Below are 1,153,433 nucleotides of genomic sequence, written 5' to 3'. Positions count from 1 at the left end.
CATACCCCGTTCAAAGGCACTTACATCTTTTGTCTTGCCCATTCACCCTCTGAATGGCACACATACACAATTCATGTCTCAAGGCTTAAAAATCTGTCTTTAACCTGTCTCCTCTCCTTCATCTACACTGATTGAAGTGGATTTAACAGATTACATTAATAAGGGTTTCACCTGGATTCAGCTGGTCAGTCTGTCATGGAAGGAGCAGTTGTTCATAATGTGTTGTACAGTCAGTGTATATAAGGTCTTCAGAAATAATTCACACCCTTGACGTTTTCCAGAATTGGAAATTGATTAATTTGAGAAGTTTTGTCACTGGCCTACACACAATACCCCATAATGTCAAAGTGGAATTGTTTTTTAAAACATTTTAAAAACAAATTAATTAACCCTTCGACACGTACGGACACATGGGTGTGATGGTCCCTGCAGTGTATGCTCAAAATTGTGTTATTATAACACTTAATTCGAACGTCTAGTTAACATTGATGCAACAGTCAGCGTTTGAGCTGGCCACACTGTTTTTTTCACAGAAACATTTTACACCACCAGTCTTTACAACATTATGTCCTCAAGGTAAGCAGTTTATTTTTGGATGCAATGTTCAGACATTCATAGAAGTAGCAACAGAATAACACATTTCTCATCCATATGAGAAAATGTAGGCTACATTATTCCTAACACTAACGAAATAAAACGTGACCAAACACAAGCGGTCATATTTAGCCAACTCTCAGCTGATAGAAACCATAATATGAATTAGATGATAGCAATGACTATTTACAATTAATCACATCACGGGTCATCGGATAACAAAATAATTGAGTACAACAATTTTCAAAAAGTCAAAGCTAATCCCACGGTCGGTAGAGTAGAGTTTTTGTACATCAACCAAAGAAAAGAAAAGGTGACAAGATGGGTTGGGTTTGTTTGTATTTTGAAGGTGAAGGGTGTGTGTCATCTACCATCATTCACTTCCGGAAGTTTACTCAAAATATACACTACCGTTCAAAGGTTTGGGGTCACTTAGAAATTTCATTGGATAAAAGTAGAGACTCAGAGCTACAAAATGGTATATTATACACTGCATTTGAGGAAACAATGGGAAAGTAATTCTGATTTGATAGTTGATCAACTTGTAAAATCACTTTTGAGAAAACGGTCTTTCAATGTTTTGTGGTACAACTATTGGAGAGCTTTTCTTTTTCTACGCCCATTCAGCATTGTTGACACCCTCTTAAGCCTTAGCCCAACCCATCTCTTTAACTTCTTATGGCTTGGGGGCAGTATTGAGTAGCTTGGATGAAAAAGGTGCCCAGAGTAAACTGCCTGCTACTCAGGGCCAGAAGCTAAGACATATATGCATATTATTAGTAGATCTGGATTGAAAACTCTGAAGTTTCTAAAACTGTTTGAATGATGTCTGTGGGTATAACATAACTCATATGGTAGGCAAAAACCTGAGAAAAAATCCAACCAGGAAGTGGGAAATCTGAGGTTTGTAGTTTTTCAACTCTTTGCCTATCCAATATAGTGTAAATTTGGTCCGACTGCACTTCCTACGGCTTCCACTAGATGTCAACAGTCTTTAGAACCTTGTTTGAGGCTTCTACTGTGAAGGAGGAAAGAATTAGAGCTGATTGAGTAAGAGGTCTGCCAGAGGGCCATGAGCTCATTCAGGCGTGTTGCCGTGAGAGGTAGTTGCGTTCCATTGCATTTCTAAAGACAAAGGAATTCTCCGGTTGAAACATTATTCAAGATTTATGTTACAAACATCCTAAAGATTGATTCTATACATCGTTTGACATGTTTCTACGAACTGTAATGGAATTTCTTAACTTTTCGTCTGGCCTGAGCGTTGTGAATTTGGATTTGTGAAATAAAGGTGCGAACAAAAAGGAGGTATTTGGACATAAATGATGGACTTTATCGAACAAAACAAACATTTATTGTTGAACTGGGATTCCTGGGAGTGCATTCTGATGAAGATCATCAAAGGTAAGTGAATATTTATAATGCTATTTCTGACTTCTGTTGACTCCACAACATGGAGGATATCTGTATGGCTTGTTCTGGTCTCTGAGCGCCGTACTCAGATTATAGCATGGTGTGCTTTTTCGGTAAAGCTTTTTTGAAATCTGACACAGCGGTTGCATTAAGGAGAAGTTTATCTAAAGTTCCTTGTATAACTCTTGTATCTTTTATCAATGTTTATTATGAGTATTTCTGTAAATTGATGTGGCTCTCTGCAAAATCACCGGATGTTTTGGAAGCAAAACATTACTGAACATAATGCGCCAATGTAAACTGAGATTTTTGGATATAAATATGAACTTTATTGAACAAAACATACATGTATTGTGTAACATGAAGTCCTATGAGTGTCATCTGATGAAGATCATCAAAGGTTAGTGATTCATTTGATCTATATTTCTGCCTTTTGTGACTCCTCTCTTTGGCTGGAAAAATGGCTGTTTTTCTGTGACTAGGTACTGACCAAACATAATCAGATGGTGTGCTTTCATCGTAAAGCCTTTTTGAAATCGAACACTGTGGTGGGATTAACAACAAGTTCATCTTTAAATGGTGTGAAATACTTGTATGTTTGAGGAATTTTAATTATGAGATTTCTGTTGTTTGAATTTGGCGCCCTGCATTTTCACAGGCTGTTGTCATATCGATCCCGTTAACGGGATCTCAGCCGTAAGAAGTTTAATGGTTGATCCAACCATTCCGTACCAACTTGCCAGTTACTTCCAGACATCTAAGAGAGAGAGAACAGCTCACTGAATATTACTCTGTGGTTATCTGTGGTTTCGCGTTCAGAGCGCACACTGCACGCTCTGGCCAATAAGTAGGGTTGTTCTGAAAACACTGACCTCACAACTACAGTCAAGCACCAAAGCTAACTGGCTAACATTGGCTAGCTACTTCCAGACCATTTTACTTGCCCTTTTCATGTTATCCAAAGCGTTGGTGACTAACTGTGCCGCTGGCAACAACTGAATTACGCTCTGTTGCAGACGTTTACTGACACAGGACATATTCAAAGGGTGTTGAGCATTCAAAAATGCTTCAATTATTCTGCGCTCTGGCACACTAAGGTGAGAGTCTTTTGTTAAGAAATGTAGCTAGATAGCTAGCTAGGTAAACAATGAATCCCAACGCATTACGTAATGTTAGTTAAGGAGCCTGCCAGCTAACGTTAGCTAGCTAGCTCACAGTACACTTTAACTTCAAATTAAAATACTTTGTCAAAATTAAAGTGGAGTCTTGTTAAGACAATGGACCATAATCACAACTCATGATGTACCTAACCAACCAGGTTATCTGGCTATAACTAGTCAAGCAAATGTGTCTGAGATACGAAGAATAAGATCATGCACATAACGTTAGCTAGCGACCCAGTCAGCTAACGTTAGCTAGCTAACAGTACACTTCAAATGAAACCACTTTCTGTCGTGGTTGGACGCGTCTCCTGTCTGATGCCATGTATGGTTGATTTAGGTTGACGATGTAATCCAGACTGGTATTTTCTCCATCTCCTTAGCGATCATAAATGAATTCCACTGTTTTCAAAACTCGGTCCTCCAGAAAGTGGAGAGCATACACATAGCGTTAGCCAGCAAGCCAGCCTGCTAACATTAGCCAGCAAGCCGGCCAGCTAACATTAGCTAGCGAACAGTACAATTTAACTTGACATTAGGAATATACAGATTTACAACACAGTATATATATATTTTTTAAAGCTGCGTTAGACAGGATTACCTAAACATACTGACCAGCTCCAATAGATAGACGCGTGCTATATGGTAGACCAATCCAAACTCATCTCTCAGAATTTCTAGCCCACTCACTATCTCAGCCCTTCATTTACGTTCAGTCAGCTCTCCTGTGAAGTTGTGACATGCGACTAGTTTCCTGAATTGGGTCACAAATGTCCTTGTTTTGAAAGAAAAGCTTATTGTTTGTAGATTAAAATAACATCAAATTTATCAGAAATACAGTGTAAACATTGTTAATATTGTATATGACGATTGTAGGTGAAAATTGCAGATTTTTTTATGGAATATCTATAGTTGAAGTCGGAAGTTTACATACATCTTAGCCAAATACATCCAAGTAAAAATTCCCTGTTTTAGGTCAGTTAGGATCACCACTTTATTTTAAGAATGTGTAATGTCAGAATAAAGGTAGAGAGATGATTTATTTCAGCTTTTATTTCCTTCATCACATTCCCAGTGGGTCAGAATATTACATACACTCAATTAGTTTTGGTAGCATTGCCTTTAAATTGTTTAACTTGAGTCAAACATGTTGGGTAGCCTTCCCCAAGCTTCCCACAATAAGTTGGGTGAATTTTGGCCCATTCCTCCTGAAAGAGTTGGTGTAACTGAGTCTGGTTTGAAGGCCTCCTTGCTCGCATACACTTTTGCAGTTCTGCCCACAAAGTTTCTATAGGATTGAGGTCAGGGCTTTGTGATGGCCACTCCAATACTTTTACTTTGTTTTCCTTAAGCCATTTTCCCACAACTTTGGAAGTATGCTTGGGGTCATTGTCAATTTGGAAGACCCATTTGCGACCAAGCTTTAACTTTCTGACTGGTGTCTTCAGATATGGCTTCAATATATCCACATAATTTTCCTACCTCATGATGCCATCTATTTTGTGAAGTGCACCAGTCCCCCCTGCAGCAAAGCACCCCCACAACATGATGTTGCCACCCCCGTTCTTCACGGTTGGGATTGTGTTCTTTGGCTTGCAAACCTCCCCCTTTTCCTCCAAACATAACGATGGTCATTATGGCCAAAAAGTTATATTTTCGTTTCATCAGACCAGGGGACATTTCTCCAAAAATTATGATATTTGTCCCCATGTGCAGTTGCAAACCATTGTCTCGCTTTTTTATTGTGGTTTTGGTGCAGTGGCTTCTTCCTTCTGATCTGCCTTTCAGGTTATGTTGATATAGGACTCGTTTTACTGTGGATATAGATACTTTTGTACCTGTTTCCTCCAGCATCTTCACAAGGTCCTATGCTGTTGTTCTGGGATTGATTTGCCCTTTCGCACCAAAGTACGTTCATCTTTAGGAGACAGAACGCGTCTCCTTCCTGAGCAGTACAACAGTTGTGTGGTCCCATGGTGTTTATACTTGTGAACTGTTGTTTGTACAGATGAATGTGGTACCTTCAGGTGTTTGGAAATTTTCTGAGGCTGATTGGCTGATTTAAAAAAAATAATAATGATGTCAAGCAAAGAGGCACTGAGTTTGAAGGTAGGCCTTGAAGAACATCCACAGTTACACCTTCAATTGACACAAATTATGTCAATTAGCCTTATCATAATCTTCTAAAGCCAAGACAATTTTCTGGAATTTTCCAAGCTGTTTAAAGGCACAGTCAACTTAGTGTTCTGTAAACTTCTGACCCACTGGAATTGTGATACAGTGAATTATAAGTGGAATAATCTGTCTGTAAACAATTGTTGCAAAAATTACTTGTGTCATGCACAAAGTAGATGTCCTAGCCGACTTGCCAAAACTATAGATTATTAACAAGAAATGTGTTTAGTGGTTGAAAAACAAGTTTTATTGACTCCAACCTAAGTGAATGTAAACTTACGATTTCAACTGTACATAGGCGTACAGTTATCAACAACCATCACTCCTGTGTTCCAATGGCATGTTGTGTTAGCTATTCCAAGAATATCGGAATGCATGATTTGTCGCCAGAACTTGAAAACTTGAAGAATATTAAATAAAGAAAAATATTTTCTGATATTGATTTATTGATACAAGTGGCCCTTGCCGGTGTTATGATACTGATGATTTGTCTCCAGATTTGGTTTGTTTACGTTTCTATCATTGAGGTTAAGTGTAGTAGCTAGGCCTACAACAGCTATTTCTAGTGGTTGCGTCAGGGACGACAGTTGCTGACAACTGTAGCATTGTAGCAAAGCCTAAACATATAAATTTTCCTTACCTTTACATTATCTTAATTTCCTACGTTAATTCACCTAACCTGCTGCGTAAATTCTCTTAACCTGCCACATTAATTATCCTAACCTGCTATGTAAACAAACCAACTCTGGAGACAAATCATCAGTATCATAACACCGGCAGCCAATCACGTCACCACTGACACTCAGTGTTGTTGTTTATGTATGTAGCTAGTGGGCTAAGCTGTAGCGTTAGCAATGTCTTTCAAAAGAAGACAACTCACAAATGGGATTTTTGTCAATTTCAAAAATTATTGAGGTTTGAGACATTGAGGAATCAGATTCTGACAGTGAAGAGCTGCCCCCCAACCTTGTGGCCAATGAGAACACTGAATCAGAGGACCCCTTGCCCACCAACAAAGTCCCAGGTCCCTCTGAAGACGCTGGTGGCGATGGAGGCAGACCAACAGTGGATGAAGTACTGTACAGTAGGTTTGCCGTAGCTGGAAGGCCTCCAGCCTTTTCACCCCTCCTGGCCCTGCGGTTGGCTTTGATGAGTCCCAGTCTGGAGTGCAAAGCCCCTTGCCATCTCCCTTTGAGGCAGAGTGCTTCAAGCTGTTTCTGACATAGGAGCTGGTGGGAGACATAGTGGAGGAGACCAATTGCTATGCCTTGGAGCTACAGGAGAAGACCGAACCCCAGGGTAGGTGGACCACCTCACGGGAGAGAGAAAGATCAAATCAGACTGTGTAGTTGACTATAATAGCAAAATGGGGGCAGTGGATAAACAGCTTTGTGGCCTGCGCTCAGAAAACCACCAAGTGGTATAAGAATATATATTTTTTCCATCTGATCGACAAGGCTCTCCTCAATGGCTACATAGTTCACCACCAGTTCATCAAGTGAAATGATTACTGAATGTTTTTTGTAATCGGACATACAGTTCACATACAAATCAAACACAGTTCCGTTATGCAATTATATTGAAAATATCTCACCAAACTTCCCGACTCCAGGGGGAAAAAGTTTGGGCAGGTTCTGTTCTGACTGGAGATGTGCTAATGTCTACACACTTCACCAGACGAAACACTGGTGGAGTTAATCGAAAGAGAGAAGTTTGTCTGGCCCATTTACCTAATCCTCACGTTAGCATAGCATGCCTCAAACGTACACTACATTACCAAAAGTGTAGTGTACATTGAACATCTCATTCCAGAATCATTGGCATTAATATAGAGTGTCGCTGCACAACTATTTTCAGGTCTCTCCAGAGATGTTCAATCGAGTTCAAGTACAGCTCTGGCTGGGCCACACAAGGACATTAAGAGACTTGTCCCGAAGCCATTCCTTTTTGGTTACAGTGACCATTCTCTGGCTCAGGAACACATTTGAAACCAATACAAGTTCAAAGTTAATCAAACTACAAACAAACCAAAAAGACAAGAACCAAAAAGGGCACACAGGAAGTGATGCAGCCCAGGAGGCCGACACGCCCATTTTCTTTAAAGAGTTCATATCACAATCTCCAGCAGCCACTTGCTCTCTACAAACAGTCCTCCAACATTCATCTGGACTGCATCCCTTCCTGTGGGCGGCCAACTAGAGCAAAAAAAGATGGGAGTTTAAATTAAAGTAGGGAATATACAACTTATCCAATGAGATCACTTCCTGTATTAACAAAGAAATGCTCAATAACATAGATTTAACCAAAGTTGTGCACAACATTTGAGAGGAATTAGCTTTTTGTGCATATGGAACATTTCTGAGATCTTTTATTTCAACGTCTGAAACATGGGACGAAAAATTTAACTGTTGCGTTTATATTTTTCTTCAGTATATTTAGCTACTTACATCACAGTATCATAGCTAGCTAGCTACTCACCACACACCAGCCTTATTCTAAAATTGATTAAATTATATATTTTTTCCTTCATCGATCTATACCCCATAATGACAAATAAAAAACAGGTTTTTAGAAATGTTTGCAAATTTATAAAAAATAAACAACTGAAACATGACATTTACATAAGTATTCAGACCCTTTACTCAGTACTTTGTTGAAGCACCTTTGGCAGTGATTACAGACTCGAGTCTTTTTGGGTATGACGCTACAATCTTGGCACACCTGTATTTGGCGAGTTTCTCCCATTCTTCTCTGCAGATCCTCTCAACTTCTGTCAGGTTGGATGGGGAGCGTTGCTGCACAGCCATCTTTCCCTCGATCCTGACTAGTCTCCCAGTCCCTGCCGCTGAAAAACATTCCCACAGCATTATGCTGACACCCCCATGCTTCACCGTAGGGATAGTGCCAGGTTTCCTCCAGACGTGAAGCTTGGCATTCAGGCTAAAGGATTCAATCTTGGTTTCATCAGACTAGAGAATCTTGGTGCCCCCTTTGCTGTTATAACAGCATCCACTTGTTGGAAAGGTGACAGTCACAGACGTTGAAAGTCACTGAGCTCTTCAGTACAGCCCATTCTACTGCCAATGTTTGTCTATGGAGATTACATGGCTGTGTGATCGATTTTATACATCAGTCAGCAACGGGTGTGACTGAAATAGCCAAATCCACTAATTTGAAGGGGTGTCCACATACCTTTGTGTATATATAGTGTAAGTTGTCCACCACAGTGAAACGGGCTACTTCTATGTGAGTTAATGAGGAGGCAGAAAGCCCCTCATTTTAAACTGTTGTTAGAAAATCAAGTAAAATTGACAAGTTGAAACATAGCCAATAGATTAGCAGGTAGTGTACCTTGGTTTGAGGGCAGCACGGGTTAACTGTCCTGTGGCGTAACGATTACATTTTGGAATAGTGAGTGAATTCTGACATCATGCGCATAAGAAAACTCACGATGGGAGGACCCCAAAAAGATATTTGGTGTGACAAGGTTTAAAACGAAAAGATGAAATGTCTCTCAGTATTCAACCCCTTTGTTATGATAAGCCTGCATAAGTTCAGGAGTAAAAATGTGCTTATTAACAAGTCATAGTAATTTGCTTGGACTCTATGTGCAATAATAGTGTTTAACATGATTTTTGAATGGCGACCTCATCTCTGTATCCCACACATACTGTACAATTATCTGTAAGGTCCCTCAGTGGAGCAGTGCATTTCACCCACAAAGACCAGGGAGGTTTTCCAATGCCTTGCAAAGAAGGACACCTATTGGTAGATGGGTAAACATAATAAAAAGCAGACAATGAATATCCCTTTGAGCATGTTGTAATTAAAGTGGAACTGAAAGCGTTTTAGCAACATGAAATATTTTTAAAAATCTGTTCATATATACCCCAGGAAGAATACCACACTTTTCTTTTTACATTTTCTGAGAAGTACGCACTATTCACATTTTCATAAATTCATAAAACGTTTGGGAATTTGACATTTGTGACCGACCGGCTCGATTTGGTCCTACGTAGCAAAATTAGATAAAGGTAGAGACTAGAAAATGGTAAATCATACATTGCAGTTGAGGAACAATGGAAGAATTATTCTGAGATGAAAGTTGATAAACTTGTAACCCCACTTTTGAGGAAATGGCCCTTGAGAGTCCCTTTTTGTATACACAAATTCAATATCGTTCACACCCTCTTAAGCCTTAGCCCCACCCCTCTCTTTAAGGATTCATATGTGAGGTCATGTGCTGAACAGGGTGAGGAAAGGTAGTGTATTAACAACCAAATATTTCAAGACTAAAGTGGTGAAAGTAGTAGCAAAAATACACTTCATCTAGTCCTTGGCCCATATCCTAATCTAACTTTGGTGCAGGTCATGTTGTTATTAATGTTACCGTCTCTGGTAAACACACACCATAGCAATTACAGCCTCGAGTCTTCTTGGGTATGATGCTACAAGCTTGGCACACCTGTATTTGGGGATTTTCTCCCATTCTTCTCTGCAGATGCTTTCAAGCTCTGTCAGGTTGGAAAGGGAGTGTCGCTGCACAACTATTTTCAGGTCTCTCCAGAGATGTTCAATCGAGTTCAAGTACAGCTCTGGCTGGGCCACACAAGGACATTAAGAGACTTGTCCCGAAGCCATTCCTTTTTGGTTACAGTGACCATTCTCTGGCTCAGGAACACATTTGAAACCAATACAAGTTCAAAGTTAATCAAACTACAAACAAACCAAAAATACAAGAACCAAAAAGGGCACACAGGAAGTGATGCAGCCCAGGAGGCCGACACGCCCATTTTCTTTAAAGAGTTCATATCACAATCTCCAGCAGCCACTTGTTCTCTACAAACAGTCCTCCAACACTCATCTGGACTGCATCCCTTCCTGTGGGCGGCCAACTAGAGCAAAAAAAGATGGGAGTTTAAATTAAAGTAGGGAATATACAATTTATCCAATGAGATCACTTCGTGTATTAACAAAGAGATGCTCAATAACATAGATTTAAACAAAGTTGTGCACAACATTTGAGAGGAATTAGCTTTTTGTGCATATGGAACATTTCTGAGATCTTTTATTTCAACATCTGAAACATGGGACGAAAAATTGAACTGTTGCGTTTATATTTTTCTTCAGTATATTTAGCTACTTACATCACAGTATCATAGCTAGCTAGCTACTCACCACACACCAGCCTTATTCTAAAATGGATTAAATTATATATTTTTTCCTTCATCGATCTATAAACTATACCCCATAATGACAAATAAAAAACAGGTTTTTAGAAATGTTTGCAGATTTATAAAAAATAAACAACTGAAACATGACATTTACATAAGTATTCAGACCCTTTACTCAGTACTTTGTTGAAGCACCTTTGGCAGTGATTGCAGATTGTCTTTTTGGGTATGACGCTACAACCTTGGCACACCTGTATTTGGCGAGTTTCTCCCATTCTTCTCTGCAGATCCTCTCAACTTCTGTCAGGTTGGATGGGGAACGTTGCTGCACAGCCATCTTTCCCTCGATCCTGACTAGTCTCCCAGTCCCTGCCGCTGAAAAACATTCCCACAGCATCATGCTGACACCCCCATGCTTCACTGTAGGGATGGTGCCAGGTTTCCTCCAGACGTGAAGCTTGGCATTCAGGCCAAAGGATTCAATCTTGGTTTCATCAGACTAGAGAATCTTGTTTCTCATACTCTGAGAGTCCTTTAGGTTCCTTTTGGCAAACTTCAAGCGGGCTGTCATGTGCCTGGAGCTCTGTCAAAGTGACCATCGGACTCTTGGTCACCTCCATGACCAAAGCCCTTCTCCCCCGATTGCTGAGTTTAACCAGACAGCCAGCTATAGGAAGAGTCTTGGTGGTTAAAACTTCTTCCATATAATAATGATGAAGGCCACTGTGTTATTGGGAACCTTCAATGTTGCAGACATTTTCTGGTACCCTTCCCAAGATCTGTGCCTTAACACAATCCTGTCTCGGAGCTCTACAAACAATTCCTTTGACCTGATGGTTTGTTTTTCGCTCTGACATGCACTGTCAACTGTGGGACCTTATATAGACCGGTGTGTGCCTTTCCAAATCATGTTCAATTAATTGAATTTACCACAGGTGGACTCCAATCAAGTTGTAGAAATATCTCAAGGATGATCAATGGAAGCTCAATTTCGAGTCTCATAGCAAAAGGTCTGAATACTTATGTAATTAAGTTTAAAAATATATATTATATATAAATTTGCAAACATTCCTACAAACCTGTTTTTGCTTTGTCATTATGGGGTATTGTGTATAGATTAATGAGGAAAAAAATGTATTTAATCCGTTTTAGAATAAGGCTGTAATGGAACAAAATGTGGAAAAAGTCAAGGGGTCTGAATACTTTCTGAATGCACTGTATGCACTGTGTGCTGGGATATATGCTGATGTTTGGTTAAAGTTAAACACTTGAATTGATTTATTTTCCTTTCAGGAAGTGACTAATGCCGGCAATAAGTACAGAATCACAAAAGCCTTTGCAACTCTTAGAGAATTAATTTCGCAGTCAATTCGCATTCCAAGGACCTGCTCCTGAAGACTTGCTCCTGAAGACTTGCTCCTGAAGACTTGCTCCTGAAGACTTGCTCCTGAAGACCCTGAAGACTGGCTCCTGAAGACTTGCTCCTGAAGACTTGCTCCTGAAAATGAGAAGCGTCAGGAAAACTTCTTCATGGCTCTTGGTATTTTGTGGGAATTGTTTTTGGGAGCTTACAGCTAAAAGATAAATTTGCTTACTGAGATCAAGAATCTTCTAAAATAAAGTACTTAAAATACAAAATGTACAATCTTTTAAGATCCTCTTGTAACGCTCGTCAAAATGGGTTAGACCAAGGCGCAGCGTGATTTGAGTCCATCATAATTTATTTAAATGTGAACCAGCAACAAAACAATAAAGAGAAACAAACAAACAAACGTACAGCCTTGAAGAGCTCAAAAGCAACAATACAAAAACAAGATCCCACAAACAACAGGTGGGAAAAGGCTGCCTAAATATGATCCTCAATCAGAGACAACGATAAACCGCTGCCTCTGATTGGGAACCATACCAGGCCAACACAGAAATACAAAAACTAGACTACACATAGAAATAATAAACTAGAACACCCCCCCCCCCCCCCAGTCACACCCTGACCTACTCCACCATTGAAAAGAAAGGCTTTCTATGGTCAGGACGTGACATCTCATGACAGCTTTATGACTGTATAAAAATGTTTTGTGTTATGAGTTGTCTAAAAAAAACACACTGTCAGTGAACTCATGAACTGCTCCTTCAAAACAATAGATTGCCCAAAATAATGTGCATAGTCACATACGTTATTACATTTGTCAAGATATAACAACAGCATACTGCCGCAGGATCAGAGCCTATGGTGAGCTTCCCCTCCTAACTGGTTGTAATGTGGCGTCACAGGCGCGGACTCATTAGGCGATGGGGCGGCACATTTGCTAACACAGCAGTAGACGTTGGCAGATGGGTAACATTCACCAGTCATCATGATCTCACAGGAGGGCACCTGCCTCTATCAGAAAGCAACGCTAATTAGATCAGTGTATTCTCCAGGAGGCCTCAAACAGAAACAAATGAAGGTTAAAATCAGCACACATTCAGCAATTAAAACCAAACACTGTTCAAATGAATTCCCTTAAGCAAAGATTGTGGTACTGTATTATACTCTGGGGTAAGGCAAAACATTAAAGCCACAGTATCATAATGGGCTTGCAAAGTAGGGTAATCTGCCCTTTTAATGTTTCTGTTCACATTGTGCGTACTGCCTTTTGTATGATTACAGTACATGGGAACAATTCACTTACAGGTACTGTATGAATCAGTACCCACAGGCAGACACTGGTTGAATCAATGTTGTTTCAATGTAATTTGTCAACGAATTGTGTCGTAGAATCAATGTGAAAAATACATTGGAATTGAAACCAGTACTGTTTGCATCTCATTTCAACATGCATTGTAAACATTGACATTTAGGTAAAACTTAAACTTAAACACATTGACTTAACCTTAACCAGAACTATGTATACGTTGAAATTGCACATAAACACATTTAAAAAAAGTTTTTGGGTGGTTGATATGTTGAATTTCAGATTTTAATAGACAACTTTTCTTGCACAAGCTGTATGTGAAAGTAAATTCAGAGTGACGTTGTGTTTATGTAGGCTAAATGGACATATGATATGCCCAACAAAGAACACCATAATTTCAATGTGTAGCTAGGTATTACTATCATTCATCCATGGTTGACTGGATACACAGACAATTTGAAAGTGTTAATTTAACACCAGGCATGTTAATCTTAACACATGTCCAGTGTTTATATAGGTTCACTCTCATCAGTGTTAATTTAACACTTTTTGTAGTGTTAAAATTGAAACACTCAGAGTGTTAAGATATAACACTTCAAATGACCCATGTTTTTTTTTCTCAACACTCATCCAGTGTTTATATAGGGTCACTCAGTGTTAATGTAACACTTTGAAATATGACACTTTAGATGTTGTTCAAATGACAGATGGGAGTGTTTTTTCAACACCCTCAGTATTAAGCAGCAACACCTTTCAGTGTTGATGATCAACTCCAGAGAATGTATCCTGTACCTGAATTGACACCAGGAAGTGCAAAATATTCACGCTATGAAAATCATATTTTGTCTGGTTCTCTCCCACTCATAAATCAAGCCTGCAAGTTGTAGGTGAGTTAAACAGGAGCAATAAAGGATTTGTTACAAGAGTAGTGACTGATTTGTTTAATTTATTTAGGCCACAAAGAGCGGGTGCATCAGAATGAAATCAGTGCATCACAGACACATTCAAATGAAATCAGTGCATCCAAGACACATTCAAATTAAATCAGTGCATCACAGACACATTCAAATTAAATCAGTGCATCACAGACACATTCAAATTAAATCAGTGCATCACAGACGCATCAGAATGAAATCAGTGCATCACAGACGCATCAGAATGAAATCAGTGCATCACAGACGCATCAGAATGAAATCAGTGCATCACAGGAGCATCAGAATGAAATCTGTGCATCACAGGCGCATCAAAATGAAATCAGTGCATCATAGGCACCTCAGTACATGTACTATATGAGAACAAGAGTATTTGCGGAGTTGCTATGGAAGACTAGGTATGCAGTTTTCTTGACAAAGTTGCCAATAATCTATTACTCAATCATGTCAAACAAAGGAACAACGTAAAGGCTCTCATCTGCACCATAAGCACTTTGAAGGACAAAAGGCTTATAAAATGTCAGATCATCAACTCACACAACAACTTTGTCATAAACACCATCAACCACAGCAAATGCATGGTAATGTCCACTGAAATGATCAGTATGCAACTTGTCAAGCAATAGGTATACAATATTGTCAACCATAATGATCTTAGTTATTTTACAAAAGACTGGCATTTCATGCTCCATATTACTGCAAACTAACAGTCACTCTCTGTACTCCATGTCATCTATCTTAACCAAGCTGGTAAAGATATGGCTTTCTGCATTGCGACCTGAAGTGAGGCTGCCAACTCCTCACCACGAGTATAATGACTCAGGGAAAATGCTTTCATCGTTACATACTCAGTTTGTGACAATGGTGATGTCTCCCTAGAAAATCAGTGTTTTTTGGCAAGGGACTTAGTAATGTTCTTGAAGGTTTTTAGAGTGTTCTAAAAGAGCTAGTGCTTTGCCTCTAACCTCATGCTCCACATACAGTTGAAGTCAAAAGTTTACATAGACTTAGGTTGGAGTCATTAAAACCCATTTTTCAACCACTCCACATATTTCTTGTTAACAAACTATAGTTTTGGCAAGTCGGTTAGGACATCTACTTTGTGCATGACACAAGTAATTTTTCCAAAAATTGTTTACAGACAGATTATTTCACCTATAATTCACTGTATCACAATTCCAGTGGGTCAGAAGTTTACAGAACACTAAGTTGACTGTGCCTTTAAACAGCTTGGAAAATTCCAGAAAATGGTGTCATGGCTTTAGAAACTTCTGATAGGCTAACTGACATCATTTGAGTCATTTGGAGGTGTACCTGTGGATGAATTTCAAGGCCTACCTTCAAACACAGTGCCTCTTTGCTTGACATCATGGGAAAATCAAAAGATATCAGCCAAGACTTCAGAAAAAAAATTGTAGACCTCTACACATCTGGTTCATCCTTGGGAGCAATTTCCAAGTGTCTGAAGGTACCACGTTCATCTGTACAAACAATTGCATGCAAGTATAAACACCATGGGACCACGTAGCCATCATACCGCTCAGGAAGGAGACGCGTTCTGTCTTCTAGAGACGAACGTACTTTGGTGCGAAAAGTGCAAATCAATCACAGAACAACAGCAAAGGACCTCGTGGAGATGCTGGAGGAAACAGGTACAAAAGTATCTATATCCACAGTAAAACGAGTCCTATATCGACATAACTTGAAAGGCTTCTAAGCAAGGAAAAAGCCACTGCTCCAACATCGCCATAAATGAGCCAGACTACGGTTTGCAACTGCACATGGGGACAAAGATCATACTTTTTGGAGAATTGTCCTCTTGTCTGATGAAACAAAAATAGAACTGTTTGGCCATAATGACCATCGTTATGTTTGGAGGGGGAGGTTTGCAAGCCGAAGAACACCATCCCAACCGTGAAGCACGGGGGTGGCAACATCATGTTGTGGGGGTGCTTTGCTGCAGGAGGGAAAACAGCACTTCACAAAATAGATGGCATCATGAGGAAGGAAAATGATGTGGCTATATTGAAGCAACATCTCAAGACATCAGTCAGAAAGTTAAAGCTTGGTCGCAAATGGGTCTTGACCCCAATGACCCCAAGCATACTTCCAAAGTTGTTTCAAAATGGCTTAAGGACAACAAAGTCAAAGTATTGGAGTGGCCATCACAAAGCCCTGACCTCAACCCTATAGAAACGTTGTGGGCAGAACTGAAAAAGCTTGTGCGAGCAAGGAGGCCGACAAACCTGACTCGGTTACACCAGCTCTGTCAGGAGGAATGGGCCAAAATTCACCCAACTTATTGTGGGAAGCTCGGAGAAGGCTTCCCAAAATGTTTGATCCAAGTTAAACATTTTAAAGGCAATGCTACCAAAAACTAATTGAGTATGTAATCTTCTGACCCACTAGGAATGTGATGAAAGAAATAAAAGCTGAAATAAATCTCTCTACTATTATTCTGACATGACACATTCTTAAAATAAAGTGGTGATCCTAACTGACCTAAGACAGGGAATTTTTACTTGGAATAAATGTCAGGAATAGTTCAAAACTGAGTTTAAATGTATTTGGCTAAGGTGTATGTACATTTCTGACTTCAACTGTATTTAATAAAGGACCTACAGTATTTGTCTTATGCGTGCTGGGTAACGCATCATACAGAGATGTTTGGGTATTACGTTTTTATGTGGGTAAAAATGTTTGAAAAGTGTGTTCAATTATCAAATGCTTCAGACACACAGTCATGCCCTGGCTAAGAAAAGGGGAAAAAACAATATTGATTATTTGCAGTAAGATGAGCAGCAAATTCCAGTTCTCATTTCCTGGTTGAACAACATCACCCAAGGGAATATTTCTAAAAAGACACAGAGTTTGAATAGAATTAAGTGCTATGCTGTTTCTACTGTTCTCTAGGTTGACTTTTGTTGGACTGTCATGCATTATGCCCACATAAAAATTACTACAAACATGAAAGTGCTGCGAACTGTTTAGTTTAGAATTTGTCTTTACACCATACACAGATGGGAGCTGTGGGTCTGATTGCAACTGATTCAAATGCATTTCAAATTGATCTTTACCATGCAAGACAATCCTCACTGTAAACCGTCTGAGCATTAGACTTTTCTATCAAACAGAACTGGCAACAGTAATGACCACTGAAGGACTCTGTGAACCCAAGGAATGCCTGAATCCCCAAATCGTCTCCAGTTATTTTTTAGATAATGCCATAAATACTATCAGTTGAAAAAGGCAAATCTACACCATCACTCTCCAGTTTTTTAAATCATTAACTAAGGGCTCTAGAATGGCATCAAAGCCATATTTCTTAAGATCTTGATAATAAAATAACATACATCACAACAGAGTTAAACTTGGGTGGCAGATTCCTGAGGACAAAATAAATGGCACTACACTTGGATCCAAACAGGTTGGCAGTTTCAAAGTCATCATAGTACAATTGGATCTGTAAAGCATTTATATGTTTTGGAACAAATGATGAGTCTAAAAGTAACTTCCATCACAAAGTCTTCATAAGTGTCTTCCAAAGATGTATCCCTAGGTGCATTTTCCAATAACTTACAGATTTAATATGAACGTCCATGTTTCCAGTATATGAATATATAGAACAGTGCCTTTCACTGGGATTTGATCATACACGTCTGTCTGTTTATTTCAACTCCTATCATATCTAACTCCCAAACCTACTTCTACAGGCTCCACAACAACACCCCGTTTTTGGTTGAAGTACTTTGTTCCCTTGGTTTCTGTGCTAATGGGTTTTCAAAGTTCTCAAAACTATACTTTGCAGCAGATGTAGAGCGGTTATCCATAGGCATAACTGACAGAACAGCTTGTTTAATTTGAGAGTGCATTCCAGTAGTAAGCTATTCTAAATCACACACTATTGTTAAACACAACACTATTTGCAATCCCACTAGCTTGCAACTTGGCAATGATGGAGGCACACATATCTTTAGCATGACTATGTATATTCTTCTTTATGTGGGAAACCGATGTCGCCACCCATTTGTGGAGCTTCTGGCTGGACTGGAGAACCAGCAACATGAGAGGGCCCTTCTAAGCTTAACCAATATCCTTATGAATACTATTGTCACGGTCGTCATAAACAGGAGACCAAGGCACAGCAAGCGTACATTCTACTTTAATAACCACCCGTGACGCTAATATGGCTAGTGCAGACAGGCAACTAAACACAGAATAACAACCCACAAAATAACCAAGGAATATGGCTACCTAAATAGGGTTCCCAATCAGAGACAACGATAAACAGCTGCCTCTGATTGAGAACCAATCTAGGCAACCATAGACATATAAACACCTAGACTTGCAAAAAACACCTAGACTAGCAAAAAACACTAGACATACAAAAAAACCTAGACAATACAAAACTAAACAAACCACCACTGTCAGACCCTAACCTAACTAAATAATAAAGAAAACAAAGATAACTAAGGTCAGGGCGTGAAAACTATTCAAATGTTTTCTAAATGTTTTCTGAAACCTTAGTATGTTTGAAAACCATCTACAACCATCTTGAGCACACCCCAATCTAAACTTGGTGGAGGGATAGAAGCTATGCTCAAATCTCAAATGAGATATCAATGACTGGCTGTTTCTGTGCAACGCTTGATAACCAAAGCACCGTAACATACATTTATCTAGTTAAGAAATGTTGTCCTCAACTCTGTCACGCTAGGGGCCTCTTTGTTTTGCCTACATCAATGTTGTAGATGGTTGTCGGCACATATGTGTAGAATTTGACAAGAGCATCATCATACGTCAGGTTAAAGAAAAAGTGGGTTTTGAACAGTTCATCAAACACACAGGCCTCTAGTTGCCTGGCAGGGAACAAGCCTCGTGTCCACCACGATGTAGTAGTTGTCAATCTTGCTCTGTCTTTTTCCGATGGCAAGGAGGTATGGCTGTCGACCATGGCTCCCATTAAGATGGTCTTCAGTGCTGCATCATAACTGCAACACACAAAGGACATTTTTAAGTCACTCTCCACATGTTAAGACAATGAGACAACCCAAAAAAAGAAATTACATAACAATTACTGTATCATCTTACCTTAGGAAAGTGTACTTGTTTGCCCACAGCATTATTTGCGCTCATCTTCAAATCAAGTCAAAGTTTACATGCGCCGAATACAACAGGTGTAGACCTTACAGTGAAATGCTTACTTACAGGCTCTAACCAATGGTGCAAAAAATGTATTAGGTGAACAATAGGTAGTTAAAGAAATAAAACAACAGGAAAAAGACAGGCTATATACAGTAGCTAGGCTATAAAAGTAGTGAGGCTACATACAGACACCGGTTAGTCAGGCTGATTGAGGTAGTATGTACATGTAGATATGGTTAAAGTGATTATGCATATATGATGAACAGAGAGTAGCAGTAGCGCAAAAGGGGGGTTGGCGGGTGGTGGGTGGGACACAATGCAGATAGCCCGGTTAGCCAATGTGTGGTAGCACTGGTTGGTCGGCCCAATTGAGGTAGTATGTACATGAATGTATAGCTAAAGTGACTATACATACAGTGGGGAGAACAAGTATTTGATACACATGTATTTGATACACTAAAATGAAAATTAATTACTTAAAAATCATACAATGTGATTTTCTGGATTTTTGTTTTAGATTCCGTCTCTCACATTTGAAGTGTACCTATGATATAAATTACAGACCTCTACATGCTTTGTAAGTAGGGAAACCTGCAAAATCGGCAGTATATCAAATACTTGTTCTCCCCACTGTATATAATAGACAGAGAGTAGCAGCAGCATAAAAAGAGGGGTTGGGGGTGGCACACAATGCAAATAGTCCGGGTAGCCATTTGATTACCTGTTCAGGAGTCTTATGGCTTGGGGGTAAAAACTGTTGAGAAGCCTTTTTGTCCTGGACTCTCATAGAACAGTCTATGACTGGGGTGGCTGGGGTCTTTGACATTTTTTAGGGCCTTCCTCTGACACCGCCTGGTGTAGCGGTCCTGGATGGCAGGCAGTTTAGCACCAATGATGTACTGGGCTATACGCACTACCCTCTGTAGTGCCTTGTGGTCAGAGGCCAAGCAATTGCCGTACCAGGCAGTGATGCAACCAGGTTCTCCTCCCTCCTGTTGCTGGTGGGAGGAGATGTAGCAGTAGCAGCAGGGAGGACATATCATTGTCCCAGTCTGAGGGCAAGGAAAGGCAAACACCCCAAATCACATAAAACAATATCGCTGAGTTTGAAACATTGCACCACCCACGAGATAATCCACTTGTTTTCGCTGTCATTTTCTGGCAGTTTTTCTGCAGACTTCTGGAGGTGATGCAAATTGGTGGTCGTAGTCAGGGATTTTGACAGTTTGATGACTTTAGGCTTCAATATAGTGTCCCACTTTTCAAGGAGCTTAGAGGATGTTTCATCTTCGAACCTCCTGATTCACCTAAAACAAAGTGGATCAACTCAACTTCATGACCAAACAAAATCATGCTCTCAATCAGACAAATAGCCTGTAGTTCTGATTGCAAGATATATTTCATCACTCACCAATCCTTTGATGCCCAGAAACCTGGGAAAGACTGTGAGGACATCTGTGCTTCTGTCTGGACTATAAACTAGCTCCTGGCGATACTGGAACACTTCCTTAATCTTCTGATAGATTTGTTTTCATCGACAAAGTGGACACGAAATTATATGGCCTCCTTGCAAGCATCACCAACAAGCTGGTGATCCAGGTCAATCTTCCTCCTATGGGTTGGGCCTCCTGACTGAGTGAAATACTCTTCTTGATGGGTCGAAGTGAGGTCTTCATTGATTTCGTCTTCAAGCGATAATTCAGAAATCCTTTGCCTGTGTAAGTATCATAGAAGTGTTCCTTAGATGTGGGAAAAGATTACCAACATTACATTTACATTTACATTTAAGTCATTTAGCAGACGCTCTTATCCAGAGCGACTTACAAATTGGTGCATTCACCTTATGACCTCCAGTGGAACAGTAGTGCATCTAAATCTTTTCAGGGGAGGGGGTGAGAGGGATTACTTTATCCTATCCTAGGTATTCCTTAAAGAGGTGGGGTTTCAGGTGTCTCCGGAAGGTGGTGATTGACTCCGCTGTCCTGGCGTCGTGAGGGAGTTTGTTCCACCATTGGGGGGCCAGAGCAGCGAACAGTTTTGACTGGGCTGAGCGGGAACTGTACTTCCTCAGTGGTAGGGAGGCGAGCAGGCCAGAGGTGGATGAACGCAGTGCCCTTGTTTGGGTGTAGGGCCTGATCAGAGCCTGGAGGTACTGAGGTGCCGTTCCCCTCACAGCTCCGTAGGCAAGCACCATGGTCTTGTAGCGGATGCGAGCTTCAACTGGAAGCCAGTGGAGGGAGCGGAGGAGCGGGGTGACGTGAGAGAACTTGGGAAGGTTGAACACCAGACGGGCTGCGGCGTTCTGGATGAGTTGTAGGGGTTTAATGGCACAGGCAGGGAGCCCAGCCAACAGCGAGTTGCAGTAATCCAGATGGGAGATGACAAGTGCCTGGATTAGGACCTGCGCCGCTTCCTGTGTGAGGCAGGGTCGTACTCTGCGGATGTTGTAGAGCATGAACCTACAGGAACGGGCCACCGCCTTGATGTTAGTTGAGAACGACAGGGTGTTGTCCAGGATCACGCCAAGGTTCTTAGCGCTCTGGGAGGAGGACACAATGGAGTTGTCAACCGTGATGGCGAGATCATGGAACGGGCAGTCCTTCCCGGGAGGAAGAGCAGCTCCGTCTTGCCGAGGTTCAGCTTGAGGTGGTGATCCGTCATCCACACGGATATGTCTGCCAGACATGCAGAGATGCGATTCGCCACCTGGTCATCAGAAGGGGAAAGGAGAAGATTAATTGTGTGTCGTCTGCATAGCAATGATAGGAGAGACCATGTGAGGTTATGACAGAGCCAAGTGACTTGGTGTATAGCGAGAATAGGAGAGGCCTAGAACAGAGCCCTGGGGGACACCAGTGGTGAGAGCACGTGGTGTGGAGACGGATTCTCGCCACGCCACCTGGTAGGAGCGACCTGTCAGGTAGGACGCAATCCAAGCGTGGGCCGCGCCGAGATGCCCAACTCGGAGAGGGTGGAGAGGAGGATCTGATGGTTCACAGTATCGAAGGCAGCCGATAGGTCTAGAAGGATGAGAGCAGAGGAGAGAGAGTTAGCTTTAGCAGTGCGGAGCGCCTCCGTGATACAGAGAAGAGCAGTCTCAGTTGAATGACTAGTCTTGAAACCTGACTGATTTGGATCAAGAAGGTCATTCTGAGAGAGATAGCGGGAGAGCTGGCCAAGGACGGCACGTTCAAGAGTTTTGGAGAGAAAAGAAAGAAGGGATACTGGTCTGTAGTTGTTGACATCGGAGGGATCGAGTGTAGGTTTTTTCAGAAGGGGTGCAACTCTCGCTCTCTTGAAGACGGAAGGGACGTAGCCAGCGGTCAGGGATGAGTTGATGAGCGAGGTGAGGTAAGGGAGGAGGTCTCCGGAAATGGTCTGGAGAAGAGAGGAGGGGATAGGGTCAAGCGGGCAGGTTGTAGGGCGGCCGGCCGTCACAAAGACGAGATTTCATCTGGAGAGAGAGGGAGAAAGAGGTCAGAGCACAGGGTAGGGCAGTGTGAGCAGAACCAGCGGTGTCGTTTGACTTAGCAAACGAGGATCGGATGTCGTCGACCTTCTTTCAAAATGGTTGACGAAGTCATCTGCAGAGAGGGAGGAGGGGGAGGGGAGGAGGATTCAGGAGGGAGGAGAAGGTTGCAAAGAGCTTCCTAGGGTTAGAGGCAGATGCTTGGAATTTAGAGTGGTAGAAAGTGGCTTTAGCAGCAGAGAGAGAAGAGGAAAATGTAGAGAGGAGGGAGTGAAAGGATGTCAGGTCCGCAGGGAGGCGAGTTTTCCTCCATTTCCGCTCGGCTGCCCGGAGCCCTGATGGTAGTCAAATGATTATTATTTGTAGACTTGATTCTATAACTGTTTGATGCCCCTTTCAGTCCACAGAACAAGTGTCAAAATATTAAAGCAAGCGTGCTCTATCAGCACTTACATAGTCTTTGGTGGAAAAAGGATATCTTAATGAAGGAAAGATGGTCACAATTCCAAGAACATAACGTTCTCTATGTTCACGAGTGAGAAGCCGTCTGCTCAAAAACAGTAAAGCATACACACGCCAAATATGTTTAACCAAAGTTTTGCTGATGAAGGTACTGTATCATTCTACAGTCTCATAATGATGGCAAATAACGTGTCAAGCACGTTAGCTCAATGCAATAGGAACACCGATCCAGGATCAGACCTTTTTTTTTTTCACAAAAAATACCCAAATCGAACTGCCTGTAGCTCAGGCCCTGAAGCAAGGATATGCATATTATTGGTACCATTTGAAAGGAAACACTTTGAAGTTTGTGTAAATGTGAAAGGAATGTAGGAGAATATAAAACATTAGATCTGGAAAAAGATAATAGAAATAAATAAAATAAAACGTTTTTTGTACCATCATCTTTGAAATGCAAGAGAAAGGCCAAAATGTATTATTCCAGCCCAGCTGCAATTTAGATTTTGGCCACTAGATGGAAGGAGTGTATGTACAAAGTTTTAGATTGATCCAATGAATCATTGCATTTCTGTTCAAAATATTGTATCAAGGCTGCCCAAATGTGCCTCATTGGTTTATTAATAACTTTTCATCTTCAAAACTGTGCACTCTCCTCAAACAATAGCATGGTATTATTTCACTGTAATAGTGACTGTAAATTGGACAGTGCAGTTAGATTAACAAAATATCAGATATGTCTATGTCCTGGGAAATGTTATTGTTACTTACAACCTCATACTAATGCCACCAAGGTGAGTCTAAAAAGGACTTGTATGCTGCTGCATAAATGATGTAATATGCCAGGGAGATATGTATGCTGTAGCTAAGATAGTAGCTAAGAAAGTCTGCTTCTATACCCTGCTTTATTTCTCCTACAGTTATGACTTGGTGTACAGGGAGAATACTGTAAGAACGGCCCATGTTCTGAATTCTGTCGCTGTACATTCCAAAAGTGCTGAATAAATAACTATATTGACTACTTTCACCCCAGCTCGCTCATTAATGTTCTTGTGGAAGTTCTTACAAAGGGACACCCGAAGTCAATCTTAAATGAATCAGTGTTTATTATCAGTTAATTGGAGAGCTTCCAACAAACTTGATGCATCATAGCGAACGTCTGTCAGGAGCTTTCTCGGAGCAGTTCCGTTAGATCTCTTATATACTTACACAGAAAGTAATAGTTGCATGATTTAGCTTATTCATTATTCATAATTAATTTATGATTAATGTTTGCTGTCATTCATGTGACCGACCAATACTTGTTCATGCATGTGTAAGTAAGACCAATATCTCATGAGGCTTCTTCTCTCCAAGCTGAGACCATGAAACTGAGATATCGTTCTCAAAACAAGGGTCTGGGCATACTGCCAAATTGCAGATACTAGAGTGAGGATTTCTTTCAGGTGTTCAATCAGTCACTTGCATAACACAGAAATTGGTTATTAGAAAAGCACAAACATACCCATTCCATCCTCTTCTCTTTTAATCTTTTCACATGAGCTCCAAATATCTCTAATGGTCGCCCCAGTGTTTTTTACGCATGTGATGTCAGAACGAGCTTACTGTTACAAAATTTGATTGTTACGCAACAGGACAGTTAATTCGCGCTGCCCTCAAACTAAGGCACCCTACCTGCATTTATTTATAGGCTGATTCAACTTGTCAATTTCAAATGTTTTTCAAACAAGTTTTATTTTCTAACAACAGTTTGAATTGAGGTGTAGGACATTTCACTTTTGCGGACAATACATTTATTTAGGCATTACTAAGCCGGACAAACTTCCCAAGCGATTATTGTTCCCCAGATCAAGTATGCAGAAATGTGCGCATCTCCAGTCAGAACACGACCTGCACAAACTTTTCACATTATCTAGCTGGTGCCCGCTTCGTCTTCACTGTTGTTTTCATTACTATATGATAATAACTTTTGACATGTGTGCGTTTCTATCAAAGTAAGTGCCTTGTTACGTTATAATTGTTTTTGTATGTCGTGTTATGACGTTTCTACTGTAGCTCCTTGTATGTATGGAGCATAATACATTTGTTTATATTCCTCATAACCGCGGACACGCGAGGTAAAGTTACTAATTTCATAACCTTCACGGTGTTATACTCAATCGTGCTTATGTAGCTAGCTACGATCTTCTATTAGCTCTGTAAAACAATGTAAATTGCGTCAGATAATTAGTCGCTTGTGTTGTCTTTTGAAGCTACCCTGGCCTTATGACCATGGTTTGTTTTCATTTCGACTGTTTAGCATAATTCTGCCCTGCTCTGCCCCATTGTGGAGCTCAACATTTACTGTTTCTTAACTATTATAAAACTCATATTTGCGATTTTGTTTTTTTAATACAATATATTATATTTATAGCAGTGTTATTATATTACTTCTTTGTAATATTGTTGTATTGCTATATCCTGATATTGTATTCTAATGACTAATAATTCCTCTTTAATTATCTACTTTCAGAAACCACATACACAAACAATATTGAACATTATTCGCCGATATCCCAAGTGGAACTGGATGTCTTTGGAGCTGAAGATTGAGGCCAGCTTTTGTATGAAAACACAGCGAGAAAACACATAGGCCAATATGTAATAGTCGTCTATCTTATTTGAAGTATTGGTGGTGGTTAAACAAAAACAACAACAAAAACTTGTTTTACTACAGGAAAAAAAACTGCAAGAAATGACTGACAATTTAGGGATATGCATAACCCATATTTCATATTCATGCAGGGATTGAACAACAACTGCATTTCCACCCAACACCTCTAAAGGCATAATATCATGGCAGATCACCGGTCATGTCACCTGTCACGTCAGTCAGTCAGTCAGTAATTGATGCAGATGTGCTCAGTAGTGCATGAGCATATGGTACCCCCCAAAGCGTGATGAAACACAGAGGTGTGTCACAAGCTAAACACTTGTACTTTGTCAACTTCCTCTGCTTCCTTGTCCTGGTGCCAGACAGGCAGACTTTGCAGTGCCTCCATGTGTGACTACCTTGAGCAGCAGTTTGAGGGACTTGCCGTGCAGTGAGGCGTAGGGGATTGTCTGCAGCAGGGCGCCCCCCAGTGGATGGGCGTCGAGGGGTGTGTTGTGCACCTCCTGCAGCTCTCGCATTAGGTTCTCTCTGTACTTTTGGTAGGTAATTACTTTACCTATGGGGGAGAGGGAGTGGGGGGGATGAGGGAAGAGAGAGGATGATGAGGCAGTGGGTAGGTGGGTGAGATATTTTCACTATAATTGCATAATGAAACTGCATGTGATTTGTATGTGATCTGTCCAATTACAAAACATACCTTGTTCGGAAATCATCTCACCTGTTAGTTGGAGGTGAACTATGTGGCCATTGAGGCAGCAGTGTCAATCAGATGGGAAAATATCTTCTTGTACCAATTGGCAGTTTTCCAAGCACATTACACATAGCTATTTATCATGTCGGCCTTATCCGCTGCCCCCATTTGAAGTTATAGTCAAGCACACAGTCTGGTTTGATCTTTCTCTCTCCTGTCTGGTGGTCCACCTTCCCTGTGGCCGGCATGGTTGCTGTATAGACAGTGGGCAAGACGTGGACGTCTCCTTTGTCATGCCACTTTACTGCCAGCTGTTGACCGTTCTCCTTGAACTCCACCTCCCCTCTCTGCATCTTCCTGCATCCGAATGCCGGCATCCCCTTCCTGTTCGACCTGACTGTGCTACAGGCCCCTGTGCTGCTAGAGAGCAGATGCTGGAAGAGTGTGGGACTGCTGTACCAATTGTCCTCATATAAAGTGTGTCCCTTGCCGAGATGAGGAGCCAGCCTGGTCATCACCACGGACCCAGACACACCAAGCCCCTCATAATGTTGGATGTCAGTGGTGGACCCCGTGCAGGCTATAATGTTCTGGACAAATCCTGTCTTCACGTTGCACATGACAAAGAACTTGACCCCAAACCTGTGCCTTTTGGAGGGAATATATTGATGGAACGCCAGCCTACCCTTCCATAACATCAGGGACTAATCAATGCATAGGTCCTTGAATGGCACAAAGACCCAATCAAATGATGTCAGGCTGGTAAGAACATTTCTTATTTTGTGTAAAGGGTCATTTAGGTTGGCAGTGTCCTTGCTGACAAATTACAGGCATCGCAGCAGAACTAGGAAGCGGTCTTGGGAAAAGAGGGTGGCAAAGAAGGGAGTTGCAAACATAGGATCTGTGCTCCAGTATTCTCTTAGGCAGTTCTTCTTTACTATTCCCATGACATGGACTGTCACCAGGAAGGTATACATTTCACTAATTGTGGTTGTCACCCATTTAGCGAGTTTCCCCACACTCCTGACTCTCTCTTCTCCTGTCGCTCCAAGGCATAGTGATTGGTCTCCTCTACTTTGTCTCCCACCAGGTCCTCTGTCAGAAACAGCTTGAAGCAATCTGCCTCAGAGGGAAATGATAAGGGGCTTTGCACTCCAGACTGGGACTCATCAAAGCAAACAGCAGGGTCAGGAGGGGTAAAATGGCTGGCGGCCGTCCTGCTACCACAAACCTCCCGTACTTGATCCACTGTCCGTCTGTCTGCCTCAATCACCAGCAGCATCTTCAAAGGGACCTGGGACTTCGTCAGTGGACAAGAGGTCCTCTGATTCAGGGTTCTCAATGGCTAAAAAATTGGGGGGCAGCTCTTCACTGTCACTGTCAAAATCTGATTCCTGACTTTCATACTCAGACTCATTGTCAGAATTTATAAAAATCTCCAGAATTTCTGCATTTGTGAGTCGTTTCCTTTTGAAAGACATTACTAATACAGCTTAGCCCACTAGCTACATACATAAACAACAACACTGAATGGCTAAGATTGGGAGTTAGAGGTTACGTGATTGACTGTCAATAAATCACTATCAGAAAATGTTTTGTGCGGTAATTGTTTATTTATTTACTGTTTTATTCACATTTTCAAGTACTGGTGAAAAATCATGCATTCTGATTTTGCATAGATTGTAATGGACACATATTATATGTGACATACTTTTTTGAAGGTTGTACTGATAATGATGAGCTAAGCTAATTCCAGCTATGTGTGGAGCCATGTTTGTTGATATACAATGTTTTCTGGGTTTCATATCAACGTCTGTCGGACCAAAAATGTAATATCGAAATGAGGTAAGTAAACTTCCGGAAGTGAATGATGGGATGTGAACGATGGTAGACAACACACCCCCTTCAACATGCATACTGCAAACAGACCAAACTCAACTTGTCGCGAAAAAACAACCATGGCGGTGTGCACAAACTACTCGTCGTTGGATTACCTTTGATTTCAAGAAAGTGTTTTACTCAATTATTTCGAACAATAGTGAGCTCACCCATGATGTGATGAATTATAAATTGTAATTTCCATTAGCTAATTCATATTGTAGTTTCTGTCAGGCGAGATCTAAATATGACCACTTGTGTTATGTACATTTTTCCTCAGTTACATTGTAGAATAATAGTGAAGACATCCAAACTATGAACTAACACATTTGGAATCATGTAGTAACTTAAAAGGTGTTAAACAAATCATAATAGATTTTAGATTCTTCAAAGTAGACACCCTTTGCCTTGATGACAGATTTTAACACTCTCTCAACCAGCTTCACCTGGAATGCTTTTCCAACAGTCTTGAAGGGGTTCCTACATATTCTGAGCACTTGTTTGCTGCTTTTCCTTCACTCTGCGGTACAACTCATCCCAAACCATCTCAATTGGATTGAGTTCAGGGGATTGTGGAGGCCAGGTCATCTGATGCAGCACTCCTTCACTCTCCTTCTGAGTCAAATAGCCCTTACACAGCCTAGAGGTGTGTTGGGTCATTGTCCTGTAGAAAAACAAATGATAGTTCCACTACGTGCAAAACAGATGGAATGGCGTATCGCTGCGGAATGATGTGGTAGCCATGCTGGTTAAGTGTGCCTTGAAATCTAAATAAATTACAGACAGTGTCACCAGCAAAGCACACCCAAACCATCACACATCCTCCTCCGTGCTTCATGGTGGGAATCACACATGTGGAGATCATCCATTCACCAACTCTATGTCTTACAAAGACACGGCGGTTGGAAACAAAAATCAAACATTTGGACTCATCAGACCAAATGACAGATTTCCACTGGTCTTCTGTCCATTGCTCGTGTTTCTTGGTCCATGCAAGTCTCTTCTTATTATTGGTGTGCTTTAGTAGTGGTTTCTTTTCAGCAATTTGACCATGAATGCCTGATTCACACAGTTTCCTCTGAACAGTTGATTTTGAGATGTGTCTATTACTTGAACTCCGTGAAACATTTATTTGTTCTGCAATTTCTGAGGCTGGTAACTCTAATGAACTTATCGTCTGCAGCAGAGGTAACCTCTTGGTCTTCTTTTCCTGTGGCGGCCCTCATGAGAACCAGTTTCATCATAGCGCTTGATGGTTTTTGTGACAGCACTTGAAGACACTTTCAAAGTTCTTGAAATGTTCTGTATTGACTGACCTTCATGTCCTAAAATAATTATGGCACACCTGTTAATTGAAATGCATTCCAGGTAACTACCTTGTTCCAGGTAACTACCTCAGGCAACTACCTCATGCCAAGAGTGTGCAAAGCTGTCATCAAGGCAAACTATGGCTACTTTGAACAATCTCAATATGAAATATATTTAGATTTGTATAACACTTTTTTAGTTACTACATTATTCTGTATGTGTTATTTCATAGTTTGGATGTCTTCACTATAATTCTGCAATGTAGAAAATAGTAAAAATAAAGAAAAACCCTGGAATGAGTAGGTGTGTCCAAACTTTTGACTGGTACTGTATATGCTAATAACCGTAGATAACGTTATAGATTGAAAAACTCAGCTCACTGAACTGGTTGGGGTATTCTTCTTTCACTCACTCAGTAATCACACAACTTTCACATCCATTTACTATCATTCCCAAACACACTTCCCTTATTACCCCATGTGCATCTTCAACAATTCTCTCATCATTGCTTGTAATGGCCATATGTATTTCCTGTACATGTTTAATAAGACCATGTGCTATTGTTAGTGGCAGCAGACCATGTAGACATTTCTTATAAATGCCTACAGACAGCTGTCAGCGAGGCTTTCCATGGTACCGTTACGCCCTAGTGAATAATCTCATATCTAGAAGACTATGGTTACCTTTTTTATGTGTTACTCGCCTTGATTTAATTTTTGTATCATTTATTTTTATTTTTATACATTCATTTAAATTGACTTACTGAAATCAGTTGCCGTTTCAAATTATTTTTCTCCTCCTGGGCAACTCACTGTAAGGGTCTGGTCTGAGTGGGTCTTGTCATCTTTTGGTCGGACAGATATTCCCCTCATGCTTCATAAAATGCACCACCGGTTTTCCTAGCAGACCCCCACTGGAAATCTCCACAGACAGAATCAATCATCCTGTTTGTTGATACCAAATTGTTGTGTAAATTCTTACACAGCGACACTCAAAGTCAATTTTAAATTAATCATTGTTTATTATCAGCTCACTGGAGAGGTCCCAACAAACTTGATGCAACATAGTGAATGTCTGTCAGGAGCTCTCTTGGGGCAGTCCCGTCAGTTATCTTATATGGTTACACAGAAATAAATATTTGCATGATTTAGCTTATTCATTATTCACAATTAATTTATCATTAATGATTGTTATCATTCATGTGAACGACCAATACTGGTTCGTACATGTGGCAGATCAATACCTCATGAGACTTCTTTTCTCCAAGCTGAGACCTTGAAACTGAGATATAGTTGTCAAAACAAGGGCCTGGGTGTACTGCTAAATTGCAAATACTACAGTGAGGATTTCTCCCAGGCGTTCAATCAGTCACTTGTATGAACACAGAAATTGGTTATTAGAAAAGCACAAACAGAACTCAGAAATTGGTTATTAGAAAAGCACAAACACAATTTTCCATCACAAAGTTTAAATCGAAATTCAGGAATTGCCTCTTATCTGCTCATCGTCCCCTTATGCCATAGTTTGTACATCTCAATTGTCAGTAGAAACCACATTTGTTTATGCAAGTCAGCCATATCAGCTATGTTTTTTCAAAAGGCAATAAATGAGGACGAATGAACAGTTTCACTGCCAGACAAGGTTCTGCTGATAGTCAGGTGTAGCAGTGGTAAGTTGATGGGACAGCTTTATGTAGGCTCTAACAGTTCCTGGGCACTGTTTGTCACCATTATAGTGCAATTAATGTATAGTTTAGTGTTGTGTTGTCGTGTGTAGTCGCTTTGCTGACATGCACCCCCCCCCCCCCCCCAAAAATGGTTTGCCCCACCTAGATTTACATGCTAAAATCGCTACTGGTTAGAAACAAGATGGAATCTGCATGTACATTACGGATTACAAAGGAAGAGCCAGCCGTGATCGGACCAACAATGCCTCTCTACCGGACAAATTCAATGCCTTTTATGCACTCTTCAACAAAAACAACACCAAACCTTGCATGAGAGCCCCAGCAGACCCAGACGACTAGGTGATCTCGCTCACCGATATTTTAATCAATTCAACACTCTCAAGGCCGTGGATGGTATTCCAGGGCACATTCTCAGATCATGCGCAGAACAGCTGGCAGGCATATTCATGGTCATTTTCAACTTCTCCCTGTCCCAGTCTGTAAACCCCACATCTCAACCTGACCACCATCATTCATGTTCCCAAAATCTCTAAAGGCCAAATAACTACCACCCTGCAGCACTCACATCTGTAATCATGAAGTGCTTTGAAAGGCTGGTTAAGGCACACATAAACTCCATCATCCCAGACACCCTAGACCCACTCCAATTTGCAGATCCATAGACGATGCAATCTTAATTGCACTCCACACTGCCCTCACCTACCTAGATAAGAGGAATACTGTACCTATGTGAGAATGCTGTTCATTGACTACAGCTCAGCCTTCAACACCATAGTCCACTCCAAGCTTGTCACCAATCTTCGGACCCTGGAACTGAACACCTCCCTCAGAAACTGGATCCTGGACTTCCTGTTCTTAATGTTTTGTATACTCAGTGTATATCTCAATGATACTATTTTGGCATATATGGCATTTGCAATGTCATCAACAGCTATTGTTTCAATTCAACCCAGGGTTCAACTAAACATGACAATACATATAGGCCTAGTGTTTCACGGCTCCCTCTCAACCAAAAATCTAAGTTAAAGAATAAACCTAAATCAAATCAAACTTTATTTACAGTGTATTTAAAGTTTGTTTAGATTAGATTTAATCCTATTATTCATGTATTTTGTTGGTTGAGATGGAGACGTGAATCCAACATATCAATTATTAATTTGTAGATAATTTGACAACCAAACACATTTCAATGTCACTTTTGTAATACAGCACATTTCACAGATGATATGTTGGATTTGCGTCTCCAACTAAACCGAAAATAGTTAAAGAATATGATTAAGCCAATGGCTCAGATGAAACTATCCTGAGTTGTCAACCAAACACAATTTATTAATATTTTTGTGACTACCAAATAGTCTTTCTTTAAAATAACTTCAATCAAATCAAATTTTATTAGTCGCATACACATATTTAGCAGATGTTATTGCAGGTGTAGCGAAACTAATGTAACAGTATTTACTCAACATTAAAATGAGTAACACATCCATGGCCACATTTTGAGGTTACTGTAACTATAAATGTCTTCTTATGTAATCATAGAAAGCATGCACGTTCAAGATAGCATGCAAAGGTCGGAGGTCTGTGGAGATCTTCACAATTGCCGTAATAGTCTGTGCAGAATGCTGAACAGCATTCATCACTTTCACTATATACTTCTAATGTTATCGCAACTTCAATCTAGGTAATTTGGTTGTGCTTTTAGATGAAGCACAGTGATAACACATTAAGTTGTTGTATAATCACAAAATATGTGACATTGTATTCCAATTTGAACTTTGTTGTGGTTTCAAATGGTTGAAAGCGCAGATAACACATTTAGACGACAAATAAAGCAAAAATCTGACATTGAATTTGGTTGTTCTTTTAGATGGTTGAAAGCATAATGAAAACACATTGGGAATTCAACAAACTTCTGGCTGTCATTTTGAGTGGGTGAATAAAGATTGAAATCTCATTGATCTACTGTCTCAACCAAACATTACCCAAAAGTCCAGGTTGAAATGATCTGGTGTGCCCAGTGGGTTGTTTGTCCAATGAATGTAGACTCCATCAGATAAGAGCTTGAGAAGGGGAACCCATCCCTCCTTGTGTCGACCCTGCTGTGCTGTTGAATGTGGCAGGTTTGATAATACAGCATTGGTTTCCTCTTTGAGTCAGATGTCTGCTACCACTGCACACGTCTCGTTTTCATTTACATTTGGTTGAGCTGTCAATTAATGTGAAATTATCATGAAATCAACAACAAATGTTGAATTTAGGTTAAAAGCTGGGTGAAAAAAAGATTAAATTCGTTGATAACATTTTGCAAATCCAATCAGTTTTCCACATCGATTCAAGGTCATCACATAGATTTTATGGGGTTGAAATGATGTGGAAACAGCATTGATTCAACCAGTTATTGCCCAGTGGGATGTACCAACCTGTTAGTCAGGTTTTTAAGTTGAAGTGTATTTAAGTTGAAGTTTTACCCTCATTTCAGTGTTTACAAAGCTGGTTGAAATTAGAAGAAAAAAGTGCTGGTTGATCACTTTTTTCAAATCCAATATATTTTCCGTGTTGATTCCGCTTCACAATATATTGACAAATTGTGTTGAAAGAACATTGATTCAACCAGTGGGTGCACAGTGTGTATACACTCAGTTGAATAGTTGTGGAGAAGCCTGTCTTCTGCTTTGGTTGTCTCATGTTGACTCTCTAACACTGCTTAGGCTTTATGTTCACTGGAGAAAAGCCAAAGAAAGAGTTTTCGCTTAACCCTTCAAATCAGCTGGGATGTCTGTTCAAGACATGCCTACTGGGAGAAACTTACTTCATATGTTCAGGTCTTAACTTATTCATGAAGTCAACTAACATGGGATCCTCTGTAACATAGCTAAGAGAGACAATAGGTGAGGGCATTTGTTGTTTTAAAATGTCTTATGTTATGTTATCGATTACTTTCTTTTGGCACCATACTGTATGTAGGGCTAGTGCGAAGGAGTACTACATGTAGTTTTGCTTTCTTGCTGTTGCCTTTCTGTGTGTTTCTGTGTGTGTGTGTGTGTGTGTGTGTGTGTGTGTGTGTGTGTGTGTGTGTGTGTGTGTGTGTGTGTGTGTGTGTGTGTGTGTGTGCGTGCGTGCGTGCGTGTGTGCGTGTGTGCGTGTATGTGTGTGTGTGTGTAGGCTTTTCCCTTAAGCTGTGAAGGATGCCTCCACTGTATAGTGTTTGACTTGAGTTTCTGTCTGATTAAGGTTTGGTTGCACAGAGCACAGCAGTTGGACATCCAGGCGGATTGGGAGGTTATGAGGTTATGAAGCACAAACAAACTCCCAATATCTGAGCCATCTTTGACAGTATCCATAGAACAGGTGATTAGCTCACTAAAGAACTCTAAAGCCAAAGATGTGTTTGGGATGGACTCTACCTTTCTTAAAAACTACAAAGAGTCACTCATTGGCCCCATTACTAAGGTCACCAACACATCTATTGGTGTCGGTGTGTTTCCAAGGGTATGGAAGTCGGCCATAATAACGGCCATCTTTAAATCAGGCGACCCTGCTGACGTGAGTAACTACAGGCCCATTAGTATACTACCTGTGGTGTCAAAGGTTGTTGAAAAGTGTGTAGCAGAACAACTGATTGCCCACCTCAACAACAGCCCCTTCACATTACACTCCATGCAGTTTGGCTTCAGAGCGAAACACTCCACAGAAACGGCCAACTGCTTTCTTCTGGAAAATGTGAAGTCCAAGATGGACAAAGGGGGTGCTGTTGGGGCTGTGTTTCTGGACCTAAGGAAGGCTTTTGATACTGTTAACCATGAGATTCTCATCACAAAATTGTCCAAGTTCAACTTTTCCCCTGATGCCTTGAGATGGATGAAATCATACCTTGAAGGCAGAACTCAGTGTGTCAGAGTGAGCAATGAGCTGTCGCCCACTTGTAGCTATGATGTGGGCGTGCCCCAAGGGTCAATACTGGGGCCCCTCCTGTTCAGCCTGTACATTAATGATCTGCCTTCTGTCTGTACTGGGTCTGAAGTTCAAATGTATGCAGATGATACAGTGATATATGTGCATGCAAAGAGCAAACAACAAGCTGCACAAGAACTCACTACTGTAATGGTCCAGGTTACAAAGTGGCTCAGTGACTCGTGTTTGCATCTCAATGTGAAAAAAACTGATTGCATGTTCTTCACAAAGAGGGCAACAGATGCTACTGAGCCAGATGTCTATGTGTCAGGGGAGAAGCTCCAGGTGGTATCCGATTTTAAGTACCTTGGCATCATACTTGATTCCAACCTCTCTTTTAAAAAGCATGTGAAAAAGGTAATTCAAATAACTAAATTCAATCTAGCTAATTTCCGATTTATACGAAATTGTTTGACTACAGAGGTAGCAAAACTGTACTTCAAATCTATGATACTCCCCACTTAACATACTGCTTGACTAGTTGGGCCCAAGCTTGCTGTACAACATTAAAACCTATTCAGTCTGTCTACAAACAGGCTCTCAAAGTGCTTGATAGGAAGCCCAATAGCCATCATCATTGTCACATCCTTAGAAAGCATGAGCTTTTGAGTTGGGAAAATCTTGTGCAATACACCGACGCATGTCTTGTATTCAAGATCCTTAATGGCCTGGCTCCCCCTCCACTCAATATTTTTGTTAAACAGAAAACCCAGACATATGGCAGCAGATCCACAAGGTCTGCCATGAGAGGTGACTGTATAGTTCCCTAAGGAAAAGCACCTTTAGTAAATCTGCATTCTCTGTGAGAGCTTCCCATGTCTGGAATACACTGCCATCAGACACACATAACTGCACCACATATCACACTTTCACAAAATGCTTGAAGACCTGGCTAAAGGTCAATCAGATTTGTGAACATGGTCCCTAGCTGTGTGTTGCCGCTTTCCATGTTGTCTGTTGTCTGTAGCTTGTGAGGTGTGGAAACACTTTGTTGCTTTTATGAATTTTGTCTTGCTGCTTTTTGTTCTATGTTGCTCTGTCTGTATGCTATGTCTTGCTTGTCCTATGTTGCTATGTCTTGCTTGTTCTATGGTGCTATTGTCTATATTGTAATTGTTTTTAATAACCTGCCCAGGGACTGCGGTTGAAAATTAGCCGGCTGGCTAAAACCGGCACTTTTACTGAAACGTTGATTAATGTGCACTGTCCCTGTAAAAATAAAATAAACTAAACTAAACTAAACTAAACTAAACATAATGGCATTATTGATACTTTTGTGCCAGCCCAAGGAAAACATTGCCCGATTGTTAGCCTACAAACAATAAACACTTCCCACTTTAATATTGAGGAAATATTGTGTGAGTAGATATGTGGGAGGATATGAACAGTGTGAGCTGAAATGACTCACATTAACACCTTGATACAGTATGTAGCTATCACATATGGAACCATATCAAATTTGATATAGTTTTGACTGAAAATGAAATCAACGTTAATTCTCATTGTGAACAATAAGCTTTTTTTGGCACAAGCATATTGATACTTTGTTGCATGCTTTCTGGAAATATTACTTAATAGAAAAAGTTATCTCTGGTAAAATTGTATTCATACTGTATATGATTATATATCTTTAGCATATCCCATTTTAAACTTCAACAGTTCTTACTTTACAAGAATGACAGTATTGTTTGCCCTTTGTTGATAAATTCTTTTGAATGGGTGACGTCAACAACAAGTTTTCATCAGCTTCCTGACTGCTTCATGTTTACTTTTGGAAGTGTGGAGATGTAAGGAGGGTGTAAAGGAGTACAATTTGTATTTAGCACCAGGCAGATTGGCAGACACCTAGCCAATTGTCATTCTTGACGGACCACTTGCTGTCATACACCGTCTCCATGGCAACTGATTACTCACCCTGTCTGGGCAGTGTGTACTCGGCAGTTCTAGGAAGAGAGCTGTGAAATAAAGTGTTGAATCCCTCTGACAGCTTTTCCAAACAAACACACACAGACGGAAAGGGGAGAGAAAACAGGATGAAGCAATATTCTGAGGTCTGCGAGTTGTTTCCTCCATGTCTTCTGCTGAGAATCTAGACCCTGAAACATGAGGCAATAAGATTAAGAAATGAGAAGACAATCATACATTTTTCAGAGTGATTGATATGCAGTTAGTATTGTTATTGTTTTCTTTTGAATACATTTTATGTATTAGCGCCAATTGAATGAGTTGGTAATGAATTTATGAAGCTTTACTTGACAACTTATTTAGCCTTCAGATTGATGATGTCGGCCATGGCCTTTTTCTTGAAATGCTTAACTTTTGACAAGCTAATTTCACATGGTACAGCAACTGTGATATAGGGGGCATTTTAGACATGATCACTTAATGTAGGTTATACTACTTTTTTATAATTACTCAACAGGGCTTACTTAAATTGTAGACCTCCACTGGCTCTCACATCAAAGCTTATTTCCTAAATCAATACAAATGAAATACATGCCTCCCATTTGCTGATGTGATGATACCCACCATTTTCCCCTTCGCTCCTCCCTAAAACATTCACAACCACAACACAGAGCCTTTTCAGTTGGTGCTGTCAACAACATAAAGCAGCAAATGACGAAGAATCCCAATTTGGCTGCCAAAAAAACATTTGAATACATATTTAGCTTCCAGTCAATGTGTCCATATCATGATGCCAGCTGTTTCTTTCAGATGCAATTGGAATTGAGTTTATAGCTCATTGTTTTCTGAAGTTAAAGCTAAAATGGCACCACCATCCATATTCCCATTTCAGACACCATTTTAGGTCCTACCGGTATGTACAATCCCCAATTGTTCAGCCTCTGAGTATCACAGAAACACAACACTTTGAATGAAAAACATAAACAAAATGCATGAGAAAGCTTCTATGTAAAACAATTGAAATAACTGTTCAAAACATGAAAATCATACAAAACGTACATCTTTAAACATCAAATTTGACTATACATTTGTGAATTTTTTAAATATGCCTATTAAGGGGAATTAAAACTGTTTACTTGTGTTTAAAAGGTCTCTTTGCAATCATTACCCAGCTTGTGCTTTCAGGGTTATAAATATGTTGTCCCTTTTAGGGTTAACAGTGTTTCTAGCGTTCACTCTCACCAAAAGACTGGATTAGCATTCACAATTACCTAAGCCTCTTCTGACTTCAGTAGCAAAAAGATTAACCTATCTGAGCAGCAGTTACCTTAAATGGGTTTTGCAGTCAATGTCTGAATATGAATGTATTGGTTATATACATGGTAGTATTTCAATGTGTTTCTCTGCGTGCCTTTATTATGCAAGAATGTATAACACAGACAAACTGGAGCAAAATGGGCAGCCTACCTCCCCTGGTGGGTGGTTGTGAGAGTCTTGACACGGTTCAATTTGAATGATTAGGCATGCTGCAATACATTTCAAATCAAATCAAATGTCTTGGTCACAGACACATATTTAGCAGATGTTATTACTGGTGTAGCAAAATGATTGTGTTCCTGGCTCCAACAGTGCAGTAGTATCTAACAATTCACAACAATACACAAATCTAAAAGTAAAGAATGGAACTAAGAAATATATACAGTACCAGTCAAACGTTTGGAGACATCTACTCATTCAAGGGTTTTTCTTTATTTGTACTATCTTAATTAAACATTGTAGAAAAATAGTGAAGACATCAAAACTATGAAATAACACATATGGAATCATGTAATAACCAAAAAAGTGTTAAATAAATCCAAATATATTTTATATTTGAGATTCCTTAAAGTAGACACCCTTTGCCTTGATGACAGCTTTGTACACTCTTGGCATGATCTCAACCAGCTTCACCTGCAATGCTTTTCCAACAGTTTTGAAAGAGTTCCCACATATGCTTAGCACTTATTGATTGCTTTTCCTGCACTCTGTGGTCCAACTCATCTCAAGCCATCTCCATTGGGTTGAGGTCTGGTGATTTTTGAGGCCAGATCATCTGATACAGCACTCCATCACTCTCATTCTACTTCAAATAGCTCTTACACTGCTTGTAGGTGTGTTGGGCCATTGTCCTGTTAAAACAAATGGTAGTCCCACTAAGCGCAAACCAGATGGGATGGCATATCGCTGCAGAATTCTGTGGTAGCCATGCTGGTTAAGTGTGCCTTATCACCCACAAAGCACCCCCAAGCCATCACACCTCCTCCTCCATGCATAATGGTGGGAACCACACATGCGGAGATCATCCGTTCACCTACTCTGCGTCTCACAAAGCCACGGTGGTTGGAACCAAAAATCAAACATTTGGACTCATCAGACCAAAGGCCAGATTTCTACTGGTCTAATGTTCATTGCTCGTGGACCAAGCAAATATTTTCTTCATATTGGTGTCCTTTAGTAGTGGTTTCTTTGCAGAAGTTTGACTATGAAGGATTCACACAGATTCCTCTGAAAAGTTGAAGTTGAGTTGTGTCTGTTACTTGAACTCTGTGAAGCATTTATTTGGGCTGCAATGTGAACTGCAGTTAATTCTAATGAACTTATCCTCTGCAGCAAAGGTAATTATGGGTCTTACTTTCCTGTGGCGGTCCTCATGAAGCCAGTTTCATCATAGCGCATAATGGTTTTTGTGACTGCACTTGAAGAAACTTTCCAAGTTCTTGAAATGTTCTGTATTGACTGACCTTCATGTCTTAAAGTAATGATGGACTGTTGTTTCTATTTGCTTATTTGAGCTGTTCTTGCCATAATATGGATTTGGTCTTTTACCAAATAGTGTTGTCTTCTTTATACCACCCCTACCTTGTCACAACACAACTGATTGGTTCAAATGCATTGAGAAAGAAAGAAATTTCACAAATGAACTTTTAAGAAGGTACACCTGTTAATTTAAATGCATTCCAGGTGACTACCTCATGAAGCTGGTTGAGAGAATGCCAAGAGTGTGCAAAGCGTTCATCAAGGGAAATTATGGCTACTTTGAAATATATTAAGTATATTTTTATTTGTATAACAATTCAGCCTCTAACATGCAACGTTGAGTAGCCGGGTGGTAGCCGGCTAGTGATGGCTATTGAACAGTCTGATGGAATTGATATTGAAGCTGTTTTTCAATCTCTTGGTCCCACTTTTGATGCACCTGTACTGACCTCGCCTACTGGATGGTAGCGGAGTGAACAGGTCGTGGCTCGGGTGGTTGATGTCCTTAATGATCTTTTTGGCCTTCCTCTGACATCGGGTGCTGTAAGGTGTCCTGGAGGGCTAGTCGTTTTCCCCTGGTGAATGCGTTGGGCAGACCGTAACACCCTCTGCAGAGCCCTGCAGTTGTAAAGTTCCTCAGCTTCCTGAGGTTGAAGAGGCGCTGTTGCGCCTTCTTCACCACTGTCTGTGTGGGTGGGGCAAATCAGATTTTCAGTGATGTGTACACCGAGGAATTTGAAGCTTTCCACCTTCTCCACTGCAGTCCAGTCGGTGTATAGAGTCGTGCTCCCTCTGCTGTTTCCTGAAGTGCACGATCAGCTCATTCGTTTTGTTGACGTTGAGGGAGAGGTTATTTTCCTAGGCCCTTACCTCCCTAAGATTTGAATAAAACAAGATCCTTTCCCCTTAACCCGATCTTGCAAATAGAATGGAAGGATTTTCTAAAATGCTATCTCCTAAAAAGTGATCACTTAAGCAGTTGTTACGAGGGACAATTCCCAGTCTCAACAGAAAAATAAAAGACTGAAGTGTCAAAGTTTGTTCTCCACGTGAACAGGATACAATAGAGATCTCTTTCCCAACAATGCAGTGTTAATAATAATAACATAGATAATAATAATAGAAAATATTGTTTTTTTTTAAATAAAAAATAAATACAATATAGGTTGAGGTATATAGTGGTTAGGTAGGTTTATACATAAAAAGTGACTGGTAGTAGGATATACATATAAACAGGACTGAAAAGTGACTGGTAGCAGGAATATATAAATACTTGGTAATATACTAATGGTAATATATTCATGTAAACAAGAGTAATAGTGACAAGTAGCAGGATAAATAGATAGATACTGTGCTAATGGTTATGGCAATCAATAATCAATCATTATCAGTAGCGTAGGTGTGAAGGGATGTGTGCGTGAGTGGGTAGAGACCTATGGATGGGCATAGGGTCAGTATGGATTGTCTGTGAAAATCGTCTGATGAAACCACAACGGCTGTAGGTGCTAGACGGTCACCGTTCAAATACTATCTTCCAGGCTGTGCTCACTCGCTCAGAGGAAGATAAAATGTATTATTTGTCTGGATAGGCCAGAAAATGTGACACATCACTCCCTATGCAAATGAGGGGTCTGAAACCTGACACTTCCAAGTCAGCTCCGCTAAGAGAGTGGAAACAGAAAGTAGACAGATGTAGCTTTTTGGCACTATATAGCACAATATCATATTTTTGTACAAAACATTTCAGTCTGAACCGGTCCAGAACCGCTCAAGGTCCCGTATATGGGGGACTTAACAACTAAATCTGACACTGGAACCTCTTGCCGGACTGGAGCATGGAGAATAGTCCAAGTCTCAGGTGGCAGGAGTGTTTGGCAATTTTTCAGGCCCCCAGTGATGGGCTGGGCCGTCAGCACCACCCTCTGTAGGGACTTCAAGTTGAAGGCGGTGCAGTTTCCATACCAGACAGTGATGCAACCAGTCAGGATGCCGTTGATGGTGCAGCTGTAAAAGTTCCTGGGGATCTGAGGGGACATGTCAAATCGTTTCAACCTCCTGAGTGAAAAGAGGGTAATGGGAAAGGGCAGTGAGACAACTGATGCAGCCACAACTGCATCTGGTGAAATGCTCAATCTCTCTGCCAACATGGTTGCTAGCTCTTCCTCAACCCAGAGACACTGTTGCTAGCTCCACTGTCATACCCTGATCTGTTTCACCTGGCTTTGTACTTGTCTCCACCTGTCTGTTGCCTGCCACCTGTTTGGGTCAATAAACATCATCTGGGTCTTATCCTGAGTTCTGATACCACTGTTAATGGTTTGGTAGCTATAACTGAAACATTTCACCAGTTTGCATATTCTTACATTTTGTTAATGAGGGGCAATACACCTAACTTCAATATCAGTTCATTTGAAAAGTCTGAAGTAATGTCAACATTGCCATTTTACAGAACGTTTTAAAATGGATTCAGCACAGCTGAAACTATTTCATATTCTATGCACTTTAGAACATTGCCCCTCAGCCTTAGTTGTTTCTTTAAGCTAAGTGCTTTGATATGATTTTGTGTACTGAGATAAATGGAACGCTTTTGTTGTTTGTTGTTTTTCACTGGCTCAAATACTCAGTGATATAATATGTACAATTACACATGCAGTATTTTATAATGTAAATATAATTTTAAAAACACATAATGGAAAACTTTCCAGCTTTGCCAAACTTTGAAAAACCATTGTGTTGTTTTGAAGTTGACATCTGTCCTTTTTCCAGAAGATTACTTTAGAAACTGGTTTATTTAACCTTTACAACCCAGAGTCGCTTCAACAATTCAAAAAACATCTTTATTCTTCAGTATCAATCTGTTGTCAGGAATACAACAGTGCACATTGACAGAATCTACAGCGAAGTGACTCAGGCAACAGGGCTAGAACATAACATCACAGACCCAAAAATCCAGACTCATGGGATACTGGGTGGCATCCAGACATGACATGTGAAATGCTCTCTTTGCCAGCTGGGGAACACTGGCAGAGGAAGAGTGGACAAGAGTTTTCCAGTCAGCTGCTTCTCTGACCAATCATCTCTTGCCTCTTTCCTCTTCCCTCTCTCCTATCAAAGTTTTATCATCAGTTGACAAGCACATCCAGAGATATAGTAAGCAGTGGTGTGCAAAGCAAACCAGGACTCCTGGGCATCTGGGTTTTCATTTTCGCACCAGCAATGATGGCAAGGGGAAGTGAGGTAGAGAGAGAGAGAGAGAGAGAGAGACAGTAACAAATCAAAGATAACCGTGGAGTGGAAATATACAGAAGTAGAGCGGGAAATTAAGATGAAAAACATGAAAAAGACAGACACTGACCTCGATAGCTTATTTATGTGATGTTTACATGGAAATACTGTATGTGCTTATTGCCCATAAAACCTTGGAAAAGAGTGAAGGAAAGCAAATTTATGTTTTATAAGGTAAACATTGAGAAAGAGCATTTGTATGACTCAAAATATATATTTTTTTACTCTTTCTTAGGAAGGGAATTTTAAAGTGGACCAGAGCCAGGGGAGCACTGGTTCAAAATAAGATTATCAAAAAATGCAAGTACTTATAAAGGAGTCACTAGAGAAAAAGAGAAAAAGAATGAATCAAAAACCATTAAAGACCTTGTGTATCACAGGATATGGAGATAGGTTGATAAAGAAAGGCTGTCAAACAAATGCCATGAAATCAAATTAATCTCCTGCTCAGGCAGTGGCGGTCGGTGACGTTTAAGATGATGGAGGAAGATAATTTTTTCCTATGCATGGCCGTATTTCTATTACAGCATATTTGATGACTGTCATTCATATTCCATTCATCCAGCTCAATTTAACATCGATAGGTTTAGACTACTACATGATACTCAAATTTTAGAGTAAAAATGTGAGAAATCAAGGTTGGGAAGTCGACATTCTCGTTATCAGATTCAGATGGAATTGTTGTGCAATTTAAATGTTTAAATATGGAACTATTTGTGAAAAGATTAAATGTAATTTTAGCTTTTTAAATGAGAGAACGGTTTGTCATAGAGAAACTCTGCTCACTCAGAGGCCCCGCCCAAGTGAACAGACTTTGGTTGTAAACTATGAAACAAGCCCTTCTTTCACCACTATATAAACCCGGTGATGAAAATTCAACTTTCTGTTCCGAGGACGTGAGTACGACGGTCCTACGTTAAAAGGGCTCAGATAATAACCTAACCAAATTAGCATCGTGTTCAATGTGACGATCGACACGCCGAAAGGATGAATATCGACTATACAAGCCAGAATATAGCACGAGCTTAAAAGCATGGCAACTTGGTATGAACTTTGAACTCTTATTCACTAAAGAAGTGATACCTCCTAGCCGTTGCGTTAGCAACAGCAGCTGTAAACGTGGGCTAGGAGAGGACGGACAGAGTATCCATTCTACCACGCTCCGGTTCACCACTAGACATTCTTCAGAGGACAAGAGATCCATGCTGGACAACCCGGCTGTCTATCTACCACCAATCTACCGAAGCGCAGCTCAGAGTAAATATTTATTGCATTTTCCTTTTTCAAATGAGCGGTTATTTAGAATGCATAAGATACTGTATTTACAATAGCATAGCTGCCTACGGCCCGATAGAGACACAAAATCTCTTTGTTCCCCAGTCTTCCCGCTCTTTCAATCAAAACCCAACCCCCTTTCTTTTGTGTAACCAGCCGTCTTATCTGTTCCGTCCGCTATGGACGTTTTCCTTTCTGACAAAATTTGTAATCAATGTATAATCCATTCTGTGTAGATGTAATTCTGTGTGATCATTTAGGTATTTAGTAAATAAATAATTAAACCAAATTTTGTATTGCTGATTCAACTTGTTAGCCAGGGTTCGTGAAGATAACCAAGAATTTACAACTTTCAGATGAGACTGAAAAAAGTGACGATTAAATATTGACTGCTACTAATGTAAAAGATTACTAGGTCTTTAAGAGTTTATTCGGAAGATAACAGCTCTATAAACAGTCTTTTGTGGTGCCCCGACTTTCTAATTAATTACATTTACCTGAAGACATGACACATACATTCCTTCTTGCATCAACTCGCTGTCCTCCTCTCACCTTTTGCCTTCGCTTGTTGACTTCAGTGCACAACACATCAGCTATCTGTGACCAGCTCAAAAAAACTTTCCAAGCCAAACCTTCATATCATACACACAGCTTACATTGTTGTCACCATATTAGCTAATGTCATGGTCAACAAAGCTACTAGAACTAACATATTAGTAAAACTGCTACAATCATGCAGCACAGTGTCGAGTCAGCAAGCAATTTAGCACTTACAGCGGCGGGCTCCGGTGGCAAGAAATGTATAAAACCAAAAGCTTACCTTGACCTGGAAGAGTTCCAGTGTTGGATACCATAGCCATACATAATGACACTTTAAAGAAATAAATTAATTTGTTTAAAACTGTTAAACTATTGTCTTTCTCTCTCTTTTAGTGAACTACTCACCACATTTTATGCACAGTGCTAGATAGCTTTAGCTTATGCTTTCAGTACTAGGATAGCATGCCAGTTCATGCTGCAAGAGCTCTGATAGGTAGGAGGATGTCCTCCGGACATTTTCATAATTACTGTGTGAGTCTACGGAAGGGGGTGGGAACCATGAGCCTCCTAGGTTTTGCATTGAAGTCAGTGTTCCCAGAGGAGGATGGAAACTAGCTGTGCTACCCTACAGAGTACTGTTGAGGCTACTGTAAACCTTCATTGCAAAACAGTGTTTTAATCAATTATTTGGTGACGTGAATATATTTACAATTGTTTTATCTTAAAAGGATAACTTTTTAAATTATTCCCTTTTTATTTGTATGAAATTCACTGATGAGGATGGTCCTCCCCTTCCTCCTCTGAGGAGCATCCACTGTGCTCAGCGGTATACTTGAAATCCTCTATCACAACATCAAATCAAATCAGAGCTGGAAGAGTAGCCAGAAAAAAAGCCATTGCTTAAAGAAAAAAGTAGCGAACATGTATGGTGTTCACCAAAAGGCATGTGGGAGACTCCCCAAACATATGGAAGAAGGTATTCTGGTCAGATGAGACTAAAATTGAGCTTTTTGGCCATCAAGGAAAACGCTATGTCTGGCGCAAACCCAACACCTCATCACCACGAGAACACCAAGCCACTGTATGTATGAGTGTATGGATAGAGTCCAGTGTGTGTGCATAGTTAGTGCAAAAAAAGGTCAGTTCTGGTAGTCTGGGTAAACATTTGGCTAGCTGTTTGGCAGTCTTATCATCTGCATTCTATTCAAATCAAAGTTCAATTGTCGTGTGCACATATTTGCAGATGTTATTGCAGGTCCAGTGAAATGCTTGTGTTTCTATCTTCAACAGTGCAGTAATTCCTAGCATTATTCACCTAAACTCTTGAAGCATTCAGTCCTTGTATAGCAGTGAAACCTCTACCATTGCGCAATATATTTCAAAATACACCAGCTAAACCATTTCGGACACACAGGTTGTGAGCATAGTGTTTCTGATCGGGTTGACAATTATCTTCCAATGTATTTGTCTGCTTGGTTTCCAGAGAAATTAACGGAAAGAGAGAATAGATCTAACTTCTAATGTTTTATTTTTTTCATTCATGATGCATGGATTTGATCAATGTATTTTTGGTGTATTCAAAATAAGAGATTGTATGTGCCAGTGGCATATCCAGGGTGAGAATCAGGGTGGCCACGTTTTTGGGTAAGCCTGGCTTCCCATGGCATCCATGAATATACATCACTTTGTAGGCTGAATGTCATTACAAGTACAGTATGTAGATTGTGTGTATTTTGATTTGTTTTGGAATTTGTTAGATATTAGGTTTTGTTGTGAAATTGTTAGATATTAGATACTGCTGCATCTGTCAGATGTAGAAGCCTAAGTATTTCGCTACACTCACAATAACATCTGCTAACCATGTGTATGTGACCAATTACATTTGATTTAATTTGAGGTTCACCTTCCAACCGGACATTTCAACTCTAAGCACACAGCCAAGACAACGCAGGAGTGGCTTCGTGACAAGTCTCTGAATGTCCTTGAGTGGCCCAGCCAGAGCATCTCTGGAGAGACCTTAAAATAGCTGTGCAGCGACACTCCCCATCCAACCTGACAGAACTTACATTTACATTTACATTTAAGTCATTTAGCAGACGCTCTTATCCAGAGCGACTTACAAATTGGTGCGTTCACCTTAAGACATCCAGTGGAACAGCCACTTTACAATAGTGCATCTAAATCTTTTAAGGGGGGTGAGAAGGATTACTTTATCCTATCCTAGGTATTCCTGAAAGAGGTGGGGTTTCAGGTGTCTCCGGAAGGTGGTGATTGACTCCGCTGTCCTGGCGTCGTGAGGGAGTTTGTTCCACCATTGGGGGGCCAGAGCAGCGAACAGTTTTGACTGGGCTGCGCGGGAACTGTACTTCCTCAGTGGTAGGGAGGCGAGCAGGCCAGAGGTGGATGAACGCAGTGCCCTTGTTTGGGTGTAGGGCCTGATCAGAGCCTGGAGGTACTGAGGTGCCGTTCCCCTCACAGCTCCGTAGGCAAGCACCATGGTCTTGTAGCGGATGCGAGCTTCAACTGGAAGCCAGTGGAGAGAGCGGAGGAGCGGGGTGACGTGAGAGAACTTGGGAAGGTTGAACACCAGATGGGCTGCGGCGTTCTGGATGAGTTGTAGGGGTTTAATGGCACAGGCAGGGAGCCCAGCCAACAGCGAGTTGCAGTAATCCAGACGGGAGATGACAAGTGCCTGGATTAGGACCTGCGCTGCTTCCTGTGTGAGGCAGGGTCGTACTCTGCGGATGTTGTAGAGCATGAACCTACAAGAACGGGCCACCGCCTTGATGTTAGTTGAGAACGACAGGGTGTTGTCCAGGATCACGCCAAGGTTCTTAGCGCTCTGGGAGGAGGACACAATGGAGTTGTCAACCGTGATGGCGAGATCATGGAACGGGCAGTCCTTCCCCGGGAGGAAGAGCAGCTCCGTCTTGCCGAGAACTTGTGAGGATCTGCAGAGAATAATGGGAGAACCTCCCCAAATACAGGTGTGCCAAGCTTGTAGCGTCATACCCAAGAAGACCCGAAGCTGTAATCGCTGCCAAAGGTGCTTCATCCAAGCACGGAGTAAAGGGTCTGAATCTTTGTCATATTTAATGTTTTTTTAACTTTAATACATTTGATATTAGTGATGCATGGATTTGATCAAATGCATTTTTGGTGTATTCAAAATAACTAATGGTAAGGGCCAGTGGCGTGTTCAGGGTGGACACATTTTGGGGTAAGCCTGGCATCCCTTGGCATCCATGAATAGACATCACTTTGTAGGCTGAATGTCATTACACTTCCAGTACAGTATGGTGTTTGTAATAGATGTCCCTTTTTATTCAAATGGTAGGTGCACAGTACCCTGTTCGGATGCCAGACTTATTTCAGAATAGACGAACATGCCCAGGTACCCTGCTTAACCTAGTTTTTGAAGGAATTTGTTAGATTATTAGGTGAAAACATCACAAATGGTTGTGTTCATGACACATTAAAAGGTATTACATTTTTTTCAGTTAAAATACATCTCAACTAAGAGGGCACAGTCAAATGAATTTACTGCTGAATGCTAATACTCTTATATACAATCCTGACCTTGAATGCAAACACTGTAAGAATACTTTTGGAATTGATTAATGACTTATTTGAACAGGGAAATGTACCAAACCTAAGCTGAAGCATATAATGTGTTGAACCATCATAATTATATTGACAAAATCCACCTTGCATTCATTAAGGTTCAACATGTTCTGCACACACCACTGGTAAGAGCATGCAGCCAGGCAATCCCTGGCATGTACTGTACACTACATGACAGGAACTAACACATAGATCTCGTGGACTAAAAGATGCCAGGTTAGAATGTAAGGATTCTGTGCCTTTCTCTTCGAGGGATGGCAGATGTTTAATTATTCATGTATGAGCCATACATTGACACGTCAAGTCCAAAAATAACAAGGTTGTTTTCAATCCTCCTTAGTTTCCCTTTAACAAGGTAGTACATTTACACTGAACAAAAAATATGAACACAACATGCAACCATTTAAAAGATTTTACTGAGTTACAGTTCATATATGGAAATCTGTCAATTTAAATAAATAAATTAGGTCCTAATCTATGAATTCAGATATGCATCTGGTGATCACAGATACCTTAAAGGTAGGGGTGTGGATCAGAAAACCAGTCAGTATCTGGTGTGACCACCATTTGCCACATGCAGCACGACACATCTCATTTGCGTAGAGTTGATCAGGCTGTTGATTGTGGCCTGTGGAATGTTATCCCATTCCTCTTCAATGGCTGTGCGAAGTTGCTGGATATTGGCGGGAACTGGAACACGCTGTCATACACGTCAATCCAGAGCATTCCAAACAGGCTCACATGTCAGGTGGATGGATTATTTTAGCAAAGAAAAAATGCTCACTAACAGGGATGTAAACAAATTTGTGAATTTGAGAGAAATAGGCTTTTGTGCATATTGAACATTTCTGAGATCTTTTATTTAAGCTCATGAAACTTGGGACCAACACTTTACATTTTGTGTTTATATTTTTGTTCAGTGTAATATTAATGAATATTTACTTCTTGTTAGATGATGGTAGAGATATACTGTATTACATGTGATATTAAGTTACATTTATATTGGAACTATTTCGTACGTGGTAAAACAGTGTTACTGTCAACATAGAAGTTCACTTGTACTAATGTATTTCTTATTGACAATAAAAGGAACAGTTGACCAGACACTCCATACATGTCCCTGATAATGATTCACCAGCTGATCTCTAGCAGTAGTCCAATTAAGCAGTGATAATTACTGCGACAGGTATTTCCCGATTGACCAGGGCCTCCCCCCGGTTGAGTAAATTGAGCTTTTAAAGTGTATGACAATGTGGTTTACAACGGAAAAGTTGATGATCTAATCCCACTCTTACTGGCCACAATTGAAGCAGAAGCCCAATATACACATTTAATTGAATCAGAGGCTGAGGCTAAGGGCCTCCAATGAAGGAAAACAGACAGTTAATGAAGAGTAATGGGGGGGATATCCACTTTCAGGGCAGGTAGTCCAAGGACAGATTACATGTGGTCCAATCAGGATGGTCGACTATGCCTAGATTGGAATGAGAGTAGGCTAAGCCACATCAGGGAAAATTAAGGAAGCAAGCTCAATGGTTGGAGAACATTGTGTAAGTTTGGGAATTTTCACAAATTTATATTTATTCCATACCCAGCCTAACCTGTGTGCCAAGTTGATGTTAGTATAAAGGGGCTTGTATGTGTAAGTGCACTTATTTGATATGACAAGGTGCAATAGACATTTAGATAGAGGTTTTCATCTGGCATTGCTACTGACAGAGAATTCATGTCACTCAAATTGTTTTTTTAAATTGTCAGGTGGAAGTTCATTAACAAGATTAGAGACATCATATAATCTATAGGTAACTGTCAAAATAAAGGAAACACCAACATAAACTGTCTTTATAGGGCATTGGGCCACCACGAGCCGCCAGAACAGCTTCAGTGCGCCTTGGCATAGATTCTTCAAGTGTCAGGAACTCTATTGGAGGGATGCAACACCATTCTTCCACGAGAAATGCCAGAATTTTGTGTTTTGTTGATGGTTGAGATCTGGTGACTGACACACACACACACACACACACACACACACACACACACACACACACACACACACGCGCACACACACACACACACACACACACACACACACACACACACACACACACACACACACACACACACACACACACACACACACACACACACACAGTTTAACCCCCCCTTTCCTTTGAGAACCCTCTTTCAAAGTCAATGAGATCTATTCTTCTAGCCATGGTAGCCTAATATTTATACATGACCCTAAGTATGATTGAATGCTAATTGCTTAATGAACTCCGGAACCACACCTGCGTGGAAGCACCTGCTTTCAATACCATATACTTTGTATCGCTCTTTTATTCAAATGTTTTCTTTATTTTGGCAATTACATGTACAGTGGGGCAAAAAAGTATTTAGTCAGCCACCAATTCTGCAAGTTCTCCCACTTAAAATGATGAGAGAGGCCTGTAATTTTCATCATAGGTACACTTCAACTATGACAGACAAATGAGGAAAAAAATCCAGATAATCACATTGGAGGATTTTTAATGAATTGATTTGCAAATTATGGTGGAAAATAAGTATTTGGTCACCTACAAACAAGCAAGATTTCTGGCTCTCACAGACCTGTAACTTCTTCTTTAAGAGGCTCCTCTGTCCTCCACTCGTTACCTGTATTAATGGCACCTGTTTGAACTTGTTATCAGTATAAAAGACACCTGTCCACAACCTCAAACAGTCACACTCCAAACTCCACTATGGCTAAGACCAAAGAGCTGTCAAAGGACACCCGAAACATAATTGTAGACTTGCACCAGGCTGGGAAGACTGAATCTGCAATAGGTAAGCAGCTTGGTTTGAAGAAATCAACTGTGGGAGCAATTATTAGGAAATGGAAGACATACAAGACCACTGATAATCTCCCTCGATCTGGGGCTCCACGCAAGATCTCACCCCGTGGGGTCAAAATGATCACAAGAACGGTGAGCAAAAATCTCAGAACAACACGGGGGGACCTAGTGAATGACCTGCAGAGAGCTGGGACCAAAGTAACAAAGCCTACCATCAGTAACACACTACGCCGCCAGGGACTCAAATCCTGCAGTGCCAGACGTGTCCCCCTGCTTAAGCCAGTACATGTACAGGTCTGTCTGAAGTTTGCTAGAGAGCATTTGGATGATCCAGAAGAAGATTGGGAGAATGTCATATGGTCAGATGAAACCAAAATATAACTTTTTGGTAAAAACTCAACTCATCGTGTTTGGAGGACAAAGAATGCTGAGTTGCATCCAAAGAACACCATACCTACTGTGAAGCATGGGGGTGGAAACATCATGCTTTGGGGCTGTTTTTTTGCAAAGGAACCAGGACGACTGATCAGTGTAAAGGAAAGAATGAATGGGGCCATGTATCGTGAGATTTTGAGTGAAAACCTCCTTCCATCAGCAAGGGCATTGAAGATGAAACGTGGCTGGGTCTTTCAGCATGACAATGATCCCAAACACACCGCCCGGGCAACGAAGGAGTGGCTTCATAAGAAGCATTTCAAGGTCCTGGAGTGGCCTAGCCAGTCTCCAGATCTCAACCCCATAGAAAATCTTTGGAGGGAGTTGAAAGTCCATGTTGCCCAGTAACAGCCCCAAAACATCACTGCTCTAGAGGAGATCTGCATGGAGGAATGGGCCAAAATACCAGCAACAGTGTGTGAAAACCTTGTGAAGACTTACAGAAAACGTTTGACCTCTGTCATTGCCAACAAAGGGTATATAATAAACTATTGAGATAAACTTTTGTTATTGACCAAATTCTTAATTTTCAACCATCATTTGCAAATAGATTCATTAAGAATCCTACAATGTGATTTTCTGGATTTTTTTTTCTCATAGTTGAAGTGTACCTATGATGAAAATTACAGGCCTCTCTCATCTTTTTAAGTGGGAGAACATGCACAATTGGTGGCTGACTAAATACTTTTTTTGCCCCACTGTATATAGCTAAATTGATCATTACAAAATGAGAAATGCATTTTATTCCTGCAAGAGTGGAAGATTTGTTATTTTGCCATCTCTGGTCAAATCAGATTTAAGCGGATGTTACCCCTTGTCAATGATTGTATGTCATATTAATATAACATCCATCTTGAACTATCAACAAGAGCTGAGTACCACTTAAAAATCTTTCAACCTTTAACCCCCTAATAGACCATTATATTGACCAAGCAAAACATACAGAATGAAGGAAAACATCAAGTCTGAGTTACAAATAAACTGTCTGTAGAGTACATGCTCCTTATATATGTACACCTATGGAAGAAAATGGCTTGAAGCAATGAGACTGACTCCAACACAACATCCACAACAATAACAAAAAGCCAGATGGCTTATTAGATTGCTCATCAAGTGTACAGCATCAGGTTACGTGTCGGATGTGAGTTTAGCTAAACAGAAATAAGTAAAAGGTGGGATGAGGCATGATGCAACTCCTGGGAGGATATAACTTCATTTGTTGGTGATTTAGGTTTAGGGAACGTTTCCTTGTGTCTTTTAGTGTATCATTGTCCTTGCTTGTATCTGCTCTACAGCTATTTAATATGTATGACTTTTTAACTGACCCAGGCAAAGCTTTGCATGCATCGACCCATGTCTGCCAAGTCAAATCAAAGTGTAATAGACAAGTGGTGTGTCATAGCCTCGGAAGATATATTCCCCTTTCGGCCATATTAATGCAGATGTAATCCAGAATTAGTGAACCAAAGTGGGTTCCTGACCGAAATGCAATTACACATCCAAACCCTCTGGTGGACTCCAAAACACCATGCAGCTCACTGTTGAATTTCGGACTAAATCCAGAAATATTAGCACCTTGATAGCACAACTTAGCTATTAAAATAACCAGTCTGCTCAGGGATATTTATTTTCCCCCTCTGTCACCAGATCTAATTACTTTTTTAAAATCCTCATTGATGTTTAGTTATTGCAACTCTGCCTTTAGAGGTTATGGGTTCAATAATGTAAAAGGTCTCAGCATCCAACGTTTTTTCTGGTTGGTAATTGGACTTACAGGATTGATTACTTATTTCTATTCACATATACGCAACACATATTAAGATAATCTCACCATTAGTTAATTTCTCTGTTGTGTTTTTTGCTTATAAGTTGGACATTTGAAAGGCTAGTCTACAAACTCCCAAATATACTGTTGTCAGCAGTCTAAAAATGAAATATTGGTGCAAAGCAAGCCTGAAATAGGGTTCAAATATGGATGTCATCTAAACAGAGAGGAACTTCTAACCAGGATTGACATACGTTATATCATGCCATTGATGTTTGTTATTTAAACCAAACAAAATAGCAACAACAACATTTGGGCCTGTGTTAGCGAGTCATTTCTGGCATGCACACTGTCCAGTACATAAACTACATAGAGCACATTCTTCAATGATGAAACGTGTGTCTGTGGCAATGGAAACAATGGCTCATTGGTCAGGGTTGGGTAATTAGTGACAGCTGAGATAGGAGCAGCTGCCCAGTTGAAAAGGCATTAGTCAGTCTGGCCTGTGTGTGTGTGTGTGTGTGTGTGTGTGTGTGTGTGTGGGGGGGGGGGGGTTCATGCTGATGACAGGGCTACAGTGTCAACGCATCCTAACCCAAATCAAAGCCAGCCTTGACGCACCTCAAACTCTCTAACACACAACTCAGAAACACACAGACTATCCACCCATCTCACGCACGCACTCACTCACACCCTGCAGCTGGGATTCGTTTAATCAGTGCCAAACACTGCGGTTAATGTGGCTCGGTGGCAGAAAGGTGGACCCATGTGAGGCTTCCCTATTGTTAGAACTAAACCTCTTTGTACAGTAATTTTTGAGTATCACCACTGAATGCAAAATACATGCAGTTAACATACAAGGACTTCTGAAAATAGTCCAAGCATAAACAACATGATAAAGTGGATGTTACCATCAAAGTATTATACTAAATTGGAACAGGGCTACTGTGTGGTATATATCCTGCAGTGAAACTGAATGCTGAATCCCATAACTGAAAACAGTCAATAATGCTATTATTCCCTGCACTAGTGTACTGATACTGCATTCTGATATATTTGCTCATCATATTTAGCCCCTGGGGTTCTAATATCATGGTGCTTGTGCATTCTAATTCTGGGTTTTTGCTGCCCCAACTTCTACAGACTTTCCATGTATGAATGATTATCAGGCACATTCCAGTGAAGGTCAGTGCAGGGAATACACCTGATGTTTTTCCTGCATGTACACTATTGCTCTATGATCTATGCAGAGAGCTACATTGACCATGTTGCCCCACTCATACAGGACCTGGCTCCAACTGAACTCAATGTAAAAATCTGCATATTTCACAGATGATGACAGAGTATATTCAATACTGACCCCTGCTCCATGAGGCCAAGGGTAAGTAGGTTCAACAGTGTTGTGGGGGTAGAATGAATGAAGGGTAATGAAGTCCTGAGTAACAAGATAGTATATTTAAACAATAAGGTCCAAGGGTTTTGGTGTATTGGCCAATATACCACGGCTAAAGGCAGTTCTTAGGCACAAAGCAAAGTGGAGTGCCTGGATATGCTGTTTCAGCCAATCAACATCCAGGACCCAAACTACAAAGTTTATAATCAGGGTTATCTTGCTAACAACACTGTTACTAAGGTTTGTAAAGACAAGTGTGGTTTTGTAAGGACAAGTGCTGTTATTTGACCTTTTAGCCACTTGATTCAGCATCTGGCCATGTAAGCCAAGTAGAACAACTGGTCTATTAATGTCTCCAATCTGATCACTGGAACAATTTCGGACAGTAGTTTGACAGTGGCACTAGCCAGTGCTAAAAGTCTCCATGAATACAGTATGGAGGGATGAGACAAGGATGTGCTCATGGACTCGGAGGTTGCAATATCGGCACGCCATCTGTAGTCAATCCACGGGAACTCAAGCAGCACCATTTATTGCACATATGATTATGGAGTGGCATGCTGTCTATTTTACAAGCCATCTGCTCAGGAGAAGCTAGATGCAATCTTGTATAAAAAAAAACAGCCACAGGGATGCTTGACACAACATTACAACACTAAAATTGTATATTTAACTGCCTTTAACACATACATTATATCCTGATAGTGTTTTGGGATCTATTTGCAAAACTGCACAGGTGATGGTTATGGTTTCATTAGATTTAAAACCTGGGAAAGTGTTTTTGATTACAGGATTATTTAATTATGAAATACTCTTTTTTAGAATTTAAAATAATTTAAAATGCTGTTTGTGGTTGCGTAATAATAACAGATTTGGTATTTTACATTTTATTAGGATCCCCATTAGCTGTTGCAAAAGCAGCATCTACTCTTCCTGGGGTTCAACACATAACATGAAACATAATACAGAACATCAATAGACAGGAACAGCTTAAGAACAGAACTACCGGTACATACATTTTTTTAAAGGCACATGTATCCTACATATCAATGCATACACACAAACTATCTAGGTCAAATAGGGGAGAGGTGTTGTGCCACAAGGCGTTGCTTTATCTGTTTTGTGAAACCAGATTTGCTGTTTATTTGAGCAATAAGAGATGGAAGGAAGTTCCATGCAATTAGGGCTCTATGTAATTCTGTACACTTTCTTGAATTTGTTCTGATTTGGGGACTTTGAAGACACCCCTGGTGGCATGTCTGGTGTGATAAGTGTGTGTGTCAGAGCTGTGTGTAAATTGACTATGGAAACAATTTGGGATTTTCAACACATTGGTGTTTCTTTTTTTTTTTTTTAAATTGATGCAGTCAGTCTCTCCTCAACTCTTAGCCAAGAGAGACTGGCATGCATAGTATTCATATCAGCCCTCTGATCACAATTAAGAGCAAAACGTGCCACTCTGTTCTGGGCCAGCTGCAGCTTAACTAGGTATTTCCTTGCAGCACTGGACCACAGGACTGGACAATAATTAAGATAATACAAAACTAGAGCCTGAGGGACTTGCTTTTTGGAGGGTGGTGTCAAAAAAGCAGAGCATCTCTTTATTACGGACAGACCTGTCCCCATCTTTTCAACCATTGAATCTATATGTTTTGACCATGACAATTTGCAATCTAAAGTAACGTCAAGTAAGTATGATTTACAAGTATGACCTAGCCATAGTCATATTTACTGTACCAAAATGAGCACTAGCACAAAGAGCACTAGCTTTTAAAAGCTAGCTCTAACAAGGCATGCGTCACACTATATCTAATGCTGAGAGATAGACAAATATTCTGCAAGAAGCCCACTTCCTGCCCAGATCTGGGGCTAATACTTTTAGAATTGACTGACAGACTTAGATAAAAAAAAATTGTCAAGTGCTAAAGAGGGAGATATCTGCTCATGTTGACATATCTTTCAATCTGCCCCATCTGCTGCACAGAGTGATGGGTTAATGAGGGCCACATATGTCTTGTCCTATTTCCAGCAATCCGCTCACTCAGACATTTTGACAGGAGGCAATTATAGAAAATAAGGAGGAGGGGAGGCTAGATCCGTGAGACATGCATACACCCAGATACACCCAGATGTCTCTATTTGGATGGTCAAGGCTATATATAGGAGAGAAAGTTCAGCACACCTGATTGGCACAGGGTTGAAAACAAAGCTGTGGAAACACTAAAGAAATTCACCAGATGCATTATGGATAGGCTACTGTGATTGACTGTGGATAGTGAACATATGGCTACAAGTGAGTTAGTTGGTTTTGTAGAATAAATACATCTGGTACTTCTCTTTGAAAGAGAGATGGAAACATATTTTGTTGATGAAACGATCAAAGCAACCAACAACATTACATGACATTGTAAGCATATAGCATCTTTTGGAGAGAATAGAGAATTGTGCCAACAATGGGAAAGCATTACTCTTGTTTAAGGTCTCCTGAGAACTATCCACTCAATCATCTAGGGTCACCAGGGCCAAGCACAGTACTGTTTCATTCCAACAATAAGCATTATGTTGTGTGGTGTCTTTGTTTATAAAATGAAACCAAAGTGAGTTTACAGGCTGATACCATTTCAATAGAGCTAGGATAGAACTGTTGGAAAGAGAGAGAGATTAAGGTTTAGCTATCATGCTGCTGACTGGGGAAGAGGTTGGGGTCATGAAGACAGTTAGCCGGTGATTCTCCATCTCTTTGACTGATCGAATGACAAGGCAGAGTCACAAATGATGCTGGCTGGTCATATATCAACTCAACACTATGCAATATTGTTTTCTCCCTTGGTGGAATTGAATTGAGTATGATGTAGAAAGGCAAGCCAAAATACCAAGACTCAGCATCTCACTATCCTAAATTCAACACAGATGACGCAACATTGGAGAAGCATCTATAGTGGGTTTTGTGGGTCAGATTATTCGATTTGGTGATGGCTGTGTACTTGTGCCAAATGGACAGGTCCTGTAATAGAAAGGCTACTTCAAGACATTACATGCTTATGCATATACCTTTTGTCTTACATGAGTAGTGCAATAGTCACTAATTAACTCTCAACTCATTTGCTACTGTCTACAGGCAGGTGCTTGCATCTGACTCTTAACACGAACATAATGTCATTATGTATTTAATATGTATTTAATATGTATTTAATATGATTGTCACTTTCTGGAAAGTGTGCCTATGTACATTTCCAATTGGTTGAGGAAAGAGGCATGAGAAAAAAAGGAAATTGTGAAAGAACAATGTGAAACTGTCTGCCGTCTGACAAGAAACAGATAAAACCCTTTAAGAGTTTTCTAATCTGCCCTCCACCCAGGACAATCAATCATGATTGACAGCATGTGTGTTCCAGTGCAACAACACCAACATCCAATCTGACTGCCGAGGCCCCCAAAGGCATTTAATTTCCACCAATAAGCCGGCTCGGGAGACAACTCTGTGATTACAGGTGCGGCAGAGTTAAAGTTCAGCGCAGCAGGACTCTCTGGTGATTTTCCCCCATTAACATCCAAGACGCTCAGATGATTTGTGTGCACTGTCAGCACTTCACACACAGGCGCCGGCACAGGCGTTCTGCACTGGGGCCAGGGGGCTCACAACCCTAACACCTCTCTGTCTGATTTGCGTTGCTAATAGTGATGGGGTCTGTGAACCCCATAATGGGATGTTGTGGTGGAGATTAAATTGTTTGTCTTGAATAAGATAGAAAAGTATTTGTGTTATTGTTATGATCATTTTAAGACTATAAGATCATCTTAACCCTTTACACTCGTGGGAATTGGCCTACATGGATAGGGCTAAATTGAAATATTTTCTCACAGAAGAAATATGAAAATCATACGCATAAGCATGGTAGCAATTGAATGAGAACAGTTTGGACGTTATGGGGAAAATATTTGACCAAAGGTGAGGACACAGCAATTCACCTGACACAAGACTGAATAACCACATTACACTGTTGATGTTATGTGCATTTTAGATTTGATGTGCATTTTCCCACATTTGTTGATAACAAAATCTGAAAACTATGTAACGTGAAAATAATATTCCGGGAAAATGTGGTGTCGGTGCAACATGAGACAAAAAAAATGACAAGTGTTTGAGTGAGAGAACTAACTGATGTCTCCACGTGGCCACACACCTCTCCAAAGTGTGCACAGTACCTAAGTCATTTCAATGGACTTTTATGACTGAAAAAAAGTCTTCAACTATAAAGTGCTTTTTTGAGCTCTCCTGGCTGTGCCATTGAGAAACTAGAGCATGCACACGTGTAGTTGTTTTGTTTGGAACACAGCCCTGCATCCCTGCCATCACACATTACTGTTGTTGTTTATGTCATCCAAAAACAGCCCATTATAAATCGCAATCTGGGTCAGATGGGCGTCGTTTGAAAGCCTGTTTTATTGCCAACATGACTAGCTAAGTTATAAAATACAATCTTACAGTGTGTTAGGCTTTTACAGGGCAATTCAGAGAAACAGATCGTAAATTTGGTGTCCGTAGAAAGGAGTCTTGCGTGCATTCCGGTGTGTTCCATAGTGAATTTTATTCACAATAGACAAATAGGCTCATTCTGTTCAGAGCAACCCAGGGTATGACACCATGCCATCATATAACTGTACATCAAACTTAGTGATCATAAACTTTGACACTGTTTATGACATGACTTTTGGACTCAGTGGTGTTTGGCTTGCTTGTATGACATCAAAGCAGTATTTATTATAATCCTCAATATCTCCTCTTTCAAAATACATAGTCATAGTCTTTTACAGCATTTCCCTCACTCAGACAACAAGAAATGTTCAAAAGTAGCTCAATAAACAGAAGGAATGGGGACAACTTAACTTAAGTTCAGAAAGGCTGCCAGTCTCAAAATAGTGCCTATTAAGTGTTTGAGTTTGAGTTTGAGTTTATTTTATTTTTACAGGGACAGTGCAAATTAATCAACGTTTCTGTAAAAGTGCCGGTTTTAGCCAGCTGGCTAATTTTCAACCGCAGTCCCTGGGCAAGTGCCAAATACAGTAACGGAGTTGACCATAACAGGGTTGACAATTTCATCTTAAATCAGCCATAAATCCCCTTGTGACAGGGGGAATGGAAGCTTGTTGTACGCAACAGGAAGTGGTATTTAAATGCAAGCTTCACCAAACAATTGAAATAATTAAAACATTTCTAACCTGTCTATCTAAGGGCAGCCTTAGTGGAGTTGCCAACAACCGGATGTATCCGGTTTTCAGCTTCCTTTTCCGCTGAAAACCAGATGTGGGAACTCCACTCAGGCGTTTTCTTTTATGCCTGCTACATTAGGTTAATGTATGTGTAACAGGTGTGACGTATTATTCTCAACCCACTCAGTTATCCACCACAGAACACCAGAAAGGGCAAAAATGAGTAGAACCAGCTAGCTAACCTGCTTTTACGCTAACATTAATTATGTTCAATGTTTGAAAAAAATATTTAAAAAGGAATACTTTTACCATATTAAAATGAGCATTAAATTGTTGTTTTTAAAACCTTTATTTTGACAGGGAAGTCAGTTCACATAAAAGTGTTGACCTTGAAATACAGGACAGACATAAATGAATAACTAATCACATTAAATCAATTATAATCTTCAGAAATGACTTTGTCAAAGCAACAAAACAACTAGGGCTTTACAATGATGGTGAACATTTGAGGAAATTTTGTGGTTGAGTTCAAATCTTCCTAGAGGTGACACAGGATGACACAGGATGAATTTTGTCACCTTAGCAAGTCTTTAGTCATATAAAACATCAGATTTATTGAATTCTCCATGTTGTCTACATTAAAGGGCAATTCATTTAATATAACAGGTTTTTGAAATGCAATATTGGAGCACAACGTATGTTTAAAATATCAAAGGGTCACAAAAGGCACTCTTCATGGAATGACCCAATTATCATAATTGCTTCATCCGTGTTCAACATGTCTGTGTCTCTCTTCAGCAAAGACATTTATTCCGTGACAGGAGGGAGGTGAACTGAGTTTACAGTGAATAACAAAATGTATCCGTTAACTTGATCATTTAAGTGCTAGAGCACACCGGCCGATCTCAGTGCGTCATTCGCTATTTCAGCAGTAGAGAAAGTAGTGCTGACACATCCCCAAGCTTTAATACAACACTGAATCAAATGAGGGCAATTAGGAGGATTTAAGAACACGCTGTCCTTCCTGTCTCCTTCGCTGACTCACCTTTTTAGAATTTGGAGTGCTGCTGTGTCCCTAGACCTGTTGTGATAAACGAGCTCAGCATTTGTTACACATTTGGATGGATGGCTGACTGGAGGGACAATGTTTATGCTAATTTAGCCATAACCTTTTGTTTCACTGATAAGGCCTACAGCTTTACTTACTCTTATTTTCTCCTCTATTCTCTTCTTTCATCTTCATGCTTGTGTTATCCTCCCACAGTCCAAAGAGAGAAGCATTGGTTTTGTCTCCTGATCTCACCACATTAACATACTAGACTAATAATGCACCATTAATGCTCATGTTGATGTTGTTTATACTCGGGTTGTTGTTGTTTATACTGGAACCTTTATACGCAGGTTGTTGTTGTTTATACTCAGGTTCTTGTTGTTATACTAAGGTTTGTGTTGTTGTTGTTTATACGCAGGTTGTTGTTGTTTATACTGGAACCTTTATACGCAGGTTGTTGTTGTTTATACTCAGGTTCTTGTTGTTATACTAAGGTTTGTGTTGTTTTTGTTTATACTCAGGTTGTTGTTGTTCATATTGGAACCTTTATACACAGGTTGTTGTTGTATATACTCAGGTGCTTGTTGTTATACTAAGGTTTGTGTTGTTGTTTATACTCAGGTTGTTGTTGTTTATACTCAGGTTCTTGTTGTTATACTAAGGTTTGTGTTGTTTTTGTTTATACTCAGGTTGTTGTTGTTCATATTGGAACCTTTATACACAGGTTGTTGTTGTATATACTCAGGTGCTTGTTGTTATACTAAGGTTTGTGTTGTTGTTTATACACAGGTTGTTGTTGTTTATACTCAGGTGCTTGTTGTTATACTAAGGTTTGTGCTGTTGTTTATACTCAGGTTGTTGTTGTTTTCGCATCATTCGACTGCCACAGTAAACTGCAGACAACAGCTGAAGACCTGTCATAGTTCACACCAATATTTACAGTTTACACCATATTACTCATACATGTACTACTCACCCAGGAGTGTAATGCTATCCACAGATGTGCCTGTCAGCCTGTTTCTCTGAAATTGCACTATTTTGATCCTTAAAGTACTCTGACACTATTCTATATGTCTTTCATATTTTGTGAGTGTGTATGAGATGTCTGCTCCATCAAGTACTCTGGCCAGCTGTGTCCACTTAACCCTCCTGCTGTGTTCCGGTCGAATTGGACCAATTTACAAGTTTTCTCTCTGAAAAATGTAGTTAATTTAGTCTGATTGTCATGAGGTTCCATGACTTTATCCACACAGGGCAACTGAACACACAAAATATATGTTGATGATTTTCATAACGTTGTGGGTGTTTTATTTCACTTTTGTACACGGTCAAAAATGACCGGTCATTAGAAATGAATGGGTGAGAATACAATTAGTGTATAAAATTGAGTTCAGGCACATGCCCATTTAATCAGATGGACACACTTCCTCTCCCAGACCCCCACATACATGTGTGTGTTTGAGCACACACACACAACTCACTCCCCTTCTTGGCTTCCATGGCAACCCCCACTGGAACCTTTCCCCAAAATAATCTTTCCCCCACAGGAACCACACCTGTTGGCATTCTCACAAACAATCGGAACATTGTTTCAATAATATATAGAACTTTTCTCACAGCTCTGGTATAAAAAGCTTTTTTTGAGTCCTTGCTCACAATTAATTCTGTGGCAACACAATGACCATATGATTTACTGTGCGTGAGGCTCTTGATCATATCTTTGATTATGACACTGGTAAGGAGGAGAGAGTCCTTGCTAAACTTTGACACAAAGTAGTCTGAGCACAATATGTTTCTTCTTAGTATTTGTAATATAGTCAAAATAGTCCATACATTATGCTTTTTTTTAACTAAAAAAACGAGTTGTATGAGCTCAGGTCAATGAGGCCTACAGGCCATAAATAGCAAACAGAAGTTCAAAACTTATAGTGTTCACAATAACTGAAGTTGATAAAAAGATCTAACACAACATTAGGTCATAATATACATATTATTATGGATTTTATAATCAGCCATAATGGGGGGGCGGTCATTTTGGACCGGGAACACATAATGAATGAACATGAAATGAACACAACAGGAGTGTTAAACTAGATTGGAGTGAAACCCTATTCTGATTAGACTTGCACGTATCAGATCATTCTCCAACCGTTTTAAGTGCTGTGTAAAATCCCAACTGATATCAAATGGATTTGAATACATTTTATATCCCTATTACATTAGTATTTGTGCAGGTGTCGAAAAATGGACCAAAACTTTTTATCTTTCTCCTACATAAAATAAACTGTATAGTTTATACTGAAGTTATACCATGTAAGGATATTCACATTTCAGCAGAGGAAAATGGAGCACAGTCATGTTCATAACAAATAGTGTTGGTGTCTTCAAAATGGTGTATTCAATTTTGGACACCGACCATAGCCGCGGGAAGTAGGGGTACTTGCTGCAGCACCCTCTGATAAATCACAATTTAAAAAAAATAATTTATGTTAATTTAAAAAATAAATAAATCACCAAATAAGTGAATTAGGCATTTATTACTCCTGTATGTGCAGAGACATTTTCTCGTCAGCAGAGTGGGAAGAAAAAGAACCCCTTGACAGAACCCCCACCCCAAAACATCTTCCCGTGGCCATGACACCGACGACAGACAGTTTTGTACATAATCTTGTATTTGTTCCCTCACCCTATATGGGCCCGTGCTATGTACATACATTTACAGTACCTTATCATAATGTGGTCCTTATCTTGAACAGCCGTGCTGCTACATGTTAGATGCACAGCTGTATGTAAGATAGCATTGTATCATTATTTGACTGTCAGTGTGACTGTCAGTGTGGTCATGGTATCTGTGGTATCATGTAGTACAAAGAGAGCTAATTTAAATCAAAAGCATTTGTGTGTCAAACGCTTACGACATGGGGCAACGACGATCTTAGAATGTGAATTCATCAGACACCACGGCAACGTAACAACACATCAAAGAGAACATACATTCCCATATCTGTGGTAAAACTTGACCTTGATACAACAACCCTAATTCCAACAATAACATAAACACACTCCTACACTCCAGATGTTAATATAGAGACACCAGCCTCAATAGTGGCCCATAATCCATAATTGTTGTCAAGTACATGTGAAGGAAGGCTTAATTACACTGGGAATCCTCTTCCATCCCAAGATGAAAGCCAGCCAGCAATTTACTCCCATATGTGATTCATCAACAACTGTTAATGTTAAAGACCTGGTGAACTGTGCAGGGCTTTCACTCACAAACACTTGAAAGTTCCACTGCCTTGTGTTTAAAAAAAGCAAGTGTAGATAGTTCATTTTTGGTACTACTACTACTATTCTAAGATTTTATATTTATACAAATCATCGCTGCTTACAATTATAATCCATGTAGACCCCATACCATGGTGAAGCCAACAACCATGGTATGGGGTCCAAATCTTCTGGCCATAGCGTAAATGTCCATGTTGATGAAAGGGAGACCCTGGTTTGATTTAATGGTGACTTAACGTCTAATCCAAAACTCCCCCTGTCAACATATTGTCTACCAGTTAGCCTACTGACGTTTTAAGACAGGGATGTTTAGAGAGAGAGTCTTGTCCCTTTTCATAAGAGGATTTACTGAGAATTGGGCAGGCCATGTCACACCAGGGGAACCAAAGTTACATTCAGATGCATATTCAAAAGCTCAGCAAGATCTCACTCGTCCTGCCAACTTCCATGCTGTGTGTCTGTCCATCTCAGCAGAGGTACAAGACAGCAAGATGGCTTCCTCTTATCATTGACGATACCACGTAGAGCAGAGAAAAAAGTACTTTTCTTATTTCAGTATGACAGTTGATTCAATTCATTTTGAAACACAAATGCAAAGAAGCTGGCCTTGACTCAGAGTTATCTAAAAGTGTCTACATTCAAAATGAGTCATATTAAATGCCCTGCCTGATATTGTAGTTTAATCAATGATGACCACACAATCTGAGTTTTTAGAAAAATACAGCTAACAAATAAGTCAAGCGCTTTTTAAGTAAATTGTACTTTGACATGTTATAGTATGCCATCAGATCCGGAGTTACTTTTTGTCTGAGGCTTATGAAGTATTTATTCCTGACCCATTGTGACCTAAAAAATCCACAGCGTTTTGCATTTTAAATCAAATTACAGACTGAAATAGGCCATGCCATGTCTATCGAAAGAAAAAACAAACATCTGCAGCACAATATCTCAATATGAATCATCACCTTAAGATGGAGCCGGAGCAGAAGGCAGACGTTTCACGTGCCCCAACCGATTGTGTTTTTTTGTTCGCTTATCTGCGTTGTTTTTAACTTATTTTTTTACTATTTTTATACATAATGTTGCCACTACAGTCTCTTATGAATGAAAATAACTTCTAGACATCAGGACTGCGATTACTCACCACAGACTAGCAGAATCCTTTTTCTTCTTTCACGACTCTGACGAGCCCGAGGCGGAGGATATACTGTACAGCTCCCCCGTGAACAGGCCCCGACCCCAGTGATCTGCGTGAAGAGGAGGAGGAGAAAGAGAGGCCGGAGGGTGGACTGCCTTATGAGGAGTAGGAGGCAATCGAATTAACCCCCACTCCCCTCAACTCGGCTAGCAAGCATGCAATGTTTGGACAATAAAATGGACAAGTTATTGGGAAGAATAAACTACCAATGGGACATTAAAAACTGAAAAATCTTATGCTTCACGGAGTCGTGTCAGAACGATGACAATATCAACATACAGCTGGCTGACTATATGATGTACCGGCAGGATAGAACAGCGGCGTCTGGTAAGAAAAGGGGCGGCAGTCAATGTATTTTTGTAAACAACAGCTGGTGCATGATATCTAAGGAAGTCTCAAGCTGTTGCTCGCCAGAGGTAGAGGTTCTCATGATAAGCTGCAGACCACATTACCTACTGAGAGAGTTTTCGTCTATATTCTTTGTAGCTGTTTACATACCACCACAGTCAGAGGTTGGCACTAAGGTAACATTGAATGAGCTGTATTCTGCCATAAGCAAACAAGAAAGCGCTCACCCAGAGGCGGTGCTCCTAGTAGCCGGGGACTTTATTGCAGGGAAACGTAAATTAGTTTTAACAAATTTATATAAGCATGTTAAAAAACTTCTTAGGGCTGTAATCCCGTTAACGGGATTGATATGACAACAGCCAGTGAAAGTGCAGAGTCCCAAATTCAAACAACAGAAATCTCATAATTAAAATTCCTCAAACATACATGAATCTTGTACCATTTTAAAGGTAATCTTGTTGTTAATCCCACCAAAGTGTCCGATTTCAAATAGGCCTTACAGCGAAAGCACCACAAACGATTATGTTAGGTCAGAGCCAAGCCACAGAAAAACACAGCCATTTTTCCAGCCAAAGAGAGGAGTCACAAAAAGCACAACTAGAGATAAAATTAATCACTAACCTTTAATGATCTTCATCAGATGACACTCATAGGACTTCATGTTACACAATACATGAATGTTTTGTTCGATAAAGTGCATATTTATATAAAAAAATCTCAGTATACAGAGCCGTCTCTCCAAGATGGCGTAGCAGTCGAACGCCTTGTCGTGTCGTGTCCCTTGTATATATCGTTTTTAAAATATTTTTTAACATATTTTTCTTCGCATATCTTTTAAAACATTTTGTTAAACCTCAACTTCTAAATACTCTCCTGCAACCCGCCTCACCCAATGTAGCTATTTTCTTCTAAAAGTATTTATATCTACTTTGGATCCGGAACCCCTCAACTGAAGCTAGCCAGCTAGCTACCAGCTAGCTACCAGCTATCAGTCAGCAAACCATTGCTAGCGGTCTTCAGCTAACCGGTCATCAGCTAACCTTTAGCTCGGAAAGCTCTCGCCAGTACGAACAACGCGACTCTAACCAGAGCATAACGGACCTATTATTTTTTTATCCCCGATTCCCACCGGATTCCCACCGCAAACGGAACATTTTCAGCTGGATTCTTCACAACTAGCTATCTAGCTAACCGCAACCCCGGATGATTACTCCTGGCTAGCGTTTCCACCCACTTAGCTTAAAGCTAGCTCGGCCAGAGCTCCTGTGCTACCACCGAAGCATACTCCTGGGCTACAATATCCGGAACCACGACCGGTCTATCGATGTCACCGCATGAAGAGGAATAAACAGACTCACCCCATCGCGACAACCCCCAAAGGCTAACTCTCTAGCCCTTGCTATCTCCTTGCTTGCTAATTCGGCCTGCTAACTGCTAGCTTGTTTAGCCCCGGTCCGCTAACTGCTACCTTGTTTAGCCCTGGCCTACTAACTGTTAGCTTGTTAGCACAGGCCTGCTAAGCGTCTGAATCGCCGCATCCCAAACACTCACTGGACCCATATTTACTTTCTATCTCTTTTCGATTTTTTATTTGTTTATACCTTCCGGTAACCTGCCTCACCCAATGTGATACGGAATCGCCATTATTTAAAAATTTTAGAACACACTCAAGAACCTCCAGAAGCTAACCAGCTAACTAGCTACAAGCTATTTATTCATTGTTAGCCACTGCTAACTGTTTTTTAACCTGGATAACACTCGCCAGTCCAGCTTCCCTGCCCCATCCACCGCTGCCCCCCTGGACACTGATCACTTGGCTACATAGCTGATGCATGCTAGACTGTCCATTAATCACGGTACTCCATTCTGCTTGTTTATGTTTTATCTGTCGGCCCCAGCCGCACTCAGGCTCTGTGTGTAGTTAATCCGACCCTCCCTGCCTAGCCAACGCCATTTTACCTGCAGTTGTTGTGCTAGCTGATTAGCTGTTGTTGTCTCACCTACTGTTTTAGCTACTGTTTTAGCTAGCTCTCCCAATTCAACACCTGTGATTACTGTATGTCTCTCTAAAATGTCAATATGCCTTCTATACTGTTGTTCAGGTTAGTTATCATTGTTTTAGTTTACAATGGAGCCCCTAGTTCCACTCTTCATACCCCTGATACCTCCTTTGTCCCACCTCCCACACATGCGGTGACCTCACCCATTACAACCAGCATGTCCAGAGATACAACCTCTCTCATCATCACCCAGTGCCTGGGCTTACCTTCGCTGTACCCGCACTCCACCATACCCCTGTCTGCGCATTATGCCCTTAATATATTCTACCATGCCCAGAAATCTACTCCTTTCATTCTCTGTCCCCAACGCTCTAGGCGACCAGTTTTGATAGCCTTTAGCCGCACCCTCATACTACTCCTCCTCTGTTCCGCGGGTGATGTGGAGGTAAACCCAGGCCCTGCATGTCCCCAGGCACCCTCATTTGTTGACTTCTGTGATTGAAAAAGCCTTGGTTTCATGCATGTCAACATCAGAAGCCTCCTCCCTAAGTTTGTTTTACTCACTGCTTTAGCACACTCTGCTAACCCTGATGTCCTTGCTGTGTCTGAATCCTGGCTCAGGAAGGCCACCAAAATTTCAGAGATTTCCATACCCAACTATAACATCTTCCGTCAAGATAAAACTGCCAAAGGGGGAGGAGTTGCAGTCTACTGCAGAGATAGCCTGCAAAGTAATGTCATACTTTCCAGGTCCATACCCAAACAGTTCGAACTACTAATTTTGAAAATTACTCTCTCCAGAAATAAGTCTCTCACTGTTGCCGTCTGCTACCGACCCCCCTCAGCTCCCAGCTGTGCCCTGGACACCATTTGTGAATTGATCGCCCCCCATCTAGCTTCAGAATTTGTTCTGTTAGGTGACCTAAACTGGGATATGCTTAACACCCCGGCAGTCCTACAATCTAAGCTAGATGCCCTCAATCTCACACAAATCATCAAGGAACCCACCAGGTACAACCCTAAATCTGTAAACAAGGGCACCCTCATAGATGTCATCCTGACCAACTGGCCCTCCAAATACACCTCCGTTGTCTTCAACCAGGATCTCATTGATCACTGACTCATTGCCTGCTATTGCAGTCCTGTGGCGGACTGCAATAGCATCGAACAGTCCCAGCGATATGCAACTGTTCAGGGAAGTCAGGAACCAATACACGCAGTCAGTCAGGAAAGCTAAGGCCAACTTCTTCAGGCAGAAGTTTGCATCCTGTAGCTCCAACTCCAAAAAGTTCTGGGACACTGTGAAGTCCATGGAGAACAAGAGCACCTCCTCCCAGCTGCCCACTGCACTGAGGCTAGGTAACACGGTCATCACCGATAAATCCATGATTATCGAAAACTTCAACAGGCATTTCTCAACGGCTGGCCATGCCTTCCGCCTGGTTCTCCTTTACCCAAATCCAACCTGTTCTGGCTGCAACAGCTGGACCGCCCCTGGGCTTGTCAGCTGGACCCTCTATTTCTGAAACTATCCGCCTCTCCAGGTTCTCCTTTCACCCAAGATCCCCAGATAGCAGATGTTCTGAAAGAGCTGCAAAACCTGGATAAGGTCTTCGATAGTCAACAAACAGGTCACTGACCATCGATCAAAGACAGTACTGTGCAGCCACGTCTTCAATATCGACCTTCGATAAAAGACAGTACTGTGCAGCCGTCTTCATCGACCTTGCGGTCAATCAATCCATATTCTTATCGGCAGACTCAGTAGCCTCGGATTTTCGGATGACTGCCTTGCCTGGTTCACCAATTACTTTGCAGACAGAGTTCAGTGTGTCAAATCGGAGGGCACGCTGTCCGGTCCTCTGGAAGTCTCTATGGGGGTGCCACAGGGTTCAATCCTCGGGCCGACTCTTTTTCTGTATATATCAATGATGTTGCTCTTGCTGCGGGCGATTCCCTGATCCACCTCTACGCAGACGACACCATTCTATATACTTCCGGCCCGTCCTTGGACACTGTGCTATCTAACCTCCAAACGAGCTTCAATGCCATACAACACTCCTTCCGTGGCCTCCAACTGCTCTTAAACGCTAGTAAAACCAAATGCATGCTTTTCAACCGTTCGCTGCCTGCACCCGCACGCCTGACCAGCATCACCACCCTGGATGGTTCCAACCTTGAATATGTGGACATCTATAAGTACCTAGGTGTCTGGCTAGACTGTAAACTCTCCTTCCAGACTCATATCAAACATCTCCAATCGAAAATCAAATCAAGAGTCGGCTTTCTATTCCGTAACAAAGCCTCCTTCACTCACGCCGCCAAACTTACCCTAGTAAAACTGACTATCCTACCGATCCTCGACTTCGGCGATGTCATCTACAAAATTGCTTCCAACACTCTACTCAGCAAACTGGATGCAGTTTATCACAGTGCCATCCGTTTTGTCACTAAAGCACCATATACCACCCACCACTGCGACTTGTACGCTCTAGTCGGCTGGCCCTCGCTACATATTCGTCGCCAGACCCACTGGCTCCAGGTCATCTACAAGTCCATGCTAGGTAAAGCTCCGCCTTATCTCAGTTCACTGGTCACGATGGCAACACCCATCCGTAGCACGCGCTCCAGCAGGTGTATCTCACTGATCATCCCTAAAGCCAACACCTCATTTGGCCGCCTTTCGTTCCAGTTCTCTGCTGCCTGTGACTGGAACGAATTGCAAAAATTGCTGAAATTGGAGACTTTTATCTCCCTCACTAACTTCAAACATCTGCTATCTGAGCAGCTAACCGATCGCTGCAGCTGTACATAGTCTATCGGCAAATAGCCCACCCATTTTTACCTACCTCATCCCCATACTGTTTTTATTTATTTATTTACTTTTCTGCTCTTTTGCACACCAATATCTCTACCTGTACATGACCATCTGATCATTTATCACTCCAGTGTTAATCTACAAAATTGTAATTATTCGCCTACCTCATGCCTTTTGCACACAATGTATATAGACTCCCCTTTTTTTTCCTACTGTGTTATTGACTTGTTAATTGTTTACTCCATGTGTAAGTGTGTGTTGTCTGCTCACACTGCTGTGCTTTATCTTGGCCAGGTCGCAGTTGCAAATGAGAACTTGTTCTCAACTAGCCTACCTGGTTAAATAAAGGTGAAATAAAAAAAATAAAAAAAAAAAAAAGTTGTTCACTAGTTCCAAAAACATCCGGTGATATTGCAGAGAGCCACATCCTTTTACAGAAATACTCATTATAAATGTTGATGAAAATACAATTGTTAGAGATGGAAATATAGATACACTTCTCCTTAATGCAACCGCTGTGTCAGATTTAAAAAAAGCTTTTTGGAAAAAGCAAACCATGCAATAATCTGAGAACGGCGCTCAGAAAACAAATAGAGATATCTGCCATGTTGGAGTCAACATAAATCAGAAATAACATGATAAATATTCACTTACCTTTGATGATCTTCATCATAATGCACTCCCAGGAATCCAAGTTCCATGTTAAATGTTTGATTTGTTTGATAATGTCCATAATTTATGTCCAAAGAGCTACTTTTGTTTGCACGTCTGGTAAACAACTCCAAAGTCATGAAGCGCGTTCCCTAGTTGCAGACTAAATGTCAAAACGTTCCATTATTATCTGTAGAAACATGTCAAACGATGTATGGAATCAATATTTAGGATGTTTTTAAAATAAAACTTCAATAATATTCCAACCGGAGAATTCCTTTGTCTTCAGAAAAGCACAGGAAAGGCGCGTGACCAGCGCATAACTGCTGGCAGACCTCTGACTCATTCCTCTCTCATTCGGTCGCACTTCACAGTAGAATGCTCAAACAAGTTTCTAAAGATGGTTGACATCTAGTGGAAGCCTTAGGAAGTGCAACATAACCAATATCCCACTGTGTATTCAATAGGGGCAGGGTTGAAAATCGACCAACCTCAGATTTCACACTTCCTATTTAGATTTCTTCTCAGGTTTTTACATGCCATATGAGTTCTGTTATACTCACAGACATCATTCAAACAGTTTTAATAAACTTCAGAGTGTTTTCTATCCAATACTAATAATAATATGCATATATTAGCCACTGGGACTGAGGAGCAGGCAGTTTACTCTGGAAACCTCTGGGCATCCAAGCTACTCAATACTGCCCCTGCAGCCGTAAGAAGTTAAATGTGCAACCAGAGGGAAAATAACTCTGGACAACCTATACTCCACACACAGAGATGCATACAAAGCTCTCCCTCGCCCTCCATTTTGAATCTGACCCTAATTCTATCCTCCTGATTCCTGTTTACAAGCAGAAATTAAAGCAGGAAGCACCAGTGTGACCATATGTACATACCCCAAACAGAACCCAAGAATTACAGAAAGCATTCGCACGGAGCTAAAGGCTAGAGCTGCCACTTTCAAGGAGCAGGATCCGGAAGCTTATAAGAAATCTCGCTATGCGCTCAGATGAACCATCAAACAGGCAAAGCATCAATACAGGACTAAGATTGAGTCGTACTACACCGGCTCTGACACTCGTTCGATGTGGCGGGGCCTGCAAACCCTTACAGACGACAAAGGGAAGCACAGCTGAGAGCTGCCCAGTGACACGAGTCTACCGGATGAGGTAAACTACTTCTATGCTTGCTTCGAGGCAAATAACACTGACACAGGTATGGGAGCACCAGCTGTACCGGAGGACTGTGTGATCACTCTCTCCGCAGCCGATGTGAGTAAGACCCTTAGACAGGTCAACATTCACAAGGCCACAGGGCCATACGGATTACCAGGACGTGTACTGCAAGCATGCGCTGACCAACTGGCAAGTGTCTTCACTGACATTTTCAACCTCTCCCTGTCCGAGTCTGTAATACCAACATGTTTTAAGCAGACCACCATAGTGCCTGTGCCCAAGAACACTAAGGTAACCTGCCTAAATGACTACCGACACATAGCACTCACATCTGTAGCTATAAAGTGCTTTGAAAGGCTGGTCATAGCACATCAACACCATCATCCCAGAAACCCTAGACCCACTCCAATTTGCATACCGCCCCAACAGATCCACAGATGATGCCGTCTCTATTGCACTCCACACTGCCCTTTCCCACCTGGAACACCTATGTGAGAATGCCATTCATTGACTACAGCTCAGCATTCAACACCATAGTGTCCTCAAGGCTCATCAATAAGCTAATGACTCTGGGACCTAACACCTCCCTCTGCAACTGGATCTTGGACTTCCTGACGGGCCACCCCCAGGTGGTAACGGTAGGTAACAACTCATCCGCCACAATGATCCTCAACACAGTAGCCCCTCAGAGGTGCGTGCTCAGCCCCCTCCTGTTCTCCCTGTTCACTCATGACTGCACGACCAGGCACGACTCCAACACCATCATTAAATTTGCAGATGACACAACACCGACAACAACGAGGCAGCCTATAGGGAGGAGGTCAGAGACCTGGCCGTGTGGTGCCAGGACAACAACCTCTTTCTCAACGTGATCAAGACAAAGGAGATGATTGTCGACAATAGGAAAAAGAGGACCGAGCACGCCCCCATTCTCATCAACGGGGCTGCAGTGGAGCAGGTTGAGAGCTTCAAGTTCCTTGGCGTCCACATCACCAACAAACTAACATGGTCCAAGCATACCATGACAGTCGTGAAGAGGGCACGACAAAACCTATTCCACCTCAGTAGACTGAAAAGATTTGACATGGGTCCTCAGATCCTCAAAAGGTTCTACAGCTGCACCATCGAGAGCAGCTTGACTGGTTGCATCTCTGCCTGTTATGGCAACTGCTCGGCCTCTGACCACAAGGTACTACAGAGGGTAGTGCCAACGGCCCAGAACATCACTGGGGCCAAGCTTCGTGCCATCCAGGACCTCTATGCCAGGCGGTGTCAGTGGAAGGCCCTAAAAATTGTCAGACTCCAGCCACCCTAGTCAGACTGTTCTCACTGCTACCACACGGCAAGCTGTACCGGAGACTTCTAAACAACTTCTAACCCCAAGCCATAAGACTCCTGAACATCTAGTCAAATGGCTACCCAGACTATTTGCATTGCCCCCCATCACTGCCACTCTGCATAGTCACTTAAATTAACTCTACCTACATGTACATACTACCTCAACTAACATGTGCCCCCGCACATTGACTCTGTACCGGCACCCTGTATATATATATATAGTTTTTTTTACTGCTGCTCTTTAATAATAACTTCTTGCTTTTATCTCTTATTCCTACTTTTTGAAACTGCACTGTCAGTTAGGGGCTCCTAAGCAAGCATTTCACTGTATGGACCTGTTGTATTCGGCGCATGTGACTAATACAATTTGATTTGATTTTGTAATGACATGACATCTTTTATCATTATGCAAAGTAATGAGACATAATTGAGCTATTGTCAGAGAGGCAGTGAAGTGTGTGACTAATCTTAAACAACTGAAGTCAAACATGACTTTTAAAAATACTTACAATTGTTTTGGCTTGCTTTAATTCTGCAAGACACATTTTATAGACCGCTCTTTTCCCTTCATAGCACAATATTAATATTGGGCAAAATAGTGGACCAAGGTATCCACTTCACTTAGTTATTATCAAAATATGTGTAACGCTTGTCATCTGGGGAAGGAGAGGAGGACCAAGGTGCAGCGTGGTAAGTGTTCATATTTTAAATATTTTAATGAACACTGAAAATAAAACAATAAACAACCAACGAACAGTCCTGTAAGGTGCAACACAACACTATACAGAAAATAACCACCCCCAAAACACAATGGAAAACAGGCTACCAAAATATGGTTCTCAATCAGGGACAACGATTGACAGCTGCCTCTGATTGAGAACCATACCAGGCCAAACACAGAAATAGAAAATCATAGACAAACTAACATAGACAACCCACCCAACTCACGCCCTGACCATACTAAAACAAAAGACAAAACAAAGGAACTAAGGTCAGAATGTGACAATATGTTATTCATATTATTAACATTCCAAGAGCACTGACCAACCCACACATGGGAAAGCGGAGGAAAATACCATTCTGCAATACTAGAAAAAAAGTGTTGTGATCTGTGACTTGCCTGCTTGTATTTATGTACTGTATAAATGCAATATGCATTAAGTGGATTCATGTTACATGTTTTTGAATGAGGCTGTTATGTTAATCCAGTCAATTTCCATTCATGACATGGTTCCTGGAACATACTCCACAGTGTATGTAAGGAATAATAAGCACAGGTCTAATTAATTCATATGGGGAGGGTTAACCTGCTTACAAGAAATAATACAGCCTCTTCTGCTGGAAACAATACCTGTTGCTGTTTATCTTTAAACATTAAAGCCTACTTGACACATTTAAGTGACCATTTGTAAATGTGTCAATTATTGAACATTTATAGTGGAAATTATGGTACATTGCCCTGTCATGTTACTTCTCAGTTGCATCTATTATGTCCTGCCCTTTGAGTAAAGCACTTATATTGGCGGTACATGAGTCTATACATCGTATTAATGAGTTACACCAGAGTCTAATGTCTAACACACCTGGTATGATATAACTTGGCAACTAATTACCTTCAAACAATTATGTGTACTTTTTCCTCACTTTATTAACTAAGTGTGCAGTTGCGCCTTACAAATCCGCTGGACTTGAGCTAAGTAGAGCATTTTGTGATATTAAAAGGTACCCGAAGGCTTGGGTGAGGAGTCCATTGTTTCTACATACAGTATATCTTATACTTTTCCAGTTATGTAACACAGGGATAATCTATCATAGCTAAATAAGGGAAAGGATACATTTTCATAAATGACATAATGTCTGTGATTAAATTGAACAATGAGTCTCTGCTCTCACTCCACTGAAAGGACTCTGCTGGGTGAGAGATGTGCCCTTTTCCCTCCACGTTGGACACATTTCTAGGAGCACTTTAGCACCCCTAGAGCAGAACCTGCCTCAACATGCCCTTCCACAGTGTCCTAGGGTGGACACCAGAGGGCAAACAGAAATTATAACCACACTGCTGACTGAGACACTTCTGCTGAGTACCAGCAGAGGCTAATTTATCCCCTCAGTAACAGGTCCAGGGCCAGTTTTGGGCTCTCAGTTTATCATGGTTACAATTTGAACCGAGTTAGAAAAAGCTGTTCCTAGTCAGATGTTACGAAAAGGGATTGATCCAAACAGCCGGGTCTAACTATGCCCTGAGAGAGAGATGGCAGTGGGCAGAGAAACAGCTGAGTGTGAGTGGCATGACATGGTTCTTTGAGGCCTCTGACATTGCCACTCAACAACTCAGCCCCGAGGCACACTGCCAGACAGCTGCATTAAGACAGACCCACTTAGGATGAAAATGGCCAGTAGAAAAATGGGAATGTTTATTTTAGGTACATGATGCACTAATCAAGATCATTATCAAGTTGAGTATTGTCAGTGTATTGAATTTTAGGCAAAAAGCAACATAATATATCTGTAACTTCATTAAGTGTACTCTATTGTACTTTATTATTAAGTCTCTCTCGTTGATGTAAATTACATGTAGCTCATGACATTGTGGGCTATCACAAATCCATTCGTCATACAGTAGTTCTCCTTTTCGTTGTATTTAGGTCAGCGAGATGAAATGTCACAAAGAAACAGTAAAGGAGAGCGAGTAAGGGAGAAATAACTGAAAGTGCTCATTCCAATTATGTGTGTTAATTTTCTCACCAAAAATGTGCTTATTGGGAAACTAGGATAATTTCGATGTTTCATCAAAGCTCACCTCCAGACAATATTTGGCTGGGTTGGCTTTTATTTGGTGAAATTAAAATGACAGATAGCTCGGCCAACAAACACATTACACGTGAGTCAAACACTCAAAGCTGCTTATACCAAAGCAGTTTTAAAATTCAATGGGTGTTTTGACACCCAGTTGTCAAGGCAAACAATAGCCTTGTGATTGCCAGTTCTGAAGCCACTATGATTCCTGACTATAATCGTAAGCCGATCCGGTAAAGACAGGAACATTTTGAAGAATCTTCTCTATTGAACTTCAAAGAACTTATTTGACATTAACGTCCACCAACACAAGTTGCAGTACATCCCACTTGCAATTTCTTCATCATGAGACTTCAGAATAAATTATGGAAATATTAATCCAACATATCAAGCACCAATACATGTTTCATCTGGAACAGATGCATTATGGGTATGAATAAATTTTTCATCTGGAACAGCTGCATTATGAGTATGAATTAAACTAATGACCGCTGTCTTTACTAGATACTAACAATGGAAGATCTGGCAGGCAGAACTAAGGACATTTAGTGGGGTCTGAAATGATTGACACCCTTGATAAAAGGATATAAAGAAGAGCACAAATTATTCAAATATTTAGCTATATTGTATGTAAAAACAAATATGGGGAAATTCTATAATACAATTGCTCAGAGAAAGAGATTTTGTTTAACAAGTAATATTTTTAAGGTCAAAATTATTATCATCACTGTACTTCACTTTGCGAGGATAATTGTGCAGATCTTTTTTCTAAAGTTATAAGAGTTGGAGAACACATTGGGAGGGATCTTAGACCATTCCAAACAGACTCTTTCCAGATCCTTAATACCCTTTATCTGTGCTTATGGATTGCCCTCTTCAATTCAAACCAAAGGTTTTCAAAGGGTTTCAAGTCCGGAGACTGAGATGGCCATTGCACATGTTGATGTTGTGGCAAATGAACAATTTCATTGTGTGCACAGTTACATTTACATTTACATTTAAGTCATTTAGCAGACGCTCTTATCCAGAGCGACTTACAAATTGGTGCGTTCACCTTAAGACATCCAGTGGAACAGCCACTTTACAATAGTGCATCTAAATCTTTTAAGGGGGGGGGGGGGGTGAGAAGGATTACTTTATCCTATCCTAGGTATTCCTGAAAGAGGTGGGGTTTCAGGTGTCTCCGGAAGGTGGTGATTGACTCCGCTGTCCTGGCGTCGTGAGGGAGTTTGTTCCACCATTGGGGGGCCAGAGCAGCGAACAGTTTTGACTGGGCTGCGCGGGAACTGTACTTCCTCAGTGGTAGGGAGGCGAGCAGGCCAGAGGTGGATGAACGCAGTGCCCTTGTTTGGGTGTTAGTCACTCACCCTTCTAGATAGCTTTAAATAGTCTAACCAAGACTTTTGTCTAGAAGTGGCCCATGCTAGCTAGTGCTAGCCAACTCAGTCAGCTTCAGCCAGCTGGTGTGCGGCCATGTCAAAATTGGTTTGACATTGGATAGCCTATTTCTGGGGCTAGTGAGGGACTGCCAATACATTAGACAAATGGGACAATCCCTTCATGTTGCACATCTTTTAGTTGCCTCATTAAATGCTTTTAATATTTGTATATGAAGCATAGACATTTTAAAATATTGTAGGGGAGAATGGGGTGAGTTGAACAACCCCTTGTTTCTAGGAAACCATAAACAAAATGAATTATTTGCCCAAATATTTAGGAAGAGTTCATCATTTCATGGAGTCTGTGAAGGAAGACACCATATGGAAAAAAGTGGTTCCAAACTTAGTTCCAAAAAACTGCTTTCACCAAGTCAAATTAAGTTATTGTGTGAAAGGTTTCATGATGCTACTAAAGTAGATCATTTTAAGATTGTTCTATATATCAGTTGGGGTTCTAGAAACTTCAATTAGGTCCTAAACCTAGTATGAAAGTGCATCCTTGTAGCTGTATGGGCAAATATTTGCCTTGGGTAAGTTGAGCCAATGGCTATGGGGTAAGTTAAAGCCAATGGTTGAGCCAATGGCAAGTTGAGCAAATTGAAGTGTATTCTTCCAAGGCGTAATGCAAGGCATTATCGCTGTGATATGAGGTAACACCACCAGGGCCTGGCCGATGTTACTTTTTTTTTTTTTTAAAGCACAAAATATTAGTTAGGATTTAAGCCTGAGTTAAAAGATGCTTAAAAGGTCCCTAAAGTGTAATTCTGGGTTCAACCATGAGTTTGTATCTGGCACTGTATCTGGAATGTTAAAATTATAAAAATTCCAATAGAAAAGTGCAGACATTAAATTATTAAATAATGAGAATACCCTTCTTTCTAATCACATCATCAAATATTTTAAGTAATGTTTATTACACATTTGTTAAAGTGATAGTTCCCTAAAATGACAAATAGGAACATTCCTAAAGCTTAGCTCGAGATGAGTAAACTGAAATAAACTGTACAAAAATACTTAGCTTCCAGGAATTGTGTACAGATCCTTGCCACATGGGGCCATGTATTATCATGCTGAAACATGAGGTGATGGTGGCAGATGAATGGCACAACAATGGGCCTAAGGATCTCATCAGGGTATCTCTCTGCATTCAAATGACCTTAGATGAAATGCAGTTGTGTTCATTGTCCATAGCTTATGCCTCCCCATACCATAACTCCACCGCCACCATGGGGCACTGTGTTAACAACGTTGACATCAGCAAACCACTCGCCCACATGACTCCATTCGTGCTGTCTGCTACCTGCCCGGTACAGTTGAAACCGAGATTAATCCGTGAAGAGCACACTTCTCCAGCGTGCCAGTGGCCATTGAAGGTGAGCATTTGCCCACTGAAGTCGGTTATGACGCCAAACTGCAGTCAAATCAAGAACCTGGTGAGGATAACGAGCAAACAGTGTGAGACAGTTTCTGACAGATTGTACAGAAATTCTTCTGTTGTGCAAACACACAGATTCGTCAGCTGTCTGGGTGGCTGGTCTCAGACGATCCTGCTGGTGAAGAAGCCAGATATAGAGGTCCTGGGCTAGCGTGGTTACACATCGTCTGCAGTTGTGAGGCAAAGTTGGACGTTCTGCCAAATTCTGTAAAACAACATTGGAGGTGGATAATGGTAGATAAATTAACATTCAATTATCTGGCAACAGCTGTGGCATTGTGTTGTGTGACAAAACTGCATATTTTAGAGTGGCCTTTTATTGTCCCCAGCACAAGGTGCACCTGTGTAATGATGATGCTGTTTAATCAGTTTCTTGATATGCCACACATGTCATTTGGATGGATTATCTTGGCAAAGGAGAAATGCTCGCTAACAGGGATGTAAACAAATTTGTGCATAATATTTTCATTAAATAAGCTTTTTCTGCCTTTAAAAATGTCTGGGATCTTTTTTTTCAGCTCATGAAACATGGGACCAAGACTTGTTGGGTTTTATATTTTTATTCTGTGTATTTTTCTGGTCTCTGACACCCAAAGTCAGTAACATACTTGCTATTTATCAATAAAATGTGGTAAGTTAGTCATTTTTGTGAAATACCCTTTCAATGGAGGTATTCGTATTGATATAGAACAAGACAAAAACAGCAATGCTGCCCCTAAGGGCATTCAACATGCTCTAAGCAACCAGTATTTTGTTTGTTTTTACCATAAAGCCCTTACTAAGGCAATTCTGGAATAGTGGTGTCAGGGGTGCGTAACTGGTGGCATGGAAGTCAAACGCAGGAGAGCAGAACTTGGTAAATAGCCGGAGCCGTTTAATGTACACAACTACCGGCATACAAAAATAACTAAACACATGGGCAAACAACCCGTATCGCACCAGTCACATAAAGTACACGTACTTACAATAAACAATTCCTGACAAGGACATGGGGGAAACAGAGGGAACATATACAACATGTAATTAGGGGATTGAAACCAGGTGAGTGCGACAACCGGACAAAACAAATGGGACATGAAAAATAGATCGACATCGGCAGAAGTCATGACAGTACCTCCGCCTTGACGCCCGACTCCAGCAGCGCGCCGACACCGGCCTCAGTGACGACCCGGAGGACGAGGCGCAGGGCGATCCGGGCAGAGACGGTGGAAATCCCGCAGCATAGAAGGGTCCAACACGTCCTCGACCGGAACCCAGCATCTCTCCTCCGGACCGTACCCCTCCCAGTCCACGAGGTATTGAAGGCCCCTCGCCCGACGTCTCGAATCAAGGATGGATCGAACGGAGTACGCCGGGGCCCCCTCGATGACCAGAGGGGGCGGAGGAACCTCCCGCACCTCAGCTTCCTGGAGCGGACCAGCCACCATCGGCCTGAGGAGAGACCCCCCTGTAACGAGGGGTTAATGTGGTAATCAGGAGGAAGCTGTAACCTATAACATACCTCGTTCACTCTCCTCAGGACTTTAAATGGCCCCACAAACCGCAGACCCAGCTTCCGACAGGGAAGGCGGAGGGGCAGGTTCCGGGTCGAGAGCCAGACCTGGTCCGCACCGGGGCCTCACTGCGATGCCGGTCTGCGCCCACTTTCTGGTGCAGCACGGCGCGCTGTAGATGAACGGCGTCCCATGTCTCCTCCGCACGTCGGAACCAGTCATCCACCACAGGAGCTTCGGTCTGACTCTGATGCCAAGGAGCCAGAACCGGCTGATACCCTAACACACACTGAAAGAAGTTAGTGGAGTGAGTTCTGGGCCATCTCTGCCCAAGGCAGGAATGCTGCCCACTCCCCCCGGCCAGTCCTGGCAATAAGACCTCAGAAACCTACCCATATCCTGGTTAACTCTTTCATCTTGCCCGTTACTCTCGCGGTGAAAACCTGAGGTAAGGCTGACCGAGACCCCCAGACATTCCATGAACGCCCTCTAGACCCTCGAAGTGAACTGGGGACCCCGATCAGACACTATATCCTCAGGCATCCCATAGTGCCGGAAGACGTGAGTAAACAAGGCCTCCGCAGTCTGTAGGGCCGTAGGGAGACTGGGCAAAGGGAGGAGATGACAGGATATAGATAAACAATCCACAACGACCAGGATCGTGGTGTTTCCCTATGAAGGTGGAAGATCGGTTATGAAATCTACCGACAGGTGCGACCATGGCCGTTGTGGAACGGGTAAGGGTTGTAACTTACCTCTGGGCAGGTGCCTAGGAGCCTTACACTGCGCGCACACCGAACAGGAGGAAACATAAACCCTCACATCCTTAGCCAAGGTGGGCCACCAGTACTTCCCACTAAGACAGCGCACTGTCCGACCAATCACAGGATGACCAGAGCAGGGTGACGTGTGGGCCCAATAGATCAACCGGTCACGGACAGCAAACGGAATGTACAGACGCCAGCTGGACACTGAGGGGGAGAGGGCTCTGTATGTAACGCACCCTCAATGTCCGCGTCCAGCTCCGGCGCCACCAAACAAGAGGCGGGGCGTATGGGAGTGCGATCCATGGACCTCTCCTCTGTGTCATACCACCGGGACAGTGCGTCTACCTAAACGTTCTGGGAACCTGGTCTGTACAAAAGGGTGAAAGCAAAACGGGTGAAAAACATGGCACACCTTGCCTGGCGAGGGTTCAGTCTCCTTGCTGACCGGATGTACTCCAGATTGCGGTGATCATTCCAGATGAGAAAAGGGTGTTTAGCCCCCTCAAGCCAATGTCTCCACGCCTTCAAGGCCTTGACTACAGCCAACAGCTCCCGGTCCCCCACATCATAGTCTTACTCCGCTGAGATTCTTCGAGAAGAAGGCACAGGGGCGGAGTCGAGTGCTGAGAGAGCACCGCTGCTATCCCAGCCTCGGACACGTCCACCTCCACTATGAACGCCAAAGAGGGATCCAGATGGGCCAGCACGGGCACAGAGGTAAACAGAGCCCTTAGTTGCCCAAAAGCCCTGTCCGCCTCAACTGACCACTGCAGACGTACAGGACCCCCCTTCAGCAGTGAGATAATGGAAGCAGCCACCTGACCAAAACCCCAGATAAATCTCTGGTAGTAATAGGAAAACCCTAAAAATCGCTGCACCTCCTTTACTGTGGTAAAGCCGGCCAATTATGCACTGCTGAAATGCGGTCACTCTCCATCTCCAACCCTGAGGTGGAAATGCGATACCCTAGGAAGGAGACGGCTTGCTGAAATACCAGGCATTTATCAGCATTGACGTACAGGTCATGCTCCAACAGTCGTCCAAGTACCTTGCGCACCAAAGACACATGCTCGGCGGGTGTAGCGGAGTATACCAGAATGTCATCGATATACACCACTACACCCTGCCTGTGCAGGTGTCCTGAAAATCTCGTTGACAAAGGATTGGAAGACTGATGGAGAATTCATCAACCCGTAGGGCATGACGAGGTACTCATAATGCCCTGAGATGGTACTAAACGCCATCTTCCACTTGTCTCCCTCCCGGATACGCACCAGGTGCTGAATCGACTAGCACCATATGCTGGGAATGTGGGGGAAAATCAGGAAAACAAACAGGTACAAACAGTTGGACAACAGAGGACTCTGGATGAGAGTGGTGCAGACTCACCTGGGGTGACGACAGAGTGCCCTGCCTGCTGCCTCGACTCCCAGAGGGACCAACCCGGCACCGACAGGCAGTGTGTCCTCTGTGGCCACAGATAGTGCACGAACTGGAACGCCCTCCGGTCTTCCTATGCACCACCCCTCCCAGCTCCATAGGTTTAGGAGAGGGGGTGCGAGCAGGTTGTCCAGCCGGATGCACAGGTCCACCAGCTGATCCAACGTGAGCGATGGACATCCTAGCGCAGACTGCACCAGTAGTGGATGATCAGGGCCCTTTCGTTCCATCCCGCGCCGGCAGCCAGGGTCCTAAACTCTAGGGCAAACTCCTGGGTGCTCCTCGTCTCCTGCCTCAGCTGGAAGAGGCGCTCACCTGCCGCTCTACCCTCGAGCGGGTGGCTGAAGACTGCCCGGGTGAACTCAGTGAAGTCCTCCAACGCCGCTTCTCCTTCTCCCCACATGGTGTTGGCCCACTCCAGAGCTCTCCCTGTGAGGCACGAGATGAGGGCGGACACCCTCTCCCTTCCCGAGGGAGCTGGGTAAACGGTGCCTAGGTATAGGTCCAGCTGTAATAGGAAACACTGGCACCGTGCCGCCATGCCATCATACTCCCTGGGAAGGGCGAGACGCATCCCACTTCGACCAGTTGCAGAAGGAGTGAGTAGTGGAGGTTCGGGTTGCTTTCTTGAACGCGCTGGTGGACCTCCCTGTCTCTCCCAACGGTCCAGGGTCTGGATAACTTAATCCATGATGGCGCTGAGATGGTGGATTATGTTCTCTTGCTCCTGGATATGCTCCTCGACCCCTATACCAGGGGCACCTGCTCCTGCTGACTCCATAGCTGGTCGGGAATTCTGTCAGGGGTGCGTAACTGGTGGCATGGAAGTCAAACGCAGGAGAGCAGAACTTAATAAATAGCCAGAGCCGTTTAATGTACATAACTACCGGCATACAAAAATAACAAAACATATGGGCAAAAAAAAACAACGTTTTGCACCTGTCACATAAAGCACACATACTTACAATAAACAATTCCCAACAAGGACATGGGGGAAACACATAACATGTAATTAGGGAATTGAAACCAAGCGAGTGCGACAGCCAGACAAAACAAATGGTACATGAAAAATAGATTGACGATGGATGGAAGACCGGTGAAGTCAACCGCCGAACACCGCCCGAAACAAGGAGAGGAACCGACATCGGCAGAAGTCTTGACAAGTGTTGGAAAAATATCTAAGTAATTGAAAAAGAGGACCAGAACCTATGATATGAATAATCAAGGACTTGGGATGATAAGGTTCTATCTGCAAAATATAGTTTTGTTTTGATAATTAGTAATTTTCAAGTCCCAGAGCTCAACTGTTTTGTGATGTCTTCCTCTTTCATGACTCAACAAGTATATCACCTTAAATACAATTATTTTGATTGACAACCCAGAATTGTTTGATTGGATTTCAGATAGAACCTTGTAGCACCAAGTTGAAAGGTGTTTGTGCAGATAGTACATTCAGATATTAAAAAAATATTGAACATAGTGTATCTCACATTTAAAGACCACCTAAAGAGAGTAACTCTATCTGAATGACAAATGTTTTTCCAAATGTCAGAACCAGATAGGTCACCGAATGTAAAATAAATTGTGTCAACTCACCCCACTCTCCCCTATGCACATTGTGTAATACTGATGGTCCCTAACCTAGCCCCATAGGGATGTCGAATGTCAAACCAAATTGACCATGGGCATTACGATTGGGTAGCGTGCAGCTACGCTCCGAATTGATGATTACCTGGGTCGGCCAGCTCTGGGCATGGGGCATAATTGAAATAAACTCATCCCAGGGGTTCCACTCATACAGTGGCATACCATTCTTTCCTAACAGCTCGCAAATCTCTGTTTTGGATGACACTGACTTTAAATTCAAAATTTGACACGAGAATAAATGTTTCTGACTCATATCAATGACATATAGACTGTTTTCTGAATGAGAATTTGCTTTAAAGGGGCAGTCGCTCTTCAACAACGGCCCCTGGTCCAGTGGGAGCAAAATAGCCCAATAACATCAAAGATCCACCACCATATTTTACAGTAGGTATGGGGATATTTTCAGCTTATACATTCTCATTTTGACAACAAACCCATCACTGATGTGGCTAAATAGCTCTATTTTCATGTCATCTGACCAAAACATTGGTTCCAATCCAAGTGCCAATGCCGTTCAACAAACTCCAAGCGTTTGCATTAGTTGGGCGAGATGAAAATACAGCTCTTTGGCCATGTACACCAGCGGTGGGTTTGACATCAAAATGACAATGGGCAGAAAATAACCCCATACCTACTGGAAAATATTTTGCTTCCACTGTCCCTTGGGCCCTTGTTAAGGTCAATGGTGTCATAAACTGTACCCAGTAGTACATTTTAGCCAAAAACATGATTGCCTGTTCAAGGAGGCTGAAACTTGGCCTCAAGTGGATCTTCCAGCATGAAATGGTTAATTGGCCACAAAAATCAACATTTTGCAATGGCCATCTCAGTCTCAGACTTGAAACCCATTGAGAACCTGTGGTTTGAATTGAAGAGGGCAGTCCTTAAGTGCAAACAAAGGATATAAAGGATCTGGAAGGATTCTGTCTGGAGGAACGGTCTAGGATCCGTGCCGTTATCCTTGCAAGAAGATTTTTTCTCTGAGCAATTATATTAGTATAAAATAATATAATTTCCCCTTTTTTGTAGCATACCATGTAGCTCATCTTTATCATGGTTGTCAATAGTTTCGGACCCCACTGTATGTGCCAAGAAAGACATGAGTGCCTGAATCAAGACTTATGATATGATTTAAAGACTGAAAATGAAGGACAAGGTAAAATAACCCTTAAAATACTAAATATGAAAGGAAAGTCATTATACTGTAGTCATTGGTCTTGAGACTGTAACGACGTGCGCTGAGAGTCGGGAAATAATATAAATAAATAATACATACAAAACAACACCTCGGGAAGGAACCAAAGGGAGTGACATATAGGGAAGGTAATCAGGGAAGTGCAGGAGTCCAGGTGAATCTGACGACACGCAGGTGCGCGTAACGATGGTGACAGGTGTGCGCTATAATGACCTAGAGTTCGGAGAGGGAGCACATGTGACAGTACCCCCCTCCACGAAGCGCTGCTCCGGCCGCAGGACGCCGACCAAAATGACGATCCCGGGTATCAGGAGCGGAGCGGTTACCTCTGCTGAGGTGCGGGAAACCCGTCAGTCCGGCTGAAACGCGGGAGCATGGCGACCTAGACGCAGGAGAGTGCTTACATGACGGAGGAAAGATCTAAAAATGCTCCTACATGAAAACCCAATGGGCACAGACGTCAATTTAACATCTATTCCACATTGGTTCAATGTCATTTTATTGAAATGATGTGGAAACAACATTGATTCAACCAGTGTGTGCCCAGTGGGAAGGGACTATTTTAGACACCCTATAATTTTGGACTAACGATTTTCTCTCTGAAGAACATACTCTTATAGAATTGCTTAATGAACAACTATATAATACATTTCCTGACAGAGTAACTAAGGATTAATGATGAAGTAGTACTAACGCAAATAAATGTGCATATTGTTTCTAGACAATAGATAATTTGAAAAACTAACACAGCTTGCTTTGTAGACCACTTTTGAGTTATTCTAACATCTGACAAACGAATCCCTTTCATTTCTAAGGTGTTCATCTAAAAAAAGTGAGTCAAACATCAATTAAAACAACAAAAAACAAAACACACTGACAGACAAATATGTTTACAGGATGCTTTCGAATTCCAATCACACAGAAGAGCGATTTTGGGAATGTGATACCCAATGATACAAGCACTACTGATTGGCTCATACTGGCTCAGTTATCAGACAAGTGTCTTCTTTAAATTAGATTGGAAACATTTGGTTTGTTTGGGAACACAGCTCTCTCCATGTGGCATGGTCCATGGCTGTCTCTAGGGAGGATGATGCAGACCAGGGTAATGGCTGCCAGAGGGTGAATGACCTTGAGAAACAGCAATCCCCCATAGACCTACTACTGCCTCAGCTGTGTTCAAAGCAGAAGCCAGAGGTAAACATATGGAGGAATAAATATGGATGGTCAGTGTACTCAATGAAAATAAATCTTGAGAGATTTGTGTGATGGGATCCCAAAATCCTAGATGATGTAAACCTCACGACAATAATAAGGCTTTTTGTTGTTATTACAACCAACCAAAACCTTTACTGACAATCAGAGTAGAGTAGGCAAAAAGAAAGATAATTGAAGGACAAACAGTGAAAATGTAGATTTAGAAGTTGAGCACATTGTCAAGTTGTTAGTAAAAGTGAATTATATTTATATTCAAAGAGCTCCAGAAAAAACCCAGTATGTATGAATAATACGTATTTTATTACGTGGCAACAAACGACAGGGTAGACCGACATTATTTTGAGTTAAATAGTTAAATAGTTTGTCAGACACAGGCACACAGACACATGAGCAGAACAACCCCAGTCTGTAATCAAACAAGAAGACATGAAAACAGTCAAAGTTCAACACACTTCCCAATAAACTCCAGTATTTCCTGTCAAAGACAGTAGTTCTGTAAATGAAACAGAGATTTTTGCAGGCATCTCTCACATATTCATTAAGTTCATGAAGTAGCCCCACTGTGTCAACCTATCAGAATAACAAATAGAATAAACCCACATACACCCCTACACATGCATACACCTACACAGACACAAACGACACACACCGAATGACACACAAACACGCACACACACTGTCCTCGGGGTCAAGGCTGCTAATACAAATACAGATCGTCCCACTGCATTACCTCTTGACTGACAGCAATTTAAACATGCAAGGGCAATAAACACAGACTATATACTGTACAGCACAATTAATCTCCTTACATTGATAGGGAATGATAAAGAAAAGGTTGGCTATTGGAGAGGAGCTTGTTCTGTGCCCACGGCATGCACAATTAGATAATGAGATCACCTGACGAAGGATGACAGTGGGGGGAGAACATCATCGGAAGACGTCATATGCCAACAGTGCAGATATATTCTGCTCCGTTGTGTAAGAATCATTGGATTTACCCAAAAAGCATTCACAGTGTAATCATAATAATAGCATATCAAATCCTGGGCTCCGATGAGGGGGGTGTGTCGGTTTCACGACACTTCAGAGTCACATAAAGATCCCAAAGAGTGAGCCCACCTTCCGTAGAGCTCTGACCTGTGTAGAGGGAAGATGTGTGTGTGTACATGCGTACTTACATGTGCTTGCATGCGTGGGTGCACGTGTGTGTATGAGAGAGAGAAACACAGTGATAAGCACTCCAGGCTGAGAGCAGCAAGGCAGGTGCACATCGTCTTGTGAGCTGTGAAATTCAAGGAGCACTTTCCATCGAATCTTTCCTGCCCTCCTAAAATATAGAGTACGCCTTGATTAGACGTTTGTACAAATTGATTGTTGATTGATTGTTGAGAGAATATATGACTAAATAAATGGATAAGTGAACATAAAGAATCAAGGAATGGCTGAGCAGTCGGTTGTTATTGTCAAGCCAGGCATCCCTCTGCCCAAGAGCAACCAGTGCTGTCTTGTAATAGCTGCAGTATGGCCTGGTTGAATATACACTGTCCAGGGGGAGTTCCTTCAATGTTAGCCTTGAAGTCAGGCGTATCGTTTTGGGGTGAGTGCACTACTCCATGGAATGATCAATCCCCACCAACTCACACTGGACAGAGTAGGGCCTCCTCCCACCTCTTTCTGTTTTTCTCTCTGCTTCTCACTATCCCAACACCTCTCACTGTCCATATATGTTTCTGTCCCATCCACTCACTCTGCCTCTTTCTCCCTGCCCCCCTCCTCTCACTTTCTCTCTCTCTCACACATACCATATGCACGCACGCACTCCCACATGCACTCACTCAGGCATGTTTCAGGAGGATTTATATATATTTCATACAGCGGGCTAGGTTTTTTATTTAGGTTAACCTTTATTTAACTACTTAAGGTTGGGTGGTATTATAGTAATGTATGCCGGATTAGGCTGACTACAGATTGCTGACATTTACATTTGAGTCATTTTAGTGCTCTTATCCGGAGCATTCATTTAGCAGACGCTCTTATCCAGAGGGACTTACAGTTAGTGCATTCCTCTTAAAGGAAACATCTACTCAAAAACAATCTTTTAATTTGTCCACTGTTGATACTGTCCAAAAATGTTTTGCATGTCAGCAGTCTTTGAAGAGTCGGTGTCACCAGCCACAACATCAGCATTTTGAATCATCATGATGATGTCGCCGCTGATAGTCTAAGATAGTTAGGTGAGACAACCACATACCGTATAATAGTTATAGTGAGTACATTTTTTCATAAGGAAGTAATTGGCAAAGTCAGTACTAGTAGGAAAAGACGGGGGGGGGGGGGGGGTAAGACTGAGATGTCTTATTTAAGATACTTAATAATTTTTCAGTAGATGGGCAGAGACTCTGCTGTCCTAGCGTCAGGGGGAAGCTGGTTCCACCATTGGGGTGCCAGGACAGAGAAGAGCTTTGACTGGGCTGAGCGGGAACTAACCTCCCATAGTGGTGGGATGGCCAAGAGACCAGTGGTGGCAGAATCGAAGGCTCGGGTTGGTATGTAGGGTTTGAGCATAGCCTGAAGTTAGAGAAGGGCAGTTCCACTTGCGACTCCATAGGCAAGCACCATGGTCTTGCAGTGGATGCAAGCTTCGGCTGGAAGCCAGTGGAGTGTGTGGAGGAGTACATGACATGGGAGAACTTGGGAAGGATGAACACCAGATGGGCTGCGGCATTATAGATAAGTTGTAGGTGTTTGATGGCACAAGCAGGGAGCCCAGCCAACAGAGAGTTGCAATAGTCCAGACGGGATATGACGAGTGCCTGGATTAGGACCTGAGCCGCTTCCTGGGTGAGGAAAGGTCGTACTCTACAGATGTTGTAGAGCATGAACCTGCAGGAGCAAGTCACTGAGAACAACAGGGTGTTGTCCAGGGTCACCCCAATATTCTTTATACTCTGGGAGTTGGGCACTGTGGAGTTGTAGACTGTGATGGAGAGGTCTTGGAGCGGGCAAGACTTCCCCGGAGGAAGAGCAGTTCTATCTTGTGGAAGTTGAGCTTCAGATGGTGGACGAACGTCCAAGCTGAGATATCTTCCAGGCATGCAGAGATGCACGTCGCCATCTGGGTGTCAGAAGGAGAGAATGAGAGAAGTAGTTGAGTGTCATCTGCATAGCAAGGAGAGACCATGAGAGGTTATGACAGAGCCAAGTTACTTGGTGTATAGAGAAAAGAGGAGAGGGTCTGGACCCAAGCCCTGGGGACACCAGTAGTGAGAACACGTGGTGCAGACACAGATCCTCTCCACACCACATGGTAGGAGTGACCTGCCAAGTAGGATGCAATCCAGGAGTCTAGATCATTTTCAGTGCTTTTAAAGTATTGGTGTATTTCAGACACAGATACAGACAGTCTATATGAAATAAAATTATTTTTTTATAAAAAAAATGTAACATGCTAACCACATGTATAAACAGTACCAGTCAAAAGTTTGGACACACCTATTCATTCAAGGGTTTTTCTTTATTTTTTTTACTATTTTCTACATTGTAGAATAATAGTGAAGAGTTAAAAACTATGAAATAACACGTGGAATTATAGTAACCAAAAAAAAATTAAGCAAATCAAAATGTATTTTATATTTGAGATTCTTAAAAGTAGCCACCCTTTGCCTTGATGACAGCTTTGCACACTCTTGGCATTCTCTAAACCAGCTTCATGAGGTAGTCACCTGGAATGCATTTCAATTAACAGGTGCGCCTTGTTAAAAGTTAATTTGTGAAATCTCTTTCCTACTTAATGCGTTTGAGCCAGTCAGTTGTGTTGTGACGAGGTAGGGGGGTATACAGAAAATAGCCCTATCTGGTAAAAGACCAAGTCCATATTATGGCAAGAACAGCTCAAAAAAGCAAAGAGAAACAACAGTCCATCATTACTTTAAGACATGAAGGTCAGTCAATACGGAACATTTCGAGAACTTTGAAAGTTTCTTCAAATGCAGTCGCAAAAACTATCAAGAGTTATGATGAAACTTGCTCTCATGAGGACCGCCACAGGAAAGGAAGATCGAGAGATACCTCTGCCGTAGAGGATAAGTTCCTTAGACTTAACTGCACCTCTGATTGCAGCCAAATAAATGCTTCACAGAGTTCAAGTAACAGACACATCTCAACATCAACTGTTCAGATGAGACTGTGTGAATCAGGCCTTCACGGTCGAATTACTGCAAAGAAAACACTAATAAAGAACACCATTATGAAGAAGAGACTTGCTTGGGCTAAGAAACACGAGCAACGGACATGTGAGATTTTTGGTTCCAACCCAAAAAGCAGATTAGGTGAACGAATGATCTCCTCGTGTGTGGTTCCCACTGTGAAGCATGGAGGAGGAGGTGTGATGGTGTGGGGATTCTTTACTGGTGACACTGTCAGTGATTTATTTACATTTCAAGGCACACTTAACCAGCATGGCTACCACAGAATTCTGCAGCGATACGCCATCAAATTGTATTTGTCACATGTGTTTTATACAAGCGGTGTAGACCTTATCATGAAATGCTTACTTACAAGCCCTTAACCAACAATGCAGTTTTAAGAAAAATAAGTGTTTATTAGAAAATAGATAAGTAAAATAACAGTAACAAGGCAATATACATGGGGTAACGGTAACAGAGTCAATATGCGGGGGCACAGGTTAGTTGAGGTAATTGTTGTAATATGTACATGTAGGTAGAGGTAAAGTGACTATGCATAGATAATAAACAGAGAGTAGCAGCAGCGTAAAAGAAGGGGTGTGGGGGGGGGCAATGCAAATATTCTGCACATCCATTTGTTTAGCTGTTCAGGAGTCTTATGGCTTGGGGGAAGAAGCTGTTAGGAAGCCTTTTGGACCTAGACTTGGCCCTCCGGTACCGCTTGCCGTGCGGTAGCAGAGAGAATAGTCTATGACTAGGGTGGCTGGAGTCTTTGACAATTTTTATGACCTTCCTCTGACACCGCCTGGTATAAGTGCATCGAATGACAGGGATTTGGGCCTTGTCGGGTGTCTGAAGTAAATCCTTCACGTTCGACTAGTTAAAGAAAACATCTTTGTCCAGTACGAGGTGTGTAAATGCTGCCCGGATATCCAGGAGCTCTTTTCAGTCATAAGCAATGGTGGCAGAAACATTATGTAAAACGGCAGCCATCTCTTCCGGCGCCACTTTCATACATCATTCCATCTGGTTTGCCCTTAGTGTGACTATCATTTGTTTTTCAACAGGACAATGACCCAAAACACACCTCCAGGCTGTGTAAGGGCTACTTGTCCAAGGAGATTGGTGGAGTGCTGCATCAGATGACTTGGCCTCCACAATCACCAGACCTCAACCCAACTGAGATGGTTTAAGATGAGTTGGACAACAGAGTGAAGGAAAAGAGGCCAACACGTGCTCAGCATTTGTTGGAAAAGCATTCCAGGTGAATCTGGTTGAGAGAATGCCAAGAGTGTGCAAAGCTGTCCAAATAAAGAAAACCCCTTAAATGAGTAGGTGTGTCCATGTTTTTGACTGGTATTCTATATCTAAGAGAGAACAATGCTTTTGGGAACTGGTTACTGAATGAACACATTACATTCCAACACCAGTAGCCACATGAAACAACATAACACAACAATATACAATAAAGAATGTGTGTGTGTGTGTGTTCACCAGCCTTCACTTTCTCTGCTTCACCCTCCCTCTTCAGTCAGTGAAGAATGGTCGCCTTGACCTTTTTAAGTAACACCACCTGCTAACGGCCAGTGCCTAAAATGTATTTGTTGTTACACCAGCCACTGTGCCAGGTAGATTTCAAAATCTACCAGCCATTCAGATTTTTTACCAGATCAAATATTTTTTTCTGCTAAAATTACACCAACAAAACACTACAAAACTGATGAGCATGCTTTTTAATGTTTCTCAAAAATAAATAAAAGTATTACTAGTAAACAGTAACGTGTTATATTGTTTAATTACATTTTTTGACCTGAGTCTTTTAACTGAAATGTGACCCGATTCAGGAAACTAGGTGTATGTCGCAAGTCACGACTTCACAGCATATTTTGGCAGAAATGCCTTCTTGAACATGAACTTTCATGTGCCTTAATATAAACTTGTATGCCATCTGTAAATATGAATACAATTGTTAATTACGAGCCTTGTTGATTAAGCCACATAAAAAGCCAGCAACCTTCCCACTAGCCATGATAGGCTGAGATAATGAGTGGGCTGGACATGCCAAACGATGAGTTCGGATTGGTCTGCCATACAGAAGGCTTTGTTGTATTAGAGCTGGTCAGTCTGTGTTGGTAATCCTGTCGAACGCATTTAAAAATAAACCATATTCTCTAGAATGCCATAGTAGATAGACATAGCCTACAGACAATGCAAATGCCACAGCAACTCCAGGCACATTAAACCTCAGCTCCAAGCCAGCGGGCCCGCAGACAGGCTGAGAGAGAGTAAAATGTGCATTCTAATAGACCTATTTGCCCATCATTGGAATGATATTCTAATATTATACATTTCCATTGTAACGTCTGCTTCCAACTCACACCCTCAAACACCTATCCCCTGAATGCAGCTCACACTCCAGATCCCAATCACCTGTATGTCATTACCACACACTATTAGTTCAGTTCTTTGCACCCCATCACTGTGAGGTATTGTTTGTTTTGTTACACAACTCTTTCAGAGCTCTGTTTTTCCCGTGATTACTCCTCCCGTGTATGATAGTTTTTGCCTGCCTCACTAATGACGCCTTTTGTCTATTCACTGCCTGATTTCCTGTTATCTACCTATTGCCTGATCCCCCGGACTACATTACTAGCCTTTTCCCTGCCTGTACTGTTGCCCTTTTGGACACCATGCGTATGACCTGCCTGCCCCTAGACCCTTCTACCTGCCTGCCCCTGGACCCTTCTACCTGCCTGCCCCTGGACCCTTCTACCTGCCTGCCCCTGGACCCCTCTACCTGCCTGCCCCTGGACCCTTCTACCTGCCTGCCCCTGGACCCTTCTACCTGCCTGCCCCTGGACCCTTCTACCTGCCTGCCCCTGGACCCTTCTACCTGCCTGCCCCTGGACCCTTCTACCTGCCTGCCCCTGGACCCTTCTACCTGCCTGCCCCTGGACCCTTCTACCTGCCTTCCCCTGGACCCTTCTAGCTGCCTGCCCCTGGACCCTTCTACCTGCCTGCCCCTGGACCCTTCTACCTGCCTGCCCCTGGACCCTTCTACCTGCCTGCCCCTGGACCCTTCTACTTGACTGCCCCTGGACCCTTCTAGCTGCCTGCCCCTGGACCCTTCTACCTGCCTGCCCCTGGACCCTTCTACCTGCCTGCCCCTGGACCCTTCTACCTGCCTTCCCCTGGACTCCCTCCTCCTGCGGTCCTTTGCAATAAACACCTGCTGCGCCCTGTGCTTGACACCAGCTCCCCTTGTGTTCATTACATCCATAACTAAAATAATTACATATGCGATGCCTAGTCAGCCAAATCATTGTTTGAAACCATTTTACGTAGCCCATCTTACTTTTAATAACATGCAGACAAAAAAGGCAAACATTTCCTGACATGACATTGAAACCAGCATTTCCTCTTCTACTGTCCAAAGTCAGAATCATATTGTTGCATCTTCAGATATTCCCTCTTCCAAAGTTTCTACCATTAGGCTGTATATCCATCACTGTCGCATAATAAAAAACGCTCGCATCAAGTGAGTGTTTGAGAGTGGTGTTCTCCTGTAATAGCATTTTGGAACAGTCATATGGCCAAGATGAGTGAACACATTGCTGCTCTTGTAATGTGAATTATTCATAGTTTCATCAGCCTCATCTTTGTGTTTAAACATTTTAGTGTGGAACCACTGTTGTATGCATTTCATATTTTTCTGGCCTATTGTCCCGCAACTGTCACACATCTGTTTTGAACTGTCCCAGACATATTTTTATCGTAGCAAGACGACGGGACAGCCTTCATTTCAAGCCCTTCCTGAGAGGGTGGAGAAGAGGATCTGATGGTTCACAAATGCAGCGGATAGCTCTAGGAGGAGGAGAACAGAGGAGAGAGAGACAGTCAGCTTTGGCAGAGTGGAGTGCCTCCATGACACAGAGAGCAGTCTAGGTTGAGTGACCTTGAAGCCTGACTGGTTAGGGTCATGAAGGTCGTTCTGAGGGAAATGAGAAGAGAGTTGGTCAGAGACAGCACACAAGTGTTTAGCGAAGAAAAGAAAGATCTGTAGTTTTTGACATCAGAGGCATAAGTGTTGGTTCCTTGAGGATGGGATTAACTCTGGGATGCAGCCAGTGGTCAGGGATGAGTAGATGATGGAAATGAGGAATGGGAGAAAGTCTCCAGAGATAGTCTGGAGAAGGAAAGAGGGGATGGGGTCAAGGGGGCAGGTTGTCAGGCAACTGGACGTCGCTAGTCGCAGGATTTCATTTGGAAAGAGAGAGAGAGGGGAGAAAAAGGTCAAGGCGTAGGGTAGTTCTGTGTGAGTGGGACCAGTGGATTAAATGAATGAGGAGCGGATGTTGTCCAGTTTTTCAAAGTGGTTGACGAAGTCGTCAACAGAGAGGGAGGGGTTGGAGGATTAAGGCGGAAAGGGTTTTCCCAAGGGTTTGGAATTTAGAGTGAAGAGGGCACGACAAAACCTATTCCTCTTCAAGAGAATGAAAAGATTTGGCATGGTTCGAAAGATCCTAAAAAGGTTATTCAGCTGCACCATCGAGAGCATCCTGCCTGACTGGTTGAATCACTGCCTGGTATGGCAACTGCTCGGCCTCCGACCACAAGGCACTACAGAGGGTAGTGCGAACGGCCCAATACATCACCGGGGCCAAGCTTCCTGCCATCCAGGACCTCTATACCAGGTGGTGTCAGAGGAAGGCCCTAAAAATTGTCAGAAACTCTAGCCACCCTGTTCTCGCTGCTACCACACGGCAAGCAGTACCGGGCTCTAGGTCCAAGAGGCTTCTGAACAGCTTCTACCCTCAAGCCATAAGACACCTGAACATCTAGTCAAATGGCTACCCAGACTATTTACATTTACATTTACATTTAAGTCATTTAGCAGACGCTCTTATCCAGAGCGACTTACAAATTGGTGCTTTCACCTTATGACATTTACATCCATCCATATTTGAGGACATCGAAAGATTATGTGGAAATCGCCCCTAGGGGCAATTGTGAGCGCTGTTACCTTCAAGTCGGTTTCAGTTTTTCTACAGCATTGTGGATAGGGATGGCAGCTGGATGTAAGCATCTGCCTACAATACTAAAGGTTGCAAGTTTTACTCCAGTCGTAGAAGTTGTTTGAGATTTTAGTTTCAATCCCCAACCATCTTAAGTTAATGCATAACCTTAAGATTTCACAGTTAATGCCTACATTTAACCCTAATCTTATAATTGCTGAGTTAATGCGTAATATTCAACACTTAAAAAGTTGACGCTTGCAACAACTTCGAAATTTGATGCTTGAGAAACACGGATGAACGTCTAATTCTGATGTGAGACTGTGAGAGCTAATTGGTTTTCTGTCAATATACCTGATAAAATAATGATTAATAAACAACTCTAAGGGGTCCCTTTAAAATATATATTTTTTTACTCTGAAAATTCCAATTGTTCATAGAGAAACAACAAAATTGTATATTCTGAGTCCAGCCCAATGCTCAAATCACATCTGAAGACACTTGTTTTTGGTCTGGAAGAAAACTAACAGATAAAAAAATTGTGCATCTGGCCCTCTTATTGTGCATCTAGTGAGTGAGGAATATCTAATGTGCCTGTCTAGCAATGGTTCTGTACTAACATTTAATTGAGAAGGTTTTGGGGAAAGTACACTGCATGACCAAAAGTATTTGGACACCTGCTCATTGAACATCTCATTCCAAAATCATGGGCAGTAATATGGAGTTGGTCCCCTTTTTGCTGCCACTATTCTGGGAATGCTTTCCACTAGATGTTAGAACATTGATGTGGGACTTGCTTCCATTCAGCCACAACAGCATTAATGAGGTCAAGCACTGATGTTGGGCGATTAGGCCTGGCTTGCAGTCACCGTTCCAATTCATCCCAAAGGTATTTGATGGGGTTGAGGTCAGGGTTCTGTGCAGACCAGTCAAGTTCCTCCTCACCAATTTTGACAAACAATTTCTGTATGGACTGTGCTTGATCACGGGGGCATTGCCATGCTGAAACAGGAGAGGGCTTTCCCCAAACTGTTGCCACAAACTCGGAAGCACAGAATAGTCTAGAATGTCATTGTATGCTGTAGCATTAAGATTTTCCTTCGCTGGAACTAAGGGGCCTAGCCCAAACCATGAAAAACAGCTCCAGACAATTTTTCCTCCTCCACTAAACCTTACAGTTGGTAGTATGCATAGGGGCAGGTAGCGTTATCCTGGCATCCGCCAAACCCAGATTTGCCTGTCGGACTGTCAGATGGTGAAGCATGATTTATCATTCCAGAGAACATTTCCACTGCTCCAGAGTCCAATGCGGCAAGCTTTACACCACTCCAGCTGATGCTTGGCATTACACATGGTGATCTTAGGCTTGTGTGTGGCTGCCATGGAAACCCATTTTCATTAAGCTCCCGTAGAACAGATCTTGTGCTGACGTTTCTTCCAGAGGCAGTTTGGAACTCGGTAGTGAGTATTTGGTATTTCATTAGGATCCCCATTAGCTGTTGCAAAAGCAGCAGCTACTCTTCCTGGGGTCCACACAAAACATCAAACATGCCATAACACAGAACACTAATAGACAAGAACAGCTCAAGGACAGAACAACATCAATTTAAAAAAAGGTACATGTAGCCTACATATCAATACATACACACAAACTCTTTAGGTCAAATAGGGGAGAGGCATTGTGCCGTGAGGTGTTGCTTTATCTGTTTTTTTTAAACCAGGTTTGCTGTTAATTTGAACAATATGAGATGGAATGGAGTTCCATGCAATAATGGCTCTATATAATACAGGATGCTTTCTTGAATTTGTTCTGGATTTGGGTGCTGTGAAAAGACCCCTGGTGGCATGTCTGATGGGGTAAGTGTATGTATCAGAGCTGTGTGCAAGTTGACTATGCAAACAATTTGGCATTTTCAACACATTCATGTTTCTTATAAAAAGAAGATGTGATGCAGTCAGTGTCTCCTCAACTCTTACCCTAGAGAGACTGGCATGCATAGCATTTATATTAGCCCTTTGATTACAACGACGAGCAAAACGTGCCACTCTGTTATGGGCCACTTAGTAATTTAGTCTCCTCAACCTGTTCAACAGCCACACCATTCATTTCCAGATTCTGACGAGGTCTTGAACCTAGGGAATGATTTGTACCAAATACAATGCTCTTAGTTTTAGAGATGTTCAGGACCAGTTTATTACTGGCCACCCATTCCAAAACTCTTTTAACTCTTTGTTAAGGCTTTCAGTGACTTCATTAGCTGTGGTTGCTGATGGGTATATGGCTGAATCATCAGCAGACACGAACACACATGCTTTGTTTAATGCCCGTGGCAGGTCATTGGTAAAAATAGAACAGATTAGATGGCTAAGAGAGCTGCCTTGCGGTACACAACACTTTACATGTTTGACATTAGAGAAGCTTCCATTAAAGAAAAATGTCTGAGTTGTGTTAGATGGATAGCTCTGAATCCGCTATATGGCAGAGGTTGAAAAGCCATAACACATATGTTTTCTCAACAACGTTATGTTCAATAATATCAAAGGCTGCACTGAAATCTAACAGTACAGATCCCACAATCTTCTTGTTATCAATTTATTTCAACCAATCATCAGTCATTTGTGTCAGCACAATACATGTTGAGTGCCCCTCTCTATAAGCATGCTGAAAGTCTGTTGTTCATTTGTTTACAGAGAAATAGCATTGTATTTGGTTTAGCACATTTTTGCAACAGTTTGCTAAGAGCTGGCAGCAAGCTTATACGTCTGCTGTTAGAACCAGTAAAGGCCACTTTACCACTCTTGGGTAGCGAAATGACTTTGGCTTCCCTCCAGGCCTGAGGACAAAGACTTTCCTCTAGGCTTAGATTAAATATATGACAGATAGGAGTGGCCATAGAGTCAGCTACCATTCTCAGTAGCTTTCCATCTAAGTTGCCAGGTGATTTGTCATTATTGATCGAAAACAATACTTTTTTCCACCTCTTCCACACTAACTTTACAAAATTCAAACGTGCAATGCTTTTCTTTCATTATTTGTTTTTTCATGCATGAGTAGGATGGCTCACTACTCGTTGTTGGCATTTCCTGCCTAAGTTTGCCCACTTTGCCAATTAAGTAATCATTAAAATAATTGGCAACATCAAATGGTTTTGTGATGAATAAGCCATCTGATTGGATGAAAGATTGAGTTGAATTTGTCTTTTTGCCAATCATTTAATTTAATGTACTCAATATTGTTTTCCATCATTCTTTATATCAGTGCTCTTGGCTTCATAATACAGTTTATTATTTTTGTTGAGTTTAGTCACATAATTTCAGCCAGTCAATGTCACGACCCGCACCTGCTCCCCCTCTCTGGCGCTCGAGGGCGCCAGGCTGCCCATCATTACGCACACCTGTCACCATTGTTACGTGCATCAGTGCTTCATTTGACTCACCTGAACTCCATCACTTTATCGACTGCCTCCTCTATACCTGTCTATTCCTTAGTTTGATTCCCGTGTCAGCATTAATGTCATTATGTTTCCCTTGTCCAGACAATGTCCATGTTTTGTTTTATGTCTGTTATTTATTAAATATTCACTTCCTGCACTTGCTTCTCGTCTCCCAGCACCTGTCCTCACAGCCAGACTTATTAGCCACTTCTTTGCCCCCATCTCTTTCAACCATACAGTTTTTCAATTCGTCCTCAATCCATAAAGCCTTAACATGTGGATGATCTTGTTCCTGTAGTGGTTGTAAACACCCTTATACTGTAGGTTGATTAATAACTTGAACCAGATTACTGGCACTGGTTACAGTGGGAATCTTTCTCTTGAGCAGACAGCTTGATAGAAACTGGTCAATATTCAGGTCCCCAAGAAAGTAGACCTCTCTGTTTACATTACATATACTATCAATCATTTCACACTAATTATTTAGATACTGTATGTTAGCACTTGGTGGCCTATAGCAACACCCCAAAAGAAAAGGCTTTAGATGTACCAAGTGAACCTGCAACCACAACACTTCAATAACACTTGACATAAGATCTTCTCTAAGCATTACAGGGATACGGCTCTGAATATATACAGCAACACCTCCCCCATAATCAGTCCTGTCTCTTCTATAGATGTTATATCCTTGTATTTCTACTGGTGTATCATCAAAGCAATTATCTGAGTGATTCTCAGAAATAGCCAATATATGAATGGTATCTGATAGCAAGTTATTGATTTCATTAACCTTATTTCTAAGGAAACATATATAAATACTGGCTATTTTCCCGCCGTTTCCTGGGTAGCTTATCAGAGATAGACATAATATGGAAAAGAGCAAAAAAAGCTAGAGAAAGAAATATACTTTCACCTGTCAATTAATCAGTTGGTGTGTGTGTGCTGCAGGGTTGAAGCTATGAACCCATAGACTTGGCTCTCTCATCCCTTCCAGGCTTTTGGGAGGGAGGGAGGGTGGACAATGAGCCTGTCATAGCGGATGTAAGCAATGTCCCCACGCACTCTGGCAGCTTTCATGGCTGTGACACGTTCTTTCCTCTTCTGGCGCACAGCTTCAGGAGGAAGGTATACATTCCTCTCAAGTCCATGGCTCTTTCCAGAACAACTACCTTGTCCTTGACCACTATTGGCCTGGGCCTGTCACCTGGGCCGGTGGTGAGTTTTCTAGTTCTGCGGGCGTGCTCCACCTCAATCGTCTTGTGGTCAATCCTCAGTTTCAGATCTCGTGGAGATTCTGCTATTCCGTCCACAACCATGTTGTTCCACCTTGAATGTCCCTAAATATAATCTGATTTCTCTGTCATTGTTGTCATGGATTCATATACAGAACTGATGTCCTCTCTCAATGACTTACACATTGCTGTGAACTTCGTTCTCCTGTTTAAACTCATCGAGCTGACCCTGGGAGAACTGCAAACTGTTCTTCAGGCCCTGGACCTCTCTGGTCAGGTCGTCCATTATTTTATTAGTTGACTACACCAGTATTTGGACAACACTTGAATATATTTTCTCGTTGTTGTAACAACTGCTTGTAGAACTATTTGTGTTAATTTAAAGATACTTCACCTGTGATAGAGAGACACCACTGTCCTCTATGGTACATCCTCTGGTTTTGGTCTTTGTCATGGTAGCAACGTAGGTCCCGCTGTTACTCATCGCAGTTCCAGACAGGGTAGGTCACAGAGAAGATTGAAAACAACAACATACAGCAGGGATCTAGACTGCCACAAGCTCAGGACAATCTGGGGTCCTAGCTACAATGGCTAACAACGTCACAGGCTGCATTCAAGCCCTCGAGAAAACCCTGCTAGCTTGATAGGCAACTAGCTAGCAGCTAGGCAAACTGCTATGCCAAACAGCTCCTCAGACCTGGCCGTGGTCAGCAGGATCACTGGACAGATAGTAGTTCCAGCCACGGGATCCAAATTCAAAAGACAGCTAACCACTAAGAAACTTTTCAATACACTTTCACAAACTGAGCTCTCCCTCATTACGCGTTCAACAGAAAGTGATGTGATATCAGCTTTTTACACGCTACGTGTTTCAGCACTCGATGGTCCCGTTCTGTGAGCTTGTGAGCATACTGTAACACTTTGCAGCCGAGCCAAATGTTGCGCCTAGACGTTTCCACTTCACAATAACACCACTTACAGTTGACTAGCAGGGCAGAAATTTGACTAACTGACTTGTTGGAAAAGTGGCATCCTATGACAGTGCCACGTTGAAAGTCACTGAGCTCTTCAGTAATGCCATTCTACTGACAATGTTTGTCTATGGAGATGGCCGTGTGCTCGATTCAAATGTTCTAATTTGAAGTGGTGTCCATATACTTTCTTGTATATAGTCTATTTCTGTCAACCCACAAGACAGTTATCACATCAACTGGCTACACGCGGATTGATAGACAAAAGTGCACACTACACAGACAGACAGGGGCAATATTGTGTTACGTTAGGCTTTTGAAACCAATAGTGGCTAACCAGGACTGGGATAATGTCAATGTTGTGTTGATTAGATAGTAGCTGGGAGCTTGCTTTGTCTTGTCAAATTTGTTCATGACAGTTTTACGAGGAAACGTGAAATTGCATGTGCTTTCAGAATTGTTTGGCGAGCTACTCATAGGTGGGCTGCCAGCTACTAGTAGCTCACGATTGACCTGTTGGAGACCCTTGCTGTGGGCTATATGTAAGAACAAACAAAAAACAAAAAATCCCAAACATTCTTATGTTTTAAATACATTTTATTACAATTATGTAATAATTACAATTATGAAATATAAAGCGTATGTGTTGGAACAGGGTAACAGCTTATTTAATATTGACAAAATAAAGAAAATACCCCAACCACCAAGCTACATGGTCAGTAAGACACACGGTCAAATGATGACAACGTCAGTAGCCTAAACACCTTTAACTCAGAAAGTGTCTCCTTGCTTCATGTGCGCCTTAGCCACATATTACAGCATATTACAATGTTGCAATATGTCCATGTCACATAAACAACTAATGCTATTGCTGATGTTCTTTTTTGCTTGAGATGTAGTGCCTGCTCTCTCAGTGATGACATGTTGTGCTGATAATCAGCCCGTAGCATTGTCATCGGCTTGTTCTATGTAAGTGGTGCCTTCCCTTCCTCTCCCTTGTCTCACTGTTTGATTTGGTAATGGTGCTAACACCTGCTCAGTGCACACCGTTCTGCCTTTTTTACACTTCGGTCTAGGAGGTGTAGGTTATTCAGGCTGAGGCTTGGAATCAAAATAATAATCATCAGAGGTGATTCATTTCTTCCCCACCATCTGAGTTGTTTTCTTCCAGATTTCATCCTTTCGTCTTGGTCTTCTTGCCATTGTAAATTATGCAGACACTCATAGTCTACTCCAAGTAGGCCAGAGTGGACTGATTATACTCCTTGAATTTGGTGAACTGATATACTGAAGGGTACATACCATTTTCAGATTATAATTACAATATACCAATACAATAGAATGCCCCCCCCCCCTGTTTTTTATTCACAATTGATGATTACATAATTATGCATTGTTCGCTTCCCCTCGCTTATCAACTTACCCATTCTCCCCCTTTCTCCCCATCATGCTTTATTTCATATATTGTTATATGTGTGAAATTAGTTTCGGTATAGTTAAGGTTCAGTTTCTAAGCAATTATTCGGGTGATTATCAACTGGGTACAGCACCTTCCACAGCCGTAAGAAGGAGCGGAGCAGGCTCTGCTGTCATGAAAAAGAGGGACAATGGGGAAAGCTTTTTAAAAATTGACATGCCCTCATAAAACTGGTTATATCGCCAGTTCTGTTTGTGATATTAAGATTCTAACAATGGCAGTGTGTTATATAGACTTAATTGGGAATGTCAAGGACGGAGGGGGAAATTACTTGAAAAATGACAAAGTAATAAAAACGAATGCAATTCATGAGCAGTCAAAATGACTGCTTTAGCGGTTCTAGTTTTAAAGAAATACCACCCATATGGTTTTTGGAGATAATCTAATTCCGACAGAACCTCTTTCGCTCACTCCTCCCTTCCCACACTCTAATTCATGATAAGAGGCGGAGCTCCCGTGGTCATCGAACCCCTGCTTTAAAGCTCAGCTCCAGTGGGGAGGAAACTAATATCCTGCTGGGCACTCTATCCCTCATCATCATTTCTATCTTTATTTATGCACTCGTTTGGCACTGATACATTGATCCCAGCTGTTGCCCGTGCATGCCGTTTAGTCCAATAAAAATCTCCCGCTTAATAAAGGAAGAGAAAAAAGCCATTGATCTAGCCCCAGCAGCTGGCGTAACCGGCGGGTCCCGTCAGCTCCACGGAGTGCTTGCTTTATCTTCTCCATGTAGAAACACGTTCCCTACGCGTGTTTGACATGTGAGGTCACAGCGCATCCCTGGGGTTGTTTGTATGTAATGGGGATGTTCACCAATAAATTGATTAGAAGGAAGACATTTTTTTTTAAGCAGTCATGCACTCGTACCCAGAGCCAGACAAGGCCTGATTAGATGGATGGATGGTTTGATGGATGAATGGGTAAAATTCTCGTTGGACATAGGGTTGCAAGGGTGATTAACTGAATAAATTGAATGTGGATGATGCCAGCTGTTGGATTCTAATCTTTGATCATTGAGATATTAAAGACATGATAGATCAGATGCATGGTATATGAAGGAGTGAGATCTGTAGAAAGACAGAGTGGCTGTGGAATGTGCTGGGTGGACGGGAGGAGATCGCAGGATTGCTGTAGGGGAAGCAGATGGACATCTGTGGATTAGGCAAAAGAGGGGTTGAGGTCAGGAGGTCAGGTCAGATTCCCTGAAGGGAGTAATAAGGGCTTATTACCCTATTACCCTCTTCCTGTGGAACCATGGAACCATGCTTTTACACCTGCATTGCTTGCTGTTTGGGGTTTTAGGCTGGGTTTCTGTACAGCACTTTGAGATATCAGCTGATGTACGAAGGGCTATATAAATACATTTGATTTGATTTGATTTGATTTGATGAGATGTAAGGATGGGAGAGAAGGAGGAGTGTCTAAAGTGGGATATATATACTTGTGATGGTAAAACATGTTTTGTTGTCTGAATACAGCTATGTTGACCCTTTGGGAAGAATTCAACTTGGTTAAGCTTCTCTAGTGTCCGTGAGTTATTTACTCTGAAAAGTAAGAACCTAACACAGCCAAGGGTCAGGATTAAGAAAACAGGGGCTACACTCTGTTTCTAATGCTACAGATAAGCCACAACTTTTTGGCCCAAGAATACGTTTTGAGACAGCAATTGAATCTACAAGTATTTTTGGTGTAATTTAATCTCTTTCACCTCTTGGGGGGGGGTGAAACGAAAGTATGACTAAAATGACATGATCAATGGGTTAAAAGTGGACAACAATACACAAACAATGTAGATATAGCAACGCTTGAAGCCAAGTTCAATATTTGAAATATCCACCGCTCATGTAACACATTCAAAGTTAGATACACTACATAACCAAAGGTTTGTGGACACCTGCTCGTCGAACATCTCATTCCAAAATCATGGGCATTAATATAGAGTTGGTCCCCCCTTTGCTGCTATAACAGCCTCCACTCTTCTGGGAAGGCTTTCCACCAGATGTTGGAACATTGCTGCGGGGGACTGGCTTCCATTCAGCCACAAGAGCATTAGTCAGGTCGGGCACTGATGTTGGGCGAATAGGCCTGACTCGCAGTCGGCGTTCCAATTCATCCCAAAGGTCTTCAATGGGGTTGAGGTCAGGGCTAGTTATTTCACATTCGATCTCAACAAACCATTTCTGTATGGACCTCGCTTTGTGTACAGGTACACTGTCATGCTGAAACAGGAAAGGGCCTTCCCCAAAATGTTGACACAAAGTTGGAAACACAGAATCGTCGTGAATGTCATTGTATGCTGTCGCGTTGAGATTTCCCTTCACCTCAACAAGGGGCCAAGCCCGAACCATGAAAAACAGCCCCAGACCATTATTCCTCCACCAACAAAATTTACAGTTGGCACTATGCATTGGGGCAGGTAGCGTTCTCCTGGCATTCGCCAAACCCAGATTAGTCCGTCTGACTGCCAGATGGTGAAGCGTGATTTTTCACTCAATAGAGCGCGTTTCCACTACTTCAGAGTCCAATGGAGAGGAGCTTTACACCACTCCAGCCGACGCTTGGCATTGCGCATTAGGCTTGTGTGAGACTGCTCTGTCATGGAAACCCATTTCAAGTTCTTGTGCTGATATTGCTTCCAGAGGCACTACTCTGTAGTGAGTGTTGTAACCGAGGACAGACCATTTTTAAGCCATCTACAGGGATGGGACAGATCCGATCCAGCCAAAATCACTAGGGTTCTATTTCACTCACATAGCCCCCGTGTTTGAGAGGGACTTAGTCTATTCGATAAGTTGGATACTTTGATCAAAGGAATTAAGCAATACTGAGCCATAATGAGATTTGATTTGGCCCACAGTCTGATCCGTTTCAACCAGCGGCAGAATGTGCCAGGCATCAAATGCATACGGATTTGAATATTAGGGGATCTGGAAGGGCTAACCCAATAAATACAGACACAGGTAAAGTCAAAATACTGCAGCGTAAACACAGCTGCCGAGTAAACACAACACAACTTTGTAGGGTAAGACGCTCCGAATGTCAAAAATGTCTAGAATCTTGGTGAATAAATTATGAGAGGTTGCTGAGCAACTTCCTGTTGTCTTCCTGGAAAAATATGGACGGGCGTTTGTTAGCCTCTAGGGTCGCATCGTACTTCTGACACCAACTGTACGACGTGACAACTTTAAGGTCAAAGAAGGCCGTGGAATATACACATTGAGAACACTGTGAAGAAATGTTTGGTCCACGGCTGCCAGGATTAGAGGGCTGAGGTAAACACATACATGATCCAGTGGGGAAAAGCGCCTTGGTAAGCTTTGAGAAACCCCTCATAAGCCTGGTTCCCGGTCGGATAAACAGGTACAAGCGATTCACAGACACGCTCAGAGAACTGCAGCAGCCTGCATCCAAAATAGACCAGCATAGCAGAACAGGGGGACTACTGCCATAGAGCCATGACCTTTGTTTTGGGAGCCAGGGATGGAGAGAGGCTTGAATAACATGGAAACTTCCCTAATCTCCCGTTTGGAATTCCGAGCCGTGCCTGGGGGACATGGGCATAGTTCTTATTCTTAGCTGCGGAGGACAGGTTGGGGGAGAGGGGAAGTGACCTCTGCCATTTCCACTGTCATCACCCTGCCATTGTTTAAAGTAGACAGAGGGTGGTGGACCATCAAACTAAATATCTACAGATGTAGGATCTTAATTTGATCACCCTGTTGCAAGAGAACTTTCCTGCAATGTAGGAAATTGAAAACGTGTAGTGTATTTCAGGTTGGGAAATGCTTCTGAAGTTTTCCTTTACGGAAAATGTAACAACCACTACAAAAATGTCCATTAGTTATAAATCACATAATAATTCACATTCCCTGTTGCTGCAGGATTATTTTCCTGCTGTAGCAAACTGGCATTAATTAAGATCCTACATCTGTACCACACTACTGCTGCAATAATACCTGTAGGCCTAATCTATTTTATAGAGGAGAAAAAATGTGTTTGCTGTCTTTAAAATATGTGTTCATCAAGGCCACTTTTGGCTACCTTGTCTCTTGTTATTTTGTTTTGTTTCAGGAAACTTCCTCTCTCTCGTCCAATGATGAACCCCTCGGTAGATAGGTGTCCAACTCATATTCCGGCTGACAGTTTTATGTGCTCCAATTTACCCAATATAACTAGGACACCTCTAATTGGACTTCCTCTCTTTGATATGGAAAGTGTGTTAGTGTACCTGTCAGGATTCTCAAAAAAAGAAGAATCAACACATAGGCCTGCTATTATGGATGTCCTATTAGATGCTCTGACAAGTGACATGTCTTGTGTACGGATCCACATTAGGGTTCAGTCCTGTATGTAACACTATTGACAATGACAGTTGCAGCTTGGGTGAGATGATGTTCAGCCGTTTTTTGTTTTTTTTAAACACGGGTTCAGAGGGTTGAATCAATTTCTGTATATAAACATGGAAGTGGAAAGAACCAACATTTGCTCCCATGGGGGTTTTCGAGAGGAAAGACGGCAACAGTCACCATTGTTTGACGAACAGTACAGTTATACCCCCAAAGGAGTCATGGCAAAACCAACTCAAACTCTTCGTTCAATGTATAATAACTTTTTACATGTAAAGCATTTTTAAATGTAGGAGCAATATGCAGGATAATGCAAATGGGATTTGTGGCCTTCCGTTACAAATGGGGTCATCTCACAAGATGGCGCTGACAGACACTGTCGACCTGTTTATAGCTCCTAGCCAACTTTGTAGTTTAATATTTTTTGCTCAGAACGTTTCTTGCATTATTACTGGCAACAACTTTAGGATATTATACCGCCGGTCACCAGAAATACGACTTCCCTGACCTGGAACCTTTGTTTGAACTTCCTGAGGCAGCTCTCTTCATCCCGGGGCTGCACAAAAATGCAGATCCAGGAGTAGAGATAGAAGATTTGGGGCCCTAGTCAGGTTCAGGCGGTGTGCATACCATCCACCGCTTCCCAGTATATTACTCACTAACTTTTAGTTTCTGGACAGTAAAGTAGATGAGCTCAGAGCCAAGATCTCTCTCCTGAGAGCCATTAGGGACTGTAAGGTACTCTATTTTACAGAATCATGGCTTATATAGTTATTTTTAATGGAATAGCTATATAAGCGTACAGAGGCCCATTATCAACAACCATCACTCCTGTGTTAGCTAATCCAAGTTTATCATTTTAAAAGGCTAATTAATCATTAGAAAACCCTTTTGCAATTATGTTAGCACAGCTGAAAACTGTTGTTCTGATTAAAGAAGCAATACAACTGGCCTTCTTTAGACTACTTGAGTATCTGGAGCATCAGCATTTGTGTGTTCGATTAGAGGCTCAAAATGGCCAGAAACAATTAATTTTCTCCTGAAACTCGTCAGTCTATTCTTGTTATAAGATTATTTATTTTTTAAATGTAAAACCACTTTACTTAGTACTTTGTTGAAGCACCTTTGGCAGCAATTACAGCGGTGGATGGTGTGCACGCATCTGAGTCAGACTAGAACTCCACTCCGAGTACCTGTTCTCCGCCGCCAGTGTTTTGGAGAAGTCTCTGGAATATGTTAAATTACCCTGGGGGGTGTGAACAAAGGATTCAATTCGGGGAAAAGTCGTATTGCTGGTCGTAATGCTGGTGAGTTACCACCACTCTGACATCCAAAAGTTATTTCCGGCTGTATGTAATAACACAAAAAACTGGGCTTATAATTTAAGAAATAACACTGCAAAGTTGCTTAGGAGCTAGAAGCAGAGCTGTCATATCTGTCGGCGCCATACTGCAGGATGGTGGCAGCATAATGCTGTGGGGATGTTTTTGAGCGTCAGGGACTGGGAGAGTAGTCAGGATCAAGGGAAAGACGAATGGAGCAAAGTGCAGAGAGATCCTTGATGAAAAGCTGCTCCCGAGCGCTCAGGACCTCAGACTGGGACGAAGGTCCACCTTCCCACAGGACAATGACCCTGAGCACATAGCCAAGACAACGCAGGAGTGGCTTTGGGACATGTCTCTGAATGTCCTTGAGTGGTCCAGCCAGAGCCCGGACTTGAACCCAATCGAACTTCTCTGGGGAGATCTGAAAATAGCTGTGCAGCGACTCTCCCCATCCAACCTGACAGAGCTTGAGAGGATCTGCAGAGAACAATGGGACAAACTCCCCAAATACAGGTGTGCCAAGCTTGTAGCGTCATACCCAAGAAGACTCGAGGCTGTAATCGCTGCCAAAGGTGGTTCAACAAAGGACTGAGTAACTGGTCTGAATACTTATGTAAATGTGATATTTACCAACAAACCAACATGGTCCAAGCACACCATGACAGTCGTGAAGCGGCACGACAAAACCTATTCCCCCTCAAGAGAATGAAAAGATTTGGCATGGGTCCTCAGATCCTCAAAAGGTTCTACAGCTGCACCAGAGAGCATCCTGGCTGTAACAAGTAATTAAAGAGCAGCAGCGAAAAATAAGAATATGTACAGGGGAATGCTGGTACAGAGTCAATGTGCGGGGGCACCGGTTAGTTGATGTAGTATGTACATGTATGCAGAATTACCAAACATATACCAGGCGGTGTCAGAGGAAAGCCCTAAAAATGATCAAAGACTTCAGCCACCCTGGTTATAGACTGTTCTCTCTGCTACCGCACAGCAAGCGGTACAGGAGCGCCAAGTCTAGCTCCAAGAGGCTTCTAAACAGTTTCTATCTCCAAGCCATAAGACTCCTGGACATCTAGTCAAATGGCTACCAAGACAATTTGCATTGCCCCTCCCCTCTCCACACCACTGCCACTCTCTGTTGTCATCTATGCATAGTCACTTTAATTAACTCTGCCTACATGTACATACTACTTCAACTAACCGGTGCCCCCTCACATTGACTCTGTACCGGCATCCCCCTGTATATACCATTGTTTTTTTGTTGCTGCTCTTTAATTACTTGTTACTTTTATCTCTCATTCTTATCCGTATTTTTTGAAACTGCACTTTTGGTTAGGGGCTCGTAAGTAATCATTTCAATGTTAGGTCTGTACCTGTTGTATTCGGCGCAACTAATACAATTTGATTTGATTTATAATGTTGTATACTGCGTTATGTTTTGATTAATTTCAAATTGTTTGCCTTGCTTCACTAGACTGTGAAATGCACTTTCCTTTTTGCAGTTTTTCAATTTCTATTACTGTAAGTAGTAGGAAATTGAGCAAGAGGGGGGGATATGAACAAACTGACATCCATTGTATAATTAAGAGAGTGAAGTATTAATACAGGCAGTAACTTCACCGGGTATAATTCATCATACACATTCTTAATGACATTGTTTACACAGATGTCTGTAAAAATGGTTAGGGCAACAGTCACTCTTTCATTATAATGACATATGACAGCACAGCGTCATCATTGGATATCTAAATAATGAAAACAGTGTAATGTATAATGTTGTTGTTTGCCTTTACTGCATTCCGGGACGACAGAATATTGTATGGAGACGATGGAATGATGGATCCATGTCAGTACAGGTTTCGCCTTCCCCCACAAAAATTGGAATGACATGGGAAAATGTGCTGTATATAATGTTGATTTCTCTCCCACATCACTAATCAGATCATTAGCTCTCCTTAGAGAGGTTCATAGAGTTTGTACTCAATTGTTATTTTGCTTCTTGCTTCGCTTTTTGGATGGGGCCCCAAGATGCTTGGAGGACCAATGGGGACTATTTTTGGTGTCAAACACCTCCTCGTCAACACATAATCAACACTTGATGTACGACTACTGGCTGAGTGCAATGCTTTACAATCTGTTGATGCTTTTAATGCAGGATACACTTGTGTTGAGTCTTGGGTCATGGTACAGCCTACAGGACATATTGTAATAAATATATATATTTTATTGTCACATACACCAGATAGGAGTAGTGAAATGTGTTGGTGTACAGGGTCAGCCATAGTAGTACAGCGTCCCTGGAGAAAGTTAGGCTTAAGTGTCTTGCTCAAGGCCACATCAACAGATCTTTCACCTTGTCAGCTCGTGTATTCAAACCAGCAACCTTTCAGTTACTGGCCTAACGCTTTAACCACTAGGCTACCAAACACACACACAATTCAATACCAGTTGTTGAACAACATAAACAACAGAAATGACAGTTTCAGACATGACTGACAGATACACCTTGACTTGTAAAAGCCCTACTATCCAGAGGCACCTATGTGAGGCCTTCAGATCTTAGCAGAAAACACACCCTTGTAAGTAGATCTTGACTGGGTCTGCCTTTGATGGTAAGCATGAACAATGCTCAAGAACTCCAGAGCATCTGAGTCACTCCAAGGGTTGTGGTCAGGAATGTGGCCACAGCCCTGCTATCCGCTCACTTTTATTAGATCAGGGTTCTTTTGTCCCTCCTGTGAAATGTCAGTCGCGTCACCAGCTATGTTAACCTCCAACCTCACTGACCCCCTCTGCGAGCCCTCAGCTGCTTCCTGCCACTAGTGGCCACTGGGCAGACTATCAGACAACCAGCCAGCCAAGACAGCCTGCCTGCCCCCATTCCTGGCTTTATCTCTGGGCTTAAGAGCTCTCTGTTCCTCTCCGCCCTTCCTGCTCGTATTGGCCTGTTCAAACACATAATGGACAGATAGAGAAAAAATCACCACCGCTTGGCGTTGAGAGGAGAATGACTGTGGGGAGACAGGGCTTTTGGGATATGTGGGACTTCTGTGGGACTTCTGATTGTAGCAACTAGGAATAGCTAAGAATAACCATTGTCTAAGTGCTTACAATATTGCCACATGACTGCTGAGAAACAGTTAACTCTGTCAGCAACAGATATGTCTGTAAGTTTGCAAGAGTGGTGTCTCCCTCACACAGAACTGAGCTACATTTGTACCATATTCTCTCAGAATTTTTTTTCCAGTGTTATTGTTGATCACAGCAGCCTTCATACCATATTTAAGACAATATGAATATGGTTACCATCTAAAAGACAACCACTGCCACAGGTTTGTGAATATGGATGGCACATTGCACTTCTGCACATACTGTAAAACTCCAAACAGGCAAGTAGACGGAGATACATTTTGCATTCTTATATTTTATCTAGAACTGGAGTACACTGTGTTTATGTCAACATTCATCTCCTCAAGGCCAAACTTGCACTGACTGAACATTTTAAAGAAGCGAATAGTGGACATACATTGTAGGTAGACTCTTCTAAAAGTAGTGCTTGAATACCCCAGCGGGAGATCATGATAGGCCGAAGGGTGAACTATCAAATTGCAAATTACCAAACCTACTGCGTAGTTGTGTTACTATCATCTGCCAGGTCCCCAAAACTGAACACAGTTTCTACTAGTAAAACGGAGAAAAAAAGACGAATAAAGCTCAATAACATATCTTTGTCCCCAAATGAATGACAATCTAAAGCAACATTTAAGAGTGCTCTCGATACTTAGTTTCAGTCAGAAGGTGAGAATTATAATGTCTCTGTCTGACTAAAAAATGGAGACAGTTGCTATGAAGATAAAGACAAGGGGGTTGATAGAAGTCACTATTCATGAAACCTCCAATATTAACAAATGTGGAAATTGTAAAGAGGGCATAATTGACTGATGCAATCCCTGCAATAGCCCTGTCTATTGATTAACCTTGGGGTTACCTTGACTTTGAGGAGCACAAATGACTCTTGGCAGAGGACACTTTTCAGAAGCCCTCCGTGATTCTCATATTTGGATTAATCTTAATTCTGAATTATTGTTGGGCGAAATGGAAGTGATTATCACCGGCAAATCTATCCACATCTTAGTGAAAAGGTTAGTAATGAGGTTTGACACACTGTACTACAATTTTCTACGTTTATCCCCAATTCAAATCACTTCATGAATGATGTATGTTCAGATGTAGGATCTTAATTTGAGCCAGTTTGCTACAGCAGGAAATTAATCCTGTAGCTAAAGGAAATGTGGCTCCTTATGTGGATTATAATTAATGGAATTTTGAATAGGGTTGGAGGGAAAATCAAGTCTGAAAATTCAGAGTGGGAATAACAAACTTCAGAAGACTTTTAACCTGAAATACACATCTTTTGTTTTTTTATTAAATTCTCCTGCAACAAAGTGATCAAATTAAGATCCTACAGCACATACACTGAGTGTACAAAACATTAGGAACACCTGCTCTTTCTATGACTGACCAGGGGAAAGCTATGATCCCTTATTGATGCACTTGTTAAAACTTCTTTGGGATCTGTGACCCTTCCACGGGACGGTTGAGCTAACATAGGCTAATGCGATTAGCATGAGATTGTAACAAGAACATTTCCCAGGACATAGACATATCTGATATTGGCAGAAAGTTAAATCCACTTCCATCAGAGGAGATGAAGGGGAAGAGACATGTTAAAGAATGATTTTTAAGCCTTGAGACAATTGAGAAATGGATTGTGTATGTATGCCATTCAAAGAGTGAATGGGCAAGACAGCCAATGTAAGTGCCTTTGAAGGGAGTATGGTAGCAGGTGGCAGGCGCAATGGATTGAGTGTCTCAAGAACTGCAACGCTGAGTTTAAAATGGCGCCGGAATAAATGGCAGCAGTCCTACGGGCGCCCAACCAATTGTGCTATTATGTTGTTTTTTTCACGTTATTTGTTACTTATTTTGTACATAATGTTTCTTCAACCGTATCTTACGGCTAAAAAAAAGCTTCTGGATATCAGGACAGCTGTAACGTCTGTCGTGGGAAGAAGGTGAGGACCAAAGCGCAGTGAAAACTGAACACTGAATAACAAAACAACAAAGAAACAACCGGAACAGTTCTGTCTGATGTAGACACACAGAGACTGAAAACAACCACCCACAAAACACAACAGGCTACAGGCTACCAAAATATGGTTCTCAATCAGGGGCAACGATTGACAGCTGCCTCTGATTGAGAACCATACCAGGCCAAACACAGAAATAGAAAATCATAGAAAAACTAACATAGACAACCCACCCAACTCACGCCCTGACCATACTAAAACAAAAGACAAAACAAAGGAACTAAGGTCGGAACGTGCCAACAGCGATCACTCACCTCAGATTAGACAAAGTTTCTTTCTTCAACAAGCAGGATGCACAGGACATTCTCCGAACACCCGACAGGGCCAACTTCCCAGTTATTTGCATGAGGAAGAGACGCAGGTACAGAGGACACAGAGTGGGGTGCCTCGTATGGATCCACAGAAGGCAAGTGGGAAAGCTGCCGTTACGTCAATATTACTCGCCAACGTGCAATCATTGGACAATAAACTAGACAAGGTACGACCACGAATATCCTACGGGACATCAAAAACTGTAATATCTTATGTTTCACAGAATCGTGGCTGAATGATGACGTGGATATTCAGCTAGTGGGATATATGCTGCACTGGCAAGATAGAACAGCACACACCGGTAAGACGAGGGGGGGGGGGGTCTGTGCATATCTGTAAACAACAGCTTGAAATCTAAGGAAGTCTTGAGATTTTGCTCGCCTGAAGAAGAGTATCTTGTGATAAAACTAACTATTTGCCTAGAGAGTTTTCAGCAATACTTTTCGTGGCTGTTTATTTACCACCACAGACTGATCCTGGCACTAAGACCGCACTCAGTCAGCTGTATAAGGAAATAAGCAAACAGGTAACCGCTCACCCAGAGGCGGTGCTCCTAGTGGCCAGAGACTTTAATGAGGGAAACTTAAATCAGTTCTACCCAATTTCTATCAACATGTTAAATGTGCAACCAGAGGGAACACAATTCTAGATCACCTGTACTCCACATACAGAGACGCGTACAAAGCTCTCCCTCGCCCTCATTTGGTAAATCCGACCACAATTCTATCCTCCTGATTCCTGCTTACAAGCAAATATTAAAGCAGTAAGCACCAGTGACTCGGTCTATAAATATTGGTCAGGTGAAGCAGATGCTGAACTACAGGACGGTTTTGCTATCACAGACTGGAACATGTTCAGGGTATTCTTCCAATGGCATTGAGGAGTACAACACATCAGTCACTGGCTTTATCAATAAGTGCATCGAGGACGTCATCCCCACAGTGACAGTATGTACATACCCCAACCAGAAGCCATGAATTACAGGCAACATCCGCACTGAGGTAAAGGATAGAGCTGCCGCTTTCAAGATGAGCGACTCTAACCCGGAAGCTTATAAGAAATCCTGCTATGCCCTCCGACGAACCATCAAACAGGCAAAGCGTCAATGCAAGGCTAAGATTGAATTGTACTACACCAGGTCCGACACTCATTTTATGTGGCAGGGCTTGGAAACTATTAGAGACCACAAAGGGAAGCACAGCCGCGAGCTGCCCAGTGACACGAGCCTACCAGACGAGCTAAATCACTTCTATGCTCGCTTCGAGGCTAGCAACACTGAGGCATGAATGAGAGCATCAGCTGTTCCTGACGACTGTGTGATCACGCTCCCCGTAGCCGCCGAGAGTAAGACCTTTAAACAGGTCAACATTCACAAGGCTGCAGAGCAGGGCCTTACCACAACGTGTGCTCTGGGCATGTGCTGACCAACTGGCAGGTGTCTTCACTGACATTTTCACTGACATTTCATGTCCGTAGCCATGAAGTGCTTTGAAAGGCTGGTAATGGCTCACATAACCACCATTATCCCAGAAACACCTACGTGAGAATGCTATTCATTGGCTACAGCTCAGCGTTCAACACCATAGTACCCTCAAAGCTCATTACTATGCTAAGGATCCTGGGACTAAACACCTCCCTCTGCAACTGGATCCTGGACTTCCTGATGGGCCGCCCACAGGTGGTGAGGGTAGGTAGCAACACATCTGCCACGCTGATCCTCAGCACTGGAGCCCCTCAGGGGTGCGTGCTCACCCACGACTGCATGGTCAGGCACGTCTCCAACACCATCATTAAGTTTGCCTGATCTCCGAAAACGACAAGACAGCCTTTAGGGAGGAGGGCAGAGACCTGGCCGGGTGGTGCCAGAATAACAACCTATCCCTCAACGTAACAAAGACTAAGGAGATGATTGTGGACTACAGGAAATGGAGGACCGAGCACGCCCCCATTCTCATCAACGGTGCTGTATTGGAGCAGGTTGAGAGCTTCAAGTTCCTTGGTGTCCACATCAACAACAAACTAGAATGGTCTAAACACACCAAGACAGTCGTGAAGAGGGCACGACAAAGCCCATTCCCCCTCAGGAATCTAAAAAGACTTGGCATGGGTCCTCAGATCCTCAAAAGGTTCTACAGCTGCAACATCAAGAGCATCACTGTCTGGTACGGCAATTGCTCGGCCTCTGACCGCAAGGCACTACAGAGCGTAGTGTGTACTGCCCAGTAAATCACTGAGGCTAAGCTGCCTGCTATCCAGGACCTCTACACCAGGCGGTGTCAGAGGAAGGCCCTAAAAATGGTCAAAGACCCCAGCCACCCCAGTCAAAGACTGTTCTCTCTACTACGGTACCGGAGTGCCAAGCGGTACCGGAGTGCCAAGTCTAGGACAAAAAGGCTTCTCAACAGTTTTTACCCACAAGCCATAAGTCCTGCTGTATTCAGCACACATGACAAATAAACTTTGATTTGATTTGGTGGGTTTTTCACGCTCAACAGTTTGTGTATCAAGAATGGTCCACCACCCAGTTTATGTATCAAGAATGGTCCACCACCCAAAGGATATCCAGTCAACTAGACATAACGGAGGGAAGCATTGGAGTCTACATGGGCCAGCATCCCTGTAGAACACTTTTGACACCTTGTAGAGTCCATGCCCCAATGAATTGAGGCTGTTCTGAGGGCAAAAGGGGGTCCTAATGTTTTGTATACTCAGTGTATGTAGCTGGAAGTTATGTGAATAATTGTTCATGTAATTTATGTTCTGCATTACCTACAGTGGGGCAAAAAAGTATTTAGTCAGCCACCAATTGTGGAAGTTCTTCCACTTAAAAAGATGAGAGAGGCCTGTAATTTTCATCATAGGTACACTTCAACTATGACAGACAAAATTAGAAAAAAAATCCAGAAAATCACATTGTAGGATTTTTAATGAATTTATTTGCAAATTATGGTGGAAAATAAGTACTTGGTCACCTACAAACAAGCACGGTTTCTGGCTCTCACAGACCTTCTTTAAGAGGCTCCTCTGTCCACTTGTTACCTATATTAATGGCACCTGTTTGAACTTGTTATCAGTATAAAAGACACCTGTCCACAACCTCAAACAGTCACACTCCAAACTCCACTATGGCCAAGACCAAAGAGCTGTCAAAGGACACCAGAAACAAAATTGTAGACCTGCACCAGGCTGGTAAGACTGAATCTGCAATAGGTAAGCAGCTTGGTTTGAAGAAATCAACTGTGGGAGCAATTATTAGGAAATGGAAGACATACAAGACCACTGTTAATCTCCCTCGATCTGGGGCCCCACGCAAGATCTCACCTCGTGGGGTCAAAAAGATAACAAGAACGGTCAGCAAAAATCCAAGAACCACACAGGGGGACCTAGTGAATGACCTGCAGAGAGCTGGGACCAAAGTTTTAAAAAAGCCTACCATCAGTAACACACTACGCCGCCAGGGACTCAAATCCTACAGTGCCAGACGTGTCCCCCTGCTTAAGCCAGTACATGTCCAGGCCCGTCTGAAGTTTTCTAGAGAGCTTTTGGATGATCCAGAAGAAGATTGGGAGAATGTCATATGATCAGATGAAACCAAAATATAACTTTTTGGTAAAAACTGAACTCGTCGTGTTTGGAGGACAAAGAATGTTGAGTTGCATCCAAAGAACACCATACCTACTGTGAAGCATGGGGGTGGAAACATCATGCTTTGGGGCTGTTTTTCTGCAAAGGGACCAGGACGTTTGATCTGTGTAAAGGAAAGAATGAATGGGACCATGTATCGTGAGATTTTGAGTGAAAACCTCCTTCCATCAGCAAGGGCCTTGAAGATGAAACGTGGCTGGGTCTTTCAGCATGACAATGATCCCAAACACACCGCCAAGGCAATGAAGGAGTGGCTTCGTAAGAAGCATTTCAAGGTCCTGGAGTGGCCTAGCCAGTCTCCAGATCTCAACCCCATAGAAAATCTTTGGAGGGAGTTGAAAGTCCGTGTTGCCCAGCAACAGCCCCAAAACATCACTGCTCTAGAGGAGATTTGCATGGAGGAATGGGCCAAAATACCAGCAACAGTGTGTGAAAACCTTGTGAAGACTTACAGAAAACGTTTGACCACTGTCATTGCCAACAAAGGGTGTAACAAAGTATTGAGATAAACTTTTGTTATTAACCAAATACTTATTTTCCACCATAATTTGCAAATAAATTCATTAAAAATCCTACAATGTGATTTTCTGGGAAAAAATGCTAATTTTACAGGCCTCTCTCATTTTTTTAAGTGGGAGAACTTGCACAATTGGTGGCTGACTAAATACTTTTTTGCCCCACTGTAAATACACAACGCTTTCTCTCTTTCTCGTTCTCAGAAACACACAAACACTAAAAGAGGACAAACAAGCCTTCAAGGCTGCTGGCCAAGTGACCTCTAAGGGAGATAATGATCTTAGGCATACCCAAACACACACACTCACTCACACTGACAGTGTCCCTACTTCACAGTGAAGGATTGAGGAGGACTTGCATGGTCAATAGACTAAGGTAAATGGATAATGTGATCATACCATGCCATGCTTGGGCTGCCACTAGACTGAGATGATAAATGGCAAAATAAAAAATGAAAGTAGCCGTAATAGATTAAAATTCTGGTGCAGTATGGTCCATCCTAAACGTGCCCTCACTCCCATCAATTAAATGGATTTTGGTTGATTAATTTATCATCTTTGAATTCAGGGAAATTGTAGAGGAGCCACTCATGCTGTGCTGAGGGTCACATTATATATTTATGGGGCATACACACTACAACTGCACTGGTTACTTGACCTTGAAACCCCGCTTCCACAGAATATGATCCAGAGAACATATATAGGCACAGAGCACTACAAGTGTCTTTCTGTATGACCGCATGTAGACTTCTGCGTAGTTGTGTTTCCTTTTTTCAGTGTTTTCAAACGTATTACTCTTATCTCAAGCCATTGGCTCCTTGGCTAGTGGGACTGAGGTTTATACAACTTTTTTTTATTTTCTTACAACCAGTACTTTGTCTATTATATTGGATGCTACAGTAGATGTGCTTGACTGAGCATTGATTAACCTCTGCATTGAAAGGGAGATTCATAAGGAGGCTGAATGCCTTTTAATGCATTTTCATCGAGCCTTATCTCATTCTCTCGGCACATTGAGTCATTTGAATAAGAACAAAGATGCAGGCTTTTCACCATTAGGAAATAAATATGTATGAAGGGAGCAAGTAGAAGACCGCTCCAAAATCTGTTCAATTACATAACACTTGATTTGACTGCATCTACAGTTTGCTTTCCCTAGGCATTGGGAAAGTATTTTACATACTATTTTGAGGAGAAGAAACCCAGTTTCTTCCTTTTTTAATGATTAATTATTTAAAGCAGATATGTGGAGGTCAGTTGTTTATACATGTTTAATACACACGCAATGTATTAGCGTGCCAATAAACATGCAATCATTTTTATATCCATGTAATATCTCTACCAGTATGTCTAACAACTTTTACAGTCAAACTTTTAAAGAGAGACATTTACATTTTGTTTTTGCATAGAATTGTTTAAATAAGTCAATTATTTGATACATTTTAAATGGCCATCAAAGCAGAGAGCCAAACATGTGGACTAAAGACACTTGAATTGATTTCGGGAAACTTTATGGCAGAAAATTGGGATAGCCCGTGGTAAAGTAATGTGGCTGATTGTGATTATTATTTTTGACTGCTTTGTCTAGCTATGTAGTCAAGCTGTCAATTCTCTAAGCCAAACATTTAGCACAGCATTTACCCATGAATTCCTGATGAATTGTATTCCTTTCAGCAGCATTTTAAATACTATGAACTTCAGGATCTAGTGATTGTGATGCATGGCAGATGTTTCTGGGAATTAGTGTATCCTCTGTGGGCCAAAGCTAGAACAAAAGTGAACTTGTCTACTTTTTTATTTTACTAGGCAAGTCAGTTAAGAACAAATTCTTATTTTCAATGATGGCCTATGAACAGTGGGGTAACTGCCTGTTTCTGGGGCAGAATGACAGGTTTGTACCTTGTCAGCTCGGGGATATGAACTTGCAACCTTTCATTTGCTAGTCCAATGCCCTTACCACAAAGCTACCCTGCCGCCTCAACTTTTCTTCAGGAAAGATGATTTAAAACTGACCATTGCTGTGTCATAGAAACATTTCATAAGATATTTTTTTCGTTTTAATGAACTGCCAAAAAAGTGAATGGCCACTAAAGCTATTTTGGTCAATGTTCACATGCAAGAATACATTGTATGTGTGTCCTGATCCCTGCCTGCACCCATCAGTGAGACAGAACATTTTGGGCTAATGTATCTGGACCCTGGCCAATGACAGTGGAGAGCCCTGTCGGCTTGATGATAGCAGCTGAGAACAATACCTCATTGTGACGCCACGGACAGGCAGATCTATTTCAGGTTTCTTCCTTTTATAGTGTGCCATACGACCTTGTTAATCGGCCCCATCTCCCCTCCCCAGGCTAAGTAGATATAAAAGCTTCAGGAGAGGCTCTGACCATCTGTGCTTAGGAATTGCCTCCTCCCTACCTCTGAACTCTCACTCTTTAACGCTGAGCACGTAGACGCACGCATCCCAGCTCAACGCATTCAGCACCATGGCCCCCAAAAAGGTAGAGGCTAAGAAGCCAGAGTCCAAAAAGGCAGAGCTTGCCAAAAAGGAAGCAGCACCCGCTGCCAAGCCCAAGCCCACGCCGACCCCCGAACCTGTGGTCGAGGCCCCCAAGGAGCCTGACTTTGACCCCAAGAGCATCACCCTCGAGTACAGCGCCGACCAGATCGAGGAGTTCAAGGAGGCCTTCACCCTGTTCGACCGCACACCCAAAGGGGAGATGAAGATCACGTTCGCCCAGTGCGGCGATGTGATGCGGGCGCTGGGCCAGAACCCCACCAACTCTGACGTCCTGAAGGTGTTGGGCAAGCCTCGGCCCGAGGACATGAGCAGCAAGCTGGTGGACTTTGAGACCTTCCTGCCAATGCTGCAGCACATTTCCCGCGCCAAGGACAAGGGCAACTTTGAGGACTTTGTTGAGGGCCTGCGGGTCTTTGACAAGGAGGGCAACGGCACCATCATGGGCGCTGAGCTGCGTCACGTACTGGCCACCCTGGGGGAGAGGATGACGGAGGATGAGGTAGACAGGCTGATGGCGGGCCAAGAGGACGCCAACGGATGCATCAACTACGCCTCCTTCGTAAAGCACATTCTGTCTGGGTGAGCTGGATTTTTAGCAGAAGGACTTCAATGATTCTGTATTTTTTTTCTCCTCTGGACCCCGTACCTGTCTCATTAATACCACTGCCACTTTAGTGGTGAGCATGTCCCTAAATGTACTGTTATGTTTGTTGCTAAAAGCAGCTGGCAACAATCATGCCACAAAATGTTGATTATGAGACCTAATTTTTCATTTTCCTTGAATAAAAAATGTACAGTGACAAAAAAAGTTATTTATAGAGAAATGTTAATGAGATACTGAAGCCATGAACATTTTACATTTAATAAATCATGAATATTTTAAATGTAATAAATAAAGCACATCTGATTATAAAGTATCTAATAATTGTCTTACTCAACATCTAATATCTATCTGCAAAAGCTGGATTTTAATGGTAAATTTCCATTACACTCTGGACATAGAGTACATTGATGTTGCTTCGATTTCAGAGCATGATATTTTTGAGTTCAGAAAAAGACAAATGTTGTCATATTTCCAAGTATTTCAGAGCTCAGTAAAAGCCAGGTATTATCAAATTACTCCTCAAATTGCCTCCAAATTGAGTATAATACCTGAACTTTATTGTGTGAGATGGAGGAACAGAACTGCTCAGCCATGGATGAATCAAGGAGATTTGGCTCCATTTGACAATGGAACATATTCTATTTTTACCTGCAGAGTCAGACTAGATACACATCTCTACAATCTCTACAATCTCTCCGAGAGGGGCGTCTCAGGGTATTCTATGTCTGGGTGAGCTCAAGAGACCCACCCCCCCACCCACCTACACACAGTGACAGTGATGTCTGGCTGAGTGCTGGTCTCAGTTGGGGGGCAGCTACAGTGAAACTAGAAAAACACCCAGATATGAACAGGTATGCACACACACACACATACAGTATATACTAAACACATGTACACACTCACCCAAACACACACATACCCACCCCCTTAGCCACCACTACATCCCTCCTGTCATCCGTCAGACAGGTGGCCCGAGGCTTGCCTCTCTGATCCCCAGTGCTGAGCAGACAGTGGGCTTAATGCTGGCTTACCAGGCTGTAAACACAAATTTCACACTCACTAATACAACCACTACATGGGGAGGAAGACCCTGCCCTGGGTGGCTTAGCAGGTGGCCAAAGTAAATCTGATTTCAGGGAAAATCATAGCAAAAAAAGTAAAATGTCTTGACAGTCTTGGCAGGTTTCTCTAAAATATCTTCGCTTGAGAGAAGCTGAACGGTATTATGGCTGTTTCGTCAGTAATTTTTATGGTGAGTTACAGTGGTTAAAGATAGGAAAGGTATGTGTTTTAAAGTCCATTATATTTGTGAATTAATTTAGCCACAAATTATTTAAAATTATTTAAAGGCAATGTATAGTGAAATTTTAATTGAATCACTTTAGAATGTGATATACGCCATTTAGCAGACAATTTTATCGAAAGCGACTTACAGTCATGTGTGCAAAGATTTTACGTATGGGTGACACTACCAACTGAGCCACACAGGACCACATAATCAGAAAGTCAAGACCAAGCATATATGTTTCAGAAAAATTCTTATTTTCTTTTTTTTTGCTTCTTCAATTTTTGTCTTACTTGCAGTGCAATTGTATGTCCAAAACGAATATTTGGTTTTCAGGAGCGAACATCTGAACTAACCAAAGTGCGATAAAAGTCCACTCAACCATGCACATAACATATTGGTTCAGAAGGAGCTTTAGTGATTTTGTGATGGATAATGCAGTACCATTATTCACCTGCTCCCTTGCCTTCAGAAATTGTAGATGTGTTTGTTTCCATGGAAACTATGAAAAGGTAAGTACTATGTGACTTCTTCAGTATCTGAGAGAAAGCCGTCTGGCAGTCAGACAGAATATCTCAAAACCTATGCAAATCATAGTCTTTGTACAGCAGCTTTATCTCCCTCCATACATCAAAGGATCCACATGAAATTACCACAACCCTGAAACAACTATGTATTTTTATGGCAACAAAAGGTGTATAGTTTATTGCATAATGTCATTATGTAGTATGATGAAAGCTCCTTCTGCTATGATTTCCGCTCAACTATTCTCCGACAATAGATTGTAGACGTACTCCTTCATAACATGTTATTCAAAGCAACAGGCTTTGTTCAATAGATATTTGTGAAATGGGGTGTAAGTATCAGCATAACTTCCATTTAAAAAGTAGATGGCCAAGTGGGAGAAGGGAAAATGACCCATAGCACACGAACATCCACAGTTATTACAGTCCCAAATACACTATTGCCATTGGATAGCCACAGAGGAGAGAGACGCCTTTGGCCAAATGCACAAATGTACTAGTTACCCCGCTAATACACTGTAGATCCCACAGATCCCTGTATAACAGAGATACTCCCTTCAATTTAGGTCTAATTCCTTCCCTTGAGCTGTGTGGATGTGCAGATATGGTCTGGTAGCAGCACTCTGTCACTGTTCCATCCCCACGCTCTGGTCATCATAGCCCCGAGCTGAAAAGCTGCATGAGGAGATATGGATGGTGTTTTGGTGGTGTGAATGTGGACTCCTTTTCCTGGGAATTGGGTTACAACATGTACCGTTGTGCTGCGTGTGGTGTACCTTACCCTTACCCTGACATCATTAAAATCCTAAACTCTTGCAGCGTGCACACAGCGTGACTGTGATTTAACAAGCTTGGGGTAGCTATGGACAATCGGTGGTCTGCTGGTGATGAGCAGAGTAATGCAAGTGTTATCTTGTAATGGGGTCGTTCCACGAATTGAATGTCTTTTGCGTATCTTAGCCCTTTGATATTTTAGGAAGAAATTGGTGTACCAATATTTCATTTTGAAAGCCTGTTATATAATTGACGTGCCCTTTGATGGAGAATTCAATATATATGATTTTATATATGAATAAAGACTTGCTAATGTTCCAAAACAATACATTTTGACATGTCCTTCCGTTCATCCTCTGTGACTTCTAGGTGATTTTAACCCACTTAATCCCCAAATGTCTCCAAGTTTTCACCATAATTGTAACGCCCTGGTTATTTTGTTGCTTTGACAAAATCATTTTAAGTCATCTGAAGATCTGTCTTTATTTCATGTTATTAGTGATTGATAGTGATCGTATTAGTGATTATTAGTGGTCAACGCTGTTACCTAAACTGAACTCTCATTTTAATGTGGTCGATTGATGATTCCTTAATAATTAATCATTGACACACAAATTACATTGAACATGTAATAGTCAAATCATAGTGTAAAAATGGGGTGAGCTGGTTCTACTCTTTTTGTCCATGTTCTGGTGTTTTGTGGCGGAAAAGTGAGTGAGTCAAATATACTGTAGCATGTTAAATCTTGATTTAAGACATACACTGTGTAACCGTTGGTGGTTATTTATCTGACATATTGCTGTCGGTACAAAGCCAGTATTTGCCTGATGATTTGAACTGAATCTTTCCGCTGCTTTATGATTCGCAACATACTTCAGCCTGAGACTACCATCGCTGAAGTTGTTTGTCGTGATGTCAAATTGAGGGATGTTGTACAAAACAAAGCCATTGGATCCTCACTAACCAATCAGAGTATCAAAGCCGCTTTACCGACGTTTGTTCTTGCCCAACCCATCCGCTTCTGCGACCAATCAGAGCAGTTAGAATGTGTTTGCATTTTACAAATCATTGGGAAGGTACTCAGATCTAGACTCATTGCAGAGAAGTAACTAACATCTGTGGGTGTGGTGTAGTGTTTGGTCAGAGCTCGGAGTTCAGGTAGCCAGGCAAAGTATTACTCTGATGCCACGATGTACAGAGCAGCAGATTCGTCCCAGATTCGTCCCAGTCACAATCTCACTTCAGAATTTGACATTCATCCATGTTTCTCGAATGTCTAATTTCGAAAGGTGTTTGGTTACTTCTCTATATCATTCCAAGGTCAATTTTCACCTAAATGACATACCCAAATCTAACTGCCTGTAGCTCAAGCCCTGAAGCAAGGATATGTATATTCTTGGTACCATTTGAAAGGAAACACTTTGAAGTTTGTGGGAATGTGAATTGAATGTAGGAGAATATAACACAATAGATATGGTAGAAGAAAATACAACAACAAAAAAACAACCAGTGTTTTTTTAAACCAGCATCTTTGAAATGCAAGAGAAAGGTTTATAGCCATTACCCTGGTTGCATTTCTGATAGTGTCCACAAGATGGCAGCAGTGTATGTGCAAAGTTTCAGATGGATAGCTTGGAGTATGACTGATCCTCAAGACTTTTAGTGTGAAGTCCCCATGTGCATTTGTGCAAATTGTGAAGGAGACATTCACATTCATATTCCATTTTTTCTGCAAGACTATCATCAAATCTGTATACTTGGACTTTGATTTAGCTTTTCAATTATTAGTAGCCATTATTATTATTCTTATATTAATTTCAATATTAATTTTTGTCCAAAATGAAAAGGCATGCTGTCGTAAAAGGTTAGAAGTTACATTTTACGACATATACATGGTTTCCAAATACTCACTTTGTTTGACCCCGATTGGTGCTTATTTGACAAAGATACAGTCGTTCAAGTGATGGCCGCCCGCATCATCGGCATGCCATGAAGGCGTCGCTCTCTGACCAAATATGGTGTCCTATAGGATATACTACACCCCTAATGAAATAGAGAAGTCTTGTTACCTTCTAGGATCTCTGAGGAATAGATACGAACATGATTTGACTCATTGAAACAATGTTTAGGGTGAGATTTTCACAGATTACTTTCTTTGCAAATTGAACGAGTGGAAATACAAAATTGATCATGCATGCTATATGAGCTTTTTTAGGATATGAAAAAGGATTTTATCTAACAAAGCAACACTTCATGTTATCTCTGGGACCCTTTGGATGATAAATCAGAGCAATATTTCAGAATGTAAGTACACATTTCACCTTCAGAGCTGACTTTATCAAACCTACCGGGGTGAATTTTTTGTTTTGTTTTTAGGAGCTCTCCTCAAACAATGGCATGGCATTTTTTCACAGTAATAGCTACTGTAAATTAGTCAGTACAGCTATATTAACAACATTTAAGCTTTCAGTTGATATCAGACACTTCTATGTGTCGATATTTATTGGTACTCTAAAATCTGAGATCTTGACATAATGCGCTGATTTACAACTGTCCCGTTGACGGGCTGCCGATCCTTAATTAATTGCTAAGGGTTAAGGTTTGGGACAGGCTTAAAACAAATATTTTTATTTATTTTTTTATCTCGCTGGATTCGAACATGCAACCTTTCAAACCAGAAGCATATGCTTACCTGAAGGTAACACAGTTCACTGTTGCCCCTAGTGACTGGTTTCCATCCTCAGACATGGATGGACGTTGGAAACTGACTTGTACCACGGGTGACATGCCTTAAGGTCTACAGTTGACAAATTGTCTCTCAAAGGAATGGTGATTTGATAAGGATCATTAAGGCGTTTGAGCTTACAATTGAAGTTATGATATAAAAGAGATGATAATGGCTGAAGCCAAAACTATTAGGTTACTTCCCCTCAAATGTCTTCTCCACAAAACATCCTTCTGCGTTCACACAGACACATCATTTAACTGGATGGCTTCACATTAACATTTCAAATTTCCAGCCAAGATGATACAGCAATCAGTTGGCAGTTTGTGAAAAATGTAGTCGTTTCTTAATCTCCAACCTCCACAGGTCGACGTGATATGAAGTTCAGACTGGATGCAGGAAGTCGAGATAATGCCAAATTAGGTTGAAAATGCGTGTATATTTTCCTGGGCTCAGAGCAGTGGTTGAAAAAGTAGCCCATTTTCGTACTTGAGTAAAAGTAAAGATACCTTAATAGAAATGTATTCAGGTAAAAGTGAAAGTCACCCAGTAAAATACTACTTGGGTGAAAGTCTAAAAGTATTTGTTTTTAAATATAATTGTAAAAAAAGTTAATGCAATTGCTCAAATATACTTAAGTATCAAAAGTAAAAATAAAAGTATAAATCATTAAAAAAATCTGTATATTACGCAAACCAGGTATTAAGCAAACAGATAGCCAGGGGCACTCCCCAACACTCAGATATCAAAAACCAACCAAACATTTGTGTTTAGTGAGTCCGCCAGATCAGAGGCAGGGGATGACTGAGGAAGTTCTCTTTATAAGTGTGGGAATTGAACCATTTTCCTGTTCTGCTAAGCATTCCAAATTTAAGTACTTTTGGGTGTCGGTTAAAATGTATGGAGTAAAAGGTACATTCTTTTATTTAGGAATGTAGTGAAGTAAAAGCAAAAGTAGTAAAGTACAGATACCCCCCAAAACTACTTAAGTAGTACTTTAAAGTATTTTTACTGAAGTACTTTACACCACTAGCTCAGTGACCCCGACAGATAATGGTAGAATGCAATTTATTGAGATGCTTAATTAGCCTGAGCCACAGCATGCCATTGGCTGAGAATAGTGTCTGTGATCAATATGTACAATCTTGATTGCACTAGTAGGTCTCTCTGTATGCTTGTTATTTGAGTTTATATTATTTGAAGTAAAGGAAGAGTGATACGTTGTCTTTGACACTGTTTTTGTTGTGTTTTGGTAATGTATTTGTGAAGATTATGTATAAAACCTGCTCACAGGAAGACAGTTGTATGTATTAAGGGGTAGATATTTGTAAAAAATAAATAAAAAAAAGTGATTTTTTTTACTAGTGAACAGAAAATTAAATGTCATGCTTTAGCAGGGGGAGAACCAGGTAAATGGTGACAAATATACAACGGTGGAGATGTTCATCTGTAAAGTCTATGAAAAGATGTCAGAAATTCACAAGATCACACCGTTTTCTATAACAGAGGCTAGAGCCTGTGGTTTCTGAGGAAACGTAATAACAACATGATATCATTACACACTTGCTCTAAATGGCTTATAATATCATTTCGCAAATATGGCTACACTATTAGGGTTGTGTACTATCATACCCTGCAGTAGCCATTTAAAGATAACAATGTGCATTGAAAAAGGAGAACACAGCACATTGAAATACTCCATAACAATTGATTGTATTTATCCAAGGGCAAAGTGAATTGTATTCTGCAGAAATTCAATTATCACCATTCAATTGTTTGCTGGGTAAAAATGGTAGTCCACAAACGAGTAATCCCTCCCCGTGTTGTAAAGCATGAATATATCTTCTACGGTTCTTCTTTGGATGAATATGTGAATGAATGATACAGTATCTCTATTTAATGAAACTGCTTCAGATCTTTCAGAGATTAAATGTCAGAGTGAGCACTGATATGATTCAAATGTTCAATTACACTTTTATTTCTCAATGCAATTGCCACACAGTTACATCATGAAGTTATATAAGTGGATTTAATTAGTTCAATTACATGTAATGTTCCGCTAATAGATCTAACCAGAGGGAGAGATAGGAGTCCCATGCCACCCAAAATTGAGACTCTTGTTTCCCTTAGGATTACACCAGCTGTGACACAGGAAGGCAAGGAAACCCCAGGGTACCATGGAAACCTCAAGGGAGAGTAAACGAGAGAGTCCCTATAAAGTAGGCCAGCAGTGGGTCAAACTTTCAGCCTATAACAATATTGATGATGATTGTGGTGATTATAGTCATTTATAGAAGAAGTGAATAATGTCACAGGTAATCTAAGAATCTAAGAGCAGCTGTAGAGATAAACAGAATTCATGAATCATGATCGAGTGATAACAATTTGACTTGGACTAATCTCTTTCTAATGGAATTTTTCAAAGCTATATCCTCCCTTCCCCCAATAGTTGACAATTCCTGTTAATTATGAACTTTCTCTCTCCTCACTTGGGTAGCCATTCTGAATAATTACTTGAGTCAATGACCTTAACAAAAGTGAAAAGATGGATAAATGTGGTTTTGATTCAGGCCACTGCTCCTTTCCGGCGCACAGATTGATGACGTTGCGGAAAGCTCTTTTAATTGACTGCCACGTGCAGTCAGTCAACTGCTACAATCTTGGCTAGCTGCTTTCTAAAGGGAAAATGGCACATATTATAACTATTTCAAATGTCTGTTTAAATAAATGACCATGTACACCATAAATAATCACAAAATGTTGCAAAAAATGTCCATAGAATACTTATGAATATTATTGAACATATAGTCTAGCCTCTGTTAAGGCTCAGTTTAGGCTCAGCAACACGTCTTAGTAGAAGTGTTGGTGTGAAACCAACAAACTGGATTTGTCTTACTAAGATAATATTGTGGCTCTTCCTTATTTCCTGACAAAAATACATGGACAGACCCAAGTTGGCAAGACACAGTATGATTTAATTTCCCAACTGGTACAAACAAATCCTTGTGTACCTCAACTATGAAATCGTAATGCTTCCTCCTGACCCAGAAGGCTGAGCTGAAGTTGAAACTTAATTTAATTGGCATCCTCGCAGGAACCTCGGTGAATAGCATTTTATTCATCTATTGGTCATGCTTTGAAAGTATGACTTATCCAGAGGCTAACACCGTGTGAAGGGAAGAGACCGATTGAAATAGGACTCCAGAAACGTAATGAAGCTGGGCCAAAACACAGGGTAATAAGTTAAGTGAATATGCAGATTTCAGGACAAACAACGGCCTGCTGCTTAATTCCTCGGTATCACAGTTAAATCCACATCAGACTAAACAGACAGCCCTGTTGCCCTTAGCAACAAAGACCCCAGCTTGATACTTGTTTTGTTGTGCATTGAAACAATTTCGGAACCTCTGTAGTTTCACTTGGCAACAGTATCTCTTGTATTGCATAGGAGGTTGTTGGTGATCCAGAGACACATGGCTGGTGAGTTAATTCTTCAGAAATCATCAGGCAGATAAGGTAAGGCATCCCTCACTCCCAGCACAGTTGCTATTGTACTTCCTATTTCCCCGAAGTCGGCAACCATCGACGGCAATAATTGTTTAGCTGAGATTTGCTCAATATCAAAGAGACATCAGTATTTTATACATTTCCACCAACACACATAGAATGAATCTGCTGGGATTCTGTGAAAATGTCAGATTACAAGATTGATAATCACATTACGGAATGAGGCATCCTGACAGGCTTTACCCACAATCCTTCACACCTATTAATGCCTAAAGGGATGCCGAGCCAATGAAGAAACATCTGCCTCTATAATACTAACGTGTGCTGCGACACAATTCAGTGGAGATCCTCCACTGTATTATTTCCTGTCTCATCTATCTGATCATCCCGAACGTTGGCAACCTTGGTGCCATCATCGCCGGTAGCAGTGGTTAATGAGTGAGAGATGCCCACACATCTGCCAGGTCTCTAGATGCCTACTCCTCCAACCATTTGATCAGGACATATTTATAACCCACTGTGTCAGACCACTGACAGGCATAGGAAAACAGATGCTGCATCATCAAATGATTGGCAAGCCACCACATCACTCCCTAAGAACCCCCTATCCATCTATACATACCACTTCCCCCAAATCTCTGGGGAAGACATTCACCATCTTGCAGACATGAGATGTCAATTCTGCTTTGATGTCATGTGTTGTAATATCTCAAATATTTTAGACCTGGGAAACAATTGCGTTAGAGCTAAATAAATGAGCATCTGACTAGATGGTTTGTTATGTTTGATCAAAAGATTGCGTAAAATGACAACCTATTACTAAACGACTAGGTATGATGCCAATGCCATCTTATACGGTTGTCAACACAAGCAGTATCAGAGCTGCATATGTTGAAAAGGTAGCTAGCGATACTTGATGTGATGTTGATGTGATGCTCCAAATCCCAGAAGTCTCTCTGGTTAGCTCATTGACAAATGTTTCCCTTTAATTTAGGCAGTATGCCACATTTACATTTACAGTAGGCAGTCACACTGCACTAGTTTGCTTGAATTTATAACTAAGGAAATATGACATCACTCACAAAATATTAATAACAATGTCCCCTGTTGCTGCATTTCCTGTTGCTACTGTCTAATTAAATAAGTCCCTATGTCCATCTTAGAGTGGATTAGGTTTATTTCCTTAATTTCCTATTTGTTCCTGCCTTATGAATAACAGCTAAAGGCCGTTGTTGTCCTTCCTTGTGGCAAATTATAAATTGGACACAAGCCACCCGTGGAGAGTCACACTGTTGGAGGTTAAAGGTCCAATGCAGCCATTTTCATCTCAATATCAAATCATGTCTGGGTAACAATTACGTACCCTACTGTGATTGTTTTTATTTAAAATGGGCATAAAGATGTAAAAATAGCTTCTTAGCAAAGAGCAATTTCTCAAGCAATAATTTTGCTAGGACTGTCTGGGAGTGGTCTGAGTGGGGAGGGGGAAACTGAAAACTGGCTGTTATTGGCAGAGAGGTTTGGAGCTCTCTTTCTTATTGGTCAATTAACTATTTTACAGCCTGGTGATGTCACCAGACAGGACCAAACTCCATCCCACCAAAGCAGGCTGAAATTTCAGGCGGTCTTTTCAAACGTCTCTTACACTAAAAGGGCATTGTCATAATCATCACAATTTCACAGGATTATTCCAACCTCATAGTGTGGAAATATTTATAAAACAAAGGGAAATCACATTTTTGACTACACTGGGCCTTTAAAGACACTGCTGTAAGGAAATGATGGCGCTTTTTATTCCTGCTCGTGGCCTGGACCAGGACCCTGACAGCCAGGGTCAGCCTTGGACATGTAATTAAGAGACGGGAGATCCCAAAGGTTGGTCCCTAATGGGCAGAGAGTGACTGCAGACTGCGAATAGGCCACTGGGATTAAACCCAGGGTAATGGATCACCTGTCAGTCTGCATTTATACAGGGGCATTTTTTTGTATGTAAAAGAATGGGTCATGTCAGTCTTCAAACTGAAATTACATTGGTATTCCTCATACCTATCTGGTAAAACTGGGTCATACAAGAGTTATGACACATTGTGCTGACTGGGGTAAATGATGTCCTTGATACAGTTACGGTCATCAAAGTGAGAGGATTCTAGTATCTGCAGTGTACAGTATATGTCTTCCCTTCTCAGAACTGATTCCACAAATGTGCATGTATTTTGTTTATTTTGGAGATCACAAGAGTTTTACAAAAAAAATGGTCTTCATAGGTAAATATAAATACACCACTATAGTGACATGGGCTCTAGGACCATAAACTAGGATAAACCTCCCTTATTTTTGACTGTTGCCGGGTGTTAAATCAACATCAGTGGTGTGAAGGGAAAATTGATATTTTATCAAATAACCAGCAGTTCATCACCTATCTCTACTCCAGCACTGTTGTTTAGTGGGGAATGGAGGAGCGGAGCGGGGACAGGCGGGGAACAAGACGCAATGTTCTCCAGGGAGAGGGGAGGGTCAGCAGGTCTCCGTTCCACTTATGTTGGCGTGTGACGCTGAATAAATTGTAGAGGCAAAACAAGGGATGGATTCCTCCCATGTGATTCCAATGCGACCACCATCTCCTGTTCTCCTGTTTGGCGGGTGCTTTTTCTTTAGTCCCCCCACCTTGTCTGACCCCATGTTTTTTTATTTTATTTTATTTCTTTTTCTTTTTCCAACTGCAGTTATCTATAGCCTGAAATCAGAGCAAGCAATCAAATGTAGGTACAGGGAGCTTTTGTTGCTTCTTTGAGAGCTCCGGGACCAATTTCTAGTTCCTCATAGTGGACTTTTATCAATTCAACACCTGCACCATAACATCAGAAAGATGGCACAGGGAAAGTATGCAAAGCTCACGCTCGATGTTCTTGCTGTTAGAACAGGTGGCACAACAGCATTGGAAGCTGATGAATATCAAATGCTACATTTGCATAAACAGGGACTAAAATCTATTTGTAATTGATTATTCATAACATATTGTCCTACTGTTTAGCTCCAACTGATTCATGCATGATTTATAATACATGTAATCTGCTATTCACGATTCAAATGGTTTTCCTTGTGCTTTGTGGCAGATTTACAAGGATGTCAAAGCCTGTAGTGACTCACCTAACACACATGCGTTGAATATGCCAAGAGTTGAACAATAAAAGCAACCCCAAAAAATCATTATTAATTCATGATGAAAATAACCATTTTGCAACACAGTTTTGACCTGTTCATTTTTTTATACCCCCAAAAGTAAGATACAGTCCACCAAAATGATGATGTTGCATGTTGCAATTACGAGGCATAGCACTGTATGTAATGAGTCCAATAGGTTCAGTTTACACTCTGCTAGACACATCAATTACTAATTATTCTGTTAAATGAGAAAAAGGCAAAAGTGTTTATTTATTCATAAGCAATTAAATACGTATCAACCCCTGAGTCATTTCCCCCCATTCTCTGACAGTGGTCTAGACATCATCACTCTGCTTTGCTACCCTTGGAAAGATGGATTTTGTTGAAGTACTGATATAGTCTGAATCAAATAAGCTACCGTACAAATGTTGAAAAGGCCAAATGTTCGTAATTGGTATTTGGCTACCCAATTCCAATCCATCCTTAAATAGACTAACTCTTGCAAAACAAGCAGTCAAGGCTACAGGGGAAGTATTGAATAAACAGCAGGCCTGCATAAAGAACTCTCCATCAACGGTCTGCCTCACAATGAGGCCATTTTTCTAAACTTTCCTTCAGAAGTCGCAATTACTGTAACTTCCAAGATATTGACATTGTCCAGAAAGAAAAATTAAATATGCTCTGTTTTGTGTTTATATTGATGAAATTGAGCTACAAAGACATTGTAACATAAATAGTTCTAATCAAATATGTCTATCGGTATATTACACTGCATTCCTTTAAACGACACTGTATATCATATATTGTATTTGTGTGTAGTAACACTAATTACTGTACTAAAAACATTGTACACACATGGTGTTTCATAGCTCTGAAAGCACTGATGCTCTTTCTCTATTAGAACATGGAAATATCATAATAGTTTTTATACGTTACCACATATATCATTTTTTGTGAAAAAGAGCAAAGAACAATGCACAGTCTGAGGAATGATTTATGCTTGCATCCTCAGTAGAGGCCAACGGAACAAGGCTTCAAAACCCCAAAACACCTTTATTATGCCATACATATTTAATTTGATGGACATAAAGATTAAGAAAAGCCTTTTTCATGCAAATATAGGCCATTACTCATGGAGACACCCTAGGCTATTTGCTGTTGTTGTCCATGGAGCACTTTGCAGTCTACTCTCACCAGGTTTTCTGCCCCTGTATATTCCCAGCTTCAAATATCAACCAAACAAAACAAAGTTTTCAATTAGGGTAGTGCAAATATTTTTGCAATATTCCCTGTAAATATTCATCATAATCAACATTTGATAGAATATTACTTTTAGTATTAGATTTATTGGATATGGTATAGGCAAATCTATTGTGCTGCATTGACTAATCCACAACCCCATTCCCCTACAGAAAGCCAGCATTGCATGAGTGTTTGTGCATTAAAATATCCCATGCATATTTCAGTGACAATCATTTTTAATTAGGTGTGTTGGTGAATTTATATACTACAACAAGCAACTCCATTTACGTTAAGTCCTTGTGACGCTTGTTGTTGATAAATGTGTATGCGCACACGTCATACATATCTGAATCCAACCAGAGATATTTATAAAAAAAACTAATTTACATTTATTTATCCACACATAACTTCTGAGGCATACTGCACACATTCATCTCAAGGTCTACAGTTCCATTTTAGAGCCTTCCATAAATTACACCTTGTTTTCTTGGAATGGCTTAACGATTGATTGAATCAAACCGAGCAATCAGCTGCATATTGTTAATTTTCTCTGTGCCATAATATTTTTCTTGATTCATCTCTAAAGGTCTCAGCAGTATCCTTTCAATAGCACAGCTCTGGGTATAAGTCGCTGCAATCAAGTTCAAAGCGCTGCTAGGCTTTTGGCAAAAACACGATAAAAAAATATTACTTTTGGAAATTCCTGGACAACTGGAAAAAACAGTAAACAACTTACATGAGAATCACTGTAACATCACCTAAAAGCCCGCAAAAACTGTACAATATTAGCTTTCTTATGCCACAATTTTGCTGTCCCAGATACATTTCCACATTGTGGGCAAATTCTTTGGTCATAAAAGATTGTTGGTCTTGGCTCGTTCAGTGTAACAGGGTCTAGGTCTACCAATTCAGTACCGCTACTGTACATGCGGTAGTAGGCTCCAACAAAGGTTTGCCAGTGTCCGAATTTCTTTGCCTTTATCATGTAGTGTGGCTGGTGTTACACACTGATCACGGTGCCTGACCAGTAGGAACACAGCCGGCAATGACAACAGTTATTATTTTTTATTGAAAATTTTACTATAGGATTCGCACATCGTATAATGAAAAAGTTGTTTAAGTAATGGGCTGTGTCTAGTTACAAATAACATAAACACACCTCGAATGTCAAAATTGGAATGCTTGTATTGAGTAATGCCAATGGAGGAAGAGGCGCATATCACATTCAAGCTATGGGTCTTATATTCATTCAGCGTTTTCATATTGTGATATACCTCTTAAATTTGAGAGTTGAGCTTTCATCACAGAGATAGGAGGAGCAATGTCTGTCAATAAACAACATAGCAACAGCTTGTTTTGGTTCTTTTTTTGCTTGATTTTAATTTATTTGATTGAACTAGGCAAGTCAGTTAAGAACAAATGCTTCTTTACAATGACGGCCTACCTTGCTCAAGGCCAGAATGACAGATTTTTACCTTGTCCGCTGGGGGATTTGATCTAGCAACCTTTCAGTTACTGGCCCAACAACCAATAGGCTATCGGCCGCCCCGATACGCATGATATGCATGTCACTGTTGATGTAACCTACGTAGGCTGACGTAGCTTCACAAGCCAATGAAGGAATGTTACGACAAAACTGAAGCAAATAGTACAATCTGGCGAGGTTGATATCAAGTTGTAAATTTGGTCACACTGCACAGTGCACAGAAAAGAAAAGACTGAATCCAACGTACAATGAGGGAAGGCCTTAACCAGAGTGAACCATGGTCATAATTCCAGACTGCAATCACAAAGTATCCAAAAAAGTTGAGAGAAATGGAAGAAATTGTAAAAATAAAGAAAGAAAGAAAATGACAGGTTTTGTAATCATAGGTTATTCAGTAAAGATAATGCCAATTAATGGTAAAGAAAACAAGATAACTTATGTTGCTTAATCGGACGAGCATCACCATATTTGGGGTCTCAATTGGGATCTATTGCTATGAAGCCCTTTCTTTTTTGACTCCCTGTTGCACCATGTGACCCACATCGGCTGACCCATTATTGAAACCAGAGCTGAACCTCAATCATTGGTCTTTATTTTTTTTATTTTTTTTATTTTATTTATTTCACCTTTATTTAACCAGGTAGGCTAGTTGAGAACAAGTTCTCATTTGCAACTGCGACCTGGCCAAGATAAAGCATAGCAGTGTGAACAGACAACACAGTTACACATGGAGTAAACAATTAACAAGTCAATAACACAGTAGGAAAAAAAGGGGGAGTCTATATACAATGTGTGCAAAAGGCATGAGGTAGGCGAATAATTACAATTTTGCAGATTAACACTGGAGTGATAAATGATCAGGTGGTCATGTACAGGTAGAGATATTGGTGTGCAAAAGAGCAGAAAAGTAAATAAATAAAAACAGTATGGGGATGAGGTAGGTGAAAATGGGTGGGCTATTTACCAATAGACTATGTACAGCTGCAGCGATCGGTTAGCTGCTTAGATAGCTGATGTTTGAAGTTGGTGAGGGAGATAAAAGTCTCCAACTTCAGCGATTTTTGCAATTCGTTCCAGTCACAGGCAGCAGAGTACTGGAACGAAAGGCGGCCGAATGAGGGGAGTGGGTGGGAATACAGTGCATTCGAAAGTATTCAGACCCATTGACTTTTTTCACATTTTGTTACGTTACAGCCATATTCTAAAATATAATCGTCATCAAACTACACACAGTCCACCATAATGACAACAAACAAAAAAATTGGGAGAAATCTTTGAAAATGTGTTAAAAATAAAAGCTGAAATATCACATTTACATTAGTATTTAGAACTTTACTCAGTAATTTGTTGAAGCACCTTTGCCAGCGATAACAGCATAGAGTCTTATTCGGTGTGGTGCTACAAGCTTGGCAGATATGTTTTGGGGTGTTTCTCACATTCTTCTGTTTTGCTATAACAGACTGGAAATTGTTCCGGGATTCTTCCGATGGTATTGAGGAGTACACCACATCAGTCACTGGCTTTATCAATAAGTGCATTGAGGACGTCGTCCCCACAGTGACTGTATGTTCATACCCCAACCAGAAGCCATGGATAACAGGCAACATCCACACTGAGCTAAAGGGTAGAGCTGCTGCTTTCAAGGTGCGGGACTCTAACCGGGAAGCTAACAAGAAATCCTGCTATGCCCTGTGATGAACCATCAAACAGGCAAAGCGTCAATACAGGGCTAAGATTGAATCATACTATACTGGCTCTGATGCCTGTCTTACTGTATGTGGCAGTGCTTGCAAACTATTACAAACTACAAAGGGAAGCACAGCCCAGTGACACGAGCCAACGAGACGAGCTAAATCAATTCTATGCTCACTTCGAGGCAAGCAACGCTGAGCTATGCATGAGAGCATCAGCTGTTCCGGACGACTGAGTGATCACGCTCTTCGTAGCCGACGTGAGTAAGACCTTTAAACAGGTCAACATACACAAAGCTGAGGGGAAGGATTACCAGGACGTATGCTCCGGGCATGTTCTGACCAACTGGCAGGTGTCTTCACTGACATTTTCAACATGTAACTGATTGAGTCTGTAACACCAACATGATTCAAGCAGACCACAATAGTCCCTGAGCCCAAGAACACAAAGGCAACCTGCCTAAATGACTACAGACCCGTAGCACTCACGTCAGTAGCCATGACGTGCTTTGAAAGGTTGGTAATGGCTCACATCAATACCATTTTCCCAGAAACCCTAGACCCATTCCAATTTGCATCCCGCCCAAACAGATCCACAGATGATGCAATCTCTATTGCACTCCACACTGCCCTTTCCCACCTGGACAAAATTAACACTTATGTGAGAATGCTGTTCATTGACTACAGCTCAGCATTCAACACCATAGTGCCCTCAGAGCTCATCACTAAGCTAAGGATCCTGGGACTAAACACCTCCCTGTATCCTGGATTTACTGACTTGCCGCCCTCAGGTGGTGAGGGTAGGTAGCAACACATCTGCCATGGTGATCCTCAACACTGGAGCTCCCCAGGGGTGAGTGCTCAGCCCCCTCGTGTACTCCATGTTCACCCACGACTGCATGGCCAGGCACGATTCCAACACCATCATTAAGTTTGAAAACAACACAACACTGATAGGCCTGATCTCCGACAACGACGAGACAGCCTGTAGGGAGGAGGTCAGAGACCTGGCTGGGTGGTGCCAGAATAACAACCTATCCAACAACGTAACCAAGACTAAGGAGATGATTGTGGACTACAAGAAAAAGGAGGACCGAGCACGCCCCCATTCTCATCGACGGGGCTGTAGTGGAGCAAGTTGAGAGCTTCAAGTTCCTTGGTGTCCACATCAACAATAAACTGGAATGGTCCAAACACACCAAGACAATCGTAAAGAGGGCATGACAAAGTCTATTCAACCTCAGGAAACTAGAAAGATTTGGCATGAGTCCTCAGATCCTCAAAAGGTTCTACAGCTGCAACAACGAGAGCATCCTGACTGGTTGCATCACTGCCTGGTACGGCAATTGCTTGGCCTCTGACCACAAGGCACTACAGAGGGTAGTGCGTATGGCCCATTACATCACTGGGGCTATGCTGCCTGCCATCCAGGACCTCTACACCAGACGGTGTCATAGGAAGGCCCTAAAAATGTTCAAAGACCCCAGCCACCCCAGTCATAGACTGTTCTCTCTACTACTGCATGGCAAGCGATACTGGAGTGCCAAGTCTAGAACAAAAAGGCTTCTCAACAGTTTTTACCCCTAAGCCATAAGACTCCTAAACAGGTAATCAAATGGCTACCCAGACTGTTTGCATTACATTTGCATCAAACACAGTGCCTCTTTGCTTGACATCATGGGAAAATCAAAAGAAATCAGAAAAAAATTGTAGACTTCCACAAGTCTGGTTCATCCTTGGGAGAAATTTCCAAACACCTGAAGGTACCACATTCATCTGTCCAAACAATAGTATGCAAGTATAAACACCATGGGACCACACAGCCGTCATACGGCTCAGGAAGGAGATGCATTCTGTCTCCTAGAGATGAACGTACTTTGGTGCGAAAAGTCAATCAATCCCAGAACAAGAGCAAAGGACCGTGTGAAGATGCTGGAGGAAACAGGTACAAAAGTATCTATAGCCACAGTAAAACAAGTCCTTTGTCGACATAACCTGAAAGGCAGCTCAGCGAGGAAGAATCCACTGCTTCAAACCCACCATAAAAAAGCCAGACTACGGTTTGCAACTGCACATGGGGACAATGATCATACTTTTTGGAGAAATGGTCCTCTGGTCTGATGAAACACAAATAGAATATTTTGACCATAATGACCATCGTTATGTTGGGAGGAAAACGGGGGAGGCATGCAAGCCGAAGAAAACCATCCCAACCGTGAAGTTCGAGGGTGGCAGTTCACAAAACTGAATATTGAAATTATGAGGATATATTGAAGCAACGTCTCAAGACATCAGTCAGGAAGTTAAAGCTTGGTCGCAAATGGGTCTTCCAAATGGACAATGACCCCAAGTATACTTCCAAAGTTGTGGCAAAATTGCTTAAGGAAAACAAAGTCAAGGTATTGGAGTGGCCATCGCAAAGCCCTGACCTCAATCTTATAGAACATTTTGTGGGCAGAACTGAAAAAGCATGTGCTAGCAAGGAGGCCTACACACCTGACTCAGTTACAACAGCTCTGCCAGAAGGAATGGGCCTATATTCACCCAACTTATTGTGGGAATCTTATGGATGGCTACCCGAAACGTTTGACCCAAGTTAAACAATTTAAAAACAATGCTACCAAATGATAACTGAGTGTATGTAAACTTCTGACCCACTGGGAATGTGCTGAAAGAAATAAAAGCTGAAATGAATCATTCTCTCTACTATTATTCTGACATTTCACAATCTTAAAATAAAGTGGTGATCCTAACTGACCTAAGACAGGGAAATCTTACGAGGATTAAATGTCAGGAATTGTGAAAAACTGAGTTTAAATGTATTTGGCTAAGGTGTCTGTAAATTTCCGACTTCAACTGTAAATGTACATTACTGTATTGCACATAGGCTGATCTTCTACATTGACTTCAATGCAAAACTTTGGAGGCTCATGGTTCTCACCCCCTTCCATAGACTAACATAGTAATTATGACAACTTCTGGAGGATGTCCTCCAACCTATCAGATCTCTTGCAGCATGAACTGACATGCTGTCCACGCAATCAAAGGATCAAAGCATTAATCTAGTGAAAGTATAAGCTACTGCTAGCTAGCACTGCAGTGCATAAAATGTGGTGAGTAGTTGACTCAAAGAGAGAGAAAGACAATAGTTGAAGAGTTTTTAACAAATTAAATCATAAAACAATTAAGGAGAAGCAGCTGAGAGAGCTATATTTTCCACTTTCAGTTCCACTGCTAGCAAACTCAGCTAGCTAGTGCAGCCTACTCAAACACCCTGCTCAAACAGAGGGATGCTATGTTAGCTAGCTGGCTATGACTATCCAACACAACACGGGAACTCTTCCAAGTCAAGGTAAGGTTTTGTTTTTTCTAATTTAATGCCTCCGAGGCCCGCCGGTGTACTTGCTAAACTGCTTTCTGACTGTACACTGTAACTTTACTGCATGATTGTAGCGGGTTTACTAATGCATTAGTTTTATTAGCTACGGTGACTATGATGTTACTTTAGCTAATATGGTGACAATGATGTAGGCTGTGTGTAGTGGCTATGATATGGTATGGCTTGGAAAGTTGTTTTTCGCATGGTCACATTCAGCTGATGTGCTGTGCATTGAAGTCCACAAGCGACCGATTTTGTTGAAAAACGTTTCTTAAAACGTCTTATGGCCTGGGGGTAGTATTTCGACTTCTGGATGAGAAGCGTGCCCAAAGTAAACGGCTTGTTACTCGGGCCCAGAAGCTGGATATGCATATAATTGGTAGATTTGGATGGAAAACACTCTAAAGCTTCCCGAAACGGTTAAAATGATGTCTGTGAGTATAACAGAACTGATATGGCAGGCAAAAACCTGAGGAAAATCCATCCAGGAAGTGGGATTTTTTTGAAGTGGGTATTTTCAACTGAATGCCTACACAGTATCTTTTATTTGTATTTTTTATTTCACCTTTATTTAACCAGATAGGCAAGTTGAGAACAAGTTCTCATTTAAAATTGTGACCTGGCCAAGATAAAGAAAAGCAGTTTGACACATACAACAACACAGAGTTACACATGGAGTAAAACCAACATACAGTCAATAATACAGTAGAAACAAGTCTATATACGATCTGAGCAAATGAGGTGAGCTAAGGGAGGTAAAGGCAAAAAGAGGCCATGGTGGCAAATTAAATACATCATTGTGGAAGAATGTGCAAAGTAGAAATAAAAATAATGGGGTGCAAAGGAGCAAAATAAATAAATAAATAAAATAAATACAGTAGGGAAAGAGGTAGTTGTTTGGGCTCAATTATAGATGGGCTAGGTACAGGTGCAGTGAGCTGCTCTGACAGCTGGTGCTTAAAGCTGGTGAGGGAGATAAGTGTTTCCAGTTTCAGAGATTTTTTGTAGTCTAATAGTTGTTGTATCTAATGGGTTAGGACCCAGGTTGCAGTTCCTATGGCTTCCACTAGGTGTCAACAGTCTTTAGACATTGTTTCAGGCTTATTTTCTGAAAAATGAAGAATGGGACCTTGTTGGCAGTGACTGAGGAAAAATGCAGAGCTGGTTTGCGCATGAGACCGATTACGCGCCCTACACTGTTTTTCCTTTCTGTTGAATACACTATTGTCCGGTTGAAATTGACAACCTGAGGATTAATTATGAACATCATTTGACATGTTTTGACTAACTTTACTGGTACTATTAGGATGTATTCGTCTGCATGTTTTGACCACCTTGGAGCCAGTGGATTACTGAACAAAACGCGCCAAGATAGTTTTTGGGATATAAAGAGGGACTTTATCGAACAAAACAAACATTTATTGTGTAGCTGGGACTCTTGTGACTGCAACCATATGAAGATCTTCAAAGGTAAGTGATTAATTTTATCGCTATTTCAGACTTTTGTAATTCCTTTACTTGGTTGAAAATGTTTGTATGCTTTTGTACGCAGGGCACTGTCCTCAGATAATCGCACGGTATGCTTTCGCCGTGAAGCCTTTTTGAAATCTGACAAAGCGGCTGGATTAACAAGAAGTTCATCTTTAAGCCGATGTACAACACTTGTATTTTTTATGAATGTTTATTATGACTATTTCTGTATTTTGAATTTGGTGCTCTGCAATTTCAACGGATGTTGTCGAGGTGGGTCGCTAGTGGAACGCCTGCACCAGAAAGGGTAAAGGGAAGCAAATGTAATGAAACAGGGATAAAAATACCTGAGTAATGATCACACCCTAGACAAGCTAGATGCAGGCAAGAGTGTGCAAGGCGGTATTGAATGTGTCACTGTCTGTACACGTGTCACTGTTTGTCGCCTCAAAATGATATCTGTACATGTGTGCACTTACGTTGTAAACTTTCATTCATAGGCTAGGTTGTAGCAACCTCATGATGGGTGTAGGGACAATTCAAGTATCATGTAGTAGCCTACATCTATCGCTGTTACATTTAACTGGTTGAATGGAATATGAATGACAATCATCCAATATGCTGTAATAGAAATAAGGCCATGCTCATGAAAAGTCAAAATCGTCCTGCTTCATCTTAAATGGCACCGACCGCCACTGAATTGATTACATTGAGACATCAAGTGGTTTGCGATGACGTGATGTGATGATGTGGCTCAGTTGATAGAGAATGGTGCTTCCAATGCTTGGGTTGTGGGTTTGATTCCCCCATCGGCAAAGTACCCCCGAAACAACTTCCCGTGGCTATGCTGGACAGTATGTCCAAAGAGAGCAGGACATGCCGGGCTTTTTAAAGTGAAGCTGATTTATCAAATCAGACCATATGTCTTTAAAGCTCCAGACATTAAGCATTGGTCATCATGACTAAGGCCCAGAGCCTTTCCTGTCAATGGGACTTGACCAGGAAAAACACTTGGCTCGACTGCTTACTTCCTTTAGCGAGAGTAACAATAGCACTGTATGATGTTGTATTTCACATTGTAAAAAAGCTAACCAGACGTATTTAATTTTGCAGACACACTTATCCAGAACAAATTACAGGTGCAATTAGGGTTAAGTGCCTTGCTCAAGGACACAGACATATTTTCCACTTAGTCCGCTTGGGGATTCAAACCAACAACCTTTCAGTTACAGGACCAATGCTCTTAACCACTCGGGTACCTGCCACCTGATGGATTCCTAATGTGGGTCTCAGACTCATTGTGAAACTACCAGAGCATTATGTTACAAACAGAATCAAAGATGGTGTTTTATATATTTATGCACTTTATGGTTTTTAATTGGTTCCTTGGGATTCTTATCCTCATTTTCCTTTCAAACAATTTATCAGCAGAACGAACTGTCTTCAGGAAGTGGCAAATGTTCTGCCTTAAATCCAAGTGCTCACCGCCTGCTCCACTCACCTCAAGCATCAATCAACACTAACTCACCTCCCGAGGGAAGACAGGCCGAGACTATTCACACTTTCTCCTTCTGTTCTATTACAAAGAGAGTCTTTTCCGAGTCACATGCCTTTCACCTCGACAATGACGAGTTCATCCCAGTCTCTGTATGACAAAAACACATGACATTTGATGTGATGTCTGCTGATATGTACTTTCAATATAAGTGCTTCTCAATATATTTTTGTGGTCATTTCCTCATGGTTGCTTCCAAGGTTGTTAGCCGTGAAAGGTTAAGGCTGCAATTGAACCATTTGGGGGACATGTTTTTCACATCTGTGTGAAACCCAACATAATAACCAAAAATGGAAGTGCAAATAAAATAAAATCAAATGTATTTATATAGCATGTTTCAGTCAGGCCAATCACATCAATATTATGATCAGTGATTAGTTCATTGACTATAACTGCCTTTGAAGTAAGGGATCTAACATTAAGTAGCACTATTTTGAGATGCGAGGTATCACGATCTCTTTCAATAATGGCAAGAATGGAGGAGGTCTTTATCCTAGTGAGATTGCTAAGGCGAAAACCGCCATGTTTAGTTTTGCCCAACCTAGGTCGAGGCACAGACACGGTCTCAATGGGGATAGCTGAGCTGACTACACTGACTGTTCTAGTGGCAGACTCCACTAAGCTGGCAGGCTGCCTGGCCTGCACCCTATTTCATTGTGGAGCTAGAGGAGTTAGAGCCCTGTCTGCGTATTCCTTCAAAGCTCAGTAGTCCTGAGTCTGCACAACTCTGCCAGGACCTAGGATCAAGAGAGACACTCAAGTGTTTTAGTACTATATCTCTTGACACAATGATGAAAATAATTATGGCCTCTAAACTTTCAAGCTGCATACTGGACCCTATTCCAACTAAACTACTGAAAGTTAAAGATATACATGCATTTCTGAGTAAAGAGCACCTCATTCATACTGTCCACTAACATAATTGTATAGGAAGAAAATGGTATACATGTCATATACTGTGGGGGAGAAAAGGCCTATTAATGAGATTGAAAAAGGGAGAAAATCCACCTTTCATTTCCCATTTCAATCATGTGCAGTCATTACCTCACACCATTTACTCCCTCATTATGTTGACAAAATGGCACCATTATGGACATGACATTACAGAAAAGCAACAGGACTTTTTTTCCAAATTAATTCCAGGTTTCAACCAGAGCCAGAGTTATGAGTGAAAATGTTGCACTGTAGGGCTCATTTACTTTGAGCATTACATGGGGCATAAAAATGACTTGGTGCTAGATATATTTATTACATTTTGAACCCAAACACGCTGATTTACTATACTGTCTGAGCTCTAGAAAGAGGAGAAGGAGAGTGTTTCAAAGATGCTGAAACACTACATTTCAAAACCAAAAAGGACGGGATTGCTACAGCTTTTATTCTATTTACGTAGAAAGAAAGTCATTCCTATTGACGAGGTATGGAGTATTACAGTAATATATCTAAAACTTACATAAAATGTGTTATATCAATAGAAACAGATTACATTAAATGAAAGGCCACAGGATAGGTCAGGGGATATAGCAATGTATCACACAGACAATGTCTAGTTAGGCAAGTGTAGCATTGAGGCGCTGCCTTGGGTTCCTTGGAAGTCACCTTCTTTTTGAAGCTGTCAAGACCACTTTGACTACTGTAGATGTTGCTCTAACCTTGGCAGAAGTCACAGAGGGGAGTTAGGAGTTTGCCCTTAGGAGTTTGCTCTGTCAACCTGGTTTGATGTACAGAATGTACATCCTTAACACTGTATATATAAGGAAATATTTACAGATATGTTGTGTTAAGTTATTTAATTGGCACACACTCGTTGGTTGGAGCATGAAACACTGTTCAATTCCCATGAGGGCCAGTTTCAGTTTTCATTGTCTGTGACTTCATCGTTGAAAAGGGGGTTGGGTGAAAGACCAGAAGAGGATCATTTTTAAGTACTGGACAGCTTTGTGACATCAAATGGACGTTGGTGGTCAAGATGTGTTGGTGTCTGTACTGATGGCGCAAAAGCCATGACAGGGAGACATAGTGGAGTGGTAATGTGCGTGCGTGCAAGCAGTTTTCCCAACGCCACTTGGGTACACTGCAGCATCCACCGAGAGGCTCTTGCTGCCAAAGGAATGCCTGACAGCTTGAAAGATGTTTTGGACACCACAGAGAAAATGGTTAACTTTGTTATAGCAAGGCCACTGAACCTTCATGTATTTTCTGCACATTGCAATGATATGGGCAGCAATCATGTAACACTTTTACAACATACAGAAGTGCATTGGTTATCAAGGGACAAGGTATTGACAATTTTTCAAAACTTAAAGTTTTTTTTACTGACCATTTTCACTTGTCTGACCGCTTCTCACATGACAGGTTTCTCACATGACAGGCCTATCTGGGTGAGGTTTTTTCTCGCCTGAATGATCTGAATCTAGGATTACAGGGACTCTCCGCAACTATATGCAATGTGCAGTCCAAAACCGAGGCTATGATTAAAAAGTTGGAGCTCTTCTCTGTCTGCATTAACACACAGGTCTTTCCATCATTGTATGATTTTTTTTATGTGTAAATGAACTCAAGCTTACGGACAATGTCAAATGTGATATAGCAAAGCACCTGAGTGAATTGGGTGTGCAGTTACGCAGGTACTTTTCCGAAACAGATGACACAAACAACTGGATTCGTTATCCCTTTCATGCCCTGTCTCCAGTCCACTTACCGATATCTGAACAAGAGAGTCTCATTGAAATTGCAACAAGCGGTTCTGTGAAAATTTAATTTAATCAGAAGCCCCTGACAGATTTCTGGTTTGGCCTGCGCTCAGAGTATCCTGCCTTGGCAAATTGCGTTGTTAAGACACTGATGCCCTTTGCAACCACTTACCTATGTGAGAGAGGATTCTTGGCCCTCACTAGCATGAAAACTAAATACAGGCAAAGACTGTGCATGGAAAATGATTTAAGACAGACTCTCTCCTATACAACCCAACATTTTAGAGTTATGTGCATCCTTTCAAGCAAACCCTTCTCATTAACCAGTGGTGAGTTATTCACAATTTTCAATTGTCCTATACCTCCCACAAGCCGAGTTGTGACAAAGACTCACACTCATTCTTATGGTTCATAAATGTATTGTATAATGTGTGTGTGGCAGGCTTACAATGATGGCAAAAAACAACATTTGAGAGTGCGCTGACCCTGGTGCTAGAGGGGGTACGCAGCTGGAGGTTAGGGGGGGTTGAAGAGTTTCATTCCAAAATGCAATATATATATTTTCTGAAATGTTGGTAAATTCATAGTTATTAAAAAAACATATTGTAAAAGACATACAGCTATAATTTTGTAATCTTAACATGACATGGGCTAGTGAAAAGACAGACATGATTTCGTTAGAAATATGTTGCAACAATTTTGTTTTGTGGCAAAACGCTATATATCCACCTCAAAGAAAATAATTGTCTTGGCTGTGTACTTAGGGTTGTTGTCCTGCTGGAAGGTGAACCTTCGCCTCAGTCTGAGGTCCTGAGCAATCTGGAGCAGATTTTCATCAAGGTTCTCTCTGTATTTTGCTCAATTCATCTTTGCCTCGATTCTGACTAGTCTCCCAGCCTACCGGTGAAAAACATCCCCACAGCATGATGCTGCCACCACTATGCTTCAAGGCAGGGATGGTGCCAGGTTTCCTCCAGATGTGCCGCTTGGCGTTCAGGACAAAGGGTTCAGTCTTCGTTTCTTCAGACCAGAGAATCTTGTTTCTCGTGGTCTAAGAGTCTTTAGGTGCCTTTTGGGAAACTCCAAGCAGGCTGTCACGTGCCTTTTACAAAAGAGTGGCCTCAGTCTTTCCACTCTACCATAAAGGCCTGATTAGTGGTGTTCTGCAGAGATGGATGTCCTTCTGGAAGGTTCTCCAATCTCCACAGAGGAACTCTAGAGCTCTGTCAGAGTGACCATCGGGTTCTTGGTCACCTTCTTGACCAAGGCCCTTCTCCCCCGATTGCTCAGTTTGGCCAGCTCCAGGAAGAGTCTTGGTGGTTCCAAACTTCATCCATTTAAGAATAATGGAGTCCTCTGTGTTCTTGGGGACCTTCAGTGCTGCAGAAATTATTGGGTACCCTTCCACAGATTTGTGCATCGACACAATCCTGTCTCGGAGCTCTACGGACAATTCCTTTGACCTCATTGCTTGGTATTTGCTCTGACATGCACTGTCAACTGTGGGACCTTATATAGATAAGTGTGTGCCTTTCCAAATCATGTCCAATCAATTGAATCTACCACAGTTGGACTCCAATTAAGTTGTAGAAACATCTCAGGGATGATCAATGGAAACAAGATGCATGTGAGCTCAATTTCAAAAGGATCTGAATACTTAAGTAAATAAGGTATTTGCAACCATTTCTAAAAACCTATTTTCACTTTGTCATTATGGGGTATTTTTTATAGATTACTGAGTTTTTTTATGAGGCTGTAACGTAATAAAATGTGGAAAAAGTCAAGGGGTCTGAATACTTTCGGAAGGCATTGTATAATAACAGTATTAATATTTTGAAATGTTTTTCCATAACATTTTGCTCCCGCAAATATTATTCTTGTCACATGATCACATGATGACAAACGGACCCTCTTTTGTTCCTCCAGAGGCAATGACAGTTGACCTTCTCACAGCGAGGAGGGGTGATGGCGAGGACAAGTGTTCAGGGCATTGATTGAATGCACTGGTTCTGCCCTTACTAGGACCACCTATCCTCTCACAGTACACGCAAGCGCACGTGCACGCACACGCACAAATGCATGATGCAACATTGCTGACAACTAGCCTGACATCTAATTAGACAGGGGAAAACAGGCTCAGATTGTGCAGAGAGAATGCTGAACAGAGAGATTGCCTCAAGATTCCCACTGGCTTTACCTTTCCAGCATCTCCAGATCAATATTGTCTCAGCTAATGAGGACCTTTGATAAATGGGAAGTCAACACAGTTTGCTTTTCCCCCACTTCTGGGGTTCCACCTCCTTCATCAAAACAAAAGTTGAACACTGTGTGTTAATACAACCAATTTATTAAATGAAATCAAAACAGACTTTCAATTTTGCTAATTGTGAATGCAGGAAGAAGAAAAATGCATTGCAGCTCATTCTGAGGTATAAATGTTATGGTAACTATCTGTAGGTTCTTTGATCAAAATAAAAGGATGAAACAGATAGATTAATTCATAAATAAATTGGGATGACCTTAAATCTGTCATAGATTCATGACATTATGAAGGAATCCAAAGGCCAATTGTTATTTAAACAAACCAGAGAGAGAAAAGCAGTAAAAACCACCAACAGAAAATTACACGAATAGAAACATACAGCTAATCTCCAGGGGACAACATTTTAAATCAGTATTTAATGCATTTGTAAATTAAGATTGGTCGGACGTAATGCTCAAATTTGATGGGATATGGGGCTCCTGAGTGGCGCAGAGGTCTAAAGCACAGCATCTCAGTGCAAGAGGGGTTGCAGCAATCTCTGGTTCAAATCCAGGCTGCATCACATCCGGCTGTGAGTCCCATAAAGTGGTGCACACTTGGCCCAATTCTGCCGGTTTGGCCGGGGTAGGCCGTCATTGTAAATAAGAATTTGTTTTTAGCTGACTTGCCTAGATAAATAAAGGTTAAATAAAAAAAAAGATATTTCTCTATGAAAATCAATGTAGGCGCCTTCACCTAGTCTCACTTTTCCTTGATCCTCCTTTTCGGTCAACTTTGAGTCTAGCCACGTTGTACTACAAAAAAACGAACAAGCAAAAAGCTGCTAACAACATGTTTGTCTGGGTGTCCTGCTGGTGTGATGATCAGAGAGAGAACGCTGTGAGGGGAGGCTGACTGTGTGGCTAGGACCTTCTGCTCCAAGCCTAGCATAAAAGATGACAGGGAAAGACTAGCCAAGGCATTAAAAACAAATAAACAGCAGCAAATAAATAGAATACACAGGCTATTAAAGCCCCATGCATGTAGTGTATAGACAGACACAACCAAATTCATACCGAGAGAGAGGGGGAGAGCAAGAAGACACCATGGGAATACAGTGCTTCTCTTCGATGTCTTTAACACTAGAACAGCCTGGCCTTTCAGCCTATCAGTACCCGCTATTGAACATTGCCGGCTGTCTTTTTAGCATATGCATCAGATGCTTATCAATCTGCAAGGTGCGCAAACATGCTTGATAAGTAAATGCCTGATAAATAGTGCATAAACTATTGTAAATTATTAACTGCATGAAGAAATATTCATGGAAATAAATCCATTTAAAAAAAAATAACAACCATAATTATTTGTTTAGAAAGAGTCAAGGATATGTTTTTTTTAATAATTTCCCAACGTTCTAGCAGAAACGTAGGCCTATAGCCAATTTTAATTTCCCTTACAATTAAAACAGTACAGTGCAATGCATTTGATCAACTATATTTGTAGATTAGATTAGTAATAGAGTTATAGTAATTAATAAAGTACAGTTACAGCTTCTGTTGACAAAGTAGAAACGAAAAATATGTTAAAAATAATAATAATATAACCAGCCAGGTGCACAGGTGAAATTATTTGCGCTATTCCTAAACAACAGCGCCAGTGCATGAACAATTGTACAGGATTAATTGCTTGATGAAATATTTGTGGAAATATATTCATGACAAGATATAAAAACAGTAATTTGGTGATTGTATCAGACACTGTATTGTGCCCTTATACCCTTGCCTTCACTCATGAATCTATTCCGTCTTCTCTTTATGCTTCGGGTCCACAGTCAGCACACAGCTTTGGGGCTATGTGTGAACAAGCTGTGGAGCTGTGGTGCTTGGGGAAGAGGGAGAGCAGGACCTGCAGCCTCTTTGGTGGCTGTAGCTTCTTTCTTGGCGTTCATGTGGTTCTCACAAAGCTCACATGTCAGATCCAGTGGGATGCGTGGTGGTGAGGATGCAAACATATTATTTCTTTTCCATCTGTACACTGTGAGTGTTGCTTTACCACTCTCCATCACTGATGTGGAGTACAGCTCCGCTGGTATGTTGTTTGGCGCAGAGGGGGCAGCGCCCGCCTTTGTTTGTTCACTGTTCCAAGCAGGCTAGTCTTCTTTGCAATCAGCTTGTCTGCCAAGGAAATTGATGTGACGAAGTTGCCCATGGCCACATTTCTGCCTTTGCCAATGTAAGGCTCCACAAGTCTCAAAACCACAGACTCACACACTTGCTCACCCGCTGGCCTGGTTTCATCTTTCCCTGAAGATGGAAGCCATTGAGCAAGTACTTGGTTTCGACATCGGTGGCTAACCAAAACTTAACCAAACTCACATGCACCATTATCAGTTTCTATCTGGTTTCCAGCACCCATTCATCCATTAACGACAGAATAGCAAATGTACATTTATTATGTTATGATGTTATTCGTTTTTGCTTGTAGTAGCCAAAGCAATGCTGCCACGTGAGTGGTCATGTGCTGAATGCATGGACAGCACGGATGTTCTTGGAAAAGTGCAATTTGGAAAAAGAGCTGAACCTCTTTTCTTAATTTCTTGAGTTAAGGTAAGTGTATTAGAAACTGCAGAATATGCTATTTCAGATACTATATATAAATCACAATATTTTACTTGCATGTGACTCTGTAGGAGGATTTGATAAAGCTCCTTTCCTTGCATCTGTCAATTACAACGGATAGGCCTGATATTGTTACTCATCAGATTATTGTAAATCGAATCTTGTCTTTAGGCTAACTCTTATTATGTGTAAAATTAGTTTTGTACGGTGTAGGTGTAGTTTTGATGGGCTGGCTGTGCAGGTTGACTGGCATCGCTTGTTTCTTGCTCATCTACTTGGAAAGAGTCAAGGATATGTTTTGCATTATTCTATAGATCTACTGCAACACATAGCTTGAGTTTGTTTCCCTTGTAATAGAGTTATAGTAAATAAAACAGTCCCCTAACATCTTATTTTTACAAAGTCAAACGTAAAAGAGAATGGTATCAACCTGCAAGGCTCGCGCTCAAATGATTTGATGCTGATAAATAGGCATAACACAACCTCATCATTACACTATTGTCTTTCTAAATTAAATGAACCTCTTCACCCTTCTTATCATTAGGCGCATTTGTAATTCATTCAGTGAGGAGACAGAGACGCATTAGTGCAGGTAGCCTAGTGGTTAGAGCATTGGGCCAGTAACTGAAAAGGTTGCTAGATCGAATCCTCGAGCTGACAAGGTAAAAATATGTTGTTCTGCCCCTGAACAAGGCAGTTAACCCACTGTTCCTAGGCTGTCATTGTCAATAAGAATTTGTTCTTAACTGACTTGCCTAGTTTAAAAAAAAACAAAGATGGCCAACCAACATTCTAGAAGACAATACAGTGAAGACAATGAAAATTGTTGCTCGTAATAAAGCGCAGTGCATTATGATAAAATGCATCTAACAGTTTTAGTGAAGAGGCAGCTGCATTCAAATAGACTATGTCTCCAAAGTCTAGGACCGACAGGTACATCAACCGAATAATCTGCTTTCTACTATTTAATGAGAGGCCGGAGCTATTTCTATTGAAGAACACCATTTTTATTCTCAGCTTCTTAACTAACTCATCAATTTCCTTTTTAAAAGAGAGTTTTTCATCTATCCAGATTAGAGGTTGACCGATTATGTTTTTTCAACGCCGATACCGATTATTGGAGGACCAAAAAAGCTGATACCGATTAATCTGCCAATTTTTTTTATGACAATTACAACAATACTGAATGAACACTTATTTTAACTTAATATAATACATCAATAAAATCAATTTAGCCTCAAGTAAATAATGAAACATGTTCAATTTGTTTATATAATGCAAAAACAAAGTGTTGGAAAGAAAGTAAAAGTGCAATATGTGCTAACGTTTCAGTTCCTTGCTCAGAACATGAGAACATACGAAAGCTGGTGGTTCCTTTTAACATGAGTCTTCAATATTCCCAGGTAAGAAGTTTTAGGCTGTAGTTATTATGGGACTATTTCCCTCTATACCATTTGTATTTCATTAACCTTTGACTTTTGGATGTTCATATAGGCACTTTAGTATTGCCAGTGTAACAGTATAGCTTCCGTCCCTCTCCTCGCTCCTCCCTTGGCTCGCACCAGCAACACAACGACAACAGCCACCATCGAAGCAGCGTTACCCATGCAGAGCAAGGGGAACAACTACTAGAAGGCTCAGAGCGAGTGACATTTGAAACGCTATTAGCGCGCGCTAACTAGCTAGCCATTTCACTTCGGTTACACCAGCCTCATCTCAGGAGTTGATAGGCTTGAAGTCATAAACAGCGCAATGCTTGACGCACAACGAAGAGCTGCTGGCAAAACGGATGAAAGTTGCTTTTGAATGAATGTTTACACACCTGCTTCTGCCTAGCACCGCTCAGTCAGATACTTAGATACTTGTATGCTTGTATGCTCAGTGAGATTATATGCAACGCAGGACATGCTAGATAATATCTAGTAATATCATCAACCATGTGTAGTTAACTAGTGATTATGATTGATTGTTTTTTATAAGATAAGTTTAATGCCAGCTAGCAACTTACCTTAACTGTAAGGTTGCAAGATTGGGTCCCCCGAGCTGACAAGGTGAAAGTCTGTCGTTCTGCCCCGGAACGAGGCAGTTAACCCACCGTTCCTAGGCCGTCATTGAAAAGAAGAATGTGTTCTTAACTGACTTGCCTAGTTAAATAAAGGTATAAAAGTAAAAAATAAATATTTTTAAATCGGCACATCGGCGCCAAAAAATACACATTTCCGATTGTTATGAAAACTTGAAATCGGCCCTAATTAATCGGCCATTCCGATTAATCGGTCGACCTCTAATCCAGATGCCCAGATATTTGTAAGCAGGGACACGATCAATATGGTCACCATCCAAAATACAAGAGTACAACATATACTTAATTTGACCTGCATTCACTACTAATTTCAGGTTAATAAAGTTTTTATATAATACAATAAAGGCAGATTGTAGGTCAGATAGAGCCTGGTCAACTGTGGGGCCAATAGCATACACAACAGTATCATCAGCATACAAGTGCAGGTTTAAATTTTTTACAGAGAAGTCGATTTTGTTAATGTAAACAGTAAAAAGTACAGGACCCAGAATCAAACCCTGCGGGGTTTGTGATATCCAGGGAACCTGATTTAACATCATCAGTAGATATACATTTACATTTACATTTAAGTCATTTAGCAGACGCTCTTATCCAGAGCGACTTACAAATTGGTGCATTCACCTTAAGACATCCAGTGGAACAGCCACTTTACAATAGTGCATCTAAATCTTTTAAGGGGGGGTGAGAAGGATTACTTTATCCTATCCTAGGTATTCCTGAAAGAGGTGGGGTTTCAGGTGTCTCCGGAAGGTGGTGATTGACTCCGCTGTCCTGGCGTCGTGAGGGAGTTTGTTCCACCATTGGGGGGCCAGAGCAGCGAACAGTTTTGACTGGGCTGCGCGGGAACTGTACTTCCTCAGTGGTAGGGAGGCGAGCAGGCTAGAGGTGGATGAACGCAGTGCCCTTGTTTGGGTGTAGGGCCTGATCAGAGCCTGGAGGTACTGAGGTGCCGTTCCTCTCACAGCTCCGTAGGCAAGCACCATGGTCTTGTAGCGGATGCGAGCTTCAACTGGAAGCCAGTGGAGAGAGCGGAGGAGCGGGGTGACGTGAGAGAACTTGGGAAGGTTGAACACCAGACGGGCTGCGGCGTTCTGGATGAGTTGTAGGGGTTTAATGGCACAGGCAGGGAGCCCAGCCAACAGCGAGTTGCAGTAATCCAGACGGGAGATGACAAGTGCCTGGATTAGGACCTGCGCCGCTTCCTGTGTGAGGCAGGGTCTTACTCTGCGGATGTTGTAGAGCATGAACCTACAAGAACGGGCCACCGCCTTGATGTTAGTTGAGAACGACAGGGTGTTGTCCAGGATCACGCCAAGGTTCTTAGCGCTCTGGGAGGAGGACACAATGGAGTTGTCAACCGTGATGGCGAGATCATGGAACGGGCAGTCCTTCCCGGGAGGAAGAGCAGCTCCGTCTTGCCGAGGTTCAGCTTGAGGTGGTGATCCGTCATCCACACTGATATGTCTGCCAGACATGCAGAGATGCGATTCGCCACCTGGTCATCAGAAGGGGAAAGGAGAAGATTAATTGTGTGTCGTCTGCATAGCAATGATAGGAGAGACCATGTGAGGTTATGACAGAGCCAAGTGACTTGGTGTATAGCGAGAATAGGAGAGGGCCTAGAACAGAGCCCTGGGGGACGCCAGTGGTGAGAGCGCGTGGTGAGGAGACAGATTCTCGCCACGCCACCTGGTAGGAGCGACCTGTCAGGTAGGACGCAATCCAAGCGTGGGCCGCGCCGGAGATGCCCAACTCGGAGAGGGTGGAGAGGAGGATCTGATGGTTCACAGTATCGAAGGCAGCCGATAGGTCTAGAAGGATGAGAGCAGAGGAGAGAGAGTTAGCTTTAGCAGTGCGGAGGGCCTCCGTGATACAGAGAAGAGCAGTCTCAGTTGAATGACTAGTCTTGAAACCTGACTATAATATATATAATATATATATAATATATAATATAGATTGAGTTATATCTGCCAAGTCATTTTTAAGGTCAATTGAGGAAAGCCTCTGAATTAGTAGTGAGTGATCAACAGTATCGAAAGCCTTTGGCAGGTCAATAAAGAGGTCAGCACAATGTTGCCTTTTATATTCTTACAATTAACGACATCATTTATGAGTAGGGATGCAGCTGAGATAGTGCTATAACCTGGTTTAAGACTCTACTGATGTACATTTAGAATACATTTCAAAGATAACAAATATCTTAGCTGAGAATGAATCAAGGACTAATATTTTTAGCTAGGAAAGAAAGTTTAGAAATAAGTAGATAATTATTTAGGTCATAAGGGTCACCACCTCCCAAACCTTGGGGATAGTACCAGAGATAATCGTCAGGTTAAAAATATAGGTTAATGATTCAGAAGTCAGGGTGACAGAGAGCTGCAGCAAAAATTGATCAAGCATATCGGCTCCAGTGGATTTTTTTTACATACATTTTAAGCAAGTCATCTAGCACATCACAGATTGTAAATTGTTGGAATAAAAACAAAGATTCACTAGCAGTTGACCAGTTAACCGTCAAGTCAGCTAGAGGCTGGCAGAGGGAAGAGCTGTCAATAGACTGACCAGGGTCAAATACACCACCATTTCTCTCAAATTGTTTTTAAAACTTTTATTTAACTAGGCAAGTCAGTTAAGATTTATTTTTATTTTTAATGACAGCCTAGGAACAGTGGGTTAACTGCCTGTTCAGGGGCAGAACAACAGATTTTTACCTTGTCAGCTCGGGGATTTAAACTTGCAACCTTTAAAACCATTCAAGAAATTTAGAACCAGGAACAAATATAGCCCTTGGTTCTCCCCAGACCTTACTGCCCTTAACCAACACAAAAACATCCTATGGCGTTCTGCATTAGCATCGAACAGCCCCCGTGATATGCAGCTGTTCAGGGAAGCTAGAAACCGTTATACACAGGCAGTTAGAAAAGCCAAGGCTAGCTTTTTCAAGCAGAAATTTGCTTCCTGCAACACTAACTCAAAAAAGTTCTGGGACACTGTAAAGTCCATGGAGAATAAGAACACCTCCTCCCAGCTGCCCACTGCACTGAAGTTAGGAAACACTGTCACCACTGATAAATCCACCATAATTGAGAATTTCAATAAGCATTTTTCTACGGCTGGCCATGCTTTCCACCTGGCTCCTCCTACCCCGGTCAACAGCACTGCACCCCCAACAGCAACTCGCCCAAGCCTTCCCCATTTCTCCTTCTCCCAAATCCATTCAGCTGAAGTTCTGAAAGAGCTGAAAAATCTGGACCCCTACAAATCAGCCGGGCTAGACAATCTGGACCCTTTCTTTCTAAAATGATCTGCCGAAATTGTTGCCACCCCTATTACTAGCCTGTTCAACCTCTCTTTCGTGTCCTCTGAGATTCCCAAAGATTGGAAAGCAGCTGCGGTCATCCCCCTCTTCAAAGGGGGGGACACTCTTGACCCAAACTGCTACAGACCTATATCTATCCTACCATGCCTTTCTAAGGTCTTCGAAAGCCAAGTCAACAAACAGATTACCGACCATTTCGAATCTCACCATACCTTCTCTGCTATGCAATCTGGTTTCAGAGCTGGTCATGGGTGCACCTCAGCCACGCTCAAGGTCCTAAACGATATCTTAACCGCAATCGATAAGAAACATTACTGTGCAGCCGTATTCATTGATCTGGCCAAGGCTTTCGACTCTGTCAACCACCACATCCTCATCGGCAGACTCGACAGCCTTGGTTTCTCAAATGATTGCCTCGCCTGGTTCACCAACTACTTCTCTGATAGAGTTCAGTGTGTCAAATCGGAGGGTCTGCTGTCCGGACCTCTGGCAGTCTCTATGGGGGTGCCACAGGGTTCAATTCTTGGACCGACTCTCTTCTCTGTATACATCAATGAGGTCGCTCTTGCTGCTGGTGAGTCTCTGATCCACCTCTACGCAGACGACACCATTCTGTATACTTCCGGCCCTTCTTTGGACACTGTGTTAACAACCCTCCAGACAAGCTTCAATGCCATACAACTCTCCTTCTGTGGCCTCCAATTGCTCTTAAATACAAGTAAAACTAAATGCATGCTCTTCAACCGATCGCTACCTGCACCTACCCGCCTGTCCAACATCACTACTCTGGACGGCTCTGACTTAGAATACGTGGACAACTACAAATACTTAGGTGTCTGGTTAGACTGTAAACTCTCCTTCCAGACCCATATCAAACATCTCCAATCCAAAGTTAAATCTAGAATTGGCTTCCTATTTCGCAACAAAGCATCCTTCACTCATGCTGCCAAACATACCCTTGTAAAACTGACCATCCTACCAATCCTCGACTTTGGCGATGTCATTTACAAAATGGCCTCCAATACCCTACTCAACAAATTGGATGCAGTCTATCACAGTGCAATCCGTTTTGTCACCAAAGCCCCATATACTACCCACCATTGCGACCTGTACGCTCTCGTTGGCTGGCCCTCGCTTCATACTCGTCGCCAAACCCACTGGCTCCATGTCATCTACAAGACCCTGCTAGGTAAAGTCCCCCCTTATCTCAGCTCGCTGGTCACCATAGCATCTCCCACCTGTAGCACACGCTCCAGCAGGTATAGCTCTCTCGTCACCCCCAAAACCAATTCTTTCTTTGGCCGCGTCTCCTTCCAGTTCTCTGCTGCCAATGACTGGAACGAACTACAAAAATCTCTGAAACTGGAAACACTTATCTCCCTCACTAGCTTTAAGCACCAACTGTCAGAGCATCTTACAGATTACTGCACCTGTACATAGCCCACCTATAATTTAGCCCAAACAACGACCTCTTTCCCAACTGTATTTAATTTATTTATTTATTTTGCTCCTTTGCACCCCATTATTTTTATTTCTACTTTGCACATTCTTCCATTGCAAAACTACCATTCCAGTGTTTTACTTGCTATATTGTATTTACTTTGCCACCATGGCCTTTTTTGCCTTTACCTCCCTTCTCACCTAATTTGCTCACATTGTATATAGACTTGTTTATACTGTATTATTGACTGTATGTTTGTTTTACTCCATGTGTAACTCTGTGTCGTTGTATGTGTCGAACTGCTTTGCTTTATCTTGGCCAGGTCGCAATTGTAAATGAGAACTTGTTCTCAACTTGCCTACCTGGTTAAATAAAGGTGAAATAAAAAAGTTACTAGTCCAACGCTCTAACCACTAGGCAACCCTGCAGACATAAAATTATGATTAAAATAGTCACTTATCCCATTATTCTCAGTTATGATGCCAGAGTCAGACAGAGCTTGATTAGGCAGGAAATTATATGAATTTATACACTTCAGTGCATTTACTGTTTTCAATTTTTTTTAAAGATCACCAGCAGAGTCAAAGATAGAGCTTAAAAAGTAGCTTGATTTAGCTTTCTTTAATCAAGATAGTACAGCTGTTTCTCAATTGTCTGAAAGATTGACAGTCCACTGCAAAGTTAGTTTTCATTGCTTTGACCCAGGCCTGATTTCTCCTCTGAATGAGCTCCCATAATTCCGAAGAAAACCAAGGGTTCAATCTACTGTATCTTTGACTCTGACTTGTTTAGAAGGGGATTGTTTTATCTGCCAGAGGAATAGATATGGATGAGACGATTTCTGAGAGCCAACTCAAGGTCAGGAATACAGGAAAAAGTGGCTAAATCAGAGTGAACCTGTAAAAGCCCTTGAGCAGAAAACGTTTAAAAATGTATCTTCTTAATTAAACTAGGATTATTATTTTGTGGGATTATTATTTTGTGGTTTCATACCTCTAATACAGTATATACTATAGGACAATGATCAATGAGGTCATTTCCAAATACTCCACTAGACAGATATTTATTGGGGTTATTAGTAAGAATTAAATCAATCAATGAAGAGTTTTTCACATTTATTCATGTGGGTTTTGAGTTCAATTGAGTCAGATTAAAATCAATGCATTTACTCTTAAATTGATCTGAGGTAGGGGATAGCCAATCCAGATTCAAATCCCCTAAAATGACCAACTCTGATGTTACTTTTATGTTTTTATCTGAGACAGAACCATTTAACCATGTTTCCGAGAGAACCAGAATGTTAATTGTGTCCATTGTTTTTATCATACTTAGCACATTTAGGTTCATTAGCCCAAGCTCACAATGAGATTTAAAGTCAGAGGGGGTGTTAAGCTAATTCCCATAAGGGTTAACTATTTGTTGAGTGAGCTGAGACTATGACAAGGTCCCTGGCCTTGATGATCATGATGATGTGGCAAGTGACACTTTGCTTTTTGGAAGTTCAATATATTGAAAAGTTGACTGCTGACATGCAAAATATGTTAGGACAGTGTACTAATGAAAAAAGGAGGTCATCGTCAAGCAATTTCTAGGAACCAAGAAAGACACTCAGCAGACAATTGTTTGAAATACTGTTCCAAAACATTTTTGTATGACGAATTGTAGGATTTAGTTGTTATACGATCAAGATGTTAGAATTATGTCTTTGAAGTTATTGTGATATCTGAACGAGGCTACTGTTTTCTTCTGGATCCATTTTGTCTTCATGGATTTCTCTAGAAAACTATATTGTTCACTTGATAGCTAAGCAAACATAGCAAGTAATATATGAGCCATGGTGACATATGACTTTCCTCTGATGAAGGCACAACTGCCAAAATGCATTTACTTGCCTAGTCAAAAATGTTTAAAAAAAGGTGGAATGAGGTGACGTCCTTTCGTTACTTTTTGTTTTTTACATTTTGGAGTGCTGCCATTTCCCAATGTTCTTGAACTTGTGATTTCATTTGAGGACTTTTTTTGGTGTTTTCTATTTCACTTTTGTGAAAAACGTTTCCATCATTCAATGTTTGAAAATAGCAAATTCTCTTTCTGATAAAAGCTCCTACAGAGATGAAAATGTCCTGACTCTAGCTTACAAAAGTGTGGAGCATTCCTCTTTCATGCGTCTTTGTAGCATTTCACAGCTATTTTATCTGGGAACTGCCACTCAAGTATTTCAGGTATCCGTCAGTTTTTTTTCTGAGGCTATGCTTTTCCAAATGATGTCATTGATTCATCGTCTGTCTATCACAAACAAGTGTTAGACCGTAGGTGTAAAGTTGAACTTTCACAATCACCATTGTTTGTGAGACCTTCTTAGTTAGCAGTACTTTCAACATGCAGTAGAAACTGGGTCACCAATTAATTATAATCAGTGTCCTTGCAAACATGGACACTGTATTGATGTCAGTGTCAGTTGACCATTAACTGACACTGATTCAATACACACTTAAAACCTGCAAGAACCCATGGGCCTCCCGAGTGGGGCAGTGGACTAAGGCACTGCATCCCAGTGCTAGCTGTGCCACTAGAGATTCTGGGTTTGAGTCCAGGCTCCGTCCGGGCCGGCCATGACCGGGAGACCCATGGTGCGGCATACAATTGGCCCAGCATCGTCTGGGTTAGGGAGAGATTGGCCGGAAGGGATGTCCTTGTCCCGTCACATACTAGCGACTCCTGTGGCGGGCCAGGCACAGTGCACGCTGACATGGTCACCAGGTGCATGGTGATTCCTCTGTCACATTGGTGTGGCTGGTTTCTGGGTTATGTGGGCATTGTGTCAAGAAGCAGTGTGGCTTGGTTGGGTTGTGTTTCGGAAGATTCAAGGCTCTTGACCTTTGCCTCTCCCGAGTCCATATGGGAGTTGCAGCGATGAGACTGTAACTACCAATTGGATACCACAAAATTGGAGAGAAAAACACTGTAAAACAAAACAAATATCCCTCACAACTAATGTGGCTGACATTTTTCACAGAATTTTGGAAGATGATCGGAATATTAATTTGGCAATTGAGCAATATCACTGGAGCATGAATCATTCAAATGAATTATCTGGGCCAATTCAAATGACAAGGAAATTGTATTAGAGTGTGGAAAATCATCGCAATAATGCCATTCCCCTTCTACAAATGTCAATTTTAGCGTTACTGTGAGAAGACACATGTTAAGGATATACTGTCATTGTGTGTGACATATTAGTCACTGATTGTACATACAGCAATTATTGAATAAGGCTTGTGACACACTGTGCAGACAAATACATTAACATGATAGAGAGATGATAAGATCATGCAATGATGGAGCCACACAAAGGGAGAGCTTGTCTCTCACTGCAACATTTCTGTGATGTCACTGATATTGGTTACACTATAGTAGTTATTTACTTATTGTTTCTCAAAATAGTTTGATTATGATTACATAGGGTTTTGGAACACTATGGCATGAGAGCATTTATAGTATATTTAAATTCACTGGATAAGTGAACAGTGTAAAAATGTGTTATAATTCCAACAGTACATAGTTTGTTTCTTGATCCTGTACTGTACGTTTCCACTGCTAAATTAATGGAGAAAAGTACTCACCTCAGACCCTCCCCATGTCTACCTATCCCTGGAGTCAATTTAAAATCCCGTGATCGATCTCTCCCTGTAGCTGTCACTCACTTTCTCTCTCTCTCTATTTCTCTCTATCTTCCCACCCCCCTCATTTTATCTCCGCCTCAGCACTGACTGCCCTCTCTCTGTCTTTTGTCCTTAGTTTGTCATTAAAGACTTGAGGAGTGGAGGGTTGCACCTGTGCAAGGCGTCTCACCCCAGCAACACTGCACTGAGCACTGCTTACACAGAAGCCCTCTTTGTTCGAGGGCTTCTGTATAAGCAGTAGATCCCCGGCCTCTTTTCTCCTTCATATCTTGTCCTAGTGTGTCCTCTCCTTTTTAATCTCATTCTCTCTCTGCCCAAGCCAATTCTGGATGCATCCGACCATGCACCGGCCCTTCAATGAAGGCATCAGGGGTTTGATGTTCTTAAGGAGGGCCTGGGAAGCGTCGGTCCGCAGAAAACCAAGACGCAGCCGCGTCATCAAAACAACAATTAGGTGTGCATGGATCCACACAGCCGATACCCAACCAGAAATGGCTTCTGATCGAGGGATAAAGGGGAATAAAGAGAGAGAGAGAAAGTAGAGTTTGAAATGAGGTGAATAGAAAAGAAGGCAGGTGTGAGGTGTCCTGGCTCTCCGTGCCAGCATTATCTTTCAGCTGGTGCCTGCTTAAGTGCGACACTCCATGTGGGACTCACTAAGTAGTCCTGCATGATGACAGCTCTATTTTCAGCAAGGCGCTGTCACTATCTGATACAGTTCCCCATCCTCAGGCACATTCCTGTGATCATGTGATCTCATATGTAAAATATGAGAGATATGAGAGTGAAATCTTTATGATTTCACTCTCGGCACTTTTAGTAATAGATAGTGGAACTTTAACCTTCAGTTATTCATTGTCTGACACTGAAGTGGACATCCGATTCACTCAGTTACACATGGAAAACAATTGAGGTAGTAAACACTGTCCATAAAATCGAATGTAATAAAAGTATTCGAATACTATTTGTATCCAAGTGATTTAATGTCACCCGGCCATAACACATTGACTATACAGACTGACAGCTGTTTTTTCATTTTTAATCTTTATTTAACTAGGCAAGTCAGTTAAGAACAAATTATTATTTACAATGACAGCCTACCCTGGCCAAGACTTCCCGTAACCCAGATGACGCTGAGCCAATTGTGCACCGACCTATGGGACTCCGGATTACGGCAGGTTGTGATACAGCCCGGGATCGAACCAGGGTTTATAGTGGCGCCTCTAGCACAGCAATGCAGTGCCTTAGACCGCTCCGCCACTCTGGGGATTGAAAATGAGATACACAGTTCAATTAATAAAAGTGCTCTACGTAGTCTTCTTCTCTTCTAGCCCATGCTGTTCCAATCACACACAATTGTCTCTGGAGGACGAATCCTGTACCTTCAGAAATACATTCCGTTATTTTTTTAAGTTGTAATGTGTTAATTAGCAGGCATATGCACCTATGGTGCCGGGTGGATTTCTGGGGATATGTCACTTTAATATGCTGGGTTTCTGTCAGGGGCGGACTGGCCATCTGCCATTTCGTGCAAATGCCAGATGGGCTGGCCCATTTCTAGCCTAGTGGATCTGTCTAACTTTTTTTTGTGTGTGCAAAATTAACATTATCTGACTAATAATGGGGAACTGGTGGAAAAAAATGGGCCAGTGTGAGGGTCTCAAAGAAGAAGATGGGCCTGTATGTTACAAATGCCAGGGCAAATTTCAGTTCCCAGTCCGCCCTTGGTTTCTATGAACATGAAGGGGCCTCTGAAACCATGCCACATTGCTGTGATTAATACCTTAAATATCACACCTTAGGCTGAGAGCTGACATTTGGTCTGGAGACGAGCATATTACTCTTTCACTCCCTCGCAGATCTCAATGAAATTTTTAGCCTGATGCACTTCTGTTCCAGACAGAGATAATTAAGGAGAAAAGTGGATTTCATCTTCGACTAACTTTATTTTAACAGTATCTCATTTTGAAGTAACTTTGTTTCAAGTCACCCTGCAATCATTGATTGAGGCTTTTGCTATTAGTCACCCTTGTGTAGTGCCTATCACTGCAAAAATGTCTCACATTGTACACACACATTAACAGCCTTAAAGATGTTTTAACAAAGTTTTGTCAAGAAGTTGGTCTGATGATGCCTTCTGATGATAACACTAAGGAGCAAACATTCCAAGGTAAGCTAGCACATTAAACAATTCATTTTAATTACCCTGTAAGTCCAAAATCAGTGAGTGTGAATCTAATTTACCACATTTTCTCGAATTAAAGAAACACATTATTACAAACAATGGCCATATCTAGCAACTCCACAAAGTTAAGAGTACATATTGCATACTTAGAAATCCTAGCTTAAGTCCAGGGGTAACAATTAATCTTTTATGTTTCAAGAAAGGTTACTCATCACAGCAGAATACATTTTGTTGAACCACAATCATAACACATGTATAACTTTGTCAGTACTCTTGTCATGACAATCTTCCTTCAAACATGACACAGTACTTTAGATAGCAGATATCCAATGCTTCACTTGTAGCACATACAATATCTGTGTAAAGCAGATGTTCCACCACAAACCAAAAACATAATTTAACCATGACTAAGACAAGAATGGCAGTGACTTTAGTTGGTGCAAAGGTTTATCTATCTGTCAAGACTACAGTAAATCTTCTGAAGTGGGAAAAATATATTTATTGGAGGATTAGTTCAACCATGAAGGTAAAGGAAGATTGCTTCCATCTCCAGGGGTGAGTAAGATATAAGTACATGTTCTAAGTCAACATAATTACATTTGAATGGGAAAGGATGCAGGCACTAGCAATTAGAGAAGCCAAATCAAATAAAAATGTATTTGTCACATGCTTTGTAAACAATAGGTGTAGACTAACAGTGAAATGCTTACTTACAGGCCTTTCCCAACAATGCAGAGAGAAAGATAATTGAGAAATAATAGAAAAGTGATAACATGTTAAAAAACACACACACACAATCGGTAAGGTCAAAATAAGAGTAGTCAGCGATTCTTCAATCTTGCTAACATTTAATGTCTATAAATAATTGATCACCGTGGGCAATGTGAGAGTGACAGTTGTGAAATTACAAAATCAATCATTTCAGTATTTTAGATTACCTTTACAGTGCCTTCAGACAGTATTCACACCCCCTGACTTTTTACACATTTTGTTGCGTTACAGCCTGAATTGAAAACAGATTACATTTAGATTTTTTGGTCACTGGCCTAAACACAATACCCCATAATGTCAAGGTGGAATTATGTTTTTAGAAATGTTTACAAATTAATTAAAAGTAAAAGGTCAAATGTTATGAGTCAATAAGTTTTCATCCCCTTTGTTATGGCAAGCCTAACTGGGGACCCTCGTCGCAGGCCCCGGACTGGGGACCCTCTCTGCAGGCCCCGGACTGGGGACCCTCACTGCAGGCTCCGGACTGGGGACCGTAGCTGGAGGCTCCGGACTGGGGACACTCGTTGCAGGCCCCGGACTGGGGACCCTCGCTGCAGGCCCCGGACTGGGGACCGTCGCTGGAGGCTCCGGACTGGAGACCCTCGTTGCAGGCCCCGGACTGGAGACCCTCGTTGCAGGCCCCGGACTGGAGACCCTCGTTGCAGGCCCTGGACTGGAGACCCTCGTTGCAGGCCCTGGACTGGAGACCCTCGTTGCAGGCCCCGGACTGGAGACCCTCGTTGCAGGCTCCGGACTGGAGACCCTCGTTGCAGGCCCCGGACTGGAGACCCTCGTTGCAGGCCCTGGACTGGGGACCCTCGCTGCAGGCCCCGGACTGGAGACCCTCGTTGCAGGACCTGGATTGGAGACCCTCGTTGCAGGCCCTGGACTGGAGACCCTCGTTGCAGGCTCCGGACTGGAGACCCTCGTTGCAGGCCCCGGACTGGGGACCCTCGTTGCAGGCCCTGGACTGGAGACCCTCGTTGCAGGCCCTGGACTGGAGACCCTCGTTGCAGGCCCCGGACTGTGGACCCTCGCTGCAGGCTCCGGACTGTGGACCATAGCTGGAGGCTCCGGACTGGGGACCCTCTCCGCAGGCCCTGGACTGGGGACCCTCGCCGCAGGCCCCGGACTGGGGACCGCCATTGCTGGAGGCTCCGGACTGGGGACCGTTGCTGGAGGCTCTGGACTGGAGACCGTCGCTGCAGGATCCAGACTGCGGATCAACGCTGGAGGCTTCGTGCCATGGATCATCACTGGAGGCTCCGTGACATGGATCATCACTGGAGGCTTCGTGCCATGGATCATCACTGGAGGCTTCGTGCCATGGATTGTCACTGGCTTCGGGCCATGGATCATCACTGGAGGCTTCGAACGTGGAGCCGGAACTGGTCTCACCGGACTGAGGAGACGTATGGGAAGCCAGGTGCGTGGACTAGACACCGGATACACTGGGCCGTGGAGGCGCACTGGAGGTCTCAAGCGTAGAGCCGGCACAACCGCTCCTGGCTGGATGGTTACTTTCGCCCGGCAAATGCGGGGGACTGGCACAGGACACACCGGGCTGTGCAGACGCACCGGAGACACAGTGCGCAGATCCGGCGCAGGATATCCTGGGCCGAAGAGACGCACTGGAGGCCAATGGACACCCTTGCTGGATGCCCACTCTAGCCCGTCCAATGCGGGGAGCTGGAATGTAGCGCACCGGGCTGTGTACGCGCACTGGAGACACCGTGCGCTTTACCACATAACACGGTGCCTGTTTCCCACCCGAGTCACACCCTGACCAACCAAACATAGAGAATAAAAAGATCTCTACGGTCAGGATGTGACAAAACCGCTCAGGGATTTCACCATGAAGCAAATGGTGACTTTAAAACAGTAACAGAGTTTAATTGCTTTGATTGGATAATAATGAGGATGGCTCTACAACATTCTAGTTACTCCATAATAGTAACCTAATTAAAATGAAAAGGAAGCCTGTAAAGAATCAGAAATATGTCAAAACATGTATCCTGTTTGCAACAAGGTACTAAAGTAATATTGCAAAAAATGTGGCAAAGCAATTAACTATTTGTCCTGAAAACGAAGTGTTATGTTTGGGGAAAATCAATTTCTGAGTACCACCCTCCATATTTTCAAGCATAGTGGTGGCTGCATCATATTATGTGTGTGCTTGTAATCGTTAAAGACTGGGGAGTTTTCAGTATGATAAAGAAACGCAATGCACAGGGAAAAACCTAGAGAAAAACCTGGTTCAGTCTGCTTTCCACCAGACACTGGGAGATTAATTCACCTTTCAACAAGACAATAATCTAAAACACAAGGCCAATTCTACACAGAGTTGCTTACCAAGAATACAGTGAATGTTCCTGAGTAGCTGAGTTACAGTTTTGACTTAAGTCTATGGCAATACCTAAAAATGGTTGTCTAGTAATGATCAATCTAGTAACCAATTTGGCAAAGTTTGAAGAATTAAAAAAATAATAATGGGCAAATGTTGCACAATCCAGGTGTGGATAAAGAAATCAAGCTCTTAGAGATTTACCCAGAAATACTCACAGCTGTAATCGCTGCCAAAGTGCTTCCACAAAGTATTGACTCCGGGGTGTGAATACATATGTAATGAGATATTTCTGTATTTAATCTTCAATACATTTGCAAACATTTCAAAAAAAAAATTTTTTTCACTTTGTCGTTATAGGGTATGGGGTGAGAGAGAAAAAAACATTTCATCCATTTTGACTTCAGGCTGTAACACAACAAATGCGGAATAAGTCAAGGGGTATGAATACTTCCTGAAGGCACTGGATATACATACAGTATGTGGCTATGTGAGTATAAGGTCTTGTGAATTAAGACCTAAAAGTTTATGAAATAATTCTTATCCAAGAAGGTTAATTGAGTGTCAGCGTTCACTTGGGTCTGTGGACTGCATCCTCTTCAGAGGGACACCAGTGTTTGACAGGGAAATCGTGGCGGTGCAGACAGATGGTCTGGTTCAGGGAAGATAACACTTGGAGAATGAAAGTCATATATTACATTTGAACTTGAATTGGCTGAGGGACTGAGCTAGATGGTCAATGAGCAACGTTGGTTTGTGAGCAAGAAATATTTCTCAGTGACAGCTTGCGGTTTGCAGCAGCAGAGTGTTTCTTGCTCAAAGCTGGACTGTCATTAAGTACATCCTGCACTCTCTGCATGATCTTACATATACATATTTTCATCTTATAGGATATTAATAATGGTAGCCATATACGTATAAAAATGAACTTGAGATATGCATCAATGAGCACTATGCATCAATGAACACTTCTGAAAGCGTGACATAGAAACAGTGCAAGCACACTAAACAGCAAGTCAGTTTGAACGACACATACGACACAAAAGGGATCTTTTGCTTTTGTCTCGGCTTGAGAATTGACAATAATCCAACTCACAATCTGGTTTACTCCACAGTACATTATCACACATTGTCATGAAGAAGGTGCGTATTTGTTGATTGCTTAAGTTGACTTATGCCAATCGACAGCAGGAAAACAAAATAATAATAATTAGGCTTGGGCTTTTCCACAATGGCACCAGATCCAAATCAAATTGTATTGGTCGCTTACACATATTTCGCAGGTGCAGCACAATGCTTATGTTTTCTAGATTCAACAGTGTAGTAATACCAAACAATACAAAACAATACACACAAATCCAAAACATTTTAGGAAAGGAATGAAGAAATACCAGAACAGAGCAATGTCAGAGTCCAGAATATAAATATATATATACAGTATGTACATGATGGTGTGTATAGGCAGTATAGTCAGTATGGAGTGCCGCAGCGGTCTAAGGCTCTGCATCTCAGTGCAAGAGGTGTCACTACAGTCCATGGTTTCAATCCAGGCTGTATTGGGAGTCCAATAGGACGGCGCACAATTGGCCCAGCGTCGACCGGGTTTTTCTGGGGTAGGCCATCAATGTAACTAAGAACTTGTTCTTAATTGATTTACCTAGTTAAATTAAGGTTACATACAGCAGTAGTTACACTGAGTGAACAAAAGGGATGCTGGCCCATGTTGACTCCAATTCTTCCCACAGTTGTGTCAAGTTGGCTGAATGTCCTTTGGGCAGTGGACCATTCTTGCAGTTCTTGACACCAACCTGGTACCTACTACCATACCCTGCTCAAAGGCTCTTAAATTTTTGTCTTACACATACACAATCCATGTCTCAGACATTTTTAACCTGTCTCCTCCCTTTCATCTACACTGATTGAAGTTGATTTAATAAGTGACATCAATACAGGATCATTGCATTCACCTGGTCAATATATGTCATGGAAAGAGCAGGTATTCGTTATGTTTTGTACTCTCAGTACAAGGGTTTTTCTTTATATTTACTATTTTGTACATTGTAGAATAATAGTGAAGACATCAAAACTATGAAATAACACATATGGAATCATGTAGTAACCAAAAAAAACTGTTAACCTGTCTGGGAATGGGGTACCCCTCGCCAACAACAGAAATTGCAGGGCGCCAAATACAAATCAACAGAAATACCATAAATCAAATTTCTTAAACATACAAGTATTAGGCACCATTTTAAAGATGCAATTCTCGTTAATCCAGCCACAGTGTCTGATTTCAAAAATGCTTTACAGCGAAAGCTCCACAAACGATTATGTTAGGTCACCACCAAGTCACAGAAAAACCCAGCCATTTTCCAGCCAAAGAGAGGAGTCACAAAAAGCACAAATATAGATAAAATGAATCACTAACCTTTAATGATCTTCATCAGATGACACACATAGGACTTCATGTTACAGAATACATGTATTCTTTGTTCGATAAAGTGGATATTTATATCGAAAAATCTCATTTTACATTGGCGTGTTATGTTCAGTAATGTTTTGCTTCCAAAATATGCGGTGATTGTGCAGAGAGCCACATCAATTCAATACTCATAATAAATGTTGCTGAAAATACAGCTGTTATGCATGGAACTTTAGATGCAACCGCTGTGTCAGATTTAAAAAAAACTTTACGGAAAAAGCATACCATGCAATAATCTGAGTACGGAGCTCAGAACCCAAACCAGCCAAAAGAAATATCCGCCATGTTGCGCAGTCAACATTAGTCAGAAATAGCATTATAAATATTCACTTACCTGTGATGATCTTCATCAGAATGCACTCCCAGGAATCCCAGTTCCACAATAAGTGTTTGATTTGTTCGATAAAGTTTGTCATTTATGTCCATATACCTCCTTTTGTTAGGGCGTTTGGTAAACAAATTGAAATGCGCATGCAACTTCCAGCGGAAAGTTCAGACGGAAATTCCAAAAAGTTATATTACTGGTCGTAGAAACATATCCAACGATGTATAGAATCAATCTTTAGGATGTTTTAATCATAAATGTTCAATAATGTTCCAACCGGAGAATTCCATTGTCTGTCGAAAAGCAATGGAACGGGAGCTACCTCTCATGTGAATGCACATGACTTAGCTTGTGACTGCTGGCAGACCTCTGACTCATTCCCCTCTTATTCAGACCCCTTCATAGTAGAAGCATCAAACAACGTTCTAAAGACGGTTGACATCTAGTGGAAGCCTTAGGAAGTGCAACATAACCAATATCCCACTGTCTCTTCAATAGGGGCTGAGTTGAAAAACTACAAACCTCAGATTTCCCATTTCCTGTCAGGTTTTTGCCTGCCATATGAGTTATGTTATACTCACAGACATCATTCAAACAGTTTTAGAAACGTCAGAGTGTTTTCTATCCAATACTATTAATAATACGCATATATTAGCATCTGGGACTGAGTAGGAGGCAGTTTACTCTGGGCACGCTGTTCCTCCAAAAGTGAAAATCCTGCCCCCTAGCCCAAACAGGTTAAACAAATCCAAATATATTTTATATTTGAGATTCTTCAAAGTAGCTACCTTGATGACAGCTTTGCACACTCTTCGCATTTTCTCAACCAGCTCATGAGGTAATCACCTGGCATGCATTTTAATTAACAGGTGTGCCTGTTAAAAGTGTCTTTGTGGAATTTCTTTCCTTCTTAATGCATTGGAGCAAATCACATGTGTTGTGACAAGATAGGGGTGGTATACAGAAGATAGCCCAGGTCCATTTTATAGCAAGACATTCTCAAATTAGCAAAGAGAAACGACAGTCCATCATTACTTTAAGGAACATTTCAAGAACTTTGAAAGTTTCTTCAAATGCAGTCTCAAAAAACATCAAGTGCTTTGATGAAGCTGGCTCTCATGAGGACCGCCACAGGAAAGGAAGACCCAAGAGTTAACTCTGCTGCAGAGGATACATTCATTAGAGGTCTCAGATTGCATCTCAGATTGCAGCCTAAATAAATGCTTCACAGAGTTCAAGTAGCAGACACATCTCAACATCAACTGTTCAGAGGAGACTGCGTGAATCAGGCCTTCATGGTCAAATTGCTGCAAAGAAACCTCTACTAAAGGACACCAATAAGAAGAGACCTGCTTGGGCTAAGAAACACAAGCAATGGGTATTAGACCGGTGGAAATCTGCCCTTTGGTTCCAACTGCCGTGTCTTCGTGAGATGGAGAGTAAGTGAACTGATGTTCTCCGCATGTGTGGTTCCCACCATGAAGCATGGAGGACCAGGTGTGATGGTGTGGGGGTTCTTTACTGATTTTTTAGAATTCAGGGCACACTTAACCAGCATGGCTACCACAGCATTCTGCAGCGATACGCCATCCCATCTGGTTTGCGCTTAGTGGGACTATCGTTTTTTTTCAACAGGACAATGACCCCACACACATCCAGGCTGTGTAAAGGGCTATTTGTCCAAGCAGGAGAGTGCTGCATCAGATGACCTGGCCTCCACAATAACCCGACCTCAAACCAATTGAGATGGCTTGGGATGAGTTGGACCGCAGACGGAAGGAAAAGCAGCCAACAAGTGCTCAGCATATGTGGGAACTCCTTCAAGACTGTTGAAAAAGCATTCCAGGTAAAGCTGATTGAAATAATGCCAAGAGTGTGCAAAGCTGTCATCAAGGCAAAGGGTGGATACTTTGAAGAATCTCAAATATAGCATTTGTGTCACGGATCCCTCCATAACTTTCATTACGCACACCTGGCCCCTATTCCCAGTAATTAGTAATTGTACAAGTGTGTCCTTTGTTTACATTTGTGCTGTCGATTATTGTTACAATGTCCGTTGGTGCGTGTGACTACCTGTGCTGTGTGTTTTGGGCTTTCAGACACAGGTCTCATCCCGTGTGTTAGTCATTGTGCACGTGTGTTATTTATTCAAGGTGCTCCTCACTCTTTTGTTTGGGTTTCAAGCCTGTATTTTTGTATCGTGTTTGTTTGGTCTTTGTCCCCATAGACTTTACAGGGCACACCGGAATTTGGGTACAATAAAAAAAACTATTACGCATTCCTGCACCTGTCTCCCGAATCATTCATACCAGCGTGACAATTTGATTCAGACTTTTTTGGTTACTACATTGTGTTATTTCATAGGTTTGATGTATTCACTATATCAATTGAGTAGGTGTCCAAACTTTTGACTGGTACTGTACATATGAAGTGTGTGAAACAGTAAACATGTTTAAATGTAAACATTATTAAAGTGACCAGTGTTCAATTACTATTTGACAGTCTGATGGCCTGGAGGTAGAAGCTGTCTTTCAGTCTCTCGGTTCCAGCTTTGATTCACCTATACTGTCACCTATTTACCTATACAAAAATCTGTCATTCTTTCCCTGAACAAGGCAGTTAACCTACTGTTCCTAGGCCGTCATGGAAAAGAAGAATTTGTTCTTAACTGACTTGCCTAGTTAAATAAAGATAAAATAAAATAAAAATATATTAAAAAAGACTGTCTCTGCCTTCTAAATGGTAGCGGAGTGAGCAGGCCGTGGCTCGGGTGTGCTGAGTTCCTTGATGATCTTCTTGTGCTTCCTGTGAAACCGGGTACTGTAGATGTCCTGGAGGGCAGGCAGTGTGCCCTCAGTGATGCATTGGGCAGACCGCACCACCCTCTGGAGAGCTCTGAGGTTGCAGATGGTGCAGTTGCCTTACCAGGCGATAATACAGCCCGGCAGGATGCTCTCAATTGTGCATCTGTAAAAGTTTGTAAGGGTCTTAGGGCCCAAGCAAAATTTCTTTAGCGTGCTGAGGTTGAATAGGCGCTGTTGCGCTTTCTTCCCCAGTGATGTGCACGCCAAGGAACTTGAAGCTTTTCACCCTCTCCACTGCCTTCTCGTCGATGTGGATAAAGGCATGCTCTCTCTGCTGTCTCCTGAAGTCCACGATCGGCTAATTAGTTTTGTTTGACGTAAAGGGAGAGGTTATTTACTTGCACCACTCCTCTAGGGCTCTCACCTCCTCCCTGTAGGCTGTCTCGTCATTGTTGGTAATCAGGCCTACGACTCTTGTGTCGTCTGCAAACTTGATGATTGATTTGAGTGAACAGGGAGTACTGGATGGGGCTGAGCACGCACTCTTGTAGGGCCCCATGTTCAGGATCAGTGTAGCGGATGTGTTATTGCCTACCTTCACCACCTGGGGTGAGCCCATCAGGAAGTCCAGGATCCAGTTTCACAGGGCAGGGTTCAGACACAGGGCCCTGAGCTTAGTGATGAGCTTGGTGAACAACATTCTTGTCCACATGGGACAGTGTGCGATGGCGATTGCGTCATCCGTGGATCTGTTGAGGCGATATCAAATTGAAGTGGATCTAGGGTGTCGGGTAAGGCGGGCATTAAATGATGCATAAATATCCTCTCAAAGCATTTCATGATGACATGACTAATAAACTTCAAACTTCAAAATCCCTTCCTCGACACAGTCATTGCTAAATTGCTTTTATTTAGACTTTTCAAAATGTCTCCAATATGAAATGTTATCTATTCATGAAATAATAAGACAGGAGTATTTTATTATATTGATCATTAGGCATTAGTTATACACAACATGGCAGTTGTAGTTTCTACATCATAATCCATCATTCAAAACTCCCTGAATCTCAGATCATAAGGGGAAAATGCAATTCTATTTCCACTTCAGTGCTAAAAAGATGTGCTACTGGTCTTCCCTGAACTTCACTGACAGACAGAGAGAATGTCATTCTTGGTAATCTGCAAATAACACACTGTCACACCACCAAAGCATTAAAGAGAATGCAGTAATACCATTATGGCAGGCCTGTGCATTAAAAAATCCCTGTTTGCTGAATGTGGGGGCATGAAATAGCCATTTCTCTTGGTGTTCGCTTAGCCCTGCAAGAAGATATGATCATAATAACCATGTCAGCCTCAGTTCTCCTCCAGTTATTTTCTTATTAAAATAAACTGAACCTTTGCTTCTTTCGGGAGTTCTGAGTCTGAGCTGCTCCCTAATCTTTTCTACACCTCTCCCTTTCCCTCAGCTCTGCCGAGTGGTCATAAGCTAGCACAGCCACAAAGTCATAAAATCTCATTTGAACCCTAACCCTAACTTGAACTACACTGCTAACCCTAACCCTAACCTTAAATTAAGAAGAATATAACCAATTTTGACTTTGCAGCTGGCCCATTAAAAGGAGATCATTCAGTTCTGCCTCCAGGGCAAGGTTCATGCCAATAAACGTCAACCTGCCTCTCTTGCACTCTTTGTCCTTCACCGAGCAGCATCAGAGATGAAACCAAGAATAAAAAATAGAGACAGCCACTAATCAAATTGGGCCAGAGCTACAGAATAACAGCGGATATACTAAATACAGTATAACCACATTATTTTGCCTCATCACTATACATGTGTATCAAGTCACCTTGTAAGCATGTGGTTGATTACAAAAGATCAGCTTGTACATAGTTATTGCACAGTCCTGCACACTGTATCTTGATACACATAAATCAGTAAGCATTGTAATGGTAAATATCAACAAGAATTCCAAATGGCAAAAGTACCTTTTCCTTTACATGCAAACCCCAAAACTACCCAATGTTGACTCTCTCATCAGGAAATGTGGACCATTTGGACCGTTCTTTAATATCTCCAATTATTTATTTATTTATGATAGCTCAAGAGTTGAAGATACTGTACAACTTTTGGAAGAGCACAGTACAGGCAGCAAAGTTTATCAATCTCTCTCTAGCACACAAATCCCCCTTCCTCCACAAATCTTGCAGTGGAGAGCATCTCAAGCACTGTTTCATTGGCTTTATCTTTATTCCCTGAGTGTGGTGAAACTTGTTCAAGTAGATTGAATGATTGAGGTTAGGATTTTCAGTCCTTTTCTAATTTGTGTCTTCTCTGTGCTTCACTTGCTTTCTGTCGACCACATTGATACCACCAAAATATACTGCAAAAGGAATCTCCATTCTACTAGGGGTTCTTCAACATTGGCAGATTCCCCATTTGAAAGAGCTTACCAAGAGTGAAGTACTTAATCAAATCTCATCCATAAACAAATGCACATTTGGATGCTGTGTAATGTTTTTCTACGTAGCCTTGCCTGGCTGCCTCCAATACTGTTGTTTAACCTGTTAAAGGTCAAATAAAAGCACTGAAGGATAAATCAGACTTTTACCCAGCTTCAGGTTAAATATTAGGCCATATGTTGAACCTTGTATCCCACATCCACCCCTTAAAGAGCTGCCAGAGAAAGCACATGCTGCAATTTACATGATTTATCCATAGTGATTTACACTAATGAGTGCTTATATGTTTGTACTTTTTCATAGTGGTCCCCCAGTGGGATCAAACCCACAACTCTGGTGCAGCAAGTGCCATGCTCTACCAACTGAGCCTCACAGGACCATTCCACTTTGTTGTTCATCATGGAGATAGTGAGTATATCGGTGAGGGATGACTTGCACTTCTGTAAAAGCCCATTAACACTTTTTGACCTTTGGAGGAGTGTTAAATGAAAGCAGTGACACAGACAATCTACCGGCCTCCTTAGAGAGACCAGTTAAGGAGAAAAGGAATGGAATCCTGACCTCATGGCCCCCAAGTCCACATCAGAGATTGTTTTTTGTTTTTAAATGACACTTTTATCTGTTTTCAAAGCACAAACACTGGAAAACTGGTAACATAGTAACAATACAGATGGTAGATTTTTAGAATGAACTAGATTTTTTTTTTTAAGACATATGTGAAATGATGTGCATTAAACTACAATTAAAGACATTGTTCAATATGGAGTCAATGAGCCAATTATACCAACAAGGGCATCTTGAATGCTGAAAACAAATGGCTCCAACATTTAGTCACATGCTGCAATTAAAACAAAATTAGTGAACAGCATGGATTTAAGCTTGTTTTAATGGCTGTTAAAGCTAGCAAATGACTGTGCCATAGCAGGATAGAGTAATTACATTTTTTTCCCTCGTAATAAATCTCACACCGAGTTCAGGGAAATCCTACATGATGCAAGAGCTTTTAACCCCATAGAGTCAATGTCCACGCCCCTGCAGAAATCTACTTAGCATAATCAAAAAATCCCCATTAAAAATCTGTCAGTTTCAGCTAGAGATCTGTTTTTTTTTTGCATTGGATGTGTCTCAATCCACCACATCCGCCGATGTCGCACTTCCGCATCTGTGGTGAATGGGGATTTTTAGAAACACTTATGGGCTGTGTTTCATGTAGGCTTAACCTGGCATGACGTTTTGATAACCGTGTAAATCTCTCTAGGACAAGGTGCCCTTGATCAATATATTCACCTGTATTTACCCCCCCCCCCCCAAAAAAAACTAACTGAAATGCTAATTATCTGCTAATGTGGTTATCATAAAGAACTACAAATCAAGGCAAAGGTCAGAATCTCTGGAATAACTATCTAATGTTAGCAAAAATGTAGTAATTAATACATTTGCAACATTTCTTTCAATTGGCCATTCTGTGAACTGTCTTGTGGAAGTTTTAAATGGGCAAAATACATGTTAGCAAAGGTGTCAGCTAGAGATGACGTGCTGGAGCTTGCAGGGACTTGTGGTCTTGCATGATGTCTACTTTGATGCTAATTAGAATTTTCGATCTGAAAGTAAATAGAGCCGAATATATTGATTTACATGGATTTACATGGTTATCAGATTTACATGGTTATCAGAATGTCAAGCCAGGGTAAGCCTACACGAAACTCAGTCCTTATGTTTAAGTTTTTCTAAAATTCCTCATGGGAAAAATGAACGGTGTAAAAATTTGACCGATGGGTTTTCAAATCAAATTTCAAATCAAATTTTATTTGTCACATGCGGGAAATGCTTACTTACCAACAATGCAGTTCAACAAATAGAGTTAAGAAAATATTTACTAAATAAATGAAAGAAAAATTTTATAAAAAAGTAACACGATATAATAATAATAATGAGGCTATATACAGGGGTTACCGGTACCGAATCAGTGTGCTGGGGTACAGGTTAGTCGAGGTCATTTGTACATGTAGGTAGGGGTAAAGTGACTATGGATAGATATAAAACAGCGAGTAGCAGCAATGTTAAAAAAGGGGGATATATAGTCCGGGTGGACATTTGATTAATTATTCAGCTGTCTTATAGCTTGGGGGTAGAAGCTGTTAAGGAACCTTTTGTACATAGACTGGCGTTCCGGTACCGCTTGCCATGTGGTAGCAGAGAGAACAGTCCATGACTTGGGTGACGGGAGTCTTTGACACCGCCTAGTATATAAGTCCTGGATGGCAGGACGCTTGGCTAAACGCACTACCTTCTATAGCGCCTTAAAGTCGGATGCCGAGCAGTTGCCATACCAGGTGGTGATGTAACCGGTCAGGATGCTCTCGATGGTGCCTCTGTAGAACTTTTTGAGGATCTGTGGACCCATGACAAATCTTTTCACTCCTGAGGGGGAAAAGGTGTTGCCATGTCCTCTTCACGATTGTCTTGGTGTGTTTTGAACATGATAGTTTGTTGGTGATGTGGACACCAAGGAACTTGAAACTCTCGACCCGCTCCACTATAGCCCCGTCGATGTTAAGGGGGCCTGTTCAGCCCTCCTTTTCCTGTAGTCCACGATAAAGCTCATTTATCTTTCTCACATAGAGGTTATTTACTGGGATCACTCCTCTAGGGCTCTTACCTCGTACATGTAGGTTGTCTCATCATTGTCGGTTATCAGGCATACCACCGTTGTGTCGTCAGCAGACTTAATTATGGGTATTATGACACCTCCATCTCCACTGTGGGGATCTACAGTATATCTCTCGGATATAGATGTCACGTTCTGACCTTTATTTCCTTTGTTTCAGGGCGTGAGTTGGGGTGGGCAGTCTATGTTTGTTTTTCTATGTTTGGTTTCTGTTTCGGCCTAGTATGGTTCTCAATCAGAGGCAGGTGTCATTAGTTGTCTCTGATTGAGAATCATACTTAGGTAGCCTGGATTTCACTGTTGGTTTGTGGGTGTGTGTTTGTCGCCACACTGTACTGTTTCGTTTTTTGTAGATTTCACGTTATCGTTTATTGTTTTTGTTCGAGTGTTCATTCGTCTTGAATAAACCATCATGAACACTTACCACACTGCATCTTGATCCAATCCTTACTCCTCTTCAGATGAAGAGGAGATCTGCCGTTACAATAGAACAGACTTCAGAACAAACTTCCTTTAAGTTTTTTTGGGGGGGACTCTCTGTTGTTCCATGTAGTGAATCTGTCATTCAATGTGTTTGTATGGGCTAATAGTCCCCCCCCCCCCCCCCCGGGCTTAAATAGGGCTAAGACTCTTACAGGTTAAGGACAAAACACTTCCTCTTCAACCTTTGCTTACTTAATGCTGTTATAGTCTTTCTATAATGTGCATAGAGTAAGGTCAGAGTGCCTGATGCAATATGAATTTATAACAGATCATTTATAAAATCTACACTTAAAGTACCCGTCAAAGGTTTGGACACATCTACTCATTCAAGGGATTTTCTTTATTTTTACTATTTTCTACATTGTAGAATAATAGTGAAGACATCAAAACTATGAAATAACGTGACTCACCACCTGGATTCGGTCTATTGTACAGTTGAAGTCAGAAGTTTACATACACCTTAGCCAACTACATTTTAACTCAGTTTTTCACAATTCCTGACATTTAATGCTAGTAGAAATTCCCTGTCTTAGGTCAGTTAGGATCACCACTTTATTTTAAGAATGTGAAATGTCAGAATAATAGTAGAGAGAATGATTTATTTCAGCTTTTATTTCTTTCTTCATTCCTAGTGGGTCAGACTTTTACATACACTCAATTAGTATATGGTAGCATTGCCTTTAAATTATTTAACTTCGGTAAAACGTTTCGGGTAGCCTTTCAATAGCTTCCCACAATAAGTTGGGTGAATTTTGGCCCATTCCTCCTGACAGAGCGGGTGTAACTGAATCAGGTTTGTAGGCCTCCTTGCTCCACACGCTTTTTGATGAAACACATTGGCCTGATAACAGCAGAGTACAAAAACTGTCACAAAAAGGTAAACATTGGGGCCTAAAACAGTGTTTTCCAGATAAGTGTTTTGAGTGTTGAAATATGTTCTCCAAAAAGTACAATCTTTGTCCCCATGTGGCGGTTTTGGAGCAGTGGCTTCTTCCTTGCTGAGTGGTTTTTCAGGGTATGTTGATATTGGACTTGTTTTACTGTGGATACAGATACTTTTGTACCCTTTTCCTCCAGCATCTGCACAAGGTCCTTTGCTGTTGTTCTCGGATTGATTTGCACTTTTAGCACAAAAGTAAGTTCATCTCTAGGAGACAGAACGCGTCTCCTTCCTGAGCGATATGACGGCTGCGTGATGTTTATACTTGTGTACTATTGTTTGTACAGATGAACGTGGTACATTCAGACATTTGGAAATTGCTCCCAAGGATGAACCAGACTTGTGGAGGTCTACAATTTTTTTTCTGAGGTCATGTCTGATTTCTTTGGATTTTCCCATGATGTCAAGAAAAGAGGCAGTGAGTTTGAAGTTAGGCCTTGAAATACATCCACAGGAACACCTCCAATTGACTCAAATGATGTCAATTAGCCTATCAGAAGCTTCTAAAGCCATGAAATCATTTTCTGGGATTTTTCAAGCTGTTTAAAGGCACAGTCAACTTAGTGTATGTTAACTTCTGACCACCTGGAATTGTGATACAATGCATTAAGTGAAATAATCTGTCTGTTAACAATTGTTAAAAAAATGACTTGTGTCATTGTCACAAACGTCGTCAGGGAAATGACCGGACCAAGGTGCAGGGTGGTGAGCGTACATTTTCTATTTATTTAAAATGTTGCCAACAAAACAAGAAACAACAAAACGAACGTGAAGCTTACTAGGGCTACACAGGCCACTAACAAAGACAACTACCCACAACTAAGGTGGTAAAACAGGCTTCCCCCCCCAAAAGGTGCGGACTCGCAAAACCTGACTCTATAGGGGAGGGTCCGGGTGGGCATCTACTTCGGTGGCGGCTCCGGTGTGGAACCCTCGCTGCAGGCCCCGGACTGGAGGCCGTCGTTGAAGGCTCTGTACTGGAGACCGTCGCTGGAGGCTCCGGACTGGGGATCGTCGCTGGAGGCTGCGGACTGGAGACCGTCGCTTCTGTAGGCTTCGTGCCGCAGATCGATACTGGAGGCTTCATGCCATGGATCCTCATTACAGGCTCCGGGCCATGTGCAGACTCACCAGAGACACAGTGTGCAGAGCCGGCGCAGGAGAGCCTGGGCCAAAAAGATGCACTGTAGGCCAGGCGCGCTGAGCCGGCACCTTCCATCCTGGCTGGATGCTTACTTTAGCCCGTCCAATGGGGGGAGCTGGAATGTAGTGCACCGGGCTGTGAACGCGCACTGGAAACACCGTGCGCTCCACCGCATAACACGGTGCCTGACCAGTACCACACTCCCTACGGTAAGCACGAGGAGTTGGCTCAGGTCTCCAACCTGACTCAGCCAATCTCCTCGTGTACCCCCCCCCCAAAAAAAAATGTTTTGGGGCTGCCTCTCGTGCCTGCTCCGCTGTGCCAACTCCTCATATTGTCACCACTCTGCTTTCACCACCTCTATCTCCTCCCTTGGACGCCGATACTCTCCAGCCTTTGCCCAGGTTCCCTTGCATTCCAAGATCTCCTCCCATGTCCATTTCTCCAGAAAACGCTGCTCCTCTTGGCCACGCCGCTTGGTCCGTTTGTGGTGTGTAGTTCTGTCACGACCGTCGTCAGGGAAATGACCGGACCAAGGTGCAGCCTGGTGAGTGTACATTTTCTCTTTATTTAAAATGTCAACAACAAAACAAGAAACAACAAAACGAATGTGAAGCTTACTAGGGCTATACAGGCATCTAACAAAGACATCTACCCACAACTAAGGTGGCAAAACAGGCTGCCTAAGTATGATTCCCAATCAGAGACAACGATAGACAGCTGTCCCTGATTGAGAACCATACCTGGCCAAAACATAGAAACAGAAAACATAGAAATAAAGAAACTAAAATGCCCACCCTAGTCACAATGCCCCTGTGACAGTCATGCACAAAGTAGATGTCCTAACCGACTTACCAAAACTATAGTTTGTTAACAAGAAATGTGTAGAGTGGTTGAAAAATGAGTTTTAACTTCTTAATCCTACTCCAACCTAAATGTATTTAAACTTCCGACTTCAACTGTAGCAAAATGTGAAATGGTGTTTTTTTACATTGGATATAAGTAGAGACTCAGAGCTACAAAATAATATATCTTACATTACTTTTGAGGAACAATGGGAAAGTAATTCTGTTTGAAACTTGTAAACTCACTTTTGAGAAAATCGCCTTTGAATGTTTTGGTATCTAGTGAAGAGCTCTGCTTTGTCTACACCCATTCAGCATCGTTCACACCCTCTTAAACTTTAGCCCCACCCATCTCGTTTCGCTCTCGGAGCGCACACTTGACTCTCTGTCCGATGAATTGTTTACCTCTGGATAGCTTGAAAACAGCCTAACCAGCCCTGCTGGCAACAATTTAATTTAACTTTTTTTGCAGGCGTTTACTGACACCGGCCGTATTTAACGGTTGTTGTACACACATTAGGTAACCTTGGCTAATGAGCCAGCCAGCTAACGTTAGCTAGTTACAGTGGGGTAAAAAAGTATTTAGTCAGCCACCAATTGTGCAAGTTCTCCCACTTAAAAAGATGAAAGAGGCCTGTAATTTTCATCATAGGTACACTTCAATTATGACAGACAAAATGAGAAAAAAAATCCAGAAAAAAAATCCTGTAACTTCTTCTTTAAGAGGCTCCTCTGTCCTCCACTCGTTACCTGTATTAATGGCACCTGTTTGAACTTGTTATCAGTATAAAAGACACCTTTCCACAACCTCAAACCGTCACACTCCGAACCCCGCTATGGCCAAGACCAAAGAGCTGTCAAAGGACACCAGAAAGAAAATTGTAGACCTGCACCAGGCTGGGAAGACTGAATCTGCAATAGGTAAGCAGCTTGGTTTGAAGAAATCAACTGTGGGAGCAATTATTAGGAAATGGAAGACATACAAGACCACTGATAATCTCCCTCGATCTGGGGCTCAACGCAAGATCTCACCCCGTGTGGTCAAAATTATCACAAGAACGGTCAGCAAAAATCCCAGAACCACACGGTGAATGACCTGCAGAGAGCTGGGACCAAAGTAACAAAGCCTACCATCAGTAACACACTATGCCAGACGTGTCCCCCTGCTTAAGCCAGTACATGTCCAGGCCCGTCTGAAGTTTGCTAGAGAGCATTTGGATGATTGGGAGAATGTCATATGGTCAGATGAAACCAAAATATAACTTTTTGGTAAAAACTCAACACGTCGTGTTTGGAGGACAAAGAATGCTGAGTTGCATCCAAAGAACACCATACCTACTGTGAAGAATGGGGGTGGAAACATCATGCTTTGGGGCAGTTTTTCTGCAAAGGGACCAGGACGACTGATCAGTGTAAAGGAAAGAATGAATGGGGCCATGTATCGTGACATTTTGAGTGAAAACCTCCTTCCATCAGCAAGGGCATTGAAGATGAAACGTGGCTGGGTCTTTCAGCATGTAAATGATCCCAAACACACCGCCCGGGCAACAAAGGAGTGGCTTCGTAAGAAGCATTTCAAGGTCCTGGAGTGGCCTAGTCATTCTCCAGATCTCAACCCCATAGAAAATCTTTGGAGGGAGTTGAAAGTCCGTGTTGCCCAGCAACAGCCCCAAAACATCACTGCTCTAGAGGAGATCTGCATGGAGGAATGGGCCAAAATACCAGCAACAGTGTGTGAAAACCTTGTGAAGACTTACAGAAAACGTTTGACCTCTGTCATTGCCAACAAAGGGTATATAACAAAGCATTGAGATAAACTTTTGTTATTGACCAAATACTTATTTTCCACCATCATTTGCAAATAAATTCATAAAAAATCCTAAAATGGTCTTTTCTCATTTTGTCTGTCATAGTTGAAGTGTACCAATGATGAAAATTACAGGCCTCTCTCATCTTTTTAAGTTGGAGAACTTGCACAATTGTTGGCTGACTAAATACTGTTTTGCCCCACTGTAAGCAACAATGAGCAAAGTGCCAACAATGCCTAATATTAGGCTCTAACTAGAAAAGCAAACAGCTCTGGGAATTGAATAATAACGTCCGTTAGGTAGCCAGCCAGCTAACGTTAGCTAGATAGCTAGCAGTACACTTTAGCTTAAGACATATAGCTAGCTGGTTAAATAATGAACTTAGCTATGTAAAGAACGTTTATGATCACACACATCACGTAACGTTAGCCAACGAGCCAGCCAGCTAACATTAGCTAGTTTATCAACAATGAACAAAGTTTCAATAATGCCACAGTCCTGGGAGCTAACCAGCCAGGTCCAAAGTTAGCTAGCTGATTCGGGTAACACATGGAATCATATAGTCACCAAAAACGTTATATATTTGAGATTTGAGATTCTTCAAAGTAGCCACCCTTTGACTTGATGAAAGCTTTGCACACTCCTGGCATTCTCTCAACCAGCTTCATAAGGTAGTCACCTGGAATGCATTTCAATTAACAGGTGTGCCTTGTTAAAAGTTCATTTGTGAAGTTTCTTTCCTTCTGAATGCGTTTGAGCCAATCAGTTGTGTTGTGGCAAGGTAGGGTTGGTATACAGAAGATTGCCCTATTTGGTAAAATACCAACTTCATATTATGGCAAGAACAGCTCAAATAAGCAAAGAGAAACTACAGTCCATCTTTTCTTTAAAACAGGAAGGTCATTCAACCTGAAACATGTCAAGTACTTTGAACGTTTCTTCAAGTGCAGTTGCAAAAGGGGGTAAAAGTACAAATAAAAATAAAAATTCAAAGGTGCACTTAAACAGCATGGCTACCACAGCATTCTGCAGTGATACGCCAACCCATCTGGTTTGCACTTAGTGGGACTAGCATTTGTTTTACAACAGGACAATAACCCAACACACCTCCGGGTTGTGTAAGGGCTACTTGACGAAAAAGGAGAGTGATGGAGTGATGCATCAGATGATCTGGCCTCCACAATCATCTGACCCCAACCCAGTTGAGATGGTTTGGGATGAGTTGGACCGCAGAGTGAAGGAAAAGCAGCTAACATATGCTCAGCATATGTGGGAACTCCTTCAAGATTGTTGGAAAGCATTCCAGGTGAAGCAGGTTAAGAGAATGCAAAGACTGTGCAAAGCTGTCAAGGGTGGCTACTTTGAATAATCTCAAATTTAAAATATATTTAGATTTGTTTTACACTTTTTGGGTACTACATGATTCCTTATGTGTTATTTCATAGTTTTGATGTCTTCACTATTATTCTACAATGTCGAAAATAGAAAAATTAAGAAAAACCCTTGAATGAGTAGGTGTGACCAAACGTTTGACTGGTACTGTATGTGTTAGCTAGTTAGCGTGATGATAATTATAATTTCAATATAGATAAAAATGTTGGCTTAACAATCAACAGCAAACTCACTGTTTTCGCAAACATACCACAGGCACAGTACTGCTGCAGTTTAACACCTTGTATTGTGAGCACAGTAGTCTCTCTTTAGAGATAAACTAAAGAAAATGGAATGCAACCTTATGAAGGTATGCCAACCATTATTCGCAAGGGTCGGAGATACACCCCCAAGCTGTATTGTATCTCCCTGGTGGCTGCCTCTATGTCATCTGTCCTACCTGTCACTGTACTAGAGTCATTTACTTCCCTCATCGTTACCTGATCTGCTCCCCAACACCAGTTATGTATGGAGGCTATTTCTCAACCAGTGGGTCCCATCTAAGATGCCACAGTTGGGAAGAAAAAAATAAATAACTGAAGAAAAGCCTTAAGAAATCTGGGAGCATGCTGTGTATACATTTACAGTACTTAGGATCCCTTGTGGCTATGACAGATGCTTGGAGGATGTGAGAAAGCTCAGTGCACAAAATAAATGGATCCCTAATGGATAATGTAGAAAAATCCACATACAGTTTCGCTGTAATGATGCAGCAGTTAATCTCCTGATTATAGTCATCTTAGCTCTCTCTATCTTTAAGCACCTGTGTGCTTCTCCGGATGGATTACACTGCTTTACTTAGCCTTAAAAATATGTCGCTAAATGGTCTGGGTTGGGTATTGGTGGTGGTTGTTTGCACATTTTAAGTCCATTTTCAGATTCATACTCACCTCCGTCCTCCAATACAAATATTTCAGTGTTTGAGTAAATCAATTGACATTGCCATACAATTCAAAGCAGGATCAAACCAAGTGGATTTTAAAGTAATGGAGAAAGAGACTTATAAACAACACTATTCTCCTATAGTTACTCAGATGTTTTTTGCCAAGGGCTGCGTCTACATGTAATCCTCAAAACAGCTTCCAGGTTCGGGCAAGAAAATAAGAAAAGCACAGTCTATAACACTCCTTTAGGATTAGACCCAAGGACATGCAACGATTAGGAGAGTGTGTTTTTGTAGAACTGGAATAGAGCAAAGCAAAATAAACGTAATTACTTAATTCCCTGTGATTGACATTGAAGAGTGCAGCAACTGATAACTTTTGTCTTGTGAGATTTCTTCACATTTTCTGGGTATTTGCAGTGGCAGGTGTCACTTTGGAAGCCACTGTGTTGCTTTAAATTAGTAGAAACCTTTGTTGATGCAGCATCAGGAACACGTTCATTTTATTTTCACTGTTTTCGTTATTTTTCTCCACCACTTTATTTTACCTAATTCATTATGGGTTGTGGGAGTAAGTCCCCTGCAGTTCTGCCTGCCAACGTCCCTGTGTAGAACTGAGGAATAATAGGCCTACAGAGCTGGGGATGGACAGAGATAACTAGGGAGACACCTCTGGAGGTTTATGCTTGGGACTCACCTTCCCTGTAGGCAGGCTTGATACTAGCAGCAAACATTGTCCTCCCTTACAGCCACTCTTTATTTATAGGCCACCCTTATAATGAATGTCAAACAAAGGACCTTGTGTTAAGTTAGACAGAACTTCCCTCTATTATTGCAGTATAAATGTTGTGGGGGAATATTGAATAACCCTCAAGAGACCATGTGTCATACAGTCTTTTCTAAACCAGATTGTAAATAGCATACTGTAGAAGTCAACGGTAGACTAAAAAGTGAAATATGTGCCAGAGATAAACCTTCAGTGTACAAACATTTATCCCATTCTATTTAATCCTACCCTCTAAAGGATCCATTTAAAACCCTTTGCAGCGAATGTCATGTTCTTAATCATGTTCTCCACTGCTTCAGTTCTAAGCCACAAAGAGCCTAGAATAAAAAATAAATGGGTTGGTGGTGGACCACTGCCTACAAGACGAGGAGTGGCGTCATTAAGCACTCTGATAGATTTCCAGGGGGAGGACTTACAGATGACTGCGCAAATGAGCATCCAGGACATGCATTTTAATTTAACCTTTATTTAACTAGGCAAGTCAGTTAAGAACAAATTCTTATTTACAATGGCGGCCTACACCGGAAGACGCTGGGCCAATTGTGCGCTGCCCTATGGGACTCCCAATCACAGCCGATTGTGATATATCCTGGACATTACAGAGAGAGAACCAGTTAGGGCTTAAGTTATGTCTGCCTCTGTGGTTCTCTCCCCCTCAAACTCCAAAAGTTAAGGCACAATTAAAAAAGCCCAGAAGCCTTTGTGCCTGTGTGCACCACCGTCCGCTACCCTCAGCATCCATAATGCACCGAGGCATCAGGGCCCTCTTGGTAAACATAAACAAAATGTTATTAGTGCCAAATCATCTGTCCTTGCTTTCTCCCAACAGGTCTGTCAGTAGATCATGAAGTGTTCCGGTGCAGAGAGCAGCAGAGAGTAGAAACACCTCATTATTGGCCTCTCTGCAGCTCCTAATCGGGTTCATTTGCAGCACAAGGCTGTGGGTATTGATCACCAAACACTGAATGTGCTGAGAACACTAACGAAACCGGGCATTGGAGACAGATCTTGTTATTTATGTCAATGAAAGTACCCTCCCATGTGTGATTTGTAGTAAAGGATCAGCTTTTCTACTTTTTGCCAATGGTGAAAGGGAAATATTACGGCTCTGTGATGCAAACTGTATTTGAATAGCATATTATGTTCAAGTTGGTTTGGTTTTAATGTAATGTAAGTGCGTTTGTTTCCTGTGAATTTAATGTGCAGCAAATTAAATTGCAAATTGCAACCGCAGGAATAGCTATACTTGCTGCTTTGGAGTTCGTGGAAGCACATTTTGGAGCATACAATGTTTAGCCCCATTGGATTACATTACTGAAAGCTAAATGGCACCCAGAGACTGCTGAAAGTTGTAACATCTACAGACTTCTGATTACTATGCAAACAACATCCAGACGGCAACTGGCTCTATTCACCTGTGACATGCTGATTGACCTCTATCTGTTTGAAATTAATTCAAGTTGTAAACTTCCGTTGGCGTACTTGGAATATGAATATGTATAGCATGTTATTGCCCCCGTAGAGTACCAGGAATTTTAGTAATCCACCTAATTGTTAGGGTTCAAGAGCTCAAAAAGCTACACAAGAGGATGGCACTATTAATATTTATGGCATTTATAAAGCCCATCTGAAGGAATCGTGGGGTTACACACGTATCCTAATTGTAATTCATTTTAAGCACAAACAGCATCTGTGTGATTACTTAACAGTCATCAGTCAACAGGACACAACCAGACTAATTTCATTAGCGCTAACAAGCTTGGTTTTATGAATTCTAATGATAATATTAGCAACTCGTGAATATGTTGATAGTGCTCTGCTTTAAATTTTGTTTCTCCTCTGCTTGGAATTGAGAGCCACAATGACCCAGTGTTCTCTATAAAGCCATCGTGGAGGAAACAAATAAATATGCAATTGTGGTCAAACTCTCCCATGATGCTCTCTGCCTGTGGAGGTGACTGCTTGGGTAAATAGCATTGATCAATACATTCTCACTGACAAATCTCCCTTGCACCACAAACCTGTCCCCCATGTTGCCTATGATTACAAACTCAATTTGCAATGAAAACACCACCTACCATCTAGTTCTGCTGTTATGAAGAAATGTAAACATTGTCCGATTCGGAACAGCCTGAGAAACATAAACATTCTAGGAATCATAATAATGTTAGTGGTTAAGGATATTGTAAGGTTAGGTTTTAGGCATGTTAGGGAGTGTGATAAAATCACATACCATTTTGTTCAATGAGGTCAAATTTATGGAGGGAAGGAGCACTAGAATCAGATCAACACATGTTATTACTATAGCTAGAAGAAGTTAACTTTCTTTCCAGTCTTCAGAAAAATGTCTCCTCTAAATCCACACCGCTGTGGATTGTGTGTGAAAAATATATATCACATATCTGATAAGAGCTCTAAAATTAAGAATTACATCGTACATAATAAAGTACATGAGAAAGCAATAGGTCAAGGAAAAATGTACATATATTGCCAAGCATAAAAAACATTGATCAATAAAATCTGTTATGACGAGGATGTTACCATGGGTGTTGTTGTAAACCATGTCAATATATCCTCCAAACACCGTCTTTGAGGGCATTGTCACTTTTATACAACGGGTTACCAACATATTCAAATAGCGATTGACATATTTTCAAGAAAAACATTATTTTTATGGATTTATTCATATCATTTCATCCTTACACAAGATATAGTCCCGACACAAATCTAGGGTTGCTACCCAAGCTGGCTGGTCCTTCGCTCTATCGGTTCGGTTGCCATAGACAAGACCCAGTCGTTCAGTCTTTTGTTCTGTATCTATGGACGCGACCCAGTCATTCTTCTAAATGTTCCTTTGCCATACTGGCTAGCAACGTTATTATACCTTGCTTGCTAGCTAGCCAACTATGGCTAACTTACAGTCACGTCACACAGTGCAGCCAGAATAACAGCGAAGTAGCTGCATTTGTGTTTGTTTAAGCTGTTTTCCAGTGTTTATTTGGATACATCGATAACAATGAGCTAATGATGCGCGATATCGACTGGCATAGAAAATGTGCTCTCTCGTCAGGACACTGTTGTTCAGAGGATCTAGCCAACAACACAGCTATCACTTCAAAGTGAAGCTGGAAAGACTGCAAATTAGCTGCACTTCGTTTTGTTTTACCTGTTTTCTATTGATAGTTCTTTGCATATATCCATAAAAATGATGCTGATTCATGATTTCGAATGGCTCATCCCGACTCCCGACATGATCAACATTACTATGGGACAGCAGAAGATTGAATTTGAATAATGAAACAATGTTGCAAATGTCAGAGAGACAGTCAGCAAGGTTTATACAAATCTCCGCTGTTGAAAGCTAAATGTTAGTCTAAAAAAAAATTGAGATAATGTTTCGATGTTTTTTATAGTGGAGATCAAGTTTATAAATTGCCTGGCTGGGCTGATGAGACAGTGGATTGCGCTGTCAGATGGAACAGAGTAAATAGGCATTTTAACGTCATAGATTTAGCCAGTGGTAACTTGCATATTAGACACCGGCTGGAATGTGGTTTTAACCAATCAGCATTCAGGATTAGACCCACCCATTGTATAAATAACAAATATTACAACATCGCCATCCAATCTCCATTATTATTCTGGCAATAACCCCAACACATCAAAACAAAACTGCAATACATTAACACATGCTGTAGGTGGGACAACCACAATCTGTTAGCCCCATTGGATTACATTACTGAAAGCTAATGGCACCCATCTTTGTGCCACACGACAGGTGTATGGGAGGTGTTTAGTCTCAAATGTTTATGGAATAAATGGTTTACTGCCTAGACTTACATTTTTGATTGGTAAGACTCTGTGGACAGATCAAGTCTAAGAGTTTGATGGGGTTTGTGGCCAGTGGGGCTATGATCACTCTTTTTCAATCATTTCTCCTGACAAGATATATTCATTTGTTGTTCCTATTACACTCAAGCCTCCTCCAGCATGAATCAGACCTGCACTTTTAATTCATGTCCATTCAGACTTCTTAATAAATTAAATGAGTTAATCCATTCTTAATAGAGAGCTCTGAATTGGCCATTGCACACGATAGAGAATTGATAAGCCAGCATCAAATAATGCAGGCCTCTCTTGACCTTAGAAGACACGCTGGCTTTGTTTCTCTGTGTTTCTGTATTACTGATTAATAACCAATCTCATAATGCAATTCAGTCAATACCTTCACTCTGGAATACAACTTATGTACTGGTCTAAGTGTATTGCTGTGTGTACAATGCTAAACAACCAAGTGCTCATCTAGGAGAGAGGTCATTCTAAAAATGGATGTGCTCAACATGAAGGTTGTCTCGTTTGTATTATCCTGTCTACTTGAATTTTTGTTTTTTCTCTGCTTGGAATTGAGAGCCACAATGACCCAGTGTTCTTTATAGAGCCATTGGAGAGGAAACAAATAAATAAATATGCAATTGTGGTCAAACTCTCCCATGATGCTCTCTACCTGTGGAGATGACTGCTCGGGTAAATAGCATTGATCAATACGTTCTCACTGACAAATCTCCTTTGCACGACAAACCTCTCACTCAGGTTGCATATCATTACAAACTCAATTTGCAATGAAAACGCCACCTACCATCTAGCTCTGCTGTTCCAATTGTTCCAACAATAATTGTTGGAACAATAAATGTTCCAACAATAAATGTAAACATTGTCCGATTTGCAACAGCCCGAGAAACATAAATATTGTCAGAAATATAATAATGTTTCTCTTGCTATGAAAAAAGGTAAGAAGAAATAGGATTTTTGGAAATAATGCTTTAGGATTTCTTCTAGGAAATGTACTTAACTTTAGGACAGCTAAAATCTTGTCTTGTGCAGACTGGGCCCATGAGGTGAGCATTTAAAAAATACATTATAACTAAAAACATCAATGTAAACCTTTTAATGACACATTTGACTAAATAATGAATATTCACATTTTTGAAATGGTCATATCAAATCAAATGATTTGAAATTACTAAATGTATTGATTAGAAAAGCTATTAAAATAATAATAGTCAAAACCAGAATAATCAAACAGGAATATTTAGTGATTCAAAGCGTACTATGATACTGAACATTAAAGGTTGGAAGTTCTTTGGGTAGTTGCTAGAGAGCTTGAGAGAGAGAGGGAGAACCCACAGAGGCCCCTGAGAGATAGGATGGATCATCTACATGTCCCTGAACATGTTCTACTGAGGCAATATTGACTACCACAACACTGTCATATACTTGGCTGACCTTCTTAAAAAGAAAGACCATATGATCATGCCCTCTTCCAACCATCCTACAAATCATGTTAGGTCTGAGATTCCTAGCATCGTGATCCTTTCAAGCCTTGCTCGCAGGGACAGTGGGAGTTAGTCAGTCCTCTGTGAGTCGGGTGGTTTGTACAGTGTGTGATGCACTGTGTCGTCATGTGCAAAGATTCATCAAGTTCCCATCAACTGCAGCTGAACAAATAAGCACCAAACCATTTTTGAGGTGGCCAACTTCCCCAATGTCCTTGGTGCTGGGGATGGGACCCATGTGGCAATAAAGGTCAGTGACGATGACAAGCTTCTGTCAAAACATGTCTAGATAAGTAGAGTTTGCACCCCACCAAATATATTATTTCAGTAGGCCTTATAAGTATCTGATGTAGTCTTATCATTTCTCCTGATAGGGTCCACGTGATGAGGAGCAAATTTAAGTTAATCGAAAGAACTTTCAATCTATCGATATGCAAGTAGTCTGACATGCCACACTAGCCTTCACAACTATTGTTGACAAAAGGCCCGGGAGCAGACATGACTCCTTCATTGTATCAAATTCAGCCCTGGGAATCAAGTTTGACTTTGTATGTTTTGGATTTTAGGTGATAGTGGCTATGGACAGAAAAACATGGCTCATGACACCAATCCTACACACTAACAAGAATTACAACCATGCTCAGATGAAAATGAGAAGTTTATTAGAGAGATCTATCGGAGTCCTAAAACACAGATTCAGATTAATTGACCGCTCTGGGGGAGTTATTTTATACAGCCCAGAAAAAACATGCAATATCATAACCTCAGCATGTATCTTGCATAACATCTGGATACAAAACAGGATGCCACATCCTAAAATACCTGACATTCCACCAGCTGTACCTGACCAGGATGTTGCCGTTGACCAGAATGCCGCTGGTAGGTGCAATGCTGGCCTACAAGCAAGAAATTCTCATAAGAAGGAGATTCACATGACAAAAAATAAGGTTTGTATGATATCGAAACAGGTTTATTTTAGAAAATTAATCTTCAAGACTTCTTCACTTCTCCATGGCAAACTTCTCCTCCTCCAGGGCTAATCTCTCACCTTCCACCATGGCGGTGACCATCTCCTCCACACTTGCAAGCATCAATGCCCAGGGTGGCACAATGGATAAGGATCTGAGACAGGTGCATCTCCTCTGTGTCAGTGATGATCTATTGAGAAAATACAATGACTCTGTTATTGGAATGATATGTGTTTAGCGCCTATTATAGAATAATAATCAACGTATTAAATGGGAAATCAAACAAACACCAACCTCTGCTTGTTCTTCTGTCATATGATCATGATGATCCATTACTCCCACATCCAGGCACAGGGGCATATTGATGAGGTCCAGTGTTCTCTGGAGGCTCAAACACATCGCGTCAGCATGGCAACAATGTTTCAGGAGCTGTAGGCTCGATATGATGAGAGAAGTCAACCAGTTTAATGTTAGCTGTACGACTGGATACTTTAAGAACCATAAACGTTTTCTTGCGCCACTGCCACCGGACATTTAAATATAGCAAGAAAACGAATTAAAACTACATTATCTAGCTAGCTAGTAATTAACAATATTAACTTATTTTGGAATGCCATGTTGAAATATGATCCCAAGGAAAATTCCACCCCAAAACTATCTTTTGGTATTTGTGTCATTGTAAGGGTTTTCCTCCTCTTCGTCTGAAGAGGAGGTGTAGCAAGGATCGGACCAAGATGTGGCGTGGTAAGTGTCCATGGTTGTTTATTTAAAAACATGAACTGAACACTCAATGAATACAAAACAATAAACGTGAACAAAACCGAAACAGTACCGTGTGGCGAACAAACACAGACACGGAAACAATCACCCACCAACACACAGTGAAACCCAGGCTACCTAAGTATGATTCTCAATCAGAGACAACTAATGACACCTGCCTCTGATTGAGAACCATACTAGGCCGAAACATAGAAATTCCCAAAACCTAGAAAAACAAACATAGACAACCCACCCAACTCACGCCCTGACCATACTAAATAAATACAAAACAAAGGAAATTAAGGTCAGAACGTGACAGTCATTAGTCCATTGTTGACATAGTCCCAAAGTGTTTTGCTTGCCAGCAATCAAGTTTTGAATATATGTAACTTTCAAAATATAGAAATATATTATATAGCATTTTGAAAGTGACGTACCTTGAAAACTTGATTGCTGACAAACAAAACATTTTGGGACTATGTCAACAATGGACTAATGAAACAAATACCAAAGATCATTTTTGGGTGGAGTTTTCCTTTAATTTATGAAGCTCATCACACATTTTACAAGTGAGTGCTAAACAATTAGCCAGAGGCTGCATGAAGTCAGAATGGGGAAGTACGCTAAATTGAATGCTGTATGATAGAGATGTTGCATGTTGCACTGAAGTACACTTGCACACTCATAATAACTTAGTCACATACAGTACAAACATTCAGAAACAGAAAGACACAGTAACAAGCAGATACACACACACACAGCAGACCTCAAGCTTTGAAAGCTTTGGATGTTCTCTTGAACATTCTCGTCTCATCTCTCTCTTGCCAGTACCCAAAAGGATGGAAAGCACAAGAAAGGGAAAGGGTGCTGTGATCACTGCGCCTGCTTCAGATAGTACCCTACTGGTGGGCCAGGCACTGCAGGGGTGGAGGGTTCTGCCTCCTACATCAAAGGGGCCAGAGCCATTGGCTGCCTTCACACACCAGCACCACAGACCATTAGATATTCACAAGAGCTAGTGCTGTGGCCGGTGCTGATGTTTAACTGAGCTGATTGGCAGATTAGCTTGTCAATCAAATGCCATATTAGGGCTTAACCTCTGAAAGTAAAATTCTTTGGGAAATGTTTTAAGATAGTCATTCCATGGATCATTTAGCTGTTTGATTTAGAATTTTAGGACCCCTGCAGGTATCAACAAAAAAGGAAATAAATAATAATAATAATTTGATCAAATATTGAATTTGGCATTTACTGCTATAGATAATAGAAATGCATTGATGTGCAAGAGTCTCATCTTTGCATAGAGTGATCATATCATTTTGTAGGCCAAACTGTTCGGACGCTACAGACATTTGTGAGAAGACATATGTCTCCTGTTCTGACAAACATCGCTGTAGTGCTCCGTTCACATTAACCATAAGAACACCTTTCCATTGCGCCGGATGTCATTCATTTGAATGGGTACCATCCACAACCGAGTGGAATCGCAATGCCCCGTTGCAGTTTGAAGGCTCTGTTTGAGAGATAGACACCCGTCAAACTCTGCGTCTTCTTCAGTCTGGCCAGAGTCAGTCGAAGAACAGGAAGTTACCAAACCACTGAAGAATATTTATGCTTTATGACTGTTGCCTCCCATTTTAGTTTATTGTGATGGTAATGACGTTTGTTTTTGATTATAATTATTAGGTGGAGGTCACTAGCCACACTATAGCCTATCTTTTAGCCAGCTGTTCTGAAAGCTAGCTTGACTTGCTAGAAAGTTGTAGAAACAAGTTGAGGAAAAGTCACTGAATGAAACATGTTTTTATTATCAACTGAAACTATTTGTTTCTCCTGTCTTGAATGAAAAGGTCACATTTAAAATAAATGTGATGCCTGACGAGAGATGAGGCTCTCCTCTAATCTTGTATGTGTTTCAAACCTTCTCTATGCTCTACGTCCAGTAGCCGAACGAGATTGCATTAAGATGACGTACAGCGTAATGGAACACGTCACAATGTAAACTGAGCAGGACTCTAACAGTTTTCACCACAAATGCGGAAGGCCGACATAGGCGGATGCTGTGGATTGAGATCTCCAGCTTAAACAGACATATTTTGATGGATTTGTTCATTATGTTCATTCGATTGACACAAAAGCATGAACTGAGTAACATCTGCCAATAGAAACGGATTCCCCACAGATCGATGATAAGTCCCCTCCTGGCACTTGTCAATAAACACATTCTCTATCCAGTGGCTGTGTCCAACAAGGTTACTTCAATAATGTAACAGAATATTACTATGTTATGCAATGGTAGTCCACAGTACAGCAGGTATTCGTCAGCATGGTTCATGCTAATCATGTTTTCTTATTAGCGATGTGTCAATCACACTGTTGACATCAGGCATCCAATCTATTTGATATACTGCAAACAAATGCTACGTGATTCAGTGACTGAAATGTTACGTGATTCAGTGACTCACATGCTGAGGAGAATACAGATACAAACAAACATCGGAGGCTCCAAGATGCTCTTTGTTGAAACTTCCATAGGTATCAATGTAAAGTAAGACCCAATAGTGAACACACAACTTTCCCTAGTGGATTATTATGTTCAAATTCCTTGCATCAAGATGGATTAAGCCAGATAAAAGAATAAAGACAGCTCATCAACAAGCAAAGAAGGTGAATTGCGTTTATATCTGATATTACAGTGGGGTCCAAAATTATTGACACCGTTGATAAAGATGAGCAAAGATGACTATATAGAATAAATTATTGAAATACTGAGCTATATTGCATGCTCACAAAAATGAGGAAATTATATTATTCTAATACAATTGCTCAGAAAGAGATTTAATTTTAACAAGTAATACAACAATAAGTGAAAATGTAGCAGTCAAAATGATTGATACCCCTATTTTCGTATTATTATTTTTGCATTTGACCCCCCATTTGTGAAATATCCAATTGCAATGCAATTACGATCTTGTCTCATTGCTGCAACTCCTCAATGGGCTTGAAACAAAGAAATGGTCAATTGGCCACAACATTTTTCTTTTGCAATAGCCATCTCACTACAGTATGAAACAAAGATAAATTATATAAAGAATGATAGTAAAAAGCTTTGGGGCACCTTAAATTACATTTTGGGGGAAAAAGCCAACTCTGCTCCTTCATTTATTGAATCAGATGGCTCATTCATGACAAAGCCCACTGATATTGCGAACTACTTTAACTACTTTTTCATTGGCATGATAAGCAAATTTAGGGATGACATGCCAGCAACAAATGCTGGCACTACACATCCAAATATATCGGACCAAATTATGAAAGACAAAAATTGAATTCAATAAAGTCAGTGTGGAAGAGTTGAAAAAATTATTGTTGTCTATCAACAATGACAAGCCACCAGGGTCTGACAATCTAGATGGAAAATAACTGAGGATAATAGATGATGATATTGCCACGTCTTCAATTTAAGCCTGCTAGAGAGCGTGTGCCCTCAAGCCTGGAGGGAAGCTAAAGTCATTCCGCTACCCAATAATATTTAAGCCCCCTTTACTGGCTCAAACAGCCGACCAATCAGCCTGTTACCAACTCTTAGTCAACATCTGAAAAAATACAATGCTATTTTACAGTAAACAAATTGACAATAGAAATTTGGCATGCTTATAGGGAAGGACACTCAACAAGCACAGCACAGCACATACACAAATGGCTGATGATTGGCTGAGAGAAATTGATGATAAAATGATTGTGGGGGCTGTCTTGTTAGACTTCATTGCAGCTTTTGACAAGATCTATCATAGTCTGCTGCTGGAAAAACTTGTGTTACGGCTTTACACCCCCTGCTATAATGTGGATAAAGAGTTACTTTGTCTAACAGAACACAGAGGGTGTTCTTTAATGGTAGCCTATCAAATATAATCCAGTTAAAATTAGGAATTTCCCAGGGTAGCTGTTTAGGCCCCTTGCTTTTTTCAAATTTACTAACAACACGTCACTGACTTTGAGTAAAGCCAGAAATTCTATGTATGCGGATGACTCAACACTATGCCCGTCAGCTACTACAGCGACTGAAATGACTGTGACACTCAAAGAGCTGCAGTTAGTTTCAGAGTGTGTGGCAAGGAATAAGTTAGCCCTAAATATTTACAAAACTAAAATAATTGTGTTTGGAACAAAACACTCACTAAACCCTAAACCTTGTCATAAATAATGTGGAAATTAAGAAAGTTGAGATGACTAAATTACTTGGAGTAACACTAGAATGTAAACTGTCATGGTCAAAACGTATTGATGCAGAAGTAGCTAAGATGCGGAGAAATCTGTCTATAATAAAGTGATGCTCTGCCTTCTTAACAACACTATCAACAAGGCAGGTCCTACAGGCCCCAGTTTTGTCACACCTTGACTACTGTTCAGTCGTAGGTCAAGGTGCCACAAAAAAGGACTTAGGAAAATTGCAAATGGCTCAGAACAGGGCAGCATGGCTGGCCCTTGGATGTACACAGAGCTAACATTAATAATATGCATGTCAATCTCTCCTGGCTCAAAGTGGAGGAGAGACTGACTTCATCACTACTTTTATTTATGAGAGGTATTGACATGTTGAATGCACCAAGATGTCTGTCTAAACTACTGGCGCACAGCTCGGACACCCATGCATACCCCACAAGACATGCCACAAGAGGTCTCTTCACAGTCGCCAAGTCCAGAACAGACTATGGGAGGCACACAGTACTACATAGAGCCATGACTACATGGAACTCTATTCCACAACAAGTAACTGACACAAGCAGTAAAATTAGATTTAAAAAACAGATTAAAAACATCTTATGGAACAGTGGGGACTGTGAAGCAACACAGACATTGGCACAGACACATGCACACACACACACGATAACATACATACACATGGATTTTAGTACTGTAGATATGTGGTGGAGTAGGGGCCTGAGGCACACAGTGTGTTGTGAAATCTGTGAATGTATTGTAATGTTTTAAAATTATATAAACTGCCTTAATTTTGCTTTGGCAGCAGTTAATAGGGATCCATAATAAATACAAATACTTTCTGGACTTGAAGCCCATTGTAAATCTATGACTTAAATTGAAGACACGCCATAAGCGCAGATGATGGATGTCAAGGATCTGGCAGTATTCTGTATGGAGGAATGGTTTTAGATCAACTTTTTAGATAAAGGCTCCATGCAGGTAACCTATAAGGGCACAGGGCGAGACCCAAATGCAGACACTGGAGGCAGATGGTTGAGCTCCGATATTTATTATAACAAAAGGGGTAGGCATAAGGCAGGTAGGGGACAGGTGAGAGTTCATAAACCAGATCAGAGTTCAAATGATACCAGGTGATAGGCAGGCTCGAGGTCAGGACAGGCAGGGGTTCAGAGATCAGGTCCGAGTCCAAACAGTACAAGGGGATAGGCAGGCTCGAGGTCAGAACAGGCAGAGTGGTCAGGCAGGCGGATTTGGCATCAGGACAGGCAAGGGTCAAAACCTTGTTTTTATTATCAACTGAAACAATATGTTTCGCCTGTCTTGAATGAAAAGGTCATATTTTACATTCTCCCAAAATAAATGTGATGCCTGACGAGAGATGAGGCTCTCCTCTAATCTTGTCTTGTGTTTCAAACCTTCTCTATGCTCTACGTCCAGTAGCGTAATGAAACACGTGACAATGTAAACTGAGCAGGGCTCTAACAGTTTTCACCACAAGTGCAGAAGGCCGACATAGGCGGGTGCTGTGGATTGAGACGCAGCCCATGCACAAAATATCTCTAGCTTAAACAGACATTTTGATGAGGATTTATTCATTATGTTAATTTGATTGACACAAAAAGTGTGAACTAAGTGACATCTGCCAATTTAAACGGAATGCCCTCCTGGCACTTGTCATAAACACATTCTCTATCCAGTGGCTGTGTCCAACAACGTTAGGAGGGTTAGGAAAAAACAGACTGGGAAAAATAGGAGCTATGGATCTGGAAGATGTGCTGCACCATAAACTGGACCGTCTCCTTGGCAGAGGGTAGTTAGGGGAGAGGGATGAAATGGGCAGCCTTGGAGAACCGGTCCATTACCGTCAGAATGACAGTGTTGCCATCAGACAGAGAGAGCCCCGTGACAAAGTCCAGAGAGATATGGGACCAGGGACGATGGGGGACGGGTAGTGGCTGAAGGAGGCCAGAAGGAGCTTGCCATGGAGTCTTGTTCCTGAGCACACACTGTGCACATGGCGACGAAGGCAGAGACTTCAGGAACCATTGTGGGCCACCAGAAACGTTGTCGGAGGAAGGCTAGGGAACCATTGTGGGCCACCAGAAACATTGTCAGAGAAAGACTAGGGTACGAAGGGAAACCTGGATGACAGGTCAGCCTGGAGGAATGGGCCCATTCCAGGACCCGGGACCGGACTGAGTTAGGGACAATCAACCGGTTTGCCTGGCCCCCTTCAGGTTCAGGCTGGGAATGTTTTCAATACCCCAATCCACTGAAGCTGCAAGGCATGAGTTAGTGAGAATGGTTTCGGAGACCAAGGGTGTGGCAGAGGAAATGTATAGGCGTGAGAGGGCATCAGTCTTCACATTTTTGAAACCCTGGGCGGTAGGACATGGTGAAGTAGTATCTTGTAAACAATAAAGCCCACAAGGTCTGCCTGGAGTTAAGGTGCTTGGCTGTATGGAGATATTCAATTTTTATGGTCGGTCCAAACCAAGAATGGCTGTTCTGCTTCTTCCAGCCAGTGCCTCCACTCTTCCAGCACCATCTTGACTGTCAGGAGTTCTCAGTTGCCTACGTCATAGTTTCTCTCTGCAGGATTCAGATTATGGGACAGGAAGGCACATGGATGGAGATTTTGGTACTGGGCAGATTGCTGAGACAGGAAGAAGCACCAACCTCAGAAGCACCAACCTCTACCACAAATTGACGGGACAGATCCGGATGGGTGCTGTGGTGAACCGATGCTTCAGGTCCACGACGGCTCTGTCGACCTCTGGAGACCTCATGAACGGTACTTTGGGAGAGGTGAGTGCAGAGAGGGGGGCCGCCAGGGTGCTATAGCCCCGAATGAAACAGTGGTAGAAATTAGCCCACCCCAGGAAACATTGTAACTGCACCCTGGACGTAGGTTGAGGCCACTCTATCACTGCTTTCACTTTTTCAGTATCCATTTGGACATTTCCATCAGCAATGACATATCCCAGAAAGGAGATTATAGAGCGGTGGAACTCACACTTCTCAGCTTTCACAAACAATTGGTTCTCCAGGAGGCGCTGAAGACCTTGTCTGACACGAGGAATGTGTTCTTGGGCAGACCAGGAAAAAAACAGGATGTCATCCAGGTAGACGAACACAAAAAAGTTTAGCATGTCCTGGAGCACATCGTTTATCAGAGCCTGGAAGACAGCGGGGGCATTGGTGAGTCCAAACGGCATGACCTGGTACTCATAATGTCCACTGGCTGTGTTGAAGGCTGTCTTCCACTCATCTCCTTTGCGTATCCGAACCAGGTGGTAGGCATTCCGAAGGTCCAGTTTTGAAAAAATGGTGGCCCCCTGGAGAGGTTCGAAAGCCGAGAAGAGGAGTGGTAGGGGGTAACGATTCTTGATCATTGTATCATTTAGAAACCGGTAGTCAATGCACAGGCGCAGGGTCTTGTCCTTCTTCTCCACGAAGTAAAAGTCTGAGCCAGCAGGAGATGCAGATGGATGGATGCCTCCAGTTGCCCGAGAATCCTCAATGTACTCCTCCATGTCCTTGGCCTCTGGGCCGGATAGAGAATATAGCCAATCAACGACAGATCAAAGATAAGTCCCCTCCTGGCACTTGTCAATAAACACATTCTCTATCCAGTGGCTGTGTTAGCAGGGCTAGGAAAATGCTAGTTGATCTGGTAAAACAAGTTGAACTGGCACAGAGAGACAGGAAACACAGGGATAAATACACTGGGGACTAATGGGGGAACAAGTGACACCTGAAGGTGGGTGGAAACAATAACAAGGACAGGTGAAACAGATCAAGGCGTGACATAACCTCGCAAGGTGAGGTATTGAAAGGTATTGAAAACAGGGGTGTCAATTATTTTGATCCTTGGCTTTTTGAGAAAATAGCATTACTTGTTTAACAAAATCTATTTCTCTGAGCAATTGTGTCAGTAGAATATAATTTCCCATTTTTTTTGCAATTAATATTGCTCAGTATTGAAATTATCTGTTTTATACAGTTACATTTGCTCTTCTTTATCAAGGGTGTCAATAATTTCGGAACCGACTATATATAATGGGAGAAAATATGACAAACTATGGTATAATTTTTTTGTGTGTTATTTTCAGACCGGATAAAGATATCTGCACACAGGAGCAGCGACAGAACATTATGGAAGCCAAGCACGCGCACCATTCCTTAGAATAAAGAAAGCGCCAGAACTTTGCAGATGTAAACTTGTCTGTTCTTTTTACTATTTCAGGTACAGTGGGGAGAACAAGTATTTGATACACTGCCGATTTTGCAGGTTTTCCTACTTACAAAGCATGTAGAGGTCTATCATAGGTACACTTCAACTGTGAGAGACGGAATCTAAAACAAAAATCCAGAAAATCACATTGTATGATTTTTAAGTAATCATTTTAATTTTATTGTATAGCATAAGTATTTGATACATCAGAAAGGCAGAACTTAATATTTGGTACAGAAACCTTTGTTTGCAATTACAGAGATCATACGTTTCCTGTAGTTCTTCACCAGGTTTGCACACACTGCAGCAGGGATTTTTGCCCACTCCTCCATACAGACCTTCTCCAGATCCTTCAGGTTTCGGGGCTGTCGCTGGGCAATACAGACATTCAGCAAAAGATTTTCTTTTGGGTTCAGGTCTGGAGACTGGCTAGGCCACTCCAGGACCTTGAGATGCTTCTTACGGAGCCACTCCTTAGTTGCCCTGGCTGTGTGTTTTGGGTCGTTGTCATGCTGGAAAACCCAGCCACGACCCATCTTCAATGCTCTTACTGAGGGATGGAGGTTGTTGGCCAAGATCTCACGATACATGGCCCCATCCATCCTCCCCTCAATACGGTGCAGTCGTCCTGTCCCCTTTGCAGAAAAGCATCCCCAAAGAATGACATTTCCACCTCCATGCTTCACGGTTGGGATGGTGTTCTTGGGGTTGTACTCATCCTTCTTCTTCCTCCAAACACGGCGAGTGGAGTTTAGACCAAAAAGCTCTAGTTTTGTCTCATCAGACCACATGACCTTCTCCCATTCCTCCTCTGGATCATCCAGATGGTCATTGGCAAACTTCAGACGGGCCTGGACATGCGCTGGCTTGAGCAGGGGGACCTTGCGTACGCTGCAGGATTTTAATCCATGACGGCGTAGTGTGTTACTATGGTTTTCTTTGAGACTGTGTTCCCAGCTCTCTTCAGGTCATTGACCAGGTCCTGCCGTGTAGTTCTGGGCTGATCCCTCACCTTCCTCATGATCATTGATGCCCCACGAGGTGAGATCTTGCATGGAGCCCCAGACCGAGGGTGATTGACCGTCATCTTGAACTTCTTCCATTTTCTAATAATTGCGCCAAAAGCTGTTGCCTTCTCACCAAGCTGCTTGCCTATTGCCCTGTAGCCCATCCCAGCCTTGTGCAGGTCTACAATTTTATCCCTGATGTCCTTACACAGCTCTCTGGTCTTGGCCATTGTGGAGAGGTTGGAGTCTGTTTGATTGAGTGTGTGGACAGGTGTCTTTTATATAGCTAACGAGTTCAAACAGGTGCAGTTAATACAGGTAATGAGTGGAGAACAGGAGGGCTTCTTAAGAAAAACTAACTAACTAAGGTCTGTGAGAGCCGGAATTCTTATTGGTTGGTAGGTGATCAAATACTTATATCATGCAATAAAATGAAAATTAATTACTTAAAAATCATACAATGTGATTTTCTGGATTTTTGTTTTAGATTCCGTCTCTCACAGTTGAAGTGTACCTATGATAAAAATGACAGACCTCTACATGCTTTGTAAGTTGGAAAACCTGCAAAATCGTTGTTCTCCCCACTGTATGTAACAGAACTTCCAAACTTTCTAACATCTAAAGAACATGTAATAACATGCTATTTAACAACTTAGTCAAGGTATCATCACGTTAGGAAAGGTTTTGTGTTGTTTTTGTGTCGAACTGAGTGAGAGAAGAACGCGATTTACAGTAAGTGAGAGTATATGTTAGCTTGATGCTAGCTGAGGTAAAAACGATTTGCAAGTCACAGTGACTGTTTACCGAGTAGCTTACTTGTACTGGATTTTGTCTAGGAGATTTTATTTTTTTAAATTGAATTTGTTTTACATGTTATTGATTTTGTGTAAAATTGTGCTCGCGAGCTGGTAAACTGGCCGCGCATGCTCAGTCTGTAGCATGGTCTGAGAGAGAGACGATTTTACAGAAATGCTACTATCTTAAAGCTGAATGTATTGTTGTCAGTTTTCTGTATTGGTGGTGGTATATAGAAAACATGCAGTTATTTTTGTCTTCATATATAAGTTTTTCTATTCCATGAATATGAAATAGATTTTGGTTTTCATGTGAAATCATAGAGTAAGACAGGGTATTTGTGGATTAAAAAAAAATCTGCTTTCAGTGGTTCCTCCTTTTAAAAGTTGTGTCATACTGCGGCACACCTTGCGTGCTGCCACAGAATTCTGTGTCATTGTCAGCCATTTTTTCTGCTACTGCAAGTTATTGCTAGTTTGACCAGCTGAGGGCATCTTTGAGAAGCATTTTATAGTTCCATGATCTCGCCATCACGGTTGACAACTCCATTGTGTCCTCCTCCCAGAGCGCTAAGAACCTTGGCGTGATCCTGGACAACACCCTGTCGTTCTCAACTAACATCAAGGCGGTGGCCCGTTCTTGTAGGTTCATGCTCTACAACATCCGCAGAGTACGACCCTGCCTCACACAGGAAGCAGCGCAGGTCCTAATCCAGGCACTTGTCATCTCCCGTCTGGATTACTGCAACTCGCTGTTGGCTGGGCTCCCTGCCTGTGCCATTAAACCCCCACAACTCATCCAGAACGCCGCAGCCCGTCTGGTGTTCAACCTTCCCAAGTTCTCTCACGTCACCCCGCTCCTCCGCTCTCTCCACTGGCTTCCAGTTGAAGCTCGCATCCGCTACAAGACCATGGTGCTTGTCTACGGAGCTGTGAGGGGAACGGCACCTCAGTACCTCCAGGCTCTGATCAGGCCCTACACCCAAACAAGGGCACTGCGTTCATCCACCTCTGGCCTGCTCGCCTCCCTACCACTGAGGAAGTACAGTTCCCGCGCAGCCCAGTCAAAACTGTTCGCTGCTCTGGCCCCCCAATGGTGGAACAAACTCCCTCACGACACGCCAGGACAGCGGAGTCAATCACCACCTTCCGGAGACACCTGAAACCCCACCTCTTTCAGGAATACCTAGGATAGGATAAAGTAATCCTTCTCACCCCCCCCCTTAAAAGATTTAGATGCACTATTGTAAAGTGGCTGTTCCACTGGATGTCTTAAGGTGAACGCACCAATTTGTAAGTCGCTCTGGATAAGAGCGTCTGCTAAATGACTTAAATGTAAATGTAAATAGTATTCTGTATTGGCATTACCAGAGAATTTAAAACCTTTTTTTGTAACAACGTAGTATATGGGATTGATTTTAAGAAACAGGAACTAGGCTTAATTAATTTGATTAATAGTATGGTGTTTCTATTCAGAGAAAAAATGAAAAACAAAACCCTCAGAGTTTCCTTTAGGATGGATTGGAAAATATGGCGCTGTACAATGTGACGGTAGGGAGAAGGCTACAGGATTGGAGGATTCTAAATAGTTTGCCTTCATTAGACTACTTTGATCCAATATTTCTGTAAATCACTGATATTTATTCCCATAGTAATTCATTATGGATCCATAACTAAATCAATCAATCTGCAATTTGAATGAGTATTTTTTTATAATTATTTTATTAATGAAATGTGTTTATTTGTTTATTAGGCTACTGTGCAGTTTACAATACATACTGTAATAAACATGGGAAAGTGCATAATTCCTTACATAAGGGAGAGCAGAGCATGTCTGTACTACAGAATGCGGGGCACGCAGGAGACTGGTGTAATTTGTGATCCTGGAATGAGTAGGTGTGTCCAAACTTTTGACTGGTTCTGCTTAATTCATTTGATTAATATTATGGTGTTTCTATTCCATGAAAAATGAAAAACCCTCTGGGTTTCCATTAGGCTGGAACAGAAAATATGGTGCTGTACAATGTGACGCTCATATATTCAGAGCATTGTCAGATTGTCAGTTTGTAAATTCAGACCCTTTCACGCTCGGAGCGCACACTGGACATTTGGGCCGAGGAGTAGGGTTGATTTGAGCGTTCTGGCCTTACAACAGCAGTCAAGCACCCAAGATAACGTTGGCTAGCTTGATAGCTACTTCCAGACACAAATGACACCACTCTGACCATTTTACGCGCTCAGGCAGAGATGGTTAGGCAGTTTTCATGTTAACCAGAGCGTTGGTGACTGTGCTGCTGGAAACAACTTAATTACGCTTTTTTGCCGACGTTTACTGACACCGGCCACATTCAACCGGTGTTGAGCGCTCTTAAATTCATTATTCTGGCTCTGGTAAACTCAGACTAGAGTGCTCTGAAATCGGTGTAGATAGCCAGAGCGAATTTACGAAAGCACCCGAATGTCCATTAAGAACACACAACGACTATACCATTTAGCTAAGCTAAGAATGACGGGAATAATCAAGTCAATAAACGTTGGGTAGTGAGATAGCCTATAGTTAATATACTGGCAAGTTTGATGTAAAACTACTAACGTTAGGTAGCTAGCTAACATACCTGTACATATTGCTGTAATGATATGCTATGTGGTTCGTAAAGACAGCGTAGCTAACAAATTGAAATACTCATTATAAAAATTCAGAAAACATACAAGTATTTTACATAGGTTTAAAGATGAACTTCTTGTGAATCCAACAGTGTCAGATTTTTTTTAAATGCTTTACGGCGAAAGCATACCTGACGATTATTTGAGAACATCGCCCAGCAGACAAGTCATTACAAACAGTAACCAGCCAAGTAGAAGAGTTACACAAGTCGGAAATAGCGATAAAATGAATCACTTACCTTTTACGATCTTCATATGGTTGCACTCAGAAGACATTCATTTACTCAATAAATATTTGTTTTGTTCGATAAAGTCTCTCTTTATATCCGAAAACCTCCGTTTTGTTTGCGCGTTTTCTTCAGTAATCCACAGGCTCAAACGCAGTCACAACAGGCAGACAAAAAAATCCAAATTGTATCTGTAAAGTTGTCAAACAATGTTTATATTCAAACCTAAGGTTGTTTTTAGTCTAAATAATCAATAATATTTCAACCGGACAAAAACGTTGTCAATATAAAAGGTAAACAAGAAAGGTACTCTCTTGGTCGCTCGCATGAAAAAGCTTTGTGACACTGCAGGGTCCACTCATTCAGACTGCTCTTACTCCCTCGTATTTCAGAATACGAGCCTGAAACAATTTCTAAAGACTGTTGACATCTAGTGGAAGGCATAGGAACTGCAATTTGAGTCCTAAGTCAATGGATACTGTAATGGCATTGAACAGAAAATGAAAAGAAAAACAAAATCCTACTTCCTGAATGGATTTTTCTCAGGTTTTCGCCTGCCAAATCAGTTCTGCTATACTCACAGACACTATTTTAACAGTTTTGGAACCTTTAGAGTGTTTTCTATCCAGATCTACCAATTATATGCATATCCTATCTTTTGGGCCTGAGTAGAAGGCAGTTTAATTTGGGCACGCTTTTCATCCAAAATTCCGAATGCTGCCCCCTACCCTAGAGAAGTTTTAAACAAAATCTCTTTCTCTGAGCAATTGTATAAGTATAATATAATTTCCCCATTTTCTTGCAAGCAATCTAGCTCAGTATTGGAATGATTTGTTTTATACAGTTATATTTGCTCTGCTTTATCAAGGGAGTCAATAATTTCAGACCCCAATGGGAGAAAATATGACAAACTATGTTCGAATTTTTTTAAATTATTATTTTCAGACGGGATGAAAATATCTGCACACAAGAGCAGTGACAGAACATTAAGAAAGCCTATTAAGTACTGGTTTCCAGTCTTCTTGCAGGGCCGGAAATTCTGTATTCCTCCAGCGTCAGGGGATGTGGTTTGGCTCTTTGTTGTTACATGGGCCAGAGTAAGAGGGGGCTGTGTTCTGTGTATTTGCCCTTGGTCCTGGTGTTTATAACAGGGGTCTTACTTTAACGTTTTTTTTAGTTTGGAGAGAAATGTATTCCATGACTTGTTCATTGCAACCACAATGGAAGATAGAACAAATGCACTGAATAAAGACTAAGTTCTACTTCATCCCTTTCAGACTGTCAGTACAGTTGGAAGAATGGATTATATCCCTGGCTCAGCGTGGTTTGAGTAATTGTAATAACAAAGTCATGTTAGTGATGGGACAGCGTGGGAGTTCATGCCCCCATGGTTCAATGAAAACCAGATTTCATTCCACATATATGTCAACTATGATAATTTCACAGACATTAACTCTAGAACTGAATGCTCTGAAGTTGGACCTACATTGAAATCTTATTCCAGGCAGTAGATCTGAAAGCATCCCCAACCTGAATAAAACCTAGAATTGTCAGTGCTGCAGGCATAGACAGACACTATCATTATCCTCCTACGCGGATGCTCACTTGAAGCCTTGATTGGGCCCCTCTCTTTGAGGTTTCGACAGTACAATATGGTACACTCCAATCATCCTTCCAGTAGCTATCCCTGATGACTGTGTCCTCCAGCCTCCTTTCTCTCCTCCCCTTCTGTACGCCACCACAGAGTGCAGAAAGGATAAAGAGGTGTGATGCTCGCCGGCCAGAAGCCTGCTTATCTTCCTTTCATCAATTACCTCAAATTAAAAAAGCCAGACCGAGGCCTGACACGTGCCCCGAATTATAATGGCTGGTTTGATGTTTATTTATCTATTTAGTTTGACACAGTGTCTTCCCTCCTGAGGACTATGAGGCTATGAGTCATAGTCTATGAGCCTGTAACTTTAATGTATCTATTCTAAGGCATCCCCCCAGACAGACAGCCCGGTGTCCCTTCCTAGCAACTCCAGTGAGAAAAGTTTTGCATCATTCATTTGAGAAGGATATTAACAGTGAGATAAATAAACGTCTGTCTTCCTGACCGTGTGTCATTTGTTAGAGTTCTGTCAACTTCTCTGAATATGTCTGTCTATAAAATTAACTTAATACGTGAAGTATGGCCATATTATGCAATTGTCCCCAAAAAGTGAATAAATAAATGGAAACTTATAGTGTAACACATACGAATGCTCACTTCTCACTGGAGTTTCTTTAGTGCAAGTGGGTAACACGCCTCTACCATTAGTTATATTGGCCAATGTGCAATCACTGGACAATAAACTGGATGAGCTCCGTTCAAGACTATCCTACTAACAAACTGTAATATTTTATGTTTCACTGAGTCGTGGCTGAACGACGACACGGATAATATACATTTAGCTGGCCTTTTTGTGCATCAGAACTGCTACGTCCGGAAAGACGAGGGGTGGTGGTGTGTGTCTATTTATCAATAACAGCTGTTGCGTGATGTCTAATTTTAAGGAAGTCTTGAGTTTTTGCTCGCCTGAGGTAGAGTACCATATGATAAGCTGTAGATCAAACTATCTACAAGAGAGTTTTCATCTATTTTTTTCATAGCCGTCTATTTACCACCACAAACCGATGCTGGCACTAAGACCACACTCAACGAGCTGAATAAGGCCATTAGCAAACAAGAAAATGCTCACCCAGAGGTTGCGTTCCTAGTGGCCGGGGACTTTAATGCAGGAAAACTTAAATCCGTTTGAATTCATTTCTACCAGCATGTCACATGTGCAACAAGAGTAAAACAACTCTAGACCACCTTTACTCCACACACAGAGACACATACAAAGCTCTCCCTCAATCTCCATTTGGCAAATCTGACCATCCTACTGATTCCCGCTTACAAGCAAAAATTAAAGCAGGAAGTACCAGTGACTTGCTCAATACAGATGACGCGGATGCTACGCTACATGTTTTGCTAGCACAGACTGGAATATGTTCTGGGATACATGTTTATTATCTATGTACCGTCACATACTTTACCCCTACCTACATGTACAAATGACCTCGACTAACCTGTATGCCCGCACATTGACTCGGTACCGGTACCCCCTGTATATAGCCTCATTATTGTTATTTTATTGTGTTACTTTTTATTTCATTTTTTACATTCGTTTATTTAGTAAATATTTTCATAACTGCATTTCTTGAACTCCATTGTTGGTTAAGGGCTTGTATAAGTAAGCATTTCACAGTACGGTCTGCACGTGGTATTCGGCGCCAGTGACATATACATTTTGATTCGAGTTGATTTGATCAGTGAAGCAGAATTAATGAAAAATGTTCCTTTAAAACTTGAGTAATATTTTATCCAATATACGTGAGTGACAAATAGGAGCAGGCAACAGAACAGTCCAAATAACTTAAATGAATGGAAGGAAGGAGATGGTGATGATGAAAACAAACATATTTTATTGATAAGGATATTAACCATAGTGATACCGATAGATATATTCGTTTTGGGTAGTGTGTAACTATGTTTAGGCAACTTACACTACACATAGACCATCCCTACCAATGTAACTTATTTTTGTTAAAGTTGGGCCAGTGAAATGTATGTGTACTTATTATTTCTGTTGTTGTTATGCTGTTTTCAGTGAGCCTAGAAAGCACAGTAGCAGATAGCAGCCATGTTGTGTCTTCTCCTCACGGCATCCATTTGCAATCTCATTCAAGTGAGCCAGGAGCAAGAGGGAGGCTTCATCCATTTCAGATTCTAATTCCTCTCATAATGAAAATATGCTCCTGCCTTTGCTCTTATGATTTTGTTCAGAGCCCTGTGGGGACTTCTCTAAAATAAAGGCATAAACAATTCCACCAAACATAATGATATGAAAAGAGAGAATCTCAGGGTCATTATTAAGGCTGCACGATGCCTTGCACTATGCCTTGTTGCAGGCTATACATCTCTCAAGCTGCCTTTTGAGATGCATTTAACAAATGAGTCAACGTTTAACAAATGACATTTCGACCTCATCCCAGCAATAACCCATGTAAGCAATCATTTTAGATGTATGTGGGGTAGTAATGGTTGCCAGCGCTGCTCTCTGCTGTTTTAATGAGACTGTCCACTTTTCCCTTTCATCTGAAACCATTCTCGCCTTTCCCTGAGGAACACTTGGAGAATAATTGCTTTGTGTCTCTGTGAGTATAACACCCCTGGATTCCTCAAATATTGTTGGTCATTCATCTAAACAGCGTAAAATGTTTTTCATATTATTTTATCAAATATAAATGTTTTGAATATTTTCAGGAGCTGTTTTCTGAGTAGGTGTACAGTCAGAAATGTGAGTCTTGGCCTCTTCAAAACTACTGGACTGATTGGTAGGCACACTTTATATTGAGTCTTCTATGTCAGTGCATACATACAGTAATTTGAGTACATGTACAGTATAGTTCTGTGAAAGTAAAGTATGGCAAGGCTTTATGTATATACTACAATATGTTAGAGTACCTATTATATTACATGTTTGTATTACAGACTCTTAAGTTCATGGATTAAATTAGTACACATACAGTACTATCACACATTGTGTTATTGACACCAGAAGCATTTTGAGTACAATGTTCTGCATAGTGTCTGTTACCTTCATCAGATCAATCTGAGCTTGGCGGTATTGACTATATGCACTTCAGTGGTTGTTTGACCTCATATTTAATAGTGGTCATCCAGCCATGAACACATATACAATGTGAGAGTGAGGTGTCATTTTTACTTCCTTATTCCTTGTTTTTTTAAGGATAAGAATGAAAACACGACCATTTAAGATAGTATATATTGTAAACGTGTTTCTGAGTGAATTAACTTAACATATACCGGTTGTTAACGTTTTTGACAGCCAAGAAGAAGCACGAAGCCGTAAAGTTAATCCGTTTCATTAAAACTACACAAATGAACTACACATCTATCAACAGCTCGCCGGTCTACAAACAAGCTGTTCATTCTTTTCATTAAAAAAAAGTACTGGCTGGCAAAAAAAACGAAAACGAATCTAATATCAAACACAACAAATGGCCTGTAACTAACGGTTCTCACCGTCCTGTAAATCCTCAGCACAAGCAGGCACACTCTGGCATGCTATCAAAGCAGCAGGAGATGTTATCCTTATGAGACCTTTCTACATTTCGGCGATGTGTCTTATTTCTTGAACATCAAATATTTTAATAGAAGGCATCGTGTATGACTAACTCAATACATGAAAATGAAAATGTATATATATATAAATAAATGTATGTTTTCATGAATTTATTATGTAATCTTGAAGTCATATATCAACATTACCCAGAAGTATGACTTGGGATGACATCACTTGCAAAGGGTATTGTGAACTCTAAAGCTGATCAGCAAAAGGAATATAGGTTTCAGTAACATGACTTCTAGATGTGTTCTCTTCAGTGTTTGTTTCTATGTATTTTTGATGTCCCTTACTTATACCAGAGATAACAGAAAAAGGGAGGCATTTGCCATGAGCAATGTGTCGCCTTGAGTGGAATTAAAATACAAATTTAATCCAACCTGTTGCCAGACCTGTCTTTTCGGTAACACTCAAATCACATTTTAAGAATCTGAGTACTTTTCAGTTTATATCTTCTTTGATTGATTGATTTAATCATGTATGCTTTCAGAAGGTTTTCACACCTCTTGGCTTTTTCCACATTTTGTTGAGTTACAGCCTGAATGGATTAAATTGAGATGTTTTGTCACTTGCCACATAATGTTAAATTTTTACAAATGAATAAAAAGTGTAAAGTTGAAATATCTTGTCAATAAGTATTCAACCCCTTATTATGACAAGCCTAAATCATCTCAGGAGTAAAGATTTGCTTAACAAGTTGTCACGTTCTTTCAAAATCGAACCCAGAAGCAGACCAGGACAAGGAGAGTAGGAAGAAGGTGAGTATTTATTTACAAGTGAATGTGAATGGGTAGATATATCCAGGTGGCGTAGCGGGCAGCGGTGGTGAGTTGATGGGAGTAAATAGGTGGATCCAATGGGGTAGCGGAATCCTCCGACGACCAGGCGGGAATGGGGTAAATGATCCGGGTGAGTAACTGAAGACAGAACAAAGGCAAGCAATACGTAAAAAACAAAACAAAATCTATCCAACATACTGTTCATGGCTAACGATCCGGCAGGGAATGGATGTCAGGTCAGAGGTTTTGAAGGGGAGAGGTGATGATCAGGACAGGTGTGCAGATTACTGATGGGATACAGGTGCGGGTGAACATCGATCTCCCAACAAGCTAATTCGCCCGGCAACCAGACAGTGCGTTCCAGGACACCGGAAACACACTCCAGGACAGAAACACAGGCAAACACAGACTCAGGAAGCGGGATTCGTGACACAAGTCACATAATTAGTTGCATGGACTGTGTGCAATTATAGTGGTTAATATGATTTTTGAATGGCTACCTCATCTTTGTACCCCACACATACAATTATCTGTAAGGTCCGTCAGTCGAGCAGCGAATTTCAAACAGAATAAACCACAAAGACCAGGGAGGTTTTATAATGCCTCGCAAAGAAGGGCACCTATTGGTAGATGGGTATTAATTACACTTTGGATGGTGTATCAATACACCCAGTCACTACAAAGATACAGGCGTCCTTCCTAAATCAGTTGCCGATGAAGAAGGAAATCACTCAGGGATTTCACCATGAGGCCAGTTACAGAGTTCAATGTCTGTGATAGGAGAATATTGAGGATGGATCAACAACATTGTAGTTACTCCACAATACTAACATAATTGACAGATTGAAAAGAAGGAAGCCTCTACAGAATAAAACGATTCCAATACATGGATCCTGTTTGCAACAAGGCACTAAAATAATACTGCAAAAAATGTGCCAAAGCAATTCACTTTTTGTCCTGAATACAAAGTGTTATGTTTGGTGCAAATCCAATACAACACATTACTAAGTACCACTGTCCATATTTTCAAGCAAAGTGGTGGCTGCATCATGTTATGGGTATGCTTGTAATCGTTAAGGACTGGGGAGCATTTCAGGATAGAAATAAAAACGAAATGGAGCTAAGCGCAGGCTAAATCCTAGAGGAAAATCTGGTTCACTCAGCTTTTAACCAGACACGGGGAGATTAATTCACCTTTCAGCAGGACAATAACCTAAAACACAAGGCCAAGTGTACACTGGAGTTGCTTACTAAGAAGACAGTGAATATTCCTGAGTGTCTGAGTTACAATTTTGACTTAAATCTACTTCTATGGCAAGACCTGAAAATGGTTTCTAGCAATGAAGCTGTTTTGGGCTTGTGTTGACCCAATACCCTGTTGACACCCTTTATGTAGGTGTTTCCAGGTAACTGCCAAAATAATGGAAACACTTGAGTAAATGAGGGATACAAAGTATATTGAAAGCAGGTGCTTCCACACAGGTGTGGTTCCTGAAATTATTAAAGTAATTAACATCCCATCATGCTTAGGTTCATGTGTAAAATTGCTGGGCAGGCCATTATTTTGGTTAGCATGGTTATGCCCCCATAGGATGACAATGCCACCATCCATTGGGCATGAGTGGTCACTGGATGGTTTGATAAGCATGAAAACGATGTAAACCATATGCCATAACCGTCTCAGTCTCCAGATTTCAATTCAATAGAACACTTATGGGAGATTCTGGAGCGGCAATTGCCTTTTATGTATGCTCTTTCCATGACATAGACTGACCAGGTTTGTGTCAATAACTGCAACGCTGCTGGGTTTTTCATGCTTCCCGTGTGTATCAAGAATGGTCCACCACACAAAGGACATCCAGCCAACATGACTTAACTGTGGGAAGCATTGGGGTCAACATGGGTCAGCAGCCCTGTGGAACGCTTTCGACAACTTGAACAGTCCATGCCCTGACACATTGAGGTTGTTCTTAGGGCAAAATGGGGGTTGCAACTTAATGTTAGGAAGGCATTCTTTATGTTTTGTACACTCAGTGTATGTACAGTATATATGTATATTCATAAGTCTACAGGTACGTTAACATATGCTAGCGTACTTGTAGACTTTCAGACGTTAGTTATCATTGGATCGCAAAACTACATCTAACTTCCTTCATACTGCACCCAGGAACATAAAGATGGTATCCACCAATTCATTACATTAATTGCCATACTTTCATGATATCATTTAATAAATTAAATTCAGCTGGAAAAATCGTTTTTGGACTTCTCCTTGGCCCTTTGCATAGTACTGTGGCAAGCTGAAAAGTGAGCATGAGGTACTGAAAAATACGAGGCACAAACCCATGTGGGAAATTCACTGCCAGCTCATAGCAGAGCATGTCCCACTCTGAGCATTCTTAAAGCTCAGAGGATTATGTTATTGAAGGGACAGTACAATATGTCATTACATATGCATTCTGGGTTTGAATCGCTCACAACATGGGAATTACTGTATGTATGATCCTATTGAATATCAGTAACCAACACTCTCACACTCCTAACCACTAGAGAAAATTGACATTTCTCAGATTCCCATTTCGTGTAGATGTGGTCAGTGCTCTACTTAAGTCTTCCCCTCAACTCCAGCCAGCATGACCACTGGGAACCTAACTCTCTCAGAGCTGCACATCAAATGGCCAGGGATGGAGAACTCCTGCTGATCGGGGGGGAAGTGTTGAAATAAGTTGACCTAATATGAAATATGAAAACTAGTCTCCAGTCAAAACAGCAAGGACTAATTGGGGACTTATTAGCATAGGGAACATTTCCGATGTAGGATAACTTCAGCTGTGCATAGGGAAATAAGCAGCAGAGCGATCCAAGCGTGTCGGAGAGGCAACAAAATAGACACACACGCGCACCAACGCACACACACACAAACCAACACACAGACAAAGATTCATAGAGCTAATTAAAAATAGTAATTGGGTTTGTATGAGGCAGACTTTATGCCTCACTCTGTGCAATAAAAACATCTACTTTGTGTCTGAATATACTCAAGGCCTGTTTACTGTGCTGCTCTGACGTTTTAAAACAACTGTTTCAGTGAGGTGATTATGATGGAAAAGAGTGCTAACAAAACAACATAACAAAATAAATATATCTTCATTGCCTGAATCACAGCCTGAAACTTTTAAAAGGTGTTCAACAAAGAAAAGAAACTCATAAAATGGAATGACTGTAAATCCATGAGGGCAAGGAAATCATTTGACACTACACCCGTCAAAGATCAAGGTTTCAGCCCTAAATCCTTACCCAACATCAATGCCAACCCTCAGTGCCATTGTCTCACAATTATTGTTTCATTCTCTGTGTTTCATTTCTTTCTGTAGGAAAGTTATAGTAGCAGTATTCAGTCTGTATCTCTTCCTGTGAGATGTCTTTGTCTCAGAGCAAATGAAAAAAAGTACACTGAAGAACAGTGGGGGGATCCACGCTGAATTTGTATCGTGTTATGTGTGATTGCCTTGAAATGGGCTTGCAACCGAGTTGCTTCCCCTTCTACAGTAAATCAGAAGGGGAGGAATTTCAGAGTCATTTTCTCCACCAGAGAGATATGTTAGGGCCGCTAACTTCTAACACGATTTCTAACTCATATTATACCCATTTTTTTAATAGGAAATCTTCTTTGGACTTTCACCCTGCGATGGGGAAAAGACAACCGTCAGTTTGAGAAAATGTCCTTGATAAACACTGTTCTGATGTTGTGCATGAGTCCACCACCATTATATTCGTTTAGGTGGTTAACCAATGATCAGCTTCCAAGGTAAATGATACAGAGCACTAGAACGGTCTTATACAGGGCGTAGGCTAGTAGGGCTAGCTATCTTGGCCACAGAAAGAGGAGATCCAGCATCCATGCAGTGAGATATCAATCAACTAACAATGGGCAACCGTGGGAACACAACACTATAGTGAACAGCCCTGCACTCTAGCCAATAAGAAGCGTGTATAGCTACTGTATGCAAATGACTACACTTGAGCATACATTACTGGGTGGACAGCACTACAATACACTTATCTTCTCATTTGCAAATTAAATGGTGTCTGCCCTTCGCTTGGTAATTTGAATTTCCTTCACAGCACTGCATTATTTTCTGAAGCAGACAGACAATTTCATTACTCCACACAGTTGCCACCAGTAGTAAATTATAGCTAGTATTGCAAAGAGCAGCCAGCCAGCCACTCAGAGAAAGCCTGGGGCAGCAGCAATCCTCCCATATGTTATCTATAATCCATGTTGTCTCACTTCAACGTGTCTCTTGTCTTGTGGAGGAGAAGAGAACGAGGGTAGAGAAGAGAGAAGAGGAAAGACAGGCTTATCCGTACTTTGGAAATGATCGCACTGGATGATGGCACCCTGATAACGTTGTGTCCTAATTCAGATCGGAGCTCACTTACTGTGACAGTTTTTCAACTGTAGAGTGGGACACCAATGCAACGTGCTTGGGGGCTGAGCCATTATGTAGCCACATACAATAAGTACTGGTGGGAGACAAAAGTGTATCTTACTGATTGGCTTAGGGTTCAAATATTTGTTTGCTCATTTATCCTGGTGTATGGATTTCTTTTTGACGTTTTCTGTTAAAGAAATGATATGTCCAGATATGTTGCCAAAATGTGTTTGTCTCCTAATGCCTTGTCCCTAATGTGGTAGGTAGTCACATTTATTAATTTCATTGACATTTATTCTGGTACAGTAGGTGAAAATCCATCACTCCTTGTCCCCTAACTGTGCTCCCATTTATCTGTGCTCTCTTGCTACCTTCCCCTTGCCAAATCAGCCTGACTCGATGCTGCATAACCACTGATTATGCTGAAGCGAATGCTTTTCTCCTTGCTCTTATTTGTTAAATAGGCCACAGAGGCTGGGCCTGACTCTGCGGACTGCTCGGTGACAAAGTGCCTATTAACTTTATTTTGCTTGACTCACACTTTGTTACGGCTCGTCCTCCGAGCCTCTGAAAATATATCAGATAACAAACAACTCATTAACCCTCCCTCCTTCACCAGATTACAGTAATCTCTTTCTGCTGTTGCTGTCCATGTGTTGTTTCTGTCTACATGATTTGCTTTTCTGTGTAGACATGTTGTTTTCCTCTATGCATGTAAGGGACTGTGCAAGAGTGTGTGTGTGTGTGTGTGTGTGTGTGTGTGTGTGTGTGTGTGTGTGTGTGTGTGTGTGTGTGTGTGTGTGTGTGTGTGTGTGTGTGTGTGAGAGAGAGAGACTGAGTGTTTGTGTGTTTTCTTGTATTCAAATCACCACTCTGTGGCACCCAGCTCTGAAGCTTTTCATGGCTGTTAGAGAGCAGACAAGGGGAGGAGGGACCTGCCTATGGCGGAGCTGCCGCATTATTTTTGGCTGTTGCAAGAAAAACAACATAAATCACTGCCTGAGCAGCCGCAATAAATATGAATTTCCAGTCAAGGGCAGGTTAACGCCTTAGGAGTGTAGAAGCACTCCTATTGAAAGGAATACCCAGTCAATGATAGTTAAATACAATTTATGAGCCACCTCTCAGACCTCTCAATGCTTTCTTTTCCTTTCTTGAAAGAAACTGCTAGCTTGAGGATGTTTCAGGAAGTAAATTGCCCGAGAACTGACTGTGATACAAAGAACAAGATTTTCCTCTTGGCCCAATTGAATGCCAATGCTAAAGCTAGTTTATACTTCTGCCTCTGTGGGGCATCCCTGTGGATTAACTGTCATGCACTGTGGGAGGGGCCAAGAGAGAGAGATGACAGGTGAGACATCGCAGGCTGACCAGGCTTTGAACCTACAGACAAAGAAGAGGCATATCTTACAAGTGAGAGGGTATTTATCTATTCACTCTTTGGATCTGTGAATCCGGGCCCAGCGGGAGAATAGGACGACTGACAGGCTTGAAACACAGTTATTCCCCTGACAGTAATCTCATGAATCAAGGGGTTTCAAACTCCAATTCACAGGTCTTTGACAAATTGGAGGCTGTCGCCGGGCGTATTCCATGCATTCCAAGTAAATCCGCCATCTGTTCTGTAAATAGCACATGATCTACAATACAGCTTCACTCGCTGGTTGGGGATGAAAAGGTAAATCCAAAACTCGAAATCTCCTTGATATCTGTATGTACTGTACCTACACACTATCCGTATTAGGACAGTCACATGTCCATGCTTTTCTTTATGTCCCTTAAATGTTCAATACGTACCAGGATGTGTAACTATGGTTTAAGTTATTCAAGGTCAGTAAGACGATGCATCAATCCTGTGTCTCACAGCAGGGATCTGTTTTGGTGGTCATTGTGACTTACAGAAGTTTCCAATTCAAATCATGCCCTCACCTCCTGTTCTCCGGGCTGAGCAACTGCATTTGTCTGACACTAGCTGGTGCCAACCGCAGCTATACTTTATTCCCTTATACGTTTGTGATTTATATCCAAAAGCCAACCCCCCCCCTAAAAAAAAATAAGAATCCAATAAGATTCCAATGTTGTCTGGTGTGTTTCATTTTTAGGGCAATCTTCAAACCCCCCAAGATTCTGCGAAGTTAAAAGAAAAGTGAAGTATGATAGTACTAAGTTATGTATGGATGTTTGTCCATATTCCATGTGATATCTACTGTAATAAGCACTGTTGAGCTGTATGGAGTCAGTGTACATGTCCATGAAACATTCCTTATGATTTGGCATATATGAGTTTTGTTTTACACTGATCCAAGATATTCTGAGGGCATCCATACCAAGATATGTATGATGCCCTTTTACTACAAAGCTGCATCATGCATCAAACAAAAGTACAGACGATTCCTATATATTTCCAGAATCCTTTCATCTGCTTCTATCCCAAAATAAGCTAAAGATGGACCAGAGTTTCAGCAAACTTATCAATGAAATTAATTAACAAATCGTAGGACAATGAAAAGCTAGTTATTAGATAAAACATTCTACTGAACTTTGATATCATAATTTTTCATCTATCATCTACGTGAGTCATCATTGTTCCTCTCAGTGAGAGTGCTAGCAAGTGTGTTATCAGCTTTCAACGTTGTACATTTGATTTCCACGCCATTGAATAATACAAATTACATTTGAATACATGTTTTTTTATTTTGCCGTGATTCTCCATTAAACAACAATTAACCCAGAATGCACCTTCCTCATGGTTGGCAAATTGGAAGATAATGAATTGTAAATTGGTCCTGTGAAATTAAGTAAATCCAATTAAAACGAGCGGTGAGAAAACTCATTTTTATTACCTCAAGAAATGTTTCACCCTGGGAAAATGGTAAGTAAATAAACATTCACACAACCTGAGAGGGACGTGACATTTTAAGCTCAACAATTTTTGCAGAGAAAGTCAACTGAGTCCAACAGAAAAGTTTCCAATCAATTTCACACAAAAACCCAGGATGGTTGCTCACCCAATTACAAAATACTGTAAACTTCTAGATAAAACATTGCTGTGACTGTGGTGTAATGTTATTCTAGTAAAATTCAGCCATGCCATGAATCAGACTATTCAAAGGACAGTTTGTTTCTGGGAGTTGTTAACATCAGAGTCTAAATATGGAAATAATTCTACTCACGAAAGATCATATCTAGTCCAAAAAATGTATCAGAGGTTATTCATCAAAGTTTGTTTGCACTGTCCTAAAGACACCTGATTTAAGTATTGGTGACTGCGAAGGATAACACAATACAATATCTGGATTATGAGACCAAATGATAAATCTTGTTCACAACTTTTCAATTATCCTGACACTATCCATTTGAAGAAGTGTTCTACTTTAAGCCAGACAGTTCTTGATTTCTTTGGAACAAGATGTTATTAACAGATTATGGCCATTTTGTTTTATCATCTACATCAGACTTATATTAAATAATTGGAAGATGAAATGCATGAACTGCCTGTGTCTTTCCATTCTTGTAATGGAATTCAAATAGGCAATTAATAATAAACTATGCTCATTACCGGATTAAACCAAAAGGGGAATTATATAATGTAACCATAACTTTTAAAGCAAGATGTCTAATTTAAAGACACCATAGCATGATTGGATGGCGTCTTAGACAGTTGTGAATATGATATGGTTACTGCACTACAAACAGTACGTTTTGTTCTTCGCGTGGAAAGCAGACAGGTGTGCAAGTCCTCTACTACAGAGTAAAGTCCTACTGAAACATAGGCCTTTTTATTGTCTGAAAGACTTTCGGTATCCGGATATTATTTAATACAAATAATAAGATTATCAGTGTGCATAAACATCTTTGAGTGAAAACAACAACAGACGATGGAATAAATAATTTGATCTATCATTCATCTGATATAGTGCGAGCATAATTCAATCACACACTCATTTATCCTTCAAGGCATCTCTCATCCATGGGATAGTGTGCTAATTGAATTCAATTTCAGCAACACGCAATCAGACACAGTCATAAACTCACTCCCCAGGTCTCTGCAATGGTAGCAACAAGAAAGTAGTCCTGAATCTATAACCTTATTCTGCCTCTGTTTTTGGCTGTCTACCCATATGTCACTCACGCTGTCTCAACATTATTACTCTGTTGTGAACAGTGCCATCTTCTGGATGCTGCAGATACACATGGGGTTATGGTATGCTACTCTAGACATCATACTTATCTTAAATGGCACATAATCCTTGTTCTGGATTCAGAAATATTAGAGCCAGATTATACGCATATTGAGTTCCTTTAATAGAACCGCTGTTACTGGCATTTTGAACTTTCAGTATAAATCCAATGAGAGCACAGTTGTCCATCATTGAAAATATATATTGACATATCATGTCGACTCAGTTTATCTAATTTGTTTTGGAAATCTTGAGAGGTGATTCAATCCATTAAGAGAAGCATGGAAATTGTGCTCTCTATTCTCAGCCAATTATAGCCACCATGCAGATACAGCTCGGAGCTCTCTAACCCCTACTGTTGTTTATCTGAGACTGCAGTTTTATCACGAGGCACCTTAAAAATCATTAGCTGGAATAAACATGCCCTTTTTACATGAAGGTGTCAGGAGGAAGTATAACATTGCAACAGGGTTTAGGTCTTAAGGCCAAGGAAAAAACATTGATCATTTTATCAAGCTGCAGATGCAAATAGGCTACATTTGCAATGAGACATTGCATTCCTGTAACTTGTTTGTTTGTTTAATAACCCACCACAACCTCTTGTTCGAAGAACAACTTTTAAATGAGTAATTTCATTAAGTTAAAACTTAACCGAAAAAAAGTATGATATGTGTCTAGTATAGGTATGTTTCACGAGTTTCACGAGTTCCACGGGAACTGGTGGGCTGAGTTCCAAACTGTCCAGTGGGCATGGAGCGCCAAACAAGCTGTTCTCCAGAGTGGGTATGTAATAAATTGCAGTGATTCCCCTTGGATTTGCTGTTGAACAGGTGGTGCCTTAGCAAGTGCAACACACCGCAATGAATTTACCTCTTCCAAACCCTCCATCTGACCATAAATCTCCAGTCTGAGAAACGGCACATTTTAATGACCATGTGACTGAATCAATTCAGATGAGAATATCCTGGGAGACAACATATTTTGTGGATTTTTTTTAACAGAAAGTTGCTGTTCCAAAGTGTTTAATAATAAATTCAAGAGATTATACGGTGAGATTATGACAGCAGTAATTTATATCTTGTTTGTGGTTGATGCTGCAAAAAGACAAGTTATTCCCTAGCCATATTCACAGCAATTTGAATGCCTGCTTATTCAAATTATGAGCACTGTGCAGGTAAACATGCCAAGGGTGGGTGGTTGGATTTGAGAAGTGGTTAACATTATTCCATTGTGATTCACACTAGACATGTACAACCTCTGCTGCAATTAAAATGATTGAACAAAGATAGAAAGATCAGACAGACAATTAGTATATTACTGTAACTTGTATGTATTGTATGCAAAGCATTGTGTGGGTGCGTGAGTGATTGTCTGTCTGTGTGCTTGTGCAAGCTACAAACAATCATGGCCAAAAAAGTCAGGATAAAAAGCTTTTAAAAGGACACATCATAGGGGTCGGAATGATCATTCCCTCACCCTAACTCTCGCCCCTTCTGGCCCCCCATGGCGCACACCACCTGTCCATAAGCCGCTCTGTTCCTGTTCCTGTTTAGTCACTTCCTTACAGGTGGCCAATCCCTGCGGGGCTGAGGCAGTCACCCATAATGGCCATCCCCGCTCCTTCAGGCTCTGACAGACAGTGAGCTATGAAAGCCATTAGCTGGAAGAGGAGGAGGTGAGGCTTGCTAAGGTAAAGCACACTGGGTGCCTGCACTGCTGCGTAAGGAAGGGCCTTTTTAATCCTTTAGTCATTCACAGGCGGCTATAGAAACCTCTCCACTCAAAAGGGGGACTCATTGGAAATAGCTTTACTGTGAGCAGGCTTCTTTGGGCTGCATTACTGTTGGTCTTCAGATAGATATTACATTTGTAGCCTAGCCAGCCCTATTTTTCTGATTGGAGGATGGATAAAGAAATTGGTTAAAGCATTGCAAGAATGTTGAACCTTTTCTACTATTGGTTCAAATCACCATTGGTTTCTTGTTTTAGTGGTATACTGTATATGCTTCCAAGGGCCACATTTATACCATTTACATTGAACATTTATCAAATGTTTTGAATACTTCACATTTTTCTTGAGATGAAATCATGTTCCAAAATGTTCCCCACATTTCTCTGTAGATTTTCACTGAACCGCACTTCTGCTCTCTATTTCTAGCTGGATAGATTCCCATGTAATTAAAGCTGCCTCGTCAAAGTATCCAGCCTTAATGAGGACAATCAATGCCAACACAATCAGAGTATTTCTTTGAAATACTTTTGCTGTTGTACAGTCACTATCTGTTAGATTCTATTATTGACTCGCCACATTGTTTGCCTTTGGTCTTTCTGGATGTCCTGGATATGCAAAGTAAATCACACACACACACTCGCTCACACAAATTGGCTGAAAAAAATATATAATTAAAAAATAAATAAATCACAAACCCCTAAAAATAAAAAAAATCCACACACACACACACACACACACACACACACACACACACACACACACACACACACACACACACACACACACACACACACACACACAAGGTAGCAATAGCTGCAGTATATTGGAATCACTGATAACTTGTCAATGTGGGAGTTGATATGCCCAGACTCTCTCTCCACTGCAAGCTGCTGTTGAGGGTTCATAGCCATAATTGTGTTTATTGTAGCACATCTTCACTGAATTATTCCACCTACACATACTTTGAAAGCTCATTTATTTTCCATGGCCATATGCAAGTCCTCCACAATGAACCTGGTGAACTAAACAATCCTGAGATCTGACACACAATACAGAACCTTGAAACTTTGTGTTATTCTTTTCTTCTAAATTTAGATGTAGTTGAGTATATTCAAATAAACTCAGCAAAAAAAAGTCATCTTACTGTCAACTACGTTTATTTTCAGCAAACTTAACATGTGTAAATATTTGTATGAACATAACAAGATTCAACAACTGAGACATAAACTGAACAAGCTCCACAGACCTGTGACTAACAGAAATGGAATTGTGTCCCTGAACAAAGGGGGAGTCAAAATCAAAACTAACAGACAGTATCTGGTGTGGCCACCAGCTGCATTAAATACTGCAGTGCATCTCCTCCTCATGGACTGCACCAGATTTGCCAGTTATTGCTGTGAGATTACCCCACTCTTCCACCAAGGCACCTGCAAGTTTCCAGACACTTCTGGGGGGAACTGGCCCTAGCCCTCACCCTCCGATCCAACAGGTCCCAGACGTGCTCAATGGGATTGAGATCTGGTTTCTTCTCCGACCATGGCAGAACACTGACATTCCTGTCTTGCAGGAAATCATGCACAGAACGAGCAGTATGGCTGGTGGCATTGTCATGCTGGAGGGTCATGTCAGGATGAGCCTGCAGGAAGGGTACCACATGAGGGAGGAGGATGTCTTCTCTGTAACGCACAGCTTTAGATTGCCTGCAATGACAACAAGCTCAGTCCGATGATGCTGTGACACACCACCCCAGACCATGACGGACCCTCCTCCTCCAAATCGATCCTGCTCCAGAGTACAGGCCTCGGTTAAACGCTCATTCCTTTGACGATAAACGCAAATCCGACCATCACCCCTGGTGAGACAAACCCGCAATCCGTCAGTGAAGAGCATTTTTTGCCAGTCCTGTCTGGTCCAGCGACGGTGGGTTTGAGCACTGAGCACAGTCTGAGCACTGATGGAGGGATTGTGTGTTCCTTATGTAACTCGGGCAGTTGTTATTGCCGTCCTGTACTTGTCCCGCAGGTGTGATGTTCGGATGTACCGATCCTGTGCAGATGTTTTTACACGTGGTCTGCCACTGGGAGGACGATCAGCTGTCCGTCCTGTCTTCCTGTAGTGCTGTCTTAGGCGTCTCACAGTATGGACATTGCAATTTATTGCCCAGGCCACATCTGCAGTCCTCATGCCTCCTTCCAGAATGCCTAAGACATGTTCACGCAGATGAGCAGGGACCCTGGGCATCTTTCTTTTGGTGTTTTTCAGAGTCAGTAGAAAGGCCTCTTTAGTGTCCTAAGTTTTCATAACTGTGTCCTTAACTGCCTACCGTCTGTAAGCTGTTAGTGTCTTAACAACTGTTCCACAGGTGCATGTTCATTAATTGTGTATTGTTCATTGAACAAGCATGGGAAACAGTGTTTAAACCCTTTACAATGACGATCTGTGAATTTATTTGGATTTTTAAGAATTCTCTTTGAAAGACAGGGTCCTGAAAAAGGGACGTTTCTTTTTTTTGCTGAATTGATATGTTAAACTGGTCTCTGAATCCTTAGGCAGTTTGTAGAGCAAATAAAGAAGATTAGTCTTGACAAGCGAACAGCTGCATAGGAACAATGGAATAACAAACCAACCACTGTTAGTTACTTTAATATCTCAAGCTTCTACTTATATGTTCAGGTGGATACATGTCAAACAGTTTCCCAAATGTGTCCTGAGAGATTACACAACATTTCTGAGTACAATGCTTTTCTTATTTGTTTAATGTGCAGAAAAGTAGGACAGGTTGCTCTAACAAATGCATTTTAGTGAGTATTATCTGAAAGGAGAGAGGAACACAAGAGATCAATGTTGTTTGATTAATGGTCATGTTCCCAGTATACCCTTAGTCACCTTTAGCAAGTTATAGATAAGAATCAGAATCTATTGGCATTTTCTAATAAAAATGCTAATTCCCACTGTATCAATATTGCACCTCTTGCTCTCGTGGCTTCTTGGACGATAACCTTGGGTGTTTCTCAGTATGAATACTACCGTGCTCCGAGTCTAAATCAAAGTATGCTAAACTGAGCACAGAGGGCACTTCTCGGATGCATACTCCGCTTGTACACATTTTGAAGCATGAATCGATGCAAGCTTCAATGGAAAGTATGTACAAAAATGGAACCATGTAAAAAAAACAATGCAAAAATGATTTAAATCAATGGCAGACATTATTTGGGCTGAAGCAAGAGAAATAAACTCTGACTTGGAATGAAATGTTGCCCATTCACATCTCAAATGTTGCCTGAGTACAATATTTTATCTTGATACATTAATAAATTCATACTGTGTTAGTTTTGTCATGTGTACCTACCTAAAACACCCACTCTAGTATGCGTAGATCTCAACCCCATGTTAAGTAAATAGGGATAACCAGCTAGCTAGCTAGACAAAAATGATTGGTAGCTATATAGCCATGAAGAATTGACAGCTAGTCATCTCCCTTGCATAACATTAGTTGTAGGTTGTTTTTACTGCATATCACTCAATCTGCTGCCTGCCTGCCAGCCAGCCAGCCAGGCGAATGGCAATACACAAGATAACTAAATAAACAAACTTTTAACTTCATAATTCTAGTGCATTCGGGAAGTATTCAGAGGCCTTGAATTTTTCCACATTTTGTTACATTACAGCCTTATTTTTCCATCATCCATCTACACACAATAACCCATAATGACACAGCAAAAACAGGTTTTTAGATTTTTGGGGGGCAAATGTATCGAAATTAAAATCAAGAAATATCACATTTAAATAAGGATTCAGACGTTTTACTCAGTATTTTGTTGAAGCACCTTTGGCAGCGATTACAGCCTTGAATCTTCTTGGGTATGACATTACAAGCTTGGCACACCTGTATTTGGGGAGTTTCTCCCATTCTTCTCTGCAGATCCTCTCAAGCTCTGCCAGGTTGGATGGGAAGCGTTGCTGCAAAGCTATTTTCAGGTCTCTCCAGAGATGTTAGATCAGGTTCAAGTCCTGGCTCTGGCTGGGCCACTTGTCCCAAAGCCACTCTTGTGTTGTCATGACTGTGGGCTTAGGGCCATGGTCCTGTTGGAAGGTGAACTTTTGCCACAGTCTGAGGTCTTGAGTGCTCTGGAACAGGTTTTCATCAAGGATCTCTCTGTACTTTGCTCTGTTCATCTTTCGCTCGATCCTGACTAGTCTCTCAGTCCCTGCCACTGAAAAATCTTAATGCTACAGCATACAATGCCATTCTAAACTCTTCTGTGTTTATAACATTGTGGCAACAGTTTGGGGAAGTTCCTTTTTCAGTATGACAATGCCCCTGTGCACAAAGCGAGGTACATACAGAACTGATCACCCAACATCAGTGCCTGACCTCACTAATGCTCGTGTGGCTGAATGGAAGCAAGTCCCTGCAGCAATGTTCCAACATCTTGGGGAAAGCCTTCCCAGAAGAGTGCAGGCTGTTATAGCAGCAAAGGGGGACCAACTCCATATTAATGCCCATGATTTTGGAATATTCAACACACACTATATACACACTATATATACACCCTTTCAAATTAGTGGATTTAGCTATTTCAGTCACACCCGTTCCTGACAGTGTGTATAAAATCGAGCACACAGCCATGCAATCTCCATACAAAACATTGACAGTAGAATGGACTGAATAGACTGAAGAGCTCAGTGACTTTCAACGTGGCACCGTCATCTTTCCAACAAGGCAGTTTGTCAAATTGCTAGAGCTGCCCCGGTCAACTATAAGTGCTGTTATTGTGAAGTGGAAATGTCTAGGAGAAACAACGGCTCAGCCGTGAAGTGGTCGGCCACACAAGCTCACAGAACAGGACCGGCGATTGCTGAAGTGTATGAAAATCGTCTGTCATCGCTTGCAACACTCACTACCAAGTTCCAAACTGCCTCTGGAAGCACCATGCCCATGATTTTGGAATGAAATGTTCGACGAGCAGAAGTCCACATACTTTTAGTCATGTAGTGTAAGTGGGTTATGTCCCATTTGACATGCATGATTATTTCACGTAGTTATACCACATTTATAAACCCTTATAACAGCATGACATATTGTTATAGATGCCTTGTAACACATTTATGTTGTGCTTATTTATGCAGGCATTATGAATCCTTTCATTATGAAGCTAAATAATACAAAACACAAATGTATTAACAATCTCAATTGCTTCACTGACAATAATGCAATATTAAACTAAATCAGATGTTTAGATCTACAAATGATTGACATAACAGTTACAGATGGTAGGTGTGATCCAGAAAAGTCCAGCATGGACAGATGAGCAGCCGACATGCCTATGGGCTATGTTGATGGGTGTTATCCGGAATCCTTGGGACGCCCCTACCCTATTACCCAACCCTAATCTTAACCCCTACCCTTACCCTAACCTAAACCATAACCCTTACCTAATCCTAACCTTAAACTTGACTTGTTTAAATTTTCAGCTTCAATGGGGGTGACTTTAGAGTTGGGACGTCAAAAAGATCCCGTTTAGACTTTTCCCATGTGGATGACACAATTGACAACAAAAAAAACAAAGGTAATGCAATAGCACAGGAGTGTGCAGTGCTTCTCATGCGTTCTCCACACTCTCGTCCTAATTAGAACATACTCAAAGAGAACGCCCTCGAAGAACTCACTCCGAGCATGGGAGGAGTGTTGATCATGGTAGTATGCATATTGGGAAACACCCCTTGTGTCCAGCCATCTTCCCTATCTCATCTGGTGTCTAATAAAAGTGAATGCTCTATGTACTTGGCAAAGTAAATTATTTTCTGAATAAGGTGTGAAAAAGGTCTAATTGACCTACAGTCATGCATACGTAGATTTTATGTATGGGAGGTGACAGGAATCAAACCCACAATCCTGGCTTTTCAAACACCATGCTCTACCAACTGAGCAGTACAGGACCACTTGAAATTGATTCAATTTAAAACAAAGATGGAGGTTTTTTTCACCCATTCGTCAATACGCTACTCTACCATCTGAAATTGTCCCTGTGTTTAATGGCTGTATTTTCATTTGTAAAGGCAATTTTAGGAAATGATTAATGAAATTAAATCCATTATTCTCAATGTTATCAGTGGTCCTTCTCGATGGTTGTCCACCCTGTTAACTTCTATGATAGAGCTCAAAATACTCTGTAAATGTTTCTTGGGGCCGTGGAGCATTTCGGAGTTGATCATTCAGAACCTTTGGCGAAGCAACATACATTCTGTGGGAGAGACTGTCTCTACAATGACAGCCGTGACCTTTCGCTAATTGTATGATACCACAACAGCTTAGTGCTAATGAGCTGGAGTATAGGGCGGCCCAGAGTGGGCTATGGTTCAATGCTGCAACTAGCCAGAAGAAGAAAGCTAAATATACTGCAAGTTATAGACAAAAGTTGAATTCCCCATGGAAGACCGCTACATGCACTTTGAAGCCAGAGTGTATGTTTGAACTGACCTAAAGTTCAAATAACGCAGTGCTAATGATGTAGCTAGGTTCTTGTAAGTCATGTTGATATGTTTAACTAAATATTACAGCGTTTAAGATATGTATAAGTACGAATCATATCAAGACCAATTATGGAAACACTGTAGGCCTGATGTTTGGTCACAAGCATTTCATTAACACCACAGCTCAATGAACTACAACCTACACTTGAGCACAGGGCCATTCAGGAGCACAGTGTCACATTCATTACAATTCATTTCAGTTGCACATTGTTTGCCCTCAAACTAACATAAATTAACAAGGCAACAGTAAACAATTGCGGAAAATGTAACTGGCCGAGCGTATAGGTCCTTTTGGGAACATGTTGCACACCTGTTGCAAAGTCTTCACATTACATCTAAAAACGGAATACAAATTAATGAGCTTGAGCAATTCTGACAAAAACAACAGATATACTGTACAGTGGGGCAAAAAAGTATTTAGTCAGCCACCAATTGTGCAAGTTCTCCCACTTAAAAAGATGAGAGAGGCCTGTAATTTTCATCATAGGTACACTTCAACTATGACAGACAAAATGAGGAAAAAAAATCCAGAAAATCACATTGTAGGATTTTTTATGAATTTATTTGAAAATTATGGTGGAAAATAAGTATTTGGTAACCTACAAACAAGCAAGATTTCTGGCTCTCGCAGACCTGTAACTTCTTCTTTAAGAGGCTCCTCTGTCCTCCACTCGTTACCTGTATTAATGGCACCTGTTTGAACTTGTTATCAGTATAAAAGACACCTGTCCACAACCTCAAACAGTCACACTCCAAACTCCACTATGGCCAAGACCAAAGAGCTGTCAAAGGACACAAGAAACAAAATTGTAGACCTGCACCAGGCTGAGAAGACTGAATCTGCAAAAGGTAAGCAGCTTGGTTAGAAGAAATCAACTGTGGGAGCAATTATTAGGAAATTGAAGACATAAAAGACCACTGATAATCTCCCTCAATCTAGGGCTCCACGCAAGAACTCACCCCGTGGGGTCAAAATGATCACAAGAACGGTGAGCAAAAATCGCAGAACCACACGGGGGGACCTAGTGAATGACCTGCAGAGAGCTGGGACCAAAGTAACAAAGCATACCATCAGTAACACATTACGCCGCCAGGGACTCAAATCCTGCAGTGCCAGACGTGTCCCCCTGCTTAAGCCAGTACATGTCCAGGCCCGTCTGAAGTTTGCTAGAGAGTATTTGGATGATCCAGAAGAAGATTGGGCGAATGTCATATGGTCAGATGAAACCAAAATATAACTTTTTGGTAAAAACTCAACTCGTCGTGTTTGGAGGACAAAGAATGCTGAGTTGCATCCAAAGAACACCATACCTACTGTGAAGCATGGGGGTGGAAACATCATGCTTTGGAGCTGTTTTTCTGCAAAGGGACCAGGACGACTGATCCGTCTAAATGAAAGAATGTATGGGGCCATTTATCGTGAGATTTTGAGTGAAAACCTCCTTCCATCAGCAAGGGCATTGAAGATGAAACATGGCTTGGTCTTTCAGCAAGACAATGATCCCAAACACACCACCCGGACAACAAAGGAGTGGCTTCGTAAGAAGCATTTCAAGGTCCTGGAGTGGCCTAGCCAGTCTCCAGATCTCAACCCCATAGAAAATCTTTGGAGGGAGTTGAAAGTCCGTGTTGCCCAGCAACAGCCCCAAAACATCACTGCTCTAGAAGAGATCTGCATGGAGGAATGGGCCAAAATACAAGCAACAGTGTGTGAAAACCGTGTGAAGATTTACAGAAAACGTTTGACCTCTGTCATTGCCAACAAAGGGTATATAACAAAGTATTGAGATAAACTTTTGTTATTGACCAAATACTTATTTTCAACCATAATTTGCAAATAAATTCCTAAAAAAATTCTTATTTTTTTTTCTTCTCATTTTGTCTGTCATAGTTGAAGTGTACCTATAATGAAAATGACAGGCCTCTCTCATCTTTTTAAGTGGGAGAACTTGCACAATTGGTGGCTGACTAAATACTTTTTTTGCCCCACTGTATGTTGCCCTAAAAGTTGTGCAAAGTTGGTAGAATTCTATTCAAAATGATTCAGAACTGTAATAACTGCAAATGGTGCTTACATTAAGTATTAACTATGGGGTGTGAAGAAATATGCAATCAAGACATCTTCGTTTTTATTTTATTTTTGGGGGGTAAAATGTTCTAGAATGTTTATTTCACTTAGATAATGTGGAGTAGGTTGTATAGATCGGTAAGAAAATCAAATGTAAAGACATTTCTGATGTCATTTTAATACAGCAAAATGTGAACACTGTGCAAGGGGTGTATAGACTTTCACTAGGCACTGTAGGTACAGAATATACCTCAAACTTGACAGGAGATATGCATGTTCAAAGTTTTTCAAATTTCCGTTGATTACTATAGAGCCCCCCTTGGGTCAATCAGTGTAATTCTGGAAATGCCGGCTCTCTATGGCAAGACGGATTATTCACCCAAGATTTGTATAAATCGGGCCAGTGGTGTCTGAGGTATCACATGGGGGATAGTCACCCACAGTGTGATTCTGGTTATGAAACCCAGTCTGACCTGATTCATGCAGTGATTAACAGAGGAAGTGAACCTTTAACTGACACTAATGATGATACTGTACCCAGTATATTGCACCATAGTGCCTTTATTTGTCAGTGGCACACTGATTCTCTCTTTGTAAGATCTTCATAAATAATTAGTTACGGTAAATGGCACTTGAAATAAACGTACACTGTGCCTCAATATTTTCAAAGGCAATTTTCATAATATGACAGCAAGAAACTATAGGTTTCTGAGTGATGGGGAAATGTACATGTGGGGCAAATGTCCTCCAGCTTTGAGAGACACTTCCATTTAGCTCATAATGACAGAATACCATCCCTTACTGTGTAACACAATCACTAATTAATTAAAGACAATTAGATCAGCTGATTGGTATCTTCAGTCAACAACTGTAGGTATCTTAGTTTCATGAGATTATCCTTAAGACCACACTGACAACTCAAGCTGATCAGTGCAAGCACACCCTCAAATGACAACATTGAACATAATTACACACGATGTCTTTTCCCTAATGCAGCTCCTGGAGAGGTGTGTAAAGATATTAAAAGAATGAGCGGTCAACACTGGATGCACACCACAGTCACGGGGTCCCGAAAATCATGGAAGCAGAACAGCTACCATACCAGTCACTACTCAGTGTGCCAGGTAATTACAATGCACTAGAGGAAAATTTCAGAACCATTCCCCACTGCCTATCAATTGACTTGTTCCCTCTGACAAAACAGAGATGCCAGCTCCGTCTAAATTGTCAGAGGTGGTGGGGTCCATTTACAAGTTCTCCTCAGGTAATGTCGATGCAAATGAGGTCCTCTAAAGACAAATTAGCTTCCCTGAATGCAACAGGCACTGGCGGGGCTGGTCGGGCTCGAGTGGTCCGGAGGAGGGGTGTTACTGTATAAATTGCCTCAGCTATGATTAATAAAACAGGATTTTGTCTGGCTGATCTGTATGATAGACACCTTTGATCTCCATCCCTGGGGGTGTCAAGCTGAGAGTAAAGTAATGATGGACTGTTGTTTCTCTTTGCTTATTTGAGCTGTTCTTTCCATAATATGGACTTGGTCTTTTACCAAATAAGGCTATCTTCTATATACCAACCCTACCTTGTCACAACACAAGTTATTGTCTCAAATGCATTAATAAGGAAAGAAAATCCACAAATGTATGTTTAACAAGGCACACCTGTTAATTGAAATGCATTCCAGGTAACTACCTCATGCAGCTGGTGGAGAGAATGCCAAGAGTGTGCAAAGCTGTCATCAAGGCAAAGGGTGGTGACTTTGAAGAATCTCAAATATAAAATATATATTTTGATTTGTTAAACACTTTTTTGGTAACTACATGATTCCATCTGTGTTATTTCATAATGTTGATGTCTTCACAATTATTCTACAATGTAGAACATAGAACAAATAAAGAAAAACCTTGCAATGAGTAGGTGTCCAAACTTTTGACTGGTACTGTATATACAGTATATTATAATGTTTTGCCTGTTTTGCTTGTTATTTTGGCATTAATATGTGTCACATATCAGTTTGCAAACAATGTAAAAAATAAATAAAAAATCATTGAGTTAATAATGCCGCATATTTTTTTTGCTTTCTTGAGTAAAATGCAGGTGTTTCAATCTAGCTCAGTGCTTCCTGTGGTGGTGGGGCAGCCAGCGGAAAATACGGAGCTTAGGGGTTGGTGATGTTCTCTAGTTGACCCGTGATTGACTCATTATTCTGTCACTCATGGGGACACTACATCACCGCAAAATCTATGTGGAGAGCTCGAAAATTCAAGCCCCTTGTGTGCTGCCATAGAGTTACATTAGAAGTGCCCATCCAAGAAGGCTCAAGTTCATTGGCCACAGGTAAAATAACATCAAATCACGTTATATCTACAGTAGCTTCGATTGGACTCATCATGCCAACATCAGACTTTCAACATCTTAGCTAGCAAGTCAGCAGTCATCATCATGAATGAAGTCGACAATCTACTCGCAAATACTTTTCAATTCTTGTCATATGAAGATAAATTATGAAGAGAAATTATAGATAAAATGTATCGGTGTTCATCGGCCATTGGAGATAAACATTACACAACAAGTTGGAAATTACAAATCCAACAATGAGTAGTTTGGAAGGAATCATTGGCTAACTGCAAGCATTGTAAAGCAATCACTAGTGGAGTCCAAGTCTGGGTTTAAGGGTCTCTTTTCCATGTTTAAAAGGATATACATTCAACATTGGCCATGCTGTCAATGAAGTCATCCAGCTCGTAATTCGGAAACTCAGGCCTCGTTCTAGAGCTCCGACCTGAAGATCATTAACATCATTAACATCCTCATTAACAGAAAAAGGGCTACCTAAGTATGGTTCCCAATCAGAGACAATGATAGACAGCTGTCCCTGATTGAGAACCATATCCGGGCAAAACATAGAAACACAAAATCATAGAAAACAAAACATAGAATGCCCACCCCAAATCACACCCTTACCAAACCAAATAGAGACATAAAAAGGCTCTCTAAGGTCAGGAAATGACAATCAGGGGATAGATACACTATATATATACAGTGGGGAGAACAAGTATTTGATACACTGCTGATTTTGCAGGTTTTCCCTACTTACTTGGTATTGATACTACTTCCGGGTTGGAGCGAGCGGTCGCATCCGCACTCGGTCCGCAGGTAGTATTACATTTCATTACATTTCATTATAGTACAACGGTTTGAATTGTCTAATCTTAGCAATTTCTTCTTAGCTAGCTATATAGCCGTCTTTGTATCATAGATAATTGCGTAATTATCGTATTTCGTCGTCCTAACGCAGTCTACACTGCTATCTGCCCTGCAGCTAGCCAGCTAGCTAACGTCCACCGTCTACCGATTAGCAGCACAACTATTACACTCAACTGAACGACTTGATTAGTGTAGTGTTAGCTAGCTACATAGTTGTCTTTGCTGTCTTCGTATCCAAGATAATTGTGTAGTTTAGAGTGTGTAGTTTTAGAGTGATTATCTTAATTTACCAAGGTTAGCTAGCTATTTGTCGCCCTTAACGTAGGAGACACTGCTAGCTAGCCAACAGCTAGCCAACGTCTACCGAACAGAACTTCCGCACTCAACAACCCGGTCGCATTTCGCTTAGCTCCACAGGTAGTATCACATTTTTCATTTCATTTCATTACAGTACAACGGCTTGATTTGTTTGATCGTAGCTAGCTACATAGCTAGCTACATAGCCGTCTTTGTATCAAAGATAATTGTGTAGTCTAGAGCGATTTCCTAGGTTAGCTAGCCAGCTATTGTCGTTCTTTTAACGCAACGTAACGTAATCAACACTGCTAGCTAGCCAGCTAGCCCCGAATAGCAGCACAGTAGAAACTGTTACACTCAACGGAATGACTTGATTAGTGTAGTGTCAACAACGCAGCCACTGCCAGCTAGCCTACATAGTCAACAACGCAGCCTCTGCCAGCTAGCCTACTTCAGCAGTACTGTATCATTTTAATCATTTTAGTCAATAAGATTCTTGCTACGTAAGTACGACCCTGCCTCACACAGGAAGCGGCGCAGGTCCTAATCCAGGCACTTGTCATCTCCCGTCTGGATTACTGCAACTCGCTGTTGGCTGGGCTCCCTGCCTGTGCCATTCAACCCCTACAACTCATCCAGAACGCCGCAGCCCGTCTGGTGTTCAACCTTCCCAAGTTCTCTCACGTCACCCCGCTCCTCCGCTCTCTCCACTGGCTTCCAGTTGAAGCTCGCATCCGCTACAAGACCATGGTGCTTGCCTACGGAGCTGTGAGGGGAACGGCACATCAGTACCTCCAGGCTCTGATCAGGCCCTACACCCAAACAAGGGCACTGCGTTCATCCACCTCTGGCCTGCTCGCCTCCCTACCACTGAGGAAGTACAGTTCCCGCTCAGCCCAGTCAAAACTGTTCGCTGCTCTGGCCCCCCAATGGTGGAACAAACTCCCTCACGACGCCAGGACAGCGGAGTCAATCACCACCTTCCGGAGACACCTGAAACCCCACCTCTTTAAGGAATACCTAGGATAGGATAAAGTAATCCCTCTCACCCCCCCTTAAAAGATTTAGATGCACTACTTTTCCACTGGATGTCATAAGGTGAATGCACCAATTTGTAAGTGGATAAGAGCGTCTGCTAAATGACTTAAATGTAAATGTAAATGTACAAAGCATGTAGAGGTCTGTAATTTTTATCATAGGTACACTTCAACTGTGAGAGAAAAAATCCAGAAAATCCAGAAAATTACATTGTATGATTTTTTAGTAATTCATTTTCTTTTTATTGCATGACATAAGTAGTCCAGACCCAACGTAGTGGTAGTGTTGGTAGTGTTGATCCACTCCAAAGAGTCAATGCATAAATCATGAATCAAAAATGTGTCAATATTGCAAGAAAACATTGTCATTTCCCATAACCATACCAGAAGTTACCTACTCTATCTGCTTCATGATGAGAAAACTAACTGAAACAACCTAGCTTAAGTTATTTAGCTAGATAGCTAAGTTAGTTAACTACTGTTAGATAGCTTATATGAAGTGGTAATACAACATTTGCCTTAACATTTTAAAATGTTAGTTGTCACCTTGAAGCTTGATGGGGGTAAAATAAAATCCCTGAAGCAAAGACAATTTTGTTATTTGTTAGCTAGCTAGGCTACCAGTTAGCTTTAAACATTACCCTCCAATCAAGCCTACCTAGCTAGCCCCACTGTCTGCAGGCCAAATTAACTAATATTATTAAAAACTTGTCGTGAAAAGTTATCTCCTGATATGACAAATAAACTCAGCAAAAAAAGAAACCTCCTCTCACTGTCAACTGCATTTATTTTCAGCAAACATAACAATATTCAACAACTGAGACATAAACTGAACAAGTTCCACAGACATGTGACTAACAGAAATGGAATTATGTGTCCCTGAATAAAGGGGGGGTCAAAATCAAAGTAACAGTCAGTGTCTGGTGTGGCCACCAGCTGCATTAAGTACTGCAGTGCATCTCCTCCTCATGGACTGCACCAGATTTGCCAGTTCTCGCTGTAAGATGTTACCCCACTCTTCCACCAAGGCACCTGCAAGATCCCAGACACTAGGCCTCACCATCCGATCCAACAGGTCCCAGACATGTTCAATGGGATTGAGATCCGGTCTCTTCGCTGGCCATGGCAGAACACTGACATTCCTGTCTTGCAGGAAATCACACACAGAATGACCAGTATGGCTGGTGGCATTGTCATGCTGGAGGGTCATGTCAGGATGAGCCTGCAGGAAGGGTACCACATGAGGGAGGAGGATGTCTTACCTGTAACACACAGCTTTAGATTGCCTGCAATGACAACAAGCTCAGTCCGATGATGCTATGACACACCGCCCCAGACAATGATGGACCCTCCACCTCCAAATCGATCCCGCAACAGAGTACAGGCCTTGGTGTAACGCTCATTCCTTCGAATATAAATGCAAATCCAACCATCACCCCTGGTGAGACAAAACCTCAACTGTCTGGTCCAGTGACGGTGGATTTGTGCCCATAGGCGACGTTGTTGCCGGTGATGTCTTGTGAGGAACTGCCTTACAACAGGCCACCAAGCCGTCAGTCCAGCCTCTCTCAGCCTAGTGCGGACAGTCTGAGCACTGATGGAAGGATTGTGCATTCCTGGTGTAACTCGGGCAGTTGTTGTTGCCATCCTGTACCTGTCCCGCAGGTGTGATGTTCTGATGTACCGAGCCTGTGCTGGTGTTGGTACACGTGGTCTACCACTGCGAGGACGATCAGCTGTCCGTTCTGTCTCCCTGTAGCGCTGTCTTAGGTGTCTCAAAGTACGGACATTGCAATTTATTGCCCTGGGCACATCTGCAGTCCACATGCCTCCTTGCAGCATGCCTAAGGCATATTCATGCAGATGAGCAGGGACCCTGGAATCTTTCTTTAGGTGTTCTTTAGAGTCAGTAGAAATGCCTCTTTAGTGTCCTAAGTTTTCATAACTGTGACCTTAATTGCCTACCGTCCTTAAGCTGTTAGTGTCTTAACGACCGTTCAGGTGCATGTTCATTAATTATTTATGGTTCATTGAACAAGCATGGGAAACAGTGTTTAAACCCTTTACAATGAAGATCTGTGAAGATATTTAGATTTTTAGAAATTATCTTTGAAAGACAGGGTGCTGAAAAAGGGCCATTTTCTTTTTTTTGCTGAGTTTAGCTTCCAAAGTTTCATGTCAGCATTAGATGTTCATCCATGTTTCTCAAACATCACATTTCGAAGTTGATGCAAACATCAAATTTCAAAGTGTTGAAGGTTAAGTTTAGGCAATAACTCAGAATTGTTTTATGTTAGGATTAAGATTCGGCATGAACTCCAAAATGTTAAGGTTAGACAGTAACGTCAAATGGATGGACGTCTGATAGTGACTATCATGGGTGACCTGGTTGGATATGGACCCTATTTCGCCCAGTGGGTTTTCAAGCTTTTTTCTTCTAATGGTGTTTTCAATCTTCTGAATCTGGCGGCTAAATGCTGCCAGTCGACGCTGATGTTTCAGATAGTGATAGTGATGCACAAGCTAAGCCTATCTATCACTAGCTAACAGGGAAGAAATCAGAGGGCGAACACGCAGGGGGGAAAATGTAGAACAGCTTGTGAAGTTTCTAGGGCCATTCACAATCCACACTGACCAACTTGCTGACCAGTGACTGGGCCAAGCTTGAGCAGCTTGTGAAGTTGTTGGAGGCATTCGCAATCCACACCGACACTGTCTGACATGGTGCATTCTCAACCTTGAGGCACACATGCAATCATCTACTGTTACAAAACAGTTGGCTCAGGTCCTACTGAAGTCACTGCATGAGTGCTTCGAATGCATACTGAATCATCTGGCAGCCAACTCTGATCCAACCCCTGCAACAGCTTACCTAAAGTCTTTTGTACATCAGCAAATCAGAGAGTACAGACATGGAGCAGCAAGATTGCAGAAAGATGCCTGCACAATGAATCCAGCAAGCATCTTGACCACAGTGCTTCCGAAATATAGCTTCCTCGCATCGAAGATTATGTCTGAGCTCATTGTCCAGCCAAAGGGTGAACCTGGTGTAACCGATGTGAAATGGCTAGCTAGTTAGCGGGGTGCACGCTAATAGTATTTCAATCGGTGACATCACTCGCTCTGAGACCTTGAAGTAGTTGTTCCCCTTGCTCTGCAAGGGCCGTGGCTTTTGTTGAGCGATGGGTAACGATGCTTTGAGGGTGGCTGTTGTCAATGTGTGCAGAAGGTCCCTGGTTCGAGCCCAGGTAGGGGCGAGTAGAGGGACGGAAGCTATCCTGTTACATTGATGCTGTTGACCCGGATCACTGGTTGTTGTGGAAAAGGAGGAGGTCAAAAGGAAGGTGAGTGTAACTGATGTGAAATGGCTAGCTAGTTAGCGGGGTGCGCGCTAATAGCGTTTCAATCGGTGACGTCACTCACTCTGAGACCATGAAGTAGTTGTTCCCCTTGCTCTGCAAGGACCTCGGCTTTTGTGGAGCGATGGGTAACAGACAGCAAGCAATGCAGGTGTAGAAGCACAGTGGCTCGGAAAAACTCCCTAGAAAGGCCAGAACTAGGAAGAAACCTAGAGAGGAACCAGGCTATGAGGCTAAGCCAGTCCTCTTCTGGCTGTACCGGGTGGAGATTATAACAGAACATGGCCAAGATGTACAAATGTTCATAGATAACCAGCAGGGTCAAATAATAATAATCACAGTGGTTGTCGAGGGTGCAACAGGTCAGCACCTCAGGAGTAAATGTCAGTTGGCTTTTCATAGCTGATAATTGAGTATCTCTACCGCTCCTGCTGTCTCTAGAGAGTTGAAAACAGCAGGTCTGGGACAGGTAGCATGTCCGGTGAACAGGTCACGGTTCCATAGCCGCAGGCAGAACAGTTGAAACTGGAGCAGCAGCAAGACCAGGTGGACTGAGGAAAGCAAGGAGTCATCAGGCCTGGTAGTCCTGAGGCATGGTTCTAGGGCTCAGGTCTTCCGAGAGAGAGAAAGAAAGAAAGAAAGAAAGAAAGAAAGAAAGAAAGAAAGAAAGAAAGAAAGAAAGAAAGAAAGAAAGAAAAAGAGAGAGAGAGAATTAGAGAGAGCATACTTAAATTCACACAGGACACCGGATAAGACAGGAGAAATACTCCAGATATAACAGACTGACTCTAGCCCCCCGACACATAAACTATTGCAGCATAAATACTGGAGGCTGAGACAGGAGGGGTTGGGAGACACTGAGGCCCTGTCCGACGATACCCATAGACAGGGCCAAACAGGCAGGATAGTCAGTGATTCATGTTTAATACTACGTAAACATAACATATCAAATGTGCCAAGACTATTTGTTGTTTTTCCTCTCTTTCTGTCAGATGAAGGTAAAGGTACTTGATTATTCTTACATCTACTAATAAAGTTAAAAAAGCATGGGCTTGGTGGAAAGATGGGCAAAAGAGCTTCCTTCCACTATATTTGTTGTCCCAGTCTAGGTGCTTACCCTTTAAATCCATTAGGGCTGATTTAAGTCATACCAATGATCATTTAGCTATTTGATTTATAATTTTAAGACCCCTTAAAGTATAAAAAACATATACACAAAAATGTGATGATTTTATTTTGTTGCCTTACTGCTATTAGCCCATAAGGCATTGAATAATTAATGGTCCCCCCAAAAAAATCTAAAGGAAGTTATGAAGTGTCTGTCCTATATCTGAGAGACAAAAGGAATATTAGGATTTTTTTGGTATCTTTGTATTTAACCCCTTATTTTTGTCACTAAATATATACTTCCATTCATTTTTTCAACTGGTACCGGGGACCTTCAGACGAGTCTTGTGAGGCCAGTGGGCGTCCTAGAGCAAAATGTACATGTTTGTTAGAGTCATCTTCCATATTATTTTTTTTGGGCCAAACTGTTCGGACGCTGCAGATGATTTTCTGAGAAGACCTATTTTGTGGGACGGCTCATAGTCTACCAAACACAGCTCTAGCTCTGTCATCTTTGACCGCAGATGCGGAAGTGCGACATCAGCGGTTGCTATCGATTGAGACGTATCCAATGCAAAAACAGATATTTCTAGATTAAACTGATAGATTTTTATGGGGATGTTTATAATATGCTAATTAGATTTCCACTGGGGCAGACATCGATTCTAGTCAAATGGCCACCGGACTATTTACATTGAGCCCCCCTCATTTGTTTTGTACACTGCTGCTACTCGTTGTTTATTATCTATGCATAGTCACTTCATCCCCTACCTGCATGTACAAATTACCTCGACTAAACAGTACCCTCGTATTTTGACTCGGTACCGGTGGTCACACTAGATCCTGACAGGTTATCTGATCCACGCCCCTACCTTTTTTTTTGTTGGTATTGTGAAATGCTTACTTACAAGCCCTTAACAACAGGATGTGCCTTGTTACAATTGTTGTTACCAGGCGCCTCATTTATAAGCTTTGGTTACATTTAACAGGAAATACCTGCTTGTGGCATTTCTGAAAAGACTGCACATGTACACAAATATTGAGATTTTAAAACTTGGCGCACACTATACATATATGCATGTTCCCCGTTATAAATCAGATCCGTCCTGAAACCATAGGCTTGTGAATGAGCATTAAAACCTGAAAAATGCCCCTCATTCATGGTGACAATAACGCCCTTATTCGCTGTAAACCCTGGAAGTATTGGAATTAGTCGAAGTCGGTCTCTAAAGGAAATAGCAATGGCGAAGTCGATCAAATGTCTGTGGAGGTGATGGCAGAATGCTAAACTTTTGCAGTGACATTTGCTGTAAGATAAAACGTTTCTGTAAGACGAAAACTATGACCTGTAAACAGATCGTTTTAATTGAATAGGGCTTATTGTTTTGCATTTATTTTTCTCAAACCTACAGGCAACACTGCCAGCGAATCCTGAAACATTGTCTGCTTCCAGTGGCCATACATGTTTCAATGCAAAATATCAACTGTCTGTTCAACTGTTCAATTCCACTGTAGTTATAAACCACACTTCCTTTCTACTGCATAGAGCAAAATACTTGAAATAATAACCTATCGAATAAGCCCAATTAAATGAGAGATGCATATGGTCATTTGTTGTAAGCTATGTCTACTTCGGGAATATGAATCCATCATGGTCAGAAAAGGTAAGCTATTTATTCCGCAATGGTTATGAAAATATGTAGGCTATTATGTTTCTAAATAAATTATTTTGTCTACTTTAGACATTTGAAATTACAGTATTCAGACGTAAGCCACAGAAGTAGCCTGCATCTGTCTGTTCCGCCATTAATAAACTGAAACAATGTTAATTTATCTACCATGAGCCTTCTTGAACGTTGTTTTAGAGAATTTGGCAGTACGTCCAATCTGCCTCACAACCGCAGACGTTTAACCATGCCAGCCCAGGGCCTCCACATCCGGCTTCTTCACCTGCGGGATCGTATGAGATAGTTGATGGGTTTGCACAACCGAAGAATTTCTGCACCAGCTGTAAGAAACGGTCTCAGTGAACTTCATCTGCGTGCTCGTTGACCAGGGTCAGTGAGCAAATGCTCACCTTCGATGGCCGATGGTACGCTGGAGAAGTGTGCTATTCCCTGTTTCAACTGTTCCGGGCAGATGGCCGACAGCATGTATGGCCCACTGAGGGGTTTGCTGATGTCAACGTTGTGAACAGAGTGCCCCATGGTGGCGGTGGATTTATGGTATAGGCAGGCATAAGCTACTGACAACAAAGACAATTGCATTTTATCGATGGCAATTTGAATGTACAGAGATACCGTGAAGAAATCCTGAGGCCCATTGTTGTGCCAATCATCCGCTGCCATCACCTCATGTTTCAGCATGATAATGCACAACCCATGTCGCACGGATCTGTACACAATTCCTGGAAGCTGGAAGTTCTTCGATGGTCTTGTAATGGGAATTTTAATGTTTGTGTTTTTCTTATAACTAATTTCTGTGTTCTATTCATGTTCTGTTCTATAAACCAATTTCTGTGTTCATGCAAGTGGCTGACTGAACGAATCCTCACTATCAGTAGCTGTAACTTGGCAGTACGCCCAGACCTTGTTTTTAAGACTGAAAGATATCTCAGCTTAGAGAGAAGAAGCATCGTGAGGTATTGGTCTGTCACATGTTATGAACCAGTATTGGTCGGTCACATGGATGAAACAAAATGGTAATGATTCATTCATCATGCTAAATCATGCAAATATAACTTGTCTGTGTATAGCCGTATATAAGACAACTGCTTGGAGTGCACAGGTAGAGCTCCCGATTGACATGTGTACTCTGGTGTATTTAGTTGGTTGGAACCTCTCCACCACACTGACAAATAAACAATGATTCATTTCAGATTGACTTCGAGTGTCCCTGTGTAAGAATTTCAACAACAGTCTGTATACTCACTAGACATATCACCAATTGAGCATGTTTAGAATGCTCTGGATAGACGTGTACGTCTGTGTGTTCTGGTTACTGCCCATATCCAGTAACTTCGCACTGCCATTGAAGAGGAGTGGGACAACATTCCACAGGCCACAATCAACAGCCTGATCAACTCTATGCGAAGGAGATGTGTCGCACTGCATGAGGCAAATGGTGGTCATACTTGATCCTGCCAGGTTTTCTGATCCCCGCCCCTACCTTTTTTATGTACAGTATCTGTGACCAACAGATACATATCTTTATTCCCAATCATGTGAAATCCATAGATTAGGGCCTAATGAAGTTATTTCAATTGATTGATTTCCTTATATGAACTCAGTCAAATATTTGAAATTGTTCAATGTTGTGTTTATATTTTTGTTCTGTGTAGTTAACATTTCACTTAGGCCAATTGCCAAAGAAATTAGACTTGGTAACAACCACTCCAAAGCTCATTAGTGAAGTTCATCAGTGCATGTGTCAGGTTGCAGGTTCCTAAGATCCCAGGCCACCACACAGACAAGGTTATACAGGTTTAAATGGATTTTAATGTAACAGAAGCTCTGTGTTCACACCATTCACATACACTCACACCTGTCCAAACGCTCAGTCCTAGAGATATAGTTTATGTTGCTGGAGGTCCTCAAAATGGCCGCCGCTTCCACCCATCGGTCACTCATCTGCCGTTGGTTTGTTTGTTCATCGGTAGTCATTTGGCAGTGATTCCTGTTGTCATCATGCGTCTGTGGCACACGGCCAACTGCCGTCTCCAAGGAGACTAGCCAAGGGGTCTTTTTAATAAATCTATTAAAATTGCACAAAAGGGAGAAAGAGAGGCACTGCAAAATCATTGAAATTCATGCAGATTAGAACTAGGCATGCACGATATGTTAAATAAATGATCAATGCAAACTAAAAAAAAGTAATTAATACACACAAAAAGGCTGGCCTCCTATTATTGGAAAAACAGGGAGGGCAACATGTGACACACGCGCACACACACACCACATAGCCTACACTCATCGTCTTTGTTGAGATTGCCATCTTTGGATGTTCCCACTTCTGCTGAACTAATTTATTGAAGTGGTTCTCTAAGCTGGTGAGGGGAGTGTGTATCAGTGATAACACTACAACTCAGTATGCTTAAATAATAAAAAGTAACACAATAATTATTTTATTGTGTTACTTTTTATAATTTTTTACTTTAGTTTATTTGGTAAACATTTTCTTATTAACTCTTCTTGAACTGCACTGTTGGTTAATCAGTTGATCACGTAATACTAATTACTGTAATGAATTTCCTCCTCCTCCGAAGAGGAGAGGCGAAACGGATCTGAGGACCAATATGCGTCGTGGTAAGTGTCCATGGTTCTTTTTAATGCGTTAAGGTACACATGAACAACTGACTACAAAAAACAAGAAATGTGAAAACTCAAAACAGTCCTATCTGGTGCAAACACAGAGACAGGAACAATCACCCACAAACACACAGTGAAACCCAGGCTACCTAAGTATGATTCTCAATCAGAGACAACTAATGACACCTGCCTCTGATTGAGAACCATACTAGGCCGAAACATAGAAATACTCAAATCATAGAAAAACAAATAGACTGCCCACCCAACTCACGCCCTGACCATACTAACTAATTACAAAACACAGGAAATAAAGGTCAGAACGTGACAGTACCCCCAAAGGTGCGGACTCCGGCCGCAAAACCTTGACCTATAGGGGAGGGTCTGGGTGGGCGTCTGTCCGCGGTGGCGGTTCTGGTGCGGGACGCGGACGCCACTTCACCATTGTCTTAGTCCGCCTTATTGTCCGCCTCCGTGGCTTTCTCACCATGGCAACCCCTCTCAATGACCCCACTGGACAGAGGGGCAGCTCGGGACAGAGGGGCAGGGGCTCGGGACAGAGGGGCAGGGGCTCGGGACAGAGGGGCAGGGGCTCGGGACAGAGGGGCAGGGGCTCGGGACAGAGGGGCAGGGGCTCTGGCGCCTCTGGGCTGAAGGGCTGAGGGGCTCCTGAAGGGCTGAGGGGCTCCGGACAGGCGGGACGCTCCGGCAGCGGCGCCGGACAGGCGGGAGCAGCGGCGCCGGACAGGCGGGACCACCTGCAGGGAGGAGACAGAGAGACAGCCTGGTGCGTGGGGCTGCCACAGGAACCACCAGGCTGGGGAGACCTTCAGGAGACTTGGTGTTAGGAGGAGGCTGAAGGACCGGGCTGTGGGGGAGCACTGGAGCTCAACCTTGGCACCACTTCCCCAGGCTGGACAACTACTCTAGCCCGGACCCTCCAGAGTGCAGGCACAGGTTGAACCGGGCTGTGGGTAAGCACGGGAGATCTAGTGCTTACTACACGCACCTCTCCCTTTGGCTCCACTCCCACATTTGCCCGGCACGAGCGGAGCGCAGGTAGAGGACGCACTTCACCCTCCCAGCACCCCGGAGACACAGCACTTAGAGCCGGCGCAGGATAACCTGGACCAAAACTGCGTACCGGCGACCAGACCCGCTGAGCAGGCACCATACGCCCTGGCTCAATGCCCACACTCGCATGGCACTCTCGGGGGGCTGCCCTATAGCGCACCGGGCTATGGGCACGCACTGGCGACACCGTGCGCTTAACCGCATAACACGGTGCCTGACCAGTAATGCGCTGCTTATCATAAGCACGAGGAGTGAGCTCAGGTCTGCTACCTGGCTTAGTACCACACCTCGTGTGCCCCCCCAAAAAATGTTTTTTGGGGCTGCCTCTCGTACCTGTCGCACTGCCGTGCTGGCTCCTCATATTGCCACCGCTCAGCTTTCGCTGCCTCCAGCTCTGCTTTGGGGCGGCGATTTTCCCCAGCCTGTGCCCAGGGTCCCTCTCTGTTCAGCATCTGCTCCCATGTCCAGGAGTCCTGTGATGCTGGCCGCTGTTGTTGCTGCTGTCGTCGCTGCTGTTTACCACGCCGCTTGGTCCGAGTTGGTTGGTGGGTGATTCTGTAATGAATTTCTTCCTCTTCTTCCGAAGAGGAGAGGCGAAACGGATCTGAGGACCAATATGCGTCGTGGTAAGTGTCCATGGTTCTTTTTAATGCGTTAAGGTACACATGAACAACTGACTACAAAAAACAAGAAATGTGAAAACTCAAAACAGTCCTATCTGGTGCAAACACAGAGACAGGAACAATCACCCACAAACACACAGTGAAACCCAGGCTACCTAAGTATGATTCTCAATCAGAGACAACTAATGACACCTGCCTCTGATTGAGAACCATACTAGGCCGAAACATAGAAATACTCAAATCATAGAAAAACAAATAGACTGCCCACCCAACTCACGCCCTGACCATACTAACTAATTACAAACACAGGAAATAAAGGTCAGAACGTGACAATTACAGAGAATCTTTGATAAAAAACTATGTCTTCAATTTAATGATTGTAAAGACACGACACTGGGCTGTCACCAGGAAGTGACATCACACTGACCTCTCACCTCTTACACTCTACTCTGATTTGGTATAGCCTTTGAGCAAGATCATCACATAGATATAAACCTACTGAAAATAACCGGTAGTTAATGACAGGGTGTGCCTTGTCAAAATCGTTGTTACCAGGTCCTAGCCTATTTATCAACCCTGGTGATACATTTGGATTCAAGTGGCACCTTGTAGTTGCATGTGACAATGTCAGATTTTGGTTTGAGTTATTAACATAGAAATTCACAGGTGACGTTCAAACATGTAATTACAAAACATTAGCTACATAGAGGAAAATAAAATCATGTATTAGCATCAGTCCTTGTTCTAATTGTGTAATAACTGATAGCACTACAACCTTATTACCTTATAATTACATAGTAACACCTATGTAACTACTATGTTATTACTAAAATTATTATTGTGCAGTTATAGTAATAGGGACAAATTATTTAAGGTAAAGTGTTACGAAGTTTTAAAAGTGTGTTATATTAGATGAAGTGCCCTTTAATATAGACCACATGGAGAATTCAACAAATAATATTTTGACATAACCCTCCGTGACATTAGCCCTCTGACTCATAGGAAGATTTTAACTCACTCAACCCCAACATTTCTCTAAGTTTTCACCATCATTGTAAAACCCTAGGTTATTTGTTGCTTTGAGAAAGTCATTTCTGAAGATTTTAATATTTCATGTGATTAGTTATTAATTTATGTCTGTCCCTCATTTTAAGGTCAACCGTGTTACATGAACTGAACTCTGGTTTAAATATGGTATTAATATTCCTTTATACATATATTTTTTGGAAACGTTGAACATCTAATATTCAAATCATAGTGTAAAAGCGGTGAGCTGGTTCTACTCTTTTCAGCAATTTTCTGGTGTTTTCTGGTGATCTGTATGGCACACCATTGAAGAAGTGCAGGGAAAGGCATGCACACAATTATAGGGACTGTACCTAATCACACTGTTGGCTTTCCAAACACTTAAATATTGCTCTTAAGACGGGTCCATAAGTGCTTTATATTGATTATAAATTGAGTCTGTTTACTTGCCTATTCTATAAGCGTAGATGTGTATTCCTCTGGTCTGCTTGTGCTTATATACTAGCAAACGTGACCACTTTCCCGAAGCGTCTTACCAGTTTCGCCACCGCATGTGCTATATTCACTCCTCAAACTTACTCAACAGTGACCCCAGCGTTGAGCTGAGTGCAACTGCAGATCTGGGTCACGGTACCATTATAACAGACGTCACACTGCTTGCATAGCTAGTATCACTATGTCCTGATTCAGCTCACACCGATGCTCGAACCCAGGACTTCTGCTTTGCTAGCACACCTGACCGCCCTCCCGAAGTGTCTTACCCGTCGCGTCACACGAAAAGCTAACAATTCAGTGGCGCAAGTGGGGACACTTTAGGCTGTTCAGGCAATTGATACAAAGTGGAGCACTGTCTACCTCTTTCATTCCTGAGTGTCATTAATCAATCCACTTTCCAGACTTGCTATTCACAATCATCAAATGATTTCCTTTTCAGTTTGATATTACAGCCTGTTTGATGTTAAACCTCTGTATTACAGGGAAAGGGGGATACCTAGTCAACTGAATGCCTCCAACTGAAATGTGTCTTCCGCATTTAACCCACCCCTCTGAATCAGAGAGGTGCGCCTTCAGTGCCCGGGGAACTGCCCTGCCTTGCTCAGGGACAGAACGACAGATTTTTACCTTGACAACTCAGGGATTTGATCCAACAACCTTTCGGTTATTGGCCCAACGCTCTAACCACTAGGCAACCTGCCACTCCAATGAGATGAGCAGTGTCAGAGATGAGCAGAGTGTCTATTTACGTCATGTCAGCCATATCAGAGTGCAGTTAAAGCAGTCATAACCCCTCCCATACAGGCAGAAGCATGTCTGACCTGGTTCGATTTAATAACAGAGAGAGCGAGAGAGAGAGAGAGAGAGAGAGAGAGAGAGAGAGAGAGTTGTTCTAAGAATCACTGTTTTGGCGCTTTCCTGGAGCTCAAGACAATTTCAAAGGCTTTCAGCACAGCTCATAATAGTCGGTGAGTAACCATCCTTTACCAAAGAAAGGAGTTTCAGAGGCTGTTGGACCGTTTCAGAGGCTCTTGCCAGGTCGCAGTTGTAAATGAGAACTTGTTCTCAACTAGCCTAAATTGAGGTGAAATAATAAAATAATAAAAAATGTACGACTGGTACTCTGAAGGATTCATTGTAAAAACCTACAACGCTGATCTCTGGTGGACAAATCAGAGGCTTTCTGTCGACTAGCCAGCAGACGGACTGGCAAACATAGAGAGGGACAACAAAGGCATGTACTCATAAATATGTAAATTGCTATTTCTTTTCGAATGTGTGGTTGTTCATGTTCAATGTATTGGCATTTCTATGAGTTTAGTCTAGTCAACTGCATGTACTTGAATCCACTCTGAGTTTCCCGCTCTTGAGGGGTCGCCATCCCCTTTCTTTGTCTACCAAGCTGTCATATCGGTTTCATCCGCTAGGGACTTTTTCTTTGTATCATGTAGTAACCATTGTTTGACCGTTTATGTAATTCTGTGATTGATTAACTTAGTTAGTAAATCATTAATTAATAAGTGACTAATCGATAAGATATGAAAATATTGGAAGAGTCAATTCAGGAAATAAAGACTCATGTACCACTCGTACATTTTTCTGTGGTGCCCCGACTTCCTAGTTAATTAAAGTTACACGATTAGTTTAATTACGTAATTAAATTACACATAGAGAATTGATTAAATATAACAGTCTCCACATTTAATGATTGTCCAACGCTAAGACACTACACATACTGACCAGCTCACATAGACAGAAGCGTGTTACATGGCAGACCAATCCAAACTCATCTCTCGGCATGTCCAGCCCACTCATTATCTCAGCCAATCATGGCTAGCGGGAAGGTTGCTGTCTTTTTATGTGGCTAAACCAACTAGGCTCGTCATTTATCAATTGTATTCATATTTACAGATTGCATACACATGTGTTATTAAGGCACATGAAAGTTCACATGCTCGAGAAGGCAATTTTGCCAAAAAACACATTTTGATTTAAAAATGTTCAAATGGCTCTCCTTTGAAGTAGTGACGTGTGACATACACCAAGTTTCCTGAAACAAGTCACATATTTGACCGCAGGACAATAAATACGAATAGCTGGCACTTAACTGTACAAGGTTGTAAACAAGCAGGAAACCATGCACCCGGAGGCTGCTTTTCTCGTCACTAGTGATTTTAATTCTGTCATTAATTTCCATCAACTCATCTCTTTCGCCACTAAAGGCGATAAAGTTCTAGACCACAGTTACTCTACCCACAAGCAAGCATACAAGGCCCTCCCTTATCCCGCCTTCGTCAAATCAGAACATGACTCTATACTCCTGCTTCCTGTCCACAGAAGCAGAAGCTCAAACAGGAAGTACCCATGACACGCTCCGTAGAGAAATTATGCTTTGAATCGGAGGCTATGCTACATAACTTCTTTGCTGCTTTGCCAAGAATACTGTTTATAGACTGCAGCTCAAAATTCAACACCATAGTCCCATCCAAACTCATCACCAAGCTGGGGACCCTTGGAATGAACACCTCCCTCTGCAACTGGAATGTGGACTTCCTGACGAGACAGCCCCAGGTGGTGAGGGTTGGCCACGCTGACCCTCAACACTTTGCCCTACAGATGTTTGTGCTTAGTCCCCTTCTGTACTCCCTGTTCACCCACGACAGCGTGGCCATGCATGTCTCCAACACCATCATCAAGTTTGCTGACGACATGGCGGTGGTAGGCCTAATCCCCGGCAAAGATGAGACAGCCTAGAGAGAGGAGGTCAGTGACCCGGCGGTGTGGTGCCAGGACAATAACCTCTCCCTTAATATCAGTAAGGACAAGGAGCTGATCGTAGACTACAGGAAATCATGGGGCTATAGTGGAGCGTGTTGAGAGCTTAAGTTCCTCTGTGTCCAAATCACTAAGAACTTAAAATGGTCCACACACATACAGTTGTGAAGTTGAAAAGATTTGTCATGGGCCCTCAAGTCCTCAAAGAGTTCTACAGCTGCACCATTGAGAGCATATTGGCTGCATCACTGCTTGGTATAGCAACTGCACTGCCCTCGATCACATGGTGCTACACACGGTGATGCGGACTGTGGACAACTCAGTACATCCCTAGGGCTGAGATCGCCGCCATCCATACCAGCTCCCTGCCAACATGCAGTGTGTAAGGAAGGCCCGAAAAATGGTTTAAGACTTCAGCCAAGCCATAGACTGTTCTCACTGCTTCTGCATGGTAAGCAGTACCCAAGCAACAAGTCTGACACAAACAGGCTCCTGAACAGCTTCTATCCCGAAGCCATAAGCCTACTAAATAGCGAACAAATTGGCATGGACCCTTTTATTTTTACTCTGACCCTATGCACACTCATAGGACTCTACACACACTCACACTAACACTACAACACACACACACACATACTGTAACACGCACACACATTCATACTGACTCTACACACACTCACATATAATCATCATATATGCAGCTGCTACTCTGTTTATCATATATCCTGATGCCTAGTCACCTTAACCCTACTGTACAGACTACCGGTCAAACGTTTCAGAACACCTAATCATTCAAGGGTTTTTCTTTATTTGTACTATCTTCTACATGGTAGAAAATAGGGGGGGGGGGTGTACTGTCACGTTCTGACCTTAGTTCCTTTTTTATGTCTCTATCTTGATTTGGTCAAGGCGTGTGTTGGGGTGGGCATTCTATGTTTTTCATTCAATGTTTTGTTATGTGTGTTGTATTTCTATGCGTCTGGCCTGGTATGGTTCCCAATCAGAGGCAGCTGTCAATCGTTGTCTCTGATTGAGAACAATACTTAGGTAGCCTGTTCCCACCTGTGTTTGTGGGTAGTTGCTTTCTGTTTTTGTGTCTGCACCAGACAGAACTGTTTCGGTTGTTCTCTTTGTTGTTTTTTGAATTCAGTGTTCAGTTCCAAATAAAAAGATGAACACGTACCACACTGCACCTTGGTACTCACCTTGCACATAGCTTACTTACTTTCTTGTGTTCTTCTTATTTCTATTTCTTGTCATTTTTTGTTCTACTTCTCTTCATTTTATAGTACTTTATAGTACACCCTAACCAAATAGAGAAATGAAACGGCTCTCTAAGGTCAGGGCGTGACACTTTACTACTATAGCCCATAGAAACGCATTGAATAACACATTCATGGTTAAAAAGAGAGTAAAAAAATAAGTTTCTCCCTTATCTTTGCTGTCACAAAACTACCTCCATACTTCCATTAATTTCTATGGGTTACCTTCAGACGAATCCCATGACACTTGTGGGGGTTGTAGAAGACGTTTTTATGAGAAGACCGATTTTCGGGATGTCTCATGGTCTGACAAACACTGCTGTAGCTCGACCACCTTCAATCACAGATGTGGAAGGCCGGCAGTTGCAGTCGATTGAGACGCAGATATCTCTAGCTTAAATTTAAGAATTTAAATGGGGATTTTTTTGTTATGTTACTTAGATTGACACACAGGATTTTAATGAATCCACAGATGGTCAGGACATACACTTATTGGTGCTGATAGAAAATGATTGTGACACCGATACAAAGTAATCAATTTCAGGATTACCACAAATCAGAGTTGTTTTGATTACCCAACCAGTTGACTAAGAAAATAGTATTTTGTTCTGTATTACAGACCAGGTCTTCAATAAATGTCTTATTTTACACCTTTAGAAATCCTACTCATTGGACTGTTACAGTATTAGCAGTAAAAAAGGTAATTACAATTCACATATATAATTTATATCACTTAAACAAACACAAATAAAGCCTCAACTTCTTTTCCCCTCGGTGTCCTCGCTGCTTTACAGTGGCAAAATTAATGGGTGTACTCTTTTCGAGCATTGTTTATCAACTCTTAAGAAGTTTAATTATTTAAAGCAGTGAAAAAGTCAATATTTTCCTGGCGCCGCCATCTCTTTGCCCAGTGTAACTGGGCCTCTTGGGCCATCCAGTGTTCCTGTCCTAACAACTTCAGGCAATGGGCATCCATCCTTTGGCAGGGCTCCTGTGCCAGCTGCCTTTGCCAACCACCGGAATGTCCTGTCCTCCTCCTCCTTTTCTGGCTGACTGGGTAGACTTCCCTCTTCTACCCCCGGTTGAGGAGTAGAGCAGGAGTAAAAATGCACTTTTAATTGGCAAATGTGGGTCTGTTTGGCTCATTTCCTTGTAATGTGAACTTCCTATGTCTCTTGGCAATGAGCTGGCAAGGCACAATCCACAATCAGGCCTGGTCCTCTCACTCTTGACATTTCTCTTTAATAAGAGATGAACAACACTGGTCATGTTCGATAAAGGTAGTTAGAGACGCAAAAAAATGGCCAGACGCAGTGTTTGTTGACCTTTGATTGGCTAGCTTTCAATTAGTGTACGCTGTTTAGAGAGTGTATAGTTTTGTTGCATTCCTTAAAAGGGTAGAGCACATTATTCACTCATTCCTTGGATATTCCAGAGGCATCTAAATGTATACAGATATGAGTCACTGTCATATCAATGTATGACAGGACGGGCCTATAAAGAAACAGAAGGATATCACTCCTTGTACAGAGATGTCATACGGGATAGAAATACCTCCCGTCCACCAGAACCATACAGAATTAGAAGGAGACAAATTATGTACAAGTTAAATGAAGGCTGCTCTGACTTGAGTCCCACCGGCTAGGCGATATGTATTATTCCATAAATCTGAGCATTCCCACAGAGCCTCCGACAGAGCCTATTGTATAAAAGCATTTTACGGTCACCGCTGAATAATGAAAAAGGCCCAAACACCTGGAAGGATGTCAGGCTCGGTGGCCAACATTTTGAGCTCACCCCTGTTCCCAGGGGATTGAGCTCATACTCTGAGGAGTGTCACCGTCGCCCCTCTCCAACATCACCACAACTGCTGTCCTGCCGTACATCCTCCTCAGTTGCACATTAGTCCCTTGTCAAGCAGTGCCTAAAAGCCTCAGCGCTAATTTGGCAAACATCCGACAACACCTGCACTCACCGCATAGAGCGCCCAGGTTCTGAGGCGAGGAATGATTCACTGTGTTCTTCCATTTGTAATGGAAGCAGTGGGTTTGGAGTGTTGCGAGATGGTCTTTCCTTTCTGCAGAGCATGTGCATTAGGGTTAATATAATTCCTGAAGACAGCTGGGTTGCCTTCCAGTTCCCTTGAGCATTAACTTAATGCTGCATTAGCTGGGAAATGTAAAAACATCACATACTGATGTAATAATTGGAATCAGTGTATACCTGGCATTACTGATGTAATAATTGGAATCAGTGTATAACCTGCATTCGCCTGACCTGCTGCAAACTACTAGCATGTTATTAGCAGCTCCTGCTAAGCATTGCATCATGCATGGTGAAAATAAGCTGCAGAGCAATATTCATGTGTGAAATTCAATATGAGAGGGGAGGAGGGGGGAAAGGTGAAAGGAGGAACGACTAGCTTATCCAAGACGACAAGAGAGAAGCAAAGGAGACGGAAAGGGGCACAAATAATCAAGCTCACTGAACCATCATAGTGCGAAGGACACAGTCTTATTGCACTTATGCAAAGATGCGGCTAATAATAAAATGATACGGGTGCTTAAGGATGCACCGCAATCCCCCGAGGATCCAACACACAGCTGCCTCCACCTGCTGAGCAGCGTCTCCCTCAGCTCTGCTTTGTCTTCTTCACTGCGTAACCATACCTGTGAACACTAGAACATCCTGCAGGCTATAATTAGCTCCGTCACCATGCAGGGAAAATACTGTGAAAAAAATAATAAATGCCTCTCTCATCCCCCGTTTTTTTGTGATTTTTCTGAATTTGCGGCCTCTTTCTCCTTCTTTCCCTCTCTTTGTCTTTCCCTTCGTTTCTGTCTGCCACTGAGGATAAATGACGTCAAATAAACCTTGTAAACACTAATGACAGCAATCGTGAAAACACAGGCCTGTTCCATATCGAGAGGGTCGCTCAACTTGCACCCTGACAGATGGGCTGCAGTGGGAAGAGCTTTGCGTTGTTAATGCAAAGGCAAGGTGGGGGTAGAGCCAGAGAGATAGAAGCCACATTTGAAATAGAAAAAAATAACAATAGCAACAGTACATGTGGTAGAACCAAATCCCAAAAGGAGACATCGAAACATATGTCTGATTTCAGTTTAAAGAAACAACAATTTACAAAACACAACAGTATTTTTCTTTACTGGCTACTTCAGGCTGCTAACTGACACATTATGACAGCCTCTGCCATGTACGTACAGGAAAACTGGAAGCAGTATGTCATGTTGAACACATCTTAACCCTTGTGTGGTGTTCGGATCTATGGGACCCATTTTATACATTTACAAAAAAAATATGAGACAATTCATTATTTTTTTTAAACCTAAGACTCATTGGCCTTGGCTCATTTTCTGTGAATAACATGTAAAATAACGCATTGTCATTGAGTGCACACTGTGCACCCCCCTACACATTTATATTACATGTGTGGCGTTTGGGTCCACTGGACCCGAGGGTAGTAAAAGTGTGGAAAATGTGTGTGTGTAGGTGAAAATAAGTAAAAATGAAGCAAAAAGGTTTCCTGTGTGCCTTCACTCTGTCTTCCTCCTCCCTGGGCCTGCTGTTCCAACATAGCACCAAGAAGCCGTCTGTCTCCCTGCCTGCCTGCCCGCTTTTCTTACACTTTTTACACTTTGTAGTGGATGAAACTACACAATGGCTTGCGAGAACCTGCACAATGTTATTACAATACATTACTTCGATAAATTATTTCGATACATTGTAAAACATTAATTGTATTTACCCACACTACCCCAGCCAGGTGCAAATTGGGGGAGGGAAATAATAAATAAATAGCTTTGCATGTGTGGCTCCTTACCACAAAGAATCAGTATGGCAAAAATAATCTCTGCTCAGAGGGCCTTAAAAATAATTTTTGCAGAGAGAGAAGCTAGTGCGGAAGGAGCTTCTTCCACTTTGGACGATGAAGAATTTTTCAGAACATGAGGATCATGTCTCTGTCAATATGGAGTCTGACAGTGAGTTGGAAAAAGAGGATGAGATTGACCCTCAGCCAACCCCAGGACCAGCCCGTCAGCAGCCAGCCCCAGGACCAGCCCGTCAACAACCCACTCATCAGCAGCCTGCAGGAGGTGAAATATGGATGTCAAAAATGTGTGAAATTGAATGGTCTTCTTGCCCAAGGAATGAGCCACCCGCATGGCTGCCAATGTGATATGGATGCAATCAGGGCCGACGCGGACAGTGGTTACTCATGGGCAGGACATAATGTCTTCTTTTGAACTGTTCATCCCAGACACCATACAGAAAATCATTCTGGACTGCACTCATTTGGAGGGAAGGCGTGTTTTTAGAGAGAGATGCAAGGAGATGGACCAAATTCATTTACATGCATACTTTGGGGTTCTTATCCTTGCTGCTGTTTTCAGATCCACTGAAGAATCCACAGAATCCCTGTGGGATGCAGAAACTAGCAACAAACTTTTCCGTGCAACAATGTCTCTGGAAAACCTCCACATTGTTTCCAGGATTATCCGCTTCGATAACCGAAACACTAGACCAGCTCGGCGGCAAAGAGACAAGCTAGCTGCAATCAGGTCAGTGTGGGACAAGTGTGAGGATCGCCTTCCCCTGTTTTACAACCCTGGGCCCAACGTTACTGTTAATGAGCAGCTTATGCTATTTAGGGGCTGCTGCCCCTTCAGGCAGTACATACCGTCTCAACCCGTAAAATAAGGAATCAAGATCTGGGCTGCCTGTGATGCTGCTTCATCATATGCGTGGATACAGGGAAGCCAGATGGAGGAGCCCATGAGAAGATGTGGGTTGTCCTGGATGTGACACAGGGACACCGTGGCCACAAATCACATGCAATAACTTTTTTACTTCGCACAAGCTGGGACAGGAGCTCCTCAAGAGGAAGCTGACGATGGTAGGAACAGTGCAAAAAAACAAGCCAGAGCTCCCTCAGCTGTTGAATACACAGAACTATTCCTCTAAGTTAGTGTGCACGGCCAACATGTCCTTAGTGTCGTACATGCCAAAGAAAGGCAAAAATGTGGTACTCATGAGTACGCTGTGTAGGGATGGGAGAGTCTGTGGCCAGGAACATCAAAAAACAGAAATCATAATAGATTACAATGCCAGAAAAGGAGGGGTGGACAATTTAGACAAGCTGGTGACTGGCTACAGCTGCAAAAGAAGAAGCCTACTCTGGCCACTTGTGATATTCCTACATCTTGGACATCTCGGCGTACAACACGTTTGTCATCTGGTTGGCTTTGAACCCAGATTGGAACAGAGGGAAACGCTGTTCTTTCTCGAGGAGCTGGGAAAGGCATTGGTAAGACCTCAAATCCATAGGCAACATATCCCAAGGACCCCAGCTTCTGCAGCCATCGTGAGGAGGATTCAGGAGGCAACAAGAAGAGGCACTGTGATGTGTGTGGACCCAAGAAGGACAGGAAGACACAGTACACATGTATCAAGTGCAAGAAATACATTTGCAGCACACAAACACTGTCCCTCATGTGGTGGTGTTTTGTTCAAATGGGGCTCATTTATCATTTCCATAAAATACTGTATGTAAAATCTGTCCTTCCAATTTGTTCAGTTCAAAGCAATAAACATCAATAGAGATGATAACCTTGTTTCATTTTTATTTGTTCAAGATTAACATGATTGATTCAAAAAGTTACATTTAATTTAAAAACAACTTAATAGCACTTTCATTGATAAATATGATAGTAGAGGTAAATGGCAAATATTAACCATGTATGGTGTCTATATTGCTTGTAATTGATATAAGTCAAATTTAAGTATGAAGTATTTTTACGTAAATTGTTATGGCTGTATTGTTTTAAAAACCCAATAAAGTTGTGGGTCCATCAGACCCGCGAACATTGGGTGAATAACAAAAACATGAACACCACACAAGGGTTAAAGGAGATCTCTGTAGTCGGTCATACTAACAGAGGAACCGTTGTCCTTTGCATCAATGTAGCTCATGGATGTAGCCTATTTCACAACTAAATATAATAAACATGGGTTCGGATTAGAAAGGTGGAAGAAATGTGTTTGATGTCAGCCGCCATGCTGATTGCCACAGTTCTCATCTCGAATCTCTAATGGCCATAGCAGCTAAATACAAGGTGCCACAGGGGCGTCCTCTTGTCGACCAAGTACAAGAGCATAAGAAATCAGCTGCTGAAATATGGATGTGCCTGTGTGGCCTTGAAGATACTGGCACCCGCTCTCAGTGCAGAGAAAAACAGGTTCTCTCTATTAATAACAAAGGAACACAGTATGGGGAGATGTTTTTGTACAGTAGGCCTACAGTATGGAAGGCCATCCATAGATGAGTGAGTGACTTACTGACAGGCAAAATGCCGTCAGTAAGTACGATAGATTGCGACTCGTCAATTTCTTATATTCACCAGCAAAATCAATGTTGTTTCAATTCAATATAACTTTTCCAAAGACTTGCGTTTCCTTTTGTTTCTTCTCTCTTTTCAAACTCGTTTTTTTTTGTCTAAAAAGGACAATGGTTTCTGTCAGAGAGAAACATTGCTTCCTTTCTTGTGTTCCCCAACCTCATAATCCTTGGTTCAATGTGAGCAATAACAGGCAAAGTATCATCGAGCAGATGTTGGAAGTTCTCATTTTGTTTGCTTCACAGGAGTGCAGAGGGAATTGGGAAGACAGTCACACTGCTGCAACAGATGAAACAGCTGGCCCTGGTCTCGCACTAAGAAATATTAGTCAGTAATATATTGCAAGTTTCTCAATAGGAGTCAGCCATCAACTCTATTGTCTTCAGATTTACTCATAGATTCAACTCATTTTTGACCTTTGACTCAGCTCTGACTCATATTCATTGGAAGCCCATCTACTGTAAAGGTAAAGCTCTAACAAACATTATCCCTCATGTGGAATCAGATACATTAAAAAATGGAAAAGAACAGGTTAATCTAAAGATTATTTTCATGTTTATTGCAGTAGTTTGATGCTGGTCAATATAAAGCCACTGTTGAAAATATGAAACTGCTCGTCAATGGAAGGAGAGCTGCTTTGAAGTCTGGTCTTATCAGCCAAATCATTGTCGATTGTATGTGTGTGATCGTTCTGTATGGCCAGACTTATTGAACTACCATTGTGCAGAATCAATCCCCCACCTGGTACTGAACAGCTGCAAGGATTCTCACTTTTAAACCCAATTGGCTGCTTGAGCTTTTGTGACAATTAATTGGCTATTCAATAATAATAATAGTAATAATAATAATAATTATTATTATTATACCTTTATTTTAACAGGGAGTCATGCTGAGACTAAGGTCTCTTTCACAGATGAGTCCTGTATAGCATTGAACATGCAAAAGAAGGGGCACGTTACAGCAATCAGTTGTTTCCTTATCTGCGTTTTAATTGAATGGAAAACATTCTGCTGCATCCCGAGTCTCCATGGTTACATGGAGGAAATGAAGTAGTGCTGGATTCAGTGGTGCTGTGAGAGTTGAGCTTCTGTAAGTACTCCTGAAATGTCAAATAGAACATGAGGTTGCAATCTGAATTTGAATAGGAAATTACATGGAGAAAATCTCATACGAAAATGCTATTCTCTTTTCTTTGTGATCTTCCATTTTGACATTGTTCATTTTGGGACAGCATAACGTCAAAACACACATCACTTTTCATGTGGTGCTGGGCTGAAACGAACGTTATGGCATTCAGATAATAGAAGTATGGTCTCCTGTTATACATTATGTTGTAGGCCTATTCTCAAAGAGCTGTTTTGCGTTTGACTGTTCGAAGACCTTGTATAACAAAAGGAGACCTTTTCACGGGAGAGAGCACAGTTCAAATGGCCTTGAGCATTTAAAGGAAGGGGACTTGGCTATTGACTAGGCATAACCTTTATCTTATTTTATACAAGGCAAAAATATATATTTGGTTGTTTTCCGCACTCTCTATTTACAGTGCCTTGCGAAGTATTCACCCCCCTTGGCATTTTTCCTATTTTAAAACCTGGAATTAAAATGTTTTTGGGGGGTGTTTGTATCATTTGATGTACACAACATCCCTACCACTTTGAAGATGCAAAATATTTTTTTCTCGTGAAACACACAAAACAGAACTTGAGTGTGCATAACTATTCACCCCTTCAAATTCAATACTTTGTAGAGCCACCTTTGCAGCAATTACAGCTTCAAATCTCTTGGGATATGTCTCTAAAAGCTTGACACATCTAGCCACTGGGATTTTTGCCCATTCTTCAAGGAAAAACTGCTCCAGCTCCTTCAAGTTGGATGGCTTCTGATGGCGTACAGCAATCTTTAAGTCATACCACAGATTCTCAATTGGATTGAGCTCTGGTCTTTGACTAGGCCATTCCAAGACATTTAAATGTGTTCCCTTAAACCACTCGAGTGTAGCTTTAGCAGTATGCTTAGGGTCATAATCCTGCTGGAAGGTGAACCTCAGATCATGTGACACTTAGATTGCACACAGGTGGACTTTATTTTACTAATTATGTGACTTCTGAAGGTAATTGGTTGCACCAGATCTTATTTAGGGGCTTCACAGCAAAGGGGGTGAATACATATGTATTTACATATGTATGTATATACATATTTTCAGTTTTTCACTTCACCAATTTCAACTATGTTTTGTATGTCCATTATATGACATCCAAATAAAAATCTATTTAAATGACAGGTTGTAATGCAACAAAATAGGAAAAACAAGTGTATATCGCCCTGATCTGTTTCACCTGTCTTTGTGCTTGTCTCCAACCCCTCCAGGTGTCACCCATCTTCCCTATCATCCCCTCATCTTTGTACCTGTGTTCTGTCTGTTTGTTGCCAGTTCATCTTGTTCATTCAAGCTTACCTGCAGTTTTCCTGTCAGCTCCTATCGTTACCCAGCCTCTCTTTGCTAGTCCTGCCGGTTTTGAACTTTGCCTGACCTGACCCTGTACCCGCCTGCCTGATTTCCCTGCCTAACCCTGAGCCTGTCTGCCATTCTGTACCTTTGCTTCACCTCTGGATTACTGAACCCTGCCTGTCCCCGAGTCCGAGTCCGCCTGCCGTCCTGAACCTTTGCCTTACCCTGGATGTTTGACCCCTGCCTGCTCTGACCTGTCTTTGCCTGCCCCTGTTGCTACAATATCGTGTTACTTTGACAGTCTGCATCTGGGTCTTATCTTGATTCCTGATAAAGGCGGGTGAATACTTTTGCAATGCACTGTATCAATCTTCCATTTCAATTATGACATTGGTTTTGCTTACTGTACCTTAACAAGACACAGAACACAGAATCCTTTATTTGCAAACACAAATTGAAAAGTTAGAAGCAGTGTGCACTTCAAACACCTGAATAAAAAACAATTTCAAGCAAAAGGAACGTATCTCACCACCATTTCAGGGACTCTATTAAAGCTAGAATCCTCAGTTGCTACAAAGTTTTTTTAAACTTATAAATTAATGACATATACCCTTTTGATTCTTGAAGAATATAACTTATAAATGCCTCATGAGATGTGTGCTCGTTCTGTGTTGCCAGACTTATTGAACTACCACTGTGCAGAATCAGTACCCCACTAGCAACTGAACAGCTGCAAGGATTCTCACTTGTAAACACAATTGGCAGCTTGAGGTCTTTGTAACACGAAAGTCAATTGGCTCCTCAATTAGCATCGAACATGCAAAAGAGGAGGCATGTTACAGTGATCAGGTGTTTTTCTTTCTGCATTTTAATTGAATGGAAAACATTCTGCAGAAAAAATGTTAAAGTTCCCAGCCACCCAAGCCATAGACTGTTGTCTCTGCTTCTGCATGGCAAGTGGAACCGGAGCAACATGTCTGACAGCAACAGGCTCCTGAACAGCTTCTATCCCAGAGTCATAAGACTGGTAAATAGACAACAAAATGGCTACATGGACTATCTGCACTGAGCCTTCTATTTAATTTACATCCTGATGCCTAGTCACCTTACCGTTATGCATATCAAACCCTACCTCTCCAGTATACCTGCACATTGTAAATATGGTAATGGCACGGACCCTGTATGTAGCGTACTTACGTCCTCTGTTCTTCTTATTTCTATTTCTAATGTGTTTTGGTTCTACCTGATATGTTTATTTATTTGATTGTACTATTAATATTGATTACTGCATTGTTGGGAAAGAGCAAGCAAGAAAGGCATGTCATTGTACTTGTGCACATGACTTGAAACTTGCATCTCAAGTCTCCATGGTAACATGGAGGAAAGGAAATCATTCTTGAATCAGTGGTGCTGTGAGACTTTGTAAGTACTCCCTAAATGTCAAATAGAACATGAGGTGGCAGGAGTCGTCCACTTAACCATATTAAACGGCAATCTGAATTTGAACAGGAAATACGCGTATGCTTTTTTATTTTCTTTGTAATCTACCATTTTGACCATTTGACATTGTCCATTTTGACTGGCACATATTGGTACAGCATGAAGTCAAACGCACATCACTTTCCATGGGGGGCTGAAACTTACTACATGGCATTCAGAAAATATAAGTATGGTCTGCTGTAATATAGGCCTATTCTTAAGAGTTTTGTGTATGATTGTTCGAAGACCTTGTATAACAATAGGAGACCTTTTCCACAGCTCATGGCCTTGAGCATTCATAAAGAAGAGGATTTGAACCACAAAACACCATGGATAGGCGTAACCTTTTTCTTATGTTATATAAGGCAAAAAAAACTATTTTATTGTTTTCTGCACGCTCCATTTAACAATATCCCATTTAAATTATGACAATGGTTTTGCTATCCTTAACAAAATGCTGAACACAGAATACCCTACTGGCAAAAAAAATTATGAAGTTAAAAAGCAGTGATTACCTCCATCTCAGTGACTATTAATAGTAATTATTGCTTTTTGATAAATCTAGGCTATTGTAATGAGTGCGTACTGGCAGCAGAGAAGTCAGGTGCAGGAGAGCAAAGACTGTGTTACAACGGTGCAGTGTAATGAGTGCGTACTGGCAGCAGAGAAGTCAGGTGCAGGAGAGCAAAGACTGTGTTACAACGGCGCAGTTTAATAATAAAATCACTGTGAACAAAAACAATAAATATATACAATGGGACAAAAACCTTTCGCACGCCAGACAAAATTTGTACAAACTCTTACAATCAACAATTCCGGACAAGGACATGGGGGAAACAGAGGGTTAAATACACAACATGCAATTATGGAATTGGAACCAGGTGTGTGGGAAGATAAGACAAAACAAATGGAAAATGAAAGGTGGATCGGCGATGGCTAGAAGGCCGGCCACGCCGACCACCGAATGCCGCCCAAACAAGGAGAGGGACCAACTGCGGCGGAAATCGTGACACCTATCCAGCTGATAGGATAACAACAGCTATATTCTCTGTTTATAATCAAGTCACCATCTGCTTTTTCAATAACTGTGAATATGAGACTTCGAAATGTACAGCTAGTAGAAAACATAGTATTCCTGTACATGTAAACATGTACTACATCAAAACATGATCTGTGACTGGATCTATCAGTTACTACATGCATTTGCTATTCTGTTCTTGTACCAAAGTTATGGCTGGTAATACATTGAAGTAGAAAAATTGGGGGAGAGAGTGGAGATATTTTCTGAGATGATTTGCAGTGATTTTTATAGCCATACTAATCATAGCATCCTGTAGATTGAATTTGCGTCCCACTTTAGTCCATTTTCACTTGATCTAATGATTGGCATGTATCACAACTTCTTTTGTAATCACAATTTACCAACAAAGCTAGTTCCAATTCTACGGACATTAAGTAATATCTGTTTTTCTCCTTATTCTTTCAATGACTATCTTATCTCCCAGACAATACCGGGAAGCCGCTGACTGATGTGACAGAGCCGGCCATGGATTATATTAACAGCCGACTCTAGATGCCACTGAGCTGTCACTTCACATCTCGTCCTACCAGCTGACAGAGCCACTGTCCCCGGAGCCTTTTGCCAATATTCCCCTGTCTGCTATTAATCAACAGCCCCTGTCATCCCTCTCCTCTCCACTTCCTCATGTGGAAAGATGGGGGTGGTTTTGGATGTCCATTGAAAGACAATGTCCAGAGTGCACTTCTTTACCACCCTCAAAGACAAGCAGGACAACTTATCTTAACGTTTCTGTGGAGATGCCTTACAGTAATGACATTCTGTGGGTAAGGGCCCACCTCACAACTCTAGCAGCTCGCAAGCCATATGAGGGGTTGTGGTCCGAGGAAGACTACTCTTGTACCCGATTGGCAATACCTTAACTTCCTGTATGCCAGAACAAAACACTATGGGTAAAGGCATTGATGGAAGAGAGGATTAAAGATCAAACCTTTAGTGATAGCTTCAAGGATAAGGGAACAGGCCTTTTCAACTGATTGATTTACAACATGTCTCCTCGTCTGATTATAACTAATAGCCCACTGCCACAATCACGGGGCATACTGAAGCGCATTCTCTTTCATCCCTACCCCCCAGGACAGAGCTGGTTATTGTGTTGGACACAGGGCTACAGTAGATGACAGTTGTAAGAAGCACTTCCAGGGGAGTATTTAGTCATTTCTTTAAGAGGTCTTGTCCCATCTGGACAAATCAATGGGTCTTTCCCAGACTGTGTTTTGTGTGTATGAGGACCCATACCTCATACTGTAGAATAAAATGACCTGCCTAAAATATAAGCTTTAAGAAAGAAGGAAAAAGTGTGAAGTTAATGTATAAACATCCCGCAGGTTGAGTCCAAAGAATGAGGGTTGTCATCCTACACAACTTTCTTTTTTTTATCAAGATTCCCTCTTCTCTTTTGATGTGTTTCATGCTGCCTGTAATTGATTCCACTCACTTCCGTTATGCTTTTGCCCACAATTTGGGGTTGCATTATGACGGAATGAACTTTTTTGAACCCGCAGCATAATGGAAGAGTTGTAGGGTATGTGAAGTCCGCATTATCACCTTTGTCTTGCACATAATTCCGCTGGCACAGGAACAGGAAAGCATTCCGCTCAGCAGTAAGAATAGACGTGGAGTGGGTATGAGAGAGAGAGAGGGCACCGGTGCTTCCCTTCTGTAAGTCAGACCAGATATGAGTTGCAACTCATTAGTTTTCTCTTTTCACTGAACTGGTACCTAGCTTGGATTCCTTTTTTATTTCCTGACCCAGCCTCCTCCATCCATTCTATAAAGGAATCAATTTTCTATATCCTAGCCATTGATTGCTCTGCTACAGGAACAGAGGCGGTGTCTCCAGCAACCCTGGTTCATTCCCAAACTCTCAGCAGAAAGCGCAGGCAGAAATACGAATGCCGCTACCGCCTAGTCATGCATAAGGACTCTGGTATAGGTGCTGATATGATACTTAATAATATTTTTTTGCACTGAGCTTGGGAAATGTCAAAGGGCAAAATGTCTGAGGTATGTTCATAATTGTTAGTTTACATTACCCCCTTAATGTTACAGCTGCAAATGAGAGGAGATAGGTTGTAGGTTTTGTATCATTGTAAATAAGAATTTGTTCTTAACTGACTTGCCTAGTTAAATAAAGGATACATTTTTTTTTAATTACAAGATAAAAGCGGTAAACTTGTGCTTTGGTTCAGTGTTAAAAAAGACTAGTGTTATTCGCCAACACTAAAAGCATCCATGGTCTGTTTGTGCTAATGTTGCCTGCCGTTAATTCTGAACTTTAATGACAGCATAAAATGTCTACTGCCACGGTAATGTCTTTGAAAAGCATAAATAAGTAAGTACTGTTGTGTTTACATGGCAATTTCACTAATTGCTTGGATACAGTGATATTGGAAATTTGGAAGATTTGGAACACAATAATATGTTTTGGAAAATGTGTTGATTATTCTCCTTTTTTCTTCTTTGCATAAGCAAGAGCTGCCTTGCAAACATTTGTGTGATTAATAAAGGAAAAGTGACGGACATTCAAAACATTTCAGTGATTCCAAGTTAACGATCAGTGAACATACTTTAGATGTATGAAGTGAGTAAGTAAAGCTGGTTAAAATATCATAATGTGTGACCCTCCTGAAGAATGTGGGATTTAGCAAGCCAGGATGTTGGCATAGGTATTGTTCATTTTACCTGGATTGTTTACATTGATTCCCCACATGAATTTTTCCCACAAAGCCATTGCTCATTGTTTTGGCATTAATCAAAAAAACGGCTATCATATTGTCAACACTTTCTCTATTTTGATTTCCATTGTTTCCTCCCTAAAGTCCCGGTAAATTATAATTACATCTAATTATCAGCTACGATTTCAAACAGAAATATTACCATTTCTAAACCAAAAAAGTGATAATTGTACAGCAATATGATAATAGGTCCTGGTAATGTGACCTAGGGTGTGTAAAGCATGTGTAGTTTCATTATACGCACACACTGTGCAATGAGTTCTCTCTCAGTTTGTTTAGTGACAATATCTTCACCCTTCACTTTGCAGCAAAACCAACACCAATGGTAACCCAGAAACAACACATCACAGTCCAGAGGGGAGTGAAAAGATTCAACAAAGTGACTACAATGCCTCCAGAAAGTATTCCGACCGCTTGACTTTTTCCACATTTTGTTACTTTACAGCCTTATTCTAAACTGGATTCAATTTAAAAAATCAATTGATTGGACATGATTTGGAAAGGCACACAACTGTCTATATAAGGTCCCACAGTTGACAGTATATGTCAGAGCAAAAACCATGCCATGAGGTTGAAGGAATTGTCCGTAGAGCTCCGAGACAGGATTGTGTCGAGGCACAGATATGGGTAAGAGTACAAAACAAATTCTGCAGCATTGAAGGTCCCCAAGAACACAGTGACCTCCATCATTCTTAAATGGAAGACGTTTGGAAACACCAAGACTCTTCCTAGAGCTGGCCAAACTGAGCAATCGGGGGAGAAGGGTCTTGGTCAGGGACAAAGCTCTAGAGTTCCTCTGTGGACATAGGAGAATCTTCCAGGACAACCATCTCCGCAGCACTCCACCAATCAGGCCTTTATGTTAGAGTGACTAGACGGAAGCCACACCACAGTAAAAGGCACATGACAGCCCGCTTGGACTCTTTGGCCTGAATGCCAAGTATCATGTCTGGAGGGAACCTGGCACCATCCCGATCAAACATCTCTGGAGAAACCTGAAAATAGCTGTGCAGAAATGCTCCCCATTCATCTCAGATAATCTCCCGAGCTTGAGATGATCTGATGAGAAGAATGGGGGAAACTCCCCAAATACAGGTGTGCCAAGCTTGTTGTGTCAAACCCAAGATGACTCGAGTCTGTAATCGCTGCCAAAGGTGCTTCAACAAAGTACAGACTTGTTAGGGCTAGGGTCCCTTTTCTCAATTTCCGCCTTAACTGACGTAACCAAAGAAATCTGCCAGTTGCTTAGGCCCTGAAGCCAGGATATGCATATAATTGGTACCATTGGAAAGAAAACACTTTGAAGTTTGTATAAATGTTAAAATAATGTAGGAGACTATAACACAATAGATAGGGTAGGAGAGAATCCTAAGAAAAAACAACCAGAATTGTATTTTTGAGAGTTCATGCTCTTACAAAGGAAACTATATGGAAATAATGAATTCCAGCTCCCAGGATGCAATTCCTATGACTTCCACAGGGTGTCAGCAGTCTGTGTTCAAGGTTTCAGGCTTGTAACTTCCAAAACATGTAAAAAATATGAGTTTTAGTTCAGGGACACACTCTTAGAAATTCGTGTTCGGGTGCGCGATGAAGCCAAAACGCACCTGCTAATACTTATTTCCGTATGAAATATTATAGTTTGATTACATTTTAGGGTATCTGAGGAGTCAATAGAAATGTATTTTGACTTGTTTTAACAAAGTTTAGCGGTAGATTTTCAGATTCCTTTTATACATTTAAGTGGATTACTCAAATCGATGGCGCCAACTATTAGGACTTATTGGGATATAAAGAAGGATTTTATCTAACAAACGACACTACATGTTATAGCGGAAAGACTTTCAAGACTTTTACAGAGGAAGATTTTCAAAAAGTAAGTGAATATTTCATCACTATTTGTGAATTTATAAAACCTGTGCCGTTGGAAAAATATTTTGATGTGGGGAGCCGTCCTCAAACAATTGCATGGCATGCTTTCGCTGTAATGGCTACTGTAAATCGGAAAGTGCAGTTAGATTAACAAGAATGTAAGCTTTCAACCGATATTAGACACTTGTATGTACCTACATGTTTATTATCCATAATTTGTCTGATTATTTATTTGAATTGCGCGCCCTCCAGTTTCACCGGAAGTTGTCCCGCTAGCCGGACGCCTAGCCCTAAGATAATGTGATATCAGTTTTTTATGTTTAATAAATTAGCAAAAAAAATGAAAAACCTGTTTTTGTTTTGTCATTACAGGGTAGCGGGTTTAACTCGATGATGAAAAAAAGAAACTTTTATACATTTAAGAACAAGGCTGTAACAAATGTGGAAAAAGTCAAGGGGTCTGAGCACTTTCTGGCGGCACTGTATGTTCTTAGTGCTAATGGTATAGACACTATTGTCCGTAGTGTCCCTCAAAGTCAGCTCTGGAGTGAAGAGCCATTTATTTAATGATTTCTGCCCAGCTGGAAGTGGACTATTTTTAAAGGGACACTATTGAGATGATACACCTTTCACTACACCCTGCATAATTTAGCATATCCTCAAACAGCCACCCAAAAAAGTAAAGCCACTAAATTTGAATATCATATCTACCAATTCAATGAGGACATTTCAGAGGAGCTACTTTCTGAACAACTTAATTTCATGGTGATTAGGAGGGGTGTGAAAGAGAGAGAGAGACCCTTCATTGTACACACAGCTGAGTCTGTGTTTGACTGCATCAAAGTCCCTCTCCTCCCACAGCTCGTTCCCCCAGTGTGTTGGTGCTGTATGTGGTCTTGGAACGTTTCTCACTGACCTCAGTGTGGTGCAGTACAGCTGCTATTGGCTGTCTGGGAGTTATCTTTCTCCATCTGCATAGACCTCTGCTACCCCCTAGAGGTCACTGTGTTCCCTCATCAGTCTGGAGGATATAAATTAATGAATTAATATTAATATACTGAAAAGTTGCTGTAGTAGACAGAGGCTGATAAGAAGGATATTGGTTATTGCAGAATGATACCTGCTTGTCACAGATAGTGTACTTTCAAAAATGGTTAATATTAAAACATTGTTCCTAACTGCAGAGTTAATACGGTAAACAAATTGTTTTCAGAAGTCTGGCACCTTTGTTCTAGCAGAACATTCTCTATTTCCTGCCAGAATATCCTTGAGCATTTTCTTCCTGCAATATGCCCTGTCCAGCTGGTGAGTCTACATTACAGGGATACAGACCATTGCTCAGAATGGAGGCATTTCATGCAGCATCAACTCCCTTCTAATGGAAGTTGTGGACTGAAGCCATGTCAGATAAATGTGGCCCAAACACTTATGGAGACGCCACAGCCTCTTAGCACTACAACCAGGAAATCCGGAGTGACCATTTGGACCAGAGGTCTTTAGTTCACTGAGTTGCTTGCACACACAAACACGAGTGTGCACATACACAAGAATGTATAAACTCACACACACACACACACACACACACACACACACACACACACACACACACACACACACACACACACACACACCTTATTCACACAAACTCTCCATAATCACACCTTATTGTGTGATGGGCAACAGCTCCTGGGGCTCAGCCACATAAAGTATACTGCATAGGTAGCTATTTTCTCCTCTCATGTATTACAGGTAAGGATAGGGAACCATGCAAACAGTGGGAAGTTTTATCAGCAGTCTGGTTGGCCAGTGTTCCCGAATAAAGCCAATGCATGGCTCTCTGGAACGGCTGCGTGTGGAGATAAAACCTCTGAAGTTAGGTAGCTAAGGTAGTTGGGTAATAGGATTGCCTAAAGCTGGACATATCGACATGAGTAGCAGGGATGATAATCTCACTCCAGAGTTCCCTGTATCGCTCCTGGCCCCCTCTTCAAACTGGCAGACATGATTGGTAAGTGTCCCTCTGGGCATCATAACACACGTTGGAGAACTCAATGAGAACTCAATACAAAAGTCACTTGGTGGCTAAATGGTTGATGAAAGTGGAAAAGCATTGTCTCTGAATGGGTGGCAATGAGGCTCCTTTTAGCAAAATGAAGTGGCTCCCTTGGGGACAAGGGTTATAGTAGGAGGAACACCTGGTTTAACAGTCAGCACACTCCTCGCATTAAAGTGTAAATTGGTTTGAGAGTGTAACCAAAATATTAGAATGTATAGATAGCTTTGTCAGACGTTGCAAAATAGTTGGATTTCGAGAGAGATATGAAATGAGTTACAGTGCATAACTAAAACATCTTACAGATTACTGCACCTGTACATAGCCCACCTATAATTTAGCCCAAACAACTACCTCTTTCCTAACTGTATTTAATTTATTTATTTATTTTGCTCCTTTGCACCCCATTATTTTTATTTCTACTTTGCACATTCTTCCATTGCAATACTACCATTCCAGTGTTTTACTTGCTATATTGTATTTACTTTGCCACCATGGCCTTTTTTGCCTTTACCTCCCTTCTCACCTAATTTGCTCAAATATAGACTTGTTTTTTTTTACTGTATTATTGAATGTTTGTTTTACTCCATGTGTAACTCTGTGTCGTTGTATGTGTCGAACTGCTTTGCTTTATCTTGGCCAGGTCGCAATTGTAAATGAGAACTTGTTCTCAACTAGCCTACCTGGTTAAATAAAGGTGAAATAAAAAAAATAAAAAAATAAATAAAAAAAACTAAATAAATAAGCAATCGATGTGGAAGTCGACTGTTTTGGTCAACAACCTCATTCCATGTGCTCCAAAAACAAAATGGGACAGGAGTCAGTCAACGGAAATGTTAAATGAGGGGCATCGGTTCAAATCCTAACAACAATCTCCTCACAAATGATTCTCTCTGCATCTCAGGTCTTTCTCATCGACAGCATCTTGCCGGAAACTGAAGAGTGTCGAGTGGTTTCATTTGATATAATCTCCTAAGGAAGAAATAGAAAGCAGGACCAGATCAGAAAACAGAGCTGTGCGGAAAATGGAAACCATGCAGAAACAGATCAAAAGAGAACAGAAGCAAACAACAAAAACACAATTTCTTCTTCCTGAGAGGCTCTGACCTCACCATAACCAGAACATGTCTTACCGTTACACTGACTCTGTCTACCAGGGCAAGAGGTGAGGTGTGACACAGTCCCCACGGTGCAAGTGAAAGATCATAAGAAACACGGTCTTTCTTTATTTTATTCTACCATCATTCTGACCCTCCAGACAAATTGGCACAGTACATAAACTACAGTTGCATTATTTTGTTGTAATGTAATTTAAACACAAACGGAGTCCATGTAACTTATTATGCAAATTGTTAATCACATTTTTACTCTTGAACTTATTTAGGTTTGCCATAACAAAGGAGTTGAATACTTTATTATTTTGTTCAAACGTTTACAAACATAATTCCATTTGGGCATTTTGTGTGTAGGCCAGATACAAAATACATCTAAATTTTAAATTCAGGCTGTAACACAACAAAATGTGTAAAAAGTTCATAGGTATGAATACTGTTTAAAGGCACTGTACATAGCATGAAATCTTTTACCAGCATTTGTTTTTTTGCTTTCGCTTGTGTTTGGATACATTTTTCCACCTTGACCTCTCGAGATAAAATTACTTCATAGTCTAAACTATACCTCCTCACTGGACCAGAGTCCATGACCAGGATGAGGTGAAATCCATGCTTCATTCAACTGTCAATAATAACGCAGAGTCAAACCTATATGGATCTTAAACAGATGGAAGCCCTCTAGGGCACTGTCAAAATGCTCGGGAAAAAATGATTGGGCCCAGTCTTTGCCAAGATCAAACAGTGACCCACCAGTTCATCAAATACACGAAACCCAGCATTCATAAAACATGCTTCCCCGGGCTAGCTCTTGGCATACATTCAGATGTAATAATTCACATACTGTATATTTTATGACCTGACTGGTTAGGGGTTGTATTAAAGGGATGTCAGCACTCTGAAATATTGGAGAATAGTTGTCAATGGATCACTGAGGATATATGAGGAGTGTAGTAATGGTTTTATAAGGCATTACTGACCACCAACAGCATGGAACACAACATGTCTCATCCAAGCAGATGTGATCATAGACATGGTGGATGGGTTTCATGTGGGGTTTGGGAGGCACTGACAGCTGTGCTGGAAATGACTTCCTAGAAGTTGCCCAAGATTTTGTTCAAATGTTGAACTTTGACAAACAATACATTGATTTGAACAATTTCATACACTCTCTCACACACACACACACACACACACACACACACACACACACACACCCCTCACACACACACACAAACACACACACACACACACACACACACACACACACACACACACACACACACACACACACACACACACACTCTTGCACAGTCCCTTACATGCATAGAGGAAAACAACATGTCTACACAGAAAAGCAAATCATGTAGACAGAAACAACACATGGACAGCAACAGCAGAAAGAGATTACTGTAATCTGGTGAAGGAGGGAGGGTTAATGACACACACACACACACAGTACTGTGAATTAGATTGTAAAATGTTGCAGTTATCTGAGCTGGCCCAGTGAGGTAGTTGCAATGTATTTCCAATTACTGTATGTGGGGGAGAGGGAGGAGGGCGGGCAGGATGTGGAGATGGAGAGAGGAGGGGTGGGGTTGAGTGAGAGCAGAGGTACTTTGTATGGGACGCAGGGCCAGGTTATAAGGAAGACAAATAGCGTGACAAGTTAATGGATCTCTACAGTTATCCGCTATGAATAAAGTAAGATTGCTTCATAAAAGTAGCAGGGCCAGCTCCAGGCATAAGCAACATAAGTGGTCGCATAGGGCCCCCAGCCGCTAAGGGGCCCCCACCCCAATTTTGATATACTTCTGTCTTATAGGGAAAATTCTCATTTTGATTCCAACTCCGAAAAATAACGCAGACTGCTGATACATATTCACGAAGTGTGGGTTGGAACGTTGTGGTGATTTCCACGTACAGTGGAGAAATAACAACAAAGAGGGAAATTTAAAAAATATATATATTATTTCACCTTTATTTAACCAGGTAGGCTAGTTGAGAACAAGTTCTCATTTGCAACTGCGACCTGGCCAAGATAAAGCATAGCAATTCGACACATACAACAACACAGAGTTACACATGGAATAAACAAAACATAGTCAATAATACAGTAAAACAAAAGAAAACTAAAAATGAGGACAAATGAGGTAATATAAGGGAAGGCAATAAATAGGCCATTACATTACATTAGGTAATTACAATATAGCAATTAAACACTGGAAAGATGTGCAGAAGATGAATGTGCAAGTAGAGATACTGGGGTGCAATGGAGCAAGATAAATAAATAAATACAGTATGAGAATGAGGTAGGTAGATAGCCCATCTGTAAACAGCCCATCTATGTACAGGTGCAGTGATCTGTGAGCTGCTCTGACAGCTGGTGCTTAAAGCTAGTGAGGGAGATATGAGTCTCCAACTTCAGAGATTTTAGCAGTTCAGTCATTGGCAGCAAAGAACTGGAAGGAAAGATGACCAAAGGAGGAATTGGCTTTGGGGGTGACCAGTGAGATATACCTGCTGGAGTGCGTGCTACGAGTGGGTGCTGCTATGGTGACCAGTGAGCTGTGATAAGGCGGGGTTTTACCTAGCAGAGACTTGTAGATAACCTGTAGCCAGTGGGTTTGGCGACGAGTATGAAGCGAAGGCCAACCAACGAGAGCGTACAGGTCGCAATGGAGGGTAGTGTATGGGGCTTTGGTGACAAAACGGATGGCACTGTGATAGACTGCATCCAGTTTGTTGAGTAGACTGTTGGAGGCTATTTTATAGATGACACTCCCGAAGTCGAGGATCGGTAGAATGGTCAGTTTTACGAGGGTATGTTTGGCAGCATGAGTGAAGGATGCTTTGTTGCGATATAGGAAGCTGATTCTAAGATTCAATTTTGGATTGGAGATGCTTTACAGTCTAGAGTTTACAGAGTTTACAGTCTAACCAGACACCTAGGTATTTGTACGCGGATAGTTGTCCACATATTCTAAGTCAGAGCCGTCCAGAGTAGTGATGCTGGACGGGCGAGCAGGTGCGGGCGGTGATCGGTTGAATAGCATGCATTTAGTTTTATTAGCATTTAAGAGCAGTTTGAGGCCACAGAAGGAGAGTTGTATGGCATTGAAGCTCGTTTGTCATTGTCTCTGATTGGGAACCATATTTAGGTAGCCTGGATTTCACTGTGTGTTTGTGGGTGATTGTTCCTGTCTTTGTGTTTGCACCAGATGGGACTGTATAGGTTTTCTCATGTTTCTTGTTTTTGTTAGTTATCTCATGTGTAGTGTCTTTATAAATTAAAGAACATGAATAACCACCACGCTGCATTTTGGTCCGCCTATACTTCACCTAAAGAAAGCCGTTACAGAATCAACCACCACAACAGGACCAAGCGGCGTGGTAACGGGCAACAGCAGGAGAGGCAGCAATGTCTGGACTATACTACTTGGGAGGAAATAGACAGGTGGGCGGTCGACCCAGGAGGAGTGCCGGAGCCCGCCTGGGATTCGCTGGAGCAGTGCGAGGAGGGGTATAGAAGAATGGAGTTGGAGAAGCAAGCACGGCGGCGCGGTTGGAAGCCCGAGAGTCAGCCCCAAAAATGTATTGGTGGGGGGCACACAGGAAGTGTGGCGAAGCCAGGTAGGAGACCTGCGCCAACTTCCTGTGCTTACCGGGGGGCTAGAGAGACCGGACAGGCACCGTGTTATGCTGTGAAGCGCACGGTGTCCCCAGTGCGGGTGCATAGCCCCGTGCGGTACATTCCAGCTCCGCGTTATCGGCCGGGCTAGAGTGGGCATCGAGCCAAGTGCCATGAAGCCGGCTCTACGCAGCTGGTCTCCAGTGCGTCTCCTTGGGCCGGCATACATGGCACCAGCCTTGCGCATGGTGTCCCCGGTTCGCCTGCATAGCCCAGTGCGGGCTATTCCACCTCGCCGCACTGGCAGGGCGACCGGGACCATTCAACCGGGTAAGGTTGGGCAGGCTCGGTGCTCAAGAGCTCCAGTGCGCCTGCATGGTCCGGTCTATCCGTCACCACCTCCCCGCACCAGCCCTCCGGTGGCAGCCCCCCGCACCAGGCTGTCTCTCCGGCTCATCCTTACTGGTGCTCCCGCCTGTCCAGCGCTGCCAGAGCCCCTCTGCCCAGAGCTGCCGGAGCCCCTCTGCCCAGAGCTGCCGGAGCCCCTCTGCCCAGAGCTGCCGGAGCCCTTCAGCCCAGAGGCGCCGGAACCCTTCAGCCCAGAGGCGCCAGAGACCCTCTGCCCAGAGGCGCCAGAGCCCCTCTGTCCCGAGCAGCTGCCCCTCTGTCCCGAGCTGCCCCTCTGTCCCGAGCTGCCCCCCGAGCTGCCCCTCTGTCCCGAGCTGCCAGTGTCATTAAGTAGGGTCGCCGTGGCTAGGAGGCCACGGAAGCGGACAAGGTGGGGTACTAAGACTACGGTGAAGTGGGGGCCAAGTCCAGCACCAGAGCCGCCACCGCGGACAGAGGCCCACCCAGACCCTCCCCAATAGGTTCAGGTTTTGCGGCCGGAGTCCGCACCTTGGGGGGAGGAGGGGGGGGGGGTACTGTCACACCATCACCATAGTTTGCTTTGTATGTTTCTATGTTTTGGTTGGTCAGGGTGTGATCTGAGTGGGCATTCTATGTTGGATGTCTTGTTTGTCTATTTATATGTCTGGCCTGATATGGTTCTCAATCAGAGGCAGGTGTTAGTCATTGTCTCTGATTGGGAACCATATTTAGGTAGCCTGGGTTTCACTGTGTTTGTGGGTGATTGTTCCTGTCTTTGTGTTTGCACCAGATGGGACTGTTTAGGTTTTCTCATGTTTCTTGTTTTTGTTAGTTATCTCATGTGTAGTGTCTTTATAAATTAAAGAACATGAATAACCACCACGCCGCATTTTGATCCGCCTCTACTTCACCTAAAGAAAGCCGTTACAACGGGAAAGATATTATTAATTTTGTGCTGTTACATTTGTATTGGTGTTTCATTTCGTGTCCGATGCAGTCAGGGTGTTGTAACATATCATTTGCGTCGTGAATCATGAGCAAAAGTCATTGCAGCCTATCATTTCACTTCCCCTACCTGTTAGAACCATTGTGGAATTTTCTTTCTGAGGTATCATTTCATTATAGGATAGACACTTTTGATTTCAAGCAGCAACAATCAAGAGGTGGAGCGTGGTCAAAACCATTCATCTTGGGACAACGGGGGGGAACTGGGTTCCAAAATGCAATCATTTGCTGGTAAAAAAGAGGAGGTGCAAAACATGTTTGCAACCCCTATTTTAATTTGCTCCATGGCCCAGGCGGCCAAGTGTAGGCTACGGTGAAAAGCCATTTGGCTCAGCTCATTCACGTCTCGTGAAGAGGAGGAACTTTGCAGGCGTTTCTGATTGGTGGTAACATTCAAATAAAACCCAGTCCTGAAAAGAAACACTGAAAACTATTAGGAGAGGTGGAAAAAGTACCCAACTGTCATACTTGAGTAAAAGTAAAATATACCTTAATAGAAAATGACCTAGTAAAAGTCACCTAGTAAAATTCTACTTGACCTAGTAAAAGTCACCTAGTAAAATTCTATTTGAGTAAAAGTCTAAAAGTATTTGGTTTAAAATATACTTAAGTATCAAAAGTAAAAGTATAAATCATTTCAAATTCCTTATATTAAGCAAACCAGACGGCACAATTTTCTTACACTCAGACATAATTTACAAACAAAGCATTTGTGTTTAGTGAGTCTGCCAGATCAGAGTCAGTTGGGATGACCAGGGATGTTTGGTTGATAAGTGTGTGAATTTGACTATTTTCCTGTCCTGCTAAGCATTCAAAATGTAACATGTACTTTTGGGTGTCAAGGAAAATGTATAGAGTAAAAAGTACAATACTTTCTTAAGGAATGTAGTGAAGTCAAATATAGTCAAATATAAATAGTAAAGTAAAGTACAGATTCCCCCAAAAACGACTTAAGTACTACTTTAAAGTATTTTGTTAAGTATGTTACAGCACTGATTATTAGCATGTCACATCATAGGAAAAACACACGGCAGTGGCACTGAAAATATCTGACCCCCCATGTCTCAATTGTCTCAAGGCTTAAAATTCCTTATTTAAACGGTCTCCTCCCGTTCGTCTACACCAATTGAAGTCGATTTAACAAGTGACATCAATAAGGGATCACCTGGATTCACCTGGTCAGTCTATGTCATGGAAAGAGCAGGTGTTCTTAATGTTTTGTATACTCAGTGTATATCATACTTTGACTTTTAAACAATGACTTATTGACTTAAATCGTTGGGCAACATCACGGCTAAGCTATGGGCATTGGCTTTTTTGTAAAATAAAAGTGCATTTTCTTCTCTTGTGGGAGTTTAAAACAGCAAAAATGTCTCTCTATCCCATTGCAAAATGAGTAGAAGTGGAGGGACTTAGCTATAAAACTGCCCTTTTTTGCACTCTGCCCAACGGAAAATGATTAGAATTGCATTCAATTTGTAATAAAATTTCAGAATTTTCTCTCCGCCCCATGGCAAAATGTGTAGAATGGCAGAAAATAAATTCTTTAAACGTAATGTTTCTCTCTACAAACAAGAAAAAGGCCTCTAAAATGTTTTGCCGAGAGGTGGGGGCCCTCCAACCAAATCTCGCTTCGGGCCCGAAAAAGGCTTGAGCTGGCCCTGAAAAGTATCTTCAATTTATGATAGCTCTGAAGCATTCGCATAGCTCCTGGAGACAAAGGACACACTAGTATTTACTACATTTAATCTTATACTAAATGGCATTGTAAAACCTGACCACAAGTTCAATAAAGAGACATTCTAAAGGGAATTAGAAAAAGGCCTCTGGTGGAGAAGTCTATTACTGTATTAATCTAGCCTACTTTCTAGGTGGATGGGAGGGGATTGTAATATAATCGATTTCTGCCCACAGTAATTTGTGATGTCTCCATAAATAGACACACCTGTCTATGGGATGGACAACGGTTGTGTGAGATAGTATGACGACATCTAACTGAGATGCTATAGAGATTGTAATGACTCATCCAGCCAAAGCTGAGTGTTGTTGCAGAGAGTGGTTGGATACAACACAACCTCCTCTTCCCTTCCCAATATAATTGGCTATCATGGTCGAAAGTCTTCTGTATCTCCATTTAGCTACTATGCTCAGATGATCTCCTTTCTCCCATCATGGGGTTGACAGCAAAGTTAGTTGGCAGTGATAGGATGATAGCTGGCTGCAGTACGAGCCTTTATCCTATCCATCATAACTATCCTATCCATAGATGTGCCTAATAAAGTGATGCTGGGCCCAGGACCCTGTCACTGGCAACTATTGTGGCGATGATCAATGGGTGGAGACCCGGGACAGATCAATGGTCTCCGGATGCCCTGATGAACCCTCGATCGATAGCCACAGGTCGACTAGGAACTCGCTCTATGATCCCAGCCTGCCTCGCCTTGCTTCACGGTTACTGGTTCACATCCTGGCAGTAGTCCCAACTCAGCATGGTTAAGTCCTGAAGCGTTTTGACAGAGATTGAAGGGGTTATTATAGAATGCTGTTGTGGTGGACAGTTGCTGGGAAAGAAAGGTGTTCTGGGATCGATATACATACAGAGATAAGTGGTGGGCTGTTGGGGTCAACACAGCCAGGAAAGAGCACATCATGCTTTCTAATGTCGTTGTGTCAGTAGGAGGGCAGGAGGGAAGAAGAGTGGTTATTGTACGTAACGTGGGGTAACATGGGGATACTGAGATGTATTTAAACGCTATAGTAAATAAGTCAGGTTTTATTCATACTCAAACGGAAGACTCAGTTTTCTTCTTCTGATCACTCTATAGCAAAATTACACTTTTGTGTACTGAATCAACTTTTATTTGTCACTTGCGCCCAATACAACAGGTGAAATGCTTACTTACAAGCCCTTTTTTTATTTTTTTATTTCACCTTTATTTAACCAGGTAGGCAAGTTGAGAACAAGTTATCATTTACAATTGTGAACTGGCCAAGATAAAGCAAAGCAGTTCGACAGATACAACGACACAGAGTTACACGTGGAGTAAAACAAACATACAGTCAATAATACAGTATAAACAAGTCTATATACAATGTGAGAAAATGAGGTGAGAAGGGAGGTAAAGGCAAAAAAGGCCATGGTGGCAAAGTAAATACAATATAGCAAGTAAAACACTGGAATGGTAGTTTTGCAATGGAAGAATGTGCAAAGTAGAAATAAAAATAATGGGGTGCAAAGGAGCAAAATAAATAAATAAATTAAATACAGTTGGGAAAGAGGTAGTTGTTTGGGCTAAATTATAGGTGGGCTATGTACAGGTGCAGTAATCTGCTCAGACATTTGGTGCTTAAAGCTAGTGAGGGAGATAAGTGTTTCCAGTTTCAGAGATTTTTGTAGTTCGTTCCAGTCATTGGCAGCAGAGAACTGGAAGGAGAGGCGGCCAAAGAAAGAATTGGTTTTGGGGGTGACTAGAGAGATATACCTATTGGAGCGTGTGCTACAGGTGGGAGATGCTATGGTGACCAGTGAGCTGAGATAAGGGGGGACTTTACCTAGCAGGGTCTTGTAGATGACATGGAGCCAGTGGGTTTGCGACGAGTATGAAGCGAGGGCCAGCCAACGAGAGCGTACAGGTCGCAATGGTGGGTAGTATATGGGGCTTTGGTGACAAAACGGATTGCACTGTGATAGACTGCATCCAATTTGTTGAGTAGGGTATTGGAGGCTATTTTGTAAATGACATCGCCAAAGTCGAGGATTGGTAGGATGGTCAGTTTTACAAGGGTATGTTTGGCAGCATGAGTGAAGTAAAAAATAGACAAGTAAAAAATATATAAAAAATAAACTTACACATAATTAAAGAGCAGCAGTAAAATAACAATAGCGAGGCTATATACAGAGGGTACCAGTACAGAGTCATGGGGGCAACAATTATTCGAGGTAATTGAAGTAATATGTAGGTTACAGAGGTGTCATGCCCCCTCAGATTTGTCCTATTAAAAAAAGTATCAAAACAATAATAATTATCTGTAATAGTACTAGCTACCTAGCAATTTTATGAAGTTGGCTTTTGCTATTCCAGATAAGTTCCCAATCTCTCAACCTCATAACTTTCTACCAAGAAACAATTTCAGGCTGTCAATAAAAGTTAGAGTAACTACCTTGTCTATCTACAGGCAACTTCCAAAATAAAAGAAACGCTAACATAAAGTGTCTTAATATGCTGTAGGGCCACCGCGAGCCAGAACAGCTTCAATGCACCTCGGCATAGATTCTACAAGTGTCTGGATCTCTATTGGAGAGACGCGACACCATTCTTCCACAGTAAATTCTATAATTTGGTGTTTTGTTGATGGTGTTGGAAAACACAGTCTCAGGTGCCGCTCCAGAGTCTCCCACTACTGTTCACTTGGGTTGAGATTTGGTGACTGAGACTGTCATGGCATATGACTTACATCGTTTTGCTCATCAAACCATTCAGTGACCACTTGTGCCCTGTGAATGGGGGCATCGTCATCCTATGGGGGCACAGCCATGGTAGCCAAAATAATGTCCTGCCAATAATTTTTATGCATGACCCTAAGCATGATGGGATGTTAATTAATAAATCAACTCAGGAACCACATCTGCGTGGAAGCACCTTCTTTAAATAAACGTTGTATCCCCTTTTTACTCAAGTTTTTCCATTATTTTGGCAGTTACCTGTATTTTAGCTGCCATGCCTGCTGGCAAACATTTGCAGACTTTAAAAAAGCAAGCTATAATGAAATGTACTGAATACTCACATTCCTTTCAATCCTTTACCCAGATTTTAGCAGGGATGCAAAGAAGCTTTTAAAGTTAATTTTAATAGAAGAACCACCGGTCAGGAGGATACAGACAGCTCAAGAGGTATTCTTAAATATGCAGAATAATTAACTTTTTTTGCATACTGATTATGGCTACAGATTACAGGAAAAGGCTGTTTCAGGTGTTTGACAAATGCAAAATTCTCCAATTTATGGACGGGGGGGGGATTAGACCCCCTGCGGACCACCACCCAGCCATCCTCACGTACTTTGTGCCCCTCAGATGTTTGGGGTGCATGATGCCCCTGACTGGTTATAATGTGTAAATTACAAGGTCCATAGATGGAAAAACATTACCATTCCTCTCCACTTTTCAAACCATTCCAGTAAAAGAAAAAGTTGCATCGGCTGAAGGAGTTGCCATAGAGAAGGGAATAGGACATAATTGCATTTGAATTGCAGATCTAGTGGCTAATCCAGAGCTCCTAGGCTTTGGAACCAACATGTTCAGCCAAGGAAAAAAGCATGGTCAGCTGGATGGCTGCATGACACTTGACACTAAACAGCTGACACGATATGTTGCCATCCACGGACCCTCCCACGGCTTGCCTATAAATTACACTTTAAATTGATCAATAAAGATTGAGGGTGACATTGTACTAAAAAAATGTGGTAATAGCCGCAAAAACGTCCAGTGTGATGACTCAAATATATTTATGCAGAAAATGCATAAATATGCAGTGAACAGGCAGTGTTAGAGACGATGCAATGACGAGCTGCAATATTCCAAACTCAATTCCAGCGTAATGTTATGCTGAATTTGAGCACAGCCTGTGTGTTTAGAAGAGTAAAATGTCTCCCAAAGCATGTGTCCTTACTCTAAATATGAACCTAACACCATTTCCCGGAACCTTGTTATTTCTGAGATCACAAAGGACAGAAGAGTGCACCTAAGAGTGGTGTGAGTAGGTTTTTGCAATCATCTCAGGCAAGAGATTTCAATCACTACACTCCACAAATACCCTCTACTACAACAATCTTCTCCACTGAGTGCCATTGTGAGTGTCTCTGTCTGCATGCTTTGTATGTTTTCTGTCCCTCTCTACACTTACAGTAGGCCCAGGATATAGTTGGAACGTGCTAGGCACAAATATTATGGTCTGGCGAATTCACATAGAAAAGGAAATGGAGAAAGACTCGCTCACCATTAAAAATGAAAAAAGCAAAGTTAAAAGATTAACATTTCAGCCTTCATCTGAATTCACATTCTCCATGAAAACGGTTGCTTAGCACAGAAGCAGTCATCTTCAGTTTCTAATTCTAGTTTATCGATCCTCCACACCTTTCTGCCGTTTTGATAGTGTATACACATATCATTGGAAGACTGTTCACCTTTCTGTTAACCATTGTTGTTCTGGTTCTATTCAATGCACTTCTCTCTCAGTTGGGATCCTGGCTCTGTTTCACACTATTTGTGAGCGCAGGAATTTCTATCACCTGTGGTGTAAGCTGTGATCCTATTGAAAGCTCAATCACAGTCTGATGCATTCAGGATCCTGAGGTGTGTCAAAGTTCCCCCCATGAAATATACCCCATTGTAAATCAGTGGTAACCTGGCCCCCTAAACCCCCCTACCTGTGTGCCTAAACCTGACTCCATGACATTACCTAATATCAAAACACCTTTACTGTGTCCCTATCATCTTTAACTGCTTCCTAAGACGTTCCTTCCTAAGACAATTTCCACCGTTACATATTCACCTGTCTTTGCAAATCCATCTGTCGTTCCTTAAGATCTATTATCGTGGAGGAAAAAAAGGTGAGGAAAGGCAATTTCACTCTTCTGGGACACATCATATGTCTGTTAAAACCCAGTCAAATATGAAATGAAATCCAAGTTTATTGGTCATTTACACAGTTTAGCAGATGTTACAGTAGGTGTCAAAGTACACAGATAATAATCAAAAACAACAAACAAATCACAAAATGTCAGAACGAATCCAGTTGACAACCCAAATGCAATATATATATATATATATATATCTATATACACCAAAATGATATACTTTTTCTCCACCACGGTGTCGTTGTGGCGGGACCATTTCAGGTCCTCAGTGATGTGCACGCCAAATATCTTGAAGCTTTTGACCCTCTCCACGTCGATGTGGATGGGGGTGTGCTCCCTCCTCTGCAGTTTCCTCTCGTCCACGATCAGCTCCTTTGCTTTTTGACGTTCAGGGAGAGGGCATTTCCCTGGCACCACTCTGCCAGGGTTCTAACCTCCTCCCTTTACGCTGTCTCGTTGTTGTTAATCAGGCCTACCACTGTTGTGTCATCAGCAAGCTTGATGAGTGAGTTGGAGTCGTGCAGAGCCACACAGTCATGGGTGAACAGGGAGTACAGGATGGGGGCTGAGCACACACCCTTGTGGGGCCCCAGTGTTGAGGATCAGTGAGGTGGAGGTGTTGTTGCCTACCTTCACGTACTGGGGTCAGCTCATCAGGAAGTCAAGTACCCAGCTGCACAGGGAGTGGTTCAGACCCAGGACCCTGAGCTTAGTGACAAGCTTGGAGGGCGCTATGGTGTTGAAAGAGCTCTAGTCCCCCTCTTGGGGGACAGGGCGGTGTGCAGTGCAATGGCGATTGCATCGTACGTGGATCTGTTGGGGCAGTAGGCAAACTGTAGTGGGTCTATGGTGTCAGGCAAGGTGGAGGTGACATGGTCCTTGACTAGCCTCTCAAAGCACTTCATGATGACAGAAGTGAGTGCTACAGCCCAGTAGTCATTTAGTTCAATTACCTGAGCTTGCTTGGATACAGGAACAATGATGGACAAAAGACTGAGATAGGGAGCAGTTGAATATGTCAGTAAATACTCCAGCCAGCTGGTCTGTGCGCGCAGTGAGGACGTGTCTTGGTATGCCGTCCGGGGTTAACACGCTTGAAAGTCCTACACATGCAGGCTAAAGAGATCGGAAGCCCGCAGTCCTTGTGAGCAGCGGGGGCCCAAGACAGCAGATCTGTGTTGTTTTCCTCGAAGCGGGAGTAGAATGTGTTAAGTTTGTCTGGTAGTGAGGCATCGGTGACCGCGACGTGGCTGGTTTTACTTTTGCCTCTTTGATTGAATTACTGGTCTGTTTGTGCTCGTCCATGTTCCCAGTCACCTTACCATGGTTAAATGGGTGCAGCAGGTAGCCTAGTGGTTAGAGTGTTGGACCCGGTTGCTGGATCGAATCCCTGAGCTGACAAGGTAAAAATCTGTCGTTGTAAATAAGAATTTGTTCTTAACAAACTTGCCTAGTTAAATGAAATGTGGTGGTTCACGCTTTCAGTTTTGCGAGAATGTGGCCATTAAGCCACAGATTTAGATTTGGATAGGTTGTAATCGTTACTGTAGGAACAACATCCTCTATGTATCAGTCCTTGTCATTGCATCTGTGGAAGAAGGCTGTTTGGAAACAAAAGTACATTCAATAATGTGCCTCAACAGAATTTCATAGAGGAAGGAGAGTGTTGTTTCATAGCCACTCAACGTGAGCATTGATGTGCAAATCATGCCTTCCAACTTGCCTTTGGGAGTCTGATTTATATTAAAGGCCCAGTGGGGTCAAAATTTAATTTAGCTGTATTTTATGTCTTTCCACACTATGAGGTTGGAATGATACTGTGAAATTGTCAAATGTACGATAATGCCCTTTTAGTGTAAGAGCTGTTTGAAAAGACCACCTGACATTTCAGCCTGTTTTTGTGGGATGGATGGAATTTTTGCCTGCCTGGTGACATCAACAGTAGATTATTTAACATACCAATAAGAAAGAGTGATCCAAACCTCTCTGCCAGTAACACATTTCTGCCACTCAGACCCCTCCCAGACAGTCCTAGCAAAATTCTTGCTTGAGAAATTACTCTTTGCTATGAAGCTATTTTTGTTATTGACTATTTCAGTAAGGTACTTCATTGTTACCCAGAGAGGATTTGATACCGAGATGAAAATGGCTGCATTGTACCTTTAAATAAATAGCTAAATAAATATATAAGCAGATGAATTTGGAGAGAGCTTCCACTGAGGATCTAAGATGTTATGGTCCAATATTTCCCTTATTCCTTTCAAAGTGTTTTACAATGGGCCACGGAGACATGTCTTCAAAAGAGCAGTCACTCTCCACTGAACTGCTCTCCTGACTCTTGGATCTCAGTTACTGTATTCCAGCCAGGTCCTGAGAGGTAGCTACAAAGCCACTAAAGTAAAAACCAAAGCAAAGAATTGCTGTTAACATCGCTCAATGTTTTATTCATACTCACCACTTACTTTCATAGATAAGAGGTGTCATTGTTATTGTGCCCGGCAAAGTTGCTGTAAGTGTTTTATAAATAAGGAAAAGTAGCTTTCACCTTCAGTGTTCACTAAAAGCCATATACTTTGAACTTAGAATTTGAATGCATTTGCCTTTGTTTGAGAGCCACCAACATACCACTTAAAGGAGATGTTTTTTTTTGAGTGATTCTTTTACCAAATCTCTATTTTTGATGTTAATGGCATGCTGTAGAAGTTTCCAAACATGGAACCTGTACATTATGTGTACAAGGTTGTATTACAGTCAAAGGGACTGATGCTGTTGTGTAGGGTAATAAAGTCTCAGCCTTTGACTGGCTTTTTCTTACAAAGGTACATTTTGATGTTTTCAATAGCAAAGCACATAGAACACTGGAACCCTGTAGAGAGATTTGCTTGGTTAGAGCTTCTATATTCGCAGGGTCAAACCGAACACATTAAAGGGCAGATCGGAATGAGAATAGCTGGCCCTGTAATTTGTCATGCTACAGTATACCTGCGTCTAATGCCCTGTGCTGATATACAGTATGTACTGTACTCTGACATTTGTGCTAACCTTACCATATTCCCCAATTATTGAACAGTTTCAGCATTTAACCCAATTCAAAATTTCCAAGGAAATTGACAAAAAGCATATGGTTGGTTTCAGCTGGAAAACAGAGATTTCTCTCTTATGTAGTTCCATTTTTTTAGTTGTACTACTTTACCCTGTTTTTAACCATCTCATTGTATGGGCAGTAACCGTGGGGCCAGGGTCCTGGTCTAAAAACACTGTTTCGACAGCTCCTTCAGTTTTGCATCAGTACTGCAGTTTAGCTGCCCAGAAAGATCATTTCCATACACAGCCACATAGCGAAGTCAGATTTGAAAATTCTTAATAACACACTTTAGTTATCACCGTTGTGCACAAAACATCCATTGAAATATTAAAATAATTGTCGCCAAGACTGATTTTATAATCATACAATGTCTGCCATGTTTTTGGATGACGTGATGACATCATCGCTGCTCGCGCTGCTCCCTGTGCGCACTGAGTGCTAGTGTGCATGTGACTTTGATCTGTATAAACCGGATGCAACCCAAATATAAATGGTCCATTATCCAGTGTATGCGAATGTGAGGTTACCTTAAAAACAACAGTCGGACATCTTGGAGGCAGTCTCCAGTTCTTAGTATACCTCAGTGGCAGTAACACTGCGCTACAGGGGAAGCAGCACAGTGCATGGTGCTGAGATGTTTAATCATGGGACCACACTGCCCTCTGTTGTTTACAACAGAGACTTCCTCTCAGGTCACACTACGAACAGTACAGTACAGTATGAGTAAAAGCTGATCTATTTGAAAGGACATTTATATTTTTGACAAACAGCTGAAGGCCGGCATACAGACCGCACAGCTATACAACTGATTATGTTGACTGGCAAAGTGAAACATTGGCTTGTTCCACAAGAGGAAAGATGGCTGATAGCATTTCAGAAAGATCTTCTTTCAGATCACTAATTTCATCATTCATTAGTTTGACTTTTAGGTAACCACAGATCTGGTCTTTGAAGTGAAAGTATCTGAGGAACCCTCACAGGCAACCTGTTGTCACGACCATGACTTTACTCTTAATTTGTCACAGTAATTGATTTATGAGCAATATCATCATTTTAGAAAAAAAGACTATAATGAAAACAGCAGATTAAGGACTCCTCACAAAATCAGATTAGCCATCCAATCAATATTCTGACTGACTATATGAATGGGGCTAAATCATACACAGTATGACAAAAGTATAACCACCTAATATTAGGTTACTCCTTCACTGTCAATACAGTCACCCATTGCTACAGATCTAATTTGATGACTTATTTATTCAGATACATAAGAGGCATCAGCCGTCACAAATCTCAGTCGGACATATTTCAAATTGATACCTTCTCAATTGGCACAATAAATAGCCGGTGACCCATTGGGAGTTTTCACTTCACTTTGAGTCACGTCTGTTTACTTTATTTAAACCCTAAAGTGTGGGACAGATTAGCTTCACATTTTACATCTGCCATCCCCCAGACTGTTTGGTTCTATTGGTTTACTCTCTCCCTCCTTGCTGGCTATTTTAACCTTTTAAGGATCGGCCCCCTTTTTTTCAGTTTTCGCCTAATATGACATACCCAAATCTAACTGCCTGTAGCTCAGGTCCTGAAGCAAGGATATGCAAATTCTTGGTACCATTTGAAAGGAAACACTTCGAAGTTTGTGGAAATGTGAAAGGAATGTAGGAGAATGTAACACATTAGATCTGGTAAAAGATAAAACAAAGAAAATAACAACAGTTGTTGAACCATTACATTTCTGTTCAAAATGTATCAAGACTGCCCAAATGTGCCTAATTAGTTCATTAATAACATTTCATTTTCAAAACTGTGCAATCTCCTCAAGCATGGTATTATTTCACTGTAATAGCTACTGTAAATTGGAGAGTGCAGTTAGATTAACAAGAATTTAAGCGTTCTGCAAATATCAGATATGTCCATGTCCTGGGGAATTTTCTTGTTTACTTACAACCTCATGCTAATTGCATTAGCCTACGTTAGCTCAACCGTCCCACAGGGGACCCACCAATCCTGATTAAGAAATATATACTGAACATTTTTGTAATTTACCAGACGCTCTTATCTAGATAGACTTACAGTAGTGAGTGCATACATTTTCAGACTTTTTGTTCTGTACTGTTCGCCCGTCGGAATTGAACCCACAAACCTGGCATTACATGTCCTTGTTGTAGTATTAGAGAACGTTCTTGAGACCACATATTGAGTGTCTTGGTCTTCTCTTGCTGTTGGAAAAAAAGTGTACTTGGTCTTGACTTGAAGAGACCAGCCGAGACCAGCAGAGCGGAAAAACTCAATTATCAGTTTCCATTCAGTCAGCGCATTAAACCGCGTCACCAGGACAAATATATACACTACATTCTTAAAACATTATCATTAATAGCCTTTATATCTATTATAGACATGTTTGCGCAATGGCAAAAGTATAGGCCTTCGGTGTGGTTCGTGATTCCGAAAGGACAGAAACTGTAATACCAGCTGACTCATGTGCCAGTGGTGTTGTGGAGGCTATACCCAAGTATAACCCCAATACCCACTTTTTTTTTCAGTGGACATCGCTTGTACTCGCTTGTATCTTAATCGCTACCGATGCATATCAAAGTAGTGTAGTAGAGGTATATGATTGATCAATTATGTAGTACAACAGACAAATCATGCACAAAGTAGCCTACACAATCGCAAAGCACATGAAATATATTCATCTAGACTCATGAGTGCCACATACATAGCCTAGTTTAAACGTAATATCATCTGCATGCAGCGAAAGTGTGCAGCAAGCTCTCAAATTGTTTTGGCATGGAGCAGCTTACAGAAGAATGACATCAGTAGCTGGTAGAGTAGGAAAGACATTTCAAAGATATCTACCAGTACATGATAAATAACGTAACAATGGGTATGCAAACCAGGTATAGAAAAAGTTTAGTATAAAGTGTTGGTTAGTAGGCTATTTGTGATGCACAATTGTCATCAGGGGCTGTTTGCATCAGGGATGGCCCTGGATGGACAGAGGCCCACCCACTGGGGAGCCAGGCCAAGGCAGGCCAAACAGATTGATGTGGTTTAAACATTGTTGTGAACTTAGACCATACATTTTTTGGTCTTTTTTTTCTATAAAAATGTGATTGAGAGTGAACATCTGAAAAATCTATAGGAAAACTTTTAATGAAAACATAGGATTATTCACAGAGGGTGCCTTTCCTTCACTGGGCGGGCCGTTTAGGAGAGTATACTTCTCCAGGCACCATTACACCACTGCAGAGGGCTGATGGAAAGAAAGCAGTCACACACAGCATGGTGTTAACGACTTTGATATGCTAGTTAAGGATCATATCACCTCTACCTTACACCACAAACCCACTTTAATTTGCTTACATCCCCAATAGATCAACAGACGATGCAATTGCCATCGCACTGCACACTTTCCTATTCTATCTGGACATGTGGAATACCTAAGTAAGAATGCTGTTCATTGACTATAGCTCAGCATTCAACACCATACTGTAGTACCCTCCAAGCTCGTCATTAAGCTCGGGGCACTGGGTCTGAACCCCGCCCTGTGCAACTGGGTCCTGGACTTCCTTGCAGGCTGCCCCAAAGTGGTGAAGGTAGGAAACAACACCTCCACTTCGCTGATCCTCAACACAGGGGCCCCACAAGGGTGTGTGCTAAGCCCCCTCCTGTACTCCCTGTTCACCCATGACTGTGTGGCCACGCACGCTTCCAACTCAATCATCAAGTTTGCAAGGCGACACAACAGTAGTAGGCCTGATTAACAACAATGACGAGACAGCCTACAGGGGGAGGTGAGGGCCCTGGGAGTGTGGTGCCAGGAAAATAACCTCTCACTCAATGTCAACAAAACAAAGGAGCTGATTGTAGACTTCAGGAAACAGTAGAGGGAGTACACCCCAATCCACATCGATGGGACCACAGTGGAGCAGGTGGAAAGCTTCAAGTTCCTCGACGTACACATCTCTGATGATCTGAAATGGTCCACCCACACAGACAGTGTGGTGAAGAAGACGCAACATGCACAATTAAGAACATCCTGTCAGGCTGCATTATCGCCTGGTACAGTAAACCTATTCCCTCTCAGGAAACTAAAAAGATTTGGCATGTGCAATACCTAAATAAGAATCCAGATCCTCAAAAGATTCTACAGCTGCAACATTACTGCCTGGTACGGCAACTGCTCGGCCTCTGACCGCAAAACACTACAGAGGGTAGTGCGTACAGCCCAGTACATCACTGGGGCTAAGCTGCCTGCCATCCATGACCTCTACACCAGGCGGTGCCAGAGGAAGGCCCTAAAAATAGTCAAAGACCCCAGCCACCCCAGTCACAAGACTCCTGAACAGGTAATCAAATGGCTACCCGGACTATTTGCATTGTGTGTGTGTGTGTGTCCCCACCCCTCTTTTAAGCTGCTGCTACTCTCTGTTTATCATATATGCAAAGTCACTTTAACCATACATTCATGTACATACTACCTAAATTAGCCCGACTAACCAGGGCCCTGCACATTTGCTACCCGGACTATCTGCATTATGTTACACAACCCAGCACCCGTCATCCCCTCTTTTATGCTACTGCTACTCTCTGTTTACCATATATGCATAGTCACTTTAACCATACCTACATGTACATACTACCTCAATTAGCCCAACTAACTGGGGACTGTATATAGCCTCGCCACTGTTATAGCCTCGCCACTGTATATAGCCTCGCTACTGTTAATTTTCACTGTCCTTTTTACTGTTGTTTTTATTTCTTTACTTATCTATTGTTCACCTAATACCTATTTTTTTTACTTAAAATTTTCACTGTTGGTTAGAGCCTGTAAGTAAGCATTTCACTGTAAGGTGAAATACATACATGTTGTATTCGGCGCACATGACAAATAAACTTTGATTTGAAGTGCACTGCCCACAACCGCACGGCTCTCCAGAGGGTGGTGCAGTCTGCCCAAAGGGGGCAAACTACATGCCCTCCAGGACACCTACAGCACCCAATGTACAAGAAGGCCAAAAAAATCATCAAGAACAACAACCACCCGAGCCACTGCCTGTTCTCCCCGCTATCATCTAGAAGGCGAGGTCAGTCCGTGGTGGCGGCTCTGGCGCGGGACGTGGACCGCCGACCTCGGACTGGGGACCCTAGCCACGGGTCCCGAATGGACGGGAGACTCCGGCAGCACCGGAGGCGAGATTCCGGCAGCTCCGGATTGAAGGGCGATTCCGGCAGCTCCTGACTGACCGGTGGCTCCGGCAGCTCCTGACTGACCGGCGGCTCTGGCAGCTCAGGACAGACGGGAGACTCGGGCAGCTCAGGACAGACGGGAGACTCGGGCAGCTCAGGACAGGCGGGAGCACCTGTAGGAAGGAGACGGAGAGACAGCCTGGTGCGGGGGGCTGCCACCGGAGGGCTGGTGCGTGGAGGTGGCACCGGATAGACCGGACCGTGAAGGTGCACTGGAGCTCTTGAGCACTGAGCCTGCCCAACCTTACCTGGTTGACTGCTCCCCGTAGCCAGGCCAGTGCGGAGAGGTGGAATAGCCCGCACTGGGCTGTGCTGGCGAACCGGGGACACCATGCGTAAGGCTGGTGCCATGTACCCCGACCCGAGGAGACGAACTGGAGACCAGATGCGCTGAGCCGGCTTCATGGCACCTGGCTCGATGCCCACTCTAGCCCGATACGAGGCGCTGCTATGTATCACACCGGGCTATGCCTGCACACCGGGGACCCCGTGCGCCTCACGGCATAACACGGTGCCTGCCCTGTCCCTCTCTCTCCACGGTAAGCACGGGGAGTTGGCTCAGGTCTCCTACCTGACTTAGCCACACTCCCCGTGTGCCTCTCGGGCTTCCTTGTCAGCAGTGTTCCCTCAAAGCGCTGGCTCCCTTTACCTGCTGCCTCTACTCTCCTGGCTGCCTCCACCTGTTCCCATGTGAGGCGATCCCTTCCAGGTAGGATCTCCTCCCATGTGTAGCAACCCTTGCTGTCCAGAATGTCCTCCCATGTCCATTCCTCCTTATAGCGCTGCTCCTGCTGCTGCTGCCTGTTACCACGCTGCTTGGTCCTTTGGTGGTGGGTGATTCTGTAACGGCCGTTGTTGGTGGAAGAAGGTGAGGACCAAGGTGCAGCGTGGTATGTGTCCATATTTATTAGAATGAACACGGAAATAACCAAAATAACAAAGAGAAACGACCGAAAACCGTTTTGTCTGGTGCAGACACACAACAGACAACAGAAAATAATCACCCACGAAAACACAATAGAAAACAGGCTACCTAAATATGGTTCTCAATCGGGGACAACGATTGACAGCTGCCTCTGATTGAGACCCATACCAGGCCAAACACAGAAATAGCAAATCATAGAAAAACTAACATAGACAACCCACCCAACTCACACCCTGACCATACTAAAACAAAGACATAACAAAAGAACTGAGGTCAGAACGTGACAAAACACAGTTCCATTCACCAGATGATCAATTGAAACTTACTCTTGTTGAAAGTTATTCTTGAAAAGGGAGAAGCTAACTGTTACGGATACAAGTATCCTGTGTGTGTGTTTTCTTTTCTCTCCTTCTTCCCTCACAGGTGAAAATCATCACTCCCCAATCAGTCACCAATCATCAATCAGAAGACACACCTCCTCCTGTTTCCTACCCAATCACCGTTCCTTTCCCTTTGTTTAAAACCCTGTCAGTTGTTTGCTGTGGAGCTCAATCTCTCTGTAAATGCCATGTCTGTAGGGCTCTCTGTTTCACGCTCTCTTTATGTATTGACCTCTCTTTTGTTTGAGCACCTCCATATCACTTTGTCCTCACCTGTGAGTATTGTTTTTGGTTATGGTGTTTGTTTGCTGGTGGGAAAAGGGGGAACCAAGACAAGTCGCCCATGGGCATACACTACCCGTAGCTAAACTTTGTTAAATACACTAGTTAGAACTGGGCGGACCACCCACTGTATTTTTGGTTAGTTAGTTAGCTGTTGTTAAAGTAGGCTAGTCTAGCTTAGGGGTGTTTTTGAATACTTATTTTTTCTTTCCTTGGGTCCAGCTCAGCCCCTTTTCCTGCTCCCCCCATTACCGTGTGTTTTCCAATAAACCCTGAGTTTGACGGTAGATTTCAGTTGTCGTGGTTATTTCGTTCTCACTTTTACTTTGTCACTATTAGAATTTGTATGAGTTATGTTACGGGTCTCATTACCATCCCCCCTAGACTGTCGGGCCAAAAGGGATTCGTAACACTAACAAATTAGCAACAACACCCTCTTTGATAACACCTGCTGCAGCCGCTGAAAACTAGCCGACAACAAAAGATAGCTAGCTCGACCATGGGAAAACGACTGTTCGCAATTGCGCAGTGACCTGTTGACCTTCAGGAAAGCCAGAAGTTCCCAGTTTTTGTAAAAACGGTCCAACCCATTCAGTCAAAATGTGATTGTTTTTTTCCACTGTCACTCCAAAATATTACCCAAATACCGTTGAACGGCAGATGCCTTAATCTAGCTTCGGATGGTTTAGCCAATGGCTGATTAAGATAGCTAGATTTACTGTATCTCCCCAGAGACCAGCAAAGAAAAAAAATCCTGATTGGATCTTTTTTTTTTTTTTTTATCTTCTGTGTTAACCCTTTCCTTTCCAACAAAAACTGAAAAGATTCAAATCATTGAAAATAATAATTTAGTATAATCATTATTATTATTATTATTATTATATATATTATAATCATTATTTTATAAATCCTTAGCCCTTGTCTGGAGGCATAGAACGCCTATTGTTCCCCATTGTGTTTGGATTAGTAATAATTTGTAGAGTGGCTCTATTTTCCTTCAGCATGCATTCCTTCACAATTCTGTATGTCTAAAGAGTCCATATGATGTTCTGAAATGAACACAGAAATACTGAACATTTTGAACTCTTTATATGCTGGTGATTTGACAAAATTACAATCACAGCTGGACACCAATCAAGTCGTAGAAACATATCAAGGATGATGAATGAAAACAGTATGCACCTGAGCTAAATTTCAAATCTCATAGCAAAGGGTCTGAATACTTATGCAAATGTGATATTTACAGGATTTTTATACATTGCAAATATTTCTAAAAACCTGTTTTTGCTTTGTCATGGTGTATTTTGTGTAGATTGAGGGGAAAAAAGTTAACTGCCTTGATCAGGGGTAGAACGACAGATTTTTACCTTGCCAGCTGCGGATCTTGCAACCTTTAGGTTACTAGTCTAACGCTCTAACCACTAGGCTACCCGTCACCCCCCCCTCCCTTTGTTATGCTGTAACATAACAAAATGTGGAAAAAGTCAAGGGTTCTGAATACTTTCTGAATGCACTGTATACGATCAGAGGTATGTCAATCTTCTTTTTGGTCTCTACTTTCAGTCACTATACAATGCTGGTAAGGTGAAACAATGCAAAGGCCCACACTATATAGTGAAAGATTCTAAAGGACTATCGTTACCTCTTTCTGCATTTCAGACATTTGTAAAGAAAATATTTATGAATTATTTCCATTATCCAGTAGATGGAGGTAATACGCTCCTCAAATCTAACAAGAGTCTTATCTATGGCATCCAGTATGACATGTATATAAATATGACGGATCTTCACTCGTCACACATCCATCAAATGGGGATATTTCCATTAGAAACAAACTGAAACAAAGCACTATATCCTTGCCAGCGCTACAATTGTATTGAACACACTTGTTTTGCTCTATGGCCTTTCTTATACTGTGGCATGCCATCCAACTGAAACGGACAATGTGCATACAAAAGCTGTCACACAGTATCTACGGCCCTTTTGAGGGGCATAACAAACAATTTAGCAGTTACAAACAACATGAACACATGACAGCAGCCATACTACTGTACTACTGCAAGAAACATTGCACTATTACTTAGACAACATGTGGAGATTCTCTTTTTCCTCGCTTGGGTACCCTTACCAATTGCTGCGTTCCCAACACAAGTCAGTTCTGGACGTGCCTGACATCAAGGAACATGGACCTCTGATGTAAAGATAGAGTGACAGTACAGAAGAGAGCATTGCAGTGGCCAGCCACCAGACCCTAATTAAAGGATATAAACCAGACTGTACTGCCTTGTATGAAGTGACTTCACAATGCACAAGCATTTTCCCTCCCAAACAGAATACTGCATTGATCAGAGCAGTCAGGGGCTTGTTCATCATGGGTTGGTGTGGACAGAGTACATATTAGGTCATCAGCAACACGACTCATTAAGTGGGAGGACCTTCAGGCACTGTGGACGTGACGATCTAATCAAACAAACTGACAGACAGGCTCGTTCAGATTGCACTATAGACATGCAACATGCTACTGTTATGCCGCTACTGGGGATGACAAGGCGTATTGGCACTACCTTACAGACTTACATAGAAATTGTGTTACACCTGGACAAACAAATCTATGTTATACTGTATGTTCTATTGTATTTGCCCACCACAATTGACAAAGAAAACAATATGAAAGCACACATTTACCGGAATAAATACTTTAGCCAGAACTTGGTTCTATTTGAGACGCTCCAACCGCTGCAAGCATGTCCCCTCCTTATTGGATATCAGAAAGATACAAACTCACATGATGCTTAAAATACAAATTATGAGAGATTAATTAAACATAAGTAAAAACTAACTAGGTTTACCTTTTATCTGTGGATTAATCGTTGGAGTAGAGAAACACAGGATTTTGTATGACTCTGGGTCAACATTCAACAAAGAACCAGATAAAAAAGAGGACCATTTGTGACTCATCACTTGGATTCCGTCTTATGTAGCAAAATTTGAATTTTTGTTTTTTACATTGGATAAAAGAAGACTCATTGGATAAAAAAGTAGACTCATTGGATAAAAGTAGAGAGCTTCAAAATGGGATATCGTACATAGCATTTTTGAGGAACAATGGGAAAGTAATCCACTTGAAAAAGTTGATACACTTGTAAACTCACTTTTGAGAAAATTGCCTTTGCATGTTTCTGTACCTACTAGCAGGCTCTTCTTTGTCTACACCCATTCAGCATTGTTCACGCCCTCTTAAGCAAGCCCCACCCATCTCTTTAAGGATTCACATGAGGACATGTGCTAAAGACTAAAAAGGGTAGTAGCCTACAATAAGGAAAAATTCCAGGTAAACAGAAAGTGTCCAGATAAAAATATTTTAAATTAGATGACACTTACACTTGTCTAAATTGATGGGTCATGTGAAATAAATGCCATAACCCCCAGTGGTGGAAAAGTACTAAATTGTCATACTTGAGTAAATGTACTTGAGTATCAAAAGTAAAAATATAAACCATTTCAACTTCCTCATATTAAGCAAACCAGACGGTGCAATATTATTTTTATTTATGGATAGCCAGGGGCACACTCCAACACTCAGACAATTTCCAAATTAAGCATGTATCTTTAGTGAGTCTGCCAAATCAGAGGCAGTATGGATGACCAGTGATGTTCTTTTGATAAGTGTTTGAATTGGACAACTTTCCTGTCAAAATGTAACAAGTATTTTTGGGTGTCAAGGAAAATGTATGGAGTAAAAAGTACATTATTTTCTTTACAAATATAGTGAAGTAAAAGTTGCCAAAAATATAAAAAGTAAAGTAATGTACAGATACATTAATGTTTTACCTGAAGTGCTAGTACTGCTTCATCTGTGGCAGCGGCCTGAAGTACGGAGTCAGGTGTTGTTGTCAGCCATAGCTTTCCACCAGCACCGTACCATCCTCCAGTCCAACCAGCTGTAGGATGTTGACCCCTGTCCAGTGCTGTCCTTCACAACACCAGCAATCTCAGACAAAGTGTTCACTCTGGTCTTTCTGAAGCGCTGCTTGATGAGGCCGAAGAACCAGTGAGGGGCAAATTTGGTGTGGCCTGTGATCAGGAAGTGAAGGTCCAGATTCTGGTGGAGCGTGTGCATGGTCCACCAGGCACAATACCAGAGCACAAACTTGTTCTTGTTTTGGCCACTGCAATTATCACAATTTAGGTCCACACGTGTTTTCCCATCTCCGTAGCTGGTGAAGAAATGGTGCATGTAGTTCATGACTGTGCTGCTGCCTTTGCTTGCTTGTGCTAGCTCTCTTTTTGATGACTGTATGACTGGTGGATTAGAGTCGGGCGTGTTCTACTGATTAATGCTGAAAGACAAATTCCAGATACAAATATTCTAGAATTAGTATTCAATACATGATAAATGGCATTCTGAGATATCACTACACACAGTTCATACAGGTAATGTTAGCTACTGTAGATCGCCAGCCATGTAACATCAGCTGGCTAGCTAACAGCAAGCATTAACTAGCAATAGAAACCGATTGTCATAGCTAGCTAATGTTAACCAATAAGTTCACTGTTAGCTAGCTAACATTGGGCTATAACTAGCAATGTGAAATGGCATTCTGAGAACATTGTTAACGGTACACATGCTTCATACACAAGTTAATGTTAGCTAGCAAGTCAGCCATCTAACCTCAGCTAAATCTTTAACATGGGATATTTTGCTTAGACATGTCACGTTAACATTAGCTAGCTAGCTAAAAAATTAACTATAATCCCAATCCATAGACTAACGTTACGAGCAATACAAACCGTTTGTCATAGCAAGCTAAAGTTTTTGCTGAGACATGTCACGTTAACATTAGCTAGCTAAAAAATGAACTATAACCCCAATCCATAGACTAACGTTACTAGCAATACAAACCGATTGTCATAGCAAGCTAAACCAAATAACAGTAGGTTAATTGTTAGTTAGCAAGCCAGCCATTGAACTCCAGCTGGCTCGCTAACAGCAAGCTTTAGCTTGCAATTAACACAAATTTCTGACAAAATTAGAAACATATAATATTTTAATCTTTAGCTAGATTCTTACCTGTATACATGGATGAAAGCTTCACATGAAGTTCATTGTTAATTGTTAGTTAGCCTAGTGGTTAATGCATTGGAGTTGTTAACGAAAGGTTGCTGGATCAAATCCCCAAGCTGACAAGATAAGTCTGTCATTTTGCCCCTGAACAAGGCAGTTAACCCACTGTTCTCTGGTAGGCCGTCATTGTAAAGAATTTAACTGACTTGCCTATTTAAATAAAGGTTACATTTAAAAAAGCAAGCCAGCCATCGAACTCCAGCAAGCTTTAGCTTGTGATGAAAACAACTTTCTGACAAAATTAGAAACTTATAATATTTGAATCTGTAGCTAGATTCTTACCTGTATACATGGATGAAATCTTCACGGCAGACTGCAACTCCTTTTATAAGACATCCTGTGCTGTTTCCATTTAGTCTGCATAGCTTGTTTGGCCCGTTGTGTTCCACTGATTTCAAAACGTGTTATGAAATGAGTGTCAGCATTGCATGGCACGATCGTAGACCAGAAAGTAGTCCATCACAACTTTTTCTTACTGACCTTTGTAGATAGCGCCTGATAAATTCAGGGCCGCAATGTTATTGAGCGCAGTAGCAACATATTTGCAGTTCTCCATGGCTAACATAATATATTTAGAAAAACTGCAGTAGAAATGATTATTTACTCATTACGAGCAGCTCATTTTATAGACGCAACACCGCAGACCAATCAAAACTCATCTCTCGGCATGTCCAGCCCACTCATTATCTCAGCCAATCATGGCTAGCGGGAAGGTTGCTTACTTTTTCTGTGGCTAAACCAACTAGTCATTTAACAATTTTATTCGTATTTACAGATGTCATACAAGTTTGATATTGAGGCACATGAAAGTTCACATGTTCGAGAAGGCATTTCTGCCCAAAAAAATGCATTTTGATAAAAATACAAATAAATTACTTTCAAAAGGCTCTGCTGTGAAGTTGGGACTTGTGCCATATGCCTAGTTTCCTGAATCGGGTCACATATGCATGTCAGGTAAAATAACAACCCATTGTTCATCTCCCAGGACAAACTAGCTAGCAACAGCTAGCTAGCCAAATGTCCATGAATGTTTGTGTGTTAGTTCGCGATTGCATCTTTAACCGCACCATTGTAATTTCTCATCAGACCCTTCATTATCTCATAGAATACTTGAAGTTTGCAGGCATTCCTTCCATTTTTAGCATTTGTGAAACAAATCCCATCCAAGTCCTGGTAACGATATTAGCATTTTTCGCACACATCATGTTCAAATAACCCGAAAGAATCTAAAATGTATTGTGAGGCTCAACAAAGTCACTTACAGATGAAAAAATGCACGGAAAACGTTAATATCGGTACCATGACTTTTGGCTTTTGTGACACAAATCTCTTTAAAAGAGACTTAATGATGGTAATAAGTGATGAGTGAAGTTCATAATTGTTTTGGGAGGGGGAACTCTGTTGATGAGACACACCTGTTCCTTATGTAATAGTAACGGCAGGTCAAACTCCTCTAGGACAGGGTTCTTATTAACACCATGACCATGGATCATACAACGGTAAATTAGGGCCTGTCGAGAGGTTACACCACTAATATCCCTTTGGACCAGTACCAAAGCAGCTCACAAATTCAAATATTTTTTTCTCAACTTCACATTTTGGAGAGGTTTTCGTAAACTGCTTTAGACATTAGATTGAAATGCACTGTCAACAAAAGAATGGATTGTTAGTCATCGATTGGATGTTTTCCATTGACCCACAGGTCAGGGAACTGGATGATAGGATAATAAAGAAATTGAAGGGTTAGCGGGAAGCTATTGAGGAGTCGTTTTGAAGTAATTCCAGGATAATATATTAAATAGTGATTGTGAAGGTCTTGAGTGTTACAGGAAAGACAAAATAAAGAAAAGAATGAACATGTTTGAAGCAGTAGACCTAGGATATTTACATTATTTATTCCAATTCTGCTTTGACATATTTTAGACATATTTTTTAAGGCATTTATACAATACAGTACAATACAAATATAAATAATCAAAATAAGGTATTTGACATCATTCTCAAAACATTTTACACAACCATCTGGGTCAGACCATTGTAATATATGCAATAGCTACTGTATATAGTGCCGGTAGTGCCCCAGTCCTCCCTGTCATAATTAGCAACAGACGACATGGAAAGTTTATTATGTCCCATAGTGCGGTTAATGTAAGTAACCTAATTTATGTTCCTCTAAAGGCGTCAGGCTAGTGCCTAGCCAAACTCCATTAAAAGACATTAGCTTGAAAAACCAAAAAAACGGCAACACTACTTTGTCCATTTTGAGAAGCAATAGCCAGTATGCACTTCCTCAAAATAGTCTGATTCTACACTGAACAAAAATATAACCGCAACATTAAATGTATAAACGTAAATTGTTGGTCCTGTCATGACGTTGGCCTGGGGGTAGGTTTATGACAGTCATAAATACCTCTTCCCCCCTTTTTCCTCTCTCTACCCTACTGATGTGACATTTGAAAACCCCTTGGTTAACATAGAGATTCTGGGAACATCAGAAGGTGGGATGAAATTAACTATATTCTGGTAATCCGACCAATTGAACATACGCGGTGTCAGTTCGGTTGTCATCTGAGACATTCTCATCAATGACAGGATGACATAAACTCTACAGTGGAAAGTCTGCACATTGTAGTTATCGGAGTCACATGGAATTGTTGTTCAATTTAAATGTTTGAATGTAAAATTATTGGTGAAGAGATTAAATGTAATTTTAGCTTCCAAATGAGAGATTTGGGTTTTCATAAGGTTAGGGCTTTGCCCAATCAGTGGCCCGCCCCTGTGAAGAGACATGGGTTATAAAACTTTTCAGACACACCCTTCTCAATCCACTATATAAAGCCTTGACGAAAATGTAACCTCCTGTTCCGAGGTCTGCAGCCTCGTCGTTAAAAGGACTAACATGTCAACTACAGAACTAAGCCAACCTCAGCATGAGCTTTGGTTGCGAATGGTATGAACTTTGAACTCTTATTCACTACAGAAGTGATACCTCCTAGCTGTTGAGTTAGCAACAACAGCTGTAAATGCGGGCTAGGAAAGAAAATACAGAGTATCCCATCTAGCACACAACGACGTTACTAGAACGTATCCAATTACCATCTGAGACATTCTTCAAAGGACTTGATTAGGCAACACGGCCTTCCATCTATCACCAACCTACCAAAGCGCAGCTCAGAGTAAATATTTATTGCATTTTCCTTTTCCAAATGGGCGGTAATTTAGATGCATAAGAAACTGTATTTACGATAGCACAGCTTCTCCCTTTTCACGCAAACCCAGCCCCTTTTATTTTGTGTAACCATCTGTCATATCTGTTCCGCCCGCTAGGGACGTTTTCCTTTATGACGTAATTTGTAATCAAGGTGTAATTAATTCTGTGTATATGTAATTCAGTGTGATTAGTTAGGTATTTAGTAAATACACAATTAAACCCAATTGTGTATTGCTGATTCAACTTCGTGAAGATAACCAAGAATTTACAACTTTCAGATGGGACTGAATTAAGGTGACGGTTAATATTGACTGCTATTGATGCAAAATATTACTAGGTCTTTAAGAGTTTATTCGGAAGATAACAGCTCTATAAATATTATTTCATGGTGCCCCGACTCTCAAGTTAATTACATTTACATGATTAGCTCAATTAGGTAATATTAATTACGGAGAAAGGATTTTATATAATAGCATGTCATATCACTTAATCCGGCATAGACAAAGACACAACAGTCCCATGTTTCATAAAATGAAATGCACTGTCTCTCGGCACAGAACAGTTATATGGGGGTGGCAGGGTAGCCTAGTGGTTAGAGCGTTGGACTAGTAACCAAAAGGTTGCAAGTTCGAATCCCCGAGCTGACAAGGTACAAATCTGTCGTTCTGCCCCTGAACAGGCAGTTAACCCACTGTTCCTATCCGTCATTGAAAATAAGAATTTGTTCTTAACTGACTTGCCTAGTAAAATAAAAATATACACACAAAAAGCTTATTTCTCTCAAATGTTGTGCACAAATTTGTTTACACCCCTATTAGTGAGCATTCCTCATTTGCAAGAACCTGATTAAACAGCATGGTCATTACATAGGTGCACCTTGTGCTGGGGACCATAAAAGGTCACTTTAAAATGTGTAATTTTGTCAAACAACACAATGCCACAGATCTCTCAAATTTTCAGGGAGCATGCAATTGGCATGCTGACTGCAGGAATGTCCACCAGGGCTGTTGCCACAACTGTAAATCAGTTTGACGTTTATGCCAAGGAGATCTTTACATATTTCTAAGATGTTTGGAGCAGTATTTCTCAATAAACATGTCATCTCTCTCTGAATGACAACAAAGACTTTACTGAAGAATCCCTATTGTTGACCAATCACAAATGAAGGGGCGTAGACTTCAGCTATCAACCTCGGCTTGAAATTGTATTATTTACAATAGCTATGTGTCCATCCAATTGGTGACAGATTTTCATCTGAATATTCTAAATTCCACAAGAAAATATGTGAATTTTCCCATCAGTGGTGTGTTTCCACCAAGCAGGCTTGTTGCGGATAAAAATCAGTGCGTGATGACATAGTACACGCTTAATATACTTTTTCTCGTAAGTTATCATGTACCGAATCTAAAGTTCAACGTGTTTCCATTGCATTTTCAACTCTACCAATAGATTCTGTCACAAAACTGTTGCGTTTAATTGCAAATGTGCCTACTCTGGTCTTGGCACGGGCACTCGAGCCAACAGTGGATAGGCTAGTCTACATGATGAGATTATTATGGTTAAGAATATTTGTATTTGTCAAATGGCAGTCAAGCATCGATCATCATGTCACTAGAATAAGACCCTCGATATTTATTCGAAAGAAGCATCAAGATCACCGTGAACTTTCACCACCTTGTGAAGTTCATCGTAACTTATTTCATTTGTAGCCTGATAAACTGCATGGTTTCTCCGAGTCAATGCGGGAGAACCATACACCATATCTTCGCGAGACTCCAACTTTACTCCGATTTGATGGTTATTATTGTCACGACTCCAACCGAGGGTGGCTCCCCTTCCCGATCGGGTGGCGCTCGGTGGTCGTCACCTCCGGCCTACTAGCTGCCACTGATTATATTCTCACCCTCCTTATGTGTTTACTGATTACACCTGTTTTGAGTTGGTTGTAATAGTTGGGCTTTATTAGTCAGCCGGCCCGCCCGTTTCTTTGTGCGAGATTGATCATTGTAACCCTGGTGTTTGCTACAGACGAACGTGTTCGTGTATTTAGTGCTGGACTGTTTTCGTTCCCTGTGTCTGGGACATTTTGTTTGAGCACCCAAAAGTGGGGTGGCCGTGGTTCACCGTGAGTTCAATATAGTGCTCCTTTAATGCACAATCTGCTTTCCTGCGCCTGACTTCACCCTCACAACACCCAGTACCTTACAATTATATCTATATTTGCACATGAAGACGTTTTCACCACCATTTCTTGCATAATACATTTTACAGATACAAAAAGATCCCACCATGTCGAACGAACAAATTATCTGTCAGATTTATAAAATTGTACTGAAATGCCCTGTTTCCATCATAGCTGTCATTATTTGTTTTACTCGCATACTCGCATAAAAACTGTGGATGGAAACGTGGTTAGAGACATTGATATTTTCATGCTTACTGAAACCTGGCTTAAGGCTGAGGATTTTAGTTCTCTAAATGAAACTACCCCTCCAGGCTTTTCTTATCTCCATAAATCCAGTATAAATGTAGCCCTGTGTCACGGGGTGAAATTTCCTCATTTGAGAGCCTTATCTTTTGCTTGAACAAGAAACAGCCCACCTTGTATAGTGTAGTGTACTGCTCTCCCAAAGCAAATAATTTCTTCATTGCAGAATTCTCTGACCTGCTATCTTTGGTTAAGCCTAAATATGAACGGGTTATCATTCTTGGAGATCTAAACATTCACATACAGTATGTTACCCAAATAATGGAGTTTTTTAACCTTTTAGAATCTTTTAACTTTGTGCTACATGCCACAGGGCCTACACACAACAAAGGCCATTCTCTTAATCTCATGCTGTCCTATGGTATGAATATTGATAACTTGGAATCTATTGATGTGCGTGTCTCTGACCATCTCACTATTGTTTTTAAAATGCTTTCTCCTCCTTCTCCTAAACATTTGTCTGTCCCCACTCATTTTCGCATCGTTAACTAACTTCACAACTGCTAGTAAATTTACACATGCTTTTTATCCTACTGAATCTGTTTGTCATTACACCGATGATTTGCTGAACAGTTTCAATGACATATGTCAGGCTACTTTAGACTTGAAACCAATAATAAAGTGTCTGCCAGAGTCTCACCTTGGTTAAATAACCACACCCGTGCTAAAAGTGCTAAAAGTGAACTTAGAAAGGCTGAACGTAATTGGAAGGAATGCCTGCAAACTTCAAGTATTCTATCAGATAATGAAGTTAAACAGGGATTGCATTTGGAAACAGTGCCAGGGAAATAAAACCAAATCATGGATTGCTTTCATACCTTGCCCATAGATTGCTTACAGGGAAAGGAAACCAATGTGTCATCTTGTAATTTGGGTGAACTATTCCTAAAAGCAGATATCTTCTCAGAATTATTATTGTTATCTGCTATGGGCACAGACAATTTTCTCCTCACATTGTTGCCAGTCCAAATGTGTTTGGTGCTTTTCATTGTGGATGTAAAAAAATAAAAAATAAAAAAAGCAATGAATGGGCTTGCATACTTCAAGAACGACAGATGGTTAACAAAACTATCTAGAGAAGATGAGCATTGGCTATTCCAATAAAGCAATAAGGACTGGGGCATTCTACAAAGTGAGTTGTTATTCCTCAGTCATCAGTCCAGTTCTATCGCTGTAACACTGAGCACAGGGGGGAGGGGTTATCCTGACACATTTAAAAGCTGCATTTGAACACATGATATCTAATTGGCAGGAAATTTGACCATGACCTACAGTCTGTGTAATTAAGGTCACACAATTTGTTTTCCTTAGCAACTGCATCCCTTTCCACAGCCACAGATACTTCCATACACACACAGTCTATCCTCCCCAGCTTATGTTAAATGCAGTTGCCTCATATTTTTTATGTTGTAGGTGGTAATCCTTTACAAACTGTACCAATTAAGTAGCTAATTATGAAGAAACGCAGCCCCGCTTACAACCTGTCAAAACATGAGGAATCTTCTAGACTCTAGAGTATTTTCATCAAGGTCCTTTTTGTATTGCCTAATTTATTTTAAAATTCTGAGGAAGGCAAGTGTAGCTGTCCATCCACACTGGTAGTGCAGAAGAGAGGGCAATGCCAGGGACGGCTTATGTCTACCTTTTTACTGTGCCTCTCCCTCCTGCCTCCTGCATCCTGCATAATGTGATTGTTACCATGGTGGCGGGGTAATCCTTTCCTGGGGCCTTAGCTATTTCATGGTAAAAGTTAATCTCAAATGCCAACCCAGTGCTTTCAATCAACTATGAAGCACAATTTCAGGGTGCAGCAAAAATGCCACTTCTGGGAGAAAAAAAAAATATATATTTTTAATAAAAAATAAATAATTAAAAACTGATTCATTTTCTGATTGGTGCTCCTTCATCAGCACCTGTGTAATAAGCAAGATAATAATTTAAAGTGACTCGGCCTGAATATTGATTTTGCTAGGCGGTTTGAACTTTGAGGAAAAACCTTAGACCAGGGCTTATCTATCAAAAAGCATAACTACTAATTATAATAAATCAGTATCACAACCTATTGTGAATGCAAATGTCAGTTACAATACATAGTATGTGCTATATATCAAAACGGCTGTGTACTGTGTGTACATGTCTTAATTTTGCCTTCTGATTGACAACGATTCTGATTGACAACAAATCATTTCACAAGTCCCTTGATCATAAGATTAAAATGTGTATTGATTTACAATATGTGCAGATGAAGGAAATAGCAATGGATGAATGTTGGATGTTTCTACATCCTATTATCTACATTATCATTGCTTTGAGGATATCACAACTCTGGGGTGTTATACAATTGAGAAGTGTTTGCACTATGATACAAGTTTAAAGTAATTATTTTTCTTTACTGTGCATACTTTCCTAGCCAATGTAATGATGGAACGAGCTGTGACAGATGTGACAGTTGACACTTCTATTTTAGAAGGGAACAATGTAAACAATCTAAGTTATAATGGAACAATATTATTTGAAGTCTCTACAGTTAATTATGAACAACCTTTCAGAAAGGAAACACCACATGTACAGTACATGTACACACCTACTCATTCCAGGCTTTTACTTTCTTTTTTACTATTTTCTACATTGTAGAAGAATAGTGAAGACATCCAAACTATGACATAACACATACTGAATCATGTAGTAAGAAAAAAAGTGTTATACAAATCAAAATATATTTTATATTTGGGATTCTTCAAAGTAGCCACCCTTTGGCTTGATGACAGCTTTGCACACTCTTGGCATTCTCTCAAGAGAATAGTCACCTGGAATGCATTTCAATTAACAGGTGTGCCTTCATTATCAAATTGCTGCAAAGAAACCTCTACTAAAGGACACCAATAATAAGAAGAGACTTGCTTTGGCCAAGAAACATAAACAATGGACATTAGACCGGTGAAAATCTGTCCTTTGGTTTGATAAACCCACATTTTAGATTTTTGGTTCAGGCTTTGTAAGGGCTATTTGACCAAGAAGGACAGTGATGGAGTGCTGCATCAGATGACATGGCCGCCACAATCACCCGACCTCAACCCAATTGAGATGGGTTAGACTGCAAAGTGAAGGAAAAGCAGCCAACATGTGCTCAGCATAAATGGGAACTCATTCAAGACTGTTGGAAAAGCATGCCAGGTGAAGCTGGTTGAGAGAATGCCGAGAGTTTATTTAACTAGGCAAGTCAGTTAAGAACAAATTCTTATTTTCAATGACGGCCTAGGAACAGTGGGTTAACTGTTTGTTCAGGGGCAGAACAACAGATTTGTACCTTGTCAGCTCAGGGATTCAAACTTGCAACCTTTCAGTTACTAGTCCAAAGCTCTAACCACTAGGCTACATTGCCGCCCCGCAAGAATGTGCAAAGCTGTCGTCAAGGCAAAGGATGGCTACTTTGAAGAATGTCAAATCTAAAATATATTTTGATTTGTTTAACACTTTTTTGTTCACTACATGATTCCATCTGTGTTATGTCATAATGTTGATGTCTTCACTAGTATTCTACAATGTAGAAAATAGAAAAGATAAAGAAAAACACTTGAATGAGTAGGTGTGTCCAAACGTTTGACTGGTATTGCAGGTTTAACCATTTATTAGAGAGAAGATTACTATGCATAGTCTTGGCATTAGGCTCTGCTTCTTCAGGGTAGCTCACTGCCAGAGCGTAGCATTATAAGATCATACAATTACTGCAGGCATTGAGCACAATATTCAATTCCAAATCCCCTGAAGGAAGATAGACAGAAGCCAGGCAGGTGGAGGCATGGCGAGGAACAGCTACTGTAGTAACAGCAGCAATGGCAATGGCAGTAAGAGACACTAGCGCAAGTATGCATGTGACATTTGGCATCGAGGAAACATGTAGAACTGGTCAACTTAAATAGACCGCATGTACTGTAAGTTGAGTGCGAGTCCAATTGGTGTTATATCCACTGATGCGATAAGCTGATGCCACCATACTCAGGTTTCCCCTTCTGAACTGGCTTCGCATCAGGAATACAACGTTTTAAAAGGAATGTTGCATTGTAAAGGTTTTGCAACTGATACTGACAACTCCCATTTGAATGTAGACACACAAGTGAAGCAATGCCCTGTCATAGGAGGAGTGACAGCGACTATTCCATAAAAAATGATGAAACATGGAACTACTAGTCCCTCAACCAAGATATGTATTTAGTAGGCCACAAGGACGGACGCATCCGTGCCGATCGAGCTCACATACGTCTTAATCATTTGTTGCTAGTGTAAGCTAATTCCTACACTGATTTTAGAACTGATTGACAAAGTTATTATATCAAATCAATGTCCCATGGAGGTTAAGCCTGTATATGACCTGTCCACCTGAAAAGTTATGCTGTTATAACCCTTCAGACTCAACAAGTTTATAGATGATGCAGGTAAAGCGGCAAAGGCAGATAGAGCAGGGATACTGACCCTGTATATAGTATGCATACTTATTTCATTGTTTTCTTCTTATTTGTATATATTGTGTGTTTTTGTTCTACCTTGTTATTTTTAGTATTACATTGTTTCTGATTACTGCATTGCTGAGTTAGAGCTTCCAAGAAATGCATTTCACTGTACTTGAAACTATTAGAAAAGTTTCCATGCACTGGGCAGTAAACTTAACACTGGGCATGGTATATATATAATTTCAACAAAAACATTCAATGTGTTGGTGTTAAATCAATGTGAAAAACTGATTTGATTTACCCTAAAGTTATCAATGTAAATGAATATCGGGGTAGAAAAATTCCCACTCGACATAACCTAAATCCAATTATGTGGCTCATATGTTTGGGGATTTCACGTTGAATTCATGTTAATTGACAACTTAATCAAATGTTAATCAAAACTAGACATTGAAATGAAGTCTGTGCCCAGTGGATTGTGCAATGCTTCAACAGTCCATGATAGCTTTGTGTCTCTCTCCCTCGTGATTACTGATCAGATTTAACCTGATCGGAGAGAGACAAGAAGAAGAGGCAATTGAAGTGTTTTGAGACACAGCTCTGATCCAGTGATACATTCATCTGCGTTGTTGAACCATAACCTTGTTGAGCAAACTAAAGAAAACCAACAAACACAGAAGCTGTATAATTGTGTTTGCTAAACCATGCAGCAAGGCCATCATGCTGTTTCTTGTTGTGAAAGAAGTTGCCCTTGTGACAGCAGTGAAAGGCAAAACATCCTAGAAATTCTTATTTACAATGACAGCCTAGGAACAGTGGGTTTACTGCCTCGTTCAGGGGCAGAACAACAGATTTTTACCTTGTCAGCTTGGGGAGTCGATTTAGCAACCTTTCAGTTACTGGCCCAACACTCGAACCACTAGGCTACCTGTCGTCCCACTATTGCAATTGAATAACTATGAAACAAAATACCTTTTATCCGTTTTAACATCAGAAACTTACAAAGTCGAGGGAATAATGAATGCAACCTCTGAGCCAGTGTTGTGTTGGTTGGTGTCGGAGCCAGATATAGGCCAAATTATATATTTTTTAAAGGCATCTGAATGGTCCTCTAATTGGGATCCTTGACCATGAGCCCAATGCAGTATTGTTTCTGGGTTAGGCAATAGGGCCAGGGCTCATGTTTATTTTCCACTTCATATGAGGTTCTCCCCTTATTACCTCATTTAAGTTGGGAGTACTATTTGTATTTATTATGGATCCCCATACTATACTATAAAAGACAGAGTGCATTAAGAGGCAGAGTGCAAATTACACCATGACATGCGGGTGAGTCTCTGTATTGAGTGCACTCGCTTGCAAACATTTTTTATGGGCCTAATAATAAAGACATCCTTTAAACAGTAAACATTTATTAGCATTGAATGTGGCATGAACATAACCAGTCATAATATTTTCCTCTGATTGTCAAATCACTTAAAGTAGGCTATCTGTGCATGTTAGGCCACTCCAAAATAATTCCAGCCTCCAAACTGTTTGTATAGCCTACTCAAGCCATTTGATGAATGGAAATAGACATCTGTTACAAGACACCAAGTAGCGTTCCCTATGACATTCAGCTAGGCCTATTAATTGATGCTTCTTGCTGACAAATATACCTTTTTTGTAGCTTGAAAAGGTAGGACACCTGAAATGGTTCTGAAACTGGGATGGTCACCCTAACACACGGTCAACTTACTAGACTAGGCTACAATGTGTAAACAATAGGTGGGTAAACTCCGATTGCTGGTTGTGGTGAAAAAGCTAAGTTCCTTATACTTTCAATGCATTTTTTCAGAAAAAGGTGGGTAAACAGCGTTTACTTGCGTTTACCCTCAACTAGGCCTACCCGCTCAGCCAAAGAAATGTTAAACACATGAACACATGCAGAATAGGTGGCCCACATTCAATATAATACATGAGTTGAATCGGAGCATGTTTTACACCCTATTTCATGAGTTGTCCATAATTCATGAGTGAATTGCTTGGAATCTTCACATATCATGTGACATAAAACACTACCTTTCTTTCCTTACATAATGGCATTTATGACAGTGTTATTTGTCAATCTTTTAAGCATTTCACAATTGAATTAGAACATTGAATTTAAACCCTGTACGAATCATGGATCTTGGAAATCTCTGAAAATGCATTGTAATTGTAACTATGCCTACGTAACAGTTCTCATGGGCATACAAACACCAATCAATGTAGGCCTATGCCGTTGCAAAATCAAATGCAGGCCTACTGTCATTAACGTCTACTTGTCGGAGACATTAGATGCACATTGGTGTCTAGCTGTAGGCTAGTTGTCTAGCAACTACAGACAACTAAACCCTACTTCCTTCCATTCTGCTAGCAAACGTGCAATGTTGGAAAAATAAAATCGATGATGTACGAAGAAGATTAAATTACCAACGGGACATTCAAACTGTAATATCTTATGATTCACGGAGTCGTGGCTGAACGACGACATTATCAACATACAGCTGGCTGGTTATTTGCTGTATTGGCAGGACAGAACAGCGGCGTCTGGTAAGATAAGAGGCTTCTGACTATGCATTTTTGTAAATAACAGCTGGTGGACAATATCTAAGGAAGTCTCAAGGTTTTGCTCGCCTGAAGTAGAATATCTCATGATAAGCTGCAGACGATACTATCTACGGAGAGAGTTTTCATCTGTACATACCACCACAGACTGATGCTGGCACTAACACCACACTGAATGAGCTGTATTCCACCATAAGCAAACAGCAAAAAGCTCAACCAGAGGCGGCACTCCTAGTAGCCGGGGACTTCAATGCAGGGAAACCTAAATCCGTCTTACCAAATTTATATCAGCATGTTAAATGTGCAACCAGAGGGGAAAAAACTCTGGACCACCTTTACTCCACACACAGAGACGGATACAAAGTACTCCATCACACTCCATTTGACAAATATGACCATAATTCTATCCTCCTGATTACTGCTTACAAGCAAAAATTAAAGCAGGAAGCACCAGTGACTCGATCAATAAAAAAGTGGTGAAATGAAGGAGATGCTAAGCTACAGGACTGTTTTGCTAGCACAGACTGGAATATGTTCCGGGATTCCTTCGATGGCATTCAGGAGAACAGCACATCAGTCATTGGCTTCATCAATAAGTGCATCGATGACGTCGTCCCCACAATGACTGTACGTACATACCCCAACCAGAAGCCATGGATTACAGGCAACATCCGCACTGAGCTAAAAGCTAGAGTTGCTGCTTTCAAGGAGCGAGATTCTAACCCGGAAGCTTATAAGAAATCCTGCTACGTTCAGCTCAGCGTTCAACACCATAGTGCCCTTAAAGCTCACCAATAAGCTAAGAACCCTGGGACTAAACAACTCCCTCTGCAACTGTATCCTGGACTTCCTGACGGGCTGCCCCCAGGTGGTAAGGGTAGATAACAACACATCCGCCATGCTAATCCTCAACACAGTGTCCCCTCAGGGGTGCACGCTCAGTCCCTTCCTGTACTCCCTGTTCACTCATTACTGCACGGCCAGGCACGACTCCAACACCATCATTAAGTTTGCTGATGACACAACAGTGGTAGGCCTGATCACCGACAATGACAAGACAGCCTATAGGGAGGAGGTCAGAGACCTGACCGTGTGATGCCAGGACAACAACCTCTCCCTCAACGTGATCAAGACAAAAGAGAAGATTGTGGACTACAGGAAATAGAGGACCGAGCACGCCTCCATTCTCATCGATGGGGCTGTAGTGGAGCAGGTTGAGAGCTTCAAGTCCCATGTTGTCCATATTACCAACAAACTAACATGGTCCAAGCACACCAAGACTGTCATGAAGAGGGCACGACAAAACCTTCTCCCCCTCAGGAGACTGAAAAGATTTGTTATGTATCCTCAAAAGGTTCTACTGCTGCACCATCGAGAGCATCCTGACTGGTTGCATCACTGCCTTGTATGGCAAATGCTCGGCCTCCGACCGCAAGGTATTACAGAGGGTAGTGCGTACTGCCCAGTACATCACTGGGGCTGAACTTTCTGCCATCCAGGACCTCTACACCAGGCGGTGTCAGATGAAGGCCCTATAAATGTTAAAAGACTCCAGCCACCCTAGTCATAGACTGTTCTCTCTGCTACCGCACGGCAAACGCTACCGGAGCACCAAGTCAAGGTCCAAGAGGCTTTGAAACAGCTTCTACCCCCACACCATAAGACTCCTGAACATCTAATCAAATGGCTATCCATTACATTGCCCCCGCCTCACTCTTTTACACCGCGGCTACTCTCTATTGTCATCTATGCATAGTCACTTTAATAACTCTACCTACATGTACATATTTCCTCATCTAACTGGTGCCACCGCACATTGAATCTGTATTGGTACCCCATTGTGAATAGTCTCGCTACTGTTATTTTACTGCTGCTCTTTAATTACTTGTTACTTTTATTTCTTATTGTTACTCATATTTTTTTTTAACTGCATTGTTTGTTAGGGGCTCATAAGTAAGCATTTCACTGTAAGGTCTACGCCTGTTACATTCGGCGCATGTGACTAATAAAATTTGATTTGATTTTAGAGTGATATTGTCAACGATCATCAACTGATCCATGAAAGAAAACAAGTATTTATAGATAATAATAAAGCTACATAAATGGTATATTACTTCTGTCTGCTGCATTTTAAACAAATGGGAGAATTGGTTCAATTAACATCATTCAGGGGAGCAGAGCTTCCCCCCTGGCTCCCCCTTAATTCGCACCATGGTAACATGCTTTAAACAAGAAACTTGTTCATTTACATGTGTAAACCACATAATACTCTCTGTACATGACACAGAAATGTCTCATTGATCAAAGTTCCATACCAAATTCTTACCCCCTCGACGCATCTGAACTCCACTGATAGAGAGTATAATATAAAGCAAGGAAATAGGTCAATGTCTGTGAAATTCATACGGCTTCCTTTGTGCGTGCTTGTGAGCTAAAAAATTGTGATGGATGTTATGTTGAGCTGTGTGATTTTTGACAACCCCTATAATTTATTTTGTTTCTAGACTTCCAATCTTCAAATATATCCTCACTAGATAGGAAAACAACTGAGCGAACACTCATTGTAACTTTTATGGAACATACCAAATACATATTCATTCCCAAAATGATATTTTGTTTGGACACTGGTATACACAAATATTACAATCACCCTACTGCAAATTAGGTCAACTATATTCGGGACACATTTCTTTCTTCAACATAATTGGCTCTTGGGTGTTTATGTCAAGCCTGGCTCACTCAGTGAGCTGGCACCGAGAGGTTCAGGATGTGGAGATGTTTTTTATGAGATAATAGATATTTAGAATGACAAAAATAGTTGCCATTTGCGTCTAAATCATAAATGATTGTAAAGTATATGCTCAGTAATAAACTAAATTCATCCATCCCTCATTCTCTCCATTCTCAGTAACTATCCAGATAGTAGCATCACAGTTATCCCAAGATATGGTTTCCCAAATTACTTCAACTGCTTTCCAGTCCTCATAAACTCAGTACAACGTGTGTATCCTCTTCATGAGAGTCGTGCGTCAGGTAAGGTCCTAGGGGCAATCAGAGTGCTGCTGGCAGATTGTGCTCCAGAAAAATTCTATTGGATCGGCTTTCATCCAGGGGCGGACTGGGACAAGAATTCGACCCTTGCATTGTATTCACACGAACCCACATCACCATGTGCCGTGCCACCCCCACCCCACCCCCCCAGCCATACACACATACCCCATCTCCACACATACACCCTGACATTACACACCCTACTTAGACACAGAAAGTAGTGCAGACAAATAACATTGGCAGTACAGTACAGCCCGTTTCTCAACCATTTCTGTACTGTACTGTTCTGACTGGCAAGACATGATCCTCCTCTTTTTAAACCAGCTCATGTTTAAAACAAATACAATTATGTAAAACACCACTGGAGAAACAACTCACCACTATAACTCAAATCATGTCAAATGTTATTAGTCAAATGCGCCGAATACAATTTAACAGTGATATGATTACTTATGAGCCCTAACGAACAATACAGTTTTAAAAAATACAGATAAGGATAAGAAATAAAAGTAACAAGTAATTAGAGAGCAGCAGTAAAATAACAATAGCGAGACTATATACAGGGGGATTCCGGTACAGAGTCAATGTGCGGTTAGTTGAGGTAATATGGTAATATGTACATGTAGATAGAGTTAGAGTTGTTAAAGTGACTATGATGATAACATGATGATAAACTGACATAGATGATAACATCAGAGAGTAGCAGCGGTGTAAAAGAGGGGGGGTGGCGGCAATGCAAATAGTCTGGGTAGCCATTTGATTAGGTGTTCAGGACTCTTATGACTTGGGGGTAGAAGCTGTTTAGAAGGCTCTTGGACCTAGACTTGGCGCTCCAGTACCGCATGCCGTTGGGTAGCAGAGAGAACAGTCTATGACTAGGGTGGCTGGAGTCTTTGACCATTTTTAGGGCCTTCCTCTGACACCGCCTGGTATAGAGGTCCTGGATGGCAGGAAGATTGGCCCCAGTAATGTACTGGACCATACGCACTACCCTCTGTAGTACAAGGCAGTGATGCAACCAGTCATGCTCTCGATGGTGCAGCTGTAGAACCTTTTGAGGATCTGAGGATGCATAACAAATCTTTTCAGTCTCCTGAGGGTGAATAGGATTTTTCGTGCCCTGTTCACGACTGTCTTGGTGTGCTTGGACCATGTTAGTTTGTTGGTGATGTGGACACCAAGGAACTTGAAGCTCTCAACCTGCTCCACTACAGCCTCATCGATGAGAATGGGGGTGTGCTCGGTCGTCTATTTTCCTGTAGTCTATAATCATCTCCTTTGTCTTGATCACGTTGAGAAAGAGGTTGTTGTCTTGGCACCACACAGCCAGGTCTCTGACTGATAGAGGAATTCTAAATTCCTTTATGCTTTAATTGCCAAAACCAATTAGCACTCATTTCTAATTCATTAATGAATTGTAAGTTAATTAATTATGCATGAAGTAGATCGAGACCAGTCTTAAAAGCCAGGTAAAGAGCGTTTAATTCCAGAGAGTACTGAAGCATACACATTTTTCCACAGGTTATAAACTGAACATGACATCATCAGTTTATCCCCCCTCTCTCCGATTCTCACAAGGGCCCATTGTTCATCAGGCCTGGAACGTCTCCCAGACAATCCTTATCTGTAGGACAAGCCATAGCCTCGCTCCTCCCGTTAACTTTCCAAGAGGCCCAGACAATTAATTCATTCTGCTTACATTTTCAGTAACAGCTTAACCAATAACTTTTACTTTTCATACCATAACATAATAGTATTAGAATAAATGGTTCTAATCAATAATGTATACATAATTGATCATCTAAACTATAATTTCCTCTAACAATCCTCCCTTTGATCAAATATTATACATTCAATTCTGCATCTAGTTTTATTTAAACATAAAGAATGAAAGTATAAACGACATAATCAACAAATCAATTATAAATGTTTATCCAAGTCTTCACATTTCATCAATCAAATCCAACCTTAACTCCAACTGTTTTTAAACCTACCTCAGAATCATAACTCCTCTTTCAGGATTTTTTTTCTTTTTCTTTTTACAATCTTTATTAAAAAACAGTTTAATCATTGAAACAAGTTACAATCTAATTCCCCTTCATCTCAACACTATTCTCATCGAACCAAAATTCCCCACAAATGACAGATCCAGGTTCGTCCACTTCCTCTGTAGACATGCCTTCAGTCCTCCATGGGTCAGAACCTGGAATCGGCCCATAACGCACCATCTGTAGTGTCATTGATCTCTCCAGAGTCCTGGAAACAATAACTTTCATACATACACACAATCAACCACGTACGTACAAGACTAACACAGTCACACCGGTTAAGGTGGCCCATAACACCACATTTTTCCATAAATACTGTCTACCCAATTTAGTTCAGAGAAGTATCCACCCCAGAGTTTCTGCCAACCCGTGAGCCAGGGTGGTCAAACCAGCTGAGGCTTCGGGCACTGATTCGTCCGGAGCTGTGCTACCTGGGATGTAAGACATGGTCCTGATTACCATGCCCACTTCCTCCTTTTATCTAATGCAATTCTATTCTGTCAGGTCTTCCAGCTGATTGCTTCAGTCTGTTCTACAAACCCTTTAATAACCCTTCTGGTAACTATAATTAATCCAGTCTACATTCTTATTGAGAGTAGACCACTCTAATCCTGCTAGTATCTGATTTCTTGCCTTGAACTCATCCGGCACACCTCGTGGAACCCCAATGTTATCAATATATACTCTTTCGCCAAAAGACCTAGATGGAGCATCTCTTCTCTCTCGTTTTGGCTAACTTCATGTCTTGGTGTTGTATGAGTGTAAAAGGCATTCCTAACCAGTCCAATCAGTCGGCAATACTGCACAAACTCATTCCCCCGCACAACCACCAGATGTCGACACTGGCCCATTTTATTTTATTGAAGTCCCCAGAGTTCAACCAGCCTGTCAATTCAGACATGGTCTCGTCAGTGGTCATATTCTCTGTACCAACTTGGTTCCTGGGGATATAAATAGTGCAAATCAATACAACTGTCATTATTTGGCATTCCTGCTTTCATGAACAGCTTTACCATACATGCCATTCCCTTAGGGAATTAATTCCGTTCAGTGGAAAAGGGATAGTTGTTAACTGGGGTTTAGCGTTCACACAGGCATAACATTCTTCTTTAGCCACTGATCTGGCCGTATATTGAATCCATTCCAACCATAAGTTGGACTCCCCAAACCCAGTCTCCACCTCTATAACTTAACTGGTTGAAGCCCACATACCATAACCCGAGGTCCTGAGTATTGACCGCCTTAATGTTAATTCGCACCTTTATACAATACTTCCTTTGCTAACGGGAACACAGTCCAAAAACGCCAACCCTTACTATACTCCACCTGATCCCAAATTGAGTGTATGGGTTTCTTTTCCACGTAGCCATCCCTTTCAGTGTGAGCTATGACCTGTGTCCACGATCAATATGGGAACCTGCACTGATATCTCTTCTATTTTGGAACAAAATCCTCACCGTCTAAACCATGGGTCAAATTACCACTCTCCGCATATCTAGTAGGACGTGCTGTATCGGAATACGTCACCCACGATAAGACAGCTCAGACGAACAGCTTCCATGTGAAACCCCACCCTTTCCCCGAGAACACATCACTTAGCAAGAGCCAGATACATCTTCACTTCTATGAACAAAAACAGGGGTGACAGGACAGGAGGGTTACTTCATTCGAGAGATGGCCCCGAATTCTGTTAATTCCAGTTCTCCTCCCGAACACTGTTTATTTGTTCGACAGTGGTATATGTATCTTACCCCCCCGCAGTGCGATATGAATCCGGGTGGCCCACGGGACTGGATTGAGTGTCTTCACCTGTAGTTCACCTGTAGTGCATAAACTCTTGGACATACAGGTTTGGTTAATAAAACAGTTTCTTATTCGTCAAACCAATTAACAAAAAAATCTTTATTAGTTAATTATCCCGTAGGTCACATCCTATTCTAGAACACTATTTACCCATCCCCCTTTTGTTACCTGGCTCTGCCCAGGTAACAACCTTGCCTTATTCTTATACAATGACTTAGATAAGATTTAGTGAATTATCCTTATGTCTGAAATTCCATTTAGGAGTGTCCCTTTCATTTTCCACATGTCCAATTCTCACTTTTGTCTCCACTCAGTAACTTATCTACCCACTATGTTATCTTTGCTCGTCCTGGCCCCCTTCTAAAACTTCTCTGCACTCCAACCTTCAAGGTCTCTGCAGTGCGGGGAGGGCTCCTCTGTCTGCCTAAAGCTATGTTTCTCATGTTTTCCAAATTTGAACTACATGTCTCACTGTTTGGCTCCATCCAAACCCATGGACCCTCTTTTAGAAAAAAAAACATGTCTATGAGCGGCTTTTCTCCAAATTCCTTAATCAATCTATCTTAATCCTAACAATAATCCTAACTCCTCATAGATGTCCTATATTCCTGTTAAATATAATACTATTTAAAAACTTATAATCTAATAAATGCTAACCATATTAAAAATCCTTCCTACACTAACAAGCCCTCTCCTTGGGGACCCTCAGTATTCTATGTGACAATAACATGGATTTAATGTGTTGCAAAGTGTGGAATAAAACTTTGGTCCTGTAAAACAGAGTAAAGCAGAACAAAGCATTCTTATAACCCATCTGGTCCTCTCAGCTATTCTTATCCAGCACCAGGTGGGCACCATGCCACCCTTCACGACAGGGAGAACAAACATACATGGGTCATCCTCAGTCAGTCTTATCCTCCCCTCAAAGCATGCTTCACCTCACCCTCTCCAACTGGAGCATCAAGCAAAGGCATCATGCCTGAAGCCTTCACCACATCTGTAACAGACTTCTTAAAACACGGTATGATGCAAGCAGCACATCACATCAATAACAAATAATACAAGAATTAGGGTCAGAAATCCAGTAACCACCATACCAGTATACTTACCAAACCAGGCTCCCCACCAAGAGGACAGTCAGACTCCTCTACCCTCGCCATGGTCCTCATCTCAGCAGATCATCAAGCCCATTAAGGCCCTTAGATATACTACCATCTGGACTGGTGTTATTAGGGATATACGTACAACATTGTTCACCTCAACATCTTGCAGACTCCCCTGACTAGCAAGAAGCATCCCCTAAGCAAGTCTATTCTGTATAAGACAGCCACAATTTGTCCCTACCATCAAAACCAGTCTCCGTGCCTAATTGATCAATAGCTGAATAGTCTAACATTAATTACCTGAATGGGATTTTTAACACAGTGGTGGCAGGTTCGGTCTGGGGTGGTAGAGGATATGTGTCTGTTCACCGCCCCCTGGCTGACTAGCAAGAAGCATCCCTGAGACCTCTGTTTTTAAGACAGTACCTTTGTCCCTACCATCAAAACCAGTTGCTTGATCAATACTGGGATAGTCGTCCCAACTAGAGCTCTGGAAATGCAAATGCGCTACGCTAAATGCTAATAGTATTAGTTAAAACTCAAAAGTTCATTAAAATACACATGCAGGGTATCGAATTAAAGCTACACTCGTTGTGAATCCAGGCAACAAGTCAGATTTTTAAAATGCTTTTCGGCGAAAGCATGAGAAGCTATTATCTGATAGCATGCAACACCCCAAAAGACCCACAGGGGACGTAAACAAAATAATTAGCATTTCGGCGTTACACAAACTGCACAATAAAATAGAAAACATTCATTACCTTTCACCATCTTCTTTGTTGGCACTCCAAGATGTCCCATAAACACTATTTGGGTCTTTATTTCGATTAAATCGGTCCATATAAAGCCTAGATATCGTTATATGTAGACTGTGTGATAAACGAAAAAAACATTGTTTCAAAACGTAACGTCATTTTTTAAAATTCAAAAAGTCGACGATAAACTTTCACAAAACACTTCGAAATACGTTTGTAATGCAACTTTAGGTATTAGTAAACGTTAATAAGCGATAAAATTCATCAGGAGGCGATGTAAAGATCATTAGCTGTCCGTCTGGAAAAATGTCCGGCTAGAAACTCAACGAAAATATCCGGTCCTAGACCGGATTAGATACGGTGTCCTGCATGTGTTTGACCAAGAAAAAACTCGAAGGGAAATGACAAGACTCTAGACACCGTGTGGAAGCTGTAGATACTGCAACCTCAGTCAATTAATTGTGGTTCACCTTTATCAATGGGATCAAGTAGCGCATGGATATATTTTCCCATTTTCAGTGATCAGTTTTTCCTGTGCTTTTCGATGTAAATGCCGTTCTGGTAAAGCCACAGCAGTGATTTAACCAGTTTTTTAAACGTCTGAGTGTTTTCTATCCACACAGACTAAGCAAATGCATATACTATATTCCTGGCATGAGTAGCAGGGCGCTGAAATGTTGCGCGATTTTTAACAGAATGTTCAAAAAAGTAGAGGGTCGACTTAAGAGGTTAATAGAAAACACACCCACCGTGTCTGTCCCGGTCCTTTGTAGTCCGGGGGTGTAAGTGCCTGCATCAGAGAGCTTAATAGTTTTGATGGTTAGTAGGATTTCATCACCTTTACAAAGTTCAACAGTACTCCCAGGTTTCCTCCATATCATGGGAAACCTATCCACCTTTGTGGGATTCCCTATGCCATAAGGATATCCTCTTCTCCAGTCCCAGAACTGTCCCAAGTTGGTTATCATGTAATCCCCATACGGACAACCTCCCCCATTACACAGGTAATGTCCCCCGTCTTTTGACACTCCTGTACACGGGTGTTAAAATCAAACAAAAATACCTCAATTCCTTCCCTGCCCTGTTGGCTCAAAATATGTTATCTTCCCCTATTTATTCTCAATGATGAATATGACTTTCTCTCTGTTACAATACCAACTCCCTAATAGCCCATTCAAAAAAAAAACTTCACAGCTAATGTTATAAGACAGAATCCTGAACCACTTTCTCATTTGCGGTTCAAACTGTAATTCTAAACTCTCAACCAAAACTGCCTCATTTCTAATGGATTTACCTCAAAACTAGTAACTCAATATGACGCCATTCATTATACAAATGACTCTCCCCTGAGGCTGATCAGACCTCAGAAGCCAGTCATGATAAGGTCAAAAGGCCATACCATATTAGACATAAAGATCCCTTTATCCTTACAATAGAAATAGTCACCTGTATGATTCAAACCCATAAAAAAAACATCTCATAAGGTTCCATATGTGAGCGTGCCTCTTTAAAATCTCCTTGCACTAAAACAAATAGTTCTAACAGTTGTTTTATATATATATAATTTGCAGACCTTTTTCAATTTGGTCGTTTAAAGCTGCACTCTCCCCCAAAATTATAATCCCAGGAGGCCTCTAAAAGTGAGCCACCACATCCCTAACTATCATTCACTAATGCTACCTCGAATCAGAAACTCAATAAGTGAACTATAACTAAAACCTAATGATAATTCCCCTTTGACTCAAATCATTAATCATAAGTTTTAAACATCGTCTACGGATATGTTTACTTAAATGACCATGCTACCTTTAGATACAATTAACCCGATAACATTATTATCCAATGCATTACTTTTTCTCTCTGCCGCAAATGTCGTACATTTCACAGTGTAAGGAATCCGTAATTTAATCCCCGATATTTAATAAATATGCATTCGCATTTCTCTCATGGCTCCTTTAATTTACTTATTTTGGTTAACTCTCATCCGTTCCGGAACAAAGAGTTCTACCTAAACCCGCCAGAACACACTGTTCAACTAAGTTAAATCAAACCCTAAAATTGACTATAACCAATAAACAAATAAACAAAACACTTTTATCTCAACTTCTGAAAGGTTACTCGAAGCCTCGATACACACACTAACAGCCATACAGTTTGCTCCGTTATTCCCAGTCTCTGGTGACAAAAGCGTCTCGCTAGTGGCGTCATCATCAAGCGCTCAACCTGCCAATTCGTAGCGACTTCAAATGAATTGTAAATAATTCTTGTTCGATTAACCAAACCTAATTTATCACATCTGTTCAAATCCTGAATTATAATTTACCACCCCAACCAACATCTCTAAATTCGCCAATTTTATAGAAGCTTTTCGATGGGCATAAATCATAATTGTCTCTTTGTTATCATTTAGAATCCATTTTGCTCTAAATACCTGTCTCGTCTTTGACTTAGTATTTTAATTACAACTCTATTCCCAATACGTTATTCACTTGTCTAATTACAACTCAGACCAGCATTAGTGAGTGCTCGCCTTAAAAATGCCTTGTCTCTGGGAACAGGGAAATCCCCTTAACCCAAACATTTACTCCTACAACGACACCCAATAATTCTTATGATCCCTTCACGTCGTTCGTTTTAAATCTCTTGATGTATCATGTAACTTATTTTTCTCTCTTCGAATTGTCGTCCCACAATATTTTTTCCACTGTCATACACTCAAACCACTGTGATTACCGTGCACTGTCCCTTTAAGATAAGACATTTTATTTGTTCCCCGCAATGAGGACGGAATTCAGATCATTTTTAGAATACGTTACTTTTTGTTCAAATTCACTGGTGTTACCTTAACCAAAAATCAATAATCAGAAAAACAATCACAACTTCTTACGATTAAACTATTCTTACCTAATTTATAGTCCAAAGCGTTGCACTATATAGCCCCATTGAGTGTCTAGCAATTCCGTTGCTTGCCTATAGACACAAATCTGCCCGCCTTTGTAAAATATATATTCCCTATTCAGATTGAGTTCAGTTTTAAATTCTAATCATCAGAGTAAACCCAACCGAACTTCTCAATTTACTATACCCTAACATTAAACGTACCATGTTTTTGTGTTAAACTTCTCATGTCAATTGATTCATAATTAGCCGTAACGTCCAGGCAGGCTGGAATTGTATTGTATCTCTCCGTTATCCCCTCCATTTAACTTTAGGTAACTCTCTTCTATGATACATCTATTTAAATACGACTCCCATCGCAATACATTATTCCACCAGATCATTTTGGGCGAAATAGCGTTTTACATCGAAATTGTTTCGCCGTTATTTTTAATGACTTCTTTTATCAATTTTATCTAGAACACATAATATCCGTTCAGTTATATCTTTTGCAAACACTGGCGACCGTATTTTTCAGGCAAAACATGCAAGTAGGTCGATTACGATCTAAAATCAATTTTAGTTAAACGGGAACCGAACCGTGGATTACCGTTGGTGAAACTGCCGCGCTCACCACTCCCCTACCAGCACAATAGAATTTGACTGAGACTCTCCGCAAATATACCCATTTTCACAGTTAATTGTATTTGTTACTCCGACATCTAGACAACAGAAAATAGCCCAAATTTAACGCCCAAAAGTTTTCCCTCAGTTTAGGATTCTCATTAATCTCGCTCCCTTTGTATCTGTTTTAGAAGGGATTCTAACTTTTCGACATCTAGGCGTCCGTCAAAACCATTCCTTTTTTCCCATTTAGGACAGAAATCTACATTCCTTCTATCTTTTTGTTTCATATAACGGTAATCTTCCGTCTTTGCAGAAAGCAGTTTAGAAGGGTTACTACCCATTATAATAAATTCCTGCCCCCCCCTAATAATTCCAATCTTCAACCCTTTATGTTAATTTCTCTTTATTGGAATCCTTATCTACTAAGTCTGACATTTAACTCACCCGTATACAGTAATCACCTGTTCCGTTTCTTCCCACGGAACCTCAACCACACGATCACTTTTCACTATCAAGAACACTGACTACTAAAAACCGGGAAATACCCCCCATACATACATCGCTCGATCTCCCGTCAGTTCTGGGGCCTCTTTCGAGGCATTTCTCCCCATTCTTAATCCTTACCGTTACTAGTAGCTATGGTCTTTAAACACTTATCTATGCCTTTCTATATAATTTTAAATTCTATGTGTGTGCAGTTCTATAAATTTGTAATTTACCGTTACTTAGTTACTTCTAGTTACTATTCTGCTTGCCTATGTGTGTGTCCCTTTAAAAATAATCAGTATGTATTTTCCATCTCGGTCGGGTGCGTTTCTCATGATTTAAGTTTAGCTCTTTTATGGAAATCTTACCAATAGCTTTGACTTTTGAAACAAACATTAGGTCTAACCTTACAACCATAAGCCCAGGGTTTGTAAAGCCCTAGTATTTTCCGGTTGTGTCAGAGGGCTTTTAAAGAACGCTAATAATCGTTATCTCACGCCACTAATTGTTATACTCTCGCCTGGAACTGTCATGTCTAAACAATATGGCTTTTATCTCATTTCTTTAGATTTAAGTTTCCCTCTCCTCCTTATTTGGATATTTCCCGTAGTATTAGTTGAATCGGGACGGTGATCAATACTGCCACTATTCACATGACCAATCCAGTTATCTTGCGCTTGCCGTCTCTCTACGCCCAGTATTTGTACAAAATCACCGTCCTATCTCCCAGTACCTATTTAATATCCCTTCTTAATCTCGGGCTGGTGTGCCACTCATGACTAAGTTTTAGTTTATTTTCGGTAGTGCACATTACTACAGGTTATTTTCAAACCTGCTTCAGTGTATATCGGTTATACAAAACCCAGTGTATGATGGTCATACATACCCTGTGGGAATAGCAAGGCCCCCATTATTGATGATTTCTGAAAATTTCAGAACATCAATTAAAGAGCTCAAATCCCCCCAGAATCGAGAATAAAGGCTACTTTACCTGCTGCCGGCTGGGAAAACATTGTTCGTTTGAATCTAGTCACCCTCCCTGTCTTCTGTGATAATACGCAGGCCTGTTTCAATTTTAACCTAAATTCAGAGGTCAGGTCTTTAGTAAAACGAGTCAAAAACTCGTCCGTGCACGATTTTCAGCGTATTATCTTCAGGCACAGTGAGAGTTATTTAGATCCGGCTCGAAGGACCAAATTGATAGAGGAATTCTAAATTCCTTTATGCTTTAATTGCCAAAACCAATTAGCACTCATTTCTAATTCATTAATGAATTGTAAGTTCATTAATTATGCATGAAGTAGATCGAGACCAGTCTTAAAAGCCAGGTAAAGAGCGTTTAATTCCAGAGAGTACTGAAGCATACACATTTTTCCACAGGTTATAAACTGAACATGACATCATCAGTTTATCCCCCCTCTCTCCGATTCTCACAAGGGCCCATTGTTCATCAGGCCTGGAACGTCTCCCAGACAATCCTTATCTGTAGGACAAGCCATAGCCTCGCTCCTCCCGTTAACTTTCCAAGAGGCCCAGACAATTAATTCATTCTGCTTACATTTTCAGTAACAGCTTAACCAATAACTTTTACTTTTCATACCATAACATAATAGTATTAGAATAAATGGTTCTAATCAATAATGTATACATAATTGATCATCTAAACTATAATTTCCTCTAACACTGACCTCCTCCCTATAGGCTGTCTCGTTGTTGTCGGTGATCAGGCCTACCACTGTTGTGTCATCAGCAAACTTAATGATGGTGTTGGAGTCGTGCCTGGCCGTGCAGTAATGAGTGAACAGGGAGTACAGGAGGGGACTTTGCATGCACTGCTGAGGGGCCCCTTTGTTGAGGATCAGCATGGCATATGTGTTGTTACCTACCCTTACCACCTGGGGGCGACCCGTCAGGAAGTCCAGGATCCAGTTGCAGAGGGAGGTGTTTAGTCCCAGGGTTCTTAGCTTATTGATGAGCTTTGAGGGCATTATGGTGTTGAACGCTGAGCTGTAGTCAATGAATAGCATTCTGACATAGGTGTTCCTTTTGTCCAGGTGGTAAAGGGCAGTGGGGAATGCAATAGAGATTGCATCATCTGTGGATCTGTTAGGGCGGTATACAAATTAGAGTCGGTCTAGGGTTTCTGGGATAATGGTGTTGATGTGAGTCATGATCAGCCTTTCAAAGCACTTCATGGCAACAGACATGAGTGCTACAGGTCGGTAGTCTTTTAGGCAGGTTACCTTAGTGTTCTTGGGCACAGGCACTATGGTGGTCTGCTTAAAACATGTTGGTATTACAGACGCGAACAGGGAGAGTTAAAAGATGTCAGTGAAGACACTTGCTAGTTGGTCAGCTCATGCTCACAGTAAAAGTCCTGGTAATCCGTTTGGCCCTGCGGCCTTTTGTATGTTGACCTGTTTAAAGGTCTTACTCACATCGGCTGTGGAGAGCGTGACCACACAGTCTCCCGGAACAGCTGGTGCTCTCATGCATGTTTCAGTGTTAATTGCCTCGAAGCAAGCATAGACGTAGTTTAGCTCATCTGGTAGGCTCATGTCACTGTGCTTCCCTTCAGCTGTGCTTGCCTTTGTAGTCTGTAATGGGTTGCAAGCCCTGCCACATCCGAGGAGCGTCAGAGCCGGTGTGGTACGATTCAATCTTAATCCTGTATTGATGCTTTGCCTGTTTGAATGTACGTCGGAGGGCATAGCGGGATTTCTTATAAACTTCCTGGGATAGAGTCCCACACATTGAAAGCAGCAGCTCTAGCCTTTAGCTCAGTTGCGGATGTTGCCTGTAATCCATGGCTTCTGGTTGGGGTATGAACATACAGTCACTGTGGGGACGACGTCCTCGATGCACTTATTGATGAAGCCAATGACTGATGTGGAGGAATCTCGGAACATATTCCAGTCTGTGCTAGCAAAACAGTCCTGTAGCTTAGCATTTTCTTCATCTGACCACTATTTTATTGATCTAGTCACTGGTGCTTCCTGCTTTAATTTTTGCTTGCAAGCAGTAATCAGGAGTTTTTTCTCCGTCTGCTGGCACATTTAACTTGCTGATAGAAATTTGGTAAAACGGATTTAAGTTTCCATGCATTAAAGTCCCCGGATCGCCGACTCTGGGTGAGCGTTTCCTAAAACGAGTCACAATTAGACTATAGTTGCTATTTTAATGTCAAAATAGGACTCACATTTTTTTTTTCAATGGAGATGATTTACATGTGCACTAACTAATATAATGCGCTAATTAATTTGGGGTTCTATACCTGAGGAAGTGGAAACTCAAAACACATCAACTAGATCGCTAACTCAAAATATATTACCCACTAATTGTAGCCATGTACAGTATTTATCCAACAGTAAATGTAATGTCCTAAAAAACGTATATGCCTATGCACTTGCAATGGCCGGTGAGGAATACTGAATATCTTAGTTTTAAAAAATAGTTGTTATTGAGCTGAATATTGACATATGGACATTTTAAATCATACCTACAGAACGCTGAGACACTCCTCTCTTCGACAGGGACAAGGGCACAAAGCTTCCAAAGTTGTGGCTTTCCCGCAATTGCATTTTGAAATGTTACACAATCGGAATGCATTTTTCTCTCAAGCACATGGAGACAGAGGAGAGTGGCTCGCTCATCACAGCAGAAGCACGATCCATGATCTTGGCTGTCTAACTGATGACTGAGTCGGAGCAGGTATCTTTGCTGATGCCGCATTTGACTTTGAATGTTAACTTGCTCGACCTCATCTCAGCCTATCAGAAAACCATATTGGTAGGGGGGCTGGCTGTTGCCCACTGATCACCCAAAGGCTCATTATAGATTAGTTTAACTTCTTATGGCTGCCTGCAGGGGCAGTATTGAGTAGCTTGGATGAAAGGTGCCCAGAGTAAACGGCCTGCTCCTCAGTCCCAGTTGCTAATATATGCATATTAGTATTAGTATTGGATAGAAAACATTCTGAAGTTTCTAAAACTGTTTGAAGGATGTCTGTGAGTATAATATAACTCATATGGCAGACAAAAACATGAGAAGAAATCCAAACAGGAAGTGGGAAATCTGAGGTTGGTCGATTTTCAACCCAGCCCCTATTGAATACACGCTGGGATATTGGTTATGTTGGCTTCCACTAGATGTCAACCGTCTTTAGAAACTTGAATGAGGCTTCTACTGTATTGTGGGGCCGCATGAGAGCTCTTTGAGTCAGTGGTCTGGCAGAGAGCCAGGTCCTGGTCATGGGCATTTCACATGATAGCGACCTGCGTTCCATTGCTTCTTTACAGACAATGGAATTCTCTGGTTGGAACGTTAATGAAGATTTATGATAACAACATCCTAAAGATTGATCCTATACTTAGTTTGGCAGGTTTCTTCGACCTGTAATATAACTTTTTAAAGTTTTCGTCCGACGTTCGGATGGACTTGCACGAGCATTTGGATTTTTGTACTAAACGCGCTAAAAAAAGTAGCTACTTGGAAATAAATAATGGACATTATCGAACAAAACAAACATTTATTGTGGAACTAGGATTCCTGGGAGTGCATTCTGATGAAGATCATCAAAGGTAAGGGAATATTTATAATGTTATTTCTGATTTCTGTTGACTCCAACATGGCGGATAATGTTTTTTTTTTTGAGCGCCGTCTCAGATTATTGCATGGTTTGCTTTTTCCGTAAAGATTTTTAAATATCTGACACAGCGGTTGCATTATGGAGAGGTATATCTATATTCCCATATCTAACAATTGTATTTATCGACATTTATAATGAGTATTTCTGTAAAATGATGTTGCTCTCTGCAATATCACTGGATGTTTTTGGAACTAGTGAACGTAACGCGCCAATGTATACTGAGATTTTTTTATAGAAATATGAACTTTATCAAATAAAACATGTATTATGTATACATGAAGTCCTATGAATGTCATCTGATGAAGATCATCAAAGGTTAGTGATTAATTTTATCTCTATTTGTGCTTTTTGTGACTGCTCTCGTTGGCTGGAAAAATGGCTGAATTTTTCTGTGAGTTGGTGGTGACCTAACAATTGTTTGTGGTGCTTTCGCTGTAAAGCCTATTTGAAATCGGACATTGTGGTGTGATTAACAACAAGATACATGTATGTTTGAGGAATTTTAATTATGAGATTTCTGTTGATTTGAATTTGGCGCCCTGCACTTTCACTGGCTATTGTCATATGGATCCCGTTAACGGGATTACAGCCCTCAGAATATAACAGAGAAATTGCGTAAACTCTTAACAGTCCCTTAGGCCCCAGACCATGTCACCCTTTTCAATGTTTTATTTTTATATTAAAAAAATGTGTGTGTGTCTCAATTCGACCAGCTCACCCAACTAAAAAATGGTCCAGCCCATCTGGCATTTGCCAGAATTGCCAGGTGGCCAATCCGCCCCTGCCTTTATCACACAGCCCTTGGGAGAACACAATGTGAAAATAGTCGAGAGTGGAGGTTGTTTTAGAAGCAATGTAAATCCGGATATAAACAGAGAGCCTCTTTTCATGATAATTGATACCATTGCTCATGTACTAAATATTCAGTATAGTGAGAAGGGACTGAACCTCCATTTACCCTGAGAGAGCTAGATTGTGTGTACACAGAACACAACACTATCTGCTGTGAACAGAAGCTTTTCCTATTATGAATCTCAGTAACTACAACAAAATTACCTTTTCACACCACCGTATAGTATGTGATATAAAAGATTACAATAGATGTTGAAAAAGTCCTCATTATTTATCCTCTGGAGCTGTGTGAGGTGCTGTTCAATGACAAATTCGCTGCTAAATGAGACACAAAAGAGGGGTTTTGGATCCGACAGATGCTTATTAACATATCCAGTAGTTCTCCAGTGAAACAAATGCTCCTTGTCAGACTAGCAGAGATAGCAGTACACCAGGGGTGGATCAGGGGCCCTCCAACTAAAGAGAAACACAGCTATCTCCAATGTATTTCATCTTTATCATGTCTCCAGCCTCAGAACAAGTCGGTTTGTCAGTCTGCCCCCTTTTTCTGTTTTCCCAAAATTTTAAGCAATGTATTGATGTATTGTGGCTCCTCAAAGAGGTCCCATAAGTCAATCTGACAGCGGATCATAGACAGACATGGACAGCTTTACATTAAATCCATCATAGTTAAAGGCTCAGAGACTGCCAGGGCCTGCCTGTTATGCATTCTCCTTTTTTTCCTCATCAGTGTGTTTTTGGGCCATTTTTGGGATATGTGGACACCGGCCTGGCTATGGGCTCATCACAACACTCACTGAGGTCTTGTCAGGCTAATAGTGGCCGGGAGAAGAGCCAAGATTCAGGTTCTATCAGAGCTTAGCCCTTAAATAACCTGGCAGTTAGCCCACCTAACATTTGCCCTGGACCAAGATCCAGCCCCTTGCCTTAGTGGTAAGAGAACACTTTAAATCGCCCAGCAACATGTTACACTGCCACCCAACACCAAAGATGACCAGTGATGAGTCAATCTGATTACCGATACGATTCATTTGCTTGAGCTAAATTTGATCCAATAGCAATGTCGAGAGTGAGAGACACAGAGAGGGAAGACAGATAAATAGAGAGATAAATACAGATAGAGAGAGACACAGATCAAAAGGGAAATAGAGAAAAAAAGAAAAGTGAAAAACAGAGGGAGGGAGAGGTATACTGAGACAGGCACAGAGACATAGAGGGTGATATGCAGGAGGTATGGATTGCAATTACCCATTGCACATTGCCCAAATGCGAACTTGAACATATTGAGATATCTTGTGTGCTTTCTGCTGATTCTACAGATTAAACTGACTGCAGGATCAAAGACAAACACGGACACACAGATCAGGAAATGAGTAGTAGACAATCCATCCATCTCTAGGCTTATCTCCCTGAGTAGATGATTGTTATCCCCCAGCACAGTGTGTCCTGCTCCAATCCTTGATAGGTCCACATGGCAAAGTGACATTTTCAACTAAATTCACGCAAACAGGGATGAGAGGGGTATGGAAGAAATCTTTCCCCATAGAAAGCAGTGCAGGCAAGCCAGATTTCAAGCAATAACAACACATAAAGTAATAACAATTATATTATAACTGGATTATAGATTCCTTCCAAATGTCGTGAATGATATAAATTCATGTTATAGCCACCCGTCAATTCCATTACACTCAAAAATGACTTCATCTTCAACCAGTGAATGCTAGTCGTATAAAGTGTTAGCGCGTCAATAGTACAGCTTGCACATGAAAAAATTTTTTTTAGGGGTATACAAAATACTTGTTGATGTTGTTATCAACATACTATTCAACAAGTATTTTGTATCAGAAATGTCAAACACTCCCAGTTGATGAGAAAACAGTCATGATATTTTGGGCTAATTTGAATGGGAGCCAATGGTAGATTTTTAGTGATTTTTACATCTGAACCCCAGTACGACCCTCAGTGACAAAAATAGAATAAAATATTAGGTGTCCCATTATAAACCTTTCATAAACCACACACTCTCTATTCAAACATTAGCTCAACAGACAACAACAACCACTATACCTATAACAAAGACCATATGATAATAGAAGGCCCCATGTTTAGTGAAACCATTGATTTGGCTATACCATGCAACATGATGGTAAATTGAACGTTCTGTATATTTGATGGGCCGGCTCTTGAACATTATGGCAAAATATAGATTTCCTCCTAAATAGACATATCTAAAAGTAATTATTTTTCATTGGATAAACAATAACCAGTAATGCTGCACAGTTCTAGAAAGGTCTGGAACTCACCTTTCTGGTAAAAAGTGTTATACAGTGCTGAGGTGGACTCACTTTTGAGTAAATAGTCAATCAATAGTACAAATATTTGTTAAATATTTAATATAAAACAAATACTATAGTAACAATCAAATTGAAAATGACTTTTCACCTTTCAAGATTTTACCTTTCAAATAAATGTTGTCACACCCTGATCTGTTTCACCCGTCTTTGTAATTGTCTCCACGCCCCACCAGGTGTCTCCCATCTTCCATCATTATCCCCTGTGTATTTATACCTGCGTTTTCTGATTCTTTTGCCAGATTGTCTTGTCCCGTCAAGTCCTACCAGCGTGTTCCCTTGTTTCCTGTGCTCTAGTTTTTTATCTTTTTAGTCTTCCCAGTTCTGGCCTTTCTGCCTGTCCTGACTCTGATCCTGCCCACCGTCCTGTACCTGCCTGACTCTTTGCCTGTCCTGACCTATCGATTAACTTCCTGCCTACCTGCCTGACTCTTTGCCTGTCCTGACCTATCGATTAACTTCCTGCCTACCTGCCTTACTCTGATTTACAACCCTTTGCCTGTCCTGACCTATCGATTAACTTCCTGCCTACCTGCCTGACTCTTTGCCTGTCCTGACCTATCGATTAACTTCCTGCCTACCTGCCTGACTCTTTGCCTGTCCTGACCTATCGATTAACTTCCTGCCTACCTGCCTTACTCTGATTTACAACCCTTTGCCTGTCCTGACCTATCGATTAACTTCCTGCCTACCTGCCTGACTCTTTGCCTGTCCTGACCTATCGATTAACTTCCTGCCTACCTGCCTGACTCTTTGCCTGTCCTGACCTATCGATTAACTTCCTGCCTACCTGCCTGACTCTTTGCCTGTCCTGACCTATCGATTAACTTCCTGCCTACCTGCCTGACTCTTTGCCTGTCCTGACCTATCGATTAACTTCCTGCCTACCTGCCTGACTCTTTGCCTGTCCTGACCTATCGATTAACTTCCTGCCTACCTGCCTGACTCTTTGCCTGTCCTGACCTATCGATTAAATTCCTGCCTACCTGCCTTACTCTGATTTACAACTCTTTGCCTGCCTTGACTTACATTTTGCCTACCCCTTGAATTATAATGATCTCTGAGACTCGTACTATCTGCCTCCTGTGTCTGCATCTGGGTCTTAGCCTGAGCCGTGGTAGTACAAACTGGCCATGACTGATCCAACAGACTCAGACCAGCTCTCCCAGCAAGGAGACACCATTGGAAGACACAAGGAGTTACTGCTATAGCTTATGGAGGGACTCCAAACCCTTGCAGAACGCCATGACCATGTGTCCGATACATTGCTGGAGCAATTCCCTACTTAGCAGCAAACCACACCAGTAATCCCCCAGACTCTCAGTAACCCAGCCACCAGCTTCTTCCCAGCCTACCCAGGTGTCCCGAGAGCCTCGCTTACCTCCTCCGGAGCGCTACGCCTGAGATTCTGGAACCTGTCGGGGCTTTCTCTCCAAGTGCTCCCTCATCTTCGAGCTGCAGCCTTCTTTGTTACCCTTGGACCACTGACCACACTGATGTCTGGGAGTGCACTCACCTGGGCTATGGCAGTGTGAGAGAAACAGTCCGCCGTTTGCCTCCGTCTGGAGGAGTTTGTGGCGGAGGTACGTAAGGTGTTCGATTCTCAGTTGTCCGGCTGAGAGTACCTTGAGCCCAGAAGCCTTGTACAACATGTTCCTTCGCGGATTATCGGAGATGATTAAGGATGAGCTTGCAGCCTGGGAGATGTCCATGGACCTCGACTCCTTCATAGCCTTGACCATCCGGATCGATGGTCAAGGCTATGTCGCCCTCGCTCGTCCTCAAATCCCACCTCGCCTCAAAGGAATCTCGGAAGTCCCTGAAGTGAATCCGATGTCACCCAAGTTCTCTCGGGAATAACAGAGGGCTGCCAACTCGCCTCCTTCAGAGCACATGCAACTGTGTAGGGCTAGATGTCTCCTGCTGAGCGCTTACACAGACTAAACACCAAGAGCTGTCTGTATTGTGTAGCTATGGGACATTTCCTATCTACCTGTCCATTAAAAGACCAGGCTCACCAGTAGGTCCGAGTACATTGGTGAGCCATACGGAGAGTTTCCAATCCCTTACTACTCGTAACCTCCTTTATGCTACCCTGTTGTGGGGAGGCAAGTCGAAATCCATCTGGGTGCTCATTGACTCTGGGGCATAAAAGAGTTTTATGGACACTACCCTGCTGTCGGAGCTGGGCATCTCCACTCAACCCCTTTCCATTCCGATGGACGTCAGAGCACTGGATGGGCGCTCTATTGGCAGAGTCAACCACAGTATGGTTTCTATCCACCTGCGAGTGTCAGGCAACCAGTGAATCCATGCACTTTCTGCTCCTAGAGTTTCCTCATGTACCCATGGTTGTGGGGTTTTCATGGCTCCAGAGGCCCAATCCCGTTATCGACTGGGCTCCGGGGTCCATCAGGGGTTGGAGCCTTTTTTGCCATGCTCATTGTCTGAAGTCAGAGCAGCCTACACTCAGATCGTCTCCTTGCTGGCTTGGGAAAAACCTTGGATCTCTCCTCCATTCCCACAGAGTACTAGGACTTACAGGAGTTTTTTTTTGCTGCCTCGTCTCCACCAATCCCACCACCTGGAGCAAGCAACTCGTGTGGATGGAATATGCCCGCAACACCCTTCCCTGTTCTGCTACAGGTCTCTCGCCTTTTGAGTGTTCCTCGAGATATCAGCCCCCGCTCTTACCGTAGCAAGAGGAAGAGGTCAGCATACCTTCTGCCTAGATGTTTGTCTGACCTTTCTGCCTGTCCTGACCCTGATCCTGCCCACCGTCATGTACCTGCCTGACTCTGATTTGGATTACGATCCTTTGCCTGCCATGACTTACCAGCCCCCTGAATTATAATAAACTCTGAGACTCGTAATATCTTGCTCCTGTGTCTGCATCTTAGCCTGAGCCGTGATAAATGTATAAATTCAAACAACACTGAAGAGGTGACTCCGGGATGCTGGCAGAGTTCCTCTGTCCAGTGTCTGTGTTCTTTTGCCCATCTTGATATTTTATTGGCCACTCTTTTTCTTTGTAAATCTGCTTAGAAGGCCAGCATCCCAAAGTCGCCTCTTCACTGTTGATGTTGAAACGTGTTAACACTCGCAAGGCTGCCGGCCCAGACGGCGTCCCTAGCCGTGTCCTCAGAGCATGCACAGACCAGCTGGCTGGTGTGTTTACGGACGTATTCAATCAATCCCTATCCCAGTCTGCTGTTCCCACATGCCCAAAAGGGTTATACCTGGAACTTAAAGGGTTCTTCAAAGGGTTCTCCTATGGGGACAGCCGAGGAACCCTTTAAGGTACTAGATAGCACCTTTTTTCTCAGGCAAGGTAACATAGACACCTTAGGTAACAGAGACAATTAATGCCAAAGTTTTTTTGTTCAGCTTTGTGATTGGTTCACTCCCAAAGACGGATCATGTTTTACGGCTCGGTTTTCACAGAGCCGTAGGCAGAATTCTTTAAGAAAATACCGCAACGATGACTAGGTCTCAAGGCTGATTTTAATGTATTGCATTTTTAACCCCCTACCACTTTCAGATATAAAGAAAAGGCTGTATAGATGGTATTGTAAAGAAGGGTGTTTTTGTCTAGATATAAAAGGGATAAATAGAGTGACCCCTAACACTGAATGCAAGAGAGGTGGCTGATGTTTCTTTATATTTGCAGTGGTAACTTAGAGATGAACTCTGGCTGAGCAGAAATTTGACTACCTGGGCAATTCTGCTATCGTCAATCTTACTTGAAAGCTGCACTACCCTCGGAATTTGCCAGTCAAAAAAGAGGTTATTCAGTACACATAATATACTAAACTGCAATAGGTTACAGTGCCTTCGGAAAGCACTCACACCCCTTGACTCTTTCCACATTTTGTTACTGTATAGCCATTTTCTAAAATTGATTTAATTGTTTTTTCCCCTCATCAATCTACATACAATACCTCAAAATGACAAAGCAAAAAACGCATAATTTCTTTGCTAATTTATTACAAATGTAAAAACGGAAATATTACATTGACTTAAGTATTCAGACCCTTTAATCAGTACTTTGTTGACGCACCTTTGGCAGCGATTACAGCTTTGAGTCTTCTTGGGTATGACGCTACAAGCAGGCACACCTGTATTTGGGGAGTTTCTTCCATTCATCTCTGTAGAGCCTCTCCAGCTTTCTCAGATTAGATGGGGAGCTTTGCTCCACAGCTATTTTCTCTCCAGAGATGTTCTATCGGGTTCAAGTCCGGGCTCTGCCTGGGCCAATCAAGGACATTCAGAGACGTGTCCTGAAGCCACGCTTTTATGAATTTTGTCTTGCTGCTTTTTGGTCTATGTTGCTCTGTCTGTATGCTACGTCTTGCTTGTCCTATGTTGCTCCGTCTGTATGTTATGTCTTGCTTGTCCTATGTTGCTCTGCGTGTGCTCACTGCTCAATGATTGTCTACATTGTAATTGTTTTTAATAACCTGCCCAGGGACTGCGGTTGAAAATTAGCCGGCTGGCTAAAACCGGCACTTTTACTGAAACGTTGATTAATGTGCACTGTCTCTGTAAAAATAAAATAAACTCAAACTCAACTCAACACTCTTGTGTTGTCTTGGCTGTATGCTTAGTGTTGTTGTCCTGTTGGAAGCTGAACCTTTGCCCCAGTCTGAGGTCCAGAGTGCTCTGGAACTGGTTTTCATCAAGGATCTCTCTGTTCTTAGCTCCGTTCATCTTTGCCTCAGTCCTGACATGTCTCCCAGTCCCTGCCTCTGAAAAACATCCTCACAGCATGATTGTGCCACCACCATGCTTCACCGTAGGGATGGTGTCAGGTTTCCTCCAGACGCTTGCCATTCAGGTCAAAGAGTTCAATCTTGGTTTCATCAGACAAGAGCATCTTGTTTCTCATGGTCTGAGAATATTTAGGTGCCTTTTGGCAAACTCCAAGCGGGCTGTCATGTGCCTTTTGCTGAGGAGAGGCTTCTGTCTGTCCGCTCTACCATAAAGGCCTGACTGGTGGAGTGCGGCAGAGATGGTTGTCCTTCTGGAAGGTTCGCCCATCTCCACAGAAGAACTCTAGAGCTCTGTCAGAGTGACCACCGGGTTCTTGGTCACCTCCCTGACCAAGGTCCTTCTCCCCAGATTGCTCAGATTGGCCGGGCGGCCAGCTCCAGGAAGAGTCTTGGTGGTTCCAAACCTTTTCCATTTAGAATGATGGAGGCCACTGTGTTCTTGGGCACCTTCAATGCTGCAGAAATGTTTTGGTACCCTTCCCTAGATCTGTGCATCAATACAATCCTGTCTTAAAGCTCTACAGACAATTCCTTCGACCTCATGGTTCGGTTGTTCTCCGATATGCACTGTCAACTGTGGGACCTTGTATAGACAGGTGTGTGCCTTGCCAAATCATTTCCAGTCAATTTAATTTACCACAGGTGGATTCCAATCAAGTTGTCGAAACATCTCAAGGATGATCAATGGAAACAGGATGCACCTGAGCTCAATTTCGAATCTCATAGCAAAGGGTCTGAATAGTTATGTAAATAAAATATTTCTGTTTTTTATAATTAATAAATGTGCAAACATTTTTAAAACCCTTTTTTCACTTTGTCATTTTGGGGTATTGTATGTAGATTGCTGATCATTTTTAAAATCATTTCTGAAGGCGCTGTATATGCAATGTGATGAGAAGAAGAGATATATTTAGATAATAAGGCCCGATGAGGTGTGGTATATGGCCAATATACCATGGCTAAGGGCTGTTCTTAGCCGTGGTATATTGTCCATATTTCACAAACCCCAGAGGTGCTTTATTGCTATTATAAACTGGTTACCAACTTAATTATAGCAGTAAAAATGTATGTTTTGTCATACCAATGGTATACGGTCTGATATACCATGGCTGTCAGCCAGTCAGCATTCAGTGCTCGAACCACCCATTTTATAATATATAGTAACACCAAAGGTGCGTGGCTAAGGGCAGACAGGCAGGCCAGTGAAAGGATGCACATGTTTTATGTATTTTCAGTCCACTTAAGTCTTTATATACTCCCTTTTATTCCAGAGAAATAGTTTCCTGTTTGGCACCTTCTGTACCTTATCCCTTTGTTCCAAGAAGAAAAAGTGTGAATAAAGAGAAAACACAGCTACATTCATGCATAACACATGACTGTTTTCCTTTTCATAGACAGACCAGACACAGTGGTCAAAACAATGGCAAGCCTTTCAAGTGGATGAGAGTTTGTTCTGTATGTGTTTCTTCTAGTTGAATATTGTATCATCAAATATGATCAATACACATTGTTTAATCAAAGCACAGAACATGTTTGGAGATGAAAGTTGCCCTAACTGTCTTACTTATGAACAAATGGTAGGCCTTCTGAAGAGTTGGGAAGCTAATTGGTCAGTCTTCACAGGCCTTATTCATAAGTATCCGTATGATCCTATAGCTCATGCACAGTATTTACTAACGTTTCTTGCATATCATCTGTGGTTTGGTTAGACTGCTCACCATTTTATGCCGCAAGGGAGTTAAGACATCGTTAATAGTGCCACTGTTTTCAAAGATGTGCGCCAAGTATTCAAAGATGATACATTATTGGTTCCTATGTTATCAATGCATTATGCTGCTGATAAAGACGTGGATTTATTTGATTCAGGTGGATATTGTTTCACTAATGGTTCAGTGAGCTGCAGTAAAAGATGAGTCAGGCATGATTCCATTAAGCAGGAAATAGTCATGCAAAAAAAGCCTGCTGTTACGGTTATGTTTCTAACCTGTGTGATTTCTATTCTTGTGTTTTAGCCTACTCTCTCACAAGTTACACTAGCCTATCTTATTAATAGTCTATATTACAAAGCAAAATCAGTAAATACAGTATGATATCTAACAACAATGGTTTGGAAGCCCGCAACACTGTGCACTTATTTATAACATAGGTATGGCCTTTGCAACAAACTGAGGCCTTAATTGTTGCAGCTCCAGAATAAAGCCATCAGAAGCATGTGTGGCTTACCTTCCCTGTACACCTGTAGACCTCTCGGGATTCAAGGTGGATTATCTACATCGCTGCAGTCTCTGAGGCGCTCTCATTCTGAATGGGCAACCTAAATGCCGTCGTGGATTCAGCCATAATTTCAATGGCAGGGAATTGAAAAGTGACAAAAGCAGAACTCATTCACTGATTAGCCTGCGACAATACAGGGAGGAATGTATACCTGTTCCACTGTGGCATTCCGGCTCAGTGCTCAACCCCATGTGAATGCACTCATTTCCCCTCACTCCCCTCCTGTTTTGTCCAGCCAGGTGCTGGTGGGGAGGTTATTTGTGCATTTAGTGTTGTTTAGGGGGTAGCTGCGGCACTGACCATGAACGTCGCTGGTAGAGGCTGCCAGGCTGCCATTGTTTATCAAGTGATGGGGAGATGGGCACATGGCTATGCAGATGCAACACACCACGCTTCGCATGCTCGAGGACATGTTCAAATACAGCCATCTGTGCTTCAATTAAAGGCATTCAGTGAGGGTGGCAAACCCATGAGAACATCCAACCAAGACTAATCCACTGTAATCAGGTTAGAGCACTCTAAACTAGAAGGAATGTGAACTTCATTCTTGCTCTGGTGTGATTTCACACCAGGAGTGGTCTTTTGTAAGTTCCCATTTGCAATAAATAAATAAATCAATTAAAGTTTTTAAATGTGACATTTTTTACCTTTTTGTTTTGTTGTCACTCAAACTGTCTACCATTTAGTTGTGGGTGGTTATGAGGAAATGTTTCTAACATTTTAGACTGTACAACATTCATTGCTGAGACATTATATTGATTCAACAATCTTGTTCCACAATCTGCTTTGCACTTTCAGTTATTAACCTGGTATTGACCTTGAATTTTCCTGTGGTCGGGTGTCCCAGTTTTTCTGACATGGTATGTTATGAATGCTATGCTTCGGTAGCCTTGAAATAGCTCTTATTCGTAAATTGAATATATTTGTTCCACAATATGGAAGCAGTGTAATAGGAATAATAAAACCATGTTTTTTCTCTTAAGTGTTCAACTCAACAAAACATTCAAATTGTTTGTCCTTGCAATAATCTAAGTGGTTATATAATCTAAAGAAAAGCTTTTTAGCCATGGTTTAATTGAAAACGGGCTGGAAAAAGTATGCATTTGCTGGAGCTCGGAATGGCCAAAAGTTTATATAATGGAAATCGATTAGGCTTGGGTGATTATCACTGAGTCAAGGTTGAGGTTTCTTATTATTTGTCGAGATTATATATTATATAATAATTATATAATTATATATTATATTGCTCAAATGTCCATGCTTTCGTATCCCTATTAGGACAGAAGCAATGTGTTTTGGAGCAATGAAAGACGATTTAATGGAGGAAGAATTGTCAGGTATTTAGAGAACATTCAAGGTCACTCACATGCACTTTAAATGAAGAAGTATTTAAGCGGGAATGTGCAATTAGACATGATTAGAAACATGTCATTTATATGGGTTTATTAATTGCATGACAGAAAATATATAATTGAAAGTTGATTCTGAAAGAACCCAGTAGAAAATATATGTTGCATTTCCTTCCCAGGGAAATGTGAGAAACTGTTCATCCTTATCGTGCTCTGAATTGGACTTAATTGCTGCAGCGCTTTTTAAAAGTGGAGCCCTGTTGAAAGAAACACAGAGTAAGTATTAAATCAAATATAAAGAGCTGTATTACCTCAAACTGTCTAAATAAATTGGCTTCTGGAGCCCAGCATTGGAAAATAACAAGAGAGAGAACTGTTTCTTCTAATGCAATGAACTTAGCATCTTGCTATTTGAGATTATTGTTTTGGCTCTCCATGCACATTATGATTCCTAGCATGAAGAGAAAAGGGAAATTACTCGATAAAACAATGCACTCAAAAACAGGCAGATATACTCCTTGTTCAATTTGTAGCAGATTTTTTCAAGTGCCATGAACACTCTTATTATGTTTTCTTTTTTTTTTTGCTGCTTAGACACTTCAATATGAATTTCCATTGTCAATTGGCACATACGTTTTGGTTAAACGGTTAAGTGTCTCAAACTGTTAGTGTCATTTCCTAAAACCGTATAAACAAATGAAGATACTTATACAGTACCTTCACTACATTCCTTACTGAGACTTTTTCCACCTAGCTTAAATGTGTTAACACAGTGGTACTTCTATGTGAGTCATATTCTCAATCGGATGTAAGCCCTTTCTTTACTTGGATAAAGACACACAATGGTTCCTTGTCTTTTCTGAATGATAATGACATTGGGGTTAGGGAGAGAGCTAATAAAAGAAAAAGAACATCTGAAGATGGTGAGCGGGATGCTCTAGTGAAAACATAGTAGAACATACAGTAGCCTAACAAGCCCAGATAGGCCTGTTGCCTGTAGAACATTTATGAGGGAGATATCATTCAACAAAAACCGGGAAAATAAAATAATTATCAGGGCACTAAAATGACCAAAAGTCACATTTGTTTTATAAATTACAACCATTCAAGGTTTCACAGTCGTGTGTAATGCTTCAGGTTTTTGGGCTCTATACTGCAATAAAAGTTAATTTGTTATTTCAAGACTAGGCTCAGAGGGATGGAGCGTGTGGTCTGAATAGTTGGAGTGCAAGGCAAGGTAGGAGCCTTGTTTTTTTTACAGTTTGACTTTCAAGGCCTTTGAATTACACAGTGAGGTATAGGAATCAAGGTTAAGAACTCTTAGTATTCCTGGCTCCACTCTACTTGTAACGTTGGTCATTTTTGCAAACCTTGGAAGTACTTTTACAGCAGGAAACATTGTCGTATACATGCTTTTTTGCTACAACTGTAGTTTTGATTTAGAATTATTGGTCTATGTTATCAAAAAAGTATAGACAACGCAATTCTTTAGGCTATGAGTCACTTAGGCCAGTTTAGGCTACTCAACAGGCCTTATACAAAGTAAAACGAGTCATTGATTAAAAAACAACAATTATGACAGTGTGTTTTAAGTAATTGTTTATTGTAGTGATGCCCTCATGTGATGTTCACATATAAAAGAAAGAAAAGACGAGTTTGGTCAGAAAGCAGAAAATAGTTTGACGGCAAAAACTGATGTTGTGTTTCTCGCAATAATCCCTGTTAGCAATGAGCACTCGGGAGTGGTTGAGCGCAGTGTGACAGCTTTTTTGCCCATCGGCCTCATTCACGGGGCACCTGAGATAGGCAGGAGCCATACTCCTGCCGATCACGTACTGTTTCCTCACACAGCCCACCCGCCCTTCATCCGCACTTATCCATGACGCCAGCGGCATGCTTGCTCCGTCATCACAAATATTTATAGATTTTTATTAATTAAGATACATATCAGTAGTTGTTTGTCTTATCTCGATCGCCCACTGGAGTTTGTAGTTTACCCATTACCCACCTTTTTTTTACCACTACATCATTGATAGTAATATAGAATCAATATGTAACAATTCATGTAAATGTGATAACACGATCATCGCTCCATTGATGTCTGGTTGTGCGGTGCTTGATTAGTAATGCCTAGGTATGCCTAGAAACCCTGGATATGGCCCTGTCCACTTGTGACAACAAAACAAATACAAATACAGTCAAATCTAATTGTATTGTCATGTACCTTGCAAACAAAATTGACATAGTGGTGATGAAATAAGTAACATCTAATGTTAGCACGCTAGCTAGCTAAGTAACTTGGCTAGCAAAGACAAATTCGGATAGCAAACTAGCCAACCTAACATCATTTACCATCATTTAGCTAGCTAGCAACGGCCAAGTTCCTGTTTCTAGCTAGCTAACATTAGCAAGACATCTAACATTAGCATGCTCACCAAGTAACATTAACTAGCTGGCTAGATTGCGTTATTGTCCTCATTGACATCAATCAAATCAAATCAAAGTTTTTGTCACGTGCGCCGAATACAAAACAGGTGTAGACCTTACAGTGAAATGCTTACTTACAGGCTCTAACCAATGACATGAAAAAGGGAAAAAAGGTAATCATGTGATGTGTGTGTGTGAATGTGTAGGTAAGTAAAGAATGCATAAAACAACAGTAAAAAGACATTTGAAAAAGAGGGGTTGGCGGGTGGTGGGACACACAGATAGCAAGGCAATATACAGACACCTGTTAGTCAGGCTTATTGAGGTAGTATGTACATGTAGGTATGGTTAAAGTGACTATGCATATATGATGAACAGAGAGTAGCAGAAGCGTAAAAAGAGGGGTTGGCGGGTGGTGGGACACAATACAGATAGCCCGCTAGCCAATGTGCAGGAGCACTGGTTGGTCGGGCCAATTTAGGTAATATGTACATGAATGTATAGTTAAAGTGACTATGCATATAAGATAAACAGAGTAGTAGCAGCGTAAAATAGGGGTTGAGGGGGCAGACAATGCATATAGTCCGGGTAACCATTTGGTTACCTGTCCAGGAGTCTTATGGCTTGGGGGTAAAAACTGTTGAGAAGCCTTTTTGTCCTTGACTTGGCACTCCGGTACCGCTTGCCATGCGGTAGTAGAGAGAACAGTCTATGACTGTGGTAGCTGGGGTCTTTGAATATTTTTAGGGCCTTCCTCTGACACCGCCTGGTGTAGAGGTCCTGGATGGCAGGCAGTTTTGCCCCAGTGATGTACTGGGCCGTACGCACTACCCTCTGAAGTGCCTTGCGGTCGGAGGCCAAGCAATTGCCATACCAGGCAGTGATGCAACCGGTCAGGATGCTCTCGATGTTGCAGCTGTAGAACCTTTTGAGGATCTGAGAGTCAAACTCTGCTGATGTCATATGGCCCGAGTCTGGGCCGCCTTTGGCAGTATTACTTATGGCTAGGATGCGGGATTGAGGTCGGGCCGAGTTATCTGGCCCAAATGTATTACTTGGGGCTCGGGCCAATTCCAGTGAGAGTTATCTGGCCCAAATTTACACATTAATTGGGGCTTGGGCCGATTCTGGTGTGATTTATCTGGCCCAAATGTATTACTTGGGGCTTGGGCCGATTCCATGGAGAGCAATCTGGCCCAAATGTATTACTTGGGGCTCGGGCCGATTGTGGCTACTCTCTGCCAGATGTTTACACGGGCTGCTTTATATAATTAACATTTCATTATTTATTTTTCCATATTTTCTCATTGTTTCTGTGATCAAAAAAAATGTTTTTGTGGATGGGTATAATTTGTATATATAGTAATAATTAAAATGACTAAATCGGGTCATTTTGTATATATTTATTTCAATTTGCATTGGGTCGCTTCTGAGGGGATTCTTGTACAATGCCGGCAAATTACCTAAATGTAGATTGTTTAAGACTGGAGGGTGAGGACAGAGACCACAGCAGGATAAGTCTATCTATTTTTACTTCACTAATCACCTCGGATGGCACGGGTTTAGTTAAATACACAAACAATTGGGCTTGACGGCAAAGTTGTTACAGCCTGTATAAACTAGCACGTGATAAATTGCTTCGGCCGCCCAGAGTGGCTCGCTTGTGGGCGTGCTGGCAGCATATGGCAGCATATACTGCAGCAGCAGTACAGTTGTGCGTCACGAATTCAGCATAGCAAGTTTGTATGAAGGCCTGGTTATTAAATGGGTAAATAGTTTAATCCATTCTCCATTTCATGAATTTACTCAGGTAAATAGTAATACACTCTAAACCACTCTGGTGACAAACACATTTCTCTGCACTGTCTCCAATCATCCACGTGGCTGGGAGAACTTATTAAAGTAAGTAAGTACATTTTTAAAATGTAGAAAACATTATTAGCATTATTAGCCTTGCTACAGTGCAGGCCAACTCAAATGAGCTGCTAACATAGCTAGATATCTATTTAACTTTACTTACTGTATACCTAGCTATCTTGATGTATTCATAATTGTAAATTAAAAACCAACTCCAAATTCATTTGTAGGTAGCTAGCTAACAGCCATGGAAGAGGGTGAAAGGATAGCAGCTCCAACTGTCAAATAAGAGAGAGAGTAGGCTATTCTGGATAGAGCAGGTACATTTGTGTAGTTCCAGTCGCTAGAAAGAAAACTGAGGACAGAGACAATAGTAACATCATATTCAGGCTGTCTAATTTGAGCTCAATGAAGCCAGTTTCTTGTGATGTTTTTCTGTCCTCAGATACAGAGAGCTGTGAAAGCCTGTCTGGAGATGAAGAGGTCCCAATGAAGCTCAGTGGTTGTCAGTCCTGGTCCTCAAAGGGGTGCACATTTTCGTTTTAGCATTCGCACTACACAGCTGATTCAAATGATCAGCTCATCATCAAGCTTCAAGTGGTATTTACAGTGCATTCGGAAAGTATTCAGGCCCCTTGACATTTTGTTACGTTACAGCCTTATTCTAAAATGGTGCTGGAAATTGATATCAGGTGCTTCCTGTTTCCATTGATAATCTTGAGATGTTTCTACCACTTGATTGGAGTCCACCTGTGGTAACTTCAATTGATTGGACATGATTTGGAAAGGCACACACACTGTCTATATAAGGTCCCACAGTTGACAGTGCATGTCAGACCAAAAATTACGCCATGAGGTTGAAGAAATTGTCCTTAGTGCTCTGAGACAGGATCTGGTCGAGGCACAGATCTGGGGAAGGGTATCAAAACATTTCTGCAGCATTAAAGGTCCCCAAGAACACAGTGGCCTCCATGATTCTTAAATGGAAGAAGTTTGGAACCACCAAGAATCGTCCTAGAGCTGGCTTTCTGGCCAAACTGAGAAATTCGGGGAGAAGAGCCTTGGTCAGGGAGGTGACCAAGAACCCGATGGTCACTCTGACAGAGCTCTAGAGTTCCTCTGTGGAGATGGGAGAACCTTCCAGAAGGACAACCATCTCTGCTGCATTCCACCAATCAGGCCTTAATGGTAGAATGGCCAGATGGAAGCCACTCCTCAGTAAAAGGCACATGACAGCCCGCTTGGAGATTGCCAAAAGGCAGCAAAGGACTCTGACCATGAGAAACAAGATTCTCTGGTCTGATGAAACCAAGATTGAACTCTTTGGCCTGAATGCCAAGCGTCACGCCTGGAGGAAACCTGGCAGATTGAGGGAAAAATGAAAGGAGCAAAGTACAGAGAGATCCTTGATGAAAAGCCGTTCCAGACCGCTCAGGACCTCAGCCTGGGAAGAAGGTTCACTTTCCAACAGGACAACGACCCTAAGAACACATCCAAGCCATCGCAGGAGTGGCTTCAGGATAAGTCTCTGAATGTCCGGACTTGAACCCGATCGAACATGTCTGGAAAGACCTGGAAATAGCTATGCAGCAACGCTCCCCATCCAACCTGACTGAGCTTGAGAGGATCTGCAGAGAGAATGGGAGAAACTTCCCAAAAACAGGTGTGCCAAGCTTGTAGCGTCATACCCAAGAAGACTCAAGGTGTAATCCCTGCCAAAGGTGCTTCAACAAAGTACTGAGTAAAGGGACGGAATATTTATGTAAATGTGATATTTTATTTTTAATGCATTTGCAAAAAATACAAAAAAACGTGTTTTTGCTTTGTCATTATGGGGTATTGTGTGTAGATTGATGGGAAATAAACAATTGAACCCATTTTAGAGTAAGGCTGTAACGTGACAAAATGTGGAAAAAGTCCAAGGGTCTAAATACTTTTGGAACGCACTGTATGTGTTCATTTGTGATGCTATCCTTGATATGATCCTGTTGTCACATGCTACGCATGCATATGTGTGTGCACCACTGGCGGTTTGAGGGAGGAGCTATAGGAGGATGGGCTCATTGTAAGGGCTGGAATGGAATAAACAGAACGTTATCAAACACATCAGACATTTAGAAACCACATTTGACTCCATTCCAATAATGAACAATGGTTTAATAATCCAACAGGGGCAGGCAATAGACAGGTCAAGGCAGGCAGGGGTCAGTAAACCAGAGGTAGGGCAACAGTACCGGACGTCAGGCAGGCTCAGGTTAGGCAGAGGTCAATAATCCAGAGGTGGGCAAAGGTATAGGTCGCCAGGCGGGCTCAGAGTCAGGACAGGCAAGGGTCAAAACCAGGATGGCGAGAAAAAGAGAGACTGGGAAAAGCAGGAGCTGAGAACAAAAACACTGGTTGACTTGACAAACAAGACAAACTGGCAACAGACAAACAGAGAACAAAGGTATAAATGCACAGGGGATAATGGGGAAGATGGGCGACACCTGGAGGAGGGTGGAGACAATCACAAAGACCGGTGAAATAGATCAGGTTGTGACAGAAATATCACTTGGTCGGGTCAACAGGAATTGTTATTAAAGAGATGCTTACGTTGAAATATAGATAGAGATGTAGTAGTCCCAGAGTTAATGATCCAAAGTCAGTTATGCATTTCACCTCCTGATAACTGACAGTGTAAAAAAAGTTTTTATTTTATTTTTAAAAACACAAGGCTTAATCATGCTATCTCTCCCCATCTGTAGGTATGTTTTGATGTGAGAGAGGATGCCAACCCCCAGTCCCTGCCACCTCACCTGCTCGAAGATAAACCTTGGGCCAACTGAAGCCCGAGACTGGTTAGGAGACAATGCTATAGACACTATTATGTAATTGTGATGAGTAGCACTGTAATTCATTAATCATATGCTGTCTTCCCTGCTCCTCTGTTCTTATCTCTTTCCCTTTCTGTCTTTTATACATTCTCTCACACCTCTCTCCCCACCTCCTCTTCTTCCTTTCTGTTTTTATAATGCACACCAGATGTGCATTGAAGTACAAATTGAACTTCAATTACAATTATAATATTTATAATGTATGTATTTATAGCACTTGCATAATGATCTTCTTTCAATTAAGCTTTCCACATTCTCTACTGGAATTGGTTCACACTCTACTGGTCGAAATTAAGTCTCTCGTTTGATGAAATTCCACACCTATTGTCACGACCTCCGCCGAAGTTGGTCCCGCTTCATGTTCGGGCGGCATTCGGTGGTTGACGTCACCGGCCTTCTAGCCATCGCCGATCCACTTTTCATTTTCCATTTGTTTTGTCTTTGTTTTACACACCTGGTTTCAATTCCCCAATTACATGTTCATTATTTAACCCTCTGTTTTCCCCATGGTTTTTGTGTGTGATTGTTTTATTGTAAGTTTGTTCCGATATTTGTGGGCTTGGTATTACTTCATGTATTTGGACATTTTGAGTAAAGTTCCTTGTGTTACTCATCTCTGCTGATCTGCGCCTGACTCCTCTGCACCAGCTACACCCAGATCCTTACACCTATCCTGTGTCCTCAGATTAGAACAGATAAAAGAAATGGGATGGTGAGATCAACCTGTTTTAGAGTATTTACATGATGCATAGGAAGTGTAGTGTACTGTTTTATAAATTCTGGATCTGTATATATGAATTACAAATCAGCCTTTAACTAATTAAATCATGTGTTCTAGTCTATTTCAGATTTACAATGTGTAACCATTGATGTCCCAGGACCAGGATTGTTAAACACGGTTGAAGTGTATAATTGTAATACATACACGCAGACACAGCATCATTCAAAGACTGGAGTTTGATACTCCTGGTATTGGATAGGACTGAAAAAGAACGTCTCACACACGTTCATACCTGAACAGCACCAGTATATGCCAAGGTAGAGTACATGATCAGAGAATATATTCAATGTACAGGCTACAATGTGGGGAACTCATGCTTGGTAATAACTACATGTATATAGACTTGCATCCTTGGCACAATATAGGTACATTATAGTGTACTCAATCCATAGGCTTCATTGATGCCATTCAGACTGTCTGGAAGTCGATACAACCGGCTATGATAGCTGAGGTTCAAAGTTAGCTAGCTAATATTTATATTTACCGCCATACCAGGCGGTAATGCAATTGTGCAGGATGCTCTTGATGGTGCAGCTGTAGAACTTTTTGAGGATCTGGGGACCGATGCCAAATCTTTTCAGTCTCCTGATAGGGAAAGGGTGTTGTCGTGTCCTCTTCACGACTGTCTTGGTGAGTTTGGACCACAATAGTTTATTGGTGATGTGGACACCAAGGAACTTTAAACTCTCGACCCGCTCCAATACAGCACCGCCGATGAGAATGGGGGCCTGTTTAGCATTCCTTTTCCTGTAGTCCACGATCAGCTGCTTTGTTGTGCTCACATTGAGGGAGAGCTTGGTGTCCTGGCACCACACTGCCAGGTCTCTGCCCTCCTTCCTATAGGGTGTCTCATCGTTGTCGGTAATCACGCCTACTACTGTTGTGTCGTCAGCAAACTTAATTATGGTGCTGGAGTTGTGTTTGGCCGTGCAGTCGTGGGTTAACACGGAGTACAGAAGGGGACTAAGCCCCAGTGTTGAGGATCAGTGTGGCAGATGTGTTGTTGCCTAAACTTACCACCTGAGGGAGGCCCATCAGGAAGTCTAGGATCCAGTTGCAGAGGGAGGTGTTTAGTTCCAGGGTCCTTAGCTTAGTGGGCACTTTGGTGTTGAATGCTGAGCTGTAGTCAATGAACAACATTCTCGCATAGGTGTTCCTTTTGTCCAGGTGGGAAAGGGCTGTGTGGAGTACAATTGAGATTGTGTCATCTGTGGATCTGTTGGGGCAGTATGCGAATTGGAGTGGGTCTAGGGTATCCGGGATGATGCTGTTGATGTGAGCTATGACCAGCCATTCAAAGCACTTCATGATTACCGACGTGAGTGCTACAGTGCATGGCGGTAATAATTTAAGCAGGTTACCTTCGCTTCCTTGGGCACAGGGATTATGGGGGTCTGCTTAAAACATGTAGGTAGTACAGACACAGTCAGGGAGAAGTTGAAAATGTCAGTGAAGACACTTTCCAGTAATCCGTCTGGCCCTGCGGCTTTGTGAAAGTTGACCTGTTCAGCTACCAAGAGCTTCATCACACAATCGTCCGGAACAGCTGGTGCTCTCATGCACGCTTCAGCGTTGCCTACCTCGAAGCAAGCATCAATGGAATTTAGCTCATCTGGTAGGCTCGCGTCACTGGGCAGCTCGTGGCTGGTTTCCCCTTTGTAGTCCGTAATCATTTTCAAGGCCTACCACATCCAACGAATGTCAGAGCCGGTGTAGTAGGATTCAATCTTAATCCTGTATTGATGCTTTGCCTGTTTGATGGTTCGTCTGAGAGCGCAGCGGGATTTTTTTATAAGCGTCCGGATTAGTGTCCCGCTCCTTGAATGCGGTAGCTCTACTCTTTAGCTCGATGCGGATGTTGCCTGTAATCAATGGCTTCTGGGGGGGAATATGTACGTACGGTCACTGTGGGTGACGATGTAAATGCACTTATTGATGAAGCCGATGACTGAGGTGGTATACTCCTCAACGCCATTGGATGAATCCCGGAACATATTCCGGTCTGTGCTAGCAAAACAGTCCTGTATTGTAGCATCTGCGTCATCTGACCACCTCCATATTGAGCAAGTCACTGGTACTTCCTGCTTTAGTTTTGCTTGTAAGCAGGAATCAGGAGGTTGAGGGAGAGCTTTGTCTGTGTCTCTGTGTGTGGAGGAAAGGTGATCTAGAGTATTTTTTCCTCTGGTTGCACAAGGGACATGCTGGTAGAATTAGGTAAAATGGATTTAAGTTTTCCTGCATTGAAGTCCCTGGCCACTAGGAGCACCATTTCTGGATGAACATTTTCTTGTTTGCTTATGGCTGGTAGAGTGCAGTCTTAGTGCCAGCATCGGTTTGCGGTAGTAAATAGATGGCTACGAATAATATAGATGAGAACTCTCTTGGTAGACAGTGTGATCTTGTCACACCCTGACCTTAGAGATCCTTTTAATTGTCTATTTGGGTAGGTCAGGGTGTGACTAGGGTGGGCAATCTATGTCTTCTATTTCTTTGTTGGCCTGGTATGGTTCCCAATCAGAGGCAGCTGTCTATCATATTTAGGCAGCCTTTTCCCACCTGTTGTTTGTGGGATCTTGTTTTTGTGTAGCTGCCTGTGAGCAGCCCAGAACGTAACATTTAGTTTGCTTCTATATTGTTTTTGGTGAGTTTCATATTTATTGAACATGTGGAACTCTAAGTACGCTGCACCTTGGTCCATTCATTCAGACGATCGTGATAGATCTACAGCTTATCATAAGGTACTCTACCTCAGGTGAGCAATATCCTGAGACTTCTTTAATATTAGGCATTACGCACCAGCTATTGCCTGGAGTGGTTCTCAATCAGAGGCAGGTGTTTATCGTTGTCTCTGATTGGGAACCATATTTAGGCAGCCATATTCTTTGGGTATTTTGTGGGTGGTTGTTTCCTGTCTCTGTGTTCTCTGCACCAGTTAGGACTGTCTCGGTTTTGCCACGTTTTCTTATTTTGTATTTCTATAGTGTTTACGTTTTCGTCTTTATTAAAGATGCTTAACAATAACCATGCTGCATTTTGGTCCTCCTCTCCTTCCCAGGAAGAAAACCGTGACGACCCCCTTCTTCTCAGTCTTTTCTTCACCCAAATGACGGGGGTTTTGGGCACACTTTCCTGAGAAAGAAGTATATCCTTTGCATCGGACTCGTTAAATAAAAAGTTGTCCAGTCTGAGGTGAGTAATCACTGTTCTGATGTCCAGAAGTTATTTTTGGTCATAAGAGACAGTAGCAGCAACATATACAAAATAAGTTACAAACAATACAAAAAAAATAGCACAGTTGGTTAAGAGCCCGTAAAACAGCCATCCCCTCTGGCGCCATTTTCTATTGTACACTAAATTTGCAGTAAATGCTTTAGCTAGCTAGATTCTTTACATCCACTGTTTTACAAGACACCAGCCTGGTTTTCTGGTACTCAGGAGTCCATAAAACATTTAAACATCACAAATTACAATTTCATACTAGCTAGCTAGTTGGTTAATGTTAGCTAGTAAGCTAGCATGCTAAATAGTGATTTTCCTAATTTAACTTTATATGATAAAAAATATGCATAATCGTTGGCCTCTCTTTAAAGAGCATATTCCTGTCAACTACATTTTTGCATGAATCGTTAGGATGTTATAATTATATACGCCTGCTTACATCGTAGTATTTTTGTCAGCAATATTTGGCAAAAGTCTCCAGCGTTAGGTCACCAAGCATGAAATTCATCATGGGAAGCACTCGATATGATTGGTAATCTCCCAGCATTCGCCGCTTGTGATTTGCATAAATTTAGGAAATGCTGACCATGCCACGTTCACGCCGCCCAATGGTCCCCCACAAACTCCGCTTCTCACTGCTTTTCTTCCATTGAAAATGTATGGGAAACGATGTTTCCCTAGTGTACATGGACCATCACCTCTTTCCTTACAATGACATTTAATGGAAGTGGTGTTTCTCAGCATAGTGCTGGCCAGTGGGCGGCTTGTAGCCTATTTGATTAAACTGCAGTAAGCCATGGTTCCTGCTTTGTCAAAGACAACTCCATCAAATTTAGCTAAAACATCCCTCTTTCCATTTCTCTAATGTTGCAGCCACTAACATTAACAAGATGTTGCAATTCCTCTATTGAAGGCTTCCTCATTTAGTCTACTGACATAAGTTAGCATCTGAGGTAGCTTAGTGACTGGCTACAACTGGAACCGAGGTGTGAGAGTGAGACGATTTACGGGAGGGTGTCACGTACCTGAGGAGAGATGGAAAAAGGCGCAGCAGATGTTGAATTCCACATATTTATTATAAAGTAACTTAGCAAAACAAAACAATAAATCAAAGAAACTAACAACGAAACATCACTACGTGGTACACAAAAATAATATCCCACAAACACAGGTGGGAAAAATGCTACCTAAATATGATCCCCAATTAGAGACAACGATTACCAGCTGCCTCTAATTGGGAATCATACAAATCACCAACATAGAAAAATAAACTAGAACGCCACATAGAAATAATAAACTAGAATACCCCCAGTCACGCCCTGACCTGCTACACCATAGAGAAACAAGGGCTCTCTATGGTCAGGGCGTGACAGAGGGGGAAATTAACATTAATTTATTTATTTTTATTAAGTAAACTATATTACCAGTCAAAAGTTTGGACACATACTCATTCAAAGATTTGAATGTATTTTTACTACTTTCTATATTGTAGAATAATAGTGAAGACATAAAAACTATAAAGTAACATATATGGAATCATGTAGTAACCAAAAAGGTGTTAAACAAATCAAAATATATTTTAGATTCAAAGTATCCACCCTTTGCCTTTATGACAACTTTGCACACTCTTGGCATTCTCTCAACCAGCTTCATGAGGTAGTCACCAGGAAGGCATTTGAATTAATAGGTGTGCCTTCTTAAAGTGAATTTGTGGAATTTCTTTCCTTTTTAATGTGTCAGTTGTTTTGTGACAAGGTAGGGTTGGTATACAGAAGATAGCCCTATTTGGTAAAAGACCAAGTCCATATTATGGCAAGAACAGCTTAAATAAGCTAAGATAAATGACAGTCCATCATTACTTTAACCCTCCTTAAAAAAGTTTTCTCTCTAAAAAATGTACTTAATTGAATCTGATTGGCATAAGGTTCCATGACTTTATCCACACAGGGCATCTGAACACATACAATTTGGGGGGGGGTTAACTTTTGTACACCTGTGGTGTTCCCTGTCAACAATGTATAAAATTGAGTTCAGGCACATGCCCACTCATCAGATGGACACACTTCCTCTCCCAGACCCCCACATGCATGTGTGTTTGAGCACACACACACCTCACTCCCCTTCTTGGCTTCCATGGCAACCCCCACAGGAACCTTTCCCCAATAGAATCTTTCCCCCATGGGAACCACACCTGTTGGCATTCTCACAAACTATCGCAAAATTGTTTCAGTAAGATATAGAACTTTTCTCATAGCTCTGGTATATAGAGCTTTTTTGAGGCCTTGCTCACAATTCATTCTGTGGCAGCACAACAACCAAACAATATACTGTATGTGAGGCTCTTGATCATATTCTTGATCATGACACTGGTGAGGAGGAGATATTTCTTGCTAAACTTTGGCACAAAGTAGTCTGATAAATAGCACAATATGTTTAATCTGAGTATTTGTTATAGTGAAAAAAATCCATACATTATAATTATTTTTACTCAAACGAGGTGTATGAGGCCTACAGGCCATAAATAGCAAATAGAAGTTCAAAACTTGTAATGTTCACAAGAATTTAAGTTGATAAAAAGATCTAACACAACATTAGGTGATAATATATGTATTATTATGGATTTATAATACAGCTATAATGGGGTGGTCATTTTGGACTGGGAACACAGAATTAATTAACATGAAACGAATAGAACAGGAGAGGTAAGACATGAAGGTCAGTCAATTCGAAAAATGTCAAGACCTTTCAAAGTTTCTTGAAATGCCGTCACAAAAACCATCAAGCACTAGGATGAAAGTGGCTCTCATGAGGACCGCCACAGGAAAGGAAGACCCAGAGTTACCTCTGCTGCAGAGGATAATTTCATTAGAGTTACCAGCCTCAGAAATTGCAGCCCAAATTAATACTTCACAGAGTTCAAGTAACAGACACATCTCAACATCAACTGTTCAGAGGAGACTGTGTGAATCAGGCCTTCATGGTTTAATTGCTGCAAAGAAACCACTACTAAAGGACACCAGTAAGAATAAGAGACTTGCTTGGGCCAAGAAACATTAACAATGGACATTAGACCTGTGGAAATCTGTCCTTTGGTCTGATGAGTCCAAATTTCAGATTGTTGGTTCTAAGAGCCGTGTCTTTGTGAGACGCAGAGTAAATGAACGGCTGATCTCCGCATGTGTGGTTCGCACCGTGAAGCATGGAGGAGTGATGGTGTGGGGGTGTGGGGGTGCTTTGCTGGTGAAACTGTGATTTATTTAGAATTGAATGCACACTTAACCACCACAGCATTCTGCAGCAATACGCCATCGCATCTGGTTTGCGCTTAGTGGGACTATCATTTGTTTTTTAACAGGACAATGATCCAACACGCCTCCAGGCTGTGTAAGGGCTATTTGACCAAGAATGAGAGTGATGGAGTGGTGCATGAGATGACCTGGCCTTCACAATCACCCAACCTCAACCCAATTGAGATGGTTTGGGATGAATTGGACCGCAGAGTGACGGGGAAGCAGCCAACAAGTACTCATATGTGGGAACTCCTTCAAGACTGTTGGAAAAGCAATCCAGGTGAAGCTGGTTGAGAGAATGCAGAGAGCTAGCAAAGCTGTCATCAAGACAAAGGGTGGCTACTTTGAAGAATCTAAAATATATTTTGATTTGTTTAACACTTTTTTGGTTACTGTGTTATTTCATAGTTTTGGTGTCTTCACTATTATTCTACAACATAGAAAATTATAAAAATACACCCTTCGACACCTTGCAGAGTCCATACCCTGACGAAAGGGGGTGCAACTCAACATTGGGAAGGTGGTCCTAATGTTTTGTACTGAGTGTATACTGTACACACAACTAAATTAATAAATAAACAACTAATTAAAATACAGAATACAAGGTACTTGTGTATATGTTGACTATTGTTGACGATTGTTTTATGTTGATTCAATGTTTTATGATAAATTCATCTCTTTGTGGCACTGCTATGGTCTTGAACGTTTTCTGTACAGTTATATATGATCGGTTTCACGAGACATTGTAGGCCTACTGTACAAAGTGCTCCCCTATACTATGTATTGGTCAGTCTGTTAAAACAAACCAGGGACTTGCATCATTTGTCACACTGTAAATGGAAAAGCCTTTGACATAACGAGGGGTACAGAGTAGGCCTACCTCTTCATCAATTGCTACTGTACAAAATGCATGACATTGATGTGGAACTATATATCGTTTCACCATGACAGCTATGGTCAACTGATGAATATGCTCTTTGTCACAAGCAATGATGTTTCACCTCAAACTGAGGGACACTGTGAATCGCAAGAGCCTGACAGAGCAAGTCAACTGAAACAGAGCTTGATGAAGGTCAGGGCATGTAAATGTCATTTTCTCTGCACTGCTGGAGATTTTTTTTTAACATTTTGATCTCCAAGTGTTTCAAAACAAAAACAATCAAAAATACATTGTTTAATGCCATGTTTTGAAATATGATATCCAATATGTGTTTCAGCAGTTCCAGGGTACCAAATAATGCTGTAAATGCATACTCCTACTTCATGCAGGAATTCTCATAGATTGTGTTGGTATGTCAGTGTCACCCTGACTTAAAGACATCTCTATTGTCCCTTTTCCATCAACAATGGACAATATGAAAAAGCCTTTGAGGACTTGATAATTAGTTAGTTATTTGCTTTTGACAGGCATTGACTGTGGGAATAAGTCTCCTTTAAGATCAGTAGTTTTGAATAAAAGTATACATCTTATACTATGTGGAAGCCGATTGCCTTTCAACAGCCTGTACAAGCACTCACAAGTGCACCTTTTTTAAATCAGTGGTTAGTTTTTAAAATCATCTCACAAGAAGATATAATGATAGTCCATGGTAGTTTTATGACAGTAGGGGAGAGTGGGGTAAATTGAGCCATTTTTGTTACATTCAGCATCACTCCATCAAGGGAAATACACTGTGTATACAAAACATGCTCTTTCTATAACATAGACTTACCAGGTGAATCTAGGGATCCCTTATTGATGTCACTTGTTAAATCCACTTCAATCCGTGTAAATGTATTTATTTTACCTTTATTTAACTAGGCAAGTCAGTTAAGAACAAATTCTTATTTTCAATGACGGCCTAGGTACAGTGGGTTAACTGCCTGTTCAGGGGCAGAACAACAGATTTGTACCTTGTCAGCTCGGGGATTTGAACTTGCAACCTTCCGGTTACTAGTCCAACGCTCTAATCACTAGGCTGTGTGTGTACCATTCAAAGGATGAATGGGCAAGATTTAAATGTATTTTCTTCAGTTGGATAAACACCCCAAACTGTTGTACTGCAAGGCTGCTGGGATTTCACACTCAACAGTTTCCCAAGTGTATCAAGAATGGTCCACCACCCAAACAAAGGACATCCAGCCAATTTGACTCAACTATGGAAAGCATTGGAGTCAACATAGGCCAGCATCCCTGAGAAATGCTTTCGAAGTCCATGCCCGACGAATAGAGGCTGTTCTGAGGACGAAAGGGTGGGTGTAAAATATGAAGGTGTTCTTAATGTTTTGTATACTCAGCGTATAGTATTCTTTCTAACAAAGATATATACATATTGTTAACATTACAGTTTTGAAAACAGAGCTTGCTCAAAATAAGTGGTCTCTTGGCACAACTTGTCTGTACAGAATGAAATATGTGACTCGTTTCAGGAAACTAGGCTTATGTCGCGCATCACGACTTCACACCCGGGTTAAGCCATCTAAAAATGTCTATACTGAATGAAATATGCACATTACTACTTCACAGGTGAGGCATTTGAACGTAAACATTTTTTGTTATCATCAAAATGTGTTTCTTCTCAGAAATGCCTTCTGGAACATGTGAACTTTCATGTGCCTTAAAAACAAACTTGTTTGCCATCTGTAAATACAAATGCAATTGTTAATTTACGAGCCTAGTTGGTTTAGCCATGAAAAAGGCAGGAACTTTCCCACTATCCATGATAGGCTGAGATAATGGATTGGCTGGACATGCCGAGAGATGAGTTCGTGTCACATGGGATGACGCTGGAAAGACGAAGCAGGTATGTGGAGTAAAACATTTAATAAATAACAGACATGGAACGAGACAGGAACAGCGTCAGCAAACAGGTAACGAACAAAAGAGAATTAATGCAACAGAGCAAGGAACTGACAAATATAGGGGAGGAAATAAACAAATGAGTGAGTGAGTCCAATATCGCTGATGCGCATGACGAGGGAAGGCAGGTGTGAGTAATTTATGACAGGAGTGTGTGTTGCCTGGTGCCCTCAAGCGCCAGGGGAGGGGAGAGCGGGCGCAGACGTGACAGTACCCCCCCCCCTACCTTGGGGCGCCACCTGGAGTCCCACTTTGGCGAACCGGCGAAACATGGACGCTGGGCAAGCCGGTTGGGAGGCATGGGAGCCCAACGAACCGGCAGGAGCATGAGAACCTGGAGAGCCGGCTGAGGCATGGGAGTCTAACATCCGGCTGAGGCAAGATGCCTGTCGATCCCGCTGCAGAGAGGGAGGCCGATGATCCGGTGGAGAGTGACGTGGAATGGGAAGCCGCTGAGCCAACCCGAGGCAAGGAAACCTCTCGAGTCAGCCAGGGCGTGAAGGCTTAGGCACCCCCGGTTACATCGGCGGCAGAATCCACCCTGACGTCATCAACAAAACAAAAAACAAACAAAAAGGTTTGAACTGACGATCCGGCTGAGGCCCGATGTGGGATGGGCGCCATCCGAGCAAACCGGGGCAAGGAAACATCTCGAGACAGCTAGGGTGTGGAAACATTTAATAAATAACGGACATGGAACGAGATAGGTACAGCGTCAGCAAACAGGTAACAAAAACAAAAGACAATTAATGCATCAGCAGGAAACAGAGCAGGGAAATCACAAATGTAGGGGAGGAAATAAACAGATGAGTGAGTTAGTCCAGGTGAGTCCAAAATCGCTGATGCGCGTGACCAGGGAAGGCAGGTGTGCGTAATTGATGACAGGAGTGCGTGATATAGGGCAGCCTGGCGCCCTCAAGCGCCAGGGGAGGGAAGAGCGGGAGCAGACGGGACAGTTCGGATTGGTCTGCCATGTAACATGAGGTGCTTAGTATGTGTAGGTAATCCTTTCTAACATGTATTTTTTGAAAGATATCATGAAGAGCTGCACAAGCGTTGCTACAATGACTTGCAAAAGTATTCACCCCCCTTGGCATTTTTCCTATATTGTTGCTGCCTTACAACCATGGAATTAAACTTGATTTTGGGGGGGTTTGTATCGTTTGATTTACTCAACACGCCTACCACTTGGAAGATGCAAAATATTTTTGGGGGTGAAACAAACAATAAATCATTTTAAAAAACAGAACTTGAGCGTGCATTACTATTCACCACCCCAAACCCAATACTTTGTAGAGCCACCTTTTGCAGCAATTACAACTGCAAGTCTCTTGGGTTATGTCTCTATAAGCTTGGCACATCTAGCCACTGGGATTTTTGCCCATTATTCAAGGAAATAATGCTTCCGCTTCTTCAAGTTGGATGGGTTCCACTGGTGTACAGCAATCTTCAATTCATACCACAGATTCTCAATTGGATTGAGGTCTGAGCTTTGACTAGGCCATTCCAATACATTTAAATGTTTCCCTTAAAACACTCTATTGTTCCTTTTGCAGTACAAATGAAACCCTCGGGGTTTCCATGGCGCTGTACAACATGATGTCAGGAGTAGGTTACAGGATTCTAAATTGTTAAATTGTTTGCCTTCATTAGACAACTTTGTTCCAATATTTCTGTAATCAGTGATATTTCTTCCTATAGTAATTCGTTATGGATCCATAACTAAATTAACATCTGCATTTTGAAAGAGTAGTTTTTATCATTATTTTATTAACTTCTTGACGCACCCATCCCGTTAGTGGGATCATTTTCGTCAACCACCGCTGAATTGCAGAGCGCCTAATTCAAATTAAATTACTAAAAAATTAAATTCATGAAATCACAAGTGCAATATAGCAAAACATAGCTTAGCTTGTTGTTAATCCACCTGGCGTGTCAGATTTCAATAAAGCTTTTCGGCGAAAACATACCAAGCGTTTATGTAAGCACACCTCTCTCAGTAGACAAAATATTACAAACAGCTAGCAGCCAAGTAGATTGGTCACGAAAGTCAGAAAAGCAATAAATTAAATCGCTTACCTTTGATGATCTTCTGATATTTGCACTCACGAGACTCCCAGTTACACAATAAATGTTCCATTTGTTCCAAAAATATGGTTGGTTGGCGCGTTCTGTTCAGAAATCCTCAGGCTCAAGCGGTCACGACATCGCAGATGAAAATTCCAAATAGTATCCATAATGTTTCTTAGAAACATTTCAAATGTTTTTTATAATCAATCATCAGGTTGTTTTTACAATATATAATCAATAATATATCAACCGGGAATGTAGCTTCTTCAATAGTAGAGAGAGAGAAAATGGCTGCACCAAGCTGTTGCGTATACAAACCGCTGCTGGCACCCACCCTTACAATGACGCGATGTGATCTATCTCGCTAATTTTTCACAATAAAAGCCTGAAACTATGTCTAAAGACTCCATGGGGAAACCATAGGAAAAGTAATCTGGTTGATATCCCTTTAAATGGAGCAAAGGCCTTATAGCCTTATGGGACATGGAGCTTTCAAAATTAGGCACTTTCTGGTTTGATTTTCCTCAGGTTTTCGCCTGCAATATTTTGACAGTTTTGGAAACTTTAGAGTGTTTTCTATTCTAATCTGACAATTATATGCATATTCTAGATTCTGGGGCTGAGAAATAGGCATTTTAATATGGGTACGTTTTTCATCCAAACATCAAAATACTGCCCTTTACACTCAAGAGGTTTTAACAAAATGTGTTTATTTGTTTATTAGGCTACTGTCCAGTCTACAATAAATACTGTAGTAAACATGGGAAGTGCCTAATTCCTTACATAAGAGGGAGCAGGCCATGTCTGTACTACAGAATGCAGGGCACGTGGGAGACCGGTGTTATTTCATAGTTGTGATGTCTTCACTATTATTCTGTAATGTAGAAAATAGTAAAAATAAAGAAAAATCCTGGAATGAGTAGGTGTGTCCAAACTTTTGACTGCTACTTCCTTAATTAATTTGATTAATATTATGGTGTTTCTATTCCATGAAAAATGAAAAACACTCTGGGTTTCCATTAGGATGGAACAGAAAATATGGCACTGTACAACGTGACGCTCATAAGTTCAGAGCATTGTCAGATTGTCAGTTTGTAAATTCAGACCGTTTCACTCTCGGAGCGCATACTGGACGTTCGGGGCGGGGAGTAGGGTTGATTTGAGCGTTCTGGCCTTACAACAGCAGTCAAGCACCCAAGCTAATGTTGGCTAGCTTGCTAGCTACTTCCAGACACAATTGAGACCACTCTTACCATTTTACTCGCCCTAGCATAGCTGGTTAGGCAGTTTTTGTGTTAACCAGAGCATTGGTGACTGTAACTATACTGCTGGGAACAATTCAATTAGGCTTTTTTGCAGACATTTACTGACACCGGCCATATTCAACCGGTGTTGAGCTCTCGTAAATTCATTATTCTGTGCTCTGGTACACTCAGACAAGTGTGCTCTGAAATCGGTGTAGATAGCCAGAGCGAATTTACCAAAGCACCCGAATGTCCATTGAGAGCGAACAACAACTATACAATTTAGCTAAGCTAAGAATGACGGGAATAATCAAGTCAATAAACATTGGGTAGTTAGATAGCCTATAGTTAATATACTGGCAAGTTTGATGTATAACTACTAACGTTAGGTAGCTAGCTAACATACCTGTACATACTGCTGTAATGATATGCTATGTGGTTTGTAAGAACAGCGTAGCTAACAAATTGTCAGCCAGCATAACATGTAAGGTAACTTATTTGAAAAGTCATTACTTTATTACATTGAGTAGCTAGCCACTCCTTGGTCGTGAGGGCAAAACTGGTCTGTGATGGGGGGGTTCACACTTAGCTCAGCTATTAAATTCTTTAGTAAAGGTTGAATAGTCGATTGTTCAGCTATTAGCCCCCATCCCCTACTTGAAACAAATTGTTGTTGTTCCAATCTCGTTCCTTTCCCTCTTCCACACGTCATCATTCTGTGCCTGATTGGCTCGCTTGTGGGCGTGCTGGCAGGATATGGCAGCATCTTCAATATGGCATCAAGCATTCTGCATACAGTAGCACGTTTGAATGAAGGTGTGGTTATTCACAGGCAAATTGTTATATGCCATGCAGGTCCATTTGTGTCGTTTTGTCGAGAGGAAAACTTTTTTTATTTCCAATCAAAAGAATTGTTCTGAAAGCAACTTTTTTCCGACACAAAGGAAGTCATAGTGGACACCGACGATGAAGGACTTTGTGATGATGGCATCTCAGGTAAGCAGCACTGGGTGTTCTTCCGTCCAACTTTTACAGTACATAGCTAGTAGTTAGCTCCTACGATTCAGTGTCGGTTCATAACATTCTACTATATTACATACATACATACTATAGAATGAAAAATCATGCAATTATTATTCTCAAGCTAACCAAAAGCATTTAGCTACGAACACCTGTTCTCGACATTTTACATTTACATTTACATTTAAGTCATTTAGCAGACGCTCTTATCCAGAGCGACTTACAAATTGGTGCGTTCACCTTAAGACATCCAGTGGAACAGCCACTTTACAATAGTGCATCTAAATCTTTTAAGGGGGGGGGGTGAGAAGGATTACTTTATCCTATCCTAGGTATTCCTTAAAGAGGTGGGGTTTCAGGTGTCTCCGGAAGGTGGTGATTGACTCCGCTGTCCTGGCGTCGTGAGGGAGTTTGTTCCACCATTGGGGGGCCAGAGCAGCGAACAGTTTTGACTGGGCTGAGCGGGAACTGTACTTCTTCAGTGGTAGGGAGGCGAGCAGGCCAGAGGTGGATGAACGCAGTGCCCTTGTTTGGGTGTAGAGCCTGATCAGAGCCTGGAGGTGCTGAGGTGCCGTTCCCCTCACAGCTCCGTAGGCAAGCACCATGGTCTTGTAGCGGATGCGAGCTTCAACTGGAAGCCAGTGGAGAGAGCGGAGGAGCGGGGTGACGTGAGAGAACTTGGGAAGGTTGAACACCAGACGGGCTGCGGCGTTCTGGATGAGTTGTAGGGGTTTAATGGCACAGGCAGGGAGCCCAGCCAACAGCGAGTTGCAGTAATCCAGACGGGAGATGACAAGTGCCTGGATTAGGACCTGCGCCGCTTCCTGTGTGAGGCAGGGTCGTACTCTGCGGATGTTGTAGAGCATGAACCTACAGGAACGGGCCACCGCCTTGATGTTAGTTGAGAACGACAGGGTGTTGTCCAGGATCACGCCAAGGTTCTTAGCGCTCTGGGAGGAGGACACAATGGAGTTGTCAACCGTGATGGCGAGATCATGGAACGGGCAGTCCTTCCCGGGAGGAAGAGCAGCTCCGTCTTGCCGAGGTTCAGCTTGAGGTGGTGATCCGTCATCCACACTGATATGTCTGCCAGACATGCAGAGATGCGATTCGCCACCTGGTCATCAGAAGGGGGAAAGGAGAAGATTAATTGTGTGTCGTCTGCATAGCAATGATAGGAGAGACCATGTGAGGTTATGACAGAGCCAAGTGACTTGGTGTATAGCGAGAATAGGAGAGGGCCTAGAACAGAGCCCTGGGGGACGCCAGTGGTGAGAGCGCGTGGTGAGGAGACAGATTCTCGCCACGCCACCTGGTAGGAGCGACCTGTCAGGTAGGACGCAATCCAAGAGTGGGCCGCGCCGGAGATGCCCAACTCGGAGAGGGTGGAGAGGAGGATCTGATGGTTCACAGTATCGAAGGCAGCCGATAGGTCTAGAAGGATGAGAGCAGAGGAGAGAGAGTTAGCTTTAGCAGTGCGGAGCGCCTCCGTGATACAGAGAAGAGCAGTCTCAGTTGAATGACTAGTCTTGAAACCTGACTGATTTGGATCAAGAAGGTCATTCTGAGAGAGATAGCGGGAGAGCTGGCCAAGGACGGCACGTTCAAGAGTTTTGGAGAGAAAAGAAAGAAGGGATACTGGTCTGTAGTTGTTGACATCGGAGGGATCGAGTGTAGGTTTTTTCAGAAGGGGTGCAACTCTCGCTCTCTTGAAGACGGAAGGGACGTAGCCAGCGGTCAGGGATGAGTTGATGAGCGAGGTGAGGTAAGGGAGAAGGTCTCCGGAAATGGTCTGGAGAAGAGAGGAGGGGATAGGGTCAAGCGGGCAGGTTGTTGGGCGGCCGGCCGTCACAAGACGCGAGATTTCATCTGGAGAGAGAGGGGAGAAAGAGGTCAGAGCACAGGTAGGGCAGTGTGAGCAGAACCAGCGGTGTCGTTTGACTTAGCAAACGAGGATCGGATGTCGTCGACCTTCTTTTCAAAATGGTTGACGAAGTCATCTGCAGAGAGGGAGGAGGGGGAGGGGGAGGAGGATTCAGGAGGGAGGAGAAGGTGGCAAAGAGCTTCCTAGGGTTAGAGGCAGATGCTTGGACTTTAGAGTGGTAGAAAGTGGCTTTAGCAGCAGAGACAGAAGAGGAAAATGTAGAGAGGAGGGAGTGAAAGGATGCCAGGTCCGCAGGGAGGCGAGTTTTCCTCCATTTCCGCTCGGCTGCCCGGAGCCCTGTTCTGTGAGCTCGCAATGAGTCGTCGAGCCACGGAGCGGGAGGGGAGGACCGAGCCGGCCTGGAGGATAGGGGACATAGAGAGTCAAAGGATGCAGAAAGGGAGGAGAGGAGGGTTGAGGAGGCAGAATCAGGAGATAGGTTGGAGAAGGTTTGAGCAGAGGGAAGAGATGATAGGATGGAAGAGGAGAGAGTAGCGGGGAGAGAGAGCGAAGGTTGGGACGGCGCGATACCATCCGAGTAGGGGCAGTGTGGGAAGTGTTGGATGAGAGCGAGAGGGAAAGGATACAAGGTAGTGGTCGGAGACTTGGAGGGAGTTGCAATGAGGTTAGTGGAAGAACAGCATCTAGTAAAGATGAGGTTGAGCGTATTGCCTGCCTTGTGAGTAGGGGGAAGGTGAGAGGGTGAGGTCAAAAGAGGAGAGGAGGGAAAGAAGGAGGCAGAGAGGAATGAGTCAAAGGTAGACGTGGGGAGGTTAAAGTCGCCCAGAACTGTGAGAGGTGAGCCGTCCTCAGGAAAGGAGCTTATCAAGGCATCAAGCTCATTGATGAACTCTCCGAGGGAACCTGGAGGGCGATAAATGATAAGGATGTTAAGCTTGAAAGGGCTGGTAACTGTGACAGCATGGAATTCAAAGGAGGCGATAGACAGATGGGTAAGGGGAGAAAGAGAGAATGACCACTTGGGAGAGATGAGGATCCCGGTGCCACCACCCCGCTGACATTTACATTACATTTACATTTAAGTCATTTAGCAGACGCTCTTATCCAGAGCGACTTACAAATTGGTGCGTTCACCTTAAGACATCCAGTGGAACAGCCACTTTACAATAGTGCATCTAAATCTTTTAAGGGGGGTGAGAAGGATTACTTTATCCTATCCTAGGTATTCCTGAAAGAGGTGGGGTTTCAGGTGTCTCCGGAAGGTGGTGATTGACTCCGCTGTCCTGGCGTCGTGAGGGAGTTTGTTCCACCATTGGGGGGCCAGAGCAGCGAACAGTTTTGACTGGGCTGCGCGGGAACTGTACTTCCTCAGTGGTAGGGAGGCGAGCAGGCCAGAGGTGGATGAACGCAGTGCCCTTGTTTGGGTGTAGGGCCTGATCAGAGCCTGGAGGTACTGAGGTGCCGTTCCCCTCACAGCTCCGTAGGCAAGCACCATGGTCTTGTAGCGGATGCGAGCTTCAACTGGAAGCCAGTGGAGAGAGCGGAGGAGCGGGGTGACGTGAGAGAACTTGGGAAGGTTGAACACCAGACGGGCTGCGGCGTTCTGGATGAGTTGTAGGGGTTTAATGGCACAGGCAGGGAGCCCAGCCAACAGCGAGTTGCAGTAATCCAGACGGGAGATGACAAGTGCCTGGATTAGGACCTGCGCTGCTTCCTGTGTGAGGCAGGGTCAGTACTCTGCGGATGTTGTAGAGCATGAACCTACAAGAACGGGCCACCGCCTTGATGTTAGTTGAGAACGACAGGGTGTTGTCCAGGATCACGCCAAGGTTCTTAGCGCTCTGGGAGGAGGACACAATGGAGTTGTCAACCGTGATGGCGAGATCATGGAATGGGCAGTCCTTCCCGGGAGGAAGAGCAGCTCCGTCTTGCCGAGGTTCAGCTTGAGGTGGTGATCCGTCATCCACACTGATATGTCTGCCAGACATGCAGAGATGCGATTCGCCACCTGGTCATCAGAAGGGGGAAAGGAGAAGATTAATTGTGTGTCGTCTGCATAGCAATGATAGGAGAGACCATGTGAGGTTATGACAGAGCCAAGTGACTTGGTGTATAGCGAGAATAGGAGAGGGCCTAGAACAGAGCCCTGGGGGACGCCAGTGGTGAGAGCGCGTGGTGAGGAGACAGATTCTCGCCAGGCCACCTGGTAGGAGCGACCTGTCAGGTAGGACGCAATCCAAGCGTGGGCCGCGCCGGAGATGCCCAACTCGGAGAGGGTGGAGAGGAGGATCTGATGGTTCACAGTATCGAAGGCAGCCGATAGGTCTAGAAGGATGAGAGCAGAGCTGACCAGAAGCTCTCGGGGTGTGCGAGAACACGTGGGCGGACGAAGAGAGAGCAGTAGGAGTAGCAGTGTTATCTGTGGTGATCCATGTTTCCGTCAGTGCCAAGAAGTCGAGGGACTGGAGGGAGGCATAGGCTGAGATGAACTCTGCCTTGTTGGCCGCAGATCGGCAGTTCCAGAGGCTACCGGAGACCTGGAACTCCATGTGGGTCGTGCGCGCTGGGACCACCAGATTAGAGTGGCCACGGCCACGCGGTGTGGAGCGTTTGTATGGTCTGTGCAGAGAGGAGAGAACAGGGATAGACAGACACATAGTTGACAGGCTACAGAAGAGGCTACGCTAATGCAAAGGAGATTGGAATGACAAGTGGACTACACGTCTCGAATGTTCAGAAAGTTAAGCTTACGTAGCAAGAATCTTATTGACTAAAATGATTAAAATGATACAGTACTGCTGAAGTAGGCTAGCTGGCAGTGGCTGCGTTGTTGACTTTGTAGGCTAGCTGGCAGTGGCTGCGTTGTTGGCACTACACTAATCAAGTCGTTCCGTTGAGTGTGATAGTTTCTACAGTGCTGCTATTCGGGGGCTAGCTGGCTAGCTAGCAGTGTTGATTACGTTACGTTGCGTTAAAAGAACGACAATAGCTGGCTAGCTAACCTAGAAAATCGCTCTAGACTACACAATTATCTTTGATACAAAGACGGCTATGTAGCTAGCTATGTAGCTAGCTACGATCAAACAAATCAAACCGTTGTACTGTAATGAAATGAAATGAAAATGTGATACTACCTGTGGAGCGGCGGAATGCGACCGGTTGTTGAGTGAGGAAGTTCTATTCGGTAGACGTTGGCTAGCTGTTGGCTAGCTAGCAGTGTCTCCGACGTTAAGGACGACAAATAGCTGGCTAGCTAACCTCGGTAAATTAAGATAATCACTCTAAGACTACACACTCTAAACTACACAATTATCTTGGATACGAAGACAGCAAAGACAACTATGTAGCTAGCTAACACTACACTAATCAAGTCGTTCAGTTGAGTGTAATAGTTTTTACAGTGCTGCTATTCGGTAGACGGTGGACGTTTGCTAGCTGGCTAGCTGGCTAGCTGCTGGGCAGATAGCAGTGTAGACTACGTTAGGACGACGAAATACGATAATTACGCAATTATCTTTGATACAAAGACGGCTATGTAGCTAGCTAAGAAGAAATTGCTAAGATTAGACAAATCAAACCGTTGTACTATAATGAAATGTAATGAAAAGTTATACTACCTGCGGACCGAAGTGCGGATGCGACCGCTCGCTCCAACCCGGAAGCAACTCATAAGCAGGCCATGTCATATTTGTTTCGTAGTTGATATATAATCATATTTCATGACAGTGTAACGGTTAGCTTTTTCTACAGGTGGATGAAAGAACACAATATGTCTGTGACGAAGAGTTAGGGAGGCTTTGCAGCGTGTAGATGGTGCAGGTATCATTGCATGTTTCCCATCACCTAATGAATAACCACAATACCAGTCTGGTGTTAAGCTTTCTGTGCTGTCTTGACGTATCCTGAAAAGGACATCTCCTGCTTTAGATTGGGGCGGCAGGTAGCCTAGTGGTTAGGGCATTGGACCAGTAAACAAAAGGTTGCTAAATCAAATTCCTGAGCTGACAAGGTCAAATCTGTCGTTCTGCCCCTGGACAAGGCAGTTATCCCACTGTTCCTAGGCCGTAATTTTAAATAAGAATTTGTTCTTAACTGACTTGCCTAGACAAATAACGTTTTTTTTTTAAAGATTGAACGGTCATATCTCAGTTATTGTTTGCCTACCTACAAAAAATAAGTTAGGGTTGAAAATGTAGATATTGCCAGATGTTCACTGTCAGAGGAACAGGACATGGAAACATTATTTCTGGCAAAAGTGTCCATAACCATAACCATATTAAACTGTTCTGTGTTATTTTTCTCTCTTCATCTCTGCCTGTCTTGTTGTACATGGAACCTGTCTCCAATGCATTAATTAAAAAACCCTTAAGATGTCAGCTGCTAATTTTCAGATTTACACCACATAAAAACAGCCATTTTCACTGGACTATCTGTTGCTGCCAAGTCATGATTTCAACGGGGGTTAGACTTGCAATAACAAAGTGCTGAGAGACACAGCCATCTATATTTAAATGTTTCAGGTACAGTCTGATAGGTGTCTGCATCACATACAGTATCTTCTATTGACATTATCTTCTATTGTTTGTCCTCAGGTGTCTGTTTTTCAGCATAAAGTACTCTGTAGACACTTGTGTGGACCCCAGGTGAGACCACACACACACAATAACACTCTCTTCTTCACTTCATCACTCTCCACCTTCTCCCTAAATCCTCTAGGTTATATCAGCTATTTTGGTGAACCCCTCCCGCATCAGAACTGGCTGACATAGACGGCACAAGTTGATCATAGGTGAGAGGTCACCTGGTCGGGTAAACAGGAAGTATTATTAAAGAGATGCTTCACATTGAAATACAGACAGAGATGTAGTAGTCCCAGAGTTAATGATTCAAGGTCAGTTTTGCATTTCACCTCCTGATAATTATGATGACTGATCGTGTTAGAATAAAAAAACAAGGCTTAATCATGCTCTCGCTCTATCCATCTGTCTCTCGTCTGCAGGTTTGTTTTGATGTGAGAGAAGAAGCCAGTCCAGTCATCGCCAACTCACCTGCTCTTAAGATAACCTTCTGGCCAACTGGGGGCTCAAGGCTGGTTAGGAGACATACCGCAATTGTGATGGACTGAGAGAATATTAGGGTAGCACTGTAATTCATTAATCATATCCTGTCTGCCGCTGTTCTTACCTCTTTCCCTTTCTGTCTTCGACACCTCTCTCCCCACCTCACCTTTCTTCCTCGTTTTATAATGCACACCACATGTGCATTGAAGTACAGATTGAACTTGTATTCATAATATAATATTACAATTATCATAATTATAATGCATCTATTATGTATTCATAACACCTGGATAATGAACTTCTTTCAATAAAGTGTTTCATATTCTCCACTGGTTGAAATTAAGTATCTCATTGAACTCTCATACTATCCTGTGTCCTCAGATTAATGCAGATGAAGGGAGTTAGATATGCATAGTTTTTTTTCTGTATATATGAATTACAAATCAGCCTCTACTTAAATCATGTTTCTAGTCTATTGCATAGTTACAATGTGTGATCATTGATGTCCCAGGAGCAGAAGTGTATAATAGTAATACATACATGCAGACACAGCATCATTAAAATAATGGAGTTTGATATGACTGAAAAAGAACGTCTCGGAGATTCATACCTGAACCGCCTCTTTATTTTCCAAGGAAGACTACATGTTCAGTGAATATATTCAATGTTCAGGCTCCAATGTGGGTATCTCATGCGTGGTAATAACTACAGTATATGTATATAGGACTTGCATCCTTGGCACAATAAAGTTATTATATTCTACTCTATCCATACGCTTCATTAATGCCATTCAGACTTGAAGTTGATATAAACATTTGATAGCTGAGGTTCATAGATTGGTATGAATATTAGTTCAGAACCTAAGGTTTTAGGGTCCCATACACAGATTGGCTAAATACTGTAGCTAGCTACACATCCATAGGCATGCAGTTATTTTTATCCTCCACTACACAATAAGCAAGTAGCTATATTACTATATATTACTTATTATTACTATATTACTTCAGCTGCATTGTGAGGCAAGCTTACAAAATTGTACATTCAATTTGCAGTAAATGCTTCAGCTAGCGAGATTTTTTACATCCACTGTTTCACAAGACGATAGCCTGGTTTACTGGTTTTCTCAGGAGTCCCTAAAACATTAACAACATGAATTATACATTCATTCTCCTGTCATAACACTAGCTTGCTAGCTGACTAATGTTAGCTAGTAAGCTAACTTGCTAAATAGCGATTTTCGTAAAATAATTTTGTGACAAACAAATACATACAAACGTTTGTCTCTACATTAACTAACATATTCCTCTCAATTCTACATGACTCGTTATGACGTTATAACTACTTACATTTGGTTCCACCGTAATGTTTTGTCAGCTATCTTCACCCAGGGACGGGTGGCTCGGGTCAAATTTGTAATTGGAACCACTCGATATAATTGGTCATATAAAAACATTGGTACCCAAATGCATAATGAGTGCTCTAACTCCCCCATGTGGTGGTCTGGAGCAATGAAACTGTGATGCTGGGTACCTCTAAGTCCTGCGGTGCAATCTCGCAATTTTAAAGAAGGAACCACTGTATACTGAGATCATGTGACAGATCATGTGACACTTAGATTGAACATAAGTGGACTTTATTTAATTAATTATGTGACTTCTGAAGGTAATTTGTTGCTCCAGATCTTATTTAGGGGCTTCATAGCAAAGGGGGTGAATACATACGCATGCACCACTTTTCCATTATATTTGATTTCACTTCACCAATTTGGACAATTTTGTGTATGTCCATTACATGACATCTAAATAAGAATCCTTTCAAATGACTGGTTGTAATGCAACAAAATAGGAACAATGCAAAGGGGGATGAATACTTTTGCAAGGCACTGTAAAGGCTCTCCACTTTCTGGAGGACCTAGTTTTGAAATCAGTGGAATCCCCGGGGGAAGAGTACGATAGCTCAGGAGATGGGGAAAATTCAGGCATGTGATTGCAAACGTGAGGGAGTCGAAAAGAGAACACAGGAGGTTGTTGTATCAAACACCTGTCTGGATTACATTACTAAGGGAAACCATGAAGAAAGGGATAAGCATTCATCCATTTATATGGGTAAAAGAGTCTAGCTAGCTACATTTTCAAATATTATACATTTCAAATTTTGTCAGCATATTGTTAGCTTGCTAGCTAACGTTACGTGTATGATCTGTGTAGTAATGTTATTTGTATCTAAGAACCATTTGCATTGTTAGTTATTGAATTTCTAGTTAGCTAGCTTAGAAAGTTGATTTTAGTTGCCTGGTTTGCTAGATTGGCATTGCTGGTTTGCTGTTTTGGACCTCCAGGCTGCTAATGCGACAACTGTATACAGATGTCGGTAGAAGTAGCATAAACCAGCCTTCAGTCTTCAAATCTTTGGTTGTACACTACTGTACTCACTGTTTAGCACATGGGTGGGGCTAAGGCGTATTGATCATTAGAAAACCCTTTTGCAATTATGATAGCACAGCTGAAAACTGTTGCTCTGATTAAAGAAGCAATAAAACTGTCCTTCTTTAGACTAGTTGAGTATGTGAAGCATCAGCATTTGTGGGTTCGATTACAGGCTCAAAATGGCCAGAAACAAATAACTTTTTTCTGAAACTCGTCAGTCTATTCTTGTTCTGAGAAATGCGAGAAATTACCAAGAAACTGAAGAGCTCATACAATGCTGTGTACTACTACACCCTTCACAGAACAGCGCAAACTGGCCCTAAACAGAATAAAAAGAAGAGTGGGAGGCCCCGGTGCGCAAGAGGACAAGTACATTAGAGTGTCTAGTTTGAGAAACAGACACCTCACAAGTCCTCAACTGGCGGCTTTAGTTACCAAACCCAATGATTGGGGATGTTTGAATGAGGCCATAACATTACATAAAGGAGGTTATCCCAGCTAACTCAAATAATTCTTATAGAAATCAAGAAATCAAGCTTGAAATCAATTACTGATAACATGATTACAGAATTTAACCTTCAGATGGAGCATGTTTGACTATTCCATCAATTGAAAACAACATCAGAGTTAGTAGGGCTATCGCACAAAGACTACACAAAAACATTATTATAAAAAATGCTGCTATTAAGAGATGCAGCACACATGCATGGTTCTCTGCCTCAGCCATAAAATACCATATACAGACACAACGCGAGAAAATACTATTTGTTATTGCCTGCTCCCTGCTTGATTGAATCCATAAAAAAGTCACTTGACAAAAAGCTGATTATTTATTGTTTTTCCACTTCGCCATAAGTGAAGTGGCTATCTGCCGGGGCGGGGCAGCAGGTAGCCTAGTGGCTAGAGTGTTGGGCCAGTAAACAAAAGGTAGCTGGATCGAATCCCTGAACTGACAAGGTAAAAATCTGTTATTCTGCTCCTGAACAAGGCAGTTAACCCACTGTTCCCAGGTAGGCTGTCATTGTAAAGAAGAATTTGTTCTTAACTGACTTGCCTAGTTTAATAAGGGATCAATTAATTTTAAAAAGCATGCGGGTCAAGTCACCCTTAGGCTATAACAGAAAATCTGTGTCAATAACAGAGAGAGTAAAACACAAAACGCAGAGCTATTTCCACTAAATACATATCACAATGTCAAGGCAACTATGAAAATCATAATAAAGTTTTTCAGAGAAAGTTTTGATGCAATTTCCATTTTACTTCATTGAGTAGCTATCCTAGGTCCCCTATTTTCCTTGGAATGCACTTCATTGATTTGCTATCCTCTTGATTATATAATTTCCTATGATTGCCTCTCTCCCCATGTCTCCACTGTGGCCTGCTTGCTGATAAGCCTTCTCCAATTGGAAATGATTTGCTATAACACATGAGAAGGAAGCAAGGACACTAGTCTCAATAATATATCCTATGCACTGTACTGACCTCAGCAATGTTGCTCATCCACTTTCTACCCTGTCTGCAATAACCATAATGTGTCAGCATATGAACACTTCAGTCAATGCTGGTTGCCTTCAGTGTCTTCAGAATGTACACATTTTGTTGTGTTACACATTTTGTTGTGTTACAACCTGAATTCAAAATGTATTAATTTGAGATCGTTTTGTCACTGGCACACAATAACCCATAATGTCAAGTGGAATTATGTTTAAAAAAATAATAATAATTAAAAAGCTGAAATGTCTTCAATGAATTAGTATTCAACCCTGTTGTTATGGCAAGCCTAAATAAGTTCAGGTACAAGTACAAATGTGCTTAACAAGTCCCATAATACATTGCATGTACTCACTCTGTGTGTAATAATAGGGTTTAATATGATTTATTTATGACTACCTCCTCTCTATACCCCACAATTATCTAAAAATAAAGGTAAAAATACAGGTTAAAAAAAAAGAAATAAGGTCCCTCAGTCGAGCAGTGCATTTCAAATACAGATTCAACCACAAAGACCAGGGAGATTTTTCCAATGCCTCACAAAGAAGGGCTCCTATTGGTAGATGGGTAAAAAAAAAGCAGACATTTACTACCCCTTTGAGCATGGTGAAGTTATTAATTACACTTTCGATGGTGTATCAATACAATCAGTCACTGGTGTCCTTCCTAACTCAGTTGCCGGAAAGGAAGGAAACTGCTTGGGATTTCACTGTGATTTCACTGTGGTTGTGATAGGAAAACACTAAGGATGGATCAACAACACCATAGTTGTTCCACAATACTAACCTAAATGACAGAGTGAAAAGAAGGAAGCCTGTACAGAAAAAAACATGTATCCTGTTTGCAACAAGGCACTAAATTAATACTGCCAAAAAAATGGCAAAGCAGTTCACTTTTGGTCCTGAATACACAGTGTTATGTTTGTGGCAAATCCAATACAACTCATTACTGAGTATCACTTTACATATTTTTAAGCATAGTAGTGGCTGCATCATGTTATGGGTATGCTTGTAATTGTTAAGGACTGGGGAGTTTTGCACGGTAAAAAGGGAACGTAACGGAGCTAAGCACAGGCAAAATCCTAGAGGAAAAAAACTGGTTCAGTCTACTTTCCACCAGACACTGGGAGATTAATTCCCCTTTCAACAGGACAATAACCTAAAACACAAGGCCAAATACACACTAGAGTTGCTTACCAAGAAGACAGTGAATGTTCCTGAGTGGCCATTTTGAATTACAGTAAATCTACATATAACAATCTATGGCAAGACCTGATCATGGTTGTCTAACAACAATCAACAACCAATTTTGGTATTTTGGGGGGTATTTTATTAGGATCCCCATTAGCTGTTGCGAAGGCAGCAGATACTCTTCCTGGTATCCACGCAAAACATAAAAAATGACAAGATACAGAACATTATTAGACCAAAACAGTTCAAGGACAGAACTACATCAATTTGACAGTACTTAAAGAATTCAAAAAAGAATAATGGGCAAATGTTACACAATCCAGATGTGGAAAGCTCTTAATGATTTACCCAGAGAGATTTACAGCTGTCATTGCTGACAAAGGTCCTTCTACAAAGTATTTACTCAAGGCTGTGAATACTTATGTAAATTAGATATTCAGAATTTAATTTCCAATAATTGTTCTAACATTACTAAAAACATATTTTCACTTTGTCATTATGGGGTATTATGGGGTATTGTGTGTAGACATTTGAATCCATTTTGAATTCCGGCTGTAACACAACAAAGTGTGAAATAAGTTGAGGTGTATGAATACTTTCTGAAGGCACTGTATCTATTTGAGCTTCTGAGCCACTGGTTATATGTCATTTATTTGAGTAATAAATATATACTGTATTTTGAGGACCCAATAATGGCACTTGAATTACTAATGAACTAATTAATTAACAGATTAGAGCTGCAATTTAAAATTGAACAATGTTTGAATTACATGACATCCCATGGACATCAAAGCTGGACTTGAGGTTCAATACAGTCAATATACAGTATAAAATAAGTGCTGTTGCCTATAACTAATAAAGAAGAGATTTTAAGTGGATAGGTACTAGGGGACTGTGGGGTAAGTTGAACTAAATGAGTAAGTTGAGCTGCCCCGCAAAATTAATAATTTGAACAAATATTTAGGAAGAAGATCATAATTTCATGGAGTCTGTGAAAAATTGATTTTCACCACATCAAATGAATTTATTGTGTTAGATGTTTCATGATGCTTGAATATAAACCAAAATAGAACATTTTAAAATGGTTCTATACCTCAGTTGGGGTCTCTAACAAATTCAATAGGTGGTCCTAAACCTAGCATGAAAGTATATTATTCTAGCTCTTTGGTCTAATATACACTACCGTTCAAAAGTGTGTGGTCACTTAGAAATGTCCTTGTTTTTTAAAGAAAACCATAGTAAAATAAGGCCAGCCTCTTAGCTGTTGACATTGAGACTGGTGTTTAGCTGGTACTAATAAATGCATATTTGGAGTTCATCTTTGTAGTGAACTCTTGTAAACATTGTGGAAATAGATGGTCTATGACACATTGATGGAGGGTTTTCCCTGCAGCAGTGAGGTTTGAGGGGGCCAATCTCCGTGGTAGGACGACTTTAGGATGCACTCATGTTTGCATAACGAAGCACTAACTACCCACTGGGCAGAAACTGGTGAATCAATGTTGTTGTCATTTCAGCCAAAAAAATGCAATGTGATGACGTTGAATCAACTTGGAAAACTAATTGGATTTGCAAAAAGTCATCAATGTAAGGGAATTTGTTATTTTTTTCACCCAACTTTTAACCTAAATCTAATGACGGAGTGACATTTTTTTTGTTCACGTTAGTTGTCAACTCAACCAAATGTAAATCAAAACTAGCCATTGAACTGACATCTGTGCCAAGTGGGTAAAGTAATTTATTAGCGGGAGCCACCTGTGTGTGTGTCCTCCAGGTGTAACCCAGTTTCTGGTAGAGGAGCTTTCTGATAAGCCCTTTATTTACACCTACAAACTGGGTCAGAGCCTCCTTTCCAGCTAATAACATTGACTAATCAATTACGTGAGAATACAGCAGCTGCCTCCAGGACAAGTATTCTCTTGCATGATATTCTGGAGAGTATTACACAACATAAGTAGCTATTAGTAGTATTCTCTGTAGCTTTATTGAGAAAATATGAAATAGCACTTGATTATAAAGGTTTATCATGACCTTGACACAATCATGTTAAATAAATCTACCACCACTTATCGATACCACTGAGGTACAATAGTTCACGCGAAGAACATATTCTAAAGAAAAGTGAAAAAAGTAGAAAAGTAATTTCAAGGCTGCATCATTGAAAATGCATTTACTTTGCTTTTAGTGAAGAAACTATAGACATCATGGAAACTGAAGACATGCTAAAAGGTACTTCAATAATAGGTTTCTTCATTTTTACCTTGATCAAAGTTCCAAGAATGAAGAAAGCAGACAAAGAAGCCATTATCAACTATTCTATGGGAGGAAATTGTATGAACTAAAATCAAACTATTTCCTCTGCAGTAGCCTAGACAACCTCCAACCAAAGATTCCATTTCGGGTGTGATGTGGTCCACACACTGGAGAAGGTTTCCCTTTTTCTCCCCTGTGCAATCGCAGGTTGACGTTTATTGGGATGAGTCTTGGCTATATATCGTACAATTTATTTTTGCTTTTGCTTTCTGGTCTTAATTTAAGGTTAGGGTTAGGCCTAAGGTTATCAGTGAGGTTAGGGTTAAGGTTAGGTTTAGATTTTAAATGCGATATTATGACTTTGTTCCAGCTAGTGACAACACTGCAGAGTTGCCTCCAGTATATGAGCCATCCCAATAAATGCCAACATGCTGTGCAGTCTCACTCCTCTCTCTCTGCCCCCTCCTCCCTCCCTCTCTCCATAGGTTCATCTGAGAGCCTGGCTTTACATAGTGCATTTAAAATCCTGACCTGTCTATTAGGCCTACGAAAAAAATGACATCTTACTCAAATATTAAGTAGTTTAACAGATGCTGGAATCCAGGCGTAGCTACCTTACAGTGTGTACGTCTTTCACATCTTCTATTGATATAAAGGATGGCAATGGAATAAACGTTGGGTAAGTGCCAGGCTGCATAAAGGGGACAACAATTTGATTTGAAGAAGCAACAGCCTGGCTTTCTGCTGTGTTCATGACCAAGTGGAATGTGGTATTTACCAGCCACGACCTGGAAAAATCGACATGAACGCCTCTCCAAATCATACTTACTAGTGAGAAACACGTCTACTGTCCCTGAGCTCCGACTTCTCCCAAGTGCTGACCTCTGATGTCACCTACTAATTAAATTACCTTCAAAGCAAAATTATTTACAAAGAGCTATTTAGTAGTATGTTTTTTTAACACTATAATTTGTTTATCAAATCAAATCAAAGTTTATTTGTCACGTGCGCCGAATACAAATTACTTACAGGCTCTAACCAATAGTGCAAAAAAGGTATTAGGTGAACAATAGGTAAGTAAAGAAGTAAAAAGACGGTGAAAAATAACAGTAGCGAGGCTACATACTGACACTGGTTAGTCGGGCTGATTGAGGTAGTATGTACATGTAGATATGGTTAAAGTGACTATGCATATATGATGAACAGAGATTAGCAGTAGCGTAAAAGAGGGGTTGGCGGGTGGTGGGTGGCGGGACACAATGAAGCATGATAGCTGTACATTTTAGTTTATGGCTGACACAGCTTCTTATCCATTAGCCAATCGGCTTTTCTAAACTAGTTCAAAGCACGTGAATGCATCCAACTGGTATTTCCAACATCACAACTGGTAATTACCACCTTCCCTCTTGGTTATGAACACAGCGTGAATCCCACAGAGCTTTGCATATCAATTGTCCACTGCCTGCTGGAAAATTATATTAGGAAGTCCCCGCACTTTGGAATCATGCTCTGCCTCTTGCCGACACAGCTGTCGGAAATAGTATTTAATTGTTAATGGATTTAATAAAAAATTATATTTTCATCATGCATATTTAAATACATGGTATTTATTCCATGAAACACTTTGTGTCAGGAAATACAATTTCAGAACCTATGTTTGTGCTATATGATGTTGGTGACATGGGGCACTCTCGGCCATTACATGGTGGTTGTTGACTGCACAACTCCCGGAATCCTGAAAAGGGGAGACAAATTGTTCATTTATTTGTAGTAAATCAGCACACAGCCATAGCTATCCTGTTGAAAGAGAAAGGGTAGAGAGGGAAGAGAGGAGGCCTGGACTCATTACGCTGTGGAAACCTGTTTAGCGTCTCCGTCTAGTCCAGCGGCCGTTACCTTGTTGTCTGTCAAATTCAATTTTGGGGAATCAGAAGACTCCTTGGCATAGAGGTCGAGGCAATTTTGCTGGAAATAAATCTCATATAACCAACAAGGGACTGTGTTTAACACACACACACACTTAGATATCTCCCCTCAATGGCTTTGACCACTTACCCACAAAAGGCCTACAGTGTTCGGTACAATCCAGCTGCTAAAGTCATGTCTGCAAAATATATGCGCTCTGTTGGCACACTGTGTGGCGTCGCTGTAGAGTCATTTCTGCATTGTGTCAGCACTTTGACCACGAGAAGATGAAAACATGTCAGATTGGCCCTTTAGGCTATTCTTTGTAGTCAACGATGCAATGGAGAGATACTGTGACACTTGAATACACCAACGTATTTTAAGCAATATTGGGATGAATAAAGGAAGCCATTAAAATAGGACTGTAATAGTGAAGAATAGTGAATATAATCCAAAATCAATTCAATATGGATGAAATATAAGGCTAAACCTTTGGACATAGGTTATCAAAAAGACACATGGACATGCCATTATAGTTTCTCCAAATGACCAAGGAAATCTTCCCAGAATGTTGACGCAAAGTAAGCCCAGAAAAACGGGATACCCATATGGAGACGTTAAAAATAACCCTAGCAGACCACTGCTGGACTAGAATCAGATGGGTTATGATGAAGTGAAATGGGTAAATAGAGGTTGATCTGATTCAGGGTCACACAGGGCCGGCTACTGTGGGAGAAAACATGAAGACTGACATATCTGATAACTCTCTGTTAGGGTTGCAAAGCTATCGGCAATTTACTAAATTTACCGGAATCTTCAGTAATTTTGGTACAGAAAATCTATCTATTGTAACTTTGTTAATATACTGTATAATTGAATAACTTAAAAAAAATGTATTCATATATACTATTCATGTGTTATATATGTCCATATTGCCCATGAGGTTCTAGTAGATAGACCATATGGTTAAAGAGAAAATAGCCTAATTAATGAAGAAAGCAACAAATCAACAATGGCATTATTTTCAGTAAACTCTGCAACTCTTACAACTACTGACTTTTTTCTCAACTGCCACCAGTTTGACACCAAAATATAGACAACAAATAAAAATGTATACAATTTTTAAAAAAAACTCATATTTAACACCAATAGTATTTATTAAATTGATGGTTTATATTTAAGATAATGTTTTACAGATCTGTCATTCAATAAAAAATAAAATATTAATAATAATCTTATTTAAGGCGAGGCACCACACGCTGAAAGGGTAACTTTTTCCCCCCTTAATCATATCACAATTTACCAGCTGAATATAGACACAAATATAAAACTTTTTTGTATTAGAAATCTTCTGAAATATTGTATTAAAATATGCAAATGAGGCGATTTCTCATTGCATGAGATATCACTTACCGCAACCAGAAGGCCCTAAGGTGGTGTGGACGGCCCAGTCATCCAGAACGTACACGTCAGGCAGTGTCTGAGAAATAACCTAAAAATTGACAAAGACTCCAGCCACCTGAGACATGGACTGTTCTCTAAACTCCCCTCCGGCAGGTGGTACCGGTGCATCAAGCCTCAAACAAACTCCTAAACAGCTTCTATCCTGTGGCCATAAGACTTAAATGGCTAACAACTACTGCTCTCTTTCTCCAACACACTATCTACACTGACTCTATGCCCATCCACAGGGCTCCACCCACTCAGACACAACCTATGCTGCTGATTAGATTTACGACTTACTTCTGCACATTGAATAAGGTACGGGCACTGACCTGTATATAATTGCATTCTCATGTTTCTTAAACTCTGATCATAATTCTTGTGTGTTTTTTTATTCTATTTTCTTTTATGTGTAGGCTATTATTATCACTGTATTGTTGGAAAAGAGCTCTCAAGGTAAGGTTTTACACCTGTTGTATTCTGTGCACATGACAAATAAACCTTGAAACTTGAAATATGCACATATTTGCATATACCACAAATCCATTTTTCTGGACACTGGATGAAGTCAGCCTTAATATTTTGGTTTCATTGTGTTAAGACACTCCAGGAACAAAACTTGAGCAAATACTGGATATATACTTTATCATTGTTCTATCCATAAAATACAAAAGACCTACAAGTAAACTAAATTTTTAGCGCATATTTCCAAAGCAAATGTTATCTAGAATTAATATTTGACAATGTATCAACAATTCCGTTTATACAAGTCTGAAGAATTAGGATAGCCACACAATATTTGAAGTTGAGAAAAAGTTGTTGCATGTGGGAAGAGTGAAATGGGAAATGGCAGTTAAAGACAATTCACTGAATTTTGACTACAATCGCCGAATGCCTATTTAGACCAAATCACAATCTCTTCAAAGAACGTTACTATATACACTACCGGTCAAAAGCTTTAGAACACCTACTCATTCAAGTGTTTTTCTTTATTTTTACTATTTTCTACATTGTAGGTTAATAGTGAAGACATCAAAACTTTGAAATAACACATATGGAATAATGTAGTAACCAAAAAAAAGTGAGGTTTTTCAAATAGCCACCCTTTGCCTTGATGACAGCTTTGCACACTCTTGGCATTCTCTCAACCAGCTTTTTGAGGTAGTCACCTGGAAGTCATTTCAATTAATAGGTGTGCCTTGTTAAAAGTTAATTTGTGGAATTTCTTTCCTTCTTAATGCATTTGAGCCAATCAGTTGTGATGTGACAAGGTGTGTGTGTGTGTGTGTGTGTGTGTGTGTGTGTGTGTGTGTGTGTGTGTGTGTGAGAGCGAGAGAGAGAGAGAGAGTACGGCAAACGAGTACAGTGTTGACTTGGTTGTTGCGTTTTCATTACGCAAGGGGGGGTATACAGAAGCTAGCCCTATTTGTAAAAGACCAAGTCCATATTATGGCAAGAGCCAATCAGTTGTGATGTGACAAGGTGTGTGTGTGTGTGTGTGTGTGTGTGTGTGTGTGTGTGTGTGTGTGTGTGTGTGTGTGTGTGTGTGTGAGAGCGAGAGAGAGAGAGAGTACGGCAAACGAGTACAGTGTTGACTTGGTTGTTGCGTTTTCATTACGCGAGGGGGGGGGGGGGGGTATACAGAAGCTAGCCCTATTTGTAAAAGACCAAGTCCATATTATGGCAAGAACAGCTTAAATAAGCAAGGAGAAATGACAGTCCATCATTACTTTAAGACATGAAGGTCAGTCAATATGAAAATTCCAAGAACTTTGAAAGTTTCTTGAAGTGCTGTCACAAAAACCATCAAGCGCAAAGATGAAACTGGGTCTCATGAGGACCGCCACAGGAATGGAAAAGCCAGAGTTACCTCTGCTGCAGAGGATACATTCATTAGAGTTACCAGCCTCAGAAATGTCACCCCAAATAAATGCTTCACAGAGTTCAAGAAACAGACTTATCTCAACATCAACTGTTTAGAAGAGACTGTGTGAATCAGGTCTTCATGGTTGAATTGCTGCAAAGAACCCACAACTAAAGGACACCAATAAAAAGAAGAGACTTGCTTGGGCCAAGAAAAACGAGCAATGGACATTAGACCAGTGCAGCAATACACCATCCCATCTGGGTTGAGCTTAGTGCGACTATCATTTGTTTTTCAAACGGACAATGGCCAAACACACCTCCAGGCTGTGCAATTGCTATTTTTACCAAGAAGGAGAGTGATGTAGTGCTGCATCAGATGACCTGGCCTCCACAATCCTCTGACCTCAACCATTTTGAGATGGTTTGGGATGAGTCAGACCGCAGAGTGATGAGCTCAGCATAAACTCCCTCAAGACTGTTGGAAAAGCACTCCAGGTGAAGCTGGATGAGAGAATGCCAAGAGTGTGCAAAGCTGTCATCAAAGCAATATGTGGCTATTTGAAGAATCTCAAATATAACATTTATTTTGATTTGTTTAACACTTTTTTTTTGGTTACTACATGATTCCATATGTGTTATTTTATAGTTTTGATGACTTCACTATTGTTCTACAATGTAAAAAAATAGGAAAAATAAAGAAAAACCCTTGAATGAGTAGTTGTTCTAAAACTTTTGACAGTACTGTTATAGTCCAGTTTGTAACATTTTCTATAAAATTGGCTTTTAAATGACGTATGATTGCATGTAGTGAGCCTTGCATATATGGATTTATGACCATTTGAATGTGGTTAAAATTCATATTATTACAGATCTGACTACACATGTACTGCCGCCTCCTGGACAGACATGACTACCGTGCGCGTGCAGTGGCTGTAGTATAAACGAACAAGCAGTTTATGAGCCACACTCAAAGCTAGAGTACCGCGCAAAGGGATCGGGATGGCAAGGAGACTATCGCACCACGTCGTCCTCCTCCTGGGGCTCTTGCTGACAGGGACCGCTACAGTCCGGGCAAACAGAGGGGGAGCGATGCTTGAAGAGAAGCGGGAGAAGGAAAACGACGAGAGCCATTGTGAAGTTAAAACCGTTACCGTTTCTACCCTTCCCGTACTCCGAGAGAATGAGTTCAGTTTCACCGGCGTTGGCTCGGGGAGCGTGGCGGGAGGAGGAGGGGAGTCCCGGCTCCTTTTATTCGTTAGAACAGACCTACCTGGAAGAATTTCCGTTATGGATGATCTCGACAACACCGCTCTCCCATACTTCACACTGGGTAAGAACATTGTAATGTTACCGTATGATCACTGTCCCCCATTACGCAATGATATCCGTTACCAGCTTTGAATTGGCTGGCATGTGCCTGGCCGGTGGTAGGTTATATTACCGAATTACATTATTTGTTTCCGTACATTCTCTTTAAATATTTATTCTACACTATGAAGCGTAATCTAAGGTTGAAAATAATGGCATTTTAACATGCAAACCCAAGCAGAGGCGTGTGGGCTAATCAAGGGGAAGAGCAAGTTAAACAGTGTTGCGAACTTATACTGTACCTGGACACCACTCGCGTAATGAAAACGCAACAACCAAGTCAACACTGTACTCGTTTGCTGTACTCTCTCTCTCTCTCTCTCTCTCTCTCTCTCTCTCTCTCTCTCTCTCACACACACACACACACACACACACACACACACACACACACACACACACACACACACACACACACACACACACACACACACACACATACACACACACACACACACACACTAATTAGGTCTCTCTTGTGTCCTATGACAAATTATGACTGTGCCATATGCATAGCCTTAAGTGTCCGGCAGTAAGGGAATGCATGGATTGCAATTTAGCCATGCAAATCCTCATGAAATTTGTATTTTGTCTTTTATCAACACATTATTCATAGCAAAGACTAGGACAAATGCAGTGTTGAAGGAGGTGTGATTAAGAAATGCATAATAATGTAAGATTGCTACAATGTCATCATTTTGTCATTGCAGTTTGTAAGAGTATGGGCGATGGCCCACATATGAGGTTGACTCTGCCTTGCATTGAATGAGTAGTGTTCCATTTCTGTCACTCTCTTTGGCTGCGTTTACACAGGCAGCCCAATTCAGATCCTTTTTTTCACTAATTAGTCTTTTGATTAATCAGATCAGCTCTGAAAAATATCTGCTGTGAATTGGTCTGATGTGATTGGTCAAAATACCAAATAGTGGAAAAATGATCAGCATTCGGCTGCCTGTGTAAACGTAGCCTTTTTAAGATAGCAGCCATAGTTGTCAATCTTCAGGTCACATACACATAGTGAATCCTATAAGCCAAACATTAACACCTCCCACCCAATGAAATAATATTCACTGAGTGTACAAAATATTAGGAACACCTTTCTAATACTGAGTTGCACCCCCTTTTGCCCTCAGAACGGCCTCAATTTTTGGGGGCTTGGACTCTACAATGTGTCGAAAGCATTCCACAGGGTTGCTGGCCCATGTTGACTCCAATCCTTCCCACAGTTGTGTCAATTTGGCTGGATGTCCTTTGGGTTGTTGACCGTTCCTGATACACATGGGAATCTGTTGAGCGTGAAAAACCCAGCAGGGTTGCAGTTCTTGACATACTCAAACCAGTGCACCTGGCACCTACTATAATACCCTGTTCAAAGGCACTTAAATATTTTGTCTTGCCCTTTCACCCTCTGAAGGACACACATTCTCAATTGTCTCAATGCTTAAAAATCCTTCTTTAACCTGTCTCCTTCCATTCATCTACACTGATTGAAGTGGATTTAACAAGCGACATCAATAAAGGGTCATAGCTTTCACCCGGATTCACCTGGTCCGTCTATGACTGTCGACTGTAGGCTGTGTTATTGCAATGTGAAAGCAAACAGCAAGGTTGTTTTATATTCACATTCAGAGGTAGTAGTAATTTATTGCATGTGTGTAGGGCAACAAACTGTGACAAACTGGTTGATATGTACAACAGTGCCCTGCCAGAGAATCTCAAGCTGCATCCTGGCTCATAGGGAGATAAAAGATCAGCGATATAGGTTGGGGCTAAACCAAGCCTAGACTTAAATGTGATTAATAAAACATTTAAACACACACAGATTGAAACACACACACATTTAAATGTTTAATTATTCACATTTACGTCTAGTCTTGGTTTAGTCCCACCCTATATCTCTGATCTTTTACCTCCCTCCCTACGAGCCAGGACACAGCATGAGATCCCGACAGGCCACTGTTGACCATTCCAAAGACTAGGTTAAAAACAAAAGGAGATCAGGCATTTTCCATTCGGGCCCCTAGAATTTGGAATCGTCTGCAAGAGGAGATCAGGTTTGCAGATTCAGTGCCTCTTTTTAAATCCCTACTGAAGACACACTTTCATAAAGATGATTTTAATGTATGATAATTAGCTATATTTTTTCCTGTCTTTGTTTCTGTGTTAGTACTTTTATTTTAGGATTTGAAGCACTTTGTTACTTGTATTGAAAAGCACTATACAAATAAAGTTATTATTATTATTATTATTATTCCCTGTTTAGGAATCATCTGGGAGCTCATTTACCTGAAACAGAACTGTTCTGGTTCACACAATCGCAAAGATTCATACCATTTTTTACTTGAACCGTGCACAAAAATTGGATAGTATAGTAACCCGGACGTGTTGTGGAACATCTCTCTCTCTCTCTCCCTCTCTCTCTCTCTCAACAACCATGTCAACATTAGTCACCATTAGTCACCATTTGCCCTCTCTCTGTCTCTTTCTGTTTCTCAGCAGCATTGAGACTGCAGACTAAACAGACTGCAGGGTCTGGAGCATAAGCTTGTAAATCGCTTTCTTTTCCCATTACGGACATGCATCGACTCGAGTTGGGACTCTGTGTCCTCCCATTCAGCCCACCAGCAAATTTGCTGCGCTCTCGCCATGACTGCTCTTTGTATAGGGGGAGGAGATGGATTTCGTCAGGTCTTTGATTTAAGTTAGTACAGAAGCTCGATCACTGGGCTGCCTTGCTGCCTGGCTGGGACAGCCAAAGGGGACTCCAAGGTTATTTTTAGGAAATGTATAGTAACTGTATCCAAACTGACAGTTGATATCCACTTTCACAATAGTATGTCCAGGTTTTCATGTTGAACTAAAGGGCCCTTCTCAGTATGACAGTGTGACAAGTCAACATGAAGATAGCCATACAGTACAGTGATATTTTGTGTCAACACTGTCTTTTTTCCCATGTGGTGGTATTCCTTACAGTTTGTACTTTCTAAAATAACAACAATTTGTTGACGCCACAGGATGATACCAAGCCTTAGGCCTTACTGCACACAGATGAACACAATACACAATATGAAACCCAGACAGTGACACAGATAGAGACATGGAGACACACACACACACACACACACACACACACACACAACATATTAGTGAGACTCCACTCGGCCCCCTCAGTTTCCTTCTCTGTATTTGAATTTATCAGTGGAATATGGCGGTAGCAGGCAGCCCTAGAGACTGGAGGGGGAGTGTTTAACTGACCGGTCTGTCAGATACTCACCCCCCTGGCCACAGGGCCCAGTCGTGATTTATTACCACAAGTGTCACTGAAAATGGATGAGCATAGAGGGCAGAGAGGAAAAAGGACAAAGTGGAATCCTTCCCTTTATTTTGTCTCCGAACATGATGTATTCGAGCATGATTTGAAAGCAGGTCGACTCACCAGACGTATTTCATATGCAGCGACCACTGCTCAGCTCTGTGTTGGCCTCTGCAAGATGGTGCATATTGTTATGCTTGAGTGTTTTTGGTTAGATCTGTGTGTGGGTGTGTTTGTGTATGCAGTTTTAAGTTTCCTACTCCGAATGAAAGGTTATGTTTAATTCACCTTATGTACTTCTTACTTGCAAATCCAGATGATGATTTCTACTCAATTTTAGAGATACTTGGATTCAAAGGAAATAAATGTGTTCAGTACTGTACTTGTCTGATTTCTTAAACACGTCATTACCAGCTAACCTTATAAAACATTGAGGCACCTAGTGGAAGAGCAAAAGCTCAAATCAAATTCTCCTTTATCTTCTCTGTCCATCGCCCATCCCAGACGACTGAGCAGTAGACAACTACACTGTTTCCTTTCCAGCACTCATCATGTTTCTGTATGCCATCTTATCACACTATTGGCTTGTCCTCACCAGGCCTTTCCACTTTCCCATCCTCATCTCTCTCTCTCTCTCTCGCTCTCTTTCTTTTCTCTCTCTCTTTCATTCTTTCTCTCTCTCTTTATCTCTCTCTCTCTCTCTCTCTCCAGGCCTTTCCACTTTCCCCCAGATCATCTCATCCTCATCTCTCTCTCTCTCGGATCTCCATCTTTTGTTCCATTTTGGGTTTTCTCTCTCTCTTTGAAGATAATTCTTTCTCTCTCTCTTTATCTCTCTCTCTCTCTCTCTCTCTCTCTCTCTCCAGACAGCGTTACAGCTGTTTGGCAGATAGGAGATTGAAAGCAACAGTGGAGGGTAAGAGGAGGGAAAAAATAAATAGCAAAAACAAGTTGGCCCCAGAGGAGAGGTATATACCCTATGGCCCAGAGTGCTGTACATCTCAATCACACATCAAGGTTTGAGCTGTGTACTGATGTGGGAGCAGTGAGGGGAGTTGAGAGGGTTGTTGGGGAAAGGGCACATCGTGGAGCTAAGATCGGATCTGCCATGAGTCCCTGGATTTGTTCCATTTTGGGTTTGTGATCAGAATGTTCTCCACCTGTAGCTTGGTGTTACTCATTGTCTTTGAAGATAAGAAAACATGTCAAATACAGTAGGCCATTTTGAGCCTGTAATCCGAACAAAGTGCTCGCTTAAGAACAAATTATTACACGACGGCCTTCTGCTAGGGGCAGAACAACAGATGTTTGTCAGCTCTCACAAATTATGATGCTCCAGATACTCAACTAGTCTAAAGAAGGACAGTTTTATTGCTTCTTTAATCAGAGCAACAGTTTTCAGCTGTGCTATCATAATTGCAAAAGGGTTTTCTATTGATCAATTAGCCTTTTAAAATGATAAACTTGGATTAGCTAACACAACGTGCCATTCGAACACAGGAGTGATGGTTGCTGATAATGGGCCTCTGTACGCCTATGTAGATATTCCATAAAAAAATCAGCCGTTGCCAGCTACAATAGACACGTTCAACATATACATTATCTAGACTGTATTTCTGATCAATTTGATTTTATTTTAATGGACAAAAAGTGTTATTTTCTTTCAAAAACAAGGACTTTCTAAGTGACCCCAAACGTTTTGAATGGTAGTTTACACTGAAAATGATACTGTTGATTCTTCTTGTTGTCTTTGTGATTCATGGCCGAGTGTCAAAACACCGGTTTTATAATTCATAATAAATATGCTGAAATAAGTCATGATAGACCATTACATAAAAGTTACGCCCTATACACATGTCGCACTTGTGTTCAGATAACTTGTAATTTTGATAAATTAGTACCTTATAAACTGCACATGCACCAGACTGGAATTGGTAAGCTTGTTCTACTGTAATCAGTAGCGCGTGCAAATTAATCACTCACATCGATATTGTATTGAAATCAATGTAACTGGGACAATAATTTACCTCTGTGAGAAAATAATTTTTTGTACAACGCCAACACGGGAATGGAAACGCTTTTTTGACTGGATATTTTCCCATGAATCACCACCTCACATTGGTTTCTAAATAGCGACAGGTGTTGGCTTTCATTTGAACGCTATCTTAACCCTCAAATCCATCAATTCATGTGAGGCCAGAGACGTTTATGGGAGGACCATCCGATTTTTCTCTTGCCACCGTGGTCTAAAAATGACAGCTGCGTTTAAAGTCCCACTACGGACTGCCGCGTATGATAAAAAACACTGGATGTGTTTTAAGCAATCAATGTTGTGAGATTGTGATGACAATTATCTTTAATAATAACATCACTAATCTGAGGTAAAAAAATGATGTGTATTTCATGTAACTCTTGTGGGGTGAAAACAGGAGTCTGTGTAGTGTAGTAACACTTTCTGTCCACCATAGGTAAATTAGCGTAATATAACATAATTAAATATGTCAAAGTAATTCAGTATTTGAATATATTATGATAGTAAATGTATCACACTCACACATTGTTACATCAGTGACATATATTTATTCCTACTTTAACCATGGAGAGAGTTTAACACCATTTTACCAGGTGCTCTAGACTAGCGCGTCCATTGGGTCTGTGCAGCAGGCTAAATGTGACAGCTTTTTTCCCCCCTTACAACCGGTCAAAACTGATGTCAATTTTGACATTTTTGCACATAAAATCTTTCCTGTTTTCTTTTTTGCAGTATTATTTTTTCTCCCCAGTTTCTAAATGTCTTTGCTCTGCGATAGATGACAGAGAAAACGTTACCGATGTCAACTAGATTGAACCATTCATTCCATTGATCTATTACATTATTCTGTTGAGCAAGGGTTTCTTTCGTTTTTTAGGGCAACATATAATGACAAAAGAGAAACTGCATGTATCTAATTAAGTTGACCAACAAATAGCCTACCAAAATGTCGGCCATTTTCTGCTGAAACATATCTAAATCACCATATAAAAATCCTGCCCCAAGCTGTCCAAAAATCGTTCTGCCGTCTTTGACTGTAGCCTTTCGCACATTTTCTATATTTGCTGGCTAGGGCTGGGTGCGGGCCTCAGATTTTCATTTCATCACATATAGTCAGGTGGTTGCGGCTGGGTTATTAGCAATTGCGGGCGGGTACGGGTGAAGAAACAGCTGACCCGCGCACCCCTAGTACCTATAATTAGTGTCAAGGCTCAAGCTTGTAGTTAATGTGACAATTTAGCCAGGCTGTGACGTTTGGATGCATGTTGAGTAGAGCTACAATCATCACGGGTTGCAGACCACAATTCCTTCTTGATGCCTTGGCTGAAGCCATCACTTAGCCGATGACATTAGCGATGGCTTCAGCCAAGTCATCATGAAGGAATAGTGGTCAGCTTGTGTTGGTAATGGAGTGTGTTACATGTGGTGTCACTGGCCAGTTGTGGTTGGCGTTCAAATCTGGAATCAGCTGGTTCTTTAGGCTATGTTGCAGTGTTTGTTGTTGGCACCATTGTACCATCTCATCACATGTTGGTAGCAGTCTTAGTTTTCTAATCTTGTATTGTACCTCAAACTGTTGTTCATTCCTTTCTCTGTCCATCTATCAAAAAAATTATCTGCATTGATCTGACATTTATCTTGAAATCAGCTATTTGTCAGATGTCTATAATAGCTTAATATAACTATAGCTTAACAGTAGGGAAAGCTTACATTTTCTCTATGTGTACAGAGACGCCAAGCAAACCATATCTGAATGTCATCTAAAACATTGTGCTCATCTCTGAGTTGTTTCAATTGCACTTGTCCAATGAGTACTGAGTGTGCTATGTCAATGTACAGATTGAGTTCCTTTGTTCCAGTGTCCCTGCTTTCAACTGTTTTACATTTGTGTTGCATTGCTCATGTGTTTGCTGCTGACAAGATGTCTATTTGCTGTTGGGTAATCTGACTGGAGAAAAACAAATGAGTCAATGTGCAAATGGGATAAAATTGCTAGCTATTTCTGCATTTAGATTAGCATAAAATTAGTTTGAAATACTGCTTTGTGTGACTGCGGCCAGAATTCAGTCGTAACATATTGAGATATGGTGTAGGAGTAGACTTTGTAGGAGTAGAGAATACTTTTTCCCCCTTTCATCACCAGTCAGAACTAAAACTTAGTTCCACATCCAATCATAGGGTTATATGTCTGTCAGAAAATATGTAACGGACACTCAATCACATTAGACATACAGTATAAACTCACACTAATGATAGGCTATAGACTGAGAAGTACTGTATAGGCTAGAACTAATGATAGGTTGCCTGTGTACTAATCAGGTACCATTGTGCCCATCTGTATTTCACAAAGAGAGGCTCTTCTCAGTCCTTGCTCTGAATGCTTCCAGAGGTTCAGTGACAGCCCCAGGGATGGAGCAGTATAGATCCTCTTCCTGTCTCCTCCTATCTTGTTTTTGTTTGGTGTCAATTGAAACCAGGAGTCCATGTTATTATCTTGACATCAACAGAGAAATAAAAGGCGAACCAATCTTTCTTCTCCTCCCTCGCTGGATGAGTCCAATACTGACAGTCAGTCCTTTGATAGATTTCTGTTGGGCTTTTGTTGCCGCTGTAATCGTCTCCCTCCAAGACCCGATCGGTTCCACGCTTCTGTTTTTATGGCCAACTTTCAGATTCACAGTAAGTAACTCATCTTTTTCACTTCTTACTCTGGATTATTTCAGAAACAGGCAGAGTGGTGCATCTACTCTATCGGAGTGTATTCTATGAACCAATTCCCCAAAGACGTATAAACGTTCTATATACATTTTATAGAGCTGTGCAGTCTGTGGTAAGTAAATGCATATTAACATGACACTGATTTATACAAGTCATTCAATTGAGTTACTCAGCTTCCTCTTTGGTCTGTTCTGATGGACCCTGTCACCCAATGTGGTGACTTCCTAATGGAAGCCCTCTTAAGACAAACACATTTTGGTCGTAGAAGCCAAGGGATAAGGACATGGTGTGGAGTAGATGGGGGAAGGCGATGTGCCGGGCTGAATTCTGTCACTCTGTAGAGTGTCCGTCCTCAAACAAGATGTTGAATAATTTAATAGTTTAAATGGTGCTTGTACTATGTTTTGGATTTCCTCTAAAGTACTATCACTGCTGCAATGACAATTTGATTTGGGATATGACAAAATACTGCTTTTGAGATAACAAAAGACAAACCTGAGTGGGAGACAGAGAGCAGAGTACGGAGAGGGGTTGGTGCTTTTGGGGGTGGGGTTTAGAACCTAAAAGGTAAAAGGATAAAAAATTATGAAAACGCAATTAACAGTAAAACCGAGGATTAACACGTCCTCATTTCATTACTTGGGAGGTTTATAAATGAATGGCAATATGTGGCTTCGGCGCAAAATCATCCAAGAATTTGATTGACCATGGCACAGATTGAAGCCTGCACTAGAAATGTACAGTACTATTAAACACACTGACTTGTCCTCCATCGATGCCATTTGATTAGGATTATTGCTTTCTTATTCCTATAATGCTTTGTATATTTATTTCACCCAAAAACAGTCCTTGGCAGGCAGATTGAATTGAGAGTTGTCTGCAGCTTGGAAAAATGTGATACGCATGACTGTGTCAGGTGATTGAGTTTTAACGAAGTCAACTTCATTTCTGTCTGCTCTCCTCACCTCCTTTGCCCTAGACCTGATGCTCTGGCATGTTGATAAAGCCAAACTGGAATGCTGGGGGTAAAATGCCCCCTAGTCTCCTAGTAGCCCTTCTATACCTGAAATATATAAGGCCTGTCGGACATGATAAACTGGCAATAAAAGACCAGAGCTGGAGACAGAGAAAGAGACAGCCCCTGCTATAACACATCCATCCGGCTTTGGCAGGGGAAGCGGACACCTCTGCCAGTCTGCAGCCGTCCCTCCGTCCCCCTGCTGATGCCCGGCCTGCAGTGTTTCCTGTGCCCCTCTGCCTGGGAGTCGAATGTCCTCACAGACTGCTGTGTCAGTGGCACCTCGCCACATGCCGTCATCACAAGCTGCTTCTTCTAAACAGCAGAGCGTGCCACTCTTTCTTTTATATGGTCAGTTTTTCAAATGTTAATGGCAACGTTCCTCTGTAATCACAGTGCCTTCAGAAAATATTCATACAACTTGACTTATTCCGCATTTTGATGTGTTGCAGCTTGAATTCAAAATGGATTTAATAGATTTTTTTTCTGTCACCCATCTAAACACAATACCCCATATTGACAAAGTGAAAACTTATTTGATTTTTTTTGCGAGTGTATTGAAAATGAAATACACAAGTATTCATACAGCTGAGTCAATAGTTTGTAGATGCACCTTTGGCGGCAATTACAGCTGTGAGTCTTTCTGGGTAAGTCTCTAAGAGCTTTGCACACCTGGATTTTACAATATTTTCACGTTATTATTTTTTTAATTGTTCAAGCTGTGTGAAGTTGATTACTGATCATTGCTAGACAACCATTTTCAAGTCTTGCCATACATTTTCAAGCTGATTTAAGTCAAAACTGTAGCTAGGCCACTCAAGAACATTCAATGTAATCTTGGTAAGCAACTCTTGGCAAGCGGCCGCAGTCATACCCCTTTGAAGAGGGGTATGACTACGGCCGCTTTCCAATCTTTAGGGATCTGGGACGATACGAAAGAGAGGTTGAACAGGTTTGTAATAGGGTTGCGACAATGGCGGCGGATCATTTTAGGAAGAGAGCATCCAGATTGTCTTGCCCAGCTGATTTGTAGAGATCCAGATTTTGCAGCTCTTTCAGGAAGTCAGCTGTCTGGATTTGAGTGTTGGAGAAGCGGGGGGGGGGGGGGGGGGGCTTGGGCCAGTTGCTGCAGGGGGTGCAGAGCTGTTGGCCGAGGTTGGGGTAGCCAGGTGGAAAGCGTGGCCAGCCGTAGGGAAATGCTTATTGAAATTCTCGATTATTGTAGATTTATCGGTGGTGACAATGTTTCAGTGCCTCAGCCTCAGTGCAGTGGGCAGCTGAGAGGAGGTGCTCTTATTCTCAATGGACTTTACAGTGTCCCAGAACGTTTTGGAATTAGTGCTGAAGGGTGCGAATTTCTGTTTTATATTGGTTCCCGACTTCCTTGAAAAGTTGCATATCGCAGGGACTAATCGAAGCGAGTGCAGTGCGCCAAAAGACGTTTTTGTGCTGGTCAAGGGCAGTCAAGTCTGGAGTGAACCCAGGGTTATATATGTTCTTACTTCTACATTTTTTGAAAAGGACATGCTTATTTAAGATGGTGAGGAAGGCACTTTTGAAGAACAACCAGGCATCCTCTACTGACGGGATGAGGTCAATATCCCTCCAGGATACCCGGGCCAGGTCGATTAGAAAGGCCTGCTCGCTGAAGTGTTTTAGGGAGCTTTTGACAGTGATGAGCGGTGGTCGACCCATAACGGATGCTGGAAATGAAGCAGTGATCGCTGAGATCCTGGTTGAAAACAGCAGATGTGTATTTAGAGGGCAAGTTGGTCAGGACAATATCATTGATGGTGCCCATGTTTACAGATTTGGGGTTGTACCTGGTGGGGGATACTGTCACGGATCCCTCTGGAAATTTCATCATGCACACCTGTCCCCTATTCCCACTGATTAGTACTTGTATAAGTGTGCCCTTTGGTTTCTTTTGTCTGTCAATTATTGTTATCATGTCCGTTGGTGCATGTGAGTACCTGTGCTGTGTGTTTTGGCTTTCGTGCCATTGTGAATTGCGCAGATGATTATGGGTCTCGTCCCATGTGTTAATCATTGTGCGAGTGTGTTATTTATTCAAGGTATTCCTCGCTCTTTTATTTGGGTTTCAACCCTGTGTTTTTGTAAAGTGTTTGTTTGGTCTTCGTCACTGTGCCTTTACACGGCACGCCGTAATTTGGGCTTAATAAAAAAAAATATTACACATTCCTGTGTCTGTCTCCCGAATCTCTTCATACCAACATGACAGAATAATCAACCATTAAGGGAGACAGCGGGAATGGCCCGTTAGACGACGCTGCGACTGGTCCGTCTGGCGGTGCCGCAACTTTGGTAACTGCAACTGGCCCGTCCGACGCTGCCACAACCGGTCTGTCCGACGCCGCCGCAACTTCGGCAGCCAGCGGCAACTTCGGCACCCAGAGGCAACTTCGGCAGCCAGCGGCGACTGCCCGTCCGATGACGACGCAACTTCGGCAGCGGCATCGGGTTCTGATCGACCCGCACTGCGTTCCTGTGATCGTCCTCGAGGCCGATGTCGTTGCGTGCAGTACGTCAGGGGGGGGGGGGGGTTACTGTCACGGATCCCTCTGGAACTCTCATTATGCACACCTGTCCCCTATTCCCACTGAATGGTACTTGTATAAGTGTGCCCCTTTGGTTTCCATTGGGCTGTCGAATATTGTTACATTGTCCATTGGTGCGTGTAAGTGCTGTGTGTTTTGGCTTTCGTGCCATTGTGGATTGCGCAGATGATTACGGGTCTCGTCTGGTGTGTTAATTATTGTGCGCGTGTGTTATTTATTCGAGGTACTCCTCGCTCTTTTGTGTTGGGTTTCTACCCTATGTTTTGTTACGTGTTTGTTTGGTCTTCGTTCCCGTGCCTTTACACCGCATGCCGTAATTTGGGCTTAATAAAAAAAACTGTTACGCATTCCTGCGCCTGTCTCCCGAATAATTTATGCCAGCGTGACAATAACAAATGGGTTGAATACTTCTTGACTCAAGACATTTTAGCTTTACATTTTCTACAAACAAAATTCCAGTGACACAATCTCAATTTATTAAATGTTTAATTTATGCTGTAATACAACAACATTTGGAAAAAGAAAAGGGGTATGAATACTTTCTGAAGGCATTGTATATACTTACTATTTTGTTTCCTATAGTATTTTTTTGAAGTATGCTACTCTCCTCTAAGGACATTCATTTTCAGCCTATGAAAAAAACCTGGTATTTTATTCTGTTTGAGTCTTTTTTGGTTGTTAGAGTAGCTTTCATTTCTCTGAAAAGCCAATGGCACCAGGGAAAAAAGGCCAATCCAACTTTACAGGATTAGGAGTAAATGAGAAATGAAAGTGGAATAGCGCTTTGCCAAAAGCAATAATCTTACATAACACCATTTCAGATGATTACTTTTACAATTACATATAGATTCACAGATTTTTCTTTGTCCCGTTTGCAATTACATATAGCCTGCTATTCGGCTTCAATACTGAACATATTCTGTAATTTTTTTAAAATAAAGCCCATTAGATAAGCATAAGATCCAATATGTTTCCAGCATCCAGTATTTTCCTAGTTTATTGTTGTCATAGACGATAATAATCCTAATCCTTTGGAAGTTAGATTTAGTCCAGACAACAAAGTAACCACGAATAAACACATACATTTCGGATAGAGCATACACTGTATTAGTACACCATCAGCTTCACCACACCATAAGTATGGACAGTTAGCTAGAAAATGTCTCATGTTGAATAAAGTATGGGCTTTCCACCAGAATCAAAGGCACAGTGGAATCAATGGTCTCTCAGTGGCTGACTCACTCAGTTAGATCATCACCTCCATCTCTGGCATCAAAGTTACCAAACGGCCAGCAAACTTCTTCCACCGGGCTGCCAGGCCCCGGTCGCTACAGCACGGCCAGGATGAAAGACTGTGCATCATTCTGTTTTTAGGCTCCAGTTGCTTTTTCGCTTTTCTGATGTGCACTCCGTTTGAAGGTGACCTCTATCTGTAGCCTAGCTCTATTTTAGCTTCACGTCCTCCTCCTTTAATTTTATACTGCCTCGATGTGTGCTGTATACCAGAGTAAAAGTATGATTCAGAGGGACAAAGTGTATTTTTTTTAAACAAAATTTCCCCTTGACTCTTCATTTTTGCATGTAACGCAATTGCAAAATTAAATGGTTACACTTTATACATGTTTTATCTAACAGAGCTTAATTAATTAAACTTGGTAAGAATATACATTGGCTTTTAGACAAGCACTGAGTCAAGAATCTCAAATGTGATTCATAATTTAATTTGTTCAGTGTCTTGGCTTAGATACATTTTGGTTTATTTATGAAAAATTACGATCGAAAAATGTGTTCTGAAAAATGGAAAAAGGAGGCATTGTCTAAATAAGCCCTTGACAAAAAGATGTTTAAGAACCTTAAAATTTGATTCCCTACAGAATTCCCATCACACCTTGGAGCGCAGCCACCACAACACATTCTCCCTATGATCACGGATCCCACCGACACACCTAAACCTTTTATCTATGCTTGTGTATTTCACAAAGACTTCCATTCTCCATTTTCTCATGCATCATTCTCTACCTACCTCCAGATCTTTGTACCCTGGCCTGCCTCATAACTTTCTATTTCAATTACCCAAAAACAACTAAGATGTTGTTTGTATTATTGTCACATACACCAGAAAGATGCAATGAAATGTTTTTTTTTTTACAGGGTCAGCCATCGTAGTACGGCACTCCTGGAGCAAATTAGGGTTAAGTTCCTTGCTCAAGGGCACATCGACAGATTTATCACCTTGTCAGCTCTAACCACCAGGCAACCTGCCGCCCTAAGATTCAAACATTGAACTACCTAAAACCTCACTAATTTGAAATGAAACAGAGAACAAAAGGATAGCTAAGAGGCATGAAATTAGATTCACATCAGCATTCCTTTCACACCTTGGAGCAAAGACAGCGCCATGCGGTGAGGTACCGAGGTGTTTAAGAAAGTTCACAACCTTCGAAGCGTTTCAACAGCGCTATTTTACAGACTCCCCATTTCTATTTCCCCACTCACAATATGTTTCTGTCAGATTCCATCTTTACTGTAATTCAACACAGCCAACACTACTGTAAAGAGTCCCAGCAAACATGCAGTTCTGATAAGCCTTGAGGGAAATTGGCAGTTCGACCCCAAACACGAGTTATACGTTATCTCTGATTCAGTCTCATTAGTATGCTATAAACTCACTCAATCTCACTGTCTGTCTGTCTGTCTGTCTGTCTGTCTGTCTGTCTGTCTGTCTGTCTGTCTGTCTGTCTGTCTTTCTCTCTCGCTCTCTTTCTTTCTCCCATTCTGAAGCTCAGTGCACACACACACACACACACACACACACACACGCACGACACTCTCCCGTTTGGCAGGTATTGTGTCTGCCTCTGGATAAGCTGGGATCCTGCACTAATTATCCCGTAGAAGAAGTGTTTTAGTGCAAAGCCATGTAATACCCAAGTCCTTTAGGTCACACGTGATTAGAGTGGGCTAAGAGCCGTGTCAAGGTGAGTGACGGTATCATGCATAGCATGGATTTACAGCTCTCTGTCTGTGTGTGTGTGTGTATGCGTGCGTGCGTGTGTGTGTGTGTTGCTGAGGTTAAGAATATAGATCGGTGATAGAAACGGCTGTGTTTCTTTTTAGGTTCATGCATATTTATCACGCTTATCCTTCATCAAGCACTCTATTGTGTCGAGGGGTGTCATGTTTGTGAGTAATATGTATACAGGGCATGGTGGAAGCTGTACACAAACACACAAAACAATAGGCAACCATATGTAGGACATGAGTTTAGAGTAAATTATGATTTTGTGTAATATCTAAAACATACTGCGTTGATGCAAGCGCATGCATGCAGACATGCAGACAATCATACGTCGTCATATTCTCTCATATTTCTCATCTCTCACACACCTGGGAGGCAAAAACAACATTGTTTTTCTCCATCTGGCTTGTCGTTTTGCCCAATGATTTATATATACACTATATATACACTAGATGACTAGAAGCCACCATGCCACCATTTTGGCACTCTCCGACCATTGTGGCACTCTCCGACCATGCCTACATTTGTTTATGCCACATTTATTCTGTTACATAAATGTTAATGCATACTTCTAAATTATATTTTGTGAGCTAAACATACAATTTAAAAAAAAACATTTTCCTTAAAGTATACTTTTTTAGAAAATACTAATGGTACTGTCCCCACCACAACAACAAAAATACTTAAATACATGTAATTTTGTCCATGAAACATTTGAATGAAATACTGTCAAATTCCATTCATTTCTATGGAGGACTGCTTTTCTGATAAGTGCCGATATGGCCGACCGGTGGCTTCAAAGCATCTCCATGGCCAAAACATAGTATCAGCAATACAGGGTTTATACTTTATACATCATTGGTTTTACCCAATAAAGATAATGGAGAAATAAATATTATCTGCAGTATTCAGTGTGCTTTGCAAGGGCAGAAAAATACATTCCAACAGGAACAGTAAGCCAACTGGGCTCAATTAAACAGTTATTTCCTGCTTCTCTCGCCCCGAATTGCCCAGTTTGTAAAGTGTTTTGGCCCAGTTGCGGCGTTGTTGTGACCACTGGCTATTTTGGCTCTGTCGTCCTAACAGGTGTCTTTGTGTACTAAAATCCCCATGGCGAGAACATCTGTGACTTTGATAGTGAGGAGAACAGTGTTCTTCTCCCAGTCCTACTGCTAGAGGGTCTTTAATTGCAGTCCTACTGCTAGAGGGTCTTTAGCTGCAGTCCTACTGCTAGAGGGTCTTTAGCTGCAGTCCTCCTGCTAGAGGGTCTTTAGCTGCAGTCCTACTGCTAGAGGGTCTTTAGCTGCAGTCCTACTGCTAGAGGGTCTTTAGCTGCAGTCCTACTGCTAGAGGGTCTTTAGCTGCAGTCCTCCTGCTAGAGGGTCTTTAGCTGCAGTCCTACTGCTAGAGGGTCTTTAGCTGCAGTCCTCCTGCTAGAGGGTCTTTAGCTGCAGTCCTCCTGCTAGAGGGTCTTTAGCTGCAGTCCTCCTGCTAGAGGGTCTTTAGCTGCAGTCCTACTGCTAGAGGGTCTTTAGCTGCAGTCCTACTGCTAGAGGGTCTTTAGCTGCAGTCCTCCTGCTAGAGGGTCTTTAGCTGCAGTCCTCCTGCTAGAGGGTCTTTAGCTGCAGTCCTCCTGCTAGAGGGTCTTTAGCTGCAGTCCTACTGCTAGAGAGTCTTTAGCTGCAGTCCTACTGCTAGAGGGTCTTTAGCTGCAGTCCTCCTGCTAGAGGGTCTTTAGCTGCAGTCCTACTGCTAGAGGGTCTTTAGCTGCAGTCCTACTGCTAGAGGGTCTTTAGCTGCAGTCCTCCTGCTAGAGGGTCTTTAACTGCAGTCCTACTGCTAGAGGGTCTTTAGCTGCAGTCCTACTGCTAGAGGGTCTTTAGCTGCAGTCCTCCTGCTAGAGGGTCTTTAGCTGCAGTCCTACTGCTAGAGGGTCTTTAGCTGCAGTCCTACTGCTAGAGGGTCTTTAGCTGCAGTCCTACTGCTAGAGGGTCTTTAACTGCAGTCCTCCTGCTAGAGGGTCTTTAGCTGCAGTCCTACTGCTAGAGGGTCTTTAGCTGCAGTCCTACTGCTAGAGGGTCTTTAACTGCAGTCCTACTGCTAGAGGGTCTTTAGCTGCAGTCCTACTGCTAGAGGGCCTTTAGCTGCAGTCCTACTGCTAGAGGGTCTTTAACTGCAGTCCTACTGCTAGAGGGTCTTTAGCTGCAGTCCTCCTGATAGAGGGTCTTTAGCTGCAGTCCTACTGCTAGAGGGTATTTAACTGCAGTCCTCCTGCTAGAGGGTATTTAGCTGCAGTCCTCCTGATAGAGGGTCTTTAGCTGCAGTCCTACTGCTAGAGGGTCTTTAGCTGCAGTCCTATTGCTAGAGGGTCTTTAGCTGCAGTCCTACTGCTAGAGGGTCTTTAGCTGCAGTCCTCCTGCTAGAGGGTATTTAACTGCAGTCCTCCTGCTAGAGGGTCTTTAACTGCAGTCCTCCTGCTAGAGGGTCTTTAGCTGCAGTCCTACTGCTAGAGGGTCTTTAGCTGCAGTCCTACTGCTAGAGGGTCTTTAGCTGCAGTCCTACTGCTAGAGGGTCTTTAGCTGCAGTCCTATTGCTAGAGGGTCTTTAACTGCAGTCCTACTGCTAGAGGGTCTTTAGCTGCAGTCCTACTGCTAGAGGGTCTTTAGCTGCAGTCCTATTGCTAGAGGGTCTTTAACTGCAGTCCTACTGCTAGAGGGTCTTTAGCTGCAGTCCTACTGCTAGAGGGTCTTTAATTGCAGTCCTACTGCTAGAGGGTCTTTAGCTGCAGTCCTACTGCTAGAGGGTCTTTAGCTGCAGTCCTACTGCTAGAGGGTCTTTAATTGCAGTCCTACTGCTAGAGGGTCTTTAGCTGCCTTCCTACTGCTAGAGGGTCTTTACATTTACATTTACATTTAAGTCATTTAGCAGACGCTCTTATCCAGAGCGACTTACAAATTGGTGCGTTCACCTTAAGACATCCAGTGGAACAGCCACTTTACAATAGTGCATCTAAATCTTTCAAGGGGGGTGAGAAGGATTACTTTATCCTATCCTAGGTATTCCTGAAAGAGGTGGGGTTTCAGGTGTCTCCGGAAGGTGGTGATTGACTCCGCTGTCCTGGCGTCGTGAGGGAGTTTGTTCCACCATTGGGGGGCCAGAGCAGCGAACAGTTTTGACTGGGCTGCGCGGGAACTGTACTTCCTCAGTGGTAGGGAGGCGAGCAGGCCAGAGGTGGATGAACGCAGTGCCCTTGTTTGGGTGTAGGGCCTGATCAGAGCCTGGAGGTACTGAGGTGCCGTTCCCCTCACAGCTCCGTAGGCAAGCACCATGGTCTTGTAGCGGATGCGAGCTTCAACTGGAAGCCAGTGGAGAGAGCGGAGGAGCGGGGTGACGGAGAGAACTTGGGAAGGTTGAACACCAGACGGGCTGCGGCGTTCTGGATGAGTTGTAGGGGTTTAATGGCACAGGCAGGGAGCCCAGCCAACAGCGAGTTGCAGTAATCCAGACGGGAGATGACAAGTGCCTGGATTAGGACCTGCGCTGCTTCCTGTGTGAGGCAGGGTCGTACTCTGCGGATGTTGTAGAGCATGAACCTACAAGAACGGGCCACCGCCTTGATGTTAGTTGAGAACGACAGGGTGTTGTCCAGGATCACGCCAAGGTTCTTAGCGCTCTGGGAGGAGGACACAATGGAGTTGTCAACCGTGATGGCGAGATCATGGAACGGGCAGTCCTTCCCGGGAGGAAGAGCAGCTCCGTCTTGCCGAGGTTCAGCTTGAGGTGGTGATCCGTCATCCACACTGATATGTCTGCCAGACATGCAGAGATGCGATTCGCCACCTGGTCATCAGAAGGGGGAAAGGAGAAGATGAATTGTGTGTCGTCTGCATAGCAATGATAGGAGAGACCATGTGAGGTTATGACAGAGCCAAGTGACTTGGTGTATAGCGAGAATAGGAGAGGGCCTAGAACAGAGCCCTGGGGGACGCCAGTGGTGAGAGCGCGTGGTGAGGAGACAGATTCTCGCCACGCCACCTGGTAGGAGCGACCTGTCAGGTAGGACGCAATCCAAGCGTGGGCCGCGCCGGAGATGCCCAACTCGGAGAGGGTGGAGAGGAGGATCTGATGGTTCACAGTATCGAAGGCAGCCGATAGGTCTAGAAGGATGAGAGCAGAGGAGAGAGAGTTAGCTTTAGCAGTGCGGAGGGCCTCTGTGATACAGAGAAGAGCAGTCTCAGTTGAATGACTAGTCTTGAAACCTGACTGATTTGGATCAAGAAGGTCATTCTGAGAGAGATAGCGGGAGAGCTGGCCAAGGACGGCACGTTCAAGAGTTTTGGAGAGAAAAGAAAGAAGGGATACTGGTCTGTAGTTGTTGACATCGGAGGGATCGAGTGTAGGTTTTTTCAGAAGGGGTGCAACTCTCGCTCTCTTGAAGACAGAAGGGACGTAGCCAGCGGTCAGGGATGAGTTGATGAGCGAGGTGAGGTAAGGGAGAATGTCTCCGGAAATGGTCTGGAGAAGAGAGGAGGGAATAGGGTCAAGCGGGCAGGTTGTTGGGCGGCCGGCCGTCACAAGACGCGAGATTTCATCTGGAGAGAGAGGGAGAAAGAGGTCAGAGCACAGGGTAGGGCAGTGTGAGCAGAACCAGCGGTGTCGTTTGACTTAGCAAACGAGGATCGGATGTCGTCGACCTTCTTTTCAAAATGGTTGACGAAGTCATCTGCAGAGAGGGAGGAGGGGGAGGGGGAGGAGGATTCAGGAGGGAGGAGAAGGTGGCAAAGAGCTTCCTAGGGTTAGAGGCAGATGCTTGGACTTTAGAGTGGTAGAAAGTGGCTTTAGCAGCAGAGACAGAAGAGGAAAATGTAGAGAGGAGGGAGTGAAAGGATGCCAGGTCCGCAGGGAGGCGAGTTTTCCTCCATTTCCGCTCGGCTGCCCGGAGCCCTGTTCTGTGAGCTCGCAATGAGTCGTCGAGCCACGGAGCAGGAGGGGAGGACCGAGCCGGCCTGGAGGATAGGGGACATAGAGAATCAAGGGATGCAGAAAGAGAGGAGAGGAGGGTTGAGGAGGCAGAATCAGGAGATAGGTTGGAGAAGGTTTGAGCAGAGGGAAGAGATGATAGGATGGAAGAGGAGAGAGTAGCGGGGGAGAGAGAGCGAAGATTGGGACGGCGCGATACCATCCGAGTAGGGGCAGTGTGGGAAGTGTTGGATGAGAGCAAGAGGGAAAAGGATACAAGGTAGTGGTCGGAGACTTGGAGGGGAGTTGCAGTGAGGTTAGTGGAAGAACAGCATCTAGTAAAGATGAGGTCGAGCGTATTGCCTGCCTTGTGAGTAGAGGGGGAAGGTGAGAGGGTGAGGTCAAAAGAGGAGAGGAGTGGAAAGAAGGAGGCAGAGAGGAATGAGTCAAAGGTAGACGTGGGGAGGTTTAACTGCAGTCCTACTGCTAGAGGGTCTTTAGCTGCATATTTGTTTGCGAAGACAGGCAAATAAATATTTGATGTCAAGATGGAGATGAATCATCATGTAATGTAAGTGATAATGAATTGATGTGAGTTAGTCAAACATTAGGTTCACAGAACAACATGGCATCCAAGGCAACTTGGCAGGTTCTCATTCAAAAACAAAAAGACCCCACCTCCCACGCATATCAAATCCTACCTGTGGCGAGACGAACTGAGGCTGAAGCAGAACCATGTGGTAATCGCGTCATAGGCATGCAATCACACGGTGACCCAGAGCTATGAACCAGAGCAGGAACTGTTATGATCAGAAAGTAGCAGAATTCACCACCCTTCAATTACTATTCAGTTGAAAAGAAGGAGTGAAGACCGGAGGAATATTAGACTTGCTGCTCTAATTCCAAGCTACTAGGTAACAAAATGCTAGTGGCATCAGCACACAGCAGAGAGTAATTTGGTCTGATTGTTGTTAACCATGAGGGCTAGCTAGCAGTACATTTTGTTTTATTTTTTGCATCTTGGCTTAATGAGGGAGTGGTAGAAATGTGGAGGCTGTTAACAGGTTGCAATGACTGGCAGACATGTTCATGTGGATTGTCCTCCCTGACCATAATTACTTTTGTATTCTAATTTTTCTGACAGCCTTGACGTTAAACTGACATTATTATACTGACCCAAACAATGGCAATACCGTGATAATGGCTACGCACTCATATGCAGGAATGCAAATATTTGATGTAAATACTTAGTTAATGACATTCACTACAGCATGTCTTATTAATGGAAATTATTTTGAAAGATAGGTATTGTCAATAATACTGACATTGAGGAAAATATGTTATCTCTAGCCCATTCCTAGTGTAGCATGCTGTGAATATACTACACTGTTGCCCATATAAGCTTCTGTTAACATTGAACGTGCAGCAGGGTCACAGTCAGCATATTTCCCCAGGATGAATAACCTATTTGCTAATGAGCTCCTTTCATACATAACGTGATTGTAAGCCGATCCAGAGCTTCCTCAATGTCCTTTTAGCCCACATCATTTTTTCTCCCATTCATCATTTCCTGTAACATTCTTTATGTGCTTTGAATTAAAATGGCTGAATGTACTGTAGTAAGCGTGATATGTTGAATTAGGTACAGTAAGACTGATAACGCTGGACTGGACTTCAAGGACACAGAAATTCCATGGAAAATAACAGCTGAAAGAGATGTCAGATATAGAATAAAATATGTTTCTTTCAGACTTTGATAAAAACCAATTATAAAATAATTTACTTTTACCTCACATATCCTTGTATCCTTTTATTGAGCCATTAGCCAGCAGTAATATACACACACATGAGAAGAACCCAAGACAAACAGAAACAAGCTCTATAGTTATTTTCACAGGTGGTTGTACGACATGTACAGTGTCTCCTGCACATTAGCACCCAGCAAACGTGTGAGCACTCTTCCGTAGCATGAGCACAATCAGTGCTGTTAACTGTGTAATGATCATGGGTTAATACACAGAATGAATGAGACAATTCGTAATGGCAGTCTCGAGTGATCATCACTTAGTTAGGCTGTTAAGCAGATGACAGAGTCAGAAACAAAAAGATGGAGAGAAAAGAGATAAGCAAAAGAGGAAGCCTAACTACCTTATGACTGACTGGCGCTGGCACGGTTTGTGCTGGCGTTGCACTGCGGACAGGGTTTTGTGTAAACTGTGAAAGCAGTTAAAGAAGAACTGTTAAACCTGTAGAGAAGAGCATAGTCTTTGATAGAGCACAGAAGGTTGGCAGTGTTCAGTTGCTAGGCTAATCATGCTGAGAAACACAATGCCGAGGCAGACCTGAACACAAGCTGATCCAGCACATTTCACTTCCTGTCCTTCTCTTTTCTATTTTCCACTTTTTTAAATTTTATCTGGGAGCCATGTCAATGCGTACCCTCCCGCCTAACATATAGGAATTACTAATGAAGGTGGAAGTTACACCTGTCTCCACAGATCTGCATTCTTGTTTCATAAAAGGATATTTATTCAACCTTCGTAGCAAGGCTATTAAGTCTTTGCTTCTTTACCAAAAAGATGTAACCCTATGTATGCTAACTGTGTAAGGAAAGTATTCCCTTTTGCTGACCTATAAAGTAGGTCTTGTGAAGAACACAATCAGTCTTATTCCGACAACTTTTGCATTGATTCCGATGAGAGAACACCTTTTGGCTTATCCAGCACACAGACAATAGCCTGCATCGTTCTGCTCTGTGTCCTTTCCTGTTTCCTCAGTGCTGTACTGGAACTGTGGGATCTGTGTCCCCTAATTGTCACTCTCCCTTAAGCTTCCACTCTCTTCCAATTGGTTTCAATACATATTTTACACCTGAGCTGTGAGATCTTGTGCTCTCGACCAATATACTGTAGAGCCCTCAACTCTGGACCTCGAAGCCAGTTCCTCTACGTTTTTTCATTGTTCTACTCTAATCAGGGACTGATTTAGACCTGGGACATCAGGTGGGTTAAATTACCGTAATGATCAGGTAGAACAGAAAACCAGCAGGCTCCGGACCTTGTAGGGTAAGAGTAGAAAACCCCTGCTGTAGAGTAACAGAGACACAGGGGTACTGCAACATGGGCTGTAATGAAGGAGACTAGCATGCTGTGTAGATGCTGTATTATTCAGCCTATCTGCATCTAGATCATTTGTCATAGACCTCTGCAGGATTGTTAGTGTACAGTACTAATGTCATGTTTCTCATTATTATGTTTTATCAGGGACTGGCACACTATGGCCTTAGGCACTGATATATAAGCACCTGATACAGTGACTTCAGAAAGTATTCATACCCCTTGGCTTATTCCACGTTTTGTTGTGTTACAGCCTGATTTCAAAATGGATAAAATATATATTTTTCTCTCACCCATCTACTACACACAATACCCCATAATGACAAAGTGAAATCATGTTTTTTGAGATTTTTGCACATTTATTGAAAATGAATTACACAAATATCTAATTTTACATGAGTAATCACACCCCTAAGGAACCTTTGGTGGTGATTAAAGCTTTGTGTCGTCTTGGGTATGTCTGTATCAGCTTTGCACATCTATATTTGGGACTTTTCTCCCATTGTTCCTTGCAGATTTTCTCAAGCTCTGTTAAGTAAGATGGGGAGCTGCGGTGAGCAGCAATCTTCAAGTCTTTCGACTAGAGGTCTGACCGATTATGATTTTTCAACACCCATACCGATTATTGGGGGGCCAAAAAGGCGATACCGATTGATCGGCCGATTCTTTTTAATATATTTGTAATAAATGACAATTACAACAATACTGAATGAACAATGACCACTTTTATGTTAATTTAATATAATACATGAATAAAAGTAATTTGGTCTCAAATAAATAATGAAACATGTTCAAATTGGTTTAAATAATGCAAAAACACAGTGTTGGAGAAGAAAGTACAAGTGCAATATGTGCCATGCAAAAATAGCTAACGTTTAAGTTCCTTGCTCAGAACATGAGAACATATGAAAGCTGGTGGTTCCTTTTAACATGAGTCTTCAATATTCCCAGTTAAGAAGTTTTAGGTTGTAGTTATTATAGGAATTATAGGACTATTTCTCTCTATACATTTGTATTTCATATACCTTTGACTATTGGATGTTCTTATAGGCACTTTAGTTTTGCCAGGCTAATCTTGGGAGTTGATAGGCTTGAAGCCATAAATAGCGCTGTGCATCCCACCATTGCTAAGAGCTGCTGTTTGAATGAATGCTTACGAGTCTGCTGCTGCCTACCACCGCTCAGACTGCTCTATCAAATATCAAATCATAGACTTAATTATAATAAACACACAGAAAAATGAGCCTTTGGTCATTAATATGGTCAAATCCGGAAACTATCAATCCGAAAACAAAACGTTTATTCTTTCAGTGAAATACGGAACCATTCCGTATTTTATCGAACAGGTGGCAACCCTAAGTCTAAATATTACTGTTACTTTGCGCAACCTTCAATGTTATGTCATAATTATGTAAAATTCTGGCAAATTAATTACAATCTTTGTTAGGAATAAATGGCCTTTCAACAGTTCGCAACGAGCCAGGCGGCCCAAACTGCTGCATATACCCTGGCTCTGCTTGCACTGAACTCAAGAGAAGTGATAAAATTTCCCCAGTTAATATTGCCTGCTAACATTAATTTATTTTAACTACATATGCAGGTATAAAAAAATTACCTGTGTATTGATTTTAAGAAAGGCTTTGATGTTTATTGTTAGGTACATTATTGCAAAACATTTTTTTTTTTTTTTTTTTTTGCGAAAGAGCTTTTGTTAAATCATCAAGTTGAATTAGGCTGTGATTCGATGATAAAGGTAAAGGCAAAAAAAGGCCATGGTGGCAAAGTAAATACAATATAGCAAGTAAAACACTGGAATGGTAGATTTGCAGTGGAAGAATGTGCAAAGTAGAAATAAAAATAATGGGGTGCAAAGGAGCAAAATAAATAAATAAAATAAATAAATGCAGCAGGGAAAGAGGTAGTTGTTTGGGCTAAATTATAGGTGGGCTATGTACAGGTGCAGTAATCTGTGAGCTGCTCTGACAGTTGGTGCTTAAAGCTAGTGAGGGAGATAAGTGTTTCCAGTTTCAGAGATTTTTGTAGTTCGTTCCAGTCATTGGCAGCAGAGAACTGGAAGGAGAGGCGGCCAAAGAAAGAATTGGTTTTGGGGGTGACCAGAGAGATATACCTGCTGGAGCGCGTGCTACAATATCATCAACCATGTGTAGTTAATTAACTAGTGATTATGTGACGATTTATTGTTTTTTATAAGCTAAGTGTAATGCTTGCTAGTAACTTACCTTGGCTCCTTGCAGCCATGAGGTCCTTTTGATGCTGCACTCGCGTTACAGGTGGTCAGCCTGCCACGCAGTCTCCTCATGGATTGTACTGTAATCGGCCATAATCGGCGTCCAAAAAGGCTGATTACCGATTTTTATGAAAACTTGAAATTGGCCATGCCGATTAAACGGTTGACCTCTACTTTCCACACATTTTCAATGGGATTCAGCTTGGCCACTCAAGGACTTTCACATTCTTGTTCTGAAGCCATTCCAGCTTTGCTTTGGGTCATTGTCCTGTTGGAATGTAAATCTAAGGTCATTTGCACTCTGAAGCAGGTTCTCATCAAGGATTTGCCTGTACTTTTATTAATTTTTAATATTTACTTAACCTTTGTATAACTAGGAAAGTCAGTTAAGAACAAATTCTTATTTACAATGATGGCCTAGGAACAGTGGGTGAACTGCCTTGTTCAGGGGCAGAACAACATATTTTTACTTTGTCAGCTCAGTGATTTGATCTAGCAACCTTTTGATTACTGGCCCAAAGCTCTAACCACTAGGCTACCTGCCACCACTGCTGCCCCAATGTACTTGGCTACATTCATTGCTCCCTCTATACTTACCAGTCTCCCATTCGCTGTCGCAAAGAAGCATCCCCCTATCATGATGCTGCCACCACCATGCTTTCCAGTAGGGATGGTGTTAGAATCGCGATGAGCTGTGCACGATTTTCTCCAGACATAACGCTTTGCGTTCAGCCCAAAGAGTTACATTTTTGTCTCATCAGACCACAGAATCTTTTCCTTTATGCTCTCAGTCTTTTACATGCTTTTTTGCAAACTCCAGGCGTGCTGTCATGTGCCTTTTTCTCGAGAGTGGCTTCCATCTGGCTAATTTGTTGCAATTCAAGAATCATGCACCACTCAAAAAACATATTTAGAGCTTTAATTATTCAGAAACATGAAATACCGTCAACAATGTGACAAATATTGTGATATGATATTTTGACGATATCGCTGAGCCCTAGTGGAGCAGCTTTTCTGTTAGTGACTTGGGTAGGGTGAGCTATCAGGGGAGCCCCCTCCGATGACATCAACACACCCCACCAGCTGGAGAAGGACAATTAGCATAAAGCATGCTTTGCTCTGCAGCCAGGGTAGGGACATTTCCAACGCAGCTGACTGCTACTAGGTGCTAGCTTGTCTTTGTTCATGTCAAATCAATATGGAACTGAGACTGGGGGTGGTGGTGGGGGGGGGGGGGGTCGTCATGGGTTTGCTAAGGGTGGTAAGATTTGAAGGAAAAGTTCGATTAATGTTCATCTTTCATCTAAAATTGTATTGTCACAAGCACAAGTACGGTGAAATGCTTAACTTACAAGCTCTACCCAACAGTGCAGTAATCAATATCAAAATAGTATAACTAATACATACAAACATATTATAAAGAAACCGGGAGAACTAAGACAAGAAGCTATATACAGGGTCAGTGTCAATACCAAATGTACAATGTGCAGGGATACTGGAGTAGTTTCAGGTAGATATGTACAGCACATGTAGGCAGGGGATTTGGAGAAAGTAACTGGTTGCAGGATAAATAATAATAATAAACAGTATGGCAGCAGCATAAGTGGTGAGTGGGTGTGTGTGTAAGTGTGAGGGTGTTTGAGTGAAGGTGTGAGTGTGTGTAAGTGTGAGGGTGTGTGTGTGTGTGCAAAAGTGTCAGTGTAGGCGTGATAGGCGGATATACATATGTAAACAGGGCTGAAAAGTGACTGTTAGCAGGAATATATCAAATTTTATTCATCACATGTGCCGTATACACCAGGTAGACCTTACCATGAAATGCTTACTTATAAGCCCTTAACCAACAACGCAGTTTTAAGAAAATATATACTAAATAAACGAAAGTAAAAAAATATATAAAATGTAACACAATAAAATAACAATAATGAAGCTATATACAGGGGGTACTGGTAACGAGTCAATGTGCAGGGTGAGTCCAGGTGGCCATATACTGTACATCATTATGCTTATATACTACTGATAACATATACATGTAAACAGGAATAATAATGACCAGTAGCAGGATAAGATAGATAGATACTAATGGTAATAGAAATCAATAATCAAGTATGGCTATTGAAGCTAATCATTTTTGTTCCTTGACTGTTTCTGGTGCAGTAGGTTAGGGATAATGTCTGTATGTCTAAATTAGCTGATTTTGGGTTGAACTATCAGTTTAGAAGATGTTCACTCTAAAATGAGGTTTGTGTCAATTCTACACAGATTCCCAAACATGAGAAGTGAATGGAGCATGGCGGATCTTTCTACTATTTCAGTGCCTTTTTGGAAGTGGAATATGTTTGTTTTTTTAAATGTAAATGGAATGGAAGCTTGTTGTGTGCAACCATGAGTGACAATTGAATGCAAGCTTCACCCCAAAAATTGCATTCTTAACACATTTCTAGCATGTTTATTTAGGGGTGACAGGGTTGACGTGTTCGGCTCAACCCACTCAGTTTTCCACCACAGAACATCAGAAAATGGCCCAAAAAAAGAGTATAACCAACTCATCTGCTTTTACACTATAATTTGACTATAAATAATGATCTTTAGAAATGACTTTGTCAAAGCAACGAAATAACCAGCGCTTTACAACGCGGGTGAAAATGATGGGGTTAAGTGAATTCTGGGACTTTAGAAAATCTTCTCATTTTAGCTATTCAGATTTATTGAATTCTCCATGTGGACTATATTAAAGGGCACTTAGTTTTATATAACAGGCGTTTTCAAATTCTATATTGGTGCACAATTTCTACTTAAAAAGGACACAAAAGGCACTCTTTTTGTGGAACGACCCCTCTACATTCATTCATATCCTTTTCTATTCTTACCACTCATTCTGTATAATTCCTCTGTCACAAGGGATAATTGTCCAAGATCCCTGATTCAACAAAAAATAAACTCTGTGACACAAGCATGCTGGATACATTCCTGTGAAATTCCATTATTACATCTACTGATCTAATGGGACTAAACTGACTATGATGATGGAGTCAAATAATCATCAGGATGTTGTTGCCCATCTGTCATATTAATTGCATTCATACATCGTTATCTCTGCTCTGTAATGGAAGTTACTGGCGGTGTCTTTTGGTCTCCACAGCTGATGTACAGTAATTTAGTTAGAAACAAAGTTTCTGTCTCTAGCAAACAGCAAAAGGAGTGCTATGTTTTCTTATCTCTTGTCAAACATTCACTTCCCATACCACTAAATCTCATTTGTCAGTGTATTTATTAATCATTCGTCTTTCGTTTCCAGCCTATCGATTCGGTGACAGCGAAAGGTTACGTGGCTTAAAGAAGTCTAATGGACTGAGATGATCAAAACATTTTTAAGAACAAACATTTTGAGGTTATTGATTTTTGAACTGATATGTCTGCAGGACGGGAGAAGAGACATGCTGCTTGTTTTTCTTTTTACTTCAGTTGAAAGTCATTTTCAGTAATAGCGAACTGCCAACTTTTGGCGGAAATAGAGATGTAATGAACCCTCAACAGTGTTTCAGTCAGTGCAGCACTGCACTGCAACTATCCACCTGAGGGAATTCAAGACTTGTTTTTAGTTGAGCTGAATGGACTGAAGGTCATCTGCAGAATCCTCTAGTTTTCAGCGTGCCCGAAAACTTCTATACTGTTCAGAATAACTATCTTGCTGAACAGCATTCCAGCTATGGCTTCGTTCTGCCTGTTGATTGGCAGAAGCCATTTGATTTGTGATGGCCATATTCACGCTAATATCATATACAGTAAATCCAAAATGAGGTGTCACATGATTTTATAGACCAACTCCTCCCCTGGGCAGTGATACACAGCAGTAATGAGGCTGACACTGATGCTGGTCCCCCATTAGACACAGTAGATATTCATATTCATTTAGAGAAGAGAAAAGTTGTAAACAAGTCGCAACCTTGGAAGCTCATTTGATTTGCTCATAAACAATTAACCCCTTTTTTGTGCAAAGCAATTGAACTCATCCACATAAATGGAAATGCTTGAAAACGAACATGGGTGCATGTACGCAGCACAGGAGGTTGGTGGCACCTTAATTGGGGAGGACGGGCTCGTGGTAACGGCTGGAGTGGAATGAGTGGAATGGTTTCTGTGTGTTTGATGTCATTCCGTTTGCTCCGTTCCAGCCATTATTGCGTTCCGTCCTCCCCTCAGCAGCATCCACTGATACGCAGCCAAGGTCACATAGGTTCATGGATCACATTTGAATATGTCTTTCCTAATTTGTCCTATATAGATTTGATCTCTACAATTAACAATTACTGTCATGTAACTGAAACCATGAAACTCTTGTCAAGTGTCGGTAGTATTATGTATTGTCTTAGGATGGACCTTGGATGCACATACAGAAACAATGGACCACATATGTTCAGGGATCACATGATTGTTGTAGTACCGATTTGACCTCTCTTGTGTTCTGCTGATAGAGAATCGGTGTCATGTCAATGAACTCGCTGTCATCATGTGAAGATGGATGGGAGAGATGTTGTATTGTTATCTATATTCTTAGCATGTCGAAGCTGCCAGAACAGTGCGTATGTAGGAAAGGTTCCATCCTTCCTTCACCACAGGTTTATTTATGACCGGCGCTTCAGCTTTGATTTGCTCAGCTAATCCCTCTCTGTGGTGACTGTGAAAGCTCCTGTCATTTAAAAATAGACAATCAATGTGGCCATAACACACCACAAATGAATTGGCAAGCCCTACACCTTCTCCCTTTTCCTTATCCGCTTAGTTAATGACTATTCTTCCAGATTGCTAGCTTCCATTTACTCTGGGAAATATACAGTATACCAGCCACCAGCTGGAGATGAGAAATGAGATGCCAGTTTATATAAGGGACGATCGCTCCGGGTACCCGGTTTCAGACACAATGATGGACACCGACTCAAGTTGAACCTGTTATTGCCACAGATACATGGCCTTATAGATATTTGATTTGATTTCTTGTTTATTTATTCAGAGAAAACCAGATGAGACCAGGGTCTCATTCACAAGGGTGCCCTGATCACAGCAATACAATATAAAACAACACAACCGTTTTTAAGAATGTAACTGTTTAAGAAAAACTAGGACCTCAATCAACACCCTAAGCTGCCCGAGCATCATCAGAACATCCAATTGTAACGAGTTCTGTATATTCCAGCAGTGAGGTGCATTAAAAATACACGTGTATTTACCTCATTTTGGTGGAGACCTGAGGAACCTCTAGAGTTAACCAGCCCTGTAAACGGGTTTGGTAACTCATGTTTTTATACTTCAACAATGAAGTTAGGTAAGGCAGAAGCGTGTGTGGTAGACTTTGTAAACAAAAAGAGAATCATGAAGTGATCTACAGGACTTTAATTAGAACCAGCCATCCTTTTGATAGGGGATGCAGTGATTAGTATTAAAACTGTCACCTGTGATAAAGCGAAGAGCGCTATCGTAGAGGGCATCAAATCGTTTTGAGCAGTGGCTGCTGCACTGTGGTAAATTGTGTCACCATAGTCAAGAACTGGCAGGAAAGTTGACTGTACAATCTGCTTTCCTGCTGTTTAGGGAAAGGCAAGATCTATTTCTATTTCTAGCTTTTTAACTACTGTAGCTCATCAGTATATATGTTTTATGTTAAATTCTTGTCAATCCAGACATTGATACACGGGAACCCGATTGATGGGAGAACCATTCAATTAATAAATATGTAGTTGACAATGTTCCGCAACTCTGAGGATTGGTTGTTCCAGTAGGACAATGCTCCATGCCACACAGCCAGGCCAATCAAGGTGTGGCTGGAGGACCACCAGATCAAGACCCTGTCATGTCCAGTCCAATCTCCAGACCTGAACCCCATTGAAATCCTTTGGAATGTGATCAAGAGGAAGATGGATGGTCACAAGCCATCAATCAAAGCCGAGCTGCTTGAATTTTTGCGCCAGTAGTGGCATAAAGTCATAAACATCAATATGAAAGACTGGTGGAGAGCATGCCAAGACGCATGAAAGCTGTGATTGAAAATCAGGGTGATTCCACCAAATATTGATTTCTGAGCTCTTCCTAAATTACTATTGTGTTGTTTATAAAATAACATGTACTTATTTTCTTTGCCTTATTCGAGGTCTGACAACACTGCATTTTTTTTTGACCAGTTGTCATTTTCTGCAAATAAATGCTCTAAATGACAATATTTTTATTTGTAATTTGGGAGAGATTTTGTCAGTAGTTTATAGAATAAAATGAACATTTTAATTTGACCAAAACACATACCTATAAATATTAATTCCAGACAAACGGATAATTTTGCAGTAGTCTCTTAATGTTTTCCAGAGCTGTATATACACTACTGACTACACTGTATTTCTGATCAATTTCATGTCATTTTAATGGACAAAAAGTTGCTAAGTGACCCCAAACTGTTGAATGGTAGTGTATATATACAGTTGAAATCAGAGGTTTACATACAACTTAGCCAAATACATTTAAACTCCATTTTTCACAATTCCTGCCATTTAATCCTGGTAAAAATTCCTTGTCTTAGGTCAGTTAGGATCACCACTTTATTTTAAGAATGTGAAATGTCAGAATAATAGTAGAGAGAATTATTTATTTCCGCTTTTACTTATTTAATCACATTCCCAGTGGGTCAGAATTTTACATACACTCAATTAGTACTTGGTAGCATTGCCTTTAAGTTGTTTAACTTGGGTCAAACGTTTCAGGTAGCCTTCCACAAGCTTCCCACAATAAATTGGGTGACTTTTGGCCCATTTCTCCTTACAGAGCTGGTGTAACTGAGTCAGGTTTGTAGGCCTCCTTGCTCGCACTAGCTTTTTCAGTTCTGCCCACAACATCTTCTATAGGATTGAGGTCAGGGCTTTGTGATGGCCACTCCAATACCTTGACTGTGTTGTCCTTAAGCCATTTTGCCACAATTTTGGAAGTATGCTTGGGGTCATTGTCCATTTGACACAAAGCTTTAACTTCCTGACTGATGTCTTGAGATGTTGCTTCAATATATCCACATTTTCTGTCCTCATGAAGCCATCTATTTTGTGAAGTGCACCAGTCCCTCCTGCAGCAAAGCACCCCCACAACATGATGCTGCCAACCCAGTGCTTCACGGTTAGGATGGTGTTCTTCGGCTTGCAAACCTCCCCCTTTTCCCTCCAAACATAATGATGGTCATCATGGCAAAACAGTTCTATATTTGTTTCATCAGACCAAAGGACAATTCTCCAAAAAGTACGATCTTTGTCCCCATGTGTAGTTGCAAACCGTAGTCTGGCTTTTTTATGGCGGCTTTGAGCAGTGGCTTCTTCCTTGCTTCTTCCTAACCCTAACCCTTTCAGGTTATGTCGACATTGGACTCGTTTTACTGTGGATATAGATACTTTTGAACCTGTTTCCTCCATCATCTTCACAAGGTCCTTTGCTGTTGTTCTGGGATTGATTTGAACTTTTCGCACCAAAGTATGTTCATCTCTAGGAGACATTTTGCATCTCCCTCCAGAGCGGTATGACGGCTGCGTGGTCCCAGGGCCCATGGTGTTTACACTTGCGTACTATTGCTTGTACAGATGAACGTGGTACCTTCAGGCATTTGGAAATTGCTCCCAAGGATGAACCAGAGTTGTGGAGGTCTATAATATTTTTTCTGAGGTCTTGGCTGATTTCTTTTGACTTTCCCATGATGTCAAGTTCAGAGGCACTGAGTTTGAAGGTAGTCCTTGAAATACATCCACAGGTACACCTCCAATTGATTCAAATTATGTCAATTAGCCTATCAGAAGCTTCTAAAGCCATGACATTATTTTCTAGAATTTTCCGAGCTGTTTAAAGGAACAGTCAACAGTGAATTATAAGTGAAATAATCTGTCTGTAAACAATTGTTGGAGAATGTACTTGTGTCATGCACAAAGTAGATGTCCTAACTGACATGCCAAAACTATAGTTTTTTAACAAGAAATTTGTGGAGTGTTTGAAAAACGAGTTTCAATGACTATGTTAACATTCCCGACTTCAACTGTATATAGTGCCTTTGGCTTTTAAAAAATGTTGGCAGGTTACAGTCTTGTTCTAAAATTGATTCAATCGTTTTTTTCCTCATCTATCTACACACAATACAGATTTTTTAACTTTTTTGCTAATTTATTAACAATTTGAACATTTACATAAGTATTCAGACCCTTTACTCAGTATTTTGTTGAAGCATCTTTGGCAGCGATTACAGCCTCAAGTCTATTTTGCTATGACGCTACAGGCTTGGCACGCCTGTATTTGGGGAGCTTCTCCCATTCTTCTCTGCAGATCCTCTCATGCTCTGTCAGGTTGGATGGGGAGCGTTGCTGCATAGCTATTTTCAGGTCTCTCCAGAGATGTTCGATCGTGTTCAAGTCCGGGCTCTGCTTGGGCCACTCATGAACTTTCAGAGACTTGTCCCAATGCCACTCTTGCATTGTCTTGGCTATGTGCTTTGGGTCGCTGTCCTGTTGAAAGGTGAACCTAAGCCCCAGTCTGAGATCATGAGCACTCTGGAGCAGATTTTCGTCAAGGATCTCTCTTTACTTTGCTCTGTTCATCTTTGCCTCGATCCTGACCCATCTCCCAGTTCCTGCCGCTGAAAAACATCCCCACAGCATGATCCTGCCACCTCCATGTAGGCATGGTGCCAGGTTTCCTCCAGATATGACGCTTGGCATTCAGGCCAAGGAGTTCAAGCTTGGTTTTATCAAATCAAATCAAATGTTATTTGTGACATGTGCTGAATACAGTGAAATGCTTACTTACAAGCCCTTAACCAACAATGCAACAATTCCCCCAAAAAATAAGAATAAGAAATGAAAGTATCAAATAATTAAAGAGCAGCAGTAAAGTAGCAATTGCGAAACTATATACAGGGGGTACCGGTACAGAGTCAATGTGCAGAGGCACCGGTTAGTCAAGGTAATTGAGGTAATATGTACATGTAGGTAGAGCTTTTAAAGTGACTATGCATAGATAATAACAGAGAGTAGCAGCAGCTTAAAAAGAGGGGCTTGGGGGGGGTGCAGTGCAAATAGTCTGGGTAGCCATTTGATTAGATGTTCAGGAGTCTTATGGCTTGGGGGTAGAAGCTATTTTGAAGCCTCTTGGATCTAGCCTTGGCGCTCCGGTATCGCTGGCCAAGCGGTAGCAGAGAGAACAGTCTATGACTAGGGTGGCTGAAGTCTTTGAACATTTTTAGGGCCTTCCTCTGACACCACCTGGTATAGAGGTCCTGGATGACAGGAAGCTTGGCCCCAGTGATGTACTGGGCCGTACACACTACCCTCTGTAATATCTTGCTGTTGGAGGCAAAGCAGTTGCTATAGCAGGCTCTCGATGGTACAGCCTTTTGAGGATCTGATGACCTATGCCAAATATTTTCAGTCTCCTGAGGGGGAATAGGTTATGTAGTCCCCTCTTCACGACTGTCTTGGCGTGCATGGACCAAGTTCGTTTGTTGGGAATGTGGACACCAAGGAACTTGAAGCTCTCAACCTGCTCCACTACAGCCCTGTCGATGAGAATGGGGGTGTGCTCGGTCCCCCTTTTCCTGTAGTCCACAATCATCTCATTTGTTTTGATCACATTTAGCGAAAGGTTGTTGTCCTGGCACCACACGGCCAGGTCTCTGACCTTCTCCCTATAGTCTGTCTCTTCATTGTCGGTGATCAGGCATAGCACTGGTGTGTCATCAGTAAACTAAATGTTGGTGTTGGAGTCATGAGTAAACAGGGAGTACAGGATGGGACTGAGCACGCACTCCTGAGGGGCCCCTATGTTGAGGATCAGCGTGGCAGATGTGTTGTTACCACCTGGGGGCAGCCCGTCAGGAAGTCCAGGATCCAGTTGCAGAGGGAGGTGTTTAGTCCCACGAGCCCTATACAGCTCGTAGAGTGTGTTCTTAGAGCCAGCATCGGTTTGTGGTGGTGAATAGATAGCAGAAAATGTACAGGGAATTTTTATTATATACAATTTACTTTTTGTTGTGTTACAGCCTGAATTTAAAATGGATTACATTGATATTGTGTGTCACTGGCCTACACACAATACCCCATAATGTCAAAGTGGAATTAAGTTTTAGATTTTGTTTTTGATTAATTAAAAAGGAAAAGCTGAAATGTCTTGAGTCTATAAGTATTCAACCTCTTTGTTAAGCAAGCCTAAATAAGTTCCGGAGTAAAAATGTGCTTAGCAAGTCACAAAGTAGGTTGCATGGACTCTGTGTGCAATAATAGTGTTTAACATGATTTTTGAATGACTACCTCATCTCTGTACCCCCACACACACAGTTATCTGTAAGGTCTCTCATTTGAGCAGTGAATTTCAAACACAGATTCAACCAACAAGACGAGTGATATTTTCTAATGCCTCGCAGAGAAGCACACAAATTAGTAGATTGATAAAAGCATACATTAAATATCCATTTGAAAATGGTGTATTAATTAGTATTAATTACACTTTGGATGGTGTATCAATAGACCCAGTCACTGCAAAGATACAAGCGTCCTTCCTAACTCAGTTGCCAGAGAGGAAGGAAATTGCTCAGGGATTTCACCATGAGGCCAATGGTGACTTTAATAAAGTTTAATGGCTGTGATAGGAGACAACTGAGTATGGATCAACAACATTGTAGTTACTCCACAATACTAAGATAAATGACAGAGTGAAAAGAAGGAAGCCTGTACAGAATAAAGATTTTCTAAAATAAGGCACTAAATTAAAACTGCAAAAAATGTGGCACAGAAATGTACTTTATGTCCTGAAAAAGTGTTATCTGTGGACAAATCCAACACATCTCTGAGTACCCCTCTTCATATTTTCAAGTATGGTGGTGCCTTCATCATGTTATGGGTATACTTGTGATTTGGAAGGACTACAGAGTTTTTTAGGATAAAAAGAAACGGAATGGAGCTAAGCACAGGCAAAATCCTAGAGAAAATATACAATATACAAGATGACATTGAATATTCCTGAGTGGCCCAGTTACAGTTTTAACTTAAATCAGCTTGAAAATGTATGGCAAGAATTGAAAATGGCTGTCTAGCAATGATTAACAACCAACTTGACAGAGCTTGAAGAATTTTTGAAATAATAATTTGCAAATATTGTACAATCGAGGTGTGCAAAGCTCTTGGAGACGTACCCAGACAGACTCACAGCTGTAATTGCTGCCAAAGGTGAATCTAACATGTATTGACTCAGGGGTGTGACTACTTATGTAAATTAGATATTTCTGTATTTCATTTTCAATAAATGGGCAAACATTTCTAAAAACATGTTTTGACTTTTTCATTATGGGGTATTGTGTGTAGATGGTTGAGATTATTTTGCAGATTTAAACCATTTTGAATTCAGGCTGTAACACGGGAGTCAAACTCATTCCACGTAGGGCCGAGTGCCTGCAGGTTTATTGTTTTTCCTTTCAATTAAGACCTACTCAAACAGTTGAGGGAGGTTCCTTACTTATTATTGACCTTCAATCAAGTACAAGGCTGGAGCGAAAACCAACAGACACTCGGCCCTCCGTGGAATGAGTTTGACACATGCTGTAACAAAATAAAATATGGAATAAGTCAAGGTGTATGAATACTTTCTGAAGGCCCTGTATATATACGCATATAGTTTTGCTATTTGAACGGTTATGACGGTACCCACGGTCATTTGACTGGCTGATTATTGTCATCCAAAATTCCATCTCTACAACCTTAATCCCAACACCTGTACACAAGTACATGACGAAGGGAATGCAAACATTTCCGCTCTCTTCTTCTTGTTCTTACTTTAGAATGATCACATTACATCTGTGGTCGTTGCTGGGTGTGTCATTTCATCTCTATTTTGTATGCTAACTGACTTAGCAGCAGCCTTATTAACGGGGAGTAGTTCAAAGTGATGTTCAGTAAAAGCCTCATGAAAAGTCAACCATGTGTTATTTGGCTTCGATGGAATCAGCCTTACTTTTTAACATACTGTATTTGCAGCATCAGAGAAAGAGTATGGACATTATTCTATGTTAATCTCCATACAAGAGTTTATCTTTACTCCTCCTGAGTGATCGTGACTTGGGAAAGGTTCATCCGCTCATGTCTTCTTGTGGACTGTTTGTGACAGAGACTGGGAAAGAAAAGGGGGTTAGGGAAAGCACTTTATTAAATATTGATAATGAAGCTGCCATCGCTCTCCGGTGGCTGACAAGCAGGTCTTGTCACCCTGAGTGTTGACAGGGTGATAAGACCCCGGTCTTCCTCTCGTGTAGAATCTCAGCCAGTTCTATTAGATTAGGAAGATTGTGGTACAGTTCAATGCATACTGTCCTACCTATTCAACGCCTGAGTTTGTTAAGTGAGGCTAGCTAAGTTCCTTCTATTGGAGTAGATTGGTTGACATACTTCTCCAGTCTCTGTTACAGAGCTGATGCATGAGATGTTCATTTCTCTTGGTTTTGAACAAATGTTTGGTCTGGTGACTTTTACTGACTTTGCATTGTTTTTGAGATTTTCTCTTGTGTATAATTTTTGTGAATCCATTGTAGCTAGATAACATTTATCGTCAAAGTATGAAAATACACACTGTATACTGTACATCTATACTATTGCCTTACAATAGGTCACTGCTACTCCAACTGTCTGTATCCTCAGAAAACCTAGACCTTTTAGGATGTTGATATAAAGACTAAACATCACCATGCTCCACTGTGCATCATTATGTATGAGGGTAAGGTTTTCCCTCGACTGACACGCATCCTTTACCGTCTCATGGTCCTTTAGCCCTTTAACTGTTCAACTCTCTCTCCCGTATGTGGCAGCATCTCACACTATCAGCTCCAAACACATTGCCTTGCGTGCCAGTTATGGCACTACAAAGCTACCAGGTGGCCAAGAGCCATGTGACTTCCTGAAGGCTAGCTATTAGCGTTTAGCGCTTCTTTCACAGCTTAATCTGCGATGCACTGTGAAGGTCTGGCTGCAAGTCCCTCTTTTTTCAAAATCTAACCCAAACACTTCCCTGTCCATTTTCACAAATACAGTATATTTACCTTTTTGGTCATTTTAGCAGACACTCTTATCCAGAGTGACAGTGCGTTCAACTAAGGTAGATAAACAACAACATATCACAGTCACAGCAAATAAGACTTTTCTGTAACTGTTACTGAGAATGTTGTTGCTGTTCGGCCGGCTACTTGCAAATGTATTTTAGTATTTTAATTAAATACAATACTTAACAAAATTATTTTATATTTTATTTTGATTAATTGGTCTTTAGGGTATTTTGAAGTTGTATTTTGTAATTATAATTTGTAATTTATACCCATCCCTGCCTGCAGCGATACTAATAAGACAATGGCAGACTGGCATTATCTTTACTATGGCAGCATCAGAATTACCAAATTCAGAAGGTGGGACCTGTTTTGTCTGGCTGTGTGTCTGTGCTCCGAAAGGGAGATGAGGTTGTTTGTATTTATTGAAATGTTCAATAAATGTTTTGTTCATAACATAATAACAAATGTATGTTGCTGTGTGTAGAATCATGCAATTACTCGGAAACTAAATAAGCTCATATTTAAATCAAATCAAATCAATCAAATCAATCATCAAATCAAATTTGATTTGTCACCTGCACCGAATACAACAGGTTCAACCTGCTGTACAACCTTACCGTGCCCACTTACAAGCCCTTAACCAACAATGCCGTTTTAAGAAAATAGAGTTAACAAAATATTGACTAAATAAACTAAAGTAAAAAAAATGTAAATTAAAAGTAACACAATAAAATAACAATAATGAGGCTACATACAGGAGGTACCGGTACCGAGTCAGTGTGCAGGGGGTACAGGTTAGTCAAGGTAATTTGTACATGTAGTGACTATGCATAGATAATAAACAGCGAGTTGCAGCTATGTAAAAACAAAGGGGGAGTGCCTCCCGAGTGGAGCAGCGCTCTAAGCCACTGCAGTGCTTGAGGCGTCACTACAGATCAGTGGTACAATCCCGGGTTGTGTCATAGCGAGCCGCAACTGGGAGACCAATGAGGCAACGCACATTTGGCCCAGCGTTGTCTGGGTTAGGGGAGAGTTTGCCCGGCTGGGATGTCCTTGTCCCATCACACTCTAGTGACTTCTGTGGCGGGCTGGGCGCATGCACGCTGAACGGTCACCAGTTTTACTGTGTTTCCTCTGTTAAGAGAGTAGTGTGTCAAGAAGCAGTGCTGCTTGGCAGGGCCGTGTTTCAGGGGACGTATGGCACTCAACCTTCGCCTCTACCAAATCCATATGGGAGTTGCAGCGATGAGACAAGACTGTAACTACCAATTGGATATCATGGAATTGGGGAGAAAAAAGGTTAAAAAATAATTTTAAAAAACAAAGAGGGGGGTTCAATGCAATAGTCTGGGTGGCCATTTGATTAATTATTCAGCAGGCTTATGGCTTGGGGGTATAAACTGTTAAGGAGCCTTTTGGACCTAGACTTGGCGCTCCGGTACCACTTGCCATGCAGTAGCAGAGAGAACAGTTTATGACTTGGGTGACTGGAGTCTTGGACAATTTTTTGAGCCTTCCTCTGACACTGCCTACTATATAGGTTCTGGATGGCAGAAAGCTTGGCCCCAGTGAAGTACTGGGCTGCACGTACTACGCTCTGTAGGATGCCAAATCTTTTCAGTCTCCAGAGGATGAAAAGGTGTTGTCGTGCCCTCTTCACAACTTTCTTGTTGTGTTTGGACCATGATAGTTTGTTGGTGATGTGGACACCAAGGAACTTGAAACTCTTGACCCACTGCACCACAGCCCTCAGCATTCCTTTTTCTGTAGTCCACAATCATCTCCTTTGTCTTGCTCACGTTGAGGGAGAGGTTGTTGTCCTGGCACAACACTGCCAGGTCACTGACCTCCTCCCTATAGGCTGTCTTATCGCTGTCGGTGATCAGGCCTACCACCTTTGTGTCATCAGCAAACTTAATTATGGTGTTGGAGTCGTGCTTGGCCACGCAGTCGTGGGTGAACAGGGAGTACAGGAGGGGACTAAGCATGCATCCCTGAGGGGCCCCCGTGTTGAGGATCAGAGTGGAAGATGTTGCATACCCTTACCAACTGGGGGCGGCCCGTCAGGAATTCCAGGATCCAGGGAGGTATTTAGTCCCAGGGTCCTTAGCTTAGTGATGAGCTTTGTGGGCACAATAGTGTTGAACGCTGAGTTGTAGTCAATGAACAGCATTCTCACATAGGTGTTCCTTTTGTCCAGGTGGGAAAGGGCAGTGTGGAGTGAAATTGAGAGAGTGAAATCTGTGGATCTGTTGGGATGGTATGGGAATTGGTGTGGGTCTAGGGTTTCCAGGATGATGGTGTTAATGTGAGCCATGACCAGCCTTTCAAAGCACTTCATGGCTACAGATGTGAGTGCTACGGGCGGTAGTCATTTGGGCAGGTTACCTTCGCTTTCTTGGGCACAGAGACTATGGTGGTCTGCTTGAAACATATAGGTATTATAGACTCAGTCAAGGAGAAGTTGAAAATGTCAGTGAAGACACTTGCCAGTTGGTCAGTGCATACTCTGAGTACACATCTTGCTAAACCGTCTGGCCTCGCGGCATTGTGAATGTTGACCTGTTTAAAGGTCTTGCTCACATTGGCTACGGAGAGCGTGATCACACAGTCGTCCGGAACAGCTGGTGCTCTCATGCATGCTTCGGTGTTGCTTGCCTCGAAGTGAGCATAAATGGTATTTAGCCCGTTTGGTGGGCTCTCGTCACTGGGCATCTCATGGCTGGTATTCCCTTTGTAGTCCATAATAGTTTGCAAGCCCTGCCAAATCCCTGCCACATCCGACGAGTGTCAGAGCCGGTGTAGTAGGATTCAATCTTAGTCCTGTTTTGCCTGTTTGATGGTTTGTCTGAGGGCATTGCGGGATTTCTTCTAAGCATATACTGTAAGCCATTAGTGCCATTATTTGAACAAAATAGTTCTCTACTGTACAGCTGGGGTAGATCACTGCAGGACTCTTTCTGGTATGTTGTGATCAATACTTTTTTGGACAGGATGAAGGCAAATTTTTTCATGAATTAAACATTAAAGGTACACTTTATTTTCTAAGTTAATAGGTTGTGTGCTTTATGCTTGATGTTAAATTTACATTCCACTTAGGAGGCCGGGTTAATTTTAAAATCTGTCTCACATTGACTTGTAATGAAGCTGGGTTCTGAAGTCACTGCTTCAATGACATGTTCAACACACTACAGATGGAGTTGTGATCATAAAGGAAGTCTTGTGATACATCGTTTTTTTTCCACATTTAAGGATAAGAGATAAATACTGTCTTACACTGAAGTATCAGTTTGGCACTGTACACGTTATTTCAATCCTGCTTTGTAAGAGGCACTACACTTCCCCTGGATGTTTTGGGAAAAAGATTGGCAAAATATCAGAATTGGCTGCCTGTGTCACGTCCTGACCTTAGTTCTTTTTTATGTCTCTGTTTTAAGTGTGGTCAGGGCGTGAGTTGGGGTGGGCATTCTATGTTTTTGTTCTAGGTTTTGTATTTCTATGTTTGGCCTGGTATGGTTCCCAATCAGAGGCAGCTGTCGATCGTTGTCTCTGATTGAGAACCATACTTAGGTGGCCTGTTTTCCCACTATGTTTTGTGGGTAGTTATTTTCTGTGTCTGTGTTTACCATACAGTACTCTTTCGGGTTGTTCACTCTCTTTGTTGTTTTTGGTCATTTAGTGTTCTGTTTATTTTATTAAACATCATGAACACTTACCACGCTGCACCTTGGTCCTCACCTTCTTCCACCAACTGTGTAAACACAGCCTCTTTTATTCAGAAGTTACATTTCAGGTCTTGATTACTTCCAACCCAAGTACAGACTCTTGGTGCAGTATAATACTCCCCCCACTTACAAATGGTTATCTATATTTTATATCCTACCATAGTTTTGATCACTTAAATAAATAGAGTCAATCAGATCGTTCCCTCTAAGTTAATTCATGAGCATCAATTATGTCCAATTAAGACACACCCATACTATCATGCTTGTGTTAACTTGAATTAAGCAGAGGTATTGGGAGATACAATCCAGTAATTATGTTTATCGTTATCAAACAAATCATGTATGAACATTTTGGGGATTTATTGTATCCAGTCTGTTGACACAACAATCCTAATTACAGTGCTCGCAGTAACAAAATACGTAATCTGCCTTATGGATAATTACAGTATTATGTTTGAGTGATTCCTTATTATCATTTCATTGTAAATCCCTTTAACTGTTGATAAGATATGATGCTGCTGCGTTTCCCTGTATCACCTCTGAGTTCAATGTGACATGTTAAGGTTACTGGATGTGTTTGCTATGATTGCGCCCATGGATTGATGTTTGCCTGGGGACATAGGAGGAATTCATAGCCTTCAGCTCTCTGGTCTGCAGTGACAACAATGAGCCGTAAGCACTACCGCTGATCCCTATCAATACAACTCTTCGGGATCGCCCTAATACATCCTACATCTGTAGGTGTGTGTGCGTGTGTAACAGATTTCCTTTCACCCTCTAATTGGCTCCAGGGATACTGTTATAATGTAGGTGGGTAGAGTGGGTGACCTCCTCCTAGTTAGTAGGTAGCACTGTAAATCCAGCTTTGTCTCTGCCCTTACTACTGTAACATTCCAGTATGCTCTCACTGGTTGGGGTTAGCTGCTTTACTGGTTAATGCATCATATGAAAGAGGATCGATGTTGTGGCAATTGTACTCTAAACAACATGTTGATGGCATTGATGTGAAAGAGGATGTAACGTTGATTAAGGATACGCACTTGCATATCAGGTGACGTGCCTATCAGGTGAAATGGAGGAGATGGGGAGCAAAGTAAAAATGATATCACTTGGGAACACCTCTCAGAACCTGGGGCTGAAAGGGGAAGACTGGGCGAAAGCATGAGGAAGCTTTTTTAGGGCTTCCATTTTTGTGGAATCCAGCAGAAAAGTATCCTAGAGGCATAGAGTCAGGTGACGGGAGAGTGGGAATTGTCATGGTCTCAGACTTTGGTTTTCATGCAAAAATAATTATGCATCGCTCATCACATTGTTAACCTCTCTGGGATGTGTGGGACGCTAGCACCCCACCCCACCTGGCCAAAAGCCAGAGAAAATGCAGAGCACCAAATTCAAAAATATTACTATAAAAATCGAACTTTCATGAAATCGCACATGTAAGATACCAAATTAAAGCTACACGTGTTATGAATCCAGCCAACATAAATCATGCCTTAACTTTGACGCACTTCTTCTGTTGGCACTCCAATATGTCCCATAAACATCACAAATTGTCCTTTTGTTCGATTAATTCTGTTGATATATATCCAAAATGTCCATTTATTTGGCGCGTTTGATCCAGAAAAACACCGGTTCAAACTTGCGCAACGTGACTACAAAATATCTCAAAGGTTACCTGTAAACTTTGCCAAAACATTTCAAACTACTTTTGTAATGCAACTTTAGGTATTTTTTTAAAGTAAATAATCAATCAAATTGAAGATGGGATGATCTGTGTTCAATACAGGAAGAAAACAAACTGACTCTACCTCTCTGGTCACGCGCATCTAGCAAACAGTACACTTGAAGTGACCCTCGTTTTGAACAGGGCTACTTCTTCATTACACAAAGGAATAACCTCAACCAATTTCTAAAGACTGGTGACGTCCAGTGGAAGCGGTAGGAACTGCAAACAAGTCCCTTAGAAATCTGGATTTCCCAATGAAAACACATTGAAAAGAGAGTGACCTCAAAAAAAATCGGAATGGTTTTTCCTCTGGGTTTCGCCTGCTACATAAGTTCTGTTATACTCACAGACATGATTCAAACAGTTTTAGAAACGTCAGAGTGTTTTCTATCCAAATATACTAATACTATGCATATCTTGTCTTCTGGGGATGAGTAGCAGGCAGTTGAATTTGGGCATGCATTTCATCCGAACGTGAAAATACTGCCCCCTGTCACCGAGAAGTTAATACTGTTATGTTTTGTGTGTCTTTTTGTTGCTTTCCAAGTCTTATGCTATCACTCTCTCAGGAACCAGAAGGAGAAAGTGGAGAAACAACAAGTGATTCAGCTGGAATGGCATTATGTCGTGTGATGAGAGATGGAAATACAATTGTGTATGGTGTGATCATAGAACAGAGGCCATACGAGACGTGAGGTTGTAAACCTCACAGGGAATGTCTGTTATCATTGTTTGTTAATTTATAATCATTTATTCATTCATGTTTTGTTATCATTGTTTGTTCATTTATAATCATTTGTTAGTTTTCTAAATTAATGTTTTATTATCATTGTTTGTCCATTTAGAAGTAATTTCCAAGTTTATATAAATGAAACATTAGGACAATATTGTTGGACTGTTGGATTTTGGGTAAACTTTGAACATTGAGATATTAAAGACATGATAGATCAGACGCATAGTATATGAAGGAGTGAGATCTGTAGAAAGTCATAGTGGCTGTGGAATGTGCTGGGTGGACGGGAGAGAGTCACAGGAGTGCGATAGGTGATACGAGAGGACATCTGTGGATTCGGCGAAGGAGGGGTTGAGGTCAGGAGGTCAGGTCAGATCCCCAGAAGGGAGAAATAATGGTTTATTATCCTGTTACTCTCTTCCTGTCGAACCATAATATGTAAGGGTTGAAGAGAGGGAGTAGTGTCTAAAGTGGAGTATATATACTTGTGATGGTGAGAACATGTTTTTTGTCTGAATTACAGCTGTAACGACCCTTTGGGAATAATTAAACTTGGTTAAGCTTCTCTAGTCTCCGTGGGTTATTTACTCTGAAAAATATGAACCTAACACACCCTTATGTAGACCTAGCCACACCCACATCCGTTCCAAGCATCAAAAGGGGTTGGAGGCATTAGGAAAAACAAATAAGTGCTACCAAATATAACAATATGCATATCATAAATATTCAAATAAAGTGTGTACATAAAACATATTAAACACGTCTGTAAAACCACAATGAGGACATCAACCTACCAAGCAAGTTTTCATAAATCATTGGGTCCAGTGTAAGAAAAACATCAGAGTAACCTGAAATAGGGGCATAATTCATGTTCAAATTTACAACATAACATACATAGGCATTTCATCATTAAGACCTTTAGGAAATAATGTCTGGAGGGTGAAAATCCAAAAACATTCTGGCTGATTTTATTTTGTGGCTGGCAGTTGGCATGGACAAATTAATCGCGTAAATAAAACATGCCAGTGTTTCTTAACCGCATCTCCCACTTTTCGCGAGTTCAAAGTATATGTAGTTGTGAACATTACAGAGTGTTCTTTAGCTTTAGGGTGTCTTTTTTTTGTAGCAATTCAACTCGAGTTTTCCCCAATGCCAAATGAAGAGCATCATCCACACATTGTGGAGAACAGCCTCTTAGAAAACTATGGCGCATCTCCGCTACTTTTTCTAGATAGTCCTGAAAATGATTTGTTGCTAGTTGGGGAGGTGGGGGGTTTCACACCTAGCTCAAGTTGTGGAGGGGAGAGGGGGTTCACACTTAGCTCTGCTATTAGACAATTCTTTAGTAAAGGTTGAATAGTCTATTGTTCAGCTAATAGGCCATCCTGCTATGCATGTGAACAACTAATAATAATAATTTTTCCCCTTTCCATGTTAAAGATTCCAATTGATGAAGTGTTTTGAGCCACAATCGGCTCCAACCCCAATTAATACATTTGGGCACAGTCAATAGTGTACTGGACTTCGGGCTAGAATGTTGAGGGTTCTAAACCTGCTCCCTGCTTGCTATAATGAATGAGTTTGATACACCTGATATTGGATATGGCTGAAAAAGAACTTGCTAAATAGCCATTTTCGTAACTTAACTTTAGGACAAAAAAATATGCACAATCGTTTGTCTCTACATTAACTAACATTTTCCTCTCAATTGTAATTTTTTTGCTTGACTCGTTATGACTTTATAATTACTTAAATTTGCTTCCCCGTAATGTTTTGTCAGCCATCGTTGCTGAAGTCACCAGGGACGGGTGGCCCACGTGAAATTCATCATTGGAACCACTCGATATGATTGGTCATATAAAAAGCTCGGGACCCAAATGCATAATGAGTGCTCCAACTCCCCCTTGTGGTGGTCTGGAGCAATAAATCCGTGACGCTGGGTCCCGCGGTGTAAGCTTGCAACTGAATAAGCCATGAATCCACTGCTTTTTCAGTGTAGTTATATTCTACCACACTACATTTTCTGCATCGTAAATTGGCTGGTTGTTCAGTTAGAGATTGGGCTTATTTCCATGCGCTCAGCGTCATATGATGTGCATCTCCCGCCTTCTCTATATTGCCCATCAGGAGTAGTGGCGAGTGTCATATTTGCTCGTTAAACAGCTGTTGCTTGCGAGAGATTGGCTTGAATTAAATGGGACTTTTTGTACATTCAGCGGTGTGAGACAGACTCTGTAACATCTGTGCATGGACAACAGCTCCCATCACCACATCCTTAATTGACACACACACACACACACACACATACACACAGAGAGAGAGAGAGAGAGAGAAACACACACACTTCTCAATTAGATGCTATTCTATCCCAAGTAACTGCACCTATATGCTATATGCTATACAGCTCACTGCACATGGTTTTCCTCTAGATTATGTTAAAGGAATGGTCTTAAAGCAATATCCAGCTTCCGATCCTATAGGTTTAAAGAAAACCAATTCCTTTTGATCATTATGTTTGAAGTCGACTGGCATTTTAGACCTCCCCTCTATAATGATATCTGTAATTTTCCAACCTGCTGTATGTGAGGACATGGTTTTCCCCACAGCCTGCAGCATGTGCATTCCTTGCAAATAGCATGTAGTTGACTTCTGTCTATTTGAATAGTATCCAAGTGTTTTGCAGTGGACAACTCCCTTCCCAGCCATTACAACTGCTGGTTTGCATTTCGGCACCGGACAGCTCCTGTGTCCACATGAAAGCTGGAGTGAATTTCAGCACTGGACAGTTCCTGCTGTATCTGTGACATGTGAGTGGATGAACAGCTTCTGTCTCACCTCTCTCCTGCAGAAATACATGAGAAAGATGATGAAAATGATAAATGATAGAATGGAAATTAAATATTACATAACACACTCCATCATCAAATTACATTTATACTGAGTGAATTACATAACAGTTGACAGGAATAATCATTTTTGTTCTGGAGATATGATGCAGCATCACATTATACCCCTGTCCATGTGCAGTGAAAGACAATACATTCAAATTTGACAACTCCTTTGTCTGGTGGTCCCCTTTCCTAGCCAGTAGGATGTTTCAAGTCTCCTTGAAGTTACTTCCAACAGGTGAAAGAAGCAAGTCTAATTTATCTCTTCTGTTCACTAAAGTGGCCAGACAATCCATTTATTATGAAGGTGGAAAACAACTGTATATTGAGGGATGTGTCAGGACAGCAAGCAAGTGTGTGTGTGTGTGCGTGTGTGTGTGTGTGTGTGTGTGTGTGTGTGTGTGTGTGTGTGTGTGTGTGTGTGTGTGTGCGTGTGTGTGTCTGTCTGTCTCTGTGAGTGTGTGACTCAATTCTAATGTCTAAAGGAATTAGAGTGGCTGGCTAATGACGGTTGACAGAAGCCATATATTGTGGTCATGTGATACAGAGGCTCAGAGTTGCTGAGGCCTGCTCAATATGCCGGGTGAAACCACACAAACTTCCACGTCGGAAAGCAGAACACCAATCCTGATACACCCATAGGAGGACTGATGGAATACATTGCACAACATGATGTTGCATACTAAAAGAGACTGTTTGAATACCCTCATTGTTGTCATGTCCAGGGCCATTCAGGGTTATTTTTTATGCTCATGTCATGTAAACTCCTGGCCTTAGTCATTCCATTTGATGTGTGGGACTAAAAATCAGTTGATAATGTAGTCATTTAATGTGTTTTTTCTTTATCTGTTCATAACTGTTCATATCACCAAGACTGACTAGATTTAATCAAGAGCACAGTAAATGCACACACATACCTCGTCTCACAGGAGCGTTCTATCTGTAGATATGAATCAATGGCCATTGCAGTGTATCCAGGTAAGACGACAGTCAGAGATATCAATCTATGTATCGACTCGGTGTATATAGCCACGTTATCGTTACTTATTATGACTTTTATTATGTTTTACTTTTCTATGATTTCTCTATTTTCTTTCTCTCTGCATTGTTGGGAAGGGCCCGTAAGTAAGCATGTCCCTGTTAGTCTACAAAGTGTTGTTTCGAAAGCAAGTGACAAATACAATTTGATTTGATGAATCAGCTAATGATCCTCAGATCTCAGTCAGTGTAGTGGAAGACTCCTGGCACCAGTTTCAACTTCAATTCAAACCCAAAGCCCCCGCAGACCCAACTGTGTCACGCTGGGGGACCACAGTGAGAGAGCCATGGATTACATCTCTGAAGGTTTGCACTCTGCCAGGGGGCTCTGACTGTGGGGCTGGGTGCTGTGTAGAACCCATGGGGTGGTTGGATTAAAGGGTTTTGGCTAAACTTGGGTGGTATCGAGATTGTCATACCTTCATACTGACTTTGTGCCATTCTGGGATATTCTGTAATACCCGCACTGAACACAAGAGGCGGTGTTTTCAAACCCCACTGACATTCTGTAATCCGAAGTTTAGCAATGCTAACAAGTACATGTAAAATCCCATAGAGAATGCTAACGAGTACATTGTGAACATTTTGCACAGTTTCTGACCTAAACTATACAAATTATACAAATATATGAGTAACTTAAAAATGCTACTCACAGTTTGCTGCACAGGCAAAACAAATATTAGCCCGCAAGGCTCTCGATTCAGGTACCTAACTAGCTACTAAATTAGCAAACCAAATGCACAACTGCAGAGCACTTTGCACATTTTAGACAGTTAGCTTAATAGTTATAAGACACTTTATCTAGCTGGCAAACATTTAGCTGTGAATTCCATACTGTAATTAGATGACCTGGTGCATACTGCACAAAAGTGAGTGACTAACACGGCTTCGGTCTCTCATCGTTGTGTGCTTGTAAACAAACACCACATGACACGTGAATGGGGACTACCGTAAGCGTCATAATAATGTCACAGTTGAAATTAAGAACACAATGTTCTTTATCTCTTAAAGTATTGGTATAGTATTGGCACTTTAGATTGATAGCAGACGTGGTCTTTAGGCAAGTATGGTGCATTGATCTTTGTAAGAGCACAGAGGGATAGGATACAGCCAGGTGGTGTTGGTGGTGCAACACATGGATTGCTATTCAGGTATTTGCAGTTGCACGCTGGTTTTATAAAGGAACGCATGGGGTTGTAGCTATATGATGCTGTGTGCTGTGGCCCCATGTGGCTCAGTTGGTAAAGCATGGCGCTTGCAACTCCAGGGTTGTGGGTTCAATTTTCATGGGGGACCAGAATGAAAAAATTAGGAAATGTATGCACTCACTACTGTAAGTTTCTTTGGATAAGAATGTCAGCGAAATGACTAAAAAGTGTTCCACTGACAATATGGAGCTTGATTGTGGCGAAACATTGTGTGCAAAGGGGGAAGTCTACAGCTTCAGACAGGTATGGTGCTTCACTGTGATGTGTTGGAACACAGGAGTCCAGATGGTAATGTGTGATGTTGTGAGAACATGGTGTGTTGCTTTGTTTGGGCTGTGTTTGGACATAAGCCTAAAGTTCATGGGGCATGGATGATCAGGTGTAGTGCCGGGCCCTCTTTGGGAACACCTGGGGGTTCTGACAGGTGTGATGCTGTGTGGTATAAAATTCTAGCACAATAATTCAGTTATGATGAATCGTTTCAACAAAGAACCCTAGGATACTCGATGATGAGAGTCTCTCTCAAACATTGAGGCTTGATTCAAGTGTGGTGGTCTGTGCCACTGCCTTATAAAACCACACTAGCATGTGTATAAAGGACATGGGTTCTGGTATGGAACTGTGTGCACGGGGACTAAACCCAGTCTTGGTGCTCTGTACTCTGCAGCAGTCCTCCATGACGTGCTAGGGTTCCATACTGGGTCCCCACTCCCCACGCTGCTCTGCTGTGTTGTGTTGGGAGGCCTGCTGTAATCTAAGAGAGGATGTAACAGCCAGGGTTCCCCAACAGCCTGCAGGGGCCCAGCTCAGTATTAATGGCCTCCCGCCTGCCTGCCTGCCGGAGAAAAAAGGAGAAGAGGGAAGGGGAGAGAGGAGAGGATGGGGTGGGGGTGGGCAGTGTGCATTGAAGCCTGTGGCCGACTGGAGCTAGGTGACTGACTCACCTGGATATCTAACCCCCTGCCACTCTACCCTTCGTGAAAGCCAGGAGTTTTTCTTTACAGTGACCAGGAAAATATCTTGCCCACCACGTAAAAATGGACTTTGTCAGGAACTCCTGGCCCTATACTCTTAAGAGAGTAGTGCATGGTGAGGTACACTAAATGAGCTCTATACATGTTATTGCATTTTACACCTACACATATGGTCTGGGAGATATGGCTTGGGGCACTGTTGCCACTTAGCAATGAAATGGGTACACAGTCCCCTGCTTCAGAAAACATATATCAGAAGTCAAAATGCATCACATTCAGCATAGCCACTAATGGAAAATGAAACTCACACTTTGCCTGGTATCTAGAATCTGCAACCTAATGCAATGTAAGAAGGCCTTGATAAACAAACACACTGTGCAAATATGTGTGTTTGTAAGGTGGGGTGTTTAATATAAGACGTGTACCACTGTTTGGTAGGGGTAGCACGCTATCTTTAGTTGCCAGGCAGGCCGTCACATAAAGAAACGGACAACTTTCTGAGAAATAGAGCATGCTGGGAAAGTTTCTGGCCCACAGGCCGGCACAGTGCGACCAACATTAATAATGTGTATCGTGCATATTGGAAGATACTGCACTGGGAAGGGATTTGTGGATTTCTGCTAAAAGTAGTCCCTGTGTGTACTTAAAACGAGATGGATGAAATGGGGTTGTGCAGAGGTTTGAAACACAGCAGTCTGTTCATTGATTTAGCAGATAAACATTGGCTGACCCATTTTGCCACCACTACTAGTACTAAAGCTATGAAGAGTGCAGTGAGCCTGTGGGAGAGAGAGTGAAGGTGATGCAGGGTTGTACTGTAACTCTCACATCAATAACCTAACATTTACATTTTGCCCCTGATTTATTTGTGCCTAAATCCAAATCAATGTACCGGTCGCTCGGTACTACTCCTCAAGCACAGCAATCCAATGGGCCTGTCAGTCAATACTAGACCGCCGTTAACGATCGGTTACCATGGTAGCCATTGTGCTAATGAATGATATCATTTACATACCATTCACATAGTACAATGTGGAAAATAATGTTTTTAATTAATGGGAAAATGATACTAAATTACATGAGGAATTGAAAATGATGTTCCTTATAGAAAGGATAGTGTTTATTAACGGCATTTATACAGAAACTGGTTTTGGCAACCTTAATGGTAAGGTAAATGGTGTATCCATTAGTTTGCCTGGCTACCCAGACTCCTTGCACAAACCAAATGCTACAGCGCCCACAGACATTAGTTTCTTCTCTGCATTGAGTCTGGATCTGAGTACCCCCCCGACCCTTCACCGAATGCGAACACATTGGTCCAGAAACCGATGGGTTGGGCCAGAGCCAGAACCCACGTGGGTAAAGGGGTGAAAATTCATTATTGGCTTTGATACTCTGATTGGTTAGAGACGATCCAATTGCTGATTACTTTTTGTACAACGCCCCGCCACCACAAACAACTTCAATGATGGCAGTCTCAGACTAAAGTATGTAGTGAACGACAGAACAGCGGAAGAATTTAGTGAGAGTCCTTAGTTATCCGTTAGTATAATCAGGAGTAAATGTGTTGATCCACTGGTTAATCTTGGATTAATGAATTAATGGTTAAATTCAAAATGATGACAGGGATATTCATAGTAGCGCAGGTTGATGTTTGATGAATGAGTATACTGTACTTTGTGTCATTCATAGCTCTGGTCCTGCTGGGTATCAACACCTTTACAGGTTGAATCACAGTAACACTGGTTGAGTAGCATACAGACCGAAGCTTACAAGGAGAGGGGAGGGCCTTACGTTGAATATTATGCAAATGTTACAGGAGCTCTTGTTCAATGACAGGAAGTTGGTTTACTACTTTATATAGGTGTGGTATTGGTACCACCTACCTACAAGTCTACATGTGACATTGATTGCAAAGTGGAGCTTCCTTCTGAAGTGCCAGTACGTACAGTCAACATGGTTTGGGGAATGGCAAAACTAGGGAAATCCATTGCTGAATCATGTAAATTCATGACATTAATAAGTGATCCATATAACAATTTTTCCAAATTCGTTGAAATGGAACATATAGCTCATGAGACTTGCAGTTCATTAGCTGTTTCTAACGATACATTATGATTGGTTGTTTGCTGAGTGTGTCTTTTCTGTCTAATGAGGCTACCACATGCTGGTTTCCATAGCTCCCTGAGTCCATATCAGTCACATTGCATCTTTTTTTTTTTTAAGTTACATTGCATTTCATTCCATTGTTGTTATTGTCACTGATGTTCTGAGCTGGGTGAAAGCTTATGGCGGTCTGAGTGATATTGAAGCTGGGCTTGGATACCGACGATAAGCTTCTTAGCCTAATAAAGTCAGAGTGAGTAGTAACAAGCCAAGTCGACTCCTCTTATTTATTTAGCTAGACAGGCAATACAAAAACAATTGAAAAGCATTAGGTTTTAATCCAGTTAGTGTTTTTTATTCATTCGTTTCTCAGGGAGGTGGATGGAGAGGTAGTGACAGAGGGTGCAGTTCCTTGACAACGGAAAAATCTTCAGAGCTGCTTTTGCCTTTCATCTTTTTTTCATCCATTTTTGTAAGCTCTTTTTTGAACATCTTAAACGTTCTGTTTTGAGGGAGTGCGTCACTACATGGTCAATTACCTCTTCACTGTGGTCATGTTAGATAATATCACATCCATGTACCGGGGAACCATACTCGTTTAATGTTTCACAAGCCAGGTTTCAGAATTCAACATAAGAAACTGCATTAACTTAATTTCATGTGAGGTTCAGTAACTAGTAGTGAGTGACTGTCCTAATATGGACATCGTAGTAGAGTGTGTTCCCTGACCATGTAAGGTTGTGGTTGGCCCCTTCACAGCCTGGGTCACGAATCCAGACAGAGTGTGCTTGTTGGACATGGTCAGGGTGTGACGGCGTACAGGTACTGTTGATTTATCTCCTCGGACAGAGGGGGCTTGGCGATGCATGGAAATTGCATCTCTGTCATTAATCATGGGAGACCTCGCCCGGTGCCACAGAAATTAATGAACTCCTAACAAACAGCATAGGGTTGATGATTCACACTGTATAGCTTTGACAAGGAAATAGCATTCCTGGACTTTGCAAAGGTGTTAGGCATGAAGACACAAACAGGTGGTCATTCAAAAAGAAGGATAGAGAGATAAACACTACTTGACCAAAAGTATGTGGACACCATCTCAATTCCAAAATCATGGGCATTAATATAGAGTTTGTTCCCCCTTTGCCTCTATAACAGCCTCCACTCTTCTGGGAAGGCTTTCCACTAGATGTTGGAACATTGCTGAGGGGACTTGCTTCCATTCAGCCGCAAGAGCATTAGTGAGGTCAGAAACTGATGTTGGGCGATTAGGCCTGGCTCGCAGTTGGCATTCCAATTCATCCCAAAGGTGTTGTATGGGATTGAGGTCAGGGCTCTGTGCAGGCCAGTCAAGTTGTTCCACACCGATCTCGACAAACTATTTCTGTATGGACTTCTATTTGTGCACCTGGGCATTGTCATGCTGAAACAGAAAAGGGCCTTCCCCAAACTGTTGTCACAAAGTTGGAACCACAGAATCGTCTAGAAAGTCATTGTATGCTATAGAGTTAAAATTTCCCGTCACTGAGGAGCCTAGCCCAAACCATGAAAAACAGCCCAAGACCATTATTCCTCCTCCACCAAACTTTACAGTTGGCACTATGCATAGGGGCAGGTTGTGTTCCCCTGGCATCTGCCAACCCAGATTCGGCCGTCGGACTACCAGATGGTGAAGCGTGATTCATCACTCCAGAGAATGCATTTCCACTGCTCCAGAGTCCAATGGCGGCGAGCTTTCCACCACTCCAGCCGACGCTTGGCATTGCTGATGGTGATTTAGGTTTGTGTGTGGCTGCATGGCCATGGGAACTCATTTCATGAGGCTCCCGATGAACAGTTCTTGTGCGGACGTTGCTTCCAGAGGCAGTTTGGAACTCGGTAGTAAGTGTTGCATTTTTACGCACTACGCACTTCAGCACTCTGTGAGCTTGTGTCTCCTACCACTTCGCAGCTGAGCCATTGTGGCTCCTAGACGTTTCCACTTCACAATAACAGCACTTACAGTTGACCGGGGCAGCTCTAGCAGGGCAGAAATTTGATGAACTGACTCGTTGGAAAGGTGGCATCCTATGAAGATGCCACGTTGAATGTCACTGAGCTCTTCAGTAAGGCCATTCAACTGCCAATATTTGCTATGACGATTGAATGGCTGAGTGCTCGATTTAATACACCTATCAGCAACGGGTGTGGCTGAAATAGCCAAATCCAGTCAATTTGAAGGGGTGTACTTTTTTTCTCTTTTTTTTCTTCTTTTTTCTAAGGGGTGGATCAGCTTAATATTGCGGAAAGAATGTTGCTTCCAATGTAATTGTCTGCATCATTTCCAATCCCCCATATTTTTGGGGTAAATATATATATCCATACACGCATGCATACATATACACATATATACATACACATACCTATATAGACACACATACCTTTTTTAAAGAATATACCCCAATTGGAGTAAACTAATAAACACTTCTGCTTCTACCTTCAATTTATACATCTTATATACATTTTATAGACACAGTCTACTTTACAATTGTCACGTTCTGACCTTAGTTCCTTTGTTTTGTCTTTGTTTTAGTATGGTCAGGGCGTGAGTTGTGGTTTGCAGTCTATGTTCCTTTTTCTATAATTTGGGATTTCTGTGTTTGGCCTGGTATGGTTCTCAATCAGAGGCAGCTGTCAATTGTTGTCCCTGATTGAGAACCATACTTAGGTAGCCTGGTTTCACTTTTGAGTTGTGGGTGTTTGTTTTCCGTGTTTGTGTTTGTTCCACACGGGACTGTTTTGTTTTGTTATTTTCTGTTCTGTATTTTGCTTCACCGTTCAGGACTGTTCGTTTTTGTCTTTTATTGTTTTTGTTCAAGTGTTCCGTATTCGTATTAAATACAATATGGACACCTACCACGCTGCGCATTGGTCTGACATTTCTTACTCCTCATCTGAGGAGGACGAAGACAAGCGTTTACAACAATAGTTCTCTCTTGATTGTTCTTAGTCCTTCCTCTATTTCTGATGTCCATCCAGTTTGATTTCTATTTGTAACTGTGCTATTTCACAAAAGATCCGAACCTATATACATTTTACAGATACCGTATGTTTTACATTGTTCAGCTCCATTCAATCCCTCCCATCTGTCTCTCACCATCATCCATTTCAGATTTCTATTTGCCATATATTTTTCAACTGTGCTGTGATGCTTCACAAAAGAATAGAACCGTCCTGTTCTCATACCTTCTACATTTACATTTACATTTAAGTCATTTAGCAGACGCTCTTATCCAGAGCGACTTACAAATTGGTGCGTTCACCTTAAGACATCCAGTGGAACAGCCACTTTACAATAGTGCATCTAAATCTTTTAAGGGGGGTGAGAAGGATTACTTTATCCTATCCTAGGTATTCCTGAAAGAGGTGGGGTTTCAGGTGTCTCCGGAAGGTGGTGATTGACTCCGCTGTCCTGGCGTCGTGAGGGAGTTTGTTCCACCATTGGGGGGCCAGAGCAGCGAACAGTTTTGACTGGGCTGCGCGGAACTGTACTTCCTCAGTGGTAGGGAGGCGAGCAGGCCAGAGGTGGATGAACGCAGTGCCCTTGTTTGGGTGTAGGGCCTGATCAGAGCCTGGAGGTACTGAGGTGCCGTTCCCCTCACAGCTCCGTAGGCAAGCACCATGGTCTTGTAGCGGATGCGAGCTTCAACTGGAAGCCAGTGGAGAGAGCGGAGGAGCGGGGTGACGTGAGAGAACTTGGGAAGGTTGAACACCAGACGGGCTGCGGCGTTCTGGATGAGTTGTAGGGTTTAATGGCACAGGCAGGGAGCCCAGCCAACAGCGAGTTGCAGTAATCCAGACGGGAGATGACAAGTGCCTGGATTAGGACCTGCGCTGCTTCCTGTGTGAGGCAGGGTCGTACTCTGCGGATGTTGTAGAGCATGAACCTACAAGAACGGGCCACCGCCTTGATGTTAGTTGAGAACGACAGGGTGTTGTCCAGGATCACGCCAAGGTTCTTAGCGCTCTGGGAGGAGGACACAATGGAGTTGTCAACCGTGATGGCGAGATCATGGAACGGGCAGTCCTTCCCCGGGAGGAAGAGCAGCTCCGTCTTGCCGAGGTTCAGCTTGAGGTGGTGATCCGTCATCCACACTGATATGTCTGCCAGACATGCAGAGATGCGATTCGCCACCTGGTCATCAGAAGGGGGAAAGGAGAAGATTAATTGTGTGTCGTCTGCATAGCAATGATAGGAGAGACCATGTGAGGTTATGACAGAGCCAAGTGACTTGGTGTATAGCGAGAATAGGAGAGGGCCTAGAACAGAGCCCTGGGGGACCCCAGTGGTGAGAGCGCGTGGTGAGGAGACGGATTCTCGCCACGCCACCTGGTAGGAGCGACCTGTCAGGTAGGACGCAATCCAAGCGTGGGCCGCGCCGGAGATGCCCAACTCGGAGAGGGTGGAGAGGAGGATCTGATGGTTCACAGTATCGAAGGCAGCCGATAGGTCTAGAACACACAATTCTACAGATTGTAAATGAAAAATAAACAGTTTTGCTAAAATAATTATTATATTATTGATTGATTGACTATGGCTTTTCATATCACCCATTATTGCTATCTGTAGCGTTAGTTCTAGGCAAATGTTGCAATTCTTCAGCCATTCCTGGACCTGTGACCAAAAACGAGCTACATATGGACAATACCAAAATAAATGATCAAATGACTCTGCCTCCTCACAGCAGAATCTGCAGAGCTGGGAAGATTGTATCCCACATATATTTAACATTCTATTACTTGCAAGAATTTTGTATAGTAATTTATATTGAAAAATTCAAAGTTTTGAATCCGGTGTTTTGCGTATCAATTCATAAACCATGTGCCATGGAATGGGTACATCGAAAATCTCTTCCCAACTATTTTGCAATTTAGATGGGACAGCTGTCAGTCTTTTGGTCCTTAAATGAAATTGGTATATTTTTTATTTATCACCCTTTCTTTAACCATTTATGTTCTTTAATACAGGGCCGACATAGTTCCTTACTTTTTTCCCCTTTTACTTGCCTCTTCCATTTTTGTGGTAATGCTGCAATTGGTTGTAATCTTGGGTAGAGCAGACATTTCCATATGTCTGTGTTAGCTGCATGTGTGATATAACTCCACCAGTCCTATTTATGATATCATTCACTAAAATTATACATTTTTTAAACATTTCTTCGATAAATACAGTTTTTTTTGTTGCAATTAGTATATCTGAATTTAAACACAATATTTGTTGTACTATTTGTTCCATCCTTTCAGGTGAATAAACTGAAATTGCAACCAACTTTCTAAGGCTTGTTTAAAAAATAAAGATATTTTGGAGATTATTTCCTTTTCAAACAACCGAAAGTGAGCAGGTGTAATCTGAATAAAGGGGAAAAGGCCCTTCCTGAATATAGGATGAGACATTCTTACCAATTGACTAGAGAACCAGTTTAGATTTAAGTTTAACTTTTGTATGACTGATGCCTTTAGTGAGAGGTCTAATGCTTTAATATTTAATCATTTCTGCCCACCGAATTCATATTCGTTATATAAATAGGCCCTTTTAATTTTATCTGGCTTGCCGTTCCAAATTAAATTGAATATTTTTTGTTCATATAATTTAAAAAGCAGGTCACTAGGTGTAGGCAAAACCATAAGCAAATAGGTAAACTGTGATATAACTAAAGAGTTCATCTGGGTGATTTTTCCACAAATAGACAGGTATTTTCCTTTCCATGGTAGCAAGATCTTATCTATTTTTGCTAACAATGACACCTTAGTTTTTAAGCCACTGATTTCTAATCCCTTAATATTATGGTTTGATCTAATCTTAGCAGCTAACATTTCGATGGCAATAATAAATAGATATGCCGATAGTGGATAACCTTGGTTTACTCCTCTAGATAGTTTAAAACTTTCTGAGATGTAGCTATTATTTACTATTTTACACCTAGGGTTACTATACATAACCTTAACCCATTTTATAAGAGATTCCCCAAAATTAAAATGTTCTAGGCATTTATATATAAACTCCAGTCGTACTTTATCAAAAGCCTTTTCAAAATCAGCTATGAAAACCAGGCCTGGTTTCCCAGATATTTCATAGTGTTCTATTGTTTCCAGTACTTGTCTTATATTATCTCCAATGTGTCGTCCATGTAAAAAAAACTGTCTGATTAGGATGAATAATATCTGACAATACTTTTTTAATTCTATGTGCCAAGCATTTTGCTAGGATTTTTGCATCACAACACTGAAGTGTAAGAGGTCTCCAATTTTTTAAATGGACTGGATCTTTATATATACCACTTGGGTCCTGTTTCATTAATAATGATATCAGACCTTCTTGTTGCGTGTCTGATAATCTACCATTTATATAGGAGTGGTTAAAACATGCTAATAATGGTCCTTTGAGTATACCCAAAAAAACGTTTGTTTACTTCCACTGTTATGCCATCCAGCCCTGGAGTTTTCCCATCCTTAAAGGCCCCAATTGCCTCAAGCAGTTCCTCCTCAGTAATTTGGCCTTCACATGAGTCTTTCTGTACAGATATTAATTTTACATTATTATTAGGGAAAAAATCCGTACAATTAGTTTCAGTTAGTGGAGATGGAGGAGTCTGAAATGAAAACATATTCTTAAAGTACTTTACTTCCTCTTTCAAAATATCATTAGGTGAATCATGCGTGACTCCATCATTTGTAACAAGTTTTAATACATTTTTCTTGGTAGCATTTCTATATTGAAGATTGAAAAATAATTTGGTGCATTTTTCCCCATATTCCATCCAGTTCGCTTTATTATTATAATATATTACACTGGATCTTTCTTGAATTTTTGAAGTTCCTCCATTTCTTTTTGTTTTTCCTCTAACTTATTCTGTGCCTCTATAGTACCTTTTTTTATGGCTATCTAACTGTACTGTTGGTCCATCAATTTCCTTTGTTAATATGGACTCTTTTGATCTAAATTGCTTTTGTTTTATAGATGAGTACTGAAATGCATTGCCTCTAAAGGCACATTTAAAATGGTCCCATACAGTAAGGGGATCTGCTGTACCTATATTGTCTGAAAAAGTCAGTTATAAATTCTTCTGTCCAGTTCTAAACAATTTATCATCTAGTAGGCTTTGATTAAATTTCCAATATCCTCGCCCACGTGGAAATTCTGTAAGAGTAATATATATATATATGCCAATTATGTGATGATCCGACCGCATTCTGTCCCCTATCAACACTTTTTAAACTTTTGGTGCCAGAGAGAATTGTATCACCGCCTGGTACGGCAACTGCTCCGCCCTCAACCGTAAGGCTCTCCAGAGGGTAGTGAGGTCTGCACAACGCATCACCGGGGGCAAACTACCTGCCCTCCAGGACACCTACACCACCCGATGTTACAGGAAGGCCATAAAGATCATCAAGGACATCAACCACCCGAACCACTGCCTGTTCACCCCGCTATCATCCAGAAGGCGAGGTCAGTACAGGTGCATCAAAGCTGGGACCGAGAGACTGAAAAACAGCTTCTATCTCAAGGCCATCAGACTGTTAAACAGCCACCACTAACATTGAGTGGCTGCTGCCAACACACTGTCATTGACACTGACCCAACTCCAGCCACTTTAATAATGGGAATTGATGGGAAATGATGTAAATATATCACTAGCCACTTTAAACAATGCTACCTTATATAATGTTACTTACCCTACATTATTCATCTCATATGCATACGTATATACTGTACTCTAGATCATCGACTGCATCCTTATGTCACTAGCCACTTTAACTATGCCACTTTGTTTACTTTGTCTACATACTCATCTCATATGTATATACTGTACTCGATATCATCTACTGTATGCTGCTCTGTACCATCACTCATTCATATATCCTTATGTACATATTCCTTATCCCCTTACACTGTGTATAAGACAGTAGTTTTGGAATTGTTAGTTAGATTACTTGTTGGTTATCACTGCATTGTCGGAACTAGAAGCACAAGCATTTCGCTACACTCGCATTAACATCTGCTAACCATGTGTATGTGACAAATAAAATTTGATTTGATTTGAAGAAAGTAGTCAAGGCGACTAGCTTGATTAAGCCTCCGCCATGTATATCTCACTAGGTCAGGGTATTTAAGTCTCCATATATCCACTAATTCCAATATATCCATGACATTCATGATTTCCTTAATAGCCTGAGGGTGATAGTTTGTAGTGTGATTTCCTTTCCGGTCCATAGAGGTATTTAAGACCGTCTTAAAATCTCCCACCATAATAATAGAGTCTAGTGTTGCTTGTAGAGTTGATAAATTATTCTATATATTTTCAAAGAAGCTTGGATCATCATTATTCAGACCGTATAGGTTAATAAGCCATATCTGTTTATTGTCCAATAACATATTTAAAATAATCCATCTCCCTTGAGGATCTGTTTGGACAATTTGAACATTTGGATCAAAATGATTGTTAATTAAAACCAGCACCCCCTTATTATCTGCTAGGCCATTACAATTGTAACTGGCTATACTTATTTCACCACCTATCATAATGAGACACAACTTTCAATTATTTTTATCAAAATATATGTTTGTAAACGTACCATTAAAAAGTAACATGATGATTGAGTGTCTATATAGCTGTACCTTGATCTTTGCATTTCTACTAAGTAAACCTACAATTGGTCCCTACTAATCCACCCGCTAAAAGCCCTCCTCATCCCGAGTTGGGTTGTCATGCCAATGACCGGCAGACCACTCTCGACCCCCTGTATCCCATAACCCATAACCGACTGGGATCCATCCTTTGAAAAGAGCACACAGTGCCATTTACCGAATTGAAGTAGATTAACTGCCAAATGCATTTCCATCGCCCTCACCTTGATTTGTATTATATATAGCTGTGGATCATCCTCTATTGTCCCTAACATCTTTTACTCCTTCGCAACAGTTGTGGGATACACACATACACCCACCCACATACACTCAACCCATACCCCCACACAACCATAAGCTCACTTACTCAATAGTTGCACCACCCCAGAGCCCAACTCAAGATAGGTCTTGATTTACAAATACACTTGCAGTTGCAGCTGCATGAGAAGGCCTGCAAGACCGCACAAAATAGGCAAAAATTGAGAGATTTTATTTACCATTGTCACATCCTAGATGATGGAGGTCAAATGTACACCTTTTCCCTGAAACACCCACAATACGGTCACCCGTATTGACCATATACCCAAGCATCTCCATGCAGTCCGACTTTGATTCTGTGCCACTAGGGTCACAATAATATACCCCCTCTCTGAATGTCGTGAGTGTGACCCCCTCCCCATGGGTTACTGCAGCTAGTGTTGCCAGCACTGCCACTGCCTGGGTGGGGGCACCCCACCGGCATCCCCACCGGCTTGGTACAAGGTCATCAAGGTTCTCATTAGCAGCTTTGAGAATTTCCTTGTGTAGTATGCTCTCCCTTTAGGGGCCTTTGACTTTGCAGGACCAACCCTGCCAAGCAGGCTCAGAATCTTGAGGGGGCAGTGCTGCTCTTGGTCTCTGACCATCATTTTGGCTGCTTACAGCATGCACATAAAACAGTTAGGGACTTCTCGTTAGTATCTGGGTCATTCAGGTGGGTGTCTAGGGTATAGGGTCATGGACCGTACCATTAAAATAGGATCATAAATAAATAATTAGATATAATTTATTTTAAAAATGTAGTTCCCCATGATAGGACAATAACAAATCAAATGTATCATCTATTTTCAAACTGTTCCACCATGATAGGACAATAAATAAATAAGAAGGGGAAGAGGTGTACTTTGTTCATGGTGCCGGCTAATGCCAGTGAAGTGAAGAAATTGTCCATGGTGACGTTTCTCCCCTTGCAAAAGTAAGGTTACACAAGCCTCATCACCACATTCTCTGACACTCGCTCACCTGCTGCCCGGTGTGGATCTTTTCCCAGATATTGAAAGCCGTTTAGCATGTAAAATGATGCTCTCACTGTGTAGCCTACACCAGATAGGCCAGAGGAGACTGATGAGACTGTTAGGATTCGCAGGACTGATATAGGATACACACCATTTTAAGATTATAATTCAAATAGATCAATATACTGTATATAATGGCCCACCCTGTTCTTCTTTCACAATTGGTGATTACATAATTATGCATTGTTCGCTTCCCCTCGCTTATCAACTCACTGATTCTCCCCCTTTCTCCCCATCATACTTTACTTCATTTTTTTCATTTGTTGTTATGTGTTTGAAATTAGTTTTGGCATAGTTTTAGGTTCAGTTTTGAGGCCGTTATCAGGATGATTATCAGTTAGGCTGTTACGGGATTCTTCTGTTGAAGGAGAGGCGGACCAAAACGCAGCGTGGTTATTGTGATACATCTTTAATAAAGATGATAAATTAACAATATACAAAACAAGAAATGTGAAGAAAAAAAACGAAAACAGCCCTATCTGGTGTAACAAACACAAAGACAGGAACAATCACTCACAAAACCTAACACCAAACAGGCTACCTAAATATGGCTCCCAATCAGAGACAATGACTAACACCTGCCTCTGATTGAGAACCATATCAGGCCCAAACTCAGAAACAGACAAACAAGACATCCAACATAGAATGCCCACTCAGATCACACCCTGACCAAACAAAACATAGAACATACAAAGCAAACTATGGTCAGGGTGTGACATAGGCACTGCATTTTTAACTGTCGAGAGAAGGAGGGGCAAGGGGGAAAATCATTCAAAAATGACATGCCCTCCTTAAACTGGTTATAACTCCCGTTCTGTTTGTGATATTAAGATTCTAACACTTACATTATGTTATATAGACTTATTTAGGAAAAATCTAGATCGGAGGGGAGCATGACTTAAAAATGTGTATGAGCAGTCAAAATGACTGCTTTAGCGGTTCTAGTGTTAAACCTCCCGTTCTGGACTCGTTGTGTCATTGTATGGCTCATACATGCATAATAAACAACCTACAGTCCTCTCCCAGCAGAAAAGGGCACAGAATCCTTACATTCTAACATGTCATCATTTAGTGAATGAGATCTACGTGCTTGTTCCTGTCATGTAGTGAACACGCGCTCTGAAGCAACTGGGATTAGTGGCTGCATGCGTAGCCACACAAATACATAGATAATTGTCAACCCGATCAGAAACACTATGCCCACAACCTGTATCTCCTAAATGGTTTAGCTGGTGTATTTTGTTAGAATTTTGGAATATATTGTGCAATAAGCTATAAGATTTTTTACCACAGGCGCGCGTCCATCCATTTATCACCAACATAGTCATGAAGATGGCACGACAACACCTCTTCCCCTCAGGATGCTGAAAAGATTCTGCGTGGGCCCTCAGATCCTCAAAAGGTTATGCAGCTGCACCATTGAGAGCATCTTGACTGGCTGCATCACTGCTTGGTATGGGAACTGCTTGGCATCCGACCGCAAGGCGCTATAGAGGGTAGTGCGTATGGCCCAGTACATCACTGGGGCCGAGCTCCCCACCATCCTGAACCTCTATCCCAGGTGGTGTCAGAGGAAGGCCCTAAAAATTGACTCGTAATCACCCAAGTCATAGACTGTTCTCTCTGCTAACGCACGACAAGCGGTACTGATGCACCAAATCTGGAACCAATCGGACCCTGAACAGCTTATACACCCAAGCCACAAGACTGCTAAATAGTTAGATAAGTAGTTCACCAATACATACCCGGACTATCTGTATTGACCCTTTTTGCACTAACTCTTTTGACTCATCAAATGCATTGCTGTTACTGTTTATTATCTATCCTGACCAAGAACCCGAATGAGCTCACTCTGGAGCTCACTCTGAATGAGCTCCAGAGTTCCTCTGTGGAGATGGGAGAACCTTCCAGAAGGACAACCATCTCTGCCGCACTCCACCAATCAGGCCTTTATGGTAGAGTGGCCAGACAGAAGCCAATCCTCAGTAAAAGGTACATGAGAGCCCACGTGGAGTACGCCAAAAGGCACTTAAAGGACTGAGACCATGAGAAAACGAACATTTGCAAAAATATCTAAAAACTTGTGATTGTGTGTAGAGTTGTGGCCAAAAGTTTTGAGAATGACACAAATATTAATTTCCACAAAGTTTGCTGCTTCAGTGTCTTTAGATATTTTTGTCAGATGTTACTGTGGAATACTGAAGTATAATTACAAGCATTTCATAAGTGGCAAAGGCTTTTATTGACAATTACATGAAGTTGATGCAAAGAGTCAATATTTGCAGTGTTGACCCTTCTGTTTCAAGACCTCTGCAATCCACCCAGGCATAGTGTCAATCAACATCCTGACTGATGGCAGCCCATTCTTGCATAATCTATGCTTGGAGTTTGTCAGAATTTGTGTTGTTTTTTTTGTCCATCCGCTTCTTGAGGATTGACCACAAGTTTTCAATGGGATTAAGGTCTGGGGAGTTTCCTGGTCATGGACCCAAAATATCTATGTTTTGTTCCCCCGATCCACTTAGTTATCACTTTTGCCTTATGGCAAGGTGCTCCATCATGCTGGAAAAGGCATTGTTGGTCACAACTGTTCCTGGATGGTTGGGAGAAGTTGCTCTCGGAGGATGTGTTGGTACCATTCTTTATTCAAGGCTGTGTTCTTAGGCAAAATTGTGAGTGAGCCCACTCCCTTGGCTGAGAAGCAACCCCACACATGAATGGTCTCAGGATGCTTTACTGTTGGCATGACACAGGACTGATGGTAGCTCTCACCTTGTCTTTTCCTGACAAGCTTTTTTCCTTTTTCCGGATGCCCCAAACAATCAGAAAGGGGATTCATCAGAGAAAATGACTTTGCCCCAGTCTTCAGCAGTCCAATCGCTGTACCTTTTGCAGAATATCAGTCTGTCCCTGATGTTTTTCCTGGAGAGAAGTAGCTTCTTTGCTGCCCTACTTGACACCTTGCCAAAAGTCTTCGCCTCACTGTGCGTGCAGATGCACTCACACCTGCCTGCTGCCATTCCTGAGCAAGCTCTGTACTGGTGGTGCCCCAATCCCGCAGTTGAATCAACTTTAGGAGACGGTCCTGGCTCTTGCTGGACTTTCTTGGGCGCCCTGAAGCCTTCTTCACAACAATTGAACCGCTCTCCTTGAAGTTCTTGATGATCCGATAAATGGTTGATTTAGGTGTAATCTTACTGGCAGCAATATCCTTGCCTGTGAAGCCCTTTTTGTGCAAAGCAATGATGACGGCATGTGTTTCCTTGCAGGTAACCATGGTTGACAGAGGAGGAACAATGATTCCAATCACCACCCTCCTTTTGAAGCTTCCAGTCTGTTATTCAAACTCAATCAGCATGACAGAGTGATCTCTAGCCTTGTCCTCGTCAACACTCACACCTTTGTTAACAAGAGAATCACTGACATGTTGTCATCTGATCCTTTTGTGGCTGTGCTGAAATGCAGTGGAAATGTTTTTTGGGTATTCAGTTCATTTGCATGGCAAAGAGGGACTTTGCAATTAATTGCAATTCATCTGATCACTCTTCATAACATTCTGGAGTACAGTATATGCAAATTGCCATCATACAACCTGAGGAAGGAGACTTTGTGAACATTTCTATTTGCGTCATTCTCAAACATTTTGGCCACAACTGTAGATTGTTGTTTTTCCTCATCAATCTAATCAATTTTAGAATAATAACAAAATGTGGAAAAAGTCAATGGGTCTGAATACTTTCCGAATGCATTGTGTTTGTACATATCTTCCTCAAGTACCTCGTACCCCTGCACATAGATTCGGTACTGGTACCCTGTGTATATAGCCAAGTTATTGTTAGTCACTGTGTATTTATTCCTTGTGTTATTATTTATCCAAATCTCTGCATTGATGGGAAGGGCCCATGAGTAAACATTTCACTGTTAGTCCTCACCTGTTTACGAAGCATGTGACAAATAAAACAACATTTGATCAAATTTGATTTGACGCACTCCAGAAATGTATACTGCAAACTTTCACCCACATTTTAGATAAGAAAATATTGGCCTACCTTTATGTTGTGTCAACTATCCATCCAAATCAAATAATTCCATGTTTCCACTTCTTGTATTTATAAACTTTTCACACAGGTATTCTGTTGATTGCCAGCGAATAATCATTCATTACTAGGCATATGATATAATTAATACGTTACTTTTAAGTAGGACATTTTATTTATTTATTCATTTATTTAAATGTTCTTTTAACCTTTATTTAACTAGGCAAGTCATTTAATGGAAACAAATAAGTATACATTTTCCGTTGTATATAATGACATTATTACACTTGCTTGTTTGCCATACTAGTCTGAGGAGACAATGCATGCTACAACAGGACCTAGCCTACAACAACCAAACGAATGGACAATGTTGATTGGCGGGTGGAATGATTTGTAATGCAAGTGGGAGGCAGGATCAGGTCAGCACAGCACAGAGGATCAAGAACAATGACGTACAGAACTGTCCACAATTTTAGGGGACCAGTTTTTAGCTCGAGTGCTACTTTCAAAACTACTAGCTGAAATGATACAAAACCATTATAACGCATCTTTAATTGCTTACATTATACTTCTCGATATACCTTTCAATTTCCCGACCCATTACAAGGTTGAGCACAAATGATGCGCTACGTGAACTATGTCGACTGGAGCTCTCTCGCGGAAGACTCAATAAACAGCAAACAGAATTTACTCGCCAGATGAAAGTATTAAATTGAATTGATTAGTTTCGTCTTTTATGTCTAGAGACATCCTTTATGTGAACTGAAACTCTATTAAAGTCCTTGAGAAAGTAATGTTCAAAATTACTGTCAGGCTCAGCCTGTAAGATTTCAGCCCTTTAATTTAAATGGACTATCATATTAAGGTTTCAACATTCTGTTTTTAATTCTTCCTCTGATCTCATTACCGAGCTAAGTGGATAGACCACCGTTTTCCAGCTCGTAGTCTGTTACTAATGGAAAAGTATAATATCTGAACTGGCTGACCCTCGAGGACAGGTACTATCTGATAATCTCACCGCTCATACTGTCTGAAAGAAGTAATTCTGTATTCTCTACCTTATTTCCCAGGTACTTATGTCCAGAGAATGGTCAACGACTAAGCGAAAGTGTAGTATATATTCAGATAGAATTTTATTGACTAGAGAAAATGACATGAGGTCTTAAAGTGAATTTATTGGTACTTAGTCCCTTTTAAGAGGGCTTTCCCGAGCTGAATTGGAATCGGACAAGGACAATGTTTTAGTGACTACAGCTAGAGAGGACACTTTGACCATTGTAGTGTGGTGTCTGATAAATGGCTTTCACTCATTTCTTTAGTCTGTGGAACTAGTTGAGAGTGCTTAGTATGTTAATCACGTCTTTCTGAATTCAGGTGCCTCCTGTGGATAAGGTTAACATGAACAGCGGGGGGATAATTCCTTTAGCTACGAATACATGACAAGTGACTCATCAAATGTTCTGACTAAGACAGGAAATTGTTTTATTAACATCACAACTAGGGTGCAAGATTGTTAACTACTTTTTTCTCCATACGCACCCCTGACGTTTTTACTTAACTTTGTTCTTATCAAAACGTATAATACCATGCAGTGTTTGTTTACTTATTAATACCATCATTGCTGTCACAAATACAATACTATTTCTAGTTGTAATATTGTTTTAAATATACTATATCAATGAAATCCTGACAAATATACAGACCTTTGGTGCAATTATTTAATACAAATTTAAACTTTGGAGGAACAAGTTTAAAAGTAACAACATGAAAACAGCATCTAAGTATTTAGAATGGCGGTCTTTATTTTCATTAATCTGCTACTGTAGATCCATGAGCAAGCAGTCGGAACAGCTTTGAAAATGTTAAAGAGCTTTGATTCCTTTGTTGTCATGTTCTAATATTTATAACTAATTGCTATGGAAGGACAACACTCAAGTCATTGAAGATCCCATGCATTCAGTTTCCTAAAAACATACCCTCAAATGGAAGTTGGAAATTGCATTTACAGGAAGTGTGTCCTTTGGAAGTTTCAGCACTAAACGCAATCAAATTCAGCTTCTGGGGGTTTCCAAAAAGTTACGGACTTATGCGGAAATGGAATGAAAAGTGTGGTGTAAAATAGATTCAGCCAGTTTCAATGTACCAATGACTTTTGATAATTACTATCTCCCCTCCAATAATGCTTCAATTGTACCTTTGATTACTACCACATTGTGTGTGTTTTTTGCGTTATTTGTAACTTATTTTGTACATAATGTTTCTGAAACCGTCTCTAATGACCGAAAACAGCTTCTGGATATCAGGACGGCGATTACCCCCCTTGTACTGGACGAAGATTTTTTCTTTAACGAGTCGGATGCGAAGGATTTACTTCAGACACCTAACAAGACCCAAATCCCCGCCATTCACATGAAGATGAGACGGAGATATCAGGAAATTTGGTTGGGGTGCCTTGTAAGTATCTGATGTCCTATTAGCCTTCGTGCAATCATTGGATAACAAAAGGGATAAGCTCCGATCAAGACTATCCTACCAACAGGACATTAAAAACTGTAATATCTTATGTTTCACCGAGTCGTGGCTGAACGACGACATGGATAACATATATCTGGCAGGGTTTTCGGTCCATCGGCAAGATAGAAAAGTTGCCTCCGGTAAGACAAGGGGTGACAGTCTGTAACTAGTTGTAAATAACAACTGGTGCACGCAATCTAATAATTAAGGAAGTCTCTAGGTTTTGCTCACCTGAAGTAGAGTATCTCATGATAAGCTGTTATTTACCAAAATAGTTTTCATCTATATTTTTCGTATTTACCACCACAAACCGATGCTGGCACTCAGACTGCACTCAATGAGCTGTATAAGTCCATAAGCAAACAAGAAAATGCTCATCGATAGGCGGCGCTCCTAGTGGCTGGTGACTTTAATGCAGGGAAACTTACATCCGTGTTACCTCATTTCTACCAGCATGTTAAATGTGCAACCAGAGGAAAAAAAACTCTAGACAACCTTTACTCCACACACAGAGACGCGTACAAAGCCCTCCATTTGGCAAATCTGACCATAACTCTATCCTCCTGATTCCTGCTTACAAACAACAACTAATGCAGGAAGTACCAGTGACTCGCTCAATAAGGAAATGGTCAAATGCTAAGCTACAGGACTGTTTTGCTAGCACAGACTGGAATATGTTCCGGGATTCTTCCAATGGCACATCAGTCACTGGCTTCCTCAAGTGCATCGATGACATTGTCCCCATAGTGACCGTACTTACATACCCCAGCCAGAAGCCATAGATTACAGGCAACATCCGCACTGAGATTCCGCTTTCAAGGAGCGGGACTCTAACCTGTACGCTTATAAGAAATCCCGCTATGCCCTCCAACGAACCATAAAACAGGCAAAGCGTCAATACAAGACTAAGATTGAATTGTACTACTCCGATGCTCGTGAAACGTGGCACGGCTTGCAAACTACAGACTACAAATGGAAGCACAGTCGTTAGCTGCTCAGTGACACGAGCCTACCAGATGAGGTAAAACACTTATATGCTCACTTTAAGGCAAGTATCACTGAAGCATGCATGAGAGCATCAGATGTTCCGGACGACTGTGTGATCACACTCTCCGTAGTCGTTGTGAGTAAGACCTTTAAAGAGGTCAACGTTCACAAGGCCGCTGGGCAGACGGATTACCAGGACGTGTACTCCGAGCATACGCTGACCAACTGGCAAGTGGCTTCACTGACAATTTCAACCTGCCCCTGACTGAGTCTGTAATACCAACATGTTTCAAGCAGACCATCATAGTCCCTGTGCCCAAGAACACCAAGGTAACCTGCATCAATGACTACAGACCCATAGCACTCAAGTCTGTAGCTATGAAGGGCTTAGAAAGGCTGGTCATGGCTCACATCAACACCATTGTCCCAGAAACCTAGACCCACTCCAATTTGCATATCGACCCAACAGATCCACTGATGATGCAATCTCTATTGCACTCGATGCTGCCCTTTCCCACCTGGACAAAAGGAACACCTATGTGAGTATGCTATTCATTGACTACAGCTCAGCGTTCAACACCATTGTGCCCACAAAGCTCATCACTAAGCTAAGGACCCTGAGACTACACACCTCCCTCTGCAACTGGATCCTGGACTATCTGACGGGCCGCCCCAAGGTGGTGAGGGTAGGTAACAACACATCTGCCACTTATGATCATCAACACAGTGGCCCCTCAGTGGTGCATGCTCAGTCCCCTCCTGTAGTCCCTGTTCACCCATGACTGCACGGCCAAGCACGACTCCAACACCATCATTAAGTTTGCTGATGACAACGATGAGACAGCCTATAAGGAGGTCAGAGACAGTGTGGCAGTGTGGTGCCAGGATAACAACCTCTCCCTCAACGTGATCAAGACAAAGGAGATGATTGTGGACTACAGGAAAAGGAGGACCGAGCACGCCCCCATTCTCATCGACAGGGCTGTAGTGGAGCAGGTTGAGAGCTTCAAGCTGCTGCTACTCTCTGACATAATGTAAACGTTATACATGACCCTCTCTCCCTCACAGTGACATGAATAAGTATATTTCACATTCTCAGAACCCAACATTTTGAAAAAGTACTTTGTGAAACATGATCATCTGTAAATCTGAAATGTCATAGACTATAAATTGCAAGAACAGGTCAATCTGGGGTCATATGTTAACAGAATGTGTCATTTAGCCTATTAAACACATAAATGATGTATTAAGTGAGAATTAGGCAGGTCTGATGCTGAAAAAGAAAGGAAATGATTGCCTACTGTTGGGTTCTAGCTTGAAATATACTCATTCATGTACCATACTAAAACATATCGATTACTTTACATATGTAAGGAATGTATATGGTGGGGTCAATAATGGAGGATGGATAAGAACTAGGTGTATGGAAAGTTATTGAGTGAGGAAGGGGGAGTGCAGAAGGTTTACATTCTGTCAACATGTTATTGTTAATTCTCATGGCTCCTAAGGAGGGAGGCAAAGGGAAACAGTCTGGTTTCAGTCACTGATAAAGAAGGACAGTCTTGGGTTTGGGAGGAGCAAGGAATTTGTCCCGAGTTCAGGTCAGATGAAGTGAGAAGGAACAGTCCTATCCCACAAACATATACTTCCACATGGTTATCATGGTCCAAACACACCAAGACAGTCGTGAAGAGGGCACGACAACGTCTATTCCCCCTCAGGATTTGGCATGGGTCCTCAGATCCTCAAAAAGTTATACAGCTGTACCATTGAGAGCTGTACCACTGGTTGCATCACTGCCTGGTATGGAAACTGCTCGGCCTCCGACCGCAGGGCACTACAGAGGGTAGCGCGTACGGCCCAGTATATCACTGGGGCCAAGTTTCCTTCCATCCAGGCCCTTTATAACAGGCGGTGTCTGAGGAAGGCCCAGAAAATTGCTAAAGACTCCAGCCACCCTTGCAATAGACTGTTCTCTCTGCTACCGCACAGCAAGCGGTACCGGATTGCCAAGTCTAGGTCCAAAAGGCATCTTACAGCTTCTACCCTCAAGCCATAAGACTCCTGAACACCTAATCAAATGACTACCCGGACTATTTGCATTGTCCCCAGCCACACTCCCCATTTTACGCTGCTGCTACTCTCTGTTTATTATCTATGCATAGTCACTTTACCTCTACCTACATGCACATATTACCTCAATTACCTCAACTAACCGGGTTGATTTGAACATTGAAATTCCTTATGACAGGTTTTTCATAGTGACTTGGCAAAAAGCAATAAAAAGCTCCTTTACCTAACTACTAGTTTACTCCTGCTCAAAACACAGATGGAAAATAGTAACTTGGTCCCAATTGATTGGTGATAGGATTATGACGTGCCTTTAGCATTTGCTATATAGTGAGCAGAGGTCAGCTTTTTGTACTGTAGTGCTGCTACCTGATTACATTTAATGTTAGGCCATAAATGTTAGTAGTAGTATATTTAAAGGAGGACATTTTTTGAAAGGCTATAGTTTTATATACCTTAAATAGTGTAATTAGACCTTGCCAACTCTTTTATCAGGGTTGTTACTATATTCATAGGGGTGGAACTGACCCCTATTGCCAAGGTGTTATATCCATTAATATTAACCATAATACTTGTAAACCATACTATGGTATGGTGAGTATCTCCAATAGTGTACTCAAGGTTAAGCTTTTCTTTCCGTCATCTACAGAACTATATATCCATTATGTTACACAGAAGATAATGAATAAGGACCCTACAATAAATGTTTAACGCATGCTAAAATACCTAATAGATGTATCTATATGTGGTCTTTAACAATTCTGATACAGGTAAATAATCCATTGGTGAAGAACTGTACATTTTGAGTTTCTTATTCATCATACTATATCCTGTGTGATATCACTTTCCTTTGTGCTGATATATATCCTTGAGTTCTTTCTTTCAAAACTGATTACATCACATAATTGAAAAGACAACAGTAAAGTTCTGAATTAACATACAGTAATGTAATTAGAAGAGAAATGAGAAATCCAACAAGTTTATGAATCCATCTGGGAGAGAAGATGACAGGTGCATTACGAAAGGCTGATTTCTGTTTCTGAGATCTCTAAATGAGGTGGGAAGCATATGCTCCCATGTTGGTGAATCATCTTACACATAACTATCAGTATCACCACTTACAGTATATGAGTCTGGCTTGTACAATACACAACACATTCTGGCCAGATAGCAGTATAGGCATTAACTGCAGGGTCCTCCTGCTCACTAGGGCTTTGTGAGTACACTACACCATCCCTGCCAATAGATTTCATCCGTCCACCTCTACAAGATCAGAACAGGAAGAGACATTTGACCGAGGTCTCATTGGGGAGAATCCAGAACAATGGATAAGTTCATCTTAATGTGTGTATGATTACCTCCGGCTTCACTCTTTGGCAGGAGGGCCGACGGCCGGAACGTGAGAGCAGAAGATGGTGCAATCATTTGGAGAATGGTCCCTTTAATGGGATTGGAGTATTTAAAAAAAAAGAGTCTATGTACTTTGCAGATAAGGGGACTGTTTATCCTGTTAATGTGTCACTTTAAATACATTAGGCCCTTTTTGGCTGGCTGCCTCCCTAATCCCAAATAGCATGAGACACACCATTTATAGATCCTCACATAAATTAGAGTGGCATTGTTTTGGGTAATGAAACTCAATTTCCTTGTAAGAATAGGGTTTTTGGTTGAAACCAAATGATATCACTACTCAATTGTGTATTAAATCCCTTAATTTGGGGGCACTTTGGGTTTTACAGCGTTGTTAAGGTGCTGGGGCTTATTATTGGATGTAAAACAGAGGTGACCTTGGGCTGCTGGGCTAGAGACAGAGAGATGGCTTAGGAGGAGTTTGTGTGCTCTATAGAGGAGAGAGATACATAGGGCTCAATGCAGCACGTCAGCAGCGGTAGACAGCAGGCCACTATTAGTTGACTTATACTGTATGTGCTCCTAAAGGTCAGTCAGTTCTACCATAGAAATAACACCCCCCCTGTTCTATAATTCCTGGGTCTCTATGCACTTGTCTACTTCTATGTTTTAGTGTGTATTATATGAATGGGAAAAGAACCAGGATCTGTTGTAACATGGTTGTAAACTATCAAAAAACATCTACGGTAGGTTTTATTTGTATGAATATATTATCATATAATTTGTATGATCTCGTCCAGTTTTATACAGCAAGGCCATAAACCTGAGTTAAGAGACCTGAGTCCCTATCGCTGACGTCCTCTGTAAAGCTCTGTTACCTAGGTTACGTCATAAAGCACCTATTTTATACCATAAATCAGATGGTGCCTTATGCAGTGAACCTTTTTATAAGTAGAGTCTGAGATGTGTTTGGTTCCTGCTAGAGGCGGTGGGCACTGCCCAGCAATGCTTGCTGCTGGCTCTGTGATTGAGCACAGTTTGAGTTGGCGTGGGTGTTGGGGTAAAGATGGACCTTTGGTTCCACTGGCTCAACTGATTGTTAATAACTTATTCTCACCGGACCCTAGCCCCAGGGGAAGTTCTAGACACTGGTAGAATCCAATTATCCCACGGGACCTCCTGTTTTCTATTTGAAGTGATTGCTGTCATTTGTACCTCATCAGCAATAGCAGCAGAGCCCGAAAAACATTCTGTGGCATAGGGCAGACATATTTCAGCATAATTATATCTTGGAGAAATCCCACTGTCGGTGTTGCAACAGTAATGCAGCAGTACATTACTAAGATGATTAGGGTCAAGCAGCTTTAAAAAATTCATCTGTGGAGATGGCAGATGGCAATGGTGTGCGGGTGGTACAGAGGTCACGACCAGGTCATCCACTAGGAAGTGATGAGTCGTCAAAATTGGAGACCGCTGTGCTGACTGTGTTGAGCAGTGCAGCAGGCAGTGCAGAGACAGCTGTCACAGCAGAAGGAGCCCTCAAAGACCCCACTGACAGGGAGAGACACCTGGTGACAGATCTTTATGTCTGGGAGACAGAGGGTAACTTTGACTGCCTTTGTGCAATGCCCATGTCATATGTTCATGTCATATAGGGGAATATTACTTTTTCATATAATATCATTTTATGGTATATTTGTATTCATCCTGATTCTATTTGCCTGTGCTGTAGATGTAGCTTGCACATATCAAATGATTGCTCTTTCAACTAGCTTACTTGACCACAATACAATAACATCAAGCCCATTGTTATTTTACCTCCATGAATCTTTGTATTTGCTGCTTGTCTCCTGACCCTTAATTAATGATGACTGGCCAGGACCTGAATATGACATTGATGGCCTCTCTCATGCCCATGATCTCTCTCTCTCTTGCTCTCTCTCTCACTCTCTCCCCCCTGGTTGACATTATTAGCTGTTCAGTCCTGACTGGGAGAATAGGATCTCTCTCTTCACATAGATTGCATGGCAGGACGTTAGGATCCAACTGTGCCGCCGGAATTTAGCACATTTCAATGCCTTGAAACATGCTCCTTCTCCTCACTATACATTTGAATTGTATGCATGTTTAATGGCCTTTACGTCCATGAATGCCAACTATTTCATTAGGGAGTGTTATAAAGACATTGGGGTGGCTTTAAGTTGTTAAGTGTTTAATTTCAATGGGAAGTGCACAGTGTTGGGGAAGCTACTCTGAAAAGACCAAGCTACCAATGACTTCACACTGAAATAAGTTAAGCTGCACTAAAGCTAACCCTATGAAAAAATAAAAAATAGTTTACTCAACTAATGTTTATTTTGTTAGGTTCTAATTCTCAGAGTAAAAAACTCAACAGACACTATGAAAGCTTAACAAAGTTTAATTCTTCTCAGAGGATCAATACAGCTGCATTTGACAAAACATGTTTCCATCAAAAAAAAGTATATATTCTCCAATTTAGATGCACTCCTCCTTCTCTCCAATCCTTACATCTTTTATGCTTCGACAGGAAGACGAAGTGATGGGGTAATAGACCGTTCCTTCTTCCGTAAGGTGACCTGACCTCAACCCCCTTGTTGCCTAATCCATGGCTCTCTCCCCTTATCAATGCCGGCCACATGTGATCGCTTCCCTGCCCAACTCACGGCTGTCAAGGTGCCTGGTACCAGACTGTGTCTCTTCTCCTCCCAGAGGATCCCTCCCATAGGATCCCTGATGGCTAACAATATCATTATCCTGACATAATGTAAACGTTATACATGACCCTCTCTCCCTCAGTGACATGAATAAGTATATTTCACATTCTCAGAACCCAACATTTTGAAAAAGTACTTTGTGAAACATGATCATCTGTAAATCTGAAATGTCATAGACTATAAATTGCAAGAACAGGTCAATCTGGGGTCATATGTTAACAGAATGTGTCATTTAGCCTATTAAACACATAAACGATGTATTAAGTGAGAATTAGGCAGGTCTGATGCTGAAAAAGAAAGGAAATGATTGCCTACTGTTGGGTTCTAGCTTGAAATATACTCATTCATGTACCATACTAAAACGTATTGATTACTTTACATATGTAAGGAATGTATATGGTGGGGTCAATAATGGAGGATGGATAAGAACTAGGTGTATGGAAAGTTATTGAGTGAGGAAGGGGGAGTGCAGAAGGTTTACATTCTGTCAACATGTTATTGTTAATTCTCATGGCTCCTAAGGAGGGAGGCAAAGGGAAACAGTCTGGTTTCAGTCACTGATAAAGAAGGACAGTCTTGGGTTTGGGAGGAGCAAGGAATTTGTCCCGAGTTCAGGTCAGATGAAGTGAGAAGGAACAGTCCTATCCCACAAACATATACTTCCACACCCACGAAGGTTCTAGCATGAGGCAGGGCCATCACTACACCAGTGAGAGGAAACAATTAAGTTCCTGACTAGCAACAGAGATGTACTGGCTGTCTAGATGTGCAAGGAGTTGACTCCACCTGGTACGAGGGTATAGTTATAGGTACTTGTGTAAATGTTTTTGTCTTTGCAGCTGTATGACCCAGTGGGTGAATAAACTTGGTTTGAGCTTTTTCTAGTCATCCGTGAGGTTTTACTCTGTTTGGTCAGAACCTACAGTAACACTATTTAACCCAAACCACACTCATAGTGTGTAATGCCAGTAGTTAGCTACACCACTACATGGCAGAAAAAGTAATTAAGTAAACTACTGAAAACACTACCTAGATTTGAATTCAGTTCAACTACCGCCAAGCTACTGCAAAATGTAATTAAATTACTAGTTGAACTACATGTAGTTCACTACTCCTCAACACTGGAAGTGTGGCACAGCAGCCTTTCGGCAATGCCGTATTTGCCTAAATATCCGATATCTCACGTCAACTCATTTGGAAATGGTAATTGGTCAATTCTTAACAGGTATTAGCATTTTCTGAATGGGAGTCATGACAACCCCCCATTTGGTGACAAATCAAATATGTATTTCTACGAGAGTATTCATAATTTTTCCTGATACAGTATGTGGGGAAGGTTTTTGTGTGTTGAAAGTAGACTTTACTCTCAATACTCAGTTTCAAAAGTGAGGCCGTTCAGAGTGGACATTAGAAATGTCTTAAACCTGAACACAGTGAGATGTGTTTGATATGTGTAATGAATCAGGTAACAGGCTCTGACAGTACTGATGAGGCGCTGACTGACACCGTCTTCTATCCTCTCTGCATATTGAGCTGATATATTTAGATGAATCTAAAAGGTTATGGAAGTCTATCATTATTGTCACTTATGAATTATTAAACGTGCAGCTGCCCATAATATTATGACGGGCATGGCAGGCTGAGGCGCTAGGCTAGGCAGCAGCGTTATCGGAGGACTCGCTGGCTGGCTTGCCATGCCACATGGTTAATGACAAGCAGCATAGTGCCTTAAGGGTGCCAGCTTTCATCAGAGTAAGCAGACGACACAGCCTTGTTACTGAGCTGACAAACTGTCACAGCACTGTCAGCCCACGCAGTTACTGACTCCATGCAGCTATGATCACCTTTAAACTGATGAGAACGACCTTTGGGGAGGACGTGTGTGTGCGTATATATATATGTGTGTGTGTGTGTATAGGTCACAAAAATCTCCTTGTTTAGTGCATCTCACTCCATTTGTATCTGTGTGCATCTGTCTTGTCTATGTGTATCTATAACCGTGACCTCAGCTTTACAACGATAATTCAAAACATTGTTTTACAGCATGTGTGCTACCGGTATAAATTTTTCTAAAGCGAGAGATGAATAATCATTATAACCTTCACAAGCATTCTTCAAAATCCACCTCAGCTACAACACCGAGTGCTTCCTCAGTTGCTGCCACACTGTTTTTTATTCTAGTATGAAATAACATTTCAATTGCCGTTAAGAACACTGATCAAGGTAAAGGTCACATGTATGAATGATAACCAACACATTTCATCATTCTAACAAAACAAAGGTCAGCCTGCTGACATTAACTCAACGCTGTGTTCAAGGATTTCTAATGGTAGTGTGGACAAAGAGGACTTTAGCCATGTCGGTCACAGTAGCTTTGGTGTTATTCTGCATCCCAGTATTTCACACCCTCGGGAGAAGTGGGTTATTCACAGCTCACTAGACAACACTCTTTGTATCTATTATCATAAACTCATTTTTAGAGGGAACAGATTGTTCACTGGCGTCTAAAGTAAAACTCATATTGGTGGAGATTAAATCAGTTCTCATCAGAAATACTTAGTTATTTCACAGTGTGAATTTCATTCTAACAATGGTAACAAACTTGTACAACTGGGTGCTACATTTGAAAAGGCCGTTAAGAATAATACATGTATTTTGTCCATTCTTCCTTCATATTAAAATCTTGCATGTTGATTTTAGAGAAACGTCAACTCTTCAAAACACCCAACATGGTGGACTAAAATGAGCGAAAATGAAAATCAATGGCTGAAATACAATATTACATATACTATACGTACAGTTCATAGCAACTGTGATTGGGTACTGTGCGTTGAGCCACTTTGAGTACAGCCCTGGTAATAAGTGGTATACTGAGTGTTCAGTAGATTTCACTCAGGGTCATCTGGGCTACCTTCAGATGCATCAGTCTAGAATAACTGGGCTTTATCAAAGATTTGGGCAAGCTCCAAACAATCCCGTCTGCTCTGTTCTGCAAGCTTAATGCGATCACGAGTGGGTAAACTGGAAAAGGATGTTACTCTAAAAATAGTTTGCATTTTTTTTAAATGTTTTGCTTTAGGTTTTACTGTAACCTTGGTAACTATTGGTACCTTGGTCGGTATTGATGCGATACGGCATTCGCCTCACTCTAGAGAAGAGAGCTCTAATGGTTCAACCGTTTCTTTTTCTCATTCTCTTTGTGTAAAGTTAGCCATGCTTCTCCCCTGCTCTCAGGGGCTTGTGTAATGGCTGCAATGACGCACCTCAGGGTTGTCCTTTCTCTCCGCTGTGTAGACATTCCATCCCTGACGCCCTTGCTGGGAGCTTACATGCTTCAACCTCGTCTTCCCACACACAGGCATGCAAAATAACCAACACACACATACGCACACACACACACACACACACACACACACACACACACACACACACACACACACACACACGCACACGCACACACACACACACACACGCAGACACACACACGCAGACACACACACGCACACACACACACACACACACACACACACACACACACACACACACACACACAACAGCCTCTGTATCCTGCTAACGTCTCAATGTTTGCCCAATAACAACACTCATGGCATGCTTTTTGTCTTTGTACAGTGTCCACCCAAGTGATTACCAGCCAAAACGGCTCTGTTATATCTGTCCCCCTCTATTCCTTTAAATGGCTGCCTCTGCCACCTCTTTGTTAGACCTGAGAACATCCTCTTTCAAGCTCAATAGCCAAATCTCCAAATATGAGAAGCTGCAGATTAAACACAGCAATGTGCTTGAAATTTCACAGCCTACTAACTTTAATCCCACTATTGCACAGTCAGCAACCATTTATGAGAGGGAAAGATGCTGAAAGCGGACTTTCTGGAGGCTTTTGAAAACTTTCCCACCTGATTGTCCCATGAGGAGCCAAAAATGTAGATCCCTGTACAATAATACAGTGGTTGGCATGTCCTCCAGCTCATCCTCTATATGGCTGTTTTAGTGTTCATGGTAGATGATCATACTGCCCATGTTAATGAAGTTCTGATACAGCGATGGCACACAGGAATAGAAAATGAAGGACTTGTCCACAAATCTGTCAAAGAATCTGGACTCTTTAGTGTGGTATCAGAGAGCATCCCATACTGTGCCATATCAAGTCACTCTACTTCTACCCCTGTCCTTCAAGCCCTAGCGATCCTGATGTATGTGTGTGCCCTGTACTGGAAGGGCAGTGGTAGTGATGAGGGCAGCTCACAGAGTACTCCTCTCCTGCCGTGTCCACTGACCCAGAGTCAGTAAGTTAATGACCAGCGCCACTGAAAGCCATCCCTCATTCTGTACCTGCCACTGGTCTGGGAGCAGCTCCCATCCCCCTGTCACTGCCCTTGTCACCCACCCCTGACAAATACTGTATCAAGCACATAGCTCCCAGAGGCTGTCTCAGTACCCAGCGACCACATAGCCCCAGTAGTCGATAGCATCACAGTCCTGTGCTTTGATCCCTATCTGGCCAACTTGGCTTTTTTTCCTCCCTGCTTTTATTTCTCCCACCAACCTGCCCACTAAATCTAATCTCGCTTGGCTTTGTTAAAATCTTTCAAGGTTGCGGCTGGTCTTTTTGGATTCCTTTCTCGCTGCCTTCTTTCCCTTTTCAATTGTTTTGGTGTCGTAGCTCTTTACGCTAATGCCAATGGCATGTTCATGCTAATGTATTCATTAGGTTTACAGGACTTTTGATGATTTGCGGAGAGCGCAGTGAGGCAACGTTTTCTCCAGTGCTATTGACAATAAAATGGAATCCTAGGTGACGGTTAACGGACGGAATGACACCCGTTGTCTTATCCCCATGTGTTAGTACACTACTAATTTTGAATTATTTATACAAATAAGCAGCATGCAAGCAAAGTCTAAGCTATCTACTGTCTGTTGATACATCTACCTCTAGGGGGGCAGCCGAGTCTTGACCTTAAGAGAGAGCAAGCACTTCACTGGAATGTTCATGAAAACTTATCACAGACTTCTGGGTCACCCCTGAACTTTCACTTCACTTTCGCCACAGATGCATGTTCCTCTCACAGACACAGATAAACACACACATAAGTGCACACACTTGTTTACAAAAACACACACACACACACACACACACACACACACACACACACACACACACACACACACACACACACACACACACCAATTGTTTATTTCACAAAATCTCTCTTTCTCTCTCTCTCTTTCTATCTGTAGAGATGTCAGGTACTGGGGCAGACATATCTCAGGTGCATTGGAAGCAGCAGTGGTTGGAGAACGGGACACTGTATTTCCACGTGTCCATGAGCACCTCTGAGCAGCTGATCCAGACCACCGTACCCACGGCCCGGGAACCTGCTCATGTCCTGCACGAACACATGCACCTGCTGCACATCTCTGTTATGGTAAGAAACACATACAGTCCTGGCCAAAAGTTTTGAGAATGACACAAATATAAATTTTTCACAAAAATCTGCTGCTTCAGTGTCTTTAGATATTTTTGTCAGATGTTACTATGGAATACTGAAGTATAATTACAAGCATTTCATAAGTGGCAAAGGCTTTTATTGACAATTACATGAAGTTGATGCAAAGAGTCAATATTTGCAGTGTTGACCCTTCTTTTTCAAGACCTCTGCAATCCACCCTGGCATGCTGTCAATTAACTTCTGGGCTGATGGCAGCCCATTCTTGCATAGTCAATGCTTGGAGTTTGTCAGAATTTGTTTGTTTTTTTGTCCACCTGCCTCTTGAGGATTGACCACAATTTCTCAATGGGATTAAGGTCTGGGGACTTTCTTGGCCATGGACCCAAAATATTGATGTTTTGTTCCCCGAGCCACTTAGTTATCACTTTTGCCTTATGGCAAGGTGCTCCATCATGCTGGAAAAGGCATTGTTCGGCACCAAACTGTTTCTGGATGGTTGGGAGAAGTTGCTCTCAGAGGATGTGTTGGTACCATTCTTTATTCATGGCTGTGTACTTAGGCAAAATTGCGAGTGAGCCCACTCCCTTGGCTGAGAAGCAACCCCACACACATGAATGGTCTCAGGATGCTTTACTGTTGGCGTGACACAGGACTGATGGTAGCGCTCACCTTGTCTTCTCCGGACAAGTTTTTTTCCGGATGCACCAAACAATCGGGGATTCATCAGAGAAAATGACTTTACTCCAGTCCTCAGCAGTCCAATCCCTGTACCTTTTGTAGAATATCAGTCTGTCCCTGATGTTTTTCCTGGAGAGAAGTGGCTTCTTTGTTGCCCTTCTTGACACCAGGCCATCCTCCAAAAGTCTTCGCCTCACTGTGTGTGCAGATGCACTCACACCTGCCTGCTGCCATTCCTGAGCAAGCTCTGTACTGGTGGTTCCCCGATCCCGCAGATGAATCAACTTTAGGAGACGGTCCTGGCTCTTGCTGGACTTACTTGTGCGCCCTGAAGCCTTCTTCACAATAATTGAACCGCTCTCCTTGATGTTCTTGATGATCCGATTAACGGTTGATTTAGGTGCAATCTTACTGGCAGCAATATCCTTGCATGTGAAGCCCTTTTTGTGCAAAGCAATGATGACGGCACGTGTTTCCTTGCAGGTAACCATGATTGACAGAGGAAGAACAATGATTCCAAGCACCACCCTCCTTTTGAAGCTTCCAGTCTGTTATTCAAACTCAATCAGCATGACAGTGATCTCCAGCCGTGTCCTCGTCAACACTCACACCTGTGTTAATGAGAGAATCACTGACATGATGTCAGGTTGTCCTTTTGTGGCAGGGCTGAAATGCAGTGGAAATGTTTTGGGGGGGATTCAGTTCATTTGCATGACACAGAGGGACTCTGCAATGAATTGCAATTTATCTGATCAACTCTTCATAACATTTTGGAGTATATGCAAATTGCCATCATACAAACTGAGGCAGCAGACTTTGTGAAAATTGATATTTGTGTCATTCTCAAAACGTTTGACCACGACTGTACACACACATGCATGTTAACACGCCCCCCCCCACACACACACACACACACACACACACACACACACACACACACACACACACACACACACACACACACACACACACACACATATCCTGTAACAACAGCTTTGTGATAGAAGCACCCTCAGATGGGCACGCATTTCACACATCTCCTTTGTTCTTCTGGAAACATGGACATACCAACAAACCTTCTCAAACATTACACCTCTACTACCATATCCATCTGTTCACCTGCCTCTGCATGCTCCACAAGTCTCTATTGCTCTCCTATAGGTCGTTATCAATAAAACGTCACAATATGGTGCAAAGCGTTCAATTTGGATGCTGGGGGGAAAGGAGACCCCCAGCTCTGCTAAAACCATTGACTACTTGGGGGCGTTTTCAAAGGATTGTTAAATAAATGTAACTATTTGGTTGTAATATCATCACCTCATGAAGAGCCTAGTCAGAACTACACATTTCAGAGTTTCCATGAAAACTAATTGTGCAAATTTACCTCTATCATCAGAACTATACAGAAATGAACTGTATGCTTTTCATGATCAGTGAACATGAATTGATCATGTATTTTCAGACATGTGAGGGTAACCTCTCCATTTGGCATGTAGCTAGCTAAGCAAACAACGTGTGTCATTTAGCTTCCAAAGAGATTCGGTTTTTGGAAAGAGCTTGACATCGACAAGTCCTCGTCCTGGTAACGTTGTCAGTCGGACTACTGTTATCACCACTATAGATAGCAAGCAAATATAGCCATCTAGTTTACCCACCGAAAGTTAGTCGATTTGACATGGCATGGTTCGTCAACAAGCAAACTTGATTAAACACTCTTAAAAACCATGTTGAAAAGGGGAAAATGGAGAAAAAAAGTACATTCGGTCTACTTCTTCCACTGCAAATCTACCATTCCAGTGTTTTACTTGCTATTTTGTATTTACTTTGCAACCATGGCCTTTTTTTTGCCTTTACCTCCCTTATCTCACCTCATTTGCTCACATCGTATATAGACTTGTTTATACTGTATTATTGACTGTACGTTTGTTTTACTCCATGTGTAACTGTGTCGTTGTTTGTGTCGAACTGCTTTGCTTTATCTTGGCCAGGTCGCAATTGTAAATGAGAACTTGTTCTCAACTTGCCTACCTGGTTAAATAAAGGTGAAATAAAATAAAAAATAAATAAATACTTACCACTATGTTTAGACAACTGTACAAAGTCTCTACTGGGGGCTTGTAAAGTAAATGCACCCTTCTGCTGCTTGACAGGCAAAATGGATGGGAAATTAACCTAAACCACATACTGGTCGGGTATAGTTCACTTTTATTGTATATCACTCAAATAGTCAATATTTAGAGAGGCTATCCTCATGTATCTGAAATTACATGATCAATTCATGTTTACTGATCATGAAAAGCATACAGTTCATTTCTGTATAGTTCTGATGATAGTGCTAAATTTGCACAATTGTTTTGCATGGAATAATCTGAAATGTGTAGTTCTGACTAGGCTCTTCATGAGGTGATGATATTACAACCAAATAGTTACATGTATTTAACAATCCTTTGAAAACGGCACACAGTTGTCAACGGTTGTATCTCCTTGTCCCCCAGCAAACAAATCGAACACTCTGCACCTTATTGTGATGTTTTATTGATAACAACCTATACACCTAGACACATCTCTCTTCTTCAATCCATTACACCTCTCCACTGGTATGTCCTTACAAGTATTCTCTCCATTCAACTATCTCCTCTCACACCTCTCCAGTCCCCTCTCTTCACTTCTCCACACCCTTTTTGCTCTCCTCTTTCTCACGTCTCACTCCTCTCTTTCTTTCTTATATTATCTCTATTCCTTGCTCCAGACGTCACTTCTCATCTCTCCAACTTAATCACCTCTCAATACACTCCTCTTTTCTCTGCCCCTTTTGACCCCTCTCTCTTACCTCCACCCCATCCTCACATCTCTTCACATCCCCTTCTCTCTGCCTCTTTCTCTCTCTTTCCCCCTCTATCTTTCCTTTTCTCTTTGCCTATTGACTCGCTGTCCTCAGGGGAATTAGTGCTGGGCGATATGGCCAAAATATCATATCACGGTATTGTAAAAAAAAAAAATGACTGAATGAGATTATTTGACAGTATTTTATGTTTTTAAATTATACAATTTCTAAATTTGCTTTATAAGTAGTGCATGACCTCAGGGTGGCAACACATACATTCTAAGTGATTTAAATGGGTCTTTCTCCATTCTGATTTTTTTATATGGTTCGATTCAACTTCAACCACGATTTTTATTTTTTTTATCATTTTCATACATTTCTGTATTTCCTGCACTCATTTGAGAAAATTTCCACACTGCCATGTAGGACTGCACGGTATCGGCAAACAATCTGAACCTTATTTCGAACCAAATGTTGCAATAGCGATTTTACTTATGATTTGGAGCAGAACACTTGGGTGAAATGTTGGAATCATGGAAATGGAATGATTATTCTAATTCGAAGGAAAATGCCAGGGAGGAGTTATTATGATAGGGTAAGAACCAAAGTGTTTTTTTTAGGAACCAAAGTGTTGATAATTGTTTCCTAAGGGACCCTATAATCTTTGGCTACATTGACTGTTTAATCTTAGCTACTTCATGTAGCTAACATATTGATGCTTCTTGTATTCCTCTTTGATTTAGAAGGTGTTGTTGCAAAAACAACATGCTGAGTTAGATCTACACCATCACTGGTATTATCAGGCTGTATAACTAATTATGTTTGCTCTGACTCAGTACATGTATTAGCTAGCTACTTAGTGTTTAGCAGGAGCAGCAACAAGATTTAGGCCCAACTTGCAAAGAAAAGACAAACTAGCTGTTTTCAGATGTTAGCAACACAAACTAATAGTGTAATTTTAGAACACTACTGGATTTTTAAAATATTTTTATAACTAGGCAAGTCAGTTAAGAACAAATTCTTATTTTCAATGACGGCCTGTTCAGGGGCAGAATGACAGATTTGTACCTTGTCAGCTCGGGGGTTTGACCTTGCAACCTTCCGGTTTCTAGTCCAACGCTCCAACCACTAGGCTACCCTGCCGCCCCGATGAAGCAAAGTGAAAAAAAGTGAAAAAAGCATTGTTGCCATCAACATTGTTGCATGTGCTGCATTGACCATGCAGACTGAACACAAGTGTCTCGTGGTCGAGGAACAACAAATAGAGAGAGCAGAGAGAGATGACATAGCGAAGTAAACTATAAACACGGTGTACCACATTTAACAAACCAAACATTCAAATACTGTTATAGAAGGTAAAGTAAAAACCCAAACCGGTCATTGCATCAATACCAGTATATCTTAAAATATGCTATACTGCCCAGCCCTAAGGGGAATTGCTGTATCATGTGCATCATCCATCCATGCTGTCCGATGCAAATCTCTCACCCACCCTCAATGTGTCCCTCTGCTGACTAGCACTGTTTCAGGGCATAAACATTAGCAGGCTCTGTTTTTAAATATCACTTCACTGAGTGATGAGCCAGAGGTCATTCCGGGCAAGCTGGTTGAGCGATATAAAGTGGGTTCAAGCTCAGAGCAGACCCTACTTCGTGCTTTCAGTCACCCCTCTTGGTTTTCTTTTGATACTTCCACTTGGACTTGATGTGAATGGTAGCATGTGTGTTTATCCGTGCGGAATCTCATCATCTGTGAAATTGGGAAAGGATATTGAATAGGAAGGAAGAGGATCAGGAAACACGGTGTGTGCTTCTGGCCTCGGGGCCCAGGATGTCTCCTGGCTCTTTGCATCATTAAGTGTAATTCTGTCAGTTCTGTGACAGGTTCAAGTCTGAGTGCTCTATTCTTTTGACATTGAGCTGTCGGTTTCTCTCTCCCGATTCCTCCTATGTTCATTCTCTCCATCACGTACGTGGAAAGGACATCTTTTTGACATGGAACTCAGATAACCTTTTGAATTGTGCAGTTTATTCTGATTTGTTTAGATCATAATGTGTCCATATTATTGGAATTTCAATTGCTCTATTAATATTTACATGACCGGTTTTAGAACACCTACTCATTCAAAGGTTTTTATGTATTTTTACCATTTTCTACATTGTAGAATAGTAGTGAAGACATCAAAACTATGAAATAACATATGGAATAATGTAGGAACCAAGAGAGTGTTAAACAAATCAAAATATATTTTATATTTGAGATTCTTCAAATAGCCACCCTTTACCTTGATGACAGCTTTACACACTCTTGGAATTCTCTCAACCAGCTTCATGAGATAGTCACCTGGAATGCATTTCAATCAACAGGTGTGCCTTGTTAAAAGTACATTTTTGGAATTTCTTTCCTTCTTAATGCGTTTGAGCCAATCAGTTGTGTGGTAAACAGAAGACAGCCCTATTCGGTTAAATACCAAGCCCATATTATGGCAAGAACAGCTCAAATAAACAAATAGAAATGACAGCATCATTACTTTAAGACATGAAGGTCAGTCCATATGGAACATTTCAAGAACTTTTAAAGTTTATTCAAGTGCAGTCACAAAAACCATCAAGCGCTATGATGAAACTGGCTCTCATGAGGACCGCCACAGGAATGGAAGACACAGAGTTAAGAAAATGCAGCCCAAAGGACACCAATAATAAGAAGAGACTTGCTTGGGCCAAGAAACACAAGCAATGGACATTAGACTGGTGGAAATTTGTCCTTTGGTCTGGAGTCCAAATTGGAGATTTTTGGTTCCAACTGTTGCATCTTTGTCAGATGTGGCGCGAGTGAACGAATGATCTCTGCATGTGTATTTCCAACCTTAATGGAGGATGAGTTGTTATGGTGTGGGGGTGCTTTGCTGATGACACTGTCTGTGATTTATTTTGAATTCAAGGCACCCTTAACCAGCATGGTTACCACTTTATTCTGCAGTGATAGGCCATCCCATTGGGCTTAGTGGGACTATCATTTGTTTTTCAACAGGACAATGACCCAACAATTTGGCTCCCGAGTGGCACAGCGGTCTAAGGCACTGCATCTCAGTGCTAGAGGCGTCACTACAGACCCTGGTTTGATTCCAGGCTGTATCACAACCGGCCGACATTTAAAAAAACAGATTAAAAAAACATGCATACACGCTAACATACGCACTATATATACACATGGATTTAGTGCTGTAGAGATGTGGTAGTGGTGGAGTAGGGGCCTGAGGGCACACAGTGTGTTGTGAAATCTGTGAATGTATTGTAATTTTGCTGGACCCCAGGAAGAGTAGCTGCTGCTTTGTAAATAAGAATTTGTTCTTAACTTACTTGCCTAGTTAAATAAAGGTTCAATCAAATATACAAAAATACAAAAAACACACCTCCAGGCTGTGTAAGGGCTATTTTCCCAAGGAGGAGAGTGCTACATCAACCCATACAAAAATGACAATTAATTATAATACACACAATAATTCACATTTCTTGTTACTGCAGGGTTATTTTCCTACTGTGAGAAACGGATCAAATTAAGATCCTGCATCTGTTTAGAATGCTAGCATTCAAATTAAGAAGCATTTTACCTTAAATAATGTGCAATATGGAGCTCACAAAGGCACATTTACTGCCCCAATGTAAGCATTACTTTCAGCAGACAAGATAAATGATCTTATGTGCTAAATAAAATGCTCTTATGTTTTCAAAGTACACTTAGCTTTTCACCAAACATGACCCTACAGTGATCATAACTAAAATGTGTATATCACCATTACCATATCATTAAAAACATAGTCATTCACTGTATGATCTTAACATTAAAATCAAATGACTATTTAAACACAAAGACATATTTCTCCTTTTTTGAACTGCCTTGCCAAAAATAACACTAAACGCACAACTTAAAGTTCCTTTCAAAAAGCTTCGGGCATGCCATTAAACTCACTTAAGTAAGGAACAAGGACAAGCTTTCATTCTTCCACTCTAATGGGCTGACTTGTCAATCATGTCGAACAAGCGACAGCACGCCAGGATAATGATGATTTTATAGGTTACACTTAGACCTCTGTGTCTCAGATGATAGGCTGCTGCCAGCTGTACCAGCCTCGAGATTCAGATAATGAGCTTCCTCTTACTCATGATGAAGAACAAATAAGGGAATTAAATACAGGTTGTGAAAATCGGAGACATGAGGGCCAAAAGGTAAATGTTTTGTTATTCAATGAAGAAACAGTAGAGTTGGATCAGGGGTCTGTGGCCATTAGCTGTGCTTCCCCACAGCTTCTCTCATTAGCCTCTCTTAACTTTTCCAGTTATTTGGAAAGATTTGATTTAGGGGAAAGTGTGCATGACACATGCATAAATGACGTCTTTAGGGAAATGGTCAAATGGATGTGTACCTTTTGAATTGGTATTCAGTATCGAAATGTGGTCGGGAGGGCTGTGTTTTCCATTGCTCTGTTTTAAGTGCTCATTGGCATATTTAAACCCATTGCCTATCAATTCCAGGAAACCTCTTCCAGCATTACGAAGAACTTCCCTTCTGCTGTTATGCTGGTCAACCAGGACCAGTCACACTAAGAGCCCCTAGCTTGATCAGTCCTGACTCAGACCCCCGTCATGACCTTCTATGCCCCTGACTCCCCCCCTGTCTGGCCTTGCTACATTAGCGTGTCTGGTCCGAGACCGCCTGGTCGTAGGGGGGTACATTAGCATGCGCCGGGCACTCGTCGGCTCCCCTTACATAAGCGTTTACAGCAGCTCCGCTCCCTGCATGGCTAATGTTGTGTCTGTTCCAGCAGCCTTGCCTGGAGGGCTTTATGTGACACCACTGATTCGAGCTCTCATCCTCAACGTCGAGTGATCAAACACTTGCGTTGAAGGTACCACACATAAAGTATAATGGTGGTCCGCGAAGCTTTGGTTTTTCGTTGCTTTTTGGGTGGTTATCCTAGAGCGTTTGCTGACAGGTTTTAGGATAACTCACACTGGCCTATAGTTATAAAGCCAGAATGAGCCCATTGGAAATCAACCCACTACTGTGTTATTAACATGTAATAATAGCTTCGGAAGCGCCTTGGTTGTCTTAGCATAGGGACTGAGAAGAGGATGGCTTGCTTTGCACTCTCTTGTCATTACCATTGATCCATGCCGTTTACCAATAATTGGGCATTATGCTAACCCAGTTGCTCTGGTGGCCTGCGTACTTATTGTGCAAAGGCTGTGGGAGATAATTGCCAAACCTTGCAGAGCAGCTAGTGCCAAGCTTACAATTTGGGCTCTCAAACAGAGAAGGAAATGGAAAAGAGAGGAAACAAAGGCATACTGTAGAATGTTATCCTCCTGCATCCTATCTGCCAGAGCCATTCATGCACAAGTCGGAATGAAATGGAATCGATAGTGATGAAGCAGTCTCTGACAGATCCTTTTACATTCCCCCTCAGAGCCAGAGAAGGAAGTGTGGCGCGTGGAATTATTAACACCTAGTGCTAACCACTTTGCCGCCACAAAAGAGTCACAGTGGCTGTTTGATCAGGCTTGCGAGATGTACTTCGCCACGCATTAAACAAAACCACCCGGCAACCGAGAGAGAGAGAGGCAATTTCCCTGCCTCACTGGAACCCCCATTCCCCCCAGAACAGAATCCATCCATGTTTTAGGAATCTCAAGCTAAGACATATGAGGATAGGAGGACTAGGCACAGAGTGTGTGCGTCTGTTTCTGGCACAGTAAGGATGGGAATGAAATACAATACTCTGCAATACTATTGTCAAGTTTCAAAGAGAAAAAAAATACAGATTTATTGTCAGCCATAGTAGTGGTAAGGTGGATATTTCTTACATAAATGACGAAACGTTTGGGTTCACTTGGAGGACAAGTAGTATTTTAACTCAATGGGACACAATAACGGCTGGCAGCTACCGGGCCTTTCATATGCCATGTAACGGAACATAATCTTCCCATTCTCTCAGATCTTGGCGTGAGTGGTGGGTGTACATGTCTTGCAAAGCAGAAAGCAGAAATAGAAAATTCAGCCAATCGTAAACCATAAATATAGATATGTGTGGAATGCTACATAAATCATAAAGATAGATATGTGTGGAATGCTACATAAATCATAAAGATAGATATGTGTGGAATGCTACATAAATCATAAAGATAGATATGTGTGGAATGCTACATAAATCATAAAGATAGATATGTGTGGAATGCTACATAAATCATAAAGATAGATATGTGTGGAATGCTACATAAACCATAAAGATAGATATGTGTGGAATGCTACATAAATCATAAAGATAGATATGTGTGGAATGCTACATAAATCATAAAGATAGATATGTGTGGAATGCTACATAAATCATAAAGATAGATATGTGTGGAATGCTACATAAATCATAAAGATAGATATGTGTGGAATGCTACATAAACCATAAAGATAGATATGTGTGGAATGCTACATAAACCATAAAGATAGATATGTGTGGAATGCTACATAAACCATAAAGATAGATATGTGTGGAATGCTACATAAACCATAAAGATAGATATGTGTGGAATGCTACATAAACCATAAAGATAGATATGTGTGGAATGCTACATAAATCATAAAGATAGATATGTGTGGAATGCTACATAAACCATAAAGATAGATACAGTATGTGTGAAATGCTACCTTTTAGACAAGCACTAAAGACAATGAATAATCTATCGTTTAGAACCATGAAACCTATTCATTTTCACACCACTGCATCCATTACTAGGCTCATTCATTCCCATTCCGTTTGCGGTGTAAAGGTATAGGAATAGTATCCTTATCATCACTCTCCTGCCAGATATGCATAGAGGGGCAGTGCACACTACACGCTAGGAGCCACCACTTTATAATTCACTAGTCAGTGGTTATGGATGGTCAGAGAGTGGAGGGTCACTGAGGCACAAAGAGCACACAGGTCCCTACACGCACAGTGTCCGCCCGTAATTGCGGCTCTACCGGAATCAAATTAATTTCCTAGGCTGGTACAAGCTGACATAATGTAGCTACTCTGGGCACAGACACATTTAATTATAGCATTTAACTCAGAGTGAGTTACATTTTAATTGTTCCCTGTTTAATTGTTCTGGCCACCTTTCGGTTCCTTTCATTTGACAAATGTGCATGTTATAGAGCCATGAATAGAGTATCAATTCTAATTAAAACACACACAGTACCCAGCAGCTGAAGGAGACCGGGGTGGGAAGTTCTAGAAGGAAAAGTTATTAGGAAAGTGATTAACTCAGAGGAGATAATTGTACTTCAGACCTATGCCTAAAGTTTATCTTCATCATCTCACTGAATGAATATGCATACAGTATCTCTTGTTCACAGTCTCTGACTTCCGGTATGACTATAACTGGGCGAATCAATAAAATGAGATGGTTCTCTGATTCAACTTTTGTAATTTAATGACTTGTTAGCAACCAAATTTGTATTGTAGATGAATGGGATTAAGATGGCCATTTTAGGGTTTGTCTTTTAATCAGGAGCATGAAGGCAACAGTATCAGTCATTGAAGTTGGAATGGTATCAATACTGCAGCCAATGCCAAGTTGTTGTGTGCCATTGGTCAGAGTGAGAGCCAATGGTGAGAGCCAATGGTGGCAAGTTCAAGCTCTGCAGTCAATAAAGGCATCGTTCGCTTCCACACTTTTGTTTACACTCTGATAGTGTTTGATTACAAGCTTAGCTTGGACCTTGACAGGAACAGATGACAGGACAGTGAGAACGAAATGACTTGTTGTGGAATAGGGAGAGAGGAGAGCTAGCACATGGAGTCAGCCACTGAAGGAGACATTTAAATTACACTATGCCAAATAAACACATTAATGTAGTTCACTTTGGCAGTGCCTTCCGTTCCCACAGCACAATATTGACAGTGCTCGCTCGCAGCCAAAGCAGGATTTTTTTGGGGGTCACAGTCAGAATAGCAATGTCTATTCCTATTCTCTCTAACGTCTCTCTTGGACAGATTCAAATGACACTGCTTGGTAAGAAACTACTCTCTCTCTCTCTCTCTCTCTCTCTCTCTCTCGCTCTCTCGCTCTCTCTCTCTCTCTCTCTGTGTGTGTGTCTCTCTCTCTCTCTCTGTGTGTCTCTCTCTCTCTCTCTGTGTGTGTCTCTCTCTCTCGCTTTCCTCACTTGAAATAATGTTGTATATTGAGAACAAAGGGAAAGGAATAAATATCTCCCTGACATCATTACAGGGAAAGACAGCAGTGGTATTTCAGCGGACACCGTGATAGGCTAATGTTAGTGAATTTATCAAATGTCAAGCCTGTATAAGCCTATGAGACGATTAGATTCGGTTGGTGATTTACTCAGTGCTGGGAGGGAAGGAAGGGTTGATCACAATTCCAAAGACAAATGGGCGTTCCTAACAACAAGACACACATCACGCCATGTCAGCAGCATTGCCTCTACAGCCGTTTAAACAAGCATTTCTCTACACCCGCAATAACATCTGCTAAATATGTGTATGTGACCAATACAATTTGATTTGATTTGATCAATATATTTTTGCTCTCCCGGGGATACTTATAAGCATATACCACTCTCATTCTGTGATAAATAGCAAAATATAAACATGAAATGCCATGCTCACATATACTGTACAACATAAATGCCAATAGTATTCTCAAAAAGGGGCAATGGAAACTTGCTATTTACAGTATATTTCCCCTTGGATATTTACAACTTCTGTAGAGTGACTTATTCAGTGCTTCATAGATCATTGGGTACAATACCATACCGAAGAGGCTAGATTTCACAAGCTTTGAAGATTTCTATAGGTAGTTTGTTTTCTTGAACAGGGCATTTTAGTGTATGTGGTTTTACAGAGTACAATTCACATGCTTAAAAGCTGCCAAACTTTAACTGAAACACAAGTAAGATTTTTGCACGACAGCCAAAATCTGAATGTGTATATATCTCCCTTTTTAATGTTCAAAGTAAAAAATAAAGCAGTAGACATTCTGCTGAAATGTAAAGAGCAGTGTCACTTTTCTAACTAAACCACATAAATGTATCATCATTCCCCATGCTGCCTTTCGGTGATGATCAATGTTGAAAACTTTTCCAGCGTATTTTTTATACTAGCGCTGCGACACGGCAAAGTGTGTTCCTCTGTCTTTCCACTGTGCTGAGCAGCTAGGTTATCTCCGTGTCTCCGATTCCAATGGCTGGAGCCATTTTGACAGTGTCACTATACCATGAGAGAGAAAGCGAGAGATTCTTTCAGAAAGCACTTTCATTAATTACCTGGTTAAAGCATACTGCCCCAGACGAAGTAAGGAAATAAGAAATAAGCCATCTGGTATTACCTCCTTTGTAAGATAAGCCGTTTTCCATTGCTCATGCTCAAAGCTCACATTTGTCATTGGTCTGATGTCTTAGTTCAAATAGAGCGCAAACAGAATATTATATTTGAAACCAATATTATGAAATCTGGTCATTTAGGTCATGGGAGGTAGCAGTTACTTTGAACAACCTTCCATGAGAAGTGCTCTGTTTTGTGGGTTATCTTTTTCTGAAGCAGGAAGCATAATCAAAGCAGTGTCAAACAGTATCATCAGAGCTGTATCCTTTTCATATGCATATATGAGGCCACACATACCAGTGGGACAGGTGTAACTGCCTAATTACCCGTAATTAGCCTGCAATGAGGACACGAGGAGCTGCCTGCCTCCAGTCAGTGCTCTCTCTCTCTACCCAGCAAGCAGCACCATATGTGGGGAGGACAGGAGGTCCTGCAGGGCCTAGTTCTCTGGGTACCAGGTAATAATGGTAACAGTACCAGGGGCCCTCTGTTAGAAGGAGGGCCTGGCAGGGTTCCCATGCACTGTGCCTCCACTGCATTCCCTGTCCAAGCTCAAAGCAGGACCTCCAACACATGTACAAGTGCTGTGGAGCCAATTCAAGGGCTGTTGCTGTGGTGATGTTAGTTCAACTACCGCTCCAGGGCTGTACTCTGTGTTCTCACAAGTACAGGGGATACAGAGAGAAGAAGGCAATGGCATTGAAACCAGTGTAAAGCTAGCTGCTCACTGTTAACCGTAAATAGTCGCTAAAAGTAATTGTAGCACTGTACATTCAAAGCTAGGACTACCTGGTAGCATCTACTTGATTAACCTCATCAGATGTAATGTACGCAGGGGATGTAAAATGGTGTATTCTGTCTCGCTTTAACGAGGCATTTCAACATGAAGTTACGCGTCTAGGTTTTTAAAAAGCACAAAATCCCATTTTTGGGGCTGCAAACTTTGTTGAAGCCTTTCACTTTGTATTCTCAATTGAAATCCAGAGAATGGTGTATTCTGTCTCGCTTTAACGAGGCATTTCAACGTGAAGTTACGCGTCTAGGTTTTTAAAAAGCACAAAATCCCATTTTTGGGGCTGCAAACTTTGTTGAAGCCTTTCACTTTGTATTCTCAATTGAAATCCAGAGTTTTTCTCACCCTGAGTTATTAACTTTGCACAAGGCTTAAGGTGCTTTTAGAAAACAGCCCCCTGTGGCCCACGGTGTTATTTTTAATTGACCTCCTTTAATGCACAACACATGATTTTCCTCCCTCTCTGCATGCCTCTTCCTGTACTCCCCAAGGAGGGCGTGTGTGGATATCTAAAGTAAAGAGCTTATATATTAGACATATCTATGGGGCAAATTAATATTTTACTGGATCATTGTGAGGGATGAAATATTCATGTATGACTTAAGCAGGAGGGAATTTGATGCACCACTTTAATATCCACTATTATCAGATGCACATGAAAATGACGTTTTTCCTTTATAATACATCTGTTGTAGACCGTCGGATCCCAAGCTGCCTAGAATTGAAACCTTTGGTGTTTCATTACTAGTCATTCCCTCACACAGATATTGTAAGTGTACTGAGCATACGCCTATATAACAGCACTGTGTTGTTTTAAGAGACACTTATAGAAGGACTACATGGGAGATGTACCATGTTTATTATAGGAGTGGATTTACAATGGGAAGGCTGTGGTTATGGAGGAGGTAGCTTTACGTGTCCCGTAGGAGCAGACTGCTTTAAGTCTCAGTGAACATGCAAGCATTGGACCCCCACAGGCTTATGGCTGCCGCCTGCATAAATGAACCAAGGGAATCAATAGAGAGAGAGAGAGAGAGAGAGAGAGAGAGAGAGAGAGAGAGAGAGAGAGAGAGAGAGAGAGAGAAACACAGCGGGGTGCTCCAGTGAAGCGTAGGCTGTAGGATATATGGATGGAGGGAAGAAATTGAAGAGAGCCCACATGTCTCCTCCCATTAGGGCACAAGTAGTGTCATTTGACAGCCCCAGACCAGCCCACTCAGACCAAATGTCATGGCACTTGCTCTGCAAAGAATTACCCTTCCTTCCATCATAGTTCATGAAAACAAAGATAGAAAAACAAGTTAATTCCAATGCTAACTAATTAATGGTTTACAATCAAGGCTATACTCATGGCTGTATGGCCAATATACCACGGTTAAAGGCTGTTCAATGCACGACACAACGCGGAGTGCCTGGATACTGTAACGGATGTCGTCTGGAGATAGAGAGGAGGATCAAGGTGCAGCGTGGTAATTGTTCATGTCTTTTTAATAAACAAACTGAACACTGGAACAAAACAATAAACGATGTGAACAAAATGAAACAGTACCGTGTGGCCCAAACACTCACACGGAAACAAACACCCACACACCAAAAGTGAAACCCAGGCTACCTAAGTATGATTCTCAATCAGGGACAACAATTGACAGCTGCCTCTGATTGAGAACCAAACTAGGCAGAATTCAAAACCTCGGCAAGACGGAGCTGCTCTTCCTCCCGGGGAAGGACTGCCCCGTTCCATGATCTCGCCATCACGGTTGACAACTCCATTGTGTCCTCCTCCCAGAGCGCTAAGAACCTTGGCGTGATCCTGGACAACACCCTGTCGTTCTCAACTAACATCAAGGCGGTGGCCCGTTCTTTTAGGTTCATGCTCTACAACATCCGCAGAGTATGACCCTGCCTCACACAGGAAGCAGCGCAGGTCCTAATCCAGGCACTTGTCATCTCCCGTCTGGATTACTGCAACTCGCTGTTGGCTGGGCTCCCTGCCTGTGCCATTAAACCCCTACAACTCATCCAGAACGCCGCAGCCCTTCTGGTGTTCAACCTTCCCAAGTTCTCTCACGTCACCCCGCTCCTCCGCTCTCTCCACTGGCTTCCAGTTGAAGCTCGCATCCGCTACAAGACCATGGTGCTTGCCTACGGAGCTGTGAGGGGAACGGCACCTCAGTACCTCCAGGCTCTGATCAGGCCCTACACCCAAACAAGGGCACTGCGTTCATCCACCTCTGGCCTGCTCGCCTCCCTACCACTGAGGAAGTACAGTTCCCGCGCAGCCCAGTCAAAACTGTTCGCTGCTCTGGCCCCCCAATGGTGGACACAAACTCCCTCACGACGCCAGGACAGCGGAGTCAATCACCACCTTCCGGAGACACCTGAAACCCCACCTCTTTCAGGAATACCTAGGATAGGATAAAGTAATCCTTCTCACCCCCCCTTAAAAGATTTAGATGCACTATTGTAAAGTGGCTGTTCCACTGGATGTCTTAAGGTGAACGCACCAATTTGTAAGTCGCTCTGGATAAGAGCGTCTGCTAAATGACATAAATGTAAATGTCAAAAACCAACATAGAAAAACAAACATAGACTGCCCATCCCAACTCACGCCCTGACCATACTAAAACACAGACAAAAACAGAACTAAGGTCAGAACGTGACAGATACAACCCTTATCCATGGTATATTGGCCATATACCACAACCCCTGAGGTGCCTTATTTCTATTATAAACTGGTTACCAACGTAATTAAAACAATTTAAATAAATGTTTTGTCATACCCGTGGTACAGTATATCAGTGTTCTGGGCTCTAACCACCCGGTTTATAATGTGCATTTGGGTATTGCATCACATTTTAGAACAACTTCAAATTATATCTGCCTTTCCTGTTATTGGCTCCTACTGTGTGCATGATGAACACAGAGGGGTCAGCAAAATGCTCATTGTTTTGTCTAGAAAGCCCATTGTTTTGGTGCAATATGCTGAGACAGGTGCGCCTGCTTTGGTAATGCCTCAGAGCACTTTGATTGATTCTCTCTCTTTCTCACTCTTTCTTTCTTTCTTTCTTTCTTTCTTTCTTTCTTTCTTTCTTTCTTTCTTTCTTCTCTCTCTCTCTCTCTCTCTCTCTCTCTCTCTTTCTCTCTCTCTCTCTCCCCTTTATCTCACATAGTTCTCATTTCCAATTCAGAACCTTATTCATTGCCGAGGCTTGACAGTTTTAGATATGAAGCCTTCCTGCACTGCAGCTCACATCAACAGTATATGAAGGGGGTGTGTGTGTGTGTGTGTGTGTGTTTTTGTAAACAAGTGTGTGTCACAGCATGTTTTGGGACTCATTCAGCAGTTTTTACCTGATTAAGTACAATAATTAATAATGATATTGATTAAGTACAATACCATTGGCAATTGATGTTGAATGTTCAATTTATATTCCTAAAACTTCGCCCAAAATGATGCTGTCTCTGCTTACTGTTGACAAGACATTGATAAATAGCCCAATGTCAATGTCAAAACAGGGTTTATAAAATGTACTATCTTCATGTGCAAATAGTAATCATATTACTTGTTCAACGACTCTGTTGAAACTACCACAACTAAACACAGGTAAACTTCACAGATCTTCATTGTAAAGGGTTTAAACTGTTTCAATGCTTGTTCAACGACACATAAACAAGGAATGAACTTACAGACACTAACAGGTAGGCAATTAAGGTCAATGTTATGAAAATGTAGGATAGCCCACTGTGCAGAGACGCCTAAGACAGCGCTACAGGGAGACAGGACGGACAGCTGACCGTCCTCGCAGTGGCAGACCACGTGTAACGACGCCTTCACAGGATCAGTACCTCCGAACATTACACCTGCAGGACAGGTACAGCATGGCAACAACAACTGCCCGAGTTACACCAGGAACGCACAATCCCTCCATCAGTGCTCAGACTGTCCACAATAGACTGAGAAAGGCTGGACTGAGGGCTTGGTGGCCTGTTGTAAGGAAGGTCCTCACCATACATCACTGGCAACAATGTCGCCTATGGGCACAAACCCACCATCGCTGGACCAGACAGGACTGGCAAAAAGTGCTCTTCACTGACAAGTCATGTTTTTGTCTCACCAGGGGTGATGGTTGGATTCGCATGTATCGTCTAAGGAATGAACGTTACACCGAGGTCTGTACTCTGGAGCAGGATCGATTTTGAGGTGGAGGGTCCGTCATGGTCTGGGGCGGTGTGTCACAGCATCATCGGACTGAGCTTGTTGTCATTGCAGGCAATCTCAACGCTGTGTGTTACAGGGAAGACATTCTCCTCCCTCATGTGGTACCCTTCCTGCAGGCTCATCCTGACATGACCCTCCAGCATGACAATGCCACCAGCCATACTGCTCGTTCTGTGCGTGATTTCCTGCAAGACAGGAATATCAGTGTTCTGCCATGGCCAGCGAAGAGCCCGGATCTCAATCCCATTGAGCATGTCTGGAACCTGTTGGATTGGAGGGTGAGGGCTAGGGCCATTCCCCACAGAAATGTCCGGGAACTTGCAGGTGCCTCGGTGGAAGAGTGGGGTAACACTTCACAGCAAGAACTGGCAAATCTGGTGCAGTCCATGAGGAGGAGACGCACTGCAGTACTTAATGCAGCTGGTGGCCACACCAGATACCGACTGTTACTTTTGATTTAGACCCCCCTTTGTTCAGGGACACATTATTCCATTTCTGTTAGTCACATGTCTGTGGAACTTGTTCAGTTTATGTCTCAGTTGTTGAATCTTGTTATGTTCATACCAGTATTTACACATGTTAAGTTTGCTTAAAATAAACGCAGTTGACAGTGATAGGACGTTCCTTTTTTTGCCGAGTTCATATCACTGGTTAGAGGACAACCTGCAAAACACAGTCAGCTAGATTTTGGAATGTTGCAATTTGATTTGGGGGTCACCAAAGAGAAAAGAGAAACGTTTTGTCACTGCTATCGATATCACGTTGAAATAAATTGTGCGAGATTGAGGAGATTTTTTTTGTAGAAGACAGCTAGCTACATTTTGAAGTGTTGCATTTTGATTCAATTGGGTTGCCACTGCGGTAAGTGTAACGCAACAGGAGGCAAACTTCTGGGGTGTAGGGATGTTTAAACTAACACGAGTCAAATGCCACATGGAAACTTGGAATAACCTATACATGCATATGATAGTTTGACTGGCAAGTGTGTGTATTGGTGTGTGGCCAGTAACTTTTATAGAGAAACCACCCCGAATTATCTGTGCCATTTGAGAAGCAAAATGCTAGCTGCTTTCTAAATCCTGCAATCCCCAGTGCGTGTGAAAAAATCCACAGTACAACACCAAAGATGTTTATCTGTTTTAAGCAATTTATCTCGTGTCATCGTGTTTACTATAAACTTTTATATTAACAATTTGATGTACAAACGATGTATAATTCCCTCCAGTTTGATGTGGTCAAAACGTCAGCTTGTCTAATGTACTATATAGAATGATAAACATTAATTAGATATGGCAAAATAATTCAATATCTTAATGTAGGATGACAGTTAATGAAGCAATAATCACATATATTATTTGCGCTAGTTAAACCATTAGAGAAGCACAATTGAACCTAAGTCCTCTAGACTAGAGCATCCGTAGGGTCTGTGCACCAGGCTGAATGTTTGATGTCCCCACTTTTGCAACGAGGAAGGCTACATGCAGTAGGCCGATGTAGTGGCTGGAGACTGTAGGGATTGATACTGTAGGGATATTTTGTGGCTCAGCTTCTTTCTTCTGAACCTAGGCTTGTGAGCACAGTGTTGGTTCCAAGTTCCACTCAGCCCAGTCTGGCATTGAATGAGTAGCTCCTTGTGTGATCGTCTGGCTGGCAAGTCTTAAAGGCTCTATGGAAGATCTAAGATGCATGGATTTCTTCTTCCACTCACTCCTGCAAACGCATGCACGCACGCACGCACACACACACACACACACACACACACACACACACACACACACACACACACACACACACACACACACACACACACACACACACACACACACCACTGCTGTTGCTGCTACAACCACCACTGAGAAGAGTGCCATTGTGGTGCAGCTGGATTTATGGTCAAAACTAAATTAGTTTCCACAATGCCATTCATCTCACATAAAGTAGTATTCATTGCCATACCATTGTGCCATTGTACCATTGCTGCTTTGTCTTGGGAAAACCTTGGTCCTGGTCTGACTGTTTTTCTCTCTCCACCCTTCTCTCTCTCTCTCTCCATACAATCCTTCTGCCTCACCGCTCACCTTTACTCTGTCTGTTCCGTTGCCTGGGTAACGGTTACCGATGGAGACCAGGAGTTCAGGAATATATAGACAGGGACTGGTGCTCGAGGGAGAGGAGAGCTTACTATAACGCTGCATGGGAATCACACACTGACAGGGTGAAATTAGCTGTGATTTGATTTGTAGAGTGGCCCAGCTATGCTGGTAACAGTGTGTGTGCACACATTCGTGAGTGTGTTTGGAGCACAGCACTGTCCTAAAGTTAATCTAAGGAAGCTGCAGCTTTCAGTGATGCTGACAAATTACTTTATAGCATATCACTTCCAACTGATACAGAAATTAATCTGATCGAATCAGAGATCGAAACATACTGCTATTCATGACTTGGTGACTATTTTCTGTATTTGGTATATAAATATCCAACATTGCTGATGTTAAATCATGGGCATTAATATGGAGTTGGTCCCCGCTTTGCTGCTATAACAGCATCCACTCTTCTGAGAAGTTATTCCACTAGATGTTGGAACATTGCTGCGGGCACTTGCTTCCATTCAGCCACAAGAGCATTAGTGAGGTCTGAAGGAACTGATGTTGGATTATAAGCCTGGCTCGTAGTTGATGTTCCAATTCCTGCCAAATGTGTTTGATGGGGTTGAGGTCAGGGCTCTGTGCAGACCAGTCAAGGTCTTCCACACCGATCTTGAAAAAACATTTCTGTATGGACCTTGCTTTGTGCACGGGGGCATTGTCATGCTGAAACAGGAAAGGGCCTTCCCCAAACTGTTGAAAGCACAGAATCTTCTAGAATGTCATTGTATGCTGTAGTGTTAAGATTTCCCTTCACTGGAACTAAGGGGCCTAGCCTAAACTATGAAAAATAGCCCCAGACCATTTTTCTTCCTCCACCAAACTTTACATTTGGCATTATGCATTGGGGCAGGTAGCGTTCTCCTGGCATCCGCCAAATCCAGATTTGTCCAAACCCAGATTTGTTCGTCAGACTGCCAGATGGTGATGCATGATTCATCACTCCAGAGAACACATTTCCACTGCTCCAGAGTCCACTGGTGGCGAGCTTTACACCACTCCAGCCGGCTCTTGGCATTGTGCATGGTGAGCTTAGGCCATGGAAACCCATTTCATGAAGCTCCCGGTAGTGAGTGTCGCAACTGAGGGCAGACCATTTTTACGCGCTTCACGCTTCAGCACTCGGCGGCCCTGTTCTGTGAGCTTGTGTTACCTACCACTCCATGGCGTTGTTGCTCCTAGACGTTTCCACTTCACAATAACAGCACTTACAGTTGACCCGGGCAGCTCTAGCAGGGCAGAAATTTGACGAACTTTTGACAAACTGAATTGTTGGAAAGGTGGCATCCTATGATGGTGCCACATTGATAGTCACTGATCTCTTCAGCAAGGCCATTCTACTGCCAATGTTACCTATGGAGACTGCATGGCTGAGTGCTCTATTTTATACACCTATCAGCAACGGATGTGGCTGAAATAGCCGAATCCAGTTATTTGAAGGGGTGTGCACATACTTTTGTATAAATAGTGCATCTAGATAGTTCCCTGGGGGTTAATGTGTGCTCTCTGGTTTTAATTAACCCAGTTTGGCGAAACATATGGAGTAATAAAATACTATAGTCTGTTAAATGCCTCCATATGTTTCCTTTTAAATCCATTTCCATTTATTTTATACAAAAAAACAGAAATCATTGTAACACTATAATTCTCCATTGTAATATAAACTATTTTGGTCCTTCGACCACATTTTAATCTCCTACACGGTTGCACAAGCCCCTTATCGCTTCCCCTCCCCTTCACCAGCAGATAATTCACAGTCTTGCTCTGTCCTTAGACACAGGCAATCCCATCCTGACCATCCCAACCTCTCCACAGATTAAAATGTGACAAATATGACCAATTGACACATTGATCACAGGGAGAGAAGATATGTGGAGGGCAGTATACGCTCTCACAGTCCACCGGTGCACCTGAGGAAGAGTAATGAAGTAGCTTTTGAATGTCACTCAAGCATAACCCCCAGCACAGCACAAAGAACAGCACAGAGAATTCTACTTGGCAGTGTGTTTATAATAAGGGGCAATATGACTAGATAACTACAGGAATAACCTCAGCTATTTCTATGTGGTGCTAATCCGGTCAGGACATGAAACAGAGTGTTAACAACAAAGCTCTATGTCCTATATGACACTGCAATCAACATGAACACAATATAATATCAAACAGATGCCAGAGTGACTGCACTGGGTTGAGATGAAAAATACTGGCAGCTCAATTATCTTTAAACAATTGTTGAGTTAAAAGCCATGAAAGTGAGCTAATTTTGTGGTTGGTACCTCATTTTACACCTGCCTGAACCAAATGAAATGTTCTGTCAGTGAAAGTCTGTGACTGACACCCAAAGTGCAGTCACCCGATGACCATGGTGAGTGACAGTCATTTCATTACAAAACCTTTGATTTCTCCAGGCTTCCAATGTTGAGTAATCCCTCTGCAATGTATTTAGGATTCATCTTGTGTACTGTTCCATATCACAATGTCTAAAGAGAGATGAGATAAAGGGAAGCGCAAGAGACAGGGCATTGAATTAGTTAGTGTGTTGTGTGTGTGTTTGAGCTCGTGTGTGTGTGTATGCACTTGTACATGCACATGCATGTATGAGTATTGTACGTGCTTGTCTCCAGCTCCCCTATGTCCGTGGTGTGTGTATGCACGTTGTTATCAGTGTACTGTAAATATAATTAGTTCTGCACCAAAGTCTTCTATGCATAAATACAGCAGCCTACTTTGCATTTTCAGCCTGGGTTTTCATCATGACTCAAAGGCCAGAGACGAAGCAGCACAAGGCTACTGGATACATCCCTAACAACACCTATCACCCTCAGAGACACCAACAATTTCTTTAATTAACAATAACCTTGAAAAGTCAGTCTAGCTGCCCCTTACAGTGCAACAATTATCTGCCTCACTCTACATCTCCCACTTAATGCATAAACGGTTATAGCTTGAGAAAGCTCTGAGGTGATTTCTAGTCCATTCTGATAACTCTCAACTGGGTTATTTGGAGTATGTGACTTTTGGAATGATTCTGTGAAGGATACCCAAAACCTGAACAAGGTTGCTGTCTAATTGTTCATCTGGCTATTCATCTTACCATCTGCAGTATGTTACCCTTATCACGCTACACTGCCAACCCAAACTGTATTGTATTGTACTTGCTCAGATATTTTCAGTTATGATTCTTTCCAGCTCAGTTCCATTAAGGGGGATGCAGTACCAGGCCACTATAGTACAGCTCAGCTTGGTTCAGTATTATTAAAAGGTCTTAAGTGATAGGTAAAGTGACTGCTCTATTATACACAGACATGGCTTAAAATGCCATAACTGCCTACTTGAAATCATGATTGTTTTGTTTCCTCACTTATTTAAGCGTGGTTCTTTTCTGAAGGAACAGTGACTTACCAATGTTATTTACCTGCTGCCGGTGTAGTACCAACAGGCGATACCGTATATCTCCTTATTTAGTCTGGCCTATTAATGCATACAAAGTGTTCGGCCTCGTGTGCTACAAACAGTCCTGGCACCATGTTTGCGATACAATCCAGTGATATTGAGGTAGATATTAATTGTTGGCAAGTGTGCTGGAGATGGGACTGATTTATTTGTTACAAATTAGTATGCATTTCTCTGCTCTGTTGGGATGTTGTTAATTCAATGCATCCTTTTCTGGACATTTAGAGCTAGGATATCAGTCCAAGCCTGGCTCCATATCTCATGAACCTCTCAAAACCCTACCATAACACTGCAGTGCTATAATACCATCCCGCCGTCTACGCAGACTTGGTGCCGTCTTGTCTCTCCTTCGGGAAGACTTTTATATCTATTGATTCATTCCGATTCACATGGTTTTTAATGGCTTTGTTCAGCTGCATCGATTAAAGCTTTTTCGGAATCTCCCGTTAATGTTTCCCAGACACTTGTTTTTCTCCCTAAACACTTAAAATACCATATGTGGATGCTACCGCACATGAATGACTCCAATAACTGCCACTTTTCGACATCTATACTCTTGAAAGTCAATTGAGAGGTTTCTACTAGGTACCATTCCATCATGTTTACATTATATGATCCCACAAGCATCTTTGTCACCTAGTTGTTTACCCTTAGTCATAAATCTGAATATTATTCACCAAGTGTGATATGTAATGTAATACATCAGCAAAGTGTTTCAGTTGACCTATTCAAGCAGCAACTCTAGCTGACTCTCTTTCCATCTGTATTATTGTAACCTTGGGCCAGGAAAAGTGTTAATTGAAACAGTGTATATACACACTACATACAAAAGTATGTGGACACCCCTTCAAATTAGTGGATTCGACTATGTCAGCATCACCCGTTGCTGACAGGTGTATAAAATCTAGCACACAACCATGCAATCTCCATAGACAGACATTGGCAGTAGAATGACCTTACTCAAGAGCTCACTGACGTTCAACGTGGCACCTTAATAGGATGCCATCTTTCCAACAAGTCAGTTTGTCAAATTTCTACCATGCTAAAGCTGCCCCGGTCAACTGTAAATGCTGTTATTGTGGAAACATTTAGGAGCAACAACGGCTCAGCTGCGAAGTGGTAGCCAACACAAGCTTACAGAACGGGAAAAAAATAGTCTGTCCTCGGTTGCAACACTCACTACCGAGTTCCAAACTGCCTCTAAAAGCAACGTCAGCATAAGAACTGTTCGTCGGGAGCCTCATGAAATGGGTCTCCATGGCCGAGCAGCTGCACACAAGCCTAAGATCACCTATGCAATGCCAAGCGTCAGCTGGAGTGGTGTAAAGATAGCCGCCATTGGGCAAGGCCCTTTCCTGTTTCAGCATGACAATGCCCCCGTACACAAAGCAAGGTCCATACAGAAATGGTTTGTCGAGATAGGTGTAGAAGAACTTGACTGGCCTGCACAGAGCCCATAACTCAACCCCATCGAACACCTTTGGGATGAATTGGAATGCCGACTGCGAGCCAGGCCTAATCACTCATCATCAGTGCCCGACCCCACCAATGCTCTTATGGCTGAATGGAAGCAAGTCTCCGTAGCAATGTTCCAACATCTAGTGGAAAGCCTTCCCAAAAGAGTGGATAGTAAAGGGGGGACCAACTCCATATTAATGTCCATCATTTTTTGAATTAGATGTTCGACGAGCAGATGTCCACATACTTTTGGTCATGTAGGTTGTGTATATCTATATAACATGAAATAGGAATAAGTTTAGCGGTGTAGTGCCGAGCTGCCTGCCAGGGAATTGAGTGGAGATTGCAGTGAGGTGAGGAGCAGGGTGGAGAGAGAGAGAGAGAGAGAAATTCATTTTTGCTGTGAATGGACAAAGATCCCCCTTCAGGTGCCAGCATTCCCTGACAGGTCTACTCTGGCAAGCTGTTCCAGCAACACTTGGCCGACAGCTGCAAAAACAAATAAAGGCCTCTCTTCAACCAAAGCGACAGGGAATATAACCAGGGCTGGGGTCCCAGCTGCCTCTAATTTAAACACACAGACACATACACACACACGTGGACAAACACACACACACACAAATTCCCAAGAAAATGCATAAGGGGTTTAAACCCTTACCATTTTTGGGGTTATACTCAAGGACACGGACACTGAGCTCACATTTTTGTAGCAGAGATACTTGAACAAACACCCAGTAGTCTTCTCAACAGCAATGACACTTTGGAATGTTATGTGCTGCGGTGGCCTTTACAAGAATTCCGACACCTTTAATGTCACAGCATTCTATGCCGTTTGACCTCTGATTATCTGGTCGGAGCATGTACCAAAATGTTGTCAGAAAATAAAACTGTCAGAGATAGTTGTAATCTTTTTTTGAGTGAAACACAATCGAAATCTCCAACCCTAGTCCCAAATCTCCTTCATTAGTCCCAAATCTCCTTCATTAGTCCTAAATCTCCAACCCTAGACCCAAATCTCCATCCCTAGTCCACATCTCCAACCCTAGTCCCAAATCTCCTTCATTAGTCCCAAATCTCCTTCATTAGTCCCAAATCTCCTTCATTAGTCCTAAATCTCCTTCATTAGTCCCAAATCTCCTTCATTAGTCCCAAATCTCCTTCATTAGTCCCAAATCTCCTTCATTAGTCCTAAATCTCCAACCCTAGACCCAAATCTCCATCCCTAGTCCCACATCTCCAACCCTAGTCCCAAATCTCCTTCATTAGTCCTAAATGTCCTTCCCTAGAGCCAAATCTAAGGCCTCTCTTCAACAAAAGTAAGAGGGACTATAACAAGACTGCACTGAGGCAGCTGTATAAGGAAATAAGCAAACAGAAAACCGCTCACCCAGAGGCGGCGTTCCTAGTGGCCGGGGACTTTAATGCAGGTAAACTTAAATCAGTTTTACCTCTTTTCTATCAGCATGTTAAATGCGCAACCAGAGGTGAAAGAATTCTAGATCACATTTACTCCACACACATAGACATGTACAAAGCTCTCCCTCGCCCTCCATTTGTCAAATCTGACCATAATTATATCCTCCTGCTTTCTGCTTACAAGCAAAAATACAAGCAGTGACTCGGTCTGTAAGAAAGTGGTCAGATGAAACAGATGCTAAACTACAGGACTGGTTTGCTAGCACAGACTGGAATATGTTCCGGGATTATTCCGATGGCATTGCGGAGTACACCACATCAGTCACTGGCTTTATCAATAAGTGTATCGAGGACGTTGTCCCCACAGTGACTGTACGTACATACCCTAACCAGAAGACATGGATTACATTCGCACTGAGCTAAAGAGTAGAGCTGCCGCTTTCAAGGTGCAGGACTCTAACCCGGAAGCTTATAATAGGTCAGGTCTCTGTTTTGGAGAGGCACATTTTTGAAAGAGAACAATCTTATTGTTGTGCCTCCTTTGGTTTTACTTTTGTAAAACCACTGTTATGCCCTCAGACGAACCATCAAACAGGCAAAGCGCCAATACAGTACTAAGATTGAATCGTACTACACCGGCTCGCTTCGAGGCAAGCAACACCGAGGCATGCATGAGAGCATCAACTGTTCCGGAAGAGTGTGTGATCACGCTCTCCGTAGCCGTCGTGAGTAAGATCTTTAAACAGGTCAACATTCACAAGGCCTCTGGGCCAGACGGATTACCAGGACGTGTGCTCCGGGCATCTGGCAGATGTCTTCACTGACATTTTCAACATGTCCCTGATTGAGTCTGTAATACCAACATGCTTCAAGCAGACCACCATTATCACTGTGCCCAAGAGCACTAAGGTAACCTGCCTAAATGACAACAGACCCGTAGCACTCAAGTCCGTAGCCATGAAGTGCTTTGAAAGGCTGGTCATGGCCCATATCAACAACATTATCCCAGAAACCCTAGACCCACTCCAATTTGCATACCGCTCAAACAGATCCACAGTGCCCTTTCCCACCTGGACTAAAGGAACACCTACGTGAGAATGATATTCATTAACTGCAGCTCAGCGTTCAACACCATTGTGCCCTCAAAGCTCATCACTAAGCTAAGGACCCTGGGACTAAACATGTCCCTCTGCAACTGCATCCTGGACTTCCTGAAGGGCCGCCCCCAGGTGGTGAGGGTAGGTAGCAACACATCTGCCACGCTGATCCTCAACACTGGAGCCCATCAGGGTGCGTGCTCAGTCCCCTCCTGTACTCCCTGTTCAGCCACAACTGCATTGCCAGGCACGACTATTAATCATCATTAAGTTTGCAGACGACACAACAGTGGTAGGCCTGATCACCGACAACGACGAGACAGCCTTTCGGGAGGAGGTCAGAGTCCTGGCCTTGTGGTGCCAGAATAACCTATCCCTCAACATAATCAAGACAATGGAGATGATTGTGGATTACTGGAAAAGGAGGACTGAGCACGCCCCCATTCTCATCGACAGGGCTGTAGTGGAGCAGATTGAGAGCTTCAGGTTCCTTGGTGTCCACATCACCAACAAACTAGAATTGTCCAGGCACGACAACACCTATTCCCCCTCAGGAGACTGAAAAGATTTGGCATGGGTCCTCAGATCCTCAAAAGGTACTACAGCTGCAACATCGAGAGCATCCTGACTGGTTGCATCACTGCATGGTACGGCAACTGCTCGTCCTCCGACCGCAAGGCACTACAGAGGGTAGTGCTTACGGCCCAGTACATCACTAAGCTGCCTGCAATCCAGGACCTCTACACCAGGCGGTGTCAGAGGAAGGCCCTAAAAATGTTCAAAGTCCCCAGCCACCCCAGTCATAGACTGTTCTCTCTGCTTACCTCATGGCAAGCGGTACCGGAGCACCAAGTCTAGGACCAAAAGGCTTCTCAACAGCTTTTACCCATAGGCCATAAGACTGAACAGGTAATCACATGGCTACCCGAACTATTTGCATAGTGTCCCGCCACCCCCGACCCGCCAACCCCCTCTTTTACACTGCTGCTATTCTCTATTTATCATCTGTGCATATTCACTTTAACTATACCTACATGTACATATTACGTCAATTAGCCCAACTAACCGGTGCCCCTACACATTGACTCTGTACCGGTACATCCTGTATATAGCCTTGCTACTGTTATTTTCACTGTCATATTACTTTTTATTTTTTATTTCTATACTTACAGTATCTATTGTTTACCTAATACCTATTTTTGACTTAAAAAATGCATTGTTGGACTTGTAAGTAAGCATTTCACTGTACGTCTACACCTGTTGTATTCGGGGCATGTGACAAATAGACTTTGATTTGATTTGAAATCTCCTTCACTAGTCTTTCCTAATAAGAGGCACCCCTAGGGCACCATTGTCTTGTCAATTTTATTGCCTTGTTATGAACAGCTGTTTCAGTCCGTATTGGCCCCTTGTGCCACGTCTTCAAATATTAGCATTAGCTTCCTAATCACATTTTTTTCCTCCGAATGTCACCGAGAAGGGCACGTCTGTTTGCAGCTGGCTCGCACTGCTTCAACTCTAAGATATCATTTATCTTTGAAAAGAAAAAAAGAAGAGAAGGGGAACGGCATAAGGTTGTGGAAGACGCACAGTCACTGAGTCGCTGTACCAGCACTAATTTGCCGCCGTAATGAGCAAGCAGCTATGCATGATCATCGGGCAATTATATTTGGTTACCATGCAAACAGGGAGGATCATGGGAAGTTATTAAAGGGAAAATAGCACCCTAGCTCGGTTACAATAGGAGAGAGAGATTATCTGAACAGTCTCTTTCTTTTAGTTTTCTATGAATACTAAATCCATAATGTTCCTTCACCAGTCTGGCCCAGGGATAACAAATGGAGAGTCAATTGGTTTTTCAGTCACATGTGAATTATGATTACCTTCAAATGAAGCTATTGGACGGATAGGACTGGGCCAGCTCTGGATGTTGTAATTGTTTGTAAACATACACAAATGGGTCAATGTCTTCGATTATGTATCATGATAAAAGTAATCAACAGTAGTCAACAGTAGTTGTACAGTAGTTGTGTAAACCTACTAACTCGTATGACTCTTAACTGTCGTGAATGGTGATAGTACTTTGCTTCAAGCCTCATACTGTATCGCGGACATTTTTGCCAAGACAACTATAAGCTGAATCGATACTGTTTAACATACAACCACACCCCTTGAAATTCCTACACTCTTAGAAAAAAGGGTTCCAAAAGGGTTCTTCAGCTCAGCCCAATAGGAACACCATTTTCAGTTCCAGGTAGAACTCTTTTTGTTCCAGGCAGAACCCATTAGGGTTTTACCTTGAACCAAAAATGGTTCTTCAGTCTGTTCTCCTATGGGGACATTGTTTTAGGTTCTAGATAGCACCTTTTTTTCGAAGAGTGTACATACAGTACTGTAATGCGTGTATATGGGAGGCGAAGTCAAGCGCAGGAGAGCGGAGTATAATAAACAGGCTCACTTTAATACCGGTTACCTAATGACAGCACATAACACATACAAGTGCCAAAAACACGGTCTAAAACAAAAGTGCAACACCTGACAAATATCCACGTAACAAATGACAATCACTCACAAATACAACATGGGGAACAGAGGGTTAAATAATAAACAAGTCATTTGTGAGTGAAGCCAGGTGTGATAAGACAAAGACAGAATAAATGGAAAATGAAAAGTGGATCGGCGGTGGCTAGAAAGCCGGTGACGTCGACCGCCAAACTCCGCCCGAACAAGGAGAGGGACCGATCTCGTCGGAAGTCGTGACAGTACCCCACCCCCCTTGACGCGCAGCTCAAGCAGCGCACCGACACCGACCTCAGGGACGACCCAGAGGACGAGGCACAGGGTGATCCGGATGGAGACGGTGGAAATCCCGCAGCAACGAAGGGTCCAGGACTCTCCTCCGGACCGTACCACTCCCACCCCACGAGGTACCTAGCATACGCCGGGGCCCCCCCGATGTCCAGAGGGGGCGGAGGAACCTCCCGCACCTCAGATTCCTGGAGTGGACCAGCCACCACCGGCCTGAGGAGAGACACATGGAACGAGGGATTAATGCGATAATCTGGGGGAAACTGTCATCTATATATAGCATACCTCGTTCAGTCTCATCAGGACTTTAAGTGGCCCCATAAACCGCGGACCCAGCTTCCGGCAGGGCAGGCAGAGGGGCAGGTTTTGGGTCAAGAGCCAGACCCTGTACACTGGTGCGAACACCGGGGACTCGCTGTGGTGACGGTCGGCACTCGCTTTTTGCCGCCTTGCGGCCCGTTGTAGGTGCACATGGGCGGCGTCCCAGGTCTCCTCCGAGCACTTGAACCATTCGCACAGGGGTGGAGCTTTGGTGGCGTGCGTGAGCGCCGAGAGAGCACGGCTCCTATCCCAGCCTCGGACGCGTCACCTCCACTATGAACGCCAAAGCGGGATCCAGATGAGCCAGCACGGGAGCCGAGGTAAACAGATCCTTCAGGTCACCAAAAAGCCCTGTCCTCCTCAGCCGACCACTGCAGCCGCACCGGTCCCCCCTTCTGCAGTGAGGTAATGGGAGCTGCTACCAGACCAAAACCCAGGATAAACCTCCGGTAGTAGTTGGCATACCATAGAAACTGCTGCACCTTCTTTACCGTGGTGGGAGTCGGCCAATTACGCACGCCTGAAATGCGGACACTCTCCATCTCCACCCCTGACATGGAAATGCGGTACCCTAAGAAGGAGACGGACTGTTGGAAGAACAGACATTTCTCAGCCTTGACGTACAGGTCATGATCCAACAGTCGACCAAGCACCAGGGACAGATGCTCGGCACGTGTAGCGGAGTATATCAGAATGTCGTCGATATACACCACTACACCCTGCCCGTGCAGGTCCCGGAGAATTTCGGCAACAAAGACCTGGAAGACTGATGGAGCATTTATCAACCCGTACGGCATGACGAGGTACTCATAGTACCCTGAGGTGGTACTAAATGCAGTCTTCCACTCATCCCCCTCTATGCACTAGGTTGTAAGCTCTCCTGAGATCCAATTTTGTGAAGAAACGTGCCCCGTGCATTGACTCGATCGCACTGGTGATGAGAGGCAGCGGGTAGCTGTACCGCACAGTGATCTGATTGATCCCTCGATAGTCAATACACGGGCGCAGACCCCGATCCTTCTTCTTCACAAAAAATAATCTTGTGGAGGCAGGTGAAGTGGAGAGCCGAATGTATCCCTGACCCAGGGATTCGGAGACATATGTTTCCATAGCCACCGTCTCCTCCTGTGACAGAGGATACACGTGACTCCTGGGAAGTGCTGCGTCTACCAGGAGATTTATCGCACAATCCCCCCGTCGATGAGGTGGTAATTTAGTCACCCTCTTTTTACAGAATGTGAGAGCCAAATCGGGCATAATCTGAGGGGATGCACACGGTGGAGACCTGATCTGGACTTTCCACCGTAGTCGCACCGATGGAAACCACCCCTTGAGAGCCATCTGTTGCCACGAAATAGCGGGGTCATTACAGGCCAAACAGGGTAAGCCCAGCACTACGGGAAACGCAGGAGAATCAATAAGGAACAGACTGATTCTCTCCTTATGACCCTCCTGCGTAACCATATTAAGTGGAGCGGTGGCCTCCCTAATCAGCCCTGACCCTAATGGTCGACTATCTAGGGCATGTACAGGGAAGGGCATATCCACAGGAACAAGGGGAATCCCTAAACTATGAGCAAATGAACGGTCAATAAAATTCCCAGCTGCGCCTGAATCTACTAGCACCTTATGCTAGGAATGCGGGGAAAACTCAGGAAATGAAATAAACACCTACATGTGAGCAACAGGGGGCTCTGGGTGAGCCTGGTGCCGACTCACCTGGGGTGACACGATAGTGCACTGCCTGCTGCCTCGGCTCCTTGAGGAACCCCCCCAGCACCGACCAGCAGTGTGCCCTCTGCGGCCACAGATGGTGCAGGGAATGGCTCCTCCTCCGGTCGCCCTAAGTGCAGCACCTCCCAGCTCCATGGGCGTCAGAGCTGAGGTGCTGGGGGATGGAACTGACAGGTCCAGATCCGGACGTCCGCGGGCAGTCAGCAGGTTGTCCAGCCGGATGGACAGGTCCACCAGCTGGTCCAATGTGAGGGTGGTGTCTCGGCAGGCCAACTCCCGGCGGACTTCCTCGCGCAGACTGCACCTGTAGTGATCAACCAGGGCCCTGTCGTTCCATCCCGCGCTGGCGGCCAGGGTTCCGAGGCAAAATCCTGCGCGCTCCTCGTCCCCTACCTCAGGTGGAACAGACGTTCACCCGCCGCTCGACCCTCAGGCAGGTGGTCGAACACTGCCCGAAAGCGCCGGGTGAAGTCTGCATAATGGTCCAATGCCGCATCTCCCTCACTCCATATGGCGTTGGCCCACTCCAAGGTGTTGCCTGAGAGGCAGGAGACGAGGGCGGACACACTCTCACGTCCCGAAGGAGCCGCGTGGACGGTCGCCAGGTAGAGCTCCAGCTGTAGTAGAAACCCCTGGCATCCGGCAGCTGTCCCATCATACTCCCTCGGGAGCGCAAGTCGAATCCCGCTGGGACCAGGTGAAAGAGGGGTGGACAGTGGGACCTGTTGTAGTGGGGCAGGTGGAGGCGCTGAAAAACCTCCTCCTCTCTCTCAACGATCCATAGTCTGCAGCACGCGATCCATGGCTGTGTCCAGACGTTGCAACATGGTCGCGTGCAGCTGAACGCGTTCCTCCACTGCAACTGGGAGGGCGTCTGCTCCTGGGGACTCCATTCTGTAATGCGTGTATAAGGGAGGCAAAGTCAAGTGCAGGAGAGCGGAGTATAATGAACAGGCGCACTTTAATACCGGTACCAAATGACAGCACATAACACATGTAAGTGTGAAAGCCGGTGACGTCGACCGCCGAACGCCGCCCGAACAAAGAGAGGAACCGACTTCGGCGGAAGTCGTGACAAGTACACTGTACAGTGTATTCGGAAAGTATTCAGACCCCTTGACTTTTCTCACATTTTGTTACGTTACAGTCTTATTCTTAAAGGGATAAAATAGTTTTTTTGTCTCATCAATCTACACACAATACCCCATAATGACAAAGCAAAATCAGGTTTTTAGAATCTTTTGCAAATGTATTTAAAAAAATAAAGCCTTAAATATCACATTTACATAAGTATTCAGACCCTTGACTCAGTACTTTGTTGAAGCACCTTATGCAGCGATTACAGCGATTACAGAGTCTTCTTGGGTATGACACAACAAGCTTGGCACACCTGTATTCTCTGCAGATTAAGCTCTGTCAGGATGGATGGGGAGTGTTGCTGCACAGATATTTTTAGGTCTCTCCAGAGATGTTCGATCTGGTTCAAGTCCGGACTCTGGCTGTGGCACCCAAGGACATTCAGAGATTTGTCCCGAAGCCACTCCTGCGTTGTCTTGTCTGTGTGCTTAGGGTCCTTGTCCTGTTGGAAGGTGAACCTTCACCCCAGTCTGAGGTCCTGAGTGCTCTGGAGCAGGTTTTCATCAAGGATCTCTGTACTTTACTCTGTTCATTTTTCCCTCAATCCTGACTAGTCTCCCAATCCCTTCCGCAGTAAAAGATCCGCACAGCATGATGCTGCCACCACCATGCTTCACCGTAGGGATGTTGCTAGGTTTCCTCCAGAAGTGACGCTTCACATTCAGGCCAAAGAGTTCAATCTTGGTTTCATCAGACCAGATAATCTTGTTTCTCATGGTCTGATAGTCCTTTAGGGACTCCAAGCGGGCTGTCATGTGCCTTTTACTGACTAGTGGCTTCTGTCTGTCCACTCTACCATGAAAGTCTGATTGGAGTGCTGCAGAGATGGTTGTCCTTCTGGAAGCTTATCCCATCTCCATAGAGGAACTCTGGAGCTCTGTCACAGTGACCATCGGGTTCTTTGTCACCTCCCTGACTAAGGCCCTTCTCCCCCGATTGCTCTGTTTGACCGGGCGGCCAGCACTAGGAAGAGTCTTGGTGGTTCCAAATGTCATCCATGTAAAAAATTTGGAGGCCACTGTGTTCTTGAGGATCTTCAATGCTGCAGACATTTGTTGGTCCCCTTCTTCAGATCTGTGCCTCGACACAATCCTGTCTCGGAGCTCTACGGACAATTCCTTTGACCTCATGGCTTGGTTTTTGCTCTGACATGCACTGTCAACCGTGGGACCTTATAATAGACAGGTGTGTGCCTTGCCAAATCATGCCCAATCATTTGAATTTACCACAGGTGGACTCCAATCAAGTTGTGGAAACATCTCAAGGATGATCAATGGAAACAGGATGCACATGAGCTCAATTTTGAGTCACATAGCCAACAGTCTGAATACATATGTAAAGTAAGTATTGATTTTTTTTTTTATACATTTGCTAAAATTTCTAAAAACCTGTTTTCACTTTGTCATTATTGGGTATTGTTTAAATTGTTTGATGAGAATAAAACACAAACGTAATACATTTTAGAATAGGGCTGTAACATAACAAAATATCGAAAAAGGCAAGGGGTCTGAATACTTTCCAAATGCACCATATAATATCAACAAATCAACCAATTTCAGTTTATCACAAGTAATACAATACAACCATGTCATACTAGTGGTTCTGTATCATAGACATCATTCCTCTCCATCTGTGACTCAATCAGTGAAAGCTGTGTCAGATGCCCTGACAGCTGAGCAGTCAGCTGGTGTATTAGACTGCTAAATAGCTAACTAAATAGCTAACAAAATGGTTACACAGACTATTTTTGTATTTTATTCTTATTTTTGCACTGTCTCTATGCACACTCACAGGGCCCTACACACTGCTCACCCTGATACTCTAACACACATACACTAACACACAAACACTCCATCATTTCCTCACTCAACCATATGCACATACATTTAAACTGACTCTACACACCCACTCAAATACAATAATTATATACGCTGCTGCTGCTCTGTTTATCATATATCCTGATGCCTTGTCACCTTACCTCTATACATATCTACCTCTATCGATCCAGTATGACTGCACATTGTAAATATGGTGCTGGAACTGACCCTGTATATAGTATGCTTACCTACTTTATCGTGTTCTTCTTATTTTTTTTGTTCGACCTTGTCATTTTTAATATTACATTGTTATTGCTGCATTGTTGGGGTAAGAGCTAGCAAGAAAGGCATTTCACTGTACTTGTGCATGTGACATTAAAACTTGAAACTCTAATGCCCTGACACACCCTACCCTGTTCAACTCACAACACGGACCACATTTACACATCACTGGCATCATGGACCAAGTAGGCAATACAACACCCAACACAAGGCTCAAACAGAATACAACTCCCAACATGAGGCTCAAACAGAATGCAACACCCAACACAAGGCTCAAACAGAATACAACACCAAACACGAGGCTCAAACAAAATGCAACACCTAATACGAGACTCAAACAGAATACAACACCCAACACGAGGCTCAGACAGAATACAGTCTTCATTTATACTTTACCTTAATACTGTATCCCTTCTCACAAGCACTGTTTATTGATACATTCAATGTTGAATTTACTCTGGGGAACCAAACATGATTCATGCTTTTGCAGTGTTGCAAACGCTTAGTAAATCAGTTATATAATAACTGGCTATTTTCCTCTGATGCATGCGGTCTTACAGCCTGTTATGTAGCTGTGGTGTCTGTTTCAAGTCTGCTGAGTTATGACCAGCTCTGTGACAGCTTGGAAGTTGACAGCATGTCCTCATTTTTGTTCTGTTCGTTTCCCGTTGCTCTCTCGATCTGCTTTTCATTCCTTTTCATTCCTTCTCCCTGCACATAGATTCCCCTGAATATAAATAAAACATTATCTATCTCAATGATCTATGTATGCAGGGCATCCCTCTGCATATGATGACACCCAGAGATCCAGAGAGCCAGGGCTGGCTAGAACTGCTTGGCTGAGGAGGAGGAGGAGGAGGGGAGGCATTGTGAGATGCAGGGTGGGCGTGCGGCAAAGCAGTAACTCAGGCCTAATTCCCTGATGTAATTCAGGAGGGCCAGCAACAGGCACATCTACCCACAAATCTCTCACCTTTCCCAGGGACCAGATTCAGGGCCAAGGGGGCGGCATGGAGAGGTATGGGGAGGCGATGGGGGCTCAGGGGTGGGTGGTGATGGGACTGATAGCCAATCAGACAGAGCCAACCAACACGCCTGCCTTTCTGTAGCCATACTACAAAGAGAAACAGAATGTGGAGGTCAACCTGCTATTTTCAGTTAAGCTTGTGGAGATTTTCCATTCAGTTTTCAACCAGAGTTTAATTAGATTTCATGATTAAGTAGGGCCACCGAGGGTCAATGTCATTTCCCTGATGATTTCATGGCTCAGGTTGTGGGCTTTCTATATTTCATTTTTCAATTATCTTGGAACTATTTTTATGTTGGCTGTGAATATTTTTTATTTATTTAGCAATTCGCTTTCTCTGTTTTGGTTGTTCTTACAATTAACTCACCACATGCAGTGTACTTCATGGTTCATTTCATTTTAAATTTTTCTGAATCACAATTACAATTGTTAACTATATTCTTCTCAGTCACCTAGCTTCATTGAAAACATCATAGGGGACAACTCTAGGCTCACAGCACATGTAGCTCTTTTCCCCTCCATCTCCTCATCTTGTCACACTACCTGTTTGAGACCACACTCCTGGTGACATCACTTCCTGACCCTGGTGGGTGATGGGAAAGGTTCCCCTGTAGGCGTAGAATAAAGTGGCCACAGTAACCAGTGAGCCGAGTCTTCCGTCCCTTGGCTCTGGGAGTTGCAGTTGGATGGGCAGAGTAGATAGCAGCTGCCTGGACACATGGCATTTTAACTTCATGTGGGGAAGAGGGGGATGAGGGAGAGCGAGAAAGAGAATGAGAGAGAAAGAAAGAAAGGAGATGCAGGGCCTCAGGTCCACTCCACTGAGGATTCATCTGATATAGGCTACAACAGTTTGCTCACCCAGAAACAGGCCTATGAGAGCATCCATTTGTTGTGGTACAGCACTGTTAACACCCTCACTGATGTGAGAGGTACACACAGTCACCACTCTGTATCAAATACATCTCGGAATTGGTATTGCATTGCCTCAAGGCACGTAAATTGAGCAGATGTTGGAGTGTATGTGTGTGGGGGGTATGGATTACTTTTTATTTATTGCACAGTACATGGGTGTGTGTGTGTGTGGTAAAATACTGTGTGTGTGTGTGTGTGCGAACAGATGTACCCATATCAAGGCACAGAAATTGAGCAGATGTTTGAGTATATGTGTGTGGGGGTCATGGATTACTTTTTTCTTTCATGTACAGTACATGAGTATATTCATCTGCGTCTGTGCATGTGATAAATTAATCTGTTACTATGTACACAGATGTACGCATATGTATATGTATGTGTGGATACATTGTTTGTTCAATGAGTTTCCTGAAGATGAATGTACTACAGCTATCTCATTTCTCAGTGTGCCTGCCAGGAAGAGAGCTGCTTCCCTTGTGCCAAGATGGTGGCAACAGAACTGAACAGGTGCATGATGGGTTAGCTTAGTGTTTTGTTGTTTTTATTCCACAGTTTATCCCCGGGGCAAAGCTTATTATGATGAAAATCACTGACAAGAGCTTGTCTTTATTTCAGAGCCTCTTCAGCAGAGCATGATGATATTCAGGTTGATGTTTATTGTAATGAGTCTTGTTCTGGAGGCAGAAATGTGCAATTTTTTGTTAGTTAAGCCAGCTGCAAAGTCGAAATTGGCTATATTGTAAAAATGTATGAAAACAAAAATGTGTTAACTTAATGTCATGTAAAGGTTAGGTATTAGGGTTAGCAGTGTGGTTAAAGTTAGGGTTAGGCAAAAAATATTATTACATTGTGGCTGTGCTAGCTAGTGACCACTCTGCAGAGCTGCCTCCAGAACAAGATTCATGACAAAAAAAATGCTAACCTGCTGATGAGAGGGGTTATACATGTGTCAGCTGTACAACACATTGATGCTTCATTTTGATCCACTCATCCCTATTCGTTATTGAATACATGGATATTGGCTTTCAGTATGACGATGAGAAGTAGGATGCATTCAATTGTGGCTCAGTGTTGATGTAGCAGCTAGGTTGCATATTCAACTCTGCCAGATGGTTTTAGCTCTCAGTCATTTGTTAATCTATTCATTTATTCTTAATTGGTTCTAAAGGATGTTGAAAAAACGTCAGTGCTGTAAGCCGTGAGTTTGTGGCCAGACCATGCGCCATATGAGTAGGTGGTAATCTGTGAGGGAGGGAGAGAGGGAGGGAGAGAGCAGAGGAAAAGAAAGCTGAAAGGGGAGCAAAAGGGACTGATGAAGGGAGGAAGAGAAAGAGAGGGATTAAAAAACGCAAGCGATGGAGAGGGAGAGAGTTGAATCCTCCATCTCTTACCTGTGGAGTGACTCCAGAGCAGCAGGGATATGTAGGGTCTTAAGATGAAGGAGAACCACATATCCCCCATGGATACATCCACCACTATGAATTAACATTCTTGTTGGAATGGAAGAGAGTGCAAAAGTAGAACCACCTAATGTTACATTTTAATAGTCAGTAATGATTATTGGCGCAGATCTTTACTTTTACAGCTATGATCACTGACCATTGTTTTTGAAATGCCCAGGTCTTACCTCTTTTTTTATTATTTATTCTGTTTCTAATTTCACATTGCCAGTCTCAATTCCATTTCTACACCATCCTTTTAGCCATGGGAATTTCTGAAAAGTTCTGAACAGTTTCCCTGGAGTTCTGTAAGTTTTGTGTGAAACAGGAGCTCTCTCTTCTGTTGTTGCCGGGTGACTTTGTTTCAGAGGGGGAGTGTATTTCTCAGACGCCGCTCTCCTATTGGAGATTAATGAACACATTTGTCCAGAGGACGTTCCTCTCCTTGGAGTTGCCCATCTCTTCCTAGTGTGATTTATGGCCACCCAGCAGTGCATGAGTTATAATTTGAGAGAGGTTTGTTTTTCCTCATGAAGATGGAATTTTAAATGTTGTGATGAATAACCCTATCTGCTCTTGTTATGCATCATACAGTAAGCACAGGGAATTGTGGGAAGGGTGTCGCGTCAAAATGCGGCGACTGTGCTTTTTCGGTGTCTGGCTGCAGTAGAGGCTGGATGGCATTAGGGTGGTCGCGATTTGTCTGATTCTCACTGTGGTCTATCCATTGACCACTAGTGTAAATAATTGTTGGTTACTCTTGGAATATGTCCGCTCTATCATTCTATACACAGGACTGTATGTGTATGGATTAAATGTGCTATTCACTCTCAGATTGGCTGCTAGAAGGTTTTTGATGTGTCTGTTATGGCATGAAATGGGACATGTAGCAATGGATGTGCCTTGGTGATGGATGTGCCTTTACATGAGCAGGTTTTGAGGGGTAGGCTATGGCTTGGAGACGAAGATTGGGTTTAGTTAGGCTAGTAACACCCGTAACACATTGGCATGTGTAATTCCTAGGGCTGTGGGACTAACTGGCTTTGTGTGTGTGTGTGTGTGTGTGTGTGTGTGTGTGTGTGTGTGTGTGTGTGTGTGTGTCTTTGACAAGGAAAGAGAAAGAAAATAAGAGATAGAGGAGAGAGGAGAGAGATCTTCTCTCCATTTCAGCGCCAAGGACAGCGCTCCATTTGTTGACTCACTGAACCAAACAGGACATTTCAACAGACCGCCTGCTCCGGAGAAACTTGACCAACTTGTTCTCACTCAGACTAGATTCACTCATAATCTCTAATAGTGTCTCTCTTTTTGTGCAAATGCATGCTTGTTTATGTCTGTCTCACTCTCACGTCTCTCTCCCTCTTTCTTCCAGGGAGGCCTGATCGCTCTCCTCCTCCTCATCCTCCTCTTCACGCTGGTGCTGTACACACGTCACCGCTGGTGCAAGCGCCGACGTGTCCCCCAGAAAAGCGCCAGCACCGAGGCCACCCATGAGATCCACTACATCCCCTCTGTGCTGCTGGGGCCCCAGGGTAGGGACAGCTTCCGGGGCTCCCGGCAGCTCCAGCACAGTTCTGTCATTGGCATGCCCATCCGGGAGACCCCCATCCTCGATGACTATGACTGTGATGAGGACGATCAGATGGGACACACACACACCTCCACACCCAACCAGGTCCACAACCAGCTGAGCGATGGGAATGTCCTGGGCTTGGAGGAGTATGGCCCCAGCCAGGGGACACTGAACCACAGCCAGCACACTGACAGCCTGAGGAAGGGGGAGGACAGCGTCCAACACAGTCTGGATAAAAGAGGTGGGTACTACTGGAGTATGTTACAGTCCACTGTAGTCTACAGATTAGACTATAACACAGTCACTATATTGTTGAAACAGATTGAGAATATAATATATTTCTGTTCAACATTTTTATTGAAAAGCAACCACTTTTGGTGACAAATCATCTACCTATGAAATTCTTATGTATTCCTCGTCCTGTGCTCTACATCCAAAGGAATGTATGTTACTGTCACGTTCGTCATAACGAGGAGACCAAGGAACAGCGTGATAAGAATACATACTTCTTTTAATGAAGACTTAACACTGACCGAACAAACTCTACACCGCACCACGAGTACTTACAGGCAACTACACATAGACAATAACCCACAAACCAAAATGGAAAATGGCAACCTAAATAGGATCCCCAATCAGAAACAGCGATAAACAGCTGTCTCTGATTGGGAACTAATTCAGGCCACCATAGACCTACATTTACCTAGACAATCCCAAAACCCCATAGATATACAAAAAACCCTAGACAAGACGAAAACACACATTCCACCCTCGTCACACCCTGACCTAACCAAAAGAAAAAAGAAAACAAAGATAACTAAGGTCAGGGCGTGACAGTTACACTTCAAATATTCTACGCACAACTGGTTTCGCTTAGTCGCTGTTCATATTTTATGACTCAGATAGGATTAGCTCAAAAAGTAGAAATGTGTTTTCCTCTGAAACACTGTCTCCGTCCTCTTGCTTAATCCCATGTTAGAAAATGGCCATTGGCCCCGTGTTTCTGTCAACCACAAATAATGAGTACAAGTCAAGATGGAGAAGGTCGTTGACATTGGTCTGGCCTCTTACTAATGGGGGTGATTCGATGAGTCAAACTCATTGACCCTCGCTAATCGCAATCCAGTGTGTAGTCCTGGAACTGTGTCCTATACTATGGACACAAAGCAACAACAATTTATTTTTTATATAATGTGTTGAAAATAGATGTGAAAAAAGGAATGTGTTATCTGAAAAAGCCTAATAGTAGAATTTAATGAGTTGTTCTCCACAGTTAATTCTGGTTGTGGATTAAATGTGACTGCAGGTCACTGTAATAGCTGTAGATTACATCATATCCACGTTGAACCACACTGTACCCCAGGGAAGTTCAGCTTTAATAATTGAGGGGTGGCGGATTGCAGGGGTGGTTTTTCAATGTGAGCGCTATTCGTGTCATGTTAAATTATACATGGCAAAGTTTAACATCTCGTTTCCCGGGGCTACCTCCTCTCTCTACTAGTATTTATCATTCAGCAAAAAGCAATTTAGCCAAACTCAACTTCCTGAACCCACAACACCGCTCCCGGTGAGGAGAGAGGGACCAGGACACAGCCATCCTTTAATTTCATGTGATACATTTTCTTTTGGGAAAGGAACTTTGCATTATTCATCTGTAGCTGAAAGGGTAATACTTTGGTGCTCCCAGTTTTTTGCGTCGGTGGAGGGAGGCTTTCTCTGTAAAGCTAACAGCAGTAGGGCCAGATTGCTGTGCAAAAGAGAGTCAAGTGTAATGCCACTGAAAATGTAATGTAATGGAAAATGTACCTGGATATTTTTTTTTCTTCAAAACAGCAGCAGCATGTTTTCAAATGGCTTCAATGTTGATTTAATCATTTACGGACTGATATGAAGAATCATAGAGAAATAGTAGTGGCCTGAAGAAATCATTCCATATGCTAACATTTAAATTAAAAAGCAGCAGGTTTTCTTTCATGAAGCAGTATTTTGAACGCACTTTATTAGCCCTTGGAATGTCCTTGGTCTAGTTTAACATTTTTATATAATATCACCTCCCAGATTTTGTTTAACGATGCTCAGTATATATCTCAAATGATAAACTTTGTATTTTGAGCCCTGAATGCTGTTTGGCTGACAGCTGTGGTATATCAGACCGTATACCACGGGTATGACAACACATTTATTTTTACTCCACTAATTACGTTGGTAAACAGTTTATAATAGCAATAACTCACCTTGGGGGTTTGTAGAATATGGCCAATATACCACGGCTAAGGGCTGTATCCAGGCACTCCGCGTTGCGTCGTGCGTAAGAACAGCCCTTAGCCGTGGTATATTGGCCATATACCACACCACCTTATCCCTTAAGTAATAAAGACAATTCAAAAGGGGCCTTTGCTTTGAATAAATCATGAAGTGTATCCTCTTGGCACGGGTTCAGCTCCCGCTTGAACACATCCACCATACGGCCGGCTAGCCTGCATAAGTAATCGCATCAATTAATTCAAAACTGGGGATATCTGCATCCTGATCTTGTGTGTTATTTATATTGTAATCTGTGGAAATCATCAGATTGTTAAAATCACAAAATCTTTTTTTCTGCATTCTCTTTTTTGCTGCTTCCTTTTTCCAGGCTGATTTATCTCTCTTCCTATAAATAAGACACAGATGAACAAAGATGGACACTCGCTGCGTTGCCTAGTGCCATCTTGTTCCAAAAACAAACAAACTTCAGACACTCGAAACCTGCTCTCTGGGAGATTAGCCTTGTCACTCCCCCTTTTTCTGTTCATTCTCCATTCTCTCCTCCATATGCAGCCAGTAAAAAAAAACAAGCTCTTCAAGTTGGCCTGTTTACATCGTATCGTCTGCTTTTAAAAACCTGTCCTTGTGCTAATCACTGGCTGTAAGGTATTGTCACCGCACAGGGAAGCAGCTGCAGGACCCACAGTCCGTCTAACAGCAGGTTTGGGACACTGGTTTTAGTTGACATCAAAGGCTCTCCATCGGGAAAAAAAACATACTTGTCATCTCCTCCTGGTCATTCTGTGCACTTTAAATTAGAAGACATGCTCATTTATATATTACACCCTTGGGCTGTATACAACAGACAGTCAGTCTTAAGTCTCATATTAATGTTGGGACTTGAGTGTATCATTTATATCCAGGTCCATGAGTTTTTCCTGACTAACGTGACCTGAGCAGGAAAACCACCAAGCCCTAGAAATAGCCCATAACTGGGGCCTGGGGTTTTCCAAGGTCAGTAAAGAGTCCTGGCTCTAAATACTGAAGCATCCTTTCCCAACAACACAAACCTCCAGGCATTTCCAACAATCATGTATCCACCAAGTCACACCTACAAAGCCATATAATTTGAATACAGAGCCGATTAACTCGCTTTACCTTTTATATGTCATCGTGCCTCCCAAAGGTCTCCAAATACCAGGCGCTCCTTTATCTGTCTGTCTCAGCTAACAGATGACCCCATTCTCAGTCTGCTGAATGGGCCTATCTGGAGGCATTATTGAGCTTGCCTCAGAGGTTCCTGTGTGTGCCTGAGTCTTTACACCGGGCTTCCAAAGGCCTGTCATTTGGTTATTCAGTGGGGACCTGGTGCTCTGTGCATGCGTTGGGCAGCCGCATTCCATAAATCAGGTACCACATAATTCCCGGACGCCAGGACAGCAATTACCATCAGCCCGTAGTGAGGACCACCGTTCCTAATGTCCTCGTGATGTGTCTGCTACTTACGTTACGTCGCCTGCAATTAAACCAGCACGCTTGGCTACACTGAATTAGTTGATTCATTTATTTACAGAATTAAGAAACGGAAGATCACAGTTTATTGGGTCTATCGTGGCATTTGTCAAAACACTTCCCAATAAATGTTTATTTTTACTTGTATATTTACATTCCCACTTGTATTGAAGTTGTAGGCCCTAGGCAATAACCAAGAAAAAGTGCTGTGTGCATCCTATAATTCATCATTGAATTGTGTGTACTGAATAGGGTATCTGTCAGGTTCCTGTTTTCCTGTCCTCTATTTCCCACCCGATGTACAATCTCTCTTCTCCACAGAGTGGAATAGATTGCAAGCAGTTGTTTTCAATATAAAACGGTTTGGCAGTATGTGTTTTGTGAAATATTAGAGAGTACCGAGGGATAGCTGTGTTTCCCTGTGTCCTTTGCAGAGCAGCATTGGCCACTTGGACAGGGACTCCCTGACGAGTCAGTCACCCAGGCTCATTGGGACTGCATAAACACTGCTAATGGCAGCTTGGGTGGGTCCCTGTCTGATGTGTTCCCTGCCTATCAAGTCAAATAACTTATCTGGCTTGTATTATCGCTACAGGTAGTCCCTTTTGAAATTATGGCTGAAACTGTAAGGAGCGTTACACATAGTTACACAAACGCTCACAATGGTACACACACAAACTTGCACACACACACATTTACACAAGTAAACAAGTTCACATGAGAGAGAGAGATAGAGAGAGAGAGAGAGAGAATAGAAAATAAAGCAGGCCAATTACCCTGTTGCATCTCTGAATTTATAATCAAATCTCAGAGGAGTGTCATGGGGTGGCCTTGGCCTCAGATCTTATGGAAGAGCAAGGAAACAGAGGAAAAACAAAACATCTCCCAGTCTGCAGGTTTATATTCTCATCATGATATCTTGCATGATCTTTAAATGTAGGAAAATAGGCCATGAACCAGAAATTGATGTCAACAGGACAGTTGCACTCACATTTGACATCAATGGGGGTAGAAGGTCACACACCTCAGCACGGCTTCCTGCTATACTAAGCATCCCACACTAAAGACTCCCAAGTGAATATGTTAAGGCACCTGCCTCTTTTGCAGCTTAAAGAGAAAAAAGACAATGATGATCTTGAATGCTAGTATCTCCGTTAGCATATCCGACTTCAATTAATTCCTTGACTGTGTTAAAAATGCACCATTTCATGGTTGCTAAAATTCGAATAGAGAAATTTCAGTTTATGCGACTTAACAAGCAAGTATAGTGTAGAGAATCATTGTACCATCTAAACTGTTGTGAAACATATTTTCCATAAGCAAAAAGTATTGTATTTTCATCTGTTTGAAGGTGGTGTACAAAACCCAAATTAAAAGACAAACAATTTACTTAAGAACGGGAAGCATAGAAATATTGCACATAGACTAGATCTACCGATTCTTAGACTTGCTTTCAATGACAATGATAGATTTATAACTTACATTTCTGAACTTGGTCGGGTCGCCTCAAAAGGAACAAGAATTCCCTTTAGCATTAATACCAACCTGTGTTGTCTCTGTTATTTGTATCTTTGGTGAAAGAGAGGAGCATCCATCCATCCATCCACCAACTTCTATCAATCACCAGTGTCTGTCTCAGTGCTGCCTCCAGTGTCACACACTGAGCTTTCCAATTCATCCTGTCACCATGGCGATGCCAGTCATCCACCATAAGTGACAATGGCTGGCTGATTTGTGGCGTCCCCGCTGGCAGGGTTTATGCCTTTATCACCTGGCGTTCGTTTGTCATCAGTTATCAACCAGCACTTGCGTGGTGTTTACAACGATGAGTGAAATAAAAGGAGAGAAGTGAAGAGCGAACAGGGGGAACACAGCCGTAAATGCACATCCACTGCTCCCTCGGATTGGCCCGGAGTGAAATGAGGCCTCATCGCCTTTATTTACGGTGAATTAATCGTTCCGTTGTCCCATTTACGGTATCGTTTAGCTGTCCCTACAATAACAACGATTGATGTTTAATGATGTCTCTCAAACATAAAAACGGAATGCTGTCGAATCAGATGGTGTTGGAACATTTCACCTCTGGTAAGATCTAACACAATTACCCCAGATGCCATGAAGGAGATCTGGCCACGGCCAATTAATATGAAGAATGTGCTCAGTGGTCCTATACGCCACAGTGATTCATCCCCTGTGTGTGGATATGGCCAGCGAGGTGGTGACATTTGAAAGCATGCCTGCTTTAAGGCCCATTGACAGGGAAGATGAAAGGCCATCCGATTCACACTGACTCAACGGTCCTCCCTCCCCAATGCCTAAGATGACAGGGATGGAAAGGGTAGGCTCGCATTATCTCTTAATTGGCTTTCTGCTAATTGAAAGAATTTAGCGATGAATTAAGGCTTCAGTTGGCAACAATGTCAGTGGTGGAAATTGTCACGGCTGCTTCGTATGCCCCTGGACTTTTTTTAGGTTACCACTGAGTTAAATGGGATGATGATGATTATTTATTTAAATGTACACAAAGCATCAAAAAGTGTCCTTTTGATCACTGCGGTTGTTCTTTTATATCGCCATAGCTTTAAGGAAATAGTGTCATCCGCATTGAGTGGCTAACTAAAACAGGCAGAAAACCATTAATTAAGCTCATCTGAGTTTTTCTGTATGGACTTCAAGGATAGCGATGTCTTAGTTTCCTTCTCTTTTTCTTGAAAGTGCATGTTTAAAAATGTCACATTGAGGACATAAATTGACCCTAGTCCTTGAGCTTTCCTCCTAAAAATAAGATATACTGTACGTGAGCTGTCCCCTCCATCTACCTCTTTCCAACCTTTTACACTCAAATTGTATTTGACTATTAACAACCCTTTTTTCCAGACTTCCTGTCTCAGCGTCAGAACTCAGTACACTCTACCTGGCTGTCTTTGCACTGTCTGGAACCTCTTCAAACAAGCCATCCACCCCTTTAACATTGAATGATGTGACCCATCCTATCTTCCACTGTTATGTATTGTTCATCATGTGGTACATGATGAATAACTTGATAGCCTGTTTTTGTCATTAAAGAATGTGAATTCTGTGTGCCCTTCTCTGGAAATTGGGCATTGTCTCACACCTACAGGATACACTCTATTACTGGTTGGCCCTGACCTTAGTAGAGGCCAACACATAGAAACAGGATGAATAGAACAAATAGTATTCTCTCTGTCCAAGAGAAGGACTTGTCTACACGGACATTCCATGGGAATTAGCACTACCATTATTGTTGATTGATGTAAATGCCTGATGCAGCACGTGTTGTAAAACTATGGGGCTGGGATTTTGTTAGTGCAGTCATCATGAAACATTCCACACACATTCATGCAATCTATCCATGCTATTGATTCCAAATGTCCTTCCTTTCCTTTCCAATTCAGTTTATATGGATTGGGCCTGGGCTCTGTGGCCTTGACAGGGCTGATACTGTCAGAATAATCCACTAGGCTCCACACTAACAATACATAATATGAACCAGTAGTCTGTCTTCGGTTCCTCACAGCACTAAAGACTTCAGCTCTCGTTCTGGTCTAAACGATGTCATAAGTTTCTGTACCAGGCCCAGTTCATTTGATGCTCATTGAGGCTTTATAAAAGGGATGTTACACTGGAGATTGCTGCTGTTGTTACCGATCAACATTGATGCTGTTAAGAAAGCCTCAGTGCAGTGGAACCCTGGCCCGTCATATTGCAGTTGACGCAGATAGAGAAATGTATAGTATGTTTATGGGATATGTGGATTTGAATTGCAAAGAGGAAAGCATTAAAGTGAACCTTTTTGTCATTTATCATCCTGGTTTTCACACAAACATAATGTACTTACACCTTTTTGTCAGTATTGGTGTGTTTTTAGGTTGCAGTCATTTTGAAGAGTAGTTTGCATACTACTGCTCAGAGCCATGCTTTGTGTGTGTATGCACGTATACTCCCATAAGTAAATTAACAAAATAAAAGCCCACCACAGTTAATTGTCCTTGAGTGAGTTCAGTAGAGTTAGAGAGATGCCCCGGAGAAGCAACAGTAAAGTAGGGAAAGTCTATATTGTACTGAGCTCCCAGCCATTTGTCAAAGTGAAGGTTGACAACCCTGATTAGATATGAATCAAAGCGTTGCCCTGAGCTGCCGGAGAGTTGCCAAGTTTGGCAGCCATTTTTCTCTACTGATGTCACATAGGGGTGGTACTGTTGGCTCACTTGCACTCATAGAAGTTAATAGGAGGACCCTCATGCACGATAATGCCAAACAATTAGGACTTACTGTTATTGAGATGACGATGATGGTGGTGGTGATGATGATGGTTATGGTGTGTGGGAGAACACCTCTTCTGCCGTAAATGAAAGGAAAATGAGGACATTAGAAGAAGAACAGTGGGGGCTGGTTAATTGAAAAACTGAGGAGGATGAGAGACCCACGGCAAAGGTATGGACTACACGGAGACGACAAAGCGTTTCAAAAATCGTCTAAGACTCCTTTTATTTCAACTTAAAGCATTTAATAAAGACATTTATAGTACAATATTATGGGGAATGGGAATGAGAGGGCTACTTACAGTGTTGGGAAGGGATCACAGCAGTGATTCAATGAGGGTATGATGCGTGAGTTGAGGTGTTCAGAGGCTTCAGTGCAAGACTGTCTTGTCATGGATGGATGGTGTTGGAGAAAAGTTCAACTCTTCCACTGAGGGCAGGACAGGATTTGACTGGGAAGACAAAAAACAATAACACAACACACTACACAGTTAGACAAAAGAGCTAAGCGTGAGTTAATCCAACCATGGAGTAAAATCATTGATGTGTACTAATGTTACAATATAGTAGTAGTAGTTTGTGATTGACTCTACATACAGTATTGAGAGAAAATTGATAGTGCTTGAAGAGGAAAATGTTCAATGTGCCAGTGGATGAGTGGGAACATGAGACATCATTTTAGGAGAAAGTTGACAATGGTAGTGGAGTGGAGTGGTCATCACCTCTTAATCAGGGAACAGCAGGGGACTAAGCTTTAAATTTACATTTACATTTAAGTCATTTAGCAGACGCTCTTATCCAGAGCGACTTACAAATTGGTGCGTTCACCTTAAGACATCCAGTGGAACAGCCACTTTACAATAGTGCATCTAAATCTTTTAAGGGGGGGGGGGGTGAGAAGGATTACTTTATCCTATCCTAGGTATTCCTGAAAGAGGTGGGGTTTCAGGTGTCTCCGGAAGGTGGTGATTGACTCCGCTGTCCTGGCGTCGTGAGGGAGTTTGTTCCACCATTGGGGGGCCAAATTAAAATTAAATTAAAATATCAGATACATTCCTTTACAGCAATGCTATCATAGGTTTGGGTTTGGGATGAATAAGTTGTAAGAAGGTTTTATATGGGCTGTGATGGGACCAGTTTTTCCTAATCAGGTCACATGGTCTTAAACTCCAGGAAAATACTCCTGGCCCTGGGGAGTATGAAAACCCTGTCACTCTGCAGCAACCTTATACTTGTTCGTATGAATTATATTTAGACTAAACTAACAGGGGGGTTTCCTCACAGAGACAACAACTGATAGACAATATAACTCACACGACTGAGCTTGCTTCATTTTGATTTTGTTTGTATCATGAAGGCCTATGCAACTGTAGGCCACCATTTTGCATGCCCAATTTTTAAGTTTTTGATTTGTTAAAAAAGTTTGAAATATCCAATAAATGTCTTTCCACTTCATGATTGTGTCCCACTTGTTGTTGATTCTTCACAAAAAAATACAGTTTTATATCTTTATGTTTGAAGCCTGAAATGTGGCAAAAGGTCGCAAAGTTCAAGGGGGCCGAATACTTTCGCAAGGCACTGTACCTCCTCCGTCTCCTGTGGTTTGAAGAAGCTTTGCAGCAGCTACTCTTCCTGGGGTCCAGCAAAATTAAGGCAGTTTATACCATTTTAAAAACATTACAATACATTCACACTGTGTGCCCTCAGGTCCCTACTCCACCACTACCACATATCTACAGTAATAAATCCATGTGTGTGTATAGTGCATATCTTTTTGCGTGTGTGTGTATACATGTGTCTGTGCCTATGTTTGTGTTGCTTCACAGTCCCCGCTGTTCCATAAGGTGTTTTTAATCTGTTTTTTATTTTCATAATTTGTTCTTTAATTTTACTGCTTGCATCAGTTACTTGATGTGGAATAGAGTTCCATGTAGCCATGGCTCTATGTAGTACTGTGCGCCTCTCATAGTCTGTTCTAGACTTAGGGACTGTGAAGAAGCCTCTTGTGGCATGTCTTGTGGGGTATGCACTGGTGTCTGAGCTGTGTGCCAGCAGTTCAGACAGACAGCTCGGTGCATTCAACATGTCAATACCTCTCATAAATACAAGTAGTGATGAAGTCAAACTCTCCTCCACTTTGAGCTTTACATGCATATTATTCATATTAGCTCTCAGTGTACATCCGAGGGTCTGCCATGCTGCCCTGTTCTGAGCCAACTGCAATTTCCTAAATCCCTTGTCATGGCACCTGACCACACAGCTGAACAGTAGTCAAGGTGCTACAAAACTAGGGCCTGTAGGACCTGCCTTGTTGATAGTGCTGATAAGAAGGCAGAGCAGCGCTTTATTATGGACATACTTCTCCCTATCTTAGCTAATTTTGTGTCAGTATGTTTTGACCATGACAGTTTACAGTCCAGGGTTACTCCAAGCAGTTTAGTCTTCTCAATTTCCACATTATTAATTAGAAGATTTAGTTGAGGTTTAAGGTTTAGTGAAGGATTTGTCCCAAATACAATGCTTTTAGTTGTATAAATATGTAGGGCTAACTTATTCCTTGCCACCCACTCTGAAACTAACTGCAAGTATTTAAGTGTCGCAGTCATTTCAGTCACTGTAGTAGCTGACGTGTATAGTGTTGAGTCATCCAAATACATAGACACTGGCTTTACTCAAAGTCAATGGCATGTCGTTAGTAAAGATTGAAAAAAGCAGGGGCCTTAACATATACCCTGGGGAATTCCTGATTCTACCTGGATTATGTTTGAGAGGCGTCCATTAAAGAACACCATCTGTGTTCTGTTAGACAATAAACTCTTTTACACATTATAACAGGGGGTGTAAAGCCATAACAAATATGTTTTTCCAGGAGCAGACTATGATCAATAATGTCAAAAGCTGCACTGAAGTCTAACAAGACAGCCCCCACAATCATTGCATCATCACTTTCTCTCAGCCAATCATCAGTCTTTTGTGTAAGTTATGTGCTTGTTGAGTGTCCTTCCCGATAAGCGTGCTGAAAGTACGTGGTGAATTTGTTTACTGTGAAATAGCATTGTATCTGGTCAAACACAATTTTTTCCAAAAGTTTACTAAGAGTTGGTGACAGGTTGATTGGTCGGCTATTTGAGCCAGTAATGTCACGTTCTGACCTTTATTTCATTTGTTTTTGTATTTATTTAGTATGGTCAGGGCGTGAGTTGGGGTGAGCAGTCTATGTTTGTTTTTCTATGATTTGGGGATTTGTATGTTTCAGCCTAGTATGGTTCTCAATCAGAGGCAGGTGTCATTAGTTGTCTCTGATTGAGAATCATGCCTGAGTTTCACTGTTTGTTTGTGGGTGATTGTCTATGTTAGTTGCTTGTCAGCACAGGTCTCATTTATAGCTTCACGGTCGTTATTTGTTTATTGTTTTTGTATAGTTTGTATTCAGTGTTCAGTGCTTTCTTTTATTAAATATTCATCATGAACACATACCACGCCGCATTTTGGTCCTCCGATCCTTCTCGCCTCTCCTCTTCAGATAAAGAGGAGGACGACCGTGACAAGTAAAGGGGGCTTTACTATTCTTGGGTAGCGGAATGACTTTAGCTTCCCTCCAGGCCTGAGGGCACACTATCACGTAGCTAGCAGTGGTGGGTGCGGAGTCAGGCGCAGAGAACAGAGGGTTCTTTGGGTTTGCCGTATTTATTCCGGTAAGAATAAGGTCACGCCAACAACAACAGGCGAAAATAATGACCTCCCCAAAACAGGACACCAAACAGTCCAAAAACATAACCAAACACAACCATCCACAAACAGAACAGAAAACAAGCCCGCACAAAAGCAGGTGGGCATTGAAGGCTTAAATAGCCCTGAACCAAATACCAAACGAAGAAACAGGTGAAACCAATACAGACATAACCAACAGAAAAGGAAAAGGGAATCGGTGGCAGCTAGTAGACCGGTGACGACGACCGCTGAGCGCCGCCCAAACAGGAAGAGGAGCCACCTTCGGTGGAAGTCGTGACACACACACTTCCTAGTCGGTTTAAATTGAAGATGTGGCAAATAGGTTTGGCAATATTATCTGCTATTATTCTCAGTAATTTTCATAAATATGTCAAGTGCAGCATCTGTTTGTTCCTCATCACACCACAGACCATAAATATTCTTTACATGATTAACATTAACACTACAAAACTTATTGTATGACCTCTTAGGCCCAGCCTTAGGAATGTTGGTTTTCCTAGATATGGCTATTATATTGTGATCACTACATCCTATGGATTTGGATACTGGTTAGTAAAGATCCGTCAAGATAGAACTGCCAAAGGGGGAGGAGTTGCAGTCTACTGCAGAGATAGCCTGCAAAGTAATGTCATACTTTCCAAGTCCATACCCAAACAGTTCGAACTACTAATTCTGAAAATTACTCTCTCCAGAAATAAGTCTCTCACTGTTGCCGCCTGCTACCGACCCCCCTCAGCTCCCAGCTGTGCCCTGGACACCATTTGCGAACTGATTGCCCCCCATCTAGCTTCAGAGTTTGTTCTGTTAGGTGACCTAAACTGGGATATGCTTAACACCCCGGCAGTCCTACAATCTAAGCTAGATGCCCTCAATCTCACACAAATCATCAAGGAACCCACCAGGTACAACCCTAACTCTGTAAGCAAGGGCACCCTCATAGACGTCATCCTGACCAACTGGCCCTCCAAATACACCTCCGCTGTCTTCAACCAGGATCTCAGCGACCACTGCCTCATTGCCTGTATCTGCTACAGTGCCGCAGTCAAACATCATCACTGTCAAACGCTCCCTAAAACACTTCTGTGAGCAGGCCTTTCTAATCGACCTGGCCCGGGTATCCTGGAAGGACATTGACCTCATCCCGTCAGTTGAGGATGCCTGGTCATTCTTTAAGAGTAACTTCCTCACCATTTTAGATAAGCATGCTCCGTTCAAAAAATGCAGAACTAAGAACAGATACAGCCCTTGGTTCACTCCAGACCTGACTGCCCTCGACCAGCACAAAAACATCCTGTGGCGGACTGCAATAGCATCGAACAGTCCCCGCGATATGCAACTGTTCAGGGAAGTCAGGAACCAATACACGCAGTCAGTCAGGAAAGCTAAGGCCAGCTTCTTCAGGCAGAAGTTTGCATCCTGTAGCTCCAACTCCAAAAAGTTCTGGGACACTGTGAAGTCCATGGAGAACAAGAGCACCTCCTCCCAGCTGCCCACTGCACTGAGGCTAGGGAACACGGTCACCACCGACAAATCCATGATTATCGAAAACTTCAACAAGCATTTCTCAACGGCTGGCCATGCCTTCCACCTGGCTACTCCTACCTCGGCCAACAGCTCCGGCCCCCCCGCAGCTCCTCGCCCAAGCGTCTCCAGGTTCTCCTTTACCCAAATCCAGATAGCAGATGTTCTGAAAGAGCTGCAAAACCTGGACCCGTATAAATCAGCTGGGCTTGACAATCTGGACCCTCTATTTCTGAAACTATCCGCCGCCATTGTCGCAACCCCTATTACCAGCCTGTTCAACCTCTCTTTCATATTGTCTGAGATCCCCAAGGATTGGAAAGCTGCCGCAGTCATCCCCCTCTTCAAAGGGGGAGACACCCTGGACCCAAACTGTTACAGACCTATATCCATTCTGCCCTGCCTATCTAAGGGCTTCGAATGCCAAGTCAACAAACAGGTCACTGACCATCTCGAATCCCACCGTACCTTCTCCGCTGTGCAATCTGGTTTCCGAGCCGGTCACGGGTGCACCTCAGCCACACTCAAGGTACTAAACAACATCATAACCGCCAACGATAAAAGACAGTACTGTGCAGCCGTCTTCATCGACCTTGCCAAGGCTTTCGACTCTGTCAATCACCATATTCTTATCGGCAGACTCAGTAGCCTCGGTTTTTCGGATGACTGCCTTGCCTGGTTCACCAATTACTTTGCAGACAGAGTTCAGTATGTCAAATCGGAGGGCATGCTGTCCGGTCCTCTGGCAGTCTCTATGGGGGTGGCACAGGGTTCAATTCTCGGGCCGACTCTTTTCTCTGTATATATCAATGATGTTGCTGCGGGCGATTCCCTGATCCACCTCTACGCAGACGACACCATTCTATATACTTTCGGCCCGTCATTGGACACTGTGCTATCTAACCTCCAAACGAGCTTCAATGCCATACAACACTCCTTCCGTGGCCTCCAACTGCTCTTAAACGCTAGTCAAATCAAATGCATGCTTTTCAACCGATCGCTGCCTGCACCCGCATGCCCGACTAGCATCACCACACTGGATGGTTCCAACCTTGAATATGTGGACACCTATAAGTACCTAGGTGTCTGGCTAGACTGCAAACTCTCCTTCCAGACCCATATCAAACATCTCCAATCGAAAATCAAATCAAGAGTCGGCTTTCTATTCCGCAACAAAGCCTCCTTTGTATCACGCTGCCAAGCTTACCCTAGTAAAACTGACTATCCTACCGATCCTCGACTTCGGCGATGTCATCTACAAAATTGCTTCCAACACTCTACTCAGCAAACTGGATGCAGTTTATCACAGTGCCATCCGTTTTGTCACTAAAGTACCTTATACTACCCACCACTGCGACTTGTATGCTCTAGTCGGCTGGCCCTCGCTACATATTCGTCGCCAGACCCACTGGCTCCAGGTCATCTACAAGGCCATGCTAGGTAAAGCTCCGCCTTATCTCAGTTCACTGGTCACGATGGCAACACCCATCCGTAGCACGCGCTCCAGCAGGTGTATCTCACTGATCATCCCTAAAGCCAACACCTCATTCGGCCGCCTTTCGTTCCAGTACTCTGCTGCCTTTGACTGGAACGAATTGCAAAAATCGCTGAAGTTGGAGACTTTTATCTCCCTCACCAACTTCAAACATCTGCTATCTGAGCAGCTAACCGATCGCTGCAGCTGTACATAATCTATTGGTAAACAGCCCACCCATTTTCACCTACCTCATCCCCACAGTTTTTATTTATTTACTTTTCTGCTCTTTTGCACACCAATATCTGTACATGATCATCTGATCATTTATCACTCCAGTGTTAATCTGCAATATTGTAATTATTCGCCTACCTTTTGCACACATTGTACATAGACTCCCCTTTTCTTCTACTGTGTTATTGACTTGTTAATTGTTTACTCCATGTGTAACTCTGTGTTGTCTGTTCACACTGCTATGCTTTATCTTGGCCAGGTCGCAGTTGCAAATGAGAACTTGTTCTCAACTAGCCTACCTGGTTAAATAAAGGTGAAAAAAAAAAAAAAAAAAAAGATGTGATCAATACATGTTGATGATTTAATTCCTGTGCTGTTTGCAGGCACTGGTTACAGTTTGACGTTTTTTCTTGAGTGGGCAACTTGATGAGAGCCAGTCAATGTTTAAATCACCCAGAAAATATACTTCTCTGTTGATATTTCACACATATTATCCAGATACTGACTGTTAGCACTTGGTGGTCTATAGCAGCTTCCCACAAGAACAGGCTTTAGGCGAGGCAGATGAACCTGTAGCCATATTACTTCAACAGCATTTAACATTAGATTGTCTCTAAATTTTACAGGAACGTGGTTCTGAATATAGACCGCAACATCGCCCCTGTTGTCATTTCTGTATTTTCGGTAGGTGCTATAGCCATGTGTTGCTACCACTGTATCATCAAATGTATTATCTAAGTGAGTTTCAGAGATAGTCAGAATATGAATGTCATCTGTTCCAAGCAAGTTATTGACTTCATGGACCTTGTTTTCTCAGGCAGCATATGTCAATATGAGCTATTTTTAACACTTTTCTGGGTTGCTTGATTCTTTTTAGTGCTTTACTGGGAAGCTTATCAGAAGTAGACTTGCTCATGTTATTTATATTGGAGCTGATAGTGCAAGGTGAGCTGCACAAAGTGGTCTTCCTACTAGGACACACCGCCTCAGTGCTAACAGTGTAACTCTGGTTCATAGGCTCATGATTACAGCATACAATAGCTTTAGGATAAACAGAGATATTCGGTGCAATTAGGGACACAAATTAAGTTGTGTCAAAGTTACTTACATTGTGTTTGCCAATGCCCCTAGGATCATGTACATTTGATGCAACATTATGACAACTCATTGTCACAATGGTAAGGATTAACTAAGCTGCTCTTGGACCATTGAAAAGTCAAGATGAGGAGCCAAGATGGTTTGGATGGACCGTCATTCCTGTAGCGTATCTTCTGTTTCCAGAAGGTGTCAAAGTTATCTTTAAAAGTGACTCCAGCAAAGCTACAGTAATCTTTCAGCCAGATATGTAATGCCAGCAGTCTGCTGAATCTTTCACACCTGCGGCCCAACAATGGTACTGGACCTGAAATTATTGGCAGTTTTTGGAATGACAAAATCAGTTCATTAAAATAAATGTTCCGAGCTAGCCCTTCTGATGTCGTTTGACCCCACATGGACTACGACAGTGTCAGCTCCCGGCATCTGTCGTAGAACAGTCGGAAGCAGCCTTGTGATGTCCTGTACTCGTGTTCCTGGGTAGCACAGGGTTTTTGCCTTGGTTGGTTGAGGATATCCTCCGGAAGTGGTAATACTTACCCTGTAGGTCTGTGGAAGAGGGCAAGGGCTACGAGCCTCCTAAATGTTGTATTAAAGTCAATGTAGCCAGGGGAGGATGGTGAACAGCTGTCCTCTGGCTACCGCTACACCATGGTCCTAGCCTATAGTGTGTTGTTGAGACTACTGTACTGTATCTTCATTGCAAATGTATCTTCATTTCAAATCAGTGTGTTTTAATCTGGTATTTGATGAAGTGAATATATTTAGTATAGTTTTATCTAAATGAATATTTACTGAGCAGGATGGTCCTCCCCTTCCTCCTCTGAGGAGCCTTCACTGAAGCAGAAGTATAGGTTGTGTCCTAGTAGCAGCTACATTTTGATGTAGTGGTATAGGATCTACTGAATATAATCAACATAATGTAGCGTGAAGCAAAAGCTCACACTTACCAACCCACACATTTAACATTAACGGGCACCTCACGGATCGTGATATACAGTATGATATCTGTGTTGTTCTAAAGGCATGTTGATATTTCTCTCTCAACTGTTGAGTGTCTAACTGCAGTTCAAGAGCACAGACAGGTCCTAGTATGAAACATCACACCTCAGCATCCTCAGAGGACTCAACTACAGCACAGCACAGTGAGCAACTGCAACACAGGGGGGGTGGGGGGCACAAAATGGACGTTTCACTGACTCCACATGCCCTAATCTGGTCTACTCCATTTAGCAATATTATTCATGATGAGCTTTTCCCTAAAGGTATTAATCCAATGACAGCAGATCGATCATGTCCTCTCTCGTTGTATCTTAAAGACAGAGAATATTGGTTTTACAGCTATGCAAATTCACAGTGGCTGATGTATCCATGAGAGATGTGCTTTTTATTCATCTTAAGGCCCTACATATCCCTGCTTCTTTAGTCTGGAGTCACTCCACAGGGAGGAGAAAGACTGGGAGCCTGAGGATTCAACTCAGAATGAGACTTGTTGTAGATAAGCTATTGCATTTCTGTCTAGCGTTAGTTCCGTTCAAAAACTCCTATACAGCTGCATTTCAACAACAAACAATCCAGAGGAAGCAATTGAGAATCTTTGTAATCAAATTGTAGAACTCCCTCAATTGTAGCACTTCAAATACCTGTAAACACAAACACAACACTAAAATAATCCTCCAATCTTATAGAATCAAGGAGGTTAACAAACACATCTTTTTTTTTGCTGGCTTCAGCTATTGATTTTGTTTCAGGTAGTGATGGTTGTTTTGGTGGAAGATACAGTGACAACATGCCAATAGCCTAGTGATTTTCTGTTGTTGTGTAGAGTGGTCGAGGAGAGCGCCTCTGAAGCTGCTGCCTTTACTCCGCCAACCCATTCACTCAATATGCAATTGACGAAAAAGCATTATATTTTATGGCACATTCCATTAACTGAATTATCTCAGAGTGTGATGAATTGGCACACTGTAATAATTACATTTACATAATGTCTTTCCTGGTTCATTTCCGCCCTTACATGTGCTGGTAATTACTGAGTATCACTGTTGCAGGACCCGGTGATATTTCTCCACAGTTGCCTTCTACAGTAAGTTATTGTTTTTGAAGCTGGGGGAACTCGGGATGCTTCACAACTCACAGTGACTCAGTGTAAATTTGTGATTAATTTGAGTTATGGTTCCTGCCATGCGATTCAGTTGCCAGTATGGCATCCATATTAGGAACACCCTAAATTATGTCTGGCTGTAGGAGTTTCTAAAATGGATACCATATCTCAGGCTTCAGTCAGGCACTCCAATTTCAAATGAAATCCTGAGCTCCCAGGAAAGCGGTGAGTTACAATATCTTTTTTTTTTTTTAATGTTTCTGGGGTGGGCACTGAAACTCCATTACATCTGTCCCACGAGGAGGCAGTCAGCCTGTTCGATATATTTTAGCTGTCTGTGACAATATGGTCTGACTTTGACCCGCATCTTCCGAGCAAGACCAGGGAAGAATGTAGCAGGTTAGGATAATTACTATGGCAAGTTAGGAGATCTAAAATCAAAACACATTTTATTTGGCACATACACATATTTAGCATATGTTATTGCGGATGTAGTGGCATGCTTATGTTCCTTGCTCCAACAGTGCAGAAGTATCTAACAATTCACAACAATACACAAATCTAAAAGTAAAATAATGTAATTAACCTTTCTAGCGCAGGGGTTCCGCAAGCGGAACACCTCGACAACATTCCGCTGAAAAGGCAGCACGCAAAATTCAAAAATATTTTTTTGAAATATGTAACTTTCACACATTAACAAGTCCAATACAGCAAATGAAAGATAAACATCTTGTTAATCTACTCATCGTGACCGATTTCAAAAATGCTTTACAGCTAAAGCACAACATATGATTATGTTAGATCACCGCCAAGTCGAAAAAACACACAGCCATTTTTCCAGCCAAAGATAGAAGTCATAAAAAGCAGAAATATAAATAAAATTAATCACTAACCTTTGATGATCTTCATCAGATGACACTCATAGGACATCATGTTACACAACACATGTATGTTTTGTTCGATAATGTGCATGTTTATATCCAAAAATCTCAGTTTACATTGGCGCCTTAAGTGCAGTAATGTTTTGATTCCAAAACATCCAGTGATTTTGCAGAAATACTAATAATAAACATTGATAAAATAATTTCTTCCCTGATCTTGGCCAGGACGCGGGTCGCAGACAGACCCTTCTCGGCTGTTGTGGTTGATGTGATTTTTCATAGACTTCATTACCTTCTAAAACTAGCCAGCAAGAATGGAGCTACTGTAGCTAGACATGGGCATACACTTGAAGCCGTTTCAATCTGAACAATTGACTAAGTAGATACAATTTTAAGTAATGGATCCTGACTTCATGACATTTGTATGGACCTGAATTTCATCCACAGAGCCAAATGTAATCAATCTGGTGTATCCAAGGTTACAGATGAAGTGAGGTCATTGATGAATGCTGGGAATTGAAGTCTCAGTGGATGTAAATGTCTCACAGGCTGTGAGATCACATCAATTGGGCAGTTCGTGAGAGCTTGAGAGGCACCAACGCATGAGCAATCACACGTGTTTTTCTTCCTTTATTTGATTTTGATAAGAGGGGGCGCACTTCAATGCGTTCCTTTCAGGCGATGAGTTCCTTCGATGGGCTGTTTGTATCTCATTTTGCTGCTCTACACTTGAAGTGAAGGGCATTATTTATATTCATGGTGCTTCAAAACATATGCACTGATAAGAAGCCATTCGAGTTCCATGAAGGGTGGAGATTGTATGAGTTCAAATAGAAATGAACAACAGGAGGGCGAAACAATTGGATAATGTAATATCAACCTGTTATGTAAATATTCCAGTCATGGTAAGATTTCATTTTCAATATGTGTGTTTTTTTGGTGGGGCTGGGTCATTTAGCAGACACGCTTATCCAAAGCATATCTTTTCAAATATATATATTTTTTTGTACTGGTGGAAACACAACCTTTGCGTTTCAAGCGCCATGCTCTACCAAGTTAGCCAGACAAGTACATTGTCTGACAGAATGCTGGTTGTTTTTAACTGAAACTGCATCTTGAGGACAGATGCTAGGGAATCAAATGTGCAGGTCTGTTCTTTAGCTGGAAAGTGTCTAAAGCCTTCAATATTGGGGCCAGGTTCCTCTTGCCAAGGGTGACACATAAATCCTTGTTGCCAGGTTACCTCTCGCAGGCACATGCACAAAGTAGCCGTAATGTGTCCATAAATATTCCCAGCAATTCTCCAGTAGATCACAGTAGATAAGTGAATGTAAATATATTTCTATATTTTGGGCTACACGGGTGCATATCTTAGCCAATTTGTGGCAGTAGAGTCCTGGCATGGCTTCTCTTGGAGCAGCGTGAGATCAGACTGTGACCCGCAATGCCTCAGCTGGCACACAGGCAGGGGAAGAAACACATTTATATTTCATACAGGCCCGTGGCAAGAGACTATGCAGAAAAAAACAGCAGAGGCTGGAAATACAAAGGAAGGCAGTGGTAGTCAAAAATAAATCGTTTGACTCTGAACATTACAAGCTCTTGAGAGGCAGGAAATGACAGAAATTAGACAATAAGTACAAGCCCCGGAGAGAAAGTCTTTAGGAGAAGAGAGAGTGTCTGTCTGTGTGTGCGTGTGTGCGTGCGTGCGTGCATGTGTGTGTGTGTGTGTGTGTGTCTGTGGCTCGGTATTTCTCGAACAGCAGTCCTTTCCCTGGATGTCTGAGACAGTCTGACTATGTGTTTTAAAGCTCCAAGCTTTTCCTGCCCACATCTCGCTTGCTTTCCTCTTCTGCCGATCATTACAGGGGACAAAACCCAGCAGATAAGTGCATGACACAGGAGGTGGATGGGTAAGTGGGGCAGAGCAGGCCAAACATTCACACCCACCACACCACCTCTCTCTTTCTCTCTCTCTCTCTCTCTGGGCATCATTTGGAAGGAGTGAAAGGCTCCAGAAAAGTTCCAATTGGACCCATTTGGAGCTCTCTATTCAGTCAATTTTTCTTGTCATCCCGTTTTCAAAGGCAAAGATTGAAGATAGGTACCTCTTTTCCCTGCAACGCAGTGTGTAGCACGGCCAGTGCTTTTCTACTCAAGCACTTGGGCAAGGGGAGACTTCTATACTGTAGATATATGTGTGAAAAACACACATACAACATACTCTCTAGGGTTTTCTGTTTATCTACAGGGGGTAGAGGGTTAAGTAGGTGGGCAGAGTTGTGTATGTTGTCGGTCAGAACCCAGTGGGCTCTTGGAGAGTGTGTATCTACGCACCCAACAGCCTGCAGTACACAAGGCAGGACTAATAGAAACAGCTTGATGCACTTTGAGGTAGCTACTAGTTAATTCATTTGCTTGTTTTCCATAAGCTTAACTAGCGATTAGTTGGTCCTTCTTACCATTCCTTAACAGGGACCATCCTACGTAGCAGATGTCAGATCAACATCCAAATATGATTGTTATTTGATTGAATCGTCTGATCCTCAACACTGGGGCCCCACAAGGGTGCGTTCTCAGCCCTCTCCTGTTCTCCCTGTTCACCCATGACTGCGTGGCCATGCATACCTCCAACTCAATCATCATGTTTGCAGACGACAATACAGTGGTAGGCTTGATTACCAACAACGACGAGATGGCCTAAAGGGATGGTGAAGAAGGCGCAACAGAGACCCTTCAAACTCAGGAGGCTGAAGAAATTTGGCTTGTAACCAACACACTCACAAACTTTTACAGTTGCACAATCGAGAGCATCTTGTCGGGCTGTATCACATGTAATAAATGTATCACTAGTCATTTTAAACAATGCCACTTTATGTTATATACCCTACATTACTCATATGTACAGTGGGGCAAAAAAGTCTTGTCAGCCACCAATTGTGCAAGTTCTCCCACTTAAAAAGATGAGAGAGGACTGTAATTTTCATCATAGGTATACTTCACCTATGACAGACGAAACTAGAAAGAAAATGCAGAAAATCACATTGTAGGATTTTTTATGAATTTATTTGCAAATTATGGTGGAAAATAAGTATTTGGTCAATAAAAAAAGTTTATCTCAATACTTTGTTATATACCCTTTGTTGGCAATGACAGAGGTCAAACGTTTTCTGTAAGTCTGCAAAAGGTTTTCACACACTGTTGCTGGTATTTTGGCCCATTCCTCCATGCAGATCTCCTCTAGAGCAGTGATGTTTTGGGGCTGTTGCTGGGCAACACGGGCTTTCAACTCCCTCCAAAGATTTTCTATGGGGTTGAGATCTGGAGACGTGCTAGGCCACTCCAGGACCTTGAAATGCTTCTTATGAAGCCACTCCTTCGTTGCCCGGGCGGTGTGTTTGGGATCATTGTCATGCTGAAAGACCCAGCCACGTTTCATCTTCAATGCCCTTGCTGATGGAAGGAGGTTTTCACTCAAAATCTCACGATACAGAGGTTGGAGTCTGTTTGATTGAGTGTGTGGACAGGTGTCTTTTATACAGGTAACGAGTTCAAACAGGTGCAGTTAATACAGGTAATGGGTGGAGAACAGGGGGGCTTCTTAAAGAAAAACTAAGAGGTCTGTGAGAGCCGGAATTCTTACTGGTTGGTAGGTGATCAAATACTTATGTCATGCAATAAAATGCAAACTAATTACTTAAACATCATACAATGTGATTTTAGATTTTTTTTTTGATTCCGTCTCTCACTGTGGAAGTGTACCTATGATAAAAATTACAGACCTCTACATGCTTTGTAAGTAGGAAAACCTGCAAAATCGGCAGTGTTCTCCCCACTCTATGTGCATATTCTTATACATTCCTTTACACTTGTGTATAAGGTAGTTCTTGTGAAATTGTAATTACTTGTTAGATATTACTACACGGTAGGAACTACAAGCACAAGCATTTTGCTACACTTGCATTAACATCTGCTAACCATGTGTATCTGACCAATAAAATTAGATTTGTTTAGATTTGACAAATGTGAACCATAATGGAAACCCTGTATAATTGAGACAAAAACTATCTACAGTTGAAGTCAGAAGTTTACATACACCTCAGCCAAATACATTTAAACTCAGTTTTTCACAATTCCTGACATTTAATCCTAGTAAAAAATCCCTGTTTTAGGTCAGTTAGGATCACCACTTTATTTTAAGACTGTGAAATGTCAGAATAATATCAGAGAAAAGTATTTATTTCAGCTTTTATTTCTTTCATCACATTCCCAGTGGTTCAGATGTTTACATACACTCAATTAGTATTTGGTAGCATTGCCTTTAAATTGATTAACTTGGGTCAAACGTTTTGGGTAGCCTTCCACAAGCTTCCCACAATAAGTTGGGTGAATTTCGGCCCATTCCTGCTGATAGAGCTGGTGTAACTAAGTCAGGTTTGTCGGCCTCCTTGCTCGCACACACTTTTTTAGTTCTGCTCACAAATGTTCTGTGGGATTGAGATCAGGGCTTTGTGATGGCCACTCCAATACCTTGACTTTGTTGTCCTTAAGCCATTTTGCCACAACTTTGGAAGTAGGCTTGTGGTCATTGTCCATTTGGAAGACCCATTTGCAACCAAGTTTTAACTTCCTGACCGATGTCTTGAGATGTTGCTTCAATATATCCACATCATTTTCAATTAGCCTATCAGAAGCTTCTAAAGCCATGACGTAATTTTCTGGAATTTTCCGAGCCGTTTAAAGGCACAGTCATCTTAGTGTATGTAAACCTCTGACCCGCCGGAATTGTGATACATTGAATTATAAGTTAAATAATCTGCCTGTAAACAATTGGTGGAAAGATTACTTGTGTCATGCACGAAGTAGATGTCCTAACCGACTTGCCAAAACTATAGTTTGTTAACAAGAAATTTGTGGAGTGGTTGAAAAACGAGTTTTAATGAGTGTATGTAAACTTCCGACTTTAACTGTATATACAAATTCAATCAAAAATGACGTTAATAAAATATGGTGAAAAAGTATTGTTTCAATTCATGTTTGCCTGGTGGGTGTTTACTGTCATATCCAGTGGAACTAGAACACTTTTCTGCAGGAGGTAGGACAGCCACCGTGGGTGTCATATTTACCTATTAATAGTCCAATTAGAATGTACAAAATATTCATCTTTATGGAGAGATTAAATTTGGCCTTTTACATCAAGTTCCAGATGGCTTTTAGAAACACTGCTTTCATCATAGTGATGGGATGTGCAATGTTTCGTTCCCTAAAATATTTCCATGTTGATGATTTCTCTGGGTCTCATCCCTGTTCCACTGTGCACACCTTCAGGGTTTTTGGTTTTCTTTTATTCTTCCTGAGATGTTCCGGTTCTTGATCTCTTCTATCACCCTCCTTTGCCCTGCCCTCTTGATCTGTTCTCCCTTTGGTCTTGCCTTTCTTCTCCTCTCTCTCTCTCTCTCTCTCTGTGTGGTTTTCTTGCCCCCCAAGTCCATTCTCCATCTCCTCTTTCTCTCTCATGTTGCTGTCTTCTATCCCCCATCTTCCCCTTCATTCAGGCCTCATCTATGTCCGTCTCCCTCTCCCCTGTTTCCTGCCTCCCTCGCCCCCACCTCTCCAATTCTCAGCCCACCCCAATTCTCTTTTTTAGTCTTCTCTCTCTTCTCACCATTCTTTCTCTTCTCTCCATTCTCTCTCGTCACGCTCCCAGAGGCAGCACTGTCATGGCTGTGCCATTCCTGGGTGCAGGCTCAGACTGCCCCTCCAGACTCGCCTTGAAACAACAGTAAATTGAATAAATCACAAAGGGAATCAGAGCTGGGGAGTATTCCCATTTCCCTTCCATTTATCTCCGTCTCGTTCAATCCCTCAGCCTGACATGGACAGTGAGAGAGAAAGAGAGTGGAGAGAGAGACAGAGAGTGGAGAGAGAGAAAGAGAGTGGAGAGAGAGAGATATTTGGGCTCCCATCCTTTCTCTTCCCCGTGGACTGACTAGAGACTAAAGCAGCAGGGATTTGTAGGCTCTTAAGATTAATGAGAACCACATTTCCCTCATGGATACATCCGCCACCATGAATTTGCATGGCTCTTGTAGATTTGTTTTGTTCCTCTGAAGTCCAAACTTGCAGTGCCTTCGTAAGCTGGCCTCATAACTGTTGCCACTCTAGCATTGCCTGGTTTCCTAGCAGCAAAATCCACCTGAGTGAATGAGAAAAAGTGTGCCTGGTCTGTTGTACATCTCATTGTGAATATATATATTGTGACTCTGTATCAGCATAACAGTCTGATATGGGGATAATTGGCATAGCCCTGACAGATAAATTGCCTGACAGTCGGATGTCTTGTTAGCCGTGTTACTGTACTTCGCCCTAGCTACCCAGTGTTTTTATGTAGTCGTGGTGGACATTGAATAAGGACAGTTACCGCCATGTCCCCACTGGAGAGTAGAGAGCACTGATCCCCCTGCCATCTTCCTCCTCACTCTCTTTCTGTATCAACGGGTTTCTCACTGATGAGATCTCGAGGGAGGGCTGAGGAAGAGTGGAAATGAGGCAAAGAGGGAGAGAGACAAGGAGGAAGGAAAAGAAAGGGAGGAGAGCTGGCTGTTTGAGACGTGGAGCGGCCACTTGAAGTAAATCCCCTTCACCTTTCCAGTCTTCTGCACTCCTAGCAGACATATTGAATGTGAGATCCCATTGAGGGCCAGTGTTATGCCAACAAACACTAAATAGAATGCTAACTCCCATGACTGGTTTCTGTTGCCCAACTTTTATCAGGCGGATGCACATATACAGACAAACACGTGTGCAGACAATAGGCTTGGGCGTTATACCGTATACAGTATACCGTATCCCGGTGTATTTGGAAAAAGCCACAGTATGTTTTTTCAATACCGTCAAAACTGTTTCTTTGAAGTTTTTTAATAAATGTTGATATTTGTAGCTACTTTTAAGTAAATACCTGCAGTCAACTTGTGCAATACTTAAGAATATATTTTTTTTAAAGATAGCATTCTTAATTTCACCTGTCACATAATTATTCATAATGAAGCTTGACGGTGTCTCCAGTCATGTGGTGTTTGTTTAAAAGCTATGTGCTACATGCTCTGTAGTTGTACATATGGTTCGCTAGTAGCTAGTTAGCTATCTATTTAAGTGATTAGCTTCTTCCAAAATCAAGCGTTCGCTTGGTAACAGGAGATAATGCCCTCCTGGACAAAGAGCCTTGCTGGATAATATTTGTTTTGTGCGTGCAGAAAACTGGGAGTAGCATTTTGGACATACTTGTATAGTTTAGGTCACAGACTCTATAAAATGTTTGCAATGCGCTAGTTAGCATTTGGTTAGCATTCTCTATGAAATTCTACATGTGCTTGTTCGTATTGCTAACCTTCGGATAACAGAGTATCAGTGGGGTTTACCAAACAGCTGCTGTGTGGCCGTAAGTTTGTCTTCTGGTGTTGGGAGGTGTGAGACAAACAAAAAGGTTTAATGGGTTCGCACACAAAAATATGTCGCTTACTTCATTATTCGATGTGTGAGCCCATGAGATCTACTCATGGACTGGGGCACTGCGCAAGTGGCTGTCCAATGCTTCTAAGACACTGTTAACCCACTGTCACTGCAGATAAGGGACTAGGGGAGATAAGGAAGATGCTGAAGGGGAAAATAAGGACACAGAGGCTTTGGCTCATTGAGCTGCAAGTGAGAAGCTAGCTTGGGCGTTCAGTGGAGAGAAAGACCCTCGGTCCCAGAAGTGCCTCGAACATTGTCCTAAAGAAAGGAAAGTGTAATATGTAAAGTGTCAAGTAAAGGAAATAAGTAAAGGAAACAAATTTATTATTTACTTCAGGTACTGTAATCTTTTAAATCCTCCATATTCAGCTATCTGCAATAAGCTACACTATATACATATACAAAGGTATGTGGACACCCCTTCAAATTTGTGTATAAAATCGAGCTCACAGCCATGCAATCTCCATAGACAAACATTGGCAGTAACATCGGCCTTACTGAAGAGCTCAGTGACCTTCAGAGGATGCCACCTTTCCAAGAGTTAATTAGTCAAATATCTGCCCTCTTAGAGCTTCCCCGGGCAACTCTAAGTGCTGTTACTGTGAAGTGGATACGTCTAGGAGCAACAACGTCTAAGCCGCGAAGTAGTAGGCCACACAAGCTCACAGATTGGGGCCGCCGAGTCCTGAAGCAGGTAGAGCACAAAAATAATCTGTCATTAGTTGCAACACTCACTACCGAGTTCCAAACTGCCTCTGAAAGCAATGCCAGCACAATAGCTGTTCGTCGGGAGCATCATGAAATGGGTTTCCATGGCTTAGCAGTCGCTCACAAGCCTAACATCACCAAGCACAATGCCAAGCGGCGGTTGGAGTTGTGTAAAGCTCGCTGTCATTGGACTCTGGAGCAGTGAAAACGTATTCTCTGGAGTGATGAATCACACTTCACCATCTGGCAGTCCGACGGGCGTATCTGGGTTTGGCGGATGCCAGGAAACGCTACCTGCCCCAATGCATAGTGCCAACTGTAAAGTTTGGTGGAGGAGGAATAATGGTCTGGGGCAATTTTTCATGGTTCGGCCTAGTCCCCTGAGTTCCAGTGAAAGTAAATCTGAACCTAGGTATCGGCGTCCCGTCAACGGGACAGTTCTAAATCATGCAGCACCTTGTGTCACGATCGTAGATTTTAGAGAAACAACAAATGTTGGTACAAATAAGTGTCTTATATCAGCTGAAAGCTTACATTATTGTTAATATAACTGCACTGTCCAATTTACAGTAGCTATTACTGCGACAAAATGCCATGCTATTGTTTGAGGAGAGTTCCTAACAACAAAACACTTTTTACTCCGCGATAAATTCACCTCTGAAGGTGAAATGTGTACTTACATTCTGAAATATTGCTCTGATCCAAAGGGTCCCTGAGATAACATGGGGTGTCGTTTTGTTAGATAAAATCCTTTTTCACATCCTAAAAAGGTCCATATCGATTTTGTATTTACACTCGTTCAATTTGCAAAGAAAGGAATCTGTGAAAATCTAACCCTGAATGTTGTTTCAACCGGTCAAATCACATTTGTATGTATTCTTCAGAGATCCTAGAACGCAACCAGACTTCACTATATCAATAGGGGTGTAGTATATGCTATAGGACACCATATTTGGTCAGAGAGCGATGCCTTCATGGCACGCCGATAACGCGGGCGGTCTTCACTTGAACGATTCTAACTTCGTCAAATAATTCACATTTCCACAAACTTCAAAGTGTTTGCTTTCAAATGTTACCAATAATATGCATATCCTTGCTTCAGAGCCTGGGCTAAAGGCAGTTAGATTTGGTATGTCATTTTAGGCGAAAATTGCAAAAAAGTGGGATATCCCTAAGAAGTTTTAACGCACGCTACAGCATATTTTAGACGATTCTGTGCTTCCAACTTTGTGGCAGCAGTTTGGGTAAGGCCCATTCCTGTTTCAGCATGACAATGCCCCCGTGCACAAAGCGAGGCCCAAAGAGAAATTATTTTTTGAGATCAATGTGGGATATTTTTTTTATTAGGTCATTTTTTAAAATTACTTTTTTGTTGTACTTTTTACCCCTTTTTTCTCCCGAATTTCAAGATATCCAATTGATAGTTACAGTCTTGTCCCATTGCTTTATCTCCCGTACGGACTCAGGAGAGGTGAAGGTCGAGAGCCATGCATCCTCTGAAACAATCCTGCCAAGCCTTACTGCTTCTTGACACACTGCTTGCTTATCCTGAAAGCCAGCCGCACCAATGTGTCGGAGGAAACACCGTACAGCTGACGACAGAAGTCAGCATGCATGCGCCCAGGCAGCCACAAGAAGTCGCTAGAGCGCGATGGGACAAGGACATCCTGGCCAGCCAAACCCTCCCCTAACGACGATTGGCCAATTGTGCGCCACGGTCTCCCGCTCGAGGTCGGCTGTGACACAGCCTGGGATCGAACCCGGGTCTGTGGTGACAGTGCCTTAGACCTCTGCTCCACTCAGGAGGCCCAGCGTGGAAGAACATGACTGACCTGCACAGAGTCCTGACGTCAACTCCATCGAACACCTTTGGGATGAATTGGAACACCGACTGCGAGTCTAATTGCCCAACATCAGTGCCCGACCTCACTAATGCTCTTATGGCTGAATGAAGCAAGTCCCCGCAGCAATGCTCCAACATCTAGTGTAAAGCCTTCCCAGAAGAGTGGAGGCTGTTATAGCAGCAAAGGGGGGACCAACTCCATGTTAATGCCCATGATTTTGGAATTAGATGTTGGACAAGCAGGTGTCCACATACCTTTGGTCCTGTAGTATGTCTCATACCTGCATCTCCAACCATTTTCTGCTATGAAGGAAATTGACTTCCAGTTTGATAGTTCAACTTTTGAAATTACATAATTTTTTCTTGCTGACAACCATTCCTAGCTTTGTGTTTTGTAATTATTAGAAACCTGTTTTGACCACACCTATAAAAGGACAACATGCATGTCCCCTAAGTGATATCAATTAGAGTGTATTTGGATGATATCTTCATACAGAGACAAGAGAGACACACAGAGGCTCAGCACACAGGCATGATTTAAAGCCAATCTCAACAAACATATTGGATTTAGAAGACAATATCAATAGCCAATAGCCAGTGTGTGTGTGTGTGTGTGTGTGTGTGTGTGTGTGTGTGTGTGTGTGTGTGAGAGAGAGAGAGAAAGGCAGTTACACAGATAGGGGGAGAGAGAGAGAGCATGATAAAGTATATGGATAGCAGTTGCCGAACACACTAAAGAGACAAACGATTTGTTTGAAGAGGTGCGCCACGGGGCCTCACAGGGCTTATTTGGGATAGCATCTCCGCCTCCCCGATAGAACAAAGTGAGTGCCAAGGGGCCATGCAATATGTATGGGCCCAGTTAACCTCCTTCCTTCACACATTCAGGCAGGCAGCCACTCCTCAGTCATGGCAGGTCAGGGCTTAAGTGGCTGCTGCCCACATGGCCCACCCAGTCTGTTTGTTTTCTGAGCTTAGGCCTGTGGATTAGCCAAGTGAACCGTCGTAGCCCCAATGGGGAATTCTCAGTGCATTTACTGTCTTAGCGTAGCACTCTTGCTAGCTGGCTAGTGCTTCATATGCAGCGTCTCACTGTCATTAGATGAGCCGTCTCATTGAGTCTTCCCAGGCTCATGGAACCCTCCGCTGGGGTTTCTGCATGCCACACTCATACATTATGTGTTCAAGTGGACGTGAAGGAGCCAAGAGTGAGCTGTTCGTTATATGGTTATATCATTCCTTGTTCAAGATGTGGGCATTAGTAAAGGACATGGTGCATAGTATAGTGTGGTTCACCACTGCTAAGTGGATTTTAAAGGGCAGAGGGCATACTCGAGTGTACTGTTTGTATGGCCACTGTTTAAGATGTGGAGGTTACATAATGTAAAGCATTGGGTAGTAAAAAGCGTAAATGCATTCTCTGTTTATGTTTGCCCATTGTTAAAGAAGCACAAATACACTCATCTAGTGTTAAGAATGTGATAGACAGTAGCATTAGTTTTGAGCTTTTAAATTCCAACTTTAATGCTGTCTGACTATTATTATGCAACTTCTTATTTCAGCACTTTAGTTATTTCTCTCATTGGCATTCCATGAGTGTTCCCGGCAAATATACGTTTGATAATAATTCATGATGTGAGCACACCTGAAAGACATACTGACAGACAGAAAGACAGAGCTGGGGAGGTTGAGAAATGACCCTGTCTGTGGAGTGCGCTATACCGCTGTGAGCCGGGCCACATCTATCTCCGAACCCCCCTCTCTGTCACTCACTTTATGCCGCTCCGCTCCTGCACACACTGCACTGCGAGTAAATAGCCCATGTCCAGATGTATCATCGCTCCTCCGAGAGACTCCCAGGTCTACATATCTCACTTTAATTGAACTTTTGATGCATTGCGGGCCATGGGGGGGAACAGCACTCCGCTTGGTAATGGAGGCTCTAGATAAATGGTCGCTTCCCTCTGTGTTTTTTTAGGGATAGTTTTAGTTTTTTTTGTTGTGCTGAGGAAACAATGGGAAGAATATTCTCTCTCATGTCTTGTCTCGGTGGCGCAAATGGGGCAGAACATGTTTAGATGGGTCATATGAGTCCCCCGAGGGTTTGGAGATTTTCTGCAGAGTAGAAGGAAATGTGCCTGGGCCGCACTGCAACTCCTCACTACATCTCATATTGGTTTTCAAAGGGGGCTATGCAAACAATGCCCATTAACTATTGTAAACTGGAGCTCTCTATTTTGGAAGATTAACTGGAAAGAAATGGGCCCATTTTTTCTTCTCATCTGTAGTCCTTTGTGCTTTGAGTCTATTAAAGCAGACCGATTCAGCAGTGATACCCACTTTGAAATAGTGCAAAGCTTCTGGGGTATTTTCTTGTTCAGATGTGAATTGCACAACTGCTTCTTCATGCCAAACTTGACAACATTTCAAAAAGGTTATTTCTTCAGGGGTTGAAATGTAATTTAACTTCATCCAGTAAGCATAACACAATTCACTTTGTTTCTTATTCTAGGGGCATAGTGGGCATGAATGCAAATGTATCATCATCAGCATAACTTCCTGTTTCTTCTCCTCTTTCCTATTAGACATGGGCGGAATGTCATTAACCTATTTACCTTATAGCCTATGAGCATGGCACAATAATGTACATTCCTCAAGCTTCATGTTTAACCTATGGAATCACTTTTGCAATTATCACCTTCCTCTCTATCAACCAATGGGTGTAAATCTTGGGATGTATTATATGTCAATTTTCCCATGTTCTCTTATTTGCTGTTTTTTCAGCAACAGTTTTCAACAACCATCCACCTCCTCACCAGCTATATATAATAACCTTAAGGCCTGTCATGGGGGTGGTGGGTGGGTGGGGGGAGGGGGGGGGGGTTATGCCAGCAGTCCCGCATAGGGCTACCTGCCATCACATCACATGGCGCCGAGGATCTTCCTCCGGAGACAAGGCCATTCCGCAAACTATTTTATAAAACGTCATATTGCATTCTGTCTTTGTTGTTCCTTCAGTTCAGCGTGTATTCGATTGAACTAGGAATGAAGTGTTCAACAGTGCGGCAAGGGGCAGCCCGTTGAAGGTGGATTCCTGTAGAGATGAAAGGTTGTTGAACTGAGGCAGTCAGAAAGGCAGAGCCCATCTTCTTTTCAACAACCTATGTACTTATAGGAGGCGGAAATGTACTGAAAACAGTGCACCAAATAAGTACCAATGTATCTACTGTGACTAGGCTTTGTAATTTACAGAGCTTGACACAAAATGCATTTTGATTTCGACTGAGTCTAGCGTGAGTCAGCTGTTCAGTCTAAAATACTCTAAATGAATCAAACTTTGCAAACTTGTTTTGTCACCTTCTCTGTTCCAATCAATTGGGGTCCAAAAGTCAAATGGCCTTCCTGATATCAAACTGCCCAGATGTATAGCCCTCAAAGTCACAGTCACTAATCAAAGTAGATTCAAGGCATTTCATCATATTTATTATATATGCATTCTAAATGCAGCTTTGATGCAAAGCAGTTGTTTTTTAATATACAATATACATGCTGAACAAAGTATTTTCACAACCCGGCTATCATTCAATGTGTTTGTTTGCTTTACTCTTCCCTGTTTGCATTTACAACATACCAGTGCCTGTTTCTCATGCTTTGTAACCAACCCTCTCTAAGTGTGAAACCTTTTAACAGATCTCACATCTCGTTGTTTTATCCCTCCCACAGCCCTTGACCCCAAGCAGGAGACAGTGGATGCATTGATGCGGCGGTTTAAGGAGAGTTTCCGTACTAACACCACCCCGGAGATCTCCCACTTTCAACACAACGTCACACACAACTCTTCTACAGGACGCAACAGAGGCCCAAGCCACACCAGAGGTAAGACTAAGGCTCATTAGTCACTGTTCTGACTTGCCTAGTTAAATAAAGGTTAAATAAATAAATAAAATAGTCAGTATGAAAGCCTTTTATCAATGTACAGAGAGCACATGTCTTTCAAGGTTGACACCCACCATGTACACTATCGTTCAAAAGTTTGGGGTCACTTAGAAATGTCCTTGTTTTTGAAAGAAAATAACGTTTTTTGTCCATTAAAATAACATTAAATTGATCAGAAATACAGTGTAGACATTGTGAATGTAAATTAGCTGGAAATGGAATATTTGTTATGGAATATCTGTAACGATCGTCTTCGGGAGAAAGAGAGGAGGACCAAAGCGCAGCGTGATAAGTGTTCATGATGTAATATTTAATGAAACGAACTGAACACTGAAATATAAAACAATAAAGTGAACGAACGAAAACCGAAACAGTACCGTGTGGACCAAACACTCACATGGAAAACAAACACCCATAAACCAAAAGTGAAACCCAGGCTACCTAAGTATGATTCTCAATCGGGGACAACAATTGACAGCTGCCTCTGATCGAGAACCATACTAGGTCGAACTCAAAACCTAACATAGAAAAACAAACATAGACTGCTCACCCCAACTCACGTCCTGACCATACTAAATCAAAGACAATAACAAAGGAACTAATATCTACAGAGGCGTACAGAGGCCCACTATCAGCAACCATCACTCCTGTGTTCCAATGGCACGTTGTGTTAGCTAATCCAAGTTGATCATTATAAAAGGCTAATTGATCATTAGAAACCCTTTTGCAATTATGTTAGCACAGCTGAAAACTGTTTCCTGATTAAAAAAGCAATAAAACTGGCCTTTAGACAATTGCATTAGCAATTGTGGGTTAAATTACAGGCTCAAAATGGCCAGAAACACAAAGACCTTTCTTCTGAAACCTCGTCAGTCTATTCTTGTTCTGGTAAATGAAGGCTATTCCATGCGGGAAATTGTCAAGAAACTGAATATCTCGTGCAACTCCCTTCACAGAACAGCGCAAACTGTCTCTAACCAGAATAGTAAGAGGAGTGTGAGACCCCGGTGCACAATTGAGCAAGAGGACAGGTACATTAGAGTGTCCAGTTTGAGAAACAAACACCTCACAAGTCTTCAAGTGGCAGCTTCATTAATAGTACCCACAAAACACCAGTCTCAACGTCAACAGTGAAGAGGTGACTCCGGGATGCTGGCCTTCTAGGCAGAGATCAAATATTTTTATACTTTAGAACCGGAACCCCCATCAGAAGCTAGCCAGCTAACTAGCTACAAGCTAGTTGGCAGTTAGCCACTGCTAGCGGTCCTCACCGTTATCTCAGACATCAGCCAGCCTCAACCCGGTCAATTCCTGCCAGTCTGCACAGCGCGATATCAACCCAGAGCATATCGAACTGCTTTTTCTCCATCACATCTCTGATTCATACCGCAAGCTCTGAACCATTATACCGGATCATCACAGCTAGCTAGCTGCTATCCGGGTGGCAACTCCTGGCTATGTCTCTGTCCCGAAGCAAGCACCAGTTACCCTGGAGTTAGCCTCGAGCTAGGCCCATCTCCCAGCTAGCCAAAGAGGTCCACCAGCCAATCCTTGGGCTACAATACCTCTTTTGCCAATTGGCCTGGCCTGGACCCTTTACTAGCGACACGGAGCCCCGCCGATCCATCATGACTAGTCTGCCGACGTAACTGTCCGAGGTGGTATATAATATATATATCATGTACAAGTACATGCTGATGATAATTTGGCTTGTTATTCTAGTATGCTGTATCCCTTTACTTTCTGGAGGCTTGTGTGTGTGTGATGCAGCGTCTCACTACAATGTCTAGATTGTTGTCACATCCATGACCTCAGTCCTCAGGACCATAAATTCAGACCTTGGCCATTTCCATGCACTCAAATCATGTATGACAGTAAAATACCCATCAATTTGACATTACCCACTACTGGAAGAGACTGAGTGGCCACTGTGGAAATGAGACACTGACCTTGGACAGCTTACCCCATGCCCTTGACTACACACTTAATCACCCCCTCACGCCACCTGCTCTATATGCTAAGTAATGTAGCGTATTACACAGAGCCTAGCTGTGAGATCCTGTAGAGCAGGCCCTAACAATTGGGGGGGTGGGGGGGGGGGATTGCTAGATGTCCAACCAATGTAACTAACAGGAAGGCTATGTCTTTGTGTTTGAAAAAAGTGTTTTTATATTTTCTGTTAACCCACAAGTTAGAAGTTTTTGTCATTGAAAGACCCTGAGCGAATAGCCCGGGAATTAGCTTTGTCAGTGAATGTCGGCTCTGTGAAATCAAATCCTTTCAGTGGTCCAACTTTCAAATTCTAAAGAGTCTCAGTGCATGTCGCTGGCAGGAGATTTCCTCTCTGTGACTCGGAGAGAAAATAAACTATTTTCGAGACCTACAGTTGAAATAGTTTTTCTCAGCACAAAGAGGGACCCAATCCAGGATAACAAACATGCTAATTGGACTAGCGCTTTTACGTAAGGGAAACTCGAGAGAGGGAAAGGGAGTTCGACGGCTAGGCTCTGAGATTAGGCCACGTAAGGAAATGAATGCGCAGTCAAATTATACACAAGATGGAGAAGGCAGGAACTGGGAATGTACGAGACTAGAGGGAGGCTATGACAGACTTTTCGATTTCATTTGGGCTGGCTTGAAACAGCGTTTTATGCCATAAATGAGCTCCCTTTTCTGCCGTCTCTCCACATTTCCACGAGCCCCACTGAACATGTGTTTTACATGGATGCCAGTTTTTAAACAGATTAAGTGTGAGTGCAGCTGTGAAGTTCTCTTTATTTCCCCCGTTGTTGTTTTTGCTGATTACTTTTGCATTGTAATGAGAGGCCATGGCGGAGACAGGCCCTTTGGCACGGTGGCACAGTGGCACGAGGCCCCATGCTGCGCAAGGGCGTCTCAGTGACACAAGACAGGCAAGGGGGAGAGAACACCATCTGTGTAGTTTATTAAGAGTCTTGCTGATGAGTGAAACTAATGATAGGGGGCATACATTTCTTAGATTTAGATTGTGGGGAGAACTGAGGGGGAACGGTTCTAGTTGTGGGATCCATGTGTTCAAGTAGTTATGTTTCCATTCTTCTTTGTGAGTACGCTTGTGTTTGAGAAAGAGAACGACAGTGTAGAGAGCGACTGAGTAGAGAGTGAGAGAGCGACAGAGTAGAGAAAGCGATAGACTGCTGTACCCCACTTCAGCACCAAAGACAGTGTCTCTGCTATTGTAGAATAGTCTGAAAATAGAGACACTATTAGAGATTATGAGGGAATCAAGTCTGAGTGAGAACAAGTTGGTCAAGTTTCTCCGGAGCAGGCGGTCTGTTGAAGTGTCCTGTTTGATTCAGTGAGTCAACAAATAGAGCGCTGTCCTTGGTGCTGAAATGGAGAGAAGTGCTCTCTCTACTCTCCCACTACTCTCTCTCTCTTCTTCTTTATTCTATTATCTTTCTACATGTCAAACACACACAAACACACACACAAACTACATCAGCACGCAAGACACAAATCTCTCCCCTTCAAGTTCAGATTTTCATATTTCATTGTTGTCTCTATTTCACCATGCAGTTTTTGAGGGCTCCAAGATTGGGCTAGTTAACATTCTGCCCAAGCCACCATTCAAAGACACTTTGAAGTATTTTCACAATTAAGTTTAGCTTCAAATTGAGTTCCTAGTTTATGTATTCTGACACCACTGTATGTGCGTACACCTTTGTGCACTGCGTTTCCTACTGTAATAATGTTTGATGTGCTACTTAGGAGCTATGGAACTGTTTTGATGTGTCAGAACTCATATTTGGCCCACTATGACAGCCTAACCTTGTTTCTATTATCCCACTTATCTGATATAAATTGATGCTTTGAAGTTACAGATGAAAGTTTTCAGTATTGGGTCTGTCTCTACTCAGTAGATTCCCTAAATGAAGAAACAGGATGGGGACAGAAAATGTGTTGGCTGAATTAGCAAGGCCTGTTACTTACCCCGACCTGTGTGTGTGTGTGTGTGTGTGTGTGTGTGTGTGTGTGTGTGTGTGTGTGTGTGTGTGTGTGTGTGTGTGTGTGTTTCAACACCCTTCAATCTTCCCTCTAGATAGTACACCATGATTGCAGCCCTGACCCTAATCCTTAGGTTATCTATAACAGGCCAGGTGATCTACAGCCAGAAAACAATGTGTGTGTCTGTGGGTGTGTTTGTGCGTGCGTGTGTGTGTGTGTATGCTTGTTTGCATGCATGTGTGCATCAGTGGCTCTCAGTGCCATTTATGATGAGGAAGGACAATATGATTTTTAATGAGCATGGTCTTATTTCTATTACAGCATGTTGGATGACTGTCATTCATATTCCATTCACCAACTTTCCCTATACCCATCATGAGGTTGCTACAACCTAGCCTATGACTGAAAGTACAGTACAGGACCAGTGAATAGTTTGGACACACCTACTCATTCAAGGGTTTATCTTTATTTTTACTATTTTCTACATTGTAGAATAATAGTGAAGACATCAAAACTATGAAATAACACAAAGTGTAATTCTAGATTATTCATTTGCCTTGATGACAGCTTTGCACACTCTTTTGGCATTCACTCAACCAGCTTGAGGTAGTCACTTGGAATGAATTTAAATTAACGGGTGTCTTGTTAAAAGTTCATTTGTGGAATTGATTTCCTTCGCAATGCCTTTGAGCCAATCAGTTGTGTTGTGACAAGGTAGGGTGGAACACAGAAGATAGCCATATCTGGTAAAAGACCAAGTCCATATTATGGCAAGACCAGCTCAAATAAGATGCAGAGTTTGGTTTGCTCTTAGTGGGACTATCATTTGTTTTTCAAGTGGACAATGACCCAACACGCCTCCAGGCTGTGTAAGGGCTATTTGACCAAGAAGGAGATTGATGGAGTGCTGCATCAGTTGAGCTGGCCTCCACAATCACCCGACCTCAACCCAATTGAGATGGTTTAGGATTAGTTGGACCGCAGAGTGAAGGAAATGCAAACAACAAGTGCTCAGCATATGTGGGAACTCCTTCAAGACTGTTGGAAAAGCATTCCAGGTGAAGCTGATTGAGATCATTTCAAGAGTGTGCAAAGCTGTCAAGGCAAAGGGTGGACTCTTTGAAGAATCTCAAGTATAAAATATATTTTGATTTGTTTAAAACTTTTTTGGTTACTACATGATTTTATATGCATTTTTTCATAGTTTTTATGTCTTCACTATTATTCTACAATGTAGAAAATAGTACAAATAAAGAAAATCCCAGGCCTCCCGGGTGGTGCAGTGGTCTAGGGCACTGCATCGCAGTGCTAGCTGTGCCACCAGAGACTCTTAGGGTAGGGAGGGTTTGGCCGGTAGGGATATCCTTGTCTCATTGCGCACTAGCGACCCCTGTGGCGGGCCGGGCGCAGTGCGCGCTAACCAGGTTGCCAGGTGCATGGTTTTCCTCCAACACATTGGTGCGGCTGGCTTGAATGAGTATATGTGTCCGAAATTTTGACTGGTATTGTAGGTGCACACAGGTCGAGTAAAACATTTGAGATGACAGACAGTGACACATGGACAGACAGTGACACATTCAATACCGCCTTGCACACTCTTGCCTGCATCTAGCTTATCTAGGGGGTAATCGTTAGTCCAACAGTTGCGAACGAGAGTTTCTATTGGACAAATTCAGTTTTTTTTATCCCTGGTTCATTTGCTTACGTTAAAAAACCTTTTTCAACAGAATTACCACCCCGAATGAATCCCAGAATTACAACCCTGATCATGCTCAAACACAGTTCACTTTCATAGCAACCATGTTGTGTTCTTTCTCACATCTATACACTCTCCTCCTTTCACATTTTTCCTTTGTTTGTGGACTTCAATGAACAACACATCAGCTGTATGTGACCAGGCAACAAAAAAAATCTAAGCCAAACCATGTCATAACCGCTACACACAGCCTACATCGTTGTCCCCGTATTAGCTAAAGTAATGTCTTAGTCAAAATAGCTAATAGAACTACTGTGTTAGTAAACCCACTACAATCATGCAGTAACATTACAGTGTATCGACAGTAAGCAGTTACTCCGGCGGGCCCAGGTGGCAATAAATTAATAAAACCTAAAGCTTACCTTGAATTGAAAGAGTTCCAGTGTTGGATAGTTATAGCCAGCTAGCTAACATAGCATCCCTCTGTTTGAGCCTGGTGTTTGAGTAACTAAACTAGCCAGCTGCATTTGCTAGCTAAGTAAGAGAAACTGAAAGTGAAAAAAATCTCTCTCTCTTGCTTCTCCTTAATTTTTGAAGAAATGAATTTGTTGAGAGCTGTTCAACTATTGTCTTTCTCTCTTTTTGAATCAACTACTCACCACATGTTATGCACAGCAGTGCTAGCTAGCTGTAGCTTATGCTTTCAGTACTATATTCAGTCTCTGATCCTTTGATTGGGTAAACAACATGTCAGTTCATGCTGCAAGAACTGGCATGTTGTTTAACTCTGGAAGTTGTCATAATTACTGTGTAAGTCTATGGAAGGGGGTGAGAACCAAGAGCATCCTAGGTTTTGTATTGAAGTCAATGTACCAAGAGAAGGACGGAAGCTAGCTTTCCTCCGGCTACACCATTGTGCTACCCTACAGAGTGCTGTTGAGGCGACTAAAGACTTTCATTGCAAAACAGTGTGTTTTAGTTAATTATTTGGCGACAAGTGAATACATTTAGTAGTTTAACATACAAAGTGTAACTTTTTCAATGTTTTACCGTTTACATTTTTATGAAGTTCACTGAGGAGGATGGTCCTCCCCTTCCTCCTCTCAGGAGTCTCCACTGGTGTGCATACTCCTTCCAGGATATTACATCAATGGACTCATGCTTAACTGAAAGTCGAGCAACGTGTTTCTAACCATCAATGTAATTACTGCACAATCTGACACTGACCGTTTCTCCAGACCAGATGAACATGATTGCTACTCATCATATGTCATGCATCTCATATGTCAGCCTGACTGCGTAGTCCTACAACAGTTATTAATGTGCCATATATTCTGTCTCACTGGTTGATAATCTTACAGGAATAGGATTCAATTTACACCTCCTGGTCTTAGGCGTGAAACATCCATTTTAGATGGCCCTAACAACCCATGGTGTCCCCAGCCTCACTGTCAATCGTACAGGGTGGATGGAGGCAATCATAGGGGAGGTGCAACAATTACCCAAGATGGGGGAATGAAACCCTGTGTGGCTGGTGTTAATAACCCAAAGGAGCCATGGTGCTAAGGGTTCTGAATTTGAGCCCCCTTTTCAGCCAGTCATCAGTCATACCTTATGGGATCGCATTTACCAAAGTACTCTTTCCCTGTCCCAGCCATTTGCCGATTACACCCGGAGTGCTGTGTGTGCCATTTATATGCTCATTAGTCTAAATGATCCATTAATCAAAATGGAATATGTGAATAAACATCCAGGGGAGATAGAGGTAGACAGTAAGGCCACTTGGGTGGGAGTGGTGACCATTAAAACTCCCACCTGTTCCAATATTTTACCCTGACCTGTGTCATAGATATATGAGGACATGAATTTGGGCTGTGGGTGCTTATATTGTGATGCTGTCAGCAATTTCTTCATGGCACTGCAATTTTAGAAGAGTCTTGTTTTGAAAGCCTTCAGGTTCCATAAACTCAGAGATGATTGGAATCTGTTCGATTGTTGTACTGTAAAATGCAACTGTGCTGCCACCTGTTTGCCAGTTTCAAAACCCTATATCAAGTGGTTGGATATTTAATTGTATGCAGATAGGGGAGAGAGAGAGAGAGAGAGAGAGAGAGAGAGAGAGAGAGAGAGAGAGAGAGAGAGAGGAGAGAGAGAGAAGCCACAGGCAGCCATAAACAGAAAGAGGGCAGAGACAGAAACAAAGAAGTGATTCACACAGATACACATCGACGTACCTTGGACCAGTATTGGACCGAATGTAGATTTGTCTTCCCTGAGCTCAATTCTGCATGAGTGAGGAGAGAGGGGCACCCGCCTGGGGGATCTAGAGCTGGTCAGGGATCAGTGGAGCCACTGAAGAGGTGCTTCTTCCTGATGTGCACTTGGCTAGAAGTGGGCTGCCTGGGGCACTATGGCATGGGCGTCTGGCACTCCCACTACTCTCTCACCCCGCTTGGACTTCATTCCAACTGATCAGCCCGCCATGATTTCCTGCCAAGGCCAGACTGCAAACAAAAGCCAGTTAGAATGAAGCATGATGGAATATAATATAGCGCTGCTGCCCACACACATTTATTTAGCTAGAATACTGTATATATTAAAAACATTCTATTCATTCAATTTTCTAGACTAGGCCTATATTAACTTTTATCGCACGTCCAAATTAACATCATGACGTTTTCAATTCAACAAGCTTTGAGAATGTGTTATCGCAGGTAAATCACCTGGTTCACTGTTATCACAATGAAATATCAAGATCAAGCATAAGACTTCTTAGTAATCAACAATTCAGTCTTATTCACATCAGTCCTACCACACTAGAAAGCATGTTTATCAGCTAACTTCACTCTGGAATCACCATTGTAGACTAGTAGAAATTCCCTTGGAGACTATAACAAGCAGCGTGTTGTGTTTTTAATCTGGCCCCCGTTATAGCTTCTGAAAGGACATGTACTGTATATCTGTCTCCATAGTATTACCATCACTGTCTTGGATTGCAGGCTTTACTATTAGATAACACTATTGACTATGCCTAATATCGAGAGCTAGTGCTCCTCCAAAAACATTAGAAATCTCAATCTCAGAGGTCATTTCTGCTAGGATTTCTGTCAAACAGGCAGTTTGAAGCATCACACTTTAGCAACTTGCTCCATCACCATCTGTGCTCAGGGATGTAGTGGAGGGGAAACATACATAAAAGGTGTTTATGCACCTTTTTGTGAAATAGTGTTTACTCACCTTTTTATTTAGTTCATTATCGTTTACCCACTTATTGCGTTCCCAGCGTTGATCAATGCTCAGAATGCTAATATTCTTGATCTGAGCTCTAATCGTACCTGCCTCTGAGAACGAGTGGAATCATGATTCAGATACACTCATTATGTTCTCCTACTCACCCCAGATTTGCCTTGTTAGTTCTCATTCATTCATCACTCTGTCCAACAGCGAACTTCTCCCACGGCTACGGCCGAGACACCCCCCCACACACACAAAAAAAGGATCTGATAGAATTAGTCTACAACTGGTAAATAGTCGCTGATATTTCAGTCAGGTGGCTAGCTAGCTTTACAGAGATTAGTGAGCCAGACAGTGATGAGCAGACAGTGTTGAGGCTGAGGCAGGCTGCGATGCAGGAGGCAGAGAAGACCGAGAGAGGGACAAAGCAAGCAGATGGAGAGGCCATCCAAGGACAGTAAAGCAAAACCAACACTTAAAAAAGACAATTAGTGCAATTAAACAATACAGTTCTTAAAGTTCGAATATCATATGGTTTATATCGCTGGTTGTTCATCTTATCTCGATCGCCCACTGGAGTTTATAGTTTACCCCTCTTTTTTCACCCCTACATCACTGTCTGTCATATTTATTGACATGAGGATAGAGACAAGTACACAAACAGGTTTTAAAGAGGATTCTTTTTTTACTTTTTTTATTTCACCTTTTTTAACCAGGTAGGCCAGTTGAGAACAAGTTCTCATTTACAACTGCGACCTGGCCAAGATAAAGCAAAGCAGTGCGACACAAACAGCAACACAGAGTTACACATGGAATAAACAAGCGTACAGTCAATAACACAATAGAAAAAAAGAAAGTCTATATACACCGTGTGCAAATGGCGTGAGGAGATAGGCCATAGTAGCAAGTAATGGGTGTTGTTATCGTGACCAGTGAGCTGAGATAAGGCGGAGCTTTACCTAGCATAGACTTATAGATGACCTGGAGCCAGTGGGTCTGGCGACGAATATGTAGTGAGGGCCAGCCGATTAGAGTATACAGGTCGCAGTGGTGGGTGGTATATGGGGCTTTGGTGACCAAACGGATGGCACTGTGATAAACTGCATCCGGTTTGCTGAGTAGAGTGTTGAAGGCTATTTTGAAAATGACATCGCCGAAGTCGAGGATCGGTAGGATAGTCAGTTTTACTAGGGTAAGCTTGGAGGCATGAGTGAAGGAGGCTTTGTTGTGAAAAGGAAAGCTGATTCTGGATTTAATTTTGGATTGGAGATGTTTAATATGAGTCTGGAAGGAGAGTTTTCAGTCTAGCCAGACACCTAGGTACAGTATTTGTAGTTGTCCACATATTCTAAGTAAGAACCGTCCTGAGTAGTGATGCTAGTCGAGTGTCCAAAGAAGGGCCAGATGTATACAGAATGGTGTTTTCTGCATAGAGGTGGATCAGGGAATCACCTGCAGCAAGAGCGACATCATTGATATATACAGAGAAAAGAGTCGGCCCGAGAATTGAACCTTGTGGCACCCCCATAGAGAATGCCAGAGGTCCGGACAACAGGCCCTCCGATTTGACACACTAAACTCTCTGAGAAGTAGTTGGTGAACCAGGCGAGGCAGTCATTTAGAGACAACAAGGCTGTTGAGTCTGCTGATAAGAATACTGTGATTGACAGAGTCGAAAGCCTTGGCCAGGTCGATGAAGACGGCTGCACAGTACAATCTTTTATCGATGACGGTTATGATATAATTTAGTACCTTGAGTGTGGTGCACCCGTGACCAGCTCGGAAACCGGATTGCACAGCCGGAGAAGATACGGTGGGATTCGAAATGGTTAGTGATCTCTTTATTTTCTTGGCTTTCGAAGACTTTAGAAAGGCAGAGCAGGATGGATATAGGTCTATAACAGTTTGGGTCTAGAGTGTCACCCCCATTGAAGAGGGGTATGACTGCGGCAGCTTTCCAATCTTCAGGGATCTGGGACAATACGAAAGAGAGGTTGAACAGACTGGTAATAGGGGTTGCAACATTGCGGCGGATAATTTTAGAAAGAGAGGGTCCAGATTGACTTGCCCAGCTGATTGTTACGGGTCTAGGTTTTGCAGCTCCTTCAGAACATCTGCTATCTGGATTTGAGTGAAGGAGAAGCTGGGGAGGCTTGGGAAAGTAGCTGCGGGGGGAGCTGTTGGCCGGGGTTGGGGTAGCCAGGGGAAAAGCATGGCCAGCCGTAGAGAAATGGTTATTCAAATTCTCAATTATCGTGGATTTATCGGTGGTGACAGTGTTACCAAGCCTCAGTGCAGTGGGCTACTGGGAGGAGGTGCTCTTGTTCTCCATGGACTTTACAATGTCCCAAAAATGTTTGGATTTAAAGCTACAGGATGCACATTTTTGTTTGAAAATGCTAGTCTTTGCTTTCCTGACTTCCCTGAACAGTTGCATATCGCAGGGACTATTCGATGCTATTGCAGTCTGCCACAGGATGTTTTTGTGCTGGTCGAGGGCAGTCAGGTCTGGAGTGAACCAAGGGCTATATCTGTTCGTAGTTTTAAATTTTTTGAATGGGGCATGCTTATTTATGATGGCGAGGAAATTACTTTCCTGACGGGATGAGGTCAATATCCTTCCAGGATACCCGGGCCAGGTCGATTAGAATGGCCTGCTCGCAGAAGTGTTTTAGGGAGCATTTGACAGTGATGAGGGGTGGTCGTTTGACCGCGTACCCATAGCGGATGCAGGCAATGAGGCGGTGATCTCTGAGATCCGGATTGAAAACAGCAGAGGTGTATTTGGAGGGCAAGTTCGTCAGGATAATCTCTATGAGGGTGCCCATGTTTACGGATTTTGGGTTGTCCCTGGTGGGATCCTTGATAATTTGTGTGAGGGCGTCTAGCTTAAATTGTAGGACTGCCGGGGTGTTAAGCATATCCCAGTTTAGGTCACCTAACAGAACGAACTCTGAAGATAGATGGGGGGAAATCAATTCACATATGGTGTCCAGGGCACAGCTGGGAGCTGAGGCGGGTCTATAACAGGTGGAAACAGTGAGAGATTTATTTCTGGAGAGACTAATTTTTAATATTAGAAGCTCAAACTGTTTGGCAAAAGACTTGGAAAGTATGACAGAACTTTGCAAGCTATCTCTGCAGTAGATTGCAACTCCTCCCCCTTTGGCAGTTCTATCTTGACGGAAAATGTTGTGGTTGGGGATGGAAACCTCAGGATTTTTGGTGGTCTTCCTAAGCCAGGATTCAGACACGGCAAGGACATCAGGGTTGGCGTAGTGTGCTAAAGCAGTGAGCAAAACAATCCTTTCTCTTAGTCTTCATTTTTTTACATCCATTCAGAATAATAGTTCCTCAATATATTTTTTTAATCTTTCCAGCTCTCTCCCTTTCGACCACTTAGCGTGAAAGGGAAAAATGGCATGCTCTGATCCAGTGGAAACATAAAATTGGCCTACCTGATTACTTTTTATCAGTGCTTGACTTGAAATAGGTTCCGGTACTCATTTTGGATGCTGGTATTGTATATAGTTAGGTGCAGGAGCTCCACAATACTTCTGAACTAATATTCTATAAGAGGAACAGGAGCTCAAGCAGTAGAAAATTGGAGGTGCCGGTACTCAGCTCCAGGGAGCTCCTACCCAAGTCGAACATTGCTTCTTATCCCTTGCACAAATAGCCTACAACTGTGTCTGTCCCGAGCTCACTGGCAGATGAAGCTCTGAGGGCCCAGAATATTTTGTACAATGTTGCAAATTGCTAGTTGGACCCAAGTTAATAGTTGATGCAATGTTTCAAGTTTGTTGCAGACAGGCCATATGTAGCCAATGTGATTTACAGGATATTTATTTTTATCAGGGTATTATCTGCCTGCTGGCTGCAATGTTGGCTTTATGTAGGCAATATTTTACATTGTTGGCAATGGAATTAACATTTTAGGTTTGTATCATTTTAATTTATATTTTGATATCGTTTTGATTAACCACATGACAATTATTTTGAGATATGCAGAATGAAACAGTTTTAAATGAAACTGTTGCACGAAAATGTGCATATGAAAACCATAACTGGCACGCAGAAAATTGGCATTCCACATGAGGAAGGTTGCCGACTCCTCATGTAGCTTATTATTGGCAACTTCAGCGGAGTAAAGCCAGAATCTGCGAAAGCCAGTAGGAACAGGAGAAGGATGGTCGGGGCAGGTTACGATTTTTTCTTCTTCTGGCTATCAAGATCTCTGGCTCCTTGACAGTCTGTGGTGCAGCGTGGCGTTGGTGGATGGAGCGAGACATGGTGTCACAGATGTACTCAATTGGATTCAGGTCTGGGGAACGGGTGGGCCAGTCCATAGCATCAATGCCTTCCTCTTGCAGGAACTGCTGACACACTCCAGCCACATGAGGTCTAGCATTGTCTTGCATTAGGAGGAACCCAGGGTCAACTGCACCAGCATATGGTCTCACAAGGGGTCTGATGATCTCATCTCGGTACCTAATGGCAGTCAGGCTACCTCTGGCGAGCACATGGAGGGCTGTGCGGCCCCCCAAAGAAATGCCACCCCACACCATGACTGACCCACCGCCAAACCGTGCTGGAGGATGTTGCCTGCAGCAGAACTTTCTCCACGGCGTCTCCAGACTCTGTCACGTCTGTCACATGTGCTCAGTGTGAGCCTGTTTTCATCTGTGAAGAGCACAGGGCGCCAGTGGCGAATTTGCCAATCTTGGTGTTCTCTGGCAAATGCCAAACGTCCTGCACGGTGTTGGGCTGTAACCACAACCCACACCTGTGGACCTCATACCACCCTCATGGAGTCTGTTTCTGACCGTTTGAGCAGACACATGCACATTTGTGGCCTGCTGGAGGTCATTTTGCAGGGCTCTGGCAGTGCACCTCCTGCTCCTCCTTGCACAAAGGCGGAGGTAGCGGTCCTGCTGCTGGGTTGTTGCCCTCCTAGCCTCCTCCACGTCTCCTGATGTACTGGCCTGTCTCATGGTAGCACCTCCATGCTCTGGACACTACGCTGACAGACACAGCAAACCTTCTTGCCACAGCTCGCATTGATGTACAACCCACTTGTGTGAAAGCACCGCCATCATTCAAAAGTGACCAAAACATCAGCCAGGAAGCATAGGAACTGAGAAGTGGTCTGTGGTCACCACCTGCAGAACCAGTCCTTTATTGGGGGTGTCTTGCTAATTGCCTATAATTTCCACCTGTTGTCTATTCCATTTGCACAACAGCATGTGAAATTTATTGTCAATCAGTGTTGCTTCCTAAGTGGACAGATTGATTTCACAGAAGTGTGATTGACTTGGAGTTACATTGTGTTGTTTAAGTGTTGCCTTTATTTTTTTGAGCAGTGTATTTAAGATAGTAATTGGTTGACCATACAGTGACCCAGTTATCAAAATAAATCTCCCCTCCTGATCAGATATGTTTTTGTCAATTATGAATGGAACATTCTTATGGATAAGTATGGCTGTACTGTTTGATTTGAAAGATGTGAAATACACCTGTCCCACCCAAGCTCTGCGGAGTTTGGCATGTTCGGCATCAGAGGTGTGTCTCTTGTAATAGCGCGATGTCTGCTTTTTCCTTTTTTAGAGCACATAGAATCTTTTTACATTTTATTGCATGACCTAGACCATGGCAGTTCCATGTCAATAGATTTAAGGTACTAGTCATCGAACAGTAATCGAACTTTAGTGCAAGTCAGCTCTGGGTAAAGGTGGATAATAGTTACAGCTGCGTTCACATAAAAGGAAACTAAATCGTGTACATAAAATAACAATCTCTGAACACCCCAGCCGAGTTCCCAAACATCTCGACACATCCCGTTGGATCTATTACCCCCCCGCTCAGTCTCAATTCTGTGTACCGAAAAAAAAAAAACAACAACGGGAACAGTTAGCAACGCACAACGTCTCCCCCTCCCCACCAAAGACATGCCTCATCCTCTCCGCCCGCATTGAGTAAATGACAACGTAGCCCCCGTCCAGACCACATTAAAAGAGAGGGAGAAAATAAAATCAATAGCCCAGCCTACATATACCTCCCCCAAGGGACATAGGGACCCACAAGTAATAATAGCAACAAAGAAAAGAGAGAAAAAGAAAAGGGGGAAATGTTAGTAGGCCTAGGTTAGGCTATAGAGCCTATCCCTCTCTGCTAAAGGGAAATAAATATAGATTGGACGGCTATAATAACATTTAACGGGGAGGGTGGGTCTTTGGATATCGGCTATATGTTGTCTTACCTCCTTTAGTAATAGCATTAGTCAGTTTCTCATTGACCAGGATTGTCTTTCAAAAAACGTTTTGCCTCTTCGGGAGTTTTGAAGTGTCGCAGGGCTCCTTGGTGAAGAATCCTGAGCTCGTTTGGGTATTTGAATCCCCTGAAGATGCCTCGGTCAATGGAGTATTTCTTCACCTCGTCAAACTCTCTGCGCTTTCGGCATATTCCAACTGACAGGTCCTGGTGTAAAGTGAGTTTGGCGTTTCCCACTGTGATGGTGTTGATTTTCGCCACCGTAGGACTCGTTCCTTGTCGGTGAATCCCAGGAAACCTATGGTGATTGGGCGCGGTGGTTGTCTGGCTGCTGGTGGGGGCCTCAGTGCTCGGTGAGCTCTCTCGAGTTCTATGGGCCTGTCGGTGGAAAGGTGGAGCCACTCGTGAAGTTTGTCTTGCAGGTAGCGGATCAGTGGCATGTTTCCCTCCTCTTTTTCGCCCAGATTTAATAGAAAACATTTATTCCTTCGCCCCCTGTTTTCCCGGTCCTCTGTTTTCTCTTCCAGATGCTCAATTTTCTTTTTAGCATATGCTATTGTTTCCATGGCATCTGTCAATAAGTTTTCCATGGATAGGATTCGCCCGTCTGCCTCGTCCAGGCGCCCCGCGTTTATGGTTATCTTGTTGTTGATGTCAGGCAAAGCGTTTTCCAGGATTGTCACCTTGCCCCCTATCGCACTGAGCTGAGAGTTAATGGCATCTAACTTAATGTTGAGTTCTGTACGTTGGGATCTCAACTCAGAAAGGATGTCTTCGACAGAGTGCGAGGTTGGCATTCGTTGGGCCTCGGGGGGAACGGGTCTTCTTGCTCCTGGCTAATGGCGCTAGCTTTTTCTGAAGCTAGCTTCTAATTGGAGGCTTTTTCCGTCGCTAATGCTCGAGTCCGGGTAAAAATGTCACCTGTAGTTTCGCCTTTTGTAGCCGCCATGACTTTTTTTTACTAAAGCTAAAGGAGTTTAAACTTGAAGTGGAGGTAAGATTAGGAATTGGAAACTACTTGTGCAGAGCTCTTAGTTCACGCGGCCATCTCGTTCAATCCCCCCACATGGGACATTTTCAAAACAAGAAGTAGCTTTTTAGCGGCAGTCGCTCAGCCACAGCTTGAATGCAGCCTGAATTTGATTACCATTGGCAGAGCAGGATAAGACCAGCAATCATGCACTTACTGTACACACACACACAGGCATATGCGCATACACACACACACACACGTTGAGTGTGTTAGCCGTACTCATCCGCTTGTCATGCCATGTTGTATTTACTGCATCTCCCTGGTGCTTTCACTGCTGAAGTACGGAGAAGGCGTTTGTTTACCCACATCTCTGTATAATTACAGCCTGTATTATTTTGGGTAAACCACACTTAACCTTTCAGGTTTAAACAGATGCAGATGCGGTCACGGGTAGGGGCAGCAATAGATCATTTATGCTGTCCCTCACAGACACGCACACACAGTCATATAGATACAAACTACCACACGTCTTTGCACATACTGATTCATTCATTCACATGTTCACTCTATCTCATCCCTACAAACAAAGGCAACAAAATTGGCCTTGGCAAATAGTCACGGTCTTGTTAGTTGTGTTCTCAGTAATTCCCTTCCCTGCTTTCATACTAACATATGAAGAGCACACATACATACAGGTGCATGAATACCTCTCTCTCTCTCTCTCTCTCTCTCTCTCATACACACCATCACTCACACTAGCCCACCTGAGCTGAAGTCCATTAGGTGTGGTACTGTGTTGATGTGATGGCGTGCGTGGCAGAAGCAGAGGGTGATCTGTGCTCCCCGACAGAAAAATGATTAGCTTTTATAGTGCAGAATGAACTCATCGCTGCCTCGCCTCCCAGTGTCTGCACCACCTTAATCACTCCCATCACAGGGCAGATTGAAAAGCAGCTCCCGCTTTCTTTCCCCATGTAACCTTTCCCCCCACCCTATCCTCCCTATCCTCTCTCGCTATAGCTCTTCTCTCTCTCTCTCTCTCTCTCTCTCTCTCTCTCTCTCTCTCTCTCTACCACTGTATCATCCCTCTCTCTCTTCCTCACCTCCCTTTCTTTTTAACCTCTGTCCCTCACTTTCTCCCTCTCCACCCACCGTCACTCTTGGTCTCCCTCTCTCTTCCTCACTCCCTCTCATTACATCCTCAATTCCTCTCACTATGTCCTCCAACGCTTCTCTCTCTCTCTCTCTCTCTCTCTCTCTCTGTTTCATACCTCATATTCCTCCATCATGCCTTGTCACTTGCTGCAGACGCGATCCATCTGGGACTTTGTCAATGCAGTATGAATGACTCTTCTGCTGTGAGTAACAATGCATTATTGGAACTACTACATCCACGTTGAGCTCAGTGTTGGTGCAAGTCAATGTGACGTGCAAAGACAGAAGCTTTCACTATAGTAATTGACATTAAACTTAAAGAGAATACTAAGTTTAATTATTTGGTAAAGGTGTTGATTGAACCATTTCAAAATTCAGGGAGAATTTGAATTGGTACATGTTTTATTTTGAACAGCATATTTTAGTTAGGAAGGGTGTGAATCTACTGCACACACACACACACACACAGTGTTTAGGAGAGAGAGGCAGATGGAGAGATGGAGAGGGGTTGAAGGTGTGACACAACTCAGATAGGCAGGCAGCCGGACTAATGGAAAACTTTACCGTCTTCGCTCTATAGTTTAGCTTCAGCCTCCAGAGTCAATGCTTTTTATGGAAGTGTGTTAGACACCAGTAGTGCCCTTGACATGGAAGAGAGAGCAGGCATAATGACGACAGGATAGGGAGGTGATGCATTTCACAGGGAGGGAGGGAGTGTGGGTATGTGTGTGTGAGAGAGAGAGCGAGAGAGAGGGGGAGAGAGAGACATGGGGAGTGAGGGGGAGGAGAGACAGAGTTGACACATTTCAATAAGAGGTCCGAAAAACCTCTGTTCTTTGTCACAACCATGTCCTGTCTGTCTGGTACAACACCTACAATATAAATAAATGCACTGAGCGTGTATGTTTTTGTGTGTGAGCTTTGTGTGTGTGTGTGTGTGTGTGTGTGTGTGTGTGTGTGTGTGTGTGTGTGTGTGTGTGGAAGTGCAGTGTTTTTCCTGACAGGCTTGTTAGGCGCTAGTGGCCTCTGTTTTACCACCTCATTTGTAACACGGGACTGCAGCCTTTAAACTTTTGATGCACATGTTCGCCTACTGACGTGTTTTACTCGCTCTTGGAAGTCGCTCCACTTGCCCGTATATCTGCATGAATATCTCAGCATGTTAATGGAGTGATATTTCTCCCTCCTTCCATCTATTTTTCTTTCTTGTCTCCTCTCTCCACTTTCACCGTTTGATCAAGCGTCCGTGCTGTTTCGGCGGTCGTCTCTTGAGCTCAATTTGCAAATCAAACTTGAACACGACCCCAGTGTGTGTGTGTGTGTGTGTGTGTGTGTGTGAGGGAGATGGTATGTGTGTGCGTGTGTGTGTGGTCTGTACATGCGTTCCTGGGTGCGTGTGTATGTGTGTGCGTGCGCGACTGAACACCTCTCCTCAGTACTGCCGTGCCACCATGACATTAAAGACCTGATGAATGCGTGGAGATTGAAAAACAAAATGCATAATGAAGGGATTTATAGCCGCTACAGGATAAAGCCGCCTAGAAATAGTGCCATTTAAACTAAGTCAACTAAACCACCCTCGAGAGCAAAAACTGTGACGAGATGAGAATCCTCCAACACCTGTTTTAAAGGCACATTCTAAACGTGTGATTTGCCAGAAGTCTAACGTGATCTCGGTTCAGTTATAAACCTACCCCAGAGATAATTCACCGTCATTACATCCCACACCTCAGAGAGTTACATCAGATAACGGTGGGCTACTTCTTTTATTTAATAGTCACACTATTGCTTTTTTCCAGTACTGAAGGCTTATACATCCTCGTCGTCTTCAAATACCGAAAGGACATGGCTTGTATGTGTCTGTGTTCTTTCAGCAGCAGGGGCAGAGTTAGCTTACATCTATACATCTACAATATTATTATTATTTATGTTTTTATTGCAGTGTCAGACACGATTTAGCGGCGGTGGTGCACCACTGCTAAATGCATAGGGGAAACACTGGTCTCCATCTTAGTTTCCTCTTGAGCTTTATGGATGTTTGGCTTGTTTGATCCTAGGGATCATGGTGATTCAGTCTCTTAATCGTTCTATTTTGTAAAAAATAAAATTCAAATAAATTTCACTTCTCCTCCAATGGAGGGACTCCCCCCATTGGGCACAGACGCCAATTCAACATCTATTCCACATTGGTTCAATGTCATGGAAACAACATTGTTTCAACCATTTTGTGCCCAGTGGGTCCCAACAGAAGCCAGTCAATGGCCCTTCGAGAGCTTTCCAAATAATTTGGCCTCTGATTGTGTTTTGTCTGCTGTGAACTAAACCTCAGAAATACTTTAGATTGTCCTGGAGGACTATTGGAGTACCTAGAGTAGGGATGAGCAACTTTGATGGGGGTAGGGGCACAATTGTATTAGTCATTTCATGCAATTCTACACATTTGCCATAGAGTGGAGAGAAATGTTTACAATTTTAACATGATATCTGAGTGATACTGACTAGCAAAATCGAAATTGCTTGCAACAGTAAGTGGAGAGATAGACTGAGGTGTATCCGAGGGCCTTCAAAAGGGGCCTCCACACATAAAGACAAGAGAAACAGGTGAATGAGCTAGCATTTCAGGATGCCTTGACAGTACTAGGACATGCATAAGGCCCCTGAGACATGTGATATATAGGATAATGGATAATGGCTCTATGACATTTCCCATTCCATCAGAGGTAACAACTTATAGGTCTGGCCTCAGCTATCCTTTCCATTCCCTGGATACTCACAATGAAACAATTAAAGCCCTCATCAATCCTCTCCCTAATTGTACGTGACAGAAATCGAAATGCAGGCGGCAGACGGTGCTTAAGGAAAAAGAAGGTATTGGTCTCTAACTGAATTAAGCAGCTCAGGGTGATGAATTTCCACTCACATTATGTAACTAAGGCCAGAAAAAAAGCATGGCATTTGAGTTCTTCAGGAACACCCCTGTTAAATGTTCCACCAGCATTTCCTGTTTGAATATTCTATTATCATCTCTTTCGCCCACTGCTGTAGGCTATTTGTTTTTCTCAACTATTTTGAGAAAGGGAGCACAATTCTGTATTGGTGCAATAACGGAAAAGATAAAACATCACACTGACATAAGTTACCTATTTCTGTTGTCAGATGTCACAGTTGGACAGACACGTAGGAAATTGTGTTTCTCCTGATCTGAAATACGCCCTACTGTTCCTCGAAAGCGTGGCTGGTTTTATTGCCAATGATGGAGAGGTATTTTATCACTAAGTCTCACCCAAACCTTTTTTTCTTAGCAAACGTCAAGCAAAGGTAGATTAAATACCTTATTTTATTGACTGCATGAATATTACAAGCCATAACTCGTGAAGGACTGTCTGCCTCATAAAGATTTGACTTGTAGTTAAAAGTTTTTTCGGGAAAAGTTTGAGTCATTATTTTGCTTTGTTGCCTACAAACTGGTTTATTTGGGAAAGGACTCTTTGTGCTGTAAAATTGGGTATAAATGTATGCATCATGTTAGAATACGGTGTGTTAAACATGAACACTGTGGGATGGAGAGAACGAGAAACAAATGTTCAGAGAATGAGAGAACATGCCTATGGTTTAGGCAGACTCAAATGTCTACTTAAAGGTTTCATTCCTATCCTGTAGTGGAGCAGATATAGTGTTGAGGAGCTCAAAAACATTCACCAATAGCCTACTGACACGGTCGATGTTTTCTGTATTTCATTTAATCCCTTTTCATTTTCATATAGTTCTTTTCTTTTGTTTACGTTGCCGTGCTTCACTGGTCTGTCCTGTCTCCTGCTAATTAGTGAATATGTTGTTGATACAAGTACTCCACTGTATGATCGGTATATATACTGTATGATTGGTATATGTACTGTATGGTCGGTATATACACTGTATGATTGGTATATGTACTGTATGGTCGGTATATACACTATGATTGGTATATGTACTGTATGATCGGTATATATACTGTATGATCGGTATATGTACTGTATGATCGGTATATGTACTGTATGGTCGGTATATGTACTGTATGGTCGGTATATGTACTGTATGGTCGGTATATATACTGTATGATCGGTATATATACTGTATGGTCGGTATATGTACTGTATGGTCGGTATATATACTGTATGGTTGGTATATATACTGTATGGTCGGTATATACACTGTATGATCGGTATATATACTGTATGGTCGGTATATGTACTGTCTCATCTGTATATATACTGTATGGTCGCTATATATACTGTATGATCGGTATATGTACTGTATGGTCGGTATATATTGTCTGATCGGTATATATACTGTATGATCGGTATATGTACTGTATGGTCGGTATATATACTGTATGATCGGTATATATACTGTATGGTCGGTATATATACTGTATGGTCGGTATATGTACTGTATGGTCGGTATATATACTGTCTGATCGGTATATATACTGTATGATCGGTATATATACTGTATGGTCGGTATATATACTGTATGGTCGGTATATATACTGTATGGTCGGTATATATACTGTATGGTCGGTATATGTACTGTATGATCGGTATATGTACTGTATGGTCGGTATATGTACTGTCTCATCGGTATATATACTGTATGGTCGGTATATGTACTGTATGGTCGGTATATATACTGTCTGATCGGTATATATACTGTATGATCGGTATATATACTGTATGGTCGGTATATATACTGTATGGTCGGTATATGTACTGTATGGTCGGTATATATACTGTATGGTCGGTATATATACTGTATGGTCGGTATATGTACTGTATGATCGGTATATATACTGTATGGTCGGTATATATACTGTATGGTCGGTATATATACTGTATGATCGGTATATATACTGTATGGTCGGTATATATACTGTATGGTCGGTATATATACTGTATGGTCGGTATATATACTGTATGATCGGTATATATACTGTATGGTCGGTATATATACTGTATGGTCGGTATATGTGTTTACCCAGTGTTATGTCTGTCTTAGGCATGGTTATGATTCACAAAGGTGTTTTGCCTATCTTTTAACTGTAAATAATTCAATCCCGCTAGATTGTGGGCCATTTTGGAATGCTCCAAGGTGTTTACAAGGCCATGGGGGAGGTGAATATATACCTGTGTGAAGACAATTGGTCGATTTTGCCAAATACAGAATTGGTCATGGAATGCCTACTTACTGTAAGTCTAATCCTTTAGATTTTGGACCCTTTGGTTTTTTGTTGTCTTGAATTGTTTTCTAACTTTGTATCACAATCATTTAACTTGGCTTCCTGCTAATGTTGAACAGTGGGATATAGCCTACTGTATTATACTGTAATGAATTCAGGGGGTTGCCCTAACCTGGACTTGAACTATTTACAGATGGGCTATGTACAGGTGCGGTGATCTGTTAAGTGTGCCTTGAATTCTAAATGAATCACTGACAGTGTCCAGCAAAGCACCCCCACACCATCACACCTCCTCCTCCATGCTTCACGGTTGGAAACACACATGCAGAGATCATCCGTTCACCTACTCTGCATCTCACAAAGACACGGCGTTTGGAACCAAAAATCTCAAATTTGGACTTATCAGACCAAAGGACAGATTTCCACCGGTCTAATGTCCATTACTCAGTTTCTTCTTCATATTGGTGTCCTTTAGTAGTTGTTCCTTTGCAGCAATTTGACCATGAAGGCCTGATTCACACAGTCTCCTCTGAACAGTTGATGTTGACATGTGTCTGTTACTGGAACTCTGTGAAACATTTATTTGGGCTGCAATCTGAGGTGCAGTCAACGCCAATGAAGTTATCGTCCGCAGCAGAGGTAACTCTTGGTCTTCCTTTCCTGTGGCGGTCCTCGTGAGAGCCAGTTTCATCATAGCGCGTGGTGGTTTTTGTAACTGCATTTGAAGAAACTTTCTTGACAAGTTCTTGAAATGTTCCGGATTGACTGACCTTCATGTATTAAAGTAATGATGGACTGCCATTTCTCTTTGCTTATTTGAGCTGTTCTTGCCATAATATGGACTTGGTCTTTTACCAAATAGAGCTATCTTCTGTATACCCCCCCCCCCCCCTACCTTGTCACAACACAACTGATTGGCTCAAAGGCATTACGAAGGAAATCAATTCCACATATGAACTTTTAACAAGGCACGCCTGTTAATTGAAATGCATTCCAGGTGACTACCTCATGAAGCTGGTTGAGTGAATTCCAAAAGGGTGTGCAAAGCTGTCATCAAGGCAAAGGGTGGCTATTTTGAATAATCTAAAATTACACTTGTTTATGTTATTTCATAGTTTTGATGTCTTCACTATTATTCTACAAGGTAGAAAATAGTAAAAATAAAGATAAACCCTTGAATGACTAGGTGTGTCCAAACTATTCACTGGTCCTGTACTGTACTTTCATTCATAGGCTAGGTTGTAGCAACCTCATGATGGGTATAGGGAAAGTTTGAGTATCATGTAGTAGCCTAGACCTCATGAAGCTGGTTGAGAGAATGCCAAGAGTGTGCAAAGCTGTCATCAAGGCAAAGGGTGGCTACTTTGAAGAATCTAAAATATAACATATATTTTGATTTGTTTAACATTTTTTTGGTTACTACATGATTCCATATGTGTTATTTCATAGTTTTGATGTCTTCACTACTTTTCTACAATGTAGAAAATAGTAAAAAATAAAGATAAAGACCCTAGCCACCTCAACCTGCCTCTCTGACCCTGGCCACCTCAACCTGCCTCTCTGACCCTGGCCACCTCAACCTGCCTCTCTGACCCTGGCCACCTCAACCTGCCTCTCTGACCCTGGCCACCGCAACCTGCCTTTCTCGCACCGGACACCTCCGATCCCCAGCAACATGGGCACCCTACAGTTGACACCTCCCATCCCCAGCAACATGGGCACCCTATTTTTTTCCTTTAGTTGACACACACAACTTTTCCCATCAAAAATACACTGAACAAAAATACCACAAAGTGTTGGTTCCATGAGTGAGGAGTATAATACCCATATTTGCTGGCTGCCTACCTAGCCCTGGGCCCACAAATGAAATCCATAGACCTAATTCATTTATTTAAATTGACTGATTACCTTATATGAAAAATCAGGTTCCAATCGTTTTTGTACCATATTTTTTCATGCAACTCAATATTAGGAAGATGTTCTTAATGTTTGGTATACTTTGTGTATATTGTTTCTCTTTGTTATGGTGAAGGTTTGGTCTCTTATTGTCCTAAGGCTTCCTGCTGCATTCTGATTCTGCAGTTCATCCTGCATTTTTTGTGTGCTGCACTAGCTTTATTCAGTGGTTAAAGGTGAGCATGCCTTTCAAGTGCTCCGCTCCATAACACACCTTGAAGTGTGCACCTACCGAGCCCATGCAATCAGGCAAACAGTTTGTCTATTCCAAAGCGTTCAATTGTCCTGCCAGCCTGAACATTTCACAAAGTGAGACATCTAAGAAAACCTTGCCATCAAATTCCTAAATGATGGAAAGGCTAATTTTGTTTTTCCTAAACATAATTAATTCCAAGGACCCGCTTGTGAAAGCTCGATGCGCTCCTGTCTCCTTGGTGCGCTTTTCTGCGAGGCGGCATATTGGCACATTTAATCCGGTGTTTCAAGTAGATTTACTAATTCACAACACAACATGAAACGGCTTGCCCCAAAGACAGGTAAGCCTAGGCATTTTGTGGTAATTGTGCTTTTAGTTTCTCACAGCCTTTCTTCTTTACGGTGAGATTGTGTTTGTAGTCCTTGAGAGATTAGATTTAAGCAAAATGCTTTTAGGATGAGTTGAGAAACTTTGAATAGGCCTTCGAGTAAACACTTAGTGGAGTTTTAATGCAGTTTACTTTCAGTGGCCTGCAGGTAGCTTAGCGGTGGAGTGAGTTGGGCCAGTTAACGAAGGGCCGCTGGTTCAAATCCCTGAGCCTACTAGTTGATGTGCCCTTGAGCAAGACACTTAACCCTACTTGGTCCTGTATAAGAGCATCTGCTAAATAACTTAAATGTTGTGAGTGGGAAATTCAGGGTCAATGAAAACTAAAGAATTATGTTTGCTTTATTGTAGTCTACCATTTGTTTTGGATAAGTGGATCTTGATGGGGTCAGGGAGTATTGTATGGGCTTAGTTGGTGGCTGAGGGAAGAAGGAAGAGGGAACATTGAAAGAAAATTGGTTTAATGTGGTGTGTTATTGATTGAAACTAGCTGTCAAACAAAAATACATTGTGTGAGTCCATTCCAGACAGACACTGTAATGGCAGTTTCAGTCGTGGCACAGCCAATGGTTTTGAACAGGTGTCTGGGTATTCAAATTTCAGTCTGTTCACCTCTGTCCTTAGTTCACCTCATTCTCCCCGGGATGGATAACTAACCCACATATCAAAACATGATATTACTTCTCAACCATTCTCCATTACCACGTCACTGCTCTTTTCAATGGTGAAAATAACTGAATTCACTGTCTTTCATAAATTCTCAAGTTGTCATTGAAATAATGTCAAGAGGCTCATATTCTTTCCCAGTGATGGAAAGAATGTGTTTCCCAATGATGTCCTGCTTTTAGATTATATTGAAGCCTCTTGTCAGTGTTGGCACACAATACATTTTTGACACAATATAGTCCTCCACACTGTTCATCCTCCTCTTTTTCTCCCTCTTCCTCTCCTCTTCCAGTGGCTGGTAGTGTGTTTGGTCGCCAAGGAGACTCTGGGTCAGAGGGTGATGATGAGACCCAGCTGAAGTTCTACACAGAGCAGCACAGGGGACGCCGACGCAGCAGAGGTGAGACTGGAGAAGGCCTGGGTGTGTCTGTATGTGTGTGCGTGCGTTAACGTGTGTGTTTGTGAACACGCATGTGTGTGTCATTGTTCATAGATGTGTGTGGAAAGAGATGACTACGGCTATAATTCAATCAAAGTGGATTTCAAGAATAATTTCCCATTTTCTGCTATGTGCTTTCTTAAAACACCCACAAGAGTGTAAATGCACTTTTTTTTCAACTGAAAGACAATGCCCATAGCTTACCCACGATGTTGCACAACGATTTAAGTCAAGTCACTGTATGATATATTTGAGGTTGAAGTGGGAACTCAGAAATGGTAACTTCATATCATTTCTGTGCCAATGCAGTGTTTTCCCTGTGATATGACATGCTAATAGTTTTCAGTGTGTTTTTTTTCAGGGCTGGGTTTTATTTGAACGTTACCACCCACCAACATGACATTGTTTATTAATCAGAAACGCCTGCAAAGTTCTTTCTATTCTCAAGTGGCGACTGAGCTGAGCAATATAATAGATAATCATTAGATCATTTGTCTAGTTTCACTTATTTTTTTCGCTAGATTGTATTTAAAAAAAACTTTATAAATGGTAAAATTGCTTGTGATATGATTACATTTTGGAACCCCGCCCCCGTCGGCCCAAGATGAATGGTTTTGACCACGCTCCACTGCCTTTATCGCTGCCTTGACTGGTGCAGCTAGAAATCACAAGTGTCTATGCTATAATGAAAAGGCACCCGTGAAAGAAAATTCCACTAACTTGTTCATTTCTTTTGTGCTGTTGTTACATTTGTATTGGTGTTTCATATCGTGTCTGATGCACTCAGGGTGTTGTTACATATCATATCAAGTTTTCCCTAAATGCTTATGACAAATCCAGCTCCAGCACCAGCCATAGCCCAGCCAGCTGGCTAATCTTTTGAATACAGTGGAGCAAACAACAGATAACATTAGCTATCTGGATAAGGTTAGCATGCTAGCTAGCTACACTGACAGCTTTCAGTGCCCTATTTCTTGTTATTTGTTGTGATGTGGAAATCACCACAATGTTCCCACCCCAAATTCGTGAATATTTATTAGCAGCCTGGATCATTCTTCGGAGGTGGAAGCTAAATTAACATTTCCACTATAGGACAGGAATTACTTTGAAATAGGGGCAGCATTGGCTTCTGATGGGGGCCTTTTGTCACAAGTCAGGTTCGCCCTTGAGTGTACTATCTGAGGTTGCCACTGGTTACTTCTAGTTTCCAGGTGAACCTGATTGGCCTTATTGGGATCACCAGGTTCCTCTGTAGACTGGGCCAGTTGCTCAGGTCTCATGTTTTGTTCAGTGTTCTCGTGTGCCCTTGCTTTGTTGTTTTGCTATGAAGACCTTGAGTAAATATTCTGGATTTACCCTTACAGCTGCTGCTGCACCTGTGGCGGTTTCTAACCCTCCCCTTCCTACCAGCTCATCGTCTTTCTCCCCCCGGGAGCCTCATCTCCCGGCACTGGAGCGCTATGAGGGGCATGCTGCGAGGTGTCGTGGGTTCCTGCTCCAATGTTCACTGGTCTTCGAACTGCAGGCATCAATGTTTCCCTGCAGTAGCGGGTTTTTTCTTTGTTGGGAAGAAGGATGTGGGATTACGTCCCTGTATCGATTACCAGTGTTTAAATAACATTACCATCAAGAACCGTTACCCCCTTCCTCTTATGTCATCAGCTTTTGAGAGACTCCAGGGAGCTACGGTTTCCTCTAAATTGGATTTACGGAATGCTTACAATCTGGTGCGCATCAGACGAATGAATGGAAGAGAGCGATCAACACTCCTAATGGACATTATGAGTACCTGGTCATGCCGTTTGTACTTACTAATGCTCCAGACGTTTTCTTGGTTAATGATGTGCTGCGTGACTTCCTTTTCAGTTAGTGTTTGTATACCTAGATGACATCCTCATCTTCTCCATGTCCATGGTTGAACATGTCCTCCAGGTTCTTCAAACACTCCTTGCTCATCACTTGTTCCTGAAGGCCGAAAACTGTGAGTTTCACGTTCCTCAGATCTCCTTCCTCGGGTACATCGTGTCACAGGGCTATGTACTGATGGACTCCCAAAAGGTAGGAGCCTTGGCAACTGGCCGTGACCCAGCACGGTCAAGCAAGTTCAGCTTTTTTGGGGTTTTGCTCATTTCTACAAGAGATTTGTGAGAAACTTTAGTGCTGTGACGGCGCCATTGACAATGCTCACCAAGGGCTCGGCTGGGCATGTATGCTGAGAAGGCATTCCAGGACGTGAAATGTCGGTTTTCTCCTGCACCCATTCTCGTTCATGCAGATCATTCTCTTCTCTTCGTGGTAAAGGTGGATGCGGAGAGAAACTATGGTGTCGGCAATCGGGAGCTTCTTGCGGTCAAACTGGCTTTGGAGGAGTGGCGGCACTGGTTGGAGGGCTCGGAACATCCCTTTACGGTTTGGACTGACCACAAGAACCTGGCCTACATCCAGGAGGCTAAATGCCTCAAACGCCGACAGGCTCGTAGGGCTCTCTTCTTCACTCGGTTCAGATTCATGTTATCTTACCGTCCGGGGTCAAAGAACGTGAAGCCGAATGCCCTTTCTCTCCAGTTCCACAGCTCCAGTGAGGATCGGCCGCTTGAATCCATCATCCCCAGGTCGCTCATCCTCGCGCCTGTTTCCTGGGGTATAGAGACTGTAGTGAGGGATGCGCAAGGTAGGGAGGCAGTTCCAGATGGCTGTCCACCTAACAGACTTTTTGTTCCTCTTGGGGCACGGTCCACTCACTCGTCGCGTCCCACCTCTCATTCGGGAGGGCAGCGAACATTAGAGTTTGAGGAGGAGGTTTTGGTGTGCCTCGGCGGAGGTGGACACTCAAACCTTTGTGGCTGCCTGTCCGACATGCGCCCGGAACAAGACTCCATGTCAGCAACCACTGGGGATTCATCAGACAACAACTTCTCGAACCTGGTCCCATCTCTCTATGGATTTCATAGAGAGATGGGGCCATCCTGGTCATTGCGGACCTCTTTTCCAAGATGGCATATTTCATTCCCCTGCCTAATCTTCCATCTGCACATGAGACTGCTCAGCTAGTCATTCAGCATGTTTTCCGCCTTCATGGACTTCCTCTGGACATAGTCATTGACCGAGGCCCCCAGTTTGCCTCCAGATTTTGGAGGGCATTCTGTACTCTTCTGGGGTCATCAACCAGTCTGTCCTCGGGTTATCACCCTCAGGCCAACGGTTAAACTGAGCAGGTGAACCAGGATCTGGAAACTGCCTTACGGTGCTGTGTGTACACCAACCCCGCCACTTGGAGTCAGCACCTCCCTTGGGTAGGGTATGCACACAACACTCTCGAATGTTCGTCCACTGTCCTGTCACCATTCCAGGTGTTGTACGGTTATCAGCCCACCCTCTTTCCAGATCAGGAGATTGAAGTGACGGTTCCTTCCGCTCAACGCCTCATCTCTCGTTGCCGCTGGACCTGGAAGAGGGCTCGGTCAGCACACTTGAGGTCCTCAGCTCGGGTTCAATGACAGGCCAACCATCATCGCCACCCGGGGCCCCTCCTGCATCCAGGCCAGATGGTCTGGTTGTCTACTAGGGATCTGTCTCTACATGTGGAATCTAGGAAGTTGGCTCCCTGGTACATTGGGCCATTCAAGGTTCAAGGTGGCCTGTCGTCTTCATCTTCCCCGGTCCATGAGGGTTCATCCCACCTTCCACATCTCCAGACTCAAGCCTGTGATGTTCAGTCCTCTGGTTCCGGCTACTCGGCCTCCACCTCGCATGATAGCGGGACAACCAGCCTACATGGTGTGATGCATCCTCTCCAGTCGTCAGTTCCGGTGAGGGACTCAGTATCCCGTGGACTGGGAGGGTTACGGGCCTGAGGAATGTTCCGGGGTTCCAGCCCGGGACATTTTGGACCCCAGAATCATTTTTATTTATTTATTTTATTTAACCTTTATTTAACCAGGTCGGCTAGTTGAGAACAAGTTCTCATTTGCAACTGCGACCTGGCCAAGATAAAGCGTAGCAATTTGACACATACAACAACAAAACATAGTCAATAGAACAAAAGAAAACAAAAAGTGTATATACAGTAAGTGCAACTGAGGTAAGTTAAGGAAATAAATAGGCCATGGTGGCGAAGAAATTACAATATAGCAATTAAACACTGGAATGGTAGATCGGAAGAAGATGAATGTGCAGGTAGAGATACTGGGGTGCAAAGGAGCAAAAGAAATAAAGAAATAAATACCAGTATGGGGATGAGGTAGGTAGATAGATGGACTGTTTACAGATGGGCTATGTACAGGTGCAGTGATCTGTAAGCTGATCTGACAGCTGGTGCTTAAAGCTAGTGAGGGAGATGTGAGTCTCCAGCTTCAGAGATTTTTGCAATTCGTTCCAGTCATGGGCAGCAGAAAACTGGAAGGAAAGACGCCCAAATGAGGAATTGGCTTTGGGGGTGACCAGTGAGATATAACTGCTGGAGTTCGTGCTACGAGTGGGTGCTGCTATGGTGACCAGTGAGCTGAGATAAGGCGGGGCTTTACCTAGCAGAGACTTGTAGATAACCTGTTGCCAGTGGGTTTGGTGACGAGTATGAAGCGTGGGCCAACCAACGAGAGTGTACAGGTCGCAATGGTGGGTAGTGTATGGGACTGCATCCAGTTTGTTGAGTAGAGTGTTGGAGAGATGACATCACCGAATACGAGAATCGGTAGGATGGTCAGTTTTACAAGGGTATGTTTGGCAGCATGAGTGAAGGATGCTTTGTTGCGATATAGATTTCATTTTGGATTGGAGATGCTTAATGTGAGTCTGGAAGGAGAGTTTGCAGTCTAACCAGACACCCAGGTATTTGTAGTTGTCCACTTATTCTAAGTCAGAGCCGTCCAGAGTAATGATGCTGGACGGGCGAGCAGGTGCGGGCAGTGATCGATTGAATAGCATGCATTTAGTTTTACTTGCGTTTAAGAGCAGTTGGAGGCCACAGAAGGAGAGTTGTATGGCATTGAGCAGAAAAGAGAGTCGACCCGAGAATTTAACCCTGTCAACAGGCCCTCCGATTTGACACACTGAACTCTATCAGAGAAGTAGTTGGTAAACCAGGCAAGGCAATCATTTGAGAATCCAAGGCTGCTGAGTCTGCCAATAAGAATGTTGTGATTGACAGAGACGAAAGCCTTGGCCAGGTCGATGAATATGGCTGCACAAGTAATGTCTCTTATCGATGGCGGTTATGAGGTCGTTTAGAATGTTGAGCATGGCTGAGGTGCACCCATGACCAGCTCTGAAACCAGATTGCATAGCGGAGAAGGTATGGTGCGATTCAAAATGGTCAGTTATCTGTTTGTTAACTTGGCTTTCGAAGACATTAGAAAGACAGGGTAGGATAGATATAGGTCTGTAGCAGGTTGGGTCGAGAGTGTCACCCCCTTTGAAGAGGGGGATGACCGCGGCAGCTTTCGAATCTTTGGGAATCTCAGACGATACGAAAGTGAGGTTGAACAGGCTAGTAATAGGGGTTGCAACAATTTCGGCAGATCATTTTAGAAAGAGGGGGTCCAGATTGTCTAGCCCGGCTGATTTGTAGGGGTCCAGATTTTGCAGCTCTTTCAGAACATCAGCTATCTGGATTTGGGTGAAGACGAAATGGTGGGGGCTTTGGCGGGGTGCTGTGGAGGGTGCCGGGCAGTTGAGCGGGGTACTGGTAGCCATGTGGAAAGCATGGCCAGCCGTAGAGCAATGCTTATTGAAATTCTCAATTATAGTGGATTTATGGATGGTGACAGTGTTTCCTAGCCTCAGAGCAGTGGGCAGCTGGGAGGAGGTACTCTTATTCTCCATGGACTTTACAGTGTCCCAGAACTTTTTTGAGTTAGTACTACAGGATGCAAATTTCTGTTTGAAAAAGCTTGCCTTAGCTTTTCTAACTGCCTGTGTATATTTGTTCCTAACTTCCCTGAAAAGTTGCATATCACGGGGGCTATTCGATGCTAATGCAGAATGCCACAGGATGTTTTTGTGCTGGTCAAGGGCAGACAGGTCTGGAGTGAACCAACCATATCTATTCCTAGTTCAAATTTTTTTGAGAGGGGCATGCTTGTTTAAGATGGTGAGGAATGCATTTTAAAGAATAGCCAGGCATCATCTACTGACGGGATGAGGTCAATGTCATTCCAGGATACCCCGGCCAGATCGATTAGAAAGGCCTGCTCGCAGAAGTGTTTCAGGGAGCGTTTGACAGTGATGAGGGGTGGTCGTTTGGTCGCAGACCCATTACGGATGCAGGCAATGAGGCAGTGATCGCTGAGATCTTGATTGAAAACAGCAGAGGTGTAGTATTTGGAGGGCGAGTTAGTTAGGTTGACATCTATGAGGGTGCCCGTGTTTACTGATTTGCGGTTGTACCTGGTAGGTACATTCGGGACTTCTGTCAGCGTTCAGCTACCCCACTGAAGCAGCCGTAGCCATTGAACAAGCAAAATCCTACCACCAGAGAATCTTTCACCATTGGGTGAACTCCAAATCTACTTTAAAAACAGGACAATTTAGTAACAGCAAAAATAACAGTGCAACTGCAAATAGGCTGACAGATCAATTGATTGTTTCTGACAGCGAAGGAGATGTTAAAATGCAATGCGACTGTTGGGGAGCGTGGCAGGGACTAAGTCGACTGAAGTAGAAATATATATATTTGGATTTGTTTGTGTAGCTGGAAGCAGTGAAGACGTTGTTATCCCCAGAGTGGTGTTAAGATGGATCTCTAGCACCATCATGACACTCAGCAAATGCATGAGCTGAAGAAAATAGAGTCTGAATGATAAGCAAGCTGAATAAGATGCCTTAATGGATGCCATGATTTAGTCTGCATAACCAAACTGCCATTTGATAGTATTGTGTGTCTGCCTTTGTGCCTGTGTGTGTGTTTGTGTTTTCGAATGTCCTTGTGAATGTGCACGCCTTTCTTTTTTGTATGTTTGTGAGTGTGTGCCTTTGCATTATAAGGAATGGACCATTTTCGTAGGGGTTGGTCCATTTTTCATTAGGTCAAATCAAACCTCAAAATCACTACAAGTTTGCATTTCTCACTGTGCAGGGAAATTCTCAGCAACAAAAGAGTGATCAAATTAAGATTGTTAATTATTATCCTTATAATTAGCAACGGTCATTGAAATTGTTAAAAGGTTTTAAAAACAATTATAATAAATACAACAGTTGGACAATGGATGCAGATACTCCAAACTTTTTGAATTTATAATTGATATTGATTTAATTATAGCACACAAAACATTTTACTGGCACAGACAAATAATTAATGGAGTTCAGGGATTTTGGTGGTATTTCAGGTATTCAATTTATTGTAAAATGTAATCTTTTTTATGCCATCATATATACATTTGTTTATTGTACCAGGTATTTGGTTTATATTTGTATGCAACATTTGATTAATACACCGTGCTATATTTGCATATATGAATGAACACATTTACATAAATGGGTGGAATAGGGCTGCAACCACCAAACACTTGCTGTCTACCTGCACACCTCATTAAATACTATTCTCTTGCGTAATTCAGCAAGTGTGTCAATAGCAGATTACACCTATCTATACATACATTGTTACATTGTTTGTGAGATCATTCATAATATAAGTGTTCATTTTTGGAGGTTGCTCTCATTTCAGAGCATCCAATTTGCAAATATTTCAACTGTAGTAAATGATTCCTTTTGAAATGAATACCCATCAAAATAAAGTTATCTTTCTTCTCTTTCTTGTGTTGTAAGTGACAAGATGATATGTTAAATACACGACAAAGCTTTAGCGTTCTTATAGATTCAATGGTAAGACAATGTATTCCATTGAGCCCATTTCAGCCATTACTGGAGTGTGTTTGACAGGTCATTAAAAACATTTCCGTGGTTGTTACGTTAATGGGGAAAAAGCGTCAGGCACAACCAAGAGTATGAAAGAGTCGCAGGCGTAACATGAAAGCAATCAATACAGCCACATTTAAGTGACAAGTGGATTCTGCACCACTCAAACACAGGAAATAGATGGCTGAAAAGTACCTCAGGTGGGTGGACCATGTGCGTTGCTAGTATTATGCCTGTAAGCTTATCTTAGCTGTTGGCTGCACTACAGACTTCTCTATAAAAGGACACTTGTTCAAATGCATTAGCTGGAGGCACACAAGTGTGAAGGGCAGACAGAGGGAGGGATTCGAGTCAGAGTGAAAGAGAGAGAGAGAGAGAGAGAGGGAGTTGATTGAGTGTGGTAGAAATTCAGATTGTTTGTGTGTGTGTGTGTACCTACTGTGCATGTGTGCATTTAGCATTGTGTAGTTATGTTTGCAGTTGGCTAGTGTGTATGTGTGTTTGCTTCCCTTTATGCCGTTTTGTGTGTGAATGAGTGTGTGTATGAGTGTGTGAGCGTCCATATATATGTTCCCAACTTATCATCCCTAGTGTGGATGTGTGGGCGTGTGGCCGTGTGTGTGCATCTGTTAGTGTACTTTGTGGGCTTTTACAGTAATTGAGGGCCTCCTCACAGACCTAATCATTCCTGAGTGTTCGCACAGATGAGATTAGTTGCCAGGGAGCTGTTGTCATAGACACCTACTGCTCCAGTCCGGCTGAGATGGCAGGGTCATTAGATACATCCAGATCTCTCAATTTCTGTCCCTCTCTCTCTCTCTCTCTCTCTCTCTTTCCCTCTTGTCCTGTTTCTCTGGCTCTCTTCGCACACACACACACACACACACGAGTCCTGTGAATTTAGGCAGTGGGGATCATTACTGTCCATCCACCCAAGTGATTGAAGTGGTTTTTTATCAGGCTCAGTCTAAGAGCCTCACAGCATCAGATCCATAGATCCCCCTTGTCTAACTTCTCCACTCCCCCACTGTACTGAGATTCTCATTAGTGGGTGTTCTGAATCATGTTTCACCTTACTTTCCCATATTTTCCTATGAAATTAAGGTGAAAATCTCCAGCACTTCCATAGCAACCATTCCCCCATTTGCTGGAAATAGCAGCTACTGTAATGTAACACAAGCACTGTATGAGCCATATGTGTAAGGATGTTTTCAGAAATGTGATTTCAGGAGTTGAAATTAGGTATATTTCAAGGTAACAAGCTATTCTTAAAGTGGTGTCATTACAAGTCATTGAGAAGCAAAGAGCATGCAGTCTCTGCCCTCACCTTGGTGACTGGTAAGATAGCACTTAGTATGACACCTACCTGCTAGGATAAATGTCACTCTATGGGAGATAGGAGCTCATTTCAGCTCCCTTTCTCCCCAATGTGGAGAGAAGTTTACAGAAACAAGCCATCTCTAACACTGTCAGAGGTGATGGTGTCATTTATCAGCGACACTAGATGTCGTACGGGTGGAAAGAGGCTGGGCCTTCTTAACTCATCTTTTATCATGGCAATGAATTGCCTCTGCTGGACTCCAGCCATTGTACTGTTCATAAATCAGTTTAGAAAGAACCCAGGATGGTTCAGAGCTCATGGCCAAAACTCCAATCAAAACACAACAACTCAACCTAACGTTGTACATCTACAGGAACCGGAAGCTAACGGGATTATCTGCTGTGCTTTTAGCTGCGGACCTGACATCCTTTCACTCCCTCCTCTCTACATTTTCCTCTTCTCTCTCTGCTGCTAAAGCCACTTTCTACCACTCTAAATTCCAAGCATCTGCCTCTAACCCTAGGAAGCTCTTTGCAACCTTCTCCTCCCTCCTGAATCCTCCTCCCCCTCCCCCCTCCTCCTCTCTGCAGATGACTTCGTCAACCATTTTGAAAAGAAGGTCGACGACATCCGATCCTCGTTTGCTAAGTCAAACGACACCGCTGGTTCTGCTCACACTGCCCTACCCTGTGCTCTGACCTCTTTCTCCCCTCTCTCTCAGATGAAATCTCGCGTCTTGTGACGGCCGGCCGCCCCTAAACCTGCCCGCTTGACCCTATCCCCTCCTCTCTTCTCCAGACCATTTCCGGAGACCTCCTCCCTTACCTCACCTCGCTCATCAACTCATCCCTGACCGCTGGCTCGTCCCTTCCGTCTTCAAGAGAGCGAGAGTTGCACCCCTTCTGAAAAACCTACACTCGATCCCTCCGATGTCAACAACTACAGACCAGTATCCCTTCTTTCTTTTCTCTCCAAAACTCTTGAACGTGCCGTCCTTGGCCAGCTCTCCCGCTATCTTTCTCAGAATGACCTTCTTGATCCAAATCAGTCAGGTTTCAAGACTAGTCATTCAACTGAGACTGCTCTTCTCTGTATCACGGAGGCGCTCCGCACTGCTAAAGCTAACTCTCTCTCCTCTGCTCTCATCCTTCTAGACCTATAAAACCTTCGATACTGTGAACCATCAGATCCTCCTCTCCACCCTCTCCGAGTTGGGCATCTCCGGCGCGGCCCACGCTGGATTGCGTCCTACCTGACAGGTACCAGGTGGCGTGGCGAGAATCCGTCTCCACACCACGTGCTCTCACCACTGGTGTCCCCCAGGGCTCTGTTCTAGGCCCTCTCCTATTCTCGCTATACACCAAGTCACTTGGCTCTGTCATAACCTCACATGGTCTCTCCTATCATTGCTATGCAGACGACACACAATTAATCTTCTCCTTTCCCCCTTCTGATGACCAGGTGGCGAATCGCATCTCTGCATGTCTGGCAGACATATCCGTGTGGATGACGGATCACCACCTCAAGCTGAACCTCGGCAAGACGGAGCTGCTCTTCCTCCCGGGGAAGGACTGCCCGTTCCATGATCTCGCCATCACGGTTGACAACTCCATTGTGTCCTCCTCCCAGAGCGCTAAGAACCTTGGCGTGATCCTGGACAACACCCTGTCGTTCTCAACTAACATCAAGGCGGTGGCCCGTTCCTGTAGGTTCATGCTCTACAACATCCGCAGAGTCGACCCTGCCTCACACAGGAAGCGGCGCAGGTCCTAATCCAGGCACTTGTCATCTCCCGTCTGGATTACTGCAACTCGCTGTTGGCTGGGCTCCCTGCCTGTGCCATTAAACCCTACAACTCATCCAGAACGCCGCAGCCCGTCTGGTGTTCAACCTTCCCAAGTTCTCTCACGTCACCCCGCTCCTCCGCTCCCTCCACTGGCTTCCAGTTGAAGCTCGCATCCGCTACAAGACCATGGTGCTTGCCTACGGAGCTGTGAGGGGAACGGCACCTCAGTACCTCAGGCTCTGATCAGGCCCTACACCCAAACAAGGGCACTGCGTTCATCCACCTCTGGCCTGCTCGCCTCCCTACCACTGAGGAAGTACAGTTCCCCGCTCAGCCCAGTCAAAACTGTTCGCTGCTCTGGCCCCCAATGGTGGAACAAACTCCCTCACGACGCCAGGACAGCGGAGTCAATCACCACCTTCCGGAGACACCTGAAACCCCACCTCTTTAAGGGAATACCTAGGATAGGATAAAGTAATCCCTCTCACCCCCTCCCCCTGAAAAGATTTAGATGCACTACTGTTCCACTGGAGGTCATAAGGTGAATGCACCAATTTGTAAGTCGCTCTGGATAAGAGCGTCTGCTAAATGACTTAAATGTAAATGTAAATGTAAACAAAGCTAGAATGAATCAAATCAAACTTTATTTGTCACATCACCGAACACAACAGGTGTAGACTTTACCGTGAAATGCTTACTTACATGCCCTTAAACAACAGTGTAGTTCATGAAGAGTTAAGAAAATATTTACCAAGTAGAATAAAATAAAAAGTTATAATAAAAAGTAATACAATAAGAATAACAATAACGAGGCTATATACATGGGGCACCGGTACCGAGTCAGTGTGCAGGGCTTCAGGTTAATTGAGGTAATTTGTACATGTAGGTGGGGGTGAAGTGACTATGCATAGATAATAAACAGCGAGTAGCAGCAGTGTACAAAAGGGATGGGGGAGGGGTCAATGTAAATTATCCGGTGGCGATTTTATTAATTGTTCTGCTGTCTTATGGCTTGGGGGTAGAAGCTGTTGAGGAGCCTTTTGGTCCTAGACTTGGCGCCCCGGTACCACTTGTCGTGCGGGTGACCGGAGTCTCTGACAATTTTATGTTCTTTTCTCTGACACCGCCTATTATATAGGTCAAATCAAATCAAATTTTATTTGTCACATACACATGGTTAGCAGATGTTAATGCGAGTGTTGCGAAATGCTTGTGCTTCTAGTTCCGACAATGCAGTAATAACCAACAAGTAATCTAGCTAACAATTCAAAAACTACTACCTTATAGACACAAGTGTAAGGGGATAAAGAATATGTACATAAAGATATATGAATGAGTGATGGTACAGAGCGGCATGGGCAAGATACAGTAGATGGTATTGAGTGCAGTATATACATATGAGATGAGTATGTAGACAAGTGGCACAGTTAAAAGTGGCTAGTGATACATGTATTACATAAAGATGCAGTAGATGATATAGAGTACAGTATATACATATACATATGAGATGAATAATGTAGGGTATGTAAACATTATATTAGGTAGCATTGTTTAAAGTGGCTAGTGATATATTTTACATCATTTCCTATCAATTCCCTGGATGGCAGGAAGCTTGGCCCCAGTGATGTACTGGGGGCCGTACGCACTACCCTCTGCAGCGTCCAGCGTTTGTGTAACAAAGTACATTTTTGGTGTTAAGAAGATTGTGTGTGAAAGTAAACTGTTTGATAGTTTTAGTCCAACTACAGCGGTTTTGACATGTTGGTGATCCTTTTAAACCACGGTGCAGATTAAAGAGGCATTTTCAGAAAAGAGAAGCCTTCATGTTCCAATTTTTTGTGTGCGTTTGAGTACATTTCTTGTTGTGTCTTAACAGCTGAAGTCGTATTTTGCATGTTTTCTCTGCATTTTCCCTGAGTTTTTTCCCCCTGCCCTCAGGTTGTCCACACAGTCCGATGAACAAAGCCACTCTGACGTTGATCACCATCACTACGTGTGTCCTGGCTGTGGTTTATGGCACACAGCTCTCCTGCTCTCTCACTGTCAAGGTCACTCTCCACGTGCCTGAACACTTTGTCGCCGACGGTCAGTATCCCCCATCAACTCTCTCTCTCGCTCTCTCATAAACATGCCCACTGTGTCAAAACTACATCAGGGAATACATGCTGACAGACTAAGCAAATATACTAGATAGTCTACAGTGGAAGTAGCATCAATACCTTCATTAAGGATGCTAATTGTGCTGTAGATACATTTCAATGAAAATGTTATCTTCAAAAGACGAGACTTATAATATTGATATTTTTTTAAGGCTCATTATTTTCAAATTGTAACTAATGCATAATTGAATATCCAGTTCTATGGTATATCCAGCTACTGTAGTAAGAAGAGAACAGCCAGGTTGTTAGCAGTATAAAAATCTTCACTCTAATAAACCTGGATATGTTACACTGAGCAGTGAATGATGGATGATCCTGTAGTACTTCACACTACATGATCTGCTGAGATAAATGCGATGAGTAAACGTGTGTTCTGTTCTCTTTTGGTTCCAGGAAGCAGTTTTGTGGTGAGCATGGGCAGCTTCCTGGATGTGTCTAACTGGCTGAACCCTGCCAAACTGACCCTTTACTACCAGACGAACTCCTCCACCCAGTGGGTCAGAGACTACTGTGGCCAGAGGACCACTGAGCCCTGCGAACAGCTGTGTGACCAAGAGACAGGTTAGTGACACACACACACAGAGAGAGAGAGCCACGTATATGTCCCTGCTGCAATCCCCAGACAGTTCCCTTGGAACAGAACATTGTCTCAAGATTCGGTGGTATATAACAGGGCTGGACTGAGGGTTACCCATTGATGGGATCTCTTCGGCAAATACATTTATTTGCTCTTGACCTTCAGTGCTAATCTCAGGCTCTGGGTCTCATTCAACCCCTGCCAGCCCCTGTTAAGAATCAAACAGATAAGGGGTGGCCAATGTCACAGAGTACTGTGTGGAGAATATTACCCTCCTCTTCACATCATCTCAATGTGCTTTTAGCACAGCTTCGGGCTTGACATTTAGACTTGCTGTCTGGTAGCTTTGATACTCCCTATCGCCGACCCCTTTCTTTTCACACCAATACTGAAGTCTATAGACTTTTAAACAACTTTCCTTCAACCTTAAATGTCTCAAAGGAGCCACCTGAGACCCTAAAAGGTGTTGTCAGACGTGAGTTATTATGAAGGATGATGAATTAGCGCTGCGGCTAAGCTAAGTAAACAGTAAAGGTTAATAAAAGTGAAGGTGAGGCAAGGAAATGGGGTGTCACACTCCACTGGTTTATGCTGCGTTCGCGGAAACCCTGGAACTCTGCTGAAATCTATAGAATAGGGCTATTGAATGCTGCATCAGGGATATCAGAGGAATATCTGGGGGGTCTAGGAGGGCAAGTGGTCTCTTTGCGAGATGGCAGGGGTTCAAGAATGTTTGCAATAATGGTTTGAGACTAGACGGGAATGGTGATGTCATTTTTATGGCGGTTTGACTTGAAGTTCCTGTTTGATTATAATTAGGGCCTAGAGTTTTTCCTGGCATCTTGACAGGATCGGGAAAAACAGGGCCCTAGTAATAACTATAACTTAACTATAAACTCACCTTGCACGGTTGCATGAACTATATTTCTGGTGCCGTAGGAACAAGTTAGCATCGAGAGCCGTTCAACATTACTATCCATTGTGTGTTTAAACTACTTGACACCTCCACCGTCGAAACAATCATTTGCCGTTTTTCAATGGATAAATGTCTGTGAAGAAAAACACACATATTTAGCATAACCACTCCATCACTCACTCACACAGCCAACCGCACATGGGGCAGATGCCTGGCCAACTGTAGTAGGATTCTAATTTGAACAATTGCTCTCCCTTATTAAATCATTCAACATGGGCCACTGTGGTCCAACCTAATGGCTCATGCTCCTGTATTTATGGGCTTTAATCGCCATCAGCCAACAAAAAGGTAGAAGACCCCGTAATGAATATTAGAGTCAATAGGTTGGAACGCTATCAAAGCCCTATCCCTCACTAGTTAGAGTCATGGTGCAGAATCACAGATCTGCCAGATGTGTTTTGTTGATTCGTTCCTCTATTTTTCTTCATCAATTACCCCCACTTAGTGACTAGTGTGTGTTGATGGGCCAGTGTCATGTAAATGTGAAGTGTTACTTTAGTTTTTAAATCTAGTTCTCACAGAGTGAGCAGAGAGAGGCTTTGCATTGTCCAAGCCCCTGTAGTATAGAAACTCAGCCAGGTAGACAAATCTTCTCACCGGGGTGGAAAACCATCACTTCAGAACCATCACTTTGTGTTATAATCATCAATCTGGATGCTGTGTCTCGGAAAGGAAGTTGTCTGATATCAGATTAAGGAGGACATATTCCACCACAGGCCTGTGGAGTCCTGGGTGGGGGGCCTAACCAACATGTAGGTGGGTTATAAGAGGATGTTTGTAACAGTCTGTCAGCACCTGGTCCATGGGGGGCCGGTCTGTAGGATATTGTTGTCTGGAGCATCAGTAAACCAGATGATTGAAGTCTGATGTCTGGTTGAAGTTGTAAAGACCTTCAGTCAAAACAGGCTTAAAGTGATCTTTCTCTTTATATTAAAGAACGACATCTGAGGAAATGAAGTTGAACATCTTGTTCTGTTCCACAGTGTATTTGAAACCACGTGAAACACACAACACAAAAGCAGTTTAGTACTAAGTTTTCATTAAGCTATTCCTCAAATGAACTTTTTTATGCTGACCCAGTCCACAATTATTATATGTATATATGTTTTATTTTAAATAAGACCGTAAAAGTCCAGATGGTGGAACATGTTCTGTCCCCTGGGTGGGATACTTCCCCCTGTCATAATGTAGTAGAGCCAGTCTAAGCTTATTAAAATGAATTACATGCCATATTGTATGTGCAATTTATATCACCCCAGACAAGGGCATGTTGAGGGCTGATGCATAATGGAATATAGTAGGAGGCCACTCAACATGCCAGACATGAACTGATGAACTTAACACTGGCAGCACCCTCTATCTGTGTCAGTTGGTAAGAAGGCCAACTGTTTTATTCAGATCTGGACCGGCAAATCACTATACTATGTCCTGCACATACAGTGCCATCAGAAAGTATTCATACTTTTGTTGTGTTACAGCCTGAATTAAAAAATGGATGAAATATTTTAAAATATCTAACACACAATACCCCATAATGACAAAGTGAAAACATGTTTTTAGAAATGTTAGCAGACTTATAGAAAATGAAATACAGAAATATGTCTACTTGACATAACTAACCACACAAGTCTCTAAGAGCTTTGCAGACATGGATTGTACAATATTTCTTTATCATTAAAAACAATTCTTCAAGCTCTGTCAATTTGGTTGTTGATCATTCCTAGACAACCATTTTCAAGTCTCAAATCTTACCATAGATTTTCAAGTCAATTTAAGCTCAACTAAGCCACTCAGGAACATTCAATGTCCTCTTGGTAAGCAACTCCAGTGTATATTTGGCCTTGTTTTTTAGGTTATTGTCCTGTTGAAAGGTGAATTCATCTCCCAGTATCTGGTGGAAAGCAGACTGAACCAGGTTTTTCTCTAGGATTTTGCCTGTGATTAGGTCCATTGCAGTTATATCAGTCCTTCACGATTACAAGCACTCACATAACATGCTGCAGCCACCACTATGATTGGAAATATGGAGAGTGGTACTCAGTAATTTGTTGTATTGGATTTTCCCCAAACATAACAAAAAGTGAATTGCGTTGCCACATTTTTTGCAATATTACTTTAGTGCCATGTTACAAACACAATGTATATTTTGGAATATTTGCTATTTTGTACAGGCTTCTTTCTTTTCAATCAATTAGGTTAGTATTGTGGAGTAACTACAATGTTGTTGATCCATCCTCAGTTTTCTTCTATCACAGCCATTAAACTCTGTAACTGTTTAAAGACCATGCATCTTATGTGACTTGTTAAGCAAATATTTACTCCTGAACTTATTTAGCCTTGCCATAACTAATGGGTTGAATGCTTATTGACTCAAGACATTTCAGCTTTTCATTTTCTATTCATTAGTAAAAATGTCTGAAAACATAGTTTCACTTTGAGATTATGGGATATTGTGTGTAGGCCAGTGACACAAAAACTTTTTGCCATTTTAAATGCAGGCTGTAACACAACAAAATGTGGAAAAAGTGAAGGGGTGTGAATACTTATTGAAGGCACTGTACAGTACCTAAATTACTATTCTGCTAAATTGGGAAACATACTGTAGACATATTTTAAAGGTTAGTATTTTAGACAATTACTTTTTGAGATAATCTGAACTATAATCTGAACTGTATGTGATGTTCTTGGCATGCTGTTTTCTTGTGCTGTTATTGATAATATGGTTATGAAATGTTAGCTTTCCATTTCCCGTATGATGTTCTATTACCCAGACATTCAGCCTACCGAAATAGCATGCTTCAATTTATCTGCTGTTTTTCCTCTGCAATTTACAAGCCAATGTTTTTACTATGGTTAGGTACACTGCACAGAGCATTTTCTCTTGCTCGCTCTCACTCTCTTTCTCTCGCTCTCTCCCTCAAAAGGAAAAGGACTGTTCGAGTCAGTAATTGGCAACAAATGCACTGTCTCTTTGGAGGCTTCTCATCTCTTCCTAGAGGGAATTTAAAGTCGTTCCTCAAAAGAGCACATTCTCATGTTTTCATCTGCGTCATCCAGCGCACAAGTAGACCCAGCAGAGAGGAAATGGAGACACACTTTCTTTATGCTGTTTTGCTCTCAAAGTGTGTCTTTGTTCCGCTCGTCTGGGCCTAGAACCTGGATGACGTTCTGTGTGTGTGTGTCTGTGAGAGTGTGTCCACAAAAGCGTAATTGTGGCACAGAGAAGGAAGGGGAGAAAATGGAGATGGGAGAAAGAGAAGGAGATGTGTTGACAATTGAAATGATAGCTTTCAGCCAGCTAGCCCCCTTTTTGATACACAAGCAGCCGAGCATGTGTGAGAGAGAACTCTGAGGATATATACAGTACCAGTAAAAAGTTTGGACACACCTACTCATTCCAGCATTTTCCTTTATTTGTACTATTTTCTACATTGTAGATTAGTAGTGAAGACATCAAAACAATGAAATAACACATATGGAATCATGTAGTAACCAAAAAAGTGTTAAACAAATTTAAATATATTTTATATTTGGGATTCTTCAAAGTAGCCAGCCTTTGCCTTGATGACAGCTATGCACACTCTTGGCATTCTCTCACCCATCTTTATGAGGTAGTCACCTGGAATGCATTTAAATGAACAGGGGTGCCATGATAAAAGTACAGTTGAGGAATTGCTTTCCTTCTTAATGCGTTTGAGCCAATCAGTTGTGTTGTGACAAGGTAGGCATGGTATACAGGTGTGCCATAAAATACCAAATCCATATTATAGCAAGAACAGCTCAAGTAAGCAAAGACAAACGGCAGTCCATCATTACTTTAAGACATGAAGGTCAGTCAGTGCGGAATATTTCAAGAACCATCAAGTGCTATGATGAAATTGGCTCTCATGAGGACCGCCACGGGAAAGGAAGGCCAAGAGTTACCTCTGCTGCAGAGGATAACTTCATTAGAGTAAACTGTACCTCAGATTGCAGCCCAAATAAATGCTTCACAGAGTTCAAGTAACAGACAAATCTCAACATCAACTGTTCAAAGGAGACTGCGAGAATCGTCTATGCAATTATCTTGTGCCTCCTAAATCACAGTCTTATCTTAACAAAACATACTTTCATAATTTGTCATATGCAATGTAGAGGATGGAGACGTTGTACATGTAGTGTATATACTTTCCAAGTTACAGTATTTATTTTATAACACTTTTAATGACATCACAAAATAAAAACCAATATGACATTCGTTTTCTATAGCTCACCACTGACCATTCCCCACGTTCTTATGTTAACAATATTGTTCCAGTATTCGCTTTAGAACGTGTTAGAGTTTCGGCGGGAAACCTCTGTTGTAGACAAAGCACATTTCTTTGTGAAATTTGGAGTGGGATGTTCTCCCTCCTTCAATTTACAACAGGGTGTGAACTGTCAACCCCCCAGCAGCTCCCTCCTCCCCTCTGTGGGTGAGAGAGGGTCTGGTTACTGTCATCCATTGTGTCACAAATCCCCCCGAAGATGGTGCCTCTCCCTGTTCGGGCGGCGCTCGGCGGTCGTCGTCGCCGGCCTACTAGCTAAAGTGAAATTTTGTTTTACAAATTAGTCAAAAATGAAAAGCTGAAATGTCTGTCAATAAGTATTCAACCCCTTTGTTATGGCAGGCCTAAATAGGTTCAGGAGTAAACATTTACTTAGCAAGTAACATAAGAAGTTGCATGGGCTCACTTTGTGTGCAATAATTTTTTCAGGACTGCCTCATCTCTGTACCCCAGACATACTGTACAATAATCTGTAAACTCCCTCAGTTAAGGAGTGAATTTCAAACACAGATTCAACCACAAAGACCAGGGAGGTTTTCTAATGCCTCGCGAAGAAGGGCACTTATTGGTACATGGGTAAAAATACAAAAAGCAGACATTGAAAATTCTTTTGAGCATGGTGAAGTTCTTAATAACCCTTTGGATGGTGTATCAATACACCCAGCCACTAGAAAGATACAGGGGTCTTTCCTAAATCAGTTGCCGGCGAGTGGAAACTGCTCAGGGACTTGCCATGAGGTCAGTGGTGACAATGAAACACTTATTGAGACAGGAGAAAACTGATGATGGATCCAATAATGTTGTAGTTACTCCACAATACTAACCTAATTGACAGAGTGAAAAGAAGGGAGCCTGTACACAATAAAAATATTCCAAAACATGCATCCTGTTTGTAACAAGTTGATAAAGTAATAGTGCAAAAAAAAAATTGCCCCGAGTACAAAGTGTTATGTTTGGGGCAAATCCAATACAACACATTACTGAGTACAACTCTCCTTATTTTCAAGCATAATGGTGGCTTCACCATGTTATGGGTATGCTTGCAAGTTTTTCAGGATATAAATAAATGATTGTGAGCTAAGCACAAGCAAAATCCTAGAGGAAAACCTGGTTCAGTGTGCTTTCCACCGGACACTGGGAGATTAATTCACCTTTCACCAGGACAATAACCTAAAACACGAGGCCAAATCTACAATGGAGTTTCTTACCAAGAAGACAGTGAATGTTCCTGAGTGGCCGAGTTACAGATGACTTAAATATACTTGAAAATCTGTCAAGACCTGAAAATTGTTGTCTAGCAATGATCAACAACCAATTTGATAGAGCTTGAATAATTTTGAAAATAATAATGGGCAAATGTTGAATAATCCAGGTGTGCAAAGCTCTTAGAGGCTTACCCAGAAAGACTCACAGCTGTAGTTGCTGCCAAAGGTGCTGCTACAAAGTTTTGACTCTGGTGTGAATATTTCATTTTCTATAAATTTGCAAAAATGTCGAAACATGTTATAAACTTCATCATTGTGGGGTATTGTGTGTAGATGTGTGAGCAAAACATATATTTAATCCATTTGGAATTCAGGCTGCAACATAACAAAATGTGAAATAATCAAGGGGTATGAATACATTCTGAAGGCACCGTGGGTTATAAACGGACTAACATTCAAATGGAGTTGATGACAACGCAATACGTAAAAGACCTTAAATGTACAACTTGAAGCAACCACATATTTAGCCATGGAGTACCTTCTGATTGGTCAGTGAGGGGACAAGCCTCGACACTCCCACAACGTATTTATCCAGCCCTTTCGCAAAACACCTCCAGCTACGGTGCCCATAATTCCGTTTGTGAAAATAGGAAAAATATTTCTGACAACCCCGAACCTATAATGCTAAGGTTTACCATTGCTTCAGGTTTGTCAAAATAGAGCCCCCTTGGTCTTTGTACAAAGTCTTACTTCAATGTTCACTTGCTAAACACCTGCCTTCATCCACCTACAGTACCACTCCTTCCATAACGTAAAAATGCACACTACACTAAACCAAAAAAAGTACCCCCAACCCTATCCTCAACATCATTTGTGCTCACTCATTTTCTTGCCAACTTGTCTTTACTGGCTCACGGTAAGGTCTGGGAAAAAATCGGTGCAATGTGCAGTGTTGTAAACTAACCACTGCTGGAGAAAGAGGAGCGCCAGATAAGCAAGCTGTCATGGAAAAAAAAGAAAGCGAGCAAGCGGATCTAAATTAATTTCCTGCCCCTGTGAACTTGCCTCTGCACCGAATGAAAGTCAAATGCCTGAGAGGGAGATAAAGCTCAGAGACTTTGAAGGAAGCAAACAAACGCCACGTGATAACACATCTATTATGAAAACACTACGCAGCGGCATTATCTGCGGCGGTGGTTCCAAACGCATGCCTCAAAGCAAAAGTCAATATTTGTGGTGATGAGGCTTCAATGAAAACCTGATAAGAGAGGGCCAGTGTTTGGACTTCTCAAATGCAGTTAGAAATTACTGTTTTAATGATGCATTACATTGTAGTTTCCCTCCTTTTAACATGGTGATGTGCAAGTCTAATTTTGTCAATCAGAATTGAGTGGAATAACTTGTCACGTCAATCAACAAACAACTAAAGTCCTTTCAAAATGCTTTATTTACCCAACACGGGGTGCAAGTGGCAATTAGAAGGATACTCCTATGCACCTGGTTAAATAAAGATGAAATAAAAAAAAATATAAAAATAAACCTACAAGAACACACATTTCACTTTACATCCCCTCTCAGTGTTATCACCAGCAAGGCCAGCTGCAGTCGTTTTACTCAGGTACCTCGAACACTGTCTCTGTCTCACTCCACCACCCCCTACTGCCATCCAGCTTACCATCACGGTCATTAACACGACATTGTGTCACCCTGGCTTGTTAAACAATCTCCTGGCCTGCTCCTCTTCCTTAATTCTCCTCCTCCTCCGTGCCTTAACTATCATCCTCCTCTCATGTGAGGTATCACAGTGGAAGTCAATGGATGAAGGACCTCCACTGGCCCCGTGTATACTGATCTCTCCTTGAGCCCCAGTGGTGTGTGAATGGGTTTGGGCCGGAGCCAGCTCAATCACACACAGGCACCTGTACACACACACAAAGGCATACGCACGCGTACCCACCTACCCACCCACCCACCCACACAGTCAAACACACACGCTCCCACCGGCTTATCAGCAAGGCCACAACACCTCCTCTTCCAGCCATCGGCCATGTTAGCACATCTGAGCACGGGGAGGATACATGGGAAATAACACGATCACTCTCGCTCACGACTTCATATAAAGCCAAGCCCAACCTCCTTTCCGCCCTTCGTTTTCTCCCCGCCAATAATGAATTCTCCCAGGTTCCTACCGCAACTAATAGGTGCTGAAATGTCTGGGTTGTTCCGGCTTTATCAGCCCTATTTATCCAACCCACCACCCCACCTGCCCTCCCAGGACATGGTGTCGATGATGAATCTCCTCAAGGTCCCGAAACAGAATTGCTTCCCCCTGGAATGGTGTAACAGTAGAAATATGCATCAAGACAACAATATCTCTTTCCCCTGCCCATGCTGTGAACCTTGAAATGTGAAAATTGCCCACATGGCCTGTGCAAGATAGGAATAGCATTCTAATGAAACGTGTCATTAATCACTTCAGGTCGGCTGCAGGGAAAGAGGAGGAGGGAGATGATTAGTTACTGGTTTCAAGTGAACGCTCTCACTTCCTTTTTTTTCTCATTTTGGCTTTAATTTAGAAAACAAGAAAAGAGGAAACAAGAAATGTGCTGATGATGAGGGATTTTTGTTGCCAATAGCGTTTGTAAAATGGTTTGTTGTGAAGATTTTTGTTTAGAGGTTTGGTGTGGGAGATTAAATGAGCGAGTGAGAAATGGGTGTGCGTGTGTGCATGTGTGAGAGATAGCAAGAGATCCAGTGAGAGAGCGATGCAGGAGCGATGTTTGTTTAACAGCAAGGGGTGGCTGAATTGGCGAGAAAGTGGAATGTGTGAAGATGAAGGCCTATTCTGGCTGAGAGGGCTGATTTGACTATCTGCTGTTTGGTTAACAGGAGCTGGGAGCTGTAAGTAGCAAGGAGTTTCTGAGCTGTTAGCTGTAGGAAGGATAGCATCATCTCTTTCCTCTCCATGGTGCACCATCTTACAATAAAATCAACTGGTATTGTTACTAAAAAAGCAGTGTTTCTATTAGTTTGACTTTTATGACTCGATGCCAACATCGATAAAAAAGGGCATTCGTCATAAATACAAACTTTGAAGTGGTATTTCATTTAGCTCATTTAGAGAAATAATTGTGAAATGCGAGAGATAATTGCTTTCAATTTCCCTTTCATCAGGTAGCACATTCACACATTGTTAAGGCAGTAGCTGTTCCCTGCTAGCCGGTGTGCTATGTCCCCGGCTCATAAACTCACTTAATTAATTATTAAGGACTTGGTGATAAAATGTGAATTGCATTTCATGACTCCGGTTAATATGTTTCTTCCAATGTTATGCCCCTCTGAGGGACCATAGGGACCAGTCAACAGGAGGGTTACTCTGTGCAATGCTAATGTTATGGCCGACTCTAACCCACAATGACTATGCATTTTATAAGCTTTTCACACTAGTGGCGCTAATGGGGCAATGCATTTGAACCCTGCACAAAGCTCCATAAATGCAGTTTGACCATGTAAAATCAATGGTGACCATGAATTCATTGATCTGTGAATTTAGTTGTGAAGGGAATAGCTGGTCTGTAAAGGGCTTTGAACAGCAAACGTGAATGCTCAGGTCAATACATTGTTTTATGCTGATAGGACTAATAGGATCAAAACTCTTTTGATTATGGAGAGAAAGTTTGAGTTCACATTCTTGTTATGCTTCTGTAGATACCGGCAGTGCCATAAATACATATCATATTCCCAGTTGATGTGTGACTAATCATTTTTCACTTGTCTTGTTGCATACAGTTGACTAATGTGTGGCAATAATGGCTAAAGACTCAATCTTCCATAGTTCCGATTGTTTCAAACAACCAAGTTGAGTATTTTAGCCCTCAGTTGGCTCACTGTCCCTTATGAAAGTAACGTAAGAAATGCTTCATTTAGACAAACTAGCTGGAAATGAAACGTCAAGCTATATGAGTTGTTGGCATGAATTCCAATGTTTGTCCCAAGTGGGAATGCAGACGGCTGAATAATTACTGTCATATTCCAGATGGACTGGGCAATCCAATGCTGTTTGGGCATGAACCCATGCTGTTTACAATTTACTTCTGAAATGTTTTAGTTTCATAACCTGATATCACTTTTGATCGAATTCCTTGCAGGTGTATTTCCAATGTTGTTGCACCAATGCAATATGGCACACACCAAGTCACTGCTATCCTGAAAAACAACCATTAATAAGCTACTGAGTAAGAACTGTTGTTTAGTCTTCTGTTTTAGTCGGACTACCATTTGAACATTGCCATACAACTTAGATGAGGTTAATGAAGAAAAAAGTATTGAATAAGGGAAATTGTCGTGAATATCCCGTATTAATTTCAACAAGTAAGAGGTGAAGCAGCGATAATGCCTGCATTTTTTCCTCTCTCCGCTGCTCAAAATGTTCCATAGGCACATAGAAAACAATTTATATCTGTAAGGACGGAGGAGCGTTCACAAACACAATGTTCTGCAGTCAACTCACGGCTGGGTCGGGGTGAGAGGTAAACCACAGAGCAGCGATAATGCCTTCATGGCAGGAGACACAGAGGGAGCTTTCCCCTCATTCAATGTTTGCTTTTTCTATTTGTTTTTTGTGTTTTATGAATCTGCCGCCTCATATCTTCTGACAGATCATAAATCAGCACCCTGAGGCATGGGCGGAAAACCCCTGGCGCTTTGACACTGCTTTGATTCTGTATGGATTAAAAACATGGAGGGTGGGAAATGAAAAGGGGGGGGGGGAAGAGAATACAATGAATATAATTAGCCTGTTACTTCTTTGTTTTCTGTTGTTGAGTTTTGTAGATACAGTGTTTGCGGATTTATACTTTATGCTTCACACCTTTGCTTTCTTTGTGTCATAACTTATCGTTGCACTGTTTATGTTATTTAAATATACCACCCCCTTATCCTTGGCATATACACTGAGTGTACAAAACATTAGGAACACCTTTCTAATGTTGAGTTGCACCCCTTTTGGCCCTCAGAACGGCCTCAATTCATTGGGGCTTGGACTCTATAAGATGTTGAAAACATTCCACGGGGCTGTTGGCCCATTTTTGACTCCAATGCTCCCACAGTTGTGTCAAGTTGGCTGGATGTCCTTTGGGTTGTGGACCAATCTTGATACACACAGGTGAACTGTTGAGTGTGAAAAACCTGTGCGTCTGGCACCTACTACCATACCTCGTTCAAAGGCATTTAAATATTGTGTCTTGCCCAATCACCCTCTGAAGGACACACATTCATAATCCATGTCTCAATTGTCTCAAGGCTTAAACATCCTTCTTTAACCTGACTCCTCCCCTTCATCTACACTGATTGAAGTGGATTTAACAAGTGACATCAATAAGGGATCATAGTTTTCACCTGGATTCACCTGGTCAGTCTATGTCATTGAATCTATGTTGACAAAGGCTCTGTTGTCACCATATCAATGCTTTTGTCATAACATACAAGCTACACATTGAATGGTTTCTTTCTGCCTTTGAAAATGTCGGGTCAAAAGTTAAATTGTAATGGGTGTTTATAGTAGAGGGATGCATCAGAAAAGGGTAGTCCGGCCATTTCAAGTGTACATCAAATCAATAAATCCCAGATGTACCACAATAAAAGGTTACATAGTTCTTTATAATGGTACCACAATCCTTAACTTCCTACAGATCAGTGCCGGTCGGTGCCGTTTAAGATGAAGGAGGACAATTATTATTTTTATGAGCATGGCCTTATTTCTATTACAGCAGATTAGATGACTGTCATTCATATTCTATTCACCCAACTCAATGTAACATTGAGAGGTTTAGGCTACTACATACTCACATTTTCCCTATTCCCATCATGAAGTTGCTACAACCTAGCCTATGAATTAAAGTTTACAACGTAGGTGCACAGGTCGAGAGAAATGTTAGTAATCAAGGTGACAGACATTGACACATTCAATAACACTCTGCACAATCTTGTCTGCATCTAGCTGATCTAGGGTGTAATCATTAGTCCAAAAGTTACAAACAAGAGTATCTATTGGATAAATTATGTTATGTGTCATGACTTTGCCCTGTTGGGTGAGGGTCATAACCCCCCCCCCCCCCCCGGTTTATGGCCGAATACCGAAACTCTCTCCACTCTTGGAAAGCCCTTTTGTTACCACAGAGAAAGCCTCTACAGGATGGTAACTTCAGAAAGTTGAACAATGAGACCATTTTTCTGTAATGGAAGGGTCCGTTGATACTTTTATTGAACCTTTATTTGACTAGGCAAGTCAGTTAATTAAGAACAAATTCTTATTTACAATGACTGCCTAGGAACTGTTCAGGGGCAAAACGACAGGGATTCGATCTAGCAACCGTTCGGTTACTGGCCCAACACTAACACTAGGCTACCTGCCGGTACTTAAAGAATATGATGTCAGATGAGTCATTGTTTTGGTAGATTGTTACTGATGATAGGACAACAGAATTGTATCTTTGAAAGTCTACACATTCTAGTTGTCAGATTTACATCAAAATGTGATTAAACATGAAACTATTTGTGAGAAGATAAAATTTGATTTTAGCTTCTAAATGAGTGATTTCATAAGTAAACTTATGTTCAATCAGTAGCCCCACCCACAGGAGCACAGACATTGGTTAGAAGGATGAAACACACCCCTTCTCCTCCCCAGTACAAAAGCCCCCGTAACGATCATTAACGTTTAGTTCCATAAATGTGAGGACTGCTGTTCTAACGTTTAGAAGGGCGAATTTCAACGTGGAGATGACGATCACCACGCTGGAATGATGCATTTCGACTAGACCAGCCAGAATACACCACGAGTTGATTACGGCAACTTGGTATGAACTGTTAACTAATATGCACTAAAGAAGAAGTGATACATCCAAGACCTTCGAGTTATCAGCTGCAGCTGTAAATGTACGTGGCCTAGTAAAGGATAGACAATCTCCTAAGAATGGCAGGATACTTGCCTTGCAAAAGTATTCACACCCTTGATGTTTTTTTTTATTTTGTTGCATTACAACCTGTAATTTAAAACATTTATTTGGATTTCATGTAATGGACATACACAAAATAGTCCAAATTGGTGAAGTGAAATGAAAAAAAATAACTTGTTTAAAATTAAAATAAACTGAAAAGTGGTGTATTCACCCACTTTGCTAATAAAGTCCACCTGTGTGCAATCTTAAGTGTCACATGATCTGTCACATGATCTCAGTATAATAAGTTGAAGTCGGAAGTTTACATACTCCTTAGCCAAATACATTTAAACTCAGTTTTTCACAATTCTTGACATTTAATCGTGGTAAAAATTCCCTGTTTTAGGTCAGTTAGGATCACCACTTTATTTAAGAATGTGAAATGTCAGAATAATAGCAGAGAGAATTATTTATTTCAGCTTTTCTTTCTTTCATCACATTCCCAGTGGGTCAGAAGTTTACATGCACTCAATTAGTATTTGATAGCTTTGCCTTTAAATGTTTTAACTTGGGTCAAACGTTTTGGGTAACCTTCCGCAATCTTCCCACAATAAGATGGGGGAATTTTGGCCCATTTTGGCCCATGACAGAGCTGGTGTAACTGAGTCAGGTTGTAGGCCTCCTTGCTCACACACGCTTTTGCAGTTCTGCCCACAAATTGTCTATAGGATTGAGGTCAGGGCTTTGTGATGGTCACTCCAATACCTTGACTTACTTTGTTGTCCTTCAGCCATTTTGCCACAACTTGGAAGTATGCTTGGGGTCATGGTCCATTTGGATGACCCATTTGCGACCAAGCTTTAACTTCCTGACTGATGTCTTGAGATGTTGCTTCAATATATCCACCTAATTTTCCTTCCACATGATGTCATCTATTTTGTGAAGTGCACCAGTCTCTCCTGCAGCAAAGCACCCCCACAACATGATGCTGCCACCCCCGTGCTTCACGGTTGGGATGGTGTTCCTCGGCTTGCAAGCCTCCCCCTTTTTCCTCCAAACAAAACGATGGTCATTATGACCAAACAGTTCTATTTTTGTTTCATCAGACCAGAGGACATTTCTCCAAAAAGTATGATCTTTGTCCCCATGTGCAGTTGCAAACCGTAATCTGGCTTTTTTATGGCGGTTTGGGAGCAGTGGATTCTTCCTTGCTGAGCGCCGTTTCAGGTTATGCCGATACAGGATTTGTTTTGCTGTGTATATAGATAATTTTGTACCTGTTTCCTCCAGCATCTTCACAAGGTCCTTTGCTGTTGTTCTGGGATTTATTTGCACTTTTCACACCAAAGTACATTCATCTCTAGTAGACAGAACGCGTCTCCTTCCTTAGCGGTATGACGGCTGGAAGTGGGACAATACTGTAACTACTAATTGGATACCACGAAATTGGGGAGAAAATAGGGCAACAAAAAAAATCTCTCAGGCCGGATACAGTCCATGGGCCTTACTTTCTCCCCTTTGGTCTAGACCTTCGTTTTCAATTCGATATACATATTCTGATAGCAGAAGTCACATGTAAGTGTCAAGTGTAGTCACGGCCTCTGAGTGGATTTTTTAATGTTTTAAACTGTTGTTTTGTAATAAAAAATACAAAAAAGTCAAACTGTCTCTAGAATGGTAAGACTGTGACTTTTTTTTAGTTAATCAGAACATGGCAGGGTGGAGAAGGGAGTCTTAAGGTTTTAGGTGGGCGTATTGACTTCAGTTTAGAGTTCCAGCATGTCTGAGGTGGAGATTGAGGTGAGGCTAGCTATAATTAGAGAAGGGGCGGGAGGTTGAGCAGTAGCTGCCAAACTATGTCCGGTGCCAACTGATTATTGGACAGGGCCTGCCTGCTGATGGATGAGCAGGGAGGCCCTGGAAGACACGTGGATAAATTAAAATATTTGTCACTTTGTTCCCTCCCTTCCTGCAGGAGAATGCAGCTGTCACGAGGGCTATTCTCCCGACCCAGTGCATAAACACCTCTGTGTTCGCAGCGACTGGGGCCGCAACGAAGGGTAAGTCCAGCCGGCTCTGCCCTGCACACGGACTGTCACCTCACTGATGCGACAAAAGGAGAAGAGGACAGGAGAGGAAGAGTGAGAGAGCGAGGGCAGGAAACATAGGGTGAGAGGGGAAGGGAAGGAGATGGAGCGAGGGAGAGGGTATGATAGTGAGTATAAGGAGAGAAAGAGAGCGGGAGAGAGAGAGAGATGAGCCTCCATCACCTCGCCATGTGCCCAGTCAAGTGCAAGCCCTCTTCCTGTCTCAGACTGCATGCAAATTAACTCAACTAGCTCAACAGCTGGGCAAATAAAATACCAGCCCCTATTAGCTATGTAAATCCCCCATCATCAGTTGGACTCAGTCCTTACCTGCCAATCATAGATCCAATCCCTCTTCACCAATTCAGGAGCAATGGAGGATAATCTTTGGTATTAAGCCAGACAAAATTGTAAAGCATGACCTTGCAACTGGTTTGTACTGTGCAGGTATATCAACTCACTTATGTAGTAACATGTTTTGCATGGTGTATTAGCATTTTCCTGCCTCTGACTTTTAGAAATGTAGAGAATTGCATTAACTTAACTTTTTGCATGTTTTGTTCTTGCATGAATGTATTAGGAGTGTGTTAATAAATGTGCATTGTTCAGTGTATACTGTATACATGTGCTTCCCTGCTCCCTCCCCAGTCCCTGGCCCTACACCAACCTGGAGAAGGGTTATGACCTCGTCACAGGGGAGCAAGCTCCAGAAAAGATCTTCAGGTGAGGACACATGTGAATCCAAGCACCCTCGCCTGCGTGCTTAGCTGGTGGTCTGCCAAAATAATGTATTTCCAGTCAACTACACTGAAGTCAGGGAACCAGGGATGTATACACTACCAGCCATCAACTCACACTATGGGAACTGGGACCATGCAATTGTCTTCTCCATACACCTGCCTCTGTGCCTGTTCTGAGCACAATAGTTCACACACACACAAATACACAGATGCACGTGTACAAATGCACACAAACACACACGCACGCACATACGCACGCATACACACAGCAGCCCCAGAGGCAGCTGTATGTACAGTGTGATGTCCTGTTAAGAAATAGCCAGAGGGAAAGTTATGGACAGTGCTTTCAAGTGCTTTTAGTGCCCGTCTTTGTGCCAGGGCTTCTCCTGATAGGGACATTCTCTCTGACATTTTCCCGAGTAGTGTTAACACAAAAGCACCACACAGGTAGATGCAGCTGTGCCAGTCACTAGAGCCTTTCAAGGGCTACAGAACCCTGCTTTCTACTTTCCACTTCTTCTTTGTCCCTTCTGGGTGTGTTCTTATTGGGAAGGTCATGATCACTTCAGAAAGAGGTGCCAGAGTAGGTGTTTTACAACAACAAAAAACACTAGACTAACTGTGGTAAGGGTGAAAGAGTAAATACTTTGAAATGAGACTGTGGGTTATTATGGCACTGCAGAATAATCCTAAATCCTATGATGAATTTGTCGCTCGGAGCCACTGCCTTGCAGATGAGATGCATCATTATATTTCACATCTCGCCTTTCAGTCACACTGTTGTCAGAATCCCTACAGATCTATACGCAACTTTTCATGTAGAAGCTGTTTTCCCTGATGTCATCAAATGCCTGGTGTGGATGTTTAGGGGGGGGGGGGACCTTGAGAATAATTCATATTCATTTTACTTACCTGAGATGTTATCATTTTCTGCTTCTCTTCTGCATGCACACACTAGCACCACCAACACAGACACACACACTCAGCACACATACAAACATACACACATCTTTGGTAAAGCCTACCGGTGTGTGTGATGGATGGGGAGAGGAGCAGGGGCCGATCAATAGGCTCCAGAGTGAGAGGTCGGAGGGAGCGGGGGACTGGCCGTCAGTGTCTTATTTATGAGTGGATATGACTATTGATCAGGCCTGAATCATTGTGTTCCTGTCTATATCCCAGGTCAAGGCCGGTGGCACGCTGCCCACTCCTCTGATCACCTCTCTAAAGGACTACTGACAAAGAGCTTATAAAATTAGATATTGGCTGAAGTCCCCATATCATAATTCTGGGATGGCAAGGGTTTAACGTCAGTCATAAGGCCCATGACAGCCACCCTAAGCGACGCAGAGTAAACCATTAGCAGATGTTATGATTCATAGTAGATATATTTCAGTCTTTGATAATGATACACAATATACATTAGATTTTAATACAATTCTCTGAAATGTAGTTATTACCGTTGTATTCAAGACTTACGTTTTTTCCTTATGTATGGTTGTGGTTCTTATTCACCGATAATGAATGGAAATGCAGTTTTGATTGAGCCCACAATTTAGTACATTTTCACTTCATATTCCCAGGTCCATTAGTAGAAAGAATAATTTGCAGCTCTAGCTAATGACCCACGTTTTTCAGAGAACATTTTGTGCTTGATCAGCAATCAAACTGCACACTTAGAGTTTACACACAGAGATTAACAGTCATAAACTGGATGTAAAATGTTTAATGACAATTGTGTAATATGGTATAACGTTCATTTCCGTGGTAGTACTGCTGACTAGCACTACTGCTGTAGCACTTTTGAGTGACGGATGATACTGATGGAACTCGCATAGCATTGGTCAGGTGGTCAGAATTTTATTTAAAATTGTGCACAGTAGCATGGATCAACATCTTATCTCAATTTTCCTCACGTAAGCACTAGCTTTTTAGTTTAATTCTAAACATTATTTAATTATATGAATTTTGGTGCCACCTTCACATTGACAACAAAGAAAAACTGTAAGATATGACACTGGCTCTACGTCAAAAGGACAAGCTCTTACCAGCTGTCACAATGCTGACTGATTTATTTTTAGCTTACTGTTTAGTATGGAGGCTGAGCACGTTGTCGTCTTTTTTGACACTTAAGCATCTCGTTGTCTCTGTGCCAACGCAGGTCATCCTACAGCCTGGGTCAGGGTCTGTGGCTGCCAGTGAGTAAGAGCTTTGTGGTGCCACCGATGGAGCTGTCAATCAACCCCATCGCCAGCTGCAAGACTGACGTGCTGGTGACAGAGGACCCTGGGGACGTCAGGTCAGTTTACCTTTAAAGATACCTATGTGTGGGCGGATATTTCTTTCCTGAGACCTGATCTAAGGTCAGTTTACTTCTAAAAGCACCTCTGTATTTGTTTGTTGAAATGTCAGATCTCTGGTTTACGGCAAATTCTTCCGTTAGCAAACACCTCAAACGCAATTTGTCTATCATTCTTTCCCAATTTCCATAAGGAGTCTTACCATTTACTTTTCATTCATGATTGATAGACACACACGTTATTTCACATTCAAAACGTTCATGTCCAGCTGTCACTTGGGTCATGTTAGTGTGCATAGCATTGTCGATGTAACCTGTCATCTCACAACAGAGAACTGCTAGCCACAGCACAAACGCCGTCACTGACCTCAGCAAATTAGGTCAATAACTAAGTGGTTGTTGAAGGATAGATATGGTTATGCATTCAATCTAACACGGTCTGACACACTGTATATTTAAGTGATAATGCTCGAGAAGCCAGTGTTTGGAGAATATATTGGCACGGGTGTTGTAAGGCCCGAGCTGAAGTCAAGGGCCGGTATACCGTGCCAATATATCTTCCAAACACCGGATTCGAGGGCATTATCACTTTATACAACGGGTTACCAACATATTCAAATAGTGATTGACATATTTTCATTAAAAACGTTATTTTGATGAATTTATTCATACTATTTCATCCTTCCACAAGATATAGTCCCCACACAAATCTAGTGTAGCTACCCAAGTCGGCTGGTCATTTGTTCTATTGGTTCGGTTGCCAGAGACGTGACACAGTCGTTCAGTCTATGAACTCGACCTAGTCTTTCATTCTAAATGTTCCATTGCCATACTGGTTGGCAACGTTCGTATCCCATCTACGGCTAACTTAGTCACGTCAGGCAGAATAACAGCAAAGTAGCTGCATTTGCATAAGCTGTTTTCTAGATACATTTATTTGGATACATCCATAACAATGAGCTAATGAGTCGTGATTTCGCCTGGCATTGAAAATGTGCTCTCTCGTCAGAATTGTTGTTCAGAGGAGTTAGCCAACAACACAGCTAACACAATCACTTCAAACTGAAGCTGGAAAGATGGCTGTACCTTTTTTCAATTGACATTTCTTTGTATATATCCATAAGAATTATGCCAGCCTATAAATGATTTAGACTGGCTATGAAACGCTGCAAGTCTGTCTCGTCCCGACACGTTCATTATGTAATAAAACAGGCAGGGAGCAGGCCTCGAACCCTCCACCTTCTAGCCCGAAGTCCAGCGCGCTATCGATTGTGCCACCAAAAGCCTGTTCGAGTGGCAGAGTCGATATCCGCACTTATAAACCCAGGGTCATTACAATTACTATGGGACAGCTAGAGATTGAATTTGAATATTGAAACAATGTTGCAAATGACGGAGAGACAGACAGCAAGGATCAGACCCACCCGTTGTATATTCCATAATAGTGCATAGTCGGGCAACATTGATAAAAGCCACTTTCCAACCATTTCTTGTTTTATAATTGTTTGAAAACTGCTTTAGTGTGTGGTCCATAAGTGATACAGTACATGTACTAATTGTCACAACATTAACATATGGATATAACATGGCGACAGGTAGAAATGAATTTGTTATTCTGGCGGAGATGCCTAATTGAGAGTCGATCACTCCCTTGGCAATAGTGTACATCTGTGCTTACTACTGCAAAGTTCCTATCCCAGAAATAAGATTACTATAACAATGTGTCAGGACCCGGTTACGAACCCGGGTCTCCGGAGTGAGAAACAGTCACTTAACCAACTGAGCCACGAATAGTTGGCAGAACCCAGAAGATGAGGCAGACACAGCAGTACTTGAGACGATGTATTTAATGAAGTAAAAAATGAAGTTCTTCAGGAAAACATGTAACTCCACAACTTCAAAAGGAATTCCACAAGAACAAAGGTAATCCTCCAAGACAAAAAGGTAAATCCACAAGGTGGAAGGTATAGCACAAAAAGCCTCAAAAAATACTCAAAAACAAACAAACAAGAACAAAAAACAGAATTCCACAAGAGAGTCCACCGGGATGAACAAGAGTACACAGAGTACTAGGGCTGGGTGCTAACATACAAACACAGAGCAAAGGACTGAGGAAAACAAAGGGTTTAAATACAATCAGGGGAAACGAGGCACAGGTGCAAATAATAATGGGGATCAAGGGAAAACAAAAGGTCAAAAGGCACAATGGGGGCATCTAGTGACCAAAAACCGGAACAACCCTGGCCAAATCCTGACACAATGGCAATTATTTAGGACATGCGTTTGAATCAGCTTGAACTGAGGAGAATGTGGAGAATAATGTTGAGTTCTATAGCACTGTCACTTACCGTGCCTTACAGTTAATATTGAATAATGTTCTTTCAGAACCTTTCTCAGGAAGCTACATTCACCAAACACTTGATCATACCTTATTTAACCGGGCAAGTCCATTAAGAACATATTCTATTTACAAAGACGGCCTAGCAAGAGGCCTTAAGAGGCATTATCGAATCTATGAACAAACAGGTAGAGGGATGATTTGTATTGGCCGTTTTAGAAAGCTGGTGCTGCTAGGCGATATTTTTCTCTATTTTTAACTGGGGGAAAAAAGGTAATTAATCCATAGTGCGGTTTCTATATCTTGATGGCCTATCACTCAGTAGTGGTCTGGTGATGAATAGATTTAATTACAAGTTGAATTCTGGTTCCGAAGTAGAACACCAAATTGACCAGATAAAATGGAGTGGGTATCAAGGCACAAGGTGAGACCCAAATTCAGACACAGGAGGAAGATGGTTGGAGTCTTACAATGTTTATTCATCCAAAGGGGTGGGCAAGAGAAGGGTCGTGGACAGGAAAGAAGGTCAAAACCTGATCAGAGTCCAGGAGGTACAGAGTGGCAGACAGGCTCGTGGTCAAGGCAGGCAGAATAGTCAGGCAGGCAGAATGGTCAGGCAGGCAGAATGGTCAGGCAGGCAGGTACAAAATCCAGAAACGGGCAAAGGTCAAAACCGTGAGGACAAGATAAAGGAGAATGCAAAAAGCAGGAGAATGGGAAGACCGCTGGTTGACTTAGAAACATACATGACGAACTGGCACAGAGAGACAGGAAACACAGGGATAAATACATTGGGGAAAGTAAGCGACACCTGGAGGGGGTGGAGACAATCACAGGGACATGTGAAACAGATCAGGGCGTGACAGTGGGAACTTGCCATTGTGGCTGCACAGTAGAGAGGCTACAGCCATTTGGGTTACAGCAATTAATCTCGGAGCCAACATGCCTTTATGAAAGGACAGTACATGTTCCCTGCTCAATTCCGGTGGCATCATTTCAGAAGACTGACTCTCAGAGGGACTGTGTGCGGGCTGTGTGGGCTCTGTGTGTGTGTGCATGTGGCATGCATGTACAATCAACCTCTAAAATGACTGGCACCATTAATAAAGATAAGCAAAAAATACTGTAAACAATACTGAGATAAATTGAATGCAAAAAAATCCATTCATTCCCTTTTTATCCACTTTTCTCTCTGTGCGTATTCTGACCTTGAATAGCATGCTATTCACCCGCTATTCGTTCGGGTGCAGATCTAAGAAATTAAAGTGTCGCGGAGGTATGTTTACCGATACGCCCAATTCTGACCTTGACTTAATTCCACCACTTTTACGCATGAGGAAACCATGAATAAGGTCGTGCGAACCTTCCGGTCCCTGTAATTTATAAGTTGATAAGAGCTATTGATAAGAGCCAGGTAAATTAGTAATCTGTTTGGAGGAGGGAATTGTAAATAGATGTTGCAATTTAGATCATTGTCCCTTATGAGACCAATGTGAAACCAGATTGTCGACTTGATTCATGATGACTGCTAGCTAAGATTTTGAAAGTATGATTTTGACATGATCGGCCCAATCAAAGCTACTGTAGATATAATGTGATTTTACATATTTTATCTGTGGCCAATGACCTTGAGCCTTCTTGGATACGCACTTCTAATGTAACTCTACGGCAGCACCCAAGGGCCTTGAATTTTTTAGCTCTGCCCTTAGATTTGGCAGTGACATCGTGTCTCCATGATTGACAGAACATTGAGCCAATCACAGCGCCACTAGAGAACATTACCAACCCCTACGCTCCATATTTCCCGCTGGCTGCCCCACCACCACAGAAAGCACTGAGCTAGGCTGAAACACCTGCATTTTGGAGCTGCCTTACTCAAGAAAGGAAAAAAGAGACCATGTTTGTATGGAGGCTTTATTAACCAAAAAAATATTTAAACTTAGTTTGACATTGTTTGGGAACTGATATGTGACACGCCAAAATATGCCAAAATAACAGGCAACCACCCCCACAATCACCCCATTTTTGTTATTTCATTATTTTTGTTATAAAAAATGTGGAGCTCAAAACAGGTGGGGGCTCTGCATCATTCCATTCCGTTTACTTTTCTTTCCTCTGTCACATCAGTGTAGTAGTTCCTAAGGGTCACTGGCATTAGTGGATCATATTAGGCCAACGTTGTGCAATCATTTGGGACATGTAGACTATTTGAATCAGTACAGAACTCAGACCACACCTATGAAGTTAAACCTGGAGCCTGGCGCACGGTTCACAATGACTGGACCTTTGTCATACAGTTCCATAACTAGTGAGGAATAGAGTAGATTTGTATGATTGTTCAACCCTTATTTAAAATTGTTCCAATATGTCATGGATTGCACCTGAATATGACAACTTTCAGGATGAATCAAACAACTGTATTTTGTATTCATCAATATATTGTATGTGTAAAAGCTCTTACAAACAATTTTTTTTGTGATTCATACATACTTTCCTAACTCCAAAATTGCAATTAAAGGAATGCCATATTTAAAGGGAAGGCTTAAGATAAATGTACTGAAACCCTTATTGAATGAAAACTCCACACAAAATTCTGTAGGCCAGCAAGTGGGATGGTTTTCAGCGGTTTAATTACATGTATTCAGCGTGTGCAAGAGAACCACGCCTGCAAAGCCTGTTTACGAACCTGCATAAGGTAAAACCAACTACTGAGAAGGGCGTAGGAAAGGTGTGCTTAGGAAAGGCTTACATTTCCTAAGACGAAATCGGGCCCTTGCTGAGAGAAAGAGATTTTGTTTAACAAAAAGATGAGCTACTTTGTGCACCCTCACCTTGCGAGAATAATGACACTGAGCCTTTTTCTTTAACGTTTTGAGAATGGAGAACACATTAGGAGGGATCTTAGACCATTCCTCCATAAATAATCTTTCCAGATCCTTAATATCCTTCAGAGTGCTCTTATGGACTGTGCTCTTCAATTCAAACTACATTTTCAATGGGATTCAAGTCCGGAGACTGAGATGGCTATGTCAAATTTTTATTTTGTTGTCAATTTACCATTTCTTTGTGTGTCTTTCGCATTTCTTTGTGGATTTGATGTGTGCTTGGGGTCATTGTCTTGCTGGAAGATTCAGTTCTGAACACGTTTCAGCCTTCTGGCCAGGGCCTTGGCTACATATGAGAACACCGAGGTCCGGACCTCGATAATTATCATGATCATTGTTTTTTCGAAACTTCGGGGTCTCAACTGACTGATGAGTTAGAATAGTAGAATACACAAGGTGCAATTTCAAAACATGGTTGTTCATCAGCAGTTTTCCTCATATACAGGTAACTGACAAAATAATGGAAGTACTTGAGTAAATGAGGGAATCAAATTACACTACCGTTCAAAAGTTTGGGGTCACTTAGAAATGTCCTGGTATTTGAAAGAACATTTAAAAGAATTGGCCATTAAAATAACATCAAATTGATCAGAAATACAGTATAGATATTGTTAATGTTGTAAATGACTATTGTAGCTGGATTAGGCAGATTTTTAATGGAATATCAAATCAAATCACATTTTATTTGTCACATACACATGGTTAGCAGATGTTAATGCGAGTGTAGCGAAATGCTTGTGCTTCTAGTTCCGACAGTGCAGTAATAACCAACAAGTAATCTAGCTAACAATTCAAAAACTACTACCTTATAGACACAAGTGTAAGGGGATAAAGAATATGTACATAAAGATATATGAATGAGTGATGGTACAGAGCGGCATAGGCAAGATACAGTGGATGGTATTGAGTACAGTATATACATATGAGATGAGTATGTAAACAAAGTGGCATAGTTAAAGTGGCTAGTGATACATGTATTACATAAAGATGCAGTAGATGATAGAGTACAGTATATACGTATACATATGAGATGAATAATGTAGGGTATGTAAACATTATATTAGGTAGCATTGTTTAAAGTGGCTAGTGATATATTTTACATCATTTCCCATCAATTCCCATTATTAAAGTGGCTGGAGTTGAGTCAGTGTGTTGGCAGCAGCCACTCAATGTTAGTGGTGGCTGTTTACCAGTCTGATGGCCTTGAGATAGAAGCTGTTTTTCAGTCTCTCGGTCCCAGCTTTGATGCACCTGTACTGACCTCGCCTTCTGGATGATAGAGGGGTGAACAGGCAGTGGCTCGGGTGGTTGTTGTCCTTGATGATCTTTATGGCCTTCCTGTGACATCGGGTGGTGTAGGTGTCCTGGAGGGCAGGTAGTTTGCCCCCGGTGATGCGTTGTGCAGACCTCACTACCCTCTGGAGAGTCTTACGGTTATGGGCGGAGCAGTTGCCGTACCAGGCGGTGATACAGATGCTGTTTCCTGAAGTCCACAATCATCTCCTTAGTTTTGTTGACGTTGAGTGTGAGGTTATTTTCCTGACACCACACTCCGAGGGCCCTCACCTCCTCCCTGTAGGCCGTCTCGTCGTTGTTGGTAATCAAGCCTACCACTGTTGTGTCGTCCGCAAACTTGATGATTGGGTTGGAGGCATGCGTGGCCACGCAGTCGTGGGTGAACAGGGAGTACAGGAGAGGGCTCAGAACGCACCCATGTGGATCAGCGGGGTGGAGATGTTGTTGCCTACCCTCACCACCTGGGGGCGACCCGTCAGGAAGTCCAGTACCCAGTTGCACAGGGCGGGGTCGAGACCCAGGGTCTCGAGCTTGATGACGAGCTTGGAGGACACTATGGTGTTGAATGCCGAGCTGTAGTTGATGAACAGCATTCTCACATAGGTATTCCTCTTGTCCAGGTGGGTTAGGGCAGTGCGCAGTGTGGTTGAGATTGCATCGTCTGTGGACCTATTTGGGCGGTAAGCAAATTGGAGTGGGTCTAGGGTGTCAGGTAGGGTGGAGGTGATATGGTCCTTGACTAGTCTCTCAAAGCACTTCATGATGACGGAAGTGAGTGCTACGGGGCGTTAGTCGTTTAGCTCAGTTTCCTTAGCTTTCTTGGGAACAGGAACAATGGTGGCCCTCTTGAAGCATGTGGGAACAACAGACTGGGATAGGGATTGATTGAATATGTCTGTAAACACACCAGCCAGCTGGTCTGCGCATGCTTTGAGGGTGCGGCTGAGGATGCCGTCTGGGCCTGCAGCCTTGCGAGGGTTGACATGTTTAAATGTTTTCCTCACGTCGGCTGCAGTGAAGGAGAGTCCGCATGTTTTGGTTGCGGGCCGTGTCCGTGGCACTGTATTGTCCTCAAAGCGGGCAAAAAAGTTATTTAGACTGCCTGGGAGCAAGACATCCTGGTCCGTGACGGGGCTGGTTTTCAACCCTACTAAAGGGCCCCACTGGACTTAGGGGCAGCTCCGGACTGAGGGGCAGCTCCGGACTGAGGGGCATCTCCGGACTGAGGGGCAGCTCCGGACTGAGGGGCAGCTCCGGACTGAGGGGCAGCTCCGGACTGAGGGGCAGCTCCGGACTGAGGGGCAGCTCCGGACTGAAGGGCAGCTCCGGACTGAGGGGCAGCTCCTGACTGAGGGGCAGCTCAGGACTGAGGGGCAGCTCCGGACTGAGGGGCAGCTCCGGACTGAGGGGCAGCTCAGGACTGAAGGGCAGCTCCTGGCTGGCTGGTGGCTCTGGCGGCTCCTCCTGGCTGGCAGTCACCAGATCTCAACCCAATTTAACACTTGAGGCAGCGTTTTCACCACCATCAACAAAATAACAAATAATGGAATTTCTCGTGGAAGAATGGTGTCACGATAGAGTTCCAGAAGCAGTTCTAGCTCATGTTGGTCCAACACCTTATTAAGACACTTTATGTTGATGGTTCCTTTATTTTGGCAGTTACCTGTATATCACTCACTGACAGTCACTCAGTTAGCCCATGCAAGTAAAACATTTTTAGATTATTAAATTAGTCTAGTTAGTCTAGCCAGCTATCTACAGTAAACTTGTTGTAATCATGGCCAAATTACAGACCGGGCACGCACCTCCAGGGGTCCCTCATGTATTTTGTTAGTCACTCTCACTCAGATATCATATTAACATGGCAAAATGTGTAGAATTGCAGTAAATTTGCTTTAAACTGCGTTCTCTTCAAAAATGTGTTCTCTAAAGCGAACTTATTTCTTTACCTTTTGTCAATTATTTACGTTAAAAAATACCTAAAGTTGGATTAGGAAAGTTGTTTGAAATGTTTGGAGAAAGTTTACAGGTAACTTATTAGATCATGTGTAGTCATGTCGGGCGAGTTGGAACCAGTGTTTTTCTGAATCAAACGCGCCAAATAAATTGACATTTTGGAGATATAACGACAGAATTTATCGAACAAAAGGACCATTTGTGATGCTTATGGGACATATTGGAGTGCCCACAGAAGAAGCTCTTCAAAGGTAAGGCATGAATTATATCGTTATTTCTGAGTTTTGTGTCGCGCCTGGCGGGTTGAAATATGATTGTCATGTGTTTGTTTGGTGGGGTGCTGTCCTCAGATAATAGCATGGTTTGCTTTTGCCGTAAAGCCTTTTTGAACTCTGACACGGTGGCTGGATTAGCAAGAAGTAAAGCTTTAATTTGGAGTATTGCCCTTGTGGTTGTATGAAAATTAAATATTTCAAATAATTTATTTTGAATTTGGCCAGTTCACTGGATGTTGTCAAATCGATCCCGTTAACGGGAGTTGATCTCTAAGAAGGGTGTTGGGCCACCACGAACCAGGACAACTTCAATGCACCTCGGCATAGATTCTACAAGTGTCTGGAACTCTATTGGAGGGACCATTCTTCATAATTTGGTGTTTTGTAGATGGTGGTGGATGACCTTGTCTTCGGTACCGCTCCAGAATCTCCCATAAGTGTTCAGTTGGGTTAAGATGACTGTTAAGTCCATGTCATATGGTTTACATTGTTTTCCTGCTCATCTAACCATTCAGTGACCACTCAACGCCTATGGTTGGGGGCATAGTCATCCTTTGGGGGCATAGCGAGGGTAGCCAAAATTATTTTGGAGGTGACTGTATGCGTCTTGTGAAGGTCTTTGTGTGTGTGTGTGTGTGTGAGTGTGAAAAACAAGCATGTCTAATCTCTCCTCACTAATATAGCTGTCAGCTGCGTGAATGGACATCTGGGCCCAGCAAATTAACTCCTGTTGCAGGCACATGAAAATGCCCTTCATGCTCTAGTTACCTACTCTTGAAAACTTTGACTTGAGACCACAGTCTGCGCATAGTGAACAATGAACACTGTATGACCAGGAAGGAATAATGACCCACTATAGATCTTTTCTCTGTTTTTAAACAGATACTTATTGTAGACATTGCTGCAGTACTGTATCTCCTTCGTATATTATGATAAAGCAACTCTGCTGTGGAAGGATGTCTATGAATGTTATTCAGTGAAAAATAGATCATTCTGCTGTAGCCCTTTCCACTCACAGCCTCTGTCATTCCATATACGGGTTGAAAATGGCAGATTTTGTCATTGATAAGCGGCAAAATTGGAACGCAGTGGCTGTATAGTAACATGCTTTTCATGACGTCAAAGCTCAGGTTCTCCGCTTCACAGCTCTGTATGGGTTTTTGAATGACAGTTGTTATAATCTTGAGCACCGCACGGGAAAAGATGCCCCTATGCCTCCCGCTAATTGCATATTTGTTGTTGTCTGAGTGAGGGAAATGCTGCACATCGAGAGGAGTTGATGTGTTCTGAAGGATGAGACTGAGGATTATAATAAATACCTCTTTGACGTCAACAAGGAAACTACACACCTGTGTTGTCCAAATGTGTGCTTCACTTCACTAAAACTCATTTAATTTACAGTATCAACGTTTATGATCCACAGTTACAAGAATGACATGCGTTATACCCTGGGTTGTCCTGAACAGAATGAGCTTATGTTTGTCATATTGTGAAGAAACTTTGCAGCTGCATACTTGAGTGCACTCATGAGTCCATTCAATCCACACCAAAATGACCATTTGTTTGAAGTGCCTTTTGAAAGCCTAACCCTGTAAGATCATATTTTATGACATGGCTAGCTATCAAATTATGCCCACCTGACCCAGATTGAGATTTATAATGGAACATTTTTGGATTGTGTAATGGTGATGGAGGCTGTGTTCCAAACGAAAGTGTCCTTGCTTCAGTTCCTCAATCACAAAACTATGAAAGCTAAAAAAAACAAAATCACATAGTTGAAGGCTCTGTCTTTGAGTCATAAAAGTGCCTTGAAATTACTTTGTCACTCTGCACAGTTTGGAGAGGTGTGTTGCCACTTGGAGACACCAGTTAGACCTCTCACTCAAACCCATGTAACCCTAACCCTGTAATAATTTTTCATTATCGTGTACCTACTCTAAAATTTCAATGAATATTCATAAATATATTATGTTATATTACTGAATGTATCCAGAATATTTTCAGATTTCGTTATTGACAAATGTTGCGAAAAGTACAGTAAATGTAAAATGCACATACAATCAACAGTGCAAAGTTTGGATTCAGTCTTGTGTCAGGTGAACTGTTGTGTCCTCACCTTAGGTCTGATAATTTCCCCATAATCTCCAAAGTGTTCTCTTTCAATTGCTACCATGGTCATGCATATGCTTTTTATAGTTCTTCTGTTAAAAACATTTCAATTTGGCCATATCCGTGTAGGCCCATTTTCACTCAGGAGTGTAAGGGGTAAAACAAATCCAACCAACTGAGCTGTAGCAGTGATTGTTTTCTTCCGCTGGGAGTGCAGGCATACTGAATGATTAATCAGTCTTAATTACTATTTAACATCACACCAGGAACTACATAATAACTTTTGAGAACATTAACGAAGGGAATGTATCATTGTATGAGTGATTAGATTGAGTTTCTGCAGAATAAATCTAATGAGTTATTGTATCGGGCTAATGATGAGTTCCTGCAACACGGGGAAGTGTCTGTCAGACCTCATGAATAATGGAGTCTGATAATTATGCAAAGTGTTTTGGTTGGGGCAAATTCCTGTAGTGCCGAGCTACCCACTGATGCTCTCTGAGAGTCAGTCCGCCGTGAAAGTCAGGATGGATGTATTGATGTGGAGCATTGAGACATTGTTCCAAGACTCCAAGGCTGAATGGAATTCAGTCGAACTCGTGTCTTTGTTTATTCTTTGGTTTTATTTGACCATGTGAAAAAGATACTGTGGAAATATCACAATCCAGGTAGAAATTACTTGAGGCCTAAGTACTAAATTACTACAATATTAATGCAGTACAAACTATGGATAAGACTACAATGCAAACAGATGACTAGTCATAATGGAAAGAACACCCAGCTACTTTTCATTAATCCTGTTCTTTCTTGTAGCAATTTTAAAGAGCAGAGGAGCCTTGCTATAATGAATGATTAGCTAATGAGCTAATTCTATTTCTTCCCAATGTTTCGGAGCGGCTATGAGAAATGTTATGAGTTAAAAAGTGGATAAATATGAATTTGACGGGCGGTCTCTGAAGCGTTTTAAATTGCTGGTCTGTTTTGTAATATTTTTTCCCCCTTTTCTCCCCAATTTCGTGGTATTCAATTGATAGTTACAGTCTTGTCCCATCACTGTAACTCCCGTACAGACTTGGGAGAGACGACGGTCGAGAGCTGTGCGTCCTCCGAAACGCAACCCAGCCAAGCCGCACTGCTTCTTGACCCAATGCCGCTTAACAATGAAAACAGCAGCACCAATGTGTTGGAGGAAACACGGTACACCTGTCGACCGTGTCAGTGTGCATTGCACCCAGCCCACCACAGGAGTCGCTAGTGCGAGATGGGACAAAAACATCCCTGCCGGCCAAACCCAGACGATGCTGGGCCAACTGTGCACCGCCCCATGGGTCTCCCAGTCGCGGTCAGCTGTGACAGAGCCTGGACTCGAACCAGGATTTCTAGTGGCACAGCTAGCACTTGTGATGCAATGTGTTAGACCACTGCGCCACTCGGGAGGCACACATTTCTGGTGTGGATTAATTAAGTCCCAGAAGCCACTTATATCCTGGGGAGAAGGACCTGGCATTTAAAACCAGATGGTAATCAATTGTGGGGGAGAATCCTTCTCTGAATGAAATACACCACACCCCATTTCTTTATTTCATTGGCTCCCAAAACAGCTCAGGTGTAGACACGGGAGACATGCCGGCATCCGGGGTGAAATTTTAACAAAGAGAATATCGACCAGCACTCCCCTCCTTTCTATTGGCAAATGTCCAGTCACTTGAGAATAAGATGAATGAGCTTTTTTCGAGATTCTCCTATCAGACTTGAAAATGTTTAATAGTATATGCCTTGCAGATCACAAAATAGTCCAAGTTGGTGAAGTGAAATGTAAAAAATAACGAGTTTACATTTTTTTCAAGAAATTTAAAACTGAAAAGTGGTGGGTGCATATGTATTCACCCCCTTTGTTATGAAGCCCCTAAATAAGATCTGGTGCAACCAATTACCTTCAGAAGTCACATAGATTGCACACAGGTGGACTTTATTTAACAAATTAAGTGTCACATGATCTGTCACATGATCTCAGTATATATACACCTGTTCTGAAAGGCCCCAGAGTCTGCAACACCACTAAGCATGGGGCACCACCAAGCAAGCGGCACTATGAAGACCAAACAGGTCAGGGACAAAGTTGTGGAGAACAGATCAGGGTTGGGTTAAAAACAAATATCCGAAACTTTGAACATCCCACGAAGCACCATTAAATCCATTATTAAATCATGAAAAGAGTAAGGCACCACAACAAACCTGCCAAGAGGCAACAAAGAGACCAAAGATAACCCTGATGGAGCTGCAAAGCATCACAGCGGAGATTGGAGTATCTGTCCATAGGACCACTTTAAGCCATACACTCCACAGAGCCGGGCTTTATGGAAGAGTGGCCAGAAAAAAAGCCACTGCTTAAAGAAAAAATAAGCAAACACGTTTGGTGTTCGCCAAAAGGCATGTGGGAGACACCCCAAACATATGGAAGAAGGTACTCTGGTCAGATGAGACTAAAATGTAGCTTTTTGGCCATCAAGGCAAACACTATGTCTGGCGCAAACCCAACACCTCTTATCACCCTGAGTACACCCTCCCCACAGGGAAGCATGGTGGTGGCAGCGTCATGCTGTGCGGATGCTTTTCATCATTACTGACTGGGAAACTGGTCAGAATTGAAGGAATGATGGATGGTGATAAATACAGGGAAATTCTTGAGGAAAACCTGTTTCTGTCTTCCAGAGATTTGAGACTTGGACCGAGGTTCACCTTCCAGCAGGACAATGACCCTAAGCATACTGCTAAAGCAACACTTGAGTGGTTTAAGGGGAAACATTTAAATGTCTTGGAGTGACCTTGTCAAAGCCCAGACCTCAATCCAATTGAGAATCTGTGGTATGACTTAAAGATTGCTGTACACCAGCGGAACCCATCCAGCTTGAAGGAGCTGGAGCAGTTTTGCCTTGAAGAATGGGCAAAAAATCCCAGTGGCTAGATGTGCCAAGCTTATAGACACATACCCCAAGAGACTTGTAGCTGAAATTGCTGCAAAAGGTGGCTCTACAAAGTATTGACTTTGGGGGGTAGAATAGTTATGCACGCTCAATTTTTCTGTTTTTTTTTGTCTTATTTCCCAATAAAACATATTTTGCATCTTCAAAGTGGTAGGCATGTTGTGTAAATCAAAAGATACAACCCCCCCCCCCCCCCCCAAAATCCATTTTAATTCCATGTTATAAGGCAACAAAATAGGAAAAATGCCAAGTGGGGTGAATACTTTCGCAAGCCATTGTACAGGGTGTACCGGTGTAGGAGTACATGTTAATCGAGGTCATTTGTACACGTAGGTAGGGGTAAAGTGAATTTTCATAGATAATAAACAGCGAGTAGCAGCCTTGGCATTTGATTAATTGGGTGACATTTGATTAATTGTTTATCAGTCTTATGGCTTGGGGGTAGAAGCTGTTTGGACCTAGATTTGGCGCTCCGTTACCACTTGCCGTGTGGTAGCAGAGAAACAGTCTATGACTTTGGTGACTGGAGTCTTTGACTATTTATTTGGACCTTCCAATGACACCACAATATACAATACCCGTCTTTGGACACACCAACTATTCAAAGGGTTTTTCTTTATTTTTTACTATTTTCTACATTGTAGAATAATAGTGAAAACACCTACTATAAAATAACACATATGGAATCATGTAGTAACCCAAAAAATGTTAAACTAACCAAAATACATTTTATATTTGACATTCTTCAAAGTAGCCACCGTTTGCCTTGATGACATTCTCACAACCAGCTTAATCTGGAATGCTTTTCCAACAGTCTTGAAGGAGTTCTCACATATGCTAAGCACTTGTTGGCTGCTTTTCCTTCAGTCAGCGGTCCAACTCATCCCAAACCATCTCGATTGGGTTGAGTTTGGGTCATCTGATGCAGCACTCTCACTCTCCTTCTTGGTCAAATAGCCCTTACACAGCCTGGAGGTGTGTTGGGCCATTGTCCTGTTAAAACAAATTCTAGTTTTTTTAATGTATTTTTTATTTAACCTTTTATTTAACTAGGCAAGTATGTAAAGAACAAATTCGTATTAACAATGACTGCCTACCCTGGCCAAACCCAGACGATGCTGGGCCAATTGTGCGCCACCCTATGGAACTCCCAATCACAGCAAGATGTGAATTCTAAATAAATCACAGAGTGTCACCAGCAAAGTACCCCATCACACCTCATCCTCCATGCTTCACAGTGGGAACCACACATGCAGAGATAATCCATTCACCTACTCTGCGTCTCACAAAGACACGGCAGTTGGAACCAAAAAAGTCAAATTTGGACTCTTCAGACCAAAGGACAGATTTCCACCAGTCTAATGTTCATTGTTCGTGTTTCTTTGCCCAAGCAAGTCTCTTCTTATTTTTGGTGTGCTTTAGTGTAGTGGTTTCTTTGCAACAACATGCAGACTCCTTTGAACAGTTGATGTTGTGATGTGTCTGTTACTTGAACTTTGTGAAGCATTTATTTGGGCTGCAATTTCTGAGGCTGGTAACTCTAATGAACTTATCCTCTGCAGCAGAGGTTACTCTGGGCCTTCCTTTCCTGTGGTAGTCCTTATGAGAGCCAGTTTCATCATAGCGCTTGATGGTTTTTGTGACTGCACTTGAAGAAACTTTCTATGTTCTTGAAATGTTCCGGATTGACTGACCTTCATATGATGGACTGTCATTTCACTTTGCTTATTTGAGCTGTTCTTGACAAAATATGGACTTGGTCTTTTACCAAATAGGGCTATTTTCTGTATACCACCCCTACCTTGTCACAACACAACTGAAGCTAGTTGAGAGAAGGCCAAGAGTGTGCAAAGCTGTCATCAAGGCAAATGGTGGCTACTTCTCAAATAGGGTTAGGGTTAACACTTTTTTGGGTACTACATGATTCCATATGTGTTGTTTCATAGGTTATATGTCTTCACTATTATTATACAATGTTGAAAATAGTAAAAAGAAAGAAAGAAACTTGAATGAGTAGGTGTAATAACTTTTGACCAGTAGTGTGTTTTTTTCCCTTTAGTTTAGGCAAGTCAGTTAAGAACAAATTCTCATTTACAATGAAGGCCAAACCCGGACGATGCTGGGTTAATTGTTCACCACCCTATGGGACGCTGGTTGTGATTCAGCCTGGAATTGAACCAGGGTGTGTGGCGACACCTCTAGCACTGAGATACAGTGGTACTCCTGACCGCTGCGCCACTCGGGAGCCCCATATATATGTGGGCAATACAATCATCCCAGCTCTGCAGAATTTACTGCGAAAAGATAGAATCATGAGATCATTTGTTTTGGTACTGTCCACATGTAGCTTGTTTTTGATCACATGTGCCTTATGGTCAGAGGCCGAGCAGTTGCCATACCAGGCAGTGATGCAACCCGTCAGGATCCTCTCGATGGTGCAGCTGTAACACCTTTGACGCATCTGAGAACCCATGCCAAATCTTTTCAGTCTCCTGAGAGGGAATAGGTTTTGTCATGCCTTCTTCACGACTGTCTTGGTGTGCTTGGACCATGTTAGTTTGTTGGTGATGTGGACGACAAGGAACTTGAAGCTCTCAACCTGCTCCACTACAGCCTCATCAATGAGAATGGGGGCGTGCTCGGTCCTCCTTTTCCTGTTGTCCACAATCGTCTCCTTTGTCTTGATAACGTTGAGGGAGAGGTTGGTGTCCTTGCACCACATGGTCAGGTCTCTGACCTCCTCCATATAAGCTGTCTCATTGTTGTCGGTGATCAGGCCTACCACTGTTGTGTCATCATCAAACTTAATGATGGTGTTGGAGTCGTGCCTGGCCATGAGTCATGAGTGAACAGGGAGTACAGGAGGGGACTGAGCATGCACCCCTGAGGGGCCCCCATGTTGAGTATCAGCGTGGCAGATGTGTTGTTACCTACCTTCACCACCTGGGGGTGGCCTGTCAGAAAGTCCAGGGTCCAGTTTCAGAGGGAGGTGTTTAGTCCCAGGTTCCTTAGGTTAGTGATGAGCGCTGAGCTGTAGTCAATGAATAGCACTCTCACATAGGTGTTCCTTATGTCCAGGTGTGAAAGGGCTGTGTGGAGTGTAATAGAGATTGCATCATCTGTGGATCTTTTGGGGCAGTATGCAAATTGGAGTGGGTCTAGGGTTCTTAGAATAATGATGTTGATGTGAGTCATGACCAGCCTTTCAAATCATTTCATGGCTACAGACGTGAATGTTATGGGTCGGTAGTCATTTAGGCAGGTTACATTAGTGTTCTTGGGCACAGGGACTATGGTGGTCTTCTTGAAACATGTTGGTATTACAGACTCAGACAGGTAGAGGTTGAAAATATCAGTGAAGACACTTGCCAGAATGGTAAGCGTATGCTCGAAGTACACGTCCTGGTAATCCTTCTGGCCCTGCTGCCTTGTGAATGTTGACCTGTTTAAAAGTCTTACTCACATCGAGAGAGCGTGATCACACTATCATCTGGAACAGCTGATGCTCTCATGCATGTTTCAGTGTTACGTGCCTCGAAGTAAGCATAGAAGTTATTTAGCTCGTCTGGTAGGCTTGTGTCACTGGGCAGCTCTCGGCTCTGCTTCCCTTTGTAGTCTGTTATAGTTTGCAAGTCCTGCCACATCCGACGAGCATTGGAGCCAGTGTAGTAAGATTCGATCTTTGTCCTGTATTGACGCCTTGGCTGTTTGATGGTTCGTCGGAGGGCATAGCAGGATATCTTATAAACTTCCGTGTTAGAGTCCCACTACTGGAAAGCGGCAGCTCTACCCTTTAGCTCAGTATGAATGTTGCCTGTAATCCATGGCTTCTGGTTGTAGTATGTACGTACAGTAACTGTGGGGATGACATCGTTAATGCACTTATTGATGAAGCCAGTGACTGATGTGGTGTACTCCTCAATGCCTTTAGAAGAATCCCAGGACATAATCCAGTCTGTGCTAGCAAAACAGTCCTGTAGTTTAGCATCTGCTTCATCTGACCACTTTTTTTATAGACCGAGTCACTGGAGTCACTGCTTCCTGCTTTAATTTTTGCTTGTAAGCAGGAATCAGGAGGATATAATTATGGTCAGGCGAGGGAGAGCTCTGTAAGCGTCTCTGTGTGTGGAGTAAAGGGGGTCTAGAGTTGTTTTCCCTCTGGTTTCACATTTAAAACATGCTGATAGAAATGAGGTAAAACTGATTTAAGTGTCTCTGATTTAAAGTCCTCGGCCACTAGGAGTGACGCCTCTCTGGATGAGCGTTTTCCTGTTTGCTTATGGCGGTATACAGCTCATTGAGTGCGATTTTAGTGCCAGCATCGGTCTTTGGTGGTATGTAGACAGCTTCGAAAGATACAGATGAAAACTCTCTAGGTAGATACTGTAGTGTGGTCTATAACTTATCATGAGATAAGCCGTAGACTTCCTTAGATATCGTGCACCAGCTGTTGTTTACAAATATGCATAGGCCCCCGCCCCGTGTCTTACCAGAGGCTGCCGTTCTATCCTGCTGATAGTGTATAACCCGCCAGCTGTATGTTATTAATGTCATCGTTCAGCGAAACATAAGATATTACAGTTTTTAATGTCCCGTTGGTAGGATATGCGTGCTTTCTGTTCATCCCATTTATTTTCCATTGATTGAACATTAGCTAACAGTATAGATGGCAAAGGCAGATTAGCCACTCGTCGCCTGATCCTCACAAGGCACCCCGATCTCTTTCTTTGACCAGCAAATGATGGGGATCAGGGCCTGTTCGGGTGTTTGGAGTATTTCTTTCCTGTCCGACTCATTAAAGAAAAATTCTTTGTCCAATTCGAGGTGTGTAATCGCTGTTCTGATGTCCAGAAGCTATTTTCGGTCACAAGAGACAGTAGCAGCAACATTATTTACAAAATAAGTTATAAACAATTAAGAAAAAAAATAGCACTGTTGGTTAAGAGCCAATAAAACGGAAGCCATGCCCTCCGTCACCATCTCTTCCTAATGTTTGGTATACTAATCTATATTAAATATATCTTAAAGATTTATTTTTGGTAATTGTGGTCATACTACACCTGTGATGGACACATTGTGATGCAACTATAACAATTTATTTGACTACCCAAGGTAATCATCTCTACATCTCCACAACAATACATTTGACTGCATAACATTAACATGGAATAGGAAGGAGATACTGTACACGGTTTTCACCCACTCTCCGTTGAGCTCCTTTACCAATTATATACCCACTTGTACTGTATGTAGGAGAGGACAGAGGCTTTCCCTGACAATCTCCTCTTATTAGCCATCTCTAGCCACTGTGATGTACGATTAGATCAGCTGATCGATACCCTCACAAACACTACGCTATACATGCTAGCCTGAGTGACCTTCAGTCAGCTATGCCATTGGAAGCTGAATACCAAGCGGGTTGCCTTTAAAGAATACCGGAGGTACTCTGTGTACTGTATTCAAGGGGTTATAGAGTTCGCCAGCTTGTAGGCATACAAACAGGTAACGAGTTACCTCTGGTGTGTGCAGCCATTCCTATGGAGAATATTAATGGGGAAATAATAGGGTTTTGGGATAAATTACGAAAATAACGTCTGGATAATGCAGGCTTTTGAGATCTTATACATTTTGTTATGAGATATCAGTCAGTTAACATGACCTTTATTAATCCATTATGTGCTTTGTGCTTTTTTTATGTACTTTCACAGAAAGTTGTATGTTAACCAATTAAGATTATATTGTAGAACAAAATGTATACGATCTCCTAAGCCTGTGTTTACCACAGACCTTATTTTCTGCGATTATCCAAAAACCCTACAAAAACGTCATTAATTTCCCTATAGACTTTGGCCAACGAGCCATGGTAAGTGCCTACAAAAACACGCCATTACTCTTGCTCACTATTGTTGGGTTTGCAATTGAATCAGCCAACAAACCGTAATTCCATAAAACATTTTGGGGTGAGAGAAATTCCATTGCAGTTTTTTCGTGATCAGATTACACGGGAAAATGTTAAAATACCGTATTCTAGACTTCTCTGGGCTAGATTTTGATTGGGTTGCATTGGGTCAATCTGGGCTGTGTTGGGTGTGGCTCACCTAGTCTACAATCTGATTGGCTCATCACAAACCTCAATGAATCATCACCCCAAAAAAACAGAGATTGGTTTTATTTTAAATGTTTTTTCCAGCTGAGCCAAATAAGGCTGTTGAAAAACCACTTCGTGAATCTTCCAATCAATGGCACTTCAAGCTTTTGAATTGTGCTCATAGACCCGTGCTCTGTCAATACCAGGTTGCAGATAACGTGGAGAGGTCTATGGCAGCCCGGACTGGTGAGGGATAGCCCAGTCCACCTCAAACACTCCATCTCCCACAATCCCTTGCAAGGTCATAGGCTACCTCAGGAAATCGGCACCTGGGACCAAAACAAATGAATAAAACAACTTTTGATTTTAAACCTCTGTCGAAAAATATGCTTTATGGGCCACCCACAATCAAACTAAAGGACCTTTGATCAATCTTTGTTTTATCACTTCGGTTTGCCAAATGTTTTATTCATCCCAGATCTTTCTATTAAGATTAAAGAAAGAATGGGGTTGGGTTATGCACTCCCGATCTGACAAAAGTATCTGATGAGACGCAGGCCGAGCAGGAACAAATGCATTAATCAAGTGTGTGGCACACCAATTAACGGAGTCACTGCACGGGCACTGCTCTAACGTTAGTCCCAGGCTTAGTCATGTGATTCATCACCCAGTAGGGGGAAGGCCAGATCACAGATTAATAACAAGTAGATTAGAGTAACTGTTAAGATGCTACTGCAGCCAGCATCTGCGCTATGTGCCAGAAAGGATATTCCTGACATAATAATGGCTTTAGAAGTAGACTACCTGTATTTAATTGATCAGTATTCTCTGACACATGACACAAGCTCAAGGGTAGGACAGCCTCATTGATCATATACAGCCAGTTACATTTGACGTATTATGTGACGTAGAACAATGACTAATTTCAAATGCAAGCTCTTCCCAACATTCTGTAGTACAACATAGGGCAGTACATGTATTTCGATGACTTCTATTTGTGTTATGTTTTTATTTTAGAATATTTTGTATTAGCTGTCTTTGCATCAAGTTGATTTTTTTTTCTTCACTATAGAAGCTCAGCCATGTGTGAGGAGAAGTGTTAGCATTCTCCACACGGCCACACAACCCATTATTTCTTTCTGTAGCAGCTCACCTTCCTCCCTCAGTATTTTCTTCGGAATTTAGGAGTCATTTGTCAATGCTTTGTGTGTAAGTCAAGCTCAGATGACGCACAGAAAACCATGTGTTACTGTTGCAGGATGCAAGCTAGCCTAGAAAAACAGAGCTGCCAAAAAATAAAGAGAAAGAGAGAATGGGGTGTGTGCATGTGGGAGAGAGAGAATCTGAGGGCGAGAAAGAGAGGGGGGTTGAGGGAGAGAGAGAGACCCAGGCTAAGGGCAGATTTGTTGGCTTTCAGCAAGGTGCTACTGTGAAGCATTTCAGTGTGATTGTGCCGTAGGTACGTAAAGCATGACAGGGCTATGCGAGGGAACACATGGCTAATGATTCTTTACTAACTTTAAACCGGTGCTAGTAAGGGCAGATAAGAGTGGCAGCGCCCCCAAGGGAGTGCTGACGAGAGGTCCCACATACCGTGTGTGTGTGCAGGTGCGTGTGTATGTGGGTTTGTGTGTGTCAGAGCAGAGAAATTTGACTTGGCCAGGTACAGAATGAGAAGGGGCTATATATAGCAGGGTGGTTTTATATGCTGCATTTGGGTTTTTCTAGGACTGCACAGATTGGGTAGAGGGCGGGGAGTATGAAAGGTTACTTGCTGGAGGTACATTTCTCAAGTGCTTTCAAGATATATATTTGTTTATTTTTTAGAATCTTCCTTATCAATTGTATCTTCTTTAAGGACATCTTTCCATTTTCCACCTGTCATATTTACAGTAGTGCAGACATTGTTATACACTTGCTATTTTAATATTACATGTCTTTTTATCACATTATTTGCCTTCAAGGGGAAGCTAAAATCCTCATACTGTCACGCCTGCTCCCACTCCCCCTCTCTGGCGCCAGAGCGCCCTTCATTAAGCACACCTGTCACCATCATTACGCGCAGCTGCGCAGTACTGGACTCACCTGGACTTCATTACTTTGTTGATTACCCCCTAAATATCTGTCTGCTCCTCAGTTTATTCCCTGTGTCAGCATTAATATCATTATTTTTTCCCTGTCTAGACGCTGTTCCTGCCTGTACTTGCTTCTCGGTCTCCAGCGTCTGTCCTTAAACATATCTTGTCTGATTCCTTTTGCTGAGGGCATTTCTCTGCCATATATTACTGCCTGCAGTGGACCAGCCTCAAATAGAAATGAAACAGTCATTGACTATAGAAACGTCCCTTTTTCAGGACCCTGTCTTTCAAAGATAATTAATAAAAATCCAAATAACTAGGCATACTGCAAGGAGGCATGAGGACTGCAAATTGCAATGTACTGTGAGACGCCTATGACAGCGCTACAGGGAGACAGGATGGACAGCTGATCGTCCTCGCAGTTGCAGACCATGTGTAACAACACTGCACAGGATCGGTACATCTGAACATCACACCTGTGGGACAGGTACAGGATCGCGGCAACAACTGCCCAAGTTTGCTATTCCAGGAGCCTTTTACAAGGCAGGCAATGATAAAATCGAATAAGAAATTGAGACGCTAATTTTATGACGTCATCTGCCTACCCTGCAAACGCAAACACTACACGGCATAAATAGACAACATGGCTTATTATTTTCCTTTCTCATGAGAACTGTGAAATAGTTTTTATCTTCTTACCAAAATACTAGTCACAGACCAGTATATTGAAGTTGTAACGGCTTTCATGTGGTGAAGGAGAGTCGGACCAAACTGCAGCGTGTAGATTTCGATCCATGTTTAATAAAACAACTTAACACGAATCAACACACAAACTCAACAAAACAATAAACGAAACGAAAACCGAAAACAGCCTATACATGTGTCTACAAACCTCTTAACAAGGACATCAAGACACACAGGACAATCACCCACAATACAACCAAAGAATATGGCTGCCTAAATATGGTTCCCAATCAGAGACAACGGTAAACACCTGCCTCTGATTGAGAACCACTTCAGACAGCCATAGACTCTCCCAGAACACCCCACTAAGCTACAATCCCACTAAGCTACACACCACATACAAAAACTCATGTCACACCCTGGCCTGACCAAAACATAAAGTAAAACACAAAATACTTCGACCAGGGCGTGACAGAACCCCCCCCCCCCCAAGGTGCGGACTCCCGAACGCACCTCAAAACAACAGGGAGGGTCCGGGTGGGCGTCTGTCCATGGTGGCGGCTCCGGTGCGGGACGCGGACCCCACTCAAACACTGTCTTAGTCCCTCTTCCTCGCGTCCCTGGATAGTCCACCCTCGCCGCCGACCATGGCCTAGTAGTCCTCACCCAGAACCCCACTGGACTGAGGAGCAGATCGGGACTGAAGGACAGCTCGGGACTGAGGGGAAGCTCGGGAGTGAGAGAAAGCTCGAGAGTGAGAGAAAGCTCAGGAGTGAGAGAAAGCTCAGGAGTGAGAGAAAGCTCAGGAGTGAGAGAAAGGAGTGAGAGAAAGCTCAGGAGTGAGAGGAAGCTCAGGCAGGTTGATGGATCTACCAGATCCTGGCTGGCTGGTGGTTCCGGCAGATCCTGGCTGACTGGCAGATCCTGGCTGACTGGCGGATCCTGGCTGACTAGCGGTTCTGGCAGATCCTGGTTGACTGGCGGATCCTGGCTGACTGACGTATCCTGGCTGACAAGCGGATCTGGCAGATCCTGGCTGACTGGCGGATCTGGCAGATCCTGGCTGACTGGCGGATCTGGCAGATCCTGGCTGACTGGCGGATCCTGGCTGACTGACGGATCCTGGCTGACTGGCGGATCTGGCAGATCCTGGCTGACTGGCAGATCCTGGCTGACTGGCGGATCTGGCAGATCCTGGCTGACTGGCGGATCCTGGCTGACTGGCGGATCCTGGCTGACTGGCGGATCTGGCAGATCCTGGCTGACTGGCGGATCCTGGCTGACTGGCGGATCTGGCAGATCCTGGCTGACTGGCAGATCCTGGCTGACTGGCGGATCTGGCAGATCCTGGCTGACTGGCAGATCCTGGCTGACTGGCGGATCTGGCGGATCCTGGCTGACTGGCGGATCCTGGCTGACTGGCGGATCCTGGCTGACTAGCGGTTCTGGCAGATCCTGGCTGACTGGCGGATCCTGGCTGACTAGCGGTTCTGGCAGATCCTGGTTGACTGGCGGATCCTGGCTGACTGACGTATCCTGGCTGACAAGCGGATCTGGCAGATCCTGGCTGACTGGCGGATCTGGCAGATCCTGGCTGACTGGCGGATCTGGCAGATCCTGGCTGACTGGCGGATCCTGGCTGACTGACGGATCCTGGCTGACTGGCGGATCTGGCAGATCCTGGCTGACTGGCAGATCCTGGCTGACTGGCGGATCTGGCAGATCCTGGCTGACTGGCGGATCCTGGCTGACTGGCGGATCCTGGCTGACTGGCGGATCTGGCAGATCCTGGCTGACTGGCGGATCCTGGCTGACTGGCGGATCTGGCAGATCCTGGCTGACTGGCAGATCCTGGCTGACTGGCGGATCTGGCAGATCCTGGCTGACTGGCAGATCCTGGCTGACTGGCGGATCTGGCGGATCCTGGCTGACTGGCGGATCCTGGCTGACTGGCGGATCCTGGCTGACTGGCGGTTCTGGCAGATCCTGGCTGACTGGCGGATCCTGGCTGACTAGCGGTTCTGGCAGATCCTGGCTGACTGGCGGATCTGGCAGATCCTGGCTGACTGGCGGATCCTGGCTGACTGGCACTGGGATCCTGGCCGACTGGCACTCCTGACAGGCACTGGCGGATCCTGGCTGACTGATGGATCTAACTGATCCTGACAGACTGGCGGCGCTGGGCAGACTGGCGGCGCTGGGCAGACTGGCGGCGCTGGGCAGACTGGCGGCTCCTTGCAGACTGGCGGCTCCTTGCAGACTGACAGCTCCTTGCAGACTGGCAGCTCCTTGCAGACTGACAGCTCTGGCTGCTCCTTGCAGACTGGCAGCTCCTTGCAGACTGACAGCTCCTTGCAGACTGGCAGCTCCTTGCAGACTGGCAGCTCCTTGCAGACTGGCAGCTCCTTGCAGACTGACAGCTCCTTGCAGACTGACAGCTCTGGCTGCTTCATGTTGACTGACAGCTCTGGCTGCTCCTTGCAGACTGGCTGCTCCATGCAGACTGGCAGCTCCTTGCAGACTGGCAGCTCCTTGCAGACTGGCAGCTCCTTGCAGACTGGCAGCTCCTTGCAGACTGACAGCTCTGGCTGCTTCATGTTGACTGACAGCTCTGGCTGCTCCTTGCCGACTGGCAGCTCTGGCTGCTCCATGTAGACTGACAGCTCTGGCTGCGCTGAACAGGCGGGAGACTCCGGCAGCGCTGTAGAGGAGAAAGGCTCTGGCTGCGCTAAACAGGCGAGGCGCACTGAAGGCCCGGTGCGTGGTGCTGGAACTGGTGGCACTGGATCGAGGACACGCACAGGAAGCCTGGTGCGGGGAGCTGCTACCGGAGGACTGGAGTGTGGAGGTGGCACAGGGCAGACTGGCGGCGGTGGGCAGACTGGCGGTACTGGCGGCGCTGGGCAGACGGGTAGCTCAGGCGGCGCTGGGCAGACTGGAGAAAAAGGCTCTGGCAGCGCTGGACTGAGGAGTACTGGTGCCTCTGGCATGAGGGGCGGTAGCTCTGACAGCGCCGGACAGGCGGGAAGCTCCGGCAGCGGCGCCGGACAGGCGGGAAGCTCCGGCAGCGGCGCCGGACAGGCGGGAGGCTCCGGCAGCGGCGCCGGACAGGCGGGACGCTCCGGACAGCGCGGACAGGCGGGAGCTCCGGCAGCGGCGCCGGACAGGCGGGAGGCTCCGGCAGCGGCGCCGGACAGGCGGGAGCGCTCCGGCAGCGGCGCCGGACAGGCGGGACGCCCGGCAGCTCGCCGGACAGGCGGGAGGCTCCGGCAGCGCTGGACAGGCGGGACGCACTGTAGGCCTGACGTGGTGCTGGGGTATGCCGTGCTCCACGCCAACAGCTTTCTTTCTACTCTGTCCACTACATCCTCCACACTCTCAGGCTCTGCCCAGGTCCTCTCAAGGATCTCCTCCCAAGTCCATTTATCCAAAGAGACAGGCGGGAGGCTCCGGCAGCGGCCCTTTTCCCTCAAGGATCTCCTCCCAGGCGGGAGCTGCTGCCGCTGCTCCTGCTGCACCTGTCGCTTCTCCTGTGGCTCCTGCCTGTTGACACGCGGGTCCTGTGGTGGGTGATTCTGTAACGGCTTTCTACTGGTGAAGGAGAGTCGAGCAGCGTGTAGATTTCTCCCATGTTTAATAAAACAACTTAACACGAATCAACACACAAACTCAACAAAACAATAAACGAAACGAAAACCGAAAACAGCCTATACATGTGTCTACTAACCTCTAACCAGGACAGGACACACAGGACAATCACCCACAATACAACCAAAGAATATGGCTGCCTAAATATGGTTCCCAATCAGAGACAGGCACCTGCCTCTGATTGAGAACCACTTCAGCTCTCTCCCCAGAACACCGCTGGACAGGCGGGCCGGACAGGCGGGAGGCTCCGGTGGACAGGCCTGATGCCTGATGGGTGCTGGCACTGGTATGCCGTGCATACTATGCCACGCCAACAGCTTTCTTTCTACTCTGTCCACTACATCCTCCACACTCTCAGACTCAGCACTCTGCTTCGACAGCTCCAATTCCATCCATGGCTCTGCCCAGGGTCCTTTTCCCTCAAGGATCTCCTCCCAAGTCCATTTATCCAAAGAGTGCAGCCTCTCCCACTGCTGCTGCTGCTTCTGTTGCTTCTCCTGCTGCTGCCTTTGCTGCTGCTGCTGTTGCTCCTGCTGCACCTGTCGCTTCTCCTGTGGCTCCTGCCTGTTGACACGCTGCTTGGTCCTGTGGTGGGTGATTCTGTAACGGCTTTCTACTGGTGAAGGAGAGTCGGACCAAACTGCAGCGTGTAGATTTCGATCCATGTTTAATAAAACAACTTAACACGAATCAACACACAAACTCAACAAAACAATAAACGAAACGAAAACCGAAAACAGCCTATACATGTGTCTACTAACCTCTAACCAGGACATCAAGACACACAGGACAATCACCCACAATACAACCAAAGAATATGGCTGCCTAAATATGGTTCCCAATCAGAGACAACGGTAAACACCTGCCTCTGATTGAGAACCACTTCAGACAGCCATAGACTCTCCCAGAACACCTGGGCAGAGCCATGGCAGCGGCGCCGGACAGGCGGGAGGCTCCGGCAGCGCTGGACAGGCGGGACGCACTGTAGGCCTGATGCGTGGTGCTGGCACTGGTATGCCGTGCATACTATGCCACGCCAACAGCTTTCTTTCTACTCTGTCCACTACATCCTCCACACTCTCAGACTCAGCACTCTGCTTCGCCGACAGCTCCAATTCCATCCATGGCTCTGCCCAGGGTCCTTTTCCCTCAAGGATCTCCTCCCAAGTCCATTTATCCAAAGAGTGCAGCCTCTCCCACTGCTGCTGCTGCTTCTGTTGCTTCTCCTGCTGCTGCCTTTGCTGCTGTTGCTCCTGCTGCACCTGTCGCTTCTCCTGTGGCTCCTGCCTGTTGACACGCTGCTTGGTCCTGTGGTGGGTGATTCTGTAACGGCTTTCTACTGGTGAAGGAGAGTCGGACCAAACTGCAGCGTGTAGATTTCGATCCATGTTTAATAAAACAACTTAACACGAATCAACACACAAACTCAACAAAACAATAAACGAAACGAAAACCGAAAACAGCCTATACATGTGTCTACTAACCTCTAACCAGGACATCAAGACACACAGGACAATCACCCACAATACAACCAAAGAATATGGCTGCCTAAATATGGTTCCCAATCAGAGACAACGGTAAACACCTGCCTCTGATTGAGAACCACTTCAGACAGCCATAGACTCTCCCAGAACACCCCACTAAGCTACAATCCCACTAAGCTACACACCACATACAAAAACTCATGTCACACCCTGGCCTGACCAAAACATAAAGTAAAACACAAAATACTTCGACCAGGGCGTGACAGAACCCCCCCCCCCCCAAGGTGCGGACTCCCGAACGCACCTCAAAACAACAGGGAGGGTCCGGGTGGGCGTCTGTCCATGGTGGCGGCTCCGGTGCGGGACGCGGACCCCACTCAAACACTGTCTTAGTCCCTCTTCCTCGCGTCCCTGGATAGTCCACCCTCGCCGCCGACCATGGCCTAGTAGTCCTCACCCAGAACCCCACTGGACTGAGGAGCAGATCGGGACTGAAGGACAGCTCGGGACTGAGGGGAAGCTCGGGAGTGAGAGAAAGCTCGAGAGTGAGAGAAAGCTCAGGAGTGAGAGAAAGGAGTGAGAGAAAGCTCAGGAGTGAGAGGAAGCTCAGGCAGGTTGATGGATCTACCAGATCCTGGCTGGCTGGTGGTTCCGGCAGATCCTGGCTGACTGGCAGATCCTGGCTGACTGGCGGATCCTGGCTGACTGGCGGATCCTGGCTGACTGGCGGATCTGGCAGATCCTGGTTGACTGGCGGATCCTGGCTGACTGACGTATCCTGGCTGACAAGCGGATCTGGCAGATCCTGGCTGACTGGCGGATCTGGCAGATCCTGGCTGACTGGCGGATCCTGGCTGACTGACGGATCCTGGCAGATCCTGGCTGACTGGCAGATCCTGGCTGACTGGCGGATCTGGCAGATCCTGGCTGACTGACGTATCCTGGCTGACAAGCGGATCTGGCAGATCCTGGCTGACTGGCAGATCTGGCAGATCCTGGCTGACTGGCGGATCCTGGCTGACTGGCGGATCTGGCAGATCCTGGCTGACTGGCAGATCCTGGCTGACTGGCGGATCTGGCAGATCCTGGCTGACTGGCAGATCCTGGCTGACTGGCGGATCTGGCGGATCCTGGCTGACTGGCGGATCCTGGCTGACTGGCGGATCCTGGCTGACTAGCTGGTCCTGGCTGACTGGCGGATCCTGGCTGACTCTGGCTGACTGGCGGATCCTGGCTGACTAGCGGTTCTGGCAGATCCTGGCTGACTGGCGGATCCTGGCTGACTAGCGGTTCTGGCAGATCCTGGCTGACTGGCGGATCTGGCAGATCCTGGCTGACTGGCGGATCCTGGCTGACTGGCGGATCCTGGCCGACTGGCACTTCTGGCGGATCCTGGCCGACTGGCACTTCTGGCGGATCCTGGCCGACTGGCACTTCTGGCGGATCCTGGCTGACTGATGGATCTAACTGATCCTGACAGACTGGCGGCGCTGGGCAGACTGGCGGCGCTGGGCAGACTGGCGGCGCTGGGCAGACTGGCGGATCCTTGCAGACTGGCGGCTCCTTGCAGACTGACAGCTCCTTGCAGACTGGCAGCTCCTTGCAGACTGGCAGCTCCTTGCAGACTGGCAGCTCTGGCTGCTCCTTGCAGACTGGCAGCTCCTTGCAGACTGACAGCTCCTTGCAGACTGGCAGCTCCTTGCAGACTGGCAGCTCCTTGCAGACTGGCAGCTCCTTGCAGACTGGCAGCTCCTTGCAGACTGACAGCTCCTTGCAGACTGACAGCTCTGGCTGCTTCATGTTGACTGACAGCTCTGGCTGCTCCTTGCAGACTGGCTGCTCCATGCAGACTGGCAGCTCCTTGCAGACTGGCAGCTCCTTGCAGACTGGCAGCTCCTTGCAGACTGGCAGCTCTGGACTGGCAGCTCTGGCTGCTTCATGTTGACTGACAGCTCTGGCTGCTCCTTGCCGACTGGCAGCTCTGGCTGCTCCATGTAGACTGACAGCTCTGGCTGCGCTGAACAGGCGGGAGACTCCGGCAGCGCTGTAGAGGAGAAAGGCTCTGGCTGCGCTAAACAGGCGAGGCGCACTGAAGGCCCGGTGCGTGGTGCTGGAACTGGTGGCACTGGATCGAGGACACGCACAGGAAGCCTGGTGCGGGGAGCTGCTACCGGAGGACTGGAGTGTGGAGGTGGCACAGGGCAGACTGGCGGCGGTGGGCAGACTGGCGGTACTGGCGGCGCTGGGCAGACGGGTAGCTCAGGCGGCGCTGGGCAGACTGGAGAAAAAGGCTCTGGCAGCGCTGGACTGAGGAGTACTGGTGCCTCTGGCATGAGGGGCGGTAGCTCTGACAGCGCCGGACAGGCGGGAAGCTCCGGCAGCGGCGCCGGACAGGCGGGACGCTCCGGCAGCGGCGCCGGACAGGCGGGAGGCTCCGGCAGCGGCGCCGGACAGGCGGGAGGCTCCGGCAGCGGCGCCGGACAGGCGGGACGCTCCGGCAGCGGCGCCGGACAGGCGGGAGGCTCCGGCAGCGGCGCCGGACAGGCGGGAGGCTCCGGCAGCGGCGCCGGACAGGCGGGAGGCTCCGGCAGCGGAGCCGGACAGGAGGGAGGCTCCGGCAGCGGCGCCGGACAGGCGGGACGCTCCGGCAGCGGCGCCGGACAGGCGGGAGGCTCCGGCAGCGCTGGACAGGCGGGACGCACTGTAGGCCTGATGCGTGGTGCTGGCACTGGTATGCCGTGCATACTATGCCACGCCAACAGCTTTCTTTCTACTCTGTCCACTACATCCTCCACACTGTCAGACTCAGCACTCTGCTTCGCCGACAGCTCCAATTCCATCCATGGCTCTGCCCAGGGTCCTTTTCCCTCAAGGATCTCCTCCCAAGTCCATTTATCCAAAGAGTGCAGCCTCTCCCACTGCTGCTGCTGCTTCTGTTGCTTCTCCTGCTGCTGCCTTTGCTGCTGCTGCTGTTGCTCCTGCTGCACCTGTCGCTTCTCCTGTGGCTCCTGCCTGTTGACACGCTGCTTGGTCCTGTGGTGGGTGATTCTGTAACGGCTTTCTACTGGTGAAGGAGAGTCGGACCAAACTGCAGCGTGTAGATTTCGATCCATGTTTAATAAAACAACTTAACACGAATCAACACACAAACTCAACAAAACAATAAACAAAACGAAAACCGAAAACAGCCTATACATGTGTCTACAAACCTCTAACAAGGACATCAAGACACACAGGACAATCACCCACAATACAAGCAAAGAATATGGCTGCCTAAATATGGTTCCCAATCAGAGACAACGGTAAACACCTGCCTCTGATTGAGAACCACTTCAGACAGCCATAGACTCTCCCAGAACACCCCACTAAGCTACAATCCCACTAAGTTACACACCACATACAAAAACCCATGTCACACCCTGGCCTGACCAAAACATAAAGAAAAACACAAAATACTTCGACCAGGGCGTGACAGAAGTAGATATTTGAAAATACTTTAGAGTAGTTCTTGCAATAGAAGTTGTTTAACGTGATGTTAAAATGAGGGGTGTTGTAAAAAGCAAAGTAATGAGCGATTGGATCATCTCTAACAAATCAGAGATTCAAAGTCAATTAAACATGTTCTTGCTCTAACCCAACCTTTTGGTTTATGGGATGAATCAGACAGTCTAGAATGGATTTCCATTCTAGAAATCATCAGGGAGGTACTCAGATCCAGACTCATTGCGGAGAAGAAACTAAGGTATGTGGGTGTGGAATAGTGTTTGGCCGGAGCAAGTCTGCAGGACCGTGTAACCTGTCTCTACTCTACTCTTCAATGCCCGTTGAGGCAGGAAAAACCTCATAAAAATGTTTCCCCCACTGTGGCCTTGCTTTTTTATGTTTGGAATTGAGGTGATACCTGGAGGACTTTACATTGAAATCTGAATCTGTACAGTTAACAATGAAGACTGAATGATGCTGCATTAAGGGACAAGGCCTGTCCTCTTTCTTCCTCCTCTTTTTCCTCCATCCTTTGAGTTGTCATTATAAAGCCTATTTAATCTTACCATATGTGAGGTGTGAAATGCATATATTCTGTACTCTTCAGTATGATTTCAGACACCAAATGGTATATACTGTATAAGCAACAAAAGAAATGCAGTGCTGTCAGTTCAAATAGGTAAGTTATTCACTTGCGCATTGACTGCATCCTCACAAACAAATTGGCGAAACACCACCTACACTCAAACATAGCTGCTGAGCCATTCCAAGCACTTTACCATGGCCTTCAAAATGCATTGGAGTTAAACAAAACCATTTTCTATGTAATAAATGTGGAGAGCTACAGTGCCTTCAGAAAGTATTCACACCTCTAGACTTTTCCCACATTTTGTTGTGTTACAGCCTGAATTTAACATTTATTAAATGTACATTTGTTTGTCACTGCCCTACACACAATACCCCATAATGTCAAAGTGGAAATATGTTTTTCAACATTTTTACAAATGAATGAAAAATGTCAAGCTGAAATGTCTTGAGACATTAAGTATTCACCCCATTGTTATGGGAAGCCTGAATAAGTTCAGGAGTAAAAATGTGCTTGACAAGCCACATAATCCTTTGAATGGACTGTGTGCTACATGATTGTATTATGCATTGAATTTCAAACACAAATTCATCCACAAAGACCAAGGAGGATTTTCAATGCATTGATTGCAAAGGACACCTATTGGTAGATAGGTCAAAATTAAACAAGCAGATATTGAATATCCCTTTGAGCTTGGCGAAGTTATTAAATATACAACCGATACAGGCGTCCTTCCTAACGAGAAGGAAACCTCTCAGGGATTTCACCATGAGGCATGCAGGACAATAATCTAAAACACACGGCCAAATCTACACTGGAGTTGCTAACCAAGAAGGCAGTGAATGTTCCCGAGTGGCCGAGTTTCAAATAAATATACTTGATAATATATGGTAAGACATGAAAATTGTTGCTAGCAATGATCAACCAATTTGACAGAGCTTGAATATTTTTTACAAGAATAATGGATACATGTTGCACAGCTCTTCGAGACACCCAGAAAGACACAGCTGTAATCATTGCCTAAGGTGCTTCTACAAAATATTGACTCAGGAGTGTGAATAATTACAGTACCAGTTTTTACCGCATGGTTTTTCTATTTTCTATGTAGAGTACAAGTGAAATCAAATTGTATTGGTCACATGCACATTGTTAGCCGATGTTTTTGCGAGTGTAGCGAAATGCTTGTGCTTCTAGTTCCAACAGTGCAGCAATATCTAACAAGTAATCTAACAATTCCACAACTACCTAATATACACACAAGTAAAGTAATGGAATAAGAATATATACATGGATAAGCAATGACCGAGCAGCATAGGCAAGATGCAATAGATGGTATAAAATACGTTACATACATATAAGATGAGTAATGCAAGATACAGTTGAAGTTAGATTACATATACTTAGGTTGAAGTCTTTAACTCGTTTTTCAGCCACTCCACAAATTTCTTGTTAACAAACTATAGTTTTGGCAAGTTAGTTAGGACATCTACTTGGTGCATGACACAAGTCATTTTTCCAACAATTGTTTAGACAGATTATTTCACCTATAATTCACTGTATCACAATTCCAGTGGGTCAGACGTTTACATATAGAAGTTGACTGTGCCTTGAAACCGCTTGGAAAATTCCAGAAAATTATGTCATGGCTTTAGAAGCTTCTGATAGGCTAATTGACATAATTTGAGTCAATTGGAGGTGTACCTGTGGATGTATTTCAAGACCTACCTTCAAACTCAGTGCCTCTTTGCTTGACATCATGGGAAAATCTAAAGAAAGCAGCAAAGACCTCAGAAAAATAATTGTAGACCTCCACAAGTCTATTTCCAAACACCTGAAGGTACCACGTTCATCTGTACAAACAATAGTACGCAATTATAAACACCATGGGACCAAGCAGCCGTCATACGGCTCAGGAAGGAGACGCATGTCTCCTAGAGATGAAAGTACTTTGGTGTGAAAAGTGCAAATCAATACCTGAACAAGATGGTGGAGGAAACAGGTACAAAATAATTGTGAGCGGACCAAGTAATTGGGCATCACTCTAAAGCGGGAAGGTGGAATAAACGAGTCAGGAGTAGGTTTTCTTGATTGAACACAGTTCTCTATTGAGGGCATTTGGTCAACACAAACACTCCAACATAATCAATGAAACTCTTCCAAGGAAAAACATCTTCTTCTCCAGATGAAACAGGAACACAATAGGATTATCTTTAAACTATAACAAAAAGTCACGGAATTGTCACCGTCTTAGTGGTTCTTCCTGGATAGCTCCTCTCTCTCGGTGGCCATCTTCCAGAGATAGTTTTCCCCCCCTCTCTGCTGGTTCCATTCTCTCTCTTATAGGGGAAGGAGAGTATGTCATTAGTACCGTCAGCTGTGCTTACTTGCCTCTGGTTACCTTGTCTCCCATGCCTTGTTGGGCTACTATCCATGAGCCCAGCCTGCCCTCTGGTGGTCCTTCCACATAATCTATATCCACAGTAAAACAAGTCCTATATTGACAAAACCTGAAAGGCTGCTCAGCAAGGAGGAAACCATTGCTCCAAAACGTCCATAAAAAGCCAGACTACGGTTTGCAACTGCACTTGGGAACAAAGAGCATACTTTGAGACGTGTCCTCTGGTCTGATGAAACAAAAATATAACTGTTCGGCCATAATGACCATAGTTATGTTTGGAGAAAAAAGGGGGAGGCTTGCAAGCTGAAGAACACCATCCCAACCGTGAAGCACGGGGGTGGCAGCATCATTTTGTGGTGTTGCTTTGCTGCAGGAAGGACTGGTGCAATTCACAAAGTAGAATGCATCATGAGGCAGGACAATTATGTGGATATATTGAAGCAACATCTCAAGACATGAGTCAGGAAGTTAAAACGTGGTCGCAAATGGGTCTTCCAAATGGACAATGACCCCAAGCATACTTCCAAAGATGTGGCAAAATGGCCAACAAAGCCAAGGTATTGGAGTGGCCATCACAAAGCCTGAAATAAATATCTGAAATAAATCATTCTCTCTACTATTATTCTGATATTTCACATTCTTAAAATAAAGTGGTGATCCTAACTGACCTAAAACAGGGAATTTTTACTGGGATTAAATGTATTTGGCTAAGGTGTATGTAAACTTCCGACTTCAGCTGTATGTAAACATTATTCAAGTGACGAGTGATCCATTTATCGGATGGCGTGTTGTCCGGACTTCTGGCAGTCTCTATGGGGGTACCACAGGGTTCAATTCTCTGCCGACTTTTCTCTGTATATATCAACAATGTTGCTCTTGCTGCGGGCGATTACACTGGTCACGATAACAACACCCACCCGTAGCACGAACTCCAGCAGGTATATCTCACTGGTCATCCCAATAGCCTTTGGCCACCTTTCCTTCCAGTTCTCTGCTGCCAATGACTGGAACGAATTGCAATAATCGCTGAAGTTGGAGACTTATATCTCCTGCACTAACTTTAAACATCAGCTATCTGAGCAGCCTACCGATCGCTGCAGCTGTACACAGCCCATCTGTAAATAGCCCATCCAATCTCCCTACCTCATCCCCATATTGTTTTTATTTACTTGTTTTGCTCTTTTGCACAGCAGTATTTGTACTTGCACATCTATCACTCCAGTGTTAATTTTTTAAATTGTAATTACTTCGCTACTATTGGCTTATTTACTGCTTTACCTCCTCACGCCATTTGCACACACTGTATATAGACATCTTTCTATTGTGGCATTGACTGTACGTTTGTTTATTCCATGTGTAACTCTGTGTTGTTGTTTGTGTCGCACTGCTTTGCTTTATCTTGGCCAGGTCGCAGTAAATGAGAACTTGTTCTCAACTGGCCTACCTGGTTAAAAAAGGTGAAATAAATACAATTTAACCATGTTTAATTAAAGTGGCCAATAATTTCAAGTCTGTATGTAGGCTACAGCCTCACTGTTTTAGTGATGGCTGTTTAATAGTCTGATGGCCTTGACATAGAAGCTGTCTCTCGGTCCCAGCTTTGATGCACCTGTACTGACCTCACCTTCTGCATGGTAAGCAGGGTGAACAGGTAGTGGCTCGGGTGGTTGTTGTCCTTGATCATCTTTTTGGCCTTCCTGTGACATCGGGTGCGGTAGGTGTCCAGGAGAGCAGGTAGTTTGCCCCTGGTAATGCGATGTGCAGACTGCACCACCCTCTGGAGAGCCCTGCAGTTATGGGTGGTGCAGTTGCCATGCCGGGCGGTGCAGTTGCCATGCCAGGCGGTGATACAGCCCAACAGGATGCCCTCAATTGTGCATCTGTAAAAGTTTGAGGGTTTTAGGTGACACGTCAAATTTCTTCAGCCTCCTAAGGTTGAAGAGGCGCTGTTGCACCTTCTTTACCAGACTGTCTGTGTGGGTGGACCATTTCAGTTTGTCCATGATGTTTACACCGAGGAACTTAAAACTTTCCACCTTCTCCACTGCTGTCCCGTCGATGTGGATAGGGAGGTGCTCCCTCTGCTGTTTCCTGAAGTCCACAGTCATCTCCTTTGTTTTGTTGATGTTGGAGTGTGGTGTCTGGAAAACTAGTGCCCTCACCTTCTCCCTGTAGGCTGTCTCGTCGTTGTTAGTAATCAAGCCTACTACTGTTGTGTCGTCTGTAAACTTGATGATTGAGTTGGAGGCGTGCATGGCCACGCAGTCATGGGTGTACAGGGAGTACAGGAGGGGGCTGAGCAGGCACCCTTGTGGGGCCCCAGTGTTGAGGATCAGCGAAGTGGAGATGTATTTTCCTACCTTCACCACTTCGGGTGGCACGTCAGGAAGTCCAGGACCCAATTTTACATGGCAGGGTAGAGACCCAGGGCCTCAAGCTTAATGATGAGCTTGGAAGGTACTATGGTGTTGAATACTGAGCTGTAGTCAATGAACAGCATTCTTACATAGGTATCTCTTGTCCAGGTGGGATAGGTATTCCTCTTGTCCACTGTGATGGCGATTGCATCGTCTGTGGACCTATTGGGGCGATACGCAAATTGAAGTGAGTCTAGGGTGACAAGTAAGGTGGGGGTGATATGATCCTTGACTAGCCTCCTCAAAGCACTTCGGGGTGGTAGTAATTTAGTTCAGGAACAATGGTTGCCATCTTGAAGCATGTGGGGACAACAGCATACTGGTCAGCCTCTGGATTCAGTTACAATGCCCTGGGTGGTTTCGGTCAAAGGATCTGCTTTTGGAAAATCGTATTGCTGGTCGTTGATGTCGCTCTGATATCCAATAGTTCTTCCCGGCTGTATATAATAACACATACTGTTTTCTGGGCTAACAATGTAAGAAATAATACATTAAAAATTAAATACTGCTAAGTTTCCTAAGGACTAGAAGCAAGGTGACCCATCCCTTTCGGCGCCATCTGGAGACATCACAACTAACACATATGGGATCATATAGTAATAAAAAAATATTTTATATTTCAGGTTCATTAAAGTAGCCACCCTTTGCCTTGATGACAGCTTTGTACACTCTTGGCATTCTCTCAATCAGCTTCATGAGGTAGTCATCTGGAAAGCATTTTCAATTAACATGTGTGCCTTGTTAAAAGTTCATTTGTGAAATGTAATTCCTTAATGCGTTGGAGCCAATCAGTTGTGTTGTGACAAGGTAGGGGTGGTATACAGAGTAGCCCTATTTGGTAACATACCAAGTCTATATTATGGCTTGTACAGCTCAAATAAGCAAAGAGAAAGGACAGTCAGTCAATGCGGAACATTTTCAGTGCAGTCACAAAAACCATCAAGCACTATGATGAAACTGGCTCTCATGAGTGCCGGCACAGGAAAGGAAGACCCAGACTAACCTCCGTTGCAGAAGATAAGTTCATTAGAGTTAACTGCACCTCAGATTGCAAACCAAATAAATGCTTCACAGAGTTCAAGTAATACACACATCTCAACATCAACTGTTCAGAGGTGATTGCGTGAATCAGGCCTTCATTGTCAAATTGGTGTAAAGAAACCACTACTAAAGGACACCAATAAGAAGAAGAGACATGTTTGGGCCAAGAAACATGAGCAATGGACATTAGACTGTCAAAATCTGTCCTTTGGTCTGATGAGTCCAAATGGTAGGTTTTTGGTTCCAAACACTGTGTCTTTGTGAGATGCAGAGTAACTTCCACTGTGAAGCATGGAAGAGGTGTGATGGTGTGGGGGTGCTTTGCTGGTGACACTGTCAGTGATTTATTTAGAATTCAAGGCACACTTAACCAGCATGGCTACCACAGCATTCTGCAGCAATACGCCATCTCATCTGGTTTGCGCTTAGTGGGACTATCATTTGTTTTTCAAGGAAACTGACTCCAAACACACCTCCAGGCTATAAGGGCTATTTGACCAAGCAGGAGAGTGATGGAGTGCTGCATCAGATGACCTGGCCTCCAAAATCACCCGACCTCAACCCAATTAAGAGGGTTTGGGATGAGTTGGACCGTGGAGTGAAGGAAAAACAGCCAACAAGTGCTCAGCATATGTGGGAACTCCTTCAAGACTGTTGGAAAAAGAGCTCCTCATGAAGCTGGTTGAGAGAATGCCAAGAGTGTGCAAAGCTGTCATCAAGGCAAAGGGTGGCCACTTTGAAGAATCTCAAATATATTTTGATTTGTTTAAACTTTTTGGGTTACTACACGGTTCCGTGTGTGTTATTTAATAGTTTTGATGTCTTCACTATTATTCTACAATGTATAAATAAAGAAAAATCATGAAATGAGTTGGTGTGTTCAAACTTTTGACTGGTACTGTATGTAATTTAGATATTAATTAAGCATTTCTAAAAACATGTTTTCACATTGTCAGTATGGGGTATTGAGCATAGATGGGTGAAAAAATATATATATTTTGAATTTAGGGTGTAACAACAATGTGCAATAAATCAAGCATTTTGAATACTTTCTGAAGGCACTGTATGTAATATGAATAGTCTGTTATGAATAGTGAATCTTCGAAGTTGGAAGTGGTGCACTTGGAAGTTCCACTCCGTTCACCTACCAACAAATCTTAAGAGAGTTTTCAAAAACACAGTATTTTCAGCGTCCTCTAACAACAGGTAACATTGTCTATTGCTTGCACTGCATCACTTGGCTCCCACGTTTCAGAGCCCTGGTTCTGGTGCATTTTAATTGGATTTGTTCAGTATTGCTGGTATGAGAGGAGGTCCTCTCAAGCATCATTGATGAATTTCATCTAATCCACCCAGATTAGTAGATTGGATCTAATAATGGATGTCAACATGTAAACTCTGTATTTTATTTTGACCATTGCTTCAGGGCTCCCTCTCCATGGGTGCTAATATGGTTATATTTTCTCAAGGCCAAAAATGTATTTCTGACTCATACTGGCATTTCGTTAGAGTTTTTCCCAAATAGTGAAGTAAATAGTTTCTACTGTTATGTGTTCAGCTTTGTGGTGAGAGCATATTACATACAGATTGTTTCCTCACAATGTTGGAACCTGTTTCCTTGGAAACTAATATACCTCATTTATTTATTTAATGCAGTTCGAAAGATGGGACTTTAAATGGAGTTAAGTACATTACCTGTTTTGAAACAAGAAGGGAATAGCAGAAATAGATGTTTTTGAGGCATCTTTAAATACAGCACTGCTACACGATCCAAAGTGTTTTCCGTTAAAAAAACAATTCTGATCCATTTTTCCCTATAACTAGCAATGGATTTTTTGTCATTAATGGCTTTATTCACAACATAACATATGGGACTTCTACTGGTACATTGAAATGCCATCTGCTCTCTGTCCTCAGTACCCAAACAACACATCACCGTTTAAACAACAGACATCGTATATATCAGTGCCACTTTGGGCTAGAATTATCTGCAGGGCTGAAGCTCTGCTGGTTTTGTAATTGAACTCAAGTTCCTTCAAGCATAGTAATACCACGAGAGCGAAAGAGAAAAAGGAAAGTGAGATATAGAGGAGAGAGAAAGTACAAGACAACAAGAGAGATCTTTGAAGAGAAAGGACCTTGAAGTGATTACCATGTTTACCAATGCCAGCCATAATTATTAATGATTAGAACCTGTTGATATACAACATAAGTGCTGTTGAGCCAAACCTTGTTTTGCACCAGGGCTTATTAAAAGCCGTAGGGACATGTACACTCAGATACAAGTCCAGGGAAACATCAACACCGGTGCAGTGCACACCGTGCTAGTGGCACGACAGGGAAGTGAGTAGCAGCTCCTGATAGTGGGACAGGGAAATGATTGGAAGAGGCCACTTTAATAGGTCATCCCCACTGCTGCTAGAAACAAATTTTACAAAACATCAAGAAGCAACCGCACGGACGGCCCTGGGAGTCTGCTTATGTGTGACTGTTCCTGGCTTGGTCATTCTCTCTCATATTGATTTATTTTATATAAGTGAGGAGATGTGCTTTGAATAGAGAGTGACCAACTCACTGTATTACTCAGTATTAGCTTGAGATAAAGATTAAATTCCTTTTGTACTAACTGCAGTCCAGTCAACCTTTATTTGAAACAATTTTTTTAACAAAGTCTGGAGAAGGGCTGGGGAGTAAAACCATATTTTACTACATGCACAGACCAGCTTGGATTTGTACTTTACCTTACATAACAATATTTCAGTGTTTGGTTTGTTAAATGTAATAATGATGAAAATCATCCGTTCTTACCCGCCAGTAAGGGACTGCTAACAGTTGAGAGCTGCTAATTTGCTAGCAAGAACTTCAGGTGCGCACATGTAAATGTTTTTGTCATGAATAGTGCCTGTGAGGCTGTGCTGCCGATGGTGCGCACATGTAAATGTTTTTGTCATGAATAGTGCCTGTGAGGCTGTGCTGCCGATGGTGAGCACATGTAAATGTTTTTGTCATGAATAGTGCCTGTGAGGCTGTGCTGCCGATGGTGAGCACATGTAAATGTTTTTGTCATGAATAGTGCCTGTGAGGCTGTGCTGCCGATGGTGCGCACATGTAAATGTTTTTGTCATGAATAGTGCCTGTGAGGCTGTGCTGCCGATGGTGCGCACATGTACTTTTTTGCCATGCATCTTGTCTGTGCTGCAGTGAAGGTACCTTGTGGTGAAAGTAAGAACTGCCATTGAATCCATTGAAAATACTTTAAAATAATAATTATTCTTATAAATGAAAAGTGACTTTCACGAAATACAAAGACAAAACAAATGGGGTACAGTGTGGAAATGATAACAAATGAGTGAAGGAAATGCAGAAATTGATTTTTGGTTGAAGTTTGATTTAACAGTATTACACAGATGAGAGAGTCCCATTAAAACATAAAATAATGTTATACTGTCAAAAATGTGAAATTATATTTGGGGCATATCGCCCAGCTCTAAGAAGAAGAATGTTTCATGCACATAACGATTCATGCACATTGCAGAAGCAGAAGGCTGTGTGTTCTGATTTTGGACGGTCAGATAGCTAGGAACAGTTGCGCTCCACTTGTTATACAGGATGTGACATGAGAGGACGGAATGATTGCATTATTCAAATACTATGTTTATAGATTGAGATTCCATTTTGCAGTGCATCTGTAAATGATTGTAGTAGTTGTGCCTCTGTGTTCTATAGCATTATGCACCATATGGTGCTTCAAAGTAATGTGCTATCCTGCTAGAAAGTGAATAAGGAGGTAAGCAGTGGAAGACTGTGAGTGACTGAAGTCAAGTAGGGATATTTGCTCTCCTGCTGTGACTACATTACATTTACATTACATTTAAGTCATTTAGCAGACGCTCTTATCCAGAGCGACTTACAAATTGGTGCATTCACCTTATGACCTCCAGTGGAACAGTAGTGCATCTAAATCTTTTCAGGGGGAGGGGGGGTGAGAGGGATTACTTTATCCTATCCTAGGTATTCCTTAAAGAGGTGGGGTTTCAGGTGTCTCCGGAAGGTGGTGATTGACTCCGCTGTCCTGGCGTCGTGAGGGAGTTTGTTCCACCATTGGGGGGCCAGAGCAGCGAACAGTTTTGACTGGGCTGAGCGGGAACTGTACTTCCTCAGTGGTAGGGAGGCGAGCAGGCCAGAGGTGGATGAACGCAGTGCCCTTGTTTGGGTGTAGGGCCTGATCAGAGCCTGGAGGTACTGAGGTGCCGTTCCCCTCACAGCTCCGTAGGCAAGCACCATGGTCTTGTAGCGGATGCGAGCTTCAACTGGAAGCCAGTGGAGGGAGCGGAGGAGCGGGGTGACGTGAGAGAACTTGGGAAGGTTGAACACCAGACGGGCTGCGTTTCTGGATGAGTTGTAGGGGTTTAATGGCACAGGCAGGGAGCCCAGCCAACAGCGAGTTGCAGTAATCCAGACGGGAGATGACAAGTGCCTGGATTAGGACCTGCGCCGCTTCCTGTGTGAGGCAGGGTCGTACTCTGCGGATGTTGTAGAGCATGAACCTACAGGAACGGGCCACCGCCTTGATGTTAGTTGAGAACGACAGGGTGTTGTCCAGGATCACGCCAAGGTTCTTAGCGCTCTGGGAGGAGGACACAATGGAGTTGTCAACCGTGATGGCGAGATCATGGAACGGGCAGTCCTTCCCGGGAGGAAGAGCAGCTCCGTCTTGCCGAGGTTCAGCTTGAGGTGGTGATCCGTCATCCACACGGATATGTCTGCCAGACATGCAGAGATGCGATTCGCCACCTGGTCATCAGAAGGGGGAAAGGAGAAGATTAATTGTGTGTCGTCTGCATAGCAATGATAGGAGAGACCATGTGAGGTTATGACAGAGCCAAGTGACTTGGTGTATAGCGAGAATAGGAGAGGGCCTAGAACAGAGCCCTGGGGGACACCAGTGGTGAGAGCACGTGGTGTGGAGACGGATTCTCGCCACGCCACCTGGTAGGAGCGACCTGTCAGGTAGGACGCAATCCAGCGTGGGCCGCGCCGGAGATGCCCAACTCGGAGAGGGTGGAGAGGAGGATCTGATGGTTCACAGTATCGAAGGCAGCCGATAGGTCTAGAAGGATGAGAGCAGAGGAGAGAGAGTTAGCTTTAGCAGTGCGGAGCGCCTCCGTGATACAGAGAAGAGCAGTCTCAGTTGAATGACTAGTCTTGAAACCTGACTGATTTGGATCAAGAAGGTCATTCTGAGAGAGATAGCGGGAGAGCTGGCCAAGGACGGCACGTTCAAGAGTTTTGGAGAGAAAAGAAAGAAGGGATACTGGTCTGTAGTTGTTGACATCGGAGGGATCGAGTGTAGGTTTTTTCAGAAGGGGTGCAACTCTCGCTCTCTTGAAGACGGAAGGGACGTAGCCAGCGGTCAGGGATGAGTTGATGAGCGAGGTGAGGTAAGGGAGGAGGTCTCCGGAAATGGTCTGGAGAAGAGAGGAGGGGATAGGGTCAAGCGGGCAGGTTGTAGGGCGGCCGGCCGTCACAAGACGCGAGATTTCATCTGGAGAGAGAGGGAGAAAGAGGTCAGAGCACAGGGTAGGGCAGTGTGAGCAGAACCAGCGGTGTCGTTTGACTTAGCAAACGAGGATCGGATGTCGTCGACCTTCTTTTCAAAATGGTTGACGAAGTCATCTGCAGAGAGGGAGGGGGGGAGGGGAGGAGGATTCAGGAGGGAGGAGAAGGTTGCAAAGAGCTTCCTAGGGTTAGAGGCAGATGCTTGGAATTTAGAGTGGTAGAAAGTGGCTTTAGCAGCAGAGAGAGAAGAGGAAAATGTAGAGAGGAGGGAGTGAAAGGATGTCAGGTCCGCAGGGAGGCGAGTTTTCCTCCATTTCCGCTCGGCTGCCCGGAGCCCTGTTCTGTGAGCTCGCAATGAGTCGTCGAGCCACGGAGCGGGAGGGGAGGACCGAGCCGGCCTGGAGGATAGGGGACATAGAGAGTCAAAGGATGCAGAAAGGGAGGAGAGGAGGGTTGAGGAGGCAGAATCAGGAGATAGGTTGGAGAAGGTTTGAGCAGAGGGAAGAGATGATAGGATGGAAGAGGAGAGAGTAGCGGGGGAGAGAGAGCGAAGGTTGGGACGGCGCGATACCATCCGAGTAGGGGCAGTGTGGGAAGTGTTGGATGAGAGCGAGAGGGAAAAGGATACAAGGTAGTGGTCGGAGACTTGGAGGGGAGTTGCAACGAGGTTAGTGGAAGAACAGCATCTAGTAAAGATGAGGTCGAGCGTATTTCCTGCCTTGTGAGTAGGGGGAAGGTGAGAGGGTGAGGTCAAAAGAGGAGAGGAGTGGAAAGAAGGAGGCAGAGAGGAATGAGTCAAAGGTAGGCGTGGGGAGGTTAAAGTCGCCCAGAACTGTGAGAGGTGAGCCGTCCTCAGGAAAGGAGCTTATCAAGGCATCAAGCTCATTGATGAACTCTCCGAGGGAACCTGGAGGGCGATAGATGATAAGGATGTTAAGCTTGAAAGGGCTGGTAACTGTGACAGCATGGAATTCAAAGGAGGCGATAGACAGATGGGTAAGGGGAGAAAGAGAGAATGACCACTTGGGAGAGATGAGGATCCCGGTGCCACCACCCCGCTGACCAGAAGCTCTCGGGGTGTGCGAGAACACGTGGGCAGACGAAGAGAGAGCAGTAGGAGTAGCAGTGTTGTCTGTGGTGATCCATGTTTCCGTCAGTGCCAAGAAGTCGAGGGACTGGAGGGAGACATAGGCGGAGATGAACTCTGCCTTGTTGGCCGCAGATCGGCAGTTCCAGAGGCTACCGGAGACCTGGAACTCCACGTGGGTCGTGCGCGCTGGGACCACCAGATTAGGGTGGCCGCGGCCACGCGGTGTGGGAGAGCGTTTGTATGGTCTGTGCAGAGAGGAGAGAACAGGGATAGACAGACACATAGTTGACAGGCTACACAAGAGGCTACGCTAATGCAAAGGAGATTGGAATGACAAGTGGACTACACGTCACGAGTGTTCAGAGAGTTAAGCTTACGTAGCAAGAATCTTATTGACTAAAATGATTAAAATGATACAGTACTGCTGAAGTAGGCTAGCTGGCAGAGGCTGCGTTGTTGACTAAGTAGGCTAGTTGGCATTGGCTGCGTTGTTGACACTACACTAATCAAGTCGTTCCGTTGAGTGTAATAGTTTCTACTGTGCTGCTATTCGGGGCTAGCTGGCTAGCTAGCAGTGTTGATTACGTTACGTTGCGTTAAAAGAACGACAATAGCTGGCTAACTAACCTAGGAAATCGCTCTAGACTACACATTATCTTTGATACAAAGACGGCTACGATCAAACAAATCAAGCCGTTGTACTGTAATGAAATGAAATGAAAAATGTGATACTACCTGTGGAGCGAAGCGAAATGCGACCGGATTGTTGAGTGCAGAAGTTCTGTTCGGTAGACGTTGGCTAGCTGTTGGCTAGCTAGCAGAGTCTCCTATGTTAAGGACGACATAAAACTACACACTCTAAACTACACAATTATCTTGGGTACGAAGACAGCAAAGACAACTATGTAGCTAGCTAACACTACACTAATCAAGTCGTTCAGTTGAGTGTAATAGTTGTGCTGCTAATCGGTAGACGGTGGACTAGCTAACGGTGGACGTTAGCTAGCTGGCTAGCTGCAGGGCAGTGTAGACTGCGTTAGGACGACGAAATACGATAATTACGCAATTATCTATGATACAAAGACGGCTGTGTAGCTAGCTAAGAAGAAATTGCTAAGATTAGACAAATCAAACCGTTGTACTATAATGAAATGTAATGAAATGTAATGAAATGTAATACTACCTGCGGACCGAGTGCAGATGCGACCGCTCGCTCCAACCCGGACACAGGGTTGACTAGATACGGTCAAAAATAATTCATTTTCAAGTTTGTGTTGTCACGTGCACAAGTATACTGAAATGCCTTCCTTGCTTGCTTATTCCCATCAATGCAGTAATCAATATCAGTAGTACCATCAAAAATACATCAACAAATAAAGTAGAACAAAAACACAATAAATATAATTAATAATTATAAAGTATGTCAGTTTGATTTATAATGACTTGATGTTGTTCCAGTTCTATCAACCACCAGTAAGGTACTACTATCAATCAAATTCAATCAAATGTATTTATAAAGCCCATCTTACACCAGCCGATGTCACAAAGTGCTGTACAGAAACCCAGCCTAAAATCCCAAACAGCAAGCAATGCAGGTGTAGAAGCACGGTGGCTAGGAAAAACTCCCTAGAAAGGCCAGAACCTAGGAAGGAACCTAGAGAGGAACCAGGTTATGAGGCGTGGCCAGTCCTCTTCTGGCTGTGCCGGGTGGAGATTATAACAGAACATGGCCAAGATGTTCAAATGTTCATAGATGACCAGCAGGGCTAAATAATAATAATAATCACAGTGGTTGTCGAGAGTGCAACAGGTCAGCACCTCAGGAGTAAATGTCAGTTGGCTTTTCATAGCCAATAATTCAGAGTATCTCTACCGCTCCTGCTGTCTCTAGAGAGTTGAAAACAGGAAAACTCTCACATAGATTTTTGTTTGTTTGTCTTTATTTAACCAAGCAAGTCAGTTAAGAACAAATTCTAATTTTCAATGACAGTCGGAAAGATAGGTAGGAGCAAGCCCATGTAATGCTTTGTAAGTTAGTAGTAAATTCTTGAAATCAGTCCTTGCCTTAACAGGAAGCCAGTGTAGAGAGGCTGGCAGTGGAGTAATATGATACATTTTTGGGGTTCTAGTCAAGATTCTAGTAGCCGTGTTTAGCATTAACTGAAGTTTATTTTAGTGCTTTATTTAGTGCTTTACTACTACTACTACTACTACTACTGTTGGAGCTAGAAACATAAGCATTTTGTTGCACCCGCAATAGCATCTGTTGCACCCGCAATAGCATCTGTTGCATCCGCAATAGCATCTGCTAAACGTGTGTATTTGATTAGATTTTATTTACTACTGCTACTAGTAGTACTACTGCTACTAATAGTACTACAATTACTACAACAACTATTCTTATGAAATTACTCTGTATGAATAAATCAGCTATTTACATTTTTACTAGCTATATTATTTGATTGTACTTTTGGGTGCAAACACCTCTTGGCTCAGCCTCGAGTCATATCAGTAGCATTGGGCCTATAAGTGTCACGTTCTGACCTTTTATTTCCTTTGTTTTGTATTTATTTAGTATGGTCAGGGCGTGAGTTGGGGTGGGCAGTCTTTGTTTTTCTATGATTTGGGGATTTGTATGTTTCGGCCTAGTATGATTCTCAATCAGAGGCAGGTGTCATTAGTTGTCTCTGATTGAGAATCATACTTAGGTAGCCTGGGTTGCACTGTTTGTTTGTGGGTGATTGTCTATGTTGATTGCTTGTGTCAGCACAGTTCTCATTAGCTTCACGGTCGTTATTTCATTTATTGTTTTTGTATAGTGCGTTTCAGTGTTCAGTGTTTTCTTTATTAAAATTCATGATGAACACATACCACGCCGTATTTTGGTCCTCCGATCCTTCTCGCCTCTCCTCTTCAGATGAAGAGGAGGACGTCCGTGACAGTCTCTCTCGCTCTCCCTCGCATTAAAATGCTCAAGCCATTTCTATGATATTACTAAGATCACTCAAAGGCAACCAAAATTAAACTTCTCAAACTCAGAGTCATACAGCTTTTAGCGTGAAACAAGCTATTTGAATTATGAAGTGTAATATTACAAAAAAAATATTCCTTTATTGTATAATTGCCTGAATTCACACAAAATCCATATATTTGGATTATGTGTGAACTGGCCTCTGAATTTCATACATAATAATTTTCTTTCTGACGCCCTTCTGTTTGTTTGTGTTTGAAGCCATTATGTTTAATATGTATCTGTCCTTCCCAGAGGGACCCCTTCTGTTCAACAAAGGTCTGCTTTGACTCAACATGGTGGTGTGATCATAGGAAGCCTAGGGAAACAGTTGCTGTGTGAAGGGAGAATAAATCTAGATGAGGAAAATGGGACACCCTCTGGATATTGTTCATAGAGAAGAAGATGTACAGCCAACTGTTGAAAGATTGTAACTGAGATGGAGATATTGGTCTTAATGTTTTAGATCATGGCATAGTCCTCAATGCCTTTTACACGGATGCTCATAACATACCCTTTGAAATAAAAACTTTGTACAAATATTTCTAATTTGACCAATTTCCTGAACAATGGCAATATTGTATTATTGTGCCAATTGTATTTCACAGCACAATGGGGAAGTTATGAAACACTAAAATAAGAATTTAACACTTAAAGAAAATGTGCTTTTATATTAAATTTGTAGTATTAATGCTGTCTTGAACTTGTTACAGTGCAGCTCACGCTAATTATGCTCAGTCAGTTTAGCATGCTTTCATTTCCTCAACAACATCAAGGCTGTTTTGAATAAAATGTCTTGTGATTTTGAAGAGCGTGTGCTTGATGCTATCTCAGAACAGGCTGTCAGAGTCCCTAGACTGCAATTTGGGGAATCAGGCCTTCTCCCGACTGCTAAGCTGTGTGCACAGCTGCACATGAAAGCCCATACAGAGCCACAGTCTTCCCTCAGTGAAGACTCAGTGAGACTGGGAGAGATAGAACAATAGAAGAAAAAAGATGTTTAATTTCACAGGAACCAGATCACATATCCTCTGGCTATCTGACTGAACACCAGAGTATGTTTTAATCGCACTATGATGTGTTTGATAGCACTTCCCATGCTGCCGTTCTTTCTCCCTCTTTCTCTTCATCCACTTTTAGTTCCCCCGTCTTGTTATCCCTTGCACTCTATTTCTCCTCTCCCTCTCTTCCTCTCCACACACCCATTCTCCTTTTATTTGCCTTCTCCCAAAGAACTGGGCTCTCTGTTCTTATGTACTCTGGAAGCAGTTCCACTCTGTGTATGTGTAGGCTGTTAAAAATAAAGTATTAATCTCCAGACTGGGTTTCAAACCGAGTTGCTAAGCCCCTTGATGTCTGTCTTGATGTGCAGCTGTTTCACTCTAATCATTCATTAAGGCAGAGAGTGGCTAGCTCCGCCTAGATTTTTTAACAAACAAATATTCCACTAAAACACAAGCTAGCTTGAGGATAGCTGTGGTGGGGCATTTTAAGTATGGATGAAGTCTGTGTCAGAAGAAACGCTGACAGCTTAGTTGAATCATATGAGCACATTCCCTTCCATCACACCTCAGCACATTGTATAATAATAACTTTTCACAAAACTTTTGGCTCCTTATAAGAGCTCTTATAAAGGCTTACATAACTACATTCATAATTATTGGTGGAAAGTGCTGTTGAAGAGATATATTATCAGTGTCTTGGAAAAACCTTGTACAGTATCTCCAAGAAGTCAACTTTTCATAAATTGAACATAAATTGAACATAAAAGACAAAAATTGACATACAAGGTTATTCCAGGACGCTGAATATGTTACATAAGGCAGGACGCCTTATTGTTTTGTTTTCCAAATGAGTTTATTTTAATCTAGTTTCATCCCTTGAAATAATTGGATTTGCAATATGCATCCCATTGTTCTCATTCAGTGGCATGTGTGTGTACTTTGGAGGCTTCTTGGTATGTTAACTGGCACATGCCCAAGGTGTTTTTCACTTGTTTATTTGTTTGTGTCTCTTAATTGCCACTGCGATATGAGTGCCACACACAAAGCGCTAGAAAGTGTGGTTTGTTAGCACAGCGTGGCACCTATCTTCCTGTCACACAGTCTGTTCTCCTGTACACGTTTTTCCTCCCTGGGTGCTCAATTCCCCACGGCCCTGTTCCAAAGAAGACACTTTTGTTCCTATTCTATGAAAAACACATGTCCCACAGGGGTTCCTTATCCTCACGCTCACCCCACAGTGGGCATGTGGAGTTCAATACCCATGCTTGGTTAAGCAGCCAGAGGTGGTCCCAGCATCCAAACATGTAGCTACTGCCGGTCAAGCTAACATGTTTTCCCAGTGGAAAATATCAATGTATTTTTTCACACATTCTGTTTTTCATTATATTTTTTTCATACGGAGAAGCTGAGGTGGTTTGAGTGTTGGCTGACAAGGGACTCGTAATACGGCACCAGATTTGTCTCAGAGCCAAAGTGAAAGAAAAGAGTTCAAACTTCCAACAACGTTCATAGATAAATGGTGGATCGACCCTTTCTTCATCTCTCGTTTTATTATCTAGCCTAATTTTTCTTATTTATTTCTCACTAAAGCTTGATTGGCAGTTTAGTAGTTAGCGCTACAGCACAAAGATTCAGATGACAAAAACATTGTTGAAAGCATCGGCTTTCAGTTTTAACGATGGTTAGGTTTTGCCTCAGCCAATCTCGAACCCATGAAAGTATAAAGGAATTGAAATAGGTAGAGATTGGATGCTGATGATATAAGGTTGCCACAGAAACAACAACAATACCAACTTCTCAATTCAAATGTTGTTAGTTATTGTGACAAGACTGCACAAGGTTATGTCTACTGAATAACTTAACGTCTCCAGCCTTTAAAAAGCACGCTGCGTATTCAGGCAGCGACCAGCGAAATGCGACCATCAATCCTCAGCTTTTTTCCTCACAGGGACATGTTGCAACGTTGTCCGTATTATTTCTCTCCACTCCTAACACATTGTCAGGCAAGGAGAGGTGTTGAAGCCAAAGCGACCTCCCGGCTTGCGGTGCCGCGGTGAGCAAACACACCGTTCTTCTTTCTTCTGCTATAACATTGAGGAGTCAGCTCCTTAATGCACCACTTAATAGTACACAAAGTGGGGCCCTCAACCCCACTTGTAGTCTGTGTGTATGCACACGGACAGACTGAACAGCTGAATCCAGGTGAAAGCTATGATCCCTTTATTGATGTCACGTGCGAAATCCACTTCAATCAGTGTAGACGAAGCATGAGACATTTGAAACATGGAAGGTGTATGTGTGCCATTCAGAGGGTAAATGGGCAACACAAAATATTTAAGTGCCTTTGAACGGGTTATGGTAGTAGGTAGTAGGCTTGAGTGTGCCAGGTTTGAGTGTGTCAAGAACTGCAATGCTGCTGGGGTTTTCACACTCAACAGTGACCTGTGAGTATCAAGAATGGTCCACCACCCAAAGGACATCCAGCCAACTTGACCCAACTGTGAGAAGCATTGGAGTCAACATGGGCCAGCATCCCTGTGGAACGCCTTCACACCTTTTAGATGCCATGCTCCAACGAATTGAGGCTGTTCTGAGGGCAAAATGGGGTGCAAGTCAATATGAAGGTCTTCCTAATGTTTTGGACACTCATTTTATGTGTGTATGTTTTTTTCCCCTCTTTCTCGAGCGGCTGTATGTGACAATGCCAGCGGGCGGTGCCTGTTGGCTTTATTAGCAACTTAATGGATGGAGCATTCCGGCGCTTCAATTAGCCCCGGTGCGCGACATGCCATCAGCCCCTCCCCCCGATGCCTCACAAATGACAGCTTCATACATAGTAAATTGCCATCGCATCAACTTCATGAACATTTTAATTGCAGTGATTGTGCTCGATCGCACTTCCTCGTGAACTGACCCTGCTAAATTGTGTACTCACTCACTTTCCATAGAAGAATGTAAGGCCGGAATGATAGTTTGTCATAACGGTGATTAAGGGGGGAAAAGAATTATGAATAAAGGGCTATTTTCAGAGATCGGTCCTGCCATTGTTTAAAACCACACAGAGAGAAGCCATATTGGTTTCATTAAAATGTAGGACTGTTTTTGTCTCTATATACATTCCACCTCATGGAGAGGTAAAGTGCATTAGGGGATGCAGCATAATTTAAGCCTCTGTTTTGACCTTTGGCCTTATCTCCCCACAAATCCTTCCTGGGGAGTCAGGACGCGGCAGGGGGGCAGGCCAGGCCAAATACATCGAGAATACACCCTTCACATGAATTATGATATCCACTATATGAACTATTGCTCCCTCCCCCCTGCATGCCACATTCACCACTAACTCATCCTCCCCTCTCTCTCTCAACACTCTTCTCACAAAATGACTTTCTCACACGTGATCCAACTGGAAATTGCTGTGTGTGGGTGGATGTGTGTGCGTTTGGCGCAAGTGTGTGGGTGGATGTGTGTGCGTTTGGCGCAAGTGTATGTGTTGTCTGTGTGTGTTTCCTATTGCAAGCAGAGCAGAGGTAGAGAGATGAAAATAGAATAATAACTACATGTTTTAATAGCTGTAGGGTATTTGAGCGTCAGTGAAATCACCAGAAAGCCTAGTGTTAATTTAATAGGAAACCGTAGCAGTAAGACCATCTATAATGTCACTAATGAATACAAAAGTGGAAACATTCCACAGGGGGACCATCTTTATATAGAGATGTGTAGGGCTTCAGTGAACTTTAGAGAATGAAGCTATTTCCTTACGCACATACCATACCATTTCCATACTGATTGGAATTAGAACTCTAGGTGAACCAAGTCTGTCACAGTGATACTGTGCAGCTACAGTAAATAAGACACTGCAATATTGTCACGCTGTCCTATTTTTCAGGTTTTTCTAAACCATCTTTTACTGTTGGTCGTGATTGCTTTTTGTTTTCTAGCGAAAGAATGCAATAAAGAAGGAGCTCAAAACAATATCCCCGTAAGATGTATCTTATTGTGGTGTGTGTTTCTCTGCAGATTGTCGTTGTGGTTGGCTACTCATTGTTTTGCACGGGCAAAGATGGATGCCCTTATTGTCTCTTTTGAAAACTTTGTATCACCTTTGTAGAAATGTTCAAGTTCCCTGACATCACAGAGTCACCTCTTCACTGTTGACGTTGAGACTGGTGTTTTGCGGGTACTATTTAATGTAGCTGCCAGTTAAGGACTTGTGAGGCATCTGTTTCTCAAACTAGACACACTAATGTACTTGTCCACTTGCTCAGTTGTGCACCCGGGGCCTCCCACTTTCCATTCTGGTTAGGACCTTCACATCCGGCTTCTTCACCTGCGGGAACGTCTGAAGAGGAGGGGGGATGCTGAGGAGTATTTCTGTTGTTAATAATGCCCTAAACGTATTGGGTGGACCTGGCTCCTAAATTGGTGGGCATATGCCCTCCCAGGCCCACCCATGGCTGCGCCCCTGCCCAGTCATGTGAAGTCCATAGATTAGGGCCGAATGAATTCATTTCAATTGACTGATTTCCTTCTATGAACAGTAACTCAGTAAAATCTTTGAAATTGTTGAATGTTTCATTTATGTTCAGTATAGATTTAAGAAAGGACAGCCAGCTAGCACTACCATGTTGAAGCCTGCATGGCACTGTGTCTTAGCTCAGTTTAAACACAGAGAGTGCTGATGGCTTCATTATTTGCCGTTACACCTCTAATGACTTTTGAATTTCCCTGTGGGCTGGGCAGCGCGGGCACAGACACCTGTGTGAAGCAGAGTGCTATCAGACAATCAGGCAGCCCCCTGTACCTAAGCTGGCAGGCCCTGGCAGGCCCCCGTGCTCTGCCAGATCTCTGGCCATGGGAAATCATATCCAAACACATTAGGAGACTTTGGATGCGGCTGGACCAAAAAGCCACTATTCGTAATCCCCCTTGTCACTTTCACGCCTGCAGACTCCCACCTGCTCCCCAACACCACAGGCCAGAGGAAAGGCACTAGCATGGCAGCTTTGATGGCTCTGAACAAACTGGTGCTCGTTACACGGTGACACAATCTCACCCAACTACCCAGGCATGCTTTTGTTGTTTGCCTCTAGTATTGCACAAGGGAACCAGTGTCCTTGGGCATTTTCATTTTATATTTACATTTAGCAGATGCTCTTATCCAGAGAGACTTACAGTTAGTGCATTCATCTTAAGATAGCTAGATGGGACATATCTGTCATAGTAAGTACATTTTTCCTCAAAGTAGCTATCAGCAATGTCAGCGCTGATTTAAAAAAAAAAGTCAAGTGGGAGTGTTGATTCAAGAAAGGCATGTTTTTAATCCATTCTTCTATCTATCTCTGTGTGTTTGTGTGCCTCTATTTCAAGTTCCAAGTTTTAAGTCACATGCCCAAGTATAATGAAATGCCTTTCTTGCAAGCTCCAAACCCAACAATTCAGCAATCAATATCAATGTAGCACAAAAATTAAATAAGGTAGAACAAAAACACACAAGAAATAAGAATAAGAAATAGGAACACGAGAAAGTAAGAACCTCACTAAATATACATACAAGAAGCTATTCACAGGTTCAGTTCCAATACCATATTTAGATACTTTTGGTCATGTAGTGTATGTGGACACCTGCTCGTCAAAGATCTCATTCCAAAATCATGGGCAATAATATTGGTCATCCCTTTCCTGCTATAAAAGCCTCCACTCTTCTGGGAAGGCTTTCCACTAGATGTTGGAACATTGCTGCAGGGACTTGCTTCCATTCAGTCAGAAGAGCATTAGTGAGGTTGGGCACTGAAGTTGGCCGATTAGGCCTGACGTTCCAATTCATCCCAAAGGTGTTCGAAAGGGGTTGAGGTCAGCACTCTGTGCAGGCCAGTCAATTTCTTCCACACCGATCTCGACAAACAATTTCTTTATGTACCTCGCTTTGTGCATGGGGGCATTGTCATGCTGAAACAGGAAAGGGCCTTCCCTAAACTGTTGCCACAATGTTGGAAGTCTAGAATCATCTGGAATATCACTGTATGCTGTAGCGTAAATATTTCCCTTCACTGGAAGTAAGGGGCCTAGCCCGAACCATGAAAAACAGCCCCAGACCATTATTTATTCTCCAACAAACTTTACAGTATGCACTATGCATTCGGATTAGAGTTATCCTGGCATCCGCCTAACCCAGATTCGTCCGTCGAACTGCCAGATAGTGAAGCTCTCAACTAACAGTTCTTGTGCTGACGTTACTTCCAGAGGCAGTTTAGAACTCGGTAGTGAGTGTTACAACCAACAACAGACACATTTTACGGGCTAAGCGCTTCAGAACTCGGCGGTCCTATTCTGTGAGCTTGTGTGGCCAACCACCTTGCGGCTTAGCCGTTGTTGGTCCTAGACATTTCTATTTCACAATAACAGCACTTACAGTTGGCCAGGGCAGCTCTAGTAGGGCAGAAATTTGACATCCTATTTAGGTGCCACGTTGAAAGTCACTGAGCTCTTCAGTACGGGCCATTCTACTGCCAATGTTTGTCTATGGAGATCGCATGGCTGTGTGCTCGATTTTATACACCTGTCAGCAATGGGCGTGGCTGAATTAGCTGAATCCACACATTTCAAGAGGTGTCCACATACCTTTGTATATACAGTGCCTTCGGAAAGTATTCAGACCCCTTGACTTTTTCCACATTTTGTTACATTACAGCCTTATTCTAAAATGAATTAAATAGTTTTTCCCCCTCATTACTCTACACACAGTACCCCATAATGACAAAGCTAAAACAGGTTTTTAGAATCTTTTGCACATTTATTAAAACTAAACTGAAATATTTCCTTTACATAAGTATTCAGACCCTTTACTCAGTACTTTGTTGAAGCACCTACAGCATCTATTCTTCTTGGGTATGACTCTACAAGCTTGGCACACCTGTATTTGGGGAGTTTTTCTGCAGATCCTCTCAAACTGTCAGGTTGGATGGGGAGTGTTGCTGCACAGCTATTTTCAGGTCTCTCCAGAGATGTTCATTCGGGTTCTTACTGGGCTCTTACTGGGCCACTCAGAGACTTGTCCTGAAGCCACTCCTGCGTTATTTTGGCTGTGTGCTTAGGGTCATTGTCCTGTTGGAAGGTGAACCTTTCGTCCCAGTCTGAGGTCCTGAGTGCTCTGGAACAGCTTTTCATCAAGGATCTCTTTGCCTCAATTCTGACTAGTCTCAGTCCCTGCCGCTGAAGAATATTGCCACTGCATTATGCTTCCGCCACCATGCTTCACCGTAGGGATGGTGCCAGGTTTCCTCCAGACGTGACGCTTGGCATTCAAGCCAAAGAGTTCAATCTTGGTTTCATCAGACCAGAGTATCTTGTTTCTCATGGTCTGAGAGTCTTAAATGGCCTTTTGGCAAACTCCATGCGGGCTGTCATGTGCCTTTTACTGAGGAGTGGCTTCCATCTGGCCAATCTACCGTAAAGGCCTGATTGGTGGAGTGCTGCAGAGATGGTTGTCCTTTTGGATGGTTCTCCCATCTCCACAGAGGACCTCAAGAGCTCTGTCAGAGTGACCATCGGGTTCTTGGTCATCTCCCTGACCAAGGCCCTTCTACCCCGATCAGTTTGGCCAGGCGGCCAGTATTGGTGGTTCCAAACTTCATCCATTTAGAAATTATGGAGGCCACTGTGTTTTTGAGGATCTTCAATGCTGCAGACATTTATTGGTACCCTTTCCCCAGAGCTGTGCCTTGACACAATCCTGTCTCAGAGCTTTACGGACAATTCCTTCAACCTCATGGCTTGGTTTTTGCTCTGACATGCACTGTCAACTGTGGGACATTATATAGACAGGTGTGTGCCTTTCCAAATTGTGTCCAATCATTTGAATTCACCACAGGTGGACTACATTGAAGTTGTAGAAACATCTCATGATGATCAATGGAAACAGGATGCTCAATTTCGAATCTCATAGCAGAGTGTCTGAATACTAATGTATATTCATATTTATTTTTATACATTTGCAAAAATGTTGTCTGTTTTCGCTTTGTCATTATAGGATATTGTGTGTAGATTGCAGATGATTTAAAAAATATATATTTTAGAATAAGGCTGTAATGTAACAAGGGGTCTTAATACTTTCCAAAGGCATTGTATAGTGTATGTACTGTATAGGGGGTAAGGTGACTAGGCATCAGGATATATTATTGTTATTGTTCAATGTATCGAACCTTGATTATTGTTGTTAATGTTGTAACGTTGACAATATTATGTTAATATTGTAAATCTCCAATGTATGCTTTGGTAATATGTACATTGTTATGTCATGCCAATAAAGCAAATAGAATTGAATTGATAAACAGAGTAGCAGCAGCGCATGATGTAAATGTAAATACATACAAGGGTCAACTATTTATCCCTCTCTCTCTGAACAATGGCCCAAACATCCCAGTATATCTTTTGGAGATGGATTCCACAATGGGATTGAGTTAAGATACACCTTGAATAGATGAATTCCATCTGTACCAGTTGCCCTCAGACCACAGCACAGCAGCAACATATCCAAACAGAAGTCATGTGACTGCACACCAAGGACAGAAGGGACAATATGACTCCTTTTCAATCTCTCTCTTATACTAGTATTATTTCTCTTGCAACAATATGATAGTGCTAGTATAACCTTTGCAGAAGTACAAGGGTCACCACAATAGGAAATTCAGCTAATACAGATTGGGCTATTGTGATAATAACATTATACAGAGCAGACCTTTGCTTTATGATAGATATGTGGACCTTGAAGCATCCCCCCCTCAAAATAACTTCAACACACCTGTATTTGATCACCTTTTCTTTATGTACAACTAACCAAACCTCATATACATCCGAAGTACCGCCAGTGTGTTGTCCATATTAGGACATCCTCAGACACATGTTCAGGCTTTATTCTGATTAGTCTATTGATGACAGTCTTCCTCTTCTCTGTCCATCATAGGGAGGAGGCCATCATGTCCACTTACTTTGAGGCAGTAGATGATCTCCTGGCGTCTTTCGGCCCGGTCCGAGACTGTTCCCAGGACAACGGGGGCTGCAGGAAGAACTTCAAGTGTGTGTCGGACCGCAGAGTCGACTCAACAGGCTGTATGGTGAGTTACTGTCACCTCTTTAAAACCTCTAGATAGAAATGTAGTAAGACATAAACTCAGCAAAAAATGAAATGGCCCTTTTTCAGGACCCTGTCTTTCAAAGATAATTTGTAAAAACCGGTCGTTAAGACACTAACAGCTTACAGACGGTAGGCAATTGAGGTCACAGTTATGAAAACTTAGAACACTAAAGAGGCCTTTCTGCTGACTCTGGGAGAAAAAAAAGAAAGATGTGCAGGGTCCCTGCTAATCTGCGTGAACGTGGCTAGGGCAATAAATTGCAATGTCCGTACTGTGAGACGCCTAAGACAGCACTACAGGGAGACAGAACGGACAGCTGATCGTCCTTGCAGTGGCAGACCACGTGTAACAACACCTGCACAGGATCAGTACCTCCGAACATCACTCCTGTGGGACAGGTACAGGATGGCGGCAACAACAACTGCCCGAGTTACACCAGGAACGCACAATTCCTCCATCATTGCTCAGACTGTCTGCAATAGGCTGAGAGAGGCTGGACTGAGGGGTTGTAGGCCTGTTGTAAGGCAGGTCCTCACCAGACATCACTGGCAACAACGTCGCCTATGGGCAGAAACCCACCGTCGCTAGACCAGACAGGACTGGCAAAAGGTGCTCTTCACTGATGAGTTGCGGTTTTGTCTCAACAGGGGTGATGGTCGGATTCGCGTTTATCGTCGAAGAATGAGCGTTACAAAGAAGTCTATACTCTGGAACGGGATCGATTTGGAGGTGGAGGGTCCATCATGGTCTGGGGCGGTGTGTCACAGCATCATCGGACTGAGCTTGTTGTCATTGCAGGAATCTCAACGCTGTGCGTTACATGGAAGACATCCTTCTCCCTCATGTGGTAGCCTTCCTGTAGGCTCATCCTGAAATGACCCTCCAGCATGACAATGCCACCAGCCATACTGCTCGTTATGTGCGTGATTTCCTGCAAGACAGGAATGTCAGTGTTCTGCCATGGTCATTGAAGAGCCCTGATCTCAATCCCATTGAGCACGTCTGGGACCTGTTGGATCGGAGGGTGAGGGCTAGGGCCAATCTCTCCAGAAATGTCCGGGAACTTGCAGGTGCCTTGGTGGAAGCGTGGGGTAACATCTCACAGCAAGAACTGGCAAATCTGGTGCAGTCCATGAGGAGGAGCTGCACTTCAGTACTTGGCCACACCAGATACTGACTGTTACTTTTGATTTTGACCCCCCTTTGTTCAGGGACACATTATTCCATTTCTGTTAGTCACATGTCTGTGGAACTTGTTCAGTTTATGTCTCAGTTATTGAATCTTGTTATGTTCATACAAATATTTACACATGTTAAGTTTGCTGAAAATAACAGTTGACAGTGAGGACATTTCTTGTTTTGCTGAGTTTCTAATAATAATTTTTGGATAATGAAGTGCAAAATCTAAATGTAATTTCTCACCTTGAGGATTGCAGATTCATAAGCTCCCTTAACATTGAATATTTATGTGATTCAGTTTGACTTTATAGTGAACATGCTTTTAGCAATTGAATGTCTGCTAATTAGCACGTACACATTGATACAGAGCAAAGGTGATAGACGACAGTCGTTTACCACTACTTTCTCAATGTTGTTATTTTCTCCATGATGATTTTGATCTTGGGATATATTTTTTTACATTTGTGATTGGCAAACGTGTGGAGGTTCACAGCACCTGCTTGTTTATGGAAAGGAAGTCAAACACGTGTAAAACCACTTCATCATGATTCTTGAAACACAGCCTCAAATAAAGTGTTTCCCATGAAAGGAAATAAAATGAATGCTCAGTAGTAGATTAATTGCCACACCTATTAAAAGTAACATGCTGACATACTGTAGCCTTCTGTAGGTAACTTATTTGATGTACAGTACGTGTGAAGGAGGTTGGTTGTTGGCGTATTTACAATGGGAGGAGAGATGGGAGAGACAGGAAGGTCCAATGCCAGAGTTTTGATGGGAGTTTGGGCGGGCTCAAGTTTGTGTCCAATTAAATTAATGAGCCAGTTGGGTAGCTATGTGATGTATGGCTTGATCATTAGGGGGTAGGGTTGTAATTTGACTGGCCTGTGGGCTGTTTGTCACAAAAAATGAGAGCCGAACACTGTTACTGCAATTTCCCCATGCATTTTGACTGGGACTGTTAAAATAATTGCTGAATCGAGGGAGATTTTCCCAATAGCCCAACTGTTGCTGTGGTACTCTGAGAGACAGTCTAAACGGGATTGTGCCTGTGATGGATACAGTCCTGAATGAAGAACTCACACAACTATCAGAGATAAAATTGTTTTACCCACATTTCATTTATTGTTTAATATTGCCTTATACCACTCGGAGGTCTTTCTCATGGTGATTCACCAACAATGTGGGCAATTGTGTCCTTATAGTGCAACTTTGTGTTAACCCGTTTCAGCTTACATCACTTTACATGCCTCTGATTAGTAAAGAGAGGGAAAATTACATATTTCTTTAACACCCATATACAATGGGGGCAGCAGGGGGGCAGCGGTAGCCCCAGAGGGTTGCTGGCATCAATATCTCAGGTGCCACCTATTGCCGATGTTCCCTTGAGCAAGGAACTTAACCCACTAAACTGCTCATTGAGCGCTCCACTGCAGCTGCCCTCTGCTCCAGTCTCTCCAACCTAATGTGTGTATGTGTTAGTGCTGAGCAATTCATATTTGTTTTATTAAACAACTAATTGACCGCCATCGGTTCAATAACATTAATTCCATTTCGTTTTTAGTTTTTTTTGTGAGCTCAACACGCCGTTCCTCTAGAGAGAAATAAAATCATTCACAATAGAAATTGGCCATGTTCGAGAGCACCAAATCCATGATGCATTGTGGGTGAATGGTGATTGACTGACTGATCTACAAATAATAATGAGTAGTTATTTATGATCCAAAGTGATTTGTGGATCAGTCAGTTGTTAGTCGTCTGCAATGTCAAATAAGCTCATTAAGTCAAGAACTATGTGAGAAGGTGTGTCACGCCCTGGTCTAAGTATTTTGTGTTTTCTTCATGTATTGGGTCAGGCCAGGGTGTGGCATAGAGTTTTTGTATTGTGGTGTGTTTTGTCTTGGGATTTTGGAATGTGTGTATAGTGGGATTGTAGCTTAGTGGGGTGTTCTAGGAGAGTCTATGGCTGTCTGAAGTGGTTCTCAATCAGAGGCAGGTGTTTACCGTTGTCTCTGATTGGGAACCATATTTAGGCAGCCATATTCTTTGGTTGTATTGTGGGTGATTGTCCTGTGTGTCTTGATGTCCTGGTTAGAGGTTAGTAGACACTTGTATAGGCTGTTTTCGGTTTTCGTTTTGTAGTGTTAGTGTTTTGTTGTGTGTTACGTTTGTTTATTAAAGATGAATCACAATAGACACGCTGCAGTTTGGTCCGACTCTCCTTCACCATTAGAAAGCCGTTACAGAATCACCCACCACAGGACCAAGCAGCGTGTCAACAGGCAGGAGCCACAGGAGAAGCAACCGAGGCAGCAGCAGCAGGAGCAGCAGCAGCTACAGTGGGAGAGATTGCACTACCTGGAGAAATGGACATGGGAGGAGGTACTGGACGGTAAAGGACCCTGGGATCAGCCTGGAGATTATTGTCGCCCCAAAGCCGAGCTGGAGGCAGCAAAAGCAGAGAGGCGGCATTATGGGGAGCTAGCACGGCAGAGCGGATGGAAGCCTGAGAGTCAGCCCCAAAAATTTCTTGGGGGGGGGCTCACAGGGAGTATGGCTACGCTAGGTAGGAGACCTACGCTAACTTCCTGTGGTTACCGGGGGGCTAGAGAGACCGGGCAGGCACCTTGTTATGCAGTGGTGCGCACGGTGTCCCCAGTGCGGGTGCATAGCCCGGTGCGGTATATTCCAGCTCCTCGTATCGGCCGGGCTAGAGTGGGCATCGAGCCAGGTAAGGTTGGGCAGGCTCGGTGCTCAAGAGCTCCAGTGCGCCTGCACGGTCCGGTCTATCCAGTACCACCTCCACACCCCAGCCCTCCGGTAGCAGCTCCCCGCACCAGGCTTCCTGTGTGTGTCCTCGGTTCATTACCACCAGTGCCAGCACCACGCATCAGGCCTACAGTGTGTCCCGCCTGTCCAGCGCTGCCGGAGTGTCCCGCCTGTCCGGCGCCGCTGCCGGCGCTTCTCGCCTGTCCGGAGCCTCCCGCCTGCCCGGCGCCGCTGCCGGAGCCTCCCGCCTGCCCGGCGCCGCTGCCGGAGCCTCCCGCCTGCCCGGCGCCGCTGCCGGAGCCTCCCGCCTGCCCGGCGCCGCTGCCGGAGCCTCCCGCCTGCCCGGCGCCGCTGCCGGAGCCTCCCGCCTGCCCGGCGCCGCTGCCGCCCCTCATGCCAGAGGCACCAGTACTCCTCTGTTCAGCGCAGCCAGAGCTGTCAGCCTGCATGAAGCATCCAGAGCTGTCAGTCTGCCCAGCGCCGCCTGAGCTACCAGTCTGCCCAGCGCCGCCAGTCTGCCCAGCGCCACCAGTGCCGCCAGTCTGCCAGGATCAGTTAGATCCGCCATTCAGCCAGGATCCGCCAGTGTGCCAGGATCCGCCAGTGTGCCAGGATCCGCCATAAGTGCCAGTCAGCCAGGATCTGCCAGATCCGCTAGTCAGCCAGGATCCGCCAGTCAGCCAGGATCTGCCAGATCCGCTAGTCAGCCAGGATCGGCCAGGATCTGCCAGAACCGCTAGTCAGCCAGGATCCGCCAGTCAGCCAGGATCTGCCAGATCCACTTGTCAGCCAGGATACGTCAGTCAACCAGGATCTGCCAGTCAGCCAGGATCTGCCAGATCCGCCAGTCAGCCAGGATCCGCCAGTCAGCCAGGATCTGCCAGATCCGCCAGTCAGCCAGGATCTGCCAGATCCGCTAGTCAGCCAGGATCCGCCAGTCAGCCAGGATCCGCCAGTCAGCCAGGATCCGCCAGTCTGCCAGAACCGCTAGTCAGCCAGGATCCGCCAGTCAGCCAGGATCTGCCAGTCAGCCAGGATCTGTCGGAACCACCAGCCAGCCAGGATCTGGTAGATCCATCAACCTGCCTGAGCTTCCTCTCACTCCTGAGCTTCCTCTCACTCCCGAGCTTCCTCTCACTCCCGAGCTTCCTCTCACTCCCGAGCTTTCTCTCACTCCCGAGCTTTCTCTCACTCCCGAGCTTTCTCTCACTCCCGAGCTTCCTCTCACTCCCGAGCTTCCTCTCACTCCCGAGCTTCCTCTCACTCCCAGCTTCCTCTCACTCCCGAGCTTCCTCTCACTCCCCAGCTTCCTCTCACTCCCCAGCTTCCTCTCACTCCCGAGCTTTCTCTCACTCCCGAGCTTTCTCTCACTCCCGAGCTTTCTCTCACTCCCGAGCTTCCTCTCACTCCCGAGCTTCCTCTCACTCCCGAGCTTCCTCTCACTCCTGAGCTTCCTCTCACTCCCGAGCTTCCTCTCACTCCTGAGCTTCCCCTCAGTCCCGAGCTGCCTCAGTCCCGAGCTGCCCCTCAGTCCCGATCTGCTCCTCAATCCAGTGGGTTTCTGGGTGAGGACTACTAGGACATGGTCGGCGGCGAGGGTGGACTATCCAGGGACGCGAGGAGAGGGGACTAAGACATTAATTGAGTGGGGTCCACGTCCCGCGCCGGAACCGCCACCATGGACAGACGTCGCTGCCGGAGCGTCCCCCTGTCCGGCGCCGCTGCCGGAGCGTCCCGCCTGTCCGGCGCCGCTGCCGGAGCGTCCCGCCTGTCCGGCGCCGCTGCCGGAGCTTCCCGCCTGTCCGGCGCAGCTGCCGGAGCTTCCCGCCTGTCCGGCGCAGCTGCCGGAGCCTCCCGCCTGTCCGGCGCCGCTGCCGGAGCCTCTCGCCTGTCCGGCGTCGCTGCCGGAGCGTCCCGCCTGTCCGGCGCCGCTGCCGGAGCGTCCCGCCTGTCCGGCGCCGCTGCCGGAGCGTCCCGCCTGTCCGGCGCTGTCAGAGCTACCGCCCCTCATGCCAGAGGCGCCAGAGCCCCTCATTCCAGAGGCACCAGTACTCCTCTGTTCAGCGCAGCCAGAGCTGTCAGCCTGCATGAAGCATCCAGAGCTGTCAGTCTGCCCAGCGCCGCCTGAGCTACCAGTCTGCCCAGCGCCGCCAGTCTGCCCAGCGCCACCAGTGCCGCCAGTCTGCCAGGATCAGTTAGATCCGCCATTCAGCCAGGATCCGCCAGTGTGCCAGGATCCGCCAGTCAGCAAGGATCCGCCAGTCTGCCAGGATCCGCCAGAAGTGCCAGTCAGCCAGGATCTGCCAGGATCTGCCAGATCTGCCAGTCAGCCAGGATCCGCCAGTCAGCCAGGATCTGCCAGATCCGCTAGTCAGCCAGGATCCGCCAGTCGGCCAGGATCTGCCAGAACCGCTAGTCAGCCAGGATCCGCCAGTCAGCCAGGATCTGCCAGATCCGCTTGTCAGCCAGGATACGTCAGTCAGCCAGGATCTGCCAGTCAGCCAGGATCTGCCAGATCCGCTAGTCAGCCAGGATCCGCCAGTCAGCCAGGATCTGCCAGATCCGCTAGTCAGCCAGGATCCGCCAGTCAGCCAGGATCCGCCAGTCAGCCAGGATCCGCCAGTCAGCCAGGATCTGCCAGAACCGCTAGTCAGCCAGAATCTGCCAGTCAGCCAGGATCTGTCGGAACCACCAGCCAGCCAGGATCTGGTAGATCCATCAACCTGCCTGAGCTTCCTCTCACTCCCGAGCTTCCTCTCACTCCCGAGCTTCCTCTCACTCCCGAGCTTCCCCTCAGTCCCGAGCTGCCCCTCAGTCCCGAGCTGCCCCTCAGTCCCGATCTGCTCCTCAATCCAGTGGGTTTCTGGGTGAGGACTACTAGGACATGGTCGGCGGCGAGGGTGGACTATCCAGCAACGCGAGGAGAGGGGACTAAGACATTAATTGAGTGGGGTCCACGTCCCGCGCCGGAACCGCCACCATGGACAGACGCCCACCCGGACCCTCCCTATTTGTTTTGAGGTGCGTTCGGGAGTCCGCACCTTAGGGGGGGGGTTCTGTCACGCCCTGGTCTAAGTATTTTGTGTTTTCTTCATGTATTGGGTCAGGCCAGGGTGTGGCATAGAGTTTTTGTATTGTGGTGTGTTTTGTCTTGGGATTTTGGAATGTGTGTATAGTGGGATTGTAGCTTAGTGGTGTGTTCTAGGAGAGTCTATGGCTGTCTGAAGTGGTTCTCAATCAGAGGCAGGTGTTTACCGTTGTCTCTGATTGGGAACCATATTTAGGCAGCCATATTCTTTGGTTGTATTGTGGGTGATTGTCCTGTGTGTCTTGATGTCCTGGTTAGAGGTTAGTAGACACTTGTATAGGCTGTTTTCGGTTTTCGTTTTGTAGTGTTAGTGTTTTGTTGTGTGTTACGTTTGTTTATTAAAGATGAATCACAATAGACACGCTGCAGTTTGGTCCGACTCTCCTTCACCATTAGAAAGCCGTTACAAGGTGGGTTGATTTTAAGTTGTAGTTTTCATTAGGCAAATATTCAAACCAGTTCAGAACAGATACGTGGTAATTAAAAGTAACATGCTGACATACTGTAGCCGACTGTAGGAAACGTATTTGATATGCAATACACTACGTCTTTGTGTGAAGGAGGTTGGTTGTTGGCATATTTACAATGGGAGGAGAGATGGCAAAGGTCCAATGCCAGAGGTTTGATGGTAGTTTGGGCGGGCTTGAGTTGTCAACCAATTAAATTAATGAGCCAGTTGGGTAGCTATGTGATGTATGGCTTGATCATTAGGGGGTAGGGTTGTAATTTGACTGGCCTGTGGGCTGTTTGTCACAACGAATGAGAGCCAAACACTGATACTGCAATTTCCCCATGCATTTTGACTGGGACTGTTAAAATAATTGCTGAATCGAGGGAGATTTTCCCAATAGCCCAACTGTTGCTGTGGTACTCTGAGAGACAGTCTAAACGGGATTGTGCCTGTGATGGACACAGTCCTGAATGAAGAACTCACACAACTATCAGAGATAAAAATGTTTTACCCACATTTAATTTATTGTTTAATATTGCCTTATAACACTCGGAGGTCTTTCTCATTGTGATTCACCAACAATGTGGGCAATTGTGTCCTTATAGTGCAACTTTGTGTTAACCCGTTTCAGCTTACATCACTTTACATGCCTCTGATTAGTAAAGAGATGGACAATTACATATATCTTTAACACCCATATACAATGGGGGCAGCAGGGGGGCAGCGGTAGCCCCAGAGGGTTGCTGGCATCAATATCTCAAGTGCCACCTACTGCCGATGTTCCCTTGAGCAAGGAACTTAACCCACTAAACTGCTCATTGAGCGCTCCACTGCAGCTGCCCTCTGCTCCAGTCTCTCCAACCTAATGTGTGTATGTGTTAGTGCTGAGCAATTCATATGTTTTATTAAACAGCTGATTGACCAACGTCGGTACAATAACATTAATTCCATTTAGTTCTGTTTTTTTGTGTACTCAACACACCGTTTCTCTAGAGAATTCAAATCCATGATGCATTGTGGGTGAATGGTTATTGACTGACTGATCTACAAATAATAATGAGTAGTTTATGATGCAAAGTGATTTGTAGATCAGTCAGTTGTTAGTCGTTTGCAATGTCAAATAAGCCCATTAAGTCAAGAACTAAATGGAAAGCTGGGCTGATTGTACGTTGTAGTTTTCATTAGGCAAATATTCAACCAAGTTCAGCACAGAAACATGGTAATTAACTTCAATGACCACAATCAGTTGTGGCACATTACGCACAGACCATATGAGAGGAATGGCGTAACAAAACAACGGCTATAGGAATTGAGACATTTTGTGAGGTAGCTTTACCCAATTGATTGTTGTGTTATTGGTAATAAGCAGTCGTGAAAGTATGCCTTATCTACTTCGAAGAACCAACTTGAAAAATTATTCAGTCAGCCAGCTAGCTACTGCAGTACTAGCCTAGCTAGATATGACTCGTTCAATGGGGAGCACAGAGATAACGTTCGATGGTTGTCTGGCTGGCTCCTACTACCTGAGCAGAGATGAGATGGCGACTTTAAATTAGGAAAAATAATAAACTAATATACACAACTGAAATATTGTACAGTATTAAAGTAAAGTAAGTCATCTGAAAAAATGATGGTTAATAAGTGATAAGCAGCAAATGGGCATGCACTACCATCATGGGGCTTTTATTAATTGTTTTATTCTGTTACAACATTCAACCAACTGTCAGTGTCAGCAAAAAGCCAGGTGATGGCTGAGGGAAACTCACAAATCATTTTAATGTCATTATTCCATAACATATGTTTTTTAAACGATTTAAATTTTAAAAATCTGAATTTCTTTCTCATGTAACCGAACCAACCTCAAAAAGCACTAATCACACAGCATTGGTATGTATGTGTGTGCGTGTATATCGGAGGGGTTAGACAAAACGCAGAGACATTTGCATCTCTTATCTTACATCATCTAAAGCATTGAGCACAGCTGTATTTCAGGTAATAGATAGGTTGGGGTTGTACCCCATATCTTTTTATTTCCATTATGTTTTAAATGTTTATCTCTTTGGAGGGCTAGGTAGTGTCACTGCATTCGGGAGTTGCAGCGATGGGACAAGACTTTAACTAACAATTGGATATCACAAAATGTAGGAGAAAATGTTTAAAAAGTACAAAAAAATATAAGTAAAAGAGTCACTGCATACATGGTTAGCATAACAACCTGAACCAGTACATTCAGAAAGTATTCAGACCCCTTGACTTTTCCCACACATACAGTAAAGCCTTATTCTAAAATTGATCAAATTGTATTTTGTACTCATCAATCTACACACAATAACCCATAATGACAAAGTGAAAAACAAGTTGAGAAATCTTAGCAAATGTATTAAAAATAAAAACAGAAATACCTTATTTACATAAGCATTCAGACCCTTTGCTATGAGACTCGAAATTGAGCTCAACTGCATCTTGTTTCTATTGATCATCCTTGAGATGTTTCTACAACTTGATTGGAGTCCACCTGTGTCGAGGCACAGATCTGGGGAAGGGTACCAAAACATTTTTGCAGTGTTGAAGGTCCCCAAGAACACAGTGGCCTCCATCATTCTTAAATGGAAGAAGTTTGGAACCACCAAGACTCTTCCTAGAGCAGGCCACCCGGCCAAACTGAGCAATCGGGGGAGGAGGGCCTTGTTCAGGGGGTGACCAAGAACCCGATGGTCACTCTGACAGAGCTTTAGAGTTTCTCTGTGGAGATGGGAAAACCTTCCAGAAGGACAACCATCTCTGCAGCACTCCACCAATCAGGCCTTTATGGTAGAGTGGCCAGGCGGAAGCCACTCTTCAGCAAAAGGCACGAAAACCCGCTTGGAGTTTGCCAGAAGTCACCTAAATGACTCTCAGACCATGAGAAACAAGATTCTCTGGTCTGATGAAACCAATATATAACTTTTTGTCCTGAATGCCAAGCATCACATCTGGATGAAACCTTGCACCATCCTTACGGTGAACCATGGTGGTGGCAGCATCATGCTGTGGGGATGTTTTTCAGTGGCAGGGACTGGGAGACTAGTTAGGATCGAGGAAAAGATGAACGGCTCAAAGTACAGAAAGATCCTTGATAAATACAAGCACCAGAGCGCTCAGGACCTCAGACTGGACCTCAGACTGTGTGCTTAGGGACAACGACCCTAAGCACACAGCCAAGACAACTCAGGAGTGTCTTTGGGACAAGTCTCTGAATGTCTTTGAGTGACCAAGCACGAGCCCGGACTTGAAACCAATGTAACATATCTGGAGAGACCTGAAAACAGAGCTTGAGAGGATCTGCAGAGAATAATCTGTGCCTCGACACAATCCTGTCTCGGAGCTCTACAGACAATATTGGTGTCCCAAGCTTGTAACGTCATACCCAAGAAGACTCGATGCTGTAATCGCTGCCAAATGTGTTTCAACAAAGTACTGAGTAAAGGGTCTGAATACTTATGTAAATTTGTTTTTTCAATTCATTATTTTTATATTTTTGCAAAAAATTCTCAAACCTGTTTTTGCTTTGTCATTATGGGGTATTTTGTGTAGATTTATGAGGGAAACAATTATTTAATTCATTTTAGAGTAAGGCTGGAATGTAACAAAATGTGGAAAAAGTCAAAGGGTCTGAATACTTTCAGAATGCACTGTATCATAATTATTATGCCATGCTGGAGAAAAAGGCATCTTTAGTGGCTCAGGAACTTTAGATATATAGATGGTGATATCGTGCTTGCTCTTTTTTTTTTTTTATCGTGGAAGGTGAGATTTGTCATGAGTGCATTAGAGAAAACCACTTGAATTAAGCTCCTGTGGTTGAAACATCAAATTAATAGATATAGCATAACACATCATTGCATGTGCGATAAAACAGCAGAGTATGTACTACGATTATTTTTTTTACCACAATGTTGGATGCTAATTTTCTCAAACCAAAAGAAAATGAAAATGCGTCTGGGGCGGTCAGTGGTGTTGGATCCCAGCTTTAACATGAATCTTTAGATAACCATATCGCTCGAATACTTAATGTTGATTATTAAGGAACAGATCATGAATCTCATACAGATACATCAATTGAGTTATGATGGTACAGTAAATTATTCTCATGAAGACAACATTTGTATCGTGATACTGCTATGGTATTTCATTTATACTATGATACTTAAATGTATACCATGGTACTACTATGATACTTTCATTTAAACCATGTTGCTATGATGGTACTTCTTTTGATTTGATTTATACCATGGTACTACTTTGATACTTTTATTTAAACCATGTTGCTATGATGGTACTTCATTTGATTTGATTTATACCATGGTACTACTTTGATACTTTCATTTATATCATGTTACTACAATGGTACTTTCACTTATAACATGGTGTAGTCTAAATCATGGTAATGTACCATGGTTTTAGCCTTGAAGTATGATGGTACTACTATGGTATCGCATCATTTATACCGTGGTATAGATGTGGATCATGGAAATACCATTCTTTTAACCTGCATTATACATTCTACCATGGTAATGCACAAGTATGATAAATGGTATCCAAATGTATCATATGGTACCATCTTAATGAATTGTACATTATCGTGGTGCAATGGCAGTATAATGCCTTAAATAAATACCTTAGCTTCACAGAGAGCGAGTTTAAAAACATAGGATATGGAACACAAAGTTTAGCGGAGTGTAATGATATTATTGTTATTTTTTGTTGACGTTTTGCTAGTTTAAATAATTTATAAAAGTCTGTTAGCATAGAGCTAGCTTCGGCTAGCATTAGCTCCAGTCAAGCTAGGCTGTTGTAGTCATGGCGACAGAGGACTCCAAGGAATGTTCAGACAGAGTGTAAACAAAGGGAGACATTGTAACTTGCTGTTGTTAGGGATTGGTTGAGAATGACAGGATGAAAATGTATTTATGAGATAAGATGATTATTAATACCTTTTCAGAAATAGTTTTTTAGTGTGTTGGCTATATAGAAATGTATAAGAGTAGCCTAGTCAGTTGAATGAGAGAGACAACTGAAAAATGTATTGAAGGGAGAAGCACCAGATAAACAAATTATTTTAAATCTTATCAAGGTGTTAGACTCCCTTCATTCTTCTCACCATACCCTATCCAGGTCCCAAGATTTAAGAGGGTTCACTATTTTTACGAAAAAAAGAAAAAAAATGCAGTCAGATTGCAGTATAACTGCAGTTCAATCTCAGTACATGATACTACATGATACTCAAATTATCCTTAAACTCATCATGAGGTTGTGACAATCTATGAATGTAGATGCACACAGGGTGAGAGACAGATTTGAGGTGACAGACAGTGACACATGGACAGTGACATTCAATACCACCTTGCACACTCTTGCCTGTATCTATCTGATATAGGGTGTAATCATTAGTCCAACATTTGGAAACGAGAGTTTCTATTGGACAAATTCAAGTATTTTTTATCCCGGTTTTACAATCATGCAATAACGTTAGTGTACAGTCAGTAAGCAGTTACACCGGCAGATCCCGGTGGCAATAAATGAGTCATACCAAAACCTTACCTTGACTTGGAAGGGTTCCAGTGTTGTGTTGGGAAGTCATAGCCAGCTAGCTAGCATAGCATCCTTCTGTTTGAGCTGGGGTTTTATTTTTTATTATTATCATTATTTATTTATTCTCTTTTTTTATTATTATGAACAAAACAAATACAAAAAACGAAACCATACAAACAAGAGTACATAAAGCTAACAGACAAGGAAATGGCCTATCGAGATACATTTTCAAGTTGTCAAAAGGTTTTATGGTACGTAGTGCTTTTTTGTTTTTTACACTTACTGATCATTTCAAAATAATATTTAAATGATCTTTAACAAGGTGTAGAGGGGTTTGTTCTCTGTCCACTTCATTTTATGGATAAAGAATCTGCCATGAAAAATAAACAAATTAACAATGAAAGTTAAATCAGGGTCCATATCATTTGGATCAAAATAAAACATATCAGTTCTCTCAAATTAACATGAACAGTTAATTCTAACTCACTCAAAAATCTTCTGACATAAGAACAGTACCAAAATAAATGCTCAATAGTTTCTGGGTCACAACCACAAAATACACATTTGTTATCAATAGTTATTTTGAATCTGTGTATAATATTTATTTTTTTTAAACATTTTTATTTAACCTTTATAAAGACCTTTACAGGGTGGATTCTATGAATGAGTTTGTATGATACTTCTTTCACCTTATTAGATATACAATATCTGCCAGACAACAACAAGATTTTGTTCCAGTTCACTTGTCCTAGGGCTGCATTCCAGTATATTCTAGCAGAGGGAATAGTAACATCTTGTATACATGTTATTACATTTATTGTTTAAAATGTCAATTCCGTCTAGCTGTGTTGAGGCTACAAAATCCTCAACAGTTGCACTTGGAGTATTGTTATATTCTCCTAAAAGAAGAATAGCACCTTTAGGGACAGCTCTAACAACTATTAGAAACTCCTCAGGAGTGAATGTAACATTGTGTGTTCTCATGAATTCTGGATAATCATATCTACATGTATATACATATATAATGTCTATCATTATTCAATAATTGTTTAACCCATATAATGCTGTTGTCAAACCAGTTCTGGAAAAACAAAGCCTTGTTTTTGTATTTTATGTCTTTATTATTCCAGATTGTATATCTAGGTGGGGAAAAGTATGTTTGTACATGAGGTTCCATGTTAGAAGTACTTGTTTATGAAAGTTAGCAAGCTAAAAAGTTAGGAATCTTACCCACTTCAAAGTTGCATTTGAGTGAGAATTCTAGACCACCAATCTGTTGGAATATTAAATTAGGGATTATATTCCAAATGCAATCCATATTTCTTCAGTAGTTTTGTATCCATTTGATCTTAAATGTTTTAAAATCCAGAGCATTCAACCCTCCCTCACTTTGGGTGCTATATATTACCACTTTTCTTAAATAATGAGTTTTATTCCTCCATAGGAAGTTAAATAATTTAGTATCAACCATTTTAGTTACTGACAAAGGAACATCCAAGGCAAGGGAGGTATAAACTAATCTGGACCTTCAGATTTTGACAAAAGTACATGTCCAGATAAAGAAAGATCTCTTAATAACCAGGAGTTAAACCCCTTCTAATTTTCTCTACAATGGGATATACATTTAAATTGGCCCTTTCTTTATGATCTTTGCTAACTTTAATACCAAGATATTCTTGGTATATCTTTTCAACGCAAATAATTCAAGTTTCCTAATATTCAGAGATAAACCACATATGTGAGAAGGCATTAATACACTCAATAGCTTTCCTGACTTCATTATGATCTTTCAAAAAAAATGGTGGCGTCTTCAGCCAATTGTGAACCTTTGACCTCTTTATCTTCTATCTGAATACCCCTAAAAATATCCTTATTGATATGAAGTGCCATAACTTGAGTGACCAATAAAAATAAGAATGGAGAAATTGGGCATCCTTGTTTCATTCAGCGTCAAATGTAGAATCTCTGTGAAGTTCCATGGGATAATTGAAAGTGTCTTAATTACACTTTGAAAATATTGACAAAAACCCAAAGAATTAAAGTCTCAAAAATTAAATAAAGTTCAGCTGTATCAAAAGCCTTATAAAAGTCTACAAATAAAATAAAGCTATCTTCCATAATGTGCTCATTGTAGTCTATCAAGTCCAATACTAGTCAAATATTATTACACATATGTCTGCCCTTCATAAAACCAGACTGGGTATCATCAATGATTTGCTCAAGAGTTTTTTTAAGTCTTTCTGCAAATATAGATTAATGTAGCTTTCCAACATTGTTCATTAACGTGCTTGGTCTCCAATTCTCTAACATCGTAGGATCTTTGTTTGGTTTGGGGATGACAGAAATGAGACCTTGTTTCAAAGAAACAGGCAGGACCTCCCCTATATTTAAAAAAAAAATTCATTGAAATACATTCCTCACAAGACTTGGAAGTATTCAACTCTGAATTTTGCATAGTCTTTGACAGGGTCTAGAAAGGCAGGTATGCCACTAGTAGGACAGGCATTTCTGGTGTAAAGATCACCATAGAATTCTGAAACATATTTTGAAATATGTTTTCGGGTTTTCATTTTCTTTGCCATCTATATTAAGCTTATGAATTTTCACCTTCCTCAAGCCATCTCCTTCTTGATCTTACAAAAGCCCTTTTTGTTCTCTCTCCATATATTCGCCCCATTTCTAGTTCTTAAAGAAAATAACTGACCCTTTTCTTCTTCATCAAGGTCCTCCATAGAGATTAGAGAAAGTATTTCCTTAACATGTTTATCTTCCCTCAATCTTTTAAGTTCAGCAATTTATTTATCTCTCTTTATGGCTGTTTGTCTTATTTCATACTTAATTCATTCCCAATATTTCCCATAAGACTTAAATAGTTGGGCTTTCCTCCAATTTTATTGTATAATATATTTGGCATCCATCTTGAAATCATCATCTTCTACTATTGAGTTTCCAATAACTTTGATTCGGTTTATTAACTTCAGAGCCATTCATATTTAAAGATAAGAATATAAATATGATCAGTAAGAATTGATGGTTCAATTGATACCTTGACTACAGTGTTATCTGATGAATAAATAATCAACCAGAAGTCAATTCATGACTGTGATATGTTCTTGTTACTCCAAGTGAAGTCCTTTTTATCAGGATATTTAGATGTCCAAATATTGAATAATCCAAGACCAATTCACTGTTCAAATTAACCAACATCCAGAGTGGTAATACTTACTACATATTTTTTATTGAACCTTTATTTAACTAGGCAAGTCAGTTAAGAACAAACTCTTACGGCCTATGAAACCATGGGAAAGAGGTCTAGAAATATGGCCGAATATAAACAGTGTAGTTATTCCCTCGGCAAGGCAATCAGACAAGCAAAATGTCAGCACAGGGACAAGGTGGAGTCGCAATTCAACAGCTCAGACACGAGACGTATGTGGCAGGGTCTACGAGAAATCACAGACTACAAAAAGAAAACCAGCCACGTCACGGACACCGACGTCACGCTTCCAGACAAACTAAACACCTTTGCCTGCTAAGGGAATAAACCGGGCCACCGTCACGGCTCGCTAACAAGGACTGCGCCCCCCTTCTCAGTGGCTGACGTGAGTGAAACATTTAAACCTGTTAACCCTTGCAAGGCTGCTGGCCCAGACGGCATTCCTAGCCGCGTCCTCAGAGTATGCGCAGACCAGTTGGCTGGTGTGTTTACGGACATATTCAATCGCTCCCTATCCCAGTCTGTTGTCCCCACATGCTTCAAGATGGCTACCATTGTTCCTGTACCCAAGAAGGCAAAGATAACTGAACTAAATGACTACCGCCTCGTAGCACTCACTTCTGTCATCATGAAGTGCTTTGAGGGGCTAGTCAAGGATCATATCACCTCCACCTTACCGGCCACCCAAGACCCACTTCAGTTTGCATACCGCCCCAACAGGTCCACAGATGATGCAATCGCCATCACACTGCCCTGTCCCATCTGGACAAAAATAATATCTATGTAAGAATGCTGTTCATTGACTACAGTTCAGCATTCAACACCATAGTACCCTCCAAGCTCATCATCAAGCTGGAGGCCCTGGGTCTCAACCCCGCCCTGTGCAGTTAGGTCCTGGACTTTCTGACGGACCACCCCCAGAAGTGGTGATGGTAGGAAACAACATCTCCACTTCGCTGACCCTCAACACTGGGGCCCAACAAGGGTGTGTGCTCAGCCCCCTCCTGTACTCCCTGTTCAGCCACGACTGCGTGGCCATGCATGCCTCCAACTCAACCATCAAGTTTGCAGACCACACAACAGTAGTGGGCTTGATTACCAACAACGACGATACAGCCTACAGGGAGGAGGTGAGGGCACTCGGAGTGTGATGTCAGGAAAACAACCTCTCACTAAACGTCAACAAAACAAAGGAGATGAGGGAGCACCCCCTATCCACATTGAACGGACAGTAGTGGAGAAGGTGGAAAGTTAAGTTCCTCGGCGTATCCATCACAGACAAAGTAAAATGGTCCACCCACACAGCCAGTGTGGTGAAGAAGGCGCAACAGCGCATCTTCAACCTCAGGAGCCTGAAGAAATGTGGCTTGTCACACAAAACCCTGAAAAACTTTTACAGATGCATAATCGAGAGCGTCCTGTCCGACTGCGTCACAGCCTGGTACGGCAACTGCTCCACCTTCAACCCACTCACATTAACATCTGCTAACGATGTGTATGTGACCAATAAAATTTGATTTGATTTGAGAAATACTGGTCATAAATTAACCAAATTATTCTTACTCCCAGAAGGGGGAGACATTGTGTTGACCTTACAATAAGCAGTTATTCACCCATAGTTCATTTTTAATTTACCAGTTTTCAGGTCAGCCTTTTCTCATTAAAGTGTTTGTGTAAATTCTTCACAATAAAAGGCTGCTTTTCACCTGGAAATTAGGCAGTATTTAGGCCTACCAGTTCTGTCTTAGTTAGAACATTTGAGAGAGAGTCAGAGTCTGATTTAGCTGCATTTCTTTCCCATCGATGATCACTCTTGCACCGACAAAAAAAAAGTTTTCCCTGCCTTTCGAGCTGCAGCCACCATCGGCCACAGTTTCTCTCGTGTCACTTTGTCTGCTGAGGTCAGATCCTCTGTGAACCTCAATTTTTGCTTGATGAGGAACTCACAGTTCTTTGCTTGCCTCCATAGAAGATTCAGTGTAGATCTGTTGGTGAACTGGATGATGGTTGTCCTCGGTCTCGTCTTGATCCTTGAGTCTTCCCAAACAATAAACGGTGTCCACATTTTCCTGAAGTTTGGCTTTTGATTTGGGAATGACAGCTCCACAACTCTGCATTTGATGTTCTTACCCACCTGCTCTGGAATTCCATGGAGCCTCAGGTTCCATTTGCGCTTGTATCTCTCTGCCTGCCTCATTCACCTTTTGCTCGAGTTCAGCCACCTTCTCATTTTCCTGTCAGATAACTTCCACTTTCTTCATGTCACTTTTGAGGGTTTTCACTTCTCCATATATAAAACAGATTTTTTTATGGCATCAATTTTAATCGTATTCTCCCTAACCATGTCCTCCAAGCAATTTGCCCTTTTATCTATTTTTGCTGTCAAAAGCATCACAGTATTGTTTTGCATGTCAAGAAGTGACATGCCCTCTCATCTTTTCCCCATGGGGCTTGACTGGAGTGCCGGGGTCGTAAGGTAGTGTCCCACCTGGCCAACATCCGGTGAAATTGCAGTGTGCCAAATTCAAAATACAGAAAAAGTTAAGCATTCATAAAAATACAAGTGTTATACATCGGCTTAAAGATGAACTTCTTGTTATTTCAGCCGCTGTGTCAGATTTCAAAATGGCTTTATGGCAAAAGCATACCATGAAATTGTCTGAGGACAGCGCCCCGCTTACAAAAGCATACACACATTTTACAATCAAGTAAAGGAATTACAAAAGTCAGAAATAGCGATAAAATTAATCACTTACCTTTGATGATCTTCATATGTTTGCAGTCACAAGAGTCCATGTTACACAATAAATGTTTGTTTTGTTCGATAAAGTCCCTCTTTATGTCCCAAAAACTACATTTTGTTGGCGCGTTTTGTTCAGTAATCCACTGGCTTAAAGGCGGTCACGACATGCAGACAAAAACATCCTAAAAGTACCGGTAAAGTTCGTCAAAACATGTCAAACGATGTTTATAATTAATCCTCAGGTTGTCTATTGTCTAAATAACTGATAATATTTCAACCGGACAATAGCGTCTTCAATAGAAAGGAAAAACAACAAACGGCGCAATCGGTCACGAGCGCAAACGAGCTCTGCTTCTTTCTACAGTCCACTGAAAGAAAGGTCTCATTCTTCCTCATCTTTCAGAATACAAGCCTGAAACAATGTCTAAAGACTTGACATCTAGTGGAAGCCATAGGAACTGCAATCTAGATCCTAACCCAACAGATACTGTATAGGCATTCAATAGAAAAGTACCCACATCAAAAATATCCCACTTCCTGGATGGATTTTCCTCAGGTTGTCCCCTGCCATATCAGTTCTGTTATACTCAGACATTATTTGAACAGTTTTGGAAACATTAGTGTTTTCTATCCAATACTACCATGCATATGCACATCTTAGCTTCTGTGCCTGAGTAACAGGCCATTTACATTGGGCACCTCATTCATCCAAAATTCAAAATACTGCCCCCTACCCAAGAGAGGTTATTAAACAAACTAAACCATATTTATACATGGTTTTATGACCAAAGTGTCATATTTTGGTGAGTAAATCCAATAATTCCTTCAGATACCAAAAAAATGCATCTGCACGGACTGCCATCTTGCTGGTGCCCTCGTTTGAGCAGGGTGTTTCAGCAGGCTAAACTATCTAGCTGCATTTGCTAGCTAAGTAAGTGAAACTCAAAGTAAAAAAATAAAAAGAATCTCAGAGTGATGTTGAGGTTACAGTAGACATTCGTTGCAAAATAATGTGTTTTTGCGGGAGAATAATGCCATGGTAGTGGCATGATAGTAACATGGCATTTTTTGTCATTGTACTACCATGGTACATTTGTTATACTTTTGATACTCCCATGTGGTTTTTTTCAATTGTATCACTCTTTTCCCAATTTCCCAATTTTCATCCAAACATTCAAAGTGGGATGTGTGCTACAATTCAACTCCACTAAGAAAGACATTGTCCTCAATGTCTGATTATCCACTCAAAAGTGGGGCTAGCTTTTCATTTAATATTTTCCGTTGACATTGAATTATGGCTTTATATTTTATGGGATTAAACTATGGTATTTTCTTCAAAGAGCAAAGGCACTAGTTCATCCATCATAGGTAACAGAAGGGGGTATTATTTTGACATAACCATATGGCATAAGACAAGTTTTCATGAATATGAAGACAGATTTAACATTTACTTCAGAGATGACATCACAATCAGAGAAGAGTTGGAATAAAATTGGAATAAAAGTCAAGGAAAATAGTTTTGATTGACAACAAATAAAGCACATTGTGTGGGTGACTAAGCAAAGTGAGATGCAATAGGTATCTCTGCCTAGAATCAAGTTATGTACTTGTTGTTTAAATACAGTAGGCATTTATTAACTTTTTATATTTATTTAACTTTTATCTGTCCAGGTTAGTCTCATTGAGATAAAATACATTTTTTTCAAGAGAGACCTGATCTTATTTTACTATGTTATGTTATTGTAGTAATAGGTCATTTTAACAACCCATAATACAACATTCTAAGAATTCAGTGGGAGTCCTTGTCATCTCCAAATTACTTAGGTGATTGCTAAAACAATCATATTTGGGCTGTTTTTGTGAAAACTAATCCTTTTAAGTGTATACTCCCCCTCTTTGTCTAAGCTGTTATCACTGAAAGAGTGGATGAGAGGCAGATGGGTAAACCTCTTAAAAGGGCGAATTTGAAGGGGTCAGGGTGGGGAAAGCTATAGTAGGTGGCTTTGAAAGACACACACACACACACACAAATAATAACAAAAACAGGGGAGATGACGGAAGGGCAGGACAAAAGGAGGTTGAGACCTGATGAGCCCGCTTCATTTAACAGAATTAATCAAGCTAGAACTCTGCCATTGTCTAAATATGATTGATCTTTCCCTGGTCCCTTTAGTTTCATGTTTCAAGTTTTAATGTCACGTGCACAAGAATGCCTTTCTTGAAAGCTCTAAACATAGCAATGCAGTGATCAATATCAATGTAGTACTAAACATTTGTATAAGGTAGAACAAATAAATAAAAATAAGAAATAAGAAAAACACGAGAAAGTAAGAAGCTACACTATATATACAAAGGTATGTGGACAACCCTTCAAATGAGTGGATTCAGCTATTTTAGCCACTCCCGTTGCTAACAGATGTGTAAAATTGAGCTCACAGCCATGCAATCTCCATATACAGACATTTGTAGTAGAATGGCCTTACTGAAGAGCTCAGTGACTTTCAACGTGGCACCGTCATAGGATGCGACCTTTTCAATAAGTCAGTTCATCAAATTTCTGCCCTGCTAGAGCTGCCCTGGTAAACTGTAAGTCCTGTAATATCGAAGTGGAAATGTCTAGGAGCAACAGCGCCTCTGCCGCAAAGCGGTAAGCTGCATAAGCTCACAGAATGGGACAGTCGAGTGCTGAAAGAGTGTAGATTGTAAAAATTGTCTATCTGTTGCAACATCAGCACAAGAACTGTTCATCGGGAGCTTCATGAAATGGGTTTCCGTGGCCGAGCAGCCGCACACAAGCCTAAGATCACCACGCGCAATGCCAAGCGTTGGCTGGAGTGGTGTTAAGCTCACCGTCATTGGAGTCTGGAGCAGTGGAAACGCGTTCTCCGGAGAGATGAATCACCATCTGGCAGTCTGACGGATGAATCTGGGTTTGACGGATGCCAGGAGAATGCTACCTGCCACAATGCATAGTACCAACTGTAAAGTTTGGTGGATGAGGAATAATGGTCTGGGTCTGTCCTTCATGGTTTGGGATGGACACCTTAATTCCAGTGAAGGTAAATATTAACGCTACAGCATACAACAACATTCTAGACGAGCACAAAGCAAGGTCCATACAGAAATGGTTTGTCGAGCTCGGCCTAATCACCCACCATTAGTGCCCGGCCTCACTAATGCTCTTGTGGCTGAATGGAAGCAAGTCCCCACAGCAATGTTCCAACACCTAGTGGAAAGCCTTCCCAGGAGAGTGGATGCTGTTATAGCAGCAAAGGGGTACCAACTCCATATTAATGCCCATGATTTTGGAATGAGATGTTCGACGAGCAGGTGTCCACATACTTTTGGTCATGTAATGTAAATGCAGGATCAGCTCCAGTACCACATTTACAATGTGCAGGGATACAGGAGTGATAGAGTATAGGGGTAAGGTGCCTAGGCATCAGGATATATGATAAACGGAGTAGCAGCAGTGTAAATGAAGATTTAATTTGAGTGTGTGTAGAGTAAGTATACATGTGTGTGAATGTTATGTGTGTGTTGTAGTGTCAGTGTGCATGAGTGTGTAGAGTCCTGTGAATGTTTATAAAGACTGTGCAAATATTAAAGGTTCAACTCAGATAGTCAGTGTAAGCATTTTGTTAGCTATTTAGCAGTATTATGGCTTGGGGGATAGAAGCTGTTCAGGAGCCTGTTGGTGTCAGACTTGATGCACCTGTACCACTTGCTGTGTGGAAGCAGAGAACAGTCTAACGATTTTCTGGACTTCCTTTCACACCGCCTCATATAGAGGTACTGGATGGCAGAGAGCTTGGCTCCAGTGATATACTGGGCTGTCCACACCACCTTCTGTAGCACCCACGATCGAGGGCAGTACTATTGCAATACCAAGCAGTGATGCAGCCAATCAAAATGCTATCAATGGTGAAGCTGTATAACTTTTTGAGGATTTGAGGGCCAATGCCAAACTTGTTCAACCTCCTGAGGGGGAAGATGCGTGCCGTGTGTACAATTTTAAGTCCTTAGTGATTTAGCTCCACTGCAGCCCCATCGATGTAGTCCATAATCAACTCCTTGGTCTTACTGACATCGAGGGTGAGGTTGTATATATATATTTGCAATTAACATGCATGCCAAGCAGACGTTTATTTACTTCCAAGAAATTGTTTAAAAAACACTCTGTTTCTTGGCATCCGGCTTTGGTTCCTTTAGTAGCCTTTGAGTGATTGGAGTGCTTTGTCTACAAAACATCATGTTGTTTTTCAATAGTGCTCGGTAACATAACATTGTCTGATGACTGTCTGAAAAAAATATGACGATGTTCTTTTCTCCAGTGGTCATGATAATTCAGTGTAACTAACGAAAACCAGAGCAGCTATGCATCATTAGCACCGTAATGTAGCGAGGCCTCAGGTCAACCAACCAACGTGCTCTTTATTTATTGACATGCTTTCATTTCCCAAAGCACCAGCATGACATTGCAATAGCACTGTTTCAGTTTTGACACTACTGACTACCCCACCAAGGCCCATGCGGTGTGATATAGGACAGTAACAAACTGGTGTCAACCTGTCACTGCAGAGAGAGGTAATATAATTACCAATAACTAGCATGTTTAATTGCATCATACTTTTTGTGTGATGACAAAACCCAATGGTTTGTCATGGTTTCAGTTTACTGTCAGAAGTGTGACTTTTGTGAAAAGTGTATTATTAGTGTAGCCTATATTCTTCAGACATGAGGGAATCTAAACTATCACCTTGCCAATTAAAATCAATTTGCCTGACTTTCAAGGAATGAACACAATAAAAGCTTATATCTGGTGTACAATATTTCCCTCCACTAAAAGGATAATTATCAAGTAGTCATACAGTAATCTGAAATAGATGATTCCAGATGGTCTTGGGAATTTGATTATGAAGTTAAAGAGAAAAACAACTGTCACGTTCGTCGAAATGACAGGACCAAGGTGCAGCGTGGTGAGCGTGCATTTTCCTTTATTTTGCAATGTCGCCAACAAAACAAACGTGAAGCTCCACATGCATTTAACGAAGACAACTACCGACAACTAGCAAAAGGAAAAAAGGCTGCCTAAGTATGATTCCCAATCAGAGACAACTATAGACAGCTGTCCCTGATTGAGAAGCATACCCGGCCAAAACATAGAAACAAACGACACAGAATGCCCACCCCAAATCACACCCTGACCTAACCAAATAGAGAAATAAAATGGACTAAGGTCAGGGCGTGACAACAACACAATATTCAGGTGCAATAAACTGAGATGTAGCTTTGGCTTGATGAGGATCAATCTGGTTCCTATGGGAAATTCTAATTAATTTACTTTGCATTCGAAATGTTGCTGAATGGCTGTTGTTCCACCTCGCTAATTTGTTGCTAGCTAGTTCAAATCAATTATTCAAGCAAGTTTGCTATGTGATCCCATTGCCTCACTGCACTTATAGTGTCTGGCACCTACTACCATACCCTGTTCAAAGGCACTAACATATTTTTGTCTTGCCCATTCACCCTCTGAATGGCACACGTCCACAATCCATGTTTCAATTGTCCCAAGGCTTAAAATTCCTTCTTTAACCGGTCTCCTCCTCTTCATCTACACTGATTTAAGTGGATTTAGCAACTTGTTTGCTCTAAATTAAAAGGTAGCATGTTGTTGTCAAGATGTTCCAGACTTTTAATCTGTCGTGTGTAGGAGTGTGATGATTTTGAGAACTGCAGCTTATTCTTCCAAAGTGAGTCGTAACCTTACCAATTCACACAAAACCTTGAGCATTGCCTTCTGTATTTCGCCTCATCCTGCTATATCGATTTAGATTAAACTGCTCTATAACAGAGACATCTTGGTCTTACTCAATATTCCTGTCTTCATTTGCACATCAATGAGTTTGATAGAGATTAATGTTGAGTTTAAAAGGATTTGATGTTCATGTCTTTCTTAGATTAGAAAGAACATAAATCCTTGTTTATTACCAACAGAATAAAAATAAAATGTCAAGCTGATTGGTCCCCTTAAAGGATATCTAACCGTTTGAGGTGCTGTAAAGGTGGCAGTCTTATTGATGAGAATAAATAACAAGGTTCAAAGGTTACGCTGGTCGTTTCAACTGCTGCTCACGCTGGAAGCTAATTATCCTCCCACTTTCTAGGAAATAGGCTGCTATTTGATTTCTGCTTTGTGTTGCCACAAAGACAAGGAGCCCGCAATCAATAGTGGAAAAAAATGAATAGTTATAAAATCCAGCAATAACTATATGTTTTACTGTAGCAAAGAAAAGCTACCAATCACTCTCAAGGCCATTTGATTTCCTTGTAAGTACTTGCACATATTTATTGAATAAATTCATCATGCTCCATACCCCAGTAGGACACAACCATGTCAGATAGCTTCTTCCATAAAGTACACAGTCTCAGTAGCCTGGTTGTGAAGCTCTGATTGCATACAGCGATTATGTTTAAAATTCAGATAGCCCAAAATAAAATATAAATTTTTGCTGATATGTCAGTGAAGACTGAGTCCAGCTGTGAATGAAGTATAAATGAAGCAGGACTAATAAGATTGTGTTGTCCCAGACTAGCCCATATGGAGCCCCAGGGTATATGTGTGGACCAGCGGACAATCTTATTAAAAGTTTCCACTGACTGCTGCCTCTCTCTCTCCCCTCCACTGTCAGCATTCAAACTGACTTCTAACAAACTCCATAGCAAAGGGTTGATTTGCAAAGATGATAGACACCAGCATTGATGTGACTAATGCTGCCCAACACAGCTCATTGAGATGCAAACACAACTTTATCAAAGGCCCGGAGAGCTGTGTTCAACCTCTGAAGTAAAAACTAAAAAAGAGAAGGAAGAAAGAAAAAATAAAGAAACAGTAACACGGCCGTCTTTTTCAATTTCCTCTCATCCTGAGTCTGGACTTCAGGCCGTGAGTCTCCAGCTAGGAGGGTGTTAGTTACCCCACCACTTGTTTGTACTTCCAGGAAATGGAAATGCTCTATTAATTGGTATTCTGAATAAACACTGTTGGAGAAAGCTCCCTGCCTGTGCCTACGTGATTAATGCACATGTGCGACGGATAAAAACCTCCCCCTGCACCGCATGTCTCAGAGGGTCAGAGATGTGGCAGTATTATTTTCTCTTTGATTCTTTTAGTTCTGCTTTGCGACACCCCATGTCAGAATGGAGCTAGACACACAATGGTGTTGTCCGCCACGCTGGTGCTTAAATTCCATTAAGTGACTCATTTCTTTACCCTGTCTGGAACTCCGGAGACCTATTTAAGGCATTATGGAAATAAATCCATGCAGAGGTTTTGAAGTCATCGTTCATGTTTTTCTTTCCCTTTATTGTTCCCTGTAAACGAGGGAAATGCGGGTTCTCATTTATATAGGACATTTACTGGAAGCATCTGCATGTAAGAGGAGTCAACTAGGTCTCTCTACATTAGGCCAAAACAAAACCACTTTACAAATATGTATGCAGCATCAATGTCCTCCCCCCACTCAATGCACAGATCATCCGAGACACGCATCGCTGTAACTGCATTGCCTTTAGTGCGTGTTTAGCTGATGTCACACATAAACACACAATAGAACATAATAAAAATCACAGAGGCACGTAACTTAAGTGCTGTTCTGTCACAGTTTAAGACTGAGTTAAGGCAGACATCTCCCCTTCTGACAGACAGGTGTGAGTGCCTGCCTGGGGGTGGGAGTCAGTAGAGTGCCAGCCCTGACACAGTCAAAAGGCCAAGCTAACCTTTAAATCTGTGAAGCTCGCTTCAAGCAAGCACACATTGATCTGTGCTGAAGTGCACACACACACACACCTCCACCTACACACTCCTGATGTGCTCAATAGTCTCGCTGGGGAAGCCAGGAGAAGTTCATGTGGCTCTGTCAACTCTGTGGTTGTGTTGGCAGAAGTTCACCTGAGATAGTTCTACTCCATTCATTGTAGCTACAGATAAAGTATCCATCTTCTTATTAATGGGTGTAGTCAAGGAAAGAGCAGATGGCATCATTTTATCGGCATATCCCTCATCATTTCCCTTTTCCTTTTGGGATGTCTTCTGGAATATTCTTTGGGATGCAGTATGGTACTGATGCGTCATTGATTTCAGACTCCATCTTAGACCGTAGATCTTTATTTGGCTGTCAAATTCTAATTATTTTTGGAAATGATACACAAGTCTTGGTTTGCTCTTTATGTATTGCTAAGCACTTTTTCCATTTATATATCACACCATTACAATGTGGAGCACACTTTGGAAGTCAAGATTTAAATCATTAGTTCTGAGCACAAGTAGCAAATCTGTGCTCTGTTGCCCTACTTAGTATTATATTGAAGAGATGTCTGGGGGAAAACATTGCACCTCCCCCTCACCATGAGCTGTGTATTTTTTCTCATCCCCCTATCACCGCTTGTCCCTGTGGTCCAGCGTTCTGGAAATATGCACATCACCACTTTTCCTGTCCCACTGAACAGCTCAACTCACTACCATACATTTCAATAGTTAGAATTTCCTTCAAAGGCCTTTTCATAATTCGCTCCTCATTTCACTGTGGTTATGGTGGTTAAACGGGGGGATCGACCGTGTTGTTTATAGTACCAGGGGGAACGCTTTTTAGGGGAGACAGTCTGCGTGAAGCGTTTACATTAGTCCTTTCTGCAATCTCACTGAGGCTGGAATTAAATCAAACCCCCACTGTCTGAAAATAGCATTGCTCCTGCTTTAAGAAAATGCACTGGTGTTTGAAACGGAACGTTAAAGCCACAGTTTTTGGTAACCTCCATACATTGATTGAATTCCAAACAAAGTCATGCTCCATGACAAACAGACTTTGATTCTGGGTGATGTCCTTAATATTAACTTAGGTCATGTTCTCTCCTGTCTGGAAGACGTAGATATTGGTGTTCGCTGGGCTCGAAGGGCAGAGATAAGCCTTTAGGCCGACTTTTATTAAAGTTTTTCAAGTTGAAGTGTATTGTCTGAAAGTCGATCATTGTGATGGATAGTGGCCATAACTCCATAATAGGCCAAAAGGCCTATTATTTTTGCTTGGATTAGTAGCGGAGCCGTTCAAAACAAAATATTTTCAACTATTTTGAATCCAATAAGGTACTGCATTGTCACAATTGAACTTTCTATTATCGTAAATATCAGGCTTTTGAAAAAAGAAGTCCACACACATAATACACCCTCCCTGTTCCTTGAAATAAGAGCAATACCACCTCCGTCTATGTAAAAGCATTGACTATTCAGGCGTTGCATGCAGTAAGAGGGACAATTGAATCAGGGCTTTTGTTTGATGTCATAATCACAGTATAATCTAGGAGTCAAGGCAGATCTGCCATCCACTGTTGGGCTGTGTTTTATGTCTTCACTGATAAGATCGTGTCAGGGTTAAAAAAGAGGAGCAATTCAATTTGGCTCAGTCACAGCCCGTCTGCACATTAAACCGGTGGGAAAAGTATTAAATCCAGAGACTATTCCTGACTGGCAGAGCTTTGCTGAGTTAGATATTAGGGCTGGGAATTGCCAGGGACTTCACGAAATGTTATTATCACATACTGTGGTGCTGATACGATATGTATTGCAATTCTCACAAATATATGTATTGCAATTGGATACTGTGATTTTGTGATTTGACATTAAACATATTGCTCTGTACAGTACACATTATGAGCACCTGCTCTTTCCTGTTCTTTGTTGGTTCACTATTGAAAATAAGATGTAGAACAAGTTAAAATTTGGGGACTAGTTTAGATGGAGGGAGAATAACAATGTGTCTTATTGAATTGAGCTCTAGCCACACTTTATCTCTTTCCTGTCCTTTTGCTCTCTGTTCTGTGAGTTGTGTGTGAGGCATTGGTACTTGACCATTTGTTCTTTAAAATTTGAAGAGAAGTCATGGACAAATCCAATTAATATTTAATTTCAGAAAAAGGCTCAGCAGTTTTTTTAATTAAGAAACTTTACAGGTTGTTCCAAGGCTCTGGAACTTCCTCCCTCTATATTTCAGTCCCTCCTAAAGCCTCACCTTGGCCTACCACCAAGCCCCCCCCCCCCCCCTCCACCCCCACCTCACCTCACACACACATCATCTGCTCACTCACTCATAATGTACAGTGACAGATCACACTCTTTTCCCTTCTTTAAGCCCATCCCCTTCTCTTTGTTTCATGTTTAGATTTCTTCCTGCTGTTATTCTGGCATGGACTTGTTTCAATCTCTGTTTTTTGTTTAGTTTCTTCATTAAAGCGACTTTGGGGTCATTGAAAATATATGAATGTATTCTTAATATCAAACACAGCGGTGTCATTTCACTTTGAAGATTAAGCATAGGAGGAATTTAAAATGGACAACGTAACAGCTGCAGGAGACTTCATATTTCTCTGAGGGGATCGTCAGTCCTCAGTGTTTTGGCACTCGTGGAATAAAGCTGTTCCATCACTCTAATTTCCGATCCATAGGAGAAATAACAAAGCTATGGGCATACATCTCTGTCAGCTCCAAATCGAATCAAGCTGTCAGATAGATACACATTTGGACATCTATCACCAGACAATATGATTTACCATGTATCGTTCTCAAAGTGTATTCTACCTGGTGTATGTGTTACTTAAAAACCCTACTACATATGAATTACTTATCAACCCACTAGTTCTCTTCTGTATTTCCTCTTTATCCCCCATCATTGCTAATTCCCTGTTTTTCCATCCAGCCCATTTCTCACCATATGGCGGTCTCTGGTGTATGATGACACATGGGGGTCAACGACTGCAATCGCCTCCTTGACTATTCCCTCATCCACTGAATAGATATGCCAGGCGCTAAGATTAATGACAAAAATTTAACATTTGAATGTGTATGTCAGCCGAGCCCCCAGTCATTAAGGAAAAGGATCTCAGTAAATTGCACAGAAACTGATTAAAACTTGGGTTGTTGAAAGGTGATTAGAACAAACTTATAGCTTCCAGTCACATGAGGTGGTGAATTTAGCCTCTGAGGTGTGTGTATGTGTTTGTGTTCTCTAAGTCCCCATATTAGGCTATTGATAGATAAGAATATAACACCGTGCCTTCATTTATGGACCGGCCATTGGGCGTTTACTGTTGCCCTTTTGGAGTTCTGGGTAATTGTTTCACTGTGTTTTATTTGTTTTCTTAATCTGCCTCCCCGACACCATCTCCAACGCTGATCAATATCGCAGCCTAACAGGCTTGTAAAACAGCACTTCCAAGGCTCTACAGTGTAAGTGAGGGAGCTCTCCCCATTCCCCATCTCTCCTTCGCTCCCCCTCCATATCTTTCTACTCCGTCTGAGTACTTCATTTATTCTCCCCTGGTCATTATAAATTCTGATCAGACCCATGTGGCCAATGATAACATCAAGAAGCCTGTATGATCTTTTGTGGAATCTATTATTGTACAGACGCCATTATGACAAGTTCTAAATGGTAAAGATCCAGATTGACACTGTAGATGACAGACACCCATAGGAGCAGTGCAGTATTGATTGGTTTAGCTGCAGTGGATTGTGTGTGTGTGTGTGTGATGTCATTCTACAGTATAGTCTCGTTATCACAGGAACACACCACAGCTACAGGGCTATTTTATCTACATTACAAGTCTATCACTACATACAATTTATCATGGCCGGTATGTATGAGTAATAACCACAATACTTACACCGAAAAGGGTTCAACAGAAAGATCAAGTCCACTTCCTTGGAAAATTAGTGGTTAAAAGATGTCTCACTCTCTGAAATTGAGTGACATATCAATGCTCTATATTGAACGCCGTATATACACTACTCTATACTAAAATCAAATGTAAAATGCCCATTTTTACCAGAGCTGGTCAACCTATGCATCTATGGTACTTCCTCACATGTTTAGACCGTCGCCCACTTAGCAGCCTTGAGATGTCGGTGAAAGGGCAATGTCACACTCTGTATGCTACCCCACAATCCCCTGGGGTGACGTGCCACTATGGCCTCTGGGACATCTGGCCATCCATCAGGATAGAAATGTTTGTCAGCTGGTATTATGTCTGACATCAACATCACTCTCCTGTTATGGCTGGTCGTCATCCACATTAAGATAAACCCCAGATACGTCCCTAACAACAACAGCAGCCACTACGATCACAGAGCAGAGATGTCACTGGGTTGTTTAGATTTTCATCAAATAAGAGGGATTTGCATGTGGTAATACATACATTCAGTGTGTTGTTGAAGATTTGAAAAACGATTTGTATTTGTGATTGTGTGCAGTAGGTGTTGGATCAGATTGGGTTTTGGATTACATGAAAGGATGGTGGTCCTGCCAACTTCACATAAGATAGCAGGCAAAACCTATTGTTGCATTGGTTTTTGTTATGTAATGGCCACATCATGATTATAGTGTAGGCCTACACTATAAAGAGGTGCAATTGGCAGTGAATTAAAACTTGTCTGAAACGACTACTACATTTAGGATTAATTTACTTCTGAAAGCTTTTGAGCAGTTGGATTGTGCATTCATTTTATCACTAAAACATCAGGGACTGTCTGGTACTACCACTGTGTGATAGCAACACTGTCAGGTTATCACCACACTAACTCCCTAAACTGTACTCTGCTCCAGCAGAGCTTTCAGATCAGTCTACTAATCTAAAGTAAACACACACCATAGGCCTCAAGTCATTATAAATAAGTCTCTTTTTATCAGGCCAGAAAATAAAAAAAGATGTCTAAATACAACCGTTTGCTCATTTGAAAGGTTTTTGGAGGAGCTGTATGGATTTATACTGCGTACTTACGCTGTAAATAATATGCCTTTTCCGAGTGAATCTCGGGTGAAATGTATGCATGTGGTTGAGACTAATTTGGAATTTGGAGAGCTCTGCTCTGACTGCTTTCCCTGATTTGCCAAACAACACTTCATCAGGGATGCAAACCAGTCGGCTTTCGGCGAAATTCGTCGTTTTGAATCAAAAATAGGTGATCTTCGTGATACGTGTAGATCCGATGAGAAAAGTTTGGTGGTGGGTGTTGGATCACTACTAGCTGTAAGCGATCGAGTGATGCGCATTTGGCGCAATACTGGTTGTATCCAAGGCTCAGCCAATCGTTAACATTACAACAGAATGCAGAGCAGCAAGCGACCGAAGAAAGAAGAGACAACCAGTTACTAGTTCTCCGGAAAGGCAGCTTGGCAGTTACAGCAGCGCGTCCCCTGAACGATAACGAAAAGGACTTCATGAGCTGTAACCAAAAAACAACTGGCATTTGGAAAGTTTGAGATGAGGGAGACAGTGTGGTGGAACAAGTATTAGCATTGTTAAGTATCTTGCTAGATGTATCTTATTCTCCTTTAGCTAGCCAGAGAAATGTTGAGCAACATTAGCCAACTCATGTGATCAAATAATTGAGTTTATGGTGTGAAAATTAGCTGGCTAATAAAGTCAGACAGCTAATGTTACAACATCAGATGAGCTAACGTTAGTAACCTAATCAATTCACTATAGTATTAACTGGTATATGACTCCTTGCTGTTACCTCAAGTTATAACGTGTTAGTTGCTTACTGGACCCTGGCAATCTGTGTGAAATGTTAACTAGCTAAAAAGCTAACCACTATCTGTTAACTAATGTTTTCCCTCTACAGTGACGCTATGTGGTTAATTTTCAGAATGAGAGAATTAGGTGAAAACGAGGCTTTGCTTGTTTAACAAGTGGATTTAGGGATGAAGTGTAGTTGGAACTGGGCCTGGCTGGATGCCACTATAGAGGTGAAAGGAACACCACACACACACACACACACACACTTTTCATCTTTCTCACTGTTGCTGGCACATTGTAGAACAGATGTCCACAGGCAGAAAGTGTACAATGTAATAATGTGCAGTGCACTTGATCGATGTCTATAGTGGCCACTATAATAGAGCAAAAATAGAATGTCTGTTTGTTTCATTCTATTTCTACTTAAGATATTTATTCCCCAAGTGCAATATTTATATGTGTGTGGTCACAAGCGTTCTATTATAAAGGCTGTCGTGGCTAACTGCAATATTAGTGTATTGTTTTTTTCTCAAGACTTGAGTGCCATTTGTAGTAAAGTCAAGGCAACAGATAACATTGGATTGCTTTCTTTACATTTTTTAGCTGTGAGTTAGGTTCACATTAGCCACTTTTTATTTTACACACAAAGACTGATCGTGTAGATGTTTTAATTAGTTTAAACCAGCACTTCCCCTAGTAGTTTTTGTTGTTGTTGCATGTTTCAGTGGGGGGGGGTCACCTGTTTGCATATCTCCTTCATCAGATCCCCACTGACTCTAGAGGAGAACTCTGGGAGATGGAGTTCTTTGTTGTTAATTGGAGCAGACCATTGCTCTGTCTGTCTCCTGGGTCCTGATCTGCATACATATGGTGACCCCTACTTATTCTCTCTGTCTGTCTGTTTCTCTCCCACTACTGTGTCTCTCTCTTGCCCCTCCAGTGTCCCGACGGGCTGCGGCCAATGAAGGACGGCATGGGTTGCTATGACTACTCAAAGGGCACGGACTGCACGGATGGCTTCAACGGTGGCTGTGAGCAGCTGTGTCTCCAACAGCTGGTGCCCCTACCAGACGACCCCACCTCCAGCAACGTTCTCATGTTCTGTGGGTGAGTCAGTCATCGGAATTGAACAGTAAAAGGGTAAAACAGAGCTAGAGCCTTTTACCTTCACAGATGGCCAAAACAACTGTTAGAAACAACTGTTGCACATCCACAGATTTCAACTGTGGGATTGATCCTCATTTTCACCTCTGCGTTGGCAGAGTACAGTATAGAACGCGGATATGGTATTCTACTATAGGCTAATTCATGAGACTGCCTGTGTGTGTCTGTGCGTTTCATTAGCATTAGGTTTGTGCATCTCAGCCATTTCTGAAGTAGAAAATGCTGAATGTGCAACTCCAACGACAGTTTGTCTTTAATGCAGACAAGTCCGGGTTTAAATGTTTGCGCTGCTTACACAAGGGCTTTCATTTGATATGTTAGACCGCTAAATCATACATTCTTCTGCAATCTATTATTTCTATGAGTTGGGTACACTTTCTCTAGTGTTTGTGTGTGTGTGTGTGTGTGTGTGTGTATGCGGGCATGTATTACCGTGTGTACAGTGCCTAAATGTATACACTATGTTTTTATGCATGTCTATTGCCACCTGAATTCCCCTCCCCACTCAGGTGTGTGCAGGAGTACAAGCTGGGGTCAGACGGACGCTCATGTGTTCTCCAGAAAGAGAACTGTGAGGGGCCAAAGTGCCAGAGACAGGATGTCCGCTTCAATGACACCCTGTTTGGGGAGATGCTGCATGGATACAACAACAAGAGTCAGCAAGTAAACCTGGGACAGGTCTTCCAGATGACCTTCCGGTAAGTTCTCCCCCAGAGGAATATATGTCCTCCATATCACTGCTGTGTACCACGGGGGATGTAATCCAAGTCATATCACTGCTGTGCTGTACTTTATGGCATGTGGCTCTGGCTATTGGGATGTACAGTAGTTAGGTAGCAGGAGCTTTCCCAAGAGGGTTATGCCAACTGTGCAGCCACTTGGTGAATGTGTTGGGACTATTTTTACCTGTATTTCTACCACTTGGTTTTTAGTTTGGGTTGCATGACAAAGACAAGGCGCAAACAGAAACAGACTGGTTTGTGTGGTAAAGTAACTCTACGGACCCTTTTTGTTTGTTTTTTATTCTCTTGTATGGTTAAAGTCAGAAGACACATTTACAAAACCAATGCATCCAAGTTGGATTCTGGGACTTTTGTTCTCATCAGTCCCTGCTCACAAAAATAGTCTTAATGAGAACTTGGCGGTTTGAATTCTCGGGACTATTCCAGAGAGAAATCTCAGAGGACGTGTCAACATCATGAAAAAGCAGTGTTTCCTTTTATCAGTGCTGGTGAGTGAGATATCTACACAGTGGAACGTCTTATGTGTATCAGCAGCTCTCACAGTGCAGCTGGCTGGGGAGGAATCCCCCAGTGCTGTGACAGACAACACTGTCAGCCCTCTCAAAGCTCCAGTGTCTGGCTGATAACAAAGACAAATGTTAGGCTGCAGGGGGACGCTGCCATAATCAAAGACAACGAGGCAGGAATTCATACACACACATTAGAGGTCGACCGATTATGATTTTCCAACGCCGATACTGATACCGATTATTGGAGGACCAAAAAAAGCCGATACCTATTAATCGGCCTATTTAAAAATGTTTTTATTTATTTGTAATAATGACAATTATAACAATACTGAATGAACACTTTTAGTTTAACAAAAAATATAATACATCAATAAAATCAATTTAGCCTCAAATAAATAATGAAACATGTTCAATTTGGTTTAAATAATGCAAAAACAAATTGTTGGAGAAGAAAGTAAAAGTGCAATATGTGCCATGTAAAAAAGCTAACGTTTAAGTTCCTTGCTCAGAACATGAGAACATATGAAAGCTGGTGATTCCTTTTAACATGAGTCTTCAATATTCCCAGGTAAGAAGTTTTAGGTTGTAGTTATTATAGGAACTATAGGACTATTTCTCTCTATATGATTTGTATTTCATATACCTTTGACTATTGGATGTTCTTATAGGCACTTTAGTATTGCCAGTGTAACAGTATAGCTTCCGTCCCTCTCCTCGCCCCTACCTGGGCTCGAGCCAGGAACACATCGACAACAGCTACTCTCGAAGCATCGTTACCCATCGCTCCACAAAAGCCGCGAGGGGAACAACTACTTCAAGGTCTCAGAGCGAGTGACGGCACCGATTGAAACGCTATTATCGCGCCCCCTGCTAACTAGCTCGGGAGTTGATAGGCTTGAAGTTACAAACAGCTCAATGCTTGAAGCACAGTAAAACGTTTAGTATTTGGTCCCATATTCCTAGCAGTCAATGACCACATCAAGTTTGTGACTATACAAACTTGTTGGATGCATTTGCAGTTTGTTTTGGATAATGCTGTGCCCAATAGAAATGAATGGTAAATCATGTAGTGTGTCCTTTTAGAGTCACTTTTATTGTAAATAAGAATGGAATATGTTTCTGAACACTTCTACATTAATGCTAACTTTCCCTGTTATTGGTAATGGTAAAAGGTTAGCATGTTTTGGGGCCTGATCTTTGTGCATCTGTAGCGGGGAGCCGTGAGAGTATTTTGAGATAATCTTCAGAGGTAGGGTTTCAGACGTTTTCGGAAGATGGGCAGGGACTCCGCTTTCCTGACTTTAGGGGGAAGTTTGTTCCACCATTGGTGGCAGGACCGAGAAGAGCTTTGACTGGGCTGAGCGGGAGCTGCTCTTACGTGGAGGTAGAACCAGAATTGACTTTGGTAGATTCATTTTCATCCAGTTAGAATGGGTGTACCAGCGAGCCACTGGGCGATGACAGGAGGCAAGTTATCTCCTTTAAGATGGCCGCCGGTGAGGATTGCTGTCGGTCATGCTTTGCTCTGTATATGCCATTTGATTACAAAAGCATGATCTGTTTGATGTGACAGAGTACAACAGCAGCACCAACCAGTGTGTCTTCATTTGGAAGGAAACATGTATTGCCCTACTGGTGATATTCACTTAGAGTGCAGTGTTACTTCGCTGTTTGTCTAGACAATGTAATCATTAAGAAAAGGACCACCAGCTATCCAATTAAATACATTAAAGGTGTGATGTTTTATTCAAATGCTATATTATGTCAAGTGTCGATGTCATTTTGTGACAGTTTGAACTGCAGGTGAGGGAAAGTTGATATCGGACGGCAAGTTGAGAAAAGTACGATTTTCAATTGACATGTTGCCTTTAGGGTATTATTGTTGTGTATTTATGGATTGAAAGACAGACACCAAGGAAACTATAAATGTATTATCTCAAATCTGTCATTTCTTCAAAGTGGCTTTAGTCTTCGAGGCCGTTCCATCTTTTGAATCTAAAAACAAATACAAACCGCCTTAACATTCTAATTTTCTTTCTGGGGTTTGAAGTATTCACTCGTTTAACAGACATTTCTCTCAGAATGATGGTAATGCACTCATGTCCTTCAAATTCCCTTTATAAAATATTTTCTATATCGATTCAGACCCCACTGCCACCCCACCCATCCCCCTTAGCTTCCTCCTCCTCACTCCCTTGCATCAGTAGTGCAGAGGGAAATGTGGGAGATAGAAGTGAATGTAATTATCTAGCCCTGGGCGATCACAGGTAGCGTGTTATATTAAATATTGCCTCTGATATATCAGGGTGGTTGGCAGGGTGGTTGAATTGCTTTCACTTTACCACACTCCTGAGTGCATGCATTTGCAATTGGGTTTGGATTTGTAAATCTGCTTCCTGCAGATATGCCGTAATACTTGTTCAAAGCATATGCCCCGGCAATCAGTGTATACAGAATGTAACAGGAATGGTATGACTCAAAATTGTTAGATTATAAAATGACTCTTAAAACAATTCCCTGACCTGCAAATAAACACTGATCTGAGCACATAAAACAGTTAGCTGTCATATTTAATCGTAGTCACTGGACATAGAGATGAATTTGAGCTAGATAGCAGTCGCTGATATGCCCTAATATATGGAGCATGATTTGAAGAATGTGCCTGGTGCCCTGAACCGCAGACAACCTCCTCCTGTAGTTTACCAATGGACTTAGGGGAGCTTACTTCCACCTGTTTGTTGACACCTATCCACTTCCTTCAGATATGAAAATGCTAAAGAGTCTAGGGAAAACACTGCTATGCAGCTAGTGGATGTGACTAGGAGATAGGAGACTAAGGGTTGTTTTCCAGACCAGGTAATTTTCTCCGTCAGGGAAAAGTCCCAACAGAAGCCCAAGGCTGTAGGGTTCTTCCTAACATATGCTGCTTCATGAAATGTGTTTCCATAGCCGAGCAGCCGCACACAAACCTAGGGTCACCAAGTGCAATGCCAAGCGTCTGCTAGAATGGTGTAAAGCTCAACGCCATTGGACTCTAGAGCAGTGGAAACGCGTTCTCTAGCATGATGAATAACGCTTCACCAACTGGCAGTCCGACGGACAAATCTTGGTTAGGCGGATGCCAGGAGAACGCTCCCTGCCCCGATACATAGTGCCAACTGTAAAGTTTGGTGGAGGAGGAAATAATGGTCGGGGGCTGTTTTTCATGGTTCGTGCTAGGCCCCTCAGTTCCAGTGAAGCGAAATCTTAACGCTACAGCATACAATGGCATTCTAGATGATTTTGTGCTTCCAACTTTGTGGCAACAGTTGGGGAATGTCCTTTCCTGTTTCATAATGACAATGCCCCCATGAAGAAAGCAAAGTTCATACAGAAACGGTTTGTCTGTCGAGATCGTGTGGAAGTACTTGACTGGCCTGCACAGAGCCCTGACCTCAGCCCCATCGAACACCTTCGTGATGAATTGGAACACCGAATGAGAGCCAAGCCTAATCGCCCAACATCAGTGCTCAACCTCACTATTGCCATTGTGGCTGAATGGAAGCAAGACCCTGCAGCAATGTTCCAACATCTAGTGGAAATCCTCCCCAGAAAAGTGGAGGCTGTTATTGCAGCAGAGAGGGGGACCAACTCCATTTCAAAACCTAGGATTTTGGAATGAGATGTTCAATGTTACGACTTGGCTCATAGTTCCCAACAAAGAGATTCCACCACAAACCTGAAACAAAAACAAAACAGAAACAACCCCACCTCAGCAACCTCAGAGACAGGAGATCGCAAGCAAGCTATCCAAAACAATAACAAAACTACGGCATGGAGGCGCGTGACAAGTCGTCGGCAAGGACATTTTCTTTGCCCTTAATTGGGCAAATTTCCAAATCGCACAGCTGCAAAAACAGCGCCCACCGCATAAGCCTCTGATTTGGGTTCTGCAAGGACCTCAGAAACGTCAGGGGATTAGTGTCTGTGTACACCACGAGAGGTGCCACCAGAACCAACATACACATCAAAATGTTGGAGCCCAAATAAGCGCAAGCACTTCCTTCTCTACCACAGAATAATTGAGCTGGTATGAATTAAACTTCTTAGAGAAGTAACTCATCGGCCTGCAACAGAACCCCACCAAGGCCTACATTACTAGCATCTACATGGAGTATGAACAGGTCATTCAAACGAGGGGCAACGAGCACTGAGCAGAACACATGTCTTTGCATTCTCAAATGCTGCTTGACATCTGTCTGACCAAATATACTTCATCTGAGCCTTAAGCAAGTCGGTCAGGGGTGCTACCGCTGTTCTTATACCAGCGTCGATAATAACCAACCATACCGAGAAAGTGCATAAGCTCCTTAGTCATCGGTGGCGGACTCTGCTCAACAACTTCAACTTTGGCATGCACTGGGCGAACCATATCTGGGAAAAGTGTTCAGCTAAGTGACCGTTGCTTTATCAAACTCACATTTGGCCAGATTAACTGTCAAATGCATCCAAGCCAACCTATCAAACAGTGCTTGTATACATTGGACATGCTGAGACAAGGTGTCACTATGAATGACCATGTCATCCATGTACACCACACATCCGTCCAAACCACAGACAGTTCATGAGGCGCTGAAATGTTGCAGGTGCAATACGAAAACCAAAAGGCATAACTGTATAAGAAGTTGTGATGAAAGCAAACATTTCCCTTGCTCTAGGAGACAAGGGGACCTGCCAGTACCCTTTTAGAAGATCGACCTTGAAGAACGCACTTGATCAACACAATCTTTCATACAAGGAAGAGGAAAGGAATCAGGCTTTGTAATGTTGTTAACATTACGATAGTTTGTGTATGGCCTAAAAGATGCATCAGGCTTCTTGACTAACAGACAAGGTGAAGCCCAACTGGAAAAAGAATGTTCAGCAATATCGTTATCCAACATGTACTTGACTTCTGCATCTAAGTGCTTGCGCTTGTCAGGAGATACACGGTAGAAGCGCTGCCTTATTGGCTGAGCATCTCCAACATCAACATAATGAGATGAGTACAAGAGGGTGTATCAGAAAACAGTGCAGGATAACTTTCAATAAATGTAATCAACTCAGTATGTTTACAGTCATCCAAATGCCCCAATAGAGCATGCGCATTTCAATATAATGCAACGTATTATATAAAAGTAGTCTAGGGTAATTGAGAATGCAGAAACAACTCTAAGTGAACTATCTTCTGACTTAACAGGAGTCGATGCTGTCCTGGAACACAGCCAGAGAGCCACGCACTGCATGGCCAAAAACTAGATCATTTGGACTAAATCCTATACTCTCCTGGACAACTTATCTAGCTGCTAACAGTAACCATTGCAAACCTTCCCAATCACAATCTAGCTCTGTACAGTATGCATGCAGGAGAGACTTCGGGGTTTGATAAAGCACTAACGCACCCCAAGAGGACTGGTTATGCTAGACAAAGCTGCTGTAGCACTTGTGGAAACATGTGGGAGGTCAAATGAGAGCCGTGGTCACTCTGAATGACCTTACAAATGTCAAATACAGAGATGAACTGCGATTAAAGCCTTCACAACAGAGTTAGTAGTTATGCATAGTGGATAAGCAGGATACCAGGTTGCTTGGCACATCACTGTAAGCAAAAAGCTACTGACCGACTTAGAGCGGGCAAAGGACCAACACAGTCAATGACCAAATGTTCAAAAGGCTGATCAACGGCAGGAATAGGATACAGAGGAGCAGGTTTAATTGACTGATTTGGCTTACCAGTCAACTAGCATGTGTGACATGATTTAATGTAAGCAAAAATGTCACGTTTCAACCTTGACCAGAAAATGTAACGCAAAATACGGTCATACGTTTTTTTAACTTCAAAATGTCCAGCAACATTAACATGGGAGGTTTAAAGCACTGTCTGGCGAAACTTAGAGGGCACTACAATCTGCATGATAGGATCACCTACAAAGTTTTCCCCTTGAGGCACCCACCTGTGAACTAGCATACTGCTTTGAAGCGAGTAACCTTGTGCAGAGCCTTCTATCCCATCAGCTGGCAACACTGTCAAACTGCTCCTTCAAAGACGGGTCATCCTGCTGTTCTTTCACCAAGTCATCATGAGAAACAGTCGAGATGCTTAGGCAAAGGCAAGTCAAACGGTTCTGTAACAGACCATTTTGTTCAGTTATACTGACACCTCATGGCACATGTGAGAGTTCTGACTCCTCAGGAGCAGGGAGAACAGGGGTTTGCTGTGTAACCACAAGGTGGTGGTTACCCCAGCCCAGACCTGTAGACCAGCTAACTGGTTACCCAGAATGAGATCAATACCCTTAACTGGTAGATGAGGATGCACACCAACACAAACCTTTTACAAGATCTGAGTCAAGTTGCAATGTATGCACAGGAAAAATGAACAAATGATTATAGAATCACCTGTATCTGACTCAGAAGACAATACGGATTCACAAACAAATGATTCCACAGAGCCTATGTCTCACAAGATTTTGACTGGCACTTTTTCATCACGTCATACCAGGGAGATGTAACACTCAAATGTATGCAGCATAGTCAGAAGCAGTGGCTTTGCCAAAAGGTCTTGCATGCTTCTCATGCTGTTATACAGTACTTGGACTAAGTGACATAGCTAGACCAGAAAATACCTTTTGAGTTGCCACCAGAATTGTTTGCTTTAAGGACAGGACATTCATTTTTGCAGTGTTCCTTACCTTGACAGTAGTTACACACTCTGTTTAGATCATTTCTACCTCATAAGCCACGATCAACCTTAGGAAAACATTGATCTGCTCCCAACCTTAAACTTTTGGCGAGGGGAGAAGTACTCTTTACTGGCATGTTCATTCAGTATGACTACCAGGATCCATAAAAAAAAGCTTTTATGGATCAAGACACTCATCTGCTAGAACTGCTGCCTCACTAGGAGATTTCACCTTGTGCTCACTAATATAAGTTGCAACACGCTCCGGTACTGAATTCTTAAACTGCTCAAGTACCACCAGATCAGACAATTCCTCAAAGGTATCTACCTCTGAGGCAGAGCACCAACAATTAAACTGAGACACTAAATGACATGCAAATACAAAATAGGTTTCCTTGTCACCTTGACATTGCCAATAAGTCTCTGGGACCAATTTGTAGACTTGTACACTTCCGTTTTCACCGTTTCACAGACCTGACTCTCAGCTAAACTTAACGCTGAATAGGCTTCAAACTTGACTAGTTCACACGCTGTAGCGGTAAAGTACGATCTGCATCAGACCAATCTCTAGATTCTGCTACTCGCTCAAACAAAGAAGAAAAGGTTCCTTACAATGGCCTCAGTTGGATAGTTTATTACTGGTGAAACTGATGACCCTTGCCTAAGCTTACCCTCTGATTAGGTCTAGCTTATACTGCTCCATGTCATTTTGCCAACTCTGTTTAATCTGATCTTTTTCTAGTTGTAGAATTAACAAATCTTGCTGCTCAAAACTTAAACCATCGATCTCGAACAGTTCGGATTCCTTCAAATAGTTTGGCTTTTAGACTGGCCTTCATAATATCTTTCAATTGTTTACAATACAATATTGTTGTGCTCAGCAATTTGTGCCCTGCTCTAAAAGTGTTTCAGACGGTCACTCAAACTTGTCTACATTACTAGCCATGATACACTCAACTAAATTACCAATTTAGACTGAGACAAAAGCCTGCACGACTAGTATGGTACATAGTGTGAAGGACAACCAAGACAAAATGGAACCTCCCCGGCCCAATTCTAGTACACCTATCTAACCTCAACTCTAGTATTCGTGCAGATACGGGCAGGGGGTATTTATTAGAGGTTGACCGATTATGATTTTTCAATACCGATACCGATTATTGGAGGACCAAAAAAGTCGATAGCGATTAATCGTCCGATTAAAAAAAATGTATTTGTAATAATGACAATTAAAACAATACTGAATGAATACTTATTTTAACTTAATATAATACATCAATAAAATCAATTTAGCCTCAAGTAAATAATGTTGGAGAAGAAAGTAAAAGTGCAATATGTGCTATGTAAGAAAGCTAACGTTTCAGTTCCTTGCTCAGAACATGAGAACATATGAAAGCGGGTGGTTCCTTTTAACATGAGTCTTCAATATTCCCAGGTAAGAAGTTTTAGGTTGTAGTTATTATATGACTATTTCCCTCTATACCATTTGTATTTCATTAACCTTTGACTATTGGATGTTCTTATAGGCACTTTAGTATTGCCAGTGTAACAGTATAGCTTCTGTCCCTCTCCTCGCTCCTTCCTGGCCTCGAACCAGCAACACAACGATAACAGCCACCATCGAAGCAGCGTTACCCATGCAGAGCAAGGGGAACAACTACTAGAAGGCTCAGAGCGAGTTTGTCACGCTATTAGTGTGCGCTAACTAGCTAGCCACTTCACGTCGGTTACACCAGCCTCATCTCGGGAGTTGATAGGCTTGAAGTCATAAACAGCGCAATGCTTGACACACAACGAAGAGCTGCTTGCAAAACGCACTAAAGTGCTGTTTGAATGAATATTTACGCGCCTGCTTCTGCCTACCACCGCTCAGTCAGATACTTGTATGCTCAGTCAGATTATATGCAACGCTGGACACGCTAGATAATATCTAGTAATATCATCAACCATGTGTAGTCAACAAGTGATTATGTTTGATTGTTTTTTATAAGATAAGTTTAATGCTAGCTAGCAACTTACCTTGGCTTACTGCATTCGCGTAACAGGCAGTCTCCTTGTGGAGTGCGACGAGAGAGAGGCAGGTCGCTAATTGCGTTGGACTAGTTAACTGTAAGGTTGCAAGATTGGATCCCCCGAGCTTATAAAGTGAAAATCTGTCGTTCTGCCCCTGAACAAGACAGTTAACCCACCGTTCCTAGGCCATCATTGAAAATAAGAATGTGTTCTTAACTGACTTTCCTAGTTAAATAAAGGTATATTATATTTAATTTTTTTAATTTTTTAAACGGCAAAGTGGCGCCAAAAATACCGATTTCCGATTGTTATGAAAACGTCAAATCGCCCGATTTAATCGGTCGACCTCTAGTATTTATGCACTGGTTCCATCAGAAACAGAATTTCAACCAGAAATCCAGTGACTGATCTGTATCCAAGGAAGTGCTCCCGAGCCAATTTATCACAAATTGGCGCTACCCACGGTCTCCAACACACTAGAGAGAGAACTAAATGACTCATCTCCTTTTGAAGTCACTGAAACCTACAAGGGGATGTGTGGTTCTTACCACCTCAAGTTGCTACCCTTACCAAATCAATGTAACACATATACCAGCACCCCAAACCCCAATGATTTGGAAATAGTCAAATAGATTTGTAGACACAGGGGACAAAGCTACTTCCCTTCCAGCATCCACCAAAACAAAACCGCTAAATCTTCCAAGGAAAATCCCTGAAAAAAAAAATCATGCATGATACTCCCAAACTTAGGCTTTAACAAAGGCTCCCAAACAAATAGTACTTCATTGCACTCTAAGAATTGCAGCAACACAGATGAATTTGGCACCAATTACTACCCCTTGTGCACCAAGCTTATGCACAGGGAGTCCAAACCAAATTCTCCAAATTTACAAACATACTACCAAAACTACACCATATATCCAAAATCTCCAATTGGAACCCCCAGTGTGTTACGACCTGGCTCACAGTTCATAAAAACAAAGGGAGACCACAGATGTCAACTGGAATACCTTTATTAAACAAAATAGTAAATACAAAAATATAACAATAACATCTGTAGGATCAGTAGTGTATGAACCAAAAACCCAAAAGGTGGTGGAGGCCAGTCTGCAAGTCAGTGAAGAAAGTGTTGACTGATGTGGCCACCCTTTATAGCCTGCAGGCCAATCATGCCCAGGTGCGCCACATCAGCTGACGATCCTCCCGGCTCTGCCCTCTAGCCTTCTGCAACAAGCAGACTACCAAACAAGATCCCAGAAGACAGAGTGGGAGGGGCGTCACATCAATGAGCAGATGTCCACATACTTTTAGTCATGTAGTGAATTATTCACCAACAGGTTTATATGCCAATGCACCACAAACAATAAACAGAACATACCGACTTCGAGCACTTCAATATCATGGTTTGCGGTTTCAACACCACAATAAATAGACTATATCAATCTTGACAATCAGACTCCAGTCATCAAAGTCAGACTGTTCTCTCTGCTACCACACGGCAAGCGGTACCGGAGCGTCACGTCTAGGTCCAAAAGGCTCCTTAACAGCTTCTAACCCCAAGCCATAATACTGCCGAACAATTAATCAAATGGCCACCCGGACCCCCCACCCACTTTGTTTTTACTCTGCTGCTCCTCGCTGTTTATTATCCATGCATAGTCACTTTACCCCTACTTACGTGTACAAATTACCCCCAACTAACCTGTGCCCCTGCACATTGGCTTGGTACCGGTACCCCCTGTAGATAGCCTTGTTGTTATTTTATTGTGCTATTTCTTATTTTATTTTTTACTTTAGTTTATTTAGTAAATATATTTTCCTAACTCTATTTCTTGAGCTGCATTGTTGGTTAATGTCTCATAAGTAAGCATTTCACAGTAAGGTTGTATTCGGCGCATGTGACAAATAAAACAGCTTTGAAAATTCCATAAAATGATGTCATGGCTTTAGAAGATTCTGATTTCATAATTTGAGTCAATTGGAGGTGTATCTGTGGATGTATTTCAAGGCCAACCTTCAAACTCAGTACCTCTTTCCTTGACGTCATGGGAAAATCAGAAGAAATCAGCTAAGACCTCAGAAAAACATTGTAAACCTCCACAAGTTTGGTTAATCCTTGGGAGCAATTTCCAAACGCCTGAAGGTACCACATTCATCTGTACAAAAAATAGTACGCAAGTATAAACACCATTGGACCACGCAGCCGTCATACCGTTCAGGAAGGAGATGCATTTTTTCTCCTAGAGATGAACATACTTTGGTGCGAAAAGTGCAAATCAATCCCAGAACAACAGCAAAGGACCTTGTGAAGATGCTGGAGGAAACAGGTACAAAAGTATCTATATCCACAGTAAAATGAGTCCTATATAGACATAACCTGAAAGTTCGCTCGCAGAGGAAGAAGCCACTGCTCCAAAACTGCCATAAAAAAGCCAGACTATGGTTTGCAACTGCACATGGGGACAAAGATCGTACTTTTTGGAGAAATGTCCTCTGGTCTGATGAAACAAAAATATAACTGTTTGGCCATAATGACCATCGTTTTGTTTGGAGGAAAAAGGGGGAGGCTTGCAAGCCGAAGAACACCATCCCAACAGTGAAGCATGGGGGGGGTGGCAGCATCATGTTGTAGGGGTGCTTTGCTGCAGGAGGGACTGGTGCACTTCACAAAATAGATGGCAACATGAGGTAGGAAAATTATGTGGATATATTGAAGTCATCTCAAGTCATGTCAGGAAGTTAAAGCTTGGGTTTTCCAAATAAACAATGACCCCAAGCATACTTCCAAAGATGTGGCAAAATGGCTTAAGGACAACAAAGTCAAGGTATTGGAGTGGCCATCACCAAGCCCTGACCTCAATCCTATAGAAAATGTGTGGGCAGAACTGAAAAGTTTGTGCGAGCATGGAGGCCGACAACCTGACTCAGTTACACCAGCTCTGTCAGGAGGAATGGGCCAAAATTCACCCAACTTATTGTGCGAAGCTTGTGGAAGGCTACCTGAAACGTTTGACCCACGTTAAACAATTTAAAGGCAATGCTACCAAATACTCATTGAGTGTATGTAAACTTCTGACCCACTGGGAATGTGATGAAAGAAATCAAAGCTGAAATAAATAATTTTCTCTACTATTATTCTGACATTTCACATTCTTAAAATAAAATAAATATTCAGCCCTCCTCTGTAGCTTATTCTTTAGATCAGTGGGCACCAACCTATCGATGGCAAGGCCTTCCTTGTCGATCACCTGACATTTCTGTAGAAAAGCCAATGGTAAAGACTTGCACTCCTTTTTTATGTTCAAGTTGTGCTGTTGGTGGTAGGTGCAGTTGATTCAGAAGCCATATGCACCGGGTAGGCAAAGTGTTCCCATTTTTAACAATTTTGTTTGGCTGAAAAGACCAACTCCGTCTACCCGGCGGATCAGTGGCTAAATTGAGTGCGCCTACTGCACTGGCCAATCGGATAGCTCAAATCACCTTGCCTACAGCTTCCACGACCCCGGCCACAGCAACGTTTGATAGTAGCCTACGTGAGATTTCATAACTTTTCAACTCATGACTAGAGATACTGTCCAAGAATACATAAAACATATGCTGTTTTTATGAGCGAGTTCCTGTCTAAGTTTTTATTCAACACTATTACAAAACATAAAATGTGCTTCTCCTAACTTCCACTAGCGCTGCAGCTGCTGTCACACCCTGACCTTAGTATTCTTTGTTTTCCTTGTTATTTTGGTTAGGTCAGGGTGTGACACGGGTGATATGTGTTTTTGTCTTGTCTAGGGGTTTTGTATGTTTATGGGGCTGTTTCCTTTCTAGGTATATTGTATGTCTATGATTGCCTAGATTGGTTCTCAATTAGAGGCAGCTGTCTATTGTTGTCTCTGATTGGGAGGAAATCAGCCCTGACAGAATCACCCACCAACCAAGGACCAAGCGGCGTGGTAAACAACAGCAGGAGAGGTAGCAGCAGCAGCAGGAGAGGCAGCAATATTTAGAGAAGTGGACTTGGGAGGAAATCCTGGACGGAAAAGGACCCTGGGCACAGCCAGGGGAATATCGCCGGCCCAAAGCGGAGCTGGAGGCAGCGAAGGCGGAGAGGCGCTTGTATGAGGAGGCAGTACGGCGGCGCAGATGGAAGCCCGAGAGTCAGCCCCAAAAATGTCTTGGGGGGGAGGCACACAGGGAGTATGGCGAAGCCAGGTAGGAGACCTGCGCCAACTTCCTGTGCTTACCGGAGAGCGGGAGGGACCGGGCAGGCACCGTGTTATGCTGTGGAGCTGCATAGCCCGGTGCTGTACATACCAACTCCTCGTATCGGCCGGGCTAGAGTGGGCATCGAGCCAGGTGCCATGAAGCCGGCTTTACGCATCTGGTCTCCAGTGCGTCTCCTTGGTCCAGCATACATGGCACCAGCCTTACGCATGGTGTCCCCGGTTCGCCAGCACAGCCCAGTGCGGGCTATTCCACCTCGCCGCACTGGCAGGGCGACCGGGAGCATTCAACCAGGTAAGGTTGGGCAGGCTCGGTGCTCAAGAGCTCCAGTGCGCCTGCACGGTCCGGTCTATCCAGTGCCACCTACACGCACCAGCCCTCCGGTGGCAGCCCCCCGCACCATTTACATTTACATTTAAGTCATTTAGCAGACGCTCTTATCCAGAGCGACTTACAAATTGGTGCATTCACCTTATGACATCCAGTGGAGCAGCCACTTTACAATAGTGCATCTAAATCTTTTAAGGGGGGGTGAGAAGGATTACTTTATCCTATCCTAGGTATTCCTTAAAGAGGTGGGGTTTCAGGTGTCTCCGGAAGGTGGTGATTGACTCCGCTGTCCTGGCGTCGTGAGGGAGTTTGTTCCACCATTGGGGGGCCAGAGCAGCGAACAGTTTTGACTGGGCTGAGCGGGAACTGTACTTCCTCAGTGGTAGGGAGGCGAGCAGGCCAGAGGTGGATGAACGCAGTGCCCTTGTTTGGGTGTAGGGCCTGATCAGAGCCTGGAGGTACTGAGGTGCCGTTCCCCTCACAGCTCCGTAGGCAAGCACCATGGTCTTGTAGCGGATGCGAGCTTCAACTGGAAGCCAGTGGAGAGAGCGGAGGAGCGGGGTGACGTGAGAGAACTTGGGAAGGTTGAACACCAGACGGGCTGCGGCGTTCTGGATGAGTTGTAGGGGTTTAATGGCACAGGCAGGGAGCCCAGCCAACAGCGAGTTGCAGTAATCCAGACGGGAGATGACAAGTGCCTGGATTAGGACCTGCGCCGCTTCCTGTGTGAGGCAGGGTCGTACTCTGCGGATGTTGTAGAGCATGAACCTACAGGAACGGGCCACCGCCTTGATGTTATTTGAGAACGACAGGGTGTTGTCCAGGATCACGCCAAGGTTCTTAGCGCTCTGGGACGAGGACACAATGGAGTTGTCAACCGTGATGGCGAGATCATGGAACGGGCAGTCCTTCCCCGGGAGGAAGAGCAGCTCCGTCTTGCCGAGGTTCAGCTTGAGGTGATGATCCGTCATCCACACTGATATGTCTGCCAGACATGCAGAGATGCGATTCGCCACCTGGTCGTCAGAAGGGGGAAATGAGAAGATTAATTGTGTGTCGTCTGCATAGCAATGATAGGAGAGACCATGTGAGGTTATGACAGAGCCAAGTGACTTGGTGTATAGCGAGAATAGGAGAGGGCCTAGAACAGAGCCCTGGGGACACCAGTGGTGAGAGCACGTGGTGAGGAGACGGATTCTCGCCACGCCACCTGGTAGGAGCGACCTGTCAGGTAGGACGCAATCCAAGCGTGGGCCGCGCCGGAGATGCCCAACTCGGAGAGGGTGGAGAGGAGGATCTGATGGTTCACAGTATCGAAGGCAGCCGATAGGTCTAGAAGGATGAGAGCAGAGGAGAGAGAGTTAGCTTTAGCAGTGCGGAGCGCCTCCGTGATACAGAGAAGAGCAGTCTCAGTTGAATGACTAGTCTTGAAACCTGACTGATTTGGATCAAGAAGGTCATTCTGAGAGAGATAGCGGGAGAGCTGGCCAAGGACGGCACGTTCAAGGGTTTTGGAGAGAAAAGAAAGAAGGGATACTGGTCTGTAGTTGTTGACATCGGAGGGATCGAGTGTAGGTTTTTTCAGAAGGGGTGCAACTCTCGCTCTCTTGAAGACGGAAGGGACGTAGCCAGCGGTCAGGGATGAGTTGATGAGCGAGGTGAGGTAAGGGAGAAGGTCTCCGGAAATGGTCTGGAGAAGAGAGGAGGGGATAGGGTCAAGCGGGCAGGTTGTTGGGCGGCCGGCCGTCACAAGACGCGAGATTTCATCTGGAGAGAGAGGGGAGAAAGAGGTCAGAGCACAGGGTAGGGCAGTGTGAGCAGAACCAGCGGTGTCGTTTGACTTAGCAAACGAGGATCGGATGTCGTCGACCAGGCTTCCTGTGCGTGTCCAGAGCACAGTACTCCCTGTTCCTCCTCCCCGCACTCGCCCTGAGGTGCGTGTCCTCGGCCCAGTACCACCAGCGCTGGCACCACGCACCAGGCCTACAGTGCCCCTCGCCTGTCCTGTCTCTGCAAAACATGACTTAGTACTTGGTGGCAAAACTAATCACAGAGGTCAGACGTTTCTTGAAGTTGGCCACCAGGTTTGCACACATCTCAGGAGGGATTTTGTCCCACTCCTCTTTGCAGATCTTCTCCAAGTCATTAAGGTTTCACGGCTGACGTTTGGCAACTCGAACATTCAGCTCCCTCCACAGATTTTCTATGGGATTACGGTCTGGAGACTGGCTAGGCCCTTCCAGGACCTTAATGTGCTTCTTCTTGAGCCACTCCTTTGTTGCCTTGGCCATGTGTTTTGGGTCATTGTCATGCTGGAATACCCATCCACGACCAATTTTCAATGCCCTGGCTGAGGGAAGGAGGTTCTCACCCAAGATTTGACGGTACATGGCCCAGTCCTTCGTCCCTTTGATGCGGTGAAGTTGTCCTGTCCCCTTAGCAGAAAAACACCCCCAAAGCATAATGTTTCCACCTCCATGTTTGACGGTGGGGATGGTGTTCTTGGGGTCATAGGCAGCATTCCTCCTCCTCCAAACACGGCGAGTTGAGTTGATGCCAAAGAGCTCCATTTTGATCTCATCTGACCACAGCACTTTCACCCAGTTGTCCTCTGAATCATTCAGATGTTCATTGGCAAACTTCAGACGGGCATGTATATGTGCTTTCTTGAGCAGGGGGACCTTGCGAGCGTGCCGGATTTCAGTCCTTCACGGCGTAGTGTGTTACCAATTGTTTTCTTGGTGACTATGGTCCCAGCTGCCTTGAGATCATTGACAAGATCTTCCCGTGTAGTTCTGGGCTGATTCCTCCACTGATCATTGCAAATCCACGAGGTGAGATCTTGCATGGAGCCCCAGGCTGAGGGAGATTATTGACAGTTATTTTGTGTTTCTTCCATTTGCGAATAATCGTACCAACTGTTGTCTCCTTCTCACCAAGCTGCTTGGCGATGGTCTTGAAGTCCATTCCAGCCTTGTGTAGGTCTACAATCTTGTCCCTGACATCCTTGGAGAGCTCTTTGGTCATGGCCATGGTGGAGAGTTTGGAATCTGTGATTGATTGCTTCTGTGGACAGGTGTCTTTTATACAGTTAACAAACTGAGATTAGGAGCACTCCCTTTGAGAGTGTGCTCCTAATCTCAGCTCGTTACCTGTATAAAAGACACCTGGGAACCAGAAATCTTTCTGATTGATAGGTGGTCAAATACTTATTTCCGTCATTAAAATGCAAATAAATTTATAACATTTTTGACATGCGTTTTTCTGGATTTGTTGTTGTTCTGTATCTCACTGTTCAAATAAACCTACCATTAAAATTATAGACTGATCATTTCTTTGTCAGTGGGCAAACTTACAAAATCAGCAGGGGATCAAATACTTTTTCCCCTCACTGTAGGTTTCCATCCAATTGGCGACAGATTTTCATGCAAATATTCTAAAATCTGCAATAAACAACATGCACATGTTGGTGCCGGACAATGTGACCGGAAAGATTAAAATATACCTTTAACAAATGACAAAAACACTATTCCTTGTGTTTTGATGTGTAGCATATTGCAAAACTTTATAGCTTTAAAAAAAAATGAGGCTACTGTCCTAAAACAGTAATTGTCCACCTCACAGTTCAGCTGTTGGAAATTTGAGCACTGAATGCATCAGGGCATTGCATGCGTAGGCCTATAGGTTTAGGTGTCCACTGTATGATATTAATAATAATACAAATATACAGTGGGGCAAAAAAGTATTTAGTCAGCCACCAATTGTTGCAGTTCTCCCACTGAAAAAGATGAGAGAGGCCTGTAATTTTCATCACAGGTACACTTCAACTATGACAGACAACATGAGAAAAGAAAATCCAGAAATTCACATTGTAGGATTTTTAAATGATTTTTTTTTGCAAATTATGGTGGAAAATAAGTATTTGGTCACCTACAAACAAGCAAGATGTCTGGCTCTCACAGACCTGTAACTTCTTCTTTAAGAGGCTCCTCTGTCCTCCACTCGTTACCTGTATTAATGGCACCTGTTTGAACTTGTTATCAGTATAAAAGACACCTGTCCACAACATCAAACAGTCACACTCCAAACTCCACTATGGCCAAGACCAAAGAGCTGTCAAAGGACACCAGAAATTGTAGACCTGCACCAGGCTGGGAAGACTGAATCTGCAATAGGTAAGCAGCTTGGTTTGAAGAAATCAACTGTGGGAGCAATTATTAGGAAATGGAAGACATACAAGACCACTGATAATCTCCCTCGATCTGGGGCTCCACGCAAGATCTCACCCCGTGGGGTCAAAATGATCACAAGAACGGTGAGCAAAAATCCCAGAACCACACGGGGGGACCTAGTGAATGACCTGCAGAGAGCTGGGACCAAAGTAACAAAGCCTACCATCAGTAACACACTACGCCGCCAGGGAATCAAATCTTGCAGTGCCAGACGTGTCCCCCTGCTTAAGCCAGTACATGTCCAGGCCCGTCTGAAGTTTGCTAGAGAGTATTTGGATGATCCAGAAGAATATTGGGAGAATGTCATATGGTCAGATGAAACCAAAATATAACTTTTTGGTAAAAACTCAACTCGTCGTGTTTGGAGGACAAAGAATGCTGAGTTGCATCCAAAGAACACCATACCTACTGTGAAGCATGGGGGTGGAAACATCATGCTTTGGGGCTGTTTTTCTGCAAAGGGACCAGGACGACTGATCCGTGTAAAGGAAAGAATGAATGGGGCTATGTATCGTGAGATTTTGAGTGAAAACCTCCTTCCATCAGCAAGGGCATTGAAGATGAAACGTGGCTGGGTCTTTCAGCATGACAATGATCCCAAACACACCGCCCGGGCAACGAAGGAGTGGCTTCGTAAGAAGCATTTCAAGGTCCTGGAGTGGCCTAGCCAGTCTCCAGATCTCAACCCCATAGAAAATCTTTGGAGGGAGTTGAAAGTCCGTGTTGCCCAGCAACAGCCCCAAAACATCACTGCTCTAGAGGAGATCTGCATGGAGGAATGGTCCAAAATACCAGCAACAGTGTGTGAAAACCTTGTGACTTTCGCCGCCTCAGAGATGGCCGCCTCGCTTCGCGTTCCTAGGAAACTATGCAGTTTTTTGTTTTTTTACGTGTTATTTCTTACATTGGTACCCCAGGTCATCTTAGGTTTCATTACATACAGTCGAGAAGAACTACTGAACATAAGAGCAGCGTCAACTCACCATCAGTACGACCAAGAATATGACTTTCGCGAAGCGGATCCTGTATTCTGCCTTTCACCCAGGACAACGGAATGGATCCCAGCCGGCGACCCCAAAAAACGACTTTGTAAAAGGGGAAAACGAAGCGGTCTTCTGGTCAGACTCCTGAGACGGGCACATCGTGCACCACTCCCTAGCATTCTCCTCGCCAATGTCCAGTCTCCTGACAACAAGGTTGATGAAATCCGAGCAAGGGTAGCATTCCAGAGGGACATCAGAGACTGTAACGTTCTTTGCTTCACGGAAACATGGCTCACTGGAGAGACGCTATCGGAGTCGGTGCAGCCAGCTGGTTTCTCCACGCATCGCGCCGACAGAAACAAACATCTTTCTGGTAAGAAGAGGGGCGGGGGCGTATGCTTCATGGTTACCGTGACGTGGTGTTGCCACAACAACATACAGGAACTCAAGTCCTTCTGTTCACCTGATTTAGAATTCCTCACAATCAAATGTCGACCGCATTATCTACCAAGGGAATTCTCTTCGATTATAATCACAGCCGTATATATTCCCCCCCAAGCAGACACATCGATGGCTCTGAACGAATTTTATTTGACTCTTTGCAAACTGGAATCCATATATCCGGAGGCTGCATTCATTGTAGCTGGGGATTTTACCAAGGCTAATCTGAAAACAAGACTCCCTAAATTTGATCAGCATATCGATTGCGCAACCAGGGCTGGAAAAACCTTGGATCATTGCTATTCCAACTTCCGCGACGCATATAAGGCCCTGCCCCGCTCTCCTTTCGGAAAAGCTGACCACGACTCCATTTTGTTGATCCCTGCCTACAGACAGAAACTAAAACAAGAAGCTCCCGCGCTGAGGTCTGTTCAACGCTGGTCCGACCAATCTGATTCCACACTCCAAGACTGCTTCCATCACGTGGACTGGGATATGTTCCGTATTGCGTCAGACAACAACATTGACAAATACGCTGATTCGGTGAGCGAGTTCATTAGAACGTGCGTTGAAGATGTCGTTCCCATAGCAACGATTAAAACATTCCCAAACCAGAAACCGTGGATTGATGGCAGCATTCGCGTGAAACTGAAAGCGCGAACCACTGCATTTAATCAGGGCAAGGTGACTGGAAACATGACCGAATACAAACAGTGTAACTATTCCCTCCGCAAGGCAATCAAACAAGCTAAGCGTCAGTATAGAGACAAAGTAGAATCTCAATTCAACGGCTCAGACACAAGAGGTATGTGGCAGGGTCTACAGTCAATCACGGATTACAAAAAGAAAACCAGCACCGCCACGGACCAGGATGTCTTGCTCCCAGGCAGACTAAATAACTTTTTTGCCCACTTTGAGGACAATACAGTGCCACTGACACGGCCCGCAACTTAAACATGCGGACTCTCCTTCACTGCAGCCGACGTGAGGAAAACATTTAAACGTGTCAACCCTCGCAAGGCTGCAGGCCCAGACGGCATCCCCAGCCGCGCCCTCAGAGCATGCGCAGACCAGCTGGCTGGTGTGTTTATGGACATATTCAATCAATCCCTATCCCAGTCTGTTGTTCCCACATGCTTCAAGAGGGCCACCATTGTTCCTGTTCCCAAGAAAGCTAAGGTAACTGAGCTAAACGACTAACGCCCCGTAGCACTCACTTCTGTCATCATGAAGTGCTTTGAGAGACTAGTCAAGGACCATATCATCTCCACCCTACCTGACACCCTAGACCCACTCCAATTTGCTTACCGCCCAAATAGGTCCACAGACGATGCAATCTCAACCACACTGCACACTGCCCTAACCCATCTGGACAAGAGGAATACCTATGTGAGAATGCTGTTCATCGACTACATCTCAGCATTTAACACCATAGTGCCCTCCAAGCTCGTCATCAAGCTCGAGACCCTGGGTCTTGACCCCGCCCTGTGCAACTGGGTACTGGACTTCCTGAGGGTAGGCAACAACATCTCCACCCCGCTGATCCTCAACACTGGGGCCCCACAAGGGTGCGTTCTGAGCCCTCTCCTGTACTCCCTGTTCACCCACGACTGCGTGGCCACGCACGCCTCCAACGCAATCATCAAGTTTGCGGACGACACAACAGTGGTAGGCTTGATTACCAACAACGACGAGACGGCCTACAGGGAGGAGATGAGGGCCCTCGGAGTGTGGTGTCAGGAAAATAACCTCACACTCGACGTCAACAAAACTAAGGAGATGATTGTGGACTTCAGGAAACAGCAGAGGGAACACCCCCCTATCCACATCGATGGAACAGTAGTGGAGAGGGTAGTAAGTTTTAAGTTCCTCGGCGTACATATCACAGACAAACTAAATTGGTCCACCCAACACAGACAGCATCGTGAAGAAGGCGCAGCAGCGCCTCTTCAACCTCAGGAGGCTGAAGAAATTCGGCTTGTCACCAAAAGCACTCACAAACTTCTACAGATGCACAATCGAGAGCATCCTGTCGGGCTGTATCACCGCCTGGTACGGCAACTGCTCCGCCCACAACCGTAAGGCTCTCCAGAGGATAGTGAGGTCTGCACAACGCATCACCGGGGACAAACTACCTGCCCTCCAGGACACCTACACCACCCGATGTCACAGGAAGGCCATAAAGATCATCAAGGACAACAACCACCCGAGCCACTGCCTGTTCACCCCGCTATCATCCAGAAGGCGAGGTCAGTACAGGTGCATCAAAGCTGGGACCGAGAGACTGAAAAACAGCTTCTATCTCAAGGCCATCAGACTGTTAAACAGCCACCACTAACATTGAGTGGCTGCTGCCAACACACTGACTCAACTCCAGCCACTTTAATAATGGGAATTGATGGGAAATGATGTAAAATATATCACTAGCCACTTTAAACAATGCTACCTAATATATTGTTTACATACCCTACATTATTCATCTCATATGTATACGTATATACTGTACTCTATATCATCTACTGCATCCTTATGTAATACATGTATCACTAGCCACTTTAACTATGCCACTTTGTTTACATACTCATCTCATATGTATATACTGCACTCAATACCATCTACTGTATCTTGCCTATGCCGCTGTGTACCATCACTCATTCATATATCTTTATGTACATATTCTTTATCCCCTTACACTTGTGTCTATAAGGTAGTAGTTTTGGAATTGTTAGCTAGATTACTTGTTGGTTATTGCTGCATTGTCGGAACTAGAAGCACAAGCATTTCGCTACACTCGCATTAACATCTGCTAACCATGTGTATGTGACAAATAAAATTTGATTTGATTTGATTTGTGAAGACTTACAGAAAATGTTTGACCTCTGTCATTGCCAACAAAGGGTATGTAACAAAGTATTGAGATAAACTTTTGTTATTGACCAAATACTTATTTCCACCGTAATTTGCAAATTAATTCATTAAAAATCCTACAATGTGATTTTCTCGATTTTATTTCTTCTCATTTTGTCTGTCATAGTTGAAGTGTACCTATGATGAAAATTACAGGCTTCTCATCTTTTTAAGTTGGAGAACACAATTGGTGGCTGACTAAATACTTTTTTGCCCCACTGTATAGAGCCTATATAAAGGAAGAGAAGCTTAGGCCTAGCCCCAGAGAGTTAAAGAAATGCACGCCGCTGGTATATCTCTCTCTCTAAATCAGATGGCTACTGCGTCTGCTGTGCAAAATACAGTTGAAGTCAGAAGTTTAGATACACCTTAGCTAACTACATTTAAACTCAGTTTTTCACAATTCCTGACCTTTAATCCTAGTACAATTTCCCTGTCTTAGGTCAGTTAGGAACACCACTTTATTTTAAGAATGTGAAATGTCAGAATAATAGTAGATATAATGATTTATTTCAGCTTTTAATTTCTTTGGGTCAGAAGTTAACATACACTCAATTAGTATTTGGCAGCATTGCCTTTAAATTGTTTAACTTGGGTCAAACGTTTCAGGTAGCCTTCCACAATCTTCCCACAATAAGTTGGGTGAATTTTGGCCCATTTCGCTGACAGAGCTGGTGTAACAGAGTCAGGTTGTAGGCCTCCTTCCTCGCACAAGCCTTTTCAGTTCTGCCCACAAACTGTCTATAGGAATGAGGTCAGGGCTTTGTGATGGCCAATCCAATACCTTGACTTTGTTTTCCTTAAGCCAATTTGCCACATCTTTGAAAGTATGCTTGGGGTCATTGTCCATTTGGAAGACCCATTTGCGACCAAGCTTTAACTCTCTGGCTGATTTCTTGAGATGTTGCTTCAATATATCCACAGCATTTTCCTTCCCCATGACGCCATCTAGTTTGTGAAGTGCACCAGTCCCTCCTGCAGCAAAGCACCCCCACAACATGATGCTGCCACCCCTGTGCATCACGGTTGGGATGGTGTTCTTCGGCTTGCAAGCATCCCCCTTTTCCTCCAAACAAAACAATGGTCATTATGGCCAAACAGTTTGACCAAAGGGGGCGTTGTTGTGGCTGTGTTTCTGGACCTAAGGAAGGAAGGCTTTTGATACTGTTAACCATGAGATTCTCATCACACAAGTTCAACTTTTCCCCTGATGCCTTGAGATGGATGAAACCATACCTTGAATGCAGAACTCAGTGTGTCAGAGTGAGCAATGAGCTGTCGCCCACTCTTAGCTATGATGTGGGCGTGCCCCATGGGTCAATACTGGGGCCCCTCCTGTTCAGCCTGTACATTAATGATCTGCCCCTTGTCTGTACTGGGTCTGAAGTTCAAATGTATGCAGATGATACAGTGATATATGTGCATGAAAGAGCAAACAATAAGCTGCACAAGAACTCACTACTGTAATGGTCCAGGTTACAAAGTGGCTCAGTGACTCGTGTTTGCATCTCAATGTGAAAAAAACTGTTTGCATGTTCTTCACAAAAATGCCAACAGATGCTACTGAGCCAGATGTCTATGTTTCAGGGGAGAAGCTCCAGGTGGTATCTGATTTTAAGTACCTTGGCATCATACTTGATTCCAACCTCTCTTTTAAAAAGCATGTGAAAAAGGTCATTCAAATAACCAAATTCAACCTAGCTAATTTCCGATTTATACGAAATTGTTTGACTACAGAGTTAGCAAAACTGTACTTCAAATCTATGATACTCCCCCACTTTACATACTGCTTGACTAGTTGGGCCCAAGCTTGCTGTACAACATTAAGACCTATTCAGTCTGTCTACAAACAGGCTCTCAAAGTGCTTGATAGGAAGCCCAATAGCCATCATCACTGTTACATCCTCCGAAAGCATGAGCTCCTGAGTTGGGAAAATCTTTGGTGCAATACACCGATGCATGTCTTGTATTCAAGATCCTAAATGGCCTGGCTCCCCCTCCACTCAGAATTTTTGTTAAACAGAAAACCCAAACATATGGCAGCAGATCCACAAGGTCTGCCATGAGAGGTGACTGTATAGTTCCCTTAAGGAAAAGCACCTTTAGTAAATCCGTTTTCTCTGTGAGAGCTTCCCATGTCTGGAATACACTGCCATCAGACACACATAACTGCACCACATATCACACTTTCACAAAATGCTTGAAGACATGGCTAAAGGTCAATCAGATTTGTGAACATGGTCCCTAGCTGTGTGTTGCCGCTTTCCATGTCTGTTGTCTGTAACTTGTGAGGTGTGGAAACACTTTGTTGCTTTTATGAATTTTGTCTTGCTGCTTTTTGCTCTATGCTGCTCTGTCTGTATGCTACATCTTCCTTGTCCTATGTTGCTCTGTCTGTATGCTATGTCTTGCTTGTCCTATGTTGCTATTGTCTATATTGTAATTGTTTTTAATAACCTGCCCAGGGACTGCGGTTGAAAATGAGCCGGCTGGCTAAAACCGGCACTTTTACTGAAACGTTGATTAATGTGCACTTTCCCTGTAAAAAATCAAATAAACTCAAGACCCACTGCTTCTTGACATAATGCCCGTTTAACCCGGAAGCCAGCCACACCAAAGTGTTGGAGGAAGAGAGAGTCGCTATAGCGCAATGCCACAAGGACATCCCTGCCAGCCAAACCCTCCCTTAACCCTGACAACGCTGGGATAATTGTGCACCACCCCATGGGTCTCCCGGTTGTGGCCGGCTGCGACAGAGCCTGAACTTGAAACAGGATCTCTAGTGCCACAGCTAGCACTGTAATGCAGTGCCTTTGACCACTGCCACTTGGGAGGCCATAATTCATCAGTTTGTGACCTACAGTTTGTCGGGATCAAAAAGTAATGATTTAATCTGGAAAAAACAGAATAGCCTAATTTCTTCATTCCCACTTTCTCTTTTAGTAGGCTATAGAGTAAATATGATTTATTTTTACGTTGTTTTATGGCAATTAGATATAGGCTACCCACGTGTAGGTTACTGAAAATATTAGCCAAAAATGGTTAAACTTGTGGTCTCCCATGTTTGTTTGACAGATGAAGAGTCTGATCTGAGTGTGCCAGCATAAAGATGCTGATACTCAGTGGGAGGTTCTAGCACTGACTAATCACAGCTACGTTTCAAGAGAACCAGTCAACAAGCCCACCTGCAACGAACAAACCCAATGTGGTGGTGCAGAGCCATTGACCCACACCATCCTGAAGAATCATACTAGCTCAGGGTTTTATACTGGCCTTCCTCATAGTGTTTTCTTTGACCATGTAGCATTTCCGCAGAAATTCTACATGGCTAACTTGAAAATGCATATCACTGTTAAAGGAATTAAATTACTCTGTTTTAATACCCAATTAAAATTAAACACTCTGTCAATTCATAAGGATTTGTAAGACCCTTATTCTATAATAATAGACAGAGCCCAGTCTTAAAGTCAAACAGCAGAGTTTATTCACGAGAGTACTGAATACAATACAGTTTACCACAGGTTATAAACTGAAAATGACGCCATTAGTTCCAACACCAACCCGAGCCATCTCCGTTTCCAGTACAAAGGCTGTATCTCAAGCCTTCCCACATCCGTCTCCCTACCAATTTAATATAATTTACGAGTCAAGGTTTTCTTGTGTAGATAAGCATTCTAGCCTGTCTGAAGATATCGTTCATTCATTTGTACCAAGGAACAGACAGTCATTGTTCTAACTCTTGACCACATTCACACACATTATATTCAGTACTGGGATCAAGAAAGAAAATTCATACATACACAGTAACATAATAGTATTCTGATTAGTACATATACAGTAACATAATAGTATTCTGATTAGTACATCCTGATTGAAATGTATACATAATTAGTCATTATAGATAAAAAATTCCCTTAACAATCACTGATCAAGTACGGATAACCTTGATGAAGCTGAATCTACTCCAGGGTGATCTTGCTGAACTCTTTGCTGTGTCCCAGGGTGTAGTGAGCAGAATACTTCCCTACTGGATTGGCACAAGAGCACAGGAGGATGTACATTCCATGGCTGCCAAGGGAGACAATCCAGAACACATTGCCTCAGTGCTTCAAAGAGAAGTTCCCCAACACCTCTTGCTTCATCGACTGCTCTGAAACTACTCTTCAGAAAGCACACAATATTGATTCCAGAGGGGAGTCATTCAGCCACTATTATTCCAGCAATACTCTTAAGTATTTGGTTGCCATTGCTCCATGTGGACTCATTATGTTAATTTCTCCTGCATATGGAGGCAGATGCAGTGACAAGTTCATCACCCAAAACTCTGGCTTCCTGGAATACCTTAGGCCTGGCGATGATGCTATGGAAGACAGGGGCTTCCTTGCCATACCAGCCTTCACTCAGAAAGGAGGCCAGCTGTCTGACAAGGATGTCACAATCACGAGAAGGATAGCTAATGTGTATACATGTTGAGAGTGTTATCAGACAACTCGAGGTGTTCAAAATCCTCTCCTAGACTGTTCCCATCAACCTGACACACAAAATGGACAAAGTCCTTAGAATCTGTGCAGAACTTGTTAACATCCTGCATGTCTGAGATCCGCCATGAGGATGCCGAGTAAGCAGTGAGAATGTTCATACATCTGAAATGTTACTTTATCCACTATCATTTCATCCACATGAGATACTCTGTGTATATTAGTTTCCCGTTTAATTGTAATGTTTCAACATTTGAAATGTAATGTAACTTTGCCTGTTCCTGATAATTACAGGCATACGCTAGATGAAGCGATCATCATGCCTTCTTAAATTAATTTAAAATAAATGTTCCTTCAACACTAAAATGTCTCTTAACAGACCAAGAGGGAAGGCAACTGTTTATCAAGTGCCACACTGTTTTCTTAATTGGTGCCCTTGAAAACCAAACCCAGAATCAATCTGAAAACACATTTGAAACCCTTAGACATGCCCCTTCGTCTTATCAAAGAAAATGTCAACAAAGTTGAATTTCATAGTGTTTTCATAGTGTTTTTATTAACACTAACATTGGCCAAGTGCAATATGAGTTAAGGTATGCTTACATAAATTCACGAAGTGCCATATGAAAAAAATAGCTATATAAGGTAAAGTAAAAATATGAATAAATCATAAGGAGGTATCCGTAGGCATTAGATAAACATGTATGAAGAGAGCTGTACAAGGCAAGTGATAAAAAAACACCAAGAAGAATTATGCAAATATAATCAGGTAATTGTGCATATGAAGAGAACTGCGAGACAAAAAAAACACCAATCAAGAGTTATGCTTAGATAATAAGGTAGAGCTGACAGAGAGAGCTTTACAAGGCACAACATATAAGAACTATTTAAAAACACAAAGTAGGGCCCCGAGTCTAGATAAATCAAATCAAATGTTATTGGTCACATACACTCATATTTAGTAGATGTTATTGCGAGTGTAGCAAAATGCTTGTGTTACTAGCTCCAAAAGTGCAGTAATGTCTAACAATTCACAACAATACACACACATCTAAAGTAAAAGAATGGATTTAATAAATATATAAATATTAGGATGAGCAATGTCGGAGTGGCAATTGACTAAAATACAGTAGAATAGAATACAGTATGTAAACAAAAGTTTTAGAACACCTACTCATTCAAGGGTTCTTTATTTTTACTATTTTCTACATTGTAGAATAATAGTGAAGACATCAAAACTATGAAATAACACATGGAATCATGTATTAACCAAAAAAGTTAAACAAACCAAATAATACTTTATATTTGAGATTCTTCAAGTAGCCACCCTTTACCTTGTTGACAGCTTTGTACACTCTTGGCATTCTCTCAACCAGCTTCACCTGAAATGCTTTTCCAACAGTCTTCAAGGAGTTCTCACATATGCTGAGCACTTGTTGGCTGCTTTTCCTTCACTCTGCAGTCTGACTTGTCCCAAACCATCTCTGTCATGATTCCACCTGTCACCAGAGGGTGGCAGAGACCATCCTAGAGACAATTATGACACACAGGTGTGTTCATAAAAATTGAAGTGGGTCTAGGGTGTCAGGTAAGGTAGAGGTGATATGATCCTTAACCAGCCTCTCAAAGCACTTCATGATGTGAGTGAGTGCTACGGGTTGATAGTAATTTAGTGCAGTTACCTTTGCTTTCTTGGGTACTGGAACAATGGTGGACATCTTCAAGCAAGTGGGGACAGCAGACTGGGATAGGGAGAGATTGAATATGTCTGTGAACACTCCAGCCAGCTGGTCTGCGCATGCTCTGAGGACGCAGCTAGGGATGTCGTGAGGGTTAACACGTTTAAATGTCTTACTCATGTCTACCACGGAGGATGAATTCTGCCATCTATCCATAGTTTCTAATTTAAAAAATATTTGTATAGTCACAGTGGGAACAACATCCGCTATACACTTCCTGATGAACTCAGTTACCCTGTCAGTGTATATGTCAATGTTATTCTCAGAGGCTACGGGTAACATATCCCAGTCCGCGTGATCTAAACAATCTTGAAGCATGGATTCCGATTGGTCAGACCAACGTTGAATAGACCTTGGCATGTGTACTTCCTGTTTGAGTTTCTGCTTATAGGAAAGTCCAGTGTAGTTCCTAGAGGGCCATTGTGGTATTGGTTTGAGGGGGAATATACATGGTTGGGAGGTAATACGGTCAGCATTTTATTGTGAAATATTCGGGTGTACAAAAGGACTTGAGTTTCTGTACGTTTCACATTCACACCATGAGTTGTTAATCATGAAACCTACACCCCCACCTTTCTTCTTCCCAGAGAGTTCTTTATTCCTGTCTGTGCAATGTACTGAGCACCCAGCTGGCTGTATGGATGGAGACAGTATATCCGGAGAGTGCCATGATTCCAGGATTCAGAGTATTTTACAGTTCCTGTCTCTCTGGAAGGAGATCCTTGCCCTGAGTTTGTCTACTTTATTATCCAGAGACTAAACTTTAGTGAGTAATATACTCAGAAGCAGTGGATGGTGTGCACGCTCCTTAGTCGGATTAGAAGTCCACTCTGAATACCTCTTCTCCGCCTCTGGGATAAGTTCAGTTGCCCTGGGGAGTACAAACAAAGGATCCAATTTGGGAAAGTTATTGCCGCTCTGATATCCAAAAGTTATTTCTGGCTGTATGTAATAACACAAAAAACTTTCTGGGCTAATAATGTAAGAAATAACTACAGAAAAAAAAAAATACTGCAAAGTTGCAGAGCTGCCATGTCTGCCGGTTCCATCTTCTCCACATGGATTAACATGTTTGGAGCACAGAGTCAGTCTGCCTGACTGGAACTCATATACTATCCTTGGCAGCATATGTGTGAAATAGAATTCCTTCAGTTTAGGGATAACATCAGCACAGATCTTCACATCAAAAGGAACATCAATAACAACCTGCTCGGAGGAGCCCAGACAGCAGTTTGCATCTCTCCAGTCCTGTGCAGAACATGCCCATTTGCACCTGCATGTAGTACCCAAGGGCTCCAATAGGTTGCAGCTGAGGAACCCCATCCACCAGCTTCCCATTGGTGAGTTTTCCAGAGAACAGTTCAATCAGAGACTCACACTTCTTACTCAAGTCCTTGAGAGTTTAACTCTCAATCTGGGTTTGCAGAAAGCCATGTCTCCTTGACACTCACTAATGTTCCTCTACTCTCCAGACTAAACCCACAGCTCTCCAACCATGTGTAGGCCACCTGCTCATTCCCTTTGCCATAATGTGGTTGCTGAGTTCCCATGGAACCAGGGGAAGAGATTATCCCGCGCAAAGTTGTTGGGATTTGTTGAGGTGCGCACAGGAACCTTCTTTGCTGAGCTAACAGTGATCCGAAGTTTACGTGCCTCATACTGCACATGGGAGGCATCCTTTGCTTTAGTGACCTCCTCCAAGCTGGTACATTTACACTCCTTCAGCTTAACAAGCATTTCTGACACTATATCTTAATGCTGTGTTTACCATAAGGCTGCTGTAGCTGTGTGGCTGCTGCTGGAACTTGATGACTGGTTTAGCTTGGATGCACTTGTGAAGAAGGCTCCCCACTGGAACACTGGCCCCGTCCAAACGCTTAAGTGGGTTTTGGGAGTAGTACGCAGGAGTTGGAGATAGAGATGGAGAAGCGGCTGGGGTGCTGGCAGAGAACTCGTCACTTGGTTTGTGACATTTGAAACAGATCTCGCTGAACCTTTTTTGAGCTAAATTCTGCTGCGTCCCTGAGTTCCACTGACATTGCTTATCTGTACAAGACACCCGGTCAACCCTCCATACACAGCATTCTGCACCTTCAACAAAAAACGACTGTTAGAATACTCAATTAGAGTACAGAACACTAGTTTACTGATATTCCCTGATGGGTTCCCCTGTGAGTTCTATAAAACGTTTAGTAAAGAACTAATACTGCCGATCAGAGGGGTTCGTCATGAGGTTATAGAGCGCAATAAATACCCAGATACTTGGTATGAAGCAACCATTATCCTGTCAAAGAAGCCAGGGACTCCTGGTCTATGGGAACCACTAGACTGGTTCCCATAGACCAGTAAGTTGACTCAATTGTGACTAAAAATATTTTAATCAAATGAATTGAGGAGGTAGTAACAAAATGAATCAATCCAGATCAGCCGGGGTTCATTAAAGGACGTCACTTCTGAATACTATCAAGTACTCAAAGACCCAACTCAAACAAACAGTTATACTATCAATGCTTAAAATGTATTTGACCACAGCGACTGGGTCTTTCTTTTAACGTTAAAGAAGTTTGGATTTGGGGAAATGGATAGAGTTGATATATTCAAGTCTAAAATCATATATTAGAATAAATCAAATCAAATGTTTTTGGTCACATACACATTATTAGCAGATGTTATTGCGGGTGTAGCAAAATGCTTGTGTTCCTATCTCCAACAGTGCTGTAATGTCTAACAATACACACAAATCTAAAAATGGAATTAAATAAGTATAGAAATATTAGGATGACCATGGAACCGTATTTAACATATATATTATATATATATATATATGTATGTATACATTTTTATTCAAAAGCACATAAAGGACATGTACCATACATACATATATTTGCTGTATTTACAACATTCTCATGTTAAGGGTACATTTAGGCTGTATAGAGCAAATATTTCAAGAGTCTGAATAGGAATACAATTTGGATAAAGCCACAGAAAGACAACAGAATGTTTTCTTTTTTTTTACAGAACTGACCAGATACGATATGATGTTTGTTGCAAGATTGATGTAATTCTCTCCATGTCAGCAAGTTCCCCGCATAGACCTGTCGTGTCTTTGGCATCATTAAATTGAAGACTGTTATTTTATCAAATCAATTCCCTGTAAGTATTATTACGTGATTAAACTAAATGTAATTAACTAGGAAGTTGGGGCACCAAGGAAAATCTTCAGATTACAACATTATAATTTCCCTAATATAATTCTTCAGATATTTTAATATCTGATCAATTAGTCTTCTAATTAATGAATCTTAGATTTTTTACCCCTTTTTCTCCCCAATTTCGTGGTATCCAATTGTTAGTAGCTACTATCTTGTCTCATCGCTACAACTCCCGTGCGGGCTCGAGAGAGATGAAGGTTGAAAGTCATGCGTCCTCCGATACACAACCCAACCAAGCCGCACTGCTTCTTAACACAGCGCACATCCAACCCGGAAGCCAGCCGCACCAATGTGTCAGAGGAAACACCGTGCACCTGGCAACCTTGGTTAGCGTGCACTGTGCCCGGCCCGCCACAGGAGTTGCTGGTGTGCGATGAGACAAGGATATCCCTGCCGGCCAAACCCTCCCTAACCCGGACGACGCGGCCGGTTACGACAGAGCCTGGGCGCGAACCCAGAGTCTCTGGTGGCACAGCTGGCGCTGCAGTACAGCACCCTTAACCACTGTGCCACCCGGGAGTCCCCTACACCAATTGTCTTAATAATTGATTTACTAACTAACTAAATAATCCCAGAAATGCATAAAACAAAAAAACTGTGGAAATGTTTACAAGGAAATGATAGGGAAGGTTCCCTAGTGAGCTAAGCCGATATGACAGGTTGGTGGACAAAGGGAAGTGGGTGTGGACTGAGAAGGGCGCGAAAGACAAAAGAGTCACTACACAGTTGATAATTATATTGAAATGCTAATCCTTTGCACATGAAAGCTCACTCATTCGGGAATAATTGCAATCAATATATATTTATGCTCAGTGTGTCGTCGTGATCTCTGTTAGAATCATCCGTCTTTCTGTTGGAAAGTTCATCCAAGCGTCTCTCTCCTTCCCTGGAGTCTTTCGTGGTTAGAATGGATACTTCAGAGTACCATTCAGAAATGTTCTTATAGAATAGATGTTGTTTCGGCGGTTGTCGGTCTTCGCATTCCAGGTCAACATAATTTCTAGCTGCAGACTAGTAATTAGTATCGAAGATTTGCTCTTATTCTGTAGGGATCGATAGTCTCAGTGTTTAACCATTTCCACCCGTGTAGCCAATGCTCGACATGGTATGGTTCGGAATTCAACAACCATCACAACCTTAGCTTATACTGAGGTTTTTGTGGTCTCTGCTCCAACCTTTGCCCCCTCGGTGATCGAGGTACGCATGGTCTCCAGATGATTTCTTCAGTTGGGTTTTTTATTCCTAACAGTAGAAAAGGGCTGTCTCATGAGCCAGATCATGTCGGTGCTCATGGAGGCGGGCCAATGACTTAGTTCAACTTTAAAGGGAATATAATTCTCTCATATTTGACATGTTCCTGCACGGAGTATTGGAGGAAGTAAAGGACGAACTTGCAGCCCGGGAACTACCGACGGATCTCGACTCGCTCATCGCCTTGACCATTCGGATCGATGGGCGTCTACGGGAACGAAGGAAGGAGACGAGATTTGATTTCACTCGCCCACCCAAGGATTCCACCTCGCCTCCGAGGCGTCCCGGAAGTCTCCAACGGCTCCGTTGCCGAGAGAATCCGAAGCGACCCAAGTTCCCCCAAGAATCTCCAAAGGCTGCCGATTCACCTCTTCCCGAGCCAGTGCAACTAGGCAGAGCTAGGCTGTCTCCGGCCGAACGGCTATACATGATTCATACTAAGTTGCCTGTATTGCAGGACTACTGGTAATTTCGTCTCCACCTGTCCACTAAAAGACCAGGCTCAGAGGTAAGAGTGAGTACTCTGGTGGGCCATACGGAGAACTATTCCTCTCCCCTTACTCACACCCCTTTCCATGCCATTTTTCTGGTGGGAAACCAGTTGAAATCTCTCCGGGTACTCATCAACTCTGGGACCGATGAGAGCTTTATGGTTGCTACCCTGGCGTCCGAGTTAGGCATCCTCACTCAGCCCCTCTACATTCCCATCAACCTACGGGTATCAGGGAGCCACAGACGATCCAATTCCTGCTCATTAAGTCTCCTCAGGTTCCCGTGGGATTGGGATTCTCTTGGCTCCAGCGACACAATCCCCTTATTGACTGCTCTTCTGGTGCCATCATAGGTTGGAGCCTGTTCTGCCACGCTCAGTGCCTGAAGTCAGCATAGCCTGTCTCGGGATGTCTTCCTGTGGGCTCGGAAGTTGCCCCGGACCTCTCCACCATTCCCGTGGAGTACCAGGACCTCCGGGAGGTATTCAGTAAGGCCTAGGTCACTTCGTATCTGCCGCATCCACCCTATGGCTGCGGGATTGACCTTCTCCCAGGCACCACTCTGCCCCGGGGATGACTGTACTCTCTGTCAGGTCCGGAGACCAAGGCTATGGAGACCTACATTGAGGACTCCCTAGCTGCAGGGTTCATCTGTCCTTCTGCTTCCGGCGCAGGGTTCTTCTTTGTGGAGGACAAAACCCCGAGCTAGTGCATCGACTACTGGGGTCTCAACGACATCACAGTGAAGAACCGCTACCCGCAACCTCTCATCTCCTAGGCCTTCGAGATGCTTCAAGGGGCCACCATGTTCTCCAAGCTGGACCTACGGAACGCCTACCACTTGTGCGGATACGGGAAGGGGATGAGTGGAAGACTGCCTTCCACACGGCCAGCGGTCACTACAAGTATCTGGTTATGACATTTGGCCTTACCAACACCCCTGCTGTGTACCAAGCTCTGGTTAATGATGTTTTCTATGACATGTTGAACCGGTTCTTCTTCGCCTACCTCGGTGACATTCTCGTCTTCTCCCACTACGCCCAAGAACACATGTTCCACGTTCGACAGGTTCTCCAACGCCTCCTAGAGAACCAGCTTTTTGTGAGAGCTAAGAAGTGTGAATCCTATCGCTCCACCATCCACTTCCTGGGTTACATCATCACTACAGAGGGTGTACAAAGGGATCCCGGGAAGGTGAGGGCGGTGGTGGATTGGCCCCAGCCTACGTCCAGAGTGAAGCAGTAACGTTTCCTGAGATTCGCCAACTTTTATCACTACTTTATCCGGGGTTACAGCAACCTGGCTTCCCCTCTGTCTGAACTCACCTCTCCCAAGGTTCCGTTCACGTGGTCCCCAGCTGCTGACCGGGCATTCTGAGACCTCAAACGCCGTTTCACCACAGCTCCCATCTTGGTTCATCCTGACCCGTCCAACCAGTTCATGGTGGAGGCCGATGCTTCGGATGTCGGAGTGGGGGCTGTCCTGTCCCAGCATTCTGCCCTGGGCCTCAAGTTATATCCCTGCGCCTTCTCCCATTGCTTCAACGCCACGGAGAGGAACTACGAAGTGGGGAATCATGAGCTTCTCGTGGTGAAGATGGCGTTGGAGGAGTGGAACATCTGTGGACCGACCACAATTCAACCCTTCTCCCCTGATTTTTTCACTGTATCTGGGTGGCCAGCTCTAGGAAGAGTCTTTGTTTTCCAAACTTCTTCCATTTAATAATGATGAAGGCCACTGTGTTCTTGGGGACCTTCAAAGCTGCAGGCATGTTTTGGTACCCTTCCTGGGATCTGTGCCTCGGCACAATCCTGTCTCGGAGCTCTACGGACAATTCTTTCGACCTCATGGCTTGGTTTTTGATCGGAAATGCATTGTCAACTGTGGGACCATATATAGACAGTGTGTGCCTTTCCAAATCATGTCCAATCTATTCGATTTACCACAGGAGGACTCCAGTTAAGTTGTAGAAACATCTCAAGGATGATCAATGGAAACAGGATGCACCTGAGCTCAATTTCAAGTCTCATAGCAAAGGGTCTGAATACTTATGTAAATATGGTATATTATTTTATTCAATTAATTTTAGCATATGGCTGTAACGTAACAAAATGTGGAAAAAGTCTGTGGGTCTGAATACCTTCCGAATGCACTGTATGTTGCCACATTATTATAAGGATGATTTGGGAGAATGATGATCTGCAAAAGTGAAAATACAGCCAGACTGGCCTGCTGCTGTGCCTTTGTAGACCTCATGAACTGTCAAGAGTAGACCCACAACTGATCCAAATGGAATGAAACATTCAAATCACAGTACTTTTGCAATGTTATTCATATGACATTTTCACTGCAGCTAGAGTTGAATGTTGCACTCACTTGAAAACAATAATGCAGTTATTCATTGCATTGTGGTGTTGTAGAATAGTCTAGGTAGGATAATTGTATTGTCCATGAACAAGATCAATGGGGGATATTTTTGAGCTGTGTGGCCCAGGTCTTCACTGTTTTTTCATGCACAATGATGCACCAGGACTCTTTGCTGCCTGTCAGCTTTTACTATTTTTTCTGGTCTATTCATCCCCCCCAAAATATTGTTGTATTATTGTCAGTAGGAATGGTGGATAGAGGGCAGGATAGATCGTTAGACTATACTGACCGGTATAGTACAAGTTAGCACATGGAAAAGCGTCCTGCATTAGAGAAGTACCAAAACACCTTGATATAGGGGAGGAGCTTGCATGCAGATGAGGAAATTTGGCTAGGATGGAAGAAATTATATTGCAAAACCTCCGAAAGAGCGAATGTTAACCAGGGAAAAAATGCTCTACCCTCCCCCGTGCCCCCCCCCCAAAAAACACAACCCCAAAGCAAAAAATAAGTTTGACAACTCCCCTATTTTGGACCAACCCTCCCCCATTAAATTGCGATATGTCCCTTACTTACTGAAGTCTGCATAAATGAATAAAGCAAAAGACCAACTGTGAACATAGATTGCGTCTAAGCTCTGTAGCCCAATCTCCTTGTGTGTGATTCTGTAGCTTCACTATTCTGCTGCTTTTATAGTTTCACTCTCTGTGTGTGATTCCGTTACTGTCCTAAACTGTCCCGATACCCACCCACCCATCCAGCTATCCTATCCTGTTCCATCACCACAAGTGGCCGGTGTGGGTCTCATAATGCCAGGTGTTTCAGCCTTGTCACTGCCAACCCCCTCTCCTTTACTGCCGCCATTCTTGGGGACATAGGCGATAAGAAAAAGTCAGAGCTCATCTATAATAGCAGACACTCAATCACCTAGCACTCACTCAGGGGGTGGGGAGACAAATACACACACACACACACCGATACAAACGCATGCATGTATGAGCTCACACACATACACACACGCATACATACACATACATCAACGTTCTAGAGGCTGGCAAACCACTCCCAGGAAGTAGTATTATGCCTGCCATGTTCCCAACTAATTTCCTGCATTCATCTCCTTAGTGTACAGTCTCATCCTGGGGAGTTTAGTCAACATCCATTACCAGCAGCTATCGTACTCTCTCTCCAAAGTAATAAGGCGGTCGTAGACTGTTATGCCGACGTTTCAGGGATGAACTTGAGCATAGAAGGTATACTGCACCACATTGCCCCTTGCACTGGCCGGACTCTACTTGGATAAATATCCATTCTGTTTGTGTTTTTTTCTGTGTTTGTATTTCTCTTTTTTCTTATCACTGTTGTCCCCATGCATATGTCCTGGTAGTCTCAGAGCACACAAAGAAACCCATTGATTCTGGGGTTCTTGCTGTGAAAGTTGCAGAATGCAGATACTGCAACAAAAAAAAGTACAAAAGTCTAGCTTCTTCCCTTAAGCCCTGACATTGCAACCTCTCTAACAGGCTGTCTGTTTGTGCCAGCACATCTCATCAGTATCGTCCTACACTATTAAACAGTTCAGGATGAGCTGTCCTTTTCCTGCATTGGCTTTTTTTCCCTGCTCCTAATCTTGATAAAATGGGGTATGTCTTGAATGGGACCTCAGACAGATGTGCTCAGTGCGGTGCTGTGAGGATGCAGTTTTGGAGCTTTGGAAGATAGCAGCAGAAGCAATGGTAGGCAGTTAAGACAGCCTCATATACCATGAGGCTAAATCACACTCCAAGGCTAACCTAATAGACCTAATGTCAAATGAGCTTAGCTGACTGCCTGCTGTCACCCAGAGAGAGAGGGAAGGTGGGAGAGAGTGAGAGAGGGAGAGGGATACGATGGGGGGAGGGTAGAGAAAGAAAAGTGACATGAACGAGCAATACAGAAAGGATAGAAAGCGAAAAGGGGAAGGGAAGGAGAAATGAGAGAAAGAGAGAGAGAGGAGAGAGTGGTGTGAGTGTACTTGTCCGGCAGTAGTACTTGTCCGGCAGTAGCCAAGCGTGCATATCTGTTAAGGAGTAGCTGTGCCTTAGCGGCCCAGGCCTGGCCAAGTGCTTTAACCTCTAGACGGGGGCTTCGCTGCGGTAATCCTGTTTTTCTAAATGGAAAAGTGGCTGGGCAATTACTCTTCACCCACCGCAGGACCCAATGGCAATATAAGCGGATTCAGAATTACACTGAGAAAACGCCCATGGTGTTCTCAAAGGGTGCAGTTTACCATAGGCCAGGCCCTTTAATATGTTAATGTTAAAATTGGGTACTACTCAAACCCTACAGGAACCCGTAAACTAACCAGATGATTCTGTTATAAAATAAACAATATACTGTATTTCCAGTGCTGTTAGAATGTACAGTTGAAGTCGAAGTTTACATACACTTAGGTTGGAGTCATTAAAACTTGTTTTTCAACCACTCCACAAATTTAACAAACTATAGTTTTGGCAAGTCGGTTAGGACATATACTTTGTGCATGACACAAGTTATTTTTCCAACAAATGTTTACAGATTATTTCACTGTATCACAATTCCAGTGGGTCAGAAGTTTACATACACTAAGTAGACTGTGCCTTTAAACAGCTTGGAAAATTCCAGAAAATGATGTCATGGCTTTAGAAGCTTCTGATAGGCTAATTGACATCATTTGAGTCAATTGGAGGTGTGCCTGTGGATGTATTACCTACCTTCAAACTCTCGTCTTGTTTGACATTGTGGGGAAAAAAAGAAAACAGCCAAGACCTCAGAAAAAAATTGTAAACCCCCACAAATCTGGTTGGTCCTTGGGAGCAATTTCCAAATGCCTGAAGGTACCACGTTCATTTGTACAAAAATTAGTATGCAAGTATAAACAACATGGGACCAGGCAGCCATCATACCGCTCAGGAAGGAGACGAGTTCTGTCTCCTAGAGATGAATGTACTTTGGTGCGAAAAGTGCAAATCAATCCCAGAACAACAGCAAAGGACCTTGTGAAGATGCTGGAGGAAACAGGTACAAAAGTATCTATATCCACAGTAAAACGAGTCCTATATCAACATAACCGGAAATGCTGCTCAGCAAGGAAGAAGCCACTGCTCCAAAACCACCATAAAAAAGCCAGACTATGGTTTGCAACTGAACATGGGGACAAATATACTTTTTTGAGAAATGTCCTCTGGTCTGATGAAACAGAAATAGAACTGTTTGGCCATAATGAACATTGTTATGTTTGGAGAAAAAGGGGGAGGTTTGCAAGCTGATGAACACCATCCCAATCGTGAAGCACGAGGGTGGCAGCACCATGTTGTGGGGGTGCTTTGCTGCAGGAGGGACTGGTGCACTTCACAAAATAGATGGCAACATGAGGTAGGAAAATTATGTGGATATATTGAAGCAACATCTCAAGACATCAGCCAGGAAGTTAAAGCTTGGTCTCAAATGGGTCTTCCAAATGGACAATGACCCCAAGCATACTTCCAAAGATGTGGCATAATGGCTTAAGGACAACAAAGTCAAGGTATTGGGGTGGCCATCACAAAGCCCTGACCTCAATCCGAAAGAAAATTTGTGGGCAGAACTGAAAAGGAGGCCTACAAACCTGACTCCGTTACGCCAGCTCTGTCAGGAGGAATGGGCCAAAATTCACCCAACTTATTGTGAGAAGCTTGTGGAAGGCTATCCGAAACGTTTGACCCAAGTTAAACAATTTAAAGGCAATGCTACCAAATGCTAATTGAGTGTATGTAAACTTCTGACCCACTGGGAATGTGATGAAAGAAATAAAAGCTGAAATAAATCATTTTCTCTACTATTATTCTGACATTTCACATTCTTAAAATAAAGTGGTGATCCTAACTGACCTAAAACAGGGATTTTTTACTAGGATTAAATGTCAGGAAAAACGGAGTTTAAATGTATTTGGCTAAGGTGTATGTAAACCTCCGACTTCAACTGTATGTTGGTTTATTTAATCATCAAAGTACAGTTTGTTGCCAGACAATGCAGTTGGACTGAAACACAGACTTTGTACTGTGGCTTAAAAGCCAATAGCAGGTACCAGTCAAACCCGTCTTTTAACAAAGGGTTTATAGTAGATTGAACACCAATAATGAAACCACCATTTTACCAAGTTTGTTATTGCTTGTCTTTTTTCGCTGGTCTCTAAAAGTGTGTGATCCCTAAGAGATGGATTCATCTTTCCCCATAAGGAGGTATAGACTGTAGAGAATTAATTGAGATTGATTGTTTTAAAGGCTGCTATCAGCCCTCAGGGCCCGTCCCATTTTTAACACACCGCAAAACCTGACCATGTCTTTTGAATGGATTGAACAACATGTTCATTTCCAACTTACACCCTTTTCAATGATGTCCCGTAAAATTGAGAGATTTTACATGCTGTTTGATTTGACCTTCTGACACGTTCGCTCACCCTCTTGGGCAACATCCTTTACACCTGGATATATACCAGTCTCTAGCCATGTCAGTTTCTTGTTTTTGTTTATCACGGAGCTCCTGCTCTATATTCTCTGTATGGTACCCACTCATATAGAAAGAATTTGTTTATTTTCAGTAATTAACCCAGTTAGTCAGAAGCAATGGCCTGCACACTAATCTGATAGAACAACCGAGCCTGCAGGAATCACTAAATCATTACGAGGCTTGAGACAGAAGGAGAATTGTGTAGAAATGAACTGTCATGCCTGTTAGCATTATGCTAGCCATCCAAAACAGACGTAACCCTTTGAAGGTGCTAAATGCTGAGGGTTGTGGGTAACTCTCAGGGCTACTACGGCTCTCTCCAGAAGGGAAAGGGAAAGGGGGATACCTAGTTAGTTAATGGTGCCTTAGATTCTTGATTAAGAAGATTAACCAGAGAAGATTAACAACGCCTACGCTCCGTGCTTTCGCTGGCTGACCCTCCACCACAGAAAGCACTGAGCTAGGAAACACTTGCATTTAGGAGCTGTTTTACTCAAAGAAAGATACCATGTCTATATGCTCCTTTATTAGCCAAATAATACAAATGTTTTACATTGTTTGCTAAACTCACGTGACACTAATTTATGCCAGAATTACATGCAAAACAGGCCACATTTGTATTGTTATTATTATTTTTTGTTTAATTAATTTGTATTCAAGAGCACGTAAAGAACATGTACCAACCATACACAACATATATTTGATGTCTTTACAAAGGAGCGCAATTACATTCTCATGTTAAGGGTACATTTAGTCTGTATAGAGCAAATATTTCAAGAGTCTGAATAGGAATACAATTTGGTTAAAGCCACAGAAAGACAACAGAAACAAAAATAACCAACAGAAATAACAGAATCAGACTCGTACGATGTGTCAGAAAGTCTGACCAGATACCTTCATACATATGCTGTCTGTTGCAAGATAGATGTAAATCTCTCCATGACAGCAAGTTCCCTGCATAGCCCTAACCACATATATTTTGAGGATGCATGTTCATTTTTCCAGCATTCTGTTACACATGTTGTTGCTGCTGCTAAAAGATAATCTATCAATTTAAGTGGAGAGGATTGTAGTGTCTCCACGGGAACAATGCCTAGGAGGAGATGAAATGGGTCTGGTTGAATAATAATACCTGTGATGTCCCGTATAACATGGAGAATTTCAGACCAAAAAGGTTGGATTTTCGGGCATTTGCCAAAATATATGTGATAAAGTACCTATTTGTCCACACTGCCTCCAACATGTGGCGGATATTCCTTTTTTCATTTTCTAAAATCGATCAGGGGCTCATGAAAAAAACGATGTGTTACTTTGAATTGAAACTCCCTTGTTTGGTTACATGTCGTGGCTTTATAAAGCGCTTTCATTATATTTAGTTATTTAACTCTCCTCTGATATCTGCACCTGTAATTCAACCTGCCATTATTTCCTAAGATTATCTAAAGATGATATTTTAATGTTAAGGATATTGTGATAAAAAATGTGTAATGGTTCCAATGTTTTCCCATTGATAAAGTAATTCAATCATCTCGTCGATAGGATTAATCGGCTCAGACATTTTTTTGTAAAAATAAATATATTGCCTTACTTGAAGGTACCTATAAACATTTATTTTGGATGTTATGAATTCCTCCTGGATTTCTTGAAATTATTTCAAAATGTTGCCTTTGAATAGTTGAGAGACTGTACAAATCCCTCTCTTTTCCTATTCCCTAAATCCTTGGGACGTAGTAGCAGGAAGAAAGGCTGGGTTGTGGAATATAGGCCAGTGTCTAGAAATGTCATTACTCAGCTTATATTGGCGCTGAACCTCCCTCCATGTTTCAATGGAAGAGCAATAATTGGGTTTTGTTTAATCCTGTCAATATAAATAGGGTCGACTATAAAGAGTAGACAAATAAAGGCGTATCACAAATGATTGACCCTCAATTTCAAGCCATGACAAATTCTTCGGTTGTTGAATCCATGATGCTATGTGATTAAGTTGTGCCGCCCAGTAATATGATTTAAGGTTAGGAAGGCCAAGCCCACCCAATTCTTTGAACAGCTTTCGTTTTTCATGACTCATATGAGCCTTTTTATTTTGCCATAAAAATGTGCCTATGGCTGCATTTACGCCAGTAAAGGTTTAAGTAGGGACTTTAAGAGGAGGCATTGAAAACAGATAAAGCAGTTGGTAAGACATTCATTTTCACTGAAGGAACCCGACCTGCTAGAGATATAGGAAGGGGCATCCAACGGTCTAGATATTCAGTGATTTTACTAATCACAGGATGGGATAGTTCAAAGCATATAATTTCCCATAGTCTGACATAATATTAACACCCAAGTAATGCATGCTTGTATCAGTCCACTTAAATGCGTAGTTGTCTTTGATTACTTGAGGATGCATCATCAAATGTCATCATTGCAATCATTTTTCCAACATTCATTTTATAGCCTGATGTAGCACCATATTCATCTATTACTTTGAATATATTTGGAATTGTTGTCTCAGCCTCTGTTATGTACCGGATGACATCGTCTGCGTAGAATTATATTTTGTTAATTGGCCCCACCTACAGACCATGAATGTTTATGGCACTTTGAATAGCTTCCGTCAGAGGTTCTATACTAAGGGCAAATAAAAGTGGTGAGAGACAATCACCTTGATGATTTCCTCATTGTAGCGAAAAGGAATGTGACAGTCCCATTTGTTCTAATAGATGATTTTGGACTTGAATATATCAACTATCCATTTCAAAAAGTGCTCCCCAAAACCAAACTTTGTTAACGTTGCTAAAAGAAAAACCCAGTTTTGTAGAACTCACAGGGGAACCCATTGGGACCCAGACACTTCCCATTTGATTTGATTTGATTCTATCTTTGAGTCAGTATCATTTCCTTATCTTTGTGCGATACCTCTGGAAGCTTCAAATGTGTGAAAAAGTCCTCCGGAGAGGAAACGTTTTATAACATTTCAGGTAAGACCCAAATGCAGATTGTGTTGAAGTAACAATGTTTATTACGGCAACAGGGGCAGGCAAACGACAGGTTAAGGTAGGCATGGGTCGATAATCCAGAGTAGTGGGGCAAAGGTACAGGGCGGCAGGCAGGCTCAGAGTCAGGTCAGGCAGAGTGGTCAGGCAGGCAAGCTCAGAGTCAGGTCAGGCAGAGTGGTCAGGCAGGCAAGCTCAGAGTCCGGTCAGGCAGAGTGGTCAGGCAGGCAAGCTCAGAGTCAGGTCAGGCAGCTGCATCCTTTTTAAGTTGCAGTGCAAGAAGTGTATAGTATTTATTTTGGGCAAATCGTATAGAGCCCTCAACTTTAAAAGTAAGAAGCGTATTAAGCTCCACTTTCATTGCAGTCAACTGAATTAGTGTCCCCACCCCTTGTTTCTTATGTCTTTCTTCTAATTGGGAGATTTCTCTCTCAATATTCTCTTGTTTTTGTATACATACTTTTTTGAGCAGAGATGAATGATCTATGATTTGACCACTAAAATAAGCATTGACACTCTCCAATTAAAAGGTTGGGCTGATACCTTCAGTTGAATTAAATTCCAAAAAATGTTGTAAGTTCAGCTTGAATAACCTTTTGAAAACAAGTTTCTCCAAGAAGAGAAGCGTTTAGCCTCCACCTGTATGTATCAGGTTGTCGATCTTTTAACTTCAGTTTTAGGGATACCGATCTGAGATGGTAATGTTATCAATAATAATACAGTTTTCTACCTGATGAGCTGAGGTCTGAGTGATAAGAAAAATATCCTAGAGTAAGTGCCATGAGGATTTGAAAAGAAAGTATAATATTTTGTTGTTGGGTTTAACTTTCTCCCCAAATATCAATGAACCCCTGTTCTTCACAGTGAAATTGAACTGCTCTAGACATGTTCTGTATGTGACCACCTGGTCGTGACTTGTCCAAATATGGAGATAATGTCCAATTAAAGTCACCTCCAACTACACAATTTGTATTTGAATGCTTAGCAATCTCTAAGAAACATCTATTAATAAATTGTGGGGAATCATGATTTGGTGCATACAAATGAGCAAAAGTAACATTTATGCCAAATAATAGGCACTGAACAATTATGAAACCAATCCTCTGAAATCAGTTACCTTATTTTTCAATGTCAAAGACAACCTCTTGCAAACACCATTTATTGTTGAGGAGTGAGAGGAGAAAAAAGTCTGACCTAGCCATTCCCTTTAAGCTTTTTGTGCTCGTCTGATAAGTGGGTCTCCTGGAGGAGGGCAATGTCACAATTCATTTGTTTTAGCTGTGTCAATATTTATTTCCACTTAAATCACTTGGCTTAAGCCCTTCACGTTACAAATCAAAATGTTAAGTGATTTCATTGTCAGTATAACGTGTGAATATAAAACACTACAGACCTCGATTTAAATGGACCTTTTCCTTGTACCCATAACTGCAGACAGAAACTATCCTTTGTTTTTCATTTCAATGCAAAACACACAGAAACAACAAGAACATCAACACAAAAATAAGTGTTACCACTAGAACGAAGGGAGCCCGAACAGTGAAATGAAAAGTAGAACACAGAAGACTGCCACATTCCTGGGTGGCAGATCTTGGTGGTGTTGTGTTCTTTAAACAAGGACGGGGTCCTCACAAGACCAAGTAGCGGGGCAATTGTGGAAAAAAGGAGATAGTTCGGCCTATATTATCATATATCTGACCGATTATTTATCACTAGACAATTTTTCTTCAGCGACCAATCATTTATAGAGTAGCCTGGATGCAAAAATGAATGAATAAATATGAAACAAAAAGGGAGGAACCAATCAACAAACCCGCATGCATGAGACATTCCCTGCACTCTGTTATAAACGAGACAACATAACCCATAGCCTATTAAATGTTTTCCCAACTCAAATAATATTAGAAAACAAAATGCAAAAAATAAATACAAGTATATGCGGGCAGGCATAGTAACTGTCTCCCTTTCCAATCAGGCTGTCCTAAACAGAAAGGCTTAAATGCTGGAAATGAAATGTCATCCAAAATCATTGTCTAAATCAATAAAGGATCTGCACATTTTGGGCTAATATTTTCAGTAACCTACACTTGGGTAGCCTATATGTAATTGCCATAAAACAACAATACTATTTACTATATAGCCTACTAAGAGAGAAAGTGGGAATGAAGAAAGTAGGCTATTCTGTTTTTTCCAGATGAAATCATTACCTTATCATCCCAACAAACTACAGGAGGTCAAAGACTGATGAATTAGTCCAACAATAAGATCCCAGTTATGAGCATAAATCCAGGTAGTTTCAAGTCCTTAAGAAGAAGGGCTCGCTTTAGTAGTTAATGTGGACTAGACAATATTCCGCAGTAGATTTAGGCTACTTCTTGGGCCTTGAGTCCTTCTGTCTCTCACTCCTTCTGGGCCCAACAATTTGGCATATAGTCTGCATATTTTTTCGGACCCTGTCCTTGGGTCTAGAATGTCGTGTAATCCCAATGGAGTGCAGGAAGGACGCGGCGACAGGTACGGAATGAAAGATGTGGGTCTTGCTCTCATGGGTGACGGGCAGCTTCGCAGGGAACATCAGAGAGTATGTGATGTTTTTGGCTGCTAATTCTCTCTTGATCCCGTCGTAATCTTTTCTTTTCCGCAACAGCTCTGCAGCATAGTCATTGAAGATAGATATGCGCTTGTCCTTGTGGAATAGTTCTCCCTCGGCTCTCGACAGCTGCGTTATCTCCTGTTTCGCTTCGACCCGGGCCTCTTCTGGGCTGCAGGTGCGGTTCTGCGGGCCCTCTCCATGATCCAAGACCTCCTTCAGCATCTTGTCCACAAATGTAGACCTTTTCTGCCCACTTTCTGCATTGGTTTCGACCCCAATTTCTTTTATATTATTACGACGCGAAAAGTTTTCCAACAAGTCTGGAAAACGTTTCAATTCCTCTACATGGCACATCAGGTAGTTAATAGCCTGGTTTTGTTGTAATAACTTTCCATCATGTTTTCTTTTCAATGTGGGTCGTCCCTTTATTAGTTTTCTTCAGTTGCAACCTTCATGCCGTTGATAAGAGTTTTGCATTTTGCCAATTGAGGTGGCTGTTTCTCGTCGAAATAACTTCAGTTCTGGCATTAGAGATGAACATCTGCCATCTCTGTCTCGGTTTCGGCTGTAATGGCGGCCTCTACCATCCTGTGTAGATCGGCTCGGTGAGCGACTTAAACACGTTAAACATAGCGGAATATCTTCTCTTTGATGCCGTCCTTCACTTGAATACGTATCCTTACTTATTGCCAGTCTGATTTAGAAGGTCAAACAGGTACTTTTAACTTGTGAAGTTCAATTTAGGAACAAAATTGTCAGAGCTTGATTAGCACACAGCCTTTCCCCAGAATGACATGCAGGGTCCTCTATTATAATTGTTTTTAAACAGGTGAGGGTCGAAACAGGTGGACCTTTTCATGGATCGCCACTGACTGAAGGAGTCGAAGTCTGAGAGGGTTTTCAACAAACTTGTTTCATGTAGCCGAGAGTCGTAACTAACCTCTCACTCTAAAGAGAACAAGTGTAAAATTTATCCTGTTAAATTCGTTTTTTCTTATGCTACTCTGCCATTGGGTATAATGATACACATAATCCCACTTCAATTAGTACCATCACACTGAGAGGCAGTATATTATGTGACATAATCACATTAAACCACACCGTAAGATGTCACTCTGCTCCTTCTGTAATGAGACGGCCACCCCAACCAGCTCTTAGCTGTCTTGGCCCATTACTATGATCAAACGCATGGCAGTTTGTGTGTGACTTGGTAGAGTTGTGCAGTGACTTACAAATACCGCATGTATTAGGATGCATAACATGAAAATATGAACTCCCTTGATCTTTTTCTTCTAGGACATTCAACTCGAGTCCTTTCATACAACTCACCAATTAGAAGTACTTTAATGAAACGCCTACGGATCCCTACCGCATATGTCCCAGTCCTTACTTGTCTGAAAAGATACACCGCGTGTGAGTCTATTCCTCTTGTCTCCATTGAACCTACAACACGGACAAGCAGCACTCTAAAATGTGAATTAGCAGTGACCTCTATTGATCAAAAGAAGTACTACTTTCAATTTGCTTTTTTTGCCCACTGCAATGCTGCTCTCCTTGCCTGTTAACCGACCTCTCTGTTTAGAAGCAGCAATTTACTACAGTATATAGGCTACAACGAGAAAGCACTGGTGTTAGCTAGGTTACCACTCATTTGATTTCATTCCCTCTCCCCTCTTCCTTTTTTCCTCGGAGAGAATGAATGCTCTGAAGCACTCCTCATTGCTTTGAGTGTAATGAAGAGGCAGTGTGTCAGGACGGAGGACACTAACCACCGGTCATGGATCCCCAGCCCCCTCATGGCTGATTGCACTGCCATCTGTGAGAGAAAGAGAGAGAAGGAGAGCAAGAGAGAAGGAGAGGGTAGAACAGGGAGGTTATAGGCAGGCTAAGCCCATTTAGCCAGTTAGCCCACCCCATCACCTGCTCTACTCTGCTCCTCATCTCTATGGACGTATGTGGTCTGCCAGAGTTCATCCAGCAGCCTCAAACTCAGGCGGAAGGATATGATGATGTAAAGGCAGACTTGGAGAAGTGAGACATGGAGAGGAGAGCGAATGGGTGGAATAGGAGAATATAGGCCCATGTTGACCGAAGCAGGAGAGGAGGGTACGGTAGAACTTGAATTATACATGATGGCAGCTGAGGTTCTTATTAGCATTTTTCACCTAGATGGAGCTCGCAGAGTGTATTCCGCAAGTGAGTAGTTTGCGTGCACCATGACAGCTAACGTTAGCGTTACAAGTTTACAACCACTGACTGTAGCTAAAATTAGCCTAGCTATCTGCATGCGCATTATCTGTCCGCCTCTTGTCTTGTTTCCGAGGGGATTATTTTTCACGAGCACAATTCCCACATGCATTTTAAGCTCCACCTACCCAAACGTTTGATTTGTTGGGAGAGTTGTCTGTCTGAAGAGCACCCTCCCGGAATTTTTTTTCTCCCCTTTTCGAAGTGGCCAATAACATCCAATATGATCCCCAGACCTAGTGCTGTTGCCCTAGACTTCAGATTTCCAAGACGACCTGTTCCGTATAGACTAGTGTTGTCATTTCAATGTTATGTCTACCCACCATAGAAAAAAAAACAACCTCCACATAATACTCGTCCATCAACAACTCACCTCACCCGCAGCACACACTTAGTCAATGGCACCAACTGTCGAGCTTAATCAACATTGACAAGTTTCAGAGATACGCTTACATGAAACAACTCTTTACGGGTGGGGAGAGTTAAATGGACTTTAATTAGTCTTACACAAGGTAAATGGCCCTGATTGTTTCATTACGGCTCGACTTAGTCAGTATTCCTGCCGCATTCTCCTAATAACTCTTTTAATTCTTCATTTTGGGCATTTTTTTCTCTCTTTTATGAGGGTGATAAAGTGGAGAGTGCCAAAGCTCATTGTGGAAGGGTACTCTGGGGTGACATTGCTGCTTTATCATTGTTATGGTATGGCTGCCGGCCCTGTCTCATTGCCCAACAATTCAAACAACAAGATATTAAAGCTATTAAGCATATTAAACAGCATTTGGATCCAGCTCTCCACCGCAAGACTCATAAATCTCATACGGTAGAAATCATGCCGGTGTATTGGAGGATTGTTCACAAGGGCAAAGTTAGGAAAGTGGGAAAACTCGAATCAATAGGATGGAAAAAGAGGATGGACTTTGGAGCTAGTTCTTACTGTATGCTCATTGTTTACAATATTAGCGGAGCAGCCATGGGGACCCATTATATGATCATTTCTGAGCTTGAGAACTGTTCTTGTTCTGAGAAGTGATATTACACTGAACTTGTCATAATCAAAGCCAATTACACTGTCGTGTAGGCAAGAGGTAAAACAATATACATTTAAATGTTTATGAAAATCGCTAGCAATAACAGAATAAAAACATTTTAAATGACATACCTACAGTAAAAATAGGGGAATATATTGTAATGATGTGAACTTTGTTTTTCAACTCCTAGTGAGTTAATTACACTCATTGGAGCTCATTATACTGACTGGTGTTCAATCGAGTTATGGCTTAACTGAATGAACTAAAGACAGAATGATAATAATACATTTTATTAATAGTCTTGGGAATGGTCTCTTCTCCGAGGGAAAATCCTCAGAGCCAGATGATGTGATGGCAGGTATTTCAAAAATATCACATTTACATAATTATTCACACCCCTGACTCAATACATGTTATAATGACCTTTGGCAGTGACTACAGGTGGCAGTCTTTCTGAGCTTTGCACACCTGAATTGTACCATATTGTACATTTATTCTTCATGCTCTGTTGGTTGTTGATCGTAGCTAGACAGCCATTTTCACTTCTTGCCATAGATTTTCAAGCTGATTTAAATCAAACTGTAGCTAGGCCACTCAGGAACATTCAATGTTGTCTTGGTAAGCAACTCCAGTGTATATTTGCGCTTGTGTTTTAGTTTATTGTCCTGCTGAAAGGTGAATGTGTCTCCCAGTGTCAGTTGGAAAGCAGACTGAACCAGGTTTTCTTCAAGGAGTCTTTAGGTGCCTTTTGGCAAACTCCAAGCGGGCTGTCATGTGCCTTAAACTGAGGAGTTGCTTCCGTCTGGCCATTCTACAATAAAGGCCTGATTGGTGGAGTGCTGCAGAGATGTTGTCCTTCTGGAAGTTTCTCCCATCTCCACAGAGGAACTCTAGAGCTCTGTCAGAGTGACTATCGGATTCTTGGTCAACTCCCTGAACAAGGCCCTTCTCCCCGATTGCTAGGTTGGTTGGGCGGCCAGCACTAGGAAAAGCCTTGGTGGTTCCAAACTTCTTCCGTTTAAGAATGATGGAGGCCACTGTGTTCTTGGGGACCTTCAATGCTGCAGACGTTTATTGGTACCCTTCCCCAGATCTGTCCCTTGAAACAATATTGTCTCAGAGCTCTAACGACAATTCCTTCTACCTCATGGCTTGTTTTTTGCTCTAACATGCACTGTCAACTGTGGGACCTTATAAAGACAGGCGTGTGCCTTTCCAAATCATGTCCAATCAATTGAATTTACCACAGGTGGACTCCAATCAAGTTGTAGAAACATCTCAAGGGTGACCTTATATAATGTTACTTACCCTACATTATTCATCTCATATGCATATGTATATACTGTACTCTAGATCATCGACTGCATTCTTATGTCACTAGCCACTTTAACTATGCCACTTTGTTTACTTTGTCTACATACTCATCTCATATGTATATACTGTACTCGATACCATCTACTGTATGCTGCTCTGTACCATCACTCATTCATATATCCTTATGTACATATTCCTTATCCCCTTACACTGTGTATAAGACAGTAGTTTTGGAATTGTTAGTTAGATTACTTGTTGGTTATCACTGCATTGTCGGAACTAGAAGCACAAGCATTTCGCTACACTCGCATTAACATCTGCTAACCATGTGTATGTGACAAATAAAAATTTGATTTGTTTGATTTGATTTGATTTGAAGATGCTGGAGGAAACAGGTACAAAAGTATCTATATCAATAGTAAAATGAGTCCTATATCGACATAACCTGAAATGCTGCTCAGCAAGGAAGAAACCACTGCTCCAAAACCGCCACAAAAAAGCACGACTAGGGTTTGCAACTGTACATGGGGACAAATATCATACTTTTTGGATAAATGTCCTCTGGTCTGATGAAACAAAATTATAACTGTTTGGCCATAATGACCATTGTTTTGTTTGGAGGAAAAAGGGAGAGTCTTGCAAGCCGAAGAACACCATCCCAACCATGAAGCACAGGGGTGGCAGCATCCTGTTGTGGGGGTGCTTTGCTCTAGGAGGGACTGGTGCACTTCACCAAATAGATGGCATCAAAATTATGTGGATATATTGAAGCAATTTCTCAAGACATCAGCCATGAAGTTAAAGCTTGGTCACAAATGGGTCTTCCAAATGGATAATGACCCCAAGCATACTTCCAAAATAGTGGCATAATGGCTTAAGGACAACAAAGTCAAGGTATTGGAGTGGCCATCACAAAGCCCTGACCTCAATCCCATAGGAAATTTGTGGGCAGAACTGAAAACGCGTGGCCTACAAACCTGACTTAGTTACACCAGCTCTGTCAGGAGGAATGGGCCAAAATTCACCCAACTTATTGTGGGAAGCTTGTGGAAGGCTACCTGAAACATTTGACCCTGTCACGGCCGTTAAAAGGAGAGGACCAAGGCTCAACGTGGTGAGCGTACATTTTCTTTATTTAATAAAATTGACGCCGAACAAAATAAACACTATAAAAACAAACCTTGAAGCTCAAAGGCTATGTGCCCTAAACAAAGTCAACTTCCCACAAAGACAGGTGGAAAAAAGGACTACCTAAGTATGGTTCTCAATCAGAGACAACGATAGACAGCTGCCTCTGATTGAGAACCACACCCGGCCAAACACAAAAATAAATAGAAATAAAGAAACTAGAATGCCCACCCTAGTCACACCCTGGCCTAACCAAAATAGAGAATAAAAACCTCTCTATGGCCAGGGCGTGACAGACCCAAGTTAAACAATTTAAAGGCAATGCTACCAAATACTAATTGAGTGTATGTAAACTTCTGACCCACTGGGAATGTGATGAAAGAAACAAAAGCTGAAATAAATAATTCTCTCTACTATTATTCTGACATTTCACATTCTTAAAATAAAGTGGTGATGCTAACTGACCTAAGACAGGATTTTTTTACTCTGATTAAATGTCAGGAACTATGAAAAACTGAGTTTAAATGTATTTGTCTCAGGTGTATGTAAACTTCTGACTTCAACTGTATAATCAACCCATCAGTAAAAAGAAGAAATAGAAACTGCTAGGAAATAGCTGATTTTATTTATTTATTTGTCATTTCTGCAAGCTATTTCATAGTGCTAAAATGTTTCTGTATGGCTGGCAGTGCGGAATCTGGCCAACAATCTGGCAACCCAGAGCTTATGTTATCTTCCTTACAAAAGCCTGTCTGGCTGGGCTGGCTGGCTTGTGTTGTCTGGATGCCCATTTGGGTGCCCTGCTGCCTGAATGAAAGGACCAGACAGCACATCTTCTTCCCACTGTTCATTCAGTGTTCAGTCTGTGGCAGCTTTTAACAAGCCCTCTCCACACTGCCTTTTGTGCTTCTCTTCCTCTATGAAGGATACTAATTATTCAGTTTTGGCCTACATCAAAACACCATTGCAACCCAGGATTTTCAAAGGATGTGTACTGCACAATATGTCTGCACAATATATATATGTACTGCACAATATATTTCTGTGTGCGGGACTCCGGACTGTCTCCATGGGTTCAGTGGGATGTGTGGTGTCTGGAATGGGCTTATTTTGTCTGATTAACACAATCTCTACATAGTATAGCTGCTAGTTCTAATTTCAGCCATAATTCTTCCGGCAAATTAAAGCTGGGTTTTTACAGAGCTTCTATATTTCAGTGGAATGTTTTTTGTTTGTCTGTTTTTTTCCCCCCGTAATGCAATGTAGTGCACTTTTGTTATTATCTTCACAATAGGAACTAGTCTGGACCAATTATGGTCTTTCCAATAGGTCCAGACTATTGATACCTTGGATTCAGGAAAGAATCTATTTCCAAGACAAAGCAACAGTGGCGGAGTTATTGTCTCCCTGTCTGAGAGGCTTGTACAGGGCCATGCTTTATACAGGAAATATCTGGTGAACAAATCTCTCTGGTGAGAATTTGGTTTCAGCTTGTCTGTGGTAATACGGGCTTGTCAAGTGGTTCTGCCCACCGCAATTGGCAACCGTCAAGCTCACGACCGGAGCCTTAGATCTTTAACACCAATCAGGAAAAGTATCCTAAAGGAGTGTGTTACATCATATCTGGCTATTTAAAATTTGAGTGACAGCTGCATTAAGTGAGCAGAGTGCGATAGACGGAGGGAGAGAGAAATAAAGAGAGAGAGAGAGAAAATTAGAGAACCATACTGAACAAATATCAAAACGCAATATGTAAAGTGTTGGTCCCATGTTTCTTTACCTGTGGGATCGTCTGAGATCAGCCACCTGGACAGCTCATGAAACTGAGGAGTATTTCTGTCTGTAATAAAGCGCTTTTGTGGGGAAAAACTCCCCAGTGGGTTTGTCTAATGTGTGTCGGCCTATTCGGGCCTAATGAATTCATTTCAGTCGACTGATTTCCTTATATGAACTGTAACTCAGTAAAATCATTAAAATTGTTACATGTTGCGTTTACATATTTGTTCAGTATTTAACCAAAACGAGACTCACTCCTCAAATTGTAATTAAAATCAACAGTGATTATATACAGTATACACTATCTGCTGCCTTACTCCACCGTCTGATGGAGTTGATCCAGACCGTAATAGCCCCCTCTCTGTTCACAGTGAAAACACACAAACTGAAGAGGTGTTATTCTGAGGGGTTTGGAGCAACCATCCCCCTTACTGTGAGACTGAGAGAGCACCCACATCGTAAGTGCTTTATTTAAGCTAGGATCACTTTAGAACAGCATGACGTGGGTCTGGTCTCTGCTCCTTGCTTGTAACATAGTTTCCCTTTTTGTTCCTTGAACTTCAGTAGGGCATCAGAATGGTCTGTACTCAAGTTAATTATGATCCTTATCGATCTAATGGTCCAATTCGCCAGGTGGAGAAAGGACACTGTATTGTATCAGATTATTTTTAGTTTTAGAATACTTTGAGCGTTTGCTTGAGCCTGCGTGTTAGTGCCAGATGGGTAAGGTTGGTACCTTTGGGAGTATTCCATCGGTTCCATTTTGCCGGGAATGTTCAAATAATATTTTAAACCGAGTGACCTGCATTTGGCTGTCATGAAGTATGCATGTTAAGTATGCATGTTGCTGACTTCACTCATGCCCTAAAAGCCCAACTTCACCCTGGATCCCCTCTCGTTCCACTGACTTCTCATTCAGTCAGATTCTTCATGAGGTACAAGAGGGAAGTCAGGAGAGGATGCCACCAAACAGTACGACTTATGGGAGATAATGTGGAAAATGTTGTTTAAACTTGTACATAATCTGGTTAAACATGGCATTTTGACAGTGGTAGATATGTAAATATTTCAGCATTGCGCCCCATGTTGAGTGTGTTCTCTCATAATTCATAGGCCTGGCTATTTAAATAAGGTAGTCAGGGTTAGGAGTCATTCGGGAACATGTCTGCACAAATAGTACAAATAAAAGCAGCCAGCTAGAGAAGCAATTCCCGCGAGCTAAAGAAGTGAACAGGAAAGACAAGAGTTTTCAGTCTCCATGTGTGAGTAATATCCATTTTTTATTATGGTAATGTGCCGGTGAATTAATATGTACGGTATTGGTCTACTGTATCCTAAGGAGCAAAGCAACAAATTGTAGTATTGCGTCACGGCTGCTAGGTAGGTGAGTGTGTGACTAGATTCAGGTCTCTCTCTCTCTCTCTCTCTCTCTCTCTCTCTCTCTCTCTCAGAGAGGGGATGTTTAAATTGACACATACAGTTTGGGAGTGTTTATCCCTCAGCTTACGCCATTGTTTAAGTTCACCATGAGGTTGAGGCTGGCTGAAATATTTGTATTTCACTCTCCAAATCAAAACCACAGCCAACAAATAAATCCCAGTTTTTTTTATTTTTTTTTATTTTTAGAACTCATAGCAATATAGTATTGTGTCATTATGCTAAGATAGTCAGACTGCAATGCGATATTGGATTGTGATTCATTCCACTCTGCAGTAACGGTGGGGGAGTTAAATTCACTTGAAGAGAATATACAGTTAACTCCTAAAATCAAGGAAACACTTGATTAAATGAGGGATACAAAGTAGAATCTATGCCAAGGTGCATTGAATCTGTTCTGGCTTGCGGTTCTTGATACACACAGGAAACTGTTGAGTGTGAAAAACCCTGCAACGTTGCAGTTCTTGACACAAACTGGTGTGCATGGCACCTACTACCACAGCCCGTTCAAAGGCACTTACATTTTACGTCTTACCCATTCACCCTCTGAATGGCACACATACACAATCTGTCTCAAGGCAAAAAAAAATAAAAATCTGTCTCCTCCCCATTGTCTACACTGATTGAAGTGGATTTAACAAGAGACATCAATAAGGGATCATAGCTTTCACCTGGATTCACCTGGTCAGTCTGTCTATGTCATGGAAAGAGCAGATGTTCTTAATGCTTTGTATACTCAGTGTACTTGTATTCACTAGATGACTGACAGGGGGCGCTGTTCTGAATTCCTCAACCGCCGTAATGATATTCCTCAAACGCCCTAATGATATTCCTCAACCGCCTTAATGATATTCCTCAACCGCCTTAATGATATTCCTCAACCGCCGTAATGATATTCCTCAACCGCCTTAATGATATTCCTCAACCGCCGTAATGATATTCCTCAAACGCCCTAATGATATTCCTCATCAACCGCCCTAATGATATTCCTCAACCGCCTTAATGATATTCCTCATCAGCCGCCCTAATGATATTCCTCATCAACCGCCCTAATGATATTCCTCAACCGCCGTAATGATATTCCTCAACCGCCCTAATGATATTCCTCAACCGCCGTAATGATATTCCTCAACTGCCCTAATGATATTCCTCAACCGCCCTAATGATATTGCTTAACCGCCCTAATGATATTCCTCAACCGCCCTAATGATATTCCTCAACCGCCCTAATGATATTCCTTAACCGCCCTAATGATATTCCTCAACCGCACTAATGATATTCCTCAACTGCCCTAATGATATTCCTCAACCGCCCTAATGATATTCCTCAACTGCCCTAATGATATTCCTCAACCGCCCTAATGATATTGCTTAACCGCCTAATGATATTCCTCAACCGCCCTAATGATATTCCTCAACCGCCCTAATGATATTCCTTAACCGCCTAATGATATTCCTCAACCGCACTAATGATATTCCTCAACTGCCCTAATGATATTGCTTAACCGCCCTAATGATATTCCTCAACCGCCCTAATGATATTCCTCAACCGCCCTAATGATATTCCTCAACCGCCCTAATGATATTCCTCAACCGCACTAATGATATTCCTCAACCGCTCTAATGATATTCCTCAACTGCCCTAATGATATTCCTCATCAACCGCCATAATGATATTTCTCAACCGCGTAATGATATTTCTCAACCGGCGTAATGATATTTCTCAACCGGCGTAATGATATTCGTCAACCGCACTAATGATATTCCTCATCAACCGCCCAAATGATATTCCTCATCAACCGCCCTAATGATATTCCTCAACCGCCCTAATGATATTCCTCAACCGCCCTAATGATATTCCTCATCAACCGCCCTAATGATATTCCTCAACGGCACTAATGATATTCCTCATCAACCGCCCAAATGATATTCCTCAACCGCCCTAATGATATTCCTCAACCGCCGTGATATTCCTCAACTGCCCTAATGATATTCCTCAACCGCCCTAATGATATTGCTTAACCGCCTAATGATATTCCTCAACCGCCCTAATGATATTCCTCAACCGCCCTAATGATATTCCTTAACCGCCCTAATGATATTCCTCAACCGCACTAATGATATTCCTCAACTGCCCTAATGATATTCCTCAACCGCCTAATGATATTCCTCAACTGCCCTAATGATATTCCTCAACCGCCCTAATGATATTGCTTAACCGCCCTAATGATATTCCTCAACCGCCTAATGATATTCCTCAACCGCCTAATGATATTCCTTAACCGCCCTAATGATATTCCTCAACCGCACTAATGATATTCCTCAACTGCCCTAATGATATTGCTTAACCGCCCTAATGATATTCCTCAACCGCCCTAATGATATTCCTCAACCGCCCTAATGATATTCCTTAACCGCCCTAATGATATTCCTCAACCGCACTAATGATATTCCTCAACCGCTCTAATGATATTCCTCAACTGCCCTAATGATATTCCTCATCAACCGCCATAATGATATTTCTCAACCGGCGTAATGATATTTCTCAACCGGCGTAATGATATTTCTCAACCGGCGTAATGATATTCCTCAACCGCACTAATGATATTCCTCATCAACCGCCCAAATGATATTCCTCATCAACCGCCCTAATGATATTCCTCAACCGCCCTAATGATATTCCTCAACCGCCCTAATGATATTCCTCATCAACCGCCCTAATGATATTCCTCAACGGCACTAATGATATTCCTCATCAACCGCCCAAATGATATTCCTCATCAACCGCCTAATGATATTCCTCAACTGCCCTAATGATATTCCTCAACGGCACTAATGATATTCCTCAACTGCCCTAATGATATTCCTCAACTGCCCTAATGATATTCCTCAACGGCACTAATGATATTCCTCAACTGCCCTAATGATATTCCTCATCAACCGCCCTAATGATATTCCTCAACTGCCCTAATGATATTCCTCAACGGCACTAATGATATTCCTCAACTGCCCTAATGATATTCCTCAACCGCCCAAATGATATTCCTCATCAACCGCCCTAATGATATTCCTCAACCGCCCTAATGATACTCCTCAACCGCCCTAATGATATTCCTCAACTGCCCTAATGATATTCCTCAACTGCCCTAATGATATTCCTCAACGGCACTAATGATATTCCTCAACTGCCCTAATGATATTCCTCATCAACCGCCATAATGATATTCCTTAACCGCCTAATGATATTCCTTAACCGCCTAATGATATTCCTTAACCGCCCTAATGATATTGCTTAACCGCCCTAATGATATTCCTCATCAACCGCCCTAATGATATTCCTCATCAACCGCCCTAATGATATTCCTCATCAACCGCCCTAATGATATTCCTTAACCGCCCTAATGATATTGCTTAACCGCCCTAATGATATTCCTCATCAACCGCCCTAATGATATTCCTTCACCGCCCTAATGATATTGCTTAACCGCCCTAATGATATTCCTCAACTGCCCTAATGATATTCCTCAACCGCCCTAATGATATTCCTTAACCGCCCTAATGATATTCCTCAACCGCTCTAATGATATTCCTCATCAACCGCCCAAATGATATTCCTCATCAACCGCCCTAATGATATTCCTCAACCGCCCTAATGATATTCCTCAACCGCCCTAATGATATTCCTCAACCGCCCTAATGATATTCCTTAATCGCCCTAATGATATTCCTTCACCGCCCTAATGATATTGCTTAACCGCCCTAATGATATTCCTCAACCGCCCTAATGATATTCCTCAACCGCCCTAATGATATTCCTCAACTGCCCTAATGATATTCCTCAACCGCCCTAATGATATTCCTCAACCGCCCTAATGATATTCCTCAACGGCACTAATGATATTCCTCAACCGCCCTAATGATATTCCTCAACCGCACTAATGATATTCCTCAACTGCTCTAATGATATTCCTCACCAACCGCCCAAATGATATTCCTCATCAACCGCCCTAATGACATTCCTCAACCGCGCTAATGATATTCCTCAACCGCCGTAATGATATTCCTCATCAACCGCCCTAATGATATTCCTCAACCACCCTGATGATATTCCTCAACCGCACTAATGATATTCCTCATCAACCGCCCTAATGACATTCCTCAACCGCGCTAATGACATTCCTCAACCGCCGTAATGATATTCCTCATCAACCGCCCTAATGATATTCCTCATCAACCGCCCTAATGATATTCCTCAACCGCCGTAATGATATTCCTCAACCGCCCTAATGATATTCCTCAACTGCCCTAATGATATTCCTCAACCGCCCTAATGATATTCCTTAATCGCCCTAATGATATTCCTCAACCGCCCTAATGATATTCCTCAACTGCCCTAATGATATTCCTCAACCGCCCTAATGATATTCCTCAACCGCCCTAATGATATTCCTCAACCGCCGTAATGATATTCCTCATCAACCGCCCTAATGATATTCCTCAACCGCCGTAATGATATTCCTCAACCGCCCTAATGATATTCCTCAACTGCCCTAATGATATTCCTCAACCGCCCTAATGATATTCCTTAATCGCCCTAATGATAATCCTCAACCGCCCTAATGATATTCCTCAACCGCCCTAATGATATTCCTCAACCGCCCTAATGATATTCCTTAACCGCCCTAATGATATTCCTCAACCGCACTAATGATATTCCTCAACCGCTCTAATGATATTCCTCAACTGCCCTAATGATATTCCTCATCAACCGCCATAATGATATTTCTCAACCGGCGTAATGATATTTCTCAACCGGCGTAATGATATTTCTCAACCGGCGTAATGATATTCGTCAACCGCACTAATGATATTCCTCATCAACCGCCCAAATGATATTCCTCATCAACCGCCCTAATGATATTCCTCAACCGCCCTAATGATATTCCTCAACCGCCCTAATGATATTCCTCATCAACCGCCCTAATGATATTCCTCAACGGCACTAATGATATTCCTCATCAACCGCCCAAATGATATTCCTCAACCGCCCTAATGATATTCCTCAACCGCCGTAATGATATTCCTCAACTGCCCTAATGATATTCCTCAACCGCCCTAATGATATTGCTTAACCGCCCTAATGATATTCCTCAACCGCCCTAATGATATTCCTCAACCGCCCTAATGATATTCCTTAACCGCCCTAATGATATTCCTCAACCGCACTAATGATATTCCTCAACTGCCCTAATGATATTCCTCAACCGCCCTAATGATATTCCTCAACTGCCCTAATGATATTCCTCAACCGCCCTAATGATATTGCTTAACCGCCCTAATGATATTCCTCAACCGCCCTAATGATATTCCTCAACCGCCCTAATGATATTCCTTAACCGCCCTAATGATATTCCTCAACCGCACTAATGATATTCCTCAACTGCCCTAATGATATTGCTTAACCGCCCTAATGATATTCCTCAACCGCCCTAATGATATTCCTCAACCGCCCTAATGATATTCCTTAACCGCCCTAATGATATTCCTCAACCGCACTAATGATATTCCTCAACCGCTCTAATGATATTCCTCAACTGCCCTAATGATATTCCTCATCAACCGCCATAATGATATTTCTCAACCGGCGTAATGATATTTCTCAACCGGCGTAATGATATTTCTCAACCGGCGTAATGATATTCCTCAACCGCACTAATGATATTCCTCATCAACCGCCCAAATGATATTCCTCATCAACCGCCCTAATGATATTCCTCAACCGCCCTAATGATATTCCTCAACCGCCCTAATGATATTCCTCATCAACCGCCCTAATGATATTCCTCAACGGCACTAATGATATTCCTCATCAACCGCCCAAATGATATTCCTCATCAACCGCCCTAATGATATTCCTCAACTGCCCTAATGATATTCCTCAACGGCACTAATGATATTCCTCAACTGCCCTAATGATATTCCTCAACTGCCCTAATGATATTCCTCAACGGCACTAATGATATTCCTCAACTGCCCTAATGATATTCCTCATCAACCGCCCTAATGATATTCCTCAACTGCCCTAATGATATTCCTCAACGGCACTAATGATATTCCTCAACTGCCCTAATGATATTCCTCAACCGCCCAAATGATATTCCTCATCAACCGCCTAATGATATTCCTCAACCGCCCTAATGATACTCCTCAACCGCCCTAATGATATTCCTCAACTGCCCTAATGATATTCCTCAACTGCCCTAATGATATTCCTCAACGGCACTAATGATATTCCTCAACTGCCCTAATGATATTCCTCATCAACCGCCATAATGATATTCCTTAACCGCCCTAATGATATTCCTTAACCGCCCTAATGATATTCCTTAACCGCCCTAATGATATTGCTTAACCGCCCTAATGATATTCCTCATCAACCGCCCTAATGATATTCCTCATCAACCGCCCTAATGATATTCCTCATCAACCGCCCTAATGATATTCCTTAACCGCCCTAATGATATTGCTTAACCGCCCTAATGATATTCCTCATCAACCGCCCTAATGATATTCCTTCACCGCCCTAATGATATTGCTTAACCGCCCTAATGATATTCCTCAACTGCCCTAATGATATTCCTCAACCGCCCTAATGATATTCCTTAACCGCCCTAATGATATTCCTCAACCGCTCTAATGATATTCCTCATCAACCGCCCAAATGATATTCCTCATCAACCGCCCTAATGATATTCCTCAACCGCCCTAATGATATTCCTCAACCGCCCTAATGATATTCCTCAACCGCCCTAATGATATTCCTTAATCGCCCTAATGATATTCCTTCACCGCCCTAATGATATTGCTTAACCGCCCTAATGATATTCCTCAACCGCCCTAATGATATTCCTCAACCGCCCTAATGATATTCCTCAACTGCCCTAATGATATTCCTCAACCGCCCTAATGATATTCCTCAACCGCCCTAATGATATTCCTCAACGGCACTAATGATATTCCTCAACCGCCCTAATGATATTCCTCAACCGCACTAATGATATTCCTCAACTGCTCTAATGATATTCCTCACCAACCGCCCAAATGATATTCCTCAACCGCCCTAATGACATTCCTCAACCGCGCTAATGATATTCCTCAACCGCCGTAATGATATTCCTCATCAACCGCCCTAATGATATTCCTCAACCACCCTGATGATATTCCTCAACCGCACTAATGATATTCCTCATCAACCGCCCTAATGACATTCCTCAACCGCGCTAATGATATTCCTCAACCGCCGTAATGATATTCCTCATCAACCGCCCTAATGATATTCCTCATCAACCGCCCTAATGATATTCCTCAACCGCCGTAATGATATTCCTCAACCGCCCTAATGATATTCCTCAACTGCCCTAATGATATTCCTCAACCGCCCTAATGATATTCCTTAATCGCCCTAATGATATTCCTCAACCGCCCTAATGATATTCCTCAACTGCCCTAATGATATTCCTCAACCGCCCTAATGATATTCCTCAACCGCCCTAATGATATTCCTCAACCGCCGTAATGATATTCCTCATCAACCGCCCTAATGATATTCCTCAACCGCCGTAATGATATTCCTCAACCGCCCTAATGATATTCCTCAACTGCCCTAATGATATTCCTCAACCGCCCTAATGATATTCCTTAATCGCCCTAATGATAATCCTCAACCGCCCTAATGATATTCCTCAACCGCCCTAATGATATTCCTCAACCGCCCTAATGATATTCCTCAACCGCCGTAATGATATTCCTCATCAACCGCCCTAATGATATTTCCTCAATTGCTCTAATGATATTCCTCAACCACCCTAATGATATTCCTCAACTGCCCTAATGATATTCCTCAACCGCCGTAATGATATTCCTCATCAACCGCCCTAATGATATTCCTCAATTGCTCTAATTATATTCCTCAACCGCCCTAATGATATTCCTCAACCGCCCTAATGATATTCCTCAACCGCCCTAATGATATTCCTCAACCGCCCTAATGATATTCCTCATCAACCGCCCAAATGATATTCCTCATCAACCGCCCTAATGATATTCCTCAACCGCCCTAATGATATTCCTCAACCGCCCAAATGATATTCCTCATCAACCGCCCTAATGATATTTCTCATCAACCGCCCTAATGATATTACTCAACCGCCCTAATGATATTCCTCAACCGCCCTTATGATATTCCTCAACCGCCCTAATTATATTCCTCATCAACCGCCATAATGATATTTCTCAACCGGCGTAATGATATTTCTCAACCGGCGTAATGATATTCCTCAACCACCCTGATGATATTCCTCAACCGCACTAATGATATTCCTCATCAACCGCCCAAATGATATTCCTCATCAACCGCCCTAATGACATTCCTCAACCGCCCTAGTGATATTCCTCAACTGCCCTAATGATATTCCTCAACCGCCCTAATGATATGCCTCAACTGCCCTAATGATATTCCTCAACCGCCCTAATGATATTCCTCAACTGCCCTAATGATATTCCTCAACCGCCCTAATGATATCCCTCAACCGCCCTAATGATATTCCTCAATCGCCCTAATGATATTCCTCAACCGCCCTAATGATATTCCTCAACTGCCCTAATGATATTCCTCAACCGCCCTAATGATATTCCTTAATCGCCCTAATGATATTCCTCAACCGCCCTAATGATATTCCTCAACTGCCCTAATGATATTCCTCAACCGCCCTAATGATATTCCTCAACCGCCCTAATGATATTCCTCAACCGCCGTAATGATATTCCTCATCAACCGCCCTAATGATATTCCTCAATTGCTCTAATGATATTCCTCAACCACCCTAATGATATTCCTCAACTGCCCTAATGATATTCCTCAACCGCCGTAATGATATTCCTCATCAACCGCCCTAATGATATTCCTCAATTGCTCTAATTATATTCCTCAACCGCCCTAATGATATTCCTCAACTGCCCTAATGACATTCCTCAACCGCCCTAGTGATATTCCTCAACTGCCCTAATGATATTCCTCAACCGCCCTAATGATATGCCTCAACTGCCCTAATGATATTCCTCAACCGCCCTAATGATATTCCTCAACTGCCCTAATGATATTCCTCAACCGCCCTAATGATATCCCTCAACCGCCCTAATGATATTCCTCAATCGCCCTAATGATATTCCTCAACCGCCCTAATGATATTCCTCAACTGCCCTAATGATATTCCTCAACCGCCCTAATGATATTCCTCAACCGCCCTAATGATATTCCTCAACCGCCGTAATGATATTCCTCATCAACCGCCCTAATGATATTCCTCAACTGCCCTAATGATATTCCTCAACCGCCCTAATGATATTCCTCAACCGCCCTAATGATATGCCTCAACTGCCCTAATGATATTCCTCAACCGCCCTAATGATATTCCTCAACTGCCCTAATGATATTCCTCAATCGCCCTAATGATATTCCTCAACCGCCCTAATGATATTCCTCAACTGCCCTAATGATATTCCTCAACCGCCCTAATGATATTCCTCAACCGCCCTAATGATATTCCTCAACTGCCCTAATGATATTCCTCAAACGCCCTAATGATATTCCTCAACTGCCCTAATGATATTCCTCAACCGCCCTAATGATATTCCTCAACCGCCCTAATGATATGCCTCAACTGCCCTAATGATATTCCTCAACCGCCCTAATGATATTCCTCAACCGCCCTAATGATATTCCTCAACCCGCCCTAATGATATTCCTCAACCGCCCTAATGATATTCCTCAATCGCCCTAATGATATTCCTCAACCGCCCTAATGATATTCCTCAACTGCCCTAATGATATTCCTCAACCGCCCTAATGATATTCCTCAACCGCCCTAATGATATTCCTCAACCGCCGTAATGATATTCCTCATCAACCGCCCTAATGATATTCCTCAATTGCTCTAATGATATTCCTCAACCGCCCTAATGATATTCCTCAATTGCTCTAATGATATTCCTCAACCGCCCTAATGATATTCCTCAACTGCCCTAATGATATTCCTCAACCGCCCTAATGATATTCCTCAACCGCCCTTATGATATTCCTCAACCGCCCTAATTATATTCCTCATCAACCGCCCTAATGATATTCCTCATCAACCGCCCTAATGATATTCCTCAACCGCCCTAATGATATTCCTCAATCGCCCTAATGATATTCCTCAACCGCCCTAATGATATTCCTCAACCGCCCTAATGATATTCCTCAACCGCCCTAATGATATTCCTCAACCGCCCTAATGATATTCCTCAACCGCCCTAATGATATTCCTCAACCACCCTGATGATATTCCTCAACCGCACTAATGATATTCCTCATCAACCGCCCAAATTATATTCCTCATCAACCGCCCTAATGACATTCCTCAACCGCCCTAGTGATATTCCTCAACTGCCCTAATGATATTCCTCAACCGCCCTGATGATATTCCTCAACCGCACTAATGATATTCCTCATCAACCGCCCAAATTATATTCCTCATCAACCGCCCTAATGACATTCCTCAACCGCCCTAGTGATATTCCTCAACTGCCCTAATGATATTCCTCAACCGCCCTAATGATATGCCTCAACTGCCCTAATGATATTCCTCAACCGCCCTAATGATATTCCTCAACTGCCCTAATGATATTCCTCAACCGCCCTAATGATATTCCTCAACCGCCCTAATGATATTCCTCATCAACCGCCCTAATGATATTCCTCAACCGCCCTAATGATATTCCTCAACCGCCCTAATGATATTCCTCAACCGCCCTAATGATATTCCTCAACCGCCCTAATGATATTCCTCAACTGCCCTAATGATATTCCTCAAACGCCCTAATGATATTCCTCAACTGCCCTAATGATATTCCTCAACCGCCCTAATGATATTCCTCAACCGCCCTAATGGTATGCCTCAACTGCCCTAATGATATTCCTCAACCGCCCTAATGATATTCCTCAACTGCCCTAATGATATTCCTCAACCCGCCCTAATGATATTCCTCAACCGCCCTAATGATATTCCTCAATCGCCCTAATGATATTCCTCAACCGCCCTAATGATATTCCTCAACTGCCCTAATGATATTCCTCAACCGCCCTAATGATATTCCTCAACCGCCCTAATGATATTCCTCAACCGCCGTAATGATATTCCTCATCAACCGCCCTAATGATATTCCTCAATTGCTCTAATGATATTCCTCAACCGCCCTAATGATATTCCTCAACTGCCCTAATGATATTCCTCAACCGCCCTAATGATATTCCTCAACCGCCCTTATGATATTCCTCAACCGCCCTAATTATATTCCTCATCAACCGCCTAATGATATTCCTCATCAACCGCCCCTAATGATATTCCTCAACCGCCCTAATGATATTCCTCAATCGCCTAATGATATTCCTCAACCGCCCTAATGATATTCCTCAACCGCCCTAATGATATTCCTCAACCGCCCTAATGATATTCCTCAACCGCCCTAATGATATTCCTCAACCGCCCTAATGATATTCCTCAACCACCCTGATGATATTCCTCAACCGCACTAATGATATTCCTCATCAACCGCCCAAATTATATTCCTCATCAACCGCCCTAATGACATTCCTCAACCGCCCTAGTGATATTCCTCAACTGCCCTAATGATATTCCTCAACCGCCCTAATGATATGCCTCAACTGCCCTAATGATATTCCTCAACCGCCCTAATGATATTCCTCAACTGCCCTAATGATATTCCTCAACCGCCCTAATGATATTCCTCAACCGCCCTAATGATATTCCTCATCAACCGCCCTAATGATATTCCTCAACCGCCCTAATGATATTCCTCAACCGCCCTAATTATATTCCTCATCAACCGCCCTAATGATATTCCTCAACCTCTCTAATGATATTCCTCAACCGGCGTAATGATATTCCTCAACCGCCCTAATGATATTCCTCAACCGCCCTGATGATATTCCTCCCACCGCCCTAATGATATTCCTCAACTGCCGTAATGATTTTCCTCAACCGCCGTAATGATATTCCTCAACCGCCCAAATGATATTCCTCAACCGCCGTAATGATATTCCTCATCAACCGCCCTAATGATATTCCTCAACCGCCCTAATGATATTCCTCAACTGCCCTAATGATATTCCTCAACCGCCCAAATGATATTCCTCAACCGCCGTAATGATATTCCTCATCAACCGCCCTAATGATATTCCTCAACCGCCCTAATGATATTCCTCAACTGCCCTAATGATATTCCTCAACCGCCATAATGATATTTCTCAACCGGCGTAATGATATTCCTCATCAACCGCCCTAATGATATTCCTCAACCGCCATAATGATATTTCTCAACCGGCGTAATGATATTCCTCATCAACCGCCATAATGATATTTCTCAACCGCCATAATGATATTCCTCAACCGCCCTAATGATATTCCTCAACCGCCCTAATTATATTCCTCATCAACCACCCTAATGATATTCCTCAACCGCCCTAATGATATTCCTCATCAACCACCCTAATGATATTCCTCAACCGCCCTAATGATATTCCTCAACCGCCCAAATTATATTCCTCATCAACCACCCTAATGATATTCCTCAACCGCCCTAATGATATTCCTCAACCGCCATAATGATATTCCTCAACCGCCCAAATTATATTCCTCATCAACCACCATAATGATATTCCTCAACCGCCCTAATGATATTCCTCAACCGCCGTAATGATCCTCATCAACCGCCCTAATGATATTCCTCAACCGCCCAAATGATATTCCTCATCAACCGCCCTAATGATATTTCTCAACCAGCGTAATGATATTCCTCAACCGCCCTAATGATATTCCTCAACCGCCCTAATGATATTCCTCAATTGCTCTAATGATATTCCTCAACCACCCTAATGATATTCCTCAACCGCACTAATGATATTCCTCAACCGCTCTAATGATATTCCTCATCAACCGCCCTAATGATATTCCTCAACCGCCCTAATGATATTCCTCAACCGCCCTAATGATATTCCTCAACCACCCAAATGATATTCCTCATCAACCGCCCTAATGATATTCCTCAACCGCCCTAATGATATTCCTCAACCGCACTAATGATATTCCTCAACCGCCCTAATGATATTCCTCAACCGCCCTAATGATATTCCTCATCCACACTAATGATATTCCTCAACCGCCCTAATGATATTCCTCAACCGCCCTAATGATATTCCTCATCCGCACTAATGATATTCCTCAACCGCCCTAATGATATTCCTCAACCGCCCTAATGATATTCCTCATCCGCACTAATGATATTCCTCAACCGCCCTAATGATATTCCTCAACCGCCGTAATGATATTCCTCAACCACCGTAATGATATTCCTCAACCGCCCTAATGATATTTCCTCAACCGCCGTAATGATATTCCTCAACCACCGTAATGATATTCCTCAACCGCCCTAATGATATTCCTCAAATTGTATAACTGCCTTAATTCTGCCAGACACCAGGAAGAGTAGCTGCTGCCCTGGCAGGAACTAATGGGGATCCATAATAAATACAATAGAAAAAGGCTCTTATTGGCCAAGACATAGCATCAGCTATCGAGGGTTTAGATACATCATTGGTGATATTTCTGATGGTTTCCATTGGGGCCTGAGTGCTGCTCTGATCCCACTGCCAGAACACATGTGGTTTAATCAGGATTCACAACCAGGCTCCCTTGTTCACACGGCCATTTGCACAACAACTACAGCTGTCGGCAGCCATAGTGATCATTGCCCTCGTTCTGCTTTGAATGGGTGCCAGTGTGTGGCTTATGAAGAGACAAAGCTCCTTCAGCACAGCATTGTAGTCATCTGACTCTGTAAACATTCCATTCACTGTGAAGAAAGTGGTTATGATACAATGTGGTATTTAAGAGTCCAATAAAGGGTCAGCAATTTGACTTCCAATGGATTAGCACAGTAATATATGGCCATATACCAAAGAATGTGACATACAGTATATTTTAAGATATATGATCATATATTTAAAACCCATATATAAATGTGACATACATTTTAAAATATATGGTAATATATTTCAATAACATACACTGAACAAAATATAGACGCAACATGTAAAGTGTTGGTTCCATGTTTCATGAGCTGAAATAAAAGGTCCCCAAAATGTTTCATATGCACAAAAAGCGTATTTCTCTCAAATGTTGTGCACAAAATTGTTTATATCCCTGTTAGTGAGCATTTCTCATTTGCCAAGACAATCCATCCACCTGACAAGTATGGCATATCAAGAAACTGATTAAACAGCATGACCATTACACAGGTGTACCTTGTGCTGGGGACACTAAAAGAACACTCTAAAATGTGATGTTTTGTCACACAACACAATGCCACAGATGTCTCAAGTTTTGGCATGCTGACTGCAGGAATGTCCACCAGAACTGTTGCCAGAGATTTGAATGTTCATGTATCTACCATATGCCCCCTCCAACGTAACCGCAGACCACGTGTAACCATTCCAGCCCAGGACCTCCACATCCGGCTTCTTCGCCTGCAGGATTGTCTTGAGACCAGCCACTCGGACAGCTGATGAAACTGTGGGTTTGCACAACCAAAGAAATTCTGCACAAACTGTCAGAAATCGTCTCAGTGAAGCTCATCTGCGTGCTCGTCGTCCTCACCAGTGTCTTGACCTGACTGCAGCTTGGCATCGTAATCAACTTCTGTGAGAAAATGGTCACCTTCGATAGCCGCCGGCACGCTAGAGAAGTGTGCTCTTCACGGATGAATCCCAGTTTCAACTGTACTGGGCAGATAGCAGACAATGTGTATGGCGTCGTGTGGGCGAGCGGTTTGCTGATGTCAACGTTGTGAACAGAGTGCCCCATGGTGGCAGTGGGATTATGGTATAGGCAGGCTGAAGCTACGGACAACTAACACAATTGCATTTTATTGATGTCAATTTGAATGCAAAGAAAAAGCTTGACGAGATCCTGGGGCCCATTGTCGCAGGGATCTGTACACAATTCCTGGAAGCTGAAAATGTCACAGTTCTTCCATGGCCTGCATTCTAACCAGACATTGAGCATGTTTGGGATGCTCTGGACCGACGTGTACGACAGAGCGTTCCAGTTCCCTCTAATATCCAGCAACTTTGCATAGCCATTGAAGAGGAGTGGAACAACATTCCACAGGCCACAATCAACATCCTGATCAACTCTATGTGAAGGAGATGTGTGGCGCTGCATGAGACAAATGGTGGTCACACCAGATATTGACAGTTTTTTTTGATCCACCACTACCTTTTTTTAAGGTGTCTGTGACCAACAAATGAATTTCTGTTTTCCCAGTCATGAGAAATCTATTAGGACCTAATGAATTGATTTCAATTGACTGATTTCCTGATATAAACTGTAACTCAGTAAAATCTTTGAAATGGTTGCATTTTGCGTTGACATGAGTCATTAACCGTTTTTCAACCACTCCACAAATTTCTTGTTAACAAACTGTAGTTTTGGCAAATCAGTTAGGACATCTGCTTTGCATGACACAAGTAATTTTTCCAACAATTGTTTACAGACAGATTATTTCACTTATAATTCACTGTATCACAATTCCAGTAGTTCAGAAGTTTACATACACTAAGTTGACTGTGCCTTTAAACAGCTTGGAAAATTCCAGAAAATGATATCATGGCTTTAGCAGCTTCTGATAGGCTAATCGACATGATTTGAGTCAATTGGAGGTGTACCTGTGGATGTATTTCAAGGCCTACAATTCAAACTCAGTGCCTCTTTGCTTGACATCATGGGAAAATCAAAAGACATCAGCCAAGACCTCAGAAAACTAATTGTAGACCTCCACAAGTCTGGTTCATCCTTGGGAGCAAATGCCTGAAGGTACACATTCATCTGTACAAACAATAGTACGTATAAACCTATATCAACATAACCTTAAAGGCCCTCAGCAAGGAAGAAGCCACTGCTCCTAAATCGCCATAAAAAAGCCAGACAATCCCAACTGCACATAGGGAAAAGATCGCTTTTGAGAAATGTCCTCTGGTCTGATGAAACAAAAATAGAACTGTTTGGCCATAATGACCATCCTTATGTTTGGAGGAAGGAAGAAGGGGGAGGCTTGCAAGCTGAAGAACACCATCCCAGGGACAAAGATCATGTTGTGGGGGTGCTTTGAGAGGAACTGGTGCACTTCTGGTCTGGAAAATTGAAACAAAAATAGAACTGTTTTCCAAAAGCCTTCCTTCCTTAGGCCATAATGACCATCAAACTGTTTGGCCATGTTTGGAGGAAAAAGGGGATGCTTGCAAGCTGAAGAACACCATCCCAACTGTGATGCACAGGGGTGGCAGCATCATGTTGTGGGGGTGCTTTGCTGCAGGAGGGACTGGTGCACTTCACAAACTAGATGGCGTCATGGGGAAGGAAAATGATGTGGATATATTGAAGCAACATCTCAAGAAATCAGCCAGAGAGTTAAAGCTTGGTCGCAAATGGGTCTTCCAAATGGACAATGACCCCAAGCATACTTTCAGAGATGTGGCAAAATGGCTTAAGGACATCAAAGTGAAGGTATTGGAGTGGCCATCACAAAGCCCTGACCTCAATCCTATAGAAAATGTGTGGGCAGAACTGAAAGAGCGTGTGCGAGCAAGGAAGCCTACAAACCTGACTCAGTTACACCAGCTCTGTCAGGAGGAATGGGCCAAATTCACCCAACTGATTGTGGGAAGCTTGTGGAAGGCTACCCAAAACGTTTGACCCAAGTTAAAGAATTTTAAGGCAATGATACCAAATACTTATTGAGTGTATGTAAACTTCTGACCCACTGGGAATGTGATGAAATAAATAAAAGCTGAAATAAATCATTCTCTCTACTATTATTCTGACATTTCACATTCTTAAAATAAAGTGGTGATCTTAACTGACCTAAGACAATACATTTTTACTTGGATTAAATGTCAGGAATTGTGAAAAACTGAGTTTAAATGTATTTATCTAAGGTGTATGTAAACTTCCAACTTCAACTGTATATACTTATTTTATTAACAAAGTTATGCACTACCAATTCCCCTATTTGAAAAAGTAATTACAGTCAATAACTGGTTGTGCCAACTTTAGCGGCAATGACTGCAACCAAATGCTTCCTGTAGTTGTTGATCTTCTCACGTTGCTGTGGATTCATTTTGTCTCTCTCTTGCATGCAGAACTGCTTTAACTCAGCGGCAGTTGTGGGTTTTCAAGCACGAACTGCTCATTTTAAGTCCTGCCACAACATCTCAATTGGGATTAGGTCTGGAATTCGACAAGGCCATTCCAAAACTTCAAATTTGTTTATTTTTAGACATTTTCACGTGGACTTGATTTTGTGTTTTGAATCATTGTCTTGCTTCAGTTTACAGATGGATGGCCTGACATTCTCCTGTAGAATTGTCTGATACAGAGCAGAATTCATGGTTCCTTCTGTTAAAGCATGTTGTCCAGGTCCTTGAGGCAGCAAAACATCCCCAAAACATCTACCACCGCCATGCTTGACCTTTGTAATGAGGCTCTTACTGTGGAATGCAGTGTTTGGTTTTTGCCAGGTATAATAGGACCCATGTCGTCCAAAAGGTTGACTCATGTTTGCCAAAAAGCACCTGGATGATCATCAAGACTCTTGGAAGAATATTCAATGGACAGATGATTCAAAATTATATATTTTTGGATGACATGGGTCCCATTATGCCTGGCGAAAACCGAACACTGCATGTTAAAGGCATAGTTCACTTTTTTTTTTTGACCTTATAGTCAGATTGCTAACAAAAAAACTATGGGTGGTGATTGGGGCAGTTAGTCAAAGTTCAATGTTTGTGGCCAAAATCCCCTCAAGTTAATAGTGGCTATTTAAACAACTCTAAATCATGGATTACAGTTTCTACTGACCTTAGTTCCTTACCCTGAAAGTATCTGACTAAAGGTGTAAAAAAGTTAACCTATCCCTTGATTGAATTTTCAAATCAATCATTGCAAATAGGGCATTAATGGTTAAGGATTTCTTATTCAATTTAATCTGATAAGATTTTTACGTATTTAAATGGAAAGGAAAGAGAAAGAAAGCAAAACAAATAAAATGCTAATATCACAATGACAATATTTATTTCTGTCTGGATGTGATCTCAGGTTGCCCAAACGTTGATACTGTATTATCGGGCAAATTGTTGAAACCTATTAGGGCCTTACTGTGGGCACCATACAGAGAAAGAGTAGCCTCTAGTGGCCGAGACACACATTGCACCACATTGAATCCACCCTCCCTCCCCTATCCTTTATTCTTCTCATTAATTATGTATTAAAGGAGTGTATAAAGAGGTGGTTTTGGACTCTATGATTATATACCCATGAGAGCACATCATCGTTCGCCTTGGCCAATATAATCTAATAAGGGTGGGTATTAGGATGCGGGAGAAACATAATTTGGCAATGGATCATTTCACCAATGCGTGGGAGGACATCTTAAGAGGGGAATGACTGTGTAGTAATGGAGTTTGAAGATATAGCACAGTGGTTCTCGAACTGGGGGCCCTAACCCCCGAGGGGTTGTGAGGAGGTTTTGGGGGGTTGCGAGTGTGAAACTGAAGGTGAAAAAAATACATATTTTTCATAGGCTACATATTCCATTTCGATGTTATATTTACGTCTTTGCCTATTTGATCTGGTTCCGAACATACGCCCACGGTATTGCACAAAATTCACGTCTCAATAACATCTAATTTGTGCTTCAGAACCAAAATGTTGGGTATCTTGACTGTTGACCAAAGACCAGTCATAAGCTTTTGCGTGCAAAGGTGGGGGCGCATATCCAGATTAGTGAACAGAAAACACTTGTTTCATTCTCTCTGGTTTTGCCTGAAGAAAATAGTATGTTTATATTCTCAATATGAAATACAGTTAAGCAATCTGCTGCGGACTCATCTTTGCCAGAACAATAGACTTCCTGGCAATTATATTGATAATTTTCATATTTCAGATAGGCCTAGTTTGGGAAGCTACTGGCTATATATATAAGAAAGCTGTAACGTTGCACTGCCTTCAATACTTAAGGGATGAAAATGTAATAAACTAGGCAAAAAAAGAAATGTCCTCTCACTGTCAAATGTGTTTATTTTCAGTAGACTTATGTGTAAATAGTTGTATGAACATAACATTCAACAACTGAGATATAAACGGAACAAGTTTCACAGACATGTGACTAACAAAAATTGAATAATGTGTCCCTGAACAAAGGGGGGGGTCAAAAGTAACAGTCAGTGTCTGGTGTGGCCACCAGCTGCATTAAGTACTGCAGTGCATCTCCTCATGGACTGCACCATATTTGCCAGTTCTTGCTGTGAGATGTTACCCCACTCTTCCACCAAGGCACCTGCAAGTTCCCAGACATTTCTGGGGGGAATGGCCCTAGCCATCACCCTCCAATCCAACAGGTCCCAGACGTGCTCAATGGGATTGAAATCAGGGCTCTTCAATGGCCATGGCAGAACACTGACATTCCTGCCTTGTAGAGTATGGCTGGTGGCATTGTCATGCTGGAGGGTCATGTCAGGATGAGCCTGCAGGAGGGAGGAGGATGTCTAACCCTAATGCTGTGGTAGCCATGCTGGTTAAGTGTGAATTCTAAATCAATCGCAGACTGTGTCACCAGCAAAACATCCCCACACCATAACACCTCCTCCTCCATGCTTTATGGTGGGAAATACACATGCAGAGATCATCTGTTCACCTATTCTGCGTCTCACAAAGACACAGCTGTTGGAAAAAATCTCCAATTTGCACTCAAGACCAAAGGACAAATTTCCACTGGTCTAATGTCCATTGCTCGTGTTTCTTGGCCCAAGCAAGTCTCTTCTTACTATTGGTGTCCTTTAGTAGTGGTTTATTTACAGCAATTTGACCATGAAGGCATGAATCAGACAGGCCCCTCTGAACAGTTGTTGAGATGTGTCTGTTACTTGAACTCTGTGAAGCATTTATTTGAGCTGCAATTTCTGAGGCTGGTAACTCTAATGAATATATCCTCTGCAGCAGAGGTAACTCTGGGTCTTAACTTTTAAGTAGGCACACCTGTTAATTGAAATGCATTCCAGGTGACTACCTCATAAAGCTGGTTGAGAGAATGCCAAGAGTGTGCAAAGCTGTCATCAAGGGAAAGTGTGGCTACTTTGAAGAATCTTAAATATAAAAAATATTTAGATTTGTTTAACACTTTTTTGTTTAATACATGATTCCTTATGTGTTATTTCATAGTTTTGATGTCCTCACTATTATTCTACATCGTAGGAAATAGTAAAAATAAAGAAAAATCCTTGAATGAGTAGGTGTTCTAAAACTTTTGACCGGTTGTGTACATTGTGCTCGTATTAATTCCCCCTCCCTAGATATAAAATCAATATGGACACACACACACACAGACTAGCTCTTGTATGGTACAGAATGCTGAAGTTGGTATGGTTACTCAGAGCCCCAAGGAGCCTGTGTGCCTATTACCAACAGGCCCAGTAAAGGTGGATTGTGGGAGGAGAGAGAGAGAAGGAGCAGCTCTAGAGCTCAGACAGCGAGATAGAGGGAGTCACCAGGGAGCGTGCTGAGACAGCAGAGAACAATCACTGCACACTACCCTCGTCCACTCAAAGAGGTTATCTTCTGTGTTTAGCAGGAAGAGGCAGGCTTTGGTGGGTGGTGGGAAATAGTACAGCTTCAAATAAGCTATTATAGTCAGGAATGTTACGTGTGTGTGGGTGTGTGTGTGCGCGCGCCTGTGTGTGTGTGTGTGTGTGTGTGGGTGTGTGCGAATGTGCTAGATAGAAAGGAAGCAATTCAGAGAGAAAGAGTTGCAGCAAATCAAGAGAGCAAGAAATGGAGAAAGTTGTTCATATTTCCACATTGACGCGTGGGCCTGAATATTTATTAACACTGGACCTATTGTCCGTCTCATTGCAACAGCAACTTGTGCGCAACTCAACATGGAGGCCCTTGTTTAAATGGGGAGAGTTTAGCCCATTTGGAGGCATGTAGGCAGCACAGGGATAAAGCTGGGCAGGACAGCTTAGTCTCAGCCCTCCTAATGAACACACAGGGGTACTGAATGAAACATACAGGATGGTAACATATCATGCTCACAACAGTGGAACGCATACAGACTACACTATAAACCTCACAGGTGGCTAGGTGTGTGTGTGTGTGTGTGTGTGTGTGTGTGTGTGTGTGTAATGGTGGTGGGGGGGGTTCATCAATAACTCATCATCCCTCACTCCCATCCTGTTGTCTGCTTTGTTATGTATATTTTTTATTGTCTGCTACTTACAGACACTCTGCTTTTAAAGCTAATATTGTAATGAGTAATTGCTGCTCCTGCATTTCAGCTTGGAAACAGCTATTCACCAACAATATTGCTAAAATGACTTCTTGTACGGATAGGGAAAGGGAACGATGGAGGAGATACATGTTATAAATAACCAATTGGAAGTCTGTTTTGAAAGCTGGGTTAATTTTTCTCCTTAATCCACCATTGTGTTTCATCCATGTTGGCATCTCCTCTCTCATGTTTCAAGCGCCGACGACAGCAAGCGAGAGTGTAATCACACTAAAGTGATCACTGTATCCACTTTTCTTTAGAGAGAACGGCGCATCTAGAATCTACCAGTGCCACTTCCATTCTTTACCCAATTTGCCACTTTTCCAGCAGTGTATTAGTGAAAGAAATAAATAAATAAAAGTATTGATACAAAACAATAACACTTTTTTCCAATAATGAGCAGCAAAAAGACCTCTCGCTCCACTGTTGCTCTCCTGGCCAAAACACACTGCAAAGAAAACAAAGGAATGAATAAGGTGCCCACGTGGGCGACAAGGACACAGTCTTGTTTGGGTGTGAAAAATCCATAAAGCTTCATATCGGAGGGGCCATGTCCCTCCAGGTTCTCGTTCCGCACCGAGCTCCCAGCTCTCTCTCTGACTTAATTTGGTAATCGATATGGTTTCTGTGAGCACAGCAGGGGGATCTTCGTTTTTTTTTTACGGGCACCTCTCCTCTCTGCCCTTGAGTTTCCTCTCCAGTCCCGGGGTAAAAGGAGGCTGTGATTGCCTCTAACAGCCTCTGCGGTTAGGGGGAAAGCTCTCCTGAAAGACAATGAAGGGAAGGTGGAGAGTAGACAGAACTCCAGACAGAACACATGAAAGTGAGAATCAGATAGAGCGAGAAAAGGAACAGCTCAGAGCTCAGACGAAAAGATAGAGGGAGAGTCACCGGGGAGCATGCTGAGACAGCAGAGAGCAATTGCTGCACGCTATCCTTGTCTGCTCAAAGAGGCTCTCTTCCGTGTTTAGCAGGAAGATGCAGGCTTTGGTGGGTGGTGGGGTATGTAAATGTCTAGCACAAACCATACAGAGATGTAAAACGAATGTAAAAGAGAAGCTGACCACTCGTTTCTCTGACACATGTTCCAGTCACCATGAAAGAGTATTATGGGTCTATGTCTGTCTGTGTGTCTGCTGTCCTCCATAACCCAATAATGTTCAGCACAATAGCATGTATAACCATGTGTATAACATGAACTGCATCACCACACTCACTTGTGTTTTTCAGTCTGAAACTGAAAGGTCAGATTTAAAGAAGGGGCTTAGCCAGAAAAAAAAGCTTGTTTTTGCTCATTCTGATTGGGTGGCCCTGGCTTCCCAGTGGGTAGCTCTGTGTCCACTCAGGCCTACCAATGCCTACACCCCTGATTTAAAGAAAGGGTCAATGCAATTGAGAAGTATGAAAGATGGGAATGTAGAAGTATGAAGTAGAAACACAATTTTCTAGGTTAGAGGAGTAGACTGGATTGTGGCATTGGACTTGCCTTTTCCTCCCTTTCTCCCTCCTTTCTTGACTTCTCTCGCTTTCCATCTAATTTGTCGACCTCTCCCTCCCTCCATATCCCTCTCCCTGCCCCCTTTCCTCTCATTCCTTCTCCAGCTGAGAGAGACAGAAGTGCAGAGGATTCCAGGGCAGAGCTTATCTCTCCCTGCAGGTCCCTGTCCTGTTACCAGTCTTTAAAAGGGCAGCCAACCGGCACACTCTCTCACATTCTCCACACAGTCAGTCAATTCCCCCATACTACTGCAACCAGACACTGGTCTCTTTCTCCCCAGTTAGACCTCTAAACTATCACACGACAATATATCTCCTTACTATGCTGTTGAGATACTTGATCCAACCAGCGAGTTGCGGTAACAGTCCCAAGCCATTACATATCACTCTTCAACTGTATCTAGTAGTTTCAACTCAACCTGACAGAACATCCCGTTTCTTTATGGCCTCTGTAATCCTTCCAGAAGCTCCTTGGTGCAAAGGAACATCCTGTTGCTGTCTGATAACCCAGTCATTGTCATTGTAATGAGAGAATATGAAGGTGTTGTTTGACGCAGAGTCAGCAGTAGGGTTGCAAAGGGAGGGTATATTACTGGAAATGTTCTACGTTCACCAGTAAACTAACATCATTTTGGTAGCTTTCACGTTTTTGGAATTTTATTAGATGACATCTAATGGCCTTTTTGGGGGTACTTCTGATGATCACAGGTGTCTGTAATTATCTCTGGCCCTCTGTGTGGGCTTATCGCCTGTAAAATATATAGACAAATAAAAAATCAAGAATGACAAAGCTGTAAAACATGATCCTAAATATAAGCCATCAACTTAGTGAATACCATTGGTGTTTAATATGAAGGTTTAAGCATAATATATATATATATATATTTTATTACGTCAATATGTCTTTGTTGTAAATGTTTTGGTGCCAAACTGGTGGCAGTTGTGAAAAAAAAGTCAATAGTTGGAAGAGTTCCAGAGTTAATTGAAAATAATAGCATTATTGATTAGATGATTTTATCATTAATTAGCCTATTTTCTCTTCAATCACATGGTCTATTCACTAGAACTACTGGATATCTCCTGGACACAGATTTAAAAATACATTCTATATATGAATACTTTTAAAAAAGTTATTCAAGTCTAAATTACCAAAGTTAACATAGATTACCTGTTCATTACCAAAATTACTGAAGATTCCGGTAATGTCGGTAAATTACCGGTAGCTGTGCATCTCTAGTCAGTGGTCTTGCACTGTGTATAACACTATTAGGTAGCACCACCTGTCTCTCTGTTGGAGCACCTGAAACACAGTGGAGAGAAGCCACCCTCTTACTACAGACTCTGATGGAGATGAAAAGCCAATGTTGTCTGACAGGGCTGATTGTTCTGTGGGTGTGCTTTTCTTTCTCTCTTTGTCTCTCAGGGACAACAACTTCATCAAGGACTTCCCCCAGCTAGCAGATGGACTGATGGTCATCCCGTTGCCTGTGGAGGAGCAGTGTAGAGGAGTGCTGTCTGAGCCACTGTCAAATCTACAACTCCTCACAGGTGTGTGTGTGTGTGTGTGTCCCTCATTCTTTGAACACTTATACAAGTGTGTACGGAACATACACTGCCATTCAAAAACAAGGACATTTCTTAGTGACCCCAAACTTTTGAAAGAAAAGCACATTTTTTGTCTATTAAAATAGATTAGAGATAGTTTGCGCTGTTCTATGAAGGGAGTAGTACACAGCGTTGTACGAGATCTTCAGTTTCTTGGCAATTTCTTGCATGGAATAGCCTTCATTTCTCAGAACAAGAATAGACTGACAAGTTTCAGAAGAAAGTTCTTTGTTTCTGGCCATTTTGAGCCTGTAATCAAACCCACAAATGCTGATGCTCCAGATACTCAACTAGTCTAAAGGCCAGTTTCATTGCTTCATTAATCAGGACAAAACATTTCAGCTGTGCTAACATAATTGCCAAAGGGTTTTCTAATGATAAATTTGCCTTTTAAAATTATAAACTTGGATTAGCTAACACAATGTGCCATTGGAGCACAGGAGTGATGGTTGCTGATAATGGGCCTCTGTACGCCTATGTAGATATTCCATTACAAATCAGCCGTTTCCAGCTACAATAGTCATTTACAACATTAATATCTACACTGTATTTCTAATCAATTTGATGTTATTTTAATGGGCAAAAAATGTGCTTTTCTTTCAAAAACATGGACATTTTATAAGTGACCCCAAACTTTTGAACGGTAGTGTATACATTTCTACATTTGTTTGTCAAGGATTTATTTTCCAATTAATGCAACATTTCCTGTAAGCTCAATACCTAGAAATACTGCAGCATCCTCTGCTTTCTAAACCCACAAGAGTGGGACTCCAAGTGTGAGGTCAGCTAGAATGACACTGTTCATCCCCGTGCACTGTATTGTACTATTGCTCCTGACATCCCCACGCCTCTGCAGTAGGCACACACGTGCACATACACACACCTCTCCAGGCCCTCTAAAAGCTGACACGTGCACCTTCTTCACCCCACGTGTTCCCCTCCCACGACCCCTTTGGGGGCCGTGACTACTCTGTCAGTTGGCTTGAAACCGCACCTCAGGACTACTGCCTCCGTCCATTAGCTGAATTGGCTGCAGCACTTTGATTCTTGGTGACCTGTGACTAGTTTCCAGAAGGGTCTGCCACTCTTCTCCGAACACAACTGGGGATAAATAAATGATTTAGGTTTAAGTGGGAATTCTGTTGTTGTTGTTCCCTTCACTCCTGTGTTCTAATGGCCCTGTGCTGACCCAGACTCATATGATAGTTTGGTAATGCAATTACGGAGGTGAGATTGCTCACGCCTTAATGCTGGAAATCCAATTGCGGCCATCTGCCATTGATTGCGCACGGGGTGGGAACTTTCGTGCCGAGACAAATAGTGTTGTTGGAAACAACAGGATACACACTGTACACAGACAGTGTTTGTGTGAAAGAGAAACAAAGCTAGCTAATGCACTTTGGACAATTACAAATGTGCCTGTGTAACTAAAACTCTGACGCAAATTACCCATAGCTTTCAATGCATGAAAAAATGTGGGCCTACTAAAATTGTGGAAGTAATTCATGACTATATATATGTGTCTATGTCCATTGCAGGCGATGCCCAGTTTAATGAGGCTATGGGCTATCCCATGGTTCAGCAGTGGAGAGTGAGGAGCAACCTGTACAAAGTTAAGCTCAGCGCCATCACCTTGTCTACAGGTATGAAGTGTCAATTCACTGTCATATATTTCACTATTTTACAAGCTTACCACTACTAAACTATCATACTGCACAGAAAACACATACAGTAAATCATATAGCATTTACAAAACCATTTTTTTTTGCCTCAGCTATAACTATAATTCAATTTGTTCCACATTATTTCCACTCCACGGTTCCCAGGTTTCTCTAAGGTTTTGAAGACGCTGACTGCAGAGAGCACCAGAGAGGAGCTGCTGTCCTTCATCCAGCAATACGGCAGCCATTACGTGTCTGAGGCCTTGTACGGCTCCGAGCTCAGCTGCACCATCTACTTCCCCAGCAAGAAGGCTCAACAGCAGCTCTGGCTGCAGTACCAGAAAGGTGAGCAGGGAGAGTGGGTAGCTACATGTAATGCAGGTGTCCCGTCCGTGATCAATTTAGACCCAGGTGAGTGGACTATCAATAGTCTTAATTGGTTCATTAAATCCCAGACAAAAGAGGGGGGCTTATTCAATATGGTGCAGCGTTCAGGACGCTGCAGATAGAGACGTGATTTATAGCATGACAGACATGATTCCTGATTTTATAAGTGGCCATTGCCCCTGAGACAAAGCAGAGAGAATAGCCTCTCGGAATTCCTTCAGTTGCATTTCATAATTCAGTTTTTCCTGCAACAGAAAAATTAGGCAAGACCTGAAGGGGCTTTTGTACTGTACTATGCTGCACCACTGAGAACTTCACAATGGAATTAGTCTGTTACTGACTGGGTGAGGGCTGCGGATAGCATGAAAAGGATGTTTAATGTTTCACCAAATAAATGGGTTCAAAGTATGCATTGTAAACACTGGAATACAAAGAGACATGCTTTGAATAAATTAATTTGCTGCACTGCAGATACTTCCAAATAATTTACCACAGAAAGGCGTATAGTACAAAGGGCTATTGACAGGAGAGGCGCAGTGAAATGTGTTGTTTTTCAGGGTCAGCCATAATAGTACGGCGCCCCTGGAGAAAGTTAGGGTTAAGTGCCTTTCTCAATGGCTCAGGTATTTGAACCAGCAATGATTCAGTTACTGGCCCAACACTAACTGCTAGGCTACCAGTCACCACACATTTTTTACATTTCCCCAATAGCCAGTGTCATCTACAATAAATCTGAAACCACAACATGCAGATCTTCATCAATGTTGGGTTTATTGCACTCAATAGATAATCAACATTACAAACATGAAATTGAGACAAGTTACGGAGAAACTCATCTAATGTGTTAGTAAGACATACTGTAAAGTCACTGCCTCCACCGAAGGCCAAACTTCTGAAAGACACATAGGTTGATTCAACACACATAATGCACAGAAACAGAACATCCAGAAGACCTAGTAGTGTATATATATATATTTTAAACGAACTCAGAGGAAATAGGAAATTACATGTAAAGGAATCTCTCTCCAGTTAAGTCCAGTGAATGAAATCACATTTAGACAGAGAGCAACAGTTTTGCTGTTCATCACATTGAAACTGTATTTTTTCTTTGCCTCAGATTAATAAAGGATGTCCATTATTATAGCACAATGTAATCCCTGGATATGTGATTGGAAGTTACAGAATAGGAAGAAGTCCCCCCCCCCACCCACCAATGGTTCAAGTTAAGGGCGGGTAAGCTGATCCTAGATCTGTGTCTACATGTAACTTCACTCATTTGTAGGTTGAAGATGGAACCCCCTGGGAGTCCAACACTCCACAACACTTGATATACGTTTTATTGATGGCTGAGTTATAGTGATCATGTCCATGATCCCATCCTTTACATTTAGGTTTGAGAAGTTTTCGATTAGACATTCCTTCTAAACCGATAAGGACTGTAAGCGCAATTCATTTTTAGCAATTTATTTTCTTGCCACGTCATTAGCTTAGAAATTCTCAGATCTCCTCTTCTGTATAGTACATCAATTAAAATATAACAATTTCACACATTGATTGACATACCAGTTTCCCCCACCCCCAAAGTGACAACACTGATGCATTATTGCTGTCTTTAGTGCTGTGATTCATAAAAATCAACCGAGGCAGCTCAAATGTTAGATAGACACAGGCTTGGTTCCAGTCTGCTCCTAGCCAGTCCCACTGACTGACCACGGATCAGTGATTAGAATATGGGCTCATTATATGACCTGCTAAGCACTGACCAGAGATCAGATCATGGAGGAGCATGAGTTGTTTGGAATGAAGCCATTTATTTTAAAGTGACAGATCAACAGTTCACCACCGTCTGTACACACACCTCCATACACACACACTAGATTTGTAGTTTCTTAGCCCCTAGCAGGTGGAGGAGCGTCTCCTCTGTAGGTACGTGTAGACTTTTACACAGTGGTCCCAGCAGTCCAGCACCATCAGCTGTCCTTTCTGTGTGACGGCCACGCCCACAGGGCACGTCAGTCCCTCCTGGATGAGCACGTTGAAGCCGCCCTCTTTAGGGAACTGCAGGATCTCCTTCCTGCCGCTGTCTGTCACCAAAAGGTCCCCGTTTGCGTCCACGCACATGCCCGTGATGCAACGGAAGTCCTCAGTCTCAGAGAAGAAGTGGCTGAGCTGTTTGCCCAGCTGGCCATCCGTGCCCACCGAGCCGATGGAGAAACCCCCCTCTAGGTGGTGTTCGTTGTGGCGGTTCTCAATGTTCAGGCCCAACCCCTGGGTGAAGTAGACAGTGCCTGCTGCGTCGCATGTCACGAACTTGGGCCGCACGGCCGAGCATAGGCGGTTGTAGTTGACCACACCCACGTTGCGATCCACTGCCAGGCACCAGAGCTTGCCGCCCTCCACGTCAGTCACCACAAATTGACCCGAGGGCATGGCGGCGATGCCCCAAGGCTTGATCAGCTGATTCTTGTGGCAGGCCACGCAGTGGCCGTCGGTGGTGTATACCTTGACCGAGTTGTCGTAGTTGTCGGTGACCCCGATGAGGCCCTGAGGCGTGATAGCGATGGACAGCGGGATGAGGTTGGGCAGGTCGGCGCCCAGGAAGCTCAGGACGAAGTTGTCGATGCTGCTGGGGTTGCGGCGGATCTCCCTCTGGAAGCCTTTGCGGTTAAAGATCTGGATGCGGTAGTTGCCCCGGTCAGCCACCAGGACCTCACCCTGTGAGGTGACGCAGATGCTAACTGGCAGGTTGAACATCCCCGGTAGGTTACCCTTGCAACCCATCTTTTTTACAAACTGGCAGTGCTGTGGCCCCGAGCGAGCCCTGGCATCACCGGGAGAGGAGGGCCCCCCTTCATCCATGGACTTGGATTTAAAGCTGCCCGGTGAGGCACACACAGCCTCATCTACAGGCATTACTATATCAATGTCTCTGTACAGGTCCCCCATCGCCCCTGCAGCCCTGCACATGGCACCAACCCCAAACTCCAGCAGCCCCTCATCCTCATCAGTGTTGACGGTGCAAGGTTTGGTGGTGAGCTGGGCCACGTCCAGAGCCCCGGGATGCTCCGTAGTCACCAGCTCAGGGTCCTGGAGCTTGATCAGAGTAGGCAGGTCCAGGCTGCTCCTTAGGTCCAGCTCCTCCTCGTCCTTCACCCCTCCGTCGTCCTCCAACAGGGCAATGTCACTCTGCTTCACCTGCATGGTCAGGTAGTCGCAGCGGGACACCACCTGCACCTCGGCCAGGTTCAGCAGGTATGTCTGCTCCTCCAGGATCTGACTGTTAAGCTTCTCCACCTCGACCATGGAGGCAGAGAAGGCCCGCCGCTGGCGCCCCAGCTCCTCCTGCAGACGCAGCTCAGCCCGGGCGTACTCCTGCTGCACTGCCCGGTACTTTACCCGCATGTTCTTTGTCAGACTGTCAATGGCTGCCCTCTTTTTCTGGATGTGGTCCATGGCTTCGCGGAGGGATGCCAGCTTACCACCCAGGTCCTTCCGGCGCTGCTCAGCGGCCGCCCGAATGGGCTGGACAGTGTGGCCCTGCTGCTGGTGGCCCTCACCCTTGCAGAGGTCGCAGAGCACCGTGCCGCAGTCTTGGCAGTACTGTCGGGGTAGGCGGTTGCGGCAGGACTTGCACATGAGGGCGCCGGCGGTGGTGCAGGAGCTGGCACAGTCCAGGATCTTGAGCACAGTGAGGTTGTCGGCCAGCTGGGAGATGCTGCTCATGCGGGAGACCCTGCTGCAGAAGGGGCATCGCACTCCGTTAATGGTGCTAGCCAGCAGCTTTTCCAGACACTGTCTGCACACAGTGTGGCCACACTGCAAGAGCTTGGGCCTCAGCTGCTCCTGGTTGTAAGTCTCCAGGCAGATGGGGCACTCCAGGACCTCCCGGAGCAGGTCTGGGTCCAGAGCCGGCAAAGCTGCCGCCATCGTGTTCACACCTGTGAGGAGAGGATTAAAAATGGAAATGATTCACTACTCAAAGTATCAATGACAATGACTTATGTTGGAACTTATAACAAGCAGGGTAAAGATGATTTCTCATGATTTCTCATTCAAATGGCTTAGCATTCATTACCATTCCTCTAATAGTGCATTGCATTTTGACCACGACTAATGAACTACTAGACTCTAGTTGCCAGAGTCACCTCTCAGGAACATTGGAAGAATAAACTCCACTGTGCGAAACTTAAACGTACACTTACTGTAACTGATACAGTGCACTTTAGCTGGTCATATAATTAAGGGGAGTGTAGCACAAGCGGCAGCAATCTATCATTCAACAGATGAAGGTAGCCTGCTTTCAAGTAGTGATACCACTTCTCATTACCACATTTAGCTAACTAACTACTGACTTACTTGCTTATCTACGCTAACTAACTAGCTCGCTACCTAGCTAGCTATACGAATGCTGCGACGTTTGTGTTATTGAGCTGTCAATGTGTTAGCTAAATGCTAGCTGTTGTTAGCTAGCAAGTTAGCATAACGGATATTTCTCAAATCAAGCTGTCACTACATGGCCAATGCAAATGACAACAGCATGGCCAGTTATTTGCATGCAGACGACGCATTTCTGCACTACACACAATGAATGTACTACACACAATGAATAATTGATAATCTCGTGGCATGTTGCTGTTTTGTTTGCTGATGCTAGCGCGAGCTATGTTAGGCAGCTTGCAGTGGGAGGCCTCCCCAAATCGCGGTGTGACTTCCAGTTTGGGGCAGTCACGTAAGAATTCATGATCGAATGGATTTTGAAAGTCAAGTATATACATGCTATGATCCTAAAGGTCTAGATTTATTCGGTTGACATCTTAAACTAGCATAACATCTTACCTTGGTTTCAATGTCAGCTCTGTCGTGGTACAGGGGCGTTCAGTGGGTGTGCTGCTGCTACTGTAGCGAGACTGCGGTGTTGACGTAACTTTACGTAATATTTACGCCTCGATCACACCGACAGTAAATGAGAAGTACATTAATTTCCAATGGAACGCTGCGTTTGCCGAGCAGCATTGCGTTGCAGAGGCAGTTGCAGAACGTTATGTGTGGTGCATACGTTGGATTTGTCGAATGTATGCAACAAACTGTATGTGTAGACGGCTTGACAGAAATGGTAGCAGAAAGCGAATGTTGAACTTTCAATGCACACTTATCCAGATGATGCTACGTACCATTTGATCCAGATGATGCTACGTATCATTTGGCGCAACATACTGTGGATGGGATCGAGGCGTTATTTTCCAACCACCTCTATTTTCATTGGCTCTTACATCTGCATCTGGGACAAGCTCCCAAAGTGGTTGGCAGTTATTTTTAGTCAATCAGTTTGGAATTATTTTATACGGGGATATATGGTAAATTAAATTTTATAAGCTCATGTATTAAATAATGTAGCTAGTATAAAATGGAATGTCTGTTTATTAGTACAATACAACACTGTCTCTAGTTTTAGCAAATAAAATATATTATTCTAATGTCATGGGCATTGCATTATACATCATTTGATGATTCCTCCTTTCTGAAAAACGGTACACCTCTTAAAATCCTGTACCAGAGAATTAATTATTCAAGTATCCCAACTCAAATCATTTATCATGAAATTATGTGGGCCATTTGAGAGCAATGCAGGAGTTATAGACATGGCTTCCATGAAATGTAATACAATGCTCTTACATCCTGTAGTAACAGGATGAAAATAAATGAGGACAGTAAGAAGATATATCCTTTGAACCGTGAAAAGTATCCATCTCTATCAGTAGCCTACAGTTATACACAGTCATGGGGCAGATGTGTGCAGATGCTGCAGCCCATGGAAAATAGTATATCAGCTGACCCCTAGATGGCAGCAAAGGTCTTATTACAAAATGTATTTGTAGTGAGCTACAGGGTTGTAATAATAGAGTAATAATGAAATAATACCTTGTGTGATGTATTGTTTTATTTATGATGTAGGTGGTTGTTGTGTTGTGTTTTGTTGTGATGTAATTGTTTTATCCCCGTTGGATCCCAGGAAGAGTAGCTGCTAATGGGGTAATGAGGATACTAATAAATACAACAACAAACCAATTGCAGTTCAGAAAATGAACTACCTGCACATTAATATAAATGAAAAGTTCATTTGCAATTTGAAGATTTTCATAACGCAATCATAATGTTAAGCTATGCATAACTAAAAGGTAAATGGAAATGAAAAAGGATAGTCTGTATGCTTGCTTTAGCTATGCATTAAAATGTTTTCTCTAAACATTCTCAGTGAGCTTACAATATATTTGACATTTATCAAGGCATTGGTAAAGACAATAGGCTTTTGACTCACAGAACAGAAACCTTTTGTGCTGTTGCTGTAATTGCGCTGCAGCTGTGCCATATTGATATTGTGGTATTTAGGAAGCAGGAGTTATCTTTGCTTACCTAAAAATCACTGTCTACTTATATTCATCTGACACAATGGGCCTAAAACTTTGTTTTAGTTTTGAATATTTTTGGGGACTTTTGCATCAATCAGAGTGTTTAGTTCATGGCCTCTACTATATTGCTTCCACCCACAACCCGGATTGATTCAGATGGAGAGTAGGCTAGACAAGGGGATGTAGCTACTCACTTTATACTACTGAGATGCACCCTCTCTTTGTGTCTCTCCCTCCTCATCATGTGTGTATTTCATTGCAATTTCCCTTCATCTTGCATTTTCACTAAGAAAATGCAGAAATCAACTGACTGAGGAGAATAAATAATGGATATGATCTTGACGAGTACCAGAGTAGTTATAAAGGCCAAATTTCATGTCAAAAAACTCCTGAACAGAGATATTTTATGGGGCAATAATAACAATGCCAACACTAACAATCTGACAACATCTGTGTGAAATTAGCACTGAGATATCTGACACGTTGCTGGTGTTGCCAGGGACACGATCATGACCAGAGTGTAGCTTCTAAGAATACACTGTATCAACAAAGACTCATTATTTAGAGAGAGGGAGAGACGGAGAGAGGGAGAGAGAGCCCCCGTTGAAGCCGTCCGTGCTGTCCGTGCCCTTTGAGTAGTCATAGCAACCCGTGCCGTCCTTCATCGGCCACAGCCCGTCAGGACGTTGGAGGGACAAGAGAGAGACACCGGAGAAGGAGAGAAACAGAGAGAGAGATATCAATGTTTGGGAAAGTCATTCATCCTTTATATATTAACTGTCTGTTTTACAGATTGCCCAAATATAAAACACAACATCTTCACTGCTCCTCTCCCAAAACAATTTAAGCTACCCATTGATACATTTTCTGTAGAATCCAGACAAAATAGATTTTTACACAGTTGTAAGCCTCCTACACACCTGTAATTAATGCATAAGGGCTGTGTTATCCAGTGTCCAGTTGTCACCTCTCAATCCCATCTAAAACGTTGGGATTAATATTAACTGTCAGACATGATTGTCGCAGGCTTACGGATGGAGAGGAAGGGGAAGGAAGTAACGCAGACGGCTGTGATGTGAGCAGCCCTGCGAAGCCTGCAGTAAAACCTGGGATAATCACAGGGCTTTATTGCGAGGGCCAAGTGATGACAGCTCCTTTCTGTGTCTGTGTTGACTCAAGAAGTGCGTGTAATTGGGCTCTTAGAGCCACCCCTTGAGCCTGTTTACATAGGATACGGAGGAGAGTATCCCTCCCCTTTCACTACTCCAGTCCTTTCATACTCTCTCTGCTCTGCAGCTGGGTCTGTGTTTGGAGCCCACAGTCTCACCACAACATCAGCCTATTATCAAACTACACACACACACTGTCTGATGACGTATATCTCACACACTTGCATGTGTTGAATGAAAGAGGGAATTTATTGACTCCCGCTTCTCACCTCTGTGTTTTACATTTTTACTACGGTGTATATATCTCATTTGAGCTGGTGCTACAGTATATGTATGGGTGGTGAGTCCTTGTGGCAGTGGAATGTTTTGTTTTTGCGTAGAAGATTCATTTGGAACTCTGTCACCGACTAGTCCTCTTATCCTGAAAATGTCAGATAATCTGCACCTGTGTTACATTTATGCTTTTCCCCCACCTGCTCCAGTGGAAGCTATTTTTCACAGATGTTCTGTGAGAGAGTCCAGCTCCGAATGTGTTTTGTGTGTATGAGGAATGGAAGCAGAAGACATAACAAGCTTTGTCCTTGGCTCGGCTTTTAAAGAGCCGTTCGAGAGAGAATGCCGAGGCTAGTGAGTTTAAGAACGGACACACATGCTGATTAAGTTCACGCGCTGTACATTTTCATTTTGTTCTGTAAAATATTCCCGAAGGCTGCTCTATTTCAATATGATTAAATGCATTGCAGAATATGAATCATTTGGAAATTATGTGAAATCTTTTAAAAGACTTTTACCCTAAGCTGCTGCCAATTACTCTATCGGGGCAGCAGGTAGCCTCGTGGTTAGCGCGTTGGATTAGGAACCAAAAGGTTGATAGATCGAATCCCAGAGCTGACAAGGTACAAATCTGTCGTTCTGCCCCTGAACAAGGCAGTAAACACACTGTTCCTAGGTTGTCATTGAAAATAAGAATTTGTTCTTAACTGACTTGCCTTGTTAAAAAAGTAACACATTTTTTTTCCCTCCTCTGGTAAAATGTAGCTAGCACAAACTGTGTGAGTTTGGCCTTTGGTTAGGGGGGTAGCTAGCTAATACATCTCACCTCTGGCCCTGCCTGGTGTTCTCCTCCCCCTGTTGATTCAGCTCCAGACCTTTTCCTACAATTCTGGATATGACTGAGTCAGTTAATTGCTCTGCAGTTGGAGAAAACCTGTAGGCCTCTTAATAGAAAACAATTAGAGACTATGGCTGGAAATCATTCACTCGTGGTCAACCACGGCATTGCTCCTGTGCAGCAAAAAAGTACAGGTTAGGTAATGGAACTACTTAGACAAGGCATTGAACAAAACAATATTCATTCTGATATGCCATGAAAACATTCATACCCACTTGGGGTTATGAAGACCCCCCCCCCCCACAATAACTGCACATCTGGAAGAATTACGCAAAATCATCCATAGCACATGATGAATATAATTTCCTCCCATCAGCAGTTTGCAACCGTGTACATTTGATTGAACATTGCTGTTGCTGAGAGACCCTCACCACTCAGTCAGAGCTCCTCTCTCCAGCCTGCACAGCAAATTGGCAGGTGTTTAAATCTCGGTGTTGTGAGTGTTGATTATCACTAGAGGATTTAAATTGACGCCACCTGCGGTAAACAGTGTTACCCAGGTGGTGGTGTTGTTACTCGACTGTAACTTCCGTTAACTCTCAGAGTGGAAAAGGTGTTATGGCGAAATGTTTATGTTCCTATCGATTAATGCAGTAAATGTCAACAAGCACACAATAATCACACTTTTTTTTAAAATAATCCCCAAAAATACAGCAGTTGATATATAAATACTATATAAACATTAAAGTGACCAGTGTTCAATGACTATGTACATTGGGCAGCAGTCCCTAAGGTGCAGAGTAGAGTACCCGGGGGTAGCCGGCTGGTGACAGTGACTGAGGAGCAGAGTACCGGGTTTCAAAAGGTTTCCTCGGCAGTTCCCATAGAATATATTTTTTTGCTTCAAAGCAGTTGAAAGGGCTCTACATGGAACCCAAAAGCGTTCTTCAAATGGTTCTCATATGGGGACACCCGAAGAACCCTTTTATGTTCTTGATAGCACCTTTTCTTCTAAGCGTGTAGGGTACTGGGCAGAGGTTGTCTAGGGATGGGTAATCCATGAGTCCCTTCCACATGCATCTAGTGTCTGAGCCATTGAACTGTGACTCCACTTTGTCTCTGTACTGACGTTTTGCCTCGTTGATTGCCTTACGGAGGTCATAATTGGTCTGTTTATACACGCCCATGTTCCCAGTCACCTTGCCGTGGTTATCTCCGCCACATGGCGAAATGTGTAGCATTGCAGGAAATGAGCTTTAAAACAGATACACTTTGTCATGCGGCCAACAGGAGGGCCTCTTAAAGTCTTTGGTCGGCGACCCCACCCATGGCCACGCTTCCATGAAGCCGACCACGTAAACCCCATTTTGATCCAGAGAAAACTGTGATTGATTCATTGATCTCATACTACACATGGATAAATAACATGCATTTTTCTAAACTAATCCCATCTGTAAGTGGTTGGACTTATTTCACCCATTATTGAGATGGTTTAGGTAGTTTCATTTGTCATTATTCCCTACCTTTGCAGTCATTCTAACTGCAGATTGTGAGTGGTTGAAAGTCACAATTATTGGATATCCTAACTCTGACTCGATTCCAATAGGAATTATATAACACTTTGCAAGCCAGCATAATATGACTGATGTGGCCTGTAAACCAGGAGTTTCACATCACTGTGAGTAAAACTAGGCTGTCGAAGTATGGTGTTGTCAACAAAAAAAGTTACTGTCAAAAAAAGTAATGGTTTGTCATAAATAATAGTTTTTATGCTAAAATATTAACTTAGGGAATCATTTGGTGAAGAATACAGGAATGAAAGCCATGATTGCAACAAACATGTCACTGTCACTAGCAAACACAGTCATGGGTGGTACAGGTACCTTTAAAATTCACTCGAAAGGCAACCTGGGAAATAAATATGCAAATAAGGCTTTAGACCTTACAGTGATATACAAACAAAACACGCAAAAACAAATGACTGTAACACCACAGGTGTTAATTCCCTAACACGGAGATTGTGTAACAGCATCAGCGCCAATAAAATGTTCATGTTAGTTGGAATTTGCAACATCCATGGTTTTAGGGACCTAAGACTCTTGGGGTGTTAGTTTAACAACACTTTAAAAAGTGTTAGTTGAACACTATTTTGGTGGGCTACATATACACAAGAAAGTGTTACATTTAACACTGTGGGTGTTCAAATTCTGATCGCAAATTTGCTGTGTGTCCCGTCTCTCCTCCCATCAACACAGACAGACAGCACATCTGCTGCTTTCCCAACACATGGCTGTATTACTTCCCTCCATCCAAGGAAACACTCAACACTCAATTAACATTACTCCCTGTTTCACTTCTTTCCAACGTAGCATTGTTAGCCCACTGGCTCGGGTACGTTATGCGCAAGAATCCCCCTGTCGATGAGAAAATCAAACAATGCTTATTTACACTATGCAGGAATAAGTCATCACCCACCGTTCATTCCCGGTGGAGGAGTTGATGACAATGAGGGATTATTTTGTTTGACCGCAATAGAAAGTAGATCCAGATGGTGGCACATGCGATGTGAGTGAGGCGGCCGTGTGAAACTCCCCTATCACTGGCTGTGTATTTTGATATGAGCCGTTTTGGGGGAGTGGAGACGAGGTGGATAGGAAGACGTGAATGCAGCTATCAGCCCTGTGTTATGGGCGATTCAGGACATGTGGCGGACGTACGTCGATGCAGGTTTGCATGTGTCAGTGTGTATGGGGGTTTTGGCTCTGGTCCTTTGTCGCTCAGACACCGTTCTGGTCTCTCTTGCGAAGAGATTTCATCTCAAAATGAGACTTATCTCTGTAAATAAAGCTAAAGGAAAAGTAAAGTCTCTTGTCATTTACACAATGTGTTTTTTGGGATAGGTAGATGTTGCTCCCAACCACTGACACAGGGTCTGCTATTTCTCCATGTCCCTTAATGATTAAGGTTAGGACTGATCAAATCTGATGTTATAGACTATAGACTGTTTTTCAGTTGCCCTCTCTCCTTCTTTCTGTCTCCCAGAGGCGACAGACCAGGGAAGCAGGCGCGAGCTCAAGTCCATGCCCTTCATCAGCTACCTGTCTGGGCTGCTGAAGACCCAGCTGCTGACAGAGGACCTGGTGAGTGGCGTGGAGATCCGCTGCGAAGAGAAGGGCAGCTGTCCGTCGGCCTGCCACCTGTGCCGTCAGGCAGGCCGCGAGCAGCCCTCGCCCATCCCCGTCCTGCTGGAGGTCAGCCGCATCGTGCCCCTCTACAACCTGGTGCAGGACAACGTCACTAAGGAGGTGAGGGGGGATGGAGGGAGAGTTGGATGAAGGGGGCAGGGAGATGGAAGGAGGGTGATGGACTGCACCACCAAATAAGTGAGGGTGGAACGAGGAACAGATGAAGGGAGGGGGGAACAGAGGGAGAGGAGGATGGTGGGAGAAGAATAGGGATGATGGGCGGAGACCCCTCTATAGTCTGGTACAGAACTACGTCACCAAATAGGTGAGGGATGGAGGGGAAAGAGGCAATGGAGAGAAGGAAGGAGGGGAACAGTGGAGAGGGATGGAGAGAAGGTAGGAAGCAGTGGAGAGAGATGGAGAGAAGGTAGGAAGCAGTGGAGAGGGGTGGAGAGAAGGTAGGAAGCAGTGGAGAGGGGTGGAGAGAAGGTAGGAAGCAGTGGAGAGGGGTGGAGAGAAGGTAGGAAGCAGTGGAGAGGGGTGGAGAGAAGGTAGGAAGCAGTGGAGAGGGATGGAGAGAAGGTAGGAAGCAGTGGAGAGGGGTGGAGAGAAGGTAGGAAGCAGTGGAGAGAGATGGAGAGAAGGTAGGAAGCAGTGAAGAGGGATGGAGAGAAGGTAGGAAGCAGTGGAGAGGGGTGGAGAGAAGGTAGGAAGCAGTGGAGAGGGGTGGAGAGAAGGTAGGAAGCAGTGGAGAGAGATGGAGAGAAGGTAGGAAGCAGTGGAGAGGGATGGAGAGAAGGTAGGAAGCAGTGGAGAGGGGTGGAGAGAAGGTAGGAAGCAGTGGAGAGGATGGAGAGAAGGTAGGAAGCAGTGGAGAGGGGTGGAGAGAAGGTAGGAAGCAGTGGAGAGGGGTGGAGAGAAGGTAGGAAGCAGTGGAGAGGCACGGAGAGAAGGTAGGAAGCAGTGGAGAGGGGTGGAGAGAAGGTAGGAAGCAGTGGAGAGGCATGGAGAGAAGGTAGGAAGCAGTAGGGAGGGTGGAGAGAAGAGAGGGATGGAGAGAAGGTAGGAAGCAGTGGAGAGGGGTGGAGAGAAGGTAGGAAGCAGTGGAGAGGGGTGGAGAGAAGGTAGGAAGCAGTGGAGAGGGATGGGGAGAGGGTAGGAAGCAGTAGAGAGGGGTGGAGAGAAGGTAGGAAGCAGTGGAGAGGGGTGGAGAGAAGGTAGGAAGCAGTGGAGAGAGATGGAGAGAGGGTAGGAGGCAGTGGAGAGGGATGGAGAGAAGGTAGGAAGCAGTGGAGAGGGATGGAGAGAGGGTAGGAAGCAGTGGAGAGGGTGGAGAGAGGGTAGGAGGCAGTGGAGAGGGATGGAGAGAGGGTAGGAAGCAGTGGAGAGGGATGGAGAGAGGGTAGGAGGCAGTGGAGAGGGATGGAGAGAAGGTAGGAAGCAGTGGAGAGGGATGGAGAGAGGGTAGGAAGCAGTGGAGAGGGGTGGAGAGAGGGTAGGAGGAAGCAGTGGAGAGGGATGGAGAGAGGGTAGGAAGCAGTGGGGAGGGATGGAGAGAGGGTAGGAAGCAGTGGAGAGGGATGGAGAGAGGGTAGGAAGCAGTGGAGAGGGGTGGAGAGAGGGTAGGAGGCAGTGGAGAGGGATGGAGAGAGGGTAGGAAGCAGTGGAGAGGGATGGAGAGAGGGTAGGAGGCAGTGGAGAGGGATGGAGAGAAGGTAGGAAGCAGTGGAGAGGGATGGAGAGAGGGTAGGAAGCAGTGGAGAGGGGTGGAGAGAGGGTAGGAGGCAGTGGAGAGGGATGGAGAGAGGGTAGGTAGCAGTGGAGAGGGATGGAGAGAGGGTAGGAAGCAGTGGAGAGGGATGGAGAGAGGGTAGGAAGCAGTGGAGAGGGATGGAGAGAAGGTAGGAAGCAGTGGAGAGGGATGGAGAGAGGGTAGGAAGCAGTGGAGAGGGATGGAGAGAGGGTAGGAAGCAGTGGAGAGGGATGGAGAGAGGGTAGGAGGCAGTGGAGAGGGGTGGAGAGAGGGTAGGAGGCAGTGGAGAGGGATGGAGAGAAGGTAGGAAGCAGTGGAGAGGGATAGAGAGAAGGTAGGAAGCAGTGGAGAGGGATAGAGAGAAGGTAGGAAGCAGTGGAGAGGGATGGAGAGAAGGTAGGAAGCAGTGGAGAGGGATGGAGAGAAGGTAGGAAGCAGTGGAGAGGGATGGAGAGAAGGTAGGAAGCAGGAGAGGATGGAGAGAAGGGGAAGCATGGAGAGGATGGATAAGTAAGGGAGGCGGTGGAGAGGGATGAGAGAAAGAAGTAGAGAGGGATGGAGAGAAGGAAGTAGGGGGGCGGTGGAGAGGGATGGAGAGAAGGAAGTAGGAGGGCAGTGGAGAGAAGGAAGTAGGGGCAGTGGAGAGGGAGGAGAGAAATGAAGTAGGGGGCAGTGGAGAGGGGAAGAGAATGAAGTAGGGGGACAGTGGAGAGGGATGGAGAGAAGGAAGTAAGGGGGCAGTGGAGAGGGATGGAGAGAAGGAAGTAGGGGAGCAGTGGAGAAAGTTGGAGAGAATTAAGTAGAGGGGCGGTGGGGGGGATGGGAGAGAAGGAAGTAGGAGGGCAGTGGAGGGGATGGGAGAGAAGGAAGTAGGGGGGCGGTGGAGAGGGATGGAGAGAAGGAAGGCAGTGGAGAGGGATGGAGAGAAGGAAGTAGGAGGGCAGTGGAGGGGATGGGAGAGAAGGAAGTAGGAGGGCAGTGGAGAGGGAGGGAGAGAAGGAAGTAGGAGGGCAGTGGAGAGGGATGGAGAGAAGGAAGTAGGAGGGCAGTGGAGAGGGATGGAGAGAAGGAAGGACGAGGGCAGTGGAGAGAAGGAAGTAGGAGGGCATTGGAGAGGGATGGAGAGAAGGAAGGAGGAATGCAGTGGAGAGGGATGAGAGAAGGAAGTAGGAGGGCAGTGGAGAGGGATGGAGAGAAGGAAGGAGGAATGCAGTGGAGAGGGATGAGAGAAGGAAGTAGGAGGGCAGTGGAGAGGGATGGAGAGAAGGAAGGAGGAAGGCAGTGGAGAGGGATGGAGAGAAGGAAGTAGGAGGGCAGTGGAGAGGGATGGAGAGAAGGAAGTAGGAGGGCAGTGGAGGGGATGGGAGAGAAGGAAGTGGGAGGGCAGTGGAGGGGATGGAGAGAAGGAAGTAGGAGGGCAGTGGAGAGGGAGGGAGAGAAGGAAGTAGGGGGCAGTGGAGAGGGAGGGAGAGAAGGAAGGAGGAGGGCAGTGGAGAGGGATGGAGAGAAGGAAGGAGGAGGGCAGTGGAGATGGATGGAGAGAAGGAAGGAGGAGGGCAGTGGAGATGGATGGAGAGAAGGAAGCCAGTGGAGAGGGATGAGAGAAGGAAGTAGGAGGGCAGTGGAGAGGTATGGAGAGAAGGAAGGAGGAGGGCAGTGGAGAGGGAGGGAGAGAAGGAAGAAGGAGGGCATTGGAGAGGTATGGAGAGAAGGAAGGAGGAGGGCAGTGGAGATGGATGGAGAGAAGGAAGCCAGTGCAGAGGGATGAGAGAAGGAAGTAGGGGGCGGTGGAGAGGATGGAGAGAAGGAAGTAGGAGGGCAGTGGAGAGAAGGAAGTAGGGGGAGCAGTGGAGAGGGAGGGAGAGAATGAAGTAGGGGGCAGTGGAGAGGGGGAGAGAGAGAATGAAGTGGGGGACAGTGGAGAGGGATGGAGAGAAGGAAGTAAGGGGGCAGTGGAGAGGGATGGAGAGAAGGAAGTAGGGGGCAGTGGAGAAAGTTGGAGAGAATTAAGTAGAGGGGCGGTGGGGGGATGGGAGAGAAGGAAGTAGGAGGGCAGTGGAGGGGATGGGAGAGAAGGAAGTAGGGGGCGGTGGAGAGGATGGAGAGAAGGAAGGCAGTGGAGAGGGATGGAGAGAAGGAAGTAGGAGGGCAGTGGAGGGGATGGGAGAGAGGAAGTAGGAGGGCAGTGGAGAGGGAGGGAGAGAAGGAAGTAGGAGGGCAGTGGAGAGGGATGGAGAGAAGGAAGTAGGAGGGCAGTGGAGAGGATGGAGAGAAGGAAGGACGAGGGCAGTGGAGAGAAGGAAGTAGGAGGGCATTGGAGAGGGATGGAGAGAAGGAAGGAGGAATGCAGTGGAGAGGGATGAGAGAAGGAAGTAGGAGGGCAGAGGATGGAAGGAAGAGGAATGCAGAGGGATGAGGAAGGAGGAATGCAGTGGAGAGGGATGGAGAAGGAAGGAGGGAGGCAGTGGAGAGGGATGGAGAGAAGGAAGGAGGAAGGCAGTGGAGAGGGATGGAGAGAAGGAAGTAGGAGGGCAGTGGAGAGGGATGGAGAGAAGGAAGTAGGAGGGCAGTGGAGGGGATGGGAGAGAAGGAAGTGGGAGGGCAGTGGAGGGGATGGAGAGAAGGAAGTAGGAGGGCAGTGGAGAGGGAGGGAGAGAAGGAAGTAGGGGGCAGTGGAGAGGGAGGGAGAGAAGGGAAGGATGGAGGAGGGCAGTGGAGAGGATGGAGAGAAGGAAGGAGGAGGGCAGTGGAGATGGATGGAGAGAAGGAAGGAGGGGGCAGTGGAGATGGATGGAGAGAAGGAAGCCAGTGGAGAGGGATGGAGAAGGAAGTAGGAGGGCAGTGGAGAGGTATGGAGAGAAGGAAGGAGGAGGGGCAGAGGGAGGAGAGAAGGAAGAAGGAGGGCATTGGAGAGGTATGGAGAGAAGGAAGGAGGAGGGCAGTGGAGATGGATGGAGAGAAGGAAGCCAGTGGAGAGGGATGAGAGAAGGAAGTAGGGGGCAGTGGAGAGGGAGAGAGAGAGAAGGAAGGAGGAGGGCAGTGGAGAGGGATGGAGAGAAGGAAGTGGAGGAAGCAGTGGAGAGGGATGGAGAGAAGGAAGTGGGGGGAGTGGAGAGGGAGGAGAGAAGGAAGTAGGAGGGCAGTGGAGAGGGATGGAGAGAAGGAAGTAGGAGGGCAGTGGATAGGGAGGGAGAGAAGGAAGTAGGAGGGCAGTGGAGAGGAGGGGCAGGGAGAGAAGGAAGTAGGAGGGCAGTGGAGAGGGATGGAGAGAAGGAAGTAGGAGGGCAGTGGAGAGGGATGGAGAGAAGGAAGGAGGAGGGCAGTGGAGAGGTATGGAGAGAGGGAAGGAGGAGAGCAGTGGAGATGGATGGAGAGAAGGAAGCAGTGGAGAGGATGAGAGAAGGAAGTAGGAGGGAAGTGGAGAGGGAGGGAGGAGAGAGAAAAGGAAGTAGGAGGGCAGTGGAGAGGGATGGAGAGAAGAAGGAAGTAGGAGGGCAGTGGAGGGATGGGAGAAGGAAGGAGGAGGGCAGTGGAGAGGGATGGAGAGAAGGAAGTAGGGGGCAGTGGAGAGGGAGGAGAGAGAAGGAAGTAGGAGGGCAGTGGAGAGGGAGGGAGAGAAGGAAGTAGGAGGGCAGTGGAGAGGGATGGAGAGAAGGAAGTAGGAGGGCAGTGGAGAGGGATGGAGAGAAGGAAGGAGGGGGCAGTGGAGAGGGATGGAGAGAAGGAAGGAGGAGGGCAGTGGAGAGAAGGAAGGAGGAGGGCAGTGGAGATGGATGGAGAGAAGGAAGCCAGTGGAGAGGGATGAGAGAAGGAAGTAGGAGGGCAGTGGAGAGGGAGGGAGAGAAGGAAGTAGGAGGGCAGTGGAGAGGATGGAGAGAAGGAAGGAGGAGGGCAGTGGAGGGATGGGAGAGAAGGAAGTAGGAGGGCAGTGGAGAGGGATGGAGAGAAGTAGGGGGCAGTGGAGAGGGAGGGAGAAGAGAAGCAGGAGTGGAGGAGGGAGTGGAGAGGGGAGGGAGAGAAGGAAGGAGGAGGGGGCAGTGGAGATGGATGGAGAGAGTAAGGAGAGGGCAGTGGAGATGGATGGAGAAGGAAGGAACAGTGGAGAGGGATGAGAGAAGGAAGGAGGAGGGCAGTGGAGAGGAGGGAGAGAGAGAAGGAAGGAGGAGGGCAGTGGAGAGGGATGGAGAGAAGGAAGTAGGGGGCAGTGGAGAGGATGGAGAGAAGGAAGTAGGGGAGCAGTGGAGAAAGAGAGAATTAAGTAGAGGGGCGGTGGGGGGATGGGAGAGAAGGAAGTAGGAGGGCAGTGGAGGGGATGGGAGAGAAGGAAGAGGGGGCGGTGGAGAGGATGGAGAGAAGGAAGGCAGTGGAGAGGGATGGAGAGAAGGAAGTAGGAGGGCAGTGGAGGGGATGGGAGAGAAGGAAGTAGGAGGGCAGTGGAGAGGGAGGGAGACAAGGAAGTAGGAGGGCAGTGGAGAGGGATGGAGAGAAGGAAGTAGGAGGGCAGTGGAGAGGGATGGAGAGAAGGAAGGACGAGGGCAGTGGAGAGAAGGAAGTAGGAGGGCATTGGAGAGGGATGGAGAGAAGGAAGGAGGAATGCAGTGGAGAGGGATGAGAGAAGGAAGTAGGAGGGCAGTGGAGAGGGATGGAGAGAAGGAAGGAGGAATGCAGTGGAGAGGGATGAGAAAAGGAAGTAGGAGGGCAGTGGAGAGGGATGGAGAGAAGGAAGGAGGAAGGCAGTGGAGAGGGATGGAGAGAAGGAAGTAGGAGGGCAGTGGAGAGGGATGGAGAGAAGGAAGTAGGAGGGCAGTGGAGGGGATGGGAGAGAAGGAAGTGGGAGGGCAGTGGAGGGGATGGAGAGAAGGAAGTAGGAGGGCAGTGGAGAGGGATGGAGAGAAGGAAGTAGGAGGGCAGTGGAGAGGGAGGGAGAGAAGGAAGTAGGGGGCAGTGGAGAGGGAGGGAGAGAAGGAAGGAGGAGGGCAGTGGAGAGGGATGGAGAGAAGGAAGGAGGAGGGCAGTGGAGATGGATGGAGAGAAGGAAGCCAGTGGAGAGGGATGAGAGAAGGAAGTAGGGGGCAGTGGAGAGGGAGGGAGAGAGAGAAGGAAGTAGAAGGGCAGTGGAGATGGATGGAGCGAAGGAAGTAGGGGCAGTGGAGAGGGATGAGAGAAGGAAGTAGGGGGCAGTGGAGTGGGAGGGAGAGAAGGAAGAAGGAGGGCATTGGAGAGGGATGGAGAGAAGGAAGGAGGAGGGCAGTGGAGATGGATGGAGAGAAGGAAGCCAGTGCAGAGGGATGAGAGAAGGAAGTAGGGGGCAGTGGAGAGGGAGGGAGAGAGAGAAGGAAGTAGAAGGGCAGTGGAGATGGATGGAGAGAAGGAAGTAGGGGGCAGTGGAGAGGGATGAGAGAAGGAAGTAGGGGGCAGTGGAGAGGGAGGGAGAGAAGGAAGTAGGAGGGCAGTGGAGAGGGATGGAGAGAAGGAAGTAGGGGGCAGTGGATAGGGAGGGAGAGAAGGAAGTAGGAGGGCAGTGGAGAGGGAGGGAGAGAAGGAAGTAGGAGGGCAGTGGAGAGGGATGGAGAGAAGGAAGTAGGAGGGCAGTGGAGAGGGATGGAGAGAAGGAAGGAGGAGGGCAGTGGAGAGGTATGGAGAGAGGGAAGGAGGAGAGCAGTGGAGATGGATGGAGAGAAGGAAGCCAGTGGAGAGGGATGAGAGAAGGAAGTAGGGGGCAGTGGAGAGGGAGGGAGAGAAGGAAGTAGGAGGGCAGTGGAGAGGGATGGAGAGAAGGAAGTAGGAGGGCAGTGGAGGGGATGGGAGAGAAGGAAGTAGGAGGGCAGTGGAGGGGATGGAGAGAAGGAAGTAGGGGGCAGTGGATAGGGAGGGAGAGAAGGAAGTAGGAGGGCAGTGGAGAGGGAGGGAGAGAAGGAAGTAGGAGGGCAGTGGAGAGGGATGGAGAGAAGGAAGTAGGAGGGCAGTGGAGAGGGATGGAGAGAAGGAAGGAGGAGGGCAGTGGAGAGGGATGGAGAGAAGGAAGGAGGAGGGCAGTGGAGAGAAGGAAGGAGGAGGGCAGTGGAGATGGATGGAGAGAAGGAAGCCAGTGGAGAGGGATGAGAGAAGGAAGTAAGGGGCAGTGGAGAGGGAGGGAGAGAAGGAAGTAGGAGGGCAGTGGAGGGGATGGGAGAGAAGAAGGAGGGCAGTGGAGGGGATGGATAGAAGTGGAGAGGGATGGAGAGAAGGAAGTAGGAGGGCAGTGGAGAGGAAGGAGGGAGAGGGATGGAGAGGGAGAGGGAGGAGGAGGAGGGCAGTGGAGATGGAGAGGAAGGAGGAGCAGTGGAGATGGATGGAGAGAAGGAAGTCAGTGGAGAGGGATGAGAGAAGGAAGTAGGGGGCAGTGGAGAGGGATGGAGAGAAGGAAGGAGGAGGGCAGTGGAGATGGATGGAGAGAAGGAAGCCAGTGGAGGGGATGAGAGAAGGAAGTGGGGGCAGTGGAGAGGAGGGAGAGAGAGAAGGAAGGAGGAGGGCAGTGGAGAGGGATGGAGAGAAGGAAGTAGGGGGCAGTGGATAGGGATGGCTGAGAGGAAGTGGGGGCAGTGGAGAGGGAGGGAGAGAAGGAAGTGGAGGAGCAGTGGAGAGGGATGGAGAGAAGGAAGTAGGGGGCAGTGGAGAGGGATGGAGAGAAGGAAGTAGGAGGGCAGTGGAGAGGAGGAGAGAAGGAAGTGGAGGGCAGTGGAGAGGGATGGAGAGAAGGAAGTAGGAGGGCAGTGGAGAGGGATGGAGAGAAGGAAGGAGGAGGGCAGTGGAGAGGGATGGAGAGAAGGAAGTGAGAGGAGGGAGAAGAAGTAGTGGAGAGGGAGGGAGAGAAGGAAGTAGAGTTGGAGAGGGATGGAGAGAAGGAAGTAGGGGAGGAGGGGAGGAGGGCAGTGGAGAGGTATGGAAGGAGGGAGTGGAGAGGGATGGAGAGAAGGAAGTAGCAGTGGAGAGGGATGGGAGAGAAGGAAGTAGGAGGGCAGTGGAGAGGGAGGGAGACAAGGAAGTAGGAGGGCAGTGGAGAGGGATGGAGAAGGAAGGAGGAGGGCAGTGGAGAGGGATGGAGAGAAGGAAGGGCAGGGAGAGAAGTGGAGGGCATTGGAGAGGGATGGAGAGAAGGAAGGAGGGCAGTGGAGAGGGATGGAGAGAAGGAAGTAGGGGGGCAGTGGAGAGGGATGGAGAGAAGGAAGGAGGAATGGCAAGAGGGATGGAGAGAAGGAAGGGGGCAGTGGAGAGGGATGGAGAGAAGGAAGGAGGGGGCAGTGGAGAGGGATGGAGAGAAGGAAGGGGGGCAGTGGAGAGGGATGGAGAAGGAAGTAGGAGGGCAGTGGAGAGGGATGGAGAGAGAAGGAAGTGGAGGGCAGTGGAGAGGGATGGAGAGAAGGAAGTAGGAGGGCAGTGGAGAGGGATGGCAAGGAAGTAGGAGGGCAGTGGAGAGGAGAAGAGAAGGAAGTAGGAGGGCAGTGGAGAGGGATGGAGAGAAGGAAGGAGGAGGGCAGTGGAGAGGGATGGAGAGAAGGAAGGAGGAGGGCAGTGGAGAGGGATGGAGAGAAGGAAGCCAGTGGAGAGGGATGAGAGAAGGAAGTAGGGGGCAGGGAGAGGAGGAAGAGAGAGAAGGGAAGGGATAGAAGGGCAGTGGAGATGGATGGAGCGAAGGAAGGAGGGGCAGTGGAGAGGGATGAGAGAAGGAAGTAGGGGGCAGTGGAGAGGAGGGAGAGAAGGAAGAAGGAGGGCAGTGGAGAGGGATGGAGAGAAGGAAGGAGGAGGGCAGTGGAGATGGATGGAGAGAAGGAAGCCAGTGCAGAGGGATGAGGAGAAAGGAAGTAGGGGGCAGTGGAGAGGGAGGGAGAGAAGAAGGAAGTAGAAGGGCAGTGGAGATGGATGGAGAGAAGGAAGTAGGGGCAGTGGAGAGGGATGGAGAGAAGGAAGTAGGGGGCAGTGGAGAGGGAGGAGAGAAGGAAGTAGGAGGGCAGTGGAGAGGGATGGAGAGAAGGAAGTAGGGGGCAGTGGATAGGGAGGAGAGAAGGAAGTAGGAGGGCAGTGGAGAGGGAGGGAGAGAAGGAAGTAGGAGGGCAGTGGAGAGGGATGGAGAGAAGGAAGTAGGAGGGCAGTGGAGGGATGGAGAGAAGGAAGGAGGAGGGCAGTGGAGAGGGATGGAGAGATGGGAAGGAGGAGGCAGTGGAGATGGATGGAGAGAAGGAAGCCAGTGGAGAGGGATGAGAGAAGGAAGTAGGGGGCAGTGGAGAGGGAGGGAGAGAAGGAAGTAGGAGGGCAGTGGAGAGGGATGGAGAGAAGGAAGTAGGGGGCAGTGGAGGGGATGGGAGAGAAGGAAGTAGGAGGGCAGTGGAGGGATGGAGAGAAGGAAGTAGGGGGCAGTGGAGAGGGAGGGAAGGAAGGAAGGGAGGGCAGTGGAGAGGATGGAGAGAAGGAAGGAGGAGGGCAGTGGAGAGGGATGGAGAGAAGGAAGGGCAGGGAGGGATGAGAGGGCAGGGGGCAAGGAGAGTGGGAGAGAAGGGGGCAAGGAGGAGGGCAGTGGAGAGAAGGAAGGAGGAGGGCAGTGGAGATGGATGGAGAGAAGGAAGTAAGGGGGGGCAGTGGAGAGGGAGGGAGAGAAGGAAGTAGGAAGGAGGAGAGAAGCAGTGGAGAGAAGGGGGCAGAGGGAGGGAGAGAAGGAGGGGAGGGCAGTGGAGATGGAGAGAATGATGGAGGATGGAGAGAAGAAGTGGAGAGGGGATGGAGAGAAGGAAGTAGGAGGGCAGTGGAGAGGGATGGAGAGAAGGAAGTAGGAGGCAGGGAGAGAAGGATGGAGAGAAGGAAGCCAGTGGAGGAGAGAAGCAGTGGAGGGAGGAGGGAGGAGAGAAGGAAGTAGGGGGCAGTGGAGAGGGATGGAGAGAAGGAAGTAGGAGGGCAGTGGAGAGGGATGGAGAGAAGGAAGTGGGGGGCAGTGGAGAGGGAGGGAGAGAAGGAAGGGAGGAGGGCAGTGGAGAGGGATGGAGAGAAGGAAGTAGGGGGCAGTGGAGAGGGATGGAGAGAAGGAAGTAGGAGGGCAGTGGAGAGGGAGGGAGAGAAGGAAGTAGGAGGGCAGTGGAGAGGGATGGAGAGAAGGAAGGAGGAGGCAGTGGAGAGGGATGAGAGAAGGAAGTAGGGGGCAGTGGAGAGGGAGGAGAGAAGGAAGGAGGAGGGCAGTTGGAGAGGGATGGAGAGAAGGAAGTAGGGGCAGTGGAGGGAGGGAGAGAAGGAAGTAGGAGGGCAGGAGAGGGAGGAGAGAGAGAAGGGCAGGGAGAGGGATGGGAGAAGGAAGTAGGGGGCAGTGGAGAGGGATGAGAGAAGTAAGGGGGGCAGTGAGAGGAGGGAGAGAAGGAAGTAGGATGAGAGAAGTTGAGGAGAGGAGGAGAGAAGGAAGTAGGAGGGCAGTGGAGAGAAGGAAGTAGGGAGGGAGAGAAGGAAGTAGGAGGGCAGTGGAGAGGGATGGAGAGAAGGAAGTAGGGGGCAGTGGAGAGGGATGGGAAGAGTGGAGAGAGGGAGAGAAGGAAGTAGGAGGGCAGTGGAGAGGGATGGAGAGAAGGAAGTAGGGGGCAGTGGAGAGGGATGGAGAGAAGGAAGTAGGGGGCAGTGGAGAGGGATGGAGAGAAGGAAGGAGGGGGCAGTGGAGGGGATGGAGAGAAGGAAGTAGGGGGCAGTGGAGAGGGATGGAGAGAAGGAAGGAGGAGGGCAGTGGAGAGGGATGGAGAGAAGGAAGGAGGAGGGCAGTGGAGAGGTATGGAGAGAAGGAAGGAGGAGGGGCAGTGGAGAGGGATGGAGAGAAGGAAGTAGGGGGCAGTGGAGAGGGATGGAGAGAAGAAGGAAGAGAGGAGGGCAGTGGAGAGGGATGGAGAGAAGGTAAGGGCAGTGGAGAGGGATGAGAGAAGGAAGTAGGGGGCAGTGGAGAGGGAGGGAGAGAAGGAAGTAGGAGGGCAGTGGAGAGGGATGGAGAGAAGGAAGTAGGGGGCAGTGGAGAGGGATGGAGAGAAGGAAGTAGGGGGCAGTGGAGAGGGAGGGAGAGAAGGAAGTAGGGGGCAGTGGAGAGGGATGGAGAGAAGGAAGTAGGAGGGCAGTGGAGAGGGATGGAGAGAAGCCAGTGGGAGGGAGTGAGAGGGATGGAGAAAGGAAGGAGGAGGGCAGTGGAGAGGGATGGAGAGAAGGAAGTAGGGGGCAGTGGAGAGGGATGGGAGAAGGAAGTAGGGGGCAGTGGAGAGGGAGGGAGAGAAGGAAGGAGGGCAGGAAGGAGGGGAGTGGAGAGAAGGAAGTAAGTAGGGGGCAGTGGAGAGGGATGGAGTTGAGAGGGAGAGAGAGAAGGAAGTAGGGGGCAGTGGAGAGGGATGGAGAGAAGGAAGCCAGTGGAGAGGGATGAGAGAAGGAAGTAGGAGGGCAGGAGAGGGATGGAGAGAAGGAAGTAGGGGCAGGATAGATGGAGAGAAGGAAGGAGGAGGGCAGTGGAGATGGAGGAGAGAAGGAAGCCAGTGGAGAGGGATGAGAGAAGGAAGTAGGGGCAGTGGAGAGGGAGGGAGAGAGAGAAGGAAGTAGAGGGCAGTGGAGAGGGATGGAGAGAAGGAAGTAGGGGGCAGTGGAGAGGGATGGCTGAAGGAAGTGGGGGCAGTGGAGAGGAGGAGAGAAGGAAGTAGGAGGGCAGTGGAGAGGGATGGGAGAGAAGGAAGTAGGAGGGCAGTGGATAGGGAGGGAGAGAAGGAAGTAGGAGGGCAGTGGAGAGGGATGGAGAGAAGGAAGTAGGGGGCAGTGGAGAGGGATGGAGAGAAGGAAGTAGGGGGCAGTGGAGAGGGATGGAGAGAAGGAAGGAGGAGGGCAGGGAGAGTGGAGAGGGAAGGAGGAGGGCAGTGGAGAGGATGGAGAGAAGGAGGAGGGCAGTGGAGAGGGATGAGAGAAGGAAGTAGGGGCAGTGGAGAGAAGGGAAGTAGGAGGGCAGTGGAGATGGATGGAGAGAAGGAAGTAGGGGGCAGTGGAGAGGGAGAAGGAAGTAGAGAAGGGATGGAGAGAAGTAGGAGGGCAGTGGAGAGGAGGAGGGAAGAGAGAGGGATGAGAGAAGGAAGGGCAGTGGAGAGGGAGGGAGAGAAGGAAGTAGGAGGGCAGGGATGGAGAGGGATGGAGAGAAGAGAAAGAGAAGTAGGGGGCAGTGGAGAGGGAGGGAGAGAAGGAAGTAGGAGGGCAGTGGAGAGGGTTGGAGAGAAGGAAGTAGGGGCAGTGGAGAGGGAGAGAGAAGGAAGTAGGAGGGCAGTGGAGAGGGATGGAGAGAAGGAAGCCAGTGGAGAGGGATGAGAGAAGGAAGTAGGGAGGGCAGTGGAGAGGGATGGAGAGAAGGAAGTAGGGGGCAGTGGAGAGGGATGGAGAGAAGGAAGTAGGGGGCAGTGGAGAGGGATGGAGAGAAGGAAGGAGGAGGGCAGTGGAGAGGGATGGAGAGAAGGAAGGAGGAGGACAGTGGAGAGGATGGAGAGAAGAAGAGGAGGGCAGTGGAGAGGGATGAGAGAGGAAGTAGGGGGCAGTGGAGAGGGATGAGAGAAGGAAGTAGGAGGGCAGTGGAGAGGAGGGAGAGAAGGAAGTAGGAGGGCAGTGGAGAGGGATGGAGAAGAAGCATGGGGCAGTGTAGAGGGATGAGAGAGAAGGAAGTAGGGGGCAGTGGAGAGGGAGGGAGAGAAGGAAGTAGAAGGGCAGTGGAGAGGGATGGAGAGAAGGAAGTAGGGGGCAGGGAGAGGATGGAGAGACGGATGATGAGAGAAGGAAGTAGGGGGAGGAGAGGGAGAGAGAAGGAAGTAGGGGGCAGTGGAGAGGGATGGAGAGAAGGAAGTAGAGGGCAGTGGATAGGGATGGAGAGAAGGAAGTGGGAGGGCAGTGGAGGGGAGGGAGAGAAGGAAGTAGGAGGGCAGTGGAGAGGGATGGAGAGAAGGAAGTAGGAGGGCAGTGGAGAGGGAGGGAGATGGAAGTAGGGGGCAGGGAGAGGGAGGGAGAGAAGGAAGGAGGAGGGCAGTGGAGAGGGATGGAGAGAAGGAAGGAGGAGGGCAGTGGAGATGGATGGAGAGAAGGAAGCAGTGGAGAGGGATGAGAGAAGGAAGTAGGGGGGCAGTGGAGAGGGAGGGAGAGAGAGGGAAGTAGAAGGGCAGTGGAGAGGGATGGAGAGAAGGAAGTAGGGGGCAGTGGAGAGGGAGGGAGAGAAGGAAGTAGGAGGGCAGTGGAGAGGGATGGAGAGAAGGAAGTAGGGGGCAGTGGATAGGGATGGAGAGAAGGAAGTAGGAGGGCAGTGGAGAGGGAGGGAGAGAAGGAAGTAGGGGCAGTGGAGGGGAGGGAGAGAAGGAAGTGGAGGGCAGTGGAGAGGGATGGAGAGAAGGAAGTAGGAGGGCAGTGGAGAGGGATGGAGAGAAGGAAGTAGGGGGCAGTGGAGAGGGATGGAGAGAAGGAAGGAGGAGGGCAGTGGAGAGGGATGGAGAGAAGGAAGGAGGAGGGCAGTGGAGATGGATGGAGAGAAGGAAGCCAGTGGAGAGGATGAGAGAAGTGGAGAGGGATGGGAGAGAAGGAAGGGGAGGGCAGTGGAGAGGGATGAGAGAAGGAAGTAGGGGGCAGTGGAGAGGGATGGAGAGAAGGAAGTAGGAGGGCAGTGGAGAGGGATGGAGAGAAGGAAGTAGGGGGCAGTGGAGAGGGAGGGAGAGAAGGAAGTGGAGAGGATGGAGAGAAGCAGTGGGATGGATGGAGATGGAGTGGAGAGGGATGAGAGAAGGAAGTAGGGGGCAGTGGAGAGGGAGGGAGAGAGGAAGGAGTAGAAGGGCAGTGGAGATGGATGGAGCGAAGGAAGTAGGGGGCAGAGAGGGAAGAAGGAAGGAGGGAGAAGGAAGAAGAGGGCATTGAAGGGAGGGCAGGGATGGAGAGAAGGGATGGAGAGAAGGAGGGGGCAGGAGAGGGAGGAGATGGGAAGTAGAAGGGCAGTGAGATGGGAGAGAAGGAAGGATGAGAGGGATGAGAGAAGGAAGTAGGGGCAGTGGAGAGGGGAGGGAGAGAGAGAAGGAGAGGATGGAGAGGGGCAGGGGAGAGGGATGGAGAGAAGGAAGAGGGGGCAGGAAGGGAGGGAGAGAAGGGCAGTGGAGAGGGATGGAGAGAAGGAAGTAGGAGGGCAGTGGAGAGGGATGGAGAGAAGGAAGTAGGAGGGCAGTGGAGAGGATGGGAGAGAAGGAAGAGGAGGGCAGTGGAGAGGGATGGAGAGAAGGAAGTAGGGGGCAGTGGAGAGGGATGGAGAGAAGGAAGGGAGGGCAGTGGAGAGGGAGGGAGAGAAGGAAGGAGGAGGGCAGTGGAGGAGGAGTGGAGAGAATGAGATGGAGGGCAGGAGAGGGAGGAGAAGGAAGCAGTGGAGAGGGATGAGAGAAGGAAGTGGATGGAGAGAGAGGAAGTAGGAGGGCAGTGGAGAGGGATGGAGAGAAGGAAGTAGGAGGGCAGTGGAGAGGGATGGAGAGAAGGAAGGAGGAGGGCAGTGGAGAGGGATGGAGAGAAGGAAGGAGGAGGGCAGTGGAGAGGATGAGAGAGAGGAAGAGGAAGGGAGAGTGAGAGAAGGAAGTAAGGGGCAGTGGAGAGGGAGGGAGAGAAGGAAGCAGTGGGCAGTGGAGGGATGGGAGAGAAGGAAGTAGGGGGCAGTGGAGGGGATGGAGAGAAGGAAGTAGGAGGGCAGTGGAGAGGGAGGGAGAGAAGGAAGTAGGGGGCAGTGGAGAGGAGGGAGAGAAGGAAGGAGGAGGGCAGTGGAGATGGAAGGGAGGAGGGCAGTGGAGATGGATGGAGAGAAGGAAGTCAGTGGAGAGGGATGAGAGAAGGAAGTAGGAGGGCAGTGGAGAGGTATGGAGAGAAGGAAGGAGGAGGGCAGTGGAGAGGGATGAGAGAGGAAGGGGGGCAGTGGAGAGGGATGGAGAGAAGGAAGTAGGAGGGCAGTGGAGAGGGAGGGAGAGAAGGAAGTAGGGGGCAGTGGAGAGGGATGGAGAGAAGGAAGATGGGGCAGTGTAGAGGATGAGAGAAGGAAGTAGGGGGCAGTGGAGAGGAGGGAGGAGAGAAGGAAGTAGGAGGGCAGTGGAGAGGGATGGAGAGAAGGAAGTAGGGGGCAGTGGAGAGGGAAGGAAGTGGGGGCAGTGGAGAGGGAGGGAGAAGGAAGTAGGAGGGCAGTGGAGAGGGATGGAGAGAAGGAAGTAGGGGGGCAGTGGATAGGGAGGGAGAGAAGGAAGTAGGAGGGCAGTGGAGAGGGAGGAGAGAAGGAAGTAGGAGGGCAGTGGAGAGGGATGGAAGAAGGAAGTAGGAGGGCAGTGGAGAGGGATGGAGAGAAGGAAGGAGGAGGGCAGTGGAGAGGGATGGAGAGAAGGAAGGAGGAGGGCAGTGGAGAGGTATGGAGAGAAGGAAGCCAGTGGAGAGGGATGAGAGAAGGAAGTAGGGGGCAGTGGAGAGGGAGGGAGAGAAGGAAGTAGGAGGGCAGTGGAGAGGGATGGAGAGAAGGAAGTAGGGGGCAGTGAGAGGGATGAGAGAAGGAAGTAGGGGGCAGTGGAGAGGAGGGAGAGAAGGAAGTAGGAGGGCAGTGAGAGGGATGGAGAGAAGGAAGTAGGGGGCAGTGGAGAGGGAGGGAGAGAAGGAAGTAGGAGGGCAGTGGAGAGGGATGGAGAGAAGGAAGTAGGGGGCAGTGGAGAGGGATGGAGAGAAGGAAGTAGGGGGCAGTGGAGAGGATGGAGAGGGAAGCCAGTGGAGAGGGATGAGAGAAGGAAGTAGGGGGCAGTGGAGAGGGGAGAGAAGGAAGGAGGAGGGCAGTGGAGATGGATGGAGAGAAGGAAGTAGGGGGCAGTGGAGAGGGATGGAGAGAAGGGGGGCAGTAGAGGAGGGAGAGAGAAGGAAGTAGGAGGGCAGTGGAGAGATGGAGAGAAGGGAAGGTGGAGAGGGATGGCTGAAGGAAGTAGGGGGCAGTGAGAGAAGGAAGTAGGAGGGCAGTGGAGAGGGATGGAGAGAAGGAAGTAGGAGGGCAGTGGAGAGGAGGGAGAGAAGGAAGTAGGGGGCAGTGGAGAGGGATGAGAGAGAAGGAAGAGGGGGAGAGGGATGGAGAGGGAAGTGGGGGCAGTGGAGGGGATGAGAGAAGGAAGGAGGAGGCAGTGGAGAGGGATGGGAGAGAAGGAAGTAGGAGGGCAGTGGAGAGGGATGGAGAGAAGGAAGTAGGAGGGCAGTGGAGAGGGATGAGAGAAGGAAGTAGGGGGCAGTGGAGAGGAGGGAGAGAAGGAAGTAGGAGGGCAGTGGAGAGGGAGGAGAGAAGGAAGTAGGGGGCAGTGGAGAGGGATGGAGAGAAGGAAGTAGGGGGCAGTGTAGAGGGATGAGAGAAGGAAGTAGGGGGCAAGAGGGAGGGAGAGAAGGAAGCAGTGGAGAGGGATGAGAGAAGGAAGTAGGGGGCAGTGGAGAGGGATGAGATGGAAGAGTGGAGAGGGATGGAAGAAGGAAGTGGAGGAGGAAGCAGTGGAGGGAGGAGAGAAGGAAGTAGGGGGCAGTGGAGAGGGGGGAGAGAAGGAAGTAGGAGGGCAGTGGAGAGGGATGGAGAGAAGGAAGTGGAGGGCAGTGGAGAGGGAGGAGAGGAAGTAGGAGGGCAGTGGAGAGGGATGGAGAGAAGGAAGTAGGGGGCAGTGGAGAGGGATGGAGAGAAGGAAGTAGGGGCAGGGAGGGATGGAGAGAAGGGATGGAGAGGTATGGAGAGAAGGAAGGAGGAGGGCAGTGGAGAGGGAGGAGAGAAGGAAGTGGAGGGCAGTGGAGAGGGATGAGAGAAGGAAGTAGGGGGCAGTGGAGAGGGATGGAGAGAAGGGGCAGTGGAGGGGATGAGAGAAGGAAGTAGGGGCAGTGGAGGGGAGAGAGAAGGAAGTAGGAGGGCAGTGGAGAGGGATGGAGAGAAGGAAGTAGGAGGGCAGTGAGAGGGATGGAGAGAAGGAAGCCAGTGGAGGGGATGAGAGAAGGAAGTGGGGGCAGTGGAGAGGGATGAGAGAAGGAAGTAGGAGGGCAGTGGAGAGGGAGGGAGAGAAGGAAGTAGGAGGGCAGTGGAGAGGAGAGAAGGAAGGAGGAGGGCAGTGGAGAGAAGGAAGTAGGATGGCAGTGGAGAGGGATGGAGAGAAGGAAGTAGGAGGGCAGTGGAGGGGATGGGAGAGAAGGAAGTAGGAGGGCAGTGGAGGGGATGGAGAGAAGGAAGTAGGGGGCAGTGGATAGGGAGGGAGAGAAGGAAGTAGGAGGGCAGTGGAGAGGGATGGAGAGAAGGAAGTAGGAGGGCAGTGGAGAGGGATGGAGAGAAGGAAGTAGGAGGGCAGTGGAGAGGGATGGAGAGAAGGAAGGAGGAGGGCAGTGGAGAGGGATGGAGAGAAGGAAGGAGGAGGGCAGTGGAGAGAAGGAAGGAGGAGGGCAGTGGAGATGGATGGAGAGAAGGAAGCCAGTGGAGAGGGATGAGAGAAGGAAGTAGGGGGCAGTGGAGAGGGAGGGAGAGAAGGAAGTAGGAGGGCAGTGGAGGGGATGGGAGAGAAGGAAGTAGGAGGGCAGTGGAGGGGATGGAGAGAAGGAAGTAGGAGGGCAGTGGAGAGGGAGGGAGAGAAGGAAGTAGGGGGCAGTGGAGAGGGAGGGAGAGAAGGAAGGAGGAGGGCAGTGGAGATGGAAGGAGGAGGGCAGTGGAGATGGATGGAGAGAAGGAAGTCAGTGGAGAGGGATGAGAGAAGGAAGTAGGAGGGCAGTGGAGAGGTATGGAGAGAAGGAAGGAGGAGGGCAGTGGAGATGGATGGAGAGAAGGAAGCCAGTGGAGAGGGATGAGAGAAGGAAGTAGGGGGCAGTGGAGAGGGAGGGAGAGAGAGAAGGAAGGAGGAGGGCAGTGGAGAGGGATGGAGAGAAGGAAGTAGGGGGCAGTGGAGAGGGATGGCTGAAGGAAGTGGGGGGCAGTGGAGAGGGAGGGAGAGAAGGAAGTAGGAGGGCAGTGGAGAGGGATGGAGAGAAGGAAGTAGGGGGCAGTGGATAGGGAGGGAGAGAAGGAAGTAGGAGGGCAGTGGAGAGGGAGGGAGAGAAGGAAGTAGGAGGGCAGTGGAGAGGGATGGAGAGAAGGAAGTAGGAGGGCAGTGGAGAGGGATGGAGAGAAGGAAGGAGGAGGGCAGTGGAGAGGGATGGAGAGAAGGAAGGAGGAGGGCAGTGGAGAGGTATGGAGAGAAGGAAGCCAGTGGAGAGGGATGAGAGAAGGAAGTAGGGGGCAGTGGAGAGGGAGGGAGAGAAGGAAGTAGGAGGGCAGTGGAGAGGGATGGAGAGAAGGAAGTAGGAGGGCAGTTGAGAGGGATGGAGAGAAGGAAGGAGGAGGCCAGTGGAAAGGTATGGAGAGAAGGAAGGAGGAGGGCAGTGGAGAGGGATGAGAGAAGGAAGTAGGGGGCAGTGGAGAGGGAGGGAGAGAAGGAAGTAGGAGGGCAGTGGAGAGGGAGGGAGAGAAGGAAGTAGGGGGCAGTGGAGAGGGATGGAGAGAAGGAAGTATGGGGCAGTGTAGAGGGATGAGAGAAGGAAGTAGGGGGCAGTGGAGAGGGAGGGAGAGAAGGAAGTAGGAGGGCAGTGGAGAGGGATGGAGAGAAGGAAGTAGGGGGCAGTGGAGAGGATGGAGAGAAGGAAGCCAGTGGAGAGGGATGAGAGAAGGAAGTAGGGGGGAGTGGAGAGGGATGAGAGAAGGAAGTAGGGGGCAGTGGAGAGGGATGGAGAGAAGGAAGTAGGAGGGCAGTGAAGAGGAATGGAGAGAAGGAAGGAGGAGGGCAGTGGAGAGAAGGAAGTAGGATGGCAGTGGAGAGGGATGGAGAGAAGGAAGTAGGAGGGCAGTGGAGAGGGATGGAGAGAAGGAAGGAAGGAGGAAGGCAGTGGAGAGGGATGGAGAGAAGGAAGTAGGAGGGCAGTGGAGAGGGATGAGAGAAGGAAGTAGGAGGGCAGTGGAGAGGGATGAGAGAAGGAAGTGGGGGGCAGTGGAGAGGGAGGGAGAGAAGGAAGTAGGAGGGCAGTGGAGAGGGAGGGAGAGAAGGAAGTAGGGGGCAGTGGAGAGGGATGGAGAGAAGGAAGTAGGGGGCAGTGTAGAGGGATGAGAGAAGGAAGTAGGGGGCAGTGGAGAGGGAGGGAGAGAAGGAAGTAGGAGGGCAGTGGAGAGGGATGGAGAGAAGGAAGTAGGGGGCAGTGGAGAGGGATGGAGAGAAGGAAGCCAGTGGAGAGGGATGAGAGAAGGAAGTAGGGGGGAGTGGAGAGGGATGAGAGAAGGAAGTAGGGGGCAGTGGAGAGGGATGGAGAGAAGGAAGTAGGAGGGCAGTGAAGAGGAATGGAGAGAGAAGGAAGGAGGAGGGCAGTGGAGAGAAGGAAGTAGGATGGCAGTGGAGAGGGATGGAGAGAAGGAAGTAGGAGGGCAGTGGAGAGGGATGGAGAGAAGGAAGGAAGGAGGAAGGCAGTGGAGAGGGATGGAGAGAAGGAAGTAGGAGGGCAGTGGAGAGGGATGAGAGAAGGAAGTTGGGGGCAGTGGAGAGGGAGGGAAGGAAGGAGGGGTGCAGTGAAGAGGAATGGAGAGAAGGAAGTAGAGGGGGCGGTAGAGAGGGATGAAGATAAGGAAGGAGGAATGCACTAGAGAGAGAGATAGAGAATGAAGGAAGGAAGCAGTGGAGATAGATGAAGGAAAGGTAGCTGGTAGAGAGGGGGCGATGGGGAGCTCTCTGTTTGATAAATAACTAAAGTACCAGTCAAAAGTTTGGACACACCTACTCATTCAAGGGTTTTTCTTAATGCTCAAACGCATTAAGGAAAGAAATTCCACAAATGAACTTTTAACAAGGAACACATGTTAATTGAAATGCGTTCCAGGTGCCTGCCTACCTCATGAATGTGGTTGAGAGAATGCCAAGAGTGTGCAAAGCTGTCATCAAGGCTTTAAACTGGTACTGTACGTCACCACAGAGGTGAGGGGAAAGGGGGGAGGAGAAAGGGAGAGAGACGGATGGTAGGTGAAGGATAGGTGACAATGGGGGGATTGGGGAGACAGCCATGTCCAGAATGACATTATCAAAGAGGTGAAATGGGGGGAAAGGCAGAGAGGAAATGGAGAGATATGTGGAAGTGTCAAGCCAACACTACAGTTTTCTCAGTGTAAATATGAATTACAGCAATTTTATAGAATAACATTATATTTCAGTAGGAAATAAGATGATAAAAATAGATGTGCCATCTGGTCAAAGGGTTCAAAGAACAGGAAACATATTTGTATAGTTTGTCATTTATTCACACATTCATTTGTAATTTGGCTGCTTTGAGAATATAAAATATACAGTATAAGGATATTTTTGTTTTACCACAGCGAAGTTGACACAATCGTGCTTGGCTGTAATATCAGGGTTGGGCTTTGAATTAAAGGCAGTCGAATCAGGAAGTTAAAAAAATTACTATTCAATAATCGAAAAAGGGAATTTATTTTCAATCACTTCTCAATAAACTGAAAAGCAGAAGCTATTTATTTTAAGAGTTTTAACCTTTCTGAATTTTAAATTCAAATAATTTCCTGAATTGACTGCCTTCAATTCAATTTGAGCCCAACCCTGGTAGATGTAGTTACCAAACTACCCCCTAGGTGGAGTAAGTGGGTTAACTTTCACTATTTAAAATTCACTGTGGTGTGGAGAATAGAAAAAGGTGACGTCATGGTTCTCCTCTTGTGGGGATAAATGCAGAGAGTTGTGTTTGTGCGTGCGTGCGTGCGTTTGATTGTGTATAATTTCTGTAGATTCAACTGTATTGTCTTGTCATGACTGTGTTGCTGTTTTGGGTGATGTTTCCCCCTTGAGAGGAACCTTTGATTATTAGATACGGGAAGCTAGTCATGTTTGGAATCTCATCCCTAAGGTGATTTAGCTGAGGGTCTGGCTCCGCTTCACATTTAGTTTACACCATCTTCCCTCAGCTGGGCTCAATCTGAGGAGAGAGAGATGCAATTAGGAGGTCCACTGCACTTGTGTGTGTGTGTCTGTGTGTGTGTCTGTGTGTGTGTGTCCAGTACAAGTCAAAAGTTATATTACACCTACTCATTCAAGGTTTTTTCTTTATTTTTACTATTTTTTACATTGTAGAATAATAGTGAAGACATTGAAACTATGATATAACACATATGGAATCATGTAGTAACCAAAAAAGGTGTTAAACAAATCAAAGTCTATTTTAGATTCTTCAGAGTAGCCACCCTTTCCCTTGATGACAGCTTTGCAAACTCTTGGCATTCTCTCAACCAGTTTCAGCTGGAATGCTTTTCCAACAGTCTTGAAGGAGTTCCCACATATGCTGAGCACTTGTTGGCTGATTTTCCTTCACTCTGCAGCCCAACTCATCCCAAACCATCTCATTTGGGTTGAGTTCGGGTGATTGTGGAGGCCAGGTCATCTGATGCAGCACTTCATCACTCTCCTTCTTGGTCAAATAGTCCTTAGCCTGCAGGTGTTTTGGGTCATTGTCCTGTTGTTTTATTTCATAGACATAAATAATAGTAAAGACATTTTGATGTCTTTACTATTATTCAACAATGTAGAACATAGTAAAAATAAAGAAAAACGTGTGTGACTGGTATGATTATGTTTATGACTCACCTGTTAACTGGATTGCATTGGCTCTGGCTGATAACGGATGTCCCTTGTCCCCTCACTTACGTAGACACACACAAATGCATGCACACACACACACTAACGCGCGCACACACACCGCTACCCGTTCCCCACCACCTCCACTGGGACCAGAACGGTCAAGCATCTAATTACCCTGTCTGACTAAAATGACAGCATGCAGCACAGCAGTAACAGCACTGGCAACACACACACATGCACAACAACAAAGACCCCAGCCCATACGTGCCGCCCATACCAAGCGCCTGTATCAGCCACGAAGAAAAGAGGCACAATCGATAGCAGACGGCCCCTAGTGGGCTCAGTCGATACATAAACGTGAGGAAGAGCAAAGTGTCCTATTCTTCTCCTCCTTCTTGTCTTCTGGGGACAGGGGGGAGGGGGGGGCAGACTGCGGTGGGTCACTGGCGAGGGTCGGCCCTCCAAGGTAGCGGGATTATTAGCTTGGTATTGATGCATCGACCCTATAGGGACAAGCTAGTGCTGCTCTTGGCCAGCTCTCTGAAAGACTCCTGCCTCTATTAGCATAGCAGACACAACGGCCTGGCCATACATCTCTACTACACGATAAAGGCAGTACACTGATTGAAACTGTGCCGTGTGACTACCCCTCTCCCCCACCTGGAAAAAGATGGCCGCGCAAAAAGCTTTCACTAAGATGCTACAATAAATAAACAAGGGGAAATCATGGTTGTTTATAGTGAAGCAAAAAGGAAAGGATGTTGCCCTTGTGTGCCTGTGTGTACAAACCCAGTTTGTATCTCCAGCCATGCAAAACTACCTGCAGCTCTCAATGCCAAGCTGCCATCTTGCCTCCGCTGCTTGTTCCCCTGCTGTCTGCCTATGACAAGGCTTGTCATGTTCCTCCCATTTCGATCTGCCCATTACAAAAGTAGACAGGTATTGTGTTACTATCTGGAATTATCCGTCTGTCTGCTTCCTCGAAAAACAGCCCTACCGGAACAATGGGGCAAAGGATTAAAACAACAAAATTCACTGCCCCCCTCCTCACTTAAAAAACACGGTTCCGGGAAAACAATTTGAGAGAAAGTAAAAGTCACTCTCCGACTCTGTCTTCAATGCTACGATTACGACGGGGCTAGTTTAAGGATTTGACGAAGAAAACGGGAGAAAAACAAGATGATCTTTGAAGTTGTTTTACATGACATGTTATGTATGATGTTTATCTCCCAGTCGGATAATGACAGAGAGACCTCTCACCACCTCTTTGGGGAAGTGTTGAGTCAGGCCTGTTCTGAATGTATGTTTCATAACCCCAGACCCCACACTGAGACTATACCTACCTACTGTATTTGGAGATTAACTATACGCAGTTAGCTACTCTCCCCCTAGAAGGACCCTCCCCTGGCCCTGTTTCAGTGACAGAGCCCAATACCTCAATGGATAAATAAATAAACTCATGCCAGTGGAGGTTGCCAGCAGGCCTGAGTCCTGCACGGCCCTGATTGAATTATGGCAGAACTATTGAACAAATTGGCTGTGAGGCTAATGACTCAGAACACTGTGTATCTTGCTGAGTAATCAACCCCCCCGCACCCACCACACTCTCACCATTCCTCCCCCCCACACACATGTCTTTTCTGTTTTCCTAAATGGCGTTTCCTGCACAAGGTCGGGTGCAGACCCTCGTTTGACTCATGCAGTCTCCTTAAACTTGTTAAACTCAGGGCTTGAGGAAAATGAACGAGTTTATCGGGGCGGCCTCTCAACTTTTTGTGTGCTTTCTGGAGTTGGGGTGGTGATGGGATGTGGGTGGTGATGGGATGTGGGTGGTGATGGGATGTGGGTGGTGATGGGATGTGGGTGGTGATGGGATGTGGGTGGTGATGGGATGTGGGTGGTGACGGTGTAATCTAATGGAAACTGTTTGGATCTCCTCTTCAAAAATGCCCCCCTGGAAACGGTTTACCCCCAAGTGCATCAAGGCTGCAGGTTTATCCAATAAGCTCTAAGCCTCTCTAAGAAAGGTTATGACAACAGACCTGGCCACCCCTTGCTCAAATTTGTCACCGGGGGGAAAAAAGTGTGAAGCCACCGCTTTTTACCAAATTGATTTATTTGAACACGAAGAGGCTGGAAACCCACAACACAGAGCCATTCAAGTTGCCATTAAGCCTTGATCAAATTAGCTTAGAGCATCCTGAGACCAGGTTGACTCTCTTGAAACTCAATATGGGTTAGGGTTCCTTAGTGACCCAGCCGCCACCCCAGCCCCCATCAACCCTTCTGTGAACCACCATACAATTGGCCCCAATGTCCCTTAGTTCCTGGAAGTCCTCCGCTTGATGGAACTCCTAGAAACTGGAGATTTAGATGTTCTATCCTTTGTTAACAGGATGGAGAGGGGTCCTTGCCACCCACACCACATCGCACTGCTGTCACCGCTATCCTGCTATTCTGCTCCTCGCTGACTCTCACCACCCCGGATCCTCCAATAAATCAATAGTGCAGGCCAGCTGGCCAGTGTTTTCACAAATTAGCCAGAGGAGATGGACAGTAATGTGGCTGGTGTAGATTAGCCAAACAGATTAATATGCTAGGAGGTCACCATGATCCCCTGCTCTTCTTGTAAGTGATGGCTTTCTGCATAGTGAGCCAAACCAGGTGCTACATTGTCTACTGGCTAGTGTGATGTCAGAGGGTTTGGTGGCGTGTGCAGGACAGAGCGGACAATGCTATGTCACACTGGTCAAAGTGGAGAGGAGTGTGCAGAATTGAATTTCTAAAAAAATATATATATATATAAAGTAAAAAAAGTTCTACCCGGATGATACCATCAAAAGTTAAAACATTTTAAAAACTATGATTTTCAAACACTATGAGATTCACGGTGACAAAAAAACGTCCCTTGAGCTAGAAACTCGTTGCAGGTTTTAAAAAATCACTGTTGTTTTTTTCTTTTTTTGAACACAGATCATAGAACCACTCTGTTTTCACATATGTAGACACTGGTTTAGTGCTGGAGATTATGAATATGAGGTTGAAAAGTGGGGGAATTGCCCTTTAAGAGGGAAAAAATACTCTTCTAAATCTACAGTTGAAGTCGGAAGTTTACATGCACTTAGGTTGGAATCATTAAAACTCGTTTTTCAACCACTCCACAAATTTATTTTTAACAAACTGTAGTTTTGGCAAGTCGGTTAGGACATCTACTTTTTGCATGACACAAGTAATTTTTACAACAATTGTTTAATTTATAATTCACTGTATCACAATTCCAGTGTGTCAGAAGTTTATATTCACGAAGTTGACTGTGCCTTTAAACAGCGTGGAAAATTCCAGAAAATGATGTCATGGCTTTAGTTAGAAGATGCTGATAGGCTAATTGACATAAAATTTGTCAATTGGAGGTGAACCTGTGGATGTATTTCAAGGCCTACCTTCAGACTCAGTGCCTCTTTGCTTGACATCATGGGAAAATCAAAAGAAATCAGCCAAAACCTCAGAAAAAATTTTGTAAACCTCCACAAGTCTGGTTCACCCTTGGGAGCAATTTCCAAACGCCTGAAGATAACACGTTCATCTGTACAAACAATAGTACGCAAGTATAAACATCATGGGACCACGCAGCCGTCATACCGCTCAGGAAGGAGAAGCATTCTGTCTCCTAGAGATGAAGGTACTTTGGTGTGAAAAGTGCAAATCAATCACAGAACAACAGCAAAGGACCTTGTGAATATGCTGGAGGAAACAGGTACAAAAGTATCTATATCCACAGTAAAATAATTCCTATATCGACATAACCTGAAAGGTCTCTTAGCAAGGAAGAATCCACTGCTCCAAAACCGCCATAAAAAAGCCAGATTACGGTTTGCAGCTACACATGGGGACAAAGATCATACTTTTTGGAGAAATGTCCTCTCGTCTGATGAAACAGAAATATAACTGTTTGGCCATAATGACCATCGTTATTTTTGGAGGAAAAAGGGAGAGGCTTGCAGGCCGAAGAACACCATCCCAACCGTGAAGCACGGGGGTGGCAGCATCATGTTTTGGGGGTGCTTTGTTGCAGGAGAGACTGGTGCACTAAACAAAAAAGATGGCTTCATGAGGAAGGACACTTGTGTGGATATATCGAAGCAACATCTCAAGACATCAGTTAGAAAGTTAAAGCTTGGTCACAAATGGGTCTTCCAAATGGACAATGACCCCAAGTACACTTCCAAAGTTGTGGCAAAATGGCTTAAGGACAACAAAGTCAAGGTATTGGAGTGGCCATCACAAAGCCCTGACCTCAATCCTATAGAAAATTTGTGGGCAGAACTGAAAAGGCGTGTGTGACCAAGGAGGCCTACAAACCTGACTTAGTTACACCAGCTCTGTCAGGAGGAATGGGCCAAAATGCACCCAACTTATTGTGGTAAGCTTGTGGAAGGCCGCCCGAAACGTTTGACCGAAGTTAAACAATTTAAAGGCAATGCTACCAAATACTCATTGAGTGTATGTAAATGTCTGACCCACTGGAAATGTGATGAAATAAATAAAAGCTGAAATAATTTATTCTCTCTACTATTATTCTGACATTTCACATTCTTAAAATAAAGTGGTGATCCTAACTGACCTAAAACAGGGATTTTTTACTAGGATTAAATGTCAGGAATTGTGAAAAACTGAGTTTAAATGTAGTTGGCTAAGGTGTATGTAAACTTCCAACTTCAACTGTATAAGTTAATGCTTTATCATGAAGGCAATAGAATAAAGTGCTCCACCATTCCAGCTATTACATAAAAAAATCTTCTCAGGCATGATGTTTGCCTGCAATCCAACCCCCTTAAGGGGCCTCCCTGTCCAACCCCTTTTTCTTGAAGCGCTTCTTCCCTACCCCCACCCCGGTAGCACTGGCCACTACTTATATGGATCCATCAGTTTTCTGGGAAAAGCATCATCTACTGTTAATCAATACGGGATAGTGTATCATCCTATCCTCCACTGCCGTACCATGGCTCAACTAACAGGATTGGACAGTAGTTTCTCCCTGCGTTTTAGCTGCGTGCAGAATTGTGCCAGGCCATGTCATGGAGGGATTTTCCTGTTGTGTGTGTGTCTGTGTACATGTCTGTGTGTGTCACGTATTTTGTTTTATACTGAACGTGCTTGACATATTAACACTTACTATGTATCCATAACAGGCTCATGTCTGTTCTGTTTTTGGTTTTTCATCCTGCCCCCGAAGGGTATACTGCAAAGCAGACTCAATGAGTTAGCCTGCTGACTTGCCTAAGTATTCAGAAATAACTTATTTTGGGGGTAAAGAAGCAGTGCCTTCAGAAAGTATACAGACTCCTTGACTTTTTCTACATTTTATTACGTTACAGCCTTGTACTAAAATGGATTAAAGAGAAAAAAGCATCAGCAATCTACACACAATACCCCATAATGACTAAGCATTTTTGTAAATTTATATGAAAATGAAATACCTTATTTACATAAGTATTCAGACCCTTTTCTCTAAGACACAAAATTGAGCTCTTGTGCATCCTGTTTCCATTGATCATCCTTGAAATGTTTCTACAACTTGACTGGAGTCCAGCTGTGGTAAATTCAATTGGTTGGACATGATTTGGAAAGGCACACGCCTGTCTATATAAGGTCCCAAAGTTAACAGTGAATGCAAAAACCAAGCCATGAGGTCAAATTTATTGTCCATAGAGCTCCGAGACAGCATTGTGTCGAGGCACAGATCTGTCTGCAGCTTTGAAGGTCCCCAAGAACACAGTGGCCTCCATCATTCTTAAATGTAAGAAGTGTAGAACCACCAGGACTCTTCCTAGAGCTGGCCGCCCGGCCAAAGTGAGCAATCAGGGGAGAAGGGCCTTGATCAGGGAGGTGACCAAGAACCCGATGGTCACTCTGACAGAGCTTTAGAGTTCTTCTGTGGAGATGGGCGAACCTTCCAGAAAGGACAAACATCTCTGCAGCACTCCAACAATCAGGCCTTTATGGTAGAGTGGCCAGACAGAAGCCACTCTTCAGCAAAAGGCACGAAAACCCGCTTGGAATTTGCCAAAATGCACCTAAAGACTGTCAGACCATGAGAAACACAATTCTCTGGTTTGATGAAACCAAGATGGAACTCTTTGGCCTGAATGCTAAACGTCACGTTTGGAGGAAACCTGGCACCATCTCTAAGGTGAAGCATGGTGGTAGCAGCATCATGATGTGTTGATGTTTTTTAGCGGTAGGGACTGGGAGACTAGTCAGGATTGAGGCATAGATGAACAGAGCAAAGTACACAGAGATCCTTAATGAAAACCTGCTCCAGAGCTCTCAGTAACTCAGACTGGGGCGAAGTTTCACCTTCCAACAGGCCAACGACCCTAAGCACAAAGCCAAGACAATGTGGTAATGGCTTTGGGACAAGTTCTATATGTCCTTGAGTGGCCCAGCCAGAACCCGGAATTGAACCCGATCGGACATCTTTGGAGACCTGAAAATAGCTGTACAGCAACGCTCCCCATCCAACCTGACAGAGCTTGAGAGGATCTGCAGAGACGAATGGGAGAAACTCCCCAAATACAGGTGTACCAAGTGTGTAGCATCATACCCAAGAAGACTCGATGCTGTAATCGCTGCCAAAGGTGCTTCAACAAAGTACTGAGTAAAGGCTCTGAATACATATGTAAATGTAATGTTTCATTTTTAAATATATATATATAATATTTTGCTTTGTCATTATGTGGTATCGTGTGTAGATTGATGAGGAAAAACAACATTTTAATTAACCTAACAAAATGCAGAAAAGGTCAAGGGATCTGAATACTTTCTGAAGGCACTGTAAGCTTGAAATGGGCATGGTCTAATTGACACAACAACTAAAAACACATACGTTTTGCATTCCTAATCAGCCAGAAGTAATTTATTATCAAAGCTGGCTAACTCATTGATCCTGTTCTGTAGTAGACCCTTCAGGTCTTACCTCTCCTACCCTCCTCCGAACCACAATTAGACCACTCCCCCTGTTTACCAAGTTGAGACTGGATTGCATTACTCTTTGAAACATAAACACAGGGCCATAATCGGTTTGTCTATTTTTCAAATGTGCAGCCATGCAGTCAAGCAAAGCCGGCCTGACTGGGGGGTTTTCTAGGAATGTGAGGCAGAGCTGTGGTCTCCCCCCCAGCCTCCCCAGCATTAGAGATAATTTCCCATGTTTGTCTATGGGTCTGCATGCATGTGCTCCCCAAAGGCTTCCTGTTGTGTTTGCTGATGATCTGGTTCCCATTGACTGAGTTGCGGACTGTGGAGGAGTCTCTCTCTTTCTGTCTTTCTGTGTCTTGTCTCTTTCTATTGTTCAGCCAACATTTAGCCACATGGTTGGCGGGGGATCTCATAATCTCAAGAAATGCAATCACTTTCTTCCACATTTCTTCCCCCTGCCTTGCCCGTCTCTCTCAGGAAAGTCATTATTTGTGGATTGCAGTGTTGGCTAGGCTGAGTGGGCTTCCCACTAATAGGGGCTCATTCAGCAGGCTCATTTAGAGGGGGTAGTGTTGGAGGGTAAATAAGGGGAAAGACCTGACTGACTGCTGGAGGCCTGTTGATCCTATCGCCTAGCAGGGGGGCCCTCGCTGGAGAGAGGGAGGCATCCCAGCCCAGTGCTCCCTTACTGTACATCGTACTACGTTTCATTTTTAGGATTTTAGCACTTTGTAACTTGTATTGAAAAGTGGTATACAAATAGTTATTATTAACACAATTAAAGTAATTATTAGAATACACACACCTTTCTTTGTTTCTCTCTGCCTCTGTTTCTCTCTCCATCTCCTCTCCTTTAGTCTTTTCCTCTCTGCTCCTCTCTTTCTGTCTGCCTCTTTCTTGCTGCACGGTCTGTCTTGCTGCTGCACCTTCCAGAGCTGTATACACAGCACTGAGTGAGTGAGGGCTGGAGAAGTCAGTTCCCATGAAGGACTGTCTGGGATTTTAGCACTAACGATGCAACCACTGTTTCGGGGGATGGCAACATCGGCTTCTGGAGGCATTCCACTCTCAGTGTCTGTCTCTCTATATATATATATATATAGCTTTTCAGAACAACTACTCGGGCTGCCTTGATTTCATCTCAATCGCCATCTCAAATACTGAACCAGGGAGGTTTTCCAATGCCTCACAAAGGGCACCTATTGGTGGAACAAAAGCAGACATTGAATATCCCTTTGAGCATGGTGAAGTTATTAATTACACTTTGGAAGGTGTATCAAAACACCCAGTCACTACAAAGATACAGGCGTCCTTCCTAACTCAGTTGCCGGAGAGGCTTGGTGACTTTAAAACAGTTACCGAGTTTATTGGCTGTGATAGGAGAAAACTGCGGATGGATCAACAACATTGTAGTTATTACACAATACTAACCTAATTCACAGAGTGAAAAGAAGGAAGCCTGTACGTATTATAAATATTCCAAAACATGCATCCTGCTTGCAATAAGGCACTGAAGTAATACTGCAAAAATGTGGCAAAGCTATTAACTTTATGTTTGGGGCAAATCCAAAACAACACATCACTGAGTACCACTCTTCATATTTCCAAGCATGGTGGTGGCTGCACCATGTTATGGGTATGCTAGTCATCTGCAAGGACTTGGGAGTTTTTTTAGGATAAAAGAAACAGAATAGAGCCAAGCACAGGGTAAATTCTAGAGGAAAACTTGGTTCAGTCTGCTTTCCATCAGACACTGGGAGACAAATGGACATTTCAGCAGGATAATTATCTTAAAAATAAGGCCAAATATACACTGAAGTTGCTTACCAAGATGACATTGAATGTTCCTGAGTGGCTTTGTTACAGTTTTGACTTAAATTGGAATGAAAATCTATGGCAATATTTGAAAATCATCTAGTAATGATCAACAACCAACTTGACAGAGCTTGAATAATTTTTTAATAATGGGCAAGTATTGTACATTCCAGGTGTGCAAAGCTCTTAGGCAGAAATCGTATTTATTTGCATATCCGATTCGAATCTGTTATTTTTCCTGCAGACTGAAAAGCCCATTTATTTATCCTTTATTTAACTAGGCAAGTCAGTTAAGAGCAAATTCTTATTTACAATGATGGCCTACCAAAGGTTCTCCTGCGGGGACGGTGGCTGGGATAAAAAAAATTGTGTTGAAGTTGGAAGTTTACATTCACCTTAGCCAAATACATTTAAACTCAGTTTTTCACAATTCCTGACATTTAATCCTAGTAAAAAATCCCTGTTAGGATCAGTTAGGATCACCACTTTATTTTAAGAATGTGAAATGTCAGAATAATAGTAGAGAGAATGATTTATTTCAGCTTTTATTTCTTTCATCACATTCCCAGTGGGTCAGAAGTTTACATACACTCAATGAGTATTTGGTAGCATTGCCTTTAAATTGTTTAACTTGGGTCAAACTTTTCGGGTAGCCTTCCACAAGCTTCCCACAATAAGTTGGGTGAATTTTGGCCCATTCCTCCTGACAGAGCTGGTGTAACTGAGTCAGGTTTGTAGGCCTCCTTGCTCGCACACGCTTTTTCAGTTCTGCCCACAAATGTTCTATGTGATTGAGGTCAGAGCTTTGTGATGGCCACTCCAATACCTTGACTTTGCCATTTTGCCACAACTTTGGAAGTGCACTTGGGGTCATTGTCCATTTGGAAGACCCATTTGTGACCAAGCTTTAACTTCCTGACTGATGTCTTGAAATGTTGCTTAAGTATATCCACGTCATTTTCCTACCTCATGATGCCATCCTTTTGGTGAAGTGCACCAGTCTCTCCTGCAGCAAAGCACCCCCACAACATGATGCTGCCACCCCGTGCTTTACGGTTGGGATGGTGTTCTTCAGCCTGCAAGCCTCCTGTAACGTCCGTCGTTCGAATGAGACCAAGGTGCAGCGTGGTAGGCATACATTTTCTTTATTAAAATGTTCCACCAAAGAAAACCATAAACAACTCAACGAACAAAAAGCTTGCAACCCATGCAACAAACAAAGACAAGATCCCACAACAGAAAGTGGGAAAAAGGGCTGCCTAAATATGATCCCCAATCAGAGACAACGATAGACAGCTGCCTCTGATTGGGAACCATACTCGGCCAAAAACAAAGAAATAGACAACATAGAATGCCCACCCAAATCACACCCTGACCTAACCAAATAAATAAATAAAATGGCTCTCTAAGGTCAGGGCGTGACACCTCCCCTTTTTTCATCCATTCATAATGATGGTCATTATGGCCAAAAAGTTCTATTTTTGTTTCATCAGACCAGAGGACATTTCTCCAAAGAGTACGATCTTTGTCCCCATGTGCAGTTGCAAACTGCTGTCTGGGTTTTTTTATGGCGGTTTTGGAGCAGTAGCTTCTTCCTTGCTGAGCGGCCTTTCAGGTTATGTTGATATAGGACTAGTTTTACTGTGGATATAGATACGTTTGTACCTGTTTCCTCCAGCATCTTCACAAGGTACTTTGCTGTTGTTCTGGGATTGATTTGCACTTTTCGCACCAAAGTACCTTCATCTCCAGGAGACAGAACGCGTCTCCTTCCTAAGCGGTATGACGGCTTTGTGGTCCCATGGTGTTCATACTTGCGTACTATTGTGTGTACAGATGAACGTGGTACCTTCAGGCGTTTGGAAATTGCTCCCAAGGATGAACCAGACTTGCAGAGGTCTAAAAATGTTTCCTGCGGTGTTGGCTGATTTATTTTAATTTTCCCATGATGTCAAGCAAAGAGGCACTGAGTTTGAAGGTAGGCCTTGAAATACATCCACAGGTACACCTCCAATTAACTCAAATAATGTCAATTTACCTATCAGAAGCTTCTAAAGCCATGACATAATTTTCTGGACTTTTCCAAGCTGTTTAAAGACATAGTCAACTTAGTGTATGTAAACTTCTTACCCACTTGAATTGTGATACAGTGAATTATTAGTGAAATAATCTGTCTGTAATCAATTGTTGGAAAAATGACTTGTGTCATGCACAAAGTAGATGTCCTAACCAACTTGCCAAAGCTATAGTTTGTTAACAAGACATTTGTGGAGCCGTTGAAAAAGAAGTTTTAATGACTCCAACCCAAGTGTATGTAAACTTCCGACTTCAACTGTATATAGGACAAAACACACCTCACGACAAGAGAGACACCACAACACTACATAAAGAGAGACCTAAGACAACAACACAGCATGGCAGCAAGACATGACAACACAGCATGGTAGCAACACCACATGACAACAACATGGTAGAAACTCAATATGTCAGCAGCCCAATATGGTAGGAGCACAAACGATGGTACAAACATTTTTGGGCACAGAAGGTAATGCAATGCATCACACAAAGCAGCCACAACTGTCAGTAAGAGTGTCCATGATTGAGTCTTTGAATGAAGATATGGAGGTAAAACAGTCATTTGAGTGTTTTTTGCAGCTCGTTCCAGTCACTTGCTGCAGAGAACTGAAAAGAGTAGCGACCCAGGGATGCATTTGCTTTGGGGTCCTTTAACAGAATGTGACTGGCAGAACGGGTGTTGTATGTGGAGGATGAGGGCTGCAGTAGGTATCTCAGATAGGGGGGGGAGTAAGGCCTAAGAGGATTTTATAAATAAGCATCAACCAGTGGGTCTTGTGACTGGTATACAGAGATGACCAGTTGACAGAGGAGTATAGAGGGCAGTGATGTGTCCTATACGGAGCATTGGTGGCAAATCTGATGGCCAAATGGTAAAGAACATCTAGCCGCTCAAGAGCACCCTTACCTGCCAATCTATAAATTAAGTCTCTGTAATCTAGCATGGGTAGGATGGTCATCTGAATCAGGGTTAATTTGGCAGCTTGGGTGAAAGAGGAGTGATTACGGTAGAGGAAACCAAGTTTAGATTTAACCTGAGCCTGCAGCTTTGATATGTGCTGAGAGAAGGACAGTGTACTGTCTAGCCATACTCCTAAGTACTTGTATGAGGTGACTACCTCAAGCTCTAAACCCTCAGAGGTAGTAACCACAACTGTGGGGAGAGGGGCATTCTTCTTACCAAACCACATTACCTTTGTTTTGGAGGTGTTCAGAACAAGGTTAAGGGCAGAGAAAGCTTGTTTGACACTAAGAAAGCTTTGTTGTAGAGCGTTTAACACAAACTCTGGGGAGGGGCCAGCTGAGTATAAGACCGTATCATCTACATACAGATGGATGAGAGAGTTTCCTACTGCCTGAGCTATGTTGTTGTTGTAAATTGGGAAGAGCGTGGTGCCTAGGATCGAGCGTTGGGGTTCTCCCTTGGTGACAGGCAGTGGCTGAGACAGCAGATGTTCTGACTTTATACACTGCATTCTTTGAGAGATGTAGTTAGCAAACCAGGCCAAAGACCCCTCAGAGACAATACTCCTAAGCCAGACCATAAGAATGGAATGGTCTACCGTATCAAAAGCTTTGGCCAAGTCAATAAAAATAGCAGCACAACATTACTTAGAATCAAGGGCAAAGGTGACAGCATGAGGACCTTTAAGGTTGCAGTGACACATCCATAACCTGAGCGGAAACCAGAGTGCATTACAGAGGGAATTCTATAGACTTCAAGAAAGCCAGTCAGTTGATTATGAACAAGTTTTTCCAACACTTTTTATAAACTGGGCAAAATAGAAATTGGCCTATAACTGTTAGGGTCAGCTTTAAATAATCGTTGCACTATGGCTGCCTTCCAAACAATGGGAACCTTCCCAGAGAGGAGAGACAGGTTAAAAGGTCAGAGATATAGGCTTGGTGATGATAGGGGCTGCAACCTTATAGAGGAAAGGATCTAAACCATCTGACCCCAGATGTTTTTTGGGGGTCAAGTTTAAGGAGCTCCTTTAGCACCTCAGACTCAGTGACTGCCTGCAGGGATAAACTTTGTAGCGGGGCAGGGGAAAAAGAGGGAGGAGCATCGGGGATAGTCACATTAGAAGGGATGGGTGGGAGATGAGGAAATGATAGAGGCATGGCTGAGTCAAATAGGAATCCTGACTTAATGAAGTGGTGATTAAAGAGCTCAGTGATGTGCTCCTTGTCAGTAACAATCACATCATCACCATTAAGGGACATGGGCATCTGTGAGGAGGAGGGATTATTCTCCAGGTCTTTAACCATTTTCCCGAACTTCTTGGGGTTAGACCCACAGAGAGATAATTCTGCTCCTGAAAATAACCAACTTTTGCCTTCCGGATAGCCTGAGTGCACTTATTTCTCAGTTTTTTAGCAAGCATCTATGACATATCTGGACAGGTCGTTTCACTGAGCAGCCATTACGAACACAGGCTGTAAAACAGTGATCACTAAAGTCATTACAGAAAACACAATTTTCTGATTATTTGTGAGGATAACATCAAGGAGAGTAGCCCTTTCGGGGTGTTTGGAGTCATACCTTGTGAGATTGGTAATAACTGAGAAAGATTTAGGGAGTCCCGTTGCTTTAGGACTTGGTCAGGTCGTTTAATCATGTCCCAGTTTAGGTCACCTAGCAGGACAAATTCAGAGTTAGTGTAAGGGGCCAGGAGAGAGCTTTGGGCAGGTAGGGTACAGGCTGGTGCAACAGTCAACATAGAGTAATTGAAAGTTTAATGCTTAAAACCAGCAAATCAAATTGTTTGGGGACAGACTTGGCGGAGACAACCGAACACTGAAGGTGTTCCTTGGTAAAGATTGCCACTCTACCACCTTTGGAATATCTGTCTTGCCAGAAAAAAAGGTTATAACCAGAAAGGTTAACAGCAGTGTTTTAAACACTCTTTCTTAACCACGTCTCAGCGATGACCAACACATCTGGATTGGAGCTGTGAACCCACACTTTCAATTTTAGGTAATAAGCTTCTAGTGTTAATGTGCCGAAATCCCAGGCTTTTACAAGAGCAGAAATCAGTGAAACAAATATCAGAACACAAGTCAGAATTGAGGCTAGCAACAGTAGATGGGCCATGGTGTACATGCATATTTCATCCGCAGTAATACAATAAATAAATAAATAAATAAATAGTAGGCCTATACTAGTTAATTAAAGTGTTTCTGAGTAAGCTCACATAATAAGCTTCACAAGTTAATTAGCCTACCTAAAAAGTCTGCTTGTGTGTGTAAATGCATGTGTGCTGGAGGCCAGTGAAATCTCGGGAGAGAGGGGGGAGTGTGGCGGGGGTACCTGAGCCAGACAGGAGGAGACAGGCCATGGAGAAGTTATTTTGGGGAGGCAGATTCCTTGTAGAAAATCCCAGCTAGCTAGCTAGCTAGCGTAGCTTGCAAGTCTCTGTACACAATTTTTTTCCCACGTGCAAAAGGAGGTGGTTAGCTAGTTATATCAGTTTCGGTGAATGGTCCTTTACGACGGGCAAACAAAGTTGTCTTGTGTCTGTTGTATTTTGGAGATTGCGAGGAGGATAACATTCTCTAGAATCCAGTCGTCCCTGGCGACGGCGGTCCATGGTGATGGTGCTGCCCCTCTGGGCGAGATCTTAAAGCACACCAGCTGGTGTGTGTTCTTCCCCATTAGACTGGTGTAGTTCTCCTTGTCTGAGGTCAGGCTCATTCAGACCAGGAAGCTGATTTGACCTAAAACATCCTAGTTGCAGTATTTCGGGATTCCTCTCTGCTCCTCCTGTGTCTGGTCGAGCAAATATAAGCTGTTGATGAGTTTGGACCTGACCATCTCTGCTCTGGGAAAGAACTTCTCATCTGTTGACTTGCCCCTGTCATTGTCACTGTTGTAAGTCATGGAATCTGATATTTCAAGCCACATTTCAAATCACCTAGGTGGTTTGAAATCTGATACACATCTGATTCTTGGCCATGTGACTTGTGTCTGAATGGTCAAATCTGATTTTTTGTGGTTTTTAGACCTTTATTTCGCATATCCAAACATTCTATTTTTGAAAGTTGGATCATCTTATCCTTTAAGGCTTTAAAGGTCTTCTTACACTATGATTTTGAACATTCTAAGCAACTTAGAAACATCCATGGCAGACATTGTTGTCACCGTAGCTTGCTACATAACTTCTGAGTGATAGGAAGCACGATCACCACCGATAAGCCTATACCACTGTGCACACACTCGTGGTTACTATGACAACTAGCTTAGCCATGTCAGCAAATGACTGCTGTCTGAACACACACAAATCCGATTTGGTCACTTGTAACTTGCTGTTTGGCATTTGGTATTTAATTAGGATCCCCATTACCTGTTGCGAAAGCAGCAACTACTCTTCCTAGGGTCCTCTCAAAACATTAAATATGACATAATACAGAACATTAATAGACCATAACAGCTCAAGGACAGATGTTTGGACAGTCAGTAGTCCAAAACGAATTTGAAAAACAAAACTGACAATGACTTTAAGACACATTCGGTGTCCTCTCCTCTGGATGACTGGTTTCCGGATGTTTTCTGGTGTCTCTGTGCAGGTGTTTGATGACCGCGATCAAGCGTGTCCCTCAGCAGTCTGCGCGGGTCGGCGCTGTCAACCAATTGCTTACATAAATAACTAAGTGCTCCATTGATTGGCCGGTGTGACAGGGAGCCAATGTGCCTGTGAACTCCCCTGAACTCTCCTTTGCCAAAGCACTGATGTCACCTTATTTGATCACCCTAATGGTAATATTGGCATTTGGTTGGCCTGATGAAATTTAAAAAGGAAAGGAAGATACCTAGTCAATTGTACAACTGAATGCCTTCAACTGAAATGTGTCTTCTGCATTTCACCCAACCTCTCTGAATCAGAGAGATGCAGGGGGCTGCCTTAAATCATTATGAACAGCGCCCAGTGAACAGGCCCCTGCCTTGCTCAGGGGGCAGAATGATAGATTTTTACCTTGTCAGCTCAGGGATTCAATCCAGCAACCTTTCGGTTACTGGCCTAACACTCTAACAACTAGGCTACCTGCCAATTAGTTTGAGTTGAAGAGGTACACACTCATGATCTCGATGATGTTTCTCGGTTTAATGAGATTGAGGAAATGCATATCTTTTTGGCCTTTTGACCTCTTAGAGAAGTAATATTCTTTCTCTGTTTAACTTGCTCTCTCTCTCTCTATCATCACACACACACACACACACACACACACACACACACACACACACACACACACACACACACACACTGACCTTTATGTGTCACCATTCCCAATTAAAACAAGACAGGAACATGACATGGCTCCAAGGCTACTCACTCACGTATCATCTGACCCTCGCCGCCGCAACTCTTCCAGTGGCGGAGGTGACAAAACCTGTGAGCCCCCAGTGTGTGACTGTGTGATGATTCCGGGGCAGACATCGGTGGGGGGGGCACGCACAGGGGTAGCAACAGACATCTAGAAGCCTGGATAACTCAGGGTGTCACAGAAGGGTGATGTATGGAAGATAATTGCATTTGTCTCACCTGTTACCTTTCACAGGCCTTCAAGAGCGCCACGATGAGCTCATACTGGTGTGCAGGCAAGGGAGATGTCATCGACAACTGGTGTCGCTGTGACCTGAGTGCCTTCAGCAAAGACGGCCTTCCCAACTGCAGTCCCCTGAGGCAGCCTGTGTAAGTCAGAGCCTGCCTCCCATCTATCCAAGCCTAGGGAGAACTGTTGGAGGTGTAACAACCATCCCTAGGGCTGGGACCAACCTTTAATTACTTTAGGCCGGTCCAAACACCCCGGTACTCACTCTCAAGAAATAACAGTGAATCTTGTTCTCTTAACCCAGCTCTGTTTTGAGTCATCATACACCCCAGCTATTGAAACCATCAGAACTTTTGGAGAGAGATACAAGGCATTGGATGAGCAATGGCTCTCCGGTGGATTTCCACATTAAATTGAATGGACCTACTTCCTTGTATGATTTGTCGAATGGATTGCATTGATGATTCCAACTTGCTCCCTATATCTGGTCTCAGCATTTTATTAACAGACTCTAGGGTTGCTTTCCCCGACACAAAGTAAGCCTAGTCCTGGACTAAAAACACTTTTAACTGAGATTCTCAGGAGTAAGCTTAATGTTCCCGGGAAACTAGTCCTCAGTGCTGTTTACTTCAAATATTTTTATTGAATCAAAGTGATCCACCTCCTTCCTCTCTCTGTCTGTGTCAGGCTCAGACTGGCCCCTCACCTAGAGCCCTCCAGCACCATGGTGGCCCTGGAGTGGCTGGATGTGGAGCCCCTGATTGGCTACAAGGTGTCTGATTACATCATCCAGCATAAGCGGGTGGAGGACCCCTCGGAGGCAGAGATCTACACAGGTAGGTAGGCCGCTAGTATATTTCACTTTGATCCAACCTACATCCAGTTATTGACAATTGTTTATCCTATGACAAAGTCAAAGGGACATTAATGAGCTTATTTACCAGTGACGAGCCACATTATCTAACTGTTTGCTCTGCTGATCTGCGGAGGCCTGCTCTCACAGACAAGGTTAGACACTTGGTTGGTGAACCGGAGGGAAGAACGGGGGGAAAGGAGGTAGGTGGTGTGTGGGAGGAGGAAGACAGGACAGGATGAGAGGATGAGGCTAGGCTATGTGACAGGGGCCATAATTAACGCTGACCCCTAAGTGTGTAAGTCTGGGGTAATGAGTCAGAGCTTTGGGTGATAGGGATTTAATAAAGGAGAAGAGATGATGTGCGTTGGTGGAAATAGCCAGCTTTAGTCATCGGGCCATGCGGACAGGTGATCATTCACACCTGGGAGGAGGAGAGGAGGAGAGCTGATGAGCCGGGCCCAAAAGCCGGAGCGGGCACAGATAGGCCTCCTGGCAGGGGTGTGGTAGGAACAGGGCAGATGGTGTTTGTGTGACTCACCTCTGCGTCAGAGCAGTCCAGGATACAGATGATAATGTGAACAATATCTTTCTTTCTATTTACCTCTTTAACTTCTATCTCAATGTCTCTCTCCTTCTCTGTTTTCTTAGTCTATAGTATCTCTTTCACTGTTGTCTCTCATCTCTTTCTTGTTCTCTTTCTCTCTCTCTCTCCAACTCTCTCTCTCAAACTCTCCAAATTCCTCCAGAAAGCCAAGAAAAGTTGGACTGACATTGATTTGTCTGTAGTTAAAAAGCCCTGACTTTTATTGTATGTGTGTGTGTGTGTGTGTTCCCCTGAAACACATGTTGCAATCACAACAAAGGATTTCATTGTTGGGGGAGTCTTGGATTCCCAGATATCATCTTGGTGTGTGTAATCAAGGTGAGAAGGGGAGAGAAGCGTTGGCATGGCATTGCTTAGGTTCTCTCTATTGGAAACTTCTGGGTCGTCTATAATAAACCATCAAAACAACCTTTTGAGTGGCTCCCAGTTTTACAGGAAGGATGGAATCAAACCCTCCATTGTTCTCCAAACTGGGGGATCTACCGTGCTGATACAAAGTTGGACGTGGTCAGAGAGGGGGATTTATGGAATAATGGGGACTTGTTAAAATTAGGAATTATTCTCTCCAAGACTTGGGAAGAGGAGACTGTCTGCCCGGCCAGTGATAACCTAACCTACTTAGGGGAAAGACAACAAGTGTCAGTGAGTTCAGATGGCTTCGCAAATCCGGACTAGTATTGTTTTTTCACAACGTCCAATTCCATCCATGGAAATTCATATCCTCTATACCCATGGCGAATCGTTTGGTTTCAAGACCTTGCATTGAAGTCCTTTCTAGGGGGAAGAAAAAGTTATTTTATTTTAAAAACAGAACCGGGATAGATATAAAGAGCCCCAGTCCCTGGTCACCTGGAGGCTTTAAACCACAGATGAGACTTCCACAGAGAAGCACCGGATGATCAAAAGCTCCGATCTGGGCCACACCCCAGCTTTCATACACCTGCCAAGTGAATTGAGTGCTCTTCAAAACTGGAGTCGGTTTAATACCTCATATATCTGACATTTTGAAGCAGGTATGTGTCCCTCCAGTAGTTAAATCCATTGGAAAGTAAATGGCTTTTGCATTAAAAAAAATATACCTACACCGGCAAGATATGAAAGTCAATGGGCTTTAGGCGGTATTGGGTTGGTCAGGTGAAGCAACATCCACATCAGGCTGTTTGATACAGATGAAATCAGTCATGTCAAAAGGATTCGTTAGGCTTGGAACGACTTGAGATATTGAGGAGGTATTAAGGTAGGATTGGATGGATTGTACCTTGGGTTAAAAACTCAAAAAGGCAATGATCTTCTAGACACCTGACCCGCACCTTGGAATTTTTTATATACATTATCCTAAGCATAACCTTCTACAACTCCCTATTATGGATGATCCTATTCCTATGTTCCCTGTTGACATACAGTACCATTCAAATGTTTGGACACACCTACTCATTCCAGGGGTTTTCTTTAGTTTGACTATTTTATACATTGTAGAATAATAGTGAAGACATCAAATCTATGAAATAACACATATGGAATCATGTGGTAAGCAAAAAAGTGTTAAACAAATCAAAATATATTTTATATTCTTCAAAGTAGCCACCCTTTGCCTTGATGACAGCTTTTCACACTCCTGGCATTCTCTCAACCAGCTTCATGAGGTAGTCACCTGGAATGCATTTCAATTAATAGGCGTGCCTTGTTAAAAGGTCATTTGTGGATTTCTTTCCTTAATGCCTTTGAGCTAATCAGTTGTGTTGTGACAAGGTAGGGGGGTATACCGAAGATAGCCCTATTTGGTAAAAGACCAAGCCCATATTATGGCAAGAACAGCTCAAATAATCAAAGACAAATGGCAGTCCATCATTACTTTAAGACATGAAGGTCAGACAATCCGTAAAATTGCAAGAACCTTGAAAGTTTCTTCACGTGCAGTCGCAAAAACCATCAAGCGCTATGATGAAACTGGCTCTCATAAGGCCCGCCACAGGAAAGGAAGTCCCAGAATTACCTCTGCTGCAGAGGATACGTTCAGAAATTGCAGCTCAAATAAATGCTTCACAGAGTTAAAGTAACAGATACATCTCAACATCAACTGTTCAGAGGAGACTGTGTGAATCAGGCCTTCTTGGTCGAATTGCTGCAAAGAAACGACTACTAGAGACCAATGACAAGAAGAGACTTGTTTGGGCCAAGAAACACGAGCAATGGACATTAGACCAGTGGAAATATGTCCTTCGGTCTAATGAGTCCAAATTTAAGATTTTTGGTTCCAGCCGCTGTGTCTTTGTGAGATGCAGAGTAGGTGAACGGATGATCTCCGTATGTGTGGTTCCCACCGTGAAGCATAGAGGAGGAGTTGTGATGGTGTGGACGTGCTTTGCTGGTGACACTGTCTATTATTAATTTAGAATTCAAGGCACACTTAACCAGCATGGCTACCACAGCATTTTGCAGCGATACGCCATCCCATCTGGTTTGCACTTAGTGGGACTATCATTTGTTTTTCAACAGGACAATGGCCCAAAACACACCTCCAGGCTGTGTAATGGCTATTTGACCAAGAAGGAGAGTGATGGAGTGCTGCATGAAATTACATGTCCACAACCCAATTGAGATGGTTTGGGATGAGTTAGACCTCAGAGTGAAGGAAAAGCAGCCAACAAGTGCTCAGCATATGTGGGAACTCCTTCAAGACTGTTGGCAAAGCTTTCCTCATGAAGCTGGTTGAGAGAATGCCAAGAGTGTGCAAAGCTGCCATCAAGGCAACGGGTGGCTAATTTGAAGAATATAAAATGTATGTTGCTTTGTTTAACAGTTTTTTGGTTACTACATGATTCCATATGTGTTATTTCATAGTTGTGATGTCTTCACTATTATTCAACAATGTAGAAAATATTAAAAATAAAGAAAAACCCTTGAATAGGTAGGTGTGTCAAAACTTTTGACTGGCACTGTATACTCCCATATCTTCTGCTGTACTACTCCATTATTTGATCAGTCTCATCTTGTTCTTTTGGAGGCTTAGTGGGAGAAAGCTGTAGCACCACCCTGATCTGATCTCACATCTGCACGAACCATCAACACCTATCTCCCTTTTCAATTCTAATATCCTCAAATCTGTCTTTTACTCAAATCGAACCAGACAGAAAACCTTCTCTCCCTGGCACAGGTCAAGAGCAGCAGCAGTGATGGACTGAGATGGACTGACTCTCTTTGAAATGCTTGGACAGTGGCCTAGTCGGCCTAGTCCTCAGTACATAAACACTACCGTTTATATGCTCGCAATCCGCCCGATCTACGATCCCCCCCCTGGCAGACCATCAGTCAGCCTTGGGTCTCCACAGGTAAGGGCATGAGGCCCAGTCTCAGAGCCTGAAGGGGAACCTAAAAGCCCCCTATCCTTTGAATGGTAATAAGCACCCACACCCCCCTTCCTCTCTGATTGTTTACCTCATCTCTTAGAGATATTTATCATCCCCTGGTTCTTATTTGTCACGTGTTTCGTCAACAAAAGGTGTAGACTAACAGTGAAATGCTCACTTACCGGCCCTTCTGTACAAAGCAGAGATTAAAAAAAGAGAAATAATAGAAAAATAATAACACAAGGAATAAATACACAATGAGTAAAGATAACTCTGGAAAGTATTCAGACCCCTTCACCTTTTCCACATTTTGTTATGTTAATGCCTCATTCTAAAATGGTTCTACACACAATACCCCATAAACACAAATCAAAAACAGGTTTTTTGAAATGTTTGCAAATTTATTACAAATAAAAAACAGAAATACCTTATTTACATAAGTATTCAGACCCTTTGCCATGAGACTCGAAATTGAGCTCAGGTGCATCCTGTTTCCATTGATCATCCTTGAGATGTTTCGACTTCTTGATTGGAGTCCTCCTGTGGTAAATTAACTTGATTGGACATGATTTGGGAAGGGACACGGCTGTCTATATAAGGTCCCACAGTTGGCAGTGCATTTCAGAGCAAAAACCTAGCCATGAAGTCCGAGACAGGAGAGCTCCGAGACAGGGTACGGGTACCAAAACATTTCTGCAGCATTGAAGGTCCCAAAGAACACAGTGGCCTCCATCATTCTTAAACAAAATAAGTTTGCAACCATCAAGACTCTTCCTGGAGCTGGCCGCCCCGGACAAACTGAGCAATCAGGGGAGAAAGGCCTTGGTCAGGGAGGTGACCAACACGCTGATGGTCATTCTGAGAGAGCTCCAGAGTTCTTCTGTGGAGATGAGAGACCCTTCCAGAAGGACAAACATCTCTGCAGCACTCCACCAATTATGCCTTTATGTTAGAGTGGCCAAACTGAAGCCATTCCTCAGTAAAAGGCACATGACAGCCAGATTGGAGTTTGCCAAAAGGCACCTAAATACACTCAGACCATGAGAAACAAGATTCTCTGTTCTGATGAAACCAAGTTTGAACTCTTTGGCCTGCATGCCAAGCGTCACGTCTGGAGGAAACCTGGCACCAACCCTACGGTGAAGCATGGTGATGGCAGGACCTTGCTGTGGATGGGTTTGTCAGGGGCAGGGACTGGGGGACTAGTCAGGATCGAGGCAAAGATTAACGCAGCAAAGTACAGAGACATCCTTGATGAAAACCTGCTCCAGAGCGCTCAGGACCTCAGACTGGGGGCGACGGTTCACCTTCCAACAGGACAACGACCCAAAGCACACAGTCAAGACAACGCAGGAGTGGCTTCTGGACAAGACTCTGAATGTCCTTGAGTGGCCCAGCCTGTGCTCGGACTTGAACCCTGTCTAACATCTCTGGAGAGACCTGAGACCTGCTGTGCAGCAATGCTCCCCAACCAACCTGACAGAGATTGAAAGGATCTGCAGAGAAAAATGGGAGAAACTCCCCAAATACAGTTGTACCAAGCTTGTAGCGTCATACCCAAGAAGACCCAACACTGTAATCTCTGCCAAAAGTGCTTCAACAAAGGAAACGGAAACGGTCTGAATAGTTACAATTGAAGTCGGAAGTTTACATACACTTAGGTTGGAGTCCTTAAAACCTTTTTTCAACCACGCCACTAATTTCTTTTTAACAAACTATAGTTTTGGCAAGTCTGTTAGAACATCTACTTTGTGCATGACACAAGTCATTTTTACAGACAGATTATTTCACTTATAATTCACTGTATCACAATTCAAGTGGGTCAGATGTTTACATACACTAAGTTAACTGTGCCTTTAAACAGCTTGGAATATTCCAGAAAATGGTGTCATGGCTTTAGAATCTTCTGATAGGCTAATTGACATAATTTGAGTTAATTGGAGCTGTACCTGTGGATGTATTCCAAGGCCTACCTTCTAACTCAGTGCCTCTTTGCTTGACATCATGGGAAAATTAAAAGAAATCAGCCTGCGGTGGCAGGAAACATTTTTAGACCTCTGCAAGTCTGGTTCATCCTTGGGAGCAATTTCCAAACGCCTGAAGGTACCACATTCATCTGTACACACAATAGTACGCAAGTATAAACACCATGGGACCACACAGTCATCATACCACTCAGGAAGGAGATGTATTCTGTCTCCTAGAGATGAACGTACTTTGGTGCAATAAGTCTAATCAATCCCAGAACAACAGCAAAGGACTTTGTGAAGATGCTGGAGGAAACAGGTACAAATGTATCTATATCCACAGTAAAACGAGTCCTATATCGACATAACCTGAACGGCCGCTCAGCGAGGAAGGAGCCACTGCTCTTAAACCATTATAACAAAAGCCAGACTACGGTTTGCAACTGCACATGGGGACAAAGATCATACCTTTTGGAGAAATGTCTTCTGGTCTGATGAAGCAAAAATATAACTGTTTGACCATAATGACCATCGTTATGTTTGGAGGATAAAGCGGGAGGCTTGCAAGCCGAAGAACACCATCCCAACCGTGAAGTACGGGGGTGGCAGCTTCATGTTGTGGGGGTGCTTTGCTGCAGGAGAGACTGGTGCACTTCACAAAATAGATGGCATCATGAGGAAGGACACTTATGTGGACATATTGAAGCAACATCTCAAGACATCAGTCAAGAAGTTAAAGCTTGGTCACAAATGGGTCTTCCAAATGGACAATGACCCAAAGCATACTTCCAAAGTTGTGGCTAGATGGCTTAAGGACAACAAAGTCAAGGTATTGGAGTGGCCATCACAACGCCCTGACCTCAATTCCATAGACAATTTGTGGGCAGAACTGAAAAAGAGTGTGCGAGTAAGGAGGCCTACAAACCTGACTCAGTTACACCAGCTCTGTCAGGGGGAATGGGCCAAAATTCACCCAACTTATTGTGGGAAGCTTGTGGAAGGCTACCCGAAACGTTTGACCAAATTTAACCAATTTAAAGGCAATGCTACCATATACTAATTGAGTGTATGTAATCTTCTGACCCAGTGGGAATGTGATGAAATAAATAAATGCTGAAATAAATCATTCTCTCTACGATTATTCTGACATTTCACATTCTTAAAATAAAGTGGTCATCCTAACTGACCTGAGACAGGGAATTTTTTCTTGGATTAAATATCAGGAATTGTGAAGATTTTTTTTTTTTTTACTAATGTGTATGTAAACTTCCGACTTCAACTGTTCATACGGTCACTGTGGGGACAAAGTCGTCAATGCACTTATAAACACTAGAACCGCATGGTTTTTCAGCCTTTAAGTACCCTCTAGAGAACATTGCCGGGCATCCCCTTCAGCAGTCTACAGTCATGGCCAAAAATTTTGAGAAATCCACAAATATTAATTTCCACAAAGTTTGCTGCTTCAGTGTCTTTAGATATTTTTGTCAGATGTTACTATGGAATACTGAAGTATGAAGTTGATGCAAACAGTCAATATTTGCAGTGTTGACCCTTCTTGTTCAAGACCTCTGCAATCCACCCTGGCATGCTGCCAATTAACTTCTGGGCCACATCCTGACTGATGGCAGCCCATTCTTGCATAATCAATGCTTGGAGTTTGTCAGAATTTGTGGGTTTTTGTTGAGGATTGACCACAAGTTCTCTATGGGATTAAGGTCTGGGGAGTTTCCTGGCCATGGACCCAAAATATCGATGTTTTGTTCCCCGAGCCACTTAGTTATCACTTTTGCCTTGTGGCAAGGTGCTCCATTATGCTGGATAAGGCATTGTTCGGCACCAAACTATTCCTGGATGGTTGGGAGAAGTTGCTCTCGGCGGATGTGTTGGTACCATTCTTTATTCATGGCTGTGTTCTTAGGCAAACTTGTGAGTGAGCCCCTCCCTTGGCTGAGAAGCAACCCCACACATGAATAGTCTCAGGATGCTTTACTGTTGGCATGACACAGGACTGATGGTAGCGCTCACCTTGTCTTCTCCGGACAAGTTTTTTTCCGGATTCACCAAACATTCGGAAAGGGGATTCATCAGAGAAAATGACTTTACCCCAGTCCTCAGCAGTCCAATCCCTGTATCTTTTGCAGAATATCAGTCTGTCCCTGATGTTTTTCCTGAAGAGAAGTGGCTTCTTTGCTGCCCTTCTTGACACCAGGCCATCCTCCAAAAGTCTTCGCCACACTGTGCGTGCAGATGCACTCACACCTGCCTGCTGCCGTTCCTGAGCAAGCTCTGTACTGGTGGTGCCCCGATCCCGCAGCTGAATCAACTTTAGGAGACGGTCCTGGCGCTTGCTGGAATTTCTTGGGCGCCCTGAAGCCTTCTTCACAACAATTGAACCGCTCTCCTTGAAGTTCTTGATGAACCGATAAATGGTTGATTTAGGTGCAGCAATGGCAGCAATATCCTTGCCTGTGAAGCCCTTTTTGTGCAAAGCAATGATGACGGCACGTGTTTCCTTGCAGGTAACCATGGTTGACAGAGGAAGAACAATGATTCCAAGCACCACCCTCCTTTTGAAGCTTCCAGTCTGTTATTCGAACTCAATCAGCATGACAGAGTGATCTCCAGCCGTGTCCTCGTCAACACTCACACCTGTGTTAATGAGAGAATGATGTCAGCTGGTCCTTTTGTGGGAGGGCTGAAATGCAGTGGAAATGTTTTGGGGGGGATTAAGTTCATTTGCATGGCAAAGAGGGACTTTGCAATGAATTGCAATTCATCTGATCACTCTTCATAACATTCTGGAGTATATGCAAATTGCCATCATACAAACTGAGGCAGCAGACTGTGAAAATTAATATTTGTGTCATTGTCAAAACTTTTGTCATTGTCAAAACGTATATGCATCAGATGCATGAAGAAATATTTGTGGAAATATATATATATTTTTAAAGTTATTTGTTTAGATAGAGTCAAGGAAAAGTTTCGTATAATTCTGCTACGTCCTATAAAAAATGTAGGCCTATAGCCTATTTGAGTTTCCCTTACAGTAAACACATTACCCACAGGGGAGCCAGGCTATGCCAATCAAAATGAGTTTTTCCCCACATAAGGGCTTTCTGTGGTCTTTTCCCCACAGAAACGCCCCCCATCCTTCCTCAGATGATCCTGCAGGCTCCTGGGCTGTCGTGGTTACACGTGGTCTGCGATTGTGAGGCCGGGCTGGACGTACTGCCAAATGATCAAAAACGATTTTGGAGGCAGTTTATGGTAGAGAAATTAACATTAAATTCTCTGGCAACAGCTCTGGTGGACATTCCTGCGGTGAGCATGCCAATTGCACGCTCCCTCAAACCTTGAGACATCTGTGGCATTGTGTTGTGTAACAAAACTGCACATTTTAAAGTGGCCTTTTATTGTCCCCAGCACAAGGTGCACCTGTGTAATGATCATGCTGTTTAATCGGCTTGGGAAAGGAGAAATTCTCACTAACAGGGAAGTAACACATTTGTGCAGCATTCTTAAGAGAAACACTTTTTGTGCGTGTGGAACATTTCTGGGATTTATTTTTTCAGCTCATGAAACATGGGACCAACACTTTAAATGTTGTGTTTATATTTTTGTTCACTGTAGTTTTTGTTCAGTAGCCAGAGCTATGCTGCCGCACGAGTGGTCAGGTGCTGAATGCATGGACAGTACAGATATTCTTGGAAAAAGTGACATTTGGAAATAGAGCTGGGCCTCTTGAATTTTGAGAGTCATTTGACAAAGGTAAGTGTCATAGAAACAGCAGAATATGCTCTTTCTGTTACTATATAAAAATCAACATGTTTTACTTGCATGTGACTCTGAAGGATTTGATGAATTGATGCTCCTTTCCCTGCATCTGTCAATTCCAAGATGAGCCCACACCTTCATGTACAATATGACAACTGATTACTCATCAGATAGTCAATTTAATCTTGTCTATAGGCTAACTCTTATTATGTGTTAAATTAGTATCGGTATAGTTTAGATGTAGTTTCGATGGGTCGGCTGTGCAGGCTGACTGGCTGGAATGTTATGCATTATTCTAAAGGCCTACGGCAACACATAGAATGTTTTCATTTCCCTTGCAATACATTTGATTAGGAATAGAGTTACAGTGAATAAAACAATCCTGTAACACAAAGGTAAAACGTAAAAGAGAATGGTCTCAACCCGCAGGGCGTGTGGGCAAATTATTAACATGAGCGCCAATGCTCATAAATAGGCATAACACAAACTAATCATTACACTGTTGTTCTAAATGAAATCAACCTCATCATTCAGTTAGGCCTAATTTAAGTTTGATTGTGAAGTAACTTGCACAATTATTGCCCATTCCATCCCGTTTCATTCATTCAGTGGGCTGGCATTGTTTGCTTCCCTGGATAGAGTCAAGGATATGTTTTGCATTACGCTAAAGGCCAACTGCAACATGTAGAATGTTTATTTTATTTCCCTTAAAATACATTTGATTTGAGTTACAGTAAATAAAAAAAGTCCCATAACAGCTTATTTTTACAAAGTAAAATGTAAAAGAGAATGGCATCAACCAGCAAGGCGCACAGGGTCAAATTATTTGCAGCTGATAAATAGGCATGACACAAACTCATCATTAGACTATTGTCTTTCTAAATAATATTTCACCCTTCTTATCATTCAGGTAGGCCTAATTTAGACAGATGCATTAGTGCCTGACTGGGTACAAATGTCCTACTGCACATTGTCTCGGAGGGTTAAATTGGGAATAGGTGCATCCTCGGACCACTTCCATATTGAGGGCATCACTGATACTTCCTGTTTGAGTTTTACTTGTAATGAGGGATCAGGAGGATAGAGTTAGGGTCACATTTGCCAAATGGAGGGCGAGGGAGAACTTTGTATGTGTTTCTGTGTGTGGCGTAAGGGTGATCTAGAGTTTTGTCGCCTCAAGTTGCACAGGTGACATGCTGGTAAAAATGAGGTAAGATCATCACCAGGAGTGCCGCCTCTGGATGAGCATTGTCTTGTTTGCTTTTGGCTCTATACAGCTCTTTGAGTGTGGTCTTAGTGCCAGCATCTGTTTGTGGTGGTCAATACATGAAAAATGAAAGGAAAACTCCACACACTTCTGCTCATGCTCCCATGTGATTTTATTATAATGTTTCGAGCATTAGGTCTTCATTGGGCATCCATATCCCATATGGGGTTGAGTGTCCTATATATAGGTGCAGTGCTCAGTGACATCACTTCCTGAAACGGGAAGTAAAAATATAGGTTCACATTATAGATATTCAATGTATCAAAATATCAAATCGAATTTTATTGGCCAAATACACATTTAGCAGATTTTATTACGGGTGTAGTGTAATGCTTGTAAATGAGTAATGAGACCAATTTATATATATTGATATTTAGTAAAATACCAAGTAGTACAGCAGAAGATATGGGAGTATATAGTACCAGTCAAAAGTTGACACACCTACTTATTCAAGGGTTTCTTTATTTTAACTATTTTCTACATTGTTGAATAATAGTGAAGACATCAAAACTATGAAATAGCACTTATGGAATCATATAATAACCAAAAAAGTGTTAAACAAATCAAAATATATTTTATATTTGAGATTCTTCAAAGTAGCCACCCTTTGCCTTGATGGCAGCTTTGCACTGAAGGAGTAGACCAAGGCGCAGCGTGAGTAGAGTTGCACATATTTTAATAAACTGAAACTCACCAAAAACAAATCAATAAAGCACAAACGAAATGTGACGCTACTGGTGTGCACTCAGGCAACTCAATATAGACAAGATCCCACAAACACAATGGGGCAAATGGCTACCTAAATATGATCCCCAATCAGAGACAACGTTAAACAGCTGCCTCAGATTGGGAACCATATCAGGCCAACATAGATATACAAATGACCTAGATGACCCACCCTAGTGACACCCCGACCAAACCAACATAGAGAATAACAGGCTCTCTATGGTCAGGGCGTGATATGCACACTCTTGGCATTCTCTCAACCAGCTTCATGAGGAATGCTTTGCCAACAGTCTTGAAGGAGTTCCCACATATGCTGAGCGTGCTACTTTTCCTTCACTCTGCGGTCCAACTCATCCCAAACCATCTCAATTCGGTTGTAGACATGTCACTCCATCACTCTCCTTCTTGGTCAAATAGCCATTACACAGCCTGGAGGTGTGTTGGGTCATTGTCCTGTTGAAAAACAAATGATAGTCCCACTAAGCGCAAACCAGATGGGATGGCGTATCGCTGCAGAATGGTGTGGTAGCCGTGCTGGTTAAGTGTTCCTTGAATTCTAAATAAATCACAGACAGTGTCACCAGATAAAGCACCATCACACCTCCTCTTTGCTTCACGGTGGGAACCACACATACGGAGTTCATCCGTTCACCTACTCTGCATCTTACAAAGACACAGCGGTTGGAACCCGAAAATCTCAAATTTGGACTCATCAGACCAAAGGTCAGATTTCCACTGGTCTAATGTCCATTGCTCTTGTTTCTTGGCCCAAGCAAATCTCTTCTTATTATTGGTGTCCTTTAGGAGTGGTTTCTTTGCAGCAATTCGACCATGAAGACCTGATTCACGCAGTCTCCTCTGAACAGTTGATGTTGAGATTTCTGAGGCTGGTAAATCTAATGAACTTATCCTCGTCAGCAGAGGTAACTCTGGCTCTTCCATTCCTGTGGCGGTCCTCATGAGAGCCAGTTTCATCATTGCGCTTGATGGTTTTTGTGACTGCATGTGAAGAAACTTTCAAAGTTCTTGAAATTTTCCGTATTGTCCTAAATTAATGATGGACTGTCGTTTCTCTTTGCTTATTTGAGCTGTTCTTGCCATACTATGGACTTGCTATTTTACTAAATAGGGTTATCTTCTGTATATCCTCCCTACCCCCCTCACAACACAACTGATTGACTCAAACGCATTAAGAAGGAAATAAATTCCACAAATTAACTTTTAACAAGGCACGCCTGTTAATTGAAATGCATTCCAGGTGACCTCATGAAGCTGGTTGAGAGAATGCCAGGAGTGTGAAAAGCTGTCATCAAGGCAAAGGGTGGCTACTTTGAAGATATATATTTTTATTTGTTTATTTCATAGTTTTGATGTCTTCACTATTATTGTACAATGTAGAAAATAGTTAAAACAAAAAAAAAACCTTGAATGAGTAGGTGTCCAAACTTTTGACTGGTACTGTAAATTTATACTGTAAATATTATACACACAATATTCAATTAGGGTTTAATGAAAACAGCGGTTTGTACATTTTGAACTATAAAAGTAGTTTTCTAACTCCTTGTTAAGGCCTAGAGGTATCTATTGTGTTCAGCCTGTGGATCCAGCAATATTCCCTTTGAAGAAGTTTCCTCTCAATGTCCTGCATGACATCTTGACCATGTCAATTCCAATATCTCAGAGAGCTAATAGGATGTCCAGCTTATGCAAAATTAACAGCAACAGAGTTTTTGGTGTCACCTGTCCGTATATTGCTGTGGTGCTAGCCGATCTGGGTCAAAAGGCTTCTGCTGGTTTGCCCTACGTACGACAGACCACAGGGACATTTCAACATGTAAACAACATTGGTGGACATGCAGGTAATCAGGCCTTTGATGTTAAATCTTTGTCCTAGGCGGGGTCACATTTGTACGTGAAACTGCATTGAGCACATTGGCCACATTTGTAATTACTCTCCGGAACCTTGTCCAAGAAAGTTTCCCTTTTCTCTGGTGGATAATCAGATCTGACCACAATGTCTCACGTTTGGGGGTCTTTTGAAGACCATACGTGGGGGATATTTAAATATGGCTTTCAGATCAGTGTCAATAATGTACCAGTGCTTCCTGATAATGTCCTTCAATTTCTTCCCCGATGGTGAGTATTGGGTAAAGCATGAGAGGACACGTTCTGCTGGTGGAAATGATGGAGGAAATATTATGTACAAAATAATGTTTCTGTTTTTAAATGTTTAGGTAATGCCATGACGTATTGGCTTTGTAAATGTTAACACGGTGGCAAAGTTAAAGGTAGGTAGGCCTTGATCATTGGCTAATCCAAACAGAAGCATTCTGGGTATTATTAATGCTGGTTTGTTGAGGTATTTGGTTACCCCCCCATGTATATTTTCTTAATGGAGACGGTTGTTCATGTTTTTGAGTTCGGATTCCGTTTTCTTTTAGATGCGAGTGAAAGCTTCGACATCAGACCCTTGTATTGGCTTTCTCGTTGCTTAACATCCATATGCCCTTGGAGGAATGAGAATTGGAGAAGAAGGAAAGAGTGTGGTAAGAGAAGATTCTGTTTGTCCTCCTTCTGCTCCATGTAAAAGGAGCACATCACTTGTCAATGGAGGAAATATTTCCCCCTCATCTTGAAAGCCTCCCATTTCCACGTCGTAAAGCTGTGGACTTCCTCCTCACAGGCACAGCCGACAGGTACACGATCCTGATAAGCCTTGTTAACTCGTCCTGATCTTAGCCACGCTGGAAACCACCTCATCACCATTAAACCCAGAATGTGATCTGAACCCCAGCCCACCACTTAGCAGCATAAGATCTAAGAGAACTGAGGACTTGGGAGTCCACATGCTACAGTACAGGCCTGGACTCAAAAAAATTGTTTCATAGATGTTAGAATTTAGAGCACTGTTAGTCTGGCGTTTTAGCCTAAATCCCTCTGCCGTGACCGTTGACCCAAAGTTAACAAGCTCCGGTGGTCAATGCGAGTCAGACAGGAAGCATTTGTTCCATAATCTCAGGTGAGGTAATACTGAAGTTATGTGCCTTCCCAAAAAAGGGACAGCTAAGTCTCTCAAAGAGGAACTCGGAGCGTCAACTTGTATCTTCTGTGGACTGGCAAAACACCCTCTTCCCCTTTCTTTCCTCCATCTCCACCGCCCACTTTCCCCATATATTGTTGTGATATTGGCGCACATTTCACAACAAATCCATGTGTGCACCTAAGGCTATTGGACTGGCTGACCACAAATATGTTTTGCATTTACTGATCAAACTAAGGTGAATGTTTTGCTTTGAAGCTGACCAACGCTGGGGAAATGCACAATGTTCTGCTACCACCATTTATAAACAGCACTTTATTGTGTTGTGTTTTTGGTTAGGTTTTTGTTTTGAAAAAAACCTGGTACCTACATTAGGGGGCAGGCTTACTGGAAGTGGGGGCAGAGAGGACTCAATGTGCTTTTCTCTTGTCCTCCCCTCTATCCCTCTTTCCATCTCTCCCTCTTTTTATATATACGCTTTGGGCCCAGGGAGCGCAGCTCCCCTTTGATATAGTGCTGCTTTATGGTCCCAGCCAAAGGCCCTGTGGGTTCATGCGGGTCAATATTTATTGTTTCAGTCCGAGGGACTTATTGAAATTCATGTTCGTATAGTTTACTATAACGTACGTCTAAATATTTGAAGCAATGCACCTTTGGCTACACTTTGGAGTCCCCACCTCCCCGAGCACACAGAAAGAGAATAGGTCTGCACCTAGTATGTCTGTTATGCAGGAAGATTGCCCAAATACTGGAGAGGGAGGGGGACTGTCACTTCAATGCTAGACCAAACTAGAAACAGTTGGAGAGGTAAAGCGAGAAACTGAGATCTCAAATAGGTTGACCATTTAATTGCAATGGCTGATTAATTAGGGCCGATTTCAAGTTTTCATAACAATGGGAAATCAGTATTTTTGGATACCGATTTGGCCGATTAAAACAAATAAAAAATAATTATGATTGCCTAGGAACGGTGGGTTAACTGCCTTGTTCAGGGGCAGAACGACAGATTTTTACCTTGTAAATTCAATCTTGCAACCTTACAGTTAACTAGTCCAACGCTCTAACTACCTGCCTCTCATTGCACTCCACGAGGAGCCTGCCTGTTACGCGAATGCAGTAAGAAGGTAAGTTGCTAGCCAAGGTAAGTTGCTAGCTAGCATTAAACTTATCTTATAAAAAACAATCATTCAATTATAATCACTAGTTATAACTACAAATGGTTGATGATATTACTAGTTTATTTAGCGTGTCCTGCGTTGCATATAATCGATGCGGTGCGCATTCGCGGAAAAGGACTGTCGTTACTCCAACGTGTGCCTTTCTTAAAAAAATAGGTATATATTTTTAAACCTGCATATATAATTAATATTGCCCGCTAACATGTATTTCTTTTAACTAGGTAAATTGTGAATTGTGTCACTTCTCCTGCAACAGAGACAGGGTATATGCAGCAGTTTGGGCCGCCTGGCTTGTTGCCAACTGTGTGAAGACTATTTCTTCCTAACAAAGACAGCCAACAGGACGATTTAACAAAAGCGCATTTGCGGAAAAAGCACAATCGTTGCACGACTGTACCGAACCGTAAACATCAATGACTTTCTTAAAATCAATACACAGAAGTATATATTTTTTAACCTGCATATTTAGTTAAAAGAAATCCAGGTTAGCAGGCAGTATTAACCAGGTGAAATTGTGACACTTCTCTTGCGTTCATTGCAGGCGGAGTCAGGGTATATGCAACATTTCGGGCCGCCTGGCTCGTTTATAACTAATTTGCCAGAACGTTATGTAGTTATGACATACCATTGAAGGTTGTACAATGTAACAGCAATATTTAGACTTATGGATGCCAACCGTTAGATAAAATACGGAACGGTTCCGTATTTCACTGAAATAATAAACATTTTGTTTTCGAAATGACAGTTTCCGGATTCGACCATATTAATGACCAAAGGCTCGTATTTCTGTTTTTTATTATGTTATAATTAAGTCTATGATTTGATATTTGATAGAGCAGTCTGACTGAGCGGTGGTAGGCAGCAGCAGGCTCGTAAGCATTAATTCAAACAGCACTTTCGTGCATTTTGCCAGCAGCTCTTCGCTGTGCTTCAAGCATTGAGCTGTTTAAGACTTCAAGCCTATCAACTCCCGAGATTAGGCTGGTGTAATCGATGTGAAATGGCTAGCTAGTTAGCGGGGTGCGCAGTAATAGCGTTTCAAACGTCACTCGCTCTGAGACTTGGAGTAGTTGTTCCCTTTGCTGCGGATTTTGTGGAGCGATGGGTAACGATGCTTCAAGGGTGGCTGTTGTTGATGTGTTCCTGGTTCGAGCCCAGGTAGGGGCGAGGACATGGACGGAAGCTATACTGTTACACTGGCAATACTAAAGTGCCTATAAGAACATCCAATAATCAAAGGTATATGAAATACAAATGGTATAGAGAGAAATAGTCCTATAAATACTATATTAACTACAAGCTAAAACCTCTTACCTTGGAATATTGAAGTCTTGTTACGACTTCTACAAATGGTGCGGTGGAGGAGTCAAACGCAGAGAGCAGGTAATATCGTACGTAATATCTATTTATTCCAACGACAGCGGAGACATGGACATGCCAACACTAGGGCGTAAGAAACCACCCGTCCAAAATACACAGGACTAAAACTGTCCAGAAAAGAATGAGAATACAACTTATACACCAACACCAAAATAACAGAGAACACCCACCACAACAGGACCAAGTGGCATGGTGACAGGCAGCGGCAGCAGGAGCAGCGAAGTATGGACTATACGACTTGGGAGGAAATAGACAGGTGAGCGGTCGACCCAGGGAGAGTGCCGGAGCCCGCGTGGGATTCGCTGGAGCAGTGCGAGGAGGGTTATAAGGAGAATGGAGTTGGAGAGACGAGCACGGCGGCGTGGATGGAAGCCAGAGAGTCAGCCCCAAAAATGTATTGGGGGAGAGCACACAGGGAGTATGGCGAAGCCAGGTAGGAGACCTGTGCTTACCGGGGGGGCTAGAGAGACCGGGCAAGCACCGTGTTATGCTGTGGAGCGCACGGTGTCTCCAGTGCGGGTGCATAGCCCGGTGCGGTACATACCAGCTCCTCGTATCGGCCGGGCTAGAGTGGGCATCGAGCCAAGTGTCATGAAGCCGGCTCTACGCATCTGGTCTCCAGTGAGTCTCCTTGGGCCGACTTACATGGCACCAGCCTTGCGCACGGTGTCCCCGGTTCGCCTGCATAGCCCAGTGCGGGCTATTCCACCTCGCCGCACTGGCAGGGCGACTGGGAGCAATCAACCAAGTAAGGTTGGGCAGGCTCGGTGCTCAAGAGCTCCAGTGCGCCTGCACGGTCCGTTCTATCCAGTACCACCTCCACGCACCAGCCCTCTGGTTGCAGCTCCCCGCACCAGGCTTCCTGTGCGTGTCCTCGGCCCAGTACCACCAGTGCCAGCACCACGCACCAGGCCTACAGTGCACTTCGCCTGTCCAGCGCTGCCAGAGCCTTCCTCCTCTCCAGCGCTGCCAGAGTCTCCCTCCTGTCCAGCGCTGCCGGAGTCTCCCGCCTGTCCAGCGCTGCCAGAGTCTCCCGCCTGTCCAGCGCTGCCAGAGTCTCCCACCTGTCCAGCGCTGCCAGAGTCTCCCACCTGTCCAGCGCTGCCAGAGTCTCCCGCCTGTCAGTCTGCAAGGAGCCGCCAGAGCTGCCAGTCTGCAAGGAGCCGCCAGAGCTGCCAGTCTGCAAGGAGCCGCCAGAGCTGCCAGTCTGCAAGGAGCTGCCAGTCTGCAAGGAGCCGCCAGAGCTGCCAGTCTACAAGGAGCCGCCAGTCTGCAAGGAGCCGCCAGACCCGCCAGTCTGCATGGAGTAGCCAGAGCCGCCAGTCAGCATGGAGCAGCCAGAGCCGCCAGTCAGCATGGAGCAGCCAGAGCCGCCAGTCAGCATGGAGCAGCCAGAGTCGCCAGTCAACATGGAGCAGCCAGAGTCACCAGTCAGCATGGAGCAGCCAGAGCCGCCAGTCTGCCAGGATCCGCCAGAGCCGCCAGTCTGCCAGGATCCGCCAGTCAACCAGGATCCGCCAGGATCCGCCAGTCAACCAGGATCCGCCAGTCAGCCAGGATCCGCCATTCAGCCAGGATCCGCCAGTCTGCCAGGATCCGCCAGTCAACCAGGATCTGCCAGGATCCGCCATTCAGCTAGGATCCGCTAGTCAGCCAGGATCTGCCAGAACCACCAGTCAGCCAGGATCTGCCAGAGCCATCAACCTGCCTGAGCTTCCTCTCAGTCCTGAGCTTCCTCTCAGTCCCGGTCTACCCCTCAGTCCCGAGCTACCCCTCAGTCCCGAGCTGCCCCTCAGTCCCCAGCTGCCCCTCAGTCCCCAGCTGCCTCTCAGTCAGGAGCTGCCCCTCAGTCCAGTGGGGCCCTTTGTTAGGGTTACTAGGCCAAGGTCGGCGGCGAGGGTCGCCAATCTAAGGACGCGGAGTAAGCGGACAAAGGCTATGTTGGAGTGGGGTCCACGTCCCGCGCCAGGGCCGCCACCGTGGACAGACGCCCACCCAGACCCTCCCCTATGGGTTTAGGTGTGCGGCCGGGAGTCCGCACCTTTGGGGGGAGGTACTGTCACGCCCTGGCCTTAGTATTTTGTGTTTTCTTTATTATTTTGGTCAGGCCAGGGTGTGACATGGGTATTATTGTGGTGTGTTTTGTCTAGTTTTTTTTTGTAGGTAATGGGATTGTGGTTAGTGGAGTTGTCTAGGAAAGTCTATGGTTGCCTAGAGTGGTTCTCAATCAGAGGCAGGTGTTTTTCGTTGTCTCTGATTGGGAACCATATTTAGGCAGCCATATTCTTTGAGTGTTTTGTGGGTGATTGTTCCTGTCTCTGTGTTTGTTGCACCAGATAGGGCTGTTTCGGTGTTTCACGTTTATTGTTTTTGTATACTGTTCGTATTTTTCATATTTATTAAAGATGTATAAAGATAACCACGCTGCATTTTGGTCCTCCTCTCCTTCCCAGGAAGAATCCCGTCACAAGTCTCTTGTTGAAAGGAACCACCAGCTTTCATATGTTCTCATATTCTGAGCATGGAACTTAAACGTTAGCTTTTTTACATGGCACATATTGCACTTTTACTTTCTTTTTGCATTATTTAAACCAAATTGAACATGTTTTCATTATTTATTTGAGGCTAAATTGATTTTTATTGATGTATTATATTAAGTTAAAATAAGTGTTCATTCGGTATGGTTGTAATTGTCATTATTACAAATAAATAAATAAAATAGTCTGATTAATCGGTAGCGTCTTTTTTTTTGTCCTCCAATAATCGGTATCGGCGTTGAAAAATCATAATCGGTCGACCTCTAATCTCAAATACATTGAAAACATAATTTACAGTACATTCTATTATTTATCAGTGTTATGTATTTAACCAGTGTTAGACTCTGTATATGTTGGTTTTATTTTCCATTAGACATAGTTTATAATTGTGATTGATTAGAAGTTGATGATCATTCAGGCCTGTAGAGACCTCTAGATGGCACACCAATGCAGGGGCAGGATTTCTATTAGACGACATTATCTAACGAGACAGCCGCTCTGCCTGAGGCTGATTCATAATGGGATAGTAGGGTTGACACAGCAGGGCTCAGCATTCCCATAGGGCCTACTATTTGTGAAACTTGGTCAAACCTTTTGACTGCTGAGGGTGAGACATTTAAGTAGCAGAAAACAGATATTGTAAAGACATTATAAAGAGGTCACTTTAAATCACTTAATGTGGATATAAAGAGGTCACTTTAAATCACTTAATGTGGACAAAAAGCTTCTAAAATAATGACTAGTACTTGTAATTATTATAGTAGTACTTGTATGGGGGCCCCGAAAAAAAACATTAACAAAGGCTCCATGAACACACAAATGCATCCCTTTAGAAACGTCAAAGCTCTCAGTATAGTGTAAAGTCTTTAGATGTTGTACACATGAAATTGTGTCATTCCGAACTCTATCCGCAACGTTAAAATTCCATTAAAAATATATATATATATTTTAAACTTTATTTAACTAGGCAAGTGATACAGCCCAACAGGATGCTCTCGATTGTGCATCTGTAAAAATTTGTCAGGGTTTTGGGTGACAAGACAAATTTCTTCAGCCTCCTAAAATGGTCCACTCACACTGTCTGTGTGAGTGGACCATTTCAGTTTGTCTGTGATGTGTATGCTCAGGAACAACACCTCCACCTCTGTCCCTTCGATGTGGATAGGGGGGTGCTCCCTCTGCTGTTTCCTGAATTCCACGATCATCTCCTTTGTTTTGTTGATGTTGAGTGAGAGGTTGTTTTCCTGACACCACACTCTCTGAGTGTCCTCACCTCCTCCCTGTCTCGTCATTGTTGGTAATCAAGCCCACTATTGTTGTGTCGTCTGCAAACTTAATGATTGAGTTGTAGGCGAGCATGGCCACACAGTCGTGGGTGAACAGGGAGTACAGGAGGGGGCTGAGAACGCACCCTTGTGGGGCTCCAGTGAAGAGGGTCAGCGAAGTGGAGATGTTGTTTCCTACCTTCACCACCTGGGCGCGGCCCGTCAGAAAGTCCAGGACCCAATTACACAGGGCGGGGTTGAGAACCAGGGCCTCCAGATTGATGATTGGCTTGGAGGGTACTATGGTGTTGAATGCTGAGCTGTAGTCAATGAACAGCATTCTTACATAGGTATTCCTTTTGTCCAGATGGGACAGTGCAGTGTGCAGTATGATGGTGATTGCGTCGTCTATAGACTTGTTGGGCGGTATGCAACCTGAAGTTGGTCTGGTGTGGCCGGTGAGGTGGAGGAGATATGATCCTTGACTCGTCTCTCAAAGCACTTCACGATGACAGAAGTGAGTGCTACGGGTCATTTTTTCCAGTTCTCTTTGCCTTCTTGGGTACAGGAACAATGGTAGCGATCTTGAAGCATGTGCGGACAACAGACTGGGACAATTTCATGTGTACAACATCTAAAGACCTGCATTACTGTACTGAGAACTTTGCTGTTTCTAAAAGGACACATTTGGATGTTTTTGGAGCCTTTGCTCATGTTTTTGGGGATCCCCAGACTATACAACGAGGATGAGGTAGTTACATGCTGTTTTGGGTAAGTTTAAAAAAAACGTGAAATCACAAAAAAGATGTCTGGACCCATGTATTTTCATAAAAATGTGATGTTTGGTTGTAAAAAAGAAAAATGGCTCCATCAATGTCTTTGTTTTGGATGACCCTTAGAAAATAAGTGAATACGCATGTAGACAATTCATGTATTTACCTTTCACTTCAATGTCATAGTTCAACTAAATCCTACAGTAACTGCCTAGCTACCTATTTCTCGTCTCTCCTCCATGTATCAGTACTCTGCTGAAGCATTTTGCATGGTTTATTTCAGCAATGGCCCACTTCATTACAGTACACATTTCTCTGTCATTCTGGGTATTGAGAATCCCTGTGCTATTTCTATGATTCCCCTAAGGCAGGGGTCCTCAGTTACATTCAGCCGTGGGCCAATTTATCGTTGAGCGGATGGTCGAGAGACCCGAAACGTAGTCATAAATCATTTGTACACTGCAGATTGACTGCAAGAATCCCAAACAGATATAGTATTTGAGAAAAACAGAATCGTTTCAAACCTTGATTAAATTGGGATACGATTTCTCATATGCCTCTCTATTTACAGTATGCGTGGGAATACTTGGGAACAGATTTCCTCAATTAAATTCACTTTGAGCTCATTTACTGGTGATTTGACTGTCTTTTATGTCATGAATGAAAATTATATATACACTACATCACCAAAAGTATTTGGACACCTGTTCATCCATCATCTCATTCCAAAATCATGGGCATTGATAAGGAGTTGGTCCCCCCTTTGCTGCTATAACAGCCTCCACTATTCTGGGAAAGCTTTCCACTAGATGTTGGAACATTGCCGCAGCGACTTCCTTTCATTAAGCCACAAGAGCATTACTAGGGTTAGGCGCTGATGTTGGGTGATTAGGCCTGGCTCTCAGTCGGCGTTCCAATTCATCCCAAAGGTGTTCGATGGGGTTGAGGTCAGTGCTCTGTGCAGGCCAGCTAAGTTCTTCCACACCAATCTCGACAAACAATTTCTGTATGGACCTTGCTTTGTGCACGGGGGCATTGGTATGCTGAAACAGGAAAGGTTCCTACCCCAAACTGGAAGCACAGAACCTTCTAGAATGTCATTGTATGCTGCAGCGTTAAGATTTCCCTTCACTGGAACTAAGGGGCCTAGCCTGAACCATGAAAACCCTTTCAGTTGGCACTATTCATTCGGGCAGGTAGCGTTCTCCTGGCATCCGCCAAACCCAGAGTCGTCCATCGGACTGCCAGATGGTGAAGCGTGAATCAGCATTCCAGGGAATGCGTTTCTACTGCTCCAGGGTCCAATGGCGGCGAGCTTTACACCACTCCAGCCAACTCTTGGCATTGCGCATGGTGATCTTAGGCTTGTGTGCGGCTACTCGGCCATGAAAATCCATATTCATGAAGCACTCGAGGAACAGTTATTGTGCTGACGTTGCTTCCAGAGGCAGTTTTGAACTGTGGTGCGTGTTGCAACCGAGGACAGACGATTTTTACGCGCTTCAGCACTCGGCGGTCCCATTCTGTGAGCGTGTGTGACCTACCACTTTGCGGCTGAGCCATTGTTGCTCCTAGACGTTTCCACTTCACAACAGCACTTACAGTTGACCCAGGCAGCTATAACAAGGCAGAAAATTTGACGAACTGCCACATTGAAAGTCACTGACCTCTTCTACTGCCAGTGTTTGTCTATGGAGATTTCATGGCTGTGTGCTCAATTTTATACACCTGTCAGCAACAGGTGTGGCTGAAATAGCCGAATTCACTAATTTGAAGGGGTGTCCACATATTTTAGTATATATAGTCTATATATAAAACACAGGAAATCACATTTGAGGGTACTGGGCCTTTAAGACTGCTTGGTCAACAGCAATCATTCTGGGTCCCTACGGTCATTTGTCACTGTGCAAGTGTGACAAAAACTTTACTCACTCAACTCAACATGGAGGATGTGTATCATCTCCTAATGAACATTAGATTGACCAAAATCATAAAACTAATGCAGTGAGCATTCCTATCATGAAAACTAGACATGCTTCATTATTATTAAATTACCCTTTGTCCATAAATTAGGGTGTTTCTGAACTGCTGAACACATGTAAGTGGGTATGAGTGGGCGCACACGTGTGTGCATGCAACTGATTGACTTCCCTCTGTATGGTCAGAGGGAGCAAGAAAGAGAGAGAACAAGCAAGCATCAATGAGACATCTGACAGAAAGAGTTACCTTGCCCACAGATAGAGAGAGAGAGAGCGAGAGAGAGTAACTATGTGTGTGGCACACACACAGACGGAGAGAAAAAAAAGCCTGTCTTGGCCCCCTGCCTGCTCTCCAATCTGCTGATGGTGAAGCTCATGATGAGGAGACAACCGCATCCATTTTTAGCGATGAGGTCATCTTTAATTAACAAAACAAAGAGAGTCAGCTGTGTCAGTCCAATCTGTTATCTGCACTCATCCTCAAGGACACTGTTTATCTCCTTTTAATTGAATCTCTTTGAATGGTGGCTTATCTCCACGGAGCAGCGCATTCCGTTTGAAGCAAATAATGGAGTTGTTGCGTAAACGGGGAGGGGGGCCTGGAAGGGATATGGCTGACCCCATGAGAGAAGAGAGGGATGGCGGGATAAGCTGCCGGGAGTGATGGAGGGATGAAACTGGGACTAAAATAAAAAGATCAAATGGCTAGTCTCGTAGTCTGACAGTGCCGTGTGAGATGACATCATCGATACCTCCTCCATCCTCCTCTCCTTCTCTACTCTCATCTACTCTGTTCTTCTGTCCTCTACTCTCTCATCTCCCCTCCATCTCCCTCTTCTTATACCTCCCCTCTTCTTCCTTGCTTCCCCTCGTCCTCTCCTCTGCCAGCTGCACCATTAAATCATGTGTCAAATGGCGTGATGGGACATAAATAGACTCCCAGGTTTTTAATTAGGAACGTGTGTGTGTGTGTGTGTGAGAGAGAGAGAGAAAGAGAGAGAGAGAGAAAGTGAGCGTGAAAGGAGAGTGCTACGCTGCCTAATGAGCGCATTCACAGGAACGTGTCAGCGTGTCACCTTAACCTGGGTGTGATTTCAGGACAGGCAGCCAGTGAGGAGAGAGAGAGAGCCATGCTGAGTCTGGAAGTGGAACAATGAAGACTTAGGGCAGGGTTCCCCAATAGGTGGCCTGCTGGCCAAATTTGGCCCTCGTGGGATTTTATTTGGCCCCCGCTATTTTTTCTTGCAAATGAAATGAAAATGTTTTTATATACACTACATGGCCAAAAGTATGTGTACACCCCTTCAAATTAGTGCATTTGGCTATTTCAGCCACAGCCATTGCTGACAGGTGTACAAAATTCGAGCACACAGCCATGTAATCACCATAGACAAACATTGTCAGTAGAATGGCCATATTGAAGAGCTCAGTGACTTTCAACGTGGCACCGTCATAGGATGTAACCTTTCCAACAAGTCAGTTTGTAAAATTTCTGACGTGCTAGACCTCACAAAACGGGACTGCCGAGTATCCTTGGTTGCAACACTCACTAATCTTAAAGCTACAGTATACAATGACATTCTAGACGATGCTGTGCTTCCAACTTTGCGGCAACAGTTTGGGGAAGGCCCTTTCCTGTTTCAGCATGACAGTGGCCCTGTACACAAAGCGAAATCCATACAGAAATGGTTTGTTGAGATTGGTGTGGAATAACTTGACTGGCCTGCACAGAGCCCTGACCTCAACCCCATTGAACACCTTTGGGATGGATTGGTATACTGACTGCGAGCCAGGCCTAATCACCCGACATCAGTTGCCGCCCTCAGTAATTCTCTTGTGTCTGAATGGAAGCAAGTCCCCGCAGCAATGTTCCAACATCTAGTGGAAAGCCTTCCCAGCAAAGGGGGGACCAACTCCATATTATTGCCCATTATTTTGTTCGACGAGCAGGTGTCTACATACTTCTGGCCATGTAGTGTATATATTATGTGCAAACGGTGATAGCGCTAAACTGCACTACTATAGCAAGGGCTTACATAAGTAATTAATTATTTAAAGGTTCAGTGCAGTCAAAAGTGTGTTTTTCATGTGTTTTATATACTTTCCCACACTGAGTTTGTGCTCCGACTAAGATGGAGCAGAAAGCAGACGTTTTACGTGCCCCCAACCAATTGTGTGTTTTTGTTCGTTTGTCTGCGTTGTTTGTAACTTTTTTTGAACTCATGTTGTACATAATGTTGCCGCTACCATCTCTTATGACCGAAAATAACTTCTAGACATCAGGACTGCGATTACTCACCACGGACTATCAGAATCCTTTTTCTTCTTTCACGACTGACGAGCCCAAGGCGGAGGAGATACGGCTCCTTTGGGAACAGGCCCCGACCCCCGTGATCTGCATGAAGAGGAGGTGGAAAAAGAGAGGCCGGAGTGCAGGCTGCCTTCTGAGAATTCGAAGGAGATCGAATAAACCCCCACTTCCCTTAATTCTACTAGCAAACATGCCCTCTTTGGACAATAAAATCAACAAGTTACAGGGAAGATTAAACTACCAACAGGACATTAAAAACGAACTTCTTATGCTTCACGGAGTCGTGGCTGAACGATGACAATATCAACAAACAGCTTGCTGGTTATACGATGTACTGGCAGGATAGAACAGCGGTGTCTGGTAAGACAAGGGGCGGCAGGCTATGTATTTGTGTAAATAACAGCTGGTACACTATATCTAGGGAAGTTTCCAGCTATTGCTCGCATGAGGTTGAGTATATCATGATAAGCTGTAGACCACACTACCTACCGAGAGAGTTCTCATCTGTATTCTTCGTAGCTGTTTTCATACCACCTCAGTCAGAGGTTGGCACTAACATAGCATTGAATGAGCTGTATTCCGCCATAATCAAACAAAAAAACGCTCACCCAGAGGCCTAGTAGCCGGGTACTTGAATGCAGGGAAACTTACATCAGTTTTACCAAACTTCTGTCAGCATGTTAAATGTGCAACCAGAGGGAAAATAACTCTGGGCCAACTATATTCCACACACAGAGACGCATACAAATCTCTCCCTCGCCCTCCATTTGACAAATCTGACCATAAGTCCATCTTCCTGATTCCTGCTTAAAGCAAAAATTAAAGCCGGAAGCACCAGTGACTAGATCAATAAAAAACAGTGGTCAGATGACGCAGATGCTAAGCTACAGGACTGTTTTGCTAGCACAGACTGGAATATGTTCCGGGATTCCTCCAATGGCATTGAGGAAACATCACATCTGTCATTGGCTTCATCAATGAGTCCATCGATGACGTCGTCCCCACAATGACCAAACCCCAACCAGAAGCTATGGATAGCTGTCGCTTTCAATGAGTGGGACTCTAACCTTAAGCTTATAAGAAATCCCGCTGTGCCCTCCGATGAACCATTGAACAGGCAAAGCGTCAATACAGGACTAAGATCGAGTCGTACTACACCCCGGCTCTGACACTCATCGGATGTTTGCAGGGCTTGCAAACCATTACACACTACAAAGGGAAGCACAGCCGAGAACTGCCCAGTGACACGAGCCTACCAGACAAGCTAAACTACTTCTGCGCTCGCTTCGAGGCAAATAACACTGAAACATGCATGAGAGCCATTGCTGTACCGGAAGACTATGTGATCACGCTCTCCGCAGTCGATGTGAGTAAGACCTTGGGACAGGTCAACATTCACAAGGCCGCAGGGCCAGACGGATTACCAGGACGCGTACTGCGTCCATGCGCTGACCAACTAGCAAGTGTCTTCACTGACATTTTCAACCTCTCCCTGTCAATGTCTGTAATGCCAATATGTTTTAAGCAGACCACGATAGTCCCTGTGCCCAAGAACACTAATGTAACCTGCCTAAATGACTACCAACCCATAGCACTCACGTCTGTAGCCATGAAGTGCTTTGAAAGGCTGGTCATGGCTCACATCAACATCATCATCCCAGAAACCCTAGACCCACTCCAATTTGCATACCGCCCCAACAGATCCACAGAAGACGCCATCTCTATTGCACTCCACACTACCCTTTCCCACCTGGACAAAAGAAAAACCTGTGTGAGAATGCTATTCATTGACTACATCTCAGCGTTCAACACCATAGTGCCCTCAAGCTCATCAATAAGCTAAGGACCCTGGGACTAAACACCTCCTTACAACTGTATCCTGGACTTCCTGACGGGCCGCCCCCAGGTGGTAAGGGTAGGTAACAACACATCCGCCACGCTGATCCTCAACACAGGGGCCCCTCAGGGGTGCGTGCTCAGCTCCCTCCTGTTCTCCCTGTTCACTCATGACTACACGGCCAGGCACGACTCCAACACCATCATTACATTTGCCGATGACACAACGCGGTAGGCCTGATCACAAACAACAACCATGTGGTGCCAGGACAACAACCTCTCCCTCAACATGATCAGGACAAAGGAAATTATTGTGGACTACAGGAAAAAGAGGACCGAGCACACCCCCATTCTCATTGACGGGGCTGCAGTGGAGCAGGTTTGAGAGCTTCAAGTTCCTTGGTGTCCACATCACCAACAAACTGACATGGCCCAAGCAGTCGTGAAGAGGGCACGACAAAACCTATTCCCCCTCATTAGACTAAAAAGATTTGGCATGGGTCCTCAGATCCTCGAAAGGTTCTACAGCTGCACTATCGAGAGCATCCTGATGGGTTGCATCACTGCCTGGTATGGCAGTTGCTCGGCCTCCGACCGCAAGGCACTACAGAGGGTAGATCGTACGGCCCAGTACATCACTGGGCCAAGCTTCCTGCCATCCAGGACCTCTATACCAGGCAGTGTCAGAGGAAGGCCCTAACAATTGTCAAAGTTTCCAGCCAGCCTAGTCATAGACTGTTCACTCTGCTACCGCATGGCAAGTGGTACCGGAGCACCAAGTCTAGGTCCAAGAGGCTTCTAAACAGCTTCTACCCCCAAGCCATAAGACTCCTGAACATCTAGTCAAATGGCTACCAAGGCTATTTACATTGCTGCCCTGCATATTGACTCTGTACCGGTATCCCCTTGTATATATATTTTTTTTTTACTTTTATCTCTTATTCTTGTCCTTATTTTTTGGAAACTGCACTGTTGGTTAGGGGCTCGTAAGTAAGCATTTCACTGTAAAGTCTACACCTGTTGTATTCAGCGCATGTGACTAATAACATTTGATTTGAATAATACTGTGAAATTTTGAAAATTATGGCTATGCCCTTTTAGTGAAAGAGCTGTTTGAATAGACCTGCCTGAAATGTCAGCCTGTTTTGGTGCGATGGAGATTTGGCCAGCCTGGAGACTTCACAGGCTTGTCAATTAGTTACAAGACCTTTCTGCCAATAACAGCTAGTTTTCAGTTTCCCCTTCTCCACTCAGACCACTCCCAGACAGTCCTCGCAAAATACTTGCTTGAGAATCTTTTACAAGAAGACCATTTTACTTGAAAACAATTACAGTAAGGTACTACCCATAAATATTTTGATATGGAAATAAAAACGGTTGCATTGTACCGATAATTATAAATGATAACATCGGGATCCATCGTTTTGCCATTTACAATGATGGTTAGCTGGGCTCTTTCTGCTGGAATGTAGGGAGCTAGTCTACAGCGACCATGACAGAGCTGGCTTTCTCTTGCTTTTCCTTTTAGCCTCTCCAGAGAGCTTTTAATCAATGAGTTACTGTCGAAGGAAAGGCAGCAGCGGCTCAAATCTCTGGGTTGCAGCCATAATGGTGATTGTGTCCTGGGTAATGAATTGAATAGACCCAGTGATGTCAGATTAGCAAATGGCCTTTTGAAATTCAGACCTATGGGTTCAGCCTATGTTGGAGCTCTCTCCCTCCTTTTCTCCATCTTTCTCTCTCTCCATCCCTCCCTGTTCCTCTCCCCCGATTAGCCCACTCTTCTTCAGCTCTTATTCGAAAGGTCATCCTGTAATTTTTACTTTGTCAATGGACATATTTAGCAATGAGAGAGAGAGAGACAGAGACGAGGGAGAGAGAGAGAGACAGACGAGGGAGAGAGAGACAGAGACACGAGGGAGAGAGAACTCTGAAATAAATTACATCTATGCAGCTCAAGGTTTAGGAATGCTATTCCAGTCACTATGATTTTTCTAATGACCTTTTTGCTGTTATATTAACAACCATGAATACCCTTTAAAAATACACCATGAACTGTATAAAAAGTCTTTGATTATATTTGTTGTTAAGGCAACATGTACCAATTCCTGTCTTTTCCAAAATCGTAAAGAGTAACAGATGAATGTATGCTGTTTAGTTTAGCTTAGAATCTGGCCGAAGGCACCTTATTTTTGTCAAAAACACAAGTATTGTTGCTACCTTTGCCATGTCTGCGTTACTCATGGTTGGATGAGAGAGGAAAAGGGGAAGTCTCCTAATCTTTTCTTATTTTCAAGTGTTTTTTCTTCCTTTCACTTTTAAGCTCCTTGTTTGTACTTTCTTTGCAGTGGTTTTTGGGGCCCATTTCAGGTTTTTAGGGCTTCTGGTGGTTGTGGCTTGGCCCTGTACATGGGAAGTATTAGGTGGGTTGGAGTCTTAGAGAACATTCTTTAAGGCCCCACACCAAGTGTTCCTTTTTTCAACCCCATATCTGTGAGGTCTCGTTTGTCTCCGACTTGACACGGTCTAATTGTTAAAACAACACTCATGCTAGGCAATTGCAGTGCTTCTGCAGTGTGTGTGTGTGTGTACAGGTGTGTGTGTGGGAATCTGTGTGCGTATATGCAGTGTTTTCGGGGGTATGTATGTTGCATGCCTGTTTTCGGGGGTATGCATGTTGCTTGCCTGTTTTAGTGGGTATGCATGTTGCTTGCCTGTTTTAGGGGGTATGCATGTTGCTTGCCTGTTTTAGGGGGTATGCATGTTGCTTGCCTGTTTTAGGGGGTATGCATGTTGCTTGCCTGTTTTAGGGGGTATGCATGTTGCTTGCCTGTTTTAGGTGGTATGCATGTTGCTTGCCTGTTTTAGGGGGTATGCATGTTGCTTGCCTGTTTTAGGGGGTATGCATGTTGCTTGCCTGTTTTAGGGGGTATGCATGTTGCTTGCCTGTTTTAGGGGGTATGCATGTTGCTTGCCTGTTTTAGGGGGTATGCATGTTGCTTGCCTGTTTTAGGTGGTATGCATGTTGCTTGCCTGTTTTAGGGGGTATGCATGTTGCTTGCCTGTTTTAGGGGGTATGCATGTTGCTTGCCTGTTTTAGGGGGTATGCATGTTGCTTGCCTGTTTTAGGGGGTATGCATGTTGCTTGCCTGTTTTAGGGGGTATGCATTTTGTAAGCAGACTAATTTAGCAGAGATTTCCTTTGTGTTTCTAACTAGATTAAGAAACACAAAAATGTCTCCTTTGTTTTCCTTTTAGCCCTCTATCTCTCCTTGGTGTTTTGAGCGGTTCCCATTACACACTGTTTCAACAATAAATACTGCATCCTCCTGCCAATGTGTTTCTCTCTCTCAGCAAGACACTCCAAAGATTCGTATTCACCTCCAAGGAGGGCTGAACTCTATCTCTGTCAGACATCTCCTCAGCGTGATTAGAAAAATATGGAGAATTATGTGAAACTTGACCTCTTTTGGAGCGCCATTCATCCTACTGAGACCCGTTCCCATTTCCCAGTGTTCCTGCCTCTCCTCTCACCTCCCTCCTTAAATATTATAAGTTGATCCCAAGTTGATCTCCCCCAATACCAAGTGTTTTATCCATTCTGTTTTTTTCCTCATTTTAGTATCACTTTGGCCAAACAGTTGACTGTGTTGTGGCATTTCAATGTACTTTTTCTTCAGGACTGGGCAGAAGGCATCATTTTGTTGTCTTTACCACCTTCTCCTCCTCATCTTTTCTCCTGTGGTCAGGTCTGTCTCTCCTTTTTTATGTCTTGAAAGTGAATGTGTGGGACAGTGAGCGTGGGCAAAGCAATGGGGGAGTGGTGTGTGTCTGTGTGTGTGTGCGTGCGTGCGTGCCTGTCAGGGGTGTGAGTTGGGGAAGACAGAGAGAAGAAGTTGCCCAGACGTGGAACTGACAGAAGGAGAGAGACAGAGAGAGGGGAGAGAAAGAGCGAGAGAAAGGGAGAGAAAGAGAGAATTAAATTACAGGCTGTGATATGGACTTGACTCTTAGCCTGTCTAAGAACACCTTTGGGTATGAACCCAATTATGTTTGCCCTCTTGTTTTAACGAAGAGGCTAGCAAGCCCAAATATATGATGGCGCTCCATGCTGACCAGATGGGTGTCCTCACAGACTGTGGTGAAAGTTTGACTGCTCCAGAGGTAGCTGGTTATTTAGTGGTCCCACATTGGAGGTCCATGCAAAGAGCCCATTCTTCTGCAAGGCAGGTTAGGTGAGGGAACAATGCAAGGACAGTATCTCTTGCAGGGTCTGCTACGGTCTAGCTCTGCTCAACTAGTTTGACAAAGACAAATGCCATTGGGGTAAATGTATCATAGGTTTCGATAGGCAACCATTTTTTGCTTGTACAGTTTTTCAGTATGCCAGATTAAAGCATTACAATCAATTTTATAAAACAAGACTCACAGAAAGGGGAGTATAACGTTGTAATATGAATGTTAAGCTAATAAAATGGTATCAAAATCAGTCTTGCATTGAAATGTGTACTCTCTATGTAACATGGTACATAGTATATGGAAACCATTATAACAAAAAGTGCTGAGTCACCCCAGAAACTCATTGATCAGGGTGAACTGGAGGAGAGATGCAGGTGAGGGCACCCTGACATGTCAGAACACTCTCGCAAGTTTCTCTCTCTCTCTCTCCATTTCTCTTTCTCCCTCCCTCTTTTCTCCTCAGCCCTCACTCTCTCTGGACCTTATCGCTGGATTACTCAAGACAGTCTGTGCCAAGGTTTTTGAGTGGGAGGAGGGCAGTCCAGGTCCTAGTTCTGTGGTCAGTCACTGTGGCCCCTGCATGTGCTGTGGGGGTCCCTGGTGGCCTCCAGTCAGAGGGAGAGGTTAGGAGTGCTTGGCTCTCTGCCCCGGGCTGAGAACCCTGGAGGGGCTGTGCGATGGCTGACCAAACCTCACTGCACATAAATCAAACAGGCCATGCTAGGCTCTCTCTGCTAAACTCTCTCTGCTAAACAGGCTGCTCTAGTCTTTATTACCTGGGGCTTACTCAGGAGAGGAGAGGAGAGGAAGGAAGGTTGTGATAATGCTTACCGCAGATGCTTTCACTGTAAACTGTTTCAATTTCTTTATCTCGGTTTCTCGCTGTCTTCAATCCCTCTCTCCATCTGCTCTCTCTCACTCCAGTTTCTAACCTTTATCATGTCTCTCTTTTATCCCTCTCTTTCTCTCATTTGTAATGGGCCCAGAAGGCCAGTACTGTGTACTGTACAGACCCAAACCTCCCTCTTTACCTGCTGTCTTGTATCTGTCCAACCACCACCATGGGACAGACAAGGCTGCAGGAGAGAGGAGGTGTGTTGTGTGATGCAATGCAAAGTGTTGGCAAAGAAAGTCAATTAACCAGAGTTTTGTAGATGCCAGTCCATATAGCTTAGTTTGTTTAATATCATTGCAGGGCATTCGTTCACTCTCGGGTTAACTGCAGTGTACTAGCTACTCGAAATAACGTCATTGCAATCCATGTAGATCTTCAAAGGATCTCTTGCACTATGCTGGTCTTTGCTGACAGTCTGCTGTGAAAGGCCACAACGTTCTGAAGGGATGTGCTAAATCCTTTGGTACACAGGGCATATTTCCAGGCCACCATGTGATGACGGGGGTGTATTTCTTCTTGTGGTCTCTAATGAATGTGAAATCGTTGGGTGTCCCTGAGCCCCAGCATTGATCTCAAGTGAAATGAAAACCAACATTGGTTCTCTGCCAGTCTGAAAGCATTTAAACCGGCAGAGAACCAATGTAGGATTAACTTGCCAGTACAGATGAAAGAGGGAACCCCTTGGACACTGGGGAAAAGTGTCTGTGGCTGCATCAGCATAAGTGAATGGAAACTGACTGATTAGTATACTAAACAGTAAAGTCAGGGAAATCGAGAGGGTGACGGGTTTGCCTCTTCATCAACAACAAATGGTGTACTGACTCAAGCTTAGTGGTAGTCTCGACCCATTGTTCACCCGTTTTGGAATACCTGATGGTCAAATGCCAACCTTTTACCTCACCAGGGAGTTTTCAGCTGTTATCCTGACTGTTTTATACGTTCTACCTCAGGACAAGAAATATAACAGGCTGGCACTTAACCAACTGTACGAGGCTAGAAACAACCAGAACTGCTTTGCTAGGGCTGATTGGTGTATGTTTCCAAGACTCCGCCGATAACATTGATGAGCTAGACACCTCTGTCACCGGCTTCATAAGGAAATGCATTGGCGACGTTGTACCCACAGTGAAGGTTTGCCGCTTCCCCAATCAAAATCCCTGGATTGGCGCTAAAGCTAAAGGACAGAACTATTGCAGACAACCCAGAGGCTACGGTTGAGGACAGGCACCAGCACCAGAAGTCCCACTACGACCTCTGTAGAGTCATTAAACGAGCAAAGGGGCAAAATAGGAATATTGTAACGGCTTTCTTCCTGGGAAGGAGAGGCGGACCAAAACGCAGCGTGGTTACAGTTCATGTTAATTTAATAAGGTAACTTAAACATGAACAGGATACAAAACAATAAACGTGAAAACCGAAACAGTCCTAACTGGTGCATAAAACACAAAGACAGGAAACAACCACCCACAAATCCCAACACAAAACAGGCTACCTAAATATGGCTCCCAATCATAGACAATGACTAACACCTGCCTCTGATTGAGAACCATATCAGGCCAAACATAGAAATAGACAAACCAGACACACAACATAGTATGCCCACCCAGCTCACGTCCTGACCGACACTAAAACAAGGAAAACACACAAAAACTATGATCAGAACGTGACAGTACCCCCCCCCCCCCCCCCCCCCCCCAAGGTGCGGACTCCGACTAAACCTATAGGGGAGGGTCTGGGTGGGCATCTGTCCGCGGTGGCGGCTCTGGCGCTGGACGTGGACCCCACTCCATAATTGTCTTTGTCCACCTCCTTAGCGTCCTTTGAGTGGTGACCCTCGCCGCTGACCTTGGCCTAGGAACCCTAACAAAGGGCTCCACTTGACTGAGGGGCAGCTCGGGACTGAGGTAGCTCAGGACTGAAGGGTAGCTCATGACCGAGGGGTAGCTCAGGCTGGTTGACGGCTCCTGGCTGACTGGCGGATCCTGGCTGACTGGCGGATCCTGGCTGACTGGCGGCTCTGGACAGACGGGAGACTCTGGCGGCTCTGGACAGACGGGAGACTCTGGCGGCTCTGGACAGACGGGAGACTCTGACGCCTCTGGACTGAGGGGCTCTTGCGCCTCTGGACTGAGGGGCGGAAACTCTGGCAGCGCCGGACAGGCGGGACGCACTATAGGCCTGATGCGTGGTGCCGGGACTGGTGGTACTGGGCCGAGGACACGCACCTCAGGGCGAGTGCGGGGAGGAGAAACAGGGAGTACTGGGCTCTGGCACGCACAGGAAGCCTGATGCGGGGGGCTGCCACCGGAGGGCTGGTGCGTGTAGGTGGCACTGGATAGACCGGACCGTGCAGGTGCACTGGAGCTCTTGAGCACTGAGCCTGCCCAACCTTACCTGGCTCGATGCCCACTCTAGCCCGGCCGATAAGAGGTATGTACCGCACCGGGCTATGCACCCGCACTGGAGACACCATGCGCTCCACAGCATAACACGGTGCCGACCGGTCTCTCTCGCTCTCCGGTAAGCACAGGAAGTTGGCGCAGGTCTCCTACCTGGCTTCGCCATACTCCCTGTGTGCCCCCCCCCAATACATTTTTGGGGCTGACTCTCCGGCTTCCTACCGCGCCGCCGTGCTCGCTTCACCAACCTCATTCTCTTGTAACCTTCCTCGCACTGCTCCATCGAATCCCAGGCGGGCTGCGGCACTCTCCCAGGGTCGACCGCCCACCTGTCTATCTCTTCCCAAGTTGTATAGTCCAGATTCTGCTCCCATGTCCCGAAATCCTGACATCGCTGCCTCTCCTGCTCCTCGTAATGCCGCCTCTCTGCTTTCTCTGCCTCCAGCTCTGCTTTGGGGCGGCGATATTCCCCTGGCTCTGCCCAGGGTCCTTTTCCGTCCAACTCGTCCTCCCATGTCCATGAGTCTTGTGATTATGGCTGCCGCTGCCTGTTACCACACTGCTTGGTCCTGTTGTGGTGGGTGGTTCTGTAACGGCTTTCTTCCTGGGAAGGAGAGGCGGACCAAAACGCAGCGTGGTTACAGTTCATGTTAATTTAATAAGGTAACTCAAACATGAACAGGATACAAAACAATAAACGTGAAAACCGAAACAGTCCTAACTGGTGCATAAAACACAAAGACAGGAAACAACCACCCACAAATCCCAACACAAAACAGGCTACCTAAATATGGTTCCCAATCAGAGACAATGACTAACACCTGCCTCTGATTGAGAACCATATCAGGCCAAACATAGAAATAGACAAACCAGACACACAACATAGAATGCCCACCCAGCTCACGTCCTGACCAACACTAAAACAAGGAAAACACACAAGAACTATGGTCAGAACGTGACAAATATGGTAGAATCATACTACATAGGCTCCGACGCCTGCAGCATGTGGATGGGGCTGTAGTCCATTACGGATTACAAAGGAAGCCCCAGCCGTGTGCCGCCCAATGATGCTTCTCTTCCAGATGAACTCAATGCATTTTATGCACGCTTTGATTAATAACACCACTGTACCGTGTGTGAGGACCCCCACCGACTCAACAGACCCAAAGACAATGCAATCTTAATTGCAATCCACACTGCCCTCTCCCACCTACAGTGGCACGAAAAAGAATGTGAACCCTTTGGAAATACCTGGATTTCTGCATAAATTGGTCACAACATTTTATTATGATCTTCATCTAGGTCATAACAATAGACAAACACAGTCTGCTTAAACTAATAACACACAAATAATTATACGTTTTCATGTCTTTATTGAACACACTGTGTAAACATTCACAGTGCAGGGTGGGAAAAGTATGGGAACCCTTGGTTTTAAAAACTGGTTGACAGCAATAACCTCAACCAAATGGTTTCTGTACTCAGGAGTAATTTTGGACCATTCCTCTTTACAAAACTGTTTCAGTTCAGAAATATTCTTGGGTTATCTGGTGTGAACTGCTCTCTTGCTGTGGCATCATCTCAATCGGGTTGAGGTCAGGACTCTGACTGAGCCACTCCAGAAGGTGTATTTTCTTCTGTTGAAGCCCTTCTGTTGATTTACTTCTGTGTTTTAGATCGTTGTCCTGTTGCATCACCCAACTTCTGTTGAGCTTCAATTGGCGGACAGAAACCCTAACATTCTCCTGCAAAATGTCTTGAACACCATTCTTGTTTAGTGTTTGACGTATCGTAGACTCTTCAACAGAGATGTTAGCATGTTCCAGAGATTTCTGTAAGTCTTTAGCTGACACTAGGATTCTTCTTAATTACCTAATTGCACATTCTGCGCTTATCTCTTGCAGTCATCTTTGCAGGACGGCAACTCCTAGGGAGAGTAGCAACAGTGCTGAACCTTTTCCATTTAAAATACAATTTGTTTTACCGTGGACAGATGAACATCAAGGCTTTTAGAGATACTTTTGTAACCCTTTCCAGCTTTATGCAAGTCAACAATTCTTAATCTTAGGTCTTCTGAGATCTCTTTTGTTCGAGGCATGGTTCACATTAGGAAATGCTTCTTGTGAATAGCAAATTCAAGTTTTGTCAGTGTCTTTTATAGGGCAAGGCAGCTCTAACCAACATCTCCAATCTTGTCTCTTTGATTGGACTCCAGATAAGCTGACTTTTGGAGAAGTCATTAGCCTAGGGGTTCACATACTTTTTCCATCCTGTACGGTGAATGTTAAAATAATGTATTCAATATAGACAAGAAAAATACAATAATTTGTGTGTTATTAGTTTAACCTGTTGCTTCTACTCGGGACGCTTGCGTCCCAACTAGAGCTCTGGAAATGCAAATGCGCTACGCTAAATGCTAATAGTATTAGTTAAAACTCAAAAGTTCATTAAAATACACATGCAGGGTATCGAATTAAAGCTACACTCGTTGTGAATCCAGGCAACAAGTCAGATTTTTAAAATGCTTTTCGGCGAAAGCATGAGAAGCTATTATCTGATAGCATGTAACACCCAAAAAGACCCACAGGGGACGTAAACAAAATAATTAGCATTTCGGCGTTACACAAACCGCACAATAAAATAGAAAACATTCATTACCTTTCACCATCTTCTTTGTTGGCACTCCTAGATGTCCCATAAACACTATTTGGGTCTTTATTTCGATTAAATCGGTCCATATAAAGCCTAGATATCGTTATATGTAGACTGTGTGATAAACGAAAAAAACATCGTTTCAAAACGTAACGTCATTTTTTTAAATTCAAAAGTCGACGATAAACTTTCACAAAACACTTCGAAATACGTTTGTAATGCAACTTTAGGTATTAGTAAACGTTAATAAGCGATAAAATTCATCAGGAGGCGATGTAAAGATCATTAGCTGTCCGTCTGGAAAAATGTCCGGCTAGAAACTCAACGAAAATATCCGGTCCTAGACCATAGGAGATACGGTGCCCTGCATGTGTTTGACCAAGAAAAAACTCGAAGGGAAATGACAAGACTCTAGACACCGTGTGGAAGCTGTAGGTACTGCAACCTCAGTCAATTAATTGTGGTTCACCTTTATCAATGGGTTCAAGTAGCGCATGGATATATTTTCCCATTTTCAGTGATCAGTTTTTCCTGTGCTTTTCGATGTAAATGCCGTTCTGGTAAAGCCACAGCAGTGATTTAACCAGTTTTATAAACGTCTGAGTGTTTTCTATCCACACAGACTAAGCAAATGCATATACTATATTCCTGGCATGAGTAGCAGGGCGCTGAAATGTTGCGAGATTTTTAACAGAATGTTCAAAAAAGTAGAGGGTCGACTTAAGAGGTTAAGCACACTATGTTTGTCTATTGTTGTGACTTAGATGAAGATCAGTTCAAATTTGATCACCAATTTATGCAGAAATCCAGGTAATTCCAAAGGGTTCACATACTTTTTCTTGCCACTGTAGAGAAGAAGATTACCTATGTGAGAATGCTGTTCATTGATTACAGCTCAGTGTTCAACACCATTTGTCCCAGCAAGTTCGTCACCAAGCTTAGGACCCTGGGACGATACACCTCCTTCTACAACTGGATACCGGACTTTTTGACGGGCCGACCCGAAGTGGTGAGGGTAGGCAACATCACCTCCGACATGCTGACCCTCAACACTGGAGCCCCACATGGGTGTGTGCTTAGTCCCCTCCTGTAGTCCCTGATGTTCCTTGGTGTGATCACCGGCAACGATGAGACAGCCTACAGGGAGGAGGTCAGTGACCTGGCAGGGATAACAACCTCTCCCCCAATGTCAGTAAAACCAAGGAGCTGATCATGGACTACAGGAAACAGGGGGGAGAGGCGAGCATGTCCCCATCCATCCACATCGGGCTGCAGTGGAGCTGGTCTAGAGCTTCAAAGTGGTCCACTAACACACGCACAGTTGTGAAGGCGTGACAGCACCTCTTCCCCCTCAGGAAGTTGAAAAGATTTGGCATGGGCCCTGAAATCCTCAAAACATTCTACAGCTGCACCATTGAGAGCATATTGACTGGCTGCATCACTGCTTAGTATGGAAAGGGTGGTGCGGACAGCCCAGTACATCACTGGGGCCGAGCTCCCTGCCATCCAGGACCTCTATATCAGGTGGCATGAAAGAATGCCACCCGAAAATTGTTAGACTCCAGCCACCCAAGCCATATACTATTCTCTCTGCCATGTAGTCATGGCTCTATGTAGTACTATGCACTTCACATAGTCTGTTCTGGACTTGAGGATTGTGAAGAGACCTCTGGTGGCATGTCTTGTGGGGTATGCATGGGTGTCCGAGCTGTGTGCTTGTAGTTTAAAACAAACAGCTCGGTACATTCAGCTTGTCAACACTTCTTACAAAAACAAGTAGTGATGAAGTCAGTTTCTCTTCTACTTTGAACCATGAGAGATTGATGAGAGATTGAGAGATTGACATGCATATCATTAATGTTAGCTCCCGCCGTACTGTCTTAGGGTGTCTTAGAGAGAGGGACAGACATGAGGGAGAGACGTCTGGGCCAAGCCGCAGGAATGCTGTCTGTCTGTTTAATCAGACAGACAGACATATTACAAAACTTTTACACACTTAGGAGGAAGCTACTCAAACAAATCCTCCATCCCGGTTTCTCCGGTTAGGGTGCAACATTTATCTTATACTGCAAGAACATGTTTTAGCGCACAATAAAGGCATTTTGCAATGTGACACCAATAGGAAATGTGTGTTAACTCCAACATGCGCTCACCTAAAATGATAAACACAATTTAAGAGAATTCCAGAAATTGTGAAGTTCAATAGAATTTTCAGAGCTGTTTAAACCACACATGACTGAACAAGCGTCGACTCCCTATTTGTCTTTATAGTCACTTCTCTAGTTTGGACTCCCCTGTCCTCCGCTTTGGGAAGAAAAGTTCATGAGTGAACCCAACGACCCCAGGGCACACACACCACACCGACCGAGGAGGCACACACAGCGAGCTAATGGCTAGAGCAATTATATTCTGCCTGCATTAAACAGTGTAATTGAAATTATATGTCAGGGAGACTCTGCTCTCTGAAGAGGAGGTCTGGCCTTCCAACACAAAGCAGCAGGCTACCATGCACCACACCCTCACCCACATACAGTAGGGACAAATAAGATCAAATTGGTGGGGTAGGTGGGGGAGTCAGGAAGTGCGGGGAACTGAAATGTTTCCTGTCTCCCGGTCCGTACTCCTCCGTTCTCCCTCACGTTCCCCAGCGATGACTTGTTCCTCTCTCTGCTTACATTAAGGAGAAGTCACATGTTATTTGTCACAAGGTTTTAATCACCATGTAAACTGGAGATCACGCAATATAGTTTCTCCCTTAATAGAGTTTGGGGGGGGCCTAAACTTTGCTAGCTGTGCCTGGTTTCGCCTTGGTATTGACAGCCAGGTTGACAGGGAGCAGACCAGAGCCCATCTGGAGGCTACACAATCCCAGAGTTTTGTCACACCTTCATACCGACCTTGTGCCATCTCGGTATTACTGGCACTGAACACAAGGGTCACTTATTTTCAAACCCCACTGAACCTCCCTAATCTGATGGTTAGCAATGCTAACAAGTACATGCACAATCCCATAGTAAATGCTAGCTAACTGCTAATGAACACATTAACCGTTTTTATACAGTCTCTGTCAAACTATTTGCAGGACAGACATCTCAGCTCATAAAGTTATACAAGTAACTCAGAAATGCTATGCACAAAATACGTACCAGACAGCAAGGCTCTTGATCCAGAAGGGGTTCTCTGCTGTTAACAAGAAGTTTGATTTAGCAAAAAGCTAACCACTTAGCTAGATAACTATCTACTAAATTAGCAAACCAAATGAACAACTGCAGGGCATTTAGCACAGTTTAGACAGTTCATTAAATAGTCATAAGATATTTTGCAGGCAAACATTAGTTGTGAATTCCATACTGTAACTAGATCACCTGGCACGTGCTGCACAATAGTGAGTGAATTACAAGGCTCTGGTCTCTCATTGTTATGTGTTTGTAAACAAACACCATGTGACTAGAGGCTACCGGTAAGCTTCATAATGAATGAAGCTAATGTGACAGGTGAAACGGAGAATGCAACATGCTTTATTTCCTAATGTATTGTACCTTAAAAAGGAGTGCAGTTAAGCGGGTCATGTTTCGGAGGACACACTTTCGCCTCTCCCGAGCCAGTTGGGGAGTTTCAGCAATGAGACAAGATCGAAATTGGGGAGAAAATCAATTTAAAAAATACATTAAAAAATGACCTACAAATGTTCAAATGTATTAAAAAACTTCACAGATATACAGTACCAGTAAAAAGTGTGGACATTTACTCATTCAAGATTTTTTCTTTATTTAACTATTTTCTACATTGTAGAAGACATAAAAATTAAGAAATAACACATATGGAATTGTGTAGTAACCAAAAAAAGTGTTAAGCAAATGCAAATATATTTTATATTCTTCAAAGTTGCCACCCTTTGGCTTGATCTTTTTTAAACCTTTATTTAACTGGGCAAGAACAAATTCTTATTTACAATGACAGCCTACCGGAGAACAGTGTGTTAACTGCCATGTTCAGGGGCAGAATGACAGATTTTTACCTTGTCAGCTCAGGGATTCAATCCAGCAACCTTTCAGTTACTGGCCTAACGCTCTAACCACTAGGCTACCTGCCGCCCCAAATTACAGCTTTGCACAGTCTTTGCACATCCAGCCACCTGTGACTGAAGGAAAGGCCTCATATTGTTTAGTTGCCTTCCAAAGGCAGATCCACTGTCACGTGACAGGAGTGTGGAAGGAGTGTTTTGGCAATGCGGGCCAAATGAATGAAGTTTCCTTGTTAACAGGCTCCATAATCATCAGTGCCTTGTTATTCCTGTCCTGATCTGTTTTGGACTGGATGACAGTTGGTGTAGGCCATACCGAGTTTATGTCGTCTGCTCCTCCATAGGCGAGGGTTAGTTGGAAATGATGAATAACAATCTCCACAAGTCGCTGCGGTTGTTTGCAATATTTGCAGTTACATTTGTGTGTATTGTCAGGGGTGAATTTAGCGTGTCTTGGAGGGCAGGCCACATAATTCCCATGTCTGTGACCCAGACATACTGTAATGCCAGACCAGAATATGTCACACACACACACACACACACCCTTAAAGACCCACTGCTTCCAAACCCACCTTACTCAGAGAGAGGGGAGCCCTCCCTAAATCCCTCCCATCCTTGTATAGGTTACATACTCTCCCTCTTAGCTGCTGTGTTCTCTCTCACGGTGCAGTATCCCTTCTATACAGGCACTTTAGAACCATCCCTGGCTGTGTGTGTCTATGAGAGAGTGTAAGTGAGTATCTCTGTGTTTTAGTGTTACCATCTGTGAGTGTGAGAAGGAGAAAGTGCAAGTGTGACTTTCGAGTGGTGTATCCATCTGAGTGTGTGCTTGTGTGTGAGTGTGTATCCAGCTACGCTTGAGTGTGTATCCCTCTGCGTGTGTATGCCTGCATGTGTGTGTGCGTGCGGTATGTGCGATTGTAGGCTCACAGGAAAGCGAGGTTCCCCCTCCCTTCTGGTGTGGTGTGGTGCTGCCTGCTTTTCGCGCCCCCTGTCGCGGAACCCCACAGGACTGGAATAAAAAGCAGCAGCGGTGCGTAACTGTGCTGGCAAGCCCACCGCCACCCTACCCCTCCCCTACACTCCTCCTCCATCCCTCTGTCCCCTCCCTTCTCCACCCCTCCTTCTCCCTCTGCCCCTTCTCTCTCTGCATAGCGCTGAATGAACGGAGGCAGGCAGGAGCGCTCGTGCTGCGCTCTGTACTTTCTCGTACAGTGGGCTGACAGCAAAAGTTTTTGGCAGGGCTAAGGTGTTACCTAAAAGGGGTGAGCTAAGGTAAACGAGGCCCCTGCCAGCGCCAGGCTAGCTACTCACAGAGGCAGGAGAGAAACCAAGAGGGTAAAGGAGGTAAAGGAAAGGCGGCTAGGGATGGAGAAAGAGGATGAGTCTAGGGCTGGGGAAGGGGTTATAGGCTGGGTCTTAGGCAGGATTAGAGGCCAGGTCTGGGGCTGGTGCTGTTCGGTTGTTCATTGTTACGCTGCATATAGGGAGGGGCCTGAGACTGTGCATAAGGCGGGGGGACAGTGTTGCCGCCTTTTTTGAACAGGACAATTTACATTGGGGCTGGGTAAGGTGCTGCAGCTGTTAAGATGTTTCACTACCAGTAGCAGGGAGAAATGGTGTTAAGGTACTTTGAATGGGTCCACACAAACACATCTGGTCTCTCATGTCTTTCTCTTGTCCTCCTGTTTATCTGCTGAAGAGTCTAAAGATAAAACCACTGGTCTTGACCAGTCATTAGAGAGCAATGTCAGAGAGAGATGACGATTTTACCATCTGGTATGTGTTGAATACTGTGCATGAATAAACACAGCCTTGATGGTGGGAAACAACCTGCCTGCCGCACACGTGTCCCTTCTTTTCTATACCCTCCTCATCTTTGCCTTACATGCTGACTACACCGGGCACGTGTGTGAGTCGCCTGTGCCATTGTGCGTATGTTGATTTTATCCATCCACACCATCAGGACACTCAGGTTGAAATATCAAAATAACTCTAAACCAACTATATTAATTTGGGGACAGGTCGAAAACACATATGAAACATTCATGGACATTTAGCTAGCTAGCTTGCTGTTGCTATCTAATTTGTCCTGGGATTGGAGTGTGGACCTCATCTTTCAATCACCCATGTGGGTATACTGTATGCTCCTAAAAACCAATGAGGAGATGGGAGAGGCAGGAATTGCAGTGTGTCAAGCTTCTAAAATAGAGCCAAGTTCTATTTCAGCTCCTGGCTACGCAGGCACTCATTGAGCAGTTTGTATGAAATGATCGAATAACATGTACTGTGAAAAGAAAATGTATGTGACCCTTTGGAATTACCTGGATTTCTGCATACATTTGATCATATCTTCATCTAAGTTACAACAATAGACAAACATAGTGTTCTTAAACTAATAACACACAAATTAGTGTATTTTTCTTGTCTATATTGAATACATCATTTAAACATTCAGTGTAGGTTGGAAAAAGTATGCCAACTCCTTGGCTGATGACTTCTCCAAAAGCTAATTGAGTCAGGAGTCAGCTACAGTAACGTGGAGTCCAATTAATGAGACGAGATTGGTGATGTTGGTTAGAGCTACCTTGCCTTATAAAAAACACACAAATTTGAGTTTACAATTCACAAGAAACATTGCCTGATGTGAACCATGCCTCGAACAAAAGAGATCTCAGAAGACCTAAGATTAAGAACTGTTGACTTGCATGAAGCTGGAAAGTGTTGCAAAAGTATCTCTAAAAGCCTTGATGTTCATCAGTCCACGGTAAGACAAATTGTATTTAAATGGAAACAGTTCAGCACTGTTGCTACTCTCCCTGGGAGTGTCCATCCTGCAAAGATGACTGCAATAACACAGTGCAGAATGCTCAATGAGGTTAAGAAGAATCCTAGAGTGCCAGCTAAAGACTTACAGAAATCTCTGGAACATGCTAATGTATCTGTTGAAGAGTCTGCGATACGTAACACACTAGACTATAATGGTGTTCATGGGAGGACAACACGGGAAAAGCCACTGATGTCCACAAAAAAAAGAATCTGCTCATCTGAAGTTTGCAAAAGTGCAATGATGTTCCACAGAGCTACTGGCAAAATATTCTGTGGACAGATTAAGCTACAGTTGAGTTGTTTGGAAGGAACACACAATACTATGTGTGGAGAAAAAAAAGGCACAGCTCACCAACAACAAAACCTCATCCCAACTGTAAGGTATGGTGGAGGGAACATCATGGTTTGATTGTCTGCTTTGCTGCCTCAGGGCCTGGACAAGCTTGTGATCATCGATGGAAAAATTAATTCCCAAATTTATCAAGACATTTTGCAGGAGAACGTTAGGCTATCTGTCCGCCAGTTGAAGTTCAACAGAAGTCGGGTGATGCAACAGGACAACGACCCAAAACACAGAAGTAATTCAACAGAAGAAAATACGCCTTCTGGAGTGGCCCAGTCAGGGTCCTGACCTCAACCCAATTGAGATGAAGTGGCATGACCTCACGAGAGCAGTTCACACCAGACATCCCAAGCATATTGCTGAACAGAGACAGTTTTGTAAAGTGGAATGGTCCAAAATTCCTCCTGACCGTTGTGCAGGTCTGATCCGCAACTACAGAAAACGTTTGGTTGAGGTTATTGCTGCCAAGGGAGGGTCAACCAGTTATTAAATCCAAGAGTTCACATACCTTTCCCCACCCTGCATTGTGAATTTTTACACGGCGTGTTCAATAAAGACATGAAAACGTATAATTGTTTGTGTGTTATTTGTTTAAGCAGACTGTGTTTGTCTATTGTTGTGACCTGGACGAAGATCAGATCAAATGTTGTGACCAATTTATGCAGAAATCCAGGTATTTCCAAAGGGTTCACATACTTTTTCTCGCCACTGTATGTGTACATTATTTTTGCGACGCCTGTGCACACAACAGACCGGTGTTGTGGTCTGCATCTTAGGGCTCCTGTGAGATGAACACAGTGGAGGACGAAGTGGCCCAACGCTGTTTACAGGTCATTTCAACAAAACACTTCAATGTGATGACGTTAAATCAACGTGGAAATTGGATTTGAAATAAGTCATCAACGTATGGGAATTTAGTCTTTTTCTCACCTAACTTTAAACCTAAATCCAATGTCATAGTGACTTTTTGATTGATTTCACTTTGAATTCAGGTTAATTGACAACTCAACCAAATGTAAACAGTTTCAACTGTTCTGCCTTATTATTATTCGACCATGCTGGTCATTTATGAACATTTGAACATCTTGGCCATGTTCTGTTATAATCTCCACCCGGCACAGCCAGAAGAGGACTGGCCACCCCACATAGCCTGGTTCCTCTCTAGGTTTCTTCCTAGGTTTTGGCCTTTCTAGGGAGTTTTTCCTAGCCACCGTGCTTCTACACCTGCATTGCTTGCTGTTTGGGGTTTTAGGCTGGGTTTCTGTACAGCACTTTGAGATATCAGCTGATGTACGAAGGGCTATATAAATAAATTTTATTTTATTTTGATTTGATTTGATAAATCAAATCTAGACGTTGAACTAATGTCTGTGCCCAGTGGGGAATGTGTGTGTGTGTGTGTGTGTGTGTGTAAGGGTGTGCGCGCGTGCCTGTGTTTGTACATGTGTGTTTGTGCATACGTGCGTGTGTTTGTGGCGGTTAGCCTCAGTGCAGTGAGCTCTCTCACTCTCTGGCGGGGTTCAGTATTTTGTGAGTGGACAGGACAGCCATGGGTGGGCAGGCTGGCTGAGAGACAGGAGCGTGAGCCTTGCTGTTTGTCTTTGGCCTTTTTGAAACTCACAATTACGTGATAATTACACATCTATAAAAGGATATCCTTGATCTAGACTGCACCAAGTCACGCATCAGCCCCTGATTTATTCTGATTATCAAAACATACAAAGACATCATTCCTTCACAGACCACATCCAGAAACATTAAACTTCTGTCTTCTCTCTCCCGCCCTCCCTCCTTCTTGCACTCTCCTCCCTCCTCTGCCCTTCGACCTTCCTTTTCTGCGCTCTCTCTTTCTACCTTTAGCCTGCATGAAGCAGCAGATTTATGGCTTGTCCGGGGCATTCCTTTCATAGTTGTGCCATTGAAAGGGAAGAGTAGACTGGAAAAGGCAAGCTGTATTGCGTCAAGAGTCAATCTTAAATACATCATTATGGTTTGTTTACGCTAAAGATCAAGTGGTCTGATAGGGACGATTTACTGTTTCACAAATAATTTGACTGTTAGCATACTTGGCTTTCGGTATATGCTAACTGCGAGGAAAGGTAAACCTGAACGCTTCTGTAATCCTGCCTTGTTATTACTTTTGTAAAACTTTATTTATTTTTGTCTGAAAAATGTAACATTCTTGCTAGGCTAAGACGTTCTAAAACACATTCTATCCCATTGAACATCACCACGTCATTCTTCCAGTTTATGGTAGCCCCTAATGACACTTGGTCATCGCTTCGTTCGCATCGCAATTAACTGTTAACGTGAAACAGGTGGCCTACCATAACAGTGTAGATGAACCAATGAGAAAGCACAAAACAACAACAATAAGCAATTAAATGAGAGGAAAATGGTGAATGAAGAGCTGGGCCTGGTTTCTAGAAAGCGAGGGAACTTAGGCTTCCGTGTGTTTTAATGATACATCTTTCCTACAACGGTCGAGTATGTAACATCCATTTCCAAAAACACCACACAGAGAGAACGTTTTCGAAGTGCGTCGTTGAGGCATCGAAAGGATTGAAAGAAGAAAGCACTACTTTTGGATCAGTGCTCTCCCTTTACAATCTCACCTTAACAAATTATTCCCCAATACTGACGATAGGTCAGCTCCTAGAGCGATATCCCCTGTGGCTACAAATATTGAGGTGTCTTATTCCAATGCTTACCCTATAATAATGAACTAAATCAAGATTTGGCACATCAGTACATATCATGTAATATATTGAGCCAAAAATTACAGAGTATCGTACAAATATTATTATTATTTTTTTTTTTACAAATTCAATTAACATGAAATTGATTTCAATATCATTCAAATATACACTGTAGATCCATGTGCCTACACTACAGGGATCGTCAACTAGATTCAGCCGCGGGTAGATTTTTTTTCTTGAGTGAATGGTCAGGGGGCCGCAAGAAGCCTAAACAGATACTGTATACAATTTGACTTAATAATTTCAAACCTTGTTGAAATGTGTATATGATCACATATACAGTCTCTCTCTAATATGTGTGGGACATCTTTGGAACAGATTTAAAAAATTTAAATCACTTGGAGCTGATTTGCTGGTGTTTTTGCCGTCTTATGTTCAACAGTAAATAGAAAATCTGAAAACTTTGGGGGGACAATTAAAAATCACCCTGCTACACTTTATATATCTTTGAATACATTCATCTCGGTTTTCATATGAAGCATCTTTCACGGTCACATTCATTCTGAAGTTTTTCGGTGGTCACAGAAAGACAGATAAACAGCTTGATTTTGTGTTTAGCTGATATATTACGTGTATAAAGTGATGCGGAAGGGCAAAAAAAAAAAGCATCTAACGACGTACTTAGCTGTGGTCTAATAACGAGTGGTTTCAAGAGTAACTTTAGTAATGATGGTTTGGGGAAACAGCTGGGAAGATCTAACGATGCTCCTACGAAAGTTATAACTATGAACGTAGCCTTAAAATACTTTTGGGAAACGGGGCCCAGATCTGTTCCATAAATCGTGAGCAGCAGCAGCTTGGTGGTATGCGGGCCAAGGCCACACATACGGTGGAATCATAAGGACAATGTTGACTCCGACCGCAGGATCAAAAGGGACTGCTCGGCTATGCTAAGACAGTATGGCTTACAAATACTTATCCATCCCATCCTCCATAAAAACATGGTCAAGCATGTAAACACTTTTACATGGTTTCGGGACAGTAAATCACCGTGTGCCGAGCACCATCCGCGTACAGAGGTCTATGTCATTTTAAGTGTTCTTTTTGCCAAGTGCTCTTATTAAACAAGGTTTTATGGACAAAGCCTGTGATGTGTAAGCATGGTGTGTTTGAGCTAGTGTCGATGTGCTCTCTTATTTCATTTTTGGATTAAAGTGGATGTTTCGAAGAAGGATCTGGCAATGTATTGTTTACAGAGTGTGCTGGTGGTCTTCACCAGAGATTGCGTGGATTGTGTTTCTGGGAACATGTCAAATCTTTCATTCGTTCACTTCTTTCCTCCTCTCTTTTGCAACCCTCCTTACCATCACCGCCTGCCCCACCGGACTTCATGTACTATGAATGTACAAAGACTACTTGTATGTACGCTTTCATTCAAAACATGTGGACTGAATATATGTGAAGTAAGTCAACCCAGAGAGAAAATGTACACAAGCATAACATAAACTTTCAAGTAAATCATCAATTATATCAGTGGAGGATCAAGACAATTCCAAGACAATTCCAGTTAGGCCTATTTCAGCATGTTTCTCAAAAAGAGGATCTCAGTCCAGCAGGAAAAACAACCTATAGTGTACTTGTTCTGCTGGCTCTCCTCCTGTGAATAAATAAAAGGTCCAATTTGCATTTGCATGTTTAGAAAGAGAAAAGCTTCGAAATAGTAAACCTGGCACAGGGAGACTCGAAGTATAGGAATGTGTTTGGGAAACCTACTATACATAGACCCCTTTCTGGGAACATGTCAAATCTTTCATTCGTTCACTTCTTTCCTCACTTTTGCAACCCTCCTTACCATATCCTCCTGCCCCACCGGACAGACATATTCCCTGCGTTTATAAGTTGGCCTGCATGTCATAAGCTGAAGCTAAGCTCCCTTTACATCTTGTAGAAATCGTTTGAAATCCCCAACATTTTAGAGCTTTTAAACTGTTTCGACAGCTCTCTCTCTTTTCCACCACCCCTCTGAGCGCTGGAAACGGTTTGGTGCATGTCTGAATGAACAAGTGTGTCATTATTTTCCCTTAAGCTGACATGAAAGATATTTCACAACTTGTGAACTGGTGTTTGTGAGACACAGGGGTTCTCAGTGAGATATCATTGTAACAGTACCATGTGGCCATAAAGGAGAAAAGTCCTGTTTTCTTACGGTTCTATAATGTACCGTGTGGGGCCGGCTGCCAGAGGAAGTCTGATTTCATTTTGCCTCAGGATTTGTGCTTCAGAAATCTTTCCCTCTGGGCTGAGCTGAAGTGAAACTCGGAATGACTTGGAACACAATTAAGCGCCAAGTGGAAGGATCAATGCTGGAAAGAATCTCCCTCTTAAAACTTAATTCATTACTTTTCATTGCACTTGTGTCTGTTTTCTGTTGAAACATGTGCCATGTGACCAAGGCTAGCTTGGCATGTGTTTGTTTTGTAAAACATATCACTGAAGAACAATAGGTGAGAGTGCATGTTAGGACAAAACAGCAGACTTGTGGCCTTTCTGGTAGATGTGCCACTTTATTTAAGAGGAACAGGACATGGGTTCCAACATGGTCAATGCACAGTAAGTCTATTAACCCTGTGATTGTCTCTCCATCCGTCTTTTACTCTTCATACATCTATTCACTCACTTTCTCTCATTCTACATCTTCTGTCTCGCTCTTTCCTTCTTTCTCTCTCTCGTTCACCTCCCATCTCCGGTAGGTGAGGTGTTAAGTCTGGTGGATGACCTGTTCTCAGGTTTGGGTTCGTCCTGTGTGGTTGCGGGTCGGAGGAATGGAGACCATCCTCACTCTGTGCTCTACTCGCTGGTCTTCAAGTGCCTGGAACCCGACAGCCTCTACAAGTAAGAGCCCCCAACCTAAAATACTTTGGACCAGGGCCCGTATTCATAAAGCCTCTCAGAGTAGGAGTGCTGATCTAGAATCATGTCCCCGCTGTCCATGTAATCTTATTCATTATGATCTAAAAGTCCGAACTGAGCCTAGATCAGCACTCATACTCTGAGACGCTTTATTAATACGGGCCCAGATTTACTATGGCTTTGCACCATTCCACGGGTGAAATGAAAAGTAGGCTAAACAACAAGGTAGAAATTAAGGAGAAAATAGGAGAAAAGACAGATGTATTTGTTTATGTTCTGTTGTTCACTTCTCTGTGGTAAGTGTTGCTGTTGCCCTTTGCATCAACCCCAGAGACTGAGTCTGTTGAGTTGTCGCCACGTTTAAAACCATTCTCACCTCCACTGTTGTCTTCTCACCTATACATTGTTCTCTGTTTGACTCGCAGCCCGTTCGAACCAAATTGACCATACTTTCACGAGTTCAGAATTCGCGTTACCATAAAAAAAAAGAATTAAAAACATTGTTAACCAGTGGCATTGTTGTTAGTTTTGCATCTTTCCTAAACAAGAATGACTTGACAAATATCATCCGGCCAGCACCACATACTTTCCCTGAGTGTCTGTACTCCCATTGGCAATGGGACTTGTATAGACCATGTTTTAAGCATCACAACCAACCAACCGACCATCGTGGTGTTTGTGTCACACAGAAACTGGAGGAGACTGGAGCCATTGACCAGTTGGTCTGTCTGGTGCTCATAGTCTGGGGCGGTTAGCAAACAGTCAGACAGACCACTCCTAATCCTTCTATAGACATGATAATTAGTCATAAAGACTCAGAACCATAACACATTAAGCAGCACGGAAGACATGAATGGAGGAACCACACACACCACCCACACAACCCACACACACGTCAATCAGTTGCATGCACACGTTCGAACCCACTGACACATACTAATATGTTCAGCAGTTGAAGCACTACTTCATTTATGGACAGACATAAGTACAGCCTTGAGTCCCTCACTTAAGAATGTGTGAGGGGTATAGTCAACCCTACATCCCATTAGGGTTAGCAGAGAACACTTTAGGGTTTCCATGGACAGCTGTTAGTAAACTTTGCAGGTGTTTCATTTTGCAAAGGGGATTCACTTAGTTGAGTCCTTGTCTTGGGTGAGTATCAATATAGAGTAAAAAGAAAAGCCTATTAGTGGGATAGTGAAGAGATGAAATTCAATCAGCTGTGTCCACATGAATGTTCCATAAGCGGCCCTGCTGCCAACAGAGACTATGCTGTTTATGTTTGTCTGTAGCCCCGGGTAGCCTCGACAGACGCAGGCTAAGCATGCATTTATGAATCCATCACAGTTGGAGACTTTTATGTTGCGCTGTTCGGAGGAGATCTCAGAGAGGCAGTAAATGAGTCTTCAGAGGGTCCAGGGGTCTGCAGCCTGCCTTCCCAGGGACCATCGCTGGGATGTGCATTTGATAGCAGCACTTTGTTCTCCTTGGGTATAATTTCCCTGGTCCCTCTACCTCTTGTCTCCACATCTTGAAATCAAGTTAGATGGGCACAGTGTGCTCTGAAACCAAGCATGCCCCAGATGCAAACGAAGAGGGGACCCTCCGATCATCACACCATGTCTCTCTCCTCTGAGCTCTCTCAACTTTTGTTTGGTGTTTTATGTTTGTGGCCCTGTCTAACCGTTTTTCCACCTTGTTTATTTTGGGAAGCGGGCCTCTACAGCTGTGCAAGACACAGATAGGTGCTTATGTTAAAGGTGCACTATGCAGAAATCGCACTGGCATTCTCTGTTTGCTGAAATTCTAATAGTTTGCCTAATTTCAGTTTATGTGACAAAACAAGCCATTTCTATGTGAATTTGGTCAGGTCCCCAAATAGTTACATATTGCAGCTTTAAAGGACTGTTGGGGGCAGCGCTCCCCAGAAGCCTACAGCAGAAGTCATAACAGCATGATAGTGAGAGTATATTGAGAGGGATGATGTATTCAAGCTTAAAAAGGTAGTAGGAGATTCCTGTGCAACCGGTTGCAACTTCCCTTCCTTCCCACCATCTGCCTTGAGCAACCTGGAGGTCAATCCAAACATTTAAGAGAGAGATGAAGAGAGAGAGCTTACTAGATGGTGAAACTTGGGAGCCTCTGCTTCCTCTTTTCTGAGCATAGGGAGAGAGAACACTGCCTTGTATACGTCCACCTATACAAGGCAGTAGTGCCCACCTTCGCCCGGACCCTAAAGGACAGCGCCCTCAACCGCAGCCCCAACACCTCACACAGGAGCAACAGATCAACAGACACCACGCCCAGACCAACGAGACACTCGTCCAGAACACACTCGCCCAGCCATCTTACATATAAAACCTTATTTGTTCGTCAAAAATTGTGAATAACTCACCACAGGTTAATGAGAAGGGTGTGCTTGAAAGCATGCACATAACTCTGCAATGTTGGGTTGTATTGGAGAGAGTCTCCGTGTTAAATCATTTTCCACATGTGGTCTGTGCCTGTATTTTGTTTTCATGCTAGTGAGGGCCGAGAATCCACTCTCACATAGGTACGTGGTTGCAAAGGGCATCAGCGTCTTAACAGCGCGATTTGCCAAGGAAAGAAACTCTGAGCTTAGCCCTATCCAGATATCTGGCAGTGGCTTCTGATTAAATACAGTACAATTTTCACAGAACCGCTTGTTGCTATTTTGATGAGGCTCTCTTGTTCAGATATCGGTAGGTGGACTGGAGGCAGGGCAAGCAAGGGATAACGAATCCAGTTGTTTGTGTCGTCCGTTTCGGGAAAGTACCTGCTTAATTGCATACCCAGCTCACTCAGCTGCTTCGCTATATCACATTTGACATCGTCTGTAAGCTTGAGTTCATTTGCACACAAAGAAATCATACAATGATGGAAAGACCTGTGTTTTGTTAATGCAGACAGAGAAGAGCTCCAACTTCTTAATCATAGCCTCAATTTTGTACCGCACATTGAATATAGTTGCAGAGAGTGCCTGTAATCGTAGATTCAGATGATTCAGGCGATCACCCAGATAGGCCAGTCGTGTGAGAAACTCGTCATCATGCGGCGGTCAGACAAGTGAAAATTATGGGCAGTAAAGAAAACTTTAAGCTCGTCTCTCAATTTTTAAAAAACGTATCAATACTTTGCCCCTTGATAACCAGCGCACTTCTGTTTGTTGTAAAAGCGTTACATGGTCGCTGCTCATATCATTTAATAGTGCAGAAAATACATAAGAGTTCAGGGGCCTTGCTTTAACAAAGTTAACCATTTTCACTGTTGTGTCCAAAACGTCTTTCAAGCTGTCAGGCATTCCCTTGGCAGCAAGAGTCTCTCTGTGGATGCTGCAGTGTACCCAAGTGGCGTCGGGAGCAACTGCTTGCATGCACATTACCACTCCACTATGTCTCCTCCTCATGGCTTTTGCGCTATCAGTAATGATACCAACACATCTTGACCACCAAAGTCCATTTGATGTCACAAAGCTGTCCAGTACTTTAAAAATATCCTCTCCTCTTGTCCTGGTTTCCAGTGGTTTGCAGAAGAGGAGGTCTTCCTTAATTGACCCCCCGTAAACGTAACAGACATACCAGGAGTGTCACGTTCTGACCTTTATTTCCTTTGTTTTGTCATTATTTAGTATGGTCAGGGCGTGAGTTGGGGTGGGCAGTCTGTTTGTTTTTCTATGATTTTGGGATTTCTATGTTTCGGCCTAGTATGGTTCTCAATCAGAGGCAGGTGTCATTAGTTGTCTCTGTGTCACGACTTCTGCCGAAGTCGTTGCCTCTCCTTGTTCGGGCGGTGCTTGGCGTTCGACGGCACCGGTCTTCATCGATCCATTTTCCATTGGTTTTGTCTTGTCTTCCCACACACCTGTTTTCAATCCCATTCATTACCTGTTGTGTATTTAACCCTCTGTTTCCCCTCATGTCTTTGTCAGAGATTGTTTTATTGTCAGTGTTGTTTATTTGTTGTGTTGGTGCGCGACGGGTCCTCGAACCCATGTTTTTTCATGGCTGTACTGTTTAGTCTTATGGAGCATGTTCTGTGGACATTTGTTAAAAGACTCATTTACACTCCATTTTGACTCTCCTGCGCCTGACTTCCCTGCCACCTATACACACGGCGCTGACACTCTGATTGAGAATCATACTTAGGTAGCCTGGGTTTCACTGTTTGTTGGTGGGTGTTTGTTTCCTTGTCTGTGTTTGTCGCCACACGGTACGGTTTCGGTTTGTTCACGGTTATTGTTTTTTCTATTTTAGTGTTAAGTTTGTCTTTAAAAATAAACATCATGAACACTTACCACGCCGCATCTTACTCCGATCCTTACTCCTCTTCCAGCTGTAACACATAGAATTCACTGGCTTGTATATGAAGCAGTAATTGTTTAAAAAAAATCTCCTGTCATGTCACCGATGCGTCGTGAAACAGTGTTGTTTGATGAAGGCATTGTATAGTTTTTGGGGCCTTTTCCCCCAGCACTGTCCCAGCCATATCTGCGGCAGCAGGAAGAATTACATTTTTTTTCCACCTTTATTTAACCAGGTAGGCTAGTTGAGAACACGTTCCAATTTACATCTGCGACCTGGCCAAGATGAAGCAAAGCAGTGCGACAAACACAGAGTTACACATGGAATAAACAAACATACAGTCAATAACACTGTTACGCACGACTCTTATGAAGAGGGAACGCAACACCCTGCCACAACTCAACTCTCCGTGAAGTGAAAGAGGTATGGGACTGTAGGTGTGAGTAAGGATGACAAAAGGCAGAGAGAGTGGTACCGTTTACAAGGAATTTATTCCGTCACACGGCAATATGGGGAAAAGGGGCTGGACGGAACCAAAGCAAATAAAGTAAATGTCAAAGTCCCCCTCTCCTATCTAACCTGCCTACCCACTACCTATCTAACTTAGCACCACCTGGTGCGCTAACCAAAATACAGGGGGTGGTCCGCCCAGGTCTTACCTAGTGTGCCTAGACAGTGAATAGACTACGGGTATATGTATGCCCGCGGGCCTCTTGCCTAAGCCCTCCCTAGGTGCATTCCCCTTTCCCCCTGGGAACAAATGACACAGAATATTATTAACAATTTCACAAACACACTGAGAAACACAGGACATCAAATAGGCTCTGTCTGACTGAGCAACAAACTCACACAGAACATACCAACTGCTCCCAGCAACAACTAACACAGTAACTTACCCACAGCCATCAGCCTCTTCTCTCAGCAAATGCATTCTGCAATGATCTCTCTGCAATCTATATCACAATCAGATCTCCCCTGAGCAACAGAACACTGGTTTATATACAGCTGTAAAAAAGTGTTGGTAATTGACAACAGCTATGTTCTGACGAGAGGGCGGGGTCAGCTCTCCAATCAATGGGGCTGATCAATCAGCTGTAGGGGATTTCAGGACACCATCCTGAAACACACACATAACAAACACAGAAACTGGGGAATGTAACAAACACAATAGAAAAAAAGTATATACAGTGGGGCAAAAAAGTATTCAGTAAGCCACCAATTGTGCAGGTTCTCCCACTTAAAAAGATGAGAGAGGCCTGTAATTTTCATCATAGGTACACTTCAACTATGACAGACAAAATGAGAAGAAAAAAAATCCAGAAAATCACATTGTGGGATTTTTAATGAATTTATTTACAAATTATGGTGGAAAATAAGTATTTGGTCACCTACAAACAAGCAAGATTTCTGGCTCTCACAGCCTTGTAACTTCTTCTTTAAGAGGCTCCTCTGTCCTCCACTCGTTACCTGTATTAATGGCACCTGTTTGAACTTGTTATCAGTATAAAAGACACCTGTCCACAACCTCAAACAGTCACACTCCAAACTCCACTATGGCCAAGACCAAAGAGCTGTCAAAGGACACCAGAAACAAAATTGTAGACCTGCACCAGGCTGGGAAGACTGAATCTGCAATAAGTAAGCAGGTTTGAAGAAATCAACTGTGGGAGCAATTATTAGGAAATGGAAGACATACAAGACCACTGATAATCTCCCTCGATCTGGGGCTCCACGCAAGATCTCACCCCGTGGGGTCAAAATGATCACAAGAACGGTGAGCAAAAATCCCAGAACCACACGGGGGGACCTAGTGAATGACCTGCAGAGAGCTGGGACCAAAGTAACAAAGCCTACCATCAGTAACACACTACGCCGCCAGGGACTCAAATCCTGCAGTGCCAGACGTGTCCCCCTGCTTAAGCCAGTACATGTCCAGGCCTGTCTGAAGTTTGCTAGGGAGCATTTGGATGATCCAGAAGAAGATTGGGAGAATGTCATATGGTTGTATGGCATTGAAGCTCTTCTGGAGGTTAGTTAACACAGTGTCCAAAGAAGGGCCAGAAATATACAGAATGGCGTCGTCTGCGTATAGGTGGATCAGAGAATCACCAGCTGCAAGAGTGACATCATTGATGTATACAGAGAAAATAGTTGTCCCGAGAATTTAACCCTGTGGCACCCCCATAGAGACTGCCAGAGATCCGGACAATAGGCCGTCCGATTTGACACACTGAACTCTAACTGAGAAAGTAGTTGGTGAACCAGGCAAGGCAGTCATTTGAGAAACCAAGGCTATTGAGTTTGCCGATAAGAATGTGGTGATTGACAGAGTCGAAAGCCTTGGCCAAATCAATGAATACAGCTGCACAGTATTGTCTTTTATCGATGGCGGTTATGATATCGTTTAGGACCTTGAGCGTGTCTGAGTTGCACCCATGAACAACTCGGAAACCAGATTGCATAGCGGAGAAGGTACGGTGGGATTCGAAATGGCCAGTGATCTGTTTGTTAACTTGGCTTTTGAAGCCCTTAGAAAGGCAGGGTAGGATAGATATAGGTCTGTAACAGTTTGGGTCTAGAGTGTCTCCCCCTTTGAAGAGGGGGATGATCATGGCAGCTTTCCAATCTTTGGGAATCTCAGACGATACGAAAGAGAGGTAGAAGAGGCTAGTAATAGGGGTTGCAACAATTTCGGCTGATAATTTTAGAAAGAGGGTGTCCAGATTGTTTAGCCCTGCTGATTTGAGAGGTCCAGATTTTTCAGCTCTTTCAAGAACATCAGCTATCTGATTTGGTTGAAGGAGAAATGGGGAGGCTTGGGCAAGTTGCTGTGGGGGGTGCAGGGCTGTTGACCAGGGTAGGGGTGGCTAGGTGGAAAGCATGGCCAGCCGTAGAAAAATTCTCAATTATCTTGCATTTTTCGGTGGTGACAGTGTTTCCTAGCCTCAATGCAGTGGGCAGCTGGGAGGAGGTGCTCTTTTTCTCCATGGCCTTAACAGTGTCCCAGAACTGTTTGGAGTGTGCTGCAGAATGCAAATTTCTGTTTGAAAAAGCTAGCCATTGCTTTCCTAACTGCTTGTCGCGGGGGCTATTCGGTGCTAATGCAGTACGCCACAGGATGTTTTTGTGCTGGTCAAGGGCAGTCAGGTCTGGAGTGAACCACGGGCTATGTCTGTTCCTGGTTCTACATTTTTGAATGGGGCATGCTTATTTAAGATTGTGAGGAAAGCACTTTTAAACAATAACCAGGCATCTTCTACTGACAGAATGAGGTCAATGTCCTTCCAGAATACCCGGTCCAGGTTGATTAGAAAGGCCTGCTCGCTGAAGTGTTTTAGGGAGCCTTTGACTGTGATGAGGGGTGGGTATTTGACAGCAGACCCATTACGGACGCAAGCAATGAGGCAGTGATCGCTTAGCTCCTGGTTGAAGAGAGCAGAGGTGTATTTGGAGGCAGGTTGGTTAGGATGATATCTATGAGGGTGCCTGTGTTTACGGATTTGGGGTTGTACCTGGTAGGTTCATTGATAATTTGTGTGAGATTGAGGGAATTAATCTTAGATTGTAGGATGGACGGGGTGTTAAGCATGTCCCAGTTTAGGTCACCTAACAGCACGAGCTCTGAAGATAGATGGGGTGCAATCAATTCACATATGGTGAATCCAAGGCACAGCTGGTGGCTGAGGGTGGTCTAAAGCAGGCGGCAACGGTTAGAGACTTGTTTCTGGAAAGGTGGATTTTTAAAAGTAGAAGCTCAAATTGTTTGGGCACAGACCTGGATAGTAAGACAGAACTCTGCAGGCTTTCTCTGCAGTAGATTGCAACTCCGCCCCCTTTGGCAGTTCTATCTTGTCGGAAAATGTTATAGTTAGGGATGGACATTTCAGGGTTTTTGGTGGCCTTCCTAAGCCAGGATTCAGACACAGCTAGGACATCCGGCTTGGCAGAGTGTGCTAAAGCAGTGAATAAAACAAACTTAGGGAGGAGGCTTCTAATGTTAACATGCATGAAACCAAGGCTTTTTTGGTTACAGAAGTCAACAAATGAGAGTGCCTGAGGAATGGGAGTGGAGCTAGGCACTGCAGGGCCTGGATTAACCTCTACATCGCCAGAGGAGGAGTAGGATAAGGGTACGGCTAAGGGCTATAAGAACCGAGAGTAAAAGGAGCATGTTTCTGGGCGCGGTAGAATAGATTCATTGCATAATGTACAGACAACGGTATGGTAGGATGTGAATACAGTGGTGGTAAACCTAGACATTGAGTGATGATGAGAGAGGTATTGTCTCTAGAGACATCAATTAAACCAGGTGGGACAAGAGGGTTATCTGAGGCATGTTGAACAGGGCTGGAGGATCTACAATGAAATAAGACAATAATCACTAACTAAAAGAGCAATGGACAAGGCATATTGACATTAGCATGCGTAGCTGAGTGATAGGGTCCAACGGGCTGGAGACACGGCAATTCAGACAGCTAGCGGGCCGGGGAGGGCAGGCTAGCAGAAGGGCCTTAGAGGGACGTCGCAACGGAAGAAGTCTGTTGTAGCCCCTCGTGCGGTTACTTCGGCAGACCAGTCCTGATGGATCAGCAGGGGTCCATGTAGTAAAAGGGTCCAGGCCAATTAGCAAAATAGGTATAGTAGCCCATGAAATTGACTGATGGACCACTTCAGCTAACAGTCCGGTATGCTCTAGACAGCTAGCGGGCCGCGGCTAGCAGGCTAGCAGATGGGCATTCAGGAGACTTACGTCGGTAGTCCAGTTGTGATGGATCGGCGGGGCTCCGTATTGGCAATAAAAGGGGTCCAGGCCAAATGGCAAAATAGGTATTGTAGCGCAAGGAGTGGCTGATGGACCTCTTCAGCTAGCCGGGAGATGGGCTTAGCATAGGCTAGCTCCAGGCTAATTGGTGCTTGCCTCGGGACAGAGACGTTAGCCAGGAGAAGCCAATCAGGATAGCAGCTAGCTAGCTGCGATGATGCAGGTGAAGAGGTTCAGAGCTTGCGGTAGGAATCCGGAGATATGGAGAAAAAGAAGTCCGATAAGCTCTGGGTTAATTCATGCCATTCAGACTGGCAGGAGTTGTCATGGCTAAAGGTTAGCTGATGACCGCTAGCAGTGGCTAGCTGACTACTAGCTTCTCTTGGGGGTTCCGGTTCTAAAGTAAAGAAAATAGCAGATCCATACCACATTGGGTGAGGCAGGTTGCAGGAGAGTATGTTGAAGTTGGGGTTAAGAAAAATATTATAAAATATATGCGATATACATGGGACATGACAAGACGAAGACAAAAGATGCCTAACTGGATCGCCATCTTGGAGAAAAAGTCCTCCACAATAGTATGGGGCTTGCCTGTCCTAGCCACTCGGTAGCTCACCATATAAGACGCTTCTAGCCCCTTCTTATTAATAATGGCATCTGTTGCTTTTATACATGTCTTACTACTCAAACGATCTTAATTCTCACTCAAAAACTCCTGTGACTTATTTTTCAAATTGGCATGTTTTGTTTCTAAATTTCTGCGCACGAGTGAAGGTTTCAGCAAGTGAGATTGTACTTTTGCACATACTTCCGACTTCAACTGTATATACAGATATATATATATAGGAAACAGGTACAAAAGTATCTATATCCACAGTAAAAACGAGTCCTATATCGACATAACCTGAAAGGCCGCTCAGCAAGGACGAAGCCACTGCTCAAAAACCGCCTTAAAAAAGCCAGACTATGGTTTGCAACTGCACATGGGGACAAAGATCATACTTTTTGGAGAAATGTCCTCTGGTCTGACGAAACAAAAATAGAACTGTTTGGCCATAATGACCATCGTTATATTTGAAGGAAAAAAGGGGAGGCTTGCAAGCCAAAGAACACCATCCCAACAATGAAGCACGGGGGTGGCAGTGTTGTGGGGGTGCTTTGCTGCAGGAGGGACTGGTGCACTTCACAAAATAGATGGCATCATGAGGGAGGAAAATTATGTGGCTATTTTGAAGAATCTCAAACATCAATCGGGAAATTAAAGCTTGGTCGCAAATGGGTCTTCCAAATGGACATTGACCCCCAAGCATACTTCCAAAGTTGTGGCAAAATGGCTTAAGGACAACAAAGTCAAGGTATTGGAGTGGCCATCACAAAAGCCCTGACCTCAATCCCATAGAAAATTTGTGGGCAGAACTGAAAAAGTGTGTGCAAGCAAGGAGGCCTACAAACCTGACTTAGTTACATCACTACTCTGGACGGTTCTGACTTAGAATACGTGACAACTACAAATACCTAGGTGTCTGGTTAGACTGTAAACTCTCCTTTCAGACTCTCCTTTCAGACATTAAGCATCTCCAATCCAAAATTAAACCTAGAATCTGCTTCCTATTTCGCAACAAAGCATCCTTCACTCATGCTGCCAAACATACCCTCGTAAAACTGACTATCCTACCGATCCTTGACTTCGGCGATGTAATTTACAAAATAGCACTCTACTCAGCAAATTGGATGCAGTCTATCACAGTGCCATCCGTTTTGTCACCAAAGCCCCATATACTTCCCACCATTGCGACCTGTATGCTCTCGTTGGCTGGCCCTTGCTTCATATTCGTCACCAAACCCACTGGCTCCAGGTCATCTATAATTCTTTGCTAGTTAAAGCCTCGCTCAGCTCACTGGTCACCCACCCGTAGCATGCGCTCCAGCAGGTATATTTCACTGGTCGAACCACAATGCCAATTCCACATTTCGCCGCCTTTCCTTCTAGTTCGCTGCTGCCAATGACTTGAACGAATGGCAAAAATCACTGAAGCTGGAGACCCATATCTCCCTTACTAACTTTAAGCACCAGCTGTCAGAGCAGCTCACAGATTACTGCACCTGTTCATAGCTCATCTGTAAATAGCCCATTCAACAACCTCATTCCCATACTGTTATATATTATTATTTTATTTTGTATTTATTTTGTATTTTTCACCTTTGCACCCCAGTATCTCTACTTGCACATTCATATTTTGCACATATATCACTCTGTCATTATTTTGCCACTATGGCCTATTTGTCTACCTCCCTTATCTTACCTTACCTCATTTGCACAATGTCTCTGTCGTGACTGTATGTTTGTTTATTCCATGTGTAACTCTGTGTTGTTGTTTGTGTCGCACTGCTTTGCTTTATCTTGGCCAGGTCGCAGTTGTAAATGAGAACTTGTTCTCAACTGGCCTACCTGGTTAAATAAAGGTGAAAAAAAAACTGGGCACACCTGTATTTGGAGATTTCTACCATTCTTCCCTACAGCTCCGCTCAAGCTCTGTTTGGTTGGATGGGGAGCGTTGCTGCTCAGCTATTTTCAGGTCTCTCCAGAGATGTTAGATCGGATTCAAGTCCAGGCTCTGGCTGGGCCACTCAAGGACATTCAGAGAATATGTGGCCCACTCCTGCAATACAACTCCTGCGTTGTATTGGCAGTGTGCTTAGGGTCGTTGTCCTGTTAGAAGGTGAACCTTCGTCCCAGGCTACGGTCCTGAGTGCTCTGGAGCAGGTTTTCATCAAGGATCTCTCTGTACTTTGCTCCCTTCATCTTTGCATAGGTCCTGACTAGTCTCCCAGTCCGTGCCGCTAAAAGAAATCCACACGGCATGATGCTGTAACCAGAATGCTTCACCGTAGGTTTGGTGCCAGGTTTCCTCTAGACGTGAAGCTTGGCATTCAGGCCAAAGAGTAATATATTGCTTTCATCAGACCCAACAATCTTGTTTCTCATGATCTGAGAGTCTTTAGGGGCCTTTTGGTGGAGTGCTGCAGAGATGGTTGTCTTTCTGGAATGTTCTCCCATCTCCACCGAGGAACTCTAGAGCACTCTCAGAGTGACCATCGGGTTCTTGGTCACCTCCCTGACCAAGGCCATTCTCTGCCGATTACTCAGTTTGGCTGGGCGGCCAGCTCAATGAAGAGTCTTGGTGGTTCCAAACTTCTTCCATTTAAGAATTATGGAGGCCACTGTGTTCTTGGGTACCTTCAATGTTGCAGATATTTTTTGGTACCTTTCCCCAGATTTATGCCTCGACACAATCCTGTTTCTGAGCTCTACAGACAATTCCTTTGACCTCATGGCTTGGTTTTTGCTCTGACATGCACTGTCAACTGTGGGACCTTATATAGACAGGTGTGTGCTATATAGACCGGGTTGTCCCTTTCTAAATCATGTCCAATCAACTGAATTTACCACAGGTTGACGCCAATCAAGTTGTAGAAACATCTTAAGGATGATCAATGGAAACAGGATGCACCTGAGCTCAATTTCGAGTCTCATAGCAAAGGGTCTGAATACTTATGTAAATATGGTTTTTCTGTTTTTTTTATACATTTGCAAACATGTCTAACAACCTCTTTTCACTTTGTCATTATGGGGTAATGTGTGTAGATTGCTGAGGATTTTTATTTATTTAATCCATTATAGAATAAGGCTGTAACATAACAAAATGTGGAAAAAGTCAAGGGGTCTGAATACTTTCTGATGGCACTGTGGTTTAGTGCTTGCAATATCTACTAACTCAAATATGTTTTATTGTCGAGCAAAGGTTAAAATTTGATTGATCACCATTTTATTATCTAAATGACAAGATGAACATACAAAGAATTACAGCAGAAGATTTACAGCAAGGTGCAGAAGTTTAACATAGAAAACAAATGGATACATCAAAAACAGTGTGAGGTGTTAAGGAAAAACACAAACTTCAGACAAAACAAAACAAAAAAAAATCATGGAGACCCCCCAGCAGGATTCCCCCCCACCCCGCCCCACCCAACCCCTCCCACCCGACTTTTTCCCACACAGTTCTTCCCCTCCTCCCCTCCTCCCCCTCCCCCAGACCCTGTATCTTCCCACTCATCCCCCTCAGTTCCTTCCACGTGTTCATATCTACCTCTCCCCTAAATGTCTCCCTCATCACAGACATGCTGACACAGAACCAAGATATATAACGCGACAGACAGGCAATATGGCAGGAAGTAAATCCCTAACACCTCTATCATGGGTGATAACTTTATACCTTCGCCATTTCCCAAAAAGCTATTGCCTTAAGTGAATTTAGTAGAAGGCTGTCTGACGATTCAGCAATACCAGTCCATATAGCATTTCACATGATATTTTCCTCGCATGGCATGAAATCCTCTTACCCCGTAATATGTTATAGTATAATCTCTAGGTTTAATGGTAAAAAATGGCCTTCAATTTCTCCACCAACACCCTCCCAAAAAGAAACAAAATCAATTTCACAGTGATACTATGGTGATCTTCCAGTAGAATATTGTGAAATATTAATGTAATAAAACAGAATCATTAAAAGCATTAAAGGAACCTGTAACCACAGCTGTATAGCATAAGAAAAGTCCAAATAAAAAGAAATAGACACACATTGTAATCCAGATGCATGCCTGGATAAGAAGTGTCAGAATCAATACAATGAATGTACTTATGACTATAGCCTGGTGGGTGCTGATATAATCAATACAATGAATGTATTTAATATGACTATAGCCTGGTGGGTGCTGATATAATCTATATAATGAATGTACTTGTGACTGCAGCCTGGTAGGGGCCCCTATTATTTTTCAACCAAACTGTCACAGTTGTGCCACCAATATAATCGGTTCAGTGATTTGAAGAGTGTTATATGATTTGTAGAGGTGGGGAAAAGCCCGCCTCAAAGAACAAACTTAGGGTGAGAAACAATAGTGGGGCGAAGCCAAAAAGAGTTGATCATTTACATAGAGATGAGTGACTATGTATGTGATGTAAGGATACAACTGTTTAAAAGGAGTGTTCTGAGGCTGGGAAAGACCGTTGATCCATGGACCAGCTCGGCTTGTTACTTTGTCATAAAGTCTATTTGAATTCACAAGTTCCGGTGTCTGAGAAATATTATTGGACCAATATTTATTCGACAATACCAGTCACTATATCTATTTCATATGACTTATTCAACCTGCATTAATTTCATTCCATCCTGATACATCTGATATATTCAGGATATTACATCCAGTATCAACTCCAACCTTGATTAGACATGCAAGGGGCCAGTATGCTAGCAAAGGAGAGGTCCTGTATCTGTTGGTTGGTTCTTTTTTATTTCTTTATTTTTATTAGGGGGTAGATCAGCTTTAATATTGCAGATAGATTTTGGCTTCCATCAATGTAATTGTCTGAATAATTTCCAATCCCTCATATATATATGTACTGTATATATATATTTTTAAATATATTTTTTTATTTATTATTTTCGCCTAACCCTACCACCCCTCCCCTAATTTGAGTAAACTAATGGACAACAACACTTAGGCTTCTACTTCCTGCTTATACATACTATATACATTTTACAGACACGGTTTATTTTACAATAGTTCACTTTTGTTTCTTTTTAATCCCATTCTTCAGCTAGCCTCAACCCCTCCCATATACCTGAAGACCATCCAGTTCTGATTGCTATTTGCCATATATTTTTAACGGTGCTGTTTCACAAATGTTCTGAAACTACAGTGCCTTCGGAAAGTATTCAGACCCCTTGAATTTTTCCACGTTATTTACTTACTCTATTATTTACTTACTCTTACCCCCCTTGCCAATCTACACACAATACCCCATAATGACAAAGCAAAAACTGTTTTATAGAAGAAGAAAAAATGTTGAAGCATCTTTTGCAGCAATTATGGCATCGAGTCTTCTTGGGTTTGACGCTACAAGGTTGTCACACCTGTATTTGGGAAGTTACTCCCATTCTTCTCTGCAGATCCTCTCAAGCTCTGTCAGGTTGGATGGGGAGCGTTGCTGCACAGCTATTTTCAGGGCTCTCCAGAGATGTTTGATCGGGTTCAAGTCCGGGCTGTGGCTGGGCCACTCAAGGACATTTAGAGACTTGTCCCGAAGCCACTCTTGCATTGTCTTGGCTGTGTGCTTAGGGTCATTGTCCTGTTGGAAGGTGAACTTTCGCCCCAGTCTGAGGTCCTGAGTGCTCTGGAGCAGGTTTTCATCAAGGATCTCTCTGTACTTTGCTCCGTTCATCTTTGCCTTGATACTGACTATTCTCCCAGCCCCTGCCATTGAAAAACATCCCCACAGCATGATGCTGCCACCACCTTGCTTCACCGTAAGGATGGTTCCAGGTTTCCTCCAAATATGACGCTTGGCATTGAGGCCAAAGAGTTCAATCTTGGTTTCATCAGACCAAAGATTCTCATGGTCTGAGAGTCTTTTGGTGCCTTTTGGCAAACTCTAAGTGCGCTGTCATGTGCCTTTTACTGAGGAGTGGCATCCATCTGGCCACTTTACCATAAAGGCCTGATTGGTTCTGCAGAGATGTGCTGCAGAGATGGGTGTTCTTCTGGATGGTTTTCCCATCACCACAGAAGAACTCTAGAGCTCTGTCAGAGTGACCATCGGTTTCTTGGTCACCTCCCTGATCAAGGCTCTTCTCCCCCGATTGATCAGTTTGGCCAGGCTGTCAGCTCTTGGAAGAGTCTTGGTGCTTCCAAACTTCTTCCATTTAAGAATGATGGAGGCCACTGTGTTCTTAGGGACCTTCAATGCTGAATAAATGTTTTGGGACCCTTCCCCAGATCTGTGCCTCGACACAATCCTGTCTCTGAGCTCTACGGACAATTCCTTTGACCTCATGGCTTGGTTTTTGCTCTGACATGCACTGTCAACTGTGGGACTTTATATAGACAGGTGTGTGCCTTTCCAAATCATGTCCAATCAATAGAATTTACCACAGGTGGACTCCAATCAAGTTGTAGAAACATCTCAAGGGTGATCAATTGAAACAGGATGCACCTGAGCTCAATTTCGAGTCTCATAGCAAAGGGTATGAATACTTATAAGGTGTTTCTGTTTTTTATATTTAATACATTTGCAAAACTGTCTAAAATCCTGTTTTCGCTTAGTCCTTGTGGGGTATTGTGTGAGAATTTTTGTGTGAGGATTTTTATTTATTTAATCCATTTAAGATTAAGGCTGTAAAGTAACAAAAAGTGGAAACCGTCAAGGGGTCTGAATATTTTCCGAAGGCACTTTATTGTACGTACATTTTACGGACATAGTATATTTGAGTTATCTTGTTGTTTTTATTTTACATTAGTTATCTTGCTGTTTTTAGTTCCACCCTTTAGGTCCACTTCACCCCACACATCTATCTCTGAACACTAGTTATGATATTATGTTGTTATGTTATTGTGATGTTATGATGATTTTTTTCTAGTTTTGATTTCTATTTGCCATATATTTTTTCAACTGTGCTGTGATCTTTCACAAAAGTTCTGATTCTTTCAGTTCTCATAGTTTCTACAGATTGTAAATGAAAGATGAAAGTATTATTATATTATTGATCGATTGACTATGACTTTTGAAATCCCCCAGCAGTGCTATTTACAGAGTTAGCTCCAGGTAAATGTTGCAATTCTTCAGCTATGTCTGAACCTGCGACCATAAAAACAAACTACATATGGACAGTACCAAAACAAATGATCTAATGATTCTGTCTCTTCGCAGCAAAATATGCAGAGCTGGGATGATTGTAACCCCCATGTATATACAGTGGGGCAAAAAAGTATTTAGTCAGCCAACAATGGTGCAAGTTCTCCCACTTAAAAAGATGACAGAGGCCTGTAATTTTCATCATAGGTACACTTCAACTATGACAGACAAAATGAGAAGAAAAAAAATCTAGAAAATCACATTGTAGGATTTTTAATGAATTTATTTGCAAATTATGGTGGAAAATAAGTATTTGGTCACCTACAAACAAGCAAGATTTCTGGCTCTCACAGACCTTTAACTTCTTCTTTAAGAGGCTCCTCTTGTCCTCCACTCATTACCTGTATTAATGGCACATGTTTGAACTTGTTATCAGTATAAAAGACACCTGTCCACAACCTCAAACAGTCACACTCCAAACTCCACTATGGCCAAGACCAAAGAGCTGTCAAAGGACACCAGAAACAAAATTGTAGACCTGCACCAGGCTAGGAAGACTGAATCTCTAATAGGTAAGCAGCTTGGTTTGAAGAAATCAACTGTGGGAGCAATTATTAGGAAATGGAAGACATACAAGACCACTGATAATCTCCCTCGATCTGGGGCTCCACGCAAGATCTCACCCCGTGGGGTCAAAATGATCACAAGAACGGTGAGCAAAAATCCCAGAACCACACGGGGGGACCTAGTGAATGACCTGCAGAGAGCTGGGACCAAAGTAACAAAGCCTACCATCAGTAACACACTACGTCGCCAGGGACTCAAATCCTGCAGTGCCAGACGTGTCCCCCTGCTTAATCCAGTATATGTCCAGGCCCGTCTGAAGTTTGCTAGAGAGCATTTGGATGATCCAGAAGAAGATTGGGAGAATGTAATATGGTCAGATGAAACCAAAATAGAACTTTTTGGTAAAAACTCAACTCTTCGTGTTTGGAGGACAAAGAATGCTAGGTTGCATCCAAAGAACACCATACCTACTGTGAAGCATGGCGGTGGAAACATCATGCTTTGGGGCTGTTTTTCTGAAAAGGGACCAGGACGACTGATCCGTGTAAAGGAAAGAATGAATGGGGCCATGTATCGTGAGATTTTGAGTGAAAACCTCCTTCCATCAGCAAGGGCATTGAAGATGAAACGTGGCTGGGTATTTCAGCATGACAATGATCCCAAACACACCGCCCAGGCAACGAAGGAGTGGCTTCTTAAGAAGCATTTCAAGGTCCTGGAGTGGCCTAGCTAGTCTCCAGATCTCAACCCCATCGAAAATCTTTGGAGGGAGTTGAAAGTCGGTGTTGCCCAGCAACAGCCCCAAAACATCACTGCTCTAGAGGAGATCTGCATGGAGGAATGGGCCAAAATACCAGCAACAGTGTGTGAAAACCGTGTGAAGACTTACAGAAAATGTTTGACCTCTGTCATTGCCCACAAAGCGTATATAACAAAGTATTGAGATAAACTTTTGTTATTGACCAAATACTTATTTTGCACCATAATTTGCAAATAAATTCATTAAAAATCATACAATGTGATTTTCTGGATTTTTTTTCTCACTTGTCTGTCATAGTTGAAGTGTACCTATGATGAAAATTACAGGCCTCTCTCATCTTTTTAAGTGGGAGAACTTGCACAATTGGTGGCTGACTAAATACTTTTTTGCCCCACTGTATATATAAAATTATATTTGTTGCAAGAATTTTGTATAATCAATTAAATAGAAAAATTCTTGAAAGTTTTGAATCTGGCTTCGTGTATCAGTTCATAAACCATGTGCCGTGGAATTGGTACATCTCTTCCAAACTATTTTTCGTTGGCTGGTTCTTTCCTTTACTATTCTCTTTACTCCACTAAATAGAGCAAGGTTCAGCATCTGCCTCCCAGTGCTTTGGATGTTATTCTAGGACCAGAGCTGAGGTTCAGAGCCCTGAAATAGAAGTCATCAGAGGCAGGTGTAAATCACAGAAAAAGACACAGCAAAACATGATAAACCTGACATGACCCAACCTGGCTGGAGACTTATGAGGTGTTGCCTTTATACTGTAAGCTCTGAAACACGCTGCCAACTATCATTCAGAAGAACAACATGTATTTCTTCTACACAGGCGCCATACCAGCCTATGGGAGATTACGACCTGACAAGGGCTTTTTGAAAGGCCAGCTAAAGCTTTCTTTCTTCATGCAAAGAACCTGTATGTTATTTCCAACCCACAGTCAAACCTACCAAGACAATCTATTTGTTGCTGTCCAGTTGGAAAAAGCAACACAATAGTTGTTATCTAGTTGAATTGGTTTAGCCAGGAGTTGGTGAAATTGCAAAGACAAAGAAATTGTAAAGACACAAAATAATGGATACCTTGCCAGCAAATGAAGAAACAAATAAGTGTCTGTCTTTCATCATGTGAATAATGTCTTATTTAAGATGTGAAGACCTATAGACCACACAAGTGAAAACACTATCTGGTCAAGCCAACAAGTAGGACAAAGTCTTTCTTTGTTTTTATTAGCATGACCAAAGGGGGATTTATTAAGTGTATGCCCAGGGTTGGGGAGGAACTGATTACATGTAATCCTTTACGGTCACACTTGATTTGGATTGTCCTATATAGATGATGTAATCAGATTACAGATACCTTTGAAAAATGTAAGATTACTTCACGGATTACTTTTAAATTCAGAAAGGATGTTTGCGGGGGAAAAAACACAACATGGACACCTTTCTTGTTTCTCAATGACATTCAATTCAGCATTGAAAAAAGGCACAGGTTTAAGTTTGTTCCACCTGAGCGAGTCTGACCACAAGTCAGAGACCACTATGATGATACACCAAATAGGTTTGATGGATCCTTTTTCTCTTCTTCAAGTTTCAAGTTTTTAATGTCACGTGAACAAGTACAGTGAATTGCCTTCATACAGGCTCTAACCCCAACAATGCAGTAATCAGTAAGTAATGTAATACAGTAAGATGAAGATAGTGCCGAAGAGGATGGCTGGCGTTTTACATGTCCTAACTAACTGCTCACTAGTTTTTTAGCCTTGTTTGTAACTTATTTTTTAACTTATTTTGTACATAATGTTGCTGCTACCGTCTCTTATGACCGAAAAGGACTTCTGGACATCAGAACAGCAATTACTTACCTCGAATCGGAAGAAGCTTTTTCCTTTAACGAGTCCGACGAGAAGGATATACTGCTTTCCCGGGAACAGGCCCAAATCCCTGTCATTTGCGTGAAGAAAAGAGGGAGCAGGTCTTCTGCCTTCTGAGAATCCGTAGGCGAGCGTGTATACTCCCACTGCCAACTGGCTAACTTGCAGTCATTGGAAAATAAAATTGATGACCTACGATTAAGATTATCCTACCAACGGGACATTAAAAACTGTAATATCTAATGTTTCACCGAGTCTTGGCTGAACGACGACACGGATAATATAGAGCTGATGGGATTTTCCATGCACCGGCAGAACAGAGAAGCTACTTACCAGACGAGGGGTGGGGTGTGTGTCTATTTGTCAATAACAGCTGGTGTGCGATGTCTAATATTAAAGAAGTCTTGAGGTATTGCTTGTCTGAGGTAGAGTACTTATGATAAGCTGTTGACCACACTAAATCAAATAAAAAATTAAATTAAATGTTATTTGTCACATACACTTGGTTAGCAGATGTTAATGCGAGTGTAGCGAAATGCTTGTGCTTCTAGTTCCGACAGTGCAGTAATATCTAACAGGTAATCAAATTCGCAACAACTACATTATACACACAAATGTAAATGGATGGAATAAGAATATGTACATATAAATATATGGATGAGCGATGGGAGTTAGGCAAGAGGCAATAGTTGGTATGAAAAACACTATATACATATGAGATGAGTAATGTAGGATATGTGAACATTATTAATGTGGCATTATTCAAAGTGACTAGTGATGCCTTTATTAAATAAATGTATTAAAGTGGCCAGTGATTTGGGTCTGTATGTTGGCAGCAGCCTCTCTAGGTTAGTGATGGCTGTTTAACAGTCTGATGCCCTTGAGATATAAGCTTTTTTTTCAGTCTCTTTGATGCACCTGTACTGACCTTGCCTTCTGATGATAGCGGGGTGAACAGGCAGTTGCTCAGGTGGTTGTTGTCCTTGATGATCTTTTTGGCCTTCCTGTGACATCGGGTGCTGTAGGTGTCCTGGATGGAAGGTAGTTTGCCTGGAGGGCTGTGCATTTGCTGTACCAGGTGGTGATACAGCCTGACAGGATGCTCTCGGTTGTGCATCTGTAAAAGTTTGTGAGGGTTTTAGGTGACAAGCCAAATTTCTTCAGCCTCCTGAGGTTGAAGAGGAGCTGTTGCGCCTTCTACACTACGCTGTCTGTATGGGTGGACTATTTCAGTTTGTCCGTGATGTGTATACCAAGGAACTTAAAACTTTCCACCTTCTCCACTGCTGTCCCGTCAATGTGGATAGGGGGGTACTCCCTCTGCTGTTGCCTGAAGTCCACGATCATCTCCTTTGTTTTGTTGACGTTGAGTGAGAGGTTGTTTTCCTGACACCACACTCCGAGTGCCCTCACCTCCTCCCTGTAGGCTGTCTCATCGTTGTTGGTAATCAAGCCCACTATTGTTGTGTCGTCTGCAAACTTGATGATTGAGTTGGAGGCATGCATGGCCACGCAATCATGGGTGAACAGGAAGTACAGGAGGGGGCTGAGCACCCACCCTTGTGAGGCCCCAGTGATGAGGATCAGCGAAGTGGAGATGTTGTTTCCTACCTTCACCACCTGGGGGCGGCCCGTCAGAAGGTTCAGGACTCAATTGCACAGGGCGGGGTTGAGACCCAGAGCCTTAAGCATAATGATGAACTTGGAGGTTACTATGGTGTTGAATCCTGAGCTGTGGTAATTAAACAGCATTCTTACATAAGTATTCCTCTTGTCCAGATGGGATAGGGCACTGTGCAGTGTGATGGCGATTGCATCATCTGTGGACCAGTTGTTGGGGCAGTATGCAAACTGAAGCTCATCACTAAGCTAAGGACCCTGGGACTAAACACGTCCCTCTGCAACTGGATCCTGGAATTCCTGATTGGCCGCCCCCAGGTGGTAAGGGTAGGTAAAGACACATCCGCAACGCTGATCTTCAACACTGGGGCCCCTCAGGGGTGCATGCTCAGCCCCCTCTTGTAGTCCCTGTTCACTCATGACTGCATGGCCAGGCATGACTCCAACACCATCATTAAGTTTGCTAACGACACAACAGTGACCTTATCACCGACAATAATGAGACTGCCTATAGGGAGGAGGTCAGAGAACTGGCAGTGTGGTGCCAGGACAACAACCTCTCCCTCAATGTGAGCAAGACAAAGGATTGTGTACTACATGAAATGGTCCAAACACACCAAGACAGTCGTGAAAAGAGCACAACAAAACCTTTTCCCCCTCAGGAGACTGAAAAGATTTGGAATGAGTCCCCAGATCCTCAAAAAGTTCTACAGCTGCACCATTGAGAACATCCTGACCAGGTTGCATCACCGCCTGGTATGACAAATGCTCGGCATCTGACCGTAAGGCGCTACAGAGAGTAGAGTGTACGGCCCAGTACATCACTGGGGCCAAGCTTCCTGTCATCCAGGACCAGTGTCAGAGGAAAGCCCATAAAATTGTCAGAGACTCCAGTCACCCAAGTCATAGACTGTTTTCTCTGCTTCCGCACGGCAAGCGGTACCGGAGCACCAAGTTAGGACCAAAAGGCTTCGTAACAGCTTCTACCCCCAAGCCATAAGACTGCTGAACAATTAATCAAATATTCACCGGACTATTTACATTGACCCCCCCCCCCCCATTTGTTTTGTACTATCTATGCATAGTCACTTCACCCCTAACTACATGTACAAATTACCTCAACTAACCTGTACCCCCGCACATTGACTCTATACCGGTACCCCCTGTATATAGCCTCGTTATTGTTATTTTGTTGTGTTACTTTTCATAATTTTTTACTTGCGTTTATTTGGTTTATTTTCTTAACTCTTCTTGAACTGCACTGTTGGTTAAGGGCTTGTAAGTAAGCATTTCACGGTAAGATCTACACTTGTGACAAAGACAGTTTGATTTGATTTGAATCAATATCATTGTAATGCTAGAAATAACATAAGAAAATAACATAACACAGGAGAAATACAAATAAGAAATCAGAAGAACATGATAAAGTAAGTCATTATACTCTATACAGGGTCAGTTCCATTTCCATATTTACAATGTGCAGGGATACTGGATCGATAGAGGTGGATGTGTATAGGGGTAAGGTCAGTAGGCATCAGGATATATGATAAACATAGTAGCAGCAGCATATATGAAGATTATATGTGTGTGTGTGTGTGTGTGTGTGTGTGTGTGTGTGTGTGTGTGTGTGTGTGAGCAAATTATGGAGTGAGTGTTTATGGGTGTTTGAGTGCCAATGTGCGTGAGTGTGTAGGGCCCTGTGAGTGTGCATAGAGACAGTACAAAAAAAAAAAAAAATACAAGGGTCAACTCATAAAGTCCGTGTAGCCATTCTGTTAGCTATTTAGCAGTTTTATTGCTTGGGGATAGAAGCTGTTTAGGAGCCTGTTGGTGTCAGACTTGATGTACTGGTACCGCTTGCCTTGTGGAATCATAGAGAACAGTCTATGGCTTGAGTCTTTAACAATTTTCCGGGCCTTCCTTTCACACCGCCTGATATAGAGGTCCTGGATGGCAGGGAGCTTGGACCCAGTGATATAATCTGATTACGTTACTGAGATTGGGTAATCCAAAAGTTACTTTACTGATTACAATTCTGAACAGGTAGTAACTGAAACAGATTGCATAGAAAGTAAGCTGCCAACCCTGCTTATGTCAAGTCCAAACCATTTGCTTGTACAGAAAACCTGAATGAGCAATCCATTTTATGGCAGAGTTTAGAGAGATAAAACACAAAAAAGGCTTATTTATTGGTGCAAATTACATATTTTAACTTTTCCCTTTTTTGTTCTAAAGACATATCTTTTATTGGGTGATTTCGTGTTAGTCACTTAAAATCACCTAATCACAACACGTGTAGACGTAGCTTTAGTTAAGATATAGATAGAAAATGCATATGGCACTGCTACGGTAGTATAATCATATTTCTGCTCAAGCCTCCAGTGATATGTGCAGTTGCCAGCAGTCAGTATATAAAGTTAACCTGTAATTAATAGAAAAGGGAGTAGAGAAAGTATATTACGTTGTTAGCGCGGTGAGTCCTTTCTTACAGACCTGACCCGAGATTTTAAATCAAAGTCGTAAATTAGTTTTGTGGCCGTAAATTCTTGGGTCACTCAGGAATTATATTCTCCTGGTGCATTTGATTGATTTGTGGACCGGCTCAACTGATCTCGACCCAACGTCTGATGTCATTGACCATGAATCTCTAGGCTGCCTGGCTTCCCCTCTCCCTAGCATGCCAGAAATACTACCATAATTGCTCTCTTTCTTCCCTACCCCACCTCTCTCTATCTCTCTCTCTCTCTACCTCTCTCACCGCTTCCCTTTTCCTCTTTCTGTCTCCTCTCAACTTTCCTTCTTCCTCTCTCTATGACTCTCTCTCTCTCTCCCCCCCCCCCTCTCTCTCTCACTCCTTTCTCATTAAATTATAAGGCAAACGTTACTTTATGGCGGCATTGCTAATTCACACAAATTTCCATCCACCGTTTGTTCGCCTCATTGTTTGTTGAGCTTTCAAAATGATAGTACAGGGACAAAACCATGGGATGACAAACAACCAAGTAGAAGCCAGACAGCTTTGAGGGGAGCGAGGGAGAGAACGATAGGAAAAGACAAAGGAAATCAGAGAGGCAAGTTATCCTGCCTCTCGCCCGTCCATTAAGGGTTCTCCGAATCCTGTGAAGCGTGGGAGTGGGCAGTTTTACTCGTCCTTCTCGCCACCTGTGATTTTGGGCAGTTCCATGGTAAGAAATGTGACCATTCCTGGTGCAAAAACAATGTCTTATCCCGGAGCTTGTATAAATTATATTAGTTTTTGACTGATCCAGTGAACCATTGTATTTCTGTTCAAAATGTGGTGTCAAGACTGCCCAAATGTGCCTAATTTGTTTATTAATAACTTGTAATGTTCAAAACTGTGCATTCTCCTCAAACAATAGCATGATATTATTTCACTGTAGTAGCTACTGTAAATTGGACAGTGCAATTAGATTAACAAGAATTTAAGCTTTCTGCCAATCAGATATGTTTATGTCCTGGAAAGTGTTCTTGTTACTTACAACCTCATGCTAATCACATTAGCCGACGTTAGCTCAACCGTCCCGCAGGAAACCCACCGATCCTGAAGAAGCAGCACTATCAACAAGGCAGGTTCTACAGGCCCTAGTTTTGTCTTACCTGGACTACAGTTCAGTCGTGTGGTCAGGTGCCACAAACAGAGAAATTGCAATTGGCTCAGAACAGGGTATTCTTTCAGTTTTTATTTGTACTGTCCAGAACAGACTATGGGAGGCGCACTGTACTACATAGAGCCATGACTACATGGAACTCTATTCCACATCAAGTAATTGATGCAAGCAGTAAAATTTGATTTAAGAAGGTAGAGCAGCGCTTTATTATGGACAGACTTCTCCCCATTTTAGCTACTGTATCAATATGGTTTGACCATGACAGTTAACAATCCAGCGTTACTCCAAGCAGTTTAGTCACCTCAACTTGCTCAATATCCACATTATTTATTACAATATTTATTAAGGTTTAGGGTTTAGTTAATGACTTGTCCCAAATACAATGCTATTAGTTTTAGAAATATTTAGGTGTAAATTATTCCTTGCCACTAACTACAGTTCGTTGCAGTCATTTCAGTTGCTGTAGTAGCTGATGTGTATAGTGTTGAGTCATCCACATACATAGACACACTGGCTTTACTCAAAGTGGCATGTCATTAGTAAAGATCGAAAAAAGTAAGGGGCCTAAACAGCTGCCCTGGGGAATTCCTGATTCTACCTGGATTATGTTAGAGAGGCTTCCATTAAAAAACAGATAAAAATACACCTTATGGAACAGCGGGGACTGTGAAGCAACAGAAATATAGGCACAGACACACACGTACACTTGAATTTTGTACTGTAGATAAGTAGGGGCCTGAGGGCACACAGCGTGTTGTGAATGTATTGTAATGTTTTATAAATAGTATAACTGCCTGAATTGTACTGGACCCCAGGAAGATTAACTGCTGCCAAGGCAGCATGGGGATCCATTATAAATACAAAATAGATGGTGTGAGAGATGGATGGACGGAGAGAGTAAGAGAGAGAGAGAGGGATTGTATGGAGGGTTGGAAGAATGTTGCCAGTATGTTACCCTCTGTTTTGACATGCTCGTGGCAAGCCAGACCACGGTGCTCTCTTTGTTCTCCTAGGCGATCCTTATCGATGCCAGTGGTGAAGCCTGCCACCGCAGACTCCCAGTCTATCCACTCACACTCCACTCAGCTGCACTATGGGTAACAGGCCCAGTCATCCAGACCCAGCTAGCGCATCTGATCGGCCATCTTCGATCTTGGATGGGAGACTCACAACAGGCGTTGTATGCCTGACAGTTGTGTTAACAACACTGCGGGGAAGAGAGCAGCCAAAATACATTTTGTGGTGATCGTTGTGGAAAAACACAAAGGCTAGAGAAAGTTTCTGTTGTAGTCTCCTTTCACTTTATTAATGAGAGCTTTTGTCCCATTGTTGGTCTTTGAGAGGCTTAATTTTTTTTTACATAATAGCACTGTGATTAGCCTGGGGAGCAAAGTAACTGTCTTCGATGCCAACCACTTTAACAACCAAAAACAACAACGCGCTGGCAAGCTGCGTCCGGGGCCCTAAACTAAACTTTACAAATTGCATGATGAATAGACCCTGCCCCCCCGCTCCATTCACTGGCCAGTGACGAGACCACATCATTTAAACAATGTGATTGTTATATGCGGTGTTGTTTTGCTGGGCAGAGGTTCTACAGCGAACTTCGGACGGACTCTGGCCCCTCGTCTTCTGTGAGGTTCTTGGGAATACCAATATACCACACATCTCTCTAGATGAATAACAAGTTCGGACAAACTATGCAAACAATGTCTTAACAGGCTGTATTACAAACAAAACTATCAGTTGGTGGTATTAAAACACAGGCTCTTCAAACAAAAGGCAGACTTACAGAAAGCAAGACATTAAAAGGGGGCTCTGCCAGTGAAATAGCATTGTGAAACAGTGGAAGAAAAATGCATGATAGGCTACATGACCAAAAGTATGTGGACACCTGCTTGTCATCTCATTCCAAAATCTTGGGCATTAATATAGAGTTGGTCCCCCATTTGCTGCTATAGCAGACTCCACTCTTCTGGGAAGGTTTTCCACTAGATGTTGGAACATTGCTGCGAGGACTTGCTTCCATTCACAAGAACATTAGTTCGGTCGGGCACTGATGTTGGGCAATTAGGCCTGGCTCGCAATCTGCGTTCCAATTCTTCCCAAAGGTGTTCGATGGGATTGAGGTCAGCACTCTTTGCAGGCCAGTCAAGTTCTTCCACATTGATCTCGACAAACCATTTATGTATGGACCTCGCTTTGTGCACCGGGGCATTGTCATGCTGAAACAGGAAAGGGCCTACCACAAAGTGTTGCCACAAAGTTGGAAGCACAGAATCATCAGCTGTACCTTTAAGATTTCCCTTCACTGGAACTAAGGGGCCTAGCCCGAACCATGAAAAACAACCCCAGACCATTATTCCTCCTCCACCAATCTTTACAGTTTGCACTATGCATTCGGGCTAGTAGTGTCCTCCTGTCATCCACCAAACCCAGATTCGTCTGTCGAACTGCCAGATAGTGAAGCGTGATTCATCACTCCAGAGAATGCGTTTCCACCACTCCAGCCGACACTTGGCATTACGCATGGTGATCTTGGGCTTGTGTGCGGCTGCTCGGTCATGGAAACCCATTTCATGAAGCTCGATGCCCGATGAACAGTTCTTGTGCTGACATTTCTTCCAGAGGCAGTTAGAGTTGTGAGTGTTATTGAGTGTTGCAAACGAGGACAAAATATTTTTACTCGCTACATGCTTCAGCACTCAGTGGTTCCATTCTCTGTGCATGTGTGGCCTACCACTTCGCAGCTGAACCGTTATTGCTCCTAGATGTTTCCGCTTCACAATAACAGCACTTACAGTTGACCTGGGCAGCTCTAGCAGGGCAGAAATTTGACAAACTGACTTTTTGGAAAGGTGGCATCCTATGACGTTACCATGTTGAAAGTCACTGAGCTCTTCAGTAAGGCCATTCTACTGCCAGTGTTTGTCTATGGAGATTGCATAGCTGTGTGTTTGATTTTATACACCTGTCAGCAATGGGTGTGGCTGCTACAGCCAAATCCACTCATTTGATGGGGTGTCCACATACTTTTGTATATATAGTGTATTTGTTGTTTTGGATGTTCAATCATGAACAATATTAATTTACACGTATGTATTCTTCTGAACATCCTATTCCCAGCTGTTTGCAGTTTAGATAATGGTCATGTTTGATGGTTCACAGAAAAGTAAATAAAAACAGTCAGCTCACAGAATAATGCTGAGACCGGGAATTTTTTAGAACATGACTTTGTTTTCATTCATCTTCCCCAACACACTTTTAGCGATGATCCACCATTTCAACTTAAAGTATAGACCCTAGAAATAGAATTGCAAAGAATGACAAGTACCACTTGACTTTATCCATGCCAAAGGACCATCAAGGTATGGTTAATTTGGGATTGTCCAATCAGCTCTGGCTGGACATCCCAGCATCCTTACATGCACATATCCATGTATGCACGTTGGTAGTTCATGTCTCATAAACAGCCATCATGTCTCTAAAAGCTACTTATATGAGACAGACTGGACTACCTACAGTACAGTGCTTCGCAGGAGACCATCTCTCCACACTACATTGTACTGTACTAGCCACTGCCACTGGGAGGTCCTGGGGAACTCTAGGTATTCTGAGGCCTTAATATGTGAGTAGGAACTTCGTCTTCAGAGGAAGTGGGAGTTCCATTTAAGGGAGTTATTAGGTGTAATGGCCGTTGCTGCCAACCGGCTCGTCTGTCCTCTGCTGTAGCTTCAAGTACCAGGCAGTGCCACTTGCTGACGTAATCGTTCCTCTGGAATCCTCACCCGCTCCTGGGTCCTGGGTCTTGACCCGGCTCTGAGTTGTGGCTTTTTTCAAAAGAGAGTTCAGTGGCTGTCAACATTGGCTTATAGAAATGCTGTGCAAAGTGTAGGAGCCGGGTACACTGGGTAAACTCTGTACATCTAGCTTTGAAAGAAGGTTGGGATGGGATGGCTGAAGCAACATAGTTTTTTTTTTTGGTGTCAAAAGAGGCCTGTTTCTTTCCCTGATACAGTAAGAGTACATATGAATGTGGTTTAAAAAAGGTTGTTAATTGTTGTAGACAGATTTAAGATGTCAGCTCTAATATTATTTATATTCTTTGTTAATTCTCTCTCTCAGGTTCACTCTATATGCTGTGGACAGTCGAGGGAGTCGTTCGGAGTCTAGCTTCGTCTCAGTGCGGACTTCTTGTCCCATGGTAGACGATAGCAGAGCAGAAGGTACTCCTTCTCACACACCCCTTTCACACTTAATTTTCTCTTCGTATATTCTGTCCATCCCAAAACCTTTCCATTCATCCTTTACACATTCTCCTTTCCCCTTCTCTCTAGCCCCCCATTCAGCCCCCTCACCATCCATTCCTATCTCTCTCCAATAGACAATATCACTTAAAAAAAATGTTTTACATTTATTTAAATGTAAACTTGATTTAACTTGGCAATTCAGTTAAGAAGTTTTTTTATTTTATTACAATGACGACCTACCCTGGCCAAACCCGGACGACGCTGAGCCAATTGAGCACCATCCTATGGGAGCCCCCGTTGTTGGCATACATTTAATTTTTTGGGCACCAAGGTTTTCACCAGCACCTAGGATTTACTTGTGATGTTGATCTTGGGTTGACTTGCCCACCTTAATATCACAAGTTCACTTGTGTCTTTTAAATGAGTGTCTTCTAAATGACTTCTCCCCTCTTCCACCTCCTCCTGTGTCAGAGATAGCAGACAAGGTGTATAACCTGTACAACGGCTACACCAGTGGCAAGGAGCAGCAGACGGCCTACAACACTCTGATGGAGATTCCCCCTCCACTGCTTTACAGGGTGCAGCACCACTACAACTCCCACTACGAGAAGTTTGGAGACTTCGTCTGGCGGAGCGAAGATGAGCTGGGACCCAGGTAAGGCTCGGAAAGGCTTGGAGGCTTGGACACGTCTCAGGTGTCACTGTGATTCTGGTGTCCCCACAACATCTGGTGTCACTGTTTGCTTGGCATCAGTGTCACTTCAAATGTCATCTTCCACTGTCTGTGTGGGAAGTATCTGACAAAACGGTGACATGTTGTGTTCTGTGTCCAAAGGTTCCTTATCGTGGATCAGGTAAAATATTGAATTAGTAACAGATTCTCCCATGGGCCCACAGATTTCAAGTATAAGCAACATTCTACCTAATTGGTCCAGATACTTAATCTGTTACTGGTCTAAGTTGAACTATTTGAGCTAACAGAACTTCATTGTTTATGATCTTGAAGTAAAAAGGCAATAATCACAACATTCTCAATAATCCCTTAGGGTTCTTGGCAGCCTTTGCCAAAAACATCATTATCTTTTTCCCCGTCATCTTCAGTTTTCTGAAATGTTGAATCTTCCCATTCCAGTGGATTTCAGAATGGCCGCCTTCCAACCCTGTAACATGAGGTTGTTTTTACAGAAGTCTTATATATCCAGTCAATAAGTTGAATGTCTGTTGCTGGAGCTCCATTGTTTCTTCATCCATCTTCAAAAAGGTGGCTCACACCTGTAGACACACACACACACACGTGCAAACCACATGCACACACAAACACCTTGGTCAGCTGTAATTTTGGACAGCAAAATATTGGTTTAGGCTTTCACTGCAAATCCTGGCCCATAAAACCAATCATGAACAGGTTTGTTCCATTGGAGTACCAAAGAATCCACACGGCACAGCCATATATTTTCATTTTCATTTACTCAAGTTCATCAGATGTTTTTATTTCCTCTCATTTACCTTTTTATCAGATTGTGGACCCAATTGGTGACTGGACTAAAGTGCTAAATATACAAATTACAGCCTTGCTATTACAAGGGAGCCTATGGCGTAGCAAATGGACTTGGGTACATGGAATGGGACTGGTCCGGTGTTGGCATTTCACGAGTGTTGCGGTTAATAGGGACAGCACTGTTTGTGTATAGTGTGGAATACTCATTCATAAAACCAACTTCTCTGGTTACTTGTAAAGGCATGAAGCCCCCAGTAAACTCAGGAATGATTTCATAACCATGTCAGGAAAGGATTGCTCCGTTTCCCCGGGCTAGGACTAGACTCTTTACCCACACAGAGCTGGAGGATTAGACTGAACACAAGGGCTCCTTTCAATCCAACCCGCACCGTGGTATTTGCGGGTTTGTTTTCTACAAGTGTTTTCAAAGAGTTTGCAGTGGTCTCCTGGAAGCCAATGAGAAGCTGTTTGTTCCTGTGAATGATTACCCAATCAACCAATTGAGAAGCCTGTATTTCTCGTGATTAGCCAGTCAACTAATTGCTTACTGTTTAGTTTGGAGTCAACCCCCAGGCTCCCTAACTTCAATAAAAGCTTAAGCTTTTGAATCATGTGATTAATGAGCATACAAGTGCTTAGTTGACCTGAAAAGACCAGGGAAAATATATAGTATGAGGGCTGAATCCAAGGTATTTGGATGACTGACAATGGAATGTTATTTACTCCCTGAAATTGGCAGGGCAGGGCTTGTTGGGTTATGTACACATGACATTCACTTCTGACATTTACATCAATCAGGGTAAGATTTCACATAAATCCTTTTAAGATTATACAGTGATTGATGTGACATTTGCGTAAGATTTATGAGATGTGTTTACGACTTGATTTGTGTCCTCAGAATGGACAGTGTAATGTATTTGCTCTCTGTTGTTATGGGGGTTAAATGGGGTTCAATACACATTGGACTGGTAGTGTCTGGCTCGCTCTCTATTTTAGATGATAGCACTCAAGACCAGGCGTTATCTACTGGGACTGCCTGGGGATCCAGGGTATCACCAAACTAATGGCATTCATGTCATACCAGGCATGTGTGTGTGCACGCAAGCACACACATCCCCAGACCTCCACTCACTGCAGTTATCCATTATGGTGGTCTTCCAGCCTTGCCTTATCACTGGCAGGGCTGGAATAGAGATGAAGTTTATCTCCATCTCTTCATTCAAATACTCAATCATGGACACTCTTACTGACAGTTGTGGCTGCTTTTTGTGATTGTCTTGTTGTCTCTACCTTCTTGTCCTTTGTGCTGTTGTCTGTGCCCAATAATGTTTGTACCATGTGTTGTGCTGCTACCGTGTTGTGTTGCTACCATGTTTTTGTTATGTTGTGTTGCTACCATGCTGTGTTGTCATGTGTTTCTAGCCATGCTGTGTTGTTGTCTTAGGTCTCTGTTTATGTAGTGTTGTGTTGTCTCTCTTGTCGTGATGTGTGTTTTGTCCTATATTTATATTGTATTTATTTTAATCCCAGGCTTCAGTCCCCGCAGGAGGCCTTTTGGTAGGTCGTCATTGTCAATAAGAATTTGTTCTTAACTGACTTGCCTAGTTAAATAAAGGTTAAATAAAATACAAAATAAATATAGACAGATGTAGACAATGTGGGTAGTCATGTTGAGTGGTTGGCACTTTGAACTGAAGGGTCCTACAGACACGTACAAATGGTATATCCTTTTCTCTCTACCAATTGAATGTCCTGGTACAGCGTTTTTTTTCAATATAAAATAAAATGCTCAAATAACTTTTGAATGTACAAATCCATAAACACTTTTGTACAGTATGTGGTCTGTGTATGTGTTGATTGGTTTGATACCTAAGTGTCAGTAATAGTTATTTAACTCTTACATAACAAAGCAATAGATGTCCCCAATGTCTTTTGAAGATTAGGGTATTTGGGTTTCCCTGTCTTTGCATGCCTTCTGTAAGCAGAAGCCGATTTGTGCAATCAGCCTTTTTTTAAGTGTTTATTTGGGGAAGTGAATTGGTAAGGTCAGCTTTGACCTATGAGGTCACATACTTGTTTCGAATTACAGCCCCTATGCCAAACACCGCTCTTACGCCAAGCCAAACACTACATTTGACAGTCAACGAACACTAACTAAACTTTCAAGTCCATTTCCTCCTTATTCTCGTAAAGATTTCCTGCTGAACCCTGCCTCGGTCTGCCCCCCGAGACAGACCACCCCGACAAAGCAGTTTTATGTGAATAGACACCGGGGACATTAGCATGATATGGAGATGGAGAAACTTAGACTACCGGCCGAATGAAAGAAAATATTTGGACAGACACCAGGTTAGAACTCCAGCAGTTCAATAGTTTTGCGATGATGGCAACATTAGGTTTAAAGTTTCAGGCCCTGTGTTTTGTTTTGTCCACACCCATTGCCTGGAAGCGCTCTCCGACAGCCATAAATAATATCATACATTTGGAAAAAGTTTGTCTTAAAGGAAGATTATGTTGTTGTTTTTTCTTCTGTGATTTGGAAATTGAAGGTGGCTTTTGCGGGGACCGAGGGGGAGAGTAGGGGGTATGTTGGACTCCTGACGAAGGCGTTTGGATGACTGACAGTGTAGAGTGATTTACTGCCTGAAATTGGCAGGGCAGGGCCTTGTTGGGTTAATATACGAGCCGGCTCTATCGGTGGTGCCTTTTAAAAGGTAACAGTGTGCCTAACTGAAATGTGAACCCTCAGCATTTACTCACGATGTCAGGAAATCTGGGAGACTGAACGACGGAGCTACACTGAGACTACACTGAGACCCAGCCACCGACCGCTAGTATTGTCACAGCGCAACCGCACATATTTCTTGCTCTCGCCATACTGTGCATGTACTGTACAGAGTGTTTATATCGAAGCATTATTTTAAATTGTGCTCAATGTTATTGTGTCTTTATGCAGGTTGTTTTTCTTCTTTGGTTTCCATACAGATGTATGATCTTAATTTGAGCCAGTTTGCTACAGCAGGAAAATAATCCTGCAGCAAGGGGAAATGTAAATGATTATGTGTATTATAATTAATGGACATTTTTGTTGATGTTGATACATTTTTCGTAAGGGAAAATCAAGTCTGATCATTTCAAAGTAGAAATTACAAAATTTTAAACCTCAAATACACTGCAAGTTTTACATTTCCTGCATTGCAGGATAATTCTCCTGCAACAGGGCGATCAAATTAAGACCCTACATCTGTATGTATTCATATTTAGTCATTTCTGCTGTAGCAACAGTTTCGCACAAGTCTTGAGTGTTTTATTCTCTTGGAAAGGTGCTACTGGCTTACGTTACTCTATTTTATTTATTGGATGAACAAATGGGGTTTTATTCACAATTGTATGATCATCTTTCACCATTCTGATAAGATAAATGAATACTGCTGGATGAAAACAGAAAGGGCTGTCTCTCTGGTACTGTAGCTTTAGGACATTGTGAGTTATGATCTCCAATATGAACCTCTAATGATGAATATGGAGGCATTCTTAACCACCAGTCCTCAATTCACCCTCTTGCACGAGGCCCACTTTCTCATATGTTTGATGTTATGTTGTTGTAGGCAGTGGAATTTGAAGAGAGAAAGAAGGAAAAAGGGTTGCCCTTTTTCTAACAAGCAAGTGAAAAGGTTGTCTGTGCGCCTAGCTTAACCAAAGACTGATGCTGACGCTTAACAGACACCCACTTCTCCAAACAAACGGAATATGCCTCCTCCTCAAAGCTATCTATTTTTGATATTTCTATCTGTTCATATCAACCTAACAACACGTCACACAGAGCTTAATCTTCACTTCTGAGAATGAAGTATGTGAGAATGTCAAGTACTGTAAGGGAATGAATCCAAGTGTGTGTGTGTTCATGTGTATGCGTGCACACTGTTTGCGCTGCCTGTGTGTGTGTGTGTGTGCGTGCGTGCACGCTTACAGCAGTTTGTCTGCCTGTCCTGTCTACCTTGAGCTGGCCTCTAACATACCCTCCTCTCGCCAGGAACATGAGCAGGCTGCCAACACAGACTAGAGACAGACCTCCTCTCTACTCTAGTCTGGAATTCAATCAAACCTGCTCTGCAACTACCCCACAGTGCAGATACACATGAATGAACCTGTTTGTTTTCTGGACTGCTGTTGAAGACTTATTTGAGAAAATAATAGTTACAAGTTAATGTGCAGGTAGTAGTTTGCCAAGTTCCTGCAGTGGTGGCGGTGATGATGATGAGGAGGATGATGATGGTAGTGGTAGTGATGATGGGGGCACAGGGTGTGGCATAATTATATACACTACGATACAATACTTGCCTTTTTGGTCCATTTGCGCAGATATTCTTTAATTATTGCTGCTGCAGTACCAAACCTGACAAAAAACACACACACATCACAGGCTGCCGTAGTAGTGCCACTGGAACAAATATGGCCTTGTTTAAGGGCAAAACGGCAGTCGATAGTATATAGGATGTTGAAGCCTCCAGTTGCCGGCTCACTCCCTGCAAATTCCCCCCCAACCAGCTCGGCGATTCGAAACGGCAATCCTCTGGTTACCCTGTTATTACCCAGCTGTAATGTGTGAATTGCTACCTGTGTTACATCACCATGAGGGGAAAAAATGATGACAAAAAATACCAGTGATGCTGATACTGACATTAATACTAATGATGACTGTTATGCGTCCCCCCCCCCCCCCCAGAAAAGCCCACCTGATCCTGCGCAGGGTGGAGAGGATCAGCCGGTACTGCCGTGCCCTGCTCCACAGCGCCTACATCCAGAGCCGCACCGACACCATGGCCTACATGTTCTGTCGCAACGAGGAGGTTCAGCCCCCTAGCAGCGTGTGGCATAGCTCCCTGCAAGAGACCCGCACTGCCTGCATGGAGAAACTGATCTCAGTACAGCGCAACACATACGGCAACGCCAAGCTCCGATGAGACAGGCCGCGAGACGACACCACGGTAGCCTCCTCCTCCTTGCTTCTGGTCTCTCCACTGACTGGTGTTTTTCCAAACCAGGAGAGCCCTGAAACCTCAACCCCACTGGACAATGTTAGAATAACTACTGTCAAACGCCCTCAAAAATCATTTTTTAAATTAGAAAAAAGTGCTAGAACTGCTTGAAGAGGAAAGACGGTTTGGATGTACATGCCAGTGACTACTGACCACTACTATCAATGAGGAGGAGCGGTGTGAGCATGTAAATTATCATTCAACCCAAAGCAAATTGGTTGGAAAAAAATACTGAATGTAATATTGCAGTTTGTCATGGTGCTTCGGCTCTGGAAGCTTACCAGGGAAACAAACAAACAAACGAAAAACAACTCCCTGTATGTCTCTCCTCTTGGCTGGAGCAATGGGAAGGAGACCGTTAAGAGTGGTATTATCATTTCAATTTTATTTTGATCATTTGTAATACTTGAGCATATCACCACTTTAACAACGCTTTATAGTCTTTTTACAGCAGACAACATAGTGTTTATAATGAAGACTACAGAGAAATCCTTCGAGCCGGATTGTGATGTTATCAGCTGTATTGTACTGTGTGTGAATAACGCTTGGCAGTTAGAGAAGTCCTTAATAACTAGCCATGTTTCATTTTTTTGTTTGTTTGTTGTTGTTTATCACAGACGTGGAGAGCTCCAAAACCGCAGGGAAAATACATATTTAAAAATAGTCCTTTATTGTGGTCATCTGGTAAAGAAAAGGGAAGAAAAGAGAAAAGCAAACATTTTTATAGGAAAATCTTTTAAAGAATTTCAAGAGTTTATGCTAAATGTATGGATTGTTTGATTGTATGGATCTTTTAGGATCCCTTCCTTCAAGGAAACTTTTACTTGACTTTCCATCGCTCAAGAGCCATGGACATAAAAATCCAACTCATTGTTTTTTAATTGATTTGCATTTCATGTTATATCAATTGTGATAGTAAATTATTATATTGTAAATATAAAGTTGTACATAACATGTGTATTATTATGTGGCTTTGATTGTCTTTTTTCGAAAGAATGCGAAATATTAAATACTATACCACAAGCATCAGCATTATTTTCCACAAGAAGGAGACATGAGCTCTTTTTAACCAATTGATTCACATCTGCGATATAGGCTACACTACAGTCCCTGGGCTGGAGAGAAAGTGAAAGATTATAATGAACCCAAAACACATGCATCCTCTCATGGAATTATTCAAATACAACAGCTGCAAATGTGAACTTGTATGTAACGTCCCTCAGGATTAACTGTGAATACTTTCCTACAACAGCTAGCCCTTCACTCTGCTTACGGTAGGTAAGCAACAACATCCACTGGAGCTTTTCGACCGTCAACAGTGACCCATTATACTAGTGGACCTCGTACTAAATATTTACATTCATTTCCAAGGGGTAAAATCTCTCTTTCTCTCGATCCTCTGTGTGTTTGTGCTGGGAAACGTTCTATTTTTCCATCTCCACGCCACAAACTATTCCTTTACACTCAGGTCCAGTCTCTTTCCACTCATGCAACATTAACTAACTGTGCTTTAAGAATCAGTAGCCTGATGTTCATTCTCGCCAAATTAGGCCATTGATGTCACTGGGGTGCCAAGAACAGCACTTGGGTTTCCATGTCAAGGAATGAAGGCCCTACATTTGGATTCATACTTCATTCATTTTCTACTGTTTTGATAGTAGTTCTTGACATTTTTATATCCATAAAATCTAATTGAGGATGTCCAGATGGGTAACACTTCAATGCACGTTTAGGTAAACATCAGGGGGCCATACAATACAGGTTTTGTAGTATTATCTCTAGGACATTGGCTATGATATCAGACAAGGTTATCATGAGACTAGTATCAGGTTATATGTAGAAATTGATATTTCTTTTCAAATGTATTGGAAACTCATGAAGGACAAATGAGCAACACTTAACCAGTGTTTTATTTCTACACAGTACATGACGGAAAGTAACATGATTGTCATCGTGAATGAGGATCCATTCTATAGTATTCTGTATAGTATTCTGTATAGTATGCATCATCAGACACCTGCTTGCCATGTACCAGAGCACCGGAAATATAATTCCAACTGTGAAAAAACAAATACGAGGAAATATCGTGTGAAACACAAAAGTCTTTTTCCTGAAAAAGTGCATGCTGTGTATGGACCTAACAGAATGGATGAGAGAGAGAGGGGTACTGATGGATACCTTTACAGTGTTGGGGAGGGTCAGTTCTAAATCCATTGAAAAGTGGTAAGCAAATACCTGTGGTATTGAGGAAGGATAGTTGAGGTGTTGTTTGGTTGGTGCCATTCAGTCCATGAGGGTGAGTTCAAGGGGAATGGTGTTCACTGTTATACAACGGGTGGGTCTAATAATGGATGCTGATTGGTTAAAACCGCATTCCAGCCGCTGTCTATTCCACAAGTTACCACCGACTAAAGCTATGACGTTGAAATGCTTATTTACTCTGTTCCATCTCACTGCACAATCCACTGTCTCATCAGCCCAGCCAGGCAATTTATAAACTTGATCTCCACTACAGCAAGCATCTTGATATTATCTCCCATTTCTTTTAGACTAGGATTTGGAGATTTGTATAGAGATTTGTATAAACCTTGCTGTCTGTCTCTCCAACATTTGCAACATTGTTTCAATATTGAAATTCGATCTCCAGCTGTCCCATAGTAATTAACGTGTCGGGAGTCGGGACGAGACATATAGGCAGACATCTTTTCTCAGGCAGTGGAAATTATGAATCAGCTTGTATAATTTTTTATGTATAAATATAAAAGGAATGTCAATAGAAAACAGGTCATACGAAACGATATGCAGCTAGTTTGCAGTCTTTCCAGCTTCAGTTTGAAGTGATTGTGTTAGCTGTGTTGTTGGCTAGCTCCTGAAACAACAGTGTCCTGACGAGAGAGCACATTTTCGATGCCAGGCGAAATCGTTATGCATATTGTTATGGATGTATCCAAATACATGTCACTAGAAAACAGCTTAAACACACGCAAATGCAGCTACTTTTCTGTTATTCTGGCTCCACTGTTTGATGTGACTGTAACTTAGCCGTAGTTGGCTAGCAAGCAAGGGAAATGAATGTTGCCAGCCAGTATGGCAATGGAAAATGTAGAACGAACGACTGGGTCACGTCCACAGATACAGAACAAAAAGACTTAATGACTGGATCGTGCCTCTGGCAACCGAACCAATCTAACGAACGACCAGCCGAATTGGGTAGCAACCTGAGATGTGTGTCGGGACTATATCTCGTGGAATGATGAAATAGTATGAATAAATTAATCGAAATAACGTTTTTTTGTGAAAATATGTCAATCATTATTTGAATATGCCAGTAACCTGCTGTATAAAAGTGATAATGCCGGTGTTTGGAGGACATATCGGTACAACACCATGCCAATATAATCTCCGAACACGGGCTTCTCTGGCATTATCGCTTAATTAAAATCCTCCAAGTGATAAGAAGAATGTTTTGTAACATTATATTCTCTTCAAATGAATGCTTTCCTCTAGTTTTGTTTGTTTTCTTTCCACACAAAAAAAGAAGGAACGTTTTGGTCATTTATTTTCAACTGACTGCTCCGAGACCCAGAAACTGACCACATGACGCTTTATTCATCTTGACAACAAATAAATGACGTTTGATTTTGTATATGACTGTTTTAAGACAATTGACAACAGTGTTTGTATAAAGCCTGTGCATTATGGTATTAGTATTATTTTGTACTTTCAGGTGGTACTTCAAATGGTAGACAATGCACAATGTATTTTTCTTATAATGCCTCTGGTAAAAATCCAAGAGCTACCCCAAACAGATAATACATGGTTTTGCAAATACAATCATCATAGAATATAATTTACATCTTAAAATATATATGCTGAACAATCGGGTACGAAACATTGCAATAATTCCACTAAATATCCACATAATATGTATATACTAGATTTTATACTTTCCACTTAGAAAAGGACCATTCATTTTTGTGCGTGGGAATAAGAAATTAACACAAGTGGACCATTCTTTAATCAGGAGCCTGTGAGAGGTACTTGAATAAAGTTTACTGCTTTTAGCAAAGCTAGCTAACACCACAGAATTTCAACTGTTTACTCATGTCTGGTTTGTAGCTAGTTTGTGTTTGTGAGAATCCCCTCCCATTCACAATAATGGACTAAAATAAGTTATGTCTACTCTATGTAAAGCGGTGGTGTAAAGTACTTAAGTAAAAAATACTTTAAAGTACGACTTATGTCGTTTTTTGTGTATCCGTACTCTACTATTAATATTTTTGACAACTTTTACTTCACTACATTCCTAAGAAAATAATGTACTTTTTACTGGTCATCCCTACGGCCTCTAATCTGGCTCTCTAAACACACATGCTTCATTTGTGTGTTGGAGTGTGCCCCTGGCTATCCGTAAAAAAAAAGCAAATGGTGCCATCTGATTTGCTTAATATAAGGAATTGTAAATGATTTATACTTTTACTTTTGATACTTCAGTATATTTAAAACCAAATACTTTTAGACTTTTACTCAAGTAGTATTTTACAGGGTGACTTTCACTTTTACTTGAGTCATTTTCTATGAAGGTGTCTTTACTTTTACGCAAGTATGACAATTGGGTACTTTTTCCACCACTAATGTAAAGACATTGAAACGGACTCTCTGCCATGCATTTCAAATGTATTTTACTCCTCTGGTCTGACAGTGAAGGACAGAGCAGTTCCTCAACCTGCTGCACTAGGGCTCATATGTTAGGTAGTATTCCAGTTCTCCCTCCTCCCTGCTCTTCCATGCGGCCCACCTCACCTCCAAGGCATTCCCTATCCGACCTGACCGCTACGCCAGCCTGCCGTTTCTTCTGCCTGACAGTGACGGATGGCCCGGAGTGTCAGGAGGGGAGTGCTGCAGTGAACAGCCGCCGTCTCCAAGAGAAACTTAGACTCATCGGTCCTGGCCCAGGGGCAGCCCTGTGTGTACACAGTTTTTACACCTGGACAAATACCCAGGATCGCCAGGAAAAGCAGCCCACCTCCACCCATCCCACCCCTTCTCTAGCCCCTCTATCATCAACCCACCTGGAGCACCCCCCGATTGCCTGACCACTCCTCAGAGTTCATTGAGTATGGATCTACCTACTTCAACATGATATAGGTTCTCCCCTTAGAGCAAGTTCGGTTTACTATTGAAGAGTTATCGAATAAAATAAAATGTGGAAAATGACAGAACATTCTGGATTTGCAATATAGAAATGAAAGAAATTATACTTGTGCACTGCATAAACATGTGGGGAATTCTCATTGGGCGAGAGTAGTGTCTATCTACCCCAGTGACCAATGAGACAACGACCTTGACCAGCGCTTTGTGACAACGGCATTGTGACAGAAATAAAATGACAATTAAAGGAAGAGAAAAAAAAGAAGTTTTTAACTCACAACCAATATGTCTGTTTATAAGAGCAATGTAAAAAATAATTTACATGAACATTAAATATAACTTAAAAAAGTATAACACACTCTCAATAAATAGTTCTACTATTTACACCATTGCTAAGAGACGCAAATATCACTAAATACCAACATATAGAAGCAGCAAACATTACAGGCATGAGGTACAGCGAAGGTATGCTGTGGTGGCTTACAGTAGAGAGGCGATGTTCTCGTATACAAAACATCACATCTGAAACTTCATTTCATAACATCCTGGCTTTATGGCTTTGGAACAGTACCTTGCCCAGTACAGAGAACACATCAGAAGACTTAAAGCCAGACCATACATCATGGGCTGTGTACATGTTGACACAGAAGCAGTCACATTCTGTAAAGACTGTCATATCCCTTTCTCGGAGAGTCACTGTTTCTGGTCTCCGGACTGTGTAATGACATTGATGAGGATGACGACACAAGACAGTGTCGAAGACAAGAGCTGTAGTTAAGTGAAAGAAAGGGGGGGGGGGGGTGAAATAGATGACAGATCTATAATGTTTGTCCAGTTTGAGGGAAGGGAGGGTCCAATGGCAAGATAACCCTTGGGTTAGTCTATGGATGGGATGGCTTTTTAGAAATCCTGTGAGAGTGTTGGCAGATGATGATAATCCACAGTACGGTTGTTTTGGCTTTGTGTAGTGCTGTTGAATCTCTCCCTACTAGTAATATCTCTAATGAAAGCAGCAGTATTTGGAGTATTATTTCATACCATTTGATTATATCAACATAACACAGTTCAATTTACCAGGGATATATATTGTATAAAGTGTTAAATGCACAATTGTCGAAGCTGATGTAGGCTATATAACAATGAATGTAGTCTCCACAGTTCCTTCACTCAGGTTATTCAAGTCTTTCAATTCTGTAACTTTCTAGAGTCCCTTTTTTTGGGGTAGTTTCTTCATTTAGTTATCCGTTCTCCATGGTTTCCACGCCACAATTTGCATCAAATACATAAGATGGTGCATTACACAAACCATGGAGAAAAAAATGAAAAGTTTGTCTCCTAACCAGGAGGAACACAAAATACATTAATGCTTTCATATCATGTATAATATTTCAAAACGTGTACATCTGACTTTTTTATATTTGAACCTACATTTTAAAAAATGGCGCAAGTCCCAGGTTATATAGCCTTGATACAATAATATCGTAATCATATGATAATGGATACGGGTGGGAATACAACGATGCTAATCACAGGAAAGCTAATAGTAATAGCATAGGAGTGTCAAATGACAAAAACATCATACACTTTTTCAAATCACCTTTCTGACAATAGCAGCTTCTAAACGTTTTGACATATATTTTTCTTCTTAAAAGGCAACCTAAAAGTGCAGTAACTGAGGTAAAATAATACAAATACTGATGAAATATTACGACATTTTGTAAAAATTTAACATAAATGAGAAATTTTAACAGGAGAACAATTGTAAAGTTTCATATTTACATTGTACATTTGACGTTGAAATGTCTCCCTACTTTACTGTGTGACGTGGTATTGTCCTACTATCTCTCTACTCTGTCTGTATCTATGGTGACCAGTGATTGGTCAGAACTGAAAGGTGTATGGGAATATTCTGGAATGCCTTATAGCAGCCTATGTTGAGGAGTCAAAGGGACCATCCCATTGGTCCATACCGGATGAGAGTGTTTAGGGCTCTATTCAAGGGCTCTAAGCGTTACAGATTGTGCGCTAGAAAAATGTAAAGGTTATTTCCGATTGAGTCGATATATGCAGCGTTTACAGTGAATGCAGTCTCCGCTAACGCGAGAACAAATGCCTTTACATTTCAATCAAGCTGTGACGCTGAACTTCCGAGACATGGACTGAAAACAGCCCTAAGGCTGCGTTTAGACAGGCAGCCCAATTCTGATATTTTCTTCACTAATTGGTCTTTTTCAGAGCTGATGTGATCGGTCAATCAATGAAAAAAAGATCAGAATTGGGCTGCCTGTATGAACGCAGCCTAAGAGGAATACACAGGGTTGTATACATTTATGACCAGATAGCCCAGGGATGGCTGAAACATGGAGCAGCAGCCTGTGGACCTTAATAAGCCAAGCAGCCTTCATGACAATATGCTGATGAGGAGGACTCAGTTATACGTGTGTGTGTGTGTGTGCGTGAGTGTATCTGTATTTGCACATTTTGTTTATGGGCTATGAAAGGTGAGTCTATTTGAAGTAAAGGTTGTTGTGTGGTTAATGGGGGGATAGGTACAAAAGTCACACTACTAGTGCCAGGGATGGCACCTCCAGCACTAATGCAGGTAAGAAAAGGCCAAGCTGGGCTACTAAACACATGCAGTGTGTCAAGCCATTGGGCTCAAGAGAAGCCAAGACAATAGTGTCTCAGGCATAAACTACTACTACTACTGCTGTTCTAAATGCTACTTGCTGACAACGAATACATCCAGATGTCTATACTAAAATGAGGACAGCCTCCATGTTGTTTGTGTTGAACTGAGCCTATTGAAGTCAAGGCTATACTATGCCGCTGGAAACCGTTGGAGGATGTAGTTGTGAATGAACACGGACTACTATTCACCAGGTTCTGTGTTTTCAAGTGTCAATCACATTCTTGAAGTCGTTTTCAATTCAGTATTAAGTATTGCATTTTTTTGTATTGAGTCAACATTGCTTTTGGTGAGACATTTCTGGTATATTCTCTGATAGACAAATAACCTATTAAGTCTTCGGCCTATTGGACTGCATAAACCAAAAAAGGTATAGAAATGGAAATGTGAGGTGTTATGTTTTCTGAGGTTAGACATCAACATTATGAGGCTATTGCAACTGTTTGTTTTTTCTCCACTAACCATTTGCAATGTTGCAGGAGTGTTTATTCTCGGTTTGAGTTGAGTGTACTGTACATGCAGATACAAGTGTCCACTAATGCATGGTGTTAGGAGGTAAGCGGTACGGCAGACGGGGCTCCGTCCAACCTCACTGGGTAGTAATAGTATGCAGTTGGTCATATGGCAAAGTAGCAGCAAAAGTAGTAGCAGCAGGAGCAGCCATAATGACAGTTTTTTTTTTTGCATTGCAATATGTCTTCATTGCATGTGATGTCACTTCCTGTAATATGTTAGACTTCTCTGGTTTGAATCTCTTTATCAATATGGTCGCCTATATCCCCACCAACTCTTTTTCTTTCCTATTTCACATCTGTGTAAGAGCAGAGCTTCTAAGCCTGTGATATATGAAGAAAAAGAAAACGCATTTCCATCGAGAGAAGACAGAGGGAACTGACAGCCTGAACCCTGTGCTGTGATCTCTCCAGGAATGGCACTCTCACCAGCTCTGGAGCAATACAACATGAGGGCACGTCAAGTGCATTCATACTATCTGTTATTTTGGCAATAGTCCTTCTGTCTGTCATTCAGTGCCACCATTGATGACTTCAATCCCCCCCCCCCCCCAAAAAAAAACAAAGATTCCATGTGATATGGATAACGTATCTTTTAGGGGGGGGGGGGGGGCTGAAAGAGAATCATATGAGATTGTACGGTTTTAAATGGACACGGAAGCTGGCACCAAACTAAACAAAAGGCATGCTGGGGGGCATTTTTTATATATATTGTTCATTCCAAAAACTGTTTTGTATTTGTGTTTTCTTTTTTTCTCTTGCTGTAGATGTTTTGGTGGTTGGTGACTTTGCAGATTCTTTCCTTTCTTTAAGAAATGGGTTTTCCCTTAGCCTATCTAGTCTGGTCTGTTCATCTTTCCCAATCTGGAGAAGTCGGAGGCAGGTGTCTGTTAGGGGGTTGCAGTATGGGTGGAGAGCTACTCCTGTAAAGCAGCATGTGGAGGAGGTTAGGGGGAGGAAGGGGACAGCGGGTCGCCTTCGGTCCCAGTCCAGGTGTGGGTGGTTTTGGGGTGAGTGTTTGGGGTGGGGGGTGGGGGGGGGGGGGGGCAAGGAGGGAGTGTCACCCCAGGGAGTGGACGTGCTCTTCTTTCCTGTTCTCTGCAGCTTTGGGGTCTCGGCAGGCACAGTCTTCCCGTATGTCACAGGACATGGGGAACGGGATTACCTGGCAGGGACACACAGAGACACATACAATGTTAAATCTAAGCACAAAAACAAAGACAATTAAATGTCTATGAATAATGCTTGGGTTTTATAGGATTTGTACATACGTAGTGTTAATGATGTCTATAGTATTATTGTACTAGTATAATAGTTCAGGAGGACTGTGGCTCTGTAGGAGTGCTGATACATTCCTAAAGAACATTAGTTAACAACAGTGGTAATAGTGTCAGATGCCTCAGCGTCCACTCCACTAGCGGGAAACGCCGCTTGACAAACACGAGCCAACTGCTGCCAGCCAATCCCGTCGCGGTATGTGGTGGAGTACTACGAGTGTTGTGAAGTGTCAATCCTCCATGAAGTGACGAGTGCCCAGAAACACATTCAAAATAGACCCGGCCTACCATAGGCCTCTGCCAGTGTGTAGAGTTTGACGTCACAGGCGAACATCGGCGGTGCGTCAGCGGCACCAGCTGCTGCTGTGTTGCCTCTCCAAGGGCCTGCTTCAGCTGTTTGGGTACACACAATGCATCCCCAGTCGCTCGAAACTAGGAACACATGTGTCTCCAGCCAGCGCCTGGCGGATTTAGACCAGAGTACGTCTGCACCCCCCCCACTTAGGGTTCTAAGTGGGGGCTTTGACAGAAGGGCCAGAGCAGTGACGGTAGAGAAACATTGGCTACCGCAACAAATAAAGCAGCAATGGGGTAACAAATAAACTGAGTCATTAGGAAATACTAGGCCTATTAGCTAGCACAATCAGGAAGGATGTTGGCTGGCATGGGATGACTTCAGACTTCAGCAGTCAGTCTCATCCTCCAATTATCTGAAAATGGAATTGTTTGTTGTTACGGCAACATACCGTACAACTAAACCGTGACTACGGGAATAACATCAAGTTCACTAAGTCATGGGCCAACACAAGTAGCTTATTTATTGGCTGGTAAGAAAGACATACAGTACAGAACAGTACAGCAAAGAACGGCAAAAGGGCAAGATTCTGCAGAACATCATTGGACAGAGGATCCCTCGAGAGTCATAACTTTCCCCTATGGCCTCCAATGTCGTGGTAACACTGGATGGTATATACAGTACAGTAGAGAACATACATCCAGGGAAGCCCACCAATAGCCTGTCTGGGACTCAAGGTCTTCAGGGGCATGGGGTTTGTAGAGTAAACATTGGGGCACTGGGGCTGAAAGAGGGAGAGTGCACCAGTGGCTGAGGCACGATGACGCATTTCCGTCTTTGAAATGGAGCATTAAACCAAGTTGTTTGTGAGAGGGATTTCCTAATGGACGAGGGTTGGGCGGCCAAGACCAGGCTCTTCTGAACAAACGGGTCCTCCATGTGATGACTTTACAAGCACAGGCCGGACACACTTCAGAAACAGCTGTCAATCGCATGAACAGGGTTTACTCTGTGCCTCTTTAGATCCAGGCATGAGGCAAAAAAAACACCGCTCCAATTCCTCCTCCCTTTTCTCTCTCACGTTCCTTCATACCCTCTTCTGCTGTCTGCTTCACACTTTCTCTCTCTTCCTCCTGTCTCTCCCTCTCTGTCAGTTTAGCCCCCATTCTCCCTCAACTTGCTCCCTCCCACCCCACCCAATCCCTCTCTCCCACAATCCTATCACCACAGCCTTTTTACTCCCTCCCTCTCCCTCTGTGTGAGGATCTCTTTATCTGGTCAAATTTGATATGGGTTCCTATGACCTTGACCTCCAGGGTGGCTGGACCAGCTGCCACATCTGGCCCTGATCAGGGATCTCAGAGGGTGGCTGGAACGGGGGCTGAGTGGGGGCCAGGGGCCCCGTGGAAGTCCCAGGAAGACACCCACAGAAACATGAAAGCCCCTGTGAAAGAGCAGGCACATCAGACCCCATGACCCCCACCTCCAAAAACAGACTAGAATCATGCCAGGCCCCACCTATGTGCGTGTCAGTCTATGCTCAGGGGAGGGAAGTGTTTGAGGGTAGGGAGGGTGTGGAGGAGAAGGACTACTACACACACAAATCTAATTTTACACACACACACACACAATTAACAAAAACAAAACACCCGGCCCTGTTCATTAGGACACTATCATGAAGTGGAACGACATTTATTGGATATTTCAAACTTTTTTAACAAATCAAAAACTGAAAAATTGGGCGTGCAAAATTATTCAGCCCCCTTAAGTTAATACTTTGTAGCGCCACCTTTTGCTGCGATTACAGCTGTAAGTCGCTTGGGGTATGTCTCTATCAGTTTTGCACATCGAGAGACTGAAATTTTTTCCCATTCCTCCTTTGACTTGGCCATTCTAACACCTGGATATGTTTATTTTTGAACCATTCCATTGTAGATTTTGCTTTATGTTTTGGATCATTGTCTTGTTGGAAGACAAATCTCCGTCCCAGTCTCAGGTCTTTTGCAGACTCCATCAGCTTTTCTTCCAGAATGGTCCTGTATTTGGCTCCATCCATCTTCCCATCAATTTTAACCATCTTCCCTGTCCCTGCTGAAGAAAAGCAGGCCCAAACCATGATGCTGCCACCACCATGTTTGACAGTGGGGATGGTGTGTTCAGGGTGATGTGCGGTGTTGCTTTTACGCCAAACATAACGTTTTGCATTGTTGCCAAAAAGTTCAATTTTGGTTTCATCTGACCAGAGCACCTTCTTCCACATGTTTGGTGTGTCTCCCAGGTGGCTTGTGGCAAACTTTAAATGACACTTTTTATGGATATCTTTAAGAAATGGCTTTCTTCTTGCCACTCTTCCATAAACGCCAGATTTGTGCAATATACGACAGAGTCTCCCACCTCAGCTGTAGATCTCTGCAGTTCATCCAGAGTGATCATGGGCCTCTTGGCTGCATCTCTGATCAGTCTTCTCCTTGTATGAGCGGAAAGTTTAGAGGGACGGCCAGGTCTTGGTAGATTTGCAGTGGTCCAATTTGTAAGTCGCTCTGGATAAGAGCGTCTGCTAAATGACTTAAATGTAAATGTAAATGTCTGATTCAATATTATCGCTTGCACAGTGCTCCTTGGGATGTTTAAAGCTTGGGAAATCTTTTTGCATCCAAATCCGGCTTTAAACTTCTTCACAACAGTATCTCGGACCTGCCTGGTGTGTTCCTTGTTCTTCATGATGCTCTCTGTGCTTTTAACGGACCTCTGAGACTATCACAGTGCAGGTGCATTTATAAGGAGACTTGATTACACACAGGTGGATTGTATTTATCATCATTAGTCATTTAGGTCAACATTGGATCATTCAGAGATCCTCACTGAACTTCTGGAGAGAGTTTGCTGCACTGAAAGTAAAGGGGCTGAATAATTTTGCACACCCAATTTTTCAGTTTTTGATTTGTTAAAAAAGTTTGAAATATCCAATAAATGTCGTTCCACTTCATGATTGTGTGCTACTTGTTGTTGATTCTTCACAAAAAAATACAGTTTTATATCTTTATGTTTGAAGCCTGAAATGTGGCAAAAGGTCGCAAAGTTCAAGGGGGCCGAATACTTTCGCAAGGCTCTGTATAACATATCAACTTGGTGGTTCGAGCCTTAAATGCTGATTGGCTGACAGCCGTGGTATATCAGACCATATACCACAGGTATGACAAAACATGTATTTTTACTGTTGTAATTACATTGGTAACCAGTTTATAATAGCAATAAGGCACCTTGGAGGTTTGTAGTATATGGTCAATATACCAGCGCTAAGGGCTGTGTCTAGGCACTCTGTGGTGCGTTGTGCTTAAAAACAGCCCTTAGACGTGGTATATTGTCCATATACCACACATCCTCAGGCCTTATTGCTTAAATATGTATCATTATATAAGCTACATTTTTCCTGTCAGTTCTAAGTGGCTCATCTAGAGATCGTTAAAAAGGGAATCTCACATCTGAAATCAAACTTTGTTTTGGTATTTAAACACATTAAGTGTAATGATCACCTCTCTGTATCATTATTATCCACATAACCTCAACTCCTATGAACACAGGCAAGCTGATAAAACAAACCAGCACTAATTGTGTTATTCCAATGAGAACCGCTGGTGATCACTCTTCACTACACAGAGATACATGTTGTTATAACAACAGACACAGGCGAGATGGATAGAGAGTGGGAGAAAGGGGAAGGGAGAATGTATACATGGAAGAGGGAGAGAGTGGCAAGAGCATGAAAGACCGAACGGGAGAGATAAAGAGAGAAAGAGAGTGCATACAAAGAGAGGGAATTAGCAAGAGAGGAGAGAGCAAGAGAAATAAAGAGAAATAATGAATGAATGAAAGAGAAAAGAAAGAAAGAAAGACATATCCAATGAGAGAGAGAAGGGCAGGTTTTGACTTCGCTAGCGCCCGGCAATCGACGTGAGCAAACAGCCAAGGCTCCTAAACCTGCTGGGAGCATGTTTCCCCTGGAGAGTTACTATCTTTGCTCAGCTGTGGAGAAACCCCATCCTCCCCCATCCTCCCACCTCCCAGAAGCTTGTTTTGTTCAACAATCCCCTCCATACCTCCATCCTACTCTCCCCCACTCCTGGTCCATACGATGCCTCCTCTCTTCCCCCTTTAAGACCAGTATTAAAGGAAACTATTTGGAAGGCCTGAGCTGCTCGTTTAGGGATGGGGTTTTATTGCTGTAAACATTGCGTGGCAGCAAAGGCATACGTTGATAATTAAGTCTTATAAAAAGAAGGCAGGTACGGAACCAACACTTAATGCTTGCCGACCAGAATTGGTCGGCAAGCATTAAGTGTTGGTTCCGTACCTGCTGGGCCCTGGCCCTGGGCCCCCGCCATTGCTTCTCTTCCCTTAATTGCCTTGGCAGGGTCTTGGCACAGGGAGCCGAAGTCAAACTCGGTTGCCCTCAGACATTTAAAAATAAGAGCTGTTGATGCAGCACACTCTCTACATGCAGTTAGCCAATATACGCTGTGACCGCAGGGAAACTGAATGGGGCATGATAGGGCTGGATGCCCAAGGACTTGAGAGCACAAGATGGTTTAATCAAAGACACTTCAGTGATGCTCAGAGCTTCCATTGAGAAAGGAACTGACAGCAGTCTATCTCTTCTGAGCAATGGTTCACAATAGAACTGCCCAAGTAGTTGTGTTCTATGCAATCATGTCATTTCCCAGAATGATCCGTCTCCAGGTTTCGAGGCATCCAGAGTAAGGGGCACCGTGGAACCTTGTGTAGTTGCAGCCTAGCCCCAAACAAGGTGAGACACATAGGAAGGACCAGTATGGATGAGCTGGCCTTTTTATTGCCTGAATTGCATATTCTTTCCATTATCCTGCTTGGTGAATGTAAATCACAGGAGGCTGCTGAGGGGAGGATGGTTCAAAATAACAGTGTGAATGGCATGAATGGAATGGTATCAAACACATGGGAATTCCATTGATTCTGTTTCAGCCATTACTCTGAGCCTGTCAGCTGCCTGTTATGTACATGTACAGCTCACATTGACACAGTAATGAATGTCCATCATCTGATTCTCAGATGAGTAAATAGTTATGCCAATAAATAACGGATAAATACACTTTTTCCTATTCAGGTGCATCATCGGGTGTGAAAGGAAAATCCCCCAAGTCAACAAACAGGAAACATTTTCTGCCCTCTCCACACTTCCAAGGTCATCGAGTCAATCACTACTGCTTGATATAAACTGAACAATCTTGATAGGATTATAGAAGAGATGCAGAATCCCAGAACAATAACACTGCACTGTGTGGTAATTGGTTGAACTCTTGCCTTTAAGATCTGAGAGGGTCATTTCCATGGGAAACAATAGAAAGTGTATGAAAACCCCCAAAGAACTAAGAGAAAACATATGTCGGTTGTTTTTGTTCAAATTGACTCAGTCATGACCTTTTTGTGAAGGTGTGATGTGTCAGTCTAAATTGGTGTTTGTTTGAGTAGAAATGTAGCAGAGCGACAAAACAGGTCATTCATTTCCACGGAACGAACCTCACCTGGCCTGACATATTTATTTAGCTGCATTTTTTTTCTCTCTTTAATTTGGTGTATCAACATTTTCGTTAAACTTCAAAAGGTACGTCTGTTGGAAGTTTCTCCCTGGTGGAACTTGTAGAAGTTAGAGTAAATGTAAACACGGCAGCAGTCACTCGTAGCGATGTCTAGAGAAAAACACGGGCTGCAAAGTGCATGTTTGGGAGAGGAGCAAAACACCCTGTCTCAGTGAATCAACCAATGGAATGGTAGAGTTCTACGAAACTGGAAGGAGACAAACAGAGCAATAATGACACAGGGAAAACAAGAATATGGGTCATGGAGGGAATGAAAAGGTGTAGGCGTGGGGTGGGGGAGCTCCAAAAAAGGTCATTTAAGTCACCAAAGTGGCACAGTCCACAATGCAAAAACAAACAGCCACAGTATGATTGTGGAGGAGGGAGGGTTGCTTTGCCTGGTGGCTCCCATTTCCTAAATAGGAATTCCTTCTATGGGGTTCTGGGAGAACCGTAAAGGGCCAAGCCAGGCAGGCAGAGAAGCAGGCAGGCAGTCTCAGCCATACCCTCCCTTCATCCCTCTTCCCTCCCCCTTTGCCTGCCAACAGCTTGAAGTCATTAGGGGGGATCCTGTGGTGACCTTTTGTGCAGCCTGCCTCGCACCTTCAAAGTCCCTGATCAGAATAATACACAGCAAGTCATCCAGAACTCCTTAATATGCAAATCTCCAGGAGAAAGAAAGAAGGGGGGAAAGAGAAAAGTGGAGATAAGGAACAAAAACAAACACGGGGTGGCGGGGAAGTACTTTAGCCCCTCCCCCTTCTTCTCTCTCTCGGTTATTGCGCTCACACGAAAGAACAGAAAAGAATGGGGGGAAATTAAGCTGGAAGGTTTTGCCTGGAGGAGAGAAGGAGGGGGAGAAGTGGAGGAGGGGGTGTTCTGATGTTATCTTCAGTAAGCTGGCAGGGCTTTGTTATCATGTGCTGTGTCACAGCGCTAGGAACAACAACCCTGAGTAGGATTCCAGCTGAGTCACTGCCCCCACAGGCACAACAAGTTGTGGTGGTAAATACTGGTGGCATGATACTGTGTCACTCTGTCTGTGTGTGTGTGTGTGAGTGTGTGTGTGTGTGTGTGTGTGTGTGTGTGTGTGTGTGTATGTGTATGTGTGTGTGTGTGTGTGTGTGTATGTGTGTGTGTGTATGTGTGTGTGTGTGTGTGCGTGCGTGTGTGGTGTGTGCGTGCCCGTGCGTGCCTGTGCGTGCGTGCGTGTGGTTTCCAGAGCCTTTCCGGGGACTCTCTCTATTACCACAGTGTGGTTTGCAAGACTCTTCAATACCATACTGCTCACTTCATCACTCTCTGTGTGTGGTGTTCCCTTTAGAGCAGTGCAATCACTGAAATAAACCATGGCGGTAAGGTGGCATGTCCAAAGGAATAACAGAGAAAGTAGAGGTTGTGTGGAGAGATTGGCAGTGGGGGTGGTTTCCCTTGACCTCTGACAGACACAGAATAGTCAGACCAGCACAACAATCCCAGCCAGCTCACTAAGTAATACAAACACCCTTTTGTGAATGTATGGGGGGGTGGGGGGATTATCATTCAGTTGATCCAATGGGGTCTCTACACTAACCTGAGTGCTTGAGTGACAGGACCTAGATACATGGGGTTGAAATCTCTGTTCTTAACTAAGACAGTCTATATTCCCAGCACCTATATTCACACTGGTAGCCTACATCTGTACATGACCATCTGATCATTTATCACCCCAGTGTTAATCTGCAAAATTGTATTATTCGCCTACCTCCTCATGCCTTTTGCACACATTGTATATAGACTGCCCATTTTTTTTTTCTACTGTGTTATTGACTTGTTAATTGTTTATTCCATGTGTAACTCTGTGTTGTCTGTTCACACTGCTATGCTTTATCTTGGCCAGGTCGCAGTTGCAAATGAGAACTTGTTCTCAACTAGCCTACCTGGTTAAATAAAGGCGAAATAAAAAAAATAAAAAAATAAAATCTAGCAAGCCTGAATGGGTCCTGGGTCCCTATTTGACTATCACTGGTCCAGACAAAACAAAGCTACATCTAACAGACCTGAAGGGATGGAATCTCTGCCTGTGGCTGAAACAACAACACTAACTTCCCACAAGGAGAAAAACAGTGTGTGACTGACTGTGCCTGTGTGTCACCAGTGAGTGGGCAGAATGGACAGAAACTGTCGTAAAAAGAGGTCTGAGAGTTATGTGTCATTGTCTGTGTCATGTTGTTTTGTTTTTGAGTGCTTACGCAAGCCTCTGGGCTGGTGGCCATGTGTTCCTTTAAGAAAATGATAATCAGGTGAAAGTGAAGTTAAGTGTTCTGTTGCTGTTTTGGCTGGGGTGACCAGACGGAGGAGAGTGAGCTCTGCCTCGCAGGAACACCAACCACATCTTGAAGGCTAAAACAACTAAAGCCAGCTACACGTCTACAAGCTCTATACAACAACACAGTCCCTCTGCATGAAATAAATATGTACAGTACTTTTCAAAGGCAACACCATTTAGGTCCGGACTGTTTTCACAAAGTCAGATGAGGGAATAAAATGTGTCTTTCAGACTTTCTACTGAATTTGGATGCCACATGTTCTATTTCATGACATTCTTGATAAGAAATTAGAACACTTCCCATGTTTCATGCCTCTCACATCTCACATTCACGTCAGACCCACTTCTCCTCCATATATTTCCTTCTCATTTCTTTAACTCCGGTAACCTCTTTAGCCATTCGCTCATGGCAGCCGATAAATCAAATTATGATCAGTTATTTCAGAGCAATTTTCTCTATCTTTCCCAAATCCTAACCATTTCCAGGGAAGTCACTTTTGAAATACCAGATGAAGTGTTTGCTTCAAAAGGCTGAATGCCTGGGAGTAGCGCCTGGCTTTGGGGCTTGAGCCCAGGTGATCCTCTTATCATTGCGGCTCAGCGGAAATGGCCACCGTTCAGAGACACGCTCCTAGAGACGGACCCAATCCTCTCTCTCTCTCTCTCTCTCTCTCTCTCTGTCTCTCTGTCTGTCTGTCTGTCTGTCTGTCTGTCTGTCTGTCTGTCTGTCTGTCTGTCTGTCTGTCTGTCTGTGTCTGGTATTCGGTATCCAAGGACACTAACCACAAAACCTCAATATTATGCAGCTTACAATTGTTTGTAGGACTTTTTTAAAATCACAGGTACAGTGCATTGGGAAACTATACAGACCCCTTGACTTTTTCCACATTTTGTTACATTACAGCCTTATTCTAAAATTGATTTTAAAAAACGTTTTTTTATAAATGTTTGCACATTTATAAAAAATTAAATAAATACCGTATTCAGACACTTTGCTATGAGACTCAAAATTGAGCTCAGGTGCATCCTGTTTCCAATGATCATCTTTGAGATGTTTCTACTACTTCATTGGAGTCCACCTGTGGTAAATTCAATTGAATGGACATTATTTGGAAACGCACACACCTGTCTATATAAGGTCTCACAGTTGACAATGCATGTCAGAGCAAAATAAAATTGTCTGTAGAGCTCCGAGACAGGATTGTGTCGAGGCACAGATCTGGGGACGGGTACCAAAACATTTCTGCAGCATTGAAGGTCCCCCAGAACACAGTGGCCTCCATCATTCTTAAATGGAAGAAGTTTGGAACCACCAAGACTCTTCCTATAGCTGGCCGCCCAGCCAAACTGAGCAATCGGGGGAGAAGGGCCTTTGTCAGGTAGGTGACGAAGAAACCGATGGTCACTCTGACAGAGCTTTAGAGTTCCTCTGTGGAGTTGGGAGAACTTTCTAGCAGGACAACCATCTCTGCAGCACTCCACCAATCAGGACTTTATGGTAGAGTGGCCAGACGGAAGCCACTACTCAGTAAAAGGCACATGACAGCCTGCTTGGAGTTTGCCAAAAGGCACCTAAATACTCTCAGACCATGAGAAACATCTGGTCTGATGAAACCTAGATTAAACTCTTTGGCCTGCATGCCAAGCGTCACTTCTGGAGTAAACCTGGCACCATCCCTACGGTGAAGCCTGGAGGTGGCAGCATCATGCTGTGGGGATGTTTTTCAGCTGCAGGAACTGGGAGACTAGTCAGGATCGAGGGAAAGATGAACGAAGCAAAGGTTCACTTTCCAACAGGACAACAACCCAAAGCAAACAGCCAAGACAACGCAGGAGTGGCTTTGGCACAAGTCTCTGAATGTCCTTGAGTGGCCCTGTCAGAGCCCGGACTTGAACCCGATCAAACATCTCTGGAGAGACCTGAAAATAGCATAGCTGTGCAGTGACGCTCCCCATCCAATCCCCATCCAATCTGACAGAGCTTCAGAGGATCTGCAGAGAAGAATGGGAAAAACTCCCCAAATACAGGTTTGCCTAGCTTGTTGCGTCCTACCCAAGAACACTCGAGTCGGCAACTGCTGCCAAAGGTGCTTCAACAAAGTACAGAGTAAAGGGTTTGAATACTTATGTAAATGTAATATTTCCTTTTTTATTTTTAATACACTTGCTAAAATTTCTAAAAACAGGCTTTTGCTTTGTCATTATGGGGTGTCGTGTGTAGATTGACGAGGGGAAAACATGATTTAATCCATTTTAGAACAAGGCTGTAACGTAACAAAATGTGGGAAAAGGGTTCTGAATACTTTCTGAATACACTGTACGTGCATTATAATCACACAGCCTTCCAACGCGTTTTGAAGGCCAACAGAGGCCGAAAGTCACCTGAAGTACATGTGCAGTTCATAGACAACTGTGCGTTGCCATCGGAGTTTAAAAGTGTGTTTTATCATTGACACCAGCCATGTGACATTGAATGAACCAGTACTAATATTACAGCCCATGTTGACTAAGTGTGTGACATGAGCGCTCCCATAGACCTAGAGCCTGTTCTAGGACATTCCTCCCCCACCCTCCGCGTGCTCTCCTTCGGTTACTCAATGGCTTCGGCATACACCCCGCCCCCCTCAGGTTTTGCCTCTTTGTTTTTGACTCACTAGTTACTTTACATTTTACCAGGTTGGTTTCACAACAGAAGCCATAAACCTTTTGTTTTTAACAACAAGAACAGAGCGAGTGGAATAGGTCAAAGTGGAGGAGTCTAAGAGAACAGGAAGAGTGGAATAGGTCAAAGTGGAGGAGTCTAAGAGAACAGGAAGAGTGGAATAGGTCAAAGTGGAGGAGTCTAAGAGAACAGGAAGAGTGGAATAGGTCAAAGTGGAGGAGTCTAAGAGAACAGGAAGAGTGGAATAGGTCAAAGTGGAGGAGTCTAAGAGAACAGGAAGAGTGGAATAGGTCAAAGTGGAGGAGTCTAAGAGAACAGGAAGAGTGGAATAGGTCAAAGTGGAGGAGTCTAAGAGAACAGGAAGAGTGAAATAGGTCAAAGTGGAGGAGTCTAAGAGAACAGGAAGAGTGAAATAGGTAAAAGTGGAGGAGTCTAAGAGAACAGAAAGAGTGGAAAGGTGGGGAGTATAGAACTGTGAGGATAAAACGTTGATTCATTCTGATACTGTGGAGCGCTGATGTTAGAATAGTGAGGGAGGAACAGTGAAGGTGGAACGGAAGCAATCACACACATTCTGATTGGACTCTGTGGAGAGCGGACACATGGGCCGACTCCCAGCAGGAAATGAAGAGACTCCGGATCCAGACAGACAGACACATGCTACAGTGCAAAACGAGCCAGACAGACAGACACATGCTACAGTGCAAAATGAGCCAGACAGAGAGACAAACAGATACACATACTACAGTAAAAACCCAGCCAGATACACAGAGGAGCATAAGGAGCCAGAGAAACAGATTACAGTACAGACTTCTAACCCAGAGAGCCAGACACAGCTTGGGTAACAGACCACAACACACACACCATGCTAGAGATTAACAAAGAAGGGGACCTTGTCTGGATCATAGAGAAAGGCAAAATATCAACCTCAACCATCTAGCAAGGGACAATCATGAACACCAACTGATAAGGCACTGCCAATGTGCAATAGAAAAGGGAAGCTTAATGTTGCTTATCTTCAAAATGTCAAGATCAGAAAGACATGTCAGCGAGCATAAGTTCACAAACGAATGACTCAAATGACTCAGTAGCCACAGTGACAACGTAAGAATACATTTAAGATCATTCCCATTAACTTTGTTAAGGAGTAGCAACTTAACTGTTGTGTTAACTTATCTTAAACCATTTCAAAAGGCAGATACTTTTGTCTTGAGAAGGTTTAGTGAATCCCGGTCCAGGTGTTCTATACTACTCACCTTCTTGGTCTTGACGGTGGAGTGGCAGCAGTCCCCTCCGTCGTAGTTACAGAAGGCTCTGTTGTTGACCGAGTCACAGTAATTGTCTCCAATGAACGGCTGTGACAGAGACAAACAAGAGGAGACAATAAGAGGCAGGACATCATCAACAACCTAGACAGTGTACTGTACATACACATATGGACAACATAGATGAGAACCACACTGATTCTCTCTGATGTATTTGATTACCCCATTTAAGTGCTCTATATTCAAGTTGGATTTGATTCATATTGTATTGTTTTTTTGTCTTGTCCCCACCTCACCCAGTGACATTTTTTAGGTTTTGTTCTGGATTTGCTGATTAATCCAGTACAAAATGTTTACCTCTTCCAATGTGACTTTTTAAGCCGCGGGAGGTCTAGACATGTAAACATGAGTACACCATAAACTATATGAGGCTAAGAAACACTCTAATCATGTGCTTTATGAGGCTAGCCCCGCCCTACCCTTCCTGGTTTATCCAATTGGCTTAAACTGTGTGGATGATGATACCAAGAGGGTGAATAATCCCAAGAGGGTGAATACTTTCTTTACTACGATAAACTGAAAATATATCACAGTAAAATTAACCAACTTAAATGAAACGCCGCTTGTACCTTTTATAGCCTCGCATCGGCACACATTTCAGAAAATAAATGCCTGTTTCAAATAAACGCCCGGTCTAAATGAATTGTTTATGAGGTTACCATGGACACCGCTCTGATATTCCCACGGTGATTTGCATATTTGTTATCACCGTTGCAATGACACCACCAGAAAGAAAACACAACATCAAATGCAAGCTAGCCATGATCAAATTCACAGAGCAAAAAATGGGCGAGGCAACAGCCAGGCATTTTGGAATTGATCCACTACAAGTGAGAGAAGGGTGAAAAAATAAACCATAAAAAATTTACCAAAAGTCCAAATTCACCGTTTGTCTGAGATGGATCAGAAGAGGGCTAGACTGCAAGGTAGGGGGGGAAAATGTAAGCTGTGTGTATTAAGGAAATAGACACCTTGCTCAAATAGAAGCCTGTCTCTAATAAGTGCTGGTTGTGTTCAGTGATTGATGCAAATAAACGCCTGGGATATTAATTGAAGTTTTGCGATAAATATATATTTTGGAAAAGAGGAAAGAACAAGTTTTATTAAACATACTCTGAAAATATTGGCATACTACAATATCAGCTACATAGGGTGTGTAGACAAAGTGTTAGGCTACTATAACCCAGTATCAGTTCTTTCCTGCTTCACTTCTCTAGTGGTGGGATGCTCTGAAACAGAGCCAGGTCCCCATGTGGGTAAAGTGTTTCATTTTGGAGACAACATGAATCAAACCTGACTAATTGGCTTCTACGCTTGTGCCGGTATCCACGGTAACTGACGTCACTGGAGCAGAGCATCTCCCCAGAGAGAACAATTAGCTACCCATGCTCTGAAACAATGTTATATTTCAACCTTCTCCCGAATGAGCTCACCTGCTGTTAAAAGGCTTGTCTCTCTGATAGGTAGCTTGCTACTTCACTAAGCTGGCTGGCAGTGTATTCAGGGCAATGTGTTCAGAACTGTGTGTGTGTGTGTGTGTGTGCTTGCGTATATGTGTGTGTATCTATGTCTGTATTTGTATCTGTGTATCTTTAAATCTTGACGGCTCCCGCCAGGCTAGTGTCTGCACAAACTCCATGGGGAGTAGAACAAATTGAAAAAGCTACATATCTGGAAACTTAAAGTGATGCCTGATCTGATAACATTTAGAAAATAGCAGGATACATTGCAAAATACATAAAGAGGCACTGGTTATAATCCCATTCCGGGACAGTGTTTATACTCCTCATACACCTCTCATCATCACCACTGGCCTCCATGACGCATGGCACGTCCTCTTACCTCACTTCCTCTCACGCAATTGAATCAGAGATACTGTATTTAATGACAAGATGGTCTCTGCCCTAACAATGGGAGTGGTGAAGGCATATGGTCTGCTTATCGGTATTCTTATTAGTCTGCTTATCGCTGTATTATCACATGGACAGATTTGGATGGGAGTGGACCCTCTTGCTTCACCTCGTCCTCTCTGGTTGAAGCCCTTACCTCTCTCCCTCTCATGCAAACCTATGACCCCACTTCCTACAACTCAGGTGAAGTCCTTCCCTCACATCCTCTCACACAGATTAGGCCCTTAGCCCATATATTTCATCTCAGGCAAAACCTTTATCTCATAGATAAACTACTATTCTCAGAAAGTTCATAGAAGTTCTTACATCACATCTTTTGATGCAGTGGAGCACCTCTGGGTGTGGATACCACTTCAGTCCCATTGTACACACTATATTCTGTAAGGAGACAAAAGGAAAAAAGTCAGTAGGATTTCAGACACTCAAAATACCTCTACCGTCAATCTGTGAGCTGTGGAATAAAATGTATTGATTAAATCAATAGAAATGATAGGGGAGATGTAGTTGTAAGGATGGATATTATAGACATATTGGTCATTAGAAAAAGTAGTAGTAGTAGTACCAGTCATGATTTTGGGGTAAGTATTTTTCCTGCTTTCGATATCAGACTGTGGAGTGAAAGTAGTTCATGTGGAATGGCATGTTGTTGCCACATGCTGTTAATGCATCATTGCGTTGTCCCCAGAACCCACACAAACCTAAACAAGGAGTCATATGGCAAGACTACCCACTGGGCACAGACATCTAGTTTTGATTTACATTTGAGTTGTCAACTACTGTAAATTCAACGTGAAATCAACACGAAATGTCACCATGTCATTGGATTTAGGTTAAAAGTTGGGTGAAAAAAAAATGACCCAAAAAAGAAACCGCCTAACTCTGGAACCGATAGAGTAAATATCTCTTTATACAATATAAGGCAACATTGATATTGTCAATGGCTGACAGTATAAACTTGTCATGAAGCTAGAGAGGACGATATAGTACACGTCTGATGGTGGTCGGTTGGCTCTTTGAAGTCTGCCACCTCTGTGTCTTGTTTCAACAGATCCGGCTCGCAGTGACGTCTGATCACAACCACGAGCACATTTCACTCCGAGTCGATTCACTTGCACAAAGGTAGGTTGCAGCAAGTGCTTCTACTACAGGTCAAACAACTTGAAATACCTTACAACGGGATGCTTTTACCAAAGCGACTGAAGCCGACTTAGACCTATCCTGCTCAACCACGTCATGCCTCCGCCTCATTCCAACGTTACCAGCTTACCAAAATCGAACAACTTTTGTCATAAATCTTTTTTTCCTCTCTCTCGTCACAATACATGTGCCTATTTGGACAACACACATTGTGACACATCCTGGTCTGTGGGGAGGGCAGGGTGCCAACACTCCAGTGGATCGACTATGTTTCTTGTTATGTTGTTACCTTAACTCACTCCACATTCAGGAAGTGCGAAGTTCATGGTATTTTTCCATATGAATAAATGAATGGATGTTTTCAACGGTGGTGAAGCCTGCTTTTGATGGATTACCCCTCCACAGATCGCTGAATATATCTACTTGACATGATATAACTTGATCCTTATACTGTATAAAGGTGCTCTTTCATACCAGGGCCCCGGGAGATTTGAGTACGAAACGTGTTCTCAAATATCTCCACAGTATGTGTGGAATCTGCTCTCTTGCTTTCGTTGTCTGCTCTCACTTGGATACATAAAATACACACATTTGTTCTAGGGGGCTTCTGAGGGGATTTTAATGTAATGTGTGTGTGTGTGTGCGCACGTGCCTGTGTCTGTGTGTGCGTATCTGTGTGTCTCCGTGTATGTGCGTTTGCCAGCAGCATACCACCCTGCATACCTCTGCTGGCTTGCTTCTGAAGCTAAGCAGGGTTGGTCTTGGTCAGTTCCTGGATGGGAGATCAGATGCAGCTGGAAGTGGTGTTGGAGGGCAAGTAGGAGGCACTCTTTCCTCTGGTCTAAAAAAATATCCCAATGCCCCAGGGCAGTGATTGGGGACACTGCCCTGTGTAGGGTGCCGTCTTTCGGATGGGATGTTAAAGAGGTGTCCTGACTCTCTGAGGTCATTAAAGACCCCATGTCACTTATTGTAAGAGTAGGGGTGTTAACCCCGGTGTCCTGGCTAAATTCCCAATCTGGCCCTCAAACCATCATGGTCACCTAAAATCCCCAGTTTACAATTGGCTGATTCATCCCCCTCCTCTCCCCTGTAACTATTCCCCAGGTTGTTGCTGCAAATGAGAACGTGTTCTCAGTCAACTTACCTGGTAAAATAACGGATAAATAAAAATGTTATGCGGGCTGAGAGTGTATAAAAGAATATCTGTCTTCCGCAGGGTCTGTCTGTGTGAGATGAGAGGGTTTTCAGGGTAACGTGATGTCCCAAGACGAAGGCAGTCCAGTACATGCAGTAAAACCAGTGTGGACCGGGACCAAAAGTGCCATCCACAGCAAAGGACTGGCTGACCTCCTCATTTCTTTCCCAGCCCTGCCGTGTCCCAATAACACACGAATTGACACGCCTTTTCACTGCTGCAAACTAAGGTATTTTTCATTTCAGTGCCGTCAGCAAATCAATGGCGGAAAAAAAGAGGAAGGGAGAGAGGGCAGAGAGAGAGAGGGATCGGTCGGACAGAGAGAAAGAACAACAGAGCAATTGAGGACAGTTGGATGCTGGGCAGCACCACATTCCTTTCCCAGCACGCTTCTGTGAAGTGGGTGAGCTCACTTAAGTGGGGTGGGGGGGTGGTCAAATAGACTCCCCCCAGGCAGGATGACCATAGTAAGATTGGCTAAACTTTGGTACATGTCCTCTACATCTGCAAAGGGGGTTGCAGCTGGGAGGTGGGGCTAGAGAGATTTAGTTGTAAAACTTTTTGCTGGCCACTTTCGATAAGATGATGTCACCGACCGACCCGCTAGGCATGACCGTAAATCAAAATAATCCACAACCGTGGCCCCCCTCCCCCGTGCACGGGATCCTCGCCCAAGCACCTGCCCCACGTGCAATGATATCACACCAAAATAGATCCCATGGTGAGGTCATGTCTCTAATAGATATTATTCACACAGAAATGACTGATTCTAAATGTAGCAGTGTAATTTCTGCTGATGCAAGAAAAGAGAGCTACAGAAAGTGAGAGAGAGAGGAGGAGTATGGTAGCCTAAGTGGGTCAAACCCCCAAACTAATGGGTCGGAAGGGTGATACATCACTATAAGTGATGAAGAGACTAAACCCCCTGGCTCAGCACATATGGAAATGCAAAGTGGATTTCAGCCTGCGTTCTAAAAAAAATGTCTGCATTTTTAACAGTGACTCAAGAGTAGCGCCACGATAAAGATTTGACGGTAAAATGACATGAGAATACTACCACATAATCTAATCATGGGTTATTAGTGAATCATCAGTCACATTTGATAGTTCTCTACTTATGCAACTCTATTTCCCGTAATCAGTCTTCTATTGAGTTTTTCTAATATTGTAGGTGGTACGGACCACATGTGATTAGAGTTAGGAGGCATTTTAAGCATCACTCATTTGATTAGAGATAGGAGGCATATTACGCATCACTCATTTGATTAGAGATAGGAGGCATATTACGCATCACTCATTTGAAAACCCTTATAAGGCCAGGATTCAATCAATTGCAGACACCAGGGTGGATTTCCAGATAGGGCTTCCAGAAGTGTGTTCAGGTTGAGTTGACACTTTAATTTACAAGCTGGATGTCCCATGGTGTGAGCCATCAGTTCTGAAGGCCAACCTGACTGAGTAGTCATCCGCTGCACACAACCTGACTGAGAAGTCATCCGCTGCACACAACCAGACTGAGTAGTCATCCGCTGAACACAACCAGACTGAGTAGTCATCCGCTGCACACAACCTGACTGAGTAGTCATCCGCTGCACACAACCTGACTGAGTAGTCATCCGCTGAACACAACCAGACTGAGTAGTCATCCGCTGCACACAACCTGACTGAGTAGTCATCCGCTGCACACAACCAGACTGAGTAGTCATCCGCTGCACACAACCTGACTGAGTAGTCATCCGCTGCACACAACCAGACTGAGTAGTCATCCGCTGCACACAACCTGACTGAGTAGTCATCCGCTGCACACAACCAGACTGAGTAGTCATCCGCTGCACACAACCAGACTGAGTAGTCATCCGCTGCACACAACCAGAGTGAGTAGTCATCCGCTGCACACAACCTGACTGAGTAGTCATCCGCTGCACACAACCAGACTGAGTAGTCATCCGCTGCACACAACCTGACTGAGTAGTCATCCGCTGCACACAACCAGACTGAGTAGTCATCCGCTGCACACAACCAGACTGAGTAGTCATCCGCTGCACACAACCAGACTGAGTAGTCATCCGCTGCACACAACCTGACTGAGTAGTCATCCGCTGCACACAACCAGACTGAGTAGTCATCCGCTGCACACAACCTGACTGAGTAGTCATCCGCTGCACACAACCAGACTGAGTAGTCATCCGCTGCACACAACCTGACTGAGTAGTCATCCGCTGCACACAACCTGACTGAGTAGTCATCCGCTGCACACAACCTGACTGAGTAGTCATCCGCTGCACACAACCTGACTGAGTAGTCATCCGCTGCACACAACCAGACTGAGTAGTCATCCGCTGCACACAACCAGACTGAGTAGTCATCCGCTGCACACAACCAGACTGAGTAGTCATCCGCTGCACACAACCTGACTGAGTAGTCATCCGCTGCACACAACCAGACTGAGTAGTCATCCGCTGCACACAACCTGACTGAGTAGTCATCCGCTGCACACAACCAGACTGAGTAGTCATCCGCTGCACACAACCTGACTGAGTAGTCATCCGCTGCACACAACCTGACTGAGTAGTCATCCACTGCACACAACCTGACTGAGTAGTCATCCGCTGCACACAACCTGACTGAGTAGTCATCCGCTGCACACAACGTAGTCATCCGCTGCACACAACCTGACTGAGTAGTCATCCGCTGCACACAACCTGACTGAGTAGTCATCCGCTGCACACAACCTGACTGAGTAGTCATCCGCTTTACACAACCTGACTGAGTAGTCATCCGCTGCACACAACCTGACTGAGTAGTCATCCGCTGCACACAACCAGACTGAGTAGTCATCCGCTGCACACAACCAGACTGACAAAGTTGAGATATTTTTTATTCTAGAGGGGGGGGGTCCTGTTGTTGTCAGGTAGCCAAAGAGGTGGAACAGGTTGAATTGGAATTCACACGCATTGATTGACATGCATTGATTGCATTGATGTGCCGGCACAGAGGTACAAGCAGCGGCAGTATACACTGCTGAGCACACTGGAACAGCCTATATTGATTTCACCTCATCCAACCCTCATGTAGCCTCTCTATGCTCCATCAATTCTGTTTCCCTTTCCCCCTTTCGCCTCGTCTCCAGACTCACATGACACCAGCGTATAAATCATATCAATTACACAAATCGATTACAAACGGATCATTTTATTTCCCCCGCACTGCCACAAATGGCTGACTCAGTGCGACTTGTAATGAAAACAAAACACCACTCGAAAAACATAACGCTCTCAATCCTAACTCCCAAGACCCTCATTGGCTAGCGTAGCCCCTGGCCCTATTTATGGTCCACCTCCATCCAACTGTAGCTAAAAACCTTCAAAATAACTTAACTGAAATTGAATAATTAAGTCCCATTGACTTAAATCAAGTAAAATGAAGCGAGGAGGCGGTGGAATTCACCGACAAATACATTTCGAGACAACAACGTCATTATGGTTCTTATCGTAGTGTATTTCATTACTCTCCATGTGAATTACGTGCACGGGGGGGACAAAGCTTACACAACGTTTACAGTACGCTTCTGTAAACTGACCCCCCCACCCTTTTTTTGCAATCGCAGCTGCCAATTTAGGCAATCAGTGCAGACTCAATACAATAGCCCTGTCAGGTATATCTAAATCAAACCAGGCTATTAAGGCTTGTAATGGGGTCGTTTCAAAAATTATAGTGATTACTGACGACACGGCACTTTTGAGCTTTTACAACTTGGCCCCGTCGCTGGCTGTGGGTTCACATGAGTTCAGAGATGACTGGCTGGGATCTGACTGTGTTGTTCCAAGTCGCATTGGTTAATTGTGTTGGGATATGCCTAGTAGTAGAAGGTTAACTGACTGTAAGTTGGGTGTACTGTAGCGGGTGGTGGTGGTATTGGACTACACCGAGGTTTGGCAGTACAACACTTCATGTCCCAGAGTCCACTGCAACTTGTTTTCTTTGATTGAACTCTCGCAGAGGGTTCCTCTTATGTTGTTGTCCCATACTGTCTTTGTCTGTCTGTCTGTCTGTCTGTCTGTCTGTCTGTCTGTCTGTCTGTCTGTCTGTCTGTCTGTCTGTCTGTCTGTCTGTCTGTCTGTCTGTCTGTCTGTCTGTCTGTCTGTCTGTCTGTCTGTCTGTCTGCCTGCCTGCCTGTCTGCCTGCATGCCTGCCTGCCTGCCTGCCTGTCTGTCTGTCTGTCTGTCTGTCTTTCTCTGTTCCTATCAATATGATGTGTTTTCCGTTGTCGCCACCCAAGATGATTTGGCCACAGAGAGACAGTAGGTGGGAATGGCTCGGTCTGTAGTTCATAATATTACCAGGATATAGACACGCAGTGTCAAATTCCTAATAGGAAGGATCATGAGCAGCAGTGCTTTGTGAAGTATGTCTGTGATACTTGTAACAGACATACACACACACACACCTTGACTTTGGGTGGGTTTCTCCAGTGCTCCTTGCGCATGCTGTCTGCGGTCATGTTGCTAAGCAGGATCACCACGTCGCTGTTATTGTCCCTGCACGTCAGCTCACACTCCTCACCTGTGTGTGTGTGTTACAAAACAAACCCAACGATATCATCAGTGTCTGCACAAACTGTTCACACATCAAATCAGGTTTTATTCTATTTAGAAAACAACACTTTAATTAATATCCACTGGGTGATCTATTTGATGATGATAATAATAATAATAATACTAACTTGGTGGGTGGTTATAAACTCAGCAAAAAAAGAAACGTCCCTTTTTCAGGACCCTGTCTTTCAAAGATAATTCGTAAATATCCAAATAACTTCACAGATCTTCATTATAAAGGGTTTAAACACTGTTTCCCATGCTTGTTCAATGAACAATAAACAATTAATGAACATGCACCTGTGGAACAGTTGTTAAGACACTAACAGCTTAGAGACGGTAGGCAATTAAGGTCACAGTTATGAAAACTTAGGACACTAAAGAGGCCTTTCTACTGAAAAACACCAAAAGAAAGATGCCCAGGGTCCCTTCTCAACTGCGTGAATGTGCCTTAGGCATGTTGCAAGGAAGCATGAGGACTGCAGATGTGGCAAGGGCAATCAATTGCAATGTCCGTACTGTGAGACGCCTAAGACAGCGCTACAGGGAGACAGGACGGACAGCGGATCGTCCTCGCAGTGACAGACCACGTGTAACAACACCTGCCCAAGATCAGTACATCCGAACATCACACCTGCAGGACAGGTACAGGATGGCAACAACAACTGCCTGAGTTACACCAGGAGCGCACAATCCCTCCATCAGTGCTCAGGAAGAGAGAGGCTGTACTAAGGGCTTGTTGGCCTATTGTAAGCAGGTCCTCACCAGACATCACCGGCAACAATGTCGCCTATGGGCACAAACCCACTGTCGCTGGACCAGACTGGACTGGCAAAAAGTGCTCTTCACAGACGAGTCGTGGTTTTGTCTCACCAGGGGTAATGGTCGGATTCGCATTTATCGTCGAAGGAATGAGCGTTACACCGAGGCCTGTACTCAGGAGCGGGATCGATTTGGAGGTGGAGGGTCCGTCATGGTCTGGGGCGGTGTGTAACAGCATCATCGGACTGAGCTTGTTGTCAATGCAGGCAATCTCAATTCTGTGCGTTACAGGGAAGACATCCTCCTCCATCATGTGGTACCCTTCCTGCAGGCTCATCCTGACATGACCCTCCAGAATGACAATGCTATACTGCTCGTTCTGTGCGTGATTTCCTGCAAGACAGGATTGTCAGTGTTCTGCCATGGCCAGCGCAGAGCCCGAATCTCAATCCCATTGAGCACTTCTGGGACCTGTTGGATCGGAGGGTGAGGGCTAGGGCCATTCCCGCCAGAAATGTCTGGGAACTTGCAGGTACCTTGGTGGAAGAGTGGGGTAACATCTCACAGCAAGAACTGGCAAATCTGGTGCAGTCCATGAGGAGGAGATGCACTGCAGTACTTAATGTAGCTGGTGGCCACACCAGATACTGACTGTTACTTTTGATTTTGACCTCCCCTTTGTGTACATTATTACATTTCTGTTAGTCCCATGTATGTGGAACTTGTTCAGTTTAAGTCTCAGTTGTTGAATATTGTTATGTTCATACAAATATTTACACATGTTAGGTTTGCTGAAAATAAACACAGTTGACAGTGATAGGATGTTTCTTTTTTTGCTGAGTTTATTTGTCCTGTTTGTACAAGTGTGTATTATACGCATGTATGAAATGGAAATGTGTTTTTTGCATTTCCCTACTCCACCGGAGACACCCTTGAAAAGTGGGGTCATGGCTAGGGTCAGCCATTATCAAAGGTGACCCGGGAGCAATTAGGATTAAGTGCCCTGCTCAAGGGCACATTGACAGTTTTTTCACCTGCTCAGGGATTTCGAGCTAGCGACCTTTTGGCTACTGGCCCAACGCTCTAACCGCTATGCTAACTGTCGTCCCATATTTTCTATGTCAAGGTCCCGGAATGTAACTTAACCTTAGGACCAGGAATTACTCTGGTCCCTAGTGATGCTCTATATTCTGACAAACATAGTGTATAATATATGGTTTTTACTATGTCACACACATAGTGCATATACAGACCTATTCCATGTCCCTTCTTGCAGCTGACTCGTATGCTAGGGTTAAGGTTTTGAGGTAGAGAGCACTGTCCCTTGCTCTGAGGACAGAGCTTGAAGGAACCAGTCCAGTTGCCGTCCTTCCTACAACGGATCACATTGGTGCTGGGCCCCTGCTTCGCACACACGCACGCACACGCAGGCACAGACATGCACGCACACGCACACACACACACACAACGAGGACATTGAGAACCACCTTCAATACTACCATGAAACATGATGATAATTGGAGCCTGTAGTGAAGGAGGATTAGAGAGGTTATAACATTGTTCTATCTGTCTGTGGCACAACTATTTTGAAAATCAATGTCATTCTAATAACTGGCTGTGCTACTTCAGTGGGACTGATGGAGGGTAAGAGAGAGAGAGAGAGAGAGAGAGAGAGAGAGAGAGAGAGAGAGAGAGAGAGAGAGAGAGAGAGAGAGAGCGAGGGAGGGAGCACGAGAAAGAGAGAGAGGGAGAGAGAGAGAGAACGAGAGAGAGAGAGCGAGGGAGGGAGCGCACGAGAGAGAGAGAGAGAAGAGAGGAGACAGTAGGCGAGAGAGGAAAGGGGGCGGAGAGAAAGAGAATGTGAGAGAGGGGTAATCTCCTCTGTCTACGAATCATACTGTACATGCTAACACTGGAGATCCTAACACCCTCTGATCCTCTCATTATAATACAGCCACACACACCGGGACATGCTAATCTACACACCACTGCATCAAAGGCTATCACACAGAGAGATCCTCGGGTCAAGGGCAATACATTTTGTGTGAGTGTCATGTACACTGTGAATATGTGAGAAAGTGCATGTGTAAAAATAGTGCATATTTACTGTACCTTCTTCCACATTTGTGCATTATATCTCCCCTTGCCTAACACATTATTCTCTCACACTTCACAAAGACAACAGATACAGGCGAACAGCTGACAGACAGACAAATGGACAGACAGACAGACAGACAGACAGACAGACAGACAGACAGACAGACAGACAGACAGACAGACAGACAGACAGACAGACAGACAGACAGACAGCTAGCCAACCAACTAGAGACACACGTAAACATAAACACACACAGATAGACAGTTCCGCAGACAGACATACAGATGGACAGTTCCGCGGACGTACAAAGCACACGACCCCACAGACAGATAGACAGCCTCACAGACAGACGGACAGATAGACAGACAGACCCATAGCCAGACAGTGAGCCCAAAAGACAGAAAGTCAAACAGACCCAAAGACAGACAGATAGACGGACAGACAAAAGGCCCATTGACAGAAAGCCCAACGAACACAGACAGACAGTTGAGCGGCGGAGTAGAGAGAGACAGACCTGCTTGCATGGAGCGGTGTGCAGCGGTCTCACCGTGTGGTTGGCTCTGGGGCAGTTGATCCAGCAGGTGCTGTCGAAGCGAAAGCCGTCGGTGCACTGGTACATGCCGTGGAAGATGGCGGGCGGAGGGTCACAGGTCACCGGTTCGCACGCCCCCTCCAGCCAGCTGCCGTCCTCCGTGCACTGACGCTTAAATGCTCGCCTGACAACCACAGATGAAGACCAAGACAAAACATGTTGGGTTGAGTTGAGTGGAACTGAATTGAGAGGACAAAGACTAAAGACATGCTCCATGTCGAAATGGTGGGAAAGGTGAAGATCAAGAGTTGGACAGGATCATTTGGATCAATTCCATTTCAAACCCAGTCATTTGTACTGAACTTAAATGGAATTGACCCCAAATGGAAAACATGGGTGGTCGGATACCTTTTGGGCTTGTTGGTGACGTGGTAGCCCGGCTTGCACTTGTACTTGCAGAGGGAGCCCACTTTGAGGCCTGTGTCGTTGCAGCGCTTGGTCTGCAGCATGGCGTTGGGCACATGGGGCGATGCCGGACAGCGCAGCTCACACAGCGCCTCGGGGAACGACCACAGACCATCCTCCAGACACGTCAGGGTGTTGTTAGAACCTGGGGGGGGGGACAAATAGTTGAACACAGAGAACAATATACAGTATACGAGATGTAAAAAAAGATCTGGTTAGCCATGAGACAGTGTGTGTGTTGAGACAGTGTATCTCACCTACAAGCTGGGCAGGCTCCCTGCACTGGAAGGTACTCCTCTTGCCATAAGTAGTTCCCTCTGGGAAGTTAAAGTGGGCTGGGTGGACGTGGTACTTGTCTGGTAGGCCACAGTCTACTGGCTCACACGACACCTGCTTATTCCACTTTCCATCTGCACAGGTGATGGTCACTGTTGAGTCCGACTGGAGTGAGGGGAGACAATTTAAAATTGGCACAACACACATGGATGCAAGCAGCACACACACGCACACGCACACGCACACGCACAAACACATGCAAACACAGACAGACACATACACACCCCCACCCAATATGGTACATACCGCACACTCACACAGAGAGAGCAATGACACACAAATATGTCTGTCAATTTAGAGCTTGCTCAACAAGCCGTTGTAACTGGACAGAGCCAAGCGGTTCTTAAATGTCACGCACTTAACTGACTGGGCTTTGTAAGCGGCTCAGGTAACTGCTGATGAAAAACCATTTCAGATCATGATATCCATCAACGGTCATATCATCCTAATGCAAAACACATTTAGAATGAGGGGAGGGTTATACTTTTCACCGGAACTAGTACACTGGGGATTATCCCGAACACATTTTCTTCCAACTCCACATAGGGAGGATGTATTCACGCCTTGTTTTGATCCCATTACAGCATGATGTGGTCAGAACACAAACTTGGAGGAATGTTGGCACCTTTCGCTTCAGCGAACGGTGATATTCAAAAGAGCCGCTGGACAGACTTCATCTGAACATACAGTGGGGCAAAAAAGTATTTAGTCAGCCACCAATTGTGCAAGTTCTCCAACTTAAAAAGATGAGAGAGGCCTGTAATTTTCATCATAGGTACACTTCAACTATGACGGACAAAATGAGGGGAAAAAATCCAGAAAATCACATTGTAGGATTTTTTATGAATTTATTTGCAAATTATGGTAGAAAATAAGTATTTGGTCACCTACAAACAAGCAAGATTTCTGGCTCTCACAGACCTGTAACTTCTTCTTTAAGAGGCTCCTCTGTCATGTCCCCCTGCTTAAGCCAGTACATGTCCAGGCCCGTCTGAAGTTTGCTAGAGAGCATTTGGATGATCCAGAAGAAGATTGGGAGAATGTCATATGGTCAGATGAAAACAAAATATAACTTTTTGGTAAAAACTCAACTCGTCGTGTTTGGAGGACAAAGAATGCTGAGTTGCATCCAAAGAACACCATACCTACTGTGAAGCATGGGGGTGGAAACATCATGCTTTGGGGCTGTTTTTCTGCAAAGGGACCAGGACGACTGATCCGTGTAAAGGAAAGAATGAATGGGGCCATGTATCGTGAGATTTTGAGTGAAAACCTCCTTCCATCAGCAAGGGCATTGAAGATGAAACGTGGCTGGGTCTTTCGGCATGACAATGATCCCAAACACACCGCCTGGGCAACGAAGGAGTGGCTTCAAAGGAAGCATTTCAAGGTCCTGGAGTGGCCTAGCCAGTCTCCAGATCTCAACCCCATAGAAAATCTTTGGAGGGAGTTGAAAGTCTGCGTTGCCCAGCAACAGCCCCAAAACATCGCTGCTCTAGAGGAGATCTGCATGGAGGAATGGGCCAAAATACCAACAACAGTGTGTGAAAACCTTGTGAAGACTTACAGAAAACGTTTGACCTCTGTCATTGCCAACAAAGGTTATATAACAAAGTATTGAGATAAACTTTTGTTATTGACCAAATATTTATTTTCCACCATAATTTGCAAATAAATTCATTAAAAATCCTACAATGTGATTTTCTGGATTTGCTTTTCTCATTTTGTCTGTCATAGTTGAAGTGTACCTATGATGGAAATTACAGGCCTCTCTCATCTTTTTAAGTGGGAGAACTTGCACAATTGGTGGCTGACTAAATACTTTTTTGCCCCACTGTATATAGGTACACACATGTAGACGCACCAGCGCAAGCACGCAGACACATGCAGACACAGTAGGTACCATACCGTTCCTCTCTAAGCCACTCTATATTTGATGACCAAAAGGTCATATTGTATATCAAGACACGAAAGTGAAAATGGAATCTCAGGGTCGTCTGTGTGTCAAGTGTGTTTGTGATGCTGTCTTTTCCAGTAACATTTTTTTACAGAAAGAAGAAATGGTTTTGCCAACCCAGTATTTGGGTAAATGTCCAGATTTCAGACTGGTCCAGACTTGAATTACATATAGAGTGCCTTCGGAAAGTAGTCAGACCCCTTGACTTTTACCATATTTTGTTATGTTACAGCCATATTCTAAAATTGATTAAATAGTTTTTTCCCTCATAAATCTACACACAATACCCCATAATGACAAAGCAAAAACAGTTTTTTATAAATGTTTGCTAATTTATAAAAAACAACAACTGAAATCAGTGGAGGCTCCTCAGAGGAGGAAGGGGTCCATCCTCCTCAGTGAAATTTAAAAAAAAAAAAAATAGTGAAACATTAAAAAAGTTACCCTTTTAAATATATTCATATGTCACCAAATAATTTATTAAAATACACTGTTTTGCAATGAAAGCCTACAGTAGCCTCAACGGCAATCTCTGGGGTAGCACAATCAAGTGAAATAGGCAAAAGTACATTTACATTTAAAGCAATAAAGAAATTGAATAAATTAACTGAGCAAACCATAAACCTTTCAATGCATAAATGTAAACATAATTTTAAAACCATTTAAATATAATACATAGAAATGTTGTGGGACTATAGTAGATGAAGAATAAATATTTTTTAGATTGAGTATTTATTGGGTCATTATGTTAGTATATTCTGTATTTTGTAATAGTGTGTTATATGTGAAAATGTGTTTGTATTATAAATTGTATTTCAATGTTTAAGGACTCTTGGAGGATTAGTCTAAATGGGGACTAAAAGAGATACAAATCAAATCATGGTGTTGCCGGAGGACAGCTAGCTTCTGTCCTCCTCTGGCTACATTAACTTCAATACAAAACCTAGGAAGTTTGTTGTTCTCACCACCTTCCATATACATATATTGTAATTATGACCACTTCCGGAGGACGTCCTCCAACCAATCAAAGCTTTTGCAGTATGAACTGACATGTTGTCTATCCAATCATAGAATTAGAATCAGAGAACAAACCTAGTGAGTTGTTTTGTGATTGTGCCACAAAGAGCATTATGGGGGTTTGAGAGGTGTTGAGAGGCTTGATGACATTGTTGGATCGAGATTATGAGTTTAGAGGGAGAGTTGAGCATTTCTTTTTATATTATTCAATTCTTATTTGTCACGTTCTGACCTTAGTTCCTTTTTTATGTCTCTGTTTTAGTTTGGTCAGGGCGTGAGTTGGGTTGGGTATTCTATGTTTTGATTTCTATGTTTGTATTTCTGTGTTTGGCCTGGTACGGTTCCCAATCAGAGGCAGCTGTCGATCGTTGTCTCTGATTGAGAACCATACTTAGGTAGCCTGGTTTTCCCATTTTGAGTTGTGGGTGATTGTTTTCTGTCTCTGTGTCTGCACCAGACAGAACTGTTTCGTTTTCATTCGTTCTCTTGTTATTTTGTTTTTGTGTTCAGTTTAAATAAATATTAACATGGACACATACCAGGCTGCATATTGGTCCAATCCTTCCTACTCCTCCTCAGAAGAGGAGAATCGTTACAATATCACTTTTTTCAAATTACAGGAGATGGAGGAGGTATATTATAGTTTTCTTGGTTTTAGAACTTTATTTTTGTGTTCATTTAGTGCAATTTATTTACATTTGCTTTGCCAACTTCAGTAGCTAGCTAGCTACCAGCAAAAGTATGCAGTTTTATCCGCCAGAATGGTAGAATGGCCAACATTGCCAAAAATGTTGTGGACTTTTTATTGAAGAACCCCCTTTTTTTATTTTTTTACCTTTATTTAACTAGGCAAGTCAGTTAAGAACAAATTCTTATTTTCAATTATGGCCTAGGAACAGTGGGTTAACTGCCTGTTCAGGGGCAGAACGACAGATTTGTACCTTGTCAGCTCAGGGGTTTGAACTTACCACCTTCTGGTTACTAGTCCAACGCTCTAACTACTCTGTCAGCATCGATGGGGTGCATTGCTGCACAGCTATTTTCAGAGATGTTCGATCGGGTTCAAGTCTGGGCTCTGGCTGGGCAACTCAAGGACATTAAGACACTTGTCCCGAAGCCACTCCTGTGTTGTCTTGGCTGTGTGCTTCGCCCCAGTCTGAGATCCTAAGCGCTCTGGAGCAGGTTTTCATCTAGGATCTCCCTGTACTTTGCTCCGTTTATCTTTGCCTCGATCCTGACAAGTCTCCCTGCCGCTGAAAAACATCCCCTCAGCATGATGCTGCCACCACCACGCTTCACAGTAGGGATGGTGCCCGGTTTCCTCCAGATGTGACGCTTGGCATTCAGGCCAAAGAGTTCAATCTTGGTTTCATCAGACCAGAATCTTGTTTCTTATGGTCTGAGGGTCCGTAGGTACCTTTTTGGCAACTCATATCGGGCCATCATGTGCCTTTTACTTGATGAGTGGCTTCCGCCTGGCCACTCTACCATAAAGGCCTAATTGGTGGAGTGCTGCAGAGATGGTTGTCCTTCTGGAAGGTTCTCCCATCTCCAAAGAGGAGCTCTGTCAGAGTGACCATCGGGTTCTTGGACACCTCCCTGACCAAGGCCCTTCTTCCCTGTCTGCTCAGTTTTCCCGTCGGCCAACTCTAGGAAGAGTCTTGGTGGTTCGAAACTTCTTCCATTTAAGATTGATGGAGGCCACTGTGTTCTTGGGGACCTTCAATGCTGTAGAAAATGTGTTGGTACCCTTCCCCAGATCTGTGTCTCAACACAATCCTGTCTCAGAGCTGTACGGACAATTCCTTTGACCTCATGGCTTGGTTTTTGTTTCAACTGTGGGACCTTATATAGACAGGTGTGTGCCTTTCCAAATCATGTCCAATAAATTGAATTTACCACAGGTGGACTCCAGTCAAGTTGTTGAAACATCTCAAGTATGATCAATGAAAACATGATGCACCTGAGCTCAATTTCGAGTCTCGTAGCAAAGGGACTGAATACTTATGTAAAGTTATATCTGTTTTTTTGTTTTTAATACATTTGCTTTGTCATTATGGGGTATTGTGTGTAGATTGCTGACGAAACGGTTTTATTTCATCCATTTTAGAATAAGGCTGTAACGTAACAAATGTGGAAACGGTCAAGGGGTCTGAATATTTTCCGAAGGCACTGTATACATGCTTATTTTTAGTGTGACCAAGGTTTAAAGCTCACAAGCTGGGCTGTGTTAAAGTTATGTATCTGTTGTTTCATATGTTTCCATCTTACATCTTGATTCTATTATATGATACGCCAAAAAAGTATCATGTTTCGTTGGTATAAATCAGTTATTTTCACATTTGTAAAAATAACATATGCATCACATATAACAGAGTGCAGAACAAGATGGAATTCGAATAATCAATCAATGAATATTGGAACACTCTGACAAAAGACTCTACACAATAATACTATGACTAATGGCTGGTGTTGGCACATCCAAGTGTGTTTCTGTGTGTGTGTGTGTGTGTGTGTGTGTGTGTGTGTGTGTGTGTGTGTGTGTGTGTGTGTGTGTGTGTGTGTGTGTGTGTGTGTGTGTGTGTGTTTACGACAGTGTATGCTCAAGTGTGTGTACAGTTTGTGTGCTTGGAGTTTCCTTCTTTAAAATCTTTACAGCTGCCTCTCTCTCCTCCAGAGTTGGTTTAACAACCCCTGGCTACTAGGCCTAATTCAAGCCAGACAGACACACAGTCCCATCCCCTTTCTTCTCACCCTTTTACCCAGGCTGACCCTACATATAGTATAACACTACAGAACTAGCCGTACTGCTGGCATCTCTGACAGGACTATTGTAGCCACTCCAAGCAGTAACTGGAGTTTCCCTCCAAAACATCCCAGTAGTATCAGACATACAATTGTATACCACCTGGAAGAAATGGGCTCTTTCAAGTACAGAGTTGAGAGTGTAGTTGTTTTTCTCGTTCCTCAAGCCATCAGGCCAGGAGTTTTTTCCTTGACCATGTGACCTGACCAGGAAAACTCCTGGTCATAATTCTAACACACACGCATGCAAACACACTTTTATAGTGTTTATTTCATTAGCTGTTGTACAATATGATATAAAGCACTGGGCCTTTAAGGGACATTCCACTTAACTTCCTCACCCCAATAACTTCTCTGCCGATCAGCCTTTTATTTCGATCATTTTACTGGAGTTTTTGTTTTTTCCCTCTAATTCACCATGTTTTCCTTCATCTTTGTGTAAATCCCCAATCATTTGTTTATCTCTCTTAAAAACCTGATTATGTTTTTTGTATGGTTTTGTTTGATAAACATTGAAAGTGGGAGGTGCCTACAAGCCTATCTGGGTTTACATGTACATTTATTCATTTTAGCAGATGCTCTTATCCAGAGGGACATACAGTAGCGAGTGAATACAACTTCCTACTTTATCTTTTCGTACGGGTCCCCCGTGGGAACTGAACCAACAACCCTGGCATTTTAAGCACCATGCTCTACCAACTGAGCCACACGGGTCCTCTCCTGCACGTGATTTTTGTTTACGTTTTAAACATTCATCATATTGTTTTTTGTATTTTCTTGTGTGCAAATAAATAAATACAAAATAAATGAAGATCAATACAAATAATACTGTAACAGATTACATTTCGAAAGTAACCTACCCAACCCCCCCCCCACCCACTCTCCACACACAGGTTATCAGCAGAGACATCTGGGACACAAATGGATTGCATTATAAAAAACACAAATAGGCGTGGGGGGGGAACATATTGTTTTGGAGATAGCATCATCTGAGAGGCGGAGTTCCAGTAACCACTTTGACACCGGTGAAGCAAGAATGTAGTCGGCTAATGGAAGGAGATAGAATTGTGCTTCACACTGCACTTTTTAACCTCTCGAGCACAGGGACCAGGGAAAGGAGGAGAAGAGAGGGGGGGTGGATGAAAAGAAGGAGGAAAAAAGAGGATGTCATTGTATTGTCCCCAAGTTACGACAAGGGAAGGGGCATCTGAGGTGAGCTGAAGTTGTCTTTTGCTCTTTCTTTCTTTCTTTCTTTCTTTCTTTCTTTCTTTCTTTCTTTCTTTTTCCCCTCTCTTTTTTAATTCCCTCCCTCCACAGTCCTGAATAATTGTCCCTGCTGCAAGAGCCTTCAAATACCGATTTCTCATGTAGTTTACACACCCTCTCCCACCCCATCTCTCCTCCCTCTTTCTCTCTCAAGTAAATCCTTCAATCCTTCATCCCTAAGCGAGTTACCATTGACACATTAATCAACATCATGCCCTGTCAATTAAACGTAATGCCGTTAAGTCTGATGGTCAGATGGTAATGAAGCGAATTTCTCACAGCTGGTAGTAACATATTTCATCGTGTAATAGACCTGAACAGCTTGCATCCCAAATGGGCCACACTAATAGTTTGTTTACATACACCAAAATGCTTTTCAACTCAAATGACCCGTACCATTCGTGTGTTGGTGCATGCGTATATGGGCGTAGTGCTGACATGCTCGAGAATAGAGAACCAACATACAGGAAACACACAAACACCTGGCCATATGGACATGATGCTCCTGAGTTGTGTATGTAGTCTGACTATAAGTCTGACTATGCACACACATATACACAAAGAACAAGTGTGTGTGTGTGTGTGCGCATGTGTGCGCGTGTGAATGGGCTTATATGTGTGTGTGTGGTGTGTGTGTGTGTGCGCATGTGTGCGCGTGTGAATGGGCTTATGTGTGTGTGTGTGTGTGTGTGTGTGTGTGTGTGTGTGTGTGTGTGTGTGTGTGTGTGGGGGGGGTGGGTGCGTGTGTGTGGGTGGGTGCGTGTGTGTGTGTACAGTATGCTTCCCCTGCCCCCTGCTCCAGTCAGATCCCCCACATAACCACTTCCACATGTTCATCCTCACCAACATAAAACCAGTTGAGGTGGTGCTCCATTATGTTAATTGCCAGAGCAAACAGGAGGGAGTGCCCCGGTACTGACGCTGGAATCCAGACCCAAAACAAAACATCATTCATTCACTCCGTCTATATGGGTCACTCCACCTCACTAATTTAATTTCTCTCTCTCTCTTTCTCTGTCTTGTGTTCTCTCACTCTTTCTTGTGTTCTCTCTATCTCTTTCTCTCTCTCACATACAAACAATCCCGCTCTTTTTCTCTCCCTCTCTGCCTTTCTCTCTCTTTCTGCGCCCCTTGTCTCTTCCTCTCTCTCTCTCTCCGGCTCGCTCTCTGTCTCCCCCACTCCCTCTCTCTCTCTCTCTCTCTCTCTCTCTCTCTCTCTCTCTCTCTCTGTGTGTGTGTTTTAGGGAGCATTAATTGATTAGCTTGCAGGTCTGTTAACAGAGCCTGGGAGGGGAATAAAGCTCTGGTGCTGTTGTCTTTACGAGCCCTCTGTGGGAGTGAACGGGTTTTACTGCGTGGCTGTGAACTAACATCTTTGTTTGTTTAGGGTGGTTTGTGCTTGCCTGCATGCTTCTGTTTTTGGTGTTTGTGTCTCAATGTCTGTGCTCCCCGTCTGTTGAGTGTCTGGTGTGTGGGGGTTGATGCTGAGACATCTTGGTAACCTGAAAGCTCTTGCTCCAGTAGCGTGAGAAATGCTCACACACACACGTCTTGCATGGATTTTTTTTGCCCTCAGCACAGTGTCGTAATGCAAAGTAACGATTTTAGTGCACATTCAGATTTGTTGCAGTGTATTTTATCTCAGCAAACACCACAAACATATCCATTAACATACAGACACATACAACACTCTGTGAGGATGACTTCACTGTGTGAGTGGGGAGGGAGGGAGGAGCTGTGGGAGGGAAGGCAAGAAGGGGAGGAGGGAGGAAAGAAGGGAGGGGGGCGCAGTGAGCAGAGAGTACCTGGTGATGTCATCGTCCCAGTGAAGCAGAAATACATAGCTATTGTTGCAGGTGATGGTGCAGCACAGAAAGACTAAACATAGATATTGTGTGTGTGTGTGTCTCCGTGTGTGTGTGTGTGCGTGCGTGTTTGCTTACACGTGAACATGCATGCGTGTTTGTCTATCTGTGTGTGGCAGTGTGCATGTGTGTGAGCGTATGTGTATCTGTGCATGCTTGTGTGTGAACATATATATGTGTGTGTGTTAGAAAATGTTTGCTCTGAGGTGCATTTGCATCCGTGTCTCATTTTGTGTGCGTGTGTCTGACCATGTGGGCCCACGATGTCTGCCTGTGTGCATACCTGAGTCTTGATGATGTCATCGTCTCTGTGGACCTGCAGGACGTAGCCAGAGTTACAGGTGATGGTGCAGCGAGCTCCGTTGAAGAAGCCCAGACTGCTGCACTTGAGCTCTGCATTGCGGATCAGCGGATCCTGGCAGTCGATGGCCTCACACGAGTAATGGACACAGCTAGAGGGACACACACATGCACAACAGGGGAGAATTGGTACCCGTATAATAATGCACATAGTAGCTACATATATACTGCATGTAAAGGGGGTATGTAGGACACAAGTGGAGGAGGGAAGAAAATACAAATACGAAAAACTTCAGAATCAGAATCAGCATCACAGTGTGGCTGCAAACACAGCCAGACACAGCCCACTTAAATTCACATGCACAGTGGATTGACAAGGCATACAGTACAACACAAAGTACACACACACACTGTGCCACGCTGCATTCACCTGGCTGCCCTAGAAGTGGGACCATGACAGTGTCCCGAATGGCACCCTATTCCCTACACAGTATGGTACACTACTTTTGACCGGGCCCATATAGGGTACCCATAGGACTCTAGTCCAAGGTAGTGCTCTATATAGAGAGAACAGGGCACCATTTGGTACGCTGCCATGAGGCAAAGCCCCACAGAACATCCTCCCAGACCTCATCCAGTACAGTCGTCCAGACATACAGACTAGTAAGAATAATAAAACAAAGAGACTTCCACAGCTGACAGGCCAGGGGGTTGAGGCAGTTCAGAAACCATATGCTAGTGGAGGGACTGCTGATAGTACAGGGAAGGAGAAGCGCTAGTCAAATAGAGAGGCATGAGTTCTTCATCAGGCACCTTCGCCGTGTCCCCCTCCTCTGTAGGTAGGCTGGATCGTCAACTCCCGAAAGTGTAGCCCCAACCTGGATGATGCTTCGGTGGCTGTAGGCTACACATCGGTACTAGTCCGGTACAGTCTCCATATGAGCATCCACCTCCACATCTGTCTTCATCATAGCATGGAGAACACACAGCTAGTTATTGAATGTATCTCCTCTTTCCATGAAGATACGCTGTGTTAAAAAGATGGACGCTACCAGAACCAGCATCTCAAAGGGAGTAAGTGTCTTGAATCAGAAGTATAGGGCTGCTGCTTTGGAGGTAAGATTCTCTGGGGCTAGCTGCTCAGTTCAGGCTGGGCTGAGGTTAGGTGGAGAAGCTAGAAGTTAGCAACAAGGTAATGCTTAGTGAGACCCCATCGTGCTGTATAAAGGCTAGATAGATAGATACCTTGTAGCTGTGTATCAGCAATCTCACTGTTTAAAAGCCCACAAGACACAAACACATTGAAAATAGATGGGATCAAATAAAACAAATGGGAATATGAATTAACCAAGAAAGTGTTCACATATGGTCAGAGTGAATGTCTGTGTGCTTGCATGTGCATGCTTTTGAGTCTGTGTGTCCAGATGTGTGTGTTTGTCTCTGTGTCTGCACACACACGTGTGTGGGAGTGTGGTTGATGAATTAAGAGGAACAGGATATTATAAGCAGACTACAATGGCAGAGTCTGGCCAAGCACTACGTTGGTAGCAGTCAGCTGACTTTTTTTCATGCTCAAGGAATGCGGGGACGCCCGAGGCTGTCTTTTACAACAGTCGGCCTACTGTAGGCTTCCCCTATGAAGCTCGAAGAGGGAAGCTGAGTGCCAAGTGGCACCCTATTCCCTATGTAGTGCACTACTTTTGACCAGCAGTGCGCTATACAGGGAATAGGGTGCCATTTGGGACGCAGAGGAAAGAGGGCATTCGGGGAAAAAAGCGTTGCTGAGGAAGTTTGTTCAACTCTGCTGTGATGCATGACAGGAACATCTCTTTTATTCTCCCTCTCTTTTTGTCTTCCTTTCTTTCTGTTACCTTTTCTTGAGCTCTCCATCTTCCTCTCCATCTTCCTCTCCATCATATATGCTCTAATTGGTAACTCTATTGTTCTCTATCTCCCTCTCGCAAACCTTATCCCCTTTTTTCTTCTTCTCCCCCCCCCCCCCCCCCTCTCTACCTACCTCCCTCCCTCTCTACCTCCCTCCCTCTCATCCCACCTCAACATCAAAATCAGATCCTCTAAGCGTATGGAGAGAACTCAGACGCAAACGTAAACCGACACTCATTGTAAAGCCAAACTCCCCGCTTGAGCTACAGTGTTTACATTTCAGGATCCTTAGCTGAGAAGGTGGAAAGAAACAGGCTTTATAGTCAGCTTAACACTGAGTTGTTTTCAATCCACTTTACATTACATCAACCACAAGGCATAAAGCATATCCAGTTCAAAATATGGTTTCAGCTATGTCTCTTTTATTTTTTTTATTTGGGGGGGGGGGGGGTAACTTACAATGGCATATACAATGGCATATACATTAAAATGGACTACTACAAGGGGCTGCCACCAAGTCACTATCTCATCACTCAACATCTGAACCTTCACTGGAGACAAGGACAAATGGGGGGAAAAAAGACTCCACACTCACACTCAAACAATCTGCCAGTACCCCTCAAATCCTCTCGTTTAAAAGAAGGGATGAAGCAGGCAAGGAATAGAGAGAAGGAAAGAGCGTGGAACATAAGACTGAGTCATGTTAATAGCTCCTGTTGTTAACAACTTAGGGAATAAGGGACTTGGTGTTTTGTAGCGGTAGAATTATTACGGGAAATCGGCTGTTTGGTTGGAGAGAGGGAGGAGGGAAAGGAGGAGGAGAGCAAAGAGAAGGGAAGAAGTATAGGTAGTAGGAGAAGAGGGGAGAAGAGAACATGGGAAGAGAAGAGCTGAAAGAGGAGGAGAGGGAGAGGGCGGGGAGCGGAGGGAGATGGAAGAAGAGGGAGGAAGGGAAAAGGAGGGAGAATGAGGAGAAAGAATAGGGTGGAGGAGAAGTGAAGGTCAGAGAGTATGAGGCGAAAGAGGAAGAGCGCTCTAGCTTTAAGACTCCCTGGACTAAATCCCTTCTAGAGACTCAGGGGCCTTGGGGGGAGCAGTAGAAGCAGGGGGCCGCCAAATAGATCACATTCACACAGTCAAAACCACCTTAGATATGGCTCCCGCTGAGCACAACAAACCCCAAATATGCCAATACAAGGAGCCATAATACTAGGCAATTACTAATTACTAATGATTGAACTGATCCTCTGGGTCGGCATGGAAACTCACACCACCAGCCTCCCACCAGAGCTCTGCTGCAGGAACAGTCAAAAACAGGATACGTCCCAAATGGCACCCTATTTCCTATATAGTGCACCACTTTTAACCAGGGCCCATAGTGCACTGTGTAGGGAATAGGGTGCCATTTTGGATACAAACCAGTTTTAGCGCAAACGGTCCAACAGGAGGGCAAGAAATGTGCACTAGTACATTTGTTTGAATGGTTTGAACCTTCATTCATCACATGTTCAGTCTCATTGAGATTAAATGTCTATTGCTTTTCCTTCTTGCATGTGATCTATTGCAATTGTGTTAATAACCTATCGATTCAATCTTATATGGACCAGGGAGGATTTCTTCACTAAGACAATGACATGAGCTACAGGTATGGTATGGTCGTTGGAATTGGGGCTAGTAGTCTACAGAGCATCCAGAATGTTTGCTATGTAAATCTACTGTATCAGAAATCAGTACTGAAATATTCTATAGCAAACCAAAGAAATGCCACCACACATATCAGTACTAAGCTAAATGACATGTGAGTTGTTGAATTTGACAACTCAGTAGAATGGGTCACAACTCTGAGGAGGGCAACTTGTCTTTGTGGCATCAAACAATTTCCTGTCGAGAGCAGATAAGTCCCACCATCCAATTAGCTTGTCTCGTTTGCTTCACTGGCAAACAACAAAAGCCACAAATGGCCCTATTTTTTATGACAGCCCTCTGACAAAACTCTTTGAGGCCTGTGTGTGTGTGTGTGTGTGTGTGTGTGTGTGTGTGTGTGTGTGTGTGTGTGTGTGTGTGTGTGTGTGTGTGTGTGTGTGTGTGTGTGTGTGTGTGTGTGTGTGTGTGTGTGAGGGGTATGGGGGAGTCTAAAGCGGAAGCACACAGAGGACCACATAGCAGGGGCCTTGTGTGTGAGTGCACATGCTCATGTGCACATTTCCTTGACAGATTTCCCTACACATTTCCTTCTACATGCATGCAAAACAGTGATCCTTTGAAAAGCTTCCAGTGTCTCTCATTTCTCCCCCTGTGAGCTCCCTGCCCCCTCCTCACCTCTGACCCATGGGGTTGTAGATCTCGTTGCTCTGGCACCCGCTGATGGTGATTGGGTCAAAGAACTGGAAGGAGCGCAGGCCCACGCCAGAGATGGCTACCAGGTGGGAGCGGAACTGGACCAGGATGGACTTGGTGTGGTAGAAGGCCACACTCAGGTCATGGCTCACTGGGATTACCAGGGGGTTGGTCCTGCAGCTCAGACGCCAATCGCCTGGAAGGAGGCAACAGGAGGGAGGGAGGGAGATAGAGGAAGGAGGGATGAAGAGGGATGCGGGAAAAAAAGTGTGTTTAAAGTGTGCGACTAAAGTGTGTTTAAGAGATCTTTCCATGCTTCTACAGTTCCGTAGGTTGTAGATACTGACCTAAGCTGTGGATGACCTCCTTGGTGTCCACCAGTTTAACAGTGATGTTGCACTGCGTCTGGTCGATGTAGCCCGTACCATCTGCAGCTAGGTGGATTATCACAGCAGCAGCCACCATGGGGTGGGAGAAGTTGGCCTGGACGAGGAGGGAACACTTACTTTCAGTGCTCTCAACTATCAACACTATACACATTCATATAGGGCAGATTACTATCTGGAGAAATGCTTAGGAAAGTTAAGCTTTTGCGTAAATCTTCCGAACGTTGATTTAGGTCCACATGGGTCAGTCTCAGCCTTTCGCCCACCCATATCCCATGATCTTTAACCTTTGGCCTGTGACCTACCTTGAGCCAGTACTGAGGGTATCTGGAGGACTGCAGGGCCTCTCTGCAGGGGAACCAGGCGTACTGGGACACTCCGTCAGAAAGGTCAAATACCTTGGACTGGCATGTCTGATAACACACACAGAGAGACAGAGAGAGAGAAAGATACAGAGAGAGAGAGAGAGAGAGAGAGAGAGAGAGAGAGAGAGAGAGAGAGAGAGAGAGAGAAAGATACAGAGAGAGAGAGCGAGAGAGAGGGTGAGAGAGAGAGAGAGAGAGAGAGAGAGAGCGATAGAGAAAGAGACAGAGAGCGAGAGAGAAAGAGACAGAGAGCGAGAGAGAGAGCGAGAGAGAGAGATAGAGAAAGAGACAGAGAGCGAGAGAGAGAGCGAGAGAGAGAGATAGAGAAAGAGACAGAGAGCGAGAGAGAGAGAGAAAGAGAGAGAGAGAGAGAGAGAGAGAGAGGGAGAGAGAGAGAGAGAGAGAGAGAGACAGACAGAGAGAGAGAGACAGACAGACAGAGAGAGAGAGAGATGAAGATTGTTAGTTACCCCAAACATTTCACAATATTTGCACATAATAATTGCACACATTTTGTGGAAACTAAATGTTTCTTTAAGTCTTTTACTGAAACAAGATATTTTGCATGTTGATTTTCAGATTATGAATCAAGTCAATGTAAATTGGCATCATTAGAAAGTGTCTATTTTTCTCTGATGTTTCTCTTATTTTGTTGCCTCGTAGGTTGAGATGTGTTCAAAGCCCTGGCAACAGGGTCATTTCTGGAGTTCTGTAATAGTGTGAGGAAGTTGCTAGGGAAAACAAGGCTGTGTAGATACGGCACAATGGCGGGGCAGTGTAACACACAAAGCAAGTTAACGCACTGAAAAAACAGGCAGTCTGTGGAGAGGGGAGCTTTTCATCCTCTCTCTTTATCTCTCTCTTTCTAAATCTCTCACTCTCCATCACTCCCCTTTATCCTTCTATCCATCACTCCCTTTTATCCTCTCCGTCACTCATTCGTTCTCTCTCCCCAATCCCCTCTCTCTACCCCTCCACCCATTCACTTTCTTTCTCTCCCTATCGCAGCTCTTTTCAGACTCAGAGCCAGATGTCAACTCATAAGGCCTGAACACTTCTTGGCCTTCTGAGTTGACAGCTCTATGTACTTCATCCTCTCTACCTGCCTCTGTATGAGGGCTGCTTAGGTAAGAAAGGGCACAGAGGTGAGGCTGTTTGTGTTGTTTGTTGTCTCTCTTCACAGTGCAGAGGGGTCATCTGAGACCAGTAGAAGCTGGTGAACCACGTTGGAGCTAGCGATGGGGGGAAAGAGTACAGACACAGGCACAAGGACTGTTTCGCAAGGATGCCAGTGAAATCCGACACCTGTAACCAGAGACGTCCACCCAGAGCTAGACAACCCAGCTGCGGTGTTGAAAACAACCCAGAAGCCCTTCAGGCAATCTATCTGTCCCCTGGATCTGCCGATGTGACAGTTATGGATGGGCAGAGGACGGAGCTGAGGTGGTAAAGACCAGATGGCCTGCTCACAAAGGTTCCCAGCCACCCGTGTGTTTCTGTTGTTTTTTGGTGATATTCTTCATGGTGCTTCTCCCTTAAATGCACTGGGGTCTGCCAGTGTCTTGTATTGAGAGTTGCTAGGGCTCCTCTTCCTGCTGCTGACCAACCAGAGTGAATATTGCACAGGTGACAGCCAACACGGGCCAAACCAATGACTTATTTATGTAAACACAGGTGGCACTGAGTCCCCCCCTGCCCCCCACCACCGGGTGTTTTTATAACACCCCACCGTTTTCAACAGACTAGTCCAAATCAGATTTGTCATTCATTTGATTTGGTCATTAGGTTGGACGTATAGCCCGCAACCTCAACCAAGGACTAACCCTTTAGGTAGGAGGTGTGTGGGTGCGCTCGTGTTTGCGTGCGTATGTGTGTGTAGGAGGGCGACGAAATGTGTGTGTGTGAGTGTATACATGTGTGTGTGTGTGTGTGTGTGTGTGTGTGTGTGTGTGTGTGTGTGTGTGTGTGTGTGTGTGTGTGTGTGTGAGGGGTATGGGGGAGTCTAAAGCGGAAGCACACAGAGGACCACATAGCAGGGTCCTTGCATCATAGAGTAAACCACAGGAGAGCAGCCAAGCAAGGTCTCTAACATCAGCAGCACACAGGGAAAAATACACCAATAAAACAAATGGCGGACAATAAAAGGAAGAACAACACTCTGGAGTCGAAACCTAGAGCCCTTTTGTTTGCGCTCCTTTCGTTATGGCAGTAAAAAGTCCTCTGCCCGCGCCGATCGACTAAATTGCTTGACTACAGCGACAACATTACGGCATGAGTTGTTGACAAAAGACTATTTTAGGTCTCCGAGTTGCAAGAGAGAGGGAGAAAGAAAGAGAGACAGAGAAAGAGAGACCGAAAGTTAGAATGAAGCATTAAAGCTTTATAAAAGTTGAGAATAACATTGCCTTGGTGATTACAACCCTCTGCAGTTTCATCACCATTGTATCAGCGTAAAGACAAGGCCATGTGATCACAGACCGCTTTTACTGACACGTCTCAAGGGGGGCTTGCTATATGTGTAGCATATGTGTAAACAGAAGGAGGGAGGGAGAGACGGGCACCCGTTTCTCATCCTCAAACACTGCACCCCCTTCTTGTCCCCTCCACTCCACCCCTCTTCACCTCCTGTGTCCCTTCAGTCTCTGCGCAGCTCAAACTGGGTGTTTGGAAGTTAATTACAAGCAAATAACCTAAAGCCTACGGTTCCCTGAACAACACAGCAGCAGCATTGAGGAAAGTGCTCTAAGCTCTGCGCTGTTGTGTTTCCCCCCCTCTAACCCTCCACCGGTCCTTAATTCAGACCAGCTGTCTGCTTACGAGAGGTGACATGGCAGACAACAGCCAGCCCCCGGTCTGCAGACACATGCTGTTGTTTGTAAATCACCACTTAAGATAAAAGGAGGAAAGGAGAGACGAGCGGAGTCAGGCAGCAAGCAGAGCAATCTCATTGTGTGTGAGAGAGAGAGAGAGATCCCAAGGATGCAGGTTGGCTGCCCTAACCACCACACAAGAGCTCCATTTGAAGGCACTTGCAGCCAGGGCAATAATTCAGGGCTGTAGAGAGAGGGAGGGAGGGAGGGAGAGAGAGAGAGAGAGAGAGAGAGGGAGGGAGGGAGGGAGGGAGGGAGAGAGAGAGAGAGAGAGAGATGGGGCAGGAGAGAGAGCAGGGGAGAGAGAGAGAGAGAGAGAGAGAGAGAGAGAGAGAGAGAGGAGAGAGAGAGAGAGAGAGAGAGAGAGATGGGGCAGGGGAGAGAGAGAGAGAGATGGGGCAGGGAGAGAGAGAGAGATGGGACAGGAGGGAGCAGGAGAGAGAGAGAGAGGGGGAGTGAGAGAGAGAGTGAGAGAGAGAGAGAGAGAGTGAGAGAGAGAGAGGGGGAGGGAGGGAGGGAGGGAGGGAGGGAGAGAGAGAGAGAGAGAGAGAGAGAGAGAGAGAGAGATGGGGCAGGAGAGAGAGCAGGGGAGAGAGAGAGAGATGGGACAGGAGGGAGCAGGGGAGAGAGAGAGAGAGAGAGAGAGAGAGAGAGAGGGGGGTGAGAGAGAGAGTGAGAGAGAGAGAGAGAGAGAGAGATGGGGCAGGAGAGAGAGAGTGAGAGAGAGAGAGAGAGAGAGAGAGAGAGAGAGAGAGAGAGAGATGGGGCAGGAGAGAGAGCAGGGAGAGAGAGAGAGAGATGGGACAGGAGGGAGCAGGGGAGAGAGAGAGAGAGAGAGAGAGAGAGGGGGGGGTGAGAGAGAGAGTGAGAGAGAGAGAGAGAGAGAGAGAGAGAGAGAGATGGGGCAGGAGAGAGAGAGAGAGAGAGAGAGAGAGAGAAAGCTTTGACTATGTACAGACTTAGTGAGCATAGCCTTGCTATTGAGAAAGGCCGTCGTAGACAGACATGGCTCTCAAGAGAAGACAGGCTATGTGCTCACTGCCCACAAAATGAGGTGGAAACTGAGCTGCACTTCCTAACCTCCTGCCCAATGTATGACCATATTAGAGAGACATATTTCCCTCAGATTACACAGATCCACAAAGAATTCGAAAACAAATCCAATTTTGATAAACTCCCATACAGTATCTACTGGGTGGAATTCCACAGTGTGCCATCACAGCAGCAAGATTTGTGACCTGTTGCCACAAGCAAAGGGCAACCATTGAAGAACAAACACCATTGTAAATACAACCCATATTTATGCTTATTTATTTTCCCTTGTGTACTTTAACACGCACACAGCAAAGCTGGGAGTAGAGAGAGGTCCCAACCATAGCACCAACCTCAGCCTTAGACCGAAACACACAGTCAAGATGGATGAGTGAGGGCCCCAACCATATCCTACCAACCCCAATCTCAGGTTTATAGCTATAAACACACAGTCAGGCTAGCTGGAACAGAGAGACGGAGAGACCCCAAGCCTAACCCCAAACCCAACAGTAACCTCAGCCACCCAAGAGCAGCCCACTCTTGCTGCAGAGTGATGTCACACTTCCTCTTTCTCTCTAACCTCATGGTCATCCTGCAGAGGAGAGTACCTGCAGCATCTCTCGGACTAGACATGGCTGCTTCAGTTCATCAGTTGAAAATAGCCCATACCTGTAAATCTTTAACATTGATGTGTATAAATGGCATCTCAACAAGCCCAAAACATCGATGTTGCTTCTCAACAGAACGGTCCATATTCTGCTCCTGTGTATTGTAAACGCAGCTCATGAAAGGCCTATTCAGGGCGAGGGGTGACCCCATTTGGCCTCTCAGGATTGGTCATGAAAAGTGAAGCTTTGGAACACGGCACCCTCGCTGACTACCCCTGGTCTGCCCCTCCCTATGTACACTGGATTCAACACACATTACAGCACGTTTGGGGAGCGGATGTTTCTTATTTGGCCACGGCTCCCAAATGTGTTTATTTATTAAATCGAAACACATTCAGTAAACAGCTGCTTGGCTTCTTTTTCCTTTTCTTTTTTCTTCATCCCCCGCTTTGTTTTGTGAAAATTTGCATAAATTAGAGCTCCATCGGGCAGGAAGAAGTGAGCATCTGTGAGACATTTTGCGGGTCGAGTCCTGTGCGAGGTTCAAAACACCATCGTTTACTGGATGCTGGTGAGTGCCTGACGTGTGAGGTAATGTCCTGTCACAGAGGAGAAATGGCAACACGGCCCCACCCTTACAGCCATGCACACAGTCCCATTGGCCACTGAGCTAATAACGGGGCTTATACGGCCACGACATGCTCAGCGAGTAAGCTGAGGGCAAAGCAATAGTGTGGTCCACCTACTCCCCTCATCTCATCTGTCAAGACCTAAGCAGTGGCTGGTGCTGAGACCACAGGAGGAGGGTTGGTGGGTGCACCAGTGGCAGGCCAACCAGCCGATCGCAGATTGATTCAGATGGCAAGGGATTCCTCGGGCCTGGATTTGTCTGTCAAAATTCCACCCTCACATCAATGTCATTCACTCAACGGGTCCAACACTACGTGTTAACAGCTCAAAATGTAAATGGGGGCTGCTGATACCTCCAGAACCCGACCTGATGGGGTTACCAGATGGTCCCCTTAATGATAATTGAAATGGGAGAATGCCGGAACGTCATTCGTTTTTATTTTATGTTACCACATGCTTATGTCACTGTCTGCGAGCCTGGTGAGGAGTGTGGTTTGGAATGAGTTTATAGCGCGAGGGAAACATGGTCTTCCTTATAGCTCCTCAGTGAGAGAACAGCACGGAGCTGTCAGCTACAGCTGGTGTGTGTAGCTGCCTGCATACGCTGCACTTCTGGGACTCGGAAACAAAACTACTCCGGTGATTGTTTCCTGGTTTTTACTAGCCATACACTCTTTTCTACTCCTCCTCTTCTCTCATTTTCTTCTCTCCTGCTCTTCTAGTTATGGTGAGTTACCTGAAGGGCTGCGCTGTCTTAGATTCCTGCGAGCTTCCAGTTTCCATAACTCCATGCCAGTGCACATATATTTGTGTGATGTGTTAAATGCCTGGGTTACAGCGTCCTATCCAGGCGATTATTTGCGGCGTCATCAGACTGCTCCTAAAGTTATCCTGTAGTCTGCCTGGGATCCATTATTGAAAGACTGGGGTTCTCTAGGGCTCTGGACCGGGGGTTGCATCAGAGATTGCTGGGCAGCATCCATCCCCTGAGAAATCACCTGGCTCAACATTAAATGGTTTACTGTAATATGCGCTGCTGGTTGCTAGCTCTGATCCAAATTCCCCAATGAAATACTCCCCCCCCCCCCCCTCCCTCCCCAGATTTAACTCAGCTAAAATAATTATCCCATGGTGTTACTGTGTGTGAACATTATGTTCCTCTGCACAAAGTCAGCAGTGGTACATGGAATCCTCGGGGACCACCACTATAATCCTGTAGCTGCTGCTGCTGGACGGAATAACTGTGTGGGCAGTGTGTGTGTGTGGTGGGGGGGGGGGGGTTGTGTGTGTATGTCTATGGAGGCTCCCGAGGGGAGAATACTCTCATGATAATGTTTAGAATGGCACAAATAGATGGAAACCATGTGTTCAATGTACAGTATTTGATACCATTCCACGTATTCAGCTCCAGTCCTTAACACGAGCCCTTTCTCCCCAATTAGGTGCCACCAACCTCCTGTGGCGTGTGTGTGTGTGTGTGTGTGTGTGTGTGTGTGTGTGTGTGTGTGTGTGTGTGTGTGTGTGTGTGTGTGTGTGTGTACATAGATTTGTGTGGTCCATGGGAAAGCAAGGACATATACGTTAAGGAGCCTGCAAAAGCAGCCCCTCAACACTGGTCTTGTATATGCATCGAGTTATGACATAAACATTGTACAACAAAAGATGAAGCTAGCAGTAGAGATGAATTGGCCAAGAAATACATTTAAAAAGTTCAAGGATGCAGATGTGGGTCACAGGAGTTTGGTGGCACCTTAATTGGGGAGGATGGGCTTGTGGTAGTGGCTGGAGTGGAATGAGTGGAATGGTATCAAATACATCAAACACATGGTTTCCATCTGAGTGAGTCTCAGTCTTAAATCATTTTCCACACGTGGTCTGTGCCTGTATTTAGTTTTTATGCTAGTGAGGGCCGAGAATCCACTCTCACATAGGTACATGGTTGCAAAGGGCATCAGTGTCTTAACAGCGCGATTTCCCAAGGCAGGATACTCTGAGTGCAGACCAATCCAGAAATCTGGCAGTGGCTTCTGATTAAATATGAAAGGGATAACGAATCCAGTTGTTTGTGTCATCCGTTTCAGGAAAGCACCTGCATAATGTAACGGACACAAACCAGGAGCTGTGTCAGGCCCGCCACGTCTGTTGACTCATCCAGCCGTAACACATAGAATTCACTGGCTTGTATGCAAAGCAGTAATTGTTTTAAAACATCTCCTGCCATGTCACTGATGCGTCATGAAACAGTGTTGTTTGATGAAGACATTGCCTGTATAGTTTTTTGGGCCTTTTCCCCAACCATTGTCCCAGCCATATCCGCTTCAGCAGGAAGAATTAAGACCGCAAGAGTGAAGGTTTCATTGAGTTGTGAGATAGTACTTTTGCACATATAACACACTGTGGCTGAGGAATGGTACTACTCCCAATATAAGTGAAGCCCAAATCAATGTAGTTCTCGTCATATTTGCGCCTCTTCGATTGTCCAACGTCCCTGTCTGTTGTTCGGTGCTTTCCCGGGTAAGGGTGCAGTAGCTCTTCATCGCCATCAGATTCACAACTGTCAGTGTCCATGCTAGCTGGGCTAACAACAAATGTAGGATTGCTGATGCTAGCGTTGGATGTGCAGAACAACTTGTGTCGTCGACAGGTGCAGGTGTAGTACTGCTGGCAGTAGCTGTAATACCAGTAGAGCTGGTACGTGTCTCTATGGATGCGAGCCTTACTTTTTTTAACCATTTATCAATTTTCTAGCAAACTGAATGAGCAGCAGCTACATTTGGCTACATACTACTAGCGCGTTACTGGAATTCCCGCGAGAGAGTAACGGTTAATGTTATTGGATGTTATTTATTTGACTAGGCTACCTGTATTTGACATTGTTTTGTTATTTTGCTGAACACTAGATGGTTTAATTGACATTTTTGGCAGTGAAACGAGGCTACTCACGCGAGAGAAAAACCTCACCCAAATGTATAGCCCCTTTGGAAAATAAAAATGGACTGTTTGAAAATGTGAAAAAAAAAAAACATCTGAATCACAGTTTTATTTGGCGTACCCTCGACGGCATTCCTGTTTAGGAATACCTGGTATAAAATGTCATTGTATGCTGTAGCGTTAAGATTTCCCTTCATTGGAAATAAAGGGTCTAGTGCAAAAAATGAAAAACAGCCCCAGACCATTATTCCTCCTTCACCAAACTTTACAGTTTGCACTATGCATTGGAGCAGGTAACGTTCTCCTGGCCAGATGGTGAAGCGTGATTCATCACTCCGGAAAAAGCGTTTCCACAGCTCCAGAGTCCAATGGTGGTGAGCTTTACACCACTTTAGCCAACACCTGGCGTTGATCATGGTGATCGTAGGCTTGTGTGCAGCTGCTCAGCCATGGAAACCCATTTCATGAAGCTCCCAACGAACAGTTGTGCTGACGTTGCTTCCAGAGGCAGTTTGGAACTCGGTAGTGAGTGTTGCAACCGAGGAGAGACAATTTTTATGCGCTATGCACTTCAGCACTCGGCGGTCCTGTTCTGTGAGCTTGTGTGGCTGTGTGCTCGGCAATTGGTGTGGCTGAAATAGCCGAATCCACTTATTTGAAGGGGTGTACACATACTTTGGCCATGTAGTGTATGTGCGCGTCTAAAGTGCTACACTTCCCAGTGTTACTGGGTTCAGACATCATTCGCTAGGATCAAATTGATAGCAGACATAATCCATTAACAAACTGTCTGAGGTCTTTAGGGAAGGGAACAGGGCTAGTGACGAAAGCACAGCACACAGTACAAAGAAACACTGTCTGCCTTCTTCCTCTCCTCTCTGTCTGTCTGTTTCTCTTTCTCTCCCTCTCTTTCTCACTGTCTGTCTTTGTCTCACATTCTTTTTCTGTACCTCTTTCTCTTTGTTATTCCTTCATCTTTCATTCTCACACACTCGCTCTCCCCCTCTCTCTCTCTCTGTCCCTCCATCTCGTGTGCCCTTTGCACATTCTCAGGGTGCAAGACATCTCAGTGGAGTGTCACTTTCACATTCATTCTGGATGCAGTAAGTTCCCCTCCTGCACAATCGGCACACTGTGCAACCGACATGATAAAACTGATGGAGAGAAGAAAAAAACTAGGAAAGAAAATCAAACAAAACGTGGGCCCTGCCCTCCAACAGCCTGCGGGAGCTATAAAAGTCAACAGGCGGACCCGGTAGCCATGCTCAGTGGCCCTCTGATAGATGCGTGTCACTCTTGGCAAGGGAATGGCTGATTTCTTTCCGTGGGGAGAAAGAATGCAGGCTACTCAGCTCTCAGCTGTTACACACAGTGGCGGTGTATATTTTTGTTCCTAAGTACAAGGCTTTACATGCTGCGTTATATCATTTCTCTGCCCGTTTGGGCCCGACTGATAGACAGTGTATGCATCTACAGGGGGAATGATTTTTTTCCTCATGTACTGTACTGTATGGGCCCTGGTGCTGGGAGGGTGTTGCTCACCCAAAGGGAGGGAGGAAGCTGACAGAGTTTATCTCAGTGTGGCAGATGTGTGGATGAGAACGATCCACCATTGACTTGCTTGGCAAAGTTTGCCCTTAACTTCCTCTATGAAGTGAATATAATTCCACTGTATCTGTTCAGGTGCAGACATGCAGAATGTTACGTGGCCCGACACCACCCGAACATGGTGGAGGATACAACAAGTGTGGAAGAAAACAACAACAAGAGTGTTTGGAGCCAGGAGCCTTCCACAGTTACCCACGCTAACTGACATCCAACATATTTCTATATCGTGAAGCTCCACCTCATAGGGGGAATGCACTCCTATTGGTTTACCCCATTGCCAGCCAATAGCCTGAAAAGAAATGATGCACTTGCGAAACTGAAGAATATTCAAGACATTCAAGTCCCTAGACCTTGAGCAAACTACAACAAAAATTTTAAGAGCTCTGTGTAGCTGCCTCACACATTTTGGCAACCCAGAGTGGCGTTCAGGACCCCCCCCCCCAACCCCCCCCTCATATGTGCCAGCTCCATGTTGCTGGCCTATGAATGTGCGACAGCAGCGTCTGACAGCAGCGTCTGACAGGAGGTCCCTCTCAAGGATGTACTCTCGGTGGTCTAAGATTCTGAGGGCTTCTCTGAGAGCTTCTCATTATCATCAATATTGATTATAATGACAGTCGATGGGGTTACCGGTGACTTCTATGGAGCAATTGCCAACATTGACCCAGGGATGCGGCCTTGGGGGATGGGAGGCATAGCAGTGGAACTACACTGTTTAAGGATGTGGATGACGCTGGCTCTGACATTTCAGCAGCCCAATCGTCCACTCTCTCGGCCTCTCTGCGCCTCAAAATTTTGTGGCTCATTAATGGGACCACCAAGCGACTTGAGAACCCCCTCCATCTGCCTCACCAGCCATGGAAACAGACCGCTTGGCTTCCGCCATAATTCTCGCTCAACAGTTATGTGGAGGGCTCCTGGGGCTCGCCGTTGATGGCAAAAGCGCTCTCCAAGTCTTACGCGACATTCACTAGGGTGGAAGGATGGCAGGGGGCTATCGCCCACAGCATCCCTCAGCCATGGCCACTTACCTCATTCTGAGTACAAGTTATTGGAACATCATGAAGCCCTCTCTGCCCATGCTGAAGAATCGTTTCACGGTGCAGATGGCAGAGACGAGCTACACCAGGGGTAGGCAACCCAGGTCTTTCAGCCAAGGTTGCCTATCCCTGAGTTACACGCTCGGTGCACAGGCTGTGCCATCGCAGCCATTAACGAGGCTGACAAAACCTGCTCAAAGCCCCCAAGCTACTAAGCATTTTGGTTAGTTGGAGGAGGAGAAGTAGCAGCTGTCCAGACACCTGCCTCTGGCCAAAGTGTCGGTGCCCCACCAACAGTCGGCTCTCTCTGCTTCTATCTCAATGAACGCCCGGCCTGGATCTGTGGCATATCGTCGAGCCATCAAACGGCGTCCCCCGGTGCATCTGTGACAGCCTCCATGTCTACACCAAGGCCAGTGGCTGCCCCGTCTGCCCAGCAGCCGAGAACGAGCCCTGAGGTTTCTAGATGTGACTCTGCATCTAACTGGATGCGGAGGGAGCGTAACGAGGATTTGATGACCAGTTGTTCTGTCGTTCAGCCTCTTTCTGTTGTCCACCCCCTCTCTGTGATTTATCGTCTACTGTTATCAGCATGATACAGGGTCATTGGGACTGTCCAAGACTTGGTAAGTGAGGTGTGAGGTGTGTTCATGCACTTGGTGCGACAAGAAGACCATCTACCCTTTGCGTTGCTCTGTGGAGAGTGTTCTCTCTTTCCTGCAATTTCTCTTTGACAAGCAACGTTCGTGGTCCATCATTAAGGTGTAGGCCTCAGCAATTTCTGCCTATCATGAAGGCTTTGGTGGTGTGCCTGTTTTTAGCCACCCACTCGTGAATTGTTTTCTGTTGGAGGTGTGGCGGCTCTGTAGTGGGATTTGGCTTTGGTGCTTAAGGCTCTGTGGGCTGCCTTTCGAGCCATTTGCCCAGATCCTTTTGAAGATCCTGTCCTTGAAGACACCATTGTTGCTTGCCCTGAGAGCTGCCAAGCGTGTCAGTGATTTTTGAGCTCTGTCGACACGAACCGACTGCCTTGCCATTAATGGCGATCTGAACAGGGTGGTGTTGAGTCCTACTCCAGTGTTCACACCTAAGACTTTCAGCTCCTATAGATGGCAGATATTTGAGCTGTGGGATTCTCCACTCCCGCATATGCTGGGGAATGAGAGGTGTGGCTCCATTACCTGTACCCTTTCTGAGCTTTGGTGCGGTTAGTGGAATGCTATTTGTGTGCTATGGCGCTGCTGCGCCTGGTCAGACACTTTCCAAGCAGCAGTTGTTTTTCACTGGCTTTGTGACGGCATTAAGATAGCCTATGAGACCGTGTCGCGTCCCTTACCTTCTGGCATCAAGACCCACTCGTGGAGTCGTGGTCTCCTCTGCCCTTTTAGCGGGTGTGGGGGTTGAGGATATTTGTGCGGCAGCGCCGTGGTCGACGATATAGAACAATAGCGCCGTGGTTCACGATATAGAACAATAGTTACTGGGTATGTACTCCAGTTCTATGAGGGAAGTGGAGCCCTATAGGGCTTCAGTCCCTTCCCGGCTCCCAGGGTCTCGCTTAAAGACTTTTTAAGAGGCTGAGTAAGGGGATGTGCTCCAATATATAGGGACAACAGTGCTCCCATTGGCTGGAGCTTGTGAAGATTTGTTTTATCTGGCTATTGGCTGCTTAAGCAGCATGGTAAACTGCTTCACTCATAGAACTGGAGTTAGATAGTAACTACAGTATCGTTGCCCATGATGCACTTGGCCTGCTAGCATGTGAGCGGCCCTTTACCTTGTTTATCACTGATGACCCAGATCAGAAGGGTCCATGGTTCCATGCACTCTTCTCCAAACGTGTTCCCATGACCACACAGCTCCATGCCGTGACATGTCAAGTTCAGCCTGACAGAGTAGATAGTACATACTCTACCATTGTAGATTTCTGCTGAACCTGTTATGTCTACACTTTGTAGTAAAAATGAATGTAATGAAAGAAAACAATAAAATCTATGTATAAGCAAGGCAGCAATAGAAGCTGTAATAGAAGCTGTTACACCTGTGTTACACCTGTGTTACACCTGTGTTACACCTGTGTTGCACCTAATCTTTCCTACCTATATGTGTAACTGTATAGTTAAGGGCAAACAACATTGCTATAGTACAGTAGCAACCCACTGCAGGGAGCAGAACTACACAATACGCCTAATCAGACTTGAAGTGGAGGGAAATGTTAACGAGCAAACTCGATTCGGTGGAAGTTGCTTCTGGTACCAATAAACCTTAGCTGCTCTGGTTACGGTAGACAGGAATTCATCTCCTTTGCCCTTGTTTGGGGGGGGGGGGAGAGGAGAAGGCAGGGGATATTGTGTGTGGGGCGTGTGTTCCTTACAAAGAGGAAGCTGGGTACTGTAATTTCGGGAGACGGCTTTATTGTCATCTTGACTGTGGGAGATATTATCTCTGAGAGCACAGGCCGGGATCAAAGAGAATGTGTGCGTGCCAAGTCTGAGAAGTTTGAGGGAAGTCGGACAGGTTGGAGAGGCCTGTGCTGAAAAGTAGGCATTACTGTTAAAATCAATAGTAAAGGCATGAGCTGAACCCAGCTGAACCCAGCATTTTTCATCCAAGGGTTTTGAAACACTGAAACCGCAGGCACAAGGTCCTTAACTCAGGATGAACTGGGGAAGGGTACCAAAAAATGGGAGGTGACCAAGAACCCGATGGTCAGACTGACAGAGCTCTAGAGTTCTTCTGAATGCTAAGCGCCACGTCTGGTGGAAACCTGGCACCATCCCTACGGTGAAGCATGGTGGTGGCAGCATCATGACGTTTTTCAGCGGCAGGGACTGGGAGACTAGTCAGGATCGAGGGAAAGATGAATGGAGCAAAGTACAGAGAGATCTTTGATGAAAACCTGCTCCAAAGCGCACAGGACCTCAAACTGGGGCGAAGGTTAAGCAAAAATTACAGACCTCTACATGCTTTGTAAGTAGGAAAACCTGCAAAATCGGCAGTGTATCAAGTACTTGTTCTCACTGTAAACCTGATCAAACATCTCTGGAGAGACCTGAAAATAGCTGTGCAGTGACACTCGCCATCCAACCTGACAGAGCTTGAGAGGATCTACAGAGAAAAATGGGAGACACTCCCCAAATACAGGTGCGCCAAGCTTGTAGCATCATACCCAATAAGATTCAAGGCTGTAATCGCTGCCATGGGTTCTTCAACAAAGTACTGAGCAAAGGGTTGCTTTGTCATTATGGGGTATTTTATGTAGATTGATAAGGAAAACAATGAATTTAATCAATTTTAGAATAAGGCTGTAACGTAACAAAATTTGGAAAAAGTCAAGCTGTCTGAATACTTTCCGAATGCACTGTACATACTTATAATATAACTGTTCCCCGGGCGCCAAAGACGTGGATGTTTATTAAGGCAGCCCCCCTCACCTCTCACTCAGAGGGGTTGGGTTAAATGCAGATGACACATTTCAGTTGAATACATTCAGTTGGACAACTGACTAGATACCCCCCCTTTCCCTTTCCCTTTCCCTAATACTAATAATACAAAAACGTCAGGTACATGTCAGCCCATATGTCCTGTATGATGTCCAATCATATAACACATTAATACTCCCTGCGTCCAAACAAATGAAACGTTAATAATCCCTTCCTCCAATCAAATAACAGTATACTAATCATTCAATAAAATAACGCCGTGGTAATGCCCTGTAGAACAGAGAGACGTTGAGTAGGGAAGAACCTGATGCAGTTGTTCTCTGTGCCGTGTGTTTTTGGCACTCAGTGATTCCCTGTGTCCCGCGACAGCAACAGATCAATTGTCCCAGAGTCTCTGAGTGGACTCAATGACATCTTCCCTCTGTCCTCCGTAAGCATTACATTAATGTAAGCTATAAACTTCGCCGTAGACAACAGAGAGCATTCTCTTCACAACAGCCCGGGCCAAAAATGAATCATGTAACCTTTTCTAGAGCTTTCCAGTGAGAGAGTGTGTGTGTGTGTGTGTGTGTGTGTGTGTGTGTGTGTGTGTGTGTGTGTGTGTGTGTGTGTGTGTGTGTGTGTGTGTGTGTGTGTGTGTGTCTGTCTGTGTGTGTGTGTGTGTGTGTGTGTGTGTGTGTGTGTGTGTGTGTGTGTGTGTGCGTGCGTGTGTGTGTGCGTGCGTGCGTGCAGGTGTAGCCTATACAGTAGGCAGCCTTGCAGTTTGGCAGTGATAACATCTCTCAAGCTGACCCAGGGCACTGTGTCTTCTTCACAGTAGAAATAATGTATGTATGGATCACGTGTGCGCTGCTCGGTGGCTGGGAAAATACTTGATGCAACTACATTGGTGGCAACACACTTGGTCACGTCTATAACACGCATCGAGCTGTGAACTCGTCAAGATAGTGTGAAAATGTACATCCCAAAAGGAGATCAATTTAGAACACTGTGTAGGCTAAATGACAGTCTCTGTCCAATAAATTGTTCTCTGAGTGGAATCAATGACACATTCCCCTGTCCTCTCTAAACATTACAATAATGAAAGCTATACACTTTGCCTTAGACAACAGAGCTCGCTCTTCACAACACCCCAAACCAAAAAGGAATCAGATAACCTTTTCAAGAGCATTTTGAGCTCAGTTTCCAACACAAAAAAAGAGAAGCGCTGGAGATTAGAAAGTGCAATAAACGTCCCGAACGAAATTCTGACATCATGGTTGCCTTTCAAGGTGCAGTGTAAACATCCATTGCCTTTGTGACCTTACAAGCCCCTGAACACAGGCTCAGCTCACAGTAAGAGATAGACATGTATAAGTAGGTAAAGAATTGTACCAAAAAGATTCAACAAGGTCATGTGAGGTGGCGTACACTTTCAATGGACTATTATCATCTTTCTTAACCACTTATTGAACACCATGTCAGTGTTAAAACAGCAGGAACACTATAGTCCTGTTCATTAGGCAGCTAAATGAGGGGGGAAAAACAGAGTGAAACAATAAGATTTCATATTTCCAATAAGAAACACTCATTTTAGTTTTCTGTTGCATTAATAAAGTGTTTAAAAAAATGTTTTAAAACGATGCGTGTTCCCTGATGAACGCAATCTATCGTGTTGAGTTGTGTAGTGTAGATTAGGGAGGTAGATTAGGGATGTACTTTAGTGACGGCAGGGTAGCCGGCGGCCACCTCGGCTGGGCAGTAGAGACTCTCCTGGTGGGACACCAGTACGGTTGTGGCCCATTGGTCCAGGAACCCACTGGGGGTGTACAGGCCACAGTCCCTCACGCTGGTCTCCCGCTCGAAGTCCTCACACACTCCGTCCCCGTCGTAGAAGTAACACATACTGGGCTCCTCTGGAGGGAGGGGGAGAAGAGAGAAGTGTGAAGAGATTCATCACGCTTAACATGTGACTCTTAAACTGTTTGGATTGTGTTTGAGGAAAATTTACTTGTGTTTATGTGAATGAACTTGAAAACTGTTTGGAAACGGTTTGTGTTGATGTGAATTCATTTGTTAGACTGGGCCCAGATTACGCAATATATCTATCGTACTGTAGTTTATCCATTGCTTTTTAGTTATCAACTGCATTTGCAATGGTTTATTTTGCCTTGGTTCATTGTCTTGTCTTGTCTTGTTTTGGATGTTTAGGCCACACCCACTAATGTCCCACACCTGATGTTAATGATTATTGCTACTTTTAATGGAGTCAGTAAACAGTTTGGTACAGAACACTCAATATGTGTTTAGAGGAAGCTAGGCATGCTATCTGTTTAGGAGAAAATTATATTTGATTAGTTTAAATGGACCTTTTAGAGTTGTTTGTATTTTATACTCTTTTAATCCCATTTCTTTTCAAATAAATATATACAGAACATTCCGTCTACCTTGCCTTTTTTTAACCTCTGTTGTGCAAGGATATGCAAGCTGTTTCACAAGGAAGGAGAGGGGGAAAAGAGTTGAGTGAGGAATAGGTGAGAGAGGAGAGAGGGTTGAGGACATAAGAAGAGGAGATATAGAGTATCACAGTATGAGTCATAATACCCATAAAACCTAGCGGCCAAACAGGCAAATGGTTCCAATCATTTTTCCACCATTCAAGACCTACCTTCAAACTCAGTGCCCCTTTGCTTGACATCTTGGGAAAATCAAAAGAAATCAGCCAAGACCTCAGAAAAAAATTGTAGACATCCACAAGTCTGGTTCATCCTTGGGAGTAATTTCCAAACGCCTGAAGGTACCATGTTCATCTGTAAAAACAATAGTACGCAAGTATAAACACCATGGGACCACGCAGCCGCCATACCGCTCAGGAAGGAGACGCATTCTGTCTCCTAGAGATGAACGAACTTTGGTTTCGAAAAGTGCAAATCAATCCCAGAAGCAAAGGATCTTGTGAAGATGCTGGAGGGAACAGGTACAAAAGTATCTATATCCACAATCAAACAAGTCCTATATCGACATAACCTGAAAGGCAGCTCAGCAAGGAAGAAGCCACTGCTCCAAAACTGCCATAAAAAAGCCAGACTAAGGTTTGCAACTGCACATGGGGGACAAAGATCATACTTTTTGGGGAAATGTCCTCTGGTCTGAGGAAACAAAAATAGAACTGTTCGGCCATATAATGACCATCACTATGTTTGGATGAAAAGGGGGAGGCTTGCAAACCGGAGAACACCATCCCTACCGTGAAGCACAGGGTGGTAGCATCATGTTGTGGGGGTGCTTTTCTGCAGGAGGGTCTGGTGCACTTCACAAAATAGATGGCATCATGAGGACGGAAAATTAGGTGGATATATTGAAGCAACATCTCAAGACATCCGTCGGGAAATGAAAGCTTGGTCGCAAATGGGTCTTCCAAATGGACAATGACCCAAAGCATACTTCCAAAGTTGTGGCAAAATGGCTTAAGGACAACAAAGTCAAGGTATTGGAGTGGCCATCACAAAGCCCTGACCTCAATCCTATAGAACATTTGAGGGCAGAACTGAAAAAGCGCGTCTAAGCAAGGAGGCCTACAAACCTGGCTCAGTTCCACCAGCTCTGTCAGAAAGAATGGTCCAAAATTCACCCAACTTATTGTGGGAAGCTTATGGAAGGCTACCCGAAACATTTGACCCAAGTTAAACAATTGAAAGGCAATACTACAAAATACTAAATGAGTGTATGTAAACTTCTGAGCCACTGGGAATATGATGAAAGAAATAAAAGCTGAAATAAATTATTCTCTCTACTGTTATTCTGACATTTCACATTCTTACAATAAAGTGGTGATCTTAACTGACCTAAGAAGGGAATTTTTACAAGGATTAAATGTCAGGAATTGTGAAAAACCGAGTTCAAATATATTTGGCTAAGGTGTATGTAAACTTCAATTCAACTGTACATGGTTTTTAAAATGTCAAGCCAGAATAAGCCTACACGGGACAAATGAATGGTGGAACCATTTCCCTGTTTGACCGCTAGGTTTTATGGGTATTATGACACCTCCACTGTGGGGCTCTATAGAGCAGTAGGTGGAAATGAGATGAAAGAAGGGAGGGCGAGAGAAGGAGGAGAGAGCAGCTGGGGTAGCAGCTGAAGAGCCACACTTTACAAGATTGAAATACAGTATACATACATGTATCACACTTTCATTGGCTGAACGTGTGTGTTAGAGAATGTGCTTTAAGGACTGGTAAGTGGTGGAGTCCATTATCGAAGAGGTATTTTACCTCAAGCACACAAAGCATCTTGGGGAAGACAGAGACAGATCTCTCAGATACATGACCAACAGTGAGTGGCAGACACTCCCCACAAGATACAACTCCATGACTCCACACCTTAACATATTTGCCGAGTTAAATAAAGGTTAAATAAAAAAATAACAATAAATATAACTCTCTATAGCAGTATAATGTATCAACAGGATGAGTACACTATGTTGCTACCATGCTGTGTCGCTAACATGCTGTGTTGCTCCCATGCTGTGTTGTCAACACGTGACAACACAGCATGGTAGCAACACAACCTTAAAACAACATGGTAGCAACACAACATGGCAGCAGCACAACATGGTAGCAGCACAAAACATGGAACAAACATTATTGGGCACAGAGGGCAAGACGGTAGAGACAACAATACATCACGCACACCAGCCACAACAGTCAGTAAGTGTCCATGATTCAAAGACTCAATTATGGACACTCTTGCTGACAGTTGTGGCTGCTTCGCGTGATGAATTTGTGTGCACTGGTCAACCGTAAGTGCTGTTACTGTGAAGTGGAAACATCTAGGAACAACAACAGCTCAGCCGTGAAGTGGTAGGCCACACAAGCTCACAGAACGGGACCGCCAAGTACTGAAGCGCGTAAAGATCATCTGGAAGCAACGTCAACACAAGAACTGTTTGTCCGGAGTTTCATGAAATGGGTTTCCACGGCCGAGCAGCAGCACACAAGCCTAAGATCACCATGTGCAACGCCAAGTGTCGGCTGGAGTGGTGTAAAGCTCACTGCCACAGGACTAGAGCAGTGGAAACGTGTTCTCTGGAGTGATGAATCACGCTTCCCCATCTGGCAGTCAGACGGACAAATCTGGGTTTGGCGGATGCCAGGAGAACGCTACCTGCTCGAATGTATAGTGCCAACTGTAACGTTTGGTGGAGGAGGAATAATGATCTGGGGCTGTTTTTCATGGTTCGGACTAGGCCCCTTAGTCACAGTGAAGGGAAATCTTAACGCTACAGCATACAATGACATTCTAGACATTTCTGTGCTTCCAACCTTGTGGTGACAGTTTGGGGAAGGCCCTACTTGTTTCAGCATGACAATGCCCCTGTGCACAAAGCCCTGACCTCAATCCCATCGAACACCTTTGGGAAGAATTGGAACACCGACTGCGAGCCAGGCCCAATCGCCCAACATCAGTGCTCGACCTCACTAATGGTCTTGTGGCTAAATGGAAGCAAGTCCCAGCAGCAATGTTCCAACATCTAGTGGAAAGCCTTCCCAGAAGAGTAGAGGCTGTTATTGCAGAAAAGGGGGACCAACTCCGTATTAATGGCCATGATTTTGGAATGAGATGTTCGAGGAGCAGGTGTCCACATACTTTTGGTAATGTAATGTATCTCTCTCCCCTCCTCCCCTTCCCCTCTGACAGAGTCATGTAGTGTATCTCTCTCTCCCTTCCTCCCCTTCCCCTCTGACAGAGTCATGTAGTGTATCTCTCTCCCCTCCCCTCCTCCCATTCCCCTCTGACAGAGTCATGTAGTGTATCTCTCTCCCCTCCTCCCCTTCCCCTCTGATAGAGTCATGTAGTGTATCTCTCTCCCCTCCCCTCCTCCCCTTCCCCTCTGACAGAGTCATGTAGTGTATCTCTCTCCCTCCCCTCCTCCGCTTCCCCTCTGACAGAGTCATGTAGTGTATCTCTCTCCCCTCCCCTCCTCCGCTTCCCCTCTGACAGAGTCATGTAGTGTATCTCTCTCCCTCCCCTCCTCCCATTCCCCTCTGACAGAGTCATGTAGTGTATCTCTCTCCCTCCCCTCCTCCCATTCCCCTCTGACAGAGTAATGTAGTGCATCTCTCTCCCTTCCTCCCCTTCCCCTCTGACAGAGTCATGTAGTGTATCTCTCTCCCCTCCCCTCCTCCCATTCCCCTCTGACAGAGTCATGTAGTGTATCTCTCTCCCCTCCTCCCCTTCCCCTCTGACAGATTCATGTAGTGTATCTCTCTCCCTCCCCTCCTCCCATTCCCCTCTGACAGAGTCATGTAGTGTATCTCTCTCCCTCCTCCCCTTCCCCTCTGACAGAGTCATGTAGTGCATCTCTCTCCCCTCCTCCCCTTCCCCTCTGACAGAGTCATGTAGTGTATCTCTCTCCCTCCCCTCCTCCCATTCCCCTCTGACAGAGTCATGTAGTGCATCTCTCTCCCCTCCTCCCCTTCCACTCTGACAGAGTCATGTAGTGTATCTCTCTCCCCTCCCCTCCTCACCTTCCCCTCTGACAGAGTCATGTAGTGTATCTCTCTCCCCTCCCCTCCTCCCCTTCCACTCTGACAGAGTCATGTAGTGCATCTCTCTCCCCTCCTCCCCTTCCCCTCTGACAGAGTCATGTAGTGTATCTCTCTCCCCTCCCCTCCTCCCCTTTCCCTCTGACAGAGTCATGTAGTGCATCTCTCTCCCCTCCTCCCCTTCCCCTCTGACAGAGTCATGTAGTGTATCTCTCTCCCCTCCCCTCCTCCCCTTCCCCTCTGACAGAGTCATGTAGTGCATCTCTCTCCCCTCCTCCCCTTCCCCTCTGACAGAGTCATGTAGTGTATCTCTCTCCCCTCCCCTCCTCCCCTTCCCCTCTGACAGAGTCATGTACTGTAGTGTACTGTATCTCTCTGAACTCTCAGCAGTTCTAGCCTTCCCTCACTTTTCTCTCATCGTTGTTTTCATTGCGAATAACAGAAATGAGATGAATGCATAAATAAAGTAACACTTGAGGGATACACTCTCCTGCAGGGGAGGGCTGGAACAGAGTGCGGCCTCCAGGAGCGTAACAATATCTGATGAACTTGACAGATTAGGATTGCTTCTACTTTATTTATTTATTTATTTAGAGAGAGAGAGAGAGACGGGAGAGAGACCAGGCAGGAGGATACACCAGTATGGCTTTTCCAGACATCCCACCCGGAGTTGGGGTTGGACCTAGGTCTTGGAACTGGGTTCGAGGAGGCTGGGTTGTGTCAGGGGTTCCAGTTAGGGGGAAGGCGGCATTTTGTGCCAAGTTGGCTGGTCTTCCTCAAAATTCCAGCACCCCAGCTCAGCTCTGCTTAGAGCTGTATACTCTGTTTTTGATGATGTTGAAACGAGGGGCTGCAGAGGGGGCATACAGAATCCACTCCCACCACTCCAAATGGATGGAGAGCAAGAAGGAGAGGGTGAGATGGAATGAGAGGTAGAGAGGGAGAGGGAGAGAGAAAAAGTGAGAGAATGAGAGAAAAACTGAGTGAAAAAAACAGAGAAAAACAGAGAAAGAGAAAGACAGTTAGAGAGAAAGACAGAGAGAGAGAAAGAGAAGATGTGATTGAGATCAGGAGGGAAACGACAATAAATTATGAACCAAAAGTAGCAATGTGCATACCCCGCCCACCTGAGTATCTCTCCTCTCCTTTTCAGCCATCTATTTCCTATGGTTGAGGAGTGCAATCCACTTAAAGTCACTTAAATCTTGCTGGATTAATTGCCTTCGTTTTACTTTGGTGACTCATTCCCACTATTGCTTGTACCATTAGTCTTTCCCCGTTAACGTAACGACCGTGGAAACTTTTGTAATGACCTGTCAAACACACTCCGGTAATGGCTCAAACACACTCCAGTAATTGCTCAATGGAATACATTGGTTTTCTGTTGCATCTATAAGAATGCTATGTTGAGGATTTAACGCACCGTCTCGACACTTACATCGTAGGAAAGAGAGAAAAATATTACTTTATTTTGATGGGTGTTCATTTTCGGTGGAATTGAAAAAGTAATACTTTAATAGAGTTGAAATGTTTACAAATTAGATGCGCTGACAAGAAAGCAACTTCCGAAAATGAACACTCGGATTATAGTGATATTATGACTGATCTCGCAAACAATGTAAAGTATGTATAGAGAGGCGTAATCTTTAGTTGGCATCCTTCTCTTGACACACTTGTTGAATTATGCAAGAGAACGTGAACTCAACAGTAATGAATCATTCATGAGGTAGTAGTCTAGGCAGAGCAGGTGAGCAAAAGTTTTTGGTGGTTACAGCCCCTGTTCTACCATGATTCTATCCAACAAGGGAACCCAATCAACTTCCCTGCTCAGCCTATATACATTTCCTTTATTCCCATAAGGCATCAGGAGTGTACAGTATCTTCTCCCTAGCCTGAGGACACGTCAGGCTGAAACATTCTCTGTGTCAGTCCCTCGTCCAACACAGACAGACACACACACACACACACACACACACACACACACACACACACACACACACACACACACACACACACACACACACACAGACAGACAGACAGACAGACAGACAGACAGACAGACAGACAGACAGACAGACAGACAGACAGACAGACAGACAGACAGACAGACAGACAGACAGACAGACAGACAGACAGACAGACAGACAGACAGACAGACAGACGGTCCTGTCATTATAGTGTCTGATTTCCACAGAAAGACTAGGAATATGTCAGGCAGTTACACACCCAGAACGCTGCGGTCAATGGAAAACAACTCTGCCGGGCCTGCCAGTGATCTGACAGAGGATTTGAGACACAAACACACACACGCACGCACGCACGCATGCATGCACACACACACACACACACACACGCACACGCACACACGCAAATGTGCCTGCACACACATACAGTGCAAACACACACATCACTCGACAAGGCCAGATCAGCTATGACACAATGGTACTTTTTATTGTGTATAATAATAGAAAAAGAGTGAGTGAGTGATAGACTCACTCGGCGGAGGAGAGGAAATCATCCATCTATTAACCAAACAGCGACTGAGAGGACGCCAGAGAATCCAGTCCACTATATGAATTTGTTTATTTATTCTCTCTTCAAACGGCAACCGTTTCCAGACTCTCAGCGAGACGTCAACGTGATCATGATACACAATGGCATCTGCTCTTATGAGAAACAAATCAAGCCCTTGGACAGAAGTCCCAGACACAGATGTGAAACTAGTGAACGCCTCTCCACTGTCACTCACAGAGCCAGAGTGTGTCTTGCATGTTACTCACATCTCCCCACAACTCATAAGCCTCTTAACCACACACACTGGAGAGTTCTCCTACTGATAAGAGACACATCTGCCACAACAGCTAGCCAATTAAAAGAGCCATGCTGAGTTCAAGGGACCGATGAAATCATCAAATTGAAATGGACAGTTAAATAGGGCTGCAACGAAGGGTTCTGGAAGTGGATTCTCAATACTCAAAACCCACGACGATATCAAATATTAGCGATTTAACTGTGCAACGTACACCGAGATTGCAAAACAAATTGCATGTTGATGTTTTTACTGTCAGTTTCTGTTTCAAAGAGCACCAAAATCCACACTAACCATGAGCCTCGTAGACTGTATCGTCCAATTACAGAGCTTATACGAGTCACGTGACTTGTTAACGAACTCACGATGTGCCATCACGTGTCCCCCTGTAGATCATGTGACTTGTATCTGTTCTGTGATTGGACGATACAGCAACTATCGAGTGCCATCATGTGTTCGCTAATGCCGCGGAAGAAGGGCACGGCCCAATGCAGCTCTATGTGGCTGTGTGGTTCCGCCCTCACAAAGATCTCAATGGGGTAGAAATGGTATCTGTCTGTGTCTCACCAATAAATCACCTTTTGGAGCATGCATGCTGTATCAGTTGTGGACATTCATTTTTTCCTTCTTAATGGAACCATTTACTGCGTTGAAATACAATGGTAAAGCTGTCTCTGTTTCGACATATTGATGGTTCTGAGGAGGACGTACCGACACAGTTGAAGAAGGGCTCCTTCTCACACTGGCTGGAGCAGCCGTCTCCATTCATGGAGTTCATATCATCACACTCCTCTCCCTGGGCCCTGAGAGACAGACAGACAGGAGACTGTTACTGGTAGAACACGCACGCACGCACGCCAACACACACACACGTAAACGCATAGACACACACATACAGCACACACACAAGTTACCTCTGGACGCGTCCGTCTCCGCAGTATGGTGCCCCAAGCTGATGGGTGAGGGGTGGAGACGGTTCACTTTCACTGCGGGCGGAGATGGTTTGGACCTGGTAGGTGTACACACTGCCTGGTACCACGTCCCTACACACACACACACAGGGGAGTAATCTTTAGCTGGTACCACATCTGTACAAAGACAAACGGAGAACAGACCTTTAGCCCGCTGACCTAGAGTAGAGGTAGTGGCCAAGACAGCTTTTTTTCCATCTACGTAACATTGCAAAAATCAGAAACTTTCTGTCCAAAAATGATGCAGAAAAATGCTTTTGTCACTTCTAGGTTAAACTACTGCAATGCTCTATTCTCCGGCTCTACTTTCCCGCTACACGGATAAAGCACTAAATAAACTTCAGTTAGTGCTAAATACGGCTGCTAGAATCCTGACTAGAACCCAAAAATTTGATCATATTACTCCAGTGCTAGCCTCCCGACACTGGCTTCCTGTCAAAGCAAGGGCTGATTTCAAGGTTTTACTGCTAACCTACAAAGCATTACATGGGCTTGCTCCTACCTATCTCTCTGATTTGGTCCTGCCGTACATACCTACACGTACGCTACGGTCACAAGACGCAGGCCTCCTAATTGTCCCTAGAATTTCTAAGCAAACAGCTGGAGGCAGGGCTTTCTCCTATAGAGCTCCATTTTTATGGAACGGTCTGCCTACCCATGTCAGAGACGCAAACTCGGTCTCAACCTTTAAGTCTTTACTGAAGACTCATCTCTTCAGTGGGTCATATGATTGAGTGTAGTCTGGCCAAGGAGTGGGAAGGTGAACGGAAAGGCTCTGGAGCAACGAACCGCCCTTGCTGTCTCTGCCTGGCCGGTTCCCCTCTTTCCACTGGGATTCTCTGCCTCTAACCCTATTGCAGGGGCTGAGTCACTGGCTTACTGGGGCTCTCTCATACCGTCCCTGGGAGGGGTGCGTCACCTGAGTGGGTTGAGTCACTGATGTGATCATCCTGTCTGGGTTGGCGCCCCCCCCCCTTGGGTTGTGCCGTGGCGGAGATCTTTGTGGGCTATACTCAGCCTTGTCTCAGGATGGTAAGTTGGTGGTTGAAGATATCCCTCTAGTGGTGTGGAGGCTGTGCTTTGGCAAAGTGGGTGGGGTTATATCCTTCCTGTTTGGCCCTGTCCGGAGTGTCCTCGGATGGGGCAACAGTGTCTCCTGACCCCTCCTGTCTCAGCCTCCAGTATTTATGCTGCAGTAGTTTATGTGTCGAGGGGCTAGGGTCAGTTTGTTATATCTGGAGTACTTCTCCTGTCCTATTCGGTGTCCTGTGTGAATTTAAGTGTGCTCTCTCTAATTCTCTCTTTCTTTCTCTCTCTCGGAGGACCTGAGCCCTAGGACCATGCCTCAGGACTACCTGACATGATGACTCCTTGCTGTCCCCAGTCCACCTGACCATGCTGCTGCTCCAGTTTCAACTGTTCTGCCTTATTATTATTGGACCATGCTGGTCATTTATGAACATTTGAACATCTTGGCCATGTTCTGTTATAATCTCCACCCGGCACAGCCAGAAGAGGACTGGCCACCCCACATAGCCTGGTTCCTCTCTAGGTTTCTTCCTAGGTTTTGGCCTTTCTAGGGACTTTTTCTTCTACACCTGCATTGCTTGCTGTTTGGGGTTTTAGGCTGGGTTTCTGTACAGCACTTTGAGATATCAGCTGATGTACGAAGGGCTATATAAATACATTTGATTTGATTTGATTTTGATTTGATTTGAAGACTCTTTGGGCAAAGAAATATCAAGAATATTTGAGGACGAATTGTAACTTAAGATCTGTGCTCGTAACTCCATTTTCTATACACGTCCCATTTACAAAATGTTCAGCCCTAGATAAGAACACATTCCAGTAACCTACAAGGAGAGGTCCATAAAAGCCCTGTAGGATCACAAGTCAGAGCAATGAGGTGGGCATGACTGTTACGGTAGGTTTCAATTGCAGTCCGTTCAGGCAAATGGCTCAGTATTCACACACTCTCTCTCCCCACCTGAGAGACTGACAGAGTTGTTCAAACAAAAGTTTAAGATGTGCTAGTTGCTGTGACCGTAGCATGTGTGTGTGTGTGTGTCTGTTTATGAGTGGGTGTGTGTTTGTGTGTGTGTAGAGGTGAGGTGAGGGGACAGCCACGGGGCCGGCAGCGTGCTCAGCAGTACACCTCTCCTTCCGTCCTACTCCGAGGACACTGAGACACAAACAAAACATCTGGCGATGGGCTCCAGTACTGCTTTCAAACGGTGTAACACAATACGGCTGACGCAGGCCAAAAACAAGATGGGAGTTAGAAAAACAAACAGCCCCATAGCTCCACATCAGTGTGCTCTCTGCGTGCCGGCCAACAGGATAGCTCAACAATGTACAATCCAATGAATGAGCCAAGGGAATCAGTAGATATACTGTATCTATATGTTGGCCATGGTTTTGTTTTCTGCTTGATTTAATTGTCAGTTATAATCGCGAGAGTTGCTGGTTCATGTTTGGATTTTCCAGGATGTAGAAGAACAGGGATGATATAATGACAGTGAATAGAACCAATAGGCATCACCATCACACACAGACGATCAAATCCTATTATTCCCACCTCTGAGCTCATATACACACAGAGAGCCTCACACAAACACATTTGGCATACACAAGGAGACATACTCACAAAAACACACGTGCATCCAATTAGGGTTGCAAAGCTACCGGTAGTTTACCAAGTTTACTGGAACCTTCCGAAAGTTGGGTAATTAACAGAAAATCTATGGCAATCTATTGTAACTTTGGTCATTAATACTTGAATAACTTTAAAAGTATATATTCATATACAGTATAGTTATTATATGTGTGTCCATATTGTCCATGAGTTTCTAGTAGATAGACCAAGTGGTTCAAGAGAAAATAGCCTAATTAATTATTTAAAAAAAAACATGAATCAACAAGGGCATTATTTTCAATGACCTCTGCAACTCCTCCAACTATTGACTTTTTTCAGCACTGCCACCAGTTTGACGCCAAAACATTACAAATACAGTACATACTTACAGTACATAGTGATGTGTGTAAAAAATATAAAGGATATTTCATACAGCAACCCTCATATTAAACACCAATGGTACTCACTAAATTGATGGTTTATATTTAGTTTTTTTTTTTTACAGCTTTGTCATTATATTTAACATTTTTTAAATTAGATCAATTTAATCACTGTATTTCATATATTTTACACATGATAAGGCCACAGAGATAATTGTAGACACCTGTAAAAATCTGAAGTACCTAAAAGGGCCACTAGATTTCTTGTGATAGATGACATAAATCCTTGAAAGATACCAACATTCGTGTAGTTTACTGTAATATACCCTCCCTTTCTATACCGTGCCTATTTGCAATCACTAACTCACTCACAACCTACCCTATACCCCTGCCAAATACTTAAAATAGCAGGCAAGAGAGAACATGGGGTTCCATTTGGCTGTCCTGCCCCAGATACAATGAAAACACACACACGCAAACACACACACACACATAAAGGAAGGTACAACCCAGGCAGTTTCCATGTTCTCCAGTACAGAACAGTCAGGAGGATATTGAGGATCTGGGGGGGGGTTTGATTGTATTATTAACAACAATCAAATGGGATGTTTGACCTGAACCACTGCTCTGTTTTACAGTGTTCCCCAGTTTTGGCACGCTCCGAGGCGACTTTCTCAAATATCCCTTAGTCTTAATTGAATTAGTCAAGCCTCTGGAAAAGAAAAGCTGTAGGAGACATGAGCCTGGAGGAAACACGAGTGAGCGGAGGGAGTGACGCCCAGAGTGATGCCGCCAACATGGACCTCGACTCGCTCTCTCCCCCTCCTCCTCGTCCGATTCTGTCACGAGAAGAACACCAAGGGCGGTAGGCCGAGCCAGGCCCCGTACGGGACAAGGGGGAGACACACACACACACACACTGAGATTTCTCGCCAGGCCTGACGGAGGGACGTGACCCGTGCGAGTGGAGGCAAGCGGCTGGAACGGCGTGAAGGATGGCTGGGAGGCAGAGAGAGAGAACGACAGAGCAAGAGAGAGGGAGAGAGAGAACGTCAGAGCAAGAGATAGGGAGAGAGAGAATGACAGAGCAAGAGAGAGGGAGAGAGAATGACAGAGCAAGAGAGAGGCAGAGAAAGAATGACATAGCAAGAGGGAGAGAGAGAATGACAGAGCAAGAGAGAGGCAGAGAGAGAATGACAGAGCAAGAGAGAGGGAGAGAGAATGACAGAGCAAGAGAGAGGGAGAGAGAATGACAGAGCAAGAGAGAGGGAGAGAGAATGACAGAGCAAGAGAGAGGCAGAGAGAATGACAGAGCAAGAGAGAGGCAGAGAGAGAATGACAGAGCAAGAGAGAGGCAGAGAGAGAATGACAGAGCAAGAGAGAGGCAGAGAGAGAATGACAGAGCAAGAGAGGGAGAGAGAGAATGGCAGAGCAAGAGAAAGGCAGAGAGAGAAAGACAGAGCAAGAGAGAGGGAGAGAGAGAATGACAGAGCAAGAGAGAGAGAGAGAGAAAGGCAGACAACTTATTCTTGCTGCAAGGAGAGCTACGTCACAAACTTCTGATGATATTTAACTATGCGGCTTATACCAGAGCAAAAGTTCACATGAGGCTTCCTTCACGTCGTCTGCCAAGATCAACAACCACTCTCGGCCTCCCATCTCCAAACACTCCCCAGTCTTGGAGGGGAAAGAAAGAGAAGGAGGAGGGCGAGAAAAAACATTGGGATGCAGTAGAGAATAGAAAAAAAGAAGGGAAAAGGAAAAGAAAACAGATTTTTCAAATAGTGTCAAGAGAGGCTGTACAGATACGGGGGCCACCGGGGGCCACCAGGGACAATAACTGGCATGTGAAATATGCTCCGGCGTGGGTCTACATAAGAAAAGCACCTTTGTCAAGACACAGAGGGGAGAGAGGTTCAATGGGAAACTCCGATGTCACTAAGGCTATCTGTCACTGATATCTTGACGGGGAGCGACTTAGGCATGTGTGTGTGTGCATATATGTACAGCACTAGTCAGGTTTTCTTAATTTTCCCAGATTTCTACAATGTAGAATAATAGTGAAGACATCACAACTTTGAAATAACACATATGGAATCATGTAGTTGCCAAAAAAGTGTTAAACAAATCAAAATATAATTTATATTTGAGATTCTTCAAAGTAGCCACCCTTTGCCTTTTTATTTACCTTTATTTGCCTTGATGACACCTTTGCACACTCTTGGCATTCTCTCAACCAACTTCATCTGGAATGCTTTTCCAACCGTCTTGAAGTAGTTCCCACATATGCCGAGCTGCTTTTCCTTCAATCTGCGTATCACTGCAGAACGCTGTGGTAGCCATGCTGGTTAAGTGTGCCTTGAATTCTAAATAAATTACAGACAGTGTCACCAGCAAAGCATCATCACACCTCCTCCTCCATGCTTCACGGTGGGAACCACACATGCGGAGATCATCCGTTCACCTACTCTGCATCTCACAAAGACACGGCGGTTGTAACCAAAAATCGCAAATTTGGACTCATCAGACAAAAGGACAGATTTACAACAGTCTAATGTCCATTGCTCGTGTTTCTTGGCCCAAACATGTCTCTTCTTCTTATTGGTGTCCTTTAGTAGTGGTTTCTTTGCAGCAATTCGACCCTGAAGGCCTGATTCACATCATCTCCTCTGAACAGTTGATTTTGACATGTGTCTGTTACTTGAACTCTGTGAAGCATTTATTTGGGCTGCAATTTCTGAGTTTGGTAACTATAATGAACTTATCCTCTCCAGCAGAGGTAACTCTGGCTCTTCCTTTCCTGTGGCGGTCCTCATGAGAACCAGTTTCATCTTTGCGCTTGATGGTTTTTGTGACTGCACTTCAAGAAACTTTCAAAGTTCTTAAACTGTTCCGTATTGACTGACTTCCATGTCGTAAAGTAATGATGTACTGTCGTTTCTCCTTGCTAATTTTAGCTGTTCTTGCCATAATATGGACTTGGTTTTTTACCAAATAGGGATATCTTCTGTATACCACCCCAACCTTGTCACAACACAACTGATTGGCTAAATTCCACACATTAACTTTTAACAAGGCACACCTGTTCATTGAAATACATTCCAGGTGACTAAATCAAATGAAATTGTATTTGTCACATACACATGGTTAGCAGCTGTTAATGTGAGACTAAATGAGAGGCCAGATAAGAGGCCAGATAAATCTAAGATGTTGAAGAAATGCTTCAACGAATCCTTTGAAGAACAATAAATAAAGCAGCATACCTTTTGTTAAGGTGACAGCTGCCATACATTTGAGGTTTCCTGCCTATTAAATATTATTGCACTAGTTCTTATGAATGGAACAGAGTCTCCCCCCTCACCCGCCTGGATGCACGTTTTTTGGTTTTTGTCCTAGCACTACACAGCTGATGATGAGTTGGTTATTTGAATCAGCTGTGAAGTGCTAGGTCAAAAACCAGGACCGAGTTTGGGGAAACCCTGAGCCCAACTCAATGTCATGCAATTTACTCTACAATATAAAATGACTATAGCACAGCCTCAGAGTCACATGGATTTGGTGGCAGTGCTACTTCTATCTCTTCTCTTAAATTAGAAGGTCCAAAATATTTTCTGCGATATTATATTATAAGAATTAAGACATAACTCCATTACCTTAATTCAGCACAATAACAAGCTGCACAGTAGGCACACAGTCAACCAACAGTTTGTCTCACATTGATGACACCATCACTCCCATGGTTCAGATGACATGTCATTTAGCGAGGAGCTCCACTGGCCTAGCCTAGCGTTAATGACTCACTGTTGAGTGGGGCCAAATCAGACAGTGAAGAGTAAACCTAACATACGGACAGTGCCAAAGTAGGAATATCAGCAAAGACAGTATAAGTAATGGTAATAATAACAATGGAAACCATTGATGTCAAACAAAAAGTGATAAGTAATTTTATTTTTAACTCCCCTATACATGTTCTTAGAGGCAGACCTAGGTCAGATACGTTTGAGGTTGCTGCTCAAGTATTTGAAAGTATTTGACATAAGCTATATAATTCCAGTGTTCCAGATTTTTTATTAAATATTACCTTCAATTAATTACAATATGAATTAAATAGATGTTAAAAATCAGTTTTTCTCTGTGCCCCTGCTTGGCCTGTTAGGAAACAACAGAGTGGTTTGGGCATATACTGGTAAAAAATAAAAATAATAATTTGACAGCTCAGCCAATGAGACGTGCAAACACTTGGATATTCAAAATAGATCCCATGTGGGGGCACTGAGGCAGACTGACAGAGCTAGGCTGCACCAAGTCAAATTGGATGGATGGATTGGATTCAGGATTTGGAAATGAATGATGGAACTAGGTCACTTTACTATAACAGCCATAAATGCAGGCTGATTATTTGTCCTTTGCTTTGTCACTATATTCCTGATATTTCTGTTGTTACAGTAGCTATCTAACAAGCTAGTCGTGAACATAGATAGCTAGTTACTACTGCTACATATATCAGTTAACAACAGCTAGCTAGGTTTCCTCTTGACATAAAACTTTTTGTTACAAACCACAAGTTTTAAAATAAAAGGCAATGGTGAGATGGTTGTTGTGTGGAGGATCTGCTTTGACTTGGTTTTTTATTGGCTAGCCAGCTAGCTAATGTTTGCTAATGTTAGCATGCTAGCTAACATTAGCATTCTAACTAACTTTAGCATACTAGCGTTAGCTAACTGCTTCTAAACAGCCAGCAGGTCAACTCTTACAAACCACATCATTTGAAATACCAGTTTATTAGGAACAACACCCCGTTCACAAAAATGGATGGCTACATAAGGCAGACAGGCATCAAGGCATTCAGTTACTGTTCGATTGAACATTAGAATGGGCTAAACGAGTGACCTAAGGAACTTTGAGAGGTCAGACGTGCAAATCGGTCGTCCGACCTGGGTATAGGGGCGAAAGACTAATCGATCACGTTATGATCATCGTGCCAGGCGTGCCGGATCCAGTATCTCAGGCGTGGCCGCCATCCTGTGCTTTTCACGTACGACAGTGTCTAGGGTTTACTGAGAATGCTGCAACAACAAAAAAACATCCAGTCAGTGGCAGTCCTGTGGGTGAAAACAGCTTGTTGATGACAGAGGTCGAAGGAGAATGGCAAGAATCATGCAAGCTAACTGGCTGGCCACAAACAGATAAATAACATTCCGGGTGTGCAGAACGACAGAAGAAACTGCTCCAGTGGGCACACGATCACCAACACTGGACAATTGAGGAGTGGGAAAACATCACCTGGTCCGACGAATCCCGGTTCATGTTGAGTCATGCTTATGACAGAGTCAGGAGTCCATGCACCCATCCTGCCTGGTACAGGCTGGTGGTGGGGATGTACTGGTGTGGGGAAAGTTTTCATGACACACGTTAGGTCCCTTGATACAGATTGCGCAACAAAAGTTTCAGACACCTTATAGAATCCATTCCCGGAATAATTCAGGCTGTTCTGGAAGGACAGAGGGGGCTGACTCTGTACTAGATGGGTGTACCTGTTAAACTGTCCGGTAAGGGTCTCCCGAGTGGCGCAGCGCTCTAAGGCACTGTGTAGCAGTACTAGAGGTATCACTACAGATCCGGGTTCGATCCTGTGTTGCAGCCACCTTAGCTGGCCACATTCAGACACATGAGGTAGCGCACAATTGGCCCAGCATCGTCTGGGTTAGGGGAGGGTTTGGCAGACCGGGATGCCCTTGTCCCATTTCGCTCTAGCGATTCCTTTGGTGGGCTGGGCACATGTACGCTGGCACGGTCGCCAGTTGGACGGTGTTTCCTCTGACACATTGTTGTGGCTGGCTTCCGGGTTAAGCGAGCAGTGCGGCTTGGCAGAATTGTGTTTCGGAGGATGCATCGCTCTCGATCTTCGCCTCTCCTGATCCCGTACGGGAGTTGCAGCGATGGGACAAGGCTGTAACCACCAATTGGATATTACGAAATTGGGGAGAAAAAGGGATTAAAAATGTTTTAAAATAAACAACAACTGGCCAGTAAGTGTAGAAGTGACTGGCGAGATAGTTGTTACATAGATTTTGTCCTTTTTTTAAATGCCAGCTGTGGTTTGCTTGCCTTGCGAGCTAGCTTGCTTGTGTGCTATAAACTCGTGTCTCCCCTAGTCTCGAGAAGGATCCTTATCCCACTATGTGATTGGTCCAGCAGCCTTTTCCTTTTTGCCAAATTCTCCGGTGGGATAAGGATCCTTCTCGGCCAAAGATAACGATGTCATTATCCAAGCAAATTTCAAGCGTTTTTTGTTTGAGATGGTTTTATTTAAAGTGTTTTTCCCCCCTCCAAATTATGCTTTCAGCTTTGGTTTCAAATATGAGTACAATTCACGTCAACAACATTATTTGGGTACAAATTATAACAGAAGATGAACTTTTAAAGGTGAGATTTTCACTGGACAGTTACGTCGTCTGGTTCGAGACCGCAGATATCTGTGGAACTCCACTGTGGGAACTCTACAGAGAACCTCTTTATCATAACAACCTGTGGAATCCTATGAGGAATCTGCACCCCCAGTATGGACCTTTGAACTTCAATTTAGTGCTTCACAGTAAAATTGGTCAGCGCCCATTTTTGGCAGAGGGAGCAGAATTATAATAAACCCAGAATCACCTCCACAGCCTCCCACAGAGAAACACAACCCCCTCCTGAACATTCCACCTTAACAATCCCCCAAAATCCACTTTTTTGGATCTTGCCCAATTTTATCCCAGGGAAATCAGGTCGTAATTTTGAAAAAGGGTTCTAAGGAGAGAGAGAGAGGCAGAGCAAGAGGTGAGACGACCAGACATCCAGGGACCCGCTGTTGCCTCCTCCACTACCTCTGTCTGCCACTCACCAATATGGTTCATATTAGAGAGTTTATGCAAGGCTCAGTGCTAATGCTGCTCCTTATGGAGAGAGAGCAGGCAAGGGATGTCAGAGGGAGCGCAGGGCACAGTGGGACTTTGTTGGAGTGGAGGGGGCAATGGAGATGGAGTGTGTGTTATGGGGAGAGGAGTAGGAAGAGAGGTGAAGAGGAAGGGGGAGAGAGGGGGAGAGAAGAGGGTGTTGTATGTTTTCTTTGCAGTACACATTAGTATTGCAAAACACGAGGCTTCAAAACCATTCATAGTATTATACTCTTAAAAAAAAAACATTTTTGCACGTATCTGTGAACCCGAACTCACAAACAAAACAAAAAACCTCCCCCAAAACAATCTGCACACGGAGGTGATCTAAAACAAGTAATGTTGGAGCACAAAGCTATTTCTCACAAATACCTAAAGAAGTGTATTATACATCCCTAAACTGTTTTGCTGGCAAAAAGAAAAGAAAAACCTCCTAGTTAGGCAGTCAGAGCTGGGAAAACAACAGAGCTCTCTGAATAGATCTGAAAGGGCATGTCTTCTCAGGGCTAGAGCAACAGTGGACTTGACAGGAGAGGAGCAGGGCCATGGGGCCACAGGGGTAAGACCATAGGAGAACATAGGGGGATATAGGAGGGAAGGAGAAGGGCAGAATGGGGGCAGGGTTCCCAGTGAAAAGGGGCCGTAGGGGGCAGCTGTCCTCTTCCTTCCGGGCTGGCGGGTCCCGTCACGTCAGAGCTGAGGTGGGCTTTGAAGCCCTGACAGGCCATAGGAACCAGGTCAGGGAGAGGATTAGCCCATGGGCCAGGGGGGTCTCAGAAGACTAGGGTCATCCCCCTAACCCTCCTCCCTTTTCTCAGACAACCCCTAAGGGACCTTTTGAAATTTACAGAACGGGGTACATGGAGGAATTGGGGGGGAGGTCATGCTTTTTTTTCAGTCCGTGAAAGCTTTTGTATTTGTTAATTTATAATCGATTAATTTCAATATTTCTCAGTGTTTTACAATGAGGGCTTATTATATCCTGATGTGTGCCTGATGTCGCCCGACATCAATTTGTACCATTGTGCGGTTTGCTGCAGGTTTGAACTCAGTCCGGATCAAACATGAGAAAATAACAAGAGCTGCGCAATATTAGACCTATTAGTTGTTTGACGACGAGCATTTGATGAAATGCACACAACATGATCATTTGATGTCCCTGAAACATTTTGGGAGTAGCAGAGAATTAAAGGGGAATAACGGCATATTCCCGAAAAATGGTCTATTTACATTGTCAAATCGGTAGACTACTGAAAATCATTTAGAAAATGATGCAGGGGATTTCATTTGCAAGCCAGTCACAAATTACTTTTCTCAAGCGAGCAAGAGATCGTGATAATGTAGGCAAATTTTATCAAATGGAAAAGCATTCTTATACGCTTCACCAAATACCCTTGCATCAAATACCCTACTCTTTGAAAGTAAAAATGATTATATATAGCATATATATATATATAATGATGCCAACTTTTTTTAAATCCAGTCCCTAACTACCCCTGACCAGTCCAACCTTCCACATCAAATCACATTTTATTTGTTACATGCTTTGTAAACAACAGGTGTAAACTAACAGTGAAATTATTACTTTACGGGTCCTTCCCAACAATACAGAGATAAAATAAAATAAACAAATAATAGAAAAGTAATAACACGTTATAATAAAATAATAAATACACAACAAGTAGCGATAACTTGGATATATACAGTTGAAGTCGGAAGTTTACATACAACTTAGCCAAATACATTTGAAGTAAGTTTTTCATAATTTCTGACATTTCTGACATCCTCTTTTGGATGAGGGCAGCATTTTCACTTTTGGATGAATAGTGTGCCCAGAGTGAACTGCTTCCTACTCTGTCCCAGATGCTAATATACGCATATTATTATTAGTATTGGATAGAAAACACTCTGAAGTTTCTAAAACTGTTCGAATGATGTCTGTGAGTATAACAGAACTCATATGGCAGGTGAAAACCTGAGAAAAATCCAACCAGGAAGTGGGAAATCTGAGGTTTGTAGTTTTTCAAAGCTTGGCCTACCGAATACACAATGTCTATGGAGTCAAGTTGCACTTCCTACGGCTTCCACTAGATGTCAACCGTCTTTAGAAACTTGTTTCAAGCTTTTGCTATAAAGGAGGGGCTCATGAGACCTGTTTGAGTCAGTGGTCTGGCAGAGTGTCTCAGGCTCGTGACGCACGCTCCCGACAGAGTTAGCTCTCGTTCCATTGCTTTTCTTCAGACATAGGAATTCTCTGGTTGGAACATTATTGATGTTTTATGTTAAAAACATCCTAAAGATTGATTCCATGTATCGTTTGACTTGTTTCTCCGACCTGTAACGGAACTTTTTGAGTTTTTGTCTGGACGAAGTGCTCGCGTCTCATGAAGATGGATTACTGGGCTAAACACACTGTGGCTATAACAAGTGGCTATTTGGACATAAATGATGGACTGTATGGAACAAATCAGTCATTTATTGTCGAACTGGGATTCCTGGGAGTGCCTTCTGATGAAGATCATCAAAGGTAAGTGAATATTTATAGTGTTATTTCTAACTTCTGTTGACTCCAAAATGGCAGATATTTCTCTGGCTGGATTGGGCTCTTAGCACCGTTCTCAGAAGTTTAAAAAACATCTGACACAGCGGTTGCATTAAGGAGAAGTCTATCTTTAATTCTGTGAATAACACTTGTATCTTCTATCAATGTTTATTATGAGAATTTCTGCAAAATCTCCGGATGTTTTGGAATCAAAACATTACTGAACATAACGCGCCAATGTAAACTCAGATTTTTGGATATAAATACGCACATTATCGAACAAAATATACATGTATTGTGTAACATGATGTCCTATGAGTTAGTGTTAGTGATTAGTGAAAATGAATCATGTTAGTGATTCATTTTATCTATATTTCTGCTTTTTGTGACTCTTATCTGTGGCTGGAAAAATGGCTGTGTGTTTTTTTGACTTGGCTATGACCTAACATAATCATATGTTGTGCTTTCACTGTAAAGCATTTTTGAAATCGGACATGATGGGTAGATTAAAAAGATGTGTATCTTTCATTTGCTGTATTGGACTTGTTAATCCTAGTAAAAATTCCCTGTCTTAAGTCAGTTAGGATCACCACTTTATTGTAAGAATGTGAAGTGTCAGAATAATAGTAGAGAGAATGATTTATTTAAACTTTTATTTCTTTCATCACATTCCTAGTGGGTCAGAAGTTTACATACACTCAATTAATATTTGGTAGCATTGCCTTTAAATAGCCTTTAAATAGCCTTCCACAAGCTTCCCACAATAAGTTGGGTGAATTTTGGCCCATTCCTCCTGACAGAGCTAGTGTAACTGAGTCAGGTTTGTAGGCCTCCTTGCTCGTACACGCGTTTTCAGTTCTGCCCACAAATTTTCTATGGGATTGAGGTCAAGGCTTTGTGATTAGTTGTCCTTAAGCCATTCTGCCACAACTTTGGAAATATGCTTGGGGTCATTGTCCATTTGGAAGACCCATTTGCGACCAAGCTTTAACTTCCTGACTGATGTCTTGTGATGTTGTTTCAATATATCCACGTAATTTTCCTCCTTCATGATGCCATCTAGTTTGTGAAGTTAACCAGTCCCTCCTACAGCAAAGCACCCCCACAACATGATGCTGCCACCCCCGTACTTCACGGTTGGGATGGTGTTCTACGGCTTGCAAGCCTCCCCCTTTTTCCTCCAAACATAACAATGGTCATTATGGCCAACCAGTTATATTTTTGTTTCATCAGACCAGAGGACAGACCAGAGGGCTAAAAAAGTACGATCTTTGTCCCCATGTGCAGTTGCAAACCATAGTCTGACTTTTTTAAGCCGGTTTTTGAGCAGTGACTTCTTCCTTGCTGAACGGCCTTTCAGGTTATCTTGATATAGGAATTGTTTAACTGTGGATATAGATACTTTAGTACCTGTTTCCTCCAGCATCTTCATAAGGTCCTTTGATGTTGTTCTGGAGTTGATTTGCACTTTTTGAAAAGGAGGCCTACAAACCTGACTCCGTTATGCCAGCTCTGTCAGGAGGAATGGGCGAAAATTCACCCAATTTATTGTGGGAAGCTTTTGGAAGGCTAACCAAAACGTTTGACCGAAGTTAAAACTTCTTCGGGATAGGAGGCAGCATTTTCACTTTTGGATAAATAGCATGTCCAAATTCAACTTCCTGCTACTCATCCCCGGAATATAAGATATGCATATTATTAGTAGATTTGGATAGGAAACACTCTGAAGTTTCTAAAACTGTTTGAATCATGTCTGTGAGTATAACAGAACTTATGTAGCAGGCAAAACCCCGAGGACAAAAAAACATTTTTTTTGAGGTCACTGTCTTTTCAATGGGTTTTCAATTGGGAAAACAGATTTCCAAGGGACTTGTTTGCAGTTCCTACCGCTTCCACTGGATGTCACCAGTCTTTAGAAATTGGTTGAGGTTTTTCCTTTGTGTAATGAAGAATTACGGTCATCTTGAATAAGAGTCACTTGAAGTGGACTGTTTGAGAGAGGCGCATGACCAGAAAAGTTTGTTTTCTTTTTGTATTGAACACAGATCATCCCGTCTTCAATTTGATCGAATATTAACATTTAAAAATACCTAAAGTTGTATTATAAAAGTAGTTTGAAATGTTTTGGCAAAGTTTACAGGTAAGCTGTGTTTTTCTGGATAAAACTCGCTAAATAAATGTCACGAATATTACCGAAGGTGACTCCCCTTCTTGTTCGGGTGGCGCTCGGCGGTCGTCGTCGCCGGTCTACTAGCTATCGCTGATCTGTTGTTCTGTGTTCGTTTAGTTCTGTCTAATTGGTATCACCTGTTTCTTGTTTGGTTGTTAGGATAGGGTTATATATAGTCTGTTCAGCCCGCTTCTGTTTCGTGCGGGCTTGTTCTCCTGTTTCTTTGTTTGAGTGTATTTTGTTGGCATTTGGGTTTCACGCTGTCCGTTTATATTTCTGTTCATTTGTGTTTCCACTTTTGTACATGTTATGTTTCCAGGACATTAAAGCGTGTTGTTTTTCCCACATCCTTTGCTCTCTGCGCCTGACTCCACACCTCTTCACTCATTTACACGTAACAATAAATTGACATTTTGGATATATATTGACAGAATTAATCGAACAAAAGGACCATTTGTGATGTTTATGGGACATATTGGAGTGCCAACAAAAGAAGTTCGTCAAAGGTAAGGCATGAATTATATTTTTATTTCTGCGTTTTGTGTAGTGCCTGCAGGGTTGAAATATGCTACTCTCTTTGTTAACTGTTGTGCTATCATCAGATAATAGCATCTTATGCTTTTGCCAAAAAGCCTTTTTGAAATCTAACATGTTGGCTGGATTCACAACAAGTGTAACTTTAATGAAAGTTAGATTTTTATAGTATTTTATTTGAATTTGGCGCTCTGCATTTTCCCTGGCTATTGGCCAGGAAGGACGATTGCGTCCCACCTATCCCAGAGAGGTTAAACCATTTAAAGTCAATGCTACCAAATACTAATTGAGTGCATGCAAAGTTCTGACCCACTAGGAATGCGATGAAAGAAATAAAAGCTGAAATAAATTATTCTCTCTACTATTATTCTGACATTTCACATTCTTAAACTAAAGTGGTGATCTGGGGGTCCTCCCCCTGAACATAAAAAAACAAACATTTTTGTGCAATTTGATATCGTTTCTCAACAGGGAATCCATATTTACTTGACAGAACACAACCTTTTTTCTTAGGTTTTTGGCCCAATAAACAACAATGAAAGAGTACACTAGATTTTGTTTTTGCCACAATAAATTAAATTGAAAGAGTAGACTTGACTAGTGTTTCTAACTAGATCACTAATCTACCTCCTTACCTCAAAGTCCCACCCACTGTGATTGATTGACAGGTCTGAAACCCTAATAACTCTGTGACCCACAAACATCCTGCCCCCTCCCCTGACAATTCCACCCACAGTGATTGATTAACAGGCCAAACCTTTAAAGGGATAGTTCACCCAAATTACAAAATGACACATTGGTTTCCTTACCCTAATTGTCCACAGCAGCAGAGCTATTAAAATACATAACTTGACGAACAAATATCATTGTGGCAATTAAAATCTTGCAGTAAAACTGTAAATATACCTTTAATCTCAAGAGAAGACAGATTTAATGTTAAAAAGGTTATCTTACTAAAATATTCCTGATCATATAGGCCTAGTGCATTAACACCCTCTTTATCTTGCATAACAGGCATACTCAGCCTATCGTGTCTTTTCACCTATTTTCCTTCTCATGTGAACCACGCTGACAGCATGAAAGTGAAATGGCACAACACATGGCAATGCCACAGAGAGTTCTACCTTTATCTAGTCACCACATTCCATGAAAGCAAAGCACAAAACTCAACTGTGCACAGATAATGCCATCAACAAGACATTTGTTTTCCCCAGCAACTCCATGGAACTTGGAAAAAAACTAATGCGGCTATCAATGAATGACCTTTGACTTGAGAAATGGATGCTGGGCAGTGGATTTGAAACCACCAAACTGGTGATGGCCCACTAATATGCCTGAGGGTCTTCCAAAAGAACACATTGAAACATCATGACACTTATATTTATAGGAGACATTTTCATAGAGGTTTCTTATTTGGGATTTTAAAAGGCATTGCTTCCGACCCCAAAACAAAATTAAGTAAAAAATATGTATTTATACCAGTGCAAAATATCACTCCGCCCAGGCCTGGGCCAGAGAGCGGGGAGGTAGGCTTAGGCCCATTCTAGAGGGGAGATATACAGAGCCCACAGCCCAGATCCCTGATGCCTGGCTGGGGTAGACAGAGGCTGGGCCAGGAAGACCACATCAGCTGCCCTTCTGGACACAGGCAGGCAGGCTTGCAGGCCCAGGCTTAAATCCGCCTGCAGCTGCAGTGCTTTCCTCGGCATATTAAATTTGGCTCCGTTCACCCCCTGACCAAGAACAACTTAGTGCAAAAATAAGAGTGTTTTCCCCCAACACAGGGTCAATGAGGAGATTGGGCTCGGGATCAGATTAATTGGCTGTGTGACAAGATAGAGCTTACTACACAATTTCTCACCTATTAAGTAGAGAACGCAGCAATCCTGAGGTATCATTAACCTACACCAGGCCTATACACTACAACCCACACAGTCAACGCATTCAAAGTCACGTGTAACTGACAGTAAACAGCCAACCACCCTAGTCTCTCACCTGTCAGTGTATCGCCTGGCAGGGTTGTTCAACAGCACGCCATGGGGGGTATGGGAGAATGGCGGCTGACGCAGCAGTCGGTGGATGAGTGGCTTGCAGTGGCGGCACAGCGGGCAGTCAGGCTTGGACGCCAGTAGGGTGGCATCAATCTCCAGATGCTGCTCCATGGTGAAGAACTGCACGCCGTACACCTCCTCCTCCACGTCCAGCTTCAGCGTCAGCGGCGCATCACAGAACACGTTACTAGGACCCAACGAGAGGTTGTTTCCACTGACGGTCAGGAGCAGGATGTTGTGGATGGCGGGAAGGGCCATCTCCTCGGGGCTGAAGAAGGTGACCCACACGGTGAGGGAGTCGGGTACTAGTGGGTGGGGGAACTCCAGCTGGAGCATGCAACCCTGCAGGGGGCACTCAGACAGCCCCACAACCCACTGCTCGATGCCGGCGTTGGGGCTCCAGGTACGCACGCTGGGCTCACATGCCTGCTCCACGTCTGGAGGTCCTAGGGGTCAAAAGGACAAGGACCCAGCAGATCAGACATAACTTATAATAATACATGTATTTATTTGATATAGCACTTTTCATTTTCACATGAGCATCATGTGTGATTGTTTGAATGTGTTTGTAGGCAGGGAAGGGCTAGAGTATAGATGTGAGCATCATGTGTGATTGTTTGAATGTGTTTGCAGGCAGGCAGGGAAGGGCTAGAGCACCGTAGGTGCTTGCCTACGGAGCTGTGAGGGGAACGGCACCTCAGTACCTCCAGGCTCTGATCAGGCCCTACACCCAAACAAGGGCACTGCGTTCATCCACCTCTGGCCTGCTCGCCTCCCTACCACTGAGGAAGTACAGTTCCCGCTCAGCCCAGTCAAAACTGTTCGCTGCTCTGGCCCCCCAATGGTGGAACAAACTCCCTCACGACGCCAGGACAGCGGAGTCAATCACCACCTTCCGGAGACACCTGAAACCCCACCTCTTTCAGGAATACCTAGGATAGGATAAAGTAATCCTTCTCACCCCCCCTTACTAGATTTAGATGCACTATTGTAAAGTGGCTGTTCCACTGGATGTCTTAAGGTGAACGCACCAATTTGTAAGTCGCTCTGGATAAGAGCGTCTGCTAAATGACTTAAATGTAATGTAATGTGAGCATAGAGTGTGATTGTTTGAATGTGTTTGCAGGCAGGGAAGGGCTAGAGCATAGATGTGAGCATAGAGTGAGATTGTTTGAATGTGTTTGCAGGCAGGGAAGGGCTAGAGCATAGATGTGAGCATAGAGTGTGATTGTTTGAATGTGTTTGCAGGCAGGGATGAGCTAGAGTATAGATGTGAGCATAGAGTGTGATTGTTTGAATGTGTTTGCAGGCAGGGAAGGGCTAGAGCATAGATGTGAGCATAGAGTGTGCTGTAGCTGAGGGTGCTATGATTTGTATATGGGGGATTCTACAGAAGTGGTGTGAATTGCTGTCCCGCCCACAAGTCAGTCTCCAAATCTGCGACATTCATTCCTATCATCATATGTACTAATTCAACCCAAAATCTTAAATTCATATAGCACAAAGTCATTTGTACTAATATTATAAATTCAATCAATCAACAAGTTTCAGATTCATACAATCAACACTGAACATTTTACAAAGAACAATAGAGATTATATTTCTCTAAATTCAATTGAAAGATTTTGAAAATCAAGTTAAAAATCATGTTTTGACTATTTTGGTAATTTGGTATGCAAATAACATTTATAAAATGCATGTGTAATAGAATGTTAATCAAAATGATCACTACTATGCATTCTTTCCCCTTAACCGCAACTCTTTCACTGTGTTTCAGTAGTGACACATTTAGCGGGGTGGTAAGGAATTCAGGTAAATGTGTCAAATGTGCAATACAAACAAAGTGTGTAAGTAGTATACAGATGTAGTAGCTTAATTTGATCACTATTTTGTTGCAAACTTGTAGTATATTTGAGTTTTAAAAATACTTATAATGGTTGTAATGTCCATGAATTATAATTCACATAATAATTCACATTTCCTGTTGCTGCGGGATTATCCTACATCTGAGGACATTTATCCCCCGAAGAGGTCGGGTGGTGGTGGATGCCCTCCCCCCCGCCCTAAACAACTAAAAGGATCCTACATCTGTGTGTTTATGCTGCAATAGTTTGTGTCAGGGGTTAGGGTCAGTCTGTTATATATCTGGAGTATTTCTCCTGTCTCAACCAGTGTCCTTTGTGAATTTAAGTATGCTCCCTCTAATTCTCTCTCATTCATTCTCATTCTCTCTTCTCTCAGACGACCTGAGCCCTAGGACTACCTGGCCTGACGACTCCTTGCTTTCCCCAGTCCACCGGGGCATGCAGCTACTCCAATTTCAACTGTTCTAACTGCGGCTATGGAACCCTGACCTGTTCACTGGACATGCTACCTTGTCTCGGACCTGCTGTTTTGGACTCTAACTCTGAATGATTGGCTATGAAAAGCCAACTGACATTTACTCCTGAGGTGCTGACCTGTTGCACCCTCGAATAACACTGTGATTATTATTATATGACCCTGCTGGTCATCTATTAACATTTGAACATCTTGGCCATGTTCTGTTATAATCTCCACCTGGCACAGCCAGAAGAGGACTGGCCACCCCTCATAGCCTGGTTCCTCTCTAGGTTTCTTCCCAGGTTCCTGCCTTTCTAGGGAGTTTTTCCTAGCCACCGTGCTTCTACATCTGCATTGCTTGCTGTTTGAGGTTTTAGGCTGGGTTTCTGAACAGCACTTTGTTACACCGGCTAATGTAAAAAAGGCTTTATAAATACATTTGATTGATTGATTATTGTTTGTTGGAAGATGTGTGCTGAAAGTTGGGGAGAAATAGGACACAATTTATACCACGTCTGTAGAACAAGGCATTTAGAACAGTGGTCTGGCTGACTACACATGGATGAGGTCAGTGAAGTATCAGGGCTGAATGAGCTGTTGACTTTTCTCAGCAATGGACTATATGCGGCAGACAGAGGACTGAGTTCATTGCCAGTAAAGCAGTGGAGGCAGCAGACTAGCTGCAGACTGAGGTGTGTTCCTACTGAGAGGGGCCCTGCACAGGGTTCTCACTTTAGCATATGTCATTACAACCCCAAACAGCGCCCCTCCAGCCATATTTGGAGTCCACAGATACCTTGTATTATCCAGAGTGACGTACACCAACATTCATCAAGTGCTTTGAGAAGCCCAACGCCGCAGACACTGTGTTCTCCCTGTTTTCCTTTTGTGCACTTCCAAACTGGCAACCAACAAAACCCATTTGCTAACCTCATTTCTGGGCACTGCACATAATTCCAGTGTTTAATCAAGTGAGCACCGAATTCGGTTTCCAGGCCACATTATCTTAACACATGTATTGTAAGCGTCTGTGTGGCCAGAATAGAGGTCAAAAAGAAAAGAAACTGAGGAACTGAGATGCTCTTACAGTTTGTACCCAGCCCCCTTTCTCTCTCTCTCTCTCTCTCTCTCTCTCTCTCTCTCTCTCTCTCTCTCTCTCTCATTCTGTGGTGAGTTTTTCATTTACATTTTGAGGAAAGGAGTTTTAGCCACTGACAATGTGTTGTAATGTCAGCTGTTATGGTGGGCTGTCCTCCTGCTTTGGAACTCCTGCTACGGATGCCAGAGGTTAGAGATTTACGATGAGACAGGATAGACATGTATAAAGATTATATGAATGCTTGGCAAGACCCAAGTCTATTTTTCAACACTGTAGAATTACCAGTACAGTCATTTTATCTTTCAAATCCAACTAAAACAGCACCTGCAATGACTTCTCATCTGAATTTTTCATTAAGGTTAAATCTACTCGCTGGTATATAAACAGCTCTGAAGCGTTTGACCTAGCCTTGCCTCCCAGGCTGCTGAAAGGCCCCAAGGGTGATCAGACAATCCAAACCTGGCCTTTGAATAAGAACCCTTGCTTTCTCACTTGATTAGCTAATCCCACCGGGGTATTAGCCTGTCTAGGAGAGCTCTCGTTCTAGGAAAGGGGGAAAGAGACATTGGGCGGAATTCCAGCTTAATTGCAGTAGGGTTGAATGTGGAGCACTGTGTCTGTGTGCCAGGGCCCTTCGGCATTATGTGGGAATCAGACGGTGTAGAGTCGTGGAGCGCTGGGAAAAGGGGACTGGAATTGACTGGGATACGGATGGATAAACATAGAGGGATATGTCCGGGCACGCACTCTGCTTTCTAAGAAAGGGGCCTGCCTCTCCTTCGTGTGTCACACTCTCGATAGCACACACACAACAGACTGACTGTCTGACTTGCACTGAGGTAACCGTTGTCCTCCACTTTAATGGCCACAGCCACCCATTTTTGCAAACATCAATTCATACCATGACCCCTAACTAGAGGGCATGAGAGTAACCACAATGGAAATATGTCTTGCTCACTTGTATTTTGTCCCTTGACAGCCATACGGTGTCAATTAATCAATCAAGCGATCCCGCATAGCAGTCAATCTTCAAGAACTTCCTCTAGTACAGTGTTGGGTTCCCGAGTGGCGCAGCGGTCTAAGGCATCACTGCAGACCCTGGTTCGATCCCGGGCTGTATCACAACCAGCCGGGATCGGGTGTCCCATAGGGCGATTGGCCCAGCGTCGTCCTGGCTAGGGTTTGGCCGGTGTAGGCCATCATTGTAAAGAAGAATTTGTTCTTAACTGACTTCCGTGGTTAAACAAAGGGTTAAATACAACACAAAAAATACATAGAAATAGTCTTGAAGGGAAAAAAATGTCAGTCAGTCATTTATTCCATCTCTCTGCATGTGATATCTGCAGTGTAAACAGTTGGTGAGGGATGGAGAACGTGGTGAGGGAGGGAGAGTGATGGGGAAAGCAGAAGGTCTAAAGGAGAGGAGGTGACACTGACAGTCCGGCTCCTCTCTTCTCCCTCCGCCTGGGGACTTTCCGCATATTTCCTTCAGCACACATCCACTGTGCCTCTCCTTCTATTCCAGATCAAACCTCGTTGGCCTCCACTCAACATCCCAATGTAAAAAAATAAAAATGAACTTGTCCTGGTGTGCGGATGCTTTTATATAGTGCAACTCTGGAACACCTTAAAGGGATACTTTGGTATTTGGCATGCTAGCAGATACCCATAGACTTCCAGTCGTTGCCCTAACGCTAATTAGTATTGGCTTGCGTAACTACTGTACCTATAACTTCCTTCATACTACACACAGATACATAAAAATGGTTCATCTGACTCTGGGGAAGGAGATACATGTCCTCATTGCCAAAATCACAAAGTATCACTTTAAGGCAGTATCGCTTAAGATCAGGTAGCGCGCTCCAGGATTGACATTCTCCAGAATAAGTGAGTGTGCTGTACGTGCATGGCTGCGCATATCCAATAGCCCTCCATCCACAAATCATTATCTCATGACCATCATAAAGTGCTAGTTGAGATGAAGCAGGGGAAGCTGCTCTTTCTCTTTAGGTACTTTGTGTCTGAACTCTGTGACCCTGAGTCCCTGCAGTGTGCAGCCCTGGCAGCAATGGAGCAGAGACCAATGAATGTAACCCCTGTTCTCCCAGACAGACAGTGAGAGCACACACACACCAAATATTCACACACAAACACATGGTATCACGTAATGCAGCGAGGCTTGACACTGCCCCGCCTTCAAAGGAGGGCGATGCTAATGAAAGCATGGCCCGACATCTGGGCCAGAGTCAGACAGGAACACTTTAGCGATGCACGGCTCAGTGCAGCAGCACATACACGCACAAATACACGCACAAATACACGCACAAATACACGCACAAATACACACACAAATACACGCACAAATACACGCACAAATACACGCACAAATACACGCACAAATACACGCACAAATACACACACAAATACACACACAAATACACACACAAATACACGCACAAATACACACACAAATACACACACAAATACACACACAAATACACACACAAATACACACACAAATACACACACAAATACACGCACAAATACACACACAAATACACACACAAATACACACACAAATACACACACAAATACACACACAAATACACACACAAATACACGCACAAATACACGCACAAATACACACACAAATACACACACAAATACACACACAAATACACACACAAATACACACACACACACAAATACACACACACACACACACACACACACACACACACACACACACACACACACACACACACACACACAATACCCCATAATGACGAACTAAAACATGTTTTAAGACATTTTTGCAAATTCATAAAGATATTCATAGATATTCATACTCCTGGGTCAATACACGTTAGAATCACCTTTGGCAGCAATTGCAGCTGTGAGTCTTTCTAGGTAAGTTTCTAAGAGCTTTGCACACATGGATTGTATAATATTTGCACATATAATTGTTTAATTCATCAAGCTCTTTCAAGTTGTTTGTTGATTATTGCTACACAGCCATTTTCAAGATTTTCAAGCCAACTTAAGTTAAAACTGTAACTAGGCCACTCAGGAACATTCAATGTCCTCTTGCTAAGCAACTCCAATATATATTTGGCCTTGTGTTTTAGGTTCTCGTCCTGCTGAAAGGTGAATTTGTCTCGTAGTGTCTGTTGGAAAACAGACTGAACTAGGTTTTCTTTTTTTTCAGTTTTACTTTAGTGCCTTATTACAAACAGGATGCATGTTTTGGAATATTTATTTTCTGCACAGCTGGGGTTCCTAAACCTTTTTGGCCCACGATTCCATTTTGATATCTTAAAGGTTTTGCGACCCCAACCATGTCAAAACAAATGATGTAGGCCTAATTAACAGCCAATGATTATTTGGAGCTATGGCAGTCAATTTAAAAAACATTCTAACAGTACTTTTGATTGTCTTCTCAACTCACTATCACATACTTTTACTCTGGGGCTATGACAGTCAATAGCAAATTAGTTTGACTTAATGTATATTATCTCACCACCACTAATGAGATGGGTGTGCTTGAAGCATGTCGTGTCGGAGGTTCTCAAAGTCTGTGGGCGTGGTTGACAGTGTGCACCTCATCTCTGCTGTCACATCCAACCTGGCTTGATATTTGGCTTTAAGACAGAGCACCGAGTCCAGCTTCACACAGATGTGAGCGGGCGAAGGATACCATGAGTTTTATGGTGCTTTCAAGACAGCTGGGAACTCAGAAAATACGAGTTCAAATCATGACGTCAGTGATCTTCAGGTCAGAAAGTCAGAGCTCTAGAAAGTGGCCAGAGTTCCCGAGTTGGATGACCGTTCAATACAATTTTTCCCAGTCTGATCTCTTTTTTTCCCCAAGTTCCCAGATGTCTTGACCGCAATGAAGTCGGATGTTGGAGATTTCCAAATTCCCAGTTATGGTATTCCCTTTGTGTCAGGAACCAAAACTCCTCCATCGTGACCTGTGAACGTGTTTTCTGCAGCTTTCGGTCACATGACAGCTCAATCAGCTGTCAACTGGACCAGGATCACAGTCAAACGGATTGGGAAGTAGGTCCCAAAGTGGTCTTCCACGTGTTGGAGGTGAGCAGTCATCACTCGTGTGGGACACTTACTGATGCTGTTTTCGTTGCACAGCCGTGGGAAAGGTGCATGGTTAGCTTTTGAAAGACTCTCTCTCCAATAAGAGTTCTTTCCTCTGAATTCACTGATTCGGTCACTCATCTGAGGAATGTTTTTGTGTTTCCCCTGCATGCTTGCGTTCAGTTCGTTCAGTTTCCCAAATATGTCTGTTATTTTCGCAAGGAGTGTTTCTTTACATTACAAAGAAAGTCAACTAAGTCTGTTTTTCTTTACATCCATTGTTAATGACAACAGTTCCTCTCTCAATGCTCTGACCCCATATCTCCAACTAGTTTTGCAAACAGGTGTGTGCCCAGTGGATGTGGTTAAATGTAGTTTACAATCGAAGTTACCTGCTGCAGTATATCTCAGAGTTCCGTGCTCAGCGCTTTTGCCACCACTTGCTCTCCGTGTATCATACAATGCGTCCATAATGGCAGAGGGAGACACATTCATAACTAGAGTGAAGAGGCCTGCCCACCGTCCCGCTATAGATTGAGCCCCAACTGTACAAAAGCCCACCATTTAATCCCATGGAATCTGTTTTTCATCAATATAGCCACGCAGGACACTGAACATCCCCTGTGCCGTTTCATGCTCAGGAAATGTGAGACAGAACAATATGTCCTCATTAATAGCATGATCGTGGACTTCAGGAAACAGCAGAGGGAGCAACCCCCTATCCACATTGACAGGGCAACAGTGGAGATGGTGGAATGTTTCAAGTTCCTCGGCGTACATATGATTGACAAACTGAAATGGTCCACCCAAACAGACAGTGAGGTGAAGAAGGCACAACAGCGCCTCTTCAACTTTTAGAGGCGGGAAAAAATTTGGCTTGGCACCTAAAACCCTCTTTTACAGATGCACAATTGAGAGCATCCTGTCGGGCTGTATCACCGCCTGGTACGGCAACTGCACCGCCCACAACAGCAGGGCTCTCCAGAGGGGCATCACCGGGGGCAAACTACCTGCCCTCCAAGTCTGTTTATGTTGGCAGCAGCCTCTCTGTGCTAATGATGGCTATTTAACAGTCTGATGGCCTTGAGATAAAAGCTGTTTTTCAGTCTCTACGTGCTTCTACACCTGCATTGCTTGCTGTTTGGGGTTTTAGGCTGGGTTTCTGTACAGAACTTTGAGATATCAGCTGATGTACAAAGAGCTATATAAATACATTTGATTTGATTTGACACCTACAGCACCCAATGTCACAGGAAGGCCAAAAAGAGCTATTGCTTATTCACCCCACTATCATCCAGAAGATGAGGTCAGTACAGGTGCATCAAAGCTGGGACCGAGAGACTGAAAAACAGCTTTTATCTCAAGGCCATCAGACTGTTAAATAGCCATCACTAGCACAGAGAGGCTGCTGCCAACATAAACAGACTTGAAATCATTGGCCACTTTAATAAATGGAATACTAGTCACTGTCTTGTATTACTCATCTCATATGTATATACTGTATTCTATACTATCTACTGTATCTTAGCCTATTCCGCAATGACATTGCCCATCCATATACACTGCTAAAAAACTAATGGGAACACTAAAATAACACATCCTAGATCTGAATGAATGAAATATTCTTATTAAATACTTTTTCTTTACATAGTTGAATGTGCTGACAACCAAATCACACAACAATTATGGAAATGGAAATCAAATTTATCAACCCATGGAGGTCTGGATTTGGAGTCACACTCAAAATTAAAGTGGAAAACCACACTACAGGCTGATCAAACATTGATGTAATGTCCTTAAAACAAGTCAAAATGAGGCTCAGTAGTGTGTGTGGCCTCCACGTGCCTGTATGACCTCCCTACGCCTGGGCATGCTCCTGATGAGGTGGCGGATGGTCTCCTGAGGGATCTCCTCCCAGATCTGGACTAAAGCATCCGCCAACTCCTGGACAGTCTGTGGTGCAACGTAGCGTTGGTAGATGGAGCGAGACATGATGTCCCAGATGTGCTCAATTGGATTCAGGTCTGGGGAACGATTGGGCCAGTCCATAGCATCAATGCCTTCCTCTTGCAGGAACTGCTGACACACTCCAGCCACATGAGGTCTAGCATTGTCTTGCATTAGGAGGAACCCAGGGCCAACCGCTCCAGCATATGGTCTCACAAGGGGTCTGAGGATCTCATCTCGGTACCTAATGGCAGTCAGGCTACCTCTGGCGAGCACATGGAGGGCTGTGCGGCTCCCCAAAGAAATGCCACCGCACACCATGACTGACCCATCGCCAAACCGGTCATGCTGGAGGATGTTGCAGGCAGCAGAACGTTCTCCACGGCGTCTCCAGACTCTGTCACGTCTGTCACATGTGCTCAGTGTGACCCTGCTTTCATCTGTGAAGAGCACAGGGCGCCAGTGGCGAATTTGCCAATCTTGGTGTTCTCTGGCAAATGCCAAACGTCCTGCACGTGTTGGGCTGTAAGCACAACCCCCACCTGTGGACGTCGGGCCCTCATACCACCCTCATGGAGTCTGTTTCTGACCGTTTGAGCAGACACATGCACATTTGTGGCCTGCTGGAGGTCATTTTGCAGGGCTCTGGCAGTGCTCCTCCTGCTCCTCCTTGCACAAAGGCGGAGGTAGCGGTCCTGCTGCTGGGTTGTTGCCCTCCTATGGCCTCCTCCACGTCTCCTGATGTACTGGCCTGTCTCCTGGTAGCGCCTCCAAGCTCTGGACACTACTCTGACAGACACAGCAAACCTTCTTGCCACAGCTCGCATTGATGTGCCATCCTGGATGAGCTGCACTACCTGAGCCACTTGTGTGGGTTGTAGACTCCGTCTCATGCTACCACTAGAGTGAAAGCACCGCCAGCATTCAAAAGTGACCAAAACATCAGCCAAGAAGCATATGAACTGAGAAGTGGTCTTTGGTTATCACCTGCAGAACCACTCCTTTATTGGGGGTGTCTTGCTAATTGCCTATAATTTCCACCTGTTGTCTATTCCATTTGCACAACAGCATGTGAAATTTATTGTCAATCAGTGTTGCTTCCTAAGTGGACAGTTTGATTTCACAGAAGTGTGATTGACTTGAAGTTACATTGTGTTGTTTAAGTGTTCCCTTTATTTTTTTGAGCAGCGTATTTATATACTTTTAATTCCATTACTTTACTGAGATTTGTGAGTATCAGGTATTTGTTGTGAAATTGTTAGATATTACTTGTTAGATATTGCTGCACTGTTGGAACTAGAAGCACAAGCATTTTGCTACGCACGCAATAGCATCTGATAGACATGTGTATGTGACCAATACAATTTGATTTGATTTGAACGATTCAAGTCCAACAGTCAAGAGCAGCTCATGATCTAAGTACGCTCTCTAGTATAATTTTATATTTCAAGTCACCACTGGCCTCATGGTGTAATCCCTGAGCGGTTTCCTTCCATGTATCTTTGTGGTGACTGGGTGTATTGATCCACCATCCAAAGTGTAAATAATAACTTCACCATGCTCAAAGGGGTATTTAATGTCGGCTTTTTAAAAATGTTTTGCCATCCCCCAATAGATGCCCTTATTTCCGAGGCGAGGATCATCTCCCTGGTCTTTGTGGTTGAATCTGTGTTTGAAATGTACTGCTCGACTGAGGAATATTACAGATAATGTGGGGCACAAAGATGAGGCAGTCTTTCAAAAAGTCCATGCAACTTATGATGTGATTTGTTAAGCACATTTTTACTGCTGAACATATTTAGGCTTGGCATAACAAAGAATTTGAATATTTATGGATTCAAGTTATTTCAGCTTTTAAAATTTGATGAATTTCTAAATATTTCTAAAAACATAATTCCATTATGGGGTATTGTGTGTAGGCCAGTGACACAAAATCTCAATTTAATCCATTTAAAAGTCAGGCTGTAACACAATAAAATGTGGAAAAAGTCAAGTGGTGTGAATACTTTTTGAAGGCACTGTATACTTTACATGTATGCACACACATCCCAGGCCTTTCACATACATCCACACATTCTCCTGGTTCCAACCAGCTGCAAAATCCTCCTCATGAACCACATGCAATTCACTTAACTATCTTGGGTGGTTTCCACATGGTTTCTTCCCTCAATTTTTTCATCCTCTTCCCCCAGCCATATTTCTTGTGGGTCTAGAGCAGTAAAGATTTACTAGGGGTGCTCCAGCTCTCTCTCTGACCACGCCAGGGTTTCCTGTGGTGTGAGGACACAAGCCACGGGACTGACAGGTGTCAGGCGTGTTACACACACACACACATACGCACAAATGCGCACATGTACACCTGTACATGCCCATTCACACACACATGCCTGGACATGCCCACCATCCCTTGCAAACACGCACACACACACACCAGTGGAGGCTGGTTGGAGGAGCTATGGGAAGACAGGCTCATTGTAATGGCTGGAATGGAATAAATGGAACAGTATAAAACACATCAAACATATGGAAGGCACATGTTTGACTCCGTTCCATTTATTCCATTCCAGACATTACTATTTAGCCCATCCTTAAATAGCTCCTCTCACCAGCCTCCACTGACACACACCAATACTTCAACCACACATACACACACTAATGGTATTGGCATTATGCTTGCTTGCATCGTCGGGATGTCTGTGGGTGGCAGTTACTTGACTGCCATAAGCTGTCACTTCTGCAGAGACAATGCGCTCACACACACCACACACACACACACAAAGCCAGCTGTTAGGAGCCTGTGATGGACTAGCATCGGCGTGTAAACAAGGGAGTGGAAATCTGCTGCTTGCTAACATGGAGAGCTTCCAATCGGGAAATCAGAGAGAGGTTTACACACAGCACAGCGGACAAGCCCAGACATGCCTCTCACACACACTGTAGCCTGTGTGGAGCAAGGACTTTTCAAACAGACACACACACAGAAACGTGCGCAAGCGCGCACAAGCACGCACACGCACACACCGTTCTAGCGCCCGTCTGATCCCGAGCCATGTGCTGTCGGACACCTGCCAAGCTGATCAGATCTCACTGGATTCTACAGACTCTAGCTCTGACCCTGAAAGACTGCAGCATTTTATAATGAGTTCACAACCACAGAATAACAATGGAATAACTTTGAAGGTTGGGGAACTGGGCCATCGTGGCATCTCTATCAACATACCAGTAGGGGCCATTTATTCCTTATCAGTTGATTTCTTATCAGAGGACCTAGGAGAGTGTTTTAAGACCTCTGTATCTCTATATCTAGACTAGATTGAATAGACTGATCTAGTACTGCTCTAGTCGTAATAGCTGTTAGCTGTGAATTGAACTTCCAGTAGACTTGGTATGTGATAATAATGGCAGATTTACTGACGCACAGATACACACACTGATACACACACTGAAATACACACTGAAACACACTCTGAACAATGCTTACTACTGCAGCTGCCAGAACCAGCTAGCGGTCAGAGGTACACAGCTGTGCAGACTATTTATAAAGGCCAAATTCCACCTCCCTAAAATCCACTGCATGAGCTGGGGGAGAGAGGGGGAGAAAAATACATCCTATTTTGGGAATGCTGCTGATTGTAGCATTAGCTGTCCTCAATTTCCCTGATAACAAATGGGGAAAATTACATTACAGACACGATCCGAGAAGAGCTCTCCCCAGTTCCCACCATGCCTGTCGCTGTGAGCCCACGTTTGGGATTTCTGGGATACGGAATCTCCATTCCCTTATGAACGCAGGCTCAACTTTCACTCCCTCTGCATCTCTCAGCTCGTGTCAAGGGCTGTGACTCAGATGAATAATTTGCATCTTTGGGGCTCGACTCTGCGACCATATGATTAGCATGTTTGAGAGTTGACTCAGAAGCCAAAATAAAGCAAGATACTGGCTTAGAGGGAATAGTGAGATTTGATAATGTGGGGAAGATACTATCAGCAAGAGAAAAATGAGAGGAGGGGTGATTTGACAGAAGGAGGATTCATAGGAGGAAGAAGTTCAGGTGTGTTATTGACAGGGGTTACATTGACAATGTGTGTGAGGTGTGGGAGGTGGGTGGGTTGGTTGGTGGACATGTCTTATAAGGCAGGGTGGGTGGTACACAGTAGCTACTGTATGTGCTGTATGTTCTGGGGTAGGATGGTTAGAATCCAGGCGAGTAAATGTAAATGAAGTGAGTAAGGAGAAGTACACTGAGATGTGAAGTTTACAGAGGTTTTAGTGATGAATGGAGGACGTAAATGAGGTGGGTAAGTTGTTTTGGCCTGGGTGAGACAGAGATGAGAGCCAGTGGGCAACAGTAGGCCCTGAGTTTGTCCAGTCAGTCAGAGAAACAGACAGACAGGCGTGTGGTAATAAATAACCCAGGATATAGTGGTCTTACCTTCTACCAGCTCTCACAGTCTCATGTCAGAATTAGACATTCATCCATGTTTGTCAAACGTCAAATTTTGAAGTTATTGCAAATGTCAAATTTCTAAGTGTTTAAAGTTAAGTTAAGGCATTAACCCCACATTTTTAAGGTTAGTATTAAGTTCAGGCATTATATCCAAATTCTTACGGTTAGGCATTAACTCCGAATGGTTAAGGTAAGGGTAAAGGTTTGGGGATAGGCTTAAAACAAAAATACACAAAAAAATGTATATCGCTGGATTTGAACGTGCAACCTTTGGAATCAGAGGCATATGCTTACACCCATCCGTCATCCCTGTCCACAATGCCCTATCAAAACCAATACCTACTTGAAGGTAACAGCGCTCACTGTTGCCCCTAGTGGCCGGTTTCCACATCATCTTCTGAAGTCCTCAGACATGGATGGACGTGGAATACTGACTTGTAATCACGGGTGACCTGGCTGCTTACCTTCGGCCTCGCGGGGGCTCCAGTGTCCAGAGGGGGCGCAGGGTCGGGGGACGAGGAGTTGGATGCGTATTCCATCAGTACCCGGCCCTCTGTGCATTTATCACACACTGATCCCACTTCTCTAGGAAACCAACAGACAGGCACACCAACCAACTTAGATACAGTTTATATGGAAACACACTTACTTTGATACAGTTTATATGGAAACAAACTCAGATACAGTCCAATTGGACTGGCCCTCATTTAAATACAGGCCATATAGACATGCAGGTACTACTCACTTAGATACAGTCAAAATAGAGAGGTGTTAATTTAGATGTGATCCAAACAGACAGTCAACCCATTTATCCAAAATATCTCCAGGTCCTTTGCAGAGTGGAGGTCAATGCAAAAATATCCCCATTGTGCTGCCTGCCCCATTCGTCCAGCTAATTTCACCTGTCGTAGAAGTGGCCGGAAATAGGCGGGAACCACTCCAGGGTAATGGCGGCATGCTCTTGCTCCACCACTTGGGGTGCCATGGGCACAGGGGGTGGCTTGGGATCGGGCTGCCACGTCTGGTAGATCAGGTCCAGGTAGCAGTGCATCCGGGCAACTTGGTTGGAGGTGAAAGAGTTCGTACAGTCGTCATCTACGTGGAAGAGATCAGATCAGAAAGTTTAATATGATGGTTTGTAGATTATGTATTCACGTAAACTAAGTGAGATTTAGAATGTATTTTTTTTTAGAGCAGGTTAAAGGTTAAAGGTTGAATTAACCAATAGGGCAAGGTTAGGGAAGCCCTTAGAAGTAATGTACATGTATACATACAGTAGATAGAAAAACAGGGCCTGGTATATACATGGTCTGTAGCAATGTTATTAAGAGAAGAGATATTCTTAAAGTCTCTACAGGTCCATGACCTGAACATACATTAGAATATATCGAGTGTGTTTTTCCAATGCAATGTCCTTGCTACATTCCACACCTGCCAAGGTACACATACTCAGGGTCAGCATACTGTATGGTTGGACATTCCTACAGATGTAGAATTCTAATTTGAGACAGTTTGCTACAGCAGGAAAATAATCCTGCAGCAACAGGAAATGTGAATTATTATGTGGATAATAGGGGTTGATATATTTCTGAAATTTCAAGGTGGAAATAACAAACTTCAGAATACTTTTAAAACCTCAAATAAGCTACAAGTTATACATTTGCTGCATTGCAGGGAAGTTCTCCTGCAACAGGGTGATACAATTCAGACCCTACATCTTTTTTTATTTGTATTTTTTACCTTTATTTTACTAGGCAAGTCAGTTAAGAACAAATTCTTATTTTCAATGACGGCCTAGGAACAGTGGGTTAACTGCCTGTTCAGGGGCAGAATGACAGATTTGTACCTTGTCAGCTCAGGGATTCGAACTTGCAACCTTTCGGTTACTAGTCCAACGCTCTAACCACTAGGCCACCCCTCTGTTTGTACTCTGTGTTTATTTCTGATTGAGGGTTATCCCTAGTTACCACAGCCACAAAGTTAAATATAGTAAAAAAATCATAAAAACAAAAAATAGGTTTTTGGTCATCATTTAATGTTAGGGGTTAGGCATAAGGTTAACAGTTTGGTTAAGGTTAGGTTCAAAATCAGATTTTAAGAAGATAAATTGTAGAAATAAGCGAGGTTGAGCAATAATTCTTACTTTGTGGCTGTGGTAACTAGTGACAACCCTGAGTAAGGGAGTGGAGAGTGTGATGGGTTTTTTGACGATCTGGACATGTTTGTATGGCGTGTGTGTGTGTGTGTGTGTGTGTGTGTGTGTGTGTGTGTGTGTGTGTGTGTGTGTGTGTGTGTGTGTGTGTGTGTGTGTGTGTGTGTGTGTGTGTGTGTTTGTGCATGCGTACATCGTGTGGGTGTGCCTGTTTATCTGTGTCATAAAGTGTGCACTTGTTTGTATGTGTGGTTATGAATGTGTGTGTATGTGCATGAGTATGTGTGCGTGTGTGTGCGTGCATGTGTGTGTTTCTGTGCTTGTATGTGAGCAGTGCAATCTCACCTGCGTAGCTCATGTAGTTGTTGTACGGTGTGTTTGTGAAGTGGCGACGCCCACAGGTGTCGTTGCCAGGCTCGGGGTCTCTGCAGTGCTTGTACTTGGGCGTGGGGTTAGTGTCTTCACACAGATCTCCTGTCTCCAACGAGGGCTCAGTCTCCAGACATGCATCGTTACAGGACTCAATCTCTGAGATCCCCCGGAACACGTGGTACAGCCCGAGACTGTGGCCGATCTCATGGATCATGGTGTGGTTGTGACCAAATGTGCCGTAGAAGGAGGGATTCAGAACAATGCCACCTACAAATGGAGAGCAGACACAGACAAACACCTATTCACACTAGAAAGTACTGGAAGCTGGAGTGGGATTGAGACAATGCATTATTCATCGACCCACACAGCTTCATTATCACCTTCCTCCCTGTCAGAGCGGAGGTAGAGAGACTGCAATTACTCCCAATCAACAATGTGAGGCTGTTGAGCAGGAGGAGTGTGTGTGTGTGTGTGTGTGTGTGTGTGTGTGCGTGCGTGCGTGCGTGCGTGTGTGTGTGTGTGTGTCTTTACCCAAATGTGTTAATGCTTCTTTGTCCCACGGCCAAGTAGCGACTCCAGCCAGGTCTTCATCAGACGAGTTGGCAAAGAAGACGTTCAGGTGAGTGGAGCCATCCAGATTCAGGATCTCTTTCAGCTCCTTTACATCCAAATAGGCTCTGGAGACCAGGGAGATAGACAGAAAGAGAGAGATACTTAAACAATATACTGTAGTTCCTAGGAATGAGAGCCAGTTCATTTCTCAAAGACTTCAGATTTACAATAGGCCCTGGAGCAAAGTTATTTCCTATTTCTGAAGAAGAATTTGAACATTTCTGACAACAATAGACCCTTAAGAAAAGAGGTAGCTAGATCATTCCGGGAGCTGAGACAGGCTTCAGATCAGATTGAAACAGAATTTAGGTAGGTAGTCCTAGGGCCCACCTTGAGCAGGTCTGATTGAGATGTGTTTACCGTGCTTGGCTAATACTATGCATGAGGTGGACATGGAATATCATATGAGAACACATAATCCACCCCATGAAACTGTCAGTCCCCTTCTCTCTGCCCATGTCAAAAGCCCTTATTCAATAACCAAGCTTTTGGTCTTGGCAAATCCTATTGACAAGATCAGTGAAGTCTTAAAGGAGAGAGTAATACGTTGCAAATGTGAGTTTCTTCAGTTCATAGTTGTCAGCTGTTTTTGTGAACACAAGGGCAACTGGAGATTAACTAAAAAAACATCGCTCTCTGATATATCATCACGAATCAGAAAGACAAACGTGGAGTAGAACGAGTTGCATTTCACGTTTTGACCCTTATTTCACCCATGTTTGAGTTCCTTGTTTGTAAGAATCACAAAATATACACCTTCTATAATGTCTGGTTCTAAACCATGGCATTATAGGCGACCAGCCAAAGAGAAAACCATTTACATCTACAGGGGGAGACGATGGCAGAAAATTGACCTGCTATATTTTATGTAATTACATGAACGATTCATTTGAAAGAGCCCTAGCTGCTTCACATGGCTAGTAAAGCAAGTCTGGACAGGACCCTGAACAGCTTATACCCCCAAGCCATAAGACTGCTAAATAGTTAGTTAAATAGTTCACCAATACCTACCAGGACTATCTGTAGTGACCCTTTTTGCACTAACTATTTTTACTCATCACATGCACTGCTGCTACTATTTATTATTTATCCTGTTGCCTAGTCACTTTATCTCTACCTATATGTACATATCTACCTCAATTACCTCGTACCCCTGCACATCAACTCTGTACTGGCATCCCATGTATATAGGCAAGTTATCATTACTCATTGTGTATTTATTCCTTGTGTAATTATTTATCTATTATTTCAAAAAAAATCTATCCGCATTGTTGGGAAGGACCCATAAGTAAGCATTATTACTGTTACTCTACACCTGTTGTTTAACGAAGCATGTGACAAATTTGATTTGCAAAGCGAAGAAGAGGAGGGGAGGTCTCAGAATCAGGGAGAGGATCCATGAGTGGGGAAGGAGGGGCAACGGAGCACGAGGGTCGAAGTGTGGCAGCCATAAACGTGAACAATAAACATGACAAATGAGGACATCGTAAAAGGAAGGAGAAGAAGAAGAATAGAGCCTGGAAACAGTTGCAGTAAAAACCATTGGTGCCGGCCGAGGTACAGTACAGCATGTCACCCTCCTTAGTGGATAAAAACATAGGCTGGACTACCATCCATAGCACTGGAGGAGTGGAGGACACTGGAGTGTCATAAAGTATCATTGGAGTGACTGATCGTGGCAGGTGACATGTTAGGATATGGTTTGTTGAGCGTCGGGACAGCATAATGAAGGCTTTATCGGAGGTTGGGCCAAACCAAGGGGTGCAGATGGGGGAAGTACATGTCGGTATGGCACACCACAGCTGTTAGAGTGTGGTATAGGAGGTTGGGCCAAACCAAGGGGTGCAGATGGGGGAAGTACATGTCGTTATGGCACACCACAGCTGTTAGAGCTGTTTTACAAAAGATCTGTAGCTACATCTGATTGTGGGTTTCACATATCAATAACTGTACTGTCTACCAGCAATGTAAAAAAAAACGGAGTTCTTCAGGGGCTGGTCAAGATTGTCAGTATTGTTAATTAAAGTACTGTAAGCACTTGAACTGTTTCACAATCCCCTGCTGCTGTTGATCTGCCTCTTCCAGGACCAGCAGGTGAGGAAGGATAAGGATGCTGTGTTAGTTTAGTTCCTACCACAGGGGCTGGGCCAGGTATTTTTGGAATAAAGGGGTGGCATAGTGGAAAGGTCCTTCATGGCCTATGGGAGAGCAGAGGCGAGCACCAGGCCCAGACCTACAGAGAGCACATGATATAATGTCCCTCTCCCTAATCATTTCAGGAATTTCATTATTTCCTCTGAAAATATTTGTCCGGCTTTTTGGCCGCCGTGCATGAGGGGGGAAAAGGATCAGGGGGGTTTAATGGCGAGATGAGTAAGTCAGCAACAGATAAAAGCAGTACTACTGTAGATCAGAACCCATCTGATCTGAGTTCAATTAGGTTTAATGCACTGGCTCCGTTACAACAACACAACACACATCAGATGTGGACTGGATGGACTGATGCAGGCTATGGCTTTGCCCGGTGCACAAACAGCAGGGTTTAGCATGACTGCATAAAAACAGGCCAGGCTGCATGTGTGTCTGTCATGTTGCATGGATTTGCACTCTTCTGTGTGTATAAATATGTGATCAGCTTTGTAGGAAAGTAATTGACTGCTTGATGTAGTGGGATGCTGTTGAGAAAGGGGAGAGAGCAGTGGCTGTCTGACATCACTTTAGCCAGTGTCGCCCCTGGGAGTGAGTATGCCAGTCTTGGACCAGTCATGCGATCGACTTTGTCTCTCTCCCTCTCTAACACGCTCTCTCACTTTCCCTGTCTCTCCCCCTCTCTCTTCTGGGTTCTCCCTCCCTCTGGTTCTTCCTCTTTCCATCCGCCTTCCCTCTCTCCATTCCCTGGCCTCAAGTCCCTTTTCTAAGGATGTCCTGTCTCTGGTATAACCCAAATTAGGACCTGAGGGTCAGTCTCATCCCCCCCCCCCCAGCGCTCCTCTCCTCTCCCCTCATCGCTTACCCTTAACCCTTACCCCTCATCCTCTATCCCTCGCTTCTAGCCCCTCATCTTGCACTTTCATAAGGGACGAGCCACACGAGGAGAAAACATCTTCCATTCATTTGAACACTCCACTTTTCATGCATGCCCTGCGAAGAGAATCTAGATTTTTAGAAAGAGACGTTGCGAGAAGACCCTCCGAGAGTAGAGGCGAGAGGAGAAAAAAAAGGCAAATGTAACTTCACTAAATTCAGACGTCAACGGGCATCTGTTCCTAGGCAGTCCGGGGTGTGATGAGCGCTGAAACTGCTGTGTTAATGCTTGTATATCTGATACATATTAAATAGAGGATTATGACTTCATCCATTTACACCCATATATAATTCATATAAGCCCATAAATGTGCCTCGTATACATATGTCTGGGGCTGCTGAGTGTGAAACGCTGTGGTGAGTTGGCAGCCTTACAGCCAAGAAATCCTCAGCTCTCCTGTCATCGAGTCGGTCAACACCACAGATCCTAAAGCCATCATTTATCCCTGCCTTTCTTATCACACTCATGCTCTTTTTCTCCATCAATATTTGGTGTTTTTTCACCTTCCAAGGAAGACACAACATACAGTACATAAGACCAAGTGTTGACACTCAAATTTCAAAGGTTGGACAGCAGAGCTAGACAACTGGGATTTCCACAGTTACAGTACAGTACTGAGTATATAGGGCCGAGCCTAGAAACACATTATATCATTTCCATTGCTTGAAGTTCTTCTGTTTATACCAACACTATACCAAATAGTGTTGTGGCGTGTCCATACCAACCAATCATGACCATAAACTTGGGTTTCAGAGGTGGGGGGACCACCTTCAAAATGTGTTGTTCCCCCCCACCTCTGAAATGTGTGTGTGTGTAAATTTCAACATGACAGTTTTCCATGTGACTGCCACTGTACAACATTTCTGTACCATCTATGTAAATGATGTAAATTATTTACATATTATGATGTAAATGATAATCAACTCCTGATTGGGAGTTTTTCCAAATCAAATCAACTATGGTGGTGATAGCAATAACAGTACTTCTGTCTTTCCTAACTCTTCAGTTGAGGTAGATGGAAAAGGCCAATCTTAAACTTTTACTCAACACCTCTCCGCCCCACACCCTGACCAAAATGACCCTATTGATGTCCATCACCGCCCTCTGTGGCCCACCCTCCCTACCTCACCCCATCTCAGCATCCCTCCCAGTACCGGCTGATGACATGTGGGGACGAACACACAGAGTGCAGGTGAACTCAGTCCGGGCCGGGGTCAACCAACAAACAGGTGCATTTACAAGGGTGTTACGGCTTTCATGGGACAGTGCTAACAGCTAGTTTTACGCCCTAGCCACTCCATTAGGGTGAAGCCATTAACATGGGCCTGGTTTATGAGCTGCAGGGCTTAGGGTTTAGAAGACAGATTGTAAAGCACCAAACTCAATGGTCCTAGGAGAATACACTCATTGAGAAAGACAGGAGGGGAGTGGGCTGGGGTGTGTGTGTGTGTGTGTGTGTGTGTGTGTGTGTGTGTGTGTGTGTGTGTGTGTGTGTGTGTGTGTGTGTGTGTGTGTGTGTGTGTGTGTGTGTGTGTATGTGTGACCATTAACCTGCCACTGTGCCAGGGAGAGAGACAGTGACATGCAGAGAGGCCAAGCGGAAACAAATTGTTCTTCATCCCTGACGAAGCTGGGCCAGAGGCATGACGGCCTCTTTTCTCACCCCGTGTAGATCCTGTGCAACAGGTATGTCAGTAAATCTAGATAGAACCATTTACGTGGAAGGAAAGACATGTCTATAGGATGTACCATATTGAGATTGTGTGTTGTACATGTGGAATTCAACTGAGTTGCGTTCGAATGTCTCTTTTTAGTGTTTCAAACACAAACATCCGCTTATTCTTCTAAGAGAGTTGTCAGTGTCCAGACCATGTTTTCCTCTTACTCTCTGCAAAGGATACTTACTGTGGTTTTACCTCAGAAATTCACATACCGTTAAGCACAGTACCAGACATAAGTAAGAATGTCATCCCATGAAAAATATTGGCATAACCGTAAAACAGCATAACAACAAAGGCCTGTGAAAACAATGAAAAATATTTCCTTCGGCGAAGGGGGGAGTGTTAAGTATTATCGCTGGTATTTCCAGAGGAACCTCTGTCTGTGGACTGCAGAGAAGAGTAGCTAGCGCAAGCGGCCTACCACAGTACCCTGCTAGCCAGATTCCTAAACACACTAAGTGGTAACAGGCATGAGGGCTACAAAAATAAACGCAGGACCTCACAGCCATTGTTCCCTTGCGTATGTGGCGCGCTGTTCATCCAGAATTCCACAATTAACGAGGAATGTTGAATAATGTTTGTAGTGTGGTCCTCCACATACCACAATCAAACCAAAATAAGCAAGCACTTGGGGAGCTTCTCTTTATCAACTTAAGAATTCTCTCTCTCTCTCTCTCTCTCTCTTACTTAATTTCTCTCAATCTCTCTTATCCCCCCTTTCAACAGCCCATCTTTCATACGTCTGCAGGGATATTTGAATGGTAGGGACTGTAAGCGTGTGCCAATAGCTGATTTCTAAGAGAAGCCGTCTTGGCTGATTGTTGATGAATGACTTTGTAATGATGACTGAAACGGAGGGGAGAGAAGAGATGGCAAACCCACCTGCTTTTGCTTTCTGATGTCGCCTCACACACAAGTTGTTTAGCAGCCGTTTTAAATACAGAGAGAGTGCCAGCGAGACAGTGCTTCCAGGCCTGAGCAATGAGAATGATAGAAAACAGCCTAGTGCCTTGATTCTGGCTACATCAGAAAGACACAAATAATCCCCACAATAACCCTATTTGGAGCTTTTTCCACCCCCCCTCTCTTTAGCATGGCGGCGTCCAAAAACATTTTCGAGCATCTGACATTGGTCGATTTTTTTATCCAGGCAGCGAGAGAACTTCGAGATCACAAGGACCCCCCTACAACTGCCACAAAATGTCTCCGGCCTCTGTGTTTGAGTGTCACACCTGCCAAGAAAAATCCAATCCTTTACTACTGGAGCCCCTCAAGGTCCATGACAAAAAACAGTTCCAGAGTGAACCAGAGACTGTTTTTCTCAATGCTGCTCAATCATCCTCTGTGGTACAGAGTAGGAATCCTGCAGATACTGGCAGGTACTAGATCAGTGGAGGCCACCGCATCTCCTCCCAGTAACCCTATCAAACTGTTCCTCGCCACAACCCTGCAGTAATCAAACTTCAAAATGATTTTCTGAGGTAAAAAAAAAATCCTATGATTTTTCTGTAACATTCTTGCAGAGGCTTAAAGATAAGAGCAGTAACGGTGCAGAGAAGTGTACCCCCCCCCCCCCCCCTTCCAAGGGAGATATACTTCCCCTTCAAAAATGTCTCTTGGGTGTTTCCTGGATAGAGTAGTACTACGTTGAAATGAGTCCCTACTGCTGCTAGCAAAGTGATGCTGGTCACTCTCCTCTGACCTCTAATTACCCCTTCTGGTCTTTCTAGAGTGTAATAGTTTCCAATCTCACTTGTTTCCAATCAATCTAGCTTCATTAGGGCAGCAGGGGATAGACGGAGAAGAGCGAGGGAGAGAAAAGAAGTTGAAAAATTAAGAGAGAAAAAATCCATCTGGGCTGTCCCGGGGTCACTACAGTGTGTTTCGTTGGTTTGCCCCCCCCCCCCCCCCCCCAAGTGTAGGATGCGGATTGAATCTGTCTTAAAGCCAGATTGGACTCGCGGCCCCAGAGGACACCCTGCTGGGCCACACGCACTGCCGGGGGTAGAGTTACACTCTGCTCACAGAGGGCCAGCCAGGAGACAGTGGAACTGACAGACTGTGTATCAAAACCTCACATCAGTGTCCTGACTGACTGTGTAATGAGAAGATGTGTGCAGTTATGTGAGTCACTCCAGACAGTGTGTATGTATGACAACAATGGATCATAGCAGTGAAAAATAACAATGTTGGTGAGGGTAGCATGCACATAATGCCATGTCAGGTACACATACATATATAGTACTTAGTAGTACTTACGATTGAACAATCAGACACAAAACTGTTGACTAGACCCTGAAAAACGGGCAAATCCTAACTTGAAGATAAAATGTACACTACATACAAATCTCCTTTCGACATCATTTCATGCTTTGTGAGAAACCTCGACTCCAACTTTGGAGCCAGGCTATATCTTTGTTTCGGACTCATCAAGTAGCGACAAAGAGAAAGACAAAGACAGAGAGCTGACCTGTGTGGAGAGGAGCGGTTGAAGCAGGTCTTGGTCACATCCGTCACATTGGGGTTACAGCAGTCTCCGTTGTCGTAGAAGAAGTTGTCCCAATTACACTCGGGGTCGCACACCCCGTTGCCCTGCTTGGACTGAGGGCAGTGGCTACGGTGCCTAATACAGTCACCCGCGTCTAAACCCGTCAGCGTGTGGTTGCACTCTGGGTCGCACGCCTCGTCACCCACTTTGCTGATGTCACAGTTGGCCAGGACCAGACGGTGGCGCAGCGAGGAGTTGGTGACGTTGTGGACGCTCAGCTCCCAGGTGATGTTGTAGATGGCGAAGGCGTTGTTGAGTTGCTGGTGCTGCAGGTGTATCTGACGAGGCGTGACGGTGGGCCGGCGCCGAGCGTCGTCCCACACGTTGACCACACGGTAACGTACCGTCTTGGACTTCCGGAAGGTCCAGGTGCGGTTGTAGTTGGTCATCACTTCCACGTTGTCGCAGACAGTTTGACCACAGGGCGGGGGTTCCAGGGTAGTGTCCAGAGACCCTCCAGTTCCACCTTCTCCTACCCCTGCTCCAGCCTGCCCCACCCTGCTGCAACCCTCCTCTGGCTGGGGGAAGCTCCCATCCTTCACCGTCAGCCACTTCCGGGCAGGGTGTTCAAAGGTCTCCCTGATCACCAGTAGAGGTGCATCTTGAGGATTTTCGTGACCCTGCATGTCCCTGATTATCTGCCTCTGTCCCCGGGCCTCCCTCCACAGACTTACCCTCTCCACAGTCCCCCGGTAGTTATGGTTCAGAGCGTTCCCGCCCACCATCAGCACCTTGCACTTCTTGGTCAGATGGCTGAAGACGTTGCCCGACTGTTCACGGCTGACGCCCACCTGGGCGCCGTTGACGTAGAGCTTCATGTAGAGCCCGTCGTAGGTGACTGCCAGGTGGGCCCAGGTGTTGGGCAGGTAGTGGGCGTTGGAGTGGACGGAGGTGACCTTGTGGGCACGGTCCGTCTTTAGGGAGAAGAAGAAGCGTGGGTCACGGTTGCCCTGCTCGCTGACCGCCCGGATGCCCAGCAGCCAACCCCGGTCGCTGGAGGCGTAGAAACACTTATCGTACAGACCTGGGAGAGAGCAGAGAGAGAGGGACAGTCAGTTAACATTAGATAGAGAGACAGAGAGAGATATGGTAAGAGAAATAGAGAAAAAGAGAGAAAGAAGCTTTTGACTTTCAGAAAGGTCCTGACTACATCAGCAAAGATACACCTTCATTTAATTTAAAGAGAACAACACTCAATCAAGATAGAAAGAGAGCGAGAAAGAGCGAGGGTGTTAGATAATTCACTGATCACCTCTAGTACAGCTGAGAGAGAGCAGAGCTCAACACTACAGCAGTCAGGGTTGGGGTGGTGAGTAAAAGTAAAGATACCTTAATAGACAATGATGACTCAAGTAAAAGTGAAAGTCACCCAGAAAAATACTACTAGAGTAAAAAGCTAAAAGTATCCGTTTTAAAATGTACTTAAGTGTAGTGGTGGAAAAGTACTCAATTGTCAAACTTGAGTAAAAACACAAAGTAAAAGTAAATGCCATACATTAAATTTCATATATTAAGCAAACCAGAAGGCATGATTTTCTTGTTTTTATTTTATTTACAGACAGACAGGGGCACACTCGTACACTCAGACATAATTTACAAACTCAGTATTTGTGTTTAGTGAGTCCGCAGGTTAGAGTCAGTAGGGATGACAACTCGTTATATTGATAGTTGTGTGAATTGGACCATATTGCTGTCCTGCCTGAACATTTGAAATGTAATGAGTACTTTTGGGTATCAGGGAAAATGCAGAGGAGTAAAAAATACATCTTTTTTTTATAAGGAATGCAGTGGAGTAAAATATTGAAAGTTGTAAAATATTGAAATAGTAAAGTATAGATACACCCCAAAATCACTTAAGTATTACTTCAAAGTGTTTTTAGTTAGTTACTTTACACCACTATCATTATTAACATTTCAAGTTTAGTCTCAGGGGCCTCACGGCTTTGGTCCCGCCCCAGAGCTAGTTTTTCAGGCTGTCTCCTGAACAACATCAACCTAGGAGGTCTGCTTCGAGTCGCCCATAGCCAATTCTTAATGTGAATTTTTAACAGTAAAATGTGTACGCTCTACTGTAGAGTTTACGTCTTATAGTTCATCCAACAAAATGTCAAATGCATCTGTGTCATGTAATCACATTCTCTCATTCTTCAGATGTAGGCCAGACATGAACAATATGGTACAGATTATGTAGTAGATGTACTGACACGATACATTTGAAGATAGTATTGACATAATGTCCTGGAAATTGGGTTAAGGTGCATGCAGTATTTAGCTTGGGGAGACCCATAGAAACTCTTACAAGAAAGATTTTATGAGCATTGAGGCCATTTCAACATTTCGGGGGAGCCAGACATAGTTGTTTTCTGTAAAAGCCTTGCTATGCTAGAGGCACCAAAACAACTTTTTCCCTGTTGCACTTGGAAAGCATGTCAGCTTCAGCATGGTAATGTGCTTTCACTTCTTAGGTGATCTCTAAATGCTAAATGTTTGTGTGTTTAGAGTGTGTATGTGTCCTTACAACAACAACAAAAACACGTCAAATTTGCAGTTTCACATGTAAGAAAAATAATGTGGAATTGCAGATTCAAATTGAAATAATGTCTTCTCCTCACATGTGATAAGACGGAACAGTGGACAGAATACATGTTTAGGGGGCAGGTTAATGGATCACATTCAAATGGTGACATAGTTCTGCTGTATGAAGGTTAAAGGGACAACGTTAAAGGGACAATCCTTAGTTGCTACATTCATTTTTGGACTTATAAATGAATGATATGTACCTATTGATTCTTGAAGAATATATTGTATAAATGCGTCATGAGCTTAGTTTAACTGTTGTTAAAGAGCCCAAAATTCAAACTTGTTTTACGCCAATGTTTGTAAACAAATGGTAAATGTAAGCAACAATTGTATAGCCTAAAAAAAAGTCAAACCTATCATTTTGATGTCATGGATGTCGGTCTTTGCATCTATAGCGTAGTCTACGGATTTGAGAATGATTGAATTTCTCCAGACCCATCCCTCAGCTGTTTACTGAAACTGTGGCGGGGAGTACAATTTGTTCATGTTTAAATGAAGGATTGCCACTTTAAGCACCTAGTGTGTTATTATATGGTGCAATCCTCTTGTGAGTGAGTTACTTTTGTGCCCTTTAATATCAAGCAAAACTTCTGAAGTCGAATACAAAGTTCTTAGTATTGTAAACAAAAATAATGATATTGAAAGCAAAACATAAAACCAAAAGAAAAAATAGCCAAACAAAATATTGCAAGGAAATAACTTCCAAATGTGAGAACAAATAAATTATAAATGGATAAGAAAAGTATATAATCTGAAAATGTTTTTATAGTAATGACATTTTCCCTGTTTTTCGTTATGTTACCCTGTTACCCCCTTTACTGCCTTTTTTCCAGTTGCAAAATTTGGTCAGCAACATACCACCCTACGTCCCACTACTGATTTGTCTCTGAGGCTAAGCAGGATTGGTCCTGGTCTATCCCTGCATGGTAGACCAGACGTACCTGGAAGTGGTGAAAAAAATCTATGAATGTGAAATTTCATGTGTCCGAAAACCACATCTGACTCATGTGAACATTAAAAATCCCATCATAATTTTTTTTTTTTATATATAAAAAAAAATGTACCCCTTTTCGTGATATTCATTTGGTCGTTACAGTCTTGTCCCATCGCTGCAACTCCCATGCCATGCGTCCTTCCGAAACACAACCCTGCCAACCCGCACTGCTTCTTAACACACTGCTTGCATAACCCGGAAGCCAGCCGCACCAATGTGTCGGAGGAAACACTATACAACTGGTGACCGTGTCAGCGTGCTAAGCCCGGCCCGCCACAGGAGTCGCTAGAGCGCGATGAGACAAGAACATCCCATCCGGCCAAAACCTCCCTAACCCCGATGGGCCAATTGTGTGTTGCCTCATGGGTCTTCAATTTGTGGCCAGCTGCGACACAAACTCAGATCTGTAGTGTCGCCTCAAGCGCCTTAGACCGCAGCGCCACTCAGGAGGCCCCATCTGAATTGTTTACGTAATTTGTTCACACGTGTCCGAAAACACACATTTTTTTCACATGGGTGTGTGTACGTGTGCGTACAGTACGTGTGTGAACACAATGTGTGTATGCCTATGCACATTCACCAGAGAACTCTGATATGCCTAATACCTAGCAGAGCTCCTCAAGCATGAGGAAGTACAGTACATGTGCTCACAAATCATTTTTGCGGAGAAGTGGGATCCACCACTGGCAGGGGCATATGTTTCAAACACAGGGGGGAATCAGTACTCCTAATCCTGCCAGGGGCCCTATGGAAGTCAGTGCTGTTTAAGATGAGGTAGGACAAAAAAAATTCATGAGTATGGCCTTATTTTTATAACAGCATATTGGATGACTCTCATTCATATTCCATTCGCCCAGTTCTCTATATATTTCTCTATTGCTTCTCCTTCCTTTTGGAAGAAATTAAATCAACTACTCACCACATTTTATATACTGCAGTGCTAGCTAGCTGTATCTTATGCTTTCAGTACTGGATTAATTCTCTGATCCTTTGATTGGGTGGACAACATGTCAGTTCATGCTGCAAGAGCTCTGATAGGCTGGAGGACATCCTCCGGATGTTGTCATAATTAATGTGTAAGTCTATGGAAGGGGATGAGAACCATGAGCCTCCTAGGTTTTGTATGGAGGTCAACGTACCCAGAGGAGGATGGAAGCTAGCTGTCCTCCGGCTACACCAGGGGGCTACCCTACAGTGTGCTGTTAAGGCTACTGTAGACCTTATTTGCAAAATAGTGTGTTTTAATCAATTATTTGGTTGTGTGATTATATTTAGTGTAGTTTAACTAAAAATTATAACTTTTTAAAATGTTTTACAATTTACATTTTTATGAAATTCACTGAGGAGGATGGTCCTCCCCTTCCTCCTCTGAGGAGCCTCCACTGGCATCCACATAATGAAGTAAAGAGATCTGAGACGATTTCAGGTCTTTTTAAACCAATGTGAACCAAGTAGGAGTGTCTAATGCAGACCAATACAATCCAATGCAACCCAATGCAATCCACAGTATTCACACAGCAATGGGTTGTATGGGTTACCTTCAGACGAGTCCCGGGGCACTAGTGGGAGTCATAGAGCAAAACAGAGAACACCATCGTGTTCGTGAGAGACTTTCCATTCTATAGACTGGACATGCAGGCCAAACCGTCTGGAAGCTACAGACATTTTCGAAGAACAATTTTGGGGATGTCTCTTGGTCTGACAAACACTGCTGTGGCTCGGCCACTTTCCACCAGAAGGCCAACATAGGCGGATGCGGTGGATTGAGACGCAGGCCATGCAAAATATGTATCTGATATCTCTAGTTTAAACTGGCAGATTTTGATAGGGATTTTTTTATCATCTTACTTAGATTGAGGCACCAGTGCTTCAATAGACTCTTAAGGATTTTTCACATGTTTTTCATCAGCTGTACATACATACAGTAAGAGTCAGGGGGATATTCTAATTCCAAAGCCATTCAAAGAGCATGGTGGGGTTCAACGTCAAGGTCAGTCGTATTGAGTGTGACGTCCTTACTGTTTCCACTACAGTGGAAGGAAAAAAAACTCCATCTGTCAGCTAGCGCACTCAAGGCTAAAAGGTGTTCTGAAATGTGTGTAAGGCTCCTAGTGTAAACAGCTGTCATAATTCTGCCAACCTCAATTCATCTAATATAGTACACTTTTCCAGACCCAACCTGCTCTGAGGTTGGATGGGGCACACAACACACACACACACGCGCGCACACGCACACACACAGTAATTTGCATACACACAGTGACCCTACGGCTAAAAGCCATTCGTGTCAGGTTCAAAGTCAACCTTGCTTGAACTTGCGATTTGTCTTCCCCCAAAGCAAACACACTCAGATACAGAAAAAAGAGAGAGAAAATGTCAGAGAAATCTGATGAAAAGCAGGGAGAAAGGGAACAATGGCCTTTGCGTGTGCTTTTGAAATGTTTGGGCTCTGAAAGTCGGGGAAAGGGACTGTGTGTACGGACACAGTGAAGTGAGCGTCACACTGGATATTTGACATGTTGGAAATTTCCACGGATACTTTAGACTCTAAACACAATAGACATTCCACAGGTGAAAACCCTTTAACCACCAGAAAAATTACAGTCAATTACAAGTCAATTACATTTTGCTCTATAACTAACTTGAGACATCTTTCAACAATGTAATTAACTTGAAACCTTTTCATTACGTTTAATGATTAAAAAGAGAATGCAAATGATCTCTTATGTGGCAAAACTATACAGTAACAGACAGCTTGGGGAAAATACCATGGTAATTTGACAGCATTTTCCAGCCTTAGATTACCTCAACAGAACCCCCACACCTCATCCTTAAGTTTCCTACTACAGTCTGAAATCAAGAGATGAGTGACTACATGTCGTCCTTTGCTGTGTCCTGTGGCTTTCCTCTAACGTATTATAAAACTATAAATCTAGAGTGAGTATTAAAGTTTAATACTCAACTATCTCATTAACCAATGTGTATTTATGTCATCTTAGATGGTATATGTCATTAGTTTTATATGATCTAACATCTAAAACCTTCATAGCACTTAAGTGCCTCTCTGCTTTGTTATCAAATGATGCGTCTGCCAACATGGGCATTTATTGTTTACATCTGGTCATGGAAGAGAAACTCTGATCCACTGTCTTGCTATTTATTTCCCTTCCTTTGATGTGAGACAGGCCTCCATGACCTGGATAAAAGGGCAAAAAGGTCAGAAGTAAAGTTCATCTCACATTAGGACACGGAACTGTCAGGATTTGGCCAGGGTTGTTCCGGTTTTTGGTCACTAGATGCCCCCATTGTGCCTTTTGACCTTTTGTTTTCCCTTGATCCCCATTATTATTTGCACCTGTGCCTTGTTTCCCCTGATTGTATTTAAACCCTTTGTTTTCCTCAGTTCTTTGCTCTGTGTTTGTATGTTAGCACCCAGCCCTAGTACTCTGAGAACTCTTGTTGATCCCGGTGGACGCTCTTGTGGAATTCTGTTTTTTGTTCTTTTTTGTTTGTTTTTTTGAGTATCTTTTGAGGCTTTTTGTGCTTTACCTTCCACCTTGTGGATTTACATTTTTTGTCTTGGAGGATTACCTTTGTTCTTGTAGGATTCCTTTTGAGGTTGTGGAGTTACATGTTTTCCTGAAGAACTTCACTTTTTACTTCATTAAAATACACCGTCTCAAGTACTGCTGTGTCTGCCTCATCTTCTGGGTTCTGCCGACTATTCGTGGCTCAGTTGGTTAAGTGACTGTTTCTCACTCCGGAGACCCGGGTTCGTAACCGGGTCCTGACAGAAACACAGAGCCAAAAATGAACCCAGAGGCAGCCAGTTCCCAGGACCTTGTTGCCATGCTGTCCCACCACCAGGAGACTGTCCAAAGCCACGAAGCCGCCCTGGTTCAGCAAGAGGCCTTAATGGCTAGACATTCTCATCTTCTGTCGGAGATGCTGACTTCCATAAAGCAGATATCTGATCGACTTACCCCGGCAACAGTTCCCGTCCCAGTACCTCAGAATCACGTACCCATGGCAGTTAACCCTCTGGCTGAACCTCGTCTTCCACCTCCCCAACGGTTCTCAGGTTATCCAAGTGCTTGTAAAGGGTTTCTCACCCAATGTTCTCTCTCCTTCGAGCTGCAACCCTCGTCGTTCCCCACCGACCGGTCTAAGATCGCATATATCATCACCCTGCTGTCGGAAAAAGCCCTGGCCTGGGCTACTGCTGTGTGGGATGCCCATAGTTCCTGCTGTGCCAGCTACTCTGCCATTGCTGAGGAATTCAAACGAGTGTTTCAAGGCCCAAGCAGTGGTCCTGACTCAGCCAAACAGCTCCTGACTCTCCACCAAGGTCGGCGCAGCGTGACGGACTATGCTATCCAGTTCCGCACGGTGGCAGCAGCGAGTGGCTGGAACAACGAGGCGCTCACGGTGTGCTTTCTGAAAGGCCTTTCCAACACTATCCAAGATGAACTGGCCACTCGGGAACCACCGGACAATCTCGAGTCCCTGATCAAGTTGGCCTCACGCATTGACCAGCGTCTGAGAGAGAGAGAACTCAACCGTAGACCTCTAGCCCCTATCAGTCCCAGCTCCGAGTCCCCACCTTTATCCTCGCTGGCTCCACCGGAACCCATGCAGATTGGACGCATCTCCCAGGCTGAGAGAGACCGCCGGATGAGGGAGCGACGCTGTCTATATTGCGGCAAACCGGGCCATTTCCGTTCCACGTGTCCCGGGCTCCAGGGAAACGCTCTGTCCCGTACAGACCGGGAGGAACTGTAACGGGAAACATAACCTCCTCCCATCCGTCCAACTCCCGTCTGCTCATTCCAGTCACCCTTTCCTGGGACAATCACAAGCTTCACCTTCAAGCCTTGGTAGACTCTGGAGCCGCAGGTAACTTCATGGATGGTGTCTGGGCGAAGGAGAATGGCGTTCCCTCTGAACCTCTAAGTGACCCCATGAGGGTTACTACATTGGATGGAAGCCCTTTGGGATCTGGACTTGTCACTCATGTCACTACCTCCTTGCGACTTTCAGTTTCACAACACCAGGAATTGATGAACTTTCATTTGATCTCCTGTTCCGAGTTCCCTCTCGTCCTTGGATACCCCTGGCTTCACAGCCATAACCCTCACATCGACTGGTCTGTGGGCACTATCAAGCAGTGGGGTCCTACGTGCCAAGCTACTTGTATTTTCCCGAATTCCCCGAGTTCTACTCCCGAGTCTTTAGAATCCATCGACCTGACCCGAGTTCCCGAGTGTTACCATGACCTCAAACTGGTATTTAGCAAACAGAGGGCCACCATGCTACCACCCCATAGACCTTATGATTGCCCCATCGAACTGATTCCGGGCACTTGCCCTCCCAGGGGTCGGATCTTTTCCCTATCTCCACCCGAACGAGCTGCTATGGATACCTACATCAAGGACGCTCTGGAAGCAGGCCTCATGCGTCCATCCACCTCCCGGCGGGAGCAGGGTTTTTCTTTGTGGCCAAGAAAGACGGTGGATTACGTCCTTGCATCGACTACCGGGGACTCAATGCCATAACCGTCCGTAACCGTTACCCGCTACCCCTTATGGCCACAGCCTTCGAGCTGCTCCAGGAAGCAGTTGTTTTCACTAAGCTTGACCTGCGGAACGCATACCATCTTGTGCGGATCAGACCTGGTGACGAGTGGAAGACCGCTTTCAACACGCCTACTGGTCACTATGAATACTTGGTGATGCCCTTCGGCCTGACCAACGCCCCAGCGGTGTTCCAAGCGCTCATAAACGATGTGCTTAGGGATATGCTTAACATATTTGTGTTCGTTTACTTGGATGACATCCTCATCTTTTCGAACTCTCTTCAAGAACACACTAAGCATGTCAGACAAGTACTCAAACGCCTCCTAGACAGCCATCTGTACGTTAAGCCGGAAAAATGTGAATTCCATTCATCCCGAGTACAATTCCTGGGATTTGTAGTGGAACCCGGTCGAGTCCAAATGGACCCCAGAAAGGTAGGGGCGGTAGCGGATTGGCCCACCCCCAAATCCGTAAAGGAAGTTCAGCGTTTCCTGGGATTCACTAACTTTTACCGCAAGTTCATCAAGAACTTCAGCTTGGTGGCAGCCCCTCTCTCAGCTTTAACCAAGGGTGGCAATGCAAGGTTTTTGTGGGGAAGAGAAGCTGAGACGGCCTTCCAAGGACTCAAGCAGCGCGTCCTCTCTGCTCCCATCCTGATACTACCGACTACGGATGAACCGTTTGTGGTGGAGGTAGACGCCTCAGAGGTTGGTGTTGGAGCTGTCCTGTCTCAGAGGGGTGAAGACAAGAAGCTTCATCCGTGCGCTTTCTTCTCACACCGGCTTACCCCGGCTGAGAGGAACTACGATGTGGGGGATCGTGAACTCCTAGCGGTTAAGATGGCATTGAAGGAATGGAGACACTGGCTCGAGGGGCTTCTCACCCGTTTCAAGTGCTTACGGACCACAAAAATCTGGAGTATATCCAGCAGTCGAAGCGGTTGAACTCTAGACAAGCTAGATGGTCTCTCTTCTTCAACCGATTCCAGTTTATCCTCACCTATCGGCCCGGGTCGAAGAATCTCAAACCGGATGCCCTGTCCCGAGTCTACGCTCCTGCCATTCGAGATGACACGGACATGCCTGTCCTTCCTGCTGCTAAGATCGTGGCTCTGATCTCGTGGCAAGTTGAGGATACTGTGAGACGAGCTCAAGCTATTGAACCGGACCCGAAAGGAGGTCCTGCCAATCGGTTGTTTGTCCCCAAGGCAGTGAGGACTCAGGTCCTTCTGTGGGGGCACTCCTCTCGCCTCACCTGTCACCCGGGCGTAGGTCGCACCTTGGAGTTCATCCAGCGTAAGTTCTGGTGCCCTACCATAAGAGAAGACGTTGCCACTTTCGTCAATGCCTGCCCCGTGTGCTGCCAGGGCAAATCTTCTCACCTCCGCCCGCAAGGACTCCTTCACCCTTTACCTGTTCCCCACAGACCCTGGTCCCATATCTCGTTGGACTTCATTACTGGCCTTCCTCCATCCCATGGCAATACTACTATCCTAGTCATTATCGACAGGTTTTCAAAGGCGGCCAGGTTCATCCCTCTGACTAAGTTACCTTCTGCCAAGGAAACGGCTGAGTTGGTAATTAATCATGTGTTCCGAGTCTTCGGCATTCCTCAAGATATGGTTTCTGACAGAGGTCCCCAGTTCGCCTCTAGGTTTTGGAAGGCCTTCTGCCAACTCATGGGGGCTTCTGCCAGTCTATCTTCAGGGTACCATCCGGAGTCCAACGGCCAAACTGAGAGGATGAATCAAGAGCTGGAAACCACCCTCCGATGTATGACTCGTAACAACCCGTCCACATGGTCGTCCTTCATTGTTTGGGCCGAATACGCGCACAACACCTTGCGCTCCTCCTCCACTGGTATGTCCCCGCACGAGTGTCAGTTTGGCTATGCCCCTCCATTGTTCCCGGACCAGGAGGCAGAAGTCAGAGTGCCTTCAGCCTTGAAGTTCGTCAGACGCTGTCGGCTTATGTGGAGGAAGACCCGTCTTAATCTTATGCGTTCCTCACAGAGGTACCAACAACAAGCCAACAGACGTCGCCGTCCCGGGCCTACCCTGCGCCCCGGCCAGAGAGTCTGGCTCTCCACAAGAGACTTACCACTACGGGTGGAGTCTCGCAAGCTGTCCCAAAAATACATCGGTCCCTTTAAGGTTGCCAGGAGAGTTAACCCAGTTTCTTATCGCCTACACTTACCCAGATCCCTTAAGATTAATCCCACGTTTCACATTTCCTTATTAAAACCTGTTGTTTTTTCTCCCCTTGTCCCAGCAGACAGACCTCCCCCTCCGCCTCGTGTCATTGGAGGCCAGCCGGCTTATACCGTCCATCGGATACTGGATTCCCGCCGGGTGCAGCGGTCCTGGCAGTATCTGGTGGACTGGGAAGGCTACGGTCCCGAGGAGCGCTCCTGGGTTCCTGCCAAAGACATACTGGACCCTGACCTCATTCGTCAGTTCAGGGCCCTCCACCCTGAGAGAGCTGGTAGGAACGTCAGGAGCCGTTCCTAGGGGGGGGATTCTGTCAGGATTTGGCCAGGGTTGTTCCGGTTTTTGGTCACTAGATGCCCCCATTGTGCCTTTTGACCTTTTGTTTTCCCTTGATCCCAATTATTATTTGCACCTGTGCCTCGTTTCCCCTGATTGTATTTAAACCATTTGTTTTCCTCAGTTCTTTGCTCTGTGTTTGTATGTTAGCACCCAGCCCTAGTACTCTGAACTCTTGTTGATCCCGGTGGACGCTCTTGTGGAATTCTGTTTTTTGTTCTTGTTTGTTTGTTTTTTGAGTATCTTTTGAGGCTTTTTGTGCTTTACCTTCCACCTTGTGGATTTACCTTTTTTGTCTTGGAGGATTACCTTTGTTCTTGTAGGATTCCTTTTGAGGTTGTGGAGTTACATGTTTTCCTGAAGAACTTCACTTTTTACTTCATTAAAATACACCGTCTCAAGTACTGCTGTGTCTGCCTCATCTTCTGGGTTCTGCCGACTATTCGTGGCTCAGTTGGTTAAGTGACTGTTTCTGACTCCGGAGACCCGGGTTCGTAACCGGGTCCTGACAGGAACATGACATGCTAATGTGTGACATGTACTGCCATGAGGATGTAAAGTACATGGTAGCATTCAGTCAAGTTGAACTGTAATTTAAGGGTCCCCTTCCTCATTAAAGACCATCTTTGAGTAACTTTCAAAAGCGGGGCGAATTGTTACAACATGTCAACATGTCACAATAGGGAGAAGACAATGCTACAGATTCTTTGACTGGAGGGTTAGCCCAAAGAGGCTAAGCTGAAGCAACAGCACTCGTCCTCCTTTGTAAAATGAAAGGCTGCTCAGTGACAGGTGTTGGTGGAGCGTTTGCATGTATTTGAACGAGTGCCCAAATCAATTCAGCTAGCCAGTGGAGTCGTAACACTGAGCTACTCCGTTATTGCTACCCTGGGATCCTGAGTAAAAAGAATGCTTCCTTTTTTTCCCTTTTTTGATGGTCCTTTCTACTTCCTGTGTGCGCATGCTCATTTTGTCAACGCTGTTCAAGGTCCTGAATCGTGTTGCTCTGCTGGAGTCATTCTCCTGCAGTTCCATCGACCAAATCTGCATTACAAATGACAACGTGTGTGTGTGTGTGTGTGTGTCATACAGGTCAGTTTTACATCCCCAGCATTCCTGTTTGATAGCAGTAAGCAGACCGCAGCGGGTACATCTCCTCATGTGAGTAGGCAGTGGGTTCTCCTGGCAAGTGCCCATCCTCTCTGTGTCTCAGAGCAAATGTTACCACTAACAAACAGGCATCACTAAATACATTGCATTCTGTAAATACGTCAGCAATGGTGGGGCCTACACATGCCAGCAATGCAACATACGTACATGGTGGGCCTTGAGTCTTCTTGGAACTCTTGCTTGCTGTGTAAGTGGTTTGGACTATGACTTGAGTATTCCACTAGCCCTTGTTTTAGGCCACAGAGTCAATAAATCAAAGCAAATTAAATTGTATTTGTCTCAAGTGCCAAATACAACAGGTGTAGACCTTACCGTGAAATGCTTACTTACAAGCCTTCAACAAACAATGTAGAGGTTTTTTTTAAGTAAGTAAGATCAGTAAGTAAGACCAGAAAGTAAGACCAGAAAGTAAGACCAGTAAGTAAGACCAGAAAGTAAGACCAGTAAGTAAGACCAGTAAGTAAGACCAGAAAGTAAGACCAGAAAGTAAGACCAGAAAGTAAGACCAGATGTATGTTTATCAAACAGGAGTTATCACTGGTCCTCAAGCCGTCACTTTGTTGGCACTCAGAGGTCTCACTGTGTGGGCTTTATTGTAAACAATAAGTAAATGCCACAGAACTGTACTGTACTACTCATCTCCCTTCACTTATGAAACGGCGAGATGACAAGCTCAATAAAAAAACAACAGCAGTGTCGTGATAAAAAGCGGGGCAAAAACAACAACAAGGCTGAAACAGCTGTAGAAAACAAGCCAGGCCAGGGTCAAAACAACAGGATGGGACTGCTTTATGCCTGGGATTGTTGGGAGGTCTCAATTGGATTTAAAAGATTAGGCATCACAACATTTGCTCGATAGGGCATTTCTTATTTTCCTTCAAAAGCACATGTTTCCAACCACACTGATCTTAATGTGACGAGAGCAAACAATAAAATGTAATGTATAAGATAGGTAATACACGTGACATCCCCAAAGCAGACTGCATGTCCCAGTTGGGCTAAGACATTTATCTGAGTCACAGAGCTCTCAATAGATTCCCTGAAGAGTTTAAATGCCTAGAGTGAATTTAATAAGGGGCTGGCTTAGGCAGCCCCCACCACCAGGCCAAACCTAGTACACACATACTGGATACACACACACACACAGACACACACACACACACAATAAACATGCACATATACATGCGCACCCATACACACACACACACGCACGCACGCACACACACACGCACACACACACACACACACACACAGGGATGGACCCGGAGTATTAGTATTTTATACATATTTACGTTGCTCCATTATTACATTACAATATTACAATACTATATTACATTGCTAAGAATAGTGTGGGTGTGTATTTTAGAGTGTGTGGGGTGTTATTTTATCTATTTTTTAAATCAGATTTTTCTGATAGATTGAGTTTCCTGAGTTGGAAGAGAGTTGGATGTAGTCATGGCTCTATAAAGTACCATGCGTTTCCTAGCCTCTGTTCTGGACTTGGGGACTCTGGTAATCTTGTTTGGTATGTATGAGAGTCTGAGCTGTGTGTTAACCGAATAAAAAGACAGTTTGATACTCTAATACGTCAATACCTCTTACTTTGAGCCAGATGAGATTGATTTGCATGTTGTTGATATCAACTGTCCTTGTAGGCCTTCATTTAAGGGCCAAAAGTGCTGCTCTGTTCTGGGCCAACTGTAATTTATGTGTGTGTGTGTGTGTGTGTGTGTGTGTAAGAGAGTAAAACCTTTTGGAGATCCCTTCTCAATGGTAAGTGCCTCACAAGGGGTAGCAGACAGTAGTATGCATCTGCACACATGCAATCAGTTGTGTTTGCGACGCTCCCTGTTGGCAGCCAATGGGATCGAATCGCATACAAATATACATCAGAAGCAGTGGCACAGACACTGAAATCTATAAACATTATATACATTGGAAAAAAATGTCTTCTAAGACTTGGCATTGTGGATTTCAGAATGAAATGACTGTAACCAGTACGGTGTCTGCTCTAGTCGGTTGCGTAATAGCTCACAACATTCACAGGGTACATTGTGCGTGGATGAAGCAGGTTACTGTCTCCCTCCCATCCCTTTACAAAGCTAAAGCCAGTCTTTAGACTGTACTGCTAAGACACCCAATCCAACAGTCGGTTTCATTTTTTATTCATGTTAGAGTCACCTAATGTTATGCACAAATGTTGAGGTTTGAGGAATCCCAGACGCAGCTAATAGCGCGTCCCTCCGCGCAATGGGGAAAACCCTGGGACTCTATTCCTGTCTCGTAACCTCAGCAGCCAATCCAGAAGTGTCGATTTGGGAGGCACTTGGGATTGCGGCACGGACGGTGCCCTAGACACACCAGAATAAAAATGGATCTCTCTAGCTCTCTCCTTTTGCCTGCTGTGACGTGCCCACAGATTCAAAGTTTCGAGCATTACATCATAGTTTAAAATAGCCAGACGCCTCACAAAAAAATACAATTTCTACGCACGATGACATCACCTGTCAATCAAGTGATGCGGAATAAATGGCAATATCAAACAACCTTGAAATAAGCTAAAACGGTGATAGACCACCCAATATTTGAGTAATTTTGCTCATGAGAGTTTAAATGAGGAATATTTCGAAAAATATACCAGGTTATTTATATTTATATAAAATGCATTCATTAAGACCGAAAATATTAGCTGAATGATCATACCCAAGTAGGCTAATGCGTGCGTCTACACAACATCTCTCAAAGGCTATTGCACTTTCAAGGTATTACATCACATTACATTGGCGTGGGTCAGTTGTGAGATGAACTCACTCTCAACTCAGTTACGACTGCATGGATGTTTTACGGTGACAACCGTGCATGATTTGAGCTAATACAACATGCATGATAAAATTATAGCCTACACAGCTAAATATGGGTCATGACATTCAATTGGTTTATGAACATATATTAGCCAACTTTACTGCTTAATGTGTTCGAGGTAATAAAATATACATATTTCACACTTAACTTTGAAATATGTTGTTGAATTTTAGGGCGCATAGACTAGTAAAATCATTCTGATCATTCATTAATTTGTGAACTGAGACAGTTGTTTAGGCTACCTGCAATCACTGTAGGAGATCGTTGACCTCCCTCTGGTTTGATCCACATCTCCAGAGTAAAATTCCCTCTCGGTATCTCCACGCCCGGTTTAAGCCGAAGTTGGTCTCCCCTGCCGGTAAAATAAACAGCTTTCACCCGACTTGGAGAGTTCTCCTCCGCCTGAGAGGAGCGCCGACGCTGGCGAGGCACCCGTCGTTCCATGCCGGGCAAGGAGCGTTTGCCCCGCGGCAGACGTGTGGCACAAGCCCCTGGGAAGGTGGCTCTCGCCTCCCTGATACGCACCAAGTCCCTTTTGGATCTCCCCTTTCTCCGGACAGTCCCGCACTCTGATCCAAAACATAAGATGAGTATCACCAGGCAAGGCAGCCAGGGAAAAGTCCAAAGTTTCATTTTCAGGAGAAGGAGTGATACAAAATATATAAAGAGCAATGGATAGATATAAATTAGATAAGAATACAATTCGTAGGTCCACAATGCTCCTCTATAAAATCTTCCCGAGTTTCTCTTTCTGTTTTTTTTTCTTTACAGCTGCTTGTCAAACCGTAGAATCAGTCTAAATAAACCCATGAAGCGATACTGTAATATCCCCTTATTGGCTAATGTTAAGCCACGACCCCCTTTCCTTGCCCGCGTTTAAGCAAAAGTAAGACTCTTCTGGAGAGATTCAGGAATGTTTGATTCATGCAGGTGTTCTACTGTGCCTTTTCAATGGGTCTCATTAAGCCAAAGGGATGACTAATAAGTAATCAATCAGAGGGGATCCGGTTGATCATGACCCCCATCACTCCTTGGATTGTATGAGTTAGTTTAGTCGCAGAAACCCACAGTTGTCCGCCAAACGCTTGTTACCCGGTTTTGTTTTCTTATCCCACCAGTAAAGTAAGACAGTATGCAAAATGCCACATATTACATTCTAAATAAAAGTCATAATAAACCGACCTGTCATTATTTTATTAAAGAAAAAAAAAACATTCCTTGACTTGCTTTTTGATATTCAAAAGTTGAAATGCACAACATTATCTTGTAAAGGCGAGAGAGAGCTGCAAAAGTAATAAGCATCGCGATCCTCATTCATTTGCTTGAAGCAGAGACACTTGGAGAGAGAGTCAGCACTGGGCGTCCGCTTTAAAGCGATTTCTCAGGTCTTTTTAAGAGCGTGGATATCAATGTTTCGAACGTTCCGGGCTTTTTAAATTTATTTTTTTAGCCGAAGTGGGAAGTCAGACCGGTACGCACTGGCGGAAATTCCATTTCTCCGTGGGACACAGTGATGGGACGCTGTTTACGGAGTTTGGAAAGCGTATGTGTATCCCTCTAGCGGATACAGTTTTCTACAATTTTACCTGATTCTGAGATAGAACAGACGTAGAACTGAAAGTGACAGGCCATCCAGCAGTACCCTTGTTGCGGTTGGATCACATTCCTATACGATTTCCTGTTTAAAATACATGAACCCAATTTTGATTGTCATGTCTTATTAGCTATTAAATGGTCAGAAGTAATCAATACAATTGTGTAACTAACCAGGATTGGAAAATATAGAGAGTAGGTAAGGCCAGGGGTCTGAAGTCAGATTTGGCAATACACAGCAAAGGCATAAAAAAACCTTACACCCAGAATTCCATTTTAATATCCCGCTTGTAGCCTACAGTAAACTATGTCTGTGGTCAAATATTGTGCATCACTAAAACAAAGCTGTTGATGTTCAGTACTCCCACCAGCAAAACTGCATTGTAATGTGTCCCTAGTTGGAAATATAAATTTTCATCACATAAGTTGACAGGAATGTAATGCTTTACAGCACCCTTTCATGGCTTTTACCAGAGACAGTCAGGAATATTCCCCTGTGGGTTCTTTGGAATAAATGTATGCTTGGAGAGTTGGACATTTCCACCTACCATAAAGTAAGAGGGAACAAACATTACATATTTGCCTAGCCCAAGCCATATTGTGTTGTGACTTTGTCGTGGCAGGATGGCCACATATTTCCATTTGTGCCTTAGGAAGGGGAAATGACATATGGTAAGGGTAAGAGAGAGCACAACCCTGGGAGAAGGTTTCAAGTGGACCACTAAGTGTTAAGTAGAAACCTCAGCCCCAATAGGTTCACAGACGACGCAATTGCGACCACACTGCCCTAACCCATCTGGACAAAAGGAATACCTATGTGAGAATGCTGTTCATCGACTACAGCTCAGCATTTAACACCATAGTACCCTCCAAAACTCGTCATTAAGCTCGAGACCCTGGGACTCGACCCCACCCTGTGCAACTGGGTACTGGACTTCCTGACGGGCCACCCCCAGGTGGTGAGGGTAGGTAACAACATCTCCACCCCGCTGATCCTCAACACTGGGGCCCCACAAGGGTGCGCTCTGAGCCCTCTCCTGTACTCCCTGTTCACCCACGACTGCGTGGCCATGCAAGCCTCCAACTCAATCATCAAGTTTGCGGACGACACTACAGCGGTAGGCTTGATTACCAACAACGACGAGATGGCCTACAGGGAGGAGGTGAGTGCCCTCGGAGTGTGGTGTCAGGAAAATAACCTCACACTCAACGTCAACAAAACAAAGGAGATGATTGTGGACTTCAGGAAACAGCAGAGGGAGCACCCCCCTATCCACATCGACGGGACAGTAGTGGAGAGGGTAGTAAGTTTTAAGTTCCTCGGCGTACACATCACGGACAAACTGAATTGGTCCACCCACACAGGCAGCAGCGCCTCTTCAACCTCAGGAGGCTGAAGAAATTTGGCTTGTCACCAAAAGCACTCACAATCGAGAGCATCCTGTCGGTCTGTATCACCGCCTTGTACGGCAACTGCTCCGCCCACAACCGTAAGGCTCTCCAAAGGGTAGTGAGGTCTGCACAACGCATCACTGGGGCCAAACTACCTGCCCTCCAGGACACCTACACCACCCGATGTCACAGGAAGGCCATAAAGATCATCAAGGACAACAACCACCCGAGCCACTGCCTGTTCACCCCGCTATCATCCAGAAGGCGAGGTCAGTACAGGTGCATCATTGTCCGTGACGTGTACGCCGAGGAACTTAAAACTTACTACCCTCTCCACTACTGTCCCGTCGATGTGGATAGGGGGGTGCTCCCTCTGCTGTTTCCTGAAGTCCACAATCATCTCCTTTGTTTTGAGAGACTGAAAAACAGCTTCTATCTCAGGGCCATCAGACTGTTAAACAGCCATCACTAACATTGAGTGGCTGCTGCCAACATACTGACTCAACTCCAGCCACTTTAATAATGGAAATTGATGTAGAAAATGTATCAATAGCCACTTTAAACAATGCCACTTAATATAATGTTTATATACCCTACATTACTCATCTCATATGTATATGTATATATTGTACTCTATATCATCTACTGCATCTTGCCATCTTTATGTAATACATGTATCACTATGCCACTTTATGTTTATATACCCTACATTACTCATCTCATATGTATATACTGTACTCTATACCATCTACTGCATCTTGCCTATGCCGTTCTGTAACATCAGTCATTCATATGTCTTTATGTACATATTCTTTATCCCTTTACACTTGTGTGAATAAGGTAGTAGTTGTGGAATTGTTAGGTTAGATTACTCGTTGGTTATTACTGCATTGTTGGAACTAGAAGCACAAGCATTTCGCTACACTCGCATTAACATCTGTTAACCATGTATATGTGACAAATAAAATGTCATTTGAAGTTCTACTTTTCCAACCCCCATACAGTAGATACACCCATTCTTCTAAGGTCTGGCTGTCTAGTGACCTCTACTGACCTCATAAGTACAGTCTTGTTCTGTGTTGGTCTGGGTCTTGGCCTGCAACACCTAGTCTATCTCTCGGTCAAGTCCCACAAGATTGGCACTTACATTGCACTGCAATTATACCGAGTACACCAGCAGTTAGAGTAGTGCATACTACTTCATCTTATGTCTGGGTCAGGAGATCCAAAACTCTGAGTGATCTTAATTCCTGCACTCAACTCTCCTCTCACCGGTACACTATGTACCAACCGGAGAAAACAGCTGCAGTGTGCATTAAGGTACAATTGCTCTCAATTTTACTATAGCCTGCACCCTTCTAGTGCAGCGACACTCACATTCAAATCAGCCAACTGTTTCTACGGCCTGGAGATTATACAGGGATGATAGCATCCCATCTTAACCCATGACTAGTGATACTGCGTGTCATTGTGCCCACCATTTATTCTAAGTCTTCCGGTGAAATAAAATGAGCAGCCCTGGCCTGGAATAACCCTCTTACATGAATGGCAGCTTAGGGTCAACGCTGGGTCAGGGTTGGAAATAAGAGCAATGGGGTGGGGGTGGGGGGCTGTTCTGGTTATTGCCACTACAATGGATATTCTGGATATTGCTGCTACAAAAAAAACAGGAGATGCTTTCATGTATCCAGAGCATTGTGTCAGAGTGATGAGCATCATGCCATTTAAAGCTATTGTGCAATGCTGGTTTTATATTGCGTAATCATTTTTGTATCTTGAAAAAGCATATTAGGAGATCATTTGCAATTTCTGTGTGCCTGCTTTGCCAGAATTCCAGATTTTTCATGTCAGCATTGACCATTGGTGCCCTTGATGCGATGATCAAAACACACCCGTTTGAATTATACAATGAGAACTGGTGCAGATACAGATGTAGGATCTTAATTTGAGCCAGTTTGCTACAGTAGGAAAATAATCCTGCAGCAAACAGGAAATTTGAATTATTATGTGGATTCTAATTAATGAAAAGAAAATGTGTAGGGGTTGATGCATTTTTCGTTAGAGCAAATCAAGTCTTACATTTTAAAGTGGAAATTACAAACTTTAGAAGCTTTTTTAAGCCTTGAATACACTACAAGCTTGAACTTCTTTCCGTGCAGGAAAATTCTCAGCAACAAAGGAGTGATCTGTACTGTAGATGCTCATCTGTACTGCAACATCCATGAGATGCCAGAATGATAAAAGACGGTTAACTGGAGCAGTTAGGATTACCATTCAACTTCCAATGCATGTCAAGGCATTTGGGTTTTTCTCTCTGGCCACTCGTTATGGACAGATTACAGTTTAATACTTGCATGAGCAGAACAATCTGGGAGGAGAGTGACAGCTTGGAGAGAGGCAGCATGAGCAGAACAATCTGGGAGGGGAGTGACAGCTTGGAGAGAGGCAGCATGAGCAGAACAATCTGGGAGGGGAGTGACAGCTTGGAGAGAGGCAGCATGAGCAGAACAATCTGGGAGGGGAGTGACAGCTTGGAGAGAGGCAGCATGAGCAGAACAATCTGGGAGGGGAGTGACAGCTTGGAGAGAGGCAGCATGAGCAGAACAATCTGGGAGGGGAGTGACAGCTTGGAGAGAGGCAGCATGAGCAGAACAATCTGGGAGGGGAGTGACAGCTTGGAGAGAGGCAGCATGAGCAGAACAATCTGGGAGGGGAGTGACAGCTTGGAGAGAGGCAGCATGAGCAGAACAATCTGGGAGGGGAGTGACAGCTTGGAGAGAGGCAGCATGAGCAGAACAATCTGGGAGGGGAGTGACAGCTTGGAGAGAGGCAGCATGAGCAGAACAATCTGGGAGGGGAGTGACAGCTTGGAGAGAGGCAGCATGAGCAGAACAATCTGGGAGTGGAGTGACAGCTTGGAGAGAGGCAGCATGAGCAGAACAATCTGGGAGGGGAGTGACAGCTTGGAGAGAGGCAGCATGAGCAGAACAATCTGGGAGGGGAGTGACAGCTTGGAGAGAGGCAGCATGAGCAGAACAATCTGGGAGGGGAGTGACAGCTTGGAGAGAGGCAGCATGAGCAGAACAATCTGGGAGGGGAGTGACAGCTTGGAGAGAGGCAGCATGAGCAGAACAATCTGGGAGTGGAGTGACAGCTTGGAGAGAGGCAGCATGAGCAGAACAATCTGGGAGGGGAGTGACAGCTTGGAGAGAGGCAGCATGAGCAGAACAATCTGGGAGGGGAGTGACAGCTTGGAGAGAGGCAGCATGAGCAGCGGTATGCATGTGTTTGGAGTGAGGGGAGGACCCTGTTTTCCAACAGCAAAAGTGTGTGTGTCAACTGACTGAAGTCAAACAGAAAAAAACACTGTCCACTATAATCCATTAATGCACTGGGTTTAATCTGCCACTGTGGTAAAGTGCAAACCTAAATGCTCTCTCCTCTATTTTTTAGTGTGATCCAGAAGAGGAAAAAAATATACATCACACTGACAACACTAGGGAAAGAAGAGAGAATGTCATTCCATGACATACAGTGCATGCACAGTACATTTGGATAATGTTATGTCAGTTGTAAAAATGGTACTTAGCTATGAAATGAAAACCATCAAGCATGGATCATTTCCAGAAAACATTTGGTTATTTCTGGGGAGCAAGTAAATGGCAATTCCGTGCCATAAACTATACTATACTACTGTATGTATTACATAGTAACGAAAATAACAATTTCATGTGTCCAAAAATACAACCATAAATCATATCTAATATTTTTTAATGCTTATGACATATCTCAGTTAAGCACGCTTAGCATCTTAGGGGAGAGAGTTCAGCAGGGCATTTCAATTTACTACAAATGTATGAGTTGCCCATGACATGATATGTGACCATTGGTATGGATTAAAGTCTTGACACAAGTAAGAGATCACATACATTGCACTGCTACATCCTGGATTAGACTTGATTTGGTGACGCCAATACACCAAAACAGGTGTAAGCAACTAGATCGCGGGGCGATTTATGTCAGAGCGGAAGGTCACGTTGCCGGAACATAATTATAATATTTTTTATACTACAATTTGACCACAACTACTCTCAAAAAAATGTAGTATTTTTTTTAAACTATAATTTCATACCTTGATTACATTGTCTCTTTTTGTATATGTGGGAATAGTTGGGAATATTTTTATTATAAACTTTTGAGGGGGACACACACACACAATTATAATGCTGAACCCTGCACTAAAATATCAGAAAAACACCACTCCAATGGCACAACAATATAGAAACATGTACAGTTTATACTGTTGCGATTACTGAAAGCACCTAGCTGACTAAACTCCACTCCATGGTGAAGGAAGTTTCTGATGAACTCCCCCAATTGAGTGGAGCAGACACCAGGCTTTCAGTGGCGTGTCCAGGGGGTGGCCCAGGACGGCTAAGGCCCCACCTGAAATCTGATTGAACCCCCCCCCCCCCCCCCCCCCCCCGTTTGCTATGAGACTCGAAATTGAGGTCAGGTGCATCCTGTTTCCACTGATCATCCTTGAGATGTTTCTAGAACTTGATTGGAGTCCACCTGTGGTAAATCAATTGATTGGACATGATTTGGAAAGGCACACACCTGTCACTATAAGGTCCCACAGTTGACAGTGCATGTCAGAGCAAACACCAAGCCATGAGGTTGAAGGAATTGTTCGTAGAGCTCTGAGATAGGATTGTGTCGAGGCACAGTTCTGGAGAAGGGCACCAAAAAATGTCTGCAACGTTGAAGGTCCCCAAGAACACAGTGGCCTTCATCATTCTTAATTCGGAAGAAGATTGGAATCTTCAAGATTCTTCGTAGAGCTAGTCGCACGGCCAAACTGAGCAATCGGGGGAGAAGGCCTTGGTCAGGGAGGTGACCAAGAACCCGATGGTCACTCTGACAGAATTCCTCTGTGGAGATGGGAGAACCATCTAGAAGGACAACCATCTCTGCAGCACTCCAATAATCAGGCCTTTATGGTAGAGTGGCCAGACGGAAGCCTCTCCTCAGTAAAAAGCACATGACAGCCCGCTTGAAGTTTGCCAAATGGCACCTAAAATAATCTCAGACCATGATAAATAATGTTCTCTGGTCTGATGAAACCAAGATGGAACTCTTTGGCCTGAATGTCAAACGTCACATCTGGAGGAAACCTGGCACCATCCCTACGGTGAAGCATGGTGGTGGCAGCATCATGCTGTGGGGATGTTTTTCAGAGGCAGGGACTGGAGACTAGTCAGGTTTGAGGGAAAGATGAATGGAGCCAAGTACAGCGAGATCCTTGATGAAAACCTGCTCCAGACCCCTCAGGACCTCAGACTGGGGTGAAGGTTCACCTTCCAACAGGACAACAACCCTAAGCACAGAGCCAAGACAACGTAGGAGTGGCTTCGGGACAAGTCTCTGAATGTCCTTGAGTGGCCCAGCCAGAGCCCAGACTTGAACGTCTCTGGAGAGACCTGAAAATAGCTGTGCATCCAACCTGACAGAGCTTGAGAGGATCTGCAGAGAAGAATAGGAGAAACTCCCCAAATACAGGTTTGTCAAGCTTGTAGCGTCATACCCAAGAAGACCCGAGGCTGTAATTGCTGCCAAAGGTGCTTCAAAAAAGTACTGAGCAAGGGGTTTGAATACTCCCCCAAAATTATACACTGCTCAAAAAAATAAAGGGAACACTTAAACAACACAATGTAACTCCAAGTCAATCACACTTCTGTGAAATCAAACTGTCCATTTAGGAAGCAACACTGATTGACAATAAATTTCACATGCCGTTGTGCAAATGGAATAGACAACAGGTGGAAATTATAGGCATTTAGCAAGACACCCCCAATAAAGGAGTGGTTCTGCAGGTGGGACCACAGACCACTTCTCAGTTCCTATGCTTCCTGGCTGATGTTTTGGTCACTTTTGAATGCTGGCGGTGCTTTCACTCTAGTGATAGCATGAGACGGAGTCTACAACCCACACAACTGGCTCAGGTAGTGCAGCTCATCCAGGATGGCACATCAATGCGAGATGTGGCAAGAAGGTTTGCTGTGTCTGTCAGCATAGTGTCCAGAGCAGGCGCTACCAGGAGACAGGCCAGTACATCAGGAGACGTGGAGGAGGCCGTAGGAGGGCAACAACCCAGCAGCAGGACCGCTACCTCCGCCTTTGTGCAAGAAGGAGCACTGCCAGAGCCCTGCAAAATGACCTCCAGCAGGCCACAAATGTGCATGTGTCTGCTCAAACGGTCAGAAACAGACTCCATGAGGGTGGTATGAGGGCCCGACGTCCACAGGTGGGGGTTGTGCTTACAGCCCAACACCGTGCAGGACGTTTGGCATTTGCCAGAAAACACCAAGATTGGCAAATTCGCCACTGGCGCCCTGTGCTCTTCACAGATGAAAGCAGGTTCACACTGAGCACGTGACAGACGTGACAGAGTCTGGGGACGCCGTGGAGAACGTTCTGCGTTCTGCGGTCCTACTGCTGGGTTGTTGCCCTCCTACGGCCTCCTCCACGTCTCCTGATGCCTGCAACATCCTCCAGCATGACCGGTTTGGCGGTGGGTAAGTCATGGTCTGGGGTGGTATTTCATTGGGGGGCCGCACAGCCCTCCATGTGCTCGCCAGAGGTAGCCTGACTGCCATTAGGTACCGAGATGAGATCCTCAGACCCCTTGTGAGACCATATGCTGGTGCGGTTGGCCCTGGGTTCCTCCTAATGCAAGACAATGCTAGACCTCATGTGGCTGGAGTGTGTCAGCAGTTCCTGCAAGAGGAAGGCATTGATGCTATGGACTGGCCTGCCCGTTCCCCAGACCTGAATCCAATTGAGCACATCTGGAACATCATGTCTCGCTCCATGCACCAACGCCACGTTTTACCACAGACTGTCCAGGAGTTGGCGGATGCTTTAGTCCAGGTCTGGGAGGAGATCCCTCAGGAGACCATCCTCCACCTCATCAGGAGCATGCCCAGGTGTTGTAGGGAGGTCATACAGGCACGTGGAGGCCACACACACTACTGAGCCTCATTTTGACTTGTTCTAAGGACATTACATCAAAGTTGGATCAGCCTGTAGTGTGGTTTTCCACTTTAATTTTGAATGTGACTCCAAATCCAGACCTCCATGGGTTGATACATTTGATTTCCATTGATCATTTTTGTGTGATTTTGTTGTCAGCACATTCAACTATGTAAAGAAAAAAGTATTTAATAAGAATATTTCATTCATTCAGATCTAGGATGTGTTATTTTAGTGTTCCCTTTATTTTTTTGAGCAGTGTACATTTGCTCAAATAAAAAATGTTTTGCTTTGTCATTATGGGGTATTAAAACAATTTAATCAATTTTAGAATAAGGCTGTAACGTAACAAAATGTGGAAAAAGTCATGGGTCTGAAAACTTACTGAATGAGAGCCCATGTTCATCTCCAGAGGTTAAATTAATAAAAATGACTATCAAACGTGATCATTAAAGTAAGAGGGTTGACCTTAAGAGGGTTGACAATTTCATCTTAAATCAGCCATTACTCCCCTTGTGACAGGGGGAATGGAAGCTTATTGCATGCAACAGGTAGGAGCAATTGAATGTAAGCTTCCAGTAACAAAACCAATTTGTTAAAAATGGCCAAAATGAGTAGATCCAGCTCACCTGCTTTAACCCTATGATTTGACTATTAGATGTTCAATGTTTCTTTTGAAAAGGAATAGTTTCACCATATTAAAACAAGGGTTCAGTTCATGTAACAGCGTTGACTTTAAACCTGAGGGACAAACGTAAATTAATCACATGAAATAAATAATCTTCAGAAGTGACATAACTAGGGCTTTACAATAGCGAAGAAAACATGGGATTTTGGGGGGGTTAAGTTAGTTAATATCATCATAGAAGTCGGACAAACATGACATCCCCAAAATGGGGATTTTCAAAGAAAACAACGTATTTATTTTTTATTAAACACGCTACTACTGGAAGTTATTATGGTTTACTTTAGTAAGAAAGTAGATGTATGGGATCCAACAGTTAAATTAAGGGCTCTATTCAATCAGATCCACTTCAGCTCATAGCGGTTGTTTTTGCGGTGTCAGAGGTGGAACTGCATTAGGGCTGTCAAATTCACAAGCGGCTCATGTCATTACAGAATGTTAAACTTAGGTGAAATAAATCATAAATCAATAGTTCACTTTTGACAAAATGACTCTGCCCAAAAGGCACTCTATTTGTGGAATGACCATGTTACAGTACAAGAAGTGTCCAGGAAAAGTCACTTTTCAGTGTAATTGTGTCTGGTGTGGAGAAAGTTTAAATGCCTTATTTTGTGATGACTCATTCATTACTTTATCATGACATTTCCTATGACTCTATCACCCTCATCAAGAGTCATGTGGAATGCCCACCGCAGCCATTTCAACCCTTCACTTGTACCAATTCCTCATTCTTTCCCCGCAAACTCCTCCGGTCTTTTCCTTATATTTCCTTTATCCAAGCGCTACAATATTAGCATTAGCCTACAGCCTCAGAGCGACGTGGATTGCGTTGTCTCTCTCCCTCTTACCTTGGCTGCCACAGAGAGAATCCTTGACATCTACACTCATATCACATTACATCTCTCCTATTTCCTGCTCTCATGGTTTACCATGTTGAGAAATAAGGTGATGAAAGAAATCAGACAGGCCAAGGCAAACTTTTTTATTAACATAATTGGTGAAGCAAAAGGAAATTCTAAATTGATCTGGGAGAATCTAAAAAAGTTAACACGGAAAGACCATAGTAACACTGCAAAAAGACTAGAAATCATGGTGAATAACAATCTAACACAGGATGCAGTCGAAATAGCAATAGTCTTTAATTCCTACTTTATTGACTCTGTCAGGGTACTGACACAGAACCCCTCCACTGGTTTATTGGGCTCAGTGCTAGTGAATGACGCTCAACCTGTCTTCATCATAAGGGAGGTTTCTGAGTCAATGGTGAACAAGGTGATTAGCTCACTAAAGAACTCTAAAGCCAAAGATGTGTTTGGGCTGGACTCTACCTTTCATAAAAACTACAAAGAGTCACTCATTGGCCCCATTACTAAGGTCACCAACACATCTATTGGTCTGGGGGTGTTTCCAAGGGTATGGAAGTCGGCCATAATAACGGCCATCTTTAAATCGGGCAACCCTGCTGATGTGAGTAACTACAGGCCCATTAGTATACTACCTGTGGTGTCAAAAGGTTGTTGAAAAGTGTGTAGCAGAACAACTGATTGCCCACCTCAACAACAGTCCCTTCACATTAACCTCCATGCAGTATTGCATGAGCGAAACACTCCACAGAAACAGCCAACTGCTTTCTTCTGGAAAATGTGAAGTCCAAGATGGACAAAGAGGGCGTTGTTGGGGCTCTGTTTCTGGACCTAAGGAAGACTTTTGATACGGTTAACCATGAGATTCTCATCACAAAATTGTCCGAGTTCAACTTTTCCCCCGATGCCTTGAGATGGATGAAATCATACCTTAAAGGCAGAACTCAGTGTGTCAGAGTGAGCCCACTCTTAGCTATGATGTGGGCGTGCCCCAAGGGTCAATACTGGGGCCCCTCCTGTTCAGCCTGTAGATTAATGGTCTGCCTTCTGTCTGTACTGGGTCTGAAGTTCAAATATATGCAGATGATACAGTGATATATGTGCATGCAAAGAGCAAACAACAAGCTGCACAAAAACTCACTACTGTAATGGTCCAGGTTACAAAGTGGCTCATGTTTGCATCTCAATGTGAAAAAACTGTTTGCATGTTCTTCACAAAGAAGGCAACAGATGCTACTGAGTCAGATGTCTATGTGTCAGGGGAGAAGCTCCAGGTGGTATGTGATTTTAAGTACCTTGGCATCATACTTGATTCCATCCTCTCTTTTAAAAAGCATGTGAAAAAGATAACCAAATTCAACCTAGCTAATTTCCGATTTGTACGAAATTGTTTGACTACAGAGGTAGCAAAACTGTACTTCAAATCTATGATACTCCCCCACTTAACATACTGCTTGACTAGTTGGGCCTAAGCTTGCTGTACAACATTAAAACCTATTCAGTCTGTCTACAAACAGGCTCTCAAAGTGCTTGATAAGAAGCCCAATAGCCATCATCACTGTTACATCCTCTGAAAGCATGAGCTCCTGAGTTGGGAAAATCTTGTGCAATACACTGACGCATGTCTTGTATTCAAGTTCCTAAATTGCCTGGCTCCCCCTCCACTCAGTATTTTTGAAAACCCAAACATATGGCAGCAGATCCACAAGGTCTGCCATGAGAGGTGACTGTATAGTTCCCTTAAGGAAAAGCACCTTTAGTAAATCCACATTGTCTGTGAGAGCTTCCCATGTCTGGAATACACTGCCATCAGACACACATAACTGCACCACATATCACACTTTCACAAAACGCATGAAGACATGGCTAAAGGTCAATCAGATTTGTGATCATGGTCCCTAGCTGTGTGTTGCTGCTTTCCATGTCTGTTGTCTGTAGATTGTGAGGTGTGGAAACCCTTTGTGGCTTTTATGAATTTTGTTTTGTTGCTTTTTGTTCTATGTTGCTCTGTCTGTATGCTACGTTTTGCTTGTCTTATGTTGCTCTGTCTGTATGCTACATCTTGCTTGTCCTATGTTGCTCTGTCTGTATGCTACGTCATGCTTGTCTTATGTTGCTCTGTCTGTATGCTACATCTTGCTTGTCCTATGTTGCTCTGTCTGTATGCTACGTCTTGCTTGTCCTATGTTGCTCTGTCTGTATGCTACGTCTTGCTTGTCCTATGTTGCTCTGTCTGTATGCTACGTCTTGCTTGTCCTATGTTGCTCTGTCTGTATGCTACGTCTTGCTTGTCCTATGTTGCTCTGTCTGTATGCTACGTCTTGCTTGTCCTATGTTGCTCTGTCTGTATGCTACGTCTTTCTTGTCCTATGTTGCTCTGCGTGTGCTCACTGCTCAATGATTGTCTATATTGTAAATGTTTTTAATAACCTGCCCAAGGACTGCGGTTGAAAATTAGCCGGCTGGCTAAAACCGGCACTTTTACTGAAACGTTTATTAATGTGCACTGTCCCTGTAAAAATAAAATAAACACATCTCAAACTCAACATCCAAGCAAGCCCTTCAATTAACCTTTCGCCAAGGCCCGCCCTCCTTGGTTACTGTTGCAACCTTGGACAACATTTCCCGGGAAGCCCAATTCAACCACTGCCAAAATCCCCTCCCAATCATCTCAAACTGTATTTTTAACACACATTGAAATTAAACACAGACTATCCCTTGCTAACAAGGAAACTCTTGGTTATGTTGTGGTGGACTGTCATTACAATTGCTTCAAGGGAACCTGGTAAAATTATGTTTGTAGTGCGGCTAGCCACTGAATGGCTCTGAATTCACTGTCAGCATGCAGTCAAAGCTATAACCACTTTAGGAGCAAACTAGTGCTCTCAAATAGTATACTAATGTTAACAGCAAATGAGTTATATTCATAACATCGCTAACATACATTGAGAAAATAAGTTATATTAAGTGGCAATCTAGTGTGAGCAACAATTGATGGTTAATCAGATTGAGAGCAGGCGAACCAGATAAGCTAGCAAACAATGTAACAAAAGTATAATTTCAGATTCCGAAAATACTCCAACAGGCCCTGCATTTTAGGAAACATAGTAGCAAGTACAGGTAGCCTAGCGGTTGGAGCGTTGGGCCAGTAACCAAACTGTTGCTAGTTTGAATCACTGAGCTGACAAGGTGACACATTTGTCAATGTGCCCTTGAGCAAGGCACTTAACCCTAATTGCTGTAATGGCAGACCCTGGCGGTGACCTTACTCTCCAAGAGTGTGTCAGGGGGAGTTGGGATATGCAAAAATTACATTTGTGAAATAGGAGAAATAAAAGCACCCACCTAACTATTATCATTATCCTGGTGCATTGTTAAATTATTTAGCGATTCAAGCATTTATTTTTTTAAACAGTCAGTTTTTGCCATATCCCTCACTGGGTTTCATTCAATTTAAATGTGAGCTTGTCTGAGGTGTCGGACTCGACGACAGTTGCTGTTCATTGGAGAGCTGCAGTTGGTTGCCCAAAAGTCTGGGGCGGGGTTTAGCAAAGGATCAATTGGGCAGATTTTTGGCAGCAAATTGCAACAACTCATCCTAAAGGTTAATGGAAGAATTCACAAAAAAAACGACATTTGTATTTTTTTATTAGCGCACAAAATGTTTTCTATGTCAGTAGTCAAGTTTTCAAGACATTGGACTTTCAAGAAGCAAAGTGTCATTAGCCACAACATGATGATGCGTTCTTCAACAATGGACTAATTTATAAAAAATCCAAAATATCATTTAAAAAGAAAAAAAAACGTATTTTCTGCTTAGTCACTCACTAACTCAATTTGACGGAAACAAGATCAGGTTCGACAACATCTTTTACAAACTCAACATTTGTTATTTTGTCCTCTGCTCACCAGATCACAAAGGCAGCATAATATGCTGAGGCAAACATTGTTATTATTCCTGTACCCAATGTGACTCTATTTTCTTGTTAGCCTCCACACACACCATCATACTCTTTTTGGCATCCCTTAACTTTTGAAATGCACTTTCATTACGAGCACTATTAGATTGCTATATGCCCCATCATTGGGTACTTACTTAATCAAAACCAATTCTGGAAAATGACCAACCAACACACAAAGTGTGATTTCAGTCCAAATCAACTCTGCAGAAATTAATTGAAGCTGGCAGTTGAAGTGGAGAATCACACCCACTTTATAACTTCACAATATGGCCCATATACTTTCCTTTAATCACTCACTGGTACTGAAGCATGACTGATGCATAAAACACTCCTTCACTCCTTTAACTTATAGCGGAGAGAGAGAGAGAAAGAGAAAAGAAGAGAAAAGGAGAGAGAGAAAGAGAAAAGGAGAGAGAGAGAGAGAGAGAGAGAAAAGGAGAGAGAGAGAGAGAAAAAAGGAGAGAGAGAGAGAGAAAAAAGGAGAGAGAGAGAGAGAGAGAGAGAGAGAGAGAAAAAAAGATAGGCAATGCAGACAGAAAGAGAGAGAGATCCTTCAAAGGATCAGCTGGCGGACGGTTAAGCTCCGCAAGGTGTTTGGGCGTGAAAGGACACAAGGGTGATCATCTTTTTCCCTTCCCAGCCCCAGATCACCTCTGCTCCTAGACACAATCAACACTGAAACAACAATCTAATCAGGATCACAAGACCCAACAGCTGGCACCCTCACCTCATGCCAGGCTGCCCTAATATACAACACATGATAGACACAATCCTATGGAATCCAATGAGCTCCATCAGTTCAGCCATCAGTTATCTCGCAAGCCAGTGCCATGAGAGAACAGATTGAACCCCTATTGCATCAGAAGTGAGGTGGTCTTGACTGGAGGGCAAAGATTCGGCTCAGAATGTAACTGAGAGGAGTAGAGATTCTGGGTTGGGAGCACTGGTGTTGTACCGTTGAGGGAAATTGTTTAACCTCAGTAACCAGACATGCAAATGACATGAATTTATGATTTGTTTAAACTGGTGGCAACGGACGTTTAGGGATAAACCTAACACCAGGGTCGTGGTCAATTCCACTTATAATTCTCTCTCCCTGTAAATTCCATTTCATTCAATTCAAATTCCAGGTCAGTCTTTGAATTCAGATATACAGTAATTCAGTTCCTTTGAATTCCAATGTTAGATAATTCCAATAATTCAATTCCCAATTCAATATTATCACCAACAATTCAACAAATGCAAATTCCTCAGACTTTCAGGCTGATCTTGTCACTATTCAGACATCCTAGCTATTCTGGAAATATAGGAATAGAAGAAGAAGAACAACAACCTACCCTTACCGAAAAAACATGCTTCTGGCAAACAGTTGTGGCAAACTCAGTATGAATATGCAGATTAAATCAAGTTTCTGGTTACTGCGTGTTAACAACATTGACATGTTGTATCTACATAAACCAAATCACATATAACTTTAAATGAACTTGCTTCTCACAGAGAACTAAACATACTTAATGTCCTAAATATACTGAACAACATGTACTGCATTCAATGTCTTATCAGATAAAAACAAATCCAATACAACTTGAAATCTTTAACATTCTTGTGAAGACAAGATTAAAAGATCATTTACAAAATGTAAATAATTAAAACAACAAAAACTAAATCAAACCCAGTTCAGAGATGGCAGCTCGGTGGAAGTCCTTTGTCCAAAGCTTGTTGGATGCATGCTCTGAAACAATCAGAAAACACAAAACAAAAACAAAATGAGGATACTGAAAACATGTTCTATTTTGGCATCTTAAAAGGTTGACTCGGTGACTAACTGGCTTTGGAAAAATGAGTTCAGACTGTTAAAGTTGCCTTGATGTTGCTATACTTCTCACAGAAACTGTCATTCTATACATTTTTCAGCAAGGGAAACAGTGTTTCTGCCTTGTATAAATACTTTATAAACTAATGAGGTATATAGCATAAACTGGGACTAAACTGGCCTACAAAATGTACCTTTAAACTGTTCCTAGAGTGCCACATTATACAAGATGCTTCTCCAGCTTAGTCTCAACCCAAATGATTCAAACTAACAAACTAATTATGATATTCAATCTAGACTAGGGACTTAATCATTAGGAGACAGTCGTCTTATAGTGATTTCTTCTTCCTCAGTCAGGTGTATAAGGCCTGGGTGGAAGAAAAGCAACATAACATTGAGTTATGCCTAATATGGCAATTCATATTATTTTTCCAAAATGAATTATTGTTAACTTACATCTCGAAGCCATGCATGCAAGATGCCTTGACCTGTTGCACACACATTTCCCTGTCCTTAGATTGATTGTAGTTGTCAATCTGTCTTTTTACATAGTAACTGGCGGCTTCTAGAAAGACAGAAGGAGCAGTACATGATGAAGATGAGCTAGCTATTAGTTTAAAACAATGAAATATCCAATTCTTACAAATAATTCATGTACAGGCTACATTTATGAGAATAATACATGCATTTGCTTACTTTATCAAACTTGAAGACAATCACTGATTTATCACTCCAAAAAACGTTTTATGAGCGAGTGCACCACAAACATCTTTCTAGGTTGTTGATGCCATCCTCCTCCCAATACAGTCTCTTCCAACACCACGGGTAGGGAAGAGTATACAACTGCAAATGTTTTGCTTTGGTGTCAAGTCAGCTCATATTGTTGCTACCTTAGTTGTGCTATCTAACATGCAACTGAACAGTGACGCCATCATATTTACATGCATATTGGTATTATAAGACTGCAACGTATTCACCTAAAAGTGGTAAGTGGTAAATCATTAGTTCGCTAGCTATCACATTAATTGTGCAAAAATAATGCTAACTAACGTTGGCCAGCTAGCTAAGCACTAGCCAGTCAGCAGTGCTGACAGATTGAAACCGGTATCACCAAAATGTGTTTCACTCTATCCGATAAAACATGACATTCCTGACTAGGCATCAATTAGCTAAAAATGTGTAAATTTGGGTTCCATTTTCTAACAGATTTTTTTAATCCCCCAGATTGGTAGTGAATGGTTACTGGTCTTGGAACTCGTGTTAAACAGAAACGGCTTCTGGTAAACTGTTTGTCACTCGTGTCAATAAATAGTTGCCACAGGTATGCCAGATTCAAATACAATCTTGAAAGAATTGTTTGCCAGAAAATAACCTCTGGTCAATCAATATTATTGTTGCCAAATGTTTGCCACACATTAAACACGTGTGGCAAACATTTGAAAACTTCTGGCAACATTTTGTGACACACTATTTACTTTGCATCAAATTTGCCACATACTTGCAGAATGTTTTCAGCAACAAATTCATTTACAGTACATTTGTTATACTATGTGTATTAATTCTATTAGGAAATAAAAAAAATATTGAATTCCAATTCAGTTCCAGAGATCCAATCTTTTTACATTTCCAATTAAAGTCCAATACAAAAAGTTCAAACAGTCTCATTCCAATTCAATTCCAATTTCTTAACTTGAAATGGTATAAATTTGAATTTAATTCAAGGTAAATTCTCCACCTCATGAGTGAATTCAATCATTTAATTGGAATTGACGGTTATGCTTCAAGATCTTGTGTATCGAATTCTACAAGGAACTTCAAATGATCATTATCCTTGATCAATTCTGAGGATATCTAAAGGGACATCGTCTCCAAATCAGAACCTACAGAACTAACGTGTTTCTGGTAATCAAACTACAACTTCACCACCGCCATAGGGCTCTGTGGGATACAATAAGTCTTGAGGACTTGCCCTCGGGTTGAACTTTTTGGGGTAAGGGGCGCAGAGTCAAACTATGGCCCAGTCGGCAGCACACACGCATCTGCCACTGCTCCTGCCCCATACTACGTCTCGTCTGGTCAGTAGAGCACATCCATATGGAGATGGTTAAAACCCTCATTAGTCGGCTTACTTTAAATACAGTTACAGTGACGCTTGTCCATAAAAGCACAAAGCAAAGTGGTTTCTGCGGCGGCATTAACCAGGTCGAGGCATCAAACCCCTGTTCGCTCGAGTGATGGTTGAAACCTGACTGCATTCCAAGAAATGAGAAGGACGTTTTCTTGGAAGGTTTCTGGATCTTTGTTGTTGTAGCCTGGGTGAGGAAGGATGGAAAACTAAAAAAGAAAATGTATGATGGTCTACGGTATGGTCCATTGGAAGAATAATTACTTGGTTTTATTAAAAACATACAGTACTGCGAAAGTCTAGCTTGAGGGCATAAACAAGAATGGTAATTTCTGAGTCTGTGCCTAAAAACTAAACGAGGATCCAACAATGGTACACTGTTTTAGTATTTGAGCTTTTCCATGATATCTAATTGGTAGTTGTCCCGTCTCCGAAACACGACCCTGCCAAGCCGCACTGCTCCTTGACACACTGCTCACTTAACCCGGAGGATATTCCATACAACTAGCAACATGAGTCAGCGTGAGCCCGGCCCACCACAAGGAGTCGCTAGAGCGCGACTAGACAAGGACATCTCGGCTGGCTAAACCCTCCCCTAACTCAGACGACGCTGGGACAATTGTGCGCCACCTTATTGGTCTCCCAGTTGCGGCTGGCTGCGACACAGCTAAAGTATGTTGGTTGGATAATGGTACCCAAAAGTTTTTGAGTGACATTTGCTGGGCCTTTTGATTCAGACCCTAAAAGTTCTGATCTGTTTGGTGGGTAGATGATTTGAAAAAGTGGCTTTACCACTCACTTTAAAATATACAATCTGCAAACAGGAGAAAGTTTGCAGAGCTACCGAGAGGCTTTACAATCAAACAGCACTCCTGATTTTAAATGGTGTTTGTGTGTGTGCTCTTTGACAGTTCATTTGTTACCTTATTGCCTCCCGTTGGATGTGACCTTTCCTCGGAATAACTCTTACCAAAGCCAATATTATACAGCCATAAACGTTGGGAAACTTTACCACATCAAAGATACCAAATTATATTTTTGCATTGATTTGGCAAAAATGACCAATTGCCACTGACATACAGTATGGAAGGAGCTGTCCATGGGTGTTGGAAAAGCTATCGGATAAATCAGGTTAAACAACGGCAACCTGAATATCCTGTCAGAAAACAGACGTATTGAAGTGATCGCTAGGCTTCTCTTCTTTCTTTTCCTAGGCGTTAACACAGACAATTGAGAGATGGTTCCACTCTGCAGAGGTCAGCCACCCGTGCGCATGTTTCGGCCTATATGTGTGTGTGTGTCTTTGTGTCTAGGTGTGTGTGTACACATGCGTTTCCACACATGTGTATGCACGTTTGTATGTGTGTGACAGGAAGAAAGAGAGTGCATATGTACAGTATGAACATCTGTCAAAGCAAGCATGTTCATGTGTACATATGCCAAAATCAATGTGTGACTATCTGTTTGCACAGTCTACCAGCAGTAGTGAGTAAATCAGTCGCTGTCAAAAGTAGGACGAGTTCAACACAGGAACCTACAGTATTAGCAAGTCAATACACATGGATCAAAAGAATCCATTGTGTGTGCATAGCAAAGACCAACACCAAGCCAAGTGTTCCTTTGAATACCTTCAAGAGTTATTTCACAATCTCTTTGAGGCAATGGATTTTGACAGGCAGTACATTTTTACCTTCAAACTAACAATTAAGAGTAATTGAATGCCAACTATTAACAAAGCATCCGATTCTGAGAATGGCGCCAGAGCGAGCGGCATCTGTGTGTTTGCGTGGCTGAGTTTGAACAAGTCTTACTACAGAGCAGGCTGTGGTGGTGTGTTTTACCTGTAAGCAATAAATGGAAATACCTAGCCAGAGAAGGTGGAAATGGTTGTGTGTGTGTGTGTGTGTGTGTGTGTGTGTGTGTGTGTGTGTGTGTGTGTGTGTGTGTGTGTGTGTGTGTGTGTGTGTGTGTGTGTACACAACATCTGCAACATAAAAGAAGATCAGAAAGATTTCCACCAAGCCAACTGAGAGCTCAGAGTACCAAAATAATTCAGTCAAGTCAATCTCTCTGGTTTGTTATGTAAGCCTGTGCATTCTTAATAGTCAGAGGTTTGGAACCAGGCCTAGACCCAGATGCCTGCATCTGTTGTGTACCTACAGTATTCTCACTAGTGCTCTGTGTTTGTTTATGTGTAAGCATATGCATATTTGGAAGGAGGTGGAACATATAGCATGCGGTGAGAAACACTATCAGAGGGAAGGATTAAACAGTGAAAACAATATCTTACTTACTCAGAAGTATTTATTACAGCCTTGCATCCAAACCATAGGTCTGATACCACTTGAAGAGTTTTGTGACTACAATTTACCTTTGAACAAATTGACAATGGTAATGTTAAAGGCGCAAACCTTAATTTATTTTTCTGTTGTGCCACAGAATGAAATGCACCAATCAATGCCGTAACCAAAACACTAACATACGTACAAACATAGTTCCATTTAAGCCAATCAATGTGCAGCGCACTTAGTATGTGTTTGCCTTATTCAGATGCTTTCTCTGGTGAAATAGATTCAGCCTCTTATGAAAAATAAGTACATAAGTATTCATACCCCTGAGTCAATACTTTGTAGAAGCACCGTTGGCAGCAATTACAGCTTTGAGTTTTTCTGGGTAAGTCTCTAAAAGCTTTCCACACCTGGATTGGGCAACATTTGCCCATTATTCTTTTCAAAATTCTTCAAGCTCTGTCAAATTGGTTGTTGATAATTGCTAAACAACCATTTTCAGGTCTTGTCGTAGATTTAATTCAAAACTGCAACTCGACTCAGGAACATTCACTGTCTTCTTGGTAAGCAACTCCAGTGTAGATTTGGCCTTGTGTTTTCTGTTATTGTCCTGCTGAAAGGTGAATTCATCTCCCAGTGTCTGGTGGAAAGCAGACTGAACCAGGTTTTCCTAAAGGATTATGCCTGTGCTTAGCTTAATTCTGTTTGTTTGTTTTAGGATAAAACCTCCCCAGTCAAATTATTACAAGCATACCCATAACATGACGCAGCCACAACTGTGCTTGAAAACATGGAGAGTGTTGTTACTCAGTAATGTGTTGTATTTGATTTTCCCTAAATATAACATTTGTATTCAGGACTTAAAGTGAATAGCTTTGACACATTTTTTGCAGTATTACTTGTTGCAAACAGGATGAATATTTGGGATTTTTTTGTATTCTGTACAGGCTTACATCTTTTCACTGTGTCAATTAGGTTAGTATTGTGGAGTAACTTCAACGTTGTACCCTGTAACTGTTTGACAGTCACCATCGGCCTCATGGTGAAATCCCGAGTGGTGTCCTTCCTCTCCGGCAAATGAGTTAGGAAGGACACATGTACAGTGTCTTGCAAAAGTATTCTACCCCTTGGCATTTTTCCGATATTGTTGCCTTACGACCTGGAATTTTAAAAAATGTGTTTTTTTGAAGATGCAAATATTTTTCATTGTGAAACAAACAAGAAATAAGACAAAACAGAAAACTTGAGCGTGCATAACTATTCAGCCCCCCAAAATCAATACTTTGTAGAGACACCTTTTGCAGCAATTACAGCTGCAAGTCTCTTGGGGTATGTCTCTATAAGCTTGGCACATCAAGCCACTGGGATTTTAGCTCATTCTTCAATGCAAAACTGCTCCAGCTCCTTCAAGTTGAATGGGTTCCGCTGGTGTACAGCAGTCTTTAAGTCATACCACAGATTCTCAAATGGATTGAGGTATGTGCTTTGACTAGGCCATTCTAAGACATTTAAATATTTTCCCTTTAACCACTTAAGTGTTGCTTTAGCAGTATGCTTAGGGTCATTGTCCATCCCAGTCTCAAGTCTCTGGACGACTGAAACAGGTTTCCCTCAAGATTTTCCCGGTATTTAGCGCCATCTGCCATTTCTTCAATTCTGACCAGTTTCCCAGTCCCTGATGATGAAAAACATCCCCAAAGCATGATGCTAACACCACCATGCTTCACTGTGGTGGTGGTGCTCTCGGGGTGATGAGAGGTGTTAGGTTTGCACCAAGCATTGATAGGTGCATTTTTTGTTGCCAAAAGGCTACATTTTAGTCTTATCTGACCAGAGTACCTTCTTCCATATGTTTGGGGAGTCTCCCACATGCCTTTCGGCAAATACCAAACATGTTAGCTTATGTTTTCCTTTAAGCAATGGCTTTTTTTCTGGCAACTCTTCTGTAAAGTCCAGCTCTGTGAAGTGTACGGCTTAAAGTGGTCCTATGGACAGATACTCCAATCTCTGCTGTGGAGCTTTGCAGCTCCTTCAGGGTTATCTTTGGTCTCTTTGTTGCCTCTGATTAATGCCCTCCATGCCTGGTCCCTTAGTTTTGGTGGGCAGCCCTCTCTTGGCAGATTTGTTGTAGTGCCATATTCTTTCCATTTTTTAATAATGGATTTAATGGTGCTCTGTGGGATGTTTAAAGTTTCAGATATTTTTTAATAACCCAACCCTGATCTGCACTTCTCCACAACTTTGTCCCTGACCTGTTTGGAGAGCTCCTTGGTCTTCATTGTGCTGCTTGCTTGGTGGTGTTGCAGACTCTGGGGTCTTTCAGAACAGGTGTATATATACTGAGATCATGTGACAGATCATGTGACACTTAAATGAAGTCCACCTGTGTGCAATCTAACTAATTATGTGACTTCCGAAGGTAATTGGTTGCAACAGATCTTATTTCGGGGCTTCATAGCAAAGGGGGTGAACACATACAGTTGAAGTCAGAAGTTTACATACACTTAGGTTGGAGTCATTAAAACTCATTTTTCAACCACTCCACACATTTCTTGTTAACAAACTATTGTTTTGGCAAGTCAGTAAGGACATCTACTTTGTGCATGACACAAGTAATTTTTCCAACAATTGTTTACAGAGATTATTTCACTTATAACTCACTGTATCACAATTCCGGTTGGTCAGAAGTTTACATACACTAAGTTTGACAGTGCCTTTAAACAGCTTGAAAAATTCCAGAAAATGATGTCATAGCTTTAGAAGCTTCTGATAGGCTAATTGACATCATTTGAGTCAATTGGAGGTGTACCTGTGGATGTATTTCAAGGTCTACCTTCAAACTCAGTGCCTATTTGCTTGACATCATGGGAATATCAAAAGAAATCAGCCCCCAAAAATTGTAGACCTCCACAACTCTGGTTCATCCTTGGGAGTAATTTCCAAATGCATGAAGGTACCATGTTCATCTGTACAAGCAGTAGTAGGCAAGTATAAACACCATAGGACCACGCAGCCGTCATACCGCTCAGGAAGGAGACACGTTCTGTCTCCTAGAGATGAACGTACTTTGGTGCGAAAAGTTCAAATCAATCCCAGAACAACAGCAAAGGACCTTGTGAAGATGCTGGAGGAAACGGGTACAAAAGTATCTACATCTACAGTAAAACAAGTCCTATATCGACATAACCTGAAATGCCGCTCAGCAAGGAAGAAGCCACTGCTCCAAAACCCCCATAAAAAAGCCAGACTACGGTTTGCAACTGCACATGGAGACAAAGATCATACTTTTTGGAGAAATGTCCTCTGGTCTGATGAAACAAAAATAGAACTGTTCGGCCATAATGACCATCATTATGTTTGGAGGAAAAATGGGGAGGTTTGCAAGCTGAAGAACACCATCCCTACCGTTACGCACGGGGGTGGCAGCATCATGTTGTGGGGGTGCTTTGCTGCAGGAGGGTTTGGTGCACTTCACAAAATAGATGGCAGCATGAGGCAGGAAAATTGTGGATATATTGAAGCAACATCTCAAGACATCAGTCGGGAAGTTAAAGCTTGGTCGCAAATGGGTCTTCCAAATGGACAATGACCACAAGCATACTTCCAAAGTTTTGGCAAAATGGCTTAAGGACAACAAAGTCAAGGTATTGGAGTGGCCATCACAAAGCCCTGACCTCAATCCTATAGAACATTTTGTGGGCAGAACTGAAAATGTGTGTGCGAGCAAGGAGGCCTACAAACCTGACTCCGTAACACCAGCTCTGTCAGGAGGAATGGGCCAAAATTCACCCAACTTATTGTGGGAAGCTTGTGGAAGGCTACCTGAAACATTTGACCCAAGTTAAACAATTTAACGGTGATGCTACCAAATACTAATTGAGTGTATGCAAACTTCTGACCCACTGGGAATATGATGAAAGAAATAAAAGCTGAAATAAATCATTCTATTTACCATTATTCTGACATTTCACATTCTTAAAATAAAGTGGTGATCCTAACTGTCCTAAGAAGTGGAATTTTTACCAGGATTAAATATCAGGAATTGTGAAAAATGTATTTGGCTAAGGTGTATGTAAACCTCGACTTCAACTGTATATTCATGGTTCTTCGATTCTCTACAACCCTATCCCTATTTGTCATGGTCCTTCGAGCTGGATCCAGTATCTGCTATAGTCCAAGGATGCCAGTTAACAGAAAAGATTCTCCACAAGATGTATATGTCCGCGCAGACCTGCTCACTTGCCACAATATCTTGACAATTATGGCGATGGCTACGAGTCAAAGGACAGACTACCACACACATCCACATGCCACTCCTACAAGGGAGAGTAGCTAGAGGGGTTTCTTGAGCACTTGATACAGGATATACTACAGCCAGTGGCCTTCTTCCCCCAATCACCATCGCCTGTACTTACCTGATACCTCAGCCAGTCTTCTCCTCTTACAACTGAAAGACGTCTTAGAGGGGGAGAAATGTGACCTGTGCCACCAAGCTGCCGAAGAAGTTAATGGCATCTCAGAGATCATCATGCAACAGATACTACACCAGAAGTGCCAGAATGAGGTTCTGCGGTGCCAGCACGACCAGCTCATTGATGCCAGATGTCAGGAGATGCTCGAGACGCAGTGCCGTTCCACATCAGCCTCACCATTAGCTCCGGTCTCAGAACCAACCCCTGCTGTGTAGTCCCCCACAGTTGTGCTACAGCTTTCTCCAGGGCCAGTGGAGCTACCAGAACTCATCCTGGTGGAGCACCCTGCCACTGTGCTCCAGCCGACCCCAGCCATGCTGCTCCAGCCTGTTCCAACAATGGAGTGCAAGTTAGTAGTGTGGCCTACTACACCGGCTCCTGTCTTGGAGCTTCAGCTCGCCACTCCCACATCTCCTGTCGCAGAGTCTCAACAGGTTCCCACAGTTGTGCCATCACCGTCTCCAGTGACACAGGTTCTGCCGACCCCTGTTTTGGGCCCAAGATGTCCTATACCAGTAGGCCCAGAGCTTTCCATCCTGATAGATCTAACATCCCCTAGCTCACAGTCTGTAGGCCAGTCAGGCCCCAAGTCAGTAGCGCTGTCAGGCCCCAAGTCAACAGCTCTGTGCACTCAGTGTCTCCCTCTCTTTCAGGTGTGCCGCTGTCTCCTGTCCTGTCGCTGCTGTGGAGATCCAGCCGACTCCAACTTCTGTTCCTGGGGCCTCTCGTTGCCGCTGGAGCTCTGCTGCTGTGGACCTGTGGTCACTAATTCTGAGAGCTTCGTCTCGGCCTGTGGCCAAACCTGACCTCCTGATCCGGAGCCCTCACCTCGTCCCTCTGCCTGGGTCCGGGCCTGTCCGGTGGCCAACCCCTGTTTCTGCTTCGTGGCTCCATTCTGTAATAATTGCTACCGGCCTTAAGCCAGCACCTAAGGTTTCTTATTATATTCATTGGCCTTCGATTCTCTAGCCCTATTTTTCATTTTGTTTTTCATTTTTTAATACATTTGAAAAAATAAAATAAAAAAACTGTTTTTGCTTTGTCATTATGGGGTATTGTGTGTAGATTGATGAGGGGGGAAAGCAAATTTAATCAATTTTAGAATAAGGCTATAAAGTAACACAATTTGGAAAAAGTCAAGGGGTCTACATACTTTCCGAATGCACTGTAGATAGGTGTGTGCCTTTCCAAATCATGTACAATTAATACATTGAATTTACCACAGGTGGACTCCAATCAAGTTATAGAAACATCAAGATGATCAATGGAAAGGATGCATCTGAGCTCAATTTCGAGTCTCATAGCAAAGGGTCTGAATACTTATGTAAATAAGGTATATCTGTTTAAAATTGTTTATAAATTTGCAAACATTTCTACAAAATAATCAATAATAAAGAATAAAGGCTGTAACGTAACAAAATGCAGAAAAAGTCAAAGGGTCTGAATACTTTCCGAATGCACTGTATATTCCCAAAAATATATGGGGGATTGGAAATGATGCAGACAATTACATTGGACTCTACAATCTGCACAATTAAAGCTGATCTACACCCTAAAATATGTATTTAAATAATAATCTGTTATTCAATGGGCTAACAGCAGTAATGCCAAATTCAATGTTTCATTAAATAATGTTATAATGTGTATTTTTGATACCTTTAAGTCTTAAAATTCAAAGTCAAACAGCTAAATGATTCCATGTTAGCTTAGTAGAAACCCCCCTCCCCTGGCTTAGACAGGGCTTAGACTCCAGAGGGTTAATCACCTTCACTCCTCACGACACGGACACTACGCTACCACGGAAGCAGACAACTCGCTCTGAGTGAGTGCCTGAGAGTTTTGTTGTCCTATAATTTTCATGTTTTGAATTCTCTGACAGTAGACGTGTTGTGCCACAGGAACTTGTCAGTGGTTGTCTTCTAAAGAAAAGGGAAAACAATGCTTTTGTTGTCCATTTTCATTGTCGTGTGTCATAAACTTGACTGACTCATTGATAGCAACTCTCAACATTTCCGTTGACTGTTCTACATAGAAAGACTGACACTACAAGCCAAGGGACTGAATTAATTAATACATTTGCTACGATTACCTGAAAAAAAATGACAATTAGCATCCCCTGCAGTGACATGGGAAGGGAAGAAAATGAGCTAACTTTCAAATGAAATGTTGATGAAGATTAGGGATATGATCATTGCAGATTTGGCCACAGAGAGAACACCGCAGACTGCGCTCACTCGCTGCCCTTCCTTGTCATCTCCATCTTGACATTCTCATTGGTTGTCAGACATCATGCAGGGAGCTGGCCCAAGTCCCCAGATCATGACTATGATTAATAAATAATAATGGAGAGATCACAGCTCTATTTATAGACAGGCAGTTCAACCTTCACCTCACTTCACACACTGACCACGGTCGTCCTCCTCAAGCCAAGACCACTACGTCATCCTTTCACACCTTCCTCTCCCCACATTACTATGAAATATTAACACTGGTATACTGTATGTTTGGAGGTTGTGGATGATGGGGAAAGTATCACTTGTGTATTTCACCAGTGGACAGCGATACATCCGTGTGCTTTTTCTCTGAAGTAGACAGTACACTATTAGTAGTTACACCTGTGTACTGTGTCTATTAGAAGCACTGCATATATTACTAACACAACTGCAAACATGACGGTGATACTTAAATTCTGTGTCATTATAGGATAAGAACCGCCTAACACGCCATCTCTTCTGTACAATGTTCTATAAGTATTGTGTGTAGCCCAGAAGTATAAAGCCTGTATGTGTCTTTAAAAATAACATTAAAAGGGAGAGGGAAAGGGGGATACCTAGCCAGATGTCCAACTGAATGTATTCAACACGCTCACAATCTTTATGCCATATTGTATCATTGGGAAAAGCCCCACCGATGTGGCTGGATGTTGAATCCAGTCCAAAGTGTGTGTTTCTCTATGTGTGTAGGTGTGCAGGGAGGGAGATGCAGTTAGGCAGGCACACTGGGTGCCTGTGAAGTCAGGGGGGGCTAGGTGGCATGTTTCCTGGGGGCGACACCTGACAGCGGTGGGGTGGATGCGCCCTGGCACTTCTGTACATCCATGTCACTACGGATAAAGTCACCGCCTGTGACGAAGAACTACAGCACTGCTGCCACTGTCAGGGACAGGAGTTCTCTATACTTCTATTCTTGTGTCCTCCTCTGTCTCCCTGCACTCACTGAACAGACAGCTGGAGACAGGTGGGATGCCCACCGGTTGTCTGAGGTGGAGGTGCCAGCACCCTTGTCGTTGTCAGGCACATGGTATGAGATGCATGTCCAGAAAGCAAGATGAAGCTGTGGTTCTCTCTCTGCTTGGGTAACAATCAAGAAGTCCAATTGGGACTTGGGGCGTGGCCTGAATTGAGTCGAAAGTGGCTCTCCTCTCATTTTCATCGACTGGAGATGCAGGATCTGCCAAACTCTGTTATAAACTGTCAATTGGACACCTGTTAGCGTTGGGAATGAGAGAACTGCCAAGGTGGAGACAGTGTGAAGGGCTAGTAGTGGCTTGTATTGTAGGAGAAACATGACTATGCCCAGTGAGAGTCATCAGATCAGACCTGTGTGTAGGCTGCTTACTTCATTACATTTTGCATGTTACCCACAGTCATACCGGACACCCACGCAGGGTGGGGGGCACACAGGCCCATACACCGGTCATCGATGTCTTTTGTTTGGTACAATCTATTTGTATTTTAAAACCATACCATCACACCTTCCCAGACCCACCTGCTCACAACCCCATCTCCAGTGCCCACATCACTCTCCACCACATGGCCTCAAACTGCACCATTGTTTCTCTCCATCGCCCACACACTTTCAACATTTAGATAATAAAAGCTTTTGACCTTTCCATTTTGTTAACGATGGAAGATTGGTTGATTTCCAGTTAAATATACGTTTTTTCAAGATGATTGACAAGAAAAGTGTTGTCCAACCTATCTGGTATCTCACTGCACCCTCATACGCCATGTCTTAAAATATACAGACAGACGGATTAAAAATACCTTTATATTGTAATAGTTCTGACAGGCAACCTTCTAACTAACGCCCATAACTTTGACTTTCTAGCGTTCCCAGAAGGCATGAATTATTGAGTCATTGTCAGTTTTACATTTAAGACATGACTCTGACATTGTGCAGTTGAATGTGCATTTTTCTTTAGAATTAAACATATACATTAACTTATACTACATTTTCGTAAACTGTAATTTCATTAGTCATGTTCCAACATTCCCTCCATCTTCTGCCAATATCAGTTATTTCGAAGTCTTGGTTCCAATAATTTATTCCCCCCCTGAAGAGATAGACAGTTGGATAGGCTTTCTGCAAGATTTTTTATATCGTACCCATCTTATAAATATCCTTTTCTGAATCAAATAGGATTCCCCAAAGACTGCTCTGATGTCAAAAAGATTTCTAATCAAAATATCCTGATATGAAACTTTTAAGTTGCATGTATTTGAAAATATCTACATTGATCAGTCCAACATTGCTTTAAATGTTTTTATTTAATACATCATTGACAGTTACCCTACATAAAGTCATTCATAAACTTTTTGAATTTCCATATGTAGGAAGCTAAGTGCTTTTTAAAAATGTTTTTTTCTTGGGCTTCAGGAATGTGACGGAAAATGTGCTTCAGGCCATGAATTATTGATATATTTTTTACTGTTTGAAAGAAAAGGGGATATCGGTGAACAAATGCCGTGGTCAAGGCTTGGACGGCGCCAGTGCAATGCGTGGAGTTTACTCAGGTGTTCAAAAGAGTATGTCAGACCGAGACCCTAATGCTTCTTAGGTCGTTCTTTAGGAGATTTAGTTGAAATAAACTTCTACAGAAGCTAGTTACAGGGATGGTAAAAGCTTGATTGCGGTAGCAATGTCACGTGTCCCTATGGTTCCATTTAGTCATTTTTCTTTATTCCCTTGTGTGTACTTTATTTTGAATACATTAACCTAGAACTGCTTTAAATATTTATTCTATCTTGTGCTGTGTTTTAGTTTATTTCTTATTTTAGTGACTTCATTTTCTTTGAATGGTTTAAACCTCCTTTTGTGAGTTTGTCTCGTTGTGGGAATGAGTGTGTTTACATGGGACCTGAGCCACCACGCCCCACACACCTGAGGAACATGGGAGCTAATGAGCAGTCCCTGCACAAAAGGCAGCTCTCAGGTGTATGTAAACTTCCGACTTCAACTAGACACAGTTGAAGTCGGAAGTTTACATACACCTTAGCCAAATACATTTAAACTTTGTTTTTCACAATTCCTGTCATTTAATCCTAGTAAAAATTATCTGTTTTAGGTCAGTTAGGATAACCACTTTATTTTATGAATGTGAAATGTCAGAATAATAGTAGAGAGAATGATTTATTTCAGCTTTTATTTCTTTCATCATATTCCCAGTGGGTCAGAAGTGTACATAAACTCAATTAGTATCTTTAAGCATTGCCTTTAAATTGTTTAACTTGGGCCAAATGTTTCGGGTAGCCTTCCATAAGCTTCCCACAATAATTTGGGGAATATTGTCCCATTCCTCCTGACAGAGCTGGTGTAACTGAGTCAGGTTTGTAGGCCTCCTTGCTCACGCACACATTTTCAGTTCTGCCCACAAATGTTCTATAGGATTGAGGTCAGGGCTTTGTGATGGCCACTCCAATACCTTGACTTTGTTGTCCTTAAGCCATTTTGCCACAACTTTGGAAGTGTGCTTGTGGTCATTGTCCATTTGGAAGACCCATTTGCGACCAAGCTTTAACTTCCTGACTGATGTCTTGAGATGTTGCATCAATATATCCACGTAATTTTCTGCCCTATGATGCCATCTATTTTGTGAAGTGCACCAATCCCTCCTGCAGCAAAGCACGTCTGTCTCCTTCCTGAGTGGTATAATGGCTGCGTGGTCCCATGGTGTTTATACTTGCATACTATTGCTTGTACAGATGAACCTTCAGGCATTTGGAAATTGCTTCCAAGGATGAACCAGACTTGTAGAGGTCTACAATTTTTTTCTGAGGTCTTGGCTGATTTCTTTTGATTTTACCATGATGTCAAGCAAAGAGGCACTGTCTGAAGGTAGGCCTTGAAATACATCCACAGGTAAACCTCCAATTGACTCAAATGATGTCAATTAGCCTATCAGAAGCTTCTAAAGCCATGACATAATTTTCTGGAATTTTCCAAGCTGTTAAAAGGCAGTCAACTTAGTGTATCTAAACTTCTGACCCACTGGAATTGTGATACAGTGAATTATAAGTGAAATAATCTGTCTGTAAACAATTGTTGGAAAAATTAAAGTAGATGTCCTAACTGACATGCCAAAACTATAGTTTGTTAACAGGACATTTGTGGAGTGGTTGAAAAACGAGTTAATGACTCCAACCTAATTGTATGTAAACTTCCCGACTTCAACTGTAATAGGCTACACTGCATCAGCGGCGATTTAAGCATGTAAATCTTGGTTGGGGGGAGATGCATGCCAGCAAAGCCACAACACTAAACAATACATTTACATTTACATTTAAGTCATTTAGCAGACGCTCTTATCCAGAGCGACTTACAAATTGGTGCGTTCACCTTAAGACATCCAGTGGAACAGCCACTTTACAATAGTGCATCTAAATCTTTTAAGGGGGGGTGAGAAGGATTACTTTATCCTATCCTAGGTATTCCTGAAAGAGGTGGGGTTTCAGGTGTCTCCGGAAGGTGGTGATTGACTCCGCTGTCCTGGCGTCGTGAGGGAGTTTGTTCCACCATTGGGGGGCCAGAGCAGCGAACAGTTTTGACTGGGCTGCGCGGGAACTGTACTTCCTCAGTGGTAGGGAGGCGAGCAGGCCAGAGGTGGATGAACGCAGTGCCCTTGTTTGGGTGTAGGGTCTGATCAGAATTAATTAATTAATAATAACATTATTAATAACATTAATTGCACTATACCAGTGACCACATACTGTTAGGGCCTAACATAAAGCTGTGCCAACATCTTACCACTGCTACACCTGGCTATCAGCGGAGCCTTGTCTGGCAGCGAAACAATTAATTCAGCCACATTTCATGCCTTTAAAAAAAGCATAGCTGATATGGCTGAGTTGCTTAAACAAATATATAAACTATGGCATAAAGGGACGATAAGTGGATACGAGGCAATCCATCATTACGATAAAGACAATGAGCGAGCTAGAACGGACGTAATGCTAGTCAATATAACTATTTGTTTAGCACTTTTGAAATGTACAGCGACAGAATTCAGAACACGGGCCGTTCTTAGTGTTCTCCCTGTACACCAAGTCAGAACCGTAAGATAAATAAAAGGTGGCATATAAGCAGACTCTTACAATATTCAATGACTACATTTCTCTAAAACAGATTATGGGCTGCATGTCCACCACCAAATCAGATCAGTAGGCAAAATTAAGAGGAATAAATAGACCAAATTATTAGGGTGAGGCACATGGGCTACTAACATCTTACTACACAACATATATTTAGTGTTACTTTCTTAGCTACAGTATACATATCTCCCTGGTATATTATATAATTTATGCAGCAGCATAAAATACATTTTTGGACTCACCTTGTTGTGCTGTGCTCACTTGAACCGGAAGGTGGTGTGGCAGTCCTTCGTGGGCAAAAAGACTTGGAAAAGAGCCCCGTAATCCCAGACCACAAAGCCACTGATTCCTTCCAAACCACTCATTGTTGAATTTCCAACTTGTGTAATAATTAAGTCCAATGGCCGATGTGCACCGATACGTTTTATAATTTCTCTTCATATGACAAGGAATTGCCAGTAGATTGTCAACTTGATTTATAACGATGCTAAGATTGAAAAATATGATGTTGACATGATTAGTCCAATCAAAGCTACTGTACATATAACGTGATTTGATGTAATTTTATCTGTGGCCAATGACCTTGATCTTTCTTGGATGGGCACTTCTAATGCAACTCTATGGCGGCACCCAAGGGGCAAGAATGAAGTCTCCCCTTAGACTTGGTGGTGACATAGTATCCCCATTAATGACAGACACTGAGCCAATCACGGCGCAATGCTCCGTATTTTCTGCTGGCTTGCCCCACCACAGAAAACACGGAGCTAGGCTGAAAAACCTGCATTTTGGAGATACGTTACTCAACAAAAAAAAAGAGACCATGTTTGTATGCAGCTTTATTAACTCAATTATATATTATTTTTTACATTGTTTTCAAACTGATATGGACACGTATTAATGCCTAAATAACATGCAGAACAGGCAAGTCCCCCCGCGGGTTGGCCACTTCACTGCATAATGAAACAACCCCTAGTAAGAAGGTGTTTAGAGGGTGAACTAACTTATTTGGCATTAAGACTGGTTTTACACACAACTTGCTGTCCAAACTGGGAGAGAGCGCAAGGACGGCTCAAGTCATGCAGGTTCAGGTAGGCTAAAACCACATTTCATTGGTCGCATACACATATTTAGCAGATGGCATTGCGGATGTAGCAAAATGCTTCTACAGTACAGTTATATTTAAAAATTAGAATTAGGGCCCAAATTCCCTTGCAAGTGGTTGAGAGAAACTGCGTTATGCCAGTGATGGTACCTTGCAATAATCAGTCTCATCTCATTGATCAAAACTCATGGGTTTTCACTTTGGGGTGAGGTGTGCTCTCTGGGAATTCACTACTTGCTGCACCTGGACGAAAAAACTATTCTCACATTTACCTTAAGGGCAACACGCTATCGTCTTGCACTCCTGTCTCGATATGTGAAATATAAAAAAAAATGCATACACATGCTGCACGTGTGCCACAAAACAAATCCAAAATAATTGTGATTGGATGGCCCCCTGGTCTTGGCAGCACTTGCCTGTTAAATAAATTTGCCTCGTACTTTAGGGCTGGAAGCAGATCATCCCCTAAAGCACAGCACGACATAGCAAAGCCAGAGGTTACCTGGAGTTGGGATATCAATGTTTTCCCAGTTCACCCCCTGAAGAATGTCTCCAGCTACATTGAGCTAAAGGCTGTACTGCCACCTGCTGGCCCAGAGTGTAAACAGGGGAACCCCTCACAATCCCAGAGTCCTCTAAAACTAACTTGTCTGCCAATGAAATTAAGCACTAGTCAGGTTAAAGCCATTATAAAGCTACAGTTTATATAGAGGTGCTAAAGTGAATGTGAAAACGTGTGTGCACAACATTTCTATGCTACCCTTAGAAAGAGCTGAGATGCAACAACTTCTCTTACTAGTGCATAACAGAAGTAATTGTCTAAGGGTGGTGTTTTTTCCCTCTCTCTCCTCTGCTTTCTAAATGACCAAATATTTGAGCTGCCCTAACACTTGTGATGTAAGCAATAACAAACTTGGCATCCAACTCTTGTGGTTAAATGGTATGGAAAAACTCACCTTCAGCAGTGGGGCAGGGAAATGGAGGCCCGGATGGGCACATGTGCTGTGAATTAGCTTTCGCGGGCAGGCTAGTTGTGGGAGTAACCTTAGAAACCATCAAGGGTGTTTCTGCATGGCTGCAGTCTGCAGTGCCTCGGGGGCTCAGTGACCCGGGTACGAGTGGAGGAAGAAAGACAGCAGGCCGAAACCCACGCTCCCCCTCGCTCTCTCACCACACCAGTGGCCCCCAGGGAACCCTCACACGCACCTCCAACCAACCACCCTCTGTATGGCTTCTCTCCATCCTTCCATGAGAGTCTTCTCTCTCACTCTGCCTTTATGTAAGGCCTCTCACCCCTTTCCATGAACCCTCAGTTTTTCCCTCAGCAGCTTTCTTTCTCTCCATGTGGAAGTCCTCTGTATGGCACTGAAAAAAGCAGCCACCTGTCTCAGTATGTTCATATTTGAGTGTCTCTCTCTCTAACTTGGTCTACATGTTAAGAGTCCTTTCTGTCTCACAAACACACTCCTCTCAATGCATCCACACTGCACATTAGAACGTGGTCAGAGGATAATGCTCATTTCAGCCAGTTTATTCACACAGCACATACTACAGTGGGTAAAGTATTTCAGAACATTCTACAGTGCAGTCACTTCTGACATTCTGAAACAAAACACTTTGTATCCTATCATCAGCAGTATATCAAAATAGTCACTACAAAAGTATAAATTAGGCCTACCGATAAGACAAATATGGTGGAATTAAAATAAGTTAAAATAAAAATAATTGTAGTCTAGCAGAGTATAAAAAGTACAAACAATATGACATGTTTCCATAAAACAAGACAAACAACATTGATGCTCAATTAGAATTGAGAATAGTCTAAATTTCTGAAGGAGAAGGAAAGAGTATTTGTTAGCCATCTTGTACTTACAGTGAACATTAGCATCTTGTTATACCCACCGGATAAAAACAAGACCTGCGTTTCTGCGAAGCCATTAGTTAGCGGCAAAATATATATATTTTTGTCATCTGAATTCAGTTCTTTATAAGAAACAGTATTTGAGTTGTGTGTATCAAAACCCTTGAAATGCTAGTTTATAAAAAGAGGTATGGCGTTATCAAACTGTACGCCTCATTTCTGCAACACTTGCTCCCTCTACTGACGTAAAACAGTTATTGTATTCGCATGCTGCCACCCCTTGAAAGGAGGCTGAAGTTGCCCCTAGACACTGATCTGAGGTCAACTGCCTATGAGCAACTTCTGACCCCTGAAACGATTCCGTTTTAGAATAAACACTCTGGCTTACACGATAGAATAGATCAGTCCTCTCATATTGATTGCATGCATATCTTTGTTATAAATTCTCATCCTACCAACAAAGTGTACGAGGCAAGTGTATAGTATTGGAGATCACCAAATCAACGACTGCATGTCCAGGAGAATTTACTGTTGGAAATTCTTATGTAAGATCTACAGGTTAAATCCCTCGACTATGGTTGTCTAAAAAAAATACCACTTAAAAATGAAATCAATTTCAGTGGCATTATCTATATCCTACACTTATTATTTCATTATATTCATCATGTCGGACAAAATCATAGCCTTAAATGTATGTCCTTGAGTTCTGGAGGTAAAAAAAGAACTCAGATGCTATGGACAGAGGAAAGTTAAGTCAACCATCTATACTGAATAGACATGTTAACAACATGTGTGTACCTAGGTGTGTGTGACACTCATTTCCAATATAGTACTGGTCTAGCTAGCCAGTTGGATTCCAACTTATTTGTGCAAGGCTTCACAAAGGCAACAATAGATTTCACAAACAACTCCTAAATGAGAAAGTGGAGTGTGTCACTGAATGGAGGACAGACAAAACTCAAGTGCGGGGATGGATCAACCATGCCAATTTTTTTTACCCTACAAGAAAAATCAGTGCATGAATTAAAAGCATAAAACCATAATTGCCACACCAGTAAGTTTCTTTGGACTATTTGCTTTTGGATAAATTAATACATGGGTCTATATTCGATGTAAAAAGTACAAACGACAAAATGAAGACTAAGAAAGACTAATATATCAGAAACGGACATATTATACATAAAGACATGGAGTTTGGTATAGTGAGACTGTCTTTAAAAACAACAAGGGTTAAAAGAGAAGAGAACCTGTTTGTAGACCTCATTAAATCTCACAAACCATGTTTCCATCCAGTTTTTATGCGAGTAAAGTCATAGCGTATAAATCAAACATCCTGACAACTGATGGAAACAGGAAGTTTCGGTACCATTTCATAAATGCTGACAGATAATTTGTTTGTTTGACATGGTGGGATCTTTCTGTGTCTGTAAAATGTATTTTGCGAGAAATGGCAGTGGAAACGCCCTTATGCTCAAATATTTATAGAACAACCATCATATCGAAGTACATTTGGAGTCACATGATGATATGGTGTGTGGTCCTCCCTCAATGACTCGGGAAACCACACAGTTTATTAAACTACAGAATAAATTATTTATGATGAACTTCACAGGGTGGTGAAAGTGCCGATTCTGGTAACATGATGATCGATGCTTGACTGCCGTTTGACAAACATATTCTAATCCATAATAATCTCATCATGTAGACTAGCCTACCCACACGGTATTTGATAGTTGTTGGCTAGATCGCACATGCCAAGACCAGAGTAGGCACATTTGCTATTTAATGCAACAGTTTGTGTGACAAAACTGTAGAGTAGCTAGCTAAAGTTGGCCCTTTCCTACATTAGCCATGATGGACATCGAGATTTGGACTTGTGGATTTAATTCTCGGTAATGGCCAATGATTATAATGGTGATTCTGATCCAACCATTAATTCAATCATTGTTGTGCCCTTGGCCCGAGAGGATGGAAGTTCAATATGTAGCTAGATGTAGAAGGCTAATGTTAACTAGCTAACGTTGCCCAAGAATGGAAGTTAGGCTAGCGAGCAAGCATTTTAGCCAGGTAGCCTAGGACAACAAAAAAGTAGTGTGTACTGTATGACAGAGTGATAGACCGTTTCATCAACAATAACGAGAGGAGGATGGCATTGGCGTTTCTCAACAAATAGGGAGAGTCAACATATTTTTCTACTTGTATGAACGTGCACACACACACATAAATCAGAACCATGGACAGCCAAATTATATTTAGCTTACAGTGATTGGACTAAATTGTGAGTGATTGGGCCTCCCAAGTGGCGCAGCAGTCTAAGGACCTGCATCCCTACAGACCCGGGTTCGATCCCAGCCTGTGTCACAACCGGCCGTGACCGGGTGTCCCATAGGGCGGTGCATAATTGGCCCAGCGTCGTCCGGGTTAGGCGGTGAGAGCTTTACTTTGCTCATCGTGTTCTAGCGACTCCTTATGGTGGGCAGGGTGCCTACAGGCTGACCTCGGTTATCAGTTGAACGGTGTTTCCTCCTACACATTGGTGCAGCTGGCTTCCGGGTTAAGCGGGTGGGTGTTAAGGTTTGGCGGGTCTGGCTTCCCCAGTGATTTTATCCACGCACTGCTACTGGAGTTTTATTCTGTACATAAAAACTTATGTGAAAAAGTATATTTTCTGTGCATAAAACATCACACACTGATTTTTTATCTGGAACAAATCTGTTTTGTGGACACACCACTTGTGGGAAAATGCTCATATTCTTTTAATGCATGTTTTTTTATAATTGCATGAAAATCTGTCACCAATTGGATGAAAACACAGCTACCGACGGTTAAGTAGAGTTAAAATCTATAAAGACGTATAATTTTCATTTGGAAAACAACAAATTGGTTGCCATCCCATTCCACTTTCTGGGAAGAGCAGTTTGATACTCCCATTCACTGAACAAAATTACACGCAAGATGTAAAGTGTTGGTCCCATGTTTCATGAGCTGAAATAAAAGATCACAGAAAATGTTCCATACGCACCAAAAGCTTATTTCTTGCAAATGTTGTGCACAAATGTGTTCCATCCCTTTCAGTGAGCATTTCTCCTTTGCCAAGAGAATCTATCCACCTGACAGGTGTGGCATATCAAGAAGCTGATTAAACAGCATGATGATTACACAGGTGCACATTGTGCTGGGGACAATAAAAGGCGACTAAAATGTGCAGTTTGGTCAAACACAATGCCACAGATGTCTCAAGTTTTGAGGGAGCATGCAATTGACTGACTACAGAATGTCCCACCAGAGCTGTTGCAAAGAAAATGTGATGTTCATTTATCTATCATAAGCCACCTACGTCATTTTAGAGAATTTGTCAGTGCGTCCAACTGGCCTCACAACCGCAAACCACGTGTATAGCGTTGTGTGGGCAAGCAATATGCTGATGTCAACATTATGAACAGAGTGCCCCATGTTTGCGGTGGGGTTATGTAGGGGCAGGCATAAGCTACGGACAACAAACTGCATTTTATCGAAAGCTATTTGAATGCACAGAAATAACGTGATGAGATCCTGAGGCCCATTTTCATGCCATTCATGAGCCGCCATCACCTTATGTTTCAGCATGGTAATGCACAGCCACATGTCGCAAGGATCTGTACACAATTCCTGGACACTGAAAATGTCCCAGTTCTTCCCTGGCCTGCATACTCACCATACATGTCACCCACTGAGTACAGTGTGTTCCAGTTCCCACCAATATCCAGCAACTTCACACAGCCATTGAAGAGGAGTGGGACAACATTCCACAGGCCACAATCAACAGCCTGATCAACTCTATGCGAAGGAGATGTGTCGCGCTCTGGTCACACCAGATACAGACTGGTTCTGATCCATGCCCCTACTTTATTTATTTTTTAAGGTATCAGTGATCAGATGTATATCTGTATTCCCATTCATGAATAATCGATAGATTAGGGCCTAATGAATGTATTTCAATTGACTGATTTCCTTATATGAACTGTAACTTAAAATTGTTGCATGTTGGTTAATATTTTTGTTCAGTATAAAACAATCTTCACAATCCGAATGTTTCAGTTGAAGATCTTGTACACATTTCTGGCTACAAGATGTTTCAAATATGGGGCATTGAACAATCCCATTTGTGCAAATTTCTTGGTGTGGATGTGGAGGATTTGTTACATATTTTCTGGCATTGGGCCATAGTTTCCAACTATGTTTTATACTATTGTGTTATTTCTCCACAGAGAGTTAAATTGTGACTTTAAGGGAGAGACTTAAGGGAGAGATGCAACACGATAAAGAATCTCTTGATTCTGCTGGGGAAAGTTTTCATTTTTTAAACTCAAAACCGATATGTTAGTATTAGATTCTTTCAAAATAACTGTCAAACAATATTATACACTGGGATGATTTATTGCAAAAGAAAGTGGGAGGTCAAGATTTTACTGAGAAGTTGGACCAAATAACACATCAAGAGGGTTGGGCCTGATTTCATAGACAAATGAAATGTGCTCCTGATAGCCAGTTATATGACAATGTGTCCACCACACCGAGGTAGTGGGGTGTTCTGGGGGAGGTGTGGCGGTTAGTCTGGGGGACCATGAATCTTTAGCTCCCACTTCCCTAATGTGGGATGGCTATTTGTAACGGCTGTCAATGGTATTACATGCCCACGATTGAACAAATTAAATAAAAGACAAGGAAAGAAAGGAAAGAAACCAAAAAATTAAATAATTTAAACAAATGACATCCATTAATAATACATTATGATTTCTTTTTGTTTTCTTCTTCAATGTCCACACTAGCTGTTCTCTCTGGGAATTTGAAGGGCCTTAATACTTCTATTAAACGTTCCTGCTGTCTTGATATCCTAGCAAGAAACCATATTAATATAGCAAAGTTCAAAGAAACACATCTGCTCATAAAGGACATACATAGAAAAGAGAATTTGTAAAAAATGACTGCTTTTTCATCAGCCCCAAACAAAACTAAAAGGTGTAATTATAATATTGGGTAAAGGCGAAGACCAAGAAGGCAGAATCACTTTCCTTAAATGTGTCCATAACGGAAAGAAAAATGCCTTAATGTGTATCCTCCAAATTCATATGATCCTAAGTTTTTTGATTCTCTGAACATATTGTTAGAATGAACTGGTTTCCATGTTGTTATCGGGACAGAAGAACGTATTATGCCTGTTTAAGTGGAAAGTGTACTCCTCTGCTTTAGGATTATTTGCTCGCCAGGCATCAATGAGGTTGTAATCAGAGTATATGCTGGAGAGACTTGGTCTCATTGTGCTTGTCTTGCATGTCTATAATTAAATAAGATATCAAAATTGGAAATGTTAACTGCGTTAGTGAGTTCTCAACAAACACTATTTTCAGACCAGGTAGCTATTACTCTTTCCAATGTCAAGAGAATTTAATTTACTGATAAGACAGAGAGCAGAATTTGCCATCCCTCGAGTTAGACTCAACCATTACTTTCATGGTATTCGTCCCAGTCGTTTACTGGCCAACAAGCTATGGACTAATGATCAATTAGCTGACATAGCGACTATTGAATCTGAAACACGGGAATTACCATCAGAACCCAAATGAATCAAATATTTTCCCACTTCTATAAAGAACTGTATACCTCGGATTATAAATCCACACCAACCCAGACTAAGTCCTTTCTAAAATAATTAAGAACACCTCTTCTATCAGAGGAAGCCACCTCACTGGGAGCCCAAATGTCTTTCAGTAAACTCAAAAGGACATTGAGGCTAGCATGATCACCTGGATGGGAGGGTATTCCTCCTGAGGTCTATTAGGTCCACTACTGCTCGAAATGATTAACACAGCTGTTCACAAAGGTTCATTTGGGAGAGATGTGAATACAGCACTAATTTCACTTTAAGTTTAAAAAAAAGGTAAGGATGCCTGCCAGTGTTCTTCCTATCTTTTATAAACATAAATATTAAAAGTTTTTTCCAAGATGCTGTCGTCCCATCTCGAGATTTACCCAAATTGGCCCACATGGGTTTGTTTAAAAACATTTATCCTTGGATAACCTCCCTCGACTATGACATATCTTAGATGCTCCTTGGGCTGTATTCTCTCTCCATGCAGGAAAAGCTTTTGATAGACCAGACATCTCTCTAAACTGAACAAAATCACAACGAGGGAAAGACGTAAGGACTATCCCTATCAAACTTTAAATAGTATTTCCAGGCACTAGCATTTCAACCCATCCTAAATTGTTTTAGACATGATTATTTTTCCCCTTGGCTGAATAGAGAGAAATATTGTCTCCTATTGCCATGGAAGAGGTGGTCTTCACAGATATACCCCTTAAACAATGTCAAGTATGCTTTGGTCCCATTATAGCTCACACAATTTCTATTTTGCGCCAGTTGTTAAACAACGCAACTAGGAATCAAAATGGCACGCTCCAATATATCACAAGAATGCCTTGCGATCTGTAGGGCAGCCTTTTGCATCCTCCCCAATGGTCCAAATTTGGAATCCGTACCTTTACCGGTATCATGGACAGAAATGGTTTGAGAATATTCCAAGATTTGAGATATACACATTACCAGGCAAATATTTTCTTTTGTACATTTAAAAAAAAATTTTTACGTCAGCTATGCTGGCGTAAGAAGTCCCTTGGGAAACCCAACTACCGAACCATCCAATGATGGGACTTATAAATAAATTATCTGGGCTCTGGAAAGGACTGATCTCTATAATATATAAACAACTTGGAAAGCTCATTCTGAGCTAGCCATTAAAAAAAAGGATTGTTCGACTGATCTAATTGAATCTGACTAACGAGCAGAACATGGAAAAATATGACCTACACAAACCATTCATTTAAAGTTTGTTCACAGACTGTATTTATCACCAAGGATGCGTTTTATGATCAAATTGGCCCCAACTCCCAACTGTTCACTGTGTCCCCTAAATCAGGTAGGCACATTTTTCAAATTATGTGGGAGTGCCCTGCAGTTAAATGTGCATCAATGTAAATATTCAATGCTTTGCATCTATTATGTTACTTAACAACGATAGCTCCTTGAACCTCTCAATAAGAGATGATTAACTGCTGGCAGGCAGCATTGCCACAAAAAAAAAGCTGTTGTGTCTTAGATGGCAATCACCTCACTCTCTCCCAATTCTCCAGTGGATACAGTTACTGTTAGAAGCTCTAATATCAGAATTATCCACAGCGAGAATGAATGGTGCTAATCAAGGAACAATTGAGGCCTGGACAAATATACTTGACTCTAAAGAATAATCTTAGCTAAAGCCTAATACATACAAATAAAATGTATAAAGCCCAACACATATACAAAATAATAAATTACAATAAATTGTATAGATTGTCTATGTGTGCCATTCAGAGGGCGAATGGGCAAGACAACATTATGAAGTGCCTTTGAACGGGGTATGGTAGTAGGTGCAACGCTGTTGTATTCACGCTCAACATTTTCCTGTGTGTGTCTCAAGAATGGTCCACCATCCAGAGGACATCCAGCCAACTTCACAACTGTGGAAAGCATTAGAGTGCATTTTGGAATGCTTTCGACACCTCTGGTCACCTGGAGGGGGGAGTGCTGACTGACGAGCAAACCTAGTTTCTAGGGGGGTGGGGAAACATGGTTTCCAGGTGTGGGGAGTTGGATGGAAACATGGTTTCCAGGTGTGGGGAGTTGGATGGAAACATGGTTTCCAGGTGTGGGGAGTTGGATGGAAACATGGTTTCCAGGTGTGGAGAGTTGGATGGAAACATGGTTTCCAGGTGTGGAGAGTTGGATGGAAACATGGTTTCCAGGTGTGGGGAGTTGGATGGAAACATGGTTTCCAGGTGTGGAGAGTTGGATGGAAACATGGTTTCCAGGTGTGGGGAGTTGGATGGAAACCCACTTCATTTAAGTTCTCTTTTCCTCTTTATATTGAATTTATTATTACTAAAATATATATAGCAATCAGGCCGACGAGTTCCTAATCACACCCACCCCAACCATCAAGTCATTCAGTATAGTCACTCAGTAACAGATCACTCCAATGGCACCATTGTCCAGAACGGATGTGATGCCAGGCCATACACAACCACCGAAGGCCAATCTTCCTCCTTTAGTCTTTCAAAGGGCTACTAAAGCCAGACAACTACAAGCCATTGAAGAAATGGTAAAAAGACGGCAGTTTGATAACATAGTAAAGGCATGAAATTGACTTTGACACATAAGGGTCAGAAGTGATTCAGTGAAAGCAAGATCTTTAAGGGCCAAAGAATAACAGCGGTTACTAGCTAGCACCAGACGCAACACCCCTTACTTACTATCCTTGTCATTTATCCTATCAATTTTAAAAGCAATTCAACCCCTGATAATACATTTGTTCTTTGTTGCATTTGGCACTAACCACAGTTTGATCAGCATCTTGAGAAGATCGCACTATGGGTACCGCTATCCCGCTGTAGAAAGTCTGTGTAGTCGTTGATGGGTCGGTCTAGGACAGTCGAGCTATGGTCGTGGTTCGGTCAGCCTTATTGGTCGGACCGTAACATTCAGGCCATGTTGGAGCGCAGGAAGATGAGTTTGTTCATCTCCTCGGCGGTGACCTGCTGCCTCCTCTTCATGGCCAAGCTCTGTTCGCAGACGCTCACACACTCGCTGCGGACACCCACAGCGGGCACGGCCAGCAGCCACAGTGCCAGGCGTGCCAGTCTGGGGTAGCGGTCACCCACAGTGGTGCTCCAGTAGTGGAAGAGGTCTGGGTTGGTACCCTGGAGGAGCGGTTCAGCCAGATACTGGAACACCTCCTGTCTCACCTGGGTCTGGCATTCATCTGACGACGCCTCACCCGACGACACGGCTACTACCCCTCTGGCATTCACCCCGCCCCTGGGGACGTCCACGCGGAGCCGTTTGAGTGTTGAGGGTCCATCCACATCCTCACCTCCGGACCCCCCACCGTCGCGGGCGTCTGTGGCCATCTCGCAGGCGTGGGCGATGATCTCCTCTTGCTGGTAGGCTGGGACAGGACGCAGCTTCAGCTGGGGGTCCAGCACCATGGCTACCTGGTGGGCTTTCTCCACCTTGAAGTTCTCCTTAAGAGCTTCCAGAAAGTAATGGCAGAGCTTGCTGGAGGTCCCCACTTCCCCAGCCTTGGAGGTGAACAGTTTCTCCAAGCGCAGGTAGACAGGTAGCACCTGTTGTAGGGTTGGCCTCCTCTGGCTGCTGAGTTCCAGGGCGGCCAGGCGCAGAGGGGCCAACAGGCAGGTCATTGTCCCTAGAAGGTGCTTGTTGAGGCCCTGCAGTGTGGAAGCCGTGGCCTTGCTCCTCCCATACGCCTCCAAGATCTGCTCAAAGTGGGAGTGCACCTGAAGGAGGGCCTCAGCCATGCGGTCCCAGCAGGGAGGAGTGGGGCTGAGCCCAGGGGGAGTGGAGGGGTTAGACATGCCCTCATCCGTGGCGGCGCTGGTGGACAAGAGGCTGGTGGAGGCGGCGATGTCGTGGCAGGCAGCCAACAGCTCAGCCAGCTCGTGGAGCCCCCTTGCCTGCAAGCTGTGCTTCCCCAGCACCGCTTGAACCACAGCACTCAACGAGCACCCGGCACACCGCAGGCACACCCTCCTCCGCCCGCCTCCACCCAGCGGCAAGCCCCCCACCCCCACCCGCGGCTCAGTCACGTACACCGTGCGGATGTCTGACATGACGAACTCCGACAGCACGTTCTGTGTCCACTGGTGCACCTGCTCTGGCGCCTCCCTCAGGTCTGCCTCCTTGACGCCTAAAACATAGCGCTTGAGCCTGGACCCCTCCACCTGGTAGGCTGTCAGCACTAGGCAGGCATCAGGTCCCACTGTCTGGGAGTGGCAGGTGACGGCAATGCCCAGGTAGGAGTTGGAACCCAGGGCGCAAGTCACCTTCACCTTGACCTGGTTGTACATGCGGGAAGCTGGCGTAGGGCCAGAGAGCTCATGTTGCCCAGGGCGTCGCGGGTGGAGTAGGCACCGTGGCGGGCACCCGTGTCCACCAGGGTCTGGGCTAGCTTCAGGAAGTCCTTGCTGTTGAGCATGTTGAGCATGCCCAGGTCTGTACACATCACCCTCAGGAGACGCTCGGCTACCTGTTGCCTTTCCTTCTCCGGTAACCCACCACTGTTCTCTGTGGAGAGAGAGGAATGGGAGAGATGCAGTGAGAGTGAGGAGGAGAGAGGGAGAGGAAAATAGAGAAAAACTATGGGAAAGGGAGGAAGAGATAGGAGAAAGAGTTTAAGCAAGAGAGATAAAGTATGTATTCATAGGCAGTGTGGCCAAAGTGTGTTTATTAGGGTGTCCAATCAAACAAGCATATTTTGACAAGGGGGCAAAATAATCACATCTCTATCATAATCCATTCAAAGGTTATTGGAGATTTGGCCAAAATGAAGGTGACTAAATCAATGGAGACCAGAGGAAAAAAGTGGTAATTAATCAGGATTATGGCATTGCGTCACATAGGCTGGATGCTGTGTGAGAATGCTAACCGACAGGCTAACTGACAGGCTAACCGACAGGCTAACTGACAGGCTTACCATAGAACACATCATCTTTCTTCTGGAATCCGGAGGACATAAAACAATATAGGAGGTAAGATGGATATTGATTTTGAAACATGCATTTTTATATTTTAGTATACGCTTTTCATATTAAATTCCTGTTCTGTTCAGAAGATTTCTTACAAAAACAAGCCTCTCTCTGACATGTCAACGGAGCACTGAGCATACTGCAAGCTTTTTACTTGCAAAGCCTTTTACATTTCATTTAGATTGTGCCATGCTCATTTAGATTTTTGCGACCTGCAGAAACAACTTTGCAGACTACAACCACAACATGTCAAATCCTCAAAGGTTTCTGCAAAAGAAATGGCACCGCTCTGTCAACAGAGCTTGGTGCTTATCATCGGATTTATTCCGTTACGAAATACGAATCATGTTCTGGTAAAATGTATTTTATAACACAAGTGAAATTTCATCACCATAGCACATTTTCAAGAGTGGGTGGAAACCCTGTTTATTCATAGGCAGCATTGACTAGAACAGCGATATTGAATGATTCGTAGCTTACTCACGGTTGATGGAGTGTTTTCTCTGTGCAGCCTGGGATTGAGCCTGTATCTGGACTTGAACTATTTGAGCTTGGGCCTGATGCTGGGGCTGGGGGGACCTCCATAACTGGTCCTGTGAGGCTGGGCCTGGTGATGTCTTTGGAGACTCCCCTTTGGTATGCTTTTCATTATCCGCTGAGGGGAAACAGACAGAAGGTCGGTTAACTGTTAAGCTAGGGTTACAGTATCTAACCGCTACAAGCTACAGAGGGAGAGCTAAAGGCTAATAGCTAAAGTGTTCGTAATTGGTTAATTGTTATAGGGCCATATACACTGAACCAAAATATAAACGCAACATGTAAAGTGTTGGTCCCATTCAGGAGCTGAAATAAAAAATCCCAGAAATGTTTCATATGCACAAAAAGCTTGTGCACAAATTTGTTTACATCCCTGTTAGTGAGCATTTCTCCTTTGCCAAGATAATTCATCAACCTGACGGATGTGGCAAATCAAGAAGCTGATTAAACAGCATGATCATTACACAGGTGCACCTTGTGCTGAGGACAATATTGGCCACTTTAAAATGAGCAGTTTTGCCACAACACAATGCCACAAATATCTCACATTTTGAGGGAGTGGGCAATTGGCATGCTGACTGCAGGAATGTCAAACAGAGCTGTTGACAGAAAAGTGAATGTTACTTTTTCTACCATAAGCTGCCTCCAATGTCGTTTTAGAGAATTTGGCAGTAAGTCCAACCGGCCTCACAACCGCAGACCACGTGTAACCAAGCAAGCCCAGGACCTCCACATCCGGCTTCTTCAACTGCGGGATTGTCTGAGGGGGTGCTGAGGACTATTTCTGTCTGTAATACAACCCTTTTTATGGTAAAAACCCTTTCGTATTGGCTGGGCCTGCCTTCCCAGTGGGTGGGCCTGGCTGCCAAGTGGGTGGGCCTGTGCCATCCAAGTCCCACCCGTGGATTAAGGCCTAATGAATGTATTTCAGTTGACTGATGACCTTTAATGAACTGCAGCGTAAACTTCCAGAGGGTTAGCTAAAAGCTGAGGGTTAGCTAGTGGCTAACAGTTAGATGGGGTTAGAAAACAACCAATAATTAACCAAAGGAGTAGGTACACATAAAACTACAGGGGTGACAATGGTCATAACACAAATAAAGTGCATAATAAATGTAATATGTAAAACATTTGATGTGTGATATATATCTTAACCTTATCGTGTGATATACAGCAGCTGTTTGTGTCAAACTATTCCAAAATGAAGGTGTAGTTTGAAAGAATATCAAAGTACTTTAAGAATCCAAAGTATCAAGCCATTAACAAGCGTAGAATTCAACTTCAACTTGGACTGAGACCAACTTGATCAAGCTGAAAGCTTGCCTCCCAGCCATTTGACGACTACACTCCATGAGTAGAGCCAGTCGGGTATATCTCCCTCTAGGTGCAGGTAACTCACCAGCGTGGGACTGCATGTGCTCCAGCAGGTTGTTGTAGAACTGGAACGGGATGCCACAGGCGCCACATGTGTAGGGTTCTAGAAACACAAGGCCCAGAATAAGGCTTCCCGTAGCATAAGAAAGAGCACATCCACTGTAGACCTGTCCAGTCTATTCCCGGAGCGTCGCTAGATCTAGGTCACTGCCGGCAAAGTTTCATTTTACCGCATATAAAAATACAGGGACATGTTCAACCTACTTAATTTCATATTTTATTATCTATGTATGCCATTTAAGGGTGATTGAGTCTTCCTACCTAGTGACATTGTCTCTGTCGCTTTGTCTTTGGGGTTCTAGCAGCATTAGGTCCTGATTGTTGTGAAGTACTTTGTGGCTAATTATTATTATTTTTTTTTTGATTGCATAGGTTTGATTGCATAGGTTTTTCATGACATTTTCCCACCTGGCTTGTCAACTGTAACAGGTTATTGTTGAAGGGCACAGAATCATTATGCCCAGCTGGGGTAAAGTATGAGTCAGCAAAAAAAGTCCCTCATCTCATGTCATGACACCACTTAAAACAGTCATACAACACCTAGTCTCTTCCATTCGCCATGGATTAACCTGCCTAAATTCAACCCTTCACATCAAGTACTACAGGGTCACAAACACTGCCTAAATGGAGGTGCAAGTGTGACAAGCCCAAATGAACAGGGTAAAATGACGAGTAGGAAAATATCACTGGCAGCAGCTGTTTCTCATTATGGTCAAAATACACTAAATGGAGAGGGTGAAATTTGTTTGTGTTTGCAGGCAGGCAGGTAGAGAGAGGAGTGGACTCACTCTGTGATGCAGGGAACGAACCGGTCACCAGGGGGCTTGGAGTACCTGAGTGAGAGGAAGTGAGTGACATCCGACTCAGACACACTGCATTGGTTTTCAGATAAAATTCCCTACCCTTTCAGAGTGTGCACTTTCTCTCCTCCCCTTGTGGATTTAAAAGCATTCGATTGATGTAGGCATGGGCTAGACCGGATGTTTCCACTACATTTCCTAGACCAATCCATTATTTTTGAATCCACAAGGGGGAGCAAACGAGTGTATACTTCAGAAAGCAGGGTGGAGAATCAGACTACAGCCTTGATTTGAATGTGGTTATATGCTTGGACTCTAAGCCAATGTTTCCCAACCCTGGTCCTCAAGTACCCCCAACAGTACATCGTTTCGTTGTAGCCCTCGACAAACACTCAACACAAACTCATTCAACTCATTGAGGGTTTGATGATTAGTTGACAAGTTGAATCAGGTGTGCATGTCCAGAGTTCTAATAAAACTGTGTACTGTTGGGGGTACTCGAGGACATGGGTTGGGAAACACTGCACTAAGCCACCAACACTCACATTTCTGCCTGATTCACTCTCCATCTACCTCCATGTTCTACCCAGGTCTCAGTAAGAACACATCGTCTCCCTATGTATTGACATTCACAGCTAATGATTGTCAGAGTTGCCCAACTGAAAATATACTGCACTGTGCAGAGAGACATTAATAAAATGCACAAGTATACAGCTAATGAGAAGCGCCTCAGTGCTCACCGCTTGAGTTCTGGGAACTGTTGGTGTCCACCAAGCTGGACTGGGTTTTGCTCTCTATTTTCCGACTGAAGGGACTGTCTGTGGAATATATCAAATCAAATTGTATTAGTCACATGCTTGGTAAACAACTGGTGTAGACTAACAGTGAAATGCTTACGGGCCCTTCCCAACAATGCAGAGAGAAAGAAAATAAGAGACATAATAGATAAGTAACACACTAAATTTAAAAAAGTATGAATAAATACAATGTTTTAACTGACAACACCCAAAGAAAACCCATTGCGCTCTCCAAAAAGGTTTCTTACTTGGTGTGTAAAAACAGTCCAGATAGACGCCAAAAAAAAACAACGTTACTTTTGAGTGTAGGCCTCTGACATGGGTGAAAAACAGGTGGCTACATAACGTATCATACAATAATGATGCAATATCTGCTTTCTGAAGCCCATACAATTCTGATCCAGTAAAATGACCATCATGGGTACTGCATATTGAGTGTCACCTTGGGATGATTCATTGCTTTTTCGTCACCGGATTCAATAAAAAAAGGGAATATTCACCCATAGCATTTGAATAAGAGTCCTACTATTCTTGTCCACCATCTCCTTTGACCCATTATTCTGTGCTTAGAGGAGTGTGTCAAGCTTTAAATAGCTCTGCTTAGACAGACTAGTCAGTGGAGACAGAGGAACTGATCAGGTGAGAGATATGACAGACAAGACGAGCGAGGGAGTGCTTTCGGATCACAGCAGAGAAAGTTGAGACAAAACGATCTGCGGGAGGAGGTTGTAGCCTTGCTTTACAGTGATATCACAATGTTACATAACGACAGTTAGGGTTTGAACCTGCCCACTTCATTATAAACTCTCCGGTCCATTTTAAGGTCTAAAAGTTTACATCTTTAAGTGGTTTGGGACACCTTCTTTGGTTGTCACTCTATATATACATTCACATCCTAGCTCAGTTGTCCATACCGGTTTCTAATTTAGTGGCACTGTACTTGCTGACGTCCATGTTTCCACCCACACTTCCACGTGACCGAGGCGACTTCATATTATCGAAGGACCAATCTGTGGGTAGAGAGTTGTGTCAGTACCATCAAATAAATAAGTGCCAACTTATCTACCTACTTTAACTGAACTGATGACCTAACACAGGTGACGAGAGTTTGGGAGGTTAGACTACAACAGATGACTAGTCCCTTCCGTAGACCTGTGAGAGGACTTACTCGTTGGTTGGTGAAGAGCCACATGTTCCTGGTATGGGTTGAAGTACTTGTACTGCTTCCCACAGAACTCACACACGTAGCTCCCAGTTTCTGTGGGAGAAATTGACAAAAGTTACTCAAAATGTCACATTACTTGCATTCAATAAAAATAACTTCCTGTAATGATAGAAGAACAACATGTGTAGCATCTCTGGTGGTTCCCTGAAATGGTTCCCATCATTTTCAGTGCTTTGAATTGAGCCTGAATTATTCCCCAAATCTAATCATATTGTATTAAGCTCATAATGGGATATAATCTACTAATATCTATCCTCAGAGCTAAATACATTGCATCCATGAGGTAAAGCACTACATGCTAAAACTAATAACATTGCCTTAACACACTGCAAAAGGATGGATCTCAGATACATAATCAACCACTTTGCAGTATACACTGACTGTACAAAACACAGATGATAGACTGACTAGGTGAAAGCTATGATCCCTTATTGATGTCACCTGTTAAATCCACTTCAACATCAGTGTAGATGAAGAGGAGACGACAGGTTAAAGAAGAATTTGTAGGCCTCGAGACAATTGAGACATGGAAGGTGTATGTGTGCCATTCAGAGGGTGAATGGGCAAGACAAAAGATTTAAGTGCCTTTAAACGGGGTATGGTAGTATGTGCCAGTTTTTCTCACGCAACAGTTTTCCATGTGTATCAAGAATGGTCCACCACCCAGAGGACATCCAGCCAACTTGACATAACTATGGGAAGCATTAGTCAACATGGACCAGCATCCCTGTGGAACACTTTCGTCACCTTGTAGTCCATGCCCCCGATTAATTGAGGCTGTTCTGAGGGTAAAAGGGGGTGCAACTCAATTTTAGGATGGTGTTCCTAATGTTTTGTACACTCAGTGTATATCTCGCACAGTATGGTGTGCCCAATAGCAAAACCCAAATCAGCCAAGCAACAGCAGACCAGCATGCAGCGCAGCCTTACTTGGTCCCATCTTCTGGAATGGTTCCACTGGCGGCTCCTCCTTGAGGTCTTCAACAGGTCCTAGAACCACCTGCTCATATGGGTCTGGGGGTAGAGGGGGAGACCGAGAGCGATATGGAGGAAGGGGTCAAGGGTACTTTCTTTAGAGCAGCAGTAGCCGTGGAAGTGAAGGTTCAATCAAATTGCTTAAGAGCTACAATTACATTATTACTACAAATATCAGCCCTGTGACTGGCTAGTTTCCTGTTTTAAGCATTTGAGATCTTCCTTTTACTAGGGACTTTACATGCTCAACTTCCAAGGAATTCATTAACAAAACCACTAACTTTTATGGAACTGCAAGTCAAGTCAACATCGCCACGGAGACAGAACAAGTTCCCATTTGAATTCAAAAACAGACACCGAAGAGAAAGGCCTAGTAGGAACAAAAAAATGGAAAGTAAAAGGAGGAGAAGAGAGGTTAGGTAGGCAAGTCCATTACCGTCAACAGCATGCAGGTCACGATGCTCCTGGAAGCAGCTGTAGTACTTGTATTTCTTCCCGCAGATGTCACAGGAGTAGCGGAAGCTATCTGCGGCACACACAACGATGTCACAACCCACTAGTCACTGCCTAGCTCACAGCAGTAATTTCTTTCACTTCTCAATAAGGTATAAAAACAGTGAATGTTTTTTTTTTTTCCGTGTTGTTGGTCCGTCGACTTTGCTTTTGTGCAGTGTGGATTATTCCATGTCGTACAGGAAGAAGATTGTGGTTTTTTTGAGATGTGACCTATTCTCTTACTGGGAGAATTATCAAGGTGGTGTTGTGAAGAGAATGGTGCAGGTCGAAAACATATGGTTTGTAGCTACAGAGCCTTCAGAAAGTATTCACACCCTTGACTTTTTCCACATTTTGTTGTCTTACAGCCTGACTTTAAAATAGATTAAAATGTGATTTTATCATCACTGGCCTACACACAATACTCCATAATGTCAAAGTGGAAGTGTTTTTAGACATTTTTACAAATTAATAAAACATTTTAAAGCTGAAATGTCTCGAGTCAATAAGTATTACACTCCTTTGTTATGGCTAGCCTAAATGAGTATAAATGTGCTTAACAATTCACATAATAAGTTGCATGGACTCACTGTGTGTGCAATAAGTGTTTAACATGATATCTGAATGACTACCTCATCTCTGTACCCCACACATACAGATACTTGTAAGGTCCCTCAGTCGAGTAGTGAATTTCAAACACAGATTCAACCACAAAGACCAGGGAGCTTTTCCAATGCCAAAGAAGGGCACCTATTGGTAGATGAAAAAAAAAAAAAAAAAAAAGAAGCAGACATTGAATATTCCTTTTAACTTGAAGTTATTTAGTTCACTTTGGATGGTGTATCAATACACGCAGACGCTAGAAAAGATACAGGAGTCCTTCCTAACTCAGTTGTCGGAGAGGAAGAAAACCACTCAGGAATTTAACCATGAGGCCAATGGTGACTTAAACAGTTATAGAGTAATGGCTGTGATTGGAAAAAACTAGGATGGATCAAAAGCATTGTAGTTTACTCCACAATACTAACCCAACTAACAGACACAGTGAAGGAAGCCTGTAAAGAATACAAATATTTCTAAACATGCATACGGTTTGCATTAAGGCACTAAAGTAAAACTACCAAAAATGTGTCAAAGAAATTAACTTTATGTCCTGAACACAAAGCGTTGTGTTTGCCACAAAAATATCAGAGGACAACTCTTCATATTGTTGGAAACTAATTGATTTGAGCACGTTTTACTATGTTTAAAATGATATAAGTGGCCTAGAAGTAGTGATTACAGTGTTATGGGGCGGCAGGTAGCCTAATGGTTAGAGCATTGGGCCAGTAACTGAAAGGTTGCTGGATCTAATCCCCGAGCTGACAAGCTAAAAATCTGTTGTTCTGCCCCTGAACAAGGCAGTTAACCCGGTAGGCCGTCATTGTAAATAAGAATTTGTTCTTAACTGATTTGTGTAGTTAAAAGGTTAAATTATTTGTTTTAAATATGGGTTAGAGAGAATGATCGACACTGAACAAAAATGTTAAATGCAACAATTTCAAAGATTTTTTACTCAGTTACAGTTCATAAGGAAGTCAGTCAATTTAAATAAATTTATTAGGCCCTAATCTAGGGATTTCACGACTGGGAATACAGATATGCTTCTGCTGGACAAATAGGCGCGTGGATCAGAAAACCAGTTAGTATCTCGTGTGACCACCAAGCAGCACGACATCTCCTTCACTTAAAGTTGACCGCGCTGTTGATTGTGGCCTCTAGAACGTTGTCCCACTCCTCTTCAATGGCTGAGTGGAGTATCAGCCATTAACTGGAACACGCCATCATCCCAAAAATGCTCAATGGATGACATGTCTAGAAGTATGCAAGCCATGGAAGAACTGGGACATTTACAGCTTCCAGGAATTGTGTACAGATCCTTGTGTGCATTATCATGTTGAAACATGAGGTAATGGATGAATGGCACGGCAATGGGCCTCAGGATCTCGTCAAGGTATCTCTGTGCATTCAAATTGCCATCAAAAAAATGCAATTGTGTTCATTGTCCGTAGCTCATGCCTGCCACCGCCACCATGGGAAACTCTGTTCACAACATTCACATCAAACTGCTCGTCCACACCACACACACTGACAGCTCCCTGGTACAGTTGAAACAGGGTTTCATCTGTGAAGAGCACACTTCTCCAATAAGCCAGTGGCCACCGAAGGTGAGCATTTGCCCACCGAAGTCGGTTAGTCGGTTAAGACCCTGGTGAGGACAACAAGCATGCAGATGAGCTTCCCAGAGACGGTTTCTGACAGTTTGTGCAGAAATTCATTGGTTGTGCAAACTAGGCTTGTCCCCAACTTGCTTTGTTCTTTCAACTAATCAATTGATAGAAATTGCAATTGTGTATTGTGTATTTTTCCCCCATATAGTCACACCATGTGTTTTAATCAAATCAACTATATGTAGGCTACTGAGCTTGTCTGGTGCGTCAAGCACATGTTGATTAAATAAATTAGACACACAAATGACATGAGGGTGCCAGAGATCAAGATAGCCTAACCAGAAGGGGAGAAAAAGAAAAAAGAATGTTTCCAACCCTCTTCCTCCCGCTGCTGCAGCTGGCCTTCGCAGATTCTGCTGTTACGCTACTAAAAGGCTACACTAGGGGTCAGCAACCTTTTTTTCTTCTTCTTCCATGATATCATGGCGGTCCTTCTCCTCCTCCATGATATCATGGCGGTCCTTCTCCTCCTCCATGATATCATGGCGGTCCTTCTCCTCCTCCATGATATCATGGCGGTCCTTCTCCTCCTCCATGATATCATGGCGGTCCTTCTCCTCCTCCATGATATCATGGCGGTCCTTCTCCTCCTCCATGATATCATGGCGGTCCTTCTCCTCCTCCATGATATCATGGCGGTCCTTCTCCTCCTCCATGATATCATGGCGGTCCTTCTCCTCCTCCATGATATCATGGCGGCCCTTCTCCTCTTCCATGATATCATGGCGGTCCTTCTCCTCCTCCATGATATCATGGCGGTCCTTCTCCTCTTCCATGATATCATGGCGGTCCTTCTCCTCTTCCATGATATCATGGCGGTCCTTCTCCTCCTCCATGATATCATGGCGGTCCTTCTCCTCCTCCATGATATCATGGCGGCCCTTCTCCTCTTCCATGATATCATGGCGGTCCTTCTCCTCTTCCATGATATCCGTTAGTGTTCATCGACTACAGCTCTGCATTTAACACCATAGCGCCCTCCAAGCCACCTACACCACCCGATGTCACAGGAAGGCCATAAAGATCATCAAGGACAACAACCACCCGAGCCACTGCCTGTTCACCCCGCTATCATCCAGAAGGCGAGGTCAGTACAGGTGCATCAAAGCTGGGACCGAGAGACTGAAAAACAGCTTCTATCTCAAGGCCATCACTGTTAAACAGCCACCACTAACATTGAGTGGCTGCTGCCAACACACTGACTCAACTCCAGCCACTTTAATAATGGGAATTGATGGGAAATGATGTCAAATATATCACTAGCCACTTTAAACAATGCTACCTAATATGTTTACATACCCTACATTATTCATCTCATATGTATATGTATATACTGTACTCTATATCATCTACTGCATCTTTATGTAATACATGTATCACTAGCCACTTTGTTTACATACTCATCTCATATGTATATACTGCACTCAATACCATCTACTGTATCTTGCCTATGCCGCTCTGTACCATCACTCACTCATATATCTTTATGTACATATTCTTTATCCCCTTACACTTGTGTCTATAAGGTAGTAGTTTTGGAATTGTTAGCTAGATTACTTGTTGGTTATTACTGCATTGTCGGAACTAGAAGCACAAGCATTTCGCTACACTCGCATTAACATCTGCTAACCATGTGTATGTGACAAATAACATTTGATTTGGATTTGATTTAAACAATCGTTTAAGTGCATGCCGCCAATTCTGTACAACCCTGAAAATAAATACCAAATAAATTCCTACTACTTCTGCCATACCCTCCCCAACCCACCATACCCCATTACACTTTATCTATATCATGCTAAAAACACTCCCTTACGATTGTTCAGCAGGTCAACAACCATTTCAACAGTAACATCTGTTAGCCACAATATCTCTTTTGCCATCTCCACAACCTTCAACCTGGCATTTCTGCTTTCCACAACCCAAGTCAAAATCAAACAACATTTACTTGTCACATGTGCCAAATACAACAAGTGTAGACCTTTCAATAAGTTAAGAAAAGAAGTGTTAATTACATTTATTTGTTACTTAACAAACAGCAGCAGTAAAATAACAAGCCAATGTGCGGGGGCACTGGTTAGTTGAGGTAATATGTACATGTAAGTAGAGTTAAAGTGACAATGCAAAGACTATAAACAGAGAGCAGCAGCAGCGTAAAAGAGGGGTCTGGGCAGCCCTTTGATTAGCTGTTCAGGAGTCTTATGACTTGGCGCTCCAGTAACACTTGCCGTGCGGTAGCAGAGAGAATAGTCTATGACTAGGGTGGCTGGAGTCTGACAATTTTTAGGGCCTGCCTCTGAAGCCATTTGATATAAAGGTCCTGGATGGCAGGAAGCTTGGCCCCAGTGATGTACTGGACCGTACACACTACCCTCTGTAGTGGCTTGCGGCGGGAAGCCGAGCAGTTGCCATACCAGGCAGTGGTATGCTCTCGATGGTGTAGCTGTAGAACCTTTTGAGGATCTGAGCACCCATGCCAAATCTTTTCAGTCTCCGGAGGGGGAATTGGTTTCGTTGTGCCCGCTACATGACAGTCATGGTGTGCTTGGACCATGTTAGTTTGTTTGTGACGTGGACACCAAGGAACTTAAAGCTCTCAACCTGTTCCACTGCAGCCCCCTCGATGAGAATGGGGGCGTGCTCGGTCCTCTTTTTCCTGTAGTCCACAATCATCTCCTTTGCCTTGACCACGTTGAGGGAGGTTGTGGTCCTGGCACCACACAGCCAGGTCTCTGACCTCCTCCCTATAGGCTGTGTCGTTGTTGTTTGTGATCAGGGCTACCACTGTTGTGTCATCGGCAAATTTAATGATGGTGTTGGAGTTATGCCTGGCCATGCAGTCATGAGTGAACAGGGAGTACAAGAGGGGGCAGAGCATGCACCCCCGAGGGGCCCCTTTGTTGAGGATCAGCATGGCGGATGTGTTGTTACCTACCCTTACCACCTGGGGGCGGCCCGTCAGGAATTCCAGGATGCAGTTGCAGAGGGACGTGTTTAGTCCCAGGGTCCTTAGCTTATTGATGAGCTTTGAGGGCACAATGGTGTTGAACGCTGAGCTGTAGTCAATGAATAGCATTTTCACATAGGTGTTCCTTCTGTCTAGGTGGGAAAGGGCAGTGTGGAGTACAATAGAGATTGCATAATCTGTGGATCTGTTGGGGCGGTATGCAAATTGGAGTGGGTCTAGGGTTTCTGGGATAATGGTGTTGATGTGAGCCACGGCCAGCCTTTCAAAGCACTTCATGGCTACAGACGTGAGTGCTATGGATCGGTAGTAATTTAGGCAGATTACCTTAGTGTTCTTGGGCCCAGGGACTATGGTGGTCTGCTTGAAGCATGTTGGTATTACAGACTCGGACAGGGAGAGGTTGACAATGTCAGTGAAGACACTTGCCAGTTGGACAGCGCATGGTCGCAGTACATGGCCTGGTAATCCGTCTGGCCCTGCAGCCTTGTGAATGTTGACCTGTCTAAAGGTCTTACATCGGCTGCGGAGAGCGTGATCACACAGTCTTCCGGTACAGCTGGTGCTTTCATGCATGTTTCAGTGTTATTTGCCTCGAAGCGAGCATAGAAGTAGTTTTGCTCATCTGGTTGGCTTGTGTCACTGGACAGCTCTCTGCTGTGCTTCCCTTTGTAGTCTGTAATGGTTTTCAGGCACTGCCACATCAGACGAGCGTCAGAGCCAGTGTAGTAAGACTCAATCTTAGTCCTGTATTGACGCTTTGCCTGTTTGATGGTTGGCCTGTATCTCCACCCGGCACAGCCAGAAGAGGACTGGCCACCCCACATAGCCTGGTTCCTCTCTAGGTTTCTTCCTAGGTTTTGGCCTTTCTAGGGAGTTTTTCCTAGCCACCGTGCTTCTACACCTGCATTGCTTGCTGTTTGGGGTTTTAGGCTGGGTTTCTGTACAGCACTATCATATCAGCTGATGTACGAAGGGCTATATAAATAAATTTGATTTGATTTGTCGGAGGGCATAGGGAGATTTCTTATAATCTTTCGGGTTATATTCCCGCTCCTTGAAAGTGGCAGCTCTAGCTTTTAGCTCAGTGCGGATGCTGCCTGTAATCCATGGTTTCTGGTCGGGGTATGTACGTACGGTCACTGTGGGGACGACGTCGTTGATGCACTTACTGATGAAGCCAATGACAGATGTGGTGTAATCCTCAACGCCATTGGAGGAATCCCTGAACATATTCCAGTCTGTGCTAGCAAAACAGTCCTGTAGCGAGCATCTACTTCATCTGACCACTTTTATTGATCTAGTCACTGGTGCTTCCTGATTTAATTTTTGCTTGTAAGCACAATAGAATTATGGTCAGATTTGCCAAATGGAGGGCAAGGGAGAGCTTTGTATGCATCTCTGTGTGTAGAGTATAGGTGGTCCAGAGTTCTATTCCCTCTGGTTGCACATTTAACATGTTGATAGAAAGTCGGTAAAAGTGATTTAAGTTTCCCTGCATTCAAGTACCCGGCTACTCGGAGTGCTGCCTCTGGGTGAGCGTTTTTTTGTTTGCTTATGGCGGAATACAGCTCATTCAATGCTATGTTAGTACCAACCTCTGACTTCGGTGGTATGTAAACAGCTACGAAGAATACAGATGAGAACTCTCTCGGGAGGTAGCGTGGTCTGCAGCTTATCATGAGAAACTCTACCTCAGGCGAGCAATGGCTCGAGACTTCCTTAGATATCATGCACCAGCTGTTATTTACAAAAATACATAGACCGCCACCTCACCTTACCAGACACTGCTGTTCTATACTGCCGGTACATCGCAATGATATTGTCGTCGTTCAGCCACGACTCCATGAAGCATAAGATGTTACAGTTTTTAATGTCCCATTGGTAGTTTAAACTTCCCAATAACGCGTCCATTTTTCTGTCCAAAGATTGCATGTTTGCGAGTAGAAGTGAGGGAAGTGGAGGTTTATTCGATTGCCGCCTATTCCTCAGAAGGCAGCCCGCCCTCAGACCTCTCTCCGCCTCCTCTTCACGCAGATCACTGGGGTCGGGGCCTGTTCCCCAGGAAGCCGTATATCCGCCGCCTCGGGCTCGTCAGAGTCGTGAAAGAAGAAAAAGTATTATGCTAGTTTGTGGTGAGTAATCGCAGTCCTTAAGTCTAGAAGTTATTTTTGGTCATAAGACACGGCAGCGGCAACATTATAGACAAAAATAATACAAATATATAAATATATATATTTTTAGAAACATCGCAGATAAAACAAAAAAATAATCGTTGCGGGCACATAAAATGTCTGCCTTCTGCTCCGGCGCGTCTGCAAAACAGTCCTGTAGCTTAGCATCTGCTTCATCTGACCACATTCTTATTGACTGAGGCTTTCTGCTGTAGTTTTTGCTTGTAAGCACAAAATCAGGAGGATAAAATTATGGTCAGATTTGCCAAATGGAGGGCGAGCTTTGTATGCATCTATGTGTGTGGAGTAAAGGTGGTCCAGAGTTATTTTCCCTCTGGTTGCACATTTAACATGCTGATAGAAATGAGGTACAACTGATTTGAGTTTCCCTGCATTAAAGACCCCGGCCACTAGCAGCGCCACCTCTGGGTGAGCGTTTTCATGTTTGGCCGTATACAGCTCATTGAGTGTGGTCTTAGTGCCAGCGGTGGTATATAGACAGCTACGAAAAATATAGATGTAAACGCTCTTGGGTAAATGGTGTGTTCTACAGCTTATCATGAGATACTCTACCTCTGGCAGGCAAAACCTTGAGACTTCCTTAGATTTCGTGCCCCAGCTGTTGTTTACAAATATGCATAGGCCGCCGCCCCTCGTCTTACCAGAGGCCGCTGTTCTATCCTGCCGAAAAAGATTAAAACCCACCAGCTGTATGTTAATCATGTCGCTGTTCAGCCACGACTCTGTGAAACAAGAGATTACAGTTAATGTCCCGTTTGTAGGTTATACATGATCGTAGTCTGTCCATTTTATTATTGATTGATTGTACGTTGGCTAATAGGACCGATGGTAAAGGTAGATTACCCTCTCGGCAACAGATCCTTATAAGGCACCCGTAACGTTGTCCACGATACCTCCGCCCTGTCTGGATTAAAGTCATACTGACAACCTTACCAACTAAAAGTTTTGAAATCTACTTTATTCATTTTCAAAGTGTCCTTTGACACTGCACATTCATGAGCGCAAGATTTCTGAGCAGGCCTTCAAACCAAGCCAGGACCAGCAGAAACACAAGCCCCGACATTAGGTCCACTTACTACATGAGCAGCCATGGAAGCTCCATTATTCCACACTGTAGTTCCCCAAAGCGGTTTTACAGCCTCTGCATACAAAACATCATGACTACTTCTATACAGTGCATTCAGAAAGTATTCAGTCCCTTCCCCTTTTTGCACATTTTGTTACATTACAGCCTTTAAAAAATTCTCAATCTACACAAACTAGCAAAGCAAAAACAGGTTAAGATATCTTTGCAAGTGTATAAAAATAAAAAACTGAAATATCTTATTTACAGTGCCTTGCGAAAGTATTCGGCCCCCCTGAACTTTGCGACCCTTTGCCACATTTCAGGCTTCAAACATAAAGATATAAAACTGTATTTTTTTGTGAAGAATCAACAAGTGGGACACAATCATGAAGTGGAACGACATTTATTGGATATTTCAAACTTTTTTAACAAATCAAAAACTGAAAAATTGGGCGTGCAAAATTATTCAGCCCCTTTACTTTCAGTGCAGCAAACTCTCTCCAGAAGTTCCGTGAGGATCTCTGAATGATCCAATGTTGACCTAAATGACTAATGAAGAAGGTGCTCTGGTCAGATGAAACCAAAATTGAACTTTTTGGCAACAATGCAAAACGTTATGTTTGGCGTAAAAGCAACACAGCTCATCACCCTAAACACCATCCCCACTGTCAAACATGGTGGTGGCAGCATCATGGTTTGGGCCTGCTTTTCTTCAGCAGGGACAGGGAAGATGGTTAAAATTGATGGGAAGATGGATGGAGCCAAATACAGGACCATTCTGGAAGAAAACCTGATGGAGTCTGCAAAAGACCTGAGACTGGGACGGAGATTTGTCTTCCAACAAGACAATGATCCAAAACATAAAGCAAAATCTACAATGGAATGGTTCAAAAATAAACATATCCAGGTGTTAGAATGGCCAAGTCAAAGTCCAGACCTGAATCCAATCGAGAATCTGTGGAAAGAACTGAAAACTGCTGTTCACAAATGCTCTCCATCCAACCTCACTGAGCTCGAGCTGTTTTGCAAGGAGGAATGGGAAAAAATGTCAGTCTCTTGATGTGCAAAACTGATAGACATACCCCAAGCGACTTACAGCTGTAATCGCGGCAAAAGGTGGCGCTACAAAGTATTAACTTAAGGGGGCTGAATAATTTGGCACGCCCAATTTTTCAGTTTTTGATTTGTTAAAAAAGATTGAAATATCCAATAAATGTCGTTCCACTTCATGATTGTGTCCCACTTGTTGTTGATTCTTCACAAAAAAATACAGTTTTATATCTTTATGTTTGAAGCCTGAAATGTGGCAAAAGGTCGCAAAGTTCAAGGGGGCCGAATACTTTCGCAAGGCACTGTACCTAAGCATTCAGACCCTTTGCTATGAGACTCGAAATTGAGCTTGGGAGCATCCTGTTTCCATCTTGAGATGATTCACCAACTTGATTGGAGACCACCTGTGGTAAATTCAATTGATTTCACCTGATTTGGTAAGACACACACTCAAAAGTTTGGAGTTTGGAGAAATGTCCTTGTTTTTAAACGAAAAGCACATTTTGTTGTTCATTAAAATATCATCAACAGTGAAGACCCGACTCCAGGATGCTGGCCTTCTAGGCAGAGTTGCAAAGAAAAAGAAAAATCTCAGACTGGCCAATAAAAAGAAACTATTAAGATTGTGTTCTTTTGTCTATCTTAATAGTTTATTTTTATTGGCCAGTCTGAGATTTTTCTTTTTCTTTGCAACTCTGCCTAGAAGGCCAGCATCCTGGAGTCGCTTATGGCCGTATACTGTTGACGTTGAGACTGGTGTTTGGAGTGTACTATTTACTGTAGCTGCCAGTTGAGGACTTGTGAGGCGTCAGTTTCTCAAACTAGACACTAATGTTCTTGTCCCCTTGCCTCCCACTCTTTCTATTCTGGTTAGAGCCAGTTTGCGCTGTTCTGTGAAGGGAGTAGTACACAGCGTTGTGAGATCTTCAGTTTGTTGGCAATTTCTCGCATGGAATAGCCTTCATTTGTCAGAACAAGAATAGACTGACAAGCTTTGTTTCTGGTCATTTTGAGCCTGTAATCAAACCCACAAATGCTGATGCTCCAGATACTCAACTAGTCTAAAGAAGGCCAGTTTCATTGCTTCTTTAAATCAGAACAACAGTTTTCCAGCTGTGCTAACATAATTGCAAAAAGGTTTTCTAATGATCAATTAGCCTTTTAAAAAATTATACATTTGGATTAGCTAACACAACGTGCCATTGGATCTCAGGAGTGATGGTTGCTGATAATGGGCCTCTGTATGCCCATGTAGATATTCCATTTAGCAGTTTCCAGCTACAATAGTCATTTACAACAACATTAACAATGTCTACACTGTATTTCGGATCAATTATGTTTTTTTTCTTCTTTTTTAAATACAAAAATGACAAAAAATGAGATTCTCTTTCAACAACAACATTTCTAAGTGACCCCAAACTTTAGAACGGTAATGTCTTTTTTTTTTTTAACGAGGCAAGTCAGTTAAGAATAATTCTTATTTACAATGAAGACCTACACCCGCCAAACCCGGACGACGCTGGGCCAATTGTGTGCCACCCTATGGGACTCCCAACAACGGCAGGTTGTGATACAGCTTGGATTTGAAACAGGGTGTCTGTAGTGATGCCTCAAGCACTGAGATGCAGTGCCTTAAACCACTGCGCTACTCTGGAGCAAATATGGTCCCACAGTTAACAGTGCATATCAGAGCAAAAACCAAGCAATGAGTTCGAAGGAATTGTTTGTAGAGCTCCGAAACAGCATTGTGTCGAGGCACAGACCCGTGGAAGGGTATCAAAACCTTTCTGCAGAATTGAAGGTCCAAGAACACAGTGACCTCCATAATTCTTAAAAACGGAAGAAGTTTGGAACTACCAAGACTCATCGTAGAGCTGGCGGCCCGGTCAAACTGAGCAATCGGGGGAGAAGGGTCTGAATACTTATGTAAATATGCTATCATTTTTTATTTTTTTATACATTTGTAAACATTTCTAAAAACCTGTTGGTTTTTAATACATTTTAGAATAAGGCTGTAACATAACAAAAATGTGAGAAAAAAAATGAAGGGATCTGAATACTTTCCTAATGCACTGTTTCGCTGAGGCTTTCTCTTCACCTGGCACCCACCAAATGCTGCACTATGCCCCCCTCCCCCACATTTACAACACAACCTTCACATTGCTCCCCTCCACACCCTTTCTTTCCTTTACATTGAGCAGCTACATGTCCCATTCTTTGGCATTTAAAAACACCTCAATGGGGATGGGGCAAAATCTCTGACATTGAAACTAAGGAATCCTATCTGTACTCTCCCAGGCTTAACCTTCTCAAACCTCAGCAGCACTGATAGGTCAAAGTGAAAGCCTTCTTTCCTACTGATCAACCTTTTGACCTCAATCACTCTTCCTCCCTTTACATTTCCTTTAATATTGTCTATGGACATAGATATTGGGACCCCGGTGATGACTCCTCTCAATCTAGCATAACCACCAGGGACATGACTTTTCATCTTCTTCCCATTAAGCTTTTCTGTTGATAGAACTTTCTCTTGCCGAGCCTGGCTACCACAAAATATTAACAAAATCTACCATGTCCAATGAACTAATTTCACTTCACCTACAGCATTAGTTAGTTGGATAGGGTGCGAGGCCCTGTGGTCTCAAACACTATCACCACTTTCCATTCCAACACATCATTACTCTTGCTTCCTACCTTGGCCCTCTTTATGCTTTCTTTATTAGATGGTCCACTGCTTTCTGTATTATGATCTCTTTTTCTTATGTTCTTGACCCTCATTTTTCCGCTTCATACCATCAGAACTGACACCCAAATTGTTCGCATTCCAGCACAGCTGTTGCTTCACCATCTTTTTCTCAATTTTGTCAGCACTACTCACCGCCATTTCCGACTCCTCCTAGACTCGTCTCTCTGGCCCTCTGCAACATTTTCCATTTGGAGTCCCAATTTATCTTACCATTCCTAAAAATCTGTGTGCCAGTTATGATTTTTATATACACATTTTCGTGGAACAGTTTAATTTATAATAAAAGTCTTTGTATCTCAAAATCATTATCATGTGCTTGTAAAAAAAAATTGCATTGCCAACTATGTAGAAATAGCCCACATAAAGCCAACAAATAAACATCTCTGCCTGCAGGTAGAAAATATCCTGTTAAAAATAAATATACCATAAATCACATTGGCTATGAATGGTCTGTCTGCAAGGAACTTGAAACATTGTATCAACTGAAGCTTGAGCTAGCAAACTTGCAACATTGTAGAAAATAAGTGTCCCGGACAGACATACTGTAGCTGTACGCTATTTGCGCAAGGGATAAGTAGTAATCAGGTAGGCCTATTTTATGAAGTTTCCACCGGATCAGAGCATGACATTTTGTCCCCCTTTCACACAGAGTGGTTATAGCTGGAAAGATTTTTCAAATAGGCTACGTTGAGGAACTAGTCAGGATCGAGGGAAAGATGTAAAAACAGACATAAGTTTAACATTATTAACAGAAATGACCATAACCAAACAAACACTGTAGACTAGAAACAGGAATTAACAGTAAATGTACTACTGGTGATACTGGTGTGCCATCCCCACAGTGGATTGGTCCACTGAGAGACAGGCGTGAATCAGACTGGCGTCTCGTGCCATAATATATATTTTTGACTGCTCGACTAAAAACAAATCATTAGTCGAGTTTCTCCCATTCTACTCTGCAGATCCTCTCAAGCTCTGTCAGGTAGGATGGGGAGCGTCGCTGCACAGCTAAACTCAGCAAAAAAAAGAAACGTCTTCTCACTGTCAACAGAGTTTATTTTCAGCAAACTTAACATGTGTAAATATTTGTATGATCATAACAAGATTCAACAACAGACATAAACTGAACAAGTTCCACAACCATGTGACTAACAGAAATTGAATAATGTGTCCCTGAATAAAGGGGGAGGGGTGTCAAAATCAAAAGTAACAGTCAGCATCTAGTGTGGCCACCAGCTGCATTAGGTACTGCAGTGCATCTCCTCCTCATAGACTGCACCAGATTTGCCAGTTCTTTGCTGTGAGATGTTACCCCACTCTTCCACCAAGGCACCTGCAAGTTCCCGGACATTTCTGAGGGGAATGGCCCTAGCCCTCACCCTCCGATCCAGCATTGTCACACTGGAGAGTCATGTCAGAATGAGCCTGCAGGAAGGGTACCACATGAGGGAGGAGGATGTCTTCCCTGTAACGCACAGCGTTGAGATTGCCTGCAATGACAACAAGCTCAGTCCGATGATGCTGTGACACACCGCCCCAGACCATGACGGACCCGCCACCTCCAAATTGATCCCGCTCCAGAGTACAGGCCTCTGTGTAGAGCTCATTCCTTCCACGATAAACGCAAATCCGAACATCACCCCTGGTGAGACAAAACCACTACTTTTTGCCAGTCCTGTCTAGTCCAGCGACGGTGGGTTTGTGCCCATAGACGATGTTGCCGCTGATGTAAGGCAGGTCCTCACCAGACAACAGGCCTACAAGCCCTCAGTCCAGTCCAGCCTCTCTCAGACCATTGCGGACAGTCTGAGCACTGATGGAGGGATTGTACGTTCCTGGTGTAACTCGGGCAGTTGTTGCCATCCTGTACCTGTCCAGCAGGTGTGATGTTCGGATGTACCGATCTTGTGCAGGTGTTGTTACACGTGGTCTGCCACTGCGCGGACGATCAGCTGTCCATCCCGTCTCCTTGTAGCGCCGTCTTAGGTGTCTCACAGTAAGGATATTGCAATTAATAGCCCTGGCCACATCTGCAGTCCACATGCCTCCTTGCAGCATGCCTAAGGCACGTTCACGCAGATGAGCAGGGAGCCTGGGTGTTTTTCAGAGTCAGTAGAAAGGCCTCTTTAGTAGAGGTCGACCGATTATGATTTTTCAACGCCGATACCGATTATTGGAGGACCAGAAAAGCCGAAACCGATTAAATCGGGGATTTTTATTTATTTATTTGTAATAACGACAATTACATCAATACTGAATGAACACTTATTTTAACCTCATGTAAATAATGAAACATGTTCAATTTGGTTTAAATATTAACACTTCCGGGTTGGAGCGAGCGGTCGCATCCGCGCTTCGGTCTGCTTCGGTCTGCAGGTTGTATAACTTTTCATTACATTTCATTATAGTACAACGGTTTGATTTGTCTAATCTTAGCAATTTCTTCTTAGCTAGCTAAATAGCCGTCTTTGTATCAAAGATAATTGCGTAATTATCGTATTTCGTCGTCCTCCTATCTGCCCAGCAGCTAGCCAGCTAGCTAACGTTCACCGTCTACCGTAGCACTGTAGTAACTATCACACTCAACTGAACGACTTGATTAGTGTAGTGTTAGCTAGCTACATAGTTGTCTTTGCTGTCTTCGTATCCAAGATAATTGTGTAGTTTAGAGTGTGTAGTCTTAGAGCGATTATCTTAATTTACCGAGGTTAGCTAGCCAGCTATTTGTCGTCCTTAACGTAGGAGTCACTCCTAGCTAGCCAACAGCTAGCCAACGTCTACTGAATAGAACTTTCGCATTCCGGTCGCATTCCGCTTCGCTCCACAGGTAGTATCACATTTTCATTTCATTTCATTACAGTCCCAACGGTGTGATTTGTTTGATCGTAGCTAGCTACATAGCTAGCTACATAGCCGTCTTTGTTTCAAAGATAATTGTGTAGTCTAGAGCGATTTTCTAGGTTAGCTAGCCAGCTATTGTCGTTCTTTTAACGCAACGTAACGTAATCAACACTGCTAGCTAGCCAGCTAGCCCCCGAATAGCAGCATTGTAGAAACTTTACACTCAACGGAACGACTTGGTTAGTGTAGTGTCAACAACGCAGCCACTGCCAGCTAGCCGACCTCAGCAGTACTGTATCATTTTAATCATTTTAGTCAATTAGATTCTTGCTACGTAAGCTTAACTTTCTGAACATTCGAGACGTGTAGTCCACTTGTCATTCCAATCTCCTTTGCATTAGCGTAGCCTCTTCTCTAGCCTGTCAACTATGTGTCTGTCTATCCCTGTTCTCTCCTCTCTGCACAGACCATACAAACGCTCCACACCGCGTGGCCGCGGCCACCCTAATCTGGTGGTCCCAGCGCGCACGACCCACGTGGAGTTCCAGGTCTCCGGTAGCCTCTGGAACTGCCGATCTGCGGCCAACAAGGCAGAGTTCATCTCAGCCTATGCCTCCCTCCAGTCCCTCGACTTCTTGGCACTGACGGAAACATGGATCACCACAGACAACACCGCTACTCCTACTGCTCTCTCTTCGTCCGCCCACGTGTTCTCGCACACCCCGAGAGCTTCTGGTCAGCGGGGTGGTGGCACCGGGATCCTCATCTATCCCAAGTGGTCATTCTCTCTTTCTCCCCTTACTCATCTGTCTATCGCCTCCTTTGAATTCCATGCTGTCACAGTTACCAGCCCTTTCAAGCTTAACATCCTTATCATTTATCGCCCGCCAGGTTCCCTCGGAGAGTTCATCAATGAGCTTGATGCCTTGATAAGCTCCTTTCCTGAGGACGGCTCACCTCTCACAGTTCTGGGCGACTTTAACCTCCCCACGTCTACCTTTGACTCATTCCTCTCTGCCTCCTTCTTTCCACTCCTCTCCTCTTTGACCTCACCCTCTCACCTTCCCCCTACTCACAAGGCAGGCAATACGCTCGACCTCATCTTTACTAGATGCTGTTCTTCCACTAACCTCATTGCAACTCCCTCCAAGTCTCCGACCACTACCTTGTATCCTTTTCCCTCTCGCTCTCATCCAACACTTCCCACACTGCCCCTACTCGGATGGTATCGCGCCGTCCCAACCTTCGCTCTCTCTCCCCCCGCTACTCTCTCCTCTTCCATCCTATCATCTCTTCCCTCTGCTCAAACCTATCTCCTGATTCTGCCTCCTCAACCCTCCTCTCCTCCCTTTCTGCATCCTTTGACTCTCTATGTCCCCTATCCTCCAGGCCGGCTCGGTCCTCCCCTCCCGCTCCGTGGCTCGACGACTCATTGCGAGCTCACAGAACAGGGCTCCGGGCAGCCGAGCGGAAATGGAGGAAAACTCGCCTCCCTGCGGACCTGGCATCCTTTCACTCCCTCCTCTCTACATTTTCCTCCTCTGTCTCTGCTGCTAAAGCCACTTTCTACCACTCTAAATTCCAAGCATCTGCCTCTAACCCTAGGAAGCTCTTTGCCACCTTCTCCTCCCTCCTGAGGTGGTTGATTGCCAGTGTAACAGTATAGCTTCCGTCCCTCTCCTTGCTCCTCCCTGGGCTCGAACCAGCAACACAACGACAACAGCCACCATCAAAGCAGCGTTACCCATGCAGAGCAATGGGAACAACTACTAGAAGGCTCAGAGTGAGTGACGTTTGAAACGCTATTAGCATGCGCTAAGTAGCTAGCCATTTCACTTCGGTTACACCAGCCTCATCTCGGGAGTTGATAGGCTTGAAGTCATAAACAGCGCAATGTTTGACGCACAATGAAGAGCTGCTAGCAAAATGCACGAAAGTGCTGTTTGAATGAATGTTTACACGCCTGCTTCTGCCTACCACCGCTCAGTCAGATATTTAGATGTTGTATGCTCAGTCATTATATGCAACGCAGGACACGCTAGATAATATCTAGTAATATCATCAACCATGGGTAGTTAACTACTGATTATGATTGATAGTTTTTTTTATAAGATACGTTTAATGCTAGCTAGCAACTTACCTTGGCTTACTGCAGTCTCCTAGGCAGTCTCCTTGTGGAGTGCAACGAGAGAGAGGCAGGTCGTTATTGCGTTGGACTAGTTGGTTGCAAGATTGGTCTATAAAGTTGCAAGATTGAATCCCCCGGGCTGACAAGGTGAAAATCTGTCGTTCTGCCCCTGAACAAGACAGTTGACCCACCGTTCCTAGGCCGTCATTGAAAATAAGAATGTGTTCTTAACTGACTTTCCTAGTTAAATAAAAAGGTATTTAAAAATATATATATATTTTTTTTTAAATACAGATTTCCGATTGTTATGAAAACTTGAAATCGGCCCTAATTCATCGATTGACCTCTACTCTTTAGTGTCCTAAGTTTTCATAACTGACCTTAATTGCCTACCGTCTGTAAGCTGTTAGTGTCTTAACGACCGTTCCACATGTGCATGTTCATTAATTGTTTATTGAACAAGCATGGGAAACAATGTCTGATCCAATGAAGATCTGTGAAGTTATTTATTTTTACGAATTATCTTTGAAAGACAGATGCGTCCCTTTTTCAGGACCCTTTTTTTTTGCAGAGTTTATTTTCAGGTCACTCCAGAGATGTTTCAGGTCACTCCGGATCTGGCTGGGCCACTCAAGAACATTCAGAGACTTGTCCCGAAGCCACTAGTGCATTGTCTTGGCTGTGTGCTTAGGGTCGTTGTCCTGCTGGAAGGTGAACCTTCACCCCAGTCTGAGGTCCTGAGTACTCTGGGGCAGGTTTTCATCAAGGATCTCTGTACTTTGCTCCGTTCATCTTTCCCTCGATCCTGACCTGAAAATCATCCCCACAGCATGATGCTGCCACTGCCATGCTTCACTGTAGGGATGGTGCCAGGTTTCTCCAGACGTGATGCTTGGTATTCAGGCCAAAGATTTCAATCTTGGTTTCATCAGACCAAAGAATCTTGATTCTCAGAGTCCGTTAGGGGCCTGGCTTCCGTCTGGCCACTTTACCATAAAGACTTGATTGGTGGAGTGCTGGAGAGAAGGTTGTCCTTCTGGAAGGTTCTCCCATCTCCAGAGCAACCCTAGACCTCTGTTGAGTTCTTGTTCACCTCCTTGACCAAGGCCCTTTTCCCCAGATCGCACAGGCCAAACTGAGCAGTCAGCTATTTTTAAATATTTTTATTTATTTTACCTTTATTTAACTAGGCAAGTCAGTTAAGAACAAATTCTTATTATCAATGACGGCCTAACAGTGGGTTAACTAACTGCCTGTTCAGGGGCAGAACGACAGATTTGTACCTTGTCAGCTCAGGGATTTGAACTTGCAACCTTCCGGTTACTAGTCCAACGCTCTAACCACTAGGGTACCCTGCCGCCCCAGCTATAGGAAGAGTCTTGGTGGTTCCAAACTTCTTTCATTTAAGAATGATGGAGGCCACTGTGTTCTTGGGGACCTTCAATGCTGCAGAAATGTTTTGGTAACCTTCCCTAGATCTGTTCCTCGTCACAATCCTGTCTCTGAATTGTTCCTTCGACCTCATGGCTTGGTTTTTGCGCTGACGTACATTATATAGACGTGTGTGCCTTTCCAAATCATGTCCAATCAATAGAATTTACCACAGGTGGACTCCAAATTTGTAGAAACATCAAAAGGATGATCAATGGAAACAGGATGCACCGGAGCTCAATTTCGAGTCTCATTGCAAAGGTTTTGAATACTTATGTAAATAAGGTATTTGTTTTTTAATACACCTGCAGCAATATCTAAATACCGGTTTTCACTTTGTCGTTATGGGGTATTGTGTGTAGATTGATGAGGACATATACAGTGAGGGGAAAAAGTACTTGATCCCCTGCTGATTTTGTACGTTTGCCCACTGACAAAGAAATTATCAGTCTATAATTTTAATGGTAGGTTTATTTGAACAGTGGGAGACAGAATAACAACAAAAAAATCCAGAAAAACACATGTCAAGAATGTTATAAATTGATTTGCATTTTAATGAGAGAAATAAGTATTTGACCCCTCTGCAAAACATGACTTAGTACTTGGTGGCAAAACCCTTGTTGGCAATCAGAGGTCAGACGTTTCTTGTAGTTGGCCACCAAGTTTGCACACATCTCAGGGATTTTGTCCCACTCCTCTTTGCAGATCTTCTCCAAGTCATAAGGTTTCGAGGCTGACGTTTGGCAACTCGAACCTTCAGCTCCCTCCACAGATTTTCTATGGGATTCAGGTCTGGAGACTGGCTAGGCCACTCCAGGACCTTAATGTGCTTCTTCTTGAGCTGCTCCTTTGTTGCCTTGGCCGTGTGTTTTGGTTCATTGTCATGCTGGAATACCCATCCACGACCCATTTTCAATGCCCTGGCTGAGGGAAGGAGGTTCTCACCCAAGATTTGACGGTACATGGCCCCGTCCATCGTTCCTTTGATGCGGTGAAGTTGTCCTGTCCCCTTAGCAGAAAAACACCCCCAAAGCATAATGTTTCCACCTCCATGTTTGACAGTGGGGGATGGTGTTCTTGGAGTCATAGGCAGCAATCCTCCTCCTCCAAACACGGCGAGTTGATGCCAAAGAACTCCATTTTGGTCTCATCTGACCACAACACTTTCACCCAGTTGTCCTCTGAATCATTCAGATGTTCATTGGCAAACTTCAGACGGGCATGTATATGTGCTTTCTTGAGCAGGGGGACCTTGCGGGCGCTACAGGATTTCAGTCCTTCACGGCATAGTGTGTTACCAATTGTTTTCTTGGTGACTATGGTCCCAGCTGCCTTGAAATCATTGACAAGATAGTCCCGTGTAGTTCTGGGCTGATTCCTCACTGTTCTCATGATCATTGCAACTCCACGAGGTGAGATCTTGCATGGAGCCCCAGGCCAAGCGAGATTGACAGTTCTTTTGTGTTTCTTCCATTTGCGAATAATCGCACCAACTGTTGTCACCTTCTCACCAAGCTGCTTGGCGATGGTCTTGTACACAGCCTTGTGTTGGTCTACAATCTTGTCCCTGACATCCTTTGAGAGCTCTTTGGTCTTGGCCATGGTGGAGAGTTTGGAATCTGATTGATTGATTGCTTCTGTGGACAGGTGTCTTTTATACAGGTAACAAACTGAGATTAGGAGCACTCCCTTTAAGAATGTGCTCCTAATCTCAGTTCGTTACCTGTATAAAAGACACCTGGGAGCCAGAATTCTTTCTGATTGAGAGGGGGTCAAATATTTTTTCCCCCTCACTGTGCATACAGTGGGGCAAAAAAGTATTTAGTCAGCCACCAATTGTGCAAGGTCTCCCACTTAAAAAGATGAGAGGCCTGTAATTTAATCATAGGTACATTTCAACTATGATGAAATTACAAGCCTCTCATCTTTTTAAGTGGGAGAACTTGCACAATTGGTGGCTGACTAAATACTTTTTTGCGACACTGTATAAAGTTTGCAAATTATGGTGGAAAATAAGTATTTGGTCACCTACAAACAAGCAAGATTTCTGGCTCTTACAGACCTGTAACTTCTTCTTTAAGAGGCTCCTCTATCCTCCACTCGTTACCTGTATTAATGGCACCTGTTTGAACTTGTTATCAGTATAAAAGACACCTGTCCACAACCTCAAACAGTCACACTCCAAACTCCACTATGGCCAAGACCAAAGAGCTGTCAAAGGACACCAGAAAGAAAATTGTAGACCTGCACCAGGCTGGGAAGACTGAATCTGCAATAGGTAAGCAGCTTGGTTTGAAGAAATCAACTGTGGGAGCAATTATTAGGAAATGGAAGACATACAAGACCACTGATAATCTCCCTCGATCTGGGGCTCCACGCAAGGTCTCACCCCGTGGGGTCAAAGAACGGTGAGCAAAAATCCCAGAACCACACGGGGGGACCTAGTGAATGACCTGCAGAGAGCTGGGACCAAAGTAACAAAGCCTACCATCAGTAACACATTACGCCGCCAGGGACTCAAATCCTGCAGTGCCAGACGTGTCCCCCTGCTTAAGCCAGTACATCTCCAGGCCCGTCTGAAGTTTGCTAGAGATCATTTGGATGATCCAGAAGAAGATTGGGAGAATGTCATATGGTCAGATGAAACCAAAATATAACTTTTTGGTAAAAACTCAACTTGTCGTGTTTGGAGGACAAAGAATGCTGAGTTGCATCCAAAGAACACCATACCTACTGTGAAGCATGGGGGTGGAAACATCATGCTTTGGGGCTGTTTTTCTGCAAAGGGACCAGGACGACTGATCCGTGTAAAGGAAAGAATGAATGGGGCTATGTATCGTGAGATTTTGAGTGAAAAGCTCCTTCCATCAGCAAGGGCATTGAAGATGAAACGTGGCTGGGTCTTTCAGCATGACAATGATCCCAAACACACCGCCCGGGCAACAACGGAGTGGCTCCGTAAGTGGCCTAGCCAGTCTCCAGATCTCAACCCCATAGAAAATCTTTGGAGGGAGTTGAAAGTCCTTGTTGCCCAGCAACAGCCCCAAAACATCACTGCTCTAAAGGAGATCTGCATGGAGGAATGGGCCAAAATACCAGCAACAATGTGTGAAAACCTTGTGAAGACTCACGGAAAACGTTTGACCTCTGGCATTGCCAACAAAGGGTATATAACAAAGTATTGAGATAAGTATTTGGTCAATAACAAAAGTTTATGTTCCACCATAATTTCCAAATAAATTCATTAAAAATCCTACAATGTGATTTTCTGGATTTTTTTTTCTCATCGTCTGTCATAGTTGAAGTGTACCTATGATGAAAATTACAGGCCTCTCATCTTTTTAAGTGGGAGAACTTGCACAATTGGTGGCTGACTAAATACTTTTTTGCCCCACTGTATATAGATATATATTTGAACCATTTTAGAATAAGGCTGTAACATAACAAAATGTGGAAACAGTCAAGGGATCTGAATACTTTCTGAATGCACTGTATTAGTGTTTGTTTGTTCACATTTTTTCTTCCAAGTTTGTGTAGATCAACAACAAAATATTCATGGGGGGGAGGGGGTCTACACTAACATATGGTATTGTTTTAAAGATGTTCAAACTATGAATTATTTAGCTATTTGATTATGAATTTTAGGACCCCTTTAGGCATGACACACATATATATATATTTAATTTGGCCTTTACTACTATAGCCCAAGGAAACAAACAACACTACCTTCACACTTCCATAAAACATTTTTAAATCGGTAGCGGTTACATTCAGATGAGTCCCGTGACACTTTTGGTAGACAAAAATAAGCAAAAAGGAGAACACCATCGTGTTCATGAAAATGTCCCCTTTCCACCGTGTGATCACATTAGTTTGTAGCCCAAGCGGTTCGGAAGCTACAAACAGAAGTTGGCTAATCAACTGTTTCGACTTCAGACGAGTCCCCTGACACTTGTGGGGGTTGTAGAGCAAAACAGAGACCACCATAGTGTTCGTGAAAGTCTCATATGTTGGTCAAACTGTTCAGAAGCTACAGACGTTTTCGTGAGAAGACCGATTTTCTGGATGTCTTTCCAATGCAAAACAACAGATATCTCTAGTTTAAAATGACAGATTTTTACGTGGATTTTTGCTTTGTTACTTACACACACAGTGTCGTCAATCGCCTCTAGGGCGTTAAATCCATTTTAATCCCACTTTGTAACAACAAAATGTCGAAAAATTAAACGGGTGTGAACACTTTGAAGGCACTGTAGATGTGCGCCTGTGTATGCATGTACACACCGGTGAGTCGGTGTGTATGCTCATGCGTGAGCGCGTGCTTGTTTGTGCATGTGAATGCGTGTGCATACACATCCGTTTACTCACTGTTGGGAGCTGGTGGTGCACCCTCCCCTGGCATGCTATCGGACTCTGTGGGGGGAAAGACAGAGACACATTCATAAGAGATCTGCTGTTGGCGTGGCGCCTACGCTTATAACAACAGCTTGACTCACTCGGATCTCAGACAACACTTGGCATCGCTCACATTAAAAATTATGGTTGTCAGGAAGGAGAGGGGGGTACTTCTAAAGTATTAGCGGATGAATGCAGCTGACAAGTTAATGATAAGAAATGAGCCCCAAACATAACATTACGCCACAAATCCAATTTTAGGTCCCCAAAATTGGATTCATGTGACTTTCGGATCGGGGCTTGCATTATCATGCCATATATATATATTTAGCGTGGGGGGGGGGGGGGGGGGTTATCAAAAATTAGGTGCTATTAAATCATGTCTGTAGTGACTTGAGTTGATTATTTTAATCTTATCAAACATTTCCAATGTCATCACACAAAGAAGCCTTAGTGTTTCAGGGCAGGCCTTCCTTACCTCTGTGGGCACGGACGTGCGTCTGAAAGCAGTTGTAGTACTTATATTTCTTCCCACATATCCCACAAACATAGGAGCCTGTGTGACAGAGGAAAAGCAATACAGAGATGGTTGAAAATGCTATAATAGTTGAGTGCATTGATACCATTGGTCTGATGGCAGAGCCAGGATACAGGCTGGTGGTGTAATGGTGTGGAGAATATTTTCCTGACACACATTAGGTCTATTGAAACCAATTGAGCAGCATATCAATGCCCGAAGAATACAAGCTGTTCTGGAGGCAAAGGGGGGGGTCCAACCCAGGACTAGATTTCTGTACCTAATAAACGTAGATCTGTGTGTAACAACATCGTACCTAAACACTCTCTGTGATTTTCCAGACACAGATTAAGCCTGGTCCTAGACTTAAAATTATTTTCAATGGAGATTCGCCATCGAGTTTCCTTTTTAGTCCAGGACTAGACTTAATTTGTGTCCGGGAAACCTCCCCTCGGGGACCTAAGTAAATATTTTACTTAGTCGAGACTGAAATACATTTCCCATCTTGTTTCACAGACAATAAATTATCTGTTAAAAACAGATATTAGATGAGAATTGACAAACCACATTTTCTTCTAAAATAGGGACAGAAATAATTCATTGCTCAGTAAATAGATGGTGCCTTCAGAAAGTATTCATACCCCTCGACTTTACAGCCAGAATTCAAAATTGCTTAAATATATGTTTTTCTCCTCACCCATCTACACACAATACCCCATAATGACAAATTGAAATGTTTAGACATGTGTGTGTCTATATAAGGTCCCACAGTTGACAGTGCATGTCAGAGCAGAAACTATACCATGAATTTCAAGGAACTGTCCATAGAGCTCCAAGAAAGAATTGGGATGAGGTATGTATCTGGGAAAGGGTCTAAAACCATTTATAGAGTGTTGAAAGTTCTCAAGAGCACAGAGGTCTCCATCATTGGGAAAAAAATATTGAACTACCCAGCCTAGAGCTGGCCGTCCAACCAAATCGAGCAACCGGATAAGAAGGTCCTTGGTCAGGGAGGTGACCAAGAACCCAATGATCACTCTGTCAGAAATACAGAGTTCCTTGGCTGAGATGGGAGAACCCTGCCAGAAGGACAAGTCTCTACAGCACTTCACCAATCTGGGCTTTATGGGAGAGTGGCCACTCCAGAGAAAAAGGCACATGACGGCACTCATGGAGTTTGCAAAAAGGCACGAGAAAGACAGCGCATAAGGCAAAAGATTCTGTGGTCTGATGAGACAAAAATATAACCATTTGGCCTGAATGCAAAACACTATGTTTGGAGAAACCAGGCACAGCCCATCCCCCGTTTAACAGCAGTGGTGGAAAAAGTACCCAATTGTCATACTCAAGTAAAGGTAAAGATACCTTAATAGGCAATTACTCAAGTAAAAGTCAGTCACCAAGTAAAATACTGGAGTAAAAGTCTACTATACCTAAGTATCAAAAATAAATGTAATTGCTCAAATACACTAATCAGTCAAAAGATTGGACACACCTACTGTACTCATTCAAGTTTTTAAAAACTATTTTCTACATTGTAGAATAATAATGAAGACATCAACACATATGGAATCATGTAGTAACCAAAAAAAGTTATATAAAATATATTTTGATTTATTTGACATTCTTCAAAGTAGCCACTCTTTGCCTTGACAGCTCTGCACACTCTTGGCATTCTGTCAACCAGCTTCATGAGGTAGTCACCTGGAATGCATTTCAATTAACAGGTGTGCCTTATTAAATGTTAATGTGTAGAATTTATTTTCTTCTTAATGCGTTTGAGCCAATCAGTTGTGTTGTGACAAGGTAGGGGTGGTATACAGAATACAGCCCTATGTGGTAAAGAGACCAAGTCCATATTATGGCATAAACAGCTCAAATAAGTAAAGAGAAATTACAATAATCAATACTTTAAGACATGAAGGTCAGTCAATACAGAAAATGTCAAGAACTTTGAAAGTTTCTTGAAGTGCAGTCGATAAATAATCAAGCGCTATAATGAAACTGACTCTCATAAAGACCGCCACAGGAAAGGAAGACCCTTCTGCAGAGGATAAGTTAGAGTTAACTGCATCTAATATTGCAGCCCAAATAAATGCTTCAGAGTTCATGTAACAGACATCTCAACATCAAGTGTTCAGAAGAGACTGCATGAATCAGTTATTCATGGTCTAATTGCTGCAAAGAAACCACTACTAAAGGATACCAATAAGAAGAAAAGACTTGCTTGGGCCAAGAAACATGAAGAATGGACATTAGACCAGTGGAAATCTGTCCTTTGCGAGTCCAAATTTGAGATTTTTGGTTCCAACCGCCCTGTCTTTGTGAAAAGTGGAGTAGGTGAACGGATGATATCTGCATGTGTGGTTCCCACCATTAAGCATGGAGGTGGTGGTGTGATCGTGCTTAGCTGGCAACATTGTCAGTGATTTATTTAGAATTCAAGGTACACTTAACCAGCATGGCTACCACAGCATTCTGCAGCGATACACCATCCCATCTGGTTTGAGCTTAGTGGGGCTATCATTTGTTTTTTAACCAGACAATGAACCAAAACAACTCCAGGCTGTTTAAGAGCTATTTGACCAAGAAGGAGAGTGATGGAATGCTGCATCAGATGACCTGGCCTCCACAATCACCCGACCTCTACCCAATTGAGATGGTTTGGGATGAGTTGGACCACAGAGTGAAGGAAAAGCAGCCAACAAGTGCTGAGCATATGTGGGAACTCCTTCATGACTGTTGGAAAAGCATTCCTCATGAAGCTGAATGCCAAGAGTGTGCAAAGCTGTCATCAAACCAAAGGGTGGCTACTTTGAAGAATCTAAAATATATTTTGATTTGTTGAACACTTTTTTGGTTACTAAATGATTCCATGTGTTATTTCATAGTTTTGATGTCTTCACTATTATTCTACAATGTAGAAAATAGTAAAAAATTAATTAAAACCCTTGAATGAGTAGTTGTCCAAACTTTTGACTGGTACTGTATACTTTAGTATTAAAATGTATAAATAAAGTTCAAATTCCTTAAGTTCAAATTCCAGATCACAGGCAGTAGAGATGACCAGGGATGTTCTCTTGATAAGTGTGTGAATTGAACCATTTTCATGTCACAAAGTGTTTGGCTGTCAGGAAAAATATAAGGAGTAAAAAGTACATTCTTTAGGAATGTAGTAAAGTAAATGTTGTCAAAATTAGTAAAGTACAGATACCCAAAAAAACTACTTAAGAGGACTTTAAAGTAATTTTGCTTAGATATTTTACACCACTGGTGGTGGCATCATCATGCTATGTGGATGATTTTCAGTGGCAGGGACTGGGAGACTGGTAAGGATACAGGGAACAATCGATTGAGCCAAATACAGACAAAGCCTTTGAGAACCTGCTTCAGAGTGCAAACACCCTTAGAATGGGGCGAAGATTTACGTTCCAACAAGCATACAGCCAAAGCAACGCTGGAATGGCTTCAGAACAAGAATGTGGAAGTCCTCGAGTGGCCCAGACAAAGAACAGACTTTAATTCCGTGGAAAGACTTGAAGATTGCTGTTCACCGCCGTTCTCCATCTAATTTAAGAGCTTGAGAAAATCTGCGAGGAAGAATAATCCCCAAATCCAGATGTGCAAAGCTGTAATCGTCACCAAAGGTGCTTCTACAAAGTATTGACTCAGGGGTGTGAATACTTTGAAATACAGAAATGACCTTTTGCAATACATTTGCAAAAAAACAGACATTTTAAACATGTTTTCGCTGTCATTATGGAGTATTGTGTGAAGATGTAAAAAAAAGTATCCATTTGGAATTCAGGCTGTAACAACAAAATGTGGAATAAGTCAAAGGGTATGAATACTGTACATTCCATCTGAGATAGTTCATGTAGAAGAGTGCAGATGTAGAAGGTAAAATGACAGGAACATGTGTTGAAAGGCGGTCCTCTTTCCTACAGTCTGGGTTTGTTCGTTTTGGGTCAGCCCTTTTACATCATGGTTTAAAATGTGAAAACTCATTTTGCATCACAGAGGGTGATGCAAAATGATCCTGCACATTGTGTGTGGAGTGGAAGGTGATGTGTTAAGGGGTCATACCCTGGGTCTGGTCATTGCGAGACTTTCCTCCTCCACCGAGGACCACGCAGATCTCGGCAGGCACATCTTTCCCATTACTGGCCCCCTGCGTGCCAGGCTCCTTCTTTATTGTGACCGGGACAGCGAGGGTGGCGGTCGTCGGGGTAGCGGTGGGGCCATCTGGGACTCCATCCCCCGTGTCAACCTGCTCCTGCGCAGGATTGGTAGGCACCTCCTGAGCACTCATGACTCCTACTACTCAGGGCCAGCGTTCCTAGGGCTGTGTGTGTGTGTGAGAGTGAGAATATGTGTGAGAGAAACAGACAGCCAGGAAAGAGGAGAAACAAACAATACAGATTTACTAAATTGACCTCGCCAAAAACAGCTGCTTTTCTTTGAAACAGGTGCAGTTCAAATACAACATCAAGGGACAACATCAAGGCAACCGAGCACTGAAAAACCTATTTTTAGACAGCTCTAAGGCAAGGCACTTGACACTCAGTAACACCCACAAACTGGGATTGCCATATGCCTGACCAACATACTTCTGAGAGAGAGCTGTAGTCTGGTGTACCAATAACAGAAAGGGACATTTTATGGTTCTCAAAATTGTCTCCATATGGACATTATTGTTATTGAGATGAAAAGGTCTATTCTAACCAAGAGGGATACCAAATCTGGTATCTATAAAATAAAAAAAAGTTTCAAAAATAAAAAAAATAGGTGACTCGTGACAATGTAGTTTGCCAAAAATAGCAGGGGAATAGATGGGAGAGATATGCATGATCATTATGTATAATTAGCCCTACAGCACAGTGCTTCATTGTGTATGGGTGACCTATGGGTGACCTATGATGACAATACATCCATAGTGCCCAGGTGCTCTAATTTCAGAAACATCCAAATGACCCAGCCTTCTACTGTAAGTACCATAGTACTATGAGGGGACTCCAGTCAAGAGGGGACGCATAAAATGCAACCAAACAAAACAGACTTATACCCGGGAGGACAGATTTTTTTTGTGGAAAGATGAGAATTTCACTAATAATATTTTACACACCTTTTCTTGGAAGCGATAACTGACCGACATTGGCGCTAATTATTAAAACAGATCAGAGTTACATGGGCAGCTGCAGTTTGTCACCCTAAATATGAATAATTGTGCAGAACTTTCTATTTAGGTGACCAAGCTGTGGAGGGAGTATTGCTGGATGGCAATAGGTTGAAGTGCTCCTTCAAAACAGAGCTGGCCATATTGAAAAGGGCATTGGTTCAACACAACAATGTCATAAAAAAAACTTTGTTAAACAAATATTAGGCCTAATTGAAATGTCCATTGTTTCATGTCCATTGTTTCATGCCGCACTTCCCTAATTTTGAAATCTAGTCTACATTGCTTGGTCATGGTGCTCCTGATCTGGTAGAGAAATGGACAGTGGGAGAAACTCCATGTTTTTCATATCTGCATGGGTTCAACAGTTTAATGGGCTGAGGCTATACTAATCTCATACAGCATTAGAATAAATGTAAAATGACTAACCGCCCCTGACATCTAGCCTACTCAATAAAATGATGCCTGCAAAGAAAAGTAGCTAACCGACAATGGAAACATTGGAAATTCTAATCTCCCTCAAAAGAGGCCAATTCAATTCAACACGCCTGGGCAGATTGGAGGCCGTAAAAGCTAATTTGGGAAGCAAAGGGAACGGCTGAGTGTTCATTTCAGCAGCAGCCGTGTCACGGCTGTGCGCCATGTTGTGTTGGAAATTATGACGAGAGCTTTATTTCAAACAAAAACACAGTCCTATCTGGAACAAGTGAAAGCAGGAAGCTACATGGAGGGGAATATCAGCCGAGAAGAAAAATACAAAATGTGAAATCCCTCTCAGAGCTGGACATGATTGGATTTCATACCATAAATGGCAGAATGTGATACATTTTTTCACAAAATTAGAACACGTAGGCATTAAATCTGTGCTGCTTGGACGGCAGCGATGTGAATGAGTTATTGATAAATAGACTGGGCTAGTTGAGACTAGTTTGCGTCTGCGCTGGAATCATCATCATGCAATTCATCTGGTCAAATTTGTGATAACTCAAGGTGAAAAAAAAACAAACAAGGATCAACTGAAGATATATCTTGCAGCCTCTGAGAAACAAGCTACATTATAAAAAAATATGCCATTTCATGGACTTTCTCTCATAAGGTCACACAGCCACGTTTTTATACGAGTCATACAGTATCACCACGACAGCTGTGACGGAAACAGGTTTCTGGACATTTTTATAAATGCCGATAGTTCGATATGGTGGGATCTTTTTGGGTTGTTAAATTAATTATGCAACAAATGGCACAAATATTGATATAATAACCATCATCTCGAAGTAAACTTGAAGTCACACGATTATATGGTGTGTGGTCCTCCCACTAAGGCTACAGATGAAATAAGTTATGATGAACTTCACAGGGTGGTGAAAGTGCACAGTGATGAGCTTGATGCTCCTTTCCAATAAAAATTGAGGGCCTTATTCTGGTGACATGATGATCGATGCTTGACCCCCATTTGCGAAATTAAAATATTCCCGCTCTTATCCATAATAATCTCATCATGTATACTAGCCTACCTGCACTGTATGTGCGAGCTGCTGGCTAAAGCGCAAGTGCCAAAACCAGAGTAGGCCCATTTGGCACAAAAACTATTGCGTTAAATAGCAAAACTATCAGTAAAGTTGAGAATGTGATGTAAAACACATTGAACTTTAAGATTTTCATTCGTGCAAAAAAGTACATTGTGTGCAGTAAAGTGTTACATACTGATTTTTCTTCAAGCTGATTTTAGAAGCTTCGCATGAAAATCTGTCACCTATTGGATGGAAACCTAGCTACTGATACAGATATTTTCACCTGTATTGTTGTCTCTACCTTCTTGCCCTTTGTGCTGTTGTCTGTGCCCAATAATGCTTGTACCATGTTTTGTGTTGCTACCATGCTGTGTTGTCATCTTTAGGTCTCTCTTTATGTCGTGATGCATGTTTTGTCCTATATTTTTAATCCCTCAGGAAGCCTTTTGGTAGGCCAACATTGTTAATAAGAATTTGTTCTTATCTGACTTGCCTAGTTAAATAAATAAAGTTGTAGGCCTCGTGTAGGGGCTAATTTAGTTTTACCTTCCCTCACTGTTTAAATAATTACATCACATAACTACAACGGCATGACAGTCCAAACACCAGACTTTTTTTTTTTTTTTTTTTTTTTAATGAGGATTTAGACATCTTGCTATTCACATTATGGAATTTGACCATTCTCAGAGTCAATCGAGATCAGGAAGAAACACACAGAACGTGTCCAAATAATCCAATGGGCCTACTTCCAAGATGTCAAAAACACCGTGTCACAACACTTCAAAAACAGCCTGGAAATAGCATGTATGGACATTGACTAAAGAACAACTGAATTCTGGGAAGGCATCATTGATCTCCACTCCCCTCTTATGGTTTAAATGGATGAAAATCAATCAATGAGCAAATGGTTGTATATTGAGCACATTTCTCATGCATTAATGTAGCCCATTACAACGGGTTTTACTAAAATGAAGACAAAAGGTAAATTCAACATTAGAAGAGAAAAGGGGAAGCGACCGAATATATAAGTCTGAAGAATTTACCTATTTAAATTCTTGAACAAATGCTTTATGCTTCTAAATAGTCTGAAATCTTTCAGAGTCTTGATGAATCGTTTTGGCACCCATATTACGCTTCCATTTTGTATAGCCTAACCTTAGTATATTTCCCTGCAAACAAAATGGCTTGCTGTATTCTTTCTATCAAATTGAAAATGTGAAACTTGCCATCTGTCATTTTTATTGATCCCAGAAGCTTTACCTCTTGCAACTTCAGGTAATTGAAGCACGACAACTAAAACATTTTTCCCATCAATGTTTTTTTAACCTTGTTTCACACAACTGGTTCAACCAACAAAGGAAAACAGACGATGATTTTCCTATTTCATAAATTATTCAAATGTCTGTTTCATGGTTAAAATGTTCCGATTTCATGGCTGACATAACACATTTTCCAAAGGATCTGGTCGAATATACTATACCAGATCCGTTTGTCATATCAACCATGAAATAGCAAAATACTCCACCAGATCCTTCTGAAAACGTGTCATATCAAATCGGATCAAAGCAGCATCAATTCAATATGAGGGCTTTTTTTAGGCAATAGGCAGTGTGTGTATGCGAGACTGCATGTTATGACACTGGTTTAGCATGAAATTTCCCCATTTAAATAGACGCCTGCTTTCCTCAAGATTGAGGGCAGCTGTTAAATGTCATTGCATGGATATTAAACATAATATTTGTGCTAGACTACATTACTAAGCTAATCAGTCTCATTGCTAATGATGTCGGAAAGGTCAACATTGGAGGAAAAATAAATGAAACATTGCATCAAGATGGGTCAAGATACTTGAAATAGAAGGCTAAATGTGGACAGGCATGATGGGCTAATAACAGAACAAAGGATGCACTACTAAACCAATTCTGATACAAAATAAGAGAAACAAGAGTATAGAAATTGGTTGAATATATATGAATAAAAAAACATTTTAAATCAGTGGAGGCTGCTGAGGGGAGGACAGCTCATAATAACGTCTGGAATGGAGAGAATGGAATAGCATGAAACACAGAAACCATGGACCCCAGGAAGAGTAGCTGCTGCCTTGGCAGGAACTAATGGGGATCCATAATAAATACAAATACATTCATTCCGCTCCAGCCATTACCACAAGCCCGTCCTCCCCAATTAAGGTGCCACCAACCTCCTGTGATTGAAATCAATACATTGGTTCCCTATATTCCTGCTATGCAGAGAGGAGTATCAGTGGTGAGTAGAATATTGTCAGCCACAGGGATGACCAAAACCTATTTCAGTCTGAATGCTTTCCCTCGCTCCTTAATCAAAAGCACATTTTCCTAGCCCCCTCGGTGTAATAAATTTCTCTCAAGATGGCTTCCAACCAACGATAAAAAAAAATTTAAAAGCAATAATGCAGAGAAATGGGAAAATCGTTTTTTTTTCTCCCTCCAACATTTCCTTCTATTAGCCGGAATGGTCTGGAAACAGAACTGCGTCAACTCGTAAAATTCCATCCACATGCGCTCCAAACCCCCATAAAAACTTTTCAATTTATATGTTAATGCTGTGAATTAAAATTTAATAACTAGAGATTTTGAAAAGCGGACTTGAATTATACAAAAATAAATCCTGAAAGAGCAGCCCTAAAATTAGAAATTCAGGGCGGCATCCGGTCTGCCGCTAAGCCCTTGTACGCTGGCAGATTACATTTTTTATGAAAATCTAAATTGCAGTGCAGGCTGAGGCAGGTCTGGTAAACCTGCTCCATTGTGATTTATAGATTCATTAGCACAAGAGGAGACTTTCCCGCTGTTCCACAGAAATTAAATTATCTTTATAAAATAGTATTTTTAGAAAGGCAACCTGAGCCCTGAAACCGTTAGAAACCTGACACAAAAAGCACACACTTCCTATGTGCATAAAACCACTGTACAGACTGGCCTTAATTCAGCTTTGCTGCAGCAATTGAGTGTCCTTATGAATTATTCATGAGACCAATAAGGTTCATTTTAAGTAGAGGGGGAAATATGCACAGAATACACAAACTCCCAAAATGCCAAAAGCTCTTTCATGTAGCCGTCCAAACCTGAAATACTATCCTGCTGGCCCTAACTCGAGTGATGTCATTTTCAGAGACTTATCAGGACAACTATGCTCATAAAAGGTAGGTAACTGCTGATGCGTTTGGCAGATTTGTACAGATGCCAACGTTTACCTGGCCAACAACGAAGAAAGAAAAAAGTTACTAGCAACTGTAATTGCTAAGCTGTCGTAGCTCTCAGCAAGAACATCCAAATGCTCAGAAGGAAGGATTACATCTACCTACATTGCAACAAGGCCTCCTAAAAACACAGCTATGCCTACATAAAGTTTGGACTGCACTCTAGACAAAAGTAAATGACACTAAGTTCTAGCTAGTGAAAGATGGTCAAGCTTTCATTAATTGTTATGAACTGTCAACAGGGTTTGCTCTCTCTCGCTCCCCATCTCTCTACAGACCTATTGAGTTGTTTTGTTTTAAATTGGGGAAGCAGATATTTTGGGGTTCACAAGCAGACCATTACACCCTACAGTACCTCTTGGTGCAAAAAGCTGTCTTGCACAGTCCTGTGTCTCCCTTCTACCAAGATCCCACAAGCCACAGTGTCTGTCACCTGGGTGGGTAAATATTTAGGTCTATATAACATATACTAACATATACTATATATGAAGCACAGAACACCATCAAAATGTACAATTCAAGTTGCATGTTGTTGGTCTATAAAAAGGTGCCTTTCACTTTAATGCAACCTCACACCAAAACAAATCCTAAATGATTTTCATTACCTGGCTGCTCTGAATTTTAATAATAATAATATTCCTGTCATTCATACATTCATTCTCTTCAATTAAAAACCTGGAATTTCCTGATGTAATTCATAGCCAGCATTTTTTATTAGATTGAATGTGGAGGGAAAAGGTCAGGGTTCAGGTTCAGCATGCAAAGTACAACATTTCCACCAACACTTCAAATTCACAGTCCAGTTCTGAAGGTCAGTGCCAAAATGACCAAACTAAAATGGCTCCCTCAGATCTACTTACATAGACAAACCATCCTATATGGGAAATTGTTTAGTGTCCACAAGATTCTTGTAAACAGCAGAGAAATTGGTTGTGATTGTATTTCCTGTTCCTAAAATCTGCATTGGTCCTCCTTTCTATACTGCTCCCTTTGATTTGGGCAGTGTTTGTTTTATTTCCAAAGTTTAGACACAAGTCCGGTGTATTCCTTGTTTACCATATTTCATCATTCGAGCAGAACATGACATGAATTTGCTCTATATACTTTCTCAAAACACAAAACAAATTCAAGATGGGCAACCTTGACCTTTCAAACAGCACAATTCTATTGTATATTGCAAAGGGAATTCTTATATAAGAATGTCAGCATGGGTGACATCGAGAAGCTCTTGCATTACAGTGTTGTTACCACATCTCTTTACCCTCTCTTCCAATCTACATCTAGGAGCTTAGATATGTCATTATTTCTTTAATACTATGGAAAGGCACACCCAGCCTAAAGATTAGGCTGATCGTTACTATATCGGTAGCCTACTAAAAACACTCTCACAATTACCATCAACATCAGAGAGGATGTTAGTAGTATCAAGGCCCCAATCTACCCTTTCAAAAGCCAGACCCTGCCTGCCACTTTGTTAAAGCTTGATAGGGCTGGGTAAATATGAACACTCATATGCATCTAAACTGTGGAAACAAAGATTAACAGTCTGCTTTTAGATTGACATGAGTTCTAAACAGATTGTGAAGCTATAGCCTACATCAACAATTGGATTAATACGGTCAAGATCTTGGGTTGATGGAGTAAGAGAGTTGCACTGTAAATTAAGGCAGTTATATTGTCTTATTTTAAGTATGATGATGCGAATTGGTAAGCTATTTAAATTAAGGACATAGTCACTATTGAAATTTACAAAAACTATATAGTAGTTCAAACTTTTTGTTTAAACGTCATGGGAGTTGACACACCCTGATTCAAACTGTGGCCTAGGCTACTCCTAGTTTGTCATATTCAACATCAAAGAGCGCATAATGATAGAACGAATCTGGTTCAAGACTGAGGCCATATGCAATGTATCAAACAGTTTCTCGTTTTACATTCACTCGAACAGCAGGTCGTGCAATCTACCAATTATGCTCTACAATAAAAAAAAGATCGTTCATACTGCAAACGTTCATACGGTCAAAGGTCGTAATCATAGGCTACCAATGCAGCTTACTTTTCAAAAATTGCTTCGAAATTAACGAAAATGAATGTCACAAAATGTTTTTAAAAACGAAGGTTACAATAAAATGTTTAAAACGACAAATTAATTGGAATTTCTTAATTTCACAAAATAACTACCGACAGGTGTCGCCAATTTCAGAATGAAATGAATTAAAATCCTACCCCGTTTTCGAAAACAGAAGTAGAAATTATATTCGAAATTGGAAACATTGTCTTCATGTCGACCGATTGAACCAAATAGCCTACGCTTTATCACAACAAACACTGTCACGACTCAATTGATATGATTATGGAATGAGAGAAAATTGAAGCAAATTTCACAAAACATGGCTGGCTGCAAGGTTGTTTTCAGACTGTTCCTCCTCGTCCTTCACTGCTTTAACTTCCAACACGCTTCCAAAGCTACAATTCATCAGTTACAATCGACCACTGGGTTAATTAGCCAGTGCAGACAGCTGAGTTTTACTCGAAAACTTTATTCGAAATCGCGGTCTAAAATCAACCGATAATTTGTGACTGAAACTAAAGCCAGCACACCATTGCTTTTGATAATGCTCACCAAACATGCATTAGCTTGAAAACAGACACCCTCACTCATTATGAAGAGCGAGTCGAGTGAACTATCAGCAACTGCGGCCTGTACACATTTTTTTAATTCAGGATTTCTAAATCAGAAAAAACGAAAAAGAATGGTTTGACTACCTCCCAAAATGATGCAGCTCATGCGAGTAGGCTTGCTCGAGCTCCAAAATCCTCCTCATCCACAAGAGGTGACTGTACAAATAACGCTTTGAAATCAAATGAGTTACCGGTATTCATTCTCAAATGATCAAAATTAAAACGGCTTTATTTCCGAGCTTGCAACCTTGACATCTTCCGGAATGAGCCCGATTGTTTTGACGAAGGTGTAGGCTACAGTCCGTCCGGGCTCGGTTTATTAGTTTTATTTTTTCATTTTTTTCCGTATTCAGGGTAGGCTATGCGTTGCGGTTTCTCCAGTGGAAATTTTCGTCCGCCATCATACAAGGACAGATTCCGAAATTGCAACGCCTGCTAGTTATATCAAAATTATTCTGGGCAGAGTGAAAAAAAGGTCGAACGACAGTTAAATTGCGCAGGGAAATAAAGAAACTATAAATCATCCAGAATAAAAATTCCCGGATATAATAATATGGAAGTTGTATAGTAGTTGAAACAAAGTAATAACTTCATGATGACACACATTATTAGAAATGATGTTAAGCATTATAAACGTTATGTAATTTCTACCCTTTATCCATGTATTTCCAAAAAAAATGTAAATCAATCCAACAACACCGATGATATGTTGTACATTTTTCCCCACTCACAAATGTATACATATATTGTATACTGAACAAAAATATAAATGCAACAGTTTCAAAGATTTTACTGAGTTACAGTTCATAGAAGGAAATCAGTCAATTGAAATAAATGAATTAGGCCCTAATCTATGGATTTCTTATGACTGGGCAGGGGTGCAACCATGGGTGGGCCTGGGAAGGCACAGGCCCACCCACTGTGGAGCCAGGCCCAGACAATCTGAATGAGTTTTTCCCCATAAAAGGGCTTTATTACAGACAGAAATATTCACTAGCAGGGATGTAAACAAATTTGTGCACAAAATTTGAGCGGAATAAGTGTTTTGTGTATATGGAAAATATATTATTTCAGCTCATGAAAAATGGGACCAACACTTTACATGTTGAATTTAGATTTTTGTTCAGTGTAATATATTTTATTTCAATAAATGTTTTTGCTATGTCTGAATTATAGATACACAGAGTGAACAAAATATTAAGAACAGCCTCAATTCGTTAGGGCATGGACTCTACAAGGTGTCGAAGGCGTTCCACAGGGATGCTAATCCATGTTGACTCCAATGCTTCCCACAGTTGTATCAAGTTGGCTGAATGTCCTTTGGGTGGTGGACCATTCTTGATACACAAAGGAAACCATTAAGGGTGAAAAACCCAGCAGTGTTGCAGTTCTTGACACAAACCGGTGCGCCTGGCACCTACTACCATACCCCGTTCAAAGGCACTTAAATATGTTGTCTTGTCCAATAACATTCTAAATGGCACACGTACACAATCCATGTCTAAATTGTCTCAAGGCTTAAAAATCATTCTTTAACCTGTCTCCTCCCCTTCATCTACACTGGTTGAAGTGGATTTAACAAGTGACACCAATAAGGGATCATAGATTTCACCTGGATTCACCTGGTCAGTCTATGTCATGGAAAGGGCAGGTGTCCATAATGTGTTGTACACAGTGTATATAGGCCAATATGCATATATGTGTTGGGCCCGGCTCCATGAGGGGGCAAAAGGCAGCTTAGCCCCTTCAGTTTTAGTTTTATGTCCCTATACAAATATGATTGTTTGAATGATTGAGTGACAGGTTGGCGCAAAATCTGTATCTCCGCTTCACTGTGTCAGCACAATGGACAGAGAGCACCGCAGTGTGTGTAGGGGGGCTATGAAAAGCCAATGGGGTGGTTAGGTATGACTCCTTTGGGTTTCCATAAAAAGCGGTAAAAAATGTTTCTCATCTGTGGTAGGCTAAGTAAATAATGTGATACACCTCAACCTTTGAAATTTGATTTTGATTTGTAAAGCCAGGGTCAAGTTTACCATTGCTTCACTCATCCCTCTCCTCATACCCCACCACTACAGAGTTTAGTTGTAAAATGTGTTAATGTTGTTAGCCTTAGCCTATTTAGCTAGCTCAAACCAGCTAATCTGCCACAATGGAAATTATACATTTGCTTTGCCAAAGTACCCAAATAAAGCCAAAGGATAAGGAGAGTGATGAGCAGCAGCAGCATCAAACCACCGGGGCCCAGTTGTGGAAAAGGTACCACATTGTCATACTTGAGTAAAAGTAAAGATACTTTTAATAGAAAATAAATCAAGTAAAAGAGAAAGTCACCTATTAAAATCCTACTTGAGTAAAAGTAAAAAAATATGTTTTTACATATACAGTTGAAGTCTCAGAAGTTTACATACACCTAAGCCAAATACATTTTTACTCAGTTTTTCACAATTCCTGACATTTAATCCTAGTAACAATTTCCTGTTTTAGGAACACCACTTTATTTTAAGAATGTGAAATGTCAGAATAATAGTAGAGATAATTATTTATTTCAGCTTTTATTTCTTTCATCACATTCCCAGTGGGTCAGAAGTTTACATACACTCAATTTGAATTCAATAGCATTGCCTTTAAATTGTTTAACTTGGGTCAAATGTTTCGGGTAGCCTTCCACAAGCTTCCCACAATAAGTTGGGTGAATTTTGTCCCATTCCTCCTGACAGAACTGGTGTAACTAAGTCAGGTTTGTAAGGCCTCCTTGCTCACACACACTTTTTCAGTTCTGCTCACAAATCTTCTATAGGATTGAGGTCAGGACTTTGTGGTGGCCACTCCATTACCTTGACTTTGTTGTCCTTAAGCCATTTTGCCACAACTCTGGAAGTATACTTGGGGTCATTGTCCATTTGGAAGACCCATTTGTAACCAAGCTTTAACTTCCTGACTAATGTCTTGAGATGTTGCTTCAATATATTCACATAATTTTCCTTCCTCATGATGACATATATTTTTTGAAGTGCACCAGTCCCTCCTGCAGCAAAGCACCGCCACAACATGATGCTGCCACCCCCGTGCTTCACGGTTGGAATGGTATTCATCGGCTTGCAAGCCTCCCCCTTTTTCCTCCAAACATAACGATGGTCATTATGGCCAAACAGTTATATTTTTGTTTCATCAGACCAGAGGACATTTCTCCAAAAAGTACGATCTTTGTCCCCATGTGCAGTTGCAAACCATAGTCTGGCTTTTTTATGGCGGTTTTGGAGCAGTGGCTTCTTCCTTGCTGAGCGGCCGTTCAGGTTATGATGATATAGGACTCGTTTTACTGTGGATATAGATACTTTTGTACCTGTTTTCTCCAGCATCTTCACAAGGTCCTTTGCTGTTGTTCTGGGATGGATTTGCTCTTCTTACACCGAAGTATGTTCATCTGTATGTTCATTTATACTTATACTTGCTTTTGTACAGATGAACATGGTACCGTCAGGTGTTTGGAAATTGCTCCCAATGATGAACCAGACTTGTGGGAAGCTTGTGGAACGCTTCCCGAAACGCTTGATCCAAATTAAGGAATTTAAAGGCAATGCTACCAAATACTAATTGAGTGTATGCAAACTGCTGACCCACTGGGAATGTGATGAAAGAAATAAAAGCTGGAATAAATCATTCTCTCTATTATTATTCTGACATTTCACATTCTTAAAATAAATTGGTGATCCTAACTGATCTAATACATGGACTTTTTACTAGGGTTAAATGTCAGAAATTGTGAAAAACTTTAAGTTTAAATGTTTTTGGCTAAGGTGTATGACTTCAACTGTAAGTATCAAAAGTAAATGTAATTTCTAAAATATACTTAAGTATTAAAAGTAAAAGTATAAATCATTTCAAATTCCTTATATTAAGCAATCAGATGGCACAATTTTTTTGTTTTTAAATTTACGGATAGTCAGGGGCACACTCCAATACTCAGACATAATTTACAAACAAAGCATTTGTGTTTATTGGGTCCGCCAGATCAGATGCAGTATGAATGACCAGGGATTTACTCTTTAAGTGTGTGAATTAGACCGTTTTCCTGTCCTGCTAAGCAATCAACATGTAAAAAGTACTTTTTGGGTGTCAGGGGAAATTATTTTCTTTATGAATGTACTGGAGTAAAATTAAAAGTTGTAAAAAATATAAATAGTGAAGTAAAGTACAGATACCCCAAAAACTAGTAAAGTATTTTTATTTGAGTACTTTACACCACTGCTGAGGCCACCACCAAGTCCAGTGCCAACAGGATAATGGCTCCACAGCCCCCTCCACCTCCAACTTTTCTTGCTGATCTTGGAACAGAGGAGCCAGCCCAGGTCAGCCTAGAATCCTACCCCAGCTGGTTCATAGGAAGAGAATGGCTCGAACACTCGGTTACTGCAGAAGCAGCATTTTATTTCTCATGGCAAAATTTCTGTGTTAGGTCCAATGCTAATGCAGACAAGGCTTGCACCCATGATGGGTATTCTAACTGGAAACATGCTATTGATAGTACCAAACAATTCGCTAGGCACGCATCAAGCAAAGAGCATTTGAAATGTATTGCACTGTGGAAATAAAAACAAGTTCAAAGTGCTATGGGAACATTGGTGTGTCAGCCATTGTGGACATGATTGAGTTCCTCGTTTCAAATCAGCAACCAGAGGGGGACATTGGGCGCGATAGAGTCAGTGGACTTTTTCTGTCTATGATGAAATATTCTCTCCGAAAAGACAAAGAACTTGCTAACGTGTTTAGCACCATACCCCACAATGCCACATACACGCCACACGATATTCAGAATGAAATCATAGGGGTCATGAGTGGGGCATCCACAGCTACATGCGAGAACTAATTTTCCACTTTGACAAACGTGTTCAATCAGCACAGAAGAAGCATGCTACAGTACACCTGAGGAAAGCTCAACTAATCCAACTGGCATTTGAGGGGATCTTACAAGAAGATTTTGGGGAGAATGGAACTATCGATTAATCAAGTAGTTTCATATACAGTGGGGAGAACAAGTATTTGATACACTGCTGATTTTGCAGGTTTTCCTACTTACAAAGCATGTAGAGGTCTGTATTTGTTTTATCATAGGTACACTTCAACTGTGAGAGATGGAATCTAAAACCAAAATCCAGAAAATCACATTGTATGATTTTTAAGTAATTAATTTGCATTTTATTGCATGACATAAGTATTTGATCACCTACCAACCAGAATTCCGGCTCTCACAGACCTGTTAGATTTTCTTTAAGAAGCCCCCCTGTTCTCCACTCATTACCTGTAATAACTGCACCTGTTTGAACTCGATACCTTTATAAAAAGACACCTGTCCACACACTCAATCAAACAGACTCCAACCTCTCCACAATGGCCAAGACCACTCATCAAAGCTAAAAGTGGTAGGCTTATGAAACTGGATGACAATTGCTGACTTCTTGGGTGGCCAACACTTTAGAAGATTTCAAATTAGAACAGTATGGTGATTTTCAGTCCAAATGATCCTACTAAATCCTGGGCTAAGTGTACAATGATAGTAGGCTATTGGCTGTTTATTGTCCTGTTATTATTACACATGTTTTAAACCACAACATTGTTCAATATTTGATTCGGCGACCAACGATGATTACATTTCTGTAACTAGCAGTGGAGCCTCCTCAGAGGAAGGGGAGGACCATCCTACTCAGTGAATTACAGAAAAATGTAAATCGTGAAACGATACTAAATATATTCACATCACCAAATAACTGATTAAAACCCACTTTTTTGCAATGCTCTATGTAGCCTCAACACCACTCTTTAGACAAGCTAAGTGCCTTCTATGCTCGCTTCGAGTCAAGCAACACTGAACCATGCGTGAGAGCACCAGCTGTTACGGACAACTGTGTGATCACGCACTCCGTAACCAATGTGAGTAAGACCTTTAAACAGGTAAACATTCACAAGACCGCAGGGCCAGACAGATTACCAGGATGCATACTCAGAGCATGCGCTGACCAGATGGCAAGTGTCTTCATTGGCATTTTCAACCTCTCCCTGACCCTGTCTGTAATACCTACATGTTTCAAGAAGACAACCATAGTCCCTGTGCCTAAGAACACAAAGGTAACCTCTCTAAATGACTGTGGTCCTGTAACACACACATCTGTAGACAGGAAATGCTTTAAAAGGCTGGTCACCCTGGACTCACTCTAATTCGCATACTGCCTCAACGGATATACACTGCACTCCCCCATCTGGACAAGAGGAACCCTTACAGTGCCTTGTAAAATTATTCATCCCCCTTGGCATTTTTCCTATTTTGTTGCGTTACAACCTGTAATTTAAGTGGATTTTTATTTGGATTTCATCGAATGGACATACATAAAATAGTTTTGTGAGTGAAATGAAAAAAATTCAAAGAAATGGAAAAGTGGTGCTTGCAGTATTCACCCCCTTTGCTATGAATCACCTACATCTGGTGCAACCAATTACCTTCAGTAGTCACATAATTAGTTAAATAAAATCCACCTGTGTGCCACATAAGTATCACATGATCTGTATATATACACCTGTTCTGAAACACCACTAAGCAAGGGGCACCACCAAGCCAGACGCACAATGAAGACCAAGGAACTCTCCAAACAGGTCAGGGACAAAGTAGTGGAGAAGTACAGATCAGGGTTGGGTTATTCAAAAATATCTGAAACTTTGAACACCCCACAGAGCACCATTAAATCCATTATTAAAAAAATGGAAAGAATATGGCAGCACAACAAACCTGCTAAGAGAGGGCTGCCCACCAAAACTTATAGAACAGGCAAGGAGGGCGTTAATCAGAGAGGCAACAAAGATAACCCTAGCTGCAAACTTCCACAGTGGAGATTGGAGGATCTGTCCATAGGACCACTTTAAGCCATACACTCCACAGAGCTGGGCTTTACAGAAGAGTGGCCAGAAAAAAGACATTGCTTAAAGAAAATAACAACCTAAGCATACTGCTAAAGCAACACTCGAGTGGTTGAAGGGAAAACAATTAAATGTCTTTGAATGGCCTAGTCAAAGCCCAGACCTCAATCCAATTGAGAATCGGTGGTATGACTTAAAGATTGCTGTACACCATCAAAACCCATCCAACTTGAAGGAGCTGGAGCAGTTTTGCCTTGAAGAATGGGCAAACATTCCAGTGGCTTGATGTGCCAAGCTTATAGAGACATACCCCAAGAGACTTGCAGCTGTAATTGCTGCAAAAGGTGGCTCCACAAAGTATTGCCTTTGGGGGGTGAATAGTTATGCACACTCAAGTTCTGTTTTTTTTCTTGTTTGTTCACAAAAAATATTTTGCATCTTCAAAGTGGTAGGCATGTTGTGTAAATCAAATGATACAAACCTCTCAAAAATCCATTTTAATTCCAGGTTGTAAGAAAACAAAATAGGAAAAATGCCAAGAGGGGTGAATACCTTCGCAAGGCACTGTATGTGAGAATACTCTTCACTGACTACAGCTCAGGGTTCAACACCATATGGCCCTCCAAGCTCATCACTAAGCTTAGGACCCCTGGAGAAAGCACCTCCCTCTGCAACTGGATCCTGAACTTCCTGACGGGCCGCCTCCAGGTGTTGAGGGTAGGCAAACAATACATCCACCACACTCAACACTGGCCCATCAGAGGTGTGTGCTCAGGCCCCTCCTGTAGTCCTAGTTCACCAACGACTGTGTGGCCACGCACAACTCCAACACCATCATTATGTTTGCTGACTGTGGTAGTCCTGATCACCGACGACGATGAGACAGCCTATAGGGAGGAGGTCAGAGACCTGGCAGTGTGGTGCCAGGACAACAACCTCTCCCTCAATGTCAGTAAGATGAAAGAGCTGATTATGGACTACAGGAAATGGAGGGTCAAGCATACAGTCATGAAGAGGGCACGACAATCCCCAAATAATGGTCAAATAATAATATATCACAGTGGTTGTAGAGGGTCAGCACCTCAAGAGTAAATGTCAGTTGGCTTTTCATAGCTGATCATTCAGAATATCTCTACCGCTCCTGCTGTCTCTAGAGAGTTGAAAACAGCAGGTCTGGGACAAGTAGCACGTCCAGTGAACAGCTCAGAGTTCCATAGCCGCAGGCAGAACAGTTGAAACTGGAGCAGCAGCACGACCAGGTGGACTGGGGACAGCAAGGAGTCATCAGGTTAGGTAGTCCTGAGGCATGGTCCTAGGGCTCAGGTCCTCAGAGAGAAAGAAAGAGAGAGATTACACAGATCCCCAAAGAATTTGAAAACAAACACAATTTTGATGAAATTCCACAGTGTGCCATCACAGCAGCAATATTTGTGACCTGTTGCCACAAGAAAAGGGCAACCAGTGAAGAACATTGTAAATACAACCCATATTTATGCTTATTTATTTTCCCTTGTGTACTTTATTAACCATTTGTACATTGTTAAAACACTGTAAATATACATAATATGACATTTGTAATGTCTTTATTGTTTTGAAACTTCTGTATGTGTAATGTTTACTGTTGATTTTTTATTGTTTATTTCACTTTTGTATATTATCTACCTCACTTGCTTTGGCAATGTTAACACATGTTTCCCATGTCAATAAAGCACCTTGAATTGAATTGAAAAAGAGAGAGAATTAGAGAGAGCATACTTAAATTCACACAGGACACCGGATAAGACAGGGGAAGTACTCCAGGTATAACAGACTGACCCTTGCCCCTCGACACAAACTTTTGAAGCATAAATACTGGAGGCTGAGACAGGAGTGGTCTGGAGACACTGTGGCCCCGTCCGACGATACCCCCAGACAGAGCGAAACAGGCAGGATATAACCCCACCCACTTCGCCAAAGCACAGCCCCCACACCACTAGAGGGATATCTTCAACCACCAACTTACCATCCTGCCACCCAGAACTTATATTTTTATTTCACCTTTATTTAACCAGGTAGGCAAGTTGAGAACAAGTTCTCATTTACAATTGTGACCTGGCCAAGATAAAGCAAAGCAGTTCGACACACACAACACAGTTACACATGGACTAAAAACAACCATACAGTCAATAATACAAATATACAGTCAATAATACAGTAGAAAAATAAGTCTATATACGATGTGAGCAAATTAGGTGAAATAAGGCAGGTAACGGCAAAAAAAGGCCATGGTGGCGAAGTAAATACAATATAGCAAGTAAAACACTGGAATGGTAGATTTGCAGTGGAAGAATGTGCAAAGTAGAAATAAAATAATGGGGTGCAAAGGAGCAAAATAAATAAATACAGTAGGGGAATAGGTAGTTGTTTGGGCTAAATTATAGATGGGCTATGTACAGGTGCAGTAATCTATGAGCTGCTCTGACAGCTGGTGCTTAATGCTAAGTGAGGGAGATAAGTGTTTCCAGTTTCAGAGATTTTTGTAGTTCGTTCCATTCATTGGCAGCAGAGAACTGGAAGGAGAGGAGGCCAAAGGAAGAATTGGTTTTGGGGGTGACCAGCGAGATATACTTGCTGGAGCGCGTGCTACAGGTGGGTGCTGCTATGGTGACCAGCGAGCTGAGATAAGGGGGGACTTTACCTAGCAGGGTCTTGTAGATGACCTGGAGCCAGTGGGTTTGGCGACAAGTATGAAGCGAGGGCCAGCCAACGAGAGCGTACAGGTCGCAGTGGTAGTATATGGGGCTTTGGTGACAAAACGGATGGCACTATGATAGACTGCATCCAATTTATTGAGTAGGGTATTGGAGGCTATTTTGTAAATTACATCGCCGAAGTCGAGGATCGGTAGGACGGTCAGTTTTACAAGGGTATGTTTGGCAGCATGAGTGAAGGATACTTTGTTGCGAAATAGGAAGCCAATTCTAGATTTAACTTTGGATTGGAGATGTTTGATGTGAGTCTGGAAGGAGAGTTTACAATCTAACCAGACACCTAGGTATTAGTAGTTGTCCACATATTCTAAGTCAGAACCGTCCAGAGTAGTGATGCTGGTCGGGCGGGCAGGTGCAGGCAGAGATCGGTTGAAGAGCATGCAATTAGTTTGACTTGTATTTAAGAGCGGTTGGAGGCCACAGAAGGAGAGTTGTATTGCTGTTAACACAGTGTCCAACGAACGGCCAGAAGTATACAGAATGGCGTCATCTGCGTAGAGGTGGATCAGAGACTCACCAGCAGCAAGAGCGACATCATTGATGTATACAGAGAAGAGAGTCGGCCCAAGAATTGAACCCTGTGGCACCCCCATAGAGACTGCCAGAGGCCCGGACAACAGGCCCTCAATCATTTGAGAAACCAAGGCTATCGAGTCTGCCGATGAGGATGTGGTGATTGACAGAGTCGAAAGCCTTGGCCAGGTCAATGAATATGGCTGCACAGTATTGTTTCTTATCGATGGCGGTTAAGATATCGTTTAGGACCTTGAGCGTGGCTGAGGTGCACCCATGACCAGATCTGAAACCAGATTGCATAGAGTAGAAGGTACGGTGGGATTCGAAATGGTCGGTAATCTGTTTGTTGACTTGGCTTTCGAAGACCATAGAAAGGCAGGGTAGGATAGATATAGGTCTGTAGCAGTTTGGGTCAAGAGTGTCCCCCCCCCTTTGAAGAGGTGGATGACCGCAGCTGCTTTCCAATCTTTGGGAATCTCAGACGACACGAAAGAGAGGTTGAACAGGCTAGTAATAGGGGTTGCAACCATATCGGCAGATCATTTTAGAAAGAAAGGGTCCAGATTGTCTAGCCCGGCTGATATGTAGGAGTCCAGTTTTTGCAGCTCTTTCAGCACATCAGCTGACTGGATTTGGGAGAAGGAGAAATGGGGAAGGCTTGGGCGAGTTGATGTGGGGGGTACAGTGCAGTTGACCGGGGTAGGGGTAGCCAGGTGGAAAGCATGGCCAGCTGTAGAAAAATGCTTATTGAAATTCGCAATTATAGTGGATTTATCAGTGGTGACAGAGTTTCCTATCCTCAGTGCAGTGGGCAGCTGGTAGGAGGTGTTCTTATACTCCATGGACTTTACAGTGTCCCAGAACCTTTTTGAGTTTGTGTTGCAGGAAGCAAATTTCTGCTTGAAAAAGCTAGCCTTGGCTTTGTGTACATAGCCTTGGCCTGTGTATATTGGTTTCTAACTACCCAATTTGTAAGTCGCTCTGGATAAGAGCGTCTGCTAAATGACTTAAATGTAAATGTTAAATGTACCCTGAAAAGTTGCATATCACGGGGGCTGTTCGATGCTATTGCAGAACGCCATAGGATGTTTTTGTGTTGGTTAAGGGCAGTCCGGTCTGGAGAGATCCAAGAGCTATATCTGTTCCTGGTTCTAAATTTCTTGAATGGGGCATGCTTATTTGAGATGGTGAGGAAGGCCTTTTTTTAAATAACCAGGCATCCTCTACTGACAGGATGAGGTCAATATCCTTCCAGGATACCCGGGCCAGGTAGATTAGAAAGGCCTGCTCGCTGAAGTGTTTCAGGGAGCGTTTGACAGTTATGAGTGGGGGTCGCTTGACCGCTGACCCATTACGGATGCAGGCAATGAGGCAGTGATCGCTCAGATCTTGGTTGAAAACAGCAGAGGTGTATTTAGAGAGCAAGTTGATTAGGATGATATCTATCAGGGTGCCCCTGTTTACGGCTTTGGGGTGGTACCTGGTAGGTTCATTGATAATTTGTGTGAGATTGAGGGCATCAAGTTTAGATTGTAGGATGGCTGTAAACTGGCTAGCTTTTATTGTAGATTTCAGATTTTAGGTGAATAATACTTTTTATTTTATTTATTTTTTAATTGGTGAGGCGGGTTGCAGGAGAATGTTTTCAAGTTGAGATTTTTAGAAGAAAAAAAATATTAAAAGATATGCGAAGAAAATATGCTAAATATATATATATACACGGGACACGACAAGATGAGGACAAAGGACGTCTGACTGCTATGTCATCTTGGGTCATATACCACGGGGTGTCAGAGGAAGGCCCTACACATGTTTTGAATCCAGCCACCCAAGTCATAGACTGTTTGTTCTCTCTGCTACTGTACGGAAAGTGGTACCGATGCACCAAGTCTGGAACCAACAGGACCCTGAACACCTTCTACCCCCAAGGCATAAGACTTCTAAATATTTAGTTAAATAGTTAACCCAGACTAGCTGCATTGACCCTTTTAGCACGAACTTTGACTCATCACATATTCTGCTGCTACTGTGTTGCTATTATTATCTATCCTGTTGTCTAGTCACTTTATTCCTAGTTATACAGTGCATACGGAAAGTATTCAGACCCCTTGACTTTTTTCACATTTAAATAAATAAATAGTTCCCCCCCCCCATCATCAATCTACACACAATACCCAATAATGACAAAGAAAAATCAGGTTTTTAGAAAACAAATTGCAAATGTATTAAAAATATATATAATTAAATATCCCATTTACACAAGTACTCAGACCCTTTGATTCAGTACTTTGCAGAAGCACCTTTGTCCGCGATTACAGCCTCAAGTCTTCTTGGGTATGACTCTGCAAACTTGGCACACCTGTATTTGGGGAGTCTCTCCAGAGATCGGGTTCAAGTCCAGGCTCTGGCTGGGCCACTCAGGATTTTCAGAGACTTGTCCCGAAGCCACTCCTGCATTTGCTTGGCTGTGTGCTTAGGGTTGAAGTCCTGTTGGAAGGTGAAGATTCGCCCCAGCCTGTGGTCCTAAGCGCTCTGGAGCAGGTTTTCATCATGGATCTCTGTACTTTGCTCTGATCATCTTTCTCGATATTGACTAGTCCCCCAGTCCCCGCCGCTGAAAAACATCCCCACAGCATGATGCTGCCACAACCAGTTTCCACTCTGGAGCAGGTTTTCATCAATGATCTCTGTACTTTCCTCCATTCATCTTTGCCACGATCCTGACTAGTCTCCCAGTCCCTGCTTCTGAAAAACATCCCCACGGCATGATGCTGCCACCACCATGCTTCACCGTATTGATGGTGCCAGGTTTCCTCCAGACATGACGCTTGGCATGCAGGCCAAAGAGTTCAATCTTGGTTTCATTAGAACAGAGAATCTTGTTTCTCATGTTCTGAAAGTCTATAGGTACCTTTTGGCAAACTCCAAGCTGGCTGTCATGGGCCTTTTACTAAGTAGTGGTTTCTGTCTGGCCACTCTACAATAAAGGCCTGATTGGTGGAGTGCTGCAGAGATGGATGTCCTTCTGGAAGGTTCTTACATCTCACTAAGGAACGCTAGAACTCTGTCAGAGTGACCATCGGGTTCTTGGTTACCTCACTGACCAAGGCCCTTCTCCCCCTATTTCTCAGTTTGGCCAGGCGGCCAGCTCTAGGAAAAGTCTTGGTGGTTCCAAACTTCTTCCATTTAAGAATGATGGAGGCTACTGTGTTTTTGGGGACCTTCAATTTTAGAATAATGCTGTAACCTAATAAAAGGTGGAAAAAGTTAAGGCGTATGAATACTTTCCAACGGCACTGTATGTACATCTACCTCAATTACCTCTTACCCCTGCACATCGACTCGGTACTGGTACCCTGTGTACATAGCATGATATTGTTAGTCACTGTGTGTTCTATTATTTCTCTATTTTCTTTCCCTCTGCATTGTTGGGAAGGCCCGTAAGTAAACATTTCACTGTTAGTCTACACCCATTGTTTAAGAAGCGTGTGAAAAACAACATTTGATTTGATTTTAGGGTAGCACCAGGTGTAGCCGGGGGCCAGCTAATTCCCGTCCTCCTCTGGGTACATGGACTTCAATATAAAACTCTAGGAGGCTCATGGTTCTCACCCCCTTCAATGGACTTACACAGTAATTATGAATTCCAGAGGACATCCTCCAACCTATCATAGCTCTTGCAGCATGAACTAACATGTTGTCCAGCCAATCAAATGATCAGAGAATGAATCTAGTACTAAAGCATAAGCTACATCTTGCGAGGACTGCAGTGCATAAAGTGTGGTGAGTAGTTGACTCTAAAGATAGAGAAAGACGAAAACATGTATTTCTTTACAAATTAAGTAGAAGTAGCAGAGAGAAGGGGATAGCTAAATGTCATTAGATTTTCTTCTCCTTCTTAGTTTCCCTTCCACTTACTTAGCTACATAATGCAGCTAATTTAGCCTACTCAACAACCTGACACAATCAAAGAGGAATGCTATTTATGTTAGCTAGCTGGCTAAGACTATCCAACACAGCAACTCTTCCAACTCAAGGTAAGCATTTGATTTTATTAATTTATTGCCACCGGGCCTGCCGGTGTATCTGCTAAACTGCTTGCTGTACACTGTACTGCGTGATTGAACACATGGATTGGATTGTAGGTTTACTGACACATTAGTTCAAGTAGCTATGTTGACTATGACGTTAGCTAATATGGTGACAATGATGTAGGCTGTGTAGCGGTTATGGTATGAAGGTTTGGCTTGGAGAGTATTTTTCACCTGGTCACAGACAGCTGTTGTGTTTTGCACTGAAGTCCACAAGTGAAGGGAAAAGGTGAGAGGAAGAGAGCGTGTAGATGCAAAAAGCAATTATATAACTAGCAAAGTGTTGATGCTCTACTGTATGCCGCTGCTAAGAAAGTGCTTAAATTCTTAAACCAAACATGGATGCACCTACCTAAAATTGTCCAATAGAAATGATTGTTTTTGTTACTGTTTGGAATAATGATTACACCCCGGATCAGCTACTGTATATGTAGGCAAGAGTGTGCGAGGCGGTATTGAATGCACCACTTTCTGACACCTTGATTACTTCAATTTGTCTCTCGACCTGTACACCTACATTATAAACTTTCATTTGTCGGCTAGGTTGTAGCAACCTCATGATGGGTTTAGGGAAAATTTGAGTATCATGTAGTAGCCTAAATCTATGGATGTTACATTGAGCTGGGTCAATGGAATATGAATGACAGTCATCCAAAATGCTGTAATTAAAATAAGGCCTTGCTTATAAAAAAAATAGCACTGGTAACTACTGTAGTAGCCCTGGGGTGTATTAATTTCTGAAACCTTACAGAAAGATGCTTGATGAAAACCTACTCAAGAGCACTCAGGACCTCAGACTGGGGCGAATGTTGACCTTCCAAAAGGACAATGACCCGAAGCACACAGCCAAGACAATGCAGGAGTGGATTTGGGACAAGTCTCTGCACATTCTTGAGTGGCCCAGGCAGAGCCCGGACTTGAACATGATCGAACATCTCTGGAGAGACCTGAAAATATCTGTGCAGCACCGCTCCCCATCCAACCTGGCAGAACTTGAGAGGATCTGCGGAGAAGAATGGGAGAAATTCCCCAAATACAGGTGTGAAAAGCTTGTAGTTTCATACCCAAGAAGACACAATGCTGTAATCGCCGCCAAAGGTGCTTCAAGAAAGTACTGAGTGAAGGGTCTGAATACTTAAGTAAATGTATTATTTTAAATTTTTGCTTTGTCATTATTGTGTATTGTGTGTAGATTGATGAGGGAAAAAAACAATTTCATACATTTTAGATTAAGGCTGTAACGTAACAAAATGTAGAAAAAGTCAAGGGGTCTGAATACTTTCCGAAGGCACTGTATATATGCATGAAACGTACATTATGGAAAACATGTCTCACACTCAGTCATAGTTAGTAGAATAATGAATGAATTGGCACGATTTTGGCAAAATCAACTTTTCGGTCAGTAGGAAAGTTAATAATTTAAACCACTTAAGTATACCCACATTCACTGAACATTTAGTATTTGCAACTCAAACATTAATTTCCCAACTGATTTATTCTTTAAATCTACATGCTCTTTATTGTTCTGCATACTTTATATTCCAATGCATCCAACATTATGCATGCCCACCATAGTATTGGGCAGCTGCTATATGAAAACACATCATACTCTGGTTATCTTTTTCATAGAAGATTGTATTGCACGGTATGCTATATGTGTAGGCTATGTCATATGTATTGGCTAATATGCATATGTAGCTGTCGTTTTGAAACCTCCATTCTAGCAAACATCACACACACACAATCTTTCAAACTACATGCTTTTATTTGGGTTTCTATGCCAAGTATATGATTGAATGTATTTTTAGGCATGCAGCTAGTTACTAGAAATAACACAATCATGCCAAAACATGATTCAAAAATGTAATTCACTGACATAGAGCTTGTTAATGAATCACAAATTGATATTTACAGTTGCTGGCCAGGCTAGCTTTCAATTAATTGTCTAAATGGTCAACGGAGTTAGTTCTCTTCATACGATCAAGACAATTCATATCGCATGCTGCATATTTTAAGAAAACATATATGTATTTTATTTCAGTCTTTGGGAGGTAGCTATATCTGTTCCTCTTCATCAGACAGCAGATCTCGTTTTCACAAGACGCTGTGTTTACATCATAGATAGAAGCAGGCCATTGCCTGCCTTCATCACGAGGGGTACAGTATGTACGGGAGTGCGATTGGATCCAAGTTTAGCAGTTCGGCAAATTTTCCTGAGCAGACAGTGTTGAAATATACTTTATATGAGTAAATGTGAAAGAATTGAAGTTGCCAACAATTGTTATAGTCATCATATGAATGTTTTACTGTCATTTACAACAAATCAGCTCCTCCCCTGACGGGGATCGATAAATTTCACCTTTCTTGGCTTCGGCCCTACTGGGATTAGGAACACTGTTAGTTAAATACCTTGTTCGTTGGTGGGGTTTTGCGGCAGACTACATCCTTTAATGGTGCACTACCACCACCTGCTGGGTGGGGTGAAAACTGGAATTTTAAAGCAAAAGGGAAATAGGGGGAAGAGTGAAAAACATACAAAGAACCCCCCAAATGTCTAATGTTTTCTCAGACACAGACTCTGGGGAAAATATGTATACTTTCTTTTATGAAACACCATTTTAGACCACCATGCTACAGTGGCTAAGCGTAGTCCCGTATGTTGCGTATTGTGTTCATTCAATCAGACCAGGGGTGAAAAAACAGACTGCTGAAAACGAATTGCCATATGCGATATGCAACATCCAGCAATTAATCGCCGTGCGACCACAAACTCTCATATACATTCTTACTTTTCTAGAATTAATAAGGCACAGAGATCAGACATGGACCAAATATTAATTTTAGACTGTTTTCAAATTAAACATTCATTCTGAAAACAGTGGAATAGGCTAAATATGATAACACAACAACTTGATGGCAATAGCTAACCTACGTAGCTAGCCAGCAAAAACCTTCCCCACACATTTCCTCCAACCTTCTTAATGAAAAGGTGCCTCTCGGTCCCAAAACCACACACGTTTTCTGGAGACTTGTGGGCGGAGTGCTGGTGACATCACCAACTGTATGCACTTTTGGTAGCCTGATTGCGTCTAAACTGAGCACCCTGAACACCTGAACACAATCAGACCACAATGCAACCTGTCTTTTCAATCTGATCCTTCTATTCTGATAGCAGAAGTCGCATGTAAGTATCAAGTGTAGAACCGGCTTTTATTATGACATATCATGAGATTCAGGTTTATATTATTACTCATACTCCTGACATATAAATAGTTCAAACCTGTCTAGTATTTGGATTAAACATGTTTCCAACGTGTCTTGGGTTAGGGAAAAAGTTTGTATCTGGTTGAGATTTTGGCTGTAGGAATATCCTCCAACATAATTTCTTAGAAATTTAAGCTAATTGATTGCATCCAAATTGGCAATTGTTTATTAATCGGATTCACATTCTATTCAATAAATATAGTACCCAACATCTCATTTGGACCACACTTCTTCCTATTCCATTGAGTAAGGCATGAGGAAAATTCAATTGTCAAAAGCCACGCTCAGATCCCCCCACACCTCACCCCAACAGTATACAATATCAGTTATCTACGTCTGACAAGTAGTATGGAGCTGTGTCTTGGAATATTGATTCTTCATCCTTTTATAATGTATTCCCTGTGAATCTGGTGGAGTTTTCTCCCTCCTGTTCAGAGAAATGTGTAATTGAAGTGGCTAGGTTTATGGCCCATCATACAACCTGATGGTGCTGCTCCTGCCATTAGGTGAAAAGTGTGAATAATTTTCCCTCCCTAAATATTATTTCAGAACTTAATCTGATTTATGCATATAGAGTGAAAGCTAGAAACATTTTCAGAGAAAAATAATATGAAAAGAAAACTGCACTGAGAACTACTCATTCTCCATTATATTATTTTGGCCATCTTATATTTATCACAAACAGCAACCACAATTCAAATCCTGTAATCATCATCATGGCAGCAAACTAGAAAAGCAGATGCTTGCCCATTCACCATTGTTAGCTCATCTATGGGTTTCTCAAGGCCCCATCAAGTGTAAACACGGCCTTTACCATGACATTCAGGTCAATGTCTAACTTACTGGCATAATCTGTGTCGCTGGAACCTCTCTTTGCACCTATGAGGCTTTTGGAAAGTGAAGCAAAGTGATAGAAGCTGTGGATTCCTGGCAGTTCTTGTGTTCGCATATTCTTCACTCAGTGGCTGCGCCAATTTCCCCTGTCCGGTGTCCTATGAATAACACTTTGAAGAATTGGATTTTGCAGAGGTTGTTGGAGGCTTGGTCTTCCTGTAAGATGTTTTATTGTTTCTCCTATCCCATCACATGGGGATTTTCCATGGCTTGTAGCATAAAAAGACCAGAGGCACTTCACACCAAAATCACTCTCATGGTGGCACAAATGGATGAAATCCTTTCAATTATTGTACTGTCTAGCACAGCCATCACTGAAATAGGGAACATTTGTAGAATCCCATTCATTTCCACATTCTTCTCAACATAGTCCATAACCATAGTCATGCCAGAGGTATACACAACTTACATCATGAGACAGGTCGTCAGAAACAAAACCGTGAATCTTAATTGATCTGGTGATTTAACCTCTAGTACAGAGGGCTAGGTAGCCTAGTGGTTAGAGTGTTGGGCCAGTAACTGAACATTTGCTAGATCAAATCCCTGAGCTGACAAGGTAAAAATCTGTTCTGTCCCTGAACAAGGCAGTTAATCAACTGTTCTTAGGCCATCATTGTAAATGATTTGTTGTTGACTGACTTGCCTAGTTAAATAACAGTAAAACATATACAGTTCAACTGGGTGTAGGGTACATGATTGCTGGTTCCTGTGATAGCTTTGAACCTCATCCTAGACAACAAACTTGTAGTTCTCAGAAAAATCACCAAGTACAATAACTTCTCCTACCTTCAGATTTGACTTGCATTGAGCCTTTGCACTGTATGAATGGGCAGTGAGGGCATACAAATGATCCAACAACAATGTAAGAATATCACACAGGCAATGTCCGTGTTACTACTTCTGCTCTGTCAACAGATAAAAATGGACCTAATTTTCAGTCTCTTCCAAGTGTTCAAGCTGCTGTTCTAAGTTACTTCTGGCCTCAATTACACCAGGGCATTTATAACATCTATGCACCATGCATCTCTTTCTCTCGGTCACAAACCAACAGGTCCACAAGTGCATTAGAAACCTTAACATTGAAACCATAGAACTACTGTAGTCCAATGGTTTGATTGTTCACCAGGAATGGTTTATTTACTCTAGACCTGATTTTTTTTCTTGTTAATCTTAACTTTCTTTGTCCAGAAAGTTCATACTATTATCACATATGACCGCCAAGCACTTCTGGACATCAGATCGACAGTTACTAACTTAGATTTCAACTTCAACTCCGACTCAGCTGTTCTATTGTTCGCACCAGACACCATTCCTATGTTTCATGGGCTGCCAAAATAATACAGGCGTAGACACGGTAGATGAGTCAGCATCCTGTTGAGATTGAGACAAAGACAAAACCGACCGACACTCCCCTCTTCTATTGGCAAATGTCCAGTCACTCGAGAATAAGATGGATGAGCTTCTTTCAAGAGTCTCCTATCAGAGAGACTTGAAAAGCTGCAATATTATATGCCTTGCGGAGACGTTGCTGGATGACTCTATGTATGTAGAATTTAGTGGTTTCTCCAATAAGGCACCTCGGAGGTTTGTGATATATTGCCAATATACCTCGGCTAAGGGCTGTATCCTGGCACTCCATGTTGCCTCGTGCTCAAGAACAGCCCTTAGCTGTGGTATATTGGCCATATACTACACCTCATCGGTACTTATTGCTTAGTTATACAGTACCAGTCAAAAGTTTGGACACACCTACTCATTCCAGGGTTTTTCTTTATTTGTACTATTTTCTATATTGAAGACATCAAAACTATGATATAACACATATGGAATCCTATAGCAACCAAAAACGTTTTGAACAAATCAAAACATATTTTACATTTACATTTACATTTAAGTCATTTAGCAGATGCTCTTATCCAGAGCGACTTACAAATTGGTGCATTCACCTTATGACATCCAGTGGAACAGTAGTGCATCTAAATCTTTTAAGGGGGGTGAGAAGGATTACTTTATCCTATCCTAGGTATTCCTTAAAGAGGTGGGGTTTCAGGTGTCTCCGGAAGGTGGTGATTGACTCCGCTGTCCTGGCGTCGTGAGGGAGTTTGTTCCACCATTGGGGGGCCAGAGCAGCGAACAGTTTTGACTGGGCTGAGCGGGAACTGTACTTCCTCAGTGGTAGGGAGGCGAGCAGGCCAGAGATGGATGAACGCAGTGCCCTTGTTTGGGTGTAGGGCCTGATCAGAGCCTGGAGGTACTGAGGTGCCGTTCCCCTCACAGCTCCGTAGGCAAGCACCATGGTCTTGTAGCGGATGCGAGCTTCAACTGGAAGCCAGTGGAGAGAGCGGAGGAGCGGGGTGACGTGAGAGAACTTGGGAAGGTTGAACACCAGACGGGCTGCGGCGTTCTGGATGAGTTGTAGGGGTTTAATGGCACAGGCAGGGAGCCCAGCCAACAGCGAGTTGCAGTAATCCAGACGGGAGATGACAAGTGCCTGGATTAGGACCTGCGCCGCTTCCTGTGTGAGGCAGGGTCGTACTCTGCGGATGTTGTAGAGCATGAACCTACAGGAACGGGCCACCGCCTTGATGTTAGTTGAGAACGACAGGGTGTTGTCCAGGATCACGCCAAGGTTCTTAGCGCTCTGGGAGGAGGACACAATGGAGTTGTCAACCGTGATGGCGAGATCATGGAACGGGCAGTCCTTCCCGGGAGGAAGAGCAGCTCCGTCTTGCCGAGGTTCAGCTTGAGGTGGTGATCCGTCATCCACACTGATATGTCTGCCAGACATGCAGAGATGCGATTTGCCACCTGGTCATCAGAAGGGGGAAAGGAGAAGATTAATTGTGTGTCGTCTGCATAGCAATGATAGGAGAGACCATGTGAGGTTATGACAGAGCCAAGTGACTTGGTGTATAGCGAGAATAGGAGAGGGCCTAGAACAGAGCCCTGGGGACACCAGTGGTGAGAGCACGTGGTGTGGAGACGGATTCTCGCCACGCCACCTGGTAGGAGCGACCTGTCAGGTAGGACGCAATCCAAGCGTGGGCCGCGCCGGAGATGCCCAACTCGGAGAGGGTGGAGAGGAGGATCTGATGGTTCACAGTATCGAAGGCAGCCGATAGGTCTAGAAGGATGAGAGCAGAGGAGAGAGAGTTAGCTTTAGCAGTGCGGAGCGCCTCCGTGATACAGAGAAGAGCAGTCTCAGTTGAATGACTAGTCTTGAAACCTGACTGATTTGGATCAAGAAGGTCATTCTGAGAGAGATAGCGGGAGAGCTGGCCAAGGACGGCACGTTCAAGAGTTTTGGAGAGAAAAGAAAGAAGGGATACTGGTCTGTAGTTGTTGACATCGGAGGGATCGAGTGTAGGTTTTTTCAGAAGGGGTGCAACTCTCGCTCTCTTGAAGACGGAAGGGACGTAGCCAGCGGTCAGGGATGAGTTGATGAGCGAGGTGAGGTAAGGGAGAAGGTCTCCGGAAATGGTCTGGAGAAGAGAGGAGGGGATAGGGTCAAGCGGGCAGGTTGTTGGGCGGCCGGCCGTCACAAGACGCGAGATTTCATCTGGAGAGAGAGGGGAGAAAGAGGTCAGAGCACAGGGTAGGGCAGTGTGAGCAGAACCAGCGGTGTCGTTTGACTTATCAAACGAGGATCGGATGTCGTCGACCTTCTTTTCAAAATGGTTGACGAAGTCATCTGCAGAGAGGGAGGAGGGGGGAGGGGAGGAGGATTCAGGAGGGAGGAGAAGGTTGCAAAGAGCTTCCTAGGGTTAGAGGCAGATGCTTGGAATTTAGAGTGGTAGAAAGTGGCTTTAGCAGCAGAGAGAGAAGAGGAAAATGTAGAGAGGAGGGAGTGAAAGGATGTCAGGTCCGCAGGGAGGCGAGTTTTCCTCCATTTCCGCTCGGCTGCCCGGAGCCCTGTTCTGTGAGCTCGCAATGAGTCGTCGAGCCACGGAGCGGGAGGGGAGGACCGAGCCGGCCTGGAGGATAGGGGACATAGAGAGTCAAAGGATGCAGAAAGGGAGGAGAGGAGGGTTGAGGAGGCAGAATCAGGAGATAGGTTGGAGAAGGTTTGAGCAGAGGGAAGAGATGATAGGATGGAAGAGGAGAGAGTAGCGGGGGAGAGAGAGCGAAGGTTGGGACGGCGCAATACCATCCGAGTAGGGGCAGTGTGGGAAGTGTTGGATGAGAGCGAGAGGGAAAAGGATACAAGGTAGTGGTCGGAGACTTGGAGGGAGTTGCAATGAGGTTAGTGGAAGAACAGCATCTAGTAAAGATGAGGTCGAGCGTATTTCCTGCCTTGTGAGTAGGGGGAAGGTGAGAGGGTGAGGTCAAAAGAGGAGAGGAGTGGAAAGAAGGAGGCAGAGAGGAATGAGTCAAAGGTAGACGTGGGGAGGTTAAAGTCGCCCAGAACTGTGAGAGGTGAGCCGTCCTCAGGAAAGGAGCTTATCAAGGCATCAAGCTCATTGATGAACTCTCCGAGGGAACCTGGAGGGCGATAAATGATAAGGATGTTAAGCTTGAAAGGGCTGGAAACTGTGACAGCATGGAATTCAAAGGAGGCGATAGACAGATGGGTAAGGGGAGAAAGAGAGAATGACCACTTGGGAGAGATGAGGATCCCGGTGCCACCACCCCGCTGACCAGAAGCTCTCGGGGTGTGCGAGAACACGTGGGCAGACGAAGAGAGAGCAGTAGGAGTAGCAGTGTTGTCTGTGGTGATCCATGTTTCCGTCAGTGCCAAGAAGTCGAGGGACTGGAGGGAGGCATAGGCTGAGATGAACTCTGCCTTGTTGGCCGCAGATCGGCAGTTCCAGAGGCTACCGGAGACCTGGAACTCCACGTGGGTCGTGCGCGCTGGGACCACCAGATTAGGGTGGCCGCGGCCACGCGGTGTGGAGCGTTTGTATGGTCTGTGCAGAGAGGAGAGAACAGGGATAGACAGACACATAGTTGACAGGCTACACAAGAGGCTACGCTAATGCAAAGGAGATTGGAATGACAAGTGGACTACACGTCTCGAGTGTTCAGAAAGTTAAGCTTACGTAGCAAGAATCTTATTGACTAAAATGATTAAAATGATACAGTACTGCTGAAGTAGGCTAGCTGGCAGAGGCTGCGTTGTTGACTATGTAGGCCAGCTGGCAGTGTCT

General features: G+C 43.1%; 5 protein-coding genes across 5 annotated transcripts; 2 read left to right on the top strand and 3 right to left on the bottom strand.

Moving 5' to 3' along the window:
• The first annotated feature begins 121,717 nt into the window (after positions 1–121,717).
• On the top strand, positions 121,718–122,774 carry LOC115147022 (myosin light chain 4-like). The gene has a single exon (XM_065004784.1). It carries the CDS (start codon positions 121,823–121,825, stop codon positions 122,438–122,440), a length of 618 nt encoding a protein of 205 aa, XP_064860856.1. The 5' UTR covers positions 121,718–121,822; the 3' UTR covers positions 122,441–122,774.
• A 260,391-nt stretch (positions 122,775–383,165) lies between these two features.
• LOC115101181 (astrotactin-2-like) lies at positions 383,166–910,340 on the top strand. Its single transcript, XM_029620468.2, has 23 exons — positions 383,166–383,514; positions 464,988–465,175; positions 505,510–505,951; positions 538,577–538,729; positions 564,817–564,924; positions 577,860–578,006; positions 578,474–578,641; positions 594,059–594,143; positions 594,819–594,893; positions 597,072–597,209; positions 654,582–654,732; positions 688,281–688,447; positions 689,014–689,202; positions 768,546–768,670; positions 770,266–770,370; positions 770,554–770,733; positions 782,505–782,767; positions 821,480–821,613; positions 822,161–822,309; positions 873,144–873,285; positions 902,656–902,756; positions 903,252–903,435; positions 909,005–910,340. The coding sequence occupies exons 1-23, from the start codon at positions 383,184–383,186 to the stop codon at positions 909,240–909,242; spliced, it is 3,963 nt and encodes a 1,320-aa protein (XP_029476328.1). The 5' UTR covers positions 383,166–383,183; the 3' UTR covers positions 909,243–910,340.
• Positions 771,530–775,719, bottom strand: trim32 (tripartite motif containing 32). The gene is made up of 2 exons (XM_029620469.2): positions 775,612–775,719; positions 771,530–774,713 (listed from the first exon to the last, which is right to left on the bottom strand). Exon 2 carries the CDS (start codon positions 774,700–774,702, stop codon positions 772,672–772,674), a length of 2,031 nt encoding a protein of 676 aa, XP_029476329.1. The 5' UTR covers positions 774,703–774,713; positions 775,612–775,719; the 3' UTR covers positions 771,530–772,671.
• A 2,564-nt stretch (positions 910,341–912,904) lies between the features above and the next one.
• Positions 912,905–1,041,053, bottom strand: LOC115146911 (pappalysin-1-like). The gene is given in 24 exon segments (XM_065004782.1): positions 912,905–915,236; positions 918,734–918,834; positions 931,080–931,178; positions 933,365–933,436; positions 939,841–939,956; positions 942,004–942,151; positions 943,363–943,564; positions 943,789–943,990; positions 944,103–944,286; positions 953,375–953,543; positions 957,595–957,808; positions 957,960–958,095; positions 958,304–958,411; positions 974,224–974,420; positions 982,573–982,664; positions 982,776–982,904; positions 1,000,024–1,000,525; positions 1,014,455–1,014,505; positions 1,014,508–1,014,575; positions 1,014,893–1,015,085; positions 1,016,488–1,016,781; positions 1,017,046–1,017,191; positions 1,024,403–1,025,504; positions 1,040,450–1,041,053. Coding segments are annotated over 24 exon segments (5,031 nt in total). The 5' UTR covers positions 1,040,841–1,041,053; the 3' UTR covers positions 912,905–915,121.
• A 35,369-nt stretch (positions 1,041,054–1,076,422) lies between these two features.
• On the bottom strand, positions 1,076,423–1,130,277 carry LOC115101180 (zinc finger protein 618-like). Its single transcript, XM_029620467.2, is given in 14 exon segments — positions 1,076,423–1,086,712; positions 1,086,715–1,086,927; positions 1,087,873–1,088,043; positions 1,089,325–1,089,402; positions 1,090,148–1,090,192; positions 1,090,900–1,090,977; positions 1,091,871–1,091,966; positions 1,092,125–1,092,214; positions 1,093,112–1,093,195; positions 1,093,593–1,093,682; positions 1,116,712–1,116,756; positions 1,117,217–1,117,294; positions 1,121,342–1,121,600; positions 1,129,947–1,130,277. Coding segments are annotated over 13 exon segments (2,682 nt in total). The 5' UTR covers positions 1,121,568–1,121,600; positions 1,129,947–1,130,277; the 3' UTR covers positions 1,076,423–1,085,324.
• Positions 1,130,278–1,153,433: the final 23,156 nt, after the last annotated feature.

Source organism: Oncorhynchus nerka, linkage group LG19 (assembly GCF_034236695.1).
Source record: "Oncorhynchus nerka isolate Pitt River linkage group LG19, Oner_Uvic_2.0, whole genome shotgun sequence".
In the NCBI taxonomy this organism is placed as follows: domain Eukaryota; kingdom Metazoa; phylum Chordata; class Actinopteri; order Salmoniformes; family Salmonidae; genus Oncorhynchus; species Oncorhynchus nerka.
The sequence above is the reverse complement of the archived record's forward strand: the minus strand, read 5'-3'. Positions and strand labels throughout refer to the sequence as shown.

Bases quoted from the DNA above. Each gene is read 5' to 3' on its own strand.
- LOC115147022 (XM_065004784.1), top strand. From the start codon at position 121,823: ATGGCCCCCAAAAAGGTAGAGGCTAAGAAGCCAGAGTCCAAAAAGGCA.
- LOC115101181 (XM_029620468.2), top strand. From the start codon at position 383,184: ATGGCAAGGAGACTATCGCACCACGTCGTCCTCCTCCTGGGGCTCTTG. The intron at 383,515-464,987 runs GTAAGAACATTG...TTCTATCTGTAG, and splicing joins TCTCCCATACTTCACACTGG to AGATGTCAGGTACTGGGGCA. The intron at 782,768-821,479 runs GTGAGGGGGGAT...TACCTTTCACAG, and splicing joins AGGACAACGTCACTAAGGAG to GCCTTCAAGAGCGCCACGAT.
- trim32 (XM_029620469.2), bottom strand. From the start codon at position 774,702: ATGGCGGCAGCTTTGCCGGCTCTGGACCCAGACCTGCTCCGGGAGGTC.